This window comes from Bubalus bubalis, chromosome 5 (assembly GCF_019923935.1).
Source record: "Bubalus bubalis isolate 160015118507 breed Murrah chromosome 5, NDDB_SH_1, whole genome shotgun sequence".
Taxonomy (NCBI): domain Eukaryota; kingdom Metazoa; phylum Chordata; class Mammalia; order Artiodactyla; family Bovidae; genus Bubalus; species Bubalus bubalis.
Window position 1 is genome coordinate 24,588,667 of NC_059161.1, and position 1,063,250 is coordinate 25,651,916.

At 39.8% G+C, this 1,063,250-nt stretch overlaps 7 protein-coding genes, 4 long non-coding RNA genes, 4 other non-coding genes and 1 pseudogene across 34 annotated transcripts; 7 read left to right on the plus strand and 9 right to left on the minus strand.

Annotated features, from left to right (window-relative positions):
• Positions 1–18,611: 18,611 nt before the first annotated feature.
• Positions 18,612–58,293, plus strand: KIAA0040 (KIAA0040 ortholog). Of its 4 annotated transcripts, XM_025285601.3 has the most exons (5): positions 18,613–19,072; positions 36,900–36,979; positions 49,328–49,451; positions 51,986–52,087; positions 54,816–58,293. In XM_025285601.3, the coding sequence occupies exon 5, from the start codon at positions 54,948–54,950 to the stop codon at positions 55,248–55,250; it is 303 nt and encodes a 100-aa protein (XP_025141386.1). In that variant the 5' UTR covers positions 18,613–19,072; positions 36,900–36,979; positions 49,328–49,451; positions 51,986–52,087; positions 54,816–54,947; the 3' UTR covers positions 55,251–58,293. The 4 variants fall into 4 exon arrangements, with proteins under 4 accessions (XP_025141387.1, XP_025141386.1, XP_025141385.1 ...); XM_025285602.3 differs by lacking the exon at positions 51,986–52,087 and having other exon boundaries at positions 18,612–19,072; XM_025285600.3 differs by lacking the exon at positions 49,328–49,451.
• Positions 56,937–65,961, minus strand: LOC123465836. Its single transcript, XM_045165886.1, has 4 exons — positions 65,720–65,961; positions 64,438–64,700; positions 64,270–64,332; positions 56,937–57,069 (listed from the first exon to the last, which is right to left on the minus strand). Exons 1-4 carry the CDS (start codon positions 65,959–65,961, stop codon positions 56,978–56,980), a joined length of 660 nt encoding a protein of 219 aa, XP_045021821.1. The 3' UTR covers positions 56,937–56,977.
• Positions 65,962–68,997: 3,036 nt separating this feature from the next.
• Positions 68,998–173,451, minus strand: TNN (tenascin N). 4 transcript variants are annotated; one of them, XM_044942805.2, is made up of 22 exons: positions 173,377–173,451; positions 168,521–168,601; positions 140,184–140,359; positions 128,149–128,589; positions 126,342–126,716; positions 124,749–125,012; positions 120,078–120,263; positions 118,690–118,779; positions 107,735–107,998; positions 103,532–103,795; positions 102,613–102,876; positions 99,337–99,600; positions 97,210–97,473; positions 95,175–95,438; positions 90,758–91,021; positions 88,032–88,162; positions 86,905–87,037; positions 86,091–86,242; positions 80,682–80,778; positions 79,597–79,764; positions 72,389–72,552; positions 68,998–69,615 (listed from the first exon to the last, which is right to left on the minus strand). In XM_044942805.2, the coding sequence occupies exons 4-22, from the start codon at positions 128,552–128,554 to the stop codon at positions 69,475–69,477; spliced, it is 4,155 nt and encodes a 1,384-aa protein (XP_044798740.2). In that variant the 5' UTR covers positions 128,555–128,589; positions 140,184–140,359; positions 168,521–168,601; positions 173,377–173,451; the 3' UTR covers positions 68,998–69,474. The 4 variants fall into 4 exon arrangements, with proteins under 4 accessions (XP_044798740.2, XP_044798741.2, XP_044798739.2 ...); XM_044942806.2 differs by lacking the exons at positions 168,521–168,601; positions 173,377–173,451 and having other exon boundaries at positions 140,184–141,878; XM_044942804.2 differs by lacking the exons at positions 140,184–140,359; positions 168,521–168,601; positions 173,377–173,451 and adding an exon at positions 133,195–133,370.
• LOC123333660 lies at positions 133,564–137,834 on the plus strand. The gene is made up of 3 exons (XR_006551102.2): positions 133,564–133,892; positions 133,995–134,168; positions 137,162–137,834. It is a non-coding gene; the product is annotated as an uncharacterized LOC123333660 (long non-coding RNA).
• Positions 173,452–189,365: 15,914 nt separating the features above from the next.
• On the plus strand, positions 189,366–206,324 carry MRPS14 (mitochondrial ribosomal protein S14). Its single transcript, XM_025285605.2, has 3 exons — positions 189,366–189,515; positions 201,483–201,641; positions 205,965–206,324. The coding sequence occupies exons 1-3, from the start codon at positions 189,471–189,473 to the stop codon at positions 206,145–206,147; spliced, it is 387 nt and encodes a 128-aa protein (XP_025141390.1). The 5' UTR covers positions 189,366–189,470; the 3' UTR covers positions 206,148–206,324.
• Positions 206,325–212,546: 6,222 nt separating this feature from the next.
• LOC102395438 (calcyclin binding protein) lies at positions 212,547–223,404 on the minus strand. Its single transcript, XM_006060361.4, has 6 exons — positions 223,192–223,404; positions 218,889–219,108; positions 216,248–216,344; positions 215,919–216,018; positions 214,561–214,658; positions 212,547–213,112 (listed from the first exon to the last, which is right to left on the minus strand). The coding sequence occupies exons 1-6, from the start codon at positions 223,210–223,212 to the stop codon at positions 212,956–212,958; spliced, it is 693 nt and encodes a 230-aa protein (XP_006060423.1). The 5' UTR covers positions 223,213–223,404; the 3' UTR covers positions 212,547–212,955.
• A 129-nt stretch (positions 223,405–223,533) lies between these two features.
• Positions 223,534–226,217, plus strand: LOC123333662. The gene is made up of 2 exons (XR_006551105.2): positions 223,534–223,644; positions 223,726–226,217. It is a non-coding gene; the product is annotated as an uncharacterized LOC123333662 (long non-coding RNA).
• Positions 226,218–233,656: 7,439 nt separating this feature from the next.
• On the minus strand, positions 233,657–969,766 carry RABGAP1L (RAB GTPase activating protein 1 like). 14 transcript variants are annotated; one of them, XM_025287224.3, is made up of 26 exons: positions 969,513–969,761; positions 888,690–888,860; positions 886,896–887,088; positions 875,608–875,818; positions 870,732–870,906; positions 863,575–863,732; positions 861,507–861,617; positions 831,360–831,426; positions 825,900–826,002; positions 822,210–822,376; positions 797,041–797,182; positions 763,070–763,163; positions 751,569–751,719; positions 542,930–543,043; positions 515,270–515,344; positions 496,220–496,345; positions 493,760–493,903; positions 441,641–441,682; positions 386,620–386,748; positions 268,209–268,301; positions 257,437–257,547; positions 247,431–247,535; positions 245,001–245,084; positions 241,567–241,638; positions 237,693–237,890; positions 233,657–236,380 (listed from the first exon to the last, which is right to left on the minus strand). In XM_025287224.3, the coding sequence occupies exons 2-26, from the start codon at positions 888,825–888,827 to the stop codon at positions 236,228–236,230; spliced, it is 3,156 nt and encodes a 1,051-aa protein (XP_025143009.2). In that variant the 5' UTR covers positions 888,828–888,860; positions 969,513–969,761; the 3' UTR covers positions 233,657–236,227. The 14 variants fall into 14 exon arrangements, with proteins under 14 accessions (XP_025143009.2, XP_025143010.1, XP_006060425.3 ...); XM_025287225.3 differs by lacking the exon at positions 237,693–237,890 and having other exon boundaries at positions 969,513–969,766; XM_025287226.3 differs by lacking the exons at positions 233,657–236,380; positions 237,693–237,890; positions 241,567–241,638; ... (1 more) ...; positions 247,431–247,535; positions 257,437–257,547 and adding an exon at positions 267,722–268,024 and having other exon boundaries at positions 969,513–969,766.
• On the plus strand, positions 270,526–271,684 carry LOC112585279. The gene is made up of 2 exons (XR_003109750.2): positions 270,526–270,655; positions 271,479–271,684. It is a non-coding gene; the product is annotated as an uncharacterized LOC112585279 (long non-coding RNA).
• LOC112585004 lies at positions 276,288–327,893 on the minus strand (annotated as a pseudogene).
• TRNAG-ACC lies at positions 344,742–344,813 on the plus strand. The gene has a single exon. It is a non-coding gene; the product is annotated as a tRNA-Gly (tRNA).
• On the minus strand, positions 352,610–352,681 carry TRNAC-ACA. The gene has a single exon. It is a non-coding gene; the product is annotated as a tRNA-Cys (tRNA).
• TRNAC-ACA lies at positions 668,406–668,477 on the plus strand. Its single transcript has one exon. It is a non-coding gene; the product is annotated as a tRNA-Cys (tRNA).
• Positions 707,215–708,853, minus strand: GPR52 (G protein-coupled receptor 52). Its single transcript, XM_044942815.2, has one exon. It carries the CDS (start codon positions 708,717–708,719, stop codon positions 707,634–707,636), a length of 1,086 nt encoding a protein of 361 aa, XP_044798750.1. The 5' UTR covers positions 708,720–708,853; the 3' UTR covers positions 707,215–707,633.
• A 32,241-nt stretch (positions 969,767–1,002,007) lies between the features above and the next one.
• LOC112585293 lies at positions 1,002,008–1,002,109 on the minus strand. The gene has a single exon (XR_003109769.1). It is a non-coding gene; the product is annotated as a U6 spliceosomal RNA (small nuclear RNA).
• Positions 1,002,110–1,004,734: 2,625 nt separating this feature from the next.
• LOC123333567 lies at positions 1,004,735–1,005,901 on the minus strand. Its single transcript, XR_006550942.1, has 3 exons — positions 1,005,722–1,005,901; positions 1,005,388–1,005,485; positions 1,004,735–1,004,903 (listed from the first exon to the last, which is right to left on the minus strand). It is a non-coding gene; the product is annotated as an uncharacterized LOC123333567 (long non-coding RNA).
• Between the last annotated feature and the right edge of the window lie 57,349 nt (positions 1,005,902–1,063,250).

Below are 1,063,250 nucleotides of genomic sequence, written 5' to 3' on the forward strand. Positions count from 1 at the left end.
AGATATGCAGATGACACCACCCTTATGGCAGAAAGTGAAGAGGAACTAAAGAGCCTCTTGATAAAAGTGAAAGAAGAGAGTGAAAAGGCTGGCTTAAAAATCCACATTCAAAAAATGAAGATCATGGCATCTGGTCCCATCACTTCATGGCAAATAAATGGGTAAACAATGGAAACAGTAATGGACTTTATTTTCTTGGGCTCCAAAATCACTGCAAATGATGACTGCAGCTATGAAATTAAAAGATGCTTGCTCCTTGGAAGAAAAGCTATGACCAACCTAGACAGCATATTCAAAAGCAAAGACATTACTTTGCCAACAAAGGTCCGTCTGGTCAAAGCTATGGCTTTTCCAGTAATCATGTATGAATATGAGAGTTGGACCATAAAGGAGGCTGAGTGATGAAGAACTGATGCTTTGGAACAATGGTATTGGAGAAGACTCTTGAGAGTCCCTTGGACTGCAAAGAGACCAAACCAGTCACTCCTAAAAGAAATCAATCCTGAATATTCATTAGAAGGACTGATGCTGAAACTGAACTCCAATACTTTGGCCACCTGACGTGAAGAACCGACTCATTAGAAAAGACCCTGACGCTAGGAAAGATTGAGGACACGAGGAGAAGGGGATGACAGAGGACAAGATGGATGGATGGCATTACCAACTCAATGGACATGAATTTGAGCAAGCTCCGGGAATTGGTGATGGACAGGGAAGCCTGGTGCGCTGCAGTCCATGGGGTCTCAAAGAGTTGGACACAACTGAGCAACTGAATAACAACAATAATAATATACCCATATCTTTATATAACAGTGGATAAAGACTGGGAATAGGAAGCTAAATTATCCATTAAGCCTTTACAATTATACTATATCTATCCCATGAAGCCTTATAAATGACTCTGATATCCAACCTATTCTGTGAGATCTCAGTTCCACTTAACTGTGACAGGGACCCCACAAGTACATACACACTAGTAGCTTAACTCCTGAAATCTCACAGATTTCCAAAAGCAATAGGAGACTGGCCCAGCAGACCACATCCTGTCATAGAGTCAAGAGTGCCTAACTATAATCCCACTTTTAGTTCCATTTCAACAGAAAACAAACTATATTAGCAAGGACGCCCAATCGATAAGCTGAAGCCCAGACAAATATAATACGACACTCCATGACTTGGAATGTTGCCAGCATAAGCCTGACACTATGAACAATGGATGGAGTAACCCAGGAAAACCAACTGCATAATCGAGTTCATACCATACCCTCGTCTACTTTTGTTCTTTTTGCCCTCCACACAAAGCAGGACTCCGAAGCCAAATTCATATGACTCCACAGGAAGATGTGAGGTAGAGGTCTGTGTGAAAAGTTATCCTATTTTTTAGTACTTAGAACTTGGGGGAAAGAAACAGACTTGGATATCCCAAATTTCCAATCGAAGACTCCAGTATTTTTCATTTTTGGAGCATCTTTAAACCAAAATCCTGAAACCACTTCTGCTTGTTTGATATTAGCATCTCAGAGAAGCAGCCAAGAGTTTGTTGAAGCACTTTAAAGAGCACTTAATGTTCAAATCCCTTCTGAATTTTGAAAAATGAGGGAAAACACAAAATCATTTTTAATCCTATGTCAAACACTCTACTGGCAATCTGAAAGTTCTGTTAAAATTCAAGGTTTCCCAAAATCAATGTGGTATCCTAAATTGGATCCAAAAACAGAAAAAAAAAATGGGGTGGGGGGAACATTAGTGGGTGTATTGGTGAAATTCAAAGAGTCTATAGTTCAATTATTAATATTGAGTTGGCCAAAAAGTTTCTTTAGGTTTTTCCAAAAGTTGTTGCAGAAAAACTTGAATGAACTTTGTGGCCAACCCATTTAATAACATACTAATGCTAATTTCTAAATGTACCACAGTTACATTAGATATCAGCACTAGGGAAAACTGAATGAAAGATATATACGATCTCTGTATTTTCTTTGTAACTTGCCTATAAATCTAAAACTATTCCAGAATTCATTCAAAAAGTTATTTTTGAATTAGCAAAAAATAGTAAGTCAAGATTTCTTTCCCAAAGAAACTTTGGTGAGTGAGAGATATGGGGATTCCTATTCCCTCTCCCCAGCAAAAAGTATATTAAAAGGAAAAAAATCTCCAGAGTTTTACTAGAGATTAACCAAAAGATGGTGGCCAACTCTGTGTCTGCTCCAGATAACATGTTGGAAGGCAAGGGGAACTGGGAGTGCCAGAATGTGGGCTCTCCAGTCTGTGAAATGGAGATCATGACCTCTCTTTCAAGCATCCCCATGGGGAATTAAGCACGCAAAGGATGTAGAGCACTCTGCACATATCAGGAGCTGCATGGAAGTGTCATTTTCCTTTGCACCTTCTCAGGACATCCTCACTGGCAACTCCTGTCAGTCTCTAGGGGTGGAAGGATGGCTCCTATATCTTGGTAGGAGGGCTCCCCATGTTCTTGGCCTTGGAGAGCCTGCTGGATGGCTTGGCACCTGGACAGTGAGCTGTGGTGTCTCAGCCCCACCTCTACAAGCACTCGTACTCTGCTGAGCTCCTATTAAAACTCTCTGGAGGCAGCTCTGTCCCTGCTCTACTTTTTAAAGAACAGCCCATCCATCACTGTGGGGGGATACAGAGACAGAAAAGCCTACCACTTTCTTAACTAATTTACTTTTTCAGTAAGAGTGAGAAGGGAATAAATGAGTCATGAGCTGAAACTGGGGGGCTCAACCTTGCCCCGTAGAGTGGCACTGTGCAAGCCACAAGGTGGGTCATTTCTAGAGCAGCCTTTGCTGCTCTTGGCTTGGCCCAACTTTTAATATGTCTGCACTGACTCACTGTCTTTTGCTTCAAGGAAACTCAAATTAACTAGACTTTGTCATTGTGCGACAGTGTAGAATCTACCCGTTCTTCCTGGTATTGTCTGGTCTTACAGTTAGAGACTATTTGGTGAAAGTCCCAAGTTTTTACATCCTATGTCCATAGGTTGTGAATTTGCTTGAGTAATCTCTATTCCAAATATTCTGCCTTATGGATCCTAGAAAACATCCAAATGTCCCAGAAACTGAAAACGTTTTAGGATGTCTTCTCTCCCCTGCAGCCTCATCTACCTACAGGTAACCACATGCTCTGCCAGCCCATCAGCTTTCTTCAGAAGAGGTCAAGGGACTTCCCTGGTGGTCCAGTGATTAAGAATCTGCCTCCCAATGCAAGGATCGTGGGTTTAAACCCTGGTTGGAGAACTAGGATCCCACATGTCATGGAGCAGCTAAGCCTGTGTGGGGCAACTACTGAGCCAGAACACTCTGGGACCCACAAGTAGAGTCTGCACGCTGCAACAAAAGATCCAACATGACACACGAAGATCTCATGCACCACAACTAAGGCCCCTCTTTTCATGTCCAACTCTTTGCAATCCATGGACTGTAGCCCCCCAGGCTCCTCTGTCCATGGGATTTCCCAGGCAAGAATACTGGAGTGGGTAGACTTTCCCTTCTCAAGGGGATCTTCCCAACCCAGGAATCGAACCCAGATCTCCCACACGGCAGGCAGACTGTTTACCACAGAGCCACCAGGAAGCCCTCACAACTAAGGCTGGAGGCAGCCAAATAAATGAATAGATATTTTTAAAAAAGAAGTGGCCAAGGTACCCATCAGGTATGTGGGTACCATCAAGGACAATTCTCATGCTTTTTGACCACTCAGTATCTGAATCCCCTTCATTGGGTGCGTCCCTCTCCCTGTGAGGCAGAACTGTTCTCCCCTCTATGGAGCTGGCGATGATAGGTATTTGCTGACTGGCCTCCTGTGCAACAGAAGGGCTAGCCTTGAACTAGACTGTACCAAATGAACCTAGTCCAGATGCCAAATTGGAAACTAGTCATACGAAAGAACAGGGATCACACAGAATCCCATCTGCTGTGGGAACAGCTCATCCAGCTTACTGACATAGCAGTGACAGCAGACCCAGGACAGTTTCCAGCACCCACTGTTAGTGTGGCGGGGACAATGGCAGTGTCTGGGCTGAGAAGAAGCTGCCATGGGTCTTCACCAGACCAGTTCTTCAACACAATTGGGCTGTTTTCCCTGGCCTAGGAGCCCCAGGGGCTGGCCCTCTGACCTTTCTGAAAATTCTTTGAACCAGAGTCTACTTCACAGGTCAGCAGTCTATAGTCACACAGGGCCCCAGGCTCAGCTTACTGACCCTGGGTTTAGTTAAATGGTCAGCTTCCCACCTTCTGATCCTTCAAATGTTTCACCAAGAGGCCTCACATTTTCATTTTGCACTGCATCCTACAAATTATATAGCTGAGCCTGCCGTGAGCTGGCTAATAAGCTTAGGGCTTCTGGTGCCATGGAGCCCTTTGGAGGTCTGATGAAGCCTATGAGGTATATAAAGAATGTTTTGAAATGTACACAATGAAATACACGGGAAACCAGCTATATTAAAATATAGTTTGAATATTTTTTGTAAAACAAATATATGATAGCATAATAAGTGTGAATTTCATTCGTACATTAAATAAATCTAATGGCAAGTCTAATAACTGCTGTTGCCCAGAGTAGTATGAGCATAAATAATATTCTGGAATGCCGGCAATAACTGAAATGTGACTTGAACATACCTATGAATTCTAAAGGTGATAAAGTCACAGATATCTGATTTGTTGTCTATATTTATAACTGAGGGAAATGCTAAGTTCAGTGAGAGAATTTTTTAAAGTGAGGGCTTCCTGGTGGCTCAGTGGTTAAGAGTCCCCCTGCAACGCGGGAGACCTGGGTTTGATCCCTGGGTCGGGAAGATCTCCTGGAGAAGGGAATGGCAACCCACTCCGGTATTCTTGCCTGGGAAATCCTATGGACAGAGGAGCCTGGGGGGCTACAGTCCATGGGCTCACAAAGAGTCGAACATGACTGAGCAACTAAACCTTTGACTTTTGATATAAGTCGCAGACACCTTATTTTTTCATTACAATTTAATTAATTAAAATTTAATATAAATAAATTCCTTTTCTGGTTCAGTCAGCCAAAGCTGTTACTTACAAAGAGAAGCCTGTAGGATACAGGGACCTGATGTGACCCAGGCCCCAGGGCGAGTGCTGAGCACGCCAGGCTTCTCCACAGAAAACAAGCAAACACAACAGTCATAGAGGCCCCAAGGGAGTCAAAGGCGGATCCATCGTTCAGCCTCAAGTGTTAGGATCTTAGATGGGAAAGTGCCAATGATGACAGTCCAGGATGCTGGACTCTTACAAGCCCTGGGCATGTTACAAATTGGACATGTTAAACAAATCCTACGTGTGTGGTATAAACCAAGGTATCTAGAGGCCTGAGCACATGGAGATCCCTTCCAGGTGGGAAGGTCAACTTCTAATAACTAATAATGGTTCTACCACCTGAGAAGGGAGATAAGATACATGACAATATAAACACTGCTCCAAGGCCCAGAGCAAGTTAACAGAACACTGAAGAATCCCCTCCCTCAATTTCCCAAACCCTAATTCAGAACCCTTTCTTCTAGTCTGTTGTTGCTGTTGTTTAGTCACTAAGTTGTGTCCGACCTTTTGCGACCCCATGGACTGTAGCCCACCAGTCTCCTCTGTCCATGGGATTCTCCAGGCAAGATTACCAGAGTGGGTTGCCATTTCCTTCTCCAGGGGATCTTCCTGACCCAGGGATCAAACCCAAGTCTTCTGCATTGGCAGCTGGATTCTTTACCACTGAGCCATCTGGAAAGTCCTCTAGTCAAATTACCTCTCGGATATTTAAACATGAGTTTGTTTTTCACAGATCTCCTAGGAAATATGATCAAAACATACCTTCCCAGGTACTATTCTCTTGTTGCCCTTCCACTCTTCCTTTTGCAGGGAGGAGACTCAAAAGCCCCTCAATACAAGGGAATATCTATCCTTTCAGCACACTTGAAAAACCCCCATTTATTTAGAAAGTAGAAAACAATCCATTCTCAGATATCTTTGATTTTCCAAAGTTATTTTCTATCTGTTGTTACACTTGATCTCTGGGCATATATCACTATCCCTGTTTTACAGATGAGGAAACCAAGGGTCAGAGAGGCTGTGACTCGCTTAAGGTCACAGAGCAAGGAAGAACATTCAGGTTTCTTGCCTCTTAGCCCAGTGTCCTTTCCCCTGCCCATAACCCTCCTCTGAGCAGATCACAACAGAAAGGGAGGAGGTATCTGAAAGGGAAGTACAATCATGCAGATCATCCAAAAAAAATCAAGACACCCACACCCCAAATTCTGGACAGCAGGTGTTAGGAAAAGAGAGGCTTGAAAAAGAAAACAGATCACCTCTTCCTCTGACCTCAGACAAGCTCTAAGCCCCCAACATAGGACAGAATTCCCTTGGCCAGTGACCAGCACACAGAGGCCTTCCCATTCCCGCCTGGGATTCAGGCTCCTAACAACAGCAACAGCAGGAAAAGGACTTCATGAACATGAAAATAAACAAACTTTCTATTTTTAGCTGGGCTGCAGCTGTGAGAGCTTCATTATTTGCTCTTTAGCTGCAGCCTTCTGAGGGAGGAGAGGCAAGGGGGGAGGGGTGGGGGATGAGGACAACCAGGGACAGTCATGCTGGGAGCCAAATTTTCCACTGAAGCTAATTACACACAGGCCGAAGAACCCACGTCCAGCCTGGAAGTCTGTGGAGTCTGCAGGTCTGGAAAACTGGAGAGCGACAACCAGGAAGTCAGAACACGACTGGGCTCTCTCCGGACCATATATAGAAATAAATCATCTTTTTGCCTACATGGTTTTTAGAGAGCTACTAAAAACCATGTCACCGAGTGATACCATGAGAGGAGTGGAAGATAAGCTAGCAAGAAGAGACCTTTCTGGGTTTCCCAGGTGGCTCAGTGGTAAAGAATCTGCCTGCCAATGCGGGAGACATGGGTTTGATTCCTGGGTCAGGAAGATCCCCTGGAGAAGGAAACAGCAACCCACTCCAATATTCTTGCCTAAGAAATCCCATAGATAGAGGAGCCTGGCGGGCTACAATCCATGGGGATGCAAAAGAGTCAGACACAACTTAGTGACTAAACAACCAGAGACCTTTCTCCCCTTTACTTAGACTCTAGTGGGAACCTGTGTGAATCTCACAGAAACTTGGATCCAGCATCTTCCAGGTTTAAACACACTGGGGTCCAGAATTCCCAATAAACGTGTAATGTTTTCTCCTGCCAGCAGCAGCAATATCGGGAGCTTGAGAAAGAACAATGCTAATGTTGAAGGTGGGGAGTAAAGGGAGCTGTGGGTCCTCTTCTCTGTTTGCCTGGCACAGGATTGGGTTTTATGAGGAGGGAGTTCCAAGCCACCAGAGAGGAGGGACCTCTCCTTATAAATGTCACAGTGGCTTTAGGACAAGCATGCACCTGTGACTTCAGAAGCACCTCCTTAGCCATACCGTACCTGAGCCCATGGCATCTTGAATTATGTTCTTTTCCCCTCTTGTCATAGCCCTTTTCTTTTTTATATGTAATTTTATTTATTTCTCCTTGGCTGCACTGGGTCTTCGTGGCAGACTTTTCTCTAGTTGCAAAGAGCAGGGGCAACTCTGTAGTTGAGGTGCTTGGGCTTCTCATTGCGGTGGTTTCTCTTGTTGTGGAGCATGGGCTCTAGGCTGTGCAGGCTTCATTCAGTAGTTGCAGTTCCCCAGCTCTAGAGCACAGGCTCAATAGTTGTGGCACATGGGTTTAGTTGCTCTGTGGCATGTAGGATCTTCCCAGGTCAGGGATCAAACCTGCATTGGCAGGGGGACTCTCCACCACTGAGCCACCAGGGAAGCCCTCGTGGCCCTTTGCCTGCACGGTCCCAACTATATGTTCAGTCTTTCTGAGGATACAGAATTGCAGACCCTGAAGCATACTGAGGAAGGAAAGAATGCAATGCTTTGGGTACTTACAAGGAACACAATAGGAACACAGAGGACTGGCTTCTACCTCATTCCTGGAGAGTTAAGATCTTTTCAGAGAATATGGTGGCACCCAAACAAGTAGAGATTAGGTAAATGGAAGTTTCTCCTCAAACACCCTCCATGAAAGTTGTTGTTTAGTCATTAAATTGTGTCCAACTCTTTTGCAACCCCATGGACTGTAGCCCAACAGGTTCCTTTCTGTCCATGGGATTTCCCAGGCAAGAATACCAGAGTGGCAGCAAAAGAGACACAGATGTAAAGAACAGACTTTTGGACTATGTGGGAGAAGGCAAGGGTGGGATGATATGAGAGAATAGCATTGAAACATGTATATTACCATATGTAAAATAGATGACCAGTGCAAATTCGATGCATGAAGCAGGGTACCCAAAGCTGGTGCTCTGGGACAACCCAGAGGAATGGGGTGGAGAGGGAGGTGGATGGGGGTTCAGAATGGTGGAACACATATATACCCATGGCTGACTCATGCCAGTGTATGGCAAAACCACTACAATATTGTAAAGTAGTTAGCCTCCAATTAAATTAAATTAAATTAAAAAAAATAATACCAGAGTGAATTGCCATTTCCTTCTCCAGGGGATCTTTCCAACCCAGGAATTGAACCTTCATCTCCTGTGTTGGCAAGCAAGTTCTTTACCACTGAGCCATCAGGGAAGCCCCCTCCCCTCCCATAAAAGCATGGCTCTCAAATAATAAGACGGTAAGAGGACATAGCAGGACTAAAATATAAAAGAACTTAAGCCCACCATCTCAAAAATAGTCAGTTTCTACCTACCAATAACATTTATCATTTTACCCAACCCAGGGATATGACATTACTGAGCAAAGCAAATTACAAGAAAAAAAGACAGTATCATAATCTATTTTACTGTAAATTTCGACAGCTAACAATGTAAGTCCTGGAATCTTGGGGCTGGAAGAGATCATATGGGCTACTGAACCCTCTCACCAGCTATAACAATCCCTTCTACAGTATCTCTGCCAGGTTGTCACCCAGCCTCTGCTCCAATTGCTTCAATAATGGAGAGGTCTCCAAGGATCAAGACAACCAGTTACTCCATTTTAAAGGCAGGAGTTAGAGTGCATAGAGGCCTCCTACCAGGCTGAAGTTAAGTCTCCCAGCCTTTCCACACTCTAATAAACCACAAAAGGTCACCAGATTAACTTTGAGAGCAGTCAGTTCATTGTTCAAAATCTGCAGTGACTCTAACAACTGATATACAAATTCTAATCTCCATCTAAAAGACTGGAAGAATCTATATCAAAATGTAATATTGGTTATATTTGGTCACCAGGTTTATGGATGATACTTTGTTTTTCTCCTTCATACTTTTGAGTCTTTCCATACTTTTCAGAGATAGAGAGAGATTAGGAAAGGATAATCAAATAAATAATGTTACTTACAAAAAAGCTCTACAATGTTTATTCCTTCATGTTGTACCCAATTTAGCTCCCTTTCACTCTTTCTCCATCTTTAAATTCTTCTGCACTGCCTAGATTCTAGCCAACCCACCTCTATCATAAAGGTTTCCTTGACTGCTCCAGCCCTTACTAGCTTAAAGTTGGGCACTTTATTATAAGCAGTTTTTTACTATCTGTTAATTATAGCATGGGTCAGTTCTACATTAGATGTAAATTCCTTAAGGACCGTATCATGGTGCCCACCTAGCACAATGCAGAGGTTACTGTAGATTCTCCATCAATATTTGCTAGTGGATGGATGGATGAGTGCAATTCCATTGGGTGTATTTATTAGTGCAGTTGGTTAAAGCATAGTTTGAAGAGTTAGAACACAGCTCTAATAAATAAGTTTTGAATACCATCTGATCCTATGCTTTTCAAACTAGGGTGCCCACAACCCTGGAGGAATATGGAAAAGTATGTCAAGTGTATAAGTCAAAAAATATTAAATAATGTCTTCCTGTTGTTGCTGTGTCCAACTCTTTGCTACTCCAAAGACAGCATCACTCCAGGCTTCTCTGTCCTTCACTATTTCCCAGGGTTTGCTCAAATTCATGTCCACAGAGTTGGTGATGCTATCCAACCATCTCATCCTCTGCTGCCCTCTTCTCCTTTTGCCTTCAATCTTTCCCAGCATCAGGGTCTCTTCCAATGAGTCAGCTCTTTGTATCAGGCAGCCAAAGTATTAGCGCTTCAGCTTCAGCATCAGTCATGTCTTCCTAAAACAAAAATATTCCCCTTTGGAGGAATACTCTGGTGGGAAAGTATGAGAAGCACTTTTGTAGCCCATGTTTTTTTAAGTGCAGGAATTCCCTCTAAGGCTGATATTCAGATACTGTTTGAGTTCATCCATTTAGACTTTGCTTCTAGATATTTTCAGATAGCTGTTTGTTTATACCCCACCAAGAGATGTTCCTGAATGAAGGTATCATTCATCTTGCAGACAACAGGATAGGTGTTCTGGTCTAGGAGCCAGAACACCTTAGTTCTGGCCCAGTTGTGCAGCCATTGTGGGCAACCAGCCTCTTGAAGCCCCAGCCTCTCATCTACTCTGACCTCCTAACAAATGTTCAGTTCAGTTCAGTTCAGTCGCTCAGTCGTGTCCAACTCTTTGCGACCCCATGAATCGCAGCACGCCAGGCCTCCCTGTCCATCATCAACTCCCGGAGTTCACTCAGATTCACGTCCATCGAATCAGTGATGCCATCCAGCCATCTCATCCTCTGGCGTCCTCTTCTTCTCCTGCCCCCAATCCCTCCCAGCACCAGAGTCTTTTCCAATGAGTCAACTCTTCGCATGAGGTGGCCAAAGTACTGGAGTTTCAGCTTTACCATCATTCCTTCCAAAGAAATCCCAGGGCTGATCTCCTTCAGAATGGACTGGTTGGATCTCCTTGCAGTCCAAGGGACTCTCAAGAGTCTTCTCCAACACCACAGTTCAAAAGCATCAATTCTTCGGCACTCAGCCATCTTCACAGTCCAATTCTCACACCCATACATGACCACAGGAAAGTTAAATAATACATTTGAAATGTCTTTGTAAACTGAAATTTACATGTAATTCCAGTATTATTGTTGTTGTCTTTATCATCCCAGAATCAGTTAATTTGACTGTGTCCCAGGAGACAGGTTTTCTTCCCAAATCTGTCCAGTTAAACTAAGGAGAGTAGCTGCAGAGCTCTGAATTGAGCGGTTTCTAGGTGGAAACCTGACTCTAGTGTAAGCTCCCCCGGACTAGACTCTCATTCATTTTTATATATCTCAGGTTTTCCACAGTACTGGGAGAGAATGAATGCTGAATAAATGTGTTTCTATTACTTGGAATTTCTGCCTTCCATAATTTACCTGATCTCTGACAACATTAAAACTTTTCCAAACCTCAGCCCCCTTAACTATAGATAGGTAGAACAGTACCTTAGAGTACTGAAAATTTAAAAGCAATATACATCAGTTGCCTGGCTCATGGGGAACAGAAGTCAAAGGCAGTAAAAACAGAAGGCAAAGGTGAGTGTATTTCTGCAACTTAGCAGATGAAGGCTACATTATTACTTGATGATTTTTGTCAGCCCTTCCTTTTACCTGTTATGAAAGAGCCAGCCCAGGGAAAGGAAGTTTGTTTGCAGCAATGTTGTTCTGAGTCACTGAACTAGTTAGGGAAGCAAATTTCAAAGGCACAGTTACTTTGTGGACCCTCGGGGCAAAAGGAATAAACAATTCTAGTCTTCACAGAAACTTTTTCCAAAATGAATATGCTTGGGAACGGGGAGCTGGGGTTTCCTAGCTGACAAAGTGACAAGAAATACTTTACCTCGGCCATGGAAACGCTGTGTGAAACCCCCACAGTGGACTCACTCAATAAATTGACCAGTAACCGAGAGCAGGAGACAACGGGAGCCACAGAGAGAAGCAAAATGAGAGCTCTGTGGGGCTCTCCTTCTACCCTAAGACCTGCCAGACAAATGGAATCCCAAGGCCTTTTGTTTATGTGAGCACTAAGCCAATGATGAATCCCGAGGAAGAACACTCCAGAGATGGCACTGGGGAAACAGCATTCAAGACACCAAGCCGGGAGGCAGAAGCTGAAAATGAAAACTGAGCCCCTGCATGCCCCAGAGGTATAAACAAACGGACTTCCAAGCCAGCACCACCTGTTTGCCAGCCTCACTGCTGGAAGCGGGGGCTCCATCTCTAGGACTACAGGAGGGCTCGAGAAAGCACAGCACACATGGAGCAGATGGACACGGGTGTGAGGGGAGACCTGGGGATTGCCAGAGGAGACATTTAAGAGCTTCCTCAACTTCCCCCAATGCCCAGGTTTAGAGCTACAGTCATAAAAGTAATATTTTTCCCTCCTGGCATCCAAGATACAGCGTTGAAGATGCTCTGGATGCTGTGTGGAAAAGCGCTCCCCAGAAAAGTATATTGTCACTGCTCTTTTTAGGAGCTTTCATAATTAGAGTAATTTATGTCAGAATTAGACAGTTTAGGGAATGGAAATCTAATTGCAAGAGATAAATATAATAACCGATATGAAAACAGGCTCTCAAAATCTGCTTAGAAATCCAAAGCCAAAATGAAAAAGCAATGCATTTAAAAAAAGGCTACAAGGGGTGGGCTGGAGTGAGGGGATGGTGGAGGCAGGGCAAGGAAATACTTTCTCAGAATGATTATAATTTAGCTGGAAAACTCGCTGTTTTTAGGATAACCTGCTAAAACTGAACATGCATGAGACTAAAAATAAAAGAAAGCATCTGCATTACATATTTGGCTAAGGCAAAAAGAATGAGGTTTTGCTACCTTCGTGAAGCAAAGGCCACGGAGACTGTAGAATTGAGCATGTCCATTGGCTCAAATCCAGGCCAGGGCTCCTGTCCACAAAGACCCCATGTTCAGGGCCTGTTAGGCCACCCTGAACTCCCGAGCACATGGAGTCAATATCGGCTTCTTCCAGCACTCTTTTAGGGCTCTGCCATTCACAGGTCTATTCCAAACCCCTCTGGAATACATTTATGTTGCCAGCCTGTACCACCTCTGGGAGATAATCCATCCCATAAATTCATGACCTGCTGCATAGTGTAGTATTTCCGCCGACTTGTCCTGAACTTGCCTCCCTCGTGGTTTCACAGTGCTGCTGAGTTTCAGGATCTGGTGAACAAGTCTGTGCTCATCCGACCCGCACCATTTATAGGCTGACCATTTCCCCCAACAGCCTGCATCTTGTCAATCACACTTCTGACTTCCAATGGGTGCCTTAGGGAATCCAGGCTGCTGATCCAGTACTTTCTGTAGCCTGGGTATGCTTTGAGATCCTTGTCCAAGAGTTGCAGGCACAAATATAGCCCAGGCTAAGGTGAGAGTAAGATAATGTCCTCAGTTTAATATTTTCCTTCCCTGAAAAATGGACTTCCCTTGTGGCTCAGTTGGTAAAGACTCTGCCTGCAGTGTGGGAGACCTGGGTTTGTATCCCTGTGTGGGGAAGATGTCCTGAAGAAGGGAAAGGCTACCCACTCCAGTATTCTGGCCTGGAGAATTCCATAGACTAGTCCATGGTGTCGCGGTCGGACATGACTAAGCAATTTCACTTTCACTTTCTTTCACTTTCCCTGAAGAACAGGCCCATTTGGGGGCAGCACTGTCCTGGGTGCAAACACATTATATTTGACACGGCTTCTGGACTGAAAGGACTTGTCTGCAGGCAGCACAAGGTGGGTAGTTTCAGGCCAATAGTGCAAGTCAACCATCTGATCCAGGGCATCATCAAGAAAGAAAAGCAAGTGTGGCAGACCTGGCCTTCACAGCAGACTATGGTTCTGTACTAAATACCACCCCCTACCCCCAAAGCCCTCCGCCTTGATTTTCTCAACCCTCTGAGAGAGGCAACAATTTCTGTCCCCAACATAATGATGTGAAACCAGAGCTTAGCAGGTGCTAGAGTTAGCATGGGGTAGTCACTCAAATCTCCAGTCTCTGTTCACAAACCAGCTTAGTTTGGCTTCTTTTTTTTTTTTTTTTTAATTAGATGTAAAGGCTATGCCAAAGCCTTTGACTATGTGGATCACAATAAACTGTGGAAAATTCTGAAAGAGATGGGAATACCAGACCACCTGACCTGCCTCTTGAGAAACCTGTATGCAGGTCAGGAAGCAACAGTTAGAACTGGACATGGAACAACAGACTGGTTCCATATAGGAAAAGGAGTACGTCAAGACTGTATATTGTCACCCTACTTATTTAATTTATATGCAGAGTACCTCATGAGAAACGCTGGGCTGGAAGAAGCACAAGCTGGAATCAAGATTCCCGGGAGAAATATCAATAACCTCAGATATGCAGATGACACCACCCTTATGGCAGAAAGTGAAGAGGAACTCAAAAGCCTCTTGATGAAAGTGAAAGTAGAGAGTGAAAAAGTTGGCTTAAAGCTCAACATTCAGAAAACGAAGATCATGGCATCCAGTCCCATCACTTTATGGGAAATAGATGGGGAACCAGCGGAAACAGTGTCAGACTTTATTTTTTTGGGCTCCAAAATCACTGCAGATGGTGACTGCAGCCATGAAATTAAAAGACGCTTACTCCTTGGAAGGAAAGTTATAACCAATCTAGATAGCATATTCAAAAGCAGAGACATTACTTTGCCAACAAAGGCCCGTCTAGTCAAGGCTATGGTTTTTCCAGTAGTCATGTATGGATGTGAGAGTTGGACTGTGAAGAAAGCTGAGCACCGAAGAATTGATGCTTTTGAACTGTGGTGTTGGAGAAGACTCTTGAGAGTCTCTTGGACTGTAAGGAGATCCAACCAGTCCATTCTAAAGGAGATCAGTCCTGGGTGTTCTTTGGAAGGAACGATGCTAAAGCTGAAACTCCAATACTTTGGCCACTTCATGCAAAGAGTTGACTCATTGGAAAAGACTCTGATGCTGGGAGGGATTGGGGGCAGGAGGAGAAGGGGATGGCAGAGGATGAGATGGTTGGATGGCATCACCTGACTCGATGGACATGAGTTTGAGTGAACTCCGGGAGTTGGTGATGGACAGGGAGGCCCAGCGTGCTGCAGTTCATGGGGTCTCAAAGAGTCAGACACAACTGAGCGACTGAACTGAACTGAACTGAACTGAAGGCTCTGTTCCACTCCATTTGGAGTCAATAAACTGTGGAAAATTCTGAAAGAGATGGGAATACCAGACCACCTGACCTGCCTCTTGAGAAATCTGTATGCAGGTCAGGACGCAACAGTTAGAACTGGACATGGAACAACAGACTGGTTCCAAATAGGAAAAGGAGTACGTCAAGGCTGTATATTGTCACCCTGCTTATTTAACTTATACACAGAGTACACCATGAGAAATGCTGGACTGGAAGAAACACAAGCTGGGATCAAGATTGCCAGGAGAAATATCAATAACCTCAGATATGCAGATGACACCACCCTTATGGCAGAAAGTGAAGAGGAACTCAAAAGCCTCTTGATGAAAGTGAAAGTAGAGAGTGAAAAAGTTGGCTTAAAGCTCAACATTCAGAAAACAAAGATCATGGCATCTGGTCCCATCACTTCATGGGAAATAGATGGGGAAACAGTGGAAACAGTGTCAGACTTTATTTTTTTGGGCTCCAAAATCACTGCAGATGGTGACAGCAGCCATGAAATTAAAAGACGCTTATTCCTTGGAAGGAAAGTTATAACCAACCTAGATAGCATTTTCAAAAGCAGAGACATTACTTTGCCAACAAAGGTTCGTCTAGTCAAAGCTATGGTTTTTCCTGTGGTCATGTATGGATGTGAGAGTTGGACTGTGAAGAAGGCTGAGCGCCAAAAAACTGATGCTTTTGAACTGTGGTGTTGGAGAAGACTCTTGAGAGTCCCTTGGACTGCAAGGAGATCCAACCAGTCCATTCTGAAGGAGATCAGCCCTGGGATTTCTTTGGAAGGAATGATGGTAAAGCTGAAACTCCAGTACTTTGGCCACCTCATGGAAAGAGCTGACTCACTGGAAAAGACTGATGCTGGGAGGGATTGGGGGCAGGAGGAGAAGAGGACGCCAGAGGATGAGATGGCTGGATGGCATCACTGATTCGATGGACGTGAGGCTGGGTGAACTCCGGGAGTTGGTGATGGACAGGGAAGCCTGGCGTGCTGCAATTCATGGGGTCGCAAAGAGTTGGACACAACTGAGCGACTGAACTGAACTGAACTGAACCTCGTGACCACTCTCAAATATCTTTACCAAAAACATGAAAAATAATGAGGATTAAGAAAAATGTAACAGCACCGTGGTGGCTTGTGGCCATCTATGAGGTCATCAGACCTGGGATTTCACTGCCAAGAGAATAAATCAGTAGGTGGTGCTCTAACCTGCTGTTTTGTAAGGACTGCGTCATCCACCCAGAGTGAGAACATCCTGGTCAGTCGCCCACTCCTTCACTTCTACCATAATTGCATCTTCCTCATAATGCCAGTCCCTCCACAGACTTGGAAGACTTGCAAAATACCGTGAGCAAATCTGCCTTTTTGCCCACTGCTTTCTCTGCCACAGAAGAGATGGCAGAGAAAGCAGTCTCACTTATCGTGACATTACAGAGATACAACTTACGGATTTGTGTAAGTGGCTTCAGTTGTGTCTGACTCTATGCCCACCAGACTCCTCTGTCTATGGGATTCTCCAGGCAAGAACACTGGAGTTGGTTGCCATGCCCTCCTCCAGGGGATCTTCCTGACACAGGGATCGAACCCACGTCTCATGTCTCCTGCCCTGGCAGGTGGGTTCTTTTACCACTAGCACCACCTGAGAAGTGCACCTTATGGTTAGGCCTGGGATTTTCTTTCCACCATTGATAGCCATGACCATAAAGCCCTAGGCTCAAGTCAATTGCCTCAGTTTCTCTTGTTTAGTTGCTTTCTGTCCTCTCCTCTAAAAGCAACCCTAAAAATGGTCATGTAGGCCAGAACCAACGTGTAACATTGCTCCAGCTTTCCAGGAAAGCATCTTCTGTACTCCTTCCTCAATAGAGTTCATTCCAGGCCTGAATATGACCCTTGCTCACATGTGGGATTCCTTCACAGAAGGGGCTTTCCTCCTCTACTTGATGATATAGTAGTAAAAGGATGGCTGGAGGGAGTGGGAACAGACTCTAATCTGGGTTCCACCACGTATGAGTTATCTGACTGTGCGGAAGTTACTGAGCTACTCTGAACCTCAGATTCTCATCTGTAAAATGAGGATGATACTACATCTCACAACTGTGTTACGAAAGGCCGAGTGATACGGTATGTGCCAAGCTCCTGGCATACTGCCATGTCCTTAGCATGAAAGGAAACCTCCATTCCCAAATCCTCAGGCCAGCACTCAAGGCCTCATTCCACCCCTGCCCCATCCCCATCCCTTGCTCAGGGCTCTGTTAGACTCTGGCTTTCAGCTCAAGAGTGTCAGAGGAACCCGTTCTATTAATACATAGGTAGACAGCGGAAACTCAGTGAGGTTACAGAGTGAGTGTTTCCCACCTTGGTTAGCACATCTGCTAAGAGAAGCTCTTCATCCTGACCCTTCTAAGCAATCTCTCCAGCCCAATCGTCCAATCTCTGCTGGCCCTACCTGACCACCTGTTAGCCCACCTGCTTCTGGAACCCACCTTCCCCCTCTTCTTGTTCAAATCCAGACTGAGTTTTCTCCACCCAAGTTTCTGGCAAGGAGGTCTTATCTAATTTCCTTCCACTGGAGGACAACTTTTCTTTCTCTCTCGAAAATTTCCTTAATGATCCTTGGCATTTCTGATGGGAGTGCTGGGTTTTCTCTTTGGTCTTTCAACTCAGAGCCATTTGGTTTCTCCGGCGCTGACAGAAACAGATCTCTCATTCCTCCATGGAAACAGCTGGCAGCACTAGTCATTTTTAACACCCACCCGCAGAGGCCAAAGGACACCAGCCCTCAAGCACAGGAGGTGGAGGGCAAGACACGCTCAGCACCTGGCCCCTGGGCACCTGGCAGAAAGAGTCAAGAGGGCAGCATCTCAGGTCCATGACATGGAAGGACCCTTGGACACTCCAGGGCCAGGCTTCTCACACACACAGCACCAGGGAAACACTGAGCTCCCTGCCCTGAGTCATCAGAAACTTTGGGTCTGGAGTCCTTCCCACATGGTGGGCAGCTCTTTCATTTCCTAGCTTCCCAGGTGCTGGACACCTGACCCACTAGATCCAAATAAAGAGTGGATGCAGGGCAATACTGAGGAGGAGAGGGGAAGCAACTCTGAGACCTCTGTGAAGGCATTTCCCCCTCCATCTCTGCTTCTGACAGCTCCTGCTGGAGCACACACTGCTTCTTACGGCCGTGCAAAGGCTTCTCCAAGGTGTTGCGTGTACCCCACCAAACACACAGCGCTGACCAGGGGCCGTGTGGTCACTGGACTCCGTCCAGTGACGGCACTAGAACCTTCACCCAATCTGCCCCATGGGCTCCCTCTCCAACACCTCCCACCCTCTCTCCGAAAAGGCTGCTCCATTTGGAAGGGCTGGGCTGTTTTCACTTAAGCCCACTTTCCCTCCCAAATAGGTCTCAGGTCTCTGGGAACTTTGTTGCGCCCCTGAAAGCCACTCAGGGACTGGTTGGTTCCGCAGGCAGGCAGGGGAGCGGCTGTGTCCTGCAGGAGGCGTGTTCCGGGACGGCCGGGGCACCGACACGTAAGGGCGGGGCGGGGACGGGGGTAGCCGGCGGGAAGCCCGGGCAGGAGGGCACGTCCGGGCCCGTGTGCGCCCAAGTCCAAGGGCACCAGTCCTCCGCGGGCCCGGGCCCGGGGTGGAGGGTGTGGGCCGAGCCCAAGACGCGCGAGGGGTAGCGAGTCTGATTCAGGAAGTCGAGACTCTGACATCAGGGACAGGACGACGGAGTGGAGTGAAACCTCAAAAATGCGAAGCGTCCGCCCGCGGGAGGGCAGGGGACATAGAGGGCGCCTTTCTCGCCACCGGCGGCAGGTACGCGCGGCGCAGGGCGGCCCCCGCTGACCCTCCCCTCCGGGCCAGGACCGCGCGGGACCCGCAGGGGCTTCCGAGGAGACACCCGGGACCTCGGCCGCCTTCGCTGGGGCGGCACCAGGCGGATCCCCGGGCGACCGCGCCTGCAAGAAGCCCTCTGGTGGGACTCAAAGGTGAGTCTCAAGAGTTTGTGTGGTTGTTGTCTCTCTTGTGTGTGTGTTTAAATACTTTTTAAGTTGCCTTCCGTTGGCAAGGGGACTTCCTACTCTTTGCCTCTAGAAGGATGTCCAACCCCAGAGATCAGTGAAATTTGAAGATCGTTTCCAAACAGCTTCTTGCCCCTCACTTCCAGGGTTCCCCCAAGCCCGCTTTGCAAGGATTCTCAGCAGTCTTACATCTGCTTCTGGGCTGAGTCCACATGGGTTCCTAGCCGCGTCTGGGGTGGAGTTCTCAGACTAGTTGACAACAGCTGCCGGCAGGAGCGGCTTGAAAGGGACAGAAGGATATTCAGTTTGCCACGGAAGAAGTCAAGACCTGAGACCCTCCAAAAAGCATCCCTGGCTCACAGGTTTCTAAATTGGTCTAGGCGAAGCCGAATTTTCAAGGGGTCTAAGAAACTGGCCACAAGGAAAATACGGCCTGGAGCCAGGGCTGGAATGGGAGCCTTTCTGCTATTTCCTGAGCCTCAGGGGATTTGCTGTGACCCAGACTGCTACCTAACTAACTTCTCTGCCTCTCTCAAGGGTCCCGCTCCTACTCCCCTCCCCACCCTTGAATGAGGACACAATGAGACCTGGTTCCCTAGTGTTTTGAAGAGCTTCACAGGAATACATTATGTAATAGAGTTAAATAAACTATAGACATTAGCTTGTGGGAACACCAGTCTTGCCCAACCGAAAGGGAAACTGAAGCAGACAAGCACGGCTTTAATTTCTCAGAGAACACTGGCAGTCCACTTGCTGCAAGAATTCTGTTGAATGAGGAAGGGTGGTACCTTTAAGCCTCTGAGAAGCACTTTTCTCCCAAAGCTGTTGCATTTTATTCACTCAGCTCAAGTGCGTAAGAACCTGAAGGTAATCTGAAGTCCCACTGGCTAAGGGAAGAGCCTTGATTTATATGGAACAGGATTTGAAGATAGCACTGATGCTAGGCTGTTCCTAACCTCGTTTCTAATGGTTTCCAAGTTCCACCTACAGACTTCAGCAAAGATGTCACCATCAACCTCCTGGCCTGATGTGTCTACCTGTTGCCCAATGTTGGGCTGGGGAGGCAGACGTATTGAAAAATCTGATCAAGTCTTTCATTTCATCTGAGATTCTGGTTCCCCATCCCCATCCAGATATAATTTTAGGAAAGAAATGCATTGAAAACTAAATGTTTCTCCAGCCTTCAAACTTTGTTAATATTTAACCCATGGAATGGGCTTCCCTGGTGGCTCATGCATGTGTGTGTGTGTGTGTGTGTGTGTGTGTGTGTGCGCGCTAAGTCGCTTCAGTAGTATTTGACTCTTTGCAACCCCATGGACTGTAGCCCACCAGGCTCCTGGAGTGGGTTTGCCATTTCCAACTGCAGGGGATCTTCCTGACCCAGGGATTGAACCTGCATCTCTCATGCCTCCTGCATTAGCAAGTGGGTTCTTTACCACTAGCACCACCTGGGAAGCCCCTCCCTGGTGGATCAGTGGTAAAGAATGCACTTGCCAATGCAGGAGACATGGGTTCAATACTTGGGTCAGAAAGATCCCCTGGAGAAGGAAATGGCAACCCACCCCAGTATTCTCACCTGGGAAATCCCATGGACAGAGGAGCCTGGCAGGCTATAGTCCATGGGGTCAAAAAAGAGTTGGACATGACTTAGAGACTAAACAACAACAAACCTGAGGAGTAGAGAAAGGATGTTTTCCACCCTCTCCCCTGAATACTAACCCCAAGAGAATAATGAATACACAACAAGCTGAGTTACTGATTTCATTAATGAACACACAACAAGCTGAGTTACTGATTTCATCAAAGAGAGATGTACACCCATCCATTCATTCAGAGTTACTGTGCTCACTGCGTGTAGGCCATATGCCAGGACCTGGGGGTCCAAAGATAATGGTACAGTTTTTGCATCTGAGGACATGCTGCTGCTGCTGCTGCTAAATCACTTCAGTCGTGCCCAACTCTGTGCGACCCCATAGACGGCAGCCCACGAGGCTCCCCCGTCCCTGGGATTCTCCAGGCAAGAACACTGGAGTGGGTTGCCATTTCCTTCTCCAATGCATGAAAGTGAAAAGTGAAAGTGAAGACGCTCAGTCATGTCCGACTCTTAGTGACCCCATGGACTGCAGCCCACCAGGCTCCTCCGTCCATGGGATTTTCCAGGCAAGAGTACTGGAGTGGATTGCCATTGCCTTCTCCGTCTGAGGACATGAAATCTGGTAAATGAGACAGGGAAACAAAATATAGTTACCCCCAGTGGTACAGTGGATAAGAATCCACCTGACAATGCAGGGAACATGGGTTTGATCTCTGGTCTGGGAAGATTCCACATGCCATGGGGCAGCTAAGCCTATGTGCCACAACCACTGAGCCTGTGCTCTAGGGTGCAAGAGTCCCAACAAGAGAAACCACCACAGCAAGAAGCTGGCACACTGCAACTAGACAGTACCCCCACTTGCTGTCACTAGGAAAGCCCTCACCTGGCAACAGAGAGCCGGGGCAGCCAAAAATAATAAACAATAAAGTTTAAATAAAAAGAATAGTATCCATCATCATAGCCATAGCTATGGGATACTGAAACAATGCAAAGGGGGAGTGAATAACTCCCCCAGGGGTTACCTGCAGAAGTGATGGATGAGCAGGTGTTGAAAATGATTAGGCATTCCCAGGAAAAGGGTATTCCAGACAGAGGAAAGAGTATCTGCAAACTCAGTGGTAGGTTGGGGGAGCTGCAGGTAATGCAGATTACACTACTATGCAAGGAATGATGAGCTCTTTCCTGTGGCAGTGGGCATTCGTTTTTTAAACAGGGAAAGAGTATGGTCAGATCTGTGTTTGGAGAGAGAACTAATGGCCGGGTGGAAGCCGGGTTGGAGAGATAAGGAACAGAAATAAGGAGGACCTCAGCTAAGAGAACGGCAGAGGGAACTGAGAAAAGGGGCATGGACTTTTGGTGGTTTAGGAAGTAGAGTCAGAGGTACCTGGAGACCAAGTAAATGTGGCTAAGGAGGAATGAATGGAACGGAGGATTATAAGGTGTTGAGCTGGGCATGGGAAGGTGCATTGTGATGCTTGTAATGGAAACCACGTGAACTGAAGGAGGAGTGGACTTGGGAAGCAGAGTTTGGGAGAAAACAATGAACACTTCAGACACGTTTAAGTTGGATGCACTCAGGAGATGCCTGGGTGTAGATGTATGGGAGGCAGTGGGTACACAGGTCTGGAACCCAAGGAGACATAGAGGTTGCTCTGATGCGACTATCTCAGATGCTGTGCAGAAAAGCAGTGTTGAAGGAAAATAAACAGGACTGTATTACACTGTCAGTGAGATCGCTTGACCCTGAAGGGTCCTGGACTGGTCAGTAATGGCCTACAGATCTTATTTTCATATCACACACTGACTTCCATATGACTCCCATGAGACGACCATGGTTTCCCCCAGCTATCTTGCAGGATGATACCTAAAATGTTGGTGAGAACCCTGGGTTAACAACACACAGGTGGTGAGGATGCATTTAACCAACAAGCAATCCCCAGGAATCACTCTCCGACATGAGAAGTGAATACTTTAGTTGAATTGTAAGATCTGCAGGAGATCTCCCCAGAACTCATACCCCAAGTCAAGGCATGGCACTTGTGTGGGAGAGTCCTACCTTCATTAAAACAAGAAGGACAACTTTCTCAGATAAATTCTAAACCTCTGTAGAGTGGTCCTTTAGGTCTGGCTGCCAATGCCCAGATCAGGATTTTATGTGAGCTAGTACAGAAGAAAAAAAACACCTTGAACTTGGAACTAAACAGACATGAGTTCAATTCTTGCCTTGACCACTTATTAGCTGCCCTTGCACAAGTCTTTGAATATCTCAGCTTCATTTCCTTTACATTTAAATTGGGGATAATTATGTCTCACCAGGGCAATAGTTAGGATGAGAATCAAATTGAAAAAGAAAGTACATTTAATGTGCTATATAAATTGTCAGTTCTATAAAAATATAAGGGGCTTTTATTATTATTACTAATCTTTCCCCTTGAAGTCACCAAATCAGATGGGCTGTGTAGGTGTAGGACTTGGGCAGTATCATAGGCCCAATATTTGAAGGCCATAATTATAGAAGTCTCCTTCCATCAGAGCAGTGATGGGTATCTGCTTCTCTTTTTACTCCTTACCTAACGTGATTAAAGAAGTGAATGGTCTCCTAAAGCGAATGCAGGTTGTACACGGACCAAGAGCGCCTGGAAGCTCATAGGGCTAAAGCAGCCAGGATTCCGCTTACTAAGGCACAGACCAACCCCATTTGCAGCCGAGGCCACCCAAAAGGGACACTTTTTTTTTCTGTAATCCTCATCAGTGTGCTGGTTGAACCAGCAGTAGCCCTGAATCCGAGCATTTTCAATGGCTTAGATGTCTCTGTGGTTTTCCTGTCTCCCAGCCAGAGAAGCCTGACATATTCCAACCTAGTGAAGCTCAAGTTTTATGCCAACATTAGAACTTTCAAATAAACAGACTTCTTATAGGGGCTGGTTGTTGAATGAAGAAAAGGAAGTAACCACAGACTCAGAGACTTCAAATGGAAAAACACTTTAGAGATGAGCCAGCCCCTCCCCCTCACTTCACAGATGAGCAAACTAAGGTTCAAGAGAGGGAAGTGTGTGCTGGGGTCAACAGCTGGCTAATGGGGGAACCAGCATCCAAGTCCTCGAACAGTGAACACTCTCTGGAGTTTCTATCACCTGGGCCTCTGTGCCTCACACACAGGGGCACAGGCAGGCACTCAGAGGCTGGCAGAGCGGAGAAGTGGGAAGATTGTACTTAAAGGCTGCATCCTCCCCCCAGTGGCCCCTGGGAGTAACCCTGGGGATAACCAGGAGCAGCCCCTCCTTTAAGGGGCTTCTCAGGTGGTGCTAGTGGTAAAGAAGCCACCTGCCAATGCAGGTTAGACATAAGAGATGCAGGTTCGATCCCTGGGTCAGGAAGATCCCCTGGAGGAGAGCATGGCACCCCACTCCAGTATTCTTGCCTGGGTCTCACAGAGTTGGACACAACTGAAGCTACCTAGTACACATACACACACACTCCTCCTTTACAGTAGTCTCTCTACCACACCCCAGCCTTCTGTTTCATCAGTGTCAAGCCTCAAACTGTTCTTAAGAATTCCCAGAGATTCCCTCAAGAAAGGATACAATACTGGGTGCCTTAATGAACTAAAATCTGGTTTGTTTGGGTTTTTTGTTTTTTTCTTAATCTTTTTTTTTAAATTAGAGGATAACTGCTTTGCGATGTTGTGTTGGTTTCTGCCATACAACAATGCGAATCAGCCAAAAGTATCTATCCCCTCCTTCTTGAGCCTCTGTCCCACCACCGCCATCCCATCCCTCTAGGTCCCAGGTTGAGCTCCCTGTGTTACATAGCAGTTTCCTGTATCTGTTTTACACATAGGAGTGTATATATGTCAGTGTTACTCTCAATGCATCCCACCCTCTCCTCCCCAACTGTGTCCACAAGTCTCTATGTCTGTATCTCCATTCTTGCCCTGCAAATAGGTTCATCAGTACCATTTTTCTAGATTCCATATATATGCCTTAATAGACGATATTTGTTTTTCTCTTTCTGACTTACTTCACTCTGTATAACAGACTCTAAGTTCATCCACCTCAATTCAACTGATTCACATTCACTCCTTTTTATGGCTGAGTAATATTCCATTGTATATATGTACCACAACTTCATTATCCCTTCCTCTGTTGATGAATATCTAGGTTGCTTCCATGTCCTGGCTATTGTATATAGTGCTACAATAAACATTGAGGTACATATGTCTTTTTGAATTATTAAACCTATTTATTAGTGTTTCATGAAACTTGTCATGAAAACTATTTCCAGACCCACTGGAAATACACATGGGTATTTCATTTTTGGGTCATCATTACACGTCAAAATGATAGTCAACTCACTGTTCAGTGGAAAGGCTGTAAGTGAATCACAGGAACTCATGAGACTCATCACAGGCACAGAAGAGACAAAACAGTGGAAGGAAAATCTGCAGCACAGTTTTGGATAGACAGTCCCCAGGGATACCGAGCAGCTCAGGTTTCCGACATGTCCCCAGCATCAGCCCGAGCCATCTGAGCAGAGCACCACCTGGGGACGTGAGTGGGAGACCAGGCAAGGGTAGCTGAGCTCCCAAACAAACTCCACCCAAACACAGGATTCCTTTCTGAGGGTAACTCCCAAGGGACTGTGGTAGCGTCCGACCCGAATCCTAGCCCTGGGAAGAGGCTTCCTCCCACGCTTGTAAGCAAACTGCTCCATGGAATTTGTTGCTAAGAAATGAAAGGAAACCTAATCACAGCCATGTTTCTTGATCAGAACTGAAGATTTGTAAGTCATTGCAGACTCTCAACTGTCTTTCTCTTTTTAACAAAGAGCAAGCCTTGCTCTCAACTGTCTATAACTCATTCCTCTTGGGATGTTTTTCAGTAGACTTTTATTCTTCTTAAATACAACCCTGATTTCAAGCTGGGTAAGCTTAAGGAAAGCCCATCTACAACTTCGTTTAGTTTTCCAGGCAAGTTAGAAAAGACAATTGGCAGGAGAGAGGGAAAAATATAATAGCAATAAGGATGTAAAATCGCTCAGTTGTGTCCAGTTCTTTGTGACCCCATGGACTATACAGTTCATGGAATTCTCCAGGCCAGAATACTGGAGTGGGGAGCCTTTCCCTTCTCCAGGGGACCTTCCCAACCCAGAGATTGAACTCAGGTCTCCTGCATTGCAGGCAGATTTTTTACCAGCTGAGCCACCAGGGAAGCCCTCAGCAATAAGGATAGTTGGACATAATAATATTAATACTTTTAGTCTTCTATTGTCAAAAGTTGGGGGTACATAGGTTTAGAGATGGGTGTGGAGGCAAGGGTTTAGAGCAGAGAATTAGGCAGGGGAAACTGGGACATTCAATTAGCTTTAGTGTCATGGGAGCAGAATGGCATGCAGTGCACATGCTGGGTCTTAACCTAAATGAGATGTGACTGTGGCCACCTTAAATAAGAGGAAAGCTGCACACGAGCCCGGAGCCTCTGAGATCCTGGGGCTGTGTCCTTTCAAAATTTCTGATCCTAGGTCCCTCTGCAGATCCACCAAAGGGACAAAGCACCGGCTTTCAAAAGCCCCTCTGCTGTAAAGGCTCCATAGCAGTCCACGGCTCCAGGGAGCCTCTCAGGCACACTGGCCCAAAATCCCTCAGGAGCTGGGGTCACAGTGACTTTCCCAGCGATCAGGGACAGGGAGTAAACACATGTCCACCCAACTTTTCTTGCTGTCACAGATCTGCAGTGTGCACACTAGGCTCTCCATAGCTATTGGTTGAATTGTGGTGCTAAGACTTTGAGGCATACAAAAGTGACAGCCGCTGCTCCCTCCCCCCACCCCCACCAGGCTGCTTTACCAGCACATCAAGCATATCATGGTTGTTTATGTTCTGCTGGGGAGAAGCAGTGGGGCTGGAAGAGAACACGCCACTGTCAGGGCCAGCCCTGCAGATGCACCTCATCTGTCGGGCTCCTTTCTGATTCTTGACTGATGGCTCCCACCTTCACCTCCCTCATTCCACATTCCAGTCCTGACCTGAAACATCCCCTCCTGCCCAAGGCCCACAGTCTGCCAAGCAGCAGTTGCCAGAGCAGTGACAGCCACATGGCCTAGATGAAAACCTCCAGACTCATTACGTGAGTGACCCACCCTATCCCATAATGAGACTTCCCAGGGAGAGGGGAAGACACAGGAACAGCGTACCACCCAGACATGACCTGCTTGCTCAGAGTGCTCCTGGTTTCCAGAAGAGAAACTTAGAGCCTTCCCTGCAGGATGTTTGGCCCGACGCCTTCTCTGGCTCAAGAGAAAAGCAATGATGTGCCGGGTGCCTTAGGACACTCGCTGCTGTCCAACTACTGTGTCCATGCAGTTTTGCAGGGAGATATTATTGACCCCTCTGAGGAAAGAGCTGAGTTTTACTGTGTCTTCAGTGGATGGATAACACAGGTTTCCACAGCAGGGTGTGGAAAGAATATCTCATGTTCAGGTAGAAATACTGCATTTCCCCCACCTTCTCTGGGACAAGAGGAAGGGACACGGTCACAGGGCATGTGACACAGGGGTAAGAAGGTCTGATGCTCCTGACTGACATTTTCCAGAAATAAGTCTTCAGATGTTTTAAAAAAATAAATTATTCTTTCAAGAAGGAATACTTCAACCACTGAGGTATGTGGTCATTCGGTATTTGGTACTGGAGGGAATGAATACATACACACCAAAAAGATAATCAAATCAACAATGTTATACTTCTTAAACCTTAATAATAGAAACTATACCATTGTTTTCCATTTATCATCTATCAGCTTTCAAGAAATTTTGTATTATCTCCTCCCATTCTTTTATGGAAGTGAAATTCACATTACAGAAAATCATTTTAATGTGAACAATTCAGTGGCATTTAGTACATTCACAAAAGGGATTGATTGAAAGTTTTAGTTGCTCAGTCATGTCTGACTCTTGTGATTCCATGGACTGTAGCCCAGCAGGCTCCTCTGTCCATGGAATTTTCCTGGCAAGAACACTGGAGTGGGTAGCCATTTCCTTCTCCAGGGGATCTTCCTGACCCAGGGATTGAACCTGGGTCTCTGGCATTGCTGGAGGATTCTTTACCATCTGAGCCACAAGGGAAGCCCATAGTACATTCATAATGTTGTATTAATAGCATCACCACCTCTAGTTCCAAAATATTTTTGTCATTGCAAAATAAACCCCAGACCCATTAAGCAGTTACCCCTTATTGCTCCCTCTTCCCAGCTCCTGGCAATCTGCATTTATGGATTTATCTGTTCTGATAGTTCCTATAAATGTATGCCCTTTTGTGTCTGGCTTCTTTCATTTAGCTTAATGTTTTGAAGGTTCATTCACGTTTTAGCTTTTCCTGGTGCTTCGTGCTCTTTGTGGCTGAATAATTATTCATTCTGTGTATTTACTATAATTTGTTTAACTGTTCATCTGTTGATAAACGCTTGGGTTGTTTCTACCTTTTGGTTATTGTGAATAGTGCTGTTATGAACATGTAAGTACAAGGACTTGTTTGAGTACCTATTTTCAATTGTTCTGGGTAGTTACCTAGGAGTAGAATTTTTAGATCACTGGGTAACTCTATGTGTAACTTTTTGAGGAACCATCAAACTGTTTTCTCTAACATTTTAATCAGCAGATGTAAATTCACTTCCTTTCTTGAGGATAAGAGGCATATGAAGTGGCATGCTTTCCCACACCTGGTCCCTTGTTTGTTGCCTTTGATCTTATGCTTTAAGGAAAGATATTAAACTCTGCTTCTTGTTGTCCTAGAGATGCAGAGTTATTTGGATGCTTGAGATAGAAAATATCTGGGGGACTTCCCTGGTGGTGCAGTGATTAAGAATCCACCTGCCAATGCAGGAGACATAGGTTCGATTCCGAGTCCAGGAAGATTCCACATGCCACAGAGCAACTAAGCCTGTGCACCACGACTACTGAACCCATGCTCTAGAGCCCATGAGCTGCCACTACTGAGCCCACACGCCACAGCTACTGAAGCCTGTGCACCTAGAACCTGTGCTCTGCAACAAGAGAAACTGCTGCAATGAGAAGCCTGTGTACCACAGCTAGAGGATAGCCCCCACTCTCTGCAACCAGAGAAAGCCTGCGTGCAGCAACGAAAGCCCAGCACAGTCAAAAAATAAATAAATTATAAAAAAAGAAAATATTTGGGTAAACTACAAATCCTTCTTGGTGCGGTTAAGTAGTGAGCAAAAGGTAACACCAGCAGCATTTCTGGAGGACTGTTTATGTGCCAGGCATTGCATTAAGAAAGTCATATCCTTGCTCTCACTTAATCCTCATAGTCCAACTATAATACCTATTTGACATAGGAGGAAAACTGAGGCCTCTACCAAGAGTTAAGTTCTCTTCCTCTGGCTCCAGAGTGTTATTGATAAGCCTCTCCTATAAAGAAACTGCAACTGCCACCAATGATGAATCAGAAGCTGTTCTGTTACGGTCCGCTTTGGCAGATGGATAAAGACGCAGTTATAATACAGTGTGACCAGTGCTATGACAGGCGTGACAATAGGGAGGAAATACACTTAGCCCAGCTCTTAGGTGACAGACTTACCAGAGGAGACAAAATCTAAGTTCCTGTTATTATTTCATTTATATAAATGATCTTTTGTGCCACTTGGTGAGGCTGGACCCTCGCCCATCCTCCTTTGGCACCACCAGTTCCTCATTCCTTGTGCCCAGTGTCTGGCACACAGTAGCTGCTCATTACACACAGGTTAATAAACACATGTGCTTCTGCAGATGGAACTTCCAGGCCCTGTCATGCTGCTGCAGGACTGCAATGCCTGAGACTCCACTCATTTGCTTTCTTGAAGCAGCTGTGGGGGCTTCCCTGGTGGCTCAGTGGTCAAGAATCCACCTGCCCATGCAGAAGACATGGGTTCCACCCCCAGTATGGAAAGATTCCACATTCTGCAGAGCAACTAAGCCTGTGCACCACAACTTCTGAGCCTGTGCTCCAGAGCCTGTGCTCCACGACACGAGAAGCCACCACAACAAGAAGTCCACACACCACAACCAGGGAGTAGACCCCACTTGCCACAACTAGGGAACAGGCTGAGCAGCAGCGAAGACCCAGCCAAAATAAAGAAAGAAATAAGCAGCTGTGGCCCAGGTATGAGGGAAAGGAGGTGAGGAGACGCCTAGAACAGCTTTCTTTGTTCTCTCAGTCTGAAAACATCAGGAGGCAAGAGAAGGCGGGGAGCAGGGTGGGGAGAGGGGCAAGGCTGTGAAAACATCTTCACTGTGCCCAGGTGAGGAGTCTGTAGAGATGCCTGGGATCCTGGAACAGACACGGAATGAACTGCTAAACCACTTTCTGAAACTCTAAGTTCTCCACTTCATCTCAGGGTTGAGTTATTGCATCAAGACCTCCAAACTCATGGCTATCTCATATCTGAGGCAGTTCACCTCAGCCTGCAGGGACAAGCAGCAGCAGCCTGGTGGAAAGATCTCGACTCTCCCAGGTGGATAATTCCTGCTCCTCTTTCCCAGGGGTTTTTGGTGAGAATCGGCCCTCACTTACCTTCCCTGGTTCACATTCAGCCCCTCTCTTACAAAAGGAGAGTTGTAAAAACTCTTGGGAGCCCTGCTGGCCTTGCTTTAGAAGGCAGAAGCTGTCCCAGCCTGGCTCTGGTTGCATTTTATTTATTTATTTACGTTGGGCCACGCTGGGTCCTCTTTGATATATGGGCTTTCTCTTGTTGTGGTGAGAAGAGGCAATTCTTTGCAGTGCGCAGACTTCTCATTGCTGTGGCTTCTTTTGTTGTGGAGCCTGGGCTCCAGTTAGTAGTTGCAGCTCATAGACTCTAGAGCACAGGCTCAGTAGTTGTGATGCATGGGCTTAGTTGCCCCAGACCAGATCTTCCCAGACTAGGGATCGATCCTGTGTCCTCTGCACTGGCAGGCAGCTTTCTTAACCCCTGGACCACCAGGAAGTCCCTCTGGCTTCATTTTTTTCTCATACATATTTCTTTAAAGTCTTTATGTGTGTCAAACACTATCCTGGAGGCTGTGGGGGAATTTAAAAACCAAAACCAGGCACAGGTCCCACCTGCAGGGACCTTCTGCCTATTCCTAGGAAGCTGCCCAGCCCAGCCCAGCCCAGCCGCAGTCATGCCCCCTCATCTAGAGGTGGAAGAAACAGCCTCCCCCAACCCTGGGACTTAGAGCCTGTCCTGGGATCTCTGCTTGCAGGTGCCACCGTTTCCTTGCCCACCACCCAGGCTCTGGACTGTGCCACTCGCGGCATCCCCAACATCTGCTTCACCCCTGCTTGGCTGGCTCTTCAGGCTCAACTTAGCTAAGGTCTTCTTGTTCTTCACAGGCTCAACTTACCTAAGTCATAAGCTGCTACTCTGGGTTCCTCCCCAACTCTGAAAGCAAGGTCTTCTTGTTCTGCACAGGCCCCAGTCCTGGTCCCCTCCACTGCTGCAGCCCTACCGTGTTATAGCACCTTGACCTGGCCCTGCCGAGGCCACTCCAAAGCTCATGGAGATATTAGGGTTCAGGTTCCCAGCAATGACTGTGGGCACCCTGACCTGGAGGAGGTAACATATAGCCTCACACAGACACTCTCAGCTCTCTCAAACCCATAACCGTTCAGTTGGTTCACTAACCAATCAACAAGCATTTATTGAGCATCTACTATGTACCAACACTGAACTAGGCATGGGGGATTCCTAGAGGAAAAACCTCTCAAATAGTCTACATCAAGTGGAAAAGTGGATATGAACAGCATCTGTACCACAAGTATACAATAGGAAGACTACGTAAGTATCCACAGTATCTTACATTCATTGTCAGGGAGGTAGGTAGAAGAGGGACAGAAATGTTCAACTGTGATGATCTCTATGTAACTGTGATTCCAGAAAAAGTCCCCAGGTCACTAAATTCTCCTTTTTCTTGCCCTGTCTGCTGAGGGCTGTTCAGTACACATAGGTCAGAGTTTGCTCTAGTTTTATAGGCCAAAGCATTCCTCCTGGGCTCTGCCCAGGACACCCAAAGGCATCTTGCCATACTACACACGGGAGTCATCAATCACTGTGGTCCCTTCTGCATCCTTGAACTCCCCACTGCTGGATTACATCAGGGGTCACAAGCTCAACACCCACGGGGCCTGACAGATAAAACTAACATTTATGGAATGTGGGCCAGGCGCTGCTTTAGCCACATGACAAAGATGATTCAACTCATCTGATTTCCGTAACAATTCAATGGCAGAGGGTCTATTCTGATTATTCTTTTATATCTAAGGGACAGAGGGGTAGAGGGACTTTCCTAGGTCAGACAGCTAGTGAATGGAGGAGGGCAAACAGCCTTTGACCCAAGCTGGTCCACCTGAGAGAGTAACACAGGTAGTGTGGGAATCCCTACAGGACTCGCTGGAAGTTGTGTCTCAACCGACCTCTCTTCACTGACCACATCTACCTCACAGGCTTCCAGCTCGCAGCCTGTGATCTCAGGTTGCCCTTCTTACACAAAAAACTCATTTGGTTTCCACCAACCTTGGGCTAAATGTTAATAGTACTGTTACATGGGTAGGCTAACTGAGTGAGTGAGTGTGTGTGTGTGTGTGTGTGTGTGTGTATGAAAGAGTTGTTGTTGTTGTTTAACTGCTCAGTTGTGTCCGACTCTTCGACTCCAATGGGCTGTAGCCTGCCAGGTTCCTCTGTCCATGGGATTTCCCAGCAAGAATACTGGAATGGGTTGCCATTTGGAGCAATCTCTTTGATCTTAGGCCAGCTGGAACTGACTTTGGTTACCCTCATGGCCCCAGATTGGAATTTGGGATTATCTACACATTTAAGAATATACAAAGAAATAAAGCATGTTTGGAGTTGAGAGGGAAGGAGGCAGAAAACTGACTAGCCACTCAGATTTTCTCACGCAATAATCTGCTTTCATGGTTAAACATGAAAAACAACCCCTGGGCAGGTCCTTGGCCCAGTGCATCATCTTGTTACCCCTGCTCTGTCCTTGGACATTCAAGTCAGAATAAGGAAGGAGGTGAAGAGGGAGAGCAAGTCTCCCAGTAGTATCTCTTCTCCTCAGGCCACAGCTTTAGGAACCCTCACCTTGGGCCGAGCTGTTGCCTGGAATGCCATGGATTAGAGCAGCTGGCTGGGAGAGTGAGCTGTTTGTTGCCATGGTAACAGTGGCAGATTCAAACTCTCCAGATCTGGGCCCGGTGCCTGGGCCACCTTGATTGGCTTCTTTCTCTGAGCCAGCTGTGCTTTCTTGAACAGCCTGGAATCCCTTAATTCTCATCCTCACTGCATTTAATCATCCCATTCTCCCGGCAGGTGCCATTTCAAATCCTACCCTGCTCGAAGCCTTGCCTAGATTCCCTCATTGGAATGAACAGCTTCCTTCGTGCTGCTCCCATAACCATGTGCTTGCGTTTCCCTTGGGACATTTAACTAGCCATGCTTCACTGTTCCCCTGTGCTCATCCATTTCCCAGGCAAAAAATAAATTCCTTGATTCACACTCTGTGTCTTTAGTTTGGAATCCCTTACCCAGGAGGTTGGCAGCAAGTTTCACATCTTGTTAGGCAGATTAGCTGGGAGAGCCTTAGAAAAAAGAAGCTCCTTGTGCGCACAGTAGGTTCTCAACGGATGTGCATTGTATTGAACTGTGGGCCGTAGAGAGGGGAAAGGGCAGTTCCTTGGCCTCCTTGGACTCAATTGTGTCGACTACCCAGGCTCAGGGAAGGAAGAAAAAAGCCAGCCAAAGGAGTTCCTCTTTCTGAGGGAAAAAAAACAGGGAGAACTTTTGCAGTAATACCAGTGAGGCACTGAGACGCTGAATGTAACACACACTTTCGCTACTCCGTTGACTTGGCATCTGAGAATTACCAAATGCAATGTTAGCAATTCCTGACAGCAAAATGTGTCAGGAACACAGCCAACTGGGGCTTTCCAAAAGCATGGCAATAGCCTCACTCTCGTGTGATTTATAATATTCAATATGGCATCCTGTGAGGCAAAGGCCCATATCCATTTGAGGCCAGCGATCTTTGGAAGTCAGGTCTCACTGCTGGCATTTCTGCTTTTTGGCACTGACAGCCTCACTGGAGATCCAAAAGTAGCCAGTCACCAAAAAAGGCCTGCAGAGTGTGCCTGCAGTCTGGAATGCCCCCGGCTATCTGGCATCTGAGCCCAGGTTGAATGAATTCTCCAAACCCCAAATACTGAAATTCCAATTGGTAGATTTTCTTTTTTTCTTTTCCTGAGTATCTTCTGTGTGGCCACAATGCTGGGTGCGAACCCAGAAACCAGCGAATGAGCCCTGGATATTTAGGGGCAGAAGAACTGCCATGTCTGCCATGATTGGCTGTGAGACCTTGGGCAACTCATTGAATTTCAGTGAACTTCAGTTTCCTCATCTATAAATATGGTCATTCTCTAATTCAACAAATATTTTCCAAGAACAAAACAGGTGCAAATATTTTCCAAGAACATGTCCCATCAAATATTTTTCCAAGAACAGAACAGGTGGGAATACATTCTGTCTAGAAAGGAAACAAGATGATTAAATAAACAGTGACTCTAAAGTGGGTTGTGGTGACGGTACAGGAACAGTGACGGGGTACAGGGCAGGAGCTCTAATGAGGTCGTGGGAGGCTTCCTAAGGGGCTGCTGTTTCAGCTGAGACTAAACACATAGGGACCCGGAGACTGGGGAGTACTGGTTGAGGTGGTACTGGGGGAGAGTTGGGGGGATTTGAGATAAAGACGCTTTCGTGAGGCCCCAAAGCAGGAAGGCCCACATATCTCAGGGAGTCTGAGAAATGGAAGGTTTTATAAACTGGAAGAGTGACTGGTTGCCATTGTGGGTTCCTCTCCTGTAGCTTTTTGGGAGTTAATACAGCAAGGAGAGTATCACGCTGGGAAATGGAAAAACTAGAACCTGGTCTGCCCTTGGCCACTGACCAGCTTTGCAATTTTAAACAAATTTTGAACACCCATTTCTGTTCTTTAGTTTATTCATCTGTGAAATAGGGCAAGAAATCCCTTCCCTTCTCACATTACAGTGGATTTAATGAAGAAATGTTTGCAGAAGAGAAGTTGTTAAAAAATTAAAATGAGTTATAAGTGCAGGGTCTATGCTAGGACTTTCCCCAGTCATAAATAAATTCAAACCCATTCAGGCATCAGTTTTAAGACTGGAGAAGTGATTGCACCACAGTTTTTTTCCCCCCTCCCCTCTGCCTCCCTTCCCAAGGGATCAGGAAATAAATCACAGTTTCTTTCTGATTGGTTTGGTGATATTTCATTTCAGTTCATAATCGGATATTGTCTAAGGGAGAAAGTACGCTATTAATAAAAGTTATTTTTTTAATTGTAATATTTGTGATTACCAAGCCTGGCTGGTTAGGGCAGACTGCCCATGAGCCCAGGGTGGCCCTTAATCCTGCTGTGGCCAAGGCATACTTTGAATTACCAGAGGGATCAGGTGAGAGAATGAAACATTGACATTGCTACGTCTCTCCTGCTCACCAACATTCAGGGCTTTCCTGTTACACCAAACCTCTGCTGAGCCTTCCAAGCCCCCTGAAATCTCACCCACCTTCCTCAAGAGGTTTCTTCACTGCCTTCCCAGTCCCAAACTCTGCACGTGCTGGCCTCCATACCCCAGCTCTTGCTTTCCCATCCCATCCAGCTCAGCCTAGCTTCCCTTCTCTCTCGAATGTCCAACCCTCAATGTGATTACACCCAGTACAGGGACCCTACACAACCTCCATCTCCTCCGGGCTGCCTCTTCCTTAAAACCTAAGCCAACAACCATCACTCTCCTTTCTAACTGTGCATGCATTTTGGCACTTTCTGATATTTATCTTAGACTTTAATTGCTTGTATTATTTTTGAAAATTAAACATTATCAGTTTATCAAGACTCTCATGTATAGATAACTTGACTTTCACAACAACACTGGATGGTGAGTGGGGTCAGTGGAGTTATTATCTTGCCATCTGAGAGATGGGGAACCTGAGGATTGGGATTCAGGAACCTGCACTGTCGCCTGGCAGAACTTACCATATTCTAAGTTTCATTAAGAAACTCTCGAACTCTGCTCATTGTTATGTGGCAGCAGGGATGGGAGGGGAGTTTGGGAGAGAATAGATGCATGTGTATGTATGTCTGAGTCGCTGTGCTATTCACCCGGAACGATCACAACTGTTAATTGGCTATACCCCAATACAAAATTAAAAGTTAAAAAAAAAAAAAGAAATCCTAGGCTGTGAACCAGATCATACACTTCTCTTTTCCCCCTCAGCACCATGTTGATCACACAGCAGATACTTAACTAACATTTCTTGGAATGAAATCCATATGCAACTACCAGAAAAATAATTGGAATGGCATATTTCACTGATGCAAATCATCACTATTAGTACTATTAGCCTCCTCATAGACAAAGAACAGGATGTTTGCAGAATTATTTTTATTTTAGTGACCCAGTAAACAACTTTAGGGAGGCTCTCGAATGTTATATACAAACCTCCCCACCCCCGCCCACGCCCCCGGCAGTCAGTCAGAGGGCAGCCACCCCTGCAGTTTCTGCTCCTTCTGCTCACACCAAGCAGCCTGGCCCCACCGACTCTTGCCTCTTGCGAAGGATGGAATGTGTTTATCAGAACCTGCCCGGCAGGGTGGACATGCTTGACCAGCCCTTGGAAATCTGGGGTCATTTGGGCACACGGAGGATCCAGGCTACCTAGCACCACGGCACTGGCACCACGAGGGGAAAGAGGAGCCTCACTGGTTGGGGTGGGGTCGGGGTGGGGTCCACCCATCCATCCATTCGGGGTTAGAGGTAGGAAGACCTCCCAGCATGTCAGCCAGTTCTCCAAGAACTTCGGGCCCCTGTGACTACCTGGGAGAACTGAGGGGTGATGGCTGCTGCCCTGTCCCTACATCAGCCTGGAGTAACACCAGTCGTGACTCTTAAGAACAGCCTAGGTGCACATTCACACCCTCTGCTGCTCTGACACAAGGACCCAGGCAGGTGCCCACTTCCAGGCGGTGGTTGACTTTGGAAAGTGCCTGCGTACAGTCAGCCTTCAGAACTGTGCCAGCAGCCTGCCTCCCCGCAGCCCCGTGCCCGGTGCCCTTCTGCAGAGGTGGACCATGCCATCACTTTCTTGTGTTTCTTCCCAGATTTCCCCCATTTGGGAGAAAAAGAAACCGAGGCCCCAAGCAACTGAATGAGCTTCCTGAGGACACACGTTAAGTCACAGGTAAGAGTTTGAACTGGCTTCTCATACCGCCATGAACTTCCCCTATGTTCCCAGGCTATCTTTTAGCCAAGAATTCAGCTTGTATGAAAATCTACAAGAGTATAAACAAATAAAACCATATATTATTCAAAGCCAGGCCTAGGGGTCTAGAGCCTCATAAACTGTCCACTGAGGAGTAGAGCAGAGCACTCACTTCAAGGGCACTCCCAGGCCCTTCTCTGGCTGCTCCAAGCCAACTCCCATCTCTGGGACCCTCTCCTGCCTTCCAGCCAGCAGGAGAAGGACTACACGTCCTGACCGTTTTGCCCTATCAAAATGTTCCCACCCAGTGTCTTATTTCTTCAAGATACTGATACTTTGAGGGTTGGTCTGATAAAATATATATACATACATACACTGGGCTGATAAAATATATATACATACATAGGGCTGCTAAGGAAAGATAAAGCTTAAGGCTGGTGTAGAGCCTGCTGGGAGAGAAAGTCAGAGTTCCCTGGCCTCTCCCACCATCTCCCCTACCTCCCATTGGCCCCATATGCTTTCCAAAATGTTTTCCATAATACTTTGAGGTCTCCAGGCAAGGATGGAGCAGAAGTGGTGGATAGGGAGGATGGGGTAGGGCTGAGGGAAGAGTGTGTGTGTGTTTGTGTGTACTCTTTAGTATCTGTGAGGAACTCCCCTACCCCCACAATCCCCAGCTTAAGCAGTTTCTTCCATCCATACTCCCAAATCACTCATGGGCAATGCCTGCAGCCTCCTTTGGGAAAGTCATTTCAAGGGTGGAGAAGAAAAGATATTGATATGGGCTGGGGGGGGCAAAGGCAGGCGAACTGAGGGTATCAGGGATAAAGCAAAGCCAGTGGCAGTTCCAGAATTCCTCTAGAACAGGACTTAGGGGTAGCAATCTATTGGCACAGAAGCACCTAAAACAGCAGTTGATAAGAGTGAGAAAATGTCACCTATATCAAAGAAAGAGGGTATTGAGGCAAAAAAAGGGGTGTTACTTGCCTGGCTGGGTGCTCCATCAATGTTTTAGCACATTCGTATATATCTTCTACGTTCACCAACAGTTATTTATCAAAACGGTTAAAATACATCTATATCCACACTCGATGTTGGGGATACAGATGTAAATGCACACAGACAGGAAGTGAAGATTCATCCACCAGTAACATCAACTTCTCCGCCCTACCCACCCTCTGTGGCCCAAAGTCTGATGAACCTGAACTGTTTCCACACTGTGCATTCCACAGGGGTGAGTTATGACTGGAATGAGAATATTTCTGCTCACTCCCTCTATGACTTGGCCTTTACATTTTAAGCCTTAATATTATAGTAAGGTAGCGTTCAGCTTTTAATTGCCCTGAACTTTTGTTAACATTAAATGAAGGGAGAAAATGGAAAGGAAAATAAAATTGTATCTGTATTGCTTCTGAGTTGCATAATTGTATATTTTTGCCACCCCATTAGTTTTCAACTATTCCAGCTTATAAACCTCTCCCCCGCCACCACTGAGGAAAATAAATAAGTCAGTCATTCAGCTATTGCTGCAAAGTTTGCCGTACTCTGAGTTCTCTAATATTAAAGAGAGTGATGCAACTTTAAATTCAGAGTCTATTTTTTAATTACCACCTGTGGGAGACCCTGAATCACACAAGTGCTTGGCTGTCTTCTTGCTTTTTCTAAAAACATAGCTTCCCTCTAAGCAGATATGACGTTAAACTTCAGTTACTGGAGTCAGGCACAGACTATGTCCCCTTTATTTGGGGACCAGAGAACGCACTGCCCCTCCCCAGCCGCTTCTAACTCCAAGATGACCTCAGAGCCTCAGCTCACACTTTCCAAAAATAAAACTGTACTTCGGCACTTTACCACACCCACCAAAATTGGCTCCAAAATTTTTTACCCAATAGTTTGGAAGAGTGAAAATAAGAACAGTATAACCCAGGTATGTCACTGTAACCATGGCTACAGGTTTTATTAGCACTAATACCAGGATGTGGTCAGATTGGATATATACAGACGGCAAACACAAGTCTGATTGGTGTCAGAGTGTGTGCCCATAAATTCTCCAAATTGGAAACGTGGCCCTTAATGACTATGATTCATAGAAGACCTGGGATGAGGATGGAGGGAAGGTGAGGGGGTTTTGGGAGGAGATTTAGGGTGGAGGGCTGCATCAAGAAGGGAAGTCAGGGTTCTAATTTTAGCTGTAATTCAGCTTTTGAATACAATCCTCTAACATGCCCCTACCTTGCATTTAGACTGCAGTTTTCGCAGTGTTCTTTGACGTACCTTGTCTATTGTTCACAAGTCTTGACAGATATCTGAGATGGCTCATAGCTGCAGTTCTCAAATGAAAGGGGGGCTCAGAAAGCTTAACTGATTTGCCCAAGGTCAGAAGCTTGGAGGACAAGTGAACCCAGAACTAGAACTGGTTCCTCTTAATATTCTTTCCACCGCACCCCTCTGCCAGCCTTTTATATTCTGCTTGGGACATTTGGATATGTATTCATTCCTCTTGCAAACATCCCTCATCCTTATCATTTGTTTAATTAGCCAGAAACCAAGATCAATCCATCAAATTGGAGGTTGACAGCTGGAAAGTAAGGCTTGCCTTTCGTCATCTCTTTTGCAAGCCCCCTGCCTGGCTTCCGGCTACACAGATGACAGCGCGAAGAACAGGCAGTGTAGTCCCTGTTCTGGAGGGAGTGTGTGGTCCTGGGGTTACCAAGTCTAATATGCCTCCAGGGACCAGGTAGGTGTCAGGACTGGGTGAAGCCTGCAGGGTGGGGACTGGGGTACAGTTTAGGGGAACATCAGTCCTTCTAATGCTCCAGCAGATATGGGAGGTTAGTGTAGACCAATTTTAGGACTCACTAAAGAATGAGAATTGTATATGAAATCAGAGGGGGAAAAAATAAAATAAAATAGAAGTGCCTAAGGGTTGGATATAGCTCCTGGGCTGTCAGTGAGCACTCTAAGGAGTTTTATGCCTTTAGGTCCCCAGCAGCCACTGTCACGTGTGACATATTACACTTCTCTTATATTTCTGGTCCTATTAAAATGTGAGCCCCTTAGGGTCACAGGGGGTGTCTTAGTTCATCAAGGGTGTGTCCACAGAGTGTGGCACACATGCCAGGCTTTCAAATGCTTGACAGGTGAATGACTGGTGAATACCCCTTCATCCTAGAACAGAGGGTGCAGAGACTGAAGTCATCTGGAGAATGGCAGTTCTAGAGAATAACATTTACAGCAGGGTCTTCTGCACTTTAGTAGCTCCATTATTGTTGTTCAGTTGCTCGGTCATGTCCAGCTCTTTGTGACCCCATGAACTACAAGTTTTGTCCGTTCACAGGAAAAGTGATCAAACTATACACCAGACTTCCTTGTCCTTCACTGTCTCCTGGAATTTGCTCAAACTCATGTCCATTGAGTCTGTGATGCTATCCAACCATTTAATCCTCTGTTGCCCCCGTCCCTCTCACCCTCAGTTTTTCCCAGCATCAGGGTCTTTTCCAGGGAGCTCTTCCCATCAGGTGGCCAAAGTACTGGAACTCCAGCTTCAGCATCAGTGCTTCCAATGACTATTCAGGGTTGATTACCTTTAGGGTCGACTGGTTTGATCTCCTTGAAGTCCAAGGGACTCTCAAGAGTCTACTCCAGCACCACAGTTCAAAAGCATCAATTCTTCGGCAATCAGCCTTCTTTATGGTCCAGCTCTCACATCCATACATGACTACATGTCGTCTGGCTGACATGGAGCGGTTGGAGGGCATGTCCCTGTTAGTCAGGGCCTGACAAAACGTGCTCCACTGGAGAAGGATATTGCAAACCACTTCCGTATTATTGCCTCAAGAACCCTATGAACACAGTGAAAAGTAGCTCCATGGCCTTGGGCAAATTACTTAGTCTCTGATAGCCTCAGTTTCCTTATCTGTATAATGGGGATTTAAAAGACTCACCTCCTGCATTCTTGAATGAGGTCATGTCTGTTGAGCCTTGATTACACACACAGAGTTGGGCACTTAGTAAGAACACAACCAATGGTGGCTTTTGGATTCAACAGATCATTCCCTGTTCCTGTGAAAGGTAATAAGACATTATGCCAACCCCCTGTTTTTGAGGCTTTGGCCTCTGAGGTCTCTGTGTTAAAAGAGGATAGTCAAAGGAAAACAAGTGAGCATTCTAGCTGAAATGAAGAGGAGAAAGTTGATAGCGATGGACAAGACAAGGTAGCCCTAAGAAACTAGATCCTGGATATCAGGAGGGCTGAAAGAGGGGCAGCAGCTGAGAATGAATGGAAATAAAATTAATGAGAGAGCAGGGGAAAGGCAAATGAGTCTGCCTTGATTCCTAGGATCGGCTGATTAACTTCTTAAACCAGTTCACAGTAAAAGTGATCAAACTCTGCAAAAACTCTATGAATTCTGTAATGAAGGGCTGTTTTTACCTTTCACACAATGAGTAGTATAATAAATAGAGTGCTATATGGTTTTCAAGGCAATTTTAAGGCACCCACTGTGTGAAGTGTACTTAGGCAACATGCTTTACACACATTATCTTTATACATATTGTTCATTCACTCACTCATTCATTCATTCATCCATTCAACAAATACTTTCAGCACACTGTCTGCCAGGCACTCTGGGGGGTATAAGGAATAAAACAATGTAGTACAGTGGAAAAAACACCTCGCCTTCTGAGAAATGTGCTAATAGCTAATATCTGTGTTTACAGAAGAGAAAACTAAACTCAAAGCGCTTAAGTGGTTGTTGCCCAGACTCCAAGCTGGTGTTAGGGAAGGAGGCAAAAGTCCTGACTGCATTGTTTTTTGGTTGAGGAGAAGAAAACTCAAGTTTCCTTGATGATCTAGGGACATAAATACGAGGAAGTCTATAACTTGCTAACAGGCTGGGGATATTGTATTCAATCACGTTTAGCACTGTTGGAATTTTCAGAGTATCAGAGAGACACAATTTTTAGTGTTTATTCCTAAGAGTGACTGAAAACGACTAATTATTGTCAGAGTCTATGACATGCAGCCTTGGGAGACAATGTAATTAGGGAAGGGAGGAGAGAAAGGAAAGGAAGAGAGAGGGAGAAAGAGTAAAGGAGAATAAAGTGGCTAGAGATTTTAGGCCATCCATAACAGAAAGTCAAAGAAAGCCCAGAAGAAAACCCTTTTAAACTCTTTTCATTGTCCTTAAATCATTCTCTAATTCTTTTCCATGCATCATCTTTGAGTAGAGAGAAGGTCTTTTTCCTCTGCTGTATTTCCTAGCATAGCTTAATTAATACTTGATTGATTGAAAGATCGACTCATTTGAACCTGGAGTGAAATGGAGCTTTTTAATTTTCTTTTCTGCTGAACCTGAAATAGAGCATATAGTAATTAGGGAAGGATCCCTTGTTATCAGAAAGTCACAGCCACGATGAGCAATTTGTAACAGACCAAAAGGAAGGTAGATGATTATTTGGGACCTGATAAAGCATACTCCCCACTCCCTACTGCTTTCAGTGATATGGGAGTTTCTTGATCATTATTTCCTCCTTAAAAGAGTTTCTTGGCTAGGGATCTGTCTGGATAGTGGGCTAAATGGTGGGTAATTGTCATCAGAGTCTGACCACAGATGTGACTGATGGCCTCTTTTCTATGCCTTTCATTACCCCGGCTCTCTCCTCCAAAACCTGGATTGACTAATTTACAATTTTTTCAAGATCTCTTGAGTTAATCAGCATTTCATTCATTCATTCATTCATTCAGGGACATGTTCAACTCTGGGCATCTAAACAGAATAAAACAGGCAAGGCCCCAGTTCTCACTGAACTCATTTAGCAGAGCAGGCAGACAGTCCATAAATGCATACGCCACAGTGACAAGAGCACTGCACGTGAATGGGAAATTTCAGAGTAGGAAGAACTACCAGGGCTGTAAGACAGGATGGTGTTGTAGAGATTCACCGGGGGCTTGGCTTCTCGGATGACTTGGTTAACCAAGGCTTCCTGTTGCGCTAACATCTGAGGTTACAGTAAGTAGAAATGCCTTTGTGTGGAGCTCTGCATGTTATGAAGCTGTTGATCATGCCAAGATCTCAGAGAAAATGGACTGAAGGAATTAACAAGTTCCTGCAGGGTGGACAACTCTGAAGTAGGTGTGTCCAGGGCATGGTGAGTGAGGAGGGGAGTGCAAGACAAGAGTAGAGACAGAGGCAGAGCCAGCTGATGGAGGCATGTCTAGGGTATGGCAAGGAGTCGATTTGACTCCACAGGCATTGGGAAGTCATGATGGGTGGGGGCAACGTGATCTGGCTCATATGGGGAGAAGAGGCCATAAACAAAGAAGAGTAGAACCAGAAAGAATGGTTAGGAAGCTGAGCAGTAATCCAGGTGAGGGGTGATGACAACTTAGCCACGACATGGAGAGAAGTGGACACATGTGGGATATGTTTTAGAGAGAGAGGACATGGGAGTGCTGAGGGGTGGGAGTGCTGTGAAGTCAGGGGGCGTACATGAGTCTCCTGGGGCTACTGTGATGAAGCACCGCAAGCTGGGCGCTTTAAACAACCCAAGTGGGTTGCCTCACGGTTCTGGGGGCTAGAAATCTGAGATCAAGGTGTTGGGAGGGTTGGGTCCTTCTGAAAGCCATGAAGAGAGGATCTGTTCCAGGCCCCTCTCCTCGGCTTGTCAATGGCCATCTTCTCTCAGTGTCTCTTCATGCTGTCTTCCTCTGCGCAAATCCACCTTTATTTATGTCCAATTTCCCCTTTTCATAAGGAAACCAGTCATATTGGATTATAGACCCACTTTACTCCAGTATGACTCATCTTAACTAATTTATTGATACATCTGCAAAAATGCTGTGTCCAATTAAGGTCATATTTTGGGATAGTGGTTAGCTCTTCAACATAGACATATACTATATATCTGTGTGTGTGTGTGTATAATTCTTTGTGCTGTTCTGACTTTTAATTTTTCAAAGAAAACAAATAATTACAATATAGTCAGACAAGGGCTGTGATGGTGGGTTATTGGCTCCAGGAGAGCTCAGAAGAGAAAGAAATGGGTTTGGGGAGGTTTTTGGGCAGAGGCCTGACAGTTACAGAAGATCTCCCAGTGGAGTCTGGAAGGACAAGGAGTCCCCCTGTGAATGCACCGAGGGGAGAGGTGAGAAGCCACTCCAGGCAGGTGGAACAGAGCATGTGGCAGTGCGAGAGAGCAGGATGCTTGGGAGAACCTGAGGGAATGTGGCCATGGAGGCAGTGGGGGAGACGAGGCTGGGGTGGGAACAGGAACCACCAGCTCACAAGCACTTTGTTCCCCTTGCTAAGCAGTCAGGATGATCGTACCATTGACGAAGAGCCAAAGGTGGGCTGAGCGGGGGAGCATGACCCCATTCTAATTTTAGGAGATGAACTGAAGAAAGGAAAAACTAGAGACCAGTCTGAGGGCTCGGACAAATGCAGTGGCAAGGCAGGTGAAGAGGAGGGTGCCTCTGCTCCTCCGGATCCTTCAATCTGCTCCGCCACCCTCTGCCTTCTATGCTCATGCCGCCAGAACTCCCTGGTCACCTTTGGTGCTCCCAGGCTCCAACTCCCTCCTAGACTGTGCCAAGCTCTCCCCCATGTCCGGGCCTTCACCCTGCTGTTCCCACCTGTGCACATCAACTCAAAGTCACCTCCTCAGAGGCCGTGCTGACTGTGTCGTTTACAGCATCAATAGCATCTCTGGGTTTCCGTGTTTGTATACCTGTTTACCATCCACCTTCTTCCCGCTGAAAACAAGTCCCTTTACCATACCTGCATCATTCCTGACTACATCTGCACGCAGTGCCTAGGGCAGCGTTGACATGCACTAGAAGTTCATGGAATTTAGAAGGAAGAAGAGGGGAGAGCAACAGAAAGACAGTCTGGTTTTGGGGGAGGACAGAGGCTTATGTCACACTCTGCCCAGGGATATGAGGTCCCCAGAGATGGTATCATATTCTGTATTTTAATTCTGAATTGGTTGCTTTGAAAAAGAATGATGAATGGAATGGAGTTAAGAGCCCCCTTACTACAGGAAAACTAGGGGAAGGAGGAAAAAATGCCTTTTAAAGGAGAGCTAAAGAATGGTGGCACCCAGGCAAGTAGAGATTGGGTAGGAGGCTCACACACTCCCCCATGAAAAGGTAGCTTTCAAATAATAACACAGTAAGAGGACATAACAGGCCTTCCCTGGTGGCTTGGTGGTAAAGAATCCACCTGCCAATGCGGGAGATATGGGTTTGATCTCTGGGTTGGGAAGATCCCCTAGAGAAGGAAATGGCAACCCACTCAGTATTCTTGCCTGGAGAATCCCAGGGACAGAGAAGCCTGGTGGGCTATAGTCCCTGATGTTGCAAAGGAGTCAAACACAACTTAGTGACTAAACAACAATAGCAACAAAGAATCAAAGTCATGGCTCCAGAACCATCCCAAGCTCTAAAAAGGCAAACAAAATGAGCATCCGCTGAGGAGTCAGGGGTGTTTCTTCGGCTGGCCTATTCATCTGGGTTAGATAATAAGGGCACATGTGTCTGTTGCCAGGCGTGGTACCAAGAGGTTTTACCTTTACTGACTCACTTGTTTTCACAACAGCCTATTATTATCAGCTTCATTTTACTATGAAGAAAGTGAGCCGTAGAGGGAGAAGCTGAGTAACCTGCCCAATGGGATAAACAGTGGGTAGCAGTCAGGATTTGAACCGAGGCTATTTGGTCCAGTAACCTGCACTCTGGAGCACTTAGCTAAACCCCTCTTGGGTGGAAGCTGCACACAAGAGACCTGTTAAATGGATCACATATTTGTTATAATCATTACTAATGTTAGCTTTTTGTCACCTGTATGAGTCAGGATGGGTTAATTGCTATGTCAAATAATTCTTAAATCTTAGTGGCTTCCCCCCGCAAAGGTTTCTTTCTCTTCCACTGTTCGCTGTAGTCAGCAAGGTGCTCCGCTAGCAGCCATTCAGGAACATCTCCCACCTCTGCTGTCCCAGGGGCCCTGGAGTCCTTCCCTGGGCCCTGTGCGTTGGCCAGCCAGTGAGCAAGCAGAGAGAGAACGTGAAGGACCTCAAGAGAGACTTCAGGACCCAGGTCCACACTTCTTGCCCAGAACTCAGTCACACATCTCCAGAGGTGTCAGGGGGCTGAGAGGCATAGGCTGTCCTGAGCCCAGGATGAGGACATGGTGTACATCTTGTCAACTGCTGTCTCAGTCTTACCTGCCAGGACTTCTATATGGGATACCTGACTGGGGTGGGGGGAGATGCTGGGAGTCAGAAGACATTGGTTCTGGTCCTGATCTCACCAACTGTCAACTGTCTGACCTCCAGCAAGACACAGCCTCTTCTGGTCCCAGATTCCTCATCACTAAAGTGAAGGAACTCAACCACATGACCCGTCTCTGGATTCTTCCAACTCAGGATGTCTGTCTGACAAAGCATCACTTCATTATTTTTAATAACCATAGTGCCTTAATCATTTCTGTATTGATGACCTATTTGTGCTTTTGTTCAAAATTGCAACCATAATTATAACATTTATTTTGAAGGAAAATACTATCAATTTTCCTCTAATACTCAATATCCAGTTCCACACCATATATGCATACTCTGCAGGATGGAGGAAGAGGCTCCAACCTGGACTAGTTACTTAAAGCAATTAATTAAATTGGGGGAAATACAGATCTCTATTTCATCATGCCTTGAGCCAGGTTTAAGTCATAAAGTCACATTCCACTAGCAGATTATTTTCTGGGATCTGACACTTTTTGTACAAAACAGTACTTACATCTATTAGAGGGCATCTGAGCGTGCCAGGTTAGCAAGGTGAGAACTGTGAAGAAAATATATACCCAGAGCGGCAGAGTTAATAACTGCTGACTGAGGTTCCAGCCATGCCCTCGCTGTCAGAGAGCCTTGGTTTCTGAAATGTGTGATATTGTCATAACCAAAGGGATTCTACAAAGGATTGCAGGGTGGATCTGAGAGCTGGGCAAGGTTTGGGCAGGCAGGGTACAGAGCCCTAGGGCTGAATAAGATCCTTTATACCCCCAGGAGAGATGGTGGGAGTCTTAGAGCCTGTTGGATGGGATTACTATTTTAGAAAAAAAAAAAAAACATATATATATATATATATATATATAGCAGAGTTGGACACCAGAGAGGAGACTAGGGTTAGAAGACAAGGAGCAGAGCACAGCCCAGAGACAGTCCTCATGTCCCTCGGGCTGACAGTTCCGCTACTGCGTCGGCCGAAGAACACCCAAGTCAGGCCACGTGTCCCACCTGCCATCACCACCCTCAGCCTCATCCAGGTGCCATTTTCCCGCACCAGTTATAATCATCTCTTCCTGCTCCCATTCTCGGCAATCTGTTCTCTCACGCCATGACAATGTTCTTTATAAAACACAGGTCTAGCCTATTCCCTCCTTGCTTGAAACTCCATAGCCCTTTCGCACACACCAGCCATTGATGTGGCTTTGCCAGCCCAACGGGTGCAGGGCCACCTGCCTCAAGGGTTTCCTGTCCCCCCACCACCCTCCGCACACCCTGCTGCTACACCCAGCCACACTGTCCTTTCAGGGCCTTTTCAGGGAAAGCAACGGGTCCAATTGTTCATCTGCAAAAACAAAGCACAGTGAACACATTATTTCCTGTGTTTCCAGACTTTGGGGAGGGGGGACACTTCATCGAGTGTTAACAATTGAACTCATTGCTTGAAATTTAGAGGCACTTCATCTGAAAAAGTATTGGAGAGTTGAAGATAAACACACCACATATATTACTTGAAAGTGCTTTAGATAAGTTTAGTCTAAGTTTTGAGACTTCTCAGACACCTTGACCACAGGATTGCTGTGGTTTTCTTGTCATTCAGACCTTAGCAAAGCCATCCTTGCCCAGCGCCTGCCCCAGCCTCCCTGATGGACATCACTCATTTTCTTAGCATCCCAGACTTCTCCTTTGTAGCACTTTCTGTGTTACACTTACACACCAGTCTTCGGGCTTCTTTGCTTCCCACATTGGACTTTGAGTATGAGAGGGACAAGGACTGATCCTGCCTATTTCCTGGATACCCAGGACTCAACCCACTTCCTGGCATGTAGTAGGTGCTGCCTAAGTAGTCACAGAAGGGATGAGCAGATACCATCCTGATTGTCATTTCCTTTGCATCTCTTTCCATTAATCCCCTCCAGGCCAGCAGGCTTACTCCTTCCCCAGTGCTTCTCTCATGCCCTTAAACACAGAGCTTGACCACAGGACTCATCACCTTGTGCTTCTGCTATTTCTGTCTCTCCTCCTTACCAGACAGGAAGGTGCTCAGGGTCTGAGTGCACAGGGTCAAACACAGTGGGTGTTCTGTGAATGTCTATTGCATTGAACTATGACCTCAAAAATCACTAAGAACGGTGACTGCAGCCAAGAAATTAAAAGACGCTTGCTCCTTGGAAGAAAAGTTATGACCAACCTAGACAGCATATTCAAAAGCAGACATCACTTTACCAACAAAGGTTGGTCTAGTCAAAGCTATGGTTTTTCCAGTAGTCAAGTATGGATGTGAGAGTTGGACTATAAAGAAAACTGAGCACCGAAGAATTGATGCTTTTGAACTGTGGTGTTGGAGAAGACTCTTGAGAGTCCCTTGGACTGCAAGGAGATCCAACCAGTCCATCCTAAAGGATATCAACCCTGAATGTTCATTGGAAGGACTGATGCTGAAGCTGAAACTCCAATACTTTGGCCACCTGATGGGAAGAGCTGATTCACTGGAAAAGACCCTGATGCTGGGAAAGATTGAGGGCAAGAGGAGAAGGCAGTAACAGAGGATAAGATGGTTGGATGGCATCACTGACTCAATGGACATAAGCAAACTCAGGGAGAGAGTGAAGGACAGGGAAGCCTGGTGTGCTGCAGTCCAAGGGGTCACAAAGAGTTGGACATGACTTGGAGAATGAACAACAACAATGACCTTCAGGAAAGCAGCTCTGGCCCAGATGCCTTGACTACACAAGAGCAAGAAGTGACACCCAAGGAGGCTGCCCGCAGTAGGCCTCAGTGCTGCTGCATATGAAGGTGAACCTCTTCCCCACCTCTCCTCGCCCATGATCCATCCATTCTCTCATTCAGCACATGGCTCCTGAGCGTATAGAAAAGGGTCATCACCTCAGCCTGCTCATTCAGCAGTTTTTGAACCTGATAACTGTCCATAAACACTTGGGTTGTTTGTTACAAACATAAATTTCTGGGTGTTTCCTAGACCTACTGAATCAAAATCTCCAGGAGTGTAATTCAGGCACTTGAATCTTTAACCCCCTTGGTGACTCGCAGGAAGCCAGCATGGCCAGAGTCAGAGGCCAGAGAGGAGACTAGGGCTGCCCTCCTGAGATCCTGCCATCACCTGAGATCCATGGGTGAGGAGATAACGCAAGCACAGTGATCACCGCAACACAAGGTACGGGCTCAATGGAACAAGCGAAGAAAGGCCCAAGGCAAGGTCTCTGTCCCTTTGGCCCCAGGTTACAATGATGAGATGGCCCCCACACATACTCAGGAGTCTACAGCTGCAGCAGAGGAATCTTTTAAGGTTCTGAGAAAGACCTGACCCTCCTGCTTCACCCTACCCATTATAAGAAGGCCAAAGATTTAAACCATATGGAAAGCACTCTGGAGAAGGTCTCAGGGATTTCAGTTGGCTGCCCTTATTATCCTTATCATTAACATTTCTAGAAAGCATTTGCTACCCAACAGACCCCATTCTCCAGCTTTACATGTATTATTTCACCTAATAGAAATAACAAGAGGCTGGTGCAAAGGAGAATGCCCTGCCCCTTTCTTGGGGAGTTCCAGAAGAAACAGCAGTCTGTGAGCTAGCCTTGGACATGACTCTGGAGCAGCTCTTGGATGTCAGGGATGGACCAGTCATCCCTGTGGCAGGAGCCATCCCTGTACATTTCCAGGGTCTCCTCTGGAGAGAGGCTGGGGGCTACAGGGGACTAGGTGCTCTCTCCAGGCCTCGTTTTATGAGCTCAAGAGTCCTCCAGACACTATCAGATGTTCCCCAATGACCCTTCTCCATTCCTGTTGCTGAAAGCCAGAGTCTAGAATTACAGCCTCAGAACTGCTGACCAGCCCTAAGCAGGGAGGTCACTGTGATGCCCTTTTCATTTGAATGGAGTAGGGGTCCATGGTTCTTTGGCCATGAAGATTAGGCTAGAGGTGAGAGATGGGGAAGAAAAGCTCAAGGCTAGAATTAGTCCATTGTTATCTGGAGTTCACTCACTACTTTGTAGATTATGTTTCATAGTGTTGTACAGTTTACAAAATGCATTAAACACATTGAGCTCTTAATCTTCACAACCTCATTACAAGGGAAGCTTATTAACTGCATTTTGTAGCTAGCGTTTGGTAACTGGCCAAGGTCACAAGAGTTAACCCAGGACTCAAACCCCCAGGTCTTCTGGCTCCAGGATCTCTGTTCGCCATCAATACCTCACATGCAGGCAGACAGAAGTTTGTGGGAAGAATGAATGAATGACTCTCTCTCAGCTAAATACTAAGGAGGACATAGAGATGAATACTACTTGGTTTCAGGAAAACTGAAAGAAACTTCTCCCCTCCTCTGTCTCCTCACACCCACCCCCACAACCACAATCAACGTTGGTTAGCACCTATTGTCCATTTTACGAGAAGAGATGAATTATTTTTCAGTGTCAGCAACACTTGAGAGCTGACAAAAGGATGGGGTCTCCCAGAGGGCATTTCTAGGCTGAAGTGTGGCTCCTTTTGCAAAAAACATTCCACAGAAGCTCTGACTTTTTTAATTCATACCATCAAGGAGATATTTGATTGTTTCCTATAAATGCTAATAATGCAAAGCTCATAAATACTAATGAAATGCTATAGATTAGCAGAGCTCAGCAAGTAACCTGGGGGGTGGGGGTTGCCTAGAAGAGAATTCTTAGATTAAAAAATGTAAAGAATACCTTTTAATCGAATTTTCCCCAGACAGGGTTCCCAAGTGTTAATGAATATTCTCTTTGGCCATATGGAGAGTAGACTCAAATAAGTACCTTTAGGAATCTAGAAGCTAATTATTGACTTAGCTTTTGCTTGAAAAGAAATCTGTTTATTCACATGGCTATTTTAGGTGCCATGGGATGGATGAGTTTGAGCCAAAGTTGGGAGGGGTGGGAGGGCCTGGAATGTTGAAATAAAGACATAATTCAAAGGCATGCTTTTATTTTATCCAACTAAGCAACCTAAGCTGGAATTTGCTTCTTCTTCTTATCTATTGACATGATCCCTTGATGATACTAAGTCCCGTGAAATGTAGGAGGCTCCATGATATCAAAAACTATATCTTTGTCATTCATTCCTGAATCCTCAATACCAAACACAGTTTGTGGTACATATCAGGTGTTCAATAAATATTTGCTAAATGACTGAAGTGCTCTCTTAAAACATCTTCCAGAGCTTTCCAGACCCTCTTATCTTTCCCTGAAGGGCAGCTCTGATCATAACATCTTCCTATTATGTGCTCAGTCATGTCTGACTCTTTGTGACCCCAAGGGCTGTAGCCCACCAGGGCTCTGACCATGGGATTCTCCAGGCAAGAATACTGGAGTGGGTTGCCATTTCCTTCTCTGGGGTTCTTCCCAACCCAGAGATCGAACTGGTATCTCTTGCATCTCCTAAAACTGGCAGGACTTGACCACTGGCACCACCTGGGAAGCCCGTTATAGAGCCCCTCCCTACAAAGAAACACACCCTGTGAGGGTCCTCTCTAACCTGGCCACGGCCTACGGTCCTTCACTCTCCCACCCTGAGCTCCAGGCGCATCACAAGTTCCCCTGTTCTCCTGCTGATGTTCTAGAAGTTTCTCTGCCTGGGATCTTTGACATCTTTTTCACACATCTGTCAAGAGCCTACTAGTCTCTCACGGTTAAGTGGCTCTACTCTCATGAATATTGCCTTACTGTTCTCCAGGAGCTCCACGACCTTCTCTCTCTGGCCGAACCCAGAGTGGGCCCTGATTCACATATGCTCCCCACAGAGACCAGCAGGACCTCAGCACAAGAAAGCTTGTCAGTAAGTGTGGTCTGCTGCTGTCTAATTTGAATCACAGAAATCAGTGCAAGGAGCCTTTGGTTCTCAAAACTGTATGTGTAGGAAGGATCGGCTTAGAGAAAGGCACCCAAAGTCTTCCTACTGTAAAGAACCTGTGCACTTGATGTCGTGCAGGTAGGTCCATGGCATGTGATGTTTCAGACACTGGAGGGGCTCAGGCAAAGCCTCCAGCGAGGACACATAACTTCTCGGGATGCTCATCTTTGTTGCACGTTGAGTTTAAGTTCAGATGCCAGTATGCTTTCTATAAACCTCCCCTTGGGCAGGACTGGATTTTTATTGTATGTATCTTCATGCATTTGTGAGGTATCTGACAATGGGAAATAAATTTCTTTGTAGTCTCTTTCTACAGCAGACCAGGATAAATGTTGACTGGGATAAATGTTTCAGTTGATCTGGGGGATGGCAGAGGATTCTATAAACCCTGGGCTACTTGCCAAAAATGGGTTAATTCCACATGAAGAAATCAGAGGCCCAGAGCCACGCTATGAATGGCTCAGCCCTTGGGGATCTGGAGCCAAGCTTCCCAGAATCCTCAGGGCCAGCTCTGCTGCTCACACACCATGTGACCTGTGCCTGCATCTCTTTGGCTGTAGGATGGGAGGAATAACTGTACCTGCTGCATAAGCTTGTGATAAAGTCCAAGAGAGTCAACAGGCACAAGGTGCTTAGAACAGTGCCCAGCATGTAATAAGTGCCATCTTTTAAAAAATAATTTTATTTATTTAATATGTATTTATTTACTCAGCTGCGTCAGGTCTTACTGCATCATGTGGGATCTTTCGTTGTGGTGCGTGGACTCCAGAATGCGTGGACTCCGAAGCACATGGGCTTAGTTGCCCTGCAGCATATAGTATGTTAAGGTTCCCAGACCAGGGATCAAACCCATGTCCTCTGCATTGCAAGATGGATTCTTAACCACTGGACCACCAGGGGAGTCCCATGAGCGCCACCGTATAACATGATGTCAGGCTCCTTGGGCCCAATGGCACAGAAGGAGGTGCCAATTTATACAACCGGATAAACGGTATAAATAATGTTATGAGGGGGTGGGGCCACATGCCTGCAGACCAAGATAGAGATCCTGGGTGGGGCTTGGATGGACACATGAGCACTGGGTAACTGGGACACCAAGAGTGTGTGTTATCCAAGGAATGAGACCTCCAAGCACAACTGCTGGGACAGTGTGTGTAACACACCACCCAGATGTATAACACACGCACTTATGCTCCAGTGCAGGACAATCCAGTGAAGCCTGAATTTCAGAATGACTCTAGACCTAGGTCCCCCCTGGTGTGTCCCTCCACTCACAATGCACCATCCAGTTGCTCACTTAAAAGATATAATTCACATGAAGGTGGCTTAGAAAAATATCAAGTAAAATATAAAGTAATGTTACCATCCTTAGTTTTTCTGCTTGCCCGGCAGCCTTGGAGAGTGAACCCATTGTTCAGAGGTCTGGGTGTTCATCACAGCTTTGTGTGTGATGAGAAGCACACATGTGCTTGCATGTCACCTCACAAACAGGTCACCCCACCACTCTGGGCCTCAGCTTCTGCATCTTTAAGTGAGACAGCTGGTCAGGATGATGTCTAAGCTCTCCAGCCTGAAAATCAATGACTTTTCGATCTTTGGCTCCTGAACAATGTTTAATGCCAAGAGGTCTCTTAAATTCCTTTGACTCATGCCTGCCCTCCAAGTCTTGTTTAGACCCAAGAACCTGTGGATTCCAGAACTGAAGGTGCCTCTAAGATCTTACCCTTGTGAGCTGAGGCCTGAGATACATGTGGAGAGTTGGAGAACGTACCATAGGAAGAGGGACCACTCTGGAGAAGCAACCAGAACTGCCCAGCTGCAAGCTTGGACTCAGGATAGGAGGAGGGAGGCAGCCAGGGACCGCCTCCCAGTTTCTAGGCACCATCACTGATCAGCCTGCAAAACTCTTTTTACTGCAAAGAGAGGAACAGGCAGGGAAGGAGACTTGGGAATATTTAAAGGTAGAAACAGAAAGACCTGGTTTCTCACCCACAGCACAATGAGTCCTTGCCAGGTCCGAAAGTGGAATGTAAAGAGGGAGGAGACATGGGACCAGGAAGAAAGCATGAAGGGACTGTGAGAAAAGCAGGAGTGAAACAGGATGAGGACGGATGACCTCTTAGCCTGGGGAGGTCCAGGGCCACCACGACAGCCAGCAACTCTCGGACATTCTATCTTGTGCTTAAGCTTTCATTAGTGTTAAAAATGACAAGTTGTGTTCATGGAAGGTCAGATATGGAGCTGTCCTGTGGGGAGTATGTGTTCATCATTTCTCAGGTAGGCTGAAATGAAGAAAGGTGGAGAACTACTTCTGTAGAGGGTCCGGAGAGACAAACCTGTAACCAGAACAGTGTGGGATGCACACATTGATTTATCTAACCATCGTGGAGCACTGCCTACGTGCCAGGTCTGACATCTTATTGACTGTCATATCCTAAGCCCTGTATAGTGTGTGCATAGTGAGAATTAGTTAATAACATAACTGACTAAATGCATGCATTTATCTTGTTTATTGAGGCTCAATACAATTTCAGTGAGCTCTGGAACTCTTTGATTTCCTCCCATTTCCTGAGCCTAAAATCAATGATGTTATTAAAAATTATAGACCATCCCCATGGCGTCTCTCTTAAATGATCCATTGTTCTCTCTTTAGGTGCTATCTGTGGCCTGCCCAAACCCAGAGCTGGAAGAGGGCTAAGTTCCAAGTGGGCAAGCCTGCATCCTCTCACGTCCTGCCCTTGCGGGTGGGCTAAGGGGCTCCTCTGGCCCAGCCTAGCCAGGCACCATGGAGAAGATCAGCATGTTCTTCAGTGCCGTCTGGGACGTCATCTCCACCAAACACCAGGAGGGCCTCTTCAACAGCATCTGTCTAGGCATCCTCCTGGGGCTGCCCCTCCTGGTGATCATCACCTTCCTCTTCATCTGCTGCCACTGCTGCTGGAACCGGCCAGGTGAAAACGGCAGACAGCCGGAGCAAAACAAGGGGAAGAAGAAGAAGAAAAAGAAGAAGCAGGCTGAAGAAGACCTCTGGATCTCTGCCCAGCCCAAGCTTCTCCAGATGGAAAAGAGGCCATCCCTGCCTGTCTAGCTAGGCAGGGGGCAGAGGTGTCCTGCTTTGGGGGCTGAGCTGCCTTCCAACCACACCCAATGTGGGGAGCAGAAACCCCTGCAGTGATGCTCTCATGCTCACAGAGGAACTACCCAACCAAGGAGCAAACCTCAGACTGAGTGTCCCTCGGGGCAGGCCTTCCCGGGAAGCACGTGAACAAGTCTTGGGCGCTTTCTCAGCATCTATGTGTCCAATAGCAATGCTCTTTACTGCAGACTCAGGCATGCCTTCCACCCATCTATGGCACATTCCATATGCAAAAGCACAAGGAACATTTATCCATATTTCTTGACATATCTCCCAAATGCACACATGCACGACACCACAGGTACCCAAGCAAGTATATTCTGTTCATCAAATGGTCACTGAATGTCTACTTTGAGCAAGGCCCTAAACGAGAGAGTTCATTGTCTGCTCTTGGAAAAACATCTCATAGGAAGGCCTGGCAGATCCAGGCCCACATGCACAATTATTTAACAAGAGAAGCCTACACGCTGTCAATGCCATCCACCACTCAGGGTAGAAATGAATGCTCTCCTGTTCCTGTCCCTACATAGCCTTTTACTGGAAATCTTCATAGCTGGACATTCCAGCCATCTGGTATACCCCCATTCCTATATATTGATAAAGACACACCAAGTTCCCGTGCTTCTGGCCTCTCACCTGGGAGGAAAAGTTGAAAAATCAAAAGCTATCGTCTTACAACTCATCACCACTGATGGGTGTTTAATGGTATCCAAGACTTCTCTTTGAGATGCTACCCCCAGCAAGCCTCCCTCCTCCAAGCAAGAACAAATGGCCTCTGGCCATCTTCATGGCCAGGTTTATGCCATCCACTTCAGTGGACTGCCGTTGTGTACCTGTGCAATGTATGTTTCACAGATGGAAACAGGATGCTACCCCTGAGCTAGGGATCTCCTATGAACCCAGAGGTTTTCAGTGGGGAAGGAATTAAGACAATCACTGGTACAGTCTCACAGAAGGCACACTGGAAACAATTACATAAAGTTATCATGGAGGCATGGCATGTTGCAGACAGGGTGCAGAAGTTACAGAGTTTAAATGAAAGTAGGATGAAGCTATATAGAGATTTATTAATATTTATCTTGAAGCTCAGGCTAGTGCCTTGCACACAGTCGGTGCTCACAACTGTCTGTGGATGCTGTCAGATATGTGATGCTATTAAGGGTAAACTTGTAATACCTCACCAAGTCCCCAAGTGACCGTCTCTTCCAAGTGAGCCCATTAATTGCTGCAACAGGTGGAAGTTGGGTATTGAATTCTGAAGGAGGAGGGTGCATGCAGGGCCAAGGTTTGGGTTGACAAGTGTGCCCTGAGATCCATAAGGACATGTAAGCTGGGTCTGTAGTTAGTTGAGCAGAGCATCTCCCCACATTCTGGGCCAAGTTTGGGAGGCTGAATTAATCCACTCACAGGGTGAACTGGGTGGTATTTTGATTGTCTTGTGACCACAGCACAAAGATGGATAATTCCCGTGGGAGCAGGCTGTGCTCTCAAAGTTCATTTGCATATCTGCAGGGTAGCTCTCTTGAAATATTTTCCGACTGAAACTGTTCTAAATGATGGTGAAATTGCAATTTCATTAATAATGTAGCTAAGCTATGATATTTATAGAAGCAAAAGTTAAATTCTCTAACATTGTTTCACGGAAAATGTCCTGTTTGCTCACTTGAGGCAGCTGGTGGTCACCTGCCTTTCAGGTAAAGTCCAGGTCTAGTCCTGTGGAGGCGAGGTGCCTGCTGGCGACTTCTGCAGTGAGATCTTCTAACGGAACAGCCTGTGAAGCATATTGCAGGCCTGCTTTTATTTTCAAACCGGCCCTGTTCCCCCTTCTTGCCCTAAGTGAGCCTAAATACCCCAGGCACTCAGGCCTCTCAGGCATAAACTGCTTTGACCAGCAAAAGAAGTACCCTCTGATGCTCTGTCCCCTTGTCCTGGAGCATCTGGCCTTCCCCTTCACCTCCCGGAATGACTTCTCATCTCCCCACACCTCCCACCACCCAGCAGGCTGAGTTGCTTATTCTGTCTCCAACTCTCAGCACCCCCCTCAAATGGATGACTTGGGGGAGACGTAGAGGCTGACGGCTGAGACGTGTCAGATACAATCTAGGAGCACTGATCTCCGGGATCACGGAACCACAAAAGTACCATAGTTGCCATGGCAACCAGCTGCTAGTCTGAACTAAGACAGCAGTCCATCATCATCACCCAGGACAAGGCCTGTATCTCCAGGTGCCATGCCCCACCATCTCCTATCTGAATGTATCTGCTCCACCTCCAGGTGTGAACACCCAGAAACACGCTTCTCATTTGCTTCCATAACCCAGGTTTCGACAGCCAAATGCTTGAAAGAGGCTTCTCTCTTATCCCATCCAGCCTCTTCAACAGCCTTCACTGGAGCACCCAGAACAGTGTCCAGTGAGTGAGAGGCCCTCAGACTTTGCTGAATAAGTGTGTGTGTCAAAGAAACAAAAAGCAATTATTGGATTCCACTGCCTTTTCTTCCCACTTTATTGTCATCCTCCTCTCCCGTTTTCTTCTCCCATTCCCCTCTCTCTGTCTCTAGGCAGCACCCTGGCTCCATTCCTCTCCATCTTCACTTCTCCTTCCCACTCTCTGTCCCAGAACTACCACTGGCAGCCAGGGGTCCTTTAGGACTGGAGCCTGCCTGGCTCATCTTGTGGGGGTGGGGTTAGGCAAACAGAGGACAAAAGGGATGGCAAAGAAGAGGCCTCCTAGACCAGCCCAGGCTTGGGGAGGAGCCCCCAGGCCCAGGACTTCTGAACAATCAGAAGAGGTCTTTCTCCCAATTGCTCAGTGGATTCGCTTTGGGGTTTTTGGGGGGCGGTGGGAGGAGGGGAAGATATAGAGAAAGGGCAGTCACCTTTTCAAGAAGAATATAAATGGTCCATGTTGTATAGCATTTGTCAGTATTTTTCTTCCTGGAAAATTTAAATGCACCAACAGATTTTATTTAAATAAAATACTTTGAAACTAAAAAGCCATGTGTAACCTCCTTACTTATGGAAATCAGTTAATTATTTTCTTAACATTAGAGACTACCCTCTCCAGAGTTCACCCAGAATGATGGATGGGGTGACTCCCTCTGGGACACCAAAGGCCCAGCCATCCCTGGGCATTATCTTCCCCCTACCAGCAGAGTCAGAGGTCCAAGGACCAGGGGTGAACTCACACCCCATTGCCTGCAGAGCAGACACCTTGGAGACTAGACACCCTCAGAGATGCCAGATGCAGAAAAACACACTCATATTCCTTGGCAACACTTAGAGAACATTCCCATCGATGAGGTCAATCAGTGTCCTCTTAAAGGAAAAGGGGAAAAATAGAAAAAACTAAGTAAAAATAGACTCCTGAGTTAAATCTGGTGCTGGGAAGAGGAGAGATCAAAAGTCTCTATAGTAGCAGCAAGGGAGATAGACAGGTAGGTATCTATAGACAGATAAATAGATCATAGTAGGTAGACTTTATACATAAAGAGATAGACAGACATGTGTATGAATGAATAAATGTGTATCTTTTTTTCAAGTTGGCCGTAGCCTTGCATTGGTTAAGAAATGCAATGAGGACTTCCCTGGTGGTACAGTGGATAAGAATCCATCTGCCAATGCAAGGGACACAGGTTCGGTCCCTGGTCCAGGAAGATTCCACATGCCAGGAAGCAACTAAGACCATGCACCATAACTGCTGAAGCCTGCGTGCCCCAACGACTGAGCCCGTGTACTACCATTACTGAAGCCCACATGCCTAGAGCCCATGCTCCCCAGCAAGAGAAGCCACCACAGTGAGGAGACCGTGCACCAAACTAGCATAGCCCTTGCTCTCCATAACTAGAGAAAGCTGGTGTGCAGCTACGAAGACCCAGTGCAACAAAAAATTAATGCATACGATGTGATTAACATTTTTAAAAATGTAATGAGTTAAATGTTCCTGAGTCCTCCGTTGATGATGCTAAGCTGTCATTAGAGCAAAAACCATCTAGAGCAGTGCTGTCCAACAGAACTAGGAATGATGGAAATGTCCACTCCCTGCCCAATATAGTACCATTAGCAGTATACAGCTATTTAAATTAATTAAAATAATAAAGCTAAAGGTCCAGTAGCTGACTTACATCAGCCACATTTCAGTTGCTCAACAGCTGCCCACAGCTGGTGGCCACCGTCCTGGAGAACGTGGGCCTAAAAGCTTGTAGGGGGAGCAGTCAGACACACTAGCAAAACACCATGCTAACCACTTCAAGGGCCAGGGCGGGCCTGCACTTCATCTTCCCCACGGCGGGCTGATATCCCTATGAAAAGTGAAAGTGTAGTCACTCAGTCATATCCAACTCTTTGTGGCCTGTGGACTATAGCCGGCCAGGCTCCTCTGTCCATGGGAATTTGTTGTTGTTGTTCAGTCACTCAGTTGTGTCCAACTCTTTGTGATTTTAAAATCATGGGCTTTTACAGGCAAGAATACTGGAGTGGGGAGCCATTCCCTTCCCCAGGGGATCTTCCCAACCCGGGGATCAAACCCAGGTCTCCCACATTACAGGTAGATTCTTTACCATCTGAGCCACCAGGGAAGATATTCCTCTAGTTGCAGTCTATTCCTGGGTTTCCTTCCCTATCACACATATTCTACAACCAACTGAGGACAGAGACCTTTCACTCAGCTCTCTGTTCTTCCCTCCAGGACTTTAAAACTTTCCACCCTCATGGAGGGAATGTTGCCCAGACCGCATCTGGAAGGGGAGGCACTGCTGCACACCTGGGTGGATGCCAGAGCTCAACATCATCAGCTCCACCTGTCCAGGCTCAGCCCTGACGTTTGGGATATGAATGGACATGTGCACAACGCTGTGAGCATTCTCAGCTCACCGGAACGCTCTTCACTGGCCCCTCGCCCTCTGCCCTTAGTACGATTCCTAAATTCGAAGTCATGGGATTACAAAACTGAAAAGAAGAATGCCTTTATCACCACTTGCAGTCTCTGCCAGAGGTTCAAAGGAACCTTTGAAATACCTGTGACATTTCATGCAGTAAGGGCTATGTATGCAACTATCTATTAATAACTCCCTCTGGAGGCTATTTGTTCCATTTACATTTTTGACTCTAGTATGTGCCAAGCACACCAGGTGGCCACAATATAAAGGCATTTAGGGGGGCTCACAGCCTGGCTGTGGGAACAGACGAGACAAGAGACCATTCTAGTACAGTTGGTCACTGCTTTCTAAGAGGGAAGTTTCAAAGCTCATGTCAAGTCAGGTTGGGGGCAGGGGTCACCCTGAAACTATCACCCAGAAGAGAGCTAGCTGCAGAGGAGGAAACAGGAAAAAGAAGGTACTGTTTACATCACCTGAAGCCTGAAGGCTTAGCCTGGTGAGGACCACCATCAGTGTGGGAGGCGAAGACTGGGTTGTCCTGATTCCGAGGCTAACTCCAGCTCCCACAGTTGTGTAATGTACATGCCAGACTTAATCTCTGAGTAGAATTAATGCCAGTCAGTATCTATATCAGAGGGATGAGAGGATTAAATGAGATAATGCATACAAACCGTTTAGCGCAGAGCCTGGCTTACTGTAAGTGCTCAGTAAATGTTTCTTATTATTAAGGACAGAAGGAAGATCATGAGAGACTTGTGTCCTAGAAGTCAAAGGAAAAGAGACGTTCAAGAAGAAAACCAGAGTCCGTGGAATTAAATGGTGCAGACAGGTCAAAGGAGATAGGAATTGAAAATAATGGACATTTTCTGTTCCTGTTGGTGTAATAAGTTCCCTCGTTTCACCACATACTGCACTGCTTACAGTACTATCAATACTCCTTGAATAAGGGCTCCCAATTTATAGGATGTGACTGGTGAACTTCTTAAGGAGATATCCTTCCTCGTGTCAAGCCCCTCTGCCCACAACTAAGCCACCCTGGGGTGACAGCGCCCCTGGTGGCCAGATCAGGAGAGAGTTTGTGTCAATGCGTTTTTCACCTTACAACAGCGCTTCTCTAGCTGGTAGGCTGCTGTCTCTGGGGTCGCACAGAATCGGACACGACTGAAGCAACTTAGCAGCAGCAGCAGCAGCAGCGCTTCTCTTAGAATATCAATCCAGCTACGTCGCTGATCCTCAGATGAAATGTGCTAAAAATTCTCTGGGTTTCATGGGACAATCACAATGCCACACTCATTTGCCAGATAAGGGATTTTCACAATCTTAATTGCTGTTACAAACTTTTTTCCGTGAAGTCTTCCAGACTTTACATCACTGCCTAGGAAAGCTTCCCTAACCACTCAAGTCTTCCCCATCACAACAAGATCAGACTACACTCTTCCTACATCCCCAGCTCTCCATGCTCTATATTAGAGTTAGTCTTTATGAGGCCAGAATTGCAACTTATTCACCATGTATCTCCAATACCTAGCGTGGAGCCTTAGTGCATACTAGACACTACATAAATGCACTGATTAAGGGAAAAAAGAAAAAGAATCACTTGGTGTTTTGGTTTTGGTTTTTTTTTTTTTTACAAGTGCCGATCCCCACTTCCTCTTTGCCCTTCCACTGGATTTATTATATCTTGGATCAGACCAGACAACCTGCTGTTCTAACAAGCACACTAGGTAGATGACAGTGGTCTCTGAACCATACCTTGAGAAATATTATCTAGACATTCAGAAACCAAAATCATCCTATAGTCAAACAAGTTTTCAAAGTGCTACATATCATGTCTTTCCCCCTCTTTCTTGGAATCTGCAAGTATCATATTAAAAAGTCTAATGGGTACTGGAATAAAGAAATGGGTGTGACTCTGCTGAACTCAGAGTTTTCTCAAGCTTATTTGACCATGAAATCTCATCTTTTAGCACATCTGGAGGAGCAAGGGTTCCAAGGAACACCATTTGGGAAATGCTGCTCTGGGGGTGTGCATACCCCCATGCTTCATCTGCTGGTCTTCTACTGCTAAGACCTCAATTCATAACATCCCCAAGGAAACCTTTTGTGAAACGTAGACAGATTCTCCTTTTCTTTTCCTTAACCTTTCTTTCTCACTCTGCCCTTTCTCTTTCTTCCATCTGTGAGCAAGCCATAATAATCCTATTGGTACCTATTCATAGCAAATATACCTTAGTGTTGGCTAGAGATACACCTTTATAAAAGAACCCGCCTGCCAATGTGGAGAAGGCAACAGCAACCCACTCCAGTACTCTTGCCTGGAAAACCCATGGACAGAGGAGCCTGGTAGGCTGCAGTCCATGGGGTCGATAAGAGTTGGACACGACTGAGTGACTTCACTTTCACTTTTCACTTTCATGCAGTGGGGAAGGAAATGGCAACCCACTCCAGTAGTCTTGCCTGGAGAATCCCAGGGACAGAGGAGCCTAGTGGGCTGCCGCCTATGGGGTCGCACAGAGTTGGACACAACTGAAGTGATGCAGCAGCAGCAGCAGCCTGCCAATGCAGAAGACAAAAGAGATGCAAGTACGATCCTGGGTCAGGAAGATCCTCTGGACGAGGAAATGGCAACCCACTCCAGCATTCTTGCCTGGAGAATCCCATGAACAGAGGAGCCTGACACACTACAGTTCATGGGGTTGCAAATAGTCGGACACGACTGAAGCAACTTGGCACACATCTTTATCAGGGGAAAAAAAAAAAAAATCCCAAAATTTTGAGTGAAATTATGGAGACTGAAGATGCAAGGCCTCTATCCTACCAGAGTGCTTTCTACCTCATAAAGGCACTTCCATCACCTCATGTGACTTTTGCAGCAACTGACATTGTGAGTAAATCATTCCCATTTTATAAAAGATGAAAGTGAGACCCAAAGTGAGCAACTTGCCCAAACCAAAACCCTCAGACTCCTGCCCTAGGGCCCCTGGGGAACACAGGGCAATGAGATCCATTCCACTGATCTGGGCTCCTAAGAGACTGTTAACTGGCAACAGCACCCCCTATAGGTCAAAAACTCCAATAACAACTCCAATAAAGGGCTCTGCCCACAAGTCTTCAGACATTCTGTAATGTCTCCTTCAGGTGGTCCACCGTGCAGTGTGAGCCCTGAGAGTTCTTTTTTTTTTTTTTTTTTTTTTGTCATCCAAGTGCCTGACTTAAGCTTGGATTGCAGAAGCACCCACTTCAAAGACCACTATGCAGGATAAACACACTGCAAACACACACAACTAGACAAAGACCTGGGCCGCCTCCCCCCAACTGTGGCGCCCTTGTTTTAGAGATCCTGGGTGATTTCAGTGATTGACTATTTGGGCCACTTGATTGTTTTTTTTCTTTTCCTGCACTTTAAATTCACCAGAAAAGACTGATCCCTCAAAATCCTAGGCCCCCACCATGGACCCCAATAAAAGCAGAACCCTAAGCTCACTCTCTCTCGAGCTGTTCTCTCTCCCCCACAACCTCACTATGCAGCCCCAAGTATGTAGTGTAATTGCCAGGCCTTGTAAGAAATAAACCTTCATTTTTTTCAAAGTTTCCTAATAGTTATTGCTGAAGGGTGTCTTAAGATAAGAATCACAAAAGCCAGTCCAACCAAAACATTGGTTATTGATAGGTTGAGACCAGCACAGAACACACAGCCAGCCTCATTGGCCTCCTTATCCTTCTCTCATCAAACCTAATTTTCTTCACTTGCCAAAATAAGTAATTGTTTCATTCATTTTTTTTTTTCTTTTTAAATTGCAATACTACAATACCTTTGTTTTCTACTTCGGTCATTAAAAGTGCACTGCAATCTGCATTATAGAATGAACAGGCTTTTATGGGCTAACCTGAGAACCTAACTCCTTTGTATACCATTGGAATTAGATCTCAACCCATTTCCCATTTCCCCCGTAGAAACTAACACAAGGCCTATTGGGAAGTAGATTCAGCTGTGCTTTAGGAACTGCCTAAAACCCCTTCCAGGGGCGCCCCTCCATCCCCTTGCCGGACCACCAGCCCAGTAGACCAGGTTGGGGGAGACAGTTCCCAGCTCACCAGGCAATCTCTTCAAAAGGGCTCCAGGGGCTTCTAACATGCAACTGGGGCTGAGAACAGCGGCTAAGATGAAAAAGGGGGTGGCAGTGGATTAGTTTCTCAGTTACCTGTTTTGCGCGGCAACACTGCCCGTGCAACCACCAAGCCATGCTGGATGGTGAGTCGTACCCCACAGGCTGACTCTCCAGATGAATTTACCCGGGAAGGAAGAAACGTGAGGACTCGCAGAACTTCCCTCGCTATAGGAGAGGAAAGGAGCTTTGAGGCTAGAGGTTCCCGGTAGGACCACACTGCCATCTGCTGGCCTGGCCGGGAACAGCGCGCCCCTGAGCCGGGCCGCGGGCTCCAAACGTATTGATTGATCTGCACTCTTTATTGACAGAAACCTCCCGATCCTCTCCGCTGCCCCGGTGAAGGGCTTAAGGGTATGACTTGGAAATATTTTTAGCGGAAGACTTTCTCCTGTAAATGCCTACGTTTCGCCGAGAGCATTTCATTATTTATACTTGCTTTTCCACTCCCTTGCTGTAGCCCCACCGGGACACTCCACCCCGACCACAGCCTCCCTCTCCTCATACAACACACCTGGTCTTTTCCTTCAGGGCATCTCTTTGATCATAATACCTTGGGTCATTTTTTTTTTTTTTTCTTTCTCCCTCACTCCTTCAGCGTTTTCTGGCTTTAATGATCCTTGAATCCCTAAGAATTCCAAATTTAAAAGCAGATTTTTTTTTTTGGTCACTCGGCTTGTGGAATCAACCAAGGATTGAACCCAGGTCCTCAGCAATGAAGCGCAGAGCCCTAACCACTGGACCGCCAGGGAATTCCCCAAAGCAGAACTCTGGACATCATGCGACAACCTGAAACGTGGGGACCCTCTTCCCAGAGGAAGCTACTGTCAAGAACAACCAGTTTTAAACTCTGCCATGAAAGGAGCCCTCCCCTCATTTACCACCCAGCCCCCTCAAATCCTGTTAACCCTTCCTTGTACTAATATTACTGATCTGTGCTCTGCTGTTTCCCACCATTTCTGCCTCAGGCCAAGAAAGTCAGTGCCTGCGTGCTTAGTTGCTGCACTCATGTCCGACTCTCTGCGACTCCATGGACTATAACCCACCTGGCTCCTCTGTCCATGGGGATTCTCCAGGCAAGAATACTGGAGTGGGCTGCCATGCCCTTTTCCAGGGGATCTTCTCAACCCAGGGATCGAAACTGCATCTCTTTTGTCTCCTGCATTGCAGGCGGATTCTTTACCACTGAGCCCCGCAAGAAGCCCATACCCATTGCCTATTGCAATAACCCTTCACTGTCTGTGAATCTCTACTTCCTTCCATGCCTCCTTCCATTCTCTATGCTGTCACCAGACTGATGCTTCCAAAACATAAGTCTCACTACAAGTGTCAGTCCAAGGTTTAAACACCCTCAGTGTTCTCCACTGCCCCTCCCAAACTTTTTCATCTTAGCTGTGGTTCTCAGCCCCAGTTGCATGTCAGAAGCCCCTGAAGCTTCAGAAAGCACAGCTGCACAGGACTCAGCTGAGACCCATAGAAGCGGCATCTCGGGGTGAAGTAGGGTCTGGTTACGTGACAGCTCCAGCTGATTCTGATGATCAGTGACAGCTGGGACCACGGTGCCAGCTGAGACCACCGTGCTCACATGGCTGAGATGAGTTCCTGCCTGTCTCTCCAGCATGGCTCCCCACCAACCACTCCTCACCCTACCAAGAAACCATCTTCCTCCCTGAAACACACAACACTCCGTCCATTCTCACTTTCACCATCAGGTAACCTCATCCCAAGGTGCCCTGCCTGCCCCCAGCCTTTCGCCTGTCCCTGGCGAATCCAGATTTGTTCTTCCAGATGTGATGCTGACACCACAGCCGCAACACTTCCTGGGGCACCCCGCTCTGCTCACAGCACTCTGTCCATCGTAGTGCCCACTGGGCGTCGCCATACCTGTCTCCACCACATCGCAGGCAGGGGCTGTGTTCTGCTTATCACTCAGGGCTTGGCTAGCATCTCCCATGGAACAGGAAACCGCTCAAGAGACTTAATCAACTGTTTGTGATACTCTGTCCTCACTTCTACCCTAGTGCCTGGCTATGCTGCATGTCCCTTCTATGACAGCTTTCGTTTCTTGCTGTTCTTCAGTTGCTCAGTCATGTCCAACACTTTGTGACCCCATGGACTGCAGCATGCCAGGCTCCCTGCCCTGCACTATCTCCCTGAGTTTGCTCCAACTCATGTCCCCTGAGTCGATGATGCCATCCAACCGTTCATCCTCTGTCACCCCCTTCTCCTGCTTTCCATTTTGCCCAGCATCAGGGTCTTTTCCAAAGAGTCAGCTCTTCGCATCAAGTGGCCAAAATATTACAGTTTCAGCTTCAGCATCAGTCCTTCCAATGAATATTCAGGATTGGTTTCCTTTAGAATTATTTTATTTGGTTTGTCCTAACCAGTAGGAATTGTCCCTGAAGCTTCAAAATGCTGGTGGCTCATAATCTGACTCTAAGAAAAGTGTCTGACCCTCGGAAACGCAGGTCTACCCAGAAATCTATTCTGGGGCTTATATTCAGCTGCCAGAGAAGGAGCTCCCAGAGTTGGTCACGTTAAAATGAGGTTAGGCACAGAGGTTTAGGTCTGGAATGTTCTCCTTCGTCAGGCAAACATCCTTTGAAAATGAGCTCCCTGGCCCTACCCCCACCAACTTCCTTCTCTGCCCCAGTGGAATCCTTGAGGAGTCAACTGAGGTTTTCTCTGCCCTGTCCTTTCAGGGCAGCAAGAACCCTACAGGTGAAAGAATGCAAGAAACCACTCCAGTTTCCCACAAGTTCTCTGGCTACCATGTCAGACGCCTCCTGAGCAAACAGCCCATCAGCGAGTGGCCCCCTTTGCCAAAGCTACTAAGACAGCAGTCACCCGTTCATCAGCAGCCCCAGCCCAGACCTGCAGAGTCAGAAGGGCTGGAGCACAGCAGTCCTCTTCCCCAGGCACATCTGAGAAGCCTGATTCAATTTGGGAAGACCACCCACCAGGCACTCCACCCCCCAACTCTGAATCATCCCGGCGTTTGATCCGCTTTGCAAAGGTGGCTTTCCTTTTCTAAAAAGGCTGCACCCACTGGGGTGCGCACAGGGCTCCTGCATCAGCAAGGTGGAGACTCTACCTGCAAACAGGAGATGAGAGGCCTTGGGACTGAGAGGCTGCACAAAGGGACCTTTAAAACCGACAAGGAAATGAGCTCCTGCTCTGGCCCTAAGGAAGCTGGATCAGGACTAAAGACATCTAGTCGGTTTCTACAAATATCTGCTCCTCAGAGAGGCTTATGGAGTCCCCCAGTACTGCCACCAATCTCCACCTCCATCTCTTGATCCTACTGTAATTTTCTTTCATGGCACTTATCACTTCTGGAAATTGTATGGATATCTGTTGTCTATTAATTATCAGCCTCCACCAATAGAATATCAGCACAAGGACAGGAATCTTGCGTTTGGTTCACTTCTAGAGCAGTAGGACTTAGAGTAGACCAGCATGTAATAGGGAGTAATCAGTATTTGTTGAATGAATGAAGGAATGAATGCATGACAGCACACCCACTCCAGCAGAGCAAGAACTGGCTCGCTCCGCTCTGTGAGCTCACCTCACGCTGCCTGGTAAGCAGGCAGAGCCTTAAAGTCTCCTTGAATCAATGAACAAGGTGCAAGCTTGTTTTTAAACTATGAGCCCCAACACCTACACAGGACTTCATCCAGACTGCCCTTTATCAGGCTGAGCAGTTGCTAGGGCATTGCTCAGTGCATGTGTAAAAGGAGCCAAGGGGATGCTGAACATTTTCAAGGTTGACAAACACTATTCCAAAAGTATGGCTTGGCATTTGGCCAGAGGTTAAAACCTGGAGAACCCGAGGTAATAAAGGACTCCCAATCCTGAAGGAGAGTTGCAGCTTGTAGGGTATTTGTCTTCCTCCTCACTCACTCACTCCTCCTGGTTCCAAATACCACTATTTACCATCACAACAGCAAGAGGTCACGGCCAACCAAATTCCATTATAACGCTCAAATTGTACCTTTGCTTGCACTTAGGTTAAATTTAGAATTCAAGTGCACTTATGTGGGGAAAATAACACACAGCAGATTTTTTAAAATCAGTGGTTTATTTATTTTTTTTTTTCTTGAATAGGAATTTGACTTTTTTCGATGGTTACTGACTTTGCTACACAAAAACCTTCCAGAGTGATAGGAAAATAAGACAAAAGTATCTGACCTTGCCAAGTGTCCATTCAGACAATAAGCATCTGGTACTGAGCACTTTCAGAAAACCCAGGGGTCCAACAGAATAGGCGGTAGGGGAGAGGAGGGAAGGCAGAGGACTTGATGTTATGAAGGAGTGACAGAGAAGAGTCTTTGGGAGGACCCAATTACCAAGAGAGTCAAACTATTCAAGGTTGAAATAAGTGAGAATTTATTCACAACATATGTGGATCTACAAAAATGATTATGCAGATGGCTGGTAGGGGGCACTTCAAAATAGCAGTAATATGGAAGCTGGGGTTTCCAGCATGCCGGATACCAGTCAGAACTTAGCAAAATTCAACTCTCTCTTTGTCTCTTCTAGTTCCCTTGAATAACATCGGCAATTTTTTTTAAAAGGGGAAGATTTATGCCTTTTTCCCCCCAAATCCAGGGGTAATGGAAGGTAAGTTTCAGGCTACTATCAGCCCCTTGTCATCAAAGAGAAACCCCTCTTTGGTGCTTCTTTTTAGACAGATTTGTATTAGTAGAACTATGTGTATATACATATATACACACACACACCAATTTTGAGATTTCCAATTAGTGGAGTACTAGATGATTCTTCACTTTTTTTTCCCCTAACCCCATATATTTGTTACTGAAGACAGAACAGAAAACCTTGCAGCTTCAGTGCTGTCTCTCCCATACACACTGTGCAGCTACTTTTGTATGGATTTTCAGGCCCCCAATATACGTGGGCAAAATGCAGGTGACAGGGAAGTAAGCTGCATGACTGAGAGCTTGGTGACATGCTTTGTCCTGCAGGTTATCCAGCCATCTCAGAAGCCAGGGGCTATGAGCATTCTTCAAACTTCCATTAGCCAGTCATCACTACCCACCCCACCCGACGCTTACACGGATGGCCCCAACCCTGGGCTGGTCTCCTCTTGTGCCGTATGTAGACAAAGGGGCCATCAGAACGTTCTCGAATTTTCTCCCAGCATTCGCTTCTTTCTGCTCAGGACATGCTCCCCGCTGTAGCCGTGAGGTCGGATTTTCAACTCCACAAAAGGAATGGAGAATTCATGTCCCTTCCACGGCTCCCAGTTCACCCCCTATATTAAATAAATAAATAAGCCAACAAATAAACAAGCCAAGGAGAAGAGGCACTTGGGAGAGTGGAGTGGGTTACGGCACCAAAGAGTGCTTCTCTACCGGGGAAACCACTCCCTCTCTACTTTGTTGTTCTTTAGTCACTCAGTCGTGTCCAAGGCTTTCACAAGCCCATGGACTGCAGTCCACCAGGCCCCTCTCTCCACAGGATTTCCCAGGCAAGGATAGTGGAGTGGGTTGCCATCTCCTTCTCCAGGGGATCTTCCCAACCCAGGGATCGAACCCAAGACTCCTGCATTGGCAAGTGGGTTCTTTACCACTGTGCCACCTGTGAAGCCCACACCTCTCTGCACAAGGGACAGAAAAGGAGACTGGGATACTTATAAAGGAAGTGAGAGAGGAATCTGGGAGTGTGTGCCCTCTGCTGGGCAGCTGAGGTTAGACAGGCTGAGGACTGGGAAGCCCCCTGGGGTTGAAGGATGGGGGTGTAAGCCCAGGAGCGGGGTGAAGCCAGAGCAGCTGCAAAGACAACACGGGGTCAACCTGGCCATCAGTGATTAAATTCAGAGTGATTTGCTTCACTCTTTTCCTTTACAAAAAATTAAAGACAAAAATAAACATATTAATTGGCCAATTGTGTAAAATCATTTTCAATTTACACTGTACAGATATTAGCTCTGGGGTAACGAATAGCCTGCTGAAAACTAAATTTCGCATTATGACTTTTGACTGGTGAGCACAATAATATTTAATTCACTTAATAACCTTGCAACCTGGCCAATAAAGAGCCCAAGTGACCAATTTTATGTATTTTAATTTGTGAGGTAAATAATAAACAAGAAGCTAAATGCTGTGCAGACTGTGAAAAGCACATTAACCAGATGAATGTCTTTTATTAGCAAATATGGGGATGGTTTAGGGCACGCTGGCTGCTCATTTCAAATATCTCATCTCTGATCACAGCTTCCCTGAGTCAGTCCACATGCAGCCTCCAGGATTCACGGGCCCACCCTCCTTGGCTCCCCTAAGCGCAAACTTCTTCTTCCCTTTGAAAAATCACGTAAAGATGGGGAGTCCCTACTGCCTGGTGAGGACCAACGGAATCAGAATGTACCTGGACTTTAGATGTATTACTATTTACAGTCATATTGGTATAAGGTGAGTTCTGGGGAGAGGTGGCTTCCTGAAGGCTAGGATCAAGATCCAGGGTAGGAAATTAGAAACCTAAGGAGGGGAAATTTCATAAAGTGGGATGGATTAATGATGAGTAGGAACAAAGATGTAATTTTCAAGAAGCTGTGAGGGAGCAAGCAGGAGATGCCTAGTTGCTGGGGAGGAGTCAAGATGATGTTCTCCGGGCATGAGAGTCTGAGAAATCACTGGTAGGAAAGTTTTAGAGCAAGGGAGGGGTGAGGAGCCTGTGTTTACACTCCTGAAGTGGAGAAACCGGTTTAGCACAACGCTCTGAGCAGACTTTGGGTGGCTCTAGGGTGAAGTGGATCCAAGGGTGTGTGTGTATGCTAAGTCACTTCAGTCGTTTCCAACTCTATGTGACCCTATGGGTCTTACCTAAAGCAGAAAACTGTGTTCCCCGTGATCAAAGGACAGAGAAAAATAGCTCTGGTTTAACTGGAAGAAGGGCTTCCCTGGTGACTCAGATGGTAAAGAATCCACCTGCAAGGCAGGAGATCCGGGTTTGACTCCTGAGTCGGGAAGATCCCCTGGAGAAGGAAATGGCTACCCACTCCAGTACTCTGGCATGGAGGATTCCATGGACAGAGGAACCTGGGATCACAAACAGTCAGACACGACCGAGTGACTAACACTTTAAATTTTCACTTTTAACTGGAAGAACAACTGGATAGAATTCTGATGTCTGTTATGGATAAAATGTTTGTGTACCCTCCCAACCCCCCAAAATGTATACAATGAAGCCCTAACCACCAGTGTGATGGTATTCGCAAGTGATGGTACTCGCAAGTGGAGCCTTCGGGAGGTACCTAGGGTTAGATGACCCACGGTAGGATCAGCGCTCTTAGGAGAAGAGGACAGACCAGAGCTCACTTGCGAGCGAGCTCTCTGCCTCTACTGTGTGAGGACGCAGTGAAAAGGCGGCCATCCACAAGCCAGAAAGACCTCCCGTCAGAAACTGAATCTGCTGGGAACTTGGACTTTGCATACCCCAGAACCATGAGAAATGAATGCCTGCTGTTTAAGCCCCTGAGTCTCTACTATTTTCTTACAGCAGTTCAGGCTGACGGAGAGAGTGTCCACATGTGAATTTGTAAAGCAGGATGATGTGTGATGCATACCATCTCTGTTAAGCAGTGGGCGGCCTGAGTCCTGCCTGACACTGAGGAAGGGCGCAGCACTGGTGGGAATGCAGAGAGTGGGGGGCTGCAGCAGGTGAGCAGGAAGGACCTAGACCACAAGGCCACAGAGCCTGGAGAAGGAGCCCCACTGCTCTGACTGTCGGCCTCCGAAGGAGAGGGGCAGCACACCAGCTGGAGGGTGTCACTCCAGAAACAGCATATGGGTGGAGCTAGTGGTGAAGAACCTGCCTGCCAATGCAGGAGATGAAAGAGATGTGGGTTTGATCCCTGGGTTAGGAAGATCTCCTGGAGACGAAAATAGCAACCCACTCCAGTATTCTTGCCTGGAGAATTTCATGGACAGAGGAGCCTGGTGGGCTGCAGTCCCCGGGGGTCGCAAAGCGTCAGACACGAATGACTAACACTTTCACTGGGACGAAAAAGAAGTTCACCTGTCACCTACCTCACTGTGCTTGGTCTCTCCGTATCTGCCATTGGGATTGGCCAAGTGGCAGTTCTTGTACCACCAGCCGCCGTGATGCGTCAGGGCACAGTTGCTGAGGGCGATGTCATTGTCTCGGTCAAAGGTTGTAAACTTCCATCCGTTGTGGTAAGTGAGCGCGTCCCCTGCAGGCAAGCAGAGGTGGCAGAGGTGGGTGGGACCCTCCTCTGGCCTGAGAGAGAACCCGGAAGGAAAACCTCCGGGCACAAAAATGCCAGAGGTGCAGTTGGTTATGCCACAAGGAGTCACACTTTTCTTAAAATAGCCAAGATGAGCACACAACACGAACGAACTGGTTCTCTTTCCTTGCTTGTCACTCAAACTTCAGGCCTGTTTTTCCAATAGCTTGAATAGCATTTCCACTTAGAGGCTTCACAGTAAAATATCCAAACATCCAGAACCGAACTCCTCGACATTCCTCATAGTACCAGACCGACCTCACACAACTGACCCCTGTCCCATGCGCTATCTCTGCTTCAGTATCCCCCCAGTGGCCCAGACTGGGCACTCCTGAGCCACCTTTGATAATCCTGTTGCCCCCCTCCCCGGCCAATGATCCAGCCCTTCCTTCTGCAGATCACTCCAATACACCCCTGTCCCCCATGGCCGCCACCCTGGGGTCTTCTCACCTCTCCAGGCCTGTGTCAACACAACAGGCTTCCCAGTTCTTCTGAAGCTTAATAAGTATCCTTTTTCATCATCTCAGATCTACTTCCTCCCACGAGGAGTGAATCACTCCTCCTGGCTTTGCAGGCTTGTACCTTGGCTGTTCCTTCTGTACAACCTCATAGCCTGCTGTCCCCAAAGGCACTGAATGCGTAGGGCAGATGAGTCCATCGTCCATGCCTCTGCTTATCTGCTTCTCTCTACCCTTCATCAGTCCAAGTCCTCACCATTCCTCAAAGCCCAGCGCAATCCCACTCCTGAGGAAGAGTCCCCTTCTTAACCCTCTTAACACACACACCTGAACTTCTAGAGCCCTTCTGGGCACACAGGTACAATTAAGTGCTCATTACAAACTGTCTAGAAACCTGCCTTAATTACTTGACTTGTGTTTCACTATTTCCCCATCACATTTGTCATTCTTTTACAAGTTTACTTTTTAATTCAGCTCATAAACGGCAATAAGGGCTCATATAAATCCCAAGCTTAATCAAGTCTGTTCCTGTGATAACAATACTTCCATTTAATCTGATTTCCAAGTTATGGATCACCTCCACATGTACATTCTCATCTGATGCTCCTGACAAGCCTGAGGGGTGGGTCAGGCAGCTCTTAGTCCCATGAGGAAGGAAACTCACAGAGTTTGTTCTAGGGACTTGCCACAGTCGCTCAGTCCACTGGCAGCAGAGCCAGAACTCAAAGCTCCGACCTGAGACCCCAAGCCCAGGGTTCTTTCTGAGCCACCAATGCATCTGCGGTTTCCTTATTTCAACAGCAGGCTTTAATTATGCCAACAAGAATGAGCTCTCTCTGACCATCTACAACAATGGTTCTCAAAGTTCAGTCCCTGGGCCAGCAGCATCTGTATCACCTGGGAACTGGTTAGAAATTCATGTTCTCAGGCCCACCCCAGTCCTACAGAACCAGAAACTCCAGGGTGGTACCCTGCAGTCTGTGCTTTGACAAGCCCTTCAGACCCCAGCTGAAGCTTGAGAACTTTTGTCCTGCAACCTCATTCATTTATTCAGGAAACATCAGATACACCTGCCATGGCCCAGGCTCTGGGAATGCCAACAGTGGTCCTTGCTCTTAGTTGCGGGTGGCTGGGGTAGATATATAAAGAGTTGACAAAACGGTGTAAAGGGAAGGTCCCAGTTTGTCTTTCTCATTTGGGAGCTCAGACGGTGGCCCTTTCATGTCCACCATGTTGTTTAGTCTCTAAGTCGTGTCCAACTCCTTGGTAACCCCAGGGACAATATATAGCCTGCCAGGCTCCTCTGTCCATGGGATTCTCCAGGCAAGAGTATTGGAATGGGTTGCCATTTCCTTCTCCAGGGGATCCTCCCAACCCAGGGATCAAACCCATGTCTCTTGCACTGGTAGGTGGATTCTAGTAGGCCACCCGGGTAGCCCTCATGTCCACCTATGTTGTTGTTCAGTCACTCAGTTGTGTCCAACACTTTGTGACCACATGGACTGCAGCACATCAGGCTTCCTGTCCTTCACCATCTCCCGGAGCTTGCGCAAACTCGTGTCCATTGAGTTGGTGATGCCATCCAACCATTTCACCCTGTTGTCCCCTCCTCCTCCTCCCTTAAATTTTTCCCAGCATCAGGGTCTTTTCTGAGACACAGCAAAACCTCTTCCCCTGTTAATTTTCTCCAATGAAAGAAGAGCAAACTGTCCCTTCATTCACAGACATTTCTTTATCTCCTTAGATTTTCTGCAGATAGTTTCCTACAGTTCAAAATACCGCACAATGGCTCCCTTAGTAACACTTTTAATGAGCACAGTTTACCTAACTTGCAAGTAAGTTCCAAGAGCTGTTTTCTAAGCACCTGTGCAGAAGCTGTTTCTTAAAGATCTCCTTGTGGCTATCTAACCTTGGGTGCTGGGATAAAGAAAAGTGAAGCAGGCTATGGCCTGAATGTGAGAGTACCCCCCTACCCCCAATCCATGATGGATTATCTACCTTCTGGCTTCAGAGATTGAAGCCACACTAATGTTCCAAATGTAGATAGTGAGTGCTCTCATAAATCAAAAACTAAGTTTTCTTTGGTCATCAGGCCCTAGCTAAGACAGTGTTCTGATGTATTAAGCTTATCTCCCCAAGGAAAATAAAGCAGAAAAGTCAATGGCGGTTCTCTGGGAGTTTTAGGAGAAAACGCTGATGAGAGATAAGTGCCCCACTTCTAATGTAATGGCCTTGGGTGGGAGGAGTCAGTGGCAAGCCCATAAGAGGTCTGAACCCAAGCCCAGGTGGGGCTGCTGAGATGGTCAGCACCCATCTCATCAAAATATCTCTTGGGGCGGAGGGGTGGCCAGGGGGGTCCCTACTGGGTCCAGTGGTTAAGAATCCGCCTGCCATTGCAAGGGACACAGGTCCGATCCATGGTCCGGAAAGCCCCCACGTGCTGCAGGGCAACTAAGCCCATGTGCCACAACTACTGAGCCCATGATCCAGAACCCATGCTCTGCAACTACTGAAGCCCTAGAGCCCGTGTTCCACAATGAGAGAAGCCACCGCAATGAGAAGCCTGTGTACCAAAACTAAAGAGTAGACCCCACTCGCTACAACTAGAGAAAGCCCATGCACAGCAATGAAGACCCAGTACAGCCAAAAATAAATAAAAATAAACAAAATATTTAAAATATAAATATATATAAAAATCACTCTGGAACCAACTCTTCTCCTCTCGTACTTCCTGAGATAGGAAGGATGAGCCAGGCAGCTAAGCCGTCTCAGGCCAGAAGCTGTTAGCATTACATCCCCTGTGAATGACACGCAGGTGCAGGATCACGTGTCTGGACCTTGAGCGTCTTCCACTCGGAGACCAAGAATGGGCTGATGAAAGTGTGATTTGTGTCACCTCCAGCTTTCCCTTTTGTTCATGTGCTCAACGATGTTTTCCTTCCTTAAGTGCCAGTACTTAAAAAATTCACTTCAAAGCCAGGAAGGCACTGGCATTTGGGGTGGAACAATTTTTCACTGTGGGTATCTGGCAACCCTGGCCCCAGCTCACTGAACGCTGGCTGAGTTCCTCGTCACACTTCTAAGTGTCCGTAGAGGGTGAACCATCCCTTCTTGAGCAGCTCTAAGTCTCTGAAATCAGCTATAAGTGGCTAGTTAGCCCACAGAAATCCTTCTGCACCACCCTAAATGTCTGCCTATTTATGTTTTCAATATAATCTCGAAATTAATGAACAGCGGCATCCTGAAGGTAGAGCTCATAGAATGTCCTACCTGTCTCACTCCAAGAATCAGAAAGTCAATTGACCTGGCATTACCTTGCTGGAGTTTCCTTCAAGGAGGAATAATGTGCTGGATTTTTTAAAATTAATTTTTATTGGGGTATAGCTGCATTACAATGTTGTTTTAGTTTCAACTGTACAACAAAGTCAATCAGCAACACATATGCTTCAGTCATGTCCGAATCTTTGAGACCCTGTGGACTGTAGCCTGCCAGGCTCCTCTGTCCATGGGATTCTCCAGGCAAGAATACTGGAGTGGGTTGCCATGTCCTTCTCCAGGGGATCTTCCTGACCCAGGGATCGAACCCGTGTCTCTTATGCCTTCTGCACTGGCAGGCAGGCTCTTTACCACTAGCGCCTCCTGGGAAGCCCTATTTAGCACAATAGCTGCTTTACGAGGTTGTGTTAGTTTCTCCTGTCCAGCGAAGTGAATCAGCTACACATACACATATATCTGAGTAGGGTTCCCTGAGCTATACAGCAGGTTCTCCTTAGTCATCTATTTTATACATAGTATCACAGTGTGGATATGTCGATTCCAATCTCCCCGTTCATCCCTCCTCTCCCTCCCGCTTTGGTGTCCATATATCTGTTCTCTACATCTGTGTCTCTATCTCTATTTTGCAGCTTCTTGATTTGACTTCAGTAGAAGCAAAAGTTGAGGGTCCACCTGGACAGTCTGAGTAGGGAAAGAGTCTAAAACCTCACTTATCCACCAGAGCTGTACATCTCTAGTTCCAAAAAGAGTGACAACAGGGTTAAAAGCTGGGGAGAGCTGGCCCATGCCTGGAGATATCATAATGTTCGCTTTCTATCGGAATGCCATGTCCTCTAAACAGTACCTCATCATCTAGGACATAAGCAGCCAGAAGCTTGCTAAATTTCAAAATCCTCCTTGGGGACCAATCAGCACATATAAGGAAAGCTCAAACTCCACTAACCCCACCACTATAATTTAGAATTTAAGAGTAAGAATGATATAGCACACAGGGGAAGATTAGACCGCTGCCTAAATGCTGCATGAATTCTGAGTCTCTCAAGGCTTCCTATTAAAAAATACATCCTCCACTGACCAGCACTTGTTGGCCTGCACAACCTTAGAATGGGAATTAGCCCCTAATCGCAGTTAAAATGCAAATACAGTCCCCGGGAGGAGAATCACAGTAATTCACAAAGATGTTGACTCCTTTTCACTCATTTTCCCATTAGCATCAGGTCATTTACTGATTAGGATAGACCTCAGAGAAGGGACATTTGAATACTAGAGGGAGGGGGACGAGGTAGCCTGGGAGGGCAGGCTTGAGCGAGGTCCCCAGCAGAAGGCCCATGAGGGGAGTGGGTTCAGGGAGGGATGTGGGCACAAGTGCCAAAGGGAACCAGCCCAACCCCATATCTTATCTGTAGAAGCTGCCATGAGTGGAGTCTCTGAAGACTGGGCTTTTTCAGCCTGAGAAAGGAAAGCTGACTGATCACTATGGTCAGGACTGAACAGGGAACTGGGAAGAAAAAGGATGGCCAGATATTTAACCATGTGGGCTGAGCTAGAACAGGAGGAGGCCCGAGGGGTCTGATGAAATAAAGTTCATATTTTCTGGCAAGATACAGGGCCCATTTGGGCCTCGTTCTTCCCCTTTAGTGTGTACCACGCATCTGTGTTAACCAGACCTCTTTAGGAAACGATACTCCCTCTTAATATCCTCAAGGAGCCACCATGAATCATGAACCTGTGATCCAATACTTGGTATGCGGTGTAGATCTGGACTTTGTAAACTGTCAATGATGCATCATTTGACGGACTTATAACCCTCTATCTCAAAAACTCATCTAACTGTGCTCTGACCTCTAACAGGAGAGACAGTCCTCTGAGTTTTCTGAAAGACTGCCACCCGGGTTATAATCTTCGGGTTGGCTGGAATAAAACTTCCATGTCTTTCTTGTTTTTCACTGACATGTCTAAGAGAGACTGCAGTGTGCACAGCCCTTCCCCTCTGGCTGGAATGCAATCTTATCAGCTACAGTTGGTGGAAGAGGGTGAGAGGCAATGCACTCACTCTTACAAAAGGGTGTCTTGTAATCCCTCTCATTCGATTAATATCCTTAGACTCAACTAAATACCCATCTGTGTTTCCCAATTGTATTTTAACTGGCTTTTTTCTATGCCTGACTTCCACGTTTTTTATATTAACCCTGAATATTCACTGGAAGGACTGATGCTGAAGCTGAAGCTTTGGCCACCTGATGTGAAAAGCCAACCCATTGGAAAAGACCCTGATGCTGGGAAAGATTGAGGGCAGGAGAAGAAGGGGACGACAGAAGATGAGATGGTTGGATGGCATCATCAACTCAGTAGACATGAGTTTGAGCAAACTCTGGGAGATAGTAAAGGACAGGGAAGCCTGGTGTGACACAGTCACTGGGGTCCCAAAGAGCTGGACACTACTGAGTGACTAACACACACACACACACACACACACACACACTCCTACATAGCCCCAACAAAGTCAAAAACACGCTAAGTCAAACACTAGACTTACTTGCTAGGGTTTAAAGACGATAAATATAGGTTTAAAGTATAGTATTAAAACAGTAACCACACCTTGCATCTTGAAGAAAATGCTCAGTGTCATATTTCCAGTATTTCATCAGCTGCTTAATTTTGTTCTTTTCCTTTCATGACTTAACACACCACCAACTGGCTTAAATCCAGTGAGACGCTAATTGAGGCTACCGTTCCCCTCCTTTCAGCTGAACTGTTAATTTCTGTGTTGTCATAGTTGTGTGGAGTTAATGAGACCTACACTTCTTATTGTGTGAATCAGCACTTTAGTTCTTCTGTCTTTATTTATGGCAAAGTACCACAATAAATTTAAATAACACACACACACAGGCACCGCTGTGCAAGAGTGGCAGCCACACTGCTGAAGCCTAATAAGAGGTGGGCAGACACCGTGAAATCTCTCAGAATGTGGGTTCATCAGCTAATGTACAACAGCCTGAATTGGGGCAGTAGAAGAGGAAGAATTTTACTGGTGGGGGATCAGTGTGTAACATACACAAGTTCTGATTTTATGGTCAAAGATTGCTTTGATGATTCTGTTTAACCCCCTACAGGGAGCAGGGCCTCAACTGTTCAGTGAGGACAATTCACCTTCATAAAACAATATTCCATCCCCCAAGTCCAAGGCAGGTGGCCGACCCAGCCTCAAGACACACCAGGCAGGAGACCCCAGCAGGAAGGACACATTTTGTCTTACCCGCCGTGCCTCTGTATTTCCCAACTGTAAGCCTGTACCGCTCCTTGCTGGAGGCCACCTGGAAGGAGTCATACACGGCATAGGCAGATTCGTTGGCAGTCTGTAAATCCACTCTCACCTCATAGCGGGTGGGTGTGCCCATGGTGAGGTTGTGTAGCTTGTCAAGTCCTAAGAACAAGGAACAGAATTCTGGTAACCAACTGCCCTGTGTGTGTGAGCACCCACCTTTTGCATCTGAGACTTTCAGTCCCCCAAAGGTGCCTTGGCCTTTTCCTCCTGTGATAATGGGAGGGTTTTCCCTATTCCTTCTCTTCTGGGGGAGGGGGTGCCTGTTTTCTCAACCCATTATGTCTTTGGCATAGTCATGCTTCTGAGTGTGGAAACCATGCCCTCTGGGAGGGAGCGGGGGTGGAGGGTAGGTAATCATGGGATGAATTTGCCCCCACTGACTCCTTCTCTCTCAAGCAGGAGCATTCCTACTTATCATCCACTTATCTCACCAAGCAGGAAAGGAGATCAACCACTGACTCCAAGGTCACTGATGGGATTTTTGAACCAAGCAAACCGCAAAACTCATCTACTCTATCAGATGCTGCAAATCAACGTGATGAGTTTCTAATTCTTCATTTCCCAATTGATGCTTCTGGCTATTCCATTCTCCACAAACATCTGCTCCAGAAAAGAGCAGAAGGAAAAGGGAGAAAACAATGCCACAATGACTGCCATTCCTCACAGAATTCCAGGGAACCTGTGTGACTGCCCAGTGAGAGCCCGGAATCCCAATCAATCAATAACTGCTCTCCTCCTGTGGCTTCTGAGAAGTTCAAGCTGCAGGCAGATTGTGTGGGGCTCAGATGCAGCAAAAAGCCCACATGTGACAGTCCCACCCTCCCACACACTCAGTGCACACAAGAACCTTCCCAGTGACCTGGCCCCACCGACACCCTGGTGGGCAGCTTCCTCAGTGCCCCTGTCACCTGGAGCCCTTCCTGAATGCGGGGAGCTCCCTCAAGATGCCTGATCAGCTTCTTAGGGAGGAATCTCCCCTCCATACCCCAGCCTTCAGGGATGCTCAAAGACCATACCAAGCCAGAACTCCTTCATGGGGTCACCGAAGCCTTCCACGTAGGTCCGCCAGCGCTTGAAGAAATCCAGCTGCCCGGTGTTCCTCCTCTGGAAGACCTGAAGAGGGAGACTGGTGTTTCTCTCTGACACACGTGGACAGACGTGGCTGAATGAGAGAGGACAGCATGGCACGCTGGGGGCTGCCCTGAAGATGGACAGAAGTGTCCAGGAGGTGAAATTGATGGGGGTGGTGATGGACCGAAGTGGAACTGAGAGAGAGGAGGATGTCAAGACTGCCTTTCGAGTTCTGGGCTCCCAGTGCTGATGGGAATTCATTCTGCTGATTGCTGAGAAAGGGGCTCTGAGAGAGGACAGTTTCCATGGGGGCAACATCACTCATTTGGGGACCTGGTGAGTGAGTCAGCCACAGGAGCTGCTGAATGTAAGGGCCAGAGCTCTCAGGAGAGGGCCAGGCTGGACTTAAAAGGTGAGCATGTGTCTGAGATAGTGTTGGCACTCACCAAGTCCAATTTCACTCTCCTCTCCTCCAGGACACAAAGAGACTTTTTGTTTTAGCCTTTCTTGCAGTTAAGTTGGAACCATGTGACTTGTTCCAGCAACAGGACTAAAAGTGGGAGCACAGAGTGTGGGGTGGGGGTCTCCCCACTCTCTCCCCCATTGCCCCAGGCCACGGTGCATTGGTGAAGGCCACATGTCAACAGGGCAGAACCATGAGCTGGAATCAGCCTGAATCCCTGAGTCACCTCTTAGTAGTGACTTTGCACATGTGAGAAAAAAGCCTTTTATGGGTTAAATCACTGGAATTAGGTGTTAGTTTGCTACTACGGCTTAGCCCATTCCATCCTAACATGGAAAGCCATCAGGACACAGAAAGGGAGATGAAGCCATTGGAAGGATGAGACCAAAACAGGACTGAAAGGAGCAAGTGGCCTAGAATGAAGCCTTGTGGATCCCAAGATTTAAGAGCCACACACCACAGGCTGAGCTCATGGAGGACAAAGAGGAGCAGCTGGTGATGTGAAATACAACCGGGAAAAGGCGGAATCAGAAAGGCCACCAGAGGAAAGTGTGCCCGACAGTGTCAAGTGCTGGTGAGAAGTCAGGGAGCGTGATGCCCAAACTGCCCACAGACTCTGGTGACACAGAAGCACCAGTGACTTGAGCAAAGGCTGTGCTAGTGAGTGATGAGGGCAGAAAGCCAACCAGTTTCAGCTGAAGAGTGAGTGAGAAGGGACAACATGGAGACACAGTTGGGGCTGTTTCATGAGAGTATGGGCTGCTTTCTTTTCAAAAATCCCTCCATCTGGGGGAGGGAGGCAGTGCTGGTCAGAATCACTCGATTCTTTTCTATGAAGTAAACCTAAAAAGCATCTAAAGGCTAAACACACCTATGTATGTATGTATGCTTTTGCACTTCTAATTCCTTCTGGCCTTGGCAGCCAAGCTAGACGCCATCCTAGCTAACCACACACAGGAGTCTGGAACTCCCTAAGAATGGAGTGGCATCTTCCTCTCCACCTTCTGCCCTTTGTGCTCCTTCAAAAGCAGAAGCCCCAACACAAAATCCAATCCCCCTCTTTTCCACCATGCTTCACACCATGTGCCTTGAAGTCAACCACTTCATCTGGAATTTGGTGAGGTAGACCTCCTAATATTTGAGCATTCTTGATACATTTTTCTCTGGGAAGATACAGGGAGGGAGGAAAGAGCGGGTTGTCCACAACAGTGCCCAGAGCTCACCGTCAACTCCTGAAGCATCAGTCCCTGTCTGCTGGCCTGGGGGGCACTGAATGAAGGGTGGGGGTCCTGGCAGGGGGTTGGTGACTCAGTCATTTCTGTTCCTGAGCATCAGTCAACTTGTTGTCCAACAGGGTTGGAAGTGGGAAGGAGGTGTCTGCCCCTAGAGGTGCTAGGAGGACTCGTGAGACAGGGTGTGTGAAGGGTAGAGAGCCGTGAGCAGAACTTAGGGATGCTCACGATGAACAACTGTACTCACACTCACTAACACTGTTGTTCCCTTTCCCCTCTTCTTATGTGTCCCTCTTGTAGAGACATCACCTTCCTTCCCTGGCTTCCTTGATTTCTTTTTTCACTTACTGATCTATGTAACAAGTGCTCGTTGAGCATTTTTAAAGGCTGACTCCAGGGCAAGAATATACAATGCCATTTTACAGATGAGAAAGTGTAGAAAATCAAATAGAGTCACACAGCCAACTATTCGGTGGCTGATGCAAAGATAAAACACTGCCTCATCTTTCCCTGAGGAAGTCTGAAAATACCAGCTGTGTGGAGTCTACTGTTTAAAGAGCATGCCTTAAGATTCTGAGGCTGTTCATTTCCTATCATGGCACCTGGGACTCCTGGATCATGAACAATGAAACCGTAGGGCATCACCATTTGGTTCCATACACACTGCATCAAATTCTATTCCCACTAATGTAGTGAGTTCCTGTGTAAGGTCAAGCTCAAATCTGATCCCATTCTCCTAGGACAGAGGCTTTACAAAAGCATTTGGTCTCTATCTCCAATCAATGAACATAGTGCCAAAGCATTTTTTTGTTTGTTTATTTGTTTATTGTACTAATGCTTCAGCATGGCTAGGGAAATTGGGGGGGAAAAAAAAAAGGTTCTGATGCTCTTTGCATCAGTATTTAGATCCAGCTCTACACTTACTAGCTGTCTACTTGGGCAAGTCAGTTAGCCTTGACTAGCCTCACTTCTCTAAACTATGAGATCAAGATGTTAATAGCTTATTTGTCATTATCTTAAATCAAGGCTTCAGCATGGTCATGAATCATGATAAATCATAAAGGCCAGAGTCTGGCTCATACAGATATAATAAGTGATTATTATATCTCAGTAAATGTGTTGTCTTGCATTTTATAATGTCAGATTTCAAATGAACTGACCCACAGGGATCATTTATACATCTTGATCAGGCAGCCTTAATTGACTCACTGAGAATCTAGTCCATTCCCTTCTATGAGGTGAAAATACCTTATAATGAACTATTTGGGATAACAGAAACCCCTTGCCAAATAAATCTCGAAGGAGAAAAAAATCTTTGATTCTAACAACAGAGCTTTGTTGTACTCTAGAACTTTCAGTCCTAAATGACTAAATCAGAAGGAAAAAATGAAAATCTCACTTAGATGCCTGTGGAAAGAGCCTCTCATGTAGTTCTTAGGACTTGCAAGATGGGAAACAGAAATGGAAATATTTGAGACACTTAAGTGTTCCTTAATAGTCTCCATTCCAGCTTCCCACCCGTAGCCTCAGTTACCTCAGGGCAGAGTTCTGGCTAACCCAAGTTAATCAAATTGTGTTCTTGCTGCCTGAGTGGAGAAGAATTTCCTTAAAAGGATTCGAGAAGCTCAGTTTATAAGGATAATATACTATGATCATCTTTCAGTGACAGAAGACTTTTGAACACCCCAAAACATGGAAATTTCCAGTAAAAGATTCAGTGGAGAGGTTTGCAGGACCCCACATATTTTCTGGAATGTAGTAGCTTCGAGGAGAACCCTACAGGGTCTCAGTTCATGTAGTTTCTTCAGGAACCTGGGTGAGAAAACAAGACTAGGGAGGGGATGGGGCACTGGCATTGGTGGGAACCCAGAGTTATTTCTGAAACTGACCTCTGTGTTCTGGCAAAGGCCACTTGTGTGGGCAAGATGTAAAAGGCAAGCTCCTTGAGGTCAGGGATTTTTGTCTATTTGGTCCACTGCTGGTTCCTAAGTATACAAAACAGTACCCGACACATAGTAGGCACTCAATAAATATTAGTGGGAAAGAATCATGGATACTCCCAGGCAGACAGACTAGCAACAGGTCTCTTTCAAAAAATTGTCCTAGACACACATCTCTTTGCCTGGGTGAAGCTGGCTTTAAAAAGGCCACATCAACAGGGACTTCCCTGGAGGTCCATTGGTCAAGATATTGCACTTCCAAAGCCAGAAGCATGGGTTCCATCCCTTATTGGGGAACTAAGATCCCATATGCCATGCAGCACACCACCGTCCACCCCCAAAAGCAAACAAAGAAACAACAAAAAGACCACACTGGACAGTACAGACATCCTGCCAACGGGTGACTACAGGGACAAAGGCAGGGAACTGGCTTCAAGCTTGAAGGGACAGAAGCACAGAGGTACAATGGTGCTGATGAGAACAGCAGGTGCAGCCCTATGAGTCTAGTCAGGTAGATGGCCTCCATGTGATACTCTGTTCCATTATTTTTACAAATTAATCAGGAATGTCCCCCATCTGATCCATTTCTGCCTTTTGGCCATCAGATGCAGCTGTGTGGATAATAAGTTTTCCTCTTTGCTGCTTATCAGATGGTATCATTTTATCTGCAGCTGCTCGAGTGTCTTTGGTTCCACAGGCCCTGAGCGAATGTGTAAAGGAACATAGTCTGAGCTCTATGAGATCATGCTTTCTCCTTCCCACAGCAAGTGGTGGAAGCACAGCAGGTCAGGCTGCAGGCTGGTTTGGAGCAGTGAGAGCCTCTCACTGTTCAGGCACAGGGAGAAGGGGGTAAGGAGAGGTGGAAAGATCAGATTGAAAGTCTCAAAAGCAGCTCATCGTATAATTGGATCAGCAGATGCAATCAAAGAAGGTACCATGCGGTTTAATGGCCCACAGAGAATAAAACCTCCACACAGATGTGAGATGATCAGAACATTGCAAGTTTCCCTCTTTCAGGGTTTAGCCTTTCGTGTCAAAGTTCCAAAGGCCCTGCTTCTGTACTGTGGAGCCAGGATGCAGAGCTTGGGCAATAGGCTCCAAAATTCAGAGGACTGAGCCCCCAAAGAGGCCATGTGTTTCCATCTTGGATGACCTGAGATGACCCACTGGGAAAACCAATGACCCAGGAGGCTGGAATCCTAGAATCTGGTCCCAACTTTGTTATTAACTCATGTGACCAACTCAGTAGACATGAGTTTGAGCAAACTCCAGAGGATGGTGAAGGACAGGGAAGCCTAGCATGCTGTAATCCATGGGGTCACAAAGAGTCGGACATGACTGATCAACTGAATGACATGTGACTTGGTCAGAGCACTTCTCCTTTTGGGCTTCAATCTACCCGTCTATAAAGTATGAGCAATAATCTCTCTAATTCTATAGCTTATATGTGAAGGTCATGTTTATGAGTGTGCTTTGCAGAGAGTAAAATGTAGGCAACTGATGTAAAGAGGCCATTAGTATTAATAGATGGTGATAAACCCACAAGCCTTCCCAAACACCAGCCTGAATGTAACCAAGCCTGCTCTATCCCAGGAATCAAGTACCTCGGGCTCTGTTCTTACAGTTCTCTGTTCTCTGAAAATAGCTGCAAGGCACCAAAGCATCTTTCTCCCATGGATGAAGAAGAAATAGAGCTGCCTAGGGCTCTGTGTGACTCACAATCCAGCCGCCTCCATCTGTGTCCATGTCACAGTACACCTGCAGGGGCCGGCTGGCATCCCCATGTAGGTAGATGGTGTAGAGGCCACTGGCGACGTTACTGTTCTGCTGAACTTGACTGCAGTCCGAAGGGTGTGGAAAACGGGCACCAACTGGAACCAAGCAGAAGGACAGCGTTGTTAGGAGAAAGGCAAGGGAGGAGGGGAGTCCCGTATTTTAAGATCATTTATTTTGTTTAGAAATTATTTTGGAACCTCCTACTATTTTGTATCTTCCAACTCTTCACTCACGTCTTATTTTTCTCACTCACCCTGCTCTCATCAAACCCCTCAAATGTACTAGTGTGTGCTAAATTACTTCAGTGTCCAACTCTGCGACCCTATGCACCGCAAGCCGCCAGGCTCCTCTGTCTGTGGGATTCCCCAGGCAAGAATACTGGAGTGGGTTGGCCATGTCCTCCTCCAGTAGATCTTTCCAACCCAGAGACTGAACTCACATCTCTTATGTCTTCTGCATTGGCAGGGGGGTTCTTTACCACTGGTGCCACCAAATAAGGTCAAGTTCACATCACTTCCTCCTCTGACCAAACCCCCACCTCTTCCCCTCCACCAGACAATACTCCACTTCACTCCCTTTCTTCATCTCTTTACCATGGGATGGATTTCTTCTGAATTCATAACCCCACTTCCATTTCCCCTTGTCTAGAGAAATCCAGAGCCCTGTTGCCACTCGCTCTTCCTTGGACACATTTTCTGGCTTGTCCCATGCTTGTCCTGCACTGCAGTCTAATTCAGAGTGCATGAGGTCACATTACCTGTGGAAAGGTTGGTAGATACACTCCTGCTCCGGCGATCACCCTTAAAGGCAACCAAGGAGACAGGCAGGGTGACACCCTGCTCAAGGCCTTGCAACTCAAACCTCTGGTCCCCTCTTCGAAGCTGCACCTCCTACCAAACAAAGAAGACAGTAGATATTCACTCATCACCCGCAGCACCTCGGTGTCAACAGCACTCCCTGGTGCTAATGACAGAAGCTCCTTGGGAGGGCAGAGTTTTGTCTTTTTGAGAGCTCAGTGGTAACCCAGAATCCCAGTAGGTTCTAGTCGCTTCTCTTTAGGGCTTTGCCATGGAGATTCAGCACTTCTGAGAGGTCTAGCTGGGAACCAGCCCCTCAAACTGCCACCAGGGGAGCACCCTCGAGGGGAGTACACATGAGGTCTCCTGCCCTCCAGATACAAGCTGGGGCACCAACAACAGCCACTACTGGTACCAACAGGCTAGCAACACCAAGCTGAGAAGGTAATGGGCAAGGTGAAGCTGGCCACTGATCTCTGAGGCAGGGAGATAGCTGGGTTTTCAATAACCTTTCTCCCTAGGCTTATAGTGGCAGCTTTACCACTGAGATAATGAACAAATCAAGGTGCCCTTCCTTTTTTCCTTCCTCCCTTTTTTCTTTCAAGGAAAGAGAATACTAACTTTCCACTGGGACAAGTCACAAAAATATGCTGGCTTTCTAATTCCAGGTGAGAGGTATAACTCTTGAAATAAGGTTAATCAAATTCATTAAATAAATATTTATTGAACACCAACCATGTGCTAAGTTCCAAACACTTTAGACACAAGGCGAGGCAAAGCAGACAAAAATTCCCTGTCCTTGTGGAGCTAACATTTACTGGGGAAGTAACATGGGACAGATGTGTGGCCAGCGGATATGTGACAGGCAGCTAGGAAGGAGCAGGCACGAAGGTTAGTCCCATAAACTGAGACCACACGTACACTGTTCACAAATGACCACGTTTAGCATTCTCCCTTTCATACAGCAAGTGATCAGTAGGGATCAACACATTCATAAGCAGGTTGCCATGGACCAGCTATTGGTCGGCCCCAGTGAGTTGCTGTACATGGAGGCTGGGGCAGAAGAGAAAAGACGAGTGTCCAGTACCTTGACGGTGCCATCTGGGAACTGGTAGGTCAGAATATAGCCATCGATCTCAGCAAAGGGGGGTGTCCAGGTCAATACCCCACTGGACTGGGTTACAGCAGAAGGATGAAGGTTTTGGGGAGGGTCAATGTCTGTATATAAAACATCAAGTAATTATTATTACTAAGGTAATGAGAAGAGGTAATTTTTGAGATTTCCGCTTATATTCTCTACCTACACACTCCCATTTTCTTCTTCCTATCAGCAAGTAGCAGGTTCCATTCCTCTTTGCCATAAGGTCTTTAGGATTTATTTTTCTAAAAGTATAAACCCATGGAGGACAAGAGGGTTAAGGGGTGAGTTTCAGAGGGAGTGAACCTGGGCTCCCACTTCCCCAGCAGATCTGCAGAGAGTTGTGGTGGTGATGGTTTAGTCACTCAGTCATGTCTGACTCTTGTGACCCCATAAACTGTAGCCCACCAGGCACCTCTGTCCATGGGATGGGATTCTCCAGGCAAGAATACTGGAGTGGGTTGCCATTTCCTTCTCCAGGGGTTCTTCCTGACCCAGGGATCAAGCCCAGGTCTCCTGCACTGCAGGCAGATTCTTTACTGACTGAACCACCAGGGAAGCCGCAGAGAGTGGTGAGTATGAGCAACCTCGGTCAGCAAAGTCCTGGAGATGGCAGGGCTCCCAAAGTGGCAAGGAAGGACTAAGACCCAATGCAGCATGCATATATATATATATATATATGATGTGGTAAATGGCACTCTGAGTTTGGGAGTAGCAAAGGCAAACAGATCTGAAAGGCCCCTGCATACAGAAACCAGGGGCACTCAGTAAAAACGCCTGCCCAGAAAGATGACCGAAAAACCGGATGGGACCCCATGCCTGGCCTTGGAAAATCACCTGAAACCTCACACTCAGCCCTGAGGAAGGAGCATGACTCTAAATTTACTGAGATTTCCAACTAACAAACAGAACGGGAACTTATAATAGAAATTAAGTTGGTACAGAAATATAAAGCTCTGTGTCTTAGGTAACTAAGCGTGCAGCCTTAGAGGCATACCCCGTACAAAATGGGGAAGCAGGGGAGATGCTTGTACAAAAGAGGAGAGAAAGGGAGACAGGGCAGTGGAGATGGAGGAAAAGCAGAGATGTCTTCTCATCCCCACGCACTTCTGCACTCAAACACCAGAGGAAAGCGTGAAGACTACATCTCAGCAAAAATTCTAGTCAACACCACAGTAATTGGTCAGACAGCTCACTTTTTTTTTAAGCAAACAAGATATGAATGGAAATTTCCATTTTGAAAAATCATTATCATAGAGGGTGATTTTAATTTAGAAGTTTCCAAAAAAGATGTCTCCAGGCTATTTTCTACCCAGTAGCATTTCAGCTGAGAACTGAAATGCAGTATTTTAATAGAAATCAGGCAGCTGTTGTTTCGAATTAGGATGTTTTGACAAATTTTGAGTTTCTGGAATATCAGCGTGGTGTGGCTTTCTAAAGCATAACATCTGGTCTGGATTTTATTCCATCCATCACGTGGGAAAACTGAATTTCCTGGTTTCAAAATCAAAGGAAAACCTTAACTATGGAAATATCTTGGGCTGGCTTCTGCCACCCCTTTGCCCACCCATCCCCAGGTTATGAACCTGAGATGTCTGTCTTAGTTATTTCTACATTTCTATGAAGTAGAAAGATGAAATATTTTTGTCTTTAAAAATGGGGAGGGGGCTTCTCTGGTGATTCGGTGGTTAAGACTCTGAGCTTCCACTACAAGGGGTGCAGGTTTGATCCCTGGTCAGGGAACTAAGATCTCACACACTGCACAGTGCAGCCAAAAAAAAAAAATTTTTTTTTAAATGGGGAAAGTGAAACAAAGAGAAGACAAAGAAGAGAGAGAGAGAGAGGAATGGAGGAGAGAGGAAGAGGGAGGGAGACTGGGGGTTGGGGTGGGGGGAAATGGGGGATGGAGGAAGGGAGGGAGAGGGAGAAGGAAGGAGGAAGATGTTGGTTACCCCAGGAGAGAAGTCCTGGGTATCAGGGAGCCTTGGATGTGGAAGAGTTTTTCTTTCTACACACCTTTGTTTAGTTTGAAAATTTTCATTATAAGCATGTATTACTTTTTTACTAAAAACGTCCGTTAACTGTAACTGATAAAAATAATGAATACATTCAAGGCACCTCTCATTCCAGTGGCCACACATGGTAATACTGTGGCCGCACAGGGGATGGCCAGGCTCTGCCCAGGCTGTCCAAAGAGACCCGAGGACGTCAGGGTGGGCTGCGTGATCCTGTCAGGCCCCTGGGAGGCCTCATCACGCACACAAAATAGAGTCAGGCCCCTTTGGTGGCCAACTGGAGAGGGACAGTGAGAGAAGGAGGATGCTCCACCACTGCCCCCAGCGTGGAGATGCAGGCAGAAAGGGCTCCTCGCCCGCCTCTTCCCCAACTGGAGCGGAGGCCCAGCCAGGTCCTCAGGTCAGGACGGAGAGCCCGGGAGCTGCGCTGGGTGAAGGGGGGTGTGAGGGAGGCCCCCTTCCACACAGGCTTCCTTCACACTACTCCCTTCCTAAACTGTCTTGTCAATGCATTACCTCGGAAGGGTGAAAAGGGAAGCACTCTGAAGAACGCCCTCAGGGGCAGCACTGTGTTCCCTGCTCCCCTCCTCAGACTAGATGTGGAGGAAGGCAATCTCCTGTTGGGTGTGAAGGGCTCGTGTCCCCCACCCCTCACAGTACCTGTCAGGGCCTTGGTGTCGGCCTTCCTGCTCTCCTGGTCCCCCTTCTGGGCCCACACGTGGACCGTGTACTCCACGCCCGGCCTCAGGCCCGTCAGGACGGTGCTGGTCTTCTCCTTCCCCACCGGAACCTCCCTGGTGTCTCCATCAGCAGAGGTGTAGTGCACCAGGTACCTGTCGATGACGGCCTGCACCGGGGCCCAGGAGACGGTGGCCTTGTTCTCCGTCACCTGCTCGGTCACCAGGTTCTGGGGGCTGTCAATTTCTTTTTAAAAAGGAAATGCTGAATTTTAGGGCCAAAGGAACACATCACCATTCATGTTACTTTTATTAACAATACAATTCCACTGAAAGCATTTTTCCAGGAGAAACAAACCACTGGAAAAATGTTATATTAAAACTGAAAGGAATTTGATCTTCTCCAAGTTTATCAACATGGAAATTTTTTGTCCTTCTAGCTCCCATAAAAAATTTTTTTAAAAATCTCCTGAGCAACAAGACAAGCGACCCAAATGGCAGCTGAAGGGACCTCTTTTGCTATCTCCATGGTATATAGCTATTTTGTTCCACAGAATTTGAGAGCTGAGAAGTTACATCTTTCAAACTACTTCCCTTTCATAAAAGGGGAGGAGAAGGGAGATCTAGAGAAATGAAAAGACTTGTCCAAGAGCCTGCTGTTTTCTTGCATTAAAACTTGGACTCTGGGGACTTCCCTGGTGGTCCAGTGGTTGAGACTTTATGTTGCCAATTCAGGGGGCATGGGTTTGATCCCTGGTCAGGGAGCTGGGATCCCACATGCTGTGTGGCATGGCCTAAAGTAAACAAACAAACAAACAAACAAAAAAAAAAAAACTAGACAAAAACCTAGACCTTCTTCCTCCTAAATTTTGAGCCTTTTCACCTTCTCAAGGACTTTGCTCCCTTTCATCTGCCCTCTCTCACCTGTGCCATCAGTCTCTCCCCATCTCCCGTCATTCCCAGACAAACAAGCTCTAGGCTCTCCCATCCCTCTGCTCTCCTTAACCGGCAGACTTCTCAGGAGAACCTGCCTGTATATCCCACCTTCTGTTCACTCCTCAGCTCAGTGAAGTTTAGCATTTTATACAGCACATCACTATAACTGCTAGGTCATCAACAACCTCATCTTGCCAAATTCGGTGGACACCTGTCATCCTCACCTTGCTCGACCTTTGAGCAGCATTTGGTAGAGCTGAGCCACTACCCCTGTCTCAAAACACTCTCAGCCCTTGGCTTTCATGACTATACACTCCACTGGGTTTCTCTTAACTGCCTTCTCCTCTCTGATTTCCATCAGCAACCTGAAAACGTAGGGGAACCTGAGGTGCCCTCTCTTCCTCTGTCTACAGGTGATCTCAGCCATGTCCACAGCTTTATTAATATTCTAATCATTTTCTTAGGGCTGTGTCAGGTCTTAGTCATAGCACGTGGGATCTTCATTGAAGCATGCAGGATCTTCTGTTGTAGCACATGGGCTTCTCTCTAGGTGTGGCACGTGGGCTTTCTAGTTGAGGTGCTCAGTAGCTGCCCCCCAGCATGTGAAATCTCAGTTCCCTGACTGGGAATTGAACCTGCATCCCCTGCTTTGGAAGGTGGATTCTCAACCCTGGACCAACAGGGAAGTCCCTCCATAGCTTTAAACACCAGCCAGATGCTCACAGCTTCGCAGTGCCTGTCAATTCTGAGCCCCTGTGTTTCTAACAATTCTGAGTCCCTGACTTGTATCTACAAGAGCATATCCACCACAGCACCTAGCATGTATTAAACACTCAATAAATACTTGTGGAATCAATAAATAAGTCTCTCAGTTAAGCAAGAAATCCCATGAGTACCTCAAGCTTAAGCATTTAAAAGTCTTAATGTTCCTCCTCAAATCTGTTTATTGCTCAGAAGATGCCCCAATTGTCCATGTTGCTCAAGTCAGAAACAGATGTCATACTTGGTTCCTTACTTTCTTCCTGCTCCACATCTCATCCATCAACAAACACTGTCATTGATACGTCCAAAATACGTGCCCTGATGTCCTCTTTTCTCATCCCTATTGCCACCATTCTTGTCCATCTCTCCCTACCAACTTGACAAATCTTCCCCCTCTACTCCTGTCATCTCTTCCATTTATCCTCCTCACTGTGGCCTGAATGACCTTACCTCATTCCATTCTTCTCCTAATAGATATAGCATGCTCCCTCTTTGAGGCACTGGGTGGTCCTGTATGACCTGACCTTTCCCCCTGCCCCCATCATCTCATGCCACTTTCTCTCCCCGCCTCTATGCTCCAGCGACACCAGCCTCCTTTCAAGTTCTTCAACCATCTCATGCTATTCCAAATCAGGGCCACATATTTGTTCTTCCCTCTGCCCAAGATGGCTAGTTTTGCCCAACCCCCTTCTGCCCTTCCTCTACAAGCACGCTGTCCAAGAGATCTCTCTGCAATGATGGGAATAGTGTACAATCTATATGTTAGTCACACGTGGCTACTGACCATTGGAAATGTGGCTAGTGCAACTGAGGAAATCATTTTTAAATTCAGTTCAGTTCAGTTCAATCGCTCAGTCGTGTCCGACTCTTTGCGACCCCATGGACTGCAGCACGCCAGGCTTCCCTGTCCATCACCAACTCCTGGAGCTTGCTCAAACTCATGTCCATTGAATCAGTGATGCCATCCAACCATCTCATCCTCTGTCGTCCCACCTTCAATCTTCTCCTCCCACCTTCAATCTTTCCCAGCATCAGGGTCTTTTCCAATGAGTCAGTTCTTCACATCAGGTGGCCAAAGTATTGGAGATTCAGCTTCAACATCAGTCCTTCCAATGAATATTCAGGACTGACTTCCTTTAGGATTGACTGGTTTGATCTCTTTGCAGTCCAACGGACTCTCAAGAGTCTTCTCCAACACCACAGTTCAAAACCATCAATTCTTCAGTGCTCAGCTTTCTTTATGGTCCAATCTCACATCCATACATGACTACTGGAAAAACCATAGCTTTGACTGGATGGACCTTTGTCAGTGAAGTAATGACTGCTTTTTAATATGCTGTCTAGGTTGGTCATAGCTTTTCTTTCAAGGAGAAAGTAATTTTTAAATTACTGTTAGTTAAAATTTAATTAGCCACATGTTGCTAGTGGCCACTGTATTGGATGGGACAGTATAACAGAAGTGTAAGCTGGACACATGGCCATCAAGCTAAAGACCCCATTTCCCAGTTCCCCTTGTGGTGAGGGACCCTGTGTCCAGTCTAGCCGGGGGAATGTGAGGAGTGACATGTGCAGTGCAGGCATCTCTCCCCTTTCCCACGCCCCTTTCCACTGCCTGGAGTGAGGATGGGTGATGACCATGTATTGGACTGGCCAAGAAGTTCATTTGGGTTTTTCTGGGAAAACTCCCTAGGAACGGCTGAGTAACAATATGGAAGGAGCCTGGGTCTCCTGAACCATGGAGCTATCATATCAGCCTTGGCCCCTTAAGCTCTGACCATTCCACAAGAGAGAAATAAATGTCTTTCTTGTTTAAGCCACTGTTATTTGGGTGTTTCTGTCAATGTGCATCTTTTTTTTTAATTTATTTTTAATTGGAGGATAATTGCTTCACAATGTTGTGTTGGTTTCTGCAGTACATCAACATGAATCAGCCATAGGTATACATATACTCCCTCCCTCTTGAACCTCCCTACCTCTTCCCATCCCATCCCACCCCTCTAGGTTGTCACAGAGCACCAGGTTGAGCTTCCTGTGTTATCTACTACTCCCCCATTTCATCCCTGCCCTGTTATTCTCTACACATATACCATGTTCATCCCCTTCACAAAACTTATAATTTATAGTTATAAATGCATTTGCTTGTTGACTATCTGTCTTTCCCACTGGACTTCAAGACAATAGGAATCATATTTATTTTTTTTACTACTATATACCAGGCCTGGCACTTAGAAAATGTTTATTAAAATTTAGCTTCATGTTGAAATGAACGCTGACCTTCAACTGCCAAAAGTTACATTTGTTCCTTTAATCTAAACACCACCTATTAAGTAAAAAATAAAATCAAATAGCTTGCTACAAAACAGTACTTTAATGCAGTGGTTTCAAGAATTTTATATTGGCTCTATCTTATTCCCTATAATTTCCTATAGCTGAGAAGCATCGTCATTAAAAACACAGGCTTTGGAAAACAGTTTTAAGACATTCATGGGATTGCTCAGTACTGAACCCATTATTATGCCTTGTTCTTTCTTTAGGTGAATGGAATTTGTTGTTTTGTTTGTTTGGTTTTTTACTATAAACTCCTAAAATAATCCACAGTCCCTGAGGACATGGGCCACAAAAGCAGCAGTGCCATAATTCAGCAGCAGTAGATCGGCCCACAGTGAAAAACCCTAGTTTGCTTTTCTTGTCCCTCCTGTTACCTGTCAGGGCCTTGGTGTCGGCCTTCCTGCTCTCCCGGTCCCCCTTCTGGGCCCACACATGGACCGTGTACTCCACGCCCGGCCTCAGGCCCGTCAGGACAGTGCTGCTCTGCTCCTTCCCCACGGGAACCTCCCTGGTGTCTCCATCAGCAGAGGTGTAGCGCACCAGGTACCTGTCGATGACAGCCTGCACCGGGTCCCAGGAGACAGTGGCCGTGTTCTCTGTCACCTGCTTGGTCACCAGGTTTTGGGGGCTGTCAATGTCTGAAAAGAAAACAACAATCAATGTGGAGAAAATCACAGTCACCTTGCTTGGAGTGACATCCTTTCATGTTTCATGGGATTTCCATCTTGCATGCTCTAACTGCATCATGGACATATGTCTTTTTTCCCCATAAAGACTTTGACTCCTCAAGGAGAAAGCACAGTAGACCAAAACCCGAGTGTCTGTACTATTACCTCTACCAAGAGTTTAGCAAGACAAATTTCTTTCTTCATTCATTAGGCATATGTCAAATGCCCACTATATACAAGGCATGGGACTAGACAGTTTGCAGGGTTCAGTTGAAGAAGACATGGTCTCTGCTCAGTTCAGTTCAGTTCAGTCACTCAGTCGTGTCTGACTCTTTGCGACCCCATGAGCCGCAGCAAGCCAGGCCTCCCTGTCTATCACCAACTCCCAGAGTCCACCCAAACCCATGTCCTTTGAGTCAGTGATGCCATCCAACCATCTCATCCTCTGTCATCCCCTTCTCCTCCTGCCCTCAATCTTTCACAGCATCAGGGTCTTTCCAAATGAGTCAGCTCTTCGCATCATGTGGCCAAAGTATTGAAGTTTCAGCTTCAACATCAGTCCTTCCAATGAACACCCAGGACTGATCTCCTTTAGTATGGACTGGTTGGATCTCCTTGCAGTCCAAGGGACTCTCAAGAGTCTTCTCCAACACCGCAGTAGCTAAAAATTTTGTTTCTAGCATCATGTCAACAAAGACCTCTCAGTTCATACAAGATGATTCTACTAGCCAGATGCCAATATAAACTCCCAGAGGAAGAGGGCTATGTTCTACTTCCCTTGGGGTTCCCACTGCCTAGGAGGGAGAAGGGCCCATGGAAAATGCTCAACATATGTTGTTAAATGAATCGGCAAAATTAAAATCCAGTTTTAATATGCTTTAGCAGATCATAGATTCACTTGTAATGCTGGTTTGCTGGCTAAATCACAGTACAGAAATATAATCATACACCTCTTTCACAATAAGATGAGAATATAACCTAGAAGTTATACCTGAAAATAACACAATATTATAAATCAACTATAAAAAGTTCAGACATAAACCCATGCACATGTGTGTGTGTGCTAAGTCACTTCAGCCATGTCTGACTCTTTGTGACCCCATGGACTATAGCCTGCCAGGCTCCTCTGTCCATGGGATCCTCCAGGCAAGAATACTGGAGTGGGTTGCCTTGCCATCCTCCAGGGGGTCTTCCTGACCCAGGGGTCGAACCTGCAGCTCCCGCATTGCAGGTGGATTCTTTACCACTGAGCCACCAGGGAAGCCAGAACATAACATAGAAATTATCCTTATCCTCAAATATCTCATTATAGTAAAGCAAACCACATACAACTATTCACTTTGGTAGATATAAAGTCTACTTTTTGAAGTTGAGTTTTGAACACATTACAGTTAATATTCATGGCATTTGATTTTCATTTTCTGTTTCCAATCACAAATTCAACAGGAGAGCCTTGATACTGAACAGAAGACTCACACACTCAGAAGGTCCAGCACTGGCAGGACCTGACCATCAATCACAGCAGACTTGTAGCTTGGAGGCTGCCAGGTGGCCCTGACTTGTAAAGAAACCAGTTAAAGGGAAATGAGAGATGGAACATGCAGTACATTATGATGGAACACCATCCTGCTCTTCCATAAATCATCAGCTCTGCCAGTTTTCAGTTCAGGAAACCAAAACTAGATGAGGCATAGCCTTAGCATGACAGGCCTTACATTCCCAAAGAACAGTGCTCTGTTACCTGTCGGGGCCTTGGTGTCGGCCTTCCTGCTCTCTCGGTCCCCCTTCTGGGCCCACACGTGGACCGTGTACTCCACGCCCGGCCTCAGGCCCGTCAGGATGGTGCTGGTCTGCTCCTTCCCCACCGGAACCTCCCTGGTGTCTCCGTTAGCAGAGGTGTAGCTCACCAGGTACCTGTCGATGACGGCCTGCACCGGGTCCCAGGAGATGGTGGCTGTGTTCTCCGTCACCTGCTCGGTCACCAGGTTTTTGGGGCTGTCGATGTCTAAAAGGTAAAGTACACTATTAGCAAGCACCAGAGAGTGAGACCATGTTCCTTGGGGTGAGGCAGTCTCCATTCTTATGGTTTTCCTGTCTCCTGTGTGGATTTTTAGTTGTTCATGGACGTAGGTCTTCTCACCACAGCTGGACTCTTGGATCATCAAGCAGGTGGCACAGGACAGCAGAATGGGCACCAGATCCAGAGTCAGAAGAGCTCCATTCCAATCCCAGCCCAGGAGGCAGAGGGGAGGACCACCAGGAGGAGCTACGGGCTGGAGCCAGCAGACCTGGGCTCTAGGTCCAGCTCGGTCATCAGCCAGCAGCGGCCCTGCACAACTGTGCCACCCCTGGCTGGGTCTCCATCCCTCATTTGTAAAATGTGGGCCTTGCCAAATAGATTTTAAGGTACCATAATATTCCATGAATATTCCATGAATCATCAGCTAACTTTGTGACTTGTCGAAATCATTCACGTCTCTGTATTTGAGGTTTCTCAACTGTAAAATGGGGGTATTGATTCCTGCTCTACCCATCTCAATGAATTCCTCTGAGTACCAATGAAATGAAGAATATAATTCTCATTCATTGCTGGTAGGAATGTAAAATAGTGCCACTGCTCTGGAAACAATTTGGCAGCTCCTCAAACAGTTAAACATAGAGGTACCATATGACCCAGGAATTCCACTCCTAGGTATATAGCCAAAAGAATGGAAAACATATGCCCACACAAAAATTCGTTCATAAATGCTCACAGCATCATTATTCACCATAGCCCCAAAGTGGAAACAACCCAAATGCTCATCAACTGACAAACGGATAAACAGAATGAATTAGATCCATGTAATGAAATATTGGAGAAGGAAATGGCAACCCACTCCAGTGTTCTTGCCTGGAGAATCCCAGGGATGGTGGAGCCTGGTGGGCTGCCGTCTATGGGGTCGCACAGAGTCGGACACGACTGAAGCCACTTAGCAGAAGCAATGAAATATTATTCAGCAATAAAATGTATGGACACAAGCTACAACATGGATGAACCTTGAAAATATTATGCTTAGTGAATGAAGTCAGCCACAAAGGGCCACATATTCTATGAATCTATTTATATGAAATGTCCAGAATAACGAACTCTCTACAGACAGAAAGTATGTAGCTTCCTAAGGCTGGAGGAAGCAGTGCTGGGGAACAACTGCTAATGTCTGGGGTTTGTTTTAGGAGTGATGAAAATATTCTGAATTAGACAGTGATGATGGCTGCTCAATTCTGTATATACTAAAAACCACTGAATCACACACACTATAAAAAGGTGGACTTTATAGTATGTAAATTATAACTCAATAAGTCTGTTCTTAAAAAATGAGAAACAGAGATGAAAGAGTGTTAAAAATTATGAACCGTTACTATTTAAAAGTGCAATCTTAGGATCCTCAGAATGGAGTACACAGCAATCAAAAGAGAATTTCTCCACTAAGAAAGCAATAAGACTTCCTTGTTCCGAAGAGATCGCAGCGCAAGTCATTTTCCTAAGGTACTTACCTCACAGATCCTAACATGTGGCTTCTTTCTTTCAAGAAGAAATATTTAATGATTGATCACAAAGTAAATTCACAGTTGGAGGGACAGTGGATAGATAAAACCAATCACCATTTATCTTTGCAAGATAAAAGTATGAGGCCAAATGTGAGCCCCTTATTTTGATGTAATGTGTAAAAAGGAAGTGAGGGATGGTATGTGGTTTGGCAGAAGTCTACCCTCCTGGGCTTCCAGAAATCATCAATTCTGCCACTGTCAGCTCAGGAACACAAAACTTGACCAGCCATTGACTTTAGCACGTCAGGGCTTCCATTTCTAAACAGCAGTGCTCCCTTACCTGTCGGGGCCTTGGTGTCAGCCTTCCTGCTCTCCCGGTCCCCCTTCTGGGCCCACACGTGGACCGTGTACTCCACGCCCGGCCTCAGACCCGTCAGGACGGTGCTGGTCTGCTCCTTCCCCACCGGAACCTCCCTGGTGTCTCCATCAGCAGAGGTATAGCGCACCAGGTACCTGTCGATGACGGCCTGCACTGGGGCCCAGGAGACGGTGGCCGTGTTCTCCGTCACCTGCTCAGTCACCAGGTTTTGGGGGCTGTCAATGTCTGAAAGGAAGATGCTGATCAATAAACACTATTCACAGAGTGAAATCTTGTGGCCACGTTGCTTGGGGTGGGGTAGTTTCCTGTTCTCATAATTTTCCTATCTCATATGTCAGGTTTCAGCTGTTTCATGGACATAGATCTCTTTATACATCCAGACTTGAGGATTTTCAAGGAGGAAGTACAGAACAGCAGAATGAGCAGTAGACCCGGAGTCAGGAGAGCCGTGGCCCTGGACAACCCAGCTGTCTCTGGCTGGACCTCAGTTTCTTGATCTGTAAATCTTGCCTTCAGGTTGTATGGTCTCATGTACCTTTGAGCCCTACTGGTCCATGCATGCATCTAATCTCATAAATTATTAACTTGCTTTGTGACCCTGGGCAATTCACTTCACTTCTCTGCATCTGTAAAACGGGGGTGTTCAATAGTTATTGTACATCTCTCCAGGGTAGCTCTGAAAACCAAGACCAACAAACGTCATGTAGAAAGGGGTCTTGACTATAATATGGTTATCAGTGTTTATGGGAAAAAAAAGGCATAGGGAGATAACATGAGTACATATTCTGTAGAGTTGGGTATCATAGGACTTAATAACATGCCCTTTATAACAGTTTCTGGCACAGAGTGCATGTCCAGTGACCACAAGCTATTTTAAATGATAGCAGTTTGTTGACATTTTACAAATGTACAAGATTATATTTCTCCATACTGCACATAGATAATGTATTCAAAAATGTATTCACCAAGAGAATAAGAGCACTTCTCTGTTCCACATACAGGCATACCTAGTTTTATTGTGCTTCTCTCTATTGTGCATCATAGATATTACACTTTTCACAAATCAAAAGTCTGTGGCAATCCTGCACACAGCAAGTTATTGGCACCATTTTGCATTTGCCAACAGCATTTTCTCACTCTATGTCTTTGCACCACATTTTGGTAATGCTCATAATATTTCAAACTTTTTCATTCTTATTATATTGGTTTTGGTGATCTGTGGTGAGTGAGCTTCAATGGTACTACAATTTGCTGAAGGTTCACATAATGATGAGCATTTTTAGCAAAAAAGTATTTTTAATTAAAGTATATACATTTTTTAGGCATTATGCTATTTACATTTCATAGACTACAGCGCAGTGTAAATGTAACTTTTATATGCACTGGCAAACAAGAAATTCATGTGACTTTCTTTATTGTGATGTTCACTTTATTGCAGTAATGTGGAAACAAACACAATATCTTGGAGATATGCCTATAGTTGATTGCAAAAGCCATTACCCTAAGGTCTTATCATAGACTTACAATCATATGTTCAAGTAGGACCATCCTTATCTCGGCTTAGGCCTGACCCCAAGAAAATAAGTATCTACATTCCAACCTGAGGGCCCAAAGCCAAGGTGGGTACAACAGTTTTGTGGCCTTTGATTGATCAACCAACTACAGACTATGAATGAGGTTGGAGAGCACAAAGAGGTGGGACTTACAGAGTGGATTTCTTTGAAAAGAGTTACACGGAGAGTCCCATGGGTGAGGGCCAAGCCTCGAGTAAACAGTTGCAATAGGATCCCTTGCTGACCTGCACAGGTATACTCTAGAGCAAAAGTTCTCAACCAGGGGTGAGATCAGTTCAGTGTGGGATAGGGAGGCTCCTGGCCCCAAATGGGTACAGGTCAGAGATGCTCCTAAACATGCTACAGTGTACAAGACAGACCCCTGCAACAAAGAATTATCAACAGTGCCCAGGTTGAGAAAACATGACCAAAGCTTAGGGAACACCATGGGCTGGTGTCTGACCTGTGCATAAAATATCTGAGATGTGAAAAAACTGCTGGTTGCCTTGCTGCAGAGAAAGGAGACGCTGCAACGTTGGGAAAAGAAAAAAAAAAAAATATATCTGGCTGCGTGGACAAAGGGTGCATGTGTGTTACACATGGACCAGATGTGGACCAAGGCAAGGATAGCCCACCTGGGGTTACTTTAGAAGCTATGGAAGGGAATCACCCAGAGGGGTGAAGAGACCCCACCAGAAGGGCAGTGGTGGGCACCCCCAGATGTGTGAGCAGAGAAAGAGGAGTGGGAGACCAGTAATAGAGGTACAGGTGCCCACAAGATCACTCCTGTGAAAGAGTTGAGGGAAGAGGACAGATGAGCTGTCTCTGAAGAACCCAAGGAAGTGTTCCATGAAGGAAAAGTTGGTTTTAATCCTTGTTGGGCACCATTGACAGACTCAAGCCAGCTGTGACTGTTACTGTCAAGTGAGATCTCTCACCTCTCCTCCTGCTGACCCCTGAACTCCCACACACAAAACATTAATGGGTCAGAAAGTCTAGCTAGCACTCTGGAAGAACAGTGCTTGAAGAACAGAAGAGAAATATAAGAGAAGCCAAGCACACCCACTTCCGTGGCAGGCAGTCCGCCCACGAATGGCCCAAGCTGGTGAAGAAGAGCAGGTTTAACTTTCAATAAAGTATGTACAATTACTTGGATGTAGATATCTTAATTATTAAGATGAAACATATTGGGGGCTTAAAGTGACTTAGACATTTGCTTATTCTGAACCAATAAAACACCATCATTTCTTCCAAAAATGTTCATCCAAAGGGCAGAAACAAAAATAAGCACTGTGGAAAGGCTTTAAACTGGTGAGGAAGGAAGAAATTTGGTTTTGGATCAGCCCATCCCTCAGCACGGTCATTACTTGTGCTTTCTTTATATTTATCCCTTATGAAGGGGAAGGTTTTAGGTGTAAACAACAAAGCAGGTGCACAGATAGACAAATGACCGTGAGCAGGAACGTCAGTGTTGAAAGCCTAAACTTTGGTCTTTAATCAAACAGGACAAGCTACACATTCTAAGAGAAGCCACACCATGGAAGAAAGGGGTACACAATTTCCTACGCAAGGATACAGCCTGCTCATCCTTAAGCCTCTCTTTCTGTTAAGGCGAGAGAAGGAAAACCAATCTAGACAGACCACGAGTTTAGCAGTGACATAGTACCAATACGTGCTCCATTACCTGTCGGGGCCTTGGTATCGGCCTTCCTGCTCTCCCGGTCCCCCTTCTGGGCCCACACGTGGACTGTGTACTCCACGCCCGGCCTCAGGCCCGTCAGGACGGTGCTGCTCTGCTCCTTCCCCACCGGAACCTCCCTGGTGTCTCCGTCAGCAGAGGTGTAGCTCACCAGGTACCTGTCGATGATGGCCTGCACTGGTGCCCAGGAGACGGTGGCCGTGTTCTCCGTCACCTGCTCGGTCACCAGGTTTTGGGGGCTGTCGATTTCTTTAAGAAAACATTTGGGAAAGACTAAGCCTTGAAGCAACATAAGAGATACCCATCACCCCATCACAGAGATTTTTATCTCCTAGAGCCCTCTTAGCACAAGACAATGGCTTTCCCATCCCAGATTCCCTGGTGGGAGTCAAGGGAGAAAGTAACCCCTGGTTCTCCACATCAAAGGACTCTTCATTATAAAGCTGACATACTTCTTTAGCTTCCAACTCTCTAAAATGTGGGAGGAACAATGTCTTCTTAGCAACATTATGGCACATCAAAACAATCCATTAAGTATCTGGCATGATTTTGGGATATCTAATTTACCATTCTTTCAAGGACTACTTCCCAAGCAATCGTTATAGAAGTACTATCATAATCATTGCAATGACCAGATCCTATCAGTATCTTGACTGAGTCTGCTAAAAACACAGCCACTGCACAGCTTCCCTTCTGCCTTCTAGGCGGCTGAGTGGCTCCATGAGTAGCTGTCACATCAGGAAGGGCAGCACGATGAGATCACCACTAGAACTCACTGTCTCATTTGAGCTTTCAGTCTCTGCTTTGCAAAGTCTCTCAACTCAAGACACATCTTTTGTCACCATGCACACCCAAATCCACACCCTCAAACTTCAATCTCCATTGACCATCTTTCTCTTATTACCTGTCGGGGCCTTGGTGTCGGCCTTCCTGCTCTCCCGGTCCCCCTTCTGGGCCCACACATGGACCGTGTACTCCACGCCTGGCCTCAGGCCCGTCAGGACGGTGCTGCTCTGCTCCTTCCCCACCGGAACCTCCCTGGTGTCTCCATCAGCAGAGGTGTAGCGCACCAGGTACCTGTCGATGACGGCCTGCACCGGGGCCCAGGAGACGGTGGCCATGTTCTCCGTCACCTGCTCGGTCACCAGGTTCTGGGGGCTGTCAATTTCTTTAAGAGATGAAAAAGTGTACCATTCGCGAACTCACTAATTTGTCAAAGGCCAGCACACAAACAACCAAAATGGCGACCTCAACAAATTTCAGAGTGTGTTATATGCCAATACTTGGGATAACTTAAGGGTTTAATTAAGCAAGTGGTCTGAAATTTCCAAGAATGAGCCATTTGCGTTTAATGAAAAGTAAGGTTTACAGACAAAGCCTATATTGAGTCTCAACTCTATAAACTTTTCTCTACAAGTTGCCTTTGGATAAAAAGATTTTGTCTTCATATACACATTTCTCCATTACCCTGGATTTACATAATGTGCTCTTTTAGTTCCTGACTCCTTATACTGGAAAGCAGTTACACTTCAATAAATCTTTGCATCAGATCTAATATTTTCTTTTGGAAGAAAAATATCCAATAAGTAGAAGCTGTCAGTTCTTTCCATATAAAACATTATGTCTGAGGCCAGAGAACTGGGAGACTTTTAAAGTGAATGTATTTGATGTCTAGGTGGATAAAAATAATCCTACTTGTCTGAGTTTCTATGCAGTTAAACTGAGTTGAAACCTGGGTTCCACTAGTTCCTGGTTGCCAACTTAGAACAAACTGTACAACTTAAGTCTTGGTCTCCTTGTCTCTACAAAGAAGGAAATATCAGTACCTACCTCTGTTTAAGATGAATGGTAAATGAGATATTGCATAGTAAATCTTAAATATGAGCTCTTTGCTATTACGAATGTCACTTGAGGTATGAAATATCACTTTCTCCTCAAAATGTAAACCCTTAAAAAGTCAAAAATCTAAGGAATTGGGTGTAATGATTAGCATGCCTTTACTCTCCTGTTTCAAAAACCACCTCCTTGAAAGGCTGAGCTTTCTGTGACAACAGCTTTATTTCAGACCTGTACACCATAACTTGCCAGTGTGGCCAGGCCAGCTCGGTGGGATACACAGACAAGGGAGAACATGCCAGAAGGAGCACAGGAGCTCGGAATGTACCACCAACAGCTGACATGAAAGGACAATTTATTCTGGGATTCGGAGCTGCCTTCTCCATCCCAGCCTCATCTTTCCACACTCCACCCCTCACACTGACCCACCCACCATAAACACCACTAAAGATAACATTACCAAGATAAGCTGATGTTAAGCCATGAAAACCAGCCCATCATATTCCCATACCTTGGCTGTTCAGTCGCTCAGTCATGTCTGGCTCTTTGCGACCCCATGGGTTGCAGCGCTCCAGGCCTCCCTGTCCTTCTCTGCATGGACTGCTCCCACTGCTAACAGCCGCCCATCCTTCTAGACTCTTCAGGCGTCACCTCCGCCTGTGGGCTGCCATGACTCCTCTCACCCCTACCTTTTTTCAGACTCCCATAGTTCCAGGGTTATGCTAACACAACATAAGTCACTGCACTTTATCTTTTTCACTTGTCTTCTCTTCCCAGAGGACTGTGAGCAACGTATGAGCACAAACTGTGTCTTCTACCTCTGTATCCCCAGAGCCCGGCTCCATGCCTGACAGCCCCGGCAGCACCGCACCAGTAGCTCCTCTAATCTGTGGTACTTATTCACACCGCCCTCACCTGTGAGCAGGGAAACCTCTTCTTTATTACAACTTTCACTGTCTTAAAAAGGTTGACCCAGGGACTTCCCTGGTGGTCCAGTGGTTAAGAATCACCTGCCAACGCAGGGGACATGGGTTCAGTCCTTGGTCCGGGAAGCTCCCACATGCTACAGGGAAATGAAGCCCGTGCACCACAACGACTTGAGCCCACGAGCCTAGAGCCTGTGCTGCTCAACCAGAGAGGCCACCTCAACGAGGAGCCCGTGCAACCACAACCAGAGTAGCCCCTCTAGCGCCACTCGCCACAACTAGGGAAAACCCGTGCACAGCAAGGAAGATCCAGCACCGTCAAAAATAAATAATAAATAAATGTTTTCTTAAAAGGTTGACCCACGTGTTCTATTCACAACACCCAAAATCCTGGTAAATGGAAGGCCACGTGTAATATAACCCAGGATCTGGTAATCTACGGTCAGTCCATCAGCCAAATCTGACCCACTGCCTAATTACATAAATCAAGTGTTATTAGAACACAGTCATGCCAGTTCATTTACATACTATCTATGGCTGTTTTCTCATTTCAGTGGCAGAGTGGAGTAGACCACCAGAGACTGTGTGGTCCCCAAAGCTGAAAATATTTACTCTCTGGCCTTCTGTAGAAGGTTTTCTGACCCTGACTTTAAACAAATCTAGATCTCACCACCCTTACTGCCAGCTGCTTCTTCCCCTGGAGGAGACAAAGACCATGTAGCCTCAGGAGGCTATGGACCATGAAATGCTTCCAGGTCAAATGCGGATTAACATTTCTGTGCACTGAATGTTTGTGTCTTTTCAAAATGTATATGTCGAAGATCTAACCCCTCATTTGATGGTATTTGGAGGAGGGACCCTTGGGAGGGAATGAGCTTTAGATGAGATCATAAGGATGGGGCTCCCATGGTGGGATTAATGTCTCTCTGAGAAAAACAGGAGACCAGAACCTCCCCTCTCCAGCATGTAAAGATGAAGGAAGCATCTGTAAGTCGAGAAGAGAGCCCTCACCAATAAATGAATCATCTGGCACCCAGATCATGGGAATTTCCAGGCTCCAGAACTGTAGGAAATAAGGTTCTGTTGTTTAAGCCAACCAGCCCATGGTGTTTTGCTATAGCAGCCCAAGCAGACTAAGACACATTTCAAGAAATAAGCACGACTATGATTTATGTAGCACTCTCTATGTCAGGTAGGGACTTCCCTTGTAGCTCAGTTGGTAAAGAATCTGCCTGCAATGCAGGAGACCTGGGTTCAATTCCTAGGTCAGGAGAAGGAAATGGCAACCCATTCCATGATTCTTGCCTGGAGAATCCCATGGACAGAAGAGCCTGGAGGGCTACAGTCCCTGTGGTCCCAGAGTTGGATACAACTTAGCAACTACACCACCACCTCCTCTATGTCAGGTACTTACATGGATTAATTCATGTGATCCTCACACTAACCCAATGATGCAGAGAGTCACATGCCCCATCTAAGAGACAAGAATCTGAGGGACGGAAGTGAAATAAGTTGCCCCAAATCTCTCGGCTAATAAATGGTAGAGCTGAGATTAAAACTTGGATAGTCAAGCTTCTGAAACCATATTCCTAACTGATTATCAGCTTCTCTGAGCATCTTGACACTAAGAGACTGTCCAAAACAGAAGTCTATCAATAGGTGAATACTTTTCTAGGATTCCTGTCATGAGTGTGGGATGTCAGTGGACTCCAGGATTAGGCTTCTCTGAATTCAAAGTCGATGCCAGAGGAGGGTTTAAGCAGAAGGAATGTCTGGGATATACATTCCCACGCAGCCTCAGGACACCTGCAGGCCCCAGCTGAGCAGAATGACGGGATGGAGTGAGGGAGCCCTTATAGTTTCAGAAAGCATAAAGTTAGAATTGGTACATTTGGTAAATGTTGACTCAGGAGGCAAACCATTTTCATGGTCTGAAAGACAGCTCCCAAGTACACACACAGTGCCTGTGCGTCACTGCAAGCTGAGATAAGCATTCAAATTCACTGTCAGCCAAATGTTTTGAGTTTTCATATCCAAAAAAAAAATGAAAATTAGAAAGTGTTCCTCTGCTCTAGGGAGTCGCATGTGGAATTTCAACCCACTTCTGATTCAAATTAAAAGGATGGTCTCTTTTGCTTGAGGTTAAAAAGGGGAAAAATTCATAATTAAGAAATTTAAAATTGCTTTGGCAACCCCCTGCCCCACACCTGCAAACAAAAGAGCTGGTGTTAGGTGGGATTTGGTCTCCTAATTCAAGAATCAATCTTCTCCCTGCCGTGAGGAAGTCTGTTTATTTAGAGATGGGAGAGAATAAGAATGAGAGACGACTCCCCTTCTCCTGTTACCTGTGAGGGCCGTGGTGTCCGCCTTCTTGCTCCCCTGGTTGCCCCTCTCAGCCCACACGTAGACTTCATAGGCCTCCCCCGGCCTCAGGCCTGTCAGGACAGTGCTGTTCTGCTCCCTGGGCACCGCCGTGTCCTTGGTCTCCCCGTCAGCGGAGATGTAGCGCACCATGTACTTATCAATGACTGCCCGGACTGGCTCCCAGGAGACCTCCACTGTGTCTTCAGTCACTCGGTCGGTGACCACATTGGTTGGACTATCAATTTCTTCATAAACATAACACAAGAAAGAAAAATTAGAGAAGACCTTTGGCTGGTCAAGGTTACAAATGTTTCAAGATTGCATTCTTCTGGATGACCTGGTTCCATAGTCTGTGCAATGCAAGACTCTCCGTCATCTATGACAGGGGACAACTGGCCTCTGCTTGAACCCTAAGCTGAGAAAAGTCTTCCTGATGGATATCCATTTTCAGACTGCTGAACACATTAGAGAAAGCTCTTCCAAGTGTGGCCACTTGAAGTGGCTACTCCTTCAAGGATGTCTACCCTTGGTGGGCATGGAGAATACATCTAATTCCTCTTCCCAGGGACCATTCAGCAGGTGGATGGTCTCTTCCTATACTGTGCTGTACTTAGTCACTCAGTCATATCCGACTCTTTGTGACCCCATAGACTGTAGCCCGCCAGGCTCCTCTGTCCATGGGGATTCTCCAGGCAAGAATACTGGAGAGGGTTGCCATGCCCTCCTTCAGGGGATCTTCCCAACTCAGGGTCTCCAGCATTGTAGGTGGATTCTTTACCATCTGAGTCACCAGGGAGGCCTGGTCTCTTCCTACTTCTCCCCTAATCAAAACAGCTTCACCTCTCTAATTTATGCACTTGTAAATTAAAATCTATTATATTGTATTATAAACTTATATTACCAACTTCCCACTTAGTTTCTAGAATTGGCATTTACATCTAGATGTGTTCTTGTCTTTCCCTTTTCATAGAAAAATTCCCAGAACTCAGTTCATTTATTCAACAATTCACTGAGCATCCATTCCATGCCATGGAATGTAATGGCTCTCAGGAATCGCCGATTAACAGGACAGTCAAAAATCCCTCTTCATGTAGACTTCATATTCTAGAAGGACTAACCCAGAACAAAATGTCACAGACACGTTACCCCTCAATAACAGCCTCAGCCCAGAGCCTCAGAAAATTCCTCTTTTCTTCATACTTGTCCCAGTTACCCCAGGGGTTTTCAACCTTTGTCAACCAAGGACACCTACTAAGTACCACCACCAGAGGGTCTACTTCAGAAGGTCTGAGATATGCCCTCACATCTCTATTTAAAAAACAGATACACAAAACTGCACAGGTGATTCTGATGTACATCAAAGGTTGAGGATCTCCACATTAAACCACATCTTCCCAATTTTTGCATATCATACATGTCCACCATTTATCCTCATTATATTTTATCTTACAGATTCCATTTATAATGTAGTCTTTCATCCAAGATGCCCACTTTCCTTTCCAGGTTCTTACCATTTGCAAACTTAATAAGTGATTCATCTGAGTGCACCCATCAAGGTCACTGATAAAGATGCTTGCCCCAAGACCCCGCCTTACATATAGACTGGTATCCTTCTGGGTGAAGACACACAGAAGGGAAAGCTGAGCATTTTTCTTCTTCCTCATCCTGCTCTAGTTCTCTTAGCCAAGGATTTTCCAGCAGAGAAGCTACAACTTTACATAGCTGTGTTCTTTGACATCAGTGCGCTTTTCTTGAGCACAGTGGCTGTGTTTTGTGTGCAAGGAAATGAAATACATTCTATCACCAACAGTGCATATTTTATTTAATAAATCAACTGCCATTTATTAACCACATACTAAGTGCCAGGTGCTTCTAATTCATGACTTTATCAGACCTCATAGTAACAACATAAGGCATTTACCAGGTTCTCCATGTACTAGTTTGCAAAATTAATAATGGTTACCATTCTGAGATCACTAATTATATGCAAGACTCAGAGAGATTAGATAAATTGCCCAAACTACACAGACAGTAAATGGTAGATCCTGATTCCTTCTTTAAACAATCATTGAGTGTCTACTTGGAGCCAGAGACTCAGCAGTGGTATGAGTTAAATTGTGTCCCCTTACCAAAAAGATAAATCTAAGTACTAAACCCCAGCACCTCAAAATGTGACTTCATTTAGAGGTCTAGAGATATAGGGTTAAAATGAGGTCTTTATAGTGGTGGAACCAATCCTTATAAAAGGGGGAAATTTGGACACAGACACATTCAAATGGAAGACAAGATGAAGGCCCTCAAGGAGGAGACAGGCATGTGAATGGGCACCCCAGTGTTCACTGCAGCTCTGTTCACAAGAGCCAAGACACGGAAGCAGCCTAAAGGTCCATCAACAGAGGACCGGGTAAAGAAGATATATATTAGTATGTATCCATATACACACACGCAATGGAACACTACTCAGCCAGTAAAAAGAATGAAATAATGCTATTTGCAGCAACATGGCTGAACCTAGAGAATGACTTCTCAGTAAGTCAGAGAAAGAGAAATATCATATGATATCCCTTATATAATGGAATCGTAAAAAGCCATGATACAAATGAACTTATTTACAAAACAAAAACAGATTCCCAGACTTAGAGAGCAAACTTATGGTTGCCAGAGGGGAGGATGGGGAGAAGGGATAGTTAGGGAGTTTGATATGGACATGTACATACTGCTATATTTAAAATGGATAATCAACAAGGACCTACTGTATAGCACAGGGAACTCTGCTCAATGTTATGTGGCAGCCTGAATGGGAAGAGAGTTCGGGGGAGAATGGATACATGTATGTGTACGGCTGAGTCCCCTTGTTGTCCACCTGAAACTATCACAATATTGTTGATAGACTGTACTCCAATACAAACAAAAAAGCTAAAAAACAAAACAAAACAAAGATTGCCAACAAACCCCAGAGGCTGGAAGGGACAAGAAAGGATCCTCCCCTTGAGCTGTCGGAGAAAATGTGGCCCTGCTGACACCTTGATTTCAGAACTTCCAGCCTCCACAATCGAGAGACGCTCAATTTGTTTTAAGCCACCCAGGTTTTGGTACTTGGTTATAGCAGCCCTGGTGAACTAATATAAGCAATGAAGAGAATAAAGACCCTCGACCAGGGAGCTTACTTTCTCTTGGAGGAGCCAAACAATAAACAAGTGGAGATAGTGTTAGGAAGCCCAATAGGGCAAGGTAAAGGAATTAGAAAGTGAGAGAAGAAAGATGCTTGGGATTTTAGAAGGAAGGCCAGTGAGAAGGTAATATCTGAGCAAAGAGCAAAGTGAAATGAGGCATCGGGCCATGGACAATCTGGGAGACCTCACTTCAGGCAAAGGTAGCAGCGAGTTCAAAGGCCCTGCTCCATGTATTCGGGGAACAGCAGTAGGCCAGGGCATCAGGACAGAGTAGGAGAGGGGGTTGAGTGGCTGAAAGTGAGGCTAAGGAGGCAAGGGGATGCCTTTGAAAGTCATTGTAACAACTTGGCTTTTGCACAGAATGAGATGAGAAGCTTCTGGGGGTGGCAGAGGGGGGCGGTGGCTCAAAGAATAGTATGATCTGACATGTTATAAAAGGATCCCTCTGGCTGCTGGAGAGAGTACAGACTATCGCAGGTCAAGAGTGGAGTCCCCTAGGAGGCCACTACAACAGTTAATGTGTGAGATGACAGGAACATGGACAACTGTGGCAGATGAAAGAGGACTGGGGAGACTGAAAGACAGAGCTGCCAGAGTCCGCTCGGGAATTTGACATGACTATAATGACTTGGTTTGGGTCTTGAGCAATTTGCAGAAAGTGGCGACATTTACAGAGATGGGGAGATCTTTGGTACTGGTATTACAACAAATGCTAAAGGAACCTCTCTAGGCAGGAAACACAAGAGATGGGGAGATACGAGGGAGGGTAGAGTCTCCAGAAGAGGTCGAGGAGAGGAATGGAACCAAAGGTTTGCTTTTGGACTTATTAACTGGTAACTGGTAGAGTCAAGATTTGAATCCAGTCCCATCTACCTAAGACTACAAATTTCCACCTTATACCACTACCATTGGCCTCTTCTTCTTCTTCTTCTTTTAGTATTTATTTGTTTAGCTGCATCCAGCCTTGGTTGTAGCACACAGGACCTTCATTGTGTTATGCAACATTTCAGGCAGACTCTCTAGTTGTGGCACAGGTTCAATCATTGCACACGCAGGCTCAGTTGCTCTGAGGCAAGTGAAGTCTTAGTTCCCCCACCAGGGATTGAACCCATGTCCCTGGCATTGCAAGACCGATTCTTAACTGCTGGACCACCAGGAAAGGCCCCCATCAGCCTCTTCTTACAGAACTATGACTACTACTAAGAATGCAAAAAAAGTGAAAGTGTTAGTCGCTCAGTCGTGTCCAACTCTTTACAACCCCATGGACCATAGCCCACCAGGCTCCTCTGTCCATGGGATTCTCCAGGCAAGAATACTGGAGTGGGTTGCCAGTCCCTTCTCCAGGGGATCTTTCCAACCCAGGAATCAAACCCGGGTTTCCCATACTGCAGGCAGATTCTTTACCATCTGAGCCACTAGGGAAGCCCACTGCTAAAATGATAATAATCAGTTGCAAATAAAATAAAATATGATCTGAAAATTTCTTGTGACCTGAAATCCAGCAGCACTGGTGGATTGGAACTTGGAGGGCCAACTAGAAAGAGGACATGGTCCCAGGCTGTCACCTCTGGGAGACTGGGGCTGGGTGTATCTCACACCCACTGGCAAAGTGGGTCTCTTGGGATGAAAGGGCAGTGCGTTCAGAACACAGACACCAGAAGAGCCTAGTCCTGGGCCTCTGGAGGCTCAAGCAGGCTCTACGAGGATGCTCAGGAGAAAGTGTGTACCCTGAGGGAGAGGGCTTCCTCCTCACCCCATTGCCCCTTTCTGTGCAAAGCATGATTCTGCACATGTCAGGGAGGATATGAAGAGAGCCTCCAATGGTGATATGTCACTTTGGGGAAATCAGTGCTAAACTGGGAGTGGGGACACTTTGACTGGCAAAGTGAGGATGGGGAACACCCAGAGAGTCCTGCCTCTTGAAGTCCCTGGCCCCCATCCTCTCCCACATCTGTATAACCCCCAGGCCTCTCACCACCTCCCCCTGCCCCGGATCAGTACTTGTCACTATAGCTGCCAGGACCCTCAGCCCAGGCCCACGGCGTTGTAGGGAGAGGGCTGCCTGCGTGTGCAGCCCTGTCAAGATCCATCATATCCACATGGCTGGATAGAGGAAGCCTTATGTTTGTATAATCAAGTTTGATAGAATAATATATAAAAAGCACCTGGCATGTAGTATGTGGTCAATCAATGGCACCTGGCTTTTTCAACACATTATAGTTTTACAGGTCATTTGCAAAAAGTAAGCTTATGTAACACACCTCTTATTAGAGAAAAAAAAGCACATAAGGAATAATCATGAGACAAGGGGCTACCTCTAGGATTACACACCAATTTATCTCTGTGGCAGCCACTACAATACTCTAATATCTGGGAAACAGATCAGAAAGATTAGAGAATGACCCTCAAAGAAGAAACTGAATGTTTCCATATATCCCCTCATTTTTGGATTTCCTTTCTATCTAGATAACCACAGAGCATCAAGGAGATTCTCGCTAGTTTACTATTTTATACATAGTCATGTATATTATACATGTCAATCCCAATCTCCCAATTCATCCCACCTCTTCTTTTCCCGCTTGGCGTCCATACACTCGTTCTCAACGACTGTGTCTCTATTTCTGCTTTGCAAATAGGTTCATCTGTACCATTTTGCATATATATAACTGATTCACTTTGCTATACAGCAGAAACTAATACAACATTGTAAAGCAACTATACTCTGATAAAATGTTTTTTAACATAAACAGTAATGAGGGCAGGCTTGCCTTTACATATAATAAAATTATGATAAGTCAAAAAAAAAAGAAAGAAAGATAAAGGAAATCTTCTTCTAAAAAAAACAGAAAGAAAAAGAAACTGAATATTGTCTTTCCATCACTGCCTGTGGATTAAGGACAGTCCTAAAGAGACATGTTAGACTGCCTCTGTCCCACTTGGGTGAACAGGGCTAAGCTACCACCAAGGATTATGGGAACCGATCCAGGGAAGTACAGATTTCTGGCACAAGACCTCATTTTGACACACAGCCCTGAGGCTCCTCCTCCTCCCCACAACAGTCCCAGCACCCCCAGGAACAGAGAAGAACCAGGAAAAAGCCATCTCGGCTATGAAGAGTGAGAAGGTAGGAGGCAAAATAGAATCATAGCATGTCAGAGTTACAGAGACCTCGCTCAGAGAGGACATGTGACTTCTCCAAACTCATAAAGTCAGTGAGAGGCCGGGCTAGCCTGGAACTCAGGACTCCCCGCCCCCTTTCTCTCAACTCCCTAACAACAGCAACAACAACTTAAGTGTTTAAGAGGCTCTTTAATGAGCTGCTCCTCTCCTTGATAAATTTCAGGATGGGAATCGGATGCCAAGATACAGATGTAGGAGGAAAGTCTCAGTGATAGGACCCCCCACAATGCACTACGTCACTGGAAGGGGCCAGCTTAGCAGGACCAAGACCTCCCTCTCTGCCAAGAACGAATATGGGGATCATAAACAGTCTTTTCCATGGAACAAAGCCTTTTAGTAGCCTGCTGCAGCTGGCCAAATCTGAGATGAGTCACAGCCGCGGCTCAACTGGGAGATGGGCCCTCCTGCCCTGGCCCCAGCTTCCTCCTCAGGCTGCAATCTCTCACCTGCTGGACACTAGCAGCCCTGGTGGGAACTTTCTCGGGGCCATGGGAGGTGAGAGACATCTAAGACAAGAGTTATGAGGCTTGATAGGAGAGATTCACTTTTGAGTGCATGTATTAGGTGGTGCCAATGGTAAAGAACCTGCCTGCCAGTGCAGGAAACATAAGAGATGTGGGTTCGATTCCTAGGTTGAGAAGATCCCCTGGAGGAGAACATGGCAACCCATTCCAGTATTCTTGCCTGGAGAACCCCATGGACAGAGGAGCTTGGCAGGCTGTGGTCCACAGGGTCGCAAAGAGTCGGACACGACTGAAGTGACTTAGCACACACACACTCAAATAAAGGTGAGCCCCATTTCAGAGAGATCTACAAAACTGGGGATACAGAAAAGGCTAGTAAGGAGTTCTAGCACGCAAGGACAGGTTTTTCTGCTTTATGACAAGATTCCCCCACACGGTTGGGTAGGGTTACAGCTATCCTGGGTCTATGCTGATACCCTCAACAGCACGGGTCCACACTCCAACCCATGGCCACAGGCTTAGGGACAGCCTTCTCCATTCACAACAGCTGCATGTGAGCCACCCAGCTGGCATGTGGAAAATGGCACAGTCAGGGCCTAAAATCTATGGAGACATGGGCTTGAGGGCAGGGACAGGGACAGGGCCTACACCACTGTTCTGAAGGTGAGTTCACTGAAGAGATATGTATAGTACCTCTTCAGTACAGAACTATAGTAGCTATGTTTTCTCAGGTCTCCTCCACTGCTGTTCATTGTGGCAATAAAATTATTCAAAAGATATCATATGTAGAGAATGTGCTCACAGAGATCAATCCATCTTCGTGCTGTCCTCCTCTAACTTTGCTTCTGGAAAGCAACCCTAAACTCAAATGTCATTCACTACTTTACTCTGAATCTCCTAAACTTTGTAGGCCTCAACATTCTCATCTGTAAAATGGGAATAACAATGCTTGAAATGTTAGTAGAAGGACCAAAGATAATGTTCATGAAGCCCCTCGGTACCTAGAACACAGTGGGGCCTCAAAGGCTAGAGATTCTCATTATTTTTCAGCTACAAGGTATAGGTGTGAGGTGGCTGTGAGAGACAGGAGTTCTGAATGATACGGGAGCTCATCTTGAAACAAAAAGGAGCCAGAGAAGGAAAGTTTTAGGGGCTGGGCCATTTCAAATGAAGCACTGTGTTTGGGAAGCAATGACAAGTGAAAAGGATAGTAAGAGTTGCCAAAACTTATTTCATAGCATAGTCTCAAGGGAAAAGTTCTGAGAAAATTGTTAACAAGTGAATACGCTAGACCGTATGTTCTAATGTGCCTGGGAACACGTGAGATTATGAAAAAGCAAGGGGTCCTTTGTTTCAGACTCACTATGGAAAGGCATGAATTACAGACGTTATTACAAAATCATAAACATAAAAAAGTAAGAGAAGGAATTTGAAACTCATGCAGTCCAACTTTCCATGTTACAGATGGAGCGTCACCTCTCCTGGTCTGAGGGGCCTGCCTCTCTGGTCATCTGATGTGATGCAGCTGTGAGGGTCTGATGGGGAAGTTTGGGAACACTTCTCCCTGGAGACACTGGCCTGGCTGATGTGTGCTTCTCCAGAAGCTGACCTGGTCCTGAGGTTTTTAGAGGTGCTTTTCACTGCACTTTGAGCATGTTAACAGGGTAAGATTTTTCAGTCGACACTTTCTCTTCCATGGTCTGAGTTCCGCTGAGTGATTCGTTAAATGAAAAATATCTGAACTGTGCCAGCTCCACCCTGTACAGGCATATGCCATTCTTATATTCCAGTGTGTTTTTCCATCGCATGGAATGCAAAACATCTGGAGAAAAGAGAGAGTCTTCCCTTCCCTCTTACATTAACTAACAGTCTAGCCAGGTGTGAGAGTGTTTCCTGACCTTAGAAATAATTGTGTCTTTTTTGGTCATCTTAATAAGGCACATAATACAAATTTATTTGCAATCCAATAAAATATCCCATCCTGCTTTTAGAATATAATAAGCAATAAAAATATTTCTTGAACACTCATGTTCTAGCTAGGATAATACACTTGAAAGTTTAATTGGCAATTCAAGGCCATTTGTAATTAAATGCTCTAGAAATTCAGGGGCAAAGATGGTTGCCATTTAACATGGTCCTAGAAGGCCTCAGTGGAGCGGCCAGTGTAGGGGCTGACCCTGGAGGGATGTGTGATGTTACTGCTGTGAGCCCTTGAAGGGCAGGGACCAGGGCTCGTCATCTATATATCTAAAGGAACCATGTCTCTAGGACCCAATGATACTCGGCAATTAATGCTCGTTGAACTGACTTAATTGACAGCTAGAGATAACAGTAGAGAATTTTCCAGGCAGGGGTAACAACACGAACAAACCCACGAGGTAGAGAGAAGTCTTCTGTGTTAGGGAACCCCAAGAAGAGTCCAGTTGCAGGAAGGCTTCCTGGTGGGAAATTCTGAGCACGACAGTGGCCCAGGTTGGATGGGCCCACAAAAGCCAAGATAAAAGGACTCTATCTTACCCAAGACAATGAGAAGTCACAGAATTTTTTTAGTCAGGGAGTAAAGAGTATGAAAATTAACCAGAAATTCCCTGGTGGCTCAGACGATAGAGAATCTGCCTGCAGTGCCGGAGACCCAGGTTCAATCTCTGGGTCATGAAGATCCCTTGGAGAAGGGAAGGACAGCCCACTCCAGTATTCATGTCTGGAGAATTCCACGGACAGAGGAGCCTGGTGGGCTACAGTCCATGGGGTCACAAAAGACACAACTGAATGACAGAAACTTTCAATTTCACAATAAACAGGGAAATAAATGTAGGTGCCCTTTTAGTTTTGCATCCACCAAAGTGAACATCCGGGGTTCCAGACCCAGCCCTGTCACTTCCAAGCTGGGCAATCTTAAGCTTAATTTCTCTAAGCCTCAGCTGTCTCATATGTGACTTAGAAATAATAATAAGACCTACCACACAGGATCATAATCAGAACTAAATGAGATAATTCATGAGCAGTGCACAGTTAGTATAATGCCTGGGGCATGGTAAGCTCTCAATTAATTCACAGCTAAAGAAAAAGCCTCTAGAAGCAAGGAAAGACCTGCCATTTTCCAACTCACTGATGGTGACTCACTAGTCCACCGTTCATGCAGGCTGCACAGTATACTCTGTATGGTTAAAAAATTAATGTATTTTTTATTCTTTGTGATTGTCCAGCTATATAATTCCTTCACATCCCAGCTATGCAATCTGTTAGGCAACTGAAACAGTGAATTCAATTCTTGCACAATCTCACTCTCATTCTCACCACCCCAACCAGCTACTGCCAGGACTGAACTGAAAAGAACTACAAAACTTTTCAAGAAAGTCTCCAAATTCAAATATCCCTTCTTTGCCGGCTCCAAGGATTAGCCTTTACCCAGCGGCATCAAGCTCACAGCCTCCCAACGTGACTTGGCAGGAGCACAGAGTGTTTGCACGAGGCTCACAATTCAATACGGGGTTAAGCACTGTCTAAAAACTAAAAATTACATAGGACATCTTGCATATAAAACTACCATGATTTCAAACTCTTTTCTGATTAATAAATTACAAACTTACTGTCAAATATTACTGATTCATAGCAACATTTGTCATCATATATTTTCTTAATCCACAGATGCTAAATCTATTGCTACTCCCCTGCAAAAGTCTTTAATATCTCTTGACATTTTAAAGCAAACTCCCCGAGTGTGTTTGTCATGAAAAAACACCGAAATGACAAGCAAAAAGTTATAAATCACCTGTCTTGGGTACTGTGGAGCTGTGTGCCTAAGTCCAAGATAATAAATGCCTTGGAAAGAAGTCAGTGATTGAAGCTATTAAAATAAGCAGAAAGGTGTTGGAAATAGCCTATCCCCTTGACTCCAAGAGCCAGGTGGAGATTTTCAACAGCAAGAAAAATGTGAGATAGAAGAATTTTGCTTCCCCTCTCCTGCCCCGCGCCCCTCCGCCAGAAACGTCAGTACACAGAGAGACTGGCTGTCTCTATACACAGAAGTACAGAGTTTTTATCCAAAGAGGAGTCAGCCAAGAATATAGCAGAATGCAAGCATGGGATGCATTCACAGTGCCTCCACGTGGTTCTTACCTGTCCTGCCATTCAGAAGAATCGGCTTGCCCTCGAGGTCTCCCCTCATGGGGATGACTGTGATCTTATATTCCGTCCCCGGCTGCAGACCTGGAAACAAGCAGCCAGTGCCGGGTTGAGTACGGGCTCTGGACCCTGGAGACCCAGCACTGCTCTTCCGGGGATTCGGCAGGGCGAGGGGTGAGGCTGTGCATCTCCCCTCAAGACTACTGTCTACCTAAGGCAGCTAAAGAGCTGCAGGACCAGTGGAACATGAGGCATCACTGAGGAGCTTACGGGCCAGAATGGATGAGATGAATCTGATGAGGCTCTGGTTTCTTCCTTGGGCCATTAAGCACACATCTCCCAATTGTATTTATAGCCCAAATGTTTTTCTGCTCCTGACAATCATTTCCCCTCAAAAGTTTCTTTCCTTCCCATTGTAATCATTCACTTAACTTCTTCCTCTTTATTTTCTCTTTTGTCTTCACTTTACTTGGCCTTTTCTGTTTCTTTTTTGTTCTTAATTTTTGTTGTTTCTCTGTAGCAGCCACCTGAACGCTTGTTCCTTGTGGCACAAAAATTCAGACTTTGGTGACAAAATGCAGGCAAATGGTAGCATATATGAGGCACAAAACATTGAGAACCCTAAGATGACCTCTCAAGACAGAAATCAGAGGGTGGAGGGCAGGACAAAGCCCCAGAGGAGGACGTACCAAGGAGCTGGTAAGCCTCAGGGCCCCTCACTTGCACCAGCCCCTTCCAAGGCCATGTGCGCGGGCATTCATGCTTATGTGTTACTTTTCTTAAAGAGGGTCCTGAAAACTGTGCAAGCCTCAGGTGCCACAAAACACTACTCAGCCCTGCATGGCCCCATTGTGTTTGCAGCCATCTGATTTCCAGTCTTCCAGTGTTTGCTCAGTCACCTGGGATGAGGAATGCCCCACTTCTGGCCGCCTAGCTCAACTCCTTCCACATATGATGCTAAACAAACCAAGTTCAACCAATTTCTCAATGTCTCTCTCTCTCCCACACCACACACACACACACACACATATACACACACACTCCATTCTTCCAAAAAGAAAGCCTGTCTGCCATCAAATCCCCTCTGAGACACAGAGGCTTCCAAGGGGTTAGCTGACTTGGAAGAACATTTCAGATGTGTAATCTGCTACCCGGGTGCTCCGAGATTCTGGAGTCAGCCCTGGGATGCTGGAGCAGAGTCTTCAGGCCCCTCAGAGTGGGCTGACCTCTGTGAGCTCCCGGAGTCAGGGTTCAGGTGATTCTCGAGGCCTCAGAATCCTCTGTGCACAGCTGAGTGCTGTAGCTACTGGTCCCCACTGCTCACACAGTCCCCACCTCAGCATCCACACCAAGCATCTCGCATCCCCAGTGCTGGCTCTTACCCGTGATGTCATATCGGCTCTTAGGGTCACCGCTCTTGGGCACGGTGACCTCGGCCACCTCCTGCCCTGTCAGGGGGCCATACTGCAACTTGTAGTAGTCCACCTCGGTCAGGGGGTTCTCCCATTCCACGTCAAGGGAATTCTCCGTCTCATCCGTCACCCAGGCAGTGCCAGGCACAGCGAGATCTAGTGCAGGGGTCAGGGAGGGCAAGAGAAAGCGGTGAAGACCAGGGTTCCCGTCTGTAACAGGCCGTTGGCTACCAGGTCAGCTCTCATTCTGGACACTCTGAATGCAGGCTGAAGCCCCAGGACATGTCCTTAAAATGTGTCCTAACACGTAACTGTTGGTTTTCACACTGTCCATGGAGAACAGACAGTCTTCCAGGAAAACTTCTTCCCTATCCCAGCCCATCAGATGCCAAGCAACCCTCCCCGTCCACATTGCCATGGCCAAGCCCCGAACCTCAACTCCGAGGCCAGCCATCAACACGCTCGGCGTTGGGGGCAGTTACACTGCTCTGAACCGAACATTCACTCTTCAGCTCTTCAGAGACGCAGCCCCATGACAAGACTCTCAAGGCCATGTAGAGTTTGGGAAATATATTTCAAATTTCCTGGAATGCAACACTGGTAATACAACCAGCTCCTTCCTCGTCTCCCAGATTACAGTTGCTTCCCCTTCTCTCAAATTCTCCTGTAAGATTTACCCATAGGCAAAACTGTAAAGTAGCAGAATTTTAACTTGGTCCTTTGAAGGATTCTTCCTGCACCTTCTACCAAATTTTAGCACCTCTCCCAGATACCTAATATCCTCAGCGGCTCTACCTATTGATCCCGTGAAGGAAGAAAGTAACTGTGCATAGTTCTTCATGCTCTGCTGGCTCAGTCAGTAAAGAATCCACCTGCAATGCAGGAGTTCAGTCATTAAGTTGTGTCCGACTCTTTGCAACCCCATGGACTATAGCCCATCAGGCTCCTCTGTCCATGGGATTTTCCAGGCAAGAATACAGAGTGGATGGCCCTTTCCTTCTCCAGTGCAATGCAGGAGACTGGAGTTCAATCCCTGGGTCGGGAAGATCCCCTGGAGAAGGAAATGGGACACCCACTCCAGTATTCTTGCCTGGGAAATTCCATGGACAGAGGAGCTAAGCAGGTTACAGTCCATGGGGTTGCAAGAGTTGGACATGACTGAGCAACTAAACCATACAACTGCCACACGAAGTATTAATGGCTAAATGTTCACCCATCCACTCAGAAGATAATGAAAATATGATGCCTGTTACCAAGGAACAGATTGCTGGTGTGGTTCTGTGGGAAGGACTTTTGAGTGCTGGTGTTGGAGAGGGGTCTGGGGTCTCTGGGAGTGCTTTGAATTCCAATGGCCACCTCCCAGGCCAGTGTCACCTGGCCTGAAGTTTGGAACAGGAAAGAAAAGCCCTAGACTCTCAGCCTCGCCCCAACTCCTCACCTCCTGTGCCTTGGTTCTGAAGGTGTTCCCACCAGGCTGACTGACCCTTTGTCAAGGACACAGAACAGAGAATTTGTGCATCGGTCAAGGGGCGAAATCTCAAGGCCTGTGGCTCTGAATGTTTCTGAATCTCTCTGTTATGGATAAAGAGCTTCACGGAGCCTTTTCCCTGAAGCACTCCCTCCCAAGCTCTGCCTTTCACCTGCCAGCCTCCAGGTTCTTCCCTCAAAGATGGCAATTCCTTGAGGGAACAACAGGTCAAGAGGTGAATAATGAAAAGACCCAAGGGTTACAGAAGGGCCACCACGTGGCTCACAAGCGAAAAAGCAGGAGCTTCATGAAAGAGCGCAAGGTGAGCATGGGGATAAGTGTCTCTCAGGCTGAGGTTCCCCAGAGGAACAAACCAGAAAGGGTTTCACTTGAATTAGATTAGACGACTTTGCAGGATTAGTCGTCTTTGCAGGATTTTACAAGTCCCCAGGGCAAGAAACCAGGAGGGGTTGCTAAGACTTTCAGAACTGATGTCTCTGCTCTTCATTGAGAGACTGTGGGCACTGTCCTGGCTGAAGACAGGGGCAGTCAGACAAAAACAGAAAGAGAAAAGCAGCCCAACAGCAGGGGGCTGGCTTGACTCTCACAGGTGGGCCTCTGTGTTCTCCCATTGAACATACGCAATTTCACAGGGACTTCCCTGGTGGTTCAGTGGGTAAAACTCTGTGCTCCCAATGCTGGGACCCAGGTTCCATCCCTTGTCAGGAAACTAGATCCCACATACATGCCACAACGAAGATCCTTAGTGCCACAACCAAGACCAGGAGCAGCCTAAATAAATAAATACAATTTCACAGGACATCAACAGCAAATTAAGATGAAACAAGACCATTCCGAGATCATGTCTGCACACAGGCAAAACATGAACCAAACATTGCCCAAATCACAAAAATGACTAAATATCCTCCCTCCTGACTAATATGAGTGACTGTTGCCCCTCCCTTTTTTTTTAAACCAATGACAGTTTTAGCCTCCCTCTAGTCTGCCCTCTAGTCTGAGTTTGAGTGAACTCTGGGAGTTGGTGATGGACAGGGAGGCCTGGTGTGCTGCAATTCATGGGGTCACAAAGAGTCGGACACGACTGAGCAACTGAACTGAACTGAACTGAGTCTGCCCTCTTTCTAGATAAGATTCACTAAGATACCAATCACAGGATTATCCCCAGTTCATGACAGTATGCAATTGAAAGTAAATCCCTGCTTCCCTAACTCTTCTCTCAGATCACCTAATACAAGCCCAAATCCTACACCAGACCCCTCAAACACTGTCTTCCTGAGACACCCATGGTCCCTCACTGTGTGCACTCCTGTGAGGCAACAATCAATAAACCCAACTTGTTCAACTACAGGGGTGTTCTGAGAGGTCTTTGGCTAGAGGGCATTGACGATGGCAATCACAAACTGTCCTCCCAAACAGGATAAGTCCTTCATGCTCTTTCAAACACTGAGCTACCCCTACCCTTTTCTATTCTTACCACCAAAATGGACAGGCAGCCAGATATTTCTGCAAAGACACTGCATTCCAAAGGCCCATCCACCTGGATCTTCCTGGACTTTCCTTGAGAGTTTAGGGAAAAATAGAGGCAGCTCATTTTTATCACACCTAGAACAGTGCCTTTTTGTTTTTTTCAAGTCATTCAGTCGTGTCCAACTCTTTGCAACCCCATGGACTATGGACCCTAGACTCCATGGAATTCTCCAGGCCAGAATACTGGAGTGGGTAGCCTTTCCCTTCTCCAGGGGATCTTCCCAAACCAGGGATCAAACCCAGGTCTCCCACATTGCAGGCAGATTCTTTACCAGTTGAGCCACAAGGGAAGCCCGGGACAGTGCCTGGCAATGTTCAAGTAAATGTTCAATAAAGTATGCTGAGAAAAGGAATGAATTTGAACCCTTGAAGATCTAGGCTGTCTCAGGTACTTTCATAGGAATGAATAATTTCTAAAGAATAAGCAGTGATGCTTGTCCTTCCAAACATCTTGGTAGCATTTAGTGGTGCCCTAGAGATTCTGTCCCTCCAGATCCATCTGCCTTCCTGTTCTGTATCCCAGATTATGACCTCTATGACATGTATTAGCTGGGTTCCCTGGCCTTCTGATTTCTGGTCATGTGCAGCCAGTGAGAGTCACCAGAAGACCAGAGGGCAGACAGAGAGTTTGGGCAATTGTTCTCCTTCACTGCCTCCTGATGAGGACACAGTGGACTGCCTGTGTTCCTCTACCAAAGGCACTTCAACAGGCAGCCATCTCCTAAAGCTCTTTCTGGGTCCCAGTACCAACTTCCATCCCCTGTCCCTTCAGACTGGGGTGGATCCCCACTGACGCTAGTCCTGGAGTATTTCATCATCCAAACCCTACCTATACCTTTATAAATAACCTCTTCACTAAACTTTCTAAGCTGCCCCATTTGTTCCCTCTCTTTCCTGCTAAGATGAATCTAACTGATACAGGTGGCCTCAGCAGACCCCCAATCATACGAACTTGACCTTGTTCAGAGGCTCAGTGAGGGCATGAGGATGCAGGTGTCCTCCATGGCTGCTTGTACATGGGTGCCAGGGCAACCAGAGAAGACTCTTGAGAGTCCCTTGGACAGCAAGGAGATCAGACCAGTCAATCCTAAAGGAAATCAATCCTGAATATTCATTGGAAGGGCTGATGCTGAAGCTGAAGCTCCATTACTCTGGCCACCTGATATGAAAAGCTGACTCACTGGAAAAGACCCTGATGCTGGGAAAGATTGAGGGCAGGAGGAGAAGAGGATGGCAGAGGATGAGATGGTTGGATGGCATCATCAAGTCAAGGGACATGAATTTGAGCAAACTCTGGTAGATGGTGAAGGACAGGGAAGCCTGGTGTGCTGCAGTCCATGGGGTTGCTAAGAGTCAGGCTCAACTGAGCAACTGATGAATAACAATCTCAGGAAATGGAGAAGAGCCTGTAATTCCCAATCCAGCAGGCTCCATCACTGGCTTGGAGGAGCAGCGCGAGGGGAATAAGAATGGAGACTTTTCTTCAGAACCTAGGATTGCAGCAGCTGTGTTTTACAAACTCCAAACCAGAGTAATGGCCTGAGTAGTAGAAGGGTACTTGTGGGGACAATGGAAGAAGATGTATAGAGCAGGACCTCTCCTGGGAAACCTGGCTGCTTCCTCACCTGTGGTGGCCAGTAAATGCTGTGGGCTGCTGAAAATCTCTTTCTTCACGTTGCGCAGGGTCACAATGTACTTGGTTCCAGGCAGCAAACCAAGGATCTCGTAGCGGTGCTGCTCCTTGGGCACTTTGATCTGCTTCACAGAGAGCTCCTTCCCCAGTGGGTAGTAGCTGAGGAGGTAGTGGTCCACCTGGCTGGAGGGCTCCCAGCTCACCAGCAGGGAATCCTCCGTGCTCTTGAGCAGCTGCAGTCCTTGGGGGGCGACCACTGCACACAGAACAGGAACAGGGGTGGAGACAGTGAGGGAACAGGGGTGGGGATCCATAGCCAAAACGTATTCCTTGAGCACCTACTTTATATTGGGTTGGCCAAATCATAGTACCTGGACAAACCCAAATGAACTTTATGGCCAATCCACTGCTTAACACTATGATGGTGGGTGTGGAGGATACACAGCCTGGGTAAGGCACCATGGTAGACCCCCAGAAGTTACTATCTAGTTAGAAGTTAATATTGACCCCCTATGTTGCCAGTGATGCTCCAAGTCTTAGTTCAAAACCGTTCAACCTATGCCTTTAGCAGAAGTTAACATTAATCTTTAAACAGTCCAGAGATGAGAAAGAAAGGTACAAAAAAAAAGAGAGAGAGAAAGAGAGGGAGAGAGAACCAGCTGGGACCAAGATGGTGAATACGACCTCCAACAGACCCTGAGTCTCACTCTACCCTGAATTTCTATAGTGGCATATTAAAGGACATGCCTACCAGCAGCCTTGACTGGGACATTAGGAGTCAAAAAAATGATAAAAGAGAGTGGCACCCCACTCCTTTGAAAAAGCACTGTTCCTTCTCAGGTAGACTAATGTACACAGCTCCCCATCATTAACCTCACTCCTCCTTCCTTTGTTTTTACTCTTCAAAATTAAATCTCTCTTGCTAGGTGGGCCAGAAGTTAACCTGTGCACTTAGTTCCCTCTTCTCCATTCTTTGACCACTGAATAAAGCTTGTGCTGTAGGGATCTCAGCTTAAGTTTTGTTATTGGCAGCTAGAACTGCAACCCTCCCCCAGCCAGGCAGAGATCCTCAGCAGGGCCAGGGCCGGAGCAGGGTCTACAAGACTTCATTCAGTAACACCCACACCCACACACACACACACACACACACACTAGATCACCTAAGACTCCTGCTGCTGCTGCTGCTGCTGCGTCGCTTCAGTTGTGTCCGACTCTGTGTGACCCCAGAGACGGCAGCCCACCAGGCTCCTCTGTCCATGGGATTCTCCAGGCAAGAACACTGGAGTGGGTTGCCATTTCCTCCTCCAATGCATGGAAGTGAAAAGTCAAAGTGAAGTCGCTCAGTCGTGTCTGACTCTTAGCGACCCCATGGACTGCAGCCTTCCAGGCTCCTCCATCCATGGGATTTTCCAGGCAAGAGTACTGGAGTGGGTTGCCATTGCCTTCTCCCCAGGGGATTCTGGAGTAGACTAAATAAAGGTGGGGTGCCCTACTTAGGACAAAATGTAAACTATGGTTAAAGGGTGCCTGGACCATGGGGGCCGGGTCAGAAGAGAGGCAGGCCCAGGCGCATCTCCGCTCTCACCCTGGGCACAGTCGAGGCCGGTGAAGCCCTCCTCGCAGTAACACTCGCCCGTGTCACAGAAGCCGTGGCCGCTGCAGTCGCCGGGGCAGCGCCGCTCGCTGCAGTCCTCCGATATGAAGTCCTCGTGGCACTGGCATACGCCACGCACGCATTCGCCGTGCCCACTGCAGTTCTCAGGGCAGGCGGGGTAGGCGCAGTCGGCGCCCACGTAGGGCGGCTCGCACACGCAGCGGCCGTCCACGCAGCGCCCGTGGCCACTGCAGGCACTGGGACAGGCGAGCCGCTCGCAGTAGGCGCCCTCCCAGCCATGCTCGCAGTGGCAGCTGCACGTGTCCAGGGAAAAGGTCCCGTGGCCACTGCAGTGGCGGCTTAGACCTGCAGGAGAGAGAGGGGAACAGTCAGCGGGGCCTGGAGGGCTTGTGAATGGGGAATTTCCATCCCTGGGGACCCTGAGAGCAGATGATTTCAGAATTCTGCAAGAGTCCTTCTGTAGAGGAAGGTAGGGTCTATAGGGAAGACTAGGAGCCTGCCCTTTCCACCATGGGCCAGACTTGAACCTGCGAAATCTATACTTTATGCCTGAAAAGTCACAGGTACCACCCTAGCCCTTCCCTTTCCATCCCAAGCACTCCTGTGACTTCACTTGGTTCCCCCACCACCAACCCATAAAAGAGGCTAATTATTTAGTACTTTTCTATGAAAGCGCCTTAAATGCTCCAACCTAGGTATCAGTGGGCCAGGTTATACTAAGGGGCAGAGCTCCTGGGGTGGGCAGGAGAGAGTTAGGCTGGGTGGGAGTTTGTCTTGATTGGAGGAGCTGAACCTAGCAAGTCTGAGTCCTTAGGAAATGAGCTGAAGTTGAAGCCTGAAAGGTGGACCTGCAGAAGCTATAAAACAGCCCGGTCTCATTATGGGGATAACAGATGGGAGAAGGGTTAACCAGGCTCCCTTCTCTAATCCCAGACAGCAAGAGGCAGTTGGAGGGTGGGCCAGTCCTCCTGGTCTGCTCACCAGCCCCAGCTCCTGATTCCCAGAACATCCTCTTTCCTTCGTAAAAACTTTTGACTTTTGGTCAAAAGTTTGAAATTGCTCAGGGACAATTTCATGCTCTTTTATTGCCATTTTATTCGCCCGCAGCGTCCTCCGTGTCTAGTTCTGCGTCTGGCCTACAGGAGGCACTCTTAATGGTAGCAATTTCTTCCAGCATTAAAATGTATGCCAAAGTATCACTGATTATTATTCTTCGGAAAATAATATGAGCAGTTTATGTTGGGGAAAAAAAATGTGATGGAAGTGCTCACTATTTGTAAAGTCAAATTGTAGTACTTCATTACTAACGAACAGTTTGCTGAATAATGAGCCAAGAAATCTTCTGTACATCATCTATAGTTCTCAGAACTAGACTAGCTGATAGAACTCTCCTCAACGGACAGTTGAGGAAATGAGGAATTTGCCCAAAGTCACACACTGAAGAATGGCAGGACTGAGATTTGAACTCAATCCTGTCTAGCTCCAAGCCGTCAGTCTTCTTTCCTCGTCAACCTGTGGCTTTCCCTTATAAAGGGAAATAGAGGTTGGATCCACAGGTAAACCGGCGCCCAGAAGCAGTCTCTTCTGAAAGCACTGACCCAACAGTCCAGACTCACTTTAAGAGTTGCTGGTCCCTCCCTGCTCAGGCTAGAGCTAGTACCAGATAACATCCCCCTTAGAGAAAACCCAGAGTGAGAGGCAGGGTGCTCACGAGCCTGTAGAACACCTGAGGTGCTCTTTCAGAGTTTGTTGAATGGATACCAGGTGGTGCGCTCACCAGCGGCTCCCGGGCAGCAGCGCTCTGCGCTGCACCGCTCCTTCACCTCCGCCATCTCCTCCTCCAGCTTCTTCACCCGGACCAGGAGGTCCCGCACGCTGCCTGCCAGCTCACAGTCCTTCTGTGGCGTCTGCAGGCGGATGTTGTGCCTGAAGACGATATTCTGTTCCTCGGTCTCCTCTGGGGCCAGGAGAGAGGTTCCATCACCACGAAGGGGCTGGGGGTCAGCCTCCACCTGGACCAAGGCAGACTTGGGCACGTCGATCTTGTAGGTGTGGCTGACGGTAACCTGTTGCTCCTTCTCGCTGCATCCAGAAGACTCGAGAGTGGCTGGGGCCGAGGTCACCAAGAGCACAGAGCCCAGCAGGAGCACCAGGGGGAAGCAGAACCTCCCCTGGAGACCCATCCTTGGGGAGACGGGGAACTGATGCTCCTGGAAGCCTGCATCCAGAAGAACATGCAAAAGAAAGCCAGGGACATCTGCTGATGGAAATTGGCCTTTTTAATGGATTCTCAGGGTCCACGGGAAGCTGAGAAACCAGCAAAAAAAATTCATCCTTTATCTCCTGAGGGCTCAAATTAGATTATTTTTTTGTTCCTCCTTCATACATTGCACATTCCTGCCTCCTGCTTTGCTGACACTGTTCCTACTCCCTGGGAGGCCCTCCTCTTCATTTCTAATTCTGTATTTCACCTGCACTTTAATAATAACAAGAACAACTTCTTGAAGTCAGGGCATACTTTGTGCCAAGCTTTGCTCACCCTAATCTATCCTGACAACACTAACAATTGTAGCTGTATATGGAACACAAGTTGTGTACCAGGCACTATTCTAAACATTCTACATTTATTATTTCATTCAATCGTCACAACAACCCTTCATGGAATATATGGTTATCCCCATTTTAGAGATAGGAAAACTGAGGCACAGCTACCTTAAATGACTTGCCCACAGGCACACATGGCTGAGAGTGGCAGAATGTGAACCCGAGAAATCTGACACCAGAGTCCGTTCTGGTACCGAGACATCGTGCTGCCTCGTGAAGATGAGGAGGCAGAGGCTCATGGGATAGAGTGTGTTGACCTGGGTACCATGGCCAGAAAGGGCAGAACCTGTTCTCAGCCACTCAGGCGAGTGTTCCACTCACCACCTCTGCCCACAAGTGAGCAAAAGAGCAGAATTTCTAATCAAAAATAACTCTCCACAAAGTCTTCTCTCACACCCCCTCCCTCACCTCAGCTGGAAATTAGCTCTCCTTCTGCGGAACATTCAGAGCAGGGTATGTGTCCCTCTGAGCATCTCTTAGCAGTGATTCTTGTCTTGTAATTACTCTTGGATGCAACCTGTATCCACACAAGCCTAAGCCTTTTAAGGCCAGGACCCAGAGCCAAGTACTCTCAGGGACCGCCCCCAAGACAGGAACACAGAGCCCCACATGCTGAGGAGTTCAGTCAGCCTCCAACTCCTCTGGTGCTCAGGTGATTAGTAAGTCAGGCCACCTGGACCAGAGCTGGCTGTTAGGTTCCACCTCTGCCGCCCACAGAAAGTGTAGACCTCTGGCACCATCTGTGTGCAGGAGGACCCCATCTCTCCTGGGGCCCCTGGCCCCCATCTGGGATGGCACATTCTTGATCACTAACAATCCGAGTCAGGGCAGATGCCAAGGACCTGGTTTGTACCTCACATTGACTCACAGGTGCTCAGTCACCAACCAGTACATCTCTGTCAAGCTGTCATCCAGAAACCAGTCTGCAGAGCTGCCTCCTGACAATGGACTCCTGTGACCAACTCAAGACTCACAAGCATTTGTACTAGAGACCACAGAAGTCAGGAAGCCTAGTCCTTTCCCGGTGGCTATGTCCCAGGCAAGCTCAGGGTCTGCCTCTCTGTGTGCGAGGCAGCTCCTATGTACTGAAAGGACAAATGGAGCGGGTCCTAAGTGTCTATCCCTGCAAGTTCAGTTCAGTTCAGTCACTCAGTCACGTCTGACTCTTTGCGACCCTATGGACTGCAGCACGCCAGGCTTCCCTGTCCATCACCAACTGAGCTTTAGCCTCCTCAGTTGTTACGTGGGAATAGCAGTAGCTGCTTGACTGCATTGTACGTGGAAGGCACTTAGCACCATGCCAGGCACATGTGTGCATGCTCAGGCACTTCAGCTGTGTCTGACTCTTCGTGACTCTGCTGAGAGAGCTGATTCCTAGGTAGGCTGATAAGAAGTCTGGGGGTCCCCAAGGAGGAGAAAGGGGTCTGGAGTTCTCGAGGAGGAGAAAAGGACAAACTTTTTTTCTTTAAGCGCAGAACTGATGATTCCACAACAAAAGAATTCATCTTGCTCAAGGATATGTTTTTCCTTAAATTCTGTATATAACAATGTATCCTGCTTGAGGACATGTGTCTCCTTCTTGAGAACCTTCTGGCTAATCCTATCATCTTAAAATGTATATTGTGGGAGTGGATCTAATAAGACCTTTACAACCTTGAGACATTCTTTTGATTTATTGTAATAACCAGTTAAAAAGTATATAGCTCACTTGCTAAGACTAGCAAGTGGGGCAATCTCCATCCCCCTTGTGATGTCTATGTCAGAAGCTTTCTCTGTCCCTTGTTATACTTTAATAAAACTCTGCTACACAAAAGCTCTTGCGTGATCAAGCCCAGTCCCTGGTCCTGAAGCTAAATCTTCTTCAGAGATCATGAATCCGACATCATTCACCATAAGCTATCACTATGGACTATAGTCCACCAGGCTCCCCTGTCCATAGGATTTCCCAGGCAAGAATACTGGAGTGGGTTGTCATTCCCTCCTCCAGGGGATCTTCTAGACCTAGAGACGGAACCCACATCTCCTCGGTAGCAGGGGGATTCTTTACCCCATGAGACACCTGAAAGCCCTGCCAAGCACATAGTAAGGCCTCAATAATTATTTTGAGGTTTTATTTTTAATCAACTACTCAGCATGACTTCCTTTTTTCTCTTATCTCTTTTATTGGAAGGGTGATATTGAAAAGACTATACAACATAAATTGAATAGTTGGAGAAGGGGACAACAGAGGATGAGATGGCTGGATGGCATCACTGACTCGATGGACGTGAGTCTGAATGAACTCCGGGAGTTGGTGATGGACAGGGAGGCCTGGCGTGCTGCGATTCATGGGGTCGCCAAGAGTCAGACATGACTGAGCAACTGAATTGAACTGAACTGAACTGAACTGAATGAACTGTTATGGGCTTCCCAGTGGCTCAGTGGTAAAGAATCCACCTGCCAATGCAGGAGACACAGGTTTGATCCCTGGGTTAGGAAGATCTCCTGGAGGAGGAAATGGCAACCCACTCCAGTATTCTTGCCTGGAGAATACTATGGACAGAGGAGCTTGACAGGCTATAGTCCTTGTGGTTGCAAAGAGTCAGACATGAGTTAGCAACTGAACACACACACAATGAACTGTTTTAAAGGCAACAGTCATGGAACCACCATCCAAATTAAGAACTAGAATACTGTGGACCTGGAAGATATTATGCTTAGTGAAATGTCAAACAGAGAAAAATAAATACTCTATGTCTTCACTAATATGTGGAATCTTAAAAATAAATGAATAAATAAAAGAGAAACAGACTCACAGAGAGAGAGAGAAAATTAGTGGTTATCAAAGAGGAATGAGGTGGGAGAGAGGTAAATGAAGTGAAGTGGATTAAGAGGTACATACTACTAGGTATAAAATGAATGTTACAAGGATATAATGTACAGCAGAGGAAATATAGTCACTATTTTATAACTTCATATGAGGTGTAACCTATGAAATATAAAATTACTACACTGTACACCTGAAACTACTGTAATATTGTTGTCAATTTAAAAATTTTTAAAAAGAACTAGAATACTGCTAATGAAAGTGTTAGTCACTCAGTCGTCTCCAACTCTTTATAACCCCATGGACTGTAGCCCTCCAGGCTCCTCTGTCCACGGGATTCTCCAGGCAAGAATACTGGAGTGGGTTGCCATTTCCTTCTCCAGGGGATCTTCCTGATCCAGGGATCGAACCCAGATCTCCCACATTGCAGGCAGATTCTTTACTGTCTGAGCCACCAGGGAAGCTCTGAGCCACTAGGGAAGCTGCTAGAATCCTAGGAAATCCCCATGTGTCCTCATCTGATACTGCCTCTCCTCCACATCAATAGTTGAAATCAGAGGAACACTATCAAAAGAATTGACCTGGGCAGACTACTTCTGGGCAGAAAAAAGGAAACTCCCTAGTCATTAAGCCAAATTCTAATACTGTATAAAATCTTTAATTCTTAATAGTCACCATTTATTTCGTATCAGAAAGTGGAGGAAATAAATGCTGAAGGACCCTGGCAGAATTATTATTTAAAAAATCATAACATTACAACAGTAAATGTTATTTGTCAAGTTGCTGCTATGTGCAAAGCATTGACCAGATGCATTAATCCTCATGTAAGATTGGTGTTATTCTCCTTACCCTGGGTGAAGAACCAGGTGTTGAAAGTAAGCTCACTTACCAGGAGCTGCTCAACTAGTAGGCAACACAGACAGGATTCTCATTTAGGTGTATCTGATTGCAAGCCTGTGCTTGTTCTTCATTGATGCGGCATTCTGATACAAATAACGGATGAGTTCAGTATACACCATTTCTATGCAATCCCCTCCTTTGAACAAATGTCCTATATGTTGTACCCAAAGATTGTGCCACCATTGTGAACTAACCAGAAGAGCCCCAAAGGAAAGCTCTTCTTCATGTTACCCCTTTGCCACACTCACTCCATCTTGGCTCTTTCTATTAATATTATCCAAAGCATGTATTATTAATAATAGTAATAGCACACCTCTTCTGATCACTTATTACCTTCCAGGAACTGGACCCAACAGCTTGCAGAGGTAATGGAATGGTCAGTAAGACATTTCTTGTCATCAGCTGATTTAGACAGTTGATTAATAAGTCCCCAAACATTTTAGAGAACGCTGTTCTACTGGAGAGTTTCTGGGGGTGGGGAATTTGGGGGTGAATAAGAGGTGAATACAGTACCTGCCCCTTGCCTGGAGGAATTCAGAGACATGAGTTTTCTTGGAACGGGCTGCATAGCAGACATTAGAGGGAAGCCACAGTGGGAGGGCTTGCACCCCAGAGTTTGGGGAGACAAGGTATGTAAGTCCTTCCACAGGTGAAGTTCATGTCACAAAAATGATGCAGCTGGGGCCAGAGTTGAGATGCACCCGCCACAGCTCACTCCAGGGGGTGAACTACCAGAGGAGGTGCTCAGAGGGTAAAATGGGGATGGTCTGAAGAAAAGAGGGGGCAGGTGGAACCAGCTCTGGGAGCAGCTGCCTTAACAAGGCGTCTGATAACCAGAGGGAACTATAACAGCCCTTGCTTAACGAAATGCCTTTTCCCTTCTCTTCTGACCCCCCACCCTGCCTCAGTGAGCAATGTGCTAGTTGGAGTCGGGGAGATGGAAGAAGGAAAGCAACTTACCAGGCCAAATGTGACCCCCCCCTGCCCCCACCCGCTCACTCATCTTTGGATTCCAACATCACCCTAAACTGAGTGAAAAGAAAAGCTGCAGCTTGGGTGGGAGACCGAGACTCTGATATGGGAATGGACCTGCCTTTCACAAAAGGGGTTCTCTTCCAAACCCCAAAATGACCAACAGAGCTCTGGAATCTGCTGCAGATCTTTGTGAGAAGATGGAGAAGGTGAGGAGCACCAGTAGAGTGATTTGGAAGGTAGGTGTAGGATAAAAATGACTGTATTTCATCGTTACTGTCTTCCAAAGTTCAGCTGAGTGATAAACCAGTCACACACACATTCTCTGCTTACTTCCCTAGGATGGAAACTGAGGCTCAGAGGCAACAAGCAATGTGCCCCGTGATTGTGCAAGGAAACTGCAAGATCGTAGACTGGAACCCAGGTGCACAGTGTCCACTAACTGAGCCATTAACTTCTGGGTGCTCTGCCATCACCAGTTACCACACAGATGGATCTGAAAAAGCACTTTCTAGGTACAGGCTGCACACAAGTTTCCACTATCAAATCTCTGCTTCCCAGGCAAAAATAGAGCTAAAAAGCAGGCTTCAGACCTCTCTGCCCACTGCTGTTATCCAACTACCCCCCGACCCCCAGCCCATGGCTTGCTATCCTCCAAAATATAAATGGAGTGCAGATGGTTTTCTGAAGAAGTTCTGAACAAATGCAAAAAAATCCATGGACTCTTGTCATAAACCGCAGCAGGACTGGGCATAGCCCACCCAGTCTCTCCATGTTTGTCTTTGAAGCCTGGAATAGGGGAAATCCCAGAAGCCCTTGTAGGAGTGTTCACTGTCACCCATCCCTCTGAGTTGTAGCAAGATGTCCTTGCTAATTACAGCCTCTTGGATGCCACACATTGAGGTCAGATTTTCCTGCTGCTGCTGCTGCTGCTAAGTCGCTTCAGTTGTGTCCGACTCTGTGTGACCCCATGGACTGCATCCCACCGGGCCCCTCCGTCCATGGGATTTTCCAGGCAAGAGTACTGGAGTGGGTTGCCATTGCCGTTTCAGCAGATTTTCCTAGGCAGGGGTATTTCTCAAAAGACGATGAGAATGGCGGAGTCCTCAACCTAGCTCTTCTGTCAAGGGTAATGGGTGGGAGGAGATGCCTTCTGGCTCTCTCTCTGACACGTGGCAGGGGGCTCAGGGGAAGAAAGGGATGACTTCACCCACTCTTTTATGAACGGTGACCACAGACAGAGCTCTGTGAGGACAGGGAGGAGACAGCGAGGGCAGTACACGTCACCCAGAAAAATGCAGGGCAAGTTTCTGAATGGGGATGATTATCCTGTGGGGAACAGTTTTCCGTGGAGAGAAGAGTAACTGCTGTAGGAATATATCGGCAAAGGCTGTAGGAGCGCAGGGAAAACGCACGCAGGAAACCAGGCGTCCTCAAGGATCAGTTTCATTGACTGACGTGCGTGCGGCACATGCTAAGTCACTTCAGTCATGTCTTTGCAAATCTATGGACTGTAGCCCACCAGGCTCCTCTGTCCATGCGGATTCTCCAGGCAAGAATACTGGAGTGGCTGCGGGGGAAATCTGTCCCAACCCAGGGATCGAACCCGAGTCTCTTGCATCTCCTGCAATGGCAGGAGGTTTATTACCACTAGTGCCACCTGGGAAGCCCCTCATTGACTGAACCTTTATTTAATTCTGACTTCAGGAGGGGCGGTGGGTGATGGGGAGAAATAGGAGCAGTGTGCATTAAAACTCAGGACAAATGCTGCCTCCTATTGCTGTTCTGAGAAAGGCTCTTTGAGGTGTATCCTGCTGACGATGAACTGGATGGATGGTCCCCCTAGTTCAGCCCTGAGGCTAAACTGATGTCACTGGGCTCTACATTTATGCTTTATTTCATTCTCTTTTGGCAGCCACATCTACCCCTGTGGCTTTCATTTCCAACTAAACACTGAGAGCTCCCCGATCTGTATGTGAGTTCCTACCCCAGACATCCCTGTAAGCTCAGGGATGACAGTGGCCGTGACTGTTGAATTTCTCCATATTCACAGCCTTACAGCACAGTCCTGGCCAAAGTAATATTTTGTGTAAATAAGAATAGCCACTGGGTTTTTGCTGATGTGTTTTTGCTTGTGTGTTTATTAGATGATGGGTACTGTGTCACATGCTTAATGATGAGACAGGATTCTCATTTACTCCCCAAAATCCTGGTAGTCAATGGATGTCATTCTTTGTTACAGGTGCTCAGAGAGGTTAAGTAAGTTGCCTAAGGACACACAGCTAATAAGAAGCAAGTGTATTAGTTGCTCAGTCGTGTCTGACTCTTTAGCGACACCATGGACTAAAGCCCACCAGGTTTCTCTGTCCATGGGATTTCCCAGGCAAGAAGACTGGAGTGGGTTGCCATTTCCTTATCCAGGGGATCTTCTCAACCCAGAAATTGAACCCAGGTCTCCTGCATTGTAGGTGGATTCTTTACCATCTGAGCTAAGGAATATATCCCAAGCTGGGATCAAGACCAGGTCTGTCCACTCCCCATATCCGTGTTCTTCATTTCTCTGCTATAATTATTGCATCAAATGGAAAAAATCCAATAAGATTACTACATGTGAAAAAGAGACCAAATGTCCGCCTTCCTGAAATGTTTAAGAGAGGGATTCTCCAAAATAAAAGAAGCCCAAGTCATACCGAGTGCTCAGTTAAACACAAATTTTTTCTGAGCAGTACCAAAGATAAACCCCTGGAAAGATAAATTATTGTTTGTCCCATAAAGAGGTTAAATTCTGGTCAGTTATCTTGAGAGGCTGGAAAGCTCTCTTCCTAGGAAACACAAAGCAGACCAAGACGTCTGTCTGTAGGGGTAATTATCAACCACATCTTTGGCCAGAGGAGAAGGATGGACTCTGATCCCAGATGGTCCTCTCCAATCCTAGGGCTGGTGGTCTTTATGTCACTTCATTTTCTCCAAAGAAGGGCAGGAATAAAATATACTACTTAGATCAAAGAGAGTAGTGGTCAATTTCTTAGCTACCATTACAGATCTATTTAAATTTAGGGCTTTCTCTGGTTCCCTTATTACCTCATCTTGCCCTTACAGTTAACCACAGCAAATATGAGCACTGCTTTGGGTTTTAGAAAAACTGTATTATCTTGGATTTCAGGGTGGAATCACTTCAAAAGATATTCTGTCCCCAAATGAAAGGGTGAATATCACTGAGCTAGGAAGGAAAGTGAAGGAGGTGGGTAGCTAGGGATGTCGCGATGTCACAAAAGTTCCCTGGAAAATTTACTCCTCTCCCAAACTCCCTCTGGCATATTCACCAGTGATCTGTTAACTTGGGGTCTTTTAACTCTAAAGACCCTGAGTGCCTCGAGGGTCTTTTAACTCAAACATTCAGTCTAGGAGAACAAGTTCTCATGCAACTGAGTACTTGCCGTGGCTCAACTCACCCTGGCCTGGAAACCTTATGTAAGGAGTTTCACCTCTGTATCTTTTTCTCCTGCAGGTTGCAAACACCTATGATACACAAGGCCTTCCCTGGTGGCTCAGTCATAAAGAATTCTCCTGCCAAAGCAGGAGACGTGGGTTCACTTCCTGGATCAGGAAGATTCCCCTAGAGAAGAAAATGACAAGACACTTCAGTATTCTTGCCTGGGAAATCCCATGGACAGAGGAGCCTGGTGGGCTGCGATCCATGGGGTTGCAAAAGAGTCAGACACGACTTAGCAACTAAACAACAACAAATGATGCCCAAGGTCGTACTGTTTCCATCTGGGTCACTCTTTAGACAAACCAAGTGTATATGAGCATTTTCATTTCTAGTCTTTGTGACGTTGAACTCTGCACAGCCATTCTCCATAGGACATGAGTCAGCAAGTTGTGAGTGAGGATGAAAAATTGATTTTATGTGATAAGGCTTAATACGGTCACATTTCAGACCTCAGTTCCCTCAACTCAACCACTCTGCTAGTTCAGTGGAATACACCCAGTGAGTGGCCAAGAAATCCTTGTGAAGACCTCACAATGCCATGCAATACCCCTTCTCACAAAGAACTCTATCAAGTCTGCCTATGTGCCGTAGGCTGGAAAAGATAAAGGATGGCATTCCTGACCCAGCCTCAGCACTCAATCACTTTTTCTTAGATTGCTCGTGTGATTGTTTTGTTCTATCAACGGAATCTCTCTTTAACGTTTTTTTTTTATTTGATTGCATCAGGTCTTAGGGCACTCAAGATATTCATTACATCATAAACCTTTCACTGTGGTGCATAGGCTCAGTAGTTGCGGCACACAGACTTAGTTGCCCCAAGGCATGTGGAATCTTGGTTCCCTAACCAGGGATTGAAGCTAGGTCTTGGGCGTGACAAGGCAGATTCTTAAACTCTGGACCACCAGGGAAGTCTCTATCAACTGAATCTTAATCCACCCTGCAAAGACTCACATGGGTGATGAGAAAGTGGCTACCATTTTCTAAGCACTTATTATGTGCCAGCCTCTATACTAAGAATGTTTAGAAGCTCCAGCAAAGATATTTATTTATCCCCCAGGAAGGTCACACACACACAAAAAGACCTTCATTTTGCTTTCAAGGGAATGCACAGGCTCATGCATGAGGGGAAGACAAAATGGGCACAAGAGCAAAAATTCAGAGACCTCGAACCACATCAAACCAAACACCCAGGCTCCAGAATGACTAAATATTACCTTATACAAAATTAACCTTATTCCCTATGGTCCTGAGGGGCGTCTGATGAGAAACTATACTTGCAGCTGAATAATAAGGAAGAGAGACACATCATGAAAAAGTTGCAATTCCTTTCTTTAGTTTAGCATGTGGTTTTCCACATATTGAAATAACTTGAAAGCTCCAGCCTTCTATCAAAGAGGAGAGGCCTTTCCTTGTTAATTTCCAAGGATTTGCACTGCTCCACCCACACTCACTGGATCTCTCTTTGAGACCAGCAGCACATATTCAGATGGTGGCTGATTGTCATTAACAGTGAGTCTACTGTGCTGAAACCCAGAAAAGCCCCTGAAATCTCAGATCTGAGATCTCAGCTTCATCGGCTTGCATTCTGGCGACTCCAGATACTGCTACAGAACCTCAACCATGATCTCATGTCTGTATCCAGACCTTATAGGAGCCAAGGCTCTGGAATGAGCACTGGGTGGACAAGAGTTTCCACTGGGTCTGGGCACGATTTCCTCTGGCATCTTCTTGGGAACAGACCTCAGTCTACCCTTCATTGCAAACCACAGACGAGGACTGGGATGGAAACCAGAAGCCACAAGATGATTTCAAGTCATGCTGTCCTATTTTCTCTCTTCCAGGAGTCAACTGCAGCCCACAAACTTGGGGACATAGCAGGATTCAGAATTGCATGAAAGAATGTCAGGTGGTTTTTTCCCTCCTCCCTGGGAAAATAATACGGATGCTAGTACTCTTTATTCCTTCCTAAGTTCCTTCTCCCAACACTCTAGCCTTGATTCTGAGTCTCCAACAAATGTCCAAATGCCAAAAAGCACTGAGTTTTTTCCATGTAGTCTCTGTGCTCAGCCAGCCACCAATCTATAGTCTTGGCTGAGCAGGTGTCACCTGATACCTTAGTAATACTTCAGCTTCTCCAAGAACCACTGGACTTTGGGCACTGTGGTTAACCTATGTCCAGATTTGGGCAGTTTCTCATTTTTATGTTAGGACTTGCTCTTTTCTTAATGCTTATATAGGCAACTCAGTTTTGTGCTTTTAAGTGTTTGTTCTCACTCATTCTTTCTCTCTCCTTCTCCTAGCTCTCTCCCAAACATAAAAATAGATACATAAATGAAAACATCTCCCAAAACTAACCCACCACATTATTCCTTGAACAGTTTCAAAATGTTTCCTTTGTGGCATTATGAGGGTAATATCATGAAGATTTCGAGAAAAGACATTGTCCTCTTACAATAAGAATCAAAACTGATCAAATTAAATATTTGAATACACTTCAAAGCTCTTCAAGTTCATTCACAAACATCATCTTTATTGGAATATACAAAATCCAGAAAAGAAAAAAGTTATAATGGTTTCCTGATCACAATTAAAATGAAAGCTCCATTTTAGAATTTTTAAAAGTGAGATATAGCAGATAAATTGCAAAAACAGAGAAGTCTTTGACATTGTAAAGCCAACAAAAGAATAGAGATGAGAACATGCTAGACTTAAAAGAAACATTTAATATAAAAATCTATTATTCCATGTGGAAATTTCCCTACAATACAGACTGCATCTGGCCAGGTAAGAAGATTGTGCTTAGCTCAGTTGGGGAATCAAGTATACTATTGGTTAGGGACATGTTACTCAGGTCCTGGGAAATATTATTAGGAAATAGTATTTCCTAATTGGAAATAAATATCACCTCATGGAGTTGACAGGAGACCAATTACTCTGCCTGGATATTTAGGATCGGGAAGTGAAGCCCATGAATTCATTTGCACCTGGCCACCATCCTCCCCCCACAGGTAGAATCATCAGAGATTGGTGCTCTTACCTTGGAGGCTGCAGGGTACCACTTCCAATACTTCTGCTACCTGGAAGCCAGGCCTCTGGGGCTGCAGACCTTGGTGCTTGTCCCTCGTTCTCTAATTCCCTCAGCTGGCCTCTCTGGGTTTAAATCCCATCCAGGCCAGGGGAGGAGCCAAGAGGGACTCTTGGGTGTTCCCTTCTCTTCCCAGCAAAAACTCAGTTAAGAGATAATGAACAAGTCTTTCTTATTCTAACCAGGAAAGGAAAAAATATATACAAAATTTCCCCCCTTTGTTTTTACTTCAGCTACACAGCAGCTAAAAATACTGGAGGCTGTTTCCATTTAAGTAGGTCCAGAATAAGGTTATTAAAAGAGTTTGCATGTCTCCTGGCCAAGAGCGGGGTCTCAGGGTTTGAAAGTACATTCAGCGAGTCTCTCTTTTTTTGCTGTTTCAGGCACTCTGGGATTTATTGCCTACCATTTTTAAAATAGGAGAAGACCTCAAGCATAGAAAGAAACAAGTGGAGACCTCAGGGACAGAACCTCTGTGACTCCCTCCCCCTCTCCCTCCATCAGTTCACAGCTGGGAGTGGTGGGTTTCTGAGGACACCTGAGCACAATAGCAGACCCAGAGGGTCCACTTCACAGCCCATTCTTACCCCCAGCCCTTCCCAGAGGCCTCCCACTCACCAGCACAGAAGACTCCCATCACCAGGAAGGCACAGTGGTGCCCTTTCATCTACCCTTCCCCTTTTGCCATCGAATGGCCAGGCCTTTACCCTTTCTATGAACCAGCTGTTCCAATAGGTCACAGCCCTACCCTCCACCCCTCTCCTGCCCTGCTTGAGGTGGATTCTGGAGCACAGATCTACAACATAATGGAACGAGCCCACATGTTTTAGTTCAGCTCCATAGTCATCAAATGTTGTTGGAGAGAGAGCAGGAGAAGGAAGAGGACAGAAGAGATGTGGGATCAGGGAGCTGCTCCCAGAAGTGTGAAGGTGCGTCCAGAGCCAGACTGAGTGTATCTGAAGCTTGTGTCTGTTACTGGCAGATGAACTTTGACTTAACCTCTTCCTGCCTCTGCTTATTTATCTCTAAACAAGAATAATGTGATTATGGTGAAGATTAAATGAGTTGATACATGTAAAGAATTTTGACTAATCACAGGGACACAATGGTGGTTCAATAATTGTTGGCTTCAGGGGAGGGAGGAAGGGATAAATTAGGAATTTGTGATTAACAGATACAGGCAACTATTTATAAAATAGATAAACAACAAGGACCTACCACATAGCACAGGAACTGTATTCAAAATCTTGTAATAACCCTGTAATGGAAAAGAACCTGAAAAACAATATGTGTGTGTGTGTGTGTGTGTGTGTGTATTTTTGACTAGCCTGAAGAAGGAGGAAAAACAATCAAAGGAGAGGAGTCAGGTCCCACATGGGATCAACGCTGCAAAAAGAGAAGGAAACTGTCACAAGATGTAAGACATAGAGCAATGGAGTTCAGAGGAAGCAAGAATCCAGAACCAGACATAAGACCCTAACCACAAGCCATAAGCACTTTCACCCTGTCCATGACAGGATGGACAGAATCAGTCATGGGAACAGGGGCAGTTCCCACAGATTGTCAGATGGAGGTTGGAGCTGATTTTATTTAACTCTAAGAAAGGTGACTTCCATTGGCATTCATATTACAGGATTTCTTCTCAGTAGCCCTCATTTCAAGATCCATAGTGCTGGTTGACTTCTCTATGAGTTTATGCAGAGGCTCATTAATTTCAATAAGAGCTCCTGGAGAATAAGGACTTAGTTTTCTTCTTTTCCCCTCACTACCTATGGTATTGCCAAGTACATAATGCATTACTTTAAATTTTCCAGCATGACAGATTTATTCCTTGAGATGCCCAAGGACAAAGCAAATTCCCCAAACCTATCCAGGCCTAATGAATGGTGGAAGGCACTGTTTTGTCTGCCTCCCCAACCCCCTTGCCCTTCCTCTTGCCCATGAGAACCCCAATTTTACTTAAATAGCCACTTGCCTTCTCCTGATCTTGGGCTTCAGGGGTGTATAAACCCATTCCATGCTCCAGGAAGTGGGTTCTGATTTACCTAAACTAACCAGGGTAATCCCACGGTCCTTACTACTGACTGGTTCAGACAAGAACATGCAATGCTTTAGGGATCAGTGAGTTGTAAGGAGAGGCTACTGATGGGACTTCAGGGAAAGGTCCTAACTAAAAAAAAATAAATAAATGACTCAGAGAGGAGACAAACATTATCCCATCTTTATATAAAGCCTGAGACTGTGTCAGACACCTTGCAACCAAATGTAAGGAGTCTTAGCCAAAGACAAAGAAAATCTTTCAGAGATGGCCAAGCAGAAAGATAGCAGGAATCTGGGTTTTTTAATGACATTACTAAGCTGCTGAATTAATTGCCCCTCAAGTTTTTCTTTAGGCCTCCCAGGTGGTTCAGTGGGTAAAGAACCCACCTGCCAATGCAAGAGATGCAAGAGACACTGGTTCAGTCCCTGAGTCAGGAAGATCCTCTGGAGAAGGAAATGGCAACCCACTCCAGTATTCTTGCCTGGAAAATCCCATGGACAGAGAAGCCTGGGGGGCTATAGTCCGTGGGTTGCAAAGAGCCAGATGCAACTTAGCACACAAGTTTTCTACTTCAGCACTTTCTTGAGTCAGGATTTTGCTTCTTAGAACTGAGAGCATGCCACAGGATTCTACATTTCTCTGTTAATTTCTTGATAGAAAAGTGATTTATTGACATCCCACTAAGAACGTAAAGAGAGAGAGATAGAAAACCCTAGGAAGAAATCACCACAGCCAGGGATGGGCCATAACTTACAGACAAGTAAATCAGTTTCCAAAGCTTTCTGTTCCTTGAGCAGCACTGCATGGCCTTCAGGTTGGGACTCCATGGCAGATTTTAAATTCTTTTTTTCTAATATTTTTAAATCTTTATTGGGACTTCCCTTGTGGTTCAGCTGGTAAAGAATCCACCTACAATGTTTGATCCCTGGGTTGGGAAGATCCCCTGGAGAAGGGAAAGGCTACCCACTCCAGTATTCTGGCTTGGAGAATTCCATGGACTGTATAGACCATGAGGTCGCAAAGAGTCAAATGTGATTGGGTGACTTTCACTTCACACCATATATTTAAATTTATGGACCACAGCCTTGTCTAACTCAATGAAATTATGAGCCATGCCTTGTAGGGCCTTCCAAGACAGACAGGTCATGGTGGAGAGTTCTGACAAACTGTGGTCCACTGGAGAAGAGAATGGCAAACCATTTCAGTATTCCTGCCTTGAGAACCCCATGAACTGTATGAAATGGCAAAAAGATAGGACACTGAAAGATGAACTCCCCAGGTCAGTAGGTACCCAGTATGCTATTGGAGATCAGTGAAGAACTAACTCCAGAAAGAATAGACAGAGCCAAAGCAAAAACAACACCCAGTTGTAGATGTGACTGGTGATGGAAGAAAAGTCTGATGCTGTAAAGAGCAATACTGCATAGGAATCTGGAAGGTTAGGTCCATGAATCAAGGCAAACTGGAAGTGGTCAAACAGGAAATGGCAAGAGTGAACATCAACATTTTAGGAATCAGTGAACTAAAATGGACTCAAACGGGTGAATTTAACTCAGATGACCACTATATTTACTACTGCAGGCAAGAATCCCTTAGAAGAAATGGAGTAGCCCTCATAGTCAACAAAAGAGTCCGATACATGTATTTGGATGCAATCTCAAAACATGACAGAATGATCTCTGTTCATTTCCAAGGCAAACCATTCAATATCACAGTGATCCAAGTTTATGCCCTGATCAGTAATACTGAAGAAGCTGACGCTGAATGGTTCTATGAAGACCTACAAGACCTTCTAGAACAAACACCCAAAAAAGATGTCCTTTTCATTATAGGAGACTAGAATGCAAAAGTAGGAAGTCAAGAGATACCTGGAGTAACAGGCAAATTTGGCCTTGGAGTACACAATGAAGCAGGGCAAAGGCTAACAGGGTTTGGCCAAGAAAACGCACAGGTCATAGCAAACACCCTCTTCCAACACAAGAGAAGACTCTACACATGGACATCACCAGATGGTCATTACCAAAATCAGATTTATTTTATTCTTTGCGGCCAAAGATGGAGAAGCTCTATACAGTCAGCAAATACAAGACCAGGGGCTGACTGTGGCTCAGATTATGAACTCCTTATTGCTAAGTACAGACTTAAATTGAAGAAAGTAGGGAAAACCACTAGACCACTCAGGTATGACCTAAATCAAATTCCTTATGATTATACAGAGAAAGTGACAAATTGATTCAGTGGATTAGATCTGATAGACAGAGTGCCTGAAGAACTATGGACAGAGGTTCATGACATTGTAGAGGAGGCAGTGATCAAGACCATCCACAGGAAAAAGAAATGCAAAAAGGCAAAATGGTTTTCTGAGGAGGCCTTACAAATAGCTGACAAAAGAAGAGATGGTAAAGGTAAGGAGAAAAGGAAAGATACATTCATTTGAATGCAGAGTTCCAAAGAATAGCAAGGAGAGATAAGAAAGCCTTCCTCAATGATCAGTGCAAAGAAATAGAGGAAAACAACAGAATGGGAAAGACTAGAGATCTCTCAAGAAAATTAGAGATACCAAGGAAACATTTCATGCAAAGATGGGCACAATAAAGGACAGAAATGGTATGGACCTAACAGAAGCAGAAGACATTAGAAGAGGTGGCAAGAATACACAGAACTATACAAAAAATATCTTCATGACCCAATAGCCATGAAGGTGTGATCACTTACCTAGAGCCAGACATCCTGGAATGCGAAGTCAAGGGGGCTTTAGAAACCATCACTATGAACAAAGCTAGTGAGGTGATGGAATTCCAGTTGAGTTTTTCAAATCCTAAGAGATGATGCTGTGAAAGTGCTACACTCAGTATGCCAGCACATACACTCAGCAGTAACCACAGGACTGGAAAAGTCAGTTTTCATTCCAATCCCAAAGAAGGGCAGTGCCAAAGAATCTTCAAACTACCGCACAGTTGCACTCATCTCACATGCTAGCAAAGTAATGCTAAAAGTTCTCCAAGCCAGGCTTCAACAGTACATGAACCATGAACTTCCAGATGTTCAAGCTAGATTTAGAAAAGGCAGAGGAACCAGAGATCAAATTGCCAACATCCGCTGGATCATCAAAAAAAGCAAGAGAGTTCCAGAAGAACATCTATTTCTGCTTTATTGACTATGTCAAAGCTTTTGACTGTGTGGATCAAACAAACTGTGTGGATCAAACAAACTGTGTGGAAAATTCTGAAATAGATGGGAATACCAGACCCCCTGATCTGCCTCGTGAGAAATCTGTATGCAGGTCAAGAAGCAACAATTAGAATTGGACATGGAACAATAGACTGGTTCCAAATCGGGAAATGAGTATGTCAAGGCTATATATATTGTCACCCTGCTTATTTAACTTATATGCAGAGTACATCATGAAAAATGCTGGGCTGGATGAAGCACAAGCTGGAATCAAGATTGCAGGGAGAAATATCAATAACCTCAGATATGCAGATGACACCACCTTTGCGTCAGAAAGCGAAAAAGAGCTAAAGAGCCTCTTGATAAAAGTGAAAGAGGAGAGTGAAAAAGTTGGCTTAAAGCTCAACATTAAGAAAACTAAGATCGTGGCAACCAATCCCATCACTTCATGGCAAATAGATGGGGAAATAATGGAAACAGTGAGAGACTTTATTTTTTTGGACTCCAAAATCACTGAAGATGGTGACTGCAACTATGAAATTAAAAGATGCTTGCTCCTTGGAAGAAAAGCTATGACCAACCTAGACAGTATATTAAAAAGCAGAGACATTATTTTGCCAACAAAAGTCCATCTAGTCAAAGCTATAGTTTTTCCAGTAGTCATGTATGGGATGTGAGAGTTGGACCATAAAGAAAGCTGGGCGCTGAAGAATTGATGCTTTTGAACTGTGGTGTTGGAGAAGACTCTTGAGAGTCCCTTGGACTGCAAGAAGATGAAACCAGTCAATCCTAAAGGAAATTAGTCCTAAATAATCATTGGAAGGACTGATGTTGAAACTGAAACTCCAATACTTTGGCCACGTTATGCGAAGAACTGACTCATTGGAAAAGACCCTGATGCTGGGAAAGATTGAAGGCAGGAGGAGAAGGGGACAACAGCGGATGAGATGGTTGGATGGCATCACCAACTCAATGAACATGAGTTTGAGTAAGCTCCGGGAGTCGGTGACAGACAGGGAAGCCTGGCGTGCTGTAGTCCATGGGGTCGCGAAGATCGGCTCACTCAGACACGACTGAGAGACTGAACTGAACTGAATCTTTATTGAATTTGGTACAGTATTGCTTCCATTTTATGTTTTGATTTTTGGGCCCAAGGCATATGGGATCTTAGTTCTCTGACCAGGGATTGTACCCAAACCCCTTGCATTGAAAGGCAAAGTCTTAACCACTGGACCACCAGGGAAGTCCCTAAATGGCCATAGATTCTTTGCAGCTTCTCCCTGCAAGGGACTGAATTTATGTCCCCCCTACTTGAACCCAACTTACCTTTGTGATTTCCTTTGCCTGAAAGATTGAGGCTAAGTGTCACTATGAACCTGAGCTTGAGCCTCAAGTGGCCTTGAAGCTTCTACTCTCACCATCTCGGAAAACAAATGCCTTCCAATGAAGAAGGAGCACAGGAAAAAGAGGCCTCTCCAAGCCTCGCTGAAGCTGCAGACATTTGAATGAGCCCAGCCAATACTACGTGAGCCATCCTGGTCCCAGTCTACTCCAAACTGCCAACCCACAGAATTATGAACAAATAAGTCATTATTTTAAGTCACTGTATTTTGGAGAGGTTTGCCATGCAACAATGGAAAAATCATATGGAGCCTATACCCAAACTAGGGGAATAGTTTAACTTGAAACTAATTTCAACCCATTATTCTGTCCAAATAAATGTAACCCATCCCAGAACAACCTGGAAAAAGAAAAGTTGCTTGTTCAAATGGTGGTTCAACCAACATGCTATTATATCATCTTCTTTTATTTGAGAAAAATGTAGGAAAAAGCATTCCAACTGCGGTCATATCCAATTTTATTTGTCCTAAGAAATCACCCAAAACACAGAACACCAGTGTGCTGGCTATGGAGGAACCCAAATCACTTGTGTCTAGTTTGGAGACCTGGAGCTGGTTTTAGCTGGTCTGGGTCTGGTTTGAGCTGGTTGGAAGATATGTCTTAGTATCTTTAATTAAGATTCTGCTGAATCTAAAGGAACTAAAACACAAACTGAACAGACCTCCACTGTCAAGATCTCATCTCCGCTTACTTGCTCGCTGTGTCTCCGCTCTAAGTTTTTATCTATTCTATACCCACAGGGGGAGAAGGAAATGGCACCCCACTCCAGCACTCTCGCCTGGAAAATCCCATGGATGGAGGAGCCTGGAAGGCTGCAGTCCATGGGGTCGCTGAAGGTCGGACATGACTGAGTGACTTCACTTTCACTTTTCATTTTCCTGCATTGGAGAAGGCAATGGCACCCCACTCCAGTGTTCTTGCCTGGAGAATCCCATGGGCGGAGGAGCCTGGTGGGCTGCCGTCTATGAGGTCGCACAGAATCGGACACGACTGAAGCGACTTAGCAGCAGCAGCAGCACCATACCCACAGGGACCCATTCCTTTCGTGGTAGACTCTGATTTCAAATTCTAGTAGTGTTTACGGGGATATGGCCTCTTTGATTTTTAAATGCACAGGTGCTTGCAAAATAAACAGAATATGGCATTCAGCAAACAGGAGGGTTTATTACTCTCTTCAAGGCAATGGGAGACCTTGGTTCTTCTTTCATCAGTATTTTCTTCTCTGGGTCAATATTCTGTGATATCTATCTCAGTAGAAGTCGATATCTTCTTATTAATTTCTTTTCGCTATAACATTTGTAATGAGCTGATGACCTGAAATGTGTGGGGTCAGAAGGCTAGATTTGTAGCTGCTGCTGCTGCTGCTAAGTCGCTTCAGTCGTGTCCGACTTGTAGCAAGGGACCTGGAACCTTGAAGGGGATGGCAGTTTGGTCATTATGAGGCTCTTCATGCATCCCTTGCCCACAGATCACTGTTTTGTAGATATCATTATTATTTTCATTATAAACATAACATAATTATAGACTAACTAGAACATGCATAAAAATGTAAAGAAGAAAATTAACTGACTTTAATTACTATAATTTCCACAGCCAGAGATAACTGATTTTTTTTCTACAGATGTATACATATATGAAGAAACGTCCATATCCGCACCTATGGATATGGATAAAAAAGATTAAACAAGATTACATTATATACTTTTTGCTCAGTTTTATATAGTAAATTTTTTCCCAATTTTTTAGTGCACTTTCAAGGACCTGCTTTTTATGCTGCATAGTATTCTAATATATGCATCTAATACATGGGGGAAAGGACTGATTACAAAGGGAAACAAAGGCATTGGGAGCAGTAATGAAAATGTTCTATACCTTGGCTGTCAAAGGACTATATAGATTTGTCAATATTCATTGAATCATATTCTTTAAAAGGATCAATTTTAATGTATATTAATTGTATCTCAATAAATCCAAGGGAGGGGAAAGAATTAGCTAAAGAACCACCTCAAAATATGAAGCAGTTCTGCTCAGATCTTTATCTACTGTTTAATTTCTGTCTTGACAGCACATGGGAATAACCAGGGAGTTTTTAATAAAATAAAATGCCAGACGTGTTGGGGAGGGAAACCAGAGACTCTGATTTAACTGGCCATGGGTTGGGCCAATGAATTAGATTTTCTGAAAGTTCCAATGGTGATTCTAAAATATGCAGCCAAGGTTGAGAACCACTGGTATACACAAGAATTCATTTGGACCAAAGACGCAGAAGGAGATAAAATGGAATGTATACATTTCAGAATCATAAAATAATTTTAGAAATTTCAATGTTTATTAGTCCACTGATGTTTTGGTCTGATTTTACCCCCCCCACACACCAAGGCCTGAGGTAGTCCTATAAATATTCTTATTGTAATGTAACTCAAATACTATAGAATTTGTTCTTTTAAAATATACAATTCAGTGGTTCTTAGCATATTCATCTGATTGTGTAATCATTAACAGTATTTACTTTGAGAACATTTTCTTCAACCTAAAAACAAACCCCCACTAGTCACTTCTCATTTCTCCTTCGCCAAGCCTGTGGCAGCCCCTAATCTACCCGCAGTCTCACTGATCTCATCTATTCTAGACATTTAAAATAAATGAAATCCTACAGTATATGAACTTTGTGACTGATTTCTTTCACTTACCATAGTGTTTTTAACGTTCATATAGAATGCATCAGTACTTCATTCCTTTTCCTGGCCAAATAATATTCTGTCGTATGGATATACTACATTTTATCCATTCATCCATTGATGGATACTTGAGTCATGTCCACTTTTTGCCTATAATGAATATTACTACTAGGAACATTTGTGCACAGGTTTTTATGCAGATACATGTTTTCATTTCTCTTGATATTCACCTAGGTATGGAATTAATTTCTGGGCCATATGGTAACTTTATTATGTTTAACTTTTTGAGGAACTGTCAAATGATTTCCAAAGTGGCTACACCATTTTACTTTCCCACTAGCTGTGTCTAAGAGTTCCAATTTCTTCGTGTCCTCTCCAACGCTTGTTTGTTGTCTGTCTTTCTTAATTATAGTCATCCCAGCGTGTGTGAGGACTGGTGCATGAGTGGTTCAGTGGTAGAATTCCCACCTGCCATGTGGGAGGCCCAGATTCAATTCCCAGTCCATGCGGTCACAGCGTCCCCTTTGGAGCTTCCCTGGTAGCTAAGCTGGTAAAGAATCCGCCTGCAATGCAGGAGATCTGGGTTTTATCCCTGGATTGGGAAGATCACCTGGAGAATGGAATGGCCACCCACTCCAGTATTCTGGCCTGGAGAATTTCATGGACTGTATAGTCAATGGGGTCGCAAAGAGTCAAACATGACTGAGCGACTTTTACTTTCAGTGTGTGTGAAGAAATATCTTGAGGTTTTGATTTGCATTTTATCAATAATTAATAATGTTGAGCATTTTTTTATCCGCTTATTGGCCACTTGTATATCTTCTTTGGAGAAATGTCTATTCAAATCCTTTGCCCATCTTTAAATTAATTATTCATTTTTTATTGTTGTATTGAAAGGGTTCATTATATATTCTGGACATTAGACCCTTAATAAATAAATGATTTGCAAATATTTTCTTCCATTCTTTGGATTGTCTTTTCACTTTCTTGATGGTGTACTTTGAAGCACAAAAATTTTTAATTTTGATGAAGTCAAATTTATTCTTTTTTTCTTTCACTGCTGATGCTTTAGGTATCATATGTAAGAAACCATTGACTAATCTCAGATCATGAGATTTACAAGTTTTCATCTAAGTTTTTTATAGCTTAGGCTCTTATATCTAGGTCAATGATCCATTTTGAGTTAACTTTAGTATCTGTCGGGAGGTAGGGGTCCAACTTTATTCTTTTACATGTGGATATCCAGTGTCTTAACACCATTTATTAGAAAGATTTTTTTTCCCTGAGTAAATTGTCTTGGTACCCATATTAAAAAATCATAGTCATGTATTTTTTGAGTTTTACCTCTGCTCACCTGGAAGAAATTTATGTTTATTCTGTCAGTTGATTAGAAGTTCTCAATCCAATTGTTCACATCCACAGGTCACTGGGCCCAGTGCCTAATAGTTGTGACTTTCAAGTGCCAGTTCCCACTGGGTCCTTAACAAATACTTTTTGATAAACTGATCTTAAGGTTAATCCATTGCATAAACAGAGCATAATTTGTTTCTGATTGAGTTGATTGGTCTGATTCAAGTGGCTCTCTCCAATCAGCCAGAAGGACCAAACTTACCTGTAAAAGGCAACAGTCTTAGATTCGGAGCGGTGAAAGAATCTTTGGGATGATAGGTGCCTCTCAAGTGGGACTACAATTTTGTCTGTTCCTCTCTCCTGTGTGACTCATGGTTAAATCCTGATTTATTTTAAGCTAATCATACTGATTTTCGGTCTCTATGAAATAGGTTGATTTAGGAAAAAAATTTTGATCTACTTCTGTCAAATGGGGCTTCTGAAAAAATTTTTATGTATGAAAAGAATGGGTCCTTCTCCTTTCCATGGCTGTGGCCATGCTTGCCTGGAATATGGCAGCCATCTTATAACTATGAAGGAGCTAAATGGGACAAAGTATGACAGAGCAGAACTGTGAGAGGAATCTGAGTCCTTAATGACATTTCTTAAACTCTGAGCCCACCTGGGAGCTTTCCTACCTTGGGACTTCTCTTGATCTGAGACAGTATATTTCTTCATTGTTTTAAGCAATTGGGCCAGGGTGCTTTGTTACTTGTATTCAGATCATTCTAAGTAATACAGACCTCCTGACTTTTTACAGAAAATGCCCTTAAACTGCAAAACTTTAAGGGGACTGTAAAACTGAGCACAGTGACCCAGGGACCTGACATTCTCCAAGGGGAGTTCCCAAACTCAGCCTCATCTGAGCTTCCTTGAGATCTACAAGGAGACCTACTCTCTAGGCTGACGATGATGGAAAAATTATGGTACATAGGTTGAACTTCATCCCAGGACTGAGTCCCTGGCTTCCTCAGGGAGAGTAGCTCATCTCTACTGCTTTACTGAAAAAAAGAATAGAATTTTGGTATTAATGTATATAATATATCCTTATCCTCTAAAACTGTTGGTTATAAAGGAAGTGGGCTTCCCTGGTGGCTCTATGGTAAAGAACCTGCCTGCCAATGCAGGAGACTTGTGTTCCATCCCTGGTTTGGGAAGATCCCATGGACAGAGGATGCTAACGGGCTACAGTTCATGCAGTTGCGAAAGAGTCAGACATGAAGGAGAGGCTAAACAACAACAACAGGGGGAATGCTTTTACATTCTAAGTGGAATGATAAAATCTCAACATCTTTGGATTGGGAGGGAGACAGGAGAAGCCATACATATGGAGTCTCCTCCCTGATAGTAGTCCTTCTCCAGCCAGGGCTTCTCGCCACCCTAATAGGATGGAAATTTCAATTGTATATTGAAACCAGCACGGACAGGATTTTGAGAGCTTCCTAACTCTTCCCAGGTCCACACTCAATGACATCACATTAGTGGCTTAAAAATCACTGAGTATTTATAGCATGGAAATCAGCAAGGAGCTTTCTCTTTCTGGAGAACCAAGTGTTCAGTGTTACCAGCATACCACTGGAAATTCCTCTCTCTGTCCTCCTGGGGCTTGAATGCTCCTTTATACAACCAAGGTATCGTAATATCTCCCAAAATTCATGACTATAAATCAAAGAAGAGAAAGACCCCACTGTCCCTCCCTGAAGATGACTAACTGCTGAAATATGATAGGAAAATTCAATCAGCTGCTCTACAAACTGAGTCATAGCCTCCTATCTCAAATTTTCCTTCTAAGGCCAGGCTGTTCAGACTTCCGTTTTATGGTTTTTATTTTTATTTTTAACGCAACTTTGATTCTCCCTAATCACCTAATTGCCAGCATTTTCATTTATTTTATTATTTTTTTTAATTGCTGTTCTCTCAGAGTGTAGGATTACAGCAAGGCTGCTGTGTGGTAGCTATTCCATTGCAAGCAAGGGCAAAGCCACAGCTAATGATAAGGTCTTACTATGGAACTGCTGAGGTCACCCATTTAAGCCCATCTGTGGTCTCTGGGAGATGAGTCTATGCATAGCTCCCTGGTGACTGAGGGTACCTCTGTAGACTTATCCCTCTGGCCACCTCTCCTCCCATCTCCTTCCATCTCTGTTATCCCATATCCATCCCCATGCAGGCTCTATAAGGCTCTTCTTTTTCCCACTCTCTTCCCAATTACAGGTTTGGGAAAGTGGGCAAAATTCATTATCAACACAAGTCATCCCCACTGGAACCTAAAGTTGAAGATAATTTGTTTTGAATTATGGGATATTTCAGATATACAGAAAGGTATAGAGTATTATGTGTGTTAGTCAGTCAGTAGTGTCTGACTCTTTGCAACCCCATGGACTGTAGCCTGCTATGCTCCTCTGTCCATGGGATTCTCCAGGCAAGAATATTGGAGTGGGTGCCATTCCTTTCTCCAGAAGAATATTGCAAGCACTCTTAAACCTCTACCTAGCTTATGAAATAAAGCTATATAAACACTGTTAAAGTGTCTGCATGTGCCTCTCTAATCATATTGCCCTATCTCCAAGAGAGAAACATCTTTCTGAAATTGAGACAATTATTCCAGTTGCCTGTCTTTATACTTTTACTATACATGTCTATAGGTAAGCCTAAAAACAGTATACAAAATTTGTGTGCTTTTAAGCTTTATGCAAATGGCATCATATATATTGTATGTCTCTTTCTGAAACTTGCTTTATATCTATTAATGTTATCCATGTTTGGATAATATTTTTTTAATTGCTTTTATCCATGTTTGTATTAATTTTTTATTTTTCCTGTGCCACACATCTTGTAGGATCTCAGTTCCCCAACCAGGGATTGAACCTGGGCCATGACAATGAAAGCATGGAATCCTAACCACTAGACCATCAGGGAACGCTCTGTATTATTTTTCTATTGCTGTGTAACAAACTACCCCAAATGTAATAGCTTAAAACAGCACTCATTATCTCATAGTTTCTATGGACCCAGAGTCCAGACATAGCTTAACTGGGTCCTCTGCTCAGGGTTGCATGAGGTTGCAATCAAGGTGTTGACTATGCTGCATTCTCATTTGAAGGCCTGACTGGGGAAGAATCTGCTACTAAGCTCATTCTGTTTTGGGCATAATTCTTTTCCTTGAGTTCGTGTGGTTGAGAGCACTGGATTTTTTAGAGAACATCTACTTCCCTGCCATGTGGCCCTCTCCCTAGGCAGGTCACCTTATAGCAGCTGGCTTCTTTGCAAGGTCAGTAAATCTCTTACTCTAGTCTGCTAAAATGGAATTATATAATGTATAAGATTTCTCTTGTTGATTTTACCATAGTGCATTGATTAGAATAAAGGTACAGGTTCTGCCTGCATTCCAGGGGAGGGGGCTACACAAAGATGTGGACACCAGTACATGAGGATTATTGGGATCTTGTCTGCCTAGGATCGATCTGCCACAATGTTGATACATGTCACTCTGGTCCACTTATTTCTGTTGTTACCTGCATTGTATGAATACACCACAAAAATCTACCCACTTTGCTGTTAATGATTAGGTGATTAGGGTAATTCCAATTACTTGAAGTTATAAATAATGCTATGCTTAATAATCCTTACAGGTCTCTTCTATACATGGGAAAAAGTTTTAGACCCTGAAGCACACATCTTCAACTTTACTAAATATGGCTAAATTATTCTCTGGAATAGTTATACTTATTTCTATTCTACCCAGGAGTATATGACTCTCCTACTCTTGAAATAGAATTACTTTAATTTTTTACATTATGGGCAACCTGGCACGAGTGAAATAGTATCTGTTGTATCTATTTATTATTTTCCTAATCAATACTAAGGTTGAGTATTTTTTCCTTTTTTTTTTCTGTTATTATTTGTTTCCGCTTCTGGGAACTGTCCTGGATTTTGTGTATTTTCTTATTGATTTGTAGTCCTTTATGTTTCCTAGATCTTAATTCTTGGCATTATTGCACTAACACTATTTTCTTCTTATTTGTGCTTCTTTTTTAACTATTTTTCCTGGTATTTTTCTGTGCAGACGTTTTTCATTTTAATTTGTTCAAATGTATCAGCCTTTCCCTTTATGATTTGTTGTTTCAATGACTTAAGAACTATTTCTCTATCTTGAGGTAAATAGATAGGCACCTATATTTTCCTATAAAGGTATCAAAGTTTTGCTTAACACATTTATATTTCTATCAGTAGTATACCCAGAATTTATGTTTTAGTGAAACTGTACTCACAGAAAACTAGTCAATCTAATCCCACTAGGACCACAGCCTTGTCTAACTCAATGAAACTAAGCCATTCCTGTAGGGCAACCCAAGACGAGCGGGTCATGGTGGAGAGATCTGACAGAATGTGGTCCACTGGAGAAGGGAATGGCAAACCACTTCAGTATTCTTGCCTTGAGAACCCCATGAAAAGTATGAAAAGGCAAAATGATAGGATACTGGAAGAGGAACTCCCCAGGTCAGTAGGTGCCCAATATGCTACTGGAGATCAGTGGAGAAATAACTCCAGAAAGAATGAAGGGATGGAGCCAAAGCAAAAAGGATACCCAGCTGTGGATGTGACTGGTGATAGAAGCAAGGTCCGATGCTGTAAAGAGCAATATTGCATAGGAACCTGGAATGTCAGGTCCATGAATCGAGGCAAATTGGAAGTGGTCAAACAAGAGATGGCCAGAGTGAATGTCGACATTCTAGGAATCAGAGAACTAAAATGGACTGGAATGGGTGAATTTAACTCAGATGACCATTATATCTACTACTGCGGGCAGGAATCCCTCAGAAGAAATGGAGTAGCCATCATGGTCAACAAAAGAGTCCAAAATGCAATACTTGGATGCAATCTCAAAAACGACAGAATGATCTCTGTTCGTTTCCAAGGCAAACCATTCAATATCACAGTAATCCAAGTCTATGCCCCAACCAGTAACGCTGAAGAAGCTGAAGTTGAACAGTTCTATGAAGACCTACAAGACCTTTTAGAACTAACACCCAAAAAAGATGTCCTTTTCATTATAGGGGACTGGAATGCAAAAGTAGGAAGTCAAGAAACACCTGGAGTAACGGGCAAATTTGGCCTTGGAATACGGAATGAAGCAGGGCAAAGACTAATAGAGTGTTGCCAAGAAAATGCACTAGTCATAACAAATACCCTCTTCCAACAACACAAGAGAAGACTCTACACATGGACATCACCAGAGGGTCAACACCGAAATCAGACTGATTATATTCTTTGCAGCCAAAGATGGAGAAGCTCTACACAGTCAGCAAAAACAAGACCAGGAGCTGACTGTGGCTCAGACCATGAACTCTTTATTGCCAAATTCAGATTTAAATTGAAGAAAGTAGGGAAAACCACTAGACCATTCAGGTATGACCTAAATCAAATCCCTTATGATTATACAGTGGAAGTGAGAAATAGATTTAAAGGCCTAGATCTGATAGATAGAGTGCCTGATTAACTATGGAATGAGGTTCGTGACACTGTACAGGAGACAGGGATCAAGACCATCCCCATGGAAAAGAAATGCAAAAAAGCGAAATGGCTGTCTGGGGAGGCCTTACAAATAGCTGTGAAAAGAAGAGAAGCGAAAAGCAAAGGAGAAAAGGAAAGATATAAGCATCTGAATGCAGAGTTCCAAAGAATAGCAAGAAGAGATAAGAAAGCCTTCTTCAGTGATCAATGCAAAGAAATAGAGGAATACAACAGAATGAGAAAGACTAGAGATCTCTTCAAGAAAATCAGAGATACCAAAGGAACATTTCATGCAAAGATGGGCTCAATAAAGGACAGAAATGGTATGGACCTAACAGAAGCAGAAGATATTAAGAAGAGGTGGCAAGAATACACAGAAGAACTGTACAAAAAAGATCTTCACGACCCAGAAAATCACGATGGTGTGATCACTGACCTAGAGCCAGACATCCTGGAATGTGAAGTCAGGTGGGCCTTAGAAAGCATCACTACGAACAAAGCTAGTGGAGGTGATAGAATTCCAGTTGAGCTATTCCAAATCCTGAAAGATGATGCTGTGAAAGTGCTGCACTCAATATGCCAGCAAATTTGGAAAACTCAGCAGTGGCCATAGGACTGGAAAAGGTCAGTTTTCATTCCAATCCCAAAGAAAGGCAATGCCAAAGAATGCTCAAACTACCACACAATTGCACTCATCTCACATGCTAGTAAAGTAATGCTCAAAATTCTCCAAGCCAGACTTCAGCAATACATGAACCGTGAACTTCCTGATGTTCAAGCTGGTTTTAGAAAAGGCAGAGGAACCAGAGATCAAATTGCCAACATCCACTGGATCATGGAAAAAGCAAGAGAGTTCCAGAAAAACATCTATTTCTGCTTTATTGACTATGCCAAAGCCTTTGACTGTGTGGATCACAATAAACTGTGGAAAATTCTTCAAGAGATGGGAATACCGGACCACCTGACCTGCCTCTTGAGAAATTTGTATGCAGGTCAGGAAGCAACAGTTAGAACTGGACATGGAACAACAGACTGGTTCCAAATAGGAAAAGGAGTACGTCAAGGCTGTATATTGTCACCCTGTTTATTTAACTTATATACAGAGTACATCATGAGAAATGCTGGACTGGAAGAAACACAAGCTGGAATCAAGATTGCCGGGAGAAATATCAATAACCTCAGATATGCAGATGACAACACCCTTATGGCAGAATGTGAAGAGGAACTCAAAAGCCTCTTGATGAAAGTGAAAGTGGAGAATGAAAAAGTTGGCTTAAAGCTCAACATTCAGAAAACGAAGATCATGGCATCTGGTCCCATCACTTCATGGGAAATAGATGGGGAAACAGTAGAAACAGTGTCAGACTTTATTTTTCTGGGCTCCAAAATCACTGCAGATGATGACTGCAGCCATGAAATTAAAAGACACTTACTCCTTGGAAGGAAAGTTATGACCAACCTAGATAGCATATTCAAAAGCAGAGACATTACTTTGCCAACAAAGGTCCATCTAGTCAAGGCTATGGTTTTTCCTGTGGTCATGTATGGATGTGAGAGTTGGACTGTGAAGAAGGCTGAGCACCGAAGAATTGATGCTTTTGAACTGTGGTGTTGGAGAAGACTCTTGAGAGTCCCTTGGACTGCAAGGAGATCCAACCAGTCCATTCTGAAGGAGATCAGCCCTGGGATTTCTTTGGAAGGAATGATGCTAAAGCTGAAACTCCGGTTCTTAGGCCACCTCATGCGAAGAGTTGACTCATTGGAAAAGACTCTGATGCTGGGAGGGCTTGGAGGCAAGAGGAGAAGGGGATGACAGAGGATGAGATGGCTGGATGGCATCACTGACTTGATGGACATGAGTCTGAGTGAACTCCGGGAGTTGGTGATGGACAGGGAGGCCTCTCGTGCTGTGATTCTTGGGGTCGCAAAGAATCAGACATGACTGAGCGACTGATCTGATTTGATCTGATACCCAGGGTAAAAGAAAGCATCCAATTTTATTTTCTTTTTCTATGTAGATACCTATTTGTTTTAACATCATTTATTTAATAGGCCATGTTAGCCCCTCTAATATGCTATGTCATCTCTAATTTATTAAGGTTTCATATGTGTGTGGGTTTGCTTCTCAGTTCTCTATTCTGTTTCCTTGATTTGTTTATTCCTATCCAGTATTCCCTGCCTTGATTATTATAATTTTATGTTTTAATATCTAATCAGGCATTCCCTACCATCTCATTCTTCTCTTCCAAAAAAAAAAAAAATTAGTCTATATAAGACCTTTGTTGTTTTATATAAACTTAGATTCAGAAGGTCAAGTTCCATGAAAAGGCTTGCTGGGATTTTATTGGGGTAGTCTTCAATTTGTAGACTGACTTAAAGAAAGTTATAAGCTAAAAATTTTCCTTTTAAATTTTATTTGTTGAAGTGTTTACACCCAGTACCTCCAATGTGTATTTGGAGATAGATTCTTTAAAGAGGTAAAGTTAAATATAGGTAGGTCACAGGTAGACCCTAACCCAATATGACTGGTGTCCTTCTAAGAAGAGGAGATTATGACACAGACATCATGACCATATGAAGACACAGAGAAAATGTGACCGTCTGCAAGCCAAGGAGAGAGGTCTCAGAAGAAACCAAACCTGTTGACAACTTGATCTGTTCTAGTCTCCAGAACTATGGAAAAAAAAAATTCTCTGTTGTTTAAGCCCCCCAGTCTATGGTATTGTTATAGTAACCCTAACAAACTAATACAGGGAATTTTGAAAGAATCACAACCCTGAGTTTTCCTGTCTACAGAGATAAGCCCTCTCACCATTTATCTGGATCTTCCTTAAGAAAGTTTTACAATTTTCTCCATAGTGATCTTATAGATCTTTTATTAGATTTACTCTAAGGTACTTCATTTTTTTTTTTTCATTCTCTTTTAATTCCAGTAGTTTTTCCATAGATTTTTAGAGGTTTTATGTAAATATTCATATCATGTATTAATAAACAGTGACTGTTTAACTTCCTTCTTTCCTGCCCTTATAATTTTTGATATGATGGAACAGAAGCACTGAAAGCTGGTGTCCTTGTGTTGATTTTGATCTTCAAGGTGTTACTTCTCCAATTGCAAGGATGCACTGAACATTTTTATGAAGGAGTTTTGCTACCTGACATCCTGTAACACAAGCTTGATAAATCCCTCTCCTGCCCCCTCTTTCTCTAGCCCCTTCTCACTCTTCTTCCTTCAGTACAACCTATCTGTTCTGAGCTTTGTGTCTTAAAAATAAAGTGAAGTCATGTGGAGATTCACATAAGATGCTGATGGCTGATTATCGATCAGATGGCACATTCACATTTTAAGACAAAAGTCTAGGTCCGAGGAACAAATGTGACTGTTGGGGCCCGAGTGTTCATCTTCTCAGATCCTGACAGTCATGGGAAACACAGCCCCCTTTACAGCTTCCTTTAAAAAATACCACTTCTCAGGCCTCCCTGGTGGTACAGTGGATAGGAACCCGCCTGCCAATGCAGAGGACATGGGTCTGATCCCTGATCCAGGAAGATTCCACAAGCCTCGGAGCAACTGAGCCCATATGCCACAACTACTGAAGCCCACGCCCTCGAGCCTGTGCTCTCCAACAAGAGAAGCCACAGGAATGAGAAGCTTGTGCACCGCGACCAAGAGAAGCCCCAGTTGGCTGCAACTAGAGAAAGCCCATGAAGCAATGAAGACCCAGTGCAACCCAAAATAAAATAAATAAATAAGTAATTTTTAAAAATACCACTTCTCTCTGGGCATCCAGATTCATACTAACTCAGATGAAACCAGGAGAAATTCCAAAGGATGGGGACTTGATGTTTCCCCTTATTTTAATCAAACTACCCAGGTTCACACTCCACTTGCTTAAATGGTCTTGGGCAAAGCACTTCCTCTCTCCTGCCCCAATTGTCTGACTTCTCAGATGGGAATCACAGTGGCACTTCATCATGCTTACCTAGTAAGTTGCTTAGGTGGTGTCTGACTCTGTGCAACCCCATGGACTGCAGCCTGCCAGGCTCCTCCGTTCATGGGATTCTCCAGGCAAGAATACTCGAGTGGGTTGCCATGCCCTCCTCCAGGGGATCTTCCCAACCCAGGATCAAACCTGCATCTATTATGTCTAACCTGAATTGACAGGTGGGTTTTTTACCACTAGCACCACCTGGAAAATCCCTAGCACCTTCTCACATGGGGGTTGGGGGGTGGGATAAATGAATTATTGATGTAACTTATTGGCAACAGTGCCTAGCATATAGTAAACACTCAATAAACATTAGCTAAGCCAAGGGGACAGCCACCTTTGCACTGCCATTCATTTGCTTAGTGGGTTTGTTTTTTCTTTTTCCATAAACATCTCAAAATATGGTGTTTAAGTGTTACCCTATCCCCTGTGTTTCACCCTGTGGCATGGCACAGAACACAGCTCTAGTTCACTTGTTAAAGTTTATCCAACCCTGCCTGGTAGAAACTATATTACTACTCTCCTTGCCTTTTCTTCTAGTATTTAGGGTTGAATGCCACTGGCTTTCAAACTAGCTTTCCACAATGAATGAAATACTAAGCAAGAAGCAAGCAGTCCAGGAAGGACCAAACCAAACCTGACCATAGAGATGCTGGCTCACTCTGGACAGAGCCGGTTTGCAGCCACATCTTCAAGAAACTCCAGTGCTGTACTGGGGGTTAGCAGGGCTGGTAATCTTGATGACATTCATGCCAAGGTCACAGGGAGTGGGGGTGGGAATAGTGAGTGACAGGCCTCATCTCTTTTCAGTAATGCCCATTGATCAAAGAAAATGTCACATACTGAGATATAGGGAAGTCATTCTGGCTTACACATGCGTTAACTTGAAGTTTACACTAACTAAAACAGCCTGTTTGTGGCCTATGAAACATACAGATGCCTTAATTACTAAAGAAAAGGGCACATTGACCAGGAGTAAAGACTGTCTGCTAGAAATCCAGATTAAATGCCCCTCTTCCTGATGCTGCTCCTCTTTCAGTGATAAGACATCCCTCGCAGGCACCAAGGCCATACTCTACGTGCTGGCATGTTTTTCTGAAATCTTGAAGAAATGTATCCCTGGCTTTAATATTCTTAGCCCTGCCAAGACATAAAGCTGTGCTGAATGGGGAGGGAGGTGGGAGAGGGGTTCAGGATGGAGAACACATGTACACCCATGGCTGATTCATGTCAATGTATGGCAAAAGCCACTACAATATTGTAAAGTAATTAGCCTCCAATTAAAATTAATTAATTAAAAAAAAAAAAACAGCTGTGCTGAAAACTCTGCTTCTCCAGAGCATACTTCTCAGAGTAATCTGAGAAACTGGCGTTTGGGCTGGTCCTTAGTTTGGTTCAAATGAAATTCTTTTTCTATTCCTACTACTGACTGCTTATTGATTATTTTTGTCGACACCATTAAGCAATGAGATTGCTAGACTGTAGGTTCAGGAAAGGCAAACAGCTGCTGCTCTAGCACCATGCCTGGTACACACAGGCACTTAACAGATAGACACAAGCTTGTTTAAATTTTCCCCTGCATGCACCCCACAGTTAGGCCTAATGCAGGCCCTAGACATGCAATAGATAGTTAATAAATATTAGTGGGTACTTCACGCAGTCGCAATGTGCTACAATGCGAGGTGTTAGCCTCGGGGAGCTGAGTCACCTGTCTTATAACACATTTCTGTCGTATGTTTAACATGTGCATATGTTTAAGTGTAGTGTGTGTTAGACACTCAGTCGTGTCCGACTCTGTGACTCCAGGAACTGCAGCCCACCAGGCTCTTCTGTCCATGGAATTTCCCAGGCAAGAATACTGGAGTGGTTGCCATTTCCTTCTCCAATGTCTAAGCACACACCCTCAATTAGTTGCTATAAAGGAGAAAGTTAAATCACTAAACAAATGCAACTGTGTCCACTAAGTAAGATGTTTTGCATACGACGATGAAGGATCAGGTGTTACTGTCATTCTCAGCGGTAGCCAGCATGTATTGAGGAACTAAGCCAGGTCCCACACTGAGCAAGTTAGGAGAATAAAAAGGGGCACCGCACTGTGACTCACAGGGGAGTTCAGTGAGGCTTTGGTCAGAAAAACAGAAGCCCAAACACAGAAGGTGAGGGGAAGGGGCAAAAGAGTAAAGGCCAGCTCTCACATTTACTTCCATCCTTGAGAAAATCAGGAGCTTACAGGACCTTGGGAAACCACCACTGATGATCCCAGCTGCCTCCAGTACCAAGGGAGGTACTCCAGTAGCAAATTTTCAGGACGGGTACCACTCAGCCACTGGGGATGTTCAGGGGAGCACCACTGCTTTCACATAGGAAGCAAAAGGTGCTTCCACAGTCAGAGAAGCAGCTGAAAACACAGCTGCCTCTCTTTCTCATGCCCGATCTCAGAGGAATGCCTCTCATTAGTGAAATCCAACAAGAAACAATGGAAGTAAAGGACTCTGGAGAGTGTGGTTCTCAGGCTTCCAACCCCTGAGATAAGGGTGGAGTATAGAAGGGGAGGAATGATGCTGAGTTGTCAACAACTTTGCCATGAAAGGCTTCTAAGGTAAATCAAAGGCAGTTAACCTGTGCTAAGGACCTGCAAAGATGGGCTCAATAAAGGACAGAAATGGTATGGACCTAACAGAAGCAGAAGATATTAAGAAGAGGTGGCAAGAATACACAGAAGAACTGTACAAAAAAGATCTTCATGACCCAGATAATCACGATGATGTGATCACTCACCTAGAGCCAGACATCCTGTAATGTGAAGTCAGGTGGGCCTTAGAAGGCATCACTACGAACAAAGCTAGTGGAGGTGATAGTTGAGCTATTTCAAATCCTGAAAGATGATGCTGTGAAAGTGCTGCACTCAATATGCCAGCAAATTTGGAAAACTCAGCAATGGCCACAGGACTGGAAAAGGTCAGTTTTCATTCCAATCCCAAAGAAAGGCAATGCCAAAGAATGCTCAAACTACCGCACAATTGCACTCATCTCACACGCTAGTAAAGTAATGCTCAAAATTCTCCAAGCCAGGCTTCAGCAATACGTGAACCGTGAACTTCCTGATGTTCAAGCTGGTTTTAGAAAAGGCAGAGGAACCAGAGATCAAATTGCCAACATCCGCTGGATCATTGAAAAAGCAACAGAGTTCCAGAAAAACATCTATTTCTGCTTTATTGACTATGCCAAAGCCTTTGACTGTGTGGATCGCAATCAACTGTGGAAAATTCTGAAAAAGATGGGAATACCAGACCACCTGACCTGTCTCTTGAGAAATGTGTATGCACCTCAGGAAGCAACAGTTAGAACGGGACATGGAACAACAGACTGGTTCCTAATAGGAAAAGGAGTACGTCAAGGCTGTATATTGTCACCTTGCTTATTTAACTTCTATGCAGAGTACATCATGAGAAACGCTGGGCTGGAAGAAACACAAGCTGGAATCAAGATTGCCGGGAGAAATATCAATAACCTCAGATATGCAGATGACAGCACCCTTATGGCAGAAAGTGAAGAGGAACTCAAAAGCCTCTTGATGAAAGTGAAAGAGGAGAGTGAAAAAGTTGGCTTAAAACTCAACATTCAGAAAACTAAGGTCATGGCATCCGGTCCCATCACTTCATGGGAAATAGATGGGGAAACAGTGGAAAGTGTCAGACTTTATTTTTCTGGGCTCCAAAATCACTGCAGATGGTGACTGCAGCCATGAAATTAAAAGACACTTACTCCTTGGAAGGAAAGTTATGACCAACCTAGATAGCATATTCAAAAGCAGAGACATTACTTTGCCAACAAAGGTCCATCTAGTCAAGGCCATGGTTGTTCCTGTGGACATGTATGGATGTGAGAGTTGGACTGTGAAGAAAGCTGAGTGCCAAAGAATTGATGCTTTTGAACTGTGGTGTTGGAGAAGACTCTTGAGAGTCCCTTGGACTGCAAGGAGATCCAACCACTTCATTCTGAAGGAGATCAGCCCTGGATTTCTTTGGAAGGAATGATGCTAAAGCTGAAACTCCAGTACTTTGGCCACCTCATGCGAAGAGTTGACTCATTGGAAAAGACTCTGATGCTGGGAGGGATTGGGGGCAGGAGGAGAAGGGGATGACAGAGGATGAAATGGCTGGATGGCATCCCTGACTCGATGGATGTGAGTCTGAGTGAACTCCAGGAGTTGGTGATGGACAGGGAGGCCTGGCGTGCTGCGATTCATGGGGTCACAAAGAGTCGGACACGACTGAGCGACTGAACTGAACTGAACTGAACTGAAGGACCTGCTACTGCTGCTGCTAAGTCACTTCAGTCATGTCCAACTCTGTGTGACGCCATAGACGGCAGCCCACCAGGCTCCTGTGTCCCTGGGATTCTCCAGGCAAGAACACTGGAGTGGGTTGCCATTTCCTTCTCCAATGCATGAAAGTGAAAAGTGAAAGTAAAGTCGCTCAGTCGTGCCTGACTCTTAGCAACCCCATGGACTGCAGCCTACCAGGCTCATCCTTCCATGGGATTCTCCAGCCAAGAGTACTGGAGTGGGGTGCCATTGCCTTCTCTGTGCCAAGGACCTAAGATACTCCAATATTTTGGCCACCTGATGCAAACAGCTGACTCATTGGAAAAGACCCTGATGCTGGGAAACATTGAAGGCAAAAGGAGAAGAGGGTGGCAGAGAATGAGATGGTTGGATAGCATCACCGACTCAGTGGGATGTGAACTTGGGCAAACTGTGGGAGACAGTGAGAGACAGGGAGGCCTGGTGTGTTTCAGCCCATGGGGTCACAAAGAGCCAGACACTGCTTAGCGACAACTGAACAACACAACAACAAGGACCTGAGAAGCAACACCATCTGTGCTTACAGGCACGCTTTGTCATTAAGAGGTACAGACTGCTATGTATAAAATAAATAAGCTACAAGGGCTATTATACAATGCAGAGAATATAGGCAAGACTTTAGAATAACTGTAAGTGGAGCTTAATCTACAAAAATTTTGAATCACTATTCTATACACCTGTAACTAATATAATATTCTAAAATAATAAGGAGGTAAATCGATGATAACTCAATAAAAATGATAAATTTTTGAAAAACAGATAAGGATTGACCTTTGAAGAAGGCTTTGGATAGAGTCAAACCCCAAGACAAGACTTCATCAAACAGGTAATGAAAAAAGAGGAAGAGAACGTGGAGGTGAGGAGGCATATTTTTATTTACTCACTGACTCATGCATTTAGTCATCCACTCAGCAAATATTTATTATAAGCATTGGGCTAGGCCCTTGGGCTTCTAGACAGCGAGGAGCCACTGATTGTTCCTAAGACAGGAAATAATATGATGAGATTTTTAGTGTAAGGTCATCCTGAAAATGCATATGTGCAAAGACACAATTGAAAGGAAATGCATTGCACTGTAATCACGGCTCATCTTTGGATGGTGAGATTGTGAATAAACATTATTTTCTTTTCTAAATCTTTCGGTATTTTCCAAATATCTCACAATAAGTGTGTACAACTTTTTTATCAGAAAAAATATTTAGAAAAAGAAGATAGAGATCAAGCTGCTAATAATGTGGAAGAAATGCATCACACATTTGTCATCTGATGTTTTTCTCATTAGGATATACTTCCTTTGCTCTTGCTTTCTTTTTCTTCACCTGCTTGCTGCCTCTTCACTCCTTAGTTTTCAGTTGAAACTATTTTTCACTGAAAAGACTTGCCTGGCCCCTAAGGCTAGGTTAGGTGTGCATGTTTGACACTCTCAGCCCCTGGGAGTGTCTCCCACCACTTGATATAGCTACACGTGTGGGCCTGATGTTCATCTTTCTCACCAGACTGTAAACCCCATAGGGCATGCATCATACTCATCTTGTCCACAGCTGCTTCCCAAGCACACTGGTCACTCCATAAATGTTGCTGGAATGATCAGCTCTATCTATAAAGGATGTAAGACTGGAGACAGGCAGATTAGTAAGGAGATGATTGTGATAATCGACAAGGATAAACAGTGCCTAAACTAAAGAGAGGAGAGAGTGATGAAGAGGAAGAAGAGAAGAACTAGCCCATGATGCTGTTAAAGTGTCAAATCTGGAGAACCTAATGATTTCCTTTTGGATTCATTCAACAAGAAGCAATAGTTTGGAGACTATTTTGGAGGTAGGATTTATAAGGCTCACTGATCAATTATATGTGAGTATGATGGAAAGAGAACTACCAAGAAGGTCTCAAGAGTTCTGGTCTTGAGCAGTTGGATGTATGATGATACAGTTTCCTGAGATGGAAAAGGCATTTGTTGGGGGAAGCATCAAAAGTTCCAATTTTGGATGAAAAGTAAGGATAGGGAAGATGCAGGGGGAATTGCTTATCTTAGCTAGGGAATTATTCTCTTAGGCAGGAGATACAGGTGAATCAAGCTTGTGGAGAAATGTTAATTAGGTTTTGGATATGTTGAGTTTGAGGTGTTCATTGAGATATCCAAGCTATCTAATGAGATTATAAGGGTCTAGAATTTATGAGCAGATGCTGGACAAAGACAGACATGCAGACTTAGTAGTGATAGTTGAACCCATCAGGTAAATGAGAACAGGCATACAGTGAGAAGGGCAGAAAAACACCAACATCAAAACCCAGGAGAAACTGATATTTACAGAGGAAGAGATGCCCTAAGAGGAGATTGAGAGGGATTCTGAGGAGTAAGTATATCAGATTACATGAAACAAGGAATGCCATTTTGATCAAAGCAAGAGTTCAGACAAAGAAGTAATACACTGGCGTGGTACGTAGGGGCCAGATTTTGGAGGTCCCTGAATACTAGGCAAAGAAGTTGACTCTTCATCCAGAACCTTCGTGATCAGTGGTGATGACCATGTATATGTTCTGGCTGTACCTGACTGAGCCTCCTAGCCCTGCAGGGAAACTGAGAAACACTGGTGGGTCAAGGGTCCAAAATCTTGATCCATACAGTCAACTTGGAGATGGAAAGTAGAGAGTGGCCCATTAACAATATATTTCTTATCAAACTCTATGTCATCTAACTCAAGTCACCACTGACTTGAATAAGCTGAAGAGTAAAACCCAGACTTCTAAAGACCATCGTTATTTTTGTTTGGTTCTTATAGCCAGGCCCTCAGCAAAGATGAAGGACAAAAAATATCCCCCAGGAATTCTTCTGGTCTAGCCAACTCCAAAAGCAACCACAGCTCATCCAGTAGCTTCTGTGATGAACCTCTTTGGCGCCACACGGGCCATGTGTTAGTTTATGTTCCAGAAAGAGCCATTAGACAAGTGCAGAAAAATGTCTGTCCTCATTTCCATTATAATGTTCCAGAAGAAAAGGAAGATGGCCTGAGGCAAGGGGAAGACAGGCACCAGGACTCTTCTAAACCCTGGCAGCTGTACCTTCTACCATACCACTGCAGCTTGGGGAGAGGTTGAAAGCTAAGCTTCAAAAACAATCACAGACTAAGGATCTGACTAAACATAACCAAAGAGGGAGAGAGGTGAGCTGCATCTTTGCAAAAGGCACTGGGGTGCATGGTGAGCCTGTGAACCTGAATGTTCAGGAAGGCTCCTGGGTGGATGCCTTGAGGGTCAGCATGTATTAGGGAGCATGCATGTCACAGGAGGATGTACCTCTCTGTGTGGACTGGAAAAATACACAGCAATTCAGACCAAAGGAAAGAGTACCAATGATGGTTAGTAACTGGCAGCGTGTTTGTGAACGTCTGCAGGAGACTGAACTTGACATAAACACTTCGCAGACACACACTGTGCAGTTGCTTTCAGAAAGCCCCAAGGTTCCAGCCTCTGACAGAAGCCAGAGGCTGCAGACACTTGACTGGAAGATGAGCTGGACAGGACTGATGCCCTTGGGGAAATGGGCTGGCCCTGAGAACTCTGTGCTCCAGAGCCTGGTTGGGGAGAATAGGGAAGAAAGAGCAAGGCAAAGCCAGTTGAATGGGAGGTTCTTTGATCCAATCTTTTGATCAACTCTCCCTCCAGTCCCCAGTTTCACATCTAGGGGAAGGGGAGTGAAAAGGCAGAGAAATCTTTTAAGGAGAGAGGCCATCTCTGAAGGATACAAAAGCCAGAGTCTAAGTAGCTGATGTACTGAAGCACAAGGAGCTTGTGGCTGATCCCTCTAAGTGTCCTCAAGATGTGCCCTGTGGAGGCAAAATAAATAGAGTAAAAATAAGCAAATGGGACCCAATCCAACTTAGAAACTCACAGCAAAGGAAACCATCAACAAAACAAAGATGGGAGAAAATATTTTCAAACAATGCGACCAACAAGGGGTTAATATCCAAACTATACACACAGCTCATACAACTCAACAGCAAAAGACAACCCAATCAAAACATAGGCAGAAGACCTAAACAGACATTCCTTTAAGGAAGACGTGCAGATGGCCAAGAGGCACACGAAAAGATGTAAAAGATGTTCCACAATGCTAATTATTAGAGAAATGCAAATCAAAACTGCAATGAGATATCATCTCACACCAGTCAGAATGGCCATCATCAAAAAGTTTACAAACGATAAATGCTGGAGAGGGTGTGGAGAAAGGGGACCCCTCCCACACTGTTGGTGAGAATGTAAATTGGTGCAGCCAACATGGAAAACAGTAAGGAGGTTTCCATACTAAATCTAAAATCTAAAAATTTCCATACTAAAGAGCTAAAAAACAGAGCCACCTTATGATCCAGCAATCCCACTCCTGGATATATATCCCAAAAAAGAAAATGAATTCAAAAAAATACATGCACCCCAAAGTTCTGCTGCTGCTGCTGCTAAGTCACTTCAGTCGTGTCCGACTCTGTGCAACCCCATAGACAGCAGCCCACCAGGCTCCCCCCGTCCCTGGGATTCTCCAGGCAAGAACACTGGAGTGGGTTGCCATTTCCTTCTCCAATGCATGAAAGTGAAAAGTGAAAGTGAAGTCACTCAGTCATGTCAGACCCTCAGGGACCCCATGGACTGCAGCCTTCCAGGCTCCTCCGTCCATGGGATTTTCCAGGCAAGAGTACTGGAGTGGGGTGCCATTGCCTTCTCCACCCCAAAGTTCATAGCAGTACTATTTATAACAGCCAAGACATGGAAACAATCCAAGCCCCATCATCAATAGATGACTGGCTTAAGAAGATGTGGTATATATACAGAATATTGTGAAATATAATACTGGAATATTGCTCAGTCACAAAAAGAAAGAAACACTGCCATTTGCAGCAACATGGATGGACCTAGAGAATTTTATACTTAGGGAAGTAAGTCAGACAAAGACCAAATAGTGTATGATATCACTTATATGTGGAATCTAAAAATAATATAAATTAAAACTACTATACACAAAATAGATAAGCAACAAGGATTTACTGTAGTGTAAGATATTGAACTATATTCAGTTTCTTGCAATAACCTATAATGCAATATAATCTGAAAAAAAATCTGTAATTGAATCACTTTGTTGTATACCTGAAACTAACACAATATTGTAGATCAACCATACTTCAATTTTTAAAAAATTGAGAAGATGTGTCTTGTTGGAGAAGACAGGCCCCTCCTTACTCTTGGTTTAGTGGAAGTGAAAAAGTAAAAGTATTAGTCATTGAGTCGTATCCGACTCTTTGCGACCCCATGGACCATAGCCTTGCAGACTGCTGTCCATGGAATTCTCCAGGGAAGAATACTGGAGTGGGTAGCCATTTCCTTCTCCAGGGATCTTCCCAACCAAGGACTGAACCCCAGTCTCCAGCATTGCAGGCATCCTTTACAATCTGAGCCACCAGGGAAGCTCTGGGCTCAGTGGTGAGGCCCAATGTGTCCAGTGAAATTGAAGAGGCAAAAAAGCCAGACGGAAATTCACAGATAAAGAGGAACCAAGAAGGGATCAAGAATAATAATTAGGCCTAAAAGTGAGGTCTAGGACTAAGGGTATGATGTCAAAGCTGGGGTAAAAGAGAAAGATATATACCAAAGAGACAATCTCTGCTAGTTCTACCCAGTCCTGTCCCGTCCAGCAAACACACAGAGCACTATGCATCCTAAGGTTCTTGCACTCATGGAGCTCACAGTATTCCAGACAAACAGGCTCCTAAAGGTCTGCTAACATGGTGAATGTTACAGGTCCAGGGTGCTAGGAACCCACAGAGGAGCAGCCCTAATCCTGTCTGGGGTCCCCAGCAAAGCCTTCTGAAGAAGACAAGTATAGGTGCTTTGAATGCAGAAATAACATTGTGTGCCCACATGCATGTGTGTGTTCCCACATGTGCACACATGTACATGTGCATAATCTGTATTCCCCAAGGTCCTGCAGAGCATTTTGCATATGACTGATAATAAAAAGGTTGTTGTGTGAACACAAGGATTAGTTACTTTTTATATTTGTATCTTTCTAACTATTCCTTTGCTTTCTTATTTTTCTTTGCCTTTGCTGGCAATGCCCAGAGAGTTTCATTTTGAGGTAAGGTCCAATAAACTGGATGTCAATCAGATACAGAAATTGCTATCTTATGATATGAGGCAGTATTGGAGGGGAGGATACCATGGCCAATGGTAAAAAGGGAAATCATCATTATCATAATCATCATGGAACATTTACTGAACACAAAGATCCAGATGCTATTTTAAGGGCTTTAAGTATGAAGTGTGCTGAATCGTTTCATTTTCAATAACCCAAAGAGGTGGGTATTGTTAGAAGTGAGGACTTCAGTCGACACACAGAGAGGTCACATAACCAGGGGAAGGTCCCAAAGACAGTAGATGGTGGAGTCAGTGCCATCCGGTTCCAAGCCTGCAGCTTCTACTGCATCCCACCCTCAGGACCAAAACCTAAAGGCAAAAGAATCTTGAGCTTGCCCCAGTGTACAGGCCAGAGTTGCCTAATTATTTGAAAAACTTTTAAAGCTATATAATATCTACAAGTTCCTCTTCCCTACTTCCTTCTGTTTCCCTGTAGAAATTAGAAGGTTGGACTGCAAGGAGATCCAACCAGTCCATTCTGAAGGAGATCAGCCTTGGGATTTCTTTGGAAGGAATGATGCTGAAGCTGAAACTCCAGTACTTTGGCCACCTCATGTGAAGAGTTGACTCATTGGAAAAGACTCTGATGCTGGGAGGGATTGGGGGCAGGAGGAGAAGGAGACGACAGAGGATGAGATGGCTGGATGGCATCACTGACTCGATGGACGTGAGTCTGAGTGAACTCCAGGAGTTGGTGATGGACAGGGAGGCCTGGCGTGCTGCGATTCATGGGGTCTCAAAGAGTCAGACACGACTGAGCGACTGATCTGATCTGATCTGAAATTCAAGAAACTTTATAGATTATCACTTTTCTCTGGGCTTTTATTCCAGTGGTAAAAATAAAAATAAGCCACAGAAAACAAGATAATATTAGAATCGCAAAGCACATCATTCTCTCAATCAGATGATAGTGATGAGCCAAGGGCCTACTGCTTTCTGGCAGTAGATGCTCAGCAGGGCCTGGGGACCAGGATAAAGGACCACCAGGGTAGGACTGGCTTTCCTGCCCTCGGGTCAGTGTTCATGCTTCGCTGTCACCATCTGAAAAATGGAGCTGATGATCTCTGGGACTCATTAGAGCACTACAAGATGAAAAAAATTCATGTCTCTACCTGAGAAGTCTGAATCTCCTCAGAGAAAACAATTATCACCAAGATTAATTAATCTAAATATGACAGTGACTAGTTGGTGCTAATCCTCTTTAATTGTTCCTCTGTATTAAAATGAACATTAAAACCCAACCTATTACAATAGAGGGGTGAAGGAAAACTAAACGAAGCAAAAAGAAGAAAGAGAATCCTATAAAAGGCTTCTGTCACAACTGTATTCTACAGTGACGTGGCCACGTGTGCGGGCCTGTCCTTCCATCGTCATTACATCAGCTTTTCCTACTGGGTTGTCACTCCCCTTCATGCTACAAATGCCCCTTCTCTTCCAGAAGCAGACCCTGTGGTTACTGGAAGTATGAGGCTGAGGTTTTGTACTGAATCCCAGATCACATCAGAACGGGAGACACTCAGCCTGAATCATTCTCAAAGACAGACTTCAAATATATGAGAGGACAAGTCTATTCTCTGTGGATTAACAAAGTCTGTAAGGATATACCAAATATAACCTGAACTCTATTCATTCAAATATTTATTGAATGCATACTACGTGCCAGGGACTGTTCTAGAAGATGGGGATATAGAATTGAACAAAACAGACTCATCACCATCACTGGCCTCTGGAGTGTACATTTCTAGAGGGAAGGACAGACTAGCTCTCCCTGTAGTAGAAGGGAATCCATATTAATGAAGTACTACCCTGTGATTCTATGAAAGAAGTAAATGAATGGATGGCAGTTTATGTTCTTCATGTGGGCTTCCCTGGAAGTTCAGATGGTAAAGAATCTGCCTATAAGGCAGGAGACCTGGGTGCAATCCCTGGGTCAGGAAGATTCCCTGGAGAAGGGAATGGCAACCCACTCTAGTATTCTTGCCTGGGGAATTCCACCGACAGAGGAGCCTGGCAGGCTACAATCCATGGGGTCACAAAGAGTTGGACAAGACTGAACAAATAAGCACACACATGTTCTTCATGTGTTTTTTAGGGAATATACACTACATCTCCCAGGTGGCTTGTAGCTTCCCTGGTGGCTCAGAGGTAAAGAACCTGCCTGTAATACAGGAACCACAGGAGACGCAGATTCAATCCTTGGGTTGGGAAGATTCAATGAGGAGGAAATGACAACCCACTCTAGTACGCTTGCCTGGAAAATCACATGGACAGAGAAGCCTGGGCTACAGTCCATGAGGTCGCAAAGAGTCGAACACCACTGAAGTGACTAAGCGCGCACACTACATTTCTCAGTGCTATATAGGATACTACTGGCCATACAGCTTGAATCCTGTGGAGGTGTAGGAATTTAGGTAATTACCATTGTACTTTTTTCCCTCTCTTCTCTTTCCTGAGCAGAGAAATCAAGGATGCTTCATCACCATGAATGATACCTAAGAAAGAGAAAAACAAAACCCTAAGTGAAACCCTGAAAGCAGATGTCCAGCAAGCCAAACTCAATCCAGTAAATTTTGTATTTAGTAGTGGGCTTCCCTGGTAGCTCCCTTGTGATTTCCCTTGTGGTTCAGGGCTTCCCTTGTGGCTCAGCTGGTAAAGAATCCACCTGCAATGAGGGAGACCTGGGTTCAATCCCTGGGTTGGGAAGAGCCCTTGGAGGAGGGCATGACAACCCACTCCAGCATTCTTGCCTGGAGAATCCCCATGGACAGAGGAGCCTGGCAGGCTACAATCCATGGGGTCACAAAGTCAGGCACGACTGAGCCACTAAGCACAGCACATACGTTAATCCCGATCTCCCAATTTATCCCTCCCCTCGCCTTTTCCCCCTGGTCATGGTCCTCTTGATCATCAAGCTGATTCTGTTGCTCACTCCTGCCTCTCCAGCTGTGGGGGTGCCTCCTTCTCCTCCTACCAGAGGGAAGTCTACACTTACACTATGAGGTTTTGGATCCAACTCAGGGACTTCCAAGATGCTATCCGTCTGGCTGCTTGTGGCCCCAGCTAAAGCAAAATGTTCCGTGCGGTTTCAGGGACAAGGTCACACCTGTTTTCTTTTGCAATGTTCTTGGTAGAGTTTGAGTTGGGGGAATAAACAGCTGATAGGAAAGCAGCTTCTTTTTTTCACATTGTTTCCTCTTTTTCTTTTTTTCCCCTTTCTTCTCTTCCTAGGTTTTCTACATTTCAAATCCAAATGAAAAGGCAAAATACTAGCAACCTAGCTGAAATACACTGCTTTTAGTAGCTGTAGGGACAAAAATACCAAAGAATCAGAAGTTAATGAGATTTCAAGGGTAGAAAACCTCTGCAAATCACAGGGCAAGTCCTGTTGATGCCAGCAACAAGGCAGAGGCCCCGTTTTTTGGAGAAGATGCGTGGTACGACCCTGCAGACCACCCAGCAGCCCCAGAGTGGAAGTGCGTATTGTGTCCTCACGACCCTGGTCTGTGCTGAGGCCTGCGAAGAAGCAAGAGGAGAGCAGGCACTTTACATCCCTGTAAAGTACACTTTACATGTCTGTCCAACAGCCCTCTCCATGGCTTTCTCCCAGAAACCCATAATCCTTAAGTTTTTCCCCATCCCCTACCTCCAGGCTAACATGGTCAGACTAAGAAAAATGTTCCTGGATATGCTTGTCTTCTGCTGAGTTTATCAGTTGTCAGGCAAACTGGGTGAATTTAAACTTTGTCCTGATTTATTTTAGAAACGGAAATTACAAAACAGAAACAGATTCACAGACACAGAAAACAAACTTATGGTTACCAAATGGGAAGGGGAGAGATAAATTAGAAGTTTGGGATTAACAGATATACACTACTATATGCAGAATAGGTTAAAAAAAAAAAAACAAAAACAAGGTCCTACTGTATAGCACAGAAATTATATTGAATATCTTGTAGTAGACTATAATGGAAAAGGATCTGAAAAGAATACATATAACTGGAATATATATGCATATATATATTCAGTCCATGGCTATAGCCCATGGGGCCACACAGAGTCGGACATGACTGAGTGACTTTCACAGTTACTTTCTTTCTTTCATGTGGGATTGGAAAAAATAGTATTGTTGAACCTATTTATAGGGAAGAAATGGAGATGGAGACGCAGAGAAAAGACTTATGTACACAGTGGGGGACAGAGAGAGTAGGAGGAATTGAGAAAGTAGCATCGACATGTACACCCTAGCATGTGTAAAACAGATAACTTGTGGGAAGCTTCTGTATAACACAGGGAGCCCAGCCTTGCACTCTGGGACGACCTGGAAGGGAGGGATGGGAGAGGGAAGGGAGGCTCATGAGGGAGGGAATATAAGTAATTATGACTGATTCGTATTGTGTACGGCAGAAACCAACACAACTCTGTAAAGCAATTATCTACCAATTAAAAACAAATTTGACATAGGAAACAGACTATGGACATGGATGGAGGAGAAGAAGAAAAGGGTGAGACGAAATGGAGAGAAGAGCATGGAAGCAGATACACTATTATATGTAAAATAGATAGCCAATGGAAATGTGTTGCTGACTTAGGGAACTCAAACCAGGGCTCTGTAACAACCTAGAGGGACGGAAAGGGGTGGGAGCTGGAAGGGAGGTTCACGAGGGAAGGGACATATGTATATCTGTGGCTAATTCATGTTGGTGTATGGCAGAAACCAAAGCAATATTGTAAAGCAATTATCCTTCAATTAAAAATATTTTTTTTAAAAAAGTGATTTTTAAAAAGTCATGAAAAAAATTTAAAAGTAGAGGAAAATAATACAAATTAATAATTGTATTAATTATATTAATAATATACATAGTATATTTAGATATTATAGATATTTATAGTATTTGCATTTTTCATATATATATATATATAGACAGCTGGGGGAAATATGTCAACCAAGTATGTTACTGAAAGAGCTGTATATGAGTATATCAGTCCCATCCTCCCTAACCTTGACTTTACACCATGAGAAATTCTAGTAAATATGTGTTTACCCTTGGATATCTCTTTAGAAATTCAGAATGGGTGAATATTGCGCGCACATATTATTAGTCACTCCTAATGGAGTCAGATAGGAAAAGAGGACCTTGGAAATGAGGCTGGAAAGAGCATTAGCAGTAGACCCGCTGCAATGGCATCTTGACAAAGCTGGTGTGTGTAGTGGGTTGAATAGTGTCCTCACTAACCCACCCCCAATATTCATGTGAATCCACAACCCAGAATATGACTGTATTTGAAAATGCGGTCTTTCCAGATGTTATTAAGGTAAGACTGAGATGAGATCATCCAAATGGCAAACATTCAAATGAAAATGTTCTTATAAGAGGCAGAAAAGAATGCGAAGACAGAGCGAGGAGGGGCAGGGGAAGTGAGGAGCAGAGGTTGGAATAATGATGCCACAAGCCAAGGAAGGCCAGGTGCTACCAGAAGCTGGAAGAGGAAGGAGCCTCCCCTAGGGTCTTTGGAGGGAGTGGGACCCCCTGACATTTGATTTTGGACTTCTGGCCTCCAGACCCTGGGAGAATAAGTTTCTACTGTTTTAAGTCACCCAGTCTGGAGCAATTTGTTCTGGCAGCCACAGGAAATGAATACAATGAGGGAAAGTAAACCAGGTCCTTAGAATGGGGAATTAGCTTGAGAGAAAGAGGTAGGTAGCTAAAATAGAAAGAGGACTTGACAGCAGTTTCCTCTGCACACAGATACGAAGGCCATGACTGGGATTATGAATCCTGGGAGCTGGACGGACGGATTGGCAGTGAGTGTCCTGCTGAGCTGTGCCTCACTGGTTAAATGAGATTATCTGGAACCATTTCTTTCTCAAGCACCAACTTACTTGACATCTCTGGATCATAGCAGAATTAAAGGAAAGCAGTATAGCTGCGAGCCAGGCAGCCAGGCTTGGCAAAACGAGGGGCCCAGAATCAGGTCATCGCCTCCTTAGGCAGTGCCAACTTGTACACCGTACCTAGCCTGCTGGCAGAACAAGAGAGGTGAAAAATCAGCAATTCCAAGTCCCCAGTATCAGGAAGATATGGAAAATGAGACTCAGAAAATGAGCATCTCCTTGGAACTGCTTGGGAAGAGAATGTAACACATTTTTGTAAGTTGGGGATGATATCCGCCGCCACTGATTTAAAATGTGCAAGATATTAATCACATCACCTTCATTTAGAGACCAGTCTTTATGATTAATGTAAAAATAAAAAGGATACATTTACCCCCTCTCAGAACCTGGTTGATACACAAGATCTCAAGTTCTACAAACGCAAATTTTCCTATCTCCCTAGCAAAGTTCCAGCAGTGGTTTTGGCCTGGTGAAAAAGTATTTTCAGTCTCCTCCACTGGGGTGGCTTAGCCAAAAACCTTTTCGTGGGATTGTGTTGACACATGACAGATACAGTGCTAACCCCAGTAACTTGAAGTATCTTTCCCCACCCACCCATCTTGTCATCTGCTCCTCACCTCCTTAGATGACAGAAACTATGGTGTTCTTGGAGTTCAATTAAGCACTTAGTGAACTAAATTGAACTGGGTGGAAAGGCTGCCTAAAATAAAATCTTTTTGAGAAAAGGCCACCAAGGGGAACGTTGGAAAGGGGATTATCCATTGTGGTTAGAGGTGCCTGGAGGGATGGAAAGGGCGCTGCTGCAGAGGGCTGGACTTTATTTTATAAGAGAAAGCAAGCTACCAAAAGTGAGTCGTAATGTGTGAGAAAGTTTACTCTGGCAGCAGAAAAGCAGGGAGGTTTTGGGGGGAAATGTCGACTAAAAAATACAATGATGATCTGAAAGTAGAGAATTATTTGGTGGGAATGTTTAGGGCTCCAAGGCCAGAAGACAACATATCAGTAGCTCTGAGAAATCTGCTCCAAGGAGGCAGGAGGGGAAGTCAGGCTATATACAAGTTTGCAACACAGGCAATAGGCAATCTGAATATCAAAGATCAGATACAAGTTAAGGAATTTAGCATTCTGTGTGTTGGAAGATGCAAGCCTCTGGGCTCCATGAATTCATTCCTTTCATATGCACCTCAGCTATCTGGAGCCAATCCTGTTTCTTTGTTCACCTTAAGGAGCGGCCCAAGTGGCAGATGGCTGCTTCTTGCATTCCCCCAGCTCCTCAGCAATCACCATGGGGTGTGGCAGCGTCCACTGGATCTCAGTTTTGGGAGCCCTCATTCACTTTCGGAGGCCCGAAATCGAGGACGGCTGTGACATTTCCTGTTTGTTGATATGGCAGGAGCTATTTGCATTTCACCAAAAGGAGGTGGGTTAAGTTTTTTGTTTTTTAAAAAAAAGGAGGCAAAAAGAGCAGTTACGAATCCAGTTCAGGTGGAGATAAAGAGGATCTGACCAAGAGGAGCAGGAGTAGGACGGGAGAAAATAAAAGGATGATCAGCAGCAGAATGACTGCCAGTACTTTCCTGGCAGTCCAGGGGTTAAGACTCAGCACTTCCATTGCAAGGGGTGTGGGTTCAATCCCTAGTCGGGAGACTTAAGATCCCACATGCCACACGGTGAGGCAAAAAATAATAATAATAATAAAATAATAAAAATGAAAAAGAAGTAGAATCAACAAGATTTGAATGATCTGTTGGATGGGATATTTTTGTCTCAGCCTGAGTTCCCCCTACTCCTCCACCACCTGCAAAAGCAGATTCTTCGATAGAGGTTTATGTGCAAGTAGTTGGTTTGGCCAGCAACCCTGGTGAGCAGGAGTGAGGAGTGAGGATGGTGATCGAGAAAGAGGGAAAAGGCAGCACAAAGATGCATTACCACGTTGCTGAAAGGACTTCCCTATCGCTTATAGCTTCCAGGAATCACACGAAGCATGTTAGTCACAGTCTTCCATCACCTGTTGGTTCAGGGTGTCCCACGGGCATCTACTGTCCTGCAGTTGGTGGTCATGCACGCGTGAGAGCTGAGCTATCCCCCGGTTCCTCCGGTGTCCCATGTCAACCTCAGGGACGTCCCAGGCCAAGAGGTGCGAGGTGCCCGAGGTAAGCCCGTGTGAGGTGCTGTCTCACTGCTCCTGAGCTCCACTTTACATTTCACTAAGGTTAACTGCAGCTTTTTCCTCCTTTATGAACAACGGGCCCTACATTTTTATTTTGCACTGAGCCCTACAAATCATGTGGCCTGTCCAGTCGTTGAGTCCTACAAAAGAGGCAAGTGTTAGTCGCTCAGTCGTGTCTGACTCTTTGCAACTCCATGGACGGTAGCCCACCAGGCTCCTCTGTCCGTGGAATTCTCCAGGCAAGCATACTGGAATGGGTAGCCATTCCCTTCTCCAAGGGATCTTGGAGGCAAAACAAAACAAAAGAGGCAAACTCAATTGTAAACACAGGTCCTACCTGATGATAGATAACATGTCATCATTGTATTTGGAGAACAGGTGTGTGTGTGTTTCCAGTTTGCTGGCAGTGAATGTGTTTGTGTGTGTGTGCGCGCGCTGCACGCATTTCCAGTTTGCTGGCAGACCTTGGCGCTCCAATGTGCTACTACTGCCACCTTGTGTTCAATCCCATGCATAGCATGCAGCTCCAGCAGGCAGAGCTGCAAGCACCTGCTTAGAGAAGTGCTGAGGCCATTGCACTCCACAGTCAAGCTGGTAGGCCAGTAGGACTACTATTCAGCTGGTGGTGTTTAATAAAGTCAGACTATCCATACACACCATATCAGAGCCTGGGTTGAAAATGGTTGTGTGTGTATGTATGTCTGTGTGTGCCTTTCTCCCTCCAACCTCCAACACTGTCTTTTCTTTCACTCCCACTTTCTTTCTCTTTGTTGCTCCTCTTGCCCTTCCCTATACACAGACCACTGAAAGCCCAAGAAGTCTGGTTCTTTGAGTCAAACCATATCCAGCTTTCCCTAGCCCTGGAGGCCGCTCTAGGAGAGCATCGTGAATGGGAAAGCACTGCGGGGGTGAAGCGGGCAGAGTGTTCAGGTCCTAGGAAGTTGCTGAGTCAGCCTGAGCCAGATAAGGTCTCTAGGCACAGGCATAAACCAAGGTCAATGTTCTGATTCTGCAACTCCCAAGGCTACAGTCAAGTTAAGCCTGTTATTTATCAATTACAAAACAATAAAAAGGAATACTTGGGTCTTCCTTGATTGCTCGGTGGCAAAGAATCTGCCTGCCAATGAAGGAGATCCCTGGGTTGGAAGATCCCCTGGAGAAGGAAATGGAAACCCACTCCAGTATTCTTGCCTGGGAAATCCCACTGAACAGAGGAGCCTGACAGGCTACAGTCCATGGGGCCACAAAGAGTCAGACACAACTTAGCAACTAAACAACAACAAAAAGAATAATTAAATAATCCTTGCCCACCCCCCCCCAAAAAAAAACAGAAAGGCAAAGGAAATGATCAGTCCCATATTAGGTATAGACTAAATGCCAAAGGAGCAACTTATTTGATGGTAGACACTAAGGAGTCAGAAAAATGAAGGCCAAAGGCGCAGTGAATGACTGAATGATTGGAACTAAATAGGAAGGAGTAGGGCAGAAAGAGGAGAGTGAAAAAGTTGGCTTAAAGCTCAACAGTCAGAAAACGAAGATCATGGCATCTGGTCCCATCACTTCATGGGAAATAGATGGGGAAACAGTGGAAACAGTGTTAGACTTTATTTTGGGGGGCTCCAAAATCACGGCAGATGGTGATTGCAGCCATGAAATTAAAAGACGCTCACTCCTTGAAAGGAAAGTTATGACCAACCTAGATAGCATATTCAAAAGCAGAGACATTACTTTGCCAACAAAGGTCCGGCTAGTCAAGGCTATGGTTTTTCCAGTGGTCATGTATGGATGTGAGAGTTGTACTGTGAAGAAGGCTGATCGCCAAAGAATTGATGCTTTTGAACTGTGGTGTTGGAGAAGACTCTTGAGAGTCCCTTGGACTGCAAGGAGATCCAACCAGTCCACTCTAAAGGAGATCAGTCCTGGGTGTTCTTTGGAAGGAATGATGCTAAAGCTGAAACTCCAGTACTTTGGCCACCTCATGCAAAGAGCTGACTCATTGGAAAAGACTCTGATGCTGGGAGGGATTGGGGGCAGGAGGAGAAGGGGATGACAGAGGATGAGATGGCTGGATGGCATCACTGACTCAATGGATGTGAGTTTGAGTGAACTCTGGGAGTTGGTGATGGACAGGGAGGCCTGGCGTGCTGCGATTCATGGGGTCGCAAAGAGTCGGACATGACTGAGCGACTGAACTGAACTGAACTGAGGGCATCCCTGGATTCTTACTGTGCCTGTCCCCAAGGGTTAGCACAGGCTATCCCCTAATTGGGATCATATCATGGCCTTTCCCTCTGAGAAATACATTTTTCAAATATTTTGGGTGAAATAATAGAGGCATAAAAAACAAGGACAGGTTGACATTTTTAAATCAACATTTTGTGTACATCATAAGGAAACTGAAAACATTTTTCGAACATAAATGTAACCAGTAATCTGGCCACTCACCTATTAGTATTCAAGTATACTTCCTTCTTCACCTTTCTTCTATCTACCTGTATATTTGCGTATCTAACCTATAAACATTCCTGTATCTTTAAATATACATTTAAAATTTTGGAACCCATCAGATTTTTTTAAAAACTAGAATTATAACATGTTATTTCTTAGTTCATTTAACTCTCCCCCTACTGCTAGACTTTTAAGTTATTAATTTGTCCATATTATAAATAATCCCAGGGTATGTGTCCTTGTATATAAATTTTAGAGTTACTCAGTATTTCTTTGGGATAGATTCCTAAAAATAGTATAACTGGGTCAATAGATAACAACTTGGAATAGGCTCTTGCTAAATTATTTTGTAGAGAAGTTATACCAATTTATATTTCTACCTCTAGGATATGAAATTCCCCATTTCCCCACACAGATAACAACACTGAACTTTTTTTTAACCTTTGTTAATTTGCAAGATTGAATTGTCATCGTTTTAATTTGCATTCTCTTAGAAACTAATGAGAATGGATACTTCTTATTAGACATTTGGAGAATTATCTACTGAGATTTAAGTTTAAAAATATGTTCACCTGTCTTTTTTTCTATTTTAAGGCTTTGTGAGCATTTAACTCTTTAGCTAAAATTTATTTTGACCAATGGTAAGTGGTAAATATATAATTAAAAGTTTTTCCCAGTTATTCTGTAACAGTTTTTCCAGTATCACTCATTCAGTGATTTTTATGCTTCCTTTAATATATAACAAATTGTATTTACATTGGTGTTTCTTTCTGACCTATCTAAGCTAGTTTATTTACTGGTCTGTTGTGTTTTTTTTATCAGTATCACACTAGTCTAATCATTATGGCTTTATAATATATGGCATTTTAACATCTGATAGAGCAAGACTATTCATTATTTTCCTCTTTGAAAGTTTCATAGCTTTCTATCTCTTTCCAATCCCACTTGTTCTTTTATATAAATTTTAGTATTATTTTAAGAAAATTTGCATTGAGGGCTTGGATTGAAATGCCACAGTCTATGCTTTAACCAACCGATAAGGTGATAAGTAAGGATCCCATGACAGTGCTGCAGGCTTTGTCCTTGAACTGTTGCTTCCCCATTGTTGAGTGAGGATCACAGTCATAGACCCGGCCTGGGACGAGCTCCACGAGCCCAGCAAGTCGTCTAACCTCTCTGTGCCTCAATTTCATCATACGTACAATGATTCTTGTTATTTTACAGAATCAAACAGCAGCTAATACAGTCTCTCACAAACAAACCTCAAAACATTTAACAATTAAATTTTAAACTTTTTACTCCAAAAGTAATTTTTTAAACTTTTTTTAATTTAAATTTATTTATTTTAATTGGAGGCTAATTACTTTACAATTTGTATTGGTTTTGCCATACATCAACATGAATCCACCACAGGTGTACACGTGTTCCCCATCCTGAACCCCCCTCCCACCTCCCTCCCCGTACCATCCCTCTGGGTCATCCCAGTGCATCAGCCCCAAGCATCCTGTATCCTGCATCGAACCTGGACTGGTGATTTGTTTCTTAAATGATATTATACATGTTTCAATGCCATTCTCCCAAATCATCCCCTCCTCCCTCTCCCACAGAATCCAAAAGACTGTTCTATACATCTCTGTCTCCAAAAGTAATTTTTAAGTCTTTTCTAAAGGAAAGACTATATGGAAAAAAACAAAGGCAATAAAAGTGGCAATAGTGGGTATCTTCAACTACATCTAAATTTATCATGCTGAATTGCATCAGACTGACAGGGTTTTTTTTTCTGTCATCCTACCTCACACACATATACCATAGTACGTGATAGACATTTAATACACGTTTGTTGAATGAATGCTGTGAAAAGAAGCAAAATGAAAAGCAAAGGAGAAAAGGAAAGATACACTCATTTGAATGCAGAGTTCCAAAGAACAGCAAGGAAAGATAAGAGAGCCTTCTTCAGTGATCAGTGCAAAGAAATAGAGGAAAACAATAGAATGGGAAAGACTAGCGATCTCTTCAAGAAAATTAGAGATACCAAGGGAACATTTCATGCAAAGATGGGCTCAATAAAGGACAGAAATGGTATAGATCTAATGGAAGCAGAAAATACTAAGAAGAAGTGGCAAGAGTACACAGAAGAACTATACAAAAAAGATCTTCATGACCCAGATGATCAAATGGTATGATCATTCACCTAGAGCCAGACATCCTGGAATGTGAAGTCAAGTGGGCCTTAGGAAGCATCACAATGAACAAAGCTAGTGGAGGTGATGGAATTCCAGTTGAGCTATTTCAAATCCTAAAAGATGACGCTGTGAAAGTGCTACAATCAATATGCCGGCAAATTTGGAAAACTCAGCAGTGGTCACAGGATTGGAAAAGGTCAGTTTTCATTCCAATCCCAAAGAAAGGCAATACCAAAGAATGTTCAAATTCTTTTTGAATGTTTATTTTGAATGTTCAAAATACCACACAATTGCACTCATCACATGCTAGTAAAGTAATGCTCAAATTTCTCCAAGCCAGGCTTCAGCAGTACGTGAACCATGAACTTCCAGATGTTCAAGCTGGATTTATGAAAGGCAGAGGATCAAATTGCCAGAGATGAAATTGCCAACATCCGCTGGATCATCAAAAAAGCAAGAAGTTCCAGAAAAACATCTATTTCTGCTTTATTGACTATGCCAAAGCCTTTGACTGCATGGAGCACAACAAACTGAGGAAAACTCTTCAAGAGATGGGAATACCAGACCACCTGACCTGCCTCTTGAGAAATCTGTATGCAGTGAGGAAGCAACAGTTAGAACTGGACATGGAACAACAGACTGGTTCCAAATAGGAAAAGGAGCACATCAAGGCTGTATATTGTCACCCTGCTTATTTAACTTACATGCAGAGTACATCACGAGAAACGCTGGGCTGGAAGAAGCACAAGCTGGAATCAAGATTGCCAGGAGAAATCTCAATAACCTCAGATATGCAGATGACAGCATCCTTATGGCAGAAAGTGAAGAACTAAAGAGCCTCTTGATGAAAATGAAAGAGGAGAGTGAAAAAGTTGGCTTAAAACCCAACATTCAGAAAACTAAGATCATGGCATCTGGTCCCATCACTTCATGGCAAATAGATGGGGAAACAGTGGAAACAGTGTCAGACTTTATTTTCTTGGGCTCCAAAATCACTGCAGATGGTGACTGGAGCCATGAAATTAAAAGACGCTAGCTCCTTGGAAGAAAAGCTATGACCAACCCAGACAGCATATTCAAAAGCAGAGACATTACTTTGCCAACAAAGGTCCATCTAGTCAAAGCCATGGGTTTTTCCAGTAGTCATGTATGGATGTGAGAGTTGGACTATAAAGAAAGCTGAGTGCCAAAGAATTGATGCTTTTGAACTGTGGTGTTGGAGAAGACTCTTGAGAGTCCGTTGGACTGCACGGAGATCCAACCAGTCCATCCTAAAGAAGATCAGTCCTGGGTATTCATTGGAAGGACTGATGCTGAAGCTGAAACTCCAATACTTTGGCAACCTGATGTGAAGAACTGACTCATTTGAAAAGACCCTGATTCTGGGAAAGATTGAAGGCAGGAGGAGAAGGGGACAACAGAGGATGAGACGGTTGGATGGCATCACCAACTCAATGGACATGAGTTTGAGTAAACTCTGAGAGTTAGTAATGAACAGGGAGTCCTGGCATGCTGCAGTTCACGGGGTTACAAAGATCAGACACAACTGAGCAACTGAACTGAACTGAACTGAAGGAATAAATGAATGAATGATGATGGTTCTCCTGATCTTAGAATTCCAGAACCGTAAGGTCAACAGCCTTCCCCACTTTTTGTCAAATAGCCAGGGAGCATAGCTTTAATCTCTTCTAAAGAAAAAGAGGCTAATAACACAGTAATACTATTTAAGATATCATTCAGTTCAGTTCAGTTCAGTCGCTCAGTCGTGTCTGACTCTTTGCCACCCCATGGACTGCAGCATGCCAGGCCTCCCTGTCCATCTATTACATCTATTTACAGCTATTTGTAAAGCCTCTTCAGACTATCATTTTGCCTTTTGCATTTCTTTTTCTTGGGGATGGTCTTGATCACTGCCTCCTGTACAGTGTCATGAACCTCTGTCTATAGTTCTTCAGGCACTCTATAAATCTAATCCCTTGAATCTATTTCTCACTTCCACTACATAATCATAAGGGCTTTGATTTAGGTCATACCTGAATGGTCTAGTGGTTTTCCCTACTTTCTTCAATTTCAGTCTGAATTTGTCAATAAGGAGTTCATGATCTGAGCCACAGTCAGCTCCCAGTCTTGTTTTTGCTTACTGTATACAGCTTCTCCACCTTTGGCTGCAAAGAATATAATCAATCTGATTTCAGTATTGACCATCTGGTGATGTCCATGTGTAGAGTCTTCTCTTGTTTTGTTGGAATAGGATGTTTGTTATGACCAGTACGTTCTCTTGGCAAAACTCTATTAGCTTTTGCCCTGCTTCATTTTGTACTCCAAGGCCAAATTTGCCTGTTACTCCAGGTGTTTCTTGACTTCCTACTTTTGCATTGCAGTCCTCTATAATGAAAGGGACATCTTTTTTGGGTGTTAGTTCTAGAAGGTCTTGTAGGTCTTCATAGAATCATTCAACTTCAGCTTCTTCAGCATTACTGGTCCAGGCACAGATTTGGATTACTGTGATATTGAATGGTTTGCCTTGGAAACAAACAGAGGTCATTCTGTCATTTTTGAGACTGCATCCAAGTACTGCATTTCAGACTCTCTTGTTGACTGTGAGGGCTACTCCATTTCTTCTAAGGGATTCTTGCCCACAGTAGTAGATATAATGGTCATCTGAGTCAAATTCACCCATTCCCGTCCATTTTAGTTCACTGATTCCTAAAACATCAATGTTTACATTTGCCATTTCCTGTTTGACCACTTCCAATTTGCCTTGATTCACAGATGTAACATTCCAGGAGCCTATGCAATATCGCTCTTTACAGCATTGGACTTTTTTCTATCTCAAGTCACATCCACAGCTGGGTATTGTTTTCACTTTGGCTCCATCTCTTCATTTTTTCTGGAGTTATTTTCTACTGATCTCCAGTAGCATATTGAGCACCTACCGACCTGGGGAGTTCATCTTTCAGTGTCCTATCTTTTTGCTTTTTCATACTGTTCATGGAGTTCTCAAGGCAAGGATATTGAAGTGGTTTGCCATTTCCTTCTCTAGTGGACCACATTTTGTTAGAACTCTCCACCATGACCCATCTGTCTTGGGTGGCCCCCTACATGGCATGGCTCATATTTAAGATATCATAAATACATACATATCTACAGAAGCATTCACAATAGCCAAAAGGTGGAAGCAAAGTAAGTGACTATCAACAGATGAACAGAGAAATAATATGCTGTAACATCCATACAATGGAGTATTATTCAGTCATAAAAACTGAGGAAGTATTGAAGCATGCTGCAATGTGGATGAACCTTGAGGATATTAAGAAGCCAGACACAAAAGAACAGGTGTATGATTCCACTTATGTAAGGTACATAGAGTAGTCAAACTTACAGAGACAGAAAGCAGAATGGTGGTTGCCAGAGTCTAGGGTGCAGGGGTAATAGGAAGTTACTGATTAATGGGGAAAGAGTTTTGGTCTGGGAAGATAAAAATATTCTGAAGATCTACAGTGATGATGTTTGTACAACAATGTGAATGTACTTAATGCCATTCAACTGTACACATAAAAATAGTTAAGATGGTAAATTTTAAGCTATGTATATTTTACCACAATTTTTTAAAAAGTTACAAAGCTGTTTAAAGATGCTGTCAGAATGAATTTTACAGAAAGAAAGCAAAAGACTGCTGCATATAAAATTGACTCACCTATTTTGTTAGCTGATTGTGTTACTATTTTGGCAACATCACTGAGTCCAAGTTCATACTGCTCACCAGACAACAGGACAATAAATCAAGAGATAAGTTACTGGGACAAGGAACAGTGACCTTATTCAGAAAGTTAGCAGACGGAGAAGATGGAAACTAGTGCCCCAAAGAGCTATCTTCCTGAAGTTACAATTTAGGCTTCTTTTATACTAAAACAGGAGGGGGTTGTCTTGGCTCCAGCCAGATTCCAGAGTGGATGTGTTAATTTCTTCCTTCCTTCAGTCATTCACAGAGAGGCCTGGTCAGGACGTTTCCTGTGAACTAAATAAAGTTTTTTTTCTTAACTTAATTCTCATTATCCGAAAGACAGGGTTCCCAGAAATGTGCCTGTGTGCTTAGTTATACAGTCCTGTCCACCTCTGTGCAATCCCATGGACTGTAGCCTGCCAGGCTCCTCTGTCCATGGGATATTTTTTCCAGGCAAGAATACTGGAGTGGGTTGCATTTCCTCCTCCAGGGCATCTTCCCAATCCAAGGATGGAACACAAGTCTCCTGCATTGGCAGGAAGGTTATTTACAGCTAAACCATCCATTATGTATAATTTAAGCTTATAGGTAGCATCTCTTTAGTGATTAACTTGTAATAGAATACAAAGGTTCTTCCATATTCCAATTGCAGAAGATAACCCTCAGCTGTGGGGAGAGAAAAGAAAGGTTATCAAATGCGCTAGAGTTAGGATTCGGAGAAGGCAATGGCACCCCACTCCAGTACTCTTGCCTGGAAAATCCCATGGATGGAGGAGCCTGGAAGGCTGCAGTCCATGGGGTCGCTGAGGGTCGGCACGACTGAGCGACTAAACTTTCACTTTCCTGCATTGGAGAAGGAAATGGCAACCCACTCCAGTGTTCTTGCCTGGAGAATCCCAGGGACAGGGGAGCCTGGTGGGCTGCCATCTATGGGGTCGCACAGAGTCGGACACGACTGAAGTGACTTAGCAGCAGTAGCAGCAGCAGAGTTAGGATTAGATGCCTGCTTGACACTGGTCCAGGAATTCTCTGGTTCTACCCTAATAAGAGCTCATGCTGGTCTTTCCTGCCAGCTGGCCTCAGTCAATCCCTCCCCAGATCATAAGCCATGTTCCAAAAATCTTGAACCTCTAAAGAAAGGAGTCTGCCCTCAACTTCCCTTTCCAGAAGACTCCTGTCCAATAATGTAGAGGTAAATGGCACACAGGGACATCGATTAATAAATCAACACATCTATTAATATACTAGCTTTGACAAGCTAACATATACTCCCTGATACTCGTCTTGGGAGGACAGCAGGTGGGTGGTACTTGCCTTGCTTGCTATACAAAGGAGCTCCACAAAAGGTTCATTCCAGACCCAAGGACTTTTGTTATAAACATGAACTGAAAGTTCCTTGTACTACAGACTGAAAACAGCAGTTTTAACAAAATGGCAAAGCTCCGCGCTACCCAACCCCCACTCCGGGGTGGGGGTGGGGGGGGATGTTTTAAGTGCTTTTCACCTAAAATTCTAATACACATATTTTAAAATATATATTTTTAAGTCCTAGACATATACATGGAACTACAGCATTGCCATTACCAACATGATTATATGACCATTATAGCTGAGAGAAAAGAGAGATCTGCAAAATTGACACGAGGGACGAAGAAGGAAGAACTGGACAGAGGAAGAACTGGCCGTAACTGTGGGCTTCTAGCAAGCAGCATCCTAAACTAATGGAGGATACAGGAGAAGCAGGTTGAGCGAGAATTGAAAGAGAGACATTGGTGACAGTGAACAGATAAGAAAGGGTGGAAGAAAAGGAGGTGAATGAGGACAAAGGTAATTTAAGAGGGTGTGTAAACCGCTCAAGAAGGGAGGAACAGGTGAAGAGCGACACAGTCCACTATCAGTATCACAGCTAAGCTTCCAGATTGTTATTTTGCCCAAATTCCGTTGAATACCGCGAGAACGCTAATCCAATTAATTATCCCCTTCTTCCCGAACGCTAAAGACCCGCCCCCTGCGGCCCAGGTCCCGCCCCTCGTGTCCTCGCTGTCTGCGGCAGTGTTAATAAAGTTGCAGCGGTTTGACATTTGCGGTCAACAAGATGGCTACCTCCATGCTCGGCTCTCTGCTGCGGATCGTCCGGCAGGTCTGGCCCGCGCCGTTATACCCTCCTCCCCTTCTTTGAACTTCCAAACCCACAGGTCCTCCACTGTTCTGCCACCAGGAGCGCCCAGTGCAGACCTGTTCCAGGGTTCTGTCTCTCTCCACTTCCTTCCTCCGGCTTGATTCCGGGGAGGGCCGAGCTGCAAATGTAAATTGGGTTATTTGTAAACTTAGAGCTGACTGGAGTTGAAAGCCTGCAGACTGACTCCACTTTACGAGTGTAGGTGGAGACAGAAGGTGTCTGAAAAATGAGGCCCCCCAAACCTCCCAAAGTTAAAAGAAAGCCGAGCAAAGGAGACTTGAACAGAAAGAGGGAGGAGAGCGTGGTGGCCTGAAAGCACTCCAGGAGCAGCGAGTGGGGAACTCTGGTTAAAGTCAATTAAAAGAGGGCCGATAATTGCTTGTTTGGTTTGCGTGCGTGCCTGCTCAGTCGCTTCCGACTCTTTGCGACCCCATACACTGTAGCCCGCCGGACTCCTCTGTCCATTGGATTCTCCAGGCAAGAATACTGGAGTGGGTTGTCGCGCCCTCCTCCAGGAGACCTTCCCGACCCAGGAATTCAAACTGGCGTCTCTTGGGACTCCTTCATTGGATTCTTTACCACTGCGCCACCTGGTAGCCCCTCTGTTGGGTTTAGCAGCGTGGAAATTGTTGGAACCTGCAGTATAGCAGTTTCGATGGTGTGGTGGGGGTGAAAGTATTAGAGACAGAATGGGAGGAAAGAAATATATTCTATCTTTCCTGCAAACTGCAAACAGACTACACACGTAGACGAACCTTTGAAGACGTTTTGCTGCAAAAAGGAACAAAAAATTGGGTCAATAGCTGAAGAGGAGGTGGGTTAAGAGTGGGTGTTTTGTGGTGTTTTTTATTTTTAGCGTGACAGAAGTCAGTGCGTGTTTCTGTGTCAAAGGGAAAGATTCTGTAGAGGGGGGAAAATAAATAATGTAGGAGAGGGAAGAATTGCTGAAGCTGTAGCTTGTGTAGGCAAGAGGTGATCAGTTTAGTGTTAGATTATTTGGTCTTCAGAACATGAACAGTTACTCTGTAATGGCGTTGTCTAATAGAAATAAAATACCAACCACATTTGTAACTTACAGTTTTCGAGTAGCCACATGTAAAAAAGTAATTAGCAGATGAAATTAATTTTATTAAAATATTTTAAATACGTTTATCAAAAATATTGTATTTCAACATGTAATCTATAAATGTGATGTGTGAGATCTTGCATTCTTTTTTTCATGCTAAATCTTCAAAATCAGGTTTGTATTTTACACTTGAGTACATCTTAGTTTGGATTCTTAAATTTTTCACGATTAAGAAGGAAAATGTAGTCCTATCAAAACTAAAACTTTTTATTGTTTGCCTTGCTTAAGTTTAGATTTTTTTTCATTAATTAAAATTAAATAAAATTTAGAATTGCATTCTTCTAGTTACTTTTCAAGGCCTCACTAGTCATGTGCGGTTAGTGGCTACTGTATTAGAGCAGATCTTTAATAGTAGGAGGGAATGTAGTGCATATGATTGCAGATGCTTTTTAAAAAATTTATTTTGTTGAAGTCGAGTTGATTTAGAATGTTATGTTAATTTATTAACGTAAGTGATTCAGTTGCACATATTTTTTCATATTCTTTTCCATTATGGTTTATTACAGGATACTGAATTTAGTTCCCTGTGCTATACAGTAGGACCTTGTTGTTTTTCCATTCTATATATAATAGTTTGCATCTGCCAATTCCAAACGCCTTATCCAGCCCTTCCCCATGCGCCCTCCCCCTTGGCAACCACAAGTCTATTCTATATATCTGATTATAGATGCTTTTGATTTCGTATTTAAAGAGAAAGTGAAGTTATCAGCTAAACATGGGGATGTGGGAGCAGGTGTCAGGGATTTAAAGAAAGAAGAGATGGTGTAAAATAGTCAAGAGTACATCAAGAATAGTGGCAAGGATTAGAGCCAATGAGGTGAAGTGAAAGAGGGATCAGGGAGTTGAGGGTGTATGAAAGACAGTATTGTGTTTACAGACCATGGAATTCAGGTGGCTGAGACTGTAAAGAATCCGTGTGCATTGTGGGAGACCTGAGTTTGATCTCTGGGTCGGGAAGATCCCCTGGAGGAGGGCATGGGCAACCCATTCCAGTATTCTTGCATGGAGAATCCCCATGGACAGAGCAGCCTGGCGGGCTACAGTCCATGCGGTGGCAAAGAGTCAGACACGACAGCAACCAAGGACACAAGCGGGAGACAGGAAGTCAACAGCTGAGAGACAGGTGAAAAGCTGGTAGGAGCGATGGATTAAAAGCTCCAGAGGGGCTCTTATTAGGGTGTTAGAAGAAACATGCTAGAAAGAAGTGATAGAGTATGAGATACACACAATTGGATAATAGAAAACTTTCACCTCCTGGGAATAAAAGAGGTCCAGCATGGAAGTAAATAGGAAAAGAGGAGTGGAGGACAAAATGACTGGAGGAAAAGAGTTCGAGGAATGGAGAGATCGGGGTATGATTTCACTTGTGTTGAGATCATCAGGAATTAAGACAGAAGGAGTGACAGCCAGGACTGACAGTGAAAAATGAAAGGGAATGGTGGGGGCTGTGGTAGATGGCTGCAGTGGTGGAAGGTTAACCCCGTGGCACAAGAGTCACAGCTTCCTCTCAGGAAGGAGGGACAGTCTGGAAGCTGCAGTAAAGAGCAAGAAAGCTTCCTCCCCGTCATGGGAGAAAAAGAGCTATAGGGGAAAGTATTGAGCAAATATCTGGAGGAGTTGTTAAGAGAAGTTGAGAATTTAGAAGATATTGATGATGGTAGACCATGAGTTGAAGAAAGTCCAATGGAATAGTTTTAGGAGATGAAGAGGGGTGAGAGAGAGGGGTAGGTTAGGATATGTACAGAACAGAATAGAAGCAATCTTAACATGTAAAGCACTGTTATAAACTGGCAAGAAAATACAATATAATAGAAATGTGGGCAAAGGACATAAACTATTACAGAAGAAATTAATGTAAGAGACCAGTAAATGTTTATTTTAAGAGTGTATTGCCTTTATAGTCAGAAAAAAAAAAAGCACAGAAAGAATAAAAAGTTTCTTGTTTTTTCTTAAATAGAAACCTGTTAGGAGATGATAGAACACTGATTAGGGATAGTCTGGAAAAGAAGGGGAAAATATTTCATTTTGGTTTTTAATTCTCTTTTGCTTTTAGTTTCATAGGTAACAGCAGACACTGCATTGCCCCTTCAGGTGAATTGTTTTTCAGCCAGAATGACCTCCTTGGCCCTTACCACTCTAATCTTGTCCATTTCCTCATTTGGTTTGGAAAAACTTCACCTTCTTTCCCTTCCCCTGCTTCCTAACTGCATCAGAATTCTGTCAGTCCTTCCATGCCTTGCCTGAGCCCTCTTTCCATGACGCTTATTTCCAGCCACTGTGACCATGGTACTCATTTGACTCAGTCATGAATGAAATTTCAATATCGATTTGATACATGCTATCTTATTTCTAAAAGATGATTTTAGAGTTGTATTTCCCCTTGAGACTTTGAGCATTGAAGGCAGTTATCTTTTGTTGACAGGTTGAAAAAAGGTTATCTTTCTAGTCTAGTAGTCTCATTTTCAGCTTTATGTTCTGTATCATGCTGTACATGTGTTTTTTCTAAAACAGCAGTTATAAGAAGCCATCATCATCTTCCACAGCTGTAATTTAATGAACAGGTAATATCTGCTCTGGTTTGGGAAAGACTTGAGTTTCTAATGGCCTGTACTCTGAGTGTACTGTTAGAACTATTGGCTATCACCATGTAAACATGCGACAACGAGGAACCCTCTGTCTTGTTACTGGACAACTCACGCTAAGAAATGAGTTTTGAGTGACAATTTCAAAGTACCCATTGACCCAGCAGTTCTGCTTCCAGGACTTTACCCTGCTGATATATATAAATACATATGAAATGATTTACATAAGACATTATTCACTGTAGCATTGTTGATAATGATAACTGGTGAGGTATGGTCTAGTTGTCCACCAGTAGGTCTCAGGATAATAAATCATGATGCATCTGTGGGGAGGAAAAAAGTTCTCAGCCGGGGCCCTTGTGTCAATAGCAAGAGAAAAGCATACAAATTTGTAAGTTTTACCCAACACAGGAGTTTTCATAAGGAAAGAAGAACCAAAGGACTTAAACCTAAGTGGGTTTTGTGCTAGGATTAATGAAGCCCAGTAAGTTATGGGAAAATGTGGTAGGACTAAAGGCATGAGCTATGTATAGAAAACTAAAGGAAACTTAGCATGGCCAGTTATTCAGATTCTTCTCAGTGCTCCTCAGGCTCCAGAGATAAGCATGCTGCTTTATGCCCTGGGTATACGGAGGGACCCTCTCATGTGAGGGTCTTATGACCTGTTTCAGGGGAAGGTCAGAAAGTCCTTCTTGCATCTGCTGTTTGTCAGATTCCTTTTGCTTGAAATAAACAGTATGCCAGAGAAGCCCTATTTTGAGATAGTATCTCCTGAACCTTGTCACTTCCATATAGTGGAATATTATGCAACCTAAAACAATGTGGAAGCTTTTAAACATGGATATAGAAAGAGCTCTAAAATCTATTGTTAAATGTGAAAAAAACGGGTAGGAGAAGAAACATGGGAGAGGGAATACATATGTGTATTTTATAGGCAAAAATCTCTGGAAGGCTACAGAAAAGAAATTAATAACTGGATACCTCTGGGGTGGGGGTATGGTCACTGGGCAGATAAGCGATGAGGTGGGAGGATGAATCCGCTTTGTGTCTTTTTTTATTTTTTTATTGAACTGTAGTTGATTTACAGTATGCTTATATTTGGTGGTGTGTGTGTGTTCTTTTTCTTAATTCTTTTCCATTATAGGTTATTACAAGATACTGAATATACTTGCCTGTTCAGTTCAGTTTAGTCACTCAATCGTGTCCGACTCTTTGCGACCCCATTAATTGTAGCACGCCAGGCCTCCCTGTCCATCACCAACTCCCGGAGTTTACTCAGACTCACGTCCATCGAGTCAGTGATGCCATCCAGCCATCTCATCCTCTGTTGTCCCCTTCTTCTCCTGTCCCCAATCCCTCCCAGCATGAGAGTCTTTTCCAGTGAGTCAACTCTTCGCATGAGGTGGCCAAAGTACTGGAGTTTCAGCTTTAGCATCACTCCTTCCAAAGAAATCCCAGGGCTGATCTCCTTCAGAATGGACTGGTTGGATCTCCTTGCAGTCCAAGGGACTCTCAAGAGTCTTCTCCAACACCACAGTTCAAAAGCATCAATTCTTCTGCACTCAGCCTTCTTCACAGTCCAATTCTCACATCCATATGTGACCACAGGAAAAACCATAGGCTTGACTAGACGGACCTCTGTTGGCAAAGTAATGTCTCTGCTTTTGAATATGCTGTCTAGGTTGGTCATAACTTTCCTTCCAAGGAGTAAGCATCTTTTAATTTCATGGCTGCAGTCACCATCTGCAGTGATTTTGGAGCCCCCCAAAAATAAAGTCTGACGCTGTTTCCACTGTTTCCCCATCTATTTCCCATGAAGTGATGGGACCAGATGCCATGATCTTCGTTTTCTGAATGTTGAGCTTTAAGCCAACTTTTTCACTCTCCACTTTCACTTTCATCAAGAGGCTTTTGAGTTCCTCTTCACTTTCTGCCATAAGGGTGGTGTCATCTGCATATCTGAGGTTATTGATATTTCTCCCAGCAATCTTGATTCCAGCTTGTGTTTCTTCCAGTCCAGCATTTCTCATGATGTACTCTGCATATAAGTTAAATAAGCAGGGTGATAATATACAGCCTTGATGTACTCCTTTTCCTATTTGCAACCAGTCTATTGTTCCATGTCCAGTTCTAACTGTTGCTTCCTGACCTACATACAGATTTCTCAAGAGGCAGGTCAGGTGGTCTGGTATTCCCATCTCTTTCAGAATTTTCCACAGTTTATTGTGATCCACACAGCCAAAGGCTTTGGCATAGCCAATAAAGCAGAAATAGATGTTTTTCTGGAACTCTCTTGCTTTTTCGATGATCCAGCGGATGTTGGCAATTTGATCTCTGGTTCCTCTGCCTTTTCTAAAACCAGCTTGAACATCTGGAAGTTCACGGTTCACGTATTGCTGAAGCCTGGCTTGGAGAATTTTGAGCATTACTTTACTAGCATGTGAGATGAGTGCAATTGTGTGGTAGTTTGAGCATTCTTTGGCATTGCCTTTCTTTGGGATTGGAATGAAAACTGACTTTTTCCAGTCCTGTGGCCACTGCTGAGTTTTCCAAATTTGCTGGCATATTGAGTGCAGCACTTTCACAGCATCATCTTTCAGGATTTGAAATAGCTCAACTGGAATTCCATCACTTCCACTAGCTTTGTTCGTAGTGATACTTTCTAAGGCCCACTTGACTTCACATTCCAGGATGTCTGGCTCTAGGTCAGTGATCATACCATCGTGATTATCTGGGTCATGAAGATCTTTTTTGTACAGTTCTTCTGTGTATTCTTGCCACCTCTTCTTGATATCTTCTGCTTCTGTTAGGTCCATACCTTTTCTGTCCTTTATTGAGCCCATCTTTGCATGAAATGTTCCCTTGGTATCTCTAATTTTCTTGAAGAGATCTCTAGTCTTTCCCATTCTATTGTTTTCCTCTATTTCTTTGCATTGATTTCTGAAGAAGGCTTTCTTATCTCTTCTTGCTATTCTTTGGAACTCTGCATTCAGATGCTTATATCTTTCCTTTTCTCCTTTGCTTTTTGCTTCTCTTCTTTTCACAGCTATTTGTGAGGCCTCCCCAGACAGCCATTTTCCTTTTTTGCATTTCTTTTCCATGGGGATGGTCTTGATCCCTGTCTCCTGTACAGTGTCACGACCTCATTCCATAGTTCATCAGGCACTCTATCTATCAGATCTAGGCCTTTAAATCTATTTCTCACTTCCACTGTATAATCATAAGGGATTTGATTTAGGTCATACCTGAATGGTCTAGTGGTTTTCCCTACTTTCTTCAATTACAGTCTGAATTTGGCAATAAGAAGTTCATGATCTGAGCCACAGTCAGCTCCTGGTCTTGTTTTTGCTGACTGTATAGAGCTTCTCCATCTTTGGCTGCAAAGAATATAATCAGTGTGATTTCGGTGTTGACCATCTGGTGATGTCCATGTGTAGAGTCTTCTCTTGTGTTGTTGGAAGAGGGTGTTTGCTATGACCAGTGCATTTTCTTGGCAAAACTCTATTAGTCTTTGCCCTGCTTCATTCCGTATTCCAAGGCCAAATTTGCCTGTTACTCCAGGTGTTTCTTGACTTCCTGCTTTTGCATTCCAGTCCCCTATAATGAAAAGGACATCTTTTTTGGGTGTTAGTTCTAAAAAGTCTTGCAGATCTTCATAGAACCGTTCAACTTCAGCTTCTTCAGCGTTGCTGGTTGGGGCATAGACTTGGATTACTGTGATATTGAATGGTTTGCCTTGGAAACGAACAGAGATCATTCTGTCGTTTTTGAGATTGCATCCAAGTACTGCATTTCAGACTGTTGTTGACCATGAGGACTACTCTATTTCTTCTGAGAGATTCCTGCCCGCAGTAGTAGATATAATGGTCATCTGAGTTAAATTCACCCATTCCAGTCCATCTCAGTTCGCTGATTCCTAGAATGTCGACATTCACTCTTGCCATCTCGTTTGACCACTTCCAATTTGCCTCGATTCATGGACCTGACATTCCAGGTTCCTATGCAATATTGCTCTTTACAGCATTGGACTTTGCTTCTATCACCAGTCACATCCACAGCTGGGTATTCTTTTTGCTTTGGCTCCATCCCTTCATTCTTTCTGGAGTTATTTCTCCACTGATCTCCAGTAGCATATTGGGCACCTACTGACCTGGGAAGTTCCTCTTTCAGTATCCTATCATTTTGCCTTTTCATACTGTTCATGGGGTTCTCAAGGCAAGAATACTGAAGTGGTTTGCCATTCCCTTCTCCAGTGGACCACATTCTGTCAGATCTCTCCACCATGACCTGCCCGTCTTGGTTGCCCCACGGGCAAGGCTTAGTTTCATTGAGTTAGACAAGGCTGTGGTCCTAGTGTGATTAGATTGACTAGTTTTCTGTGAGTATGGTTTCAGTGTGTCTGCCCTCTGATGCCCTCTTGGAACACCTACCATCTTACTTGGGTTTCTCTTACCTTGGGCGTGGGGTATCTTTTCACAGCTGCTCCAGCAAAGCGCAGCTGCTGCTCCTTACCTTGGACGAGGGGTATCTCCTCACTGCCGCCCTTCCTGACCTTCAATGTGGGATAGCTCCCCTAGGCCCTCCTGTGCCTGCGCAGCCACCACTCCTTGGGCGTGGGGTTGGTCCTCCAGGCCGCCGCCCCTGGCCTCAGGCCTGAGGTTGGTCCTCCTGGCCGCTGCCCTTGGCCTCAGATGGGGTAGCTCTTCCCGGATGCTGACCCTTGCCTCGGGTGTGGGGGCGTGGGGTAGCTCCTCCCTGCCGCCACCCCTAATTCTTATTGTTTTATACATGCTAATGTGTATCTGTTAATCCCACACTCTCCAATTTATCTCTTCTTCCCCCCTTCCACTCTGATGATCGTAAGTTTGTTTTCTATATCTGTGAGTCCATTTCTATTTTGTAAATAAGTTGATTTGTATCATTTTTTTAAAATTCCATTTATGTGATATCATGAATCTTTGATTTGCTTCCCTTAATATAATCTCTAGATCCATCCATGTTGCTGCAAATGGCATTGTTTCATTTTTTATGGCTGAGTAATATTCCATTGTGTGTGTATATACCCCACATCTTTATTATACATCTGTGATTGACACTTAGGTTGTGTCCATATCCTGGCTATTGTAAATAGTGCGGCAGTGAACACTGGGGTGGATGTATCTTTCTGAATTAGGGTTTTCTTCAGGTGTATGCCCTGGAGTGGAATTGCTGGATCGTATTGCTGGTAATTCTGTTTTTAAATTTTTAAGGAAACTGCATGCTGTTCTCCATAGTGGCTGTACCAGTTAACATTCTGACCCATCAGTATAGGAGGGTTCCCTTTTCTCCACATTCTCTCCAGCATTTACTATTTGTAGGCTTCTTGCTGATGGCCATCCTGACTGATATCAGGTGATAACTCATTGTAGTTTAGATTTGCATTTCTCTGAGAATTAATCACGTTGAGCTTCCTTTTGTGTGCCTTTTGGCCATTTGTATGTCTTCTCTGGAGAAATGTACATTTAAATCTTCTGCCCATTTTTTAATTGGGCTGTTAGTTTTTATGGTAGTGAGCTGCATGTGCTGTTTGTGTATTTTGGAAATCAAGCCCTTGTCAGTAACATCATTTGTGAATGTTTTCTCCCAGTCCATGAGTTGTCTTTTCATTTTGTTTATAGGTTTCCTTTGTTGTGCAAAACTTTATAAGTTTGACTTGGTTCCATTTGTTTAGTTTTGTTTTTATTTCCATTATTCTAGGAGATGGGTCCAAAAACATATTGCTGCAATTTATGTCAAAGACTGTTCTGCCTGTGTTTTCTTCTAGGAAAATGTAGTGGTGCACTTTTCCCAGGACCATTTCCTGGATGGATTGTCTTTTCTCCATTGTATATTCTTTGTTGTGGATGAATTCACCCTAGTGCAGGGATTTACTGCTGGACTTTCTGTCCTGTTCTGTTGATCTGTTTTGGTGCCAGGACCATATTCTGTAGATTACTGTAGCTTTGCAGTATTGTCAGCAGCCAAGGAGCCTGATTTCCTCTATCTCCATTTTTCTTTCTCAAGATTACTTTGGCTATTCTGTCTTTTATAATTCCATACAAATAAAAAAAATTTTGTTTTAGTTTGTAAAAAATACCACTCATAATTTGACAGGGGTTGCATTGAGTCTATAGATTGCCTGGGGTAGTATTGGTAATTTTCACAATATTGATTCTTCCAATCCAAGAACATGGTATATATTTCCATGTGTTGTGCCTTGTTTCATCAAGTTCTTACAGTTTTTGGAGTACGGGTTGTTGCCTCTTTTGGTAGGTTTTATTGTTGTTGCTAAGTTGTGTCCAACCCTTTAGAGACCCCATGGACTGTAGCCCACCAGGCTCCTCTGTCCATGGGATTTCCTAGGCAAGAATACTGGAGTGGGATGCTGTTTCCTTCTCCAGAGGCTATTCCTGATGGTGGAATTGAACCCATGTCTCCTGCATTGGCAGGTAGGTTCTTTACCACTGAGTCACCAGGGAAGCCCTAGGTAGATGTGAAGTGAACCGAAAGTGGCTCAGTTGTGTCCGACTCTTTGTGACCCCATGAACTATACAGTCCGTGGACTTCTCCAGGCCAGAATACTGGAGTGGGTAGCCTGTCCCTTCTCCAGGGCATCTTCCGAACCCAGGGATTGAACCCAGGTCTCTCACATTGCAGGCAGAGTCTTTACTATCTGAGCCACAAGGGTGGCATTTTATTCTCTTTAATGCAATGATAAATGGGGTTATTTTCTTAATTCTCCTCCAGATTTTTTATAGTTAGTGTAGAGAAATGCAACAGATTTCTGCGTATTAATTTTCTATCCTGCAGCTTTATCTAGTTCATTGATGAGCCATAGTAGCTTTCTAGTGGCATCTTTTTGATTTTTCTATATATAGTATATAGGTTGGTCATAACTCTCCTTCCAAGGAGTAAGCGTCTTTTAATTTCATGGCTGCAGTCACCATCTGCAGTGATTTTAGAGCCCCCCAAAATAAAGTCTGACACTGTTTCCACTGGTTCCCCATCTTATTTCCCATTAAGTGATGGGACCAGATGCCATGACCTTAGTTTTCTGAATGTTGAGTTTTAAGCCAACTTTTTCACTCTCCTCTTTCACTTTCATCAAGAGGCTTTTTAGTTCCTCTTCACTTTCTGCCATAAGGGTGGTGTCATCTGCATATCTGAGGTTATTGATATTTCTCCCAGCAATCTTGATTCCAGCTTGTGCTTCTTCCAGCCCAGCGTTTCTCATGATGTACTCTGCATATAAGTTAAATAAGCAGGGTGACAATATACAGCCTTGACGTACTCCTTTTCCTATTTGGAACCGGTCTGTTGTTCCATGTCCAGTTCTAACTGTTGCTTCCTGACCTGCATACAGATTTCTCAAGAGGCAGGTCAGGTGGTCTGGTATTCCCATCTCTTTCAGAATTTTCCACAGTTTATTGTGATCCACACAGTCAAAGGCTTTGGCATAGTCAATAAAGCAGAAATAGATGTTTTTCTGGAACTCTCTTGCTTTTTCCATGATCCAGCAGATGTTGGCAATTTGATCTCTGGTTCCTCTGCCTTTTCTAAAACCAGCTTGAACATCTGGAAGTTCACGGTTCACATATTGCTGAAGCCTGGCTTGGAGAATATGAGCATTACTTTACTAGTGTGTGAGATATCCTTCATTTTGGTTATTGCATTCTTTAATTCTGTTTCATTGTTCTTTGTATTTTCTAATTCTTTTTTGAAAGCTTATAATTTCTTGCTCTCTGCATCTGTGCTCCTGCCAAGTCCTTTGATCGTCTTTACAGTCATTACTCTGAAGTGTTTCTTGGGTAGATTGCCTACCTCCACATCACTTAGTTTTTCTTACCAGGTTTTATCTTGTTCCTTCGCCTCATATATATTTCTCTGTCACCTTGTTTTATCTCAAGTGCTGTTTGTATTTTATGTATGTGGTAGGTTGGTTACGTTTCTCGACTTTGGAGAAGTGTTCCTCTGTAGGAGACATCTTTTGCATCCCAGCAGTGTTCACTCACCAAGGGCCAGGGGCCAGGTAGTCCCAGGGTAGTGTCTAGCCTGAATTTGCAGATTATTGTGTGGGTTGCGAAACAGTGGTTTTCTCTCTTTGAGAGGCTGGTGACTGTCCCCTGGTGGGTGGAGTTGGGTTTTGATCCTCTGGCAAACCCTGGGTCTGACTCTCCTTCACTTATTCCTTGTCTCTTTTAGGTGGTTCCTTCATCAGCTTCAGGCCAAGCTCGAAGTTACTATGTCGACTGGAGAATGCTGCGTGATGTAAAGAGAAGAAAAATGGCCTACGAGTATGCAGATGAGAGGCTACGGATCAATTCTCTCAGGAAGAATACTATTCTTCCAAAACACCTTCAGGTTAGCTAATTAAGATGAGTATCTGCCATAAAATTGTTAACTCAAATCACTTCATACTGTTGTAATTTAGTGTACTTTGTGGAGGCTAGAATCTTGTTTTCTTGGTCAACATAAACAAATACCATTGAAACTTTTGATTAGTTTCAAATAAAAAAATTATTCATTCTGAACTAGCCTTTCAACCATTTCATTAGGTGATACTTAGAAAGTACTGAGGCATGGTGACCACACAGAAATTGGAGTTATTTGACCTATGGTGTCTCTCCAGTTCTACCCAGTCTTTCAGCGTGCCCAGTACATGACCTACACTATTCCTCATCCAAAGCCATCCCTAAGCCTGCTTTTGAATTTCTTTACCCATGAGGTGGCCTTCCATATAGGTTTGACTTCTTGTCATACTCTTTAACTTGAAAAAGAGAATGTCAGCTCAGGCTTCCTGAAGCATAAGTCCTGTGCTTAACTGTTAGCATAAAATACCTGCATTCAAGAGTCTTATCAGAGTCTATAACTCATACTCAAGGCCATTAATCTTATCAGAAGCTTAGAGTAAAAATTATTTCATTCATATAAATTTGGAGAATAATATACAGGTTTTTCATTATCATGGATTCTTTTTAAATCTTATCTAAATTCAGCCAGATAAGCAGAAAACTTAGAAAACTCAGCAGTGGCCACAGGACTGGAAAAGGTCAGTTTTCATTCCAATCCCAAAGAAAGGCAATGCCAAAGAATGCTCAAACTACCGCACAATTGCACTCATCTCACACGCTAGTAAAGTAATGCTCAAAATTCTCCAAGCCAGGCTTCAGCAATACGTGAACCGTGAACTTCCTGATGTTCAAGCTGGTTTTAGAAAAGACAGAGGAACCAGAGATCAAATTGTCAACATCCGCTGGATCATGGAAAAAGCAAGAGAGTTCCAGAAAAACATCTATTTCTGCTTTATTGACTATGCCAAAGCCTTTGACTATGTGGATCACAATAAACTGTGGAAAATTCTGAAAGAGATGGGAATACCAGACCACCTGACCTGCCTCTTGAGAAATCTGTATGCAGGTCAGGAAGCAACAGTTAGAACTGGACATGGAACAACAGACCGGTTCCAAATAGGAAAAGGAGTACGTCAAGGCTGTATATTGTCACCCTGCTTATTTAACTTATATGCAGAGTACATCATGAGAAATGCTGGGCTGGAAGAAGCACAAGCTGGAATCAAGATTGCTGGGAGAAATATCAATAACCTCAGATATGCAGATGACACCACCCTTATGGCAGAAAGTGAAGAGGAACTAAAAAGCCTCTTGATGAAAGTGAAAGAGGAGAGTGAAAAAGTTGGCTTAAAGCTCAACAGTCAGAAAACGAAGATCACAGCATCTGGTCCCATCACTTCATGGGAAATAGATGGGGAAACAGTGGAAATAGTGTCAGACTTTATTTTTCTGGGCTCCAAAATCACTGCAGATGGTGACTGCAGCCATGAAATTAAAAGATGCTTACTCCTTGGAAGGAAAGTTATGACCAACCTAGATAGCATGTTCAAAAGCAGAGACATTACTTTGCCAACAAAGGTCCGTCTAGTCAAGCCTATGGTTTTTCCTGTGGTCACATATGGATGTGAGGGTTGGACTGTGAAGAAAGCTGAGCGCTGAAGAATTGATGCTTTTGAACTGTGGTGTTGGAGAAGACTCTTGAGAGTCCCTTGGACTGCAAGGAGATCCAACCAGTCCATTCTGAAGGAGATCAGCCCTGGGATTTCTTTGGGTGGAATGATGCTAAAGCTGAAACTCCAGTACTTTGGCCACCTCATGCAAAGAGTTGACTCACTGGAAAAGACTGTGATGCTGGGAGGGATTGGGGGCAGGAGGAGAAGGGGACGACAGAGGATGAGATGGCTGGATGGCATCACTGACTCGATGGACTTGAGTCTGGGTGAACTCCGGGAGTTGGGGATGGGGATGGACAGGGAAGCCTGGCGTGCTGCAATTCATGGGGTCACGAAGCGTCGGACACGACTGAGCGACTGAACTGAAGTGAAGTAGAGAACGGAGTGCCTTGGACCACTCTGTTATAGCTTTTATTGTAATGACATTAAGCTACTTGCCTATATCTAGGCAGTAATAAGAAGTGGCTCCTGAGAAACCAAGCTTAAGATGTTAGGGAGGACAAATTTATGAAGACCTCCATGAAGAGTCTCTGGTTTGAGAACCATCAATAGCTGTGCAGAGCTTCTCTTGATCCTGGGAACTTACATGGCTCTTTCTTGCCTGCCAACTAGCTTACAAGGTGAATTTCTGTCCCAGTGCTAATGAATTTATAGTCTCTCACAGAATGCTCTTTTGTTTCATTTTCCCTTTGCCTAGTTTCCTCATTTTTACACTGCCTTAAATCTTTTATGTTCATACACATGTAAACAATTTGTAGCTGTTCTTCATGTTCTAGCTCCATAAAACTTTATTTCATTCTACCAGCCCAATCATTTCTCCTGTTCACTTCCTTTTGTAGCTCTTACTATTTACCATTCATTGACTTAATCATGTTTTATATAATTTTATTGTTCTTTCTTTTTTTTTAAGTATATCACTTCATTTATTTTCGTCTTTGATTTTTCTCCGTCAGTTTTTTTCAATATCCCCCAAATATAAGGAAGTCATACAACTCAATAGCACCCCCCCAAAAAAAGTGATTAAAAAATAGCAGAGAACCTGAATAGACATTTTTCCAAGAGAGACACAAGTGACCAACAGGTACATGAAAAGATGCTCAACTAATCAAGGAAATGCAAACAAAAACTACAAAGAGCTATCACCTCACACCTGTCAGAATGGCTGCTGTCCAAAAGATGAGAGAAGTGTTGGTGAAGATGTGGAGAAAAGAACCCTGTGCACTGCTGGTGGGAATGTAAATTGGTACAAGCACTGTGGAAAATAGTTAGGAGGCTCTTCAAAATATTAAAGATTAGAACTACCATGTATGATCCAGCAATTCCATCTCTGAGTATAAACCTGAAGGAAATGAAATCACTAGATAGGAATGAAGAGAGAGCTGCATCCCCGTGTTCACTCCAGTATTATCCACAGTAGCCAGGGCATGGAAGCAGCCTGACTGTCCATCAGCGGGTGAACGTGCCACTCCAGGAATGTGATTTGCATGCACAGAGCGGCACAGAGTACGGTAGTGCGATACTGCATGTGTGCTCAGTCATGTTGACTTTGCAACCCCGCGGACTGTAGCCCACCAGGCTCCTCTGTCCATGGGATTCTCCAGCAAGAATACTGGAGCGGTTTGCCATGCCCTCCTGAGGATCTTCCCTACCCAGGGATTGAACCTGGGTCTCCCACATGGCAGGCAGATTCTTTACCACCTGAGCCACTTGGGAAGCTCAGAGTATGATACTGTTTAGCCATTAAAAAAAGAAATCTTGCCCTTTGCAATAACATAGATGTACCTTGAGGGCATTATGCTAAGTGAAGTAAGTCAGAAAGACAAATACTGTATGATCTCACTTATATTTAGAGTCTGAAAAACCAAATTCATAGGAACAGTAGAATGGTGGTTACCAGAGCCTGGGGATTAGGGGTAATGGGGAGGTGCTGGCCAAAGGGTACAAACTTCCAGTTATAAGGTGAATAAGTTCTGGGGTTAAGTAAGTACAGCATGTGGACCATAGTTAGCAGTACTGTATTACATATTTGAAAGTTGCTTAAAGAGTAAATCTTCAGTTTTCTCTCACAACACAAGGTAATTATGTGAGGTGATAGAGGTGTTAACCTTATTGTGGTAATTATTTTTCACAATATATACATGTATCACAACATCACATTGTACATCTTAAACTTACACAGTGTTATATATAAATTTTATCAGTGAAGCTGGGAAAATCATTTGGGGAGACAACAGAAATGCATTCATGTATTTTCCAAATGAGAAATGAGAATGTTAGCCAGGAGGTCAGTGACCAAAAGGAAGGAGAGGGAAGTCTTGGGTACTGATACTGTTTCTTAGTCTAGTTGCTGGTTACACAGCTGTTTTCTATTGGTGAAAGCTTTTTGAGCTTTACACTTAGTTTGTGGATTCTTGGTTATGTTAGGTTTCAATTTAATTTTGAAAAATTACATTGCAAGTATGTCAAACAATTCTATCATGTTTCTTTCTGGCCTGTTTGTTTCTACTCAGTAAAATTCATCATGGTATCCAGGGCTCTTTTGCCAAACTTGGCTGCATTAAAGAATCTAGCCTTTTGTGTTCTCCTCCTCTGAGCATTGACTCATCATCTAGAATAAATAAAGGCATGTGATCCGTGTAAATAACGTTGACTTCCCTTAGGAGGTGGCTGATGAAGAAATTGCTGCCCTTCCCCGGGATAGCTGCCCCGTTAGAATCAGAAATCGATGTGTCATGACGTCCCGTCCACGAGGCGTAAAGCGGCGCTGGAGGCTCAGCCGTATTGTCTTCCGTCACTTAGCTGATCATGGACAACTGTCTGGGATCCAGCGAGCAATATGGTGATCAGCTCCAGAACCTAATGACCTTGCAGGAAAACCATTTAGGCAAGAAGAGACTTTTGTAATAGATAAAAACCTGATTTTTATTTGAGTGTTCTGTCAGTGAATAATATTTTTCTAAACATTGTTCCCAAGCATAGTGCAAAGAGTAATAAAAAAAAAAAAAAAGTTTGTGAAAATATGTTCTGTATGCTTGTCTTTTCCTTCAAGTTTAATCCTTTAGCAACATGTAAGTGTTCCTGAATTTTTTTAAAGAGCATTACTTCATCCAGCAGTATTGTCTTATTGTTCCTCCAGCTCGTTGACATGTAGCTCATGTGTGGCAATCTTTAATCCTGGGCTGGCTACCCAGATCTGCACAGCTCACTTTACTTTTAGTTGATTGTGAAGACAGACAGTACATTGGAAGGTAAATGTGATGTTCTGGATTATCTAACTAATGCTCGACCTCTTTGTGTGATGGCTGAACCAAAAGAGAATCACTACTTGTTTTCTTGCTCCATCTTCAAGAGCCCTTAGAACAAAATGTGCCTCTTTAAGGCCTCAAAACCTATCCCAGGAGGAAAAGTCCTGCTGGAATGGTATGTATTTGCTGTATTGATATTTATTTCATCTGTAACAGAAATGAATAAAGTGAGAAAAAGTTGTCTTTTGCAGTAACTCGATGATGTCATCAGCCAGTGATAACATACCCATGGGGTAGTACAGAAGCACTTACCTAACATCCGTCTAGAAGATGTTCCTGGAGCTGACACCTGAACTTAAATCAGGAGGCAAGGGATGAGACTGTCTGCAGAGAAAACAGTGAAAGCAAAGGCATCAAACAGTGAAACTGTGGTCACTTCAACATATCAGAACTAAGAAGCACACAACAAAGGCTGTATCAAGGAAGGCATCACATGTGAGGAGCTAAGACTTAAATACCAGCTGTCAGAGTTTTAAGCAAAGGAATGACAGTTGTGTGGTGGTGGGTGGCCGTGAAAGGAAAAGGCTACAAGCTAGGAGGATATCTTAATTGTTCAGAATGACAAGGGCCTGAACTAAGGTAGTAGTATTAGCAAAGTAGAAAAGGAGACAGCTTTTTTATTTGGCTGCACCCTCTTCCAATAACACAAGAGAAGACTACACATGGACATCACCAGATGGTTGATACCAAAATCAGATTGATTATATTCTTTGCAGCCAAAGATGTTCTATACAGTCAACAAAAACAAGACCTGGAGCTGACTGTGGCTCAGATCATGAACTCCTTACTGCCAAATTCAGACTTAAATTGAAGAAAGTAGGGGAGACCACTAGACCATTCAGGTATGACCTAAATCAAATCCTTTAGAATTATACAGTGGAAGTGACACATAGATTCAGGGGATTAGGTGCCTGTTAGAGTACCTGAAGAACCACTGGAAGGAGGTTTGTGACATTGTACAGGAGGATCAAGACCGTCCCCAAGAAAAAGAAATGCAAAAAGGCAAAATGGCTGTCTGACGAGGCCTTACAAATAGCTGAGAAAAGAAGAGACTTGAAAGACAAAGGAGAAAAGGAAAGATATACCCATTTGAATGCAGAGTTCCAAAGAATAGCAAAGAGAGATAAGAAACCCTTCCTCAGTGATCAGTGCAAAGAAATAGAGGAAAACAATAGAATGGGAAAGATGAGTGATCTCTTCAAGAAACTTGAAGATACCAAGGGAACATTTCATGCAAAGATGGGCTCAATAAAGGACAGAAATGGTATGGACCTAACAAAAGCAGAAGATATTAAGAAGAGGTGGCAAGAATACACAGAAGAACTATACAAAAAAAGATCTTTGATGACCCAGATAACCATGATGGTGTGATCACTCACCTAGAGCCACTCACCTAGATCCTGGAATGCTAAGTCAAGTGGGCCTTAGGAACCATCACTATGAACAAAGCTAGTGGAGGTGATGGAATTCCAGTTGAGCTATTTCAAATCCTAAAAGATGATGCTGTGAAAGTGCTGCACTCAATATGCCAGCAAATTTGGAAAACTCAGCAGTGGCCACAGGACTGGAAAAGGTCAGTTTTCATTCCAATCCCAAAGAAGGTCAATGCCAAAAAATATTCAAACTACTGCACAACTGCACTCATCTCACACGCTAGCAAAGTAATGCTCAAAATTCTCCAAAGCCAGGCTTCAACAGTATGTGAACTGTGAATTTCCAGATGTTCAAGCTGGATTTAGGAAAGGCAGAGTAACTGGAGATCAAATTGCCAACATCCGTTGCATCATTGAAAAGGCAAGAGAATTTCAGGAAAATATCTACTTCTGCTTTATTGATTACACCAAAGTCTTTGTAGATCACAACAAACTGGAAAATTCTTAAAGAGATGGGAATACTAGACCACCTTATCTGCCTCCTGAGAAATCTGTATGCAGGTCAAGAAGCAACAGTTAGAACTGGACATGGGACAACAGACTGGTTCCAAATTAGGAAAGGAGTACGTCAAGGCTGTATATTGTCACCCTGCTTATTTAACTTACATACAGAATATATCATGTGAAATGGCTGGGCTGGACGAAGCACAAGCTGGAATCAAGATTGCTGGGAGAAATATCATTAACCTCAGATATGCAGATGACACCACCCTTATAGCAGAAAGTGAAGAGGAACTGAAGAGCTTCTTGATGAAAGTGAAAGAGGAGGGTGCAAAAGCTGGCTTAAAACTCAACATTAAAAACTATTATCGTGGCATCCAGTCCCATCACTTCAGGTAAATAGATGGGGAAACGATGGAAACAGTGACAGACTGTTTTGGGGAGCTCCAAAATCACTGCAGATGGTGACTGCAGCCATTAAAAGACGCTAGCTCCTTGGAAGAAAAGCTATGACCAACCTAGACAGAGACATTACTTTGCCAACAAAGGTCCATCTAGTCAAGGCTATGGTTTTTCCAGTAGTCATGTATGGATGTGAGAGTTGGACTATAAAGAAAGCTGAGCACCAAAGAATTGACGTATTTGAACTGTGGCTTTGGAGAAGACTCTTGAGAGTCCCTTCGACTGCGAGGAGATCAAACCATTAATCCTAAAGGAAATCAGTTTGAATGTTCATTGGAAGGACTGATGTTGAAGCTGAAACTCCAGTACTCTGGCCACCTGATGCAAAGAACTGAGTCACTGGAAAAGACCCTGATGCTGGGAAAGACTGAAGGCAGGAGGAGAAGGGGAAGACAGAGGATGAGATGGTTGGATGGCATCACCGACTTGATGGACATGGATTTGAGCAAGCTCCGGGAGTTGATGCTGGTCAGGGAAGCCTGGAGTGCTGCAGTCCGTGGGGTTGCAAAGAGCTGGACATGACTGAGTGACTTTACTGATTACAGATCATAAGGAGAACATGAAAGCTGCTGACTTCTGGCATATCACTGATGATAACCTACCTTTTCCTTTGAATCAGGTTCAGGTACTGTTCACATTTTTTTTTTTTTTTCCATCTCTACTCCCTTTTTTCTTCATGTAATTCATTTGCTGGAGGAGCCAGGTTATTGGTCCTAAAGAATGTCAACATTTGGCTGTTTGCGTCTTTATGTGTCCTTTAACTTAGTCTATTCCTATAAAGTGGTATTTACATCCAGTAGCTTGACCAGATTCAGGTTTAATATTTTAGGAATGGATGCTGTGTATCCTGTTCCATTACATCAGAAGGCTCATATCTGGTTGTCCAACTTTTGCTCTACAGTCATTTGTCTGTAGAGCGAACTCTCATTCCATTCCTTTGCTTAAAACTCTGACAGCTGGTATTTAAGTGTTAGCTCCTTCACATATGTGATGCCTTCCTTGATACGGCCTTTGTTGTGTGCTTCTTAGTTCTGATACTTGACGTGGCCACAGTTTCACTGTTTGATGCCTTTGCTTCCACTGTTCTCTTTGCTGGCAGTCTCATCCCTTGCCTCCTGATTTAAGTTCAGTGGATTCAGGAGGGGCAGCATCACCCCTGCATTTGAAGGGGTGTCATTAATGATTTTAGCATTTCACTGGTGGTTGTTACCCTGACCTCTGTTTCAATTAATGATTTTCTACATTCCATGATTTTTCTGCATTAGCTGTCATTTTTCTGTAAGGAACTTATTTCCTGAAATAAGTCTGGATTTACATGCAACTGTTCAGCGTTCCCACCACCAATTGCATAAGAGGCTTTTTCTCCATTATATAGTCTTGCCTCCTTTATCGAAGATAACTGACCACAGGTTTGTGGGTTTATTTTTGGACTTTCTGTTCCCTTCCACTGATCCATGTCTGTTTTTGTGCCAACACCATACTATTTTGCCTAGGGTGGCTTTGTAGTACTGTCTGAAGTCTAGGAGGGTTATGCTTCCAGCTTTGTTTTTCCTCCTAAGGATTGCATTGATAGTTCTGGATCTTCTGTGGTTCTATGTAAGTTTTAGGATTACTTGTTCTAGTTCTGTGAAAAATGTCATGGGTACATTGATTGCATTAAACCTGTATATTGCTTTGGGTAGTATGGCCATTTTAACTAGTTCTTCTAATCCAACATGGCATGTTTTTGTTTCTTTGAACCACCTTCTATATCCTTTATCAGTGTTTTATTATAGTTTTCAGCATGTATTTCACCTTCTTGATTAGATTCATTCCTGAAGTGAAGTCAAAGTCACTCAGTCCTGTCCGACTCTTTGCGATCCCACGGACTATACAGTCCATGGAGTTCTCCAGGCCAGAATACTGCCTTCACCAGGCAATCTTTCCAACCTGGGATCAAACCCATGTCTCTTGCGTTGAGGGCTCTTTACCAGCTGAGCCAAGTTCATTCCTAAGGTATTTTGTTTTGATCATGATTTAATTGAAATGTAGTTGAGTTATTCAATAATGTTTCAGGTGTACCACAGTGATTCAGCTATACATACACATATCTGTTATTTTTTCAGATTCTTCTCCCTTACAGGTTTTTATAAAATACAATTCCCTTCGCTTGGCCTAGGAAGCGCAGAGGTGGCATGACCCTCCATGCTGATCTTTCTGCCCTGCCTGCCACAAGCTGGGTGTTGCACCCTCCCCACCCTCTTTGCGCCTGAGGCTAACCTTTCAGCTGGTGAAGGATCCCAGGGTGAGGAAACTGGTCAGTTTCGTCCTACCCAGCTACGTGGCGCTATTTCTTGCCACTTTGGTTCTATGAGATCTGTCACCAGTGTTCAGTGGGCATTTGGTGAGAATTATTCTTTAGGTGGGTGTATTTTTGCTCTATTTGTATGAGGTGAGTTCCACATACTTTTCCTCTGCCATCTTGATCTGTCCCCAGGTTTTTAGGTTTTAAATTCTTAAATTTTAGGTGGTCAAAACAATGGAAAAAGGTACATTCACAGGATTGCTCCCATCCCATCTCTTTTCTTTCCCTATTGGTGGCCATTTTTATTAGTTTTGAATTTTTTCTTCCATTGTCTATTTATATGCAAATATATATATATATATTTTACATATTCATATTTCTCACCCTGGCCGACACTAAGGTAGGTTTAACAGAAACAAAGTTCTGCACTTTGCTTTTCCACTTACTGTATCCTGGTTGATCACTGTATATCAGTATATGGAAACAATCTTCATTTTTTGGTGACTATCAGTACTTTCTGTGTAGATGTTTCAAAGTACTAGTTTACTCACCCATCCCCCTATGAGTTGACATTCGGGTGTCTCCAATCGTGTGTATACCTCAGTATCACTCCAAATTTTTGCCAGTGTTATCTTTGGGAAAGAGCCTAGTAGAACTGTGAGAGGATACATACATATATAATTCTGGTAAATACTACCAAGTATTCCTCTATACTAGTTTTAAGCTTCTCAACCTTTTTAATCCATTACCATATATGTATTGCCCCATACCGTAACAGTCAGTATGTTTTAGACTGTTTTAAAATTATTTCTCTTCTGAACAAGGAACTTTTGTATGTTAAAGGTCACTTTACATTCCTTTTTCTAAGAAACTGTTAATAATTTTAGAATTCTTTCAATGTTTTTGGTTATTGTGGGGCGTTATGCATCTTGCTCTTGTCATTTTAGGAGGAATAATAACCTTTAAATAAACAATACCCCTAAAAACCTGACATTTCTAACATACTCTTGGACAGAAGAGCTTTACTAACGTTTCTGAGCATAAAATGCATGGGTGTGCACATTTAGTTTTGCTCTAGGGTTACTGTTTTTATAAGCCATCTATCTGATCCATAGCAAAAATCCTTATTAGTACCATACAAATGTGTTTGTTATGTTTTGATTTAGTTCTAATTTATTCATAAATATATTTAAGCTTGGAGAAAAATATTTGTGATTAGATTAGGCCATTGTGATACATGCTATGTGCATTACTTAAGCTGTGGGAGTAAAGCAATCAACCTCTATAACAATCTTAAAACACAGGTACAAATTTGCATTTTATGTAAAAATTCAGGCTTTATTTTTATTCTTACACTGGTGGGAGCTGATGTTAGGAACTGAAAGGCAAGCACGAACTTTGTTTTCTACCTCTGAGCTGAACAATACACACAATGTGGCATTTTCATTAGGCAAGATTTGCTTTTTTACATTTCACACCAGAATACAACATTACTCTTCTTGAATAAAATGGCCTGGTTACTAAAAAAACCATCCATTGAGGAAGTGTTTAATAAGCATATTTTACTTAAATAAATCCTCCAGCAGGAAGTGGAGAATTCATTGCCTTTACTTAGAAGAAGGCTGTGTAAGTAGTTATATGTCAGATTTATTTGTGCAGCTCAGCAACATTTCCTTATTGGAAACATCATTTTTCCACATCACAGTTCCCAAAAGACTTTAAAGTCTCAGAAGTCTGTATCTCCTTTGGCTTGCTTCTCTCTTGATTCCACCCAGGCTTTATTAATGGTTCGCTTCATATCATCATCTCCATCTTCATAAATTTTCTTTAGAACATTCATTAATCCCTCACTAGGATCTGTTTCAGTGTCATAGGAGGGCTTTCTATTAAAAAAAAAATACACAATAAATAGTGGAGGAATATATATATAACATTTTATACCTTATGATTACTAAGTACAGAGAGACTAATTAGGCTGTAGGAAGTACACGAGATAAGAGCCAGACAGTATCCTAAAAGAAAGAATCAAAACATGCACGAATTTATCTAAGACAATATACACCCACAGCTAGCTCATCAAAGAATGTCATCAAAAACGGTAAGGGGTTGTTATCTTGGGACCCTGGCATTTCTTGGAGTTTTAGCAGAAAAGGTAATCGTTAACCTTTCTGAACTGTTTTAATGTTTTAAAACCATGTTTCCTCATGTATTATGAAAATTTCATTGAGAGAAAAATAAACATACATTATAACACATAGACACATACTGAAGCACATATATATTTTAATTAGAAAAGCCTTCCTCTTAAGACTGAAATACAAGAGTCTTGGGCTTGGTGGTATAAAAGCACACTTCTAGTTTAATCAGTGTGCAAACTGGGCCTGTTAACTTTTCCACTCACCTCATTAAATGCCAGATTCTTGGGATACAGTAACAGTAAGACAGGTTCCTATATTCAGGTGACCCATTCTAGATTTAAAAGCAATTCCACAGATAATGCCTAACCTTAGCCAACCACAACCCAAATACCCAGTGGCTGTGGGAAGGGGGAGTAAGAGATGTCGATGGCTAACTGGCGCAACGTTAGCACATTACCACTGCAGGAGAACAGAGGAATGTTTAACCTAGAATAGAAGCAGCTCTGAATAAAAATGTTTTTCAGAATAGCCATTACTAAGTAGGATAAAAATATTCTCTTTTTCACTCTGTACCAGTGATGGTGGTGGTGGTTTAGTCGCTCAGTCGTGTCCAACTCTTGCGACCCCATGGACAGTAGCCCACCAGGCTCCTTTGTCCATGGAATTTTCCAAGCAATAATACTGGAGTGGATTGCCATTTCCTTCTCCGGGGATCTTCCTGACCCAGGAATTGAACCCAGGTCTCCTGCATTGCAGGCAGATTCTTTACCAACTGAGCTATGAGGGAAGCCCACCAGTGATAGTGAAATTCTAATTATATAGCAGAAACTTGTGGAACTCAAAAACTGTATATGGGTATCTGGGCTACTCTGTAACTACTGAAATGCAGTCTCCCAGGAAGGAGCAGTTACCTGTATAGAAGCACCACAGCCCGGGGTTAAGAACTGGCAAAAACAACCAACCACAAGTCAAAGACCTCCTTAAGAAGCAACCTACTAGACACATGCCCCCTTCTGGTGCCCTCTGACAAGCTGGAAGCAGACATGGGCTGGTCAGTCAGAGGACATAAGGTAAGTGGTCAAATTATAGACTATAATACAAATATAATACAAATTACAGACTACTATCAATGAAAATCTATAATCCCAGTAAAAAATACATTATAATTCTCAAATAAATGAGAACAGACTCACTCCTTCTCTTTGCATTCTTTTTCAACCTGAGTCAGGTAGTCCCACCGCGTGTTTTCTGCTTTCTTTCTACATAAGATCAGAACTGTATCTGTCTTGACCTAGGAAAAAAGTAGAAAACAGGTACAACTTAGAACACATGGTGATAAGCATGAATATTCAGAATATAATTATTTACTCAATTACTTGAGTTACTGTTATGTACAAGACCTGTTTAGGTATTAGTAATAGTTTTATAAATAGGCTGGAGTCTGAAGACTTATGGAGAAATGAAATCATATACAAGTAAAACTGGAATACCTTCAAATACTAGGTGCTATCAAAAGAGGGTATTAATGGGACTGCGGGAGATTAAAGAGGATATTAATGGGGACTAGGGAAGGAACTTCACTCGGAAGGCCTTTCTGAGGTGAAATTTGAGCTGTGGCCCAAGATCCAGCAAAAGAGGGCCTTCCAGGCAGTTGACATGGCAAGGAGAAAGGCTCCAAGAAGGGATGATTTTGGTTATTTGAAAATGAGGAGGAATGCTGGATTTTGATGACTGAAGGACAGAATAATACGGTAAGAGCAGTCAGAGTCATGCAGAAAATCATGTCAGGCAGTATTGGTTAAGGAGTTTGGAAGGTGAATATGCAAAAAGAGCAAGAATATATAACCCTTTCAACAAATATTCATATGACTCTAGGAGTTCTTTGAGTACTACCTTCAACTATGCCATTAGTGGACAAAGAAAGGAGCAGGGAGTCATAAGCTAATCATTAAACTATATTCTAATGTTACCTTTCAGCTGCTTCATAACTATGTAAACACAGCAGAATGTCACGTCTATATACCAGAGGCATTCAAGTTTATTTAAATTAGGTAGAGATTATATGAATCAGTGAAAAACATTTTCAAAGACACTTTATTTCAATTTTGTGAAACAAATTTTATTCCCATTGTACAAATGAGAAAACTGAGGTACAAAGTGATGAAGTGAGCTGCCAAAGGTCACAGCAAGTGATAAACCTGGCATTAAAACCCAAGTCTCATTCTAACTATTTTCTGTTTGTTCAATACCCTCCTGATTTTAATGCATTATTTTTATAATCTACTTTTCTAGAGCAGGAGCTGGCAAACTCTTTCTGTAAAGAGCTACTAGATAAATTTAACATTTCAGGCTTTGTGGGCCACATGGTATACTGTAGCTGCTTAAACTTGCCATTGTAGCACAAAAGCAGCCACAGACAACACGTACACAGGTGAGCATGGCTATGTCCAAATAAAACTTTATTTAAAAAACAAGCAGCAGGATAAGTTAATTCCAGTTCATCTTCATTTCATAAGATTTCACAGTATTATGACCAAAAACGTAAACTTACCTTTTTTGAACTGCCTTCCACAGAGATGGGTTTCAAGAGATTGTTCACAATCATGGAGTAACTCTTCCCATTTAGGTTCTTTACCAAAAGATCAAATGACCTACAACACAATAGTAAGTACATTATCTTTCTGGTTCTATAAAAGGTGATAATCAGTTCCTGTGGAAAAAAGCCACAGTCCTATTTTAGGATGTACATTTGGCCATCTCAGAGCAGAAGACTCAACTTTTAAAGCGGATGTCAAGGATAATTAATACTCAAGCAGAATTTTAGAAACTGCAAAGGAAAGGACCCATTATAAAGCAATCTTCTCCACTGTGAGAACTCACCTCTCTGTGAAATTCACCTGCACACTCTCAGCAGGCACTTGATGAACTCCAGGTAAGGTAATGTAGATTTTCACAAACTTATCTGACTGGTCCCATCCTGGTAACAATAACAACAGAAAACAACAGAAGTAAAACCTGATACTATCTCTGGAACAGCAAATGCATCTAGTTCATAAAAAAAATTCAGATAATTATCTAATTCCATAATCATATCCACTTCTCTAAGCAGTTCAACAAATGCAATCCTAGCTTCCTCAATCCCTTTCCCTGATAAAGCAGAATATAAATTTAGAGTCAAATTCATCCAAATACACCAAATTTGACTAACAACATCTAAAAAATGTTATTTCAGTATATATTATCAAACTATTTAGTCTCTAACCTAGAGGGTTTACAGAAAACACACAAACATCATATAAAAAGCATATTACATAACAAAATATATTTTTATGTATTTATTATATACTATATATATATGACATTTTCTTACCTGGTCCAGTATAATAGAAATGTAGTGTTTAAAAAAAAAATGTGCTAGACGGTTCTGGAGAATTTCATTTAGTTTGTTCCCATCCATTCAACCCATCCTCCCCACCGACAAGTTTCTCCCCAAACACAAACCTAGATTTCTAGTTAAGATGCCACAGCCCTACCACCTTCAGGCCAGTTTTCTATAGTCAAAGAAGTACTTAGCATATTTCCTACAGTACTGCAGCACATCACTTAAACACAGCATTTAAACTGCTTTTTGCTATGACAATACTCAAAACACATGATGACCTTCATATCTCTATGTCCTTTGCTCATACAATTCTCTTTTCTTCACAAGTGCTGAACGCACCTTTTAAACTGAGATGTTTCTTCTATTTCTCCCTGACTCTTACCTTCCAGCAGAGTTATTTTATCAGCTATAGTCTCATAATACTTAATAAAGCTTTATTCGGTTAAGCAAATATTTATTAAGTACTTACTACGTGCTAGATATTGAGAGCACAAAGAAAAAAAGATTATTCCTGCCTTCATGAGAGCTCATTACTCAGACTTCAAGCTGTACTGCTTCCAAAATAAAAGTCTACAGTCAACTGAGGAAAAATGGTATTATGACATTGTTATGGTACCAGGTGTATATGTCCCAACCACACCATGAGCAGGGACTGGGTCTTGCTCACTGTTTTGTATTCACAAGTCCAAGTACAATACAAGATATTAGATGCTCAGAAATGTTTTTTGAATTTAACTGGATTCCCTTCCTCAGTTAATATGGGTGGTGGTTTGGCAAAGTGAAATAGGAAACAGGAAGACAAAAAGCTGTCCATATATATGAAACTAGCCCTCATCAAAAAATCTACAAACAACAAATGCTGGAAAAGGTATGGAGCAAAGGGAACCCTCCTCCACTGTAGGTGGGAATGTAAATTGGTGTAGTCGCAGTGGAGAGCAGTCTGGAGTTTCCTTAAGAAAGTAAAGACAGAATTACTGTATGATCCAGCAGTCTCGCTTCTGGGCACAAACCCAGAGAAAACCATAATTCAAAAGACACATGCGTTCCAATGTTCACTGATGCACTATAACAGCCAGGACAGGGAAGGAACCTAGATGTCCATCTAGAGGAATGAATAAAGAAGATGTGGTACATACATACAATGCAATATTACTCAGCATAAAAAGGAATGAAACTGTGCCATTTGCAGAGATGTGAATGGACCTAGAGATTGTCTTAGAGTGAAGTGAGTCAGAAAGAGAACGGTATAGGTGAACTTATCTGCAAAGTAAAAATAAGACACACAGACATAGAGAACACACACAGATTCCAAGGGGGAATGGGGCGGGGGTGGTGGGATGGATTGGGATTTACATATATACACTACTGTGTATAAAACAGGTGTAAGAACTGACTACGTAGTACAGGGAACTCGACTCAGTGCTCTGTGGTGACCTAAATGGGAAGGAAATCCAAAAAAGAGGGAACGTAAGTATACCCATAGCTGATTCACTTTGCCGTACAACAGAAACTAATACAACACTGTAAAGCAACTATACTCCAGTAAAAAAGATACATATGAAAATTCAGCAAATCTAAAAAAAAAGTGTATATACACATACACACAAGAAAAAAGTTTAAATACATAGCAAGCTAACATATATCAATATATCACTATTACCAATGAGTTGGAAATACTGAATGCTTACAATTTTGTGGTAAAATAAACAAGTATTGATTAATGCTTTTCCACTTTAGTTTAAAAATGTTAATTGTACATGTGTTTTTTTGGGACATGCATTATATCCCTTATAAAATATTGTATTCTAAACAGTATTACGGTTATTACTAGAGTATCTCTGAATAGTAGAATTACTATTATTTTCTCCTTCATGTTTTTTTTTCCTATTATCCAAATTTTCTTTGATAAATACACACAGATACAAAGCTGAGTCCACATATACTGAATATATTTCAGAATAGGTTCCTTTTTAATCTCTTAAAAACCATCTTATTAAATAAGAGCTGACCGGTCCTCTATTTCGAATGACCAAAACACTCACTCAAAACTTTTCAAAAATGATTTTGTTAGTCACTACTGAAGAACAGGCCTCCTCAGAGGCAGAAAGAGCTGGATGTGATGTGAGGGACAAGTCATACCATAATTACTGATTTTCACTGTATATCCTGTTGTAATAGGAGCAACCACAGCAGCTGGCTTCTCATTTTCTGTAAGTTCTGCTTTCCTCTGTGATTTCTGCTGCATCTTATTCTTCATTTCTGTCTCAATCTTGGATTTTTCAGCTGTCAGTGCATCACGTACTCTTTTCCTAGTGGCTTTTTCCAGCAGCACCTTCACCTCTTCTAGATCTTTCTGGAGCTGTGTTAAAATAAAAGATAAATTAGATATGATAAAAAAAGATAGTCTGATATTGCACATATTGATCATTTCAACTTATTGAACTAAGAGCTAAGAATAAGAGGGTCACTTAAATCGTCTAGGATTGGTAGCAACTAGGAGTCTTTCCTTCAGCCTACTGAATTGTAAATAACTCAAGGTCCCTTTCTTTTAAAAAGGAAAACTTGGAATTAACAATAGGTAATCAAGCCAGATTTTTCCAGTTTGGTAGACTGTTTGCTATCTGCCTTTGTTTTAAAAATTGTATTTACAAGATACGTTTGTGATTTATAAATATTTCCTGATAAGATGAATAAATTCAACAAAAAGGGATTCATGGATTTCACTGTAACATGCAATCCTGTCATCAGATACTAGGAATTTTTTAAATATTAAAATAAATGAGTACATGATAAGCATGGTGAAATGATACAGCTACTCCACTGAGGTAATTCTCTACGTTTCATCAATGATTGGTCCTCAATGATCTTCCCACCCCAAATAGTATAAATAAAAAAGCTTACTATTTTAAGACAAAAGATAAAAAAAGACATATTTCTTCTAATAAGCTGTCTGATTCTAACGCTCCTGGTTAATTTTACCATCACAAGTCTGGGACGTGGTCGCACAGTAGGGGACCTGGACAAACCCAGCACACTCCCGACCACCGCGAATGCACCTGCTCATTCTTCTCGCGCCAATACACGGCCTACCCAGGTCTATTTCTATCTCTTTCTAGAGAGACCAAGACACTATTAAAAAATAATGGGCTTAAAAACTTTTTCCCACTTATCTTCTGACCTACTGCAAATACATGAGATCTTTATAAACAAGGGATTCATTTTTGTTAAAATGACTTTACATTCTCACTTGATACTAGCAATTTGACAGGAAGACTGACATTATAGCCAGAGATCATGTAAGGTTCAATATAAAAATATTTAAATGCTTGGTAACTTGGTATATACCCAAAGAACAGCTTGAAAGTGTTTATGAGTCTTAGAAAATGCAAAAACTTTTTGCATGTTCCGTATAAATGCCTTTTACCCCAGGTCTTTTATCTCATTTAACTCAGATGCGCTTGTTTCACCTATCTGTAACCGTTAACTTGGTATAAAAAGTCCAATTGTGCCCAGTCTCCTGTACAAATTCCATCACCGCCTCCCAAAATTCATGTTACTAAGACAAAAATTGCAAGCTCCTCTTTTAAGCATAGTACCAAGTTCCTTTTAGTTCAAATCAATCTTTTCTGTTATCATGGTTTTAAAAATTCACATCATAATAAAAAGATGACAAAAAAATTAAAATGCACAATGAGTATATTCTGTTTTCAGAGTAAGGACTTAACAAATGAAAATGTATAGTCTAAACAAGAGGTTTTACTTCTTGACTGAAATAGGAATCCTTTTTCTAGGAGAAAAAGAAACTGAGAATTATGCAAGAGATTCCTAAGCCCTTCTACAGCCAAACTCTATAGTACTACAAAAATAAGATATCCACTCAAAGTCTGAAGCAACTTACAGCAGGCCTGTTTAAGGTAATTCCTCAGTTCTCTGTTATTTGCAGAGATATGACCAGTAAAATTGATCCCTTGGGACTTTTCCTGTACACATACCTTAGATACAGCATTTCTTACCTAATTTGTCTAGGTATTCATTTGTTTTCCTTATGCAAAATCACATCTCCCTTTTATCCCTATTCATAAACATACTTTATTTCCAAATTCTTCACTAGGAAGCATTAAAACCAAAGTGCCTTGAAACAGGCAAAGGACTTGTTGTAGACATTTCTCCAAAGATATACAAACGGCCACCAAGCGCAGGAAAGGATGCTTAACATCATTAAGCAAACATATGAAATCCACCTCACACCCACTAGGATGACTAACAACAAAATCCAGCAAACAAGTGTAGTTGAGGACGTGTAGAAACTGAAACCTCCACACACAGTTTGTGGCAATGTGAAATGGTGCACTTTGGAAAGGAGTTCAGCAGTTTCTTAGTTACCACACGACCCTAAAATTCCACTCCCAGATATATACCTAGAGATTTGAAAACCATATAGCCACATATAAAGGCGTACACAAGTATTCAGGGCAACACTCTTCTAGGGGCCCAAAGAGTGAAAATCATCCAAGTGTCTATCAACTTATGAGTAAAGAAAATGCGGTATATCCAAACAAAAGAATACTATTCAGCCATATAAAGAAATACATGCTTCACCAAGGAATGAACTTGAAAACATTATGCTAAGTAAAAGAAGCCAAAAAGCAAAACGGTCATATACTGTAACATTCCACTTTTATGAAATGCTCAGAACAGGCAAATCCATAGAGAGAGAACTAGACTGGTGGGGCTGGCGGGAGGAGTAATGGGAAGTGACTGCTTAATGGCTGCTTGACAGATTTCTCTGAGGGTTGAAAAATTATACAGTGCTGATGACTGCACAGCACTGTGAACACACTAAAAAGCACTGCACTGTGCACTTGAAAATGGCTAAAACCTGTGAATTTCATCTCAAACACAACCAAAAATCCAAACTGTCCCTAAATGTATACACTGCAATTTGAAAGCTCCCTACTTTGAAGATGACTAGTACAGAACTATCCATATGTAGGACTGTAAAGCCACTTCTTTATGGACTATAAAGAAGGCTTAGCACTGAAGAACTGTTGCTTTCCAATGGTGGTGTTGGAGAAGAAAATCTTCAGAGTCCCTTGCACTGCAAGATCAGTCAATCCTAAAGAAAATCAATCCTGAATATTCATTGGAAGGACTGAAGCTGAAGCTCCAATACTTTGGCCACCTGATGTGAAGAACTGACTCATTGGAAAAGACCCTGATGCTGGGAAAGACTGAGGGTAAGAAAGGGGACAACAGAAGACGAGATCGTTGGATGGCATCACCGACTCGATGGACATGAGTCTGAGCAAGCTCCAGGAGTTGGTGATGGACAGGGGAGCCTGGCATGCTGCAGTCCATTGGGTCGCGAAGAGTCGGACAGGACTGAGCGACTGAAACACAAAAAAGCCACTTCAGAGACTCTTTCCTCAGGGCACATGGTACCATAAGGCCTATATTTAACATAACAAGGCCTATATTTAACGTAACAAACTTGTGGCAAGTTATCTAGAATAACACACACATGCGCGTTTTCTTCACTTAAAGCAAATTTTCAGATTCACGAAAGTCAATTGTGAGATTTCCCAGTCTTGTTCATATTAACCATTAGATTTCCAAAGAACAAATCTAGTCAGTGGATACTCAACACTTTACTGTGGATAACAGTATTGACATCTTAAGTCAGAAAAAGAGCAAATCAAGTTTATGATTCCCGTTCTGTAACTGCGCAGTCTCCACAAATACTGCCTTTGTTCAGTTTACAGGGCTTAAAAGAGAAAAAAATATTTACCACTACTAAGTTACAACTAACTTGCCAATTTATTTAATTTTGAAAACGCCTATGGCAGATTGCTGTTTTCAACATTTAGAACTCTTGGTCTTTACGACTCTGAAATGGATACTACTGTGGCCCATAGAAGAACCGTAACTTGTCCAAAGTCCGTGCAGAGAAAACATGACTAAGAGATTTAAGTGCTAGGACCGAAAATTTCCCATTTCCAACCGCCCTCTACCATGGAACAACAGTTTTTGCAATCAGCTGTAATTTAACGAAGCTTCACGTCCTCAGGCTAGTGTAACGCGAGCGGAGGAGCCTGAGGATAACGTGAAGGTGACCAGCCCTCAGGTCCACCACCGCACCTACCTGCCACCTGGAACCACATCTCCCGCTCACCCACACCGAGCCGTGGAGGCGTCGGAAAGCAACTTTCCGGGGGGAAACGGAGGCCCTGAGGCCCGCAGCGGCCGGCTCGGCACCGAGGCCGCTGCAGTTGGGCGGGTGGGAGGCTAGGCGGCAAGGGCGGGAATCCGAGGACGCAGGCGGGCGGCCCGACTGGCAGGTGCCGCCGGCGGCCGAAGGGCAGCTCGGCACGGGAAACGGGCGGGAGACGGAGCGGAAAGCTCTAGCAAGGCCGAGCGAGGAAGATGGGGCCGAACTCCTTACCTCTTCCAAAGCTGAAGACATGATCGGGCTGCGTCAGGCAAGGCCCGGGCTGCAGGGGCGTAGGACGGAGAACGTGAAACGCGGCACCGAGCGCTCTCACCGCGAGCGCAGACAACACCGGCACGAGTAGCGGCGGACACGGCCGGCGAGCACACCTGACCCTGCGCGAAATCTCGGCCCGCCTCCCGCACGCGGCGCCTCTGGAACCTTCGCGAGTCCTTCGCCACCGCCCAGCCAGCCTCAAACACCGCCTACCGGGCTCGGCTCCGCCTCGCCTCTCCTGGCCCCGCCCCAGCCATCTCGTCTCTTAGCAACACTCAACTCTCGCGATCAAACCGGCAGTTCGAGAAGAGTAACACCTCCACCTCCCAGCCCGGGAACTCTACGGAGTATACTTTGACCCCGTTTGTCCCGCCCGCGCAGTCGCAGCTCGGAACTGCTGCCTTCCGTAAGGTAATAACCATAACCCAACCCCGGAAATCTGCGGGGTCCAAACCGGAAGTTGACAGAGTCGGTTGTTTCCGTGCGCTCTAGGTCCCGGGGCCATCGAAGCGGCCATTTTGTGTAAGACTAATTTGTGAACTTCTACGAGGCCAGGGAAAAAAGGGGGAGAAAAGGAAACCTATTTATATTGATATGAGAAGGAACGAGAACGTTAACTACAGAGTCCTGAAGAGAATAGTTTTAATTTTCAATACGTTCTGGCGCTCTGGAGACGGCACGACTTAGTGTGTACAACGTGGTTACGTCATCACGGACCGCGAGAGGAGGTGGACCACGTGACCGGACCCATTAGCGCGGCGGGGCCAGTAATACAGCTGCACCTGTAGACGTCACGATTTAGCGTGTACGACGTGGTGACGTCACTACGGACCAGGAGAGGAGGACGGGTTGCACGTGACCCGGACCCGCGTCGCGGCTCGGGTAGTAAGCGTAGTAATATATGGGTATCTCCGTGGGCCCAGCGGTTGCGGCCCCGCAACCCACTCCAGTATTCTTGCCTGGAAAACCCCGTGCACAGAGGAGCTTGACGGGCTGTAATAGTTCATGGGGTTGCAAAGAGTCGGACATGACTGAGCGACTCTCTTTTTTCCCCCCTGCCCTCCGTACACCGCGGAAGCACTTCCCGTGGAGTCCTCACCGACCATTCTGGGAATTTAGTTGTCACCCAGGTTTGGAGTCGGTTTAAGTGAGCCTGTAGACCATAGATATCGACTTAGCGACTGAACAACATCGACCGTAGAAAATGTGAGCCAAGCTTTCCTGGGGATGCGTTCTGCTCCTGTTAACAGCTCCCGTTATCTCGCTTCCTAAGACCCTTAAGAAACCCTCTTTTCAGATTATTATAGCTTTTGGCAGCCCGTCGAAAACATAAACAATAACCTCTGAGAAGTCAAATAGCCCGCATTCGGCTTTATAATGTCGTCCGAGGTAGAGATTAGAATCTGCAAGTCAAAGGAGGAAAAGGAGTATAAAAAGCAGGCGGACCATTATGGTCAAGAATGTGAAGGGCAGTACAAAAACAAATGACAGGTATGCACAACGTGCACGAATTTCAAACCTGATGTTAAAGGAAAAGAAGCCAGGAGGAAGTCCTATCGTTTGGTTCCTTTTAAACGAAGTCTAAAACTGCGAGACATTAAAAATCGTATTAGTTTTTCCTTAAGCAGGAGAGACAATGACAGAAAGGAACCACGAGGGGGCTTTTGCGGTTCAAACAGTATTTTGTTTTCTTGCTGTGGATGCCGGTTACAGATGGGTTCACTTTGTAGAAATTTCACTCTACTGTGATTTGCGTTTTCTTTTGTATGTTCTAGTGAGCTGTAGCCCGCCAGGCTCCCCGACCGTGGAATTCTCCACGCGAGAATACTGGAGTAGATTGCTATTCCTTTCTCCGGGGATCTTCCCGGCCCAGGGATGGAACCCCAGGATCTCCTGCATTGCAGGCAGATTCTTTACTGTTTGATCCACTAGGGAAGCGATATAGTTAACTAAAAGGTATATTTAAGTAGGCCCAGGAGGGAATTTTCCCTGGATGATAGAAACACTGATACATGCCATTGTCAGAATTCATAGAACTCCTAAGATCTGTGGGTTTGTTGGTTTTTGTTTTTTTTTTTTTAGTTATATCTCGTTTGTTTGTTTGTTTTTTAATGCGTCTAGGGAATTCCCTAATGCCCAATAGTTAGGACTTGTCTTTAACTGCTGGGCCTGGGTTCAATCCCTGGTCGGGGAACTAAGATCCTACAAGCCCTGCAGCACAGCCGAAACAAAAAAGTCTAACTGGAAACCAGGAATTCTTTAGGTACTTAATTAACTAGGAATAAATATCCAATTTCACTGTGTGAGAAATTGACCTAACCCAGTGATTTTTAAATTTGCTCGATTATGCACCTGGGGCAAATTCTCCCACCAGATAGCCTAAGGTCACAGTTTTAAATACCACCAGTTACCAGTGACTCAGACATTACTGCTCAGTTCCACCACTCCTCGGAGCTCCAGGCTCTGCCTCTGCTTGGATGTCTGATAAGCACGTCAAATTCAGCTTGTCTGAAAACCAAAACAACCGAAAAACAACAACATACCTCTGGATTTCTCATCCTCACACCCCAGATCAGCTTTTCCAGTTATTCTCCAGCTCTGTGAATGGTCACCTCATTCTCTTTGTGGCTCAGGCCAAGGAGTCATACTTGAGCCTTCAATTTCAGTCCTACATCCCATCCTCTGCCAAGTCTTGGTGGCTTTATCTTCAAAGTATGTTGAAAATAAAACCACTTCTTAACAACCTCCACTGCTACCACCCAAGGCCAAGGTGTTAGTACTTTGGACTGTTAGCCACTTAGCTGGTTTCTTTGCTTACCCACTGTGCCTTTACAGTTAGTTTTCCAGAGTAGCCAAGGTAATCTTTTCAAATGAATAAAGTCCAAACTCCTTACACAACCTAGACTGTTCTGCATGATCTTAAATCTCACTGTTGAGTTCCTTTATCTCTGGGAACTCATCTCTCACCAGCTCCCCTCTCCCTGATTAAAAACACTGGCATTTTTGTCACTCCTGAATCCACTGAGTTTGTTCTCACTTCCAGGTCTGTGCTCTGTGCTTGCTTTCAGTCTGGAATGCTTTTCCTCCAGATCATCACAGAGCTTTTTCTCTCTTCCTTTTCTGCCAGCGCATAAAACAACTTAGAATTTCCCATTTTTAAGAGTCAACAGATACTTAGTGCTGCTTCTCTCCAGTTGTATAACTGCCCTTCCATGTATCATGTAGAAGCAAACTGACCCCTTGCACTGCTGCCATCAGGAGTAACTGGGTACAGGTCAGGTCAGTTCAGTTCAGTTCACTTCAGTAGTTCAGTCGTGTCAGACTCTTTGCGACCCCATGAATTGCCAGGCCTCCCTGTCCATCACCAACTCCCGGAGTTCACCCAGACTCAAGTCCATCGAGTCAATGATGCCATCCAGCCATCTCATCCTCTGTCGTCCCCTTCTCCTCCTGCCCCCAATCCCTCCCAGCATCACAGTCTTTTCCAATGAGTCAACTCTTCGCATGAGGTAGGCAAAGTACTGGAGTTTCAGCTTTAGCATCATTCCTTCCAAAGAAATCCCAGGGCTGATCTCCTTCAGAATGGACTGGTTGGATCTCCTTGCCGTCCAAGGGACTCTCAAGAGTCTTCTCCAACACCACAGTTCAAAAGCATCAATTCTTCGGCACTCAGCTTTCTTCACAGTCCAACTCTCACATCCATACATGACCACTGGAAAAACCATAGCCTTGACTAGACGGACCTTTGTTGGCAAAGTAATATCTCTGCTTTTGAATATGCTATCTAGGTTGGTCATAACTTGGCTTCCAAGGAGTAAGCGTCTTTTAATTTCATGACTGCAGTCACCATATGCAGTGATTTGGGAGCCCCCCAAAAATAAAGTCTGACACTGTTTCTACTGGTTCCCCATCCATTTCCCATGAAGTGATGGGACCGGATGCCATGATCTTCGTTTTCTGACTGTTGAGCTTTAAGCCAACTTTTTCACTCTCCTCTTTCACTTTCATCAAGAGGCTTTTTAGTTCCTCTTCACTTTCTGCCATAAGGATGGTGTCATCTGCATATCTGAGGTTATTGATATTTCTCCCGGGAATCTTGATTCCAGCTTGTGTTTCTTGCAGTCCAGTGTTTCTCATGATGTACTCTGCATATAAGTTAAATAAGCAGGGTGACAATATACAGCCTTGACGTACTCCTTTTCCTATTTGGAACTAGTCTGTTGTTCCATGTCCAGTTCTAACTGTTGCTTCCTGACCTGCATACAAATTTCTCAAGAGGCAGATCAGGTGGTCTGGTATTCCCATCTCTTTCAGAATTTTCCACAGTTTACTGTGATCCACACAGTCAAAGGCTTTGGCATGGTCAATAAAGCAGAAATAGATGTTTTTCTGGAACTCTCTTACTTTTTCCATGATCCAGCGGATATTGGCAATTTGATCCCTGGTTCCTCTGCCTTTTCTAAAACCAGCTTGAACATCTGGAAGTTCACGGTTCACATATTGCTGAAGCTTGGCTTGGAGAATTTTGAGCATGACTTTACTAGCGTGTGAGATGAGTGCAATTGTGCGGTAGTTTGAGCATTCTTTGGCATTGCCTTTCTTTGGGATTGGAATGAAAACTGACTTTTTCCAGTCCTGTGGCCGCTGCTGAGTTTTCCAAATTTGCTGGCATATTGAGTGCAGCACTTTCACAGCATCATCTTTCAGGATTTGAAATAGCTCAACTGGAATTCCATCACCTCCACTAGCTTTGTTCGCAGTGATGCTTTCTAAGGCCCACTTGACTTCACATTCCAGGATGTCTGGCTCTAGGTCAGTGATCACACCATCGTGATTATCTGGGTCATGAAGATCTTTTTTGTACAGTTCTTCTGTGTATTCTTGCCATCTCTTCTTAATATCTTCTGCTTCTGTTAGGTCCATACCATTTCTGTCCTTTATCGAGCCCATCTTTGCATGAAATGTTCCCTTGGTATCTCTAATTTTCTTGAAAAGATCTCTAGTCTTTCCCATTCTATCGTTTTCCTCTATTTCTTTGCATTGATCGCTGAAGGTGGCTTTCGTATCTCTTCTCGCTATTCTTTGGAACTCTGCATTCAGATGCTTATATCTTTCCTTTTCTCCTTTGCTTTTCACTTCTCTTCTTTTCACAGCTATTTGTAAGGCCTCCCCAGACAGCCATTTTGCTTTTTTGCATTTCTTTTCCATGGGGATGGTCTTGATCCCTGTCTCCTGTACAATGTCTCCAACCTCATTCCATAGTTCATCAGGCACTCTATCTATCAGATCTAGGCCCTTAAATCTATTTCTCACTTCCAGTGTATAATCATAAGGGATTTGACTTAGGTCATACCTGAATGCAAATGCAAAGACAGAGGATGAGATGGTTGGATGGCATCACTGACTCGATGGACGTCAGTCTCAGTGAACTCCGGGAGTTGGTGATGGACAGGGAGGCCTGTGCTGCGTGTGATTCATGGGGTCGCAAGAGTCAGACATGACTGAGCGACTAATCTGATCTGATACCTGAATGGTACTGCTGCTGCTGCTGCTAAGTCACTTCAGTCGTGTCCGACTCTGTGCGACCCCACAGACGGCAGCCCACCAGGCCCCGCTGTCCCTGGGATTCTCCAGGCAAGAACACTGGAGTGGGTTGCCATTTCCTTCTCCAATGCATGAAAGTGAAAATTAAAGTGAAGTCGCTCAGTCGTGTCTGACTCTTAGCGACCCCATGGACTGCAGCCTACCAGGCTCCTCCGTCCATGGGATTTTCCAGGCAAGAGTACTGGAGTGGGGTGCCATTGAGATCCCAAATCAAGGGGAAGAAAGTGAACGTTGTGTCCTGAGATAAAGCCAGACTATCATCAATGACACACACATCAGGGTCACGGTGTCCAGTTCTAGTCCCTCAAATAAATGAAACTCGGGAACCTGAGCCTTTCCTCTAAAATTAGACTCCCTAAAATCAAACACTTTGGATCTGATTTTTGCAATGCTGATGTCTAAAAATATGGATAGTAGTGTTAGAACCATGAACAAACTAATTATAGACTCTATCCTTGGAAATTGTGTAGTTTCTTTCTATAAATTCTTGTAATTTCTATCTGGCAAGCTTGTTCTTCTAAAGCCTGAACTTCCTCACAAACTTTCTTTGCAAGTAAACTTTCAAAAGATTTGATTCTGGACTTCCCTAGTGGTACAGCAGTTAAGACTTTGCCTTCCAATGCAGGGGGTGCTGGTTCAGTCCCTGGTAGGGGGGAATAAGATCCCAGGCCTCACAGCCAAAAAAATCAAAACATAAAACAAAAGCAGTATTGTAACAGATTGAATAAAGACTTTAAAAATGGTCCACATCAAAAAAATCTTAACAGATTTTGCTCTGAGTGTCCCTTTGACAGTGCTCAAAAGTTTTGTTAAAAGCATAATTTCAAAAAGGTGAAATTGATTCTCATGCAAGTAAAAAATGAGTATTAACAAATATTTTATACAACTCACTGCATAAACCAGTGAGGGAACCAGTGCCTTGTTAAAACTGTCAAAAAGTGCATTTGCACCGCTAAGTATTTATAGACAATTTAACAATGGAATATTAGTGTAAGGTTGCAAAGTTAGACACAAACTACTTACTGTCCTACAGAGTAGTGAAACTATATCTAACTTTTGGAGTCATCTATTCCACTGGAAAGAAAATGGGATTTGCGTCCCTCCTGGACAAAACCTACAGGTTAACAGGTAACTTCTAGGACCTTTAATCAATAATGAACAGCGAGTTCCACTTACTTTTCATGACAGGACCATTCATGACCTTGTAACTGCCAAGTTCAGTAGATATTTTCTAGATAATTTGACAGTTTTACTTTTTATGTAAAATTTCTCATTGTTTTCATTGCTACATGGGCCAAACAAAAGATGTCTGTAGTCTGGGTTCGGGACACAAGCTAATTTTACAATCTCTGATTAATATTTTTTTAATACATGCTGAATTCTAAGAGGAGCTGACTAATCTGGCTTTCATTTGGCTCCAGGAACACCCAAAACAAAATGCAAATTAGAACCCAGGGCAAATCACAATTCTCTGTACCCTGCCTCCACTTCAGGAGAGCCTATGGAGTTTTCAAAGTTCTGCATGAATTACATGATGTCACCCACTGGGTTGTACTCTGAAAGACGAGCAGCAGCCACCCAATCCAATAGTAGCCAATCAGATTGTTGCAAGATTTTGAATTGGGACACTGAGATGCCAGTCCATCTCTGCCGGTCACTTGAAGACAGGGCATATAAACTTGGAGATTACACACTTTGAAGCAGGGGGTGCCTCTTTTCAGAGACAGCAGCAGCACCACCACCAAAGCATCACCCGTCAAGCAGAAGAGTGATTATGAGAACAACTGCTCACATTCCTGATGGCATTCCAGCCCCTGGTCCCTGTGCCTCTTCAGGCCCAACACTTTGGCCTTTGGTATTATGAGCTAAATATACTTTTCCCCTTTTAATTACCTACCTTATTATTATTAGGCTAGCTTGAGAGAGTTTGTTACTTGCAACCAAGGAATCTCTATAGAGAGGCATATAGGGCACCTGGCTGTGCCTGCTGTACAGGATATCATTTTGCAGGGCAAACTCCTATTTATTTCTCCTTGCTATAGTGACTAGAGTCTAGTATCAGATAAGAAGCTTTTCACCAACACCGGGTTCAGATGATTCAGAATAAAGTCAACTAGAAAAAAAATCAAAAAGACATAGATAGATTTTAGAACAAATGTTTATTACTGCTTAATGGGGCCAAAGGGGCAACACAAAGCATTGAGAACATCACTGGCTCACAAAAACAGTCACCTTGCTACCTTCTCGGTTGCATTTGTTTATTTCACAAGGCTTCATTCACACATGAAAACAAGATATTAATCCAATTCAAGTTCATAACAATTATAAAAGTAAACATTTGTTGGGACAATGTACAATAAATTGCACTTTTCTTAACAAGCATTACATTTACATTTATAGAGTGTACTATACATAATACATGGAATAATGGAAACATCTAATTGGTCAGTGTTGATAGAGGAGAGAGGCTGCTCACTAATTTCTTTCGTAGTCAATTAGCACTGTTTGAGCTAATCAACTCTTTTATTCTGGAACCTGTTTACATTGGAGAAGCCATGGGCAAAATCATAGAATTCGTAAAAACAGATAGCATAGAATTTCTACTACCTCCTCAGCAAGGGAAAGGTAGGAGTTGAAAGAAATGAAGTGAGGCTGACTGAGAAACTTTCTTTCTTATTTGAACTAAGGATCCATACATTATGCAGAATACCAAAAATAGAGAAACTGACGCAAAGGCTATTACGATCTTGGATTCTGGGACCAATTCCAGGCTTTATTCTTGTGCTTTCATGACACCAGAGTCTTGATGAATTTATGTCCTTATCATTCAGTTCCCTATATTTTATTCCATATATAATATATAGATATTAAAAGTTACATTTCAACAGAAAAGATTTTACATGTTAATTTATTGCCAATGAAAAAGGAAAGTAACTTAAAATATTCATTTTCTACTCAATGATTTTTTTTTAAGTTTCCAGAATACCACTAACAAAAAGCCAGGGGTGGAGGCAGGGAGAGTGGGACACGTTGATGAAGATGTTTTTATAGCAGGGAGCAAACACACTTGTAGATAAGCTCGACATGTAGTCTTTTAGATGGAAGCTAAGACAGGAATGTCTGAAAGCTGCCTATAGTCGCTAAGCTACTCATGAACATCCACTTTTCTCCTTACAACTCAAGATGATCATCTCCTATTGAGGTGCAGCCCACATGCAAGTTTTCATGTCGGTAGCTCTTGAAAGATAAGAAAATCCCTAAGGGCTCTGCCTGTGTTACATGGAAGCCACGATGAGACAGGAAGATGTTCTGGAGCAGTTCCAGTTCAGTGTGACCATCAGCATGGCAACTAGAGGGCAAGAGTTTTGTATCTGGTAGTAGGAAACACAGGCCACTGAGCTGGGTCTGGCCTTCTGTATCTGATCACTGTGTGCATATTCAGTTGGATGGTACCAGGGTATACCAAAGAGGCAGGGATAAGCCATGTAAAGTTATACCAATCACCAATCACACACACACACACAAGTCTCACAGCATTCAAATCAAACAATAGTTCATGCTCTCGTTTACCTATACTTGAAGCAAGAGAAGAAGAATTTTTTTTTTAAGAGTAAGTTATACAACAGAATCATCTTACTAAGTAATTAAAAGTGTTCTGTGCCAGAAAGATAAAACATTTCACTTTTTAAAAGCTTCTTTTTCCCTAATATGATCATGAAATTGGACAACCACCTTACCAGAATAATTAGTAGACTGATCTCAACTAAAGAAAAAGAAAACTCAATCCCTTACATTAGTTACATATGTGATTCTTATCCTCAGAAATGAATCAGTTCCTTTAAGGATCTTTCATCTCTTGTGCCCTAAATGGTGTATTCTCTTGTTTCTCTCACTTCAGCTAGGAAATGAAGCCACTCGTTATCAACTGGAAAGTATTTTAGGAAAATGGAGTAAGGGTTTGAGAAACATAAATATTAATACATGGTATAAGAGGATGAAAGTTTTGAAAACAATGAAACCAGATAAATACTATTAAATATCCCAACATCAGTACAAAGATTACTTTTCTACTTTATTATGGAAATTTAAGAAAGCCAGTGAAGAACAAACCACGAACTTAATAGTTGGGAGAGGGAAAGAGAATTATTGGTTGCATGGAAAGATAGGCCATAGGCCTACGTGACATTCCTATTAGTGTTTCTGATAGGCACTCATACACAGTAACGGAGAATTTCTTTGCATTAAATTATATGTAACTAAATATAACCAAATTGTGCCATGGCTCAGGATGTGGGAAGCTAGAAAACATATGCACTGCAAAATTCAACTTGGTTTCTTTCAGCTCTAAGGAATGTGTTAAAGATTCTCAAGATATAAAAGCTAATGACTGAATTATCAAATTGAACTTCATTCTCTGATATTGAAGAATTTAATGAAAGGAGAACTCTTCACTTTTCAGAATGCTGCAAATGTTGGATTTTTGGAGGAATGTTTTATACAATGTATCCAAGGAAAAGATGAAAAACACTAAAATATTTGAAGTTTTCCTGGATATTTGAGCTGGCCAACCTCTTTCTAAAACCAAAAGAAGAGTATGAATTCTCAAATATACTTCAAGTTAAGATAAATTAAAACTGCTACTACTGCTAAGTCACATCAGTTGTGTCTGACTCTGTGCGACCCCAGAGATGGCAGCCCACCAGGCTCCCCCATCCCTGGGATTCTCCAGGCAAGCACACTGGAGTGGGTTGCCATTGCCTTCTCCAATGCATGAAAGGGAAAAGTGAAAGTGAAGTCGCTCAGTCGTGCAGTCGTGTCTGACCCTCAGCGATCCCATGGACTGCAGCCTACCAGGCTCCTCCGTCCATGGGATCCTTCAGGCAAGAGTACTGGAGTGGGGTGCCATTGCCTTCTCCGAAATTAAAACTAGCAGATACTTAATGCTGGAATGCATGAGTTTTTAAACAATATATGGTGAAGGCATGCGGTCTGGGACAGTGCTACTGTAACATTGTATGAATAATATATACCAACTTTTGCATTTTCTTTCTTTCTGTATTTGCTATTGCTACTCACCCAAAGGCATTGTAGTGAGGGACAGTTTAGACTATGATACTAATACACACACCCAAGTATGAAGTGGAACTGGAGGAGGAAAAAAAATCTATAGATGACCATTATAATCTGTTAAAATGCAACCAATTAAATGTTTACAATGTTTGTACCTGGTGATTTTGTTTAAAGAAACAAATGTTAGGGAGTATAAAACTGAGCCAGGTCTACAGGTAAGAAGTGAACCTGGAGCTAGTTCTCTCTCAACTACCATTTAAGGAAAATTATGCAATTTAGGCATTCTGTGAAATGTAAAAAGAGCTCTGTACAGTAGAATTATGAGATTCACAAAACACAAAAGAACATCCTTAATTTAGCTAGCCATCTGATAAGGCAACTTGTACAAGGCTTCTTGGGATCAAAGCATAAAGTACCAGGAAAGCTAACAAATTTTACTAAATGATTTACAAAAACAAGTACCAAGGTGCAATTTTCTAGCCATTATATTTTACAAAAAAAATATTAACTTTTCTAAACCACCACAAATGGAATGTTAAAGTCAACACAGATACTCAGAATGCTGAGTTATTTTCCTTTGGGGTGAAAGGAAATGAAAACTATGATGAAAGATGTCAGGACAAAAAAAAGGGAATTCTGTAAGAAAAGTATTATTTGATGAGTGTAATGAAGGATAGCAAACAACCACATCAATTTTATAGGCTACAGATGAGAGAAGAACACTTACCGATGAGGGGAACTTCACTTTTTAGAGCTTAATGATTATTTTAGAGGAGAGGATCCACCGTGAGCAACCTGTAGTGCATGCTTCTGGACTTGAGATGGCTCTTACATGATTTTTACTTCCAAGAGTGTGTCACTTTTAACTGAAACGTATGCGCAGATGAGAGTCCCTCTGCCACTACAGGGTTTAAGATCCTCTGCAAAGAATATGTTCAACAGTGAAGCCAAGGATGAGCATCAATAAATGTTACTGTACACAGACGACAGTAGTTTGGCTGACATAAAAGGACCGAAGGCCTCCAAAACAGCTTAAAAAATGGGAAAATTGGTTTTTCCCTTACCAAAGGATTTCCTGCAAAGACTATTTATAAAGACATGTTAAATATAATTGAAAAAAATATTTCCATCAACTTTTACACAATAGCTTTGCCTTTCCATGAGATAAGTATTTCTATAAAGGTTTTATATGCAATCGAAAATGTTACAAATGCATTTGCATCTCTTCATCTAGGGGTACCAAGGGCACATTTTTAGGAAGCTACAGAACTCAGAAAAAGGGGCCTAGTATTAAATTAAGGTGATATGAAGCTGACCTCTATTTCCCATTTCATAACTTTAACAAAGTTACAGTATATTAGTGTTTCCTTCGCAAAGTATATGTCAACATTAAACGAATACTCTGTCCCTGGTTCTACATTCCATTCTAAGCACAGTAACTGTTCCTGGGCCTTTCAGGCTTCTCTGGTAAAGGTCTCCTAAAGATGAAACTCGTAATATCCACTTCTGACTTCACATTTGCCAGAAGGCACAACTGTATGCTTGCTTAGGAACTCGCGATTCTCCTGTGGGATTCTGAAAAGGACCTGTTAGAAGACCAGGACCAAAGTGATTTATTTTATCCTGCATTTATAAAAACTCAGTTCTTTTTTATCTAGTGTGTGTTCTCAATAGCCTATCTTATTCCATGGTTCTTGGCACTTAATTTCCAGATGTACCCCACAGAAAATAAAAATAAACTAATTCTCTTTGGGAACTGTCCAACCCCAGATCTGTTCTTTCCTTCAGATAGGATTATCGCTGTCCAGGGAATCACTTTCAGGAGGAAACCTGACAGTGGTCGTGGCTGGCCCCACAGTGTGCTTTATCTGAAGAAGTCCTGAAAAGATATGAGGTTTAGGTTTCAATCTTTTTTTTTTTTTGCTGTGACAAATATCTTCCTATCAATTCAACCTTGGAATAAAAGACATCTCCATTTTCATGTAAGATAAAAATAATTATGAATAATTCTAAATAAAAAGCATTTAGCTCTGAATTACTTGTTTCCAACCAGATATCAGGCATATAAAATAATGTGTAATAATACTATGATGGATCGGAACACGGCCTTCCATGAAGCACGAACACAGGTATTCAACATAAATCAGGTTAGTTTAAATAACATCCCTTTGAAAAGTGTCATACGAGAAAGATTGAGAGCTACTGAAAGATCCTGGCTTGCTTTCTGGCCTCCTTCCCTTCCTTTCAAAGGGACACCAGGATTCTTCCTGGGTTTCCGTCGCTTTGATCGTTGTGCTCCTGTGTTCGGGTGAGGCTGGAACTATGTGCTCTCCTTGGGGGGCTGGGTGGCCTGTGGCGGCTGCAGCGGCTGCGTGCCCGTGGCCGTTTTGATAGAGTTCAGGGTTTTGCTAAACCAAGAGTTTTTTGCAGCTTGGATTTCATTCATAAGGGCTCCTCTCTGATGTTCAAGTTCCTAATTAAAGAAAGAAAGTCATCTGAGTTATATAAATGTTTTCTCTCTGCAAAATTAAAATCAGAGTGCAGCTTTTTGGAATCCACATAGCCGTAGTTTTCTTCCTACACACCCAGGTGAGATTTAGTTGGCTTCTGAATGCAGGAAAAAAAAAAATGTAGAGCTAAAAGAGTTACCACTAAAACCCAGAATCTGTGCTTTCTCTGATCAGTGACAGGAAACCTCATTTTACCCTTTCCTCCCCCTTGCAATTTAGGTCCAATTTAGGCTGCAACCTGAGAGAAGATGTTTAAAACCACAGGTAAACATAAGCATATGGATGGAAAGAAGTTTTACTGATAGTGTAAGCATGAATGAGTTCTGGTCCCAACACACAGCCTGTGGCCCTGAGAATGTACAAGGTCTGGTGCAGAAAGTTCAGGATCATTAGTGTGGTGCAGCGGATGCCATGGCAGGACGCAGTGAGGGTGAAGATCACTGATAGAAGGAAATGGCAACAGTCCATCAGAAGCCAGGATTGTTTTCCTAATTCTGATATCCTCCAAAGTGGAACGAGATTATGGGGAAAGGGATTTGGCAAAATCAGGTAAAGATGAAAAGGGACTCCAAAGAAAAGAATGGCTGTCGGCCAACGTTCAACTGTTAGGGCAAGGATAGCTGAAGGGGTTTGGCTTTTCATCTCTAAGCATCAGCTAAGTGACCAAGTTCAATGAGAAAGGACCATTGAGGCAAAAAAAATCTCAGGGTAAACTAAAAAGGCATATGCTTAAGTTCCCATGTGTGTGTGTGTGAAATTTAATTATTAAAAATTTAAAATTACGTGTTTATTTTTGTTTAGTTGCTCAGTTGTGTCCGACTCTTTGCAACACGACTCTTTGCAACCCCACAGACGGCAGCATGCCAGGCTTCCCTGTCCTTCACTATCTCCTAGAGCTTGCTCAAACTCGTATCCATTGAGTTGGTGATGCCATCCAACCATTTCATCCTCTGTCGTCCCCTTCTCCTCCTGCCCTCAATCTTTCCCAGCATCAGGGTCTTTTCCAATGAGCTGGCTCTTTACATCAGGTGGCCAAAGTAATAGAGCTTCAGTTTTAGCTTCAGTCCTTCCAATGAATATTCAGGGCTGATTTCCTTTAGGATTGACTGGTTTATATCAGTGTTTAAAAGTGATGTAAAATACAACTCATTAGTGGGCAGAAAATGTATTCATCATATATGGTATAACATTCCATGATTCTGAGCTTTAATACTAGAATATCTTGGACCACTGACTTTTATTTTTTTCTTATTGGTCTTTTACCAAATCACCAACCTGGATTTTACACTTGGCCTCCACCAGCTGCAGTTTGGTTTGTGCCAATTCCAGCTCCATCTCCCTCAGTTGCTTCTTAAGAGAGTCCTTCTCATCATCCGATTCAATCCCCTGGTCCTCTCTGCTTATGGCCGCTACTTTCAAAGCGCCCTCCTTGCTGAAAATGTCACTGCAGTGTTTACATGCCATCATTTTACCCTGAAATATCCAAAAGAGATAACCAGTATTGAACTGTACTTCATAGCATATATCATGTTCTGAGACATTGTGATATGATTTTTCTTTGGACACTGCTTCTGGTCATCAAATGAAGGCCCATTTATGAAAGTATTTTTCTTGGGCTATGACCAAAATGGTTATAATCAGCACAAAACCCAACTATCGAAGATAGGTGCTACTTTTTCTTAAAGTAACTATAGAAAAACTCTGGAGATAGGAAGTGTTATAGCATTTTCTTGTATGTGTTCTAGAAATTTTATTCTCCCATTATCCTTACAGGATGCCAAGCCCATGGCATACAGTCTACATGCATTAATTTCCTCATTTAACCCTAGAGCTACCATATGATTGAGAAAGGCAATGCCAAAGAATGCTCAAACTACGGCACAATTGCACTCATCTCACACGCTAGTAAAGTAATGCTCAAAATTCTCCAACCCAGGCTTCAGCAATATGTGAACCGTGAACTTCCAGATGTTCAAGCTGGTTTTAGAAAAGGCAGAGGAACCAGAGATCAAATTGCCAACATCTGCTGGATCATGGAAAAAGCAAGAGAGTTCCAGAAAAGCATCTATTTCTGCTTTATTGACTATGCCAAAGCCTTTGACTGTGTGGATCACAATAAACTGTGGAAGATTCTGAAAGAGATGGGAATACCAGACCACTTGATCTGCCTCTTGAGAAATTTGTATGCAGGTCAGGAAACAACAGTTAGAACTGGACATGGAACAACAGACTGGTTCCAAATAGGAAAAGGAGTTTGTCAAGGCTGTATATTGTCACCCTGTTTATTTAACTTATATGCAGAGTACATCATGAGAAACGCTGGACTGGAAGAAACACAAGTGGGAATCAAGATTGCCGGGAGAAATCTCAATAACCTCAGATATGCAGATGACACCGCTCTTATGGCAGAAAGTGAAGAGGAACTAAAAGCCTCTTGATGAAAGTGAAAGTAGAGAGTGAAAAACATTCAGAAAATAAAGATGATGGCATCCGGTCCCATCACTTCATGGGAAATAGATGGGGAAACAGTGGAAACAGTGTCAGACTTTATTTTGGGGGGCTCCAAAATCACTACAGATGGTGACTGCAGCCATGAAATTAAAAGACACTTACTCCTTGGAAGGAAAGTTATGACCAACCTAGATAGCATATTCAAAAGCAGAGACGTTACTTTGCCAACAAAGGTCCGGCTAGTCAAGACTATGGTTTTTCCTGTGGTCATGTATGGATGTGAGAGTTGGACTGTGAAGAAGGCTGAGCGCCGAAGAATTGATGCTTACTGTGGTGTTGGAGAAGACTCTTGAGAGTCCCTTGGACTGCAAGGAGATCCAACCAGTCCATTCTGAAGGAGATCAGCCCTGGGATTTCTTTGGGTGGAATGATGCTAAAGCTGAAACTCCAGTACTTTGGCCACCTCATGTGAAGAGTTGACTCATTGGAAAAGACTGTGATGCTGAGAGGGATTGGGGGCAAGAGGAGAAGGGGATGACAAAGGATGAGATGGCTGGATGGCATCACTGACTCGATGGATGTGAGTCTGAGTGAACTCCGGGAGTTGGTGATGGTCAGGGAGGCCTAGCGTGCTGCAATTCATGGGGTCGCAAAGAGTCGGACACGACTGAGCGACTGATCTGATCTGATCTGATCTGACCATATGATTAGGTACTATTATCATCCCCATTTACAAATGAAGAAGCTTAAAGAGTACAAGTAAATTTGCCTACTTAGACAAGGAAGGTCATTATGAGTAACCTAGGTCTACCCTAGCAACAAACAAGTATTGGGCTGGCCAAAAAGTTCATTTGGGTTATTCCGTAAGATGGTGTAGAAGTACCCAAATGAATTTTTTGGCCAACTCAAGATATGTCCTTTTGTTCAACTTTAAGGAAAGATGGTCGTTATTGTTCAAGATGATAAAAGTCACTAGGTTATATGCCTGGACTGTCAATCAAGCAGAGAGCACTGAACAATAGCATCAACAGAACTGCTGTTTCCTTAAAATATCTTCAAAAAATTTAGAGATAAGGGATATTGTAGAACATTTCTATTTTGATGTCCTACTGTTACAAGCTCAGGATGTCCCTAACCATAACCATGCTCCTCTCTTCACACACACACACACACACACACACACACACACACAAAGCAACCATGCTCACACTTGGGTCACCACGCACGACCCCACCATGTAGGCCTAAAGGCTTTGGTGTCCTCTTTTCATTAGCTGCTTCTTCATTCCACTGGTCATTAAATTCTTTCTCTGGTATGTCCAAGCATGTCTCCCAGGCCCAAAGCCCCAAAAGTCACCTTTCCAGAGCAAGGTTCAGATTTTTCAGTTCTCATGTCTCAGATTTTCAGGTTATAGTTTATAAAATATGTATTCACTGAGTATTTACTGTGTGCCAAGTTCTAGACTAAGCACTTAATATACATCATCTTATTTAATCTTCAAAATGACCTTATGAGGTAGGTAATATCTCTAGTTTACAGAACACAAAATAAAGCTGTGCTTAGTCACTGAGTCATGGCCGACTCTTTGCAACCACATGGACTGTAGCCCACCAGGCTCCTTTGTCCATGGGGATTCTCCAGGCAAGAGTACTGGAGTGGGTTGCCATGCCCTCCTCCAGGGGATCTTCCTAACCAGGGATCAAACGCACACCTCTCACATTGCAGGTGGATTCTTTACTGTCTGAGCCAAGGTTAAATAACTTGTCAAGTTGTTAAATGATATGCGAAAGTGCCTAGAATGCATTTACTTCCTAGTACTGTATAAACCTGAATATATTCAAATTGAATTGCATCAGGTTTCTATAACACTGGTCCCAAGAGTGGGCTGTGCCAATGCTGCTGCTTAAAGAATACCAATCCACTTAGTTTACTCCTGGCTCTGTAGAATAAGCTATTGCTTTTTTCAAACAGAAAAGAAATACAAGGAGTTCTACCACGAGGGGGCAGCATATAAATAAATGTGACTCTGTGACTCCATAGACTGTAGCCCACCAGGCTCCTCTGTCCATGGAATTCTCTAGGCAAGAATCCTGAAGTGGGTTGCCATTCCCTTCCCCAAGGGAATCTTCCTGACCCAGGGATTAGAACTCGGGTCTCCTGCATTGCAGGCAGATTCTTTACTGTTTGAGCCACCAGGGAATCCCTATAAATGCTACGGGTTTCCTTTACATCTCTAAATCACTGGTGGAAGAATCCACCTCCAGCTGAGTTCTATATTGCCCACTGTTCTATATTGTCTACTGTTTAAGAGATTAATGGGATGATCCTCCTGGGCTGCACACTGAAGTCACATCAATCCAGGCACAGTTGGGATGCCGGCTTCTGAGGGTTCCCAGGTTGCCAACATGCAAGAAAGCTCAGGGGCCTCGTGTGCCAAGGCTGAAATCTAACCTCTTTTCCTGTTACCTGTCTCTGACAGCCCACAAGGTTTATGGGCTTTCATCTGGCCCACATCCCAGTCCAGAGACAAATCCTATTCTCCATAATTCCTAAATCCTTTGTAACAAAGGTGGGGTGGGGCTGTATTTACAGGCTGTCCTGCCTGTGGCTTGTCATCATATATTGGGATCAGGGACTCACTTAAGATGACATGAATTGGGAAGACACTGTATGACAGAACTGTTTCATTCTTTCTCACCTTTACCACTTCCAGCTCCTCCTTGCTGGCTGCTTGCTGTTTCTCCAGTCGGGTACTCAACTGGGAACAGATCTAAGAGAAAGAAAAGAGCTGCTTTATTAGAAAGTACAACGACTCACGTAGCATGTGCACATAGCTGTTCATTCACCCATATATCACTCCAGCATCTCTGACACTAGAAGAAATTTTGCAAATTTGCCAGTCATTCCCACAATGAGCAGCAGAAAGCCTAAGCCTGTTCTGTATGTAAGCACATTTCTATCTCAGTCAGTAGAAAAAACACAGGGGATAAGTTTGATTTATGTCTGTCACTAGCTTTCGTGACTGGTTCCAGAGAATTCCTGTCCTCACTTTGGAATCAATCTGTAGAATCTTGCTGACTGTCTACTTTGGCCAAGGTACTATTCTAGGAGTCTGATGAAAATAATTCTGAACCAGAAATGTCTCCTGTCTGCTACAACACAAAGAGTTGCTGTTTTCAATCACAAGTTTCTTTAGGAAGTGGCAGAGTGAATTTTTTAAAAGTTAAAATGACCAGAAAATAATAGAGACTTAAAATTTTAAACAAGAGGTTTGGCAACACAGAATAAAATGAAATGCCTGGAAGTCTAGCTCTATGACTTCCTAGCATGGTGTCCTTGGGTATATTCACTCATCTTTCTAAGCCTCAGTTTCTTCATGACTGAAAAGTACTGTGTTGTGATAATCACTGGGAAAGAAAATTTACATAAAGGTTTAGTATAGGGCCATTAAAAAACATCTCCTTATTCTGAAACAAGGTGCTAACAAGTACAGGGAACAGAGAGAAATAAGTGCTTTCAAAGTCCCCCAAATTGTGTGTGTGTGTGTACACTGATATATATATATATATATCTGTGCTCAGTGTCTCAGTCATGTCTGACTCTTTGCGGCCCCATGGACTGTAGCCTGCCAGGCTCCTCTGTCCATGGAATTTTTCAAGCAAGAATACTGCAGTGGGTTCCTCCTCCAGGGGATCTGCCCAATCCAGGGATTGAAGCTGTGTCTCTTGCATCTCCTGCATTGCCAGGTGGATTCTTTACCATTGTGCCACCTAGGAAGCCCTATATATACTATATATATATACATATAGAACTGAAGGTCAAGTATTACTAAGCCCGAGTGAAGTAAGAATCTTTTTATTTTGGAAAAAAAATGGAATAAAACATTTAAGGGATGTCAAATTTTCAAGTGCAATTTGGGCTAAAAACATAAAAGGTCTACCTCTATTATCAAAACAGACACTTACAAAAATCCCAGGCTATAGTTTCATAGATCAGAACTTGCTGAGTTCAGTCTCCAGTTTCTCCAGATCCAGGCCTGGAAACAATAGGCAGGACTGTACTGGCTGATGTTAAAAGGAAGCGATCTCTATAGCAATTCTGGCAAACCATAAGCCATTTTAAATAAGCCCAAACCTTCTGAAATATAGCCAACAGTAGCCAATTCCAACTATAGAATGCATGTGGATTATATGTTTAATTATTTTAAAAGAGATGGGCCTGTTGCTTGAAGTGCTTGCCAGATAATATTCAAGAATCGTCCCAAGGACTGCTCTTTGAAAAGTGCTGCATATGGAGGCCACCTATGGCCTAATGTGATGGAAAAAATGCCTCTGCAGTGATGACAAGCACGTGGTCTTTGATGTTCCTCGTACTGCTTAATGTCTAACCAGTCCTTCTCCTGGTTATCCAAATTCAAAATGTCCTTATTAACTCTCTTGTATTTCTTGTTTCTCCATTTCCACTGCTATCTACTGTAGCTCAGGACCCTGTTTTGTCTCAGTTAGCCTCTGCTGTTGGCCTCTGGCTGCTCTGTGTCTTTCTCTGCCTGTGCATCTCTCCACTTGCTTCCACAGTTCTCCGTGGGACCGAGTAGTGCCAGATCCATGTTCCCAGTCATGCCACTGTCCTGCTACAAACAGAATGAAATACAAACTCCTCAGGCTGTCCCTGAAGACGTTCCCTGAACTCAGCCCCAACTCATCTTTGCTTTTCTTGCCTGTACTTGAAACTCTTGCTAAACAAAACTGTGGCTAACCAACTTCCCATGCCTTTGCACATGCTTTTCCAACCTTTCCAGCCTTTCCTTCTTCATCTCCAGATGCCTGAACCTCACCTTATCTTTGAAGCACAACTCAAATCACTTCCTTCTCCAGGAAGGGATTCCTTATCTCCCATATATAATTCCCTCTCCTCTTAATTATGGCCAAGTTTTACCTATTACAAGATCAGCTTCCAAAGAAGAGAAACTGAATCAATTTCTCTTTTATTCCTCCAAAGTACCAAGCCTCACGTGCAGCAGGCATTAAATAAACATATATTGATTATATATATGTATAGATAAATAAGCATATAGATATAAACAGATTATAAAACAGAGTAAGATAGCTCTGAGGCCTTAGTTCTAAGCAATCCTCCAAGAAAGGGGGGAATCCTTGTGGAAAGATATTCATAATAACAAATGAACTAGTTTTCCTCCAAAAGCATGAACAATATGACTGACGTTTTTATTTATATATCAATAGCAACAAAGCATACTCAGTGTATTAAGTGATTCTTTCTAGTTGGAAAGATTAAGGGAGGCTTGTTTTCTTTGTGTTTTTCTGCACTTCCACAAGGGACATACATTTTATTTACAAGCAAAAAACCACTTTTTAAAAAAGTAAGACTTAGACTTCTAGCTTCTTTGTGAAACAGGAGACCCTAAGGAAATTTCTGGATAAGTAGGTGGCATATGGTGCCTTAATAATCTGGGAAAGCTGGAACAGTCGAGTCAGGGTCTTGTGACAACAAGCAGATTCCTGGCTGTGCCCCAGCCTAACCATCAGGGACCACTGGAGCTGGAATGGAGGCTTTCTGAGACCCTGTCTGGTGATGAGATCAGAAACGTCCTCAAGGAGAACAGCCCCTGCCTCCACCCCCCACCCCCGCCCATTAAAAGATCATTTAAAGGTTCACAAGAGGTTTCCTGCTAGGCACTAGCCCCTGTTGGGTAAAGCCACACAGGCACGTGCAGAAAAGAGCTCCCGTGTTCTCTACGGTGATAGCAAAGGACGCACGGATCTCCTAGCTGCACAAACACTAAATTCTAGTGCTTGGCAAATGTGATCTACTGGAAATTAGCTTCTGAGTAAGGCAGAGGCAGGATCCCAATGGTAATAAGATTTCTCATTCCTCTAAATCTATCAAACATTGAAAACAACCAACAGATTGTTTTGCTCAATTAAACTTCCCATGTTATCAGCAAGCATGTCTAACCACTGTCTGTTTCAGAGGAGAAAATGAGCCAACAAATATAATCTGTGCAGTGCGGCGACTGTTCTGGAAACTCTACAAACAAACAAACAAAATTTCCTCAAAGAAAAAAGTGAAACAAATACTTCTACAGTGATGAAGCCCACAGGGGTACATTACCTGTTTATACTCGGCAATGATAGCTGTAGTCTTCTTGATTTCATATTCCGCCTTCTCTAGCTGTTTCCTGAAGACTTCTTTTAGCTATAAAGAGTAAGAATGAGAAACATCAAGACTCAATCAAAATCTTTACACATTTCCACCAATATCCACATTCAAGTGTCATATGGATATTGACTTGCCTGATTCCAAGTCAACAACAAGGTGAACAGCTGTCGAGTAAGGGTCCGTTCAGAAGCTATCTTTATTCTCCTGAGTCTAAAACAAAAAACATCAGGCAAACACTGCATGTACTCCTGATGCTCTGTCACAGACTACTGAAAAAACATTTTAGGCCTTCTTTCTCATCTCATATTGACACTGTTGTTACCTCTCTGGAGGTAGAAACAAGAGGCTTTTGGGACTGGAGTCAGAAATGGAGGTGTGGACTAAAGAACCACTGACTTTAGAAGTTAAAGTGACATACGATGCAGTACTTGTTACAGTCACAGAAGTACTGAATTATGAATGCTGAACCTAAAACCACAGTTATTTCTGTAGCTTGGCAGCTCAATAAGAAGGTTAGAGCAATGAAAAGGCTCAGATGTCACCAGATAAAAGGGAAAGAATTCAATTCTCCCAAGATGACCAAACGAAAACCAACCCTGGTTAATCTGCAAGTACACAATCAGAAAACAACTGATGAATTCTGCTTTGCAGCATCCCAAAATATGAATGGAGGATACTTGGTACTTCCAAATTCACAAGTTACTGCAATTGATAGCTGAACTTCTCATTAGAAGATCTGGGAGTTTCTTCATATTTGCTACATTCTAAAATTTTAAGAGCATTTGTAGGTTATACTGATTCAAACTTATTTGTTTTTATTGGTCTCCGTTCATCTTCCATAATTCAAGGACATCAACCATGCCCTTTGTCCCTTCTGCCATAAGGTTCCACTGACTCAGGGTCAACTTAGGTAGCTGAGAGGCTTTGAGTAAGTTCACTCAGTTTCTCTAAGTTGTAGTTAACTCATTTGACAAATGAGAATGATCACACTTGGGAACCATAGTCACAAGGGAACCATAATTAAAATAGGACACACACACACAAAAGGAAAATCATGGATTAAATTCCTTTGTTAATAGCTTTATTCTTTACCTAAAGTACTGAAGTAGGCCCTCAAAAAGCAGGAAATAAAGAAGAGAGTAAAACCCATCAAAATGCCAAGATCAAACCAATAATCAGCCCCTAAATATTTTTGATTATGTTAAAAAAAAATTCCTGGTCCACCGTAATTGCCAAAACATTTCATTATTTAGGGGAAAAAATGGAAATCATGGAATACTTTTTATAAATTCCGGAAGATGCTAAATAACACATCCCTTCATTAGTGACTTTACTGGAACTTTTGCTGGTTGCTTGGAAGGAGGTCTTTGAAATGCTTTGTGTTCTGTTTTATATTTATTATTATTGATGTCTCCGAATGAAACTCATTAAAATAACTGAGCTAATTGCGCCTGGCTGGGACAGACGGAGATGGAGACCACTGGTGAAACAGCCTGCTCTTCCTTACAGAAGCCGGAAGCTCTGATTCCAGCTGTCAACTATCACCCATCACCTCTGGGGCTCCTGGGCAATGGCGTGTCTTCCAGCTGATCATCCTCACCACTCACATGAAGACAGGAGGGAGCTAACTTCAAAGCTGGTTCCCAAGGGTTTCTTTCTATTCCCTCAGAGAATTCAATTTGAGAGTTCTGCCAGGAACAGAAATGTTGGTGTTCCTTTTTCAAAGTCATCAATCCAGAAAATGAAGCGTGACTGATGGAGGCAAATCTCAGCAGAGATCTCTGTAGGCATCTGGCTTAATGATCCTCATAAATGACTTCAGAGAAGCCAGTCATCTTGGAGATGTGACACGAAATTTACAGATTTGTCACAGCTCTTGGGTCATAATTCCAAGTTCTTAAACTTGGAGAAGACTTGACACTCTTGCTAGACATCTCAGTGAAGGCAAATTCCTGAAAGCTGTTCCAGGGTGGAAATGCTGCCACCTCTCCTAACACCCTTCAGGAGAAATGACTCAGTGCTACTCACATGTACTGCTTCAGCACCAGCCTTGATTTAGAACAAATTTAACTTTACTTCATATTTAACTGATGCTGGGAAAGATTGAAGGCAGGAGGAGAAGGGGACGACAAAAGGATGAGATGGCTGGATGGCATCACCGACTCAATGGACACGATTTTGAGCAAGCTCTGGGAGAGAGTGAGGGACAGGGAAGCCTGGTGTGCTATAGTCCATGGGGTCGCAAAGAGTTGGACGTGACTGAGCGACTGAACAACAACAACAACAACAACTTGACTTCCTGTTTATAGTATTAATCAAGTCCAGGAACCAATGCACCTGCGTAAAGACTAGTTACCCACCCCACCCCGCCAGGCCTGTTACCTGAGCCGTCTCTTCCTCCTGCTTCCTCTTCTCTTCTTCGGTCTCCACCAGCCTCTGTTTGGTCAAGAGAAGCTCCTTATTCAGCACGTCTGCCTTGTCTTCTGCCTGCAAACCAGAGCGCATTAGTCATGAAGAAGGTGAAGAAAGCATGTACATACTTTCTGGGACAACATCCCCGGCTCACCCAGGGGTCGGGGGTCGGGGTGGTTGCTTTCAATGAATGCCAACTAGGTACCACATGCTCGGCACACGTTATCTCTAATCCTCATAGCAAAAATTATTTTCCAGGTAATGATAGCAAGCTTTGAAGAGATCAAAAAACCGGACTGGGACACACATCTAAGATCAGCGTCACAATCTGAATTCGGATGTGAAAGGCATGGAAGGCCATGCTCCTTCTAAGTGTTTCTTCCGCATTTCCAGCAGCCCTAACAGCACAGACTCTGAGGCTGTGGTAGGACAGGATGAAGGGCTGGAGCCTCCCTGGGAAGCTTCTACCTGGTGACGTGTGGGGCAGAGCCAGAGAGGAGGAGCAGACAGGCTGATCTGTGAACCAGTCAGGTGAGAAAGTTTAAAGATCAGCGGAGGGAACCTGGCCCATCAGGCTACTCAGAAAGCAGTGAGCACAGTAAGGACAAATGAAGACCAAAAACCCGTAACAGGGACAGCCCAGAGGCACAATGAAGCAAGGACCAGGAATCCAGGCACACAAGACCGTATTTCCAGAACAGCCAAGAAAACTCAGAGAGTGCTCTGCTCTTAATTTGGATACAGAGCCAAAATTCACTGTGAAAGCACTGTGTGTGTGTACATTTAACTTAGTTAACGTGTGTCTGCCTGGTTTACACATTAGGGCCCTTACCTGACCCTTACCTCAGCTTCAAGCTCACTTCTGCAGCACAGGGTGGCCTGAGCCCCGTCCCACTCAGCCCATCCAAATCGGTTCCCCACCCTCATCTAAACTCATATTTCCCCTGGTAGCACTTGCCACGATCTACAGTGACAAACTGTGTGTGTGATGTGTGTGCCTTGCCCACTTGGCTGCAAGCTCTAGGAGGCAGGAGCCCTCTTTCCTGTGCTTATCACTACACCCCAGCACCAAGCCCAGGACCAGAACAGAGCTCATGCTCCCTAAGTGTTTATTGAGTGAATGGACGTGGTTCTCTGAGTTATCGGAGAAGCAGACTTGGGGGAGGGGGCCACAGGATGAGTTCAGCAGAGAAAACTACAGGCACTGAAGACAGGCAGCTCTTTGAAGCAGCCATCCCCGGCTGACAGCAGCAAAACGCTAAGTCACTGTGAGAACTGGCCTGGAGGCCCTCTGTCTGTGTCTCGCCGTGTCTCCCACGTGTCCAGATGGCCGGGCCAGCACAGTCTGCTGAGTCCTGGCAGAGAAACTACCTTCCAGCTTCTCGGTTCTGTCTTCCAGTTCCTGATGTCCCCACAGCCCAGTGCTCATAGCTGTTTTCAGATGACTTGGAACTGCCGGGTAGTTAAAGTGAAAAATTCCCTTCTGAAGACTCTGAAATTTGTTCTGATACATTAGGTTTCAGGAAGAAAATCTACATGGCAAAAAACACATCCTAAAAGTAGAGGTGGGCCTCAAAAAAAGCAACGTGTATACTGCAAGTTAAGTTTTAATAAATTGTAAGATACTAGATGATTGATACTGACTATGGACACTTAAAACTGAGAATTCTAGAGCTGCAAACCAGATGACAAGTTACCCACAAAGTAACGACGACAGAGGATGAGATGGCTGGATGGCATCACCCACTCAATGGACATGAGTTTGAGTCAACTCCGGGAGTTGGTAATGCACAGGGAGGCCTGGTGTGCTGTAGTTCATGGGGTTGCAGAATCGGACACGACCTGAGCAACTGATCTGAACTGAATTGATGACATATAAATGAGAGAGACAGGCACTTGATCTGTGATTACAACATGAATCAACTTCTCAGAAGGCTCCGCTCTAACATTAGGGATGGGACTCTTTCAGAAATGATTTCTCAAAGGACTGACCAAGGCAACTGTTTAGTTGAAAACAGAACAAAAGAATGTGTCGCTTGTCATATGCAGCGTTTGGTTCAACACGAACTCCCTGTGGTTAGAAGGGACCTGGGCCCAGTCTGTATTGGGAAAGCACTGGTTGTGACTCTTGTTTTTGTTCCTCCAGAACAGAAAGAACAGGAAGGGCCTGAGAGCAGGTAACCAAAACTGAACTGGAGATGTATCTTTTTTTCATTTCTGATCACTGAGAAGTCCTTACTGAAGGGGTCCAGAGGGTCGGGGGCAAGTTGTCAAGAAAGAAGGCTCTGTCAGAGAGAAACATGAAGAGCTGCTGGTGCCCAGGGAGCCTGAGTTCAGTTCAGTTCAGTCGCTCAGTCGTGTCCGATGCTTCGTGACCCTATGAATCGCAGCATGCCAGGCCTCCCTGTCCATCACCAACTCCCGGAGTTCACTCAGACTCATGTCCATCGAGTCAGTGATGCCATCCAGCCATCTCATCCACTGTCGTCTCCTTCTCCTCCTGACCCCAATCCTTCCCAGCATCACAGTCTTTTCCAATGAGTCAACTCTTCACATGAGGTGGCCAAAGTACTGGAGTTTCAGCTTTAGCATCATTCCACCCAAAGAAATCCCAGGGCTGATCTCCTTCAGAATGGACTGGTTGGATCTCCTTGCCGTCCAAGGGACTCTCAAGAGTCTTCTCCAACACCACAGTTCAAAAGCATCAATTCTTCGGTGCTTAGCCTTCTTCACAGTCCAACTCTCACATCCATACATGACCACAGGAAAAACCATAGCCTTGACTAGACAGACCTTAGTTGGCAAAGTAATGTCTCTGCTTTTGAATATGCTATCTAGGTTGGTCATAACTTTCCTTCCAAGGAGTAAGCGTCTTTTAATTTCATGGCTGCAGTCACCATCTGCAGTGATTTTGGAGCCCCCCAAAATAAAGTCTGACACTGTTTCCACTGGTTCCCCATCTATTTCCCATGAAGTGATGGGACCGGATGCCATCATCTTTATTTTCTGAATATTGAGCTTTAAGCCAACTTTTTCACTTTCACTTTCATCAAGAGGCTTTTAGGTCCTCTTCACTTTCTGTCATAAGGGTGGTATCATCTGCATATCTGAGGTGATTGATGTTTCTCCTGGCAATCTTGATTCCAGCTTGTGTTTCTTCCAGTCCAGCGTTCCTCATGATGTACACTGCATATAAGTTAAATAAACAGGGTGACAATATACAGCCTTGACAGACTCCTTTTCCTATTTGGAACCAGTCTGTTGTTCCATGTCCAGTTCTAACTGTTGCTTCCTGACCTGCATATAGGTTTCTCAAGAGGCAGGTCAGGTGGTCTGGTATTCCCATCTCTTTCAGAATTTTCCACAGTTTATTGTGATCCACACAGTCAAAGGCTTTGGCATAGTCAATAAAGCAGAAATAGATGCTTTTCTGGAACTCTCTTGCTTTTTCCATGATCCAGCAGATGTTGGCAATTTGATCTCTGGTTCCTCTGCCTTTTCTAAAACCAGCTTGAACATCTGGAAGTTCATGGTTCACGTATTGCTGAAGCCTGGCTTGGAGAATTTTGAGCATTACTTTACTAGCGTGTGAGATGAGTGCAATTGTGCGGTAGTTTGAGCATTCTTTGGCATTGCCTTTCTTTGGGATTGGAATGAAAACTGACCTTTTCCAGTCCTGTGGCCACTGCTGAGTTTTCCAAATGTGCTGGCATATTGAGTGCAGCACTTTCACAGCATCATCTTTCAGGATTTGAAATAGTTCAACTGGAATTCCATCACCTCCACTAGCTTTGTTCATAGTGATGCTTTCTAAGGCCCACTTGACTTCACATTCCAGGATGTCTGGCTCTAGGTCAGTGATCACACCATCGTGATTATCTGGGTAGTGAAGATCTTTTTTGTACAGTTCTTCTGTGTATTCTTGCCACCTCTTCTTGATATCTTCTGCTTCTGTTAGGTCCATACCATTTCTGTCCTTTATTGAGCCCATCTTTCCATGAAATATTCCCTTGGTATCTCTAATTTTCTTGAAAAGATCTCTAGTCTTTCCCATTCTGTTGTTTTCCTCTATTTCTTTGCATTGATCGCTGAGGAAGGCTTTCTTATCTCTTCTTGCTATTCTTTGGAACTCTGCATTCAGATGCTTATATCTTTCCTTTTCTCCTTTGCTTTTTGCTTCTCTTCTTTTCACAGCTATTTGTAAGGCCTCCCCCTGAAGCCAGCTCTAAAATGACATGGGTAGGAAAGAATGTGTTTTTTTAACTACCTGATTACCTAATTAGTGTTTGTTTGGTTTACATATTGTCTCAAATACAATCTGCTTTCATGCTTGTTTCAGTTCAGTTCAGTCACTCAGTCGTGTCCGACTCTTTGCAACCCCATGAATCGCAGCACGCCAGGCCTCCCTGTCCATCACCAACTCCTGGAGTTCACTCAGACTCACGTCCATCGAGTCAGTGATGCCATCCAGCCATCTCATCCACTGTCGTCCCCTTCTCCTCTTGCCCCCAATCCCTCCCAGCATCACAGTCTTTTCCAATGAGTCAACTCTTCACATGAGGTGGCCAAAGTACTGGAGTTCCAGCTTTAGCATCATTCCTCCCAAAGAAATCCCAGGGCTGATCTCCTTGAGAATGGACTGGTTGGATCTCCTTGCAGTGCAAGGGACTCTCAAGAGTCTTCTCCAACACCACAGTTCAAAAGCATCAATTCTTCGGCGCTCAGCCTTCTTCACAGTCCAACTCTCACATCCATACATGACCACAGGAAAAACCATAGCCTTGACAAGATGGACCTTTGTTGGCAAAGTAATGTCTCTGCTTTTGAATATGCTATCTAGGTTGGTCATAACTTTCCTTCCAAGGAGTAAGCGTCTTTTAATTTTATGGCTGCAGTAACCATCTGCAGTGATGGGACCGGATGCCATGATCTTCATTTTCTGAATGTTGAGTTTTGCCAATGTTCTGCTATCTGAATTAAGAGATTTGATTTTGATTAAGCTGGGAATGAAAAAGTACTGGGCAAACTGGGTAAAGGCAGGCAAAGGCTCAAGCTAATGCCCTTCCTCAAAGTCTGGAGGGGCCAGGTGCCTAAATTGCAGGGACAGCTTTTCAATAAACCCCTCTGGGGCAGAAACTGCAGGATCAGATTTTAGGAGGAGATAGCAAGTTTTGAATTAGCAATTCAATGACACAGCAATTTCATTCTTTCATCTAGATAATAAACTTCAAAAGGCAGAGGGGCCAGGTCTTAACTACTGTTTTAAAAAGAGAATGACAGGCATGAAAGGGGGAAATAAAGAGAAGGAATAGATGAAGGAATCTTTTCTTTTGGGACCGATCTAGTAGCTCCAAGAGATGCTTAGGTACTCAATAATTAATTGTTTCAGGAGGACCCTAGCAACTTTTCCAGACTAATCTACAAAATGAATTTTTTGGGGGTGGAGAAATAATTTTTTAAATAATATATTTTTCTGATCATTAACATTATAAGGCATATTATTGCTTAACCAAGGGTAAAAATATTAGTCGTGCCCAACTCTTTGCAACCCTATGGGCTGTAGCCTGCCAGTCTTCTTTGTCCATGAGATTGTCCAAACAAGAATATTGGAGTGGGTTGCCATTTCCTTCTCCAGGGGATGGATCTTCCTGACCCAGGGATTGAACCTGGGTCTCCCACATTACAGGCAGATTCTTTACTGTCTGAGACACCAGGGAAGCCTCTAACCAAAGGTACTTAAGTAATTTAAGGTCTTAGAAAAGATTAAAAAATTGAAAAAAGTATAAAAATGAATATAAAAATTAGACTTACTCTTATCACCCAGAGATATCTAACAGCAACATTTTTTAGAGTTTTCAAATATTAATTTGTTCTTTATTTTTATTTTTGGGTGCCTTGGGTCTTCATTGCTGCACTTAGGCTTGTTGCAATGAAAAGGGAAAAAAGAAGAATGAGTCTTACTTTTCTTTCCTGAGAACAAAGAAGATGGAGAGAACAGTGAGCAGGCCTAATCACTGCTAGTTTTTATTTTAATGGGTCCGAATTTGTAGCCTATAACTAAGCTTGCTTTTTGCCCCCTGGCTCTGCAGGAGCTGCATTCTGCACCTACTATCCTTTAACTCTATGCTAATTACATCCTGTAACTGGTGCTCACCTTTACAGCACTCTCTTTGCAGAGCACTCCATGTTATTTTGTCTCTTTTTGCATTATAAAAGAAGGCCACGGTACAATACACAAAAGACAATGGAGTCAACTACTAGGCTATGGGACTGCCAGACCCAATTAACAGGCTGAGGCTAGTCTGCAACTGTTTTTGAAACAATGCAAGAGGAAGAATACAAGATCTTTACACTTTTGTTCCTCATCTCCGACCCCTGAGAGCAAGCCCTCATCTGTAGAATCCTCCAGATCCCTCACAGGCTTCCCTAGTGGCTCAGATGGTAAAGAATCCACCTGCAATGCGAGAGACCTGGGTTCCACTGACCTGGGTTCGACCCCTGGGTTGGGAAGGTCCCCTGGAGGAGGGCATGGCAACCCACTCCAGTATTCTTCCCTGGAGAATCCCCAACAACAGAGGAGCCTGGCAGGCTAGTCCATGTGGTCGCAAAGAGTCGGACAAGACTGAGTGACTAAGCACAGCACAGATTCCTCATGGAAGTGGGGCACAATTTTTGAGGCATGTGTCTGCTGTGTCTCCCTTCCTCCACCTGAGGATTAAATTCACCTTTCTAGTTCCCCCAGACTCTTGTCTCTGATTTTTTATTAGGCCTCAGTAGTCAGAGAAAGCCAACATTTTTGGTGGCATCAGGCTTTTCTCTAGTTGTGGGGAATGGGGAGGATACTCTTCTTTGCAGTGCACGGGCTTCTCATTGTGGTAGCTTCTCTTATTGCACAGGGCTCTAGATGTGAGGGCTTCAACTGGCGCAGCACATGGGCTCCTGTAGCACAGGTTCAGCAGTTGTGACACACAGGCTTAGCTGTTCCTCGGCATGTGGAATTTTCCTGGACCAAAGGTCAAGTCTGTGTTCCCTGAATGTGGATTCTTATCCACTGAGCCACCAGGTAAGTTCCTCTTGTAGCAACATTTTTATATATTTCTATTTCCCTGTTGGCCTTTTTCCTGTCACAAGGTAGAGTCCAGCCTCCTTTCCTTTCCTCCAGGTTGGCCCTAGGCCAGCGTATATCCCTTGCAATTTAGATGTAAACATTATACACAGATAAATTTACTCTTTTAAAAATATTATATCATTATCTTCGCATTGTTTTTAAAAATTATTCCAAAAATATATTTTACAGATGCGCCTTCATCCTTTCTATTGGACATATACTTTATTTCACGTTTTCATTCTTGTAAGTAACACTGCAGTAAACAACTTTGCGTTTATATATTTTCATGTAAGTCTCTATTTTTATAGGATAGCTTTCCAAGTAATGGTAGATATGCCAGTTGCCTCATTTATAAAATGGAAGATTACCTGCTTAACAGAGTCATTAGGAAAATTAAATGAGATGATGCTTATAAATTGCTAAATAAAGTGCTTGGTGCATAGTAGGAACTTAGTAAATATTTAACTTCATTATTTTTTTGCTTTTTAAAGGCTCAGTCAGTCAGTCAGTCAGTTCAGTTGCTCAGTCGTGTCCGACTCTTTGCTGTCCCTCAACATATAGCGATACATTTCCCATAAAACTTTCAATTTACAACTCTAACTCGTTTCACTGCATCCCTATGAAGTCTAACTACTTAAAACTTTTTTTTCTTTTAGATTTATTGAGATAGAGGTGACATACAGTGCTGTGTAAGTTTAAGGTATATAAAAAAATGACCTGAATTACATACATCGTGGAATGATTACCACAACAGATTTAGTGTAAACTTTTTCATTCAGCTAGCCATCTTAAGAAAACTATTAATGGATAGAATATTCAAAATGGCAGAATTAAGTGTCGGTCAAGGTCATCTGCAAAGTTAATATGGAGCCAAAAATTTCCTTATAGTACTGAGTCACCACAATGGTCTTACTTATGATAGAAGTAAAACAGTCAAGGTCATGCTGGGTCAATGGCCCTGTTGAATGGGACCCTTCTGCCTTCTCTGGTTCTTACTCTTAGTCACACATTTTTCATTTCACCTCTGACAGCTTGCAGATGAGCTGGCTGATGCAGTTTGTGGTCCAAAAGGCAATCCCCACCCCTGACAGGGCTGCTGCTTCTACCTTCTACATCCTGTCCCAAGCAGCACAGTTTCTGTTTTATTTTGAAACTCCAGTTAGTGCTGACTCCTTCAGCTTCCTCCTCTCCACTTTCAGCACTTTTCTTAACAGTGGTTTTTATCTCCCATCCTGCTGTGGTCAATCCTAAAGGAAACAAACCCTGAATATTCACTGGAAGGACTGATGCTAGAGCTGAAGCTCCAATAATTTGGCCACCTGATTCAAAGAGCTGACTCACTGGCAAAGACTCTAAGGCTGGCAAAGATTGAAGGCAGGAAGAGAAGGGGGCAGCAGGAAATGACATGGTTAGATAGCATCACTGACCCAATGGACATGTGTTTGAGCAAACTCCAGGAGATAGTGAAGGACAGTGCACGGCAGTCCATGGGGTCACAAACAGTTGGACACGACTTAGTGACTGAACAATAACAACAACATGAACACCAACAACTTACTGTGGTTAAAACTTCTAAGCTGCAAAATTAGCTGTTTATATGGGAAAAGGAGTTGTGGCAGGGACCATTTTCAAACATTAAAAAAAAAACCTTCCAATCACATTTATATATCCAATCACATTTTATATTATTAATGGATTTGTATTTTAAATATTGCCAATGCATAGTTAGAGTACAGGTAAAGTCTCTCTTTTTTTTTAAAGCAAATTCAGCCATTCTAAGTTTCAACTTTTTGACCCCACTGGGAATAATCACATTTTAAAAGTTAGAAAATAGTATGATGATTTTAAAACTGTGCAAGATTCCTTCTATATTGCCAATTATTTCCAAAGACACTAGCAATGGAAAAACAAGAAGTCCTAAAGCTATGAGTACTGTTGGAAAGGATGAGGAAGTTAAAGAATTTAAGGGTTTCCTAGCCACAGCTGATGCTTATTGAACACATACTACTGTAGTGCTTTACTTCATTTGTTTCTCACATCTTTCCTATGAGGGAAACACTTTTTGAAACCTACAGGCAGGTTAAGGATGGCCCTGGGTCATGTGATTAGTGAGTGGTGATGCCAGGACTGACACCCAGGCAGTCCTGGCTGTCTGCCCCTAGGATGCCTGTCAGTCCACCAATACGCATATCTCAACGTACATGGTTCATATAAAATCCTCATGTTTACTGTAGATGAGAAATCTTGGAGCAAAAAGTATAGTAACTATAAATGTTAGAGTGGCATTAATATACTCCTGGTGACTGATAGTCTCAGGTAATGATGCTGTAACTCCTTGGCTTAGGAAAAGAAGAGATTAAGAGGGCATCCCTGCTGGCTCGGTGATGAAGAATCCACCTGCCAATGCAAGAGATGTGGGTTCAATCCCTGGGTAGGGAAGATCCCCCAGAGAAGGAAACGGCAACTCACTCTGGTATTCCTGCTTGGGAAATGCCATGGATCAAAGAGCCTGGCAGGCTACAGTCCATGGGGTTGTGAAAGAGTCAGACACCACTTAGTGACTAAAACAACAAGAGATTAAGAGGAGAGACACCAGAAAAGCTTAGAGCTTTTTTTTTTAAGTATCTTACACATGCTGTTTGAAAATGACCAAAACCCTAAAGGCTTGTGTTTTTCACCATCTCCAAGGAGTATAACAGTCCCCTCCCACCTGCCACTCTCTTGCATGCCACCCACCCATTCTCCCATCAAGCAGCTGACTCAGCATCAAGCACAGAGCAAGCCCTGGTGGGACTGCTCTGAGAGCAACTTGGTCCTTGCCCTGAAGGTCACCACAGTCTTATTTCTACCTAGTGAAACCAGGCTTACTTGATCCAAGTCATTTCGCAGAGCAATCTTGCTGGTTACTAGTTCATGAGCAAGGTCATCATTCTCTTGTTCCAACCTCATGCTGGCCTCCTGTAGTCTCCGGTTCTCCCTCTGCAGAAAAAGAGCAACAGCCAGAGGTGGGCATTAGTGCCTGGACATACTATCGACACCAATAGAACTGGTAAGGAAAGACAAGCGACAAAAACAACAAAGTGAACTTTTGAAAGTGTCAGAAGGAGAAGGCGCGAGTGGCACAGGAAGGCAGGACTGCTGTCTGGGAAACAACGGTGGGTTAAGCGAGCGGTGCAGCTGCAGAACTCTACCCAGTGAAACTTACAACCCCTTCAGCCCCCCAGACAGGGCTTCATCATAAAAACCATGCCACGAAAAGCAAACTTTCCAAAGCCACCCCCAATCCTGTGAGATTTTCAGAGACCCAGAACACAGACACAGGCAAGTCTTTGCTGGAAACATGCATAATAATCCCACCCTGGACCATAAAGAAAACTGCAAGACAGTAGGGATGAAATTGGGTAAACCACTAGGCATTTCTCTGAAATGTTTTTCCCCTTTAATTGAGTATATTTAAGATACACAGTTTGGTCTGTTTTGCTATCAACTGATATTTTCATTCCTTTTGGATATGAATGCATTTACTTTTCTGAAGGCCAATTTCTTTGTTGGTATGAGCAACAGTCCTTATGATAATGTCTCAAAGTTTGTTTTGCTTTAAAAAAAAAAACTTCAAATTAAAAGATTCTGGGTAAAATAAATGGCTGAGTTGGTTGTTTTTCCCCTTGAACTCCCAGAAAAAAATGTGAAATAGCTATATGATGAAAGAAGCAAGTCACTCATTCTTATGAAGCATGGACTCCCCTTAACCAGTCATTATATACTGTGTACATTCACTCTATTTTTCCAAGAGCAATTTAATGTCCTCCATTTCAAAGTATCAAAAGTGCCGTCTTTGCTATTGTTAGCAGTTACAGATGATTCAAAAGAGAGCTGACAGGAAAGACATCAATGTGATGAGACCTTCCTGTTTTTCAGATTTACACTCCTAACAGCGTTTTCTGCAAGCACGGCAAAAACTCAAGACAAAGCGGTGTTGCACAACCAGAAGACGAAGCTACGCCCTAGAAGGCAGTGTATCAGCCTGGGGTGGGGGGCAGAGGGGCAGAGGAGAGGGAGGGGCAGGGAGTGTATTTTATCTTCTATAGAACAACCTGGACTTGAAAATGAGAAAACCTAATTTTTTTCTTTTTGTCTTTTATAAACGGGCTAAGAAACGGACGGTAAGGGCAAAGCCTGAGACTCTTCATGGAGGCAGACGATCCAAAAACAGGGCCAGCAGAGAAGCCAAAGAACAAACTCGTACTCTAACTACACTCAGTCAACAGGGCCCATTCCTGTCTTTTCCTTTGGAAAACACAGACTGGAATAGCTGGGAACACTCAAAACATTTTTTAAAAAGAGAGCTACTGAAAAAGAGAAAAACAATCCCAATACAGTATTAACACATAAGTAAAAAATACAGAACGAAAGGAGAAACGTGTATGCCACCTTTGTAGGTATTAATGTGTTCTTTAGTCGCTAAGTGCTGTCTGACTCCTTTGTGACCCCATGGACTGTAGCCTGCCAGGCTCCTCTGTCCATGGGATTTCCCAGGCAAGAATACTGGAGCAGGTTGCCATTTCCTTCTCCAGGGGATCCTCCCGACCCAGGGATCGAACCCGCTTCTCCTGCATTGGCAGGTGGACTCTTTACCATGGAGCCACTGGGGTAGCCTGTATGCTATCTTATGGGGAAAAAATTAGACAAGTAACTAGAAAATCCCATTTTTATAACAACTCAAATAATATTAACTGTGGATAGTGGATTATTTTTATTGATGTCTTTTTTTGTTAATGTTTCCAAGTTGTCTACAATAAATTTATAATACATGTGTTTAAAAAGTTATTAAAAAATAAAAAGTAATTCAGAATATCAATTTCATTGGAGAGGATAAAATGCCAAAACAAGAACTTTTTTAAAGTTTACTCCTAATAGAAGCATGTAAAACTGTAACGGGTGCTTCTCTGTGACCAAGGTACAATGGAACCCCTCAAAACTGCCACCTTTCCAGGAACTCTTCCCCAAGATATATTCCTGAAAAGATAGTGTACATATTTGTAGGGGAAAATTATACCCATCAAATACTGTATGTGTCTACACTTGAATCTTTCAATCTGTGCTGAAGTCATCCAAATTTTAGCAGGGGACAGAGATTAGTCTTTCATTCTGATCCATCAAACTATGACCCCTTCTTGTGGGAACAACTTACATACTGGGTGGAAACTTAGATTAAAAAAAAATACGGTTCAGAAACTTTTCCAATAAACTCCCTCCTTGTCAGGAAGAAGCAGCAATATCCAGCACAATTGCATCATAACATATTTCACAAGGCAGACTGCTTCAGGCCAGGAAAAGATTTTTCTCATTTCTTGATAAATCCCCTCAAAAGAGACCATTGTAAGATGACTTGAATACCTATTCCCAAGTGTTCTGTTTCTCCTGAAGTTGAACCTGGAGGTCTCCAAGGCACAGAGCTCCCTCGACTATTTATTCACATCACATTCATTTGGCACAAGTGGAAAGGCTGCAGCTACCAGTTTTTCACATTACATGTCAGAGGCTTAGAACCAAGTTAAAATTACCTCCAGGTGAGGGGTTTCCCTCATAGTTCAGTTGGTAAAGAATCTGCCTGCAATGCAGGAGACCCCGGTTCGATTCCTGGGGTGGGAAGATCCGCTGGAGGAGGGATAGGTTACCCCTTCCAGTATTCTGGGCTTCCTTTGTGACTCATCTGGTAAAGAATCTACCTGCAATGTGGGAGACCTGGGTTCAATCCCTGGGTTGGGAAAATCCCTTGAGGAAAGGAAAGGCTACCCACTCCAGTATTCTGTCCTGGAGAATTCTATGGACTATAGTCCAGGGGGTCACAAAGAGTCAGATACGACTGAGCGACTTTCACTTCACTTGAAAGGCATACAATCCAATACTAGTGGACACACACTTTGTTCAAAGGACTTAAAAAACGCACCAGGTAGCTACTTCACTATTGATCAGAGATAAATATCTGATGGGTTATGTCATATAAGAAAGAGGTATGAGCGCAGCTGGAACGTGACTGGTCATTTCCTATTACCATGGTTGTCACATTCGAACCTCTGACACAGTGCTCAGGGGGTGGGATGGTAAGGGGAAGATCTGGGAGAAATTATGGGTGTCTGAGGGTCTGTTAGGCTTCCCAGGTGGCTCAGTGGTAAAGAATCTGCCTGCCAAAGCAGGAGATGTGTGCTGGATCCCTGGGTCAGGAAGGTCCCCTGGAGGAGGAAATGGTAACCCACTCCAGTAGTGTTGCCTGGATAATCCCGTGGACAGAGGAACGTGGTGGGCTACGTGGTTCCTGGGGTTGCAAAGAGTCGGACACGACTGAGCACGCACGCACGAGGGTCCCTAAAAAGCCAAATAGCCTAGGGGGCAAGCCTACTGGCTTTTGCTCTAGCAAGAAGCTTCAGTTCAGTGTCTGCAAAGCAAGCAGCACGGTGGGGAGTGTGGACTCCTGCTCTGCACTCACAGACACATGGGGAAGCAAGCTCTGGGGCCAAAAATGCAGTATCGTCCTCCAAAGTATGAACCTGGGGGTGGTCAGATGGAGATTTTCCATGAAGAAGAACCTGCCCACACTTACCATGGGTTAAAGAGAGATGACATGACTTGGCTGTCTCTTCCAGCCTTTCTGAGGAGTCAGAACTGTTTTTAGAACTGACTGATTCAAGAAACAGTTTGCCTTTATACTAAAGAAGATAGGTTAGCTTTGGGAAAGGTAGTAATGTTGCCTGGTTCATTCTGAAATGTTGGCAAGGGCGTCCACCAGAAGTGGACTGGAAGTGGCCCCCTAACCTCAGCCAGGGCAGAAAAGCTCACATGCCACACGTCTGCCCGAGCAGATGTGCTGACCGCTCAGAGCCCATAGACAACACAGGCAAATTGCTTCCCTTGCCTTTTGGAAAAGACTACAGGAGATAATGCTTACATAACCCTACAAATTCACATCACACTCTTGGAAACCTCCTCCATGTCACACAATTAACAACATTTGCACAAAAAGCAGAGAGCAACTTTTCTCCTTAGTTTCGTCCCCTCCTGCATAGGAGATGTGTAGCCAGGAAAACTGGATTAGTATCTTGGGGGAGGAGGATACTGCATTTTTCGGAGAGACAGACGCTGATGTTACAGACACACACAGACAAAAAAACTTACCTCCTCAAAAGTCACAGACCAACTATCGTTTTCAATCATAGGTACAAAGACAATTGAAAAAAAAAAAAAGAATATCCAATGAAATTGCACACCTACTAATACAATTAGGAAATGGTGATAACAAAAAACAGACACTTGGTAACGCTATTTTGCTCTGTTGCTTTTCCTTAGAGTGTCATTTACTCTATGCTCTCTCCAGGACAGCTAACGTTTGATGGAAGAAATTATACTTGAGGCAGCCAATGGGAGCGAAGAGTGATACACTAAACTCCTCCCTCTCCACACTGCTATTTGCAGTCCGAGTGACTGATGCAAACGCTGTCCATGGAACTATTTGCAACTAGGGCGTGAGTTGTTTACACTGTGTTGTTAAGAACTGGGTGGAAGGAACTTCCTTCAATCATGAGGCCAGAAACCTTGCAAAATATTTCATCTTCAGGCATGACAAAGCCAGCAACCTTGCAAAATATTTCATCTTCAGGCAACAGAATTATATTGTTGGGCAGGGAAATGCAAAAGAAAAACGGAGGTCCCAGGTCTCCTTGGTGTCTGGGGATTGGAGTTTGGATGAAGCAGTATAAGGAATGGTGAAAGTGATTTTTTCCCAAGATGAGAAACCAGAGAAATGTGAACCGGCAATCAGAAGAAAATAAACTCAGCCTTAAAGGAAAAAATGATGGAGAAGGAGGCGGCTTTATAAACTCTAGCTCGGTATTTTGGGTGTCCTATCTGCTGCTATAATGAATTGTTGGCACATGATTTTAAAGACATTCCAGGGTCCAGAGAAAATGTTTCCCTAAAAGACCCAGGGCAATTTTATTAGCAACAACACACTCAACTCTCACCTTTCTTCTTCTGGGTGCCTCTTTCAAAAACCTTGATAGTCATCAAATTCAAATTTCATCAAACAGTTTTTTGACATTCAAAGACAAATGCCTACAGACAAAAATGTTTAAATGTCTACATTGTAGAAGAGATTTGAGAAAGCAAATCTGGATATCTGAAATCATTTCATGCTCTTCCTTCACCCAACACAGCCAGTTTTATCTTTCTGGTGGAAATTTAAACAATTTTAAATGTCAAACTAAAGAGAAAATCTTGTCAGTAGTAACTAACTGGCAGTTGGCAAACCAGACTGAATTTCTTTTAGCATTTAAGAACCATCTTAGATTATACTCTAGCACAGGGTCAGCAAACTTTTAATGTAAATGCCCAAACAGTAAATATTTTAGGCTCTGTAGGCCATATGGTCTTTGTTGCAGCTACTCAACTCTGCCATTGTTGTGTAAAAACAGTGATAGATAATAAGCATGGGGCTATGTTCCAATTAAACTTTATTTACAAAAACAGGCAGTGGGCCATATTTGGCCCACAGGCCATATGGTTTATAAATCTCTCTACTACTCTAGCGTATAAATCAAATTTTTAAAAAGCAAATGGGTTACAGATGATGTAGAAACAGGAGTGTGATGTAATTTTCCAGTCATCCTCCTTTAACAGGAAACAAGATGTACTAAAAATTGAAGAAAAATTTTGGAGCATTAATTCTAAAGACCATTGATAAACATACTGAGAGATTCTTAATATGCATAACCTTTATATCTCCCCTGAGTGTTAAGTATAACTCAACCAGCAGACAAGGTGATTGAGTTTCAATCATCAGAAATCATCAGAAACCACCTGCTCCTTCTTACTAAGTGGCTCCAGAAGCATCAAGAGAGCTCAGGCTTGCCTTCTCCACCATCCTACAGCAGTGAGTGCATGAGTTAGCCAAGAGCAAAGAGGAAGAGTGGCAGCATCCGAGGTTTAGAATTAACTTGTCACAGATAGAAACCCTCCTCTTGACTATCACTGTTCATTAAAAGCATGTGATTTCATAACAAATATTTCCAAAAGCCAGTAACATTTCTGTGATGTGAAAAATAATAAAGTATGTTTATTTTCACTGGATGAAAAACATTTTTCAAAGATGGATTCACTTTCTTGACTTCTATGAGTAAGGAAGGGTCCAATACGAAAACAAAACAAAACAAAATGGGGCGGGGGTGAGGATCATTTTTTCCAGATATGATTAGTATTATTTAAACTTTAGCATAATTTAAAAACAAAATACGATCACTGTTGTAAATTATTTCCTTAGATATGTAAGGATAGCAAATAATACAAGTACAAATTAAGTTTTATTTAGAAAACTTTGTTTGTACTATTTATAATTAAACAGCTTAATTTTAAATTACATGCAGGGACAACTGCTCTATAAAAATTAGTATGAGCAAGTAGAACCTTCTGTGAAATTACAGGAATCATTTTCTTTCTGTTTGAATTACATTTTAGTTAAAAAAAAAAAGTCCTATGTCTAACCTCAAGAAAGAAGTTAAACATTCTAAATTTAATTATACTGAATATAGATAAGATCCTTCAATTAGAAACTACATATTTATAATACTGTCTCCCAAACCCAAGAGAGTTTTAAACATTCCTGATTCTTTCTAGGATTTGCCCAACTAGAATAGGTAATAATATAACCTTCATTACACTTTGGGAAATTCACTGAATTTAATTAATTAGCTGTGCTTTTTGAAGGCTTAACTCACATTTGTACAAGTAGTTCTTTCTTTAATTAAACAAGAAAAGCATATCATCTTCTAAAGACAGATGAAGGCTATAGTTCTCTAAAATTGCCATTAATTATTATATCATTAGAAAACTAACTTCCCCCAAATGAAAACAGTTCATCATCTTAAAATAAAAAATAATATTTTAACTTCTGAAATTGATAACCACCTATTAGGTGCTTGGCTACTAATTTTTTAAAATGACTAAAACAGCTGTACATATCCATGAATGTTTGTTTTCTGGGGATTTATACAAAGATGAAAGTATACATGATGTATTTCTACAGAGAACTCTTTATCTTGTATTTCACTTAATCCAAAATTTATAAATATGCAAACCAAATCATCAGAGCAAATAAAAATCACTGCACAAATCTGGCCAGGTCAAAGTTAAGACGGATAATAAAAGAGGCTTATAATAAATACTTTGCATTCTTCTTCCAATAAAGTTTCCTTTCTGTATCTTGGAATCTAGTCATGAAGATAAAACAGAAAAATTACACCACAGGCTGTAAGCAGTCATTATAGAGCTCACTGAGCTTCAAATACAAACATTTCAAGATCAGGTAGCACAGGCACTGTGCTTATATATGCATTACCTATTTATAGGTTTTACTATGTGCATATATATATGTATATAAACACACACACACACATATAAAGATGAATCCATCATCCACTTTTGTTGGCTGGCCTTTCCCTTATAAATATGAGTACATATAGGATCTATAGTTATTGATTAACTCTAATTCTGACAGAGGTCTCCCTCCTTTAAGTATGGTTTCTGCACAGGTACCTCTGGTATGACTGAGGCTTATGAAAAAAACACGGCAGGCAGATGTTAATTCTCTTGGGACATTTAGCTTGGCAGGTTTTTGTGTGTGTGGGGGGGGATATAATTCACATATCAAAAATTCACCTTTCTAAAATGTACAATTCAGTGGTTTTTCTACATTCTCAAAGTTGTACAACTGTCACCATTATCAAATTCCAGAACATTTGCTTGTGCTTAGGGTTCCAAAATTTAAATTTATACCGACACCATTTCATCAAGTGTTAGGTACAGGTAAGTACCCTGACATAACCTCAAGAGTAGATATTTTCATATGTCATAAAAATAGACACAAAACACATGTTTAGATAGACACAGCAAGAATGTAAGCGCTGAGAGTTATCTCTACATTGTTGGATCTTTAAATCCATGTCTGGTTTCCCTGAGACAGCTCTTTTAGTACCCCACCATGCCCAAGAGAAACAGTATCAAGCTGAAAAAAAATATCTTGGAATATCATAAGGTATGACATTTCTGGGTCTTTTTTTTTAAATCGACACAACCTTCTTAATTCTCCTGAATTAAGCTAGGGGGCAAACAAGGCATTTTAAACACTACAGATCCTAACTGTTGAGGAGGGATTGTTAGTGAACTGTGTAAGTTCTGACTCAATGCTTTCAAAGATCTTCCCCAAGTTATTCTTGAGAATTTTCATATCTAGGTTCCCAGTCCCTGGACATGAACAGTGAATTATAAAGTGCCTATACCCAGGGCATAAATCTTACTCTTGACAGGATTAAATTTATAAGATGCTAAAATGTATTTTCCAAGATACTTTCCTAAGTTAATGAATACAACTGTAATTAGCTTCTTAAACTAGATATTGACTATCTGAAAGAACAAATCTCCTGATGGGTGAAAACCATGCGCTCAATTGTCACCTTGAAAATGTAATTATAATGTGATAACTTTACCAAGTTTATCTCCAGTACAAATTTTTAGACATTATTAAAAGGGTATAGGAATATTAGCTGAATGATGCATTAGAAAGTTATTACAATAATACAAAAATAGCTATAGAGGATATCTTATATACATAAATAGAGCATTTAAGCCAAAAAGTAGTACCTGTGTTCAAAACAAACGCCAAAAAAAAACTTTAATTCTACTTTGATTCCTCAGTAAAAATTATACACATCAATAGTATATGTATGATAGTCACTTTAAAAAAAAAATTATAATACACATTGTACTATTCACTTATACGTACCTGCTTTGACACAAAAAGGATATAAGAAACAATAACAAGTTCAGTTCCAGACTGAATTTGAATACACAATTTTAGTCTTTCATTCCCCTGTCTTCTATTTAAAGCACCCTTCCCAGACTTCACTCAGAATGATGGCAGCAATAAGAAAATCAGAATGATGCAAGCAGCAGGAGAGTTTTATTTTGGATTCTTAAAAATATTTTTTAATTACTACTTCAAAGCTTTCTACAGCAGCATGCTACATAAGCTACATTAAAATTGGTTTTATTGAGGCGTAGAAATTAGCTTCCAACTATGAGTACTTTATATGGTAACAGTTCTGCATAGCAGTGGGATTCTACTGTCAGCCAGTTTTATAAACAAAGGGAGAAACACACAGATGTTAGATTATTAGGTTAACAATACTTGGGAGAATTAGGAGAAAGATAAGTGAGGGACTGGTGGGGCAGACACAAATTAAGGGGATAGTATTCTAGTAATAATTGGGTAATTAGAGGCAGCAGGCCTAATAAGGCTAATAACAACCATTTACTGAACACCAACTATGTGCTGGGTACTTTGCATACAACGTACCTCATCTTCGCAACAATCCTTCAAGGAAACGTGTACACTACACGTTTTACAGATGGGGAAGAGGTCCAGTAATCAGTCTAAGATGCTGAACAGTGGCATGGGGGTTAAAATCCCCAACTTGGACTCCAAATCCTGTCCCTTTTTCAGAAATTCAGGTTTTGAACTCAGATCTGACTACAGAATCCATACATGCCTTCCACCACTCCCTTATGTCAGCGTTCCATGCTGTTCAGTTCAGCAACAGAAACAAGATAGACTGCATGACTGCAGTGGCCTGTGTCCAGCTCTCTGACTACATAAAAGCAACTCTAGTTACAGAAGTGGAAGTCATCTCACAGTGAGTGGTTTAATTAATGATGTCATCACTGTACTTTTTGGGGCAAGTTGTTTCAGCTTCGCTGGGACTCAGTGTATGAATGCAGTATTCTCTTATCCTAATGTACTGATGTGGAGAGGGAATCATTATATGTCTGTAGGAATCTGAAGAATCAAAACATGCTGAAGAGAGACACTAATATTTCAGTCAGAAAAAAGTAAGGGTGGGGTCAGTATTTCCCCAACACTGTTTTATGGAAACTGTTGGTAATTACCATTGAGGACATCTTTACAACCAGCCTAGTTTTTTAAAAATACTGCAACTAGCTGGGATATTAAACTGAATCATTTTGATTTTGGAACTGCACTCTGTAAAATGTCACTGTTTTTTATAAACTTGTTCGTGGAAATAAATGTTGCGACAAACACCATGACTATGCTCAATATACCTTTGTGGTTTTTATTCTTTACTTTTGAATGAGTTTGTATCTTTAACATTGGCTCCAGACAGGGGTGAGTCTGAAACATTATCGGGCCAGTCCTGGAACAGTTCGCCTTCTAACAGTCTTTGTGGATGTACCGTGCACAGCTAAAACCATACTTTGCCATTTTTCTTTTTTCTCATTTTTGAAAGTAGTTGATAGCCACTTTCTCTCTTTTCTTTTTCCCTTTCTTTCAGCTTCTTATGAAGACTCCCAGTATAAATGCAACAGGTGAAGTCACCTACAAATATACAAACTGAAAGAAAAGAAATATTATGTTTGGCTACTCAGGAGTCTCCTGAGATGTAAACATACCTGGACATTGAGCAAAGTCACAGTTAACATCAATCAAGAAGGAATACAGGGAACGAATGTCCCCCAGTTGCGGCTCTAGGGGAAAGAGGATATTGGCTCAAATAGGTGCCCTGTGTCTCCCATACCTTGTATCTATCCATTGGGTCTTCCTGCTGCAGCTGACTCTCTCGCATTGTCTGATATTCTTTCTCATATTTCTTTAGCTTCTTGGTCGGTACCTGCAGGGTTGAGAGGAAAACCATGTTAGAAAAAAATCATTTAGGAAACCATTTTCTGATGTATTTCCCAATGAAGTCTCTGGCTTTCTAAAGGAGGACACCTGACTCAATGTAGGGTGGAAATCTAGACTCCCTGGTGGCTCAGATGGTAAAGAATCTGCCCGTAATTCGGGACACCTGGGTTCGACCCCTGGGTTGGAAAGATCCCTTGGAGAAGGGAATGGCTACCCACTTCAGTGTTCCTGCCTGGAGGATTCCATGGACAGAGGAGCCTGGCAGGCTACAGTCCAAAGTGTCGGACATGACTGAGTGACTAACACTTTCACTTTTAAAGTTTTTCTGTAAAGGTCCACATAGTGTATATTTTAGGCTATGTGGGCCATACGGTCTAGGGTACAACTCCACTGTTGTTACTACACAAAAACTGCAGATAGGTGATATGCAAACAAATGAGTGTGGTCATGTTCCAACAAAACTTTATTTACCAAAATAAGTTGTAGTTGGCCCTTGTCTGTTCCATAGCACTGCTGACATAGCATCCCTTTTTCTTGTTAACGTACCTAACAGTGCTATTGCTTCTGTTAACTGCTTTTCTTAAAGTAAAATTCATTCTTCTGCCATGTTAAAAATCATAATTATTATTTTATAAAAAGACTGAGCAACAAAGAAAAAATTTTAATGGAACCTATATACTGGAGAGAAAGCAGATTCTAGAACTGGTAGGCAAACGATTTCTATTTCATAACAGTTGTCAAGAGAATTAAATGACATAAAGTATCTAAAGTAATGCCTGGTTCATGGGATTTTTAAAAACAGTGTTTCTAGAAAATATTATAAAAATTAATCCATTAGAATCTGTCATATATTTTATATAATAGACTAAGTCTACTTTTAGGTTATTCTTCATCAATCAAAATTTACAGAATTCCTTTAAACATCAAAATCTCCCCTTAATGTTTAGGTTCTAACATGAAGCTAAAGTTTTAAAATGAAAACAAGTGTGTTACTTGGCTAAATTCTTGGGGACTGAGTGAAGGCAAAGACCATGTGTTGATGCTCCTCAGCCTCCATCATGACATCTACCAAAGTAATTGGCCCCTAGGAGGCCCTCAACAGATTGCTTTTTGTCAAGTTCAAAACCTGGCATTTAGAAAACATGTAAATATGTGTGTGAGAGGGTGAAAGAGAGGATGGAAAGCAGCAGAAGGAAAATAAAATAAACTTATGGTATCCTGGGATAAGGATTGTTTCAATTCTCTCGTATTTGGCCAGAGAATTTGTTAAATAAAAAGCAAAGACACTAGGTTATTCTAATTACTTTGTTCTTCCCATCCAGGCACACTGTGAGTGCTGGAATTATCTGCTTTTCATCACAACTGGGAAGTTTCACACAGTCCAAGCCCATCAGGTAGTGCAAATCATTCAACAATATGACGACAATATTCATTTGGCTGATGGGGACTGCCTACCCAGGAAGACAAGAAGAAAGGATGCTTTCAAGCATGTTAACTGAATTGCAAAACCATTACTGAATACTGGCATAAGAAACTCTAATCTTTACTACTCCATCTCCAGAGACCTTCAACAAAACACTGTGACCAACGTGAGTGCAAGGCAGAAAAATGCCACCTGCCAACAGTACGGCCTTAAGATCACTGAAAAACAATGAGGAAAATATAACTGATCATGTACTAACAAAACAGCAACAACATTATTTTTCTTGACTTTGAGAGGGACAATTTTATCCAGTTTTCTTTTCTCTGTACTTATCATAAACTCTGAAAACCAAAAACAGATTCTCAAGATGAAGTGGCAAATCACTGGAACTGCAGTTGCCTGAAGCTGGGGAGAAAAAGGAAGAAGTCCCAGTGTTTTAAGCAGCGAGAGGGGTTTCCCCGATGTCGCTAGGAGGCGGGGTCAAGGGGAGAAGTGAAAGGACTTGTGAGGAGGAGGAAGCCTACTCCAGCAGCCACTTACCCACAAGATGAGAAGGAAGTATTATACAATACGTAAATATTTTTGTGTAGCTGACACTGGTACCACTGGGTACCAGGTTGAACATCAGTCTTGCACACGGGCTAAGTTGCTTCAGTCATGTCTGTCTTGTACCCTACAGACTGTAGCCCGCCAGGTCCCTCTGTTCATGGGGATTCTCCAGGCAAAAATACTGGAGTGGGTTGGTTACCATGCCCTCCTCCAGGGGATCTTCCCAACCCAAGGATCCAACCCAAGTCTCTTTTGTCTTCTGCACTAGCAGGTGGGTTCTTTACCACTAGTGCCACCTGGGAAGCCCAGGAACATCAGTCTTAGGAGGAAGCATTTTCTACATGGTTCTGAAATGGATTCATTCACCAGTAAGTCAATTACATATTATAAGCTTGTCTCTAGAGAATTTCTTCTAAAACTGTTTTTTTTTCCAATTGAAACTATTTATGACTGAGGGTTTTTTGTTAACATGTAAAAGAGTGTCCTTTTAAAAGTCAATCTTGTTACTTATGTTAAGAGGTTCATTTCAAAGTGAAATATTTAAAAAATGCATTAAACACCCCTCAGTAAGCTAATCCTTTCCCATCTGGCTGAGATTCTAGGATGTTTGGCTTCATCTTGTTCAGGAAAATAGAGCAGGTTCCCAGAACAATATGTTGCTAGGAAACCTTCCAGGCTTATTTATCTTGTGCTGTGGGGTGATATTGAGCATCCACCTGTGATTGGCACAAAGTAAAAAGGGAAAAAAAGGTGGAGGAGGAAGGAGAGCTGATATGAAACTCCTGTCGTTTATGAGATAATCAAAGAAAATAGACAGTTGTGGTTTTAGAAACTGAAAAAACTGATTGTATTTTAGGGAATGTAATATTAAAAAACCTCTTCGGTAAGTAGTTTTAATTAAAAACACAGAAAGTCATTAAGAATTATTAAAATTTAAACAACCTACTATCTCAAGAGTAGTATAGGTATCTTTTCCCTTAAGTTACATAAATTTAATGTAATTGTGCACTTGAACAATGAGATTTAAAGTATAGGGAAGCATGTGTGTAGGTTATATGCAAATACTATGCGATTTTGTGTAAGGGACTTGAGTATTCATGGAGTTTGGTATCTATGGGGAGTCCTGGAACTAATTCTCTATGGATACTGAGGAATGACTGTAATTACTAACTTGCTTTACTCTTTCTCAAGGTTAATCAAGCTGGCCTCAGTAGGAGATACAGAAGGTGAAGAATGAATAAGAATACAGTAGTTCCCTCTCATCCACACCGGTTGTCAGACTGCAGACAGGACCAAACCCTACATACACTCTATTTTTTCCTATACAGAGAAACAGTAACAGTAATAATTATGGAACAATCATCACACGCTGTAATAAAAGGGTTACTTGGACACAAGCACTGTGATACCAGACTGCTGATTTGATAACCAAGGTGGCTATTAAGTGACTCCTGGTGGGAACACAGTGTGGATACACTGGGCAAGGGGATGATTCACATCCTGGGAGGACTGCAGCAGGATAGTGGACCCTAATCAGAACAGCTCAAAATTTAAAACTTATGAATTTTTCACTTGTTCATTTCTGGAATTTTCCATTTAGTATTTTAGGATTGCCAGAGAAGGCGATGGCACCCCACTCCAGTACTCTTGCCTAGGAAAAAACCCCATGGACGAAGGAGCCTGGTGGGCTGCAGTCCATGGGGTCGCAAAGAGTCAGACACTACTAAGCGACTTCACTTTCACTTTTCACTTTCATGCATTGGAGAAGGAAATGGCAACCCACTCCAGTGTTCTTGCCTGGAGAATCCCAGGGATGGGGGAGCCTGGTGGACTGCCGTCTATGGGGTCGCACAGAGTCAGACACGACTGAAGCGACTTAGCAGCAGCAGCAGGATTGCAGCTGACTAGGGTAACTGACGGAGAAGGCAATGGCAACCCATTCCAGTACTCTTGCCTGGAAAATCCCATGGATGGAAGAGCCTGGTAGGCTGCAGTCCATGGGGTCGCTAAGAGTCGGACACGACTCAGCAACTTCACTTTCCCTTTTCACTTTCATGCATTGGAGAAGGACATGGCAACCCACTCCAGTGTTCTTGCCTGGAGAATCCCAGGGACAGGGGAGCCTGGTGGGCTGCCGTCTATGGGGTCGCACAGAGTCAGACATGACTGAAGCGACTTAGCAGCAGCAGCAGCAGCAGCAGCAGCAGGGTAACTGAAATCTTGGAGCAACTACTGTATGTTCAACATTCTCCACTTCCCATGCTCTCTGTCCTTTTTATTTAAAGCACTGATTTCCTGTTTTTATATAACTCTGATAGAAAACATACATATGTATATACAAGTTTTTTTTGTATATCAATTAATTTTAGGTGAATTTGTCTTAATAATCTTTACTTCACTAATCATGCCCATCTAGGTTATCACCTCACTTCATATTTTTATTACATTATTTTGAATACCTCTGTCCATGGGATTTCCCAGGCAAGAATACTAGAATGGGTTGCCATTTTTTTCTCCAGGGGATCTTCCTGACCCAACGATAGAACACACATTTCTTGTATTGCAGGCAGATTCTTTACCACTGGACCACCAGGGAAGGCCTTTGATCAGTAGTAATCAGTATTAAGAAAAACATGAAATGCCTTCATGCCAGAGACTTTCCTAATAGTTTTAGAGGTATAATTTAGAAAACTCTATATTAGAAAACTATATTTAAGCCTCCCAACAATTAAGATAAACTAAAAAAAATTTATTTTACAAATAAAATCCAAGTAATACTTGGAGAGTATTTGCCCAAGAGAGGTAACTTGCCCAACATCACATAGCTGGTTAAATGGAGTCAGAAATGGGATCCTGGCAGTCTGCCTGCAAACTCTGTCCTCTTCGACCACTTGGATCTACTGCCTGGGACCAGATGACTGAGGCAAAGCTTCTTGAGAAGTTGACAGGCTAGACATAGTGCTAATTATGTGTCTAATTACCATATAGTTTCATAAGTCCAACAGCAGATGTTCATAAGGGTACAAGGGTGATCAAGAAGAAATTTGCTGGGGTAAGGGGGAGAGCACCTCAATAAGGATTTTTCATTATGACTGGTTTATGTAAACTTCCTTGCCAATCAAACATTCCTGTACTTCCCTTTGCTAATTTTTAACAAGGGGCCACTCACTTGTAAGAGGCATTTATTTTTGGCTTGATGAATCTGCTTCTTTATTTCAAAAACAAATACAAAACTATTTACTAATCTATACAAATGCTGGCAAAGTAAATCACTATGTTTTAAAAAGGCTGATAAGATCTAGTCAATATTTTCCTGACTGTCAGAGGTCTGAGTGCCTAAAAAATAACAGGCCAAAGGTATTAACTATTATGTACTACTGCTCTTACTTCAGATAATTTCTTAAACTAAACATCAATGATTCTAATTTAATATATTAATCACTGGATAGAGAAAAACATAAAAAAAGTAGTATAGCACCACATTTCTTGGTTATGGGGGGCCAGTGCTCAGACTGAGAATTTTTAATTGAGTCACTTCCATCAAGATCTGTGAACAGAAAGTGGATCAGTGGCAACCAAAATTCTAATAGTAAGTTCGCAGAAACCTAAAGGACTTAGAATGAAATAACTGGGAAGAAATCAAGAGAAGACATCTGAGAAGAGGGGGCATGTCCTTCAGGCTTCACTTCACCCTCCTCATGGTGTTCAGCCAAAGAAGCTGCCCTGACTCTTTTTGAGTTTTTAGTACTAGGAGGAGGGAAACAGTTAATTTCCTCACCCCCCCCACCTCTCCACCCCAGGGTACTTGGAGAAGACTCTTGAGAGTCCCTTGGACTGCAAGGAGATCCAACCAGTCCATTCTAAAGGAGATCAGTCCTGAGTGTTCTTTGGAAGGAATGATGCTAAAGCTGAAACTCCAGCACTTTGGCCACCTCATGTGAAGAGTTGACTCATTGGAAAAGACTCTGATGCTGGGAAAGATTGAAGGCAGGAGAAGGGGATGACAGAGGATGAGATGGCTGGATGGCATCACCGACTCAATGGACATGAGTTTGAGCAAGCTCCGGGAGATGGTGAAGGATGGGGAAGCTTGGCGTGCTGCAGTCCACCGGGTCGCAAAGAGTCGGACACAACTGAGTGACTGAACAACAACCAGGGGAAACCTTCAGAGAACATAAGAGCCTATAAATGATTATTCACTGCATTCATTTTTATTGAGGTATAACTGACATATGACATGCTATCAGTTTCAAGATGTACGATTTGATATCTGTACACACTGCAAAATGATCACCAAATTCAGTCTAGTTAACATCCGTCTCTACTGTTACTCTCACTTCATCTTGTGATGAGAACTTTTAAGATCTCTTCTCTCAGTAACTTTCAAATATGCTATACAGTATTAACTATGGACACCATGCTGTACGTTACATCCCTGTGACTTATTTATTTACAGCTGGAAGTTTGTACCTTTTGACCCCCTTTCACCCATTTCACCTACCCCCCCCCACCACCCCAGCCCCGAGCCTCTGCTAACATTAGCTGTACTCCAATACTTAAGGAATACAGTGATTTAAGGGGTGAGGCCAAGAAATGTATTCATCTCCTGCTGTAATTCTAACGTAACTCCCAATGTTTATAGACATCAAATTACTCGACACACTTTTCCTGAATTCACACATGGTCGACAATGCTGCACATTCTTTCATTTCGTCAGGCGTGCTCAGCTTCCCCAATTACTCAAGCCTAATGGTGCACACTCCTGTGACAGGCTCCTGTTCTCACTCATGAATAATTGTATGATGTGAGTCACTTTCCGGCATTTGTGGCTTACTCCTGAATGTAGTGTGCCCATCAGAGTATCTATGAAAGCTTCTGAAATATTGATTTCTACTTTCTTTACCATGTTCTAATATAATCTGTCTGGCCCCAGCACTGTAGCAACTCTAAGAGACACGGCATTTTATAGAAACTGCTTATCTGTTCATTTCTAATTTCTCATCTCCAGGTCTATAAATCTAATCTATGTACTATTTATATGGAACTTCTTGGCACTTCTGCTCTAGAGCTTTCCTATCAATAAATAATACCTGGAGGTAATTTCTTTATTATTCATGTTTTGACAACTTCCAAATTTATAGTACCCAGCCCAAGACTTCTACTGAGCTCAATCTACATAATCCACTGTGAATTTCATGTATTTTGGATGTTTCATATTTGAGATGTTTTCAATCAGGAGACACAACCCATCCCCTACACCCCAACTTGCTCTTCCATGGTTCACCCTCAACAAGATGCACAGGCCAGAAACCCAGCAGTCACATTTGGGCTGGGTTTATTATGTCCATTCAGTAAGTTGAGCAGACTGAGGAAGACTAAGTGACACGCAGAGGGACCAAAGTAATCACCAACCCCAAGGTAAAGTGCCTTTCCGACACCAAAGGTAAAGCCTTCATTGCAGTATGTTATGTGTCTGTCATCCACCCAGCACACAAGGCTCTCAAACCCAAGAGCCTTGCTAAGCTGTATCAGCCACCTGCTGCAGCTAGCTGAGTGAAGCAACTGCAGGATGATGGAGATGCTCTATTTTAACAGCTGACTGGGAGATAGTGAACCTAGGATATGTGCCATCTTAACCAGCACAAAGCAGAACTATCAACACCTTCACACAGACTCACAGAAGTCGCTCAGTCGTGTCCGACTCTTTGCGACTGCATGGATTGTAGCCCACCAGGCTCCTCGGTCCATGGGATTTTCCAGGCATGAATACTGGAGTGGGTTGCCGTTTCCTTCTCCAGGGGATCTTCCTGACCCAGGGATCGAACCCGGGTCTCCCGCATTGTAGGCAGATGCTTTACCATCTGAGCTACCAGGGAAGCCCATCAAAAACACAGAAGAGTAGTAGTAAGTTTCAAAAGGATGTCAGTTGACATCTTTTATAGATGAAATCTACTTCCTAGAAGTAGATTATATGCACAGCTGGAGACAAGAGGCTGCAAAAAAAGGTCCAACTGGAAAATATCTGGGGAACCCAATTAGATCCAGTTATTCTGCATCTGTGGATTTAAAATGATCATCATCCACGGTGGAACAGATGTGTCCCTCGTTGCTTAGAAAATCCACAGCTACCTTGATTGAGGCTACGGACATGTGTTGGAGTTGGTTCTTGAGATCCTGAAAGTTCAATCCTTCAGGTCTTGGGCAAGCCTTGATCAAATTCAGCACCTGGTTCTGGGCCACAGTGAGGCCATTTGCTGGTATGAAGTTATTCCCACCGAAGTTCCCAGCTTCAGCCATTCCTGGATTGCTGATAGGCGCTCTCCCTGTGAAGGCTGGCTGTTCGACTTGCTCAGCATCATGTGTGCATTGACTACTTCCAGAATACGTGTGGTGAACTCATTCATATCCTCCAGGGGCATGATCTTAAAGGCTACCAGGCTTTTCTTGTTCTGGAAAGATCTCAGATGACCAGCCACTTTCACATATGTTTCTGGAGGGACCACAGTGTTTTCACCACTGGCGTCATCTGTGTCAGCCCACTGGCGAACATCCATGGGTGCAGCTGTTACGTCATCTGTCTTGTAAACAATGTTGGTTGCAGCCTTCTCTGCATTTCTGATAATCCCCACAATAGTGACCTGTGAAATCTCAACATTTCCAATTCTGAATACCTCATCAGCCAGAGTAACAGAAAGCAGCTGAGATATGGTACAGGGTACAATGTGCTGAGCTCGAGCTCTGGATTTCTTTTCGGCCTGGGAAGCTGTCGGAGATCCAAAGCCCCCAGGGGACTGTGTGTAGCCGCCTTCAGAAAACTATAAACACGTTCACCCTGAACTTTCTGGGCAAGCTAGGAAAAAAAAGGGAAGGTCAAATAGACCCTGAGGTGACTGAGCTGGGAGTTTCACTCTGAGAGAAGCCTGCTTAAAATTCCATAAAGTCTCAAGAGGGGACAGATTGAAATGATATATTTTCCTCCTCTCCCAGCCTTCTGAAAAAAGCACTGAGGCATAAACAACTCAAGAGATTTACAGCTTAAAGCAAATTACCTTAAGGTATTGGAATCAGTCAGAGCTTAGATGGAACAGTTTTTGAGGCCTACAGTTTCACTGAGAACGCCCTTCTCTATATACTGTTCTCTTATTTGTTTCTTTCTGTTCCTCCTGCTGCATGTACAGATTTGTCAAAAAAAAAAAAAAAAGACAGGTTCTTTTTTTCACCCACATGCAACAGTTGCAACAGGGTTACAACCATTCCTATTAGTTTTTAAGTCTTTTTCTCAGATTATTTTTGTATCTGAAGGAGAAAAAAGACATTTAGCCTATTTTTCTTTAAAGCAACACAAATCCTTATCTCACTATATTGGTTAACTTCAATTTTAAACTGAATTATAGAAATTCTATTTTCTCTTAGATTTTGGTGAGAAATATATCACTGAAAATGTTTATTGTAGCATTTGAAAAATAACTGAATGCTACCCAGTGCTAAAAATTAAGACTGTAAGGTAGTATGTAATACACTAAATCTGGTCACATGTGGAATGGTATTGGTCTGATTCCAGGGAGCAGATTAACCAGCTGTAGTCCCCAAACTGGGCCACAGAAAGCTGATACAGCTATGTATTCAGAGTGAGCTAATTAAGCTTATTTAAAACTAGACAATGAGACAGGAGGGGAAGAATGATAGCAGAGCTATGTAGGACACTGTTCTTTATTACCATCAAATGCTACGCTCACTGGAATAGTGCTGGCCTTTGCACTGCAGATGCTGAGAACCCCGAAGCGGTATTTTTATGTCAGTTGCCATTGGCAATTAGGTCAGAAGTAAATACACATTCTTGCTGAAAATATTCACTGTAGGCAGGAGGCTATAGATATTTATGCTACACAAAATTTAATTCAAGACTAATATGCTGGGACCTGCCTGTCAGTCCAGTGGTTAAGACTGCCTTCCAATGCAGGGGCATGGCTTCCTGATCCTACAGCTAAGATCCCACATGCCTCGGGGCCAAAAACATCAAAACATAAAACTGAAGCAATACTGTAACAAATTCAACAAAGACTTTAAAAAACGGTCCACATTAAACACACACAAACACACACACACACACACACATGCGAAACAGCAGTTGTATAAAACAGGCTGAGTATGTCTGTCTTCAGATTCACCTTTACCATACCCTACTATCTGAAAAGGAAAGCAGTGGGAAAGCGAGAGAAATCGGAAACCTTTACTGTAGTCACCTACCTTAGAGGTAGTCCCTGGAAGGAAGGAAGTCAAACTGGCTACAAATCATCAGCAGGAGTACTCAATGCATGATAATTGCACTGCCATTTTTTTTCTTTCTGAATTTATTTTTTTATTGAAGGATAATTGCTTTACAGAATTTTGTTGTTTTCTGTCAAACCTCAACATGAGTCAGCCATAGGTATATATATATAACCCCTCCCTCTTGAACCTCCCTCCCATCTTGCACTGCCATTTTTATATACCAACTGTTTAACATGGGAAGAAAAACTCATCCCTCCTTTGCATTTTTAAAAACCTCCCATTTGCTCCTTCACTCCACAGATAGATACTGATAACCTACAGTGTTGCAGGCAAAGCCAGCCAAGAACAAATGCTCAGTGCGGCCCCTCCAGGTGCTCAGTCTGGTGGGGAGGAAGTCTTCAAAGAAATGATCACACAACTGAAATAAAGAGCACACTTACATAAGGTGAGCACTGTTAGGGAGAAGTTAAGGTTAGGGGATAAAAGTGGACAGGGTTCTAAATTTTGATTGCTTCTCTGTGGAATGACAACAAAGCTGAAGAGAAGTGAAGAGTTAAGTCAGGGACTTCCCTGGTGGTCCAGTGATTAATAATCTGCTTGCCAATGCATGGAACACGGGTTGAAGCCCTGGTCTGTGATGCTCCCACATGCCCATGCCATGGAGCAACTAAGCCCTTGCGCCCCAACTACTGAAGCCCTCTCACCCTAGAGCCCCTGCTCACCAACAAGAGAAACCACCACAGTGAGAAGCCTGAGCACCACAACTAGAGAGTAGCCCCTGCTTGGAGCAACTAGAAAAGCCCTGCATCCAGTGGAGCCATAAATAAATAATACAATTTAACAAAAAGTTAAGTCAGCCAGTGAAGAGTAGGGAGGGAGCGTGCTCCCAGCAGAGGGAATGATGGGCACAGGATGGCAAAGAGCACGCTCAGCTACATAATTTGCCAGGACCAACACAAAATAAAAATCAAGGCCGCCTGTTCAAAAAGTGAGAATTTCAAGGTGAGAGTACAGCATTAAACCAAACGCAGTCGTGCAGGGCACATGCCCATGAAGCCAGCTGGAGGGACTGAAGGCCCGCTGGAGCACAGTGAGGAGAGAAATGGCTAGCTGAGGCTGAAGAGGTGTGAGAGGTCCACGGGCACCAGCCCAAGGTACAGGGCCTCCAGGGACCAACCTCACAGACCAACCTACTGCTGTTTCCTGCACAGCTCCACAAAGAGTTACTGAAGAGCCGTTGTGTAAGTCAGACTATTATGTAAGCACTCTTCTGGGTGCTAATAGGAAGACAAAGAAGACAGTCTTTGCTTCTAAGCAGCTTACAAATAATTGCATAATTTAGGGTAGAATGTGGTAAGTTCCACAAGAGACTATAAGCACCAATTTGTGGGAGACTCAAGGCATGAAGATCACTCATTTGAGGCACAATGTATAAACACAGACAGAAGGACTTCAAATGGACTGAAATTAGCATTCCTCTGCCTTTAGAGCAAAGATTGGGCTGTATCACTTCCTTATATGCCAGGCACTCTATTTGTATTAATTTATTTTCGCCTCACATCTGTGAGGTAGGTGCTATTAATTTCCCTCACTTTACAGAGGAGGAAACAGAGTCAGGAAGGTTAAATAACTTGCCGGAGGTCTCAGAGCTAGCCAGGTGGCTATTCATTCTAATCAGGGCAGTCTGGATCTGAAGTCCTGGCTTTGAACTAGTATATGATGTTATCATTTTACAAACATTTTATTTTGCTGTTTTATGTTTATATGTTATTCTTATGCCTTTTTAATTTCTTTTCCCTGGTCTTCTGTTGTCACTTTAACCTTTTTATATACTTGATTAGCTATATACACTGCCTCAAATTGGCTAAGAGATAAAAAACAAGAAAAAATAATTTTTCTAAAGATTTTTCCAACTGTAGCTTCTAGAGCCAGAGTTGGCAGAAACAGCAACAGGATGGGAACTTCTCTGGTGGTTTAGTGACTGGGACTCTGCACTCCCAATTCAGGGTGCCTGGTTCGATCCCTGGTCAGGGAACTAGACTGATATGCCACAACTAACACCCAGCACAGCCAAATAAACGAAATAAATAACATTTAAAAAAAAAAAAAAAGAAAGAGAAACAGATACATTTAGGTGTGGATTTCTGAAGATGATACAGACAATGCTACCTCCCTCTACTGCTGATGACAGTTCCAGTGTGTCTTTGTACTGATGGGACAACCAGAGCTGGTACAGTTACAGACAAGGACAATTACTACTGACTCCTTGAGGACTCTAAATCTGAATTCGTGGAACTCTGGGAACTCACACATTGGCTCTCAGTGGCCCCATGACCCAAAGCTAGTTCTGTTCCTCATAGAATTGGGAAGTGTGTGTATGTGCTCATTCACTCAACAAATATCTACTGTGTACAAGGCACTATGCCAGATGCTACATGGGATACAAAGATAGCTATGACACAATCCTTTCATCAAGAAACTTACAATAAAAAAGAAATACAATAATCTACAGAATTTGATTAATGCCATAATTTAAATTTGAGACTCTTGCTATTACAGTTTAAAGGAGAATACTTTCACAAATCTACAAGGAAATTTAGGACAAACTTTAAAATGGAGCTAGTATGTAAGAAGGCATTGTCCTCGGGGAGGTTTTGCTATTGACCACCTAAAAGCATTGGGCTTCCCTGCTGGCTCAGATGGTAAAGAATCTGCCTATAAGGCAGGAGACCTGGGTTTAATTCCTGGGTCAGGAAGATCCCCTGGAGAAGGGAATGGCAACCCACTCTAGTATTCTTGCCTGGAGAATTCCATGGACAGAAGATCCTGGTGGGCTATAGTCCATGGTGTCACAAAAAGCAAGACACAACTGAGTGACTAACACTTTCACTTTTCTTTTCTATAAGTGTCAGGAGTTTTCTTTTTATCTTCATCAGCATTTTTCTTTTCTTTCTTTTTGGTAGGCATCAATAGCCTCCAAGGACTGGAGATAATCACCGCTGTAAGTCTTCTCCCTACTACCTTTCTACCAAGCAGGAAGCATCAGTTGTTAGGTAGTAGTCAACAAGCCCAGCATGTTCGGCTGCAGGTGCCATCCTGCAGGTGTTAAGACTGCTAGCTTGCCAGAATCTTACATGCAATCTATACAAGGCCAGAGGGGCCTACATATAGTATTTCTAGCCAATCCAATGAAAAATTATTTGACATCCTTTATGCTAATTAGAAAACCCTCTGCCGCTGCTGTTGCTAAGTTGCTTCAGTTGTGTCCGACTCTGTGTGACCCCATAGACGGTGGCTCACCAGGCTCCGCCATTCCTGGGATTTTCCAGGCAAGAACACTAGAGTGGGTTGCCATTTCCTTCTTCAATGCATGAAAGTGAAAAGTGAAAGTGAAGTCGCTCAGTTGCGTCTGACTCTTTGTGACCTCATGGACTGCAGCCTACCAGGCTCCTCTGTCCATGGGATTTTCCAGGCAAGCGTACTGGAGTGGGTTGCCATTGCCTTCTCCGAGAAAACCCTCTAGTGTAGATTTAAATATAAGTAAGTTGAATTTATAGTAGTTATCTCCTGATTGGCGTTTTTCTAATGCCAACCAACTACCATTCCCATATCTGCTGCTACTGCTAAGTTGCTTCAGTCGTGTCCAACTCTGTGTGACCCCATACATGGCAGCCCACTAGGCTCCTCTGTCCCTGGGATTCTCCAGGCAAGAATACTGGAGTGGGTTGCCATTTCCTTCTCCATTCCCATATCAGGGTGCTTCAAATATTAATCAAGTCCAAGGTATAGACTAAAACTAACACACATCACACTGTGTGGGCTGTAGGGTCTTCATTTAAATTGCAGAGTCTAACAGTAGGGCGGGACTGTAAGAGCTACAGAGAGGGGTAAGATTAAGGAGGAAACAGCTCATTACGGCTTATTTCTCTCCTCATTCCATAAAGGAAGCAGAAAGAAAGTGCTGTAAGCAAAAGGCATGGAGCTAAAAACATGGGCCTACTAACTGTGCCACGCAGTTATGTTTGTCTGGGTGAGGACCTAGGAGCCTGGTGTATGGCGCCTGCAAAGCAGGCTGGAAAGAATACCCTGGAACCAGGTCATTAGAAGGTCTAGGTCATTGCCAAATTGATGAATGTGTGAATTATTTTGGTAGTTGCTAGTTGTGTGACCATATTTTCTGAACTAAAAACGGGGCACGTGGGCTTAGCAGATGTTTGTAACCATTCTGAATATGAGAAGCAATCTGGAATACGAAAGAACATAGAATACTAAATTTTTAAATTGTTTTGGTAGCTTATAGGACTTAGAAGGTAGAATATTTGACATCAGAACTACCTTAAAAAAAAAAAAAAAAAAAGTCCGGTCCCAGAAATGATAAGAAGTCAGTGAGGTTTTAAAACACAGAAAGATCATAACTGTGCTAGTAAGAATGTTCACCGGAAATGGTGTCTACGCTAAACTAGAAAGGCGGATAAAGAAAGGAGGAAGGTGACAACTGAAAAAATACTTATAAAGTCATGAAAACAGTTCAGGAGGAAAGGCCTTCATTAGATGGCGGCAGTACAGGACTTTCCTGGCGGTCCAATGGTTAGGATTTCACGCTTTCACTGAAGAGGGCCTGGGTTTGATCCCTGGTTGGGGAGCTAAGATCCTACAAGCTGCATGGTGCACCCATAAAATTAATAAATTAAAAAATAATAAATTACAAAAAAATAAAAGGAGACAGTAGAAATACAAAGGAAGGACCATTAAAACCAATAATAGAGAGGCCTTTAAAGCAAGTCTTCCTTGCTCATTTTGGTCAGGCCAACAGAACCCTTCCCTCCTAAAACTTCTTTCAAACTAGTCTATACAACTTATTTAACAATCACATATGGCTATAATTAGTTTTTCCTGGGAATGAATTTTCTTAATCCAATTAGGATGCCTTATGGTAAAAACAAACAAACAAACAACTGCCTTATTTAAACTTGGTATCTCCTGCTTTAATTGAAACAAAAAGCTGAATACTCAGTAGATGCTTAACGCAGATTTGTTAGGTTAAGCACATTCTTCATGTCTCAGGGTTCACAAGGACTGTGTTAAGTAGTCAAAATATTGCAATAAAAAAAGAGATAAAGACTGTGCCTATATATTTTCCTTGAGTATGGGTATTATAGGAGACACAATGACAGATAGCTGATACATAGAAAGATACAGAAATTCACTTAACATAGGATATTTCTGTTACCTAAATGAGAAGACTGTGATAACCAATTAAAAATGGCAGTTTTCCTTGATATGTTTGACAGAGCCAATAATTAGCTCTGCTCTGTGGGGCAATTTCTAAAGTAGTGCATAAGAATGAGACTATTTGAGGAAACTTTTTATGCTATGCAATTAGATGCTATTTCATAAACTGAACTTCATTTCTGTAATCTTGGGGGGAAAGACATTAGTAAAAACATCATGCATACTAAATGCTTAATACAGGCAGGACAGATATATATGTATATCTGACAGTATGTCTAAGACAATTCTCACTTTGAAAAAAGCTAATATCAAACTAACTTTCTAAAAGTTAACTAAAAGAAATCATTTTAAACAGGAAAATAGATCAAATAAGAATATGTTTGCAAGTAGGCTTGGCTGCACAGGTGGAAGAAAGGTTAAGATTAGTTTTTTATATGCCTGTTTAAGGTCCGTCCACTGTTGTTTATACATGAACGATTGCTCTCCAAAGCTTGGCGTGGAGTGGCACTTACGCTCTCATTTCCATGGAAATTGTGAGGAGGCAAGAAAAATAATGTATGGGGAAATGTGTAAGTCAGCCCTCACTTCCCTTCCACCCATCCAGCCCTCCTCATTTCCATGGGAACAGGAATTGAAAGACCTCCAGCAGCTGAAAGTTAAAGCTCACTCATAGATTGCAGCTGTTTGAATGTCAGCTGAGCACTGCAAATGACAGTTTATAGCAGCTGTTAAAATTTTTAAATGATGTTTTCCCTAATAAATTCCTCACTATAATAATTTACAAGGGGGAAACTGACTATATAACTAGCATGAGGAAGAACACTCAAAGGGATGTTTTGAGGCTTAGTCTGTTGCTGTCTTTCATAATTCTAATATCATATATCATTTTAAGACAAATGACTGCAATAGGAAAGGCAGTGAAATGAAGAGTGTATTCATCAAGTCACTGGGATGTCACAAACTTCTTCCAAATGGTGGACGTGGAAAAGTGTGGAACAACTAATTACACTCAGGGAGGAGAGAGAAAAGGAGGAGGAGAGAGAAAAGGACAAGGAGAGGAGGGATCTAATGTAGCTTTTAAAAATGTTTAATTATATTTTATTACACAAAATTATGTGAAGATTGTCAGCTACACCTAGAGATGGAACCCTGAGTCCAATGATGTTGGTGAAAGATCTTGACTTAGGCATTTGCAAAGAATTCTATAAATAAACAGTACTGTATTCAAATCTCTTTGGTTGGAGTTCAAATGGAGAGGTATACCCATATATTCATACATGTGTGTGTACGTATGTGTATATATATATATTTGCTACTGTGATTGGAAAGGACAAACCAGAACTTGTTAAAAAGACTGCCCAATTCCTCTCTACTTTTAAGGGCTTTCAGTTCAGTTCAGTCACTCAGTCATGTCCGACTCTTTGCGACCCCATGAATTGCAGCACGCCAGGCCTCCCTGTCCATCACCAACTCCCGGAGTTCACTCAAACTCACTGCCTTCTTATCATTTCTGGGACCGGACTTTTTTTAAGGTAGTTCTGATGTCAAATATTCTACCTTCTAAGTCCTATAAGCTACCAAAACAATTAAAAAATTTAGTATTCTGCCAGGGTCCAGCCCCAGCTGATCCAGGGTATTCGAAGGAGAGACGGCGTAGGCGAGGGTCAGGAAACAACTGCTTAATTAAACGTTAATTAAGGATATAAAGAGTAATAGAATGAGGATAGCTCAGTAGGAAAATTCAGTGGAGAAAAGAGGCTGAGTAGCTTGGTTTATGCGGGAGACCAATAAAACTTCAAGACAAGAAGTTTGCACCACTTACGTAGGCCGCAGGCGTCCTTCCGTTCTCCCGAAGGAGAGGAGACACTGAGGCCTCCCCGGTTGGATCTTAGAAGCCCAGGCATAATTAGCAAGCATGGCGGGTTCCGCGCTCCAGATGGAGACTCAGCCAGAGTTTGAGAGAGAGAGAGACATGGGGAGACCAAGTTTCGGTGAACAAGGCCCGCACTTTATTTTCCAAAGTAGTTTTTATACCTTAAGTTATGCATAGAGGATAATGGGGGAAGGGGTGGAGTCATGCAAGGACAGCAGTTCCTGGTCCTAATCGAAGCCAGGCTTTCAAACTTATCATATGCAAAAGTTCAGGTGATTTACATCATCTTCTGGCCAGGAGGCCTGTTAACATTTTAAGAAACTTATTTTTCTCTAAAGGTGATTATTCCAAAGTCAGGCACCAGCCTCCAAAAAAGCATTGGACAAAGCTGCATTCCTATAGGGCAAAGGTGAGGTGGGCTCAATCAAGAAAAGAATTAACTCAAGGGTCCAATGTTACAAACATTGAGGCTACTACTTACATTTCTATACACCCATTATATCAATCAATACACTGCCAAGGACACAGTAGGTAAGGAGTATGGAGATTTAGCAGCAAACATTGGCCCAATAAGTGAAAAACCCTTCACCAATACAATTTCTAATCAATCTTTTAACTACTCAAAGGAATCTGTGTTTAGACAGTTTAGAACATCTCCTGCCTCTCACAGTTGGGAGGCTCTGAACAATCACATGTGGCCGGAAAAACCTATTCAGGCAGGCTAGAGGATTTCCAAAGGAGTTTGTAGGTTAAACACTGTCACACCCAGGAATTATTAACTGGAGCTGTAAGCTAACTCTTTTTTCAGAGAGGTAGTGGGGGACAGCCCCCCGTAAAGTCAGAGGTGTAGGTGAAAGCACAAAGCAGAAAGTAGGCAGACTCTGGTTTTGGGGGTAGATGCTCGAGAATTTCCAGGGGGACTCCTGAGGCTCGATCCCGCCTTTGCGTATGCCGAGCCTCCTTCCTCATGACCTTTGCCATGGGCGGAGCTCCTGCTCCCGGCAGTGATAGAATTCTAGTTGAGCTATTCCAGATCCTGAAAGATGATGCTGTGGAAAGTGCTGCACTCAATATGCAATATGCCGGCTCCCGGCATCATTCTATGTTCTTTGGTATTCCAGATTGCTTCTCATATTCAGAATGGTTACAAACATCTGCTAAGCCCACGTGCCCAGTGTTTAGTTCAGAAAATATGGTCACACAACTAGCAACTACCAAAATAATTCACACTTTCATCAATTTGGCAATGACCTAGACCTTCTAATGACCTGGCTCTGGGGTATTCTTTCCAGCATGCTCTGCAGGCGCCATACACCAGGCTCCTAGGTCCTCACCCAGACAAACATAACTGCGTGGCACAGTTAGTAGGCCCATGTTTTTAGCTCCATGCCTTTTGCTTACAGCACTTTCTTTCTGCTTCCTTTATGGAATGAGGAGAGAAATAAGCCGTAATGAGCTATTTCCTCCTTAATCTTACCCCTCTCTGTAGCTCTTACAGTCCTACCCTACTGTTCAGTTCAGTTCAGTTCAGTCGCTCAGTCATGTCCAACTCTTTGCGACCCCATGAACAGCAGCACGCCAGGCCTCCCTGTCCATCACCAACTCCTGGAGTTCACCCAAACCCACGTCCATTGAGTTCGTAATGCCATCCAGCCATCTCATCCTCTGTCGTCCCCTTCTCATCCTGCCCCCAATCCCTCCCAGCATCAGAGTCTTTTCCAATAAGTCAACTCTTCACGTGAGGTGGCCAAAGTACTGCAGTTTCAGCTTTAGCATTAGTCCTTCCAAAGAACACCCAGGACTGATCTCCTTTAGAATAGACTGGTTGGATCTCCTTGCAGTCCAAGGGACTCTCAAGAGTCTTCTCCAACACCACAGTTCAAAAGCATCAATTCTTTGGCACTCATCTTTCTTCATAGTCCAACTCTCACATCCATACATGACCACTGGAAAAACCATAGCTTTGACTAGATGGACCTTTGTTGGCAAAGTAATGTCTCTGCTTTTGAATATGCTATCTAGGTTGGTCATAACTTTCCTTCCAAGGAGTAAGTGTCTTTTAATTTCATGGCTGCAATCACCATCTGCCGTGATTTTGGAGACCCCAAAAATAAAGTCTGACACTGTTTTCACTGTTTCCCCATCTATTTGCCATGAAGTTATGGGACCAGATGCCATGATCTTAGTTTTCTGAATGTTGAGCTTTAAGTCAACTTTTTCACTCTAAGTGACTTACAGATAAAAATCTGTGTTATAAGCTTTTAGCTCAAGGGGAAATAGCTTCTTCAATTCAGATTATTTCAGATTAATGAACACAATCTTTTAAAATATATGTGAAGGCTGACAAAGGAAAAAAAAAAGAATTCTTTTTGTTTTATATGTCAGTGACTCAATTTTATCTCTGAGGTACCTTTTCACTCTTTGTTCCCAATTGTTCCCTATAACTTGGCTTCCACTCACACATGCCTCAGGCAAATACAAAATCTGAACACTGCCTAATACAATTCAACAGAATAGTGTCAAAAGCATTAGCCAGCAAGGTAAGTGGGAATATTATAATAGACCTTTGGGGCCTACATGGGCTTCTTATTCTTACCATAATCTTCAAGGTGATAGTTCCAAAAACAGGATATAAGAATAAACTATAGCAGAGTTCCAAGTTAAGATAACTAACTGGTTTTCACTGTTGATTCACGTAGTTTAATTTCATTTACATCAAGAAGTACATATTGAGAACCTTCTTATCATCTAGCTCCAGGTGCTAGTAACACAGTTATGAATGAGATTGAGTTTCTAACTGCCAAGTATCTATTTTTGAATGAGATATTACTATTTTAAAATTAATCTTATAAAAAAATACATGGAGTTCTCTTTCCCCAGCCCTCATTACTATAGATCTTGATATTCATGAGGGTTGTCCTGAGACTTTGTGAATGTTATTTATAATGTAACAGATAACATACCCTATAAAATGCAGGTCAGTAGTTGAAAAAATGAAAGTGACCCAAGGTGAATGTATAAATATAGGCCCAAAGTTATTAATAAATTCTGGTAGTTCCCAATTCTGCATAAATGCTTTTTCTATTTTCATGAGCAAATTTCTATTGGCTAACATAATATTTAAGATAGTTTTATAAAGCACTTTGATACTTATGTAAAGTATATGGTGATACAGGTTCATAGCATAGATAGGACCTACTATTAAATTTGATAAGCTAAAGCATGCTTTAACTTAATCCAAATGGCTCTTTTCTTGCTAAAAACCATAATTCCTTTGGCCTTTATGAGAAATTAGGTTTCTCAAATTTCCTTTTTCAAAGCTAATGATTTCCTGTGATACATTTTCAAGAGATTATTTATAAATGCAAATATGTAAGGACAAGCCAAAATTAAGCCAAAGTTCAAATTAAGTGATTTACTTCATCTCTTAGACTTTGTAAGCAGAAGTAGGTATGTATTTATGTATCTATTGTTTTTAGTGCAAAAAAAGTCAAAGGTATTACACCTATTCTTAAAACTTACTCATATGAACACAAAACAGAGAACCCAGAAATATTTACAAAATTTTTTTGAGAACAGTAGTAAAGGTCTTCCTTGAGAACAAAGAAAAATAAAAACCAGAAACATCAATCACCTTTTAAGAAGGGAGTAAGTTTTAATTTAAGGGAACTTTTAATATGAATTGAAAAAATTTTTACTTCAGGTACTTTGTCATAATTATCCCTTTTTGCTGACAGAAAAGCTAAAGGATATAATATCTAGCCCAGGAATCTAAACAAAGAACAGATTCCCTGATAATCCCGTGAGGTGAAGGTCACAACACTGAATCAATCATGCTCTGTTTTCTAGTATAAATATTTTTGGTCATTCAAGGGAAAAAAGAGAGGTTTTCACAGTGATTATACCAATTTAAGTTTCCACAACAGTGCACAAGGTTTGCATGGCACACTTTTGATGACTACAGAAAACATAGCTAGTATAGGAGAGAAACAGTTCATTAATTGCACTTTCTTATATGTGACATTTAAAAAAAAAAATGTACCAATTCCACTGCTTTGTAACTGTTACCATTGCTGATCCCTGCTTTAACTGTTTCTGTTAGGCTTTAACAGAAAACGTTTCTAAACCAAGAAGACAAAGAAGAGTTTAATTCTTCTACAACTTTATAATTTTCCACAGACTGTGAGTTGATCTGGATAGATACTTCAGTCTGACCCTGATGCAAGACCAGAAGTGTTCGGATGGCTCCAAAACCCTAAAAATGGTCCCCAAGCACATGTGACAACCAGGGAATCTTCATTATTCAAGAGACAACCTCAATGAAGACTGGAATACCGAGTAGAAAAATCTGTCTTCCCCAGGACAGTGGGTCTCAAACACAAGTGCGCATCAGAGTCTCCTGGAGGGTGTTTTAAAGCACACATTTCATGGCCCTGTTTCCAGAGCCTCTGATTCATCAAGCCTGAGGCAAGCCCTGAAATTGTGCATCCCTAACAAGTTGCCAGGTGATGCTGATGGACCTAGTCTAGAGAACACACTTGGAGAACCTCTGCCCTAGTTTCTGCTCATTAGGGTACATCCTTGAGTACTCAGCAGTCCACCCAATCTCCTTTTGTAGTCAACCCATGAAAACAGAGTGCAGGATGGCCTTCTGCAGGTAGACTGGGCCAAAAAAAGGTGAGGAGGGTTAACCATGCAAGGGGATGACCTTGTGTGGGACATCAGAGCCCAGGAAGGGTGAGGAGGGCATTTACACAGTGAGGCAGCCTAGCGTGGGTGTGCTGCAACCCAAGTGGAAGACATCCATAAGAGAGGTACAATCTGACATGGGGAGTTAGAGTTCCAGCAGAATGAAGAAGGCAGCCTCACAATGTTGGGGAAGCAGGAGCAGCAGAAATAACAGCCTTGTGCATACAAAGGGATTGATGGAACAAGTTAAGGATCCAGGTTGCTCAATGTCAAAGAAAGTAGTTGTAACAATGGAAAGAAACCCTATGTTCATAGCAGCCCTATTCACAATAGCCAAGACATGGCAACACCCTAAATGTCCATCAACAGATGAATGGATAAAGCAGATCTGGTACATATACATAATGGAATATTACTCAACCATAAAGAGAATGAAATAATGTCATTTGCAACAATATGGATGCAACTAGAGATTATCACACTAAGTGAAGTAAGTCAGAAAGAGAAATACCATTCTGTTTGTAAGTGAAATCTAAAATATGACACACATGAACCTAAAACATCACACAAATGAACACTCACAGACACAGAGAACAGACTGGTGGTGGCCGAAGGGGAGAGGGTTGAGTGAGGGATGCGGAGGGAGGCTGGAGTTAGCAGATGCAAGCTTCTATATAGAGAATAAACAGCAAGGTCCTACTGTATAGCACAGAGAATTATATTCAATACACTAAGATAAACCATAATGGAAAATAATATACAACAGAGTGTACATATATATAACTGAATCACTTTTGCTATACCGCAGAAATTAACATACTGTAAGTGAACTGTATTTCAATAAAAACATTTCATAAAAATATTAATGAAAAAAGAACTAGAATGAGCCCTGTAGTTTGGCTTCAAAGTGGAGGTAATGGTGCAAAGTCAGAGTTTTCACGTGTGTGTGTGTGTGTGTGTGTGCGTGCGTGTGTGTGCATGTGTGCATGTGTAGTGTGTATTCCCTAGCTCCATCTGCTCAGGGGGCCTAGAAGCAATGACATTTCCCTGGTGGTGTACCTCTATTGCAGAGATCTTGGTTTCTAAATATCACTCTCTACTAAAGTGAACAAGGGCTTCTTAAATACGTGATTTCAAGGTCAGGGCCACGAAAGCACAAAAAGAGCCTGGAATATCTTGCTGTTCCAAAACCAAGTTTTGCTCAGAGAAAAATGGGAACATGTCACAGGACACAGACATCATCTAGGAGGAGCTCCTAATGGTCCCCAAAGGGATATTTGAGCATTAAAATGAATAGTTACAGGAACAAAATAACAGGAAATCACAAGTCCATATAGACGTGAATTAAATTATTTAAATTATGTTGATTAGGAAAGGGATATTTATAGCATTTTAAAGCCTTCTCCACAAAAACCTTATTCGTTATGTAGGAGAACAGAACTTTACATGGAGAACCTGGTAGGAACCACCATTAGTCAAATGAGCAAAGTGAGCATCACCAGGAATTGGACAAATCAAAATCGTGCTCCAGGGACTTCCTTGGTTATCCAGTGGTTAAGAATCTGCCTTCCAATGCAGGGGATTCAGGTTCGATCCCTGGTCAGGGAAAAACATCTCATGTACCACTGGGCAACTGAGCCCATGTGCTACAACTACTGAGCCCTCTGTGCCACAACTACAGAGAAGCCTGTGTGCTGCAATGAATGATTCCATGCACTGAAAATAAAAAAGGAAAAAAAAATGTCATATCTAGGATAGTCTGGTCAAAATGTATACCCTAAATCTAATCGTGAGGCACCATCAGGACCAATAGACAAACTTGAACTGAGAGACATTCTATTGAATAACTTAGCTTGTAATCTTCAAAAGTATCAAGGTTACAAATGTCAAAGATAGACCAAACAGCTGAACACAGTGCCTGGCTTAGAGTTTACCTTTAAAAAAATTTCTTTAATTAAGTGAATAATTTGAAATATTAAAGAAAAGGATGGACTTTGCAGACTTGTTCTGATACAATCCTACTTGGAGAAAGAGGAGTACCAGAGGATTTCTCTGGGTCCTTTATAGTTTACCAGTTCTATCTGGTTTACTATCTTCCTGCTCATCTATCATTCAGAGCACAATGAACAATAGAATTGGAGCATGGATAGCTCAGAACTGCACTGGACAGGCAAACCATGGCATCCCCAAGGAACATGATCAGTCCTAAGGAAAGCTGAAGGGAAGTGAAGAAGTGAAAGCTGCTTGGTTGTGTCCAGCTCTTTGCGACACCATGGACTATACAGTCCATGGAATTCTCCAGGCCGGAATACTGGAGTGGGTAGCGATTCCCTTCTTCAGGGGATCTTCCCAACCCAGGGACTGAACCCAGGTCTCCAGCATCACAGGCGGATTCATTACCGTCTGAGTCATCAGGGAAGTCCAAGGAAAGTGGCTTTATTAAAAGCAGCTAGAAGCTTAAAGTCTTAATTTAACACTAAGTAGGCAAATCTCAAAAACCTACATACACCTGGACACAAAATGGGAGGCAGACAGTGTCAACAGAAGAGACCATCACATGCAGCCTTCCAGACGGTATTTCTGCCATTTGGTTGTATGCTCAACCAGGAAGTGATCAGAACCAATGTATCAACATGGGTTTTTTATGTTAAATATTATCAAAACCTTCTGTTATAAAACAGGAGTCATTTCTGACTTCTTACAGTGCCAGGGGACTGTTATGCAAGTAGTAAATAGACATCTAAAGTTACTACCCATTTATTTTACAACTTGAGATGGCTAGTTTACCAATTCAACAGAATCTTTAGCATATTGAGGCAAAGAGCAGTGCAGAGCTATATATGTTATATGGATACGAAAATTCCCCGCCTTCCTCCTTCCCTCTTAAAAACTCCCATTGGCTGAGATAACTAATTCTGGTTCAGTATAGCTGAGTCAAACTCATGACAATAGCTGTCTTCCCTCATCTCTCTCTTTTTTTTAAAAAAATATGTCTTGCCAGGGCTGAAGCAAGCTTTGATTTGGCTCAAAGCACTGGCTTCTATTAGGCTTCAAAAGCCTCACAAAGAAAATCCCTGAAAGAGGATCAGTGAAAAAAGCATTAACTGTTTGAAGCCACAAGAAATGACTTCCCTTATTCAAAGCATTCGAAGCTAGGCTTAGAACGAGAGTATTAAAATATCAATCTTACCATTAGCATTGGGGATTCTGAATTTTATTCTTTAAATATAATGCAAAAGACATTCCATCAGCTTTCTTCTTAAAAAGAAATAGGAAATGTTCATCACATAAGAAAACACTGAGTTTCACTGGACACATATATTCATTCCCACTACCCAGAGCCTGGTCTGGAGGAGGTACATGTATACTGTGGAGTACCCTGAAAACAAATAAAATTAGGTATTAAAAGCATCCATATTGCTTATTTTATCTCTCTCCTTTAAGAGAGGGGATGATGAAGGTATGATTTTTCAAAATGTTTCCAGTGAAACCCAAACTGGAACAACAAAACCTCACTGAAATTGAGGGTCTAAAAAAAGAACGAACTATTCCCCATTTGATAAACTGAAACCGATAAATTCCTTTACTTGGACTTCGGTGGCTTCATATTCACCTGAACTTCAAAAATGTATCATCAGATTACCGTTAAATTTAGCAGGAATGCTTATCAATATTTGGTTACAGTTTTAAAGCTCTTATCTTTTAAGATGTATACTTAAATACTGATGAATGAAATAATATATCTGAAATTTTTAATACCCCAGCAAAAAAAGTAGAGGAGAAATGAAATAAAGAAAAGTGGGAGACTGATGGTTACTGAAGCTGGGTGATGATACATGAATATTAATGGTTCTCTTCTCTCCAGTTTTGTGTGTATTTAATAATTTCCATAATACAAATTAATATATATGCAAAACAAGCAGAGTCAGGCATAAAAAATAAACTTGTGCTTACCAGCGGGGAGAGGGGAAGAAGGAGGGACCAATTAGGGGTATGTGATTAAGAGACACAAACTATTATGTATGAAATATGTAACTAACAAGGATATATTGTATAGCACAAGAAATTATAGCCATTATCTTGTAATAACTGTTAATGTCATATAATCTATGAAAATACTGAATCACTATGCTGTACACCTCAAACTAAAACTGTAAATCAACTATACTTTAAAAAAAACTTGTGAACAACAAAAATTTCCATAATAAAAAGATATTTTAATGCATCCATTATTAAAGTTCTTGTGTATAATTATGGCAATGACACAGTGAAATTTGGTCTGGATTTAGGTCCTTTCCATTTAAAACACTGGTTTAGAAATCTAATTCTATCCTTGATGTTCTAATCACTTAAAGTTACAATGAGAGATTTAAAAAAAATTTTTTAATACAAAAACATTTTGTATTGGGGTATAAGAAGAAGTGAAGTCACTCAGTCATGTCTGATTCTTTGCAACCCCATGGACTGTAGCCTACCAGGCTCCTCCGTCCATGGAGTTTTCCAGGCAAGAGTACTGGAGTGGGGTGCCATTTCCTTCTCCAGGGGATCTTCCCGACCCAGGGATTGAACCTGGGTCTTCCGCATTGCAGGCGGACGCCTTACCGTCTGAGCCACACTGATTAACAATTTTGTGATAGTTTCAGGTTATAGAGATATCTAACACCTATGCATGTGTGCTCACTCAGTCGTGTCTGACTCTTTGTGACCCCAAGGACTGTAGCTCACCTGTTGCTCTGTCCATGGAATTCTCCAGGTAAGAATACTGGAATGGGTTGCCATTCCCTTCTCCAGGGAATCTTCCCAACTCAGGGATTGAACCTGGGTCTCCTGCATTGCAGGCAGATTCTTTACTGTGTTAGCCACCAGGGAAGCCTTATTTAACAGCTGTGCTACTGCTGCTGCTACTGCTAAGTCGCTTCAGTCGTGTCTGACTCTGTGCGACCCCATAGACGGCAGCCCCCCAGGCTCCCCTGTCCCTGGGATTCTCCAGGCAAGAACACTGGAGTGGGTTGCCATGTCCTTCTCCAATGCATGAAAGTGAAAAGGGCAAGTAAAGTCGCTCAGTCATGTCCGACTCTTAGCGACCCCATGGACTGCAGCCTACCAGGCTCCTCCATCCATGGGATTTTCCAGGCAAGAGTACTAGAGTGGGGTGCCATTGCCTTCTCTGATTTAACAGCTGTAGCAAGCCCCAAATATAACATAGCCCATTTTCATCCACGTTTAGATATACCATGGGGCAAGCGTTTAATAAAAGTTAGACAAAAAGATTTATAAAGTAACTTTGTCCTATTTCCTAGTGCACAAGTTGTAAATGACACCATTATAAATGGATTTCATTCTATTTCAAATTCTGAATCATAGTTCTTTGAGACACATTTTTTCTTATCTCCTTCTCAACATGGAAAATGAAGAAAATAAGTACCAAGTAAATTATCACTTGACAAGTACAAAATCAAGCTCATTGAATTTTTGCTCTATCATCAGTAGGAATTTACATTTCTAATTTCTAATCTGACCAAAGTACAAAAGCTTAGTCATATTTTTCTTAACAAGTCTGAAGAACAGAATCTTTCTTCAATACTGATAGTGGGGAACAGGAAGAGAGCAGTAACTAAAAGAGGAAAGTGGCTTCTCAGACAATTTCTTCCCAGTACTCCATCCTCAATCACTTCCATTCATGCTCTTGCTTGCCAAACACAACTGTTAAAAACTCACTGAGCAGCAAACTTCCTTAACAAGGTAGGGGTCACAGTGGAAAAATGAGGAAAGTAGTAGGATAACTATGCAAAAGCACTGCTATATTTGTTTACAAGTCTGTATCCCCTACCAAACTTAGAAAAGGCAGAGGAACCAGAAAGCAAATTGCCAACATCCATTGGATCATTGAAAAAGCAAGAGTTCCAGAAAAACATCTACTTTTGTTTTATTGACTACACCAAAGCCTTTGACTGTGTGGATCACAACAAATTGGGAAAATTCTTAAAGGAATGGGAATACCAGACCACCATACCTGCCTCCTGAGAAATCTGATTGCAGGTCAAGAACCAAAAATTAGAATGGGACATGGAACAACAGACTGGTTCCAAATCTGGAAAGAAGTATGTCAGGTCTGTATATTATCACCCTGCTTATTTAGTTTTATGCAGAGTACATCATGTGAAATACCAGGGTGGATGAAGCACAAGCTGGAATCAAGATTGCCAGGAGAAATATCAATAACCTCAGATACACAGATGACACCACCCTTATAGCAGAAAACAAAGAAGAGCTAAAGAGCCTCTTGATGAAAGTGAAAGAGGAGAGTGAAAAAACTGGCCTAAAACTCAACATTCAGAAAATTAAGATCGTGGCGTCTGGTCCCATCACTTCATGGCAAATAGATAGGGAAAGAATGGAAACAGTGTCAGACTTTATTTTTCTGGGCTCCAAAATCACCGCAGATGGGGACTGCAGCCATGAAATTAAAAGACGCTTGCTCCTTGGAAGAAAAGCTATGACCAACTTAGACAGCATATTCAAAAGCAGAGACATTACTTTGCCAACAAAGGTCCGTCTAGTCAAAGCTATGGTTTTTCTAGTAGTCATGAATGGATGTGAGAGTTAGACTATAAAGAAAGCTGAACATTGAAGAATTGATGCTTTTGAACTGTGGTTTTGGAAAAGACTCTTGAGAGTCCCTTGGCCTGCAAGGAGATATAACCAGTCAACCCTAAAGGAGATCAGTCCTGAATATTCATTGGAAGGACTGATGCTGAAGCTAAAACTCCCAATACTTTGGCCACCGGATATGAAGAACTGACTCATTTGAAAAGACCCTGATGCTGGGAAAGATTGAAGGCGGGAGGAGAAGGGAAGAACAGAGGATGAGATGGTTGGATGGCATCACTGACTCGATGGACATGAGTTGGAGTAAGCTCCGAGAACTGGTGATGGACAGGGAAGCCCGGTGTGCTGCAGTCCGTGGGGTCGCAAAGAGTTGGACGTGACTGAGCAACTGAACTGAACTGAACTGATCCCCTACCAACAAGACTGATTCTCCAGGATGGGGCTTTACTTAGTTCCAGCATTGGCACGGACTATGTACACAGCAGGTACTCAATAAATATTTATCAATCCAATGTATAAATGAATTTTTAAAAAAATCTCCAAAAAGGAGGGAGGGAAATTACAGAAAAAAGATTACAGAAAAAGAAAAATGGCAACAAAGTTACAAAATATTTAGAGATGGAAAGAATTGATTTCAGTCAATCATTAGACAATCATTGCAAACATTTCTGGACTTCCATAAGGTTCTACTCAGGGCTCTAGGTAAATAATGAAATTAACAGCCAAAGTTGAAATATTTATAGGCTTTTTTGCTTATATCATTTTCTTTCTGTATAATCTTTCTCTTGCATCTCAATTATTGCCTGTCTGTTCCTTCGTTCCTCCATCCAATACATACGTGAATAAAGACCATAAAGTGACAATAGATTAACCAAGATCTGTATGGGGTACAAGTCAGGACAAGTATCACAGAGACAGGAAGTCTTGGACCTAGAAAAATAAGTGCTGAACAGCTGAACTAAGAGGAATAAACTGAGAAAGGCCCCCCAGAAGGACCGGTTCTCAGGGAATCAACCATAAGTGGGGTGTAAAGACTGGAAAAGGCCAGATCCTGAGGGACCTGGTAGGGCAGAGTAAGGAGTTCAGACTTCTAGATTCTATGAATTAGGGAATCACTGAAGCATTTTAAACAAAGGAATGCCATGCTCTAGTAGAAGTTTGGAGAATGATTAAGTGATGAGAAAGGAATGAAGAGGTGAGGACAAATGTTAAGAAGTTAAAAATGAACACAACTTGGTCACTGAGCAGATGTGAACATTGCCTACACCAACTCCAAAGTTTTTTGGCTGGATGATACCATTCTTTGGCACAGAGAAGTGAGAAGGAAGAGCTGGTTTAGAAGACAAGTGCAGTCTTATATCCTGGATTTTAAACCATGTGATCTTACTAATTATTCAAAATATTAATAGTATTAGATAAGAAATATTACTGTAATTAACAATCGATTAAAAGAGACAAATTATAAAATCATCTAGATAGATGCACAAAGAAAGAACTGATAACATTAAAAAGAGAGGGAAAAAACTAGGTTCTCTACCTCACACTGCAGAAAAAAAATTAATTTGTACAGATGAACTAAATACATAAATAAGAAAAACAAATATTAGTAAATGTTTAAAATTTACATATAGAACTATCATCTCCATAAATCTATAAAATCAGTTTTTAAAAAGTTCCTGGCACACAGTTAAGTACTTAATAAATATTACCTATCTTCATCATCATCACCTAGACCTCTGAGTAAGGAAGAAATTTAAAATAAAAAGCCAAAAGCACAAATCATAAGAAAACAGAAGGAACATGTCTTACTGTGGCCTATGTGTGGCTTAGCCCATTTGGCTCTCTCCCCTCTCTTTTTGTGGTCCCCTCCACTCCCCTCTTAGGTCACTATGCTTCAGTCTCTACAGTTCTCTAGTGCACTAGGCATACTCCTGCCTCAGTCTTCTCACTGGCTGTCTGCTCTCCCTTCAACACCTTTTCTTCTATACAGCCCTGTGGATCACTCCCTTGCCACAGCCAAGGCTTTGTTCAAATGTACCTTTACAGTGAAATCCACCCCAAGCTCTCCATTTAACTCTGTGCCCCCTGCCAGAGCTACTGATCTCCCCTGACCTTGCTCTACTTTTCCCGTATTACATATCATCTTATAATACACTGTATAGTTTTACTTATTGTGTTTATTACCTGTTGTTACATAAATGTAAGTTTCACATTGTCTTCTTTATTTACTATCATATTCCCAGAGTAGTACAGTGTCTGACACATAACAAGTTCTCAGTAAATAACTGAATGAAGTCTAACTCATTAAAATTAAAAACTTTGGTAAACTGAAACATGCCACAAAGTGCATAGGTAAGAAAAAACTGAAAGATGTGTATAACAAGTATAACCCACAAAGGATTAATATATAAATACCTATATAAGCCAGTAGAAAAACAGACAACCCATAAGTAAATGAGCAAATGATATGAATAGGCAACTCAAAGAAAAAGCCATTAACACATTAAAAGAGGCACCATCTCACCAGTCATCAGCAAAATAAGGAAACCACAAGGAGATATCTGTTTTTCCCCCTTTCTTCTCCTTGTCCAGCTTTAAGTGAGATATAGCTGACATAAAACATTGTGCAAGTTTAAGACGTACAGAGCTACCATTTCACTCACAGATATAAAACTGGCAAAAAACTAGAAAATCTAAAGATACCAAGTACACATGATGATGTGGGTAAACAGGAACTCAGATAATGCTGCTGGAGTGTATACTGGAATAATCACTTTTGAGAACAAGCTGGCAATACTGAAAGCTGAAGTTGTACATGTCGTACAGACTAACAACTCCATTTTGCAGTATACACCTTCAAAAAACTCTTGATCAAATATACAAAGATATATATGTACAAAAATGTCTAGGGGAAGACTTTCCTGGCAGTCCAGTGGTTAAGTCTCCGCTCTTCCACTTGCAGGGGGTGTGGGTTCGGTCCCTGGTAGGGAAGTTCTACATGCTGTGGGATATGGCCATAAAAAGAATGTCTAGGGGAGGATTATTTAAACAGCAGAAACTAGAAATAACTCAATGTTTATAAATAAAGGAATGTTACAGATTTATAGTCATACAACGGACTGCTAGTAGATGTATATGTAATAAAACAGGCACATCTCAAAACCAATACTGAGTGGAAAAGCAAGCTTAAAAAGGGTAGGTATAGTATAAAATCATTTACATAAAATTTAAAGACATATAAAACAAGAATACTGGGGTGGGCTGCCATGCTCTCCTCCAGGGAATCTTCCCAACCAAGGGATCGAACCCAGGCCTCCTGCACTGCAGGCAGATTCTTCACTGTCTGAGCCACTGGGGAAGCCACATAAAATATAGTGTTTATTATTTATGAAGAAGTGGCACAGTATAAAGTACAGAGATTCTAAAGTTAGGTCTCCTGGGCTGGAATCCTGGTTCAACCACCTGGTACTGGCGTGATCTTCAGCAAATCCCTTATCTATCTGTACCTCAGTCTCATCTAAAAATGAGAACAATAACTGTATGCCAGGTATGAGGATGAAAGCAGTTAGTACAGGAGATGCATAAGGTTATGTGTCAGTCTGGAATGCTGCAGTGCCCAAGAGTTTGGTCAAACACCAACGCAGATGCTGTTATGAAATTAACATTAACATTGAAATCAGTATACTTTGAGTGGAGCAGATTACTCTCAAGGTAGGGGTCCTCGTGCAATCAGCTGAAGGCCTTAAGGGTAAAGACCTAGGTTTCTTGAAAGAAGAAACATTCTCAAGATGGAAACACAGAAATCCCGCTCAAGTTTCCAGCCTGCTGCCTGCAGAATTCGAACTCGAAATTCAACAATCAACTCTAGCCTCAATTTCCAGCCTGCCAGCCTGCCCTTCAGATTTAACACCTGCCAGTTTCCACATTAGTAAGACACTTCCTTAAAATAAAATGTTCTCCTGCTCTCTCTAAATGCTATTGGTCCTGCTTCTTTGTGGCACCTTGACTAAAGTGAAATATGACAAGTGATTAGAAAAGTTCCTGGTACATAGTAAGTGCCACATAACTACTAGCTCTTATTAAATATAACGTATTAACAGTATTACAAAGTTAATGGGATGAATACACACTAATTTTAGGGCAGTAGAACCTTTAGAAGGGAGGATAGTGGGAAAGTAAATGAGTGCTTAACTCATTTACATTTTTTACATTGTTTTATTTCTTAAAATATGATCTCAAGTATGACAAAAATTGCTATTTATTATCTGGGGCACAAATACATGGCTACTTATTCTATAATTCTGTTTTTGAAATATTTCTGACTCTTAAACATGGATTTGAACTGTGCAGGACCACTTATAAGCAGACTGTTTTTTTCAATAGTAAACACTATAGCACTCCATGGTCCATGTTGGTTGAATCCATGGATGCAGAGCCATGGCTATGGAGGAACCACACAAATGGAGGACTGTCTGTAAGAAATATATGGATTCTCAGCTGCACAGAGTTTCAGGTGCCTCTAACCTCCGTGCTGTTCCAGGGTCAACTGTAGTTCATAATGAATAACAGTGTTTTTAACTATGCAGAAAAAGTTGAGACACGTATAATCCCTTTATTTATAAACTTTGTCTTTAAGGGGAAGGGAGACAAAGGTGATTATCTGTACAAAGGGACCCAAGAATTTTCTGGGTTTGTTTGTTTGTTTGTTTGTTTTTACTCTGAGAAAGATAACATGTCCCAGGTTTAAAGAAAGAGTCATCAGAGGAGAAGTTGAAACTGTTATGTCAAGTGAGATTATCATGTGGTGTGAGACTCTGGGGCAGATGGGAAGGGATCAGATTGGGAGCAAGGCTGAAAGAAGTAATATGGAACAACAGCAGGAAGACAAATCTTTTCCAAAGCCTGGAGAAAATAAGCTAGGTAAGTTTGGGGTACAAAAATGTATCTAAGCAGAATCTGCTTACCCTAAATTTTCTGGAAAGTAGGAAGCAAGGTCATTATTTATAGCCTCCCCATAAATGCCATTTCTTTCATAAAGTAATCCCTCCTGATTATGAAACAAAAGGTGCTTTTTCCCCTTTGCCAGATTTCTGTAGTATTTTGTACCTTATGAAACAGACTGGACTTAGTTGAAGAGTGAAGCCCTCAGAAGCCTTAGGTGCCTCTGACTCAGGTGTTTGTTTGCATCTCCCAGTGGAACCATTTGACAACGTAAGTTTTGACTAAATATTTTCTTGATGAAACTTGAGAGGTGACAAAGTCTATAATCAAACAACTGACTTCTAAATCTTTGTTCATTGTAGAATATACTCAAATGATTAACACTATTGTGTAATTTGACTATGTATCATTTATGCAGACATGGTACTAAGGGTAAGACTCTGAGCCCCTGTTCACTGGGAAGGTTCTAGCAGAATTCAGCATCATGAAAATCGTGGTGATGTACTATACATTTAACACAAACCAACTCTTTAAAATCTGTCTATTCACTGTCTTTGAAAACTAGTTATCTCTTCAATAAAGGCTCCATGCCTTCAAAAAAGGCACTTCATATATTTTTAACTATTATCCAACAAACATTCACTGAATATCTACTATGCTTCACACAAACCATCAGCCTTAAAGGTTATTTCAGTTTTCTCTAATATCCAAATACCTAATAGGTAACAGTAATGACTAGCATTAACTGAGCCTTTCCTAGGTGCCATATGCTGTTATAAGCATATAGCATTGTTTCATCCTATCTAATTCTCACAATTTTACAGATACACTCTATTACTGTTCACATTTTACAGAACAGAAAACTGAAGTACACAGCACAGTTAAGTTGTTTGCCTAAAGGGATGCAGAAAGGATGTGAACCCAGACAGAGCCCGCACTGTAACAACTATATTGAATTCCTTTACCAGGAAACAAGTTTTAGTGTTTTTGAGATGTGAATAACATGCATGTGTTCTAGTTTTAGAAATAATGTTGTCATTAGATTTTTCAGCTGGAGGAGACCTCTCCAGATGAAATCTCACAATGACCAAAAGCCTGGCCCTTATTCAGAATTATTTCTCTCCTGGTACAGGAGTAGGTCATGTTCTTAGAAGTTCGTGATGAGAAAGCAGTGCTGAGAAAAAGAGCCAGGATCTGAAGAACCTGCCAAGGAAAAAAGTAGCTTTAATAATCGGAGGGCAGAGTGCCTCAAAACAACACTTAACTACTGAAAATAACATCTGTTACCCGTATTAATGTCAATAGTTTATTTCAACAGTAGAGACACCTCAATGCAGCCTCTACATCCAGTTTGGACTGTGCATATTCAAACTGAAAGAAAAATGAAAATTTTCCTTATTTAAGCCACTGTTGGTCAAGGTCTGTTGGTTAACTTGTATTTTCATACAACAAGTACTACAATTTCGTGACTATAATTTCTTATTTTGTAAAAGGTTTTGACCTTTTTTGCTTTCTGAACTTGCATTTAACCTACGAACATATAAAACTTTCCTTAGCTCCTGTATTACTCTTTTCAGTGATGTTTAAGTGTTACGAGGTCATTTTAAGTCCCATCATTGTCTAGACTTGATGACAAAGCAAAAAGATAAGGTCAGATATATAACTGTGAAAGCCTTAAAAATCTAGCCAAAAATAAACAAAGATCAACAGAACAGAATTGGGAGTCCAGAAACAAACGTTTACGTTTACAGTCAATTGAGTTTTGACAAAGATGGGCTCAATAAAGGACAGAAATGGTATGGACCGAACAGAAGCAGAAGATATTAAGAAGAGGTGGAAAGAATACACAGAAGAACTGTACAAAAAAGATCTTCACGACCCAGATAATCACGATGGTGTGATCACTGACCTAGAGCCAGACATCCTGGAATGTGAAGTCAAGGGGGCCTTAGGAAGCATCACTATGAACAAAGCTAGTGGAGGTGATGGAATTCCAGTTGAGGTATTTCAAATCCTGGAAGATGATGCTGTGAAAGTGCTGCACTCAATATGCCAGCACATTTGGAAAACTCAGCAGTGGCCACAGGACTGGAAAAGGTCAGTTTTCATTCCAATCCCAAAGAAAGGAAATGCCAAAGAATGCTCAAACTACCGCACAATTGTACACATCTCACACACTAGTAAAGTAATGCTCAAAATTCTCCAAGTCAGGCTTCAGCAATACGTGAACCATGAACTTCCAGATGTTCAAGCTGGTTTTAGAAAAGGCAGAGGAACCAGAGATCAAATTGCCAACATCTGCTGGATCATGGAAAAAGCAAGAGAGTTCCAGAAAAGCATCTATTTCTGCTTTATTGACTATGCCAAAGCCTTTGACTGTGTGGGTCACAATAAACTGTGGAAAATTTTGAAAGAGATGGGAATACCAGACCACCTGACCTGCCTCTTGAGAAACCTATATGCAGGTCAGGAAGCAAAAGTTAGAACTGGACATGGAACAACAGACTGGTTCCAAATAGGAAAAGGAGTCCGTCAAGGCTGTATACTGTCACCCTGCTCATTTAACTTATATGCAGAGTACATCATGAGAAACGCTGGACTGGAGGAAACACAAGCTGGAATCAAGATTGCCGGGAGAAATATCAATCAGTTCAGATATGCAGATTATACCACCCTTATGGCAGAAAGTGAAGAGGACCTGAAAAGCCTCTTGATGAAAGTGAAAGAGGAGAGTGAAAAAGTTGGCTTAAAGCTCAACATTCAGAAAACTAAGATTATGGCATCCAGTCCCGTCACTTCATGGCAAATAGATGGGGAAACAGTGGAAACAGTGACAGACTTTATTTTGGGGGGCTCCAAAAATCACTGCAGATGGTGATTGCAACCATGAAATTAAAAGGACGTTTACTCCTTGGAAGGAAAGTTATGACCAACCTGGACAGCATATTCAAAAGCAGCGACATTACTTTGCCAACAAAGGTCCATCTAGTCAAGGCTATGGTTTTTCCAGTAGTCATGTATGGATGTGAGAGTTGGACTTATTATAAAGAAAGCTGAGTGCTGAAGAATTGATGCTTTTGAATTGTGGTATTGAAGGAGACTCAAGAGTCCCTTAGACTGCAGGGAGATCCAACCAGTCCACCCTAGGGGAGATCAGTCCTGGGAGTTCATTGGAAGGACTGATGTTGAAGATGAAACTCCAATACTTTGGCCACCTGATGCGAAGAGCTGACTCATTTGAAAAGACCCCAATGCTGGGAAAGATTGAGGGCAGGAGGAGAAGGGGACACCAGAGGATGAGATGGTTGGATGGCATCACCGACTCAATGGACATGAGTTTGGGTAAACTCCGGGAGTTGTTTGGACAGGGAGGCCTGGTGTGCTGAGGTTCATGGGGTCTCAAAAAGTCGGACATGACTGAGCCATTGAACTGAACTGACTTTTGACAAGTTTGCTAAGGAAATGCAATAGTTTTTTCAACAAATGGTGCTGAGACAATGGATACCCCTATGTTGAAAAAAAAAATGTACATAAACTCTTATCTCACAATATACCTCCTCGCACCCCCAAAACAAAAGGAAAATAGAAGATAGACCTAAATATGAGAGCCAAAACTAAAACATTCCAAAGAAAACCTTGGAAAAAAATCTTCTTGTTAGATTGGGCAAAGATTTTAAAGATATGACACCCAAAGCATAATCTATAAAATAATAAAAATGGTAAATTAAAAACTCTTGCTCTTCAAAACGCATCATTAAGGAAGCAAAAAAGAAAAGTCATAGATTGAGAGAAAATATATATAAATCATTTATTTGATAAAGGACATACCCAGAACATATAAAGAACTCTCACAACTCAAGAAGACAAAAAAACCTAATTAAAAAATGGGCAAAATATTTGAACAGTCACTTTATCAAAGAAGAAATACAAATGGCTAATAAGGACATGCAAAGATGCTCAACATAATTAGGAAAATGTAAACAAAAACTTCCAATGAACTACTACTACATACCCACTGGAATGGTCTATAACGAAAAAAACTAACAATATTAAATGCTATTGAAGAAATGGAGAAATTAGAATCCTCAGAAACTACTGGTGGGAATGTAAAATGTTAAGAGTCACTTTGCAAAACGGTTTAGCAGTTTCTTTAAAAATGAAACACAGGCTTACCATGCAACTCAGCAACTGCTCCTAGGCACCCACAGAAGAGAAATGAAAACATATGTTCACACAAAAAGTTGTATATGAATGTTCATAGGAACATTACTTACAGTAGCTAAAAACTGAAGCAAGTAAAAAAAAGTCAACCAACTAGTACACAACTAGTTTAGCATCCAACTATGGGTAAATAAAATATGGGATACACATACAATGGAATACTATTATGTGACAAAAAGGAACAAAGCAGAGATGAACTTCAAAATCATCAGGCTAAGTGAAAGACGCAAGGTAAAAAGCTATCAATTGTTTAATTCCATTGATATAAAATTAACAGAACGTAAATCCATAAACATAGAAAGTACATTCCAAATTACCATGTCTGGGGATGAGATAGGGATTGACTGCAAATGATGATGAGGGTAATTTTGGGGTGACAAGAATATTCTAAAACTTGATGAGGTGACAGATGCATAAGTCTATAAATAATTACCCTTCCTGAGTTTCAACTGGGCTCCCATCTACAGATTGTCTTTTTCAGATTCTTTTCCCATATAGATTATTACAGAATACTGAGTAGAGTTCCCTGTGCTATACAGTAGGTCCTTGTTGATTATTTTTTCTATATATAAAAGAAAAGATACATGCATATGCATAACTTATTCACTTTGCTGTACACATAAAACTAACACAACATTGTAAATCAACTATACTTCAATATAAGATAAAAAATTTTTTTCTAAGAGAGAGAGCAAGCCAAGAAAAAGAAAACGATTATCTGTCCCAGCCTTTCCCACAGCTTGGGAGGCCATATGACTAACTCTGACTGTAAGCAAAGGTTATGCACTCTGTTTTGTACTACTGCTCTTAAAAGGGAAGGGGTTTGTCCTCTCCTTCCTTTCTCCTTTCTCCAGGGGATCTTCCCAACCCAGGTCTCTAACCCAGGTCTCCCATATTGCAGATGGATTCTTTACTGTCTGAGCCACCAGAGAAGCCCACCTATACTGGAGTGGGTAGCCTATCCAGTCTCCAGGGCATCTTTCCAACCCAAGAACTGAACCAGGGTCTCCTGCATTGCAGGTGGATTCTTTACCAGGTGAGCTACCAGGGAAGCCCTGGTAGCTTTCCTTTCTCCTATTGGCCATGAGATGGCAAAGGCTCTAACAACTCCTTAGACTCAAGAGATGGAAGTAGCTTGTGAGGATGGCAGAGCTACCTACGTCCTTCTAGCCTTGGATCTCACAATCATGGACTGTATGTGAGAAAGTCACTGGGTTTTTAGGATACTACCATTACATTTTAGAAAATGAAGAATGGAGTTCACCACTCAACATTTGTTAACTGTGAAGTATCTTAGGCAACAGCTATCTTTATGAACTGTTTGCAGATCAGCAATAAGAACATTCTTATCTAATTACAGAAAAATGTATGCAACGAATTCTGTTTCCAACTGTAGATAAATATGGTGGGAAATCTATCCTGGACACTAGTATATATATGAAGGATATGTGTTGAAAGAACATTCCAGAAAGTCATGAAAGCTTTCTAACTTGCTTCTATCTTTTAGGTGTCAACATTTATTTTCTAAAACAAGGAATCAGTAGTCTTTCATTTCATATAATCACTGGCATTTAAATAGGACCAAAGAAAAAATTGTCTTTTTTTTCCCCCTGTGCTGCTGCTGCTGCTGCTACTAAGTCGCTTCAGTCGTGTCCGACTCTGTGCAACCCCATAGACAGCAGCCCACCAGGCTCCCTGGTCCCCAGGATTCTCCAGGTAAGAACACTGGAGTGGGTTGCCATTTCCTTCCTTTTCCTTTCCCCCTGTAGTTCTCCAATAAAACTTTAAGATAAATATTACAAAAAGAAACCTTTTGCAGACAGCTCATTCGTAGAAAGAAGCCAGGTATTTTCTTACCTGCCACCTGACTTAGAATGCTGACAGGTAATCAACTAGGAGAGAGCTGAAAGTGAGAGGCAGTTATTAACCCTACAGAAGTTAATAAGCTTTGTAGAATTTTCACAAAGTGAGAGTTTGGTAAACATATTTACATTATCAGGAAGATTATAACACAAAAATAGCTATGTTCTTCAGGCAAGACAGAAGCTGCCTATTCTGACATTCCACAGGGACAAACCTTTTATTTCTAGAAACACAATGTTTAGTGTTCCTATCTTACTCACATGGCAATGACGAGCATGTCAAAACCTGTGAGGGAAACAATCAAAATCCTTATAGTTATATGACTTCATCACATGGCCCTAATAAACAAGCATGCAAAGTGGACTATGAATAGACACCTCTACTTAGAGGCAAGGTAGAATCTGTGTCATATACAACAGAGACCTAAGAGTTCATAAATTAAACTTTCAATTATTGTGCTGTTTACTGGGTATACCAGATAACAATGCAAATGACAGCAGTAAGGAGTTGCTGCCATTAGAATGGCACATATTAATTTTCACTGTTTTCTAGGTTAAAAAACTTGAAAACATACAGGCTATAAACATATGAGATAAATCTTATTGTTAAAGGATTTCTTTCTTGAAAATCTAGACGAGAATGAATTCACAGTTAATTTCAACAACCTGACATGACTTATCTTTTAGATTGATACATATTTCCATAATAAACTTATCTGATTAGACACAGCTGGCACTGTCAAAAACAGATTCAGTTTGTGTCCAACTCATCTACACTTATCTACACTTTTCTTTTAAGACATTTCTAGATGTGGGTGTGTTCTTTTCTGAAGACACTGAAAATTCTTGAGATCAAAGACCACATATTTGGCTTTTACGTATTTCCTGTAATAAGGCATGGTACACACCCTTGATACTTAAAAATGCACAGCTCCAGCTTGTATAAGGATAAAACAAGTATCCAATTCTTTGGGCTACTTTTCCAAGACAATGGATGTGAGCTAGTATGTTCATATTCTCTTACCTGGCCCACTTTTGTGAGACAAATTTGAGAGGCTATTGGCAGAGAAAAGTGCTCCCCTGGTAACTCAGTTGGTAAAAAATCTGCCTGCAGTGCAGGAAACCTGGGTTTGATCCCTGAATCAGGAAGATCCCCTGGAGAAGGAAATGGCAACCCACTCCAGTATTCTTGCCTGGAAAATCCAATGGACAGAAGAGCCTGGCGGGCTACAGTCCAGGGGGTCAGACACGACTGAGCAACTAAACCACTTCCACTGGCAGAGAAAAGCAGTAAAATCTATAGAACAGAACACAATCATCTGTCTCGTGTGGATATGGAACATATGGCTTGTATGTCATTAACACCTGCCAGCCATGGATAATGCCATTGATCAATTTTTTATGTTTTTATTTTATCAAACAGTGAGTTTGTGAAAACATAAATGCATATTACCCAGCTCAATTTGGACTTTAAATGTTCAGAAGTAAAAGTCAAATCTTATCTATTCAACTCATTTGACTACAAAACAAAATCAGGTCTGCCAAGGGTAGGAGCCACTGTGAATAACAATTCCAGAAACAGAGCAATAAGACGACATTCCCTAACTGACCAGGGCTTGTTGTATTATTCTGAGTCTAGTTAGCAGTAACACAGAAGCTCCAGGGAGAAAACTGGGATATCTGGACTAAAACCCATCCTAGTTCTGGAGGAGTTTAAAAATCACTATCTCCAGAGTCACCTCTATCTCCTTTCTACACCACCAAGGCAAGCATAGCCTAATACCTGGAAGCAGTAAGGATCTTTCTGTTTAATCATGTGTCTCTATATTCAGCAGTTGTAAAGAATCATAGGAGTAACAAGGGAGCTTTGATTTTTATAACAATAAGTAATCATTCAATCACATAATAGGAGTATTTGAATGAGCTATTTTCAACATTTTGAAATCTAATAAGACAGATGATGTCATTACTAAGCAGATAATATGCTCACAAAATTTACTGCTAGTCTTACAAGCACATTCTCAGATTCTGTAAGCATTAAGTTAAAAATTTCAAAACATCTTTCATAAGTAAATTGGAATCTTTTCACAGAAAGATAAAGCTTAGAGAAGGAAACAAAACAACTCCTACAAATTTTCATTCAATTTAGCTACCATGTTATTCTGCATGACTCAGTGGGTAAAGAATCTGCTTGCAATGCAGGAGACACAGGAGATGCAAGTTCAATCCCTGGGTCAGGAAGATCCCTTGGAGTAGGAAATGGCAATCCACTCCAGTATTCTTGCCTGGAAAATTCCATGGATAGAGGAGTCTGGTGGGTTACAGTCCATGGGGTCACAAAGAATTGGATATGACTGAGCAACAACTATGTATTATCTACATGTGTAATTCTGCACGTATTCAACTGAACAGTTTGCACTCTTATTAAATTACATAAACACTCTCTTAAACAGATGTTTTCATGAATTTTATGATGTTTTATGTCAAGTAAAAATATGCCAGCAAATTTTGAAAACTCAGCAGTGGCCACAGGACTGGAAAAGGTCAGTTTTCATTCCAATCCCAAAGAAAGGAAATGCCAAAGAATGCTCAAACTACTGCACAATTGCACTCATCTCACACACTAGTAAAGTAATGCTCAAAATTCTCCAAGCCAGGCTTCAGCAATATGTGAACCGTGAACTTCCAGATGTTCAAGCTGGTTTTAGAAAAGGCAGAGGAACTAGAGATCAAATTGCCAATATCTGCTGGATCATGGACAAAGCAAGAGAGTTCCAGAAAAACATCTATTTCTGCTTTATTGACTATGCCAAAGCCTTTGACTGTGTGGATCACAATAAACTGTGGAAAGTTCTGAAAGAGATGGGAATACCAGACCCCCTGATCTGCCTCTTGAGAAATCTGTATGCAGGTCAGGAAGCAACAGTTAGAACTGGACATGGAACAACAGACCGGTTCCCAATAGGAAAAGGAGTATGTCAAGGCTGTATATTGTCACCCTGCTTATTTAACTTACTTGCAGAGTACACCATGAGAAACGCTGGGCTGGAAGAAACACAAGCTAGAATCAAGATTGCCGGGAGAAATATCAATAACCTCAGATATGCAGATGACACCACCCTTATGGCGGAAAGTGAAGAGAAACTAAAAAGCCTCTTGATGAAAGTGAAAAGTGGAGAGTGAAAAAGTTGGCTTAAAGCTCAACATTCAGAAAACGAAGATCATGGCATCTGGTCCCATCACTTCATGGGAAATAGATAGGGAAACAGTGGAAACTGTCAGACTTTATTTTTTGGGGCTCCAAAATCACTGCAGATGGTGACTGCAGCCATGAAATTAAAAGATGCTTACTCCTTGGAAGGAAAGTTATGACCAACCTAGATAGCATATTCGAAAGCAGAGACATTACTTTGCCAACAAAGGTTCATCTAGTCAAGGCTTTGGTTTTTCCAGTAGTCATGTATGGATGTGAGAGTTGGACTATAAAGAAAGCTGAGCACTGAAGAATTGATGCTTTTGAACTGTGGTGTTGGAGAAGACTCTTGAGAGTCCCTTGGACTGCAAGGAGACCCAACCAGTCCATCCTAAAGGAGATCAGTCCTGGGTGTTCATTGGAAGGACTAATGCTGAAGCTGAAACTCCAATACTTTGGCTACCTGATGTGAAGACCTGACTCATTTGAAAAGACCCTAATGCTGCAAAAGATTGAGGGCAGGAGGAGAAGGGGATGAGATGGTTGGATGGCATAACCTTCTCAATGCACATGGAGTTTGGGTAAACTATGGGAGTTGGTGATGGACAAGGAGGCCGGGCATGCTGCGGTTCATGGGGTCACAAAGAGTTGGACATGACTGAGCAACTGAACTGAACTGATGCAGTTAAAAATGGGCAAAGGAGTTGAGTAGACATTTCTCCAGATACATAAATGGCTAATAAGCACAAATGAAAAATGCTCAACATCATTAGTCATCATAAGGAAATGCAAATTAGAACCACAACGAGATAGCCACTTCATATCCATGAGGATGGCTAGAATAAAAACAAAAATAAAAAGTCAGAAAAGTGTTAAGAATGTTAGTGAGGCAGTAGAGAAATTAGAACTTTTCTACACTGCTGGTGGGAATGCAAAGTTGTTCAGGCCCCATGGAAAGCACTGTGGTGATTCCCCGGTAGGATAATTCTATATTTAACTTGAAAGTGAAAGTGAAAATGAAAGTTGCTCAATCATGTCCAACTCTTGGTGACCCCATGGATGCCCATGGAATTCTTGAGTGGGTAGTCTTTCCCTTCTCCAGAGGATCTTCCCAACTCAGGGATAGAACCCAGGTCTCCTGCATTGCAGGTGGATTCTTTACCAGCTGAGCCACAAGCCAAGAATACTGGAGTAGGTAGCCTATCCCTTTTCCAACAGATCGTCTCAATCCAGGAATTGAACCGGGGCCTCCTGCATTTCAGGGGGATTCTTTACCAACTGAAGCAATTCCACCCCTAGGTATATACTGAAAAGAATCAAAAACAAAGACTCAAACAGATAATTGTACACCCGTGTTCACTGTATCATTATTCACAACAGCCAAAATAAGGGAACAATCCACATGCCCAACAACAGATGAAAAGAGAAACAGAATGTGCTCATATAGTATACACATGTAACAAGCTGTCTTCAGTTATAAAAAGGAATGAAGTTCTAATATGATACCGCGTGGATGAACCGCAAAAGCATTACAGTAAGTAAAATAAGCCAGACATGAGGACAAACATTCTATGATTCCACTTGTATGATATACCTAGAATAAGCATTTCACAAAGTAGATGAGAGGTGACGAGGGGTTAGAAGAAAGCAGGGCAATAGGGAAGAACTGCTTACTGGACAGAGTTTCTGTAATCAGGGTTGTGGGGGGAGGTGGGTGAAACTGCTTTGGAAATAAATAGTGGTGAATATAACCAATGCCACTGAACTGTATACCAAAAAATGACATACCTAAAAATCAGTTTAAAACTTGCAGCATCGCTTCAAAGTCAAGACACCTAGTAGCTTAAATTACTTTTCTTCCTTTAACAAGTATTAAATTATTCAAGTCAGTTATGTGTTCCTCAAAATATGTAATGAATTAAGATTCGAAAATAAAAGCCTTGATTGTGGAGTCAAAGTTCATATAGTTTAACTTCCTAGCTGATGCTGGGATGTCCTCAGTATTATCCCTAGGTGACTATATACTGTTTAAACACACGTAGCACTTTACTTGAACACTTACAGACATTCAGAAGAACTTACTAACCTTCTGGTGAAAGTTCTAATCGTTAATTTTGTTTCTCCCATTTCTGAGTTGAAATCTGGATCTCTAGCAGCCTTTACTCATTAACCATGATTCTGCCTTTTATTCCAACTTCCACACAATAGTCCTTCAGAAATCTGAAGACTATTATTGGACCTCCAATGTTCTGCTATCCCAGCAGTGGAATTTCCCTTTTGATAAGATTTCAAACCAGTGCCTATCCAGGAGATGGTGAGGTTCAGGGAGGCCTGGCATGCTGTAGTCCATGCAGTTGCAAAGAGTTGGACATGGCAGGATAACTGAACGACGATGACAATACCAGCCTGTACCCTTCATTCTAGCTATATTCCAAGTATTTTAGTATCACGGTATCCATCACTATTATTTCCTTCTCATTATTTTCCACATTTAAAATTTTTTCCATAATACATCTATATTACCTTTCTGATGACAAAATTCTATTTTAGGGAAAAAAAACAACCACATCAGAGGAATCATTAGAGTACTTTCTGTACTCTAAAATACTAAAATATGCTCTATAGCAAAACTTATATTTAAATCTGAAAGGAAGAAAAATAGAATCAGAGCGGAACAGATGAAAAATACTGTGTTACTTCTTCCTAGACATGATACTTTTCAGAAGATTTACATGCACATTAGAGATCTTTGATCTGAAATGGTTAACCCAAGACTCTCACTCTAAAGATGAGAAAATTCAGAAGCAGAAAGGTCAAATGCATTGCCACGTTTAAATCATTAGCTTAGTGTTTCTGACAAGTGCCATAAAATTGAGATCTTCCCTGCTTAAAACCTTGAAACAGCATTCCATCGCCCTGCACGTGAAGTCCAGTTTCCTTAACATGGCTATTAAAGGCTGCTCTCTTCTCTAGCCTAACTTTGAGCCATTCTTTGCTTCCCTCACCCAGCAGTCTCTGCTCCATTTCTTTAAGTTTTCCTGCTCACTCCTGAAACTTAGGATACACTTGCTGCTCTTGCTGGAACACCCGACCCCTTCCCCTCATTCTTTTCAGATGGTTAAACCCTCCTTGTCCCTCAGGTCCCTGATACCTAACTTAGATCATTTCTCCCTCTGTGTTCCCGCAGAGCCCAGTTCCTCTGATTTGGACTAAATCTCCCTAAAAATTCCCTTAGGACTCAGGTCTTCCCCTCTCTTCATAAAATTCATAACGTTTTTTGATTATTGTTTAACATCTATTTCGCCTATTAGACTGTAAATCCCGTGGAGGTAGGAACCCCATTTTACCTTGCTCTCTTCTGTAAGCTTAGCACTAACTCCACTAGTATTACTGGGTGCAAAGGACATAGTTAATAAAAATTTAATTTTATTAATACTAAGACTTAAGTTAGCTTTTAATAACTAAAAATATCTATAAAATGCTATTAACATGCTATGCTACACACAATTCTTCTGGATTTGAATCCCACATATTACTCTTTGCCCTACTATGCTTCATGGACACACTGTTTCAGCTAGACTTTTCTGGGTCCTGAGTCTGTCAACCAAAAGGCTAGCTATCCACGCTGGGCCCTCTATACATTTGACTTTTTTGGCTGCCTTTGTATAATTAAGTATCCTTCATTTAAGATAATTTTTAGTATAAGCCATCTTTGTACCTGTCCAATCTTCTTCTAAAGTGCCAGTTTCTGGACTATCAAAGTTTTTTTTTTTTCCATTACAACAATAAGTTCACAGATGTATTTGAATAAATAAGACTGAAAAGTGAGATTCAAGTAAGACGGCAGCAGTTCCACATTCAAACAATAACTTTCTTGTTAGCATATGCCTTCTCCACAGGGAAATTCAAAACAAACAAAACTATTAACTGCTTTACTTATTCATTGTAAGCATGCTTGCTACAGGAAGAACCTTTGCATGTATAGAACTCAGAGTCAAACATGGAGCTTTTAGAATTTAAGTAAGCATGTTTACCTAAATATCCACATACCCGAAAGACAGTAAATAACAACAGGGCCGATCACTGTTAGAGCAATCATTCACCTTCAAGAAATTAAAGAAACTCTAATTATAGATTTAACGTCTAACTTACCATCTTCCTTAGAAACTGTTTAGGTGTAGAAAAGTTCAGGATTCTGATAATCAAAGGGATATATAATCTCAAGATTATACAATAACATATAATAACTATAAGTATAGTATTATACTTATAGTATAATAACTAATGAGTGAGAACAAAGCATAATGCCATGTATTTTGTTTTGAATGCAAATAAAACATTTTATCTTTTTTTTTTTAATGCCATGCATTTTGAATAATAATTAAGAACACTGTCCCAGAGCCAGGGAGCCTGTATTCAAATTCTGACTTTGCTACTTTCCTGCAGTGTATCCTTGAGTTATCTTCTGAACCCCTGCTTCAGCTTGACCATCTGTAAAATAAGCCTACAGTTTTGTTGTGAAGGTTAAATGACTTAAAAAAAAAATAATGAGTTAATTGAATTAAATAAAGTTTTAAAATAATGTGATTCTTTTTATTGAATCATTTTATCACTATTAAGATGAAACTCAGGATATATGTATACCTATGGCTGATTCATGTTGAGGTTTGACAGAAAACAAAACTCTGTAAAGCAATTATCCTTCAATTAAAAACAAATAAATAATAAAAGAAGATGAAATATAATACTATAGAACTTGCTATAATACTATAGAACTTGTGGACCCTGAGCCTTACGTTCCTTATTATGTCAATCCCTTTGATCTTAATTTGTGAGTCTACCAATTTTCTATTCTTACTCTAAGTCTCCTAACATGAAATCAGTGCATAGTCAAGAAAGGAAATTAATTCCTTCCCCTTGTAGGGGTACTGAAGACACGTACCTTACTGTCCTGTGAAAAATTCTCTAAAGCTGGGGAAGACCGAGGATCTATGCAAGCAGCTGGGCTGTAGAGGTGCTTAGAAAAAGGTGGATCAGTCCAACGTCAGCAGTGCTGTGGTCACCCAGTCAAATGCCACACTTATCCTGCACAGCTGGGCCCTGGCTCCTGCAGCCAGAAGCAAGCTGAATCCTATGGGTTTGGTCTAAATAGGTCACTGGTGAGTGAAATTGTTCAGCATGAATTCACAGTCATTTTATATCATGTTCAATATATAAAAAAACTTCTATATAGTTTGAAAGATTGAGTAGGCTGAATGCCTTCATTTCACTCCAGATGGAATTAGTACCTTTATTTTACATAGTTCTTATTTCTGTTTTCCCCTTGAAGATTGCTTAGGGGAGGCATGGTAATTTACTGTAGGATATCAATATCACTTCAAATTTGTATACCCTTTAAATATTTTCAGTATTCTTAATTCTGGAAAGTTCACAGGACAGTTTCTCTTATTTCTAATTAACAGAAATGAATAGTTTTTGCTCAGTTATTCCAATTATTTATTTGCCCAATTTTGTAGAATATCTACCATGTTTTGACCTGGTAGGGTTTGAAAAAAAGTCCTTGTGTCTTGGCAAGTGTCTGTTAACAAATGATCTCTTTTCTCCCCTGGGTACAGTCTCAACCTTCTCGCATCAAATGCAGTGTGCTAAGTTCCATTGCCATCAATGATTATAAAGAATACTCACTTCCTGAAGAAAGTGGAGGAGAAAAAGGAACTCGTGAGTCCAGCCAACTCTGTCATGGCCATCTTGGTTAGAGACAAAATATATTCTGATGTACTCCAGTCTTCTCTCATATCCTCTCTGCACCCTTCCATCACTGGAAAGGCTGGTCCTTGAAAACATTTCATCCATGAGCAAGAGTCTTGAGTGCTAAGCTATCCCTTGTTTTTCATATCTTCTTTGAAGAGTTCAAGTCAATGACAAATTAGAGTACACATTTACAGATGACATTGATCCTTTAAACAGAAGATATATTTCCTGTCTCTTTAATAAGAAGAAAGCTCAACAGCCTACACCCAAGAGAGAAAGCAATTTGCACCTTTTAGGCAGGAGCAATAAAAATGATCATTTCACATGAAGAAGTCAAATTAATGCAATCGTGACTGTTAGGTTAGAGGGTACTTCAGAGCTTTTGGACTTCTAACCAAAAGTCACCTTTTAACAATTAAGCGATTTTGCTGATTGCAGCATTTATCACATACTGTATGAGTTTTACCACTATCTTGGGATATGTTGAATCCCAAAACACCAAAATTATTGTCACAATCTACCAGTTTGGAGTTCTCCAACAGATAGTTCAGTAAATGCACCTAGGACCTTCCTCCTCTTCCCCTCATAATTCTTAGGATCTAATCAAGGAGGGGAAAATTATTTGAAGGTACTTTAATGTGCTTGTGAAGCACACACTGGCAGGACACATGCATTTAAAGAGAACAACAGTGACTCGGAGATGATGTTCTCAAATCCTGTTTTCAAAGAACAGCCTGGAAAGGATCTGCCACAAACTGTTTCAATGGACCCTACAAAAGGAACACCTGGTTACTAAAACTACTAGGATTATTCCATAAGAGAACTCCTGAGTATGAACAGTGCACTCCAGCTTTCTGAAACTTAGCAGACATTTTGCATGGCTGATAATTGCTGAGATCCTAATTAGAGAAGTACCTGCCAATGAAACATCATAAACAGGAAAAACAGTACATGCAATCAGGATCTACTTAAAGGTTTGTAGTAAGGTGTTGGAGAAGACTCTTGAGAGTCCCTTGGACTGCAAGGAGATCCAACCAGTCAATCATAAAAGAAATCAGTCCTGAATATTCATTGGAAGGACTGATGCTGCAGCTCCCATACTTTGATCACCTGATGTGAAGAGCCAACTCACTAGAAAAGATCCTGATGCTGGGAAAGATTGAAGGTAGGAGGCAAAGGGTATGACAGAGGATGAGATGGTTGGATGGCACCACCTTCTCAATGGATATAAGTTTGAACAAGCTCTGGGAGAGTGAAGGACAGGGAAGCCTGGCATGCTGCAGTCCATGGGGTCGCAAAGAGTCAGAAAAGACTGAGTGACTGAAAAACAACAAAGGTCTTTAAAGAAAACAAAAATGGTTCTTTGTCTCTAATAGGCACCTATATGTTTAAGATAAGGCCTTCACTTTATATGCTTACATTAACAACTCTGCTGTAAATTATCCTTTTTTCTTTTCTTCCTTTCTGGGAGAAATCACAATCTCTTAACAAGTGGTTATCTTTGGAAATCACTGTCTTTTCTAACCTAATACATATATTGATTCTCTTTCATTGTTTTAAGGACCACGGGAGTTCTTTGGATAGAGAGAATTTCTGAGTGGTAAAATTATTAGTAATTTCTGCCTTTTATTTTTTATTTATATATTTTTTTCCAAATTTTCATGTATAATCAACATTATTTTACTCATTAACAATTAAAAAAAAGACTAAGTTGTAAGATCTTTAGGAAATAGAGCTATTTGGTATGCTTCTCTTTAAATAAATGATACAAACAGCTATTCTTTCTGTAATATGTATTAATCAACTTTAGTACATCATTTTCCTACTCAAAACCTTCATCTATAGAACTCAAATATCGATCCCTTAGCATTACACACAAAACCCTCCATGACCAACACCTATTTTCTTACCACTACCTGGCCTTCCTCTCATATTCTCATATTCTAGCTAGATCAAACAGGATAAAATTCCCAGACATGCTATTTCTCCTGTGTGCTTCTCAAAGTGCTCTTCTCTTCACCTGTAACATCCTTCTTCTCCATATAGCCACCTGAAATTTTTCCATTTTTTCTTTAGAATGTTAATCAAAAGTTTTCACCTTTAAAGGGGCACAGATATACACTGCTGGTGGGTGAAACGATACATCTTTGAAGGACAGCAATTTAGCTTATATATCAAAATTACAAAATGCACATACCCTTCAACCCAGCAATTCCACCCCCAGGAACTAGATATATGGATATTCTAACACTTTTGTGAAATGACATACAAAAGGTTATTTACCGCACCAGTTTGTAGTAGCAAAATACTGGGAACAACTCTAAACACACATACATTGGGAGCTGGTTAAACATATTACAGAATTCCATACAGTGAAATACTATGCATCTATCAACTGCATAAGGAATCCTTGATGTACTGGCATAGAAGAATTTCTAACACATATGGAAAAGCACAGTACAGAACATGAATGGGATGCCAAAATTTCTGTAAAAGGAGAGGGGAGGAACACACACCAATTTGCCTGTATCTGCATAAAATATTTCTGAAAAAGAACACCACTGGGACAACAGGAACAATTTCACTGGACTCTATTTTATATATATTGAAATTTTAAACCATGTGATTGTACTACTTATTAAAAAGGTAAAACTGTAAAAGTTTAAAAATCAAAGTGCTAAAAAGTGTTCACATCTTTTGATAGTATCTCTATTTCCCATACTGTCTTTTCCATCAACTCCTTTATTCATTCATTACAACACCAGACTGCAGATATTCTGTGCCAAGTGAAGAGAAATGAAAACAACCTGCAAGGTCCAACTCCGGGAAGCAGATAGAATATTCATTTCAGTGAGGCCCCAGGTACACGATGTGACAGGCACACCAAGGAAAGGCTCTCTTCCAGATTAGACTGTTATCTCTTTGAAGATACCTTAAAGGTTAACATGGTGCACTGCCCGTGGGAGGTATGCATGTTCAATGAACCACCGAATAAGCTAAAGAAATAAGCACTGCATTATTTTTTTAGACAGTGAAAAACTAATATTTAAGTATTCAAGTAGTGTTTGTGTGAAAGTCGCTCAATTGTGTCTGACTCTTTGTGACCCCATGGACTGCAGCCTGCCAGATTTCTCTGTCCATGGAATTCCCCAAGCAAGAATACTGGAGTGGGTTGCCGTTCCCTTCTCCAGGGGATCTTCCCAACCTGGGGATCAAACCCAAGGTCTCCTGCATTGCAGGTGGATTCTTTACCATCTGAGCTACCAGGGAAGCCCATTCAACTAGACTCTAAACTAATTAATTCTACAGTAAATTTTATAAAAATTTAGTATGAAGGTCTAAGGATAAAAAGATTTTGAAATAACATTTGCTATCTTATGTGTACAGATATTTATGATGGTATCCAATCATCTTGAGAGTCCCCTGGACTGCAAGGAGATCAAACCAGTCAATCATAAAAGAAATCAGTCCTAAATATTCATTGGAAGGACTGATGCTGAAGCTGAAGCTCCAATACTTTGGCCACCTGATGCGAAGAATTAATTCACTGGAAAAGACCCTGATGCTAGGAAAGATTGAGGGCAGGAGGAGAAGGGGAAGACAGAGGACGAGATGGTTGGATGGCATCATTTACTCAATGGACATGTTTGGGCAAGCTCCAGTAGTTGGTGATGGACAGGGAAGCCTGGCGTCCTGCAGTCCACGGGGTTACAAAGAGTTGGACATGACTGAGTGACTGAACTGAATCATTACAAACATTATCCACTGCAGACCATGATTACACATATGCGGTGCTTCTTTTTCCCCCCAATACTATTGATTAAATATGTACAGAGAGCATATAAAGCACCAGGCACAATGCTGAGCTAGAGATATAGTGGTAAACAAAAACAGACATAGCCCTGTTCTCATGGAGGTTATGGGTTAGTAAGAAACTAGTCAAACAATCACACAAGTTTCACAAGTATTTTTAAGAGCAGGCTCGTTGGAAAAGACCCATAAGCTTGGAAAGATTGAGGGCAGGAGGAGAACGGGGGCGACAGAAGATGAGATGGTTGGGTGGCATCATCGACTCAATGGACGTGAATTTGAGCAAACTCTGGGAGATAGTGAAGGACAGAAAAGCCTGGCATGCTGCAATCCATGGGGTCACAAAGAGCTGGACATGACTGAGCAACTGAACAACAGAGGAGGAGAAGAGAGAAACTGCCAGGCACAGTCAGATTTCTCCAAGGCAGTCATAAGGAAAGGAGAAGTTACCTCAAGCCTTTATGTCTCAGAAAATGTAAGTTAGATGTTATGTTAGTGGGGACTTCCATGGCAGTGCAGCGGTTAAGATGCCGCATGTCCACTGTAGGGGCCATGGACTCGATCCCGTCAGGGAACTAAGATGGCACATGCAGTGCAGGGGGGCCTAAAAAAACAATTTTTTTAAGAAAATGTTATGTTAGGAAATTGTGGACAGAATACAATGTCCTTGACCTTAGATGGAAAAATATCTATATTTTTCTGAACCTCTGATACTAACCTCTGAAATTAAAATTATGAATGTAGGCAATAATCTACTGTAGTATTTGTTAACATATCAAGCTCTGTACCACTTTGGGCCTTTCTCTCAGAGGTTTCCTCTGCCTAAGCCACTCTTTTTTTCCTTATTTTCCCTTGGATGGCATTCAGATCTCAAAAGACACCAGTGAGGCACTCACTGATTACCCAACATAAAGCCTCCAATTAAACAATTTAATTACATCATTCCATTTCAAGTCTCTGCATAATACTTATCACTGGCTGACAAGTGTTATTATTAGCTAACATTTGTGTCTTACTTCTCCAAATAATATAAGATTTGCAATTGATATAGGTCTTTCTACTATCTACGTCACACCTAGATTCCCAGGGCTAAAAATACAGCACAGCACACAGGAGTAGATCAATGAATATTTTTTATTAAATATTAAACTGAATGCAAATATGGGTGCTAAAACAAATAAAAAACTAGAATATTATTTTTCAGTCATTGTGGACAAGCTATGATTTTACAAAACAAAAACTTTAGGTATTATATGTTTCATGTCAGTTGCTCCTAAAACACCTCCAAAAAAGATATTTTGAGTTAACTCACAAATCAACCCTATTCCCAGAATCAAGTATAGAAGATAACTTCTCAACATCTGAAACAGGATTAAATGCAGAAGAGCTCTAACAACTGTCATAGCAACTGGTTCAATCATTTCATATTTAATAGCAAAACAACCTAAGTGAGCTTTAGAAAGTGAATTTATAAAGTCCTGCTAAATGTTAATCTCTTATTTCAAGACTGTGTAAAGGAGAATCAGTTTGGAATTATATTAATCTATACACATACTTCCGGAGAAGGCAATGGCACCCCACTCCAGTACTCTTGCCTGGAAAATCCCACGGACAGAGTGGCCTGGTGGGCTGCAGTCCATGGGGTCACTAGGAGTCGGACACGACTGAGCGACTTCACTTTATTTTTTCACTTTCATGCATTGGAGAAGGAAATGGCAACCCACTCCAGTGTTCTTGCCTGGAGAATCCCAGGGACGGGGGAGCCTGGTGGGCTGCCATCTATGGGGTCGCACAGAGTCGGACACGACTGAAGCGATTTAGCAGCAGCAGCATACACATACTTCCCTGGTGTCTCAGAGGTTAAAGCATCGGCCTGCAATGCGGGAGAGACCTGGGTTCGATCCCTGGGTTGGGAAGATCCCCTGGAGAAGGAAATGGCAACCCGCTCTAGTATTCTTGCCTGGAAAATCCCACAGACAGAGGAACCTGGTGGGCTACAGTCCACGGGGTAGCAAAGAGTCGACACGACTAAGCGACTTCACCTTCACTTTAACATACACATATACCTCTTATTATGTGCTGGGTATTCTTAAATGCTTTAATGTATTAACTGATTTAATCCTATAAGGTACCTCTAACATACTTCCAATTCACAGATGAGAGAAAGGAAACTCAGAGAGGTCAAGTAACCTGCTCCAAGTAAATGAGCTAATTGGTGAAGAAGTGGGATTTGATCCAGACACTCTGGCTCCTGGGCTCAACTCTAGACTATGTTACCTCCCCCGTCACTCAGATTCTCTCTGAAGAATGTAGAGTTGTGATTCATGGGTAACAACTTAACTCTGCAAATGACATAACTATAAATCTGAATGCTGTATGACGACTATATTCTGCCAAGGGAATGAAAAAGCACAGAACTTGGGGAAAGAGATAAAATAGATGCAAAGAGACAAGCTCATTAGATGGCAAGAGATAATCGAAAATGTTTGCCACTACTGGCTATGCTGAACTCCTGCTCTTGTGTTTAAAGGAACATCCCCTGGTGCCCACATGATAAATTCTGCTTCTTGTTTAAGGTAGCTCAAGATTTTATTACTTGCAACTGTAAGAATCTCAGCTTATACCAAAACTGATAAACCAAATAAGGGAGGAAATGGCTTCCTTGCTAAACTGAAGTTGATGAAGTACTACCAAAATACGTTCACTGAAATAACAATCAGAATGTAAAGTATTCAGATAATAACATTACAAAATATGGATGAGTCAATAGCTTTATTCTAATCAATATTTTTGTATACAGAATGAAGACTGAGAAATAACTGATTTCATTGTTTTCTCCATCTCTGGGACAAGGAATTGCTCTGAGTTTTTTTCTTTTTATTTTGGCATGTGAGATGAAATTTATGTGCCAACCTGGTAAGGAAGAAGTCATTTCAGAAAGCTCTCCCTCATCTCCCAGTTATACAACAGAGAAACTGTAGCTCCCTGAAGACCTCCCTCCTTTCCCTGGCACAGTGCTGCTACGTTGGTATGTGTCTGTTAAGAATATTATATCCAGTGCTAATCCAGTATAAACATGTGTTAGTCTGGGTAAAAAGCTTTTTTTAATGGACAAACCACCAAACAACCAAGTCTCTTACAGTGATGCTGTGATCTAGAATTTCTAGATGTGGAACACGATAAAGCCAAAATGGGCCATCTTTTCTCCATTACATGTCTTGATATCCAACTTTCCTATTCAAGCTGACATAGTAACACTCTTTCCAATTTTAATTTTGTAAGGTGGAAAGTTTACATGACAGTAATTTACAATTTATCTCAGTCATTTACTCTTCTTGAATAGATCAGCTGGTGCTGCCTCCTAAGTAATTCTACTGTACCTATCCACTACAAGAACTGAGCATCGTGCCTGAGCGAATTTATTTATTTACACTGTTGCTGCCAAAATGTCAAGAAGTCCAGACTCCTGTCAATTCTTTTAACATGTGTAATGACCTTTAAATTTTTTTTCCATGAGCAATGTGGCGCCTGTCAGTCTGTTACTGCCCATTCCTGCAATAATCGATACATCTACTCAACAGATGGTCTCACCCATATAAATCCCTCCAATTAATGCCACATTGCCTTCTCACCATCCTGAGGCTCAAACCTAAGCTCTTCTACAGCGGGGTCCCCAGCCTCTGGGATCTAAAGCTTGATGATCTGAAGTGGAGCTGATGTAATAATAACAGAAATGAAGTACACAATAAATGCAATGTACTTGAACCACCCCCAAACCATCCCCTACACCCTGTCTCATAAAACCGGTCCCTGGTGCCAAGAAGGTTGGGGACCACTGCTCTATACCATATTCATGGCAATAGACTTCAAGTTTTCTGTAAGACTGATATCCTGATAGTGATCCCCTACCAAACAAAGCAATTCGCTAGGGCAACCCAACTAGTACATTTGTCTACCCCTTGCCTTCTTCCATGGGCCTTCCTAGTGGTTCAGTGGTAAAGAATTGCCTGCCAATGCAGGAGATGTGGGTTCAATCCGTGAGTCAGGAAAATCCCCCGGAGAAGGAAATGGTAACCCACTCCAATATTCTCTCCTGGGAAAACTCATGGGCAGAGGAACCTGGCAGGCTATAGTCCACGGGGTCGCAAAGAGTCGGACACGACTTAACTAAACAACAACAACACTTTCTTCCACATCCCTATGACACTTTATCTACTCACCATACTCATCCTTCAGGCTTTCTTCAGGCAGTTACAAGGGGAGACGATTAGAGCTTTCACTGCTAAGTGCTTTCATTTAATCCTTGAAATAACCAAGTAATGTAATGCTACTATATCCCTCATTCAGATGCTTAGAGAAACTAAGTAATTTGCCAGTAAGCAGCAGATGTAAAACTTGAACTGGGAACCTTATAACCTTAAAGCCTCTGAAACAGTTAATCCCTCGGCCTTTGCACAAGCTGTTTTCACCCTGCTCAGATAGGCCCTACTACTTTCTACTCACTGGCAAACACCTTATCAGCCTTCAAAGCTTCAGTTAATTGCTTCCATCCCCTTTGGAATTCTGCCTCCACTGAATAACTATTCTCCACTTCATTCTATCCTATAACAGTAAATATCATCCCCATAAATATTGATTTTGCTTGTCTCTTTTACTTTATTATGAGATCTTTGGGTAAAGGATATTCTATTCATACCCAGCATATTGCAGTAATCCCAAAATGTTTACAATATTACATACTGGCTAAAGCAACGTTCCCTTTGTTATAGATTAAAAAGTTGAAATAATTCACCAGAACATAAGTTAACATTTAACCTGAAATATTCAAGCTTGACAGAGTATGCACTGGTTATTTTTACTCATGTTTAAACATTAAATCATACATTCTGAATTTAAATACATATTCAAAGCTTCCTTCTGGAATGCATAACAAATGTAACAGATGTGATCTTTTTCCTTTATTTACACTAGTCAGGTATAAAGATAATTAGAAACGGTGGACGTGGAGAGAGAGGAACGCTGGTGATTCCACTAGGAGACAGAAGGCCCTGCCTGAGGAAAACTTTAGAGTCTCTCCTTCAGTTGTTATTATTCCTTGTGTGAGCACCTTGCAGTAAAAGGGAGATGAGGAAATGGGTACAATTTTGTCTCAAAATGAAAGAGTTAATTTCAGCCAATGAACAACAAGAGGAAAAGTAAGCTGTTGGATTTAAGGAAAGGCAAGAATACTGTGTCCAATGAGGCAGCTTTCTCAATGCTTCTGAGTCATTTTGATTAGACTGAATTTTCACCTTACATACCAACTTATTTATGCTGTAATTTACAAGTTCTAGGCTTTTGTTTAGCTTATCTTAGCAAATACAGTATTGATCTGCATAACCTTATGTTGTGTATGTATGAATGATCTGGATGATAAGCGAGATTGTGCTTGACTTCCTTATCCTTTTTTCTTATCTGTTTTATCAAAAGGGCCTATATAAAGGGATCTGTCATTTTCTTCATTATCGTTCATTTTTAAAGACTCAATAGGATGCAGCCATATATATAACAGAGTAGAAAAAAAAAACTGAATACATCACATGTAGCAACAGTAAGAATGGTTTAGTCAAATTTTCTTTCAGTCTGGTGTGTACAATGTCGTGAGATGTATTTTTCACTATGTGTCTCCATCAAAGATGTCACAAAAGCCACAGAGTTACTTATGAACAAGAAAAGATTCAGTGTCCACACAAAAACCACTGTACCTAATGGCATTACTACCATTTAAGAAATCAAGATAACTCTCATTATGAAACAAAGTCCAATTACAGAAAGATATTAATTAATCCTGTACTAGGAAAGTTTCTAAATACCCTTATAATAGTCAACTTAAACTCAAGGGATTTTAAATGTTAGCAAGACTATAATTTGCTTTGCAGTGCAGTAATAAATCACATTGAGAAGCAATTTATTTTATACTGCGGAAAATCTGAGTATTTATCTCTTTCATACAATTTTTTAAAGGGTTCATCTTGGACAAAGCAGAAAACTCAATATGGAATCAAAAGCAAATGATAAATATTTTATCTTACCACAATTTTAGTATAACTTTCCCAGACAAACTAAAACCAAACTATCACCTCCAAAAGATGATACCAGTAAATAAACTCTTTCAAATTTCAAACCCAATAAAGAGAACTAAGAATCTCTAGAACATTCTGTAATTAATTTAACATCCTGACATTTATACTACTTAAAAGTTCGGTGTATAGAGCTATATTTTGTGTCTTTATCATGCCTCTGAGATTTTCCATGGGCTAAATCCTCTTTGGGGGAGCTGGAATTGCATCAAGGCAATAATATATATCAACATGCAGAATATGGAAGAGTGTTTCCTGGTAAGCACATCAATATTCACTCATTCATTCATTTTCTCTCTTCCTCTCTGTACATGTATAAGCACACACCCCAGATGTCTTGAATTTATTGAGCATATGTGGCTCCCCATGACCTGGTCACTGCCTACCTCTTCTGAATCTTCTGTCTACACTGGGTTACTTTACATCTCTGTTTTTGTTCCTCTCCCCTTTAGTCTGGAAATTTCCTACACATTTTTGAAGACTCATGTCAGATCCCTTAAAAGGACCTTGATAGGACCATTAGAAAAAAGCGAAACAGAATTCTGAATTTTTTGGATAAGTGTTCATGATGGATTATTTTTAAATTAATGGCTAAAACAAAGCTTAAAGATTATTCATAACTGTGAATTAACCTATCCTGACTTGGTATATATACATATTTATGGTTAACTAAGGATTGGCAATAATCTCCATATAATATATTTAATTATAAAAATAGAAATTATGTATATTAAACAGGAAAAGAATGTAATATGCTGGATATTTCTGTACTAATGAACACTTTAAAAAGTATATTATGGTTTTGTATTTGTTTTGCTTTTTTGGTCTAGCTGATTCTTTTAAACTGTAGCTATAAAACATTTACGAAAGGAGAAAGTATAATGAATTCCTATGTACTACTTTTCTGTTTCAATTATCAACACCTATTCATTTAGTTTTACCCACATCACCAACCTCTCTATTGGACCATTCTGAATCTTTGCAGACATTAACTATCCTTACCTTATCTTGTTTATCATCATTAACTATCTCCATACATCCCTCTAAATCACTTTAAACACAATCAAAATATTACTTCACACACAAAATTGAGTATTTCCCAATATTACTAACTATCTAATTAGTGGTCAAATTTTCCCTGATTACCTTACAGATTTTATTATGGTGTCATCAGTACACCGAAACAAGGTCAGTATACTGCATCAAGCTGATACTACCCTTAAGTCTTTGAAAATTAACCTATGAATTCCCCTTCCACCTTTTTTTTTTTTATTACAATATATTCTTTGAAGAAATTGCCACATTGCATTCAGGTTCCTATGTCTTAGAGAATTATAGTTTCATACTAGAAAGATGGTGGTTCAATGGTAAAAGAATCCACCTGCAAATCAGGAGACACAGGAGACATGGGTTCGATCCCTGCGTCGGGAGACCCCCGGAGGAGGAAATGGCAACCCACTCCAGTATTTCTGCCTGGGAAATCCTATGGACAGAGGAGCCTGGCGGGCTATAGTCCATGGGGTCACAAGAGTCAAACACAACTTAGTGACTAAACAAAAACAACTAGTAAGATAATCGTTATTATACTTGTTCATTCTGTTGCTTATGATGAGTACTACTGAATAGAAGAGGTCACTATGACAACAGTCAGAAAAGTATGTTTAAAAGATATGGATCAATGACTGATATAAGGATGACATCTACAGAGAAGAAACAACAAACATTTGCAAGGACTTTGTTTTTCTATTATGCCAGGACATGCAAACTAAGACTCTTGGAGAATGGTTTAAAAAAAAAATTACAAATTTAAATCCTAACTAAAATAATACTTATAATAGTTCCTAGTAATAATGTAAAGACTCCAAAAGTTATTTGATTTTTAGATAGCTCAATTCTTAATGTCTCTGTTATGGCCCACTGGTAAAAATGCTCCACTTCAGAAATACTGAATTATATATGTGTAAATGTAGGTATCCCTCACCTAATAACCATATATGTACATACAAGGCAAACACATGAGAGAATATTATGTTTGGCACTATAAAACTTCTTTCAACCTCACTACATAAGAAACCATTAACCTAAGTTTTATTCCTGGGATACTTTAAATGTACTACTAAGGTATAATAGTGTTTAGTTTTATAAATAAAACCATGAAAACCTGTAGACCTTGGTGCAGCTGTAACAATGCCAACAGCAATACTTCTATTTTAATTCCCAGGAAGTTATGCCTCAACTGCTACATGAGTACAACTATCATATTAGAAAAGAAATAACAGCCCCAGAGGAATGTGCAAGGCCCCACCTACCATAGACCTGGGCTTGCTGATGGCCACCAGACTAGTGAGGAAGTCTTCGTCGTGCAGCTGGCTGAAAACATGGGCGTCATAGGCTACCATAATGGAGATTTCTTCCATCATCTTGCCAGCTGGTCTTTCCACAGCAGCAGCTGCTGTCCCAGCTCCAGACCAGACTATCCAGGGGAAAATCCTATTGCAGCTTGGTGCCAATGCACACACCCACCTGAGTTTGAGGGGGTGGAGTGTCAAAAATCCAGAGGAGGGAAAAAAAAGGCAGCTGCTATCATAGGCTTGTCTAGCAATTCACCCCCAGTAGAAAACTGAGCGAGGTCTCTTATCTACGGAGGAAGTATATACTATAAACACCTTCTGCATTCTTAACAGAGCAGCTGGAAAATTTAGTTTTTGGAAATCTTCTTTAAACTTCAAAAAACTCTCCTAACTGGAAATATCCTAGAGCAAAAATGAAAAAAAGGAAACCCAAAACCACAAAAATTGATGTTATGTTCTTGATAATCAGAATTTTTTTTAAGTTTATCTTCTTACTTCAGTATTACTTATATCAAGATTTGTCTTCTTGGAGAAGATGTAGATTTTCTTACTGCTTATTTTTTTCACATTCACAGAAAATAAATAGATGGCAACATTTAATTTTTCAGAGTTTATCGAATTCTTGGTGTAATTAAAAATTATCTCAAGAAGTGTGAAAAACAAAAAAAGGTTCCTTTTCCCCTCTGAGTATTTCTGTTAAAAACAAAAAGTACCAAAATATAAAAATGAAACAGACTGCAATATCAGTTAATAACCATTTCCTCTTCTCCCACTAAAAAAGCAACAAATATTTTAAACAGAATTCTTGATTTTGAGAGAATTTAGTTTTCCACTGTTATTCTGAAAACAACACAAGGCTGTCATTTCTAAACTGATTATTATTCTCCCATGATAAAAGTTCTCTTTGTCTACTTTTAAGCTTAGAGATTTCTTTTAATTACCCAAATCAGCAGATAGTAATGAACTATTGGTGCCTTAGCTATGAGAAGCGTCTTTTTAAGTAAAGCTGAAGACAGTAAATGAACCTCAATGTGCCCTGATGAAAAATGTGAAAACTGTCCAAATTATCATTACAAGGTTGCCTAAATCACCAGGAAATATAATGTAGGCTAATTCCATGGGGAAAGTATTAAGCAAATAAAAAGGGAGGAGGGCAGATAAAGCTCCTCCCGAAGTTGTTTTGCCAGTATTTCTAATTAAGCTATTATCTTCTCTGCTTTTTCTAGAGTATGACAGTGCAATACTATGAGAAATATTTGTTAGAATCAGAAATCAACTGGGAATGTTTATCTTTAATCAAATACAATGTTCAGTCCTAATTACCCATAGCAGTATTATGTTATTTAGTTTGCTTGTTTTTCAGAAAACAAGACTTGGAATGAAATTTCTAGTGCCTATTTTTCCTTGTCTTTTAAAAGTATTTCCACCTAGATGAATATGATTACTTAAATAGTACCCTGTTCTATTTAAATGTGATTAGAAGAGTTTTGCAGCTACCATAGCATTCTGGATTACAAACACATGCACACAAAACACACACACGCACACACACACTCTCACATACACAGAAGGGCTGAAACACCTTACTGCCAGGAAACAGAAGCAAGACTAATAGGCTTATTTAAACAGAAAATGCAATGCTTTAAATAAATCCTCAAGATTAAAACAGCTTCAAACTGTGTTTGACCCATGCTGGAGCTGGTAAAGCATTTTCACTTCATTTTTTTTTCCCCTACAAGGCAGTTGTGCCTTTTAAAGCATTATTTTTCTTAAAAATTCTTCCCGCACTCAACACTGACTAACCAGGTAAAGATTAAATGATCATCAGGAGATGAGGTATTCTAAAGCGTCAGGCAGTTCATACCTTTTTAATTCCTTTTTATCTTTTCAGAAGTACTTGAAAAGATACTGTGACTCCCTTCGTGCATTTACTAGCACCAGAAGGCTTCCGATTTATCTCGCAGGACCACTTTCTAGCTGTGAAAGCAATTCCTCTGGCTTTCATATTTTCCTTGGCTCCAGTGACTCAGTGCTTCCACAATGGTATCTGAATCAGGTGCGCTGACAAAGACACCTGTTGTGGAAGGTAAAGAAACCACTTCCCATAATGCCTTATTCCCTGCTGGCAACCGCCCAGGGGCAAACAAGAATTATGACTGCATTTGAGCAGTTGCCTGTGCAGCCTGGGAGAACACATTCGGTTTAACAATAGGTAATCTTCTTGGTTAAGAACGCTCATAACCAAGAAAAAAAAAAAAAAAGAAAGGACCAGGGAAAACAGTATTAAATCGTTTTAGGTACTGTGTTATAAAGTCATACAACCGTTAAGGCATTGGGGCTATAGGAGTGCAAAACAGTTTTAGAAACATAATCAAAGGCTGTAAAGACGGTTTTAAAATGACGAAAAAGCTAAGCACTTCAAATAATTAAGTCCTTTTAGAGCTCCACGTGGGTTATTAGGTAAACAATTAGGTATTTTTACAAAGCTCCTGATTTATTATCTTCAAAATACTGTTCTAATTAGCCAGAGTGCCTTAGAATTATCTGTAACAGTTTGTGCCTTAATCCAAGAGGTCTTCTCCAACAGCCACGCTGCATACGCTTTCTAGAGCAAGGGCTCTGTAAGTTTTGTATGTATCCTTCATTTTCTGTCACCCTTAAATGTTCCTCCAGACTTTACAGTCTGGGAAACAAAAATTTAAATGTCCTTTTTTCATACGGTTAAACGTATATCTGTGGTCCCCACCAAAAAAGCATACTTCTATGGCTGATTCATGTTAATGTTTGCCAGAAACCAAAATTCTGTAAAGCACTTATTCTTCAATTAAAAAAAATTTTTTAGCAAACCAATGATCTATTTTTTAAAAAACTGTCTTTATACTACCTTTTCCTCTTTTCCTAAAGATTCTTTTCTCCAGTCTCAGAACTAAACAGCTGTTACCCCCTTTCAGACTTCAGGAGTCCCTGCACACAGCCATGTTTACATACAGTACTTCACTGCCTGGCAAGACATCTTTCTGACTCATCTGCCTTTTCCCCAGTGAGTTGAGACCCACGGATCTCCCCGGATGGTTCCCACCTGAGCTTCTGCAGTCACTGACTTCACACCACTCAGCTCCACTGAAAGAAAGGTATGGGGTTGGGGGGATTACCTGCGATCAAGGAGTGTACTGCCGACAGCACCAGTTGCTGCTAAAATTTACCAGGCGAGGATTGTGTATTAAATGAGCAGCAGAAAATAAAGCATTCATGGTAACCAATAGAGGGGCTCCAGTTCCAGCAGGAACGAGCTAGCTGTCTGTCCCAGGGCAAGTCACTTAACCTCCCAAGGTTTCAATTTCCTCGTGGTCATGTAAATTGAGAGGGACGGAATAGATGAGAGGTTTTCCTGTGTGCTCAGTGTGCTCAGAGTCAAAAGCAGTGTGTCCTTTTCTGCTCCAGTAAATAGGCTTATTGGAGGATTTGAAGGTGAGAATACCTTTTTAATCTCTATCAGAATGAAACACAAAGGGTAACATTAATCCCAAATGTTAGGAAAGTACCCCCCACGGTTGCTATAATGTGTCCCAACAAATGCTGTCTACTTTGTACCCTAAATTGGATTTTCTAATATCAACTCTTTTGCTTTTAAAAGATTTGGGGACAGCTGCTTCACTTTTTATTAGTTACTCTTTATAGTCTTTCTATTCAGAAGCCAAACTGGCTATAAAATAATTTTCAAAAGGCTTCTAGATCTCATTAAGATAAAAAAAACAAATATTAATAAATATCTCCAATGATTTTTGAATGCTGTTTTAAAATTTTTTACAGATTTTACTCTGTTAGCTGATTTTGTTCCAATGGCCATTTTTCTGGGATTATTCCTATTTAACAAAAATATAACTGGGTCACACTAAATGAGTGTGAGTCTAATAAACCATTCCTGGCCTTCAGAGAACATCTATTCTCAAGAGACAAATTTAGTAAAAGCCAAAACAAAAATCAAGAGAAGCCTGAATAAGATGTGAACATTTTGTATTTCTGTGTTCTCCCCAAATGCAGCAAAGTAAAGTAGTTTAATTATGGTAGCAGTATTTTGTTATCCACCATCAAAGCAGCAAATAAATACATTTAAAAAATGAACACACATCATTAAAAAATTATCTCACCTCACAAGAGTGGCTTTAAAGACCCTTTCTCCCATGCCTCAGGTTCTACCTGTTGAACATTCTCATCACAACAGCCATAAAATCAGGATAAGATAGAAGACAAAACCACCAGGACAAAAATATGGCCTAGAGGACAGAAAGGTCTCCTGTGCCCCCACCACGTACTGACAAAGCCTGGTAGAGACAGTTTTTTTCTTCCCCAGGGGTTCGTCTAATCATTCAGTAATGTAGATTTCAGTAATATCATCTAGTCAAGGCTATGGTTTTTCCTGTGGTCATGTATGGATGTGAGAGTTGGACTGTGAAGAAGGCTGAGTGCCGAAGAATTGATGCTTTTGAACTGTGGTGTTGGAGAAGACTCTTGAGAGTCCCTTGGACTGCAAGGAGATCCAACCAGTCCATTCTGAAGGAGATCAGCCCTGGGATTTCTTTGGAAGGAACGATGCTAAAGCTGAAACTCCAGTACTTTGGCCACCTCATGCAAAGAGTTGACCCATTGGAAAAGACACTGATGCTGGGAGGGATTGAGGGCAGGAGGAGAAGGGGACGACAGAGGATGAGATGGCTGGACGGCATCACTGACTTGATGGACGTGAGTCTGGGTGAACTCTGGGAGTTGGTGATGGATAGGGAGGCCTGGCGTGCTGCGATTCATGGGGTCACAAAGAGTCGGACACGACTGAGCGACTGAACTGAACTGAACTGAATATAAATTCTATGTTTATAGAATCTATAAACATCTTCATAGATTCAATTAATAATATAATAGGTTCAATTCAATATAAATATTCATGGAGTATACACAACTCAGTTTTAATGGACTGTAGCAAAATTGTTCATGGAATTGACACAGAGGTAAAGAACTCTAAGAAAGACAAAATTCTACCCTTTCTTAATCACAGAAAAGCAATATTCCAAGGTTTCTCTTTACATGTAGGAGTGCACATTACTAAAACCTAAGTGCTCTCAGTGGAGGAACAAGAGATAAAATGAGAGAGAAACCACAGAAGTATCAATAGAAGAAAACTTTTCAGAAGATTTTGGATTTCAGAATAGTCCAGTAACATACTGAGTTTTACAAAGGGAAAAGAACAAGAAGTAGAAGATAAATAAAAGAAATCTTGGTTCTTTTCAAAATCATGCAAATGTAAATAAAGAAAACCATTATTCTTGTGTCAAATTCCAACCGTTCAGCTCATTATCTTTCTTATCTTTGCCAGTAATTGCTAGGCAAATTCAAAACCTCAGAAAACACAGATTATTAAAAAAAAAAATCCCTAGAGTTAAACTAAGAAAACAAAAACCAGTGGGACACAAATACTTGCTTAACTATTATACTGGGTGTTTTACTTCTTCATTTGCATCTCACTGCAAAGAATGATGGTGAGGTACATTCCAGACTATGAAAGAGTAGCTGTAAGCTTTAACAAGTCAGCTTTCTACCACATTTGTAACTCTAAAACCCACAGCTAACTATTAAAAACAAAACAGGTCCAACATGGAGTCCCTTATGCTAAAGCCCCATGTCACCAAAGACTGCTACAGTTTCTACTCTCCCAGAAATAAAATCTTAAACCAGGAAGCACCTGATCAGCACAAGTTACGTAATCTGCCTGGCAGAGCAGGTGACTTTCCCCTAAGGGAAAGTGATCTTGCAGTAACCACTCCACTTTTCTGTCTAGTGTAACTTTCTGGGTTCTGCTCCGTCCTGCCTATAAAAGTACAACTCCTCAGAGCGCCATTCTATCTGCTAGACTGGCTGCTTCCCATGCGTGAATTGTTGAATAAAGTCAGTGAGATCTTTACAATGTACTCACTTGAATTTTGTTTCTTAACATATTCACTTAAATTTTACCTAACCAAAAATAAGAATTTCAAGTGCTCCTAAGCATTCACTGTTGAAGCCTGGCTTGGAGATTTTGACCACTACTTTGCTAGTGTGTGACATGAGTGCAATTATGTGGTAACTGTAGCAAAGTAGCACACTAGAAAAATAATGCTAGCAAAGCAATGCTAGCAAAGTAGCACACTAGCAAAGTAATGCTCAAAATTCTCCAAGCCAGGCTTCAACAGTATGTGAACCATGAACTTCCAGATGTTCAAGCTGGATTGAGAAAAGGCTGAGGAACCAGAGATCAAATTGCCAACATCTTCTGGATCATCAAAAAAGCAAAAGAGTTCCAGAAAAACATCTACTTCTGTTTTATTGACTACACCAAAGCCTTTGACTGTGTGGATCACAACAAACTATGGAAAATTCTTAAAGAGATAGGAATACCAGACCATCTGACCTGCCTCCTGAGAAATCTGTACACAGGTCAAGAAGCAACACTTAGAATGGGACATGGAACAACAGATTGGTTCCAAATCTGGAAAGAAGTATGTCAAGGCTGTATATTGTCACTCTGCTTATTTAACTTATACGTAGAGTACATCATGAAAAATGCTGGGCTGGAATCAAGATTGCCAGGAGAAATACCAATAACCTCAGATATGCAGGTGACACCACACTTATAGCAGAAAGCGAAGAAGAATTAAAGAGCCTCTTGATGCAAGAGGAGAGTGAAAAAATTGGCTTAAAACTCAGCATTCAGAAAACTAAGATCATGGCATCCAGTCCCATCACTTTATGGCAAATAGATGAGGAAACAGCAGAAACAGTGGCAGACTTTTATTCTTTGGGGCTCCAAAATCACTGCAGATGGTGATTGCAGCCATGAAATTAAAAGACACTTGCTCCTTGGAAGAAAAGCTATGACCAACCTAGACAGCATATTAAAAAACAGAGACATTTCTTTGCCAACAAAGGTCCATATAGTCAAAGCTATGGTTTTTCCAGTAGTCATGTACGGATGTGCTGCTGCTGCTGCTGCTAAGTCACTTCAGTCGTGTCCGACTCTGTGAGAACCCATAGACGGCACCCCACCAGGCTCCCCTGTCCCTGGGATTCTCCAGGCAAGAACACTGGAGTGGGATGCCATTTCCTTCTCCAATGCGTGAAAGTAGTTGGACTATAAAGAAAGCTGAGCACCGAAGAATTGATGCTTTTGAACTGTGGTGTTGGAGAAGACTCTTGAGAGTCCCTTGGACTGCAAGGAGATATAACCAGTCAACCCTAAAGGAAATATCAGTCCTTAATATTCACTGGAAGGACTGATGCTGAAGCTCAAACTCCAATACTTTGGCCACCTGATGCGAAGAACTGACTCACTGGAAGAGACCCTGATGCTGGGAAAGATTGAAGGCAGGGGGAGAAGGGGACGAAGGAGGATGAGATGGTTGGATGGCATCGCCAACTCGATGGACATGAGTTTGAGTAAGTTCCAGGAGTTGGTGATGGGACAGGGAAGCCTGGTGTGCTGCAGTCCATGGGGTTGCAAAGAGCTGGGCACGACTGAGCGACTGAACTGAACTGAAAGCATTCACTGCTGTTTGCTATTAATATCACCCTCAGTGAAGATGATTTCAAACACAATCCAGGAATACAAGTAATGCTGCATCTTGTCTCATTTTGAGCAGAATATACAACTGAATTGTAATTACAAATTCCTTCACCTTAATTTCTAAAGCATTTGAGTAACTTTTTAAAAGTTTTACTGACCACTAAATCAAACCATTCCACATGGAGTATGTTTCAGATTCCTTTTTTTCACAAGGTCAGAAGGTAGCTTTAGGGAACAATGAACTGTAAGCTCCTTTTCATTCAAGTGTTCATTTGTCTCAAGTTCTTCCTGTAGGGCTGGTGACCCAACCTGGATAACTCCCTTCCAAATGAGCCCCTCAGATCCCTGTAGTAGGTCATACACTGAAGCATGAAGCCGTGGACTTGGCTAAAATTCTGCAGTTAAAGCTAGAAGAATTTCATGGTATGTGAATTATATCAATAAAAATAAAAACAGCAGCATTTACGGAATGCCTACAACATGCATGAGATGGGCTTATAGATTTGTAATATAGTAAAATATAACTAGTTATAATAATGACTGGAGGAGAAGGGGACGACAGAGGACGAGATGACTGGATGGCATCACTGATCCAATGCACATGAGTTTGAGCAAGCTCTGGGAGATAGTGAAGGACAGGGAAGCCTGGTGTGCTGCAGTCCATGGGGTTGCAGAGTCAGACATGACTGAGCGACTGAACAACAACTTACCCTAAAATTCTTCTATAATAGCTAGTGTTTAACAAGTACTCACTCTGCCCTAGATGCAGACTCTCATTTAATCTTCACATAAGTCAATGAACTAGGTACTACAAATATCCTTGCTTTATAGATGAAGTAACTAAAGTGTGGAGAAGTTTAGGGATTTGACTCTGTTCTCAACAGTCAGAAATGTAATTGACAGGATTCCAAAACCAGCCTGTCTGGCTGCAAAATGCGTACCGTGCCCTTCACGACTAAAGTAAGATAGGGGAAGTAAGCAAACATGCAGGGAGAATCAACCCTGAGCCAGACACCATTGCTCCTCCCATGCTGGGATCTCCTTCACACTCACACACTTCAGGTCACACAATACAATGCACTGTATTTGTCAAGTCACATTAGGATTATAATAGAATTAAGTCCTTCTGCAGACAGGGAAGTCTTCATGGGGAAAAAAATGGATTAGTTTTCATAAGAAAAGTAATTTTTTTAAGAGAAAAAATAAAATTAGCCTGGTCAGAGTGATGAACTGATGTTTAGATACAGTAGGAAATAAGGTTTCAAAGGCAGTTTTGAATCAGCCTGTGGTAGGTTTCTAATCTCAGGTCAACAAATTTGGAATACAAGGTATGTAGGCCAAGGGCAGACTGTGCAGACTACAGGGTTTTTGTCTTTCTAGCCTCCACTTTTTGTGTGTGTGTCATTAGGTCATTAGAGAAAGCACAGTACAATGGTTAACACGTAGACTCCAGGGTTCAAAATACCCGGGTTTGATACAATACTTTGCCACATACTAGCTTTTTGACCATGAGCAAGTTCCACAGGCTGTCTCACTATTGGTCTTCTCATCCATAAAATGAGAAAATGATAATAGTACCAATGTTGTGAGGAATAAGATAATGCACATAAAAGTCCTCACTAAGCCGCCAGGCTCCATAAAGTATCTGATTAGTGACAGTTGCCATTATTATCAACATTAGTAAAAATGATGGGGAGTTCCCTGGTGGTCTAGTGGTCAGGATTCAGCACTTTCTCTGCTATGGCCTGGGTTTAATCTCTAGTCAGGGAATTGAAATTCTGCAAGTCATGCCATGTGGCCAAAAAAGAAAAAAGAGAAAAGGCTGGAGGGGTAAGATCATCTGTCAAAAACGGAGAAGAAGATGGAATATAACCTTTAGAAATGAGGCGGGGGCTGTTCTCAGTGTATGAGGGCAGTCAGTACCTCCATTTCTTTTTTTTTTTTGTCCAGTTAATAAAAAATTCAGGAGGGAGAAATAAAAAATGTCACAGAACTTCAATCCTGTACCTGTTTTCCCAACACAATTAATCTTTCTAGATGTTGCTTTGTTTGGGAGTGATTTGGTAATTTACACAAATCCTGCTGTCAGAAATAATTGAAGCAGGTTAGTGGAGGTAAAAGATTGATAATGGGGTGGGAGGGGACCTCTTACAGTTAGCTTCCCTCTCCAGTTTCCTGACTACAGTGCAAACAGAGCCTAATCAATTACCTTTTATTAAATCGAGCAATTGTGACAAGAACAGGGAACAAAGAGAGCATTTGTTGTATAACGATATCCATCTGTTAAAACCTGATCAAGAAAACAGTTACAATGGGCTATCATGTGCAAATACATAATCTTTCTTCATAATTGTATTATAATAAGATTTTCCAGCATTCATTTGTATCTTAGAGTCAAAAGAAATATCCTATGCAATAGTTTAGAGTAACAGCTTATCTACAAGCTTAGAACTGACCAATAAATCTGTAATCTACTTCGGTTCAAAGATATCAACTGAATTTGATTAGGGGTGAAGGTGGAAGGAGAGGAAAAATAACACATATTTAACAGTTGTTGTGCTGGGGAGGGGGGGGACTTTAACTATTTTGTATTTCTTTTAGTTTTAACGGCAATACTATTTGACTGGTTTTATTATCCCCAGTTTGCAGAAAGGGAAACCACTGCCCTAAGAGTTTATTTGAGGTCTTACCAGTAGTAAATCAGAACCATTATTAAAACTGATATACATGATTACAAAGGCTCTGGGTGTTGGGGTTTTTTTTTCATGCTTTTTTGTTTTTTCTCCACCTACAACAAGTTCTTCATAACATGAATTTAACAGAAGAAAAACAGTTCAACTTGGAGATCCTGAAATAGAAACTTTAAAATTTCTAAAGTGAGATTCTGTATTTCTCTTCTCTTTTGTTTTAAATATTATATTAAATGTTTTAAATATTTTGTTTTTAATATTATATCACTGTATATTGAAAATATGAACTAAAAACTCATTGCATCTAATAATATTTATTACTAGGCATTTGCAAATTAAAGAAAAAGAAAAGACCGGAGGCAAACTACTGACAACTGCAATGTACATACTAAGAGTCTGCTACAACAAAAAATATCACGTGAACTGAGACAGCACTCTTTGAACTGTCAATGGTGGCTTTTACGACGTTAAAAATTAGCTTTTTCTTTGTGTTAAGAGCAACAGTGAATTGCTTAATTGGCTGATAGTAAAATAATAAAAAGGTATTGTTAATTTTTTAACAGTAGTCATAAGTAGCAGCAGTGTCAATGTCCAAAGCATTCTAATTTTATTCATTTTGATAAGAATTTACTTTTTATATTCCATCTAAAATTTTTTCCAAAAAAGTGATCATTTCAGGCTTAAGAAGTGTTAGCAAGTGTCATCATAGAGATTCTCTCTCTAAAATCATAAAGATCATAAAAATAGCTAAAATCTTTATGCTTTAATTCCTCTTCAAACTAAGCAGGAAGTTAAGATGGAATATTAGGGCCTGCATAGCTGACTAAAAGTTTCATTTTCAGTCACTGATTCTAATACGACAACCACCTTCAGGCCTAAGGATATACATATTCTGCAAAACATCTTCCTTATTTTAAATGTTCACTGAGATCTAAGTAAAGCTTCATATATTTAGGTGAGGAAGGCCTAGTTTAACTAAGTTAAGTAGTTTACTAGTTAACCTGATACATAAAGAATCAGAGGCAAAACAAGCAGACATTAATTTCTAGAATGTGTGGCCATGCATTCTTTATTGCATGCATGCTAAGTTGCTCAGTTGTGTCCGACCCTCTGTGACCCCTTGGACTTCTTCTCTGTCCAGGCTTCTCTGTCCATGGAATTTTCCAGGCAAGAATACTGGAGTGGGTTGCCATTTCCTACTCCAGGGGATCTTTCTGACCCAGGAATCAAGTCCGCCTCTCCTGAGTCTCCTGTGTTGGCCAATGTGCCATCTGGGAAGCCCACATTCCTTATTATGTTGTCCTTATTATCCTGTATTAAAATCCTCAGTGTGTTCTTAAATACAAATTTTAAATATTCAAACTGCTATGGAATTGTTGTTTTATATTAAACTTAGCATACATTTAGGGAGAATTTTAATTGTGCAATATAATATGAGATTATGACATATTTTTAGACCAATGTTTAACTAAAATTGAGATAATGGTGAAACAAAAAGTTAACTGGTTGAAATTATGTTTCTAAACAAGCAAATCTGAATAAATGGTCAGACAGTAAAACTGGATACAAATCTTTTTTACTGGCTGGTGGACAACTTTAATTTATGTTTATAGTGTCTTTTGCCTCTTCTGATGGCCGACTAGTTCTTTGTCTTTTCACTACTTGCATTTCTCTTTCAAGGAGTGCAAAAACAGGGAACGAGGGAAAACTCTAATTAGTGACTTTAATTGGTGGCTGTTATTTTTTATCATCTATATCAAATAGCTAGGCTATGGGAATAAGTTAAAATTAAGAGTTAAAATAAATACAAGTCTCATTTTATATAAATTTCAGTTATCAAATGTTTATCCAATTTTCACATTTCTATTCCCACGTATAAAGGAGAGCTGCCTAAAATAGAGTTTACAAGAAAACTGGTTCATAAAGCAGGCTAAATAAACTTCATGTTAAGCAAAGAGTTCTGGCATTAAACTTTATAAAGGATAAAATAAATCACCCATTATCTGTGCTTGGAAAAACAGAACTGAAGCATTAATAAGTGTCTACTTTTATTAACTATTTTAGTCACTATTAGTGATCTTGTAAATTTTTTTTCTTTTCCTCTAGAAAAACTGTCTTAGTAAGTAAGTACGCTGGTCTTACTTACTTTTGATAACTTACTATTTACTTAGTAAAAAGCTGGTCTTAAAACTAACATGTTAAGGTTCAAAGAGTTTTTAAACTTCAACCATAACATTTTCTTATTGTCCTCACCATTCTTCTCTATCTTCGTTTTTCTCTTTGTCTCTCTCTCTCTCTCTCACATAGCTAAGTCGCTGTAGTCATATCCAACTCTTTGTGACTCTATGGACTGTAGTCTGTCAGGCTCTTCTGTCCCTGGGATTCTCCAGGTAAGAATACTGGAGTGAGTTGCCCTTTCCTTCTCCAGGGGATCTTCCCAACATAGGGATCAAACCTGCAACTCTTACGTCTCCTGAACTGGCAGGCGGCTTCTTTACCACTAGTACCACCTGGGAAGTCCCTCTTTCACACATACCTCTCTTAAAAGATTATTTTTTTGTCCTAAACTGTTTGACTCTGGCACATATGCATCTTATGTATCAGTGTGACCCCTCAAGAGACTGAGCCATATCTGTGAGTGAGTGAGGGTCTCCTGCAGAGGTGTGAGTCAGCAGTGGCCTGCTGAGGGGACAGCACTGGCAGCAGCAGTCCTGGGAAGCACACGTTGGCATAAGTCCTCTTAGAGGTTGCCTTTAGCCTATCAAAGAGCCTGTAGACTCCAGGAAAGGGCCGCCATAGGCCAAACAACTAACAGGGAGGGACCACAGCCCTACCCATCAGCAGAAAACTGGATTAAATATTTACTGAGCATGGCCTGCCCACCAGAGCAAGACCCAGTTTTCCCCTCAGCCAGTCCCTTGCATCAGAAAGCTTGCATAAGCCTATTAATCTCATCCATTAGAGGACAGACAGAAGAAACAAGAACTACAATCCCACAGCCTCCAGAAATAAACCCACAATCACAGAAAGCTAACCAAAATCATCATGGGGATCATAGCTTTGTGTAACTTAATGAAATAATGAGCCATGCTCTGAGGGACCACCCAAAATGGACAGGTCATGGTGGAGAATTCTGACAAAACATGGTCCACTGGAGAAGGGAACGGCAAACCACTTGAGTATTCTCACCTCAAAAACCCATAAACAGTATAGAAAAGAAAAAAGATATGGCATCAGAAGATGACTCCCCCAAGTCAGAAAGTGTCCAGTATGCTACCAGGGAAGAGCAGAGAAATAGCTCCAGAAAGAACGAAGAGGCTGGGCCAAAGCAGAAACCATGCTCACTTGTAGATGTGTCTGACGGTGAACTGGCAGTGAAAGTAAAGTCTGATGCGGTAAAGAACAATATTGCCTAGGAACCTGAACTATTAGGTCCATGAATCAAGGTAAATTGAGTCAGCATTGATATTTTAGGAATCAGTGAACTAAAATGGAAGGATGCTTTCTAATTGTGGTGCAGGAGAAGACTCTTGAGAGTCCCTTGGACTGCAAGAAGTTCAAACCAGTCAATCCTAAAAGAAATCAACCCTGAATATTCATTGGCAGGACTGATGCTGAAGCTGAAGCTCCAACACTTTGGCCACCTGATGCCAAGAGCCAACTCACTGGAAAAGACCCTCACGCTGGGAAAGACTGAAGGCAAAAGGAGAAGAAGGTAGCAAAGGATGAGATGATAGGATAGCATCACTAATTCAATGGACATGACTTGAGCAAACTCCAGGAGACAGTAGAGGACTGGTGTGCTGCAGCCTATGAGGTCTCACAGAATCAGACACAACTGAGTAACAATGGCAAAGCTCTGTATGCCATAGTGGGAAGACTTAAACCTCTGACAAGTGAACATGCCAAGGCTAAGTGGCGAGTCTGACCGGAGACTGAATGTGGCAGCACCACCTCCCAATCTAAGACCTTAGCTCAGATGACTCTTCTGAGGTACTTCTGGGTCAAATAACCAAAAATAAAATCACTATATGTAATATCAACCACTTCAACTGAATCTTTAAGCATTTCCCTCTCTTAAAACCTTAATGTACTTAATATATTAGCTTCTTAGCATTAAAAACCAATATTGTAGAATTCTATATCCAATGAATTAGAAAACATTTCTTTAGTTAGCAGTATCACTGATAGGCCATCCTATCAGAAAAGAATAACTAAAGCAAATGATGAACACAAGGTAATGTTAAGAGGTTGATGGGAGAAAAGAGACATCCATGTTAAATATACTATATGTTTTGTTTTTGTTACAAAACATGCAACATCTATAAATTAACCAATAAAAGCAGAAGTTGGAAGAAATTCAAAGTGAAACAAACCTCCTTTTGATTTTAATGATCAATAAAGTGTTAGTCACTCAGCTGTGTCAGGCTCTTTGCAGCCCCATGGACTGTAGCCCACCAGGCTCCTCTGTCCATGGAATTTCCCAGGCAGAAATATTGGAGTAGGTTGCCAGGGGATCTTCCTGACCCAAGGATCAAACTCAGGTCTCCCACATTGTGGGCAGATTCTTTACCGTCTAAGCCACCCCAATAAAGAAACACATATATTTAAGACAAATAAGTCTTTTAAGGCTTTACAAGATATAGGCTTATCAGTTATTTTGGTGGTTGCTAAGCAACATTCTCTTCTGTAGGGCTAAAGCACATGAAATTAGCATGTTTTCAGGAAAAAAAAACTTGAACAAAAAATTAGAGAACAGCATTTGAAAAGTATAAAGGAAAACACATTAACCAGCTAATCAGGCAGTAACAGAAGTTTAGTGCTTTTTGCAATAATGGTTAAACATTTTGTTTTCCACTAGTACCAAATGAGATGCTACTTCAGCACATTAATATTTTAATTTTATTGAAACAGTAACGATTATATTGACCTCTACACTCAACAGCCTAATTATTTTGAAAATCTCAAATTAGATCAGGATATACTCTAATTACTATCACTAATGGTGATCTCTATAGATCTCTTTCTCCAACAATATTTCTTCAAATTCCCAGTTTTCAGATATGTCACATGCCTGGTTTACACTTAAAAAAAAATGTATCTGGTTGTGACATGGCATTTTAGTAAAGCTACCACTTCATGATGCTACTTATATTGTTAAGATCTCTGAAAATTCTGTTCTTTAACATCACCATTTTGGAAAAACCTTTTTTTTTAAAAAAAAAAAAAAAGAAAAAAACAGATCTTGGCTTCCCTGGTGGCTCAGTTGGTAAAGAACCTGCCTACCATGCGGGAGACCCAGGTTCGATCCCTGGGTGGGGAAGATCCCCTGCAAAAGGGCACAGCAACTCACTCCAGTATTCTGGCCTAGAGAATTCCATGGACAGAAGAGCCTGGGAGGGGTACAGTCCATGGGGTCACAAACAGTTAGACATGACTGAGTGACTAACACTTTCTTCTTTTCACTATAGCAATGCAATGAGTAAAGATGAATACTATTGAATCTATTAGGTATAATAATGGAAACTTCTTTAAAAAAGGAAAGAGGCAAATGACTGAAGGGAAAATAACTGTAGAAATCCAACTATTGTTGGGAAAGAGGATAGTAAGTAGAATTCCAGTTCTATCATTTACCCTACCATTTTTAATATCATGCTGCAATTATGTAAATGCTATAGGGCTGCAACTGCCAATTCCCTTATTCACAAAATCAGTTCCTCACTGAGTTTTCTTAAAGTCCACAATGAACAAACCTTGATGCAGAGGCTAGTGAGGGTCAACTTAAATGAGCCAATGAAAAGAACCTGCAAATGTGATGACTATCTTCATGGAGGAGAAGGAAGTGCCTTGTGCCTCGACTGTAATCACGACTTGTTTTGGCTCTGCAACCAAAACACTATATGAGCTTCGATACACAGCTTCTTATTTTATTTTAAAGCAACAGCATTGGACTAAATGATTGGTCAAATCCACTTTAGCTTAACAGTCCATGACTCCACTTTGAGGATACAAGACTTATCTATGTAAGAATCATTACTCAGTCTTTAAACCTTCTCAGATGGGACCCTTAGTACCAGTTACTAGGATCTTTTAAATGCTTTCTCTTTTTGTTTTACCATAGTAATAATATTGCCTCAGACCAAAATCAAGAATCCACTGTGAAGATCTAATCTCATACAGCCTCTTTCCTTTCTTTTTTTAAAAGAAATTATTCTATTTATTTATATTTTTTTGGCCTTGCAGCATGTGGGATCTTAGATCCTCAACCAGGGATCAAATTCATGTCCCCTGCAGTGGAAGCACAGTGTCTTAACCACTGGACCACGAGGGAAGCACCTGAGATGTAACATTTTTAACGACCATTATTTTATCTTTAAGACCTACTAGAATTAAACATGAATAGACACATCAAATTGCAGAACTCAGCCTGAGTCACAGTCACATACAGAAAAGTTTCTCAACCTTCGTATTAGTAACATTTTGAGATGGATAACTTTTTGCTGCATGGAGTTGTCCTAAGATACTTTGTACCATTACTGGCCTCTACACACTAGAAACCAGTAGCGCCCCTCCCCTAAGGCTGGGACAGATTTTCCAAACATTGCCAAATGTCCCCTGGAAGTGAAAACTGACCTGAGTTGGGAACCCTGAACACATAGTAAATTAAGAGAGGGATTATTTTTGATTGCAAATTTACTTCTAACCATCAGACTTTTGAAAATAATTTCTAGTTTCAACTCAAACGATGTTGCCTCATAAATATCGCAAAAAATAAGCCACTGATTCATACTGTGATAAATTTTCTTTCGCTTTGACAAAGTCTTTGCCTCAGAGATTACAACCAGAACATTTAAATATTCTTTTTGTTTTTCAGCCTTGGTGGTGGTTTAGTCACTAAGTCATGTTCAACTCTTGCGACACCATGCCAGGCTCCTCTGTCCATGAGATTCTCCAGGCAAGAATACTGGAGTGGGTTGCCATTTTCTGCTCCAGGGGATCTTCCCAACTGAAGAATCAAACCCAGGTCTCCTGCATTGCAGGCAGATTCTTTACCAACTGAGCTATGAGGGAAGCCCATTTTTCAGCCTTCAGTTCAGTTCAGTTCAGTTCAGTCACTCGGTTGTGTCCAACTCTTTGTGACCCCATGAACCACAGCACACCAGGCCTCCCTGTCCATCACCAACTCCCAGAGTTCACTCAAACTCATGTCCATCGAGTTGGTGATGCCATCCAGCCATCTCCTCCTCCGTCATCCCCTTTTCCTCCTGCCCCCAATCCCTCCCAGCATCAGGGTCTTTTCCAATGAGTCAGCTCTTCGTGTGAGGTGGCCAAAGTACTGGAGTTTCAGCTTCAGCATCAGTCCTTCCAATGAACACCCAGGACTGATCTCCTTTAGGATGGACTGGTTGGATCTCCTTGGAGTCCTTGCTGCTGCTAAGTTGCTTCAGTCGTGTCTGATTCTGTGCGACCCCATAGACAGCAGCCCACCAGGCTCCCCATCCCTGGGACTCTCCAGGCAAGAACACTGGAGTGGGTTGCCATTTCCTTCTCCAATGCATGAAAGTGAAAAGTGAAAGTGAAGTCATTCAGTCGTGTCCAACTCGCAGGGACCCCATGGACTGTAGCCCACCAGGCTCCTCCGTCCATGGGATTTTCCAGGCAAGAGTACTGGAGTGGGGTGCCATTGCCTTCTCCTTAATGGAGTCCTTACTGAGGTATAATTGACAAAAATGTACTTAATATATACAACTTGATATTTTGATACTAAATATTCTTAAAATTGGAAAATAAAAAATCACCTGTGAGTACCTCATTGTTATAGGTACTGTTTATATATCAGTATTAATTAAGTTACAGGTTGAAATATGTATTATTCAATGTCATCAATCAGTTTTATAAAGTTGCAAAAGGGAACAGAATATTCACCCTAAAAATGTCTCTTTGGCATAATGATAATTTTAGAGTTATTAATTTTAAGAAAATAGCAGACATAGGAAAAGATCTGAAAACCAAGTAAAAGCTACCCTTTTGTAAGAGACACTTATAGTCTCTGTCTGTACCAGGAAGAGAAGGATGATTCTAAATTTCTAGAAACTCTCATCACTGGAGAAGGTAAGCACTTAAGCTCTGCACAATAACCTTGTCCCTGTTTACTGTGCTTTTCCTCCCATAAATGACTGTCCTCCTAAACATTTTTTGTCTCTAGCTGGAAAAGCTATCAAAGATGGTTTCTTGGGCAATGTTGGGAAGTTGTTCTGTTTTCCTGGATATCTCCCATGTATATAGGATGTGTGCATGTTATCAAACTCCTATTTGTTTTTATCCCATGAATCTGTGTTTTATTATAGGAGGTGTCTCAACCAAGAACCTCAAAGGATTGAGGGACAATTATTGATTCCTTCCCTACAGTAGAATTAATTAATTTCAGAGACACAAGGTTCTGAATGGTTTTCAGATTCTTACGTTTCTGAAGGTGGTCAGAATATACTACCCCAAATATGCTGATGTGACTTAAGGATTATTTAGAGCTGAAGGCAGCTGAGAAACAGCAGACATAGGAGGAGCTCCCGTCCTCCCCCTATCTGCCAAAAAGAAGGGCATGTGCCTGCATGCTCAGCTGTGTTCGACTGTGACCCCATGGACTGTAGCCACCAGACTCCTCTGTCACAGGATTTTCCTGGTAAGTACGCTGGAATCGGTTGCCATTTCCTCCTCCAGGGGATCTTCAAGGATTAAACCCACACCTCCTGCATTGGCAGGTAACTTTTTTCCACTGTGCCACCTGGGAAGCCCAAAGGCAGGACATACATTTCTCTTTTGCAAAGGAATTTTCCTTCAGTAAATGTGTCTCCTCTACAGCCCTTATCTACCATGCTTTCCTCACATTTTCTAGTCATCTTCCCACAATTCACCTTCCTAGAAGCGCCAGTCCCCTTTTCCTGTCTTGTCACAATTTCTTGTGCTGTGGGTGTACATGCTCAATTGCTCAGTCGTGTCCAACTCTCTGTGATCACATGGACTGTAGCCTACCAGGCTCCTCTGCTCACGAATTATCCTGGCAAGAATACTGGAGTGGGTTGCCATTTCCTACTCCAGGGATCTTCCCAAGTAAGGGATCGAACCCACATCTCTTGTGTCTGCTGCATTCTCAAGAGGATTCTTTACCACTGTGCCATGGGAAGCCAAGTGGTCCCGAGGTCCAAATGCTTCTTTGGTTTTTCACTTCTTTTCTGTGAAGTTTCCAATCACGTAAAAATATTAACATCAATGAAGAAATATATGACTTTTGTCAGTTTAATTCACAGTTCCCAAGAAACCAAACCTGAGAGGGTAGAAGAAAGGTTTTTCTCCCCACCCTCATTTCCAACAAATAATTTGTTGATATATTTATCATCAAAATGGTAACAATTTTATTTATTCATAAGTACATATCACTATGAATTCACGGAGTATTGGCACTGACTATAAATCTAGTTCCTGATTTATACATTGTTAGGGAACCCACTGACTGAAACCACCAGCCCCGGCCAGGCATGAGAGGAACCACTTGCATGAGTTATCTTACAAAAGGAGGTCCTGGTAAGGAACACAGAAATAACAAAATGCCGACAACTAGAATAATTCAGGAAAGGCCAAAGGGAGAGAGGAGACGCAGTCCATAAGTCCCACCAAGCTCCCTGCATCCTCGTTGGAATCCATCTTGGCTGGGTGATGCACGCACCACCAGGGAAGGACCTGAGTCACAGTGACTGATCAGAGACAACCTGGGAACTAACCCCATCACCATAATACCCAAGACTGTGAGCCGTGTGGCAGAGCAGTTCTCCTGGGTTCTCTCACCTGCTGCTCTTGGCCTGGGCACTCCTTCCCAATGAAGTCTCTTGCTTTGTCAGTACATGTGTCTCCTCAGATAATTCATTTCTTAGTGTTAGATAAGAGCCCATTTCACATCCTGAAAGGGGTTCCCCTTCCTGCAACAAGATGAGGAAACCAAAGCCTAGGACTTAGGTAACTAAAAAAGTAAGAACAAATTACATTTTAAAAATGAGAAGAAGATCAAAGTGAGAAAGTGGTATAAGAAGGAAGAAGAAACAATGCCAAGTGGGAAAAAAGTAATTCTTTAATGGAGTGTGGCAGGGTATAGCAAACTAAGTCTGACGAACTGTAGACCTCAGCCTCTGGGATCTATACAGAACAAGAGCTAGAGAGATGATGGATGTAGTTATAGAGGTTTGATAAGATCAGTGCTTCCTACTGAAACCTAGCAGGAGCCTGTGGGGCCCCTCCAGTACAAATGCTTTCTGTGTTCGCTTTTTCTTGTGTGTAGGAAAAAGGTTTCAGCCTCCTAGACCTTCTCTCATTTCCAAAGGGCAGATTCAAACAGTTACTCACTAACAGTGAAGTCGCTCAGTCATGTACGACTCTGCAACCCCATGGACACATGGCTCCTCCATCCATGGGATTTTCCAGGCAGGAAAACTGGAGTGGTTTGCCATTTCCTTCTCCAGGGGATCTTCCCAACCCAGGGATTGAACCCAAGTCTCCTGGATTGCAGGCAGACACTTTACTGTATGAGCCAGCAAGAGGAATGCACAAACAGAGGAGGAGTGGTCAAGAAATAAGAGCACACTGATAAAGAAGGGTTCTGCTCCTTATCAAGGGACTGTTGCTGTGGTTCAGTCACTCAGTCGTGTCTCTTTGCAAGCCCATGAACTGCAGCATGCCAGGCTTCTCTGTCCTTTACTATCTCCAGGAGTTTGCTCAAACTGAAGTCCACTGAGTTGCTGATGCCATCCAACCATCTCATCTTCTGTCGCCCCCTTCTCCTCCTGCCCTTAATCTTTCCCAGCATCAGGGTCTTCAAGGGATATATATAACAATACCTTTGTGTTCTTCTGCTGGAATTAAGGCCCCCACTCAGATAGAGGATGGTAACTTCAGGCAGAGTACAAGATTCCTCCAACACCATTCTGTTACTTGATCACCAACAGATCAGAAGAAGGTCACACACTTGCAACCCTCAGCCCAAATTTTTCCTACAAAAACTTCTCCCCAAAAACCATCAGAGAGTTCAGGATTTTTTGAGCAAGAGCACTCGTTCTTTTCACTTGGCCCTGTAATAAACTGTTCAGGCTCCAAACTCTGATATTTTGGTCTGTCTGGTCTCACTGTGTGTTGGGTACAAGAACTTTTGACTGACAATACCATCGAGGGGAAACTGCTGCTGGTGAAGATCTGTAAAACCAGATGGATAGAGTCTCCATTCTTTTTGGTTTATACTACTTGATTAACTTGATTTGCTGCTATTAGGTGGGGTGCAGGGTTGGAGGAAGAGTGTGGTGTTTTAAACTTAAATTTGGAAAGGATTTTTCATGTCTTTTTCCTGGGGCTTTTTAATCTAAAGGTATTTTACTTAAAAATATAATACATAAAATAGAAAAATAAAAGCAAATCCTATAAAATGTAGTGGTGAACCTTTGCCGCCTCTGTATGAGTTTTAAGTTGCATTTTATTTCATTTCTTTCTCCTACACTGCACGTACCATGTAGCCTGCGGGGTTCCGTTCCCCGACCAGGAATAGAACCTATGCCCTCAGCAGTGAAAGCGTGGAGTCCCAGCCACTGGACTCAAGGAAATCCCTTAAGTTGTATTTTAAATTGGTCCAGGTATTCCAATATGTAATTGGTCAGTCTAATCTGAGAGCATATGGATGCGAATAGGGCTACATAATATTTTAAAATTAAGAGGGATGCCAAAAACTCAGCCTCTGTGCACCGGTGCCAAATCTAATCTTGGAGACAATGTTTTGGGTGAAATAGAAAAGAACAGATTTATTGCTTTGCCAGGCAAAGGGGGACACAGCAGGCTCATGCCTCTAAAACTATGTGTCCCAACAGGGAGGTTTTCCTGAGGAGTTTTATAGCAATGATTCCAGGGCAGAGTTGCTAATAAGTATCAGGGTGTGTGCAGGGCCTGCACTCCTTTAATCTGACCTCTCCTGATGAGCTTCTCTGGCTTCTTGGATTTGGCCTCAGGTGGTCGCCTCCTTTGTGTCTTCACTCCCTTCTTTCTCTGATTAGCAACTGTTTGAATCTTCCCTTTGGGACTGAGGGAAGGTCATGGAAGCTGGAGTCTATACCTTACAAACAAGAAACAGGGGACAGAGAAAGGGTCCGTGGCCTGGAGCCCCAGAGTCTCCTGCTCAGTTTCAATAATACAAATTATCTTTTCATTTGAACTGTCCATTTATGAAAGCTATGCTCTTGTTAGTACAAACAAATAAAAATGGGTCACTGAATAAGCATCAGTCAATCATGAAAAACTGACTTAATGCAAATACTAAAAGGCAGTTTACACTTTACTTTTTTAAGTGGTACTTTAGCGAAATTCAAGAGAACACATAGTTATTGTTTTTTCTACATACAGAAGACAGTGTTAAACATCTGGGGTACCAGAAAGAAAAACTCAAGGAATTCAGGCTATTAAAATACTGTAGGAAGACAATGAAAGAAACTTCTATACACAATGAAAATCCATGGATTAATCCCTCATTTCCCATAAAAAAATAAACAAATACCTTTCAATCTCATTTTGTTTAAAATGTCTTTGATTTGAGCCTTTCTTTTCACTCACTCTCAAGAGCCTGTGTCTTTCTTTACCAGGTGCAGAAAACAGTGCCCACTGAAGGGGAATAGAATGCTTACTTCAAGATTCCATGAAATCACAGGTGGAATTTAGATTCGTATGCTTTAAGAGCTGTACCGGGCCTCTGGGGTCCTCTAACTTAACTGCTTATGTCAAAGGCCCCCAATAAAGCTATTCAGTGGTGAAGTTAAGGTGGTAATCAGCCCTCCTGACTGTTAAGCAAGGGTCCTGAAAAGTCAAAGTGAAGTCGCTCAGTTGTGTCCGACTCTCCGCGACCCCATGGACTGTGGCCTGCTAGGCTCCTCAGTCCACGGGATTTTCCAGGCAAGAGTACTGGAAGGGAAGTGAAGTGAAGTTGCTCAACCGTGTCCGACTCTTTGTGACCCCATGGACTGTAGCCTAACAGCTCCTCTGTCCATGGGCTTTTCCAGGCAAGAATACTGAGTGTGTTGCCATTTCCTTCTCCAGGGGAACTTCCCAACCCAGGGATCGAACCTGGGTCGCCTGCATTGTAGGCAGACGCTTTACCGTCTGAGCCACAAGGGAACCCCTAAGAGTACTGGAGTGTGTTGCCATTTCCTTCTCCAGAGGATCTTCAGGACCCAGGGATCAAACCCAGATCTCCCATATTGCAGGCAGACGCTTTTACCGCCTGAGCCCTAATGGAAGCCAAAGCCTGTCTTGCCTTTGTTCTATGTACAGGATACACTCACTCCCAGTCTTTCACTGAGCACAGCTAAACTCTAAGGGCTAAATAAGGTGAAGATAAGCTTCCTCCAGTGCCTTTTGGACTGGAGAAGCTCTAGGCCTGAACAGGGCCATCAGAATGGCCCATGGTAGCTGCCCTCTTAGACTGCTACAGATGTCCAACACTAGACCAGAAATGGATTAGTTTCTACTACTAAAACATAGGATCTAGGCTCAGCAGGAATTGACTCCCAGCACTTAATATAAACTTAAGCTTTCCTCAAAATATGATTTTAGGTAACTTCTTCTCTTTACTGAGAATATGAGACTTTTAAAAGGGTTGGGATAAGAGAGAATAGGAAAAGGAGTACGTGAAAGCTGTATACTGTCACCCTGCTTGTTTAACTTATATGCAGAGTACATTATGAGAAATGCTGGGCTGGGGGAAGACAAGCTGGAATCAAGATTGCTGGGAGAAATATCAATAACCTCAGATATGCAGATGATGCCACCCTTATGGCAGAAAGTGAAGAAGAACTAAAGAGCCTCTTGATGAAAGTGAAAGAGGAGAGTGAAAAAGTTGGCTTAAAGGTCAACATTCAGAAAACTAAGATCATGGCATCCGGTCCCATCACTTCATGGCAAATAGATGGGGAAACAGTGGAAACAGTGGCTGACTTTTTATTTTTTGGGGCTCCTAAATCGCTGCAGATGGTGACTGCAGCCATGAAATTAAAAGACACTTACTCCTTGGAAGGAAGCATATTAAACCTAGATAGCATATTAAAAAGCAGAGACATTACTTTGTCAACAAAGGTCCATCTAGTCAAGGCTACGGTTTTTCCAGTAGTCAAGTATGGATGTGAGAGTTGGACTATAAAGAAAGCTGAGCACTGCAGAATTGATGCTTTTGACTGTGGTGTTGGAGAAGACTTTTGAGAGTCCCTTGGACTGCAAGGAGATCCAACCAGTCCATCCTAAAGGAGATCAGTCCTGGGTGTTCATTGGAAGGACTGATGTTGAAGCTGAAACTCCAATACTTTGGCCCCCAATGTGAAGAGCTGACTCATATGAAAAGACCCTGATGCTGGGAAAGATTGAGGGCAGGAGGAGAAGGGGACAACAGAGGATGAGATGGTTGGATAGCATCACCGACTCAATGGACATGGGTTTGGGTGGACTCCAGCAGTTGGTGATAGATAAGGAGGCCTGGCATGCTGCAGTTCATGGGATCACAAAGAGTCGGACACGACTGAGTGACTGAACTGAACTCAAGAGAAAATATTTTAAAAAGCACTAAAAAAATTTACATTGAGTATTGCAATCAGAAGTTTTAATAGACAAGTTTTATTTCAAATTCACTGGTGAAATCTATAAATATATTGTGCATTTCCTGGTTGCTTAGGCCATTAAGGGTCTAATCTATTTCCTGAGTTGAAACTAGCTAATGGAAAAATATTTAGAATAGTAATCATCTAGTGAAATGGGCATCTGGCATCTATTTAACCAAAACATATTCTTGGTCATATTTCCCTTCAGTAATTTATATGGTTTCTAAAGGGATAATCTCATTTTTTACAATGAGAGGTCTTTGCTATTAAAACATGGAAAGGCTCCACCCTCTCTACCCCTAATGTTTTATGAAAAAGGGCACTCCTCTGTACAATACTCTTTAGCCTCAATACATACATAATATCAGGCTGGGAAGTGTATTGCTTGATTTCCTACCAAGCAATTCATTCCTGAAACCACTGAACAAAAAATAAAAACAAAAATGTAAGGTCAGTATTATTACCATAAGAAAATTGAGATTTTTATATTTACTTGATGGAACTCTGTTAAATAAGCTTATCTTATACCACGTGTATGCACTATTGCCCCAAAGCTGAGGAGGTCCAAATTACTGAAGGCAAACTATAATGTGTGGATACCACGTGTATGCACTGTTGCCCCAAAGCTGAGGAGGTCCAAATTACTGAAGGCAAACTATAATGTATGGATGCTGGATTTACCATGTGCAGCTTACAATACTTCTCAAAGCCTCATTCCCACACGTTTCTTTCTCTTTGGGGGCTAGCAAATTCATCACCCATCAGCACACCTCTGACACATATTATTAGGTGGAGGGTTCAGATGGCAAACTAATTTTTTATATTTAGCCTAGTAGAAGCATTATTTGGAAGGTAACATGCCAGAGGAAAACCCTGACCTCAGGAGCAAGTCAACCAAGATTTTAGGGTGATCTGTACCATTCCTAAATGAACATTTAGCAGAGATCATCAAGAGTCTTTGAAAACAGTCTACCAGAGCCAGGCTTGGACTCTGGAGCAAAGCTAGCCTTTGAGTTGAGACCTGGGAGTGTGGACCCCCTAAATTATGCACAATTCTGAGATCAGATTTTCCACTAGAGGGAATTTCTTTTAAATCAGTAACTGTAAAGTATGGTTTATAAAGAAGATAAAGTAGTTTGATTAGATAAAAAGATTACTGGACTTCAAGAAAAGCACTCTGTTTTCTTTCAAATTGGAGAAGGAAATGGCAACCCACTCCGGTACTCTTGCCTGGAAAATCCCATGGACGGAGGAGCCTGGTGTTCTTCGATTATGCAAGTTCTTACCTTTCCATAATTCAGACACCAGTCAGTGAGGGCTATTTTATATGTTTTGGCACTGAGCATTAATATAATTAGTGCGGCTGCTCTGAAAGCTTCCATCTACTACAGAATTAACAATAATATCGTTCTCTTCCTTTTAGAAACATCTCGTGAGAAAACAAAAATATTTAACTTCATTCCCTTATGAAAAACAAAACATTTCTGCTAAAAATGACCAATACCGTCTTTAAAGAAATTTCATTATTAAAGCAAAATAGAAACTGTTTGTTCTGTCTGCTGGGCACACCCTGTACAGTCATTAAAATCAGTTGTTTAAATTTTTCCTCCTGGGTTTCACATTTATTATAGATAAATCTTTTTATAACACATTACCCAGAGATGTTATATTAGAGGCAGAAGCATTCTCTGACCTCAGCACACTATTGACAAGCCCCTGGAACAGGCTGGGAAAGAAAAATTGGACAACGTAACTGACCAAAAAGAAATGACATTAAGACTCAGAATTAGACATTGTACGTGTTATTGAATCTGTTGATCATGCTGCGCTCTTGACACTGACTTGCTTGTGACTGTATTTTCTACTCAGAAGCTGAAGTGATGGAGACCACAGAAGCAATCTCGAATCTTCCTAAGCTCTTTACAGACCTGAACAGATATTCTTCTCTTCTGCGGTTCTCAGAGTTGACATTTCAAGGCAAAGTTTATGAAAGTCCAATGAATTAAATAAGATATCTGATTCCCACACCACTAAACTCAAATAATTAATTGAAAGATAACTTCTAGTGTCTGGCAATTTAAAAGGCAAACAATTTTTATTCAGTCTCAGGTAAAACTGCCATTAGAACAAAACGGGGTGGCGCAGCAGTAAGGAATCTGCCTGCAAAGCAGGAGACACAGGTTCGATCCCTGGGTTGGGAAGATTCCCTGGAGAAGGAAATGGCAACCCACTCCAGTATTCTTGCCTGGAAATTCCCACGGACAGAGGAGCCTGGTGGGCTACAGTCCATGGGGTGGCTAAGAGTTGGACATGACTTAGGTGACAAAGCATGGCATGCATGGAGCAACTCAAGTAAGACTCTAGAAAAACTAGTCAAAAAAGCATTGTAGTGTCATTGGATTGCACTTTCATGATTAGCAGTTGCTCTAATGACAAATTTAAAACCCAGGTCACATAAACAAGGAATTTTTAGAAAGGTAGGAGTTAATTTCCTAAAGTATCTAAAGAAAAAAATCCCAATTTCTTCACTGAAAACAGAAAAGATTATTTAAAATGGAAATGCCCCCAAAATCGCTTTCAAGACTATAATCTGAATGGGGGGAGAGAGGAACAAGACAGCTATAAAAATTTTATTCTCATTAAGATAATAAAATTATCATCCTATACACTGAGTCGCTGACTAAAAAGAATAAGAAAATTGGACTTCAACACAATTAGAGAAAATAATGAAAATACAGCAGAGTATGTTTTACTTATGGCACCTCATAGGAGTCATGCAGCCCGACTCTATATGTGGTCTCTGTGCTGGGGGCTCTGAGGCTGATCTGCACGATCCCGCCACATCCAGAGAGGAGAAAAGATGCTCCCACCTCTAAGTCTTCATAAAGCCCCACAGGTATGGAGGCTGTGTTTTAAAATTTTTTTTTATTAGAGTACAATTGCTTTACAATGTTCTGTTGGTTCTGGCTGTACAACAACACGAATCAGCTGTATGAATACATATATCCCCTCCCTCTCGAACCTCCGTCCCACTCCCCTATCCCACCCCACTAGGTCATCGCAGAGCACCGAGCTGAGCTGCGTTCCCTACAGTAGCTTTCCACCATGCATTTTACACCTAGTGGTGTGTGTATGTCAGTGCCACGCTCTCAATCCGTCCCACCCTCTCCAGCTCCCTGCCCCCCGTGTCCCCAGGCCTGTTCTCTACGTCTGTGTCTCTATTCCTGCCCTGCAAGCAGGCTCATCTGTACCATCTTTGCAGATTCCTGTATGAAGGTTTTAAAATGCAATTTTACTCTACTTGTTTTCTATTACTATATAACAAATTACCACAGACTTAGCAGCTGAAAGCAGCTTTCATTTACTATCTCACAACTCTGAAGGTCAGGACCCTGGGTGGGTTCTGCTGGGCTTTGCCTGGGGTCTCATAAGGTTGAAATCAAGATGCCTACTGGGCTGGCCTCTCATCTGGGAGCTCTGGGGAAGAATCTGCCTTCAAGCTCTTGCAGGTTGTTGGCAGAACACAATTCCTTGTGGAACTATGGATGAGGTTGTATGGATGAAGTCCTGTTTCCTTGCCAGCCGTTGGCTGGGGGGCTGCCCTCAGCTCCTCAAAGCTGTCTGTCTCCCTTCTCCCATGGTCCCTTCCAACTTCAAAGCAGTAGTTGTGTATGGAGTCCTTCTCATAATTCCTCCCTCCCTGACTTCCCTTCTGCCATCAGCCAAAGAAAGCTCTCTGCATCTGAGGCTCGTTTGATGAGATCAGGCCCACTCAGATAAATCAGGAAAATATCCCTCTTTTCTGGTCAACTGTGACATATAAGAAAATCTAATCAGAGAAGCCATATCTCATCACATTCTCAGGTTCCAGGAATTTGGTTGGGACATCTCTGAAGGGCATTTAAGAAATTCTGTCTAGGACTTCCCTGGTAGTCCAGTGGCTAAAACTCTGGGCTCCCAATGCAGGGGGCCCAGATTCAATCCCTGGTCAGGGAACTAGATAACACATGCCTCAACTAAGACCCAGCACAACCAAATAAATAAATAAATATTAAAAAAAAAAAAGAAAGAAGTTCTGTCTAGCAAAAAAATTAAGGCAAAAAAAAAAAAAAAGCCAAAGGGTGTTGTGAACTTGTCCAATGTGAAACAAAGGTATTCTAAATTCCTCACACTTGAGTAAGAAACATTTGCAAATGGTATAAAATAATAAAAGTACACAAGAAGCAAGACATCCTTCTCATACTGTCCCTTAGTCCCAGTTCTGATCCCCAAGAACATCAACTTTTTACTAGTTTCCCAGGTCTCCTGTGAGAAATCTCCATGTTTGCTAAAGCACATGTTATCTGGGAACTCTGGTCTGATGTGGTCCTGAAAGGTTATTAGCAGTCCCCTGTTACATCACCCTGGCCTCACTCAAGCTCTTCCTGAGAGGGTTGGGGCGGGGGGTGGGCGGGGGGAGTTATTCTGTGATAAATAGTCAGTTTAGATTTTCTGATGATTAATGATTTGACTAATAATCTGAGATTAGTATTGATTATTTCTGTTTTCCTAGAAAAGCATTCATGCCTTCCAGGTTCTCAAGTTAATCTGTGCAGGACTGAGCAAAATATTTTCTTATAATTCTCTTATTCTTTCTAGTTTCTATACTTTCCCCATTATTATTTCTCATTCTATATTCTCTTCCCCACCCACATTTCAATTTTATTAGGTTAGCTAAAGATTTATCTATTTAATTAATTTTTTTAAAAAGAACCAGCTCTTTTATTTACTAGTCTGATTAATTTTCTTCTTCATTAACTTCTATCGTTATTCTGACTTTCTGCTTTTTAATGTCTGTTTTATTGATTATTTTTCTAACTTCTTGAGTTAGAGATTTAATTCAGCTGTTTTCTTTCTTCATTAAGATAGGTGCTTCTGAATCCTACTTTTAGCTGTTCCATAAGTTCTGACATACAGTGCTTTTCCTCCTGGATTTTCTATAACCTGTATGATTTCCTCTATGATCCAAGAGTTGTTTAAATAAAAAATTTTAACAATTTCTAATTATGTTAATTTCTAGTTTTATTGCAGTGTGATTAGAGAATGCTATATGTATTTGTTTTGCCTTTTGAAATTCATTGATATTTTCTTTACAGTGTATTTTGTTTTTATTCAGCAGTATGAAAGGTCTGGTCTTAGCTTTTAGGACACAAAGTGACACATATTAATAATAAAGACTTAGTTCATTTATTATCTTTATTTGGGTTTTCATTTTCTTGGGTTTTTGGCCACCTGGTCTCACTAACCAAGAGGAGTGAATTAAAGCCTCCTACCATCACATATTTCTCTCCGTATTTCCCACTTCCTGTTTCTGTTTCAGAGATGACAGTAGCACACTGCTGCTATGAATCACCCCTCTGCGCCTTATTTAAAGCTTTCTCCTCTAACTCTAACATTGCCTTATATTAAAGATGTGATTCCTACTTTTTTGTTCGTGTTTTCCCAGTAAGCTTTTGTTTTTCTCTTCAGCCTTGCCTGGGTGATTCTTCACTGAGGCCATTGCCCAGCTTCTTCTTCATGCCCAGCCAGGGCCAAGGACGCTCCTGCTGCTGTCCACGTGCCCTGTCCCATCAGTCTAAACTGGGCATTCCTGGATTGTCCCTCAGAGAGTTCTTTCGCTTTCTTCTGAGATTGGCAGCTGCAGGCATCTTTCTTCAACTGCGTTTATGTGTTCTCCATCACATCCTTTGGTTTGGCGATGTGTATACCTCCTCCTTCCCTTGAAGATGAGGCTCATGTTTCTTCTTTTGTTTCTCCTAGTGCACTGACGCCCTGATATTCTGTCACTGAAAAACCAGAATCTAGAATTTGTTTTTGCCAGTTCTCCTCTGCTATCATGCTCTAAGTCATGCTCTCTGGTGAAAGGCTTTGCTGTCCTGTGTTCTACAGGTGTTTCTGACAACAGTATGTTCCACTCCTTAGCCTTGTGAATGGGGAAGGTAGTTTCTTATCCAGCTTTCTGAAATTCCTCCCATGGTTTCTAGGCTATTCTACACTATCTCTACCTCTCCCAGAAACTTCTGGAAATTCTACTCTCACTTCTAACTTACATTTCTCTCTTTGGCTTAGTTTAGTCTGCCTGAAAGTGTGTGTGTGTGTGTATATATATGTATATATATATATATATTACCAGTCAATTCAAAGCAAATACTAAACTTTAAGACAAATCAATAGCTGGGCCATTATGTGCTCAATTTAGTGTTTCACCTACTACATGCAAGGCCCTCTTCTAGGCATTAGAGAGGCACACTGCCATGAATGCTTCAGAAACTCATACTTTAGTAGAAGAAAAGAAGAAATAATAATAATATTCTTACACTTTTTTGCTAATATACATTTCCACATAGTCACCTCTAAAGCCATGTTTCAAGTCATTAATGTTACCTACCTTTCTCTGGTCCCTCCCTGTATCACATCAGGGTTGCCTTTTCCTGTTCAAAGTCTGTGCCCTCTTCATTGGGCATAAAACTGCTATTGTTCTTCAGTCCTTGCCTTGGCTGTGGAGCCAAAGTAATAAAAGCTGAACCTGTAGAGCAGGTGTGTCATTTAGGATCCTTTGGCTACAAGGCACAGAGACTCAATCAGGTATCCCAAGTAACTGTGGGTGGCTGTATATAGTGTGTGTGTGTGTGTGTGTGTGTGTGTATACATATATATTTATATTTATATATATTTATGTGTGTGTGTGTGTGTGTGTAAGAGAGGAGTATGAGCGGGAATACTATTGTAATGTTTCATGGGAAAATATGGAATAAAAGCATGTCACACGGCTAGGCCTCATAGTAAGTCATGGAAAGCTGCTTAAGCAGGCCTCATGAGAAGTACTGGAACACAGATTGAGAATTTCAAGTTGCTCAGGCAAGTGTGTAAGCATTTGGTTAGTTCCTTGTGTCTTTGGCAACAATAACCTACTGATCATGCTCTTTGCCTACAGATGTTAAGTAAAATCTCTGTATCTCCCACACAGACAATTAAAAAAAGAAGTTATATGACTTAGCTTTCACTTATTCATCACTCTTGCTTACTCATGGCTTCTTACTGACTCATATCATCTCTGTCTACCTTTGTTCTAGTTAAGCATTTGACTTCTGTTCCTATCAAATAAATCTCTCTACCTCAAGTATACACTTTTCTGGCAGAGGATGTGACCAGCCTACTAGGTCACCATCATCAGTAAGGTAAAGCACTGGTGCTAGGTCTTCTAATGGATCAGCCTCCACACAGCCTGTTTTAGCATTTATTTTTTCTGATTGCTCTACGTCAAATGTAGGTGGTAAGGTCTAGCAATACAGAGCATGGCCACCTGCACGCAATGCCTAGAGCTGACATCTTCGGGAAGAGGCTACAGGTAGGAGTCCTGAGAAAAGGCCTGTGGGTATACAGATACTCCTAGCTTGGGCCTGCCTATTGCAGTAAGCTTTCCTCAGTTCTGATAATCAAAATGCTTCTTGGAAGTCATAAAGAAATGATTATTTTATAGAATTTTAGATTTTCTTTTATACTTAACTGTAATCACTACCAAGATAAGAGTCCATATACTGTAACATCAAAGGCATGAGAATTTAGTCTAGCCAGCCAGAAATTCCTGGGAAAAGGGTTATATCAAGTAGTACCTACTGCTAGTAGTCCAAGGAACCGAGGTGATCAACGTACCGACTTCTGTAAAGGACCCACTATAGCTCAGCGCCAGTGTGCCTAAAAGAAACTAGGGCTTACTTATAATCACATTTCTGTCATCTAATACCACATAAATGAAAGCTTTTCATTTCACTTATGACAATTCAGGACTGAATTTCACTTTGCTTACAATCCCTACGAGAACAGGTTTTATCATCAGCTCATAGACTGGGAAAGAAAATGATTCCAGAAATCAACAATGCCATATTCTAGATGAGAGGTACACCAGACTCAGAGTATAAACTGCTATGGCTTTAGAATTTCAAGCAGGGCACAGCTGTAAACTTCAGCCTGGCTTAACACCTGAGCTGACACAGTAAGTGCCTGTTTGGGTACAAACATCTGTTTGCCCAAGCCTAGCCATATGCCACTAGAACTGAAGAGGAGGCAATTACCAACAGAGCCATAACGTATTCCTTAAAGCTCCTGTAGGCACATGTGCCCAACCTGTCCCTATACGTGCAATTTGCCTGATTCTTGCAAAACTATAAACTCAATTATGTATAATCTGACTTTTTTTTTTACAAATTGAAGATATATTCATAAACAAAGAGAATGCAAATTTTGATAAATTTCTTATACAAAAAAATAATTATAATGTTTTTCATAAAAATACCTTCTATGGCCATACAGTGACCTGTATCTTAAAGGTACATTACTGATGTAGTTAAAAGGAAATTCTCTACAGTGAATAATCCATATAATGCACACCACTAGGAACACTTTTCCTATCAGCCAGATACAAATCATTCATTAGGTATTCTTTTACTATTATGGACATGAATTATGTTGTACAGATATTCTACAATTTTTTTCTGTATTCATCAGTTGATGGACATTTGCTTGTTTCTACTTCCAGATTTTTATAAATAATGCGCATGTTGGGGGGGAAATGCAAAACATACATCCAATAAAGAAATTGTGTCCAAAATATAGACATAACTCTTAAAAATGCAACAGTTTTTGTGTTTTTGTTTTTTTTTTTAACTTTTTTCTTTTTTTTTAAATTATTTTTTATTGGAGTACAGTTGATTTACAATGTTTGTTAACTAGCAAAGTTTCATTTGGTTTTTAACCAAGGAGTTACTAAGCACTTATAATACACCAGGTATTATGCTGGGTGATCAGAATATGGAACTGGATTTACCTCCTACCTGCCCTCGGTGGGTGGTGGGGGCGCTTCCCCTTGGGGCTCAGATGGTAAAGAATCCATCTGCAATACAGGAGACCTGGGTTCGATCCCTGGGTTGGGAAGATCCCATGGGGAAGGGAAAGGCTACCTACTCCAGTATTCTTGCCTGGAGAATTCCATGAACTGTATAGTCCATGGGGTCACAAAAAGTGGGACACAAATGAGTGATTTTCACTTCCCTAGAGGGAAGGAGTCATGAAGGTCCAGAAAAGCAAATAGACTGATAGATAAATTATGAGAAAATGATGTAAGAGAACGTCTTATCAGGCTAATCCAACAGCCAAAGATTCAGAGGGGTGTATTCTGATTTCAGTGTGTCCTATGAGACAGGTACACACATTCTGATACATTTTGCATCTCTCCCTGAAGTGTTCACCATGAGAGATCCTGTGGCATCTATTATCAGAGGTATAAAGGAAGACAAGATGTTTCTCAGTTTTAACTTATGACTTTCTTGCATCCCAATGTGTGAATCTGATTTTGTAAATACCAAATGAGGTAAAGCAGAGGTGATCATGGTCTTTATCAACTCTGTTTTGCAAAGAGGGTGCTATCAGTGGGTGGGATAAAGTGGCTACAGGAGTGTAAATCTTTGAAATTAATTACTTGGCTAGACAGAGGAGGAGTGATAATTATCTTATATGGAGAACAGGAGGCATTTATAACCTTCAGCTCCTCTCTCATACCTCAAGCTTCTCAAATTCCCTTACTCCCTATATAAACCTTCTAACATCCTAACCTTCAAACTGCCTAGTTACATATGATATCAAATATACACAGAAGAAAAATGAGAGAAAAAAAAAAAAAGAATGAACAAGAAATTAGGTCCTTGATGCCACCTTGAAAGAAAATCAGTATCTTTTAACATGATGCTATGCTTAGTTGCTCAGTTGTGTCCGACTCTCGTGACTCCATGGACTGTAGCCTTCCAAGCTCTGCTGTCCATGAAATTTTCCAGGCAAGAATACTGAAGTGGGTTGCCATGCCCTCCTCCAGGGGATCTTCCCAAACCAGGGATCTAACCCAGGTCTCCTGCCCTGCAGGTGGATTCTTTACTGTCTGGGCCATGAAGGAAGCTAGTGGCTAAATTACAGAATCTTGGTAATTTAAAATAAAAGCAGTGTATTTTTTTGTTCATGTAGAGTTCAGTAAGCAGGAGGGTATGATTGGGGGTTTTCTGAACTATGTCATCATTTAGGAAGAGATTCTATCATCTTCAATATGTGGTTTCCAAAGGCATTTGAGTGTATCAGTTGGCAAAAGTGCAGACAGCACAGAAGCTGTATGGAAGGTTTTTTTTTTTTTTTCTTCAAACAGCCAGAAAGAAACATAAAAATGTATACCACTTGTACTCTCATTCCTCTGCCCAGACCCATTCAAATGACTACATGCAATTGCACAGGAGGCTGGGAAATGCAGTTCAAGCTGTATCAGCAGGAAGAAAAGAGAACAGGTTTGGTGAACAATCAGTCAATTTCTGACAGTGTCTTTCCCAAAATATTATACTTCATATGCAAATATATTCAGTTCTTGCATTCTAGGGATGGCTTATTCGAATATGAGTTCAACTATATAAACATATTTTAAGTATCTTGGAGAACAGGGAGGCAGAGGAGGAGATGGTTAGATAGCATCACTGACTCAAGGACATGAGTTTGAGCAAACTCGGGGAGATAGTAGAGGACAGAGGAGCCTGGTGTGCTACAGTCCATAGGGTTGCAAAGAGTTGAACACGACTTAGCAACTGAATAACAAAGTTCTAGTATATCGAATAGTGGTACTGTCTCCACTTGCATTTACTTGTCAAACTTAGCATTCCTAAAACTCAACATTTCTAAAGCCAAACTCATGATCTTCCCTCTTCCTATCTCTTCCTGACTTCCTCAATTCAGAAAAAGACCTCTGGACAACTAGTTATTCAAGACAGATGCTTGGGGACAGCCTTGCATATTCTACTCACCATCCAATTCATCAGCAGGTTTACTTTCAAAATACATCCTGAACCCATCAATGCCTTCCAGTTGTCCCTAATCCAAGTCAAATCCATGTCTCATCTCTTTATTATTACTGTAGTTTTTCTCTGCTTTTGCCTTTAGAAGAATTCTTTACTTTTATATTTTCTCTAATCTATTCTTTCTTACATAAATCAGATAATCTCTTGAAAACTCTCCAAAAGATTTGCATTATACTTAGGATAAAATCCAAAATCCAAGCCAAAGCCTTTGAGGACAAGCAAGGATCTGGTCCCAGGTTTCATTAACAACCTCATTTGTCAGCACTTATTTTGCTCAGTCTACACCAGCTTTTTAGTTCCCTGAAAAGGTCAGGTACCTTTTTCCATAAGGGCCTTCCCACACAGCCTTTCCTCTGCCCAGAAAATGGCTGTTTGTTTGTTTTTTGGTTTGCTTGTATTTTTTTTAATAATGAAATTCATTTTCCTTTACCATGAAATATCTTTTCACATAGAAGAATGTGATTGATGTGTATGACCCTCACTCACTCAAGAACCAAGGCCAAGATGGGTGCTTCTCCCAACTGTCTCCCTCTGAAGAAGAGGTGTAAGGAGGGGATGGGCTTTTCCCTGACTCACCCATGACACAGAAGACTTGGTTTGACTTTGTCTTCTGCACAAGGCCTGCTAAAGTCTAAATCTAGGCCACCAAGGATTAGCAAAGGCCCAAAGAACAAAATATAGGTTTAGAATTTACTTGTATCTCAGAATTCAGGTTTTCACAGAATTTCTGGCACCTAAAATTCTTCCTTATTTCCCCACTCAGCCACACATTTAAAAATATACTTCAACTATTTTATCCAGAAGTTTTAGATGTTCTGTATCAGAAGAGTTTATACTGACATCTAGTCCACTCTTTCGCCAGAAACAAAAGACCTTCTATAGCATACTTTACTACTCCTGTACAGCTGGTTAGCGCTGTTAATCTTTTACAGCTTCAGCAGAAAATGTCACAAGTTTTCCTTGATCTGCATTCCTCAGTCTAAACTATCTTCTTACTATTTTCTCTCTTGTAACAAACTTCTCTTTCCTTTTGAAACCTTTATTACAGCGCTTGATCATACTTTATTTTTGGGTTATTCCACCTGTTCCATTATCCTGTGAGCGTCAGGACAGAAGTCTTGTCTGTTGTGATTATTACTGAATAGAAAGACTAATGCAGGATTGGGACACAGAAGGTACACAAGAAATTTAAAAATACCTATTAAGCAAAAGAATGAATAAGGTGCAATTGAATGCAATCATAGTGAGTCAGAAGAGTCTTACATCCTGTAAGTGACCAATAAATACTGGCAACAGTAAACAACTTCTAAAATGACTGCCTTCAAAAGTTATGTAGTATAAGATTAATATAAAACAAAGCATACGAGCGATGATAGTCAAGCACAGACTGTGGAACCAGACTGCCTGGAGTCAAATTTCTGCTCTGTTACTTACTGACCAAGTGGCCTTTGTTAGAGGCCACTGTTTTCTGCACCTGTTTTCTATCTGTACAATCAGATCAGTAAGCGCATTTCATGATGTTAAGGTGATGATTAAATGATAAACATGCCAGGCATCCAAGGAAGGAAGGTGTCATTGTTATGGCTTCTCTCATTTCAAAGTTAATGCTAATCAATGGTTCCTTCAAAGGAAAAAAGGAAGTTACACAGAATGAGAGGGGGAAATAAGTAGGAGCAGCAAGCAGTTGAAAGGGACTTGGGCTGTTGATGTTCCAGCAAGATGCAGGAGCACACAGGGACATCAGCGAGGGAGGCAGGGAGGAGCGGGCTGCGTGGGTACCCAGTGCCAGCACACGGATATTATCAACACGGTGGTAGGGAGAGCCTGAGACAGGCCTGCCATCTCCTCAGGCCACAAGCCCATAGCAAGCACTTAGTTTATACCATCCATCCACCTACTCTCTGGGGAGGATGTCTTTGGATCTGATTTGGGGCTCAGTTAATAGAAAACAGTAGGGAACATCAGCCAATAGGCAAGATTAAGTTGCGCACTTCTTCACAGCAGCAAGTATCTCTGGGCAGTAAAGGCAAGATCTGTCTCCTGCAGCAGTTTTCCTGATAAATGCTGTACTCTGGCCTCCAATCTTTTGGTCCCCAGGGACAGGTTTCGTGGAAGACAATTTTTCCACAGACCGGAAGGGTGGGGCAGAGGAGGGAGCTGGTATGGGGACAATTCCAACGCATCACATTTACTGCGCACTTTACTTCTACTATTATTCCATCAGCTCCATCTCAGACCATCAAGCATTAGATACTCGGAGGTTGGGGACACCTTCTGTACTCTACTAGGGGATCCGATTTTTCAAAAGAGAAAGTACTAGATCTTTCCCCCACTTTCTTTTGTCTTCCTTCATTTTTCAATGGCATTTCCCTCCCAATACTGGGAATATATTACACAGTCTCTTCTCTGGTGTCCATTCCCCTACTCCCCAGATCCTGGATCCATCAAAAACAAAGTCATTAGAGCTTCGATCTTGTGATGTTACACTCACTTTCACACTTTTACCCTCTTCTCTAGATAGGAAACTAGCTCTTTTTCAGTTACTCCTGGAGACAATCTATGCATGGTCCACCATGAAAAACTTACATTAAGATGAGTTTAACTACATCATCCATGTTAGAAGTCTAAAGTTACATCTGTTGGGATCAGATGACCACAGCCAAACCCTGAGCTGAATTAAAACAAATACGTTAGATCCAAAGAAAGAGTCCGCCACGGCAAAGCACAGAATAGCTAGGCTGGTATCTTGTGGCAAACTTTCATTTGGTTCCACCATATTTTCATTGCTCTGTGTCAGAGAAAGTATCAGATTGTCCTTTCTTTAAAATAGGGTGAACTCATCCTACCCTCGGAAAAAATAATGTTAGACATTTATCTTGAAAAACCAATGTCAATAGTCAACCTTAATTTTCTCATCAGAGTATGTGAATTTAAGGGCGAGTTGCTGCTCTACTTTGGCCAAAAAAGTAGGTATTTTAGGAGATTCAGATTTGTCTCTAAATCTTTGATTGCAATATACCTGTGTGCGATTGTCTTATGAAGGTGTTCACATTCATTTTGGCAAATGCATTCCTCTCTTCCCAGTGACTTATGCCATCTAAACCATTCTTACTGGTCAACATGTTGGATAGATAACACATAGTACAACTGAAATAAAACCAAAATATCCTGAAAATAAAACAGAATATTTATTTCAAATCCCCTATAAATTATTGGTAGCTACGTCACAGTAAACCTGAAGAATTTTAAGTTTCCTGTGAACTTTTCTCATGTATAATAAAATTAATATCACAGACTGAATTTTCTTTGTAATCAGAGTATCTCTACTCAAGTTTCATTAACAATTCAAAAGCAACTATTACTTCTGCCATCAGGGAACCCAAACTGATAATGGTTTATGGAAAAAGTTTTTTTTTTTTTTTTTTTTCAATTGAAGAAGCAATATCAGCCTATGGTAAAAGAAATTGCACAAAAGGATACAGATATAATTAAATAAAAAGTATTAATAAATGAAAGTAAATACATTAAATGGAAAGGAAGTCTCTCCACATCAAACTCAGTCCTCTCATCAGAAACAAAGTTAATGTGGGGCGTGGTTGGTTTGTTTTTATGTACTGAAACACAAATTTATCCCAAGTGTGTGTAGTAGATTGTTACAAGACAGGCTCCCAATCAATCACGGCTCCTGGCATCATCTTCCCTGTGGAGTGCTCTCCCTGTGCTTTGCTTTGGTCAATGTGACGCTGACAAATGTAACACATGCAGATGCCTGAAAGGTGCTTGTGCACTGGGTCTTGCCTTCCTGGAAATCTGAGACCACAATGCTGAGCAGCAGCCCAGGATGAAAAACCATCTGGAAAGGGAGACCCTACTCTGAGCTATCCCACCAGCTGAATGCTACCACATGAATGAATCCAGAGATAACAGCAGCAGAACCAGCCAGTCAACTCACAGAATTGTGGGAAATTTTGTTGTTGTAAGCCAATAAGTTCGGGGATGACTTGCTATTCAGCAATAGATCGATGCGGAGCATAAACATGCAGCTATATTGTTGATATTCCCTGACTTCAATTCATGAAGAATAAAATATAATTAATAATTATGAAATATGTAAAAAGAGTATTTTTTCATAAAAAACACAAAACATGACTATAACTTCTTATGTAAGAAGGAACAGACTAGTCTGTCATTTGGGATCCGTATTAGCAGTCTTTTGATTATAAACTCTATTAAATTTGACTGTCTACCCTATTTAATTTTTTTTTTTTTTTTTTTTTGCCACATAGCATGTGGGATCTTAGTTCCCCAACGAGGGATCAAACCCTTCGCAGTGGAAGCTCAATGTCTTAACCAATGACCCACCAGGGAAGTCCCATGTCTACCCTATTTCAAAAGGTTGTGGTATATACACCTTGGCTTCAGTTCTTTCAACAGTTGTTTTGACCACAGACAACCAAGAGGTTTATGCAAATAAGACTTGAAAAAACTTTTAGAATTCTAAAATTATTGACTAATAATCTGAAATCTTGCATAGTTAAGGAAGAGCATTTGGTTACCTAAGCATCAGGGAAGAAAGCTGACCTTCTATGTAGTCTATCTAAGTCTTAAAGGTATTGAAAGGTGGAAAATTCACCAATTTATATTACATGATCCCTGTAATCTATACAATATGATGGACATCCTTCTTAAAGCTGCATTCAGACCAAGAAATTTAGATACTCCACTTTTCTATAGGAAGAAACCTGGAATATTTTTCAGTGGGACACAGGAGGGTTTTTCTATTTCCCAAGTATTTTCAGAGAGGATTTAAAGCCCAATATTCCTCATCTGGAATGAATAGGCTATGTTAACTGAATAAATATTTAATGAGTGACTAATGAGTGATTTAATGAGTGATCCAGCTTTTATGCTAGGCATTGAACCAGCCCAAAGCATCTAGAGAGTAGCAAGGTAGAGAAAAACCCTTGAGGAACTCACAATGGGAGAAACTGACTCAAACCGATTACAGTAATAACGATGAACATTTTTTGTATACTAATGATGCACAGTATTTGCTAAGTTTCTTACATATATTATCCCACTTCATCCTCACAGTAATCCTATTATACAGACAATATAATCCTCATTTTACCGAAGAGATAACTGAGGTACAGGTAACGCCAGATAAAATGAAATAGAGAAGCCAAGGTTTAACTCTAACCACATGGCTTCAGAAAACCACACTCTTAACTCCAACTGTGGTGCTCTAGTGGAGGAACTGCCAGAATTAAACAGCAGCCTAGGCTCCCAGAAGGCGTGATGTCAGTTCTGGGTATGAAAGGATGATAGGGGTTTGCTTGACCTCATAACTGCAAAAGGATTGGATAAATCATTTAGCCAGTGCTTCATAGAAATGTTTAGCTTTATTAATTCTTCATTTTTGTTTAGTAGGTATTAGCTTTATTTCACGGAGAAGGCAATGGCACCCAACTCCAGTGTTCTTGCCTGGAGAATCCCAGGGACGGTGGAGCCTGATGGGCTGCTGTCTACGGGGTCACACAGAGTTGGACATGACTGAAGCAACTTAGCAGCAGCAGCAGCAGCAGCAGCAGCAGCAGCTTTATTTCATAATGAGAAAACTCATACTCAAGGAAATCGAGTAACTTTCTCAGGATAGTCATAACAAGTTCCAGGTAGAAGAGACAAGATGTGACGAGGTCAGGAAAACATACGGCATATTGATGTGAAACCTGGGGATGCGTGCCAAGCTGAGAGCCAGCAGTGCTCCCTGAAGTGAGGAGCGGTAAGATGAGGTTGGTTTTCCAGGCAGAAAACTCTGGTGGTAGTGAGTAAAAGAAACTCCAGAAACTACATGGAAAAGAAAAGTAAAAGAAACTACATGGAAACTTACACTACCATATGTAAAGCAGACAGCCAATGGGAATCTGCTGTATGACTCAGGGAACTCTAACAGGGGCTCTGTAACACCCTGGAAGGGTGGGATGGGGAGGGAGCTTCAAGACAGAGGGGACATATGTATAACTGTGGCTGACTTATGTTGATGTTTGGCAGAAACCAACAAAATTCTTTAAAGTGATTATCTTTCAATTAAAAAATAAAATGTTGAAGCCAGAGAGGCCAGTTAGTCAGTCTGAGGCAGCTACAATAGTCCAGACAAGCAATGTCAGGGGCCTATAACTACAAATTCTGAAGGTTCTAAGATCCTACCATGTCAAAAAAACCCATTTAATCCCAAAATTTTCCCTTACAAGAGTAATGTCTACAACCCTGCATGTTTAGTCGCTCAGCTGTGTCTGACTCTGTGATCCTTTGGACTGTAAGCCACCAGGCTCCTCAGTCCATGGAATTCTCCAAGCAAGAATACTGGAGAACGTTGCCATGCCCTCCTCCAGGGGATCTTCCCAATCGAGGGACTGACCCACATCTCCTCTGTCTCCTGCGCTGGAGGTGAATTCTTTACCACTAGAGCCACTTGGGAAGCCATCCTAAAATTTCATGAAATATTTTTTGAATAAGGGCTTCCTTGGTGGCTCAGATGCTAAAGAATCTGCCTGCAATGCAGGAGACCCAGGTTCGATCCTGGGGTCAGGCAGATCTCTTGGAGGAGGGAATGGCAACCCACTCCAGAATTCTTGCCTGGAGAATTCTGGAGACAGAGGAGCCTGGCAGGCTATATAGTCCATGGGGTCGCAAAGATTTGGACACTGCTGAGCGACTACTTCCACTTTACTTTCATTTTTGAATAAAAGGTTGTATATAAATGATTTTAGAAATAAACTAAATCCTTTGGTCTTAAACAGTATCCAAATCATGGTGTTGCTTAAAATACTCATTCTATTACAACAGAATAGAGATTTTCTTCTATCACTGGGCATCCTGCTAAGATGTAACTTATTTACTTGTACAACTCACAGCCTCTCCTTTAGGAACTGATGGGAATTGGGGGAGCTTATGGTTTGAATAAGATATGATACTATATAGAGACAGGACTGAGCTTCCCTGGTGGCTCAGACAGTAAAGAACCCACCTGCAATGCAGGAAGATCCCCTGGAGGAGGGCATGGCAACTCACTCCAGTATTCTTGCCTGGAGAATTCCCATGGACAGATGGTGGCCTCAGAGTCGGATACAACTGAGCAACTAAGCACAGCACACAGCACAGAGACAGGAGCATACGCAAGTTAATGCATATAGACCACACCAGAACAGGGGATACAAGATAAATTAAGCTAACATGCATGCCAGAGGAAATTCCTTGCCAGCCAAGTGGGCTGATGACAGTGAAGAAAAATAGGATATTTTAGAAAATCTGAGAATTTAGGAGAAAATGGGAGAACTTGGGTACACTGACAAACACAGGAAACTGTCATGTGTCATCAGATGCTGGAGATACAGTTCAAGTTAAGAAGGGAACATTTTCAGAAAAATTAGCATTCTGCTGACTATGAGAAAGACACTGCTAGGAGTTGAACTGTATGTTTTCAAAATTCACATGTTGAGCCCTAATTCCCAGTACTGGTATCCTTGTAGTAGTATAGTAGTAGTGTTAGTTGCTCAGTCATGTCCAACTCTTTGCAACTCCACGGACTGTAGCTCACCAGATTCCTCTGTCCATGGAATTTTCCAGGCAAGAACACTGGAGACAGTTGCCATTCCCTTCTCCAGGGCATCTTCCCGACCCAGGGATTGAACCCAGGTACACCCACATTGCGGGCAGATTCTTTAGCGTCTGAGCCACTAGGGAAGGTATCCTTGTAAGAAGAGGAGGTAAGGACACGGGTAACACAGGCAGCAGAATGACCATGTGAGGACACAGAGAGAAGAAAGCCATCTCCAAGGTGAGGAGAGAGGCCTCAGAAGAAGCCAAACTGCCAACAACTTAATCTTGAACTTCTAGCTTCCAGAACCGTGAGAAAATAAATTTCTGCTGTTTAAGCCACACAATCTGTGGTATTTTATTATAGCAGCTCTACCAAACTACCACAGGCATGAAACTGGGGGACAGACATGAGACCCAGAAAAAACAGTACTGTTGGTTAGGAACCAACTTAGTGAACAACTTCAATAGGTAGTAAGAGCTAATAAAAAGTACAGTGACCCTAAGGACAGAGGATAATAGAGGATAATGTAGTGCCTGGCAAGGAGAATGAATGAAACACTGCCAAGAACACACTGCTGAAAGCACTGAGCCTGTGCCAAACCGAGTGACTGAAGCTTCCCCCAACCTGAACAACGAGATGGAACACTCTGTCTCGTTCAGTCATGACAAATGGTATGTCGTGGTAAGTTTTACCACCTCTTCAGGTGGTTTGTATGCCAAGATTCCCTCACATAATAATGATGATAAGAGTGATGATGCTGATGATAAAACCATTTGAATCACATATTACAGAAATTTAGGTAGAAAGTGGTACAGGCACAGAAAAGGAAGAGGCTAAACATTCCAGATGAAAGAAATCGCTTCCACAGGTGGCAGCAATAAAATGTCTCCAGACTAGAGGAACTGACTATGAGAAAGGAGTGTCCCATTTAATCACAACTAGCAACTACAGAGGGCTTCCCTGGTGGCTCAGAAGGTAAAGAATCTGCCCGCAATGCGGGAGACTTGGGTTCGATCCCTGGGTTGGGCAGATCCCCTGGAGGAGGGCATGACAACCTGCTCCAGTATTCTTGCCTGGAGAATCCCCACAGACAGAGGAGCCTGGAGGGCTATGGTCCCTGGGGTCACAAACAGTTGGACACAACTGAGTGACTAAGCGCAGCACAGCACAACAACTATATCAAGGTATATAATTTTCCCCTTAGAAGTTTGTCTGCCTTTAAGTGGAGCTTCAGAAAGCCTGACAAACAGTTGGTGATATGTGAATAACACTTAAAAAATCTCCATTATCTTTTTTGGTTTGCTATTCTCATTGATATGTTTCATTTAAAAAGAAAAGAACTTTTCACGGTTGAGCAGGGAGAGGGAGAAAAAGGTGTAATAGTAAAATAAGTAAGCTCTCCAGAGTATTATTAAATAATTAGATTTGGTCATTTCCCAGCTAAATGCTAAATGGATCCATGAGTTCATGAAACAAGAATATGAATAACTAAGTAAATATAATTATACTTTATGCACCCCAGAGGAGAGGCACTGGCGTCTAACACAGCTTTAGTTGAAGTGTTTGAAACACCCCCAAGTTCCAATGGCTCAGCTTTCCTGGCTAACCTATTTTAAACACCTAAGACATTTATAATTTATTTTTATTGCTACCTAAAAAAAAAAAAACTTAAATTATTATCAATGAGCAGCAACAGGGGCACAGAGAAGTACATTTATTTTCTTGTCTAAATCAGATCCCCAAACACAAACTGTGAAGCATACTTTAAATATAATCTCAACATGAATTCAAGTAGTTTAAAAAAAAAAAATCAAAGAGGGGGACTTCCCTGGCAGTCCAGTGGTTGAGATTTCACTTTACAATGGTGAGGGGAGTGGGGTACGGGTTCCATCCCTGTTTGGGGACCTAGGATCCCACATGCCTCATGGCCAGGAAACCAAAACATAGAACAGAAGCAATACTGTAACAAATTCAACAAAGGAAAACAAAGAGATGTGCCTCTCACTGTAAATAGCTATGGGAAAGTTATTTATTACCACTTCTTCGAGAGAAGGAAGAGGAGTTCTAACTTTATTCTCCTACACAGATAAACATAAATCACAACAACTGGATAATTGGCGAAGCACTGCAGAAAGTTATATGAAATATGGAAACTCTCACTTAAGAGCATAACCATTTGTCTTACTAAGTCTTTAGAAGACTGCTGAGACTGAATTAGCTGCAGGGAAAAAGAATACTTAAACGTTTGAGAGGGGGGAAACTTCTAGTTGAAAGAGTAGTTCTGAAGTGTCCTTTTTTGTTGTTAATTGTATGTGGAGAGCTCTAGGGACACTGTACCAAGTTTGAGATGCAAGTATTCTTATGATTTAGTATTTCTGTTTCTGAAAAAAGAGATGCCCACATAAAAATCAATTTTTATATCCATTTATATCCATTTATCTTACTTTTCTTGGACTAGGACAATCAAATGATTTTTATAGATCAGTTCATCATGCAATATCCAGGTTCACCCATCAAGTTAATTTAAAAGTGTTTACATGGTTTCTCCTTAATAAACTGAAAGAGAATGAAAGGCAGAAGCAGATATGATGGTAGAATAAAACAGCGGAAGCAACGAAGGATACAAATGATTAGGAATGGCCAGAAGAGCAGAGATTTCTAAAGATGAAGGGCGGCTGAGGCTTAGGCATCTGGAGCTCTGGCCTGTTTTCTCTACCTGCTATGAACTGTTTCAGAGCATGGTGAACATTAATGCATGTTCTGCTCGTCCCTACAATGTGTGCTTTGTGAGAGGCAGAATCAAATTTTATTAATCCCTGTTTGGAGGAAAATGAAACAATTCCCCCAATCTTAAGGCACACTGAGGGTTATCAATGTTAATAGAAGCTTCAAAGGAAAAGTGAGGCAAATGTTGTGATATCAAAACTCCTTCACTATTTGTTAATGATCACATCATTGTAGCCTATAACAAAACTAACACTAATCTGGCAGAACACTATGACAGTTGAAACCGAATAGTCCAAACTGTGGCTGTGAGTGGTCTCTACAGGAAAGGAACACGAGATATGGTTCCATTAAACACGAGCCCTTTCCACAATGCACATAACGGTGTGTCTTTTAGATTCATGGAGTCAACAAAAGCCTCTGTGTGGCCTCATTGCTAATTCAGAAAAAGCCTCTATTTGGGAGATTACATTCTTGTTTATACACAGCAACAACTGCCAGAAAGAAATAGCAAACGGCATGAAGAAATTAGAGGTAAATTGCTTTTAATACAAATGTTCTTTATAGTTTTCCTCTAGTGAGAAAGTTATTTTCAAACAGTTAACTTCAAAACCATGGTTACAGATATGGAGTTCTTAGAGGGAAAAATTAAATCTCCAGATAAATGAATTTACCTCTAGTCCATGAAAAGCATGATTTGTGAGAGGCAAGCATGATTTGTGAGAGGCAAGATCAAATTGTATTAACCCACTTTGGGAGAATGGATAATGGTCCATCATAGTATAATATATAGGTAACTAAGAGCTTCAAGTTTTTGGAGGCAGGTAGTTACCATGGTAACATATGGCCAGTGGTGGCCCCCTCTCTAGCAGGGTTAGGAAGATGATTACCCAAGAGAAATGCATCTTTTCTCCAAAACCACTTTTATTTTAAGGACAGTTTAGTGACATTAGACGATAATACTGACCTGTGCTCAGAATTTTCAGTTGGTAGCTCAGGCTATGATTTTTCTAGTAGTAATGTACAAATGTGAGAGTTGGACCCATAAAGAAGGCCGAGCACCGAAGAATTGATGCTTTTGAACTGTGGTGTTGGAGAAGACTCTTGAGAGTCCCGTGGACTGCAAGGCGATCAAACCAGTCAATCCTAAAGGAAATCAACCCTGAATATTCATTGGAAGGACTGATGCTGAAGGTGAAGCTCCAATACTTTGGTCACCTGATGCGAAGAGCCGACTCATTGGAAAAGACCCTGATGCTGGAAAAGATTGAGGGCAGGAGGAGAAGGGGACGACAGAGGACGAGATGATTGGATGGCATCACCGACTCAATGGATATGACTTTGAGCAAGCTCTGGGAGATGGTGAAGGACAGGGAAGTCAGGCGTGCTGCAATCCATGGGGTCTCTAAGAGTTGGATACGACTGAGCTACTGAACAACAAAAGCTCAGGTTTCTTAGCAGCAGCAAAATCACACCAGTTGCTAAATATTTTGCCATCCATGGCTAGTTCATACAGTTTGCTTCTCTCTGTCCTAATGAAATTACCACCATCACTACCATTTTACTCTAATTGTAGAGATTTAAAATGTATTGTAGGAGGAATAAACAAAAAGGGCAGAGACTGTAAGAGTAAGGGAAATGAGAGTAAGAGGAGGGCTCTAGTGGCTAAAAACAAAGTCCTGAAAATTCTGAGCACAGGTCAGTATTATCGTCTAATGTCACTAAACTGTCCTTAAAATAAAAGTGGTTTTGGAGAAAAGATGCATTTCTCTTGGGTAATCACCAATAAGACTTTTAATGTCTTCGGCCACCACTCTCCGCATTCTTAGAGTTCAGTTCTTTGTCCCTCTCCCTCACCCCCTTGTCCTACAGTCTCTCAATCCCTATCTGTCGCTCTCTCTCTCTCACTGGTTCTATTCCATTTTCTATCATGTTAACCACTCTCCTGCTATGAGCCTTATCTCTCTGACCCCATGGTGTGCTGGTGTTAGAAGCTACCAGTCCAACAGAAATGACTGTTAATAGAAATTGTGTGCCAGTTGTTAAGTCACTGGTACCTTGAAATTGGCCATGGTGGAAGTATTCTACCTGGAAACTGGCAAAAGCTACAGATCAGAGATCCTCCCTTTACTCCTCCCTCTCATGCCCCCAAAGGTCTGACTTATTAGTGCTCCACTGCCCAGGTTGCACTGCCCTTCTTTTGTCTGATGGTGGGAAACCTCAGCTATAAGTGAAACTAATCGCTTTCTTCAGGTATACATTTGGATTGGTGGGTGTTTCTAGAGAAACTCCAAAAAAAAGTTGCAGGTTTTTGCCATTATGAATTCATGATCTCCAACAATTCAGCCCAAGAATTCTTTTGTGTTTTCTCAGTTAGTTCTTCCATTCTCTACAATATCTAAAAGTTTGTCTGTATTCTTTAGATCTCTAGCTCTACGACATCCCTTGATTCTGGATGCTGCTTAACAGAAATAAGAGAAACCTTTAAATGGAATATGAGAATTCAATTTCTTTCGTCCTTCCCTTCCCTTCTCTAACCTGCACATTTGCCTTTATTCCCCATCTACTCAGTCCCTCCTGCTGTAATGGAAAAAAAGTACATTCTTTTATCTGAGGTCTGTCTCTGTTGATATATACCGAATCTTTAGCTTTTTCTCTTGTGGACCTTTCCTTCTTATTTGAAGATGAATGGTCTGGCCCCTGGATACCAACTGTCATCATTCCTTGAGCCATCTCCTATTTCTTAAACATACCACACTCCCACCCCACAGCGTCCACACATTTTCTTCAGTCTGAAGTGCTTTATCATTTCAGTGCAAGAAAGCTTTACCTAATCCCCTGGGTCAAAGTCAGGTTCCTTTGCTCTCTGCTCTTCATATATCTTTATTATATCCCTTCTGAGCATTTGTCTCACTTCGTAATTGTATATCTATTAAGGCATGATTAATTAATATCTTCTGCACAATATAAACTCCTTGAGTTCTGGGAGTTTTTCTGCTTTTGTTCAACTTTGCATTCCCTGGGCCTAGCACAGTGCCTGGTATGTAGTAGATACTATATGAAGACACTGATTCATTGTGGGAGTTTTAAGCATTTAAAGCCATCTTCCCCATCCTCCAAAAATTCATCTCAACCTCACATCTCTTGTACTTATGCTCTGCCTTGCTGGCTGTCATCCTCTGTTATCTCCCTAAGCTGAACTCCTTAGAAGAAGTTGTCTCATCTTCCCTTTTCCATTGACTCACCTCCCATTTATTCCTTGCATCACTGGCTGTTATACATCATCACTGCACTGAACTGCTGTCACTAAAGCACCTCTTTATCATTAACTGTTGCACGCCATCCACTTCTACTCTCAGTATCTTACGTGAACTCTAAGGATCCTGGTTAGTTGTTCAACTTCTTCCTTCTTGAAAATATACCTTTTCCCTTAGCTTTCACACTTCACACTATTCTGAGTGTTGCCTTTCCAGTCTCACTAGCTTCTATGCCTCAGTGCCTCTCTTATATGTTAATGAATCTATCCTCAACCCTTCTCTCTGCTCCTCTGAAAATTCACCAACTCCCATAGTTCAAATACTGATGACATCCAAATGCCTACTTTCAGCTCAGATCTGACTTCCACTCCATATCTGCTGCCTATTGGATAGTTTTATGTACTTGGATTTGAGATTGTGGCTATATTCCACGAGCTTAGCATGTCCCACACTTAACTCATTATCCTCCATTCTTGTAGTCTGTTCTTTGCTTGCCTTCATAAAGTGACTACTACCAAGTTGCCTAAGTAAGAATCCTTAGAGTCATTACTGACTCTCCTTTTCTGCCCTAAGCGCTCATTTAATCACTAGAATCTGTTGATTCTATCTCATGAACATTTCTGGAATCTGTCCACATCTCTTTAATACTAGTCTGGTCACTTATTAACTGGATTAATGCAACCACTCTTGAATTGGTCTGTTACCAATATCTAATCTTATCCATTTTAATCCATTTTCCACACACCAGCCAGAAAAGCCTTTCTAAAACGTAAATCTGATCATTTATGTCTCCTATTTAAAACTTCAATCCATTCCCCTCCCCCCAGGATAAAATCCAAGCTGCTTACCATTGGATTACAGGATTACATGGCTCTGTACCAGCTGTCTGGCCCCCGCTTATCTCTCTAGTCTTCCATCTACTCCTCTCATTCCCTCCCTCCTCAAACTCTATTTTCTAGTGAGGAAATTCATTTAGGTTTTGGACAACTCAATCTATTCTTATTACCTCTGAGCCTCTGCATATTCTCTGCATGGAACCTCCCTCCCCCTGCCTCCCTGTACTCCTTGCTGTGCTGTGCTGTGCTTAGTCACTGCTGCTGCTAAGTTGCTTCAGTTGTGTCCGACTCTCTGCAACCCCATAGACAGCAGCCCACCAGGCTCCCCCGTCCCTGGGATTCTCCAGGAAAGAACACTGGAGTGGGTTGCCATTTCCTTCTCCAATGCATGAAAGTGAAAGTGAAGTGGCTCAGTCGTGTCCTACTCTTAGCGACCCCATGGACTGTAGCCCACCAGGCTCCTCCATCCATGGGATTTTCCAGGCAAGAGTACTGGAGTGGGGTGCCATTGCCTTCTCTGGTGCTTAGTCACCAGACATGTCCAACTCTTTGTGACCCCATGGACTGTAACCCACCAGGTTCCTCTGTCCATGGGATTCTCCAGGCAGGAATACTGGAGTGGGTTGCCATGCCCTCCCCAAGGGGATCTTCCCAACTCAAGGATCAAACAGAGGTCTCCTGCATTGCAGGTGGATTCTTTACCATCTAAGCCACCAGGGAAGCCCCCGGTGTACTCCTTAATTCCTGCTAATCCTTAGGTCTCACCTTAACTCTTAATTACTCTGAGAAGTCTTCTTGCATAGCTCCTGGCACATAGTAGTTATTCAGTAAATGACCTTTTCCCTCTAATCTCCTTCTTTCAGTTTAATGTCAGACTGCAGTTTTAATATCGTTCAACTTATTTTACCAATAAAATTCAAGTAATATAGGCTATTTTACTTTTTCAAACATTTTATTATGAAGATCTACCAAAAGAATATTTTGAATGATATGATGAACTTTACTGCTAACAGAGTTCATCATAACTGTGGCACTTGTAACACTGTTCCAAACAAAAGTTAACTGGAGAAAAAAAGACGTGCTCCCCAGCTTTTGGAGACTAATCCTCAGGAAAGGTTTTCACAGCCATAGGACTAACGTATAATAATACTCTGACTTCCGTTATATTTTATTCTTCTAACTCATCTTTTTTTTTTCCATCTTTTTGTTTTTATCAGAGCCATGACCACTAAATAAACGCCTCTACGTTTAAAAAAGCCTAATTTTTAATATGTCATCATCACATAAATAGTCTATTTGAAACATAAGGAGGCATGAAATATTGAATTAAGTCATATACAATGTTGAATAACTGGCAGTTTTTGACCAAATGGCGCCAATGGTAAAGAAGCCACCTGCCAGTTCAGGAGATATAGGAGACACAGGTTTGAACTTGGGTTGGGAAGATCCCCTGAAGAAGGATATGGCAACCCATTTCAGTATTCTTGCCTAGAAGATCCCACTGAGAGAAGATCTTGGCAGGCTACAGTCCAGAGGGCTACACAGAGTCAGATACAACTGAAGCAACTTAGCATGCATTTGACCAAGGAGAATGGTAATTTAATCAATTTAACCTAATACAATATGTGACTAATGTTGAATAAAAGTATGCAAAAAAAAAAAAAACACAGGAATAATTATAAAGGTTATATGTATATGTGGACTGCAAGGAGATCAAACCAGTCAATCCTAAGGAAATCAGTCCTGAATATTCACTGGGAAGACTGATGTGAAGCTGAAGCTCCAATACTTTGGCCACCTGATGCGAAGAACTGACTCATTGGAAAAAGACCCTGATGCTGGGAAAGACTGAAGGCAGGAGGAGAAGGGGATGACAGAGGATGAGACAGTTGGATGGCATCATCGACTCAATGGACAAGAGTTTGAGCAAGCTTTGGGCGTCGGTGATGAACAGGGAAGTCTACACGCCCATGGGGTTGCAAAGAGTCGGACACAATCAAGGGACTGAACTGATATATATATATTTGAATATGTATAGGTACAGTTATAAATTCTTATGCTGTAAAGAAATATCTATTTTCTTAATATGTTTAAGATGATCCCACAACACAAAAGTTAACTTCTTTGAGTCACTGAGTTGCCTTTAAGAATCCAATAAAGGCTATATATTGTCTCACTAGGAAACACAGGATGCTTAGAAGGTTATATAAAGAAATTCAAATTTCTAGTGACTCAGAGTCCATGAAGCCAAGATCCAAGTTTAAGAAGCTCTCCATAGCAAAATTTTAAACTATAAGCTAACAACTGAATAATGATATTCAACAAAATTTGCCTTCTTGTGAAAGTGTAAGATATTCATATATTAGTAACTAAATGATTTTTCAAAGTAAAGTCTGATGGGTAAACATATTTTCTCATTTTAGCCTCGCTGGATCATAAGGAACAGAAGAAATATCAGAATGATTTAAAGTCATGTTAGTAAATTAAAAAAAAAAAACCACCAAAAATATTCCTGATATTTAGTATCACACAGGTTTCAGAAGAATCAAGTTATTTATCCAATCCAATGTGCTTTATCAATAAATCCTCTTATCAACACACAGAGCTCACAAGTTATTTTTTACCTATAACTGTTGCGTTTATTTTAAAACCAGTCAGTTGACTGAAATTACTGGTTACCCAGTTTCTTTGAATTAGAAGACAGATTCATTTTGAAGGGTAATTAAAAGAGAACATGTCCATTCAAAGACTATATGATCATATACAAATACTATACAAATAATTAAAATTTTAAAAAATGGATTACTTTCAACAGAAATTCTTTTCTTAATCTTACACAGGTTGTGGATAAGAAATCATGAGTTCAACTTTTTTGCCTATTCCATACTGTAGCTGCCTTTTTCTTTAAATGTTCCATCTAATATGGAGCTTTGGTCTGTCCATTATTTCCTAACATTTCCAGTTGCCCGCATATGCTGCTATAAAGATGGCACGATGACTCACATCCTTACCAGACTCCCACTTTCATTATTCAGTGTAACACCTCACCCTCCACAACCTCTCACAGTTGCAGTCAATCAGAATGGGGGAAGGGGAGGAGGGAGCAGTAGTGGAACAGGCCTGAGTTCTTTTTCAAAACTGTAAGCTGCTATGAAATCCATTTAGTGCGTTGTGACTAGCTTTTTGGTTTGGGGATTTGGAAGGAGAAGGAGAGAAGTTTAAAATGAATTAGAATATAATACAGTAGAAGAAAAAACATCAGAGTGCTTCATACATAAGGATAAGTATCACTGCAGGTATATATGTGCGAGTATGTATGAATGTTTAAGGTCTTGATATAAAGGCTATTTCAAAATGCAGGTGTTGGTTAACAATCTTAAATTTTCATGTTGGAGATCTACCTTCTAGTCCCAGCACAAACCCTGAATACTGTACTATTTATGCCTTCCTTCTTTCAACTAAACCTCACATCCACCTCACAATCATGTTATAAATTAAAATGGTGTTCCTGTAGGTGGGCTTCCCTGGTGGCTCGGTGGTAAGAATCTGCCTGCTAAGGCAGGAGCTATGGGTTTGATCCCTAATCTGGGAAGACCCGCTGGAAAAGGAAATGGTTACCCACTTCAATATTCTTGCCTGGAAAACCCCATGGACAGAGGAGCCTGGTGGGCTACAGTCCATGGGGTTGGAAAGAGTCACATACAACAGTGACTGACCAACTAACAACCAAACAACCCTGTGGGTACTGTATCTAAGAAAAAGGTACTCTCCTTAGAAAACACAAAAAACTAACAAAATACACAAAACAAAATAACCTAGTATTATTTTTTAAAGAATTCTTATCTATTTGTTCATGTGCAAATAAATCACTGTGGTTGCACACAGCACTTTCATCCCGGGAACAATCCATTCAGGTCATATTTTGAACTTGTTTTCTGACATTTTATGTTTCAGTGTCTCTCAGATCTCATGTTTCTGGCTTGACAACTGTTAGTTTCCTCCATCCTCTGAGGAGCTTCAAAATTATACTGGGCAAAAGTCTTTCCCTGTTATATTTCATATTTTAAAATCACTTTCCTGGGTTTTTTGTTTTCAGTGATTTCCCCATCATTCGAGATTTCCCTTGAAAACATTTACCTGTACCTCTTAACTCTCTACTTTCTTATTCTTAGAAATGAATGTTTTATTTTAATAGGTCCCTACAGCATTGCCCCAGGTTATAGTACTTCCTTCTAGCAGCTCGGGAACAACCAACTGGATGAAGCCTATCTTTCAAACCTACCACCCACAATATTCAGTCACCATGACCAATGGAATGTATTTTCAACCTTTACAGACAAACGTGGCTTCTGCTTAGTCATCTGATCTTAGTCAAATAGAACAGTCATAAAGGGTTTAAAAGCTTTCGTTTCAGGATGAAGACTTTAGAGGTCTATCTTTCTTAATACCTTTGGAAAATGATCTCTTTGAATACAGAGTTCATTTGAAAGACAATGTAATCTTTTTCTCCTAAATTACTTACATTCAACATTGACTTGTTATTTTTGAACAGTTAGAATCTAGTTTAAAATAACTTAAAATTCAAACACAAGTCTAACGACACCAAAAAAAAAAAAAAAAAAAAAATGTGTTACACTGGGCATTTTGCTAAAGGGAAGTCTATGTCAAAGCACATTTTCAGTCATGAGCCTAATAAGCCAATGGCTACTGTATCTTATAATTGCTTCATCCCAAATCTGTGGAATCACTTTGGCTCCTTTTTTCCTCTCACACCCATGTCTGATACACAATGAAGTCCTGTCGGTTCTCTTTCAGAATATGTCCAGGTTCCAACCACTTCCACTCTTTGTCTCTCCCCATTATGATCACCCTGGTCAGTCTATCATTTCTCACCAGGATTACTGCAAACCCACATCTGATCTCCCTACTTCTACTCTTACCTGCCTCTTGTCTGTTTTCAACACAGTAGGCACTGTGATCCTCCAAAACCTCAGACAGATCTTATTACTCTTCCACTCAAAATTCTGTAAGGGCTCCTCACTTCATACAAAGCAAAGCCTACGCCCTTACAGTGGCCTTAGAGCTCTCTAACTTCCTCTCCTATTGCCCTTGTTTTCCCCTTCCCTTCTTTCCAGCTCTACACTGGTCTTCTTGCTGTTCCTTAACTTTACTTGGCATGAGCCAGCCTCGGGGATTTTGAATTAGCTGTTGCCTCTGCTGTAGTGCTCCTCCCCTAGACATCTCCATGACTAACTCATCTCTTTACCTTCAATGAGATCTACTCTATCTAACAACTGTAATGCTTCTTCTCCCCATCAACCCAATCTCGCTTATTTTGCCCTACTTTTTCTCTTTTCATAGCTATTTATCACCTTCTGACATATTAAGTATATTATTTATTATGTTCATTGGTTACTGCTGTCTGTTTCCTTCTGTAAGAATGTAAAGTCTACAAGACCTGGGATCTTTGTTCAGAAAACAAATTTATATTTTTGTCATGGTTAGGTTAGGAAGATTTCCTAGAATATGCCAAAGGTACAAGAATTTACATCAGTAAATTGGTTCCAAATTTTTTTTTTGAATGTACTATCTTGCTACTACCCCAGTGGTTAAGAATCTTTCTTCCAGTGCAGGGGATGTGGGTTCAATCCCTGGTCAGGGAACTAAGACCCCACAGGCTGCAGGGCAACTAAGCCCAGGCACTGCAACTGGAGAGCCTGCATCACAACAAAGACTCAGCCCAGCCCAAAAAACAAATATAGATTTAAAAAACCTGTAAAAAGTGCTATCTCACCTTGACCACAATTCTCTAGATAGGGATTTCTATTTCAAGTTATTTATAAAATGTGTTTAGTTTTATCAGACATGTGATAAGGAGAAATATAGCCATATATATCTGTTAGGTGTGGGATGGAAATGGGCAGATCAAGACAGAGCTTTCAAAGCCCCTTAAAGAAAGGAAAGCATGGCCTAACCAGGGTGCTTTTCTTTTCTTTAACTCATAATCAAATTTATTTAGCTTAGTTTTGTCAAACTCACAATCAAGCTTATTTAACTTAGTTCTGTAAAGGAACAGAAACAAATTAGTAATATGATGGACTCTGGTGAATTACTGGATTAATTATAAATATAAAAGAAGCCCCAAAATTAATTAACATTATTATAAAACTCGATTGTATAATTTTTCTGTATTAGGAAATTATCAACTTTCTGGCTATGATCATCAACAAACACCTCTAAAACTTATTTGATTCTTTCACCTAGTTTTTCTAAGTACTATTTTTGCCCCCACATCAAAAAATAACAACTGGATTAAATAATTCACATCAAACAACAAAACAGAACAAAAACCAGAGAGAAATTAGGTAGCAAACCAAAAACCCATGGACAAACATCTACCATCAGAGATGGCCACTAAGCATAGCCATGAATTTCAAAATATAAGTAGGTAGGAACAAATACCACCACCATAAGTCCTGTATACTATACATTCATTATCTGCATAGCAGCAGGAAGCAGAAAAAACCAATGGGACATCTAACAGGAAACTCCTCAATAGACACAGGTATTCACTGGAAAGCATTACACTCCAAATCAAGAACATCTACTGAAAATGAGAATGACTTTACCCAACTTAAAATCCAGTAAGAGTTAAGCACAAAAAGCCCATGGATAGACCTGATGGAGCCGGAGCCATGTAACCCCTTTCAACTCCAGAAACTGATTCACCTAGAAATCCTCCTCTGACAGATCCCCAAGCCAACAGGAAACTGGTGGGAAGGGTGCGTTTCTTGCTTGGCCCTAAATGATCTTAAAATAGATGGCAAAATCTAAATACTAAATCTGCTGCTGTGGAAACCACTATCAGAGCAGGCTCCTCTAGAGGCCCACTTGTAAGATCAATGTTTGTCTTCCTCTTGTTACGATCCGAACCAGCCAAGGCTCACTCTAAGTCCTACTAGAAGATACAGCCACTACAGATACAGACCACCTTGACAAAAATGTCTGAGAGAGACTAGGTCAGATACCACATCGCCTTCAACACAGTCAGAATCCAGCAACAAACAGAGGGTTTTCCATAATTTGCCATGTTACTCTGCATTCAGGTTCCACCTTTATTATCTTACCTTAATGTTGCAAGCCTGCTCCATTAGCCTTCTTGCATTTTCCTCTGCCCTGTATCTCTTTGGAAGTTGGACTCTGAAGAACTTTAAGGCGCCTTCAAAATCAGCCTGCAGAAGATCTTCCTTTGAGGTCTACAAAACAATCACCAAGAATCGTCCATTACATTTTAACCTACATTCATAACAAATACATTGCAAAAGCAATTTCTATTTTCCTGAATGTAACTTTTATTGGCCAAGATCTAGGTGAGGTCCAAAAACTTTTAGGAAGAGATTTCTAACCGCTTTATATAAGCTGAAATAAGTCACCATAAATCCTAGAAGTGACAATGGAATTAATTAACAAGCTAACATTTAATTTACATAACCTCTAGATTAGAATGATGGACCCTGGCAAAGCTAACCACATTATGGCTCTGGGGAAAAAAAAAAAAAAAAACGCCAGAAAAAGGAAAAAATTTGAACTCTGGGACACATCTGTGATTTTAACTTGGTGGGCATTTTAAGGATTTTTTTTTTTACCCCCAAGCTGGGAAGACACAGACAGTACAATTAAAGCACAGAAGAGTTACATAACAAACACCTAATGAGAGGATGACTTTTCAATTAATGACAATAGCAAATAAGATATTGTTCCATATCTTAAAGACTTTAAAAAAAAGTAAATTAAGCAAACCACTTAACTACTGAACTTCTTAGGAAAGCTACTTTTGCAAAATTTACTTAAGAAATAACAACTACTTATATGCATGCACAGAAAATATATGCACGCACAGAAAAAAGACTGAAAGGAAATAAAAGAAAATGGTGAAGAGTGAGGTTATAGTTTTTTCTTCTTCTTCTTTATATTTTGCTGTATTTCCTGTGGGAAAGATCTTATAACAAGAAAGGCAATAAATGTTTTAATAAACAACTACCTGTAATCATTGGCAAATGCTGAGATACAAATCATGAGACTGAGGCATACTGGGTACACTGAAATAGGCCAAGTCTAAAAGAAACTAGGTGTTAAGAGTCAGCACTTAATTGTCAAAAATGGCAGAAAGAAAATGATTAAAACAAAAAAATATGGTAGCTAGAAATCACAGAACTACATGCAAGTTCAAATTTTACTTTATTTAAATTCAAATGTAAAACTGATTAACAACTACATTGAAAGACAGAGGAAGTCAGAGGAATTCTGCTCATAATGAGTTGTCATCACCACCACCCTGGTCTAAGCCATTGTTGTTTCTCAGCTGAGTCATTCAGTAACTTTCCAACTGGTCTCCCTCTTTCTCCCTCTCCTTACAGCAGCTAGATACTTTTTCAGATCATGCTGCTCTTCTGTGTAAAGTTCTCCAATGGTTCCTACTGTGCTCAGAATAAAATCCAAAACCATTACCATTACCTGCAAGACCCTTTATGATCTGGGGCCCTGCCTTCCCCTTCAACAAAATGAATTGCATCTCTCTTCTTGGTCTCAAGCTCCAAGTACACTAGCCTTCTTTCTGGTTTGTTTGGGTTTTTTTTTTTTTTGTACACACTGAGTTCATTCCTAACTGAAGGCTACTGCCTGTTATCTCTGTCTGGAATATTCTTCTCCCTCATCTTCATTATGATAATAACTTTGTGATTTAGATATATATATATATCTATAATATATAAGCACAAATATAAGATTTGAGTTAGACCTTTTCTGAGCATTTAAATTCTTCCTCCTAGCCCATCAAGTCATTCTTCCATCCAGTCGTTTTCTAGTTTTTCATTTGCTTTCATCCTAAAGAAAGGGGACTTATCTGTCTTGTTCTTTACTGTATTCACAGTGATAAGACTAATGCCTAGATTATAGGAGGTACTCAACTAAAATTTACTGAATAACTGAATGAATCCTCCTTTCATCTCTCTTTCACTCTCTCTATATAATTTTTTCTCCCCTTTGCTTCTCTTTTAAATAGAAACATGTAAAATAAAATATTAATTCACACAGCAGGCATTTTCACAGAGGACTAGGTTGGCCCAAGTTTAGATTCGTAAACTAGTAATCAGAAAATAGAGCCAGGCTAACAGTGCCAAGGGAAAAAACAAGCTTCAGTACACCTCAGACTTATTTCCTCCCTCATAGATACTGAAAGATGGTGGCAATAAGTAGTGGAGAGAATATTTAGCAGGATAAAGTGCTATCAACTCACCTTAACTGGGAAAGGCAGTTACTGGAAACAAATTCAGCCCAAAAGTGGGCCTCTTCAACTGAAATATCAACTGCTGAATTATCGAGAAAGCATCCACCTACCAGTTATACCAGACATACCACATCCTATTTCACCTGTAACACCGGTTCTGATGATTATCTCTTTGGTAACTGTTGGGAAAATTCAAGACAGACTGCTTGTAGAGTTTGTAGGGAAACAGGACTGGTAGCTTTCTTCATCATTCAAAACCTCTAAGCGCACCTTTTCTATTGACAGTACAACTAACCTCTAGTTACCTACAGATGACCAAAATGGTGTGGAACAGTCTATCGCCTGCAGGCAGCATGGTCACCTAATTTTCTAATACTGCCCAAGGCCTAGTTTCAAGTCCAGCTTCTGAGATGATACAAAAGAAGAAAGATACAACCCAACTCAGATGAAGTCTCTGGAAACCAGAATTCAGAGTTCTCTGTGACTGCCCTTTTCAAGACACCACTGGTGTTAGCGAAGCTCCAGATTGCCTGAAAGTGTGAGTTGCTCATTTGTGTCCGACTCTTTGCAACCCCATGGACTATAGCTCGCCAGGCTACTCTGTCCATGGGATTCTCCAGGCAAGATACTGGAGAAGATACTGGTAGCCATCCCCTTCTCCAGGGGCTTTTCCTGACCCAGGGATTGAACCCATGTCTCCTGCATTATAGGCAGATTCTTTATCATCTGAGCCACCAGGGAAGCTTACTTTAAGCATACCCACTATTAAAAAGTCAAAAGATTATCAGATGCAAATTAGAAAGGAGATGCAGGACTTATTTTGAGAGACAAATTGATTTTTATATTTCGGCGGGGTATCAGATGTATTTTCACAACCCAGATAATCACGATGGTATGATCACTCACCGAGAGCCAGACATCCTGGAATGTGAAGTCAAGTGGGCCTCAGAATGCATCACTATGAACAAAGATAGTGGAGGTTATGGAATCCCAGTTGAGCTATTTCAAATCCTAAAGGATGATGCTGTGAAAGTGCTGCACTCAATATGCCAGCAAATCTAGAAAACTCAGCAGTGGCCAGAGGACTGGAAAAGGTCAGTTTTCATTCCAATCCCAAAGAAAGGCAATGCCAAAGAATGCTCAAACTACCACACAACTGCACTCATATCACATGCTAGTAAAGTAATGCTCAAAATTCTCCAAGCCAGGCTTCAGGAATACGTGAACTGTGAACTTCCAGATGTTCAAGCTGGTTTTAGAAAAGGCAGAGGAACCAGAGATCAAATTGCCAACATCCGCTGGATCATCGAAAAAGAAAGAGAGTTCCAGAAACACATCTGTTTCTGCTTTATTGACTATGCCAAAGCCTTTGACTGTGTGGATCACAATAAACTGTGGGAAATTCTGAAAGAGATGAGAATACCAGACCACCTGACCTGCCTCTTGAGATCTGTATGCAGGTCAGGAAGCAACAGTTAGAACTGGACATGGAACAACAGACTGGTTCCAAATAGGAAAAGGAGTACGTCAAGGCTGTATATTGTCACCCTGTTTATTTAACTTATATGCAGAGTACATCATGAGAAACGCTGGGCTGGAAGAAGAAAAAGCTGGAATCAAGGTTGCCAGGAGAAATATCAGTAACCTCAGATATGCAGATGACACCACCCTTATGGCAGAAAGTGAAGGGGAACTAAAAAGCCTCTTGATGAAGTGAAAGAGGAGAGTGAAAAAGTTGGCTTAAAGCTCAATATTCAGAAAACGAAGATCATGGCATCTGGTCCCATCACTTCATGGCAAATAGATGCGTAAACAGTGGAAACAGTGTCAGACTTTATTTTTGGGGGCTCCAAAGTCACTCCAGATGGTGATTGCAACCATGAATTGAAAGACGCTTACTTCTTGGAAGGAAAGTTATGACCAACCTAGATAGCATATTCAAAAGCACAGACATTACTTTGCCAACAAAGGTCCGGCTAGTCAAGGCTATGGTTTTTCCTGTGGTCATGTATGGATGTGAAAGTTGGACTGTGAAGAAAGCTGAGTGCCAAAGAATTGATGCTTTTCAACTGTGGTATTGAAGAAGACTCTTTAGAGTCCCTTGGACTGCAAGGAGATCCAACCAGTCCATTCTAAAGGAGATCAGTCCTGGGTGTTCACTGGAAGGACTGATGCTAAAGCTGAAACTCCAATACTTTGGCCACCTCATGCGAAGCTGACTCGTTGGAAAATACCCTGATGCTGGGAGGGATTGGGGGCAGGAGGAGAAGGGGACGACAGAGGATGAGATGGCTGGATGGCATCACCGACTCAATGCACATGAGTCTGAGTGAACTCCGGGAGTTGGTGATGGACAGGGAGGCCTGGCGTGCTTGGATTCATGGGGTCACAAAGGAGTCGGATACAACTGTGCAACTGAACTGAACTGATCAGAAGTATACGTGGGCTTCAGCCCATGGGATTGCAAAGAGTTGGACACTACCAAATGAATGAAAAACAATCTTTATTTGTTTATCTGGCTGTGCTGGGTCTTAGCTGTGGCATGCAGCATCTTCAATCTTCATTGTGGCATGTGGCATCTTTAGCTGTGGCATGGGAGATCTAGTTCCCTGAACACCCAGGACCCCTGCATTGGGATCATGGAGTCTGAGCCAGTGGACCATCAGCGAAGTCCCAACATGGCAACCTTTATACTTGAGTCTTTAACTTCTTTTAAGAGTTACTGAGTTGGCCAAAAGGATTGTTTGGGTTTATGGAAAAACCTGGATGAACCTTTTGACCAATCCAATATAGTCTCTCTTCAGTGAGTAATCAATCCTTGCAGCAATCAACAACAGGTAAAAATGGGAGAAAAATGTTCTCATCTGCTTTTTCATTCTTTCCTTAAAATTAATGTTTTAAGGAAGTTTACAAATTAAAAAAAAACACAACTAGGTTACAGTTTGACAGCATTAGAAATCTGATCAAAATTAAACCTTAAATGGCTACTGGAGGGACAGCGGGAGCATTTGGCTATAGATGTATGTCAATCCTCGGCCTGAGAGTCCTCCAGTTTCACCATGCACAGGGCCCAGAGTAGCAGTACTGAAACTATAGCCAACACTGACATGTTATATAATGATCTGATAATCATTTCCCATGTCATATAAAAAAAGAAAAAAAAATCTAGGAGGACAGGAAGATTTTGAACATGAGTAAAAGCTTCTCTCTTCTTTCTCCAAATTTCACACACTTACAGAGGAGTATGAACTCTGGCTGTGTGCCACTGTTAATACCATTTTGGGAGTGTTTTTCCCACTGAAAAATTCAGTGCAAGAGTATCACATTTTCAAGTGATTAAAAAAACAAGAGAGAGAGAGAAGAAGGCAGGGTGGGTGGTAATGAACAGTTCTAACATTTGAGTGTTAGCTCCAGATGCTTCTATTCCAAACCTCTCACTGTTCTCCAAAGACAAATCTTTCTTTAAAGGCCTCTATCAGCAGCAAAATCTAGATTTGCTTATTTTAGAGGATTATTGGGGGAAAAAAATGTACGCACAGTTCTCTTTCTCACCTTCACTATATTCACCACAAATGGCTTTTTCTCCTTGAGGCATAGAGTCTAACAGGATTTCCATTCCATTGAGCAAAGTTTCTGGAGGTCTGAGAATCATTTGGAAGTGAGGGCTTTAGAAGAGGACATTGCTTAGCTGGTATCTAGGATACCTGAATCCCTTGCTTTGGTATTTTAATTTCACCAAAGAAACGTATGCTTGGTGGGTCTACACACAGAATCTACGTCTTGTGGTAATATCTAAAGTGGAACACTGGTACTTGATTTATTAAAGGGAAATTATTCTTTACTAAGTGTACCTTTGAGGGACCATAAGCAAAAATTCCAAATGTGCTTGGTGTTCCTATAGTTTGATGGTCCCTCTGTGCCTCAGGGAACAAAATATAAGGCTCAGAGTTCAAATCCACAACACTGTCTTGGTAAATCTTCATTTAATTTGATCTGTTTCATTAATAAAAGTAACTGGCCTCATATGAAAAAAATACTACTTGGATCTTAAATGCAAAACAGGATTTGTAGTGTTCTTGCCTGGAGAATCCCAGGGACGGGGGAGCCTGGTGGGCTGCTGTCTATGGGATCGCACAGGTCGGACATGACTGAGCAACTTCACTTTCATTTTTCACTTTCATGCAATGGAGAAGGAAATGGGAACCCACTCCAGTGTTCTTGCCTGGAGAATCCCAGCGACAGGGGAGCCTGGTAGGCTGCCGTCTATGGGGTCGCACAGAGTCGGACACGACTGAAGCAACTTAGCAGCAGCAGCAGCAGCAGCAGCAGCCCCCTACATAGTCATATTGAAAACATGACTAAAAACCTAAACTTCAGTTCCTTCCCTCACTGGTAATGGAAAGATTACAACATTGCATGTGGCAGGATTCCTCTTAGGACCCCCCTGGGCAGATTAACCATAGATCCCATATCATTAGGCAGTCCAATAACACAAGGCTGAACAACTGGACATCCCCCTGGTATACACTAAACTTTGAGCAATAACCCATTGTATAGCTGATCCCAATTCATAGCCATATTGCTCATTAAAGGGCATGTGATGTGATTTCTCAGAATGTAGAGTACCCTAATTCTATCAACAATCTTTTAAGCTGTGTAACAAAGTCAGAGATTTCCAAATGGCCCTACAGATAACTCAGCATACACTTTTCACATAGACTGCAAGTGGCTCTATGACATGCAATGTTCCAGCCCAGAATAACATGAGGGCTGTACCTACTTGGGTACCTAATTTGGCAACCGAGCCAACTTTGTACAGTTCCAACATATAGATATCTATGAGCCCCCCACAGATGTGAACCTTGTGAAGATTACAGCTTTTACTGTTGACAATCATTCTACACTACAGGCAGTTTAAAGTCATCCCTGATGAAGATGTAGGTATGAGATATATTTCCTGTTATTGATTTTATGTTTCCCTTCAAAATGCTAAAAATGTAAATGCCAAAGAAAGGCAGTACCAGATCACTGTAAAGTTATCAGTGGAAGCCTATGAGACACAAAGTTAAGCAGTCTGTAAGGATATAGAAATGCATTAGATAAAAAACTGATTCCTTAAAGAGAAGCAGATCATTTGTTGAAATATATTTTAGCACTTCTCAGTGTCAAAGCTCCTAAAATGCTTTTTATTTCACTGTTTAAAAAAAAAATCCTTTTTAATAGAATCATGATTCTTCAGTTTTTTCCTTTATTAAGAAAAAAAAAAATGTGACTCAGGGAAACAAAATTCAAGTGAGCACTGATGACCTCACCTGGGCATTGAAACATATATTTTGAGCTCTTCTTTCTTAAATTACAAAGGAACTGTATTTCTCAAAAAATACCACCCCCTTCCCTATAATTGTATGCTGGTCACTGCATCCAACTTCACCTTGCAGTGATAAATAAGACTTTCTTCAGGGTGAGAAACCCCTTATGTGCACAGCTACCTAACATGTCTGTTATGACGATATAGGAGAGATCCTATTTATTTGCAAATAGATACATTAAGACTGAGTTAATATTTGTAAAGATAAGTATAAACAAAGATGAACTATACTAGAGGGAGATATGTGTGAGAGAGAGTTAAATTCAGTCAAGTCAATCTTGTACTTCTGAAAAGACTCAAATATGAGAGAACCAAATGAAGGAACAGTCTAGAATGGTATTAAACTCCATTGTTTAAAATAGACAGAACGAAATTATTCTTGCCCAATTACCAAATAATGGTATAGGACTACTGTAGACCAATTATATTATAGAACAGTTGCTAGGTATAGTTCTCAAACTGCTAAAAAGAACCCTGCACCAGTGATTGTGGGTATTTAATTTTAACCCTTGATAGGAAGTGAGGAAGAGTGATTTTTTTTTCTCTTCCTCAGGAAATTAAATTAAAAAAAAAAAACAAATCAGACTTCCCAGACTCAGCACAGACCCAACAGCCCTAAGCTGGTTCCAGATAAACAGTTCAAACATTCCAGGAGAGAAATCTGTAATTTCCTAATCAATGATTTTTAGGGAATAAAATTTCCTACTAAAACAATCAAACTGGACATCAAATAGAGAGGTTAGAAAGGAAACCACACATAGTCTAGATAAGTCACAATAATGTCTGTTGTAAAATTTAACCCTTTGGAAACATAAATAACAGAATGCCTCCACTAAGCACTTGGGTATCCTGCTTTATTGCTGAGCCTGGCCAGCCATAAGACCTTTTTGTTTTTTGCTGCCAGAGAGATAATGCCACTGATGTGGGCTCAGAGAGGAGAGCCATATCTCCTCCAGTCAATTAAGGAGTGGCGTGGACCAGGCTCGGACACAGCCCCAGGGCAGTGGCCACTCAGCACTTCCTTCCCGGTAGAGTGGGGAAGGAAATAGGAGACCACAAGCCTCTTCCGGGGATACAAGGAATTCTCACAGAGGGTGGCAGATTCTCTACAAATGAAGTTCAATGAAAAACAGTCTCACCGCCAGAAGCCGAGGCACAAACAGACGATGCCCCATCCCCAGAAGTTCCAGCACTCGACACGCATACTCATTCACCAGCTTGCTCCTCTCGTCGTGCATGTCCTGGGACTTTTTGACGGGAGCTGTGAGCTTAGCAGCTGGGGCTGGGCAGGGCACCCCTTCTTCCATGAGCAGTAAGTAGGTATCCAGAATGAGAAAGCGGGATCTCTTATCCACAATTTTGAGAACTGCGGTGGGAGGGGAGCCAGGCTTCGGTCTCCCCGGGAGCACGCACAAACCAGTCTGTGGTGGGAATTGCCAGCTAACGTCTCCACGAGAAAAACATTTTGGTTAAATTATCCACTGTGAGAGAGCCCCAGAGTAGACTGGAAATGAAATCAAATGCTGAGCTAAATTAAAAACAACAATAACAACAAAAAATGGCAAAAGCAATCAAACGCAAGAAAATGGCCAAGAGTGATGCAGGAGAGTTCACATACATGTGTAAAAATGGACAAGATGCTTAGAAGGGTCTAGCATGAGAGAGTGTGTGAGTGTGTGCTGTGCATATGTGTGTGTGAGACGGTGTGTGTGTGTGTGAGAGACAGAGAGAGAAAGAAGAGACAGCAGCAGCGGTAGCCAGGAAGCCAGGGCAGTTGTGAAGCTGCAAGGAGAAAAGGATGAGCTCATTGCAATCCTTGGTTCGTGACAAGCAGCGCTGCTGTTGCTGCTGCTGCTGCCTCTCGCTGTGAATCAGTAATGAAGGGGTAGGGAAGGAAGGGGAGGGAAGAGAAGGAGGTAGGTGAATGAGCATGCAGACTGTGTCTCGGGGGAGAATGCTGTAATAGGAAGCCAATGGCGAGCCGTTGGGCAGATGCACTTCCCCTCCCAGTCCACCTTCAATCAGTGTTAGGCTGACAGCTTATGCTGTTGAATCCTAAACCCACAGACAGATGAACTAGCTTCTCCCAACATGTGATGCTCACAGAAAAATCAGACAGCCTGCCGGCTAAAAGACTGACCTTTACTTATTCCTGCTTTCTAATAATGATGGATACCAGTCTGATTTTATACCACATATTTAAAGTGGGAGGCTCCAATCCTCGTTAGATCACTGAAATTTCTTATAGAGGCTTAGGGGAAGATGACAAAGTATGGACAGAAGAGCAAGGACCGAGCAGCCAAGAAATGACACACCCTCAAGTTGGAGTGTTTATGCAGTAATGACTTTTTGCAGTGCTAGGATATGCAAAAGTAACTCAGCATTCTGGGAAGCCTAGCTGTAACTAAAAGGGAGATTTAAAAAAAATTTTTTTTATCAAGGTATGGTTGATATAAAATATTATATAAGTTTCAGGTGTACAACACAGTGAAAATGAAGATTTTTATAAATATACAATATGATAAAGCATAACCTACATCATAATAAAAGCATACCTTTAAGGAACTATTAAAGTTGAGATTCTCAAAGTAGAAATAACTTTCCTAACCTAAAGACTTTGATAAACACTCAGTTAATAGTTCTAAACATTGTTTTAATATCTTCTGGTCTAGTCCTGCCTTGTAATAAGATAACTGAGAGTTATCCATAGTTTAAAATTTTACAATCTCAGTATTGCAGTTTTACATTAATTTCCTTGGTGTGAACGATCAGTTGTCAAAAAATCAAGGCAAAAGGACAAGATCCCCACTCAGTGTAGTTTCTTAACTTTATCCTAACAATTAACTAACACATACCCAGAATCTTGGTGCTAAATCTCTGGAGTTGGTCATGAATACCAGACCAGCTTCTCCATACAAAACTGTAGCATGGTACAGAGTAATGGGGCTCAGAGAGCCAGGGCAAGTTCCTTCTCAGTCTTAGTTTCTTAATCTGACAAATAAGAGTTATGGATCTCATTTATTGACACAAAACACGATCATCTCTGTGATCGTGATTACCAAAATACATTAATTACAGAACTGAAGATTAAGGGAAATGTTGCCTTAACAGAATATTGTTTCATTTCTTTTTCCAAAACTTCAGGAGAACATTAATTTGGTTAAACATGTAAAGTATTAATGAACAAAATATCTTAAATAAGATATGTATATATTGCTGTCAACCCTTCTATTTCTTCCAAAAATTATTTCTCAAAAAATATACAGATTATAATGTAAAATTATCAAAGCCATTAGAAAAAATATATATATATATATATTTCAGATCGCTAAGGATTTGGAGAAAATGTCTGATAGGTTACCCAGGATGGCAGTTGGTTCAGCCAGAAGGAGGAAAGAAGGAAGAGGCTATGGGCTTCTCATATCCCTAACTACCCCCCATCAAAACAAATACACCCCCACCTCCACACATAAGAAACAGCTCCATTTTTATCTTCTTTACATAGTGGAGTTCTGCATGAGCTTTTGTTTGAAAAGACTGTGTTACTGTGTGAAGAGCACTGCCTTAGTAGCTTCACATTTATTTTGACTTGAACAAGAAGGAAGAATTCAGTGACTCCTTAGCTTAAAGGATTTTTTTTTATTATCAACTTTTTTTTTTAAAGGATAGGGGAGTTGCTCCCATGTATGTGACTTGGTCTCAAAGAACACTAGCAAAAGCATTATTTTAAATTTATATAAACCAGAAACAAAAAATTTATTGTCCAAAAGAACTCTGGTAAAAAAGAAGTAAAAAAGTAATCAAAAGACTTTGGAACTCTAGGGTTTGGCTCTGATGCACACAAAAGAAGTTAAAAATATAGGTACTAAATATTAAGTGCAATAATTAAATATGATATTTTAATGAGCAAACCAGGTTACACTTCAAACACGTAGGTACATTTAACAAGATGCTGCGTAAAAGGCACAACAAACAGGTGGTAATATGTTTCAGTTTTCCCAATCTCTTCATCATTCTTCCCCTAATGTACCTATTATTCTTGAAGAGGGAAAAGGCGCAGTCAGCCTGGGGCTCTGGGTGACTCCTGTTGGGATGGCAGAAGTATTTACAGCAGGTCACACCTCCTCCAATCAGGCTGAGGAACTGGGGTTACACTGGGGCCCTACCAAAGGCACAGGGGATTAGAGGAAGGAGCCAGAGGACATGGGGCCAGGTCTAGCTGACTGCTCCTACTGGCCCCTGAAGCAAGATCCTGAACCAGAAGGTGCAGAACTGGCAACAGTGGTGGGTGGAGAAGGTGAAGCTCCTGGTCGGAACTAGGTCCTAGGGCTTCATTCCCCGGACAGGCCAGTAGAGAGTAAGGATGAAGATGAGGAGGGAGCTACAGCACTGAGTGACCACAACACTGCCATGGACCCAGAACATGGCAAAGTTGGTGGAAAGGGCAAAGGTGGTGATATCAAATGCCAGGTGGGAAGATGTGGTACAGAAGGCCCACCAAGCCTGGCAGGTGTCTGCTGTCTGCCAATGATCTCACTGTTTTCAGGTTGGTTGCCCCTTAAGAATAGGCTGTTGATCAGTATCAGGTAAAGTAATTATTGTACATTATCACTTGGTAAAAAGAAAGAATGTAACTAGTGATTTCTGAAGCCCTAGAAGAGTGAGTAATCTCAGTGAGCATTTCCCCTTATGCCTCCCCAACTCCCCAAGTAAACTATTTATCGCTCATCAGATTCAGCAATAAATACAGTAAACTTTTGAAAGACAAATTTTTGAGTTATATAGTAGGCCAAAAATGAAACTAATGATAGAAAAGCAACTCTTCTGCATTAACCAGTTAATAATACATGATTTCTCATATTTCCTTACACTACGAGATTTTTTAGAAAATTCTGCAAAGTAAGTTCAACAGCAAACTGAAGATAATATGGGAAATGTGGACAAGTCATCCTATGAGGTAGAGTGAGAGAGAGGTAAAGAGGGCCAGGCAGCGGTCCCAAAGCCATCGTCTAAAGAACAGCAGCCTCATGCTGGAGCGCTGGAAGCAGGTGCATGGTGGTGCCGTCCTAATTAGAGCTCTGGGCTTGAGTGCGCTTCCTGAGCCACTCCACTGACTGTGGCCATGTGCAGGACATAAATAGATTTCCATTGTAAAATGAAAAGCATACTTGACTTAATTTACGGAACTGTAATTAAGAACGCTGAGTGCACAGTTACTTCAGGGGTTCAGATCAGATCAGATCAGTAGCTCAGTCGTGTCCGACTCTTTGCGACCCCATGAACCGCAGCACGCCAGGCCTCCCTGTCCATCACCAACTCCCAGAGTTCACTGAGACTCACGTCCATCGAGTCAGTGATGCCATCCAGCCATCTCATCCTCTGTCGTCCCCTTCTCCTTCTGCCCCCAATCCCTCCCAGCATCAGGGGCTTTTCCAATGAGTCAACTCTTCGAATGAGGTGGCCAAAGGATTGGAGTTTCAGCTTTAGCATCATTCCTTCCAAAGAAATCCCAGGGCTGAGCTCCTTCAGAATGGACTGGTTGGATCTCCTTGCAGTCCAAGGGACTCTCAAGAGTCTTCTCCAACACTACAGTTCAAAAGCATCAATTCTTCGGCACTCAGCCTTCTTCACAGTCCAACTCTCACATCCATACATGACCACAGGAAAAACCATAGGCTTGACTAGACGAACCTTTGTTGGCAAAGTCATGTCTCTGCTTTTGAATATGCTATCTAGGTTGGTCATAACTTTCCTTCCAAGGAGTAAGCGTCTTGTAATTTCATGGCTGTAGTCACCATCTGTAGTGATTTTGGAGCCCAGAAAAATAAAGTCTGACACTGTTTCCACTGTTTCCCCATCTATTTCCCATGAAGTGGTGGGACCGGATGCCATGATCTTCGTTTTCTGAATGTTGAGCTTTAAGCCAACTTTTTCACTCTCCACTTTCACTTTCATCAAGAGGCTTTTGAGTTCCTCTTTACTTTCTGCCATAAGGGTGGTGTCATCCGCATATCTGAGGTTATTGATATTTCTCCCGGCAATCTTGATTCCCACTTGTGTTTCTTCCAGTCCAGCGTTTCTCATGATGTACTCTGCATATAAGCTAAATAAACAGGGTGACAATAAACAGGGTGACAGCCTTGACGAACTCCTTTTCCTATTTGGAACCAGTCTGTTGTTCCATGTCTGGTTCTAACTGTTGCTTCCTGACCTGCATACAAATTTCTCAAGAGGCAGATCAGGTGGTCTGGTATTCCCATCTCTTTCAGAATTTTCCACAGTTGATTGTGATCCACACAGTCAAAGGCTTTGGCATAGTCAATAAAGCAGAAATAGATGTTTTTCTGGAACTCTCTTGCTTTTTCGATGATCCAGCGGATGTTGGCAATTTGATCTCTGGTTCCTCTGCCTTTTCTAAAACCAGCTTGAACATCAGGAAGTTCACGGTTCACGTATTGCTGAAGCCTGGCTTGGAGAATTTTGAGCATTACTTTACTAGAGTGTGAGATGAGTGCAATTGTGTGGTTACAAAGGTGAAAAAAGGAAAACACTTCCCAATCTGCAGGAGCTTCAAATCAAGAAGGCATTCAAACACAAAGGAAAAGCAGGGTAAGAGGAGGAGGAACACACTGAGTGTGGTGATCTAGTCATGTCTCCATTGTCTGCAACAGATACAGACAGAACTGGGTTTAGACTCGTGGGATTGGCCTGGATCCAAATATAAGAGTAATGAGAATTAAACAGATCTCTAAGAGCAAAGCAGGGCATTGCTTATAAATATCATCCATTAGTCACATTTACTAACTGAATGACACGAGTGAGGTACTTACTACTCTCTGGGCCTCTGTGAAAAGGAAGTATCCCCTACCTAGTCAAGTCACTCTGAAAATTTAATAAGTTGATGTATAGAAAGGAATTATCTCCTAGTGCCTAACACAGGGTGGGCACCAAATAACCCTAGAATTTCTTTCATTCTTTCTAGAAAGTCAAGAAAAGAGGACAGCAAATGTAAAATGCATCGTCTTCACCTGGGTTAGAGTCTAGAAAGACAAAAGGCTCTGGATGTTTTAACAGACAGTTACCCAAATACTGATGAGAGATGCTCCTGTAAGACCAACTGCCTCTTTAGTTGAGATTTAGACGGCGAATAATAAGTAGCAAAAGAATCCATGCTCTCCTCAACTAGGACAGGTAAAACTTCAAAAACTCAATTCTCTATTTCTTTTTTGTCTTCTAGACTACTTTAAAAAGCTGAGGCCTCAACAGTTTGGCAAGTTCCTAAGATCCAACAAGAATGGATACTACCCACTCTAGTATTCTTGCCTGGAGAATTCCATGGACAGAGGAGCCTGGTGGTCTATAGTCCATGGGGTTGGGACGAGTCGGACACGACTGAGTGACTAACACTTTCATGTTTTTTGTTTTTTTTTTAAGATCCAACAAAAATAAATAAATAGTATCAAGTAGTATGGTATCTCGGAGAAGGCAATGGCACCCCAGTCCAGTACCCTTGCCTGGAAAATCCCATGGACAGAGGAGCCTGGTAGGCTGCAGTCCATGGGGTCGTGAAGAGTCGGACACGACTGAGCGACTTGACTTTGACTTTTCACTTTCATGCATTGGAGAAGGAAATGGCAACCCACTCCAGTGTTCTTGCTTGGAGAATCCCAGGGAGTGGGGAGCCTGGTGGGCTGCCGTCTGTGGGATCGCACAGAGTCGGACACGACTGAAGTGACTTAGCAGCAGCAGTATGGTATCTTGGAACTGTAAAAACCCCACAACTCACTCTGCCATTCAAGTCTTCGTTCTGTTTAGCACTGTTCCTCGTGCTTCTGGAGGTAGAAAGAACATCAGAGGCTGCTTCTGTCTTTATGGATTATTCAAGCTATTTGAAGAAAAGGCTAAAATGAAACGTAACGAGACCAAGTATACAACTTGGATCACAGGGAAATGAGTCTCTTTATCTTGTAGCTGGGACTCACACACTGAGGAATTAGAGTTCAAAATAAGAAAATACATAATTAACTAATATCATGGCTGGTATGGGTACTTCAGCTTACAAGATTATTGGAACTCAAAGAAGAAAAAAGATCCTTGTAAAATATTACAGACTTACCTAGTTTTCTAGGAATGTTTAGATTCTTGTGACATTTTAAGCATAGCTATCTTAAAGGAGTTTTTTTGTTTTGTTTTACTTTTTTAGTAGAAGAGAGAATTTTTCCCCACCAAAAGCAATTCAGTAATGTTCTGAATAGTCATGGCAGTATCACTATTACCTTGTTACCTACTCTTGTGATCAGATTTAAGAGAAGTCATAATTTATTAATGCAAGAACTTCTACAGTCTCTTTGGGAGTTGGTCATTTTGCTCTGTTTCCTTATCTTTGTTGGCAGTTAGCTCAAAAGACTGCCTATTTGTATTACTGGACCTTTATATTTGTTTAAAAAGGACCACTTATGGTAAGTGAGAAACCTGAAACTTCCAGGCACTCAGCTGGATCATGTATTTTATAATAATACAGGATACAGGATTTTTTTCCATGCGATGTTAGTGAAAATATCTAAACACAGTCAGTTTCCTTTTCTTCAAGCTAATTATCCTTGTTGATAACTGGGTCTCCTATGAGCTGGTTTCTGGACCATTCTAGACTGTTCACAGTCCTACCTCCTGCTCCAAGGAGATGATTTTGTTGGACAGTGTTTCTCAATAAAGTATTACCCACACTAATATACTTGATAACTCAAGAATCATGAAATAATGATTTTATGATTAACAGAATCATAAAATAATGCAATGTTTTTAGACCCTAGAAACATCAAAGTCTAACACACACGTCCATCCTACTGATGAAAAGACTGAGGTGGCAGGTAAGTGACTTGCTCACAATCTTAAAACATGCCTGAAGGACAGCCAGGAAGCCAGAGCCCCACTGCACTGCAGAGAACCTAGCATTTCCTGCTCTGTAACTTGCTCTCTTTCGGTAATGGAGCCCGTTAAAAAAAAACAAAAAACAAAAAACCTCTCAGAAGGAAGACTGTGCTCCACCATTTTAATGGAACTGGTCTGAAGCCTGGTCCTGCCATCTGATATGAATGAACCTAAGAGACTTAAATTTGAGTTGAGAGGAGGCTTCCAGAAGTCCGCCTTGATAATAGACACTTCTAAACACACACACTTGTGATAATAAAGCACATCTGCCTTCTAGTTTTGAACTGAGAAGCACTCTCTTCTTCAATCATACAGAGAAGCTACACCCTTGGGAGCTAGGCCACAGTGTCTACATAAAAGCAGCTTTTTTGAAGCCACGTTAGTGATGAGCTTGAAAATGGAAGCTAACTTGGTTCATTCATTCCCTCCTCTGGACAGTTTGTGTGAGGCTCATCTTTATTTTCAAATTGAAGCAGAAGGCATAAATGGTAGCAGAGGTCTGATTTTTTAAAAATTAATTATTTAATTAATAGGTTGGTGCAAATGTAATTGTGGTTTTGGGCCATGAATTTTAAGTCATTATAATAACCAGGCTCAAACACATCTTTATTAATCAAAATAGGTAGCATTACAATCAACACATTTTTGTCAGTAAGAAATAAGTTTGTTTATTCCTGTGGTGTAAGAATGCATCCTTTGGGATTCCGTGAACTCTTGGAAAACGTCTTCTGTCTCCTGCTGGTTGTGGAAGCCTCTTCCCTGTGAAGTTGTCAATATGCTTGAGTCAGCAAGAGGTCAGACGAATATGGTGGATGAGGCAAAACTTCCTAGCTCAATCCATTTATCTTTTAATAAACCAACCTCGTGTTGGTTGTGTGATATGCACTCGGGCATTGTCATGGAGAAGAATTGGGCCCTTTCTGTTGACCAATGCCAGCTGCAGACATTGTAGTGTTCAGTGCATCTCATTCATTTGCTGAGCACACTTCTCAGATGTAATGGTTTTGCCAGGATTCAGAAAGCTGAAGTGGATCAGACGGGCAGCAGATCACCAAACAGTGACCATGACCATTTTTTGGTAAAAGTTTGGCTTTAGGAAGTGCTTTGGAGCTTCTTCTCGGTTCAGCCACTGAGCTGGTCGTCACTGGTTGTCGTATACAATCCATTTTTTGTCACACCTCTCAGTCTCATTGAGAAATGGTTCACTGTTGTGTAGATTAAGAGAAGACAACAAAAACTATGATTTTTTTGATTTGTGGTCAGCTCATAAGGCACCCACTTATCAAGCTTTATCACCTTTTAATTTGCTTCAAATGCTGAATGACAGCAGAATGTTTGATGCTGAGTTCTTTGGCAACTTCTTGTGTATTAATAGTTGTAAGAGGATTAGCTTTGATGATTGCTCTCAATTAATCATTGTCAACTTCTGATGGCCGGCTACTACACTCCTCATCTTCAAGGCTCTCATCTCCTTTGCAAAACTTCTTAAAGCACCACTGCACTATACATTTGTTAGCAGTTTCTGGGCCAAATACATTGTTGATATTGCGAGTTGTCTCTGCTGCTTTATGACCCATTTTGAACTCAAATAAGAAAATCACTCAAATCTGCTTTTTGTCTAATATCATTTCTATAGTTTAAAATAAATACAAAACACACAGCAAATAATAAGTCATTAGCCAAAAAACACAAAGTGACAAATGCATGTTAAAATGATGTATAACATAACCACATTTAATTAAGAATGTACTTCAATATCAAATGGCAAATTTCAACAGTGTAAAAGCCATGATTACTTTTGCACCAACGTAATGATTTATCTCTGGCTGCACTGGGTCTTTGCCTCTGGCGCAGGTTTCCTCTAGTTGTGGTGAGTGGGGGCAACTCTCTAGTTGCAGTGCGTTCTCATTGCAGTGGCTTCTCTTGTTGTGGAGCACAGACTCTATGAGTGCGGGCCTCAGTAGTTGCCTCCTGTGGGTTCAGTAGTTGTGGCTCACAGACTGTTTCTCACGGTATGTGGGATCTTCCCAGACCAGGGATGCAATACGTGTCCCCTGCATCGGCAGGCAAGTTCTTAACCACTGGATCACCAGGAAAACCCCAAAGGTCTGTTTTTTTAATTTTAAATAGAGATTAAAATGATGACACATTGAATCTAGACTGTTCCTTGATGATCTCAAGCTAGACCGGCATTTTACTTTTTTTCTGTTTTGTCATTGTTGTTGAAAATAATGAGGTGCTATATTCATCTTGATAAGCTGTGAATTGCCTCTTCCTCCTTCTCATGGTCCGTCTCCAGTTTCTATTAAATTTTCTATCTCTGGAATCTTTGTGTTACATAGAATGCTAGGTGTAGTTTAACAGCTGTCACTGTGAAAAATAATATTTTCAGTGGAGGAGTTATATGGGTCAGCTCATGTATTAGCAAGTGAATTTGTTTCCACAAAATGAATATGTCAAGATGAGGACATTCAATTTTTTTTTTTTTGGAACAGCTAAGTCCATGTTCTGAAATCAGGATGCTAATAAACTACGCTAGTTCCCTCTTCCCTTCTTTCCACTCATGACTTTGAATGGATTCAGTAGAATTTCAGAAGTAGCAAGCTGGTGAGAGTGGAAGTGATTTTTTCCTTTACTTTCACTGAAGGTGACTGGCTTTCTCTCCACCTCCCTTGCGCATTCAGCCCTGTATACCTGAGTGTTGCCACAAGCTGTCTTGCAGGAATACGGTAACAAATGAACAAGTGTGTGAGGGTCTTTCCTGCTTGGTGGGCTCCTTCCCCTGCCTCACACACATATTTGTTTCAAGCAAATCCTAACAAAACAACTTACACATCACAAATTCTTGATAAACATTTAAGTGACTGAAAGTATAAATAATAATAGTTACCATTTATTTGGAGCCTATAACAGCCATGAATTGGGCTTCACAGGTGGTGCTAGTGGTAAAGAACTTGCCTGTCAATACGGGAGACACAAGAGATGCAAGTTCAATCTTTGGGTTGGGAAGATCCCCTGAGGAGGGAATGGCAACCCACTCCAGTATTCTTGCTTGCAGAATCCCATGGACTGGCAGGCTACAGTTCATAGAGTTGCACAGAGTTGGACACGACTAAAGTGAATTGGCACACACGCAACAGCCATGAATTATGCCAAGGCCTTACAGTATGTATTACTGCAATTAATCTTAACAACCAAGTACACCCATTTTGGGCTTCCCTGGTGGCTCTGAAGGTAAAGAATCCACCTGCAATGTGGGAGACCTGGGTTTGATCCCTGAGTTGGGAAGATCCCCTGGAGGAGGGCATGGCAACCCTCTTCAGTATTCTTGCCTGGAGAATCCCCATGGACAGAGGAGCCTGGCGGACTACAGTCCATGGGGTCACAAAGAATCGGACACAACTCAGCGACTAAGCACACACACACCCATTTTTACAAAGGAAGCATCTGAGCTTCAAAAAGAAGTAAAGTGACTTGCTCAAGACCATGTAGCTACTAAATGGCACCTGCAACTATAATTTACACATCTGATATATAAGTATTTTAAGTCTAGTTTGAGTTATTTGAAACAAAGAAGGAGGTGGAGGCTAGATCCTAGAGGCTAGTCAAGTTAGTCCAGTGGAAACTACAGGATTTTCATAGTCACAGTCACATAGAGTTACCAATGTGGCATTTTAAACTTTTTATTTATTTATTTTAATTGGAGGTAAATTACTGACTAACATGTCTTGGTTCTAAAAGAAATGACAAAAACAAAAACTTATGTACACTGTACCCTGGTGATCTTACCCATACCTTTTTTTTTTTGGACTACTGGACAACCCAATCCTGAGATCAGCCCTCTCTCCAGAGCTCCCAGTCTATGTATCTCTTCTTCCTGGACAAACTCAGCCTCTCGTGCAAATTAATCCTGGCATGTCCAAGGTCACCATTTCTTCCCCAGTGCAGGTCCTCCTCTTACATTTCCCATCCTAGTGAACAGTATCCTCATCTACCCAATCACCCTAGCAGACACCTGGGGGTCATCCTAGAGTCCTCTTTTAAACTCCACTTCTCCCACTCAACCCATCATTCAAGTCTGGTTGATTTAATCTCCTCATCATCTCTCAAAATTATCCTCTCTTCTTCATTCCCAACGCTTCTGATTTGAGTTCAGCCTTAGTATGACATGCTGGGACTTCTATAATCTGTGATACTCAAGTTACTTGAAGTCACCCTCCCTCTACACAGCAGGTAACTGCATACCTTAATATCTTTGTTCTTGCTCTCTCCTTTTCTTGAGCTGTGCTTCCCCTCTAGTTTCACTTACCTTTTCCTAATTTGTTAAAAGTCAACTCTTGTATTACCTCCGGCAGGAACCCTCCCTCGATCCTGGGGTTGGGGTGCATGGCCTTTCTGCTTGGTCTCTTTCCAACTTTGCTATCTCTCTCATAACACTTCTAGTCTTATACTTCAATAAGCTGCTACTTTAAGTATCATAATCAACACTTAGGGCCCTTCTCCCCTACTGAAACACTTAGAGATAGGTATCGTCTATTAGCCTTCTTTTTGTCCTAAAAACTTAATAGAGGCAATTTCTTGAGACACAGTGGCTAGTCTATAACTATTTGTTGAAATGGTTCAGCATTCGAAGTGGACAAAAAAATATTATTCATGGGAGGGATAGATAAGCATTTCTCTGGATAGAGACATTGATGCTTTAATATTTCTGAGCCTTTTAATTTCTTTTGGTTGTACCACATAGCATGTGGGTCTTAGTTCCTTGACCAAGGATCGAACCCATGCCCACTGCATCTGAACAGCAGAGTCTTAACCACTGGACCACCAGGAAGTCCATCTGAGACTTATAAAGGGTTATTCCCTCTTTCTAGAATGTTTTCCTCCATTATTTTTTCTTTAAAAATTATAACAATCCTGCAAACTGTTGTCACAGAGAAAACAAAAGCTGAGATATCAGAGAGACCTGGCTTTAAAACCACAATTTCAAGTCCAATTAGTTGCATGACTTTAGGAAGGTTAACCTCTTTGAGTCCCACTTTCCATAGTAATACTATGAAGTTGCTAATGTTTGTTTCTAGCTTGGTAAACTGGGATGCTGGTAAAAACATTAATCGATAGGGAAAGTACTGGGGACAAAGTATGGAGAATGAAATCGGTAGTGAGGAATATGTGGCAATCTGTTGGAGATGTTCCATAGGCTGTGGGAAATAGAATATGGAGCCAATGGATGGGTTTAGGAATCACTGGTAGTCATATGCAAGATGAAACGAGGGAATAAATGAAGTAAATTAGGGAACTACTGAAGTTATGAAGAGAATCTAGCTGCAATGCAGGAGACCCAGGTTCAATCCCTGGGTTGGGAAGATCCCCTGGAGAAGGGAATGGCTACCCACTCCAGTATTCTGGCCTGGAGAATCCCATGGACAAGGAGCCTAGTGGGCTACAGTCCACGGATTTGCAAAGAGTTGGACACGACTGAGCAACTAACACACATGGAAATTATGAAGAACTGTTCTCACAGTATACTTGGATAGTCTTCTTAATCATCCCAGATGTAATTTAATAACTAATTGTATAATTATCCTGTTAGGGAAATCTCAACCCCTGCCAGACAGAAAAGTTCCAGAACTGCATTAGTTTCCCTCGCCAGTATGTTCCAGCACTCAGTAGAGTAACTGCCTATAGAAGGAGCTCAGGGAACACTTACTGAGTTGACGAATGACTGAATCTCACATCACACTCGCCAATGGATATTCTAATCATACACTTTTGAAATCTGGTGACTAAAATAAATAGTACTGTGAGACTATAAGCTCCTAATAAAAATATACCAAGGTGAGGGTAAAAACTAAAACCTTGTAAGTTCCTACTGTGGGCCAGACCTTGTATCATCTGCTTCCACGCATGACCTCACTTCATTCTCATAATATGTTGTAGTATCATCACTGCTAAAATAAAGGATTTGCTCGTGGTTTGAAAAATCAGTTTGCCCCATCTCTGCAACATCCTTAATTTTTCACTTCCCTTCTGCCTTTTAAACCCAATTTATCTGTAAGTCCTGTCAGCCCTATCCACAAAACTATCTGAAATCTGTCCTGTTTTTCCATCTTAATTGTCACTACCTTGATCTAAGGCACCATCATTTCCTGATTGGGCTTGAAATAACATCTTAATTAGTCTCTTTGTTTCTGTTCTTGCCTCTTTTCAATCTACATTCCACACACTAGAATTCCTCAATCAAAACAATGTCTTAAAACCATAAATCACATCCAATTTCTTCCTGATTAAAACTTACACTGGCTTTCCATGTTACTCAAATGCCAATGTATTTCTGTTCTTTATAGGTCTCTACTGATTCAGCCCCTGCCTGAATCTCTGACCACAACTCCATCCTCTTTACATCTTGCTCACTCACTCACTGGGCTCCAGTCACAGTAGCCTCCTTTCTGTTTCGAACATATAAAGCTTTTCCTGCCTCAAGGCTTTTGCACTTGCTGTTGCCTCCAATTTACATATGGTTGGTTCCACGGCAGCATTTGACTCAAATGTTATTTTGCTCCTAGAGGACTTTTCTTACCAGATTATCTAGTGGCAGATAGTAGTAACACTTAGATTCCTCTGTATTATTTCTTTCATAACATTTATTACTATTTGAAATTGTTTATTCCTTTCTTATGTATCATCTTTCTCTGCAACTAGAAAGTACCATGGCAAAGCTCACAGGGGAGAAGAGAGAGAGCTTTTAAATTATCTTGATTGACAAGCTATTAGAAAAATATAACCATAAAATAAGGTTCTTTTCTTAGCTTCTTTTTATTCATTCACTCATTTTTACTTTAGAAGATTGTTATTTCACAGGGCCTTTTGAATCTCTCTTTTGTTTAGCAACCAAGAGTCAACGAAAGTGACTCTTTGACATTTATAGATTTAATATTTATTGCTTCAGCTCTCTGAGAGACCCCATAAGGCCACAACATAGCACCTTATGAGTTGGCTAAGGAATGAATTTAGTTACTCCCATGTAGCAGATGGTGAGTAACCTTAGCTTATAGTCTCATTCTTCTCAGTTATTATATGTTCTCAGGGCAAGATGGTTACTTTATCTCAATTTTATTAATAAACTGAATAAAAAAAAATAGAGGTATTAAAAAATTAGGAAATTTAAGAGCATCTTTAAATGTATCCTTTGTGAATGTCAAGTTGTCTTTTCCCCCCAAACCTATGTTTATACACATTAAAGAAAGAGATGATAGATACTCCAACTAAATTGGTCTACCTGGTTAACTACAGCAATACCATGATTAATTAACAAATGTTATGTCTCCAAAAAGCCTACTATTAATCTATAACCATCATAAAGACTGGCCACAGAAAAATGCAGAAACCATTTTAGACATGCAAATAGCTGAGTCACTGTGGTTTTTGGTAAAGGAGAGATTTCTATATTTAAAAACAAAGATATCATAATGGTTTTTAAAGTGTCCTGCAAGCTGTGGATAATATATGCTATATAACTGTTGACTACTTTAAGAAAGAGAAGGAAGTTGAACACAAAACAATCAGAAGTAGCCCTTAAGCCCAGTGGGGATAGAAAGGAATAAATGAACCCAAGGGCAAGGGCTGAAAGAGGAAATATTCCATTCTCTGTGTGTATACCATGGTCTCAGAGTTGTGCTAGGTACTAGACAGATGACAAAACCAGCACATAATGTGTTCTCTACCCTCAACGGCATCATAGACTTTATGGCAGAGGTCTTACCTCGTGAGTGGGACAATTAGGATGTCCACACGACAGCGTGTGGTAACACGCCCTGTGGGCACAGTTGAGGCAGTAGGTACATCTGAGGCTTGATTATGATGAAAATGAAATGCTAGAGAATGTGCTTATAGCAGACAACAGATAGGTGAAGATACAGTGAAGACAATTTTTAGAACAACTAATCTAGTAGCAAAGGGCAAGGGAGTTTAAGAGAGGAAGACATCAAAGGCAGACAAGTTATAAAGCTCTTGCAGAATGCCAAATGCGAGAAAATGAGAGCCTGGACTGGTGTGGTTGTCATGGAAACAGAGCCATGCTTGAATATGAGAAGCATCATGAAGAAAAAACAGCTCTTCGTTATCTTTGTGTAACTTTCCAAATACATGTAGCTTATTATGTCCTCCTTTATATAACTTGCTGATACAAAACTGTCAGAGAAAATATTCCTTACCAAGTCAGGGGAAAAGGCACACTACAGAGAAAACACCCATGATATATGAACACTGTCTCTCTTAAAAGTTGCTGACTTTGAGGTACAAAGTTGGTTAAAAGATCAATTGGTTTGGTTACTTTCTCTGAAAGTCTGATTATTAATGCAGTTCAAACCACAATATATTAAGCTGAACTAAGCAGAAGCTGATCCAGGAGCACTATTCAATTGTCTAGGGACACCCTGGTTATCACTAAATGAGCAGGAAGTGAGAATGTAAGGTCCAGTAACTAAGCTGCCTTCTCTACAAAAACAAAGAACACTTCATACGCAGCTCCTTTCCTTCACATTCAAGAACAAACATGACAGGGAAGTTTCTGGAGGAATGATAGAGAGAGAGAGAGAAAGCAGAGCCTAGCGCTGTGTCAGCATCTCGCCTCGTCTCCCTGAGGGCACCTGGAAGACACCACGCAGTTTGCCACTTCCTTCCCATCTCCATCATTTCAGCCTTGGTTAAAGAAGCCTTCATTATTTCTCCCCTTAACCGTGTTCTAATTAGTCTCCATATTATTACCAATCTCTTTACATTTCAGTCTCTCTCACTGTCTCCAAAATTATCTTGCAAAATGTCCTATCCAACTCTATACCTGTTTAAGGGTACCGTCTGGCACAGGTTCAAATGTTAGCACACAACCCTAACCATAACACATCTTTCAGACAATCTAGACCTATTCTACCCTTCCAGTTACATTTGTTACCTTAACACCTCATGTTCAACGTTCTCATGAAGGTTCTTCTCAAATGTATTACATATCATGATGTTTCTGTTCCTTACATATACAGTTCTCTTTACCTAAAATATCACTCCTTGTCTTCTCTTGCTAATCTCTCCAAACTCAAATGTCACTTTCCCTTTCAAGTTATCTTTGTCATTACCTCCCTCCTCCACCTTTGTATCCTGTCCCATTTGTTCAGGACCATATTTGTACACTTGTCTGTCTCCTCTGCTTCCCCTGGAGATTGACTACAACATACTCAGTATTGCGTCTGCACTACCCAACAACTCCTAGTCACTGTGGTCACAGATCATTTAAGTAAATGTTGAGGAAATGAATGAATGACTGAATCTCAAATGAAGAAGTGAACTATGAATATGTTAAAATATGAGCTTAATTTTTAAAGACATGTGTTAAACTAGAGGATGGTATGTATGTATCTCTTTTACTGAACCTCTGTATCTGTAAGACATTGCTGCATACTAAGTTGCTTCAGTCGTATTCAACTCTGTGACAACATGGACTGCAGCCCTCCAGGCTCCTCTCTCTGTCCATGAGATTTTCCAGGCAAGAATACTCAAGTGGATTGCCATTTCCTTCTCCATTGTAAGACACTGAAATTCGTCAAAGTGAAAGCAGGATTTCTAAAAGAAGAATTTAAGGATTTCTAAAAGAAGAGAGGAAAATACATGATAAAACAGTGTAAATATCATAAGAAAATAAATAAAACTCAGTATTCCTTAGTGCTATGCTCATGCTTATTTGGTAGTTTCTTCAGAAACAAGCTTAATTGGGGGAAGGAGGGGGCTCAGTCATCAGGCTGACTAGTTCCCTGGAGGTACATCAATGGACAAATCTACATACTTTGCAGGATGGACACAAACGGAAGTCCAGAAGTTATGTTTTTGTTTGAAGTTTAATGTGCAAAATATATTGGGAAAGGGCATGTTAAATAAAACAGTTGAAATAAATTGACTGGTAGCTTCTTTTAAGGTTCATCCTTTAAAATGGAGTCGGTTCACCCAGTCAAATGTTTGGAGATTATGTAGAAGCCTAGTAGGAGACCAACACCCACTCTGCTCCCACTCCTTCATCCTCTCCTCCCCCTTCTCCTCCATCTCTGGGCTGCCTTCCTTTACCTGTATTTCACTGGCATCCTAGCAGGTCTGTCTATTTTTGCCTTTGTACCCAGGTTCCTAGAAATCACTTTAGGCCAGCCTTACCTAATGGCCCAAGCTTGTTTCAGTTATTCCCTTCAGTTCATCTGCTCACCCCTCTACCTTTCTAGTATAATAATACCACCTCTGGGTAGATGACACCCCCACTACCAATCCCACACCTGCCAGGGTCAGCCTCTCCCACTTCCTACCACAACCTACCACAAGAGGAGAAATCTCAAATTGGTGACATTGAGGTGATGTCAAAGAAAGAAAAGAAACCTAAGACAAGGTAAATACAATAAATGGACCAAGAGCACTAAAGTGAAAGAACAGAATAAAAGTAGTCAAAATCTATAGTTGCTCAAAAAAAGAGAAAAATACTAAAGATGCAAAGATATGCATTCTCCCCTCAATTATCAACAGAGAATGATGGCACTAATATAAAACTGAGGATTAACATACATTTGAATGTGAATTGTAATTCTACTTGAATAGTTCACTTATTAGGAAAAACCTTAGTTTAATGATTGAAGTCATTTAGAGAAGAGCTAACTCAGAAAGCACTAGGAAAGCATTTAGATTTCTTATCTGATATTCCCAAACGTCCCACTCCCATCTAGAATACCCACAAAAAGTGTAATCCTGCCCATGATGCAAAGTGCCACTGACACAGACATGCGGAGCTCACCCAGGGAACAGTAACAAATGAACAAGCTTATTTCAAAGCGCTCCCCTCAAGTTCTTTAAAAGGCAGTTAAGTGAAGCAGGTATTTAAAAGCACTCGCTTTAGCAAATGCCAACTAAAAATTGTTGCCTGCCGTCTGGTTCTACAAGAATGAAGTCAATAGCCACTGCAATCAATGACCTTCAACACACCCTGAAAGGAGTTCAGGGCGGAGACAGGGAATGCAGCACTCTGTGCTCTGGGGAAAACTGACAGAACAGGCCTTCAGATGGTTAGATTATTTTCAGGAGATTTTATGAGACCGATTTCTTGCATCCTCTCATATCTAGAAAAGCACTAAAATCATTAACAGACACAGCTGTTCCTCGTGACTAGCAGTAACCTTCCTGTGACTAGCAGTAAACTTCTGCCAAAACTGTACTTGACTTTATGTACCCCCTCTTCACCAAAATCTCCTATGTACCGACCTCCTCCCTCACCTCTTCAGAGTAGTTTCTCAGAGCTATCGGAGAGACTGTATCCCAGGCTACAGTTCTCATTTTGCCCCAAATAAAGCTTAATTCACAACCCTTATATTGTGCTTTTCCCCCCTCAGTGGACATAAGTAGGCTATAATGCAACTTAAGTATTTCTTAAGTTATTTCTATTTAGGATTGTAATGTAAAAATAGAGGAAGGTAAATGATAACAGAGGTCAGATGTGAGCCTGACCTGCAAAACATATAGATCTACAAAGAGTAAAAGGCTATGCTCAGACAGAAAGCAGACAAGTCCAAGGAGCACGAGGCTAATCTGAGTCTACTTCTGTTTAGCCAGAGTAGAGATAGGTAATGAGAGCCACCCATGTGAAGAGTGTAAAAGGTTTTTAGGAATAGACCAAGGTACCTGAACTCCATTTTCAATCTTTAGGAGTCAGTGAAGTCCTATTAAATATAGGAAAAAAGGATGTCAACAGTGTCTGAGCCCTGTACTTGACACTGCTGCTGCTAAGTCGCTTCAGTTGTGTCCGACTCTGTGCGACCCCAGAGACGGCAGCCCACCAGGCTCCCCCGTCCCTGGGATTCTCCAGGCAAGAACACTAGAGTGGGTTGCCATTTCCTTCTTCAATGCATGAGAGTGAAAAGTGAAAGTGAAGTCACTCAGTCGTGTCTGAATCCTAGCGACCCCATGGACTGCAGCCTACCAGGCTCCTCCGTCCATGGGATTTTCCAGGCAGTACTTGACACTAGTAAAGTTAATTGAGGGAAATTTTAATCAGTGTGTAATTACTTAAATTATAAATACTTAATTTGGGAAACATGAGACTTTTGTATTCAAAAGAAAGGAGTTTTTAACATATATAGTCTATGTGAAAATATCTGTATTTACTGGATAAACAATCAAATATTAAACAAAAGAAGCAAGGGTTAGTGTGGTTTTCTTCTCTCCAATGCAACACTTGAAAACAAAGCATAGATCTTTAGGGGAAAAACAAAACTACTTCAAATATTGCATTAGACGAGGTGCAATCTACTTAAATACAACAACTGCAAAAAGGATGAGGTAAATCCTGTGGCCCTTTGCTGCTCTGTGCATCAATCCTGGAATGAGAATGCTTACTGAACATGCAGCAACTCAGGTACCGCTCTGGAGGATAAAAAGTAAGCTTCAGACTATCTCTAAGAAATAAACAGTCTAACTGGAGAATGCAGAACAACTACATATGAAATAGCTAAATAAAACAAAAGAGTGAATGATGCATTTTATAATTGCAGTAGATGCTCATTTCCGGAGAAGGCAATGGCACCCCACTCCAGTACTCTTGCCTGGAAAATCCCATGGATGGAGGAGCCTGGTAGGCTGCAGTCCATGGGGTCGCTAAGAGTCAGACACGACTGAGCAACTTCACTTTCTCTTTTCACTTTCATGCATTGGAGAAGGAAATGGCAACCCACTCCAGTGTTCTTGCCTGGAGAATCCCAGGGACGGGGGAGCCTGGTGGGCTGCCGTCTATGGGGTCGCACAGAGTCGGACACGACTGAAACGACTTAGCATAGCATAGATGCTCATTTCATACAGAAAGAGTCAGGAACCATTCTTTAAAGGGGGTAGGACTTAAGCTAGAACATAGGGGCTAGGAAGGCTCTGTTTATACACAGAGCAAAGGGACATGATATGTGAAATAAAGATGGTTTCAGGATACAGTGCTAGAGTTTAGCTCAAAGACTTTCAATGAAAGTATAACAATCAGGGACATGACAGATGTGCAGGTCATTATCTATGTAAATAGTGCCCCCTGAGATTGTGTGTACATAGCTGCCTTACCCACACATGAATAATGACCAGGACAGGGGTCAGATGGGGTGGGAGGGAGGTTTAACAGAGAAGGGACTTATGTATACCTATGAATGACTCATGATGATGTATGGCAGAAACCAACACAATATTGTAAAGCAATTATCCTCCAATCAAAAATAAACTTTACACAATAATGATAAAGATAATAATGAAAAAGAAATGTCAAGGGACTCTGAAAACATTATACAAGGTGGCTCAAGATTTAAAACTGGAACTTGAGCTAGGACAAAATTTAGGAATTATCTTCTTTGGAAACTGAATTTACGCAATTCAAAAATTCAGAAGGCCCAAAGACAAATCTATTGCTAAAAGCTGAGAAAAAAGAGGAACCCACCAAAGGAGAAGTAAGGGTCCTGAAGAGTAGAAAACTGGGGAAGAATCAATGGTACCATCTCTGCAGAATGCCTTTTTTCTCCCGATCAGTCTAACTAGAGAGTTATGACTAAGTGGGAAGTAAACAATGAAATCTTCTGATCATATATTCAGCCAGCGGCTTTTCTGAGCAGCTTCTCCATCTTAAGACACAAAATTGCATGCACGTGCACTCAGTTGTGTCTGACTCTTTGCAACCCATGGACTATAGCCTGAGAGGCTTCTCTGTCCATGGAATTTTCCAGGTAAGAATACCAGAGTGGGTTGGCATTCCCTCCTCCGGGGATCGAACTTGCATCCCCTGTATTTCCTGCACTGGCAGGCAGTTTCTTTACCACTAAGCCACCAGGGAAGCCCGTGTTGGAATCTAGTACCCATGTGTACATGCTTCAATTTCTACAGTTATTAAAAATTTCAAGTTTCAAAATTAAACGTATTATGTAAAGAGCACTCCTTAATAGATATAGGGCTATTCAGGTGATCGCTTTCTTCGTCAAGGAGCTTTGGCGGTTTGTACTTTTTGAGGAATTTGTCCATTTCATCAAGCTGTCAAATTTACTATCGTAAAGTAGTTCATAATCTTTTACTATCCTTTTTAATGTTTGTAAAATCTGCAGTGACATCATCTTTCTCATTTCTGTTCTTGGTAATTTTGTCTTCTCTAGTTCTTTTCCCTGGTCAGTCTGCTGAGAAGTCTTTATTAGGTGCATAAACATTTATCATCTTGACATGCGTTTTCTGTTTGTTTGATCTACTCTTTCCCCCTCTTATTTTCCTGCTTTTTTATTTATTTTGTCTGCACTGGGCCTTCGCTGCAGCATGTGGACTACAGAGTGCAAGGGCCCAGTAGTTGTGGTGTCCGGACTTGGTTGCCTCAGAGCGCGTGGGATCTTAGTTCCCCGACCAGGGATCGAACCTGAGTCCCTTGCACTGGAAGGCAGATTCTTAACCACTGGACCACCAAGGAAGTCCTTCCTGTTTCTCTTAGATTAATTTTTTTTGGTTCTATCTTATTTCTTTTGTTGGTTTACTAGTTGTAATTCTTTGTTTTGTTATTTTAGTAGGGTTTCCCTTGTGGCTCAGCTGGTAAAGACTCTACCCGTAATGCGCAAGACATGGGTTTGATCCCTGGGTTGGGAAGATCCTCTGGAGAAGGGAACAGTTACCCACTCCAGGGGGTAATTCTGGCCTAGAAAATTCCATGGACTATCCAATGGGGTCACAAAGAGTTGGACATGACTGAGCAACTTTCACTTCACTTCACTTAGGATTTCTTTAACTTATGATATTATACACTTCACATACAGTATACATGCTGTACAATGGTCATACTACCATTTCTTCCCTCCTGGCTTTTATTCTATTTCAGGTACCCCGTGCTTTCTGAAAGTTCACTTATAGCACTTCACTTTTATGAAAGACTCACATTAGCATCTGTTTTCACTAACTAAAGAAATCCAAAGAGGACTTTCATTTATACAAAAAAAAAAGTCAAAAAGCAAAATCAACATTAAGCATTTGTTTTGCAGCAAGCTGAGCAGTTATGGAGGCAACACATACCCCAAGGAGAGAGAGTGGCATCGCCAAAGCTCCTTATCTGGGAACTGGACTCCACATCAAGTCACCATAGCTCTGAACTGTGTCTGTGAGCATCTGCTTCATCTCAATTACTGCACAATACAGAGTTATTCCTTTTGTTTAAACAGTGAATTATATTTTAGAGATAATTAATCAGGAAAAGGTTTTATATATTCACATCTCAGCCAAAGGACTTCCTTTAACATTTTCAGCAATTCGTATTTGCTAGTGATTAATTCATTCAGGTTTTGTGTATCTGTAGAAGTATTTTGCCTCAGTTTCTTTAAAAATAAGTTTCCCTTTCTTGTTTAAACTCTTCTACTGTCTTACTGCTAGCACTGTTTCTAAAGAGAAATCTGCTAAATACTGATCTTTGTTCTTTTGTAGATATTATGTCTTTTTTCTTTGGCAATTTAAAGATTTTCTCTTTATCACTGGTTTTGAGCAATTTGACTATGGCATGCCTTGGTGCATTTTTCTTCATGTTCCTTTTGCTTGGAATTTAACTGAACTTGAATGTGTAGATTTTATAGCTTCCATCAAATTTGGGAAAACATCAGGCATCATTTTTTCAAATGTTTTTCTGCCCCTTTTCCCTTGTTTCTTCTTTAGGGACCCCAATTACACACCTAGGAGGCGTTTACAGTGTCTAACAATTCATTATTCCTTTCTTTTTAAAATCCCATCTTCACTTTAAATTTTGCATAGTTTCAACTGTTATGTCTTTATTTTATTTTATTTTATTTTTTTGAGGGCACACCGAGTGGAAACGGCACATTTATTAGAGCCTGACTTCAAGTAAAGAGGTCCAAGCTGGAGGCTGACACAGAGACGCTGTCAGCAAACAAATGCATCTGAAGCCATGGACTGAGTTCAGGCCACCTTGAGAGTCGACGGAGTTCGGGAGAGTCTGCAGGTGTGTGCAGACTACCTCAGAACCAGAAGTAGGTGATCAGACTGTGGGTGGGTGATTCAGGAAAGCTGGAGCTTATCTCATGCCTGTTTGGTACGTCATGCTTTTCGGCTTGTAGCTTATGGGCCAGCACTGAATAAAGATCTGACTTTTCCAGCAACTTGTTATACTGCAGGATGATCTCCTCGAACGCCTGCCTCTGCAGCCGGTCCGGCGCGTCAGCTCCTCCGAGATGTGGCGCTTCCAACGCGGGAAGACGGCAGCGCGGAGGCCCGACGACATGTCGCGTGCTGCCCCGGCGCCTCAGCGCCGCTGATCCGAGCGCAGACTGGCGGCCGCGGCCCGCACCATGAGGGAACCAGCGGGCGCGGGAAGGCCAGCGGCCCCTGCGATCAGCTCCACGCAGAGGCCGCCCCCGAAGCCATCCAGGACGGACTTCCGGCTCCTGACCTGTTATGTCTTTAAGTTCATTAATCTTTTCTTCTATAATATCACATCTACCATTAATCTCATTTACTATTTCATAATTCTATTAAACATGGTCATTTTTATCTCCTGATATTCAATTTGGGTCTATTTTTTAATATCTTCAATTTCTTTGCTTAACTTTTTGAACATACGAAATAAAGTCATAATTACCATGTTAATGTCACTGCTAATTATAACACCTGGGCACATCTTGATCAGTTGGTTTTTCTCTTCACTATGGATCAAATTCTGCTTTGGCCATATACATAAAGGTGATTCTAAGATGTTATAAAGCAACATTTCACAACCATGGGTGATCTTGCTCCCCAGGGGACACTGGTACTGTCTGGAGACATTTTGTCTTCACTGGAGAAGTGCCACCTGTCACTCTAGAGAAAGTGGATGGAAAGGGGTCTATACACTGAACTGACCGAGTACAGTGATCTGACGCCTCAGAGTTGGAAACTCTAGCCTGTCCCCCCAATAGAAGGATACACAGGGTCTATATTTTTTCATAAGTATCTCTCATTAAGACTTCTCAGCCAAAATATGGAGACAGTCAAGAGGCAAAGATCAAATGAAGGATGTTGCCTTCCCACCCAAACTTGTGGTTTTAGAGCTGGCCTCCCTGAAACCATTAATAAAATGGGGTAAGATGAGGATGGACCACTAAAAACAAACAAACAAATACTACAAGACTTAATTATGTTTAAAAGAAAGATTTGGGTTTTTATGAGTTTACTCATAATGAACTGACTGGAAGCAAAAATCCCAAAGCCTACAAAAATACTGAGGAGATTAATTTCCAAAAGGCTGGCCTAAATAAAACCAGCTTATTTATTTGATCACTAAAACAACTCTCAGGCTTCCAAATCTCCACGAGAAGGTCACCTATGAAAACTGTACAATCCCCAAGGAGGGTGTATTCTCGAACACTAACTTAGATGTCATCACAGAGGACAGTGGATAATGGCATGGCTGTTGGAGATGAGAACCAGTGGGCAGCCAGATGGGCTAACCAGGAAGGCTTCTCTAACTGCTGGAGGAGGGAACCTTGGATGTTTCTGTGGACCACTGATTACAGTGTGTTTCCCATTCCTCCCTTTTCAAAATGAGAGTTTTTGTTGCACTTAGACTTTTCCCTATCACGTCTGCACACTGGATGTGAGATGAAAAAGATACCTTGTCACTGGACTGTGAGGAACCATCCCAGACCTGACAGACAGGACTGTGCCTCACCCAGGGACCCTTGACTCTGAGCAGATAAAGTAACTGAATGGGGGCCTTTGAATGCCTTGCTTGGGAGGGAGGGAGGGAGTGTCTACGTGTGGGAAAAAAGGTGATCACAGACACTGAATGGCCAAAGGGCAGGCAAACTCTGATTGACTTTGTTAACTGTTCTCTAGAACATTTCCCCCTTCTTCCACAGACATAACTGCTTTACCAGGACATGTGGCTGCTGTGGTACAGACTGTATTTCTTTGTTCCCTTGCAGCTCAGTGTGGCGTGGACAAACATTTTGTCATTGGAACATGAGCAAAAGTAATGTATTCAAATTACTCACTATTTGCTTAAAATAAAAATTCTTCTTCATTTGCTTAAAATTTCCCCCTCTCTCTGAATTGGAACTTGGATATGGCATTGATCTAGTTTTATCCATGTATATGAGAACAACATCCTAGGAGACAGTAGAGCTGTAACATTATCTGAGTCATCTATAGAGCTGGGTTGCCTGCCTTTCTGGGCCAGTCTTTCTCTTTTTGGACTGGTATGTATGTGTGAGAGAAATAAACTATCTTATTTAAACCACCATATTTTTCATGGTTTCTCTTTCATGTGCTCTTCTGCTTTCTAAATAGCAGCTTAGCCTACAACCTAATTAATCAAAGTTACGTAGGCCACAAGTAAATGATTTTGTTATAAATTCATTTGGCTATGCCAAACCCAGATTTCCTTAGTCAAAGGAAAACAGCAAAGGAGAAAAAAGACCAAGACTATGAAGTTTTTGGTGAGTGTATTTCTAGTAAAGAGAGTATATTTTAACCTTTTCTCAACCTGCATAAACCAAGTATCAAATTTTTGTATGCTTCACTTGAATCTCCTCTGACTGATTCTCCTGTTGTGATAATATCTATCAATTTCCACAGTGAGTCATCAACCCTGTCAGCACGTTAATGAACAAAATTAGTCTATTTCATGCTGAAAAGCAATGCCAACAACTCTTGCAGATAAAAAGGGTGATAAAAACTTATTGGGCAGTGACATCCTCTCACAAAATCTCTTGATAGTATCTCCCTATGACCAGCCCACACACAATGATTGGTCAGAGTGAAACAGAGTTTGAGTAGGGCATTAAACAGCATTCAGGGATGACTCTATACATCTTAATGGCCATGAAAGAAGAAATGGATAGGCTGAGTTTAGGAATCAAATATTATTCTAGCCAGTCAACAGCAGAGAATATTTTAATTTCATGACCATTCTTCTTCTTTTTTTTAAAAAAATATTTATTTATATGGCTGTGCTGGGTCTTTGTTGTGGCAGGCAAGCTCTCTAGTTGCGGCTAGTAGGCTTAGATACAGCATGTGGGATCTCAGGCCCCCGACCAGGAATTGAACCCACATCCCTTACACTGGAAGGTGGATTCTTAACCACTCAACAACCAAGGAAGCCCTCATGATCATTCTTGGTAACTAGTTGGTTTTCATTAGCCTAAATTCAATTATTTGTTGACATAACAATTGCTCCTAGTTTCCCTGGCTCTGTTTCTGTCCTATTCAACCAGTGACGTTTCAAAATTGGGATGACTGTCTTTAAACATGCAGTTGAGGGAGTTCAAAACACACTACCCCAAAATACGGCATCTTGGAATGCTGAATACTTTAAGCTGAAGGAGTCTGAGAAAGTGGCCTTTTCCCACCCTCCCCCAGACCTTCCCCCATCTTGTTCCTCTGAAGCAGAACATAACACCCTCATGTGAGAGGTACCCTTCTACACCTGGAAGGAAAAACATCTTTATCTCCCAGAGAGAAAGATGCTGCAAAGAATTCAGACAAACAGGTCTTACAATATTTTTCTCAGTTAATCATACTTTTTCATAACTGTTCACTTTTCATGAAACCTAGCATGAAAACACTCAAGTTTACCTGGTTCTTCAGGTCTTCACTTTCTTTTGAAGGCTCCTATGTCATGTAAAACATATTAAATACATTTGTAAGCTTTCTTCTGGTAATCTGTCTTTGTCAATTTAGTATTCAGATCCAGGCATGGATTCTATGAGGGTCGAGGAAAACTCTTCCACCCCTACTTAGTCTTCAAACAATACGGATAGAAAACTTTTTCATTCATAGTACAATGTCAACATGGATTTGAGAAATGGAAGTTGATTTTACTACAATATAAGAATCCCCTGCTATGCAATGTGAAAAAGCATGGAATTTGGGGTGGGAGCTCTGGGATTGAGTATCAAATGGGAGTGATAATCTCTTCTTCATAGGGTAACTGTAAAGTGTAAAATACCTACACATCTATAGTTTAATGATTAAGAATTAATTCAATAGTTTAAGACAGGCCCAGTTCTGAGGCTGGTGTGTCATTCACCTAAAGGAATAACTTGAGCCAAGTTATTCAATTTCTCAAAGCCTTTGTTTCTGCATCTGTAAATGAGGATATGGACTCAACAATCTTTGTAAGATCACTATTGAAATAAAAGGTTATACATTATGATAAGTGAAATAAGCCAGTTACAAGAAGACATATACTGTATAATTCTACTTATATGGGATACCTAAAGTAGCCACATTTGTAGAGAAATAGTAGAATGGTGGCTGCTAGCTGATTGGGGCAGGGAGAAATAGGGAGTAATTAATGGGCTCAGAGTTACAACTTGGGAAGATGAGAAAGCTCTGGAAATGGACAGTAATGACGACTGCACAATAGTGTGAATATATGAACGTCACTGAACTACATGCTTAGAAACAGTACAAGCGGCCAACTTTATGTTATGTATATTTTACTAGAATTTTTTAAAAAAGAAAAGAAATTGGGCTTCCCTGGTGGCTCAGTGATAAAGAATCTGCCTGCCAACGCAGGAGACACAGGTTTGATCCCTGGTCTGAAAAGATCCCACATGCCACAGAGCAAGTAAGCCCGTGTACCACAACTACTGAACCTGTGCTCTAGAGCCTGGGAACTGCAACTACCGAGCCCACGTGCCACAGCTACTGAAGTCTGCACACCCTAGAGCCTGTGCTCTGCAATAAGTGAGGCCACTGCGATGAGAAGCCCATGTACTACAACCAGAGTAGCTCCCACTCGGCAAAACTAGAAAAAGCCTGTGCAGCAACGAAGACCCAGCACAGTCAAAAATAAATAAATGAAATTTTTTTTTAAAAAGAAAAAAAATTAAAGGTCATAAAGATTAGTTTAAAAGTATAGCATCAAGTATATTTTAAGTGCTTTACAAATGATAAGTGTGTAACAATTAACTTTATTATTTAGTTTTAAAGTGAATTTAAGAGTTCATCATAAATGATAAATGTACAATTAGAGAATTTCAGATGACAGTCATTAGACTTGTTAAAATATGGATCCAACATTTTACTTGGGTGTCTGGAAACACCTGGTGAGAATAATGGAAATACAGAGGTGTATCCTGACTCATTTGAAAAGACCCTGATGCTGGGAAAGATTGAGGGCAGGAGAAGGGGACGACAGAGGATGAGATGGTTGGATGGCATCACCGACTCAATGGACATGAGTTTGGGTAGGCTCTGGGAGTTGGTGATGGACAGGGAGGCCTGGTGTGCTGCAGTTCATGGGGTCACAAAGAGTCAGACACGACTGAGCGACTGAACTGATGCACTAAACATACGCCCTCACATTTACACATGCATACAGTGACACTTCACTGGTTTAGTACAAATGAACTGTTCACATTCAAGGATGCTGCTAAAAGGGACTTTTAAGTAAGATTATAAACAATTTGTTGGTATTCATTCCTAATTATAATTGATTATTATTTTGCATCTAACTTTATTATATTGCTCTCAAAACTCTTTTTTGTAAGAGAGACAAACATCAACTTCAGCCAAAGGGTTAAACAACAAATGTGGTAATGATTCCTATCTATTCACTAAAGGACTGAGATGATTGTGTATAGCATATATAGCGGTTGTATATGTATATACACAGATATGGGTAAAGACACATTCACTTATACACACACATATATATATACATATACCAAAGATTAGCAGTCAGCAAGACAAAATTTAGAGCCTTATAAACAGTATTTTCTTATACCCTTACCTGTAAATAAGGAAATTAAGTGTTAGAAAGATTAGATGATTTGATTAAGACCCACATTAAATGGATAGCACAAATGCAATCAAAGCCCTTCAGACCTCATCCCATGCATCACCCTCAAATGCACCAGAGCAAAGAACCTGCCTCAGCCCTTCCTCCTCATGCCTCTTTTACACGCTGCTCATGCTGCCTAAATGCTCGCCTCAAAATTCAGTCATCTTTGGAAAATCTTTCCTGGTTCCCCTGGAACGAACATGGAGCCCTGCCTTTAGGCTCCCGAAGCTCCCCTTTAAAGCCCCAGGACAAGCATGCTGAATGATACCAGTCCATTCATCTGCCATCTTCATTAGACTTAGGACACCCTGAGGACACACACTGTCGTCTCTGGATGCTCCACCTGACCCTGGACCTGTCAGCAGTAGGCACTCACGGAATGTCCGTTGGAGAGGTGACCTAACCAAGCACCACAGCTTCTCCAAAAGGAGACAGGAAACCTGGCACCAAGACTGCAAGTGGCAAGTTAGCTTTGGAATGAAGGCAGAGCACACGTTCGTTAAAGGCAGAAGCACAGCAGAGGATGAAGATGGAGAGAGATCCTTTTTTTAAGTAAAAGAAAAGACGGCTTGAGTGTGCTAAAAGTACTCATAGAAGGACACTGAATTTTATTGTTCTTACTTCTGTCAAGTGAGCCCATATTTCCTAGGATACAACAAGGTCATATTAATTACTGACAACTGGGAACGCAGCACATTTAATCAACCATCCTTCCTCCCTGGGAGTGTGGACCGTCTCCTGAGAAATAATGAGAAATCACCTCGAGAAATTTGCTGTGCTACACAATATATACATAGTACTACACTGTACATGAGACAGGGATCAAGACCATCCCCATGGAAAAGAAATGCAAAAAAGCAAAATGGCTGTCTTGGGAAGCCTTACAAATAGCTGTGAAAAAAGAGAAGCAGAAAGCAAAGGAGAAAAGGAAAGATATAAGCATCTGAATGCAGAGTTCCAAAGCAAGAAGAGATAAGAAAGCCTTCCTCAGAGATCAGTGCAAAGAAATAGAGGAAAACAGCAGAATGGGAAAGACTAGAGATGTCTTCAAGAAAATTAGAGATACCAAGGGAACATTTCATGCAAAAATGGGCTCAATAAAGGACAGAAATGGTATGGACCTAACAGAAGCAGAAGATAAAAGAAGAGGTGGCAAGAATACACAGAAGAACTGTACAAAAAAGATCTTCACCAAGAAAATCACGATGATGATCAGTGATTGTGTGATCACTCACCTAGAGCCAGACATCCTGGAATGTAAAGTTAAGAGGGCCTTAGAAAGCATCACTATGAACAAAGCTAGTGGAGGTCATGGAATTTCTCCATGGAATTCCAGTTGAGCTATTTCAAATCCTGAAAGATGATGCCGTGAAAGTGCTGCACTCGATATGCCAGCAAATTTGGAAAACTCAGCAGTGGCCACAAGACTGGAAAAGGTCAGTTTTCATTCCAATCCCAAAGAAAGGCAATGCCAAAGAATGCGCAAACTACTGCACAATTGCACTCATCTCACATGCTAGTAAAGTGATGTTCAAAATTCTCCAAGCCAGGCTTCAGCAATACGTGAACCGTGAACTCCCAGATGTTCAAGCTGGTTTTAGAAAAGGCAGAGGAACCAGAGATCAAATTGCCAACATCTGCTGGATCATTGAAAAAGCAAGAGAGTTCCAGAAACACATTTATTTCTGCTTTACTGACTATGTCAAAGCCTTTGACTGTGTGGATCACAAGAAACTAGAAAATTCTTCAAGAGATGGGAATACCAGACCACCTGACCTGGCTCTTGAGAAATCTATATGCAGGTCAGGAAGCAAAAGTTAGAACTGGACATGGAACAACAGACTGGTTCCAAATAGGAAAAGGAGTCCGTCATGGCTGTATATTGTCACCCTGCTTATTTAACTTACTTGCAGAGTACATCATGAGAAACGTTGGGCTGGAAGAAGCATAAGCTGGAATCAAGATTGCCAGGAGAAATATCAATAACCTCAGGTATGCAGATGACACCACCCTTATGGCAGAAAGTGAAGAGGAATTAAAAAGCCTCTTGATGAAAGTGAAAGAGGAGAGTGAAAAAGTTGGCTTAAAGCTCAACATTCAGAAAACTAAGATCATGGCATCTGGTCCCATCACTTCACGGCAGATAGATGGGGAAACAGTGGAAATAGCATCAGACTTTATTTTGGGGGGCTCCAAAATCACTGCAGATGGTGATTGCAGCCATGAAATTAAAAGACACTTACTCCTCAGAAGGAAAGTTATGACCAACCTAGATAACATACTGAAAAGCAGAGAAATTACTTTCCCAACAAAGGTCCATCTACTCAAGGCTATGGTTTTTCCAGTGGTCATGTATGGATGTGAGAGTTGGACTGCGAAGAAAGCTGAGGGCCGAAGAATTGATGCTTTTGAACTGTGGTATTGGAGAAGACTCTTGAGAGTCCTTTGGACTGCAAGGAGATCCAACCAGTCCATTCTAAAGGAGATCGGTCCTGGGTGTTCACTGGAAGGACTGATGCTGAAGCTGAAACTCCAATACTTAGGCCACCTCATGCAAAGAGCTGACTCATTGGAAAAGACCCTGATGCTGGGAGGGATTGGAGGCAGGAGGAGAAACGGATGATAGAGGATGAGATGGTTGGATGGCATCACTGACTCAATGGACGTGAGTTTGAGTGAACTCTGGGAGTTGGTGATGGACAGGGAGGCCTGGTGTGCTGCGATTCATAGGGTCACAAAGAGTCGGCCACGACTGAGTGACTGAACTGAACTGAACTGACTGATGATGATATATTTTTTCTGATATAAATCCCTCATCCATTAAATGTACTATTTATAAGACTCTAAAACTTTAAAATTCCTTGATTATCTTGTATTAGTTAGAAGCCCAAATTTGTGTTTGTTAGCAGTTTTAGCATTCACTGGATAGCATACTAAACCAATCTATCTGCAAAATGAAATACAGTACAGAAAAAATTAAAAACAAACTAAACACTCACACAACAAATTATGTTGGAAGGGGAAACCAATACAAAGGAATAGCAATGTCACCGAATTGCAAGTCAGTTCAGTTCTATTATTAAGTTTCTATTTCAAAAACAGCAGTGTTTTGCTGCCACCTACAGGGCAACAGGCATTCCTTCATGAAAGTTACAAAACTAATTAACTAAAGGTGTAAAAACCATTGCAAACCTATTACTTCATATTTTCAGGTCTTTATCTTCTGGTTTTGTAACCTAAATAGCCGCTGCAGAAACTACAGCCTTAATTTCAGTCCTTCATTAGGTCACCAACTTCAACCTCAGAAACAATTGTTTTTTTTTTTTAACCCAAGTTGGTAACCCAAAGACTAGAGAGAACTAAAATCCATTTTCTATTTTCAAGTTGTTTTGCTCTTCACTTCATGTTTTCTAACCCTGTGTGGTATTCAAATATGGTCCCGCAAGGAGAGAGCCTCTGGAATATGAATTGATCCTTCTTTCTGGCGTCAACAGAAAGGAAAAGGGGAACTGCATTTTGAAAGGTCAAAGGAATACTTAACCAGCCAGCACAGTGCTGAATAAAAACTGACCTTTTTACTTTGAAATAACCAAGGCCCTATTTTATTTTACTTTATTTATGGGTTACATCAGAGAGTTCTCGGGAACTCCCTACTTTAAAAAAAAAGTTTATTGGTAATTTGTGCTTCTATTTTGTAAATTTTTATTGAAATATAGTTGACTTACAATGTTGTATTAGTTTTCATGTATATAGCAAGATGATTCACTTAAGCATATATATATGTATGTATTCTTTTTTAACATTCTCTTCCATTATATATTATTACAAGATATTGAGTATAGTTCCCTATAATCCACAGTAGGTCCCTGTTGTTTATCTATTTTATATATACTAGTTTTATATATAGTAGTGTGCATATTTTAATCCCAAACTCCTAATTTATCTCTGCGCCTCCCCCATTTCGCCTTTGGTAACCATAAGTTTATTTTCTACATCTGTGAGTCTTTTTTTTTTAATTTCACATGTCAATTCAGTTCAGTTCAGTCACTCAGTCATGTCCGACTCTTTGTGACCCCACAGAATGCAGCACACCAGGCTTTCCTGACCAGTGCCAACTCTCAAAGCTTGCTCAAACTCATGTCCATCAAGTTGGTGATGCCATTCAACCATCTTATCCTCTGTCATCCCCTTCTCCTTCTGCTTTCAATCTTTCCGAGCATAAGAGTCTTTTCAAATAAGTCACTTCTTCGCATCAGGTGGCCAAAGTATTGGAGTTTCAGCTTTAGCATCAATCCTTCCAATGAATATTCAGGACTGATTTTCTTTATGATGGACTGGTTGGATCTCCTTGCAGTCCAAGGGACTCTCAAGAGTCTTCTCCAACACCACAGTTCAAAAGCATCAATTCTTTGGTGCTCAGCTTTCTTTATAGTCCAACTCTCACATCCATACATGACTACTGGAAAAACATAGCTGTGACTAGACGGACCTTTGTTGGCAAAGTAATGCCTCTGCTTTTGAATATGCTGCCTAGGTTGGTTATAGCTTTTCTTCCAAGGAGCAAGCGTCTTTCAATTTCATGGCTGCAGTCACCATCTGGAGTGATTTTGGAGCCCAAGAAAATAAAGTCTCACACTGTTTCCATTGTTTCCCCATCTATTTGCCATGAAGTGATAGGACTGGATTCCAAGATCTTAGTTTTCTGAATGTTGAGCTTTCACTATCCCCTTTCACTTTCATCAAGAGGCTCTTTTTTTTTTTTTTTTTTTTTTTTTGATGCTTTTTTTTTCTTTTTTTTTTTAATTTTATTTTATTTTTAAACTTTACATAACTGTATTAGTTTTGCCAAATCTGTCTGTCTTCACTTAGTATGATATCTCTAGGTCCATCCATATTGCTACAAGTGGTATTATTTTCTTTCTATGGCTGAGCAATAGTCCATTATGTGTATGTGTGTATACACACACACATATATTCTACATTTTCTTTATCCATTCATCTGTCAATTAATACTTAGGTTGCTTCCATGTTTGACCTCTGTAAATCTGTATAATATATTTGGCTATTTGTATAATAAATGAAATGAACATTGGGGTGCATGTATTTTTTTTTTTTCAAATTATGGTTTTCTCCAGATACATGAACAAGGCCAAATTTTAGACTTTGGGGGTTTGCTATTAAGACTCTCTTCTTGATTTGAAGATACTAACAGTAGATGAGCTTTGCTTTATAAATTAGGTTTTATGGTTCAAGCAACAATCTTGATAATCCAACACGAATTAGCTGAAGCACAATCCACACCTCAACCCGGGTACTTCTTCTGTCTCCCTTTAAAAGGAGCTCCTATAATATACTCCAAAAACACAAGAGAAGACTCTACACATGGACATCACCAGATGGTCAACACCAAAATCAGATTGATTATATTCTTTGCAGCCAAAGATGGAGAAGCTCTACACAGTCAGCAAAAACAAGACCAGGAGCTGACTGTGGCTCAGTCATGAACTCCTTATTGCCAAATTCAGACTTAAAATGAAGAAAGTAGGGAAAACCACTAGACCATTCAGGTATGATCTAAATCAAATCCCTTATGATTACACAGTGGAAGTGAGAAATACATTTAAGGGACTAGATCTGATAGAGTGCCTGATGAACTATGGAATGAGGTTCGTGACATTGTATAGGAGACAGGGATCAAGACCATCCCCATGGAAAAGAAATGAAAAAATGCAAAATGGCTGTCTGGGGAGGCCTTACAAATAGCTGTGAAAAGAAGAGAAGCGAAAAGCAAAGGAGAAAAGGAAAGATATAAGCATCTGAATGCAGAGTTCCAAAGAATAGTGAGAAGAGATAAGAAAGCCTTCTTCAACGATCAATGCAAAGAAACAGAGGAAAACAACAGAATGGGAAAGACTAGAGATCTCTTCAAGAAAATCAGAGATACCAAGGGAACATTTCATGCAAAGATGGGCTCGATAAAGGACAGAAATGGTATGGACCTAAAAGAAGCAGAAGATATTAAGAAGAGGTGGAAAGAATACACAGAAGAACTGTACAAAAAAGATCTTCATGACCAAGATAATCACGATGGTATGATCACTCACTTAGAGCCAGACATCTCGGAATGTGAAGTCAAGAGGGCCTTAGAAAGCATCACTGTGAACAAAGCTAGTGGAGGTGATGGAACTCCAGTTGAACTATTTCAAATCCTGGAAGATGATGCCGTGAAAGTGCTGCACTCAATATGCCAGCAAATTTGGAAAACTCAGCAGTGGCCTCAGGACTGGAAAAGGTCAGTTTTCATTCCAATCCCAAAGAAAGGCAATGCCAAAGAATGTTCAAACTACCACACAATTGCACTCATCTCACATGCTAGTAAAGTAATGCTCAAAATTCTCCAAGCCAGGCTTCAGCAATACGTGAACCGTGAACTTCCTGATGTTCAAGCTGGCTTTAGAAAAGGCAGAGGAACCAGAGATCAAATTGCCAACATCCACTGGATCATCGAAAAAGCCAGAGAGTTCCAGAAAAACATCTATTTCTGCTTTACTGGCTATGCCAAAGCCTTTGACTATGTGGATCACAATAAACTGTGGAAAATTCTTCAAGAGATGGGAATACCAGACCACCTGACCTGCCTCTTGAGAAACCTAATGCAGGTCAGGAAGCAACAGTTAGAACTGGACTTGGAACAACAGACTGGTTCCAAATAGGAAAAGGAGTCCTTCAAGGCTGTATACTGTCACCCTGCTTATTTAACTTACATGCAGAGTACATCATGAGAAACGCTGGACTGGAAGAAACACAAGCTGGAATCAAGATTGCCGGGAGAAATATCAATAACCTCAAATATGCAGACGACACCACCCTTATGGCAGAAAGTGAAGAGGAACTAAAAAGCCTCTTGATGAGAGTGAAAGAGGAGAGTGAAAAAGTTGGCTTAAAGCTCAACATTCAGAAAACTAAGATCATGGCATCTGGTCCCATCACTTCATGGGAAATAGATGGGGAAACAGTGGAAAGTGTCAGACTTTATTTTGGGGGGCTCCAAAATCACTGCAGACAGTGATTGCAGCCATGAAATTAAAAGATGCTTACTCCTTGGAAGAAAAGTTATGACCAACCTAGACAGCGTATTAAAAAGCAAAGACATTACTTTGCCAACAAAGGTCCATCTAGTCAAGGCTATGGTTTTTCCAGTGGTCATGTATGGATGTGAATGTTGGACTATAAAGAAAGCTGGGTGCCGAAGAATTGATGCTTTTGAACTGTGGTGTTGGAGAAGACTCTTGACAGTCACTTGGACTGCAAGAAGATCCAACCAGTCCATTCTAAAGGAGATCAGCCCTGGGTGTTCTTTGAAAGGAATGATGCTAAAGCTGAAACTCCAGTACTTTGGCCACCTCATGCGAACAGCTGACTCATTGGAAAAGACTCTGATGCTGGGAGGGATTAGGGGCAGGAGGAAAAGGGGACGACAGAGGATGAGATGGCTGGATGGCATCACCTACTCGATGGACATGAGTTTGAGTGAACTCCGGGTGTTGGTGATGGACAGGGAGGCCTGGTGTGCTGTGATTCATGGGGTTGCAAAGAGTCGGACACAACTGAGCGACTGAACTGAACTGATAATATACTCCTCAGGAACCTACCAGTAATTCTCATGGCCCCACTGAGCAGATGCTACAATCCTACAGATGGGAATTGCGATGGAGGAGCATGGAGACAGAACGGACACATTAGCAACTGCTAACAATGAAAATAAGGACCATTCATTTTCTAAGTGTGACTGTGAATGTTTCCTTTAATTGCACATGTGTTTTCTTTTCCTCTTCCTTCCTCATGTGTTTTCTTTCATCCCTCACTATCACTTTTAGATAATTTAATTTTGAATGTTTGATCACCATGTAGTTGATGCTTAGCAGCACAGAGGGGTGTCTGGGGGAGTTTTTAAAAATACTGATGCTTAGGGTCCCTTGATGTTCAAATGAAACTGTTCTATACAACTCAGGATCAGAAAATGTTTAAAGCTAACTAGTTACAGGAGATTCTGATGTAGAGTTTGCTCTATACATTAATAACTCAATATCTGGCAGGCCATGGTCCATGGGGTCGCAGAGTCAGACACGACTGAAGCAACTAAGCACGCATGTACTTCTTACCACCCTGGTTCTGGAACTGCCTGCATCAGATCTAGAGGATAGGGGTATGGCTGAGAGGAAGAATTTGGAAATGTTCCATTTAAACAAATTACTTGGGATTTAGGTGGTTCCAAAGTACACTAATGATTAATAATCACTGAGTTCTATTGTTGTTGTTGTTTAGTCACCAAGTTGTGTCTGACTCTTTGCAACTCCATTGACTATAGCACACCAGGCCTCCTTGTCTCTCACTATCTCTAGAAGTTCACCCACGTTCATGTCGATTCAATCAGTGATCTATTGCTGAAGGGACTCACAATACTCTGATATAACTAAAATAAATTGGGATAGTCTCTTAGTGAAAATTGGTGGGAAGATTTTTTTTTTTCTTTGAAGGAGGAGAAGGAAAAGCAAGAAAAAGAGATTTGCTTCCATACATTAAGAGGACTGTCAGACACTACTTCAAACCACTTAAGGAAAGGGACTGTGTGTCCACTGTTGTATCCATATCATTAAGCACAGTGTCTGGCTCACAGCAGGTGTTCAAAAATCATTTGCTGAATGAACACATAAATGAACGAATGTTATTAGTATACAATGTGTTTTACTGGGTCCACTCCCAGAGGGAATGGTAGACGAGTTGGTAGATAACAAGTGGAAGATTACAAAATGACAGGTTATTACAGGTGAGGAAACAAGGATGTCCTACAATGGTATGCTGCTGCTAAGTCACTTCAGTCGTGTCCGACTCTGTGCGACTCCATAGACGGCAGCCCACCAGGCTTCCCCGTCCCTGGGATTCTCCAGGCAAGAACACTGGAGTGGGTTGCCATTTCCTTCTCCAATGCATGAAAGTGAAAAGTGAAAGTGAAGTCGCTCAGTCATGTCCAACTCTTAGTGACCCCATGGACTGCAGCCTACTAGGCTCCTCCATCCATGGGATTTTCCAGGCAAGAGTACTAGGAAGAGGTTAAAACTTCAGCTGTAGAAGGGTACTGGATAAGGAAGCAGGTTGAGACACACAGGGCATGGCTTATTAGAGAGCTCCCAGCCTACTGACAGCAGGGCAACCTGGAAGGTTTAGGAGGAGGCCAAAATATGAAATACAAAAGATTATTTCTCCTATGAAATACCAGACAGATTTCTGGAAAGACAATTCCATGATACAAAAATCAGGCTTACTGCAGTAGGCTACTGACATGAGAGAAGTTTGGTTAAAGAAAGAGATGTTTCAGTTCAGCACGTAGATTCTGTTTGATATCCAAATCAGAATCACACAAGCTAAACTGGAAAAAATTTATCATTTTATCATTTATCAATTTATCATTCTCCCCTCACAGCATCTCAGCCTTTTCATAAGCAGTGGGTGCATGCAGCCCTCATGACAGATACCCACAGAAGGCCTGGCTCTAGTGACCACAGGAGACTGCGTTTCTAGGCCACAGGGAACATCTTCCCAACACCACTCTTTCAAGACTGAGGGAGACAGCCATTTTACCTATACATACAGACAAACACAGAGAGACAGGCAAAGTGAGGAGACGGAGGTCTGTGTTCCTGACCAAAGAATGTGGCAAACCTCCAGAAAAAAAGACCTTAATGAAATGGAGATAAGCAAGCTACCTGATAAAGAGTTCAAAATAATGATCTTAAAGATGCTCATTGATCTTGAGAGAAGAATGGAAGAACATAGAGAGAATTCAACAAAGAAACAAAATACAAGAAAGACTCAAACAGAAATTACAGTCAACTGAAAAACACACTAAAAGGGTTCAACAGCAGAACAGATAAATAAACGTAAGCACAAATCACCACGCTAAAAGAGCAATGGAAAACACCCCACAGAGCAGCAAAATAAACAAAGAATTAAAAGACGTGAGGAAATGTTAGGGGCCTCTGGTACAAGATCAAGTGGAATAACAGTCACATGAGAAGAAAGAATAAGCCAGAAGGATTATTTGATGAAATAATGGCTGAAACCTTCTCTAATCTGGGGAAGGAAACAGTCATCTAGACCCAGGAAGCCCTGAGAGTTCTAAACAGGATGAATCCAAAGAGAAACACACTGAGACTCATTATGGTCAAAATGGTAAAAGTTAAGGATAAACAGAGACTCCTAAAAATCAGCATGAGAAAAGTCATTAATTACTTAAGGAAAACCCCATAAGGCCATCAGTAGAATTTTTTCATCAGAAACTTTACATGCCATAAAGGAGTGACATAACATATTAAAAATGCTGGGAAAAAAACAAACACACACACACACCAACAACCTGCCAACCAAGAATTCTCTACTGGCAAAGTTACTATTCAGAATTAAGGAGATATATTACGAGTTTTCCAGATAAGCAAAAGCTAAAGGAATTCATCACCACTGAATTGGCCTTATTAGAGATGTTAAAGGGACCTCTCTAAACTTAAAAAGGGGTAATTAATAATGAGAACATATAAAATTAAAAATCAATCTAAAGGCAAATAAATACTAAAGGTAGTGGATCAGTCACTTAGGTAGCATATACAAAGGCTGAGAAAAAATTATTAAATAAAATTAAAGTACAATAATTAAGATATACATAGTAAACTAAAAGGTATAAAATATGTCATTAAAAATATAATACGTATGGAGACTATACATATATAGGATGTTGTATGCAAACCTCATAGTAACCACAAAGAAGAAACTTATATTATTAATAAATACACAGAAGAAAATGAGAAAGAAATCTAATACTAAAGAAAATCACCAAAAAATCAAGGGAAAAGAGAAAGAAAAGAACAGAACAGAGAGGAGCTACAAAAATGACCCGAAAAATTTAACAAAATGACAGTAAGTCAATTGTTGTTTAGTCACTCAGTCATGGCCAACTTTTTTGCAACCCCATGGGCCGTAGCCTGCCAGGCTACTCTGTCCATGGAATTTTCCAGGCAAGTTTACTGGAGTGGGTTGCCATTTTCTCTGTCAGGGGATCTTCCCAACCCAGGGCTAGAACCCACGTCTCCATGTCTCCTGCATTGCAGGCGGATTCTTTACAGGGGTAGAGAGAGGAGAATTTCTACGTGTAATAATAGCATACAGATGTACTGTAGTACTTACTAAGTTATAGGCACCAATCATATATAAACTCATTAGACTCTAACAACAATCCTATGTGATGCGTGTTACTAATATCCCCATTTTAAAGATAGGGGAAATTAAGTTACCTAAAATGTTACTATTAGTTGCTCAGTTATGTCTGACTCTTCATGACCCCATGGACTGTATAGCCTGTCAGGTTCCTCTGTCCATGGAATTCTCCAGGCAAGAATACTGGAGTGGTTTGCCACTTCCTTCTCCAGGGGATCTTCCCAATCCAGGGATTGAACCTGGGTCTCCTGCATTGCATGCATATTCTTTGCCATCTGAGCCACCAGGGACGCCAAAAAGTTACCTAAGATCACTGGATAAACTGTTGAAGATGGGATCTGTTCTCAGGAGGCAGAAGAAGATTAGAAAGAAAAGCAAGTACTATGCTAATGCTGTTTTGAGAACTATCGAGAGATCAAGTTAGATAAAAAATAGAAAAGATGTCAACTAGATTTCATTAATGACTTGATCAAAAAAGCTACAATAGCATGGTAAGGAAACATACCATAGTAAAGACCATTGAAAAGCCAATAATATAAAAGGTATACTTAATAACTTTTATATAATATACACAGCCCCTACAAGACAAGGCTCAGTCTTCTAAAATTTAACCAGACTCAACTGACTTCCCTAAAAACATTCCAGATATTTCCAAATGAAAGTACATAACATTGGAGTCTTCAAAACTGAGGCATTTCATTTGTTTCAGTTCAGTTCAGTTCAGTCGCTCAGTCGTGTCCGACTCTTTGCGACCCCATGAATGCCAGCATGCCAGGCCTCCCTGTCCATTACCAACTCCCGGAGTTCACTCAGACTCATGTCCATCGAGTCAGTGATGCCATCCAGCCATCTCATCCTCTGTCTTCCCCTTCTCCTCCTGCCCCCAATCCCTCCCAGCATCAGAGTCTTTTCCAATGAGTCAGCTCTTCGCATGAGGTGGCCAAAGTACTGGAGTTTCAGCTTCAGCATCAGTCCCTCCAAAGAAATCCCAGGGCTGATCTCCTTCAGAATGGACTGGTTGGATCTCCTTGCAGTCCAAGGGACTCTCAAGAGTCTTCTCCAACAACACAGTTCAAAAGCATCAATTCTTCGGCGCTCAGCCTTCTTCACAGTCCAACTCTCACATCCATACATGACCACAGGAAAAACCATAGCCTTGACTAGATGGACCTTTGTTGGCAAAGTAATGTCTCTGCTTTTGAAAATGCTATCTAGGTTGGTCATAACTTTTCTTCCAAGGAGTAAGCATCTTTTAATTTCATGGCTGCAATCACCATCTGCAGTGATTTTGGAGCCCCCCAAAATAAAGTCTGACACTTTCCACTGTTTCCCCATCTATTTCCCATGAAGTGATGGGACCAGATGCCATGATCTTCGTTTTCTGAATGTTGAGCTTTAAGCCAACTTTTTCACTCTCCACTTTCACTCTCATCAAGAGGCTTTTGAGTTCCTCTTCACTTTCTGCCATAAGGGTGGTGTCATCTGTATATCTGAGGTGATTGATATTTCTCCCGGCAATCTTGATTCCAGTTTGTGTTTCTTCCAGTCCAGCGTTTCTCATGATGTACTCTGCATATAAGTTAAATAAGCAGGGTGACAATATACAACCTTAATGGACTCCTTTTCCTATTTGGAGCCAGTCTGTTGTTCCATGTTCAATTCTTTTTTTTTTTTTTTTTTTTTTTTTTTAATTTTATTTTTTTTTTAAAATTTAAATAACTGTATTAGATTTGCCAAATATCAAAATGAATCCGCCACAGGTTTACATGTGTTCCCCATCCTGAACCCTCCTCCCTCCTCCCTCCCCATTCCATCCCTCTGGGTCGTCCCAGTGCACCAGCCCCAAGCATCCAGTATCGTGCATCGAACCTGGACTGGCAACTCGTTTCATATCCATGTTCAATTCTAACTGTTGCTGCCTGACCTGCATACAGATTTCTCAAGAGGCAGATCAGGTGGTCTGGTATTTCCATCTCTTGAAGAATTTTCCACAGTTTATTGTGATCCACACAGTCAAAGGCTTTGGCACAGTCAATAAAGCAGAAATAGATGTTTTTCTGGAACTCTTTTGCTTTTTCCATGATCCAGTGGATGTTGGCAATTTGAAAATCATTATAATAATTACTTTTTAAGTTGCTTTGTTTTTCTGCCTGCTTCAAGGATCTATAAAGGTACGAATCTAGAAATTCTGATTTTTCAAGAGTATGGTTGCTAACAGAAAGCAGTTTTGCAATATGGATCAAAAATTAAAATGTGATTACAGTTTGACCAACAATTACATTCTTAGGAATTTATCCTAAAGATACCATAGGCAAAAATGGAATTTAAGGATGTTTGTTACAGCTTTGTTTAACAGGGAAGTCTAAAAACAATTTTAATGTCTATAAAAGTTAAATATAAAATTGGTTAAATAAATTATGATATATACAATAGAAAAATAAGCAGTCATTTAAAAGTCTAAGGAAGTTCTATGTGTAATAATAGCTCCTGGGTGACTGTAGTGCTTACTAAGTTACAGGCACCAATCATATATTACCTCATTAAACCTTCACAACAATCCTATGGAATAGGTATTACCAATATTCCCATTTTAAAGATGAGGAAACTGTAATTTACCTAAGATGACTGGACAAATTGTGTAAGATGGGATTTAAACTCAACCAGTCTGATCCTGTGCTTTTAACCACTACATGTGTATTATAACACAGAAGGATATTTATAATATTATATGAAAAGTCTTGTTTAACAGAATTTTTAAAAGAAAATAAATATATGTTCATCCTTTCACATTGTACTTCAAGATGTACTTACTACCTCCCCATCATCTTATCTGTAACCCTCAAACCCATATTAAAACATATTTATTTATATACACATGTATATGTATATGAGTGCATGTAGGTAGGTGATACATGCTTACATATTCAATAGACTAAAGCATGGGAGAAAGATTTTATAATAAATTTTTATTATGGTTTCCTCTAAGGTAGGGTTATAAATGGGCTTTAGCTCTGTAATGTTTCTATGCTTGTGGTCAGGGTGGAGGGAAACGTTCTGCCGTTTACTTTTAATCCTTGTCAGAAAGCAAAGAATCTATTCTGATTAGAAGTTTTCTCTGCCAATATGAAGTCACTCAGATTAATTCTCACTGATCATCTCCCATCTATTATAATGTACTATGCTATGACTACTGAATGTATCATATAATCACTAAATTAGATTTTTAGGAATATACCTAGCCTACCTAATGGATTCTGCCAACAGCCTAAATAATTTAATGATGCTACTGTAAGGAATCATTGTTTTAGCTGAGTAGCTTTCTAGCCACCTGGTAGACTGTTTCTCGGAGAAGGCAATGGCACCCCACTCCAGCACTCTTGCCTGGAAAATCCCATGGACAGAGGAGCCTGGTGGGCTGCAGTCCATGGGGTCGATAAGAGTCAGACAAGACTCAGCGACTTCACTTTCACTTTTCACTTTCATGCACTGGAGAAGGAAATGGCAACCCACTCCAGTGTTCTTGCCTGGAGAATCCCAGGGACAGAGGAGCCTCGTGGGCTGCCGTCTATGGAGTCGCACAGAGTCGGACACGACTGAAGCGACTTAGCAGCAGCAGCAGCAGGCTGTTTCTAACCCAAAAGGAAATAGCTCCCATTCAGAAAACAGATGTTACAAATCATACTGAGCAACAGAGACATTGACCTATGTTTATGTTGTTTAAAAATGTTATTAATTCAGCTATACCTTTGCTAAGTCAAAAGATTTCAAACAATCTGGGGCCTTGGTTCTATCAATTATCAGCTGAGGGAGAGAATTATTAAATGGTTTTCTCTGATACAGTTTATGGTTTTCTACAAATAACATCTGGATATTTAATATATGCTAATGAGATGATCTATGCTAACACTCAATGCTCAAGTGTTAGCACTGAGTGCTCAAGTAATGTTAAGTAAGTGCTCAAGTAATGTTACTTACCTTTCTGATTCCCCTCATCATAAGAAATAGAGAGAAATCCCTCTGCAGCTATACTGAAAATTGGTTAGGCTAGGTTCATTAGCACTTCAACTATCCCTAAGTTTATTATTTTTATATAAACAAGTTTACATTCTTTTATCTGACAGATTAGAAGCTAAAAATTAATCACTGTCAGATGTGTTTTGGGGTATTCTTTTTCTAGGCAGGAGTAGTCAGATCAGTTAAGTATACTTAGGTACAGCCTATGTGTACTGATTCTATGTGGGGTCAGCGCCAAAATTCAAACAAGAACTCCTAAAGTAACTTTGTCAAATGAATTGTTCATATCTAAACTCAAAATGAAAAATATGAAGTACACTGTATGTACATTTTAACAGAATAAGAGATAAGGAGCAGTAGCCATGTCTTGAGTTATATAAGGCCCATGTAATGTGATGCCTTTGCTTTCATAAAAGTATTTAATAGTTAAGCAGGAAAGCTCTCCTAAAATATCAAGAGGTTCTCTGAAGCTTTAAGTTACGATCTTTGGGGAAATGTGGAAGACTTATGGGGAATCTAGTAATAAATTCTGAGTAACTTCATGAAAATAACAGTAATCACAATAATGACAGCTACCATTTATTAGGCAATACAACTTTCCATTATGTTAAGGGATTTTATGGATCCTATTATTTAGCAATCCTACGGATTAGTTTTCATTATTATCTCAAAACTCAGGGTCTGAGCACTATGAGTAATTTGCCCAAGGTCATACACTAGAGCTGAAATTAGAACCAAATCTATCTGAGTCCAGTGTCTGCAATTTTAACAACTACATTTTACTAGGAAAAGGGTGAGCCTGCATCTTTTTATAAACAAGGCAATTTTCACCCTCAATAATAGAACTTCATTTTTAACCAAAGGACAAAAACCAATCAGGTTATTTTCATCAACTCTGCAGCAAATGTCTTGCTGTTACCACACTTTAAAAGTTGCATTGATATGTTGATATAAAATCCAAAGAGGTAATTATAATTGAATTCTGACATGTCATATAAATTTCTAGCTATCAGAGAAAGAACTGCAAATTGCAAGTAGCAGTTTCTTTTTTAGTCAGCATATTACAGAAGCTTTCTAATAATTCAATTATATGTTTAGCTACCTTTAGAGATGTTATTATGGTAAGAAGAATTTTAAGAAAAAAGCTGGCATCATTTTGACAGAGAACAGGTTTTAACTTTTTCTCATATCATCCAACTCGAATGAATGGAAATATTTTTATATGCTACTGAAAAGAGTGTTATGATAGCAAGATTAAATGGATTATAAGAAAATCAAACTTAAAATACACAACAACAAAAGATGGGAGGAGAGAAGAGCAGAGTTCCTCAGAGAAGTCGTTTTTTGTGTTCAAGAATCTAGAATGAGTCAAAGGTTGTAAACTGAATGATGCTCAGTTCCAAGGGCAGAGAGATAAGGTAGTTTGGTTAAACACAAAAACGGACTTACCTTTAGGAGAGCCAAGGCTACATGAAAGATTATGTTCAAACCCTGAAACAGAAAAAGAGAGTCAAAATCAATAATCACATCTATCATTATTTTGTTATTTTCCCAAGACCTCCACATATCATTAATAAAATCTGATTGTTTTCATTTCCACATACAATAATAATTAAATGAGATTTTTTTAAAGGTATTTTTCTTCTCTGAGAGGCTTATTATAAATTTTAGGTCCTTTTTAACTGGTGCTCACATAAAATTATTGTTTTTACAGTAAATTACTTTTCTCCAGTCTATTTCTGGTTCAAGGCCCGGAAAAGTCAAGTTCCTTGATCAAAATTGCAGTGACACTGAAGTCTAAAATCATTAAGTGAAATTTCCAAGTCCTAGCTGTGTTATGTGGTTACACTGCCTGTCGAAAACAAAACAGAAAACAAAAGGTGTTTCTGGTAACCGAGGCAGACTATGTGAGGGGAGCTGTAAGCTTCACACTGGATTTCTACTACCTACCATTCTAATTGTTCTGTGGTTTTAGTGTTTGTTTTCAAGAAGTATTTGTACAACTAGAGGTTGTAATTAGTAGCTATCTCCTAGACTTCCTTGTCTTTTTCTTCCTGAAAACCAGAGCAACATTTCTTCAGGAATAAAAAAAATTAAACAGCTTGCTAAGAAGCCATAACTGGAGCTGAATTTTGACTCTGAGTGAGATGTTGAGATATAGAAGTCAAGAGAAAGGAATCTTAAATGCTCAAGATGACAGAGGCAGAAACAAAACTGCCACAGAATATGCTGTTTCTTTGCCATGCAAGTCATCAATCACAAGAAAAAAGACCTTTCAAATTTAAGCTGATATTTCCCTTAAGTCCGTATCTTCCCATAACTATGTGGCATGCCCTCTTCAGCTTGGTCACAGGTATAATCTAAACTACCTTTTGGACATGGAATTGTACTAGATGCGCTATGCAAAGAATTCCTAATGAACCATCCTTTTACTATCTCCAAAATCAGAAGCAAGGATTAGGACTAGGTAATTAGAGTATATTCCCATTATAATATGAGACTCTCTCACATTCAACTACCGAATACATGATGTAATGGCAGAAGAGATGAATGATAAACACAAAATATTTGGTTGAAAGTTTTGAATGTACTGAGTTAATTCTTTAAGAAACCAAAGCAGCAAAATGCATAATCAGGCCAGGAGACAAAATCAAATTGACAAAGAATTCATTACCACACCAAGCAATGATTCTAGACTAGTTTTGATCACCATTAGAAAAAAAAATACTGGAGAAGGCAATGGCACCCCACTCCAGTACTCTTGCCTGGAAAATCCCATGGACGGAGGAGCCTGGTAGGCTGCAGTCCATGGGGTCGCTAAGAGTCTGACACGACTGAGCGACTTTACCTTCACTTTTCACTTCCATGCACTGGAGAAGGAAATGGCAACCCACTCCAGTGTTCTCGCCTGGAGAATCCCAGGGACAGCAGAGCCTGGTAGGCTGCCGTCTACGGGGTCACACAGAGTTGGACACGACTGAAGTGACGCAGCAGCAGCAGAAAAAATACAGAGATAGTACTATAACAATAACAAAAATAATAATTTTAAAACAACTTGGGTTACAATTAAGCAGAATTTGCTTTCCTAATCTAAATTTGGATCCTCGCCCTCTAGCTGCTGCCTACTTGTAGGCCCTGCTTCACATTCCCTCCATCTCCCACACCACAACCACTAGGCATACTCCAACCGGAGTGCTGTGCTGATCAACCTTCCATGAAGACCAAATTCACAGTGTCTCTGATTCTTAGTTTTTTGTTTTTTGGTTTTTTTTTTTTCAATCACTATTACTATGTAAGCACCTCTTGTCTCTACTTCTCTAATCCCCATAAACCTCTGGCCTTCCTCCTAAGCCCGTCTCCCACCCTTCCATCTCCTTCCCAGACCCCTTCAGAGTATTCCACTCCATGTTCAGCCAACTTCGCTATGCTCTTGACCTTCCTGCCAAACATTTTCCCCACCTCCATGCTTTCACAGAAAGAGTGAAATCTAGGGATCCATATAGCAACCTGTATTAGGATTCTCATTTTTCAGGGTATGAACTTGATTACCTAAGTTATATATGCATTTAGTAGTTGCAGGCTAGGATCATTCTCCAAAGCCTTCCAAATGAGTAGTCTAATGGCATTTTCACCTCACAGTGTTGGTGTAAAATATATAATAAGTGCTTATTTGATGACCAAATGATTAAACTATACTAGGTATCTCCAAGTTTTCTGGGATTTGTTCCTTTCCATATGGACCCAACTAGACCAATTTGTAGAGTCACCATCAAATAACAGTAAGTAACATTTTCTTCAATGATCTCAAACTATTGGACAACTGAGCTATGGAACACACAAAGAAGAATTTAGGGAAAAAAGGATCTGTAAATAACCAAAACAGCTCTTGCTAATAGCAAGGAAAAAACTGATTTAAATTTTAATTTCACTTACACTTAGAATTAGTAAAGAATCTGCCTGCAATGCAGGAGACCTGGGTTTGATCCCTGGGTCAGGAAGATCCTCTGGAGAAGGAAATGGCAATCCACCCCAGTATTCTTACCAAAGAATCCCATGAACAGAGGAGCCTGGCAGGCTACGGTCCATGGGGTCTCAAAGAGTCGGTACAACTAAAGCAACTAAACAACATGATTTTATTGTTTATAGGTATCAGAAGTAGCAAGCTAAAAGACAAAGTATGTGCTAGATGGGATTAGGGACATAGCCTATAGAGACAGTTACCAGAATCAAAACATTGTACTTGATAGAAGGTAAACGTTAAAAAATATATATAGCTATCTGGGCTCATCTAATGACGTCAATAGCCCTTCAAGAGCTAACATTAGTTTACTGTGATAATCTCAGAAATATTAATGAATGCTTATGTTATATTTGAAACACTGTGCTTAAGAAGAAAGCATAGTCTGTGTTTTAAATAAAAAGTAGTTTTTTTAAGTTTGGGCAGCTAAAGAGGTAACTTTCATTTATTAGAAAATTTTGTACAAATAAATTATTTAACTAAGTTCATAATGTACCTGCTTATGTGAAACCCTAGATGTTATCATAAAAAATGAAGAAAAGTAAAGACTTCATAAGCTTTAAACTGAAGTAGAATAGTGTGACCAGACTATACAAACAAAGACACAATATTTCCATACCTCTAGATTGCTGGAAATTAGAAAAAAACATGCTATTCTGCCAAGTTCTTTATTTCACTACAAAATCTATCCTGATTTCCTAATAGAATAAAAAAGGCAACTTTAGTTAGATATTTTAAATTATCTATTTTTCTCTTTTAGATAAGACTTATTCCCATTTAGGAATATAATTAGAGGTATCATTAAATGATAGTAACTTCCATAGGCCAGCATTCAGGCAGCACAAGTAGGTTTCTTTTAAGATGACAATGTCAGTGGAAGCTCTGGTCCTCAGCCTGCTAGCCAACAACGAAGTACACTGTAAGCAACCATTCACTCTTCCAAGCCACCAAATGAACTAAATGCTCCATTATTTCATTGCCCACTTACTCTTACATGGTCCAACATTTGTCTAATTAAGCTGAAATATATTTTAAAAAAATTTTTTTAAAGAAAAGATGTCGTACACTTTCAAGATGCCTCCCTCTTCAGAAATATGTAATCTATAACAATTTGTTTTTCACTGAGGGATAAATAAGTGTTCCTAAAAGGATTGAAAGGGCTAAGGTATTTAAAGAATTATTAAGAGTGAAAATAACAGGTAAATACACTGTCATGGCTACTTGCCATTTATATGCAAAGTCTAACTCCAAGGGCAAGATAATAAATGAGTCAATATCCATTGACTATTTCCTACATGTCAAGATCTAAATTAATTACACCATAAACATGTCCTTACTTAGTCCCACAACAACCTGAAATTCCATTTTACCCACAAAAAAATTAGATTTAGAGAAGTCAAATTATATTTCCTAAGGTCATACAGCTCTTTAGTGGATTTTAACCTATACAGTATAAGTCTAGAAGTCATACTCATAACCACTGTTAAGAGAAGATGGCTGAATGAATGAATGAATACCTTAGCTGAGTATTATTTAATGTGGCTTCTAATTCTTAAAGGATTAAAGTGATTCTTCCTATTTAAAGGCAAGTGCATTTTGAGAGTATACTTGCCTTTAAATATACTTTTCTCATGAACTTTTTGAGAGTTCATGAGAAACGCTGGACTGGAAGAAGCACAAGCTGTAATCAAGATTGCAAGGAGAAATATCAATAACCTCAGATATGCAGATGACACCACCCTTATGGCAGAAAGTGAAGAGGAACTAAAAAGCCTCTTGATGAAAGTGAAAGAAGAGAGTGAAAAAGTTGGCTTAAAGCTCAACATTCAGAAAACGAAGATCATGGCATCCGGTCCCACCACTTCATGGGAAATAGATGGGGAAACAGTGGAAACAGTGTCAGACTTTATTTTTCTGGGCTCCACAATCACTGCAGATGGTGACTGCAGCCATGAAATTAAAAAACGCTTGCTCCTTGGAAGAAAAGTTATGACCAACCTAGATAGCATATTCAAAAGCAGAGACATTACTTTGCCAACAAAGGTCCGTCTAAGTCAAGGCTATGGTTTTTCCTGTGGTCATGTATGGATGTGAGAGTTGGACTGTGAAGAAGGCTGAGCGCCGAAGAATTGATGCTTTTGAACTGTGGTGTTGGAGAAGACTCTTGAGAGTCCCTTGGACTGCAAGGAGATCCAACCAGTCCATTCTGAAGGAGATCAGCCCTGGGATTTCCTTGGAGGGAATGATGCTGAAGCTGAAACTCCAGTACTTTGGCCACCTCATGCGAAGAATTGACTCATTGGAAAAGACCGATGCTGGGAGGGATTGGGGGCAGGAGGAGAAGGGGACGACAGACGATGAGATGGAATCACTGACTCGATGGACGTGAGTCTGAGTGAACTCCGGGCGTTGGTGATGGACAGGGAGGCCTGGCGTGCTACGATTCATGGGGTCGCGAAGAGTCGGACATGACTGAGCAACTGAACTGAACTGATATTTTGAGAGTAAGGAGGAGAAAGACTAATAATAGGTGACCTCTATCAAAACCAAATTTTATTATTTGTCTCCATATTAAAAACACAAAAATCATCTGACTGCTTGCAGGACGTGAAGCAATAGAAACTCAGCTTGCTTCGAAAATAAAGGGTCACCACCTTTATCCAGTGACAACAGACTGAGCGACAACCTTCTGGGTATGAAGTAGTTCCTTAACTGCCTGGGAAGCTGCTGTATCAAAATTTAGTCACAGCCTGGAAAAATCTTCCCTTTAAAGAACACCTACAAGTAATTGCCTCAAATTAAATAATTGCTCCAAAGTGCAGATCATCGTGTTCCTGGGTAGGCCAACAACTGAGCACCCACCACCCTGTATAAAGGAAGGCTGACAGCAGAGCACTCACGGAAACAAAGACACGAGTGTCTTGGCTCTGATGAGCAGGCAATCGCGGGCTCAGAGGGGCTGACAGATTGTGTGAGAAGCTGTCAAGAACCACACTGACAGCACTGAGAACAAACGCGGAGAAGGCAGTGTCAAAAAAGTGCCAAATGTGCATCAGCACTTGGGTCCTTAAGGAGCAGCATAAATGGGAAATAAACAGTATGTGGAAATGGAGATCCAAGCAACAAGGCAGTGAAAAATGATCAGACAGGTAAACGGAGCAGACTCAAGGACGAACACAACTGAAGCTGGAGAAAATGGGTGCTGCTCTTTTTGAGCCGTCCAATGTGGGACACGTCACTCCAGGAAGGGGCAACAACTCACTGAGACACCATTTAGAAAGCATATTAAATGAACTGAGCACTTATTAAGTATTCAATAAACGCTAGCAATTATTATTCGGAGAAGGCAATGGCACCCCACTGCAGTACTCTTGCCTGGAAAATCCCATGGGCGGAGGAGCCTGGTAGGCTGCAGTCCATGGGGTCGCTAAGAGTCGGACACGACTGAGCGACTTCACTTTCACTTTTCACTTTCATGCATTGGAGGAGGAAATGGCAACCCACTCCAGTGTTCTTGCCTGGAGAATCCCAGGGATGGGGGAGCCTGGTAGGCTGCCGTCTATGGGGTCGCACAGAGTTGGACACGACTGAAGTGACTTAGCAGCAGGAGCAGCAATTATTATTAGGCTTGCATATTTATTGCCTGCCATATCTTACATTTTATATATTGTTTTCACTAGTTCTCTCAATACTCTAGGGCATTTATGTTACCGCCACAATTTTAGAGATAAGGAAATTGAGGACCATAGACATCACAGTGTTAGTAAATGGTAAAGCCAGGATTAGAATTTATGTATGTTGGACAAAAAAATGCCCATCCTTTTTTTTTTTTTTCCCCCCCCCACAAATTCCATCTCTATTGCAAAGCCAGTGAGATTTTGGTGAAATATCTGTTATGAATGAAAGGTGGTCATAATTCTCAGACACTTTTCCCATTGAGAGGCAGAGTCTTGGTCCTTTCCTTTTGAATCTGGTGAGACTATATTACTGCTTTGACCAACAGAATACAATAGAAGTGAAACTATACCAATATTCTGTGCTCAGGTCTTGTAAGACACTGATTGATGGCTTCTATATCCTATTTCTTGGAGTGCCCTCTTGGAAGCCAGTCATCAAGTAAGAAGTACCATTACACTTAGACTCCCATGCTCTAAGAGGCTGAACACAGAGGAAAGAACGTGCAGGACACATGCCATGCACAGAAAGAGGCCAAGGAACACCCTGGTGAGTGAAGATGTCATCTTGAAAGTGAATCCTCCAGTCTCAGGTGCCCGAGCTGATGCCAAGTGGATCAGAGATGAAGCACACAGATAAAGTCTTCCCAAATCCCCTAGTTATGAAATTGTTAATAAAATAAATAGACATTCTCAATTTTTAAAAAAACTTTCACTTTGAAATAATTTCTAACTTGGAAAAAATTTGCAAGAATAGTATCAAGAGTTTTCTGCTCAAACTTCACCCAGCTTCATCAAATGTTAACATCTTACAAAACCATACTACAACCACCAAAATCAAGAAAGTTGTGTTCAAATTTTGTTAAGTGTCCCACTAACAATTTTTTTCCTGGTCCAGGATCTAATCCTGATCATACATTGAATTTAGTTGTCATGTCTCTTTAGTTTTTCTCCTGGGATAGTTTTCAGTCTTTATCTTTCACAAACTTGACTCTTGTCAAGAGTACTGGCCAGTTATTTTGTAGAATGCCCCTCAATTTTATGTCTGATGTTTCTTTATGATTAAGCTTAGATTATGTATTCTTAGCACAAATACCCCAGATTCAATGCTGTGTCAGCCCATTTTATCAAGAAGCTACATAATATCAATAATGTCTTGCTCCAAAATTATTGTTTTAAAGTCATTCAGATTTGGCATAGTTTGTAACATCAGGTAACCAGAAAGAATCCCTTTGGCTTCTCTTTCATAAAATTTCTTACTTCTGTGATATGCATGAAATTCTTTTCTTCCCCCACAGAAAAGAGAAAGTGACAGATAATTACCACACAAATACAAAGAAGTAAATGCTGCTGCTGCTAAGTCACTTCAGTTGTGTCCGACTCTGTGCGACCCCATAGACAGCAGCCCACCACGCCCCGCCGTCCCTGGGATTCCCCAGGCAAGAACGCTGGAGTGGGTTGCCATTTCCTCCTCCAGCGCATGAAAGTGAAAAGTGAAAGTGAAGTCGCTCAGTCGTGTCCGATTCTTAGCGACCCCATGGACTGCAGCCCACCAGGCTCCTCCGTCCATGGGATTTTCCAGGCAAGAGTACTGGCTGCTCTTAAATATAGATCCTATAGCAAGAACACTGTAAATGTTAGCCAAAAAAGTATTTTGCTTTATTCTGTGCTTCTTGTATTATAAGTAGTTTACAAGTTCAATTTTTTTAGAATGACTAAACAATGGACTTTGATGGAGTAGTTAAGTAAAATGATGCGATGTTCTGGCTTTTGGTATGTTTCTGGTTGCCCGCTAGAGGGCAGGATTGTAGCACTGAAAACCAAAAACAGCTTTACCAAAAAAAAAAAGAGTTCTGAGACTTTCATAGAAGCTTTACATACAGATTCATTTAAGTCCTAATGTGTTAAAACTCTCATGGCTAAGTCCTCCCTTATGTCTACAACTAATTCACTAAAATAATATAAAATATGAAAAAACTTGGAGGATTGTCACCCTTCCTTCCCCCAGTTTTATTAAATATCCTCCTTTTTTGCTATAGAATTATTTGTTAATTTTTTCCTAAGTCGAGTGGTGAAGAAGAGTTCGAGAAGGGGGAGGGACGAGAAGTAAATGTAACATGAATGTGTCAGTTTAGTCATGGGTGATTGTCTTTGCTTGACTTAGATCTGTTTGTTTTTAATATTCTATCTATTTACTTTAGTTCTGGCTGCCTCAGGTCTTAGTTGCAGCATACAGGATCTTTCCTTGTGGTACATGGGCTTCTCTCTCCTTGCGGCCTGCGAGCTCAGTTGGCCTGCCACACATACGATCCTAGTTTGCAGACCAGGGATAGAACCTGCGTCCCCTGCATTAGAAGACAGAATCCAGTGGATTCTCAACCACTGGACCACCAGGTAAGTCAACCAATTCCTGGGCCACCAGGGATTCGTTTTTTCAGTGAACTCAACATTCAAAAAACTAAGATCATGGCATCTGGTTCCATCACTTAATGGTAAATAAATGGGGAAACAATGGAAACAGTGGCAGACTATTTTCCTGGGCTCCAAAATCAGCGTGGATGGTGACTGCAGCCATGAAACTAAAAGACACTTGCTTCTTGGAGGAAAAGCTATGACAAACCTAAACAATGTACTGAAAAGCAAAGATATCACTTTGCCAACAAGATCTGTGTAGTCAAATCCATGGTTTTTTTCAGCAGTCATGTATGGATGTGAGAGTTGGACCATAAATAAGGCTGAATGCCGAAGAATTGATGCTTTCAAACTGGTGCTGGAGAAGACTCTTGAGAGTCCCTTGGACAGCAAGGAGATCAAACCAGTCAATCCTAAAGGAAATCAACCCTGAATATTCATTGGAAAGACTGATGCTGAAGGTGAAGCTCCAATACCTTGGCCACCTGATGGGAAGAGATGACTCACTGGAACAGACCCGGATGCTGGGAAAGACGGAGGGCAGGAGGAGTAGGGGACTACAGGAGGATGAGATAGTTGGATGGCATCACGGATTCAATGGACATGAGTTTAAGCAAACTCAGGGAGATAGTGAGGGACCAGGAAGCCTGGTGTGCTGTAGTCCATGGGGTCACAAAGAGTCAGACGTGACTGAGCAACTGAACAACAACGACTGAAAAGTGGTATATCTACAAAGTCTGAGTCCTTAATTATGCATGACTCTGGGAAGAACACTTAGAAGTTAGTGACATCTGAAATAAATAAACCTTTCAAAAACAAAGCATGTAAAATAAGAGAAATAAATCACAGTTTTTTGACAAGTATTCATCAAATCTGTGTGCCAGGCACTCTGAGAACTGTTTACTATATACTAGCATTTTTAAGTTTACAAGGATGGATAAGTTATCCTCTTCCAAGGATAGGAAAAGAATATGAGATAAAAATGTGAACAGACAACATTGTCCCTGGGCAAAAAAAGGAGAAGTATGGCTTGGAAAACATGTTGTAGTTTCTATAAAGATACCCTATTGGCAATGAACTCTGGCAATCACCCTTTGTTCTCCTCAAATCCCCTTAAGTCATGATGAGCCTTGGATTATGTTGTCTTCTAGCTACAGTTATCTATCAACCATCCCATGCTGCAGGGGTGTTACTGATGCCCTTCATAAGGACAAAGTATCCTCACCAATTCCTAACTACCAGCTGATCTTGATTCTTTCCTTCCTCCTATCTCCTGCTAATTTCCATTGGCCCAACTCACCCAGAAGCCAGAAAGTATATATGAATTCTATCAGAATTCTTGTACCTATACCTTCACCTTTCTTTTAAACTAAAAAAAGGTAAGAGATGAGAGGGATATAGATGTGTAAGTGATATAGAAATTGAAACACACTGCTGAAGGTTCATTAATTCACTCAAGATCACACATAAATCATTGAAGCTAGGATTCAAGACAGACAGTCCGTCTGCAGAGACAGTGTTTGAAAGGACCATGGTACACTATACACTTCCCTCAAATCTGAAGCTATTAATTTAAAGTGAGAAGATATTTTAAAAGTTAGCTGAATTAACAATGGAGATATTTTAATACTGCATCTTCAGACTAAACATGGTTCCAGAAGACCAGTAGCTAAGAGATATGTGAGAGTGTATCAGTTTATTACTAAAGGTATATATTAATATACCAACTTGAGCAGCACTAAATATATGCTTCTGAGACAACAGAAAATACATATTGGCCTCTGGCACAGAGCTCCAGAAACCCTTGTAATTTCCAAAGTGATAAGAACACTGGGAGCATCTCTGTTCTACTACTTGGTCTTTGACCCCAGTTCGTGACACAGGATTCTTGAAACCTCTGTAATTTCTGGAGTGATACAAGTGTCTTTTGTTCTAGTGAAGCAACTGTGGGTGGGTTCCTGGATGGCTCCTGGATGAGGGCTGGTCACTGAAAGACCAAGCCAAGATTGGAGCTTGGAATTTCCAGGTCTACTTCACACCCTCCTGAGTAGGGAGAAGGGTTGAAAATAAAGTTAATGATCAATTAAGCCTATGTTATGAATCCTCCATAAAAATCCCAGTAGTATGGGATTTGGAAAGTTCCTAGGTTGACGAACACATCTGCTCTGGGAGAGTAATGCACCCCAACTCCATGGGGACACTGTGCTCAGGACCCCCTCAGACCTTGTCTAATGCATCTCTTCAACTGGCTGTTATTCGTATCCTTTATCATACTCTTCAATAAACTGGCAAAGGTAAGTAAATGTTTTCCTGAGTTCTGTGAGCCCCTCTAGCAAATTAATTGAACTTGAGAAGGGGGTCAAGGGAGCCTCTGATGTCCAGACAAAATGGACAGAATTGTGGGTGACCTGGGGGAGCTACTACTTGCACCTGTAATCTGGGTGCAATTTAGGGTGGGAGCACAGTGTTGGGGGAGCAAGACTTTAACCTGTGGGACCTGACACTATATCCAGGTAGATGGTGTTGGAATTGAGGTAAACTGTGGGACACCCAAGTGGTGCTGCAGGGCAATGCTTGGTGTGGGGAAAAAACAGCCACACATTGGGAGACTAAAAGTGTCAGAAGTGTTCCATGTGAGTGTGTTAGCAGTGTGCAAGCAAAGGAAACACACAGAGAAGAAACATAGGAGATACACTTAACTGAGATTTTTTTCCCTATAACAGGAGGGAAAAACAGGTGTTTCCCTTTACAGTGCTAATCTAGGTACTCCCAGTAAGAAGCTTTAGACCTACTGCTGCTGCTGCTAAGTCGCTTCAGTCGTGTCCAACTCTATGCGACCCCATAAACGGCAGCCCACCAGGCTCCCCGTCCCTGGGATTCTCCAGACAAGAACACTGGAGTGGGTTGCCATTTCCTTCTCCAATGCAGGAAAGTGAAAAGTGAAAGGGAAGTAAAAAAAAAAAAAAAAAGAAAGGGAAGTCGCTCAGTTGTGTCCGACTCTTTGCGACCCCATGGACTGCAGCCCACCAGGCTCCTCCGTCCATGGGATTTTTCAGGCAAGAGTGCTGGAGTAGGGTGCCATTGCCTTCTCCATTAGACCTACTGGTAGACTATAAAGTCCTCTTTGATAAGGCTCTCACGGGCTGCTACCGCATCACCTACCATGTCAGGAGGGAATGGCACTCTGCCCCCTGCTGCTTGTTATGGGTTTCACTGGTGGTACCCAACTCCCCTTATATCCCACCCTCCTTAGTGATCTAACAGCCATGGGGAGATGAAAAATAGGTTTTTAAGATATTCCCCCATATCAGACCATGCCCTGAACCCCTGGGCTTTACTGTATGGTGTTTTTCTCTACCTGGAACACTCTCCCATCTTCTCTTAATTACTGTTCTCCTTGTTTAGGTCTGGGATTAGATGCCAATTCCTCTGGGAGGGTTTCTGGCTTTCCACTGCTAGGTTAGGCACCCCTCAATAGAGCTCTTTCAAAACACCTATGCTCTCCACATCACAGCATTCAGTCTCAGATCAGATCAGTCGCTCAGTCGTGTCTGACTCTGCGACCCCATGAATCGCAGCACGCCAGGCCTCCCTGTCCATCACCAACTCCTGGAGTTCACTTAAACTCACGTCCATCGAGTCAGTGATGCCATCCAGCCATCTCATCCTCTGTCGTCTTCTTCTCCTCTTGCCCCCAATCCCTCCCAGCATCAGAGTCTTTTCCAATGAGTCAATTCTTCGCATGAGGTGGCCAAAGTACTGGAGTTTCAGCTTTAGCATCATTCCTTCCAAAGAAATCCCAGGGCTGATCTCCTTTGAACGTTGATAGGTAATTACTCATTCACCAGTCTCTATTTCCTTGTAAGTTACAAGAGGGTAGAAACCTGCCTGTCTTTACTGGTATATTTCCATCACTTAGGACCCTACCTAGAACAGAGTAGGTACTCAGAATTAGCTGAATAAATGGATGACATAAATAGGGTTGTCAGGATCAAGGGAAAAATCTTTGATGAGAATTAAAATTCATGAAATGTTCTTCAAACTAATTTCTTCCTAAAATTTCTTGATATTAACTACATATTTTTTATTTTTTTTGGTTGCTGAGCCTCCTTTTCAGGTTATTTGAAGAGATAAACATGTTACACTCAGTTCCTCCTTAAATATTAAAAAAGTAAGCTCTTCGATAGTAACACTAAATTATAGGATGTTATAGTTCATCTTTTTCTGTCCCAGAAGGTTCACCATCTCTTTACAAATCTGAAAACTACAGTATAGTGCATCAGGAAAACAAAACCAATCAGAGAGTAATCACCGTCTTCAGAGATAAGTTAAGAAATGATATTTTAAGTAATTGCAATGCAGAGTCATGTCAAGAAATGAAACAAAATAAGAATTTTCAGTCAAATATACTGTGGAGAGGATTTAAAAGCCTCAAGAAACTGCATGTAATTTTGCTTGATTGATGAATCCAGTGGTAAGTTGCATCTAGACTAACACACCAGGGAATGCCCTGCACAGGTGACTCTTACCCCTCCACAGCTGAAGTCCTGAGGTTTGTGTCATGGTGGGAAACCACTAATGAGTGTATTCATCTTTGGAGACCCTTTCTCTTTCTTCTGTCCTCACTCAGTATATGGGTAAATGTTGGTGATGCTTAAACACTAGGGACAGTAGAGGTGGAAGAGATACAGGAGGAAAGCACTGGAAAAGAGAATGAAAAGTTAAATCAGGTAAACAACTCCATGGCTGCCCACCATGTCTCTGTGGAGGTATAAGAAGAATGTTACTAATTACAGGAATTCACAAATGTTTTCAAATCTCTAGATGGGGCAGCTCCATCTTCCTCTCCACTGCTGGTCTCCTATGACCGAAAGCCACTAGTAGCCTGGTCTGAATAAAGAATGTAGGGCAAACTTTAAAAACCAGGGTAATATACCCTGGAGATAGCCAAGGAACCCAAATTTCTTTCTGCTTCAGAGATAGATGTAGCTTCTTTCTGCCAAAAACAACACAGGACTTAGAAATAAACTATATGTACCACTTTACAGAAGCCACTACATGGTAAGCTCTCATTGCTACCATCTCATAGAGGCTTTATCACAAAGAACTTCTGAGTACACTGCTTCATTCAACTGGAACAATACCTGGTGCTATATAAGCTAATGGTAATACCTCTATTTTACAAAGGAACCTCAAACATAATAGGTGATTTATCTTAATTCACAGAATTAGAACTGGAATGGTTAAGTTTCCTTCTCATGTAGTTCTTTTGTCATTAGATGAGTAGTTCTCAAGCCAGGATTTTCATTAGAATCACCTGTGCTACTTTTATGACCCAAAGATGCAGGAGTTCCACCTCAGATAACAATTTTTCTAGGTTAGAACCTGCCCACTTCTATTTTTAAGAACTTGCCAAGAGTCTCTAACATGAATTCAGACTGAGAACAGAGCATTACCTAAAGTTAGCAAGATAACTGCTCATTAGAATCACCTGGGGAGCTTTCCTAACACTCCCAGGTCTAATTTTATTGGTCTGAGTGGGAGTCAGGTAATTATAATATGTAGCCAAGGGTGGGAACCATAGCACAATGCCTCTAACAAGCACGTCTTAAGATGCCTTAGAGTCTGCTTATAGCTATTTCATATCATTTAAAATGTTTCTAAAGGTCACATGTGGAAAGTTCTTAGTCAAATCCTGATATTAAATGTCACTGAAAATATTGTGTGCTGCACTGTAGCATTATTTAATTAAGAGGTATGGAATCTAGCTGAAGATGATGGTAGAAATAGAAGCAACAAATATATCTTTAAAAAATAACACTGATATGGAGCTCAGTATAGCTTTTTAGAACTTGTGATCAAATAAATGAAGATATTAAATAATCTCTGGAATCTATTAATACCAATCATGTGTTATAAAAAACTGGAACATATTCAATTCTCTACTGAATGGTCCTTTCAAGTACATTAATGTAGGTAATAATCCACTAAGAATAGAGGGTCAATGCTTCTACAATGAGTAAATCAATACACCAGATTTTACTTGAACTATGCAAAAAAAAAAAAAAAAAAGAAAGAAAGCCTTGCTCAGCGATCAATGCAAAGAAATAGAGGAAAACAACAGAATGGGAAATACTAGAGATCTCTTCAATAAAATTAGAGATACCAAGGGAACATTTCATGCAAAAATGGGCTAAATAAAGGACAGAAATGGTAGGGAGCTAACAGAAGCAGAAGATATTAAGAAGAGGTGGCAAGAATACACAGAGGAACTGTACAAAAAACATCTTCATGAACCAGATAATCATGATGGTGTGATCACTCACCTAGAGCCAGACATCTTGGAATCTGAAGTCAAATGGGCCTTAGGAAGGATCACTACGAACAAAGCTAATGGAGGTGATGGAATTCCAGTTGAGCTAGGAAGGATCACTACGAACAAAGCTAGTGGAGGTGATGGAATTCCAGTTGAGCTCTTTCAAATCCTGAAAGATGATGCTGTGAAAGTGCTGCACTCAATATGCCAGCAAATTTGGAAAACTCAGCAGTGGCCTCAGGACTGGAAAAGGTCAGTTTTCATTCCAATCCCAATGAAAGGCAGTGCTAAAGAATGCTCAAACTACCACACAATTGCACTCATCTCACATGCTAGTAAAGTAATGCTTAAAATTCTCCAAGCCAGGCTTCAATAGTACATGAACCAGAAAAACATCTATTTCTGCTTTATTGACTATGCCAAAGCCTTTGACTGTGTGGATCACAATAAACTGTGGACAATTCTCAAAGAGATGGGAATACCAGACTATCTGATCCACCTCTTGAGAAATCTGTATGAAGGTCAGGAAGCAACAGATAGAACTGGACATGGAACAACAGACTGGTTCCAAATAGGAAAAGGAGTATGTCAAGGCTGTATATTGTCACCCTGCTTATTTAACTTATATGCAGAGTGCATCGCAGAGTACATCATGAGAAACACTGGGCTGGAGGAAGCACAAGCTGGAATCAAGATTGCCGGGAGAAATATCAATCACCTCAGATATGCAGATGACACCACGTTATGACAGAAAGTGAAGAAGAACTAAAGAGCCTCTTGATGAAAGTGAAAGAGGAGAGTGAAAAAGTTGGCTTAAAGCTCAACATTCAGAAAACTAAGATTATGGCATCCGGTCCTATCACTTCATGACAAATAGATGGGGAAACAGTGGAAACAGTGGAAACAGTGTCAGACTTTATTTTTCTGGGCTCCAAAATCACTGCAGATGGTGACTGCAGCCATGAAATTAAAAGACGCTTACTCCTTGGAAGGAAAGTTATGACCAACCAAGACAGCATATTAAAAAGCAGAGACATTACTTCGTCAACAAAGGTCCATCTAGTCAAGGCTATGGTTTTTCCAGTGGTCATGTATGGATATGAGAGGTGGACTATAAAGAAAGCTGAGCGCAGAAGAATTGATACTTTTGAACTGTGGTGTTGGAGAAGACTCTTGAGAGTCCCTTGGACTGCAAGGAGGTCCAACCAGTCCATCCTAAAGGAACTCAGTCCTGAATATTCATTGGAAGGACTGATGCTGAAGCTGAAACTCCAATACTTTGGCCACCCGATGGGAAGAGCTGACTCATTGGAAAAGACTCTGATGCTGGGAAAGATTGAGGCAAGAGGAGAAGGGGACAACAAAGGATGAGATGGTTGGATGGCATCACTGACTCAATGGACATGGGTTTGGGTGGACTCCGGGAGTTGGTGATGGACAGGGAGGGCTGGTGTGCTGCGGTTCATGGGGTCACAAAGAATCAGACACGACTGAGCAACTGAACTGAAGCAAAAAAACTCATGTGCTTAAAATATCAAGATAAGTTAAGTTTTATGTATTTAAAAATAAATATATGGCAAATTCTAAAAAGCATACTACATTATAAAATATAAATATAATTCTATATAATATGAATTGAAACTAAAACATAATGTATAGAAAACAATGCATCAAAAACTCACAGTCTTTTGCATGGGTGAATTTTATAATGGAAAATATCTGACTTTTTATTTAAATGAATGCAGAAATAAAGGAGAGATATGATGCATATCTGATAAAATGATTAATAAAAACATAAACATTAGGATCCATTGCAGGCTAATCTATATGCCCCATCTTTTATCAGTAGAAAAATATATTAAGTGGCCACTTTGAAAATTGTTGAAAATAGTTACTTGTCCAATTTCACAAATGTCTTCAGTGATTTATCTCCATGTATATATGTATACATATTTATATACAGGTGGTATTATTCTATTTTATAGGAAACTATATACAACTGTCTATTTTTGAATCTACAGGAAATACAATAAACTCAGTTCAGCACAATAAAAATGCCAACAGCAAAATTTTAAAGTAATAAAATTTGGCAGATTAATGGTGAAAAAAGAACAGCACATAATGAAAAACTAAGAAGAAAATTTAAATTTAGGAAGTTAATTTTGTGGAACTAGTAATAGAAAAGATTTCAGAGAAAACAAGCTATTAATATCATTTCCTTTAAAAATTCCAATGAAAGTCAACATTTGCTCATCAATTACAAATGTGCCCCAAATTTTAACATAAATATATATTATTTGCTTGACCAGAAATCACATTCCTTACTAGAAGAGACAATCACATGCTTTTGAAAATAGTAGTAATTTTTTACTGCAATATGAAAACTTAATCTTGAAGCTAAAAATGTTTACAAAACAAAACAGAAATGACAGATTCTCAAATGTAACAAAATATTCTGATGAGCACTGATTTTCCTTGAATACTAAACAGTTAGAAGTTGGCAAAGGTCCTATTTTCTATAGCTTTATGATGTTTCCTGTCAAGCATTTTTTCCACAGCATCCTTAATAAAGTACAATTTTCCGTTTTCTACTTATCCATTCATACATCAGGGATATGTAAAATCTACAACCTCTGACCCATGAGCCATAATAATTATCCACTTTTTAGAAAGCAAAAAGTAAATTAGCTTCCAGTATAACTTCAATTAAGTACTATGATCTATGTATCATACTATCATTTATGTATCATTTTTTGTTAGAAATTAGCGACCATGGAACAAATACTGAGGACTTCAGGTACCATGAAGAATAGTCATTTGATTGCTCTCGGATATAATTCTGGAGAAGGAAATGGCAACCCACTCCAGTGTTCTTGCCTGGAGAATCCCAGGGACGGGGGAGCCTGGTGGGCTGCCATCTCTGGGGTCGCACAGAGTTGGACATGACTGAAGCAACTTAGCAGCAGCAGCAGGATATAATTCAGGTCATTCACAATTATGCCAGCTATAAAATGGATGAGGAGCTTTTTCCTTTATTAAGAACTGACCAAAAGAAAGATATATATCTAAAGGAGGCAGATAGTTGAATCACTTATACTGGAAGTTCTTTTCTAAGAAATCCTGGCCTCACGTCAAGAAATATACACGATACAAGAAATCACAGATTGACCTGCCATGGTGAGGAGGAGATATTTCCATTTAGGAAAAAACAGTAGAATTAGTTCAGTTAGTTTGGTCTGAAGATCTACTGAATGACAAAAGAACAACAAAAAAGCAAGTTAAAAGTAAGAGCTATAATAAAACAAAGGGACCTAATTAATAAAGGACACTGCAGCAATAGGAATACAGTGAGTGTGTCAGTCGCTCAGGAGTGTCCAACTCTTTGCAACCCCGTGGACTATAGCCCCCCAGGCTCCTCTGTCTATGGGGTTTTCTAGGTAAGAATATGGAGTGGCCTGCCATTTCCCTCCTCCAGGAGATCTTCCTGATTCAGGGACTGAATCCATCTCTGGTGCATCTCCTGCTTTGCAGGTGGATTTTTTACCTGCTGAGCCATCAGGGAAGCCCAAGAATACAGGAGATGTTGCAAAAGTTCTATAATTATAGGGAGAAATTCCAGAAATTAATTCTGTGAAATTCATTCCCATTTAAACACAATAAATTACTCCTATTAAACAATCTGGAAATTCACTGTAGAATTCATTACTCCTGTAAACCGAAAGTTTCAGAGCTTAGGCAAGTGTCTCAACCTCTCTGTAAGATTCTTCAATAATAAAATGGGGAACACAGGTTAAAAATAACAAAGCGGGGGGTCTGTTAAGTTCACTTCCTGAGTGCCACCCTGGAAGACTGATTCTTAGTGTACTGATTCTTACTGGTTTTAGTGCAAGGTCTCAGTCACACAGAAAGGTAAGGACTTCTACAATTCAGTATTCAATAGGTTGAGCATGAAGATAGCTTTGACCCTAGCTCATCTCATCTTGTGTCTCATTTATAATAGATGTCCTTTGACTTTCTCTTAAGACCAAGTTTTTTTAAAAAATTAATTTATCTATTTTAATTGGAGGCTAATTACTTTACAATATTGTAGTGGTTTTGCCATACATTGACATGAATCAGCCATGGGTATACATATGTTCCCCATCCTGAACCCCCCTCCCACCTCCCTCCCCATTCCATCCCTCCGGGTAATCCCAGTGCAGCAGCCCTGAGCACCCTGTCTCATGCATCGAACCTGGACTGGCGATCTATTTCACATATGATAATATAAACATTTCAATGCTATTCTCTCAAATCATCGCACCCTCGCCTTCTCCCACAGAGTCCAAAAGACTGTTCTTTACATCTGTGTCTCTTTTGCTGTCTCACATATAGGGTCATTGTTACCATCTTTCTAAATTCCATATATATGTGTTAGTATACTGTATTGGTGTTTTTCTTTCTGACTTACTTCACTCTGTATAATAGGCTCCAGTTTCATCCACCTCATTAGAAATGATTCAAATGTATTCTTTTTAATGGGTGAGTAATTCTCCATTGTGTATATGTACCACAGCTTTCTTATCCATTTGTCTGCTGATGGACATCTAGGTTGGTTCCATGTCCTGGCTATTATAAACAGTGCTGCGATTAACAACAGGGTATACGTGTCTCTTTCAATTCTGGTTTCCTCGGTGTGTATGCCCAGCAGTGGGATTGCTGGGTCATAAGGCAGTTCTATTTCCAGTTTTTTAAGGAGTCTCCACACTGTTCTCCATAGTGGCTGTACTAGTTTGCATTCCCACCAACAGTGTAAGAGGGTTCCCTTTTCTCCGTACCCTCTCCAGCATTTATTGTTTGTAGACTTTTTGATAGCAGCCATTCTGACTGGTGTGATATGGTACCTCATTGTGGTTTTGATTTGCATTTCTCTGATAATGAGTGACATTGAGCATCTTTTCACGTGTTTGTTAGCCATCTGTATGTCTTCTTTGGAGAAATGTCTGTTTAGTTCTTGGGCCCATTTTTTGATTGGGTCATTTTTTTTCTGGAACTGAGCTGCAGAAGCTGCTTGTATATTTTTGAGATTAATTCTTTGTCAGTTGCTTCATTTGCTATTATTTTCTCCCATTCTGAAGGCTGTCTTTTCACCTTGCTTATAGTTTCCTTTGTTGTGCAAAAGCTTTTAAGTTTAATTAGGTCCCATTTGTTTATTTTTTACTTTTATTTCCATTACTCTGGGAGGTGCAGAGCAAGTTTTTATCTCCTATTGAGTTCTGGTTCTGACTTTTTACCTTTGTCTATTTGACCTTTGTTCCGAATTTTTACCTTTGTCTATTTGACCTCTGGTTCTATAATTTTTACCTGAGAACTTGCTCAATTTTCCAGGCTTTTTTAGGGCAGGGACCTTATTGTTCCTAATCCCCTCTTTGGAAATGAGGTCCTGCTTCCAAATCCTACCTATTTGGGTGAGGCTTTGAAAACTTTACTGGACCTGCTTTCCATTCTGAATACTACCCTCTCCTGAGATCTCACGGCAACCCACTCCAGTATTCTTGCCTGAAGAATCCCATGGACAGAGGAGTCTGATGGGCTATAGTCCATAGAATCACAAAGAACTGGACAGGACTGAAGCAACTGAGCACGCACCTGAGATCTCTATAGTCACACTTTGTGTTCCTACTAAGAGCTATTCCTTCTTTCAATGTACTAACACTTACCAACAACTGTATTAGGAACTATAAAGAAATAAGCCATAGCTCTGCCCTTGAACACTGCATGCTCTAAGAAAGGCATGAAAATATCCCCTACCAAGCTGACCACTACAGTCTCCTTTGCAGGATTCTTCATATTTTCTCATCAAATGCTGGGTGCCATAGCTTCCTTATTTGATCCTCCTTTACTGACACTCACTCCCTAGGTGACCCTATCAAATCCTGCTTAAACACATACTATGTACTGCTTTCTCCTTTAAACTCAAGACTCATTTATCCAGCTACCTCAAGATCTCTATTTGCATGTCCATCTGGGAATCTCTGTCATGTCTGAGTCTGAACTCTCTATTTTACCCACAAACCTGTTTCCCTCCAATCTTTGCAACCCCAGTTGTCATGCAACTGCATTCTTCCAGTTGTTCAGACAAAAACCTGGAGAATTATCTTCTATTTCTCTCACAACCCCCAATCAATCCATCAGCAAATCTTATAGAATCTACATTCAATATATATCCATAATTCACCTATTTCTTACTATCTCTACTGCTCCTACTCTATCCCTAGCTACCATCCCCTCTTGATGTGGATTAGTGCTATGGCCTTCTGGTTTCCCTATTTCTACCTGTTGGCCCTCTAGTCTATTGTCAAAACAGCAGCCACTATGTTAAAAGGGACCCTTTTAAAAGAGACATTAGATAAAACCACTGCTCAAAATCCTATTTTTTTCCCCTTAACTTTGATAGCTTCATTAATTCAGAAGTTTGGACTGACTGATTTTTCCATTTAGAACAGTACTTGGCACATCAGTTTAGTTCAATTCAGTCGCTCAGTCGTGTCCGACTCTTTGCGACCCCATGAATCGCAGCACACCAGGCCTCCCTGTCCATTACCAACTCCCGGAGTTCACTCAGACTCACGTCCATCAAGTCAGTGATGCCACCCAGCCATCTCATCCTCTGTCGTCCCCTTCTCCTCCTGCCCCCAATCCCTCCCAGCATTGGAGTCTTTTCCAATGAGTCAACTCTTCGCATGAGGTGGCCAAAGTACTGGAGTTTCAGCTTTAGCATCAGTCCTTCCAAAGAAATCCCAGGGCTGATCTCCTTCAGAATGGACTGGTTGGATCTCCTTGCAGTCCAAGGGACTCTCAAGAGTCTTCTCCAACATCACAATTCAAAAGCATCAATTCTTCAGCACTCAGCTTTCTTCACAGTCCAACTCTCACATCCATACACGACCACTGGAAAAACCATAGCCTTGACTAGACGGACCTTTGTTGGCAAATTAATGTCTCTGCTTTTTAATATGCTATCTAGGTTGGTCATAACTTTTCTTCCAAGGAGTAAGCGTCTTTTAATTTCATGGCTGCAGTCACCATCTGCAGTGATTTTGGAGCCCAGAAAAATAAAGTCTGACACTTTTTCCACTGTTTCCCCATCTATTTCCCATGAAGTGATGGGACCAGATGCCATTATCTTCGTTTTCTGAATGTTGAGCTTTAAGCCAACTTTTACACTCTCTTCTTTCACTTTCATCAAGAGGCTTTTTAGTTCCTCTTCACTTTCTGCCATAAGGGTGGTATCATCTGCATACCTGAGGTGATTGATGTTTCTCCCGGCAATCTTGATTCCAGCTTGTGCTTCTTCCAGTCCAGCGTTTCTCATGATGTACTCTGAGTATAAGTTAAATAAGGAGGGTGACAATATACAGCCTTGACGTACTCCTTTTCCTATCTGGAACCAGTCTGTTGTTCCATGTCCAGTTCTAACTGTTGCTTCCTGACCTGCATACAAATTTCTCAAGAGGCAGATCAGGTGGTCTGGTATTCCCATCTCTTGAAGAATTTTCCAGTTTCTTGTGATCCACACAGTCAAAGGCTTTGGCATAGTCAATAAAGCAGAAATAGATGTTTTTCTGGAACTCTCTTGCTTTTTCCATGATCCAGCGGATGCTGGCAATTTGATCTCTGGTTCCTCTGCCTTTTCTAAAACCAGCTTGAACATCTGGGAGTTCACGGTTCACGTATTGCTGAAGCCTGGCTTGGAGAATTTTGAGCATTACTTTACTAGCATGTGAGATGAGTGCAATTGTGCAGTAGTTTGAGCATTCTTTGGCACTGCCTTTCTTTGGGATTGGAATGAAAACTGACCTTTTCCAGTCCTGTGGCCACTGCTGAGTTTTCCAAATTTGTTGGCATATTGAGTGCAGCACTTCCACAGAATCATCTTTCAGGATTTGAAAGAGCTCAACTGGAATTCCATCACCTCCACTAGCTTTGTTCGTAGTGATGCTTTCTAAGGCCCACTTGACTTCACATTCCAGGATGTCTGGCTCTAGGTGAGTGATCACACCGTCGTGAGTGATCACATAGTAGTGCTCAATAAACAGCTGTCAAATGAATGAAGAGAACTACAGCAAGAGAGGTAGGTACATGACAACACAGGGGGAGTCCGAAGGTAGAAACACGAGGTCCAGTTGCATAAACTGGGAAAGGCTTCACAAAGCAGTGGATGCTTGAACAGATTTCGAGGAATAAACTCACACTGGTCAGGAGTTCTGAGAGGAAGACACTGAAAGCCAATAGCATGGACCCCAGGGGCTGAGAGAAACAAAGAGGCAGAGTGCACTCTGGAACTGCCTGGGATTCCAGAGGGTGGAGACGAAAAGTGTGAGTGAGCAAAGAAGACTGAGCTGGTGGGGTGCGGGTGGGGCCAGGTGCTCCACCCTGGCTGGCTCTCCCTGACTCCTGCAACTGTCCAGAACTTGGTCTTCCTTACTATCAGTTCAAGAGATACTTGGGCTCCATGAAAGACATAAAAGGCAGTAGGGTATCAGGGGTTTGAGATGGACTCTAGACTTAGCCTTCTTAAGTCTGAATCAACCCTTCAATTCCTCCTAACTGACTGACTTAGAGAAGTGCCTTACAAACTATCTCTGCCTCAGTTTCCTCATAAACAGTGACTTACCTCAGAGGGCTGTTATGAGGAGTCAATGCGAAGCACTTAGAACAATGCCTGACACACAGTTCAGCACTACATATCTGAACACAGTATTATGGTAGTCTACGAGACTGGACTTCCCAGAATTTATATATGGAATTTCATTTATTCAAGATCTTAAGGAATTTGCTCCCTATTTTGATCAAAGCTGACCTATACACTTCTTGTATAACTTCTCGAAAAATTTTTTTCTCCTTTCTCCCAATCAATTTGATCATATCAAAGACTCAGTCTTAACAGGAAAAGCTTAGATCACTAGGAAATATAAATAGCTAGTACTTTAGGAGAAAGAGATCAAAGGATTAATAGACTTGAAAAATGAATAGAGAAGAGAGATGTTTATAGCTTTTGATTCTTAGAAAATAATGAAGCTGACTAATTTAGTTTTTGAGTATTTATTCCTTAATGGCTAGTTGCAGTTTTTAAAAGTCGTGTTAATAAAAGAGCTTGGTTGCACTGATGATGTAGGGAATTTGCCGCGATTAGGCTGCCGTCTTGCCTGTAACAGTCACTATTAGACGGTGCAGGGTCACTGGGCTGAGGCCGATCTCTGGACGTGCCTGCACTCAAGCCTTGAGATGTCAAATCTCAACCACAGGAAACAGATACTGATAATAACCAGAGAATTTGAGGAAGACGACCAGGAAGCTGAACATCCCTTCTATTGCAGTGTTTACTGGCTTCATTGTGTGGGTCTGCTTCACATCTAACTGCTGCTCCTTTTACTATAGTATACATTTACTTCCTTTTGTTCTGTCTGCAAAGGAAATGGAAAACACCTGGTTGCAGTTTTCCATGTCACTGAGATACTTCTGAAGGCACCCTTTTCAAGTTTAGATATTCTTAATTCCTTCAATCTGTCTTCATACATACTATTGTAAATTGTTTCACTGTTTACCTATGAACTCTCTTCAAGGCTTTTATAACATTTCCTAGTTAAAAAAAAAAATTAGGTAGTATACTGTAGCATTGGTCCAAAGAGTACAGACAGCTTTTGAAGAATTGCCTAGTATACTCAAAGTATTCAATTTAATTCCTAACCAAACTGCTTTCTCCTGCATTGAACTTGAGGATCAGCCATGGATCTTACAGCTTGTCCTGTCATACTTACACGAGTCCCCTTCTTTTTAAATAAGGGCTCTTGGCTTCAATTACCAACAGAGTATTTTCCAAGGTGAACAATCCGTGATTCTTTAAACTTTAAATACAATAGAAACATCTGATTTCTGGTTTCAAATAAAGAATAGATTGATTTCTAGAGATATGTCTGTCTTTTAAGCTCTGGGTCACTAGGATATGTAACAAAAAATACATCAATATTATCAGGGCCAACATCTGAGAACCAAGCCTCATTTACAGAATATGCCTGTAGAATCTAGCCTTTCTGAGACTGGAGGAGTTTCCAGACATCTTACAAATGTAAATGGCGGGTGAGTTTATGAATAAAAGTAAAGCTAGACAGTCAGGAAAAGCATGAAAAAGAAAAAGTCTTAGGTTGCAGGTTTAAAGAGCCTCTTGATGAAAGTGAAAGAGGAAAGTGAAAAAGTTGCCTTAAAGTTCAACATTCAGAAAACTAAGATCATGGCATCCGGTCCCCCCACTTCATGGGAAATAGATGGGGAAACAGTGGCTGACTTTATTTTTCTGGGCTCCAAAATCACTGCAGATGGTGACTGCAGCCATAAAAATAAAAGATGTTTACTCCTCAGAAAGAAAGTTATGACCAACCTAGACAGCATATTAAAAAGCACAGACATTACTTTGTCAACAAAAGTCCGTCTAGTCAAGGCTATGGTTTTTCCTGTGGTCCTGTATGGATGTGAGAGGTGGACTATAAAGAAAGCTGAGCACAGAAGAATTGATGCTTCTGAACTGTGGTGTTGGAGAAGACTCTTGAGAGTCCCTTGGACTGCAAGGAGATCCAACCAGTCCTGGGTGTTCATTGTTAGGACTAATGTTGATGCTGAAACTCCAATACTTCGGCCACCTGATGTGAAGAGCTGACTCATTTGAACAGCTGGGAAAGATTGAGGGCAGGAGGAGAAGGGGATGACAGAGGATGAGATGGTTGGATGGCATCACCAACTCAATGGACATGCTGCTGCTGCTGCTGCTGCTAAGTCACCTCAGTCGTGTCCGACTCTGTGTGACCCCATAGACGGCAGCCTACCAGGCCCCACCGTCCCTGGGATTCTCCAGGCAAGAACACTGGAGTGGGTTGCCATTTCCTCCTCCAATGCATGAAAGTGAAAAGTGAAAGTGAAGTCACTCAGTCATGTCCGACTCTTAGTGACCCCATGAACTGCAGCCTACCAGGCTACCTCCGTCCATGGGATTTTCCAGGCAAGAGTAGTCCGGGAGTTGGTGATGGACAGGGAGGCCTGGCGTGCTGCGGTTCATGGGGTCACAAAGAGTTGGACACGACTGAGCGACTGAACTGAACTGAACTAGTGTATAAAGTTTCAGTTTGCTTTGTTTTGTTTCCTGGATTAGTCACTGGAAAAAAAAATATTTATCAAAATAGCATTGTAATCTATTCCTCAAAAATGTTGAGAAAAGAAAGGGAACTAAAAAACCTGAAGAAGTTAGCAAAGTATAAAGTTCCTTTTCGAGATTAAACAATAGGACCGACTAAACTCTAAACAGAAGCACCAACTCTCTGTGACCCCTTGGATGGTGGCCCACCAGAGTCCTCTGTCCATGGGATTTCCCAGGCAAGAATACTGGAGTGGGTTGCCATGCCCTCCTCCAGGGGATCTTCCCGACCCAGGAATCAAACCTGCATCTATTATGTCTCCTGCACTGGAAGGCAGGTTCTTTACCACTAGTGCCACCTGGGAAGCCCAAACAATAGGATGAGCACTCATTTTAGAGGGATATCTGCTGCTGCTAAGTCACTTCAGTCGTGTCCGACTCTGTGTGACCCCATAGACGGCAGCCCACCAGGCTCCCCGTCCCTGGGATTCTCCAGGCAAGAACACTGGAGTGGGCCGCCATTTCCTTCTCCAATGCACGAAAGTGAAAAGTGAAAGTGAAGTCGCTCAGTCGTGTCTGACTCTTAGCGACCCCATGGACTGCAGCCCACCAGGCTCCTCCGTCCATGGGATTTTCCAGGCAGTACTGGAAAATGGGGTGCCATTGCCTTCTCCGAGAGGGATATCTACTTGTGTGCAAACACAATGACAATGAAAATTGTCTATACAATTCCTAGCGGCCCTCATGACCTTTTAGCTATCTCAGAGCAATGCTTCTGAGGGCAGTGAGGTGCACTAGATAAAAGTAGAATGTCCTTAAAAAAAAAAAGAGGTTGTTCTTAGAGACACCCTCAAGAGAGGTAGGCAAAAAGGGCAATGCTGTTTTCCACTTCCAAATGAATTTGGAAAAAACCGTTCTGTCCATTAAATTATTCTCTAGGCAATAATTTTTACATTTTAAACCAAATTCATATGTTCCAAAGCTGAATTTATTTTATGCCCACTTTCATTTCCTTTAGGACTGTGAAACTGTGCGACTGGGCTGGATGACTGCTCAGGTGTGAACAACTCTATGCCTGGGTACAAGTAAAGCCCTTCCTGTCTATATGGACAGACACTATGTCCCAGTGAACACACATGTGCACTGAGGACTCAGGTTTAAATACAATCAATTAGTGTGGGACAAAGTTCAAACATCCAGAGAGAAGCACTGTGTATTCCATGCATCCCCCCAAAAGTCTTATTTCAGTCAAGTAAAAGTTATAGAATTAGAATCAGTTCTAATGAGGTGGATGAAACTGGAGCCTATTATACAGAGTGAAGTAAGCCAGAAAGAAAAACACCAATACAGTATACTAATGCATATATATGGAATTTAGAAAGATGGTAACAATAACCCTGTATACGAGACAGCAAAAGAGACACTGATGTATGGAACAGTCTTTTGGACTCTGTGGGAGAGGGAAAGGGTGGAATGATTTGGGAGAATGGCATTGAAATATATATAATATCATATATGACACGAGTCGCCAGTCCAGGTTTGATGCACGATACTGGATGCTTGGGGCTGGTGCACTGGAACGACCCAGAAGGATGGTATGGGGAGGGAGGAGGGTTCAGGATGGGGAACACATGTATACCTGTGGCAGATTCATTTTGATATATGGCAAAACCAATACAATATTGTAAAGTTAAATAAAATAAAATTTAAAAAAATTAAAAAAAGAATTTATATTCTGAGTTTTTGTAACTAATCTGGTTAGCTTTTCATTATTTCATGCTGTAAAATTTTAAAGACAATCTAAATGGGTAACAAGTTACAAATAGAAATAAAACTTGTCCTTGCATTTTGAATTAGTTCCAACCAAGTATCTGGAGGTTAGAGTGCTTAGGCAATAAATGACTAGGTCTTGCATGTCATTCTCTAAACAGTGTTACTTCTGAGAGTGAAGAGTTAAGACATTAGTCTGCAATGTCTTCTGGAGAGACTGGATTCCTTTCCTTCCCTACAAAGAAATGCACTTCTGATGGTTGGTACAGGAGATTAACTGTGTAAAAGAAAACACGAGAACTTTGCCAGGGGTTTCATTTGTTTGCTGCTCTCTAAAGCCTTGATACACAACATGTGCTTGGTGCAGGCAGTTCAGCATCACCTAAGAGTGAGTTAGATGTGCAGACTCTCAGGTTCTATATCCCACAACCACGAACTGGAATTTGAATTAGCAGTTAAACAGGATCACCAGGTGATTCAAATGCATAATAAAATTTGAGACCCAATCGCTAAAGTTCCTTCCAGTTGGAGGAGCTTATGATCTTATAATAACAAAATCTGACTCTTGACAAAGGTGTCTTTAAAATAAGGTAAAAAAGAAACGCACTGAATTTGAACATAATAACATTTTAATGAAAAGAAAGGATTGTGCCAGGCATGCAAGAAGTACTGCCTCATTTAATCCTCACCAAAACCCCTAAAAGATGAATAGTATTATCTTCTTTTTACAGAGAAGAAAAAGTTGCTGAGAAGTGAAAAGCTTTGTCTGAGGCCGCACAGCCTGGGAGCAGCAGTGTCTGTCTGGGGAACCAGGTCTTTCTCCCTCCGAGTCCTAAACTGCTTCTAAACCAATTACTAGGAGAAGAATCTAGGAAAAGGTGCCAAGGGTAGTCACAAACCAAGTGAAGCTCAGTCAACCAACAAACAAAGGTTTATCGATTACTTACTCTGGACCAAGAAATGTGCAACTCTTTAAAGGAAACCTAAGATGTGAGCAACAAAGCAAAATTAAGACAATGAGTATAAAATCTGTGATTCAAGTAATTATTAGAGACAACCAGACTTTAAAAGTGATTTGAAATGTTAATAATAGTTATCTCATGGTTAGTAGAATTGCTGCTTTAAACTTTCTTATCTGAACTAATCAAATTCTCTAAAAGGAGACAGTTTTTATGAAGCTATGCTTCTACCAGTTTAATATGATATTTTAATAAATAATAAAATAGATTAATTAAAAATGATTTTACACAAAAATAAGCAAACAAATCACAGGCCTCGAAGTTTCAAACAGGTCATACTCTTGGATTTTTCCATTTCACTTATTTTTACATTTTTCTTCTAGACATTATATACTTATTCTGCCTTGTGATTCAAAATATTAACGTACTTCCCACAAACAGCAGATGGCACCATGCATCAGTGAAAAGAATGACAAAAAAAAATGTCAGAAAGGTCAAAGCTGTCAAAATTGATATCTTTTTAAAATAACTCAAATTTTCTAATTAGCTTTATAATAGTGACAGATAATTTAAGACTTCATTTTGAAGATTCACTTTAGATGAGGAAGTTACTTTTGATCCAGTTTTGCTGATGAAAACTTGGGTGAGGATACAAGAGGAAAGAGGTATCCTACATTGTAAAAAGTCCACTGCAAATCAACTTAAAAATAGAGCTCTTAACATAAAAACTCCCAACTCAAGAAAGGTTTCTGGGAGAATAAACATTCAAAGGGAAAATTCAAATTGCTAAATTATTAAAAGAACAAATCTAATATACAATTTAAGATCATAAAATCATTACTGTATCTTCAAAAGAGATTTTAATCAATAATCTGTGGTATTGTCAACTACACATCACAAAGAATTACATTTTTTGCCACCAAACCACATCATAATTCTTTTCTTTGACTCCAAATGCTCCCAAGTATTGTCCCAAAACACAATAAGAATCTGAGAGGCATGCTAAAAGCCAAACACAGAGTGTGAGTGAGTCCTTTCCTTCTTTGACCAGCAACCCAGCAAGCAAATAGACATTACTTCAGATACTATTTCATTCCTGGAAACATCAAGCACCTGGACTATATTTTTACAAAGACATAAAACAGATTCTATAGGCACAGTTTCTGTAACAGTTATAGAATGAAAATGAAAGCTTAAAGGCAAAAATAAAAGTGATATAGAAGGTTATATATTATTGATACTTCCAATTTGTAAGACTAAATTCCACTAAATCTCTTTTTCCAAACCAAAAACTTGCAGGGATTGATCAAAACCGGAGGTCATGTCTTCAGAAGTTAAAAAAAAAAATACCCAAGAACTCATCAGAAATTTTCCCACAATATTTTCCTTTCTCAATCTTTAAACTATGTATGTAATGCTTTGGGAAGAGGGTGATGTTTTTCATCGTCTCAGGTATTTTTCCTGAGTGAAACACAGCAGTAATACTTCTCAAGGGTTTAACTTATAAATAGTTTTGCCCTTCAATCATAAAAGTTCTTTGGATCCAAACAATGATTTAAAAAAAAATGAAAATTCACTTAAAACCATGCTCTTGGCTCTAGGTAGTCATTCGTTTCTCATTCAGTTCAACCCTATTCTACCCTATCTCATCTTTTCTCATTGAGTTTTAAGAATTCATCACGTCTTCCAATCCTTAACCATGCCCTTAACAACAACCATTCTCTCTTTTCTGTATGAATTCTGTATGAATCCACCCACTGCCCTTTATCTCCTCTGTTGCCACTTTCAACTAACTACCAGGTTCTATGGGCACCAGTCCCTAACCTGTCTCCCTGGTCTTCTTGTTCCCCTTCAATGCATTCACAGCAGCCACTGTTGTGGTTTAGTTGGTCACAGCCATACTCATCTCTAAAACAATTAAATCAGACCACACAATTCCATCTTATAGATCTTCACTGGCTCCTCCCTGCACTTGGAATGAAATCCCAGGTCCTCCTCGACATGGCTGCCAAGCTCTGTTATCATTTGGGCCCACCCACCTCTTGGCCAACTGCTCTCTGTGATCTACCAGTTCTGCCTTTCTTCAATTTTCTCCCACTCAAAAGCCTCCCACATGGACCTTCCCCACCCATCGCTGAGAATTCTCGGCTCATCTCTCAGATCTCAGCTCTAAATGTCACATACTCAGAGAGGTTACTCCTGAGACCCTAATCTAAAATAGGTTTACTTATTACAGAAATCTTGAGGCAGCTTGTACTTTCCCTTTATAGCATTTCCCATTATAGCATTCATCAAAATGTGTAATCACATATGTTTTGTATTTATTTATTATTTGTCTGCTCATTAGCTTGTTAGCTCCATGGATAGAAAAATAAATCTGTTCCATCAACCATAATATGTGTTAGGTCTAATGCACTGTTGGAATATATTAGAGATTCAATATTTTTAAATAAATGGATGATTGGATGAATGAATACAACATTTCCCTTTAGTGAGTATCTCTGGTCCTCTAAATGTTGAATTTACTGTTTATTGTTTTTCTAGAGACAAAAGACAAAGCTTCACTTCAAAACAACTTGGAAGCATATGCTGCCCCTGTTTTTGCTTTCCTGGCATCCTCCTAACTGCTTTAAGTACCAGTCTGTCTCACATTCATGTTTGGGATGAGAGTTGCCTACTTTTCACTCTTTTTCAATGCCTTTGAAAGCAAATTAACTCATGAATCCATTTAGACTCTCTTATAAACCTTTAATAACCCAACTTTAAAAATATCTAGTTACCCTGTTGAAATGATGCAACACACCAATGTATTCTATGAACTCCTGTCCCTCCAAATATAAGAAAATATATCAAAAAAGGCTATAAAAATCTAATTAAAATTTTTGCATACAACATATAATGTGTTCCCTCCCCCGTTAGTCCACAACAATGTAGGACCATTAGACAATTTGACATTACACCACATACTCATAAATGTAGGTTTACTGCAAAAGATAAAAGGTATAAGTACTAGAGGATAAATCTGTAAAAGCCATGATCTTCAACATCAGCATTCACTCTTAATGCTGAATTCTCAATGAATATGTGTCAGTTGACATCACACAACTATTCTGGCTCTCCCAGGATTACCTTTTGAAAACATCTATTTCATCATACCATTACCCTGATTTAAAAGTTTCAGTGGCTTCCCATTTATATAACTGTGCTTCCCAAACTGCAGACACCAAATCTGAGGTAACAGTGAGTTATGTGTGAGCGAAAGAAAAGCCAAAACAAATATGCTACATCTCTTTGGACAAACAGTTTTAACTTAAACATTTTCAGGAAAAAACATTTACATTAAAACAGCTCTGGCTCTACTGTGGAGCAAAATAAAAAATTTAAAACTGAATTTTAAATATATGATATGCAACTATACAGAAGCTTTGCATTTGTGAAACTGTCAGACACATGATAAACAGTAAATATGTCAAAGAGACATCACAGACGACTTCATTCATTACACAAACAGTGACAGTTATGGCCCAGCAATCCTGAGCTTGAGCAGTGGACCTCCCTCCAGTTTGGATCAGGTTTTCCTTTTCTTAGGAGCTCATCCCTAATATATCACTAGTGTCGATATAATATTTGCTTGAACCACAGGAAACTGTCAATATTCAATGCCTTTTGATTTACAAAAATGACATACACGTATGGTTCAACATAACAGAAGAGTCCTTCTGGTATGCAGTCACCTCAACCTGCCTCCTTAAAAAAATATCTGTTAATTCTTTGTCTCCATCATCAATTACTATTACTGGCCTAAACCAGACTTCAGTAAATGTCGGCTTAGGATTCAATCTGAATCAATTTGTACACAAGTATAAGCAAGTATTATATGTTCTATATTTTGAGAAAAAAAAATTCCCTCTCCTTCAGGTTATGGCATAAACAACTCCTGTTTGTCATTTAATAGTACTGAAGGAGCATGACCTAAAAAGAAATGGGAAAGCCATTTACAGTCATGCTCTCATACCCTAATTGATCAGTGCATTTATCTCCGTATGCTACTGGGCTAACATATAAGAAAACCATTCTAATAAGCCACTTATGTAAGTGTAGAATCTTTTAAGCTTGGTTAACTATTTCTACTATTAAACAAAGAAATAGGCTTCGTCAGAGTAAGAGTGCCTGGTATCAACAACAAAGAACTGAGTATCAAGTCACACTTCTCTTTGTAAAAAAGAAAAAAAGTTATTTGTGAATCGGACTTTTAAAAAGCTTTGAAACTTTTTAAGAAGGAGAAATTTTAGATTTTCAAAGAGATTTTTGAGTTTAGTATATATAAACATATTATTAACGATCATATATCATTTTCTGACTTTGTGAAAGTGAAAGTCTGAATAAGCCTCACAAATCGTCCACATTGAAAATAAAATGCAGACTCATTTCATTCCTTACTTGGCAACTGCTAACTTTAAAAGGTTCCATCTTACTCTTCACCTAAACCTTTATGAAATAAAATACCTGCCTACTTTTAATCATAATTTGTCCTGCTGCAGCACTGTCATGAAACAAAACTGATCCAGATATCAGTTCTGAGGAAGTTTAGCTGTTAAAATACACATCTGTTTTCTGTCAACTTGGCTTTGTTGATAGGCCCATAGTAACAGATGACCAAAATAGCCTTGAAGAAAATCAACAGAACGAGGTTCTCACCCCTAGAATCAATCTGAAAATACAGCAACCACATAAACATTGCTGGATATTTCCCTTAACCTTTGTGTTTCTCTGAATTCATTACCTTGGACTATTATTTTACTTCCTAGAATTTGCCAAAGTAATGAATTCTAAGAAATGAAAAAGTGCACTATTCTCATGCCTCTCCATCTCACTCTTTTCAACTTCCAGAAAAAGGACAGTGCACCATTCAATAGCTCCCATATGGGACAGAAGGCAGCTCTCCCATAACTCTCCACTATTGTTGCTACTGACGATTAGAATGATCAACAAGTATATAACCTTTAGCCCAAACACATTTCAAAATACAAGCACATAAAAGTATTAAATGAGCATTCCTTAAACTTCAGAGAATTTTAAAATCTAGAAACATTTGTTAAATTCATAAATTTCTAGGGTCATAACTTTCAAGAATCTTGAGTCTCAGATGGGGCTACAGAATTTGTGTGATTAACAACCTCTCCCCACCCCTCTTCCAAATTATTTCTTTGAGATATAATTCAAGTACCATAACATTCAGCCTTTAAAGGTGTTCAAATCAGTAGTTTTGAGTATATTCACATGATTGTACAACTATCTCAATTATCTAATTTCAGAACATTTCATCACCCTAAAAAGAAACCTTTTATACCCAATCTCTCTTCCCCAAGCTCCTGGCAACTACTAATCTACATTTTGTCTCCATGGATTTGCATATAAATGAAATCATACAATATGTGCTCATTCTGTCTGGATCCTTTAACTTAGTACAATATTTTCAAGATTTATCTAGGATGTATCAGCACATCAGGCCTTCTATGGCTGAATAACATTCCACTACATGTGTATACCATATTTCGTTTCTTCATAATTCAGGTGTTGGACATTTGTTTTGTTTCCACTTTTTAGTTATTATGAATAATGCTGATATGACCATTAGTATACAAGGTTTTTTTTTATGGGGGTATTTTTTTTTGTAAATTTATGTTTTTAGTTCTTTTGGGTGCATATACAGAAGTTGAATTGTTGGGTAGTATGGTAACTCTATTTTTAACTTTTTGAGTAATTTCCAAACTGCTTTTCAAAGTAACTATAATACTTTACATTCTCATCAGTAATTTATGAGGGTTCCAGTGTCTTCACATCCTAATGCTGGTTTTTGTCCAACTTTTTTATTATAACTATTCTAGAGAGCATGAAGTATGTGCTTTTAGTTTGCTTTTTCCTGGTGACTCATGATGTCAAAGATCTCTTAATGTGCTTATTGACAATCTGCATATCTTCTTTGGGGAATTGTCTATCCAGATTCTTTCAGTTCAGTTCAGTCGCTCAGTCGAGTCTGACTCTTTGCGACCCCATGGACTGCAGCACGCCAGGCCTCCCTGTCCATCACCAATTCCCGAAGTTTACCCAAACTCATGTCCGTTGAGTTGGTGATACCATCCAACCATCTCATTCTCTGTCATCCCCTTCTCCTCCTGCCCTCAATCTTTCCCAGCATCAGGGTCTTTTCAAATGAGTCAGTTCTTTTCATCAGGTGGCCAAAGCATTAGAGTTTCAGCGTCAACATCAGTCCTTCCAATGAACACTCAGGACTGATCTCCTTTAGGATGGACTGGTTGGATCTTCTTGAAGTCCAAGGGACTCGCAAAAGTCTTCTCCAACACCACAGTTCAAAAGCATCAATTCTGCACCGCTCAGCTTTCTTTATGGTTCAACTTTCACATCTACACATGACTACCGTCCACTTTTAAAGTGGCTATCGCTCGGGAGAAGGGGACGACAGAGGATGAGTTGGCTGGATGGCATCACTGACTCAATGGACGTGAGTCTCAGTTGGTGATGGACAGGGAGGCCTGGCATGCTGCGATTCATGGGGTCACAAAGAGTCGGACACGACTGAGCGACTGATCTGATCTGATCTGATCACTCTTTTATTATACTTGATCTTAGCCAAATGGATGAGATGCTTGAATGGCAACACTGACTCAATGGACATGAATTTGAGCAAGCTCCGGGAGTTGGTGATGGACAGGGAAGCCTGGCGTGCTGTAGTCCATGGGGTCGCAAAGAGTTGGACACAACTGAGCGACTGAACTGAACTGAACCCCTTTATTCATTAAGTTGCAACAGTTCCTTATGTATTCCAGATACAAAGCCCTTATCAGACATGGGATTTACAAATATTCTCTCCCATTCTCTGGGTTTTTTTTTTCCCACTTTCTTGATAGTGTCCTTTGAAACACAAAAATTTTAAATTTTGATGAACTCTCTTGTCTTTATTCTTTTGTTGCTTGTGCTTTCAATGTCATATGTAAGAAACCATTGCCTAATCCAAGGTCATAAAGATTTACAGTTAAATTTTCTTCTAAGACTTTCATAGTTTTAACTCTTACATTCAGGCCTATGATTGATGTTTTTGAGTTAATTCTTAAAGATATATGAGGCAGGGGGTACAATTTCTTTATATATATATCTCTCTCTCTCTCTCTCTCTCTCTCCAGTCATTCCAGCAACTTTGTTGGAAAGACATTATTTCCTTGTTGAATTGTCTTGACATCCTTGTCAAAATCAACTACCCAAAAATGTATATTTGTGAACTCTCAATTCTAATCCATTAATCTATGCATCTATACTATAATTAATTAGCTAACAGACTTTCACTATTGTACTATGTCATCATGCTCTTCTGATATTAAAAAAAAATTCTCATAGAACAATGAATATTTATAAAATTTCAGGCAATGCACTATTGGACATAAACAGAAAACAACTAAACTGATTTTGGGAGAAAAATAATATCTGGGACAAGAACTGGATCATATTTCTACATAGGTGAATGCTGCTGCTAAGTTGCTTCAGTCGTGTCCGACTCTTAGCGACCCCATGGACTGCAGCCTACCAGGCTCCTCCGTCCATGGGATTTTCTAGGCAAGAGTACTGGAGTGGGGTGCCATTGCCTTCTCCGAGATAGGTGAATAGGCAGAGTTATATCTACCAAAGGTGACCTGTTTTGCAGAAGCCTGATGATTTTATGTATTTCAAGATAGGCTCACTGTCTCTGAATGTGTTTAGCACTATTAGCTTCAACCCAGTCACTTATTTTTAAGCTGTTTATATTTCAAGTTAAAAGTTTATTATTAGACAATGAGACAATAATGTGCTTTCCTCTGCTGAACAGAAAAAAGAACACTTAGAGATTTTATCAGGACTACTGGATATCTATCATTCATCTTTTTACAAAGAGTCATATAATAATATTAATAAATATTCCTTTCAATCGATTTACAGGAAGACAGATTCTGAATACTGAGAATGCACTAATTTTTCTCGGTAGTAAAGATTCTTATGGACAAAATGGACTCTTGCCTGTCTGCCAATTAGCATAAACAAGAGGACTAGTCAGAAGCACTATGCACCTACTTCACTGGGAAGTTGGAGAACAACTAGACCATGACCACTAAGTGCTATGAGTCAGAAACAACTACCAGATAATGACACAGCCCAAGCTGCAATAGGTCAATAGGTCAATGAGTCAAACATGCAGGAAATTGTTCTGTTCAACTGAGGAAATTTTTCTGGCAGTATTTCTCACAAAGAAGGGCAAAATGGGATATATTACCAGGACATGGATAATAAGCAAAATGTCAAGTGGACTTCTTAGAAAATAAGAGCATCTGAAAACCCTGATGAGACAACCTAAAAAGCAAGAGACCAGAATGTTCTTTTATGCTTCTTTTATAACTAATGCAATTAGCTATTACAGTAGTGGTAGCTGATTACTGTATGTCTAGATACAATTGCTCTGGGTAAATAATGTAAAAGTCAAATCATTATTTGGTTAAAAATGCCAAATAATGGATGCTGATGCTAAAGTACCTGAAAAGGGAAGATAGAGAAGAATACCAGAGCATCAGAAGAAGCCATTTCATGATGAAATCCTGCTAGACCACAGAAGGAGCAATTGAAATACAAGAGCAACAAATTCCTGGACTGAGATACCTCAACTAATGTTGAGAAGTGACAGAACTCAGTCTTTAAATGAAAGTAGATAATGGGGATTTCTTATGAGAGACAAAGATGATGGTTTATTTGGACAATAATAGTCAGTCTATCAAAAAAACTATTTCTAAGTTGGCCAGTCATATGATGAAGATGAAGGGCAGCAGTTTGTTTGGAGAAGGTAAGAATCAGTAGGACCAGGGATATAAAACTTTAAGAAATGTGTGGCCCAGAATCAATTTCCAGAAAAGTCTGCCAGTATGCCATGCTCAAATCTTTGAGACTTAAAAAGGAAAGCTTAAAGTTTATCAGTAAAAACTGGGTATGAATAATACTGAATGGTAAAAACAAGGAACTACTCTCCAAAGGAAGGTCTCATTTCCTATCTACTTCCAGTTGACATATATGACAGTTTCTTCTCTATTGTACAATCTAAATAATTTATAAATCAGACTGCTATGAATAATAGCAATGGAGGTCTTTAAACTTGTATTAGTTAGAAGATGCTTTCACAATCCAATTTTCAGACAATGGGAAGCATTCAAATATTTCATATTGCTTTGCACATAATTATGAAAATAATTTACACAGACTGACATTACATGCTGCCTTTACTCAAACCCTGTTTGAAAAAATAAACCACGAAAATGATTTGGAATACTGCTACCACTTCAACTCTGAGGACCATAATTTTTAAGATTAAACTCTATATTAAAACTGCTACTCCTCATTCTAATTAAATAAATATCTATGGCTGGATAATACATTTTTGAGATATTATTTTGAGATTGATAATATAGTTTTGAGAGTAAATATTTATTTAATAAATATCAAATGCCAAATTTTAAAGCAGTTAACACTAAATAATTTCAGTCCATGAAGTATATACTCAGAAATATTTTGATTTTCCAGACCCACCAATGACCCTTCTCAGAAAATCTGCTTCCATGCAGAGTACCTGCTGAGTGTGCTGTAGGTCATGTGACTTCCCCCAATGGCTACCCCTATCACAAAATACTGCACAAAAGATGGACAACTAGCCTAAGGAGACACATATATCTGACTCATTAATCTGCAGGCTGATTTGAAACATGAGCAGGACCAATTACGTTATCCCTGAAGAGTGTTATCTTAAAAATATAAAGATAGTGCCAAGAGGTTAATCTTAGAGCCGAAAGGTGATGGAAGAATTTTCTGAGATATTTTAGGCCCTGTACAAGTAAAGGTACAAATATATAGGTCAGGAAAAAAGGGGGAACATCTAATTCATAAAGAGCAAGACCTCAATACAGACGAGTGGCTGGAGTCTGTGTGTCACGTGTCCTTCCTGAGGTCTACTTGCTCATATTTTTCTGGGTTCCCTCTATATTTATAATAATTCCCTGATGACACAGTGGTAAAGCTAATGCAGGAGATGTGTTTTCAATCTCTGGGTCAGGAAAAACCCCTGGAGAAGGAAATGGCGACCCACTCCAGTACTCTTGCCTGGGAAATCCCACGGACAGAGGATTCTGGTGGGCTACAGTACATGGGGTCACAAAAGCAGACTCAACTGAGTGACTAAATAACAACATTTCACTGTGTTTAAGCTGCTATGTCTAAGTTTCTGATTCTTAAAATATCTTAACTAAAAGAGAAAGGATTCCTAAATATATTAACTTATTTTTTTCTCTTAAAGACTCAAAAGAAGTCTTATATTTCAGCCCATAGGATTTCATAAAAATATCTACATGAGGACAGTAAAAATAATCTTCTGCATTCTTTATTCCTACTCTTTTTCAACAGATATTTCACGTGTGTCTACAAGTTGACTAGGTATACAGTAAAACACAAAAGAGACATGGCTCCTCTTTTCAGAAATGTGTAATCCAGTGACAGAAATAGGTATTTGAAAAGTAATACACAATAAATAAATAAACAACCACCAACTTACAGGGTTCCACCAGAGAAGGTAAAAGGATGCATTACTTAAGAATGAGTGATCACAGAAAGCTTCTTAGAGAAAGAAACATTCAAACTTAGATCTGAAGGAGTGGGCACATAGATTAAGAATACATTCTAGGCAGAAGGTAAAGATTACATGAATGTTTTCAACCTGAAAAGATCTTAAGTGTTTCAGAAACTAAAAGGTGGTCAGTGTTGAAGTATAGTGAATAAGGGCAAGACTGACCCAGGGATGCCACTGGGGAGAAAGGAAGGGAAGATTTCAGGCCAAGTGAAATAATATAAGTTTTATTTAGTGGGAAATCACTGCAGGGTTTTGCTTCAGTGACATGACCTGATATTAGTTTTATGAAAATTTCTTGATGCTGTGGAGAATCACAGGATAAAAGAAAGTCAAGTGTTAACAGGAGTTAGGAGGTCAGGATATGAAACTGAGTAAAGTCAAGAAGCAACAGTTAGAACCAGCCATGGAACAATGGACTGGTTCTAAATTGGGAAAGGAGTACATCAAAGCTGTATGTATTGTCACTCTGCTTTTTTAACTTATATGCATAGTATATCATGTGAAATACCGGGCTGGATGAAGAACAAGCCAGAATCAAGACTGCTTGATTCTGGGAGAAATATCAATAACCTCAAATATGCAGATAATACCACCTTTATGGCAGAAAGTGAAGAGGAACTAAAGAGCTTCTTGATAAAGATGATAGAGGAGAGTAAAAAAGCTGACTTAAAACTGAACATTCAAAAAATGAAGATCAAACTATCTGGTCCCATCATTTCATAGCAAATAGATGGGGAAACAATGGAAACAGTGAGAGACTTTATTTTCTTGGGCTCCACAATCATTGCAGATGGTGACTGCAGCCATGAAATTAAAAGATGCTGCTCCTTGGAAGAAAAGTTATGACCAACCTAGACAGCATATTCAAAAGCAGAGACATCACTTTGCCAACAAAGGTCCATATAGTCAAAGCTGTGGTTTTTCCAGTACTCATTATGGATGCGAGAGATGGACCATAAAAAAGGCTGAGCATCGAAGAAATGCTTTTGAACTGTGTTGTTGGAGAAGACTCTTGAGAGTCCCTTGGACTGCAAGGAGAACAAACCAGTCAATCCTAAAGGAAATCAGTCCTGAATATTCATTGGAAGGACTGATGCTGAGTTGAAACTCCAATACTGTGGCTACCTGGTGAGAAGAACCAACTTAACAGAAAAGACCCTGATGCTGGAAAGATTGAAGGTGGGATGAGAAGAGGACGACAGAGGATGAGATGGCTGGATGGCATCACTGACTCGATGGCCATGAGTTTGAGCAAGCTCTGGGAGTTGGTGGTGGACAGGGAAGCCTGGTGTGCTGCAGTCCATGGGGTCCCAAGAGTTGGACACAACTGAGCGATTTCACTTTCACTTTTCACTTTCATGCATTGGAGAAGGAAATGGCAACCCACTCTAGTGTTCTTGCCTGGAGAATCCCAGGGACGGGGAAGCCTGGTGGGCTGCCGTCTATGGGGTCGCACAGAGTCGGACACGACTGAAGCGACTTAGCAGCAGCAGCAGCAGCAGAGTGACTGAACAACAACTGAGTATAAAGACATATTTTCCTTTGAAAACATCTTGAAAATGGACTTGAGAAACCAGTGAGTACAATGTTTTCCAAATAATTGTAAATTGCTCAGATATATGCATGTATATATACACACACACACAGAGCATACATAAAGACATACATGAGAATGATAAACACTGAATGGTCCCTCTGAAACAGGGAAAAGGGAGTGTGTGTGATCAGGAAGAGGTAATAATATACAAAGCTAATATTGTTGGTATTGTTTTATTTCTTAACCAGAGAGGTAGATACACAGGAGTTCACTATATGTCTTAATGATTTTTGGTAAGTTTTATTATTACTTTTTAATTTTTGTTTGTTTATTTGGCTGTGCCAGGTCTGAGTTGCAGCACTCAGGATCTTGAATTATGACATGTGGGATCTTTGGTTGTAGCAAGGGGGATCTAGTTCCCCGACCAAGCACTGATCCCAGGCCCCCTGCATTGGCAGCATGGAGTCTTAGCCACTGGACTACCAGGAAGTACTTATTATTTTTTTTTTAATTTTTATTTTATACCGGAATATAGTTGATTTACAATGTTGTATTAGTTTTAGGCGTACAGCAAAGTGATTCAGTTACACATGAACCTATTCTTTTTCAGATTCTTTTCCCATACACGTTAATACAGAAGAGTGACTAGACTTCCCTGTGCTATAATGTAGGTCCTGGTTGATTACCTATTTTATACATACTAGTGGGTACATGTTAATCCCAAACTCCTAATTTATCCCTCTCCCGACAACCCTTCCCCTTTGGTAACCATAAGTTTGTTTTTTATCTCTGTAAGTATGTTTTGAATATTTAATATTAAAAATAATGAAAGTGAAAAGTGAAAGTGAAGTCACTCAGTCATATCTGACTCTTTGCGACCCCATGGACTGTAGCCTACCAGGCTCCTCAGTCCATGGGATTTTCCAGGCAAAAATACTGGAGTGGGTTGCCATTTCCTTCTCTGGGGATCTTCCCAACCCAGGGATCGAACCCGGGTCTCCCACATTATAGGCAGACGCTTTACCATCTGAGCTACCAGGGAAGCCCCATAAAAATAATAGACTATGTTTATTTTATTCAATCAATCCATGTAGGTACATTTAACTTCTACAAGTGTTTCTGCAACCAAAAATAGTATGAAGTAACTTTAGTTATTCCGATTCAAGATGAACTGAAAGATTTTTATTGGGGAAAAAAATGTCACCCTACAACTTAAAGTCAGTGATTTTTGTTCTGATTATGAGAACTAAACACACAAATACTGTGGGTTACTGAACAGGTTCAAGGTATATAAAGTCTTTGTGAGTCTGATTTTACTGAAGCAAAATACCACTTCTATTTTTAGGAGTAAATGTATTTTTGTATTTTAAAGTACTAGGTTTAACATGTATGTTCCCCCATTGATCATCTTTCATAATTATCCCACACTCTGTAGTTCTTATTTAAAGATTGACCTTACATATTCCCAGGGGCACAAAAACCTGCTTCTAGAACAAACACTGCAGAGGAACTGTAATCCAAGCACTTTGAGAACAAAGCACGTAGCAGTAACTTTCCCTTTCACTCCACAGCATCATCTGTCTCCAAGATGCTCCCTGGAGCATAGAGGCCGCACAATCAGCCACCCTTTTCCTCTCCCCCCTACACCAAATGAAAACATGTAATCAATAAACTTACACCAGATGCTCCATCAGCACATCCATCAGCACTACTTTTGAAAGCTGTCCAGAATTCAACTGCTTTTAACCACCCTCACTGCCGCTAATCCAGACAACCGAGACTACCACAATTGCCTCCAACTGGTCTCCCACTCCCCTCTTTGAACTCTTCCCATATCTTTTTTCAACAGTGTAACTGGTGCTCGGGATAAGACATAACCTCTCCAGTGGTTTCTCGGTCCACTAAAACCTAAATTCTCTACAAGAGTCAAAAGACCTGATTAAGGTCTGCCACATTTCTCTTCTTTCTCTTTCTCCATAGCATTTACTCTGATATACTATAATTCTACTTAGTCATCTGTTTATTGCTTGGCTCTTCCAAAGATAACAAAATTAATAAGGGTAAGAGTTTTATCTGTTTTTTCTTTACTGTTATATCCGTGAACTTGAATGATACCAAGTATTTAGTAGGTGTTAAATAAATGTTTGTTAAATGAATGAATGAATGAATATTCCTCTCAAAGTCACAGGAAGTAGAGATAGTTGTTCCACCATTTTTTAACTGGAGGTTTCTGCCTCTTTTTGTAATGTCAAAATTAACAAAAACACAAGAAAAAGCTATAAGACAACTGATGTGAGAACCATAAAGACCCTAGAAAGTGGGAAAGACATTAGCACCCAGAAACAAGATATTAAAGAGAGTTCTTTTTCTAGTCCTCAGATTTTCTATTGATAAGTAAAACATAAAAGTAGCCTATAGAGTTTTTACTGGTTAGTCCAAGTATTTGTTTCATTTCATGACCAATTACTACTAAAATTTTCAGAAAATTTTATTTTTGTTCTTAATTTTCCTTATATCAGCTCTTTGTAATGTGCTTTAAATTCAACATGTTACTTGTTGAAGATATTAGTACTTCTGTAGTAATCATACCACAATACATAAATGTATCAAATTAACATGGTGTGATACATAGTGATACGACCTTCAATTCACTTCAGTTCAGTCCCTCAGTCCTGTCAGACTCTTTGCACCCCTAGACTGCAGCATGCCAGGCCTCCCTGTCCATCACCAACTCCCGGAATTTACTCAAACTCATGTCCATCGAGTCAGTGATGCCAGCCAACCATCTCATCCTCGGTCGTACCCTTCTCCTCCTGCCTTCAATCTTTCCCAGTATCAGGGTTCTTTCCAGTGAGTCAGTTCTTTGAATCAGGTGGCCAAAATACTGGAGTTTCAGCTTCAGCATCAGTCCTTCCAATGAATATTCAGGACTGATTTCCTTTAGGATGGACTGGCTTGACCTCCTCGCAGTCCAAGGGACCCTCAAGAGTCTTCTCTAACACCACAGTTCAAAAACATCAATTCTTCGGTGCTCAGCTTTCTTTATGGTCCAACTCTCACATCCATACATGACTACTGGAAAAAACCACAGCTTTGACTATATGGACCTTTGTTGGCAAACTACTGTCTCTGCTTCTGAATATGCTGTCTAGGTTGGTCATAACTTTTCTTCCAAGGAGCAGCATCTTTTAATTTCATGGCTGCAGTCACCATTTGGAGTGATTTTGGAACTCCCCACCCCCGACCCCCCCCCCCCCCAAAAAAAAGTCTCTCACTGTTCCATTGTTTCCCCATCTATTTGCCATGAAGTGATGGGACCAGATGCCATGATCATCGTTTTCTGAATGTTGAATTTTCAACCAACTTTTTCATTCTCCTCTTTCACTTTCATCAAGAGGCTCTTTAGTTCTTCACTTTCTGCCATAAGGGTGGTGTCATCTGCATATCTGAGGTTATTGATATTTCTTCCAGCAATCTTGATTCCAGCTTGTGCTTCATCTAGCCCAGCATTTCGCATGATGTACTCTGCATATAATTAAATTAGCAGGGTGACAATATGCAGCTTTGACGTACTCCTTTCCCAATTTGGAACCAGTCTGTTTTTCATGTCCAGTTCTAACTGTTGCTTCTTGACCTGCATACAGATTTCTCAGGAGGCAGGTCAGGTGGTCTGGTATTCCCATCTCTTTCAGAATTTTCCACAGTTTGTGGTGATCCACACAGTCAAAGACTTTGATGTAGTCAATAAACCAGAAGTAGATGCTTTGCTGGAACTCTCTTGCTTTTCTGATGATCAAGCAGATGTTGGCAACTTGATCTTTAGTTCCTCTGCCTTTTCTAAAACCAGCTTGAACATCTGGAATTTCATGCTTCATGTATTGTTGAAACCTGGCTTGAGGAATTTTGAGCATTACTTTGCTAGCATGTGAGATGAGTGCAATTGTGCAGTAGTTTGAGCATTCTTTGGCATTGACTTTCTTTGGGATTGGAATGAAAACTGATCTTTTGTAGTCCTGTGGCCACTACTGAGTTTTCCAAATTTGCTGGTATAGTGAGTGAAGCACTTCCACTGAATCATCTTTCAGGATTTGAAATAGCTCAACTGGAATTCTATCACCTCCACTAGCTTTGTTTGTAGTGATGTTTCCTAAGGCCCATTTGACTTGGCATTCCAGGATGTCTGGCTCTAGGTAAGTGATCACACCATCGTGGTTATCTGAGTCATGAAGTTCTTTTTGGTATAGTTCTTCTATGTATTGTTGCCAACTCTTCTTAATATCTTCTGCTTCTGTTAGGTCCATATTATTTCTGTCCTTTATTGTGCTCATCTTTGCATGTAATGTTCCCTTGGTATCTCTAATTTTCTTGAAGCGATCACTCATCTTTCCCATTCTATTGTTTTCATCTATTTCTTTTCATTGATCACTGAGGAAGGCTTTCTTAGCTCTCCCTGCTATTCTTTGGAACTCTGCATTCAGATGCGTGTATCTTTTCTTTTCTCCCTTGCCTTTAGCTTCTCTTCTTTTCTCAGCTATTTGTAAGGCCTCATCAGAGAGCCATTTTGCCTTTTTGCATATCTTTTTCTTGGGGATAGTCTTGATCACTGCCTCCTGTTCAATGTCACAACACTCTGTCCACAGTTCTTCAGGCACTCTATCAGATCTAATCCCTTGAATCTATTTGTCACTTCCACTGTATAACTGTAAGGGATTTGATTTAGGTCAAGCTTACACAATGTTTTATATACACACACACACACACACACACATATATATGTATCAATTAAAAACTCAATGTATCACTATTTGAGGGAGGAAGGTGGAGGCAAAGAGTAAGGATATATAATGAATCTATTCTTCAGATAACAGCTTCAGAAAAGTGCTTTGAAAGGGGGATTACACTTTTTGGTATTTAATCATATATCCCATACTGTCATTTTTTTTTTCTCCTCATTTTTTTCTCCTCATCACCCTAAGAAAGGAGAGGCAGGAAAAATATCCCAATTTGAAGGGTCAATGATTTCCTTAAATTTCATGAAATACCAAGTTACTATATAAATCTGAATGTATTTGATACTCTAAAAACTGAACTATCTGGGAAGAGTCAACTTCAAACACCAGCTGTCAGTTATCTTGTCAAGACTAAAAGAAACACTGTTTTCCTTATATCTTTTGAAAGACTATGGAAGAAAAAACACTTTTGGAAAACTAACTGAATCACCATAGTCAAAAAGAAACAGAATAAACATTCTATTAGGGACAATGGCTAAAATTTTGGTTTTAGCAAAGAAGCACCTCCACTGAGGGGAAAACAAAGATGTTTAGAAAGGTAAGAAAGAAACAACAGCTAGTTAAAGCCCTCTTAAGAATCCCTGAAGTCAGCTAGTTATAGAACAAACGGAGAAGCAACTAAAAGGATAGTACAGGTGGATGGAGCAGAATGGAGGGCAGTATTACTAAGTGAATATTTACTACATAGCAGACAGCGTGCCAGGCACTTTATATTCATAATTGCCATTAATCCTTAAAATAAACCCAGGAGCTAGATATTGTTAGCTTCATTTCACAGAGAAAGAAACTAATATATATATTGGTAAAGTGATATAGGAAGGATTAACTTAAAAACCAACTATCTCTGTCTCCGGCCCTATCGGCCTGAAGGCGCCCGATCTCGTCTGATCTCGGAAAAACCAACTATCTCAACTCCAATGTTAAGCTGTCTCTTCTTCCCAGAAGAAGCGCTTCTTCTGTAATTGAATACATTGCTGAATTTTCCCCACCAGGGTAACTTCCCTCATATAAGTACAAAAGTGATTCAGGTCTTAGACCCAGCTCTCAGTTCTTATTTGTATGTAGCATTAGAGATTAAGTGAATGAGTTTCATTTTGATTCATGCTCAAGAACACTAATCTGATCCAGGACCTGCCCACTAAAAAAAAAAACAAAAACAAAAGAAAATGAAACAAAAATCTGCACCTGTTCACAAGGAAGATTTTTGCTGAATAAAAACAACTCAAAAAGCGATGCTTAAGATACTTTGAAAAACTGTTTGGTAGCGTCTACAAAAACCCTAGCTTACGTATGTCTTGACCCAGAAATTTCACTCCTAGCTGTGTACCCACTGAAGTGTATACACGTTTATCAAAAGACAAGTTCAAGAATGTTCACAGCAACACTTCTCATAATATTCCTAATCTGGAAATGACCCAAATGCCCATCAACAATAGAATGGAAGAATAAATAAACTGTAGTATAGTCACACAATGGAACAAATAAGCAATGCCTAGGGGCACTATAGGATGAATCTCACAAACAATATGATGAATGAAAAAGCGAGATGAAAAAGAGTTCATACTGTATGAGTCCACTTAAACAAACTTCAAACAATTAAAACTAATCTATGGTATTGAAAGTCAAGACCACATTACTCATCAGAGGAGCAATGACTGAGTGGTGGCAAGGAGGGCTTATGAAATACAGACAGTGTTCTCCTTTAATTTGGGTATGTGTTACATTAGTACATTTGCTTTGTTAAAAATCACTGTGTTTTATTCTTGGTGGGTTAACAGAACAGTATTTACACTATATTAATACTTTTAGCCTTCTTCTTATCCCTCCATATAAACAGAGGTATATAATAAACATAGAAGATTTTGTTCTTAATTTTTTTTCAACTATTGGCTAAATGTCAATCTACAGAGTTCTTCCATTTATCTGAATATAAGAATATGTATTTTCAACTCCAGTTTCAAATCATGTAGCCATCCATCTTCACCAAAAAAAAAAGAAATTGACCCAATTTACCATATATTCAACTTTAAGTCAATATTTTATTTTATTTTATTTTTAATTTAATTTTTTTAATTTTATTTTTAAACTTTACAATATTGTATTGGTTTTGCCAAATATCGAAATGAATCCGCCACAGGTATACATGTGTTCCCCATCCTGAACCCTCCTCCCTCCTCCCTCCCCATACCATCCCTCTGGGTCGTCCCAGTGCACCAGCCCCAAGCATCCAGTATCGTGCATCCAACCTGGACTGGTGACTCGTTCCATGTATGATATTATACGTATTTCAATGCCATTCTCCCAAATCATCCCACCCTCTCCCTCTCCCACAGAGTCCAAAAGACTGCTCTATACATCAGTGTCTCTTTTGCTGTCTCGTATACAGGGCCATTGTTACCAACTTTCTAAATTCCATATATATGCGTTAGTATACTGTATTGGTGTTTTTCTTTCTGGCTTACTTCACTCTGTATAATAGGCTCCAGTTTCATCCACCTCATTAGAATTGATTCAAATGTATTCTTTTTAATGGCTGAGTAATACTCCATTGTGTATATGTACCACAGCTTTCTTATCCATTCATCTGTTGATGGACATCTAGGTTGCTTCCATGTCCTGGCTATTATAAACAGTGCTGCGATGAACATTGGGGTACACGTTTCTCTTTCAATTCTGGTTTCCTCAGTGTGTATGCCCAGCAGTGGGACTGCTGGATCATAAGGCAGTTCTATTTCCAGTTTTTTAAGGAATCTCCACACTGTTCTCCATAGTGGCTGTACTAGTTTGCATTCCCACCAACAGTGTAAGAGGGTTCCCTTTTTTCCACACCCTCTCCAGCATTTATTGCTTGTAGTAAGTCAATATTTTAAATAAAACCATTATTTTCTAGGAGTTTTTCCTAATTCCAGATTCATTGACAAAGTCTACTAAAATTCTTCCCTCTTCTGCTACTTAACTTCATGTTCTTAATCTTAAGATGAATGAAGAAATCTTTAAAAGCATTTAACTTGGGAAAACATGAAATGACAATATGCTTTCTAAGAGTAAAATTTTAAGCTCAATGTCTTTCTCATTTTGCAATAGGATCTTTGGGCAAAATACTTTGCAGAGCTGTACAGAATAAAGAACTCCAAAAGCTTAACACTTTTCCATCTGAGAATTTCCAAGCCTTCCACTTGTAACTCAATATTAATTCATAACCATCAATATTTAAATTGTTTTTTTTAAAGAGAGAATATGACAGTAATATCTGTGGATGTTTCTAATTAAGACTATGTTGCCGTTTCTTCTTTTAGAATATTTGATCCCATATGAAAGAATGGCTTTGATATAAATATTTTATTAACCACAAGAAGGAAAGGGGCAAAGAGAAAACACAGACAAGCAGGAAATAAAAGTTTATCTAAAAATTTCCTTTGTAAATTAATCCTCTGACAAAGATGAGTTAGTGGAAAGAACAAATGTCCTGAAGCATACTACAATATCGTTCCCAATAAACTCTATTTTGAAAGGCTATTTTACTGTGTTAAGGAATGTTATCATTTATTTCCCTGGTTTCCACAATGCTGTGTTTACAAGCAATTCCATATTTTAGAAAGCTAGGCAACCTCCTTGAACAGCTGCAGAATACACATTTAAGGGAAGAGAAAGTAACACCTCTGATGCTCTTATTAATTTTAATGAGCATCAAAATTAATTAATCATCAGTGCTGTGATTATGATTCTGAATCACAGTGGACAACTGATGAAGGCTTATAAATCTTCTTTTCTTTACCCTACCATAAATATTGCTAACTTCCTTAGTAACTGATATTAGAAATTCAGGTCTCTTCAAGATGAAACTTCCTGAGGAATTATGAAATCTGCGTTCCAGAAGTCCTGTGGACAGAGCTCCAATGTTAGGAATCACACCATTCAGGAAGAGACAATTTCGCAAAGTCACTATTCCAGTGTTATTACTCTACCAAAACTGACTCAAGAAACCCAATTTTACTGGTATGATTAAGCATGTTAATTTCATTCTCTTTTCTATAATGAACACCATAAAACCAATCTGCTATATATTTAGATAATATCAGCAACAAAAATGAAACAATGATAGTATTTGCAAGCTCTTACTATATATAAAGATAAAACTATTAAAATGTCATACCTCCACTATTCTATTTTTATAAATACCATGAAATACTAAACTCAGCTCAGTTGCAATGAGTAAGATATAGGCATATTTACTTAACAAAACTTTTAGTATCAATCTGTTTTAAGATTACAGAACTCAATGAATTTGCTTTTACTTTCAAAGAGCATTAAACTGAATTAAAAGAGCCAGAATTGTTTATTTACCACACCAATTTGGACAATCAAGCAAAGCAGAATTTTTAGCACAAATGTTTAATTTGTTTTATGTATATTGTGCTCACATCATTTTGACTCTGAATAAGGTTTTAGCTCCTAATTTTGCATTCTTCCTTTAGGCTTAATTTAAATAGGCATTTTAGAAACTAATTTGTAAGTAAAATAAATAGGAGAATTAAATGTTTCATCAACCAGGTTCTTTGGCTGTTATACTATTCTGAATTTGAGAATTTATTCTGTGACTCTCAGTGAGTCACTCAACTTTTCTATATCAAAATAGATTACAAATGTTTTAAAATCTTGTGTTTATAAAATGCGCCGCAACCTTTATATATTGTGCAACTGCTGCCTAGAACCTTTGAAGAGCAAAACCCAGCCATGTTTGCATATAACGTGGTTACTGCTATAGCAGGTTTGAAAATGACAATTATGCTTTATATAGATTATATGTTTTATCTTTTTAATCTTATTTTTATAATTAAATTTCTAGTTTCTGGGGTGATTAAAATGGTTAGAATTTTTTTAAGGAAGTTATAAAGCTTTATCTAAAAATGTAATACTGTAATACAAAACTGTATAGATTACATTAGGCTTACACTTTTGATTACTCCAGCTTTTTACATTAAGACAGTTATATTTTTAAATATATTTATACTCTCAATAAAAAAGTTCTTATCCAGCAACTTTTCATCACTGCAAAGACTATTAAACATTTTGATGGGCAGTAGATGATACATGTGTGTGTAATATTACTTACATCTTTAAAGTATAGAACAGTCTTTTGGACTCTGTGGGAGAGGGAGAGGGTGGGATGATTTGGGAGAATGGCATTGAAATACGTATAATATCATACACGGAACGAGTCACCAGTCCAGGTTGGATGCACAATACTGGATGCTTGGGGCTGGTGCATTGGGACGACCCAGAGGGATGGTATGGGGAGGGAGGAGGGAGGAGGGTTCAGGATGGGGAACACATGTATACCTGTGGCAGATTCATTTTGATATATGGCAAAACCAATATAATATTGTAAAGTTAAATAAAATAAAATTAAAACAAAAATAAAATATGTAGGCTAAAGAGGAAAAACCCACACCATTTTCCTTTTCCCACCATGTACAGAGCGACAGCAACCCATGGTGGTAATTTGCATTCCAAGCAAATATATCAGAGAAATCTTCTTTAAACAGGTTGAATAAATTGACTAGAAAAATTTAAAAAAATAAAAATAAAAATGTATTTAGTTATAAAATTAAAAAAAAAAAGAGTAAAGTAAATAAATACAGACACCTATGGAACTAAAAACAAACAAAAAAGAAACAATATAGATACCTAAGGAATTCGGCAAACAAATTTCTGAAATACTCTGTCTAAAAAATATGGTATAGAAGCTTTAGTTTATCACTTCTCAGTTAGCTGGCAAGAGCCTCAAATAACATACAGGAAGAGATACCTTATGACTTGAGAATTTAATTACCATAAAATTTTCATTTATATTCACTCTTGGAGTATAATTACACTACCATTAAAAATACTTGATCCTGATTTCATTAATTTAACTTAAAAGATCCTTTATATTAGTAATGCATAATTATACAGATACAGGCTTATTGTGAATGTAATGATACAAATTTCATTACCGTATTTTACTTTGTAGAAATTATATATGCCTAATATTTTAATTTCTCACAAATAATAAAATTAAAGTAGTCTTGACTGAAAATTCAAATAGAACCTTTTGGTCAGTATTTCTGGCTTAATGTTCTTTTTTTAAGGAAAAAAGGAAATGAAGAAAACTGGAACCATTTTAAGTAGAGACTATTTTCTATTTTGGCTAAAATATGAGAGATGGGATTCACTCTACCTCAGAAAGCAGTAAGTCAATGATGTGGAAGACCATGCAGAGTGGGAACTTGGCAGTAAAAAGAGTGAGAAACCACTGGGATGCGTACATATGAGCTTCTAGGTTCAGATCAGTAAAATGGTTGTGCAGGTCCGGTAACTGCTCCTGAAAGTCAAAGTGGAAAATTGAGGGGGAGGAACACTTGAGGATGCTCTATTTTCTGCCACAGCTGTGATTTATGACGAGCTGGCTATGATGACTCTCAATTTACTACAATATTCACTGAATTTTATGTAACTACACAGAAGTGATGACAGGACATGAGAACTGGGGATGTGACCAAGGACAAGACAGACTTGTTTTGAACAAATAACAAAGATCAGCTCTTGCTCACTTGACTCTTCCTGTTTCTTGGGAAGCGCCTGCAATGAGAGAACGCCTGCAGTCCAGCGAGTGCTGTGACTGCACGGTCAAGCCCCAGCATTCCCGTTCAGGGCTCACGCCTAACCAGCCAGGAAAACAATGCACCTTCTCTTTGAAGACCATTGAACATCAATGTCATTTAGGTTGTATGGTATTACTTCAGTCCATTATGGAACTGAAGCCCAAAAGATAATCATACTTTTAACAATCTAGTTTCAACATATTAAGAATGATTAAGGATAGAAAATGTACTAGTATATCATGTATGAAATGGGATATCTCCTAAAAAGAAAAGCTTTATGCTAGGTCTTTCCCCCCAAAGTATACAAGTAAATGCTTTTAAAAAGCATGAAAAGCAAAGTAAAAAGCATTAGCATAGCTATTCCAATAACTGAAAGACAAAGGCAAAGATACATAAAAGCCGACTTTAGTTTTCTTTTCATATACAAGATGCTTTTTGAAAAACACCCCTATGTGCCCATTAGGTATTTTTAATGGGGTATTGAAGAGTCATTAACAAACAAAAAGTGCTAACAGAAAATGCGTTTGGTTTCTTCATAATACCATGAGCTAGCTATTCATTTATCAAGTGCTTTTATTTGACTCTCAAAACTCTAAAGAATAATTGATCTTTGATAAAAAATACGAACTTTTGTAAATGAAAGGTGAAACAGTGAAGAATACCAAACATTTACTTGGAAGAATTAAATTTCTGTAAAACAGCCTATTGCCCTTACTGTCCATAGATAAGCAGATTCTTCCACACGGTCTTTTTCCCCCTCAGTGCCCATGTGTCGTTGGTGCTTACAGTTCTTTCTGACATCCTCCTCCCCCTTTATTTCTTCTTCACAGTTAAGCTCTTATACCTTTCTGCATTCCCTTCTCTCAATAAAGCTGTCCTTAACCTCAGGGCAAACTCTCTGCCTTCCTCCTGTTCAGTCTGACTTTGGCTTCTCTTCCCCTTTAGACAACTGGGGATCTGACAGCTCATGTCCATTAACTCCTACCAGTAGCCTCTACCGCCACATCCCACTAATCTTCCTCCCCAGCCACTTTACTTCCCCCAACTATGGAATCAATCCATTCATGTATTTTCTTCACATTTCTCTTGGGTTCCCAATACTTCATACAGAGAAAGCCATATAAACATGCTTCATGGAGTCATTACAAATTTAAGATTTATTGTACAACCTCAGCTTCCCTGGTAGCTCAGACAGTAAAGTGTCTGCCTACGATATAAGAGACCCAGGTTCAATCCCTGGGTCTGGAAGATCCCCTGGAGAAGGAAATGGCAACCCACTCCAATACTCTTGCCTTGAAAATCCCATGGATGGAGGAGCCTGGTAGGCTACAATCCACAGGGTTGCAAAGAGTCGGACACAACTGAGTGATTTCACTTTCTTTTCGTACAACCTCAGGTAAAATTTGAAAGCTACTCAATAATTCCTTTAACAGCACCAGACAACAATTTTGCTCTTGCTCACAATCTATTTTATGATATATATATAAAAGAATACCTATTTCTCATACATATAATCATACAAATTATGAAATAGTAACAAATTGTTTGAGATCTGGAAATTACAGAGAAAAACATTTAAAATATGTGCTTATATTACAATATTTTATGTGGTTTTTAATTTTATCAATATCTATTTCTTTAAAGTGTTCCTTACTTGTAAACCTAAATATAGTACTGGTGCTAGGAAACACTGAGAAAAATATTAAGTATTTCAGTTTTTATTATGAAAATATCATTTCTTTACAAATAATACTGGGAACCCTCTTCATTAACTTAACTCACCATATTCATGCTTAGAAGTTTCTTAATGTTGAATATTTAAATGGAAGACTTTTTTTATAAAAATAGTTTATAAACCATCAAATAATTAAATATTTTATGATATTAAGACCACTGTAGACATTGGTCAAAATCAAATCCATTTACATTTCCTGTAACTTTCCACTAGATTTTCATAAACCATTATTATTTAATTTTAGAATTTTTCTGTAACTTAACAAATCCCTTAGTGATAAAAGTTTCTAGTATTTATTTACCTGCATGAGTCTCTCCAACTGATAGAATTTACAGTGAAGATCTTCAAAGTTGTTTTTGTAGAGGTCTCGTAAACCATAGTCATACATGATTTTCACCAAAACACAGAATGCTTGTTCTTCTGGCATCTACAGGAAAACATACACATATAGAACATGACTGAATGGCATGTGACCAGAATGTCAGAAACATTCCTGCATGTTATTAGACCCCTGGATCAGTGGTTTAAGGTCACTTGGGAATGAAATTCTTCAGAGCCAGCATTCTGCAGAGACATAGGTAAAATATATGCTCCAAGTTTTGAGCTCCCTCATTTGAGATGAATTTCCCTCTTTTGTTAATTTTAATCATCCTTTCATTTACTCATTAAACCATCTTAAAAATAAGTAATACAGTCAGATGATATCCAAAAAAATCAAAACAGTGTAAAAGTATATGAAGGTTAAAAAAAAGTCCCACTCCTCTCTATCCTTATAACCACTAACCCCTGTATCTGCCTCCCACCTCTTCTGCATAATCCCAAAATTACTCTTAATAATTTCTTGTGTATCCTGTCAGTTTATTTATGCAAATAAAAGAATTGTACTTATTTTATTTTCCCTTTCCTACATAAAAGATAGCATTCTAAATACACTGCTGTGTATATTTGCTTTCCGCTCTCAATAATGTTCCCAAAAGAGGGATTGCTGGCTCAAAGGATAGAATGTTTTTAATTTTGATAGGTAGTATAATATTGTCCTCCCAGAATTTTATTGATGTTGCTTATTTTTCTCTCTATAAAAAACATTTTTCAGCTGTTTCAGAAGCTAATGAGCTTCTCTCATTAAGATTTAAATGACAAAATTTGATATACCTTTCCAGAGATATTTTTATCTTAACAGAGAAAAAAGTCTAAAATCAAAAGAACAGATCTCTAAATTATAGTATAAAGCTGAAAGAATTTAGAGAGGGACATATTCAATATTCTAGAATCTGTACCAAGCAAACAGAAAAAGTTGTCCTTACTCAAGGTTGTAGGATGTACCTATTATGTAAACATTTAGTTTAAATGTCATTTCTTTCAAAGTCTGACCTTGGCTGTTTATGGTATCTGACACATCTGTTAGACTAACTTCCTGCCTGTATAACTGAATCAAGTAGGGTTCTATTCACCCACTTAGAAATGGAACTGTTTATCGGAGTCCCTGCACAAATTGGCCACTTCTGTTTTCTACTATAAACCATGAAATATGTGAGTTAGTTAAAATCTCCTAAAGTTAAATAATTACAGTTAGCTCTTGTCATTTTGCTTCTCTAAATATTTGTGTATTTCTTTTTTTATCTATGAGTTGGGGGGCTTGGCTTTGACCCCAGCTCTTCAAATCAGCAGACATCTTTCAGTTTATTTGCAGTTATCTGGAAGGTAAGCACACTATATTTTCTACCCCTTTACCAATTCTGCACTGAAGCTTCAGTTGAGACTAACGTGCACATATACAGTCACAGTACTTCTCTTATTACCACATTCTAAGCCTCTTCGTCTTCTCTCAGATCTCTACTAAAATGGCTATACAAAAAAGCTGCAAGTAAGATAACTGTAACCAGCCCTGGAGAAATTAATTCACTTAATCTCTCCTTCTTTCTGAGTGATGGTTAGTTGAATATTTTACCATCTGCTATTTCATTTATTTCCTTGAATGTGGTACAACCATTAAAGCAAATGTTTAAATGCCCTTCAGCATTCATATATGCAATCTCTGAACATACGAGATCATGCACTGTTCTAGGCCCTGGATACAGAGGCGAAAGTAGAGTGTTGTCCCAAAGGACAAGGAAATAGGCAAGTCAACCTGAGTTTGATATAGACACAGAAGTTCTGGAGTAGGCGAGGCTGGATGTGTGGAAAGAGGAGTGAGATGCCACTACAGTTACAGTGCAAACAGAGGGGTGGCTGAGTATGAGCTAGATCAGAATAAACTATTCACAAACATGACAAGAGATGTAAATTTCTACTGTGCTTTTAGGTATGGAGCTTAAGGTCATTCATATTCATTCATTCCATACTCCTTCTCTCTTCCTCTATCCCTGAAAGCATCTCTGTCTTTTATCTCTTGGCCCCCTTTCCCCTCTCTCTCCTCCACCTTCCCCATGTAACTGTCCCTCTCACACATACATATCAACTTTGAACTTGATCCCTGAAAAGAAATCCTTAATAACCTTTATTAAAAAAAAAAAAATCTGGATTTGTTGGGAGGTGGATAGCCTTGGAGTTAGTATCCTTCAGGTCTAGCTTCAGCAATACAGTCAAGGTTTTGATTTTTAGTTAGTTCATGGGTCACATGAAAGTCATAGACTAAACCTATAAAATATCAGTCCAGCTGGGATAGAATCAATACTGACTATCTGTGAAGACTAAGGTCAGATATAATAAGCTCTTATGGGATCTCAGATACTGCCTTATCATGAAACTGACTAAAAATGAATCCCTGTGAAAACAGAAAAGGCTCGCTAACAAAACGAGTAAGAAAGTAATAGGAAATATGTATAATCCTTTGGAAAGTGGAAATTCAACTTCTCTTTATAGTTTAAAGATGAAATGGGATCTGTTTAGCATCTTCAATTAAAGCTTCCCCTGGTATTTCTCTCTCTTCAATTAATATATTCATTATTAAAGCAGAAAGTAGGGTATGCACTCAAAATTTAGTAAAAATCTCAAAGATGTAAAAAATGAGAATACCTAATAATGTACAAAATATAGCTAAACAACAAATACTCATGGACATTTACACCACAGAGAAAAAAGGAAGTTCACACATAGACTTATAATGGTATTTTGCTTTTGAAGGGTAAGACAATGCATGTTCATGAAATATATGTCAGTAAAATGTCAACAACAGGGAGTGAAGGCTGAGATGAGATTTGATGATATTGTAAAACATAAGATACATGATAAAAATATATTTTGGAAATAATAAACAATAATCACTTGTAGCCACTAGTGGCTTCATGATGGCAGGAAAAACAACAATAAATTAAAATTTTGCAATGTAAATAAATATAATATTAAAAATTCTAATAATAAGTTGGGAGATAGGAACCTAGCATTAGCAATGGCTGGATTTTACCAAAACTCATTAAATATAGAAAATATAAATAAATTGGAGTTGAGAAGCACATCATTACATGTCATTTCCATCAGACAAAACAGACAATAAACAGACTCAAGAGTCTAAGCAACAGTAGAATATGGCAAAATAATTATTAATTCATTTTCAGTATTTACAACTTTTCTGTTTTTAATGTTATATAATGTAAGTTTATATCATTAAATTTTTCCAAGTTTTATTGCGATGTAATTGATGTACAAGAGCGTGTAAGTTTAAGATGCACAAAATGATGGGTTTTTCTGATTTATATATTTCTACATATATATAAATGTATGTATAATTATATCCATATCACCTCACATAGATATTATTTTTGTTTTTTATTGTGAGAATTTTTGAGTTTTTTTGTGGTGAGCAATTTTCAAATATGTAATATTGTTAACTATATTTACCATGCTGTACCTTACATCCCGTGAACTTATTAATCTAGTGACTGGAAGTTTATACCCTTTCACCATACTCACCCATTTCTTCCATCCCCCACACCTGGCAACTACCTACCTACTCTGTTTTTGTAACTTCTCTTTTTTTAAAAAAAGTTTCTGCATGTAAGTGACAGCAAACATGTCGTTCTCTGACTGACTTATTTCACTTAGCATAAAGCCCTCCAGATTCATTCATATTGTCACAACGAAAGGATTTCCTTTTTATGGCTGAATACTGTTCTACTCTATGTGTATACCATAGTCTCTCTTATCTCCCCATCACTCATTAGACACTTAAGTTCAGTAGCTCAGTCGTGTCCGACTCTTTGCTACCCCATGAATCGCAGCACGCCAGGCCTCCCTGTCCATCACCAACTCCCGGAGTTCACTCAAACTCACGTTCCTCGAGTCGGTGATGCCATCCAGCTATCTCATCTCTGTCTCTATGTCTTCATTATTGTAACTAATGCTGCAATGAATGTGGTGTGAAGGTATCTTTATGAGTTTGTTTGTTTCCTTTGGATAAATACTCAGAAGTATAATCACTGGATCACATGTTAGTTCTATTTTTCACTTTGTGAGTAACCTCCCTTCTGTTTTCCACAGGGCCTGAACCAGTTCCCATTCTCACCCATAGGGTACAAGGGAAACATTTTCCCCATATTTGCACCAACACTTATTAATTGTTGTGTTTCTGATGATAGCTAGCACTGTGATTTGATTTGCACTTCATTAATGATTAACATAAAGACTCTGCCTGCAATGTGAGAGACCTGGGTTTAACCCCTGGGTTGGGAAGATCCCCTGGAGAAGGAAATGGCAATTCATTCTAGCATTCTTGCCTGGAAAAATCCCATGGACAGAGGAGCCTGGTAGGCTACAGTCCATGGGGTTGCAAAGAGTCAGACACAACTGAGCAATTTTCACATACACATACATAACGATTAATGATGTTGAGCACCTTTTAATGTACAGGATGGCCACCTGTATGTCCAGAGGAAAAGTTTTCAACCTATCACCAGTGAGTATGATGTCAGCTGTTGGCTTATCACATACAGCCTTCATTATGTTTAGGTACATGTCTTCTATATCCATTATGTTGAGAGATTTTCTCATGAACGGATGTTGAATTTTGTCAAAAGCTTTTCTGCACCTATTGAAATAATCATATGATTTTTATCTTTCACTCTACTAATGTGACACATAACTTTTATGATTTCCATTTGTTGACCTATCCTTGCATCAGTTCAGTTCAGTTCAGTCGCTCAGTCGTATCCGACGCTTTGCGACCCCATGGACTGCAGCACGCCAGGCCTCCCTAGCCATCACCAACTCCCAGAGTTTACTCAAACTCATGTCCATTCAGTTGGTGATGCCATCCAACCATCTCATCCTCTGCCGTCCCCTTCTCCTCTGGCCCTCAATCTTTCCCAGCATCAGGGTCTTTTCTAATGAGTCAGTTCTTCACATCAGATGGCCAAAGTACTGGAGTTTCAGCTTTAGCATCAGTCCTTCCAATGAATATTCAGGACTCATTTCCTTTAGGATGGACTAGTTGGATCTCCTTGCAGTCCAAGGGACCCTCAAGAGTCTTCTCCAACACTACAGTTCAAAGGTATCAATTCTTCAACACTCAACTTTCTTTATAGTCCAACTCTCACATCCATACATGACTACTGGAAAAACCAAGGCTTTGACTAGATGGACCTTTGTTGGCAAAGTAATGTCTCTGCTTTTAAATATGCTGTCTAGGTTGGTCATAGATTTTCTTTCAAGGAGCAAGGGTCTTTTAATTTCATGGCTGCAATCACCATCTGCAGTGATTTTGGAACCCCAAAAAATAAAGTCTGTCACTGTTTCCACTGTTTCCCCATTGATTCCCCATAAAGTGATGGGACCAGATGCCATGATTTTAGTTTCCTGAATGTTGAGTTTTAAGCCAACTGTTTCACTCTCCTCTTTCACTTTCATCAAGAGGCTCTTTAGTTCTTCACTTTCTGCCATAAGGGTGGTGTCACCTGCATATCTGAGGTTATTGATATTTCTCCCAGCAATCTTGATTCCAGCTTGTGCTTCATCCAGCCCAGCATTTCTCATGATGTATTCTGCAGTAAGTTAAATAAGCAGGGTAACAATACACAGCCTTGACATACTCCTTTCCCTATTCAGAACCAGTCTGTTTTTTCATGTCCAGTTCTAACTGTTGCTTCCTGACCTGCATACAGATTTCCCAAGACACAGGTCAGGCAGTCTGGTCTTTCCATCTCTTTAAGAATTTTCCAGAGTTTGTTGTGATAGACATAGTTTAAAGCTTTGGCATGGTCAATAAAGCAGAAGTAGATGTTTTTCTGGAACTCTCTTGCTTTTTCCATGATCCCCATTGGAACATGGTGTATGATCCTTTTAATGTTTTGTTCAATTCAGTTTGCTGGTATATTGTTAAGAACTTCTGAACTATATTTATTAGGGATATTGGCTTATAGTTTTCTTGTAGTAACCTTCTCTGGTTTTGATATTAAAGTAAAGCTTACCTTCTTAAAATGAATTTGAGAGTTTTTTCTCCTCTCCAACTTTTTGGGAAGAGTTTGAGAAGGATTCGTACTATTTCTTTAAATGTTTGGTTTTAATGTTTGGTGGTATGCAGCTAAAATCATCTGGTCCTGGGGTTTTCTTTGTTGAGGAAGTTTTGATTCCTGATTCAGTCTCCTTACTTGCTGCTGATCTATTCAGACTTTCTATTTCTTGAGTCTTGTGTATTGCTAGAAATGTATTCTTTTTTTTTCTAGGCTATCCAATTTGTTGGTGTATTGCTTTTCAAAGTAGTCTCTTGTTATCCTTTATATTTCTGTAGTATCAGTTGTAATGTCCCCTCTTTTTTAATAATCTCATTTATTTGTGTTCTCTTTGATTAATTTAGCTAAAGGTATGCAATTGTGTTTATCTTTATCTCTTTTGAACATTTTTAGCTTAAAGTCTATTTTGTATGATATAAGCATAGCTACCTGTACTTTCTTTTGGTTACCATTTGTTTAAAATACTTTAGTTCTATCCCTTCAATCTCAGTCTATGTGTATCCTTAAGGCTAAAGTGAGTCTCTTTGGGCAGCATATTATTGGATTCTGCCTTTTTTTTTTCTTTTTCCAATCAGTCACTCCATGTCTTTTGGGATAATTTATCCATTTTCATTTAAATTAATACTGATAAACAAGGATTCATTATTAACATTTTGTTAACTGTGTTTCTCTTTGTGAATTCTTTGACCCTTGCTTCTGCTCTTGCAGTCTTTCTTTGTGCTTTGCTGACTCTTTGTAATAGCATGCTTTGATTCTCTTTTGTGAATCTACTGTTGGTTTTGCTTTATGGTTAATATGAGCCTTATATAAAATATCTTATGACATCCTATTTTAAGTTGATAACAACTTAACTTTGATAGCGTATAGAAACTTCATACTTAATGTTTCTTCTCACTTCACACTTCAGTTATTGATGTCACAATTTACATCCTTTTTTTAAAATATGTGATAAAAATTACTATAGTTATGGTATTTGTTTTACACTTTTTAAAAAGAGCTGTAAGTGAATTATGTTTTACCAGTACACATTAGAAAATCTGACTCTGACTATGTATTCATCATTGTTGTTGCTCAGTCACTAAGTTATGTCGGACTCTGTGACCCAATCGACTGCAGCACGCCATACTTCCTTGTCCTTCATTATCTCCCGGAGTTTGCTCAAATTCATGTCCACTGAGTCGGTGATGCTATCTAACCATCTCATTCTCTCCCACCGTCTCCTCCTTTTGCCTTCAATCTTTCCCAGCATCAGGGTCTTTTCCAGTGAGTCGGCTCTTTGCATCAGGTGGCCAAAGTATTGGAGCTTGAGCTTCAGCATCAGTCCTTTCAATGGATATTCAGGGTATTTATCATTACAAGTGAATTTTACAATTCATGTTTTTATGATGTTAAATCAGCATCCCTTTATTTCAGCTTAATGATGCCCTTTAATTTTTCCTGAAAGGCAGGACTAGTGATGCTGAACTCCCTCCGCTTTTGTTTGTTGGGGAACACATTTATCTCTATTTCATTTACAAAGTTCAGCTTTGCCAAGCCTAGTATTCTCGGTTGATATTTTTTTCTTTCACTATGTTGAATATATCATCTCACACTTTCTTGGCCTTCAGTGTTTCTGTGAGAGACTAAACAGACTTATAATAAGTCTGGATAAACCTCTTCTTCGGGTGGGGCTGCTGGCTGTGCACCATGGTCAAAATGGTCACTAGCTGGGCTTTGCAATCGCCTCTGGATGGGCACAGTCACAGACTATGTTCCTTGGCAGGGTGGCACCAGTGGTTAGACTGGCTGGGCTCCATAGCTTGATGGTACTAAAGGCTGGGCTTTGAGGCTGCCCAGAGTGACCCTTCAGGCTACCTGGTTATACAGTGGGACAGGCTGTGCCCAACAGTTGGGCAAGGTTGCTGACTTCGCTCTCTCTCTGAGCAGGGCTGTAAGATGCAATCGGCAGCTTGCTCTGTTTCTCTGGCCAAACTTCCTAGAAGATCAGGACTGGAGCCTAAACCAGCAATTGTATGGGGCCTGTGAATTTGCTTCCCTGCCTGGCCAGAGCGGTAGAACAAGCTCCATGGCCAGTATAGCTCATTGACTGATGATCTACATCAAACAAACTGCCAACCAGTATCTCTGACCAGATGAGGTCACTGGCTTGGCTCTACACATGGTCAGAGCTATGGGCTGGGAAATCTAATTGAATGCCACTGAAAGCAGTAATGTGGGCTGCAAAGACCCTCTTCTCTGTCACTATCTGATCTCTTCTGGTCAAGCCCTGCCAATTCCCCTACTGATCTCTATTAGGTAGAGCAAAGTAGCCCTCCTAGAAAGCATCTTGCAACACTGGGGGCGCTGGATGTCCACCTTGGGTTCTCACTTTGGGCTGCTGTAAGGATAAAGCTGGTGGTAAAGAACCTGCCTGCCAATTCAGGAGACACAAGAAACATAGGTTTGATCCCTGGGTGTGGAAGATCCCCTGGAGGAGGGTATGGCAACCCACTCCAGTATTCTTGCATGGAGAATCTCACGGACAGAGGAGCCTAGCAGGCTACAGTCCATAAGATCGCATAGAGTCAGACACGACTGAAGCAACTTAGCATGCGTGCAAGGATAAAGGAGATGTACGTGAGGGACAACACAGGCATGCGGTAGGGGACCAAGGAGGGGTCTTTCCCTCCTTGAACACAGAAACTATGCCTTACACATCAACAACTATCATAGTGCTTTTATAGGTAGGTACACAAAAGAATTAAAATGAAATGGGTAAAACTTTTTATCCAGGTAAAATTACAAAAGTAAATTTATTTTCTTTTTTTTTTATATGTATAATCTCATTTAACTCACTCATCAGTTTTACTATGCAGGAAATATTTACTACTCCCATTGTAGAGGTAAGGTATATGAAGCTAAAAGAGATTAAATCAAAAGAAAGGAAATTACTACTAAAGTGCTTTCTACTGTTAAAATGGTTTCCAGAAATATATGCTCTCACAAAGGAAGTAGCAAAATGTGTTTCTTTTCATGTAAATAAGAGCACTTCTTATGTATCACTGAGAAGAATGATCCATGAGAAGAATGCCCCCTTTCTGTTCCTCACCCTTTTTATTACAAAAACAGTGACAGCCTACAGTGTCCAGGCTCCCCTAGGAATTAAGGCACACAATCAGGGTAATGTCTGCGTTGGGGTTTATTATACAGCACAGCTGTGTCTTTGAAATTTTACTTTCTTTTAAGGCTGATCATATATGGCACTTGGAACATAAAATCTCTGTTATTCACTTTAGCTGATGAGATCATTTCTAACTTCGTCTTAATCCCAAAGCTCTTTGTGGCATGTAGTAATTTCTATGCCCCCACTAACTGCTGGATTCAGATGACCTAGGTTCAAATACCAATCCTAGTTGTAACCTTGGGCATGCTACCTCCCCAGGTGTCAAATTCCTCTTCTGTAAAGCAGGGATCATGACAATCTACTTCGTTCTGAGGACTGAATGAGATAGATGTATAGCTCTTAGACCTTCCCTGATATATAAGTGACACATGAAAATTAACCACTACTATTGTGCACTCAGCCCCTTGCGAATGTAAAAACCTGCACGTACCCTCAGGTATGCATATTTATATCCCATGATGAGCAAGAGGGGCTCCCCTTGTGGGTCAGCTGGTAAAGAATCCACCTGCAATTCGGGAGACCTGGATTCCATCCCTAGGTTGGGAAGATCCCCTGGAGAAGGAAACGGCTACCCACTCCAGTATTCTGCCCTGGGGAATTCCAAGGACTGTAGAGTCCATGGGGTCACAAAGAGTTGGACACGACTGAGCGACTTTCACTCTCACTCACTAAACTGCTGGGTACTGCTGTAACTTTGTATCCCCCAAAGCTCTTAGCACAGAGAGCTAAATAAATCCCAAGTATTTGATATTTATTTAAGATAATTTTAATAAAACTCTGAATAAATATGCCTTAATCAATGAAGGCATGTCACTCACACAGGGCAATCAGTTGGCAACTGTGAAGGTAAAAGTCAGCAAAAATGTAGAAAAGGATCAGTGTGAAAGTCGAAGCAAGGGGCACCCAAATGTAACTATATTAGTACTGGATTTCAGTATTATAGTAAATGATAAATGTAAGAAACTTTTGTATTATCTGTATTTTGTATTGGCTATTTAGCTTATGAAAGTGAAGTCGCTCAGTCGTGTCCGACTGTTTATGACCCCATGGACTACAGCCTACCAGGCTTCTCAGTCCATGGGATTTTCCAGGCAAGAGTACTAGAGTGGGTTGCCATTTCCTTCTCCAGAGGACCTTCCTGACCCAGTGATCGAAGCCGGGTCTCCCGCATTGTAGGCAGACACTTTACCCCCTGAGCCACCAGGGAAGCCATTTAGCTTATATCGCGATTCATTTTAAAAATCAGTCAAGATCTGAAAATCAATCTGGAGCTGCACTAGCAAACTTCATTTTACTGTAACAGCGGGTTCCCCCACTAAGTAGCATTGGGGCATCCATCTATTTTTAAAAAAGCATTAAAATGACTCTTTAACTTACTGTTGTTGTTGTCGTTTAGCTGCTAAGTTGTGTCAGACTCTTTTGCGACCCCATGAACTGTAGCCTGCTAAGCTCCTCTGTCCATAGGATTTTCCAGGCAAGAATACTGGAGTGGGTTGCCATTTCCTTCTCCAGGGAATCTTCCTGACCCAGGGATTGAACCTGCATCTCCTGCTTTGCATGTGGATCCTTTCTGCTAAGCCACCAGTGAAGCATTTAACTTATTACAGTGAACTAGACAATCTAATTTATCATTGATATGCAGTTGATTTGTCTAACTTACAATAAAAATAAATCATTGCCATCCCTCTGGGTCGTCCCAGTGCACTAGGAGGGAGGAGGGAGGAGGGTTCAGGATGGGGAACACATGTACACCTGTGGCGGATTCATTATGATATTTGGCATAACTAATACAATTTTGTAAAGTTTAAAAATAAAATAAAATTAAAAAAAAAAGACAACCATTTGTTTCTCAAAAAAAAAATAAAATAAATCATTGAACAATATATTTTAAAATCAGATATTAGAAATTGGAGCACAGTGTGTCTCTAGTAGTGAATATCCATCTTTGCTGTGTACAGAAGCTTTGTCATGGAAACAATATTGCTTTTCTGAGGAAATGATGAGATAAATATTAAAAGCTTATATCAAAATGTTTAAGATATCAAAATGTCATCCACAGCTCTATGAAATACAAAACTAAATACCTGCCTCACGTGCACAATCTGAGAATCAAGCATGATGTAATCACTGTTTATTAACAAATGCTGATAATGATGTGCCATCTGTACTAACAGAGGTTATCACTGAATGGAGCCAGTCTTTAAGCTTCACTGCTTCTCTCTATGTGCTCAGTTATGTCCGACTCTCTGTGACCCCATGGACTGTATAGTCCACCAGGCTCCTCTGTCCATGGAATTCTCCAGGCAAGAATACTGGAGTGGGCTGCCATTTCCTACTCAGAGGATCTATCCAACCCAGGGATCGAACTCATGTCACTTGTGTCTCCTGCACTGGCAGGCGGATTCTTTACCACTGTGCCACCTAGGAACTCCTGCTTCTCTCTGCAATCAACCACAAAACAAAGCATGCTAAGTACTTCAAAAGTATTTATGACTCACCTGAAGTGACATACATCAAGATTTTTTTGAAGTAAAATTATATGTTGAAAATCTTAAATAACTGTTTAGGATAAAACTAAGTTTTTATTTCACATTATGTGTTTTCATGTCTTTTTGTAGTCAATCTACCTTTTTTCCATGAAGTTAATGAATATTCCACTGATTTTTTTGTTTTCTTCAACAAAGGTGAATGTTAGAGACTATTCCGACAATCATAAATTAATGAGTTTTCATTTTCTGTTTACAAGTTGAAAAGCAAATAGATGAAAACTTCTGAGTGTTTATTTTCCTTTTAAATCAAATACATGCCAAATACATTTAAATTTAATGGCTATTTGTAAGTCTTAAAACATGCTGTTCCACCTATTAGTTTGCTTTGCATGCTCGATATAAACTAGGGTCCAAAAGAAAACTGGCTGGGTAAATAATTATTAGTTTTAGAAAGAACAGCATTGCTACATTCATTCATTCATGACCCCATTAAACCTCACAAAAGTAGGTATAAGTTCCACATTTTAAATATTAGACTAGCGAGGTTCAAGGAAGTTAAGTGATTTGCCAATAACTATACATCTATTGGAGAAGGCAATGGCACCCCACTCCACTACTCTTGCCTGGAAAATCCCATGGACGGGCGAGCCTGGTGGGCTGCCGTCTATGGGGTCGCACAGAGTCGGACACAACTGAAGCGACTTAGCAGCAGCATACATCTATTACATAAAGTCTGGACTTAACCCCATGGCTATTCTCTTTTTGTGCCAGATACAAAATAAAATTACACTTATAATGCATGGTAGTCAACATTCATAGAAACCCAAGGAGGATGATAATATTATTTTCACTTTATATTATAAATGAAGAAACTGATTCTTCAATCTCAGGGAACTTCCCCAAGGTCATGTAACTTGAAAGGTATTAACCCACAATTTAAATTCATAGCTGTGGTTTTTATAATCCTTTGAAGGAATTCGGCTTTGAAAGGACAAAGAAATCTGAGAGAGCTAAATGGGAGGATCAAAAGAGGATTTTTTTTCTTAAGGCAAAATGCCTTGATTGTATTTACAGGACACAGGGAGAAGATGCTGAGGAAAGACTCTTGAAGCACTGATGCAAAAATTAACAGAGAACAGGAAAAATCTCTTAGGTTTATAAGGAAAAGGTGATTTGGAAGTAAAGAAGGGCTTATTAAAAATAAACTCAAACTCTTATATCAAAGAATCACTATAAGATAATGGGATGTATCTGTCTAGTATTCTACTTTCCTATCCTCTGATGTCAAAAGCTCCTTTCTTACAGGAACACCATTTCATTTTTCAGGAAGAGCTGATCCAGATCATTACCAGCACAGAGGTGAACTTAAGACCTGGGCCAGGCCTATCAGAACACTTGAACTTCCTGACCTCAGTAACCAACTCAAGAATGGCAGACTCCCAAGGGCAGGCCAGCCAGAATCCTCCAGGGGTTTTGCTTGCTTGTTTGTTTTAAGTACAGGAGCTATAGCAAAAGATAAACATGATGCCTTCTAAATGAAGCTGTAAAACTGAAAAGATATGAAGCCAGGCCAACTTGCAAACTGCCTACTTTGTGTCCTGCCTTTATAAGTTAAGGCAATAAACTTGAAGCACAACAGAGATACAGAGATGCAGATTTCTGATAACAAAATATGAACTCTGGAATATCAAGCATATCAAAATCATCTCTGCTCTGGACTTCCCAGTTATGTGAGCCAATATATTTCCTTTTAAATTTAAACTATTTTGAGTTCATGTTATGTCACATGTAGCAGAAAGATTCCTAAATAATATCATGGCACAAATAGTTTACTTAAATAAGCATATAAAGACACTAGGAAGCCTCTGTTTGGTTACCTCGGACTTTGTAGAATCTTTATGTTCAGGAAAACTAAGAAGTAGCTCTGCTTCTCATTTCTTAAGTTCATTGGTTAAATCTTACCCGAAACTTTTTTTGGGGGGGGGGGGGGGTGGGAACATTACAAGATTTGTAATTTTAAAATCTTATATTATTTTTAAATGTAGCACACAGAAAAATACATAAAAGTTAAGATTATACTTTATAGAATAAATGATTAAGGAATATAAACAGGTTAGGAGCTAGAACACTGTTTACTCCTGAAGATCCCTCCGTGTCCCCTTCCAGTCATGACTCCCAGTTTCTCCTGGAAGGCCATGATCCTGACTTTAACTATATTGACTTCATTGGTATTATCTGTATTTTCCATCTACATAGCATCCTAAGAAAACAGAGTTTACTTTTGTCATTATTGAATTATACTAAATGGAATCATACCAAATGATACCAATAATTTGCTTTCTTACTAAACTTTATGCTTGTATGATTCATTCACAATAGCCCATGTAGTATAGGAATTTCCCAGGTGGTGCTAATGATAAAGAGTCTGCCAGTGTAGGAGATTTAAGAGATGTGGGTTTGATCTCTGGGTCAAAAGATCCCCTGGAGGAGGGCATAGCAACCCACCCTGGTATTCTTGCCTGGAGAATCCCATGGGAAGAAAAGCCTGGTGAGCTACAGCCCATGGGGTCACAAAGAGTAAGACATGACTGAAGTGACTTAGTATGCATGCAGGCATGTAGTGCAAAACATTCCTTTCATTGCTGTATAGTGTTCCACAATACGAACATACCACAATTTATCCATTTTGATATCTAATTACAATTGTAATATTAGACTATTAGACATTATAATAATGGGCATTTGAGTTGTGTGATCATTATAAACACTGATCCTGTAGTATAAACTGTAATTATGATCCTATTTTAATACATGATTCTAGTGTAAAAGTAGTGAAAGTGTTAATTACTCCGTTGTGTCCTACTCTTTGCAACCTCATGGACTGTGTCCAGCCAGGCTCCTCTGTCCATGGAATTCTCCAGGCAAGAATACTTGAGTGGGTAGCCATTTTCTTCTCCAGGGGATCTTCCCAACCCAGAGATCAAACCCAGGTCTCCCACAATGCAGGCAGATTCTTTACCAACTAAGCCACCAGTGTACAGGTTCTTAAATTTGACTAAAGTATATACTAAGAGTGGAATTGACTGGTATGCATATCTTTATCAGATAAAGCAAAACTGGTTTCCAAAGGAGTTGTGCCTAGTTACAGTTTTTGAAAAAATGCAATACATTTAAACATTCTGGCTTATCCCAAAATAATTCTTTTTTGCAGTTGGAAAGCTTCCATACACGCTGATATTAGTGTGTGTGTATATATATATACACACACACAGTGATTTAACCTTAAAAAGGAGCATAATCTTCTGAAAGTCTAAAAAAGTATATGTTTGATTAAAAAAAACTTTAAAGCTGCTTGACAATAAATTTGTGAAAGAAATATATTGGTGTTAAAAATTATCCAAAATACTTTATATAGTATTTAGAATAAATGAATATACAAAAAGATATTATTTATTATACTAATAATGATATTAGTGATAATTATTGCATATTTAAATTTAAAGGCAAACACTATAATGATTACAAGCAATCTGCGCTGGAACAGCTTTTTTGAACTATAAATGATAAATTTCTTATAATTCCATCAATGGATGTAACAGCATCTATGTGATAAACATTTAATTCTTCCAGTGCTTTACTGCAAGCTACAAAGAATATTATCAAAGCATCTGAAAATTTCCAAGCACCAGGAAAAGATATTTATTTCTTAAAACTATTCATACATTGAAAAACTTTAAAATTCTAAATTTTTGTTCTTAAACCGACTTTCATTTTTGGTCTTTCTTTCCTCTTAGGCAGTGAACGTGAAATATAAATGACCATGGGTGAGGAAGATAGCATCCCAGAAAGAAGCCGCTTCTGACAATGATTAATATGGAGCTGCCAAAGGCTATCTGGCAGCAAAAAGAAGCCATTGCTTATGTAACTGATAAAAAATTAGTCAGTAAGGCCCTAATAACATATCTCCCTGGAATCCGAGATAGTGTATTTGGTGAATTGTTTAAGCTAGACTGTATTCTTCTACCTATTTCAACCATGGGGACAACACGAAATACAGAAAAGAAAAAATTATAGTTAGCTTCTCTTATTCAAATTGGTTAATGGATATATTGGTCTGTCAATGAAATATGCTGATTAATAGAATTATCACATATATTTTCAATAAAATTACAATCTAATCTGTTTTTCACTAACATTGATTATCAGTTTATCTTTCCTCCAGGATTCCGAAGGCATTTCTATATTTCTAGCTATTTTTATAAGCAATGACAACAACTGTGTACTTCTATTAAAGGAGAAAGTGTAGAAACTAGACTACATTTCTATTCATCTTGTGACACACTTTGGAGGCAATTTTGTTGAATATGTTTACAATAGCTGACTTTCCATGACCCTTATAATAGAAGAGTAGATATGTAAAAAAAAAAAAAAAAAAATCTGGGTTATTTGAGTTTCTTAGCTATCTGAATCACTCTCTTTTTTTCAGGGAGAAAATGTGTCCAAGTAAACATGAACTTACAGTTAACTAAACTTCTGTTAAGTCTCAGAACAGATTTCCTAAAGTGATATTCTTCTCATTGAGGTTTAATAGATATAATGTGTTTCACAGGGCTACAGGTCTAAAATGCTAAACTGCGACATATTCAAAAATTACTTTGTAGAAGACCAAGCTTCACTATCTGTGGCCTGAACACCAGCTTCTCATCAGAGTGATCATGAAAACTCCTTTTAGAAAAATGATGTTTTGAACCTTGGTGAAAACACCCATCACTGCTTACAGTCTCCAGTCCCTTGTGTAGGGACCTGACTATTCTAGATCTACTAGGTGGCGTTAGTAATAGAACTGTTAGGTAGGTAGAATAGGGAAAAGGAGTCCAAAATGGGGGTGGCTAAAAGACAAGGAAGGGAAAAGCCCGCGAAAATAAAACAAAAGAAGGTCCGAGGACCAGAGTGAGGACCTCAGGTAAAACAAACACTCCTGGCTGGCCCAATTTACATAGGACAGGCCCAGGGAGAGATAAACATATAAATAGAAGAGCCAAAGCTCGCTTGCTCGCTCGAGCGCCCGCTTTCTCTCTCTCTCTCTCTCTCCTGCGTGCTGGGGCACTCTTCTCCTTGTGTCTTTGGATCGACGTGCCCTCACACCTCGAAGACGGATTTTCCTGCTATCTTCTAAATAAAATAGAGCTGTAACACTAAGCTGTAACACTGATTTGTCTAAGAGCTATAACATGGTCCATTTGAGACCTGAGAGCTATAACACAGTCTATCTAAGACCTGAGAACTGTGACACGCCGAGAGGGCTTTAATGTCCGTCACTCCAAATCTTTGTTGTGACGAGACAAAGAGCCGAGGAACATACACTCGCGTGACAGAACTAAGGGCCCAAGAATTTATGACTATAAAGTACTTGATTATCACAGGAAATCTCAAGAATGTGGTCTGTGTGTGTGGAAATGACAAAAAAAGGACAGTAAGAGAATATCAAAAGACCATAAATAGATGATAACCACAGAGAAAGAAACTGAAATCAAAGTTAGAGTGAATAATCACAGTAGAACAACAGTATGTTATTTTTTTCATTAAAGTCAAATGATCAGAATTAGGACCATGAATCTACTATAATTGTTCTTCATTTTCAGAATACAAACCGTAAAAAAAAATCCTTTTGTTTTAAACTTTGTTCTCTTTGCTGCATCTGACATTATACAATGCTGCTTCTCTGCTGAAAATCAAGAAACTCTTCAAAGATCCCTCTTCCTCATTAGCTCTTTAAATAACTGGCATTCCTGGGTTCTATTCTGTTTTTCTTCTTCTACTTATTTTTCTGAAATGATCTGATCCACTCTCATCATTTCAGCTTTGATTTCTCCCCAGAGTCAGTCTCCAGTATACAGCTGGCTGCTGAACAGCTACTCAGATGGCCCTCAAATACCCTCCCTTTCCAAATTTAAAACTAAATTAATCATCAACTCTTAACCTTTTTTCTTCCATTCAATCTCAATGGATGTGTTTTCTACCTCAGCTCAAAATACCATAATTTACCCAGTTGCTTAAGCAATGAAACAAGACATGCTACTTTTGACCCTTCCTTTGTCAATCCATCCATGAAACCTACCAATTTTGCCTCCAGAAAAATGTTTCATTCTTTCTTTTTCTCTAAGTCTCAATATCTTTCATTTAGACTGATATTTCCTAACGGGTATCTCTGCTATTACATGCTTCTTTTCAGTTCCATCCTCTACGTGGATATACGAATTTATCTGAAATGAACATCTGATTGTCATTCCCTTGCTTCAAACTGACTGTGGCTCCTCATTAGGTACAGAACAAAGCTCTATAAAGCCTACATTTCTTGATCTTAAGAAGTCTTTATAATTTTTTCCCTGCCCATGTGACCATGTTCATCTTACATCTCTTTCTCTCCATTCACCTTCTACAGCTATGATACAGAAACTGTTATTCACTGTTCCCTTTATATATTGTGCCCTTTGTTTTGCCATACATTTGCTCACGTAGCAATCTCTACTCCTTCTCTTATCCATCTTGTCTCCACCCCCCAGCCTCATTTATGTCTTGGCAAAGCTACCACCTCCTCTAGAAAGTCCTTTCTGAAAGCTCTCCGCTCTCCTCTTACTCTCTGCATTGCTTTCACCTAGCACACCGTAAGTCTTCTATAGTGACCATCACAAAAACAATGCAGATACAGAGAAAGAATTAAAATAATAGGTATGTGTCTACATTACCTGTGCCCCATTCCAGCCCATAAGGCCTTTGAGAACACAAACAATAAATTATTCATATTTGTAATCCCACGTCTTAGCCCAGTACTGACAACTGATCCTCAATAAATGTTCTGTCAAATGAAGGTGACTAAGAGGAAAGAGAATGTACAAAAATAAATCACAGAAGAGGTAAAAGACTTCCTTGTCACATTCCTTCATGACGCTCCTGGTCCTGCTCACATTTGGGCAGATACCTGGACTTCCTCAATCCTAGTGGGTTCTAGTTAAAAATAACTCCAAATAGGCAATGTATTCCCTACCAGCCCGCAAAATTAATTCTATTGAGAAACTAACTGTCCTGTTCTTGACATCAGATCTCTTATTTTCTCACCAAAAGTACAGGCTTAAAAAGATATGCCATGTGTAATCTCCATCAAGTAAATGGAGAATAGGAAGGGAGGGGAAAAAAAAAGCAGAAAATAAAATGAATTTGGCAGTACCATGCCATTTATTACATGGAAAATTACTTACATGCAGCAGCAATACAGCAGCAAGAAAAGACTGTCCTTGACAGTACCCAATGTCTTCGTCATAGACAGAGTAGGCCTAGAAAAAGATGAGAGGAAAGAAATATTATAAACATTCACAGATTTTAACCTAAGTGCTAGTTCACATCAAGCTGCCACTTGTTCTTATCCCTGGCCTGTCCACCACAATTTCACTGATCCCTCATCTTGAATGTGCAAGCCATTAGCACAGTGGAATCCTTCAAAGAGGCTGCACATTTCCTAAAGCAATTCTAGATGGCCCATTATCCCCAGATTCATCTTTAGAATCTGGAATAAAAACATGCTCAGAGCACCTAAATTAATTTTTAAAGATCCATTATGGTTTGTGGTCAGGCAGACAAGACTATGGGAGGCAAGTGCAAAAGGTGGAGGAGGGTAGAAGGCTTCTACAGTTGATGCTGGAATTCTAATGCACTATATGGGGGAACCCTGTAATACAGACACCATAACCTAATACACTCTCCCCCAAAATCACCCACTAATGCACTATATGGGGGAACCTTGTAGTACAGATATCATAACCTAATAGACTGTCCCCCCAAAACACCCACTAATGTACTATATGGGGGAACCCTGTAGTACAGACACCATAACCTAATAGACTCTCCCCTAAAATCACCCACTAATGCACTATATGGGGGAACCCTGTAGTACAGACACCATAACCTAATAGACTCTCCCCTAAAATCACCCACTAATGCACTATATGGGGGAACCCTGTAGTACAGACACCATAACCTAATAGACTCTCCCCCAAAATCACCCACTAATGCACTATATGGGGGAACCTTGTAGTACAGATATCATAACCTAATAGACTCCCCCCTCAGATCACCCTCTCTAGCCTCTACATGTTCTCTGACTTTGAGGGACACTTACATATCTGTTGTACACTGTTTTTCTTTTCTCATATAACCCTTTACAATATAAAAACCATTTATGATTCCAGGGTAGTACAAAGGTAGACAGTGTGGGCTATACCTACAGTTTACTGACCCCTGGTTTAGCACAACAACAAAAAAATAATTCAGGTGCTCCCCCATTTATTTTTAAAATACAAACAACCCCAATTGTGCTGTTTAAATCCTGGACATGTACCCCATTCCATGTATCCTACCTATCTGTGGTGCTTCATTTTAGTGAAGGCATCTCCATTTAATGTACTTAATATAATACAATGCACTGTGATTTTATAAGTATAAAAATTCTCTCTGTCCAGGGCAATGATTATCAAAGATAAATAGGAACAGTTATCATATCTCCCATATGCCAAGGTAGTCAGAGTATAAGGACTTGAATTCTTTTTTATTATTAAAAAATCTTTATTGAAATATAGCATATATTCAATGAAATGCATACCTTTTAATTTCACAGTTCCTTAAATAAGTTGAGTCATTCATGTAACTCCATCATTATAGAATGTTTATAGCATTCTAGAATTGTCCCTCATGACTCTCTGAAGTCAAACCACCTCCACCCTAGGCTACCAGTGAGCTGATTTTTTCACAATTATTAGCTTTGCATTTTTAGAAGAATTTCATATAAATGGATTAATATATACTCTTTTGTGTCTGACTTCCTTCACTCAGCATAATGTTTCTGAGAGTCTTCAATGTTGTTGAACGCATCAGTAAGTCATCCACTTTCACTACTGAGTAGTATTCCACTGTATAAATATACCACACTTGGTCTATCCAGTCTCCCACTGATGAACATATGGGTTTTTTTCCCCCCAGACTGGGGCTAGTACAAACTAAAGCTGGTTTGTATACACAAGGCTTTTTGTGTACATAGGTTTTCATTTCCCTTGGGTAAATACCTAGGAGTGGAGGTTCAAGGTTCAAATGCTAAGTGTATGTTTAACTTTCTAAGATATTGCCAGATTATTTTGCAAAGTGATTTTCAGTTATTGCCTCCACATCAGCAAAATAGAAGAGTACTCATTGCTCATATTCTTGTCAATACTTTATATTGCCAGTCTTTTTCCTTTTATTAATTCCTGTGCTTTTGACTTAAATCTCTCTGATGGCTAATGATGACACAGAATGTATTATAATGTGTTTTTAGGCAACTGATACACCTTCTTTTGAGGATATCTCTTTGAGTTCTTGTTCATTTGTTTAATTCAGTTGCTTATCTTATCACTGTCGATTCATGAAAACTCTTTATACATTCTGTTGACAGAATCATTATCTGACATATGTATTACCGATATTTTCTCCCAGTGCATGGTCTGCCTTTTTATTGTTTTAATGGTGCCTTTTGAGGAACTGTTGTTATCTTTTAACCTTCTGCCAATGGTGACATTATCATGCCCTCATCTAATGAGAGAAAAATTAGATCACCGAATCATTTCCTAATGAATTTTAAAGAAGCTTTTCTTCATTATAACCAGTTTTCCAAGCTCAGTCTAATTATAAAAACTGAAAGATGGATTACCATCCTTTTACTTATTTTTCTTTGATTTATATAGTTTTATTTATGAGTCCTTATTTGTACTTTTATCCAGAGCTTATGGATCGGGGTGGGTTGGGGTGTGTGTTTGTGTGTGTGTGTGTGTGTGTGTGTGTGTGTGTGTGTGTGTGTAGAAGGATTATAGAGAGAAAAGAAAAGGAACAATTAACAAAGAAAGAGGGGAGAGGTTCTAATACTATCCTTACTTAGTGCATCCCTGATGGCTCTCCATTACTTCTTTTTCCATGAACAAGGAACTCTGAGATTTCTTGATAAGACATCATGTCACATATATCACCAAGGCTTCCCTTTCCCATAAAAGATAGTCTAAGCTGAGGATTCCTTAAAACTGGGGATTTCTAAAGTCAATCATTCTTCATCAGCCCTGACATAATTTTGACAAATGTTTGATCCATCTTTATATATTTAACAGTTACTGAGAAGTGTGCTATGTACATGCACATTTGTGTTACAAGAGAAGTCCAACATAAAACAAGGGTCCAGAGTCCACCAGAGGAGGGATGAATTCATTGAGACCCCATAAACTAGTCTCTAACTGGAAAGCTTAGGATAAAAGTACATATCAGCAGTGTATCGATCTTACTTTCTAATTGTGTTATGGCTTTGGATTAGGTTAGCAACAAAAATGACTTTTCAGAGGCCACCTACTAAATCGATTTTATGATTCACAGTTTGAAAAACACAATGTTCTAGTACGTTCTTTCCCTTGGAGTTCTTCCAAGCACTCTTTGGGTTTAGTCTAAGCCTTCTCTAACTGAGCGGAACCAAATCCATTCCCTCCATTTGAAACTTGCCTCTCTTTAGCACCATACCACCTTGTTCCACTTCTCACTGTAACTGCTTCTCTGGCCAGATGCCTGCTCAAACTGACTTTCAGAAACCAACTGAATAGCACTACTATAATGCAGGAGGTAATTGAACCAACCTTCCGTCTGGTAACAAATTTAATCTATATACAGACAAAATGTATAAAACAACTATCTGAAAGCACTGAGCAAAAAGCAGGAGGAAGAAACTGGAAGGGAGAATAAACTTGGAAGAAGGTAATGACACTGGGTAAAATTCTCATTCTTTATGGCTTTTGCTGGAGCCCATGTGCCAGTGGTGCCACGATGGAAGAATAAAACTTGGATATTAAACTATAGACTTACTGGCTTGAAGAATCAGAGAACAGACTAGGATGACTGTAACAGCTAGAAAGCAAGAGTAGAAATGCTAGGGAAAAAGTAACAGAAGAGAAGCCTTTACCACACCTAGTGTAAAAGTACAATATCCAAGACAATGTAAAACTGATACAAGTATAAACTAATAAATAAAACAGAATAAGAAGTCTAGAAGTAGAGCCACCCTCATATAGTCATTTAATGGCAACAAGGTTACCAAGATAACAGTGAGGAAAGGAGAAATTTTTACATATGTAAAAATGTAAATCTATAGACATTGTTTCAACAAATGTGCTCAAACAATTGGAATCCATACGGGGGAAATTAATGAACCTTTATCCCTAACTTTATTTCATATGAAAAAATTAATTCTAGATATAATATACTCCTAAATATAAAAGTAAAATTATAAAGCTACTCAGGGAAAAGACAGAACATCTTTGTAACCTGGTAAAGGCAAAGGTTTCTTAGCCAGGGCACAGAAGTTATTAACTATTAAAAAAAATAAATGAATACAATAGACATTAGCAAAATTTAGAAAACGAAAACCAGAGACATGACTCTGCTGACAAAGGTCCATACAGTCAAGGTTATGGTCTTTCCAGTGGTCACATATGGTTGTGAGAGCTGGACCAAAAAGAAGCAGAATGCTAAAGAACTGATGCCTTTGAACTGTGGTGCTGGAGAAAACTCCTGAAAGTCCCTTGGACAGCAAGGAGATCAAACTAGTGAGTTTTAAGGGAGATCAACCCTGAATATTCACTGGAAGGACTGAAGCTGAAGCTCCAGGATTTTGGTCATCTGATGAGAACAGATGACTCACTGGAAAAGTCCCTGATGCTGGGAAAGATTAAAGGCAGAAGGAGAAGAGGGTATCAGAGGATGAGATGGCTGGATGGCATCACTGATGCAATCAACATGAACTTGGACAAACTTCAGGAGATGATGAGGGGCAGGGAGGCCTGGTGTGCTGCAGTCCATGGGGTTGCAAAGAGTTGGACATGACTGGGTGACTGAACAACAACAACACTGATAAAAAGATACCATTAAGAAAACAGGTAAACTACGGACTGGGAAAATATTTGCAAATGTATCTAAACAAAGTCTTGAACAGAATATATAAAGAACTCCTCTAACTTGATATAAAAAAAAAACAATTTAAAAACGTACTGAAGATCTGAAAAGATACATCACAGAGAAATATCTATGAATGGTGATTGGGAACATGCCCAAGTGGAGAGGAGATGACGATGGAGGATTCTCACCTCTCCCACGAACACATCAAAAATACACCTATATGTGGGACAGTTCTCACTGAAAACTAACTGGCGATTGGTAGAAAGACTACTGTACAACCAAGACTGTAAGAAAGATCCACACAGAATCAAGTAGGAAGGGAAGAGAAGTGATCAGACCTGTGCCCCTGGGAGCAGACTCAGAGGAAAATGGAAATTATACGGGAAAGAGATCCTCCCAGGGAGTGAATGGTTTGAGCCACATACTGGTGCCCCAACCCTGGGGACCAACACAGGGAAGATGAGCCCAGTGGCTAGTTGGAGGGACAACGGGACTACCAGGAGGGCTGTGTGAAGACTGGACTCCACTTGTGAGAAGCATGCGCACATTTGCTTGCTCCTGAAGCAGGACTCAGAGTGTGGTTTGTAAACTGCATGGGAGGCTGGCCAGCTTCCTGAAGACCACTCCAGTGCCTGCTCCAGTGCTTCAGAAGCCTTCTGGGCCTCAGACCACAAGCAGACTGCCACAGCCCAAGGCCTGACCTACCCCAAATGCCTAAACCAGCACCTTTAATACTCCAAGATACTTTAAAGTATTAAGATGGATTAATTAAGTGAACGCAAGAGTAGATGGATAGAGACATCTGATAAAAGAGGTAATAAAATATCAATTATAGAATCTAGGTGATAGATTTATGGATGTTCACTGTACAATTCTTTGAGCTTTTCTGTGTATTTGAAAATACTTTGTAACTTTCAGGGGGAAAATGTTGTTCCTATACTCTCTTCACTCTGATTTGGACTACAGACTACTCTTCTGGCTGGGGTCCCAAGGGAATTTTATATTTTCAGTCAGCAAGTCACTATTTACTGAGTATCTATTATATAATCAAACATTGTGCTGAGGTAGACACAAGGATGAAAATATATGGTCCATGTTCCTCAGCTCAGAATCTTATAGAAGAACTCAGCACATACAATGAGAAAGTACACAGTGAGATGAGTTCCAACCAGAGGGAAAGGGTGCGTAACCAAGCCATACTGCAAGGAATGGAGATAAAGGCAAGGGAAGCATCTTAGACAAGGTGCTACTGTCTTAGTCTTAAAGAAGAGGATGTGACCTGAATTGCTGCAAGCTTGGTCTCACATTCTTGAAGGAAGAATACTGAGATTTTATAGGCATGCTGCATGGTCAAAGGCAGACGATGTCAGACACTGTACTAAATGCTTTCCCACATTCTCAATCAATCCTCACAAAGCCTGTGAGATGACAAAAGTGATATTGAGAGAAGGTAATTAACCTGGGCAAGGTCAAACAGTTAAATCCAGGATCTGAACCCAAATCTTCTCAAATACAGAGCCTATATACATTATACCTTTATTATATCACTGTCGGAGACTGTGTTCTCTCAGAATTCATATGTTGAATTCCCAAAGTAATGGTTATTTCGAGGTGGAACCATTTAGAGTTGATTAGGTCCTGAGGTAGAGCTCTCATGAATGGTATTACTGTTCTTATGAAGAAGATTCAAGAGCACTCCCATACTTCTTCTGCCACTTGTGGACACAGCAAGGAGATGGCCATCTATGAACCAGGAAGTGAGTCCTCACCAGACACTGAAAACTGCCAGCACCGTGACCAAGGCTTCCCCGCCTCAAGGACTCTGAGTAGTAAATGTTTGTTGTTTAAGCCCCTCAGTGAGTGGTGTTCCTGTAATAGTAACAGGCTAAGACATTCACTTAGACTGTGTGCAGAATTATTCTTCTTAGACATTTATGTGTTTGGATCCACGTAAGATAAGAGGGTCCATCTTCTGATTTGCCTTGGCGTTCAATAGACATGGAAAATCACATTGCATACTCTCAAGAAAAAAGAAAAGACAGTCTGATCAAGGACAGCTTAATATTTTTCAGTCCATAACTTCTGGGTTTAGGGAAGGAGAAGTTTTAATTTCTTTATGTAATATGCATGTTTATTAACATACTGACTACAAGCTAAAACTTAGACATGAAAACACAGATAGTTGTTAAAGCTTAATCATGTTGGTGCTAACACGCACATATAATTTAAGTTCTCCTTATTAAAATTAGTATGGTGGAGGAAGGAGAGGTTGGGAAAAATTGAGAGAGTAGCATTGGAGAAGGAAATGGCAACCCACTCCAGTGTTCTTGCCTGGAGAATCCCAGGGACGGCGGAGCCTAGTGGGCTGCCATCTATGGGGTCGCACAGAGTCGGACACGACTGAAGGGACTTAGCAGCAGCAGCACCAGCAGCACTGGAATATATATACTACCATGCGTGAAAGAGCTAGCTAGTGGGAAGTTGCTGTATAACTCAAGGAGCTCAGCCTGGTGCTCAGTGATGACCTAGAGGAATGGGATGGGGGAGTGGAGTGGCAGAGAGGCTCAAGAGGAAGGAGATATATATATACTTATGGCTGTTTCACGCTATGGTATGGCAAAAACCAACACAACATTTTAAAGTTAATTATCCTCCAATTAAAAATAAATTCTTAAAAATTAATAGAAAAAAATATGGAAAATACTTGATTTTTTTTTTTTTTTGCGTTGTTAGTAACTGTTATGTAGATAGAGATGCTAACTTTGAAAATAATTTTCCAAGGGTAGTGAGACTTTCTTTGTCAATCCAAAATACACAATAACCATTACTGTTCTTATTTTAAAATCCTTAAGGAAAGTTTTTAGTCTTAGAGCTAGATTGTCTAAAGCCTTATCCACAAACTGTTACTCCCCAAACACTCTCACTCACATGTCTTTATCAGATTGATACAGAAAATATAGAATGGTGTTTCTCTTTTGTCTCAGAAATGCGGAACATACTGCATGATTTTATTAAACAATCACACTTACAGATAAAGATGAAGGAAATTCAGACTCACAGGAAGAATGAAATCAGAAGATTCTCTTTAACAAAACAGAAAGGCTGCTATGTGGGCATGCAAAAAGGAATTAAACTTCTAAAACACAGTCCCATTCAGCTTCTCAATACTACTAAAGTACTGATGTAGTTGCTGACTTACTGGCTATCAATAGACAGAAGTTAAGTTTATTGGTTTTAACCATGCCATGTTAAGTGTTTCTCTAAACTCTAACCTAAATATTGAATTGTCTCACAATTTAATATAGCTCTGAGAACAGGAAATACTAACTCAGATATCCCTACTTTAATAGGAGCTTGACATTTATGTAAAGCCATTTTTCATTTATTAATATTAGATAAACTGTTAAGTCTATCACTACAATGAACTTCTGCCAACATGAGACCAAAACAAACAGATAAACAAATCAGCCTCTGAATTATTGCTCAGTAGCCCTTAAATGAGTATGCTAGGGAGAAAAATCCAAATATAAAATATGTAGAATAAATTCACTTACAAACTAAAAAGAGATCTGATCTCACACAATCTGAGACAAAAAAAGAGATACCGAAGAAATACTATTTTAAGTAATGCTACAATAAGCTAAATGAAAAGAGGTCACAAAGTGACAAGAATCATTAAAACACATGGTTGTCTAAAAGTAGAATAACATTTAAAGAAAAGATTACTTAATATAGCATAAGAATATAAGTGGCTTTTCAAATAATTCTTCAGCATTAATTTTTCTAACAAATAACCAGTAACATTTATTAATAACTACTATTTTTCCAGATATTTGTGTTGTGGTGCTTAGATGCTCAGTCGTATCCAACTCTTTGCAAGCCCATGGACTGCAGCCTACCAGGCTCCTCTGTCCATGGGGATTCTCCAAGCAAGAATACTGGAGTGGGTTGCCATGCCCTCCTCCAGGGGTCTTCCCAACCCAGCGATTCAACCCAGGTCTCCTGCATTGCAGGCAGATTTTTTACCATCTGAGCTACCAGGGAAGCCCAAAAACACTGGAGTGGGTAGCCTATCCCTTCTCCAGGGGATCGTCCCAACCCAGGAATCAAACTGGGGTCTCCTGTATTGCAGGAGGATTCTTTACCAGCTAAGCTACCTGGGATATGTAAGTAATTTATTTAACCCTTACAACAACGCTCTGAGTTAAGCACTCTTAATATCCCCATTTTATAGAAGGAAAAACTGAGGGAAAGTAAAAGTAAACAACTTGTACAAGGTCACCCAGTTAGTAAGCAGCAGGCCAGACTCAGGCAGCTCCAGTCTTCAAACTAAGACCTGCTTCAGAGCCCAAGGCCTGAGCTACTGTCGGTATACAGTCTCTAGATCTCAGTGACTGTTGACATATGTGGTACAGTTCACATGAGCAAAAGAAAGACCTAATGATAAAACACAAAGTTTTCTTTTTGCTATGTAATCAATGAATGTTCAGAAACAAATCACAGAGAGAGCTTTAGCTAAAGAGGAGGAATGCTAACACAAAGTTTAGGACAGTGGTTGACTTTGGTGAGGGAACACTGAATCTGAGAAGAACACCTGGGAATATTCAAAGATATTGATAATGATATATTTCCTAAATTGTATGTACAGGGATGCTACTTCTATTATTGATTTTTCAAAATCATAAATACAAATTATGTTTACTCATTTGAATGTATGATACATTTCATAATTTTAAAATTTGAATATATTTAAAAATATTTCATAATTTTAAAAATTTGATAAATTTTAAAAATATGACGTTTCATAATTTTTAAAATTTAATTAAGTAACATTCCATTTCACTGAATGGAACACAGCACTGGTTTATGTTAAGATTTCAATTTGGGTGACATCTCTAGAATATAAATTTATGAAAGACACACTGAGCTGGGGTTTAATATAATGATTCAAATAGTAAAACAGACAACTAATGAAAACTGCTTTTCTCAGAGAAAACTGTACATGTATGGCTGATTCTCATTACTTACCCTAATTATGCTCCATGAAGTTTCTTCAAACACTGAATCGAGCATATACTCAATTCCTATCCCTAGGGGATACAGTGTCTTAGGCTTCTGCAAGCCTCTGGTCACAACACTTTCAGCAACTGATCAATATACAACCTTGTGTTACATGTGTTTCTACTTAAATACACCCTTTAAAATATTTATTGACTCATTAATGGTGAAATCACAGCCAACAGCGTTTCGCTCACGCCTGTATGAAGTTGATCTAACACATGTATTTCCTCCACAAGGCACATCACAGCCTTCTGATGCTTAGCAAAACAGGTCGCACTTCAGCACAACACGTGGGGAACACTTTAAACAGCAATATCACCAACAACAAAATCACGAAAAGCACAAAAACAAGGTACTAACTACACTGCAAAAAAGACACTGGTGTGTAGTATGAAAGCTGAGGCAAGAAGGCAGAGTGTTACCTAGCTGCATCTGGACTCGGCAGGTATTCACTCATCAAGCAACTCAGACATTGTGCACAGGCACATCAGTAATGACTACAAAAGCACCAAAAGTATCAATTTTGAGGTTACAAACAAATCGTAGCAAGGAGGTGAATCTGAAAATATGGAATCTATGAATAATGAGGATCAACTCTGTGTATGTGTGTCTTGATAACTATATTTATCCATGTCTACATATCTTCTTGAAGTTACATATCTTTTTGGACACACACACGTAAAAACACACAGGCATATCCAAAATTAAGTTGAACTTCTTTATTTCTGGATAAGTATACAAAAAGTTAATCAATACAAAGCATTTTTAATTAATAAAACAAATATTGTTATTGATTGGAACAATAAATTATTAGTTTTATGAAGGACCGCAAACATTAGAACAATCAAGTAAATGAAAACTTAATGTGAATGTAGCCCCACATACAATTTGAAGTTTTAAAATTTGATTATAAATCAATATTTTATTAAAAATTTTCAGTACTCAATTTCCTGATCATATTCCTTTTCATGCAAACCTTTAAAATATTATCACTGACATATTTTTATTTGTTTCTTTACTATTCAGTATCAGTAGTCCAATGAACCCCTCATTAACCACTATTTTCTGTGAAACTCAGCATGCGTTTTACCATGAACATAATATAGTTAGGTTATCAGATTAGCTGGAATCATAAAATTAGTCCCTAACTACAGTGACCAGGACAATAACTCTAAAATCATTGATTGCTGGGTTCAGATCAGATCAGTCGCTCAGTCGTGTCCAACTCTTTGCGACCCCATGAATTGCAGCACGCCAGGCCTCCCTGTCCATCACCAACTCCCAGAGTTCACTGAGACTCACGTCCATCGAGTCAGTGATGCCATCCAGCCATCTCATCTTCTGTCCTCCCCTTCTCCTCTTGCCCCCAATCCCTCCCAGTATCAGAGTCTTTTCCAATGAGTCAACTCTTCGCATGAGGTGGCCAAAGTACTGGAGTTTCAGCTTTAGCATCATTCCTTCCAAAGAAATCCCAGGGCTGATCTCCTTCAGAATGGACTGGTTGGATCTCCTTGCAGTCCAAGGGACTCTCAAGAGTCTTCTCCAACACCACAGTTCAAAAGTATCAATTCTTCGGCGCTCAGCCTTCCTCACAGTCCAACTCTTACATCCATACATGACCACAGGAAAAACCATAGCCTTGACTAGACGGACCTTTGTTGGCAAAGTAATGTCTCTGCTTTTGAATATGCTATCTAGGTTGGTCATAACTTTCCTTCCAAGGAGCAAGTGTCTTTTAATTTCATGGCTTCAGTCACCATCTGCAGTGATTTTGGAGCCCAAAAAAATAAAGTCTGACACTTTCCACTGTTTCCCCATCTATTTCCCATGAAGTGATGGGACCAGATGCCATGATCTTCGTTTTCTGAATGTTGAGCTTTAAGCCAACTTTTTCACTCTCCTCTTTCACTTTCATCAAGAGGCTTTTTAGTTCCTCTTCACTTTCTGCAATAAGGGTGGTGTCATCTGCATATCTGAGGTTATGATATTTCTCCCGGCAATCTTGATGCCAGCTTGTGCTTCTTGCAGTCCAGTGTTTCTCATGATGTACTCTGCATATAAGTTAAACAAACAGGGTGACAATATACAGCCTTGACGTACTCCTTTTCCTATCTGGAACCAGTCTGTTGTTCCATGTCCAGTTCTAACTGTTGCTTCCTGACCTGCATACAAATTTCTCAAGAGGCAGGTCAGGTGGTCTGGTATTCCCATCTCTTGAAGAATTTTCCACAGTTTATTGTGATCCACACAGTCAAAGGCTTTGGCATAGTCAATAAAGCAGAAATAGATGCTTTTCTGGAACTCTCTTGCTTTTTCCATGATCCAGCGGATGTTGGCAATTTGATCTCTGGTTCCTCTGCCTTTTCTAAAACCAGCTTGAACATCTGGAAGTTCACGGTTCACATATTGCTGAAGCCTGGCTTGGAGAACTTTGAGCATTACTTTACTAGCATGTGAGATGAGTGCAATTGTGCCGTAGTTTGAGCATTCTTTGGCATTGCCTTTCTTTGGGATTGGAATGAAAACTGACCTTTTCCAGTCCTGTGGCCACTGCTGAGTTTTCCAAATGTGCTGGCATATTGAGTGCAGCACTTTCACAGCATTATCTTTCAGGATTTGAAATAGCTCAACTGGAATCCTATCACCTCCACTAGCTTTGTTCGTAGTGATGCTTTCTAAGGCCCACTTGACTTCACATTCCAGGATGTCTGGCCCTAGGTCAGTGATCACACCATGGTGATTATCTGGGTAGTGAAGATCTTTTTTGTACAGTTCTTCTGTGTATTCTTGCCATCTCTTCTTAATATCTTCTGCTTCTGTTAGGTCCATACCATTTCTGTCCTTTATCGAGCCCATCTTTGCATGAAATGTTCCTTTGGTATCTCTGATTTTCCTGAAGAGCTCTCTAGTCTTTCCCATTCTGTTGTTTTCCTCTATTTCTTTGCATTGCTGGGTTAGAAAAAGCTTAATCAAAAGGTTTCTACTAGTGGATCTGAATGCCAAATATTTCAAATTGCAGCTCTACCATTTACCAGAATTATTTCAATTCCCTAAGTTTCAATTCTTTTGAGGCAAAAAATATTTATTGAGCATCTACTATGTGAAAACGCGATCTAAGCAGTGAACAAAAAGGCCAAAAATTTTTGCTCTCATAAAATAAGCCTTCTTAGTAGAAAAATATAACAGCCTAAATAAATAAATACCAACATAGGAACAAAGATACACACATGTATGTTTGAAATTATTAAGTGCAGTGGGAAAAAGTAAAGCAGGGAAAAGGGCTAAGTAGTGCTGGGTCAAGAGGAGATTATAATTTTAAGCCAGGTGGTTAGGGCAAGCCACACCAAGAAAGTTAACACTTGAGCAAGAAGTCTAGAGAGGTGAAACAGCAAGCCACAAAGATCTCTGAGCAAGAAGTCTAGAGAGGTGAAACAGAAAGCCACAAATATCTCTGAGCAAGAAGTCTAGAGAAGTGAAACAGCAAGCCACAAAGATCTCTGGGAGAAGATTGTTCCAAGCAGAGGGGATAGCCAGTGCAAGGACTCCAGTGTGTGAGCAAAGCTGGCATGTATGGCTGGTGCAAAATACAGGATGGAAAGAATACTAATACATGAAATTACAGCCCTGTAAACCACTACAAAGACTTTGGTTTTTACAATGAATAGTATAGAAAGCCACTGGAAGCAGAAAGATCAGGAAAATAATTATAGCTTAGACCAGGGTATCTGCAGTGGAGATAGTGATTAAACAGTCAGGTGCTGCGTATATTCTGAAGACAGAGCCAAAAAGGCTTTCTAAAGGACAGGTATGTGGTATTGGAAAAGGAAGTCATGCACGGCCTGTTGACCTTTGTGTGGTTGTAAAAGCACCATAGGCCTGGAACATTTCCACACGTGGAAATAAGGGGCCCTCACAGCTTGTGCTGACCTTACTGTCTTGTTTGGGAGTATCTTTTCCTTTTCTAGCTTGATGTGTATTTCATTGTTCTGCTAAAGTGTGTGTGTCATATGGCACCTGACCAACACCACCATTATTATCTACAGTCTCAGTGAAGATGGAACGTGGCCCATCCCTGCAGCACAGACCACCTCCTGCAACAGCACAGGTGGGACTCGTTCACCACAGGGGGCTGACACTCACTGCTGAAGCCTGCTTTGCTCTCTCTTTTCTGTGAGAGTAATGCATTGCTCCTTCCAATGCCTGTGTGAGTTGTATCTTTCTTAGTAACCCCAACATCTACAAACCATGCAGTGGGTTGAAATCCTGGGGCTGCTGCCCCTGATGGGTAGGGAATGGTTGCTACTTTTTAACAAGTAGTGTAAGAGAAAGAAAGGACAGTCAAGGATGATTCAAGGTTTCTAGCTGAGTACCTGCAGTTAGTACTAACTGAGACAGAAAAGACTATGATGATTCTTTCTGTTTGGAATACATTTGTTTTCTGACCAGACCATTTTCAGAGCAGTGATACAGGTGAAATCCTCACTGATATAAGTTTAAGACAGAGATGGAGAAGAAGAATTGGTTACAGCAAGTGTAGACAAATCTTCTGAGGACTTTTGTGATAAAGTGGAACAGATGTTTTCATCTATAACACAAAGGTAAATATAGAAACCGTGTAAGTTTATCTGAGAATTAAACAGAGTGCCCGGTACACAGTGAAGTGCTGAATAAATGACAGCAACAAGCTGACATCAAGAAAGATTATTATGCCCTTTTCCCAAATATCTCATTTGAGCCATCTTCAGAATGAATGTGAATCTATCTGAAAGGGGTCTTACTACTAAAATTCTTATGGATTCTTAGGTTCACTGACTTCTTGAGAATGATCAGTTTTCTATAGATGCCTCCCCTCAAAAAACTCACAAGTTTGTTTAGATATGTGCTAAGTCACTTCAGTCGTGTCCGACTCTGTGCGACACCATAGACGGCAGCCCAACCAGGCTCCCCGTCCCTGGGATTCTCCAGGCAAGAACACTGGAATGGGTTGCCATTTCCTTCTCCAATGCATGAAAGTGAAAACTGAAAGTGAAGTCACTCAGTCGTGTCTGACTCTTTGCGACCCCATGGACTGCAGCCTACCAGGCTCCCCCATCCATGGGATTTTCCAGGCAAGAGTACTGGAGTGGGGTGCCATTGCCTTCTCTGGTTTAGTTATGTAAGTTGTGCCTTTTTTTTTTTTTCACTCTTTGAAGCCAGATATGCCAATGTAAGTCTAATATATCTTCATAAACTCACACAAGTAAAACTCAGGAAAGACAGAAAGGATAATACAATTCATCTGTAAAACATCATTATTCTACCCATTTCCTTCCTGATGCCATTAGGGAGAGAAAGACACAGAGAAGGGTAAGCGGGTATGGAATATCAGACCCTAACCAGGATTTCTGGGCTCCAAAATCACTGCAGATGGTGACTGCAGCCATGAAATTAAAAGATGCTTACTCCTTGGAAGGAAAGTTATGACCAACCTAGATAGCAGATTAAAAAGCAGAGACATTACTTTGCCAACTAAAGTCCGTCTAGTCAAGGCTATGGTTTTTCCAGTGGTCATGTATGGATGCGAGAGTTGGACTGTGCAGAACGCTGAGCACCGAAAAATTGATTCTTTTGAACTGTGGTGTTGGAGAAGACTCTTGAGAGTCCCTTGGACTGCAAGTAGACCCAACCAGTCTATCCTAAAGGAGATCAGCCCTGGGTGTTCATTGGAAGGACTGATGCTGAAGCTGAAACTCCAATACTTTGGCCACCTCATGCGAAGAGTTGACTCATTGGAAAAGACCCTGATGCTGGGAGGGATTGGGGGCAGGAGGAGAAGGGGACGACAGAGGATGAGATGGCTGGATGGCATTACCGACTCGATGGACATGAGTTTGGGTGAACTCCGGGAGTTGGTGATAGACAGGGAGGCCTGGCATGCTGTGATTCATGGGGTCGCAAAGAGTCAGACACGACTGAGCGACTGAACTGAACCAGGAAGACAACACCATCCATGTGGGGAAGTGGTGGCTGACAAGGTGAGTACATGCGGGGTGACATTCTGGCACAGGCGTTAGAGCCTGACTATGGTAAAGAGGCTCTCTGTGCAAGAGACACTCTGTGACAGCAGCAAGGGGAGATTGGTCACACACAGCAATGTTGATCTAATGGATTAATATTTTAAGGATAATGGGAGCTGGGTTTCTCATTGTCAGAGAAGGGAATTACAGGTGCAGGACACTAGAATTAATCCTCTGGTGTTGGACTGAAGTTGGAAGTATTTCTATGAATTCATGGTTTTCAACACATATAAACCGATATAAAAACAAATGTGGGCAGTATACATCAGCAAAAAAAAAAGGCAAAGTAAGGATCTCCAAAAATGTGCTTCTCCTTAACAACAAAAAAATGGCAGAAACTGTTATAATCAACTTTTTCAGAGCTCTGGATATTGAACAAAGGTTTGCAGCAGCCTGAGGGACATTTATTACTGAAAAGCAACTGAATTTTGGTAAGAGCGAGGAACTCTGTGACATTTTTAACTTGCCATGGTTCCATCCTCTGCTCCATAGCAACACGACGACCTTGAAAACTAACAGCTTGCATTCTGCAGTGAAAACAAGCAGCTTGGCAGCCACCAGAGGGAGCAAAATGGGACTAGAGCTTCCTGTAAAGACCCACTCCCAGAAAATAATCATTATTTGACCTGTCTATTAATTCCCCAAAGAGTCTACCTGCAAGGTTCACTCAGGATGAAAGCCTTTTCCCCAGGGGCATTTGTCAAAAACAATTACAGACAACTAAACATGGCCAATGCCTAAGGTGATAGATGAAAGTTGGAGAAGACAAGAGACTAATCAAAAGGCTTAAAGTGTAAAGCTTGGAAACAAGATGTCCATAAGGGTTATGAAAGACTCAGATATATTTCTGAGAGTTTATAGGGCCATACCTATGAGTAAGGTTTTAGAGATGCCCAAAGCTTTCTGTATGCTTTAGGAAAGGCCTGAGGCAGTTTTAAAATCTTGCCTCTGGCTATCCATGAGATTCTGCGCAAGTAGAAAGTCAACTGACTGACTGACTGAGTACTGAAGACACACCTAAATACACACACACAGCCCCACGGCAAAGACTGAGGAGCTGATGGTTACAGGCATTGAAGGAAATCTCTGTCTAAACACTAGCTAATCACCAAGTGGAGACTTCAGTGGCCACAAATGACAAAAAATATAGACTTCACGGAATTAATGCATAGAAGTTACCAACCAAACTATATTAACAAACAACAATAAAAGCTGGCAAACCCATAGAGACAGAAAGTTCAATGACTGTCAAGGGCTGAGAGCAGCGATGATGAGGAGAGACTTGTAATGGATACAGGATTTTTTTTTGGAGTGAAGGAAACGCTCTAGAATCAAATAGTGGTGATGTTTTCATAACCTCTTAAATATACTAAAAAACCACTAACTTGGTTCACTTATTCAAAGGGGTGAATTTTATGGGATGTGAATTATATCTCAATAAAAATGTATGTTTGTGTGCATACACATGCTTATGTATGTCTATGTGTGTATTTATATTTCCCAGCCCTGTTCACTGTGGTGCCTTGTGAGAAATGACATCCCAAAGCAATGAATACACCTAGCAGATCTTGGTTTCTTACCATTTTTGACTAAAGAAAACAGGGCTCCTTGAAGAAATGGCTAATTGTAGAACTAGGGCAGAGAAAAAAATCTTGGGACATCTTTTTGAAGCAGAAAGAAAGGCAATGCTCTAAGAATGACAGAGTACATCTATCACTTGAAGGTCTTAAAAGTCTCCTGCTTTCTAATTAGGGACAATCTGAGCACCAAAAGAAATAATGCAAGTGAGAGAATATAATCCCCTGAATAAAATGAAGATTCATGAGTCCAAGTGACTACAGTAAGTAATAAATAAATGGAAAGTCTGATAAGGAATGAGATATTTACATAGCTACAAATTATGTCACACAAAATACTTATCAATTACAAAGGCAAAAAGAGTAACTTCATATCAGAGAAGCCTGGTAAACAGTATCTTATTCATACAATCAAGGTAAAAATGGGGAAGCACCCATACCTGTGTGCTACCTGGGAGAAAGAAGTTAGAGCAGAGAATTCCTTCTGTGTTATTTCTGCCAAAAACGTACAACCTAAATCTAACCATGAGGAAAAAACAGGCAAGTGAAATTGAGGGACATTCTAAAAAATGACTGGTCTGTAATCTTCAGGTCAATAAAGTGAAGGAAGGAGTGAGAAATTGTTCTAGACAGAAGGAAATCAAGAAGGCAAGATAATCGAAGGAAATATGTGATTGTAAACTAGATTCCTTCTCTATATAGGATAATATTTAAATAATTAGTGAAACCTTAATAAAGACTGAGGCTTAAGTGGTAGCAATATAGCAGTGTTTACTTTTCTGACTTGGATGCTGTATTCAAGTCATGTGGGAGAATATTCTTGCTTGTTAGAAAACATCCTAACGTATTTGGGAGTGATGTCGCATCATGTTGGAGAATCACTCTCAAAGAGTACAGGAAAATAAAATTCTTACCTGCAACTTTCTTCTAAGTTTGAGATTGTTTAAAAAATATAGAGAAATATAGAAATAAGCATACATATATATAAATAAATTTGACAGGATCATTTTTGCCTTGATTCTAATAATAAAAACTTGGAGCTCAAAAAAAGATTATTAAGTTTTTCCTATATGCTGATAAGAAGGGAATATCAACATAAGCTCTAAAAATAGATTCAGCAATATGAAACCATCTAAACACTGGTGACGATAAATGCAGAAGGCTAGATGTCCCACAAATATTCACTCACAAAGCAATTTTCTTATCTAACATAGCTGGCAAGATTCCTAGATTTAAGTTTCCTTTTATATAACACTTTAAAAAAAAACCCTGGCAACAACTTAAAAGTGAACTGATATACCCTTTTGTTTTTAAGGAAATGTAAAGTAAACTGTCATATCCTTAAAAAAAATTTTTATGTCCTTGTTATAAGAAACTACCGTGTGATTATGGTAAGTTACTCGGAGGGTTTATACTCTTGATTTTTAAAAAATGGCACATAAAGGGCATCAAAAGGAGGAAGGAACTCTACAAAATAAAGAAAAGCAGCAGCTATGTTCTGAAGAAGTTTAACCTGAATACTTGTTATGAATAAAACTGCAGAAGGAAACGGTAGAAATAGAGAGCTTTTTCAGAGTCTATGTACATTAAATTTTTATCTGAAATATCAGTGTGGTGACCATGAAAATGCACCTCTCAGATCTCCAACATCAGGGAACATATTGACCAAGGGTCCCAAGCGGTTGCATCAAGATCACACTTGCCATGGGCTGCTCCCAATTAATGACTGAGCACAGCAAGAACCCAAAGGCAGGCCAGCTTCTGGGAAAAGTGGGCGCTCACAGGCCACCCCAGTGGCTTTGCCAAACTTTCCTTAAAAGTGCACCACATCCAAGACACTTCCATCTGACCCTCTTCCCTTCCTCTCTTCTTTTGGAGTCAGACCAGCATGGCTCACCCAGCTTCCTTCCCATTTTCTCTTACAAACACTTCCCCTAATACATTTTTTACATATTTAATCCTGTTTGGATGATAGGCTTACTACAGGACATGGAATAACACAGTCAGCTGCATCAAGTCAAGAATGCTGAGTCAACTATATTAACACCAGATAACCAGTACTGACTGCACTCAGCAAGCAGGGACAAAGAAAAAGAAAATGTCAGAGACAGCCTCTTCCCTCCAAGACTGAACACACTGCAGAAAAGACATAAATGAAACTAATCAGATAATGTTCAAAATATAATCCATAATAACCTAAATTGTGCGAGAGTATTTTTAATCTCTAAATCACTGTGGGTAGAAGTGGGTAGGACAAGCTTCACAAGGGAAGTGGGCAACTAAGAATTGGACAGATGGGAAGGAGGAGGAGAGCAATTCAGATTCACACCCTTCCAAGGTCTTTAAGACATGTGAGAAGAGGTCTGGTTAAGGAGGAGGCTTCAGAGTTATAAAGACATTGCCAACTGCATAGCAATTGGTAAACAGGAAGGAAGTGCCCATAGTTCTACAGCTAACTAACTCAGAAATAACTGAAGAGTTTATTACTTAGGATATTTAAGGCATCTGAATCTGGTATAGAAACACACCTCTATTGTGAGAAAAATCATAAATTCAGGAGGTACCACGATTACCACTTTATTTGAAGGTTCTTTGTGTATGTCTTTGCAGGCTAGTTTTGTTTTTTCCTTTTCTAGTTTAAAAAGTAACCTTACTTTTCTCCTTTTCCTCAAAGAGTAATGTTTTCTTAAAAGAGTGACTATAATCAAACCCTTAGGATATACTCTAATCCCTGTATTCTAATTTTATACATTTTTATTATCCTCATAATCCCACCATTTCTCTTCTTTATTCTAATAATGGTGTGACGGCTTCAATTAGCCTTTCAGTTGAAAGACTACAGGCTCCACAGAAACTACAAAGCTATTTCAAGAAAAGCTCTTATGTGCTTATGCATATAAAGAAATTTTAAAAACCTCTTCAGACGCTCTCAAGAGCATTACAAATCTCTCCTTCTCTTTCCAGAACTCCAGCTTCACAAACCTGACCTTTTCACTGCTACAGTTTCAGAAGAAAACTCCATATTTAAAATAACAGTATGTCTTCCCAGTTGAGCTCTGACTCATACAAAGTCTATCCTATTAATGTGTATTAAAGAGAAAAAATATCCAAACATGCTTAATGTATGACTTTAATGATACTAACAAATATAAAAAATATTTTAAAAATATTTATGCAAAAGCTAAGCATGAAGTTAACCCCCAACCATACACACAAGTGAAGCTTTTCAACTTTAGGTTGCAAAGATTTTTTTTATGTGTATGTATATGTGTAAGCATGCACCTGATGTTCTGAATAGCTACAAACATAACTGTCCTTCCATAAAAGAAGCAGAAATAGCCAATTCTTCTAAAATTTGAAATGACTGATTTAAAGGAGGGGGGAAAATTAAACAAGCTCTTACTCTGAAAGATTAAGTCTTAGCAATATGATAATCTACTATCCCCCTGTAAACAAGATCATCAGTGAGTTTCCCCCTCCTCCAGAAACTCTGAAACTAATAACTAACAATATGTCTACTGAAAAGTTTAAGGAATACATTATAAAGGTTTGATCTCTCATATTTCCTCACAGGAGCTATGTAATACCTTATAGAAGGGGAAATTTGTGGGAAAGTGCCTATAATAATACTAAGAATAGTTCAGCAGAGATTTTCAGTGGTTGTACACTATCAGGTACACAAAAATTAAAGGTAGGGCCAATCAAAGAGGAAGGTCTCCAGGAAATATCTCAGACTTTTAGTTAAGATCCTGGAAGATCCTAACCTTCCAAGCAAAAAAAATAAAGTCAAAACTGACTCAAAGGGATACGGCATACTCCATCTTCTTAACAGAGGAATACTGAATCTGCTCGGAATAAAATAACATCATCCAAAGCCTTTATACTTTTTCATACACAAGACCCAGAATTCTATTAAATATGATTGAGCAGGCAAAAAACATGAGTGAATAAATAAAAATCAAGAGAAAATAGGAATACATTCATGTAAAGTAAAAGTGAAAGTCGCTCAGTTATGTCCGACTCTTTGTGACCCTATGGACAATACAGTCCATGGAATTCTCCAGGCCAGAATACTGGAGTGGGTTGCCTTTCCCTTCTCCAGGGCATCTTCCCAAACCAGGGATTGAACCCAGGTCTCCCACATTGCAGGCCAATTCTTTACCAGCTGAGCCACAATACATTCATAGGTGATCAGATACTAGATTTTATCAGACTTGGACTTTAAAATAACTGTGATTAATCTGTTCAAGAAAATGAAAGGGGGAAAAAAGTAATTTAACCAAGGAACTAGAATCTACTTTTAAAAAAATCAAATGGAAATTCTAGAACTGAAAGTCCCTTGGACTGCAAGGAGATCCAACCAGTCCATTCTGAAGGAGATCAGCCCTGGGATTTCTTTGGAAGGAATGATGCTAAAGCTGAAACTCCAGTACTTTGGCCACCTCATGCGAAGAGCTGACTCATTGGAAAAGACTCTGATGCTGGGAGGGATTGGGGGCAGGAGGAGAAGGGGGCGACAGTGGATGAGATGGCTGGATGGCATCACTGACTTGATGGACATGAGTCTGAGTGAACTCCGGGGGTTGGTGATGGACAGGGAGGCCTGGCGTGCTGCGATTCATGGGGTCGCAAAGAGTCGGACACGACTGAGTGACTGAACTGAACTGAGAATTGAAAAATAAAACAACATTAATCAAGAATTTAATAGATTAGAGGAAGGATGATAGTAGGCTATAATGTGTTCAGAAAATGTCCTTCAAACTAGGAATCATTCAGTAACCCCAAGGAAGGGAGATGCATTACAAGTAGTCAAATAGGTACAAAACTGTATTGAAAGTACTATCAATCCTGTAACAACTCATCCCTGGTCACAGTTCAGTTCAGTTGCTCAGTCATGTCCGACTCTTTGCGACCCCATAAACCGCAGCACGCCAGGCCTCCCTGTCCATCACCAACTCCCAGAGTCCACCCAAACCCATGTCCATCGAGTCGGTGATGCCATCCAACCATCTCATCCTCTGTCGTCCCCTTCTCCTCCTGCCCTCAATCTTCAATCAACCCCCCCATAAATCAAGAAAACAATATAAATAATACAGAACTGTATCTACTTTCACAAGAGTCAGTAATCATTTGCATTCTGTAAAAATCATGTATCAGACCACTCATCATTTTGGTATCAAAATAACTCCTGAAATGCTTTAGTTCTTACATTAAATACAACCTCATTTTTGAGAAAAATATTTGCTGCAACAGGGGTTACATTTATTTTTGTCCTTCTACAAACCATTATTCTATCCAATTATTAACCCAGATGAACAGAGGTATGATTTCTCTGTAATATGCTCAATCCCTTACTTTAATTCACAGCAGTAGCCTCTTTTATATAAATCAGTTTGCTGGAATCAGAAAATTTGAAAAAGCAACATGCCTCAAATTAAACTGCACAAGAGTCACTTCAGTCTAATCTGTTGTGAACAATGTTTTAGCTAATTACTATGACTGACTTGTCTTAGGTCTTATAAAGAGATGTATATCTAGAAGTAAATCACTAAATGTACTACATGTCATGCGTGCATGAAACACACTCCCAAACACAGTAACAGAAAGCAAGGTAAGGATTTCAAAGTAAAATCACACCCATTTATAGTCCTGGTATTGACAAACAGAGCTGGGACCTAATATAGGAATTATTAGTAACTGATTCCTCATTCAATATGTCATATTTCAGAAAAAAAAAAAAAAACTCAAGCAAACTGTAATAAGAATAATCTTATCACACCCCACGCTCTTACTGAGGAGGGAATTTAAGAAGTGATTTTCCCAAAGTCTTAAATCTGCCTATAGGAGAAGTAAGACCAGAACCGGATCTCTTAAGTTTAGTCCTTTAAACTATGCCAAACTGTCTCCCAACTAAAACCAGATTTACATCATATGTAAATTAAAAAAGTGCTAAAGATACTTGGGGAGACTGTATCTTCTTCCTCCTTTAAAGGACACTATTTTAAAATATGTTATTGACATAATTAATAGGAAAGAAAGGAGGGAGAGAAGGGAGAAAGGCAGGGAGAGGAGAGAGAAAGGAGGGGAAGGGTGTCAAAACCTTCTCTTTTCTAGAATCTTATGAATCCTATTATACTTTCAGTTCCACTTCCACACATAAATTTATGACAACGGAAGAATCTTTGAACCTTTTCAATTTCCTCCTACTCTGAAAAAGATATTAAGAGTCAAACACTAAAATTGACAGGGCCATTAAAACATGACAGTGAGTTTTTACCAGTATTCCCTCTAATCTGACAGTTCAGATCATTCCTCATTTCATCAGAGTCACTGAAAACTTTTTAACTACAAAGTCAGACTGTATCCTTGAAACTAGAGTCGATTTCTACACTTACTCTAACTTAAGTTCTCTTAATAATTTCTCTATCAATTTAAGAGCACAGCATATTACATTTCTAGAACAGATTTCATTGATGAGGTGTTAACATTTCACGCCAGTCAGAATAGCTGCGATCCAAAAGTCTACAAGCAATAAATGCTGGAGAGGGTGTGGAGAAAAGGGAACCCTCTTACACTGTTGGTGGGAATGCAAACTAGTACAGCCACTATGGAGAACAGTGTGGAGATTCCTTAAAAAACTGGAAATAGAACTGCCTTATGATCCAGCAATCCCACTGCTGGGCATACACACTGAGGAAACCAGAAGGGAAAGAGACACGTGTACCCCAATGTTCATCGCAGCACTGTTTATAATAGCCAGGACATGGAAGCAACCTAGATGCCCATCAGCAGATGAATGGATAAGAAAACTGTGGTACATATACACAATGGAGTATTACTCAGCCATTAAAAAGAATACATTTGAATCAGTTCTAATGAGGTGGATGAAACTGGAGCCTATTATACAGAGTGAAGTAAGCCAGAAAGAAAAACACCAATACAGTATACTAACGCATATATATGGTATTTAGAAAGATGGTAACAATAACCCTGTGTATGAGACAGCAAAAGAGACACTGATGTATAGATCAGTCTTATGGACTCTGTGGAGAGGGAGAGGGTGGGGAGATTTGGGAGAATGGCATTGAAACATGTATAATATCATGTATGAAACGAGTCGCCAGTCCAGGTTCCGATGCACGATACTGGTTGCTTGGGGCTGGTGCACTGGGACGACCCAGAGGGAGGGTATGGGGAGGGAGGAGGGAGGAGGGTTCAGGATGGGGAACACAGTATACCTGTGGTGGATTCATTTCGATGTTTGGCGAAACTAATACATTATTGTAAAGTTTAAAAATAAAATTAAAAAAAAAAAGAAATAAATGAGGTGATATATGTGAAAGTACTCTGCAAATTTGAATTTATTATAACACCTGGAAGGTATTGTGTGAAAAAAAAAGTCTATAAATGTGTTGCTTATGTGAATACCACCATTCTTAGTGGTAAATCATTAAATGCATTTCCTTTACAATCAAGAGTGAGACAAGGATGTCTACTATCATTACTTCATTTTAACACTATAATAGAGGTTCAGGTCAGTGCAATAGGACAAAACTTATTAAGGAAAGAAAACAATAAGAATGGCTTAAGAAGCAAAACTGTCCTAATTTACAGATTATGTAACTAAATAGCTGATTTAATGCCAAGGTTTTATTAATGCTTATTCAGCTTTGTGCAAAGTATCCAGAATGGAAACTCAGTTATATTGCTGAGACTGTGAGGTATGATGTTAGATACTATTCTAGAAATAAAAATGATAGAATAGGTACATCATACTCAGTGACCTTCAAAGTCATACATGGCAGGATAGAGCTCATATGGCTCAAACTGAATACAAAAAGCAAAGTGGATGTACAAACTTGAGAAGAATATTTAATCTAAACTATTTGTGATTATCACCACCATCACAGGTTTTCCTGCAAGAGAACTGGACTACTAAATCACAGCAGCTCAAGAGGAAAAGGAATTGTGTCAGTTACAAACTAAGTGGTCCACAAGGCAGGACCCCAGCAAATTTTGGTTTCTCCAACATTTTCTCATATATTCATCTCTCCTCTCCTCCATCATCAAAGACAGTTGAAAAGTTATATTTGGGTAATATATATTTTAGTACAATATTAAAAGCCGTAGGAACTTTTATTTACTATCTTGAATTCTGAAACGTTTTCAATATAATTTTTTTTTTGGTTTTCCACATTTTCATGAAATTCAGTGCGATTTAAGCTACTTAGCAATTATAATGTATCTTAGAGCTACACTTTCATAACATTTTTTTACTCAGGAAGAGTTTAAAACTGTGTAATCATATTACAAAACACACCCTGATAATCTAAAATGGCTACACAAGCTGTGGGAATGTATACCAAATACTTTCTAGTGAATTCAAGGCTGGATTATTATCCGTAATACAAAAGCAAGGGGTATCAACTACTTAAATGTACCAACTATTTAGCTTTTATCTTTGTGTTTAGTAGTGTTTTGGATGTTTCCCCTCTAAATCTTACATAAGGAGGCAAATACTGGTTCACTACAATGGAGCAAAATTGTGAGGTAAAGGCTGCGAGCACATCGAGCCATCTGTTTCAGATATGTGAAACAAGTTTCTACATTCAATCAGAGACAAATTGCAAGAAAAGTTACTGAATGGCTGAAAATATACTAAAGTCTAGGAGAAAAACGGTGCTCCATATACCATAAACCAGATCTTTCTGAATAACTTAAGAGACTAGATAAGTTTTTATATCTTCCTGATACAAGCCAGACACTAGCTTGTAAAATTTCAAAACTGGTAGAAAAAAATCTTAATAATTACACTTCCTTTTTACAAGCATATAATGAATAAGATACATTTTTTGTGGTATTTGATGTTTTGGGGCATTTTAAAGACTAGATGTCATATCACCTTCCAGAAATCAGTACACTGTCAGACTTTAAGTTAGTAATATATTTCTAGCTCTAAATGATATATTCATATAAAAATAGACTTCTGATCAGTGTGTACATTTATAATCCTCCAATATGGCTACATCAAAAGAAAAGAAATGAGGGGAAAAAAAAAGACAAGATAGGAGTAGGTAGAAGGCTAAAACACAAACATGCAAGAAGGATTTTAATCAAAGTGTAACATTTGCAGAACATCAATCCTACTTGATTAGCACATGTAAGCACTTCTTTTATAAGTGTCATTTTTTTAAAAAAGTAAATATAAAATGATATTGATATGTGAGTGTATTTCTGACTATCTACTTACTAATCTCTGCTACTTAATACTTAACTAAAGGCTAAATTTGATAATTCAGAAACGTATAATCTGGCTTGAAAATTAGCCATGGTGTTTGTTGTTTTTCCATATTATTACAAGATTTTTGTGTAGCTCACTATTCATTAACCATCTCTACTGGAATGGCAGCTAAGGACAAATACTGAATATACGCACCCCACTTTGTAGGACATTTTAACTTTGAGGATAAAGGGCAAAACTTTTTTTAATGGAAATTTTGCAATTTTGAGTCTCTAGCCTCAATTAGCATGGACAATACAAGTTAATGATATACAATGATTTGAAAAGTTATTCTGCATTTCTAACAGAACTTTGAGAAATGAATAATCTGATAACTATTCTCCACTAATAAAGTCTTTTTTTTTTTTTTAATTTAAGCAAGGCCTATTTACTGAAAATCAGGTAACAGTTTTCTTCCAGGTCTACTAATAATGAGAGAGAAGAAAGATTTCAAAACGGGACATTAAAAACTGCACAAAGATGTGACAGAACTCAGAGGATATCAACAGTATCAGAGAACCTGCCAGTATCCAAAACAGGTGCCAGCCTGTTTCCTCCTTTTGCCTGCTGTCAAAAACTGCAACAACTGCCACATTATCTTGTCAGGCAGACAGAGTCATCGAGAATCCTCTGAGCCTTCACTGCAGTAGCCTAAGAGGACCTTTCAGTGCCTTTCCTGTTAGCATCAAAGCCAAACTGAAGTCAGACGATGCCACCCCCCCTCCTCCCCACAAGAAGGTACAGAGCACGCAGCCCAAAAGTCACCTTCAGGACTCAGTATGGAGGATCTGGTGGTGTTAGTGTCAAGGACAAACAATGGCACAAGGCAAATAAGAAATGCAGACAGAAAGAAAATCGAAAAAACTTTAAGATGCGTTCTTAGAATATAGCCCTGAAAAATAAGTTAGAAAAAAATAAGGCAGAGGGCCCTACCTTGCAGATCTTGTAGAGAGATTCTTGGCCATCTCCTCCAGTATCTTTGAAGTAATCGTGTGCAGGAAATGTACGATGAATATCTCGAGTAATAACACTCTCCTGGGCTGAGTCCTAAAACACAGTAGAGTTGGTCATTAATTTAAATTTTCTTAATTATGAAAAATAGTATGTACATGTTAAAACATTTCAAACAGCACAAAAAATATTTGCCACTTCCTCCATTAAAAAAAAAGACAAAAAAACATGCCTTCCTTCCCAGATGCCTAGTCCCATTCACCAGAGATATTATAAATACCAGCGACAGTTTCTTTTGTATCTTTCCACCCATTTATCTCTAGATGTGTGAATCCATATTTATGTGAGGGGGAGAGGAGAGAGGGAAGTTGCATACACCCACAAATAGACATAAGCTCTCTGCTCTTTTCACTTAACAGGATAACTGATAGAATATTTTTTATTGCTACATGTAAATGTATTTCATTCTCTTTAAGAGCAACTATTAAAAAGAATGAGATACATCTGGATATAGACATACCACAATTTATTTAACATTTTCTTATCACTGATGTTTTGTATTTTTTCTATTTATATCACAAATATTATCACTAGGAATATTTCCATACATACATGTTCAAGACAGATTCCTAGAGGTGGAATTGCTAGGATACTGGATATATGCATTTCCATTTAAGGTACTTTCCCTTCAGAGTTGTTGTACCACACATAATCCAAACAATGATAGTGTCTGTGTTTATCCACATCTGCCCCAAACCAAATATTATCTGACTTTTTAGAGAATCTGATATGTGAAAACTCAGACCATAGTCATTTAAAAAATACAAAATATTATCAATCTTTCCTCCCAATAGGTAAATTACCCAACTCATTTGCTTCAGAAAATAAAAAGCCCCCAAACTAGCATCCTAAGATGACATACACTTTAAATATAAATCCAGAGGCTTTTCTTTTCCAGACAGATTTAGGATCTAAAAGTTCAAAACTGAGTAAGTTCTAAGCTTTAAAAAAATGATTAATCATTCACTTGATTTTATTCTTCTCAATGTTTGTTTTATATGTTTAAATGTCAAGAAAATAGAATGAGACTATTTCTAGCAACCCCAATAATGAAAATATTCTCCACAATTAAAGAAGTATCAATGATTCCTAATGCAAATTAAAAGTGTTGTTTAATATCTTGTTTCCATATTTGAACAAATCCCCTCTTTCAGTGAAAATTAAGAAAAAGAAAAAAATGTTTAATATATGAGTTACTTTAATAAATGCTATTTCTCTTTCTTTTCTAGCCGAAAAGTATATACGGAGGAGTAGCTGATGAGCTCTAAAGTTAAGCCAGTGCCTTCTCTTGCTGCCTTTTTCATTTCAGCTGCTATATCATGCTGGGTGGTAATTAGATCGTATATCATGTGGAGAAACAACTAAAACTGAAACATTCCAAATCTGCCAGCAAACACCAAACATATTATAAATCAGTCCAGAGGAAATTCTGATGGCTTATAGGAATGGAATGCTAAAGACAAATAAAAATGAAACTTTCAAAAAATTACCATACCATAAATAAAAGAATACATAGAAAGTTTACATTTATCATGGCCAATGTAGTTTCTAATGGTACAGACTATTGGGGCAAAATGGGGATATAGAACAAGGTAAATATAAAGGCAATGTATATATGGAAATATATTACAAAATGAATGATTTATCTGGTCTGATGCTGAGTCTAAGCAGGGGAATCTGGTACCGGGCAGATAAGTTTTCACTGTCCAGATTTCCTCCATCAGTGGGTTTTCTTTTCAGTAAGTCTCCACTGACAAACTCTTTGAAAAAAACAGCCAATGAAAATGTTACTCCTCCCAAGTTGAACTATTTTAGGGGCTAACATGTGTCGACTGCTTCACAGGATAACTTACTTTTCACTTTCTGAGATGCTGCGGGAAAGAAATCATTGGACTATATTCCCTAGAAACTGCCTACTCTGTTGGTATCATGCTATGTTAAATGGTGCCAACAGTCTGATTCAGAGAAAGAGAAATTTATCAAAAATTTCTAGGCTATAACTCTGCATAATATTGTCAATTTTTTCTATGAATAGTTGAACCTTCCTTGTTTGTTTTAAAAAGTAAAGGGGCAAAATCAAATGAAAATATTGGGTTGGGCAGAAAGCTTGCTCAGAGTTTTCCATAGGATGTTATGGATAAACCATTAAAAATCATAGACTTTTCTGCACTTAATAAACTTTACCTTGCTATGATTACTTTTAAAAGCTTTCTACATATGTGTTTCTAGAGTTTTCTTCCTACATATTGCTCTCAGTTGACTAAGGGAACAATTTCTGGAACTTCACTTTATAAACTAAACAAGCTATTTTTACCTACATTATTCAGTGATGCCTTTCATTTAAGTGAAGGTTAAGAAGTACACTGAAGTGAAGTGAAAGTCACTCAGTCATGTCCAACTCTTTGCAACCCCAAAGGAGTTCTCCAGGCCAGAATTACTGGAGTGGGTTGCCTTTCCCTTCTCCAGAGGATCTTCCCAACCCAGGTCACCCACATTGCAGGCAGATTCTGTACCAGCTGAGCTACAAGGGAAGCCCAAGAATACTGGAGTGGGTAGCCTATCCCTTCTCCAGAGAATCTTCCCAACCCAGGAATCGAACTGGGGTCCCCTGCACTGCAGGCGGATTCTTTACCAACTAAGCTATCAGGGAAGCCCTAAGAAGTATACTGCTGCTGCTGCTGCTGCTGCTAAGTCGCGTCAGTCGTGTCTGACTCTGTGCGACCCCATAGACAGCAGCCCACCAGGCTCCCCCATCCCTGGGATTCTCCAGGCAAGAACATTGGAGTGGGTTGCCATTTCCTTCTCCAATGCATGAAAGTGAAAAGGGAAAGTGAAGTCGCTCAGTCGTGTCCAACTCTTCGAGACCCCATGGACTGTAGCCCAGCAGGCTCCTCTGTCCATGGGATTTTCCAGGCAAGAATACTGGAGTGGGGTGCCATTGCCTTCTCTGAAGAAGTACACTAGACTCTGTTTACAGACTATTATGAATGAAATTGCTAGAGAAAATAATAGTGTTTTCAAAGCAAAAGCTGAAGTTAATCATCTTCCAATTACCCATACTGTTAAGAATAGGAATGTTATATACTCAGGAATCCACATCTAATCCCCCGAATTTATCCACTCAATCATTAAATTATTTGAGTCAGGGAATCACTAAACCTAACACTGCAAAAGGAGGACAAAATGATTTTTCTCTTCAATATTCATCCCTTTTTTAAACTTATTCCAATTATAAGAAACAAATAAAATGAACAGAGGACAAAAAAGAAGCCAAGTAACTGACCATCCAAATATCTAGAGTTAAAAAGTTTCATGTGAAAATCTCTCTTAAAATATGGCCAAAAACATTTTATAAGCACAACCAAAATTGATATGAGGTCATGTTCTTGGAGGGGCCCCATAAACAGTCTCAAGTCCTTACAATTACTCTTAGTATGACAAGAGGGAAGAATTCACTTCCTGACAGGTGGCGAATTCACCAGTATCTAGAGACTCACAACTTTACCCACAATTTACTTTCCCGTGGATGTATGTCCCATTCCGATCTTCAGTCCAATATGGTGGCTTAGTGGCCCTGGGCCCAGTCAAACTCATTGGGTCTATTTCCTGCTATTTCACGTAACAGCTATAGAAGCTCAGACAAGTTATTTAATCTCACTAAACTCAGTTTCTTCATCTTTAAAATGGGATGGTCATACCAAATTCATGTTGTTTAGAATAAGATAATGTGTTTAAAGTGCTTAACACACTGCCTATTATCAAGTGAACACATTAATCTGTGTAGTTGCTAAGTTGTGTCTGACTCTTTGTGACTCCATGGACTGTAGCCTGCCAAGCTCCCTGATTCATGGGATTCTTTAGGCAAGAATACTGGAGTGGGTTGTCATTTCCTCCTCCAAGGGATCATCCTGACCCAGGGATCAAACCCACCATCTCCTACACTGGCAGGCAGGTTTAATCAGTGAGCCACCAGTGAAGTCCCTAAATCTGAGAATACTCATTAAAGAAATAAATTTAAAAAATAATAATTATTCCTTCTTCTCATTAAGGATCATGTTCAGCTGTTTAAAATTGTGGTGAATTTATTTTTAGACATCCTTCTGTATTTGTACACTTTAAATAATGAAATAAATCACTGTTTTTCTTCAGATATCATAAACATTGTGATTATGAAACCAATTTCCTTTGAGCTTTCAGCATGATGATGCACTAATGCATATACACCCTCTTCTAAATTTTCTATCAGGCATCTTATGTATATTATGTCTGATATTATCCTGGTTTCCATTAGTCCATGATGAAAAGCAAAAGTGAACAATTATTTAGATAAAGTGATGTTTAACCCAATATGCAATGCTGGGGCCACTAACGCCAGTGTGAACACTCTGGCTCCAGCTTTGCATATATTCATGGAAGAAAAAAATATACCCTGAAAGGAGACTGGCAAGCACAGAGTACAGCAGAAGCTAAATTTGCCAGAACAGTTACCATTTTCATTCTTTACTTCAGAATTCAGCATCTGAGGATCAGCGAGGGGTTGAAGTCACGGTTAGGGACAGAACAAATGCCACCGTTTCTAATACAAGTCTCCCTGCTGAACCATCACCATCAAGAAAATCACTGGTAGGCAAAGTCCATAAGATCATCTTCTATCCTGCCTAAGGAGGCATCAGCTTGGGCCACACATATAAGCTGACTCAGAGCAGAAACAGTAGCGAGAGGTTTGGAAGAAAGTCTTTTCTTTCTTCCTTGAACCACACTCCCTTGATACTACCACAACACAGAAATGAAATTTCTATTGAGTTTATCCTTTAAGGATTTTCTTTCATTTCCAAACTGCTAAGTCATAAAATAAAACTTATCTTTAACAATACATCAATCTCTAGTGTGATAAAATCCATGGCCTGACAAAGGATATATAATTCAGCTTGTTGAAGATCAGTTTAAAGCCATTGCTAAGAGGTATGATAAGTATCTCAATTAACTCTTGATCATTTTAAGTGGAGACAATTTACAGCCTGTTATCAAGAGGATTACATAAGTTTTCTTCCAGTATATTGTATATATTCTGACATCTTTCTAATCCTCTTAATTCTTCTTTGAAGACAATCATCATTCACTTACTTGTTGTGAGAAAGAAATGAATACAGCATTGAAGTGTCAACAATATTAGGAAGACAGGTTTGGATGACCATACCTTACTATTTTTTATGGAACAATTTCTAGGCTGTCAACAACTGGAAAAGTATTCTAGTGAGGATGAGTGTTGTCACATGTGACTTTAGCACCAGATGAAGTGAAAAGGTAATGTCCTGATAAACAAACACCTTTGGCTGTACTCTGATTTGCTACATTTTTACAACTCTCGCTGCACCTTTTCTTATGAATCTCTATTGTCAAATCCAAACTAGAAGTGAATTTTCACTTTTCATTTCAACTTTTAAGTACCATGTCAACTTGTATTATTAGAGATGCCAAAGTAGACCAAGCATAGCCACAAGCTGTCAGCAGATAAATGATTCAGGGCCTAAGAAAAAAAATTGACCTTAAAACGTGCCTTCTATTCTAACTCCACAGGGATCCTCCTTTAGTTCTATACTGGAGCTAGATCTGTGGAGAAACATCACAAACTAGTCAGCTCACATGTCCCTGAAAGCAGATGGGTTTGCAGTGGTGGCTCTGATTTACTTGCCTTGATGTTTGCCAAAATTCCAAAGAGGCAGAGATGAAAGGAGAAAACATAAAAAGTTCATTCTAGTTTCAAACATGCTACTAAAATCATGAGCTAGAAACAGTAACACAAAAAGGCTGGATCACTGTCAGCCTTCATTTCTTGAATATGGGCAGGGGCAGTCTCAGCATCAGCAGGGTAATATGGAAGCAAAGAAGTAAATGACAACTTAACCATATTGTTAGCAAGCTGCTTCCTGGGAACTGCACAAACATGCTGCCAGATGTCTCAGAATCAAAGCCTGACACAAAGGTCAAAAATATAAGCCGTATTCTGGCTTCAACTAGAAGAAAATCTCTTAGGGGAAGTAGCAACGGTGAGAACAAAGAGCAGGGGTAAAGTGAGGGGACAGGAAGTACTGTCTTCATAAGACCAGTCAATATCCATAACGAATATCTTAATCTTGAAGGGACTGCGGGGAGTGCAGCGGGAATTATGTGATTAGAATAAAGCATTTCTTGGGGACTAGAAGACTAAGAAGCACTGTAGTCTATGAGAACAGCCTGGATTTCCCTGAAATCCTAGGGAATCCAAGTCAGGTACCTCTCCATGATGAATATCTGGGGTTACTTTTAGACTCCAAATGCATCTATGGCCATATTTGGATATGCCCTCATTCCCAGGACTGCTGACCACTCACTGTCTCAAAATAAAGGTTCAACTGGTGTACTTGACAGTCTTGGAAACTCGTATCAATGGGCAATGATAAATTCTGCAACTCTGGTTAAAATGAAGCACAATAACTGAACTCTGTTAGTTCAGATTGGAAAATATGCTAGTATTTTCCAAAGTTAGATTATTATAATTATTGTTTAAATATTTAAATAAATTATTTAAATCATTAATTATAAAATTTATCAAAACAGTCCTTTAAACTCTTTTAAGATAAATAAAAGTTTTAAGGGCTATATATTTACTAACCATTGTGTAAGAATAACTTTCATTTTTCTATAAAACTTTAAAGAATGCCTCTGATAACCAGCATTTGATAAATATGCCTATTTTCACCTAATCATTATTTTATCATTGTATTTACTTTGACCTCATACATACTAGTTATTGTTGTAATAGGTTGAATATTTTAATAATTTGTAAAACATTCTATCATTCCTTCAATCATGTTAGATGCGTCTCTTTGCTTCTCAATTAATTGTCTTGAATTGACAACATAAAAATTGAATATACATTAAAAATTAAGCTTTTTATTTGCTGCATAGTTCAAATCTGTTTATGTATTCAACATCTACTTTTCTGAGTACCTGCTAAGAATCAGACACTGCTTTAGGAGCAGAGGATATCACTGTTAGCAAGTCAATGTCCCTCCCCTATAGAGTTTGCATTCTTTCGATAGAGGAAATACATAAACAAGTATATAATATTGTTTAGTGAAAACTACTATAAAAAATAAAACAAGATACAGTGAGGAATGGGATGGTATTTCAGGTAGAGTGGTTTTGCTTCTCTGAGTAAGAATTCAAATATTTAAAGAAAAAGCTTTGTAGGAAAGGCCCTGAGGTAGAGCACGATGCCCATACTTTTCTGAACATTCTCCAGCATTTTGCTGACCTTTATGTTTGCAGATGTCTTCAATGAATTCTTAAACATCACTCTGATACTCTCCTGGATTAACCTGGCTACCTCAGAAATTTGTTAGGATAAATGAGATTACTGTTATGAGATGTTTCAGTTAATATATTTGAATAATGTGTTCCTAGTTACATGTGTCTATATGAAAGCTTACCATTCAAATATTTATTTAACATTATGGGTGAGACATTGTATTAGGATCTACAGGATCAGAAAGGTATAAGACATAGTCCATAATGTCCCTAAATTGCTAGAGGTTAAGATTTACTTGTAAAGACAAAATGGAAGGAAACATATGCTAACAGCCAAGTAAATGATATGAGTAATGTTGGCTACAGGAATTCAGTAAAGAAAGTGATTATCAGATCAGATCAGATCAGATCAGTAGCTCAGTCGTGTCCAACTCTTTGCGATCCCATGAATCGCAGCACGCCAGGCCTCCCTGTCCATCACCAACTCCTGGAGTTCACTCAGACTCATGTCCATCGAGTCAGTGATGCCATCCAGCCATCTCATCCTCTATCGTCCCCTTCTCCTCTTGCCCCCCATCCCTCCCAGCATCAGAGTCTTTTCCAATGAAAGTGATTATAGAAGGGATCAAATGGTGAAAAGTCACCTTCTACAGGAGATGGAGACTAGGCTGAGCATTGTGGACAAGACAGTCTCAACAAAGCTGAATGATCTCAGAAGAACACACTGACAAGTGTGGTGTGAGTAGAAGCTGCAAAGCAGGAAAGCACTTGGCATGCCCAGGAAATATGATTCTGACTAGCGAAGGAAATTTATAAAAGGGCAAGGTGAGTGGGATTTAAACTATGAAAAGTTAATCTTGAATGAAGATGTTTTAACTTAACCTTGCAAACAACAAGGAGTTATTTCATTTGCTATGGTCTCTGTAGTCAGTTTTGTGAACTCTTGTTTCAGCTGAGCCTCATCTGCAGAACTGCTGTGTAGTGAAGAGTAACCTTACCCAAAAAAAGGACTGGCTTTTGCCATTGGACTCTAGGAGGTGATCTCTAGGCCCCTGTGATATCAAGTCTAACAGGAAGTCTTTGTTTGCACGTGGGCATGACCACCCAATAGCCTAGCAATGTGACTCATCATGGGGTTTTTGAAGCACAGAGTATTAGTTCTATCTTTGGAGAAGCTGGAGGCTAAAGGTCAGTCATATAAACATTACATGAACAATCCGCTATAAAAACTCTGGACAAGATTCAAGTAAGCTTTGCTAACTGGCAATACTCCCAGCACATGTTCACATACTGATGTCAGGAAACTACATGGTCCATGACTCCATTGGGAAAGGACAAAGGAAGCACCATGCTTGGCACTTCTCATGGAGTCTGCCCAACATCCTTCATCCCTTGGCAAGCTTTAATCTGTATGCTGTAGCTGTAATATGATGTCAGCACAGAGGAGCCGGGCAGGCTGCAGTCCACAGGGTTCCAAGGATTCAGACACGACTGAGAGACTAAGCACACACACACATTAGTATTACAGCTTTCATGGAGTTTTGCAATTGTTTCTAGTGAATTACTGAACCTGAGGGTGATTTTGGTTAACACCTTGACACAATTAGTGTTAGAAGCAAGGGCTGTCTTGGGTGGATTATGTTCCCTCTCTTTACTTTGAAACTGGTTAAATTCTGACAAGTAGGCCATCAACAAATAAAAGTTTTCATTGTTGTATTCTCACCAGTAAATTTTCCCTATTCAAGGATATGAATCATTGCCTTCCTTTTAGTCTTTGACAACATATTATTCACAATAAAATAGTCTTCCAATACCGTGTCAATTCAGATGACTTTTCAAAAACTCACTTTTAATGTAGAACCTCAAATGTTGCCATCTGTTCATTGAGTTTCTCAAAAACCTCTATGTAATCAGTAAAGCCCATTAAATTAAAAATAGGTCACACAACTATGGATATGATCCTATAACTTGTATAAAGGATCATCTGGAACTTCACAGGAAAGTGAGTGTAAGTAAACAGTACATGCTAAGCTGCTTCAGTCGTGTCTGATTCTTTGCAAGCCCATGGACTGTAGCCTGACAGGCTCCTTTGTCCATGGGATTCTCCAAGCAAGAATAATGGAGTGAATAGGCATTCCCTTCACCATGAGATATCCCGACCCAGGGATCAAACCTGAGTTTTTTATATCTCCTGCATTGGCAGGTGAGTTCTTTACCACTAACACCACCTGGGAAGCCCAAACTATAAAAACAACTCTAAGTAAATGTCAATAATATGCATATTTTTAAAATCCTTTATGATCAATAAAGTTATACTGGAGTGTGGGTTTTGAAAAAGTCCATTTTTGTATTAAATCAGGTTACATAATTGCCATTTTATTCCTTTTTGTAACAGTACATGCTTCCATTAACATAAGATTTTACTCAAGTAGGACTAGAAGCAATGGCACCCCACTCCAGTACTCTTGCCTGGAAAATCCCATGGACGGAGGAGCCTGGTGGGCCGCAGTTCATGGGGTCGCTAAGAGTCGGACAAGACTCAGCGACTTCACTTTCACTTTTCACTTTCATGCATTGGAGAAGGAAATGGCAACCCACTCCAGTGTTCTTGCCTGGAGAATCCCAGGGACGGGGGAGCCTCGTGGGCTGCCATCTATGGGGTCGCACAGAGTCGGACACGACTGAAGCGACTTAGCAGCAGCAGCAGCAGGACTAGAAGATGCACTGATTACAACAATAATAAAAATAAATAGGAAGGGGCAAGAACAGAACAATTTGTTCCTGACAGACTATAAAACTTGTAGTTCTCAATAACAAAGGTCACTTCAATAATTAAATATTCTAATTCAATCTAGAAAGTGTACAATAAGGTATTTTTTTTATTTTACATATTCTGGTTAATATAGCAACTTTCTTTTCTGATATTGTATTCATAATTCTCTGTTCAAGAGGGTCAATTTTTGTTTCTCCAACAGATTTCTCTGGAAGTAGTATAATCCTTTTTACAACATGGTACATTTGAAATCTGATTAATCCTTTTTGGAATAATGCCAAATAATGAGTAGAAACTAAAGACTTATTCTGCACTGCTTCTCTCTATATGGACTCACAGATGAGCATTACTATTCTAAGACTTGGAAGGTCTAGGTAAATATATTCCAGCTCCTTGACACAGTATATTCCTTTTTTAGTTTCTTTGCTGATTCCTCCTCTGCCTACTCCTTATCTGATGGTGTTACATCCTTAGCATTGTTCTGTGCTCACTCTCCATGCTCTCCCTGGGAAATCACATCCATCTCTGTAACTTCAACTACCACCTGTCTTCTCTCTCCTGGATCTTTACTAAAGTAGAGGCCAAATCTTACTGGTTATCAGAATCATCTGATAATGTATTTCTGAAGCTAAATACCCAGCTTTCACCTAGATATAATCTACTAATATTTCTAAGCACTTCCAGACAATCTGTATTTTTAACAAAGATCTATCTGTCCTTGAGCTAAAGTCCACTAACTGTTATTTGGGAACTACTGGTCTAACAGACTTACCAATCCACATCTAAAACAAGCCAAACATTCAATTCAGAATTTCCTATATTCTGATTCTCAGTGGAATGAGTTTCCATGCCTGAGCTGACATGGAAAGAGTTATTCTAGAAGTCTCCCCTCTTTTTCTCCCTAAATCAATTTGTCCTCCAGTCTTCCACTCTGCTTTTCTAATTAATTGGTACCCATGTCTGAATATCCCCATTTGAGTGGCACCTCAAGGTAGACAATCAGTTCTTACTTGTCTTTGTTTCCCTGGTGGCCTGAGACTTTAGTAGGTGCTTCATAAATGGGTGCTGAATGAATCATAAAAGGGAAGCAGGCACGGGAAGCATATATTTATATATATGTGTGTGTGTGCTTTATGATGAAGAGACTCAAGTTATATAATTTTAAATCTGAGTTTTCAATTCTCTTCTAACCTCATTTAGTCAAGAGCAGTGACAAAAGGAAATAATTTGCACCAAAACCAAAGATAAGGAGTCACAAACATCCAAACCAAAAATTCACAGCTAAATGCATACCAAAATGTTCTTGCGCCTACTATCAAAGGAGACACATGAAAATAATTACAGATATTATATAAACTACAAAAAATCAAAATGGATCTATCTTAAAATAGAAGTTAGAAATTCTAACACTATTGCAATTGCCAAAAATCATCATTATGAAAAGCTATCTGGAGTTTTCTCACTGAGTTTTACTTCATTTTATATGACAATTCATCAAAGATTAAAGACACATTCAAGTGCTGCATTTTTTTTAAATATTAGTCTTTTTACTTTAAAAGCGAAAGGAAATGAATTACATAATTAATGTGTTCAAAACCCTGTTAGAAGCAAATTACATTAAGTATGATGTTTTAGAAATCTGAAGTATCCTTTATAGTTAACTCTTTCTCAATAAAATAGCTTGAAGTATTAGACTTAGATCAACATTAGACAACAATCAGGAAACTGTTTCCTATTCACTGTAACTCTGGATTAGAGTATTTAATAGGTTCAGTTTCTTTATTAGTATTAATTCAATCAAAGGAAGACACAGATCCTCTCTTCTTCGATTTTAGGATCCTTCAGAAAGACTAACACCTTCTATTCTATCTCATAAGAATATGATACTCATAAAATGAGAATTTTTTCATCTTTCGAGCTGCTAGCTATTTAAGTTCTATAACAGTAGCATGAAAGAGTAGAGAGAGAAACAGTGAAAAAGAAAGAGTGCTTTGGCTGTCCTCTTTCATTGGTTGTCATCTTCTGAACCACCACCATCTCCTCTGCTTTAATCAACATATGTTTGTTTCTGATTTAAATGCTATACTGCCCACATATGTTTATGTAATTTGTTCCTAATAGACCCAAGTTGCTAAGACAGGATTTCTAAAATCTGAATTTCTGAGAAAGAAAAATATCGTATACCAATGCATATATATGGAGTCTAGAAAGATGGTACTGATGAAATTTTCTGCAGGGCAGCAATCAAGACACATATATAGAGAACAGACTTATGGACTCAGTGGGTGGGGGAGGAAGGAGAGGGTGAGATGGATGGAGAGAATAACATGTAAGAGTAACTTACATTACCATATATAAAACAGATAGTCAACAGGAATTTGCTGTGTGACTCAGGGAACTCAGGGTGGGACTCTGTGACAATCTAGAGGGCTAAGGGGTAGGGAGATGGGAGGTATGTTTAAGAGGGAGGGGACATACATTACATATGGCTGATTCATGTTGATGTTTGGCATCATCCAACAAAATGCCAGAAACCAACAAAATTCTGTAACGCGATTATCCTTCAACTGAAAAATAAATAAACTAAAAAAATAAAGTCTGAATTTCTAATGAAGGGAAAGAAAGTGCAACTTCTATAAACATTAAGAAATTGTAAAAGTAACTCCATTTATTTCTCATTTATTAAATGGACATTTGTGGAAGTTACTTCGACTTGACTCAGTGCTATGGGAGCTGAAAGGTTTCTTCCCAGGTGTTTGTCCAGCGCTGCTTTTTTATTTAGGCTTAGTTCTGGCTCAGTGGCAAACAATCTGCCTGTCGATGCAGGAGGCTCAGAGACCCAGGTTTGATCCCTGGGTCCGGAAAATCCCCTGGAGGAGGAAACTCACTCCAGCTAAACAACTCACAGCAACTCACTCCAGTATTCTTGCCTAGAAAATCTCATGGACAAAGGAGCCTGATGGGCTACAGTCCATGGGGTTGCAAACAGGGGGACATAACTGAGCGACTGAGCAGAACAACAAAACTACAAATAAAAGGTCTTTTATTTTCCAGAGCTTTAAGTGTTTGGTAAGTTATATACACATAATGGTTCCAATCTTGCAAGGTACTTAGGTACAATTTGTAACTAGTTCATAATATGAAAATAATATTATTCCTCGGAGAAACCAAGCATCATTTAGGTCAGGCAGAACATATATTTTTTCTGGCACCATCACCATAGTTCAGGACATTATCGCTTTAAGCTCAGGCTCTTTCCATGGGCTCTAAATCACCCACAAATGTTCTCTCTTTCAATCAGGCTGTGCAATACTTAGGTTAATTTGCCTAAAGCACTGCATTGTTGTTTTGTTGTCATTGTATTTCCATAGTATCACAAATGTTTTACTGTTTATTTTTTGGCAATGCATAGTTTTTTTTTTAAATTGAAGCACAGTTGATTTGCAATATTGTATTAGTTTCAGACACAGAACAAAATGATTCATATTGGCTGTAGTCCCCTGTGCTATATAGTAGGTCTTTATTGCTTATCCATTTTATATACTAAGTGATAAAGCACTGTTTTACTCCTAGGTAGCATTCAAATCCCGGAGAAGGCAATGGCAAGCCACTCCAGTACTCTTGCCTGGAAAATCCCATGGATGGAGGAGCCTGGTAGGCTGAAGTCTATGGGGTCGCTAGGAGTCGGACATGACTGAGCGGCTTCATTTTCATTTTTCACTTTTCTGCCATGGAGAAGGAAATGGCAACCCACTCCAGTATTCTTGCCTGGAGAATCCCAGGGATGGGGGAGCCTGGTGGGCTGCCGTCTATGGGGTCACACAGAGTTGGACACGAATGAAGTGACTTAGCAGCAGCAGCAGCAGCAGCACTCAAACCCATCTACAGTATGGTCCCACCTGCTATCCTCTAATAGAAACAAATCCTTACTCTATTCCATCTGAATCACATCTCATGTCCCTAAGTTTCACTGTTCTTTCAAGTTTTAATGCTTTTGTGTACTTTCCTCTCTCTTGGATGACCCTACTTCCCACATTTTCCCCTTCTGAAATCCTGTCCATTTATAAAGGATCATATCAGATTTCTTCCCTGGTACATTCTTGATGATCCAAAATTAAAATAATACCCTCTTCCTTTATGCTCTGATAATACCAACTTCTATAGACTTAACTAAAACTTACTATATATTGCCTTGGGGTAAGACATTTTATCTCCGCTAAGCTCCTGGCCACTAAAGATGGTCCTTTATGGTAACCCATACAGTACCCTATGCAGTAGGGGCTAAACAAAAATACCTGTGTAATAAATGATTCTATGACACAAGAAAATGGTCAACCAAAGCAAAAGGGCAGAGAATAAAGAAAGAGCTTGTATTTCTACTTAAGTAAAGGGTGGGTCATGTCCCACACTGAGCCACAAATGAAAACTAGGCTGGGGTAAATTTTCTGTGCTTGGTCACTCATATCTGCCCTGTGAAATGCTTTGAGCTCCCTGGGAACAAGAATGATAAAAAACCACCATAAGGAAGGATGTTATCTATCATCACCAAATCCATGGTTAACATTTTTACGAACAAGAAATAGTCTCATTCAAAACCCTGCTTTGTCACGGGCTACTTGGAGGTAACTCTGGAGTAAGTCATCACATTTTAGTTCATAATGCTAACTTCCTGATATACAGAAGAGAATCAAAGAAGTCTGTACACAGATTTATCATGATCATCAGAAAGCACACATTTTACTTAAATCTATCTTCAACCTAGCAGAGGCTGAAATGCTTTATGAAGATAGTGTTTGCTGCAATTGCCTAAGAAGCCACTGAGCTGGCATTTCGTGCTACGGCTGTGATAATGTGTTCAAGATCACAATGGTAAATAACACAGCCCTGAAACATGACGGGAACAGTAGGACCACGACACTGTCACAAACACAGCAAATCTAAGCACCACAGAGAGGGGAAGGATTTTGATTCTTTAAACAACAAAGATAAAGCACTCTGAACCTAGATATCAGTCAAGAGGACACCTCTGCATTTGCCACTGGAGGAATATCTACAACTTCTAAATGTAAGGAAAGAGATGGAGATGGGATGAGGTAAATGAGGCAAAAAAAAAAAAAAAAAAAAGTGGTCTGGCTTTAACCTTGAAAGCAGATATCACAATACCACTATGCAATTACCCCCAGAGAGATCAAGGCCATGTGGGCAAAGGGGAGGAGCAGCAGAGAATGACACTGGAGGGGAGGAGGGCTCAACAATACTTCATGAGCAGAACTCCTGACTTGTTAGCTTTTTTATTGTATTTTACTGCGTGATTAAATAGGGCGACTAGTACAAAAATCAGTGTCATATAAAAAAATGTATTGAATCCAATGTGCTCAACTATAATGTGAGCTTTAGTTGTTTTAAAATTTCATAATTCCAAAAGGGTTAGAAACTACTGTGCTCTGGCCCAGCTTTTGGGTTCCCACATACAATACAGGATGCCCAGTTCAATTGCTTATGATTTCATATTGCATAGGACTGACTTACTTGAAAACATTATTTTTATATCTGAAATTAAAATTTAACTGGGCATCCTATATTTATATTTTTGCTAATTCTGGCGGTCTTATCCAGATGACTATTGTCACAGTACTTGGCAGATCATTTTCTGAGTACTGCTCTCATATTATTCTGTTCAAGTTGCTTTTAAATACTTGGTCGAGTGAAAGTGAAAGTCGCTCAGTTGTGTCCAACTCTTTGTGACCCCATGGACTGTGTTCATGGAATTCTCCAGGCCAGAATACTGAAGTGGGTAGCCTTTCCCTTCTCCAGGGACTCTTCCCAACCCAGGGATCAAACGCAGGTCTCCCACATTGCAGGTACATTCTTTACCAGCTGAGCCACAAAGAAAGCCCAAGAATACTGGAGCGGGTAGCCTATCCCTTCTCCAGTGGATCTTCCTGACCCAGGAAGGTACCATATTTGATAGAAACCAGTCACATTTGACTTCTCAAAAAAGCTGTATTAAATTTACTTAAACATTGAGAAAATATTAGTTAAAAGCCACAGATATTGATATGAATAGAATTAGAAAGATCTGTTCAAAACTATAAAAGACTGAGAGGAAAATGAGGACATCTAGATAACAATGGACAGACACCATTATTAGTGTGAATACCAAGCCTGTGAGGCACAGAAAAACTGAATTGATGACCTGGAAAATAAGATCAAATTAAGATATAGCGGATTGATCTGAGGTCCCTGAAGACATGAAGGCAGGGAACAGATAAAGATTCTTCTCAGTGAATAGAAGACAAAGATGCTCAGAATGTTTACTTAGTCAACATTGTCTCTACTCTGTTCAAATGCCAAATAAAACATGATCAATTAACATCTGAAAAACGTTTCTGGTCTAAGAAGAAAATGGCTTTAAAATTAGCAGAATGACATAAGCCTGCACCTGAGTTTTTAGTACTCTACTCTGCCTTATCAAAGGACAATATATTGCCCCTGATATTTACATACCAAATATTGATATGAAGAAGTATCAGAACAACTTGAAAGGCTTGGTGGGTATGGTGGCCCGGGGACAAGCAACTTTTACATAGAACTCCAATTCAGGAAAAATGAAAATTTATGGGTTTCATATTTTAAATGATTTTTTAATTAAAGAGTCCCTGGAGAAGGGCTGGTGCACTGGGACGACCCAGAGGGATGGAATGGGGAGGGGGGAGGGAGGAGGGTTCGGGATGGGGAACACATGTGTACCTGTGGCGGATTCATTTTGATATTTGGCAAATCTAATACAGTTATGTAAAGTTTAAAAATAAAATAAAATTAAAAAAAAAATTTTAAGTAAATAAATGTTAGCATCCATTTCTTAAATATTCTTTTTTCAGATAAGATAGACTTAATTTTTTTTAATTTTATTTTTTAATTGGTACAAAATTGCTTTACAGTTTTGTGTTGTTTCTGCCATACAACAATGTGAATCAGTCATAATTTTATCTCCCATCCCTCCCTTCCCTCCCCATGCTGCTGCTGCTGCTGCTAAGTCACTTCAGTCGTGTCCGACTCTGTGCGGCCCCATAGACGGCAGCCCACCAGGCTCCCCCGTCCCTGGGATTCTCCAGGCAAGAACACTGGAGTGGGTTGCCATTTCCTTCTCCAATGCATGAAAGTGAAAAGTCAAAGTGAAGTCGCTCAGTCGTGTCCGACTCTTTGCGACCCCATGGACTGCAGCCTACCAGGCTCCTCCATCCATGGGATTTTCCAGGCAAGAGTACTGGAGTGGGGTGTTCCCTCCCCATATTCCACCCCTAAAAGTCATCACAGAGCACCAGACTGGGTTCCTCGTGTTATTCAGCAACTTCCCACTATTTGAGTGTATATATATGTCAATGCTACTTTCTCAATTTGTTCTATCCTCACCTTCCGCTTCTGTGTCCACAAGTCTATTTTCTACTAGTTTCTTCAATACCAGTTTTCTAGGTTCCATACATATGTGTTAATATATGATACCGGTTTTTCGCTTTCTGACTTACTTCATTCTGTGTAAGAGGCTTTGGGTTCATTCGCTTCACTACAATGCACCTATGCGCACCTTATCTTTGACAAAGGAGACAAGAATACACAATGGAGAAAAGACAGCTTCTTCAATAAGTGATGCTGGAAAAACTGGATGGCTACATGTAAAAGAATGAAATTAGAACACTTCCTAACACCATACACAAAGAAACTGTAAAGGATTAAGGACTTTAACATCAGAAACTATCAAGCTCTTAAAGGAAAACATAAGTAATACACTCTTTGACATAATTCACAGCAAGATTCTCTGACCTACCTCCCAGAGTAATAGAAATAAAAACAAAACTAAATGGGATCTAATACAACTTAAAAGTTTTTACACAGCAAAGGAAACTGTAAACAAGATGAAAACACAACCCCTCAAAATGGGCAAAAATAACTGCAAACCAAGTAACTGCCCAAGAATTAATTTCCAAAATATATAAGCAGCTCATATAGCTCAGTATCAGAAAAACAGACGATTCAATTAAAAAAAAAAAAGGGGGGCAGAAGGGGGAAGAAGACCAAAACAGACATTTATCCAAAGAAGACATACAGATGGCCAATAAACACATGAAAAGGTGCTCAACATTGCTTATTATTAGAGAAATGTAAATCAAAACTATAAAGAAGATTCACCCCACACCAGTCAGCATGGCCAACATAAAAAAAAAAAATCTATGAACAATAAATGCTGGAGAGGATGTAGAGAAAAAGGAACCCACCTGCACAGCTGGTGGGAATGTAAACTGATGCAGCAACTGTAGAGAAGAGTATGGAGATTCCTTTAAAAACTAGGAGTAAATCTACCATGTTAATCACTCAGTTGTGTCTGACTCTTTGTGACCCCATGAACTATAGCCTGCCAAGCTCCTCTGTCCATGGAATTCTCCAGGCAAGAATACTGGAGTGGGTTGCCATTCCCTTCTCCAGGGGATCTTCTCAACCCAGGGATCAAACCTAGGTCTCCTGCACTGCATTCAGATTCCTTATCATATATCCCATTACTGAGCATATACCCTGAGAAAAACCACAACTCTAAAAGACACATGTACCTCAAATTGCAGTACTATTTACAACAGTCAGAACACAGAAGCAATCTAGATATCCACTGACAGATGAATGGATAAAGAAGTTGTGGTACATTTATACAACGGAACATTACTAAGCCACAAAAAGAAACAAATTTGAGTCAGAGGTGGATGAACCTAGAGCCTGTAATACACAGTGAAGTAAGTCAGAAAAATAAAAATAAGTATCATATATATATGGAATATATAGGAGAACAGACTTGTGGACACAGCAGGGGAAGATATTCTTGTTCAGTTGCTAAGTCACGTCCAACTCTTTGTGACTCCACAGGCTGCAGCACGCCAGGCTTCCCTGTCCTTCACTACCTCCCAGAGTTTGCTCAAACTCATTCCATTGTGTCAATGATGCCATACAATCATCCCATCCTGTCAGTCCCTTCTCTTCCTACCTTTAAACTTTCCCAGCACCAGAGTCTTTCCCAATGAGTCAGCTCTTTGCATGAGATGGCCAAAGTATTGGAGCTTTAGCATCAGTCCTTCCAATGGGAAGGTGAGAGCAGGACAAACTGAGAAAGTAGCATTGACGTAAATACACTATTATGTGTAATACAGTTAGTGGGAATTTGCTAAGTAACACAGGGAGCCCAGTCTGGCCCTCTGTGATGACCTCAAGAGAGAGACTCAGGAGGGAAGGGATATATATTAATAAAATTATGACTGATTCATGTTGTTGTACAGCAGAAACCAACACAAAACAGAAAGCAATTTTCCACCAATTAAAAAATAATTTAATTTTTAAAAATTTAGGTTTTAAAGCCAACTGAAAAGTATATAATCTTGGACCAGTTACTTAATGTCTCTAACCTTTGTTTTCTTCATCCTCACTACTTCTCCAACAAAACAATTATGCTAATTCTAAATTTCAGAATTTTTTTTTAAGATTAGACATTATATATGCCAATCATAGTACTTGGCACATAATAGGTATTCAACTCATGGCGGGTATCATTAAGTCAGAAATCCTTTTGCTTTTTTCCTATAGCATGAGGGCAGTAATTTTAGCACCTGGAAGCTGGGTAACTGCTGAAGCTTTCGGATGCTACCAGGCAACCAGATTATACCCAAAACTTCTCAGATAGAGTTACGGTGAAAAGACTGGGAGTTAGTGAAAATATGGCAATTCTTGGCATTTCTCTGTAAGCCATGGGAACTTCAAATCTCCATTTCTGAATCATGATAATGATTTGATATTCAGTGTGGAGGAGCAACCATGCTCACTCATATACAATTCTTTGGGAACCCATGGACTGTACCTCGTCAGGCTCCTCTGTTCATGGAATTTTCCAGGCAAGAATACTGGAGAGGGTTCCCATTTCCTACTCCAGAGAATCTTCCCGATGCAGGGATTGAACCCATGTCTCTTGTGTCTCCTGCATGGGCAGGCAGATTCTTTACCACTGCTCCAAATGTTCTGAAAACTTCTGCTTCCGACAGACAAACAGATCTATATATGGGGACGGTCAAAAATGTTTGACTACCACTGCCTTAGAACACACTAGGATTTCAAGGAGCCCTGATACTGTTTAATATTTATGAGACACAAATAAGCAAGAAAGAAGAGAGCATTTAACTCCTTTGAAAAGGAATTTTTAGGGCAATCATGAGACAGAGTTGCCAAATATGGGCTCTAAAACATGGATACTGGGATAAAGATATAAAAATCCTAGCTTCAATCCATATGGTTGTATTAAGATCAACTACCTTCAAACAGCTACAGAACAAAACACAGCTGGTAAGCTAGATGATATACATTCTTCACTGAGCAAGACAAGTTCATTTTTTTCTTAAAAAAAAAAAAAACAAAAAAAAAACCACTTGTACATTTTCTTTTTTTTTTCCTACCACACTGAACAGGCACATGGGGTTCCCTGACTAGGGACAGAACCTGTGCCCCTGCAGTAGAAGGGCGGAGTCTTAACTACTGGACGGTCACGGAAGTCCCCTCATTTTTTCTGAATGGCTATTTCCTTTTAAAAGCATTTGGGAACCTATACGCGAGACAGCAAAAGAGACACAGATGTAAAGAACAGTCTTTTGGACTCTGTGGGAGAAGGCGAGGGTGGGGTGACTTGAAGAGAATAGCACTGAAACATGTATATTATCATATGTGAAACAGACTGCCAGTCCAAGTTCGATGCATGAGACAGGGTGCTCAGGGCTGGAGCACTGGGATGACCCTGATGGATGGGATGGGGAGGGAGGTGGGAGGGGAGTTCAGGATGGGGAAAACATGTACACCCATGCCTGATTCATGTCAATGTATGGCAAAAACAACTACAATATTGTAAAGTAATTAGCCTCCAATTAAATAAATAATTAAAAAAAATAAAAGCATTTGGGAAATATGTAACTTAATGCACTAGTGACAGGACTTTATAAATAGAATTTGATATAAATCCTTTTTGTGTAAGGAATTAGAGATTTACATAATTTGAGACTTCAAAATATCAGCTATCCTGATAGCTCAGTTAGTAAAGAATCTGCCTCCAATGCAGGCGACTTCGGTTCGATTCCTGGGGCAAGAAGATCCACTGGAGAAGGGATAGGCTACCCACTCCAGTATTCTTGGGCTTCCCTTGTGGCTCAGCTGGTAAAGAATCCACCTGCAATGCAGGAGACCTGGGTTGGGAAGATCCCTGGAGAAGGGAAAGGCTACTCACTCCAGTATTCTGGCCTGGAGAATTCCATGGACACAGTCCATAGGGGTGCAAAGAGTTGGACACAACTAACCGACTTTCATTTTTTTCACTTTCAATGTGTATAATACAGATGCTGTACTTTGCAATGCTATTTTTGGTTATGAAAAAGAAAGACCAACAATGGATTAAAAAGACACATAATTTTTAAACAATGATGCACCATGGGTTAGAAATGCTTAAAGGAAAAAGTTCTAGCATTAAGACAGAAAAGACTTAAGGAAAGTAAGTCTCTCTGTAACAAACTGAACTCTATCTTATCTTCAAAGACACCCTCCTTCAAACACCTTATGGATTCTGCCCTCAACACTCCACTGAAACTGCTTAGAGGTTGCGATGACCTTTAAATTGTCAAGCACAAAGGCTATTTGTCAGTGTTCACACTGTGTGAAGTAGACAGCATTTGAGAAAGCTAAATGTTCCTTCCTTTTGTGTGTGTAGGATGAGAACCGTTAAGATCTACTCTCTTAGTGATCCTTAAATGTACAATTTACTATTATTAACTATAGTCACCACGCTGTATGTTACATCTCCAGGACTTATTTATTTTATAATCCATTTCTTTTTTCTTGAACCTCCTCCCTGACAGGCTCCTGAATACCACTTATCTGATAGTCCTCTCCTCTCTTTACAGTTTCTCAGCCTCTTTTGCCAGCAAAACTTCATATAACTTATATAAACTTCATATTTTCAACCTTTTTCCTTTTTAACCAACACTATCCTTTTGATTTTGTATTTACATATAAGGCCTCACCTTTAAGCCATTCATGAATGATTCTCAAATTATGTCTCCAGGCTTCAGACCTACATTTTAAATTGCCTACTGAGCATCTCCACCTGGTTGCCCTACAGGTACCTCAAACTCAGTGTGTGAAAAAACAAAGGCAGCATCTTTTCCCAAAAGTATCTCAATATCTTCGCTGCTGTTTTTCAGTTGCTCAGTGGTGCCCGACTCTCTGTGACCTAATGGACTGCAGCACGCCAGGCTTCCCTGTCCATCACCAACTCACAGAGCTTGCTCAAACTCAGGTCCATTGAGTCGGTGATGCCATCCAGCCATCTCATCCTCTGTTGTCCCCTTCTCCTGCCTTCAATCTTTCCCAGCATCAGGGTCTTTTCTAATGATTTGACTCTTCACATCAGGTGACCAAAGGACTGGAGCTTCAGCTTCAGCATCAGTCCTTCCAATGAATATTCAGGATTGATTTCCTTTAGGATTGACTGGTTTGATCTCTTTGCTGTCCAAGGGACTCTCAAGAGTCTTCTCCAACACCACAGTTCAAAACCAACAATTTTTCAATGCTCAGCCTTCTTTGTGGTCCAGCTCTCACGTCCATACATGACTACTGGGAAAACCACAGCTTTGACTAATCGGATCTTTGTTGGCAAAATAATGTCCCTCCTTTTTAATATGCCATTGAGGTTGGTAATAGCTTTTCTTCGAAGGAGCAAGTGTTTTTTAATTTCATGGCTGTAGTCACCATCTGCAGTGATTTTGGAGCCCAGCAAAGTAAAGTCTGTCACTGTTTCCATTGTTTCCCCATCTATTTGCCATGAAGTGATGGGACCATTATTCAGCATCTTTGCCTCTCTCATATTCCCTCCCCCTTGTGATGAATGGTACCACTCTGTATTTAGTGCCTCAAAGTAAAAATCTAGGAGTCCTCACAGATGTGTCCTCCCATATGACTTTCTGTCAAAACCAATCACAAAGCCCTATCTTTTCTTTCTCATAACTGACCCTCAAATCCATCACCATCATGTATTTCATTACTATTGCTCCTTATTTCAGTATCTTTCAGTATTACTTTAGTAACTGAGCTTCCTCTTTCTAGGATATTATAACCTTCTTTCCCCTTGAAAATAATTTTTTGAACACAACTGACTTACCAAAAAAAAAAAAATTCACCATTTAAAACACACAATTCAATGGTGTTTAGTATATGTACAGTATACACAATGGTGTTTAGTATATGTGATCGTCACTACAATCTAAGTTTAGAACATCTTCATATGCCGTAATTAAACCTCATGCCATTTAGTCATCACACTGTATTAGCCTCATCCCTCTTAGCAGAAGGCAACCTCTGCTTTATGTTTCTATATATCAGCCTGTTCTGAACATATTAACAGAATAATATTAACATAATCATATTAACAGAATAATACAATATGTGGTCTTTTTGTGACTGGTTTCTTTCACTTAGTATCTTCAAAGATCAACCCTGAACCATGTACCAATACTTCATTCCTTTTTATTCCTGAATAATATTCCACTGTATGGATATACTACATTCATGGATATACTATATTTTATTTATCCAGCCCTTACTTTACAGACATGTGGGATGTTTCTACTTTTTGGCTATTGTAAAGAATACTGCTATGAACATGTGAGTACAAATTTTTGTGTGAACATATTCTCAGTTCTCTTGAATATATACCTAGAAGTGAAATGGCTAGGTCATATGGCAGTTCTCTACCTAGCCTTTTGAGAACTGCCAATCAGTTCCAACAAAGCAGCTACACCATTTTAAAATTCCCACCAGCAGTGTATGAAGGATTCAATTTCTCCAAACTTAACTTTTGATTATAACCATCCTAATGGGTATGAGGAGAAGGCAATGGCACCCAACTCCAGTACGCTTGCCTGGAAAATCCCATGGACTTAGGAGCCTGGCAGGCTGTAGTCCAGGGGGTCGCGAAGAGTCAGACATGACTGAGTGACTTCACTTTTACTTTTAACTTTCATGCATTGGAGAAGGAAATGGCAACCCACTCCAACGTTCTTGCCTGGAGAATCCCAGGGACAGGGGAGCCTGGTAGACTGCCGTCTATGGGGTCGCACAGAGTCGGACACGACTGAAGCGACTTAGCAGCAGCAGCAATGGGTATGAAGCAGTACCTCACTGTGTCTTTGACTTGCATTTCTCTTATAGTAAATGATCTGGGGTATCTTTTCACATGCTAGTTGGCCATTTGTGTGTCTTCTTTGGAGAAATAATTGATTCAAATCTTTTAGCCATTTCTCACTTGGGATGTCATTTTATGACTGAGTTCAAAGTGTTCTTTATAGATTCTGGATACTAGATCCTTACCAGATACATGATTTGCAAATGTTTTCCTCCGTTATGGGTTGTCTTTTCACCTTTTTGGTAATGTCCTTTGATGTATAAGTGTTCTGGGTGGTTTGTTTGTTTGTTTGTTTTTGATAGGTAGGTAAGGAGTAGATTTACTTAGAGAAACAGTAGATTTACTTAGAGAGAAACACACTCCACAGACAGAACGTGGACCATCTCAGCAGGAGAGAGCATCATCGAAACATGGCGTGGTTAGTTTTTACGGGCTGGGCAATTTCATAGGCTAGTGAATGGGAGTTTTATTTCAAGTATTTCCAGGGAAGGGGTGAGGATTCCAGGGACTGGGTTAGCACCCACTTTTTGATCTTTGATTGTCATAGTTGGAACTATCATGGTGCTGGTGGGTGTGTTATAAAAGTTTTAAAATTTGATAAAGTCAAATGTATCATTTTTTCTTCTGTTACTTGTGCTTTTAGCTTTGTATCTAAAAAACCCTTGTCAAATCAAATGTCATGAAGATCTACCCCTGTGTTTTCTCCTAAGTGTTTTATAGTTTTAGCTTTTACTTTAAGATCTTTCATCTATTTTGAGGTAATTTTTAAATATAATATGAGGTGGAGTTTTATTATAATCTTTTAACCTCTCTACCAACCTTTGGTCTTGCTGCTCAAATGATTCTTCTTAAAAGAAAACAAACAATTTTTCCTGTTGCCATCAAAGTATAATTAAAATCTCTACATGGCCTTTTCATATTTTTGTAGTGATATTTAACTTTGTGACTAGAGTAACTGATTAAAACTACCCCCAGGATATGTGCATGTGTACACTAACACATAAAACATACATGTACACACTCTTGTGCGTAATTTCAGAGTATTATGGCACCCCACTCCAGTACTCTTGCCTGGAAAATCCCATGGACGGAGGAGCCTGGTAGGCTGCAGTCCACAGGGTCGCTAAGAGTCGGAGACGACTGAGCGACTTCACTTTCACTTTTCACTTTCATGCATTGGAGAAGGAAATGGCAACCCACTCCAGTGTTCTTGCCTGGAGAATCCCAGGGACAGGGGAGCCTGGTGGGCTGCCGTCTATGGGATCGCACAGAGTCAGACATGACTGAAGCGACTTAGCATAGCATAGCAAAACACTAAAATCCATCAAAGACCGCCGGCCCAAAGAATAAAGCCTAAACCCCTTTGCACTCCTTTGGCACTCCATGCCCCTATCATCTTTCCTGACCTACCATCTAGCTTCCTTGTCTTCCAGTCTGCAAACTCTCTCTCACAGGTTAGCATTAAAAGTTCTCTTTTAATATGTCATACTACATTATCATCACATTTCTTTGCACATGCATGCTATTCTTTTCACCCAAAACATATTTCTCATCTCACAAGACTGTTTTAAACGTTAAGTATGATAACTATGCAAATGTACTGGAAGTTAGAAGGCATAATGTTTGCTAAATTTGAAAACAAAACACTTAGCATGTTGGGAAATGACTCCATATTTTATTTCCAGAAATTTGAGTGACTTAAACAATGGTGTTATATCCGTATCTCTTCTTTCAATAGTTAATATTGGAAATCCAAATATGTGTATGTATGGAAATCATATAGAACAAGACAATTTCCAGGGAACAATAATAAGTCTAAGGGAAGGTAAACTGATCGCAAAACCAACTCACTGTATAAGTTCCTCTTTTAAATTTTTAAGGAAGATTATACTGGTTGATGTATTCATGTGAAATAACACAGAAGAACGAACATCAGAAAATATGATGTTCTGCCTCTAGAAAAAGAAATTCAGTTAAAAAGTTACTAAATTTTCACCTAGATATGTTTACTCCACTATCAGTGATGCTTTCCAGACATCACTTTAAAATGCATCAATTTACTTAAATTTTGTTAAAGTTACCACTTCTGTGTACATATCTGAGGGAAACAAAGTCATTATCTTGAGGAGATACCTGCAACCCCATGTTTACTGCAGCATGATTTACAATAGCCAAGACATGGAAAAAACTAAGTGATCATCATTGAATGAACAGATAAAGAAAATGTGACACGTGTGTGTGTGCCTATACATACAATGGAATATTTTTCAGCCATAAAAAGGAGGAAATTCTGCCATTTGCAAAAAAACCATAGATGGATCTTTAGAGAATTATGCTAAGTGAAATAAGTCAGATAAAGAAAAATATTATATGATTTCACATATATGTAGAAACTTAAAAAAAACCCTCATAGAAACAGATAATACATCTATGGTTCCTAAAGTTGGTGGGATGGGTAAAGGTGAGGAAAAGTACATATTTCCAATATTAAGATTAATAAGTTCTGGGGATGTAATATACTACATGGTTGCCATGGTTAAATACTGTACAATGTACTTGAAAGCTGGTAAGAGAATAAATAGCTCTTGAAAACTTATCACAAGAAAAAAAATATAATTACATGAGGTAATAGATGTTACAGTATCATGGCAATCATTTCACAATATACACACACTTCAAATCATTACACTGTCCACCTTAAGCTAATGTTATACACCAACTGCAGTTCAATAAAACTGGAGTGGGAGAACCTAACACCAAAGGAAAGCTATATCTTGGCAGGGCAAGAAGTGTTATGTCAGCTGAGAACCGACCCTTAAGAATCAGGACAATAGGACAACTAGTTCTAAACGCTGAAGATCTTTGAGAGGAAAAATTCAGGAAGACAGATGTAAAATAATTAAAGAGTAACTGGGTGAATTCAAGGAGAAATAGTTATCAAAGTAAAGTATGCAAGTATTGCCATTATTACGTGGGAATAGCACGTGAAATCTGTGGAACTAAGACTAAGGGAAGGCATAAGAATAAAGAAATAACTGTAGGGAGCTGAGGAGGGCTTTTCTTAAAATTTATGAAGTAAAAGTATTAGTTGATCAGTAGTGTCCACCCCTTTGTGACCCCATGGACTATAGCCCACCAGACTCCTCTGTCATGGAATTCTCCAGGCAAGAATACTAGAGTAAGTAGCCATTCCCTTCTCCAAGGGATCTTCTTGACACAAGGATCAAATCCGGGTCTACTTGCATTGCAGGCAGATTCTTTACCATCTGAGCCACCAGCTGCTGCTGCTGCTAAGTCGCTTCAGTGGTGTCCGACTCTGTGCGACCCCATAGATGGCGGCCCACCAGGCTCCCCCGTCCCTGGGATTCTCCAGGCAAGAACACTGGAGGGGGTTGCCATTTCCTTCTCCAATGCATGAAAGTGAAAAGTGAAAGTGAAGTCACTCAGTCGTGTCCGACTCTTCGCGACCCCATGGTCTGCAGCCCACCAGGCTCCTCCGTCCATGGGATTTTCCAGGCAAGAGTATGGAGTGGGGTGCCATTGCCTTGAGAAGCCCCTAAAATTTGTAAATTTCTATATTTATAGTCTTAAGGTTTACTAAAATCTCTAATGAAAAAAGTTATAGAACACTGGTATTAACATTTTTAACTCTTTCTAAAGAAATCTAACAAATAAATTAACAGATTGTGATGTTACATTGGGGCTTCCCAGGTAGCTCAGCTGCTAAAGAATCCACCTGCAATGCAGAAGATCCCAGTTTGATTCCTGGGGTCAAGAATGTGGATGTATTAATATGTATGTAATATGTATTAATCAAGCAGAAGGACAGAAAGAAATAAAATGTTGGTAATTACACGTAAGGGCATGGCTAAAGTCCAACTCTTCTTCAAGGTTCAAGCAAAATCACAAATAAAGAGACTTTGCTAAATAAAATGCAAGCTCTATTTCATAAACTTCTTATTATTAAAGCACTCTTTTTTGGAAATGACAAGTACAGTAAACTCATTGATTATTCATTACAAAAAAATTAACTTTCTTTACACAAATTGCCTCAATTTGTGACCTTCTATGTGGAAGAAAATAATGTGGTACTTCAAAAGTCCTATCGTAAGTAATTATTATTATTATAAAGACAGAATAGTTTATGCTTTTTAATATTTATTTCTAACATTTTAAAAGAAGTTTCCTAATATTACAGTTTGATTTTTAGATACAGTGGACAAAAGAAAACAGCCAAAAAGGCATATATGAGCCATGTTTTTATTTTGCCCATTTTTCTTTTTATGCTTACATATATTTCAACATACAAAAGAATGGTGTTCCCATTATTTAAGCTGTTTCCCACCAGATAATGTTTTCTTCAGCATTTAACCAAATGTTGGAAACTGAAAAAAGAGAATCTCAATGTGATTGGTTAATTAAGATTTCAAAGAACCTGCTGCTCCCTAGAGGGGAGGCTAAGTTCTCATTTATAAAGCCCATTTATAACTCTAGCTCTGAGAAATGGTCCTAATAAAACTCACAGTTAAGTAGGCCTTCAAATGCATACCAGCCATTAACATTTGGGCTGCCTGCTGCTAGCAAAATATTAATATTTGATGCTACAGCATTTTCATTTTATAAGACTACTTAGCATAAATCTGTTTCAGGGTCTTATGAAACAGCTTTATTTATGTGTTAAACAGATTAAATTCTGGTTGTAATGGTTGGTTTTTAAATGACTTGAAAATAGTTTATAGCCACAAAGAATCTATATATTTTCTGATTAGATTAATAGCTGTATTTTGTCCAATAAACACACTACGTTTAGGGCAAAAACAACTTACTGTAGGGACCTTTGAAAAAGAAGACAGCCAGGATGATAGTAAGGGAGAAAGCCAACTGAAAGAGATAAAACCACTTTACTTTATTATAATGTTTGTAATTTACTAAGAATTTCCTATACATTCCTACTCATTTATTGCGCATAGCAATCTAGCGAGAAGCACAGATAATTACTAAACTACATTAAAAGATGAGAAAACAAAATCTCCAGAGCTCAGTTACATGGCTAGAAAATGGCAGGGCAAGATTAGAATTTAGACTTTGTGTTAAAAAGAATTTGTGCGTGCATTTGTCTAATAGTTGAGCTGTGTCTTAAAGATTCAAAAGCACAGGAGCATATGGGTATGAGTGTGAGTGTGTGTGTTTATCTAAACGAGGATGGGGAGAACAGGGAGGGGATGAGAGGAGAGGGGAAGGAAGCCGAGGAGAGAGGGAAAAATCTCAGGTTAGAAGGACTCTGATGGATAAAAGCACTGACCCATTTCCTTCTTTAGACTGGAACCTCTTTGAGGGCAGGGAATGTGTCTTTGTTCACCACTTAAATCCCAAGACCTACCAGACCTACTGCACAAATAATAGAAAGTACAAGAGAATAGTGGTAAGGACATAAAAGGAGAAACTTTCAAGAAAGAATACTTATTATCAAATGTCACAAATCTAAGTAAGAACTAAAACAAGGAGATTGAGGCTGACTCTAAAGAATACAGGTGAGGGACAGTACTTCCCAGTGGCATGATGGAGGAAATACAGTCAAGTGTTATGCAATTTAAATCTTCTATTTCTTCACTTGTGTGTTATTAGAGTGTTAACAAGGTGTTTTAACTATGTTTCTGGGCATAACAGACATCAAAGTGATATTGCATCAAGGTTCAGAGAAGGGAGGTGGGGAACAAGCCACGTACCAAATATTTTCACATTATCACATCTGTAAAAACTCTAAAGAGAGGTAGAAACAAGCTAGGAGAATTCATCCCACCCTTCCTTTCACCTAATGAAAAAAGTTTGACTGCCTTCTCAGGTACGAATAATGAAGTATAACCCTTAGGCTTATTTACACTTGTTCGTGGTATTTAAATATTATGGGGGGAAATGACCATACATTAAACAGTACAACAGCCAATCAGCTGTTTAGAAGATTTCAACAGTTATGTGGCATTTATGCCACATAAATACCTGTAATAATAACAGTAATAATAATAACAACAACATAACATCTTTTTCTAAGTAATAAAATTACCATACTATTTCAATATGTGACATGTTGTACATGTGGGAAAGCAAAACTGACACAATTAAAATATCAGCTATATTCTCTGAAAAATGAAACTGATGATACTTCCTTTCTGTTTAAGGCTTCAGTCTTCACATCAATAGGAGAAAAGAATTTCTTTATTCTTTGCTCCATCAAAAAATGAAAAGATAAGTCCTGAGATCTAAGAAGGTTGTTATTTTCATTAAGAACAAGATCAGTAAGAACCTTACCACATGAATCAATTATAAAATGTAAAAGAGATTTTAAACTTTCTCATCAAAACGGTACTGTGGAAAACTAGAAAGGATGATGAGTTCTAACAAGCACCATCTTGCTTTATCAAACATCAGTATCTATTTTGTACTACATATCAGGACTTTTATGGTTATTTGCTTAAAGTCAGTTAATGAGGGTAATATCATGAGAAAAAGATTTAAATTTGTACAATTCTTAATTACAGAATAATTACAGAGAAAGCAAATTTCTTACTTTCAAATTCCACTCAGTAACAGCAAGGTCCTAGGGGACCTGCTGTAATGACCAGATAAGGCTGGCTGTAATTAGCACGCCTCTTCTCTGCGTTAATCAGGATGCCCTACTACTGAAGGTGGCTCAGAAACATTCTGTTCTCTTAACCGTTTAAAACATTCCCTTTCTAACCTGGCTCACGTTATTAGTCATAGGCAATGAAGAAAGAATTCTGGAAGCAAAAGCAAATTTCGTTTCAGGAGCTGTTTCACAATCCTTAAAGGGTTTAAATTAATGAGGTCTTTACTAAGTTCGGTTTCATCGTTTGCTAAACTTTTCTCTGTAGAGCACTTATTACCCTCATATGTTTTCTTGTTGTTTGTTTGCATTCAAGAGTTTATTATGGTAAAAGAAGCAAAACAAGTTTGAGACCAACAGTGGCCACTTCTTATCATTTCTACCTATGTTTCAAAAGCAAGAAGGAAAAAAAAAATAATTGTGAGACAAAAGTTTACCGTATCACAGGGAGGTGACAGATCAACTCCCTTAAGAATAAGTTTTTTAAAAGAATAGATGCCAGTACTTAGCATAAAATTGGTACTCAGTAATTATTATATTTTTAATCCTAAAAGCAAGGATCTGTTCTTACATAACCATATTATATGATCAAAAACAGAAAACTATCAGCTACTTTGAATGATAATATCTTCTGAATTTGAATTTCAAATGGCCCTTGACGCTAGAAAATGATCTTAAAAGTTTTGCATATACTAGGACTTTCCTGGTGATCCAGTTGTTAAGACTCCACATTTCCAATGCAGAGCAAGCGGGTTCGATCCCTGGTTGGGGAACTAAAATCCCGCATGTCACGGAGTATGGCCAAAAAAAAAAAAAAAATAGAAGTTTTGGGTATACTAAATCAATGATTTTTTAAAATAATGGCAAAGTGAAATGGGCAGTGGCCTGGGATTCAAGAGTTTCTTCCTTTCTGACATTGCTTACTTAAATGGCTTTTAAAAAATCAGTTTATCTCAGGATCTCAGTTTACTTAGCCACAAAATGAAGGAATTGGCCAAAATAATTACCAAGGTTTCTCCCAGTTCCAACTTGCTCCCATTCTGTACAACAATTACTAAAAGTAGAAAACTACCATTTGTTTTACAACTCAACAGTGCGAGATCTTCAACTGATTGTTCTGCCTTAAACTTTGCTACCCAATCAGTACAGCAAGCTTCAACCAAGTGTGGCCATTCTGAGTCTTGTTTCCCTGGTGGGTGAGATGGTAAAGAATCTGCCTGTGATGTGGAAGACTGGGTTCAATCCCTGCATGGGGAAGATGCCCTGGAGAAGGAAACGGCTACCCACTCCAGTATTCTTGCCTGGAGAACCCCATGGAGACAGAGACAGCCTGGTGGGCTACAGTCCATGGGGTCGCAAAGAGTTGGTATGATTTAGCAATTAAACCACCACATAAGGCCTTTAAAAACTGTATGTTCTGACTTTAGTATATTTAAAACACAATGGTTAGAGACTTTATAGAAAATTTTAAGATGCTACATAAATACAGGCTAGGTTTAACAACATCTAACATTAAGGTTTAAAAGGAAATTTCACATGTTATCTCATTCAGTCTTTTCTACAAGTTGGAGAGCTATTATATTACCTATTTTGCAAAGGTCAAGCTCTAAGATGGCATGAGGATTGGGAGAGTTCACAGTCCATGCTCTGTCCAGTTCACCATATTACCTCAAATGCACATATAAACCTCCTAGATAGACCTCACTTTGATTTAGCAGGGTATGTGCTTTAAAATGCTTAACTGTAAACTATTATAGTCCCAAAAGAGCAAAATCTTGTCCAAAATACAACATCAAAATTTCTTCATTTTTTTAACTTGCAAGCTGTTCCTGAAAAACAATGCAGGATAACTCAAAAATTAAGTAACTGAGACTAATCTTATAAATAAAAACAAGTATTTCTGTTAGGAGCTAAAGTGGAGACATGCTGAAACAATGTAAATACAGGTGATAATTCATTTTGTTCCCTATACTGAAATTACATAATGCTTAATAAATTTGGGATATTTCAAAATTGTAATGTCCTTTTCAGACTCCACAGAATTCAAATTTAGACTGTATAAGAAGCTCTTATCCAAAGAGCTCTGGTATATATATTACTTAGAAAGACTATAAGATCTTGAGATCCTCAAAGAAAGCATTTTATTGCCACTGATTATTAAATACAATTCTTATCCAGTGGTCTCTAAGATACAAAGCTCTGTGTTCATTCAATCTGTTCAGAGTGAAAATAAAACTCAGTATATCCAAAAACCAGCCCAAAGCTATCCAACCACTGTGATACTTCTATAAGCAATGACAACAACTGAATTATTTGCTTTAGAAAGCATTTCAAGTTGAGAATTTCTATGAACATGTAACATTGGTAATCTTTCATTAGTTCTAGTTAACACTTCAGGATTATCTATCAGCAAATGATCAACTGATACAATTCCAACATCATTTAGTAATTGTTCAAAATAAGAATCATAAAATAATAATTCTGTAGCACCTAAGAGCACATTCACTTTCTAGCAATGATTTTATAGAATTTATTTATTTTTTCACAATAACAACTACAATTGATTCTTAGCTCAAAGATAGGTATCAGTTTTCCAAAAACCATTTACAAATTGTTGCTCTTGATAATTAAACAAAATACTCTTCAATTTCTTTCCTTTTGTGGGAGGGTGCTTTCTCCAGATTACACACATTAATACAAAGGAAAGAGAAATGTAAGAAATATTATCTATAAGGAGGTAGAAGTAGAAAAGCTTTTAAGTTTCTCTAGTTGGCTGAGAGAAAACATTGCTAGATTCCTAAAACCATTTCTGGACAAATGCCTAACATGGATAAAATTGGCTTTCTGCTCTGCAACAGCAGTTAGTTTTTAACAATTCCTTACAAAATCCAGCAGACATTTGATGGTTGCCAAAGTAAAGAATACAATGAGGCAGTGTACAGAGTGGTTACAACAGGCTCCCTAGTCAGTGGTCAGGTCCAACTCCTAGCTCTTCCCTCATGATCTTTGTTAGTGAGAATTCTGTTGGCTGAAAAAAAATAATAGGAAACCCTTGACAGAAGTTTATTTATCGCTTTTATGTAAATGCTCAAAGATTGGCCGTTCAGGGCTGATGTACACGTTCTGCTTTCCAAGGCCCACAGGTCCTAGTTCCTTCCAGCTTTCTGCTTTATCCTTCTAAGGTGCAGCTCTGGTTGGATTAGCCCTGCATCAACTGTCACATGCTTACGACAAAAGAAAGGAGGAGTAGAGAAGGGAAGGAGAAGGTGTAGATGATGCAAGCCAAGTATCTCTTAAGAAAGTTCATCAAAATTACCCACAACAATTTTTTTCTTTTGCCACAATGGTAAACAGATGGGAAAAAATGGAAACAGTGGCAGATTTTATTTTCTTGGGCTCCAAAATCACTGTGGATGGTGACTGCAGCCATGAAATTTAAAGATACCTGCTGTCTGGAAGAAAAGCTATGACAAACTCTGTGTGTGTGTGTGTGTGTGTATGTGTGTGTCTCGCTCAGTTGTGTTCAACTCTGCAATCCCATGGGGTGTAGACTGCCAGGCTTCTCCGTCCATGGGATTTTCTAGGTAAGAATATTGGAGTGGGTTGCCGTTTCCTTCTCCAAGGGATCTTCCTGACCCAGGGATCAAACCCAGGTCATCTGCATTGCAGGCAGGCTCTTTACCATCCGAGCCATCAGAGAAACCTATGACAAACCTAGACAGCATATTAAAAAGCAAAGACATCACTTTGCTGACAAAGGTCCATATAATCAAAGCTATGGTTTTTCCAGTAGTCATGTACAGAAGTGAGAGTTGGACCATAAAGAAGGCTGAGTGCTGAAGAACTGATGCTTTCGAACTGTGGTGCTGGAGAAGACTCTTGAGAGACTCTTGGGCAGCAAGGAGATCCAACCAGTCCCTCCTAGAGGATATCAACACTGAATATTCATTGGAAGGACTGATACTGAAGTTGAAGCTCCAATACTGTGGTCACCTGATGTGAAGAGCCAACTCACTGGAAAAGACTGATGCTGGGAAAGATTGTGGGAAGGAGGAGAAGGGAGCAACAGAGGATGAGTGGTTGGATGCATCACCAACTGAATGGACATGAGTTTGAGCAAACTCCAGGAGATAGTGAAGGACAGGGAAGCCTGGCATGCTGCAGTCCATGGGGTTGCCAAGAGTCAGACATGACTTAGTGAATGAACAAGTCACACTTAACTACAAGTGAAGTCGCTCAGTCGTGTCCAACTCTTTGCAACCCGTGGACTGTAGCCCACCAGGCTCCTCCATCCATGGGATTCTCCAGGCAAGAATACTGGAGTGGGTTGCCATTTCCTTCTCCAGGGGATCTTCCTGACCCAGGGATCGAACCCAGGTCTCCTGCATTGCGGGCAGACGCTTTAACCTCTGAGCCACCAGGGAAGCCCTCTTAACTACAAGGGAGGTTAGAAAATGTAGGCCCCATGACTTGCTGGAGCTGTTATTACTGTGAGTAGGCGAAAACAGATATTGGGGTACTCAGCTGTCTCTACCACACTATCTTGTGATCTTAAATGCTTTATGTCACTGATGTCTCATGTTTAAAATGAAAAAGATAATAGAACCTCCTATTATAAAGTTACTGTGAATGTGAAATAGTAATAATCAACATAGAAGGGTTACCATACTGTCTGGCACATAATCCTCAAGAAAGTAAATAATTATTTTTCTTCAGATATTTTCTTTTGCTTACTGATTTTCTTTCAATTGCTAAAAATTTTAGAAACTGTTTTGTTCCCTTTAGTTTATTGATCTTTCCTGAACCCCATATTATCAACATGGAATAAACAGATTGATCCTCTCAAGTCACTGCTTTCAGCAAGGCCCCTCCTCTTTCTAATGTCCCTAACACACACACACACACACACACACACACACACACACACAGAGATATTCTTTCTCAAAGAAAACTTTAGTGCATGTTACTGTCTAAATTCATGTGCAAAAAATCTCCTAAATCTATGCAATAACCTCTAAAACTCCTCTTTCCTTATCTCTTCAACACCTTTTCAACAATATCCCCACTATGATCCAATGTAGACAATACTAATGGTAACAACTACAAACCTGATAATAATCAAAAGTACTAAATTAATAGAGGCTATATCACTTTTTGAGTTTTTGTCATTGCCAGATAATGTGCTATGGTTTCTCATGAACTCTCTCCTTTTTTAAAAATATAGTTGATTTACAATGTTATGTTAATTTCTGCCATACAGCAAAGTGATCCAGTTATACACACACACACACACACACACAATCTTTTAAAATATTCTTTTCCATTATGGTCTATCACAGAATACTGAATATAGATTCCTATACTGAATAGGGGTCCCAGTAGGACCTTGCTGTTTATCCATCTTATATATAATAGTTTGCACTTGCTAACCTCAACCTCCCACTTCATCCTTCCCCAATCTCCCTTCCCCTTGGCAAACACAAGTCTATTCTCTATGTCTGTGCTAACTCTCTTTTAACCCTCCTAATAATCCTGTGAGGTTATCACCATTATTATCCCCACATTATAAATTACAACTAAAGCTTAGAAAGTTTATACCCAAAGTTACACAGTAAGTATATGACACGGCTGTGATTTGAACAGAGGTCTTGTTGGACTTCAGAGCTGTTCATTTAACCACTGTGTGACAGGTGTCTTGCACAAACCTACCAACTGCATTCTCTGTACACACCTGAGTCATCTTAAAATTCTTCTAATCACATCACATTAAGGTCTAGCGCATTTCTGATCTCTTCCATGACCCCTTATCAAGTGTAATGTAAGAATAATTATAGTAATTATAATAATAAAGATAATAAACACCAAAATCACACTTATACTATTATATATGACAGCATTCAATTCTCAGCACCATACACTAACTCATTTAACCCTGACAACAACACTGTGAGTTAGACTGTAACAATCCCCATTTTATAATGAGAAAATGAGGTTGAGACAGGCTAAACAACTTGCCCAAGTTCTCATAGCTAGTAGATGTCGAAGCCAGGATTCCAACCCAGGTCCCCTGGATGCAGATCTTGTGCATTTCACCACTAAACCATACTGCCATTCATTTATCTTCTACACCTTATCTCCTCTCTGACAAAATATATTCTTCCCGTAACCCTTTTTTTGGCTTCCCTGGTGGATCAGATAGTAAAGAATCTGCCTGCAATGCAGCAGACCTGGGTTCAATCCCTGGATCGGAAGATCCCCTGGAGAAGGAAATGGCAAGCCACTCTAGTATTCTTGCCTAGAGAATTCCATGGACAGAGGAGCCTAGTGGGCTACAGTCCATGGGGTTACAAAGAATAGGACATGACTAAGCTGGCCTAGAAGAAGCACAAGCTGGAATCAAGATTGCCAGGAGAAATATCAATAACCTCAGATATGCAGATGACACCACCCTTAAGGCAGAAAGTGAAGAGGAACTCAAAAGCCTCTTGATGAAAGTGAAAGAGGAGAGTGAAAAGTTGGCTTAAAGCTCAACATTCAGAAAATGAAGATCATGGCATCTGGTCCCATCACTTCATGGGAAATAGATAGGGAAACAGTGTCAAACTTTATTTTGGGGGCTCCAAAATCACTGCAGATGGTGATTTCAGCCATGAAATAAAAAGACACTTACTCCTTGGAAGAAAAGTTATGACCAACCTAGATGGCATATTGAACAGCAGAGACATTACTTTGCCAACAAAGGTCCGTTTAGTCAAGGCTATGGTTTTTCTAGTGGTCATGTATGGATGTGAGAGTTGGACTGTGAAGAAAGCTGAGCGCCGAAGAATTGATGCTTTTGAACTCTGGTGTTGGAGAAGACTGTTGAGAGTCCCTTGGACTACAAGGAGATCCAACCAGTCCATTCTAAAGGAGATCAGCCCTGGGTGTTCTTTGGAAGGAATGATGCTAAAGCTGAAACTCCAGTACTTTGGCCACCTCATGCGAAGAGTTGACTCATTGGAAAAGACTGTGATGCTGGGAGGGATTGGGGGCAGGAGGAAAAGGGGACAGATGGCTGGATGGCATCACCGACCCGATGGACATGAGTTTGAGTGAACTCCAAGAGATGGTGATGGACAGGGGGGCCTGGCGTGCTGCAATTCATGGGGTCGCAAAGAGTCAGACACGACTGAGCGACTGAACTGAATTGAATCAACTAACGCTTTCAGTTTCACAACTCTTTCTTAGATATTTAATCATATAGAGCCTTATACTATAAAACAATATAACCATTAAACATATTAAAATATCACACACAAGAGAAAATGTGGCATACTTTCATAGTGGAATATTATTCAGCCATAAAAAGGAATGGATTTTGATACATTCTACAACATGGATAGACATTGAAAATATTATGTTTTGTGAAATAAGTTAGATACAGAAGGACAAATATTTTAAGATTCCTTTACATGAGGTACTTAGAATAGGCAAATTCACAGAGACAAGAAGTACAAGAGAGGTTACTAAGGGATGGGGGCAGGGGAAAAGGAGACCTACTATTTCAAAAGTATGGAGTTTTTATTGGGAATGATGAAAAGATTCTGAGTATAGATAGTGGTAAAGTTTATACAACACTGTGAACGGATTTAATGACAAGACAGTTGTCTACTTCTGAAGGTTTAAAATGATAAATATTATGTTCTTTATATATTTTGTTTTATATATTGTTTTTATATATTTTTATATATTATGTTTTATATATTTTTATGTATTATATAAATATTCATATATTTGTTTTATATATTATGTTTTATGTATTTTTATATACTATGTTTTATATATTTTACCACAATAAAAAATATCATGCACATTATTGAACAGTCACACTTCACAGACTCTTGAAGGCTGATGAAAACCTTCTAGGGCCAGGAGGCACTAGGGTATTTTTACATGGTTGGTTCATGTTCTTTAAAATTTGTGGCAGACAGAAGATGAAAATGTCCATTTCCATGAAACACCTGAACAGTAAATCCAAAACCAAGTCTCGCTTTCCCAATGTGATCAACAGTATTTTTAGAAAAATTTTTGTGCACACACACATACACAAACAAGGTGCTCAATAAAATTTTGCTTAATTAAATAGAATATTCAAAGCCTCTCAAAGACACAAATACACAAGTAATCTTTGCAATGATTTCATCAGGATTCAAGGGAAATTCTACAATCTCCATTTTACAAATGGGAAATATAATACATGAAGAAGAAAAGCAATACTATTTTAATAACTAGAAATCTGACACTGAGAGCTGCCTCACATTTGTAAGTTACTGAATCACACAACCTTGAAAAATGCCTCAAAACATCATCCATGATACTACACTCATCCAAGAGAGTAAATCATGGGTTCCCAGGCGTCTGAGACTGTCAGCTGCGCTGAGATCAGGCCTGAGCCCCTGAGGCAGGAGCGCCAACTCTGAACTGCTGGAGCAACAGAGAACCTCAGGGCCTAAGGAGTAAGTAAATCAGAGCAGGGTGAACACTGATTACCACCCGCAGCCTTCCTCCTCCAGCTTTCCCCCCACATGATTCAACACACCCTCTAAACTAAAAGGGGAGTATTTGAAGACCATAACTCAGGTGAGGTAACCGATTATTACCCACCCAGCAATGACCATGATGGGAAAAGAAACAAAGGTAGCATCTGTCCTTTAAGAAAGTGACCTGAACCCCTTCTAATGAAGACGCTCCAAAACCTTGTCTCAAGTGAGACTACTGGCTCTCTAGCCAAACTCTCCCCCACCTCTCATCACTCAGGCTCATCCCCTTTACCATTACTGACAAGGGCTGCTGCTGCTGCTGCGGCTGCTAAGTCGCGTCAGTCGTGTCCAACTCTGTGCGACCCCATAGACGGCAGCCCACCAGGCGCCCCGGTCCCTGGGATTCTCCAGGCAAGAACACTGGAGTGGGTTGCCATTTCCTTCTCCAATGCAGGAAAGTGAAAAGTGAAACTGAAGTCACTCAGTCATGTCCGACTCGCAGGGACCCCATGGACTGTAGCCTACCAGGCTCCTCTGTCCATGGGATTTCCCAGGCAAGAGTACTGGAGTGGGGTGCCATTGTCTTCTCCAACTGACAAGGGCAGAAACATGGAATTTCTCTTCTTGCTCTTTGTTTGACTTCTACTGAAGGTACAAGTGATTAACAACCATGGAAATACTAAAAGCTTCATACCAGAGGAAAAAGAATGCAATAAAGGCTAAAGTATACATCAACTGGACATTTAATAACTGGAAATATCACTGAGATATCTTTGTATTTCTTGGAATGAATTCTAAAGGGAGTTAAGAATCCTAATTAGAAATGAAGAATTGTTAATATAATGGTATACCATAAGATTATTCATACCTACCTATCTGAGGAACAATTTAGGATTATTTTAAATTTATGAAACAATCAAAAGGTTATATCTTATATATATGAGGAAAAGAATACCACTGAAAATCAGCCAAATCATCACTAAACTTTTCAAGAAGTGAATTGATCTATCAGGTTCCTGAAGCATCTCATCTTCCACTCGCCCCCCACCCCCACCACAATAGCACTTTCTGTTACTAACAACCTTTGACCAAAAGAAGTGAAAGTCACTCAATTGTGTCTGACTCCTTGAAACCCCATGGGCTATACAGTCCATGGAATTCTCCAGGCCAGAATACTGGAGTAGGTTGCCTTTCCCTTCTCCAGGGGATGTTCCCAAACCAGGGATCAAACCCAGGTCTCCCACATTGCAGGCACATTCTTTACCAGCTGAGCCACAAGGGAAGCCCAAGAATACTGGAGTAGGTAGCCTATCCCTTCTCCTGCAGATCTTCCAGACCCATGCCCGAATCTCAAAACAAAGCAAGTGGGACATGGGGAACAAAGGGAAACAAGACTTAGGTAGAATTTCTTTTGAGTTGCAGCTGATGCTTAAGTTATAATGTAGCCCAGCTTTGCCTGATATTAGAGATTTATCTTCAGAAGTTATACACAGAAACATTCTAAACTGTGTCAAATCCAGACAATGAATCCTTTACAGATATTATGACAATCAACTGAATATTAACATACAAAAAAGAATTCAAGGGGGAACAGAAGGAAAGTAGAAGCCAAGAGATATTAGACAGGTCATAAGAGGAAAGCAATCAGTCAAAAAAACAAAGGCAATTAGCTAGATTCCAAGTAGTGAGAGAATCCTACAGTGAGCTTGGTGATCATTAAAATTTAAGGAAGCAAAACTCCTCCATTGGGAGGAGGTGGTGTAGTGTGTCCACAACATAGCTGGACACATTCATTACACAGACTGGAAGCAGGGAGATAATAGAGAAAGACCATGTTTCATGACATGTGTCTCAAGAGTGGAAAATATGTGCTAGGTTAGACAATAACTGATTCTAGCTCTTTTATGCTCCTGTTGCCTGAGTTGGCCTCAGACACCTCATATACCCAAAACCCATTCCTCCTAATATCTTCCCACTAACCATGACTATCCCTTCACTTCATGGCACATTGCCTACATATCCTATGACACATGCTTCTTGTCACTTCAAATACAATCATTCAACTGAAGTTATGGCAAATATCTGATACTCTGTGGGGAAAAGACTAAAGGGCTCAAAAGGATGAACATGAGCTCAGAAATAACTTTTGGTGGGGCAGGGGAGTTGGCGGGTGGTTAGAAACTTGTATGGTTTTGGGGGAAGTAGAAGACAGTTAATCCCTGCAGGAGTTCAAGGTGGCTCTACCTTTTTACCTGATCTACCACTTTTAAAACAGTTTTGCCTCCTATAAGTTCTAGAGAGTTCTAAACATATTAAATGAGAGATTCCTCAATAATTCCATATATATTTAACTTCTCGGAAGTTGATACTTCTAACCCAGCAAAAAGTTCCAAGACATTTTAGGTGCCTGAAATCCAACCAGAGTCTTTGGCAGGTGGAGTTCCTGGGAAGAAGAGAAGCCCAGAAGCATAACCACAGGAAAACTGGACCGTGGAAAGAAAGAGCATGAGGAAGAGATAGGGGAAGGACTTCGGGACCAGCATTTGTAAACAGCTTTCAGAACCTTTCCCACAAGAGACAGGATTCAAAGAGACTATGGTGAGCTCTTGAATTGTCTACCCTCCTCTCCAATGGATGAATCCTAGAAAAGTAGTCTTATAGTTAATAATATCTAAAGGATTCCAGGAACAGAGACCAGTATTGTCACCACTGAAAATGTATCATTATTCTAAAGTTCTTCCTCGGGATTGAAAATAGGAGTTATTCTTTCAGAAGTCTTTCCCATAGCAGAGTGCCACAGAGTCTCCAGCAAAATTCACTCACCCTTCATTCAGGTACCATTTCTTCCAGGAAGCACTTCTCGATGCCCTAAGACGAGAATCATAACTTCCTCTCTATTCTCATAACATCCTCTGTAAAGTTCCAGCTAAGCATGTAACACATGAAAAAGCCAATGATACTTTATCTACCTTCCCAGTCAGATTGTGAATGCCTCAAGGAAGAGGTTTCAGATGCATGTAATCAGTAAGTACTCAAAAAAAATATTTTTTTGAATCAATGAAAGATCATTTTTCCTCTCTGAAGATACTTTGAATTATATCTGTCTCTATTGCCCAAGGGATCTGAGACATTTCAACTAAGCTGGAAGACAGTAAAACACGGCAGAATAGGAGAATGTCAGCATCTAACAGAGTTGAGTGTAATGCCTACAAGATACTTTGCCAAATATGTCTCTGAGCAGGCTACTTACCTATGCTTCACTATCCTTACCTGCAAAATGATGGTAATAATGGTAGTCATCTCACAGGCTGTTGTGGGGGTTAAACAATGAGACATGTGCAAAGTACCTGGCCGAGTGGCCAACGCATCCTAAATGATCAATAAATCTTAACTGTTATTGCCAAGCAGAAAGAGGGCAGACATGCACTTAGGAGACTTGGATTCTACATCTCCTGGGATTCACTTGCTGGTCATGTCACCTAGAGTTAATAAAGCACAATCTCTGGGAGCCTCAGTTTCCACACCTGAAAAATAAAGATGAGGAAAACTACCTGCTTAACCTTGCCAACTGTGTGAATCAAATAAACTCAGATATGTGAAGCCACTATAAAAATACTACAAATAGGTAAAGTTTATATAACATGGAGCTCTGAAGTTTTTATTCTGTTTAATATATGTCTGTCTAATGAGAAGCAGGGAGAAGGCAATGGCACCCCACTCCAGTACTCTTGCCTGGAAAATCCTGTGGACAGAGGAGCCTGGTAAGCTGCAGTCCATGGGGTCGCTAAGAGTCAGACACGACTGAGTGACTTCACTTTCACTTTCCACTTTCATGCATTGGAGAAGGAAATGGCAACCCACTCCAGTGTTCTTGCCTGGAGAATCCCATGGACAGAGAAGCCTGGTAGGCTGCAGTCCATGGGGTCGCACAGAGTCGGACATGACTGAAGCAACTTCGCAGCAGCAATGAGAAGCAAGCAGTTCTCATCTCTGCTTTCTTCACTGAGGTAATGAATAGTGCATATGTGCACATTATTTTAAAAATGAAAATCTCTTTTCAAAAAAGCAAAACATTTGATAAATGCTCTACATGGCAAGTTATTTAGGTAGAAGAGGAAAAGGATTATTTTAGAATATACTTAAAAACATGGATTCCCAAGCATTCCCTCTACCCTTTATATTTTCACAATCTTTATTAAAGTATTTACTATATTCCTGTCTATAGTAAAAAAAAAAAAAGTCTCTCATCAAATTATAAGGCCCAGAGGAAAAACACTATCTTGTTTATGTCCCAAATTTGTAGTACAGTGCCTCATACTTAGAAGGCCATAATGTTTGTGGAATTCAGGACAAATACACTATGATCAATTACAAACAGCCTTTTCTCTGAATGTAAAATACTTATTGTCTCTACAGCTCACTTGATAATTACTATGAAAACATTATGTAGCATTTCTTGGAATACTTTTAGAATATTGTACAGATTCATGTTGCTATTAAAACAATTATAAATGTATTGTGATCTTTTCATATACAGTAAACCATTTGAGGGCAAGATCCAGGCCTTATATTTTCTTTCAAATTTTATATTATTTAGCGTCATCTCTCACATACAGAGAAGGCAATGGCAATCCACTCCAGTATTCTTGCCTGGAAAATCCCATGGACGGAGGAGCCTGGTAGGCTGCAGTCCATGGGGTCGCTAAGAGTCTGACATGACTGAGTGACTTCACTTTCACTTTTCACTTTCATGCATTGGAGGAGGAAATGGCAACCCACTCCAGTGTTCTTGCCTGGAGAATCCCAGGGAAGGCAGGGCCTAGTGGGCTGCCGTCTATGGGGTCGCACAGAGTCGGACACAAGTGAAGCGACTTAGCAGCAGCAGCAGCTCACACACAGAGGAGTTCAAAAAAGAGTTGCTAGCTGATCAGTCATAGTATATATGGCAACTTGACATAATCATTATGTTCAAGGGGGGAAAAAATGGGAAAAAAATTCTTCTTGGTATAATTGACCTCCTGTTTAGTTTTCTATCTAGAAAATAAGGAAAACTGTAACTGTTAAACATTTTGCAAGAGGACTAATAAGATCATCTGTAATCACTGTTGTGCTTCAGGGCAAAATGATACTCCATAAATAGAAAACTGTATTAAAATACGTACTTCTAGGAAGCCAGGGAGGCTTGTGCCTGTGGTTCCTAAACTCTGAGGGAGACAGGGCAGAGCTTTATATGAGCTGGAACAAGCATGCCAGGCAGGGCACCGAAAGTGATAAACATTTGCAAAAAGCTATTGTGGTTTTTAGACTTAATTCATTTTCTACCAGTGGCAAGACCTGGGGTGACAACGTTTGTGTGGGTTTGTCTTAAAACAATTCTCTGGCTGGAATTAAACAAGTAGCCTGGCTAGATGCCAGTTCAACAAGTTTCCCCTATTCATCCATTTCTGTAAATTGAGCAGACCAGACCATGTACATTCTGTGTCACTGAGGATCGTGATATTAGGGAGAAGAAATAAATTAAGTAAAATTATTTGCCCTTATTTTTAAAACAACTAGTACTACACATGCATATCTTTAAACTGCAATGCTAGGTAAAGAATCTTAGAGGCTAAATATAAACTGGGTTGATTTTTGGAAACCTTTGCTATCACAGTAATAAGTATTGTGCTTATTAGATGCCAAACAGTGTTCTGCATGTTTTGCATATGTTAATTTACTTATTCCTCATATTTTCATTTCATGGATGAGAAACTGAGGCACAGAGAGGTTGAGTCACTTGTTCTAAATCCCACAGAAGAGCAGAGCCAGGATTTGAGCCAAAAGAGCCTAGCTCTAAAGTTTTTGCTCTCTGAATATGCTGTATTGTATGTCCATATAGCAGTCAGCATAGATATATGCAATAACTGTTTGTTAAATTTAATTTTATACCTAATTTACATGCTTGTACAAACTGAAAAATATTTTTTCACCAAAACCTTTACATAAACCAAACAATTTTAAGTCTTAGCCTTCATGGTTCAGTACAAGGAAAAAAGCATTCTGTTAAAACACTCTAAAAACACTGTGAAATAAGGAGCATACAAATTTTTTTTCGGTAAAAGGCCAGAGTGAAAACATTTTAGGCTTGTGGCTCAAACACCTCTGTAAGAATTATTCATCTCTTCTCTGTAGCACAAAAACAGCCACAGATATTATGTAAATGATAAATTTCAAAGTTTACTGCGAAACAAGTAGAAGGCCAGATTCTGCTTAAGGGTCTTAGTTTGCTCATTCCAACTCTAAATAAAAACAATATATACATAAACAAAAGCTTTAATATGGCAAAGTTAGAACAACTGAAGTACTAGAAGCACATTGCTTAAAATAATTTCTCTGGTTCAGACAGTGATTCTCAGCAAGGGGTGATTTTTTTCCCCCAAGAGCAATATCTAGAGACAATTGGGGCTGTCACAAGTAGGGGATTGCTACTGTCATCTAATAGGCAGAGGTCAGGGATGCTACTAAATATCCTATATTACACAGGACAGTCCCTACAACAAAGAATTATCCTATCCAAAATGCTAATAGTGCTGAGGTTGAAGAACTTTGATTTCAAGAACAATAATTTATATAAATAATCTTTTCTATCTGTCTTAAAACAGCTTTTCTATTTGGTCCTGAAATAACCCTGTAAAGAAGATAAAGTAGGCACATTTATCTGATTTTCTACAGAAGAAAAATAATATTCAGAGAAGCTAAATGATACAAATCAGTTCACAAAGCCAATTATATATCAGAGCAAAAACTCACACTCACATCCTAAAACCTGGGTTCATCCCCCCTTACTTTATAGGATTTTAAGACATGCTTATAACAGATAAAAACTTGAAAAAATGCCTTTATAATTGTATTGTCAAAATATAAAGCTATTAATAAAAACACTGAATTCCATATTTTAGGTCTTGTTGAATTGGCTGCCCTCAAAAAGTCTACAAATAATAAATGCTGCAGAGGTTGTAGAGAAAAGGGAGCCCTCTTTCACTGTTGATGGGAATGCAAACTAGTACAGCCACTATGGAGAACAGTGTGGAGATTCCTTAAAAACTGGAAATAGAACTGCCATATGACCCAGCAATCCCATTGCTGGGCATATACACCGAAGTAACCAGGACTGAAAGAGACATGTGTACCCCAGTATTCATCGCAGCACTGTTTACAATAACTAGGACATGGAGGCAACCTAGATGTCCATCAGCAGACGAATGGATAAGAAAGTTGTGGTACATACACACAATGGACTGTTACTCAGCTATAAAAAAGAATGCATTTGAGTCAGTTCTAATGAGGTAGATGAAACTGGAGCCTATTATACAGAGTGAAGTAAGTCAGAAAGAAAAACACTAATACAGTATATTAATGCACATATATGGAATTTAGAAAGATGGTAACAATGACCCTATATGCAAGACAGAAGAAGAGACACAGATGTAAAGAACAGATGTTTGGACTGTCAGGAGACGGTGATGGTGGGATGATTTGAGAGAACAGCATTGAAACATGCACATTATCTTATGTGAAATAGATCACCAGTCCAAGTTTGATACATGAAACAAGGCACTCAAAGCCGGTGCACCAGAACAACCCAGAGGGATGGGATGGGGAGGGAGGTGCAAGGGGGGTTCGGGACAGGGTAACACATTCACACCTGTGGCTGATTCATGTCAATGTATAACAAAGTACAATGTAATTATAAAGTAATTAGCCTCCAATTAAAATAAATTAATTAATTTTAAAAAATACCTCAGGAAATTAAAAAAAAATAAGATTCAACTCTGGGAGGTACAGTACAAAGGAAATTTAGAAATGTCAAATCAATTTTCAAAAATATTCTAGGAGAGAATCATCACAATTTATACATAACTCAGACAGCAGATTCTCCCCTCCTATTTTCTGTTGACTCATTTACAGAGTCGCCTATCAGTCCCAATATTCCTTTCAAAGCACGGTTCTTAAATTCCTTTCTTAGAACTGAATACATAGAACTACAGTGAACACTATACTGAGGCACATTTTTGATGGTAATGGAAATGTACTTTAGTTTCAGTCTGCAGAATCAGGGAATATGGAAGAAAGAAAGTCCAGAGTATTGCCTCCACTGAAACTTAAATGGGACAACAACTGTCCTAAAATATAGCTTCCATCAAAGGAAATCGTTTTGAACACATATGACAACTCCATTCTCACAGTTCCAGAACCACTGGTGTTTGTGGACTTTGGCAGAATTAAGCACCCACAGGAGCCTCCCAGGTCGTACTTCTGGCTCTATCAACTCTAGCTCTCATCAAAATGATTTCACCAGAACTAGAAGCAGAAAAACTGACCAGTTTAGAAAGACATGAAATACTGCTAGATTTCAAATGAAATTATTTCTTCAATCCAATTTTACCTTTCCTCTTCAATCCTACTCAATAGTATAAGAAAATGGACTCCTACCATCTTTAAACTAGAGACATATAAACTAAAAAGTAGTATTTCAATTCAGAGCCTGCTTTAAGTATATTCTTGATATGTTATCAGCCCAGAAGAGTTTGGTCTCCAGCACAGAGGAAGACAATCTATCCTGAATTATCAAAGACGTGGAAAAGCCCCATGACAGTACAGTTATATCAGGTCTAGGTCTCTTGCACTCAGTATTAAATAATTCGAATTTGCAATTTCTGGCAATTTTTTTTAACAAAGTAAAAGTTTGATGTGTGTGTGTTTGTTTGTTTATGCCAGTATTTGATTTTCTAAGCTCTTTTTGTTGAGACAGTGAACTTGAAATTTTTATATCAATGCTTTGCCATATATCGATAAAAGTTCTAAGACTTCTGTGTTAATGACAATACTGAGCAAGAGAAAATATAGTACTTCCTTCAAAAACATATTAGAACAATTTGAGAATAAATTAAAATTTTAAAATAATAATAAATTATAAAATGAAACTTTTGGAGTATAAAACAAATGATGAAACATGTGATTTTAAAAATTTCAGTGAATTCTTAATTAGGTAACAAAAGCATAGTTTGAAAAGATGACTAAGTGACCCATTTCTGAATGGGTTAGTCCGTCTTTCACTGTCAGCAGAGAGCTAGGCTGCTGTCTTCAGATTCCTTCCGTCAAATTCTCTGAGGGAAAAACACCTTCATTTGTTCAGAAATGGAGACTCACAATGACTGAGAAATAAAACCAAAAGAAAACACCTGCCTAGGTTATAAGTTCATAGATTCACCTTCCCTTAATTCTGCTTTCTCACCCAATTTCATTATCGCCTCAAACAATACACCAATGGGTGGTGGTTGTTGTTTATATTCGCTGAGTCGTGTCTGAATTGTGCGACCCCATGAACTGTAGCCCACCAGACTTCTCTGTCCATGGGATTTCCAGGCAAGCACAGTGGTTGCCATTTCCTTCTCCAGGAGTTTATTTCCCAACACCATGGTACCACGGTAATGTTCTGCTATCAGGGATGATAAATATTAGGAAATTATGGGTAAGCAGCAGCACAGTGGTTTAAGAGACATATTATGGTTTAAAACAAAACTTAAGAATAGCATCTCTAAATATAACTTGAGCATTTATTTGCTACTTCTACCAACAATTGTTTCTCCTTTGTTCAAAAAGATCAGCCTAATCAACCATGGAGGTCAACAGAATGATAGATGTCACAGACAGAATCTGTCTCTCTCTAGGGGAACTCTTAGCAAACCTTGAAAGTGAGACAAGGTTATATGAGGTAAAGAAGCAAACTGATTAAGCTATATATAGACTTGATTCGATGGAAATTTTAACTTCATCTGGCAGTAAAACTATAAAACAGCATAAGGAGTTCCCTTAGGCTGAGGCAAAACATCACAGCCTTTACAGAAAGCACCAGGGTGGCCGGCTTGCAGCTCTAGGGTGGACCTTTGCTGTGAAAAAGGAGGTCACAATGCAACTGAACAGTAGGAAGATTAACACAGATTTTTTAGACATTATCACAGCCTCAAAGAGTGGCAGGAGTAAACTGTCCTTGACTGTCTTTACATGACATAAATTTTTCTCTTTCAATTTTTTGGAGAAAACTCTAAGGAGAGAGGAGAATGTTATCCTTATATCTTTCTTTAGGTGGCTGCTGCTGCTGCTGCTAAGTCGCATCATTTGTCCGACTCTTCGCTACCCTGTGGACTGCAGCCCTCCAGGCTCCTCCATCCATGGAATTTTCCAGGCAAGCGTACTGGAGTGGGTTGCCATTGCCTTCTCCATCTTTAGGTGGAAGTGGTCGCAAAAGGTTGCAGTGTAACTCTTTGAACTGAGTGCTCTTTCTTCTGAGGAAGCCAGCTAAGGTTCATAGCACTGGGTCTGTTCTCTGACCCCAAATTGCTGTGGTCTATTTGCTTCCCAGGGGCCCATGATCTTTCTCAGTCAGAAAGTAGCCAGCCCTCCTGGAAGAGCAATCCTCTTTCTCCAGTGTGTATATCCTGAAGCAAAGGAGAATGAGTAAGTGAGTGAAGTCGCTCAGTCGTGTCTGACTCTTTGCGACCCACCAGGCTCCTCCATCCATGGAATTTTCTAGGCAAGAGTACTGGAGTGGGTTGCCTTTTCCTTCTCCAGGGGATCTTCCCGACCCAGGGATTGAACCTGGGTCTCCCACATTGCGGGCAGACGCTTTACTGTCTGAGACACCAGGGAATAAGAGAACCTAGCCCTTAAAAACTTGCACCATATTTCTACAGGGAGAAGCTTAGAATTCTGAGGCAACATTTCCAGTTCATCTGAGCTTGGCATAAAGAAAAAGGAACCATGGGGATCCCAGCTTGGGCCGACTGTCTTCATATATGACCGAGAGGGCAGTAAGATGATGTAATTCAAGTACAGCCTCTGACCTAATCTAGACAGGAACTGTTTAGCAGGACACAAGTACCTAGTTTTATACCAAGGCCATGATGGAGGTACAGGTCCCCAAAGTGGTAGACTGGAATGAAGGGGTTCGAAATAAGGTCACAGAAGTGAAGAGAAGAATTCCTGAAGGACAGTCTTCTGGTATACAGTGTATCACTGGTTTAGGCAAGAACTGGCATCTAAGCAAGAGATACACATGTCTATCAAATAAACAGAAGTGATAGTTGGATGCAGCAGATGAATACCATGCCACCAAGCTTCAATCAAGGCATTTACAATAATTTCAGCAATTTCCAAACTGTTGGCAATTTTCAAACTAAAGATACTATTCTGGCCATCACCCTGAAAAATTCACTAGAGAACCCCGAGCTTCAGCCTGGGCTAACTTTTCCTGAAGTACTTAGGGAAATCATGGGCAACTCAGCATCATTTGCTATGGGCAACTGCAAAGGGTCCGGCACAAGTCATTTCCATTGACCTTTCTAGATACAACATGGATGTAATTTAGTCCCGATGCAGTATTTATGTACTTGCCAAAGAATCTATGTCATTTAAGAGTGTATACACATGAGATATGATCCTGCCTTTATGATCCTATAGCTGACTTTCAGTGATAAAGATTCCTTGATGTGTTCAATCTTTGAATGGCTGAAGAATTCAGAGACACAAAACTCCCTTTACAAAAACGCCCCTAACTCATTGGTACAAATCTCCAGACTCCTCTTTCATACCAGAAGCAATGCTACTTGTAGGTTTATAAAAATACAACCGCTGACTAGCAGAAAAGTGCTCTCAAAGCTGAGCTTACTTCATCCATCTACAAATAATTCCAAATTTCTCGAGCCCTCAGTAAAGAACTTCCTCAGAACCCAACAAAGAAACTTAACGTGCAGTGTTTCCTTTTATTTCAAACTTTTAAACCTAGTATCAAAGTTCTATTCAGATTGAATTCTTATCAGGCTCTGATTCATATTTCAAGCTTTTGCCACAATCACTGCAGATGGTGACTGCAGCCATGAAATTAAAAGATGCTTACTCCTTGGGAGGAAAGTTATGACCAACCTAGACAGCATATTAAAAAGCAGAGACATTAGTTTGCCAACAAAGGTCTGTCTAGTCAAGGCTATGGTTTTTCCAGTAGTCATGTAGGGATGTGAGAGTTGGACTGTGAAGAAAGTTGAGCGCCGAAGAATTGATGCTTTTTGAACTGTGGTGTTGGAGAAGACTCTTGAGAGTCCCTTGGACTGCAAGGAGATCCAACCAGTCCATTCTAAAGGAGATCAGCCCTGGGTGTTCTTTGGAAGGAATGATGCTAAAGCTGAAACTCCAGTTCTTTGGCCACCTCACGCGAAGAGCTGACTCATTGGAAAAGACTGTGATGCTGGGAGGGATTGGGGGTAGGAGGAGAAGGGGACGACAGAGGATGAGATGGCTGGATGGCATCACCAACTTGATGGACTTGAGTTTGAGTGAACTCTGGGAGTTGGTGATGGACAGGAAGGCCTGGCATGCTGCAATTCATGGGGTCACAACTGAGTGACTGAATTGAACTGAACTGAGCCAGTTGAAGGGTATGCTAAAAAGAAGGGTACACAGTGAGGAGTGAGAGAAAGAGGACCATGGAAATAGTATCCTTGGTTTCCTGTCTTCAGTCATTACTGCCCTTATTTCATCCATCCTGGATATCACCAAATTAGTATTTCTAAAAACCTCCATTTCATGTTTATTTTCTACTTTTTGCTATCACTGTAATTCTATGTATGTGTGCACATGCTCAGTTGGGTCCAACTCTTTGTGACCCCATAGACTAGAGCCTGCCAGGTTCCTCTATCCATGGGATTTTCCAGGCAAGAATACTGAAGTGGACTGTCCTGCCCTTCTCCAGAGGATCTTCCCAACCCAGGGACTGAACTCACATCTCTTGTGTCTCATGTACTGGCACGCAGATTCTTTAACCAACCGCATCACCTGGGAAGCCCTTTCTAGTTCTTCTACAATGGACATATAGAAGGACATTATTTTTTTTTTTTTCCCAGTCAAAAGAAAACGCTGCTTTCATTATTTCATTCTCAGAGTATACTCTAAATGCACAGCCTTCCACCATCCAGGACCCCATGCCTCCCCATTCTGGCAATTCATTTGACCTTCTACAGTGACTCCTACACTCTTATTGAATGATCTACATTTGTTGGGTACAAGTCATTGTCTTACCATTCCTGCAATTTGTTCTTGCTTCTCTACCACAATGCACCTTCCCTTATCAAAATCATCTTCACCTTCATAGATTACATCACCTTGGACAGAGGATGAGATGGCTGGATGGCATCACCGACTCGATGGACATGAGTCTGAGTGAACTCCGGGAGTTGGTAATGGACAGGGAGGCCTGGCGTGCTGCAATTCACAGGGTCGCAAAGAGGCGGACACGACTGAACTGACTGATGGACTGACATCTACTATAGACCAAAAGTGAAATTTTCCTCTTTCTTAAAATGTCTCTGCAAACTGAGAGCCAACTGATAATTTACTGGCATAGATTATGAGTTGTTTTCCTATGTAAATACTACTTATACCTTCACTAATCTCATTAAACATTAAAGGAACACAACTTGCATTTTTCTTCTTGGCACATAATAGATGGTCAATGAATGTTTGTTGCATGAATCCCTAAACATACTTAAAAACTTTAACATATAATTAAACCAGCTACTTGATAAACATTCAGTATTTACATGATTCTGTAGTACAAGGGCTTTTGCCATAAAGCTATTGAAGGGTATCCTACCTACATTACTAACATATTATGGAGCATTTTAAAGCTTGATGAATGTAGATATTACTCAAGGGTGAGTTAAGCAGCAATGGAAAACAGTTACAATTGAATATGAAAGATAATTTATACCTTGGCATAATTACAATCTTTTAAAAAAGGATCTAAATATATACTCCACTTATTTAATGTTCATATTATTCCCAATGCTTAACTCTAAATAAAGAGTTCTCATATATAGAGAAAGTAAAAGGTATAAAGTAAAAGAATGCTTGCTGTTTTCTCTTTTGTCTTTAACTACAGCCAAGGGAAGCCTAACAGGACATACTGCAATGCCATAAGCCAGGCACCCTCTTGCTTCTTCTAACTGCTGGAAACCTAATTAAGGAGCAATAAACAATTTCCTACATGCTGGCCTTGGAAACTACAAGTGTAAGCAAAATACAACACTGTGAAAAGGGTTATGCAACTATTACTGTTTATTACGACCTCAAGAGTTATTAAGCACCAAAAAGCAAAGAGTCATGTCGCCAAATAAACTTAAAGACTTATTTTCTTCCTTTAAAACAGATAATATCCATGGTAAGATATATGACACCCCCACCCCCTTAAAACATTTTATTTTCAGAGAATCATCACTTCTGAGGGAAAATGTTAAATTTCTAGGAATGTACTATGCTCAAAACTGAAAAAATTATTTTCAAACAAGTACAAGGTGTCTTTTTAAAGACAGGAATCACAGTGTATAAATCAAATTAAGCATTTCCTCCTATGGTACATGCCATTCCATATTTGACTGCCATGTAAATGTACTGCTTTTTGAAAACCTACCATCATAAAATGTCAAGGAGTTCACGTACAAATGTCATGGGAATTTAGTACCTTGGTGGTGTTACTAAGTCATGTTCGACTCTTTGTGACCCCATGGACTGTAGCCTGCTAGGCTCCTCTGTCCATGGGATTTCCCAGGCAAGAAAAATAGAGTTGGTTGCCATTTCTTTCTCCAGAGGATCTTCTCAACCTAGGGACAGAACCCAGGTCTCCAGCTTGGCAGGTGGATTATTTACTGCTGAACCACCCAGGGAAGCCATTTAACAGATTACTATAACTCAAACCGATTTCAGTTTTACCAGATCAAAAAGACGAAGGTTTAACCTAATCATGAACATATTGCAACATTTTAGATACCTTCTTTAAAAAGGAAGAGAACTTCAGATGAAGCAGACTGAATACTACAAAAAAATATAGAAAAATAAAGAAAAGGTGCAAAACTATTTCAGAAAAGATAAATGGGAGCCTCAATTTATAAAAATGAGGATTTGGTTCAATTTGTAAAAGCAATTATACTTGAAAATATTAGGGATATAAATGAAGAGAACAAAATGAAACAATAAAAACCTGTTGAATTTGATTATAAATCAATTGAATTTTGAGGCTATCGTTAAAAGGGCACTGAAATAATATTTTCATTTAAGTGACGAATTCTGCTACTTTCTATAAGGAGGAACACTAGTTGTAATTACCTGCGGTTCTATGATTCCTGTTGAGGATCTCTGTATCTAAACAAGTGAGAAATAATGGTCTATGCTTTTTTTTTTTTTTCTATATTGCCTTGTCTATTTTCAATATCAAAGTAGTATTAGCTTCAAATATGACCCAGTAGGTGTTCCCTCCACTTTCCTAGAAGAAACTGTGTAAAACTGGCATTAATTCTTCAAATGTTTGGTAGAATTCTCCAGTGAAACATCCAGAACTGGAGATTTCCTTTTCAGAACCTTTTAAATTACAAGTCTAACTTATTTAATGGATAAAGAGATATTCAGATTATTCCACCTTAGCTGAGTTCTGGTAGTATGTGGTTTTCAAAGAATTGGGTTTTTTCTTCTAAATTATCCATTTATGGGTATAAAGTTGTTTAAAGTATTCTCTTGCTGTGTTTTTAATGTGTGCAGGATCTGTGCTGATATCTTATTTTTCACTCCTGATACAGGCAATTTGTGTTTTATCTTTCTAAATTTGTTTTTACAGTCTTGCCAGAGGTTTACCAATAATGATCCTTTCAAGAAATCAGTATTTTGTTTCATTAATTTTCTTTCCTTTTTTTTTTAACTGTTTAGATATATTTGATAAATAGGGTTTGCATATATTTAAGGTTTGTATATATTTAAGGTGTACAACTTGATGATTTAATGTGCATATACAATTTCCTGTATGCTGGCCTTGGAAACTACAATTGTTACATAATCACCACATTCAAGAAAATTAACATATTCATCTTTTCAATAGTTAGCACAATTTTCTTTTTCTATGGTGAGAACACTTAAGAGCCACCCATCTAGCAATTTTCAATTATGTAATAAAGAATTGTTAACTATAGTCACATTGCACTACATTAGATCTCCAGAACTTACTCATCTCGCATAATTGAAACTTTATACCTGTTAACTAACATTATCAAATTTCCTACTTTTCCCAGGCCCTGGAAACCACCATTCTACTCTCTGCTTCTATGATTCTGACTATTTTAGATTTTAATTGAAATGAGATCATGCCATGTTTGTGTTTTTGCATCTGGCTTATTTCAATTATTGTAACACCCTTCAGGTTCATCTATGATATGACAAATGACAGGACTTCCTTCATATATGTATAGAGTGATGTATATATTTTAAAACTTTCTTCACTCATCTGACAGTGAAGGCTTAGGTTGTTTCTATATCTTGGCTATTATGAATAATAGTGAAATGACCTTGGGAGTACAGCTCTCTCTCCAGTTTATGATTTGATTTCCTTTGGGTATATAGTTATATTTTTACTGAGAAATTTCCATACTTTTTCTCTAACAACTGTACCAATTTACATTGGTAATTTACATTACAACAAACAGTGAATAGGGTTTCTTTATTCCCACATCTTTCTGATCACTTGTTTTGTCTTTCTGATAATAGCCATTCTAAATGGTGTGAGATGATACCTCACTGTGGCTTTGATTTGCATTTTGTGAAGCTGGGGATCTTTTCATGTACCTGCTAGCCATTTGTAAGTCTTTGAGAAAAGTATCTGCTGAAGTCCTTTGCTCATTTGTAACAGATTATTTGTTTTTTTTGTTTGTTTGTTTTTTGTTTTTTGCTGTTGAGCTTTATGAGCTCCTTATATAGTTTGGACATTAACCCCTTATATGGATTGCAAATATTTTCTCCAATTTGCAGGTTGCCTTTTCATTTTGTCAACTGCTTCCTTTCCTGTGTAGTTTTATACTTTGATGTAATCTAACTTGTCTATTTTGCTTCTGTTGCCTGTGCTTTTGGTGTCATATCCAAAAAAATCACTGCCTAGACCAATTTCAAGGTGCTCACCACGCCTCCCCCACCCCTCGAAGCTTTCCCCTAGGAGTTTTAACCAATTGTAAGTTGATTTTTATATATAGTGTGATATAAGAAGTCTGCCTGCCAATGCAGGAGACACTGGTTTGATCCCTGGGTCAGGAAGATCCCCTGGAGAAGGAAATGGCAACCTACTCAAGTATTCTTGCCTGGGAAATTCATGGACACAGGATCCTGGCAAGCTACAGTCACTCAGACACAACTGAGTGACTAACACTTTTATATACAAGAATCCAACTCCATTTTTCTGCATGTGCATACTCATTTTTTCAACACCATTTATTGATTAGATGATCCTTTTCCAATTCTGTGTTGGCACCACTGTCAAAGACTGGTTGACCAAAAGAGTGCAAATTTTTAACTTGACTCTCTATTCTGTTCCACTGGCCTATCCACCTTTTCCTGTGCCAGTAGCATACTGTCTTGATTAAGGTAGATTTGCAATATATTTTGTAATAAGGAAGTGTGATTCCTCCCACTTTGTTACTATTTCTCAAGACTGCTTTGGCTATTCAGGGTAAGAGCTGTTGGATCCTTGGTGGTAAAGGCTTCTGACATCCTCTTATTCATTTGCTTCCCATTCTGGGGAAGTATTGGCCAAAGCAATCTTTCTTGGCACTGAGTGTGGCATGTAGGCCTCTTTACTTCATCAGTAGGATCTGGGGCGCTTGTGCCAGTAATGGCATACATGACTGGGGCATGGAATGCACAGGGAGCAGCCAGGAGCTCAGATCCTGTAGAACAACTACAGTTCCTGAGATGAAAACACAAGCACACTCACTGACAGTGGCATCAGTGTCCAAGGTGTGGGCTTGGGGACACAGAGTGACCACAGTGCCTGGGACTGGGGAACAGAAACACCTGCTGCAGTGGTAGTGCTGGTGTTGAAGGTGTGGGCACATGTTGAGCGACTGTGGAGTCAGGGTCTGGTGCGGCTAACTGGTCCTCCTCCTGGGAGAGGGTAGAGACAGCAATGACTCATTTGTGTGGCAGGGGAGCACAGCAACATGGGACTCTGGAAGCTCTGGCAGCTGAGTTCAGGGTTAAGGAAGACTGCATAGGTCCTCCACGGTGAGAGCCACCAGCGTCTACAGCGGTGATGAGGATCGCTAGGGCCCTACTGTTCTTTTCTTTGTGGGAGAAGGCCAGACCAAGGGGCTGAGGTGACACAGGCAAAATGCTATCTGTGCTTTTTCGTGCAGGATTCTCAGTTTCTGCGTTCTGCAGCTCCCCTGCTTTAAGCCATCATATCTTCATCAATATGCAGTTGCTTATTCACTGTTTTCATTGTTTCTGTGGAGGGGCTGAGCACTGGAACCTCCCAGTCTGCCATTTGCTGATGTCACTCTGCTGCTGCTGCTGCTAAGTCGCTTCAGTCGTGTCTGACTCTGTGCGACCCCATAGACGGCAGCCCACCAGGCTCCCCCGTCCCTGGGATTCTCCAGGCAAGAACACTGGAGTGGGTTGCCATTTCCTTCTCCAATGCATGAAAGTGAAAAGGGAAAGTGAAGTCGCTCAGTCATGTCTGACTCTTAGCGACCCTGTGGACTGCAGCCTACCAGGCTCCTTCATCCATGGGATTTTCCAGGCAAGAGTACTGGAGTGGGGTGCCATTGCCTTCTCCAGAAAGTAATGACTACAGGAAGGCAATTAGTTTAAATATAACAGATCCAGGAGAAATATTAAAAATGAGATCCCTCAATTATTATAAGAGTACTTCTTAAAACAAAGGTCAGGGGAGGATAGAGAAAGGGATTGTAAAGTAAAGCAGAGCTTGGTCTCTGGCTAGTTTTGGTCTCAAGAGTTTCAGACTGGTATAGTGCTCAATTCCTACTTAATGGCAAGGCTAATTCCTCTACACTATTTATAGGAAAAAAACCTAAGCTTCTGGAATTATTCTTGGTTTTAGGGATTCAGGAACAAGGTGGCTTGGCTTTTCAATGGTTTTGCTTCTGCAGGTTTTTCCATTTCTTGAGATCTCAAGAGCTATTACCAAAACATTGAGAGCTTTCACTTCATCTCTGCATAATTCTAAACTTTATCTGAGAACGGTGACCAAGTTTGTACAAACTTGCTTTCCTCTTCACAAGCATTCAAGGTTTGAATACCTATAGAGGACTGCATCACAATATTTAAATCCATTTTCCCCTTCGAAAGCATTCTTACTCCACAAAGCATCTCCAGCAACCACGCCAGCAACCTCCAAACACCAAAAAAATGTAGAGCTTTACTTCCTATAATTATCACTACAAAGAAAATACAGTCAAAACAATGCACCACCCTATGGAAATAAGGCTGCCACTTCTATCTGCTTTTGAGAACTACTTGGAGCTGCTGATGCTGCTGAAGTTCCAATACTTTGGCCACCTGATGCAAAGAGCTGACTCACTGGAAAAGACCCTAATGCTGGGAAAGATTGAGGGCAGGAGGAGAAGGGGTCAACAGAGGATGAGGTGGCTGAATGGCATCATTGACTCAATGGACATGAGTTTGAGCAAACTCCAGGAGATAGTGAAGGACAGGGAAGCCTGGCATGCTGTGGTCCATGGGGTCACAAAGAGTAAGGCATGACTGAGCAACTGAACAACAACAAATGTACACACACATAAAGTTATACGTTTAAGAAAAGTGAGGTACAGTAGGCTGAGATATTAGCAAAAGCTGCTTACACAGTAGCTTTTGGCTTTACTTCCATTGTAGAGCTGGTGACTGGAGAAGGAAATGGCAACCCACTCCAGAACTCCTGCCTGGAAAATTCCATGGATGGAGGAGCCTGGTAGGATACAGTCCATGGGGTCACAAGGAGTCGGACACAACTGAGGGACATCACTTTCTTTCTTTCTATAGTTCCTTTTGGAGAAGGAAATGTCAACCCACTCCAGTGTTCTTGTCTGGAGAATCCCATGGACAGAGGGGCCTGGTAGGCTGTAGTTGATGGGGTTGCAAAGAGTCGGACACAGCTAAGCAACTAACACACGCAGAGTTGGTGATAAACAGATGGATTGGGGGGCAATAACCTAGTTTTTTGCTTAACTGTTCACAGGAGAATCAAAGACAGGGGTTCATGTACACTGAAAAAATGGCTTCACACATGCTAAACAACATGCTTCTATATTATTAATATCTGAGGAATCAATCACTGAATTTTAAAATCTTCATCATATAAGCACAGTATTAAGACATTTTTAACAAATCAAATTGCCAACATCAGCTGGATCATAGAAAAAGCAAGAGACTTCCAGAAAATCATCTATTTCAGCTTTATTGACTACTCCAAAACCCAAATTTGATTATGTGGATCACAACAAACTGTGGAAAACTCTTAAAGAGATGGGAATTCCAGACCACCTTACCTGCCTCCTGAGAAATCTGTGCAGCTCAAAAGGCAAAAATAGAACCAGACATGGAACAACAGACTGGTTCCAAATTGGGAAAGGAGTGAGAGAGTCAATTCCTAGGCAGATTGATAAGAAGTTCAGGGTCCCCAAGGAGGAGAAAGGGGTCGGGGGCTCTCGAAGTGGAGATTGGGGGTCTGGAATTCTCAAAGAGGAGAAAAGGACAAACTTTTTGTCCCTCTACATTCCTTAGTCTTAGTCAATTACACAACTCAGCTTAAACTCTGTGCTAGGGATTATACAACAACAATGTACTGCTGGAGGGCAGTTTCTCCTTCCTGAAAACCTTCTGACTAATCCTGATATCTTAGAATGTATATTATGGGAGTGGGTCTAGAGGATCTTTCTATTGTTAAATTCTAATCTTGTTATCCTAAAATGTAAATTGTGGAAGTAGGTCTGGTAAAATTTTCACAAACTTGAGACATTCTTTTGATTCATTGTAATAACTAATTAAAAGGTATATAACTCCATTGCCAACACTAGCAAGGAGGTACTCTTTCTGCCCTCTTCTGATGTCTATATCAGAAGCTTTCTCTGTCTCTTTCATACTTTAATAAAACTTCATTACACAAAAGCTCTGAGCGATCAAGCCTCATCTCTGGCCCCGGATTGAAATCTTCTCTTCCAGAGGCCAAGAATCCTGGCATCTTTTCACGGTTCAGCTACAACCTTTCAGGAGTACACCAAGGCTGTATATTGTCACCCTACTTATTTAACTTATATGCAGGAGTACATCATGCTAAACACCGGGCTGGATAAAGCACAAGCTGAATCAAGATTGCCAGAAGAAATATCAGTAACCTCAGATATGCAGACGACATCACCCTTAGGGCAGAAAGTGAAGACCTTAAGAGCCTCTTCATGAAAGTGAAAGAGGAGACTGAAAAGTTGGCTTAAAACTTAACATTCAGAAAACTAAGATCAAGGCAACTGGCCCCATCATCCCATGGTAAATAGATGGGGAAACAATGGAAACAGTGATAGGCTTTATTTTCTTGGGCTCCAAAATCACTGCAGATGGTAACTGCAGCCATTAAATTAAAAGACTCTTTTCTTTTAAAGAAAAGCTATGACAAACCTAGACAGTGTATTAAAAAGCAGAGACATTACTTTGCCAACAAAGGTCTATCTAGTTGAAGCTATGGTTTTTCCAGTAGTCATGTATGGATGTGAGAGTTGAACTATAAAAAAAGCTGAGCATCAAAGAATTGATGCTTTTGAACTGTGGTACTGGAGAAGACTCTTGAGAGTCCCTTGGACTGCAAGAAGATCAAACCAATCAATCCTAAAGGAAATCAATACTAAATATTCATTGGAAGGACTGATGCTGAAGCTGAAACTCCAATACTTTGGTCACCTGATGTGAAGAACTGACTCCTAAGAAAAGACCCTGATCCTGGGAAAGATTGAAGGCAGGAGAAGGGGATGACAGAAGATGAGATGCTTGGATGGCATCACCAACTCGAGGGACAGGAATTTGAGCAAACTCCAGAGGTTGGTGATAGACAAGGAAGCCTGGCGTGCTGCAGTCCATGGGGTCACTAAGAGCCAGATAGAACTGAGTGACTGAACTGAACTGAAATATATTTTTATAGTTGTATGGTTTTCTTTTTTCAATCTAGGTCAGTGTTGACACTTTAAACTATTTTTTAAACCTTTTGGACACTTTCTAACTAAACTTGTAAAATATCAACTGGAGATTCAGGCATTCTTTTAGTGTTATTTAAACATATGCAGCAAAAATAACAGCAAGTAGTTAGTGAATGTTAAACTTAAAAATGAGAAAGGTGACAAGGAGACAGAACATGGAGTTGTAGTAGTAATTGAGCTTTCCAACCAAGATAAATTAGTTAAGCAAAATCAGGGAACTCAAGCCATGGGCTGAAATACTGGAAGATAAGTGGCATACCAATACTCCTGCAAATCTATTTGGAAGTGATGAAAGTGTATCTCAGAAACAGATGAAGAGTAGAGGTTTTACTCGTCTGAGAAACTTAAGAGGATAGCTTAATTTGTAAAAGAGAATGAGAAAATCAGGTTATTCCTATAATTATCTCTAATACTAAGCATATAACATGATACATTTATAAATAAACAAGCTCAGAGTTTCTTCAATATTTCTACTCATAGTCCTAAGAATACTGATGAACAGGACTTTTAAACTAAGGAGTATGAAGTACTTCAACAACAGAAACTGTAATTTTACAAACAAGTACATTAAGAAGGTAAAACAATTTAATTAACATTATATGGCAAAATTTTTAAATCCTAGATTGTTTGACTTCATTCTGTAGATAATGCTTTCCATGAATTACCTTCACCCTGAAAGATTATTCATACAGGTTCTAAAGTGAACATTTGTGACATCAACCGGGGAAATTATCCATAGTTACTTCTAAACTCTAAGCTCCCTCACAAAGTGAGCAGCGCTCATGTCAAGCTGTCAAGAAACACTGATGAATTTAACAGGCATCAAGTCTCTTAAGAAGCTAGTGTCTCAGGACATATTTGTACAATTAAGGTTCAAGGAAAGAGCTGGAACAAAAAAAAGTGAGACATTAGAACATCTCATGTAATGTTAAATGATAATTGGTGACAGGATGTCACAGAGACCTTCACAGAACCTAACCAAGACTGTAAGATCATCTTTGATTAGGTAAATTGTTTTTCCCAATGTGGAAGTAAATTTAACCTTGCTGAAAGACAACATAAATATGATCCTTTTCAAATATAATATAGTATTAGACTTCCCTGGTGGTCCAGTGGTTCAGAATCCATCTGCCAACGGAGAGGACACGAGTTTGGTCCCTGCTCCAGGAGGATCCCGCATGCAGCGGGGGCAACTAAGGCTGTGTACCACAAATATTGAGCCTGTGCTCTAGAGTCTGGTAGCTGCAGCTAGTGAGCGCACATGTTACAACTACTGAAAGTCACGCATCCTAGAGCCTCTGCTGTATAACTAGTGAAGCCACTGCAATGAGAGGTCTGAGCCCTGCAACTAGAGAGTAGCCCCCGCTTGCTGCAACTAGGGAAAGCCCTCATGCAGCGATGAACACCCAACAGAGCCAAAAATAAACACAAATACCCATGACCTTCATTATCCCCTACACATAACCTCTTTAATAAAAAGAAACAAATACAGTATGCAATCAATTGATGGATCAGAGGTCAGCTTAAATACTATGACTACATATTCAAACTTTGCAGATAAATTCTCCGTCTCTAAAACTGCTTAGTTTACCTGCAATTTTTGTTCTTTTAAAGTTAATCAAGCTCTGCTGCTGCTAAGTCACTTCAATCGTGTCCGACTCTGTGCGACCCCATAGACGGCAGCCCACCAGGCTCTCCCGTCCCTGGGATTCTCTAGGCAAGAACACTGGAGTGGGTTGCCATTTCCTTCTCCAATGCATGAAAGTGAAAAGTGAAAGTGAAGTCGCTCAGTTGTGTCCGACTCTTAGCGACCCCACGGACAGCAGCCCACTGGGCTCCTCCGTCCATGGGATTTTCCAGGCAAGAGTACTGGAGTGGGGTGTCATTGCCTTCTCCTTAGTTTACCTGCAATTTTTGTTCTTTTAATCAAGCTCTATAGTATAACAAATGGTTATTTCAGAAGATGTAATGTGTATATTTATACACACACACACACACGCACAGAGGAATATTAGTCATAAAAACAAATGAAATAATGCCATTAGCAGCAACATGGATGAACCTAGTGATTATCATATTAAGTAACTCAGAGCAGACAGAGAAAGACTTACATGCAGAAACTAAAAAAATAATATAAATGAACTTATTAACAAAACAGAAGATGAAACTCAAACATATAAAACAAACTTATGGTTATGAAAGGGGTTTGCAGGAGTTGGAGGGAGAGAAAAATTAGGAGTTTGGAATGAATATAAACACACGACTATATACAAGATAGGCAAACAACAGGGACCCAAAGTATAGCACAGGAAACTATATTCAATATCTTGTAATGATTTATAATGGGAAAAACATCTAAAAAGAATATATATATATATATATATATATATATAAAACTGACTCACTTTGTTGTAGTCTTGAAACTTACACAATATTATAAATAACTACATGTCAAAATAAATAAATAAATCAGAAGGGAGAAAAAAAAGAAGCGTTTACTCCTTTCACCACCTCTACCACCATAACAATAATGAACACTGGCATTTCCTGAGGGCTTGCTCTGCGGCAGACACTGTGCATGGACTGACTATTTACAGTCAGTCTAGGAGGAAGCTACTTATTTCACTCTCAGCTTTTCCCACAAAGAAGCACGACTGCTAGCACAACCGAGAGCAAGGACCTGAATCTAAGTCTGTTTAACTTTAAATCACAGTGTTAAAACTCAATTTTCAAAAGTGATTTAATGAACATCTACTGGCTTTTTCACTTAACTGCTTTATCTTAATCCAACAGAGGCAACTGAAGAAAAACATAATCAGACAAATTGGCTTAACAGTCGTTTTCCTCAATTTTTGTGAAACAATTTTAGTGACTCTAAATATTCCACCTCACCTTTACCAAAAGAGGCATCTTTAAAAGAATCAACTATAGAAAAGGACTGAGAGCAAAGTTCTTATTCCCCATATTATGGATGGCACATTACAGGAAATCAGAGATCTGATGAATTTAGATAACTGAGTAACACCCAAATTATACTACCAGCAAATGTCTAAACTTTGTTTATTCTAGAACTCCTACTTTATTTAGCGAGACTTGAGAGCTTACTGTAGAGAGTGTGTGTGTGTGCGTGTATGTGAGTGGGTGCATGAACATCTGAGCTCCACCTTAATATATTTATACTTAGTACATTTGCTATGTGCATTACTGTCAACCTATATAGTAAATATTCTTAGATAAAATAAGTGTAAATAGATTGTCTTACATGTCCCCTTTCCCTCTGGGTTATACAGTATACTCCTTCCTCATTTTGGGGATCATGGAATGAAAGAAGCAGATTTTTTTTCTGGCTTCTTATTTCACCAGAATTGACACCAGATCCAACCTTAGAGCAGTTCAAGGGCATTTTTCCTAACACTCAGGAGAGTCAGTGGAAGATCCAATCTCATAGTAAACAAAAACGTTTTCAGGATAGGTCTAGAAGAGCCTTGTTTTCTTTATAGGTATACTTAGATCTATTCTTTTTTAAGATTTTTTTTCTCTTTACAACAGCAACTCTTTTCTACTTAGAAGTTGTTTTTTGTTTGTTTGTTTGTTTTTATGCTAAAGTAAATACCGCACAGAATGAAGCAGCCTGTGTGACTGAGACAAAGGCAGAACATCTTGTTGTTCAGTCACTCATTCTTGTCCGACTCTTTGCGACCCCATGAACGGTAGACCGCTAGGCTCCTCTGTCCATAGCATTTCCTAGGCAAGAATACTGGAGTGGGTTATCATTTCCTTCTCCTTCCCGACCCAGGGATTGAACAAAAAACCAACTGACAATGTTTGTTAAAAACTGCCATGCACCAAACAATATGTTAAACATTTTACAGGTATTCTTTCACCTAATTCTAAAAAAATCTAATTGGAAAAAATTAGGTAACTTCCACAAAATTATACATGAAGCACAAGAAGAACAAGAATTAAAACCCAGGCTTATCTAATGCTAAGCTACCTCAGCCTGACTGCCAACTAAGGCACACTACGTTTGATTTTTCCATGAAAAGATCATAATAATAATAACTAACATACCCATTCCAGTACTCTTGCTTGGAAAATCCCATGGATGGAAGAGCCTGGTAGGCTACAGTCCGTGGGGTCGCAGAGTCAGACACGACTGAGCGACTTCACCTTACCTTACTTTAACATGTATTTCCTATGTGTCAGCGTTAACTTATTCTTAAAAATGATACTTTAACTAAAAGAAGTTATTAATCTGATTTATAAATGAGGAAACCAAAGGATTAAAAAGTCAAATAACTTACCCAAGGTCACAGAAGGCTAAAAATTAATTTAAACCAAGGCATTCTACTGTCAGAGCCCAGACTCTCAACCACTACACTAAAGCAATATATTTTTCTGTGACAATTTCAGCCTGCTAAAAATTTAGCAGACAAGTTTACTGTGCTCTGTTATTGGTATCACATTTTAAATGAGCTTGTAACATGTACAAATGTGTACACATACATACACATGCACTATTAATGACTCTGTATTTCAACATTCAGAAAACTAAGATCATGGCATCCGGTCCCATCACTTCATGACAAATAGATGGGGAAACAGTGGAAACAGTGGCAGACTTTATACTTTTGGGCTCCAAAATCACTGCAGATGGTGATTGCAGCCATGAAATTAAAAGACACTTACTCCTTGGAAGGAAATTTATGTCCAACCTAGATAGCATATTCAAAAGCAGAGACATTACTTTGCCAACAAAGGTCCATCTAGTCAAGGCTATGGTTTTTCCAGTGGTCGTGTATGGATGTGAGAGTTGGACTGTGAAGAAAGCTGAGTGCCAAAGAATTGATGGTTTTGAACTGTGGTGTTGGAGAAGACTCTTGACAGTCCCTTGGACTACAAGGAGATCCAACCAGTGCATTCTAAAGGAGATCAGTCCTGGGTATTCTTTGGAAGGAGTGATGCTAAAGCTGAAACTCCAGTACTTTAGCCACCTCATGCTAAGACTTGACTCATTGGAAAAGATTCTGATGCTGGGAGGGATTGGGGGCAGGAGGAGAAGGGGACGACAGAGGATGAGATGGCTGGATGGCATCACCAACTCGATGGATGTAAGTTTGAGTGTCCTCCGGGAGTTGGTGATGGACAGGGAGGCCTGGCGTGCTGCAATTCATGGGGTCACAAAGAGTTGGACATGACTTGGTGACTGAACTGAACTGATTTCTAGATTATTTGATATTTCAAAAAATTATCTGTAAATTGTGTGCAAAATTTTCATATTTCAAAGGCAAAATCCTCTTACTTTTTTCTGTAAATTTGACCATTTTCCTCCCAGGGAGTTCAAAGTAGTTCTTTGATAAATAACATAATTTTACAACACCGAGTGAAATATCATTACACCCACTTTGTGGGTAAAAAAAAACTAAGTCACAGAAAAATTAAATGTCAGGCTGCAATTCAAAGAGTAAACGGCAGCACTAGGAATAGAATACAAAAGTCATAGATTAGTAGTATGTCTATAAGGTTATACTTCGATAAATAATTTTATAATGCAGTGAGAAATATCATTACACCCACTTTGTGGGTAAAAAATAACTAACTCATAGAAAATTCAGTGGTGAGTCTGTGAGGTCATCCTTCAGTAGACATTTGTGGGTCATACACTATAGAGGATACATGGCAGACAACATAAGGTTTGGGAAAACATAAGAAAAATCATTCTTAGCTAATAATCTTATAGAAAAAGACAGTTGTATGAAGAACCATAAGGGAAGAATAAGGCAACTACTAGTAAAAAAAAAAAAAAAAAAACAACTCTATGATATGCACAAAGAAACCAAAACAGGAAAAATCACTTTCAGGCTGAAAGACAGGGAAAATTTTCAAAGTGACTTAGCGTTTGAACTGAACGTTCCCTGGTAGCTCAGACGGTAAAGCGTCTCCTGCCTGCAATGCAGGAGACCTGGGTTCAATCCCTGGGTCAGGAAGATTCCCTGGAGAAGGAAATGGCAACCCACTCCAGTATTCTTGCCTGGAGAATTCAATGGACAGAGGAGCCTGGTAGGCTACAGTCCATGGGATCACAAAGAGTCGGACACGACTGAGCGACTTCACTTCACTTCACTTTAAGAACAGTTAAAATATTCACACAGAAAGGTACAGAAAACTGCATTCCAGATAGAAGCATTATATAATCATAAACAAAGAAATGATTTTCCCAAAGAACAGCTCAGAGGAAGCTGCACCATGGGACCTACAGAGAAGAAAACAATAAGATCTGAGAGAGGGAAAGAAGGCTTGATGCAGATTGTGCTGTTGTTTAGTCACTAAATCCTGACCGATTTGTGACCCCTATGGACTATAGCCCGTGAGGCTCCTTTGTCGATGGGATTTCCCAGGCAAGAATACTGGAGTGGGTTGCCATTTCCTTCTACGGGGGATCTTCCTGACCCAGGGATCGAACCCTCGCTTCCTGCATTGAAAAGTGTATTCCTTACCACTGAGTCACCAGGAAAGCCCTGATGCAGACTAGAGAGGGCATTTTCAAGCAGGCTAAGGAATTGAGCTTTCTTCTAAACTAAGAAGAACAAGGAAATAACATAACAGATTGCAAGCTTCAAGGAAACTGCTCTGGCAAAAGTTTTAGAAGATTAACTAGGGATGAGAGTAACTAACTGGCTGCATACTTGTTGAATGATATTGTGCCTGGGGTATGTGAAGTCACTGGATATTCACTGAAGGTATTTCTTAAAATGTAATTTTACTAGAAGATCTGGAGTGGTGGAAACAAGAACAACTTTTTGTGCCCCTTAAAAGTTCTTTACACATGCAATAGAACCATACTTTGCACAGTGATCATAAATAATATAGAAAAACATGTAAAACTCACATGGTGCCAGATCATTAGGGTTGTGCTCTAAGGCAGTACCACCCTCCTCCTCTCTACTCAATAACTAGGCTCCCTTCTCCTTCATTGGCTGTTCAAAGTTCTAAGTCACAAATATTTGGCAAACACTGTACAAGATTTTAATCATTTAAGTAGGAAGGTCTAAAACATGGCAGTTATGGGCAAAACTGCAAGGAGGAAATGGGTGGGGTAGTTATTAGGGGTAAGGTAATGGCTGTCATCCCTTCTTTATCCTTCTGCCCAGATTTGATTTAGGTGTCCATCCTACAAACTTCCACAGAATACTGCACACTGTTGGCTCAGCATTTATTATACCAAATTGACAGTTTTCCTATTTGTGTATTCCTCACCTCAATTCATACCAAATCAGGGACTGCCCTGGGATACAGATGTATTCATAATACTTTGTACAACTTCTGGCATCTAGTAAGTATTCAGTAAATGTCTGCTGACTAAATAATTATAGAAGCAACAGATGAAATCACATCATAATTATTCATATATTCCTTTCACAGAGGGAAGGAACTTGCCTATCCATTTGACTTGAGAATCCTGTCCCTTCACAAAGATTTAATCAGAAATGAGAATGTTTTCTCAGCCGAGGTAAAGTGTGCTATGGTAGCCTGGGAGAAACCTTCAACCACCCTTCCTACTCTTTCAAAACAAATTTGAAGAGTTCTTGGCAGTAACCACTTGATTGTCCTTCTGATATTGCTAACCACCTCCCTAACCACTGCTTAGTTAGAGCAGCCACATGCACTGATGTGTACAGAGCAGGAGCTCGTTCACGGAGGTTGGGAGAATTATCCTGTGCATGTAATGTAGGGACAGCAAAGACAACCGCTGCTATATTATAGGGCTTGCTCTGGACTTAGTGAACCAAGGAGCTTTATTTGAAAGTGAATATAAATTTTATATTTACATACTTTTAAGATATTAGTTTAGATGTACTGGTTTTAAAGCAACATTTCTTAATGGAGTAATGGTATGCCACCTGTAAATCTATTAATATCTGTATCTCCAAATAATATTATAATATTCAAAATTTAAGGGTCACAACAGGTTTATTTTCAATTGAATCTTTTAATAAAAATATTTTTAAAATACTTCAGAAAAACGCCTCAACAATAAGGGTCATAAATACTTAAAACATAGGAATGCTTTAATGAGCTTGAATTAAATTTATAAATAAACTCTGGGGAAAATGTTTCTCTTCAAGTTAAATTTTATTATCACAGGTTTTAAGATTGAGAAGTCTGCAAGAAATAACCGTCCTTTCATTCCTTCCTTCCCTACTTATTTCCCTTCCTGAATCATCAGGGAAAAACAAACAAACAGAAAACTTGCTGCCAATGAGGCATAGAAGAGAAGCAAGACAACTTTCATAGAGCTCAGCATACGGAAAAAGGGAGGAAGCAAAGACAGAAACCTGCTCTAGTGATGTGATTAATGCTGGTGGTAGAACAAATAGGCAAAGTTGCAAGCAACCTTCTAAAAATAAATAAAAACTAAGTATGAGTGTCCCATTCAGTGCTACTAGCCTCGTCAAGAAAGCTGTCTAAGAAAGCGGTCAAGAAGAGAAGTTTACTAACTGGACTACTTAATGTGGACTTCTGAAACTAATTTTTCTTCAACATCAGGTATTTAAAATGAGGGGAAAACAGAAATATTTTCTTTGCATGTCATTGTACCAAGGCAGCATATAGTACTTCACAAAGGAAAAGAGGATTCTTTGTACATCATGGTATAATATTAAAATTCTATAAGAAATAATCAGTGATGTTGTCGTTCAGTCCCTCAGTTGTGTCCGACTCTTTGCGACCCCATGGACTGCAGCACACCAGACTTTCCTGACCTTCAACATCTCCGGGAGCTTGCTCAAACTCATATCCAATGAGTTGGTAATGCCATCCAACCATCTCATCCTCTGTCATCCCCTTCTCCTCCTGCCATCAGTCTTGCTGAGCATCAGGGTCTTTCTGAGTGAGCTCTTCACATGAAGTGGTCAAAGTACTGGAGCTTCAGCATCAGTATCTGTCTTTCCAACAAATATTCAGGATTGATTTCCTTTAGGATGGACTCGTTTGATCTTGAAGTCAAAGGTGATCTCAAGAATTTTTCTCCAATACCACAGTTCAAAACCATCAATTCTTCGGCACTCAGCCTTGTTTATGGTCCAACTCTCACATCCATACATGACTACTGGAAAAACCATAGCCTTGACTATATAAACCTTTGTTGCCAAAGTAATATCTCTGCTTTTTAATATGCTGTTGAGGTTGGTCATAGCTTTTCTTTGAAGGAGCAAGCATCTTTTAATTTCACAGCTGCAGTAACCATCTGTGGTGATTTTGGAACCCCCAAAAATAAAGTCTGCCACTGTTTCCATTGTTTTTCCAAATATTTGCCATGAAATGATGGGACTGGATGCCATGATCTTAGTTTTTTAAAGCTGAGTTTTAAGCCAACTGTTTCACTCTCCTCTTTCACCTTCATCAAGAGACTCTGTAGTTCCTCTTCACTTTCTGCCGTAAGAGTGGTATCATCTTCATATTTGAGGTTATTGATATTTCTCCCAGCAATCCTGATTCCAGCTTGTGCTTCATCCAGCCTGGCATTTCACATCATGTACTCTGCATATAAGTTAAATAAGCAGGATGACAATATACAGCCTTGATATACTCCTTTCCCAATTTGGAACCAGTCTATTGTTCCATGTCCAGTTCTAACTGTTGCTTCTTGACCTGCAGACAGGCTTCTCAGGAGGCAGGTAAGGTGGTCTGGTATTCAAATCTCTTTAAGAATTTTCCACAGTTTGTTGTTATCCACAGAGTCAAAGGCTTTAGCATAGTTAATGAGCAGATGTTTTTCTCAAACTCTCACTTTTTCTATGATCCATCTAACGTTGACAATTTGATCTCTGGTTCCTCTGCCTTTTCTAAACCCAGCTTAAACATTTTGAAGTTCTCGGTTCACCTACTGTTGGAGCCTGGCTTGGAGGATTTTGAGCATTACTTTGCTAGTGTGTGAGATGAGTGCAATTGTGTGGTAGTTTGAACATTCTTTGGCATTGCTCTTCTTTGGGAGTGGAATGAAAACTGACCTTTTCCAGTCCTGTGGCCACTGCTGAGCTTTCCAAATTGCTGGCATGTTGAGTGCAGCACTTTAACAGCATCATTTTTAGGATTTGAAATAGCTCAGCTGGAATTCCATCACCTCCACCAGCTTTGTTCATAGTGATGCTTCCTAAGGCCCACCTGACTTCACGCTCCAGGATGTCTGGCTCTAGGTGAGTGATCACACCATTGTGGTTATCTGGATCACACCATGATGGTGTGATCACTCAACAATAGGAAAAGTTTAATATATACAATAAAACCCTTACCAAAAAATATTACATAAACTCCTTAAACATTATATTATGGAAAATATTTAATGTTTAATGGCATGGAAAATACATGTATAATGATTTATTAAGTGAAAGTAAAAGAGCAGATTATAAGCAGAGCAGAGCATACACAAAACATACATGATTAGTTAGAATGGTGGCCCTACTTCCCCCATGAAGAATTGAGCTTTTTCCTGAAATTTAGGAAAATTAAAGAGATTTCCTATTTCTCATATGAAACCTGTGGCTCTCCATCTCTGGTTTTGACTGTTTTCGCTCTGAACAACCAACACTTTATCAGTAGGAGAATGAAATCTTTCCATTTCATCTAACCACAGCTCTATCTAAAAATGTGGAAATAAATGTGATACATATATGCTTTCTGATAGCTGGATTTTCATTATCCAAATGAATTTCATTAGCCATCTCCTCATGGAAATACAGCTGCCAACTTTTTTCTCTTTTATTTTCCTCATTTTTAATTGCCAATGTTCTATAAATGGAAATCTTCTATAAAAATAGAGATCCAGTTAAAATGCTGTTTGCTTTCCTGCCCAATATCTAAGCTTAATGTCCAATGGCACATTAATAATGAAATATTAAAATTTCTTTGTAGGCACACAGATATACTTTGCAATACTCCAGAAATCTACTGATAAATAAATAGTATATGAAATAGCAGAATCTGGCTTAGAAAATTCCATAAAGAAAGGAAAAATCTAAATATCCTTGATTTAGAATCAGGAAGTTCAAGAGTTGCTCATGCTATGTAGCACTTATTAAGCACCTCTGCTGAGGAATGGGGAGACAGCCATATAGAAATGACTGGATCCCCAAAATCTTTTACACATAATCTCAAATGGGAAAGAGGGGTGTTCCTTAGGAAGACAGGTTCTTAGAAGCAGTGTGTTCAGGGCTACAGGCTCCAATGACTCCCTAATTAGCCTTTTGTCCTCTGAGAGGAAGACATATGCCTTTACACCCACCCCAGGTTAAAGAAGGGTGCTTGTTAGCACTGATATAGCTCCATGTTTCTCAAATCTTATTAAGCTACTTTGCACTTGGTTCAACCTCATAATATGAACTGTCATAGCAACTCATTCAGCTGCTTCCCACATAGAAGTTTATAGTCTATTTTTAATTGAAACTTCATCAAAATCACAGAAGAACTGACAAAATACAAAAGCTCAGCTGGAAATGCATTTCTGAAATTATCTTTATGGTTTCTTGAGGGAGAAAGGAAAGGCAACTCTATTTCAAAGAAATTAATAAATGCGATTGTGGCCTTTTAGGTTAAAAAGTCAACTTCAGAAGCAGAAAGATAATATTTCAATATCTTTTTATGTTCTACAATTTAAAAATCTCCCTGCCTTTATATCTATTCCTTCTTATATCAACAAAGAAAATTATTTTAAAGTGGAAAATAAACATGTAGCATCTAAGCCTTTTTTTCCCTATTAAGAGAAAAATGTAAATTATTTAAAAGATCTTAGTGTACAACCATTGGAGAAGGCAATGGCAACCCACTCCAGTACTCTTGCCTGGAAACTCCCATGGACGGAGGAGCCTGGTAGGCTGCAGTCCATGGGGTCGCGAAGAGTCAGACACGACTGAGGGACTTCACTTTCACTTTTCACTTTCATGCATTGGAGAAGGAAATGGCAACCCACTCCAGCGTTCTTGCCTGGAGGGGGTCGCACAGAGTTGGACACGACTGAAGCGACTTAGCAGCAGCAGCAGCAGTGTACAACCATACCAGGCAATAATTCAGATACTCTACCTTCTGCTCAAAACAAATAACAACATTTTTGCTAAATGTTAGCAAATTTCCTTAAAGTGACTATAAAACATTTCTAATATAATACATACCTTTTCCCAAAAGATATCTATAGTTTTTCCCTCTTCTAGTCATTGACTTACTCTATTATCTAAAAGCATTTATCAGTTTGAACTAAAAGTTGCCATTTGTTAACCTATGAATGCTTGTTTTGATGAAAACTAGTTTTTTTTTTTTAAAGTAAAAAGGTTTACTTATTCCCATAGTCAACCTATCATTGTCAGTCATCCTAGAGATATATCACAGTTTCATAGAAGTCACATGAAAACTCTTCCTGTCTCTGTATCCCCACACCCTTTCCTCTTCTCTCCTTCTTTCTCAACCTTTGAATACATATACAGAAACATACACACACACACACTCCTATAGAGTTGCAGAAAGTTAAGATTATTTTTGCTTTGGAGTTTTTCATTCTCAAATTGCACCTTTAAAGAAAGTGATATAAACACTGAGAAATTTCCAGGCCATATATTAAATTTGCTCTGACACTGAAATTATCCATTTGAATAAATTCTCCAAGTGCAGACCTCATCAATAATTAAAATACTGATGAAAGGATATTAGCAAAGAAGAAAAAAATGTCATGATAAAAACCTGAGGTGAAATAAGGACAAGATTTTCTACAGAAAACACACATGCACATTATTTCAGCCTTTATAAATTCCATTAATACGAGGCTATCATGTTCATTTAACAATATTCATTAACTGCCTACCACACGCAGACACTACAACAAATGAAGTATAAAAAGACGAATTTTTCAAGAATCTTTTTGATGCTTAGAAAATTATACACATCTGATTTAATTTTAAAAGATTCTCAATTTTTCTACCAAGTCCATGGCAAAATTGAAATATTTTAGTTCAATGAAAACCAGAGAAGCAATTCTGAAAAATGAAAGCCTATTGTCAGAGCACTTTTCATAATCACAATGAATATTTTTTCCTCTGGAATTAATCCTTAATCATTTAGGAAATGCATGTTTCTTAAAACGAAGTACATCCCCGTAACTAGGAAAACACAGTTTTCAAGAAAGACAAAGGTTGAAGAAATTGGGAAGTGGAGGGCTACAAAATTGTAACTAAGAACACCTAAGATGTTCCCACTGAACTAAACACCTCTGTTCTTCCAAAAGGATTCTCAACAGCTAACAGGCACCAAGTACATCTTCTACCGTCCTCTCTTAACAGTCATTACTCAGACTATAGACAAACTTTCTCTGGCAAATCATTTATTAACTGCCGTGTTAATCACTGTCGTATCCAACACTTACCGTCCCTCTAGACTGTAGCCCCCCAGGCTCCTCTGTCCACAGACTTCTCCAGGTAAGAATATCAGAATAGATATTCAGAATATCAGGTAGCCATTTTCCTCTCCAGGAGATCTTCCCGATCCAGGGATCAAACCTGGGTCTACCTGCACTGCAGGCAGATGATGAGCCACCAGGGAAGTCTACAATGCACAGAGCAACTAGTTCTCTTAGATCCTAACAATCTGGACTTGCAAAGTTCTGGGCCTCATGGACCATTCCAAAATCCTAAGATATGTAGAGGAGATTTTCTTTAAAAAAAATGACTGGGTACAATCCTGAAAAAACCTAGGAATTTGTATATAAATAGGGCTCTCATAGAAATTTTGCTTGCTTTTGTTTAGTTTTGACATATGTGCAACAGAGGAAAGACATGATAAACATTACATCCTATGGAGATGAAACACATCTAAATATTAATTTAGAAAATTCAAGGTAAACTAGAATAGTGCTAACTACACAGTAGTGCTCTTAGAATGAATATCATTCATTCATGTCAGGAAAGTGGCATTTTAAAGTTCCGAAGTCCCAAAGGTGAGAAAGCAAAATTTAAGCATAATTTCATATAATAACCATGAAAGCTTGAAATCCAAGGATCATGACCCCATTTTTACACAAACACTTGGTCTACTGGAATACACAAAGGTAATGATCTACTAAAAGCAACGGACAAAACTAAGACATCTTAAAACCTTTGAAAGATACACACATGGACACACTTATCCAAAGAGACTAGCAAAACTGAATACAATTAAATTATAAGGGATAACGAATAAGCATTTCTCTGTGTGTGTTTATGCCTAGTTCTTTTTAACATCTGAAAAACAATAAATTTTTTTAATAAATTTAGTAAAATTTATTAAACTTAATAAAATCCAATTCTGGATCCAGACTCAAGCAATGTTTAAATCCAAGTGAAAATAAAAACTCTACAGAGGAAAAACCAAATTCATGTATATTTGAAACTTCATCACAAAGAAAGCTAGTAAACCGTCTCCTTAGAACTGTCCAACTTTAAGATCAAATACCTAATAAGCATATATGAAACGAGTCGCCAGTCCAGGTTCGATGCTAAATACTGAATGCTTGGGGCTGGTGCACTGGGACGACCCAGAGGGATGGTATGGGGAGGGAGGAGGGAGGAGGGTTCAGGATGGGGAACACATGTATACCTGTGGCAGATTCATTTTGATATATGGCAAAACCAATACAATATTGTAAAGTTAAATAAAATAAAATTTAAAAAAAAAAGAATGCCAGGATCCATGACAATGGATGGACAATGTTTAGTCTATTTCCACACTACTCACAAATGTAAGCATACTGACTTATATCCTCCAGATTATATCGATGCATATACCTTTTTCTAACAATAATGCCTGCTCTTATTGCTTTCTAATCAAAAGTTTCAAATATAATTTTAATTGGTACTATAAATTATGGAGATAATTATTTTGTGTGTATTGATTATTTTTAGTTTTATGCTCATTAATTTCATTTTTTTACTTCATTTTTTTGAAACTCATAATCTAATATTTCCATTTTCTACCTATACATGGTGTGGTGATTTAGTCACTCCGTTGTGTGTGACTCTTGCAACTCCATGGGTGGTAGCCCACCAGGCTCCTCTGCCCATGGGATTCTCCACGCAAGAATACTGGAGTGGGTTTCCATTTCCTTCACCAGGGATTGTCCCAACCCAGGGATTGAACCCGGGTCTCTTGCACTCTAGGCAGATTCTTTACTGACTGAGTCACCAGGGAAGCCCACCTGTACCTATTAATGATTAATTATTTCCTTTAATCCCTAAATGACCCAATGAAATCGTAAGTTTCTTTTAAAGTATTTAAGTAACCAATTCATTCTTGCTTATTTCTCACATCATTTGTAAAAACACAATCATGGCAAAAACTCAAGAGATTTAACACACTAGCACCTCTTTTTCCCCAAAAGGATAGAGAAATAATTAGAGTCTAGTAAGAATATGCCTAGTGGGGAATGAGGATGGAACTATGGTTTACAAAAGTTAGATGCTTATAATAAATATGAAGCCAGAAAAAGAAGCATAATTTAGGGAACTTAGTTTAAAAAAAAAAAAAAGCAAAAATTAGAGTCTCCAGTTTTTTTATTCACACATACATAAGTATTTATATATTAATTATAAAGAACAATTATATATACATAAATATAAGGAATCTGAGCTTATAAACGGGCTTCCTAGATGGTGCAGAGGTAAAGAATCCGCCTGCCAATGCAGGAGAAGTAGGAGATGCAGGTTCAATCCCTGGGTCGGGAAGACTCCCTGGAAAAGGAAATGGCAATCCACTCCAGTATTCCTGCCTGGGAAATCCCACGGACAGAGAGTATGGTGGGCCCCAGTCCATGGTGTCACAAAAGAGTTGGACATGACTGAGCATGTAGCTAGCAAATAGGAAAGGGGGAAAAATTGTACCATGGATCAAAAAAAGGCAGGCAGGGCCATCCTGCACAATGCTCAAGGAATAACAGTACTCTTTGACAGTGAACAGCCTCCTCAGAACTTTCCCAAAGATTCCTTAGGCCACCTTTATGAGCAGAGCTGGCAGATTTACCAAATTAAAAGATACTCAATTAAAGGTGAATTTCAAATAAATGGTAAATAATTTTTTAGCATATGTATGCAATGCAATACTGGGGACATACACATGCTAAAAAACTATGAGTCGTTATTTGAAATTCAATTTTAACCAAAAATTATCTATTTTATCTGGAGACTCTGGTTTGGATGCTTAGTATTTGCCATTTACTGAATCTAGTTCCTTCTGAACAAATGAAAACACTATCAAAACTTGAAAATCCAGGATCCTAACTCCAAAGAGACTAGTAGAGGATTACAGTTTAAAGGCCACAGCAACCAAAGATCTTGTTTCCTCTTTGCTAGTATAAAGAATGGAGACCTGTCACACCACCTGTGTGACCTTGGGCAAATCACTTAACTTCTCTCCACAGCTAAAGTTTCATATATTACTTCAGTTCAGTTCAGTCGCTCAGTCATGTCCAACTCTTTGTGACCCCATGAACTGCAGCACACCAGGCCTTCCTGTCCATCACCAACTCCCAAAGGACACCCAAACACATGTCCATTGTGTCGGTGAGGCCATCCAACCATCTCATCCTCTGTGGTCCCCTTCTCCTGCCCTCAATCTTTCCCAGCATCAGGGTCATTACAAATGAGTCAGCTCTTCACATCAGGTAGCCAAAGTATTGCAGTTTCAGCTTCAGCATCAGTGTTTCCGATGGACACCCAGCACTGATCTCCTTTAGGATGGACTGGTTGGATCTCCTTGCAGTCCAAGGGACTCTCAAGAGTTTTCTCCAACACCACAGTTCAAAAGCATCAATTCTTCGGCGCTCAGCTTTTTTTATAGTCCGACTCTCACATCCATACATGACCGCTGGAAAAACCATAGCCTTGACTAGACGGACCTTTGTTGACAAAGTAATGACTCTGCTTTTTAATATGCTGTCTAGGTTAGTCATAACCTTCCTTCCAAGGAGTAAGTGTCTTTTAATTTCATGGCTGCAATCACCATCTGCAGTGATTTTGGAGCTCCCCCCAAAAATAAAGTCTGACACTGTTTCCCCATCTATTTTCCATGAAATGATGGGACCGGATCCCATGATCTTAGTTTTCTGGATATTGAGCTTTAAGCCAACTTTTTCACTCTCTTTCACTTTATCATTATTTAGTTTTCATTTTCTAGACAGACTTTATCTTGATGTCTCTTGGAGTTTTTAAACAACAATAACTGCAGTCCATTTCACTGTATTTTTATTTTAAGATACTCTAGTCATTGCTTCCACATTTTGGATCTGAATACTTTGGAATCTTATCAAGAATCCCAAAAGTTTTATTACTGAAACAAAAACATCTTTACCCTAAATTCATCTACTTTCATCTCCTGGGATTATTACGATCTTTGGCCATGGCAGAAAAGTTTCATCCATATGGATTCCATAACATCAAATCCAAAAAATTTTCCATATTCAAAAAAATATGGTACAGTTAACTTGGGCAAGGGCAGCAAACCCCAAAACTTCAGCAAGTAAATTAATCAAATATAATCATATGTTTATTAGAAATAAAAAGAACTGCTCAGCGGGACACAAATTCTTTTCCTATGTGCCTTATAATGCAATATACCAAAATTAGAAGAAAATCATTTTGAAATCATTTCAAAAATTACCTTGTCCAAGTGGATTAAGAGAATAAAAGATACAATATGGCAGACATACCTTGAAACAAACTGCAATAAAAACCACCATTCACTTTCAAACCTAATACTTAGATTTTACTCTTTACCTTGTAATTAAAGATCTGATTTTGTGTCCTGCAATAGGACACAACACTGCAAAAGACTAAATATTATCCACAGTTCACCAAAGTACAGCTAGTAGCTTTTAGAAAAAAAAAGTAGCGAAGTACCTGTTTATGACAAATGATTCATTTTTTATGAAACAAAATACTCAATGTGACACAAAAGTCCTCTCAAAGGGAAAGAGATTGATGGTGATAGCCGTTTTAATAATGGCTGTTAATGTCAATTATGTGTTTACCAGGAGCCAGGCACTGTTCTTTGTGCTTTACATGTCGTAACTCTCACAACAACCCTATGAGGTAGGTGCTATTATTATTACCATTTTATAGATCTGAAACTCAGTGAGGGCAAATAACTTGTCCAAACTAGAAAGATGTAAAGCTGCAAGAACTGAGGCAATCTGGCTTCAGACCCTGAACTCTTAAGGACTACACTGTTACAATGCAAAAGAAAAGAAAACTCTATTTAAGACAAAGGACTATGGCTTTACAAATTGGGATTCAAACCACTTTAATTTTCAACTGTGGGAGTTTACATATAATTTCAAGCACAGTAAGGTTTAGAGTTTAATCATATTACAAACATTTCACATGATTACTTAGTAACACGGCTAATATTTACTAGTCAACAAATGGTTGAAAGCTGTCTTAAAATGATGCATGAGTATTACTTTGAAAATGTGACAATTCAACGTGATGAATATATTAAGTAGGCATGAGCTGATGAGTGGCAGACGAAAGAGCACTGCTATACTTTAGAATTTAGATCATTAGTTCTCCAAGTGTGGTTTCCAAGTCAACAACATCAGCACTGAAGAATCCAACTCCTGGTTAAAAATTCATGTATGCTTTGTGATTGCCTTTGGGCAGATCTAGAAAATGCTTTACCAGGAAAAATGAAGAAAGTCACATTCTCAATACCAGATATGATGCACAGCCAAAGCACTGCAATGTGTTAAAGGAGTTGCACTCAAGGACTCAGGCCCCCTGGCCAATCATACTCTTTCCCTGGCTTAACTCATTTTTGGCTAGTTGTTGTAATTGCTACTCCAAAACTTGGCAGCTCAGGGCACTCTCTTACCAGCTCAGTTAAGCAACAGAGAAGCATCACCTGGGAACTTAATTTAAAAAAAAAAAAAAAAAAAAGGCAAAATCTTGGGCCCTATTCCAATTGAAAAAGAAATTCTGGTGGTGTAGCCCAGTATTTTGAGCTTTCATAAGCTCATCAAGCTTTGAGAATACTCTTTCAGGGAGACACCCTCCTTCCTTCCAGATATATAAATGATTCCTAGTTATTTCTTGGGGCATTTCCTAAGAGCACTTACAAGAGGAATGATCAAATTCATGGCTCAGAAACTTTTGAAAAAATAATCTAAGGTTTATCTCTTCTCCCTTTCCCCATCATCTTTCCAAAAGGCTTGTTTTAGCCTTTAAGATCCTTATTTTTATTCCTTTTATGAAATCATATAAATTCTTTTTTTAAACTTAACAGTAAACGGCAGAAGAAAACATATAGTATACCACCAACACACAAAGTTTAAAAGCATTCAAACTGCTAAATACTATTCAGGGACAGATATAAAGACATACACAGGAATGACAGATGTAAACTTTTTCTAAACAGTTATTACCTTTAGGCAAAAAGGAAGAAAGATGACACCAGAGAGGGTCATCCATTACATTTGTAATACTTAACTTCTTAAGCTTGGTTGTGGATATACGGATATTTACATTATTCTCTATAGTTTTTTATGAGGTTTTAGAAACAACTCATAACATACCAACACTTGATAGAGTTGGTATCAAGTGGCCTGTATTCCTAAATTTGCTTTCCTCGTGCCACATCATGCTTTTGGTATCCATGTTGAGGAGTTTGTCTTTCACTACTTTTTGATGCTTCACAGTGTACCATCTACATAGGACATTTCTATTATTAGTTATGTACTTACATACTCTATTCATAGCTGAATCATACAATAAACTATCTCTTTTCTTTTTCCTTTTCCATATTGTTTCTCCCAGCCCCAGAGTTCATAGTTGTCCTGTTTCTTTATTTAATTTTCTACATACCCAAAACTCTTTCCTAATTTTATAAATCTCTTCTCAGTAGATGCAAATACTCTCAATATTTTATCAACTTTATCATCTTGAAAAAAAAAAAATCTCCCAGATCCTTCTGAATTCTGATTTGAATTGGCTGCTCAACAGACCTCCTATTCAGCTATCAGGTTAAAATTTTCCTTTTCCTCAACCAGAGGGTTCTCTGTACCACTCTTTCATGGTAGATCTTCTATCTGCAATATCTTACATCTTTCTCTTTGTTTTTGCGTACTTTCATGGTGAACATTTCACAGCAGCTTGAGAAAGGACGAATGGAGACCTAGCACATCTTAAAATGTTATTAATCTGTGTTCTTATTTGTTAATTTTTGCTGGGTATAGAATTCTAGGTTGGAATTATCCCTCATATATTTGAAAGTGTTGTTCCATTGCCTTCTTCCACCTTTTTATCCAATATGCTGGACATCTGGTGTTTTCTATCATTCTGGAAACTCATGAACATGTTTGTGAATTCTTTATTTCCTGTTCTCTTTTTTTATCTTCTAAAATTCTTTCAAAAAGTAAGACTGATCCATTGGTTGGTTGATTTTTGTTTTGGCTCTGCCCCACATCATGGCATGTGGGATCTTAGTTCCCTAACCAGAGACTGAGCCTGTACTCCTTATAGTGGAAGCATGAAGTCTTTACACTGGACTGCCGGGAAAGCCCTTCTCCTAGACCTCTTACTATTCAAGTATGGACCTCTTAGACTATCTGATATTTTTCCTCTATTTTTTACAGAATTAACTTATACAAAGTACAGAAAAGCATGCAGGCCAGAAGATTTTTACATTTACATTCAAGGTATAAAATCTAGGAAGACACATTCCTATTAATAACCATCCTGTACTATACCCACCTCTGATTGCTAGCCACTATTCTACTCATGACCATAGTTTTCATTATTCTTGAAATTCATATAAATAGACACATGCATTATACAGTTGTGACTGGTTTCTTTCACTCAATAATTGCACTTTCAGATTCACTCATGTTATTGTCTATGGCAAGTTTGTTATTCTTAATCCTATGACCTAATTCTATTAAAATATCTACTCTGTTTTCTACCTCTTTGTATTTATGAATATTTGCTGGGGGACTTCCTCAACTTCATTTTATAACTCTTTATACAATAATTTTTTAATTTTGCTTTTAAAAAAAAAAATCTCTTTGCTCATTTTAATTCCCTGAATGTTCCTACTTATAGGAACATATATGTGTGTGTATGAATATACTATTTTATCTATCTCTTACATCTCAAGATATTAATTTTAGTTTATTCTACTTTCATGTTTGCTCTTTTCTCTGCACATTTTCCATGTTCTCCAAGTGGTTTTTATCTGATTGGTTTGGTCTTTTTTTTTTTTTTTTTTTTTTTTTTTTACGTTAAATGCTTCCTTCTACTACCTAGTGGTATTTAATAACAGAGCACTGGCTTCCCCAGCTCTGCAGAACAGTGCCAAAAGACTCACATCTTTCTTGCCTCATCCATAAGATCCATGGGAGGTACTGCATGACTGGGGAGTGGTAAACAGCTGGGAGAAGAGCAGCTGAGGCTCTCAGAGGGCATTAATGGGATGTAAATCGTACAAATGCATCACAGATTCTATTAGGAAAGTGGTCCATGAACCGCTGTGGATGCCTCACTGGTGGATTCCATCAACTGGTCCCCAGTTGACAACCCAAATTTTCTCTGCACCTCAACCACACACACTCCCACCTTGACGCCAGCTCCATGTGCACAACCCCAATGCAACAGGCTACGAGCGTGCATGTGAAGAAAACTGGCCCACCTCTACGGGACTGGGAAAAGCCACGCAGACTCACATGGTCAGCACTGCTCTAGGGAAAGTAAGCCAACAAGAGGTTCTTAGCACCCAGTACAGCTTTGTAGGGTCAAAAGTAGTTACACAAGTTTAAGAATTCCACCAGAAGAGGGAACAAGACTGTCAAATAGGCATATCCATAAAGAAGGTCTCAGAAATATACACAAATATACATATATAAATGAATGTGATACACATGTTAAAAGAATAAAATCTAAAAACCACATGATGTCTTAATAGGTGCAGAGAAAGCACTCGAAAATTTAAACATCCTTTCATGATAAGGATGAATTTGTCATGATGAAGTTTGTTTATTTCCTCTCAACAAACTGTATACATAACTCAATATAAATAAAGGCCATATGTGACAAGTCCATAGCTAAAATCATACCAGTAGTAAAAAGTTGAAATCTTTTCCTTTAAGATCGGGAACAAGACAAAGATATCCAATCTCGACACTACTAATACAACATAGTACTGAAGTCCTAATGGACCAATTCAGCAAGAAAAAAAAATTCAAATCAGAAAGAAGTGTCTCCATTTGCAGGTAACATGATCCTATATATACAGAAAATCCTAAAGAATTCACCACAAAAACAGAATAATTAAACAAATTCAGTAAAGTTTCAGGATACAAAATTGATACATAAAAATCAGTTGAATGTATGCCAACAATGAACTATCTGAAAAAAAATTTTTTAAGCAACCCAATTTGTCATTTCAAACCTATAAGATAGTTAGGAGGTGAAAGATCTGTACACTGAAAACTATAATATATTGATGAAAGAAATTGAAAAAGACATATAACTGAAAAAATATGCCATGTCCATGGATCAGAAAAATAAATATTGTTGTTAAAATGTCCATACTACTCAAAGTCATCTATAGATTCATTGCTGGTGGATTCTTTACCAGCTGAGCCACAAGGGAAGTCCCATAGACTCATTGCAATCCCTATCAAATTCCAAAACATTTTTCATAAAAATAGAAGAAAAAAAAAATCTGTACTGAAACAGAGAAGACTTCAAATAGATAAATCATTCCTAACAGCAAAAAAAAAAAAAATAGAGGCATCACACTTCCTAATTTCAAACTATATTATGAAGCTACAGTAATTAAAACAGTGGTAATGACATAAAAAGAGACACCCATGCCAATGGAACAGAATTCAGGACCAGAAATAAACCCATGAATATACAGCCAGCTAATATTTCATAAAGGACCCTAGAATACCCAATGGGGAAAAGACGGTCCCTTCAATAAATGACACTAGCAAAAGTGCATGCCCACACACACACAAAGATGAAATTGGACCCCTATCATACACCACTCACAAAAACTAAGTCAAAATGGACTAAAGACTTAAATGTAAGACCTGAAGTCACAAAAATCCTAGAAGAAAACAGTGGTAAAAATCCAGTGACATTGGTGTTGGCAATTTCTTTTGAATATGATACCAAAAACACAAGTAACAAAAAATAAAAAAGCAGGATTATATCAAACTGAAGATTTTGTACAAAGAAAGAAGAAAAAATCAACAACATGAAAAGGCAACCTGTAGAATAGGAGAAAATATTCACAAAATACATATCTGATAAGGGGTTAACATCCAAAATAAGGAGCTTATACAACTCAACATCAGAGAAACAGCCAACCAGGGAAGGGGAACTTAATAGACATTTTCCAAAGAAGACATACAGATGGTTTAAAAAAAAAAAAAAAAAAGATCCATTTAAAAAATGGGCAGAAGGCTTGAGTAGACATTTTCCCAAACAAGATATAAAAATGGCTAATAGGAATATGAAATAATGCCCAATAACATTAATCCTCAGGGAAATGCAAATCAAAACCACCATCAAAATTTTAAAATGAGATATCACTTATTAGAATGGTTTTATCAAAAAGAAAAGAGATAAGTGTTGGCAAGAATGTGGAGAAAAGAGAACCATTGTATACTGTTGGTGGGATTGTAAATTGGTACAGCTACTACGGAAAACAGTATGGAGGTTCCTCAAAAAAAAAAAAAAAAAAAGAGAGAGAGAGACAGAACTACCAGAAGAGCCAGCAAGTCCACTTCTGTATATGCCTGAAGAAAATGAAATTGTAACCCTAAAGAAGTATCTGCATTCCTATGTTTACTGCAGTGTTACTGAAGCAATACTCACAATAACCAAGCGATGGAATCAACCTAAGCGTCCGCTGATGGATGAATGGATAAAGAAGACTGATACAGACACAATGCACAATGGATTATTATAGCAATCCTGTCATTTGAGACAACATGAATGGATCTTGGGGCCATTATGCTAAGTAAAATAGGTCAGAACAACAAAGACAAATACTGTATGACTTTACTCATATGTGGAAACTAAAGAAGTCCAATTCATAAAAGCAGAGTGGAATGGTGTTTGCCAGAGGCTGGGAAATGGGGAAAATGGAGATGTTAGTCAAAAGATACAAATTTCCATTTATTATAGAAAATAGATAAGTTATAGAGAATTAATGTGCAGCATGGTGACTATAGTTACCAATATTCTATCATTATACTCTAAAGTTGCTAAGAGAGAAATCTTAAATTCTTCACCATTAAAAACGTTAGTAGTGTGATGTAATGGAATTGGTAACTAACCTCACTGTGATAATCATGTCACAATATATATAATGTCCATCAAATCATCACATTTTACACCTTAAACTTACATAATGCTACAGGTCAACTACAGCTCAACAAAGCCTGGGGGTGGGGAAGAGCAGGGCATAAAGAGCTGAATGAGAGGTCAGTAGGATGGATGGGGCTTGCTGACAACAGTGCTCACTGAAGAATGATATGACTAAGCCATGTCTTTGGGGAACCCCCAAAGAATTTATATATAAGTCTTTCCTTCTTGGACTTCTTACATTCACTAGAAAAAATTCTTCCGGTCTCTTGCTCTGACAATATATGTCTGATTACCTACATCATGTGGGCTGACAGAGAAGATTGGAAGTCTCAATATTCAACATGCAAAATTTTCATTTATTATCCCTGATTTCAACAGAGTACCCACCTGTCTTCTGCCTTTTACTGTTGTGGTGTTCGGTCCTGGTGCCTTTATTTTACCCTTTACAGAAAAGCTGACTTTAGACTCCTGCCATGTAGGACAGGCACGATAACCCAGCTATATGGTGAGGAGGACAGAATCTTGGAAACCAACTGCTTAAACAGGTTTTTAAATCAGTTCTCTTGTTTTTAACCCCATTTTAACTCCCATTTCCAGAGGAACCCAGTGTTTCCAACTCTGAGTAGTATGAATTCCTGGTAAATAAATCAGTTTTCTCAGTTTTCTCCTCTGCCAATTTATAATTGCATTTTCTCAGATCTGCTAAGTTAGTTTGCACTCATGCATCTGCTTTTCATCTTTCAAATTTTGTAACTTATCTCCCATTTTCTTTGTCTTTTTGAGTTTATTTTTTAAGCCCCTTTAGTTTCCTTTTAGAGGGGCTTTGGGAAGGACATGAGCTGTCAGTGTATGTTTAAAGTGTCAGGTCTAACCAGAAATCCTTTCAATTTTTTTTTATACTACATTTCAATAATGAATAGAAAATTCACTAAGCAAGAAATTAAATTTAGACTGCAGCTATCTCTTTCCAAATCTAGCTTTCTATAAGCTCCTTCTTTCTGAGTATGACCACTGGTTATTTTATTTCAATAAAACCACTAAACTAGTATGACAAATATTTTACCATGATTTAAAATAGATAGATGTTCTGGCAGAATATATAATGTGACTAAATAATGTGCTAAATTATAATACATTCAGCTAAAATATTTTTTATGATTGAATCAAATGAATTTTTTAAACCTATAATAAAGGCTCTTTATTTTCTGTGGAATATACATTTTATCTGCCACTGCTTATATTTCAGATAATCTAGGCCACCTAAATTTTAAATTCAGTAATAGGTTTTTCTAGCTTTAAACACATTATGTTCTTGATAATAAAACACTTTAAATCAGATGCCTACATAAGAAAATCCTGAAAGAGATGGGAATACCAGACCACCTGACCTGCCTCTTGAGAAACCTATATGCAGGTCAGGAAGCAACAGTTAGAACTAGACATGGAACAACAGACTGGTTCTGAATAGGGAAAGGAGTATGTCAAGGCTGTGTATTGTCACCCTGCTTATTTAACTTCTATGCAGAGTACATCATGAGAAACGCTGGGCTGGAAGAAGCACAAGCTGGAATCAAGATTGCTGGGAGAAATATCAATAACCTCAGATATGCAGATGACACCACCCTTATGGCAGAAAGTGAAGAGGAACTATAAAGCCTCTTGATGAAAGTGAAAGAGGAGAATGAAAAAGTTGGCTTAAAGCTCAACATTCAGAAAAATAAGATCATGGCATCTGGTCCCATCACTTCATGGGAAATAGATGGGGAAACAGTGGAAATAGTGTCAGACTTTATTTTGGGGAGCTCCAAAATCATTGCAGATGGTGACTGCAGCCATGAAATTAAAAGATGCTTACTCCTTGGAAGGAAAGTTATGACCAACCTAGATAGCATATTCAAAAGCAGAGACATTACTTTGCCAACAAAGGTCCGTCTAGTCAAGGCTATGGTTTTCCCGGTGGTCATGTATGGATGTGAGAGTTGGATTGTGAAGAAAGCTGAGAGCTGAAGAACTGATGCTTTTGAACTGTGGTGCTGGAGAAGACTCTTGAGAGTTCCTTGGACTGCAAGGAGATCCAACCATTCCATCCTAAAGGAGATCAGTCCGGGGTGTTCATTGGAAGGACTGATGTTGAGGCTGAAACTTCAATACTTTGGCCACCTCATGTGAAGAGTTGACTCATTGGAAAAGACCCTGATGCTGGGAGGAATTGGGGGCAGGAGGAGAAGGGGACGACAGAAGATGAGATGGCTGGATGGCATCACCGACTCAATGGACATGAGTTTGGGTAAACTCAGGAGTTGGTGATGGACAGGGAGGCCTGGCGTGCTGCCATTCATGGGGTCGCAAAGAGTCGAGTCAGACACGACTGAGCGACTCAACTGAACTGAACATAAAAAAAACCTAGATAATTCACATATGATTTGAATTCGGAATATAAAATCTTTTTCAACAGTTTTTATCAGTTATTACTAACTGATAATGTATTTACCAGTGTCTTAAGTAATCAATCTTTAAAACAATACATAGAATAAAATGCAAAGCAGTTATTTTGTCTTTTTTCTTATGGTAGTCAAGAAATGATGACAGAAAATAAGACAGTCATAGTTTAAATAATATATTTGATGGTATTAGTTATCATAAACCTATTTTATTCTTAATAATTAAAATTCACTCTACATCAAGTTGCTATGGCAACATAACTTCACTGGAAAATAAATTCTTCAAGTTCTGCCATGAAGCATGCTGCCGACCTGAAGTCTTTGAGAATAGGGAGAAAACTATATAATTTTCCAGTTCATAAATGTCTAATCAATATTTAGAATTGCTTTCCAATCTATAGCAGGAGTTTTGCTCTCAGAGTCCTGGGGACTGAGTCTTTTATTTGGCTTTCATTTCTTTATCCCTTTAATACATGAAAACATTCTTGATAAGAACCATTTCAGCAGGGCTCACCTCAGGCAAATTGGCTCCAACTATAAATAGTAAAATCTGCCATCTGCCTTTCTATTCTTGTGCTGAATGCAGTGCTGGCACTGTGTTCACACTTCACTGGAGCCAGGCCTGATGCTGTATTGCCAGCAGCAACAGAAAATAATAGTGCAAGACAGAGATAATGAAGTGAAGAACAGAAATGGTACTACTATAATTAACTGCTATTTTGATATTCACCACAATAAAGCGTACACAAGGGTGTGGAGACACCCTAAAGCCACATTTTGCCTCAGCCTTGTAAATGAGTTTGAAACCAAACTATTGTTGGAGCCCACTGATTTTACATCACTGAAGACTAATTAAAATGTAAAGAACCTAAGTACAGTTAGCAATATATGTTTGTCAAGTTAGAGGCTCCATAGTTGACCTATGTAGTTTTTATACTAATGATGTTTAATGAAGCATTTCTTTCTATAATCATGGTTATTCTCCTGTTCTGTTTTAAAGAGATAAGCTCTTTAATGATAAAAAAGCCCTTTTGAAAAAAAAAAAAAAAAAAAAAAAGCACTTTTGCTGTGCCTGATCCTTCCTTACTCTCAGTTCTGAGTGAGGGAGTCAAAGTTGCTCAGTCGTGTCTGACTTTTTGAAGTACTTGCAACCCCATCTCTGTGTGATTCTCACTCAGGCTTCTCTCTATGTCATCCTCACCCAGGTCAGAATACTGGAGTGGGTAGTTGTTCCCTTCTCCAGGTGATCTTCCCAATCCAGGGATCAAACCCAGGTTTCCCACGCTGCAGGCGGATTCTTCACTATCTGAGCCACCAGGCTGAAACACTATGCAAATTTTCATTTCAACACAGCTCCCTATATTTCTTTTGGGATGTTCTGAATCCTTAGCCACTGTAAGATATAGACCTTTCCTCAACCTTGCAATTACATACATTCGACCTATTTTAAAATAGAGAATGATTGTCAAAGAAGTCATTTGGATACTGTAACTGAAGAGGAATGTATATAGGGCAACAGTCATATTGTATATTCCTATATTAGTAACCCTAATATTCTTGTATCATTAATTACTGAAGCCGTTAGCTTACTTACATCATTAACAGCCAACTCCAGGAGGCACAGAACACAATATGAATAGTGTCCCTAGAGCTATGCAACTTGACAGAATTAAATGTATATTTAATGCCTAAGATGAGATGAGAACAGAACAGATTGCTTTCGTTTTGTTTTGTTATGTTTTGTTTATTTGTTTTTAACTCCCCACGTGGATTTAATATACAGTTAGGACTGACTATCACTGGCCTAATAATATCAATATCTGTACCAAAGTTTTTCAAGATAAAATGATTTCACCCTCTAAAAATTTTTACCTACAATCACTTCCTAGCTTTCACATTCAAAAAATCAGTAATATTCTTTTTTTTTTAATTTTATTTTATTTTTAAACTTTACATAACTGTATTAGTTTTGCCAAATATCAAAATGAATCTGCCACAGGTATACATGTGTTCCCCCTCCTGAACCCTCCTCCCTCCTCCCTCCCCATTCCATCCCTCTGGGTCGTCCCAGTGCACCAGCCCCAAGCATCCAGTATCGTGCATCCAACCTGGACTGGCAACTCGTTTCATACATATTTTACATGTTTCAATGCCATTCTCCCAAATCTTCCCACCCTCTCCCTCTCTCACAGAGTCATAAGACTGTTCTATACATCAGTGTCTCTTTTGCTGTCTCGTACACAGGGTTATTGTTACCATCTTTCTAAATTCCATATATATGCGTTAGTATACTGTATTGGTGTTTTTCTTTCTGGCTTACTTCACTCTGTATAATAGGCTCCAGTTTCATCCACCTCATTAGAACTGATTCGAATGTATTCTTTTTAATGGCTGAGTAATACTCCATTGTGTATATGTACCACAGCTTTCTTATCCATTCCTCTGTTGATGGACATCTAGGTTGCTTCCATGTCCTGGCTATTATAAACAGTGCTGCGATGAACATTGGGGTCTTTCCCTTCTGGTTTCCTCAGTGTGTATGCCTAGCAGTGGGATTGCTGGATCATAAGGCAGGTCTATTTCCAGTTTTTTAAGGAATCTCCACACTGTTCTCCATAGTGGCTGTACTAGTTTGCATTCCCACCAACAGTGTAAGAGGGTTCCGTTTTCTCCACACCCTCTCCAACATTTATTGCTTGTAGACTTTTGGATCGCAGCCATTCTGACTGGTGTGAAATGGTATCTCATAGTGGTTTTGATTTGCATTTCTCTGATAATGAGTGATGTTGAGCATCTTTTCATGTGTTTGTGAGCTATCTGTATGTCTTCTTTGGAGAAATGTCTGTTTAGTTCTTTGGCCCATTTTTTGATTGGGTCATTTATTTTTCTGGAGTTGAGCTGTAGGAGTTGCTTGTATATTCTCGAGACTGGTTGTTGGTCAGTTGCTTCATCTGCTATTATCTTCTCCCATTCTGAAGGCTGTCTTTTCACCTTGCTAATAGTTTCCTTTGATGTGCAGAAGCTTTTAAGGTTAATTAGGTCCCATTTGTTTATTTTTGCTTTTATATCCAATATTCTGGGAGGTGGGTCATAGAGGATCCTGCTGTGATGTATGTCAGAGAGTGTTTTGCCTATGTTCTCCTCTAGGAGTTTTATAGTTTCTGGTCTTACGTTGAGATCTTTAATCCATTTTGAGTTTATTTTGGTGTATGGTGTTAGAAAGTGTTCTAGTTTCATTCTTTTGCAAGTGGTTGACCAGATTTCCCAGCACCACTTGTTAAAGAGATTGTCTTTAATCCATTGTATATTCTTGCCTCCTTTGTCAAAGATAAGGTGTCCATATGTGTGTGGATTTATCTCTGGGCTTTCTACTTTGTTCCATTGATCTATATGTCTGTCTTTGTGCCAGTACCATACTGTCTTGATAACTGTGGCTTTGTAGTAGAGCGTGAAGTCAGGTAGGTTGATTCCTCCAGTTCCATTCTTCTTTCTCAAGATCGCTTTGGCTATTCGAGGTTTTTTGTATTTCCATACAAATTGTGAAATTATTTGTTCTAGCTCTGTGAAGAATACTGTTGGTAGCTTGATAGGGATTGCATTGAATCTATAGATTGCTTTGGGTAGTATGCTCATTTTCACTATATTGATTGTTCCAATCCATGAACATGGTATATTTCTCTATCTGTTAGTGTCCTCTTTGATTTCTTTCACCAGTGTTTTATAGTTTTCTATATATAGGTCTTTAGTTTCTTTAGGTAGATACATTCCTAAGTATTTTATTCTTTCCGTTGCAATGGTGAATGGAATTGTTTCCTTAATTTCTCTTTCTGTTTTCTCATTATTAGTGTATAGGAATGCAAGGGATTTCTGGGTGTTGATTTTATATCCTGCAACTTTACTATAGTCATTGATTAGTTATAGTAATTTTCTGGTGGAGTCTTTAGGGTTTTCTATGTAGAGGATCAAGTCATCTGCAAATAGTGAGAGCTTTACTTCTTCTTTTCCAATTTGGATTCCTTTTATTTCTTTTTCTGTTCTGATTGCTGTGGCCGAAACTTCCAAAACTATGTTGAATAGTAATGGTGAAAGTGGGCACCCTTGTCTTGTTCCTGACTTTAGAGGAAATGCTTTCAATTTTTCACCATTGAGGATAATGTTTGCTGTGGGTTTGTCATATATAGCTTTTATTATGTTGAGGTATGTTCCTTCTATTCCTGCTTTCTGGAGAGTTTTTATCATAAATGGATGTTGAATTTTGTCAAAGGCTTTCTCTGCATCTATTGAGATAATCATATGGTTTTTATTTTTCAATTTGTTAATGTGGTGTATTACATTGATTGATTTGCGGATATTGAAGAATCCTTGCATCCCTGGGATAAAGCCCACTTGGTCATGGTGTATGATCTTTTTAATGTGTTGTTGGATTCTGATTGCTAGAATTTTGTTAAGGATTTTTGCATCTATGTTCATCAGTGATATTGGCCTGTAGTTTTCTTTTTTTGTGGCATCTTTGTCAGGTTTTGGTATTAGGGTGATGGTGGCCTCATAGAATGAGTTGGGAAGTTTACCATCCTCTGCAATTTTCTGGAAGAGTTTGAGCAGGATAGGTGTTAGCTCTTCTCTAAATTTTTGGTAGAATTCAGCTGTGAAGCCGTCTGGACCTGGGCTTTTGTTTGCCGGAAGATTTTTGATTACAGTTTCAATTTCCGTGCTTGAGATGGGTCTGTTAAGATTTTCTATTTCTTCCTGGTCGAGTTTTGGAAAGTTGTACTTTTCTAAGAATTTGTCCATTTCTTCCTCGTTGTCCATTTTATTGGCATATAATTGTTGATAGTAGTCTCTTATGATCCTTTGTATTTCTGTGTTGTCTGTTGTGATCTCTCCATTTTCATTTCTAATTTTATTGATTTGATCTTTCTCCCTTTGTTTCTTGATGAGTCTGGCTAATGGTTTGTCAATTTTATTTATCCTTTCAAAGAACCAGCTTTTGGTTTTGTTGATTTTTGCTATGGTCTCTTTTGTTTCTTTTGCATTTATTTCTGCTCTAATTTTTAAGATTTCTTTCCTTCTACTAACCCTGGGGTTCTTCATTTCTTCCTTTTCTAGTTGCTTTAGGTGTAGAGTTAGGTTATTTATTTGACTTTTTTCTTGTTTCTTGAGGTGTGCCTGTATTGCTATGAACTTTCCCCTTAGGACTGCTTTTACCGTGTCCCACAGGTTTTGGGTTGTTGTGTTTTCATTTTCATGCGTTTCTATGCAAATTTTGATTTCTTTTTTGATTTCTTCTGTGATTTGTTGGTTATTCAGCAGCGTGTTGTTCAGCCTCCATATGTTGGATTTTTTAATAGTTTTTCTCCTGTAATTGAGATCTAATCTTACTGCATTGTGGTCAGAAAAGATGCTTGGAATGATTTCTATTTTTTTGAATTTACCAAGGCTAGCTTTATGGCCCAGGATGTGATCTATCCTGGAGAAGGTTCCATGTGCAAAAAATCAGTAATATTCTTAACTGATTGATGCTAGCAAATATCAAATATAAAGCATTATGTCGATGCAAAAATAATATAAAAAAGTCACTTTTGGCAAAACTAATACAATATTGTAAAGTTAAAAAATTAAATTAAATTAAAAAAAAAAGGCAATTAGAAATTACAATATAATACATGTAAGACCATGAAATATTCCTTAGGGGTGGAACACTTTGCTTCATGAGAGAAATAAACTTAGTGAGATGACTGAAGTGCCATCTGGAAGTCTACTATAACCACACAGCATTTATAGTGGCTTAGCTAAATTTTTTTACTTCCTAATAAGTTTAACAAAATCACTGCAGATGGTGACTGCAGCCATGAAATTAAAAGACGCTTACTCCTTGAAAGGAAAGTTATGTCCAACATAGATAACATATTCAAAAGCAGAGACATTACTTTGCCAACAAAGGTCCGTCTAGTCAAGGCTATGGCTTTTCCTGTGGTCATGTATGGATGTGAGAGTTGGACTGTGAAGAAGGCTGAGCGCCGAAGAATTGATGCTTTTGAACTGTGGTGTTGGAGAAGACTCTTGAGAGTCCCTTGGACTGCAAGGAGATCCAACCAGTCCATTCTGAAGGAGATCAGCCCTGGGATTTCTTTGGAAGGAATGATGCTAAAGTTGAAACTCCAGTACTTTGGCCACCTCATGCGAAGAGCTGACTCATTGGAAAAGACTCTGATGCTGTGAGGGATTGGGGGCAGGAGGAGAAGGGGACGACAGAGGATGAGATGGCTGGATGGCATCACTGACTTGATGGACTGTGAGTCTGGGTGAACTCTGGGAGTTGGTGATGGACAGGGAGGCCTGGTGTGCTGTGATTCATGGGGTCACAAAGAGTCGGACACGACTGAGCGACTGAACTGAACTGAAGTTTAACAAATACAGCCCTGACTGACTGTTACCATGTATTTCTACAGTATGTATTTCTATGGATTAAGACTCTTTAAAAAAACTTGCCTTGCTAAAAGTTGTATCAGTAGTTCCCTAGAACTGGAAGGGTATTACTTGTTCACTATAGATTGGTAACGTTTTATAGTCACTTGCCAGAAGAGAATTTATGGCTCTCTTAGAAATAAAAATGGACGCTCTTACAGGTATTTTCAAAGACATTAAAATATCACAAAGAAGATATCAGTATTTCTTTCAAATTACTTTTAATGGGTCCTATTCAGCCAAGTCCTGCTTCTACATCTCCCCCTATAAAACATATTTGAAATAAAGTAAATATTTCCCATGCTTAATCCAACATAAGAAAACCTATTTTAATATCATGTTAAATTTAGATTGCATTCTTATAATATAGCACTAATGATAATAATGTTATATACTTCAGTGAAATATTACCCAAATGTGCATCTGAAATCTTCATCTTAGTGAAATTGCCAGGGTCTTCCAATAGGTCTCGTTTTAAAATAAATCATTAGCTGCACATTTTAAAGGAATTATGAGCTAACAGTTGAATAAATAACTATATTAATAATCATCTTACAGCATCTATTATTTTTTAAAAATTACTGTTCAAATACTGGGTTCAAATCTCAGCTCTGTCCCTTACTGCTGCTGCTGCTAAGTCACTTCAGTCGTGTCCGACTCTGTGTGACCCCATAGGCGGCAGCCCACCAGGCTCCCCTGTCCCTGGGATTCTCTAGGCAAGAACACTGGAGTGGGTTGCCATTTCCTTCTCCAATGCATGAAAGTGAAAGTGAAGTCACTCAGTTGTGTCCGACTCTCAGTGATCCCATGGACTGCAGCCTACCAGGCTCCTCCATCCATGGGATTTTCCAGGCAAGAGTACTGGAGTGGGGTGCCATTGCCTTCTCTGCTGTCCCTTACTAGGGCTATTCAAACTTATTAAGCCTCAGTTTCATCTATGAGCGTAATTATAACAGTTAATTCATACGGTTGTTTTGAGGATTCAAGAAGGCATAAAGCATTTCTCTCTCACACACACACACACACACTCTCTCTCTCTCTCACACACACACTTTTCAAAACTAGAATAACTCAAGTACCTTCTAACTGATTTCAAGATTTTATCTTATTAAAGGAGCAGATAATTTTACTTTGCAAAAGTAATGGGTATTTCAGAAGAATTTGACTTGGTCTTGGTATTTGTCCATTCGTCTAGATTATCTATAATTATAGGAACTACTTCACAGGATTATTTTGAGATAAAAATGAAAAAAATCTTCAGTGGGTTTAGCACAACACCATCATTTAACCAAGTGCTCGTTGCTGGTTAGTGATTCTTTTTCTCATTGTTATTCAGTAAATATAGCTTTTATGGAATGGCTAATCATGGCCCTGTTAGTCCATCAAGTGCCTTTGTGCACATTAGGAAAAAGCACCCCTCCCCTTGGACTGGTGGGTGGCACAATGCCAAGTCAAGGTGCACCCCTGAGAAACAGGGGTGCTGAGTAACAACCTGCCTCCCAGCCAGGCTTCCTCTGCTGGTTATCAACCTTGATTCAAGTACCTAGAGGTGGGGAGGCAGAAAACACTTCCTCAACAAAATGAGCTTTAGAGCAGACGGTGAAACAAGGGAAGAAGCATTAGAAAACAAATAGAAATATTAGGAAATAAATCAAAGAAATTTATTCAAAGAGATGGCATGCATGAATGTTAAATGATAATGTACTTCATAAGCAACATTCTTTATTAGAGTAGGTGAGAACTCAGACGTAACAGAATAAGTCAGTCATCTGCATAGGGAAGAAAGGGTTAATGGGTAAAATCTTCAAGGAACATGGAGTACCTACAATCATATAGATATAGGTGTAATAAGAAATTCAGATACTATGGGTAGAGGATGAATTGGTGTGAGGAGATGAATCAGATTAGGCTACTGGTTATAAGTCTGCATACAACTAGTCCTTTCTAGTAATACTACAAAATTTAATATATACTGGTGAGCTGATTTTCAGAAAAGGAGTATCTATAAACTGGTTCCCTGGAACACTACATCAGCTAATTTTCACAGTGAGAACCTCAGGTCCTACAAAGCAAAGTTTGCAGAGGCTCTGTCCGGGAAACTCACACTGCATCTAGACACATGGACTTGGTTACTTTTGCACGTGTCTCCAACGACAAAAGCTCCAGTTGGTCAAATTTGCCAAGGGTACACTGGTTTTCACTCAATTCCTTCCTGTTTGTTATTTTATTTATCATCCTTGGCACATTCTGCCAAACACTTAACATTACTTGTACCCACTCTACTCTTCCCCAGACCATTCTGACAGTACTCTCACTGAACTCTGGAGAATAATGAGTTAACTCTCCTGCTCTTCAAGTTTTCATTGATTGTTCCTTTAACAATCTGGCTTTCCTTCTCAATCTCTCCAACACAAATTATTTGTGTCACCCTCCACTCCTCAGTTCTTCTTTGCCAATTACAGACGACTGTTCTTCCAACTCCTAGCCATAAACTTTTCTACCAATTCCTACTTCTATATATATTCCCACCCTAATAACCCTGCTCCACAGACCTGACAGGTTTAAAGGTTGGTCTTTGTCCTATTCCCTCTGCCCAGAAGTGACCTTAAAAGTCACACTGACCACTAGCACTTCCTGAACTTCCAGTGGTCTTATTTCCACCTACTCCAAATACCTACCATTAATACTCTACTACTAATAACTATGACCTTCTCTGTATCCCAGACTCTGAACACTATAGCCCTCAACTCTCTTCCCTCTATCTGATTCCTCACTCCTGTAAAAACTCATCTTAATCTCCCATTAATTTATCAAAACACTTTTGGTTTCACTTACCTCTCTACCCAGTTTCATCTGCAACCATTTCAAATGAGTCTTCAATAGCACCCTCTATTCCTTCTCCTCTGGAAATTATGCTATGCAAAACTTACAAGTTTCCAACCTTGAAAAATTTTTATTCCATTGTCTTTACTGTCAGTTTCTTTACTCTCATTTCCATAGATGCTAAGCACTGATTAAGAAAAAAAAAAAAAAAAGTGACCAAACCATGCTTCTTGGGGCTAAAACAAATGTAAGTCTCAGTAACTGCTGTGAGGTTTTTGTTATAGCTGAGTAATCCATGTTGTCGTTTCTTGTGTCTACTGAAGCAAGTTCACATTTCCCATGATGGTCATTTAAAATTTTTGCTGCTGTCTTCAACTCCAAACCCCATCTTACCTACTTTTAGTCTTGGCAGATAATCTCACCTCTACTAAAAACTGCAATTCTCTATACTTCCCTCTTCTTCACTTCATATCTCAAAATCTGTTCTATTTGCTGGATAGTTAGAAATTGTTCCTCCTGCTTGTCAGTGTAAATCCTGAACATACGACTTTTCACTCATCTCTATCTATGTTCTGTCTTTCACTCGCTTCATAGATTCTTCTCCAGTCGATCAGATAAAGAAAATAACCTCAAAGGTAACATCTCCTCATCCCTTTCTTTTGTGGTTTAAGCCACAGCAGACTGGGCCTTCAAAGTGAGGGAAAGACTATAGTGGGATATGTGGCATAATCTACTTAGATGGAGAAAGAACTCAAACTTTCCACAATTATTTTAATCTATTTTATTTATACTTATGTACATTTTATAACATATGAGTGCATACATATGTAACTCATAAATATATAAATATATGAGTGCAGTAGGATATGTATATAACTTCTAAATAAGTAAATTTACAAAAATTAAAACTGTGTGCTCAAATATATTTTACTGCTGCTCTTATTTATTCACTCAGTCATGTCTGATTCATTGCAACCGCATGGACTGCAGCCTGCCATGTTCCTCTGTCCATGGGGATCTCCCAAGCAAAAATAATGAAGCAGGTTGCCATTTCCTCTTCCAGGGGTATTCCCAACCCAGGGATTGAACCCATGTTTCCTGCTTGGCAGGTGGATTTTTTTTTTTTTTTTTTTTTTAACCAGTGAACCACCCTGGAAACCCCAGAGTACACATTCAAAAAAACTTGCAGAACAGCCAGTGGAGGGGAATACCTAAGGCCCCTCTTGTCACCCAGTCCAGAATTTAATTCCTTTCATTTCTATCTGAGCGTGGGTTTAAGAATAGAGAGAGAATCCTGGAATTTAAGCCTCCCTTTACAAAGAGAAAGAAGAAAGGACAAAAGGGTTAAGGGAAAGGAAATTTTTTACCAAAAACAACTGGAGTAAATAACTGAAAAGCATGAAGCAATCACAGCTTCATGCCAACAGCTTGGCACACACACATGTGCTAATTAGCTGGTGGGTGAAGAGGGCAACAGGCCGAGAGTATCAACATTTAACCTGGTGAAGAGGAGGCTCAAGCCCCTTTTAGAGGGTCCTCAAGGTCTAAACTATTTTCCTGCTAATACTAAGATGCTATTTACCTTTTGCACTCTGTAAGTGTACAGTAGAGTTTTCCAGCGGCCACATGACATGTAACAAAGTGAATGCAAAGAAGATCTGAGATCCTAAGTGTCTTACATTAGGCCAGATATTAGAGATTTTCAAAGATGTAAAACACTGTTACTGTTTTTGCTTCATTATTTTTATGCTATAAAAATTATTTTTCATTAAAAATGCTATAACAACATATAATGAGCTTTTAAATGTTATTTTAGATAAATTATTAAAATTTTTTTAAATGTTTCAGTCTTTCATTTCTAATATGGCAAATATGAATAGCTAAGACCTATATAAACAAAAACTTTTTGTGGTCCTCTACAATTTTTTAAGTGTATAAAGCAGTCCTGACACTCAACTATTGAGAACAGCTACAACAGACAAACAAATGAGATTCTCAAGATCTGGGTTACAAATGTGGATCCAATCAAAAATACGTCAGGAAAAAACTGTGATTAAACAGAATGAGTGCCTTGTTTTTTAAAAAAAAAAAAAAAGAAAGAAAAGAAAAAAAAATTACCATCTTGCTCAAAAAATCAAGATTAACTAGTATTTAAAAAATACAAAATAAAAGAAAAATTATCTGAGGAGAAAAAGACTCACTACCAAACCTTTGAAGCTCTGGGATTGAAGGTTCTGCCTTCAACTTCTTATACAGAGGTTTTAGCCACTTACTGCATCAATTTAAACAACTGAGAGTGTAATGTTTAAACAAGCAGATATCATTATATTACATAATAAAAATCTGTAAACTCCATGATTTATAACTTACCCTCCTCTATCTCACAGTCTTTAAAGTAAGATCAGGCTTCTGGAAGGAGCTAGCTATGGCTGCTACTCCACTTTCTTTCCATTTCACATTTTCTTACAGACTGGCTTCTACCCCAGCCTAAAATTCTTAGATTTGAAAGGTGGCAAATGAACTCCACCAACAAAAAAGAGAATCTCCTCCCCTCTTTCAGCTTAAAATGTAGCAGCAATTTCATGATTTAAAAGTCAAGTAGCACAAAACAGCCTGTTTCCTCTTTTCATAAGATTTCTCTTCCGAGAATCAACTGTTTTTCCTTTAATAATAATTAGCACTGTACTTAAATAGTCATAAGCTTATACAGCTATTTCTTGATTCATTCATTTCAGATTTTACCTACAGTTTCCTGCTCTGGTAGCTGAAACTTCATCTTTAAATGGATATAAGCATTCACTGTTATCATTTTAAGAGTCTCTCTCCTTTTGATTTTCATCACACTATGCATCATCCCAAAAAACACATATACAAATTGATAAAAATGTGTTAGTTTAGTTTTACAATTTTTCATATGAAGACTGCTTAAAATATAGACTATTACATACCTGAGTTATTTGTCCTAAATACTACTGTAGATAATTTTAAATAAGTAAAATCAATAATTTTAGATAACTTCAGTACACTATTAGGAGAAATTCCCTATCAAAATAGACAAGCTATTAAAAATTTTAAATTTTTTTACACTAGTTAAAAACATGATACCAGTAATACATCTTAGCCTATATCACATGCTTTCCTAGATGAGTGGCAACTGATAATAGCTACTAGGTTCAACGTTTATTTTTTAGTTAGTCAAGGATCTACTGAATACTAAATATATTTTAAACTGGATAAAAGGATATAATACTTAAAATATATTGAGAAATATTACTGAGGGATGATGTAGAATCATTGCTTTGTAAGTACTTAATGAATGTTAACTATCTGGGCCTTATATGAACTATTAAAATGGAAATGAAAGTATAGTTTGATTATAATATTAACAGCTGTCACGAAGCCTTCCTTTAAGGTATTTGCATGACTCTCTAGCAGTGCTATGGCAGAAGTCATTCTCAAGGAAGACTGTGACTATCAGGGAGACTTAATTCCACTGCCTTAATGCCATTACACTTCCCCTCTGGCTTAGCAGTAAAGAATTTGCCTGCAGAGCAGAAGTGGGTTTGATCCTTGGATCAGGAAGATCCCCTGGAGAAGGAAATGGCAACTCATTCCAGCATTCTTGCCTGGAAATTTTGGGTTCCAAAAGAGTCAAGCATGATTGAGCGATTCGACAATAATGTCACTATAGGTGCAGAATGTTAGCAGGATCAAGAAAACTAGTACTACATACACCTCTGACTTAAAACATAACCATCCTGAATAATATATTTTATACATGTACATGTTTAAATATTAGGAGATCAGCCCTGGGATTTCTTTGGAAGGACTGATGCTAAAGCTGAAACTCCAGTACTTTGGCCACCTCATGCGAAGAGTTGACTCATTGGAAAAGACCCTGATGCTGGGAGGGATTGGGGTCAGGAGGAGAAGGGGACGACAGAGGATGAGATGGCTGGATGGCATCACTGACTCAATGGACGTGAGTCTCAGTGAACTCCGGGAGTTGGTGATGGACAGGGAGGCCTGGCGTGCTGCGATTCATGGGGTCGCAAAGAGTCGGACATGACTGAGCGACTGATCTGATCTGATCTGATTCTCTGAGCAGCACAATCTACCCTAAAGCAATGTCTTCAGCAATGTGGGCTCCAGAAAAGAGTACATTAGTGCCACTGTCACAGAGGCCTCTCCAATACACCAGGTGAGTCATACAAAGATTCTAATTTACCTGGCTACCTCATTTTGAATTCCTGGTCTGCTACAACAGGCAAATTGAGAGAGGGTTAGAGAAAAACTGGAGGCTTACAGTGTGGTCATTATGCTCTGAAACATGATTTTTATACACGGTGTGTGTCAGTAGCTCAGTCATGTCTGACTCGATGTGACCCCATGAACTGTAGCCCAACAGGCTCCTCCGTCCATGGAATTCTCCAAGCAAGAATACTGGAGTGGGTAGCCTTTCCCTTCTCCAGGCGAATTTTCTGACCCAGGGATCAAACCCAGGTCTACTACACTGTAGGCAGATGCTTTTTACCATCTAAGACACCAGGAAAGCCCTTATTTATATATATATATATAAAATAATAATAATAAGTTTCAGTTGTCCCTTGTGCTTCCAAGTAGCAAATGTTTTAGAGTATAATCTAAAATCTAGTACAGTCTTTTTTTTTTTTTTTTTTTTATTTTATTTTTAAACTTTACATAATTGTATTAGTTTTGCCAAAAATCAAAATGAATCCGCCACAGGTATACATCTTAAGCATGCACTTCTATATCTCTATTCTCTGTCTTCCACATTACAGTAAAATCGGCTAGAATATGTACTATCATACATTTCAAAAGTTACATGCAGTGGTAGTTGGAAAATACAGAACAGGTTTGCTAGAAATCAGTAACTAGAATGGAAGACGTGAAAGTGATACTACTACCATTACTGCTGTCTCCAAGAATAATGCCAGCTATTAGCTATTACCATGACTAGAGTACTAGGCAAGAAATATTTGTCCCAAATGGTTAAGGTTCATCTTCTCAAGAACATACTTGTGCTATGAATAAACACATGGAGAAATCCTTTGTTCTTATTAATTAAAATTAATATTGGCTTACTGTTCATTAAAAAACATTGTAATATACTTCACAACATGATTAGTTGTGTAAATAAGCCACATGCTATTGAAGAGTCCAGGAGGAGAGAAATTAACCAGGGAACTTGATGGAGAGTCAGAACATATAATCAAATGGAAGGATGCATGCTCAGTATACCTAAAATTATTCCAGGAACCATGAAAAAAAAATGCATGAAATTCTAATTTTTCTTAGGTGGAAATTATGGCTTAATTTATTTTAGTTCCAGTGTTCTACAATTTGTGCTTTTAAGAGCAGGCTTACTTCAACTGTACACATGTAGCATTACATGTGAGCCTCCTGGATTCTTTTATGACTAAAGAAAATTAGTCATAAACTATTTTCACTGAAAACATGCACCACTGCCACAGTGTTTTGCTCGTAAAGAAACAGGTTTCATTCTCCTTTAATCTGTAGCTTTCTTTTATGACTAAAGAAAATTAGTCATAAACTATTTTCACTGAAAACATGCACCACTGCCACAGTGTTTTGCTCGTAAAGAAACAGGTTTCATTCTCCTTTAATCTGTAGCTTTCTTTACATTATAACTCTGTTGACTTTGTGCTTGAAATCTATGTGGTCCCTTTTCTCTCCCATCCCTGCATACAACCAAAACCATGTGGCTGACTTTCATGTGCTGTGTGCCTCTAAGTGATGCTCTAAATTTTTATCCAAATAAGAATTCTATAACAGGTTAGGAATGTGGAGTCCCTGAAGTCATGATTACTAGTTAAAACTTCAAAGTTTTGACAAAACATTTTCACTAAGATTCTGCTCCTCCTTCTGCCTAAAGTTTCGGTCATTTAATAAGAAAGAAAATCTGTGGATACTGATACATGGTATTGTTTCTATTGTGGTTTGACCATCAACCAAATTAGTGTACTTTGAAAATCAACTAATTAATGTCCTGAATTAGCATCCTAACAGAATAGTCTGTTGAGCTATGGTAAGCTTTATAATTAATAACATGACAAATTTCTTTGTTCTCATGTAAACAAAACATGGCATATAGAGTTATGGGGAAACCCTGCAACCATTCAATGAGGAGTTTCACTGAAATGCAGGTGTTTCCTCTTTCAACACAAACTTGGATTGTGGGATACCTGACCTTGGGGGTAAAATTTTGTCTGTTTATACTTTGTGAAGGCAAAGGTGAGAAGAGCCACAGGAGTCCTGAGGTCTCCAAACCAAGTTCCTTTATCCAAATTCTGAAATAGTGTTTCCTAAATTTATTACGCTGTCTTGGTCAAGGATCGTTTGATTAGAAGGAACATGATCCACTTAAGTTAGCATAGGCAAAGGGAATTCACCGAAACGATATAGGACTTTTACTCAGAATCTCTGCAAATTCAGAAAAGAATAGCTAAATCCCATGAAAGGTATCTCCCAATTCCTCCTTTCATTCATTTGTCTATTCATTCAATCAATATTTACTGAGTACCTCCTATGTGCCAGGCATTGTCTTAGGAGCTGAGGACAGAACTGTGAATAAAACAGCTGCAAAGAAAATCACTGCACTCATGAAGCATACATAATGATATGAAAAGACACAGGAGTGGAAAAGAATGTAAAATATTTGAGGGAAAAACTTCATTGCGTTTGACATGTGGAAAAAGAGGTTAAAAAACTAGATTGAGATAGGTTTTGCAAGTGAGGTTGAAAATTATCATCTTAGGTTATATTTAAGATGCACTTGGAAGGAAAGTTATGACCAACCTAGATAGCATATTCAAAAGCAGAGACATTACTTTGCCAACAAAGGTTCGTCTAGTCAAGTCTATGGTTTTTCCTGTGGTCATGTATGGATGTGAGAGTTGGACTGTGAAGAAGGCTAAGCACCCAAGAATTGATGCTTTTGAACTGTGGTGTTGGAGAAGACTCTTGAGAGTCCCTTGGACTGCAAGGAGATCCAACCAGTCCATTCTGAAGGAGATCAGCCCTGGGATTTCTTTGGAAGGAATGATGCTAAAGCTGAAACTCCAGTACTTTGGCCACCTCATGTGAAGAGTTGACTCATTGGAAAAGACTCTGATGCTGGGAGGGATTGGGGGCAAGAGGAGAAGGGGACAACAGAGGATGAGATGGCTGGATGGCATCACTGACTCGATGGACGTGAGTCTGGGTGAACTCCGGGAGTTGGTGATGGACAGGGAGGCCTGGCGTGCTGCGATTCATGGGGTCACAAAGAGTTGGACACGACTCAGTGACTGATCTGATCTGAAAAACCCTTGTATGTAAGACAGCAAAAAAGACACAGATGTATAGAACAGTCTTTTGGACTCTGTGGGAGAGGGAGAGGGTGAATGATTTGGGAGAATGGCATTGAAACATGTAAAATATCATATAAGAAACGAATCACCAGTCCAGGTTCGATGCATGATACTGGATGCTTGGGGCTGGTGCACCGGGATGACCTGGAGGGATGGTATGGGGAGGGAGGTGGGAGCAGGGTTCAGGATTGGGAACACGTGTATACCTGTGGCAGATTCATATTGATGTATGGCAAAACCAATACAATATTGTAAAGTAATTAGCCTCCAATTAAAATAAATTAATTAAAAAAAAACCCAGGGGAAATTTTTAAACAGGGTAATGGCATTATCAAGTGAGAGCTTAAGGAAGACCAGAGCTACGAACGGCGGATAGAATGGACTTAAGTTGGGGAGGAGGAAACGATGTGAAGACCAATAGCTACAATTGCTACTTTCTCAGTAAGATGATGTATGGACCTTAACCTCAGCAATGGGTAGAAAAAATAGAACGGAGGAAATAAATTAGGTGAGGGCAGTTACGTAAGTAGAGTGGACATGCGTCTCACTGAATATAAAAAACTTTAAAAGCTGTCAAGCATGACTAACCATGCCATGAAGTAAGACAATGAACACTGTGTGTAGCAGAGGGTAGAGGGTTAGAGAGAATAGAGAATGACTCTTGACTTTTAAGACACTTAATTTGAGATGTCACCATACTTCAAGTATAGCTATCCTGGCAACATAGCTTCTGGAGTCCAGAAATATATATTTGGGAATCATTGCAATGGGTTCAAAAGTAGAAATATGAAGTACTTCAAAGGAATGGATTACAGGGGTAGGGGGTGGTGGAAGGACTGACTGAAAGATGACTGTGTTTAAGGTTTGAGAAAAAGGGGTGATAAATTCTTTGTCAGGGAGTTAAGAGCATTAAAAAATTAATGCATTCTTGTACATTACCTGAGGAAAAAGGATGAAAAAGGAGGAAGTAGGGGTTAGGGGATCATATATACAATCATATACAGAGTTGAAATATGACAAAAGAGGCGCAAGATGAATGCTTTTAATTTATATAAGCTGTTAACGTTACTGAGCCACATGCATTTTCCTCCTTCAGCAGGGATATGATATAAGGTATTATAATTTATCTTACTCTGTAGTACCCACTGGGCCAGTTTTGATTACATAGAGATTTCTAGGTAGGGTTCACCATTTTGAATGCAAGGCATTAAACCTAAAATAAAGAGAGAGTATCCGAGCAAAAGGTTTTCATCATTATTCTTCAAGCTTTAATTATCTTTTTTCAACACTGAGACTAGCTATTTTTACTCAGAGATTTTCTAGCCAAAGATGTTCTAATTACCTTGCCTTGAATAGACTCTCCTCACCCCTATTTATATAGTGCTTTGAACATTTAAAATTTGCCAGCAGTTCTTAAAAGATGGTATAATACTATAGCACTCCGATTTAATTAAACACAAATGTGCTCTTTTTTCATTCCTAACAAAATGAACACAACTAAACAGCACGTGCATGTTACACTGAAGCAATACAACAGGCACTGCTTGTGTATCAGTCACAGTTCTTTCGATTCATATAATGTGCTTAATAACATTATCTCTAGGGTGAGAAGAAAGTATTTCTTCATATAAAAATATGTGACATTTGTTCAGAAAGGACAATCATTTCCTTGAGAAATACTCAGACTAGATTTTTCTCACAGACACATTCCTATGAACAACTTTTATGAGGAATGAAGCTGTAACAATTTCTCTAGCCCTCCCAGGAGAGAACATCTCCCTCAAAGAGACAGGTGGGTCAAATACACAATTGCAAATGACATGCCAATTCATCATATGTCATCGGATCTTAACCACTTTTTCTCTGGTTATGGTACCATTTAGCTAAAAAGCAATCAAGATTCTTCCGAGAACATTGCAGAAAAGATGAAAAACTATATTAAGAAAATAACCTTGAGATTCAATAGCAAAGTAAAGGGCATAATTGTATTGATTCAGAGAAAAAGCAAAGGACTGTGAAACAAAAGTACATAAAAGATTTACTAAATATATAGATGGGGAAACAGTGGAAACAGTGATGGATTTTATTTTGGGGGGCTCCAAAATCACTGCAGATGGTGACTGCAGCCATGAAATTAAAAGACACTTGCTCCTTGGAGGGAAAGTTATGACCAACCTAGATAAGATATTCTAAAGCAGAGACATTACTTTGCCAACAAAGGTCTGTCTAGTCAAAGTTATGCTTTTTCCAGTAGTCATGTGTAGATGTGAGAGTTAGACTATAAAGAAAGCTGAGCGCTGAAGAATTGATAATTCTGAACTGTGGAGTTGGAGAAGACTCTTGAGAGTCCCTTGAACTGCAAGGAGATCCAACCAGTCCATCCTAAAGGAAATTAGTCCTGAATATTCATTGGAAGGACTGATGTTGAAGCTGAAACTCATTACTTTGGCCACCTGATGCAAAGAACTGACTCACTGGAAAACACCCTGATGCTGGGAAGGATTGAAGGCCAGAGAAGAAGGGGACAACAGAGGATGAGATGGTTGGATGGCATCAACGACTCAATGGACATGAGTTTGAGTAAATTCCGGGAGTTGGTGATGGACAGGGAGGCCTGTCATGCTGCAGTCCATGAGGTCGCAAAGAGTCAGACATGACTGAGTGACTGAACTGAACTGAACTGAAATATATTTCAAGGCACATTGAAAGCCCTGCAGAAAACTGTAAAAATATTTTCTGCCAGGGTGGTGAAATTTAGGGAAAAAATAGTAGATAGGGGATCCTGGGCCTTGTTTTATAGGAACATATAGCTGGTGTGGTGTGGGGAAGATATGGGTTCCTCTTCCAACAGAGTGGAAAATGGCAGAGTCCTTATTGTCACTAGCACAAATGTATATAATGAATCAGGAAAAAGAAATGTTATTTATTCAAGATGTCATAATATTCATAAAAATTTTAATGTACTTACAACTTTAAAATTCTTTTGAAATGCAGATACAACATACTATTTCATAAGCAGTGAAAATTCATTCAAGATAGAGCATGCCTTTATTGGCATCACTATGTTGTAAAGAATACAGCTACGGAATAAAGTGTGGTTTCTGCCTTTAAAGAATCTCTAACTACACGAGCAATGGCTCTATTTGGTGAGTACAAAATATGGTATATTAAAGATACTTAACAGTAAAACAAAATTCAGAGACATCTTCGTATCTACCATTAGGTTACAGTGTTTACTCATCTGATCCAATTTGAACCAATTCATTAGACTACGGATCATCAAGGCTACTGCAACTCTTGCATATTTTTCCCCTCAAGTGCTTTTTTGTTTGTTTGTTTTGTTCTTTACTATCACCACCCCCACAAGAATGTGCTATGAGAGTAAATCAGTTTGGGTTTGGTTTTTGGTTTTCTTTTCTTCTTTGTTTCAGCTTCTTGATTCTAGCTAGAGTATAAAGAAGTTGCTGCATAGAAGTTTTGAAACTACAAATAACATTAAAGTAAGATAACATTAAAGTAAGAGATGAAAATAACCTATCAGTATCAATTACCTACTACAGTTGACCCTTAAAAACAGATAATAAAAATTGGTAGAAAAGAATGCTAGAAGGTACTCATAACTTTTGTGTTTACAGATTAATATTTCCCATGGTATGCCTTTTGTTTGGGACTTCCCTGGTGGCTCAGTAATAAAGAATGTGCCTGCCAATGCAGGAGACATGAGTTTGATCCCTAGGTCAGGAAGATCCCCTGGAGAAGGAAATGGCTACCCACTCCAGTATTCTTGCCTGGGAAAGAGGAGCCTGGCAAGCTATAGTTCATGGCGTCACAAAAGTCAGACATGACTTAGCAACTAAACAACAATGCCTTTTGTTTAAGTATGTGAATTCAGCATATCTTTAGTAATACAATGGAAGCACCAGTATAACATGGCAACACTATTGTCAACAAACATAATTCTGACCACTATATTCTTAAACTTTTTATCAAAGCAATGAATGTACATGATTTTAAAATAGTACCCTTAGGATAAAGTGAAAATCTGCAGTGTTTTGTCCTATTTTATTCTCCTGAGGAAATCATTTTACTTTGAGCTAGTTCTTCCTGTATTTACATACACACATCTAAATAGCATGTGCACCCCTCAACCAACCCCACGGCTTAAAACAGCTGTTAGTGAACGATGCAATATGCACGTGGCACTGAGATGGACCAGGTAGCTGGCCGGTTCTTTAGGAGACTTTTCTTTGGAAAGGTCAGTTTCCCAGAGAGGAATCCTTCAATTTCCTCACTGTGTAAGTCCAGTTGCTAATATTCTGTGTGGCATTTTAGCTGCTTATATTAATTACATGAACTTTTCTATGTACCTCATTTATAAAAAGTTCACTGTATGATGAAACTTATTTGAAATTACATTTCAATAATTATGAAAAGTAGCAAGTTTTGAGGCACATTTTTACCAACATAATTTTCTACTTATAATTTTCAGTTTCTGTACATGAAACACATCTTTATATCAATTAATAGTACTCAAAGGTAATCAGTGTTCCAGTGAAATAGCAGAATTTTAGATTAAGAAAAACTTAGAATATTTTCTAAACTGCTCCATTATTGCTCAAAATTAAGTTAAGAAAAAATTATTAGATATTCTAAGAATTCCAAATGGTATGCTCCTCAAAAAGGGGGCATATATAATAAATATTTTCTAAATCGATGTGTTTTTTTTGCTGCTGAAAATCTTCTTGGAAATCAGAGCAACCACGTGTTTTAGAAACACCTACAAAAAAGAAATTATTATGCAATAGAAATACTTTAAGTAAGTATCCTAATTGTTAGTATATAGTTGCTCTCCCCAAAGTTTTTATTTTAAATAATCAACAATAATGACTACTTACAGTTGACACTGAATAACTAAATCGTCTCATAGTGCCTTATGTACCCATCCAAAGAGCAACTAAAAAAATTTTAATGGAGGTATAGGGAGAAAAATAAGTAATAAGGTGAAAAGACCAAGCAGTTTAGAAAATGTAGAATCTCAAAAGGACACAGAAGCTTCTGTGTCTTTCCCAAAGTTGCTCTTCTAAGAAGTCAGGCATGTCTTCCATTCAATTATGGCAACAGGCTTATAGAAAACAAATTAGGAAAAAGCAACTTGGTATTTAATTTTAGCTGCAAATAAAAAATGTGACATCACAAAGATTCATCACTCCCATTTAACCACAACACCATACTGAGCAAATCTTTTATAGAAGTCCCAAGTCTTGATTAACACTGAGTTTTTTCACTGGGATTCAGAGCTATTGTACCTCCTAGCTCCTTCTCAACCAGAGACTGTACTTTGCCAAGAAACAAAACTATGGATAGTAATACCCGCATCAGAAGGTTATGTGATCATTAAGTGACAATGCATGTGAGCTACCTGTCCCACAGGTACTTTATGCACCTAAGTTTCTCTCCTTCCTCTTTAAGTGCACTTACGGCACCTCACTTTCATAATACTTACCACATTGTCCTGACTGTCTATCAGTTCCTTTCTCTATGAATGTTTGCATATTAGAACTCTATATTCCTCATCTTTGTATCTGGGCATTTAGTATAGTATGCAGTACACAGTAAGGGTTCAAATGAGTCAGCCATAGTAACAGAACCCACTAATACCTGAACTGAATGGTACATAAGCATCAGGAAGTAATAGTAAAATGAACACTGTTCCACTTATAAGGAAACTTACCACAACCTATTTACACTGGGTAAATCACTTAACCTCTCTGGACATCATTTTCTCACTTGTAAAATAAGAGGTTTGGACTAAAAGATCCTAAAACTTCCTTCCAGCTACAAAATTTTGTAATTATACGACTGTAACTCTAAACAGTATAGAAGTTATAAGGGTCTAAAATTTTGTATTAAATACATAAACTTTAAAAAAGTTTTAGGAATAGAGATTTAAAAGACAGAGAAAGCCAATAAACTGACAGGTAATACATGTTTCAGCTTTTAATTTCTTATACTAAACAAAACTGTCACTGCTGCCCCCTACTGCTAGGAGCAGCTACCATTTACTGAGTCTCAATATGTGCCAGGCACTGTGTTAAACTCTTCATGTAAACGTTATCATTTCATCTTCACAAGAATTAGATGAAGTAATTACTGCCGTTAGAGCCAAGGACACTAAGACTCAGAGTGGTAGCCCAAAGTCACGGTGATTGGAGCTGGAACTCTCAAGCCAAAGTATGTTTGACGCCAAAACCCACAAAAGAATACATGTATCTCGATACCTATAAGCTTTCTAATTCTGTGTAAGAGAAAATAATCTCACCACTTATAATTATGTAAGTACTGACCATAAGGAAGGCTGAGCCCCAAAGAATTGATGTTTTCAAACAGTGGTGTTGGAGAAGACTCTTGCGAGTCCCTTGGACAGCGAGGAGATGAAACCAGTCAATTCTAAAGGAAATCAACCCTGAATATTCACTGGAAGATCTGATGCTCCAAAACTTTGGCCACCTGATGTGAAGAGCCAACTCACTTCAAAAGGCCCTGTTGCTGGGAAAGACTGAGGGCAAGAGGAGAAGGGGGTGCATGGCATCACTGACTCAATGGACATGAGTTTGAGCAAACTCCCAGGAGACAGTGAAGGACAGGGAAGCCTGGCGTTCTGCAGTTCATGGGGCTGCAAAGAGTTGGACCTGACTTTAGCAACTGAACAACTGACCTCATACAAATAACTAACAAAGCAATCACTCACATGGTACTCTTTCTTATACTAATATATACCTCTAGCATCCCTGAATGTTCTAAGTCATACCAACTGTGTACACTAATTTTAAAACCTTTGATGATTATAATGATTATACTATGCTATTCCTTTTTAATATTGATTCCCCAAAAAAAAAAAAAAATATTGATTCCCATAAAAATATAACCAGGTTTTTAAACTTGAGTTTCTATGTGCTGTAAGATTTCATCAAGAATATATGAACTACATTCTAATCTAAGCCATTTCCTGGATCATAATGTGGTATATGTGATAATTGATCTTACATAAAGGAACTCATTTTTAATTTTTTCCCAGTTCTACTCTGCATGTTGTATTGTGATATTTTGGCCTTTCATAAGATTGAAAGAAAAACAACTCTGAGTGAATAATTACAACTTATTAATGTGTAGAAAACACATTCCATTTATGAATTCCTAATACTGCCCAAAAGGAATTCAGAATATAAAGAAACACTCTTGCTGCAATAAAAATCTATAGCACATCATCAACTCATACTGAGAGACTTCTTGAAGTGATAAAATATATAGACATCAATTAAAAACATTATATCAAATTTATTTCATGGTCTGGGATAAGATAATAGAGATCAAAGAGCCAATTCTTAGCCTCTATGAGGAGAAACCAATGCTAAATAGTCACAATTAAAATTTTGTTTCTGTTAAAATGCTTATTCTTCATATCCATAGGATCAATTACTCTTGACCTACTGATCAGATTTACTAGAGTCTATACCATGATATCAGGAAATTATTAAAAGAAAGATTATAAAATATATTTGATTTAAATAAGCTCTCTTTATAAATGATATACCCAACCAACATCATGTGACTATTACATGTGAAGTTAAAGTCACTGAGTTGTGTCTGACTCTTTGGGGCCCCATAGAGTGTAGTCCACCAGGCTCTTCTGTCCATGGGATTCTCCAGGCAAGAATACGGGAGTGGGTTGCCATTCCCTTCTCCATGGGATCTTCCCAACCCAGGAATCAAACCCAGGTCTCCCAAACTGTAAGCAGATTCTTTACCATCTGAGCTACCAGGTAAGCCCTAAAAGTACACATATTCCTATAAATAGGTTTCTATGTAAATTCATACATAACCTCACCCTTTCTTAGCTGAATCATTATACTCTCACTTGCTCAATTACCATATTTCAATACAAAACAAAGAATACAAATTAATTAGTTCAAAGCTAAATAAACAAAATGGGCTAAATTATGCCATCTTTACTAAGCATGGTTTAGAACTTTAAAGGTAAGGAATAAAAATATAAAACTAGCTTTCCAAATGTGATAAGAGTAACTTATCCATAAAACTTACAGGCACTTGAAATAAATCAAGCCTGTAAGGTAACATGCTTTCAGGGATTTTATTTTCCCTTCTGGGAGATACTGCAATGACCACTGTGTAGTTATAGCCTCTGAGACAGATATCAGAAATGAAATTAATGTATAGGCCAGAGCTGACTTCCCTGGTGGCTCAGATGGTAAAGTGTCTGTCTACAATGAGGGAGACCTGGGTTCCATCCCTGAGTCGGGAAGATCCCCTGGAGAAGGAAATAGCAATCCACTCCAGTACTATTGTCTGGAAAATCCCATGGACAGAGGAGCCTGGTAGGCTACAGTCCATGGGGTGGCAAAAGAGTCAGACACGACTGAGGGACTTCACTTTCACTAATAATGTAATGTGCAACTCTCTGACATTAATAGAGATACTCAACCAGAGATGAAGTGGCTAATCAGTTTTTTCAGTCAAGCAAATCAACAGCCAACCTACAGAGGGTTCTTGGAATCTTCTGTTCAAATGACAAGGCTGCTGATCTTTATAAGCAAGTCTTTGTCGGACTGAAAGAGAGAGAAAAAAAGAGCAAGGGAATCTGCAAGAAGCTGCCAATGACAAAAGGGCAAGAGGGGGAGGGTGCATAAAAAACAGGCTCAGAGAACCAGAAAGCAGTGCACCAGGAAGCCTCCAGGTTATAAAAGGAGGGAAAGAGAATTCATACAACACAGAGAGCCCAGAAAACCAATGGATCAAAGGGGTAGGAGGAAGGGAGCACAAGAAGACAAACAATTTACATAATGTACAGTGGTGTTAAGCAAGGGCTGAAGACAAAAATGCAAGGAGTGACCCAATGCAACGTCCTTGGTTGAGGGTGAACTCTAACTTCAAATTCTACTTAGACGTTCCTTAACTTTCTTGTGTCATTCAATTACAAGTTCAACCTCTTTAAGGAATTTCCCCAACCCTCTTTTCTTTCTTGGGATGGCAGCTAGTTAAAAGGAGGAGATTGAATTATCTTATGGCATGGTAATTCATGTGCTGTATGTAGCTCAGGCAACTGACTGGCTTCCCCTTAGACATCTGCCATTCTACCTAATCACTGTGTGTCCTATGCTTGTGTCTAGTGAGATCTGGCCAATTTTTGGCTTACACCCTTGAATACTGCTATAGCCTATGGGCTTGAGACCCTCTGGTTTTGAGGTCCAGATACTCTGCAGCATCCAGGCTTTCTGTTTAAAGGCTTTGGCCAGCTGACCAGCACTCTTAGAATTTCTCTATTACTAGAGAGTCAGTTTTTTCAGGCAATCTTGCTGTTCTTAGATTCTCTCCTGAAGACAACAGATTATTCTTATCATCATCATCATATCTCCGTATCTTCTACTGTGACTTTCAGCCTCTGAAAAGGTAGGTAGGGGAATGAATACACTATGGCTATTCTTTGCCCTGGAAAAGATTTCTTCTTCTGGTCTGGCAGAAATTGCCTATTTTGTTGTTTAATCGCTCAGTCGTGTCCAACTCTCTGGTGACCCCATGGACCCCACCAGGCTCCTCTGCCCATGGGATTCTCCAGACAAGAATACTGGAGTGGGATGCCATTTCCTTCTACAAATACATCATCCTAAATCCTTTATATACCATATATATGTGTATACATATACGCTTATAGCTAAATTATGTATACATTTTCAAATTTTGTCTTTATACACTAGAGTTTCTAGAATTTAACATCGTTATTTCTCTCATAAAATCCAGAATATCCTGACTTGGTATACATACAAAAATTAATTTAAAATTCAAAACATTGAACTTTGATCCAGTAATTAGCCTAAGAATTTATCATACTGATAAACTGATATATATGTAAAATGATGTATGGTCAGAATTATTCACTGTAGCATTATTTGTAAAAGCAGAAGATTAGGAATTGAACTGTCGACCAATTGGATATGGCTACTATAGCTGGTAAGAATGAAGTAGTTTCATACATACTGATATGGAACGGCAGCAAGAGATATTATGTGAAAAAATCTAGGTGTACAAGAGTGTAAACTATGTACCTTTTGTGTATACAAAACTGAATGGGAGAGAAAGGGTGGAGGCCAGTTAGGGAGAAAGTAGGGGAAGAGGATTTATATAAACTTATATCCTTTTGTATAAAAGAAATGTAAAAAAGCAAAATGGCTGTCTGAGGAGGCCTTACAAATAGCTGTGAAAAGAAGAGAAGCGAAAAGCAAAGGAGAAAAGGAAAGATATAAGCATCTGAATGCAGAGTTCCAAAGAATAGCAAGAAGAGATAAGAAAGCCTTCTTCAGCGATCAATGCAAAGAAATAGAGGAAAACAACAGAATGGGAAAGACTAGGGATCTCTTCAAGAACATCAGAGATACCAAAGGAACATTTCATGCAAAGATGAGCTCGATAAAGGACAGAAATGGTATGGACCTAACAGAAGCAGAAGATATTAAGAAGAGATGGCAAGAATACACAGAAGAACTGTACAAAAAAGATCTTCACGACCCAGATAATCATGATGGTGTGATCACTGACCTAGAGCCAGACATCCTGGAATGTGAAGTCAAGTGGGCCTTAGAAAGCATCACTACGAACAAAGTTAGTGGAGGTGATGGAATTTCAGTTGAGCTATTCCAAATCCTGAAAGATGATGCTGTGAAAGTGCTGCACTCAATATGCCAGCACATTTGGAAAACTCAGCAGTGGCCACAGGACTGGAAAAGGTCAGTTTTCATTCCAATACCAAAGAAAGGCAATGCCAAAGAATACTCAAACTACCGCACAATTGCACTCATCTCACACGCTAGTAAAGTAATGCTCAAAATTCTCCAAGCCAGGCTTTAGCAATACGTGAACTGTAAACTTCCAGATGTTCAAGCTGGTTTTAGAAAAGGCAGAGGAACCAGAGATCAAATTGCCAACATCCGCTGGATCATCAAAAAAGCAAGAGAGTTCCATAAAAACATCTATTTCTGCTTTATTGACTATGCCAAAGCCTTTGACTGTGTGGATCACAATAAACTGTGGACAATTCTGAAAGAGATGGGAATACCAGACCACCTGACCTGCCTCTTGAGAAATCTGTATGCAGGTCAGGAAGCAACAGTTAGAACTGGACATGGAACAACAGACTGGTTCCAAATAGGAAAAGGAGTTCGTCAAGGCTGTATATTGTCACCCTGTTTATTTAACTTATATGCAGAGTACATCATGAGAAACGCTGGACTGGAAGAAACACAAACTGGAATCAAGATTGCCGGGAGAAATATCAATAACCTCAGATATGCAGATGACACCACCCTTATGGCAGAAAGTGAAGAGGAACTCAAAAGCCTCTTGATGAAGTGAAAGTGGAGAGTGAAAAAGTTGGCTTAAAGCTCAACATTCAGAAAACGAAGATCATGGCATCTGGTCCCATCACTTCATGGGAAATAGATGGGGATACAGTGGAAACAGTGTCAGACTTTATTTTTTTGGGCTCCAAAATCACTGCAGATGGTGACTGAAGCCATGAAATTAAAAGACACTCCCTCCTTGGAAGGAAAGTTATGACCAACCTAGATAGCATGTTCAAAAGCAGAGACATTACTTTGCCAACAAAGGTTCATCTAGTCAAGGCTATGGTTTTTCCTGTGGTCATGTATGGATGTGAGAGTTGGACTGTGAAGAAGGCTGAGCGCCGAAGAATTGATTCTTTTGAACTGTGGTGTTGGAGAAGACTCTTGAGAGTCCCTTAGACTGCAAGGAGATCCAACCAGTCCATTCTGAAGGAGATCAGCCCTGGGATTTCTTTGGAGGGAATGATGCTAAAGCTGAAACTCCAGTACTTTGGCCACCTCATGTGAAGAGTTGACTCACTGGAAACGACTCTGATGCTGGGAGGGATTGGGAGCAGGAGGAGCAGGGGACGACAGAAGATGAGATGGCTGGATGGCATCACTGACTCAATGGACGTGAGTCTGGGTGAACTCCGGGAGTTGGTGATGGACAGGGAGGCCTGGCGTGCTGCGATTCATGGGGTCGCAAAGAGTCGGACATGACTGAGCGACTGATCTGATCTGATCTGATATCCTTTTGTACCTTTTGGATTTTGCTATCATACATGTATTTCACATTAAGAACATAATTTATTGAAAATAAAACTCAAAGCTGAGCAAATGATTCCTTTATTGAGGCTGCATCTAGCCTCATCCTGAAATAAACAATGCATGTAAATGGTTCCATGGACTGATGGGGGAAGGCCTGGAAGGACAGGAACAAGGGAATACTTGGAACAAATATATACTTTTAATAGCCCCAAAAGATTCTTCACATCGCCCTGGGAACTAGACCAACTTTCATATTTCCATCCCATGAGTTTGCGACATTGAAAGAAGGTAAACTGGAACGATGACATTTCATGGCATACATTTCAGAGGGAAACCAGTTTTCACCAAACACTCACAGGGTGGAAAGACTGAGTTTCAAAGACTCGGGCAAACACTCACCACAACCTTACAACTCATGCTGGAGAGTCCCATGGGCTTCGCAGAAGTGAGCAACTTCCTCTGGCAACGCATATCTTCTAACAGTAGTTTAAAATGGCATCATAAAAGACCAAAGATTTTGGCTGCTAGGAATTCTTTCTAATGGCCAACTTAAAATTTCAGAGGGAAATTTTAAAGGAAAACAGAGGGAAAAATTAGCTTTATTAACTTTAATCATTTAAACTGGAATTGAAACAATCGAGAAGTTAAGATTCTAAAACCTTATACAAACAAGCCCAAATCTCTAGAGAATCATTTCATATCACGCAAAAAAACCATACAATCTCTTGCAAATTATAACTACTTGGTAGAAATTATCTCAGAGGTACTTTTTCCTCCAGGAAAACAACAATAATACTTCAACAGAAGATTAAATGAACTGTGTCACAGTCTACCAGCCAGTTCCACAGTGCTTTAAATAGGAACAACACAGAGCGAATTTCCTTTCCTATCACATTCTTATCTTACAAGAACAGCATCCACTGGCCCAAGGGAAAAACAGTACATCAACACAAAAGCAACCCAGCTGAAGGTGGCTGTGGCTTTATCTGCAGGAGAGCATCAGCAGACATAAGTCCACTTAATTTGACCTAAACCCTTCTAAGCCTCCAACAGAGTATTATTTTCAAAAGGCAAGAAACAGATCAATGCCATTTTTTCTCTAAAAATTCTTATACACAAGCAATATTCTAAATATATGCTCTTAAAAATGCTAGACTCCAGTGGGAAAAAGTCACAGAAAAATAAAATTATTTCTTAAAAAAGAATGACTAAGTGCAAAATGGTAACTTCCAAGAAATACTTAAATTCAAATATAAAGATGAAATAGATCAGGCTTTGAGATTAAATGTCAAGTCTGAAGTCTGAATAGATTTCAATGTCATATTTAAAAATAAAAGTAGATTTTATTGCTATAGACTGCATTCTGCCTATAAAATTATTATTAAGTTTAATGTTCAGTGGGTTATGAACTTCAACAGATAAGTAAATAAACTTGAAAATGATACTTTATACACTTATTATGTGTGCTATTTTGGGCACATTTGAGATTGTTACTATATTTCACGCATGTCATTCAATAAATATTTCTCAAATACACATTATGCCAGGCTCTGGGAATTCAACAGTGAGAAAAAAAAAAAAAAAGACAGTCTCTGACAATGACAATGAGAAAGAATTAAATGAGTAATAATATTGCAGTGAATTAAGGCTAAGCTGGAAGTACAAGATGCAGTGGGGCCGCAGAGCAGGTTCATCTGCCCAACACCTGACCAGTATGGAAGAGCAGGAGGGGTAAACAGTGGTGAAGGAATTTAGGACCCCTCCTAAAAAGTTTTCACACGTAAAGTAGGACTTTAAGGGTCACTAGGACTTATTCAAAGGGAAAGAGGAAGAAGGCTCCAATAAAGGAAAAATTATCTATATAAGAGAGGAGAGGCATAGGGTAGGGTAGGGAGGTAGAAGGCAGGGCTTTTGAGAAACTAAAAGTACTTCACTTCTCAGGTAAATGTAATGAAAACATTCTCCCTTCACTCCTCAATTCTACTTAGTCATTCATTCAATTAAAATTTACTGAACTCTGACAAAGTTAATGCATATATCAGGACCCTCAAAATGGAGGCCACCCATTGGCCCAGTCCTCATCACATGTCTAAACTTAAGTCAGCATACACGTACAGGAAACACCTCACTGTCAAGGAAATCTAACATACACTAATTGCAATCCGCCAACTCAGCTTTAGCTAACTTACCTTACCCTAGAAACTAGGACCTGCTTGCCTAATAAGGAAGTCCCTGACCTCTTAGTCAATCATGCCCTACTTCTGACTTGCCTCTATAAAACTTGCTTTTGCCCCAAATCCTTCCAGAACAAAGATCTACTGTTTGTAAGACATTGTACTCATTTTGAAGGGATCGTTCTCCCTTCAACAAAGGACATCAAATTTATTACTAAGTTGTTTTAGTTTTGTCATTTTACAGCTTCTATTATCAGCTGCCCCATTCAAGGGGCAAGGGTCTGTTTTCTTTTTCAAATTATAAAGCCCAAATAAAAGGAAATCAATACTTCATATAAGGGCTCTTTATCTTAGGATGACCTTACACACAATTCCTTTGAAAAACAATCAAAAAGTAATTATTGTCAAATTGATAAACTCTCTGAGAAGGAATTAAGTCTTCAAATAACTGTTTTACTTATTTTCCCATTTTTCTTATCCCACTGCCTCTGAATTTTCATAATATGTACATCTTACAGTTCAGTAGGTAAATCTGACACAGGTCTCCCTGGGATGAAATCAAGGGCTGACAGGACTGAATTCCTGCTGGAGTCTCCAAGAAGAGAAATCTGTTTTCCTGATTTTTAAAGGGCCATTCACATCCCTTGCTTTTGGCTCTCTTCCTCCATCTTTAAATTAAGGGTTAATCAAGTCTGCATCACTCTAAATCTCTTTGCTGCCTCCCTTTTGCATTTTTAAGGACTCTTATGATTATATTGAGCCCACTAGTATAATCCAGGATAATCGCTCTGTATTTTAAAGTTAACTGATTACAACTTTAATTTCATCTGTTACCTTAACTCTCCTTTGCCATGTAACCCAACATATTCAGAGGTTCTGGGAATTCAGAATGACTGGGGAGTCATTACTCTGCCTACCACAGCACACTCAATGAATATTTAACACAGCATTGAGGAAGTTGCAGTGGTGGCCTTTATACTTCTGCGATTTTTATCTGCTAGGGTAGATTTAAAAATTTGTACACACACAAATATCACACTGTCAAGGGGAAAAAATGCATCCTAAGAGTACTCTAAGTAGTAACTAGGTGACTACAGAAATGAGAAAGAACACTTTTAAAAGCTTAAGGGAGAATGAAATATAAAGTAGGTCTGAAAGCACAGGTAAGATCCACAGAACAGGTAGAGAGGAGAATGGGGGCTATTTCAGGTGGTGGCTTTGTGTGACTAAACAGAAGGAAGATTTTAAAAAAAAGAAAGAGAAAGACATGTGTAACAAGTCTCAATAGGATGGAGTGAAGAACACTCAATGGGATGCAATGGGAATGGAAAATTCCAAGGAGAGAATGGTCAAAAATTATTAAAATGTTGCAGAGATAAAGGAATGCAAAGACAGAGAAGTCACTGGAGTTTTAATTAGTGGATGATTGGTGAACTTCAAATGAGCATTCAGCCAAGTGCTGGTGGCAGGAGCCAGGTTGCAGCTCTTACAGAAGTGGGCTGGTGCAAATGTAAATGATTCTTTTGATAAACCTAGTTTCAAACAGCAAAATATTTTTAAAAATAAGGTTGAGAAGACATAGTAAAAGGTTCAGTAGTACATAGTATGCCAAGAGGAAGAAACCAATGACTGGACATAAACCAAGCCATATGCTGTGCAGTGCTTAGTCACTCAGTCGTGTCCAACTCTTTGCGACCCCGTGGACTGTAGCCTGCCAGGTCCCTCTGTCCATGGGGATTTTCCAAGCAAGCATACTGGAGTGCGTTGCCATGCCCTCCTCCAGCGGATCTTCCCAACCCAGTGACTAAAACCAGGTCTCCTGTATTGCAGGCATATTCTTTACCATCTGAGCCACTAGGGAAGCCCATTTTTACAGTATAAGTCATAGCTATTTTATGTCTATCTCCTTCTGATAATGTAGTCTTTTAATGCCTCTGTTTAAAAACAAAAACAAAAAAAGCCCTTAAGAATACAATTAAATATTTAATTGCGTAGCACTAAGGAACTACATTTGACTTAAAACACAAGCCTACGGCATGTTCTAAGATGACTCTGGTCTGTTTCTACATCCCCCACGAGACATGGAACAACACTAGCCCCGAAGGAATGACAAGAATAGTGGTGATCAAGATCTGTCATGCAAGAACCAGTGATCAAAAAGCAGAATGGCAGTTGAATGTGCTCTCTTCACTATGATATTTTCTCATACTCTTTTCTAAATTTCCTGACGCTGCAGATAGACATTTAAAAAGTGAATTACTGAAAGCACCAGTAATAGTGAAACAAAGAAAAATTAAGAAAAAGGCAAAAAGAAAATTTTGATTCCAACAGCACAAAATACATAAAGAAAAACAATAAATAGTGAAAATATTACTGGCAACTTTTCATTTTTCAGTGAAATCAACTGTATATTATACTACCTATTAACAAACATAGACAAAATCTTAGAAAATATTAAATTATAAAATGAAGAATACTATTCTTCTGAAAATGATCATCTCTGATTAATTTGCTCATTTCAATAACCTCAAAAAAGTTTAATTTGGACAGTTCTGGTTATATATCTGAGCAAAATCTCACACAACTGAAGCCTTAACTCAATAAAATAATATTTCCCAGATAATCTGATAAACTATTACTTTAAAAAAAAAAGCTCAGTACTGAACTCTAGGAACATAAAAAATAGGCACAATAGGGATTATTTAATTAAATTTATGATGTCTGAATGATCTCTCTGCCTCAGTTAAATGAAGTAATATTTGCTTCTTATTGCCCCGCTAGGGTTTAGAAGACACTACAAATGAGTTTTATTCATAGAAAAATTATTCATTTAAATTAATTTCTAAATATTAAACCTAATTTGTCATTGGTTCTTCTGAGGAACTTGACAACAGCAAGTCCTCTCAAAGAAACACATAGCTGCCCAGCTAAAAGACATTTCCCATCCTCTCTTGGCTTCCCAAGTGGCTCAGTGGTAAAGAATCTACCTGCCAATGCAGGAGATGTGAGTTTGATCCATGGGTCAGGAAGATTCCCTGGAGAAGAAAATGGCAACTCACTCTAGTATTCTTGCCCACAAAATCCCATGGATAGAGGAGCCTAGTGGGCTACAGACCATAGGGGGTCCCAAAACAGTCAGACACAACTTAATGACTAAACAACAAAAGTGAAGCTAATCCTGATACAATATGCATATCCTAACAATTCCACACACAGCATATACTCAAAAGTGTAGACCAATGCTATCTAAGAGAGTGACAGAAATATTCTGTATCTTTGCTATTCGATCAAGTAGTTGCTAGCCATGTGTGATTATTGAGAAACTGAAATGTTTTTCAACATTTAAAACTGAATTTTACATTTTACTTAATTTCAATTAATTTAAATTTAAATAGCCACATGTGGCCAATGGCTATTGTATTGGACAGCACAGCTCTAGGTATTAAAAAAACATCAAAACTGTAATTGAGTTACTTTTAAGCAATATAAAACTTCTCCCTAATTTATATACAACAATATAGTAAAACTGCAAACATCATTTTAATAAGAAACATGCCTATAACTATACTTTGCTACAGTAATGTATATTGTCACCCTGCTTATTTAACTTATATGCAGTGTACATCATGCAAAATGCCAGGCTGGATGAGTCACAAGCAGGAATCAAGATTGCCAGGAGAAATATCAATAACCTCAGATATGCAGATGATACCATCCTAACAGCAGAAAGTGAAGAACTAAAAAGCCTCTTGATGAGGATGAAAGAGGAGAGTGAAAAAGCTGGCTTAAAACTCAACATTAGAAAACTAAGATCATGGCATCCGGTCCCCCGTCACTTCATGGCAAATAGATGGGGAAACAATGGAAACAGTGACAGACTTAATTTTCTTGGGCTCCAAAATCACTGCAGATTGTGACTACAGCCATGAAATTATAAGATGCTTGTTTCTTGGAAGGAAAGCTATGACAAACCTAGACAGTGTATTAAAAAGCAAAGACATCACTTTGCCAACAAAGGTCTGTATAGTTATGGTTCTTCTAGTAATCACATATGGATGTGAGAGTTGGACCATCAAGAAGGCTGAGCACCGAAGAATTGATGCTTTCAAACTTTGGTGCTAGAGAAGACTCTCGAGAGTCCTGTGGACAGCAAGGAGATCAAACCAGTCAATCGTAAAGGAAATCAACCCTGAATATTCATTGGAGGACTGATGCTGAAGCTGAAGCTCCAGTACTTTGGCCAACTGATGCAAAGAGCCAACTCATTGGAAAAGACCCTGATCCTGGGGAAAGACTGAAGGCAAAAAGAGAAGAGGGTGGTAGAGGATAACAAAGCATCACCAACTCAATGGACATGAGTTTGAGCAAACCCCAGGAGTTAGTGAAGGACAGGGAAGCCTGGCATGTTGTAGTTCATGGGGTCACAAAGAGTTGGACATGACTTAACAACTAAACAACACAGAGTAATGTTATTATGATTAACTTGAGCTACGCCTATAGAAACTTGGAATATATTAGTTGTGAGGATGAAGACAATTTGACAATGGGTCTAAAACACACACTTTCTACTTTCATACAAAAAAATATCCTCAATTTCATCTTAATTTGAAATCAACTGCTCTTAAAAATGTGATAGAATTTAAATAGGTTTCACACTTCTCCATTCATATGCCTCTTAACTCAGAGCTGCTGGAATATACAAAGGACTATCTAGAAAAGTATAATGCCTTTCTATGCATTAACAACTGACCCACGTTGGAGAATATTAACGCAAAATTTGTACTCAAATTTCAATAAAATTACTTCTTAACATACAATGAAATTTTTTTTGCTCTGCTTTAAAAACTAGTAGATGTTTTTCCTCCCCAATATTTATGACCTTCATGTCAAGAGGTACGAATACTACGGATAGTAAAGCACAGTTCTTAGGTTATTAATAAACCAGAAAATTCACAACAGAAAGGTATCTCAAAAAGGTCATGCAGTTTATATGCTCACATTTGTCTATCTTTTTCTCCCCTTTCCCTTCAAGCAGAATTAATCTCTGTGATCATAAAGTACTCTATGTGATAGATCTCCTTCTCACACAGCACTTACTATACTAGGTCATGACGGTTTTCAAAACTGCCTCTGCTCTACACCTTGAAATTCTCAAGGGCAGGAGAGACCTCGGAGGAGACTGTGGCAGTGGAACAAAACCATCCAGAAGTGGCACAAAGGAGTTTGCTCTTTAGCACAGAGGAGCAGAAGAGGAAAAATGTAATCATGGCTCACTCATCCCACGTTTCTGTCCAGGGCTGGTCTTGGTTACAATATGCTTTATTTCAATTCATCCTGTAGTTCATTGTTGGGTACACCTCTGTTTGCTTAAGGTTTCTGAATTGCAAAATCACATGCAAATTAAGGAATAAATGAGATAACAAATTTAACCATATAATGGATTAATCCTAAATAAACCTTCAAAATCACTTTGGTTAACATTACACAGTTTGCTGATCAGAGTATTCTAAATGGCACTCACTGTTTCTGCAACCTCTGTGTAACTCCCTTTTGTTTTAAATAATCTATATAGAATCAATTAAGTATTATATAAATACCACCCACTTCCTTAAAACAGAGACTTGAACAGATGAAGAACTGATTTTAAAGTTATGAAACGATGTCATTTTTAAAAATTCACTTTGAGTGACATACTTTTAAATTTTAACTGCTGCCTTAAACTAAAATTACAAATAACTCGTTAGTTATCTGAATTCCTATTTTTTAACGTGAAAACTAATTCTATATTTTATATATAGAACAGGCTAGACTTGTGACACTAGGTATATATGATAGCAAAATTAGAGATATAAATGTACTCCAGACAGAGTAAATATCCTGGTCAGAATATCCAGGAGCAAAACGAATACTGGCAACCATTCACCATCATTTAATATACCTACCCACCCACCTATTACCTCTAACCAACTATCCAATTTAAGACCCCTTTAGAGCTAAGTCTAACTTCCCTGGTGGCTCAGATGGTAAAGCGTCTGCCTACAATGCAGGAGGCCTGGGTTCAATCCCTGGGTTGGGAAGATCCCCTGGAGAAGGAAATGGCAACCCACTCCAGTACCCTTGCCTGGAAAATCTCATGGACAGAGGAGCCTGGTAGGCTACAGTCCAAGGGTTCACAATGAGTCGAACACGACTGAGTGACTTCACTTTCACTTTCAGGGCTGAGTAGGAAGTAAAGAAAGCTATGATCTTCACCACTGATGTACTATAATAAATTAAGAACCTTCTGCCTGAGGTAATCAGCTAGACAGATAAACATACAAAAACATACCACTGCTTCCTCATTAACCAAATTCTACATTGGCATTTTAAGCCCACCTTTCAGATGGGCTTTTGGTTGCATCTCTGTCTTAAAAAGCTGTCATTCCAGAAAGGTTTGAGAATTTCCATAGCATCTTCAAATTTTAAAGTACTATTTCTCAAAGTGTGGTCTTAAACTACCTGCACCAAAATCTGAGAAGGTTTGAAAATTGCAGATTTCTGGGCTACAAAGCCCCACCAAAATGAACTCAGAGAGGCGGAGCCCAACTTTTTGCAAACATCCTCCCACAAGATTCTGGCGCATGCTCAAGTTTGAGAACCTCTGCCTAAGAACAAGCTATTCCTGTGACACTTCGTACATGCATTAAGAAGCACTGGACATACACATATAACCTACACTTTCAAGGTATGATCTCTAGATCAGGAGCAGTAGAAACACCAGGGAATTTGCTAGAAATGCAGATCTCAGCCCTGTTCCAGTTCTGCTGAATCAAAATTTGCTCCAGGTGAGCTCCCCAGGTGATTCATATTTACATTAAAGCCCGAGGTGTACTTTAATAATACTGCTCTAGACAGCTGTACTGTCTAGAGCAGTATTATTCTTGAAGGCAGGTGTCCTGGGGCACTTCTCATCAGTAAACAGCAGAGTATATTAGGGATACTATGGTAAACACCCAAAATATACTTTATAGTGAAAAAGGCAATCAAAACTAAAGCCTTGCTGAAATCACTGAGGGATGATTCTGAGTATGTTTCACTGAATTTTTAAATGTTCGTGATAATATCCTCTCCATTCCCTTCTACCAAGCATTTTATTAATCATGGAAGACAGAAGTCATTCAAAATACAACTGAGAACAGACAAAAGCTGAAAAGGAGAGACTGGATAAGCAGCAATGGTTTGTGGGTTTGTGAGTTGTCCTGGTCCCCAACTTCAACTTATATAAAGAATAAGCAAAACCTTATTCATTAAATTCAGCACATTCTAAAAGTTGTTTTCCCATGTATGGATGCATTTCTGGTTGGGGTACAATTTCTTACTGAATAAAAAGATTTGATGAAAAGAATCAGAAACAGAATGTTAAGAGACAGCTCTCTTAGAACCTTTTTTTAAACATAGTAGGGCACAAATTAGAGACAGGACTAAAGTCCAGAAAGATACACTTGAAAACTAGACAGGAAAAACAAGAATTAATGTGCATATTCTAGATGCATTTTGTGCTACTTGACAAAATATCATGCTGCCATAACACTACAAAGAAATGACAACTTATTTTCTGAATCACAGAAGCATATTAAGTTAGTTATAAAATTTATTGCTAGGTAAGGACAATATTACCACTCAACTATGGCAATACTATCTACATATGCAGCTTATTATAAAATGTACTATGCAGGTTTGATATAAATACTTTAAAAAGTATCTTTGGAAAAATGATCTCCGAGCACTCATTTAAGTACTTAATAATGATAAAATTATAATTATTATAATCTGACATTTACTTTGTACTTGACTCTACATAAAACTTACTCTTTAAAAAAAATCACTTATTTATTTGGCTGGTCAGGGTCTTAGCTGTAGCATGCAGGCTCTTTGTTAAAGCATGTGGGATCTAGTTCCCTGGCAGGGACCGAACCTGAGCCCCTGTGTTGAGAACAAGATGTCTTAGCCACTGGACCACCAGGGAAGTCTCCAAACTTACTCTTACTGTACCCACATTACTAAGATTTTTAGGAAGTGCTCTGAAATCAGTTAGTGCTTCAGTTGAGTTCACTTCAGTCGGTCAGTCATGTCCAACTCTTTGCGACCCCATGAATTGCAGCATGCCAGGCCTCCCTGTCCATCACCAACTCCCAGAGTTCACTCAAACTTAGGTCCATCGAGTCGGTGATGCCATCCAGCCATCTCATCCTCTGTCATCCCCTTCTCCTGCTGCCCTCAATTCCTCCCAGTATCAGAGTCTTTTCCAATGAGTCAACTCTTCACATGAGGTGGCCAAAGTATTGGGAGTTTCAGCTTTAGCATCATTCCTTCCAAAGAACACCCAGGACTGATCTCCTTTAGAATGGACTGATTGGATCTCCTTGTAGTCCAAGGGACTCTCAAGAGTCTTCTCCAACACCACAGTTCAAAAGCATCATTTCTTTGGTGCTCAGCCTTCTTCACAGTCCAACTCTCACATCCATACACGACTACTGGAAAAACCATAGCCTTGACTAGATGGACCTTTGTCGGCAAAGTAATGTCTCTGCTTTTGAATATGCTATCTAGGTTGGTCATAACTTTCCTTCCAAGGAGGGAGCGTCTTTTAATTTCATGGCTGCAATCACCATCTGCAGTGATTTTGGAGCCCAAAAATAAAGTCTGACACTGTTTCCACTGTTTCCCCATCTATTTCCCATGAAGTGATGGGACTAGATGCCATGATCTTCGTTTTCTGAATGTTGAGCTTTAAGCCAACTTTTTCACTCTCCACTTTCACTTCATCAAGAGGCTTTTGAGTTCCTCTTCACTTTCTGCCATAAGGGTGGTGTCATCTGCATATCTGAGGTTATTGATATTTCTCCCGGCAATCTTGATTCCAGTTTGTGTTTCTTCCAGTCCAGCGTTTCTCATGATGTACTCTGCATATAAGTTAAATAAACAGGGTGACAATATACAGCCTTGACGAACTCCTTTTCCTATTTGGAACCAGTCTGTTGTTCCATGTCCAGTTCTAACTGTTGCTTCCTGACCTGCATACAGATTTCTCAAGAGGCAGGTCAGGTGGTCTGGTATTCCCATCTCTTTCAGAATTGTCCACAGTTTATTGTGATCCACACAGTCAAAGGCTTTGGCATAGTCAATAAAGCAGAAATAGATGTTTTTATGGAACTCTCTTGCTTTTTTGATGATCCAGCGGATGTTGGCAATTTGATCTCTGGTTCCTCTGCCTTTTCTAAAACCAGCTTGAACATCTGGAAGTTTACAGTTCACGTATTGCTAAAGCCTGGCTTGGAGAATTTTGAGCATTACTTTACTAGCGTGTGAGATGAGTGCAATTGTGCGGTAGTTTGAGTATTCTTTGGCATTGCCTTTCTTTGGTATTGGAATGAAAACTGACCTTTTCCAGTCCTGTGGCCACTGCTGAGTTTTCCAAATTTGCTGACATATTCAGTGCAGCACTTTTTTTTTTTAATTATTATTTTTTTTACTTTACAATATTGTATTGGTTTTCACAGCATCATCTTTCAGGATTTGAAATAGCTCAACTGGAATTCCATCACCTCCACTAGCTTTGTTCGTAGTGATGCTTCCTAAGGCCCCCTTGACTTCACATTCCAGGATGTCTGGCTCTAGGTGAGTGATCACACCATCGTGATTATCTTGGTCGTGAAGATCTTTTTTGCACAGTTTTTCTGTGTACTCTTTTCACCTCTTCTTAATATCTTCTGCTTCTGTTAGGTCCATACCATTTCTGTCCTTTATTGAGCCCATCTTGCATGAAATGTTCCCTTGGTATCTCTAATTTTCTTCAAGAGATTTCTAGTCTTTCCCATTCTGTTGTTTTCCCCCCATTTAAGCACTAAATGATTTCATAGCATTTGCTAAAAATTTTAGTAATGTGGGTACAATAAGAGTTAAGTTTTATGTAGAGTCAAGTACAAAGTAAATGTCAAATGATAATAAAACATAATTTTGCTATTTTCATGCATTATGTCAGGGTCCCTGTTGTATGTTGTTGCTGTCTTGTCGCTAAGTCTTGTCTAACCCTTTGGCAGCCCCATGGAGTGTAGCCTGGAGGCTCCTTCTGTCCATGGGATTTCCCAGGCAAGAATACTGCAGTGGTTGCCATTTCCTTCTCCAAGGGATCTTCCTGCCCCAGAGATTGAACCCGCAGACCCCCATCTCCTGCATTACAGGCAGATTCTTCTATCACTGAGCCATCAGGGAAGCCTTAGAGAAAGAAATGTATCAAAATGTCTACTACCTTTGCTCCATCTTAATAACTTAGAACTGAATTTGAAAACAATGTTACATGTTACAGGAAGCAAATACCAGAAAATCAAGTGAAACTGCTGTCACATATTGATCCAGAATCAACACTAAATTCCAAAGTCACATTATACCCTTTTCTACTTGCTATACTAACAATGTTTTAGTTCATTGCTCAGAAGTCTTACCTAAATGTTCAGATCAGATCAGATCACTCACTCAGTCGTGTCCGACTCTTTGCGACCCCATGAATCACAGCACAGCCAGGCCTCCCTGTCCATCACCAACTCCCAGAGCTCACTCAGACTCACGTCCATCAAGTCAGCGATGCCATCCAGCCATCTCATCCTCCGTCGTCCCCTTCTCCTCCTGCCCCCAATCCCTCCCAGCATCAGAGTCTTTTCCAATGAGTCAACTCTTCGCATGAGGTGGCCAAAGTACTGGAGTTTCAGCTTCAGCATCATTCCCTCCAAAGAAATCCCAGGGCTGATCTCCTTCAGAATGGACTGGTTGGATCTCCTTGCAGTCCAAGGGACTCTCAAGAGTCTTCTCCAACACCACAGTTACAAAAGCATCAATTCTTCGGCGCTCAGCCTTCTTCACAGTCCAACTCTCACATCCATACATGACCACAGGAAAAACCATAGCCTTGACTAGATGGACCTTTGTTGGCAAAGAAATGTCTCTGCTTTTGAACATTCTATCTAGGTTGGTCATAACTTTCCTTCCAAGGAGTAAGAGTCTTTTAATTTCATGGCTGCAGTCACCATCTGCACTGATTTTGGAGCCCCAAAAAATAAAGTCTGACACTGTTTCCACTGTTTCCCCATCTATTTCCCATGAAGTGGTGGGACCAGATGCCATGATCTTGGTTTTCTGAATGTTGAGCTTTAAGCCAACTTTTTCACTCTCCACTTTCACTTTCATCAAGAGGCTTTTGAGTTCCTCTTCACTTTCTGCCATAGGGTGGTGTCATCTGCATATCTGAGGTTATTGATATTTCTCCCGGCAATCTTGATTCCAGTTTGTGTTTCTTCCAGTCCAGCGTTTCTCATGATGTACTCTGCATATAAGTTAAATAAACAGGGTGACAATATACAGCCTTGACGAACTCCTTTTCCTATTTGGAACCAGTCTGTTGTTCCATGTCCAGTTCTAACTGTTGCTTCCTGACCTGCATACAGATTTCTCAAGAGGCAGGTCAGGTGGTCTGGTATTCCCATCTCTTTCAGGATTGTCCACAGTTTATTGTGATCCACACAGTCAAAGGCTTTGGCATAGTCAATAAAGCAGAAATAGATGTTTTTATGGAACTCTCTTGCTTTTTTGATGATCCAGCGGATGTTGGCAATTTGATCTCTGGTTCCTCTGCCTTTTCTAAAACCAGCTTGAACATCAGGAAGTTCACGGTTCACGTATTGCTGAAGCCTGGCTTGGAGAATTTTGAGCATTACTTTACTAGCGTGTGAGATGAGTGCAATTGTGCGGTAGTTTGAGCATTCTTTGGCATTGCCTTTCTTTGGGATTGGAATGAAAACTGACCTTTTCCAGTCCTGTGGCCACTGCTGAGTTTTCCAAATGTGCTGGCCTATTGAGTGCAGCACTTTCACAGCATCATCTTTCAGGATTTGGAATAGCTCAACTGAAATTCCATCACCTCCACTAGCTTTGTTCGTAGTGATGCTTTCTAAGGCCCACTTGACTTCACATTCCAGGATGTCTGGCTCTAGGTGAGTGATCACACCATCGTGATTTTCTGGGTCGTGAAGATCTTTTTTGTACAGTTCTTCTGTGTATTCTTGCCATCTCTTCTTAATATCTTCTGCTTCTGTTAGGTCCATACCATTTCTGTCCTTTATCGAGCTCATCTTTGCATGAAATGTTCCTTTGGTATCTCTGATGTTCTTGAAGAGATCCCTAGTCTTTCCCATTCTGTTGTTTTCCTCTATTTCTTTGCATTGATCGCTGAAGAAGGCTTTCTTATCTCTTCTTGCTATTCTTTGGAACTCTGCATTCAGATGCTTATATCTTTCCTTTTCTCCTTTGCTTTTCACTTCTCTTCTTTTCACAGCTATTTGTAAGGCCTCCCCAGACAGCCATTTTGCTTTTTTGCATTTCTTTTCCATGGGGATGGTCTTGATCCCTGTCTCCTGTACAATGTCACGAACCTCATTACATAGTTAATCAGGCACTCTATCGATCAGATCTAGGCCCTTAAATCTATTTCTCACTTCCACGGTATAATCATAAGGGATTTGATTTAGGTCATACCTGAATGGTCTAGTAGTTTTCCCTACTTTCTTCAATTTAAGTCTGAATTTGGCAATAAGGAGCTCATGGTCTGAGCCACAGTCAGCTCCTGGTCTTGTTTTTGCTGACTGTATAGAGCTTCTCCATCTTTGGCTGCAAAGAATATAATCAATCTGATTTCGGTGTTGACCATCTGGTGATGTCCACGTATAGAGTCTTCTCTTGTGTTGTTGGAAGAGTGTGTTTGTTATGACCAGTGCATTTTCTTGGCAAAACTCTATTAGTCTTTGCCCTGCTTCATTCCGTATTCCAAGGCCAAATTTGCCTGTTACTCCAGGTGTTTCTTGACTTCCTACTTTTGCATTCCAGTCCCCTATAATGAAAAGGACATCTTTTTTGGGTGTTAGTTCTAAAAGGTCTAGTAGTTCTTCATAGAACCGTTCAACTTCAGCTTCTTCAGCGTTACTGGTTGGGGCATAGACTTGGATTACTGTGATATTGAATGGTTTGCCTTGGAAATGAACAGAGATCATTCTGTCGTTTTTGAGATTGCATCCAAGTACTGTATTTCGGACTCTTTTGTTGACCATGGTGGCCACTCCATTTCTTCTGAGGGATTCCTGCCCGCAGTAGTAGATATAATGGTCATCTGAGTTAAATTCACCCATTCCAGTCCATTTCAGTTCGCTGATTCCTAGAATGTCGACATTCACTCTTGCCATCTCTTAGACAATGATAATTACTATATGTAAACAGCACAGCAATGCCTACAGCCAAGGAAATCACTCCACAAGATGCTTAGTAGCTCAGTGGAGGTTATTTGCTTATGAACAGCATAATTTTAGCTTGTGATGCTATTTGTTCATACATTTCCAAAGTTTGGCTGCCATTCATACATATAGATTAGCGGGAAAGATTTGTGAAAGAAGTCTACCTAGCAATAACTTCTGCATTTGATCTTTAATAATAATACTTTCATTACAGTCATCTGGCAGAGACCACATGCACAGCTTTGGTATCTCAGCACATCCAGTTCTGCTCCTGCACCTCTGGTACTCAAACAGTACCAACTTCAGGTCCAGGAAAGATGAGACACTACCACAGACCCTGTGTTGCAAAGGATCCTAGTATCGCCAATAGCCCAAACCAAATCTACTGATGAACATTGGGATGCCTTCCGCCACTTGGATCTGGGGCTCATGGCTGACACAGTGTGACCCTAACCCTGAACATCTACTCTCACAAGTAATACTCCTTTAGCCCCAAGGAAATGCATCTCTCCATCTCTTATCCTTCCTCCTCAAAATATAAGGAGATTATGTCAGAATGCCCTTAAGATGTGCAGGCTACTCTGCTGCGGAAGACAAAGACAGATTTTGCTCTGGAGCTTTGGGAAGATTTGAGCGATGAAAGCACTTAGGTAAGAGAAAAGACAAATTAATTAACTTGTCAAATCCTTCCTCTCAGACATCATGAATGCAATAAATCCCTGCTTAACCACGTATCATTTCCCAAGAGTGCCAAGGGCCATTCTCTTGCTTGATGTTTTAATTTATGGTTCTGGAGGTACTTGCAAATGAGCATGGTGTTTGCAAAAGTTGCACACAGCAGCAGAAGACTATTTTACAATATTAAGAAATTCATAAATCTCTTGTGTTTGCCTTTTACATCAATAGATAGATTTGTACATATGAGAAGAAAAATAACCTGAAAATAGTTAGTTTTTAAACTGTTTATATTTCCTTTAATTTATATTTTTATTAACATGTATTCAAATTTTGGTGAAACAGCTGAAATATTTGATTGGTCAGTATATTTCTCCAAATTTTATTTAAATTTTATTAACAAAATGAATATAACTAAAATAAAAATAGTATAGGCATAATTAACTAATCTTTAAGAGTACTCAACAGTTTTAAATTTAAATTCAGAATACTGAAGATTAGAAAATTCTTGTAGGTGAGATCTTTTCTTACACGGAAGACTGGGAGCTTTGTTGAAAAGTTTTCTTACCAAGTATCATAAATGCATAAAAAATTAGAATTAATTCTGACCTTTCCAAGGTTCTTCTGCTAAACTTTGTTGGACCCCAAGCCAGAATTCTTCCTGACATGGTGCCAGTGGTAAAGAACCCGCCTACCAATGCAGGACACATAAGAGACCTGGGTTTCATCCCTAGGTCGGGAAGAGCCCCTGGAGGAGGGCATGGCAACCCACTCCAGTATTCTTGCCTGGAGACTCCCACGGAGAGAGGAGCCTGGTAGTTACAGTCCACAGAGTCGCCAAGAGTCTAAAACAACGGAGGGGACTTAGCATGCACACATGACTCCCAACCTGGTGCTCTTTCAGTTTCAATTAGGAAGATTTATAAAGTTCATCTTACATGGGGTATTTAGGTTTACATCTGTAATTTCTTGACCTGAAAGTAATGCATTTAGAGCAACAGACTTGATCTGCCTAGCACTTGATGTGCTAGAAGTCCTTGATTGATATCTTTTCAAATTCAAAATTTCAAAAAATAGACAGGATCATCACATTTACCTTAAATGTCTGCCCTTAACTTCTTGATACTCAGCACTGCAAACTTTTTGTTTTTATTTCCATTATTCTATAAAGTAGGTCAAAGAGGACCTTGCTATGATTTATGTCAAAGAGTGTACTGCTTGTTTTCCTCTAAAAGCTTTATAATTTCTGGCCTTACATTTAATTTAAGCCTTAAATCCATTTTGAGTTTATTTTTTCCATGGTGTTAGGAAATTTTCTAGTTTCATTCTTTCACAAGTAGCTGTCCAGTTTTCCCAGCACCATTTATTGAGGAATCTGTCTTATCTCCATTGTACTTTTTTGTCATACTGAATGAAATCAAAGAAGAAAAAATATCATATGGCATACCTAATAGGCCGAATCTAAAAATAAATGATACAAACCAACTTATTTATAAAACAGAAACAGACTTAGAACATGAACTTATGATTAAAAGGGGGAAAGCATGGACAGAAAGAATAGTTAGGGAGTCTGGGATGGACAGGTACACACTGCTATATTTAAAATGGATAACCCACAAGGACCTACTGCATAGCACAAAGAACTCTTCTCAATGTTATGCGGCAGCCTGGATGTAAGGGGAGTTTGGGGGACAACAGATACATGTATATATATGTCTGAGTACTTTTGCTGTCCATCTGAAACTATTACAACATTGCTAATTTGCTAAACTTCAATATAAAGTTGAAAAAAATTGAACAAAAAATACAGTAACAATATCCAACAAGACACACAATGACTGAAAAAGATAATCCAACCAACCATTCAACATATATAAATAGAAAAAAACGCACAATGGGAATCTCAAATAATCTAGCACATTTGTTATTTCAAGTGTGATCTCCATATCAGAGCACCAGCATTACCTAAGAGTTTATCAGAAATGAAGATCTCAGGTACCACCTCAGACCTGTTTATGAACCTGCAATTTAACAAGATCCCCAGGTGATTTGTACTCACATTAAAGTTTAAACACTACTCAACTAGTAGGTTCATTTTACCTGCTTGAATATGACAGCAACTATCATTTTAAATATTCATTAACTATGGCAAACATGGTACTCCTAGACACTTCATGTGTTATTTCATTTACTTATTACAATATGATAGATATTATTTTCCCTGTTTTATAGATGACAGAATTAGGGGTCACAGAGGTTAAGTAACATGTGCTCAGTTGCTTCAGTCATGTCCAACTCTTTGTGACCCCATGGACTGTAGCCTGTCAGGCTCCTCTGTCTGTGGGAATCTCCAGGAAGAATACTGGAGTGGATTGCCATGCCCTCTTTCAGCAGATCTTCCTGACCCAGGAGTGGAACCCGTCTTCTATGCATTGCCAGGTTCCTTACCACTAGCACCACCTGATGGCCATGGTCAAAAGTTAATGGTGATAGACCTCAGATAGCATCCAGGTTACTGCAGTTATAGACAGCATCCAGGTTACTGCAGTTATACACGGCCTCTCTAACCGCTGGTCTCATGAAAAGAAGAATCACTCTTAACTGTTACTTGTCAACGTGTGAAATATTTTAAGAGGAACTAAGAAGGGAAAGGGCTTCCCAAGGTGGCTCAAAGGTAAGGAACACCACCACCCCCCCCCCCCACACGGATACAGGAGATGCAGGTTCGATCCCTGGGTTGGGAAGATCCCCTGGATAAGGGAATGGGAACCCAATCTAGTATTTCTACCTGGAGAATCCCATGGACAGAGAAGTATGGTGGGCTACAGTCCACGGAGTCACAAAAGAGCTGGAAACAACTAAACAATAAGCAACAATGACACCCCACTCCAGTACTCTTGCCTGGAAAATTCCATGGACGGAGGAGCCTGGAAGGCTGCAGTCCATGGGGTTGTGAAGAGTCAGACATGACTGAGCAACTTCACTTTCCCTTTTCACTTTCATGCATTGGAAAAGGCAATGGCAACCCACTCCAGTGTTCTTGCCTGGAGAATCCCAGGGACGGCGGAGCCTGGTGGGCTGCTGTCTATGGGGTTGCACAGAGTCGAACACAACTGACGCGACTTAGCAAAAACAATAAGAACATGGGAATAAAGCAAAGTACCATGACATTGACATCTTTTTATCAGAGTCTTTTGGGTTTATCAAAACGCTTCTCTTATACTGAGTGTTATGGTGGGGGTTGACATAGAAGGTTTGAAAAGAGTGGTAATCCAGTTGAAGAATAGAGGTAGCTCACATAAACTAACAGAATACCCATAAGAAATTAAAATATCAACAAATGCAAAATGATACTTTACAAAGTGAGTACATAATTTCCAAGAAAAGTACTGAATAAATTTCTTCATTTTAATGTAACATTAATTACTTAATATATGACAGGATTACATTAGGATGTAATGAGGATCTAAAATTAATTTTTTAAAAATAGATTCTCTGAGCTTAGGGACTGTGAGGCTGACAGTATAAACATTTAAGTATAAAAGAAAAAACGATAACCATTACAAGATAAATGTATGTAAAATGTCAGAGGGACAGCTAATTCCACTCCACCATGCCCCACAAACAGGAAAATGGGGTTAGTCAAAGACTGTCTAAAGAAAGTTTGGTAAGGCCCTAAAAGAACTGGTTGATATGGATTAATTTCATGTGCATTCATTTTCTTGTCTGTAAAACAAGGGAGTTAGAGATGAGAAATCGCCAAGAACCTGTAACATTCTAGGCAGGAGCCTCAGGGGAATGGCTGACTGCAGGTCTCCTCAACCTGCTTCACATAGAGCAGCTCAGCCATCATAAGTTCTGTATACACATCTAAAGGAGGTTTTACTGGCTTTAAAAGAAAGTTGTTGTTGTTGTTTTTTAAATTTTTATTGGAGTATAGTTGATCTACAATGTTGTGTTAGTTTCAGGTGTACAGCAAAGTGAATCAGTTATAAATATACTCACTCTTGGGTTTTTTTAGATTATTTTCCCATATAGGCCATTACAGAGTACTGAGCAGAATTCCCTGTGCTATATAGCAGGTTCTTATTAGATATCTATTTTATATATAGTAGTGTGCGACTTCACTTTCACTTTTCACTTTCATGCATCGGAGAAGGAAATGGCAACCCACTCCAGTGTTCTTGTCTGGAGAATCCCAGGGATGGGGGAGCCTGGTGGGCTGCTGTCTCTGGGGTCGCACAGAGTCGGACACGACTGAAGGGACTTAGCAGCAGCAGCAGTGTGTATATGTCAGTCCCAATCTACCAACTTATCCCTCCCCTACCTTATCCCCTGACAACCTTTAGTCTGAATTCTACATCCAGTCTCCTGGCAGACTAGACATGCTTTGAGGTAAGCATAATATGGCATATATAATTCTACAATGCCAAGAGAAAGTTTAAAAATTTAAGACACTTTAGCACTGTGGAATTATACATGCCAAATTATGCTTACCTGAAAGCAAGTCTAGTCTGCCAGGAGACTATCTCAATTACTTGCTAAGGAGCCTCTAAAGTAAGAAATCAACCTAAGGGGAAAAAGGGCCGCAGATACTGTAAGAAGGGAAAACATCATCAAGGCGTCTTGTTTCCTGGAGGCTCTTGAGCCTATGCGAAGTTCACCTCCAAGTTCTAACTGGGATTTGTCCCCCAGTTCCAGATGGCAGATGCCATACCAAGAAAAAGAAAACAAGATGTTGATCAAAACGTATGTTTGAGACTCTGAGAGTACAAGGTGGGAAGGCTTTGGTGGCAAGGGCGGGGCAGCGGGGAGAGAGCTGGCTTTACTAAATAACAGAGAATACAGCCTGCTTCTGCAGAACCCCAGAGAAAACAACACCACTTGGCATATGAGGAATTCTGCACACCAGCATGCTTCACAGAGGTCCTATGTTGTCAAGGGACAGAACTCACAGCACAAACACCAAACAGCAGTGGCCTACCAGGCGGCAGAAGTGGACATCATCAAATAAGGTAGCTAATACCAACTGGGCTCTTGAATATACAAACAATGGGGAGAATGCTGATACGGTAGCATCAGAAAAACCATGTGAATATTCCTATACCATAGTTTTTGCCCCTGTCATGGGTAGGAAACACAATTTTATGACTGGAAGGTTATAGATGAAAGAGAATGCTGAAGAAAGAAAGACACATGACTAACCAACTTTGTTTACTGCACTCATTTTTTGCAGGGAATAAATCAGTTTGTCATTTCTTTTGCAGAGATTTCAGTTCTTTGACTTAATAATATTCTGGCAGGGGTGGGGAGAGAAGGTAACAATATATGATGTGGTTAATATTTCTACCTCATAAGGAATTCTTTTGCTAACTGATAATGAAGAAAACACTCTAATAGAAATGTAGATAAAGAACACAGACATTTATTATAAAGTGGCCATACCTCTTTGTACCTGTCTAGGAGAAGGCAATGGCACCCCACTCCAGTACTCTTGCCTGGAAAATCCCATGGATGGAGGAGCCTGGTAGGCTGCAGTCCATGGGGTTGCTAAGAGTTGGACACGACTGAGTGACTTCACTTTCACTTTTCACTTTCATGCATTGGAGAAGGAAATGGCAACCCACTCCAGTGTTCTTGCCTGGAGAATCCCAGGGACAGGGGAGCCTGATGGGCTGCCGTCTATGGGGTCGCACAGAGTCAGACACGACTGAGCGACTTAGCAGCAGCAGCAGTTATTTATTACTAAAGGTACTGTAAAGATATTCTTACTATATAAGCAGATACAACCTAAAATATTGCTCCATGCTTTGACTTTAAATATATGGCAATATTTCACTGTACTCAAATTTGTTTTTTCCTCCTCCTACTTTTCAAAAGTATCCTTATAATATGTATGACCAACTGAGGACAATGATGGGTTAAAATCGGTTCCCATTATATAGAAACGTTGTTAATGAAAACAGAATGACATAAATGTAATTTTCTCTGGTTCTTATTATATATAAACTTTGTTAATGAAAACAGAAAGACATAAATGTAATTTTCTCTCTCTAGTTTAAAATATTACAGTACAAAAATCAGTTAACATAGCAAGCCTGAGACTGCTGTCCTTAGAAGGGCCAGCTTACAAGGCTGGCCATTTGCTGGCATCTGGGAACTTGAATTTGGAGACGGGTCCCACCACTCTAACTGATAAGTATACCTAAACTATTTGTACAGACACACATTTTATACTGAACACCTACTTTCCTTCTAGGAATCGGGAATTTCTGTACACACCAGATAAAGTATGTCTATGTGACTCAATAAAAAACTCTGAACTTCTAGGCTCAGGTGAGCCCGTCTTGGAGAACTCAGCTGAGACTTGGACTTGGACTCTTGGAAGCTTGTACCCGGTTTCCTTCAGACTTTGTGCCTTTTCCTCTTGCTAATACGCTTGTATCCCTTTTACTGTAATAAATCATAGCCATGAATGTGACTATATGCAGAATCCTGTGAGTCCTTATAGCAAATCCCCAAACTGGCAGTGGTCTTAGGAACTCTCACCATGATAACACTTCTGCCCACTGTAGGAAAAGTGGATAAATGATCCACTTGAAGACTCATCAGCAATCTCTAACCTCATCCTTTGCCCCTTATATGTGGTCAGCCACAAGGTCCTGCAGACTCTCTTTTTTTATAATATTACTTTCTTTCCATTTCCACCAGACCAATCTCCTTGATTTCTTTCCAGTTACCACTCTCCTGATCACCTCAAGCTCAGATTATGACAACAGTCTCTCTCATTCTGCTCTGACTTCCCAACAAAATACTACAGATGAAGTGGCTGAAACAGCAGAAATTTATGTCTCACAGTTCTGGAGGCCAGGAAGTTCAAGATCAAGGTGCTGACCAATTCCTGTTGAGAGTTCCCTTCCTGGTCTGCAGACAGTTACCTTCCTGGAGTGCCTTCACACAGCAGACAGGAGAGCACTCTGCTATCTCTTCCTCTTCTTATAAGAGGACTAGCTGTATCATATTAGGGCCTCACCCTTATATCCCCACTTAACCTTTACCACTTTCTCACAGGTTTATTTCTAAATATAGTCACACCGGGTGTTAATAGTTTGAACACATGGATTTGGGGTGTATGTGTGTTAAACTTTGAGAACATAACAGTCCCGTATCTGGTCTCTCTGACTTCTGTAATAAATTCTGCATTCTGCAGCCAGATTAAGCTTTCTGGGAGGACTGTAGTCACCAAGCAGGGATCTCCAACACCAATGGTATACAAAACAAGTACTTTAACCTGGTGGCTTTGACCAGTCAGTATCTGACATCTGAATGGGATTTACTTTGGAAGTTAATTGAAAGAGTATTTAGTTCTGATTTGGATATGTTCAAGCTCTTTTAAAAATATTAATTGCCTAGTGTTAAATTCTAATAAGTATCTACTTTTCTATGGTATTGTCCAATTTGCAAAATTTCTAATATATGAAGAAAGTATCATCTTCGTAAACAAATTACTCCCTAATAAGTATACTTGAGTGTTTGAAAGCAAGCTGAATATTTTAACTTCCCTCCCTATTAAAGAAGGTAAACATTGTCTTAATATCAATTTTGTATCCCCAAGCCACTCAATTTTGTATCTTCATATCGCTGTCTTACTCTTAACTTTTTAAACTGAACTAGAAAGGAATGTTACTTCTTTAAAATAACTAATACACCATCAATGCAATAATCACATTCAAACAGAAAGGAGCTTCAGCCAAAAAAACCAGCGAAGTGCTAAGTATAACTGAATTTAAAGACAAAATAAAAAGGGATAAATTTTTTAAATCCTAGTGAATCCTTCTCAAAGAAATTCATGAAAAGTGGCTAAAATGTGCTTCTATTGAAACATAATCAGTATCAATACATCAAGAGTTTTTTCTAAATTTCTGCAAACCACTATGCTAATCAGTTACTTCAGTGGAATTATAGAAGCTTAATACATAGTGTCAGCCCTCTTAACTCCTGACTAGAAAAATAAAATAGAAATGCAAAACCCAACTTTCAGTTAACTTGGCTAGCACACAATGTCAATGAAGTCAGTGGTTTAATTTATGACAACTGGTATGTTTTGTTCCCTGAACATTACATTCTAGAATTCCCTTGAACGCAAGGGAGGGTCAGGCATTATAACACGGACATAAAACTAAAAATCTGCCTTTACTTCTGGAAAATTAATCAACACCTTTGCATATAAAAGGTAGCAGCATTACCATTTACTTTAGCAATATAACTAAGTTTACATAGATTGTGCATATGTCAATTTACATTTTTTAACTGAGTCTTGAGGGGATTAAAAAAAAAAAGTACCAAACTTAATCTGTGAAATTCAGAATCAATTCCTAGTTGATGAAAGAGAGGTTTAAAAAAAAAAAAAAAGTGTATCAATCCACTCTGTGAAAGAGGGTCATGCTGAGCCAGGACATTTTGGTAGGTACCTGCCAAATGCAGTAGTCATTTTGTGCAACCAGTAAGACCATGAAGGTGGGTCATGGTCATAGAGAGAACTTGATCATGCAACCATTGTCAAGAAATAATCAAACACACAAGGCATGTTTAGGCAAAAGTTCTCAGTACCACTGAGAACTCTGCTCTTGTAGCTGTGAAATAATCAGAGCTTGTTTTTTCTTCTCAAGGCAGCTTAGTTCTATAGTACCTGGCCCTCCTGGGCTTCAGGAGGGTAAGTAAGGTCTGTCTGGCAATGACAATCCCCAGTGAAGACAGCTGAGCCACTTCCCAGGATGCTGTCAGAAATTGGAACTGAGTGAAATTTGTTTCCTTTCAGTATTGGTCTAGTGAACAATTGTGATGTACCTGTTCTGTTCCAGTCCAAAGGGTTTAGAAAACAGTGTATGTTTGGTTCCAACTCACACTGAAATAATCAGTGTCTTAAAACTGATTAGTTTGGAGCTTCAGTGGGACAGAGCATTTATGACGAGGAGTTCTTTCTGCAGAGCCTCTAAGATCTAGCCTCTCCCCTGGGCAGACACTTTCAGCAATATTTAATACAGTGACTCTCAATCTTTTGAGTGCAGAAGAAATACTTAGTTAAAAATTCAGGTTCCAAAACAGCACATGAAAAGATGCTCAACATTGCTAATTATTAGAGAAATGTAAATCAAAACTAAAATGAGGTTATCAGCTCACAGCAGTCATCATCAAAAAGTCTATAAACAATAAAAGTTGGAGAGCTGCAGAGAAAAGGGAACGTTTCTACACCTATGGTGGGAAGGTAAACTGGCACAATCACTATGGAGAATAGTATGGCGGTTCCTTAAAAAACGAAAAATAGAGCTACTATATGATCCAGTAATCCTACTCCTGGGCATATACTAGGAATATATATAAATGATGAAATGTTACTCAGCCATAAAAAAGAATGAAATATTGCCATCTGCAACAACATAGATGAACCTAGAGATTATTACATTAAGTGAAGTCAGTCAGGCAGAGAAAGATAAATATCTTAGAAAACTACAACCAGAGCTAACATATGACCTAGCAATCACCCTCCTGGGCATATACTGGAGAAAACCAAATTTGAAAAATACACTCACCCCAACGTTCAGTAAATACTGCAGCAGTATTTACAATAGCCAAGACATGAAAGCAACCTAAATGTCCATTAACGAAGGAATGGATGAAGACAACATGGTACATACACACAATGGAAAGAAATTACTCAGCCATGAAAAGAATGAAATAATGCCATTGCAGCAATACAGGTGGACCTAGAGATTGTCATACTGTATGAAGTCAGACAGAGAAAGACAAATATCATATGATATTGCCAATACATGGAATCTAAAAAAAAAAATGGCACAAATGAACTTATTTACAAAACAGAGTCACACACACACACACACACACACACACATACACATATATATAGAAAACAAACATGGTTACCAGCAGTGGGGGGCTGGGGGAGGAAGAAGGAAGTGTAAATCGGGAGAACAGGATTGACATACGCACACTGCTATATATAAAGCAGCAGATTAAAAGGATCTACTGTATAGCACAAGGAACTCTACTCAATATTCTCTAATAACTTATATAGGAAAAGAACCTGAAAAAGAATGAATATATGTATAAGTATAAATGAATCACTATGCTGTACACCTGAAACTAACACAACATTGTAAATCAACTAAATTTAATTAAAAAAAAAATCAGGTTCCAGAGACCTACATACCAAATACTCTGATGCAGTGGATCTAAGGTGGTTTCAGGTTATGCTCAGTTCTAGTAAGCACTATCAGAAAATCTGATGGAAACTGTTCATAGCCTACACTTCTGCAAAATGCTAGATCAGTGATTAATTCACATCAGAAAAGACCTCATTCATTAGAAAGTAGTAAAGACATCTTTGCTAGAAAGATATAGGCAACACAACTTTCTGATATTTGGTAACCAAAATAATACCCCTTATCACCAATGTATTCACGTAAAATTATATATACACGAACATATTGAGCCTACTATTGAGGACAAACGGAGAAGGCAATGGCACCCCACTCCAGTACTTTTGCCTAGAAAATCCCATGGACGGAGGAGCCTGGTAGGCTGCAGTCCGTGGGGTCCCTAGAGTCGGGCACGACTGAGCGACTTCACTTTCACTTTTCACTTTCATGCACTGGAGGAGGAAATGGCAACCCACTCCAGCGTTCTTGCCTGGAGAATCCCAGGGATGGGGGAGCCTGGTGGGCTGCCGTCTATGGGGTCGCACAGAGTTGGACACGAATGAAGCGACTTAGCAGCAGCATTGAGGACAATAAATCAAAGCAGCACTTATCTGGCAATCAGCAATTTATGAGAGGCTCTTACACGGTTACAACTGTCATTTTTCTAATATCAGTTAAAAAGACATGAGCATAAACACACACAAGCATTTGTTTGGTACAGTTACCTCAAATACATATGCCCTGTTCTTAGCTTTTGTATAAAGCACTTTGCTAGTAGCATCTAGAAATTCTGGGGAAACAATCATACATTCTTAGAAATGTTCAAGAAAAGCTCCAAAATGATTCTCAGTATAATCTACTCAAAAGCAAAAATACTCTCATTTTTGTATAGTGCTCACTTAGAAATCCAAGATAGATTGCCTACAAATACCTGTTGAACACCTATCACATGTAGGGTGCTACTCTGGGTGACAGGAATACAGTGATGAATGTGAGAAAGTCCCTGTCCCTCTGGGATGGAAGGTTCTAGAAAGAGGAAACTGGAATGATTTTTACATACATATGTCAATGTCCAGTCCTTCTCCTCTGGGTTTTTAATTTTTTTTTAGATTCTTTAATGTCCAATGTCCAATGGTAGCCTAAAAAACTAACCACTATTTGAAATTCACTGTGTAATATTTATACCAAATATATGTCAATTCCATCATATATTTTACCTCATCAATAATACCTGTTTAAACTCAAAATAGTAAGTGTATACTCTGCTATAACACTAGAAGATTATAAAACCAATGTAGAATGTGAATCCATCTTTGAATAACAATCAGGATGAATTCTCATAAAAAACTAAAGCACATTTTAAATGGATACAATTTTGTCAATTATATCTCAATAAAATTATATATCAATAAAGCTGGAGGTAATGGCCCAAATGATTGTTAAGGGGGGAGCCCAACTTGTTCTAACTCTGTGTGATTGCAAATACAACTTCTTGTGCATTGAATTGCTTTTTTACAAAAGCTAGAGGTGAAAAGATGGTAAAAGAGCATAAGGTAAAAGATGGTAAAAGAGCAAAAGATGGTAAAAGAGCATAAGGATAATGACTATTTGCATTTTAATATTTTAAAGTAATTTTTTATGTTTAAAATCAAATTGCAAATTTAATTTTTAATTAAAAATTACAATATAATTTTTATAAATATGGCTGACAAAAAGATGAAATAAACTACTAATAGAAGCTCTGATGTACCCCACACACACATACAAAGCAGAATTATTTAATATAAAATCAGTCTACTTATTTTTTTGATGTATAAACTCTTTTACAGAATGTCATCATTAAGTCATTAGATAAACTGGAGCACGATGGTATCTCTCACACACAAAATATGAATACTAAAATTTCTATTCATTTATCCTTATTCATATGTATCTTTATGTAACCTTTAGATTTAGAAACACAGAGTGAGTGAGTGAAAATGGAAAGTCGCTCCATCGTGTCCAACCCTTTGAGATCCCCTGGACTATACAGTCCATGGAATTCTCCAGGCCAGAATACTGGAGTGGGCAGCCGTTCCCTTCTCCAGGGGATATTCCCAACCCAAAGATCGAACCCTGGTCTCCCACACTGGGGACAGATTCTTTACCAGCTGAGACACCAGGGAAGCCCCGAAACACAGAAAAAACTTTAAAATACATGCATTGTAGAGAAATATCAGAAAGGAAGAGAAAAGCTGACCTTAAATGACAATCAAAATATTTCAGACACAAAAACATTAAAATAACCACTTTATAATATACATATCTGACATTTGTAACTGTGAAATGCCAGAAAACAAAACACATGACCAAAAAAGTCTCTTCTAACTCTTAAGATTCCATGATTTTACAGTATTTATAAAATGCTAACATTTTCTTATCGAGGAAAATTTGCCAACTTTAGTCATGATTCTCCTCAATTCTCTGACTTTGAAAATCTCCTCTACAGCAACCCTCTATTAGGTTCCCAAGGAGAGATGACAAACAAAAGGAAGGAACAGCAGCTTCAGGTTAACCGCTAAATAAAGGGGGAAACAGAGAGGCAGCATCTATTGGAGTTGGAAGGAAACGGTTTTGGAGTCAGACAAAACTGGATTTAAATTCTGTAGATTCTGCTACTTAATAGATATGAGATGATGTAGGCATTTAAATTTCAAGGCTTGATATACCTGCCTGTGAAACAGACTTACTAAATAGTTGAATAAAATAATATACATGAAGACATTTTCATAATGCTTGTTACAGAGTAGCTGTGTTATAAGTATTATTTCTCATCCTCAATATAGTTTTTATTGAAGTGTTGATTTACAAAGTTACTTTACAATGTTATGCTCCCTGCTATAATTTTATTTTCTGTGTTTAAAAAGATGAGATCCATGGCTAAGTGAAATATCCAAGCAACGTGCAATTTTTTTTTCTATATTTTCATTTTTTTAAATTTTATTTTATTTTTAAACTTTACATAATTGTATTAGTTTTGCCAAATATCAAAATGAATCCGCCACAGGTATACATGTGTTCCCCATCCTGAACCCTCCTCCCTCCTCCCTCCCCATTCCATCCGCAACGTGCAATTTTAGTTTCAGCATCCCATGCCCATGTCTCACTTTCAACTACGCTTGAACAAAGAAAAATTAAGGTAGCTATTAAAAGATCAGATTAATCTTTGAGAAATTGTGGACCAGCAGAAAGATGATGACTAGACGAAAGACAAAGTTTAAGCTGTCAATACAAATATACAGATTTCAGATATACTAAGTTCTTTCTATGCTTCATCTAGTAAAATTCTAGGCAGCTACTACTGCTACTAAGTCGCTTCAGTCGTGTCCGACTCTGTGCGACCACAGAGACGGCAGCCCACCAGGCTCCCTCGTCCCTGGGATTCTCCAGGCAAGAACACTGGAGTGGGTTGCCATTTCCTTCTCCAACGCATGAAAGTGAAAGAAAGTGAAGTCGCTCAGTCGTGTCCGACTCTTAGCGACCCCATGGACTGTGGCCCACCAGGGTCCTCTGTCCATGGGATTTTCCAGGCAAGAGTACTGGAGTGGGGTGCCATTGCCTTCTATGGCTTATAAAATTTAAGAAACAAAGATGTTTCACTGTGTTCACCCCTGGAAAAAAAAATATCAACAACTTAACTGTGTTTTCTTTGTATACATGCATGTGCATTTAACCGGTTTCGATTAGGAAAACCTGAGACAGAACATATTTAATTTCTGTAGGGCTGACAACAATGATGACAGCTGCTGTTGCTAACATTACTGGACGCTCTCATATCCAGGCATCATGACAGGTGATTTATATTCATTATTGTATGTACTCCCATGAAGCAGGTTATTAATCAAGGTTCAGAGAGGTTAGGTAACATGCCCAGTACTACACAGATAATGAGCAAAATGAAAAACTAAAACCCAGATTGGTTTGACTCTGGAATGACTGAATGACTATGCTTCACTCTCATTAGCAAACATCTCATGAAATGACAATAAGGAAAAAATGTGAATTATATCTTAACAATAGATACAATAGGAACTAGATATTGGGCAGAGTTAAGAGACAGATACACATCTATGCTCAAAAAGTGCTAATTGAATAAAGCATTTAGAAGGAACCTTTATAGTTAAGTTCTGTTCTTGGTATTCTGTTTACATCATGACTGCTGACTTGAAGGACAACAGAAAACGTAAGCTTTTCAATCTATAACAAGATTCAAAAATATCAGATAAAACTAGAAGGAAAAACTAGTAAGATTAAATTTTACAGGGATGACTTTAAAGCCCTGCAATTAAGCTCAATAAATTAACTTTCCAAGTTCCGAATATGAAAAATCTGGTTGACAAATAGTTTAAAATGACAGACCTTAAAAAATTCACTATAAACTTAGGATGACTCTGTTGTTGAAACAGCTAAGTATATCTGGGATATATTTGGTGTATATATATATATATTTTTTTTTTTTCTGTAAAATGGAATTACCAATTCATTTGAAACTATAGTTGGTGAAACAAGGCATTACTGCTACGAATAAACCAATCCCTGTGCTATGCTGTGCTTACTTGCTCAGTCATGTCTGATTCTTTGCGATCCTGCAAATGTAGCCCACCAGGCTCCTCTGTCTAGGGGGATTCTCCAGGCAAGAATGCTGGAGTTGGTAGCCATTCCCTTCTCCAGGATCTTCCCAACCCAGGGATCAAACCCAGGTCTCCTGCATTGCAGGCAGATTATTTACCATCTGAGCCACCAGGGAAGCTCCCAAATACTGCAGTGGGTAGCCCATCCCTTCTCCAGGGGAACTTTTCAACCCAGGAATCAAACTGGGGTCTCCTGCATTGCAGGTGGATTCTTTACCAGCTGAGCTACCTTGTTTTATTTTCTTCATGACATTTATTATAATCCAAAATTACCTTACAAAGTCTTAACTTGGAATACTTTTTGTTTACCTCTATTTGCACAGAAGCCCTATGAGAGAAGAGAGTTAGTTATTCCTAATCACCACTATATTCCAAGTATTTCAAACCGACTTGCACCTAAGGGGTACTCAATAAATATCTATTGAATGAACAAATGAGCAAAGTGCAGGGAAATAAAGACATTTAATCTGGGAAGAGGAGGAAGATATAAGTGCAGTTATCACATATCAAAAGACCTATATCAAAAAACGAGAAGACCTATTTCTGTTTTCTGCAGAAAGATGAAAGTAAAAGTTTAGTCACCAGTCGTGTACGACTCTTTATGACCCCATGGACTGTAGCCTACCAGGCTCCTCCGTCCATGGGATTTTCCAGGAAAGAGTACTGGAGTGGGTTGCCATTTCCTTCTCCAGAGGATCTTCCCGACCCAGGGACTGAACCCGGGTCTCTGACATTGTAGGCAGACACCTTACCGAGTGAGCCACCAGGGAAGTCCCTGAAAGATGACATAGGATTAAATGATAGACATTTCAAGAAAAAAAGATTTGGGCTCATAATTAAGAAACATCTTCTAAGTCATACAGCTGTCTAACAATGGAAAGGGCAATCTTACTGGCCACAAAACAATTCCTAGGGGTAGGAGGTTGCGCCCATAAGTTATCAGTTAACTTAAATCTATGATTTAGAGTACATTAAGAATATAATAAGATGATACATGAAGACTGAAAGAAAGTGATCTAAGTCATTACTCAGAGATGGTATCTTGAAAGACAGTATAGAAAAAAATCAATACAAATTGGATTCTGAATGAAATGGAAAGTGAGGGAGAAGAAAAAGTTATGATAGACTTTTGTCCAATGAGCATTTACTAAATTCAGAGTTGTGAGCTGGAGGTCTAGGAAGACACTAGGAAGGTACCAATGAAATTAATAAGAAAACAAAACACAACAAAAGGAGATGGTAGTATAAGGAACCAGTTGGCAACAATGAATTCCTTTTGTAATTGTTTGGGTTTAAAATTTTATGAGAAATCCAGAATAAAAAGGCAAAATATGTGTGACAAGATAAAGGTAGAAGGCCAGATTTGGAGAGCATCATTTGAAAATATTTGTCAAAGAATTGTACTTCAAGCCCTGAGAATGGATGAGCTTTCTGCAGAAATATTCAAAGAGAGCAATAAATTAAAGAAAGGGAGAACATCAAAATTATAGCTCTGGAAGGGCCATTTTTAAAGGCCAACTAACTGTTCATTTGTCCTTGGGAAAAGGCAATGGCACCCCACTCCAGTACTCTTGCCTGGAAAATCCCATGGATGGAGGAACCTGGTAGGCTGCAGTCCATGGGGTCGTGAAGAGTCGGACACGACTGAGCGACTTCACTTTCACTTTTCATTCGTTGGAGAAGGAAATGACAACCCACTCCAGTGTTCTTGCCTTGAGAATCCCAGGGACGGGGGAGCCTGGTGGGCTGCCATCTATGGGGTCGCACAGAGTCGGACACAACTGAAGTGACTTAGCAGAAGTTCACTTAAAAATCCCAAAGGTCATTCCATCTTTGTAAAAACCTGCACCAAAATGCATTCTTAAAAATCCCCCTGCAAAGTATATTCCAAACAGTAAAGATATTTGTATTAAAATCTTTCTACATTTTAAATGTAGTTATGGAATACAAATGGTAAATTTTCTTTTAGCAAATGCTATCAAATAATTAATAATTTAAATTTCTATTTAAAATAGCAAGTATTAAATTATACTTTGATTTGCTAAACAGATAAGCAGAAGGACTTAAAACACTTTTTTCCTGAATTTGTAGTTCAACACATAAGTTTAGAAAATAACATATTATCTTCTAACAAGTCCAAAATATCTATCTGTATTATATCAAATTAAGTACTTCTCAAATGGTGAAAAAAGGTTTCTGCATTTCCATACATGCTCCAATGTTCTAAAATAGTATCTTTCTGGATCAAATTGAGACATTATAATCAATGAAATTTAATTATAAAGATCTAGTTGTTTTTTTCCCAAAATGTGATTTTTGTTGTTGTTATTGTTAATTCTTTTCTCAATCTTACTTAATCATAAACAAGGTTAACATAATGATTAAAAAAAATTACAGGAAAACTAGGTTTTAAAAACTGTAGAGCATCTTTGTAATTTAGCCCCAATTGGAAGACTGGAAACTACAAAATTAGTAAGTATATTGCAATTAGTAATCAGGAATAGAAAGGAGAGGCAAATTCTTATCAAAATACTACATCACTAAACTGTTGTTTAGAAGAAATGAAAATAAGTAGTAAGGAAAGGTGTATTTCAAATAAAATGTCTACTGCTATAAAAAATTTTAAAAAAAAGGTCTAACCTAATTGAAGAGGCCTATATTCAGTTACTTCTATGAGCATAAAAAGAACTGAATGCCTCCCTTGGTGTATACTGTAGGAAACTATACTCTATCGCTATCCTAAAACATTTATACTATATGTATATATGTATGTGTGTGACATTTATATAAGTAAATATCAACATAACATAATGTGTAAAAAAAGTTAATATAGCTAGCCTAAGACTACTTACCCTTTGAACAGCCTCCTTGTAAGGTTGTCCTTTGGCTAGCTTCTAGGAACATGGCAGATAAACAGTTCCCTACAATCATATAAAACTTCCCCTAAATGATAAAGAACTCATTATGCCTAGACTGTGTGTACAAATAATATGGTTTAAGTTAAATATGTTTTCCTCTGGGAGTCTGGAACTTTGGTAGGTGCAAGGAGAGAATGCCTACATGACCAGCCCTGGGTAAAATCCCTGAGAATTGAGTCTTTAATTAGTTTCATTAATAGACATTTTGCACATGTTGTCACAACTCACTGGAGGAATTAAGTGCATACTATGTGACTCCACTGGGAGAGGACTCTTATAACCTTCTGTCTGAGTTCCTTTGCTCATTTTGCTTTATATCCTTTTGCTAATAAACCTTAACCATGAGTACAATTTACTAAATCTTATGAGTTCTTCCAATAGAACACCAAGCCTGAGGATGATCTCAGGATCAATGATAAAGACAGTTTGAGACTCTTTGATTACTAAACATTGATTTACACATTAAAGATGCTTATCACATATGCAGATGGCAAAAGCTTAATGAATGTATTGGAAGATACAGTGAAGTAACAAAAAGGCTTCAACAACTGAGCTGATTCTAACAAAATGAAATTAAGTGAGATAAGATGGTCTAGGATTATGTTTTTAAAAAACAACACAACATATGTATACCTATGGCTAATCCATATTCATGTTGGCAGAAACCAACAAAATTCTGTAAAGCAATTGTGTGTTTTACTTGCTCATGTGTGTCCAACTCTTTGCAACCCCATGGGATATATAGCCCACCAGGCTACTCTGTCCATGAGATACCTTCAACTAAAAAATAAATAAAATTTTTAAAAAGAGGAAGGGGAAAAAAATAACACAAGCTACTATACATGTAGGAAGAAGGAACTTATAATTAAGTAGGTATGAAAAAGACTTCAGGGTTTATTGAAAATAAACTCATATATTAATATAATATATAATTAAATTAATATATATTATATAATTAATATAAACCCATATATTAAATGGTAAGATATAACTATCAAAGATTCCTAATTTACTTCTGTGCTAAATAAAAAGCATACTGTATACAAACCGAGAGTAAATAATAGCACAATTCTCCTCTGTTACTGGTCATATCACATATAGAAAATCATATTTATCCATTTAAAGAAGAATATATTACAGCACATTCATGGCAAAGCTGGTGACGAGCTCTAAAACCATATTTTGCAAGGAACAGTTCAAGACTAAAAGAAGACTGGAGACAGGCACAATGGTTCTACTAACATATATACAAAGTTCTTGGGTAAAATAGAAGTTTTAATTTTTTCCATATAATCACAAGGAAAAGAAATCAGGAAGACATTCATTCAAGTTGCGTATAAATAAAAAAATTATCTAAAATTCAAAGCTACCCCAAAGATCATTCACCCTCCTTTAAAACACATGTTTGAAGCCTAAATGTCCACTTAATGTGGGTTTTGGAAGGAAGAATTCAATTAGGTAGATAGCTATATTAAATAAAACTTAAATAATCTTTCATTTCTTCTAAATACTCTTTCCATAGCTCCTTCAGGTATACTCTACTAGAAAGGCAGAGGGAAAGGATTTTGAAGTAATCTTCAGTCCCACTGTACCCTTAACTGGGTTGAGGAGAAAAGTGATAAGACCTCAAAATACAGTTAAGCCAAATTATTCAACTCAACAAATAAATGACGTACTATAATAGAGAGCCCTTTACATTCAGCTCAACAAAGAATCGAGGAGCCACCATGTACCAAGCGCTCTGAGGAACCAGGGCACTGTAAAAGAATGGGGAGAAAAGCTGGACTTATAAGCATTCCCTGGCTCCTTAGACATTCATACCAGGTGTCACAGCTCCAGAGTGGCAAAGCCTCTCACTTGCTTACCACAGCTCCAGTCACCACTGTGGGAATGATGGTTCTGAAGGTTAGAAAAATCCCAAGTATCAAAACCAGGCCTGGGGTTCTCAACCATTAACAGCTTATGTCTTAAGGTCCACCCCCAAAGACACAGGCCTCCAACGTGTCTGCCTGAGAAAAGATCCTCCCCCACAGCTATAACAGAGGCAGAAGAATACAAGAGGGAAAATGTTCTAAGTCTTTCTCAAACTCTAATATAGGTGGCTGTGTGACACACACAACATGCTTCCCACCAAAAAAAAAAGAAAGAAAGAAAAGAAGGAAAGAATTTGAGTACCATAGTTTAAATCAGGCTCAGCAGACCCATCCCAGTTTTAAGGGTTTTCGTGTTGTTTTTCAGTGCATGGAAGATAAATACCACAAAAAACACATTAAACAAAGCAACCTCTTTCAGGGGCTCAGAGGAGATAAAGTGAAAATCAATTCTCTTAAATTACTTGTTAATGTAGAATTGCTGCTGGAAAGTCTGTGGTGAAGCAGGTAGATTCATTACTATTTGAACCACCAGGGAAGCCCTAAAGGTAGGCTGATAGTTGTTAGCATGAAGGTAAACTGGCTCTCTTCTTTTAGGAAATTTGTTACCATGTATAAATAATCATTTTAATAATATTAAGTATTTATCTTTCTTAAAAATTCAAACAAAATAATACAAAATACGAAAGCTTATTTATAAAATGTTCATAAAGAGTATGCAATAACATAGAAAACTGCTTAAGATATAAATAACTACATTAAAAACCCTTTACATAGAAAAAATCCTGGTTCATGGTAGAAAATGACAGGGCAGGGGGAAACAAATGAGTTTTTATATCTATGTGTTAATATTATATAGAATTATGGGTGATTTACTCTCTTTTATATCCTTTTAAATACTCCTTATATTTCCTGCTGGCTCAGACATAAAGAGTTTGCCTGCAATCCAGGAGACCCGGGTTCGATCCCTGTGTAAGGAAGATCCTCTGGAGAAAGAAATGGCAACCCATTCCAGTATTCTTGCCTAGAAAATCCCATGGACAGAAGGAAGAGCCTGGTGGGCTATACCCTATGGGGTCACAAAGAGTCGGACACAACTGAGAAACTAACACACACATATTTCCTTAAGGAATAATACTTGTTCAAAGATCAAAAATAAAAACTAAAATGAATTCTGACTGAGGATGAAAAAGGGGAATTAGCTATGTTGAAGCAATGAGAACTAGAAGAGGCAGACTATTATTCAACATAGTTTTGAAAGTCCCAGCAGGGCTATCAGAGAAGAAAAAGAAATCCAGATTGGAAAAGAAGAAATTAAACACTATTCGCAGACAACATGATACTATACATAGAAAACCCTAAAGATACCACCAGAAAATCACCAGAGTTAATCAATGAAATCTGTAAAGTGGCAGGATATAAAATTAATACACAGAAATCCCTTGTATTCCTATACACTAGCAACAAAAAATCCAAAAGAAAAATTAAGGAAACAATCCCATTCACCATTGCAACAAAAAGAGTAAAATACCTAGGAATAAACTTATCTTAGTAGACAAAAGATCCGCAGGCAGAAAACTACAAGACACTGATGAAAAGAAATCAAAGATGACACAAACAGATGGATACATATATTATGTTCTTGGATCTGAAGAATTAATATTGTGAAAATGACTATACTCCTCAAAGCAATCTATGGAGTCAATGTAATTCCTATCAAATTACCAATGGCATTTTTCACAGAACTAGAAGAAAATTTTTACCATTTTTATGGAAACACAGAGCACCCCAAATAGCCAAAGCAATCCTGGGAATGAAAAATGGAGCTGGAGAAATCAAGACTCCCCAACTTCAGATTGTACTACAAAGCTACAATCATGAAAACAGTATGATACTGGCAGAAAAATAGAAATATAGATCAATGGAACAGGACAGAAAATCCAGAAATGAACCCATGTACCTATGGTCAACTAATCCATGACAAATGTTGGAAAGACAGCCTCTTCAACAAATGGTGCTGGCAAAACTGGACAGCTACATGTAAATAAGTGAAATTAGATCATTCTTTAACACCTGACACAAAAATAAGCTCAAAATGGATTAAAGACCTAAATGTGAGACTGGACATTAAAAAACTTTTAGAGGAAAACATAGGCAGAACACTCTCTGACATAAATCGCATCAAGATACTATTCACTTTGTCTCCCAGAATAATGGAAATAAAAACAAAAATAAACAAATGGGACCTAATTAAACTCAACGACACTTTTGTACTATGCTGAACACTGAACATTTCCTTCCCTTTCACTTTAATAAATTTTCAAATATCCCAAGGTATCCTCTGAGACTAAAGCATCCAAACACATAGCTAAATATTTAGGTCAATTCATCTTTAAAATTGGCAACCCACTCCAGTATCCTTGCCTGGAAAATTCAATGGACTGACAGCCTGGCGGGCTACAGTTCATGGGGTTTCAAGAGTTGGACATAACTTAGCAACTAACCTGCCATCTTTAAAATGCATCAAGTTCTCTAATTCTTCAGTATATTCCATTTCTCCTAAAATTGTTTTGCAATCTCTCCCTCAAATTCTAGAAATTAGATAGTCTTCCCCTTAGCCTGTTTCCCACAATTCAATAAATTACTCTCTGGACTTAAAAGCATCCAGGAGTATCTGCAGAACCGCAATTTATGTCACATAAAACATAAAAAAATATTTACTGTCCTGATTTATTGATACAAAAATGCAAACATATCCAGCTAATTCAGATTTCAATAATTTGAATTTTGCAATGACTCATCTTGAAAATCTTTTTAATGGGTACCATAAGTTAAATGATCAAAATTTTCACAAAAACCTTAAATGTTTAAGACAACAAACTTTTCAAACAATTCAGTAGAATTAAGTTATATTCAGTTGATGCATACACTAGAAACTAAGGAAACAGTTCATCCAAGGACATTTATAAGGCAATCCTGTGTTAGCCTAATTAGAGTTCCTTTAATTTTTCTATAACCATATTATTTCACTGAAAGAAAATTGAATTATACATTAACAGGGTTTTATGTAAAAATATCACTAATTCAGACTGCTCTCTCTGATTCCCTGAGTACAATTTTTTAGACTATACACAACACAGCACTTCATAAAGCACGGTAGCCAGAAATGTCAAGACCTTTTCTATCATTAGGTTCAGAAAAAAACATCCTATTATGACTTCAACAACACTGCAAATCCATTATAAAGAATATTCAGAACATAAAGTGAACAGCTATGACATGTTTACTTTTCAAAAGCAGATATATATATATATATATATATGTACCAGTGTTTTTGACAATTCTTCATCATTAAGGAGAAGGGGGCAACAGAGGACAAGATGGATGGATGGCATGATCAACTCAATGGATGTGAGTTTGAACAAACTCCAAGAGATACTGAAGTACAGGAAAGCCTGACGTACTGCAGTCCATGGAGTCACAAAAAGCTGGACATGATTTAGTGACTGAACAACATCATCATCATTAAGGTTATAGTTTTAAAATATATAACTGCTGCTGCTGCTGCTAAGTCACTTCAGTCGTGTCCGACTCTGTGTAACCCCATAGATGGCAGCCCACCAGGCTCCCCCGTCCCTGGGATTCTCCAGGCAAGAACATTGGAGTGGGTTGCCATTTCCTTCTCCAATGCATGAAAGTGAAAAGTGAAAGTAAAGTCGCTCAGTTGTGTCCAACCCTCAGCGACCCAGTGGACCGCAGTCTTCCAGGCTCCTCCATCCATGGGATTTTCCAGGCAGGAGTACTGGAGTGGTGTGCCATTGCCTTCTCCAAACACTGCTCAATTCAGTCTACATATCTCTCAATAAATTCAGCAGATGTTTTTAAACTGTTGCATTTTTTTAAAAGATAGGTAAATTTTATAACCCTCTATGGATAAGAAATTTCTTTAAGAAATTAGCAGTGCTGAGAATACATCTCATTAAAATTTTCCATGACCTCAAAATCCCACCTTCAATATACAATTAAAACTTCATATGGAATTTTTCCTGTATTAACTAAGTCAGTCCTCATTTTCTACTCAATGAAAAAGGGTCAGATCCCTTAACGACCAGCCATCCATAAATACATTATTCAAGAACTTTATCACAGGCAAAAACGTTGCTGCACAAGGTATATGGTCAGTAATATCTTTGTCTGGCTATGTGATCTTGTGAGGGTCACTTAAAAATCTTATCTCAGATTTCTACATGTAAAATGAGATAGGGTTTACTCACAGAAGCTTTTAGAATACATTTAATTCATAATGCCAAGGGCATTATACATGTTCAAAAGCATTTTAAGCTTTTTCAAAACTTAATTTCTTAACACATATGACAGGAGAGGCAAGTAGTTGTCTCCAATCTCCTCTATGCACACAGAATCATTTGAATATATTCCATATTAACATTCCCAAACTAAGACATCACTGGTAATCTCAACAAAGAATGTTACCTCAAATCCTAATAAGTTTTCTATTTAAAAAATATATGTACCTTTAACTATAGCAAAAGTAAACACTCTGCAATGACTGCAAATTGAAAGCAGAGGAATTTTTTCTCAGCCTGTAACAGGTGCTTCCCTGGTGGCTCAATGGTAAAGAATCTGCCTGCCAATGCAGGAGACATGGGTTTTGATCCCTGGATCAGGAAGATCCCCTGGAGAAGGTAATGGCAACCCATTCCAGTATTCTCACCTGGGATTCCCATGGACAGAGGAGTCTGGTGGGCTACAGTCCATGGGGTTGCAAAAGAGTTGAACATTATAACAAATACACATATATCCACATGCACACACCTTTTTATCTTGTCCCATAAATAAATGCTACCACAAGATGTTCTGGACTTCAAAGTCTATAAAAGTATATCAAGGTATAGCCCTCTAATAAACTTAAATTTTTTGTTCAATTTTAAGTATTAAATCACATATAGAAACTGAGAAGACAGAGCTGATAAGTCATGCTGATGACTGAAATAACAGAAGCCATTACAAGACCCATTTAATAATAATACATTCTAAATATAAATCTTCAAAATGTACTTTTCCACAGTTATCTCCAAGTAAATATACCTAAAATCCAGTAATGTTTTGAGATCTTGGAGAGCAAGAAGTTAAATGCATATTTATTTGTAATTTTCCTTAAATTTGAAAATCTAATTTATGGCAAGAACATTTCATAAAAACCTAGATATACATTACACAGAAGTTGTTTTCTTACAAATAAGAAATTATAATTTGCAATTGGCAAGGAATTCTAAAGACAGAATTTTGAACCTTTTTCTTGCCAAAATAATCACAAGAAAAATCCAAATACAATTTAACTTGTTAAAATATTAAAACAAGAACTTTAGGATTTTTTTAACCTATTGTTCACAAATTATCTTTTAACCTTGGCAAAACCTATCATTTATATAGTATCAATTTTACAAATACCATTTTTAATTACAAAACCTGTGGAGGAGTAAATGAAATAATTGTGAAGAAGCTATTTGTTATTATAAAATGTATACTCTAAAAATACCTATATTAAACTTCAGACTTTATTAGGAATATAAGTAAATGTTTTAAAACTGTATGTTACACAGAGTATATACATGAACACTTGCTCCTGTCAGGCATAACCTGAGACAAATGCACAGGTCATTTCTTGCTACAGTCTGCACTGAATTCAAAGATACATTTTGAATTTTAAAGAACAGACTATATAACTTTGTCCTTGATTTTTTTTAATGTGTGGGCCTTCCACTGAAAATAATGTCATCACTTTGAATTTATAGAGTATATTTGAGTAGTTTTAACCAGCATCAACATCATTTCCACTTGCTTAAGTAGAGAACATAAAATAAAACTGGAGTCAGATTTCTAAACTCAAAGAGAAACGTGATTTATTTTGCATAAAGGAGCATTTGGGGAAATTTTAGAATTTAAGGAAATAATTCCATCCAATAAATTCTATCACTATTCATTATGTTGCTTCTTGATACTTATCACCTGCATATTTTGAAATGTTACAATCTCCACAATTAATCTGATTCTATTTATGACAGTGAAGATACTGATATCACATATGCCTTAAACACCCATCAGACATAACCATCTCCAGCTGAATTTATTACTCTGATTTTCTTCACCGTACTAGGGAATCATTATGTGAAAATAAAATAAAAGTTATCATTAAAAAGTTACAGATATGATCTTTGGGAATGGGGGTGCTAAAAAACAGAATCTTGCCTATCTGTGAAATAGGCAGCTAACACATAAGCTGGACTCTACTTCCCTAATGCAAGGTCATCCTTCTGTTATTTAAAGATGTGAAAAATGCATTTTAAAACGCATTAATGGTGCATTTTTTTAAAATGGTGCATTAAAAAAAATGTGGTAGGTAACAGAGATACATTTTAGATTCAGCAAATAACACTTAAAAATGATTGTGCTGAAGCAAAATTATATCAAGAACATCTACTATCACAAACAGAAAGGCATCAAATGTCTCTGAAAATTTTACATGTAATAACAAATATTATACAAGTCAGAAACTACATAAATTGTGTTTAAATGAAAATTGTATTGATACAAAATTTGCTAATTTTACCTGTAAAATCAACAAATCTACTGTGAAACATCAAAATAGTTTTTAAACAGCACACTTAAGACAATTTTCCAATTATAAAAGAAGTAAAGGTTCACTATAAAAAATTTTTAAACAGAATATTAATAAAGAAGGAAAACCTAATCACATCATTTTTAATATTTTAAAAGAATTGTTTGCACTATTAAATAAAGGTAAAATATTTTAAATTATAGAGCAAAACTAGCACTGGATAAAACTTACATTTATAAGAAACACTGAAAGGAGGATTATTTTTTTCTCTTTAAAGCATTTCTCCTCAATGTCCACATACTTGGTTGTTGATTTAAAACTTTCTACACATCCTTCCTAATCTTAAAGTTTTACTCAGGGAAAGGAGCAACTGTTGGACCCTACACATCAGAACAGAGCATCAACTCAGTAACAAAGGCTCCTGTGCACTGTGACGGTCCTTCCTGGACAGAAAGGATGCTATGCTCAGCACATTACACAAGCAAATTCCCCACATCTTAATTTCCTCTGCTTATCACACATTTATATCTTTTTCACATCTAATGATTACCTTCCAGGGTAGGGAGAGACAGAGGAAAGTCATTTAATTTAAGGCAACAACTTCATTTCTAATTTTATATAATGAATGATATAAAGAGAGCAACTCTACTTATAATCTTTGTTTCTTCCCGGTAATACGTTTATGACAAAATACCTTAAATTCCACGTTAGTATACAAGGAAAACTAAAATGCAAAGACAAATGGCAAGGTACTCAACAATGCTTTCCTACTACTGCCAATCTGATGAAAGAAAAATGTTTAAGTATGTTGTTTTAAATATATAACTAATACAATTTTTGTATTTACTATATTCAATAAAGTGTTAGTCGCTCAGTCGTGTCCAACTCTTTTGCGACCCTATGGACTGTAGCCCACCAGGCTCCCTGTCAATGTAATCCTCCAGGCAAGAATACTGCAGCAGGTTGCCATTTCCTTCTCCAGGAGATCTTTCCAACCCAGGGATCAAACCCAGATCTCCCGCATTGTAGGCAGATTCTTTGCCAGCTAAGCCACCAGGGATGTAGGTTAATCTCAGAGTCATACTGTCTCATTTCATCGTCTGCTTGCTGGATACCTTTCATCTCCAATGATGTCTTTATGAACAACTATTTCTGGGAAAAGAGCTTTCAGAAATTAAGGAAGCTTTCTACATTTAAAAAAATCTGGTGGTTTAGTCGCTAAGTCATGTCCGACTCTTGTGACCCCATCGACTGAAGCAGCCAGGTTCCTCTGTCCATGTGATTCTTCAGGCAAGAAAACTGGAGTGGGTTGCCATTTCCTTCTCCAGGGGATCTTCCCAACCCAGGAATCAAACCCGGGTCTCCTGCACTGCAGGCAGATTCTTTACCACCTGAGCTATGAGGGAAGCCTGGGTTTAGGCCAAATTCCAGTTTAACAGATTCGGCCCAAAAAAAAATATATCATTTTATATAACTCTAAATTGTTATAAAATACAACTTCCTTATCAGAATCAGTAATCTTTAACTTGTGATAGCAATAAATATGGCAGCCACAAAGACAATAAAACAGCAGCTACCACAATTCAAACACTTTGTATTCAGCCATGCTGAATACAGAGACTGCTTTATCTCATTTAATCTTTAAATCCAGCCTACTAGGAAGGTACAAGTCTCTGGATCTTTCTGATCCAGATGAGAAAACTGAAGACTTGGAACATTTAGAATCCTACTTAGGGCTAAACAGCTTATAAGGGCTATGGTTTCAGTCCAGGCTTCACAAACTCGTAGGTTACAAAGCCTTATGACATTATATAACCTTAGAAACAACTCCACAGATAACAGAACCTTTAGAAATAGACTACAGCATCATTGTTTGGCTGCCATCTATAACCAAATTGGATAATTACCACAGAATACAGTATAGTGGTAAGAATGATGGTTATGCTTTCCATTCTTAAAACATATTCATCTTAAAAAGGCAGAATAGTTTCAAAATAAATATTATCTTATAACAAAACACATATTATATCAAAAGGAAGTTAACTGGCTTATCCTGGCGTTGCCCACAAAACTTTAATATAAGTGAAGAATCTAAACCAAGGACTTGCCTTCTAGAGGCTTTCCTTTCAGCCTATAACAAAGCTTTCCTTCTCCACCCTTTGTCTTCAAAAAAATCACTAAGAAATTTATAGAGACTTGGAAAAGATATGCAATGAAAACTTAACAGAAATGAACAAAAGGACTATCAAGGGAATGTCATGCCCCAAGGTTTCAGTTTGATTAAAGACTAAAGCACTAAGTGTGGGCTTATCAGATTGCTACTTTAATAAAAGAGAGTTTTAAGATCAAGGGAAAAGATATCACAAGGAAAGAACTGAAGCAAAGATTTAGGTGAGGGGGAAAAAAAAAAAACTCAAACAAGCTTTGCAGGGAAAAGGTAAAGACAGAGGTACAAGGTTTGAAGGCTTTGAGGGGAAAAGGCAGGGTAGCAAAATGGTTATGTGAGTGTGGACGAACCTCTACCACTGACCGAGAGACCGACCTTGGATAAATCATTTTTCTTTGGCTTTCCCATCTTTAGTATGGGGATAAAAACAGTAGCTATCTCCAAGGGTTGCAGTGAGAATTAAAAGTTATCACATACGTAAAACTTCACAGTGCCTGGCATATAATTATTAACATGAGGAATTATTAGCATGAGGAAAAGCAAAAAAGAAAAAATGCCACAAACACAGCCTCAGGTTTTTATTACAAAGGATGTATGAAGTCTTTTCTAACTATACTTACATACCAAACTAAAGGAATCAACATCTGATTCCCAAATAACACACACAATGTTGAAGGTTCTATTTATATCAGTCAACTTGAAAGTTAGTATTATGTTTCCTCAAACTTTATTTTCCTTAAACTGGTCTGAACTCAAAGGCACATTTCAACTTATCCAAGATGTCACTGGCAAACGGAATGAGAATCAATGTAAACAACCCAAACCACAAAAATGTGAAATAAATTTTTGATTTCCCAACAGTAACCTCTTATTCTAAATGTTTTATTAAACTGAAGCAACTGAAGCAAAGTCTGATTTTGAATATGTAGAATACTGCTTTATTCTTTATTTTAAACCTTTCTTACATGTTTAAAAATATACATGGGTTCAGAACAACCTCAATAAAACAATGACATTTCTTTTACTAAAGGACCTTTAAGTCAAACCACCAGTGTGCAAACATTGTTGGCTTCCAATTTGAAGAGTCATAGGCACATTTCACTATATGCATTTCATAAAATAATCAAAAATGCTGAGAATACTCAGTAGTTTGATATAAATTTTAAAATATCTGACAGGAGACTTATGGTAAAAAAAAAAAAAAAGTAAGATTTAGATGTTTTAGCACTTACACCTGCTTCACTATTAATTTCTCAAATGCCATTTTGCTACATCTAAACCCCTGACAATTTATTACACAACTCCATATAGCACACAAAAAAATAAGTTAATTTATCTCTGAATAGGAAAACAGATCATTACAAAAGAAAATATTGACAGTTCTTACCTGTTATTTGATAATTAAGTATACTTTATTCTCAGCATCACTAGGAATGAAGCTTGGTCTAATAGAAACACCTAATTAACAACTAACAAAAGTATTTTTCTATTAAAAGAAGTTTTTATATATTTGTGTCCAATGTTGATGATTTAAGCAACAGTGATCTATATAGTGTGCTAAGAAGACATTAGGCACAGATCACATAATGTAATTTACATGTTCTTTGTTGTAAAAAATATAGTATGTGAAAATGCATTATCATACAAATAATTAGTGGACCACAACAGTAAGCTTTGCAGACCTAACATAAAAAGGCTAATATTTTACTCTTTAAAAAAAAAAGGTGGAACACACCAAGCAGCTTTAGGAGCAATACCCCACTTCTAAGTGAGTCCTCTGCATTTGCATTGTGAATTATCTTAAAGAAAAACAAAGCTTAACTATAGGCCCCCCCAGAAAGGACACCACTTTGGGCACACGTATTATTTCAAAAGCAACTAAATAAAAATGTTTCCCAAACCCATTAAAAAATACTTAACACAATATCTTAAACAATATATAGAATACTTTTTTAGAAGGAATAAGCCATTCAACATTATGACTTTTATATAATAGATTCTTTCATTAGCTAAGACACTTCTGGCTTAAGGTACCAAAGGATGCAGATAAAGAAAAATGGAGGAAAAATAATAGCAGGCTGTTAGAAAGGCAGAGGGAGCATACATTTACCCAGAAGAAACAAACAAACGAAAAAACTATTTCTTCACTGCAGAAATTTGTGCTACGGATATAAAAACACAAGCAAAAGGGTTGTGTGGCAGGTAATAAAATATAATGCTTGCTATGCATCCTCCATGGAGGGACCTTTTAAGGACTGCAGATTAGTGAGTTTAGAAGTACACTTTGATGCAAAAGGTTATACTTTACCACATATATAATATGTAGCTTTTTTCTATAAAGGGCAATTTATGTAAGTAATTCCACAAACACAGAAGAGAGTGAGAGAGACAGAGAGAAAGAGAATGAGAGGCAGAGACAGAGGAGAGAGTCCAGTCAGAAAGAGAGAGAGAGACAAAACGCCAGGGGCTTCGCTTATGCCCTGTGGAAGATCTGAGGTACTTTTCCATCCTCAGAGCTTCACTTTTCCTAGTACTGCATATTTATACTCACACACCACAATTATCTCATGAGATTACCCTCTACATATCTTTAGGGTTTTTTTCCCCCATGAAAAAGAAAAAAAGAAAAAAAAGAAACTTTTAGTCCCTTCCTCTCATAGTCAACTATTCAAGTAAATATTTCTCTAGTGGCAAATTTCCAGATGAAGCAAGGATACAATCCAAAACTACTGTCAGATTACATGTGATTTACTGTGGAGTTTTCTTCAAATGGAGCAGGAATTAGCCCGTTTCCTAGGTTTGGGGTCTCGTGCTTCCTTATCCTTGACACACATACAAGATGTACACATTGTCTCAGACAGTCTTCGGAGGCCTAGCCGGAAAACACTGTTGGAGAGGCTGTATATAACACAGTTGCAAAAACTATTACTTATAGCCAGCCAGGTGGTTAGGAAGGACAGTGTTGGATTGTCCAAGACCCGGGAGCTTTCTAGAAGAAAGTAGATGATATAAGGGAGCCACAGCATGTAAAACACACTGGTTATCCGGAACAAAACCATGGCGTAGCGACGATCAGGGCTATGCCCGGCGTCTCCGGAGGCAGCCGCTTCATGGCTCGGGAATCGGGCCCTCCGGTCATTTATCTCTTTGGTGTGCTGCCGGCAAATTTTGAAAATGTGGAAGTAAGTGAAGCAGACAACCAAGGCAGCCGGGGCATAAAGTAAACAAACAATAAAGCCAGTAAAATAGGCACTGGTGAGCCAAGAGGTGGCACACCATTCAAAAATGTCACCGTGGTAACCAGGTTTCCCCCAGCCAAAAAAGGAAGGCAAGAAAATTAGGCAAGAGTAGATCCAGATTAAAATAATGCAAATTCTCAGGCGACATGGGGTGACCAGTTGATTGTAGGACAGAGGCTTGGTGATGGCAAGATAGCGATCCACACTGATGCAAGCAAGACATGCCATAGAAACACTTTTCAGTACTGAGATGATATATCCAAAAACCTGGCAAGTCAGTGACTCGTGGATACCTGTGGAGTAGTGGAGAAGTGAGAGAGTAGGAACCAAGCAGCTAACTCCAACAAAAAGATCAGCATATGCCATTGTTTGAATGAAATAGCTGGTCGTATAGTGGTGTAAAAGTGGAGCACAGTGAAAAACAAAGATGACCGTTAAATTCCCAGCAATGATGAGAAATGTCAGCAAGACAATGACAACTGTCTCGAAGATGCATACGTCCACCGCACCGTAGTGGCCAAATCCAAGTGGGCAGGAGTGACGTTCAGACATATTCAAAATGCCACTGCTCGTGTTGAGGATCCTCCATTCAGTCCACCTGGAATCATTCATGGCTTGGAATTAAAAGGACCTGCAGCCCTAGCTACAGCAAGCAGGTGCCCTGCCTAGCATCTGCTAAACTCTGCCCAGGAGTGTCTCAGCGTCAGCTTCGGCAGACAGTGGCAGTGCTTCTGTCACAGCTGAGCATCCCGGGGAGTACTCAAGTCTCTTCATCAGCCTCGGTGCAGCAGTAACACACCTCAGCTTTGGGGGGGAAGGAAGAGGAATAAGCTAGAAAGGAGGTGAAAAACAGGTCACCAATTAGCTTCCTCTGATGCTTTCAAACAACTTTTTGCAGACACAAGGCACTTCTAGAGAAAATGGACTTCTTAATAATATCTTGCACTATGAAAAATTAAATCTGTAAAAGGAAAGAAGCAATTGCCAAGGAAGAAAAGCTCTTGTGGGCCATTAGTTCTCTTCAGAAAGGTAGTTTCTTAGGGATCAACTAGGAAGAACGAGGAGGAAAAAAAAAGTCCTAAATAGTCTCAGGCTTCCTGTTTCATCTGTCAGGAGAAATGGATTCAAATTTTAGAACTTAATTAAAATCACAAATTTGGTTGGAAAGCTAAGAAAAAGTTCATTGGGCTAAATAGTGTCTTTAGGTTCAGTTCAGAGTTTGATACTGGTGGGTCAACTTTATGATCCATTTCTCTCTCTCTTATCTCAAAAGCTAAGAATCCCCTTCTCCAACAAGATTAATTCTAAAAGATTCATCTCTATTGGGGCACAAAGGAGCAGAAGAGAGGTAACAGACTCCAGACTGCCCTATAACTCTCATGAGAGGAAGAAAAAAGCATCCTTCCAATAAGGAAGATAATACACAATGGGTCAACACTGAAAAAATAGAAAAACAAACTTCTGAAAGTTTTAATTCTGCATGCATTTTTTTAAGCATTCAGATGAAAACAGTTTTAGTCCATTACAGTTAATGATGCTACCACCAGGACTGTAATTTATATCTTTTCCTTTTCAAAAGGAAAACAAAATCATTTTTGCTATTAATTTCAGCATCAACAACTGAAAATAACCTTCATTATCTGATACGCCACCTTCCTTATAATGGAGCATGATCGTAAAATATATAGCTCAAAGTTAATTCTCACCTTTGCAACCACACCTCTCTCTCTCACGAATATATGTAAATATATATAAAATTTAGACAATAGAAACTTTCCTATATGCTCTGAACTTCTGACTAGAAATGCTTCTATTATTTATTATTTAGGTATTTCTAGTAGGCTTTATAGTCTATATTGCTGTATCTTTCCTGTTTTCTTTAAATGATTAATACATTAAATCATTACTTTGACTAAATCTTTTCAAAGTAAAATATTACCTTGTCTGTTATATTTGCAGTTCTATAGCAGCCATATGTTAAGAAAATGTCTCTTCTATTTCTGTACTCTATTTTGAGCAAGTGCTCAATTAGTACAGGGGCCATTAGGTAGGTTATAAGATGTTCTTGTTTTAAAATACTTCTAAAGCATCGAGATGAGTTTAAATCCTAGAGTTTGAAATACTGAAAGATTGGCAGGATAAAATCCATCCAAAAGGCTTCCAAGGTCATTCTGATACCAGGTTAGCATTTGTCAAAAGTCTTTTTTAAAGTACAGGCATTTCAGAGACTCTCCTGTCAGTCTTTGTTATCATACCTTTTGAAGAAATAACATGCATTAGAAATAAAAACATTTCCTTCAGGAACAATGCAGGAGCTTAATAGAAAGCATTCTTCTCAAAGTTATTTTCTTGTGCACCACCAGGTCATCCAGGGAAGTCTTTCTTCTTTCATAATAATATCCACAGGATATTCCTCCTTGTACATTCCTAGTTTCACTTATCACAAAGTAGTTTTCTTGTTACAGGAATAAAACAATGCTTCTCACCTACATTCATTCTTTATCAGCTGCTAGGCTGGGCTGCTTGATTCAGAAGTCCAATTTACTGTGATGCAGTTACCGAGATGCTGTCAGTATATTCTTCACAATCTCTCAGTATCACTGCCTGCACCTGAGCCGAAGCCCTGCTCCTCCTCCTCCTCACCCTGAGCTGATGCAGAAGAACTCACCATCAGAAAGGTGACTCGGTCCTCCTGCCCCAATCAACAGCACAGCCAATGGCCACTGCAGCTGAAACTGTCACTAGGTAACAGTTGCCAGGCACATGCAGGCTTATAGACTTAAACTCGGCAAGCTCCGATCAAGATTGACAAAAGAAGACAATGGAACTGACCGGCCCTTATAACATATTAATGACATGTATGAATGTCTAGAGGTATTGTCCTTATAGCATGTGTAAAGATTATTTTCTATGAGCAGGACAGGAAAAAGACCCTAGGATGCACCTTTAAACCCTGTAGAGAAACTACCACAAGGTACTATGACACTAAAAAGTCAGCAGTAATCTAATGCTCATTGGCAGAAAAAACTTATTAATTATTAAAAATCATCTAAGTCTTCATGAACTCAAGTGACAGAGCAACTATTTTTACTCTCTAAAATATATTATATTTTGATTAATAGAAGTTACTTTATAATCTTTCCAACCTCTGCCACACCCACACTAAACTGCTGAATCTGATGTATTTAACTGTACAAAGCACTGGAACTAATACCTCTATACTAAAATCTACTTGCTGGACTATTTAAGGTCAAATATTACCTCAGAAAAGTAGACATTAGAAATAAACAGAATGACTGCTTAGTTCATTTTTTATCCTAATAGAAAAAAGAATTAAAGAGTCAAAGAACTTTTTCATATATTTCTTGAGCTACTCATACCCATGTCACAGGAAAGCTAATTTATAAGCTCATTTATATAATGGATGTTTAAAACCATTTCCACTTATTTTGACTTACTATAGACAAACATTCCCAACTTTAAAAATATTTCTTACAGGGTCAGCAACTTTCTTAAAAGTGATTTAGAATTAACTTATACATTATTTCAGAATTGAATCAGGAAATTTAAGATGAAAACGGATAACCAACATTTAGAGCATATTCTATGTGCCAAACATTATGCTATATGCTTTACATTTTTTTCTCAGTAAAAATACTAAATCCATATAAAGTAGATACCCATCATTATCATCTTCCAAAGGAAGAGAGTGGGTACCTAGAGAAAGTAAGTATAATTTGCTTACTAACAGTCATGAAACTAGGAAGGAAACAGGTCAAAATTGTCATTCTTAAAACCATTTTGATGAACCCCTCCCTCATTGTCTTTGTTTTCCACTTAGAGCAGCTATTGAGAAAATGTCTAAGAACAATTATTTTTGGATTTCAAAAATGATTTCTAAACCACAGGACCCTATTTTTTCCTTAATTTTTAACTTTCAGGAAGACCTTATCATTGCTAAAATCTTCATGAGGTTAGGTGAAATTAAGAAATCACATTTCTCATTACCAGAAAAATTTATAAAATAAGTTAGAATAACAATCTTAGAAAGAGTACCATACTGAGATTTGAAAGTAAATTTTGTAAATATTTTTAAATTATGAAAGTATGACAACACATTTACCAGAGACTTGGAAAAGACAGACAAAAGTCACATACAGTTCTACTCTATATTACAACTATTTTTAAGTAGATAAATAAAATTTTTAATTGGCATTTCAATATCAAACTATCAAAAATTAACAGAAGAAATTAGAAAGCAGAAGTATATAGTAGATCTGAAAAGCAGTATGAACCTATTCAACATAATTGAGATATATACAATTTTCACACAATAGCAAGGTAAAAAAGTTCCCATAGACGATAAACCAGAAGACACTGGAACATATCTAGCGACATAAAACAAGGTGCAAAAATTTTATGGTCTAAAGGTACTGCAATTATACAAAGTGTGTTCTGTTATCTCTGTGGAATTATGTTAGAAAGCAGTATCAAAAGCTATTTGAAAATAACCCACGTACTTTCAAGTGCAATGTGACATTTACCAAGAGAGATCGCTGACCTAGTCACTGAAAGCCTCAAGAAGGTTAAAAGACTGGGAAAGCACAGAGGGTGATTGCAGAAGAAAGCATTTAAATGAGAAATTAATATAAAAACTAGAAAAGTTCTATTATACAGGGAAGCATTCTGACTTTTAGGGACACATAAAACCATGAAAAGCAAACAAGATTTGGCTTAACTAAAACTTTCTTTCACAATAATAATAAATATTCAAAATAAAAATTATAGATGATAAATATTCATGACCGTAGACAGGTCCTACATTCCACATAAAGAGTTAAATATGAAGGTTTCTGACGAAAACACTGAGAAATAAAATATTACTAATTATTAAAGTGGCTTCATCTAAAAAAAAATATTTAAAAAATCATTTTAAAAGTATACACTATACATTATTTTTCAAGTTTTGAATCATAATATTTTTAAAAAATCAGAGAAATGACCAAAATGTCACTTACAGATATTCAAATACTAGATCACTTTGACCCATTTATTTCCAACAAATAATCACTGGTAGAGACTTACATCTAAGAAAAATATAAATAATCCCTAGTTGTACATGCATTCAAAGGTATATGATAATATGGGAGGGAGAGTTCAAGGAGCAATAGATTTGACCCACCAAGCTTCCTTCTTTTCTTCTACCAACTTCAAAAACCAGCTTCAGGAGTTCTGACAAGGTAATTTTCTTCTTTTCTGAGACTGACTCTTACTACTAGCCCCTCACTTTCTTTCCCTTCTATTCTTTTTTTCTGAACTGATTATAAGAGAAACTAATTTATAAAGTGAAGCTCTAATAACAACAGCACTAATAGCATATATTTACACAGCTCATTACATAAAGCACTCTGTTTTTATATTATGCATAATTCTCTTCATTTTAAGGGTCATTAGATGTTTTATTACTGCCATTCTTATAAGTCATTATCAACCACCCCCCTTTCCTTTCAACTTATGAACACTGGCTGGGAAATATCTAAGAGGAATCATTATTTGGGATTACTTCAGAATTACTTCTAACAGCTAAAAGTTAGAACTTCTTGAGATGATACATCACAGATGTTTAATTTTTAATTCATACCTTATATATGTTTTATATGTTCAACCTTTGCACATATAAAATTCAAATATGAATCAATATTTCATTAGACATCTAAGCAACTACTCAATCGGGGTTAAACAGCAAAAGAAGAGAGAACCATTAGCCACTGGTGGTAAACAGCATAAACAATAGGCAATGATTATCAAGGAGAAATGCAAAACCAATACTGTGGGGGGAAAAAAACAGATGATAATGTAAAAAGTATTTTTAAGCTTATTTTTAAAAAATACAAAAAGGTGTATGGACTCAGAATTTACTTATTTCTTCAACTATTCCTCCCCACCTATTAACTTTTCTCCACCTCACCATCACTATCCTAAGCCAGCTAGCCATCATCGTGTGTGTGGACTACTACAGAGGCTTTCAATCTGGTCTTCCCGAGTGGTCGGTGGCCTCTTTTCAAACCACTATGGGCAAAACAGACAGAATATTCTTTTCAAAATGCAAACTAGATGGTACCATGCTCACTGAAATGCTTCAGCCATTTCATACAGCCCTTAGTATACAATTCTAACAGGTCCTACAAAATCTGATCTCTGTGTATCTATTCAATTTAACTTCTCTTTTCTGTTATTTAGGATTAGCTAATTAGGCTCCTAGAGAAGGAAATGGCAACCCACTCCAGTATTCTTCCCTGGAAAATCCTATAAACGGAGGAGCCTGAGAGCCTGAGCCCATTGGGTCACAAGAGTTGGACACGACTTAGTGATTAAACCAGCAGCACCACCACCAAACTGGCTCTACCTGCCCCCACTCCACCCTTTCCTCATCCCACACGTATTTGCTATGTTCCCTACTTGCCACAGGGTATTTGTACCTGCTGCTGATTATGACATCGTAGTTTCTTTTTTTAGTTAATTCAGATATATATATATAAAATCCTAATACATAATTATGTATTGTGTATATATATATAATCCTAATATATTCAAATTAAGGGCAATATTATTCATTTATTTATTTATTAAAGTTGTTCAGTCGAGTCCGATGCTTTGCAACCCCATAGGCTATAGGGGCTTTTTTCAAACCACTGTGCTTTGAAAGAAACCATATACAGTCCATGGAATTCTCCAGGCCAGAATACTGGAGTGGGGTAGCTTATCCCTTCTCCAGTGGATCTTCCTGACCCAGGAATCGAACCAGGATCTCCTGCATTGCAGACTGATTCTTTACCACCTGAGCTATCAGGGAAGCCCATTATTCATCTATACCTCTACCTAAATCCAATTCAATATGCATACTTGACTGCCACTTTGAAAAATCCTATCTAGGAAGAGATAATGATTATTATCATTTTAAGAATTAAAAAATGCTACAAAATACAGTATCAATGTATTTTAAATGTACTATCAAATGTAGTATCAAAGCAACTTGGTCTAAGCACCAAGAGAAAAAAAAATGAATATAAAGTGGGACATCTTAGAATCCACTGATTTTGTGATCCTTCAAGAGCAGAAAACAAGCTTATAGATCAAATTCACTTTATTATGAGGCAAGTTATTATCTATTAAAAATATTTAACAAATATTAGTGGTAATACAGAAAAAAATTTCCTCAAACTAACAAAGACACTATATGGGAAAGATCACAGCTAACATAATGCTTAACAGTGAAAGAGTAAATGCTTTTCTTTTAAAACTGGAAACAAGGCAAAGATGTCTGCTCTCACCACGTCCACGCACAATATTCTGGAAGTCTCAACCAATACAACAGGCATGACAAATAGTTTAGTGATAAAGGAAAAGAAAGACATGACTGTATATGTATGAAAGACCCCCAAAATTCTACCCCAAAAGCCCATCAGAACTAATGAGTAACTTTTTTCAGAAACAAGGTTAATATACAAAAATCATTGCATTTCTATACACTTGGAACAGCAAATAAAATTTTAAACAACAAGCTATTTACAACAGCATCAAAACACAGAAAATATGAATAAATTTAACAAAAGACACATGTGTCCTCTACCCTAAAAAATACGAAATGTCACTGAAAAAAAATAAAAGGTCCTAAGTAAATGGAGAGATATATAATCTTTACAAATTAGAAGACTCAATATTGTTACAAATATTAATTTTTCTCAATCCGACTCTGTGCGACCCCATAGACGGCAGCCCACCAGGCTCCCCCATCCCTGGCATTCTCCAGGTAAGAACACTGGAGTGGGTTGCCATTTCCTTCTCCAATGCGTGAAAGTGAAAGTGAAGTCGCTCAGTCGTGTCCGACTTTTAGCGACCCCATGGACTGCAGCCTACCAGGCTCCTCCGCCCATGGGATTTTCCAGGCAAGAGTACTGGAGTGGGGTGCCATTGCCTTCTCTATTCCAATTCAAATCCAAGTAGGTTTTGGTAGAACTAAGAAGTTGATTCTAAAATTTATATATAAACACAAAGGACCTAGGACAGCAAAAACAATCTAAGAGAAGGATTAGAAAAAAATTTGGAGGACTGGCACAACCTGATTTCAAAACTTATTATAAAGCCACAATAATTAAGACTGGCATAAAGATAAGCAAACAGATGACTTAAAAGAATAGAGCCCAAAACTGCCCATACAATGAAATTCTGCAACAGGAAAAACTTTGATGAAAGAAATCAGAACATGGCTGCTGAGGGGTGTGTGTGTGTGTGTGTGTTTACTGTGTATGTAAGTTACAGCTGAAGAGAATGATAAAGATGATTACACTTGCTTTTTTCAAGTGCTCCCATTTTGGTGCAAAGCCATCAAATTAGAGACCTAAATTACTTGAGTGCATTTAAAGGCAATGCCAGGAAATCATATACATTGATGTTGAAAAAGAAAAACACCAGAATTCTCCGAAGCAATGTCCCATTAAGAATAAATAGGCTACTGAAATATCTGAAAGAACAGAAACTGCTGGACAGAATAAGTACATTCAGCCCGTGTCTACTTTCACACTCTCTCAATCATTATACCTGACTCACTGCTCACTGTTTGTACTCATAGACACAACAGTCCAGATGCAAGTGAGACACTGAGCGAGAAAAGGCTTCTTATTAAATGCCAGTTATACAACACTCTGAGACTGCCCTAGCTAGCTGGGATCTGAGACAGCTGGCTGAGAAAGCAAGACCTTTGCGACAATCCAGTATTTGCAGTCAGTCACAAAGGAAAATGGACAAACAAAATACTAATTTATGTGCATGTTTAACTCAGTGGGGAGAACGCTCAAATATATAATTAAAATCAAATTAATTGGTCAAAAGCAGTATGCAGAGCAATAAAATAAAACCATGTACAGGATGATCTTCCCTCACATTTCTCCAAGTTATGTTATTATTTTTAATAAACATCTATTTAGTTTGAAGACTGTGACTTAGAGAAGAAAATACAGGCTTTAGAATCAGCCAGATTTAGGTTCGCACTGGCTACAGCACTTAATAGCCGTTAAGGCCTTAGCTACGTCATTTTCTTCATTTATCTCAGTTTCCATATGTAAAACTGAGATAATAGTTAACTTTTTTAAAGTCGGTTATGAAAATTAGGAATTAAAGTAAACCTGAAAAAGCACGTAAGGGCAGTTCACTCAATTCTCACTGATAATGAAGTTAAACATATTCGTCACTATAAACAGGCTTTTTGTTTAGTCATTTCTCCTCAAGAAACCATGCCCACAGTAACCTGCTGAGATTACAGAATTAAAACAATACTCTCACTTTTCTTTTGAGTTGCCATCTCTCTCAACAGTCCTTTTAAAAAATATATATTTTTAAAATATACATTAAATATACATTAAAATATAATATACATTAAAAATATATTCTTAAAATATACATTATCTGAACCTGACCACACATCTTAGAAAATTCATGTGATTAGCAACACAGTAATATAAAAATTACCAAACCCTGGTCCATAAAAATCTCAGTTACAAGGATCCTGCAATTCCCAAATATTTCTTTTTAAATTTTTTAAATTTTGTTTTACTTTATACAATTTTACATTTACATCTTTATAAGATGTATCATCCACTTATTCAGAATTCTGAACATACTTTAATTTTTGCCTAGTAGGCTGGAATCATCACTGTTAATGTCAATTAGAATACTATCTCATAACACAAATCAAAATTTGGATTCAATATACATGTATACTGAGTCAAGAGAAACTAATTTTTATGAGCAATTAGGTACCTATAAGAGACTATATAAATTGTATATATGCATCCCTATATATTCTGACTCTATTTGCACAGAAAAGAATACATAGCTCCCTATATTTTTATATATAAATACAGCAGTATTCTTCCTTCCTCTTTTAACTTTCTGTCTTTAATTTTCTAGAGGATTAAATATCAGAAACTAAGTTTATAAGAACTTTTTCCTCCAACAGTAAACAGAAGTACTGCTCTATGAATAAAAGCGTCATAGCTCAGGTCTGCACTGTCAGTTACTTCCAGGTAAGTGAAGTGGTCCCTATTTTAATATGGCAATAGACATAATAAATACACTGAAAAACAACACAGGAAAAAAGGAAATTCCAAGCTTTCTTACAACATTCACATAAGAGCTATCAATCATTCATGTTCTTTTCTTACTTCATATAACAACAAATTTGGAAATTTAATTTTTATATCAATGAAATCCCATAAAGTATTAATACTGTCTCTCAGAATGGGCTCAATACAGTCACCTCCCTTTAATTTTTGTACAATAAAAACACAGAAAGAAAAGTTAAACCTTAAAACATTTCCGAGGAAAGTCTGTTAAAATTATATGAAAATAGAACAGCACAATTTCATTTTAAATAATGGGTTCACATTATAGGAAAGAAATGTTGATTCAAATTCATTTTTAATTGAAAGAGATTTTTCCCTTATAAAAGAAAATTGCTATTTTTTAAGATATCTTATTGTTATGGCAACTGAAGTGCTAAAAATAATAAAGAAATATCAAAGTTGTTATAGCAACTGGAATTTTAAAAAGCCATGAAGTATAAAATAATCAAACCTTTACTTGGCTTGAAATGCAACATCTATGACTCAGTTTTCAAAAGAAAATTTGAAGTACTCATGCTCTTGTCTTTACAAGTTGTCTCTGGAGTCCAAATTAAACACACACACACACACAAACTTAGGCATAATAGTTGAAGTATTTCTTATATTCCTTACATGTCTCTCACTATTCTATACATATTAAACAATGTGGCTTTGCTAACCATACGAGTTACCAAACTTCATGAACAGCAGAAAATGATTCCTCAATAAATGTGTGTTGAATTGAATTCAACTATACAGAGTTGGCTTGGAGAAGGCAATGGCACCCCACTCCAGTACTCTTGCCTGGAAAATCCCATGGACGGAGGAGCCTGGTGGGCTGCAGCCCATGGGGTCGCTAGAGTCGGACACGACTGAGCGACTTCACTTTCACTTTCACACATTGGAGAAGGAAATGGCAAGCCACTCCAGTGTTCTTGCTTGGAGAACCCCAGGGACGGGGGAGCCTGGTGGGTTGCCGTCTTTGGGGTTGCACAGAGTTGGACATGACTCAAGAGACTTAGCAGCAGCAGCAGCATACAGAGTTGGCACAAAACCTGGAGTTTCTGATTTTCTAACTCGTTTCTAACCTCTAGGCTTCACTGTTCTGCTCTAGAAAACACTAAAAATGCAGGAAACTTACCCATTGCCAAAGTGCTTTGCTCAGATTCATCTAATTAGCTCAATTAATTTAAAAATTTATTGAAGTCCTGTTGCATACTTGGTATTACGCAAGGTTCTAGGACTTTTTTTCATAGAGTTCACAGTATAGTACAGAAGAACTAAAACAAGTCACCACCATTGAAATGTACAGTGCAATGATGGAATATAATGAAATTATCAAGAGAAAATTCATAAAGGTCCTCTAATCAGTGGTAGGATCCTTGAAGAATTTAAACCATGAGGTAACATAAATTTCTTGTCTGTTCCCAGAGAAGCTCAGATTAAGAAATTAAAACTGCAGATTTATCAAGACACATCTTTATTCTCATAGCTTTGTATGTTCCTTTTTGATAACTAATGACCAAGATAACAAATACAGTAACATTTGGTGCTAACTCCAGCATTTATGGACTGAAGAGAACTGGCTGGGAATAGACTTCTTGATTCCCTTGTTTTATCTGTATCCATCTGCATTTTAGTATTTTCACCCTAAAACCATCAGCTTATTTTTAAACAAGCAGTGATTTATCCTGTGAGCTACTGATGAAGACTTGAGAAGTTCAGACTTGGCTCAGTGGAAAACAGGAATATCTTAGACCTAGAAAGGGATTGTTGGTGTGACTGTGGATTAGTAAAGCCTCCTGTTACATATAATACATGCACACACACACACAGAAACATTTCCTTATCTACCTTACCCAGTAAAGAGAATGACTAGTGATAACTGGTACTATTTTGATCCTGAGGCCAATACAATTCTATTGCTTTTTATTAAAAATAAATGATATGATCCCTTATATGAATGATTTGTAATAACTTGCTTTATTCTGAATCCATGTTTATTAGTATCATCCAACAAAATCTTATTTTTATAATTTTTATGAAAAAAATACAAACGCTCAAAAACACCAGGAAAAAAACCCAATTTAAAGTCATAGAGTTGTATTAAGTGCTTAGATTGTATGTACAAAATAAATTATTCAACAGTTAACTTGATTTAAAAATGTAGTAAGTTATTTCCACACAGTGCCTATATTGTGACTTGTATAACAGTTGTTAGACTTCTATTCATTTATGCCAAATATATAGTGTCTATGTGTATGTATACATTACACATTTTATAATATTTCTCAAACTGGAGTCCAACGAATCTTTAAGAGTTATCTTTTGGATCCCATGAGTATTCAATAGTATCTTTTAATTTTCAGTTTTTACTTCCACAACTATCTTAAAGGCTTTACTAGAAGTGGATTCTGATCATCTGATGGCTATCTCATAATGAAGTATTGTTACACAACACTGGTGCCAACATTTGTCCAAGTGTTTACCACTGTTTTGGAGCCAAGTAGTTCTTACTTTGTGCAGGCTGAGAAATCAGAACATAAAGAGGTTTAATATGTAAATGATGTACCAAAGAAAGGTTATATGACCTAACACCACACTGTACAAGGAAGTTTTCCAGTGGGCCAGAAGAGTGTGTTGGGAAAACTGAGTCATCTGAGGGCACATGGCCCCATACGCATGCCAAACTCAAAGAAAATCTGTACTATAACTGTCAGGATCACAGGCAAACTGTGACCAGCAGTTCAGTTTCAGGAAAATAACCTCATCCGTAACATTAAATTAATATGGTAAGTGTGCATTTTTATTGATTTTACAGCTTGTTTCTGTTAGATTTATTATGGTCATCAGAAATAAAAGTATAAAGAGTTTATATTTATATCACATATGGTTCACTGAGGTAATAATGAAATGATATTTATAGTCAACACTGGTAAAAGGGGACTGTTGAGGACTTCTCTCCCCATAAAATGGTGTGGCATAGTCTTCAAAATGAATATTCTGGAAATACAATGTGATATATTTCCATCCCATACACTGTACTGTCAGCTCCTAGTCCTACACTATCATCTCATTTTTCTTTAAGCCTGGTACACAGTGCTTCAATCATATATACTCAGAACAAGTTTGTTGAAAGGATAATATTTCTGTTGATCCAGAACTCCCCACCCCCAAAGATCTCAAAATGCTTTATCAACAGACATTATTGCTGACTTTATAAATGTATTTTATGGCTTACTCAAGATCACATTAAAAATATGATGAAAGAGAAAAAGTTCACAGAAAGGAGTGACATGAAAACCCTCAGACCAGGAACGTATTAAGGTCATTAAGATTCTGTTGTAGGAACAAAAAATTATTTACTTGTCAATTTAATTCACCAACCAAAAAAAGGTTAAGTATATTGAACCCTCTTCTTCACTAGGTTATAAGCTCCTCTGAAAACATCTTTCACCACTGTTACTCTGAGTGGCAAGCACAGTGCCTGGCATATTACAGAAAGTGTTAGTTGCTCAGTCATGTCCGACTCTTTGCGACCCCATGGTCTGTAGCCCACCAGGGTCCTCTGTCCATGGGATTTCCCAGGCAAGAATATTGGAGTGGGTTGCCTTTTCCTTAGGTAATAGTATTTTCTAAATAAATCAAATTAATTGATTTGCATTCCCCTCTTGCTAAATATCAACATAAAAATTATTTTATAAGTGTGGAGTCTAATCTAGCAGGTTGCAAAGAGTCCATGGGGTTGCAAAGAGTCGGACACAACTGAGCAACTAATTTTAATCTAGAACAAACGGCAGAATTCTCTTAAAATATCAGAAATTATGGTAGCTTAAACTCATCCATATAAAGCTTTTCAAAAGAAAGCTAAAAACATTATACTGTCTCTTTATCCTTGGGTCATGTTATGGGGGAATGAGGAAAATGAGAAATCAAACGAATTGACCTACATTTTCCAGCACAACTTTTTCACCAGGCAGTATCAAAGCTAAGTGGCTAAAGTGATTAGGTAGCATAGAGAACATCTCAGAATACTGAACCTCTGACAGAAATCACTTTCAAGAGAAAGAAACTGAGACAGGGAAGAATAAACCTATTACACTGTTTTCAAGACATGACTACGAGGAATAAATGTTGCTAAACTGGCAGAAGCTTGTAAGAAAATGTCTCTACTGAGAAGGATTTGAGATCAAAGAAGAAAACGTGATTAAAAACTGAATTAGAAGATTGAAGTAGGGATTAGCAGGGTGGTTGGGTAATTTGGGGCCCCCTAAGTAGAGCCAAGCAACAATGTTTACAAACTCCTGAGCTGAGGGATAGGACTTAAAGTAAAATGAATGGCTATGTATTTATAGACATTCATTACACACACACACATATGTATGGATGGATTTATTTATATATTTTGTTGTTTTTAGTCACAGAGTCGTGTATTTTGTTTTTAGTCACAAAGTCATGTCCAATTCTTTGAGACCTCATTGACTATAGCCTGCCAGGCTCTTCTGTCCATGAGATTTCCCAGACAAGAATACTAGAGTGGATTGCCATCTCCTTCTCTAGGGGATCTTACCAACCTGGGGATCAAACCTGAGTCTCCTTCATTGGCAGGCAGATTCTTTACCACTGAGCACACACACAGCGTGTGTGTGTGATTAAATGCCTTATTAATCTAACACTGACACCTTCACAAAGCCAGCTTCAACTCAGCAATGCTTTAGATGTTTACAGGACAAGTGTAAAAAGGTTAACCTTGAAAAGCGTAGCTGTACAACATGAACTCACATTACAAATGCTACAACCCTCTGGTTTTCCCATTCACTGTCTCTTAACTATCCCTACCTTCAGGTGCTGAAATAGCCTGATACACAAGCAGTATAAAATATAAAGATGATTTATAGAAATACATTTAAAAGTTACAGATTTTTTTGAAAAAAAATGTAGTTTTGTTTAAAGAAAACTATGCTTTGGATTAAAAGTAGATTCTCATAAGATTTAAACGTGCCAGTAGGGTAGAATTAACTGGGTATTTAGAAGTCAGAACACTAATCCTAAGTACTTAATAATCAACATTTACACTAGAAAAAAAAGTGTTTACAGAATTTTACTCAATACCCAATATTATGAAGTTGCTTATAACAATTGAGATAAATCAACCTGATTCTTTTTTCTTTTCTCATATACATTTTGACCATGTATATTTTTTCTTTTATCAATATACTTCCTGTGCTTATGCTATTTGAATAATATCAAAACCTTGGAGTCTTAATACTCCAGTCTTTCAGCGATTGTGACAGGGAAAAAATATGATTAAGATGTATTTGTGAGAGAAAAGTTTTAGAAAATTTCAGGAAACCATTTATCCAACATCTCTTGTATGTCTTTAAATTTATAAATTTAATAATCCTGTTTAAATGCTTACATATGCAAATCTTACCAAATTTTTGTACCAAAAGATGGCTGCAAAAGTGTGAAGGATTCTAGTTATAGTAACGGGTTAGAATGACATTTTCCTTAATAACTCCTTTTATAAATGTATCGCCCAAGCTGAATGTCATTATGAGACTATTTATAATTTAGAACTTTCCGTCAAGATGATTTTATGCCCTGACATGACACTGAGTAGGCTGGAAACAGCTATATACCCCAAAGGAAAATTAAATTATTGGTGTTATTTAAGAGCAAAGGTATTAAATACAAAGTATTCTTTATAGAACTTCATGAGAATGATGGTGGATAAGTGATTGCAATGTACAGTAAAATTAAACCTTTCAAGCAATAACAATTACAATAATAAATGTTATTCCACCAATAAAGTTTCCTCCCTCTAAGGAGATGAAAGTTAATTATAAATATAATTCTAACCCTTTGAGCTTCCTAATAAACTAGATGTATGGAATGGTACTACTACAATTAAGGTTTTTGCTGCACACAAAGTGGATATTAGAAAAGTTTTGGAAAAGACAACTTACCCAGTATTTATGGAATGTCTTTACATTTATCAATTTCAACCTTGCATAAAATGAGTTTAACTAACACAAGCAGTATCAAGAGGAAAATGTCAATTACTAGGGAACATGAGGATTAACTACATTTATGGAAAACATTGGTCTACACCCCATCATTAACATAAAACTGTGAAAAGGACAATCAGACTAAAGTGCTTGCTTCCATTTTGCTTTATTTACTTTCTTAATCTATTAAAAATAAAAAATATTAGGTTATATCTAATTTGCTCCTTATATTTGGGGGGCTTTTCACAAGAATTCAACTCTGTGGAGAATTCTGAACACAGTATTGTGAATGCTCTTCATGTCTTAGTCAAATGCTACTGGAAATGAGAGAAGAAAGTTTTAGTTCACTTATGTACTGCATGATATAAAGGAAACCCCTTGACTTCTCCCAGTCCCAAATGCCTAACATATCTCATTTATATAAAGTGAGATACTTAACATATGAAGCATGCACAAAAAACACTAGATCCTTTTTTAGAGTTCTTGAGAGCCTTGAAATTTTTACATCCAAACATTTCCTATTAAGAATAAGCATGGGCTAGATAGAACACAAAGACTGTAGACATGAAAGCCAAAGAAAACTACTAATAAGAAATAACATACTACAGTATATCTTGATTATACAGGTCAAATCCTATTTACAGCAAATGCCATAACAAATTCAAACAAAAAACCTCAGCATGACAAAAAGATTCCCAATGCTGTGGCTGATAACCTAAGCATCTCAAATAATACTCAGTATGTAACAATGTCCCTTACCAACTGAAACAGAAAAAAAGAAAAAGGGTGGGGAAAGGTGGAAATGCCCGTTATTTGATTACATTGACCGACAAGGATGATCTAACCATTCTGTTCTAAATGTTAAATCATAATCCTATTGTTGGCTTATTTTAATTCCACAAAAGCTTGCATTCCATTGTATACCACAATTTTAGAACAATAATAATGCCAATAAAGCACTAATCATGGGCATAGATAGGACATAAAAGTGTGCCATAAATGATAATATATATGCCAATGAAATGCGATAAAGTCTGGAATTTATTCCTGTTTTTATTTCAGAGTAACAGTAACACATTTCAGAAAGAGTGTGATTTCAAGGAGATTTTGTGTTGGTTGCTCAGTCGTGTCTGACTCTTTGCAACCACATGGACTGTAGCTTTCCAGGCTCCTCTGTCCATGGAATTTTCCAGGCAAGAATACTGGAGTGGGTTGCCATTCCCTTCTATAGTGTCTTGAATATGGTTTACATTAGTCAGCACCTTTTTCCAGAAATTTTGATCTAAAATAGTTATTAGTTATTTAAAATATGGTTGAGTACACTTGACTGAGATGACTTACATTAAAGTCTGAAAAGTATATGATAAAACATTTCTAGAAGTCAGTAAAATGTGTATTTTACCACTATCAAAAAGAGTTTAATAACTGAAGAAACACAGAAATGACATGGACTTGAGGAAATAAATGAAGGTTAAATCTGCAGTTTATTACTTGGAGAAATCAGTCCTGAATATTCAGTGGAAGGACTGATGATGAATCTGAAACTCCAATACTTTGGCTACATGATGCGAAGAACTGACTCACTGGAAAAGACCCTGATGCTGGGAAAGATTGAAGGCAGGAGGAGAAGGGGATGACAGAGGATGAGATGGTTGGACGGCATCACCGACTTGATGGACATGAGTCTAAGTAAGCTACATGAGTTGGTGATGGACAGGGAAGCCTGGCATGTTGCAGTCCTTGGGGTCACAAAGAGTCAGACACAACTGAGTGACTGAACTGAACAGGTTGAGAATGCAAAAGCAACAGAAGTTAAACTCTGAGGCAGTATCTCTACTTACCCAAAGGGCATGAAGTCTGAGAGGAAGACACATAGAGGTTATTACTTTCACACCATAAGCACATCCTGCTCTAGGCCAATACAACTGAACACAGAAATCTTAACAACCTCTCTTTGGCAGTGGGTCAGAAAGAAAAAGATAAATCCTATATTCTAGGAAGGCCACAAAAATGTAGACACACATTTTTATTCATTCATCATACTTCTTGAAAGCCTACTATACCAATGCTTTCTTTTTGAAATCCTCTGGTTTTGGTCAAATGCATCTTTTCTTATAAACTGAAGTAACTTTTCCTTTAGGAACAAGGATGCTTATTTCTCAGATTTGCCTTTGGCCTACATATCCCAAAATAATTTTTTTCCTGTTTCTGAAAAGAGAGAAAGTTTAGTTCTAAACAGATGTCACATATAAATCAAAAGTAAAATGAACACTTAGTCTGCCTTCTGTACTTAAATTACCTACAGAAGTTGTTTCAAAATTAGACATGAGGGCTTGGCAGAAGACAGAATATAGCTTTTACAGAATAGCAGTCTATCCTAGGAAGGAGAGAGGAAAAAAAGGAAGGAGGGAGAGGAGGAAAGAAAGGAGCAAACAAAGAAAGGTATGTTCAAGACTTCCAAAAGGGAACTTTAGAAAAATTATTAAATATAAATATTTATAATGCATTTAATTCCAAGGCATATTACTTAGCAATTAAATAGCCCCATTCGGAGAAGGCAATGGCACCCCACTCCAGTTCTCTTGCCTGGAAAATCCCATGGATGGAGGAGCCTGGTAGGCTGCAGTCCATGGGGTCGCTAAGAGTCGGGCATGACTGAGCGACTTTACTTTCAATTTTCACTTTCATGCACTGGAGAAGGAAATGGCAACCCACTCCAGTGTTCTTGCCTGGAGAATCCCAGGGATGGGGGAGCCTGGTGGGCTGCCATCTCTGGGGTCGCACAGAGTCAGACATGACTGAAGTGACTTAGCAGTAGCAGCAGCAGCAAATTGCCCATTGGCCCAGAAGTCTTTAAACGTTTTTTCACTAGTTGACTCAAAATTTAAAGTACAGGTACATAGCATTTTGGAAATACTATGCAGCTCATTCTGAGATTTTTTTAAAATGCAATTTTATTCATAGTAACTTTTCCAGAAGAGAATAAAGAAAAGTCCAAAAGACAGGAGGAGATAATGCCAAAATATTTGTTTCCATTATTGTCAATTTAATAAAGTGTAAGTGCTTCCCACAATGATACTATGGAGAATGATACTAAAGATATTATGGAGAAACGTTGGTGATATAAGTATATATTCTATAGGGGCACAGTCACCTATAAGCAAAAGATGATAGTGTGGTATAGAAGAATGGACCCCAAACTTAGTGTTAGAGATCTAGGTTATAGCTTCAGATCTTATAATTATCAGTATGTACTATATATCCCTACAAATAAGTTCCTGTATCTTTGATTTCTCATTTGAAAATAGAATAATACACCAATTGTTTTGCTTATCCCAGATGGTCAGCTGAAATATTGATAAAATATTTATAAAACATTCTGAGAAAACAATTCTAAAGTATGTTAAAATATCATTTTTTTCACTAATAATATTTAAAAGAAAATATTTTAAAGAAGATTTTACTCAGAAGAATGGATACCTGACCAACTACTTCATATAACTTCCATTTGGCCTCTATTTCCACATCCATAAAGTGGGGAGAATCATTACTGGCCTAATTTAATATTATATGAGGCTTTCAATAAGGATAAAATTAGAAACTATATAAAAAAATCTTATAAACTATGAAAGGCTATTTCTATGAACTAATCCTGATGTCACAACAAAATTCATACCTTGAAACTTGAATTTTGAAATATTAGGAAATGGGGACTTTGGGAAGTGATTATAATTATGTCCAAGAAAGCCTGCCCCTTCCACCATGTGTGCAAGAAGGTACCATCTATGAAAGCTCCCCCAGGAAACGGGCCTTCATCAGACACTGAACCTGCCGATGCCATGATTTTGGAATTCCCAGCCTCCAAACCATGAGAAAAAACTGGGAAAGGAGTATGTCAAGGCTGTATATTGTCACCCTGCTTATTTAACTTAAATGCAGAGTACATCATGAGAAACGCTGGACTGGAAGAAACACAAGCTGGAATCAAGATTGCTGGGAGAAATATCAATAACCTCAGATATGCAGATGACACCACCCTCATGAAGAGGAACTAAAAAGCCTCTTGATGAAAGTGAAAGTGGAGTGTGAAAAAGTTGGCTTAAAGCTCAGCATTCAGAAAACGAAGATCATGGCATCTGGTCCCATCACTTCATGGGAAATAGATGGGGAAACAGTAGAAACAGTGTCAGACTTTATTTTTGGGGGCTCCAAAATCAGTGCAGATGGTGACTGCAGCCATGAAATTAAAAGACGCTTACTCCTTGGAAGGAAAGTTATGACCAACCTAGATAGCATATTCAAAAGCAGAGACATTACTTTGCCAACAAAGGTCCGTCTAGTCAAGGCTATGGTTTTTCCTGTGGTCATGTATGGATGTGAGAGTTGGACTGTGAAGAAGGCTGAGCGCCGAAGAATTGATACTTTTGAACTGTGGTGTTGGAGCAGACTCTTGAGAGTCCCTTGGACTGCAAGGAGATCCAACCAGTCCATTCTGAAAGAGATCAGCCCTGGGATTTCTTTGGAAGGAATGATGCTAAAGCTGAAACTCCAGTACTTTGGCCACCTCATGCGAAGAGCTGACTCATTGGAAAAGACTCTGATACTGGGAGGGATTGGGGGCAAGAGCAGAAGGGGACGAAAGAGGATGAGATGGCTGGATGGCATCACTGACTCGATGGACATGAGTCTGGGTGAACTCCGGGAGTTGGTGATGGACAGGAACGCCTGGCGTGCTGCAGTCCATGGGGTCGCAAAGAGTCGGACACGACTGAGCGACTGAACTGAATTGAGTAGAGGAAAGAATTGGGAAATAACGAGATATTTTTTTAAATGTTCACAATTTCTCCAAATCTGATGAAAGACATAAATTTATGGATTTATGACCCAATGCAGGATTAACATGAAGAAAACCATGCCTATTGTAGTCAAACTGTTGAAAACTAAAGTTAAAGAGAATTATCTTGAAAGTAGCCCAAGAAAGACAATGTATTACACACTGGGGATATGAATGATGATTATACAAATGATGCGGGACCAGCATATAATTTGTGGGCGTCAGTGTAAAATGAATATTCAAGACTCATTGTTCCAAACTATTAAGGATTTCAAGCAACAGCAGAAAATGTAACCAATCACAGATCCTTTCTAAATATGGGGCCCTCTGCAGCTGCACAGGTCACATGCCTATGAAATTGACTCTGAAATGATCATTTACTTTCATCAGGAATTATGGAAGCCAAGGATGGTAAACAACATTCCTCGAATGCTGAAAGAAAAAACCATCAACCCCAATAGTCTGTGGTTGTTGCTGCTTAGTCGCCAAGTCATATCTGATTCTTTTGCGACCCCATGGACTGCAGCCCACCAGGCTACTCTGTCCATATCCAGAGACAGAATCCTTCAAGAATAAAGCCAAAATAAAGGTACTTTCAGACAGTGGAAAACTATGCTGTTACCAGCAGATATATGCCATAACAAATACTAAAGAAATTACTTCAGGTTCAAGGGAAATGAGAGCAGAGAGAAAACGTGAATCTTCAAGGATGAATGAAGAACACTGAAAACAGTAATAAAAATCTGGATTTTGTTCTTTATCCTAAAAGCATCAATGTAAGCTTTTTTTAAAAGCCTTTTCTGGCCATAATATGGAAAACAGGCTGTAGGTAAGTTGGTGGTGTATGAAAAAATGGAAGTGGGAAGACCATCAAGAAAGTTACTGTTGTCGTCTTGGAAAAAGATGTACCTAGGACTCTAACAATAACAAAGATGAAGGAAGTCCATGTTTGAATCCTAAGTAGGCTCTTTCCAACTACACTGGTCTATACTTCGACAGGAAAAAAGTACAAAGTATTTTCTCAGCTGGAGATACTGGCAGAAGATAAAGCTTAGCTTAAGCTTCATTCTGTTCTGGAAGGGCCCCAGAAATATGTTCACATCATTATATGCTTTGGTAAAATTTGCAAAAAAAAAAAAAAAAGAATATTTTCCTTGAAAATCTTCCGCTCCCCCCTCCAAAAAAAAATTATATATGCTTCACACCCAAATTCTGAATCCACATTAGATACTCTGACAAAGCTAAGCAGCATAAAAGGGAGAGATGAAAGGTATATTAGAAATGAAAATCAAAAGCTATTTTAAAAATCTTCTTGGGTATTTAGCTAAAAAGTCTTGAATGATGAGAGTCAGTTAAAAAGCACTCCCACAAATTAAATTAGTAACATTCAACCTAATGGTCTCTAAATAATAATATGCATCATTTCACTTTCACAGCAAAGGCACTGGCTAGGTTTTCCCAGAGGACTGTTTTGTCACAGTATCTCTCTGGCTACATATTCACCCAATTTCAAAAAGAAAAAAAAAAAAAGCCATCCAATAACCTTAAATTCTGTGTTAAGCTACTATCTCTGTGATAGAATATTTAAAATTAATGTGGTTTGCTCTTTCACTAAAGGACTCTTTTCCCATATAACCCAAAGGAATGGGAAAGAATGGGAATGGGACTTATGTTCCCAGGAAGTAAAATGCACTATGGTTTTAAATGTGATGGGTTGAGTAGCACAGAATGAAGATTAATGGAAGTAAAATTTAATTCTTGTTCAATAGGCTTAAGAGGAAAACCGAAAAGACTCCACACAATTTGAGCATTAAAGAAGCAGCCTGAATCAAAAATGAAAGTGGACAGCCAAAATCCAGGAGAGAAAAACTGTTCAAAAGAATCATCTTCTACTTCTCTGATTCTCTGACTTTCCTTTCTTCTTTCCCATCAAGTAAAAGCCAAGTATCACATGACTTGTTTGTTATATAAAGCATAAATTAAGTAAAAAATGTAAACCTTATAAGGCAACTATGTTTAACCCATTTTATGTTTCTTTACATAGTATTCTTTTGACAAGGAACTACTGTATAACTATTTTACTTTTTAAATTATACTGACTCATCTGTCCATCTGTAAACTCTTTATTAATGAAGGCTATCTATGATTATAAACAATTAACTATTTTATATTAAACAGTAAACTACACTGTGACCTTTTAATATATTTATCTTTCTTAACTACAATAAGCCAGAAATAATTACACCCATTCTCTGAGCTAATAATCATTTTAAAAATACTTCAGAAACATTTTACGGTGTTTAAGGTATTTAAGGTCTAGGACCCAGATCTTTCCTAGTCAAACTGTGGTTCATGGACAAGTACTGGTGTTGGCATCATCTGATGGGTTGTTAGAAATGATAATCACAATCCCCATCCCAGACCTACTGAACCAGAATCTGTGTTTTAACAAGAGTGACAGGTGCTCTGAATGCCCATTAAATGCAGATGTCTGTCTTAGGTAATGTTTCTGACAAAAGAAAAAAAACCAATGGTTGAAGTTAAAACTGAAAGCAAACAAACCAAAAACAGATTTTCAAGGTATGACTCGGTGTTTAATGATTAAATCAAAACTTGCAGAGGGATATGGAATTGGCATCTCAGATTATATTCAAAGTTTATACTCTACATAGGATCAAAGTGACATAATGCTGGCATTTAGTTTCACTGACATATTTCCATGGGACAACTGAAGTGACTTAGCAAACACTCTTAGCTCAGATGGTAAAGAATCTGCCTATAATGCAGGAGACCAGGGTTTAATCCCTTGGTCAGGAAGATCCTCTAGAGAAGGGAATGCCAACCCACTCCAGTATTCTTGCCTGGTGAACCCCATGGACAGAGGAGACTGGTGGGCTGTAGTCCATGGGGTTGCAAAGAGTTGGACACGACTGAGCAACTAACACTAAACACTCTTTAAAGACTCTTTGGGGTGCCCCTGGAGCATCATATGGTTCTTAACCTTTAAAATTAGGAAGACAAGACATGGGCTTCTCTTGTTTTTAAAGGATGCTTCACTGCTGCAAGCATTGTTAAAGGACTTCTCTATCTTCAAAATAAAAAGACATAATCATAACTTAATTATAACTATTCTCCAATGGCACCCCACTCCAGTACCCTTGCCTGGAGAATCCCATGGACGGAGGAGCCTGGTGGGCTGCAGTCCATAGGGTCGCTAAGAGTTGGACACGACTGAGCGACTTCACTTTCACTTTTCACTTTCATGCATTGGAGAAGGAAATGGCAACCCACTCCAGTATTCTTGCCTGGAGAATCCGAGGGACGGGGGAGCCTGATGGGCTTCCGTCTACGGGGTCACACAGAGTCGGACAAGACTGAAGCGACGCAGCAGCAGCAGCAGCAAAGTATTAATGTGCCACCAGAGGACCCTATACTCAAGAATTTTCAGTGACTTAAGACACGAACAAATTTGGTACAAACTGGATAGAATTTAACACCAAGAGAATCTCTCTTTAAACGGTAATAAAATTATTCTTGGGAGAGATCCACAAACAATACAAGTGGAAATAATACCTACTCCCTTGCTAAATCTAAATCTGACCTTTTACCTAAGAACAGTAAGTGACTTGCGTGCCTGATTTGGAGCAGCATCATTCTGAGTGAGGCACAGTTTTCATCCACAGCCATGTGTACACCTAGGAGGGTAGGTAGCAATACTGGCGAGCAGCCCAGAGAGCAAACAAAATGAGTTCCACATACGTGCTGTCATGCCTCAGCATTCAAAAGCTCAGCTCTGGAAAGCCGGCAAGTTGCTTCTTAGCGTTTAGTCTCAGGAAGTATTTATCTATTGATGAGAACTTTGATAGGCTTATAGTTTTATCACCATATAAAGAAGAAATATTCTCTGTGTTTATATGCTCCAAGCAATGTTCAATGCAGAACATTAAGAAGAGAGTTATAAATTACAGATAAATTAAGGTAAGTCCAGTTTTTACTTCCAATTTGGACACACCTTTGACTTTGGGCTGAATATTTAAATGTTTAGACTTCTGCATTAAGTTGTAATACTATTACTTGAAATCAATCTATTCCATAGATAAGTCACAAAGATAAATTAACAAATGTTTCTAAATCAATTTTTTAATTAATGTATTAAACACATCAGACTACTTCAAATAATGTGAACATCTGAGTAAATCAGTTATTCAAATTAACACAAATCCACCTACCTAAAGTTCAAAGAAAACCCCAAACAAAAATAAGACCAGATATGAATAAAGCTATGGCTTCTGGCTTTAATACTGTTCTTGTTCAAGACACTGACTTGCTCCCATCAGACACATCACATACAATATAGGTGAGTGACATTCTGAGGTTAATAACTTTTCTCTCTTTGTTTAAACAAACTACAGGTCTAAAAGAAATGCATCTACCTTTAAAAAGCAATTACACCTTCATTCTTGAGACTATGTTTGCCCTGGCTAAGCATGCCATGAGGTTTGTAAGTATTAGATTGTGTTGTATCAGCAAACATCTGTGTAAGATTTACCATCTTGAACTACAACCAATTTGAAATAATTGCACAGAATAAATTGATTGCCATAAGGCTGCAATTCAAATCAACTTTACAAAAGTATGCTCTGACTCTACCATGTGCCAATGGGTGGGAATGGGAGGCTGGTAAGGATACAAGGAAGAGTAAGTTACAATTCTAGCCCTCACTAAGGATAGCTTTCCTGCCCTTATCTTCCTAATTCTTCCAAATATCTGCTGATTTTAGAAACTAATAAACCCCCATATGTGTATTAGGACAAATATCAAAAGACAGGGAGTAAAATTAACAAAAGCAACATCAGGAAAAATGATAAAGTTCTCATTAGTAGTCCCTTATCAATTATGATTTGGTAAATTAAGAAATAACTGATTAGCTGTATATAATAATCATCACAAACATAAAAAGGCCTAGGAAACAAGACATATAACACATACATAAAACACATACCCTTGTTAAGTACTTTCTTGTATACAGTAATTCTCTAAGATGACTTCAGGTAAGAGAGAATGTTAAGTAACAGAAAATCCAGTATGACTTAAATAGATAAATTCACTAATTGTTGTTAGATATTTATGTTTATTTTGATCTTGTACATTATATATATATATATATATATATATATATATATATATTTGCTTATATGTATATATATGCAAACCCGGGGCTTCCCATATGGTTCAGTGGTAAAAGAATCCGCCTGACAAGGCAGGAGTTACAGGAGACCCAGGTTCTATCCTTGGGTATGGAAGAACCCCTGGAGAAGGAAATGAAAACCCACTCCAAGTATCCTCGCTTGGAGAATCCCATGGACAGAAGTGCCTGGAGGGCTACAGTCCATAGAGTCGCAAAGAGTCAGACAAGACTGGGCACATATGCATATACAAACCCAAAAGTTATCTACTATGATACTTTTCATATAGCATGGTTTATTCCGGGTTTTAGAAAACATGGTAAGATGACAAGATTATAAGTTAGAAAGCCTTGCAGGTCAGCCAAAATATTCTAACTCCAGAATTATTGCTATTATGTAAATTTATATCTGAAAACAAGTCCATCAAATACCAAAGTTTATTACCACAAAACAATCTGCTAGAAATTCTTAAATTACCCCTTTCCCGTAGGAGACATAAGCAGTTAAAGAACGTTGCTAGAACCCAGAGAGCAAGTAGCTATAAGTCTACAGCTGAGCAGGCAGCTGATGAGCAGTTTCCCTTTTAATTAGAGTAGTTTCCTGATTAATTAGTCCCAGAACACTTAATGTAAGACTACACTGTGCCACTGGGATGAACAATTCTCCTCACTGTACTACTAAGTATCATCTTTTCTCTAGGATCAAGCTCAACCTGTTTTCTGATCAGCTGGGAAAGGACCTTCTCTCACAAAAAGTGAGTTGGAAAAACTATAGCTACATGGAGAGGTGTTATCATCAGACCCAAAAGGGGAAAAAAAAAAAAAAAAGAACATGTAGATTATCTAGGGGAATTCCTTCACTTCCTTAAGGTTCTCAAATAACTTTATTTACTTAGAAAATCTTGATTTTCAGTAGTATGTAATAAAGATCAATTACCTTTTTGACTGCATGATCAACTCTATAGTTGATCTAAATGAGACAGAAATTTTGTAAACATATGCAAATCATCTTTGCACATACTTGATCTTTGAAACCCATCAAAGTAAAGATCGTGGGGTTCTCCAGGCAAGAATACTTAAGTGATTTGCCAATCCCTTTTCCAGTGACAATTTGTCAGAACTCTCCACCATGACCCAGCCAGCATGGGTGGCCCTGAACAGCATGGTTCACAGCTTCCTAGAGTTACACAAGGTTATGATCCATCCAATCACTTTGGTTAGCTTTCTGTGATTGTGGTTTTCATTCTGGAGGCTGTGGGATTATAGTTCTACCTTCCTGATAGGAGGGACACACTGGGGAAAACTGGGTCTTGCTCTGGAGGACTGAGTTATGCTCAGTAAATCTTTAATCCAACTGTCTGCTGATGGGTGGGGCTATGCTCCCTCCCTGTTAGTTGTTTGGCCTGTTAGCTGCTTAGTCCTAGAGTCTGCAGGCTCAATTATAGGGCTACTGGCAACCTCCAAAAAGGACTTATGCCAACATCCACCTCACAGGACTGCTGCTGCCATGGCCTGTGTCCCTTCAGCAGGCCACAGTTGACCCAGACCTCCACAGGAGATCCTCAAACACTCACAGGCAGGTCTAGCTCAGTCTCTTGTGGGGTGACTGCTCCTTTCCTCTGGGTACTGGTACACACAAGATTTTATCTGTGCCCTCTAAGAATCTCTGTTTCCCTCAGTCCTGTGGAAGTTCTGAAATCAAATCCTGCTGTCCTTCAAAGTTAGATTCCCGGGGTATTCCCAGTTCCTCTGTCAGATCTCCAGGTTGGGAAGTCTGATGTGGGGCCTAGAATGAGATGGGAATACCAGACCACCTTACCTGTCTCCTAAGAAACCTATAGGCAAGACAAGCAGCAACAGTTAGAACTGGACAGAGAACAACCGACTGGTTCAAAATTGGGAAAGGTGTACATCAAGGTGGTATACTGTCACCCTGCTTATTTAATTTATATGGAGAGTACATCATGCAAAATGCTGGGCTGCATGGTTCACAATCTAGGATCAAGATTGCCAGGAGAAATATCAACAACCTCAGATATGGAGATAATACTTTAATGGCAGAAAGCTAAGAGGAACTAAAGAGCCTCTTGATGAATGTGAAAGAGGACAGTGAAAAAGCTGTCTTAACACTTAAAAAATGAAAATCAAGGCATCTGATCTCATCACTTCATGACAAACAGATGGGAAAAAAGTGGAAATAGTGATAGATTTTATTTCTTTGGGCTCCAAAATCACTGTGGACAATGACTGTAGCCACAAAATTAAAAATCACTTGCTCCTTGGAAGAAAAACTATGACAAATCTAGACAGTGTATTAAAAAACGGAGACATCACTGACAAAGGTCCTTCTAGTCAAAGCTGTGGTTTTTCCAGTAATCATGTATGGATGTGAGAGTTGGACCAAAAAGAAGGCTGAGTGCTGAAGGATTGATGCTTTTGCTGTGGGGTTGGAGAAGACTCTTGAGGGTCTCTTGGACTGCAAGGAGATCCAACCAGTCAATCCTAAAGGAAATCAATCCTGAATATTCATTGGAAGGACTGATGCTGAAGTAGAAGCTCCAATATTTTGGCCACCTGATGCGAAAAACTAATTCATTGGACAAGACCCTGATGCTGGGAAAGATTGAGGGCAAGAAGAGAAGGGGGCAACAGAGGATGGGATGGCTGGATAGCATCACTGATTCAAAGGATGAGTTTGAGCAGACTCCAGGAGATAGTGTAGGACCAGAAAGCCTGGTGTGCTGCAGTCCATGGGGTCGCAAAGAGTCGGACATGACTTAACAAGTGAACAACAAAAGTAAAGATTTGAGGTCCCTAGAAAGTAAAGCAAGAGAGCCTCAGAGACTTTGATTAAATAATTTGTATGAAAAGACAGAACCTTACTTAGTGTACCTAAGTACCAACTAGAAAGAGGGTAAAAAAATTAACATAAGCATTCAATTAAAAATTACTAATTATACTTTTTCAAACACGGACTGAAGGTTCAAGAGTTCAATGAAATTGTTCCTTTTCACATCATTTTTACAGGTGTCAAGGTAAACGTTTCATGATGCTGTCGTCAAAAAATTAGTCATCTATTAAAAGATTAAGTAGCTTTTTTAAACATGTCAGAGATCATCCTCTTAAAGGGTAGAAGTGATTGAATTATTCTGACAGTAGTAACAAGTAAAGCTCTCTCTTGTAGAAGAAAATGTGCATACCTATAATATTCCAATCCAAAAATTTTAAAGTTCTGAGCAACTTTTACCTACATGCCCTGGAGAAGGAAAAGGCTACCTACTACATTATAGTACATGGGGTGGCAAGAGCAGACACAACTGAGAGGCATTCACTTTCACTTTTCTTTGCCATTCATAGGGATAAAAAAAGTTTGTATGTAAAAAATTAAAGTCTTTTGTGTGCTTAATAGAAGTATAATCGATAAATTGTGATACTATAAAAAATAAAGATTTAACATAGAGAAAAAAGGCAACAAATAAGAATCATATTTAATTGTTATGGTGTAACTATTCTTTCAAAATTGCAACATATTGAATTAATTACAATATTTAGTTTGAAACACTCTATGAAATGAATATATTAAGACAAAAGCCAGTCTGTACATTAAAGCTTTAAATCTAAAAAAATTTTGCAGCATCAAGAGTATCCCCAACATGGCATTTACCTAGTATTTTCTTGAAGCAGTTCAAGAAATTTCACAAAGAAACTGAACTTTTCTAAGGCTATGATAAGCTTAAATTTACTCAGTGTTTCTTCTGGGTTTGCTTATTTGCTTATTTTTTTCCTATTTGATGAAAAAAGGAAATAGGAACTAGGATTGAGTCTGCAGTAAGAGACATAGTCGATGTCAAATGTTCAGGTCTTTGTATGCATATTAGAAATTACATATAGACTACATAATCTGGAAAGAAGTAATGATAACAAGAAAGAATAAATTAAAAAGACAACTTTTCAAGGACTAGTCTTGTGTCTGGTCCCTAAAAGCTACTCATTAAATGTGACGAAAAAAGTGAGGCTTCAATTAATCAGCTCTGATCTATAACTTGAAATGTTCTATTTAAAAAAACCCAACACTCATAATTTCTAATCCAATTCTTTACATACAATGTCACAGCCATTAACTCCTACTTTTTTTATTCAAATCATGAAGTACTAACCTAAAGCATTTAATTCATATAGATATTCAACAAATATTTAGTAAGAACTAATGCCAGGCTCTGGGAATACAGAGAACAACAAAATGACAGCTTCTGTATGACGACACAATCTACTGTCTTGTTAGTTTAAAAATCAACTAAAAGCCATGTAAGTAAAAAGCAGCCTAATCTGAGAAATTCACTGGTAACATGAAACCCAGCAAATAAAAAACAACAAATTTTTAAAAATCCCACTTTTCAGAACTACATTATGACAGTTAAGAAAGGAAGGCAGGTAATAAAAAAGAATGAAATATATGATGGAGAGACAAAGAAATATAAAGTATAAAGAGACATAGAAAGAGAAGATACTGAGAAGGTCATGAAGTAATCAAGCAAGAAGTTGCAAATAAAACTGTCACTAAAATACAAGCAGAAATACATAATATGCTGGAGGAGGGGGGATCTTTGTGCCTGCCTCATGGATATCCACTTTCATTTTTTTTTTAACCTTGGCACTAATTAATAGTAAACATGTGCTGTGCTTAGTCGCTCAATCATGTCCGACTCTTTACAACCCCATGCAACCCCAGGACTCTTTGTAACCCCATAGCCCACTAGGCTCCTCTGTCCATGGGGATTCTCCAGACAAGAATACTGGAGTGGGTTGCCATGCCCTCCTCCGGGGATTTTCCTAACCCAGGGATCGAACCTAGGCCTCCCTCACTGCAGGAGGATTCTTTACTGTCTGAGTCACCAGGGAATTAAACTTATCTAAGCACAAATTTGAATGGAAAAGTAAATCAAAGCCAAAGAAAAACCCTGGAGAAAACTTATTACACTATATTATCCAATAAAATATAAATATGCTCTAGAAATGTATGCAGATAAGTCCAACACTGCTGCTGCTGCTAAGTCGCCTCAGTCGTGTCCGACTCTGTGCGATCCCATAGAGGGCAGCCCACTAGGCTCCTCTGTCCCTGGGATTCTCCAGGCAAGAATACTGGAGTGGGTTGCCATTTCCTTCTCCAATGCATGAAAGTGAAAAGTGAAAGTGAAGTCACTCAGTCGTGCCCGACTCTTAGTGACCCCATGGACTGGAGCCTACCAGGCTCCTCCATCCATGGGATTTTCCAGGCAAGAGTACTGGAGTGGGGTGCCATTGCCTTCTCTGAAGTCCAACACAGTTATTATAAAACTGGGACCCAGGAATCACATTATAACCTCAGCCTCTTGAAAATTATGAGATTTAAGAAAAATATTAGTGCCTTCCTCTTATCCTTAATTCTATAGCTATAAATACAGCTTTTATGCCACTGAATCCATGCTCAGCAATAGCCCAAAAGTCTTCTCTCAAAACAGTATGCTGCTGCTGCTGCTAAGTCACTTCAGTCGTGTCCGACTCTGTGCAACCCCAGAGATGGCAGCCCACCAGGCTCCCCCGTCCCTGGGATTCTCCAGGCAAGAACCCTGGAGTGGGTTGCCATTTCCTTCTCCAGTGCATGAAAGTGACAAGTGAAAGTGAAGTCACTCAGTCGTGTCTGACTCCTAGCGACCCCATGGACTGCAGCCTACCAGGCTCCTCTGTCCATGGGATTTTCTAGGCAAGAGTACTGGAGTGGGGTGCCATCGCCTTCTCTCCTACTCTAATTCATTAGAAAATCATCTTTTCCTTTAATTTACCTCAAAACTATTTACTATGTTTAAAGAATAACAAAAACAATACTCAGTACTAGAACATTATCACTTAAGTAGATGAAAACAATTAAGAATATATTTTTAACTTTTTATAGAAACATATCGATCGATGCTGGGGGGAAAATTCTGACGTCTCAGATTCACAAATATCATCATAGTTTTTATACATGTGGTTGTCCATATTGATATGATAGAAAATTAAAGATCTCAGGTAATGAGAACAAAGAAAATTTAATAAAATTTATCCTATAAATAACAAGCAAAGGTATAATTATGTATTAAGAAACCATCACCCTTATCATGCAAAAGAAAATAAAAGGTACATTTTCTTAAAGAATCTCAATAATTCTTAAGTTTCCTTTAATATAGACCTTCCAGTATGTACATGTTCAAGTCATTTCATTACAACACAGTGGGTATTCTTTAGTGTTCTTGCTCCCCTTATTTTTTTGGTTAATAAATTTTAAAGAATTATAAATTTTCTGGAGAAGTTTGTATAAATTTTATGGCAATATCAGTAATATACCCGTACAAGACTCTGTGACTTTTATAATACCAATGGTACAGACTCAGCAGGAGTAACCCCATTCTATCAAAAAGCTCATTTCCTACAAACAGACAAGGTGATGACAGACAACAGAACAGCTATGTAATTAAGCAATGCCCTGCCTCTCAACGAAACTAGTGGTGAATGTTATTTGACTAACATGCAGCATTGAATTTTTAAAAATTAAGCCATGTAAAGAAAAAGCAAATATCTACCTGGTTAAATGACATACAAAGTTTACTTTAGTTGGGGAAACTGAAAATAAAATGTAACTGATTCCTAATTTCACTTTTCAAATATTCACTAAATTTCATTTGATCATTAAAAAAAACCAATTTAAACATTCCCTCTTGAGACTGTCCAGTAATTATAACTACAGTACATTCCACTAAAATAGGGTAAAATTTTTTCTTTAGCTACATGTTTTATTAAAAGCCATCTGCTACAATAATACACTGGAGAACAGAGAGAAGACAGGCTTTACTCTGAGCAGTACCAATAACCTGACAAGAATAAACACAGTAAAGCTTTATCTGTCCATACAATGCTCAAGAAAGCAGAGAACTTGCAGAATCTTAAAACAGGCCACTCTTACTGCTGTTTTTTATTTATATTCCAAAAAATATTTTTTGGCAGCAACTACCAAACTACCAACTACTTACAACTTTGCCCTTTTTACTTGCTGATAGAGGTTTAAGCATATGCTCTCTGTACTATGTCAAATTAGACTTCTTCTTTGCAAGTTTTACTGTTTTGTACTTAGCCAGTAGATGGTATTTTTCAGTTCACTGATTTTAAAAATGAATGTGCATTACCATCCTAGCACAGTACCTGACACACAGTAGGTACTCATTTACCGAATAGATACTGTAAAATTACTTGTTCAAATTCTATTACTTCAACTCTAGGTACATCAACCAATTATGATGATTACATCAACTCTAGGTACATTAATTAAATATAAATATCCACTTTGATATGACATATTTTCTAAGGTTTTTCACTTCACATACTTATTCTAAGAAGAATAAACTTGTATTATGTTCTTTTCATTTTACCAGGGAACAAACACTGACCCATAAGTAGTGGATGCAGTTAGCCAACTGGTGGAAGTGAGGGAAGGAAGGAACACACTGACTTCACTTCCTAAGGCTTCCAGGATAATCCAAGCTAAGTCACCAAAGGGCACCTGAATCATCATGTAGACTACTCCCTCCCCATCCCACTCAGACATGTCAAATTCCCATCTCAGGCATCAACTTCCCCATGAAGTCTTCCCTGACTCACCCAAGCAGAACTGCCACTACCTCTTTCATATTCCACACACTTGGTTAAAATACCTGTTATAACCTGTATCATTATATATTTGATCTATCTGCATATAGGTCTGGCTTTCCCTAGGCCATGCTCCTCAAAGCTGTGAGCCCCTTTTGTCTACACAGGCTTAGAAACTGCACAGGGTGTGGCCCATAAAAGATGCTCAATAATGAGTTACTGAATGAGTGAATTAATAAGTGAATGACACTTTATCTGCCTTGCAGTCTTGATTACATCATATAGCCATTAGTAGTGATTTTTAGAGAATATCATTTAACTTTATTATGTACTTGAATATGCATAATGACTAAATAATAATTCATATAAGCATTATAAAGCCAAGTTTAAGGATCAAACATTCTATGATATTCACTAGCCAGAAGGAAAAAAAAAAAAAGACAAATCTGATTTTTTCATACTTCTAAAAAGATTAATGCTTAATTCTATCAGCTACTGTTCACATTATATGCTCTCATGAAAACTATGTGACTGGAAGTTGACTAACACTAAAGTAGCAGTATACACTGATACAAATGTCCATTATTACTAATATCATACATTTGTATCTTAAATACACACTATACACCATGCACTTTATCATTTTACTTAATTCCCACAACAATTCTAGTAGGTACTACTATTATCTGTGCTTTACAAATGATGAAGCTAAGGCTTAGAAAGTTGAGATAACTTCTCAAGATCACAAGTTAATACATGGCAGGGGTGAGACTCACATTCAGGTCAATCTAGCACTAGAATTTAAATCCTTTAAAAAGAAATTGTGTGTGTGCACATATATATACAAACACTTCTTAAAGAAAAGATTCATTTGGAAAAAAGAAAATTTAATTGAGAGAAGGAAATGGCTTATGATAACATTACTTCTGAAAGCTTATCAATTAAAAGCTTATTTTAACAAAATATAAAGCATGAATGTTATCAATTAGATCACTTCTACAAAAAAGGAGAGAATTACAGTCTAATACTTGCTATGTTATATAAGCAGTAATCAGACGATAAACTATACCACACATGCCATGTAATTACAAAAATTGTACATACATTTCTGTAAAGCTACATAAAATGCAGATTGCCCTAAAACACACACAATCTTCCGTATGTCAGATGTCTCATAATGTGTGAAAATGTTGTCATTTTCTTATACTCTTACCCTGTCATACTCAGGGGCTCCTAAAGCCAGCAATTAAGATTTAATTCTGGACTTCCCTGGTGGTACAATGGACAAGAATCTGCCTGCCAATGCAGGGGACACAGGTTCAATCCCTGGTCTGGGAAGATCCCACGTACTGTGCAGCAACTAAGCCCATGCACCACAACTATTGAACTTGTAAGCTGCAAGTACTAAAGCCTACACACCTAGAGCCTGAGCTCCGCCACAAGAGGAGCCACCACAGTGAGAAGCCCGTGCACCACAACGAAGAGTAGCCCCAGCTCACCACAACCAGAGAAAGCTGCACCCAGCAACAAAGATCCGCTGTAACCAAAATTAAATATTCTTTTTAAAAAGATTTAATCCTAATCTTTGAAGCTCTAAATTCTTTTTGTTTCTATAAGGAGCAGCAAGGTTACAATTCTTCCATTGCCCTTTCAGATCACCTCAATATTATGAAGAATGCTAATTTAATAGAAATAACAAGAAATCTCAATGATAAGCAATAAAGAAACTATACTTTCAGAAGTATGTGGTACAAGTCTGCCACTGATCCATCAACAGTGTCGGCGTCCTCAGCCTCTGGCAGAAACCATGTAGCAGCAAACAGTGGTTGAAGCCTCACATCAACTTTAGGAAAGATGTGTGAACACCCACTTGAAAAGGGACAGCTTGAAGTTAGGTGATTTCAGCTTTTCTATTACTGATTCTATAAAGTACTGTTAGAAATTTTCTATCATATGGAAAGTTTATACATGTTTTTTGCTATAAACAGAATTCCTCAAGTAAACTAAAATCTCATTTCCATACAATGATTAGCATAAAGTAGAGAAAAGGGGACAATACTGCTTGTATTTCTTTAACCTTTTATTACCCTTAATGATTAATGATGGAGAAAATACAGAGAAAGAGTTTTCCCTTCCAAAGGATCTTTAAAAGACAAAACATAAGAATGCCCTATCCCCTTCACATCTATTTTAGACTTTTCTACTTTATGGATTCACATACTAACTTTTCTATTTAGTAACTGTGGGTCTCTCAAACTCTCTGAACCTCCCATCTCATCGATGATAAAAATGGGACTGCCATCGCTGAAGTTGTCAGGTTTACCTGGAAAGAGCATATGAAAGCACTAGACATAATATCCATCACACTTTCCACTGGTTCTCTCAACAAGTATGTTTTAGCATCTGCTAGAGGGCAGTCCTAGTGTTAAGATTACAGCAGTGAGCAAATCCATTCACAGTCCTTGCTGACCTGAAGTTGATGGTGAAGAGTGCCCTGTGGCTCATACTGAATTTCCTACAGCCTCTGACCATGGCACAACTTTTCACAACTCTGTGTCTTTGGGTATGGCATTGCCTAAGCCTAAACACACCCTCCTGTTCTTGGCCCCTGGGCAAAAGAGTTGGCTCCTGCAGTCTCCGTGCTCCCCTATCACCTTGTTCATATCTCTGTCACAGAACTTAACCATGTCATCACCGTTCCTCTGCCTTCCAGACTGACTCCCCCGCTGGACTGTGCATTTCTACTAGATAAGATACCAGTGTTACTCTTCACAGAGAAAACACCTGCATGTTTAATAAATTAAAGGATGAATCAGTGGCACAAGTACATAAAAGTGTTACACATATTTCATTTTCCTTCTTTCTCTTTATTGCTCAGGAGAATGTCCTTAATCTGCACAGATATCACAAACCCATAGTAATCTCCATATTTCCTTCTTTTCCATGCTACTCATTTAACATTGAAACATACACTGCTTTATAATTTTTCTCATCCCCTATCACTAACGCGTGCTTACCATGTATTAGGCATGCTCTGAATGCTTTATGTAAACTACCTTATTATCTTATTCAATCCTCCCAATTCTATACAATATGTATTATTAAGACCACTTTATAAATGAGATGAAGGATAATTAAGGAATTTGCCCAAGGTCACGAGCTAGTAACCAGCAGAGCTTGAAATCTGAACCCATGGTCTCCCTCCAATTGTTCAGTCGCTGTCGTGTCTGACTTTGTGACCCCATGGACTGCAGCACGCCAGGCTTCCCTTCCTTCGCGATCTCCTGGAGTGCGCTCAGACTATGTCCATTGAGCTGGTGATGTCATCCAACCATCTCATCCTCCCTCCAGAGTGAGCACCATTTTCTCCCAAAGTGGAGTTATAGCTTTCACCAAGGCAAGTTGTACCTAATAGTTCCCTGATCCTGGCACTGGAGTTAACATAATTTCTCCATGATTTAGATGGATCAGCTCATCTGGCTTGTTCTGTTTGGTCCTCAGCTCCAGATTAAGGTTACCAGTTAGTCTGCAGCTCCCGTCCTGGTTCACCTTAAATCTGTCTAGAGTTTTCCATCCTTTTTAAAACTTTGGTCCCTAAAGTCTTTTTCCTATCAGTCAAAAAGGCTTGCAAAGTGCTTTAATCGACTAAAAGCGCACTGTGACAGCTCCCTCCCCCAAGGCAAAGGTTGATATGCTAATATGATGGAGTCACAAAATCAAGCATATTTTCAGGGCTTAGTCAGGTATTACAATGAAGAACAGAAAGTAAGTAATAAAGAGTAGGAATAGTATGTCTATGAAACAGGAAGTACAAGCTTGAGTGAGCAAGGGATACTATTCTTTAATGTATTGTACTGATGATTACACAAAGCAGATGACAGGCTGATCCAGTCTGCTGGCTATATGCCATCTCACCTGAAAAGAATGCTTCAGAATGTGATTTGTTTTTTCAAAGAGTGAACCAGCACACTACTACCAAAGGATGAAATGTTAAACAGACTAGTTTTTCTCCTAAGAGCCCAATCACCTTTTCCTTCTTCCTTATATTATTTGATATATTTGGGAGTGATTTTAGCAAGTTTATTTGTTCAAGCTGAACCAGTTCATTAACTGACCTTGAATTCTTGCCATTACCTTAATAAGAGAGGAGAGATTAATGGGACCAAAAGAAAATACTACCAGCTTTGGACTAAACACGCAGGCACTTTTTACTGAAAATCCTCTAGGTATTCATGTTCTTTCTCTTGAGCATCTCCTAAGCTCATATGCATTCACCACCAAAGTGCATTCTTAATGTTCTTGGCTACAAGCATTTGCTGTCTGATTTCTACCCGAAAGCACAGAGAAAGAACAATACTGTCATTATTCATCTTATTTTTATTATGTTTGGCTATCAAGCAAGGAAGACAATGAAGTTAAATATACCACTGTACTTCCTCTCACAGAAATGTTATGACTTGAGAGTCTGAATAAAGGCACATGATCAGAGCCACACATTTCTACATTGTTTATATTAAAATGCTTTTTATAAATGGCACTGTTAATGATAGAAATATTAATAACATTAAAAATTTTATGTGGTCATTGATTTATAAACCAAAGGTGAAAATATTTATTATACTATCTTTAAATTATACATTATTAGTCAATCTCAAATGGCGATTAGTAAACATTTGCTGTCCTAAAATAAGCTACTAAGCTTGCTGCTGCTGCTGCTGCTAAGTCGCTTCAGTCGTGTCCAACTCTGTGCGACCCCAGAGACAGCAGCCCACCAGGCTCCCCCGTCCCTGGGATTCTCCAGGCAAGAATACTGGAGTGGGTTGCCATTTCCTTCTCCAATGCATGAAAGTGAAAAGTGAAAGTGAAGTCGCTCAGTCGTTCCCGACTCTTAGTGACCCCATGGACTGCAGCCTACCAGGCTCCTCTGTCCATGGATTTTCCAGGCAAGAGTACTGGAGTGGGGTGCCATTAGTTCATTATAAATTATTCCACAACAAAGCTCAATCACTGTCACTATCAATAGGCAGGTGTTGCAGAGAAAGGCAGATGTCTACCTAGTATCAAGTCTCTCTTTCTTATTAATAAACTCATATTTCAGTGGATGAAGAGGAGCCACAACATACCATTTAAAAAAAATATTTCCCAGCTTTCCATGGAGACAGTCATGTAACAGAATCCTGGTCAAGGAAATTAAGTGGAAGTTGTTGTCTGGGGGTTTAAGGAAAAGCTCTTTATAAGGGTGACACACCTGGTCCAGATATGCCAAAGAGTTCTAGATTCAAGGAAAGTTCAGGCTCATGGAAGGTAACCTTTCAACACTTGGAATTTCCCAAATGACAGAGGCATCTTTGTCATTCACGGTGGGACCCACCAATCACCTCTTACAATTTATGCTTACATTTTGGGTGACTCATGGAAGACCATAGATAGTTTATTCTAAGAAGAGGACTAAGCATGGGAGCTGGCCAAGCCAGAAAGACCAACCATGAAATTAGAGGATAGGGTTGTTGAGCCAGGTGATTTCAAAGCAATCTCAGTGGAAAGAAGAAGACTAAAAACTTAGTTCAACCAAATGGTTGGCAATGATTCAATCAATCACCCATATATATGATTAACTATATATATAAAGGTGGCTCAGACGGTAAAGCATCTGTCTACAACGTGAGAGACCTGGGTTCAATCCCTGGGTTGGTAAGATTCCCTGGAGAAGGAAATGCCAACCCACTCCAGTACTCTTGCCTTGAAAATCCCATGGATGGAGGAGCTTGGTGCAGGCTACCATCCATGGGGTTGCAAAGAGTCGGGCACAACTGAGCGACTTCACTTTCACTTTCATATATATAAAGATTAACTATATATATAGTCAAGTGAAGTCGCTCAGTCATGTCCGACTCTTTGAAACCCCATGGACTGTAGCCTGCTAGGCTCCTCTGTCCATGGGATTTTTCAGGTAAGAATACTGGAGTGGGTTGCCATTTCCTTCTCCAAGGGATCTTCCCAACCCAAGGATTGAACCTGGATCTCCTGCATTGTAGGCAGATGCTTTTACCATCTGAGCCAACAGGGAAGTCTCTAACTATATATATAAAGAAACCCCAATAAAAATTCTGGACACCAAAGCTTGCTGAAATGCCTGGGTTGGTGATGCATACTACTATAGATTGATGCTGGGAAGTTAAGGTGTCCCTGAGGACAATGTAAGCTTCCTCGGAACCCTTGCAGTTGCAGATTCTTTCCAATGTATCTCTTCCTTTGGCTGACTCTAATTTATATCTGATGTATATCTTTTTTCTATTAAAAAAAAAAACTTGTAATCATAAGTATAACACTTTGCTACATGCCTGGGGGAGTCTATTCAGTTCAGTTCAGTTCAGTTGCTCAGTCGTGTCCGACTCTTTGCGATCCCATGAATTGCAGGAGTCTATGGGGACCCCCAAATTTGTAGCCAACTAGTATGAAGTGAGAATGGCACTGGGGATCCCTAACCTTGCAGCTGATTTCAGAAATATTGGGCAGAACTTGGCAGTATGGAGGACTATTCCTTTAACCTCAAGTTTGGATGGTTTTGTCTTTCCTTTCCTCTTAACTGGACACAATACAATGCAGAGAAGTCATTTGAGACAACAAGGTGACAAGCATAGACCAAATATATCAGAGTTCAGTCAGGGACACAGAACCTGTTAAACACTTCAAAATGGATTAATACAAGGACTTAGGTCCTTAAACACTGGAAGACCAAAAGATTGGGAACATCACTGCTAGCTTTTAGGTCTGCCACAACTACAGCCCAAAGAATCAGGAGGTTGCCGCTGCTAATCAAGATAGGAAACTGCAGGGAAAAGGAACACAGAATGAAGGCGGGAGATTCATAAGGGAATGTCCAGAGCAGATGAAAATCTCACAAGTGGCAAAGGCCAGGCATCTGCCTACTACTGCCAAAGAAAAACAATATGGCTTTTTCCTCCCTCCAGTCTTCTCAGGCAGAAAGTAAACCACTGTCAGAATTCCAGAGTGAAAGGAGTCTGGGAATATTTTATTCAATGAAAACATTTATGTCATTCTGTCTCTTGGATCTTCTTCCTGAAAACTGTATATTCAAAACCACCATGGTGCTTAGTATATGTGTATAAGTATATGCTTAGTAAAGCTTTTATCACATATAAAAACATATACTATATAGTCTGGAGTTTATAAACATCATTGTGTCAGACTATTTTCATTTTTCTCTCAAAGTTTGAAATCTTAAAAGGTATGAATTAACAAAGCCTCTTAGCGAAGAAAGGAATATGACAGTAGCTGCTACCCCATAAACAGTCATTAAAAGTATACAATTTCTTACTCACAGGAAAAAGTGATTTGATGCCAAGAGTTATGGTCTCTGGACATTTTTGCTCAGATGGGTATCATTAATAAAAATGTCTGAGCATAAACTTCCAATATATGTATATTTATTATTTATGTTTATTATTCACAAGTGCTACTGTACTAATAAAAATACTATAAAGCATAGAAACAGACTATAAAAAAAGATTTTTTTTAATGAAAAATGTTTGCTTGACAAAAATACTACAAAAATACTATTCAATATAAAATATGGGTCATTTAATTTTTCTATTTTCTGTAACTTTTCTATGAAGATAAACTTTATATGACATAATATTCACCAAAGTGTACAATTCACTAGTTTTTAGTATATTCACAATGGTGAGAAACCGTCACATCTAATGCCAGAATATTTCCATCATCCCAAAACGGAACCTCAAACCTGTTAGCAGTCACTCCCAATTCCTCCCCTCCTCCATACCCTGACAAATAGTTGTCTATTTTCGGTCTCTATAGACATATCGATTCTGAACATTTCATATGGACAGAATCATACATTATGACTCCTTATCTTTTAATATGTTTGTCAAGCAATTTATGAAATGACAGTTTGAAAGCATTCCCAAATCAGGTTTTTGATTCATGATTTTAATCATGATCATATCTGGAAAACACTAACACAGAGCAGAGGCGCATCACCTGTTTCAGTCCCACCCATCAACCATTTTGATGAAATAGAGCTAGGCGATTCCTCATTTTCTCAAAGTGTTCTTAATAAATCAGAAGGCAGTGAATTTTTATATTTCTAACAATCAGTCTCAAATTTCCTGCAACTACTTGCGTAAGATTTAAATGTTCTTGAAATTTATGATTCCAGATTTCAAAGAAAGAAAATGGTAAGAGTTTTTTTATAACACAGACATGCAGTTTTCAATCACAAAAATCACAGTGATGTTCAAATTGCCAAATGTTTCAAACATCCGTTTCTATAACATGAATTTATTTCCCAAAGTAGTTGCTTTGTCATCCATTATCATAATATTAGTTTTTGACTGAAGGAAAAGAGTAGTGTGTTTCTCTTTTTTAATATCTTGATATGTAGCATCCTGTGACATCAATCTTTGTAAACCATTCATCTATCCTATGAAGATTAGAACTAGATAACCTGTAAATCCACCTAACCTAATGCATGCAAACTGCAAGAAAACTTAATATTCTAAAAGTGAATACATGAGTGTGGGCACCACTGTTATTTCATTCCAAAGTGTGCAAGTCCCTTCTTCCCCCACCTCACTCCTGAACCACAAGGGATAAGTGGCCATTAGCCCCAAGGACTTAGTAAGGTACCAAAGCATAGCAAATATGAGCATAGCTTAACATCATTTTGTATTTGCAAATTTAAAATTGCAAATGGAACTTTAGATATCTCTGCCCCCAACATCAACGGATTATCCTGAACATCCCACTACAGAAAATACTAATTACAAATGGTATAAAGGGTTGTTTAATATATGAATTGAGCAGTGACTGAATATACTAGGAACTCAGAAAATATCTGTGGAAGGATTGGAGGCAAAGAGGTAAGGGAGGGGAGAAGGAATTAGAGGGGCTGAAGAATTTTAAAAGCTGATGTAGCCTGAGGAGTAAAGTCTTACTGAACAAAAAAATTCCTTTATGAATAGAGATTTTATTTTTTAAAAAAAGTTATCATTATTTTAAAATCCATGATTTAGACTAGATTAAGAAATTGGGAGGTAAGACCTAAGAAGAAAGCCTAGGAGCCAAGATTACGCATGTTCTAAAATCAGTTTTTTGGACATAAGCAGAGGAATTTACATTGGAACCAGAGGCTCCTGACAGGATAAGGATCTGGGCAACTATCCACATCATCTACGTGTAAGGTTACATAAGCACAAACAGTCATAATTTCAAGTTAATTTGACTTTAAAATTATACTAGAGTACAATTATACTGTGTACAACTGTATATAAATCTCACACAGTAAGAAAGGTTAATTGAAAGTATTTGAAATATAAGTATATTCCGACGTAGTAAATAGTTATAACAATCACTAAAACGAAAAAAATGAAAGCCAAGGCATTAAGTGTTCATAGATGACTACAGTCCATTGTTTATCACTATTCAACAAGTGTTCAGAACAAAAGGCAAAGTCACCGAACAATGCAGTATAGCTTTTCAAAAAGTTCAAAGCATTTATGACTTATTGGAGCTATGAAAACAGGATTTACTTAATATATTGTCACATGAGAATAACATGAAAAGAGCTCCTACCTTTGTGATAAGAAGTCGGTACCTATCCAGCATCGCTTGGTTGTCATGGCAGCCTGCTAATAATTGCCATACCTCTGCCCTCAATGCTTCAGGAACACCATTCTTCACCAGAGTGGACAGTCCCTTTGGTCGTGCACCAAGGTTACTGTGCCTGAGAAAACAGAAAATAAACCATTCATACTCCCTTCACCACTACTGATCTGCTGCTGTTATGGAAAATATATTAGTGAGTTTATATTTTTTTTTTTAAAGTGTAAGACTGAATCAGGAGGCAAATGGAAGGAAGCGGCATGAAATAATATTAGTAGTGTTTAAGTTTAGTAACATCTTCAACTTTTTTTCTTGACTGCATCTTGCTTATTAGTGAACCACATTATCCCACCCTCCTTCCTCTCATTTACTTTTTAAACATTAGAAGAACTTACTCATAATAATGAATGTGTTAACTGTATATTCTCAGGCAGCATTTCAAGGCATAAAAAGAGCCATTTGAATCCCCTGAGATGAATGTACGGTGTGTGCAGCAAGGACTGGGGGCTAGGGATGCTGAGAGTGGATCAGAAAAGAGACCTATTAACACCTTGACTATACCTCTAAATCCTGATCCAAAGTGCTTGCAAAAGGAAGAAACTAGCCCTTTCCTACAAACCTCATAAGACCTATTCAATTCCCCAGCCACATAGACTTAGCAGCTTTACCCATGGATCACAATAAACTGTGGAAAATTCTGAAAGAGATGGAAATACCAGACCACCTGACCAGCCTCTTGAGAAACCTGTATGCAGGTCAGGAAGCAATAGTTAGAACTGGACATGGAACAACAGACTGGTTCCAAATAGGAAAAGGAGTACGTCAAGGCTGTATACTGTCACCCTATTTATTTAACTTATATGCAGAGTACATCATGTGAGATGCCAGGCTGGATGAAGCACAAGCTGGAATCAAGATTGCTGGGAGAAATATCAATAACCTCAGATATGCAGATGACACCACCCTTGTGGCAGAAAGTGAAGAGGAACTAAAAAGCGTCCTGATGAAAGTGAAACAGAAGAGTGAAAAAGTTGGCTTAAAGCTCAACATTGAGAAAACTAAGATCATGGCATCTGGTCCCATCACTTCATGGGAAATAGACTGGGTAACAGTGGAAACAGTGTCAGACTTTATTTTTGGGGGCTCCAAAATCACAGCAGATGGTGATTGCAGCCATGAAATTAAAAGACGCTTACTCCTTGGAAGGAAAGTTATGACCAACCTAGATAGCATATTCAAAAGCAGAAACACTACTTTGCCAACAAAGGTCCCTCTAGTCAAGGCTATGGTTTTTCCTGTGGTCATGTATGGATGTGAGAGTTGGACTGTGAAGAAGGCTGAGTGCTGAAAAAAAGATGCTTTTGAACTGTGGTGTTGGAGAAGACTCTTGAGAGTCCCTTAGACTGCAAGATCCAACCAGTCCATTCTAAAGCAGATCAGCCCTGAGTGTTCTTTGGAAAGAATGATGCTAAAGCTGAAACTCCAGTACTTTGGCCACCTCATGCGAAGAATTGACTCATTGGAAAAGACTCTGATGCTGGGAGGGATTGGGGGCAGGAGGAAAAGGGGACGCCAGAGGATGAGATGGCTGGATGGCATCACCGACTCGATGGATGTGAGTCTGAGTGAACTCCGGGAGTCGGTGATGGACAGGGAGGCCTGGCGTGCTGCGATTCATGGGGTCGCAAAGAGTCGGACACGACCGAGCGACTGAACTGAACTGAACTGAAGGGTGCTTAGAACCTGAACAAAGACAAATACATTGTCATGAAGCCAGTGATCACGTAGCAGGTATGTGACTCTGATAACCTGCCCAACTGAACCAAAACTGAATTGTAGTTCCCAGCCTATGCCTAGCTTGAACCTGGGGCTATGTTCCACACCTTTTTGTTCAGACTTTATCTCTACTTTTATTTGCTGCTCACCTTTAATCTCTTACCTAACGTAACCATCCAAACTTTAAAGATGCACTGTGGTTTGGTCTAACATCCCAGGTTTTGGCTTCAGGTTCTGAACCTGTGAAGTCATAGAAACCATATGTCTATTTTCTGAAATTGGCCTCCTGCCTACTTTACCAACTTCTTTATCTTTACACTCTTCCAAATGCAGCCCAGACCTCAGTTTTGGCATGTCCTTCATTTGAAAATATGTTCCAAGCTTTCCCCATACTCTCATAACCCAACTATCTCAGAAAAACTGTAACAACTTCTGTAACTTGCAAGTTCAAGTAAACTCATCCCATTAATATCTATAATAAACCATCAAATGTGTGACCATTCTGCTTTCTTTCAGCCTCTTAAGGGAAAACTTTTATATTGCTGAGTTAGAGAACCTAAGCTGATGATACTGACAGGCTTGAAGCAAAACAGAGTAAAAAGAGGTAGAGCTTACACGATTTAACACGCCATGGCACCATTAAAGAACCTTAATTATGCTGCTAAGTGAAAAAAGCAGGTTTCAAAATAGCATATATGGTATTATTTTAAAAACGCATTCTCTCTCTCACACTCTCTCCTTAACACATACTATTTTGAAACCTGCTTTTGACATGCATAGGGAAAAAATATGGAAGAATGAACACCAAAATATTTATGTAATAGAATTAAGAGAAAGTATTCCTTTTATTTTTCTATACTGTTTGAAACATTTACAATGATCTTGAATCCTTTTATAATCATACACACAAAAAAAGTCATTTCAAGTCTTTAAATTTCTCCAGTGGACTTCAATTAAAAAATAAATTAATTTGGAAAAACACCATAGCCAAATATGCTCCTTAAAATACGTCAAGTAGAGGCTTCCTTGGTGACTCAGTGGTAAAAAAAATCTGCCTATCAATGCAGGATACAAGGGTTAGATCCATGGTCTGGGAAGATCTCATATGCCACTGAGCAACTAAGCCCACCTGCCACAATTACTGAGCCTGTGCTCTAGAGACCACGCTCCATAACAAAAGAGGCTACAACAATGTTATGTCATAACATAACAATGTTACAATGTTATGTCCTGCACACCATAACTAGAGAGCAGCTCCCGCTCACCTCAACTAGAGAAAAGCCCTTACAGCAATGAGACTTAGCACTGCTGCTAAGTCGCTTCAGTCATATCCAACTCTGTGCGACCCCATAGATGGCAGCCCGCCAGGCTCCCCGTCCCTGGGATTCTCCAGGCAAGAACACTGGAGTGGGTTGCCATTTCCTTCTCCAATGCATGAAAGTGAAAAGTGAAAGTGAGGTCGCTCAGTCATGTCCAACTCCTAGCGACCCCAGGGACTGCAGCCTACCAGGCCCCTCCGTCCATGGGATTTTCCAGCCAAGAGTACTGGAGTGGGGTGCCATTGCCTTCTCCGAGACTTAGCACAGACCCCACAAAAAATGAAAGAATTAAAAAAAAGAGTTGTTTTAAAAAAATATGTCAGGTAGAAAGATTATTAACTGTTCCTGATGAGACTTACACCTGAGTAAACTATATGACACATGGGTTTCCTTCCAGCTGCTTATTCTTCAATCTCCAACTGCATTTAAAATTAGCAAAAGAATGGTGCACCAAAGAGAGGCAGGAGCAGTTTCATAAAAGGATCATTTTTGTAATTTTATTATTTGAGTCTCATCACTGATGCAATGGACATGAACTCAGGCAAACTTCAGGAGATGGTGAGGGACAGGGAGGCCTTGCATGCTACGGACCATGGGGTTGCAAAGAGTCGGACATGACTGGGTGACTAAACAACAACAGCAACAACATACTTTTAAATAGGAAAAACATAAATGATTTGAGGCCAAGGTGAGTTTCTGAACTCTTAGTATAAAATAAAACTAACTAAAAACAACAGTGTGCCAAGGGCTAAGCTCATTTCTCATGAAATTAAATGCAAAGTATTCTGAATTATGAGTTCCATAATGAATAATAAAAGAGTAATTCAGAGTAATTAAATATATTACATGTTTAATATACTACATGTACTACATGGTTATACGTGAACCGTGAACTTTCAGATGTTCAAGCTGGTTTTAGGAAAGTCAGAGAAAGCAGAGGTCAAATTGCTGACATGAGCTGGATCATACAAAAAGCAAGAGAGTTCCAGAAAAACATCTATTTCTGCTTTACTGACTATGCCAAAGCCTTTGTGTGAATCACAATAAACTATGGAAAATTCTGAAAGAGATGGGAATACCAGACCACCTGACCTGCCTCTTGAGAAACCTGTATACAGGTCAGGAAGCAACAGTTAGAACTGGACATGGAACAACAGACTGGTTCCAAATCAGGATAGGAGTACGTCAAGGCTGTATATTGTCACCCTGCTTATTTAACTTATATGCAGAGTCAGATCAGATCAGTCGCTCAGTCGTGTCCAACTGTTTGCGACCCCATGAATCGCAGCACGCCAGGCCTCCTTGTCCATCACCAACTCCCGGAGTTCACTCAGACTCACGTCCATCGAGCCAGTGATGCCATCCAGCCATCTCATCCTCTGGCGTCCCCTTCTCCTCCTGCCCCCAATCCCTCCCAGCATCAGAGTCTTTTCCAATGAGTCAACTCTTCGCATGAGGTGGCCAAAGTACTGGAGTTTCAGCTTTAGCATCACTCCTTCCAAAGAAATCCCAGGGCTGATCTCCTTGAGAAGGGACTGGTTGGATCTCCTTGCAGTCCAAGGGACTCTCAAGAGTCTTCTCCAACACCACAGTTCAAAAGCATCAATTCTTCAGCGCTCAGTCTTCTTCACAGTCCAACTCTCACATCCATACATGACCACAGGAAAAACCATAGCCTTGACTAGACGAACCTTTGTTGGCAAAGTAATGTCTCTGCTTTTGAATATGCTATCTAGGTTGGTCATAACTTTCCTTCCAAGGAGTAAGCGTCTTTTAATTTCATGGCTGCAATCACCATCTGCACTGATTTTGGAGCCCCAAAAAATAAAGTCTGACACTGTTTCCACTGTTTCCCCATCTATTTCCCATGAAGTGATGGGACTGGATGCCATGATCTTCGTTTTCTGAATGTTGAGCTTTAAGCCAATTTTTTCACTCTCCACTTTCACCTCATCAAGAGGCTTTTGAGTTCCTCTTCACTTTCTGCCATAAGGGTGGTGTCATCTGCATATCTGAGGTTATTGATATTTCTCCCGGCAATCTTGATTCCAGCTTGTGTTTCTTCCAGTCCAGCGTTTCCCATGATGTACTCTGCATATAAGTTAAATAAACAGGGTGACAATATACAGCCTTGATGTACTCCTTTTCCTATTTGGAACCAGTCTGATGTTCCATGTCCAGTTCTAACTGTTGCTTCCTGACCTGCATACAGATTTCTCAAGAGGCAGATCAGGTGGTCTGGTATTCCCATCTCTTGAAGAATTTTCCACAGTTGATTGTGATCCACACAGTCAAAGGCTTTGGCATAGTCAGTAAAGCAGAAATAGATGTTTTTCTGGAACTCTCTTGCTTTTTCAATGATCCAGTGGATGTTGGCAATTTGATCTCTGGTTCCTCTGCCTTTTCTAAAACCAGCTTGAACATCAGGAAGTTCACAGTTCACATATTGCTGAAGCCTGGCTTGGAGAATTTTGAGCATTACTTTACTAGCGTATGAGGTGAGTGCAATTGTGCAGTAGTTTGGGCATTCTTTGGCTTTGCCTTTCTTTGGGATTGGAATGAAAACTGCTGGAAGAAGCACAAGGTGGAATCAAGATTGCCAAGAGAAATATCAATAACCTCAGATATGCAGATGAAACCACCCTTATGGCAGAAAGTGAAGAAGAACTTAAGAGTCTCTTGATGAAAGTGAAAGAGGAGAGTGAAAAATTGGCTTAAAGCTCAACATCCAGAAAACGAAGATCATGGCATCTGGTCCCATCACTGCATGGCAAATAGATGGGGAAACAGTGGAAACAGTGGCTGACTTTATTCTTTGGGGCTCCAAGATCACTGCAGATGGTGATTGCAGCCATGAAATTAAAAGACGCTTACTCCTTGGAAGGAAAGTTATGACCAACCTAGACAGCATATTAAAAAGAAGAGACACTACTTTGTCAACAAAGGTCTGTCTAGTCAAGGCTATGGTTTTTCCAGTAGTCATGTATGGATGTGAGGGTTGGACTGTGAAGAAGGCTGAGTGCCGAAGAATTGATGCTTTTGAACCGTGGTGTTGGAGAAGACTCTTGAGAGTCCCCTGGACTGCAAGGAGATCCATCCAGTCCATCCTAAAGATCAGTCCTGGGTGTTCATTGGAAGAACTGATGTTGAAGCTGAAACTCCAATACTTTGGCCACCTGATGCAAAGAACTGACTCATTTGAAAAGACCTTGATGCTGGGAAAGATTGAGGGTAGGAGGAACAGGGGACGACAGAGGATGAGATGGCTGGATGGCATCACTGACTCAATGGACATGAGTTTGGGTGAACTCCAGGAGTTGATGATCGACAGGGAGGCCTATGCTGTGGTCCATAGGGTCACAAAGAGTCGGACACAACAGAGTGACTGAACTGAACTGAACATGTTATACAGAGCTCAATGCCAGCACTGTGTATCTACAGCTATTAAAACTCCAATAAATATGTCCCATATAAAAGAAACCTTTTTATTCAACCCCACACAACACTCCAGATGTCATATTGTCTTCCCACTTTGCACATCAAATTTCCGTAACGATGACTGTACATTATCTCTATTTCTTCCCTCACACTCATTCCTCAGCTCATTTCAGCATGGCTTCTCTCTTTTATATAAGTAATGCATGACCTCTCTCCATGCCACTAAATTCCAGAGACATTTTTCAGTCCTTCCACTGCTGACCATTTTGTTTCCTTGGCATCAGTGACAAAGCACTCTCTTTTCCCTCCTCACAAACCCAACTGCTGATTGTTCTCCTCTATTAAAATGTTTCAAGCTGTCAATCTCTCCACTCTCCCTCAATGATCTAATTCTCTCCACTCTCTCATCTCTGGGCATTATTACCCTTCCCCACAAATTCTGAGCTCCAGAAATCAATATATTCAAATTTGAACTCATATTCTTTCTCCCTAAACCTGATCGTTTTCCAGGGTGTCCTACCTCAGTGATTGTCACCACAATTCAACCAAATTAGAAACCTAGATGTTAATGTTCACTTACTCTCTATCCCATAATTTATTACTAATTTATCAAGAAATCTAATGCATTTTATTTTCCCAACCTCTCCAAAATCCTTGCACTCCGATCTCCACTGCCACCAATTCTACTCATTCTACAACCTCTGTAATGACCTCCTAACTTCCACTCATCCTATTACATGGTAATGTATTTCCAATACAGCAGGCAAAATGAAGAGGAAAACAGCTTGATTAAATATCATATTGGCTCAAATTACTCTGCATAATCAATTATATAAGATTCTGAATCTGAACTATCTCTTCTTACACAGGCATACATACACACATACACATGCAAACACACACCTTCAGGTTAATAGTCAACAGTCCCTAGTACACCTTTTACTGTAATATGATTCAACTCAATCAATATTCTAGCTGGCCCTCGTCTATTCAGCCAGGCATAACAAAAAAGTCTTTCCTCCTCTCTTAAAAACCCAGGCACTATTTATCTTCATAGTGAAGTGAAAGTGGCTCACTTGTGTCCAACTCTTTGCAACCCCATGGACTGTAGCCTGCCAGGCTCCTCTGTCCATGGAATTCTCCAGGCAAGAATACTGGAGTGGACAGCTATTCCTTTCTACAGGGGATGTTCCCAACCCACGGATCAAATCCAGGTCTCCCGCATTGCAGACGGATTCTTTACCATCTCAGCCAACAGGGAAGCCCTAGAACACTGGAGTGGGTTGTGTCGTGTTGTGTCGTGTCGTGAAGTCACTCAGTCATGTCCAACTCTTTGTGACCCCATGGACTGTAGCCTACCAGGCTCCTCCCTCCATGGGATTCTCCAAGCAAGAGTACTGGAGTGGGTTTCCATTTCCTTCTCCAGGGAATCTTCCCAACCCAAGGATCAAACCTGGGTCTCCTGCATTCCAGGAAGATGTTTTAACCTCTGAGCCACCAGGGTAGCCTATCCCTTCTCCAGGGAATCGTCCCCACCCAGGAATTGAACCAGGGTATCCTGCATTGCAGGTTGGTTCTTCATCAGTTGAGCTAACTTACACACTGACATTTAAAAAGAACTGGGTCGTTCATAATACAACATGATTAACAGCTTTAAATTACTGATTATTCTGGTAATGATACAGTAATTAATTATAGTGTATACAGCACCCTGTATTTAAGAGATACTGATATCAATGGATACCAAGCCAAAAGCTATAGTATATATCTATGACCAGAGACGATCCAAAACAAAAGGACAATTTATAAAAATAGTCATTGTTTCAGTATTTCTAATAAAAATATAACTGCATACAGTCATTGCTTTAATACAACATTAACTATACCTATCAGGAGACTTAGAAGCAGGCATCTAATTACGACAAGTGTTGAACTCAGCACTAGAAGCAATATAGGTATCAAATGATTCAAAAAGTCACATATAAACCAGATGTGCTAAACAAATAATAACTGAGAAGTTTGTAATGCATGAATGTAAGTTCCACAAGGGAAGGAATCTCTGTCTTCTTTACTTATATATCCCAAGCACCTAGTGCAGTGCCTGTTATATACAAGGTATTCAGTAATTTTAGATAAAAGAATAGATTTGTGAGACTAAATTAACATGAACAACTAATACGGCTAAGCTAAAGAATGCTTTTTTAAAAGGCAAACAGTCTCACTGATTTAACAGCATCATAAAGCAGTTGTATATTCATCTAGTTACCTTCGAAGAGGGATCTTTTCTTGCAACTGTTCGGGCATATAAGAACTTTCTCTATTTTTAAGATTGTCTAGGAAAGAATTTCAAAGAGGAGCTACCATTTCTGACAAAAACAGCAGAGAAATCAAGAAGTGAGAAGAAAAGCCATTGAATGATACTCAGTGGTCACTTATGGAATTGGGGCAATTCCAATTGCCCCAACTGATAGAGAAGAAGTGGAAGTAGGTGGCTAGAAGATATGAGAATGTGAGGGCAGCAACTTGACCCACTTTAAAAGGTCTTCTCAGAAAAAGGAATACTTAGAACTGAAACTAAAAGATGGGAAACATCAAGTGAAGTTGGGGATTTGTCCTTCCCTCATTCATGGTAAGACCTATATGTCAACCGAGGTCTCACTTTAAGTTAATCAAGATACATGAAGTTTCAAGAAAAGAGATAGATTAAAGATCACTAGGAAAAGCAAGAGCACATATTTTGTTCTGATTTGTATATGCTTTCACCAGGTTTTTTCATTAGTGGAAAAAGTTGAACATTATACTGATGTGAAAAGAAAAGAAGCTATTTATGTTCATGCTTAGCAATTTGAATTCTTCATGTTTTCCGAGTTTAGATATTTTGGGGGTCATTCTGCTGATGTTCAGCTAGGTTGAGAGATCATGGATTAAGAACATGTTTTCCCACCTTGATAATAAGGATAGTCATGAAGAATACAACCAAAGTGCCTATTAAATCTGTACCAATTTTCTGAAAGTCTAACAAAGGTAAATGAATAGTCTGAAGGTAGTTTTATTTATATATAGTAAACCAATACTCAATTTTTATCTCAAAGTTCCCTTAGTGTTTTGGTTAGAAAATCTTCCTGTCACAAAAGTTGACTTACATCTAACTGTTCAGGGTCAGCACAGTGTTCTCCTAGTCTTTAAGAATCTCAACAACTTTGATTCAATTCAAAACCAGAAACAGTCTTCCAGAAATAATTCTACCCGAATTCCTTAAATTCCTTAAATTATTTAACATGCAAGACATCAGCATTACCATTCTGAATATATTCAACACATAAAAAAAACCTTGCTGCCACTTTCAGTTTGGTGTTTTCAAGTCTTTCTATCATAAGTGTGTTAGTTGCCCAGTCATGTCCGACTCTGTGTCCCCATGGACTGCAGCCTGTCAGGCCCCCTGTCCATGGAATACTCCAAGAAAGAATACTGGAGTGAGTAGTCATTTCCTTCTTCAGGGGATCTTCCCAAATTTCTATCACAAACATTTGCTCAATTCCTCTCTCCCTGGCCCTCTTTCTCTCCTTTTCTCTCAATCTTTGTTTGCTCACTTTTTTATGTAGTATTTCAAAACACCTTAACTCTAATCTCATATGAAGACCTCCATCACTGAATTTTTAGTCTGTTTTCCATTATCTTTTCCATAATATCTTTATTTTTTCTGATAATTTAAAATTAGTATTACTCTTCCTTTATATCTTTCTAATAACACATTTCATTATCTGAGTTCTGATTTTATCCATAAAAAATATCATTTATTTTAATATAGTGATCTCATTGTTTCACAGTAAGTTCAAAATACTTTCAACTATATTTTATTTAAAAGCACCTTGATAATACAGGCTGTCTCCTCATAAAAAAAATTTCCCCCCAAAGCACAAAATGAAACACAATAGGTGCTCTACCTAACTGAACCACAAAAATATCTTCTTCTAAGTCCCTAGCTAATATTCCTAAGACTCACTGAAATGTTTTAAACCCACAAAAACATTAACATTAAAAAAGATATGCCAAGAGCAATTTTAAAACTTTGTCAATTCTTGTGTAATAGAAATAAACTTCTCTCAATTAGGCAAATGTCATCATTTTCACATAAACTGTCATGACACAACTACAATTAAGACAAGTAAAAATAAAAATACTTCAACTGTAAAAAATTCAGCAAGTTTTCTACAGGTCTAAAAACCAGTTATCTGAGTTCTTTAAAACAGTTCCCTAAGATTCTATAAACAAGTTGGTTGAAGTCCACTACAAAAAATATAATGTAGAAAGATATTCCTGAAAAAATGTACACTGAATGGTAGCTGAGGAATCCCATCAACTCTACTTTAGAATTCGTACTCCATTTGGAACTCCGCTTTATACATAAGGCCCATGAGTTTGGTACAGACCTCATCAACCCATGCAGTTATGTCCTAACTAGCTAATTTCTTCCGACTCCAAAATTACCTTCTAAATAATTAAAAGCATCATAAAGGCAATTTCTTTTTTTAAAAGTTATTTTCCAAGAAAATTTTTTATTAGTATTTACTTTTATTTGTTTGTTTGGCTGTGCCTGGTCTTTGCTGCGGCACTGAGAATCTCTGGTTGTGGCATGCGAACTCTTAATTGCAGCATGAGGGATGAAGTTCCCTCACCAGGGAGTGAATCTGAGCCCCCGGATTACCAACTTGACTATCAGGCAAGTCCCCATAATAGCAACTTCACCTTTAAAATATTTGTTGGGAATTGTCTTTATTATGTTTATTATATTTTTTTCTACTTCCGTGTTCATTCCAAAATTTCCACTGGGTGCTAACAGAAACATTTATCCATTATGTCACAATTCTGTTTTAATTAATACAACAGATTTACAATCATGTAAATATGAAATTTTCAGTAAGAAAAATAAATTTTTACCATCTTCCTAGCAATTCTCCCCAAGAATATAGGATCTTCTCAGGACAATCCTTAGACACATCACCTGTTCCACTTGAGAGTTCATTATCACTCTCTGCAGAAGAAACACAAGAACAACAAAGATTATATTATATAGTACATTCTATATTTATGTGTTATAAAACAAGAAGCATGACTGTTTCTAATAAAACAAATACTTCTGCTTACATTACACCACTGCAAAAATAACAGTATAAACTTCAATAATATGTTTTATTTCAGTGCCAAAATAAATATTTTCAAAGCACAAAGTTTTTATTAAAATTCTTGTCCACAGTTTACATGGTATGAAACTGAAAACACCTATAAACAAATATCTTTACCCAAAGGAAGTAAAATTTAAAAGCTTAATGGTAACATGGTTAGAAATTCCTAATTAGTGTTCATCAGTTTAGTATTCTCAAATATTGTGTGTGTGTATTCACTCGCTCAGTTGTGTCCTACTCTTTGAGACCCTATGGACTGAGGGCCACCAGGCTCTGCTGTCTGTGGGATTCTACAGACAAGCATACTAGAGTGGGTTGCCATTTCCTGCTCCAGGCTATCTTTCTCAACCCAGGGATCAAATCCACGTCTTCAGTGTCTCCCGCATTGCAGGCCGATTCTTTACCACTGCACCACCTGGGAAGCTCTTATATTTTATTAAAATCATTTATACATTTTATATTATAGTTACTAATACTAATATTTGATGAGAAATAAATACTAAAGAATCAGACATATATATCAATATATAACACTGAGAAACATTTATGATACAAATACACAACCAGAAATCTAAAAAAAAAATTTTTAAGACATATTGAAAAGTACAAGTTTTTTTTGACTGTCCATGGGATTCTACAGACATGCATACTAGAGTGGGTTGCCATTTCCTGCTCCAAGGGACCTTTCTCAACCCAAGGATCAAATCCATGTCTCCAGTGTCTCCTGGAGATGAAACTTTCATCTTTTAAAATGACAACTTCATAAAACATCGCAAAATGTAAAGTAATAGTTTTAGAAAGAATAAGACAGCTTGAGTTATAGTTTACAATCAGTAGTGAAAATAAGTTAACTCTAAATTCTATAAATCTTTTGAATGGTAACAGACTTGGTAGAGAAAGGAAATGTAATGGGCACAATTCACCTACATTATAACAAAAGCTTTTGACACAGTGCTACCTAAGAAAAGGCTGGAGAAGTACTGATTGAATGATAAAATAAGCTAGATAAAAATCTGTCTGGCTGATAGCAAGTACCAAGGTTTCACCAATGCTCTTACAGTATAATAGGGATTGGCATTAAGTGAATCTCACAGGGATCTGTGCTAAAAACAATATTGCTTAGCATGCGACAAATCCAGTGATCCAAGCAGAAACTCGTTCATATCAGTAGATATATTCAACACCAAAAATTAATGTGATAAATAAAGATTTATTTGGTGAGGTTTAAAAGATGTGCTTATATGCACCTGAAAAGATTTTATTACATATTTAGCAAAATATAAACAAACTATATACACACACACAAACAAATGCTTTATCATCTTTAGGACAACATCAGATCAACAAGAACGATGATGGACATTTTATTCTAAAAGCAAGTATTATTCTGGACATTGGTAATGAAGGTTAAGAGGCTATATGCTAACATCACTGCTCTAGAAATACCTCACATAGAAGTGAGAGGTTCTGTTTCTTTTAAAGCTAAAGCAAATGAAGTATTACTAAGTATTGGAGGAATAAAGTAAACAGAAACAACTGAAGCCTTAATATTAAAATAGCCTAACATGAAAAACTATGCTTTATAGTCCTTATAATTTTTTAACTAAAATGAGGCACTTCTGAGAGTAATATAAAAATGAATAAAGGAAATCTCATTTAAAATGAAGTCAGGAAACCCTGAAGGGGCAATTCTCACACATGTATCATTCGTGGCAGCTTACAGGCACTAACAGGAAGGAAGATTTCCTCCCAACCCAGCAAGGTCAAGCTGCTAGCCACCTACTGTCAGTGAAGAACCCCTGTAGCCCTCCCCAATTTCCTCCTTTTCGCTATAAAAGCAAGCCCCTCTCCTCCAATCTCCAGATACGCCTATCGTTTACTGTTGTTTGCTTGTTTCAAATTGCAATTCTCTCCTATTACAAAATAAACTTATTCTGCTGGTAAAATAACTGGCTGGTTTTGTTTGTTTAACATCAGCAGTGAAAAGGGACACTATTAAAAATTACACTAAAAAACAGGTTAAACTTACACTATCTCAAGCAAACAGACTTCCGGTCACCCTTCTTATTAATTAGTACCAAACATAAGCATTTATAAGTTGATATTCAATTAAGCAGGGTCCAAGATGATCCCACATTATACTCTAAGTTGTCACACAGTAAATAATAATACACCAAAGTGCCAAATTATTTGATGAAGTTGTACCTGCTAAGTTGGGAGATCAAAATCTAAGAACACAATAAAAGAAACAAGGAAACAAACACCGATGGACATCACTAACCTTGAATATGAAAAAACTCAAAAGGTACTACTGATATTGAGAATCTTTTGGACTCATTATTCTTGCTGTGAAAGGAATCCCTAAGCATGAAACAAAACCAAGATGCTTTAAGAGAGAATAAGAAATATGACTACCTATAATTTTAAAACTTCTATGAAGGTACAGTATATATTTTTTTCAAACTATATTTACAGTACATATTTAGCAAAAAAAAAAAAAATCTAATATATGACGGACTATTTTGTGTAACATATCAAAATAAAGAGCAGTCCAACATAAAATTGACCCCAGGACATGAACACAGTACAGGGCAAAATACATAAAATACAACTAGCTAAAAAAGAAAGCCCTATCTCATTAATAATTTTTCAATGCAAATTAAAACAATGAAACATATTCATCAATTAGACTGGCAGATAGTATAAAGAGTAATAATATCTGGTGCTGATAAAACAGGAAACAGGAAGGTTGATACTTAAACAAGCAATCTTTAATTTATTAAGATTCTAAAATGCATATACCATTTGGTCTAGTAACTTCACTTCTAGAAATTTATGATCCAGAAACAGATATGCAAAAAAAAAAAAATATGGAAAACTATTTTAATTGTATCATTGTTTGTGAAAATAAGAAACTGAAAACTATCAGGAATCTATCAACAGGAGTTTTATTAACTAAATTATGGTCTATCCAGTCAAAATACTATCTAGCAGTTTAAAAGAATTGGTGAATCTTTATAGGCTAACATGAAAATCATCCAAAATATATTGTGATAAAAAAAAATAAGAGAGTAATTTTAAGTATGGTTTTATTTTAGTAAATATTATTCCTTATATGATTACAAAGATCTTTAAAAATAGCTGTAAGAATAGACACCAAACTATTAACAGCAATTACGTTTCAATAACTAACAGTATCTTATCACATAGTAGGCACTCAATAAATATTCAGGGAATACATCTTTCAGTTCTAAGTTTTATATTTCTGTAATACTTTTATCTTTTAAAATAAGTTATGTATAATTATAAAAAGCACAGGGAAAGGATTTTAATTTTTTAAATGACCCCTGTGCTATATATATGAAACAAAAACCTATTTTATTATTACAAACCCCTACTGCTATGTCATAAAACCATGAATGATAACAACAATGTCTTGTCTTCTTGACACTCTCCCAAGTTACTGTGCACCAAAAAAGGAAATCAGAACTGTAAGCAACTAGATTAGCAATGGAGAATTCCAAGGAGAAGGAAAGAAAATGGGCACACTGAAGTAAAACCAGACCCCTGATGAACAATTAAGGCAGAGACAACAGAAGGCCGGGAGCCAAATATTTGGATGAAAAGTAGGATTTAGTCAAGTAAGTTAGGGGGCTTCCCCAAAGGCTCAATGGGTAAAGAATCCACGTGCAATGCAAGAGACCCAGGAGATGGGGGTTTGTTCTCTGGGTGGGGAAGATCCCCTGGAGAAGGAAATGGCAATCTGCTCCAGTATTTTTGTCTGGGCAATCCCATGCACAGAGGAGCCCGGTTGGCTATCGTCCAAAGGGTCACAAAGAGTCGGACATGACTGAGTGACTGAATAAACAAACGAACAAAACAGACTCCTACAATAATATCTTTAAGACTTCCATGAAAACATGCCTGTTGGACTCCCTGGTGGTTCAGTGGTTTAGGAATTTGCCTGCCAATGCAAGGAACATGGGTTCAATCCCTGCTCAAGATTCCACATGCGGTGGGGCAATTAAGCCCACACACCACCAACTACTGAACCCTGCCTGCCCTGGAACCCAACAAGAGAAGCCACCACAATGAGGAGCCCGTGCACAGCAATTAGAAAGTAGCCCTCACTCATTGTGACTAGTGAAAGTCTATGTGCAGCAATGAAGACCCAGTGCAGTCAAAAATAATAAATTTTTTAAAAACCATGCCTGTTTACATTATTTAGTCATATATTTAATATCTGTAACATTCATGTCCTTTTCTTGAAGTCCAAGCTCTGCCAGGGCTGGGATTGTATCTTATTTGCCTTTATATAGTAAACTCAGCACATAACACTGGACTGTGGAATGAATGGAAGGATTACTTTGTTGTTGCTTTATTTTGAGAATACCTTCATACATACAAGGCAATTGGGAAGGAAAACCCTGGAGCAAGAAAGATGAGAAATCAGGCAATTTTTCCGTAAAGACAAGAAATTGCCCAGGTTTCAGAGTACTGATTGAAGAGGAGGACAATTCCTAATTTGACTGCATGGGAGGCTTTGGAGAAATATGACAATGTTAAGAGAGTTAGTTGAGGGAATTTGTAGGTAATAGTTTCATCTTCCTCTATAAAGTGTAACTTTAGGAGAGGTCTCTGACCGACTCTGCTTAATTTACACAGCAGGATTTGGTAGAGACTCTTCTTAATATGCATAATTTCACTTCCTTATCATGAACATTTTCCTCATCAATTTCAATTTCCCTGCAGTTACTGGTGTCCTTTAGAAAGCAGGACCATGAAGAGCATTTCAGATGTCACTGGATTCAGACTGTAGGACTACTACTTTCTTTAAACATCAGTGAAATGGAAATATCAATCAGGTAGCATTGTAAAAATTAAATGAAAATGTATTTGAAGTGCTACACAGGGTGCCTGGCACACAATAGCACTCAAGTGTAGCTATCATTTTTATTCTTATTGTTATTGAGCCCTTAGTTGCCTACCTTCAAAGCACTTAAAAGTAACTTAAAAAGGATTTCAGGTTTGTTCTGTCTTATCCACGGATTTCTAGTATGCAGAGAGCAGAAACCAACCGTACAATGCCAAAAGAAATTATAATTGATGTAAATTTTTAGATCAAACAAAATAAATATGTATGATGCTGTGATCAAAATAATTTAGTTTCTTAACTTTGGCACCATTCCCTGCTTTGAAAAAGAATTGTGTTTCTATTAGTGATGTTTTTCATCCTAATCATAAAAGGAAGTTTTCAGAACTAGTATCAACAAACATCATAAAAGGAAAAAAAGTACAGACACAGATATACAAAATACTTTTTTTCAAATAAAGTTAAAAATAAATAACAAAATTAGGGACAAATAAGCACAAAAATCTCGTTTTCTTTTCTACTAAAGAATTACTCAAAAAAAAAAAAAAAAAAAGAATTACTCATAAAATACAAAGCTGAAAAGTATGCACAGATAAAATGTGGCTACTGAGGGTTTTCAGATATTTTCCCCCTTAATTTTAGTCTTTCTTAATAAGTAATAAATATTTGTTGAAAGAAATACAGGCAATCACAGGTTGCTAAAAACTTTCTTCTAAACACACTGGGGAGAAAAAAACTGAAAATTTTACTAACTGTGCAAAATGGGTAGAAACAGGTCTGTAAAATGACACCTGCCAACCTGGAGTAGTAAAAAAAGTGATTCATTTTGATTGTCTGTTGCCTGCTAAGTCACTTTGGTCATGTCCGACTTTTTGAGACCCTATGGACTGTAATCCGCCAGGCTCCTCTGTCCATGGAAATCTCCAGGCAAGAATACTGGAGTGGGTCACCATCTCCTTCTCCAAGGGATATTCCCAACCCAAGAATCAAACCCACGTCTCTTTTGTCTTCTGCACTGGCATGTGGATTCTTTACCACTACTGCCACATTGATTAATTAGTTGTAAAGAATGTCATTTTGATGGCCAAACCCTATAGCCACATTTTAATGACTTTGAATATAATATAAGCTCTCACTTTTCACATCACAGAGTCAGAATATACTTGTTTTACATAGAAGCTTATATGCAAATGTAAATCATTAATGTAAAAGAAAATACATTCCTTGGTTTCTGAAATATTCTAACATTTCCCACTGTCCAAAGCAAGTTGATTTACGATAGAGAAAAGATTCAAGGTAGAGACCACAAATTGCTTGCTTCTTTCCAACTTAATTATCATCACTGTCATTCTGAATCTAATTACAAGTTTAAAATTAATAATACCTGTAGTTCTTAAGCATAAGTGATTAATAAAAATGTATCATTATTTGCTGAAACCTGTCAACCACACCCAAAAGAACTAGGGCAACCAATACACCTGACATGAAGGACAATTAACAATGTTAAACTGTTACATTTTACATTTTTCTGGGATATTAATGACTTAGAATTTATTCAGTTATGTATTTACACTTTGAATTTCAGTTCTTTGGATATGCATTTCAATTTTACTTAAATTTTCCTAATTTTAAAACTGTATGTGTGTATGAGTGACATACAAAAAACTGTAGATATTTAGTGTATAAAACAATGTATTTGTAGAGGTTAGCATAGTCCTAGAATAAGAAATTTGAGTAATGTCTATCTGAATGTATTATCTATGACCCTTTGCAAAATAAGCTGAGGTGGTAAAAGAGGAAAATAGCATCTGGCAGATTTTTTAAAAAGAACATACGATTTAATAAAAAATTGTTTTAAAACACATTCAAAGAATGACTTTTTTAAGGCAGCTATTCAATTAGAGGGAAAAATTAAGCAAGAGTTAGAGATCATTAGAAACAAAGGGTAGCAAGAGAAGAAAGAATTCATCAGGCTAGGTCAAATCTAACTTGTGGTAGAAAGAGAACTCACTGACATCTACCATGTGGTATACAACATACTCAAGAGTCCTCTGAGCAGACGACCCTCTTCAACCAAGAGTGTAACTGAAAGAGAAAATACTCACAAATAAATAAGAAAGGAAGGGGAAAATGCCCACAAAACTAGCCAAAGAAGCCATATGAAATCAGGCAGTTGAAGTAACAGTGAAATTAGGTTCATATCTTCTGCTGGGTTTATATATTCCATTGAGAGACTATAATTCCAAATATAAATTCAGTTCAGTTACTGAGAAAATTAGATAACTAGACATGATGAAGACTGAATAACCATCCATCTATCTGTATATATGTGTGTGTGTGTATATAAATAACATATATATGTGCACACTTATGAACACATACGTGAGTGTGTACATATATACACACGTGTCTCTCTGTGTGTATGTATGAGGAGAGGAAGAGAAGGACGGAAGGAGAAAGAGAAATGGATAAGTGTAACCAAATAAGGAGAGGTGACAAAATGTGGAAGAAATGGTTCTCTTTAAGAGAAAGCATATTAAGTATATGAAGAGATTGCCAAGTATAGAACACAATAGGGGGAAAAGCAGAAATTGACAAAAATAGACTTGGGTTAGCTTTTAATATGGGCTTTCCTGGTGGTTCAGATGATAAAGAATCCGCCTGCAATGCAGGAGACCTGGGTTCGATCCCTGGGTTGGGAAGATCCCCTGGAGGAGGGCACGGCAACCCACTCCAGTATAGATGATCTCATACAGACAAGGATTTTAAAATTCAAAAGTTGGAAAAAAAATATTTGTGAAAACAATAGTAAATAATGGACTTTTGAGAAAAACTCAAGGTTTTGGAATTTAAGTTCCATCTGTTGGGCCTGCTAACATTCTGTGTGGCTCATGATCACACATCTTCCTGTGATGTCCTAAATACTTGTCTGCCTTCCTTTCTAGACTAACTTACTCACTTTTGTCAGAAACTGTGTTATAGTCATCACTGTATTCCTCCCTATCAAAGTACTGGGCGATTTGGCTGGCAACATTTCTATAGAGACACAAAAGACCACAGACAATCAAAGCAATCTTAAAGAAAATAAGATCTAGAAGAATCAGGCTCTTTGACTTCAGACTATACTACAAAGCTACAGTCATCCAAACATTATGGTGCTGGCACAAAAACAGAAATACAAATCAATGGGACAGGATGTAAAGCCCAGAAATAAACCTACACACCCATGTTCAATTAATTCATGACAAAGGAGGCAGACTATACAATGGAGAAAAAAAAAGTCTCTTCAATAAATGGTGCTGGGAAAACTGGACATCTATATATTTAAAAAATTAAATTAGAACATTCTTTAACACCATGCACAAAAATAAACTCAAAATGGTTATGAAACATAAACATAAGACCAGATACTATAAACTCTTAGAGGAAAACATAGGCAGAATGCTCTTTGACATCATAAATTGCAGCAATATCTTTTCTGAGCCATCTCCTAGAGCAGTGGAAATAAAAACAAAAATAAACAAATAGGAACTAGTTAAACTCAAAAGGGTTTGCACATCAAAGGAAACCATAGACAGAATGAAAAGACAACTGACAGAATGGGAGAAAATATTTGCAAATGATGCAACCAACAAGAGACTAGTCTCCAGAATTTACCAACAGACCATGCTGCTCATTAGCAAAAAAACAAACAACCTAAAAAAAAATGGACAGAAGACCTAAGTATACATTTCTCCAAAGAAAACAAATACTTTTATTTGCCTGATTTCCTATCCCTCTTCAGCTCAGTTCAGTTCAGTCACTCAGTCATATCCGACTCTTTGCAACCCCATGGAATACAGTTGCCAGGCCTCCCTGTCCATCGCCAACTCCCAGAGTTTACTCAAACTCATGTCCATTGAGTCAGTGATGCCATCCAACCATCTCATCCTCTGCCATCCCCTTCTCCTCCTGCCTTTAATCTTTCCCAGCATCAGGATCTTTTCAAATGAGTCAGTTCTTCGCATCAGGTGAGCAAAGTATTAGAGTTTCAGCTTCAGCATCAGTCCTTCCAATGAACACCCCGGACTGATCTCCTTTAAGATGGACTGGTTGGACTGGTTCCTCTTCAGTGTTTTCATAAATGATATCACTATCTATCCAGTTGCTCAAACTGAAAATCTACAAGTTGTTCTTTTACCCTGATCACCTACATTTAATTACCCAACCCTGTGCACACCACCTCCAATATGTTATCTCAAATCTATCTACTTTTCTCCCTTTCCAAATATAACTCTAACTAACCTCTAACATTTTGACAGATCTTACAATGAGGGTCTCATAAATGATCTTCCTGATTCTATCCATGCTCTACTAAACTCCATTCTACATGTATCCAGCTGCTGTGGCATTTTGAAATCATGAACCAAATCTTTGTCTCTCCAGCTTACAACCCTTCAAAGTCTTCAAAAAGAGAAAGCCCTCACTGTGGCTTACAGGAAGTAACATGATGTCTCCCTGGCTACCCATCCACATCTGTTGTACTCCTAAGTTGCTTGTCCCCTGCCCTTTGGTCATCTGTCCTCCCTTTCACTTCTTCAAAATCATCAGGCATACTTTCACATCTGAGACTCTGTACCACCTTCCTCCCTCCTGAAATGCCCTTTCGCATCCTCCAATGGCTGACTTTCTCTTGTCATTCAGATCTCAATTTAAATGTCACCTCCTCAGAGGAATTTTTGCTGACCACCTAATCTAAAGCAGCTACCCAAACCAATCAAACATCATTAGTTCTTTACATTTTTCTTATTTATTTATCATCTACTATCTTCTTCCCAATTAGAAGTAGCAAAAAATTTATCTATCCTATTATTTCAGAGGTTTTCAAGATCAACTCCAGGTTCAATGATCCCCTAGGAGGACTCACAGAAATCAGCATATAGTTACTTGTAACACATGATTTACTAGTGACAGTGAAAGGATACAAAGAAAAATCAGCAAAGGGAAAAGGCACACTGGGTGAAGTCTAGCAGAAAGGAAGCAGAAACTTTCAGGAGTCCTCTCCCAGTGGAATCCTCTCCAGGTGCTCAGTGCTTAGTCATTCAGCCGTGTCCAACTCTTTTCGACCCCATGAACTGTAGCCCGCCAGGCTCCTTTGTCCATGGGGATTCTCCAGGCAAGGCTACTGGAGTGGGTTGCCATGCCCTCTTCCAGGGAATCTTCCCAACCCAGGGACTGAACCCAGGTTTCCCACATCGCAGGCAGATTCTTTACCATCTGAGCCACCAGGGAAGCACACTCTATCCCTCCAGTAATGAGCTGTGACACCATGTGTTAAACACTATCTACCAGGGAAGCCCATCAGAGACTCTGTGCCTGAAGTTTTTTCTGAGGCTGGTCATAAGTACCCTATGCTGAGCATGTACCAAAATTTCAGAAGCCAGAAGAAAAGCAGGTGTTCAGGAAAAACCATACTGTAGTACAAACAATTCAGGCACAGTTAATCACTCTTCTCAGTTAGGGAATGTGGCAACCCTCCTAAAATCTAAGTTTACCAATAGCAGCCAAAGGCCAACCTTGCAAACAGGCTCTTCTAAGGACAGAAGTCTGAAGTTTGTTATGTTAACTCTTTTCCTGCACATTTATCAACCCCTATATCACCAATTATAACTTCCATTAACAGATTTTAAAAACAAGAATACGTTTTTTTGTCTCTGAATCGAATATTTCTAAGAAATTCCCACTCATTAAACAATATTTACCTAACACTTGATACATGGTAGGCATTGGGAGCTCCAAAAATAATAAAACACCATCTGCCCCTTAGGAACTCACACTCTAGAAGGTGACAGAAATTAATTTAAAAGACCATATTTATAAGAAAGCATTTTAAAAATTACTAATAGTGGTGCATACGAAGTGCCATTAGAGCATGATGATGGAAAGAATAACACTACCTCAATATATAACAAAATCCCTTCCAGGAAAAATTAAGAGAGAGAGGAAAGGGCCTACTTCAGCTATAAGATTATCTGAAGGAGTAATACTTGAGCCTGAACCGAGACCTAAATGATAAGGAAAATGCAGACAGCAGAAGTTTTGATCAAAGTACCTTTCAAACAAAGAATAACATACACAATAACACTAAGAAAGGTCGATTAGAGAGAAAGCTTTAAATACTTAGAATATTCTAAACGTTCAATAAATGGCAGCTATTAGTATACCGTGTCCCTCTTCATGCATTAAGAAACTGATGATTTTAGAGATTAGATACATGAAGCCCATACCTCTAGTACATTTGTATACCATACCATTCATATCTACTCTATTCATCTACCAAAAAAAAAAAATTTTAGACAGAAGTTAAAAATAGTGCAAGTAAAATGAAGCAAAAATTGATTACCTATTCATTCATTCAAATATTTACTAAGTACTCACTACGTGACCGAACTTAAGAAGATGAAAGAGACATGCCTCCTAACTTTGAGGAATTTATGTTCTAGGAGAAAATAAGTACTTGGACACAGACACATGAGAGGAAAGCAGAATATGGGCTATAACAGAAACAGGAACAGAAAAGTCAGTGGTTGGAATAGGGTAGTAAACATGCCTTAGATCAGAACACTTAAGCTAAAGCAATAGGTAAATGAAAAACTAAGCCTTACCCTGCTCAAAATAAAGGGTGAGGAAGGGGGCAGCACAAATATGGAAAAAAAAATTAAGGGTTACATGATTAATAGACATACATTTTCCTAAACTGTGTAACCAATTTATCGCCTAAATCTTTTATACAAAAAATACCCTGAATAAAATAAATCATTTCCAAAAAGACACTTTTAACACAACTGTAAAATATCTCTTATACCAATCTTTGATTAAATCAGAAAATACAAAATTGGCATGACATAAAAGGCTCTCCATTATTCAACCTCTGTATTCTCTCTAATCTCATTTCCCACCCTTACAGATGAAGAATGTATATTTTATTGCATACAAAATGTGGTTTCCCATACCTCAAGTTTTCCTCTGCTTGGAAGGGTTCCCTTATGGTAGTGTCCAAACATTTCCAGCTAAATAATAGCATTAATCAAGACTGAACTCAGAGGCATAATTTTCAAAATGTCTTCCCTGAATTTTCAGGCCAAACCAAGTTCCTTTTAGTCAGCTCACATTATGCCCTGTTCTCATCTTACTAAAGCTGGCCCCCCTGATCCGTAGGATCTGCATCCATAGATTCAAACAATCATGGACCATCTGTAAGGGCACCTGAGCATCTAATGATTTTGGTATCAACAGGGAGTCCTGTAACCAATCCCTCCCAGACACCCAGGGATGACTGTACTGAATTTACTGCATTTTACTAAAATTATCTATTTATGGGTCTTTTTCTTCAACCAGACTATAAGCTCCTCAGTGGTAATAGTCACATCTTATTTTTGTGTCCACAGCAATGAGCAAAGCTGTGGGTGCCCACTAAAAGTTTATTAAACTTTTACAACTTTGATAAAAATTACCAAAAACAAATCTGAGTTATAGATGGCTTTCTAACCATTGCAACTGAACCAGGAATCACACTTGAAAAACTTTAAAAAATAAATTATTAGTTTTCTTTCGAGGGAACATCCTGAATATCAATTATCTACATTTTTCAGTCTATAGTACAGACTCTTCAAAACAGACATCATCAGCAAGTACCAAATGTACCTGTGGTTTGCATTGTGAATGAGAGAAGATCAGCTGCTCTGTATACTTTTTAGGTGAATGAGAAGGAAAATGAAACTGCACTGCAGAAGTCAGAGTCTTCCATGTATTGCCACTTGGACTGAGGGCCACTGAATCTCAGAACAGGTGATTTTCCATGATCAATGATTCGCAATTCTTTCTACCTCTGTATCATTCATGTATGTAGCCCATTCTCATGAATTTTTTTCAACACAGTGAATTCTCAACTTAGAACATACACTGCTAAAGTAACAAGGCACTTCTATATATTGAGAATTACTGATCTACATATATTAATTGAATTTGAAAGCATCACATAAGAACTGACAAGTTAATTCTTTTATAAGTATATTTATGTGTATATTTATATTTATATTTCTTTTCCTAAAAAAAAATGTAGTAAAGGCCAACATATAAAATGTGACTCACGTGAAGGTCAGTCACTTCATTAAAATCAAGCTACAAAGTCTCTGCATCTCTGCCCTTAAAATCCAGTTGATAGTCATAGTGAAAGAAATGGAAATTTGTTGCATCATTCTATGATTAAGGCATATTATTCTACTTATGCAAAACAGCACACTATTTTCAAAAAAAAAGTAGTAAGAATGAAGCTCAAGGTTTCTTAAATTATGAAGTTTTAATCCCTTAACCATAACATGACATAAATACTCAACAGAAATCTTACTTTGGAAATGATCATAGGTACAAAGTCTTCAAGAAGTATCCAAATTCTCTTAGAATTCAACTAACTTGTCTTTATCTGAGTGTCTGTACCTTTAATATCTTGCATTTATTTTACACATCTCTTTCCATCTCTAGACTGTAAGCTCCAGGAAGACAGGAATGGATCTTAAGCATTTGATACAGCACTTAATATATGCCTAGATTATAGCAAGCTCTAAATATAACTGAATATGAGAAGGATCAATAGGGCATTGGGAGTTGAGTGACCCAGATCTCTTATAATGCCTGGAAGAAAGCTGAGCTTTCTGAAAAGTGAAACTGCAAGTCATACACCCATGTCTGACTCTTTGTCGGACATGGAATTCTCCAGGCCAGAATACTGGAGTGGGTAGCCTTTCCCTTCTCCAGGGGATCTTCCCAACCTATGGATCGAAACCAGATCTACTGCATTGCAGGCAAATTCTTTACCAACTGGAGCTTTCTGAAAACTTACTGCTAAAAAATCACACTGGGCTTCCCAGGTGGCACTAGTGGTCAAGAATCCACCTGCCAGTGCAGAAGACAAAAGAGATGCGGGTTCAGTCCCTGAGCTGGGAACATTCCCTGGAGAAGGAAATGGCAACCCACTCCAGTATTCCTACCTGGAGAATCCCATAGACAGAGAAGTCTGGTCCATAGGGTCCCAAAGAGTCGGATACAACTGAAGCAACTTAGAATGCAAGAAGGATGAAAGAATGGAAACTGAAAAGGAAAGATAAGCAGGACAGAGCAAAGATTGAGAATGACAGAAGCAAGGAAGAGAAAACTAACACTAGAGAGTCATAAAGGTATGAGAAGAGAGATGATTAGGAGGACTAAGCAGGTTATAGCTGGGCAATTCTGAAGAGACATAAAAAAATCTAATACCCTTATTTCTCTGATGTAAAATTTGTTTGTGGTTTTTGTAAAAAGAGAAAAGAAAAATTAAAGCTTTAATTATCTAAAGCCAAACTTCTGTTTTATTATTTAAATATTACTAAAAAAATTTTAATGTATTCAAATGGGTAACTTAGAATTTTTATTGAGTAATTTGCCTATCTCTATTTACAATGTAATGAAAATACTCATAGTACTGTATTACGTAGATCTTCTGCTGACATACACTTTACAAATATTTACTCGAACCCAAATATTCAAGGCAGGGTGAAATTTTTAACATTAAGTTTTCAGAAAGCTCAGCTTTCCTCCTGTCATTATAAGAGATCTGAGTCACTCAACTCCCAATGCCATATTCAAAGCATTAAAACACAACACCCCCTGGTGTAACAAAAGCCATAATTTCTCCAACTGAAAAATTAAGTCCTTTCTTTTCAGATACTAACTGCTGCTAAAGAAAATGGCATATGAATTAGTTCCATAAGCTTTCTACAAATAGTTAATAAACTCTCAGTCTTGTTTCACTTAAAGGAGTTAACTGTTTACAAATGCAATTATAAAGTATTATAAGGTAATCAGATCACATTCTGGTCCAGCCACTGTCACTTAATCTCAGGGTCTCAGTGCAGCACTTTCACAGCATCATCTTTCAGGATTTGAAATAGCTCAACTGGAATTCCATCACCTCCACTAGCTTTGTTCATAGTGAAGCTTCCTAAGGCCCACTTGACTACCCATTCCAGGATGTCTGGCTCTAGGTGAGTGATCACACCATTGTGATTATCTGGGTTGTGAAGATCTTTTTTGTACAGTTCTTCTGTGTATTCTTGCCACCTCTTCTTAATATCTTCTGCTTCTGTTAGGTCCATACCATTTCTGTCCTTTACTGAGCCCATCTTTGCATGAAGTGTTCCCTTGGTATCTCTAATTTTCTTGAAGAGATCTCTAGTCTTTCCCATTCTATTGTTTTCCTTTGTTTCTTTGCATTGATCGCTCATTATTATTAGTAACTAGAAAACAGAATTAACTGCCTTGTGAATTGGTTACTCAATCTGTTTCCAAAGACCAGTCTACCTACCAAGTGTTAAGGGCATTCTACTTTGCCAACAAAAGTCTGTATAGTCAAAGTTATGGTTTTTCCAGCAGTTGTGTATGGATGTGAGAGTTGGATCATAAAGAAGCCTGAGCACCAAATAACTGATGCTTTCGAACTGTGGTGCTGGAGAAGACTCTTGAGAGTCCCTTGGAGAGCAAGGAGATCAAACCAGTCAATCCTAAAGGAAATCAACCCTGCTATTCACTGAAGGACTGATGCTGAAGCTTCAATACTTTGTTCACCTGATGAGAAGAGACAACTATTGTAAAAGACCCTGATGCTGGAGAAAAAGATTGAGGGCAGGAGAAGGGGGTGATAGCACTTGCTTTACCTGCTGTGGTGGTAACAGACCATATCAAAATGTATTTGTGTTAGATGAAGACATCCTCATCGTGCTTCAACTGACTGAAGAAATTTAAACGTTCTGGAGAAAGATCTCTAGTGTAATCAGGAGACACTTCAGTTTGTCAAAAGTATTAAGATATAAAGATGACGTCAACTAAAGTGACCACAGTCCCAACAGAGTATAGACACTCAATAAACATCTGGGAGGGACAGAATCCAAAGGGAAAGCAAAAATTCTTTCCCTTCAAATAGAGTGGTTTTGATCCGTATATCCATAGTTTGACGGGATCCCAAAACAATATACACCTCTTAACAGATAAAAATGCAAAAGGAGTGCGTGTGAAAGAAGCAACAGTTTTCCATGACTCTCCCCTGACACTACCACAATAATAATGCTTACTTTCTTTCCCATTTCCCTTTAGACAAATATGCAGGCACATAAACCAAACAAGATTTTGAGAATTTGACTACAGGTATTATGAAATACTAAATCTTTGATAGGAAAAGCAGTTTATATTAGATTTAACAATCACATAGGTGCTAACAAAATTCAAATGTATTAGCCTAACAAGCATATAAGACATGCTCAATTCATTTATAATCAGGGAAATGTAAACAAAATGAGATGCCAGTAAGAATGGTAAATATTTTAAAACCAATAATATCTCCTGTTGGTGAAGGGAAGAGGTGAAGGGTGCTCAGATACACTATTGGAAGGGGAAAACATTTGCAGTCTTTCTAGAAAACAATTTAGCATTACCTATCAAAAACCAGATTGTGCGTCAGAGTATATACAAAGAAGACTATTCTTTATAACAGCTGTAATAGCAAAAAATAAAAATGGTAATTGCTTTTAGAACCTTCAAAAGAGAAATGGAAAAGTAAGTTATGCTATACCCATGCCACAAAATACTATGGAACTTTAAATAGTGAAAAACGGTTTAATGAAGTGTTCATAAGAGATTGTTTAATAAAAGAAAATAGAGTTGCCAAACATGATATACACAATGTTCCTTTTAGAAACGAATACATAAACTCCTTAAATGATTTCTCTTGAGAATTAGTATTGGTGGGCAATAGAAGTCTGTTTTACATTTATTTAAAATTTTTAAATATGAAAAAGAGAGAGAAAATTTCGTGTATTTTTGTATTCGTTTTTTAATACAAAGATGATTATCTTCCCAAATCATAAATCAATGATTAGCTTTACACAGAAAATTTTTCAGTCACACTGTTAATTTATATAAATGTCTTAAAGATTTGATTAAGTAAATGATTATCTCAGCCAAAACCCATTTTAGTTGATTCATGTGAGTGGTTAAATTGAAATGACAAACATATCAATAGTATTTGCAAGGGAAAATAGAACATGCTATTATAAGTTTATCTCAAATTCACTTGGGGGTTTTTCTATTACATTTGCATCATCATTTGTCAACAACAGTAATTGTTTTAAGATTTCTAGCCTGTTTCTAACCAATCTCCTCTCTTTATTACACTACCATTTAAAATGTTATTGGTATCATATTAAGCTGAAGCCACCAGGAATAAATACTCTTATCTCCCTTAGTACGCTGGATCAAAACCACCTTTTCAAACACATGCTTGACTGAACCACTTTGGAAAATATAATTACACCAAAAATGTTACTAGAAAGATAAAGTCAGATTTCTACCAAAACTGTGCTGAATTTAGCCAGTAGCACTGACCCTTCAAGTACAAAGTTCATTTAGCCACTCTATAAAGGTCAGCCCTACTATCAACAATGACATTTATAGGAATAAATTAGGGCTTCCAATTTTTTAAAAAGTACCAGTATAAACTCTATTTAGTATATGATTGCTGTGCACATAAATACGTGAGATTTTCCCTCAGTTCTCAATTATTCTATGAATTAAGTATGAAAAGGAAGTCTTAATGAAGGTGGGGAATCCCATTTCAGTTAAACTTCTGCGATTTCAAAGAAAAACATCTTTCTATGTAACGTGAACTCTGAATAATATGATAAGAAACATGAGTAAGTGCTCAAATTTTCACCCAAACGATGCAGCACTAGCCTTGGTGCTATATCGAGCAATCTGCATAATCAGATTTTATAGAACTCAATCTCCCTCTTATTTCCTAATACTTTTTCCTGTCCATTCTCATCCTATTCTATAATATTTATAGAAAGTATTGATAGGGAAATTGCAAAAGTAGCATTTGGACAATCTCTCTAAGCATTATAAATTAATTTTAACATTCACCTTTCAAGAAGTTTGAGACATGAAAGCAACAATGAAGTAACACATTAGATGGCATTCAGCAGAATTTACAGGGGGTTGGGAAAAATGAAGTTATCACACTGAAGTTTAAAATGATAAAGGACAGCTGTATGCTCATCTGACTGACATGAAAATAGCACTAATTAAGGAAGAACTAAGGATAAGTTTCTGTGGGAATACTAGTTAATTCAAAATTAATTTTCTAACTTGTGAAATAAATATTTTAAATAAGTTAGAGGCTTCTCTGATGCCTCAGATTGTAAAGAATCTGCCTGCAATGCAGGACACCCAGGTTTGATGTCTGGATTGGGAAGATCCCCTGGAAAAGGAAATGGCTACCTACTTCAGTATTCTTCCCTGGAGAATTCCATGGACGGAGGAGCCTGGCGGACTACAGTCCAAATAAGTTGGAACGAAAGAAAAGTGACCATGATCACTTAATGCTTGACTGCATATTTTTACATTAAAAATGTTTCAGATAATATAAACAGTGTATCTACAAAGTACTAAATGAACCAAATTTGACACGAGCATAAAAACAGAACACCAAAAGAATAAAAAAGGGACACCAAGAAAAACCAAACCTATAGAAGTTTAATAACTAAATCACAGTATTTTAAAATAAAACATTTATCTAATTAACACTTTTCTAAAAGCACACAACACAAAAAGAAAAAAAATTAACAAAAACATACCATATAAAAATCCACAACTCATATATACTATATTCACAATTTATATTTTCTATAAGGTTAAAAAAGTTTCATGCAATGGATTTATATACTTTTGAATAAAATGTCTAAGAGTCTGATTTTCTTATCAGAGATTCTGCACTGTATTAACCTTGAAGAACAATCCTCCCTGGATCAATATAAAAAGATTTTTATGATCTTAAGATGTATTCTTTTCTATTAGATTACCCATTTATAACAGTTTGAATTAAATATGTATTTCAGACATGCCAAAACAACCACAAGTACAACTGTACCTTGAATATTAACCAACTGTGCAGGCACACTGAAGTTACTAAACGCGAGGATGGGTGCTTGCCATCACACCTATATGATGCAAACACTAACTCTAGCAGTACTGCTTTTTTTCCTTGCATTTTCTATTTCCTCTCAAATATATTTTGTATTAAGAACGAAGTTAAATCATGAAATTTCTTTTGCTCTCCGTAAGGTCATTTCAAAATGCAAAAAGAAAAAAAATAATTTATTTTTTTTGATACTTTCTACCAGAAATACACTTAAACTTTAATACACTGTACATAGCAAAAGTCTTATAACAACAGCTTATTTTGGAACACTAATAAAAAGGGCATTTATTATGTAATAAAATATAACAAAAAGGAACATCAACTATACTGTGGCCCCATTTTTGTACACAAAAGACATTACAGTAATACCAAAACATTCCACAGTTTCAGAAATTACATAAAGTATACTTAAAACTGTTCACAAATATGCTTTGACTATTTGGATTGGCCAATTTTTCTGTAAAGGGCCAAACAGTATTTTTAACTCACATGTTGTTACTGTTTCCTTTTACTTTTGGGGGCGGGGGTGGTGGGATGGGGGACTGGGGGAAGTTGTTATTACAATCCTTTAAAAATCTAAGAACTATTCTTTGCCCAGAAGCCATATAAGAAAAAAATAAGTTGTGGACCAGATTTGCCAGTAGGCTACAGTTCGCCCTTTCAGAATAACTATTCATTCTTATTTGCTTCAAAATCTTAAAGCTGAAAGAATCTTTTAAATGCCCAAAACTACATTTTCCAAAGCCATTAATTTCATTAAAGAATAAGGGTATACTTACAGTAATATAAAAGACTATTTTATAATTCAAATATAATAGAAATCATTCCCATACACATTGAACATGTTAGAATCAGATTTTGAGCTGCCAGTTCCAAGAATCTTATCACTTAAAACAAATTGAAACACCAGATTTCAGTGAAAATCCACAAGTTAAAGATAGAATAATAAACTTCCCAGGCACAATAACATTGCAGGAAGTGAATTAAAACATATTCTTTGTTAACTGAAAGGTTAATTACTGTTCAAAACTGCATAAAAAGACACGCAGCTTAGACACATGACGATACAGTTTACTTATACTGAATGGTACAGATTTTCACTCTTTGGAGGTATTTTAAAATATAAAGATTACTGTACGATTGAGGTGAAATAAGATTAGACCTTGACAGATCTTACTCATGAAACAAACACTGTAAGTTTGTATTTAGATTTCTAAATGAAATACAAATCACAGGGGACGAAATTAAATGCTTGAGTTCAGTTGATATGGAACCCAATCACACTCAGTCATCCCATGGTTAGATCGCACTGTTCTCTGAAACACCACCAGTTATTTGTATAGGAAAAGGTCAGAAATCCAAACGATACTAATAAGCTTATATAAGTATTGTACTCTTGATTAGGTAAATGCAATACACACTGTGAAGTGTCATACTATTACTTAATTCCTGCAATGATTCAAAATGTTTATTCCCACCTAAAACATAAGTAACATTAAAGGAATTTTTGTCACTCTCAGAACCAAGCTTATTGCTAAAATATCTAGGTGTACACACACACACAGACACACAGACACACACAAACTCATACAAAAGATGTGTTTTTCAACATGGGGAATAGATTGCAAAAGCAGGAAGTCCAAGAGATACCTAGAGTACCAGGCAAGTTTGAACTTAGAGTACAAAGTGAAGCAGGGCAAAGGCTAACAGAGTTTTGCCAAGAGAATGCACTGGTCATAGCAAACACCCTCTTCCAACAACACAAAAGAAGACTCTACACATGGACATTAACAGATGGTCAATACCAAAATCAGATTGATTATTTTCTTTTCAGCCAAACATGGAGACGCTCCATACAGTCAGCAAAAACAAGACTGGGGGCTGACTGTGGCTCAGATCAACTCCTTATTGCCAAATTCAGACTTAAATTGAAGAAAGTAGGAAAAAACCACTAGACCATTCAGGTATGAGCTAAATCAAACCCCTTACAATTACACAGTGGAAGTGACAAATAAATTCAAGGGATTAGATCTGATAGACGAGGTGACTGAAGAGCTAAGGGCAGAGGTTCATGATAAAGACCATCCCCAAGAAAAAGAAATGGTCTGAGGAGGCCTTACAAACAGCTGAGAAGAGAAGAGGAGCAAAAGGCAAGGGAGAAAAGGAGAGATATAAGCATCTGAATTCAGGGTTCCAAAGAATAGCAAGGAGATAAGAAAGCCTTCCTCAGTGATCAATGCAAAGAAATAGAGAAAAATAATAGACTGGGAAAGACTAGAGATCTCTTCAAGAAAATTAGAGATACCAAGGGAACATTTCATGCAAAGATGGGCACAATAACAGACAGAAATGAAATGAACCTAACAGAAGCAGAAGACATTAAGAAGAGGTGGCCAGAATAAACAGAAGAACTATACAAAAAAGACTTTCATGATAACCACAACGGTGTGATCACTCACCTAGAGCCAGACATCCTGGAATGTGAAGTCAAGTGGACCTTAGGAAGTGTCACTACAAACAATGCTAGTGGAGGTGATGGTATTCCAGCTGAGCTATTTCAAATCCTAAAAGATGATGCTATAAAAGTGCTGCATTCAATAGGCCAGCAAATTTGGAAAACTCAGAAGTGTCCACAGAATTGGAAAAGGTCAGTTTTCATTCCAATCCCAAAGAAAGGCAATGCCAAAAAATGTTCAAACTACCACACAATTGCACTATGCATGCGAGCAAAGTAATGCTCAAAATTCTCCAAGCCAGGCTCAACAGTACATGAACTGTGAACTTTAAGTTTCAAGCTGGATTTAGAAAACGCAGATGAACCAGAGAGCAAACTGCCATCATTCACTGGATCACAGAAAAAGCAAGAGAGTTACAGAAAAAAATCTACTTCTGATTTATTGATTACGCCAAAGCCTTTGACTGTGTGGATCACAATAAACTGTGGAAAATTCTGAAAGAGATAGGAATACCAGACCACCTGACTTGCCTCCTGAGAAATGTGTATGCAGGTCAAGAAGCAACAGTTAGAACTGGACATGGGACAACAGACTGGTTCCAAACTGGGGAAGGAGTACATCAAGGCTGTATATTGTCACCCTGCTTATCTAACATATGCAGAATACATCATGCTAAATGCTGAGCTGGATGAAGCACAAGCTGGAATCAAGATTGCTGGGAGAAATACCAATAACCTCAGATACACAGATGACACCACCCTTATATCATAAGGTGAAGAGGAACTAAGGAGCCTCTTGATGAAAGTGAAAAAGGAGAGCTGGCTTAAGTGAAAAAGCTGGCTTAAAACTCAACATTCAAAACACTAAGATCATGGCATCTGGTCCCATCAGTTCAGTTCAGTTCAGTCGCTCAGTCGTGTTCGACTCTTTGCAACCCCATGAATCACAGCACGCCAGGCCTCCCTGTCCATCACCATCTCCCGGAGTTCACTCAAACTCACATCCATCGAGTCGGTGATGCCATCCAGCCATCTCATCCTCTGTCGTCCCCTTTTCCTCCCGCCCCCAATCCCTCCCAGCATCAGAATCTTTTCCAATGAGTCAGCTCTTCACATGAGGTGGACAAAGTACTAGCATTTCAGCTTTAGCATCTGTCCTTCCAAAGAACACCCAGGGCTGATCTCCTTTAGAATGGACTGGTTGGATCTCCTTGCAGTCCAAGGGACTCTCAAGAGTCTTCTCCAACACCACAGTTCAAAAGCATCAACTCTTCGGCGCTCAGCTTTCTTCACAGTCCAACTCTCACATCCACACATGACTGCTGGAAATGGCAAATTGATGGCGAAACAACGGAAACAGTGACAGACTTTATTTTGTTGGTCTCCAAAATCACTGCAGATGGCTACTGCAGCCGTGAAATTAAAAGATGCTTGCTCCTTGGAAAAAAACTATGACTAACCTAGACAGTATATTCAAAAGCAGAGACATCACTTGCCAGCAAAGGTCCATCTAGTCAAAGCTATGGTTTTTCCAGTAGCTTGGAAATATTGAAGGCAGGAGGAGAAGGAGATAACAGAGGATGAGATGGCTGGATGGCATCACCAACTCAATGGATATGAGTTTGAGCAAGCTTCAGGAGTTGGTGATGGACAGGGAAGCATGGTGTGCTGCAGTCTATGCGGTCACAGATAGTCGGACACGACTGAGTGACAGAACTGAACGAAATGTCAGACCACCTTACTTGTCTCCTGAAAAACCTGAACACTGGTCAAAAAGCAACAGCTAGAACCAGACATGGAACAGCAGACTAGTTCTACATTGGAAAAGGAGTATGTCAAGGCTGAATATTGTCACCCTGCTTATTTAACTTATATGCAGAGTGCATCATTTGAAATGCCAGGCTGGCTGACTCACAAGTTGGAATCAAGATTGCTGGGAGAAATATCAACAACCTCAGATATGCAGATAATACTTCTGCATATTTAATATCTAATGATACCACTCGATGACAGAAAGCAAAGAGAAACTAAAGAGCCTTTTGATGAGAGTGAAAAAGCCAGCTTAATATGCAACACTCAAAAAACGAAGATCATGGCATCCAGTCTCATCACTTTATGGAAAATAGATGGGGACAGAGTGGAAACAGTGACAGATTTTATTTTCTTGGGCTCCAAAATCAGCAAATGGTGACTGCAGCTGTGAAATTAAAAGACGCTTGTTCCCTGGAAGAAAATCCATGACAAACTAGACAGAGTATTAAAAAGCAGAGACATCACTTTGCCACCAAACGTCTGTATAGTCAAAGCTATGGTTTTCCCAGTAGTCATGTAAGGATGTGAGAGTTGGACCATAAATAAGTCTGAGCGCCAAAGAATTAATGCTTTCAAACTGTGATGCTGGAGAAAACTCTTGAGAGTCCCTCAGACTGCAAGATCATCAAACCAGTCAATTCTAAAGGAAATCAATCCTGAACCTTCACTGAAAGGGTTGATGCTGAAGCTGAAGCTCTAATACTTCAGCTACCTGATGTAAAGAGCTGACTCATTGAAAATGACCCTGATGTTGGGAAAGATTGAAGGCAGGAGGAGAAGCAGGCAACAGAGGATCAGAAGGTTGGATGGCATCATTGACTCAATGGACATGAGTCTGAGCATCCTCCAGGAGACAGTGGAGCACAGAGAGGCCTAGCATGCTGCGGTTCATGGGGTGCAGAGTTGGACACAACTTGGCAACTGAACAACAACACAAATATTTCTTAAATTAATTAATGGGTGAAATTAATTAACATAAAAATATGCTCTCTTCCAGGGTGAACTAACCTAGCCCTGAGCCTTTGAATATGGCAATTAAAGACAGGTGTGATGCAGTCACATTTCCCTGCCCATTATTTCTCTAAAATTGGTCATTTTCTATTTACAGGACCAGCATCCTAGTTCAGGCTTTATGTCCTCGAATTAGACATATATATCATAGATTCTTCACTATTCTTAACTTCATTTTCCATAATATACTGACAGCTTAATCTATCTAACTCAAACCTTCACTCAGGCCATGACCAAGCTCAAAATCCTTCTAAGACTCTCTGCTGCTTTATACAAAGTCTATACTGTTCAATGTTTCTAGTCACTTTCTCCAAGGAAGGCCTGCTCTCAATCTCTCTCTGACCTCACACTCACTGTCTCCTGGGCATACTGAAGATTCTGCTCATGTCTGTACTTTCCGCTTTCACATACATCAGAATGCTACGCTTCTTCCTTTCTACTCTTCCAAATCCACTAACTCTTTCAGACTTTCCCAGGTGTGGTCATTTGAAAATGAATTAAAACTAGTATTTACGGGAGACCCACTGTGTGGAACTAACTGACAACCCACTAAGATGAATAAGAATCTGAGCTTCTCACTGGAATTTACAGTCACAAGGGGGAGAGAAGACACATGGAACTATAATTTAATATGGAATACCATAAATGACACTAAAGATGTGTAATATAGTGGAATTCTGCAGCCAGGGAACAGGAGATCACTTCTGACTGGGGACAAATACAGCAATCATGAGAAAAACATTTAAGTTGATAGCTGAACCCTGGTTTCAAAAGGCAGAGATGGTGAGGATGCCACATGTAATGGAAATTGCTCAATAAAAGACACTAGAGACCTACAGCAATCAATGTTCTTATAATTCATTTGGAAATTCATCATGTACTGTTTTGAAATTGTCTGGATCATTTTTTGTTTACCTAATACTGCATGTATGTATACCTTTAACAGGACCTCGTCTAACAGGAGAAACAAGATACAAACTTGAAAATAATAGGAGTAACGGTAATTATCTTGCATGGTTATGGTAATAAGTGAGGTAATGTGTATGCAAAAGTGGTGGTTATCAATATATAACAGATGCTTGAAAAAGGATAGTTTCCTTCATTTCTGGTACATAACTCTCTGTTACAGCCAGTTCTAAAATGACCACTAACATTCCTGCCTCCTGGTATAAACACCCTATATAATCCCTACTCTTGAATGTGAGTGGGACATATGAATAAGACAGATGTCACAGCTGTGACAACGTTGTGTTACATGGCAAAGCTGAAGGGATTCTGCAGATATGAAGTCCCTAACCACTTTGGCTTTAAGTTAATCAAGGGGAGGCTACCCAAGAGGGGCCTAACCTAATCAGGTAAACTCTTAAAAAAGACTTTGGAGGACCTCCGTGCCTGTCCAGTGGTTAGGACTCCATGTTTTTCACTGCCGAGGGCATGGGTTCAATCCCTGGTCAGGGAAGTAAGATCCTACAAGATGCACCATGTGGCCAAAAAAAAATTAAAACAAAACCAAGAACTATCATTAAAAAAAAAAATGGGGGGCCTGGGCCTTTTGCTGCTGGCCTTGAATCAAGCCCCTATGAGTACTATAACAACAATGAAATGAATTCTGCGAGCTCTGAAGAGAACCCCAAGTTTCAGATAAGACCAAAGCCCCAGCCAAAACTCTGACTGCAGCTTCAGGAAACCATGAAGACAGGACCCAGCTAATCCAGAGCCACACTTGTGATCCATGTGAGATAATAAAAGGGTGTTACTTTAAGACACTATATTTTTGAAATAACTTATTATGGAGCAATATAAAACTAACTAATATACTCTACTTTCTCTCAAATACCATCCCTTATCAAATGCATTTTTGATAACTTTCATTTGTTTAAACAGATTCAAGAATCAGACAACAACATGATGAAGCCCTTTCTTTCCTCTCTCACATATACACAGAAGTGCACACATCAATTTTATAAACATAAAAAGTACCTGAGTGGAAAATAAATAGTATCTAGCATGCCAGTATTATTTTCTCATATTTTCTCATCTGTAAAATGAATATAATAACAGTATTGACCTTATGGGGTTGATATGAGGAATAAACAAATTAATATGTGTAGGCAATTTAAATTCTTGCTACTCAGAGTACAGTATGACCAGGAGCAATGGCATCTGATAGAGTTTTTTTTTAAGTAAGACTTCATTTGAACAAGATCTCCAGGTAATACACACACACACTTAAAACCTGAGAAGCACTTCTTTAATCAGCACCTACCATAAGTAAGTGCAATATGATCACTGAAAGTGAAAGTCACTCAGTCATGTCTGACTCTTTGTGACACCAGTCCATGGAATTCTCCAGCATAGTCCAGAACTATGTGGCAACCCACTCCAGTACTCTTGCCTGGAAAATCCCATGGATGGAGGAGCCTGGTAGGCTGCAGTCCATGGGGTCGCTAAGAGTCGGGAACGACTGAGCGACTTCACTTTGACTTTTCACTTTCCTGCATTGGAGAAGGAAATGGCAACCCACTCCAGTGTTCTTGCCTGGAGAATCCCAGGGACGGGCGAGCCTGGTGGGATGCCATCTATGGGCTCACACAGAGTCGGACACAACTGAAGTGACTTAGCAGCAGCAGCAGCATACAGTCCATGGAATGCTCCAGGCCAGAATACTGGAGTGGGTAGTCTTTCCCTTCTCCAGGTGATCTTCCCAACCCAGGGATCAAACCCAGGTCTCCGACAATGCGGGCAGATTCTTTACCAGCTGAATCACAAGGGAAGCCCAAGAATACTGGAGGGGGTAGCCTATCCCTTCTCCAGCAGACCTTCCCGATCCAGGAATTGAACCAGGATCTCCTGCATTGCAAGTGGATTCTTTACCAACTGAACTATCAGGGAAACCCTAGTATGATCACTGTATTTCTTTCTTTTTTTTTTTTGATCACTGTATTTCTTAAAAAAAAAAAAAAAAACTCATTTCTTTTCTATATTCTCCATTGTATTTTCATTCAAATATAAAGAAATCTCATTTGCAAACTGATTTCTACAGTAAAAGCTGCCTATAATCTTTAATCAGACTATGAATTAAGAAATTAAAAGAAAATAAACTTCTAGTTGAGTTTGAGACTGTTTTGCTCTGCAAACAAAATGAATTATAAGTGGTATTAGCTACCAGTCACTCAGATCAAAGGGCATAATTTTAGTCTAGATAGCATTTAACCAATCTAAATACAAAATAAAAAACGCAGATTACAGTAAAATTTAGTTTACAAGCAAGTGTGAAGCTTGCCTCATATTACTGTGAATCTGGTCTTTTACAATTACTTGGGCATGTGTCTTAAAGGAAATCACCCTGTATTTGCCATCTATTGTCTTCTTATAATTTACCATCCATGTTATAAGTAACTAAATACAAGTCTGAGGTCAACAAACAGAAAGTCAGCTTGAAAACCAAATGAAGCACAATCAAGTGTACCTCAAGTTTCAAAAGCAGGAGCAATTCAGAACATGAAGGAGTATACAAAGGTGACAAGGTTGTTTAAAAATAATCCCTATGGCAGTTGCATTGATGGACCTAACTTTCTGCAAAGATTCCTTGCATTCAAATTAATTCCCTTTACCACACTTCATTTTTCGAACAGCATTTGAAAAATATGCAAAGATACTTTAATTCATTTTACTTTAGATCTATCCCAGGAAATTAAGAGCAATCTTAGTCCTTTAAAGTCTGCATCCCTTTTTAGTTAAATTACAGGCTAAGGTAAGACAATTTAGTGACTTGAACTTCCACTTTTGCTTTGACAGGCAAATTGCTGAAAATAATTAAATAAAAGAATACTCCAAATCCCCCCAGCAGGAAAACATTTCTATTCCACCTCCAGCTCTAACTTTTGATATCTGCGTTGACAGAAATGTCAATTATAGAACTAATAATAAAGTGTATTGAAAAATGTATGAAATGTCTCATCTATAAAAGAAACTATTACTTCCTACTCTGTGATTTCTGTAGCTTTTTTAATATGGGTGATGGCTAATAGATTTTCAAAAGACAAGCTGACATCTCAAACAGTGAAAACTTGTTAAGAACAGAAGTAAAAATTTTTAGGGAAAAATAGAAATCTGATGACTTGTTCTTATTCAAACCATATATAAGAATAAGAAATTGAAAATTTTATTTATGTTTTCATTTTTCAAGTGCAATTTCAGAAATGTCACTTCTGTTTTTCTAGTCTTTCTCAGTATGAAATCATCTTGAAGCAATGTAAAAGAAAACATATTAATTTATTCTGTAATTTTTGTGATAAATATATTTACTTTTATTTATTCCTTCATTTATTATTATTCATGCTATTTACTCAGAAGGCAAAAATCTCACTGAGAAGGTGGTACTTATTAAAGAGGAAGGAGAGACCCATTTGGCAATCCAGGAAACAAGGTGTCCTTCCAGGGGGAACAGCAAGTGCGACAGCCCAGAGGCAGATTATAGCAGTGTCTGTGAAGCACACAGAAAGTGAAGTACTACTAAAGAGCCTATTGATGAAAGTGAAAGAGGAGAGTGAAAAAGTTGGCTTAAAGCTCAACATCCAGAAAACTACGTTCACAGTATCCAGTCCCATCACTTCATGGAAAATAGATGGGCAAACAGTGGAAACAGTGGCTGACTTTATTTTGGGGGGCTCCAAAATCACTGCAGATGGTGTTTGCAGCCGTGAAATTAAAAGATGCTTACTCCTTGGAAGGAAAGTTATGACCAACCTAGACAGCATATTCAAAAGCAGAGATATTACTTTGTCAACAAAAGTACGTCTAGTCAAGGCTATGGTTTTTCCAGTAGTCATGTATGGATGTGAGAATTGAACTATAACGAAAGCTGAGCACTGAAGAATTGATGCCTTTGAACTGTGGTGTTTGAGAAGACTCCTGAGAGTCTTGGACTGCAAGGAAATCAAACTGGCCAATCCTAAAAGAGATTCTGGGTGTTCACTGGAAGGACTGATGTTGAAGCTGAAAAACTCCAATACTTTGGCCACCTGATGTGAAGAGCTGATTCATTTGAAAAGACCCTGATGCTGGGAAAGATTGAGGGCAGGAAGAGAAGGGGACGACAGAGGATGAGATGGTTGGATGGCATCACCGACTCAAGGGACATAAGTTTGTGTAGCCTCCTGGAGTTGGTGATGGACAGGGAGGCCTGGCGTGCTACAGTTCACAGGGTTGCAAAGATTCGGACACAACTGAGCAACTGAACTGAACTGAACTGTGAAGGAGAGCAAAGGACAAGGGTGGAATTTGTGGGGCTGAAAGTGACAGCAAATGAGGTCAGAAAGGTTAAAATCAGAAAGTAAAATCACATACGACCTTGTAAACCATGGTAAAGAACTTTGACAAGCAAAATGAAAAGCCAATGGAGGATTTTTAGAAGAGAAGAAATGTAATCTGACAAATTTCAAAAGGGTGACTATGGCTAGTGCAGAACCACAGACAAAGGGGGAGTGAACAAGGGTGGAATGCAGGAGACCCGTTAGGAGGTACTGCAATAATCCAGTCCAAGAAATGATAGTACCAGAGAGAGGGTAGATTCTGCATTCTGAGATTCAGAGCCCAGGAGCTGCCACTTGCTCACAGGGGAAGCCTACAGGGAAGATGAGCCTTCGGCCATTTACTCCACCTGGAACACGTTCTCTTCGTAGAACAGAAAAGAAGCAAAACCGCTGTACACGTGCAAGGCCTCGTGTCCAGCATATATCTGTGAATAGCTAGGACCCTCCCTAATCTGCCTGAGTGTGTGTGCAGCCTTGCATGTATACACAGCCTCCCAGACCACCAGTGATACACAGAACTAACAAGGCCCAGTCATTCCTTAAATCTCCTTTGGAAGGAGATTTCTTCTTTCCCAACCAGAATTACATCATTCTACATAAAACACTGGTCTTCACATTCTTTCGCCATTAAAAAAAAAATCACTATTGTTTCCAATAATGTTCCAGAGATTTGTGCTTTTTCTACATTTGCTCCAAATCGAGTGAGTCCCTTCCAGGGGTGAAAGCAAAGCTACCAGTTTTCACAGCTCGCCCCATCCTAGCAAAACCACCATGATAATAAGCCAGTGGTGGGAATGAGCAGAACAGGAGATGCCTCAAGTACTAAAACACCATTCACAGTTCTCACTCAAGGCTCAGTGGTTTTTCTTGAATAAATGCTTTCTCCATATTTTTATACAATTTGATCACCTTCTCAAGTCCTTCACTGCCCGTTTTTTGACCATTTTATTGATATTTATGACTGCTTTTTCATAAGCAGATTTGTCAAGCTTCTCACTCAAGCCATTCCTGCATTGAATACATTTTAAACATAATTTGCCTGAGCAACCAATTAAAAAATATCATAGAAAATATTTTTAAACATTGCTAAGTATGGAAACTGCCTGTATACTAAAATCACTATTTTCTTTTGACTGTTAACATGTCTTTGTTGAAGAGCTTACTCAGGTGGCCTTAAGTAGAAAAAGTCTCTAAGCAGAGTAAACAGCATTTGTAAAGACACAGGAAGCCTGCTAGGAAACTGCACCCTTAAGTGTTGGGTGGGTAACTATTTTTAGCTTTCCCTTCCCTGCTACAGATGAGCTCAAATCTCTTACACCCTAAAAATGCCCTTTTGTGGCCACATGCAACTCAATGTTTTAAAGTCCAGGCTCTTTCCTCTTCTTCTCTATTGACTTTCTTGAAAAAATAGTCTGAAAAGTATTTAAAACATCCCTTTCTCACCTCTAGTCATTCCTCAGTCCAGTATAAGAAGGCTTCTTTTCCAACTTTATTAAAATGACCTGCAGAGGTACCCAGTAGCCTCTCAGATTTACCGAATCCAATGAACAATCTTGTTCCTTATTATACTCAATCTCCTTGCTCCGTTTGTCAATACTGCAACACCATTTTCTCCTTTTGAATCTCCACTCCTTGGTCCATTACTACCTTGTTTTAGTTCTCCTCCTACTGTTCTGATCATTTCTTCTGCAGCTCTTTTAGTTGACTTTCTCTTCCTGCATCGACCCTGAAATGTTAGTGATCTCTCAAAACTCTACTGTTAACCCACCCCTCCCACATTTTCTCTCAAAGAAATTTCAGCCAGTTATCATTGCTTCACACTGATGACCCTCAAACCTTTATCTCCAATTTTTAAAACTTCTCTCACAATATAATACCATTTCTAATCACTGAAAAATAGCTGTACTTCAATGTTCCACAGTGAGTTCAAATCCATCACTATCTGAAACTGAATGTATCATACCCCAACCCCACACCCACTCTTCCCAGGTATTCCTATCTTGTTTGCTGGCATCAACATCATCCAGTCACTAACCTAGAAACCTAGATTTAATCTATGATTCTGTCCCTTCCCTTCTCTTTTTTCTGCTGCCCATGACATCCAATTCAGCTATAAGCCTCGTTGCTTTTACCACCGGAATATTCTCACATCTCTTCTGCCCCTCGTTCCTTATATGCTGAGGCAGCCATTTTGACACACCTGCACAGAACGAACTTTGTCAAAAGGGCTGCATCAAAAATGAATTTGGAGCGCAAGTCAGCTCTCTTGCTAAGACTAGAAAATGATGGCCTTCGAATATTTCGTACAGTACTTTCAGATCCTGCCAGTGAATGTCTCCAAACATTTTGCTGATTAATAACAAGTCAAAATTGGGATCATTTAGTTTGCCATTTACTTCTAAATATATCAGTTTTCTAATTATGTTATTTTCCATAAGTAAATGGCTCTTCCCTTACACTGCACATCTACACAACTTTCAAACCTCATGAGCCCTAAATTTTCACTGGATCAAAAAATACCCTCCCAAGACTTGAATGGCATGGAGTAATAATATGTCAGACAAAATGCATGGTAAGTCTATTAAATAGCAACTACACTGTATACCACAAAGCAGATGAATACTATGGAAGTGATATTCTGTGACTCCAAGGCTAAGATATAAAAGGCATTGCAACCTCCACCTTAGTTCCCTGGACTGCTGTCCGGGGAGAGCTCACCATTGTACCACACAGACACCCAAGCAGCACTAGTGGGAGGCCTATGTGGAGAGAAAGTGAAGTATCTTGGCCAATTGCCAGCATCATTTTGGCAGCTATGATGAATCAGCCCCCTGGAAGCTTCCTCAAGCTTTCAGCCCCATCAATGTCACCTTCAAATAACTAAATCCCCCAAATAATATCTGACTCTCCATAATAAACATGAAGCCACAACTGATCAGACAAGCATAATTCATGACTCACAGAAACCATGAGATAATAAATGTTTTCTGAGTGAAAAAACAAACAGAACTCTACTTCCAACTACATGTAAAAATTTAAATGGTTCACAGACACATCATTAATGAAAAAAAAAATAAAAAAAAAAACCTGACAGGGAATTCCCTGGCAGTTCAGTGGTTAGGACTCTGCACTTCTACTGTGGGCAGTCCAGGTTCAATCCCTAGTCAGAGAACTAAGGTCCCACAAGACACAGGGCACAGCAAAAAAAAAAAAGAAGAAAGAAATTGACAAATTCAACTCCACAAAAATTAATCTTTCGTTTCTCAAAAGACATTGTTCAGAAAGTGAAAAGGCAAACTACAGAGTGGAAGAAAATATCTGTAAAACACATCCAATAAAGGACCTTGTATGTGTTAAATCGCTTCAGTCGTGTCCAACTCTTGGCGACCCAATGGACTATACAGCCTGCCAGGCTCTTCTGTCCATAGGGATTTTCCAGTCAAAAATACTGGAGTAGGTTGGCATTTCCTCCTCCAGGTAAAGGACCTTTACCAGTGTATTTAAAGAAAGCTTAAAAATCAACAAGAAGACAAATAACCCAATATTAGAAAGGGCAGCAGATTTGAATAGAGTCTTGACAAGAAGGATAAACAGATGGCAAAGATGATATAAAGAAACTTTCTTTTAATAAACCCTATCCTATAAGCAGATAATATAAAGGTTAAAAGTAAAGATCCATCATTTAGCTCTAGTTTCTATAAAAAGTACTCAGCACAGAGCCAAATGAAGTATGACTCTCATGAGGTTGGTTAGCAACTTTCAGCAGGATTCATGCAGTAAACAAAGCAGATAACTGCTAGTGTTTCAAAAAAGTGAATGGTAAGTGATAAGGCAACAACAATAAACAAATCAAAACTGAATTATGTCAAATGAGGAGTAGGACATGACATTAACCACTGAAATTCTAAAAATGCTTAGGAGAATTTGAAACTTCTCATTAAACACTTCAAACATGCAAGACAGCAAAGTTAAGCTATCAAATATAAATAATTGTGTAAGTTGCACTTAGGAGTACACAACCAAGGAACCAAAGGGACCAAATTCTCTTCTGCATCTAGTAGAATCTAGTCTAAAAGTAGCAGAGACTATGAAGAAACACCACTCCTCCCCCTACCACTTAGAGAGAGATGCATGCACGCACACACACACACATCTGTAAGGATACAAGTAAAGCAGCTATGTAAAGAGAAGAAACTGAGTAAGTTTCATTTCTTACCCTCTTCTGCTTCATCCTCCTGGGGTGACAATGGACCCCCTCCACTAGTAGGAGTGACTGGATCCTCCTTCTCAGACTCTCGCTGTAGACTCACCACCTCATATATTGCATCCCCAGCATTGGTATGGCCTTTTCCCTCAGACTGAGAAAGATATAAAAATGTGTTTAAACATTAGAAATTTGAAGGAAACACTGAAAGATGGTGTATTTCAATGGTCATTAAAAAGAGCTAAAATGAAGAAGAGCAGCAGGTCATGTTTGATCTACAGCATGTCTGAAGTTGAGAAAAACCTTTCAAGTGCAATGTTCACATTACTTTCTAAATGTATGGTTCTTTTAGTATTATTTTAACCAATACAATAAAACCTATTAACCATTGGGAAAAAAATCTCAATTTCTTTTATCAGAAAAACCTAAGACACCACAGATTCCAGGGCAGACAGATAAGCAAGTGATGCTGGATTCTTAGGATTGACTACCTTGCTCTGAGATAAAGAGATACCAGCTATATCCATCAACTAATTCATGAAAGTAGGTAGTTTTCATCTTACAAATGGCTTACATTCTAAATGGCCTTTTTTTAAGGAGGAAAATTTCCAAGGCAATCATTAATTAACCAACTTAGCATGGCCTACAAAGTCTTAGATAAACTGAACCTTGCCTCTCTCATGAGCCTCATCTCATATTCAAAGACTGTTACAATACTATTCTTCAGCCACTCTGGCCTTGTTTCAGTTCTGAGAACTTTTTCTTCTTTCACCCGCCCAACGCCTTGGGATATCTTTTTCTCTCTGACGATACAGCTTTTCCTCCTACTCTTTGCTAACTACCATCAATAGTGGATCCTTATTTCTTAATGTTACTTCTGTTGATGTTGTTCACTGGCTTTGTCGTGTCCAACTATTTGTGACCCCATGCACTGCTGCATGCCAGGCTTCCCTGTCCTTCACCATCTCCCAAAGTTTGCTCAAACTCATGTCCATTGAGTTAGTGATGCCATCCAACCGTCTCCTCCTCTGTCACCTCCTTCTCCTCCTGCCCTCAATGTTACTTCTACAGAGAATCTACATTCCCATGTATTTGGTTCTCATCACAACTTTTCCTTCTCCCTCAATGCATTTACTGTAACTACACATTATATTTTTATTATATTTGTTTAATGGCTATCTCATCCACAACAGAGGAAGTATTATATGGGCAGAGATCATGTTGACTTTCAATCAGAAACAATATGGTACCTGACACATAGTAAGTATTCAAAAATATCTGTGGAATCAATGATTAGACTAATGGTAAAACATGAATTTTAAAGTCAAATAGACCTGAGTCTGAATTCAAATTTCACTACAAGTTAAGAGTGTGGTCTTGGACAAAATACTTTGCTGAGGCACATTACCTCTTATCAATAAAACCAAAATAAACCATCTCATTTATTAAGGAGATTAAATATAATAATACTTAGAACATGAAATTAGAATGACGGGAATAAATTTTTATTACTATTATTATCTCAGTTTTTACACCATTTTACTACACTCTAAAGAACACAAAATAAGAATAGTATAGGCACATATAGAGGTATAATTATCTCAAATATCTACCTGTACTGTAATTCATTTAAATTACAAAAACATAACTACTTTAATTATTCATTCTTTTCAAGAATTTCTTCTGAACAATAAATCAAATTTCAGGCCCATTTTCAAGCCATTTAGCAAATAATAAAAGGTAAAAATGTCCACTGCATTAAACATGGGAAAAAAAGAAGACAGCCATGAAAAATTACATGGTTAGGTTTAAATCAAACTTTTTTTTTTTGTAATTCTACTATATTCAGGAAACAAAGATCTCAATCCCTAAAGCAACAACTAACTAGTTATATACAGAAATACAATAAAAATGAAATACTAGAAAACAAGATGGCAGAGAAGTAGGTAGACATGGAGTATATCTCTCTCCATGGATACATCAGGAATACACCTTCAGACACAGAAGTGCATGCAGACCACCAGCTGAGAGCAGACAGGAGTAGCTGAGCAGCGGAGAAGAATATGTAGAATCACGCAAAACTCGGGAGGATGGAAGAACTAGGAAGAAAAACAGGAGTGTTACAAGGACTGGACCTGCCCTTGGTGGGTGGGGGAAGTGAAGCAGCGGTCCGATCTCCACATCAAGGCAATTGCCTGAGTCAGAGGAGAAACATTTAAGGCTGAGAGTGAAATAGCTGATCTGTGGCAGCCTAAATGGAATGAGAATTAGACAGTTCTTGCTGCAGCCATACATACCCCAGACAAGGATGCAGGTCCCCTAGAAGGGGCAGCAGCTGGGAGCTGGAGCTTAGGGATTGTGGAGCAATCACAGGGCAGGGCTGCTCTTGACTGGAGAGATGGACCAAGGGGATGTGAGGGAGGAGACTGTGGTGGGAAATGCCTGTGGAGAAAAGCCAGGAAGCCATGGAAGCAAGGCCATACTGCTGAGTCAAGCATAGGGCATGGAGTCATCACCATAGCCTCTCTCTCCCCATAGGCCAGCATCAGCAGCAGAACAGTACAGAGCCTGGCCCATCAAGTGCCTGACACACCAAACTACAGGGTAGGAGCCCAGCCAGGAGGGACTCTCTATATGCTTGACAAACTGAACAACAGAAAAGGACCCCAGGCACAGGAGCCCTCTAAGTGCCTGAATGGGTGGAACTACGGAGAAACACTAGCCAAAGAGGCCTTCTGATCACCAGCTACCAGAGGCTCCAAAAAAGACACTGATAGGGCCATAACTCCTGCGGCTGAGGCAGTCCATGTCCCTGCGCACTTGGCGCCACCAGGGTCCCCATGACCCAAACAGCCATGCCACCTTCACCCTCAACCCTCACTGGGACACAGCTGCCACAGGCAAAAAAAAAAAAAGTCTTGCATCTATGCATGCGGGGGGTCTTCTGCTGTGTCCAACTCTTTGCGACCCTGTAGACTATGGCCTGCCAGGCTTCTCTGTCAGGGGGGTTCTCCAGGCAAGAATACTGTAGTGTATTGGCCAATACTGATAGCCATACCCTTCTAGAGAACTGTATTTCCTGCTGCCCTAGCCATCAACTACCCTGATTCTGATCCTAAACAATGGAGCTGGAGAAATCAACTTTCCTGTCATCAAACTACACTACAAAGCTACAGTCATCAAGACAGTATGGTACTGGCACAAAAACAGAAATATAGACCAATGGAACAGGATAGAAAGCCCAGAAATAAACCCACACACCTATGGGTACCTTATTTTTGACAAAGGAGGCAAGAATATACAATGGGGCAAAGACAGCCTCTTCAATAAATGGTGCTGGGAAAACTGGACAGCTACATGTAAAAGAACGAAATTAGACCACTTCCTAACACCATACACAAAGATAAACTAGAAATGGATTAAAGACCTAAATGTGAGACAAGAAACTACAAAACTCTTAGAAGAAAACATAGGGAGAATACTCAATGACATAAATCAAAGCAAGATCCTATATGACCCACCTCCTAGAGTAACGGAAATAAAAACAAAAGTAAACAAGTGGGACCTGATTAAACTTAAAAACTTTTACATAGCAAAGGAAACTGTAAGCAAGGTTAAAAGACAACATTCAGAATGGAAGAAAATAATAACAAATGAAATAATGACAGGGGATTAATTCTCAAAATACACAAGCAGCTTATACAATTCAATACCAGAAAAACAAACAACCCAATTAAAAAGTGGGAAAAAGACCTAAACAGACATTTCTCTAAAGAAGAAATGCGACCTTTGTTAGCCATCTGCCAACAAACACACGAAAAGATGCTCAACATTGCTCATTATGAGAGAAATGCAAATCAAAACTACAATGAGGTATCACCTCACACTGGTCAGAATGGCCATCATCAAAAAGTGTACAAATAATAAATGCTGGAGTGTGTGTGCAGAAAAGGGAATGCTCTTGCACTGTTGGTGGGAATGTAAATAGATAACAGCCACTATGGAAGACTGTATAGAGATTCCTTAAAAAACTAGGACTAAAACCACCATACAATCCAGCAATCCCACTCCCAGGCATAAACCCTGAGGAAATCAAAATTGAAAAAGGCACATGTATCTCATTGCTCATTGCAGCACTATTTACAATAGCTAGAACATGGAAGCAACCTAGATGTCCATCAACAGATGAATGGATAAAGAAGTTGTGGTACATATACACAATGGAATACTAACCAGCCATAAAAAGGAACTCATGTGAGTCAGTTCTAACAGGTGGATAAACCTAGAGCCTATTATAGAGTGAAGTGAGTCAGAAAGAGAAAGATAAATATCATATACTAACACATATATATACAGAAACTAGAAAAATGGCACCAAAGAATTTATTTGCAGGGCAGCAATGAAGAAACAGATATAGAAAACAGATTTATGGACATGGGGAGAGGGGTGGAGAGGGTGAGATGTAGGGAAAGAGTAACATAGAAACTTACATTACTATATATAAAATAGATAGCCAAGGGGAATTTTCTGTATGTTTCAAGAAACTCAAACAGGGGCTCAGTATCAACCTAGAGGGGTGGGATGGGGAGGAAGATGGGAGGGAGGTTCAAAAGGGAGAGGATATATGTATACCTATAGCTGATTTATGTTGAGGTTTGACAGGAAACAACAAAATTCTGTAAAGCAATTATCCTTCAGTTAAAAAATAAATTAATTACAAGAAAAAGAAAACAGTAATCAAACATTCAAATAATCTGAAAGATGGCAGCAAAGGAAAAACAAAGAAATGTATAAAAAGAAACAAGCACAGAATAAATATTAAAATGGTAAACTTATATGTAAACATATCAATAGTTATGCTAAATATAAATTGCCTAAATGTAACAATTGAAAAACATAATTCTCAGGTTATGTTGAAAACAAGACACAATTATAATCTGTCTACCAAAAAACCCACTTTTAATACAGTGACATAGGAAAGTTGAAAGTAAAATGAGGTTAGAAGATATACCATGAAAACACCTATCAAAAGAAAGCTGGAGAGACTATATGAATAAAAGACAAAGTTGACTACCAAGCAAGAAAAAACAAATCACTAGGTATAAAGGACACTGCTGCTGCTGTTGCTAAGTCGCTTCAGTCGTGTCCAACTCTGTGAGACCCCAGAGACGGCAGCCCACCAGACTCCCCCGTCCCTGGATTCTCCAGGCAAGAACACTGGAGTGGGTTGCCATTTCCTTCTCCAATGCATGAAAGTGAAAAGTCAAAGTGAAGTCACTCAGTCGTGTCTGACTCTTCGCGACCCCATGGACTGCAGCCTACCAGGCTCCTCCGCCCATGGGATTTTCCAGGCAAGAGTACTGGAGTGGGGTGCCATTGCCTTCTCCCATAAAGGACACTACACTAGGTTAAAAAGATCTAGTCAACAAGAACATATAAGAATCTTATAAACGTATGTAGCTAACAACAGGCTCTCAAATATATGAAGAAAAAAATTCACAGAAATGAAGAGATGGACAAATCCACATTTACAATTGGAAACATCAACACTCCTCTCACAGAAATGAAAAGAAGTATATGAAAATTTAGCAATGTTTAGAAGAACTGTACATCATCAACAATAGGATCTGATATGATACATCACTCCATTCAATAACAGAAGAATACACATTCTTTTCAAATGCACATGGAACATTCACCAAAACAAACCATGTCCTGGTTATAAAACAAACTTTAGAAATCTTTTTAGACTTAACTAAATAATGTTTAGTGACCATCATATAATTAAACTGAAAATCAACACCAGAAATATGTCTGGAAAATCCCCAGATACTTGGAAATAACACACTTCTAAACACTCCATGACCTCGGACGTGGGGTAACTCCTCTTGGCCACCGCCCTTCGGGCATGGGGTCCTTCTGGATGCCAACATCCACTGGATCATGGAAAAAGCTACAGAGTTCCAGAAAAACATCTATTTCTGCTTTATTGACTATGCCAAAGCCTTTGACTGTGTGGATCACAATTAACTGTGGAAAATTCTTCAAGAGATGGGAATACCAGACCACCTGAACTGTCTCTTGAGAAATCTGTATGCAGGTCAGGAAGCAACAGTTAGAAATGGACATGGATCAACAGACTGGATCCAAATAGGAAAAGGAGTATGGCAAGGCTGTATATTGTCAACCTGCTTATTTAACTTATATGCAGAGTACATCATGAGAAACGCTGGGCTGGACGAAGCACAAGCTGGAATCAAGATTGCCGGGAGAAATATCAATAACCTCAGATATGCAGATGACACCACCCTTATGGCAGAAAGTGAAGAGGAACTAAAAAGCCTCTTGATGAAAGTGAAAGAGAGAGTGAAAAAGTTGGCTTAAAGCTCAACATTCAGAAAACAAAGATCATGGCATCCGGTCCCACCACTTCATGGGAAATAGATGGGGAAACAGTGGAAACAGTGTCAGACTTTATTTTTCGGGGCTCCAAAATCACTACAGATGGTGACTGCAGCCATGAAATTAAAAGACGCTTACTCCTTGGAAGAAAAGTTATGACCAACCTAGATAGCATATTCAAAAGTAAAGACATTACTTTACCAACAAAGGTCCGTCTAGTCAAGGCTATGGTTTTTCCTGTGGTCATGTATGGATGTGAGAGTTGGACTGTGAAGAAGGCTGAGCGCCGAAGAATTGATGCTTTTGAAGTGTGGTGTTGGAGAAGACTCTTGAGAGTCCCTTGGACTGCAAGGAGATCCAACCAGTCCATTCTGAAGGAGATCAGCCCTGGGTGTTCTTTGGAAGGAATGACGCTAAAGCTGAAACTCCAGTACTTTGGCCACCTCATGTGAAGAGCTGACTCATTGGAAAAGACTCTGATGCTGGGAGGGATTGGGGGCAGGAGGAGAAGGGGATGACAGAGGATGAGATGGCTGGATGGCATCACTGACTCGATGGACGTGAGTCTCAGTGAACTCCGGGAGGTGGTGATGGACAGGGAGGCCTGGCGTGCTGCAATTCATGGGGTTGCAAAGAGTCGGACACGACTGAGCAACTGAACTGAACTGAAACACTCCATGGATCAAAGAGGAAAACTCAAAGTAGAAAATATTTTGAACTGAACAAAAATGAAAATACAACAAGTGAAAATTAGTGGGATACATCTAGGATTTAGAGATATAAATATATGTATTTCAAATGAGCCATCCAGAAATCAATAATCTAAACACGCACCTTAAGAAATGAGGAAAAGAAGTGCAAAATAAAGCAAACAGAAATAAAATAATAATAATAAAGATAACAGCACAAATCAATAAAACTGAGGACACAAAAAATTTTAAATCAATGAAGCCAAAAGGTAGTTTCTTTACAAAGATCAATAAATTGATAAACCTCTAGCTAAATTCATAAAACAAAAAAGAAAGAAGATACAAATTATCAATACCAGGAACAAAAGCATGGGTATCACTATATATTTCATGAAATCAAATGGATAATAAATATAGCAAAGAATCCTATGCATATTAACTGTACAACTTAGAAAAATGCACCAAATTTAAGCTGTACGTGATAATAATTTGATATACTCTATATATTGCAAAATAGCTACCACAATAACATCCTTCACATGACATAGTCTTAGTAATTTATTAACAGATTGTATTCTTTCAGTAGTATAGTTGATTTATATGTTTCACATATACAGCAAAGTGATTCAGTTTTATGCACATATGAGTATATATACATGTATATATGTGATATATACAAGTATACATATTCTTTTTCAGATTCTTTCCATTGTAGGTTATTACAAAATATTGAATATAGTTCCCCGTGCTATACAGTGAAGTGAAGTGAAAGTCACTCAGTTGTGTCCAACTCTTTGCAACCCCATGGACTATACAGTCCATGGAATTCTCCAGGCCAGAATACTGGAGTGGGTAGCCTTTCCCTTCTCCAGGGGATTTTCCAACCCAGGGATCAAATCCAGGTCTCTTGCATTGTAGGCAGATTCTTTACCAGCTGAGCCACAAGGAAAGCCTGTGCTATATAGTAATTCTTTGCTTTTTATCTAGTTTATATGTACTAGCATCAGCTAATCACAAATTCCCAACTGATCCCTCCCCTAACTGATCATATTTAAATAGGTTTAAATCAACATGCATCTTCAAAAGGGAAACTTCCTCTTATGCTTTTTAACTCTAGTAACTGATAAAAGGCTTTACCTCCATGTGAAAAGAATGTTAAGGCACCTGAAAGCAAAGAAGAGATCTGGGAGGAGGGCAAAAAATAGTTATTTTAACATTAAACCTGTTTTTAGCCCAGAGCCCAAAACAAGCCTAAAGGAGGCCTGAGCTAGGACAAGATTTAAGAAAGTGCAGCTACTTCCACCTCCAGCCTGGATCATGCTCTCCTAGAGAATAAAGAAGAGATGGCTCCCTTCCTTTTAATAAGGGTCAAGCCACAGGAGCTTCTGAGAGCTATGATGAACTCTTGTCATGCCCTAAAATCTACCCTTTTCTTCAGGCAAGCCTCCTCCCTCTAAACGATGTCAACTAAAAACACAAAACAGGATGGTGGCCTCTGGAGAACAGCTTATCAAGAAAGAAGCTTTTCCTCTCTCCTTAACAGTGATCTCCAGTCTTATCTCTTGAATATTATGACTCTGCTTCTCATTTCTCTATAACTTCCCCTTGTAGGCCAGCAAAATTTACCACCCCAAAATGTCTCTTTGGAATTTAGATTATTTAGAGTTGGAACCAATCAAGGCCCAAAAGACTCAGGAAAAAGCTTTGACCTTCCCCCTCACTGCCTAAACTTAGATAGCAGGCCTGTTCCTGGAACACAGCTACAACAACCTGCAAAGGATATGGGCTAGGTGTGATGGGGAAACTCAGTAGGGCCTAGATTTCAGAGTCCCCTCTATCCCACTGTCACTGCGTAGCCCAGCAAACATCTGTTTACCAAACATTTGCTTTCCTAGATCCATATGAACTACATCTTTTTCCAAAAACACTCCGCCCAACATGCTCTTTTGTCTTCAACTGAAGATGGTATTTAAGTTGAGGGATTTGGCCATTTTGGTGAATTACTCAGTTTTCCTGGGTCTCTCCAATGTATATGCTGTGTGCTAAGTTGCTTAGTCATGTCCGACTCTTTGTAACCCTATAGACTGTAGCCCACCAGGCTCCTCTGTCCATGGGATTCTCCAAGCAAGAATACTGAGGTGGGTTGCAATGCCCTCCTCCAGAGGATCTTTACAGTGCAGGGATCAAACCCACATCTTTTATGTCTCCTGCATTGGCAGGCAAATTCTTTACCACTAACAACACCTGGGAAGCCCTGATGTACATGTGCTATTAAACTTTTTATTTTCTTCCTTTAATCTATCTCATGTCACTTTAATTCTTATCAAGAATTACCATCTAGTCAAAAAAATGGTTTTTCCAGTAGTCAAGTATGGATGTGAGAGTTGGACTATAAAGAAAGCTGAGCGCCAAAGAATTGATGCTTTTGAACTGTGATATTGGAAAAGACTCTTGAGAGTCCCTTGGACTGCAAGGAGATCAAACCAGTCAATCCTAAAGGAAAGCAGACCAGAATATTCATTGAAAAGACTGATGCTGAAGTTGAAGCTCCAATACTTTGGTCACCTGATTCAAAGAGCTGACTCACTGGAAAAGATCCTGATGCTGGGAAAGACTGAAGGCAGGAGGAGAAGGGGATGACAGAGGATGAGCATCACCGACTCAATGGACATGAGTGTGAGCAAGCTTCAGGAGATGCCAAAGGACAGGGAAGACTGGAGTGGCTTCAGTCCATGGGGTCTCAAAGAGTCAGACATGACTGAGGGACTGAGCAACAACAAAGCAGAATCATAGGAGATGGTTCTTGGACATGAGTCCATCTTCTCCCCAGTTGCCAGTCTTCTTATTAAAGCAATATTTCCTTTCCCAACAATGAGTATTGGCTACTGAGAGGCAAGCAGCTAAACATGAGTTCATTAACAAGCATAAGGATTACTATTTTGAGCTAAGTGCAATCAAAACTCAGCAGATTCTTGAAAGCTCTTCTACCTCTCCCTCAATTGCCTAAATTTACATAAGAAAGGGAGAAAGCTGCTAAGAGGGATATCCTTTTATTTAAGAAACTTATCTTCATAACAGGACTACCTGTTGTTGCTTTTTTTTTAATTCCCCAAATATCTCCTCCCACTTCCTGTGAATGACCTTCCTCCTCTTTGCATTCCCAGATCCCTCCCCTTTCCCTGGCTCAGGATGGAATACAAGCTTCAATTACCAGCTGCCTTTTGAGTCTTCATATCTTTCTAGGGCTCCCACAAGCACATAATTAAATTTTCCTCCTATTAATCCGTCTTATATTTATTTACGTAGTAGACCAGCCAAAGAACGTAAAAGGGAAGAAGAGAAATTTTGTCCACCCTTAAAATATTCCTTCTCTACTGTGATCACAGAACGTGACTCACAAAGATCCTCAAAGGGGCTTCTTTTAACCACCACTTTCTTTCATTCTACTGCTATGGTCCCTCCCTTTTCTAAACCCCACAGAATTCTGTACATTATTTTTATCTAGTATTTATCACAACGCTCCAAGTAAAATGGCAATTTTTATACATTTCCTTATTAATAGGAGGTGACACAAAGTTCCTTTGGGGATAAGGTTGTTATTTGAAATATCTTATTCTCACTGTGCCACTAGAATAGATACTATAAATTAACTTTGAATTAACTTGACTACAACAGTCATGAAATTATTTGTACTAAAAATTCACTAATCCAAATGTCACAGAATTTTAGAAAAAAATTCAGTAATACTACTAACCCACATTATTAGTTTATAATAAGAAAACCAAGGCTTCCAGACATAAAGGGACACCCAATAGGTTTATTTTTTTTAACTATTTACTGAGAAAAAGCTTTATCTGTCACACTTATTTCATATAAAAATTCAAAACATTTCATGTACTAAATCCTACATATATGATATACACTACATCTCTATACCAGAATAAGTGACCCCTTCTCAATCAAATGTAAATTTCACTATGTCATTTAAGGTCAGATGCTCCAAAAACTAAACATAACTTAATTTGTTATTATTATTAAGAGTTTAAAAATCTCCATAATAATCAGCAACCCTTTTCCAGAAAATTTGTTCATCATAATAATCAGATGTGCTTACAGAAATCTCAATTTAAATTATTTGCTGCTGCTGCTGCTAAGTCACTTCAGTCATGTCTGACTCTTCGCGACCCCATAGACTGCAGCCCACCAGGCTCCTCCGTCCATGGGATTTTCCAGGCAAGAGCACTGGAGTGGGGTGCTATCGCCTTCTCCGTTAAATTACTTAAACCTTACTAATTCTACAACATATGTTTTGTATTTCAAGAAATGTCAAGCTACATTAAAGTATGTTGTACTGGCCTCAAAATGTTTTGCATTTCCTGAATTAACCTAATGTAAATAACATTTCTTAAGATTACCTTTAAAATGAATACAAATATCTCTTTCTTCGTAACACAGTTTTTTGTCTATAATTGCCTCCGATTGCTCTTTATAGTTTACCATAAATCTACAAATGAAGCAAGGATTTAAGAACCACCTCCTACATGTTTTCAGTGCTGCTGACTCAGCTGACCCCTTGAGAACCGAGCTCTATTTTACAATAACTTCACCTAATCAGCTATTTTTCTTGAAACTATCTTATTTATATATATTTCTAACTTATGAAATAAAAGATTACTGAATTCACTGAAGTGCTGCTTTTTCCAAGCTCCTATCTCCATATGCTTTCACACTTTTATCCCTAATATAACTTAACTGTTATCAATTTTTACGAAATTTTGGTACCAGCGCAAAGTAGAAAATACTTTTAAGAAGGACAACACAGCTAAGAATGTTGCACACCATTACTGGCAACAAATCAATTATCTCCGAACAGAGAAAATAATTTCATTTCAACATTTCAAACAACTAGTATTTTAAGAGCAATAACATAGTCTTAAGTGCAAGAATATTATCTATACCTTAAGAAAATATATTTGACTATGAAATAAGCAAAATTTCCTTATTTAAATATCAATTAGGTTGCTAGTTCACCATCAGACCCTTGTCACATTATTCTCCAAGTGAGAAGCCTTTTGTTTTTATTAAATTTTCAACACACTAAAAGAAATATAAATCTTTAGATAAAAGGATCATTTATTCCTCACTAATAGGCCACTTGATAACATGGCCTCGGTAATGTGTGATTTCTTAAACTCCACACAAATGAAAGACAAGGGACAGGTACTAGTACTTAATGAAATGAACCCAAGTCACGGTGCTTACCAGCTTTGCTTCACAACTGGCTTATTACTTTTTAAATGCATTGCAAAAGAGTCAGTCAGTCAGTTCAGTCGCACAGTTGTGTCCGACTCTTTGCGACCCCATGAATGGCAGCACGCCAGGCCTCCCTGTCCATCACCAACTCCCGGAGTTCACTCAGACTCACATCCATCGAGTCAGTGATGCCATCCAGCCATCTCATCCTCCGTCGTCCCCTTCTCCTCCTGCCCCCAATCCCTCCCAGCATCAGAGTCTTTTCCAATGAGTCAACTCTTCGCATGAGGTGGCCAAAGTACTGGAGTTTCAGCTTTAGCGTCATTCCTTCCAAAGAAATCCCAGGGCTGATCCCCTTCAGAATGGACTGGTTGGATCTCCTTGCAGTCCAAGGGACTCTCAAGAGTCTTCTCCAACACCACAGTTCAAAAGCATCAATTCTTCGGCGCTCAGCCTTCTTCACAGTCCAACTCTCACATCCATACATGACCACAGGAAAAACCATAGCCTTGACTAGATGGACCTTTGTTGGCAAAGTAATGTCTCTGCTTTTGAATATGCTATCTAGGTTGGTCATAACTTTCCTTCCAAGGAGTAAGTGTCTTTTAATTTCATGGCTGCAGTCACCATCTGCACTGATTTTGAAGCCCAAAAAAATAAAAATAAAGTCTGACACTGTTTCCACTATTTCCCATGAAGTGATGGGACTGGATGCCATGATCTTCGTTTTCTGAATGTTGAGCTTTAAGCCAACTTTTTCACTCTCCTCTTTCACTTTCATCAAGAGGCTTTTTAGTTCCTCTTCACTTTCTGCCATAAGGGTGGTGTCATCTGCATATCTGAGGTTATTGGTATTTCTTCCAGCAATCTTGATTCCAGCTTGTGCTTCTTCCAGTCCAGCATTTCTCATGATGTACTCTGCATATAAGTTAAATAAGCAGGGTGACAATATACAGCCTTGCCGTACTCCTTTTCCTATTTGGAACCAGTCTGTTGTTCCATGTCCAGAAAAAGAGTACATATATATTTAAGGAGTCTCTCCTCTCTGGCTTACAATTTCAAAACTTAAAATACTAATTTTTCGTACCTGAAAATACTAATTTTTCAGACCTTAAAAACACTAATTTTTAAGACCTTGATAATGGAAAAGATTGAAGGCAGGAGGAGAAGGAGACAACAAGAGGATGAGATGGTTGGATGGCATCACCGAATGAATGGACTGGAGTTTGAGCAAACTCCAGGAAATAGTGAAGGACAGGGAAATCTGATGTGCTGCAGTTCATGGAGTCACAAAGAGTCAGACATGACTTAGTGACTGAACAACAACAAATTTTCAGAATAAATCCTTTTCAGAATAAATAAATTCAAGTTTTCAATGAAGGCCTATAATAAACAATCTATTCTCATTTCAGTACCCAGAATGAAAACTTCCTTTATTCTATTTCCTTTGATGTACTCTCATAGTAAGATACACTCTATAGCACAATACAAACCAAACCTGAAAGTAAATGGTAACAGCTGAATGTCTTATAGTTCTTTCTTTAAGCAAAATAGGACCAGCAGAACATAAAATTATTCAATGATTTTAACAAGTATAAAACAAAACAAAAATAGTACTACAAAGGTTATATTCTGATAACCTTCTTATGAAAGAATCCTGCCAATAAACACTTTATGGATGATGGAATGCACAGCATTTACTTTTAGTAATAAGAAAAAAAAGAAAAAATAATTCATCAAATTACTTCTTAAGCAATTTATTAATGTAGCAGCAGGTGATGTCACCATAGTTAAAAGACACGAGTATCTTCAATTCATTATGAATTCTATTTTGGGGTATTTTAAAACTGTCATTTAAGGGAATTCCCTGGCGGCCCAGTGGTTGGGACCCCACACTCTTACTGTTGAGGGCCTGGGTTCAATCCCTGGCTGGGGAACTAAAATCCCACAGGCAGCGTGGTGTGGCTGAAAAAACACAAAAACAAAAGCAAACCAAAAAAAAAAAAAAAACCTGTCATTAAAAAATCACTCTGAAATGTCACAGTAGTAAGCAGATAATATTTTAAGCATTAGAACCTTCCAAAATTCTCATTTTGCTACCAGCTGTTTTGGAAGTCCTCCCATAATTAATAATTGTTTTTAAAAAAAGAAAATACCAAGTGATGCATAATTTCTATTTTAATGAGATATAATTGATATATAACATTGTGTAATGTGTATAATGTGTTGACTTGATATATTTATATACTGCAATACGATTACCACTGTAAAATTACCACATAAGCCAACACCTCACATCGTTATCATTTCTTTCCTGTGGTAAGAATAATTATGATCTAATCCCTTAACAACTTTTAAAATTTATAGTACAGTACAATCAACCCTTAGTATCTATGGAAAGACTGGATTCAGGACCTCACTGTGGACACTGAAATCTACAGATGCTCACATACCTCAAATAAAATGATATAGTACAGTTGGCCCTGCGTATCAGCAAGTTCTGCATCCACAGATTCAACCAACCAGGAACTGAACCATGGACTAATCCAAAGACCAACTAAACATTGGTTGAATCCACCCTTGAGGAACCCATGGAAAAAGGGCCCACTAGATTGTTGACTACAATCACTAAGTTTTCTATTAGACTTCAAGAATGTTTTTTTATCTACTAATTTACAGTTTCTACATAATTTCTTAACTATAGCATTTCAGCAGAAAGAAATGAGTTCACTTTTACAGTATCTGCTATGTCATTCCTCTAAATGTTGGCAACAAAAAGTTTTTGGCACTTGCATCCATATTTTGATGAGGTATTCACTCAGCAAAATCACTAGCAGAGGGCTAGACTTCCAAATCCAGAAAAAAAAAACAGAAAAAAAGACTGAATTTTCAAAAAAAAAAAAAAAATTTTTTAAATCAAATTGCCAACATCTGCTGGATCATCAAAAAAGCAAGAGAGTTCCAGAAAAACATCTATTTCTGCTTTATTCACTATACCAAAGCCTTTGACTGTGTAGATCAAAATAAACTGGGGAAAATTCTGAAAGAGATGGGAATACCAGACCACCTGACCTGCCTCTTGAGAAACCTGTATGCAGGTCAGGAAGGAACAGTTAGAACTGGACATGGAACAACAGACTGGTTCCAAATAGGAAAAGGAGTACGGCAAGGCTGTATATTGTCACCCTGCTTATTTAACTTATATGCAGAGTACATCATGAGAAATGCCGGGCTGGAATCAAGATTGCCAGGAGAAATATCAATAACCTCAGATATGCAGGAGAAGGAAATGGCAACCCACTCTGGTACTCTGGCCTGGGAAATCCCATGGACGGAGGAGCCTGGTAGGCTACAGTCCATGGGGTCGCAAACAGTAAGATACGACTGAGCGACTTCACTTTCACTTTTTCACTTTCATGCACTGGAGAAAGAAATGGCAACCCACTCCAGTATTCTTGCCTGGAGAATCCCAGGGACAGGAGCCTGGCAGGCTGCCGTCCATGGGGTCGCACAGAGTTGGACACGACTGACGTGACTTAGCAGCAATAGCAGCAGCAGATATGCAGATGACACCACCCTTATGACAGAAAGTGAAGAACTAAAGAGCCTCTTGATTGAAGTGAAAGAGTGAAAAAGCTGGCTTAAAAGCTCAACAATCAGAAAACTAAGATCATGGCATTCGGTCCCATCACTTCATGGCAAATAGATAGGGAAACAGTGGCTGACTTTATTTTTCTGGGTTCCAAAATCACTGCAGATGGTGATTGCACCCGTGAAATTAAAAGACGCTTACTCCTTGGAAGGAAAATTATGACCAATCTAGATAGCATATTCAAAAGCAGAGACATTACTTTGCCAAGAAAAGTCCATCTAGTCAAGGCTATGGTTTTTCCAGTGGTCATGTATGGATGTGAGAGTTGGACTATAACAAAAGCTGAGCACCAAAGAATTGATGCTTTTGAACTGTGGTGTTGGAGAAGACTCTTGAGAGTCCCTTGGACTGCAAGGAGATCCAACCAGTCCATCCTAAAGGAGATCAGTCCTGGGTGTTCATTGGAAACACTGATGCTGAAGCTGAAACTCCAATACTTTGGCCACCTGATGCAAAGAGCTAATTCATTAGAAAAGACCCTGATGCTGGGAAAGATTGAGGGCAGGAGAAGAAGGGGACAACAGAGGATGAGATGGTTGTATGGCACCACTGACTCAATGGACATGGGTTTGGGTGGACTCCAGGAGTTGGTGATGGACAGGTAAGCCTGTCATGCTGCAGTTCATGGGGTCCCAAAGAGTCCAACAGGAGGACTGAACTGAAGTGAATTTTCTAAATATTTTTACTTTGTATTTAAAGCAAAGTAAAATGTATCATAATATTTGGGATTTGTACCCAGCCTCTCTCTGTTCCCAGTTAAGGGGGTGAAGTATCAAAACATCTTGTCTCCCACTCACTCCTCAATCAACTGCAGTCTGACTTCTGCCCCAATACTCCTCTCAAGTTGTTCAGGTTTTATAGTCTAAGATCTTTATCTCTTATCTACCAATCATATCCCAATCTAACCTCCCTGCAGTACCTAATGCTGCAGGCCTTCTCTCCTGCTGAAAACAATCTCCCCCCCTTGCTTTTCCTGGCCTCACACTCGTGATTTTACACCAAGATCTGTGCTTATTCTTCTATATTCACTTTGCTCAATCCTCTTCCTATACCAGTCTTTTAAATGTCTCCTCTTTCAACATTTGGTCTTGGGGTAATTTCACCTACTCCTATTCACAATTCTCAAGCATTAACCACTTTTAAAATCTATTTCCCAAGTGTAGGATACCAATATCTGACTGCTTACTAAACCTAAACATCCCTTTGAAATGTGAAATTTAGCATGTCTAAACCTCTGCTAGCTTTCCTCATGAGCCTGCGAACACTTCTCCTTGAAAGTCTATTTCAATCAAAACGATCAACAACCACCCAGTCACTTAGAAGTAATCCTAGGTTTTGCTTTCTCTCAACCTCGCATCAAATCAAACACCAGATCTTGATTCTTACTTCCCTAAAGTCTCTCAAATTCATCTTTTCTAATACCCCACTGCAAAATACCAGGCCAGATGAATCACAAGCTGGAATCAAGATTGCCAGGAGAAATATCAACACCTCAAATATGCAGATGATACCACCTGAATGGCAGAAAGCAAAGAAGAACTAAAGAGTCTCTTGATGAAGGTGAAAGACAAAAGTGAAAAGCTGGCTTAAAACTCAACATTCAAAAAACTAAGATCATGGTATCCAGTTCCATCATTTCATGGCAAAGAGATGGGGGAGAAATGGAAACAACAGCAGATTTTATTTTCCTAGGCTCCAAAATCACTGTGGACAGTGACTGCAGCCATGAAAAAGATGGTTGCTCCTTGGAAGAAAAGTGACAACAAACCTAGACAGCATTATTAAAAAACAGAGACATCACTTTTCTGACAAAGGTCTATATAGCCAAAGCTATGGTTTTTCCAGTAGTCATATATGGATGTGAGAGGCAGACCATAAAGAAGGTTGCGCACTGAAGAACTAATGCTTTTGAACTGTGGTGCTAGAGAAGACTCTTCAAGAGTCCCTTGGACAACAAGGAGCTCAAACTAGTCCATCCTAAAGGAAATCAACCCTGAATATTCACTGGAAGGACTGAAGCTGAAGCTGAAGCTCCAGTACTTCAGTCTCCTGACGTGAAGAGCCAACTCACTGGAAAAGACCCTGATGCTGGGAAAGGATGAGGGCAGGACGAGAAGGGGACAACAGAGGACAGGTTGAATGGCATCACCGACTCAATGGACATGAACCTGGGCAAACTCCAGGAGATAGTGAGGGATAGGAAGGCCTGGCGTGCTGCAGTCCACGGGGTCACAAAAAGGCAGACATGACTTAGTGACTGAACAACAATTATCCCCACTGCCATCGCCTTTCTTCAAGCATTCATCATTTCGCATCTTGGCCACAACAGCCTTCCTACCTCATATGCATTGCCTCCAGTGTCAATATCCTTTTCACCACTGTCAGACTGAACTTTGCCAATTATAAACATATTGTCATTCAGAGCTTAAAATTCTCCTAACTTGAGGATAAAGTACTAAGCATAGCAACAACCTACCTATTCAGAATAATTACCCACCATGCCCACTGATGCTTCAGCAATATAGCAATATCTAATCTCCTAAAGATCTTCAACATATCATGTTGCATCAGAGCTGTATGAACTGACTCAACTATTGTCTCTGACTAAAATGCCTTTCTCTGTCTTACCACAATTCAAAATCTTGACCTTTCTACAAGAGTTAGTTATTCATTTATTGGTTAATTTATTCATTCATTTATTTTAGGCTTAAAATACAAAAGAATCTGTTCAAAAAGAATACAGACGAAATAGAAGACAAGAAGTATTAATTAATATTAATAACAATAATAGCTAACACTTATTGAGCATGTAACAGGTGATAAGTACTGTCCTAATGGGCCTTACATTAATTCATATTTAATCACCATGAGAGCTGTGATATTGTATATAATAAGAAATACATATTTTGGTCTTCATCCTGGCTCCTGAAACAGCACCATAGCAATAAAGGTGAAAGAAACAACTGTTGTTACAATATTTGGTTTTTATCCATTTTCTGAAATAGTTCCAGGGAATCCCCTGGTGGTCCAGTGGTTAAGACTCCATACTTCCACTGCAGAGGGCATGGGCTTGATCCCTGGTCAGAAAACTAAGATCCCACATGCTGCAAGGTGCCACCAAAAGAAAAAAAATCTTGAACCATGAAATAGTTCCAGAGCAATAAAGGTAAAATGAGCATTTTTTGTTATTTCTAGTGAGCTTCTTTCAACTACAGCTGAATTTATGTTCATGAGGTAACTTCTAGAAAGCCCCTAAGGACATGCGGGCTGGGAACAGAGCAGGTGGATGCCAGGGGAATCTATCACACTGATTTGAGGGTTGGAACTTTCAGCCCCGCTCCACCAGCCTGCAGGGAGGGGAAACGGACTGGTGCTTGAGTTAAGCTAACAGTCAATGATTTACTCAATTGTGCCTACAGAATGAAGCATCCAAAAAACCCCTAACTTAGCTGTTCAGAGAACTTCTGGGTTGGTAAACAAGTGGAGGTAGAGGGTGGCAAGACTGTATATCCCCGATACCTTGCACTATGCATCTCTGCTAGCTGGCTGTTCCAGAGTTGTATCCTTTTCTAATACCCTGGTAATCTATTAAGCAAACTGTTTTCCTGAGTTCTGTGAGTCATTCTAGCAAATGATCAAACCTGAGGGGGAGGTTGTGGGAACCTCCAAATTACAGCTGGTTGGTCAGAAACACAGGTGACAACCTGAACCTGCAGTTGGTATCTGAAGTAAGGAGGAGGGGAACAGTTTTGTGGGACTGAGCCCTTAAACTGTGAGGTCCATGCTAACTCCAGGTACTGTCATCACTGAACTGAAGGCCATCCAGTTGGGTTCACGTTGGAGAATTAATTGGTATAGGAAAAACACCCACCTGTCTAGTATCAGAAATGAAGTGGTGGGAACAGTAGTAAAGGAAACAGAGTTTTCTTTACACAAATCTGAGGTGGTATAACAAAAATCCCCACTTCGGAGATGAGGAGCATCTTGCCTAAGGCTAAATATCTAGGAAATGGGGGGAAGCTGGGATTCAATCCTAGGAACCTGACTCCAATCCAAGTTGACAGGTATGATTAGTGAGTGTCACTTCTGCACTGTGCATACACTTCCACTGTTGCATGAATCATCTAGTAGGGTAATCTTTTTACCATTACATTCTTCACTCTTTAAAGACAAGAGAACATGTATTATTCATTCACTTATCCCCAACACTATCATGCTAAAGGTACTCAATAAATATTTAATAAACAAAGCACTGAAAATCATTTCTAAAATGAATAGTGGTATCCCAGCAAACTAATTTTACTTATTATGATACAGGCCTTTGACCCTCTAGTTTAGTAACACTTCATATCAAGCATGAATGCCCTCTTGATTTCTGGATCTTGACCCCTACTAAAACCTAGCTGAAGGAGAGCATCTTATTAAACTCATTAACAATGAGGTCAATAAGACTGGTAAAAGTTACTAAGGCCTATTTCCTGGTAACAGGCAGCAAAGCTTTAAGACAGTGGAATAAGCATCCAATAGTAAAATATGGGATGTTCATTAGCAAAAAAAAGGCTTTTAGAGCAAGAGATCTTTTTGGCAAACCATTTTCAAGTGACTCCATGTAAGCAGAGTGCTCTTCTCAGATCAGCATTATACAAAAAAGAAGTTTCAGCAGCTAAGAGCCCGTTTTCTTAGAAAAAGAATCAGTCGCTGCACTTCCAAGGTTTCCAATGTTACAAATCCTTACATTTTCTTATAACGTCTTCATATACTATATACCTAATCTAATCAGTGATGTCAACAAAGATGATACAAAGGAAGACAAGTGAAATACAATAAAAATGATCACTGCTCATATGGAAAATTTTTCAGGAAAAAAATACTAGTTTTAGTGTTACAGCTAGCATATTTTCCATTTCTCATAAACATTTCAGAAGGATAAGTTTTAGGGCAAACTGCTTAGGCTTAATTCCTGATCTATCACCTAATAACAAGCCTCCTGTGCCTAACAGTTTATCTAAAAAATGGGGTTAATAAAGCTACTTACACCTCAACAGTGGCGGGCTACAGTCCATGGGGTCACAAAGAGTCAGACACAACTGAGCAACTAACACTACACTTCAACTCAACAGAGTTGTACTGAGGAGGACACTCTCTTTAAATGATGGTTGCATTCATTATTGCTCATAGTAACAGTCAGGGAAGTTGCTATTGTTCTTTCCAACAAGATTGGAGAGATCTCCTTGAATATACAGAATATGGAGCAGAAAACACAGAAAAACCTCATCATAGAAGGTAACACAGTTGACATTTATAGAATACTCCACCCGACAAATGCAGAATACATGTTCCCTACAAATACTCTTGGAACATTCACCAAAATAGGCCATGTCTTGGATAAGTAAGTCTCAACAACTTAAAAAGATTCAAATCTCAGAGTATGTTCTCTGTTCAAAATGAAATTAAAAATCAGATTAAGAAAGATATCTAAAAATTTTGCATATATCTGGAAATTAAACAACGTATTTCTGAAGAACTCACATGTCACGAAAGAAATAACATGGGAAATCAGAATATACATTTCAAATTTATGAGCACACAAAAGATCGAGTTTTTATGGGTACAGCTAAAGCAGAAGTTAGAAGGAAATTATAATCTTAAAAATTAAAAGATTTTAGGGAAAAAAGATATTAGTAAAAAAATGTTTTTCAAAATCTTCATATGAAGAAACTAGACAAACAAGTTAAATCCAAAGAACAAAAAAAGGAAATAAAAAAGAAAACAAAAGGAATCAACAGAAGAAAAAACATAAAAACAATAGAGAAATGAATGTGCCCCAAATTTGGTTCCATGGGGAAAACTGAAAATCAATAAAATCAATATACTTCAAGGTAGGCTGATTAAAGAAACACAAGGGAGAATATATAAATTAACAGTATCAGAAATAAAAGCAGATCATAGAGATTCTAAAGACATTAAAAATAAAAAGGGAATATTTTAAGCAATAAATTAAATATCCTTGATTAAACTGAAGATTACAAGGATCACCAAAAAATGACTCAAGAGGAAATAAAAATAATAATAAACAGAGTAACATAGCATCTACTACAGAAATTAAATTATACCACTGGTCAGAATCTGCCTGCAACTCAGGAGACCTGGGTTCGATTCCTGGGTCAGGAAGATCTCCTGGAGAAGGGCATGGCAACCCACTCCATTATTCTTGCCTGGAGAATTCCAGGGACATAGGAGCCTGGTGGGCTACACTCCATGGAGTCTCAGAGAGTCAGACAACAACTGAGCAACTAACGCTTTCACTTTCTTTCACTTTTCAAAGTCAGAAGGGCTTCCCAAGTAGTGCAGTGGTAAAGAATCCACCTCCCAATGTAAGAGACATGGATTCGATCCCTGGGTTGGGAAGATCCCCTGGAGTAGGAAATGGCAACACATACCAGTATTTTTGTCTGTGAAATGCCACAGACAGAGAAGCCTGACGGGCTACAGTCCATGTGGTCAAAAAACTAAGACACAATTGAGCGACCAAGTACAAAGTTAGAAACCATCTTCTTATTTTACATTAATTTAAATCAGTTTCACATTTAATGGAGCTGAGTACCACAAGTGAGTCTAATTTAATCTTTTTAATTCATATGAAATGACGTCAAATAGTTTTGTTTTTTTTTTTGCCTCAAATACTATTTTTCTAATTACTAAGAAATCTTATGGTACTTATGACTTAGTCACTCAATATCAGCAATTTTAAAAAATATAAAAATAACACTTAATAATAATAATCCACTCATATATTCTTTATTTTTATGTAAATATAAATTCCAGTACTCTTGCAAGATAAACAGGAGTATTGGAATTTATATATTTACATAATTAGATGTATGTGTATAGCATATGAAGCCTAACTGAGCAATGATAAGTTTTTGTAATATGAAAATGGTTAAGTGGTTTCTGTATTTGTTCACTGCACTGATGCTTGCTTTTACATTACTTTTTGCATATTACAGTATATGAAGCAACAAACATTTTTAAATTTGGGAGAGAGGGAGCACTAAACAGGATATGAGAAATTCCTATCACTCAAATAGAATATTTCATTCTGATTTCATACAATAGATACTGTTAGAATTCAAATTATATTCCACAGTAACGTTCTCCCTTCATTTACAAAAAGGGTGTTTTACATACTAACACTGCTTAAGAACTTAAGAATTTCACAGAAACCCTAATTTTGTTCATCTAATATTAAAATCACTATATGCTGCTGCTGCTGCTGCTAAGTCGCTTCAGTCGTGTTCGACACTGTGCGACCCCATAGATGGCAGCCCACCAGGCTCCCCCGTCCCTGGGATTCTCCAGGCAAGAACACCGGAGTGGGTTGCCACTTCCTTCTCCGAAAATAACTGTATAACCTTACTGATAAGTCAAACAACACATTCATATAATATTACATACGTAAAAAGAACTATAACAATCAGTTATTACGTGGAAACTTTTTCACTATTACTTTCTATAGATAGATTTCTGTGCTCTTTCTTTTTGGTTTTATATACCTTTGACTGTGTGGATTACAATAAACTGTGGAAAATTCTTTAAGAGATGGGAATACCAGACCACCTGACCTGCCTCTTGAGAAACCTATATGCAGGTCAGGAAGCAATAGTTAGAACTGGACATGGAACAACAGACTGGTTCCAAATAGGAAAAGGAGTACATCAAGGCTGTATATTGTCACCCTGCTTATTTAACTTATATGCAGAGTACATCACGAGAAATGCTGGGCTGGAGGAAGCACAGGCTGGAATCAAGATCACTGGGAGAAATATCAATAACCTCAGATCTACAGATGACACCACCCTTATGGCAGAAAGTGAAGAAGAATTAAAGAGCCTCTTGATGAAAGAGAAGAGTGAAAAAGTTGGCTTAAAGCTCAACATTCAGAAAACGAAGATCATGGCATCCAGTCCCATCACTTCATGGGAAATAGATGGGGAAACAGTGGAAACAGTGTCAGACTTTATTTTTTGGGGCTCCAAAATCACTGCAGATGGTGATTGCAGCCATGAAATTAAAAGACGCTTACTCCTTGGAAGGAAGGTTATGACCAACCTAGACAGCATATTAAAAAGCGGAGACATTACTTTGCCAACAAAGGTCTGTCTAGTCAAGGCTATGGTTCTTCCAGTGGTCATGTATGGATGTGAGAGTTGGACTATAATGAAAGCTGAGCACCAAAGAATTGATGCTTTTGAACTGTGGTGTTGGAGAAGACTCTTGAGAGTCCCTTGGACTGCAAGGAGATCCAACCAGTCCATTCTAAAGGAGATCAGTCCTGGGTGTTCATTGGAAAGACTGATGTTGAAGCTGAAACTCCAATACTTTGGCCACCTGACGCGAAGAGCTGACTCATTGGCAAAAACCCTGATACTGGGAAAGATTAAGGGCAGGAGGAGAAGGGGATGACAGAGGATGAGATGGTTGCATGGCATCACCCAGTCGATGGACATGCGTTTGGATGAACTCCAGAAGTTAGTGATGGACAAGGAGGCCTGGCGTGCTGCAGTTCATGGAGCGCAAAGAGTTGGACACGACCGAGCGACTGAACTGAACTGAATCATATATAAAAGAAAAGTTTTTGATGATTTAATATTTCTATTAAGTATGTTTATTATTTACAGGTACCATTACATGTTTCTAAAACAAATTTCTATATAATTTTACTAGCTGTTTTTTTCAACTGACATTAATCTTACATATTCACTGGAAGGACTGATGCTGAAGCGGAAGCTCCAATACTTTGGCCACCTGATGCGAAGAACTGACTCACTGGAAAAGACCCTGATGCTAGGAAAGATTGAAGGCAGCAGGAGAAAGGGACAACAGAGTATGAGATGATTGGATGGAAGCACCGACTGGATGGATATGAATTTGAGAAATCTCCAGGAGTTGGTGATGGACAGGAAGGCCTGGCGTACTGCAGTCCACAGCGTCACAAAGAGTTGGACACGAGAGAGCGACTGAACTGAATCTTACATATGCATTTTACAAATACTCTATTGTTAACTCTAAATATCATTTGATTATCTGAAGAATTTTACTGCTTTTTATTGCTATTTAAGGAATTACACTGGCATTAAAGAAAAAATAGTAGAAAACAATATATGTAAAGAACAAAAAGATCTTACCTGTTTTAACCTCATGAAGAAAGTCTCCGTGAAAGTTTTTCTGCTGAAATACCAAAATCGCTCATTTGCAGGGTACACACGTACTACTGTCTCCAGGAGAAAGCGGACTGGCTCCACCACCTCTGTGACTACCATATCCACTGCCACGGTCATGTATACTCGTTTATCTGCAGTAGAAATGTTCTGTGTTTTATGCTAATTTTATTACTACTTGATTGAGAAAACAAAGTTAAAGAACTTAGGTTCTTTACACTCATGTTACCCTCTAAGTTTAAGTGTTTTACTGACACATAGATTGACAAAAGTAATCAAGTTTCCCAAGTACATTTCTCAATTCTCCTAATCCCATCTTAATGAAAAGACTAATTCTTCTCTGACGATTTTAATTTTTCCTTCCCAAAATCAGGCCCTTAATATAAAAAATAAAAATTTCGAATATCTTTTACACTAAAACTATCTTTCAGGTTGCCCCCCAACAAAACAAACAAAAAACACTAGAAATAGAAAAATCACAAAAATTTGCCCTTCATTCAATAAAAAAAAAGATACTAGAAATTATTACGTTTGTTTGATGAATTGCATGGGAAGGAATGTCAAATCAGAAGAGACACTCAACCTTCACTTTGTTCAATTTGCTTGCAAAATTTTTATTAAAATGATTCAATGTTGTATGCTTTAAGGGAAGTCTCTGGGGATTTGTTAATACCCACATTGTCCATAATATATATTTATTCTCAGGAAAATCACTGACCAAAGCTCTAATGAAATAGCTCTGTGTAATTTTCATATTTTTTATATATATATATATATATACACACTCTCTGCATACGTAACGTATAAAATATTCTCTGTATATACTCCATGTATACACACAGTATATTTATACATACTATAAATATATTACAAATATACATATAATATTTATAGTATATATACACTACAAATATATGAAATTTTCAAATATATACTCTCTATATAGTGAAAGTCTCTCAGTTGTGTCTGACTCTTTGTGACCCCCATGGACTATACAGTTCATGGAATTCTCCAGGCCAGAATACTGGAGTGGGTAGCCTTCCACTTCTCCAGGGGATCTTCCCAACATAGGGATCAAACCCAGGTCTCTGACATTGCAGGCGGATTCTTTACCAGCTGAGCCACAAGGAAAGCCTATACTCTATATATAGCATACAAAATACTCTATATATACTCTCTCTCTCTCTCTCTCTCTCTCTCTCTCTCTCTCTATATATATATATATATATATATATATATAAAAATATACTCCAGCATTCATGCCTGCGAAATCCCATGGACAGAGAGGAGCCTGGCAGGCTACAGTTCACAGGGTCGCAAAGAGCTGGACACAACTTTGAGCCTGAGCACACACTATAAATATATATATAATATATATCAGAGCCCTGGCAAGTGCTTTTTTAGACAACAACAGTATACTATTGTAAGTGAACATTTCAGCTACCATTTAAAACTCTTACTTGCTACAGCCGCCTTTAAATTTTAATCTAGAATCTTCTAGGCCAGGGTCTATTGGTTTTCTTTAGTTTCACTATGATAGGTTGATGGACAACTGGGAGTTGGTGATAGACAGGGAACCCTGATGTGCTGCAGTCCATGGGGTCGCAAAGAGTTGGACACAACTCACCGACTGAACTGAACTGATAATAGGCTGATATGGACTTGATTTACCCTTTTGAAATTCATTGGGCTTTTTGAACCTGTGGTTTCATTATTCCATATAACTGCATTATTTTTAAATTATTTTAAAATTTAAAAATATATTTCATCTGCAATTGTCAGTTCTCAGTTAAAAGGAAAGTTCAAATAATCAAGCCTACCGTTAGAAGAAACCTTCAATAATTTCTTTTTAACCATTATACAACATTTAAAATCATCAACTATACTTCTATTAATATAATTAAACTCAACAAAAGATGTATTACATTTGTACTAAATGTACAATTCTATATGCCAAGTCAAGAGAAACTGAGATTCTCTCAACACTGTATCAGGATGTTATTTTGATATAGAATTATATAGTTTAATTGAATAAATTTTTAAATATATTATTTTTAATTGACAACCAAATAGGTGTTAAAATACAAAATGAAACTGAACTGTGTTACATTAAAAACAGATAAAAACTGCTTTTATAAGTTATTGTTTGAAATTTATGTATTTTATTCATTAAAATTATCAGCTGGCTTATTTTTCCATTTTCATGTTGATTTTCTGAATGATTAAAAGGAAGGAGTTTATAGACTGATATTCACAAGTCTGTATCCAGAAATAACAAACTGTGGGTGTAAAGATTATTTATTCCTAATATATGAAAACCTAAATTTTACATAGTCATCATTATTTTTCTCTTTTTAGCCCTCATTTTGAAATAGCTTGATGTGTGATCAAATGCATGCAATTTATGGAAGTGGTAAATACTCCTGTTAAATTCAAGAATAATTATAATTTACTGTTCTTCATTAATATCTTTCCATATCCATATTCACTAATGCTCCTGTCTTTAACCAAAAGTCTATTGTGGATATAAAGTAAATAGTATAAAACTGAAGATCAAGCAAACTGATCCATATTTTCTCAATATAAATTATTGTGTTGAATCACAGTAAAGCATTTAGTAGAAGATTATAATTCATGAAGGGCTTCCCTGGTAGCTCAGTTGGTAAAGAATCCATCTGCAATGCAGGAGACCCTGGTTCGACCCCTGGATTGGGAAGATCCTCTGGAGAAAGATAAGCTACCCACTCCAGTATTCTTGGGCTTCCCTGGTGGCTCAGCGGGTAAAAAATCTGCCTGCAATGCAGGAAACCTGGGTTCAATCCCTGGGTTGGGATGATCCCCTGGAGAAGGGAATAGCTACCCACTCCAGTATTCTGGCCTGGAGAATTCCACGGACAGTACAGTCCATGGGGTCTCAAAAGAGCCGGACACAACTCAACAACTTTCACTATAACTCCATGAGAGGAAACTAAATTTTAGTTTAAAGGCAGACAGTAGAGAAGAAAACATCAAAAAACCACATGGCAATGAAGAGATATCTAGATAAAGGAGGAATAAAAATAAAAACAATGAGAAAATGAAAAATGAGCCTATTTATCATGTGTAAATTCTGTTTAACACTAGATATATTAACAAAATGAAAAAATAAAAAGCTTGAAAAAAAGTATTTGCCACAAATGAAATCTTAAATCTTAAATATACATTACTAAATTCCCAAACGTCAAAAGACTGGAATAAACAATTAGTAAATTTAAAATATATACATATATATATTTATTTATATATATATAAAAGTAATCTGTAATATAAAGAAAAAAAGTTAAAATAGATATCAAAGATATGCAAAAATTCCAGAATTTTCTTTCATCATTTTTTTCATATTCTGTCTTTTCCCCTACAAATAAAACAACGCTATTATGACACATGAAACACTAAGCCCAAATACTTTCCTAAATAATGTAATAAAATTAATCCACATATCCTTGGAGGGCTTTCTTCTGAATAGTGGAGGTTATCCCCACTGATACATAAAGTATGAAAAGAAGAATAACTCCATTTAAAATAAGTACCAGAATATTTTTTAAACATGGCAAAAACAATATTGTCCATAGTGCAAATTTTATAATAAATATTGAGTAATCTTTTAGGAAAAGTCACCTTTTGGGGTTTCTTCATTAAGTGCCAGAAATATTGGTGCATTGGGGTTCCACATGCCAGTGATAACATAAGCTCTCCCATCACAGCTCTTTCCCATGGATTCCTATGACATTTCAAACAGAAATCACTGAGAATATTTACACTCCCAAAATCATCATTTTAATTTACATCTTACTTTAAGCAATTCAATTAATTAAATTTGAATTTACACTCAGGGCATTTATTTTCTTGGTAAATTTTTTTCACTCTACAGAAGCATTTCTTTAAATATTAAATTCTCCTGCAGCTTTCTCCAGCATTTCTATTTAGAGACACATACTCTAAGATAAAAGGTATGCCCTTAGATGTTGACTCACAAAAACACAGTATTGGTATGAAGTTTTATTTAACTTTATCTTATGCTGGTTGTCAAAATCTCACATACCCAGACATACAAGGATATATGAAGTGAGAATTAAGCTAATCACAGGAAAATATTAAAATTTTTCTTCTAATGTTCTAATTTTTAATATTATTCTTAAAATAACTAATTACCTTTGTCACAATTAACACCTTTAAAGTTAATACTTTTCTATTGTCTATATGCCAGATATACAGACACTTTCTTACAATCATAAATCAGTATTAGGAGACTAATACTGGTTTGTATCTATACCCAAGATTGTTAACTATCTTCCTCTACCCTTATATTTATTCTCCTTCTTCCATTCTCTGCTTCTCTTCTCTTCTTCCTCTTCACTTCCTCCACCCCTTAAGACTTTTACCAAGCCTGATCTTGAGTCTCACTAAAGCAGAAACTTCTATAGTGAAAGCAAGGCCACATGCAGTTGTGTATATGTATGTGTATGTGGTGTGGAGGAGCTTAAAGGCTGTCCCAAGGGAGAAAAGCACACAGTATACAAATAGAGCATTTGCAAAACAATATTATTATCTACAATACTTTCAATTTTCTGTACCAATTTCCTCATATTATGAATGGAGAGCGCTAAAAAGTTCAGGCTAAAAGACAAAAAAGTTTTTTTTCAGTATTTCCCACACAGAGATGCTTCTCTGAATCCTTATGAAACTATTTCAGTCAGGTGGTAATTAGTATGTACATTTTTCTAGTGTACTGGTGATAGTTCACTGATTAGACTATAAAGCAGAGGAGAAAAACACTCAAGACCATGTAAAGGAAATCCACTCAGTACCTCCAACGCACTTATATATTCATATTCATTCTCTTTCCCTGTCTCCCTCCCTTCCATGTGCCTATCCTCTCTCTCTACTGTCTAATTAGACTCCCATTCAAAGCAAGAATGAGCACCTGACCCCAAAATATCTAGTTCATTTCTGGACAAGAGCTTATGCTATGCTTCAGTCCAAAAAATGAGCTAGACCAATCAAATTCTTTCTTTCAATTAACAAATACCAAAGAAAGTGGGCAGTCAGCAGTGGGGCTGAAAGGTTTTGATACAAAAATGACAGATCACATGCAAAATGAAGTTATAACTGAATTTAAGGTAGGGGTAAATATATAAAGAACAGCAGAGTATTAGGAAACTGCTAAAGTGTTAAGCAAGAAACGGAGAAAACAAAAAAAATCCTTAAAAATAATGAATCATGTAGTCAAAAAAACAAAGGCACATACAAAGGAGGTGAGTTGAAGGGGCAGAGAGAGTGGGGAACCTAGAGGGCAGAGAAGAGACAGGGAGGGAGAGAAAGGACAAGGAGGGAAAAGGCAAGGACAGGGAAAAAAGGAAAGAGGCGGGCAATGGAGAGAGAAAGGGAGGAGGAGAGAGAAGGTGGTGCAGAAAGAGAAAAGGGAGCAGAGCACCAGAGGCTGTGAGAACAGGGGCAGCTCCTAAGAAAGAGGCTCACTGAAAGAGCAAGCCCATGCGGGGCGGGGAAGCAGACAGAAAGAGACCAGACAGAGACCACTGTTCAGGTTCAGGTCTAATTTCATCAAGGTCAAGTACCTCTTGTTCTTCAGGTGCTCTAAGTGAATCTTTGTTCCCTGTAAGCAAAACAGCCTAACCAAATCAAACATATTTTTATTTCTTTTTAGTCTTCACAACCACAAAAATACTGTCTCATACATTAAAAGCCTTCAATAAAAGTTTCTCCTCGAGTCACTTCTGTTATTGTACTTGATATTTCTATTACATAGTCTGGCTTGCTCCCATCCCCTTATGAAGAGACTTTCACAATCTTTGCTTTAGAGTTCTTTCCGAGCTCCTCTGCAGGCCTTCCCTCCCCCAAGAAGGCTGACAAGATCAGGGACATCAGGGAAAAGACATCTGGACAACAAACACCTCTGCCCTGAAGAGGCCAGGCTGGAACCACCAGATGCCCTCCTCTTAAGAAAATAAACCAGGAAATAGAAACAGAATATGGCACTTTGCAATGGAACATAAGCTGAAGAATCACATACAAAGCCGTGAATGAACTACTGTCAAGTTATGAGTAAGCCGAAGCTATGAGGTCAAGTAGGGACAGCAGGGTAAAGCACACAGATGTTATCAGGAGAAGGAGACAACACACAAAGAAACAAAGGAACATAAGTTCTCGCTAATCCATTCATTCCTTAAGCAAATATGAGCCTACTATGAGTTACGCTCTATGCCTGTGAGTATCCAGCAAAGAAAACAAGAGAATGGTCCTGACTTAATGGAGCTGACAGGCTAACGATTTCCAAACAGCAGTTTGTGACCCATTTGTGGATCATAAAATCAAGTTAGTGGATTATGATCACACTTTTTAATCAAGTAGAAGAAAAAAATAACAGATTTCATCAAACATGAATTATTTCATAAATTTCACTATTTCTTAAATTTCATAATTTAAGAATTATTTCATAAAAATTTTACTTCAGCTTTTTTAACATTTATAAGTGTGTTAGATTACAATGTAAATTTTATTTCTGTGAGTCCAACTACTGGTCTAGTGTCTCAATAGTTAATTATGAAGATCCACAAACTTTCTGGACTTCCCTGGTGGCTCAGACAGTAAAAGCATCTGCCTATAACGCGGGAGACGCAGGTTCAATCCCTGGGTCGGGACGATCCCCTGGAGAAGGAAATGGCAACCCACTCCAGTACTCTTGCCTGGAAAATCCCTATGGACAGAGGAACCTGGTAGGCTACAGTCCATGGGGTCACAAAGAGTCAGACTCGACTGAGCAACTTCACTTTCTTTCACTTCTTTCACAAACTTTCTGAGGCATCTCTAGGATTATAAGTTGTGTTCCAGTTCCATGAAATCTGACTCTACTCAGTTTTCACCTCTTTTTGGTACTTTCCTGTTCAGCTTTTCCTAGGTACTGATGGTTATAAATCAAAAATTCTCATTTCCTTATTCCTACACTACAAGTATCTTCAAAACTACTCTCACTACTGGGAGAAAATTCAGAGTCCATTATCTGCACCTCCCCAAAAGAACTTAATTAATTTTATTTATATGTGATTTTGTTTATATACTATGCATAATATATATAAGTAATTCAGCTGACTAAAAATGTATTTTGTTTATATAGCTTTCTTTTTCATGTATCTTTTATATTAAACAAAATTTAAAATGTATAGAAAAGTCTCAGCTCATCCTGCTCACTTAGCATTCAGGGAACAAAGTATGCACTGCTCAAAAATTATTCAAGTCAAACAGAAAAGCCTCATGAATTCTGAAGTTCAATTGTACCCTTTTTCAAAGTTTATCAGAATAAAGTACAAGGGGAAATCTGTTTTCAAAGAGTTCACATACTTGGATATGTCATAGAAGTATTAATATCTTGCTTTAGAGGGCAGAACTAAGACACATGAGGCAAAGTTACAAGGAATATGATTTCAGGTGATTACAAAGGTGTAACCTGTAATAACCACAACTGTCCCACAGTCTTCACTATAAGGTAATGAGTTCATTTTTATTAGATGTAGTCTGGTTAAAGCTCAATAACTGCATATTAAGATACCACAAAGATTAACAACATTGGGTAACAACAAATCACAACTGCTGTTAACTGTACATACAAACCCTCCAACTTGATCAACTATTTGTTGCACTGGTAAGCCCACTGCTCCCTCCAGGAGCTTCAGTGCTGACAAGCCTTTGATTTCAGTATGGCCTCTTCAAGGTGGAGGGATGCACTACAAGTGAGGGGGGATCAGAAGCTCAGGCCAGGTCTCTACAACTCTGCCAGTGATTCATCTTAATCTTTTAAACTCTGCAAGATCATTACTAATTAGAGTCTAGGACCTGATAAGTATTTAATGTCCTTGAAACTACCTCCTCACAGAATTTTCAGGGCTCCAAAATGTTATGTCTTGCCTTAAGCAAAACCACCTGCATTACTGATATGCTGTAAAAATGGATGGAAGAGAGATGAACCAATAGCTAATCTGTTTAACCAATAGCTAAATGTAACTGGTTGTGCTTACCTTACCTACCCAAGCAATGCTTCCTCGCTATTTCTGTGGCTCACTGCACCAACTCTATGAGAGCATTTAACCCAATGATATCATTACAGATTTAAAGATCTGTTTCCATCACAAGACTATGAACCCAAAGACGTTAGAACTTTATTACCATACCTATAATGCCAGTACTCCACACAATACTTGGCATACAATTAGGTGCTCAAAAATGCTGAATAAACTATCCTGCTACCACTAAAAAATCAATTATCATGAAATTATCATGAAAGAAAAAGTTGATATAATTTGTGATATTTAAATGACATTTGCAAAATACAGCTGAAAGGAGAACATGTAGTGCTACCTAAAAAAAAAAAAAAATCTCATTTAAGTAAAGAACTTTATACTTATACTAAAATAACTATTTCTTACAACACTTCTAAACCATGAACTGGATGTTTTCATTAACTACACTATTAACAGGTATTTGTTTAAAAGTTAAGATGGCTTGCCATTTTTACATCAAAAACCAACTCTTGAATATATATTAACCTTCAAGGGCATTCCTTAAATGAATACCACTCCCACAATAAATATACTTTGGCTAATGAAAGGTAATCAAGAAGGAAAAATTCAGAAAAGGAAATGCTTTAAAGAAAACAAATGCATCCATCATAATACTCAAATTAATATCAATAACACTGCATTAAAATAAATGAAAGGAACCATATCCACTTTGGATATGCCTGTTATAATCATGTACTTGTTATTTTTGGCTCAAAGAAAGGATATTTTCCTAAGAAGTCAAACAGATGAGTAGATGAACTTTTTCATAACACTATCCTTTTATCTGCTTTCAACTTGCATGTGATTCTTTCTACAAAATTTTTTAACTCCTAAGTTTCTCCCTCATTAGAAATTTTAAGTATGGGGTTCCAAATTAAATGACTACTATCACACGGCTGAAAGTTAGAATTTTGACAAAATGACAAGATTTCAAAATAGAATATACTTTAAGAACATAAAATAACTATCATCTATACTTGGTTAAGGTGCTAAAGATTTTCATTACCATATCCAGTAAATGCATGTCACTGTTCTTCACGTTTCGACCTGGGCTTAATAACATTCCAAAACATCTGAAAATATTGGGGGGAAAAAAAGAAGAAATGAGGTATCAAGAATATATAGAAGCCCAGTGAGCAAAAGCCTTTTAATAGTAACTATACAATCTGTCTAGCTCTATACTTAAAAATAACATTTTTTAGAGAAACATCACAAATAAGAATCCATCAAGATACATAATAAAATCACACAGAAATAAATTATTTAAATTCCCAGATCTCTATTTCTGCTTCTGAAAGATGACCAATGAACAGAAACTGTGATAAAAATAGCCACAAATTGTTAACTGAAACAAAATACAGTACTGAGACATGAACTACTTTCTAGGTAAAAATTAGAGATTGTTTGCCTTAGAGTTATTACAAACATACTGATCAAGATCAACTAACCTAATTAAATTAAAAGTAAGAAAACTTTAAAAAATTAGAATGAAACACTGTACTCTCTGCATCAAGCCACGTTAATACAGGCAATCACCTGGCTCCCCACAGGCATGTTCACTGAGCAGACTATCAATACTGTATCTTCAGTTTGAAAAAAAAAAGTTATATGAAACTCATTACTAAAAAATGCTATTATACTAGTGAAGATACTATCCAGAATATAATATATTATTAAATACTTATTCTGTGCCTCCTGATACTAAGGAAATTTTAGGAATCCAATTAACACTATCACTTTATTTGTAAAGGGTTTTCATCAACTATAAAATTCAATTACACCTAATAGTTCTTTATATTTGTTATGGTATTATTATTTTTTCTTTATTGTTAGCAAACGTAAACTCCAGAAAAGTTAATTTACTTAAACTCATATGGCTATTACATACCTCTTGTACTCAAGAGGCAATGTGATCTATCCACAGTGAGCCTCTCTCTGCCAACAATGTATACCCACACTTACTAGAATAGAGTAGTTTCTATTACAGCTTTCCAAATGTTAAAAATACACTACGGAGCATTTTATAAAAGGAGTAAAGAATATAAACAAACTAAATGTAAGATTTTTTAAATTTCAAAATAATGGCAGCTGAGCAGTCAATACTAAATCTGATCCTTGTTTTCCAAAGGTTTACTTTTCCAGTGGCAGGGTTTTTCCTTCCATAAACAAGACAGAGAGTGGTCCTATGAAAATATGAGCTTAGTAAGTGGTAAAACAATATTTACTTCCTGTAAATATTTGAGGATACCTTCCAGAAGTCATGTAAAAATGATCAAGTATATAATAAAGATACAACAAAGTCAGTAAGCTTTGAGGAAAACCTTCCAAACACACTATTGTGAGCAAAATATAATCAACTAAAATAGAGATAATTATAACCTAATACTCTTAATTTTAATATGCTTCCTATACATTGCTATGAACTTCGAACTCACATAACAAACACTGTCTATACAAATTAAATATTAATTAATCAGCTACTTCATTGTACTATTTCTAACTGTTCCTTAAATTCTTTATAACTATGGAAAACAGAGTGGAGATTCCTTTAAAAACTGAGAATAGAACTGCTACACGACCCAGCAATCCCACTGCTGGGCATACACCCTGGGAAAACCAGAATTGAAGGAGACAAATGTACCCCAATGTTCACTGAAGCACTGTTCACAACAGCTAGGACATGGAAGTAACATAGATGTCCATCAACAGACGAGAGGATAAAGAAGTTGTGGTATAAATGCACAATGGAATATTCCTCAGCTATAAAAAGGAATGCATTTGAGTCAGTTCTAATGAGATGGATGAAACTGGTGCCTATTATACAGAGTGAAGTGAGTCAGAAAGAGAAAGACAAATACTGTATGCATGTATATGGAATAGTTTTTTTCCAGTAGTCATGTGTAGGTGTGAGAGTTGGACTATAAAGAAAGCTTAGCACCAAAGAAATGATGCTTTTGAACCGTGGTGTTGGAGAACACTCCTGAGAGTCCCTTGGACTGCAAGGACATCCAACTAGTCCATCCTAAAGGAAATCAGTCCTGAATATTCTTTGGAAGGACTGATGCTGAAGCTGAAACTCCAATACTCTGGCCACTTGATGCGACAAACTGAGTCATTGGAAAAGACCCTGATGCTGGGAGGGATTAGGGGCAGGAGGAGAAGCAGAAAACAGAGGATGAGATGGTTGGATGGCATCACTGACTCGATGGACATGAAGTCTGAGCAAGCTCCAGGAGTTGATGATACACAGAGAAGCCTGGCGTGCTGCAGTCCTTGGGGTCACAAAGCGTCAGACACGTCTGAGCGACTGAACTGAACTGAACCGATGGAATTTAGAAAGACGGTAATGACAATCCTACAAGCAGGGCAGCAAAGGAGACACAGATGTAAAGAACAGACTTTTATACTCAGTGGGAGTAGGCAAGGGTGGGATATTTGAGAGAATAGTATTGAAACATGTACATTACCATATGTAAAATAGATGACCAGCACAAGTATGATGTATGAAGCAGGGCACCCAAAGCTGGTGCTCTGAGACAACCCAGAGGATGGAGTGGGGAGGGAGGAGGAAGGGGAGTTCAGGATGGGGGGACAGATGTATCCCTGTGGCCAATTCATGTTGATGTATGGCAAAAACCATCACAATATTGTGAAGCAATTATCCTCCAATTAAAATAAATTAATTAATTTAAAACAATTTAGTTTCTCCAACTAAAACATCAGATCAATGAGGACAAAGACATGGCTCACGTTCTCTACATATTTTGCTTCAGCTTGCATCTCTCATGGGTGTTTTATTTCTTCTATTACAGGATTTGGGGTTGGTTTATTTATTTACTTATTTATTTTTTTATTTGGTTGTGATGGATCTTACTTGTGGCATGTGGGATCTAGTTCCCTGACGAGGGATCAAACCCGGGCCCCCTGCATTGGAAGCACAGAGTTTTACTCACTGGATCACCAACAAAGTCCTAATTATACCATTTTTAAGTTACAAAGGGCTTTCCTTGTAGCTCAGCTGGTAAAGAATCTGCCTTCAAAGCGGGAGACCTGGGTTCGATTCTGGGTTGGGAAGATCCCCTGGATAGGGGAAAGGCTATCTACTCCAGCATTCTGGCCCAGAGAATACCATGGACTGTATAGTCCACGGGGTCACAAAGAGTTGGACACGACTGAGCGATCTTCACTTTCATTTAAGTTACAAAACTATCATATAGTCACTGTAAAAAGCTAAAGAATACCAAAGTGTGTAGGGAATTTCTCCTTCATCTCTAATCTCAGCCCCTTCAGGAACCAATACTAAGGGTTTAAAAAGTACTGTCCCTGCTTTTCTTTTGCTTGTTTTAAAAATTAAAGTTTTATACTGTTTGTCAGGATTCCCTGATAGCTCAGTTGGTAAAGAATCATCCTGCAATGCAGGAGACCCCAGTTCCGATTCCTGGGTCGGGAAGAGCCCCTGGAGAAGGGATAGGATACCCACTCCAGTATCCTTGGGCTTCCCTTGCGGCTCAGCTGGTAAAGAACCCACTTGCAATGTGGGAGACCTGAGTTCTACCCTGGGTTGGGAAGATCCCCTGGAGAAAGGAAAGATACCCACCCCAGTATTCTGTCCTGAAGAATTCCATAGACTGTATAGTCCATGGGGTCTCAAAGAGTCAGACACGACTGAGCAACTTTCACTTCACTGTTTGTCAACACGAAGTGACAACAGTGTGACCTTAGTGAAAGCACCTATCCCCTTGGGCCTCTGCTTCCTCTTCTACAAAATAGGAGAGGTACAACACATGAACTCTAAGGATTCTTCCAGCATTAAAACTGCATAATTGTTTTCTATCAAGCTATAATAGTCATTTCCAAAATTATATTTCATTAAAGCACAACATGATTCCTATGGAGACAAGCTGGGTCTATTAGGAATAACATCTCAGTAATTAGATATTATTAGTACCACAAACACCTAATGTGAATATTAAGTGCTTCACTAGGGAATTCAAAGCATTCAACCTTCTCTTATTAACTCTATAAATAATGTTTTAAGCAAACTGCTATTACACCTATTTTTTTCAAGGAGCTCACAATCTAGTATGGGAGGAAAATAACAGACAATTACAACCTGTATGGTAAGTTCTATGATAGCTGTTAGTACAGAGCACAAAGCACAGAGAAGACACATCCAACATTATTTATTGACCCAAAATTTGAAATCAAACCTCCTGAGAATAAGATGATAGTGTTATCATATTAATAATTACCATATTATAACAGCTGTTTATTGAATGCTTTCAGGCATTTATTATACTGTTGCATCCACATTTTAAAAACAATCTCTATACAACAAATGACAAAACTGGTTTCCAGAAAGTACAAGTGATTTGTTCAAACCACATAACTAGTAGGCCATGACTCTGACTCCAAAACTGCATAGTCACTTAATGTTATAATTTGTCCCTTTCTGGCCTATCAGTCATTGTTGTTCAACTGCTAAGTCATGACCAATTCTTTTCAATCCCATGGACTGCAGTATGCCAGGCTCTTCTGACCTTCACCATCTCCTGGAGTTTGCTCAAATAACGTCCATTGAGTAGGGGATGCTATCCAACCATTTCATCCTCTGCTGCCCCCTCTCCTTTTGCGTATCAGAAAAAAATTATAAATTCCTGGTGTGATCCTGGGCATGTCACACACTTCAAAGCCTCACTTTCCACATTTCTGAAACACAAATATACCTGCTTATAGTTTCACTATGTTAATATACAGTTAAAATGAAAAAGTCTCATGGGGAAAGGACACTGCAAACTATAGCTGCTGCCGCTGCTGCTAAGTCGCTTCAGTCGTGTCCGACTCTGTGCGACCCCATAGATGGCAGCCCACCAGGCTCCACCATCCGTGGGATTCTCCAAGCAAGAACACTGGAGTGGGTTGCCATTTCCTTCTCCACAAACTACAGAGTAGTTGCCAATTATACATTATATGGAACAATGGACTGGTTCAAATTTGGGAAAGGGGTACGTCAAGGCTGTATATGGTCACCCTGCTTATTTTACTTATATGCACATTACAACATGGAGATACCGGGCTCAATGGATCACAAGCTGGAATTAAGACTGCCAGGTTCAGTTCCAGTTCAGCTGCTCAGTTGTGTTCAACTCTTTGCGACCCACGGACTCATGCTTTCCTGATCATCACCAACTCCAGGAGCTTGCTCAAATTCATGTCCATTGAGTCCGTGATGCCATCCAACCACCTCATCCTCTGTCGACCCCTTCTCCTCCCACCTTGAATCTTTCCCAGCATCATGGTCTTTTCCAGTGAGTCCATTTTTCACATCAGATGGCCAAACTGTTGGAGTTTCAGCTTCAGCATCAGTCCTTGCAATGAATATTCATAACATATTTCCTATAGGATCGACTGGTTGGATTTCCTTGCAATCCAAGGGACTCTCAAGAGTTTTCTCCAACACCACAGTTCAGAAGCATCAATTTTTCAGTGCTCAGCTTTTTTTATAGTCCAATTCTCATATCCATACATGACTACTAGAAAAACCATAGCTTTAACTAGATGGACCTTTGTTGGCAAAGCAATGTCTCTGCTTTTTAATATGTTCTCTAGGTTGTTCACAGCTTTTTTCTAAGGAGTAAGTGTCTTTTAATTTCATGGCTGCAATCACCATTTGCAGTTGATTTTGGAGCCCCCCAAAATAAACTCTGTCACTGTTTCCACTGTTTCCCCATCTATTTCCCATGAAGTGATGGGACCGGATGTCACGATCTTAGTTTTCTGAATGTTGAGCTTTAAGCCAACTTTTTCACTCTCCTCTTTCACTTTCATCAAGAGGCTCCTTAATTCCTCTTCACTTTATGCCATAACAGTGGTGTCATCTGCGTATCTGAGGTTATTGATATTTCTCCCGGCAATCTTGATTCCTTCATCCAGCCCAGCATTTCTCATGATGTACTCTGCAATAAGTTAGACAAGCAGGGTGACAATATACAGCCTTGACATACTCCTTTCCCAGTTTGGAAACAGTCTGTTGTTCCATGTCCAGTTCTAACTGTTGCTTCCTGACCTGCACACAGATTTCTCAGGAGGCAGGTCAGGTGGTCTGGTAATCCAATCTCTTTCAGGATTTTCCACAGTTTGTTGTGATCCACACAGTCAAGGGCTTTGGCATAGTCAATAAAGCAGAAATAGATGTTTTTCTGGAACTCTCTTGCTTTTTTGATGATCCAATGGATGTTGGCAATTTGATCTCTGGTTCCTCTGCCCTTTATAAATCCAGCTTCAAGATCTGGAAATTCATGGTTCACATACTGCTGAAGACTGGCTTGGAGAATTTTCAACATTACTTTACTAGCATGTGAGATGAGTGCAACTGTGCAGTAATTTGAGCATTCTTTGGCATTGCCTTTCCTTGGGATTTGAATTAAAAGTGACCTTTTCCACTCCTGTGGCCACTGTTGCATTTTCCAAATTTGCTGGCATATGGAGTGCAGCATTTTCAAAGCATCATCTTTTAGGATTTGAAATAGCTCAACTGGAATTCCATCACCTCCACTAGCTTTGTTCATAGTGAAGCTTCCTAAGGCCCACTTGACTTCCCATTCCAAGATGTCTGGCTCTAGGAAAGTGATCACATCATCGTGATTATCTGGGTCATGAAGGCCTTTTTTGTATAGTTCTTCTGTGTATTCTTGCCACTTTTTCTTAATATCTTCTGCTTCTGTTAGGTCCATACCATTTCTGTAGACTGCCAGGAGAAATATCAATAATCTCTGATATGCAGATGACCCCACCATTATGGCAGAAAGGAGGAATTAAACAGCCTCTTGATGAAAGTGAAAAAAGAGAGTGAAAAACCTGGCTTGAAAATCAACATTCAAAAAACAAAGATCAGAGCATCCAGTTCCATCACTTCACAGCAAATAGATGTGGAAACAATGTAAACAGTGACAGACTTTATTTTCTTGGGCTCCAAAAATCACTGTGGAAGGTGACTGCAGTCATGAAATTAAAAGACACTTGTTTCTTGGAAGAAAAGCAATGACAAACCTAGACAGCGTATTAAAAAGCAGTGACACCACTTTGCCTTCAAAGGTCCTTATAGTCAAAGCTATGGTTTTTCCATGTATGGATGTGAGAGCTGGACAATAAAAAAGGCTGAGCATCAAAGAATTGATGCTTTCGAACTGTGGTGTTGGAGAAGACTCTTGAGAGTCCCTTGGACAGCAAAGAGATCAAACCAGTCAGTCCTAAAGGAAATCAACCCTGAATATTCATTGGAAGTGTTGAAGCTGAAGATCCAATACTTGGGCCACCTGATGCGAAAAGCTGACTCACTGGAAAAGATCCTAATGCTGGGAAAGATTGAAGGCAGGAGGAGAAGGGGATGACAGAGGATGAGATGGTTGGATGGCATCACCAACTCAATGGACATGAGTTTGAGCAAGCTCCAAGAGATGGTGAAGGACAGGGAAGCCTTGCATGCTGCAGTCCATGCTGTCCCAGAGTCAGCCATGACTGAGCGACTAAACAATAACTGCCAGTATTATTAAGAAGTGAAGTTTGACCTTCCACACTGCCCAGCCAGTCTTTTACTCGAAACAGAGCTTGACACAGCTTTTAATACTAAGTTAGTATCTATATGGGCTTCCTTGTTGGCTCAGTGGTAAAGAATCTGTCAATGTAGGTGACCTGGGTTCAATCCCTGGGCAGGGAAGATTCCCTGGAGAATGAAATGGCAAGTCACTCCAGTATTTTTGCCTGGGAAATCCCATGGACAGAAGGAGCCTGGTAAACTACAGTCCATGGGGTCACAAACCAGTAAGTGACTAAACCAATCAACCAAAGCATCCATACAAACACCAAAAACTGCATATCTTGTATGGTTTTAGGCTTATTTGATGGAGAAAAGGAGGGCGGAAAAAAGGATTATATGTTAATGTCCTGCAATAGGAAACTATTTTACTTTTTTAATCTATAAAAATCATAATTCTACATATCTCCATGAAGACCATGGATGAAAAGGAGGAAAAGAAAAGGAAAAGAGGCAGGGAACTGACCAGTATCGGTTAAAGAACACTGTCTCTTACTAGACTAAACTTGTGCTATTAAAAATGAGAAAGTGACAGTATGACAGACAGAATGAACAGAACTACAACAAAGAAGAAAAGCTGTAATTAAATCATTATTTTTAGAATACACAAAAACTCCAAAAACTACATAATTTCATAAAATTGGAATCCTAGCCATCTTATAGAATTTAAAGCAAAAAAGATATTGGAAAGTCTTCTATATAAGAATTGTTGGAATTATTTTTTCCCTTATTAAAGTTATCAGGTAGAGAAAGATATACAGGCATTCCTCACTATACACAGCAGTGTGGAACCATAAAAATAACCATACAAGCTGAAACTGCATTGTGATCTTATAAACAATGGGAAACATGACTGTCCTGTGACCTGTAAATATTTTCTAAACTTTAAAAACTCTCATCAGTTACAAATACATAGGGAAATTTTTTAAAACGTAAAACTATTATTTAGTACTTTATATTTTAAAGCACTTAGAAATACTCAACACTGAAATATTTTATTTCTTTGGAAAAGTTATTAAGTATAGTTTAAACGGTGTTTACATGGAAAAGACCCTGATGCTGGGAAAGACTGAAGGCAAAAGGAGAAGAAGGTGGCAAAGGATGAGATGGCTGGATAGCATTACTGACTCAATGGACATGAACGTGGGCAAACTCCAAAGATGGTGAGGGACAGGGAGGCCTGGCATGCTGCAGTCCATGGGGTCACAAAGAGTCAAGACATAACTTAGTGAGTGAACAACAACAAAACAGTGTTTGCTTTCTGCTCTTGTGATAAACAACACAGAATAAGCTTTTTTTTCCTATGCCTTGGCAAACAGTCATCCTCCATTCTAACTTTGAATGAGCTTCCAGTATTTTATCCTTTGCACTTTTACATCTCTAAGAGCTCCTTTAACATGATGTTTTTGCTGGTTTGACTTCCCAGGACATTCATCCTTCTCATCAAACGACTTGCCTTATTTATGTTGGTAAGTTCATCTTCACTAAGCTCCTCTGGCTGTATACCTAGTGTAAACCTAGAGTTAACCTTCCCACAGTCAGCTATTTCTTCCATAACTCCACTTATGCCCTACTCAAATCCTGCCAAGTTATCTGTACGGTGCAGTGAACGTTTTGCCACACTACACAAATACAACTCACTGTTACTTCCTGTCAGGATGTGTGAATGTTTTTAGTTGTATGCCTTCACGTCATATCTCTTCCAAAACTCAGCTAAAGAAATTGTATGATCTCCAGTTTCTTATAATTACCTTTTATTCCAGTGTTGCAACTAACTGCAAAACTGTGGCATGAAGACTAGCAAAACCTGGATTTTATTTTTTACCACAGTCTTCAATCCAGCATAAAAATAAACACTCCATTTCAATCATAAGAAGCTTTCTATTTCTAGTGAAATTTAAACTAAAAAAATGTTGAAATGCCTTTATCATGTCTTTGTTGTTTATCAGACTTTTTCAATATGCTTCATACTGTAGCTTCATGCAGAGCTAGGACTCATCCTATCTCTATTTTGCTGTCATCATTTTCTTTTTTTTTTTTAATTTTTTATTGAAGTATAGTTGATTTACTGCAGTCACCATTTTCAAATCTTCTAAGATAACATGCAATTTCATTTTCAATATTATCACTTTTCATTGGTTTGCTGCATTCATCTTTGTTGGCTACCTCTTTCAATTATTCATTATTGTAAAATGTTACATGGGTTTATCATTGAGAGACTAAGGAGGCAAAACAACAATACACTTTGCTGTCTATGAGTGAACTAAATAACAGATACACCATAACCAATCATCAACATACTCTGAAAGAAGTGATGTTAACCGTCACTGGATAAGCATTTATGTAGTGACTGTGAACTGAAAAGCTAACAGCAAAGTCTACATTTTATGCAATTACTCACAATTAATATACCATGGTTAACAAAAATCTGAACCATGTGGCTGGGGGACTGGTATTCTTTAATTAAACCATGGTAACATAAATCCATGCATATTATATCTGCAGAACAAAGACTGCATGCATATACACACAGGTTATACATAAATATAACCAAGGTTTTGCCTTCTCACAGGGGTAGTTTGCTCTGATTCTGCAGGCTATTCTGATTTCCGGTTATCACTCACAAAGCACCAGCAGTCTCAGAAAAGAGCATGACTGTAGTAGTACTATTAGTACCACCAATACCAATAGTACAGTATTAGCAGCATAGCAAGCATTTATTTGTTTCAGGGACTATTTCAAATACTTAACAAGTATCACCTAATTTTATCCTTCCAACATTCTTAAGAGGTATCATTCACAATTTACAAACTAGAAACTGAAGCACAGAGAAGTTAAATAATTTGATCAAGTCACTGTAGAGCAGGGTTTCAAACCCAGATGAGGGGATTCCATAGATGTGAACTTTAAAAATCTTGCTTGCTTCAGTGCCTTCCATAACAGAAAGAGTAAGTTTCATCATTAGGAATTATACTCATCAGCAAGAGAGATTTAAAAGTTGGTTATTTTTTTCTTTTCATTCATCAGGTAGGAAATTTTATTTGTTCCCCAAACATTTTTAGAACACTAAGTCTAATTACTATGAAAAAAAAAAATTAATAGATGCTTAGGATTGTCTTAAATCTGCTACAAGGGCAGAGAATTTAACCTATAGGAAAGTTATGAAAGAACAGATAGTATCTTTAGGTCCATTACTGAAAAAAGTGTCAGTTGATAAGCTTCAAGAAAATACAACAACCTCCACACCTTCCTTGGACAATAATGTCCCATTAACTTTAATAATGGATAAAAATTTGAAATGCAGAACCATGATTCAAATATGAATACTTTTTACTAACTCTCTTCAAATTAAAAAATGAGAAATTAGCTATAGTAAAAAATATCTAAACTTAAGACCAGAAACTATAAAACTCCTAGAGGAGAACATAGGCAAAACACTCTCTGACATACATCACAGCAGGATCCTCTATGACCCACCTCCCAGAATATTGGAAATAAAAGCAAAAATAAACAAATGGGACCTAATTAACCTTAAAAGCTTCTGCACATCAAAGGAAACTATTAGCAAGGTGAAAAGACAGCCTTCAGAATGGGAGAAGATAATAGCAAATGAAGCAACTGACAAACAACTAATCTCGAGAATATACAAGCAACTCCTACAGCTCAACTCCAGAAAAATAAATGACCCAATCAAAAAATGGGCCAAAGAACTAAATAGACATTTCACCAAAGAAGACATACAGATGGCTAAGCTAACAAACACATGAAAAGATGCTCAACATCACTCATTATCAGAGAAATGCAAGTCAAAACCACTATGAGGTACCATTTCACACCAGTCAGAATGGCTGCGATCCAAAAGTCTACAAGTAATAAATGCTGGAGAGGGTGTGGAGAAAAGGGAACCCTCTTACACTGTTGGTGGGAATGCAAACTAGTACAGCCACTATGGAGAACAGTGTGGAGATTCCTTAAAAAACTGGAAATAGATCTGCCTTATGATCCAGCAATCCCACTGCTGGGCATACATACTGAGGAAACCAGAAGGGAAAGAGACACATGTACCCCAATGCTCATCGCGGCACTGTTTATAATAGCCAGGACATGGAAGCAACCTAGATGTCCATCAGCAGATGAATGGATAAGAAAGCTGTGGTACATATACACAATGGAGTATTATTCAGCCATTAAAAAGAATACATTTGAATCAGTTCTAATGAGGTGGATGAAACTGGAGCCTATTATACAGAGTGAAGTAAGCCAGAAAGAAAAACACCAATACAGTATACTAACGCATATATATGGAATTTAGAAAGAGGGTAACAATAACCCTGTGTACGAGACAGCAAAAGAGACACTGATGTATAGAACAGTCTTATGGACTCTGTGGGAGAGGGAGAGGGTGGAAAGATTTGGGAGAATGGCATTGAAACATGTAAAATATCATGTATGAAACAAGTTGCCAGTCCAGGTTCAATGCACGATACTGGATGCTTGGGGCTAGTGCACTGGGACGACCCAGAGGGATGGAATGGGGAGGGAGGAGGGAGGAGGGTTCAGGATGGGGAACACATGTATACCTGTGGAGGATTCACTTTGATATTTGGCAAAACTAATACAATTTTGTAAAGTTTAAAAATAAAACAAAATTTAAAAAAAATATATATATAATATTAAAAATTATTACAACAATCAAAATCTAAAACTTGGCTTAATCACTGTTAAAAACATTTAGTAAATCAATTATTTTGCTTTATTATTCAATAGCAGTAATATGGGAAATTTGGGTAGTGATACATTTGGGCTTTTGCATGTATCAGGTTTACACATCAAAATAATCAAAAGCCAAACTACAAATATTTTTAGAATTGAGCATAACTATAATTTTAAAACATCAAAAACAAAGAAAAATAACATTTTCTCCCTATACTGCTGGTTAACAAGGGCCCATTTTCTCTTTCATAACATAAAGCAAATGAAGCTGGAGTTGAGCCAAACAACAACAAAAAAATTATAAATTCAATTTGATGAGAGAGTTTAAGGCATAAGCAGGTTAAAATGCATGCTCAGTTGCATCCAACTCTTTGCAACCCCATGGACTGTGGCCCTCCAGGCTCCTCTGTCCATTGAATCTTCCAGGCAATAATACTGGAGTGGGTTGTCATTTCCTTCTCCAGGGAATCTTTCTGACCCAGGGATCAAATCTGTCTCTCTTCTGTCTTCTACATTGGCAGGTGGATTCTTTTCCACTGTGCCACCTGGGAAGCCCTATAAGCAAGTTTACTTTTTAACAAAATAAAATACTAGTGATTCCACCTGGAGTTCCTGCTCCTTTTTCCTTTTCTTCTAATTATTTTTCTTTTATAGACATTTTCTTTCACCTATGTCTATTCACGTATTTTTCTTTATCCCTTTCCTTGAGAGTTTTATCTTTCTTTATATAGTTGGAAGTACAGAAGATATAATTTACTGATGAATCAGATGTGCAGGGAAAGAAAAAGAAGTCAAGGATGACTCCAAGTTTTCAGCCTGAGTAACTGGAAAGATCAGACTATAAATCATAATGCTGGGGGAGACTACAGGAGGGACAGGTTTGTGACAGGGTAGGGGGTCTAGACTTTGAGCACAGTGACTTTGAGACACCAAAGAAGTAAAGTTGCAGGATACATGAATGAGGAACCTAGAGGTCTGAGACCTCAGGTGAAAGATGAAAAGTTGGAAGTTACCTATTTTACAGATATGTTTAAAGGAATGAGATTGGATGAGTTAACCTCAGGAGTGAGTGTGGTAGCAGAAAGAGTATAATCACATCATCAAGAAGGCAAAATGGATTAAAAATCTAGTGTACAAGTTGGAAGTTGACCATAGGAACATGGACATTTCATCCACAGTAATAAGAGAGAAAGCAGAATCTATAATACAGAAGAGAAAGACTGGTAGACAAAGTGATGGGAATATCTAAAGTTCTATCTATTCTTACTGCTTCTATTGCCTTAAAAGATCACTGGCTGAAAATAAACACAGTAGAAGATATGATGGAGGTTTAATGAGAAGGTGTAAAATTATCTAGGAAAGAGATTAACAGCTTGTCTAGTAAAATGAAATAGGAATGCTATCAACACTAAGGTATACCTAAGGTTATGGTCAATCAGCACATTTATATACAGTTTTGTCTTGTTTCTTCTCCAGTAGCATTCATTTATACCACTGGTGTTGGTACAAAGGTGCAGAAAGCTGGAATTAACTTGAGCTGGGAATATGCCAGGCATGTAGGAAGATGAGAAAGAGAGTAAAGGAGTTTGTGGAAGTATATGAAGTAATAATTTGTACAGATAAATAACAGAATCTAAGTTGGGAAGGAGGTAAGTAAAAACATGAAGTGAGGGGGTAAGGGACACTAAAACAAATGTATGGGTTGATGGGACCAACCATAGACTAACAGTAACATTAATTAGAAAATTAATGGTATTAAGAAAACAGAAGTGACTTACAGTAATAAGAGGTAGTGAATAGGATACTTAAAATTGAGATTATGAAGGGAGTACAGTTATAGGTCATGACAAATTCTAAAGAATGACCATAGAAATAGGTGGTTAGGGTAGGGAGAAAGACAAGATCTTTGGACAAAAAGAGGTCAAAAAACTAAGAAGCTAAGAGGTTATTAGAATAATTATCTGCATGGATATTAAAACTTCCAAATTAAGACAAGCTTACTAATTAGAGGATGACAAGAAGTCGGGAGCTAAAATCTTCAAAGTCTGACAGGAATTCCAAGGACTTGTGGATAACCACAACAAGAGAGGTTAGCAGATGCTAAAATCTGATAGCATGAACTTGGAAGCTGGGAGTTTTCTAGAAGAAAAGAGAAACATGGTCTAAAAGAAGCAAGGGCATGCAAGAAAGATATTTCCCCACCTTCGATACAGAGATACCAACGGGTGGCAAGAGAGGAATCTTAGGCACGAACTCCAAGAGTACTCTCCCTGGGAAGTCACACAGAGCACACACTTTCCCAGCAATGAAGTGGGACATGTGAGAAATGATACATGTCACATATGTGACACACTCACAGACAAGAGTTTGTTTTTCTTAAGACTAGTCACATATGCATCCTCTGCCCAAGAGCAGCAAGGGCATGCAATAAAGACACTTCCCCACATTCAATACAGAGATACCAAGAGGTGGCAAGAAAGGAATTAGCCATCATCTGAAAGGACTATAAGGCAAGTGGTGGACTCTGGCAAAAGTCAGGTTGTACAAAGTGAATGGAACAATCAGAAATGATATTAAGGAATAAAAGGAATTGTGCTGACAACAGATTTTAAGTTCCAGAACAATTAAATCATTTAGGAAACTGAGCTAGGGTGCAGACAGGAGTCAGATGAGGGGATATGCAGAGTCATATGGGAATCAGAATCTGAGTACTGATGGAAAACCCAGGACTTCTACAAAGCCTGCAAGAAACCGGCAAAGAATCATTTCAGCAATGCTGAAGGTTCAGTGTAGGAAAAAGGCTCCTGGAAAGAGAATGCAGCACTCAGGAGTACCGTGCTTTACTCCTTCTGGTACACAAGACAAGGAAGGGGCAGTATGATTAGAGTAACGAGGAGTTCTGAGTATCCTCTATTTCTGATGGGCAGATGAAAGGGGAATAGAACATGAGTGTGGAGGAGGTTCTACTTGAAGTGCATCAAGAAAAACTTATTCTGGATGTCTGAAGACATTATCTGGTGCCAAGTTTCCAAAACTATAAACTCATATATATTTACTGTATATTATCATCAACTCTTACTGCTCCTCTGAAGACAAGGTGCAGAAAAGCTATTTTGTATCCTCATAAAGAGACCTTCAATGAGGCAAATACTCATTTTCTGTAATCAATAAAAGCCACACACACACACACAGAAATAGTTATCTTAAATGTGATTTCTGGATGAAAAACTAGTCACAACAAAATGCTCTTCTGTCAGAGTCTTCAACACCACTCAAGGTTTGATGACTTGCTACGAGGATTCACAGGACTCAGCATAGAGTTGTACTTAGGCTCAGGACATAGAAGAGTGAACAAATACAAAGGAAAATCGGCAAAGGGAAAAGGCACACAGGGTGAAGTTCAGAAGAAACTAGGCACAAACTCCAAGAGTATTCTCCCTGGGGAGTCACAGAGAGGACACCCTTCTCCCAGCAACAACTTGGGACATTAGAGAAATGACACATGTCACATATGTGACACACTCACAGACAAGAGTCTGTTTTTCTCAAGACTAATCACACAGGCATCCTTTGCCTAGCATAGACCAAAATTCCAGATTCCATAAGGAAAGCGGGAGCCTAGGGCAAACCACATTGTTTGTACTAAGTGGCATAATAAGCCACTAGTCTCAGTTCTAAGAATGGTGGAAACCACCCCAAAGCCAGGTTTCCAATTGCCAGGCAAGAACCAACCCTACGAGCAGAACTTTCAGGAACAGTAGCTTCAGTCCTCCTTTGTTAACTCTTTCCTACACAGTCCTATTTTGGTATTTATATTTGAAGCAAAAAAAAAAAAAAAAAAATTAATACTAAACAACATGATCTGCACGTAAAATAATTTGGATTCATCAGAACCTCAATTTGACTTAAAACAGCTGAATCAAGCTATATGAGGCTCTAACTAGTTATCAAAAGGATAAGAATTTTCTATGTACAGTGAGAAATAGAATAATTTACCTAAACATATAAACCTTAAAGAAAACAGGTAAAGAACAATTTAAAAAATAACGTGAGAAGCCAGGCTTCAAGAATATGTGAACCGTGAACTTCCTGATGTTCAAGCTGGCTTTCGAAAAGTTACAGGAACCAGAGATCAAATTGCCAACATCCGCTGGATCATCAAAAAAGCAAGAGAGTTCAAGAAAAACATCTATTGCTGCTTTATTGACTATGCCAAAGGCCTTTGACTGTGTGGATCACAATCAACTGTGGAAAATTCTTCAAGAGATGGGAATACCAGACCACCTGACCTGCTCTTGAGAAACCTGTATGCAGGTCAGGAAGCAACAGATAGAATTGGACATGGAACAACAGACTGGTTCCAAATAGGAAAAGGAGTACGTCAAGGCTGTATATTGTCACCCTGCTTATTTAACTTATATGCAGAGTACATCATGAGAAATGCTGGGCTGGAGGAAGCACAGGCTGGAATCAAGATTGCCAGGAGAAATATCAATTATCTCAGATATGCAGATGACACCACCGTTATGGCAGAAAATGAAGAAGAACTAAAGAGCCTCTTGATGAAAGTGAAAGAGGAGAGTGAAAAAGCTGGCTTAAAGCTCAACCTTCAGAAAACGAAGATCAGGGCATCCAGTCCCATCACTTCATGGGAAGTAGATGGGGAAACAGTGGAAACTGGCTGACTTTATTTTTGGGGGCTCCAAAATCACTGCAGATTGTGATTGCAGCCATGAAATTAAGACGCTTGCTCCTTGGAAGGAAAGTTAAGAGCAACCTAGATAGCATATTCAAAAGTAGAGACATTACTTTGCCAACAAAGGTTCCATCTAGTCAAAGCTATGGCTTTTCCAGTAGTCATGTATGGATGTGAGAGTTGGACTATAAAGAAAGCTGAGTGCTGAAGAATTGATGCTTTTCAACTATAGTGTTGGAGAAGACTCTTGAGAATCCCTTGGACTGCAAGGAGATCTAACCAGTCCATCCTAAAGGAGATCAGTTCTGAGTGTTCATTGGAAGGACTAATGCTAAAGTTGAAACTCCAATGGCCACCTGATAACAAAGAGCTGACTCATTTGAAAAGACCCTGATGCTGGGAAAGATTGAAGGCAGAAGGAAAAAGGGTCAACAGAGGATGAGATGGCTGGATGGTATCACCGACTCGATAGACATAAGTTTGGGTAGGCTCCGGGAGTTGGTGATGGACAGGGAGGCCTGGCGTGCTGTGGTTCATCAGGTCGCAAAGAGTCGGACACGACTGAGCAACTGAACTGAACTGAACTGAAAAAGGATGACTAAACTTAGTAAAATGTATTAAAAAGAGATAAAATCAAGTTAATAATTAGAGCACAAATACAGTATTCCACACAGAAAACTTCTTTCACGTTTGTTAATTATTGCCTAAACTCCTACTAAATAAAAAGAACATTTTATGTAGTTCTTCTTCCTGCTTCCTTTCAAATAAACCAAAATCTTTCAAAAAAAAGAAAAACTATGTTGCCATTACAAATAAGAACAAAATATTAGTAATTAAACAATATTTACTAAGTGATATAAAATAATTGTATCCATAGGTACAATAGCTCCCTCAGCTCCTCTCCCCAAAAAAAGTCATACAAAAGGGTCAAATAGAAAAGCATTAAGAAGACTAGCAAGAAGCCCTGCTGCCTCTTTTTAGCTGTTTCTTAGCAGGCAAAATAACACACTTTAGTACCTTCCTTTGCCAAAAAAGAGTAAATAAAAAGATAATTTTTTTGTCTTCCCTGCTGGCTCAGTGGTAAAGAATCTGCCTACCAATGCAGGAAACATGGGTTTGATCCCTCATCCAGGACGATCCCACAGACTTAGAAAACAAACTTAGAGTTGTTGGGAGAAGGATGGGGAGAAGGGATAGTTAGGGAATTGGGGATGGACATGTACACACTTCTATATTTAAAATAGATAACCTAACGTACAGTACAGGGAACTCAGCTCAGTGCTTTGTGGCAGCCTGGATGGGAGGAGAGTTTGGGAGAGAATGGATACATGTATATGTATGGCTGACTCCCTTTGCTATTCACCTAAAACTATCACAACATTGTTAATCCAGCTATAACCCATTAAAAAATAAAAAGTTTTTTTTAATCACAATTTGAGATAAGAAATGATTCCATTTAACTTTGACTTTAATGAACTCTGACCTGTTTGTACTGTATTTTCTAAAGGTCTGGGGTTAAATTACACGTTTTTATTTGAACAGCAAAAAAAGACTATCAGTTAAAAAGACTATGTATAGCAATTCACTCCAGTATTCATGCCTGGGAAATTCCATGGACAGAGAAGCCTGGCGGGCTACAGTCCATGGGGTCACAAAAGAATTGGACACAACTGATCGACTAAACAACAACACGGCATCTATTTCCTGCTGCTGCTAAGTCACTGCAATCGTGTCCGACTCTGTGCGACCCCATAGACGGCAGCCCACCAGGCTCCCCCAACCCTGGGATTCTCCAGGCAAGAACACTGGAGGGGGTTGCCATTTCCTTCTCCAATGCGTGAAAGTGAAGTCACTCAGTTGTGTCTGACCCCCAGCGACCCCATGGACTGCGGCCTTCCAGGCTCCTCCGTCCATGGGATTTTCCAGGCAAGAGTACTGGAGTGGGGTAGGTGAACCATATAGTATACTATTATTAGTATTTTCCACTGCACTTTGTTTTCCCTGGAGCGAAATGATTTTACAGTGTTTTTATATTGGCTTAATTTTTCTATGTACTTAACAGTAATTCAAATTCAAACACTTTCTTAATTATGTAAATCTCTTTTACAAATGTTTTGGTAATGTGGGTGTTGCGTTAAATTTGTCTTCTTGAGGAAATCACTTCTGAAGACTGCTCTAAAAATGTGGGTTCACTGTTCTCTTGGCCTGGGTCCCCATTACTGTCACCCTCAGGACTCATTCTGATTCTGTCTTGCATGGAATATTCTGAATCCTGGACCCCATATATGTATTTATTTAATTCAAAACCTCATTTTTTGGTAGAGGACATTCTTCAATAGTTTCCCAATAAAAGGAGTTTGGGAGATGAAAAAAAAAAAAAAAGACTATCTAAAATAAACATTTTTCCCCCAGAAATGTAACAGGAACTTTATCTACCAGACTGGCTAATTTCGTTAGATACTAGTTCAATTAGTTACTGTCAGTTTAAGTCCAAATAGGGGAGAGAGCACAAAAATAATCTGAACAGGGAAATATTAATAAAAAAAAATTGTATATAATAAGAGAGTGACTACAAAGATTATTTTTAAAACTATCCTAAGGCTGAGGAAGAGAAACCCAAAGAAGAGCAAATCAAGAAAGAAGATCCTCTCCCTAAAGCTGGCAGTCTGATCTCACTGTAGAAGGTATGACTGTAGACCAGTGGATAACAAAGAAGCTTTATGGACTGCGCGGGAAAGCAGGACCACAAGGAAACAGGAAACATCCTCTAGGGTGCAGGCAGCCAATGTCAGCAGGCAGGTGAACAAAGAAAATCAGGACTCCTGGAGGCAGCTCAGAGGCAGAGCCTGTGTCTGTTTCTGGAAGACCACTGAGGAAGACCTCACTGAGCTAGGACCTAGACCATGAGTTCGCAGAGGGAATGCTCGAACTGTGTCCACAGCTGGAGCACACCACCACTGGTAGCAAGAGCAGGGAGCAATCACAACACATCAGAACCAAGAGAACACAAGTCCCTTCCTCAGGGTATCTCTGCAGCACCCTCTATTGGCACAATTTAATATTGTGTGTGTTCAGTGGCTCAGTCATATCCAACTACTTATGACCCCATGGACTGGAGACCACCAGGCATCTCTGTCCATGGGATTTTCCCTGCCAGGTTACTGGAGTGGATTGCCATTTCCTCCTCCAGGAATTTAATACTGTACTTGCTGCAAAAAATAAATGCGTAAAATTGGACTAATGAAGATCAAGTGAAGAAGTGACAGTTGCTCAGTTGTGGCCAACTCTTTGCGAGTCCATGGACTGTAGTTTGCGAGGCCTCTGTTGGTGGAATTCTCTAGGCTAGAATACTGGAGTGGGTAGCCGTTCCCCTCCAGATCAAGTATGAGGGTAGAATTGGAATGTGAACCAAGAACTTTCAGATGTACAAGCTGGACTTAAAAAAGGCAAAGGACCCAGAGATCAAATTGCCAACACATGCTGGATCACAGAAAAAGCAAGGGAATTCAAAAAAAAAAAAAAAATCTACTTCTGCTTCATTGCCTATGCTAAAGTTTTTCACTGTGTGGATCACAACAAACTGGAAAATCCTTAAAGAGATGGGAATACCAGACCACCTTACCTGCCTCCTGAGAAACCTATATGCAGTTCAAGAAGCAACAGGTAGAACCACAGGGAACAACAGACTAGTTCAAAATTGGGAAAGGAGTACGCCAAGGTTGTATATTGTCACCCTGTTTATTTAACTGATATGCAGAGTACATCATACAAAATGCTGGGCTGGATGACTCACAAGCTGGAATCAAGATTGTTGGGGAAAACATCAACAACCTCAGATATGCAGATGATACCACTTCGATGGCAGAAAGTGAAGAGGAACTAAAGAGACTCTTGATGAAGGTGAAGAAATGAAGCTAGAAGAAGAGAGTGAAACGCTGGCTTAAAACTCAACATTCAAAAAATGAAGATCATGAAATCCGGTCCTATCACTTCATGGCAAATGGAAATTGTCAGATTTCATTTTCTTGGGCTCCAAAATCAATGTGGACAGTGACTGCAGCCACAAAATTAAAAGACACTTGCTTCTTGGAAGAATAACTATGACAAACCTAGACAGTATATTAAAAACTAGATACATCACTTTGTCAAGAAAGGTCCATATAGTCAGAGCTATGGTTTTTCCAGTAGTCACGTACAAATGTGAGAGGTGGACCATAAAGAAGGCTGAGGGCCAAAGAATTAATGCTATCGAACTGTGGTCTTGGAGAAGACTCTTGCGAGTCCCTTGGACAGCAAGGAGATCAAACCAGTCAACCCTAAAGGAAATCAACCCTGAATATTCATTGGAAAGACCGATACTGAAGCTGAAACTCAAATACTTTGGCCACCTGATGTGAACAGCAGACTCATTAGAAAAGATCCTGATGCTGGGAAGTATTGAGGGCTAGAGGAAAAGGGGGTGACAGAGGATGAGATGGCCGGATGGCATCAGTGACTCAATGGACATTGAGTTTGAGCAAACTCCAGGAGATAGTGAAGGACAGGGAAGCCTGGCGTGCAGTTCATGGGGCACAAAGAGTCAAACATGACTTAGTGACTGAAGGGAGGATACAGTTAAAATATATCATCTCTTCTAATTACTTAATATCCACATCATAAGTCAAATTTCTTTTCCTAATGTAAATCAAGAATGCAAATTGGTACAGATCCACTCAAGATAAATCTTGGTACAGATACACTCAACAATAAAAGTGGATCTTGGTACAGACAACATGGAAAACAAAATGAAGGTGGCTCAAAGAGTTAAAACTAGTGAGAGAGTCAGTTCCTAGGCAGGTTGATAGGGAGTCTAGGGGTCCCCAAGGAAAGAGGGGTCTGGAATTCTCAAGGAGGAAGAAAGGACAAACTTTTTTTTCTTTCTACACATTCCTTAGGATTATATAACAATAATGTATCCTGCCTAAGGACAGTCTTTGGATTCAACCTTCTGTTATCTTAAAATGTTAATTATGGGAGTAGACCTGGTCTTTACAAGGATGTATCTTGCCTGAGGACAGTGTTACCTTAAAATGTAAATTATGGGAGTAGGTCTGATGAGGTCTTTACAACCTCCAGATATTCTTTGGATTATATAACTTCATTTTTAACACTAGCAAGCGGGTACTCTTTCTGCCCCCTTCTGGTGCCTATGTCAGAAGCTTTCTCTATCTCCTTTATACCTTAACAAAACTTTATTACACAAAAGCTCTGAGCGATCAAGCCTTGTCTCTGGCCCCGGATTGAATTCTTCTCTTCCGGGGGCCAAGAATCCTGGTGTCTTCGCGTGATTCAACAACAACCTTTCACTAGGTCTACTATATGATTCAGCAATTCCACTTCTGGGTATATACTCAAAGGAAATGAAAACAGGATATCTAAGAGATAAATGCACTTGTGTTTATTGCAGCATTATTCACAATAGCCATGATATGGAAACAACCTAAGTGTCCAGCAACAAATACATAAAAAGGATGTGGCATATGGGTTTCCCTGCTGGCTCATAGATAAAGAATCCACCTGCAATGCAGGAGACTCAGGTTCGATCCCTGGTCTGCGAAGATCCCACATGACATGGAGCAACTAAGCCCAGGCACAACTATTGAGCCTGTGCTCTAGAGCCCAGAAGTTGCAGCTACTGAGCCCATGACCACAACTACACAAGTCCACATGACCTAGAGCCCAACAAGAAGCCACTGCAATGAAAAGCCTGCGTACCACAACTACAGAGTAGCCCCCGCTTCCTGCAACTACAGAAAAGACTGCATGGCAACGAAGATCCAGCACAACCAAAAATAAATCAATAAATAAATTAATTTTTTTAAAGAAAGGGTGTACAATGGAATATTATTCAACTATGAGAAAGAATGAAATCTCACCATTTGCAACAATAAAAGTGGATCTTGAGGACATTATGCTAGTGACATTAAGCCAGATAGAGACAGACAGAACAGCATGATATCACTTATATGAAGAATCTAAACAAGTCAAACTCGTAAAAACAGAGAGTAAACTGGTGGTTACTGGGGAGTGGGGGAATAGGAGAGATGTTGTTTCGGAGTACAAACCTGTAACCAGAGGTAAATAAGCCTTGAAGATCTAACACACAGTATAGTTAATACAGACAACACTGTTAAGAGACTAGATCTTAATCATTCCAATCACAAAGAAATAACTGATAATCATGTGATGTGACAGAGGGACTAATGCTACAACTGCAATCATATTACAATATATAAACATCAAATCAACATGTTATACACCTTAAGTTTACACAATGTGATATGTCAAATACATTTCAATTTTCAAAAAAATTACTGCATTTGAACAATCTGGAGCTCTTCTCTGCTAGGACCTGGTAGCCTCTTTGTCCACAACTATCTTGATCAGTTACCTTAAGTTAAATAAAGCTAAGTAAAAGTCTTTTACCACTGGAAAAACAAGAAATTATCATTCTATTATAGAAGTATACTATGATTTACAAAAGTATTCAAAAAGAGCTCCAACAGAGATCTATAGACTGTACCAATGTCAATTTTCTAGTTTGTGTATTGTACAATAGTTACGTCAACTTCTCATTATATAGTTTTTGCATTAAGCCAGCAAGCACAAATTAAAAACTGAAACAATTTATTATCAAAACAGGCACATCTCTGAATCACTCTACAAATGATCAAACTGCCGTCTAGTAGTGATGTGTTTTATATGTGTGTGTGTGTGTGTGTGTGTGTGTGTGTGTGTATAAATGTATGTGTAATGATTGTACTCTCCCAAATTAGGATCAGATACAAGTAACCCATGGAAATTTTTTCTACCTAGCAGTAATGGCTTATGTTACTCAGTACAAATGAAGCTGCATACTTACAACAAATCTAGTAATTACACTTTGCTTGCTATATCAATACTTCATTCTGACTCACACATCAAACATCAGGGCAGACCTCTGGGAACAAAGTGATCTGACAGACATAAAACCATGAAGCCAAAATCTCTCCCCAACTAACCTTCCACAAAGTCTGAAATTACCATCATTACAACTCTACTTCTTGTTTAGGAAGTGTGAAGAGGCCAGTTTTCCAAATGTGTATGGTATTACTTTTCCTGAATCATTTTATTACAAATTAAGAAGTAATACTTAGCAAAAATCAACTAGTCATAAAACAAATACAACAAAAACTGAAATTTTTCCCACTCACTTTTTGGCTATCTAGCATAACCAACGGAGAAGGAAATGGCAACCCACTCCAGTATTCTTGCCTAGAGAATCCTGTGGACAGAGGAGCCTGGTGGGCTGCTATCCATGGGGTCGCACAGAGTCAGACACAACTGAAGCAACTTAGCATGCATGCATGCATGCAATGGAGAAGGAAATGGCAACCCACTCCAGTATTCTTGCCTGGAAAATCCCAGGGACAGAGGACCCTGGTGGGCTGCCATCTATGAGGTCGCACAGAGTCTGACATGACTAAAGCGACTTAGCAGCAGCAGTAGCATAACCAACAAATCCATCAAAGCATCAAAGTGGGTACTATACGATAACCCTACTTATCGTGTATATAGTGTATTTCAAATACTAGACAAAGCTTTAAAATCCACATCAATTTCAGGGTAAAAAGAAAATCTTCTGCAGTATTTCTACACATAGTGAGACAGAAATCCATGAAAATATCAGCTGGAGAAGATTGCCATCTCCACTTTGGAAACACCAGAAGAGCTTGACCTGACTGGATTTGCTTCGACATTTTAACTGGAACCTCTCAATAATTAGGCTTAGGCTGCTCATCTCACACATTTCAGATTACAATCATCTTGCTTTCACCCCTCAGCTGTTATTGTTGGTCTTCTCCTAAACAAATCAGCTTTTCTCCCAGGGCAAGGTGTCCCGGGGGTTTGAAATCACTGAGCAATCACTTGAATGCCCCAGGTAAACTCTCCCTTTCAAATTCCACTGGAAATACACCAAAGAATACCAATCCATTTATTTTCTAATTGGTTTAATTTTAAATTTAGCATATAAACAAAATTTAATTGGGTACAGTCTTTAAAAGTATATACTCAGAAGTTAAATGGCTTGGCTTAAACCCTGGCTCTATTAGTTTCTGGCCAACTGACTGAGTTACTTAATTTCATTAAGCTTCTGTTTCATCTTCTGAAAAAAAAAAATAGGGTAATAATTATAATTATCGCTCTCACATGCTGTTATGACAATTAAATTTTACAATGGCCATTACAGTAAGTCAATAAATGTTGCCTGTTAATATTTTTTTTCTTATGTCCAATTCCTAAATCAAGCTTAATATGTAAAATCTAACATGAGTGTTTGAAAAAAGCAAAAGAACACGAACACAACAAATCTTCAAAACATGAGAACAGTTTTCACATATCCTCTAAACAAGTTAGGAGTCTATCAGGTACAACGTTCTATTACTCTACAAATTACAGTGAATTTAGTCAATGCTCTAACTTTATAAAATCTTTACATACTTTTTATTCACCTACTCAACAAGTGTTTAAAAAGACCAGAGTAAGAATATTTATGTGGTAGTTGATATTTGATTGTATGACCTCGAGAAAGCTATTTAACCTCTCTAGCCTCAGTTGCCCTAACCGTACAATGAAGACAATAGGATCTCCACCTCATAGGCAACATCTAGAACAGTGCTCAGCACAGAGAAAGTTCTAAGGAAGGACTAAGTAACTATAAAGCACTGGTTCCTAGCATGGTGCTAGATACTGGAGATTCGGGGATAAATTACACAGTACTTGCCTACAAGTACTTGCTTGTGAACTGTAGTGTTGGAGAAGACTCTTGAGAGTCCCTTGGACTGCAAGGAGATCCAACCAGTCCATCCTAACAGAGATCAGTCCTGGGTGTTCATTGGAAGGACTGATGTTGAAGCTGAAACTCCAATACTTTGGCCACCTAATGCAAAGAGCTGACTCATTTGAAAAACTCTAGGAGGAGAAGGGGACAACAGAGGATGAGATGGTTGGATGGCATTACCGACTCAATGGACATGGGTTTGGGTGGACTCTGGGAATTGGTGATGGACAGGGAGGCCTGGCGTGCTGCGGTTCATGGTGTCACAAAGAGTCGGACACGACTGAGCAACTAAACTGAACTGAACTTGCCTACAAAGCAGTCAAGACCAAACGGTATATACAATTATCTACACATAAGGAATCCTTGTACATCAAGGCTATATATTGTCACCTTGCTTATTTAACTTATATGCAGAGAATTGCTGGGCTGTTAAGAAGCACAAGCTGGAATCAAGATTGCCAGGAGAAATATCAATAACCTCAGATATGCAGATGACACCACCCTTATGGCAGAAAGCAAAAAAGAACTAAAGAGCCTCTTGATGAAAGAGGAGAGTGAAAAAGTTGACTTAAAGCTCAACATTCAGAAAACTAAGATCGTGGCATCCAGTCCCACCACTTCATGGCAGATAGATGGGGAAACAGTGGAAACAGTGACAGACTTTATTTTTCTGGGCTCCAAAATCACTGCAGATGGTGATTGCAGCCATGAAATGAAAAGACACTTACTTCTTGGAAGGAAAGTTATGACCAACCTAGATAGCATATTCAAAAGCAGAGACATTACTTTGCCAACAACGGTCTGTCTAGTCAAGGCTATGGTTTTTCCAGTAGTCATGTATGGATGTGAGAGTTGGACTATCAAGAAAGCTGAACACCAAAGAATTGATGCTTTTCAACTGCGGTGTCAGAGAAGAATCTTGAGAGTCCCTTGGACTGCAAGGAGATCCAACCAGTCCATCCTAAAGGTGTTCATTGGAAGGACTGATGTTGAAGCTGAAACTCCGATACTTTGGCCACCTGATGCGAAGGGCGGAATCATTTGAAAAGACCCTGATGCTCGGAAAGATTGAAGGCAGGAGGAGAAGGGGACGAGAGGATGAAATGGTTGGATGGCATCACCAACTCAATGGACATTAGTTTGGGTAGACTCTGGCAGTCGGTGATGGGCAGGGAGGCCTGGCGTGCTACGGTTCACGTGGTTGTAAAGAGTCGGACATGACTGAGCAACTGAACTGAACTGAACTGAAGGAATCCTTGAACTTGAATTCAAGGATAAATAAATTTTTCATAATAAAAATTAACATTTTTAAAACCCAAAATATTGCAAATTAGCATCCAGAATGGGTGATGGGTGCACTGGGGTCCAATATATTATTCTTTTACTTTTGTGTATGTTGTAAATTTCACATAAGAAGAAGTTGTTTTTAAAAATGATAAATCACTTTCCATCTCAGAAGGTAAGCCAAAATTACGTGATTTGAAGTATTTACTTTAACACAGATGTCTTTATACTACAAATAAACTCTGTCGACAGCAGTGCTTAAAATTCAGAGGTTAAGAATTCCCTTGACAAGACTGCCACCTACTGGATCACCTTAAATTCCACTATTCACATTTTGTGATTTAAACACAAATATAATCCAATAAAAAGCAAGGGTTTCTTTTTTTTTTTTTTTTTTTAAAAAGGGGAAATTCAAGTATTTAAAAAACACCCCATGCCACAGGAAGTTATGTCTGCTGTGTTAAACAAAGTATTGCTTGGGCAAGTCCCATTAGCAGAAGCAATCTCAGTCAGGTTTAGTTTGGATGTTTAGAGGTCATCTGACAGAATGTGTGAAAAAAGAACCAAAAAAAAACAACAAATTTGGTAATTATTGCTGAGTATATGAACACATGGTTGTTAGACATTACCATCTACATTAATTATGTTAAAATAAAAGCAATATATTAAGTAGTTATACATGGAATGAATTTTTTTAACTATTCTACTGTTATACAAATGGGTACATCTGGTTTAGGTAAAATTTCTAATGAAAGCAATATATATCATTCAAAAAGTGCTTCATCTCAAACAACTTAGGCAGAAGTTGAGATACTATGCTCTGGAAAAATGCCTTAAAGTTACTCAAAAAGTAGCTAAGTAATGATGAAGGCATTAATGTCAAAGATTATTGAGAAGAGCCTGAATTAAGCTGTCTTATGAATATGAGAATATGGGCAAAGGCAACATTTCTAAGTAATTATTATGTGAAATATATTTTAAATGTATGTATAAATGTTTAAGTTAACAATGAAAACATAAATAGGCATTCAACTATTTCACCTATATTCACCAAGGTTTCTATATTCAAATTAATCCATCTTGGAGCTTCTCATTGGTAAACGGAAGGACTGCTTTATATACAAGCATAGTACAGGCCTCTATAGTACAGGCATAACATATCATTTAATCATAAAACTTCAATATTTGTAACTACTATTTTTTTTAAAGTTAAATTATCCAACACCTAACACTTCTTTGCCTGTGTTATTCATATACTACAAACTGGTTAATGCCCTTTTTTATGCCAAAGAGAAATGCCTTTTATTACACCAGAAGGAAAGTACTCAGGGCATTTTTCAAAGACAAGGGGTTTGACTGGGCTCCTGGCAAATTCTGGGACAATTTGAGCACCTAGATAATTAAACACTACAGTGAATCATGAACTATTTCAGGAGAGAGGGAATTCAAGAGTGAATATCAAAAACAAACAGTAATAAATGGAAAAACAAAAAGGGAGAGGTCTGGCTTACAGGAGAAATGTCAAGGGCTGCCTAGAGAAAATGCAAGAGATGGAAAATTACCACTTTGCATTCATCATGATAAAGATTGGATCAGACAAGAATTATGAATGAAAGCTAAACCAAAGAGAAAATTTTGATTTAATGAGAAGCAAAACCAAAGAGGAAATTTTGATGAGAAGCAAGATATTTTCCTCGATCTCCCAAAAAACTGCTTAGCAGTTACAAAGCAGGGGAGTGGGGGGAGGAATTACAGTGGAGAAATCAGACATCTTGGCTGGAAATCAAAAATTACCATCACCAGAAAGGGACAGATGGTTATCAAGAGCCTCCACATGTGATACACTGTGAAGGAGAGAAATCATCTATGCAGCAATAAATTATCTGCATCTAATCATGAGGAAATATTAGATAAATCCAAACTGAGCAATGTCATATTAAAAATAGGGAAAAGAGATGTATTCTTCAATAATGTCCATGTTTTAAGACAGACTCTGGAAATCTTTCAAAATTAAAGAAACCTAAAGACATACGGCAGCTAAACGCAGTATCTGACCCTAACGTGAATCTCAAACTGGATGGGTGGGAAAGGACATTACTGGGTTCACTGGCAAAATCAAATAGAAGGTTACATAAAAAGTATTATATGGAAAATAAGTTTACTGAAGATGATACATGTAATGTGGTTAAATAAGAGATAGCCCTACCGGTAGTTTTCCTAGGAAAGACACATTTCCTAACAAAGTAGATAGGGAAAAAGCATCATGGTATATACAACTTACTCTTCAATTGTTCAGAAAGCAATCATGTTTTTTGGTGTGTGTGGGTGTGTGTGTGTGTGTGTGTCTATGAGTGTGTGTAGGGAAGGAAAGATTGAGACATAGACTAAGAAAATGTTTGGAAAGCAAATGGGATAAAACGTTATTAGTAGTCTGAATATACATGTATTCTCTGTACTAGTTTTATTGTTTTAACTCTTCTGTAATTGAAATTTTTTTCCAAATAAAAAGTTTAACGCATTGCTGTATCTACTGCTAACAAAAATTAAACACAGAAATAAATATAGAAATGCATGCACACCCATGTGTATGTATGTATGGGTGTGTTTATATATTTAAAACACAAATCTCTTAAAGATTCTAAAATCTCAGTAAATAAATGGACTTTTTAATAATCAAAAATGATTGAGAAGGGAAGGTGTCTGTCCTATATGTAAATAAGGAAGAGCAAGAAAAAGCCCAAATTGGATTGAAACAGTTACTACTGAAAAAATAAAGCCATTTCATGTTTATTTACCCCCATCAATTGAGATTTTCAATGAACCAGTTACATCTAACTTATTTAAGTGGGGAAAACATTATTATTGTCATTCTCACTTTTAAATGGAGAAACTGAAACATGGTGAAAAGCCACAGTCAGTAATACAGCAGAGATTCAATAGTATGTCTCTTGAAACAATAACAATGTCAATACAAGTTTTTGATAGTATGTAGGAGCAAGCTGCTTACCTTTCAATAGCTAATTCTTTGTTAGAAAGTTGCTGCACTGTAATCACAACCTTCTTCTCTATTCCTTGTTTTAATTTGAAATAAAATTTATCTCGATCCTTAGGCACAGGACTGAAAAATGCAAAAAAGAACAGAAATGATCAATAATTAAAAACAATAAAAAGGTCATCTATTTCAAGGTTAGAATGAAACAAGAGTATTTAACAACCTTATTAAGATATATAAAACTTTCACCTTGACACAAAGTAAATACAAACTTTGGTTGTATCAGTTTCAGGTGTACAGCAAGTAAATCAGTTATACACATACATATATCCACTCTTTTCTGGATTCTTTTCCCATATAGGTCATTACAGAGTACTGAGTAGAGTGCCTTGTGCTTGCTATACCATAGGTTCTAATTAGTTGTCTTTTTAACATATAGCAGTGTGTATATGCCAACCCCAATTCTCCCAATTGATTCATTTCCCCTCACTTTCCCCCTTGTAACCGTAAGTTTGTTTTAAATCAAAACTTTTTAAATTATATCATTTCAAATTTTAGTTTTTAAATTTTAACAAATTTGGGAACACGGTTTATTTAATTTTAAGACTGTTATATTGCTGGTTTAGCTGGTTATATGGTTATGAATGCTTTTAACACAGTTAAATCCAAGGCAAAACAAGTGAGAAAAAGAGCTTGCTTTTAAACATCCAGAATTAGATGACTGTGACAAATCCAAGAAAATACAAATAAAAGATGAACAAAGAGAAATAGATCAAGCCAAGTTACATTCTAGCCTAGGCCAGACTGACAATTCTTAAGAATCAGTCCATTAAAACAGTAAGTGTTTGTAATATAAGCTGTCTTATTTGAAAAGGAAAAATACTTTCACTAACTTATTTGGCCTAAGTCTCAATTTCTATAACTTAAAAAAAAAAAAAGATAAAATACCTACCTAATAATTATTGTCAGAAACAAAGGCAAAGTAAAGGCACATAGGTGATCAATAAGAGTGTAACTATTTCTTATTATCTGCCTATTTTTGAACTAAAGAACAACATTCCAAATATACAACAGAAGGAAATAATTAAATGATGGTCAAATCATACAAAATACTACTGACAACTATTAAAAACAATTCTAATTAAAAATATTTTAGGGACTTCCCTGGTGGTCCAGTGGTTAAAAACCCACCTTGTAATACAGGGAACACAAGTTTGATCCCTAGTCTGGGAACTAGGATCCCACATGCCATGGAGCAATTAAACCTGCATGCCACAACTAGAGAGCAGACATACAGCAACTATTGAGCCCATAAGACAAGATCCCACATGATGCAACCAAATAAGTATTTAAAAATAAATGAATAAATAAAAACATTTTAATGGAAAAATTCTTACATGAAGTTAAAAGTAAAAAAACTACATATATATATATATGTATATATAACTGTAAAAAATACACTCCGGAGGTGGAGGGGGAGGGATAGTAGGGATTGTACATACTATGTTTAAAATAACCAACAAGGACCTACTGTATAGCACAAGGAACATTGCTCAATATTCTGTAAAAATCTAAATGGAAGAAGAATTTGAAAAAGAATAGAGACTTGTATACAGATAATTAGCTGTACACCTGAAACTATTACAGCATTGTTACTCAACTGTACTCCAATATAAAATACGAAGTTTAAAAAGTACACCCTAGTATCAAATATTTTTGATAAAATTGTGATAAAATAAAATTTATTTTTAATAATTTTGACAAAATAATTTTTAAATTTTTATATTAAAAATTATTTTTAATAATTAAAGTGATTATTGCTGAAAAGACCAAAAAATTTTATTCTAATTTTACTTACTAATTTTTCTATAGTAAGTATATCAGTATTTTAAAATATCAAGAAAATAATTTACATAAACTATCTGAAAAGCCTGACAAAAGTGAACCATGCATCCACCAATGAAGTTTTTCTGTATCATCCTAAAGCTTTATAACAACAGTGTACAGTTTCTGGAACCTATATATTAGTCAATATTATATTTCAGACACAATACTAATTTTTATTTTTTTCAGATAATCTCACCTAAAGTTTCCTTTTCCATCATCTTCTTTTACCTCCAAGGAGACACTGAAGGTAAACACATCACTGTCGGGGGTAGGAATAACCGAGTCTTTAACATCAGATACTTGTCTAGAAGAACGTTTGAAAGCTGTACAGAAACTATATAAAATTCTGCTTACCTAAAAGAATAAAAGTGGAAATAATATTAGACAAAGATTTTAACTGCATTTTGATCACCTCTAATTCTTGAATCTGTAATTTCTCAAGGTCACAATGTTCCTAATAGACAAAGTAGATATAGGGTAAGCATGAATATATATATAGAGAGAGAGTGAGTTTGTAACATATAGTGTATACACACACACAGACACACACAGCTGACCCTTGAACAACACGGGTTTAAAGTGCCTAGGTCTACTTACACTTTTTCAACACTAAATACTACAGTACTACATGACCCATGGTGGGTTGAATCGGCAGATGTGGAACAGTGGATAAGGAGGAACCACTAATATGGAGGGCCAACTATAAATTACACATGAATTTTTGACTGGGCAGAAGGTCAGTGCCCCTAATACACTCCACCTCCCCAGCACACTGTTCAAGGGTCAACTGTAGTTTGTTTCTTTCAATCTGGCATTTAATAAACAGCATAATAAAGATGTTTAAAGTCACAAACGAAGTTGCATGTACTTATAGATGTTTCTAGGACTCATAAGATACTATATTGCAAAGAATGAATCCTAAGACAATTACTAGAATGATGCTGGCATCTAAATCTTCCCGGTGAACACACACAAATGAGGTTTTAGCCCAAGTTGTCAATTTCTCCTTTCACTTCCCTCAGCTTCAGAGGGCTAGATCCTGAGCCATACAATAAACTCTGTTCTTTGCAAAATGAAACAAAACATGGCAACATGATTTAAAGAGCTTCCAGTGTTGTTTCCCAATGCTGTTGCTATATAAATGTGTCACAAAATGAATGAATCTGAAACGTTTTTATTTATTAGTATTAAGCCACCCTGGTGATTACTTGATATATAAATATGCATATATATATTATAAATGACTTACTCCCCTCCCCTAATATGGAGGAGCACTCTAAATCTCACGATCTTCCAGAGGTTATTATCTTCCTTGGTTCCAAAAGAAGTACCATATCATCTCAAATTTGTATTCTTGAAGCACAAAAGACCTTTGAAATCTCTCAGGTCACCCACGCATTGAACAAATAAAAACAAGATGAAATAAGAATGATTTAAACAAAAGTAACATTTTCAAAATCTCACACTGGAAGGTACTAGTAAAGAGACTTCTCTGAATATTAACAAACCCTTTACTTTGGATAAAGTGAATTCAAATTATTCTTGGTATTAGTCTAAGATTATAATATTTTATAATTCACTGGAAGTAAGAGAACTCTCATTAACAGAACTTCTTAAAGTATGGAGGTCTTTCCTCAATTTTCTATTTTTGCAACATTCTTATATCCTACCTTATCTCATACACACACTCCATCACAAACTTCAAAAACTTCCAGCAGCCACACTTACACCTAAGTACTGAATGATTATCCTAACTGCCTTTCCAGGCCCAAATCAATAGTTATCTAAATTAACTGACTTATACATTTTAACTGTATAAGAATGCTGCCTGTCATCCCAAAGTTGAGCTTCAGCAACAGCATCATATTTGTATAACACTGCTTGTAAAATGTTAATGCTATTATTATTTTATATAAAAAGTAAAATTAAAGGATATTAATAAAAACTTTATACTTCAAATTTTATACAATTAAGCCAATGTTCTTTTAGTGTCTTCTGTGTATTAAGTATATGTTTTAGGGGCAAGGGATACAACAATGAACATGGAGCTTAAGTTTCAGCACAGGTTAAGTTGAATGTGCTTGGGGTGAGTGGCAAGGAATCATTAGGTAACACAAAAGCAGACATGTTCAGTCTCAACTGGATCTTTAATTCACTTAGCACAATAATTTAAGTGTTAAGGACAACAGAATCAAAGAATATGCTGGAAATAAGTCACTAAAGAATATGCCTAGGTAAAGTGTAAATATGCGCTTTAAACTTTTTCAGTTGAGTACTCCCCAGTTCCTAACTTCAAATACAATGTGAAGTCTATTATTTACTTTATCTATTTTTAAGAAAACAAATTTTAAACATATTTTTAAGAAAACATTTTATGTGAAAACAGAATACCTATGATTTTTGATACATTAGTAGAGTTGAACCTAACCATATTTATTATTCTCTCCTATAGTCATTTCATTTTCTTTGTATCAGAGCTATCAGCAAGCCTGCCGTTTGAGTCTACACCAAAAAAAAGTCAAAGAATTTGGCAAATTCTAAAGCATGGGCAAGGGTCAGGAATTTCTTTTTTAAAAACCTAAGTATATGTGGTGGAGCCAGAGTAGCAGAGAATGATGGGAGTAGAGGGAGTGGAATAAGACTACAACTTGCTGTTTTTGAAGGAAGGGCTCAACAGTACATTAACAACAATTTAATCCACTCCTGCATTTAATCCTGACTATGTCTTAGAAGTTGCTATTTCCAACAAGGTTAAAATCATTTGTGACTTCTAGAGTCTGTGAATAAGCTGGAAGGATGATCCAAGAATGGGTAAGGTAGAGTGGCTTAAAAGACAATGATTATCAGTATCTATAGTTATTGGAACAAATTGGGTAACTGATCTCATCATGAAAAGAAAATTTAAGACATAATACCATGGAAAATATTCTATATGCATCACACTATTAAATACACACACACACACAAAATCTAGAACAGGCATTTTCTTTGCAGATGTCAAAAGGTTTATTAACAAATAATACAGTACAATTTTCCCCCAGGAGGCAGTTCCTATAGAAAGCACTGGTTAAACACAAAAGTATCTCTTGGAGTGGTAGCTGTTGTTTTTGAAGAGTTGGGGAAAAGGGCACAGGTAGATACGTGGAAAGGAGATACACCAAAATCTTAATTCTGGTGGAATTCTGAGTAACCTTTCTTTGGTATTTCAGTAGTTTCCAAATTTTCAAATATGTAGTACATGTTAACAGTTCAAGAAATACTATTAGACAAAATATTTACTTAAATAACACAGCCAATTCTTCTAAAATAAAGCCCTTTCACTAAAAATGGTGAAAGAGAATCACTTCTTTTAAAAACAAGTATCAAGAAAATGTTCACCCAAAAAATAAATGTAGAAAAATCCTATAAAAGAATACCTATAAAAGAATACCCAGAAAGGTATGTGTTAAAATTTTTTAAAACTTGCTCAAATATACTAATAAAAGGAACAAAAAAAAGGCATTATCAAACAAGAAATTTTTTAATAATAAAAATCAACTTATTTGAGAAAAACACTAACAACTTCCAAATTAATTTCTAAAATAAGGTATTTTGCTAAAATACCATCTCAATAAATATATGTTTAGAAACAATATTTTCCCAAAGAATTATGGTTTCTTTTATGTAGTGGTGTATCAGCAATCCCAAGAAAAACCAGAGCATTAAGAATAAAGATCTTCTTAATGATATTCTTGGTATTTATCATAAAATACAGCTGAATGCCTTTAACAGAAGATGATAACAACTTGCTTCTAAAATACAACACTGAGAACTGCTAGTAAGTATAACATCCGAACAGAAAAATCTGATTTGAAGGAAACAGTTACACTGACTAGTAGAAATAAATTCTTAAAAGAGTCAACTAAGACTTTTAACTGTATCGTTAAAAATAGCTTTGTATAATATATCCATAAAGATTCAACAAGAATAAGTGCCTCTATGGCTTTTTTTACTATGCTTTCTGATACTATGCTTTGTCTGCAATTCTTCACCAGAATGTTCCCTGTACAAAGATCATCAGCATTAAGATACTTCTGGCTGGATCCCCCAACTCTTTTGCCAAAGACAATTAACATCCACTCCAGCAGAGTCCCTCAGAAGAATACCCAGGGTAACAGATCAAATACATCCTAACTCTCCTGTGGGAACCCCTAATTCTCATGTCATAGGTCCAAAAAAGCCATCACCCACACTGGGCTTCCCCTCTACCACGGCTGGTTATCTGCTGCTTGTGGAATTTTATGGTGAAATAAAAGCATATCACAGTGACAAATGGTAGTGGCAGCCGTGCTGCAACTTTCTGTTTAGAAGTTGTCTTCTTGCTTTTAACTGACAAACTTCTTCAAATCTCATCCAGGGACTCTGCAAACAATGGAAAACAAATTAGCGACATTGTGCATGGTACATATTTAAGCAGTAAGAACATCTGTTGTCTGTTCCAGAGCTATCTTTGCCAATTGTCTATACCCATTAAGAGGGGCCCATATACTAAGAACTAATGTTGTCCCTTCACCATAGAACAAGAAACTTCTGGGAACCAGATAATCAGACAACCAGTAAATGCGACAAAAGGCAAGTCATTATTTTTTGAGAGGAGAGAGGAAGGTATCAGACACCTTCTATAAAAGGCATGAGTAAACCCAAAGGTTGCTGGAATGACCAAGATATCCCTTTATAAAGCATAACTGAAAGGTAAAAATCTACATTTACTTTTTATAATAAAGTAACAGGAAAGTTGTTACTGAAAAATACGTGGGTCTTCAGAATCATATACTTCCTCTGAAAACCAGCTTTATTATCTATTCTGTTAGACTTGGGATACGGAAATGGTAACCAATTTATCACCCAAACCAGAACACTTTTGAGAATAAAATAGAGGCTTTAATAATATACTTAGACAACAGGCATAATCTATGACTGCTCCAGGCAAAGAGAAGTGTAAGATCGCTAGTCTAAATAAATACTATCTCTGTTATGGAGATGTTATGAGTATCAAGTAAGTATTTAACATAGTGCCTGGCATAAGCTCTATGTCTATACTGGGTTATTTGTATTTAGAAATGATCACTCATAATAAAATTGAATGACGACTGTCAAGTATTTTCCTCCAAACAATTTTACCACCAATGTCCCAGAATGTAACACTTTGAAAAACTTACTCAAAAAAACTAAATACATGAACATCACTTTCTCACAATCTACAGGTACCAAATACCCTCGCTGCTGCTGCTGCTGCTGCTAAGTCGCTTCAGTTGTGTCCGACTCTGTGCGACCCCATAGACGGCAGCCCACCAGGCTCCCCCATCCCTGGGATTCTCCAGGCAAGAACACTGGAGTGGGTTGCCATTTCCTTCTCCAATGCATGAAAGTGAAAAGTGAAAGTGAAGTCGCTCAGTCGTGTCTGACTCTAGCGACCCCATGGACTGCAGCCTACCAGGCTCCTCTGTCCATGGGATTTTCTAGGCGAAAGTACTGGAGTGGGGTGCCATTGCCTTCTCCAACCCTCTCTAGAAATATAGTATTTAATACTATAGCCAAAATAGGCCGAGAATCCCCTCCACTATTTTATCCACTGCTTACCCACTGTTAAAGCTCTCAAGATGACAAATAACCCCCCACATAAACAAGTGGATGCTATAATCCAAAAAGAGAGTTTCATACCATCACAGTTATGAAAAATGCTTGCAACCAGGTGCCTTTCAATTTCCTTCCACAGCAGTGTTTCTGCCTCTCCAAGAAGCAGGTTCTCCAATTCTTCAAAGTTCATTTTTTTAATTGTTGAGTGCCAATTATCCAGAATCCACACAGGCATGTTAAATGATGGTTGCCAACATGAAATGCCAGAATTCTACCATCTGCTTCCCCACCTCTGTAGTGGAGTTGTAAGGATCAGAAATAGACTCCCTAATTCACAAACACACATACATTCTTTCAACATATTTATATTCACTGTCTCCTATGTACCAGACACACTTGTACTCATTCACTCTATCAAACACTTGGCCAAGCAGTCAGTACATGCATATATGTATACATACTGGTATATGTATTGATATATGTATCTCTATTTATATATTTATGTATACATGTTTATATATATTTATATACATGCAACATACACACATGGATAAAACAGAACTATTTTAGATAGATTTAGAACTGCCTAAAACAAACAAACAAACAAAACAAATATGAACTCCTCACATGGGCACAGCTCTGACAGAGAACTTCTATGTCTGTACATGTTTGTTTCAGTGTAAATAGAATCGATCACCAGGGCATAACAAGTGACATACTGCTCATGCTTAGTATCAGACACACAGAAATATACATTTCTATGAGTTCCCATGTTGTGGCCAGAAATAAACTCTCAGAACTCCTGTTCATACAATGGTTTATTTACATTTCACAGTAAAGAGAAAACAGAGTAACTGCTGCTTTTAGCATTTTCTGTTGACAACTTATATTTCCAAAAGCAAACACAACTGAGATTTGTCCATCCAAACCCACTTATTAATGCCTCTAAAATTGCTGTATAATTACCAAAGTTCTAAAAGTGCAACTTATTTTTAATTTAAGAATTCAATAGATACCAAAAAGAAAGCAATTTCCCCATGTATATACATAACAGCCATTTGACTCTGAGTCTAAAAATAAACTAACATTTAATCATTAGTGTGAGGAACTCATTGGCATCTTCAAACAGTTCTGCTGAATAGGAGCATTTGCATTTACAATTAAAACAGTTTTATAGAACAAAACCCAGCCTCTGAACAACTGCACACAGTAAATGATCACAAGTGAAAACCACAGAGATCTATAACACAATCTCAGTGCAATATCTAAGTGGAAGGCTCAGTAGAGAAACAGGTATTGTTATAGACATTTTTTAAAGTCACAGAGAACAACCAGGGCAAAACAATAAAAGAGGGGCAAAAATACTCTTCCCTTCTAAGCCTGAGCAATTACCACCATGGTGGGATGGGAGGACAGCTCATCAAGTGGGATTTTTCTATTACATATGTTAAACTCGGAGTACCACTTCAGAGCACAGAGTAACCAGATTTAAATTTCCATATTTCATTCTATGCCATCACAAATATTAACTTTCTATTTAGAAAGATACTCCAAACTTATTATGTAATATGATATATGGTCATACATACTAAATTATTTGACAGTGAAATCAAATAGTTGATTTGATTTCAACTATGCTGCTGCTGCTAAGTCACTTCAGTCGTGTCTGACTCTGTGCGACTCAAATCAAATACTGAGTCATCTCAATAGCAAATTGCTACAAAATATTATACTTACTGCTTCTTTAATTTCACAGGAGAAGACATGTATCTGGAATTCTTCAGAACCATGGGAACTCTCTGTAAATGCAAAGCAATTGCTCTCTGTTGTCCCATCATGGCCACGTGCACAGAACAATACCTTATAAATTGGAAAAGATGCTATCTCCATATTGTTGGATTGGTCTATGATTCTGCAAAACAGTTATGAGAAATGAGATTAAATATTAACTAGCAAAGAACAAAGGCAGTTTTACTAGGGCAGTAACATACAATTATCTTAAAATCACAAAAATAAACTGGTACTAATAAACTGAACTGAATAATAATCCAAGAAAACAAATTATCTTCATATTTTTATTATATACACACACACATAAATTCTTTACCTTCTTTTCACAACTACTTCACTTTTGTGTCCCATGATCCAATTCACTTCATCTCAAAGCCAAGGATACTCTGCCTGGTAAAATTAATGTCGCCCATCCCTAAATACTACACTTCTTCTGTTATAGCAAAAGAAACACCCAGAAAAAAAACAGAACAAACCATCCCTGGAGAGCTCATTTCTATTTAAAGCAATACCTGTAAGTTTATCTAGTCCCAGGTCATTCATTGTTCAACAAAGACCTCTCTTACCCTAAAAAGGTCAGAGTGGTTCCAAAGATGAACTTAATGAAATTTAAGAGGTAAAAGGAGTTTGTGGAACTTTTCAAATATTTCTCTGACTTTCCCTGTTTAAATCCTAAGGTTGTGGATTGATCCAAAACCTCAAGACTACTTCAGGATTTCAAGTGGTAAAACTAAGGGGTACCCATTAGGAATAGAGAGGCAAATCAAAACACTAAATCTTTGTTAAGGCATGTTTGGCACTGTGAAATTCAACAGATAACAGTGAAAGGCATTTTGACACTTATAAGAGATATTATACAAACAGTCCATCTACAAAACCCTTTCCTGAAAAATGAAAGCATTTTTACCAAAATCTTGTAAATTTGTATTGCTATTATTGTGGTACTTAGTGCTTTTCCCACATTTTCAACTTCAGATAATGAGGCAAATCAGAACAGTTTTGAAAAAGATTTAAATCAGCCTTCAGAGAATAGTATAGGCCAATACTTTGGCCACCTGATGCGAAGAACTGACTCATTTGAAAAGACCCTGATGCTGGGAATGATTGAAGGTGGGAGGAGAAGGGGACGACAGAGGATGAGATGGTTGGATGGCATCACTGACTTGATGGACATGAGTTTGAGTAAACTCCGGGAGTTGGACAGGGAAGGAGATGGACAGGGAAGCCTGGTGTACTGCAGTCCATGGGGTCACAAAGAGTCAGACACGACTGAGTGACTGAACTGAACTGAAGATACATTTAACCTAATTTCCTAGACTTCATTCATTTATGGGTTCATTCAACAAATATTTACTAAAAACCTGCTATGGACCAAAACTGCTCCAGGCAATGAAGCTGCAGCAGGAAGAAATACCAATAACCTGCTTCCATGGAACTGACATTCTAGCGAGGAAGAGAAACAATAAACAAACAAATAAATATGTAATATCAAGGCAAAGAAAAGTTCTTTGAAGGGAAAAAGGCCCAGTGAAAACAAAGAAGGATGGTTATGATAAGATCAAAGGAGGTTTATTTTGACAGTTTGACAGTTTCTTACAAAACTAATCATACTGTATGATCTAGCAATTACATTCCTTGGTATTATTCAAATGAGTTAAAACCCTGCACACAGATGTTTACAGAAGCTTTATCCATAATCACCAAAACTTGGATGCAATCGCAACATCCTTCCATAGGCCAATGGATAAATAAATTGTGGTACACCCAGACAATAGCACATTATTCAGCACTAAAAAGAAATGAGCTACCAAGCCACAAAAATTCATGTAAGAAAGTTAGAGACAGCAAAAGAGACACTGATGTATAGAACAGTCTTATGGACTCTGTGGGAGAGGGAGAGGGTGGGAAGATTTGGGAGAATAGCATTGAAACATGTAAAATATCATGTATGAAACCAGTTTCCAGTCCAGGTTCGATGCACGATACTGGATGCTTGGGGCTGGTGCACTGGGATGACCCAGAGGGATGGAATGGGGAGGGAGGAGGGAGGAGGGTTCAGGATGGGGAACACATGTATACCTGTGGCGGATTCATTTTGATATTTGGCAAAACTAATACAATTATGTAAAGTTTAAAAATAAAATAAAATTTAAAAAAATGAAATAAAAAAAATAAAAGAAAGTTAAATGTCTAATATTAAGTAAAAGAGGCCAATCTGAAAAGGCTATTTATTACATGATTTCAATTATATAATTTACTGGAAAATGCAAAAGCTATGGTGATAGTAAAAAGATTAGCGGTTGCCAGGAGCTGCAGGAAGGGACAACTGAACTGGCAGAAGGCACGATTTTCAGGACAGTGAAAGTACTCTACATGATACTCTAATGCTGGATACATGTCATGATATATTTGTCCAAACTCACAGCATGTACACCACCAAGAGGGAACCCTAATGTAAACTATGGACTTTCTAAAATATGTCAGTGTAGTTTCATCAACTGTAACAGATGTACCACATGGAAGAGGACGTTGATGGTGAGGGAAGTGTGTGTTTGGGGAAGATGGGGTGCCTATCCGGGATATGGTCAATCTCTGTACTTTCTGCTCAATTTTGCTGTGAACCTAAAATCACTCTCAAAAGTAAACCTTATTAAGAAAAACAGGGAGAAAAAAAAAGACTTCTTTCAACAAAAGGTTTCTTGAGGTGAAACTGGAGAGAAGTGAGTCACTGGAAAACCAAGGAAAGCTTGTTTGGGCAAAGTAAAGAGACCAAACAAAAGCCCCATGGGAGGACTCCTAACTGATAGGTCCTGAGGCAGGATTCATGACTACCTTTGAGAAAGGACAAAAAGGCTACTATGACAGGAAGAGAGCGAATGAATGAAGTACATGTAGTGACAGAAGCGAGAGAACAGAGAGGGTGGGAGAGACGATCAGGTCAAAGCAGATCATAAGGGCCAGACATGGTAAGAAGAACTTCAAAAATAATCACAAGTGTGACTGGAGGACACTGATAAGCTGAATGTCGGAAAACAGTATCTGATTTACATTTAAAGAAATTCAAGGTTCAACATATAGCTGATTCATTTTGCTGTTCAGCAGAAACAAACACAACATTGCAAAGCAATTATACTCTAATACAAATAATAAATAAAGTGTTAGTCATTCAGTCGTGTCCAACTGTTTTGCAACCCCATGGACTGGAGCCTGTCAGGCTCCTCTGTCCGTGGAACTCTCTAGGCAAGAATACTCGATTGGGCACCCATTCCTTTCTCCAGGGGATATCCTTCCAACCCAGCGATCAAACATGGGTCTCCTGCATTGCAGGCAGATTCTTTACTGTCTGAGTCACCAGTTCAGTTCAGTCGCTCAGTCGTGTCCGATTCTTTGGGACCCCATGAATCGCAGCACGCCAGGCCTCCCTGTCCATCACCAACTCCAGGAGTTCGCTCAGACTCACGTCCATCGAGTCAGCGATGCCATCCAGCCATCTCATCCTCTGGCGTCCCCTTCTCCTCCTGCCCCCAATCCCTCCCAGCATCAGGGTCTTTTCCAATGAGTCACCTCTTCGCATGAGGTGGCCAAAGTACTGGAGTTTCAGCTTCAGCATCATTCCCTCCAAAGAAATCCCAGGGCTGATCTCCTTCAGGATGGACTGGTTGGATCTCCTTGCAGTCCAAGGGACTCTCAAGAGTCTTCTCCAACACCACAGTTCAAAAGCATCAATTCTTCTACACTCAGCCTTCTTCACAGTCCAACTCTCACATCCATACATGACCACAGGAAAAACCATAGCCTTGACTAGACGGACCTTTGTTGGCAAAGTAATGTCTCTGCTTTTGAATATGCTATCTAGGTTGGTCATAACTTTCCTTCCAAGAGTAAGCATCTTTTAATTTCATGGCTGCAATCACCATCTGCAGTGATTTTAGAGCCCAAAAAAATAAAGTCTGACACTGTTTCCACTGTTTCCCCATCTATTTCCCATGAAGTGATGGGACCGGATGCCATGATCTTCGTTTTCTGAATGTTGAGCTTTAAGCCAACTTTTTCACTCTCCACTTTCACTTTCATCGAGGCTTTTGAGTTCCTCTTCACTTTCTGCCATAAGGGTGGTGTCATCTGCATATCTGAGGTTATTGATATTTCGCCCAGCAATTTTGATTCCAGCTTGTGTTTCTTCCAGTCCAGCGTTTCTCATGATGTACTCTGCATATAAGTTAAATAAGCAGGGTGACAATATACAGCCTTGACGTACTCCTTTTCCTATTTGGAACCAGGGGAAGCCCAAATAAAATAAATGGGTTGTATTTACATACCCACAGAGCACAACACACCACATATGCTGGCCATAATTCTCTCCAACTAATAATGTGATGAATTCATTCCAGATACTATGCAAAACAAATAAATATAACCAGGCCAAAAAAAGAAAAAAGAAATTCAAGATTCAGATGACATTAAAAATTACTCCCAGCAAAGCATATGAGAAAAAGCCATTTTGCTTCTTTCCAGTCTGATGTAAAGAGCTTAAAATCTAGGAAACAGTTGTTTTCTGAATCACTGTTAAATGACAAGGTGATACACAAATCATAGGTATTTTTAGTTATAGGTGCATTTATAGTATTCCAAGCAAATTTACAAATACCCCAAGCAAATAAGGAATACAGTCTAAACCTAAACATGTTTGCCTTGCACAGCTACAGAGTAAAAGTGAATTCAAAGTAAGTCCAAGGCCTCAATTATGATAAAATATTATCACCACTATCCAAAAAAAAACTTCATACATGTCTAAGGGCAGTAAAAAAAGATTAGAGCTTACCTCACAGAACCTTCTGGAACATTTGGCACATACAGAGTAACAGGAAATGGGTGCTGACTGGCAGATTTCATAGTTGCCATTGCCCGTAAAGCTTCCACTTCATTACGTGGGGATGAAACCTTCATACATCCTAAATAGGTCAGTTTGTGAAATAAAACACTATCCTCTTCAGGTATTTCACTTAGAGAAGATGGTCTGGGTGTAGAAATTTCTGAGGGAAGAAAAAAAAGAAACACCCAAAAGTTAATGTAAAACTTCCCAGTATAATTTCACCTATTGCCCAAAAACAAATGAAAAAATTGCAAATAAAATTTAGGTCTCCAACTGACAAAGAATTAATAACCAAAATATACAAGCAGTTCGTGTAGTTCAATACAAGAAAAACAACCCACCCAATCAAAATGTGGGCAAAAGACCTAAACAGACATTTCTCCAAAGAAGACATACAAATGGCTAATAAACTCATGAAAAGATGTTCAACATCACTCATTATTAGAGAAATGCAAATCAAAACCACAGTGAGGTATCCTCTCATGCCAGTCAGAATGGCCACCATCAAAAAGTCTGCAAACAATAAATGCTGGAGAGAGTGTGGAGAAAAGGGTGAGAATGGTACAGCCACTATGGAGAACAATGTGGAGATTCCTTAAAAAAACTGGGAATAGAACTGCCATACGACCTAGCAATCGCACTGCTGGGCATACACACAAGGAAACCAGAATTGAAAGAGACAGATGTACCCCAATGTTCACTGCAGCACTGTTTACAATAGCTATGACATGGAAGTAACCTAGATGTCTATTAGCAGACAAATGGATAAGGAAGTTGTGATACATATACACAAAGGGATATTACTTAGCTGTTAAAAAAAAGAACACATTTGAGTCAGTTCTAATGAGCTGGATGAAACTGGAGCCTATTATACAGAGTGAAATAAGTCAGAAAGAGAAACATAAATACTGTATATTAACAGAGATATATGGAATTTAGAAAGACAGTAACGACTCTATATGCAAGGCAGCGAAAGAGACACAGATGTAAAGAACAGACTTTTGGATTCTATGGGAGAATGCAGGAGCGGGATGATTTCAGAGAATAGCATTGAAACATGTATATTACCATATGTAAAACAGATGACCAGTGCAAGTTCGATGCATGAAGCAGGGCACTCAAAGCAGTGCTCTGGGACAACCCAGAGGGATGAGTGGGGAGGGAGATAGGAGGGGTGTTCAGGATGGGGGACACATGTGCACCAGTGGCTGATTAATGTCAATGTATGGCAAAAACCATCACAAAATTATAAAGTAACTGTCCTCCAATTAAAACAAATTAATTCAGTTCAGTTCAGTTCAGTCACTCAGTCGTGTCCGACTCTTTGCAACCCCATGAACCACAGCATTCCAGGCCTCCCTGTCCATCACCAACTCCTGGAGTCCACCCAAACCCATGTCCATTGAGTCGGTGATGCCATCCAACTGTCTCATCCTCTGTCATCCCCTTCTCCTCTTGCACTCAGTCTTTCCAAGCATCAGGATCTTTTCCAGTGAGTCAGCTCTTCGCATCAGGTGGCCAAAGTATTGGAGTTTCATCCTCAACATCAGTCCTTCCAATGAACACCCAGGACTGATCTCCTTTAGGATGGACTGGTTGGATCTCCTTGCAGTCCAAGGGACTCTCAAGAGTCTTCTCCAACACCACAGTTCAAAAGCATCAATTCTGCGATAAACATTACTGTACACATGTCTCTTTCAATTCTGGTTTCCTTGGTGTGTATGCCCAGCAGTGGGATTGCTGGGTCATATGGCAGTTCTATTTCTAGTTTTTTAAGGAATCTCCACACTGTTCTCCATAGTGGCTGTACTAGTTTGCATTCCCACCAACTGTGTAAGAGGGTTCCCTTTTCTCCACACCCTCTCCAGCATTTATTGCTTGTAGACTTCTGGATCGCAGCCATTCTGACTGGCATGAAATGGTACCTCATTGTGGTTTTGATTTGCATTTGTCTGATAATGAGTGATGTTGAGCATCTTTTCATGTGTTTGTTAGCCATCTGTATGTTTATAATAGCCAGGACATGGAAGCAACCTAGATGTCCATCAGCAGATGAATGGATAAGAAAGCTGTAGTACATATACACAATGGAGTATTACTCAGCCATTAAAAAGAACACATTTGAATCAGTTCTAATGAGGTGGATGAAACTGGAGCCTATTATACAGAGTGAAGTAAACCAGAAAGAAAAACACCAATACAGTATACTAAGCATATATCGGGGAAGGCAATGGCACCCCACTCCAGTACTCTTGCCTAGAAAATCCCATGGACGGAGGAGCCTGGTAGGCTGCAGTCCATGGGGTCGCTAGGAGTCAGACACGACTGAGCGACTTCACTTTCACTTTTCACTTTCATGCATTGGAGAAGGAAATGGCAACCCACTCCAGTGTTCTTGCCTGGAGAATCCCAGGGATGGGGGAGCCTGGTGGGCTGCCATCTATGGGGTCACACAGAGTCGGACACAACTGAAGTGACTTAGCAGCAGCGACGCATATATATGGAATTTAGAAAGATGGTTAACGACAACCCTGTATGCGAGACAGCAACACCGATACAGTATACTAACGCATATATATGGAATTTAGAAAGATGGTAACAATAACCCTGTGTATGAGACAGCAAAAGAGACATTGATGTATAGAACAGTCTTATGGACTCTATGAGAGAGGGAGAGGGTGGGAAGATTTGGGAGAATGGCATTGAAACATGTAAAATATCATGTATGAAACGAGTTGCCAGTCTAGGTTCGATGCACGATACTGGATGCTTGGGGCTGGTGCACTGGGACGACCCAGAGGGATGGAATGGGGAGGGAGGAGGGAGGAGGGTTCAGGATGGGGAGCACATGTATACCTGTGGCGGATTCATTTTGATATTTGGCAAAACTAATACAATTATGTAAAGTTTAAAAATAAAATAAAATTAAAAAAAAATAAATAAAACGTGTATAATATAAGAAACGAATTGCCAGTCCAGGTTCAATGCAGGATACAGGAAGCTTGGGACTGGTGCACTGGGATGACCCAGAGGGATGGTGTGGGGAGGGAGGTGGGAGGGGGATTCAGGATGGGGAACACGTGTACACCTATGGCAGATTCATGGTGATGTATGGCAAAACTAATACAATATTGTAAAGTAAAAAAAAAAAAATTATAATAATAAAAAAAAAACCAAAAGCATCAATTCTTCACCACTCAGCTTTCTTTATAGTCCAACTCTCACATCCATACATGACTACTGGAAAAACCATAGCCTTGACTAGACGGACTTTTGTTGGCAAAATAACATCTTTGCTTTTGAATATGCTGTCTAGGTTGGTCATAACTTTTCTTCCAAGGAGTAACCGTCTTTTCATTTCATGGCTGCAATCACCATCTGCAGTGATTTTTCAACTCAAAAAGATAAAGTCAGCCACTGTTTCCACTGTTCCCTATCTATTTGCCATAAAGTGATGGGACCAGATGCCATGATCTTAGTTTTCTGAATGTTGAGCTTTAAGCCAGCTTTTTCACTCTCCTTTTTCACTTTCATCAAGAGGCTCTTTAGTTCTTCTTCGCTTTCTGCCATAAAGGTTGGTGTCATCTGCATATCTGAGGTTATTGATATTTCTCCCCGCAATCTTGATTCCAGCTTGTGCTTCCACCAGCCCAGCGTTTCTCATGATGTACTCTGCATATAAGTTAAATAAGCAGGGTGACAATATACAGCCTTGACGTACTCCTTTTCCTATTTGGAATCAGTCTGTTGTTCCATGTCCAGTTCTATCTGTTGCTTCCTGACCTGCATACAGGTTTCTCAAGAGGCAGGTCAGGTGGTCTGGTATTCCCATCTCTTTCGGAATTTTCTTTCTTTTTTATTTTATTGTGATCTAGTTTATTATGATCCACACAGTCAAAGGCTTTGGCATAGTCAGTAAAGCAGAAATAGATGTTTTTCTGGAACTCTCTTGCTTTTTCAATGATCCAGCGAATGTTTTCAAGTTTTAAAAAATTTAGGTCTCTCTGTGTTTTCATTTATTTTAATATTTATCCTATATCTTATGAGTTCTGGAATTGGCCATTTTGTACTGCAGATCTCTCAAAGTATTATCTTACTTATCTATAACTTCTTTAAAGGAAAGGGAAAAAAGTCTAAACTTCGTATTTTAAAAAGTCAAAAATACAGAGTTCAAATGATATAAAATATTGAAGAGAAAAACTATACCAAGACAGTGTAAAAGTGCCAAAAAATAATGAAAATAACATCAAATTTATTAATCAGCCTAATTTCCTAAGCAAAAATCAACAATGTTAAGATATTTCATCTCACACTAGTATCAACAAAAGTCAAACTCCTTATTTTGTTCCATCCTGGCTTGCTGGCTTCTACAAACTATGTAAGTACCCCAATGAAAATTTTTTCCTCAAGGTAATTATTTTGATGAATTATCCTATGACTGCTCCCCCAATTCTTTTTTTTTTTTTTGAATCCACTTTAATTCTAGCAGAGGATGCACATAGCAAAGTCCCAACTGTGGTTAGAGAGCATTCATCTGCATGTATCAGGTAGTATAAAGCTTCCCCTCCGCACCCTCCCCATCCGCACCTAAAAACCCCATTCAGCTAGTCTCCAGCTCTTCCTGTTACCCATATCCATGCTGTACAATATTAAGCATGCCTGTCTCACCCAAACTAGATCCTTGTGGCATGCTCTAATTCTCATTAGCAAGATTATACTTACAGGATATTAATATATAATTCATAAAAGCCATTCTCAACCTCCCCACCCCAACTTTCAAATATTATACTAAATCATGCACCCTTCACCACTTTTTTTTCTATTCAAAAACTAAAGCCATTCAAAATGAAGTATTTTATCTACCATGTTCTTCAATCACTGAAGCATGTTTCTCCCAGCTTTGAATCAGTTCAGTGTACTGTATTTCAAAAGAGAGAAAAAACTATAAATACAATATAAAAAAAAAAGAAAGAAAAATCTACAAATACAATTTAAGGCTGAATGTTAATATGTTATGTGTGTGTGTGCACAGAATGAATTTTGTTAACCGAGCAAGTACTTATGCAAAACAATTACACGCAACAGCCACTGGTAAAACTATGCTTCAGTGACTGATGAACATGGTAGATCAAGTAGTTCAAATGGTCTAATTTATGTGTAACTGGAGTCCTACAAAAGAGGCAAGGTGCAGGAAAAGCTTTCTAAAGAAATAAATATTTTATAAAATCTGTGTAATGCACAGATTCATGAAACTCTGTATACTCCAAATACAAAAACAATACACCAATGGATCCAAAAACAACAGATGGCAAATCAGTAGATAAGACCTTTTAAAATAACTATTATAAATATGGTAGAGGAATTAAAGAAAAGCACCTAACAAAAGGAGAAAAATGGAAGGCAGGAAAAAAAGAACCAAAAGAAATTCCAGAGCCAAAAAATGCAAGAGCTAAAATGAAGTATTCTCTTGGTGAATATAACTAATTCTAATTTGCATAAGAAAATACAAATGTTAAAAGAAGTTCCTTATATTGTAAGGAACATAATAAGAATGTTAAAGAAAAATGAAACTAGAGGGAAACTGAAGAGCACCAAAAGTCATAAATATGACTTTTTTCTTATTGTTTAACTTCTTTAAAATACAACAGACTGCTGGGTATATCCATTTGGAAATCTTATAAGTTAGTATGTCTAAAATTGAATTCATTAGATGTCTATTCAACTATTCATATCTCGAATAACTCTTGAATCCATCCTACTTTTCTTTGGCTCCATACTCATTATCCAAATTATTATAGCAGTAACTTTCAGTTCTTCTTTTCTCCAATTTATTACCTACACTTCAGCCACCAAGATTTCCATAAAGATGAAAGAAAGAGGAAGGAAGGAAAGGAGGGAGAGAGGAAATAATTTAGATATACCATGCAAACAGATACACCATGTAAAGAAAAAGAAAGAATGGGTATATGAAGAAAACCAGAATGGGTATATCAGGACCAGAAAAATCAGACTTCAAAACAATGAACAGTAACAGGAGAAAAACAGACATTTCACAATAACAAAAGGTCAATTTATAAGAAAAATGTAATTTAAAAAGTGGCTATGACCCTCATACCAGAGCTTCAAAACACCTGAAGCAAAAACTAGCAGAACTGAAGACCCTCACACTGAGTCAGTCAAGCCAAAGTAACAAGTCTATTATAGCTTCTATCTGATAACTGAAAACACTGGGCAGAATATAAAAAGTTACTACCTTAAGGACTGTTTTTGTTTTGTTTTTTTTTAAAAAGCAAATAACCATAGACAAATTGGAAAGAGAAGTCTAAACCTGAAGGACTACCAGTATAGTACTGAATTTCCTTTTATATTTTTTCATCCTTTATATCTCGTATTTGATCTAAGGGCAGCCCAAGTTGCAGAACTGTGCAGTGAGCAACAAAACTGTGAGAGAAATCCAATATCTGGCCAAAACAAACAGAAAAAGGAGTCCTTGTAAACCACAGAGTGTTTGGGGAGTTATACCATTTTTCTCTCTCTCTCTCTTTCTTCTCTCCCAGTTCTACCACAAGGCCAGCCCCAATGATAGAGCTGCACCACTGTGTGTGTGTGTGTGTGTGTGTGTGTGTGTGTGTTGGGGGAGCATGGGGTGGGGGGGTGGGGGGTGGGGGGTGGGGAGGACTGGGGGAGAAAATGGAGCATCTACAACTCCAGGGAGAAGAAAGGAAACCTCTCAGTAGTTAAAATACCCAAGCAAGGGGCAAGGATCTTGTGGTTCAAAAAAGAAAAAGGAGGCCTCTGCTATTTTTTTCTTTCTTTTCTCTCACCACCCTGTCCTAAAGTTGACTCTAGTCATACAAGACCACATAACAGTACAAAGTAACAAAAATTCTAAGTAAGAAATCCATCTTTCTACTTAGGGGAAGAAGGAAAATGGGCCCCAAGAAGCCAAAGAGTATGGGGGAAACCGTGAGGAGGACAGTTGGAGTAGGCAATCCCCTAATTCTGTGTATGAACTAGCATAAATCTTGGGGTTCACCACTATGCTATACATGTGTGGAACAGACCAAAGAAGCATAGCAAAGGTTTTAGAATTGACTGACTTTGGAACCAAAAAGCAAGACAGAACTTGCAGTCTGGATGCAACCAACTGGATTGCCTGCTAAAATAAAATCAACATTCTTCAGAGGATTTTTACCTGGAAACACAATCTCAAATGTAAGAATCAGAAAGTCTGGGGGAAAATTGCATTATTTAACAACAACAACAACAAAAATCAAACAAAGGTGACCAACTGTCAAGAGGAAAAAGCAATCAACAGATACCGATCCCCAAAAGATGCAGTTGCTGGAAGCATCAGAAAAAAACTTTAAAACTGGTATTATAACCATGCTCTGTGGCATAAAGGTGAAAAAATTCAGAATGAATGAAAATATTAAAATCTGCAGCTAAGGAACAGAAAATATAAAAAGGAACAAGGTAAACTTAAAACCCGAGAGAGAGAATATCTAAAATTAAAAATTCACTGGATGGGCTCAAAAGCAAGGAGGTAACAGAACTAAGAGTCAGTAAACTAGAGCACAGATCAACAGAAATTTTCTAAACTAAAGAAGAGAGAAAAAAGATTGGGAAACAATGAAGAGTCTTAGGAATTGTAAGAAAATATAACATTTTTGTTGTCTTAGGGGAAAAGACTATGCACAAAAAAAACTTCCGAATTTCATAAAAGATGTAAATTTACAGATTCAAAAATCTCAATAAACATCAATAAAGATAAATTCGAAGAAAATCATCCCCATATAATCAAACTGCTGGAAAATGAAATATTAAAAGTAGACATAGAAAAACAGCATGTTACAAACAAGGGAACAACAAATGATTCAAATGACTCAGATTTCTCATCAGAAACTATAGAGAAAAGAAGACAGCAGAACAACATCTTTACAGTACTCAAAGAAAACAACTATTCAAAGAACACTGACTGCGCCACAGAATTACAGGGGTTAGGTACATCAGTGGAGAGAAAGGGCCTACACCCTGCCCAGGGCCCGTTTTAAGCATAACTATTGGGCTCAGACTTAAAATTGTGTGCAATTTTACTTTGAGGTTCAAGATTTCTAGAACTATTGATGATGACAAACATTTAACTTGGTACTCACTTTGTGCCACACATTTTATTAATACAAAATACTTTCTATGGATGATACCGATGGTATCATTTAAGCTTCTAAATCCCTATGAAATGGTTTCTATTTTATCTCTACTTTACAGATGAGATAACTTACCATTAGAGAAGTTGAATAACTTGCCCAAATATTCTTGGGCTCCAAATATGTCTTAATCTGAGCTCCAAATATGTCTTAATCTCTAAAAAAGGTCTAAAATAGAATGAATTAAAAGCAAAATGAAGTATATTCTGCTCTTAATTATAAAGAGTATCAGCTCTTCAAGGGAAAGAATTGTTCTATCCTCTTTCTATTCCCAGCACTTGTAACAGTCCCTAAAAGACTAAACACTCAATAATACACCAAACAAATCGATCAGTAAATAAATGAAATTTTTTAGAGTTAGTGATCCTTTTAACAACCAAGTAATGGCAAACACACATCTCTGGACACCACCTGGATCCTATTCTATCCACAACTAAATGTATCATAACTGCAGCCACCATGTAGACAAAAACGCATGATGAGTGGAAATCCTGGGTTAAGGAGGCAAATATTTTTTAGCAAGCCAATACTTTTAGACCTAGTAAAATCACACACCACTGCAATAAGCTAATATCCTTATAAATATAAATTCAGTTTTATACAAGTCATTCTTCTTCAATTCTATTATCCCTTCCTCAGCAGAAAGATGCAAAGAGTAACAAAGAGCATGAAAGAGAAGACTCATTATGTAACCAAACAGTATTTTAGTAAATTGCCAAAAATTAGCAAAAATTCCCTGTACAGCTGAATCCAAGTAGCCAGGATATACGATCATCAAATGACAAAAACCAAAAAGTTAACCAATGAGTTAAACTGACGATGTTTAAACAAAAGCATTTATCTATTCAATTTTATCACTGGCAAATTACATATCTTTAATATTCACTTCAGCCCATTTAAATATAGATACTTTCCAGGTAGTTCCTTACCGTTGAAGTTACGGGTTATTTTAAACTGACCACAAGAATTCTCTTAAAAACTGCAACTATGAAGAGGCAGCTGAAAAGTCTCCTTTTAGTTCTTTCAGGCTACTATATACCAAAATACCACATGGGTGGCTTACAAACAGACATTTATTTCTCGCAGCTCTGGATGCTGGGAAGTCCACAACTGAGGCTCTGGCAGATGGTTGTCTCATGAGAGCTCACTTTCTAGACAGCATCTCTTCGCTGTGTCCTCACACTGCAGGAGGCACAAGCTAACTTGTCGCACTTTGGCCTAGATTTACATTTAGCCTACATAAACATTCAGAAATGGATCTGCTGCTGCTGCTGCTAAGTCGCTTCAGTTGTGTCCAGCTCTGTGCAACCCCATAGATAGCAGCCCACCAGGCTCCCCCGTCCCTGGGATTCTCCAGGCAAGAACACTGGAGTGGGTTGCCATTTCCTTCTCCAATGCATGAAACTGAAAAGTGAAAGTGAAGTCGCTCAGTCGTGTCCAACTCTTAGCGACCCCATCACTCAGTCGTGTTTGACTCTTCACAACCCCATGGACTGCAGCCTACCAGGCTCCTCTGCCCATAAGATTTTCCAGGCAAGAGTATTGGAGTGGGTTGCCATTGCCTTCTCTGCAGAAATGGATCACACGGCCTTAAATCAATTGGGATGCTATCTCTTCTGCAGAGTGACTTAGTGAGGAATCTGAATATAACCAAGACCAGCATGTACTGATTCATGTCATTCCCTTGACCACAACAAAATTATTCAGTTGGTCCAATCAGAGTAAAATTCACAATTTTTTGTTCCATGGTTAAAACACCAGAGCCTTTCTCTCAACCACCAGGTATAAACAAATCATTTACCCTCACTTATCAATTTCTGCTGCTAACTAGCCATGACATGGAGAAGATCAAAGCTGAGTAGTTTACAAAGAAATATTACCAGAGCCCAGATCAAACCACACCTCCAGTGTTTAAACCAGTAGGGGCTGGGTTGAGGTGGGTTTGCCTTTTCCTGATCCAAAATCATTTTCACTTATAAGGCTGGTATTCCTACTACAAATTCTACTTATTCATGCATGTATTTATCATTTATTATACTGTAATAAACACTTTTACAGTATTATTACTCTGATGGAGTTGATATGCTATTTTACTTAGAATTTTCACAAATTATAATTTAAAATAACTGTATTTAAACTGAATAAGAAGGCACAGCATATAAAAGAATGTGTATATTAATTATTCTTTGATACCCAAGAATTTATTCATTTGTTAAACATTTACTGAAGATCTACTATACTCCAAGTCATTGTTCAGTCACTAAGCCATGTCCAACTCTGTGAACCCATGGGCTGCAGGACACCAGGCTCCCCTGTCCTCCACTATCTCCTGGAATTTGCTCAAATTCATGCCCACTGAGTCGGTGATACTTCCCAATCTTCTCATCCTCTGCCACCCACTTCTCCTTCTGCCTTCGATCTTTCCCAGCATCAGGGTCTTTTCCAATGACTTGGCTTTTTGCATCAGGTGGCCAAAGCATTAGAGCTTCAATTTCAGCATCAGTCTTTACAATGAACGTTCAGGGTTAATTTCCTTTAGGATCGACTGGTTTGATCTCCATGCAGTCCAAGGGACTCTCAAGAATCTTCTCCAGCACCACAATTTGAAGCATCAATTCTTCAGAGTTCAAACTTCTATATGGTCCAACTCTCACATCCCTACATGACTACTAGAAAAACCATAGTTTTGACTATACAGACCTTTGTTGTTAAAGTGACATCTCTGCTTTTTAATACGCTGTCTAGTTTTGTCACAGTTTCCTTCCAAGAAGCAAGCATCTTTTAATTTCATGGTTAAAATTAATGGGTAAACTGAGTACCATAGTAAAGTGAGTACCCCAACATAGTATCAGTTCTCAAGCAACACTGAGACTGATTTTACAGGTAGAGATACAAACAGAAGCTTAAGAACCAAAGTGGGAACTCTCGACCAGAACTGTAAAGTTGGTGGCCTTGATCTTAGAAAATTAAGCTAATAAAATTTTCATCATCAGTTTTTCTCTTACAGTTTCCAGGAGTTCAATACAGTACCTGTATTTGATGGATCCAAAATTAACTGAAGAGATGGCTTATTTGTTTGCCTGGCTGAAATATTTCCAAATGAATGGTCTGAAATCTCACTGGAACTTGGACAATCAACAGGAAGGCTGCTTTGCCCCTTCTCCGAATCTCTCAAAATCTCTTCCATGGCTTTTTCCAGTTGTTCATCACCATTAGAAACTATCTACAGACAAAGGAAAACAATTCCTTTCAATCATAATATGGTTCTACTACTACAAAATACTGCATTTCTAGAACATATTTAAATTTAAAAATAGTTACTGAATACCAAGAATTAGTTGTACCTAATTTCATGAGATATAACAGAAAATTCTGAGTTTAAAAAACAAAAAACAATAGAGGACTATTAGTTTCAGAAAAGGATTCTCCAGAAACACCCAAGGCAGTTTCCAACTATATTTGGTCTAGGAGCTTACTTACAGAGATTTTTGTTTTTTCTTTCTTTTTTTTACCTTTCAGTAACACATCCTAAAAATCAAGTAATCCTAAACTTATGTGTTTTAAAGAGAAAAATTGATAGGTTTACACAGACAATAAATAGTGTTAATATCATTTAAAAGGTCATATTTTATGTTATCACAACATACATATGTTTGTGATTTCTTTACAAATTTTGCTTGAGCGGCCAAGGAGTATCGGTAATTTCCTTATATTTAAGTTGGCTGACCTTTTTCTTAAAAGCCAAGTGAGACACACCAAGCATAAGTAAATAAATGTCTTAAGCACATTGTGAAAGAGTTAAATGAATTTAAATAGCTATTTATTTAAATATAGATATTTCAATAAATTTAAAGGAATCTATTGACTATTTTAATGAAATTATAAAACTATATATCCTCAACATAATGTAAAATGAGTACTTAATCATCTAATTTTTACAAATTAGATATAAAATTTTTTATTAGATTGGTATTTTATTAGATTAACATACTAACATGTCTTTGTATCATAACTTTGTAATACTAAATACAAGTCATAAATAATATACAGCATTTTAGGCTAATTTCTTTCTCCCTATATCTAGAAGGTGGTTATGCAATTCCCATAGATATATACCTGGGTTTGTTTGGTTTTATTTATAAATAAGAAAACAGTTTTCATTTGGTCAAACACCATACATATATCTGTTTGCAATAAAAATATATATATATCAAATACATACTTGAATTGGTACACAGCTTCAAAGAAAGACTTTTTTTTGATAACTCAAACGTTATGCTGCCTAACAAAAATGCAACATAAAAATGAAAAATAAAAAGGACATCTAAATAAAAACTCAATGACTAAAATTACAAAACATATACTTAAATATTCAGACAAGTGTTAATCACACAGATGAATGCTACAAGCTGACTTAAAGCATAAAAATCATAAAGCAAAGTCTCTCAAGTGAAAGTAATACATAACTACATATTTATATAAGCAATTTTTAAAACCCAGCAGCAGTAAGAGAGACAAAAGTATCCAGATAAATTAAACTGCTGTAAGATTTAAACATTAAGTCTAACTTGCCAATTATCCTTTCTCTTCTTTTTTCCCTCCTATTTCTTCTTTCTGAATTCTAAAAGATAAACAACCAAAAATAAAAAACTTTAAAAATAACAAACCTAACAATTAAGTCTCTGGATAAATCAAACATTGATTCTATTCTCAAAGTGAGTACTTAAGAAAAAACTTTGGATTGTATACACTTCCTAAGATAAGTTGCACCTAGTTAAAAAGAATAATTTAAAATAATATCATTTGTAGAAAAGGAAAAAATACCTTCAGTTCAGGTTTTTCATCATCTTTTGTAGAAGTATCACCTCCATGCTGAGGAACCAAAACAAATTCTTCACTGTTGAGTGTAGTCACAGAATCCGATGACCCACTAACCTTCTGTAATGAAGCTCTGACCTCCATTTCAGTTCTGCAAACTTCTCTTTGCACATCCACCTGGTCAAAACCACAAAGATTAAGAAAAAAACTGGTGAATAAAAACATGAACTATTGAGTACCTGGATCAATTTTTGGGGGGCCTTTAAACATGGTTCAGGCAAAGAATTCTGCTGGCTAGATAATCATCTCAAAACTAGGGAGTCTACCTTCTTGGACTGGGCCACATAATAGAGATGTACCCTGAGTTTCCAGACTAAAAGAACCATATTGTTCCCTGAACAACAGCATAAAACTGCCCATCTCAACTAAAAGGATTTACTACTATAAGGCACTCTCTATATTTCTCTGAGAAATACTTTTTGTCCTATTTTTAATAAATATAGAAAACAAATAAGAAATAAGCTAGAAGTATGTACAAATTCACACACAAACAAAAATACATTCACTGGTGACTTTATAACCAAATCCAAATGTCTGCATAACTTATCTCCTCACACTAATAAGTATTGTACCTTAAAATATTTTTTCTGTGTCACTTAAGTTGACTGATTAATACAGAATTCAACATTCTAAGCCATGTATCTTTTCCTTTCCAAACACAAAACCACTTATCTATAGGAAGCAGAAAATGGGGAGTGGGGGCGGGGGTGCCAAGGGGAGCAAAGCTTTATACTGCACTCATGCAGCAGTATTCAAATACCATGTTCTATATATAGATCTCAATACTGTTTTCTATATAGATCTCTAGTAGCTCAGCTGGTAAAGAAACCACCTACAATATAGGAGACCCCGGTTTGATTCCTGAGTCAGGAAGATCCGCTGGAGAAGGGATAGGCTACCCACTCCAGTATTCTTGGGTTTCCCTGGTGGCTCAGCTGGTAAAGAATCTGCCTGCAATGTGAGAGACCTGGGTTCAATCCCTGGGTTGAGAAGATCCTCTGGAGAAGGAAAAGGCTACCCACTCCAATATTCTGGCCTAGAAAACTCTATGGACTGTAAAGTCCATGGAGTCACAAAGAGTCGGACACAACTGAGCGACTCACTTTCACTTCACACCATAGAAACTCAACATTCTCTATCACTTCCAGAAATCCAAATATTCACACAAGTAAATTAAACTGAACATGTACACTACGTAAGAGTCACTATACTCAACATTTGGGGCTACATGAGTGAATAAGACAAACAAGATGCCTCCTCTCCTGGAGCTTACAGCTCGTGAGGAAACAAGCAAGCAAGGAAGGAAGGAAATCCCAAATCATTCAACAGGCTATGAAGAAAACACAACAGCCTAATATAACAAAGAGGAGCTGTAAGGAGAAGTATACAGACGACTTTAAGGGAGGTAGTAGGAAAAGACTCTCTGAAAGGGAAATATTTGAGCTGAAAGCAGGAAGATTTAAAAAAGGAACCTTATGTTAAACAATCTGCTCAGTGACAAAGGGGATAATAAGACAGGGAGGTAAGACAAGTTCAGTTTAGTATAGTTGCTCAGCCGTACCCAACTCTTTCCAACCCCATGGACTGCAGCACACCAGGCTTCCCTATCCATCACCTACTCCTGAACTTTACTCAAAACTCATGTCCATCGAATCAGTGATGCCTTTAATTTTTCCCGGCATCAGGGTCTTTCCCAATGACTCAGTTCTTCGCATCAGGTGGCCAAAGTATTGAAGTTTCAGCTTCAACATCAGTCCTTCCAATGAATATTCAGGATTGATTTCCTTGAGGATTGACTGGTTTGATTTCCTTGCAGTCCAAAAACTCTCAAGACTCTTCTACAACACCACAGTTCAAAAGCATAAATTTTTCTGCACTCAGCTTTCTTTATAGTCCAACTCTCACATTCATACAGGACTACTGGAAAAACCGTAGCCTTGACTAGACGGACCTTTGTCGACAAAGTAATGTCTCTCTTTTGAATATGCTGTCTAGGTTGGTCATAACTTTCCTTCCAAGGAGTAAGAGTCTTTTAATTTCATGGCTGCAGTCACCATCTGCAGTGATTCTGCAACCCAAAAAAATAAAGTCAGCCACTGTTTCCACTATTTCCCCTTCTATTGCCACGAAATGATGGGACCGGATGCCATCACTCTCCTCTTTCACTTTCATCAAGAGGCTCTTTAGTTCTTCTTCATTTTCTGCCATAAGGGTGGAGTCATCTGCATATCTGAGGTTATTGATATTTCTCCTGGCAATCTTGATTCCAGCTTGTGCTTCCTCCAGCCTAGCGTTTCTCATGATGTACTCTGCGTATAAGTTATATAAGCAGGGTGACAATATACAGCCTTGATGTACTCCTTTTCCTATTTGGAACCAGACTGTTGTTCCATGTCCAGTTCTAACTGTTGCTTCCTGACCTGCATACAGGTTTCTCAAGAGGCAGGTCAGGTGGTCTAGTATTCCCATCTCTTTCAGAATTTTCCACAGTTTGTGGTGATCCACACAGTCAAAGGCTGTGGCGTAGTCAATAAAGCAGATTTTTTTCTGGAACTCTCTTGCTTTTGTGATGATCCAGCAGATGTTGACAATTTGATCTCTGGTCCCTCAGCCTTATCTAAAACCAGCTTGAACATCTGGAAGTTCACAGTTCACATACGGTTGAAGCCTGGCTTGGAGAATTTTGAGTATTACTTTGCTAGCATCTGAGATAAGTGCAACTGTGTGATAGTGATAGTTTGAACATTCTTTGGCATTACCTTTCTTTGGAACTGGAATGAAAACTGACCTTTTCCAGTCCTGTGGCCACTGCTGAGTTTTCCAAACTTGCTGGCATATTGAGTGCAACGCTTTCACAGTATCATCTTTTAGGATTTGAAACAGCTCAACTGGAATTCCATCACCTCCACTAGCTTTGTTCGTAGTGATGCTTCTTAAGGTCCACTTGACTTCGTATTCCAAGATGTCTGGCTCTAGGTGAGTGATCACACCATCATGGTTATCTGAGTCATGAAGATCTTTTTTGTATAGTTCTTTTGTGTATTCTTGCCACCTCTTCTTAATATCTTCTGCTTCTGTTAGGTCCATACCATTTCTGTCCTTTATTGAGCCCATCTTTGCATGAAATGTTCCCTTGGCACCTCTAATTTTCTTGAAGAGATCTCTAGTCTTTCCCATTCTATTGTTTTCCTCTATTTCTTTGCATTGGTCACTGAGGAAGGCTTTCTTATCTCTCCTTGATATTCTTTGGAATGCTGCATTTAAATGGATATATCTTTGCTTTTTCCTTTGCCTTTCACGTCTCTTCTTTTCTCAGCTATTTATAAGGCCTCCTCAGGCAATCATTTTACCTTTTTGCATTTCTTTTTCTTGGGGATGGTCTTGATCCCCTGCCTCCTGTACAATGTCACGGACCTCTGTCCATAGTTCTTCAGGCACTCTGTCTATCAGATCTAATCCTTTGATTCTATGTCACTTCCACTGTATAATCATAAGGGATTTGATTTAGGTCATACCTGAATGGTCTAATGGTTTTCCCTACTTTCTTCAATTGAAGTCTGAATTTAGCAATAAGTTCATGATCTGAGCCACAGTCAGCTTCCGGTCTTGTTTTTGCTCACTGTATAGAGCTTCTCCATCTTTGGCTGCAAAGAATAAAATCATTCTGACTTCAGTATTGACCATCTGGTGATGTCCATGTGTAGAGTCTTCTCTTGTGTTGTTGGAAGAGGGTGTTTGCTATGACCAGTGCGTTTTCTTGGCATAACTCTGTTAGCCTTTGACCTGCTTCATCTTGTACTCCAAGGCCAAATTTGCCTGTTACTCCAGGTATCTCTTGACTTCCTACTTTTGCATTCCAGTCCCCTATAATGAAAAGGACATCTTTTGAGGGGGTTAGTTCTAGAAGGTCTTGTAGTCTTCATAGAACCATTCAACTTCAGCTTCTTCAGCATTACTGGCCAGGGCACAGACTTGGATTACCGTGATATTGAATGGTTTGCCTTGGAAACAAACAGAGATCATTCTGTCGCTTTTGAGATTGCATTCAAGTACTGCATTTGGACTCTTTTGTTGACTATGATGGCTATTCCATTTCTTCTAAGGGATTCTTGCCCACAGTAGTAGATAGAATGGTCATCTGAGTTAAATTCACCCATTCCAGTCCATTTTAGTTCACTGATTCCTAAAATGTCAATGTTCACTCTTGCCATCACCTGTTTGACCACTTCCAATTTGCCTTGATTCATGGACCTAACATTCCAGGTTCCTATGCAATACTGCTCTTTATAACATCAGACTTTACTTCCATTACCCGTCACATCACAACTGGGTGTTGTTTTTGCTTTGGCTCCGTTTCTTCATTCTTTCTGGAGTTATTTCTCCACTCTTCTCCAGTAGCATTTTGGGCACCTACCTATCTGGGGTGTTCATCTTTCAGTGTCCTATCTTCTTGCCTTTTCATACTGCTCATGGGGTTCTCAAGGCAAGAATATTGAAGTGGTTTGCCATTCCCTTCTTCAGTGGACCACGTTTTGTAAGAACTCTCCAAGATGATCCATCCATCTTGGGTGGCCCTACACGGCATGGCTCACAGTTTCACTGAGCTAGACAAGGCTGTGATCTCTGTGATTAGTTTGGTTAGTTTTCTGTGATTGTGGTTTCCATTCTGTCTGCCCTCTGATTGATAAGGATAAGAGGCTTATGGACACTTCCTGATGGGAGAGACAGATTGAGGGAGAAACTGGGTCTCGTTCTGATGGGCCATGCTCAATAAATCTTTAATCAAATTTTGTTGATGGGCAGGGCTGTGTTCCCTCGCTGTTGTTTGACCTGAGGCCAAACTATGGTGGAGGTAATGAAGATAATGGGGACCTCCTTTGAAAGGTCCCATGCTGGCACTGCTGCACTCAGTGCCCCTGACCCTGCAGCAGGCTACTGTCGACCCATGCCTCTGTCAGAGACCCCTGGACACTCATGCGCAAGTCTGGGTCAGTCTTTTGCAGGGTCACTGCTCCTCTCTCCTGGGTCCTGGAGCACACAAGGTTCTGTTTGTGCCCTCCAAGAGTCTGCTTCCCCAGTCCTATGTAAGTTCTGGGGGCTCTATGATGGGGTTAATGGAGACCTCCTCCAAGAAGGCTTATGCCATACCCAGGTCAGCTGCACCCAGAACCCCTGCCCCTGAGGCAGGCCACTGCTGACCCGTAATTTCACAAGAGACACTCAAACACAATTCTGGCTCAGTCTCTGTGGGGGGTCTCTGGGTCCTGGTGCGCACAAGGTTTGAGCCCTCTCAGCGGACAAGTAGACCAGTGCTGAAGAATGTAGGACCTCATAACCATGCTAAGTCTGACCCATGCCAAAAATTCCCCCAGAAATGTTCTTTTTCTCTTTCTAATTAGGTTATTTTGTTCACTTCCTCATTAAAAAAAAAAAAAAAAAAAAAAGGCTGCAATATCTCATTTTGCCAGTAGGTGACACTAATACCATTACTCTCATCAAAAAAGGAGGAAAAAAAATTACTTTTTCCTTCAAGTCACAGTTGAAAAAACTACTTCCTAACATTATTGAAAAAATCAAAGTTTCTAATAACATCAAAACAAAGAATAATTACTGCCAACTACAAGGCCTACCTCTCATTTATTTCTGCTAGGCATGTAAACATACTTCTTTTTTAAAACCCTTCAAGCATATTCATCTGTCCTCTAAAAGGTTTTTCTCATTTTGCATATTATGTGTGTGTGCTAAGTCGCTTTAGTTGTGCCCGACTCTTTGCAACCCTATAGACTGTAACCCGCTAGGTTCCCTCTGTCCATGGGATTCTCCAGGCAACAACACTGGGGCGGGCTGCCATTTCCAGGTTATCTTCCTGACCCAGGGATCGAACCCATGTCTCACGTTTCCTGCATTGGCAGGCGGGGACTTTACCACTAGCGCCCTTGCATATTATATGTTTCTGAAAATGCAGTATGTATTAGCAGCAAGTTTTTACCCTTCCAGCTGCCCCATGAAAGCTTGATTGTCAAGACATTATACACTTCAGGTGTTCTTTCTATGGCCAATCCTTCTTCAAATCCTTTTCAGTTGCCACTCTTCTACTTGACATTTAAATGCTGGAAATTCCCCAAATTCTGAGCTTTTTTCTCTGATTCTTTGCCACTCACTCTTATTGCCAAGGATTTAAATAGCATCTATATACTGAAAGTCTCCCAAATTTCTATCCCAACCCAAATGTCTCCTCTAATTCCTGATTTTGAATCCAACTCTTTGATATTTCCATGTGGAATTCTATCAGTATCTTAAAATGTGACCCAAGTGGAATTCCTAATGTCTCCTCCAAAATTGTTTCTTATTCAGATTTCCCATTTCTGAAGAACACCACCTTCTACTAAGTTGCACAAACAAAAAAATCTGGTTATCATCCTTGAGTCATCTCTGCTTCTTCATTCCTCTCATTACCAAGTCATGTCAATCTCACTTTCAAAATAAATCCCACATCTATCTCTCTACATCCATTTTACAAACCTAATCCAAGCCATGATCTAACCTATTATAACAGTCTCCAGTGACGTCACTTTCACTTTTCACTTTCCTGCATTGGAAAAGGAAATGGCAACCCACTCCAGTGTTCTTGCCTGGAGAATCCCAGGGACAGCGGAGCCTGGTGGGCTGCCGTCTATGGGGTCGCACAGAGTCGGACATGACTGAAGAGACTTAGCAGCAGCAGCAACCCATCTCATTCTTCCAGTCTTCTCCTCCCTGATCTACTAACTGAGCAGCCAAAGAAATCTTCTGGAAAGCTAAGTTGGATTACATTAAAGCTCCAGACTAAAATATTTTCACTAAAATTCAAATAAAATCCAAACTCCCTGCCATGACTTAAATGCCTGACACACCCTTGCATCTGTCACTTTTTCATTACAGCTCTTTAGTCATGGGAAGTTCCTTCCCACTTTAGGTCTTAGCACTTATTCCCTGCCTTCATATGGCTGACTCCTAAAGGTATCACCTGCCATTCATAGACTCAACAAATATTTAATGAGTCCCTACTACGTGACAGAAATCATAATGGGAACTAGAGACTAAATAGTTACTGAGATGAATGTAGGCCCAATTTTCTTAGACCTAACATTCTTACAGATGTGTTAAATAATACAGAAGAAAGTAAATTAGGATCATCTATTGGAATAAGCACTGGAAAAGATGCTGAGAAGGCAGGAGGCAATATGGATTCAATCGACATTTGGATTTAATAATGATGAGCAAATCATGGAAAGAACTGGGGAGAAAGAACTTCATGTAGAAGAAACAGCAAATACTGAGTTGGACAAGAAGTTTGTTAGGATTTTTCCAGATGATATTTCGAACAATCTTCTTGGCCAATCCAATCAAAAACCAAGATGTAAGAGAAGGCTGGCTTAGTTTCTAGTGGGGTCACTGCTCCTTTCTCATGGGTCGTGGTGCACACAAGGTTTTGTCTGTGCCCTCCAGGAGTGTGTGTCCACAGACACAACTGCACTCATCTCACATGAGTAGTAGCAAAGTAATGCTCAAAATTCTCCAAGCTAGCTGTCTATGGGGTCTCACCCAGTTGGACACGACTGAACCGACTTAGCAGCAGCAGGCTTCAATAGTACATGAACCAAGAACTTCCAGATGTTTAAACTGGATTTAGAAAAGGCATAGGAACCAGAGATCAAATTGCCAACATCTGTTAGATCATAGAAAAAGAAAATCACACAAAAACATCTACTTCTGCTTTATTGACTATGCCAAAGCCTTTGACCGTGTGGATTACAACAAACTGTGGAAAATTCTTCAAGAGATGGGAATACCAGATCACCTGACCTGCCTCCTGAGAAATCTGTATGCAGGTCAGGAAGCAACAGTTAGAACTGGACATGGAACAACAGACTGGTTCCAAACTGCGAAAGGAGTACGTCAAGGCTGTATATTGTCACCCTGCTTATTTAACTTATATGCAGAGTACATCATGAGAAACGCTAGGCTGGTGGAAGCACAAGCTGGAATCAAGATTGCCAGGAGAAATTATCAATAACCTCAGATATGCAGATGACTCCACCCTTATGGCAGAAAGTGAAGAGGAACTAAACAGCCTCTTGATGAAGGTGAAAGAGGAAAGTGAAAAAGCTGGCTTAAAACTCAACATTCAGAAAACTAAGATCATGGCATCCGGTCCCATCACTTCATGGCAAACAGATGAGGAAACAATGGAAACAGTGAGAAACTTGATTTTCTTGGGCTCCAAAATCACTGCAGATGGTGACTGCAGCCGTGAAATTTTTATAAAAGACGCTTGCTCCTTGGGAGAAAAACAATGACAAACCTAGACAGCATATTAAAAAGAAGAGACATTACTTTGCCAACAAAGGTCCATGTAGTCAAAGCTATGGTTTTCCCAGTAGTCATGTATGATGTAAGAGTTGGACCAAAAAGAAGGCTAATCAGTGAAAAATTGTGCTTTGAACTGCAGTGCTGGAGAAGATTTTTGAGAGTCCTTGGACTTCAAGGAGATCAAACCAGTCAATCCGAAAAGAAATCAACCTTGAATATTCATTGGAAGGATTGATGCTAAAGCTGAAGCTCCAATACTTTGGCCACCTGATGTGAAGAACGGACTCACTGGGAAAGACCCTAAGGCTGGGAAAGATTGAAAGCAGGAGGAGAAGGGAACGACAGAGGATGAGATGGCTGGATGGCATCACCGACTCAATGGACGTGAGTCTGAGCAAGCTCTGGGAGTTGGTGATAGACAGGGAAGCCTGGGCATGCTGCAGTCCGTGGGGTCACAAGAGTCAGAGATGACTGAACTGAAATGAGAGAGAGAAGTCGCTCATTCGTGTCTGACTCTTTGCAACCCCATGGACTGTAGCCTAACAGGATCCTCCATCCATGGGATTTTCCAGGCACAAGTAGTGGAGTGGGTTGCCACTAAGAGAAGGCTTACTGAGAAACAGAAAGGAGGTCATGATAGCTTCAAAATAATAAGTATAGGTACGAATACAGTTGTCCCTCAGTATTCATGGAGAATTGATTCTAGGACCTACCACAGACACCTGAATCCACAGATGCTCAAGTATCATAATTGACATTCCATATCCTCAATTTGTCATCTGTGGCTTCAACCAACCAGACTGCATAGTATTGTAGTATTTATTGAAAAAAATCTATGTATATGTAGACTCAGACAGTTCAAACCCATGTTGTTCAAAGGTCAACTATACTTGGTATGAAATGAAATATAGATAGAAAAGCAGAGAGCCTGAGGTCACCCCTGCCACAAAGGCTATCTAAATATACCCCCTCCCCAATTCCAACTGTGTCTCCCCCCAAAGGATTCTTCTTCAGTTCAGTTCAGTTGCTCAGTCGTGTCCGACTCTTTGCGACCCCATGAACCGCAGTATGCCAGGCCTCCCCGTCCATCACCAACTCCCGGAGTCCACCTAAACTCAGGTCCATTGAGTTGGTGATGCCGTCCAACCATCTTATCCTCTCTCATCCCATGCTCCTCCTGCCTTCAATCTTTCCCAGCATCAGGGTCTTTTCAAATGAGTCAGCTCTTTGTATCAGATGGCCAAAGTATTGGAGTTTCAGCTTTAACATCGGTCCTTCCAATGAACCCCAGGACTGATCTCCTTTAGGATGGACTCGTAGGATGTCCTTGCAGTCCGAGGGACTCTCAAGAGTCTTCTCCAACACCACAGTTCAAAAGAATCAATTTTTATGCACTCAGCTTTCTTTACAGTCCAACTCTCACATCCATACATGACCACTGGAAAAACCATAGCTTTGACTAGATGAACCTTTGTTGACAAAGTAATGTCTCTGCTTTTGAATATGCTATCTAGGTTGGTCATAACTTTCCTTCCAAGGAGTAAGCGTCTTTTAATTTCATGGCTGCAATCACCATCTGCAGTGATTTTGCAGCCCCAAAAAATAAAATCAGCCACTGTTTCCCCATCTATTTGCCATGAAGTGATGGGACCGGATGCCATGATCTTAGTTTTCTGAATGTTGAGCTTTAAGCCAACTTTTTCACTCTCCTCTTTCACTTTCATCAAGAAGCTCTTTAGTTCTTTTTCACTTTCTGCCGTAACGGTGGAGTCATCTGCATATCTGAGGTTATTGATATTTCTCCCGGCAATCTTGATTCCAGCTTGTGCTTCCACCAGCCCAGCGTTTCTCATGATGTATTCTGCATATAAGTTAAATAAGCAGGGTGACAATATACAGCCTTGCCGTACTCCTTTTCCTATTTGGAACCAGACTGTTGTTCCATGTCCAGTTCTAACTGTTGCTTCCTGACCTGCATACAGGTTTCTCAAGAGGCAGGTCAGGTGGTCTGGTATTCCCATCTCTTGAAGAATTTTCCACAGTTTATTGTGATCCACACAGTCAAAGGCTTTGGCATAGTCAATAAAGCAGAAATAGATGTTTTTCTGGAACTCTCTTACTTTTTTGTTGATCCAGAGGATGTTGGCAATTTGATCTCAGGTTCCTCTGCCTTTTCTAAAACCAGCTTGAACATCTGGACTTTCACGGTTCACGTATTGCTGAAGCCTGGCTTGGAGAATTTTGAGCATTACTTTACTAGCGTGTGAGATGAGTGCAATTGTGCAGTAGTTTCAGCATTCGTTGGCATTGCCTTTCTTTGGGATTGTTATGAAAACTGACCTTTTCTAGTCCTGTGGCTACTGCTGAGTTTTCCAAATGTGCTGGCATATTGAGTGCAGCACTTTCACAGCAACATCTTCCAGGATTTGAAATAGCTCAACTGGTATTCCATCACCTCCACCAGCTTTGTTCATCCTAAGGCCCACTTGACTTCCCATTCCAGGATGTCTGGCTCTAGGTGAGTGATCACACCATCGTGATTATCTGGGTCATGAAGATCTTTTTTGTACAGTTCTTCAGTATATTCTTGCCACCTCTTCTTAATATCTTCTGCTTCTGTTTGATCCATACCATTTCTGTCCTTTATTGAGCCCATCTTTGCATGAAATGTTCCCTTGGTATCTCTAATTTTCTTGAAGAGATCTCTAGTTTTTCCCATTCTATTGCTTTCCTCTATTTCTTTGCATTGATCACTGAGGAAGGCTTTTTATCTCTCCTTGCTATTCTACGGAACTCTGCATTCATATGGGTATATCTTTCCTTTTCTCCTTTGCTTTTCGCTTCTCTTCTTTTCACAGCTATTTGTAACGCCTCCTCAGACAGCCATTTTGCCTTTTTGCATTTCTTTGTCTTGATCCCTGTCTCCTATACAATGTCAGGAACTTCCGTCCATAGTTCATCAGGCACTCTGTCTATCAGATCTAGTCCCTTAAATCTATTTCTCACTTCCACTGTATAACCATAAGGGATTTGATTTAGGTCATACCTGAATGGTCTAGTGGTTGACAGTTAAACTAACAGTTAATTCTAAATTAGCATGTAACTCAATACTAATGTGCATTGTGGTTACTTATTCAAATAAGATGTCCATTTTTAATACAGGTTTTCTTTATCCCAAGGGAATGTCAGATATTCTGTCATGCTAACAGGAAAACTAATAGTTTATCATATGTAATTTTGTGACCTCTTCCAAACATAGCCTGGCACCTCTCATTCTACTCAAAATTAAGACAGCTTTTAATACAACCATGACAACCCTACCTTGAAGGGTCTTAAAGATACTTTTATAAGTTTGCCAAGTACTACTCCTATCTTAGTAGTGAAGGTACTAGTAATACTAGTACCTTCACTACTAAGGCAGGGTGAAGGAGGAAAATTTTTAAATGGTTTAATACTCATTATTGAAACAACTAAGATCATGGCATCCGGCCCCATCACTTCATGGCAAAGAGAAGGGAAAAGGTGGAAGCAGTGACAGATTTCCTCTTCTTGGACTCTAAAATGGCAGATGGTGACTGCAGACATGAAATTAGAAGATGGCTGCTTCATGGCAGGAAAGCTATGACAAACCTAGACAGAGTGTTAAAAGCAAAGACATCATTTTGCCGCAAAAAGGCCTGGATAGTCAAGGCGATGGTCTTTCCAGTAGTCATGTACAGATGTGAGAGCTGGACTATAAAGAAGGCAGAGTGCCAAAGAATTGATACTTTCAAACTGTGGTGACTCTTGAGAGTCCCTTGGAGTGCAAGGAGATCAAACCAGTCAATCTTAAGGGAAATCAATGCTGAATATTCATTGGAAAGACTGATGCTGAAGCTGAAGCTCCAATACTTTGGCCACCTGATGCAAATAGCCAATTTTTTGGAAAAGACTGTGATGCTGGTAAAGACTGAAGGCAGAAGAGGGTGACAGAGGATGAGACGGTTGGATGGCATCACTGGTTCAATGGACATGAACTTGGGCAAAATCCAAGAGATGTTGAGGGACAGGGAAGCCTGGCATGTTGCAGTCCACAGGGTCACAAAGAATCAGACACAACTTGGCGACTGAACAACAACTAATACCTTAAAGGATTGAAGATTGCTTTGAACCTCAATATAGAGACAACATGCTTATCAAATTTGCACACAAACACAATGAAAGGCAATACTTTGACGTGCAAAGAATGAAAAGTCAATACTTAAAATATTTCCACCAGCAAGTAATAAGATTTAAACAGGGATAGGATAGTCTTTTCAATAAATAGTGTTGGGAAAATTAGATATCAAAATGCAAAAGAATGAAGTTGGACCCCAACCTCACACCATACACAAAACTCAATTCAAAATGGATTGTAGACCTAAATATAAGAACTAAAACTATAAAACTCTTAGCATAAAACATAGGAGTAAATCTTCATGTCCTTGGATTAAGGATGGTTTCTGATACAACAGTAAAAGCATACGTGAAAGAAGAAAAAAATAGTTCAACAGTTAAAAGAATATCAGTTAAATACACTGAAATTTTAAATGCACTGAAAATGACACCATGAAAAAGTAAAATCCACAGGATGAGAAAATATTTACAATAGTTGATTATCCAGATTAAATGAGGAACTCTTACAAGTCAATAATAAAAAGACAAATTATTAAACTTCTGTTACCAGCTAAAGAGCATGGACATTATCACTTTCTTCCTTACACAAGAAGAAAAGGCTGGACAAACCAAAAAGCAAAGCTTCCTTGGATCCATCAGAAAACTGAGGTCACAGGACAAACTGCCATTTCAAATCTGGGACAAGCAAGAGAAAGACAGCAAGTAAGAGCTTCTAGAGCCATAAGCTGGAAGGAACACTTAAATACTAATTTTGACAAACTGCCGGAAGCTAAGTATGGGACTTGAGTGTGGGAGTGGACAGTGGGTTGTGGAAGGGTGGCTTCAAATTTTTTCATATTTAGTTGGTACTTAATAATAAGTAATAATAAAGAAATTTCTAACGTTCAAAAAAGAAAATGTTGAAATAACTACATTGATTTTAGACAAAGAGGACTTCAGAACTAGAAAGATTATCAGAGATAAAGAGGAGTATTATAAAATAATAAGAGGGTCAATTCTCTGAGAAAATATAACAATCTGCATTGAGTATGCATGTAACAAGAGGGCATCAAATTACTTGAGGCAAAAACTGGTAGAACTTGAAAGGAGAAACAGAAAAATCTACTATTATAGTTGGATATTTCAACACCTCTATCTGAAACTGACAGATCAAGCAGACAGAAAATTAAGCAAGAAATACATGACCTAAACAGCATTATTAGTCAACCTGATGTAATTGATGTTTATAAAATACTAATCTAAAAAGAGAAGGATGTACTTTCTTACAGGGAACATTCACCAAGGGAGACCATATTCTTGGACCATAAAACACTCCTTGGTAAATTTTTAAAAATTCAGTTCAGTTCAGTCGCTCAGTCATGTCCAACTCTTTGCGACCCCATGAATTGCAGCACGCCAGGCCTCCCTGTCCATCACCAACTTCCAGAGTTCACTCAGACTCATGTCCATCGAGTCGGTGATGCCATCCAGCCATCTTATCTTCTGTCATCCCCTTCTCCTCCTGCCCACAATGCCTCCCAGCATCAGGGTCTTTTCCAATGAGTCAACTCTTCGCATGAGGTGGCCAAAGTACTGGAGTTTCAGCTTTAGCATCAGTCCTTCCAATGAACACCCAGGACTGATCTCCTTTAGAATGGACTGGTTGGATCTCCTTGCAGTCCAAGGGACTCTCAAGAGTCTTCTCCAACACCACAGTTCAAAGGCATCAATTCTTCGGCAACTATACAAATATGATCAAACTCATAATATAATTAAACTAGAAATCAAGAACAGATAGCCCAGAAATTCCCAAATATTTGGAAATTAAATAACATATGCCTAAGTAACCATGAGTCAAAGACGAAACAAGGAAAGATTTTAAATACTTTTAACTAAACAAAAATGAAAATATAACACATTAAAAGTTGTGGGATATAGTGAAAGCAGTACTTAGAAATTTGTTGCACTGAATGCATACATCTAGGAAAGAAAAAACATCTAAAATCTAAAAAACATCTGAAAACTTACTCTTCCTTAGAAACCTTAGGAAACTAAAAAAAAAGAGGGGGAGCATATAAAAAATAATAAACAGAAATCAATGAAATTGAAGTAGAAAAGCAATACAGAAACATTTAACAATCAAAAGATGGTTCTTTAAAAAGATAAATAATATAGATTAAATTGATAAAAGGTCTAGCCAGGCTAAACAAGAAAAAGAGAATACACAAACTAGCAATATCAAAAATGAAAGAAGGTCATCACTACCAATCCCTGGATATCAACAGGATAATAAACAAATATTACCAACAATTCTATGCCCACAAATTTGGTAACTTAGATGAAATGGAACAGTTCCTTGAAGGACATAAAAGTACCAAACTTCACACCAGAAAAAATAGATAACCTGAACAGCTCTATATCTTTAAATAAATTTAACCAAAAATAATTAATAAGCTTCCAAAAGAGAAAGCACTGGACATAAATGGCTTCATTGGCAATTCCAAAGATTTAAGGAGGAAACAGTATCAATTCTCCATAATCTTGTCCAGAATATAGGAATACCTTCTAACTTATTCTATGAGGCCAGAATTGACCTAATATTAAAAACTAACACCAGAGTACAAGACAAGAAAACTATAGATAAAATATTATAAAATCATATTCAACAACGTTTAAAAAGAATTATACCTTAGGTATGCAAGATGGGCTCAAAAATTAATCAATAAGCAAAAGTAAAATCACTATCATGAATGCAACATCCATTCATTATAAAAACTCTCAGTGAACCAGCAATTGATGGAACTGCCTCAACTTGGTACCGAGTATCTACAAAAAAAAAAAAAACCTGCAGCTAACATCATACTTAACTGTGAGAGACCGAAGAGATTGGACACTTTCCTTTAAGACTGGGAACCGTGTAATGATATCCCCTCTCTCTCACCTCTGATTAACATTAAGAAATAAAACTGTCTTTATTAACAAATTACATAACATCATAAGAAATAAAAGCTATGAAGATTGAAAAGGAAGAAATAAAACTGTCTTTATTCACAGATTACATATTTATCTATGCAGAAAATCCCAAAAATCTATCCAAACTGAGTGAGTACAGAAGTCACAGGATACAAGAGCAATATACAAAAGTCAATCTCTTCCCTACATACAAACAATAAAGAATCTGAATTTTTCATTTTTTAAAAAGCAATACCATTTACAATAACACCAAACAAATGAAATAATTATGTAAAAAATCTATCAAAATACCTGTAGGATCTGTTCGTAAGTAGAAACCTACAAAACACTAACGAAAGAAATTAAAGAAGATCTAAAAGATGAAAAGATACTCAATGTTCATAGATCAGAAAACTTAGTATTGCTAAGATGTTGATTCTTTCCTATTTAAATACGTAGATTCAAAAAATAACTTGTTAAGACTGAATAAACATCTTTAGCACTCACCTATCGACACAAGGACAGGAACCATATCTAGTTTCATTTTATTCACCAACACATCCCCAGCACAGTACCTATACATACTACAGACTCAATAAGCATCTGTTTAACAAACAAGTCAATTATTTTGGATATAGCAGGCTAGACTCATGCATCAGATAGGAAGTTGTACTGAATGGATTCTAATGTCACTTAATCTTAAGATTCTCATTCTACATAAAGTGCAGAAGAATTCCATTCCAACAAGTCAATTCAAAATATAACCTACTAAGTCTACTATTATGCAGCAGAATAAACACTAAGCAAAATGTTACTTTTTCTTTATATATGGTGATTTGCTATCACATCAAATCAGAAGAAATAGCAGTTGGAAAATTTTCAGTCTTTTAAATAACATGGACCTTCACTGTTCTATGAACTCAAGACTAATACATCCATTTCAACTCAGCATGTAAAACAGCAATACACAAAAGCAAAGCTGCTTTTAAAATGCATTTTGTTAAAAGTCTGGCCTATTATAACCCCAAAATTATAACGCAAAACCTGACAAAGGATTTTTATATCTCTTCAGGCACAGAAGAAGGAAAACAAAAACAAAGACACCAACACTGGGAACTATAGTCTAGGCATAAACATTTTTATTTTTATTTTTAGGGCATTCTGGATAAGGCAATGGCACCCCACTCCAGTACTCTTGCCTGGAAAATCCCATGGACAGAGGAGCCTGGTAAGCTGCAGTCCATGGGGTCGTTAAGAGTCAGACACGACTGAGCGACTTCACTTTGACTTTTCACTTTCATGCACTGGAGGAGGAAATGGCAACCCACTCCAGTGTTCTTGCCTGGAGAATCCCATGGACAGAGGAGCCTGGTGGGCTGCCGTCTATGGGGTCACACAGAGTCGGACACAACTGAAGTGACTTAGCAGCAGCAGCAGCAGCAGGGCATTTTAATGGTATATGAGAATAAGAAAACTAAGCAGTGCTACAGAAAGTCTACTGTTTCTTCTATCCATCTTTTTCTCCCCTGCTCTAAACCCAAAAATGTTCTATAAACCGACTGACTTAAATGACTTAAACACACATTTCCCCCACACCTATGGTAATTCTGAGCTTCCCAGGTAGCACTAATGGTAAAGAATCTACCTGCCAATACAGGAGATATAAGAGACACGAGTTCGATCCCTGGGTTGGGAGGATCCCCTGGAAGAGGAACCCATGCCAGTATTCTTGCCTGGAGAATCCCATGGACGGAGGAGTCTGGTAGGCTACAGTCAATGTGGTCGCCAAGACTTGGAAACCACTGAGCATCAGTTCAGTTCAGTTCAGTTCAGTCGCTCAGTCATGTCCGACTCTTTGCGACCCCATGAATTGCAGCACGCCAGGCTTCCCTGTCCATCACCAACTCCCGGAGTTCACTTAGACTCACGTCCATCGAGTCAGTGATGCCATCCAGCCATCTCATCCTCTGTCGTCCCCTTCTCCTTCTGCCCCCAATCCCTCCCAGCATCAGAGTCTTTTCCAATGAGTCAACTCTGCATGAGGTGGCCAAAGTACTGGAGTTTCAGCTTTCGCATCGTTCCTTCCAAAGAAATCCCAGGGCTGATCTCCTTCAGAATGGACTGGTTGGATCTCCTTGCAGTCCAAGGGACTCTCAAGAGTCTTCTCCAACACCACAGTTCAAAAGCATCAAGCTCATAGTAATTCTAGAAATTCTATTAAGTGAAACAGCTTTTCTTCCTTTAATACCATATAATTTTTGTCAAATGAGCAATATATCTATATTAACACCTCACTTGGAGACCTAAAACTACAGTCTTCACATGTACAATAAACAGTACAACATTCAGCAAAGCCTAACTGGAAGCTATCTTCTTCCCAAAATAACCAAACACATTCAGAACTATAAAATCATGGTGTGGTACACATGGTCCAATTTCTTTCTGTGCCAAATGTGGTTGTTAGCCTACTTCTTCTTGCTTTAAGATTGAGGGCTTGTACCTATTCATTTTCAAGCGACTCTTGAACTAAAATAGGAAACTGAAAATATGAGTGTGAGTCAAAACTGGTAAGCTGGGAGATAACCAGACATGAAAATTAGAATGACTATAGTAGATCCATTAAAACAGTGGAAACAGGAAATAGTCTTAATTTACAGAAAGAAAACAGACATGAATAATTTAAAACATCATTTACCAACCATAATTCCTCTGTGCTTTGAAGAATTAAGTTAGTCCTAGAAAAAACTACCATGACCTCTGTTTACTAACCAGTCCATCTGCTATTTTAGTTATCAGGCAAGGGCCACACCAATAGTGTATGTATGTGTGTCCCTGCCTCTGATTCAAGGCACAGAGGGACCTTATTAATTCATATCACTTTAGTGGATACCTATTTCTATTTGTCCAGCAATACTCTCCAAATCTTTTTTTCTGAAAACAAGCTTTCCCTCTACTCAAATTACATGTATTTTATAGAAACCTCAACCCTGTGGCCAAACAGATCTCAAGGTGAACACTGAATCCAAACTAGACCAATTAACCCATCTCCCTTCCTATAAATGGAGAAGGAAATGGCACCTACTCCAGTATTCTTGCCTGGAAAATCCCATGGACAGAGGCGCCTACTGGGCTATAGTACATGAGGTTGCAGAGAGTCAGACACGACTGAGAGACTTAACACTTCTTATAAATTCTTTTTGAATAAGCATGCTTAAATTGCATTTCTGTCGTATGGCATCTAACTAAGTCCTAACATAATTATATGCTAGCAATAAGATGTACAAGATATATTTCAATAGGCTGAAGATGGCCATATGGTTTCATATAGTAATATTTGTGGGAAAAGAAATATAAGTGAAGAAGAGAATCTGAAAAGCTGACAATAATTCCCAGATAAATGGTACAGTGAAAGAAATGAAAGAAAGGAAAAAGTAGATAAAAACACTTACTTGAGATAATTCTAAGAAAAAAAGATAATACAAGTACTTATAGTCAAAGCATGATTTAAAAGGCAATAGAAGAATGTTTTATAACCAAAATAGGAAGCCATCAAAATAGGACAAAGAGGAATTTTAAATGGTTGGCACATTATGATTACTGCTATATATTTAATATTCCTATGTCATAAAAACAGACTGCAATAGAGGAAAAAAATTTTAACCTAAGAATTTATATTAGGGAGGTGAGATGTGTGGAGTGATTGAAGTAGATCACATTACTGTTACCAACTTTTTACTTCCTCCCTATTACAGAATTGTACATTTATGCCCCTTACCGTGTTGATTCTTTAACATCCCCAATTGGAGTAAGTGAAGCAAAATATTTCCCTGCCCAAGTAGGTTTGGGCTTAGCCATGTAATTTGCTTTGGTCAATGAATATCAATAAACAAAACCTGAGACTTCAAAGGTACTTGAGTTTTTTGACTTGGTTTCCTGAATTTCTGTCATTTATCGTAAGGAGAATATGTACCAGGAAATTAGTGAATCCAAAATACAACATGAAAAGACCTGAATCCAATCTATAGCCTGAAGAGTCTCCCTCACAGACTCATAGAACATGCATTAAAAACTAAATGTTTGTCATAAGCCAAATACTCCAGCATTGTTACACAGCATTACCAGAGTAATAGCTAATTCAGAGACTTACTATATTTACATTCCTTCAGCATTATTATACTATCTTCAAATACAAATCAGCTAAAGCTATCACTGCAACTAATAAGTTAATCTCCAAGACGAGACTGATATACTTCTTAAACTATTGCCTAAAAAAATCTGGTGGTCTCTATAATTTTCCTTTATATTCCACTGAATTACAATGCACGTCAATAGTCTATCCTTTTAATACTAACATTCAACCTTAAGTATACTCAGTTGTGTAAAACTTTGACCCATGCATTATATTGCAGTTTAGAAAAGCCTATTCAGCAATATCTCTTAGGCAATAATACAAATGAAAAATATTCTGAAAATAAATACAATAAAAATTCTAATGAAGACTAACTTTAACTCTAGATTTTCCTCTTGGCTTTTCCACCACAACTATATATGCAATCTATTCAAGAATAAAGTTTATGAAGTTATATGCAGTATACAGTCACTTTTTGCCTGGAAAACCAAGGATTGTCAGCTAAGCAATTCAGTCATTATTCCAGAAACTTGGCTTAAGACCAATAGCCAGCTTTATGCCCAGCAAGTACAGACATATGGTCAAGAGGAAAAAATCCATCACATGACAGACTACACTAGGGAGTCCACTTAACTACAGTCCCCTTCCTCCGCTTGTCTAATAAAACCATCTAATACTTCATATGTTGTATGCTGCTGCACAAAAATACAAAACACAGTCAACAATCTTGAGTTCTTTCTGCCCCACTGTGTTCATGGGAAAGGCATCTATCCCACTTCTGTGAACATGCTGGTTTATCTGAAAAATAGGAGGTTTGACTAACTGACCTCGCTCTAAAAAATGTACACATCATTTATTTTCTGAATATATCTGTAGATGAAGAAGAAAGAGAATATAGATGAAAAGGTTGAGGCACAGAGAAATTAAGTAACTTCTCTAAAAAGTTAGAGAGTCAGAAGTAGAATTTAGAAATCCTCTGTTAAGAAATCTATTTACTAGCAAACTACCTTTCCAAGACTTGGAAACTATTACACTGCCGCTGCTAAGTCGCTTCAGTTGTGTCCGACTCTGTGCGACCCCAGAGACGGCAGCCCCCCAGGCTCCCCTGTCCCTGGGATTCTCCAGGCAAGAACACTGGAGTGGGTTGCCATTTCCTTCTCCAATGCATGAAAGTGAAAAGTGAAAGTGAAGTCGCTCAGTCGTGTCTGACTCTTAGCGACCCCATGGACTGCAGCCCACCAGTCTCCTCCGCCCATGGGATTCTCCAAGCAAGAGTACTGGAGTGGGATGCCATTGCCTTCTATAACCCAAAGTGGGGTCCAGCTGCTCGCCAACAAAGCCAATGAAGAGGTGAGGCTGGAGGAAAGAAAAGTCTGCTTTATCTTGGATGCCAGCAAATAAGAAGGGATGGGGGACTCTGTCCAAAGGCAGATTAGAGCTTTTATAGGCTGAGGGAGGGGGCTACATCCAGAAAAAGCACAGTCAGAGCTGATAAGCATCTTGAAATTGGTCATCAGTGGTCTGACCAGCATCATCTTGATTGTTTTAAGTACGGATAATCTTCAGTTCCAGGGTTGGTTTGTTTCCATTTCTTGAAGCCAGTTCTCAGAACTGTGGCAGTTTATGTCATGGCTACAGTCTGGTCATCACATAGTTAACTTCTTCCACCTGGTGGGGATTTCAATATCTACAACACAGCTCATAGGATATGGCTCAGAATATTATCTATAGCCCCTGAGAAGGAACTAAAGGTCCTTAACTATGTTTAGTGATTATTATTATTTGGTCTCCTTTGTTTGCTTTCCTTTGTTTCTGCATGTTCTCACTTCTTTGATTAAACTTACTCTGGCTAAATTCATTCTTTGGCTAAAGACAAAAGGCAAGCAGAGAACATGAGAGGACAAAGCACATAGGGTCCTGCTCTGTTTGAGTACTGCAAACATTTTCATCTTATTATCCCTTCTGCCTTCACATAATATACTCTAGAAAGTATACCAAATCCCCCAATTTGGCATAACTAAGCAGAATTTGCCGGGAGAAATCTCAATAACCTCAGATATGCAGATGACACCACCCTTATGGCAGAAAGTGAAGAGGAACTAAAAAGCCTCTTGATGAAAGTGAAAGAAGAGAGTGAAAAAGTTGGCTTACAGCTCAACATTCAGAAAACGAAGATCATGGCATCTGGTCCCAGCACTTCATGGGAAATAGATGGGGAAACAGTGTCAGACTTTATTTTTTGGGGCTCCAAAATCACTGCAGATGGTGACTGCAGCCATGAAATTAAAAGACGCTTACTCCTTGGAAGGAAAGTTATGACCAACCTAGATAGCATATTCAAAAGCAGAGACATTACTTTGCCAACAAAGGTCCGTCTAGTCAAGGCTATGGTTTTTCCAGTGGTCATGTATGGATGTGAGAGTTGGACTGTGAAGAAAGCTGAGGGCTGAAGAATTGATGCTTTTGAACTGTGGTGTTGGAGAAGACTCTTGAGGGTCCCTTGGACTGCAAGGAGATCCAACCAGTCCATTCTGAAGGAGATCAGCCCTGGGATTTCTTTGGAAGGAACGATGCGAAAGCTGAAACTCCAGTACTTTGGCCACCTCATGCGAAGAGTTGACTCACTGGAAAAGACCCTGATGCTGGGAGGGATTGGGGGCAGGAGGTGAAGAAGACGACAGAGGATGAGATGGCTGGATGGCATCACTGACTTGATGGATGTGAGTCTGAGTGAACTCCGGGAGTTGGTGATGGACAGGGAGGCCTGGCGTGCTGCGATTCATAGGGTCGCAAAGAGTCAGACACAACTGAGTGACTGAACTGAACTGAACTGAAGCAGAATTTGGTAACAATAAGCAGAATTAAGAGAGGAAAGTAGTGAATTAATATTTACTGTTTATTTCCCATATAACTGGCACTAAGTTAACAGAAGATATGGTCATTACCAATTTATTAGTTCTAACATGGAGAGATTCAAAGTAGCAACCAAAACTTCATGAACTGAACAACCAGACATGGTTTCTGAAGCTAAGGAGAAGAATAAGGGTTTCCCTGTTGCTCTCTTCAACTATTTGATCCTTACAAGCTCAGCAGTCAGGGGAGACTCAGTAATTGCCCAAGAAGACATTGCCCAAGCATCAACACAAATTAGGAAATTAAGTAAAAAGTGTTTTCATTTCCCCCCCGCCCCCCATTAGAGCCCATAAGCAAAGACCTGACTTCTGTCTTGGAAGCACAGGTCCTTCTGGGTATACCAGAACACTGAGTATTTCTAAGATGACTGACTTAACACCTTCCTGCTCATGAGAAGAAATTTAAATGTACAGCACACAAAAGCTTCTTGGCATACAGTGTGAATAAATGTTTGTATCTGTGTATGTATTTGTATATGCTTAGTTCTACAGAATTACTGATCCACATAAAAGAGCTAAAATTCATGAAAATCCCTCAGATTAGGTTTCAAGAAAAGCCATTTTTCCTTCATTTTAGAATTTCTAACAAAGGGATAATATATAATACTACTTCCTAATTTCTTCAGTAAAATGACTCAGCGGGATGCTTATGGGGAAAGTTAAGAAATGTGAAAAAAAAAAAAGTTCTGAAATACTAAAAAAAAAAAAGCATGTCCAAATTCTGTTGCACAAAAGTAAAATACCAAGAATAATCTGAAGAAGCTAATATTTCCTAAATATTAAATTTCATAAGAAAACAGTTTCTATGAAATTATATGTCATGTATCTACAAAAGCAAAGGGGAAGAGGGTCTTGCTGAGTTGAAACTATAAACTAAAAACAGTTTTCACTGTTCAATGGAAAAAGAAGTCAAAATAAAAAGTGTTCTAGTACTGGTTTCTATTTGACAAGTTTTCACTCTCACAAAGCAAACAAAACCCAGTGATATGTTATATCATTAGAAGAGTAAATTATTCAATGGCTTCATAACCATTTCTATTGAATATCCTACATGAAGGATGTTTTTCAAATGTTTTCTGATATTTTAAACAGGAAAAATGCGACAAAATACAAACCATCAGAAACCCAATATTTGATGGTTTCTCACCATCCTAAACCCACATATCCATCTTGGTATTTGTCATGTCTTTGAATCCTAGGTTACAAGCCACAACAGACTTGTACCTACCATACTGTAGGTAAAGAATGGAGTGTTACAGCCTCATGGTCTTCAATGTCATTCACACAGAATCCAGTTAATTTTTTAAGAACCTTTCGCTGTTGTTGCTAATGCTGAACATGTATTATTTGACAGGCATACCAAGTATCTAAGAGACATTCCAAACTCAACACATTCAAAAATCATACTTCCGAACTTTCCCCCACCAACCTTACCAAGTCATCCCACACCACCCTCCTACAGACTTTCTCATCTTGACTGATGGCAACTCCATCCTTCTAGTTACTCCAGCCAATATTAGAGTCACGATACTCCTTTTTATCTCCTTCACCAATCAATCTTTTTCCCTCACTCGCTCCCTTTGACTTTACAGCTACACTGTCAGCAAATTCCCTTGGTTCTCCCTTTAAATCACATCCAGAAATCATCCATTTCTCATTACTTCCCCTGCCACTATCCAGTTTTACCATCATCTATTATCTAGATTATTCTAAAAGCCTCCTAACTCATTTCCCTGTTTCTTTACTTGCTCCTCTATGGTCTATTTTCAAAAGCAAGCAGAATGATCCCTTTAATGTAGTTCTTACCTGTCCTCTGAACCCTCCAATCACTCCTCCATTTCACTCATACAAAAGCCAAATAAGTTTCAATGCCATTACATGCCTGTGCTACAAACTTATGCCTCCTCATTACTTTCCTCACCTCATCTTACTTTACCTTTGTGACTTATTCCCTACAATTCTCTGCCTGGTTGCCTCAACTCCACCTAAATGAGCTCCTTACTTTCTCCTGACTGAGAGACTGAACTGACTTTCTCTCAAAAACTCCTGACGTACATACTTTGATTGTTTCAAAACAGAACACTCTTCTCCCAAATGTCTGCTTGACTAACACTTTTAGTCCCCTGTTCATGTGCTGTGCTGTGCTTAATCGCTCAGTCATGTCTGACTCTTTGAGACACATGGACTGCAGCCCATCAGGCTCCTTTGTCCACGGGGATTCTCCAGGCAAGAATACTGGAGTGGGTTGCCATACCCTCCTCCAGGGGATCTTCCCAACCCAGGAGCTGAACCAGGGTCTCCTGCATTGCAGGTGGACTCTTTACTTTACCAGCTGAGGTAACACAGAAGCCCTATTCATAACTTTAATAACAGTTCCCCACCTGTTTCCCCATCACCAACTTCCATACCCCTTTGTCCTACTCTTACTCTTTTCCCAGAACACTTATTTTCTAACATACAATCAATTTCACTTTTGTATTATATTTACTGATACACTAGAATGTATTAATAGCATCTTCAAAGGCAACGATCTTTCTTTTATTCATTGATGTAGCCCAAACACCTAGAAGAATGTCTGGCTTGTAGCAGAAAGGTAAATATTTGCTGAATAAATGAATGTCCAAGATGAATAAACACAAAGTTCCTAAAACCCAAAGAGCCCTGTAATGCCTTCCAGCCTGATCAGGACTTCATCTCTAAAGGGACATGATAAGAGCACTGCTGGTCTCTTTTACTGGGTAACTAACCAGCACACATTCTTGACATTACATAGTACTTCCAAGGGTTTATGATTTAATGAAATAACCAGAAGACAAAGTAAATTAAAATGTTAGAGACCTCCTCACCGAATTTCCCATTTATGCAACAAAAATGACAACACTTACTGGAGAGTCAGTCATATTAAGAAGCTACTGTTGATATTTTTGAGAGTGTCAATATGTGGAATCAATCGGAGGGAGCCTTTAGCAATACATAGTGAAATACTTATTAATTAACTGATATGATAATTGAGATTTATTTCATATAATCTGAGATAAGCACAGGGGAAACTAGATTGTGATCATTTTAACATTGCTAAATTGGTAAAAAGTCATAGGAACACTTACATCATTTGCCCTGATTTTGCATATGTTTGGAAATTGTGAGAAAAAAGGCAAAGTAAGAATAACGTGGAGAGTAAGTTTTAAAAAAACAAAAACACAAAAACAAAAGCCTATATCACCTTTAGCATCTAACACATTAGTGGCACCTAAATAATAAATGAAATAAATAAATGATGAAAGACTAAAGTATATGTCAAAACTAAACAATAGTTTCTATAAACCACCATAATGACAAGCAGACTAAAACAAAAATTAGTCACTAAAGTTAGGCCCGCCTTCAAAGAAAAATGAGATTCAAAGTGATAGTCACAGTGACTTCAGATATGTATGGATGACTTGGACAGAACAGGAACATAATGAAAAGTCTTCATATTTTTCCAAGATAAAAGGCAGTGCACTATATTCCAAAAAGGTCATTTATATAAATGCAAACTATATTTATCAAGGACAACAGAACATGGTTGAAATTTTATGTACCAAATAACACTGCAGCATAATTACTGCTGCTGCTGCTAAGTCGCTTTAGTCGTGTCCGACTCTGTGCGACCCCAGAGAAATACAACTATCGGTTCAGTGATTCAGACTCCACACTCCCAGTGCAGTAAGTGCAGGTTCAATCCCTGGTCAGGGAACTAAGATTCTGCATGCCGCAAGGCATGGTCAAAAAAAAAAAGAAAAAGAAATAAAAGGACCAACTTGACTAGAAAACAAATATAGCAGGAAACAAAAATACTATCTCAATCCCAGAAAGAGCAAGTAAACAAAAAAAATTTAATCTTACAACTATTAAGGTAATATAAACTGGATATAATAAAATTGCATTCTTCAAAACATACCTTATAACACTGGCAGCAGTTCCAACAATCTCCTCAGCTGATTAAACCTACTCTAGTAAAATATTTCCTAATATCAAGATGCAAGCTACCCATCATGCTCATGTACAGATAAATGTTTATCAGTTTTTAATTCACATTCCAGTAACTGGAAATAAAGACCTAATGGATTAAGTACAAAAAGGTATAAAATTTTCCCATGGGGAATAGAAACTGTTATTCATGACAGCTTACTCTGTTAATTTGCCAAAGAGTAAGATGTACTATATGTGTTTCACATTCTAGGAATACCAGACTGTTCGCTACCACCTACATAAGAACACATATAAAAACATCAAGTACCTAAGACTGCCTAACACATGGTAAACACCAAATATGTACTAAATTAACAAAATTAAAAATCACTAAACACTTGGACCAAAAAACACATTACAGCTACCATCACAGATTGTTTAAAATGTGAAAATGAGACTACTACATATCAAAATCTTGCTGGTTTTGTTCCACAATACCTTTACAGTAATATTATTGCACAAACAGCCACAATCTGAAAGTGTCAACTGAAAAATTATTAAAACTAGTAAAAGATTTCCAAAAAAATAACAGCTCTTAGGACATTAAATACACAAAATAGTGCAAGCTGTTGTTATTTTGATATTTCTCTATTTTCACACATTTCACAATTTTGACACTCTCAGCCTACCTTTCTTATGCTAAATTCAGTAATTTATATCCACAAGGCAAAGATTATTTCCTGTTCTCTGGTGACAAGATCTGCCCCAGAGGAAGAAGGTCAGATCTCCTCTGCAGCAGTGCCCTTCGAGTGTGCCCACCCCCCACACACTACCACGGACAAGTGTGTGGTCCCATCCAAAGACTCCCTGGCCAATCAGGTACTAAGAAAGTTAGTGGGCCTCCCTCCTAACCCAGGGACCCTGAGTTTCTGGAAAGAATTTCAACTAGCTACAGGATTTTCCTCAGCCTGTTATCTAAATATTTCACACTTTCTTAGCTAAGTATAAATAGAATATATTCACCACTACCCGCCACACACACATAAATCAATCATGTTCCGATTAGACATTTAATTTTTAAACATTTTCAGACATATATTCTCTGTGAAGATAGCAGATAATCAGTATTGCTTGTATTATTAAGCAAGACTGTCAGGCATAACATATATTAATTCAATAGGTTTCTTATAGGCCAGCTGTATCTCATTTGTTGTTCAGTCGCTCAGTTGTGTCCGACTCTTTGTGATCTCATGCACTGCAGCACACCAGGCTTCCCTGTCCTTCACCATCTGCTGTAGTTTGCTCAAACTCATGTCCACTGAACCAGTGATGCCATCCAACCATCTCATCTGTCGTCCTCTTTTCCTCCTGCCTTTAATCACTCTATGTCAAAAAGGAGGTGGGGAGGAACCCATTCATAAGGATCAATAAAATAAATGCCCAATATAAACTTCTTACATATACAGACCTACAAAAAATACTAGTAAACTCTACTGAAGACCCAAAAAAGAAAAAAGCCAACAAATAGAAACAATGTTTCAGGAGAGTAGAATTCAGAAAATAGACCATTAGGTAACTAACTACAGACTGTAAAGATGTCAGTTCTCTCCAAGTTGATTTACCAGTTTGATCAAATTACATCAAAATTTTAAAAAGAAGTTCTTATGAAACTTAACAAAATAATCTACATCAAAATTTTAGAAAGAAGCTCTTGTGAAACTTAACAAAATAAGCTTTGGGATGGTGGGTAAGTGCCTGCACTCTAAAGCCAGAGACTGCCTGGGTTTGAATTCTGGTTCCTCAGCTTAATGTGATCTCAAACTAAGTACTAAACCTTTCTGCATCTCAGTTTTTGTGTCTCTCAAGTCATGATGTAACACCAGCATCACTGGGTTGTTATGAGGACTGAAAGTGCCAATCAGCTCAGTTCAGTTGCTCAGTCATGTCCGACTCTTTGCGACCTCATGGGCTGCAGCACAACAGGCTTCCCTGTCCATCACCAACTCCCGGAGCTTGCTCTAATTCATGTCCATTGAGTCGGTGATACGATCCAACCATCTCATCCTCTGTTGCCCCCTTCTCCTCCTGCCTTCAATCTTTCCCAGCATCAGAGTCATGTGACATTAAAAACTGGATTAAAGATTTACTGAGCATGGCCCTCATCAGAACAAGACCCAGTTTCCATCAGGAACCTTCCATAAGCCTCTTATCCTTATCCATCAGAGGGCAGACAGAATGAAAACCACAATTACAGAAAACTAATCGAACTGATCACATGGACCACACCCTTGTCTAACTCAATAAAACTATGAGCCATGCCATGCAGGGCCACCCAAGACGGACAGGTCATGGTGGAGGGTTCTGACAAAATGTGGTCCACTGGAGAAGAGAATGGCAAACCACTTCAATGTTTTTGCCTTGAGAACCCCATGAACAGTATGAAAAGGAAAAAGACATATAATAGGCTAGACAAATTAAATAGATAAAGCTAAATTCTATATGTATTGATCTCTTTCTACTTGTATGAAAAATTTAAATGCACATTTTCATTGTCTAGGGAAAGTAAATGTCCTAGAAAATTATAAAGCCCGTACAAATCTTACTGAAATTGGCCAGATGGAAAGAGAGGTATAGCTTCTCTAGGAAGAAAATTGATCATCTCTAGTTGGTCTATGAAAAATAATGCTTATATTAAAACTTAACTACTCATGCAGGAGGAAGGAGTGAATAATTAAGTAATGAAACAAATGTTCCATCGTCAAAAAAAAAAATTATTCAGCTTTGTGGCAAAGTCATCCAAAATGACATTGATTTCATCTTCCCTGCTGCTAACTTGCTTCAGTCGTGTCCGACTCTGTGCAACCCCATAGATGGCAACCCACCAGGCTCCACCGTCCCTGGGATTCTCCAGGCAAGAACACTGGAGTGGGTTGCCATTTCCTTCTCCAATGCATGAAAGTGAAAAGTGAAAGGGAAGTTGCTCAGTTGTGTCCGTCTCTTAGCGACCCCATGGACTGCAGCCTACCAGGCTCCTCCATCCATGGGATTTTCCAGGCAAGAGTACTGGAGTGGGGTGCCTTTGCCTTCTCCACATCTTCTCTGAAATAGAATAAAAATGAAAGTGATACAGAAAGAAATATTTGAGGACTTCTTGAAACTGGTAAAAAATTTCCCTCAAGAAGATCCAGCTGTTAGAATTTAATGATGTACAAGCTGGGTCTCAAAGAGCCAGAGGAACCAGAGAACAAACTACCAACATTCATCAGATCATGGAGAAAACAAAGGAGTTTCAGAAAAACATTTACTTCTGCTTCACTGACTACACGAAAGTCTTTGACTGTGTGGATCACAACAAACTGTGGAAAATTCTTAAAGAAACGGGAATACCAGACCAACTTACCTGTTTCCTGAGAAATCTGTATGCAGGTCAAGAAGTAACAGAACCAGACATGGAACAAGTAACTGTTTCAAAATTGTAAAAGAAGTATGACAAGGCTATATATTGTCACCCTGCTTATTTAATTTATATGTAGAGTACATCATGTAAAATGCCAGGCTGGATGAATCACAAGCTGGATTCAACTGCCAGGAGAAATATCAACAACCTCAGATATGCAGATGATACCACTCTAATGGCAGAAACTGAAAAGGAATTAAAAAACCTCTTAATGAGGGTCAAAAAGGAAAGTGAAAAAACTGGCTTAAAACTCAACATTTAAAAAACAAAGATCATGGCATCCAGTCCCATCACTTCATGGCAAATAGAAGGGGGAAAAGTGGAAACAGGGACAGATTTTTTCTTCAAAATCACTGTGGACAGTGACTGCAGCCATGAAATTAAAAGACACTTGCTATCTGGATAGAAAATTATGACAAACCTAGACAGCATATTAAAAGCCAGAGACATCACTTTACCGACAAAGGCCCATTTAGTCAAAGCTATGGTTTTTCCAGTAGTCATGTATGGATGTGACAGTTGGACCAAAAAGAAGACTGAGCATTGAAGAATTGATGCTTTTGAATTTCTGGTGCTGGAGAAGACTTTTGAGAGTCCCCTGGACAGCAAGGAGATCAAAACAGTCAATCCTAAAGGAAGTCAACCCTGAATATTCATTGGAAGTATTGTTTTTTTTTTTTTTTTCTTTTTTTTTTTTTCTTTTTTTTTTTTTTTTAATTTTATTTTTAAACTTAACATAACTGTATTAGATTTGCCAAATATCAAAATGAATCCGCCACAGGTACACATGTGTTCCCCATCCTGAACCCTCCTCCCTCCTCCCTCCCCATTCCATCCCTCTGGGTCGTCCCAGTGCTCCAGCCCCAAGCATCCAGTATCGTGCATTGAACCTGGACTGGCAACTCATTTCATACATGATATTTTACATGTTTCAATGCCATTCTCCCAAATCTTCCCACCCTCTCCCTCTCCCACAGAGTCCATAAGACTGTTCTATACATCAGTGTCTCTTTTGCTGTCTTGTACACAGGGTTATTGTTACCATCTTTCTAAATTCCATATATATGCGTTAGTATACTGTATTGGTGTTTTTCTTTCTGGCTTACTTCACTCTGTATAATAGGCTCCAATTTCATCCACCTCATTAGAACTGATTCAAATGTGTTCTTTTTAATGGCTGAGTAGTACTCCATTGTGTATATGTACCACAGCTTTCTTATCCATTCATCTGCTGATGGACATCTAGGTTGCTTCCATGTCCTGGCTATTATAAACAGTGCTGCGATGAACATTGGGGTACTCGTGTCTCTTTCCGTTCTGGTTTCCTCAGTGTGTATTCCCAGCAGTGGGATTGCTGGATCATAAGGCATGTCTATTTCAAGTTTTTTGAGGAATCTCCACACTGTTCTCCAGTGTATTCCTGTACTCCAGGAAGTATTGTTGCTGAAGCTGAAGCTCCAATATTTGGCCATCTGATGCAAAGAGCCAACTCACTGGAAAAGACTGATGCTGGGAAAGACTGAAGGCAATAGGAAAAGGAGACAGCAGAGGGTGAAATGGTTAAATAGCATCAACGCCTCAATGGACATGAATTTGAGCAAGCTATGGGAGATAATGGAGGACAGAAGAGCATGGTGTACTACACTCCATGGGGTCTCAAGGGGTCAGACATGACTTAGCAACTGAACAACAACAGTAACTCACGTGAAAAAACCAGATGATCAATCCCTCTAAACTAAAACAAAACAAAGCTTCAAAGAATTTAAAAGAGATAAACTGAAAGACAAAACAAGTTTTTCTTAAGGTAGAAAAGAAAATCATAAGTAAATTCATCAAACTATGGGAAAAGATGTATTTCTTTAAAATGTATACTCTACATGCAAACAGATAATGGTGCACAATCTTGTAAATATACTAAAAACCACCCAACTGTACACTTTAAAATGGTAAATTAATAACAATTATAAATATATATGCACCCAACATGGGAGCACCGCAGTATGTAAGACAAATGCTAACAAGTATGAAAGGAGAAATTAACAATAACACAATAATAGTGGGAGACTTTAATACCCCACTCACACCTATGGATAGATCAACTAAACAGAAAATTAACAAGGAAACACAAACTTTAAACGATACAATAGACCAGTTAGACCTAATTGATATCTATAGGACATTTCATCCCAAAACAATGAATTTCACCTTTTTCTCAAGCGCACATGGAACCTTCTCCAGGATAGATCACATCCTGGGCCATAAAGCTAGCCTTGGTAAATTCAAAAAAATAGAAATCATTCCAAGCATCTTTTCTGACCACAATGCAGTAAGATTAGATCTCAATTACAGGAGAAAAACTATTAAAAATTCCAACATATGGAGGATGAACAACACGCTGCTGAATAACCAACAAATCACAGAAGAAATCTAAAAAGAAATCAAAATTTGCATAGAAACGAATGAAAATGAAAACACAACAACCCAAAACCTGTGGGACACGGTAAAAGCAGTCCTAAGGGGAAAGTTCAATACAGGCACACCTCAAGAAACAAGAAAAAAGTCAAATAAATAACCTAACTCTACACCTAAAGCAACTAGAAAAGGCAGAAATGAAGAACCCCAGGGTTAGCAGAAGGAAAGAAATCTTAAAACTTAGAGCAGAAATAAATGCAAAAGAAACAAAAGAGATCATAGCAAAAATCAACAAAACCAAAAGCTGGTTTTTTGAAAGGATAAATAAAATTGACAAACCATTAGCCAGACTCATCAAGAAACAAAGGGAGAAAAATCAAATCAATAAAATTAGAAATGAAAATGGAGAGATCACAACAGACAACACAGAAATACAAAGGATCATAAGAGACTACTATCAACAATTATATGCCAATAAAATGGACAACGAGGAAGAAATGGACAAATTCTTTGAAAAGTACAACTTTCCAAAACTCGACCAGGAAGAAATAGAAAATCTTAACAGACCCATCACAAGCACGGAAATTGAAACTGTAATCAAAAATCTTCCAGCAAACAAAAGCCCAGGTCCAGACGGCTTCACAGCTGAATTCTACCAAAAATTCAGAGAAGAGCTAACACCTATCCTGCTCAAACTCTTCCAGAAAATTGCAGAGGATGGTAAACTTCCAAACTCATTCTATGAGGCCACCATCACCCTAATACTAAAACCTGACAAAGATGCCACAAAAAAAGAAAACTACAGGCCAATATCACTGATGAACATAGATGCAAAAATCCTTAACAAAATTCTAGCAATCAGAATCCAACATTAAAAAGATCATACACCATGACCAAGTGGGCTTTATCCCAGGGATGCAAGGATTCTTCAATATCCGCAAATCAATCAATGTAATACACCACATTAACAAATTGAAAAATAAAAACCATATGATTATCTCAATAGATGCAGAGAAAGCCTTTGACAAAATTCAACATCCATTTATGATAAAAACTCTCCAGAAAGCAGGAATAGAAGGAACATATCTCAACATAATCAAAGCTATATATGACAAACCCACAGCAAACATTATCCTCAATGGTGAAAAATTGAAAGCATTTCCTCTAAAGTCAGGAACAAGACAAGGATGCCCACTTTCACCATTACTATTCAACATAGTTTTGGAAGTTTTGGCCACAGCAATCAGAGCAGAAAAAGAAACAAAAGGAATCCAAATTGGAAAAGAAGAAGTAAAGCTCTCACTGTTTGCAGATGACATGATCCTCTACATAGAAAACCCTAAAGACTCCACCAGAAAATTACTAGAACTAATCAATGACTATAGTAAAGTTGCAGGATATAAAATCAACACACAGAAATCCCTTGCATTCCTATACACTAATAATGAGAAAACACAAAGAGAAATTAAGGAAACAATTCCATTCACCATTGCAACGGAAAGAATAAAATACTTAGGAATATATCTACCTAAAGAAACTAAAGACCTATATATAGAAAACTATAAAACACTGGTGAAAGAAATCAAAGAGGACACTAACAGATGGAGAAATATACCATGTTCATGGATTGGAAGAATCAATATAGTGAAAATGAGTATACTACGCAAAGCAATCTATAGATTCAATGCAATCCCTATCAAGCTACCAACAGCATTCTTCACAGAGCTAGAACAAATAATTTCACAATTTGTATGGAAATACAAAAAAAAACTCAAATAGCCAAAGCGATCTTGAGAAAGAAGAATGGAACTGGAGGAATCAAACTACCTGACTTCAGGCTCCACTACAAAGCCACAGTTATCAAGACAGTATGGTACTGGCACAAAGACAGACATATAGATCAATGGAACAAAATAGAAAGCCCAGAGGTAAATCCACGCACATATGGACACCTTATCTTTGACAAAGGAGGCAAGAATATACAATGGATTAAAGACAATCTCTTTAACAAGTGGTGCTGGGAAATCTGGTCAACCACTTGCAAAAGAATGAAACTAGAACACTTTCTAACACCATACACCAAAATAAACTCAAAATGGATTAAAGATCTCAACGTAAGACCAGAAACTATAAAACTCCTAGAGGAGAACATAGGCAAAACACTCTCTGACATACATCACAGCAGGATCCTCTATGACCCACCTCCCAGAATACTGGAAATAAAAGCAAAAATAAACAAATGGGACCTAATTAACCTTAAAAGCTTCTGCACATCAAAGGAAACTATTAGCAAGGTGAAAAGACAGCCTTCAGAATGGGAGAAGATAATAGCAAATGAAGCAACTGACAAACAACTAATCTCGAGAATATACAAGCAACTCCTACAGCTCAACTCAAGAAAAATAAATGACCCAATCAAAAAATGGGCCAAAGAACTAAATAGACATTTCTCCAAAGAAGACATACAGATGGCTCACAAACACATGAAAAGATGCTCAACATCACTCATTATCAGAGAAATGCAAGTCAAAACCACTATGAGGTACCATTTCACACCAGTCAGAATGGCTGCGATCCAAAAGTCTACAAGTAATAAATGCTGGAGAGGGTGTGGAGAAAAGGGAACCCTCTTACACTGTTGGTGGGAATGCAAACTAGTACAGCCACTATGGAGAACAGTGTGGAGATTCCTTAAAAAACTGGAAATAGAACTGCCTTATGACCCAGCAATCCCACTGCTGGGCATACACACTGAGGAAACCAGAAGGGAAAGAGACACATGTACCCCAATGTTCATCGCAGCACTGTTTATAATAGCCAGGACATGGAAGCAACCTAGATGTCCATCAGCAGATGAATGGATAAGAAAGCTGTGGTACATATACACAATGGAGTATTACTCAGCCATTAAAAAGAATACATTTGAATCAGTTCTAATGAGGTGGATGAAACTGGAGCCTATTATACAGAGTGAAGTAAGCCAGAAAGAGAAACACCAATACAGTATACTAACGCATATATATGGAATTTAGAAAGAGGGTAACAATAACCCTGTGTACGAGACAGCAAAAGAGACACTGATGTATAGAACAGTCTTATGGACTCTGTGAGAGAGGGAGAGGGTGGGAAGATTTGGGAGAATGGCATTGAAACATGTAAAATATCATGTATGAAACGAGTTGCCAGTCCAGGTTCGATGCACGATACTGGATGCTTGGGGCTGGTGCACTGGGACGACCCAGAGGGATGGAATGGGGAGGGAGGTGGGAGGAGGGTTCAGGATGGGGAACACATGTATACCTGTGGCGGTATGATTCACTTTGATATTTGGCAAAACTAATACAGTTATGTAAAGTTTAAAAATAAAATAAAATTAAAAAAAAAAGACTATTTAAAAAAAATTAAAAATTAAAAAAAAATGGTAAATTACATCTCAAAAACAAAAATTTTGTGTCAAATTGACATTTATATGCAAAACCTCCCAAGATAAGGAAAATATACATAAATGACTGTTATTCATAAGAAATTTTGTGTTTTGCAAGAATCTACTATTAAGCCATAGATTTCTATATGTTCCAAGATGTATCTTCTCAAAAAAGGGGGAAAAGGGCATAAGTATATATTTAGTCACCCTAAGAAGCCCCAAGATTTGAATATCTGAACGGACATGTAAATCCTTTGTTAACATTCTCCATAAACAGTTTCTATGTGTGAGAACCTTGTGAGGGTCTGCTACAGTTTCAGTTTAGAGTAGCTGATCACTGTTTTTTTGTTGTTTTTTTTCCACATTAGTCACTGATGCTCTGTAAATTCTAATAGCTGGATCCTCTCTTGTGGGAAAAATGTTCATACCTTTGCAGACCTAAGCTGGGAGCTGGGCTGCCTGATCCCACTGACAGCTACAGCTCTGTTCATACAACAAAGAATGTGACAATAAAGAAAAGACACCTGCCACTTCTGATTTAGGAGTTCTGTGTTCTGGGCAAGACAAGTTCTAGGCTGTCTACCTCAAACAGATAACTGTCACTTCTTTAAAGCCTCCAAAAGCCCAGAAACAACCCCACATAAGCAGGATTTCTCTTTTCCAGGACACACAGGGCAAAAGCCATCTAGGGGAAGTCAGAATGGCATTTCTTTATCCTGAGCCCAAAGTGGTGTTGCTTTTACCTCTGTTCTACAAAAAAAAAAAAAAATAAGAGAAACCCCAAGAAATAAAATATAATATACATAATTTGTATTTCATTTCAAAATATTATAAATAAGTAAATACTAAACTGTTATTATAAAATTGTATTGTTATAGAAAAGGCATAATTGACTTCATTATAGACTAAGTACTCAATTCAGAAAGCCATCAGTGTCAGGGAAAAATCTATCCAGCTGGCTCACATTGCCAACCCAAGAAAATACTACTGGCCTGAATTACAGACATCATGCCTATGATAATTACCATTCACTGAGTATCTGTGTATTTGTAATACTTCCAAAAACTCTACAAAGTACCTATTAGTCTCGTTTTATAAATATGAAAACAGGAAAAGAATATTTATTAAGTAATTTGCCCAAGGACACAGTTAGTATACAGCTGAGGCAAAACTCAAAACCAACTTAACCAGACCCCAAAGATTCTGCTTTTTCCACTATGAAATGATGCCTCTCAAAAGAAATATATACAGTAATAACATCTAACATTTACTGAGTGCTTATTTTGTCCTATGCACTTTACACTCCATTTCATGTAACCCCAAAAACATGAGATAGAACTAACATTAATCTATTTTTATAAATGAAGAAACAACAGGATGCTAAATGACACCCTAGGTCACAAGACTAGTACGACAGTTCGAACAGAGAGACCACATCCTTAACCACTACACACACACACGTATTTGCTGCCAATCATTAAGCTCATTACTTAGCAGGCACTGTGTTACATACTTTTCTTTTTCTTTCTCACAAGAACCTCCAAGAACAACTAAACAAACTCTAGATTTCTAAAAGTTCAGCAACTACTATTCCTCGACTAAAACAGCCTTTTACTTCACCATTTCAATGAATTTTAAGATGGTATGTTTAACAGAAAAAGTAACTTAAATCTAGAAGACAAATTTAGAAAGTCCTCAATACATTAACAATATCCTTACTATGTTGCCACAATTTTATCAATTGTGCAATATCCCCTCATCCTCAACTATGAATACATTCTAAATCTGCATGATTAACTCTGCTTTTCCTTTAATTAACATAATAGTTAGAAACAAATCGTTATTATTAGCATTTTTGTCATTCTGTCACTCAGTCCTGTCCAACTCCTTGTGACCCCATGAACTACAGCACACTAGGCTTCCCTGTCCTTCACTATCTCCCAGAGTGTGCTCAAACTCATGTTTATTGAGTCGGTGATGTCATCCACCATCTCATCCTCTGTTGTCCCCTTCTCCTCCTTCCTTCAATCTTTCCCAGCATCAGGGTTTTTTCCAATGAGTCAGTTGTTCACATCAGGTGGCCAAATCAGTCCTTCCAACAAATATTCAGGACTGATTTCCTTTAGGATTGACTGGTTTGATCTCCTTGCAGTCCAAGGATTCTTAAGAGTCTTCTCAAACACCTCAGTTCAAAAGCATCAATTCTTTGGCACTCAGCTCTCTTTATGGTCCAACTTTCACATGGTACATGACTACTGGAAAAATCATAAGCTTTGATTATACGGACCTTTCTTGGCAAAGTGATATCTCTGCTTTTTAATACATGGCTAGGTTTGTCCTAGCTCTTCTTCCAAGGAACAAGCACCTTTTAATTTCATGGCTGCAGTCACCATCCACAGTGATTTTGGAGCCCAAAAAAATAAAGTCAGCCACTGTTTCCACTGTTTCCCTATCTATTTGCCATGAAGTGATGGGATCGGATGCCATGATCTTAGTTTTTTGAATGCTGAGTTTTAAACCAGCTTTTTCACCCTCCTCTTTCACTTTCATCAAGAGGCTCTTTAGTGTTTCTTCACCTTCTGCCTTAAGAATGAAGTCATCTGTGTATCTGAGGTTACTGATATTTCTCCCAGCAATCTTGATTCCAGCTTGTGCTTCATCCAGGCTGTACCTATTCATATACACCATTTCATATGATGTACTCTGCATATAAGTTAAATAAGTAGGGTGACAATCTACAGCCTTGACATACTCCTTTCCCAATTTGGAACCAGTCTGTTGTTTCATGTCCAGTTCTAACTATTGCTTCTTGGCCTGCATACAGGTTTCTCAGGAGACAGGTAAGGGGTCTGACATTCCCATCTTTTCAAGAATCTTCCATAGTTTGTTGTGATCTACCCAGTCAAAGGCTTCAGCATAGTCAATGAAGCAGAAGTAGATATTTTTCTGGAATTTTCTTGCTGGAATTTTCTATGATCCAACAGACGTTGGCAACTGGATCTCTGGTTCCCCTGCCTTTTCTAAAGCCAGCTTGTACATCTGGAAGTTCTCAGTTCATGTACTATTGAAGCCTAGCTTGAAGGATTTTGAGTATGACCTTGCTAGCTCGTGAAATGAGTGCAATTGTGTGGTAGTTTGAACATTCTTTTACACTGCCCTTCTTTGGAACTGGAATGAAAACTGACATTTTCCAGTTCTGCGGCCACTGCTGGGTTTTCCAAATTTGCTGGCATACTGAGTGCAGAACTTTAAGAGCATCATCTTTTAGTATTTTAAAATAGTTCGGCTGGATTGATTATTAGCATTTACTATTAGACTATTTTTCAGTTGCTTTGCCAAGAGTCAATTAATTAGTTAATTGGTATTAAAAAGGAATTAAGTAACTCATCTAGGAACCACACAACCAGTAAGCAATGAAAATGAGATGGAAACTCAATTCTCCTCCAAAGTATCACTCTCAAATTATTTCATACCTTAAAATCTAGGGAATTTATTACCAGAGATGTATCTAGATGAAGAAAGAGGGGGAAGGGCAGAGCAATCTTATATATTTGAGAGTAGGAAAAATCTTGGAAATAAGAAACTAGTCATTCCATATCTGAATTATTTAAGAAACACTTAAATGATTAATTGGTTAACAATGAAAAAGTACAAGAACATGGAAACCAGATAAAAATTAAAAACTTCTATAAATGGTCATGTCTTTCCAATTTTGAAAAAAATGGAACAAACAGGATATGTCACAATTTCTGAAAATGATCTCCCCAAACTGGAAGAAAAAATCATTAAATACTTGCCTAAAGTATTTTATGTGCATGACAGAGATTCATTAATTCAAGCATTTACCGGAAGTCCATTATATACTCAGCACTCTAAGCTGGAGGATGAATCAAACCTGCGGGCTCTTTTAGGCCCTGATACCGGCAACAACACAGAAGATCCTTGCAGCTTCTCCACTGCCACATATGCTTTGGGGATTATATGATCTCTTTAAAAATAAACAAAAATCTCAGCACTTTCATGTAATTCTCCCTACTCTCCAAAAATACTATTTAGACTCTTGGAGCAAACCATTTATCCAACCCACTTATGGAACTTGACAGAAAATCAAAATGAGACTATTTTGAAGCATAAGAATTAGATGGAAAGCACTACTTCCGTGTAACAGGTTCACAAATGGAAGCATTCATCTACAGCAGGGGTCCCCAACCTCTGGGTTCTAATGCCTGATGATCTGAGGTGGAGGTAATAATAAAAGAAATAAAGTGCACAATAAATGTAATGCGCTCAAATCATCCTGAAACCGTCCCGCACACCCCCAGGCCTGGGAAAATTAACTTCCACAAAACCAGTCCCTGGTGCCCAAAAGAGTGAGGACTGCTGAGAGAGGAATTTAAACAGCTCCACTTAATACTGGCTCTTACAGCTGCAAGTCACAAAGCATGCAGCTTCTCTGTAAACTTAAACAAAACAAAAATCAGTCTTATCTGAATTCAAATAAGGCTTTCACAACTTCAATCATTAGGATAACAATTTTCAACTCTATACTAATTTTTACAAACATGAGATGAAATCAAAGATATAAAAGAAAAGTTCCAGTTAGTTATACTAAGCTAAATTTCAATACCAAAACCAATTCCACCAGGAAGTTATAAAATACTTTAAAGAAGTGAGTATAGTGATCTAATTGGTTCCCAAAGTTTGACTACTGTTACATTTTAAAGTCACCATCAAAACTTCATATATAAAAAAGCACTCCATCTAAAAGCATGGAGCAAGTACAAATAAACGAAGTGTTCACCCTAATTCTACCAATTAATAAGTTAACAGTGGGTACAGATCCTCCAACATGACAGTCTCACTTACTTATTAGTTAAGTTGGGAAGATAACTCTGCTTGCCCAAAGGCATTTTTATTTTACTACATTGTTAGGAGATTAGAGTTCAGTTTAACCAGTATTTTCTTTGCATCTACTTAATCCAGTCACAGATGAGATAATAGAGAAATGAACAAGTATTTCTACCATAAAAAAAATATATCATAGGTTATAAATACAAAATAAAAATTGACTATTCCTAATAGGCCCAGACAGTGAACACATAGTCATAAACACAGTAATGCTACTTTATTCAGGCAATCCCCTCTTGATTCCCAAAGTTTACACTTGGGAATTTAACAATTGCAAGCCAATACTCAAAGTGAGAAGTCAAAGGTCCCCCCTCCCCTTAAATTCTCCAGCTTATATTTTTAACACATAGCTAAATGTTATTTGTTATATTTTTTCCCTAAAGGTAAAAAATGAGGCAGGGATTCTCTCCTGCTTCTGAACAAAGGAATTCAGATAAAAACTCATATATCTGATTTCAAAATTACCACCTCTAAATCAATTTCTACAAATGGGAAGCTGTTTCCAAGAAAAATCAACAAAGAAACCAGAGTAGTTAACTTGACATCTGAACTTCACTTCCTTTTTTTCCCCCAAATAGCAGTGAATAACTTTCCTCCCACTAGTCAAAGCCCATCTCAGGGCCTGAAATTTTCTGTCCCTGACTTTATTTTTTATTTATATGTGTTGTTTAAGTAACTTGTACCTGATATGCTAAATATCACTAGCTTTTTTATAAGAGTACTAAGCATACAAATTCAGTAACACCTGATATGACAAACCAGAAAATGAAAGCTTAAAATATGGAAGGATGGGGTCTTTTACAACTTGTCATAGTCTTGTAAAAATACATCAAACTTCTGTAAGCCAAGAACATATTTCAGTGTGTTCTATCAAGAGAATGAGGAAAATAAACAGCTAGAGAAACACAGAAATAAAACTCACATTTGACATATCCAGAAATAAAACTCAAACACTACATCTGAAGTAAATCTTAATCTATTATGTTTTAGATATAGCTACCTAGTAATTACATATTGCACTTTGGGAGAAAAAAATTCTCAGACTCCTCCTTGCTTCACAAAAGTACAACAGTATTTCAAACTCCAGGTCACACAGAGATGAACTCACACATGTACAAAAGTTCATGCATGCCCTAACAATAAGGAGTAGCCAGGGACCAAGCCTACCTCGGCAGAGAAGACATCGAAGAGCATCACAGTAGACCAAGGTTGGCTTCTATGAAAATGATATCCTCATCTAATTGCAGTTAAAGGCATTTTCCCACAGAGTAAATACTAACTTCTGGTGCCTATCTCTTCACTTTCTGGTTTCTAACCAGTAACGATTAAAAATCCCCTGAGGGGACCGCTGTCCTTTCAATTCAGATCCAATATGAAGTAGTTTCTACCTTTTAAATAAGAAAAATTTAAGATTAGCATACTTCCAATGCAGAGTTAACTACTAGGGGCGGGGGCCGGAGGGGGAGGGTGTTGGTGGATGGAGAGAGGAGGATGGGAGAGAAGCAGGGAAAAGTTTAATGCAGGCAATTAAGAAAACTCAGCAAAGTCCATGTCTTAAATGGTCTTCTTCACATATATTTTTAAAACCAAATCAGTAAACAGTAATTACTCTGAGAAAAGCTCCTGACTTCTTCAGCCAAAGAACAACATAATTTAGTACCAGGAATCCCAGCCCTTGTTACAACTTCTCACATCATACAGACTGTATACAACTATGTTTTAACCTTATCTCATTCCATAGATACAGGGACTCTTTAACCTGTTGCTTGCTTGTATGAATGCTCAGTCATGTCTGACTCTTCGCGACCCCATGGACTGTAGGCCACAGGCCTCCTCTGTCCATAGGACTATCCTGGCAGAGTGAGTTGCCATTTCCACTTCCAGAAGATCCTCCCGACCTAGGGATCAAACGCCCTATCTCCTGACTGGTAGGCAGATTCTTTACCACTGAGCCACTTGGGAAGCCCATTTACCCTGTTGCTGCTGCTACTGCTGCTAAGTCACTTCAGTCGTGTCCAACTCTGTGTGACCCCATAGACGGAAGCCCAACAGGCTCCCCCGTCCCTGGGATTCTCCAGGCAAGAACACTGGAGTGGGTTGCCATTTCCTTCTCCAATGCATGAAAGTGAAAAGTGAAAGTGAAGTCGCTCAGTCGTGTCTGACTCTTAGTGACCCCATGGACTGCAGCCCACCAGGCTCCTCTGTCCATGGGATTTTCCAGGCAAGAGTACTGGAGTGGGTTGCCACTGCCTTCTCCGATTTACCCTGTTATACATATCCAAATCTTAATGAAGTACTTTAGGATCTCCCTTAAGCTGAGTATCTGAGAAAATGAATGTACAATAGGCCAGTCAACAAATATTTATTAAACAATAATTATGTGCAAGGCATTCATATAAAGTTTAAGGCCAGTCAATACTTTTGGGGTGTGTTGCTACACACTAATATAAATAATACCTTTCTTACAAAATATCAACATGTCTGAAATTAAAGCTCCTACTTCAAATGACACAAGACAGTTAAGATAAGCAAGTGTTCATGAATGTGTGGTTGACCCTTCCCTCAAAATGTGGAAAATATTACTGAGATTTCATTCTGACAAGAAAATGAAAACTTATACCTAGTTGTCTATGTAATATTCAGTGAACTCTGCAGTATAAGGGTATTTCAGCATAAAAATAATAACCTTTGCTTTGATGAAATGAATAAGCCAAAGAAGCAATATTAATTTGAAGGCATACATGTCTATTAACAGTACAATTTAGAATGTAACAAGTATCACATACTGTGTATTTAATGTGGTAGTTGTAATTTTTAAAGACTTAAACATTCAGGGTCTAGTCTGTTGAAAATAAATAACAGTTACCATTTTATTACTATTATTTACTAAATGCTTACTATGAACCAAACAGTATTCGGCATTTTAGTTATCTTTTTGTTGTTTATGTTCACAACAGTCACTGAACTAATTGCACTCCCACCTTATAAATGAAGAAATACATTCAAATGATTAAACAATTTGTTCTAGTTAATACAGCTAATCAAACACAGAGACCAGATTCAAAGCAACCAAATCAATCTCACTTTATAGCAGTGTGTCTCCTGCAAGGATGGCCCATAGGTTGGGTGCCTGGTGTTGGTCTGGGAAGTAACCAAATTAAAAACATGCCTGCCTAGTTCCCTGACCAAAGTTTCCATCTGAATGAACTGTGGCTGTGGCAGGTGTCATGATTCATTGCACTGGGGGGCGGGGGAACTATTCTTCTGTTCTCTTACTTCTGTGTGGGGGCTTTCACTTCTTGCAAGGAAGAATACAATACTAGAATCCTTACTACATTTCACAATTCATCCTTACTAGTACTAAAGCTCAACAATTTTTTCCCACATTTGGGATTCCCTGGTGGCTCAGATGGTAAAGAGTCCGCCTGCAATGCAGGAGATGTGAGTTAGATCCTGGGTTGGGAAGAACCCCTGGAGAAGGAAATGGCAACCCACTCCAGTATTCTTGCCTGGGAAATCCCATGGACAGAGGAACCTGGCAGGCTACAGTCCATGAGGTCACATAGAATTGGACACAACTGAGCAACTAACCCTTTCACTTCACTTGGCTCCTCGTTTCTGTTCTCAATGAATTAAGAGCCTGGAAATGTGGAGAAGTGACTTCAACAGACCTTCCTGAAACTCCAACTGACATGTGCACCATAGTAAGAAACAGAGGAAGTTAGAGATCAAGCAGCTGTCATTAATGAAACACACTAACATCAAGAGAACCACAGGGAGGGATATTATCATCTACAAAATAAACCAGTAACATAATTCCTTTTGATACTGAACTACAAAGTTTCACAGATAATCTATCTTTGAATATGTACTTAATTTATGAAATCTTTAGACCATTTGGTCTAATACCCTGACCACTTTGGGAAAAAACTAAGTCAACACCACCCACTTTGTTGTTGCTATGAAACTGAACTTGTATCTTCTAATCCCAAACTTTATAGTCTGGCCCATCATTCCCTTATTAATATACTTGCCTTCCTAGACTTGTGCTAACTCTTATGAGCCAAATCCGACCCTTTCCTCGTGTACAATGAATGCTCTTGACTCAGCTTTTCTCTGTTATTCTAGGAACACCCTTGGTTATACCCCCAAACATCTTGTAGCAATGTTCTCTATTCACTGGCTGATAAAGACCTGCCGGGCAGTAAGCAAAATGATCACGGCATACCAAGCAATTATAAGAACAGAGTAAAGGAAAAGAGAAAGAAAGCAACAGGATTGTGGGAAGGAAATGAGAAAGGAGAATGCAATGCTCCATGATCTGACTGACCAATCTGTTTTTTCTCAATCAGTATACATACACCCTCAGGCACAAACTGAGGCGTGCTGGGGATACACTAAGACAATGAAGGTGTCTCAGACACAGTGTCAGTCCTCTTCATTCACCCCAGTCTTCCAAAATTAATAGACCCGCAGGATTTTTTTTTCTCTTCTGAGAGTGAAATAGTACTACATTTATATAATCAGTATGCAATAGAAGGCAACATTCACATGACTTCTTAATATAAAACAGAATTTAAGAAATTTCCAAGTTGCTCTGAGGTATATTCAAAGGGTAGTCGTACTCTCCTCTGTGAGGTTCTTTTCAGGTAGTTTAAGAAGCCCTATTTTATACAAATTTGGGAGGGTAAAATCCCAACAGTTTGATCTGCCTGCCTAACAACCTTTCCAGAAAGAGTAGATCACTCCCTCTACAGTGTTTATACAGCATTTTACATGACTTTATATTCTTACTTAAGCATTTATCAATCACATAATAACTTATGTGTCTACCTCATCAATTACAACTAATTCCTCCTGGACAGCAACCATATGTCTATTTGTCTTTTATTTAGAACTCCTAGGAAAATGTCAAGAACATAGTACACCACCTCACATTTGTTGGGGTAAACTGACACATTTCAAAGACCAAATAATTTCTCTAGCAAGATCATGTCAACACAGAATCTTTTAATATGTTAATCACATTAGACAACCTATACAAATACCTAACCCAAATCCACTTTACCACTATAATGGGATTTGAAATATTAATCCACTCACCCATAGTCAAGAAACTACATTCCATAGACTTAATATAAAAACAAAAGCTGAACACTTACTGCACACAGTTCTTTTATATAAAGTATACCCTTTCAAATCAGAAAATTTCTGGTCCTGCAAAAACAAAACTATGATTAAAAACCTTTACAAATGATGACTGTCATTCTGTTCATCCCAGGACATCTTATTAAGGACAACAGATCTTAAGATATAACAAATCAGAATTGCAGTGTGTTTGTTTAGCTTTAATTGCCCATGCTCGACTTACTTCTAGTGCTATTCTTTAAACCTATTTGGTTCTCCAGAGGGCAAGTATAACTACATTATGCAGAGTCTCAAAGAAAACTTTAATTACTTCGGTGGGAAAAAAAGGCTACAATGCCTATGATCTTTCTAGGTTTTCAAAGATGATCAGAATTCTCAAGATAGTGTCAATGAAAAATGAATGAGTAACTAATTTCAAAAAGATAAGCAACATTTTCTCCCATGTTTTAAAAAGGGTTCTATTTAATTTAGTAGAAAATTTGCATGTTCTAATATTACCATCTGAAAATTTTAATGTCATATATTTTATTAAACATGATGCATACCTGAATGTACACATTTCCATTTAAAAATATACTACAGGCTACCAATACGGTGACTAAGTGGCATTTTATTAATGCCCCTAGAGTACTGACAAAAACACAATTAATAAATATTTGATTAATTAAGTCAACAAATATTTAAGCTTCTTCTTATATCCATACACTGTTCTAAGCATAGGCTATGACAAGTCTAACACATAAAACCCTTGCCTTTTGTAGTCTTTAGTTTTGTGAAAAGGCAGAAATTCAACGAATAAACCCACAGATCTATACTCATCAAATGCTGCAAGTAGAATGAAGGAAAAGAGTCAGGTGATATTAGTGGTGGCAGGGGTTGGGGGTAATCCCGCTTTAGACTGGAACACTAAGGATGCCTCTCTAAAAACAGGACACTTGAGATGAAGATTTCACATTCAACGATTTGAAGAAAAGATCATTTCAGATTATGGGAGCAGCATGTGGGAAAGTTCTAAGGCAGGTTTCAGAAATTGAAGAGTCAGCCTAACTTGATCACAGAAAACCAAAGGAAGAGTAGATTTCTTAGAATCTGGTAAGGGACAAGATTGTATACAGCTTTGTACCACATTTAAGGGTTTAAGGCTTTACTCTAGGCGCACTAAAAAAATCTAAAATGAAGCATTATAGGTGAGGTGTATGCAAGAAAGACCAATATACAGAATGCCAGAAGGCCTTGGCCCTACATCAAAAGCTTGGTAAATAAAGGTACAAATAGATTTCCACTTAACATGTTAAAAGGTATTTGTGTTATGTTTGCATGATTCCCTATTTTGAACAACTTTTTCAAATAATCCATCATCTACCAGACATGATCACACTCCTCCCTTTCCCTTTACACATTCACATTAGCAGAGCTACAGCTGAGCAATAAAGTGGTTAACAACAAAGGAGACTAGAAGTACATGGATATGCAAAAAGATCACAAATTACAAATGTTGGTGAGGATGTGGAGAAAAGAGAACCCTTCTACACTGTTGGTGGGAAAGTAAATTGGTACAGCCACTGTGGAAAAGGGTATAGAGGTTTCTCAAAAAACTAAAAATAGAACTACCATGTGACCCAGAAATTCCACTCCTGGGTATGTATCAGAAAAAAGCAACTCACTAATCAGAAAAGATACATGACCTCCAATGTTCATAGATGCATTATTTACAATTGCCAAGATACAGAAACAATCTAAGTGTCCATCAATAGATGAATGGATAAAGGAGAGGTGGTATACACAATGGAGCGATACTCAGCCACAAAAAGAATGAAATGCTACCATTTGCAGCAACATGGGTGGACTTGGGGAGCATTATGCTAAGTGAAATAAGTCAGAGAAAAGACAAACACTGTATGGTATCACAAGTGGAATCCAAAGTATAAAACAAACTAGTGAATAAAAAAAAAAAAAAACACCCAGACACATAGATATAGAGAACAAACTAATGGTTACCAATAGTGGAAGGGAAGAAGGGAAAGACAAGAAAAGAGCAGTCGATTAAGAAGTATGAACTATAATGCTATGTATAAAATAAATAAGGTACATGGATATACTGCATAACATGGGGAATATAGCCATTATTTTATAATAATTATAAATGGAGTAGAACCTTTAAAAATTGTGAAACTATGTTGTACACCTGAAACATATAATTTACCTAATATTGAATATCAACTGTACCTCAAGGGAAAAAAAGGACATGGAAATGTAATGACAAATTGGGAAATCACCCTCTGCATAAACGAACTCAGTTGTTCTTCTGAAGGTTAGGGTGGAATGGGAGCAGGGCTCTATGCAGAAGATACGGACATTCTGAAACTGCTTAAATTTTAACCATATGAATCCATCACTTTTATATCAAAACATCAACTATCATTATTACATCTCTCACTAGGAAGCAGCTTAAACTGATTTAACGTCTTGCCAAAACATCACCAAGTCTTTCAGAAATCTTTTCTTCTTAATTTTAATGACAATGAAAAAGTATTAGCCATTGTTTTGTGAGATTATCCTCACATCTTCATCTACCTGAAACTCAACTATGTAGAAATTTCCTTGGGAGTTTTTACCTGCAATAGTCTATTTGATAAACATTTTTCATTATTAAATGTACACTTTTCATCTCTACCAAAACGAGTTTGAGCTTTACAGAGGTCAACATTTAATTCTACTGAAATTTTTTTTAATTTTAAAGTAAAGGTACACTGTTTTCCACCTGTAAAAATCTGTCCTAGATAAATATCCATTAATACCAGAAAATACAATGACAAGAACACTAGATTTGCTTTCATTGGAGGTGGTGGTGTAGTCTCTAAGTCGTGTCTGACTCTTGTGACCCCATGGATTGTAGCCCACCAAGCTCCTCTGTCCATGGGGATTCTCCAAGGCAAAAATACTGGAGTGGGTTGCCATTTCCTTCTCCAGGGGATCTTTCCGACCCAGGGACCAAAACACATCTCCTGTACTGCAGGCAGATTCTTTACCACTGAGCCACCAGGAAAGCAAGGGAGATCCAGATTCTATCCAACAGTAAGGAAACAGTTCCATAAGTTATGTAGTATTATGCTGCCAAATAATTGTCACAGAAAAATATCCAAAATACACTATCCATTGCAAGCTCATTTCTTTTATTTTTAAATGTGTGTATTTAGTAAACAATGAATGAGGAGATTTCACTTTTTACTTGTACTCTTAAATATATTACAATGATTACATACTACCCAGGATTTTAAAATAAAAGTGGAAATTTTCAGGAAATAATTATTTGAATGTACAATTTTACATCTTTTTAAAAATTCATTTCAATAAGTAAAACCTAAAACAAATAAAATTCTAAATTACCCTTCAAGTACTTTTAAGCACCATAGTTTTCAAAGCAAACTGCATACAATTTTCTGCCTCTCAGCTGGATATTTTCTTAGTGAACAGCAGCTAGCCAGTAAGCTCTGAAGCTAGAGCTAAAAGACTGTAAGGCATCTCCAGGTCTCCTTTCATTTCTCAGATCACTAACAGGTGGATGGCCCAGAGCACTGACACATCCCTCCTGATGCCTCCTATTTCTACAATCACGTTTCAGTGGAGCCCATCATGAATCCTAAGCAGTCAAGAATCACTGCTTTATACAGAAAATGTCAACGTGAGCAGGCCAAGATTGCCACCATAACTCCACCCCAACCTTGAGTGACTGTGGGATCAACTTCCACACCGCTAAGGCTGAGCATCTTCTTAAATAAGCTGGGAATTCTTAGCATACAACTGCCAGGATGAGAAACGAAATACCCTGACGACCACAAACTGAAGAAGTAAACAAAGAGCAGTAGATCATACTCAGGGTACTGGATCTATAAATAAATCCTGAGGAGAGTACAAGAGATTAACACTGCAGGGCTTCGTGAAACTTCTCTACTACAAGAGACTCTAGATTAGAACAGCTGCCAGGAGACTTCAGATTTTAAAATATGTTTAAGATGGAACACCATAGGCCTATCTGCTCAGCCTCAATCTACTATTAACTGTGAACAGTACTTGGCATCTGGAAAGAGGAGAGGAAGTAAGGGGAAGAGGTGTTACATGCCAGGAAACTTTATTTTTAACTAGATATATTTGTGTATTTATTAAACATTTTACCAAGAGAAAATGCTCATATGGTACCAACGTGATTTTTAAAATTCAATTAAGACTGAAAATATAAATATTCCTAAAAATCATACACAAGTTAGTGTGAATAAGTTTAACAGAAGTTTTCTAGAGGGAATGTGGTAAAGAGCAGTGACTGATAACAATTATATGAAATGATGGGATAATAAATACTATATACTAACACAGGTCAAGCCCTACTCCAAGCCCTTTTTATATTATATATATCAACTTATTTAACCATCACACATTATAACCCTTCTTTTACCAAAAAGGAACCTGAGGCACAAGAGCTTATTTTAACTTTCACAAAACCACAGTGATTAAATGATGGAAGCAGGATTTTAACAGTCTGATTCTAAGGGACTTCCCTAAGAAAGAGAAAGGCGTGAAAATAATAGCATAACAGGAAAATGAACAACTTCATTTAAAAAGTGGGGTAAAATAGATTATCTCAAAGAACTTAACAGATAGCAAATAAATACATAAAAAGATGCTCCACATCTAAGTCATCAGGGAAATGCAAACTGAAACAATAAAATACCTCTATACACCTATTAGAAGGACTGAAATCCAGAATACTGACAACACCAACTGCCGACAAGAACATGATGTAACAGAAATTCAGTCATTTCTGGCAGGAATACTAAATGATATGGTCATTCCAGAAGACAATTTGGTGGTTTCTCACAAAACTAGCCATATGATCCAGTGATCACACTCCTTGTTATTTACTCAAAGGAACCAAAAAGGTATGTCCACACAAAACCTGCACATGTATATTTGCAACAGCTTTATTTATATTTACAGAAATGTATAAGTAACCAAGATTCCTACAGTAGGTGAATTCATAAATAATCTAGACAATGGACTATTAGTAAGTGCTAAAAAGAGACAGCATATTAAAAACCAGAGACATCACTCTTCTGACAAAGGTCCATCTAGTCAAAGCTATGGTTTTTCCAGTAGACATGTACAGAGGTGAGAGTTGGACCATAAAGAAGGTTGAGCACTGAAGAATTGATGCTTTCAAACTGTGGTGTTGGAGAAGACTCTTGAGAGTCCCTTGGACTGCAAGGAGATCCAACCAGTCCATCCCAAAGGAAATCAGTCCTGAATACTCATTGGAAGGACTGATGCTAAAGCTGAAACTCCAATACTCTGGCCACCTGATGCAATGAATGGACTCATTGGAAAAAACCCTGATGCTGGGAAAGATTGAGGGCAGGAGGAGGAGGGGGAAACAGAGGATGAGATGGTTGGATGGCATCATAGACTCAATGGACATGAGTTTGAGCAAACTCTGGGAGACAGTGAAGGACAGGGAAACCTGGTATGCTGCAGTCCATTCGGACATGACTGAGTAACCATGACTGAGTAACTGAACAACAACAATCAAGACATGGAAGTACTTCAAATTCATAATACTAAGTGAAAGAAGCAAATGTGAAAAGACTACTTACTGTAAGATTCCAACTATGCAACATTCGAGAAAATACAAAATTACTGATGGCAGAAGAAAAATAAGTGGTGGTCAGGTGGGATGGAGGATGAAAAAGCAGAACATGGGGGATTTTTAGGGCAGTAAAACTATTCTGTATGATACTATAGTGGCAGATACATGTTGCTATACATGCACACTCATAAACTGTACAACACTAAAAGTGGATTCCAATGTACACTATGGACTTTGGGGATGATTATGTATAACCTAAGTTCATCAATGGTAACAAATGTACCACTCTGATGCCTGATGCTGACAGTGAAGTAGGCTCTGCATGGAGGATATGGCAGGAGAGGTCTATGGAAACTGTACTTTCTGCTCAAATTTGCTAGGAACCTAAAACTTCTCTGAAAAATCATCTATTCAAATATTTTAAAGAAATAGAAATAATAGTATCATGAGGTTAAAAGAAAAAAAATAAAGCAGGGCTGCCTGTGTAACTTGAGTCGTGTTGCCACTTTTTGCCCAAGCTTTACTTACATTTCAAACGAATAGATAATCATGGCCCTTTCTGGCCAAGCATCTTTAGGAGTTCGAAATTTCTAAGAATGCCAGGTTGCGAGTAAGGATGTTAGCTGCTCCAGGATCAGCATGTTCAAATTCACCAACTGAGTACTTCTAATAAAGTTTTCCACACATCTTTGGTTTTCTTACTGTGCTACCAAATTTTAATTCCTATGACATAGAGTTTTCTCCCTCACTTGACATCGTGGACAGCTCCTATGAAATCCTTTATAAGAATTTCCATTCAAAGAGATTCTGTTCTTTTTTAACACTTTTCCCTTTGGCATTTTACAGGCTGTAAGACTGAGGAAAGGCCCAAATCAAAAGAAAAAAAAGAGAGAGAGAACAAAGGATACATACCATCTATCACTTAAGCCAAGTTCCAACAGTACTTCTACTTACATTCCAAGGGCCTGAACTTGGTTATATGACCATGCCAGCTTTCAAAAAGGGCTGGGAGATGTAGTCATTATTATCAATGACCATGAGCCCAGCTTAAGAAGATATTACTTCAGAAGAAAGGACAGACAGCTGTTGAGGAAAAATTAGCAGGCTCTGCCACATTCATGCTTACACCCTCACCGCAACGGCTAACATATCCAATAAATATTTTGAAATAAAAATTTCTAATAAATTAAACTGAAAAAAACAAACATTTACAGATTCTGTACAAGTTTAAATTCCTCAGTTTCAATATTCCTTCAGAAGCTAGTACCATCCTTGTTATATAAACTTATTTTTTAATATTTAAGAAGCAATTTAGTGTGCTCCATAAAAGAATAGGCCTTGGAATCCAGTTGTCTGAGTTTAAATCCCAATTCTGCAATTTACTAATAGTCAGACCTCAGGTGAGTAGCATAATTTCTCTGTGCCTCAGGTTTCTCATATGCAAAATGATGATAATAATAATAATACCAACCTTCTCTGGTTATTTGCATGTATGAATACATGTGTTAAACTTAGATCAGGAATTGACACATAGAAAGCACACAGTAAATGGCAAGCCACTATTACTCGCCAGCATTACGAGCCAACTAATCGTACCACGCACGGCCTTTCCATTATCCTCCAGAGTTTATCATATCCCAGGACATGAAGATCACTTTTACTTTTGATCTACCTTTTGAAATCAAGGCAATTGTTTCAATCTTTTGATCCTGAGACATTTAATTTTTCATAACTTTGTTTATACTATTTGACCCCAACAATAATGCCTTTCTATTTCCTCCTGTTTATCTAATGCCTACAACCTCATCTCAAATCTCACGTTCTCCACAAAATCTTCACTGTTTATCTAATTCTGGTTAAATAGTACGCAGAGATCATCTTCAAACACCTGCACTCTCAGCTCCTCACTCCTTGCCCCACGATGAGTGGTGGCTAAAAGTAAAGGAAAATGGCCAGACTCTCTTCAAATACTTCAACCCAAACAACATACTACCGTGAAGTGAATGCAGCAGCAGATACAAGAATCTGTCATCTACTAAGGCAGACATTAAAGGAACTCACAAAATGCAAAACCATGCTTTCTCACTAAATTGTTTTTAGAAATACTTTCCAATAAAATGTATGTCATTTATGTCAACATGCAATGGATTTCTTACCATTATTGTTAATGAACAAATAAGCATTCTAAATTATCAATTTTGCTTCCTAATTGAATAAATATCCCCATATACACATTCAACATCTTACCTCTGGTCATGCTACTCCCTTTACCTAAAGCCCCCTTCTCTCTCATCTGGCTATACCTAGACACTACCATGCCTCCAAAACTCAGCTCAAATCATACCTCTTTCATCATCTCCTACCCCTCCTAATGCAAACAATTTCTTCCTACTTGAACTGCCAATGCACTTTATCTGAACCTCTCTCAAGATTAACACCTCTTATCTTCCTCAAGGGCAGATTACTATTCATCTTGTTTTTCCAGCTCAGGCTCACAGTGGGCATAAAATGAATGCTTTTGCAATGAATACTTCTAAAACTTAACAACGGTGGCAAATTGTATTTCAAAGAACAAGAAAAAAGGAAATAAAGACAAATATAAAATGACTTTTATAAACCAAGAATGGGTAGGCAAACGTAACTACAGATTAAAAGAGGATCTAAGATGACACTGGGTCCAACTTCTGACCTAAATTATCCCCTCAAAGTGTTTCTCCCAGTAAGATTTCCTAGTTATTAAGAAGAAAAAGAAATTATAGCTACCAAAGCAGAAATGGAATTTATTAAAATATATCTTCAGAAAAGCAAGGAACTGGACTTGTAAAAGGCCACACAGCCGAGGCTATGTCTGAAAGTAAGCCTCAACCTTTCCAGTGACGACACCGCTGCCGCTGGCACAGATGTGAGAGCTCGTACCGCCCACATTACCGACAGTCTAGACACTGGGTGGATGCCACACTTAGAATCAGTGCCCCTGCTGCTTCTTAAACTAAACAAGATAGTGGCTACTGCTACCAACCCTCAATGGAAGGGATTTGTTCCCAGGGTCATCTTTATATTACAAGCTTCTAGTCCAAAACTGGATATAGGTATTTGACTGATAGAACCCAGGTATGTATCCATGCCCTAAATGAAAAGGGGCCTGGGAGTAAAGCACCTAACATTTTCAGCTTCTCTAGTAAAAAGATGGCTCTGCCTCATAAATTGGGAAAATTTGCCAAATACAGGCAAGGGGTTCAAATGCTGGAAAGCAAAAAATGAGAAATATTCACTATTCAACCCTTATTGATGGCATTCAAGCAACCACACTACCCTAAATTGCAACGATCAAAACCATATAATACTTACAGTGCTGTATCACAGATAACTTCTTAGTGATAAGGAAAAAAATAAACTTTTAACAGAACAACTCAATTCTGTTACCACTTTACCCAGTGATCAATCTCAGCATCACTAAGAGTAGGACAATGAGACATGTGCCTCCAGACACAACCATTATGACCCATACAGCACAAACCATAAATACCGGTGCCCAAAATGTTTTAGCTTAAATAAACCTTCTTCAGATCTAGCTTTCAGCTTATAGGAAACAGGAAACAATGAAATAAGTCAGACAAATTCAAAACATGGAATATCATACAGGACAGTTGGCTAGATGTCTGTATTGTCAAGAGAAGAAAAGGGGCAAAGTGGGGAGATGTATGTAGGTTAAAGTGTACGTGGGGAGAAGGCAATGGCACCCCACTCCAGTACTCTTGCCTGGAAAATCCCATAGATGGAGGAGCCTGGTAGGCTGCAGTACATGGGGTTGTGAAGAGTCGGACACGACTGAGCGACTTCACTTTCACTTTTCACTTTTATGCACTGGAGAATGGCAACCACTCCAGTGTTCTTGCCTGGAGAATCCCAGGGACAGGGGAGCCTGGTGGGCTGCCATCTATGGGGTCGCACAGAGTCGGACACGACTGAAGCGACGTAGCAGCAGCAAGAAATTTACAACTAAATGCAACTGCATAGTCCTTGATTAAATCCTGCTTTGAACAAGCCAGCAGTATAAAAGACATTGTTTAGGACTGAATTGTGGCCCCCACTCCCACCACAAAAAAAATTATACATATCTTGAAGCCCTAACCCCCAGTACCTCAGAATGTGACTATTTTTGGAGATAGGGCCTTTAAAAAGGTAAGTTAAAAGGAGGCCATTAGGGTGGGTCCTAATCTAATCTGACTGGTGCCCTTGTAAGCAGGAAATTCAGACACACAGAAACACCAGGGATGCACGCAGAGAGAAGAGACCACGTGAGGACACACAGAGAAGCAGCCACCTGCAAGCCATGGAGAGATCCTCAGAAGCAATACACTGATTTTGGATTTACAGTCTCCAAACTCTGAGAAAATAAATCCTGTCCTTTAAGCCACCTGGTATGTGGTATTTGGTTATGCAGCTCTAGCAAACTAACACAAACATTTTGGGTATAACTGGCAAAATTTTAATTCAGGCTGGGTTTCTGATGATATTAAGAAATTGTTAATTTAGTTAGGTATGATAATGTGATAATGTGATTATAGTTATATAAGAAAATGTTCTTACTTTTGAGAGATACATTCAAGTAATTAGGGATAAAAATAAACCAGTTTCTGTAACTTGCAGTGCTACACCCAAAAAAAGAGATTAAGCAAAAATGAGAAACATAATTTAGATTACTATGTGGATATTAAGTAAACTATTTTCTTTCTCATGAATTTCAAATTTTCCATAGTGAAAAGTTAAAAGAAAACATACCTATATGACACTGACTGTGAAAGCTGGGCCGTCAAGAAGGCAGAACACCAAAGAATTGAGGCCTTCAAACTGTGGTGCTAGAGAAGACTCCTGAAAGTCCCTTGAACAGCAAGGAAATCAAACCAGTCAATCTTAAAGGAGATCAACCCCAAATATTCACTGGAAGGACTGATGCTGAAGCACCAGTATTTTGGTCATCTGATGCGAACAGACGACTCACTGGAAAAGTCCCTGATGCTGGGAAAGATCTAGGGCAGGAGAAGAAGATGTCAGAGGATGAGATGGCTGGCTACATCAACAATGCAATGAACAGGAACTTGGGCCAACTCTGGGAGATGGTGAGGGACAGGGAGGCCTGGAGAGCTGCAATCCATGGGGTCACAAAGAGTCGGACACGACTGGGTGACTGGACAGCATGATACTGACTGAAAGGGGACAAACTGATCATACAATATAACAGAGATCCCAGAAATAAATGCCCACAACTAAAGACTCAAATGAGAAACAAAAGTAATAGGGAAAATTATTCATTTCACAAATATTTATCAAGTGTATACTATGTGCCAAGCACTGTGCATACAGAGGTAAACAAAAGAGACATGGTCCTGCCCCTAAGGGGCTTATAATCTAACAGAGGAAAGACATGTAAAAACAAAGTAAATACAGTAAGCACAAACGGAAGAAAAACAAATAAAATCTAAGATTTTCGAAACAATCACATTTTTTTAAAGGGAGCTCCTCAGGGTTCTATTCCGGGTCTCTTCAACTCTACCCACTTAATCTCAATTAGTACATTTCAAACCCAGACATCTTTCTCACATTTTATACCATTTGTCAAGCTGCCTACAGACATCTACAATGTCAAACTTTGAGCTCATATTTTCTTCCCCCAAAACACTGCTCCTCCTCTAATCCCTCTTGGTAAACCTGCCCAAGAATTATGACTCCTTCTCTCTCACTCCTAAATCAAACATATCAAAAGTCCCAATGATTTTGTCTCATAAAAACTTAAGCTTCACTGCTCCCATCCTACTTCAGTTACCTGGATTACTGTAACAATTTTCTAAATTGTATTCCATACTCTAGCCTACTTCTCTCCAAATCAACTCTACACACCCATGCCAAAATAATCTCTCTAGAACAAAATCTAATGTGTGTCTCAGATGGTAAAGAATCCACCTCCTCTAAAGTCAGGAACAAGACAAGGGTGCCCACTTTCACCATTACTATTCAACATAGTTTTGGAAGTTTTGGCCACAGCAATCAGAGCAGAAAAAGAAACAAAAGGAATCCAAATTGGAAAAGAAGAAGTAAAGCTCTCACTGTTTGCAGATGACATGATCCTCTACATAGAAAACCCTAAAGACTCCACCAGAAAATTACTAGAACTAATCAATGACTATAGTAAAGTTGCAGGATATAAAATCAACACACAGAAATCCCTTGCATTCCTATACACTAATAATGAGAAAACACAAAGAGAAATTAAGGAAACAATTCCATTCACCATTGCAACGGAAAGAATAAAATACTTAGGAATATATCTACCTAAAGAAACTAAAGACCTATATATAGAAAACTATAAAACACTGGTGAAAGAAATCAAAGAGGACACTAACAGATGGGAGAAATATGCCATGTTCATGGATTGGAAGAATCAATATAGTGAAAATGAGTATACTACGCAAAGCAATCTATAGATTCAATGCAATCCCTATCAAGCTACCAACAGTATTCTTCATAGAGCTAGAACAAATAATTTCACAATTTGTATGGAAATACAAAAAACCTCGAATAGCCAAAGTGATCTTGAGAAAGAAGAATGGAACTGGAGGAATCAACCTACCTGACTTCAGGCTCTACTACAAAGCCACAGTTATCAAGACAGTATGGTACTGGCACAAAGACAGAAATATAGATCAATGGAACAAAGTAGAAAGCCCAGAGATAAATCCACACACATATGGACACCTTATCTTTGACAAAGGAGGCAAGAATATACAATGGATTAAAGACAATCTCTTTAACAAGTGGTGCTGGGAAATCTGGTCAACCACTTGCAAAAGAATGAAACTAAAACACTTTCTAACACCATACACCAAAATAAACTCAAAATGGATTAAAGATCTCAACGTAAGACCAGAAACTATAAAACTCCTAGAGGAGAACATAGGCAAAACACTCTCTGACATACATCACAGCAGGATCCTCTATGACCCACCTCCCAGAATATTGGAAATAAAAGCAAAAATAAACAAATGGGACCTAATTAACCTTAAAAGCTTCTGCACATCAAAGGAAACTATTAGCAAGGTGAAAAGACAGCCTTCAGAATGGGAGAAGATAATAGCAAATGAAGCAACTGACAAACAACTAATCTCGAGAATATACAAGCAACTCCTACAGCTCAACTCAAGAAAAATAAATGACCCAATCAAAAAATGGGCCAAAGAACTAAATAGACATTTCTCCAAAGAAGACATACAGATGGCTCACAAACACATGAAAAGATGCTCAACATCACTCATTGTCAGAGAAATGCAAATCAAAACCACTATGAGGTACCATTTCACACCAGTCAGAATGGCTGCGATCCAAAAGTCTACAAGTAATAAATGCTGGAGAGGGTGTGGAGAAAAGGGAACCCTCTTACACTGTTGGTGGGAATGCAAACTAGTACAGCCACTATGGAGAACAGTGTGGAGATTCCTTAAAAAACTGGAAATAGAACTGCCTTATGATCCAGCAATCCCATTGCTGGGCATACACACTGAGGGAATCAGAAGGGAAAGAGACACGTGTACCCCAATGTTCATCGCAGCACTGTTTATAATAGCCAGGACATGGAAGCAACCTAGATGTCCATCAGCAGATGAATGGATAAGAAAGCTGTGGTACATACACACAATGGAGTATTACTCAGCCATTAAAAGAATACATTTGAATCAGTTCTAATGAGGTGGATGAAACTGGAGCCTATTATACAGAGTGAAGTAAGCCAGAAAGAAAAACACCAATACAGTATACTAACGCATATATATGGAATTTAGAAAGAGGGTAACAATAACCCTGTGTACGAGACAGCAAAAGAGACACTGATATATAGAACAGTCTTATGGACTCTGTGGGAGAGGGAGAGGGTGGGATGATTTGGGAGAATGGCATTGAAACATGTAAAATATCATGTAGGAAATGAAAAAAAAAGAAAGAATCCACCCACAGTGCAGGAGACCTGGGTTCAATCCCTGGGTTGGGAAGATCCCCTGCGGAGAGCACGACAACCCACTCCAGTATTCTGGCCTGGAGAACCCCCATGGGCATGGCAGAACCCAAGGCAGTCCATGGGTTCACAAAGAGTCAGACATGACTGAGCAACTAAGCACAGCACAGCATTCTTAGAATAAAGCCCTCATCTTAAATGATCTGTAAGACCCACCATCACCTGGCCCTTGCTTACCTTTAAGCCTCATGTGTTCACCACGTGCTCTCCCCGTTCCTTCAAATACACTGCTGTCCACTTACTTCTTTCACTCTTCAGATCTGCTATGTTCTTCCCTGCTTCTGGACCTTCATATCTGCTCTCAATCTCCAGGACTCGCACATCATCTTCCCTGGCTAACTCCTACTCCTTCTGATTGTAGAATCTCTCCTCTGGCTAAGGTGCTCCTCCTCTGAGCTAGCCCTGCAGCTCAAATGGCCTATCACTATACTTATCACAGAGCACAGTAATTGCCTAACTCCTCCCTAAACTATAAAATCTATGATGGCAGGGTATCTCTGTTATTAGTACCTAGTATATCAAAGCCCCTGATTGGATATATTAACTGTATCAACAATAATTACTAAATTGATCTTCATTTTCATATGATTTATCTTCAGTTGGACCCCAAAATTGCATCTTTTTCAATCCAAAAAGTCCTGACATGTTATTCTGTGGGAGGATTACTTAAGATTTAGAAAACTGTCAGAACTTCTTACAAGTGCATTTTATTTTCACTTCAAATATGAAACTTAAAAGTTCCAGTTTTCAAAGCAGAGTAGTTACAATCCTATTTCAACTTCCCTCCTTATTCTCATTTCCTTGACCTCTCAAACATTATATCAATAAGTCTCTGATAGGGAAAGACCTTTCCAGATATATGCAGAAAGATGTTTCACTGCAGAAATGCCTTTTTTTTCCTTCACCACAGCTACTGATTTGCGGGACCTCAACCAGGGATCAAACCCAGGCCGCTGGCGGTGAAAATATGGAGTCCTAACCACTGGATCATCAGGGAAATCCAGAAATGCTGTTATTTCTAAAACTAAAAAAATGTTAACTCAACAAATCATCCTTCTATCGAAGGTAAAAAAGCAGTATCCAGTATTGTGTTTTTGTTAAGTAAACATGAGTTTTTAATTACTCCTGCCAAACACTGAAGCATACTTCCTTCAAGCATCAGTCAAAAAAGTTCTGAAAAAAAATTAGACCATAAGAGTAATTTTCCTAGCTAAATAATTCTAGTTTTTAACTAAATTAAAAACAATTGTTGGAATTATTTGGGAGGTAGAGTGTCCCAACATTTCTCAACAACATTCAACTATAACCAAAATGTGTTACACTTAGGGTTGTCAGATAAAACATAAGGCACTCAGTTTAATGTTGACTCTCAGAAAAATAATTTTATTGTATTTGGAATATACATCCCAAATAGTGTACATATTTTTATTTGTTAAATCTGGCAACCCTAGTTATACTAACAAATTTATCATTGCTAGCAAAATCTGATTTTACTTATGCTTTTTTCATTATAAAAGTTACACAAATTTAGGGGGAAAAAAAGATCCATAATACTATTGAGCAAATACAGTTGGCATTTTAGTGCTTTCCTGATATTTTTCTTATAATTTTAAATGGTTACATTCACTCTTCCTTAAAATGATAGTCTTTCTAGTTATTTTTATGCTACATAATGGTTCTTGCAATAAGTGTACCATATCTTAAAGTCTCCTACTGTTGAAAATTTAAGTTGCTTCCAATAAGCCACTACTATAATATTAGTCTCCTGCAAACACCTGTTTCTTATCTTTGCCTTTTTTCTTCTGTAGTTATTTCTTTAGGATATTCTCAGAAGGAAAGCTACTGATGAGATTTATAAAACAATTATGAATAGTCTAAAAATTCTAGATACATCCTACCAAATTGCAATCCAGTAGCACTATCTGAATACGCCTGCTTTACTAATATCTAACCAGAATTACATATAACTGTTTTTGAAAAAATCTGAAATAAGTATAAAGAAGTATTCCATTTTGTTTTAGTCAGCATTTCTTTGATTACTGAGAAGATCACACATTCTTCTAACAGTTGCTTACAGGTTGTATATACTCTAATATTGACTGTCTGCTCTTTTCCTTTACCCATTTCAAAAATGTTTTTGTTCAATATAAAAAAAATTCACAAATGAAGACTAAAATAGCCCACTGTCTAAAATTCTAGTCACATGCACCAAAGTAAAAACTAGTTTATATCTACATTTCCAATTGCCTTCCAGAAATTACTACAAGTTACTTTTAATGTAAACTTTCATTTTATTTATATGTATATTATCTCAAAGTTCATTTCATAGAAATCATAACTCTCATAAATGAAATTAATTAAAAGAGATGACTAAAACAGAAGAACTGTACAAAAAAGATCTTCACGACCCAGATAATCACGATGGTGTATTCACTGACCTAGAGCCAGACATCCTGGAATGTGAAGTCAAGTGGGCCTTAGAAAGCATCACTACGAACAAAGCTAGTGGAGGTGATGGAATTCCAGTTGAGCTATTCCAAATCCTAAAAGATGATGCTGTGAAAGTGCTGCACTCAATATGCCAGCACATTTGGAAAACTCAGCAGTGGCCATAGGACTGGAACAGGTCAGTTTTCATTCCAATACCAAAGAAAGGCAATGCCAAAGAATGCTCAAACTACCACACAATTGCACTCATATCACACACTAGTAAAGTAATGCTCAAAATTCTCCAAGCCAGGCTTCAGCAATATGTGAACCGTGAACTTCCTGATGTTCAACCTGGTTTTAGAAAAGGCAGAGGAACCAGAGATCAAATTGCCAACATCCGCTGGATCATCAAAAAAGCAAGAGAGTTCCAGAAAAACATCTATTGCTGCTTTATTGACTATGCCAAAGCCTTTGACTGTGTGGATCACAATAAACTGTGGAAAATTCTTCAAGAGATGGGAATACCAGACCACCTGATCTGCCTCTTGAGAAATTTGTATGCAGGTCAGGAAGCAACAGTTAGAACTGGACATGGAACAACAGACTGGTTCCAAATAGGAAAAGGAGTTCGTCAAGGCTGTATATTGTCACCCTGTTTATTTAACTTATATGCAGAGTACATCATGAGAAACGCTGGGCTGGAAGAAACACAAGCTGGAATCAAGGTTGCGGGGAGAAATATCAATCACCTCAGATATGCAGATGACACCACCCTTATGGCAGAAAGTGAAGAGGAATTCAAAAGCCTCTTGATGAAAGTGAAAGTGGAGTGTGGAAAAGTTGGCTTAAAGCTCAACATTCAGAAAACGAAGATCATGGCATCCGGTCCCACCATTTCATGGGAAATAGATGGGGAAACAGTGGAAACAGTGTCAGACTTTATTTTTCGGGGCTCCAAAATCACTACAGATGGTGACTGCAGCCATGAAATTAAAAGACGCTTACTCCTTGGAAGGAAAGTTATGACCAACCTAGATAGCATATTCAAAAGCAAAGACATTACTTTGCCAACAAAGTTTCGTCTAGTCAAGGCTATGGTTTTTCCTGTGGTCATGTATGGATGTGAGAGTTGGACTGTGAAGAAGGCTGAGCACTGAAGAATTGATGCTTTTGAACTGTGGTGTTGGAGAAGACTCTTGAGAGTCCCTTGGACTGCAAGGAGATCCAACCAGTCCATTCTGAAGGAGATCAACCCTGGGATTTCTTTGGAGGGAATGATGCTAAAGCTGAAACTCCAGTACTCTGGCCACCTCATGCGAAGAGTTGACTCATTGGAAAAGACTCTGATGCTGGGAGGGATTGGGGGCAGGAGGAGAAGGGGACGCCAGAGGATGCGATGGCTGGATGGCATCACTGACTCGATGGACTGAGTCTCAGTGAACTCCAGGAGTTGGTGATGGACAGGGAGGCCTGGGGTGCTGCGATTCATGGGGTCGCAAAGAGTCGGACACGACTGAGTGACTGATCTGATATGAAAATTTCCTGATATTTAGAGTAAATACCAGAAAGATCAGTTCAACTTAATACTTGGATATGCCACAGAACCTAATTTGATCAAAACAGAAATCATGTTGCAGATCTAATCTCTTTAATAATCTATATACACCAAAAAACTGAGTCTACAATCAGAGTTAACTCACCAATGCTGTCAGTAATCTTACAAATATAAATATGCACTACTGGTTTCAAGAGAAGAGTAAGAAAATAATTAAGTAGCTAAGCCCAACTTCATCAACACCATTAGAGCAGGACTCAAAGCTCACCACAAGCTAACAGCAGAGATTTTAGAAATAATCTAATTCAATCTCTTTCCTCTCCCATCCCCCACCCATTTTGCAATGGAAGAAACCAAGGCATAATGAAGTAAAATGAACTTTCAAGACAGTCATAAAGCTACTTAGGGGAAAGAATGTCTGTTTCATTCTACAGTAACAAAACTTTATTGAGTGAATTATTTGAAGCTCTAGAGATAACAGAAGTGATAAAAACCAGTTAAGTCCTTGCTCTCAAAGAGCATACAAGCTACTGGAGAATGGAAGAAAGGAAGGAAGGAGTAAAGAAAGGGAGAGGGGGGAGAAAGGAAAGAAGAAAGTTTCTATGACAGGGATAAGTATTCTGCATGAAAATACATAGGGCAACATGGCAGAGCAAGCCAAGAGCATCAAGAACCACTTCAGATTAGGTGGTTCAGGAAACACTCAAAAAAATTTTTTTAAGCAGAGATCTGAATGACAGAAGTCAGCAACAGGAAAATCAAAGGAGAGAGCAATCTGATTAGATTCCTTTATATCCAAATGTTAGTCAAGGCACAGCTGGAGGTGACAGGGAGAGTGGCAGTGCTTCTTTTGATCTAAATGTGCACCATTCTGCAGTAAAGATACTACATTTATACTAGATTTAATAATAAATACAGCACTAACTTGATGATCTGCTGCAAATGACACAAACTAAGATAAAATACTACCATAGGAAAACATCTAAATCATGATGATTTAACTTATTCTGCTTTGAAAGACACAGAATAATTAACCAACTTTTCAATTATCACATTTGAAGGTGACAAATAATTTTTTAAATTGTTAGAAGATATTAGTGAAGGAATCAGTACAAGATAATGCTAATAAAGATTCACAAATAAGATGGAAAAATTAACATTAGTCAGAAACTTCAGTTTCCAACTTTTCTATGCAAGTTTGACACTTGCATAACAACAGCCTAAGACTTTTTTTCCAGCAAAACTATTTACCTTAAATGACCCTAGGGATATTGGGCTCAGAAAATAAGATGTTTTAGTTAATAATTCTGCTTTTTTAAAAATTACTTATTTTTAATACATGTATGTATCATTTTCCCCATTGCAATCAATTTCCTGAAATACATGGTTTTACTTCTTTACATTCCTCCACAGCACTTAACATGACGCCTTGCAAACAACAGAGAGATGTAATGAAATGACAGATCCCAACAGGAGTAGCAGTCATATAGATCTCAACAACTTGTGGCACTAAGCGGGTAAAGGATAGGTGGGGGGAGGCAGGGTGGGGGACACTTCGTTTCTAGAAATGTCTTAACACACTATCACAGAGGAACAGCTCTATAGTCCATAAGCCTTGAATAAGTTGTGCTCAGCTCACTGAAAAATCATTCTGTAATCAAGTAAGTAGTTTAGTATTGTAAGCATTTTAATAACTAAAAAATAAACCAAACTTTTAAATTTTAATTAAATTAAAAACCACCCAACCAGCTGATGAGGGTTTAGGCCAGACTACAGACGTTATGCTACATCTGATCCAATCAGGTTTCGCCCACCCTCCTTCACATAAAGCTACAGGCCCTTCCCACCCATCTCCCATCTGAGGTCAAGAGTGCTGGTGCAAAATCTCTGCTTTCATTCCCCTGGTGATCCAGCTCTCCTTCACCCTATTTCTTGGTTTGCTGCTGTCAAACAAAATTACTAATAAAGAAGGAATACCAAGGATTCTGGCTTGAAAAGAGAGCTAAGAATACCTACCATCTACGAAGCACCTTCTACACACCAGGCACCTATTTCTAAAATTTCAGAGTCATGAGGTATTATTATTACTTCATTATACATATATATAAACCCAGAAGTAAGGTTACTTACCCAGGGTCACACAGCTAGTAAGTTTGTCAGACACAGGGTTCTTTCCTTCCAAGAAACAGATCAATAACAAGGCCAAGATGATGGCATTGTAAGAGGCACAGCCACCAAGACAAGTGAACAAAGTCAGAAAGCAGCAAATTCAGAAAAAGGAACTCTACAATCTTTTCCACCTACTTAATTTTTTTATATTCAAAAGCATCTTTATTTTTTATTTTTAAATTGGAAGAAAACTGCTTTACAGTGTTGTACTGGTTTCTGCCATACAACACCACAAATGAGCCATAATTATATACATATATATCACCTCCCTCTTGAGCTTCCCTCCTCTTTCCCTACCCCCATCCTCCAGGTCACCACAGACAGAGCACCAGGCCCACCTACTTGAAATCCACTGCCATCACAATAATTACATGCTTGACAAGGCCTGGAGAAAGTTTTTCAGGCTGATAATGAAATTTGGAGACCACATGACTTGCTGATATCTAGCTCAAAGACTGTATTTTTTATATACTATTTATTATTCATTTTAAGAAAATTTCATTTAATGATAGATCCAAATGAGCTCTAACACAGTTTACAAAACCACCTTAAAAGTACTACTGTAGTAATACTTTTAAAAGCATTTAAAAGTAAATGCCAGACACAGTAAGAAAAAAAAAGGAGGAAACATGAGAACTAAACAATATGCCAGAAACTGTGTTATTTATCCTCTACATTCATTAACATATTCAAGATAAATAACTCTATGTACTACGATTATCCCCACTTTACAGATAATTTCCCCAATGCCACACACAGCCAAGATTCAAATCGAGAGGAGACCCAATTCCAGAGCCCTAGACAAAATAGCTTTTGTTCTCAAAATGCCTATACTGTAGTCTAAAGTAGAAACAGACAAGGTACAATGCAATGTTATTAGTATCACAACAGGGAGGAAAATAAGATGCTTCAAAAACACAGATAAGAGATATCTAACAGATTTCTAACAGTCTACAATCTCAGTGAAGGCTTTCAAGATGATAGCGTCTAGACTGAGAGAGACAACTATAAGTCATCCAGAAGAGAAAGACAACCTGGTCCATACTCTCAAAAGGACTTGATACCCAAATGGTCAAGAATCCTAAGTTTGATATTTTATATAAGCAAATACCTGGAGAAGGAAATGGCAACCCACTCCAGTACTGTTGCCTGGAGAACCCATGGAAGAGGAGCCTGGTGGGCTATAGTCCATGGGGTCACAGAAGAGTCACACTGCTGCTGCTAAGTCACTTCAGTCGTGTCCGACTCTGTGCGACCCCACAGACAGCAGCCCACCAGGCTCCCCTGTCCCTGGGATTCTCCAGGCAAGAACGCTGGAGTGGGTTGCCATTTCCTTCTCCAATGCATGAAAGTGAAAAGTGAAAGTGAAGTCACTCAGTCGTGTCCGACTCTTTGCAACCCCATGGATTGCAGCCCACCAGGCTCCTCCGCCTATGGGATTTTCCAGGCAAGAGTCCTGGAGTGGGGTGCCACTGCCTTCTCCGAAGAGTCACACAGGACTTAGCAAATGAACAATATAAGCAAATAATTTCTAGCCAATGTTACACAGCAAAGACTGTGCTGAACTATGTCTGAAAGTAAAAGAAAGAGAAGTCTCTCAGTTGTGTCCAACTCTTTGCGACCCTGTGGACTATAGCCCGCCAGACTCCTCCATCCATGGAATTTTCCAGGCAAGAATACTGGAGTGGGTTGCCATGCCCTCTGGCAGGGGATGTTCCCAACCCAGGGATCAAACTTGAGTCTCCTGCATTGAAGGCAGACTCTTTACTGTCTGAACTATGTCTAATATTCCATAAAATATGCAGTATGTGTCATATGGGCTTCCCCGGTGGCTCAGCAGTAAAGAATCCGCCTGCAATGCAGGAGACGTGGGTTCAATATGTGGGTTGGGAAGATCCCCTGGGGAAGGGAATGGCAACCTACTCTTGCCTGGAGAATTCCATGCACAGAGGAGCCTGGACAGAGGGGTTGCAAAAAGGGTCAGACATGACTGAGCAACTAGACAACAACAAAGATGTGTCATATATAAGAAAAAAACTAAATCTAAGATTATTCAAAGCCCTTTGGAAATCAATCACTCAAGATAAACAATTTGATAACTGACGTAAGAGTTTACCCTCTGGTTTTCACACTATTTCATATTTTTAAATCTTCCTAAGAAAAAACTTTAATGTTTTCATAAATGAACTATACAGACCATATATTTAGCCTTTTCTTGTAAAAGAGAACATGACAAACTTTCATTATTATTCTATATATACTACTAGAAATACAACAGATACCCAAAGCTAAATGGGTGTGCAAGGCTGTTTTCCTTTACTATCTATGGTTTTTAGAGTTGGGGTGTGTGTGTGTGTGTGTGTGTGTGTGTGTATAGTTTTTCCCATTTCTTTTTTTTTTTTTTTTTTTTTTAGTTTTTCCTATTTCTTCCTTGCTATCAATGTCAGCAATCTGTTATTACAGTATGTATATTTATGACACCATTTCAATTCTATATTATTCTTTTTAATCTGCTACTTTAGAAACCACAGCATCATATATAAAATAAAAGTAAGTTCTCAGTGAGAGCTTTATTTTTAATTACTTACTTATAAAAAATGACATCCATTTGGGGGTTTCTGCATGTTTCAGAAAGAAGATGAGGAACTACTGGGTCTACCCAAGTAAAGAGTTACAACTTAAAATTTTCATACCTCTAAGAGGCCTCTCTCACCTTCTTTAAACTCAACTCAGACCAGGTTACAGAACCCTCTGAAGCTTCCCTGTAAGACACATCCGACACTGCCCCCATCCTGGCTACACCCCACTGTACTTGTATGTTTCTCCAATATGACTGTCATTTCCTTAACCGTCTCTTATCTCTGCTTCTCAAGCATTGAATCCTTTCCTTGCCTTACAAATGCCTGCTGAATAAAACAGTGTCAGAGAATGAAACCAACTGTATAAAGAGCCATAAAACTGTAACACCCCATACAATAAAAACGACGTTTCATACTCATAATGTTAACTTTCATGTGGAAATACACACTTATGAAATCTAAATTTGAGGGAAAATCACAAAAAAGTATTCAGTGCAAGCAAGCAACAATATACTATTAAGCTGTTTTACCCACTGCACCCTCAAAAAAATCTGTTTATCTTGTAGGGAAGAAAGCAAAATACATATTCTCTCCAGGCAACCATAATATATTTTTCCACCCTCAGTGCAAAAAAAATAAATAAATAAACTGACATTTAAAGAACAGTGATTGTTAATTATCAAAGCTAAAATAAAAACATTTGGGGGTATATCTAGCTATTTTGAGGTACAAGAATAAAATAAAAGTCACCCATTACAAACACTCATAGATCTTGCTGTTGGAAGCATCTCTGAGGTCATCTAATGTTATTTAATACTCCTCCTCACTGCAGAAAGAATTCAGGTTGCTAGAGATGATCCAATCCACTTTCTACTCAATACATCCCTACATTTCTGCCTCCACTTGCCTTTCACTCACTGATCATCTGGACCCACACAAAACATGTCTTCTGCTGTTCAGATAGCAGCCTATCAAAATCTGTTTGCTCGATTTATTTTATGGTTCGACTTATTTTAGTGATTAAAAGTAACATATGTGCTTATCTATTTCAAAGACTTCTTTGGCTTCTCAAAAAATTTCCCAGTAAAATGAAAACACCAGGCACATTTATAGGTTTCCTGTTGTAAATCTTACCTTTTTAGGTTCTCATAATTACCCTACGAAACACTCAAGGCAAGTATCATCAACCCCATTTAAAGAAATCATCAATATAGAGTAGCAGTTGAGAGTTGCTATGAGGTAATTTAGTAGCGAAAGAGACTTGCCTTTTATGAGCTGCGTAATCATAAGTTATGACCTTCTCTAAGCCTGTTCCTTCACCTGCAAACTGGACACTGTAACAGTTCCTACAGGTAGTTATTGTGAAGATTAACTAGATAATGAACATTATCTTATAGAATAACTAACCCATTCACACTCAATAATGTTTTTGTTATTATTATTATGCAAAGAGGAAAAACTGTGGCAAATCACTTACGCTCTCAGAATTTCACTGCAACACTACATCGAGAATTGAGCTCTTAGGCTCTACCTACCTTGTCTTCCACAAAACCAAAAAATGTTTTCAGTAATTTGTGGCTTAAAGCACATGTTTTTTTCCATTCACTTTGACCAACCATAATTTATAAAATCTACTATCATGCTCTTCTTCCAAATTAAATTTTCACAAGTATAAAAATTACTAAAGTTCTCTATCTAGAAAAATAAATTCTCAATGGCACATAATAATAAAGTTCCACCATGACTAGCATGTAAACATAATGAAACTTACAAGTAAAATGAGAAGCATCACATCAACTGCTAAATGAACTAGCTTCTATGAACTACTATTATTGGATTATCCTTTAAAACCTTTATCTGGTATCTTCATATAGTAGAGATTGCTATTTTATTGTTTGTGAAATCAAGTGCAAGGGGAGAAACCTGTTTCACCTATCAAAACTATTGACAGTGCCAACAAGAAATATAAAATGCACATCAAAATTTTAAAAAAATTAGAACACCCTACTGTTCATAGCAGCACTATTTATAAAAACCAAGTCATGGAAGCAACCTAAGTATCCACTGTCAGATGAATGGATAAAGAAGATGTGGTGTACATATATACAATGGAATATTACTCAGCCATAAAAAAGAATGAAATAATGCCATTTGCAGCAACACAGATGGACCTAGTGATTATCATACTAAGTGAATTATTCCAGAGAAAGACAAATATCATATGATATCAAATATTATATGTGGAATCTAAAAAGTGATACAAATGAACTTATTTACAGAACAGAAATAGACTCACAGGCAGAGAAAACTTATGGTTACCAAAGGGGAAAAAGAGGGTGGGAGGGATAAATTGAGTGTTTGGTATTAACATATACACACTACTATACAGAAAATACCGAGAAGGCAATGGCACCCCACTCCAGTACTCTTGCCTAGAAAATCCCATGGACTGAGGAGCCTGTTAGGCTGCAATCCATGGGGTCGCTAACAGTCGGACACTGAGCAACTTCACTTTCACTTTTCACTTTCATGTACTGGAGAAGGAAATGGCAGCCCACTCCACTGTTCTTGCCTGGAGAATCCCAGGGACGGGGGAGCCTGGTGGGCTGCCATCTATGGGGTCGCACAGAGTCGGACACGACTGAAGTGACTTAGCATAGCATACAGAAAATAATCAACTAGGACTTAATATATAGTACTGGGAATTATATTCAATGTCTTATAATAACCTATAATTGAAAATAATCAAAAATTATATATACATTTATATGCGTGTTCACTTCAGTTCAGTCACTCAGTGATGTCCAACTCTTTGCAACCCCATGAACCGCAGCACGCCAGGCCTTCCTGTCCATCACCAAGTCCCAGAGTCCACCCAAACCCATGTCCATTGAGTTGGTGATGCCATCCAACCATTTCATTCTCTGTCATCCCCTTCTCCTGCCTTGAATCTTTCCCAGCATCAGGGTCTTTCAAATAAGTCAGCTCTTCATATCAGGTGACCAAAGTATTGAAGTTTCAGCTTCAACACAGTCCCTCCAATGAACACCCAGGACTGATCTCCTTTAGGATGGACTGGTTGGATCTCCTTGCAGTCCAAAGGACTCTCACGAGTCTTCTCCAACACCACAGTTCAAAAGAATCAATTCTTCGGCACTCAGCTTTCTTTATAGTCCAACTCTCACATCCATACATGACCACTGGAAAAACCATAGCCTTGACTAGATGGACCTTTGTTGGCAAAGTAATGTCTCTGCTTTTGAATATGCTATCTTGGTTGGTCATAACTTTCCTTCCAAGGAGTAAGCGTCTTTTAATTTCATGGCTACAATCACCATCTGCAGCGATTTTGCAGCCCAGAAAAAAAATAAAGTCAGCCACTGTTTCCACTGTTTCCCCATCCATATGCCATGAAGTGATGGGACTGGATGCCATGATCTTAGTTTTCTGAATGTTGAGCTTTAAGCCAACTTTTTCACTCTCCTCTTTCACTTTCATCAAGAGGCTCTTTAGTTCTTCTTCACTTTCTGCCATAAGGGTGGTATTATCTGCATATCTGAGGTTATTGATATTTCTCCCAGCAACCTTGATTCCAGCTTGTGCTTCCTCCAGCCTGTGCTTCCTCCAGCCCAGCGTTTCTCATGATGTACTCTGCATATAAGTTAAATAAGCAGGGTGACAATATACAGCCTTGATGTACTCCTTTTCCTATTTGGAACCAGTCTGATGTTTCATGTCCAGTTCTAACTGTTGCTTCCTGACCTGCATACAGGTTTTTCAAGAGGCAGATCAGGTGGTCTGGTATTCCCATCTCTTGAAGCATTTTCCACAGTTTATTGTGATCCACACAGTCAAAGGCTTTGGCATAGTCCATAAAGCAGCAATAGATGTTTTTCTGGAACTCTCTTGCTTTTTTGATGATCCAGCGGATGTTGGCAATTTGATCTCAGGTTCCTCTGCCTTTTCTAAAACCAGCTTGAACATCTGGAAGTTCACGGTCCACATATTGCTGAAGCCTGGCTTAGAGAATTTTGGGCATTACTTTGCTAGCATGTGATATGAGTGCAATTGTGTGGTAGTTTGAGCATTCTTTGGCATTGCCTTTCTTTGGGACTGGAATGAAAACTGACCTTTTCCAGTCCTGTGGCCACTGCTGAGTTTTCCAAATGTGCTAGCATATTGCGTGCAGCACTTTCACAGCATCATCTTTTAGGATTTGGAATAGCTCAACTGGAATTTCATCACCTCCACTAGCTTTATTCGTAGTGATGCTTTCTAAGGCCCACTTGACTTCCCATTCCAGGATGTCTGGTCTAGGTGAGTGATCACACCATCGTGATTATCTGGGTCATGAAGATCTTTTGTGTGTTTGTGTGTGTGTATGTGTGTGTGTGTATATATATATATATACACTCTGATTTTATATATATATAATCTGATTATATATATATACACACACACACACACACTCTGATTATATCTATAATCAGAGTGATTATAGATATAATCACTCTGCTGTACACCTGAAACCAGCATTTTTTAAATCAACTATTCTTCAATTTAAAAATTAAATAAAATAAATACATAATTAGAGGCCTAGACTCATTACTGAAAAATTAAGCTGCCTAACTCATGCAGAAGATGAGATGGTTAGATAGCATCACCAATTCAAAAGACATGAATCTGAGCAAACTCTGAGAGATAGTGAAGGACATGGGAGCCTGGCATGCTGTAGTCCATGGGGGTCACAAAAAGTTGGATATGACTTAGCAACTGAACAACAAACAAACTTATGCAAAAAAATTTTTATAGGTTCAGTAGTACTAGCAAACAGGTGGTCCAAAGATTTGAATAATAACATCTAACTTCATTTTTCCCATTAAGTTTACCAGGAAGCTTGGGTTAGTGTTAAAAGAAGATTCTAGAATATTAAGAGAGAAAAATAGATGCAGGAAAGAGGACATTAACTAAATTACTATTTAGTACCAACTTGATAAGCAACATCTTTGCATGGAAAGACTAGGACAAAGTCTTTAACATTAGTCCAAACCTGACCACTAACAGTAGGGCAAAATATGAGACAGAGATTTTAAATGAAGGAATACAGCCCATGAGAGATCTCTGTGGAAATAAAATAATAAATGATTAAGGTCTGATGGCTATTAGCTGCTGAGACAACAAAATTACTATAAAACAACCTAAGAAACCATATCATCTGCCAGTATATGTATAGTCTCCCTTCAGAGGTTGACTTCTCACTAAACAAAGATATAATTCATCCCAAGTGTCTTATCAAGATAAATTTACTAAAGAGAAACTATTGAAGGAAATACCTAATAACCACTCTAACAAACATTCGCATTTATACAATGCTCTTAGAAATGGGGCTCAAAAATGACAAAGTACATCTTGAAGCACAGAATAAACATTCAACATTGTTTATCAAAAACTAGCGTTACATTTCTCTTAAACCTTCAAAACTGAAAAACCACAAGTTTGTATTTTCTCTAAAAATAGTGTTTGTTATTTGCATCCCCTCTGGTGGAAGTTTGATTTTTTAGGTCCTGTAATTTTGCCTGGCTTCTCTGGTGACTCAACGGTAAAGAATCTGCCTCCCAATGCAGGAAAACGGGTTCAATCCCTAGGTCAGGAAGATTCCCTTAGAGGAGGAAATGGCAACCCACTCCAATATTACTGCCTGGGAAATCCCATGGAAAGAAGAGCCTAGTAAGCTATACAGTCCATGGGGTCGCAAACTGCGTGTCTGAGCGCATAATACAATGTTTCCTACTGCTGATAATGAGGGCAGAACAGAGGTGCACGTAAAACACAGGTAAGGGTGAAATTCGGAACTCCTTCACTGATACCAATGAATTCTATGCTTGACTTGTAAAATGTGCTACTTTCCTGGAAATGTGGCATACAAAGAAAAAAAAAAACCCACTGGGTATGCATGGCTCTTATATTTGTGACTTAAGAGACAGTCTTCAAAGAGCCAAATCACTTACTTTTAGTCATTTACCAGGTTGACTGTATTCTCACCAAAAATTCCAACAACTGGTGGTCTATGGGGTCGCACAGAGTCGGACACGACTGAAGTGACTTAGCAGCAGCAGCAGTGTGTGTTATACATACACATCAATGTGTACGTGTTTAGGAAAATGTTTGCATAGTTTAAATTAAGGACACTGTGTACCACATACACACAAAAAAACTGATGGTAGAAAATTTTAATCAACTCAATTTGTAAAAACATGTTAAAAAAAAAAAAAACCACCTCTGTGCTGACATGATTAGCTGCACCATTCAAGTGGTGTGAGGTATCTGAAGCATGCTGCCTCTAAACTCTTATCATGCTATTTGGGATGTGTTATCTTGTGAAGCAGTTCATGCGAAACTGCTAAAACCTACAGTAACAGGACAATATACATATCAGAACTTTAAATGAGGAAAACAGTATGGCAAAGACATTCATTCATATTTATTTTGGAACCAAATCTCAACCTCAGAATTCCTTATCAACTATCCAGAAGTAGCCCAACTTATTACCAAGAAGTTTTTTTTTTTTACTATAGCAACTTCATTACCAAGATTACCAAAATTTTCCACACACTTCCAGCAGTCTGTATGTGTTACCTGGGCAACAATCTAAAAGGGCTTTTACTTTATAGAACTGGTAGGTCAAAGAGAAGTAAAGCTTCTTCAAATTGACTGTGCATCATTTTAATTAGAAGCAGTGAGTATGAAATCTTCAACAGGCAGAAAATCTTGACAATCAGTTTCATTAACAGACACAACATACTGTCATTTGTCTTCATTTCCAGCCATCTAATTCCCCTATAGAACAAAGCAAGCTCCATCCAGGACTTCAAAACATCCCCCGTCATATAGGTTGTCAAAGACATAAATGCTGAAATCAAAGTAACTACTTGAGTAAAGAATCTAGCAAGTCTTCACAACTGGCTGTGGTATGAATACCCTGCTTTGCTGTCCTAAATTCTGAAAACTAGTCAGCTCAGCTGTGGATCTGTATCAACTGCCTTTCTGCCTAAGCCAAACCTGCCTCCAAATTAAGACCCAGTCATTTAGAAAGCACATTTTAGAAGGTGCTTTAAAAAGACTTTCAAAACTGCTTCCTGCTACAGCCAATCTGATGCTGTCTATTTGGCAAAACAAAAAATAATGGTATCTCCTTACAAAGAAAATGTTTTCCCTTTCTTTCCAACAGTTTTAGGATTGGTATACTCAACTTTGCTTCTCTTACACTAATAATTTTTCCCTCAGCTTTTACTCTAAGGATACTTAAGTGCTCTCTGGGTCATAGTCAAGTCAGGAGCAAAGCATACAGAGCTTACTGAACGTTAAGAAGTGAGTACCAAATGACTGCAGAGACAAAAGTGAAAGATAAGCTGAAAAACAGAAAGGAAAACTGCCATTCAAAGCTCTTCACCATTTGGTACTGACTCTTTCTTGCCTAGCTCTTTCACTCTATACCTTTGATCACCCTGGCCCAGAAAGACCTTTCTCTATTTACTATGCGTCCTATTTCCACATGTCCAAATCCTACCCATTCTTCAAAGCATGGTTTAAATGTCACCTCTTCCCATATCCTTACAACTAAAGGTAATCCCTCCCTCCTCTCTCTAACTTGTACCTCCTTATCTTTATCTCTTTGCTACATATTACTCTCTGCCTTACATTATCTTCATTTCCATATTTAATCTCCCACACAAGCATAAAGCCTCAGGGTCAAGGTTCATGCCTTATTCATCTCTGTTCAAACTGCTTAACACGTCTTACACATATTAAACTCTCTGAGTTCCATGGATTAGGAAAAGAGATAAATCCACTAGATAGAACTCCAGATTAGGAGTCCACAGACCCCGCTTTGCTAATGACTAGCTATATGACCTTGAACTTCAATTTTTTAGTGTATTCATCCACAGTCAAGAAGGTGGACTAAGCCAGTTTTTAACCATAGACGGTTATCCATTATCAGGCTGTAAAATCAATTTTGGCATCAAAACCCAGCATTATCTTTTTAATAAAATGAAATAAAATAGAAAATATCAAAGTATGTTGTAGGCAGTGAAGTGGTACACTATGAATGTTTAACTGGCTATCCAAAGGAGAGAGAAAAGCTCTGAATTGTAACATCTGTTGATGTCCCTGGTGTAAATACTCCCACCAAAGCCAATTTCAAGCTACACATGCACCTGGGTGGAAAGAGAGGCATAACTACTCTTACAAGTCAACTGATAAGCCAGCTCCAGCAAAGGCCTAAAATGACAAGTATTACTTCACCAAAATTTTCTTTCAACTTCGTGTGTTTGTGTGTGTGTGTGTGTGCGCGCACGCACGTGCATGTTGAATCGGTATAAAATGTATTTCTTACTGCGAGTCACAGTCAAAACCGTTCATAAATGTTCAGCTAAACAATCTCCTAGTCCTCTTCCATGTGTACACAATGCAATAAATTGCGCTCTTAGTTACATATGTAATCTCAACGTCAAAATTTATATGTCTCTTCAAAAATGAGAGATCCCTACTGGCATCACCAGAAGGCAAATTACAGGAAAGGAAAATTTGGCTTAGGAAGTATTAGCAAAAGACCAAGGTTCTCAGCCTTTGTTCAGTTACAACCAAGGGCTACAACATCCTCCTACTAGTTGCAATGGCTCATTCAGCAAAGGGTTAGGAGAGACAGGATGAAAGGAGAAGGAAATCTTAGGAGGAAAAAAGGTCCATGTAACTGCGAATATGTGCCCTTCACCCACCCAACTAAGAACCTTGTTTTTGTTCAGTTGCTCAGTTCTGTCCAACTCTTTGCAATCCATGGACTGTAGCCTGCCAGGCCCCTCAGTCCATGGGGTTTCCCAGGCAGGAATATTGGAATGGGTAGCCATTTCCTTCTCCAGGGGATCTTCTCTACCCAGGAATTTAACCCGCATTTCCTGCACTGCAGGCGGATTCTTTACTACTGAGCCACCAGGGAAGCCCTTGCTTAGAACCTGGGTACAAAGAAAACCAGAGCTATAAAAAGGTGAATTTCCATCCCTGATGTTTCCCTGTTAAATTCTCCAGCATAAGCCTGCATCCCTCAATAGACTTCCATTACTGAGAATCCCCTACTACTAAAATTAAGTTTTTGCCAGGGACTAGAGACATGTAGTACTTGTTGAATTTAGAATAGGCAAGGGGAAAAATAGCACAGCAAACAGTTGTTAGACTTGATATTCGGAAAATCAGGCTTTTATTGAAAAACATACTTTCTTATTTTATTCTTACTTAAGCTTACTAAACTGGGTGAGAAGTAAAGTTTACTGAATATATTTTGGGCTGTACTATGTCTATCACAACAACACAGTCTGTAACCAGATTTTTCCTGAGTGTTTATAAAGAATTGTGTTTTCTATTTTTAAGGTTATTTAGAAAACAAGGAGGCTCAGAATTTCAAGCAGGCTAATAATGTTAACTCAAATCTAACTCCAAATCAACTGAATATATGCAGAGAAGTTTCCCAGGAAAATCCCAAAAATTACACCAAAAAACACAAAAGATGAAAAATAGAAGTCAGCATGAACACAAACTGGCAATACTCAATTGTAGTATCCTATCTGTTGCATGAGTACAATATGGAAAGTAAATGAAGTATGAAAAAGAGAATGTTGAGACAAATCCTGCTTAATTCCATTAACTATTCCTTATTAGGGTCCACTGCTAGGTACTTCTACCCAATTTCAAATATTGACCATCAAGTGAAAATTATTCAGTTCAGTCGCTCAGTCATGTCTGATTCTTTGAAAAGCCAAGAGTCAAGTCAAGCAATGTCTTTCTTCATGGTCACAATATTAAACTTTGCCTTTAAAACTGAGTGTTTTACCATACTCTGGCTCTAGTCAGTATTTTCTTTGCCTCCACTGTCTGTGGTGCCAAATGCTCATAAGACCATCTCTATAAGAGGCTGTACCAGAGACTGGAATAGCCTGGGGCTGCTGGTCATGCTCAGGTCCACTGGCTGACCTATGAATAGAAAGTAAGCGCTATACCTCGGTTTCCCTGGTGGCTCAGCAGTGAAGATCCACCTGCAATGCAGGAAACATGGGTTTGATCCCTGGGTCAGGGAGAGTCCCTAAAAGAGGAAATGGCAACCCACTCCAGTATTCTTGCCTGGGAAATCCCATGGACAGAGAAGTCTACAGGGCTATAGTCCATAGGGTGGCAAAAAGTGGGACACAACTGAGCAACTGAAAACACACAAACACACATACAAGAGCTATGCACATGTAGCAACTCATTAAAACTTGTGAGACACAGCAAAAAGAAACTCTGTGCCTGGGAATCCCATAGCCTACAGTATCTCCATCCTCCAAACATCCTCTCTTCAGCCATTAAGACCCCACACCACTTCAAGACAACGGCAGGCTAGAATTCAGACCAATTTCTACACCCTCAAAACAAGAAAGTTTTGCTACTTAGCTACTACTCTCTTCAAAGCTAATCTCTCAAAGCCTTGTTAGCTCCCATTCACAATATTTTAACTTGGCACAAGAGAATTCCTTCTTTTGATTCCTCCAAAAGAATGGGTAAAAAGACTTTGAGCTTCAATGCTGTATCATCTGAGTTCAAATAAATATACACTAACTGAAAGAGCTCAACTTTGGGTTAAGGCAAAGAAAATTTTAAGTTTTTAGAAATCACAAATTTAGAACTGGTGAGCTGATAAAACATAAAAACTGTTTCACATACCCAATAAAATTCTGTTACTCAAGTTTTAAAACACCATAATAACCACTAAGGTGAAAAGAAAATTATCTGAATTATGAAACAATTAGCAAGGGCACAAAAATTCACAGAACATTTCAACTATAATATATAAAAATCACCATCAAATAACTCAGGTCAAAAAAAAAAAAAAAAAAAGTCACACATTTACACCTTTCATGCCTTTTATGTCAGTTGGTATATTCACTATGTCCCAATAGTACTGGGACCTACTACTTTGTTTCCAGCTTCCTAGAATATAATGTAGGCTATGTAACACATTCACATATAAAGACTGACCAACTACATCACTTCTCCCCAGATGACCTGTCAATACAAAATATCAGGGCACACTTTGACCTGATTGAAGACTCCAGTCTCAGTCTCAACTAACTCCCCAACTAAAAAAGCATTTAATACAATTTGAAGATAATGTATACATTAAATTCACCTGGTCTTTCTCCTTTGCAGTTTCATTGTCAGTTTCACATGGGACTCTGTTGAGATAATGAATCACAGGCCAGTTTTCCAATACTGGCAACTTGTGGACCAGTATTTTCCATGGGCAAAAATCCACTTCCAATTTTACCACAAGCAAACTTCATGTATCTTCTGCCATCATTCTACAAATTCAGATATTCTACTGAAGTGCAGCGGAAGCCACACATAAACACTATTATGAGAAAAGTCAGGTTTCCGTGATACGGTGTTTCCAGAATTATAAAAAGCAACTATCTATCTCCCCAGTACATGCAAGAAAATTTAAATGTATTTTTTTAAATCCCTAAACCTTCCAGCACCAGAACTGCAGACCTTGAAATCAAGTTTCCAGTCAGCGTTGAAATCTATCAGGCAAGTGAAAGCTGTCCTTACCATCAGCAAAATAAGGTTGGTATTTCTCCTCACTTACATGAAACTCTCATTTCTACAAGTGACCACGTAAATTTCGGTACGTTTTCTAAACTGACCCTATCTAAGAAGTACAGGGGCAATACACAAGCACCTGGACACACTGCCCTGGGATCAGAAACAATCCTATCGGTCCAGTTCCCTAGCACCCGAACACCTCCCCGCTGGCCAGTGGCCCCTTTCCACATGCTGACGCACTGCCCAGCCCTGCACCGCTGGCGACCAGTGCAAAGTACTAGTCCAGTCTCAGAAACTTTGACTCAGTTATCAGGACACTGAACACCCACGACCTGGAGGAGGGATGTTTGGCATGGCCAGGCGGTCAACTTTGAAGCGGGGCATTCTTTACAGGTAGAGATCTGCCCAGTACGCAGCCCATCCCAGCCAGCAAAACCACAAGCATCAACAGCAGGAGCGGAGCAAAGTGCCTGGCGGAGACAGGGGGAGCGCGAGGGCGAGACGCGGTCACGAACAGATGCCTGAACGTGGGTAAGAAAATACCCTCCCCACACGCCCACCCCCACCCCCGGACGTGGGGCTGCTGGGACGGCGACCCCGGCAGCAGCCGGCGGCAGTGTCAGGAGGGCACATCTGGAGGCGAGCGCCCAAGTCACCACCCCCGCCCCCAGGTGAGGGGCGCCGACCCCGCCCGCCCGCCGGCCCGCCCCGGCCGCGAGGAGCGGCCGCCCGGGAGAACCCCCGATGTCCGCGGAGCCACCGACAGTCCCGAGCCTTCCTCCCGCGGTCCTCTCGCATCCCGTCCCGGCCCGGCCCCCACAGCTACCCTCCCCAGGCGCAGCCCCGGCGCCAACACCCCCAGCCCAGCCCGCGGCCCCGGGCCGCTGGTGCGCCCGCCGGCCCCTACGAAGCCGCCCTCGCCTCACCTCCTCTCGTCTCCGCGGGAAGGGCCGGAACAACTCTGCCAGGCGCCCGCGTCGCACCCGCCGCCCAGCGTTCTGCGGCCCGGCCCGTCCCGTTCACTCTGCCGCCGCCGAAGCCCTGGGAGGGCGGAGGGAACAGGGCGGAGGGAGCGGAGAGAGGAGGGGAGGAGGACCGCCCGGCAGGAAGAGACGAGGGAGGGGGCGGGTCGGGGAGGAGGAGGTTGTGGTGGTGGTGGTGACGTGTCGGGAGCGCGCACGTCCGGGCCCCTCGGCGCGGCGTGCGCGCTCCTGACGGCGGAGGCTCCTTCTCTGCCCTGAGCGGCGGGCGCGCACGCGCGTACACGTCCCCGCCTGGCGGTGTTTGGGTTAACTTCTGTGAGTGAAGACCTGGCCCACCTAGACTGTGAAGAGTAGGGACCCGGGAAGGGGCTAGAGACGCTCGCGGTGCTTCAGAACTTCCCAGAGCTTACCCATGCCGGGAGCCCAGCCGCGCGGGTTCGCTAGGGCGACCCCAATCTCCGAGCGAGTTGGGTTGAAGCCTTGCCCAGCGATTACTGATCTCTTAGATAATTCTTACTTTGGGGCTATTGTGTTCTTGTTCATAAATCTAATTTACGTATATTGTCATTCTTAATGCCCAGTACTCCTCAAGGAAGTCACCTTAAAGAATTCTAACTTCTCTCGTCAGTTACTCTTTTCTGTGCCTCTTTCAAGGTGTCTTGTGGGCTTATAAAGGTTCCTTCTGTGGGACGCAGGAAAGATTAAGAAAATAACCAGTGGGAATTAAACGGGAAGCACTATTATGTATTTATGAAGAAAACTTACCCTTATTTGCACCTTTTTATCCTGTGGGGTAATAAATTTGGGGGTACAAACTAGCAGAGATAAAAATAAGCCAACTCTTTCATCGACTAATACTGTACTGATCCTTAAACTGTGGATATCCTTCTTCCTAGATCTTACAGGCAAAAACAAAAAAAGACCAGGAATTTTTCTGAATTTCCTTAGCACTTTGTTTCTAAAGGTTTGTGGCACCGAATATATTCAGCTTTATCTGGGTAAATTTGTGTGATACTTTAGCCCATTAAAGAATCTTTTGAGGCTCTGCTTCATTTTTATCTTCCAACGTGCCTAGCAGAGCATCTGACTTCAGAGAAAGTACTCCATAAATGTTATTGTATAAATAAGTGAAGACATCGCAGGAGGAGTTAGATGTGTCCCGTGATTTCCACTCTAAAGTGACTTCTTTAGTTTAAAATTCTCTCTCCTGCTTAAATTCTTCTGCACTCATTTCCCCACCTGGATCCAAAAGCTACCTTGAGAAATCCCTAATTTAAATGTCTATAGATGCTAGGGGGCTTCCCTGATAGCTCGGTAAAGAATCCACCTGCAATGCAGGAGACCCTGGTTCGATTCCTGGGTCAGGAAGATCCCCTGAAGAAGGGAAAGGCTACCCACTCCAGTATTCTGGCCTGGGGAATTCCATGTATGGTATAGTGGACTATACGCTGTATAGTCCATGGGGTCGCAAAGAGTCGAACAGGACCAAGGGACAGGACTGAGGGACTTTCACTTTCATAGATGCTGGGACAGACCAACAGTATTACATTTGTTTAATATTTCCCCTAGGTGCTGGGCGTCTTCCTAGGAAATCCTTTAACCTATGTATTCCAAGAGACTACCTAACTCTGAGCCTGACCCAGTAAATGCTGAACTTTTGGTATTTAATAAGGTTAAGGTCAGAATAACCCAAATCATCTGTATCTATTAATAAAGAAGCCAACAAGTATGTACTGAGCCTCTACTAAATAAAATACTAGTAAACTTACACTGGGCACAAGGATGTCAACAGGTGACAATGACATGGTTTCTGCTTTCTGATATCTGCTAACTGGAAAAAAGCTTTCTGACAAAAAGGGCAACACCATGACAATTATCAGCACTTGCTAAGAAATGGACCCCCCAAAAAAGGAACTAAAAGTTTTAAATCATAAGTTCAAAATAAGTTTCAGTTCAGTTCAGCTCAGTCGCTCAGTCATGTCCGACTCTTTGCGACCGACCCCATGAATCGCAGCACACCAGGCCTCCCTTTCCATCACCAACTCCCAGAGTTCACTCAAACTCATGTCCATCGACTCAGTGATGCCATCCAGCCATCTCATCCTCTGTCGTCCCCTTCTCCTCCTGCCCCCAATCCCTCCCAGCATCAGGGTCTTTTCCAATGAGTCAACTCTTCGCATGAGGTAGCCAGAGTACTGGAGTTTCAGCTTTAGCATCATTCCTTCCAAAGAAATCCCAGGGCTGATCTCCTTCAGAATGGACTGGTTGGATCTCCTTGCATTCCAAGGGACTCTCAAGAGTCTTCTCCAACACCACAGTTCAAAAGCATCAATTCTTCAGCACTCAGCTTTCTTCACAATCCAACTCTCACATCCATACATGACCACTGGTGAACCATAGCCTTGACTAGACGGACCTTTGTTGGCAAAGTAAGGCCTCTGCTTTTGAATATGCTATCTAGGTTGGTCATAACTTTCCTTCCAAGGAGTAAGCATCTTTTAATTTCATGGCTGCAGTCACCATCTGCAGTGATTTTGGAGCCCCAAAAAATAAAGTCTGACACTGTTTCCACTATTTCCCCATCTATTTCCCATGAAGTGATGGGACCGGATGCCATGATTTTAGTTTTCTGAATGTTGAGCTTTAAGCCAACTTTTTCACTCTCCTCTTTCACTTTCATCAAGAGGCCTTTTGGTTCCTAGTGTTCCCATATTCAGTACCACAAGTCTTTGGCAGCATAAGAATGTCTACCATTGGCTGTTGCTAGTTAATTGTCCTATTAAAGTGGAGCATAACAGCTAAGTCATTGATGTGCCAGCTTGCTACAAGGAAAAGTACTCTGTCCCATAGCCACATGTTACACCTCTTAATCACGAGGAGTCATTCTATAAAACTGAGCTGTTCCTCACAATAGAATTTGGATAAGAGATGTCACAAGAGAACCTAGATAAGAGGCGAGTCACAAGAGAACACAGATAAGAGACAGTGAAGGTGATTTGATACAAACGCATCCTCACTACCAGAAAAACAGCTCTAAGTATATGCCAGAGAACTAGTAACAAAGCGTTCTTCACAAAATGAGTACTGCTCACTTGTCTCCCCACTGTGGCTTTCTTAGCGTTAAGCATACACCAGCAGCCCTGGTTCATAAGAGGACTGAGGCTCTCACTTTGAGGGAAGGTGTTATAAAATGTTCTAACATGATTCATAACATGAAACCAGTGGCCTAGATCCAGATCTAACCCACAGATGTATTTTGTTTAGCGTGCATGGTGCTTAAAAAGTTAGCCAAAGTTCAAAGCCAGAAGATTCCACATTCTTTTCAGCCGCCTTTTTAAAAAGTAGAAAATTTGGAAATAGTGGGACTACAGTTTCACATGCGGACAAAAAGCTACAGAACACGTATTGTCTCTTTTCCAAAGTCTCTGCATTCCTTATTGTACCTCACATTGCCCTGTTTCTTCCATGTGGGTCTGCAGTTCCCAATTTTAAATATCAGAATATCGAAAACTGGGAAGAAGTTCAATGTTGAACAAAAATGGAAGAGTTTAAACTATAGTATTTAAGCAGGTGGAATTTTTTTTAAAAAAAATAAGGTCTTATAATCTTCTTATAGCTTTATTTATTTATTCATTGTCTTTTGGTTGCACTGGGTCTTCATTGCTGCACCCAGTCTTTCTCTAGTTGCAGTGAGCGCGAGCTACTCTTCGTTTCGGTGAATGGGCCTCTCATTGCAGTGTCTTCTCTTGTTATGTAGCACAGGCTCTAGGCATATGGGCTTCAGTAGTTGCAGCACATGGGCTTTAGTTGCTCCAAAGCATGTGGGGTATTTCCAGACCAGAAATCTAACCCATGTCCCCTGCATTGGCAGGTGGATTCTTATCCCCTGTACCACCAGGGAAGTCGAGGTGGAATATTATCTTGTTTTTATGATGAGTATTATTGATTGATTCCCACCCACATGTGCATTTCCAGCCCTTTGCAATTATAAGGCAGCTAATGATTTGAATGGGAATAGGCCCAGCTCCAAGTGTAGACCCTGACTGAGGCACACAATCAGTCTAATCAGGTCTTCACCTGATTCTGTCAGTGATCGATGCTAACACAGATTTAAATTGGTCCAGTATAAAGAAGGCCTGAGCTTGTGTTGGGAGAAGAATAGTGCCCTCTCACCTTTCTTTCTCTGTCTCTCTTTGCTGAGTGTGATGGATGAATGTGAATCCCATAGTTACTATAGCCAGTTTGCTGCCGTAAGTGAAGCCAGCCTGAAGCTGAGACATGACACACAAGCTTGAACCCAGAATGAAATCGACAACCTTCCTCTGCATTTAGTAACTTACCTAAGCCAATAAATTTCCTTATCTATTTAAGAAAGTTTGAATTTGGCTTTTTGTTACTTGCAGCCAAAGCTAAATTTTCCATGCATGTTACAGAAGAAAAAGCCATAGTTGCATTATTTGACACTTCTAAGAATATACTTCCAATGGGATGAATAGGTAACAACCTACTTGATAAAATTCTACAGGGTCTTGAAAGGAACTTCACCACCACCATCCCCCAAATCTTTCCCTGACTAGGTAACCTTATCCCTTAGAATCCATCACTACATTAAAAAAAAAAAAAAAAAAAAAAAACCGTGACTTCAATCCTCTGCCCTGTTTAAATCAGCTTTCACTGAGAAGAGTATCAGTAATTTTGTGTAAATGAGTTTATCATATGAGTTTGGAGCAGTTTTTTACTATTGGAAAGATAGAAAAAGAGACAATGGGAACCTGAGGAAGGAAAGACTCAACAGAGAAAGATGTGATAGAAGAGACTATATATTGTTGGGACTTATTCCCTGGTGACCCAGTGGTGGTGACTCTGGTGACTCCACACTGCCAATGCAGAGGGCCTGCATTTGACTCCTGGTCAAGGAGCTAGATCCTACATCTAGCTGTGACCAGAAGATTCTGCAAGCCACAGGAAAAGCTTGCACATGCCACAGGTAAGATAGAATATCCCACATGCCACAACTAAGACCTGATGCAGCCAAATGAAAAAAATGTTTTTAAAAAAAGAGACCATAGATATATTGTAGAAGACAAATTTTTATATTTCACAGTTCTATGTGGAGCTGAAATTCAGATTGCACGTGCCTGCGTGCTAAGCAGCTTCAGTAGTGTCCAATTTTTGGTTACCCTATGGACAGTAGCCCGCCAGTCCCCTCTGTCCACGGGATTTTCCAGGGGTTGCCATGCCTTCCTCCAGGGGATCTTCCTGATCCAGGGATCGAACTCACATCTCTTACATCTCCTGCATCGGCAGGTGGGTTCTTTACCACTAGCACCACCTGGGAAGCCCAAAATTCAGAATAATTCATGAGCACCATCATGTAGGCTTCATCAGACTAACTCACGCAAGTCATACTAAGCCTACATGATGGTGCTCGTGTAAGCCTCACAATTTTGCCACTCTGAGCTGAGTTGCTTCAGTCATGTCCAACTCTGTGAGACCCTATGGACCATAAACTGCAAGGCCCCTCAGTCCATGGGTTTCTCCAGGCAAGACTACTGGAGAGGGTTGCCATACCCTCTCTCCAGGGTATCTTCCTGACTCAGGGATGAAATCTGTGTCTCTTACGTCTCCTGCATTGGCAGGCGGGTTCTTTACCATTAGTGCCATGTGGGAAGCCCAAGCCTATACGTGATAAACCAAACCTGTTAAATCACCCTTATAAGACTAAGAGCAAAATCAAACAATATGTATATAGGAATCAGAAAATTTCCTCAGCAGTAGAAAAGACAAGCAGAATCATAGATATTTCTCTGAAGAAGAATGCTGATGTACTACTTTTGTGATTCAATAAGAAATAAAAAGGACACTTACCAAAACTTTTCCCATACCTTGTGGCAGGTGTCTGAAATTCATCTTCCCCTCAGAGTCCTTTTCTTTGGTCTGAGGCAGCCTTCCTCTTTCATGTATAACAAAATCACCTTGGGAGTTTATTTTTTAAATGCAGACTTCTATACTCAGCCCCAGAGAGATTCAGTAACTCTGGGACGAAGCTCAGGATTTGTTTTATTTTGACATTTTATTACAAAAATGTTTAAACACATAAAAAGTAGACAGAATAGTATTTTGTCGTCATGTCCAAGCATTCAGCTTAAACAATTATCACCATATGGCCAATCTTCTCTTCCCTATCCCTCATATGGATTTTACCTATTAAAAAAAATACAATAAATATATGTATATACTTCATTATACAGTTCTAAAAGGTAAGAAATTTTCTTTTTTTTTTTTTTTTTTTGCAATCAACAAAATCCAGAATGTGGGAGAATTTATGGGACAAACCACCAAGTTCCTCAACAAATGTATTGCATAAATAAAATTAGGAAGGAGAATATGTTTAAATTGCTTGAATTTTGATTTTCTTTGCTTGTTTATAAAAGCTTCATGCATGCATGCTAAGTCACTTCAGTCATGTCTGACTCTGCGATGCTATGGACTGTAGCCCGCCAGGTTCCTCTGTCCATGGAATTCTCCAGGCAAAAATACTGGAGTGGGTTGCCAAACCCTCCTCCAGGGGATCTTCCCGACCCAGGGACTGAACCCGTGACTCATATGTCTCCTCCATTGACAGGTGGGTTCTTTGCTACTAGCACCACCCGGGAAGCTGCTTTAAGAGCTTCATGTGGTTTAATTGCCAAAGTGAATTCTACGTATGTACCATGTACAATTTGACAAGTTCCAACATATGTATACACCTGTGAAACCATCACAACAGTAAAGAGATCAAATATATTTATCACCCAAAAAAGTTTCCTTGTGCCTCTTTGTAAGTTCTCCCCCGTCCTCAGGCACCTCAGGCATTGCTGTCATTCTAGACTAGTCTGCATTTTCTAGAGTTTTCTATAAATAAGAACCACACAATATGTATTCTATTTGATGTTGCTTCTTTCCCTCAACAGAATTATTTGAGATTAATCCTCCCTATCCACGTATCAGTTCAGTCACTCAATTGTGAGATATCAGTAGCTGCTTTTTAGCCTTCTCATGGCATGCTTCCAGCTCCAGTACCCATGTGAGCCTGTGGCTTCAGCTTGCTCTAATACTTCGTTTTTCTTTTCTCAAAAAATGTTATGGTAGTTGATTTACAATGTCTTGTTAGTTTCAGGTGTACAGCAAAGTGAATCTCTTACACATAGACATATATCCACTCTTTTTTAGATTCTTTTCTCATATAGGCCATTACAGAGCATTGAGTAGAGTTTAATAATCCATTTTTCTGTTTCCCTTTTTCTAGAATCTGACAATTTCCCCATTCTTGCTTTCAAAACATACTGAAATTGACAACATATTTTTTTTCAATTTTTTACATTATTATCTAGCATTTGTGTATTTTTAGAAAGCTGCATGTGTGTTAAGTCACTTCAGCTGTGTCCGACTCTGTGCAACCCTATGGACTGTAGCCCGCCAGGCTCCTCTGTCCATGGGATTCTCCATGCAAGAGTAATGGAGTGGGTTGCCATGCCCTCCTCCAGGGAATCTTCCCCACCCAGGGATCGAATCCCCATCTCTATGTCTCCTGTATTGGCAGGCAGGTTCTTTACCACTAGTACCACCAGAGAAGCCCTTTTGGAAAGGTAAGGAGTTGCAAAAGAGTCAAGATGGGACTTAGTGACTAAAATAACAAAAAAGAGTGTCTTCCTTTATCAGCTGACTTTTGACCTCACCATTTTAATATGAATTTGATTGATTTTTTAACAAAGTTTTTGAAAACTATTGAAAAAAACTCCCTTTTAGCTTCCCAGGTGGTGCTAGTGGTAAAGAACCTGCCTGCCAATGCAGGAGACCTAAGAGGCATGGGTTTGATCCCTGGGTGGGGAAGATTCCCTGGAGGAGAGCATGGCAACCCACTCCAGTATTCTTGCCTACAGAATCCCATGAACAGAGGAGCCAGGTGGTCTACAGTCCATAGGGTTGCAAAGAGTTCGACACGACTGAAGCAACATAACACATATTGGAAAGAAATTCTTATTTTTTAACAATGTAAAGAAACTATACAGAGCTTCTCTGGTAGTCTAGTGGTTAGGAATCTGTCTTGCAATGCAGGGGACACGGGTTTGATCCCTGGTCTGGGAAGATGGCACATGCTGCAGAGCAACTAAGCCTAAGCACCACAACTACTGAAGCCAGCACACCTAGAGCCCAGGCTCTGCAACAAGAGAAGCCCCGCTGGCTGCAACTAGAGAAAGCCCACACACAACAACGAAGATCCAGCACAGCCTAAATAAAGAAATCTTTTTTTAAAAAAAGAAGCTATACAAAGAGTGATGTGTTGATGTGGTGTCAGCCATTTTAGCAGAGTTTTTGCTCCTCAATGAATTCCCAGCACCAGGCAGGCAAACAGCTTTGGCAGTGACCCCACATTCCTTTGAAGTACTTGCCACAGGCCTAGAATTTAGATTTTGGACATATAAGATATATTTCTTAAATACATATGTTTTGCAGGAAATCAACTTCAAAAATTACAAATACTTTCATGGTAAAGGGAGGAAAATTACCACTTTCCTCTTCTGGTGGAGAGAAATCTGCCCTCTCCACCACCTCCCACCCCTCCCCCAAGACATTCACTTACTCCCTTTTCCCTCTGCCACGTTAAAAAATAAGCTGAAAATTTGAAGCAAAAAAGATTTATGTCAAAGTTCTATAAGAGTCTATCTAACATTAAAGTAATTGAGACTTATCAAAAGACACTTTTGCTTTAGAATATACTAAAAGATTTGGAGAAGGCAATGGCACCCCACTCCAGTACTCTCGCCTGGAAAATCCCATGGATGGAGGAGCCTGCTGGGCTACAGTCCATGGGGTCGCTAAAAGTCGGACACGACTGAGCGGCTTCACTTTCATTTTTCACTTTCATCCATTGGAGAAGGAAATGACAATCCACTCCAATGTTCTTGCCTGGAGAATCCCATGGACGGAGAAGCCTGGTAGACTGCAGTCCATGGGGTCGCACAGAGTCAGACACGACTGAAGCGACTTAGCAGCAGCAGCAGCAGCAGCATACTAAAAGATTCCTAACACTTTCTCTAAAATTTCCCCAATTTCAGGAAGATTCTCACTTCCCTTTAATTTCCTGATTTGATGACAATAACTTTTTGTGGAAGATCATTTATCTATGATATTTATACCTGTATATATTATTACTAATAATTTTAAATTTCACACCAAAATCCAGGTTTGAGGATTATTTTTCTAAAAAAGTATATCCTATAATCATATTCACAATATCTTATAAGATAACTGGTGATGACTGGATGTTCATTATGTCATTTTCTATGTCTTTCAGTATACTTAAAATTGCATAATAATTTTTAGTTAAATTCCATTATCACTTTGTGCCTTACTTTGGATACATACCTTTTAAATTCTTTTATAGAATTAATATCTCTCTTCTGTACCCCCACAATGTCTGGTACACATTTACTTACAGCAGCTATAACACTTTCTTATCTTTGAATTTTTTCATGACTATTTATCTCCACTAGATTCTACTCATGTATGGATGTGACAGTTGGACTATAAAGAAAGCTGAGCGCCAAAGAATTGATACTTTGGAACTATGGTGTTGGAAAAGACTCTTGAGAGTCCCTTGGACAGCAAGAAGATCCAACCAGTCAACCCTAAAGAAAATCATCCCTGAATATTCATTAGAAGGACTGATACTGAAGCTGAAACTCCAATACTTTGGCCACCTGATGTGAAGAACTGACTCACTGGAAAAGACCCTGAAAAATTGAAGGCGGGAGAAGGGGATGACAGAGGATGAGATGGTTGGATGGCATCACCGATTCAATGGACATGAGTTTGAGTAAACTCCAGGACTTGGTCATGGACAGGGAGACCTGGCGTGCTGCGATTCATGGGGTCACAAAGAGTCAGACACGACTGAGCGACTGAACTGACTGAACTGAGATTCTATCTCTTGGAAGACAAAAATCATGTCTTTTTTCACCTAGTACCTAAACATTTAGTAAATGTTTATTGTATGAATAATTAAATAACACATTCACACATTTGTCTTAGAAATGCTTTTCTTCAGTTCATTTATACAGAATAAAACCTTGTATATTTAATCCATTATTATTTTTTTTAACTTTGGATTTAGTCACTGCAGCTGAACCTAAATCGAAACATTGCTATAATGCTTAAGTCATTTTCAGGTAATCCTCCTTCATTGATTCACATGATTTTAGAATAGAGAGTTAAAATAGTTTCATAATACTCTAATTCCTTTAAAATGGGAATTCTTTATTTAGATGCATCATACTTATGATAGCTGATACAGGAAGGCTGGATAAGAATTTCAGTAATTATTTTATCTCAATAACTATAGCTAAAATGTATGATTTAAGTACATTTGGGTTTGATATTCTTTTTACTGAAAGGACACTGAATTTTCTCCCTGTCTTAGGAAGGTTGAATTTTTTCATTCAAATTTTACATTTATTTCTTCTGTAAGGTTTGAGTATTCTATACTCATTTATCTCAGGATTCCGCTGCAGTGACTGGTGAATAAAACTAACACAGGAGTTGTACGTTTTTTTAATTTATGAATCTGGATTTGCAATGCTTATTTCCTCCGAAGACCTGAACTTGCAAGTTCTGAAAGGTTTCCACTAACTGTACATGGAAAATCTGTATACTAGTTACCCTGAGATGGTATGACTTGTGAAATATAGTCAAAACATAACTATTCTCTTTGATTTTTTCCCTCTGCCACTAAGAAGAAAATTCCAGCATGTCTCATGACCTTTCTGCTCACTTATCTTATGATCACTTTAAAATCACAAAAATCAGCCTCAATTTGACATTTAAAAGGGAAAGCATTAGAGAAAAGAAATGTGGTCAGCTGCTTCATCTTTCCCGCTTACCTTCTTCCTATTAAGTAGTTGCTGTTCTTGACCCTCTGGGTTGGAGTACAAGGAGCAAATAGGAAACAGGGAACAGAAAGGTCTTACTGTAGTGAGATGATTTTGTATTCTCTAGGACTAGCAGCTGTTTAAAACTGATCCTCTGTCTTCAGGGATTTGCATGGTTGGTCAAACAAGCTACAACTCTGTCAGCAACTCCTGACACTGGGCATATACTCTATTCTTGCTGCCACTTATCCCTCATCCTCAGATTTCTTGGACATCTACATCATTTGGTTCTTTCTGTTAAAGCCCAGTTGACATTTTAGTCAGCTTTCTTGAATAGGGAGTCAAAAAGATCTCTGGACTGATTCTTTCTCCCCTGTGTAGCCCACATCTGCTCTGTGGAAAGCTTTTTGCATCCTTCATCCTTCGAACTGTAGTTTACTGATCCCACTGTGTTTGAAGTGTGTTAGTCATTCAGTTGTGTCCGACTCTTTGCACCCTCATGGACTGTAGCCCGCTAGGCTCCTCTGTCCATGGGATTTCCCAGGTAAGAATACTGGAGTGGGTTGCCATTTCCTTCTCCAGGGGGATCTTCCTGACCCAGGGATCAAACCTGGGTGTCCTGCATAGCAGGCAGATTCTTTACCGCCAGAGCTACCAGAGAAGCCAGATCCCAGTACTATTGAGTATATCCTCTTCAATAACAAAGAGCCTGCCAGGCCATCTCTTTCTAGCCATCTAGATTTTACGAGGGAGGAGTCAGACCTACGTCCTTTATACTCCATCCTTCGTACCACTCTTCTCTGAATAATCCTGTAAGAGTCCACACTCACTAGGCTGAAGGTGAAAGGGCAAGCATCCTTTCCTCCTTCACCTTTGTGAAAGAGCCTAGGGTACACAGCATGGCTTTTTCTAAAGAAGGCCTCTTCGCAAATTCAGTCCTACTATCCATCAGTTTGACCCTTGTGGTTTTTAAGAACTGTCTAATCAGTGGAAATTTGTTTGAAATTTCTGCTTGGTGGTCTGGTACTTCACCCTGAAGAATCACACCTGTTGCACTGGAGTGCTTTACTCACAATTTCCTATTTAACTTCCTGTTACATTTGTTATAGCTTCAGGATTCAAAAAGCCAGGTTTTTCACAGAATTATTTAACCAAGAGAAAACTAGCATATTTTCCAAATAATTATGCTTTAAAAAATTAAAATCCTTTATTAGAACAACAGGAATACCAGAGTAGTCATTCAGATCAGATCAGTTGCTCAGTCGTGTTCGACTCTTGGCGACCCCATGAATCGCAGCACACCAGGCCTCCCTGTCCATCACCAACTCCCGGAGTTCACTGAGACTCACGTCCATCAAAGTCAGTGATGCCATCCAGCCATCTCATCCTCTGTCGTCCCCTTCTCCTCCTGCCCCCAATCCCTGCCAGCATCAGAGTCTTTTCCAATGAGTCAACTCATCGCATGAGGTGGCCAAAGTACTGGAGTTTCAGCTTTAGCATCATTCCCTCCAAAGAAATCCCAGGGCTGATCTTCAGAATGGACTAGTCATTCAGTTCAAAGTAAATTTTGGTATTTTTCTCTCTGATCAGTAACTTTTATCAATAGTTTCTTTGAATTACTACATCCTCTTCCCTACTCCATCATGAATACTTTCAGAACTAAGAAACCTTCCTCTAACAAACCCTGCATTCTTCATCTCAGAGTAAAAAAAATCTTTCAGAATACACGTTTGGCTGTCCTCTTTAAAATCAAACACCTCTTTAAGAATCAAAATTCCTTTTAGATATATGTGTTGCTGCTTCTACATATTTTAACTTTCTCTTATCCAAACACTTTCCTTTTCTTCTAAATGGGTAAACAGAAAGAAGAAAACATGTAGGCATGTAGTAGACTTGTTTCTCTGGCATGATTTCCTTATTACTTTTTTCTCTAACCTGAATAAAATATAACAACTTTTACTTACCCCTGAAACTCTACCTTTTGAGGATAAAAAAATTACTTCAAATTCCTCCCCTTCTTTCTTAGTCAAAGTTTTTCATATATTGACTCATGGTTTCTTATAATATTTAATGGGTTATAGTCTATTTCCATCAATATTTAATTTAATGCTCAAAATGTGCCAGGTTTGCCCATGTAGACCCTTCAGGCTAGATTCTTCAACATACCCCCTCATTCCTGGAACACTTTGCTTTCTGGTTCACCTAGATGTTCTAAACTTATCTTGTACTGTTGCTGCCCCAGGACTGGAACCAGCTACTTCTCCAAGAATCCTGGTTACTTTTGTGGGAAATGGTATTTAGAAGCCAAAATCTGGGGAATAGATGTGCTCAATTGTATTGAAATGTTTTTTCTCCCAGGCCCTTTCAGTGGACAGAGATATAGATATAGAGATACAAAAACACACCTTTAGTTCTATATTTATTTTTTATCTCTTTATATCTATCCATCTATAATAAATATAATTTATCTGGATATAACCACAAATTCACACAAATACTTCCAACAATAATCCGACACCACAATATTGTAGTTTTCTTTTTTTTCCATCTGATAGTGGGAAACCTGGTCCCAACTTTTTAATATATTAACTTATGTAATCAACTCCCCTATAAGTAACAGATCTTCCAGGGTCACCCCACTCCCTTTTCTGCATAGATTTCCTCCTCACCCATTCAGGTTCTGACACTCATACCTGTCTGCTCCTACAATATAAAGCTTCTCCTCATATTGCTGAGGCTTTGCTTCCTCATGCATGTCCTCCTCACTTGGATCAGGCTAGGACTATCCATTCTAGGCAGTCCTCTTATAAGGCACTCTCCTTTCCCAGATGGTCCTGAAACCCTTCTCTGAGCTGTGATTCTTCTCATCTCATACTTAATGCCAGCCTTACTCTGTCTTACCTAATGGCTTTGGGAAGGTAGAGGAAGTAAAAGAAAGAGGCTTAGTCATATATATAGTTTGCAAAGCCACAAAACTGGTGAGATCTCTTAGAGAATGAGAATAGAGGAGAAATAAGCCTTGGGGGATCTCCAACTTTGACATTTATTGTCAAAATAATGAGGAGGAACAAATAAAGCAGACTGCAAAGAAGGAGCCAGAGATGGGGGAAAACCAGGAGAGTAAAATTTCTTGGAAGCCAATGTAGAATGTGTTCCAAAATCCAAAAAGATATATTCCATGCAGTTCAGATCAGTCGCTCAGTTGTGTCCGACTCTTTGTGACCCCATGGACTGCAGCACGCCAGACTTCCCTGTCCATCACCAACTCCTGAAGCTTGCTCAAACTCATGTCCATTGAGTCAGGTGATGCCATCCAACCATCTCATCCTCTGTCATCCCCTTCTCCTCCTGCCTTCAATCTTTCCCAGAATCAGGATCTTTTCCAATGAGTCAGTTCTTCACATCAGGTGGCCAAAATATTGGATTTTCAGCTTCAGTATCAGTCTTTCCAATGAATATTCAGGACTGATTTCCATTATGATTTCCCTTATTCAATGTACTCCATTGAATACTACTAAAAGGTGAAGCATGATGAAGAATTTATCATTGGGTTTAGTCATATGGAGAGCAAAGGTATACTTGATGAGAGTATTACCAGTGAAATGGTGAGGGAAAAAATGTAACTGGAGTAAATTCAAGATAGAATGAGAGTTAATGATATGGGACAGCACATATAAAAAATTCTTTTGAGTTTTTCTGTAAAGAGGAGTAGAGAAATGGGACAGTGGCTAAAGAAGATTGTGAGATTGAGAGGGCTTCTTTTATTAATTGAGATACTAAATATATTTGTATGTTGGTTGTCATGGTCTGGGTGTGAGTTGGAAAAGAATTTCCAGACATGAGACAGAATGAGAGGGAAATAAAGGTTATTAGAGTGGGAGACACTGTTAGAACAACAGGTCAACCCAAGGGAGAACTGATGTTGAACAGATGTCCTTAGTCCACTTTTATACCCAGGGTACGAGGAGTGGGATCAGGGTCTTGCAGGTCATTTGCTGATTGGATGAGGCATGTATACTGGGTGGGGGAAGAGTAGGGCAAATACCTTCTCCCTGTGGGGTAGGAGGAGAGACTGGTTATACTGTTCCATTAATAGTTACAACATGGGGGAGGGAAGGACAGTAAGGGTCTGGTTTTTCTGTTCCTGCATTCCAAGACCCTCCTTGGTTTTTATCTGCTCTTTCGTTCTTGGGTCACCCCATTAGTGTTAACAATCCCATGAAGTAGTGGGGGGAGGGTGATACAGGAAACAGATGGGATCGTTTTAAGAGCAAAATTCTTGAATGAGCAAAAGGAGCTAGAACCCAAAGCACAGGAGGAAAGTTTGGATTCGGACAGAAACAGGAACAGTTCGGTCTTCATAATAGGAGGGAAGGTGAAATGCAAGTAGGGGGGTGGAATTAATGGTGAGAGACTGTAAAAATTCTCTTCTGACTGATGCTTTTTACTCAGAAATAAAAAGCAAGGTCATCTGCTGAGAGGGAGAAGGGAGGAAGATGCTTGAGGGGAATGGCATCATCTGGAAGAGTGGGAGAGACAAATGACTAGAGAAATGTAAAGAATGGCTGGATAATGCTGAGAACCCACTTGAAACTTGAGGCCATAATTCTAAAGTGAGTCCTGTCAGCATGATTTTTTTTTCTCTAGCTGATTAGGTGCAGGCACTAAGTAGGTAGGGAGGCTTGGAGCTCTGCAAGCAAATACCAAAGGAGAGAAAAGAGTGTTGAGGGTGTGACTCTCACAGTATAAACCATCTCATGAAAGAGTTTAAACAATATTAGCTATATAATGTTTAAAAATGCATTTTACTAAAAATTTAAACCATTATAAAATAGTTTTCCAAATGTATATGTGTCATGATAGATAAAAATATTATCTTCTTAACTATAATTGACAGCCACTTTTGGAGATAATATTATTTGTGTGTGCAAAAGATACAAATGCTAAATAAATTCAGAAGTCAATATTTCTGTAATCATCAGTATTTTCACTATACAACCATGAGCTCTGTAATAAATAGCTATTGTTTCTTATTTCAGAACTGAATGCAGTTTAGGAAATTCTGGGCTAAAACTTTTCTCTTTGCATCTAGAAAGCTATTAACTGTTTTGACTCATCTCACCTCTGTTCTGTCCTGAGGCACCAACAGTTTACATGGCTATTACTTTAGTAATTTTATTATCTCACTCCAAACAATATAAGCCAATAAGAAAATCCATTAGTATTGACTTTGTGAGAATAGTTATGTGTGTATCACAGATGGCTCCACTTTGGACATGCAGATGTGCCTTAGGCCTCAGTCCCTTTTGGAACTGGGTGGGTCAAGGTCTTTGCACAGTCATCCATTGTATATTCTCTTACAACTACTTGAACAACTGCCTTGTGTTGGCTCAGTGGGGGGACACGGAAATTAATATACTATGCTTTCTGCCCTCAAGAGGTTTCCTCAACAGTAGGCCAGATGAGACACACACACACATAAGTCCATAAAGCAGTCTGTGATGAGTGTTATATTGTTTATATACATTGCATCTATAGTTATACAGAGTGATTGTTCATTCCAGGAATGAACAAAGAAGTTATTAAGGAAGATGTGGAGATGCGGTATTTGAACTTGAAGATGGCAGAATTTGGAAAGACAGAGACTAGAATAAGAAAGATTTCCCTGCAGAAAGCATGGGTGAGCAAAGACATGGAGATAAGGAGGGGGAAATGAGTGGAAAGAATATTATTTTATTTTGGTTATTTTATTTCCTTTAGTTTTTGTCTTTTGGGTTTTTTTGGCCACACCACATGGCATACAGGATCTCAATTCCCTGACAAGGGATTGAACCCAGGCCTCAGCTGTGAAAGTGCCAAATCCTAACCACTAGACCACTAGGGAGCTCCCAAGAATAACATGTTTTAGATATCATTTGGTAGCAAGAGCAAAAATCCACTGATAAAATTTAAAGTAGAATTTGTTTAAAAAGAATTTTTCACAGATTCAAGAATGGGTACAAAGTGGATCTGGGCCAGACAAGTTTATGGAACCAGGAAGAAGAAAGTTAAGAACCAAGATTAATCTTTCCTTCACTACTAGTTTTCACTGTCTATGTCTTTTCTCTTTCTCTCCACCCTGGTGAGTCAGTCTGAAGCCTCCAAGAGGTAAACATCAGAGTATGCACATAGGATCGGCTATATCCCAATACAAAAGGTTTTAAAAAAAGAAAAAAGACACACATAGGGAAAAAACCACCCCAGCTCCAAGCACTGCTGCTGCTGCTGCTAAGTCGCTTCGGTCGTGTCCGACTCTGTGCGACCCCATAGACAGCAGCCCCCCAGGCTCCCCCGTCCCTGGGATTCTCCAGGCAAGAACACTGGAGTGGGTTGCCATTTCCTTCTCCAATGCAGGAAACTGAAAAGTGAAAGTGAAGTCGCTCAGTAGTGTCCGACTCTTAGTGACCCCATGGACTGCAGCCTACCAGGCTCCTCCATCCATGGGATTTTCCAGGCAAGAGTACTGGAGTGGGGTGCCATTGCCTTCTCTGTCTCCAAGCACTAGTCTCCAGTAATTTATCAAGTCTCTGTGATCCATTTCCAATTTCCCAGAAGGGAGAATTTGAATGACTCAGTTTGGGCCAAATAAAAGAGCATCTCTATTTTTTTAAATGCACAAGTTGGAATAAGAAGATCTGGGTGTATAATGTACAATGCAGAGAATATAGCCAATATTTTATAATAACTATAAACAGAGGAAAACCTTTAGAAATTGTGAATCACTATATTGTACACCTATAACTTTGGAGAAGGGAATAGTGTCCCACTCCAGTATTCTTGCCTGGAGAATCCTAAGGACAGAGGGGCCTGGTGGGCTACAGTCCTTAGGATTACAAAGAGTTGGACACGACTGAAGCAACTGAGCATGCATGCATGCACACCTATAACTTATATGATATTGTACATCAACTATCATTTAAAAAAATAAAGATCTGGACTTGAATCACAGATCTGATATACATTTCCTGTGATTTTCTTAAGGAATAGTTTCTCTACGTGTTGTTGCCTTGTCTGTTAAAGGAAGGTTAATAATACTTTACAGGGTTATTATAAGAATTAGGCAATATAATAAATATGAAAACTCCTTGAAAATTTTAAAGTTTTATACAAAGCAAAAGTGAAAGAATTAAAGGAAGAAAAAGTAGTTCAGATTCTATAAATCAGGGTTTCTTTTAAATAGAGGAATGCATAATGAATCAGAGGAAAGAATATAGAGTCAGAGACTCTGTTAGGAAACTATACAATAAATTGGTTTGTAAAGATGTGTTACCAGTTCATGGTAGGGATGAAAGGCAGTGGTGGTAATGATACAATAGTAATAATAGTAATAGAATTAGGATAAGAATAGTATTAGAATTAGGATAGAAATGGAATTAGACAAGAAATCAGATGGAAAATAATCTTTAAACTTTACACAATGTGAGCCAATCCATGCCAATAAACTCCTCTTTTGAGTGATCTTCCAGACTGTAGATAAATCTACAAAAAAGGGAAGAGACTATGTTTCATTCAGGAATACTCTTCTGGAAAGAGAATTAGGCTCCTTACATATAAGACTCTTAAGAAGAAAAGAAGATAGAAAAATGTTAAAATGATACTTTTGAGTCAGAATTACCTCCTATGAGAGGGAGAATTCATCTATGAGAAATGTAAGTAGATGGCCAAGTACAATATCCCTGACTGATACCGAAAGAGTATCTTGCCTAATAATATATTCTCCACTGGTCAGGTTACAGTAGCTAACATTATTGCTTTGAATTTAAGACACTGAAGGTTTCTGTTAATATGTACATATTATCCTGAAATAATTCAGCAAGGAAAAGTGGTTCCTTATAAGATACCTGAATACTCACTGGAAGGACTGATGCTGAAACTGAAGCTCTAATAGTTTGGCCACTTAATGCTGGAAAAGACCCTGACGCTGGGAAAGATTGAAGACAGAAGATGGTGACAGAGGATGAGATGGTTGGATGGCGTCATCAATTTAATGGACATGAACTTGTGCAAACTCCGGGAGATGGTGAGGGACAGGAAAGCCTGATGTGCTGCAGTCCATAGGGTCAGAAAGAGCCGGACGTGACTTGGCAACTGAACCACAACGTAAGATACCAGCAGTGAAGTCCACTAATAAAGGGAAGATTTTTAAGGACAAACACTTTGTTGACAAATAGCACCTTAAGGCTAATAGTTTATCATAGTATCTGTCCTATCACCTAGAATGACCAGAAAGAAAAGCAAATTAGGACTGGAGAATTGCTGCAGAGGCAGGGGGTCATGAATGGGCTCAAGCCGAGATTGGCAACTTCTGAGAACTGTTGTACTGTCACAACTTATCTCTTCCTCTTTACCCCTGGCTGCTATGTGTAATATGAAGCAGAGCATTGGAAAAATACACCAGGAGAATTGCGTTTTAGGTTCTTCTAACAGAAAAGGGGACTAGAAAGATGGAATCATTATATTCTGAGATAGGGAAAAATTTAGGAGTACATAGGAGTGGACAGAATCAGGACTTAATTTTTGGATGCAATAAGTTCCAGGTGCCTGTTAAATAACCAAATACAGATGTCAAAGAGGCACTTAGATATACAAAGTTGGATTTATGAAACTGGAGTTCAGGAGAGAAGCAGAGATATAAATTTGGGATTGCCAGTATACAGGGACAATATTTAAAGCCATAGACTTAATTAGATCACCAAGAGAGGGAATAGAAATAGAGAAAAGAACCAAGGACCGATCCCTAGAGCAGTTCAATATTTAAAGGCTGAAGAAATAAGGATGAATTCTCAAAAGGAAACTGCAGGTGGTTAGAGAAGTAGAAGAGAAATCAGATTAAGTGTGGTGTTCAGTGAGTTTCAGTTACTCAGTCGTGTCCGACTCTTTCTGACCCCATGGAGTGCAGCACACCAAGCTTCCCTGTCCATCACCAAGCGCATGTACGTAGAGCCAAATGAAGATAATGTTTCAAAGGTAAAGGAATGATCAGCTGGTTTTGAATGCCGCTGATAGGTCAAGAAGATAAGAACTGAGCAATTCAGTATCAGTCCTGAGTTTCAATGAAATGAAGATAAAAAAATTTTTTTGTTTGTTTGTCTGCATTTATTTATTTATTTTGTTTGTTTGGCTGTATCAGCTCTTAGTTGCAGCGGCAGCCTTGGTAGCCCCACAGCATGTGGTATCTTAGTTCCCGGACCATAGATCTGGGAACCTACATCCCCTGCATTGCAGGAACCACCAGTGATTTAGTTGCTAAGTTGTGTCCAACTCTTGCTGTTGTAGCCTCCCTCAGGAGGACAATGCATGCAGATAGTGGAGTGCAGTTTATTACACCAGCGCGCCCAAGGCATAGTTTTCTCTTAGCCAAGGTCCCCAACCAGTTTTTGTGAAAACCTTATATATCCTAAGCGTAGGTGCCCAAACCCACCTCCCCAAATTCCCTGAAACTAGTCTGAACAAAGGAAAAAGAAAAATACAATCAAAGTTAACCCGTGATTCATATGCCTTAAGCCTAGGTAGTTAACAGTAGACAATTATCAATAGGCTTGTGGTCATACCCCAATAAGCATAATAGAATGTATGATCTATTCGGTTACACAGATGATTAGGGTATTCTTTTAGGCGATGGAGAGCCCTGGGGCTCTTCCTTCCGGGGGCCTGGTTTTCCAATTGGTATGTCATACTAGGCATACAGCTCAAAGTCCACAGTCCAGCCCAAGATGAAGTCCTGCTTTCAAGACAGAGCCTGTTTTGTTTCCTCCTTCATTGCAACCCCATGGACTGTAGCCTTCCAAGCTCCTCTGTTCATGGGATTCTCCAGGCAAGAATACTAGAGTGGGTTGCCATTTCCTTCTCCAGGGGATCTCCCTGACCCAGGAATCAAACTGGGGTCTCCTGCATTGTAGGTGGATTCTTTACCAACTGAGCTACAGGGAAGCCCTAGGTAACTATAGTGAAGTGAAGTGAAGTCAAAATCATTCAGTCGTGTCCAACTCTTTACAACCCCATGGACTATACAGTCCGTGGAATTCTCCAGGTCAGAATACTGGGGGGGGGGGGGTAGCTTTTCCCTTCTCCAGGGGATCTTCCCAACCCAGGGATCGAACCCAGATCTCCCACAGTCTTTACCAGCTGAACCACAAGGGAAGCCCCAGGTGACTATAGGGTACTAGCCCCAGGTGGCGCTAGTGGCAAAGAGCCTGCCTGACGATGCAAGAGGTGCAGGAGACACAGGTTCAATCCCTGGAGAGCCTGATGGGCTACAGTTCATGGAGTTGCAAAGAGTCGGACACAACGGAACCGACTTAGCACCCTCAGAATATTCACTGAACTTACTACAGTTCCCTAAATAGTCACAATTTTAACTCAATTCCTCTTATGAAGAAAAGCCTGTGCCAGGTGTTGGAGAAACAGAGATGAGTAAAATATGGGTCCTGATGTGAAAAATCATTCCCCCACACACACAAAATAAAAACACTGCCACCAAATTCTGAATACATACTATGTGCCCAGCACTCTGTAAGGCACTTTACAAGTGCCATCTCATTTAATTATAACTATAATCCTATGTGGCAGGTATGTTTTACAATCATTTTTAAAATCAGGAAATGGAGGCACAGTCAGGTTAAATAACTTGACTGAGTCACTCGAGCACTAGTAATCAGAATAGGAACCGTGTGTGTGTGTATGTGTGTGTGTGTAAGACTTAAAACAATTCTTGAACTCATGGTTTTATGGGTCAGAAGTCTGGGCTGGGCTTAAACATGTTAAGTCTTCTGGTTCAGTTTGATTCATTCACGTCTCTGCAGTCAAGAGCCCAGCAGCTCAGAGGTCCTACTTCAGGCACTTAAAAAAGCTGTCAGTTTAGGGAATAGGGGTAGTTGAGCCCGCATCCTCTAGCAGACTAGACTAAACTAGTCTCTCATCCTCCCACAGACTAGCCCGGGCTTAGCCCATGGACTATGAAGGTTATGTAAGACTGAAAGTAGAGGCAAGCCAGGTCCTTTAAGGTGAAGGCTATGAAATGGCATTCAATATTACTTCTACCACATTGTACTGTTCACAGAAAATCATGAGGCCCACATTCAAGATGTGAGGAACTTGCTCAGTAAATATGTCCACAACATCTTGCGTTTAGTAGGTGCTCACTAAATGCTTATTAAACAAATAAAAATAAAAGACTCTGCATTTCCAATGCAAGGGGTGCAGATTCAATTCTTGGTAGGGGAACTAAGATCCTACGTGACAGGCAGTGTGGCCAAAATACTAAAATAAATTTGGGTCTCTAAATAAAAAATTTTTTAATAAAATAAAAAATTCAATCTTATGCTCACCATTGCTCATTATTCAGTTCAGTTCAGTTCAGCCACTCAGTCGTGTCCGACTCTTTGTGACCCCATGAACCGCAGCACACCAGGCCTCCCTGTCCATCACCAACTCCTGGAGTCCACCCAAACCCATGTCCATTGTGTCAGTGATGCCATCCAACCATCTCATCCTCTGTCGTCCCCTTCTCCTCCTGTCCTCAATCTTTCCTAGCATCAGGGTCTTTTCAAGTGAGTCAGCTCTCCACATCAGGTAGCCAAAGTATTGGAGTTTCAGCTTTAGCATCAGTCCCTCCAAAGAACACCCAGGACTGATCTCCTTTACGATGGACTGGTTGGATCTCCTTGCAGTCCAAGGGACTCTCAAGAGTCTTCTCCAACATCACAGTTCAAAAGCATCAATTCTTCAGCGCTCAGCTTTCTTTATAGTCCAGTTCTCACATCCATACATGATTACTGGAAAAACCACAGCCTTGACTAGATGGACCTTTGTTGGCAAAATAATATCTCTGCTTTTTAATATGCTGACTAGGTTGGTCATAACTTTCCTTCCAAGGAGTAAGTGTCTTTTAATTTCATGGCTGCAATCACCATCCGCAGTGATTTTGGAGCCCAGGAAAATAAAGTCAGCCACGGTTTCCACTGTTTCCCCATCTATTTGCCATGAAGTGATGGGACCAGATGCCATGATCTTAGTTTTCTGAATGTTGAGTTTTAAGCCAACTTTTTCACTCTCCTTTTTCACTTTCATCAAGAGGCTCTTTAGTTCTTCTTCACTTTCTGCCTTAAGGGTGGTGTCATCTGCATATCTGAGGTTATTGATATTTCTCCCGGCAATCTTGATTCCAGCTTGTGCTTCCTCCAGCCCAGCATTTCTCATAATGTACTCTGCATATAAGTTAAATAAGCAGGGTGACAATATACAGCCTTGATGTACTCCTTTTCCTATTCGGAACCAGTCTGTTGTTCCATGTCCAGTTCTAATTGTTGCTTCTTGACTTGTTTCTCAAGAGGCAGGTCAGGTGGTCTGGTATTCCCATCTCTTGAAGAATTTTTCACAATTTATTGTGATCCACACAGTCAAAGGCTTTGGCATAGTCAATAAAGCAGAAATAGATGTTTTTCTGGAACTCTCTTGCTTTTTCTATGATCCAGTGGATGTTGGCAATTTGGTCTCTGGTTCCTCTGCCTTTTCTAAAACCAGCTTGAATATCTGGAAGTTCACGGTTCAAACATTGCTGAAGCCTGGCTTGGAGAATTTTGAGCATTACTTTACTAGTGTGTGAGATGAATGCAATTGTGTGGTAGTTTGAACATTCTTTGGCATTACCTTTCTTTGGGATTGGAATGAAAAGTGACCTTTTCCAGTCCTGTGGCCACTCCTGAGTTTTCCAAATTTGCTGACATATTTAATGCAGCACTTTCACAGCATCATCTTTTAGAATTTGAAATAGCTCAACTGGAATCCCATCACCTCCACTAGCTTTGTTCGTAGTGATGCTTCCTAAGGCCCACCTGACTTCACATTCCAGGATGTCCGGCCCTAGGTGAGTGGGAGTGATCACACCTTCGTGATTATCTGGGTTAGGAAAATCTTTTTTGTACAGTTCTTCTGTGTATTCTTGCTACCTCTTCTTAATATCTTCTGCTTGCTCATTATTAGAGAAACACAAATTAAAACTACAATGAGGCATCACCTCACACTAGTCAGAATGGCCATCAAGAAAACATCTACAAACAATAAGAGCTGGAGAGACTGTGGAGAAAAGGGAACCCTCTTGCACTGTTTGTGGGAATGTAAACTGATATAGCCACTATGGACAACAGTATGGAGATTTAAAAACTAGGAGTAAAACTACCATATGACCCAACGATCCCACTACTGGGCATATACCCTGAGAAAACCATAATCCCAAAAGACACATGTACCCCAGTATTCACTGAAGCACTATTTACAATAGCTAGAATATGGAAGTAACCTAGATGTCCATCGACAGATGAATGAATAAAGAAGTTGTGGTACATATATACAATTGAATGTTACTCAGTCATGAAAAGGAATGGATTTGAGTCAGTTTCAATGAGGTAGATGAAACTAGAGCCTGTTGTACAGAGTGAAGTAACTTAGAAAGGGAAAAACAAATACTGTGTATTAACACATATATAGAATCGAGAAAAATGGTACTAATTAGCCTATTTGCAGGGCAGGAATAGAGATGTAGACTTAAAGAAGAGACTTGTGAATACAGAGGGGGAAGAAGAGGGTGGGACGAATTGAGAGAGTAGCATTGAAATGTGTACATTACCATATATAAAATAGATAGCTGATGGGAAGTTGTTGTAGAACACAGGGAGCTCAACCTGGTGCTCTCTGACAACCTAGAGGGGTAGGATGGGGTGCGGGGTGGGAAGGAGGTTCAAGAGGAAGGGGACATATTTATACTTACAGCCAACTCATGTTGTAGTATGGCAGAAACCAACACAACACTGTAAATAAATTATCCTCCAACCAAAAATAAATTTCAATAAAAAGCAAAAAAAATTTTCAGTCTTAAAGAACACAGACTCTATTCAGTGTAATCAATTAATCATCCTTTTCTCATCTGCAGAGAACCAGAAGTCTCAACCCATCCATTCTTATCTTTGCTTTAAAGTAGCAAATGAGAGGTTAGTAAGGAGTAAGAGGCAGCACCACTTAAAGTCACAGTGAAGAATCTCAGTTGGCCCCCAAAAAACAGTTCCTCTAAAGAGATCCAGGGCATCATCAGAAGCCTTGACCAGATACCTGGTCCAAGCCTGGCCACCTGAATTGAAAGCCCCATGCCTTGCTCTTCAATTATGGGGTAAAAAAGACGTTTAGGCCATTGTTAGGGCATGGAGACAGCCTCCTTTCACTCTTTTTCCTCCAAAATTTAATAGCTTTTTTGAGATTGAAATGACACAGAATGAATTGTACATATTTAAGTGTACAATTTGATACCTCTTGACATATGTATTTATGAAATTATTTGTGAAAATATTACCATGATCAAAATAATGAATATCCATCACCCCAAGTTTTCTCATGCCTCTTTTTAATCCCTCCCTCTTATCTCTTCCTGTCTGCTTCTGATCTGCTGCTGCTAAGTCGCTTCAGTCGTGTCCCACTCTGTGCGACCCCATAGACGGCAGCCCACCAGGCTCCCCCGTCCCTGGGATTCTCCAGGCAAGAACCCAATGGAGTGGGTTGCCATTTCCTTCTCCAATGCATGAAAGTGAAAAGTGAAAGTGAAGTCAGTCGTGCCCGACTCTTAGCGACCCCATGGACTGAGCCTGCCAGGCTCCTCCATCCATGGGATTTTCCAGGCAAGATTATTGGAGTGGGTTGCCATTGCCTTCTCAGGCTTCTGACCGAGGCAACCTCTAATTTGCTTTCTGTCCTGCTGCTGCTGCTGTTGCTGCTAAGTCGCTTCAGTCGTATCCGACTCTGTGCAACTCCATAGATGGCAGCCCACCAGGCTCCCCCGTCCCTGGGATTCTCCAGACAAGAACACTGGAGTGCATTGCCATTTCCTTCTCCAATGCATGAAAGTGAAAAGTGAAAGTGAAGTCGCTCAGTCGTGTCGGACTCTTCGCGACCCCATGGACTGCAGCCTACCAGGCTCCTCCGCCCATGGGATTTTCCAGGCAAGAGTACTGCAGTGGAGTGCCATTGCCTTCTCCAGCTTTCTGTCCTAGGCAACCTCTAATTTACTTTCTGACTCAATATGTCAGTAAATTTGGAAAACTCAGCAGTGGCCACAGGACTGGTAAAGGTCAGTTTTCATTCCAATCTCAAAGAAGGGCAGTGCAAAATAATGTTCAAACTACCAGGCAATTACGCTTATTTCACATGCTAGTAAAAGTTATGCTCAAAATCCGTCAAGTTAGGCTTCAGCAGTACATGAACCAATAACTTCCAGATGAACAAGCTGGGTTTAGAAAAGGCAGAGGAAACAGAAATCAAATTGCTAACATTTGCTGGATCATAGAGAAACCAAGGGAATTCCAGAAAAACATCTACTTCTGCTTTATTCACTATGTTGCTAAAGCCTTTTATTGTGTGGATCACAGTGAAATAGATTCTTAAAAAGATGGTAATAACAGACCATCTTCCCTGTCTCCTGAGAAACTTGAATGCAGGAAAAGAAGCAACAATAGAACAACTGACTGGTTCAAAATCGGGAAAGGAGTACATCAAGGCTGTATATCGTCACCCTGTTTATTTAACTTATATGCAGAGGACATCATGCAAAATGCCAGGCTGGATAAATCACAAGCTGGAATCAGTATTTCCAGGAGAAATATTAACAACCTCAGATATGCAAAGGATACCACTCCAGGGGCAGAAATTGAAGAAGAACTAAAGAACCTCTTGAGGGGTAAAAGAGGAGAGTGAAAAGACTGGCTTAAAACTCAACATTCAAAAAACTAAAATCATGGCATCCGATCCCATCACTTCATGGCAAATAGAAGGGTAAAAGTAGGAGCAGTGACAGATTTTATTTTGCTGGGCTCCAAAATCACTGTGGATGGTGACAGCAGCTATGAAATTAAAAGATGCTTGCTACTTGGAAGGAAAGCTATGACCAACCTAGACAGTACATTAAAAAGCAGAGACATCACTTTGCTGACAAAGGTCTGTATAGTCAAAGCTATGGTTTTTCCAGTAGTCACATACGGATGGAAGATTTGAACCCTAAGGAAGGCTGGGCTCTGAAGAACTGATGTTTTTGGACTGTGGTGTTGCAAAAGACTCTCAAGAGTCCATTGGACAGCAGGGAGATCAAACCAGTCAATCCTAAAGGAAATCCACCCTGAATATTCATTGGAAGGACTGATGCTAGAGCTGAAACTCCAATACTATAGCCATCTGATGTGAAGAGCTGACTTTTTGGGAAAAAACCTGATACTGGGAAAGATAGAAGATAAAAGAGAAGGGCAGGCAGAGGATGAGATGGTTGGATAGCATCACCGACTCAATGGACATGCATCTGAGCCAACTCCAGGAGATAGTGAAGGACATGGGAGCCTGGCATGCTGCAGTCCATGGTGTCCCAAAGAGTTGGACATCACTTAGCAACTGAACAACAACAATATAGGATTATGTTTGTAATTCACAAATTATGTTTGTAAAATACATAATTCCAAGTATAAAATACATAAAATACAAGTATTGCTTGTATTTTTTAGAATTTTTAAAAAATATAATCATACACTCTTTTTTTGTCTGGCTTCTTGCTTTCAGCATAATTATTTTGAAATTTATGTACATTGTTGTGTGCTTCCCAGGCGACACTGGTGGTAAAGAGCCTGCCTGCCAATGTAGGAGACAAAAGAGATGTGGGTTCTATCCTTGGTTCTGGAAGATCCCCTGGAGGAGAGCATGGCAACCCATTCCAGCATTCTTGCCTGGAGAATCCCCATAGACTGAAGAGCCTGGAGGGCTACAGTCCATAGGGTCGCACAGAATTGGACACGACTGAAGCAACTAAGCACTCACACACGCATATGAATACTATTCAGCCATAAAAATGATGAAATATTGCCATTTGCAGCAACATAGATGGACCTAGAAACTAACATATTAAATGCAATAAGAAGTCAGACAGTGAAAAACAAATATATTATGTATATGTGGAATCTAAAATTAATACAAATGAACTTATTTGCAAAACAGAAATAGATTTACAGACATAGAAAACAAACTTATGGTCACGAAAAGGAAAGGGATGGAGAGATAAATTAGGAATATGAGATTAAGACATAGACAGTACTATATACACAATAGATAAATAACAAGAATATACTGTATAGCACTGACAACTATATTCAAATCTTGTAATAGCCTATAATGGAAAAGAATATTAAAAAGTGTATATATACACATATATATATAAAACACTGTTGTACACCTGAAACATTGTAAATCAACTGTAGTTCAATTTTTTAAAAAAGCAGGAGAGGAAAAAAGATGAATAAAAGAGCTAAGACTGTTCTGCATTATAATTTAAATTCTAAGTTCATTGTGTGTGAGAGTTGTGTTATGTAGGAAAATTATGAAAATGTTTCTTTTCCTTCTTGTTGGTACCACTCTGGAAACTGACGTTTGTCCTTGGCAGATCAATGTGTGTTTGTGTGCCTGATTTGATGATTGTCTACTAAATCCTTAGAATAACAAAGCTCTTTCTAGATACTAGACTATGCAGCTGGACTTAGAATAGAAAGTACACCTGGAACCCCCATGCCTTTTCCATGGTATTATTCTAGACTGGTCCCATCATGGCATCTGGTCCCATCACTTCATGGGAAACAGATGGGGAAACAATGGAAATAATGACAGACTTTGTTTTGGGGAGCTCCAAAATCACTGCAGATGGTGACTGCAGCCATTAAATTAAAAGATACTTGCTCCTTGGAAGAAAAGCTATGACCAACCTAGACAGCATATTAAAAAGCAGAAACATTACTTTGCTGACACAGGTCCGTCTAGTCGAAGCTATGATTTTTCCAGTAGTCAGGTATGGATGTGAGAGTTGGACTATAAAGAAAACTGAGTGTCAAAGTGTTGATGGTTTTGAATTGTGGTGTTGGAAAAGACTCTTGAGAGTCCCTTGGACTGCAAGGAGATCCAACCAGTCCATCCTATAAGAAATCAGTCCTGAATATTCATTGGAAGAACTGATGCTGAGGCTGAAACTCATACTTTTGCCACTTGATGCAAAGAACTGACTCATTTGAAAAGACCCGGATGCTGGGAAAGATTGAAGGTCAGAGGAGAAGGGGACAACAGAGGATGAGATGGTTGGATGGCACCACCGACTTGATGGACGTGAATTTGAGCAAGCTCTGGGAGCTGGTGATAGACAGTGAAGCCTGGTGTGCTGCAGCCCATGGGGTAGCAAAGAGTCGAACATGACTGAGTGACTGAACTGATTCTAGACTGAAATATTCAAGGTGGGGAAACATGTTGCTGGGAGATACTCAGATCTATAGACTATCAGGAGAGGAAAGGAGGTTGTGAACTATAATCTACAATTCAAACAAACCATTAGCAGCAGAAAAATGAAGAGTGTTTTCTGACTGGACAGAGAATGCCTTTCTGAGCAACAGAGTGCAGGTGGGTGAATCCATAATGGATGTGGTGCAACTCCTCTTACCCTTCATTTTCCTAAGTATACTAAGGAAGGTGATTCCAATGAGTGGGCAAGGGAAATCTGAGGTTTGGGTTGTGCCCTGAAGAGGATGAATAGAGAACTCTGAGAGCACATATGAGTGACATCTAAGGAAGGAGGGCGCTGAAGGAATGCTTCCCATAGGAGAAGACATCTGAGCTGCATTTTGGATTAATAACATTTTCCATAAACTGTCTAGCAAAACCAAGTATATGTAACTTTGTTCTGTATTTTCCTAGTCTTCTGTAAATGTGTTATCACACTTCCATAACTTTAAATAGGAAAGAGAAAAAAAGAAATCTTGATGAGCAGAGTTTTTAGGAAACTGATGCATAGATAGGTGAATATATTTCCCCAGAGAAAATGAAGCATATGGTCGGACATCTGATTTGGCAATATGACAGAATATTTGAAATTGGGACTCTCCAGTAGAAGACAGCATATGGTCACTGTAAGCACAGGGTGTAGTTTGGGAGAAGGCACTAAGGTGTGAGCCAAAGAAACAGTGAGTGACTGCACTGGGATGAAGCAAATGTCTAAAGCCATCAGCATTGACTTCAGAGAGTTAAAAATAGCACTAAATAGAAGCCAACCAAGATCCCCTGCAGAGTTTCTCACCCACTCTCCTCTCTCTGATGTGACAGATATCAACAGCCTCCAGCAACGCCCACCAGGTAGGCTTTAGAAGTGGGTGATGATAGATTTTGAGGCAACAGTGGACATGAGGGTCAGCAAAAAAACAGTGAAGTAGTTGGGAAACAGACAGCAAATCCTGCTGCAAAGATACTGATTACACCTCTCTTAACTCCCACCTTGTGACAAAGGCCGGAGTTGTAAATATTTTACTTAATAGTTTATATGTCCCTCAGAAGACAGGATACAAAAGATGTTCTTTCTTTTTGAAAGGGAAACAATATTTTTAACCTAAAGAGAAAATGGAGGGATGGGTGGGAGGGAGGCTTGAGGGAGGGGACATATGTATCCTTATAGCTGATTCACATTGTTGTGCAGCAGAAGCTAACACAACATCGTAAGGCAATTGTCCTCCAATTTAAAATATATCCTATGATAAACCATAATGGAAAAGGATATTTTAAAAAGAATACACACACACACACACACACACACAAATCACTTTGTTGTATAACAGGAATTAATGACAATGTAAATCAACAATGCTTCAATAAAAATAAAAAGAGAAAATGGATTAGATTAATTGCATTTTGGTACCACCTACTTGACTTCCTCCTCTGCAAGGCATAAACTCCTAAACACCTGTATTTAAAATAGTGTAATATTATTATGGTACTTCATGGGATAAGAGAAAATAAATTTTAAAAATCTAAGGACTTCTTGAAAAGGGAATAAAAGGGTGAAAATCAACCAGAAACCTAATTCGGGGAGGAAATAATTTGTGAAAATCAAATAGGTAGATAATGGTGACAAAGCAAATCATGACATTTCTTGGAGGGGGTGATAAATTTTCAGAATCTGAGTTTACTTCTTTGCATTTCATGACATAATGAAGTAGTTAATCTCATACATTCATGTTGAAGAAAACAGGTACCTTGACAGGAGCAAACACTTTTTTAAAGTTTTTATTTTTTATTGGAATATAACTGATTAGCAATGTTGTGATAGTTTCAGGAGGTCAGCAAAGGACCTCAGCCATACATTTACATGTATCTATTCTCCCCCAAATTCCCCTCCCATCCAGGCTGGCACATAATATTGAGTAGAGTTCCCTGTGCTATACAGTAGGTTCTTCCTGGTTACCCATTTTAAATACAGCAGTGTGTACACGTCCATACAAACTCCTTAACTATCCTTCCCTACAACCTTCCCCCCAGCAATCTTAAGTCCGTTCTCTAAGTCTGTGAGTCTGTGTAAGTTTATTTGTATAATTTCTTTTTAGATTCCACAGGTAAGTGATGTCATACAATATTTCTCCTTCTCTGACTTACTTCACTCAGCATGACAAACTCTAGGTCCATCCATGTTTCTGCAAATGGCATTATTTTATTCATTTTAATGACTGAGCAATATTCCATTGTATATATGTACCACATTTTCTTTATTCATTCCTCTGTTGATGGACATTTAGGCTGCTTCCATGTCTTGGCTATTGTAAACAGTGCCACAGTGAACATCGGGGTGCGTGTATCCTTTCAGATCATGTTTTTAAGAGCAGATAATTTTAAAAAGAAGGAAAACAGGCCAAAAAAATACATTAAAATATTTAGCCTCACTAGTAATCAATAACAATGAGATAATGTCTTTATCAAGTTAATAAAAAATAAAAAAAAAACAATAATGCTCAGGGTTGTTAAGGGTAGAACTGTATAGTCTCACAGGTGGCTAGAGGGAGCATAAAAGGTATGACTTTTCTGGGAAGCAAAATATAAGAAAAATCTCAAAAATGAGCCGAGCATCTGATGTAGAATTTTACTTCTAATATTTATTTTGGGGAAATAAACAGAAGCGATACAGTCCATAGGGTTGCAGAGTCGGACACGACTGCAGCAACTTAGCATGAATGTTTAAGGCCAGATATAAAATTTTAATGGTATTGTTTACAAAGCTGAAAACGTCCAAGAGTTAATTAATGAATGTGATGATATTTCTATCCATTAAGTGTGCAGTCATTTAAAATTACACCTATATGCATATACCTGGGAAGAAATTCATAATGCTAATAATAAAGTAGGTTCTGAAATTGTATAGTTTGACTTCAAATTTTTTTAAATTTATAACTATAGACATGAATGCTTACCCCCAAAAAAGCCCAAAATGTTAGCAGTGACAGGATTATGGATACCTATTCTATCTTCTGATATTTTCTATTTTTCTTTAATAAAGATGTACTATTTATGTAACAATATTTTAATAATTAAAGCATAATCAATATACAATATCATTCATTTCAGCTGTACATCATAGTAATTATATTCATTGAAATGGTTACTGTGATAAGTCTAAAAAATGTGGAATGCTTCACAAATTTGCTTCCTCACACAGGGGCTATTCTAATCTTCTCTATATCATTCCAATTTTAGTGTAAATGTTGCCAAAGTAAGCACTATAATAACATTTTAACGACTACTTTATGAACAGAAGTATTTTCACTCAAGGTTTTCTCTCCAAAAATGAAAAAAATCATTTTTTTCATTCACTCCAAAAATGCAGGAGTGTGAGGATGTCCAGAAGATGAAGCTGAATAAGAATTGCATGTGTTCAAGAGTCTAACTTTCAGGAGGAAAGTCTAACTTTCAGGAAAAACAATGAAGAACTTTTATACATGCTCCAGACTTGATTAATTCAGCAAAGATTTTTTTAGGTCATCATTTTATTCTATTTTTCTGGCTTAAAAAATTCTTCATCTGGAGAACTACACTTTCATAAATTGGGGGATATAGGATGAGATGGAGTGGGGAAATTCAAATATTTTCTGTCAGCAGCTTTACTTCTGTCTGTGTTTATCTCATCACCAAGGAAAAATGGTTCACAATAGTCTTCAACCATCAGAAATATCTCAAGATTTCAAATATACAGTAAGAACCATCATACAGATGCTTTTATAGCACCTTTCAAAATGTTAACATCAAACAGCACCTGTAATACCCTTATGTTGTGTTGTTAGTCCCTCAGTCGTGTCGGACTCTGCAACCCCATGGACTGTAGCCCACTAGGCTCCTCTGTCCATGGGACTTTCCAGGCAAGAATACTGGAGTGGGTTGCCATTTCCTTCTCCAGGGGATCTTCCTGACCCAGGGGTCAGGCCTGGGTATCCTGCATCACAGGCAGATTCTTTACCACCTGAGCCACCCAGGGAAGCCCATATAAGCTATATCAAAGCAGTGTGATTCATAGGTCATCATGAAATGCAGGTTTCCAAACTATACACAAAAGTGTCTGTTTTAGCAAGGTTCTCAGTAGCAGTAGTTAGAAACCAATTCTCACTGATTTAAGCAGATCAATAGTGGATTAAAAGGATATTGGGTTGCTGCTGCTGCTAAGTCACTTCAGTTTTGTCCAACTCTGTGTGACCCCATAGACAGCAGCCCACCAGGCTCCCCCATCCCTGGGATTCTCCAGGCAAGAACACTGGAGTGGGTTGCCATTTCCTTCTCCAATGCAGGAAACTGAAAAGTGAAAGTGAAGTCGCTCAGTCGTGTCTGACCCTCAGCGACCCCATGGACTGCAGCCTACCAGGTTCCTCCGTCCATGGGATTTTCCAGGCAAGAGTACTGGAGTGGGGTGCCATTGCCTTCTCCAGGATATTGGGTTATACTTCCATAATTTTTGAAAATGATATTGAGTGCCTCACAGAATTGCTAGGAATGCTTGAAAAACTAAGCTTGAAGTCCAGCAGTAGGGATAAACCACCCACAGAACTGATCTGATGAAGGAGCTGGCTAGGATAACCAACCATCCTGGTTTTTCTGGGGTCGAATGATTTCCAGAGATTCAGAGCTTTCCATGCTAAGACTGGGTAAGAGCTATGCAAGCTGTGAGACTAGGGTTCCCCCCGCAACCCCCCAGCCAGTGCCAGGGACATCAGGCTAGACCACACAGTCTGCCATTTGGCTACCTCTACACCGGAAATGGTAGATTGCAGTAATCTTTCCTGCCAGGAGATTAAGAGAGAGAGATGGTTGCTTGTATCTTCAGGTTAGAGTCAAAAGTCCAGCAGAGATATCTGATTGAAAAGCCTGGGTCATGGGTCATATGCCTTTACCCTAGCTGCAAGGAAGACAGAGAAAGATTATTTGACATCTTCCACTATGGGAGACCTCTTTGCTTACCACCAAGGCTTACACAGTGAGGAATTCTCTAGATAGAGGAAAGCAGTGCAGGTGACCCAGATAATGACCAGTTCCCCTACAGAATCCAAATGATTACTATTTTTAACTCTCTAACATTACTTGAGGACACTAAGGCAATCATTTGTCTTTTTTTTTTTTTTGTCGATCAATTGGCTGACTATATTGACAGGATTCTGATTGGTTACATGTTAAAGAAAACATACAATACAAAATGCAGAAAAAGTTCATTCCATCCCTTCCCCCTAACCCGCTCTTATGCACCCACCCCTAAACACTCGTCGTCGTGCTTTGGCCAGAACACGACTCAGAACCAAAGGTCAGGGTGACCAAGGATGAAGCAGAAGGGGGCTGTGAGCAATGGGTTCATGGCTGTCACAATAATGCGAATGCTGTGAGTCTCCGGGCTGTGATTCAGTGGGTGAGAGAGGCACTGCAGCCTGATGACCAACAGTTGAGGGAAGAGCTGCCCCTCCCTTCTCTGGCCCCTCTGGCCTTCCCTTCCGCTCAGAACCAAGAGCACTCCAAACACAGTAAGGATATGGATGCTCCTGCTGACATTGTAGTTTCTTTGATTTAAATTAAGTTTTAAAAGTCAGACTAACAACATGTCACTGTAATACTATTACCTGATTACCTGATCACACAATATTAATTACCTGATCACACAGTAGTTTATGTTTGCTAAAAATTTTATAACTATATGACAAAAATAATCCTATATTTAGGTTGTAAAAAGTTTAATCCTCTGATTTTTATCCACCACAATGGATTGTTCCCTTTTCATTATTTTCTCAGGAGAAATCTTTTCTCTCTTTTGTTTTTAATATTTTTAATATTTCTAGAGAAGACAAATATTTGCCAAGGAGAAATGGATTTGAATGGAAAACTTTTATCAAGGACAAATGTTAAGAACAGTAATGGACAATGTGTTCTGCGTAACTCTTTGGCCTTCACTCTTACATTTGTTGTGGTTAAGTGACTTGAGCAAAGAATTTCAAATCAGCGCTTGTGTACTTTTCGTAGCTGTTCATTTCTCTTGCAGAATGACCTGGAACAAACCCATTAAAATTTTGTTGTCTTATCTTCATATACTGAACTATAAAAGTGAAAATGCCCATAATAGATCAAAGATACAGTTTTTACTGATTATAAACAACAAAACAACAGACTCAGAGCCTGGTCCTGCCTTTCATGGTGTAATTGTGCATTCTTGAGAATATCACTTAAATTCTCACATGTCAATTTCTTTGATCTATAAATGATAGTAATATCTATACTATTTCAAAATATATATGAGAAAAAGATTTTTAAAAGTATAGAACAATAAGTGCAAAGTGTTATTATTGAATGACTCTTTCAGGATTTAGTGCTAAAAATGCAGAATGCTTCCTTTTATTTTATCTGGAAAATATGTCTCTGAAAATAAATTTAAAATTATAGAAGCTAATAGATAAATCCTTTCACATTTATAGTTATCTTCTGCATGGTAGATTTTTAAGTGGTAATTATTAATTCAGTTTTCTTACACTTACCGTTTCCTAAACTCCATTTTTTCAAAAGCTTTCTGAATTATATTTATAGTCTCTGAAGTCCTGGGGATGCTCTTCTGTGGTTTTTTCTTTTTTTTAACCTAAGATGTCCAAGATAAGATTGCATACAAGAGACAACCATTAATACAGGAAATAGTAGCAGAATGATTCTACTTAAAATAATTGCCCCCTAATGGAAGTATAGAATGTAAACTCCATTTATACTGAGAAGAACAAATGGGGAGGAGGAGAATCTGTTGAAAGAGATTTGCTTGACAAATATACCATATCTACTTTGTGAAATTACCAAGTGCCTAAGGACTAGAAAAGTACTCACATGCCCCCAATGAAGAGGCTCCTTTGTTTCCTTGATAGCTGGCCCTTTGAACAGTGTCTGGATAATCTCACATTAACTCTCTGGAGCTGTGAATTTATAGATTAAAAATTGCTGATATAGGACAGCCATGTGATTAATCAAGATACCAGAAATATCAGCAAGCAGGCAAGAGGCTTATTCTGGCAGCTTCATAACTGGGGCTCTTGGGTAGGGGAAGAATATCTCAATCCCACTCCTTTACAAAAGTCCTTTCTATATCTTAGCCTTTGCTGTCTAAACCTAAATAGAATTCCTTTCTATTTTTAATCCCCTTTCAACATAGTGAAAGCAGAATTTACACACCAGATTTTGCCTTTTATCCATCAGCACTTTAGTTGAAGACAAACTACACTGCCTGTTAATCTCAAGTGGGATAAACCCTTCTGACTTTTCTCTCACACCTGCTTTAAGTGTGTTTATCACAGAAGTTGGGCTTAAGCAATTGGTTTGATTTGCAGAGCTGGTACTGCCTATTTCTCTGGGTGACCTTGGGCGAGCTCTCAGATTCTTTTCATAGAGAATGTGATATAGTTAATAAAGAACTATGTGATCTGTCTTGCTCATGATGAAAACTTTTTGTTGGTTGATTTCTTGATTGTGAGGCAGAGCTTAGATTCACAGTGCTGAAGAGAGTAGATCCTATTTGTAGAGTTAAATATTCAATTCAGGATTGTTAATACCTAAGAATATGACGGAATTTGACTTACTTCTTCATGAGGCTGAGACACGCAAAACCCTACACATTAATACGAGTAGAATGCAGGTGATGCCACACTATGTCCTGAAAGAACTATAAAGATGTATAAGAAATAATCCCTGATCACAAGGATATCACAGCCTAGTAATGACTTGCTACAATAACTTCTGACACATTTTTAAAAGATTCAGTTCAGGGTCTTCCCTGGTGATCCAGTCACTAAGATTCCATCCTCCTACTGCAGGGAGCCCAGGTTCAATCCCTGGTCAGGGAACTAGATCCCACATGCTGCAACTAAGAGTTCCCAGGCCACAGCTAAAGATCCTGCATGCTGCAACAAAGACCCGGGACAACCAAATAAATAAATAAAAGACTCAATTTAAAATACAATTGAACACAGGCATATATATAAACATAATTCATTAAAATGTACATCTGTTTTGTGCATTGTCTGTATGACTCTTTAACAGTAAAATTATCTACGGATAAAAGCAAAACAAAACAAAAATACAATTGAGACCATTCACCATGTTCAAGGCATGGTTAAAAAAAAATAATAATTCCTATTGCAGTGTTCTAAATAATTTTTATGAAATATGATTATCAATTAAATTTTTGTCTTTCTTTTATAAAAGTCAGTAAGTTTTACAGGATATTTAAAACAGAGAAGAGTCCTAAGTCCTTCCACCTATCATTTCTCTGTTTCCAAAGACAGTAACTCTCAACTCTTTGTGATTTTCTTCATATGAACTTCCATACTGCAAATAACACACTTGGATTGCTGGTAGCTCAGACAGTAAAGAATCAACCTGCAGTGCAAGAGATCTGGGTTTGATCCCTGGGTTGGGAAGATCGCCTGGAGAAGGAAAAGGCTACCCACTCCAATTTTCTTGCTGGGATCAGAGGAGCCTGGTGGGCTACAGCCCATGGAGTCTCAAAGAGTCGAATATGACTGAGTGGATTTCACTTTCACTATTGCTATACCATGTTCTTTCTGTTGTAGGGATTCTCTGTTATTTTCATTCAGTTCAATTCAGTCATTCATCGTGTCTGACTCTGTGAGACCCCATGGACTGCAGCACGCCAGGCTTCCCTGTCCATCATCAACTCCTGGAGCTTGCTCAAACTCAAGTCCATTGAGTCGGTGATACCATTCAACCGTCTCATCTTCTGTCATCCCCTTCTCCTCCTGCCCTCAATCTTTCCCAGCATCAGGGTCTTTTCTAATGAGTTGGCTCTTTGCATCAGGTGGCCAAAGTATTGGAGTTTCAGCTTCAACATCAGTCCTTCCAATGAATATTCAGAACTGATTTCCTTTAGGATTGACTGGTTGGATCTCCTTGCAGTCCAAGGGACTCTCGAGAGTCTTCTCCAACACCACAGTTCAAAAGCATCAATTCTTTGGCACTTAGATTTCTTCATGGTCCAACTCTCACATCCATACATGACTACTGAAAAAACCATAGTTTTGACTATGTGGACTTTTGTTGGTAAAGTAATGTCTCTGCTTTTTAATATGCTGTCTAGGTTGGTCATAGCTTTTCTTCCAATAAGCAAGTGGTCTTTGAATTTCATGGCTGCAGACACCATCTGCAGTGATTTTTGGAGCCCAGAAACATAAACTGTGTCACTGTTTCCATTGTTTCCAAATCTATTTGCCATTAAGTGACAGGATCTGATGCCATGATCTTAGGTTTTTTTGAATGTTGAGTTTTAAGCCAGCTTTTTCACTCTCCTCTTTCACTTTTATCAAGAGTCTTCCCTCACTCCATCACAATTAAACAGATACACACGCAATCATGATGAGTTCCCATTCCTCATCATCCCAATATAGTGATTAGATAAATGTATACTGTTTCTATTATTATTATATATGCTTTCAGAACAGTGGTCAACTAGGGCCATTTTTGCAAAATATTTTGCTTTCTCTAGAGTTGATAACTTCTATGTAAGTTTAGTTAATATTCTAATCCCTAATTCAATCAAACAATCAGTCAGGTACTTAAATTCATTAATGTATACTATCAGTTTCATCTTCCTAAATATTTCTATCCCCAGCCTCTGACCTACTCCAGCTCGGACTTGTTGCACAGCTATGGTCCTAAGATCTCCCTTGGCAAACACCTTGGAGAATCCTTCACTCCTGTCCTATGAAGATGTCCTGATTGGAACACAACCTTCATTAAGTTCATGAGAAAGGATATATACATGGAAAATAAGTTTTTTGAGACCTTGCATGTCTGAAAATGCCTTTTCCCCCTTCTACTTGCGTACTGAGTATAGAATTCTAGGTCGGAAATAATTTTCCTTCATGATTGTGAGGCCATTTCACTGTTGCTTTCTGCTTCTAATATTGCTTTTGAAAAAGCAAAAGACATTCTGATTCTTGATTGTTGGTATGAAACGTCTGTCCTCTTTTTTTGGAAGTTTGTAGGATCCTACCTTTTTCCCCAGTGAAAATCCATGGTCATGTGTCTGGGTGGGGGTCTTTTTTTCCCATCCTTGATCATATATACCCAAGTAAGATTCTTCAATCTGAAAACTCATGGCTTTCAGTTCTAGGAAATTTTTGTAAATTATCTTATTAATTCCTTTCCAATTGTTTTCTTATTTCTTTCTGTCAGGAACTCCTATTATTCATTTGTAAGACTTCTTGGACTTGTTCTCTGGATTTTTGCCCCCTCTCTTATTTTCTACCTCTTGCTCTTTTTGCTCTGCTTTCTGAAATATCTCCTCAATTGGATCTTCCAAGCTTTCTGTTGAGTTTTTCATGCTACCATGACTTTCATTTCAAAGAATAATTTTTGCTGTCTGAATATTGTTTTTATGTAGCATCTTGTTTCATGAATATAACATCTCTTTTATTTAAGTTTTTTTTCTCCTTGCCTAGTTGCTATCTCAACTTTTTTTTTCTTTTCCTTTTTAAATATTCATTTTTATTTTTATCTGTTTTATGATTTCTTCAACTTCTGGTATTAAATTGATTGTTTGCTCATGTAGGACACTGAAAGCTGATTGAAAGCTTTGAGCATATGTCAATTTCAAGTTTTAGTGTGAAATGATATGGCTGAGTTGTTTTTTGTTTATTGAGGAATCCCTGAAGTATTATCTTTAGCTTTATTTATGCACTGTGATTCTCAGAGAAGGATCTTCCAATTTCTTGCCTAGAAGGTCTAGGCCTGATTGCTGGTATTTTGGAGTCAACTGTCGTAAGAGTACTTGCTCAGACACTCAGTCATGCCTGATTCTTTGCGACCTTATGGACTGTAGCCCACCAGGCTCCTCTGACCATGGGATTCTCCTGGCAAGAATACTGGAGTGGGTTGCCATTTCCTCCTCTAAGGGATCTTCCCAACCCAGGGATCAAACCTGTGTCTCTTATGTCTCCTGTATTGGCAGGCAGGTTCTTTACCACTGAGCCACCTGAGAAGCTAGTGAGAGGACTTAGGATTCAGCAGTCAGCATGCACTCACATTCTCCCATGCTTGGTACAGTATTCAACATTCAACTGTGACTGATGACAGTCAGACCGGAGACCTCTCTGTTTTACCCTCTCCAAAGAAAAAGTCTATAGTCTTTTGTGGGGGGCAGGGAGTAGATAATAAATCAGTAGCGTGGACTGAGAAATAAAATCTAGCTGTGTATTTTATTATCTTTCAACTAACATTCCTTTTAAAAAATTCCCCCTACTTTTATTTCCATTTAAAGAGATACCTAGTCTTGCTAATTCCTGGCATTTTAAGCATTTCTGCAGCACAAGTCAGTTTAGTTCTTGGCTTTCCTCCTGCTAGTTTAGTAAGCTACTTTCACTGGACTCCTCTCAGTAACCACCAATCTGTACCTGTCTGCTTCATAGCAGACAAAATGTCATTAATTTTGTTTATTCTCCTGTTTTCTAGCTTGTCAGTTTATGGCCTTATATTTTTTTAAAACCTAGTTTTACTGAAGTTTCGGGAAGGAGCAAAATTAGGTGTATGTGCTCCCTTTTACTGAGAAACTCCCATTTATTTTTTTTACTGGGAGACTACTGAATTAAAGGAATTTAATCCAAACCAGAATCATCAGAGAGACACCATCAAAAGCTAACATAGCTCTCCTCTTGTTCCAGTAGGAGCTTATGAAGAGAAAAAAATGGCATGTTGCTCCACACAAAAAATGAAGACCCATTAAAATATGGGTAGGGTGAAGCATAACTAATCAATGACATATTTCCTTCTACAATATTGATTTAGGCTGTACTATTAGTTAAAAATTAATACCTGTTTTTTATGAATAAACTTCATTTTTAGAGCAGTTATAAGCTTACAGAAAAATTACACAGAAAATACAGAGTTCCCAAATACCCTTTTCTACCCTCCGACAGTTTCTCCTGTTCTTAACCTCTTGCATGAGTGGAGTACATTGTTACAATTGATGAACCGATATTGATATGCTATTAAAGTCCATGGTTTCCTCTACGGTTCATTCTTTGTGTTGTACAGGTTTTTTGTTTGTTTGTTTTGTAAAATGCAGTGTCATGTATCCAGCGCTATAGTGTCATACAAAATAGTTTCGGCACCATAAAATACCCTTGCATCACCTATTCGATCCTTCTTTTTTCCCTCTCTTCAAATCACTTACAACTACTGATCATTTTACTGTCTCTGCAGTTTAGCCTTTTCAAGAATGTCATATTGTTGATATTATACAGTATGCAGGCTTTTTATACACACTTCTTTCACTTAACAATGTGAAACAACATTTAAGGTTTTTCATATCTTTTTGTGACTTGATAGCTTATGTCTTTTTATCACTACAACATAATCCACTGTATGGATGTACTACAGTTTGTTTATCCACTCACCTAGCAAAGAACATCTTGGTTGCTTCCAAGTAGTAGCAGTTATGAATAAAGCTGCTATAAACATTTGTATATATGTTTTTGTGTGGACATGAATTTTCAACTTATCTGGGTAAATACCTAGGGCAATGTTTCTGAATTAGATGGTAAGATTATGTTTACTTTTTAACAAACTACTAGACTGTCTTCCAAAGGGGCTGTACTAGTTTGTATTCCCATCAGACATAAATGAGAGTTCCGATTGTTCCACATCCTTGTCAGCATTTGGTGTTGACAGTATTTGGAATTTTAGCCACTCCAATGGATATGTAGTAGGAAATCACTGTTGTTTTAATTTGCGGTGCCCTAGTGACATAATGTTGAGCATCTCTTCACACATGCTTATCATATGTATATCTTCTTTGGTGAGGTGTCTGGTCAGATCTTTTGCCCATTTTTAAACTGGGTTGTGGGACTTCCCTAGCAGTCTAGTGGTTAGGACTGCTCACTTCCACTGCAGGGGTTGTGGGTTTGAGCCCTGGTTAGAGAACTAAGATCCCACATGCCACAGGGCAACTAAGCAAGGCAATGAAGATTCTGTGTGATGCAACTAAGACCCGATGCCACCAAATAAATTAATTAATTTTTTAAAAAAGAACAAGAAGAGTGGGGAGAGGTTCCATGAGTAATTTAATCAGTCCCTGAACTAATAAAATCAGCATGCCTACAAACATACTGTGGAAATGTAAAAAAGGTCATCTGAACAGTAGACTCCATATGCTCCATTGGCATGAAAACAAGACTCTCATTCCCTTTTACCACCACTCCCAAACTTCCCAGCATGTGGGAATTAAGCAACACTTAATACCAAGGTGAGGCCTCAAGTATGCTACTTAAAAATAAATGGCTCAAGCTTGGGACATTTTATCAAATGGAGAGGTTATGAAAGATTTATCCAGTAAATTAAATCTCTGTGAGTATGAGGTTTTTCCAAATAGAAAAGATTACTTAAAAAAGATTACATTACTAAAGAAAACAACATCCAGACTTGCCTGGTCAGTGGATAAGAATCCACCTGCCAATGTAGGTTCCAACCCTGGTCCAGGAAGATCCCACATACTGTGGAGAAAGCCTGTGTGTGCCCCAACTACTGAAGCCTGCATGCCCTAGAGCCTGTGCTCCACAACAAGAGAAGCCACTGCAATGAGAATCCTGCCCACTGGAACTAGAGAGTAGCCCCCGCTTGCTGCAACTAGAGAAAGCCCATGTGCAGCAATGAAGATCCAGTGCAACTAAAAATAATAAATAATTTAATTTTAAAAAATCTCATCTCAATCTGGGAGATAAATTGCATGATCATTCAACTTACAAGGGAAGTGAAAACAGTGCTCAAGAGTTCTCCAGAAAACCCTATTCTTACTCATGTAGACTACAAGAGTCCCCATTCTTAAAAAAGGAAAGAAGAGAGAGGTCATACAATTTGGTTAAACATTCATACATGCATTAATAACAGAACTTCCTGAAATCAGAGATGCTAGAGCCATTGTTGCTCAAATAGCTGTCAGAGGCATTTTAAGCTATCAAATGGCTTTTTAACTAGATTATCTCATATGTCCCTGCTCGCTTTCACCCTGCCTGGAAAGTCCCTCTGAATTTGGAAGTTTTTCTCTGGTCTTTGAGAAAATTTCCATGCTCCAAAGAGCCAAATAACCTGCTACAGGAAGATCCCTAGATATTTAGATGATCTAATAGTTTATGTTTAGAACTAGGTCACAACATTCTTTTTTCCCATTCAGGTCCTCCTTCCTGTTACTATTTTGAATATTAAATAGAGTCCTCACTGAGAGGAACTGCCTAGTTTTAAGGCAGAAAAAGTCAATCAACAATTTCTGAGCAACCTTTATGTAGGTCCTTAGGTATGTTGTCTTTGGGTACAAAAGCTCACAATATAGTCAAACAATAAATACATTAAATAATTGCTTTTAAAGGCCATATTACACAAATAATATTGTGGAAGTACAAAATAACCCAATGATTTATGCAGTTTAGAAATTAAGCACAAAAGGAATTAAAGAAAAGGGAGCTGAATGTCTTAAATATTGGAAGAGCTTTGGTTAAAAGGACAGATTCTCTGTGTGTGTATGTGTGTGTGTTTGTGTGTGTGCTACTTTGGTAGTAAAGTAATGAGAATATCTTTGAAGTACTCAGATTAAAATAGTACCTCTCAAGTTAAATTGTAGTTATCATGTTGACATTTTGAAAAAAAAAAAAAAGGAGTGATGAGAAGCAGAGTTGTACTATTCATAAACTCTAGCTATCATAAATCCAGCACTATTTAAAGAAATACAGGAAGGAACCATGGTAGGAAAGAGACATAAGATATTATTTTTTAAAGCAGATTAAGAAAACCAACTAGATCTTTTATAAACTAAAAAAATACCATAATGGACATTAAAAAAACCCAAGGGAAAATTACTTAAGCTAGCTGATGATCATTTATAAAAAGATCTTCATGACTGTGTCAAAGGATTGTTTGATAAATATAAAAGGAATGTAAATCTGAATTACTGGTTCTAGACAATAGAAATCAACTCTGGTTGATTCAAATAGAAAAAGAATTTATGGATGTTGGATAACTTACAGAATCTACTGGAGAACTGGAGAACCAGATCCTTAGGCTACCTAACCTTAAATGATGTTCATAATAACATCTCAGGACTGGCACAGGAAGGGCACCATTCCTCCTAACACAAAGCAGCATCTGCAACAACCTGTACCACCCAATACCACTAATACAAGACACTGTATCACCAAAAGACATGTCTATCACTCTGATCCAGGGAGTGGATCTTTCAGCAACTTCCCCTGAGTTCCTCATAGTCTCAGCCACCACTGCTGCTGCTACTGCTGCTGCTAAGTCGCTTCAGTCGTGTCCGACTCTGTGCAACCCCAGAGACGGCAGCCCACCAGGCTCCCCCGTCCCTGAGATTCTCCAGGCAAGAACACTGGAGTGGGTTGCCATTTCCTTCTCCAATGAATGAAAATGAAAAGTTAAAGTGAAGTCGCTCAGTCATGTCCAACTCTTAGCAACCCCATGGACTGCAGCCTACCAGGCTCCTCCATCCATAGGATTTTCCAGGCAAGAGTACTGGAGTGGGGTGCCATTGCTTTCTCCACTACCACCTGCTAAATGTTTCAGGAGAGTGGCTCTGACTGGTGCTGGAAGAGCAGGTATCTGGAATAGTCAGTTTCTCTACTTTAAGACAGAAACCCTGTATATTACAAGCATTAGTCATTCAGTCATGTTCAACTCTTTGCAACCCCATGGACTGTAGCCCACCAGGCTCCTCTGTCCATAGGATTCTTCAGGCAAGAATACTGGAGTAGGTTGCCATTCCCTTCTCCAGGGGATCTTCCTGACCCAGAGATCGAACCTGGGTCTCCTGCATTGCAGGCAGATTCTTTACCGTCTGAACCACCAGGGAAGCCCATCCATATTACCAAAGAGCTTCAAATACTAGGCAGTCAAAAAGAAAAAAGCCAGTGTTACTGTAATTCACTCTGTAACTGCCCAATAGAAGCAAACACACTTCTTCCTATTGTTATACAACTAATTACTTCTGCTCAATAATGACTGTAACATATCCTTCAACAAATGGAAACCTGTTCTATCACCCCCAAATGGGGACATCATCAGTTGGTGCAGGGGGGTTTAACTATTATTAAAAGCTCTTCTTGTTAGTAAAGCTGTATTGGAACACAGCCATTCCCATTTGTTACATATTATCTATGGCTGCTTTTGTTCTATAGTGTCAAAGTTGAACAGTGGTAAGAGACTGTCTCAGAAAGTCTAAAATATTTCCTATCAGACCATTTACAGAAAAAGTTTACCGACCATTGAATTAGTTCATTCAGCTCCAAGTCCACAGTTTTTGCGTAATATCTGCTGCTGCTGCTGCTGCTGCTCCTGCTAAGTCATTTCAGTCATGTCCGACTCTGTGCGACCCCATAGACGGCAGCCCACCAGGCTCCTCCGTCCATGGGATTCTCCAGGCAAGAGTACTGGAGTGGGGTGCCATTGCCTTCTCTGGAGTAATATCTATTATTCCTTTAATCATATCATTATCCCATCACAATATTCTAACCTCCGAACTAAATTATAAAGACAAATACCATTTCCTTCTCCAATGCAGGAAAGTGAAAAGTGAAAGTGAAGTCGCTCAGTTGTGTCCGACTCTTAGCGACCCCATGGGCTGCAGCCCACCAGGCTCCTCCGTCCATGGGATTTTCCAGGCAAGAGTACTGGAGTGGGGTGCCATTGCCTTCTCTGGAGTAATATCTATTATTCCTTTAATCATATCATTATCCCATCACAATATTCTAACCTCCGAACTAAATTATAAAGACAAATACCAACTACAAATCCAGTATAAAATGGTGCGGAAAATAGAAAACATTTTTTTAAATCTTCAAAGATAAATTTATACTTTATTACTTAATTCAACAATTGTTTATTGAATACTTACCATGTGTACTCTTCCATATACTGGAGTTACGGTTGTGAACAAACATTATTAGGAGCGACAAGCAATAAATATCATTTAGATAGTGATGAGAAGAAAAATAAAATGGGTGGAGGGAGGAAATATATGAAGAGGAATAGAGTTGCAATTTTAGACAGGGTAACCAAAGACATCCTTGTTGAGAAGCTGACATTGAATAAAGACCTAAAAGAGATGATAAGATGAGATATGAGATATGCAGGTATATGGGGAAGATCAGTTGAGATAAGGGGAACAACATACACTGAAGCTCTAAAGAAGAAAGCCAGTGTTGGAGAGAGTAGTAGAATATGAGATCAAAAGAGGGGAGATGACCTCAATGTTCACTGCAATACTATTTACAATAGCCAGGACATGGAAGCTACCTAGATGTCCATTGACAGATGAATGAATAAAGAAGTTGTCGTACATTTATACAAAGGAATATCACTCAGCCATAAAAAGGAATGTGTTTGAGAGTTCTAGTGAGGTGGATGAAACTAGAGCCTGTTATACAGAGTGAAGTAAGTCAGAAAGAGAAAAACCAATACCATATATTAACGCATATATATGGAATCTAGCAAGGAGATCAAACCAGTCAATCCTAAAGGAAATCAATCCTGAATTTCACTAGAAGGACTGATGCTGAAGCTGAAGCTCCAGTACTTTGGCCACCTGATGAAAAGAACCAACTCACTGGAAAAGACCCTGATGCTGGGAAAGATTGAAGATAGGAGGAGAAGGGGACAACAGAGGATAAGATGGTTGGATGGCATCACTGATTCAATGGACATGAGTTTGAGCAAGCTCCAGAAGATGCTTGAGATTGCTCAAGGACAAGGAAGCCTGGCGTTGCCGCAGTCCATGTGGTTGCAGAGTTGGACACAACTGAGCGACTGAACAGGAACAATGGAATATAAAAAAATGTTACTGATGAACGTATTTGCAGGGCAGGAATAAAGATGCAGACATAGAGAATGGACTTGTGGACACAGTTCAGGGAGGAGCAGGTGGGACGAACTGAGAGAGTAGCACTGAAACACATACACTACCGTGTCTAAAACAGATGGCCAGCGGGAATTGCTGGATAACACAGAGAGCTCAACCTAGAGGGGTGGGGTGGGGTAGGGGGTGAGAGGAAGGTTTAAGAGAGAGGGGATGTGTGTATACTTATGACTGATTCATGTTGTTGTATGACAGAAGCCAATACAACATTATAAAGCAATTATCCTGCAATTAAAAAGTAATACAAAATTTGAAAAAAAAATTAAAAAGAAGGGGCCAGATGATGTAGTCAAAAAGTTGTTATAAAAATTTTAACTCTTTCTCTCATGTCTGATGTGACACAGCAGAGGAGAAAATACAGATCTATGCTGCAGCTCTTTTCCCTGAAAATGGTTATGAGAGCATACGAGATATCTATGAACTTAATTCTTAGATGAAGATGGCACATTCTCTTTGTCTTTAGCAAGATAGTCACCAGATAGTCATCCTTCATTCCTAAAAGATATGAATCTTTGGTGGTCCTGCCTGTATAATCTCCTACAGTCTTCTACCACCTTATACCTCTGAATATGTCAATAACAGAAGCCCCAATAGATGGTCTCCACCCATAACATTCCTCCCCCCTTTTTTTGGAGCATCAATTCCTATTTTCCCGATATCCAAAATCAGTTACCTCAATAAATCATAATAATATTCCCCTTTTCTGGGTCAATTGGACCAATGGTAAAAGTAACCTAAAATGACCAGATAAAATTATTAAATTGCTCTTGTATTCCCTGTAGAAGCATTCTTCTCTTGCTTTCTTAGATTAATAAATAATCAACACTCAGAGCTGCAGGTACAGGAAGTGAAAACATTTGAGGAGACTATTATGCTTTCATTTAGAACACATTTATCAAGACTGGCATGGACTCTCTCAAACTATCAATGCTATAAAGTGAAAACAAAGTAACTGGGGAGCCATTCTAGACTTCAAAATGTTGAGACATGACTACTAAGTGCAATGCATGATCCTTGATTGGCTGTTGTATCAAACTTTTTTAAAAAGCTATAAAAATATTATTGGAACAATTGAGAAAATTCAAAAATAGACTGGATATATATACAAATGTGAATTATCCTGAGTGTGATATGGTTATGTACTATATGTATCATAACTGAGGAATGTTGAATTATTTAGGAATGGAGTATAATGATGCCTGCAACTTACTCTCAAAGGAACAGCAACAACAACAAAAATGTGTGTGTGTGTACATTAATAGTGCAACTGAAAGAGAAATAAAGCAAATGTAGCAAAATGTTTTTTGAGAGCAAATGTAGCAAAATGTTTGGAGAAGAAAATGGCAATCCACTCCATTGGTCTTGCCTGGTCGCACAGAGTCAAACACGACTGAAGCGACCTAGCAGCAGCAGCAGCAGCAAAATGTTAACAATTAGTGAATCTAACGGAGAAGGCAGTGGCACCCCACTCCAGTACTCTTGCCTGGAAAATCCCATGGATGGAGAAGTCTGGTGGGCTGCAGTCCATGGGGTCGCTAAAAGTCCGACACGACTGAGCGACTTCCCTTTCACTTTTCACTTTCATGCATTGGAGAAGGAAATGGCAACCCACTTCAGTGTTCTTGCCTGGAGAATCCCAGGGATGGGGGAGCCTGGTGGGCTGCTGTCTCTGGGGTCGCACAGAGTCGGACACGACTGAGCAACTTGGCGGCAGCAGCAGCAGCAGTGAATCTAAGTATTTATGAGATCACTCAACAAACACTTGGGTGGATGGGAAAAGAGTATCGGACATTTTGTCTACCTGATTATTGAGCGCTTTCTCTGAAATGGGCATTTTTTAGTGAGCATTCTCATGGGACATACATATTCTAATATCCTGGGCCCACTCTAAAGAAATGTGCCCTCATACTGTTTTTCTAAAACTTCTTGTAAGCCACTCTTCAGTTATTTTACTTCCAAGTCTCTGCCCATTTATCAAAACTATGAGTTATTGCCCATGAATCAGTGGACATATTTACCTTATGACATCTTTTTTTCTAGGTGAAGTGAGCCATGCAATGTCCTGCTTAAAATTTAATTGATGAGGGGTAGGAGGGGCTCTCTCTTCCATTGCCCTTCACAATCACCTCTCCATAGAGCTATAGTCTGATCCTCCTCCCTAAAATCCAGGCTCATATATCCAACTGAAGACATTGTCACCTGGATGAATAATAGCTGTCTCAAATTCAACTTGTTCAAAATTAAGCCTCTGGTCTGTCATGGCTGAAGAGAACTGTTAGCCTTCTGGTTGTAAAACCTGAATAAATGTAAGCCAGGATGGGATTTTTTTCTTCTCCTCAGTGAATGAATATAGAGAATTCCACATGAAGCACTAGGTATGGGTTGAGGAAAAAGCAGCAGAAAAGAAGCTATTAATGTTATTTACTACTTTGCTTGTCCATGGCCATACATATATCACTTTCACTTGATGATGGAATACTGCTGAGAACATCAGACTTTATGGTTTGGTTTATGGAGGGCTCCTCAGAATTCATAACCCTCTGATATCTTAAGGTCAAGTACTCAGTCTCTGCAAGAGACTTGTATAAAAAAAAAAAAAAAAAGAGTTTCTTATCAAAAATAACATAGTTACTTGCCAAAAAGAGTACAGTTTTTCTCCCAGATTGTAGGATGCCTCCATTTTGATTTACCTATTAGAACTTTCCAGGCTTCCCAGGTGGCTAAGTGGTAAAGAATCTGCCTGCCAATGCAGGAGATGCAAGAGATACAGGTTTTATCTCTGAGTCTGGAAGATCCCCAGGAGGAGGAAATGGCAACCCACTCCAGTATTCTTGCTTGGAGAATCCTATGAACAAAGGAGCCTGGTGGGCTACAGTCCATGGGGTAACAAAGAATTGGACACGACTGAGCAGCTAAACAACATTAGAACTTACCATCATCTCCATACAGCTCTCAGACCTGACTTAACCATTTCGAAAAACTGCTCTTGCTTTGGATCTCTCTCAAGTCAAGAACTTTTCATGTTAACCTGAAACTGGCTCAGAGCAGCAGGCTCATGTGACACATGTTGCCTCTAAAATCCAAGGGGGCTCACCAAGCATTGTCTCTTTCTTAGTAGTAGGTAGAGAAGCAACCTGATGTTCATTTTAGAGAAAAATACCCCAACTTTTCAAGGCTAAAGTGCAAGTAGTTCTGTGCCAGTGGCTGCATTTGATTATTTTATATACAGAGTATTCCAAAGTTTGTTAGGTGAATAATACCAGGACTTAAATTAAAATTTAATTTAATTAAATTTAATTAAAATTTAAACAGGACTTAAATTAAAATTTAAAATTAAAAATATAGTATATAAAATATAGTAAAAATACATGTAATGCATGTCATTAAATTTTTTTTTTTTTGGCTTTGTTGGGTCTTCGTTCCTTTGCGCAGGCTTTCTCTGGTTGCGCTGAGTGGGGACTACTCTTCACTGCAGTGCAAGGGCTTCTTCTTGCAGTGGCTTCTCTTGGTGCAGAGCATGGGCTCTAGGTGCACAGGCTTCGGTAGATGCAGCAACACAGGCTCAGGAGTTGTGGCACATGGGCTTATGTGTTCCATGGCACGTGAATCTTCCTGGACCAGGAATCAAACCCACATCCCCTGCATTGTCAGTTGGATTCTTATTCACTATACCACGAGGGAAGTTCTACATGTTGTTTTTAAAGAAACTGCCTGTGGCTTGCTATATTGATCCTGAGTACATATTGATCTCTGGTGGATACTGAGTGCATGATCATGAGATACCTGTTTCTATCATAAACTTAATACTATCTAACTACACACAAAGTAAAGCATCTGCACATCATAATCAAGTGGAAGAAACATAAACAGGACTACAGCCAAGCCGGTCTAAAGGTCACAAGGAAGTTACACATGTAGTTTTGTCACACCGCCAGCATGTTTTTTCTGACTTCACTGCCATGCCTCCCACATCCCACTTCTGTGGCCTCCCACTTCTGTTTGGTTCTGATCATTTGCTTGAGGAAGGGGGGCAGGAATCTAACAAGTTCATAGAAAGTGCTGTATAATATAGTAGCTCTTGCCCTAAAAGGACTTCTGTGATATTTGATTTCATTTAGGTGAACCCTGAAGGACAGTGGGAAAGAAATATCCCCCTGTGGCAAAAACCTTAAGAATGATAACTTAGAGGATATTCTGTTCCATACAACTGAAAACATTTTATATGATATGAATTTTCCATATAGCATTGCTGCAGACAAAAGAATCCATAGCATGACATCCACTGGATTTACAAATCTTATCTGGCATCTCATCACCCAGAAGCAGTTGGTACTGATCTTATAGAACGGTGACATGGCTATCAAAAACTCAGTTACTGAATTTGTCAAGTGGGGGATCATGCTGTACTGAGGTGTGAAGTTGGCATGGTCCTACACAATGTAATAAATGCTCTAAACCTCTGATTAATATACTATACCCTAGGAATTCCCTGGAGGTCCAGCGGTTAGAACTCTGTGCTTTCACTGCCAAGGGTTCTGGTTCAATCCCTGGTTGCGAACTAAGATCCTACATGCTGTGCAGTGTGGCCTATGTGTGTGTGTGTGTGTGTGTGTGCACTTAGTTGCTCAGTCGTGTCTGACTCTTTGCAACCCCATGGACTGCAGCCCACCAGGATCCTCTGTCCATGGGGAATCTCCAGGCAAGAATACTGGAGTGAGTTTCCATGCCCTCCTCCAGGGGATCTTCCCAGCCCAAGGACCAAACCCAGGTCTCCCACATTGCAGGTAGATTCTTTATCCTCTGAAACACCAGGGATGCCCACATATATTTATTTTTTCTGTCTCTAGTCTCCAGGACTGGAGACAGCAGTTTGACAGTCAGCAGGTATCAAATGTAAAGGTGTACGAGAGGATTAATCCTCTGAAGGAGAGTGTAGACTGAACAACCAGCCAAAGACTATGCCGTGGGAAATCCCGCAATCAGAGGCTTGATGGAATGAGACCAGACTGATGTGCAACTGTAATAAAAATCAATGAGTCATTTCTAGTTTTAAGTAGTATTTGGCAGCTCCTGACTCAGTCTCTCCCAACTGCTGCCTAAAACACATAAAAAGACAAAGAAAAATGATAAAATTTATACCAATGCAGAGCATGAAGATGGACAGGTGGCTTATTACCAAGAGGAATTACCCCAATTTATGAGGTCAATGGAGTTGAATTCAGGAAAACAGTTGGTGGCATGCCCACATTCTGCTTCATGATTAAGAGCAGATCCATCCATGTAGAAAAAGGTAGGATGTCTGAGCATCCCTCTCCCATTGTCAATTTGCTGACTCAGAAAGCCAGGATCCATACAGAGCTGCAAACTGAGCCATCAACCTTCTTTTGCCTCCAAAATCCTAAATCATGCTTTCTGGTAATAATACTATTAGAGGCTAGCCTCTTTCTCTGTATGTCAGAAGATAGCAACTTCCAAAGTTCACTGGGGAAGGATGGGGTAGGAATGGAGAAGCAGGTAGTGGTCCACCATGCTCTAGCAGATTTGTCTGTATGAACAAAGTCTAAAGACAGAGTTCTGGTCATAATGTTTTCTGCGCTGATAGCAGATCATGAATCCCACTAGTTTGTTTCATCAGAGAATCAGTTAGTTCCTATCCCTCAGGCAGAACATAAATAACATTAGGTTCACAGTGTCCCATTGCCATAAAGCAGAGCCGGGTAAGAAGAAACACTGGGAATGGCCCTGGCCATGGGCATACTAATCTGGGCTCTAGCTTTAGCTAAGTAATCTAAGTGAATGCCTTAGTCACTCAGTCTCGTCTGACTCTTTGTGACTCCATGGACTGTAGCCTGCCAGACTCCTCTGTCCATGGAATTCTCCAGGCAAGAATACTGGAGAGGGTAGCCATTCCCTTCTCCAGGAGATCTTCCCAACCTAGGGATAGAACCCAGTTCTCCTGCATTGCAAGTGAATTCTTTACCATCTGAGACACCAGGGAAGCCCCAAAGATCTAAGACTAGAGCCAAAGGAAATCCATACTTCCTCCTATATGAATTGTATGCAGTTGAAGATGAGAAAATAAAGAGTGGGAAAAACTTTCCAAACTGACTTAAGGTCTTCATAATTTCTACCAAATCTAGCACTATGAAAAGATATCAAATGCTCATGTGTTTTATTTCCTCAGGTTAGCATTCCTGGCTTTGTCTTCAGAACCTACTAGCTAGGGTCAATCTTTTTTTTTTTTTTTAATCATTATTTATTTATTTATTTTATTGTTGGCTGCGCTGGGTCTTGGTTTCTGCCTGCAGGCTTTCTCTAGTTGCAGTGAGCAGGGGCTACTCTTTGTCATGGTGCCTGGGCTTCTCATTGTGGTGGCTTCTCTTGTTGCAAAGCACAGACTCTATAGGGATGTGGGCTTTAGTAATTACAATTCATGGGCTTAGTTGCTCCATGGCATGTGGAATCCTCCTGGACCAGGGATCGAACACATGTCCCCAGCACTGGCAGGCAAATTCTTATCTACTGTACTACCAGGGAAGTCCACTAAGGTCAATCTTCTCTGATAATCTTTGAAAAAGATCCAGTTCTTGGTTTACCTTCCCCTACAGATTTCACATCTCAGATTATTGTCTACTTTTCAAGATTGCCAGGGATCGAACCTGGGTCTCCTGCACTGCAAGTGGATTTTTTACCTCTGAGCCACCAGGGAAGCCCAAGCATTGAGTAGATTAAAACAGATTACTTCTAAGTGACCAAAAATCATGTAGTCCTCATTCAGAGTTTCCACTGTAATAGAGTTTGGAACAAATCTGCAGTGATTCCCTCATAGCTCAGTCAGTAAAGAATCTGCCTGCAATGCAGATCTGGGTTTGATTCCTGGGTTGGAAAGATCCCCTGGAGAAGGAAATGGCAACCCACTCCAGTATTCTTGCCTGGAGAATCCCATGTACAGAGGAGCCTGGTGGGCTACAGTCCATGGGGTCTCAAGAGTTGGACACGATTTAGGGACTAAACCAACACCACCACCACCACTGTAACAGAGTTTGTCACAAATTTGCAGGGATAAAATTTGAAATCCAAGCTATGGTTTAAGTATGAAGCAAGCATGAACCACTGTGTTTATGTGTGATGTTAAGAGAAAAATGAGAGGCTTCGGAATGCCATTCATGTTCATTTCTTTAAAGAAATCTTGTATATATTCAACTAAGTAAGAAAGAAATAAAAATAGGAATTCCAAATGAGGAAGCTGTGCTGTAAAATATGGGCAGTGGAAATTAAAGCCCATTAAACATCATTCATTCAATTATTAAGTAGTTATTCAGCTGTTACTATGTAATAAACATTGGAAATGCAACAGTTGAAAAGACTTGTCCAGGAACTTGTGGGAAATAGAAAAAGAAAATTCAACAAGTAATCACAATCATGTGTGGCAATGAAGCATATAGTAGAGGGTGCTAGCCTATTTTAGGAGTCAAAGAAGACAAACCAGAGGTGAAATTTTAACCAAGACCTAAAAGATTGCTAAGAATTAACCAGGCAAACAAAGAGGGGACAGTGTTCTAGAAAAAATAAAGAGCTCTTATAAGCCTTAAAAGCAATAGAGGACACTTGAAGAACAGGAACGTGTTCACTTGAGAACTCTTTGGTGGTCCAGTTAGGACTCTGCCCTTTCACTGCCAAGGGTGCGGGTTCAATCCCTGGTCAGGGAACTAAGATTCCACAAGCTGCACCGTACAGTATCAAAATAAAACAAAACATGTTCACTGTAGGTGGAACTTGGACACCAGGCTAGAGAAATAGCCTGGGCCTGGTGCCGGGGTCCAGCCCCGGCTGATTCAGGGAGTTCGAAGCGGGGACGGCATCGGCGAGGATCAGGATACAATAGCTTCAATTAGATATTAATTAGAGATGTAAAGAGTAATAGAATGAGGATAGCTCAGTAGGAAAATTCAGTGGAGAAAAGAGGCTGAGTAGCTTGGTTTAGGCGGGAGACCAATAAAACTTCAAGACAAGAAGTTTGCACCACTTACGTAGGCCGCAGGCATCCTTCCATTCTCCCGAAGGAGAGGAGACACTGAGGCCTCCCCGGTCGGATCTTAGAAGCCCAGGCATAATTAGTAAGCATGGCGGGTTCCGCACTCCACATGGAGACTCAGCCAGAGTTTGAGAGAGAGAGAGAACATGGGGAGACCAGTCTTTTGAGGAACTGATCCCAATTCTTTATTTTCCATGGTCTACTTTTATACACTGAGATGTTATGTGAAAGTCACGTGGGGTCAGCAGTCCTGACTTTTATCAGTCAGGTGCTTCATATAAATGTATACAGAGGTCTTAGGGGTGTTACATCATCTTCTGGCCAGGGGGCCTGCTGACAATTTATGACCCTCTCCTTGTGACAGCAATCAGTCAACCAGAACACTTATTTCTCCAGGGGTGATTATTTTTGAAACAGACGCCACCTTCCGAAGGTACCAGATAAAGTTACATTCCTATAGGGTGAGGGTGTAGTGGGTTTTAATTAAGGAAATAATTTACTTAGCCTAAGGTCCAATGTGATTAATATCAAAGGTTAATATTTATTTCTTCTATATATTCATTAACGTGTATAAGGGCAGGGGATGTGGAGGCTTAGCAGTAAACATTGGCTCAACAAATGAAAAACCCTTCACCAATACAATTTCTAATCAGCCCATTATACTTATACTAACAGTTTTCTATCTTCTCTAAAGAACCTGTTTTTAGAAGGTTTAAAGCATCTCATGCCTCTCACGGGTGGGAGGCTGTGAGCAATCACATGTGGCTGGACAAGCCTGTCAGGCAGGCTAGAGAACCTTCAGAGGAGTTTGTAGGTTGAAACACTCCTATCACGCCCAGGAGTTTTTATTAACTGGAGCTCTAAGTTAACTCCTTCTCTGAGAGAGGTGGTGGGGGACAGCCCCCCGTAAAGTCAAAGGTGTAGGTGAGAGCACAAAGTAGTAAAGTAGGCAGGCTCTGGTTATGGGGGTAGATGCTCGAGGATTTCCAGGGGGACTCCTGAGGCTCGATCCCGCCTTTGCGTATGTCGAGCCTCCTTCCTCATGACCTTTGCCATGGGCGGAGTGCCTCACGCTGGCCCCCAACAGCCTGGATAATGACTCAGTTCAGTTCAATCGCTCAGTCGTGTCCAACTCTTTGCAACCCTATAGACTGCAGTGTGCCAGGCCTCCCTGTCCATCATCAACTCCTGGAGTTTACTCAAACTCATATCCATTGAGTTAGTGCCGCTGTCCAACCATCTCATCCTCTGTCGTCCCCTTCTCCTCCTGCCCCCAATCCCTCCCAGCATCAGGGTCTTTTCCAATGAGTCAGTTCTTTGCATCAGGTGGCCAAAGGATTGGAGTTTCAGCTTCAGCATCAGTCCTCCCAATGAACATTCAGGACTGATCTCCTTTAGGATGGAATGGTTGGATCTCCTTGCAGTCCAAGGGACTCTCAAGAGTCTTCTCCAACACCACAGTTCAAAAGCATCAATTCTTCGGCGCTCAGCTTTCTTTATAGTTCAACTCTCACATCCATACAAAACTACTGGAAAAACCATAGCTTTGACTAGACAGACCTTTGTTGGCAAAGTACTGTCTCTGCTTTTGAATATGCTATCTAGGTTGGTCATAGCTTTTCTTCCAAGGAGCGTCTTTTAATTCCATGTCTGCAATGACCATCTGCAGTGATTTTGGAGCCCTCAAAAATAAAGTCTGTCACTGTTTCCACTGTTTCCCCATCTATTTGCCATGAACTGATGGGACCAGATGCCATGGTCTTAGTTTTCTGAATGTTGAGTTTTAAGCCAACTTTTCCACTCTCCTCTTTCACTTTCATCAAGAGGCTCTTTAGTTCTTCTTCACTTTCTGCCATAAGGGTGGTGTCATTTGCATATCTGGGGTTATTGATATTTCTTCCAGCAATCTTGATTCCAGCTTGTGCTTCTTCCAGCCCAGAGTTTCTCATGATGTACTCTGCATATAAGTTAAATAAGCAGGATGACAATATACAGCCTTGACAGACTCCTTTCCCCATTTGGAACTAGTCTGCTGTTCCATGTCCAGTTCTAACTGTTGCTTCCTGACCTGCATATAGATTTCTCAGCAGGCAGGTAACATGGTCTGATATTCCTATCTTTTGAAGAATTTTCCACAATTTGTTGTAATCCACAAGGTCAAAGGCTTTGGCGTAGTCAATAAAGCAGATGTTTTTCTGGAAAATCTTTTGTTCCAGATGGATTTTGGCTATTTAATCTCTGGTCCCACTGCCCTTTATAAATCCAGCTTGAACATCTGGAAGTTCATGGTTCACGTATTGTTGAAGCCTGGCTTGGAGAATTTTGAGCATTACTTTGATAGCGTGTGAGATGAATGCAATTGTGTGGTAGTTTGAGCATTCTTTGGCATTGCCTTTCTTTGGGGCTGGAATGAAAACTGACCTCTTTTCCAGTCCTGTGGCCACTGCTGAGTTTTCCAAACTTGCTGGCATATTGAGTGCAGCACTCTACAGCATCATCTTTTAGGATTTGAAATAGCTCAACTGGAATTCCATCACCTTCACTAGCTTTGTTCATAGTGAACAAAGTGGGCTTCCTAAAGCCCACTCGACTTCACACTCCAGGATGTCTGGCTCTAGGTGAGTGATCACATCATCATGATTATCTGGGTTGTGAAGATCTTTTTTTTACATTTCTTCTGTGTATTCTTGCCACCTCTTCTTAATATCTTCTGCTTCTGTTTGGTCCATACCATTTGTGTCCTTTACTGAGCCCGTCTTTGCATGAAATGTTCCCTTGGTATCTCTAATTTTCTTGAAGAGATCTCTAGTCTTTCCCATTCTATTGTTTTCCTCTGTTTCTTTGCATTGATCACTGAGGAAGGCTTTCTTATCTCTCCTTGCTATTCTTTGGAACTCTGCATTCAAATGGGTGTATCTTTCCTTTTCTCCTTTGCCTTTCACTTCTCTTCTTTTCACAGCTATTTCTAAGGCCTCCTCAGACAACCATTTTGCCTTTTTGCATTTCTTTTTCTGGGGATGGTCTTGATCCCTGCCTCCTGTACAATGTCACGAACCTCCGTCCAAAGTTCTTCAGGCACTCTGTCTATCAGATCTAATCCCTTGAATCTATTTGTCACTCCCACTGTATAAGGGTAAGGGATTTGATTTAGGTCATACCTGAGTGGTCTACTTCCCTGGTGGCTCAGAAGGTAAAGCGTCTGTCTACAATGCGGGAGACCTGGGTTTGATCCCAGGTCGGGAAGATTCCCTGGAGAATGAAATGGCAATCCACTCCAGTACTCTTGCCTGGAAAATCCCATGGATGGAGGAGCTTGGCGCAGGCTACTGTCCATGGGGTTGCAAAGAGTCGGGCACAACTGAGTGACTTCACTTTCACTTTCTTTGAGTGGTCTAGTGGTTTGCCCTACTTTCTTCAATTTAAGTCTGAATTTGGCAATACAGAGTTCATGATCTGAGCCACAGTCAGCTCCCGGTCTTGTTTTTGCTGACTGTATAGAGCTTCTCCATCTTTGGATAAGCCATACCAAGAGGGTTGGCTTTTATCCCATAGGTAGATTGAAAGATTATGGAAAAGTTTAACAGGAAAGAGATAATCAGACTTGAGAAAATCTGATTTGAGAAAATTCAGGAAAAAAAATTATCTAATGGATTGAACTATAATGCAGGTAAAGTGGGTAGATTCAAAAGATACTGACCAAGAAAAGACATTTAGGAGATAGAACCAGTAGGATATTGTGAATGATTAGATACTGCAGAAAAGGGAGAGGAGGAATTAAGACTACTAGTTTCTAGCAGGGGCTTCAAGGAACCTACACATCATGGTGAAGACCCTATATGCCACAAATAAGACCTCACACAGCCAAATAAACAATTTTTAAAATTTTATTAATTAATTAAATTTTTTGGCTGCACTGGGTCTTTCTTACTGCACGTGGGCTTTCTCTAGTTGTGACAAGCAGGGGCTGCTCTCCAGTTGTGGTGCGTAGACTTCTCATTGTGGTGGCTTCCATGCTCAGCAGTTGTGCACAGGCTTAATTGACCCCATGGCATGTGGAATCTTCCCAGACCACAGATCAAACGCATGTCCCCTGCATTGGTAGGTAGATTCTCAATCACTGGACCACTAGGGAATCCAATAAATAAATTATTTTTAATAAGTAAAAAAAGATTAATAAAAACATACTGACAAATGAGACAGATGATGTAATTACTAGACAAGCATATAAAAATTTATTATAACTATATTCCATGTGCTCTACAGGGTAGAGGAAATATTGAATAATAAATACAAACACAGAAAATAATAAAAAGATACAAATTGAACTTCAGAAGATGGAAACGGCAGTAGTTTAGATGCTGCAGATGAAGGTTTTTGTGAACTTGTAGGGACAGTGATAAAAATTATCCAATACGGTTTTTCTATGTTTATGTCCAGATTAAAAAAAAAAAAAAAGACGGGAAAATGAACAGAGAATAAGCTGTGAGATCATTTTAAGCAGCCTAAGATAAATGTAATTAGAATCCCTGAAGGAGATTTAACTTTAAATGTGAATAAACATCAAGAATCATCAGATATTTCAGGATAGTCTCTAACATGGAACAGACCAATAGAAGTACTCCAAATGGAACTTGGAGAAAAATAGGTAATGGGGAGAAAAACAATTCCTATTTTTTTAAAAATTAGCTTATTTTCAAAGATATAAAAGAGATATCATCCATGAAATGAGATGACAAATCTATTTTTAAAAAGGATGACACAGAGAGCAACAAAATATTTTAGGAAATAGATAATATAAAAATAATTTTAAATACATAGGAGAATTGAAGATAAAATTGACGAAATCTCCCAGAAAATAAAACAAAAACAAAAACTGAAGGAAAATGAGAGATTTAAAAAGTAAGAAAATTTAAGGGTCAGTTGTGCTCTAATACCCAAATTTGGAAAGAAATGAAAAAGAATAAAGCATGTAGGAAATTACTGAAGAAATAATACAAGAACATTTCCTATAGTTGAAGGACAAATTTTAGGACTGAATGAAACTCATTGAGTACCCAGCACAATAACTGAAAAAGACCCACATCAAGGCACATCATGGTTGAATTTCAAATCTGGGATTAGGAAAAGATTATAAGAGCTCTTAGAAGGAAAACAAAGTCACATGCAAAAAGTTAAAAACCAGAATATCTTCAGAATTTTCAGTAGCAACAATTGAAGGTAGAAAACAATGAAGCAAGAACAGTATGGGGGAATATTATTTCTAACCTAGATATCCATCCCTGCGAAGCTAGTGGTCATGTGTACGAATAGAATTAAGGCATTTGTGGACAAACAAGTCCACATATACCCATCTTCTCATATACCCTTTCTCAGGAAGCTGCTGAAGAATGTATCACCAAAAAGACGGAATGAACCAAATGGTACATCAAATTGGGTAACTGAAGACAGTTTAATAAAGGGACTGTTCAGAAGGGCATGGACAGGGTTTAGGGAAAGCAATAAGGTGTAGAGTAGTACTCTGGACCTAGTAACGCCTGTGGGCCTGAAAGGGCAAGGGGCAGGAGTGGTTAGTGAAACCAGAGATAAGAGACAGCGCTATCTGGTGGAGACTACCAGACAGGAGTTGTGACTTTAGACAGAGGGAAGGAGTCAGGAGAATAAATACCCCATCTTCAGTTTCCTCCCTCACATCAAATGCTGAGCCTCCAATTAGCCAAACCCTAACAAAAACCAAAGAGAATGGCTTATCTCAGAGTTATTGCAGATTTGGCTCCAGACTACCACAATAAAGCAAGTATCACAGCAAGTCACACATACTTTTTGGTTTCCTAGGGCATATAAAAGTTATGTTTACACTATACTATAGTCTATTAAGTCAGCAATAGTTCTGGGTCTTAAAAAAAAAAAAGTACGTACCTTAATTTAAAAATGCTTAATTGTTAAAAAATGCTAACCATCATCTGAGCCTTCAGTGAGTATAATTTATTTTGCTAGTGGAGGGTTTGAAATAATCTAAAAATTATGAAAATGTGATATCAAAATACAAAGTGAGTAAATGCTGTTGGAAAAATGGTGCTGATAGACTTGCTCAATGCAGGGCCACTGTAAAACTTTAATTTGTAGAAAATGTGTTATCTGCAATGTGAAATAAAGCAAGCTATGCCTGTATATAGCAGAGTGGCAAAGTGAGGAGAGGAGTTGAGGGGGCAGAATCTAGAATATTGGATATCTAGTACAACGGGAGATACAGGACCCAGGAAATGGGATCCAATACAGCAGCAAGGCTTCCTGGGTGGTGCAGTGATAAAGAATCTGCCTGCCAGTGCAGGAGACTCAAGAGATGTAGGTTTGATCCCTGGGGTGAGAAGATCCCCTGGCGTAGGAAATGGAAATCCACTCCAGTATTACTCAGCCATAGAAAGGAATGAAACTGGGTCATTTGCAGAGATGTGGATGGACCTAATGACCACCATACAGAATGAAATCAGAAGGATAAAAACATTGTACATTAATGCATATATGTGGAATCTATAAAAATGCTACAGATAAACCTATTTGCAGGACAGGAATAGAGACACAGATGTAGAGAATGGACTTTTGGACAAGGTGGGGAGGAAGGAGTGGGTGGGATAAATTGGGAGATTGGGATTGACGCAAATACACTATTGTGTGTAGAATGGATAGCTAGTGGGAAGCTTCTCTATAGCACAAGGAGCTCCGCTTGTTGGTCTGTGCTAACCTGGATGGGTGGAATGGGGAGTCGAATGGGAAGGAGGTCCAAGAGAGAGGGGACGTATGTGTTCATATAGCTGATTCACTTCGTTGTACAGCAGAAACTAACACAACATTGTAGAGCAACTATACAACAATTTTTTTAAAAGACATAGCAGTATAGACATGTTATTTAGACATTTGAGTGTAAATACCAGAACAGCCAGCTTAAAGATTTGAAAGCAGTGACTCATGGAAATGGAGGGAGGAGGGTAGTCTTGGAGGAAAGACAGGTCCAGAGATCACATTTTTCATTAAAATCCTTATAATATAATTTGACTTTTTAAACTATGCACATCCTATACTGTGACAAAAATTTAGATTAAATAAAAACCCTGAAAACTGAAGATTTTTCTTTTACTAAAACAAAATTAAAATGTAGCTAACTCCTTTATATAAGTATAGCAAAATACACAAAATCTTGTTTGTCTGATCTTCTTCCACTTCTATGGTTCCAAATTTCCTCTTCTTGGTGCTCTACTCCCTCAGATTTTATTAAATGAAACTTATTTGCCACTTTCACAAAGAATGAGGAAAAACAAAAAATGGCAAGTATAAAGAGGCTCAAAAGAATAGGAGTCTTGGGCAAGTCTTTTGGGCTAAAAATTGTTAGAACATGAGATATGAAAATGAATTCTAGAATGTGGGGATCTTCTTCAGAAATTTCCTTCCTTGAAAGAAAAAATTGTTAAGTATGGCAACAACCAGTCCTTTGGGGCATTCACTCAGCCAGTGAATTCAATATTCAAGACAAACCTAATGCTTAAGCTAAACTATAATAAAAAAAAATAATAATAGTAAAACCTAACAGTAACTGAGCAGTTGCTAAGTGATAAGCATTGTGCTGAGCCCTTTATTTGCATTACATCATTTCTATCCTCACAGTCATCCTAGGAGTTAGATTTGACTATTTCTCCATTCTGCATATGGGAAAATCTTTAAAAGGACGAGTAACTAACTTGTTCAAGGAAATGGCAGTCTGGATTTAAACTCAGATCTGTCTTACTCAAAAGCCAAAGCTCTTATAAACTTCCAGTGTACTTCAAACAAAACCAAAACTGACAACCGGGGGAAAGGGGGAATGGGGAAAGATTAGAAATCACTCTGGCTTGTCAAGTCTCAAGGTAAGCCTCTAGGAGTGGAAGAGGAAGTTACTGAGGACCAATTAAAACTGCAAAAGAATGATATTACTTTATAAAAGAATGCCACTGTAGACTGTCACATGAGAACTATTAGAATAAACCAAAATACAGGTAAATTAATTCACCAAACATTTATGGAGTGACCTCTGAATTGGTTGCTGAGCTAAGTATTGGCAATATAATTTCTTCATATATAATACAATATATTTAGAAATAAAGATTTGTTGAAGAGCCAGTATAAAATTGAAAGCCCTTTGTGATCCTGAGAACAATAAATTATCAGTCTCTTAGAAGAAATTAATTGTTATACTATGGCTGTTTCAGTAGAGGGCACTAGGCGATCAAGATGGTTTTGAACTTCAGGTGGCAAAATAGTTAATAGATGCATATTTTTAGAACTGCGTAGTCATTACAGTAAGTCCCCTACATATGAACCTTCAAGTTGCTAACTTTCAAAGATGTAAACATGTGTGCCAGTCCCTATATGCCAGCTTTTGTACTGTACTACTGTACTTTTCAAGGTACTGTACTATAAGATTTTAAATGTTCTACATTTATGTTTATTTTTTATGTATGTATTATTTTTGCAAAAAGTGTTATAAACCTATTACAGCCCAGTACTATACAGCTGATTGTATTAGCTGGGTACCTAGGCTAACTTTGTTGGATTTAGGAACAAATAGGACTTATGAATGCCCTCTCAGAATGGAATATGTGGGGACTTACTATATTTTAAAAAGCATATCAAGTCATGAACCAAAGAAAAGAGGTTTTATATATGAATATTGGTGAGATCACTAAGGTTAATATTCTAGATGCTTGCATAGTTACAAATTTCTGTAATTGAGTGATTCTGTTTATAAAATGATTTTCACTACTTATTTGCAAGTGTCAGGACCACCAGGATATGTCAGCTTAGCACCTAGTGCTTATGAGAGAGATAGCTTAGGGTAGTGGAATAAGCTATGGACCAGAAATCAAAAGGCTAGGGTTTGAGAGCACTTACCTACCTCCATCTCTCGCCTGCCCTCACCCCGTCAGTTCTTACTAATTATATAACCTGAGGGCAAACTGTGTAATTTCAGGTTCCATACCTCTAAAATATTGATAATTTTGCTCCTGTTTAGGAATGTAAAAGTGTGTTGCAAAGTGCTGTAAATATGTAAGGTAGGTACTACAAAGTGTAAAAAGTCAAGCTGTTAGGAAAAAATTCCAGAAACTAAATGCAATATACCCTTTTGATTCCAGGTCTACAGAGATTGGCTTTAGAACCTTCTGACAATAGTGTTCACCTTGTTATTGTAGACAAAGATAAAAGTCAGAAATCTACTATCACAATTTCAGAATACTCTCTCCCCTCTTAAGATTCTGCAAGTCTCTTTTTTTTCCTCCTCAATCTTGAAAAAGTACAAGTTAAATAATGAAGGTTTGATAAGAGATCTTTTTATCATGTAATCATCTCTATCAACAGAAAAACTTCTATTAATTTGCACAGACAGATTTCCCAGTTTGGGGGGAGAAAAACACATCCATCTGTACACTTTGCACTAAACATACACATGCATACACACATCCCATTTGCATGCCTAATTAGCAGTATGGTCACTCAGCATCACTTCCAAATGCCTTGATGAGTAATGTTTCCATTAACAAATTCATAGGATATGATTATGTTCTAGTTATGTATGAGAAAACTGAGGAACAGAAAGATGAAATTATTTACTTAAAATGACATAGTGTCAATCATGGACATTCGCCTTCTAATCATCCTGGAACCCCTTACTATCTTGAAAGTCCCTTGGACAGCAAGGAGATCAAACCACTCAATCCAAAAGGAAACCAACCCTGAATATTCACTAGAAGGACTGAAGCTGAGGCTCCAATACATTGGCCACCTGATGTTTAGAGCTGACTCACTGGAAAAGACCCTGATGCTGGGAAAGATTGAAGGCAGGAGAAGGGGACAATAGAAGACAAGAAGGTTGGATGGCATCACCAACTCAACGGACATGAGTTTGTGCAAATTCCAGGAGATGCTGAAGGATAGGGAAGCCTTGGGTACTGCAGTCCATGAGGTCGAAAAGAGTCAGACACCATTTAGCAACAGAACAACAACTGGAATCACATGGGACTATTGAAAAATTAGCATTCTAAGTTCCATTCTGTTTATCTTATTATTCATTAGGTTATGAAATTAACAAATATATTCCGAATAGCTACTATATGCCAGGCTCTGCGGAAGGTGTCAGAGCTACAATAAGGAGGGAAAAAGAACCCAGCACAGTCCCTGCACAGGAAGTTTATCATCTGACAGATGATAAACAGAGCCCCCAAAAAAAAATGTGAGGAGAAAAATTAAATAGCTGTGAGTTGTGAACATTCCATGAAGAAAGGAAATAAACACGAATTCATTATGTTAAAATAGAAACAAACAGAGGAAAATGATCTTAGAGAGAATTCAGGAAAAGTCAAGTCAGTAAAAGATGATGCTATTTAAGCTGAGTCCTAAAAGTACAGGGTTTCCCAGTGGCTCAGCAGAACATAATTTGCCTGCAAGGATGTGGGTTTGATCTTTGGGTCAGGAAGATCCCCTGGAGAAGGAAATGGCCACCCACTCCAGTATTCTTGGCTGGAAAACCTCATGGACAGAGGAGCCTGGTGGGCTACAGTCCACGGGGTTCCAAGAGTCAAACATGACTCAGTGACTAAACCACCACCATCACCACCTGAAAGAGCAGCAGATTGTGAAGGCTGCAGCTCTCTTGACAGAGGCGATAATAGCACATGCAAAGACCCGGAGGAAAGATCTTGATGTGCTCCAGGAGCTGAAAGAAGACTGGACAGTCAGAACAAGATGAGCAAGGGGAGAGTGACTTGAAAAACGAGGTTTAAGACATATGGTGGGGTCAGATCACAATGAGTTTTACTGGCCATGGAAAAGTTTGGATGTTTTTCTGAGTACAATGTACAGTCACTAGAAGGATTTTAAAGAGAGGGATGACATGAGTGGATTTGTATTTCATGAAGATCTTTTTGCTACTGTGAGAAGAATGAGTTGGAAAGGAGCAAGAGAAGCAACAGGGAGCCAAAATGAGAGTAAAGAAGTTATTATTTCATTTTATCATTATTATTTCATATTATTTCTCTCAGATGACAAGAATTCAACAAAGATGGTGATGGATATGAAAAATTGTTCACAAACTGGAGGTGTATCAAATATACCTATTGTTCTACTGGTTATCAGTAAACTGTTTCTATGCATAATACATAAGATAGAATCTTTTCTCTTGACAGGATGAGCTCTCTTTCAATGAAATCAAAGCTGTTATCAAGGAATGCAATCAATTTACCAAATATTAATTGAATACCTTCTAAGTGTATAGAAATAAAATTTGAGAGATTTTGCTCCTCCTCAAAATATGTACCAGCTTGGAAATCAAAAATCTCTCTGAATTAAACAATTAGAAAGTAACCTATTGCTTAATATAATACTAAATACTAAGGGCAGAAAGTAAGTTCTCAAGAAGAACAGAGGTTTAAAAAAAATTTTTTTTTGGACTATCCAGGTATGTTTATAGTTCTAAAAAGGGAGATTCTTTGGGGGATTTTAAGGATATATAAAGTTTAGGTGAACTGACAAATTCAGGCAAGGAAAAGATTTGCATAAGATTATTATGGCAAATATTTTAGGAATTTCTGCTCAGCTCAAAATACTGGGTTGGCCAAAAAGTGCATTCTTTTTTTTTTCTGTAAGACATTTCAGAAAAACTCGAACTTCTTGGCCAACTGACCCTCCCTTCACAGGAATGAGAACCTGATAACCAAGATCTACTGTGTGATTCCTATTCTATGGCAAGACTGACTAGACTTCCCTGGATGCTTGACCCAAACCAAGTCAGGTCAATCAAATTCTCTATCTCAGACATTATAAATTGGAACTCAAAACAGGTAGGTTAGTCTTTAAGCAAGGCGGAACTGTAACATGTAACATCAGGAGCCATAAATAGGCAGAGAAGTGGGGAAAATTGATCTGCAGGAGGAAGGAGCAAGAGAAAAATCCTTATTTGCTTGGTTCAAGAATCTCTACACCCTTCCAGAGTCTCTCACTGCATTATCCTTGAATTCTGTAAGAAAATTCCTTGTCGTTAAGATAATTACCCTGTTTGCTTAACTTGCCTCAAGTTAGTTGCATAGAAGGAATTTGCCTTATCTGTTCAAAATTCTCCAAGCCAGGCTTCAGCAATACATGAACCATGAACTTCCAGATGTTCAAGCTGGTTTTAGAAAGGCAGAGGAATGAGAGATCAAATTGCCAACATCTGTTGGATCATCAAAAAAGCAAAAGAGTTCCAGAAAAACATCTATTTCTGCTTTATTGACTATGCCAAAGCCTTTAACTATGTGGATCACAATAAACTGGAAAATTCTTCAAGAGATGGGAATACCAGACCACCTGACCTGGCTCTTGAGAAACCTATATACAGGTCAGGAAGCAACAGTTAGAACTGGACATGGAACAACAGACTGGTTCCAAATAGGAAAAGGAGTCCATCAAGGCTGTATATTGTCATCCTGCTTATTTAGCTTATATGCAGAGTACATCATGAGAAATGCTGGGCTGGAAGAAGCACAAGCTGGAATCAAGATTGCCAGGAGAAATATCAATAACCTCAGATATGCAGATGACACCACCCTTATGACAGAAAGTGAAGAAGAACTAAAGAGCCTTTTGATAAAAGTGAAAGAGGAGAGTGAAAAAGTTGGCTTAAAGCTCAACATTCAGAAAACTAAGATCATGGCATCCGGTCCCATCACTTCATGGCAAATAGATGGGGAAAGAGTGGAAACAGTGTCAGACTTTATTTTTTGGGCTATAAAATCACTGCAGATGGTGATTGCAGCCATGAAATTAAAAGACACTCCTTGGAAGGAAAGTTATGACCAACCAAGATAGCATATTAAAAAGCAGAGACATTACTTTGCCAACAAAGGTCCGTCTAGTCAAGGCTATGGTTTTTTCAATGGTTGTGTATGGATGTGAGAGTTTGACTGTGAAGAAAGCTGAGCACCAAAGAATTGATGCTTTTGAACTATGGTGTTGGAGAAGACTCTTGAGAGTCCGTTGGACTGCAAGGAGATCCAACCAGTTCATTCTAAAGGAGATCAGCCCTGGGTGTTCATTGGAAGGACTGATGCTAAAGCTGAAACTCTAATACTTTGGCCACCTCATGTGAAGAGTTGACTCATTGGAAAAGACTCTGATGCTGGGAAGGATTGGGGGCAGGAGGAAAAGGGGACGACAGAGGATGAGATGGCTGAATGGCATCACCGAGTCAATGGACATGAGTGAGTAAACTCCAGGAGTTGGTGATGGACAGGGAGGCCTGGCGTGCTGAGATTCTTGGGGTCGCAAAGAGTCGGACATGACTGAGCAACTGAACTGAACTGAACTGAGCCCAGTACAGTCATGAAAATGGAAATGATCATGAACAGACAGGATTAACTAAAGCAGATCATTCTATACACAGAACACTGAGTAGCAATGAAAAAGGATAAGGCTAAGCACCTTCTTTAATAAGCATTGAGCTAGTGAAGTATGACAAACAGCATACCAGAAGAGCAACAATCTCTCATGGATACTATCAAAGATGCTTCACACAAAAAATGTAAACTACACTGTCAGACAAGAAAGGGAGGCATGAGCTGGGCACTCACAGACTCAGGGTAAAGTGTTTATGGAGATTAATTTGTCAAGATTCTTTAACCAGACATAATCTTTTCAACAAATAGAATTTATTGAGTCCTTACTATGTTTCATGGAATCTTCTAGATTCTAGAAATTAAATACTAAATAAGAAAGACAAATTTTCTGCCTTCCTGGAACTATTCTTAGAATGGCAGGGAGTCAAGGAAGAAATAATAAATAAATAATTAATTAATGTGGTTCATAATTTTTAAGAACTCAAAGTAAATAATTAGATAAATGTACAACTAAAGAGCCTCTTGATGAAAGTGAAAGAGGAGAGTGAAAAAGTTGGCTTAAAGCTCAACATTCAGAAAACTAAGATCATGGCAACCGATCCCATCACTTCATGGCAAATAGATGGGGAAACAGTGGAAACAGTGGCTGACTTTATTTTTGGGGGGCTCCAAATTCACTGCAGATGGTGATTGCAGCCATGAAATTAAAAAACACTTACTCCTTGGAAGGAAAGTTGTGACCAACCTAGACAGCATATTAAAAAGCAGAGACATTACTTTGCCAACAAAGTTTCGTCTAGTCAAGGCTATGGTTTTCCCTGTGGTCTTGTATGGATGTGAGAGTTGGACTGTGAAGAAGGCTGAGCACCGAAGAACTGATGCTTTTGAACTGTGGTGTTGGAGAAGACTCTTGAGAGTCCCTTGGACTGCAAGGAGATCCAACCAGTCCATTCTAAAGGAGATCAGTCCTGGGTGTTCATTGGAAAGACTGATGTTGAAGCAGAAACTCCAATAGTTTGGCCACCTGATGCAAAGAGCTGATTCATTTGAAAAGACCCTGATGCTGGGAAAGACTGAGGGCAGGAGGAGAAGGGGACAACAGAGGATGAGATGGTTGGATGGCATCATTGACTTGATGGACATGAGTTTAGTAAACTCCGGGAGTTGGTGATGGACTGAACTGAAGATAGAAAAGGGGCCAATGTGATTATGGTTCAGCTTCCAGGGTCCTGAGAACATGCCTGGGGTTAATTGCCCTCTCCTCTATATCCTCTGTGGGAAGAACTGCAAAGACAATGTTTATTGAGTTCATGCCGACTCAATGGACACGAGTTTGGGTAAACTCCGGGAGTTGGTGATGGACAGGGAGGCCTGGCGTGCTGCAGTTCATGGGGTCACAAAGAGTCGGACACGACTGAGTGACTGGACTGAACTGAACTGAACTTAGATGTGATCACAAAGATACTGACATATTACAATGCTTATTTACAATATTAAAAAATTGAAAACCACCTAAAAGCCCAATAATAAAGTATTAATTACATAAATTACAGAATATCTAAGTAATGGGGAATTTTGTTTCAATTCAAAAATATTTTAAAATAGTAGTAACTAATGTTCACTTAGTGCTTACTATGTGCCAGGTATTCTTCTAGTGTTGTGTATATAGTAGTTTACTTAATAAATACAGAAATCCTATTTTATTACTTCATTTTATAGGATATGAAAACTGGCACAGAGAGGCTAAGTAACATACTCAAAGTCATATAGTGAGTAAGTGGGAGAGGAAAGATTTGAACCCAGAGATGAATTTGACTGTAGAGCCTGTGCTCTTAACTACAACATCTCCAGAAAAGGATTCCAACATGGGAAAATAACCGCACCATAATTTTTAGGTTAAAAAGTGCAAGATATTGATATAACTTTATATATAATTTTAATCAAATTATGTATATAGTATATTTGTGCTCTAAAAAAGCATTAGAAGATATTCCAAAATATTAATAAACTACTTTCTCTGAATGGTAGGCTTACACATTTTATTTCCCTCTGTTTTATATTTCCAAAACTGTTTTTCAATTAAGGGAGATTACTTATTAAAGGGGGTAAAAATTGTGCTGAGTCTTGACAAATGAAGAGAAATTAAGTAAAAATTTGCAGAAAAGTAAGTGGGAGGAAGTTTAAGGTTTGCTCTCAAAATCTCTATAGTGAATCAGGAAGCAAGGGAATCACTTACATGTTGAATCTAAAATATGACACAAATTAACTTATCCATGAAACAGACTCACAGACAAAGAACAGACTTGTGGTTGCCAATGTGTGGGGACGGGGGGTTAGGGAGGAATGGGTTGGGAGTTTGGTGTTAGCAGATGCAACCTATTATATAAAGAACTGATATACAACAAAGTCCTACTGTGTAGCACAGAGTATATTCAGTATCCTGTAATAAATCATGATGGAAAAAATATGAAAAAGTATACATATATATATAGCTAAGTCACTTTGCTGTACAGCAGAAATTAATACAACATTGTAAATCAATATACATCAATAGAATACTTTTTTTAAAAAAAAAAAAAGCAGGCAAAAATTGAGTTTCTATAAGTTGCTTCTTCCAAGATGTTTTTCAAAAAGAGATTTGACATTTAGGGCATTTTATTTGTCATTTTTACAAAATGAAGCTGAGACCAAGATAAGAAAGGTTACATGTCCACAAAAATTAATAATGAAGCTAGAAAAAGAAGAGCCCTTCTGATACTCCAGGCTACATTGCTAATAGTATTGGGGAAAAGGCCTTTTCTAGGATTAAAAATGAGTTTTTTGGAACATCTCTGTTGGAGAATAGCATTAATATAATCAGACTGATTGTATTTGAACAGAGCCTTATAAATGTAGAATGAATGAGAATGACTAGATATCTTATCATAAACATTGTCAACCAAAAAAAAAAAATGCATTGTCAACCATTCATAAACTAGATAATGCTAGTGGTTAGTTTCAAATTATTTAAGGATGGGTAGTACCTGCTGCCATGGAAGTTTCTGACAATAATTTGGCAGCAGGAAATGGAGATAATTTTATCTTATTATCTATATATTTGACCCTTACTGCTCCACATGGGAGTTAGCTGATACAGGAAGATGGTGGGCCATTTCATCTCTATTTCTGTTATGTTTCCAACCACACAATGTGCTTTTCTGAATGATATATCTAAAACCAAATGAATAGGATAAAAAAAAAAACACCTCTCTCCAGAAAGACCAAAAGTAAAGAATTAGTAGCGATACGTCTTGGAGAATATCAACATAATTTTGTGATCACTGGTCACTCAACAGGTATTTGTTAGAAGCCTATAAAGGGCAGGATAACTACGATATGAACCTCCATTGTATAGACACAGTCACTGCCCTCAAAGAGCTTGTCTCTAGTAAAGAGATAAGTAAACAAGTATTATACATGATTCAAGGCAAGCGTATTTAATGTGCTATAAGTGGTATGAACCATATTTTAAATCATCACAAAAGAGGGAAGGATTACATCTAGGCAGGTCAACTGAACTGAGTTCTGAAGAATGGTGGAAATTCAACAGACAAAGATGAGGGGTAAAGAATCCATTCTAAGCACTCCACCAGGTTCACACCTGGTAAAAACCAGGGCATATATTAATATTGATACCACAACACAGAGAATTCTGAATTCCAGATATATTACCAGGAATATACACCTTCAGTTCTTTCCCCCATTCAGCTCCAAGATGCTGAAAACCAGGCCAAAAATCTCCAATAAAAGGTTTTGCAATATATTTCCAGAACTATCTGAGTCATCCAAGAGGAAAGACGTAAAGATACCAGCACTGGGGTTTCCTTAACCTAGTGGCCAATGCAGCACACTCTACAGTAAACTCACAATACACATGCTTTCCTCGTGGGCTCAGGCTTACAATCAGCTCTTCAGCAGTTTCAAACAGATAAGTAAAGTTCACAGTTATCTCAGAAAAGCCTCTAACAAATATGTTAAAGTAACTGGAGGAAAAAAAGACCATGTGGAGAAAAGAATACTCAAAAAAAATCCTCATTAGACTCAGATAAATAATAGACAGCACTGCATCAATGAAAGAAGAACATGACATGAAATAAAAAGAACACTGATAATAATAATACAAACAAAACAAAATCAGCCCTTGTAAATTAAGACTTAAACAACCCAGATGCAAATTCAATATCAGGAAGATGATGTTGTAGATAAACAAGTACAGCAAAGAGTAAAAAACTGAGATTAAAAACTGGGAAAGGGAGTGGGAAAAAGAATAAGAATACTCATCCAGATGGACCAACACCCAAATAATTCAGGTCCCAGAAAACAAGAACAGAGAAAATGAAAGGGAGGAAATAATCAATAAACATAGTCAAACTGGACTGAAAGATGTGTGTTTCCTGACTGAGAAACACAACACATCTACTGTGCAACACAATAGATAAAAATAAACCCATATGATGGCACATCATGAAATTTCAGAAACCTGAAGACAATGAAACGTTCTACAAGCTTCCAAAGGTAAAAATAGGACATACAATATGAACTCAAATAATTTTGAACTTCTGTGGTGGGCAGAATTCTAACCTCAAGGTTCCCCATCACTTGTGTACATGTGTACTATGAAAATGTTTTACTATAAATACTGTGGATATTACTCTCATAATTAGGTTGTGTTATATGGGCCAGCTGACTTTAAGAAAAGCTTGACCGAATCAGAATGAAAAGGACACTTTAAAGTGATGGTCCTCTTTCTGAGAAAGGAGGTTGTCCATACGTGACTTTGAAGACAAGGAGGTCAAATGGCAAGAAATACCTTGGACTTTTCTGGTGGCTCAGACGGTAAAGAATCCACCTACAATGCGGGAGACTTGGGTTTGATCCTTGGATTGGGAAGATCCCCTGTAGGAGGGCATGGCAACCCACTCCAGTATTCTGGTCTGGAGAATCCCATGTTCAGAGGAGCCTGGTGGGCTACAGTCCATGGGGTTACAAAGAGTTGGACATGACTGAGTGACTGATCACAGCTGAGAGGCGTCCCTGGCTGCCAGTCAACAAGGAAATACTGGTCCAAGTCTTATAACCACAAGGAGCTGAATTCTGCCAATGTCCTGAATGAGCCTGGAGGTAATTTCAGCCTTGTGATATCCTAAGCAGAGAATTTGGTCATGCTGTGCTCAGATTTCTGATCTATAGAATTGTGAGCTAATAAATAGGTATTGCTTAAACTGCTAGATTCGTGGTCACTTGTTAACAGCAACAGAAAATGAGCACAGCTTCTCAGCAACAACGGAAGCTAGACAACAATGGAGACCCACTCCATATTCTGAAGAAAAGCAATTTCTAACCTAGAATTACATACCTCACCAAACTGCCAATTAGCTCTTACAGTAAATTGTGGATATGTTCAGACATACAAGGTCTCAAAAACTTAGCTCCTATGTATTCTTTCTTAGCAAGATACTGGTACCTGCTTCATCAAAATTGGGGAGGGGGGGAGCAGGAGTGGATAAATCAAGAAAGAAGAATATGTGGTATACAGGAAGAGGTGTGAAAATTCCCAGGATATTGGTGAAGGAAGATCCTAAAATGACATGCACCAGACAGCTAGTCCACACTGGAGCAGTTCAGAATACTCGGAGACATTTTGCCATGAAGATTAAATCAAAAGAATGACTAATATAGCTGAAGGAATGGAGAGGAGATTTAGATATGTGGCAGAGAGCTGGGGTTGAATTATTGATAAGTATATAGAAAACTATATAACAACAGCTTCAAAAAAAGACACAATTCTAGGGGAAACAAAATGTTGTACAAGAATAGTTGTCATAGTTTATTACTTGGTTTAACTGTTAACAGTTTTTACATGGTCACTATAGAACACTTTACCATAGCAAAATTACAGTAAGACCTAAAGTTCAAAATTAAGAAGTATTAATAGCTGTAGAATCTAAAAAGTAAAACAAACCAGTGAATGTAACAAAACAGAAACAGACTCAATAGACATAGAGAACAAATTAGTGGTTACTAGCAAGGAGAGTAGAGGGCACAATAGGGAGAGGGGATTAAGAGGTACAAACTACTATGTATAAAATAAATAAGCTACAAGGACATACTGTATAACACAGGGAATATCGCCAGTATCTTATAACTTTAAATGGAGTATAATCTAGAAGAAATTTGAATCATAATATTATACATCTGAAACTAATATAATATTGTAAACCAACTACACCTCAATTAGAAAAAGAAAAAAGGGACTTCCCTCGTGGTCCAATGGTCAGGACATGGGTTCGATCCCTGCTCCGGGAAGATTCCACATGCTGCAGAGCAACTAAGTCCATGCACCCCAACTACTGAAGCCTGCACCCCTAGAGCCTGTGCCCTGCAACAAGAGAAGCCACAGCAGTGAGAAGGCCGTGGGCTGCAAGGAAGAGTAGGCCCCACTCGCCACAACTAGAGAAAGCCCCTATGCAGCAGTAAAGACCCAGCACAGCCAAAAATAAATAAAAATTAAATTAAAAAAAAAATAAGAAGTAGAAAGATAGTATGCTTACAGATCTGGAATACCAAACGAATTAAAGAGTTGAAAAGTGCTGCCTCTACAGAGAAGGAAAGTGTAAAATGTGATGGACTGCTCATTTTAGTTTCAAATCTTACAATATTATTTTTATCTTTAGAGACGTGTATATCTTTCATGAAGATAAACACTAAAAAATAAGAAGGTAGAGAAAGGGATCTTTACAAATTAATCAGACGTAAATGGCTTTATTGAAAGGGAAACTACTGATAATCCTCTGATCATAATAAAATGTTTTCATGTTAGTATTCATTTTAAAAGGCAAAAAAGTTTTTATTTGCCAAACAATAGAGCACTGTACATTTTTGAGCAAAAGAAACCCATTCATTATGACAAATGGGGATGGAAAGAAGTATATTTTAAAAATCTTAGGAAATAGACTCAACAGAAGTTGGTAATTGATTGCTAAACTGATGGGAGCAATGATAACACAGAAGGTATGAGAAAGGAGGAAGGAGTCAAGGATGATTCTCAGGTTTCTGACTTAGAGTACCTGAGTAGATGGTGGTACCATTTTCTGAGACAGAACACTCAGAAGAGAAACAGAATGGAAAGACAGGAAAGAACGCAAGCTTGATTTAACACATGATCAAATAAAGTACCTACAAGACACTTAGGCAGAGAAGGCAGATGGCAACTAGATATGGAAAACAAGAGTTCAGGCGCGGGAAAAAAAAAGAGAACAAAAGTTCATACGAAATTTTTGGTCTGGAAAAAGAGAACTGGAAATGTAACAAGATAAATAAGAAGACTGTGCGGAAGGGAGCAGATGAATCCTTCCCTAGGAGGAGACCTACTTTGCTAGATCAATTTAGAAAAGGCTAGGCTTCAAAAGTTTATAGATTGAATGACATCACTTTTTGTGGACTCTAAAAAAAAAATGACACAAATAAACTTCCTAACAAAACAAACAGACTCACAGACATAGAAAACAAATTTATGGTTACCAAAAGGGGAAGGTGGAGAGAGGGATAAACTAGGAGTTTGGGATTAACATATATGTGTAACGATATATAAAATAAAAAACAAGGTCCTGCTGTATAGCACTGAGAACTGTATTCCATATATTGTAATAACCTAATGGAAAAGAATCTGAAAAAGAATATACTACACACACACACATATACTGAATCACTTTGCTGTACATCAGAAACTAACACAACACTATAAATCAACTATAATTCATAAAACCATTAAAAAATAAAAGTCTATGGGAAGGTAGAAAATTGTAACTTGGAGAAGTTGAAAAGTCCTAAAATACTCTACGGGGAGAGTATATAAAGGGTTAGAAGACAGTGAGACACCCTGTGGCTGGCAGCATTTTGGGAAGGGGATAGAAAAGTCCAACTGGGAACTGAAAGTTATTTGTTGTGTGGTATGCCTTGTAACTCTACACTTTTTTCTTCCTATTAAATCAATAGTAAAAACTGGCTTTCCTTCTCGGTATTTTGTGGAGCAGATCTGTTTTAGAGGGAATGTGGCAAAAAATGAATTGTGTCTCAAGGTTTGTACAAGGAGAAGCCAGACATGGTCTATGGTAGGGTGGCTACATGACTATAGTTACCAACAGCAAAGTGTTAGGGGAAGCATTTGCAAACATCTCTGGTAAGACTAAAACCAAGAGGGAGTCAGGGAAGTAACTGTGGTTACACAGGAAGGTCTCTGATAATCTCAATTCTTTATTTTTAATATTTATTTATTTGGTGGTGCTGGGTCTGAGTTGGGGCATGCAGGATCTTTAATTGCAGCATGCGGGATCTTTATTTGTGGCACACAAACTCTTTGTTGCGGCATGTAGGCTTTAACACAGGGATCAAACCCAAGACCCCTGCATTGAAATTGTGGAGTCTTAGCCATTGAAGCACCAGGTAAGTCCCTTGGTTCTTCTTTTTTTTTTTTAATAGCTTGTTGTTGTTCCTCCAATACTGCCTTTTTGTATTTTTTTTTAACTGAGATATAATTGACATATAACACCATATTAGTTTCAAGTGTGCAACATATCATAAACTCAATTCTTAACAACAACAAAAAAACCCAGAAGACACAAAGTAAGGTCCATAGCCAAAAGCAAATATAAGAGATTGGCTCTAACATAAAGTATCAGCAAGGCTGAAACCAAATGAACTAATAAGACTTGTGAATAAATGCTAAGGAGGATGTGAAGAAAAATGAACTAACCTACCTCTTGGGTCCAATGGCAATGTTAATTCATTGGTTCCTACCTTTGTGTCAACAAGGCGCCAAGTAATTATGATTTATCAATATTCTACTCCATTGGGACTCCACTACCTTCACACCTAAGGTTCTTAACTCTGCTTTACTCTATACCATGTGTGTGTGCTAAGTTGCTTCAGTCGTGTCCAACTTCTTGAAACCCTATGGACCACAGCCCGCCAGGTTCCTCTGTCCATGGGATTCCCCAGACAAAAATATGTAGCGGGTTGCCATGCCCTCCTCCAAGGGATCTTCCCAAGCCAGGGATCAAACCTGAGTCTCTTACATCTCCTGCATAGGCAGGCAGATTCTTTACCACTAGCACCACCTGGGAAGTCTACTGCCATTTCCTTCTCCAGATCTTCCTGACCCAGGGATTGAACCTGGGTCTCCCACATTGTAGGCAGACACTTCACCATCTGAGCCACCAGGGAAGTCCCAAGTTAAATCCTAGCACCTATCAATACCTGAAATTGTATTATACATTGTTAATTTGTTTGTTGTCTGTCTCCTCACTCTAAAGTAAGTTCCATGAGCAGAGGAACTTTGTCATCAACACTCTGTCTGCAAAAACTGTACCTGTCATAAAAGACATTCAGTAAATATTTATTATTGGCCGAATCCAATAATTCAGCCAATAAAACAAACCGGTCTTGTTTCTGTCTTTTGTCAAAAATGACCTTTGGATTAAAGCAAGGAAGAAAAAGGGACTTCCCTGGCAGTCCAGTGGTTAAGACTTCATGCTTCCAATACAGAGGATATGGGTTCAATTCCTAGTTGGGGAAGGTTAGTACCAACCTTACCTGGTTCATAAGGTCTCATGTGGCATGGCAAAAAAAAAAAAAAAAAAAAAAAGTAGGAAAAAATTGGTTAAGAAGAAACAAAGTATCGAAAATTGAGATAACTTATTACGCAGCAAGTAGGTGTCAGGCACTTAACCTATATTATCTAATATAATCCTCAAAGCAAAGGGATTGTTATCCTCTTTGGTAGATAAAGAAGCTAAGTAGGCCAAAGGCTTAAGGAATTTGCCCAATCTGGCCAATGTCCAAGCCAAAGTTCAAACTCAGGTCTCTCTGACTTCAGAGCTTGTGTCCTTAAACATGCTGTGATTCTGCCCAATGAATGCAAAACATTTCCATACTATATTTAAATCCCTTGTTGTTATTCAGTCACTAAGTTGTGTCCAACTCTTTTCGACCCCATGGACTACAGCACCCCGGGCTTCCCTGTCCTTATCTATCTCCCGGAGTTTGCTCCAACTCATGTCCATTGAGTCAGGGATGCCATCCAACCATCCTATCCTCTGTTGCCCCCTTTTCCACCTGCCCTCAATCTTTCCCAGCATCAGGGTCTTTTCCAATGAGTCGGCTCTTTGCACCAGGTGGCCAAAGTATTGGAGCTTCAGCTTCAACATCAGTCCTTCCAGTAAATATTCAGGGTTGATTTTCTTGTTGTCCAAAAGGCTCTCAAGAGTCTTCTCCAGCACCACAGTTTGAAAACATCAATTCTTCGGCTCTCAGCCTTCTTTATGGTCCAACTCTCACATCCATACATGACTACTGGAAAAACCATAACCAAACTATATGGACCTTTGTTAGCAAAGTGATGTCTCTGCTTTTTAATATGCTGTCTAGGTTTGTCATGACTTTCCTTCTAAGGAGTAAGTGTCTTTTACTTTCATGGCTGCAGTCACTGTCTGCAGTGATGCAGTGATTTTGGAGCCCAAGAAAAGAAAATCTGAGAGCATTTCCACTTTTCCCCCATTTATTTGCCAGGAAGTGATGGGACCAGATGCCACAATCTAAGTTTTTTGAATGTTGAGTTTGAAGCCAGCTTTTTCACTCTCCTCTTTCACCCTCATCAAGAGGCTCTTTAGTTCCTCTTGGGACCCAACCACAGTATCTATCAGGATCCTAAAAGTTTTAAAGTGCTTTTTGTAATTATGAAGAAATTAGAAAAAACAGACTAAGTGTTGGAAGACTTAGTCTTACCAATACTAAGTGGTGGGTAAATATGTTCATGATTTTAAGAAGAGCAAATTATACAATAAGGGACCACAAAAGTAGATAATTTAGTTGAACTATATATATAACAGTCTTGGTATTTGAAATACCTTTAGACTAGGCACTTCAGTTTGTACCCTGCCCTCCACTTCCTGCTGTCTTCTCCCAGCCATCTTATATATTTTGATTTCCTGTCTGGCCCGCAAAGAAATTTCAATATATAACCCCAGAAACCATAGAAATCTGTCACAGGAGAAATTCTAGGACACATACACACTGCACAGGATCACTTTAAGAAAAAGTAGTAATTGATCATTAAGAGCCAAGAGGTTTTCTATAAACTCCTAAGACAAAATTCTTTTTCAAAGTTATTATATTGATTCTAAATGACAAGGAGGTAATGGGGCAAAAGTAGAAAGTAAAGTGTGGATTTTTAAAACCTACATTTTAGAATATCTTAGGGGCAAATACACAGCAAAATGGAATGGAAACAATGTTTGCCTCTGGCAAGGGAATGAGAAGGCTGGAGAACAGAAGAAGGAGGAAGACATATTTTACTGTCTATGTAAAGTAGCTTTTGAATTGTATGAGCCTAACCTCCAGAGTTTTCTGAAGATTCTCTGAGATGATGCTGACACCATCTTCCCAGCCTTTATTGCAACACAGACAAACCAACTTACGTTGTTCTCAATTACCATGGGATGCTAAATTCAGATGTCTGTTGAAGCTTAGCTGTTCCCTACACATGACTCAGCTACCACTCGTCTTCACAGTGCATCTTGTCATGCTGAACCCATTAAGTCACTGCTTAACAAAAATTTGCTCCCTCCCTCTTTTACAGTCTTGGGTTAGTTGATTAATGTTCTTCAGTTTCCCGGCAATGAGAAATAGACTTGTAGGCTGTGAAGTTCTGCTTTCTTTCTTTATCTTTGGTTTTCCACAGACTTTAAGTTTGAAGGAAAATAAAGTTTCAAGCCATTGTTTTATTTAGCTATGTTTTGAATAATTTTGATATACCTTGGCCTAGAAAATACTGAACTTCTGATTTTTTAAAAACGACAAAATGAATCAAAAGATGTCATTAAATTTCTCTTTTCCAAGAAGTAAAATGTAATTATTAGAGATAAAATAGCATACATAAACCTTAGTTAAGGAAATGGAAGGAAAACCTTAAGGAAAATCTTAGTTAAGGAAATGGAAACCTTATTAAGGAAAACCTTGGTTAAGGAAATGGAAATGGGAATACACTAACTGATACCCTGTTATCCTCAATCATTTTTTCTAAAGCATTAAAAATATTTTTACTGACAACAACAAAATACAATTTTAGAGCATGCAGTATAGGCAATATTATAGATTCCTGCTATAAATATTAAAATAATGTACTAATTTTAAAATATGTATATATATATATATATATATGCTCAAAGACATCTATTTCAGTAATAAGTTACTAGTTTACTCTTTCTCCATAAATAAAGAGTGAAAAATTAGTGAGAATTTTTGACCATTACTTTTCTGTGCTCTGTTAACCAAAGTTGAAATACACTCTGAGTGTTTTCTTCCTCCTGGAGGTATTATCTTTGAACTTATCCCAAATTTAACAGCATAAACCTAAAAATAACAACTTTGGCTTCATTTTTAAAACCTAAGAATGATTGCTAACCAAAGCAAATATACTCAAAATGCACAAGTGCAACCAATAATATGGAATAAAAATACTCAAACCCTTGGAGAGTTTACTCCATTCATTTCGTTTCTTGGAGTATAATTGTCTGGTTTACGGACTGAACAGATCTTTTGCTCCTTCTCACTCCAAATATAGTTATATTTCTGCCATTTAACCACTCATTTTCTTCTCCCCATAAGAATCTAGGAGAAATGAAAAGAAGAACCAACATCTCAGCTCTTGGACTTTCAAAAGGACAGTACTCTATAAAGTATAGTCAATATTACGGTCTGCTACTCCAGCTCACTGGTAGCCCAAATTTGATTCAAAACACTCTGGAAATTCCCATCAACTAATGAAAGCCACTCTTTCAAAAGTTTATGCTTCTTTCCCAAAGATAGTTCTCATCTGATAACTGGTCAATGTGAGGTTATAAATGACTGGCCTCTTGTCTCAAGGTGGAACATGTGTGAAGGGACTCCCAGCTCCAAAACGTCTTGTGGAGGCCTCTCTTGTGACTGGATCAAAGATCAGCTTTTCCCACTGCTTTCATTCCCTAAAGGTGCTGTCCCTGAAAGTACTTCTCAAAAAATCTTTCTCCATCAATCACTAAGTAAGAGTCTGCTTCTGGGAGACAATCTAAGGCATATTTTATTTTCTTCCAGCAAAAGTAAATTGCTTTGTAGTAATGACAGGGACAGAGGAAAGGGACAAAGTCGGTGATTAAATAGTTAATCCCAGTAGGGGATTGTAAGTAGAAAAATATGGGAGACCCCTGTAAGTTAACGATTACTCAAGAGAGCAGGTCTCCTTAACCACAAAACCAAGAAGGCTTGCTTAGCAATAAAACTCATGCAGCAGAAGCATGAGACATGCCCCAAAACAATAAAACAACATCTTGCCCAGTGAGCTCAGTAAGTTAATGATCCCTAGGACATGCTTTCTACACACACCAAAAACAATAATTTGCAGACCTAGCTTGACCAAGTAGGGACAAGAAAACTCACCTGTCAACCTGATGGAGGAACTGATGATGAAAGCATGAACTCTACTCAAGAAATACAAAGAAGTTATTTTCCCCCTTCCCATGATTTCCCCCTTTTCCTGTGATTATAAAACTATAGCCAAGTAAGTTCTCAGGGTGTGGCACCCCCTTGCCTGCCTGCTTGTAATTCTCACAAGCATCCTATTCTAATAAGTAACTTCCTATCTATCACACTGCCTCTCACTGAATTATTTTCTGCACTGAGACATAAAGGACTGTGGTACCAGAGCCCTACAAAGCCCCTGAAATGACACCAAATGGTTTCAACAATAGCCCTGTACTCTTTTTCTTAACATTTCCCTTCAATTTTCCAGTGGTTTTTGTTCAAGTTCCTGCAGCTGCATAGGACACAGAATATTAATAACAGCAGTAAAATGAAAGCTGTGTTTTCCCTGCCTATTTTATAGCTACTCAAAACAATATCCTTAATTTTCTCTGAGATGAGGGAGAAGACTGAGCCCGTGAAATTAAGTAAGTTTAACTGAGCTTCACGGAAATCAAACTCATGACCTTGGCATTATTTTACCGTGCTCTGCCCAGCCGAGCTAATGGGTTCACACAGAAAGCTGAAAAATGAGATTTTAAGACTACTTCTATAAATCTTGCTGCCTCCATTAACAATCACCACCAAGAGTAATCCAAAAATTGTATTTTTGAGGGCTTTTACATTTCTCCAATAGATTCTAGCTGAAAGTGACAGGCTGATCATATAAATTCTTCTCCTTGCCTGCCTAAGAACCTCTTTAAAATTAAGAGAATTGAAGAAGAAACAACAGCAGATTAAAAATGTCAACAGTTTTTTTAAAACCAAGATCAGATGAAGTAGCAGTTACTGATTGTGCAAAGCAGAAACTGAATAGCTCCAGAAAAAAATACATTTTATAACCCTCCAGTGAAACAGCTGGCTTCCGCCTAATCATCCTAAGTAAACAGAAAAAAGGGGCCCAGAGAAGACAGAGACAATGTAAGAAGAAAATTCTTTTTAAAACTCTAAAACTTTCAAGGAAGTAGGAGATTATGTGACAGTCGATTAAAAAAAAAAGACTTCTGTAAAAAAATTAAACAGAAAATGTAAAAGCTATCTAGAAATTAAAAATATAATAGCCAAAATAATAATGTAAATCATTATTTAAGTGTTGTTAAGTGTCATTATGAAGTGTTGGAAGAGAAGGTTAATGAATCCCCTGGAAAACAGAGAAAGAGAAAATAAAAGAGATATAGATGATCAATCCAGTAAGGCTGAAAACCAAGTTGTAGAATTTCTACAAAAAGAGAAAATACAGATGAGTAAATTATCAATGAAATAACACTAGAAAATTCCCCAGACCCAAATGACCGGAGTCTACAAATTGAAAAAGCCCAGATACCTTAAGCAGTGGCTAAAGAAACACTCACACAAAAGTTTGTCATTGTGAAATTTTATAACATCGGAGATGAAGATTCTGAAATCTTCCAGAGAGGAAAAACAGGTAGTATGTAAGAAGCAAGAGAGAATGGCTTCAGAATTCTGTCATCAATAAAAATGCTAGAAGATAATGAAACAATGCTTTCAGAATTGTAAGGAAAAAGTACCATTCAAGGCCATAACATAGACTAAGGATATTTTCATTGATTCAAGGACCCAGATATGTTATTTTCTGTCCATCCTTCTCTGGATTTTACTAAAGATGTACTACAACAAAAGAGAGAGATAGATAAAGATAGAGAAAGACATGCAATCTGGGAAACACTACAGTGCAACATATAAGAAGCAGGCCCAGAGAACAGTCAATACAAATTGAAAAAAGACAGAGGTATCTAGGAATATGGAGATATGTTTATACACAAAGAAACAGTTAATATGGATTTTTTTAAAAAAGTAATTGTTTCAGAGGCAGTCATTGAGAGATAATTTGAAGGAGTGGGGCAAAAAACTCCTGTTTGTTTTTATAACTTATTAGGTGCTATTTGATTAAAAAAAAAAAATATGTGCATGTAGCAAATACTTTGATTAAAATGTTAATTAAGTAATTGATAAAAGGTTAAATAAAACAATTTTCTCTTATAAAATATCTAAGTACTATAAATAAAAGCTGAACACAAAAGGATCACTGGTCCTAAATAAAAATATGCCAAACAAATTCGCACTTGCTCTTTTGGCACCTTGACAATCAATTTGCTACAAAAGGTAAGGATGACTGAGCCAATGAAATTCAAGTTAATGCATTGTGCCTGAATGACATGAGCTTATAATGGACTTAGACATGAGCTTATAATGGACTTAGAGAATGCACTAATGGTGATTTTGCATGGCTTCTGATTTAACCTAGCATTATATCCATAGGAAGTTTAAAATAGTCTTTATTATGCAATTATGGCTATTTTAAATGATTGTATTGCTGGGCAAATGACATATTTATTCATTTTGTCATATTAAGATCTAGGGTTCTTTTCAAATTTTTAATTTATTTTTGGCTGTGCTGGGTCTTCAATGCCAGGCACAGGCTTTCTTTTTGCAGGGATCTGGGTCTACTCTTCATTATGGTGCACAGGCATCTTGTTGCAGTGGCTTCTCTTGGTGCAGAGCTCCAGCTCTAGGCACTTGGGCTTCAGTAGTTGTGGCACATGGGCTTAGTTGCCCCATGGCACATGGAATCTTCCTGGAGAAAGGATTGAACCCACGTCCCCTGCATTGGCGGGTGGATTCCCAACCAATGGACCACCAGGGAAGTCCTAGGGTTCTTTTAAATGGAGCAAATGCAAGGTGTACTTGACTAACTCCCTTGCCTTAGCTTTGGTATTAAACTTCAACAATTCTTAAGGGTTTCTTTTCACACCCTCCCCCCAAATTAGAACTGCCATTTTCTTTCTCCCTCTAACTTTAGTGAATTGAGCTTTAGTAGCTCCTTTGACTATAGTTTGTAAAACAAAGCACATGATACTTGCTAGTTAAGTGATGAGTATTTAGGGTCTTGATTATAGTATTCAATCTACCTCTGTTTGTACAGGAATTTTCTTTGCTAAAACAGCTAGAATAAAGGTGGGTTTCCAATAAAGGAAGGCTTCCAATAAAGGGTTTCCCTGGTGGATTAGCCAATAAAGAATCTGCCTGCAATGTGAGAGACCTGGGTTTGATCCCTGGGGAAGATTGCCTGGAGAAGGGAAAGGCAACCCAGTCCAGTATTCTTGCCTGAAAAATTCCATGAAGAGAGGAGCCTGGCAAGCTACAGTGCAAGAGATTGCAAGGAGTCAGACACCACTGAGTGACTAACACTTTTCAGTTTCCAATAAAGGAAAGCATTTGTTAATATCTATCTTTGATTGTTCGGTGAGTCAACTTAGGAAGGCAAGAGTCCATTTTCTTTTCAATCTTTTCCATTATAAATTCTATTTTTGTTTTTAATATAAAGAGCAGCCTACATAACAATAATAAAGATTTCATCCTCATCAGCAAAACAGGCCTTGGCCTGCTAAGAACCTGAAGGAGAGACCCTCCAGGGAAACCTCAGTGGGAGGCAAAGTGTTGATGAGTCAGCTGGTGGTACACTTTTTCTGCCTTGATACTAAATCAGAGCTTCAGTTAATGAGTAGGATTGCTTTGTTGCTGAAACACTTGTTTTGGGAATGACCATAGATAGGTCTGAGGGTGTAGATATTAACAGACTCTAACTAAAAAATAACTCTTTTTTTTTTTTTTTTTGGCACTGTTTGTTTCAAAATGTGAAGTGCTACTTATGGAAACCTAGACAAGTTGTTATTTGCATAATTATTCTCTCACTGAAACTCCATTGGTGGTTATAGTTAAATTAAAAAATGATACTGCCTTTCTTGCTCTAAACTGTTTGACTGGGCTGTTTACATAGTAAGCTGTGCCAAGCCTAATCTTCCTCCCAAAGTCTGTGTTTTGCTGATCCTTCAGGTGATTCATCTACTATATACACATGACAGTTATAGTTCACAAGGTTGTTGTTAAAATTAATTAATGTTTGCTCTGTTTTATGATCCTAAGATGAAAGGCATTAAGGAAATGCAGTGTGTCTACATAAAATAATAAGATCAGTACACATTGTAAAGAATGTTAGGATCTTTCTGAATGAAAGCTGAAGTATTAACTTCAGGTTATTTTTTATTAGTGTTTGTAGAAAAACCAAACAGCATTTGGAGGAATATAATGAAACTCAGTCAACAAAGGTCCGTCTAGTCAAGGCTATGGTTTTTCCAGTGGTCATGTATGGATGTGAGAGTTGGACTATAAAGAAAGCTGAGTGCAGAAGAATTGATACTTTTGAACTGTGGTGTTGGAGAAGACTCTTCAGAGTCCCTTGGACTGCAAGGAGATCCAACCAGTCCATTCTAAAGGGGATCAGTCCTGGGTGTTCATTGGGAGAACTGATGTTGAAGCTGAAACTCCAGTACTTTGGCCACCTGATGCAAAGAGCTGACTCATTTGAAAAGACCCTGATGTTGGGAAAGATTGAGGGCAGGAGGAGAAGGGGATGACAGAGGATGAGATGGTTGGATGGCATCACCAACTCAATGGATATGGGTTTGGGTAGTAGACTCTGGCAGTTGGTGATGGACAGGGAGGCCTGGCATACTGCAGTGCATGGGGTCGCAAAGAGTTGGACATGACGGAGCGACTGAACTGAATGAAACTTGAGAAGTTTTCAGGTAAACATGTAACTGACAAAAGTAGATGTAATTCTGTTGTAGACTAAGGAAATACAGACTGATGATACCTAAATATCAAAAAGAATGAAAGAAACAAAGAAAGGAAAGGGAGGAAAAACCCACATACTCAATGTTCAAAGAAGGCAGACTGAAAATAAGAACGATTCTTGAGTCTCAAGATTCTTTTCCCATTGAGATAAACAACTCTAAACTGGCCCCAAAAGAGTTTATCAAAAATGTTTGATCTTATTTTACTCTGCATAGTTTTACACGCAGTTGATGGAAGCCTTTTCAAAGAAAGAAAGGAGGGTGGAAACACTGGGTAAGCATAAACATCAGTGAACAGAGGAGACCCCCCTGAGAGTTATGTTTGAACCCATCCTTTATTTCCCTCCTCTTGATAATGAAGGCCTAATAATATTTCCTTTCAAATATCACTTCCTCCTGCCATTCACACCTGCCTCACCCCAGCTGGATCCCTCAGCATCTCAGATCTGGATTGCCACAGTAGTTACCTGGCTGGCATCCCTGAACACTCTCACTCTGTATACCAAATTTATCCTGTCTAAACCCGCTTCCTGCCTTTGAAGGCCTGTTACCATCAGGCCCCCTCTTCTTACCCTGTATAACTCTCTGTTCAGCTGCATTGTTCTCCTTGGAGGTTATTCCCTCCTTCATAATCTTTAAACCATTGAAAGGCACTATCCTTCGCCTCCACCATCTAAATTAAAACCATTCTCAAGGTTTCTGATCAGTTTTAAAGCTTTCTCTAACTATGCCAGCTCTCAACAATATTTCTCTTTTCTGATATTTTTGACATCTAGGCACCTAGAGTTTGTGCCACAATCTTTTTTTTAATGCAGTTTCATTTATTTTTGGTTGTGCAGGGTCTTCCTTGCTGCTTGGGCTTTTCTCTAGTTGAGGCGATCAGGGGTTACTCTCTAGTTGTGATGCGCAGGCTTCTCATTGCAGTGGCTTCTCTTGTTGCAAAGCATGGGCTTCATTGCAGAGCACAGGCTCTAGGGCGTGGGGGCTTCAGTGGTTTTGAACACGCAGGCTCTAGAGTGTGGGCTCAATAGTTGTGGCCAACGGGTTTAGTTGTGCCAGAGCATGTGGGATCTTCCTGGAACAGGGATCGAACCTGTTGTTCTTATGTACACAATGAGACTGTCATCTCCTTGAGGACAAAGACTGGGGTTTTTAAAATAAATTTCTAAATTAATAAATTAGTTGATTGATTTTTGGCTGCACTGGGTCTTGGTAGCTGCACATGGGCTTTCTCTAGTTGCAGTGTTGCCGGCTTCTCATAGAGGTAGCTTCTCTTGTTGTGAAGCATGGGCTCTAGTTGCCCAAGGGCATTTGGAATCTTCCTGGACCAGGGATCAAACCCATGCCCCCTGCAATGGTAGGCAGATTCATAGCCACTGGACCACCAGGGAAGTCTGGAAAAGACTGTTCTTGATATACATTTGGCATGTCACAGAGTGAAACACTTAACAAGGAACAAAGTAAACATTTGTCTGATTGGCTGATCCTAACTGTGGTCTACTGTTGTCTCTCTTTGAAAATAGGATTGTGGGGTGGGGGCAGGTTCATATGATATTTCATCCTAATATTGGGGGTAGAGCCCTCTGGTTCCTGGCTTTAGGAGGGAAAACTCTCATTTTAGAGTTTATATCTTGTTCCTCTGTTTTTTTGTGCCCCTAGTCCTTCTCGGTCACAAAAACTGAATTTACCAAGAGAGGCAAATTCAGCAAATGTTCTCAAGGAGAAAACTCAGAGCTCCTTGTAAAACTCAGAGCTCCTGACTTTATTCAGAACTTGACCTGAATATTCCTAACTTCCTTGCCAGCTTCTCTCTATATATATTATATTATATATATTATATATATATATAATATTATATATATATTTAAGATCTTTTAAGAAATTATTTATTTTTGGTTTATATATATATTATATATATATTTAAGATCTTTTAAGAAATTATTTATTTTTGGTTTATATATATATTATATATATATTTAAGATCTTTTAAGAAATTATTTATTTTGGGTTTATATATTATATATATATTTAAGATCTTTTAAGAAATTATTTATTTTGGGTTTATATATATTATATATATATTTAAGATCTTTTAAGAAATTATTTATTTTTGGTTATGCTGGGTCTTCATTGCTATGTGTGGGCTTTCTTTACTCGTGAAGAGTAGAGGCTACTCTTCGTTACAAAGCACAGGCTTCTCATGGTGACTTCTCTTGTCAGGTGGTTGCAGCACTCAGGCTTAGCAGTTGCGGCTCACAGGCTCTAGAGTAGTTGCAGGCTTTAGTTGCCATGGCACATGGAGTCTTCTGTATTAAACCCATGTCCCCTCCCCTGCACTGGCAGGCAAATTCTTATCCACTATACCACCAGGGAAGTCCCTACAAGATAATTTTTAAGAAAATATTTCAACCAACATTTTTTGTTGCTTTCAACAGGAGGGTCTAAGTCACTGATATTATTTTTCTTTGTTTATGTTATTCAAAAGGATCATATTGTATCAATACATGGTTTTATAACCTGCTTTTTAATATTCACCATGTATAAAGAACATATTTTAAGGAATATATGTCTGCAATCATCTATTGTTTTTTCATTCAACAAATATTTCCTGAAGACCTGATATCTTTGAGACATTTTTAGCCCCTAACGATACAACAATGGATAATATACAGTTCCTATATGTATGAAACTTAAATTCTAGGGGAGCGGAAATATCAACCTATTCAGTTCAGTTCAGGGGCTCAGTTGTGTCCAACTCTGTGACCCCATGAACCACAGCACGCCAGGCCTTCCTGTCCATCACCAACTCCTGGAGTTCACCCAAACCCACGTCCGTTGAGTCGGTGATGCCATCCAACCATCTCATCCTCTGTCATCCCCTTCTCCTCCTGCCCTCAGTTTTCCCAGCATCAGGGTCTTTTCAAACGAGTCAGTTCTTCACATCAGGTGGCCAAAGTACTGGAGTTTCAGCTTTAGCATCAGTCCTCCCAATGAACACCCAGGACTGATCTCCTTTAGAATGGACTGGTTGGATCTCCTTGCAGTCCAAGGGACTCTCAAGAGTCTTCTCCAACACCACAGTTCAAAAGCATCAATTCTTCTGCACTCAGCTTTCTTTATAGTCCAACTCTCACATCCATACATGACTACTGGAAAAACCATAGCCTTGACTAGATGGACCTTTGTGGACAAAGTAATGTCTCTGCTTTTCAATATGCTGTTGGTTGGTTATAACTTTCCTTCCAAGGAGTAAGTGTCTTTTAATTTCATGGCTGCAATCACCATCCACAGTGATTTTGGAGCCCAGAAAAATAAAGTCAGGCACTGTTTCCACTGTTTCCCCATCTATTTGCCATGAAGTGATGGGACCAGATGTCATGATTTAGTTTTCTGAATGTTCAGCTTTAAGCCAACTTTCCTCTTTCACTTTCATCAAGAGACTCTTTAGTTCTTCACTTTCTGCCATAAGGGTGGTGTCACCTGCATATCTGAGGTTATTGATTATAACACAGTAAACTATATAATTGGGCTTCCCAGTTGGCGCTAGTGGTAAAGAACCCATCTGCTGATGCAGGAGTTGTAACAGATATGGGTTCAATCCCTGGGTCAGGAAAATCCCCTTTAAGAGGGCATGGCAACCCACTCCAGTATTCTTGCCTAGAGAATCCCATGGACAGAGAAGCCTGGTGGGCTATGGTCCATAGGGTCAAAAAGAATTGAAAACCACTGAAGTGACTTAGCAAACAACACAAGCTATATAATTACAAACTTTCTTATGAAGAAAAAATAGAGGGTATTATGAGAGAGGTCCTCAGTTTAGACTGAGAAGTCAGGGAAGGCCATTCTGAACAAGAAACATTAGAGACTAAAAGATAAATAAGAATTAGCCAGGTGAAGAGGGAAGGGAAGAACTTCCAGGCAGAAGGGAGAGCATGTATGAACTCCCTGAGACAAGAGGGAGTGTGTCATGTTTTGAAGATGAAATCAAGCAGAGAACTTATAGTAGAGATCCAAGGGGGAGAGAGTGAGACACAAGCTGGAGAAATACACTGGGGCCAGATCATACATGGTCTTCTATGCTCTATTAGTCAGCTCTGGCTGCTACAAAAGACTGGGTGGCCTAAGCAACAGAAATTTATTGTCTCAGAGTTATTCAGGGTGAAAGTCCAAGATCAAGGTGCTAGCTAGCATGGGCAGGATCTGGTGTGAGTTCTCTTACTGGCTTGCAGACAGTGGCCTTCTGGCTGTGGCCTCATGTGGTGGGGAGAGAGCTCTGGTAGCCTTTCCTCTTTTTATAAACAGCATTGGTGCAATCAGACCAGGTGTATGTTAGTCACTCAGTCATCCCTGACTCTTTGCAACACCATGGGGTATAGCCCACCGGGCTCTTCCATCCATTGGATTTTCCAGACAACAATACTTGCCATTTCCTTCTCTAGGGGATCCTCCTACCCAGGGATTGAACCCAAGTCTCCTGCATTGCAGGCAAACTCTTTACCATGTGAGCTGCCAGGGAAGCCCTATCAGATCAAGGCTCCACTCTTCATCTCAATTACCTCCTTAAAGATGCTACTACCAATACAATCCATGGGAGGTTAGAGCTTCAACATATGAATTTGGGGAGGGGACACAATTCAGCCTGTAGCATATGCCATGGATTTCAAATTCATTTTAAGTGTGATAAGAAGCCATTGAAGAGTTTCATGCCAGGAAGTCACATGATCAGTTTATGTCTTGAAAGAATTGGTGTGATTCTTCATAGACAGAAGAGGAGAGATCAGTTACGAGACTAAACAGCCAAGATAAAATAAGGTAGCTGGAGCCTCTTTGGTGTCAGTGATGAGCAGAGAGAATTCAATGCATTCTAGGACAAATTTAGGAATAAGCATTGTCACCATTTAGTGATTATCTGGATGTAAGCAAGACCTGAGTGTCTAGATTTATGGCATGGGCCATCCATGACTGGATGGTGGCATAATTTACTGAGGTTCACTTCAGTTCAGTTGCTCAGTCTTGTCCAACTCTTGTGACCCCATGGACTGCAGCACGCCAGGCTTCCCTGTCCATCACCAACTCCTGGAGCTTACTCAAACTCATGTCCATCACGCTGGGGATGCTATCCAACCATCTCACCCTCTGTTGTCCCCTTCTCCTCCTGCCTTCAACCTTTCCCAGCATTAGGGTCTTTTCCAACAAGTCGGTTCTTCTCATAAGGTGGCCAAAGGATTGGAGTTTCAGCTTCAGCATCACTCCTTCCAATGAACATTCAGGATTGATTTCCTTTAGGAAGGACTGATTGGATCTCTTTGCAGTCCAAGGGACTCTCAATTCTCCAACACCACAGTTCAAAAGCATTAATTGTTTGGCACTCAGCTTTCTTTATTTCTTTATGTCCAACTCTCACATCCATACATGACTACTGGAAAAACCATAGCTTTGACTAGATGGACCTTTGTTGGCAAAGTAACGTCTCTGCTTTTGAATATGCTGCCTAGGTTGGTCATAACTTTCCTTCCAAGGAGTAAGTGTCTTTTCATTTCATGGCTGCAATCACCATCTGCAAGGATTTAGGAGCCCCAAAAAATAAAGTCTGTCACTGTTTCCAATGCTTCTGCATCTATTTGTCATGAAGTGATGGGACTGGATGCCATGATCTTAGTTTTCTGAATGTTGAGTTAAGCCAGCTTTTTCACTCTCCTTTTTCACTTTCATCAAGAGGCTCTTTAGTTCTTCTTTGCTTTCTGCCATAAGGGTGGTGTCATCAGCATATCTGAGGTTATTGATATTTCTCCTGGCAATACTGATTCCAGCTTGTACTTCACCCAGCCTGGCATTTCGCATGATGAACCCTGCATATAAGTTAAATAAGCAGGGTGATGATATACAGCCTTGATATACTCCTTTCCTGATTTGGAACCAGTCTGTTGTTCCATGTCCAGTGCTTCATGACCTGCATACAGATGTCTCAGGAGGCAGGTCAGGTGGTCTGGTATTCCCATCTCTTGAAGATTTTCCACAGTTTGTTGTGATCCACAGAGTCAAAGGCTTTGGCATAATCAATAAAGCAGAAGTAGATATTTTTCTGGAACTCTTGCTTTTTTGATGATCCAATGGAGGTTGGCAATTTCATCTCTGGTTCCTCTGTTTTTTCTAAATCCAGCTTGAACATCTGGAAGCTCATGGTTCACGTACTGTTGAAGCTTGGCTTGGAGAATTAAATGTGCATTAATTTTTTTAAACACCATCCTTGTAGAGAAGGGGGACAAAAAGAAGCAAATGTAGAAAAATATGGGAAACCTATTGAAAATATGTCCATTTCCCCAGTACCCCTCTACTGCCCCATCCTGCAACACAAAATTACTGCAGCTCATGTTTTCATCAAAATTCTGCTATAACTTAAAAATCAATATGGCTGGAGGTCTCCTGGTCCCTACATGGAAGTGTAGTTTTTATAGATATTAAACAAAAATCTCTAAATTAAATTTGGCTTTATATATTCTTTTAAAATATAGAAGCCACAGGCCCCAGGCAGCCACCCTCCTAAGCCTCGAGTGTTGGTAATGTGACAGTCTACTTTTGGTTCAAGTTTTAACAAAAATAAAACTCTAGTTCCATGGTTAATTGCACTTTGTAATTTAGAGGAGCATTCTTCAATATAAATGTACAACAACCCAGAGCAGCTTAAACTATGGGGTTTAAGCATTCTTTGGCATTGCCTTTCCTTGGGATTGTAATGAAAACTGAACTTTTCCAG

Coding starts and splice junctions, on each gene's coding strand:
- KIAA0040 (XM_025285602.3), top strand. CDS start 54,948: ATGGAGAAGATCAGCATGTTCTTCAGTGCCGTCTGGGACGTCATCTCC.
- LOC123465836 (XM_045165886.1), bottom strand. CDS start 65,961: ATGCTGGAGAGACAGGCAGGAACTCATCTCAGCCATGTGAGCACGGTG. Junction 64,333..64,437: donor CTGGAGAGTCAGCCTGTGGG/GTACGACTCACC, acceptor TTTTCATCTTAG/CCGCTGTTCTCAGCCCCAGT. Junction 57,070..64,269: donor CCTTTTGAAGAGATTGCCTG/GTGAGCTGGGAA, acceptor TATGCTTCACAG/GCTGTTCCGTTAGAAGATCT.
- TNN (XM_044942804.2), bottom strand. CDS start 133,258: ATGTCTGCTATGCAGCCCGTTCCAAGAAAACTCATGTCTCTGAATTCC. Junction 97,474..99,336: donor TGACACCAAGGCCCCGACAG/GTAAGGGAGCAC, acceptor TTTACCTTTTAG/ACATCGACAGCCCCAAAAAC. Junction 72,553..79,596: donor GAAATACAGAGGCACGGCGG/GTAAGACAAAAT, acceptor GCTTGCCTGCAG/GGGACGCGCTCACTTACCAC.
- MRPS14 (XM_025285605.2), top strand. CDS start 189,471: ATGGCTACCTCCATGCTCGGCTCTCTGCTGCGGATCGTCCGGCAG. Junction 189,516..201,482: donor TGCTGCGGATCGTCCGGCAG/GTCTGGCCCGCG, acceptor TGTCTCTTTTAG/GTGGTTCCTTCATCAGCTTC. Junction 201,642..205,964: donor TTCTTCCAAAACACCTTCAG/GTTAGCTAATTA, acceptor GACTTCCCTTAG/GAGGTGGCTGATGAAGAAAT.
- LOC102395438 (XM_006060361.4), bottom strand. CDS start 223,212: ATGTCTTCAGCTTTGGAAGAG. Junction 214,659..215,918: donor TGGAAGGCAGTTCAAAAAAG/GTAAGTTTACGT, acceptor CTTTTTTCCTAG/GTCAAGACAGATACAGTTCT. Junction 213,113..214,560: donor AAAGAATGCAAAGAGAAGGA/GTGAGTCTGTTC, acceptor TTTTTTTAATAG/AAAGCCCTCCTATGACACTG.
- GPR52 (XM_044942815.2), bottom strand. CDS start 708,719: ATGAATGATTCCAGGTGGACTGAATGGAGGATCCTCAACACGAGCAGT.
- RABGAP1L (XM_025287224.3), bottom strand. CDS start 888,827: ATGGAGGTCAGAGCTTCATTACAGAAGGTTAGTGGGTCATCGGATTCT. Junction 797,183..822,209: donor TCTTCATGAGGTTAAAACAG/GTAAGATCTTTT, acceptor TATCTTTCTCAG/TCTGAGGGAAAAGGCCATAC. Junction 236,381..237,692: donor AGGCCAAGTGTAAAATCCAG/GTTGGTGATTTG, acceptor TTCTTTAATTAG/GAACTTGAACATCAGAGAGG.